The sequence below is a fragment of the Thermobia domestica genome, chromosome 1 (assembly GCF_964235325.1).
Source record: "Thermobia domestica chromosome 1, izTheDome1.hap1.1, whole genome shotgun sequence".
NCBI classification, from domain to species: Eukaryota; Metazoa; Arthropoda; class Insecta; order Zygentoma; family Lepismatidae; genus Thermobia; species Thermobia domestica.
In genome coordinates, this window is record NC_137454.1 from 219,118,723 (window position 1) to 220,244,069 (window position 1,125,347).

The 1,125,347-nt window shown below is 34.6% G+C and overlaps 6 protein-coding genes and 2 non-coding genes across 16 annotated transcripts; 4 read left to right on the plus strand and 4 right to left on the minus strand.

Moving 5' to 3' along the window:
- Window positions 1–3,549: 3,549 nt before the first annotated feature.
- bchs (WD repeat and FYVE domain containing 3 bchs) lies at window positions 3,550–235,836 on the plus strand. The gene is made up of 57 exons (XM_081770205.1): window positions 3,550–3,796; window positions 8,988–9,199; window positions 12,051–12,296; window positions 14,277–14,429; window positions 17,239–17,431; window positions 23,891–24,077; window positions 39,678–39,844; window positions 44,989–45,191; window positions 48,739–48,887; window positions 49,216–49,337; window positions 55,238–55,405; window positions 59,338–59,453; window positions 61,748–61,987; window positions 65,584–65,729; window positions 65,942–66,092; window positions 78,502–78,660; window positions 81,206–81,420; window positions 95,251–95,579; window positions 98,716–98,934; window positions 101,249–101,421; window positions 101,785–102,028; window positions 103,691–103,827; window positions 106,127–106,310; window positions 109,568–109,839; window positions 116,734–116,966; window positions 121,318–121,539; window positions 124,208–124,425; window positions 126,412–126,599; window positions 127,252–127,400; window positions 131,283–131,484; window positions 136,133–136,306; window positions 137,466–137,667; window positions 138,389–138,602; window positions 140,202–140,294; window positions 150,368–150,524; window positions 151,377–151,541; window positions 155,141–155,320; window positions 158,290–158,390; window positions 160,555–160,675; window positions 162,347–162,521; window positions 173,202–173,371; window positions 174,561–174,799; window positions 176,390–176,506; window positions 177,899–178,037; window positions 182,884–183,095; window positions 193,228–193,360; window positions 194,162–194,315; window positions 196,359–196,593; window positions 198,153–198,376; window positions 202,180–202,427; window positions 202,659–202,886; window positions 204,624–204,815; window positions 209,184–209,391; window positions 213,935–214,639; window positions 215,743–215,854; window positions 219,161–219,358; window positions 233,973–235,836. Exons 2-57 carry the CDS (start codon window positions 9,002–9,004, stop codon window positions 234,082–234,084), a joined length of 10,791 nt encoding a protein of 3,596 aa, XP_081626331.1. The 5' UTR covers window positions 3,550–3,796; window positions 8,988–9,001; the 3' UTR covers window positions 234,085–235,836.
- Window positions 235,837–263,152: 27,316 nt separating this feature from the next.
- Window positions 263,153–311,954, minus strand: ash2 (Set1/Ash2 histone methyltransferase complex subunit ash2). Of its 3 annotated transcripts, none has more exons than XM_081770236.1 (11): window positions 311,802–311,954; window positions 292,535–292,840; window positions 291,290–291,468; window positions 286,409–286,581; window positions 284,004–284,166; window positions 282,775–282,955; window positions 281,960–282,141; window positions 279,949–280,093; window positions 273,459–273,594; window positions 270,570–270,821; window positions 263,153–263,344 (listed from the first exon to the last, which is right to left on the minus strand). In XM_081770236.1, the coding sequence occupies exons 1-11, from the start codon at window positions 311,825–311,827 to the stop codon at window positions 263,240–263,242; spliced, it is 1,848 nt and encodes a 615-aa protein (XP_081626362.1). In that variant the 5' UTR covers window positions 311,828–311,954; the 3' UTR covers window positions 263,153–263,239. The 3 variants fall into 3 exon arrangements, with proteins under 3 accessions (XP_081626362.1, XP_081626355.1, XP_081626346.1); XM_081770229.1 differs by having other exon boundaries at window positions 282,775–282,958; XM_081770220.1 differs by having other exon boundaries at window positions 282,775–282,970.
- slo (calcium-activated potassium channel slo) lies at window positions 311,902–815,607 on the plus strand. 4 transcript variants are annotated; one of them, XM_081770216.1, is made up of 30 exons: window positions 311,902–312,356; window positions 591,749–591,810; window positions 651,467–651,563; window positions 660,978–661,089; window positions 667,473–667,624; window positions 670,895–671,062; window positions 675,847–675,938; window positions 690,189–690,299; window positions 699,083–699,188; window positions 711,320–711,472; window positions 713,744–713,899; window positions 715,952–716,064; window positions 725,657–725,812; window positions 729,648–729,724; window positions 737,093–737,167; window positions 738,050–738,100; window positions 739,627–739,647; window positions 740,912–740,974; window positions 750,177–750,206; window positions 761,489–761,615; window positions 763,880–763,939; window positions 778,036–778,207; window positions 783,292–783,516; window positions 788,445–788,628; window positions 797,015–797,110; window positions 799,478–799,614; window positions 803,623–803,735; window positions 806,885–807,040; window positions 808,866–808,959; window positions 812,280–815,607. In XM_081770216.1, the coding sequence occupies exons 1-30, from the start codon at window positions 312,042–312,044 to the stop codon at window positions 812,358–812,360; spliced, it is 3,555 nt and encodes a 1,184-aa protein (XP_081626342.1). In that variant the 5' UTR covers window positions 311,902–312,041; the 3' UTR covers window positions 812,361–815,607. The 4 variants fall into 4 exon arrangements, with proteins under 4 accessions (XP_081626342.1, XP_081626337.1, XP_081626343.1 ...); XM_081770211.1 differs by lacking the exons at window positions 675,847–675,938; window positions 715,952–716,064; window positions 738,050–738,100; window positions 739,627–739,647 and adding exons at window positions 678,435–678,526; window positions 719,585–719,697; XM_081770217.1 differs by lacking the exons at window positions 737,093–737,167; window positions 738,050–738,100; window positions 739,627–739,647; window positions 763,880–763,939.
- A 19,756-nt stretch (window positions 815,608–835,363) lies between these two features.
- Window positions 835,364–858,940, minus strand: LOC145694124 (bolA-like protein DDB_G0274169). Its single transcript, XM_081770246.1, has 3 exons — window positions 858,443–858,940; window positions 848,534–848,602; window positions 835,364–835,541 (listed from the first exon to the last, which is right to left on the minus strand). The coding sequence occupies exons 1-3, from the start codon at window positions 858,722–858,724 to the stop codon at window positions 835,461–835,463; spliced, it is 432 nt and encodes a 143-aa protein (XP_081626372.1). The 5' UTR covers window positions 858,725–858,940; the 3' UTR covers window positions 835,364–835,460.
- Window positions 858,941–859,406: 466 nt separating this feature from the next.
- Window positions 859,407–859,568, plus strand: LOC145668835 (U1 spliceosomal RNA). Its single transcript, XR_014128106.1, has one exon. It is a non-coding gene; the product is annotated as a U1 spliceosomal RNA (small nuclear RNA).
- Window positions 859,569–913,905: 54,337 nt separating this feature from the next.
- Window positions 913,906–914,069, plus strand: LOC145668646 (U1 spliceosomal RNA). Its single transcript, XR_014128057.1, has one exon. It is a non-coding gene; the product is annotated as a U1 spliceosomal RNA (small nuclear RNA).
- Window positions 914,070–920,809: 6,740 nt separating this feature from the next.
- LOC145694134 (palmitoyltransferase ZDHHC6) lies at window positions 920,810–988,207 on the minus strand. The gene is made up of 10 exons (XM_081770255.1): window positions 988,079–988,207; window positions 977,637–977,732; window positions 971,843–972,024; window positions 956,512–956,596; window positions 952,554–952,717; window positions 948,900–949,034; window positions 944,002–944,133; window positions 943,333–943,413; window positions 935,517–935,704; window positions 920,810–924,920 (listed from the first exon to the last, which is right to left on the minus strand). Exons 2-10 carry the CDS (start codon window positions 977,689–977,691, stop codon window positions 924,767–924,769), a joined length of 1,176 nt encoding a protein of 391 aa, XP_081626381.1. The 5' UTR covers window positions 977,692–977,732; window positions 988,079–988,207; the 3' UTR covers window positions 920,810–924,766.
- Window positions 988,208–1,036,064: 47,857 nt separating this feature from the next.
- Window positions 1,036,065–1,072,348, minus strand: Mppe (Metallophosphoesterase). 4 transcript variants are annotated; one of them, XM_081770260.1, is made up of 7 exons: window positions 1,072,202–1,072,348; window positions 1,061,289–1,061,495; window positions 1,058,559–1,058,721; window positions 1,052,844–1,052,978; window positions 1,047,154–1,047,294; window positions 1,041,265–1,041,502; window positions 1,036,065–1,039,727 (listed from the first exon to the last, which is right to left on the minus strand). In XM_081770260.1, exons 1-7 carry the CDS (start codon window positions 1,072,222–1,072,224, stop codon window positions 1,039,561–1,039,563), a joined length of 1,074 nt encoding a protein of 357 aa, XP_081626386.1. In that variant the 5' UTR covers window positions 1,072,225–1,072,348; the 3' UTR covers window positions 1,036,065–1,039,560. The 4 variants fall into 4 exon arrangements, with proteins under 4 accessions (XP_081626386.1, XP_081626392.1, XP_081626400.1 ...); XM_081770266.1 differs by lacking the exon at window positions 1,072,202–1,072,348 and adding an exon at window positions 1,071,894–1,071,922; XM_081770274.1 differs by lacking the exon at window positions 1,072,202–1,072,348 and adding an exon at window positions 1,071,407–1,071,497.
- Window positions 1,072,349–1,125,347: the final 52,999 nt, after the last annotated feature.

Sequence of the window (1,125,347 nt, forward strand, 5' to 3'; positions counted from 1 at the left end):
TTTTCTTTCATACGAAATATTATAGGATGTAACTAGATGTTTCAAGTGTATATCTTATTTTTATCAAAAATTAAATTATTTTATTATTATTTGTTTTTCTCTCATCTTTCTGCTAAGATCAAATTCATGTTTACGTAATCCAAGATTCTATGTAGAATGATACATTTATATGTGTATTCAATTGCATGTTATGAATATTTTCTTTATGTTTAAATTCTTAATAGATGTAATAAATGTTGACCAACTATAGTTAGATTATAGTTTCTTTTTAAACTGAATCACCTATATCAGTACATTGTTCTGTATGTATGTGTGTGTGCGTGAATGAGTGACAAATTTAGCTCTAACTAGTAGCTTTTAAGCTTGATTTACGACGGTAGTGTTTACAATATGTGTGTAATACTATATTATAGGTGTATTATAGTTATTATAGGTGCAAAACCGAGGTCATGAAAGGCGACTAACTCTAAATTATTCTAAATCGGCTCTGAAAGGAAAGCCAAAACAACACGATGAGCCTGGATAACGACAGTCTGTTCAAAAATCTCGAAAACTTCTATTTGTGGAAAATATTTAAATCACTTTGGATTTTTTTCTTTCTTTTGCTAATTCAAATGTGTGTTCGATCTCCACTATGGAAATTCATATACTGGATAAAGATTATTTAACATTTGGAAATAACGGTCAAACGATTAAATTAATACTTCTCATCACCTGGGCTGGGTCAAGGTATCTCCCACTTGTGCAGTTGCCTGGATCCAGGTCAGGGCAGTATGAGGGAACATGTCTCTCTTCGGGATCATTTCAGAATTGATTATAAAGTAATAACATTCGGGTATGTATCAACTTTTCAATAGACATTCAAGTTTCTTTACCATATTCTCGTCCAGGGGCGGATCCAGGGGGGGACATGGCGATTGCCCCCCAGAAGAAGAAACTTTCTTATTTTATATATAAATAAAACCCATCCGAGAGTTCTTAAAAGTAGCTCTAAGTAACATTATTGATAAATTTGCTAGAATGTTGTTCGTTGAGAGTCATATTCTCCAGACCTCATCTTCGACAGCATTTGAACTAGTGTATCTACAAGAATCAAATCTTCCGATATGTCCCCATCTACTTGAGATAAGGCGAAACTCAAAGTTGTAGCATGACAGCAGTCATCTCAAATTTTACCAGAGCAAAAACATTCCCTCTTATGCAGATTACACTAATTTGCCGGATGGAGTGATGGAAGTAAATAAATATCACAAGTTCCAGATTTGGTTTAATACCACGTAATAATATAAATAGTTGTTTGGTATATAAACTGTATTATTAATAATAATAATAACAATAATAATAATAAAAAGAGTGATGGACAAGGACAAATGTTCTTAAGAGACAAACGTCGCACACAAAACAGGAACTGAATTCTAACAGGACATTGATTTGCCGTCCCAGCCCACTTTAAACTTTAAGCCTTGCACTTGAAGCTTAAGTTTCACTTTAAAGTACATTGCCAATAATTCCAATAATTATCATGTATTCTTAATATTTCAGAAAAATGTCCCGATTTCACACTCTGAAAATATGGTAGCCTAATCAGTGACGAAACTAAATATTCGGCGCCCAGGGCTAATTTTGCGATTAGCATCCCCTTCATCTATATACACCGGTAAACACACTGATTAGTTTGCTGGCGCCGGGGGCAACTGCCTCGATTGCAGCCTCTTGTTTTGATCTGGCCGTAGTTCAATTATTTTTGGTTACTTTTACTCTTGAGCTCTAAAACTGAGTAATGAATTTGCCTTTACTTCATTAAAATGATGAACTAAACAATCTTTGAAGCCACAAAAAAAAAAAAAAGTTTTTCTTTTCTTAATATCAAACAGTGTCAGAACAGACATTTCAATGGGAACTCTTTACAGCAAAAGAAGTATACGTGGCGTGGCCTTTTTTCTTCCTTTTGTTTACCTTAACTAGTTTTTTTTCTTTAGAATTTCGAGTGAATTCAAATACACGAACATTTCATATCCACAACGAATAGTCAAAACTCAGCGGTAGAACATCACCTTAAGATTCGGAAGATGGTGTGATCGATCCCTCATGGGTAAATATTTCGACTGAGGAGTTTTCCAAGATTCTTCCTCGGTATCACTATGGAAATATTTCGTCCTATTGACTCATTTCCCTCATTTCTATGCCTTGAGACTTGGATGTTTCAAAGCTTTAAAATAAATTCAAATGTAGTTGAAGTAACTTAACGCTACTATCCTGTAGTCGATGCTAAATTAACCCTTTAACTGCCACAATGTATTAGCAAAAACTTTCTTCGGGTCAAAACGTAATTTTGATTTTCCTCATTTTATTTGGACCGATTCTGCATACTGCATGTGTATAATCTTCGAAATCTAAAAAGTATGAGGCATCCATAAGTGCCACGCGATACAAATTTATTAAAACAGTGAGGCATAGCGTTGATACCTCATGGTGGTTAATGGGTTAACATTGTTAATTTTGAGATTAGATTTGGCGGAGAGTATTAATTAGTATATCCTGTTGAAAATTCATTTCACCACTGATTTACTGTTCTGCATAATTCCTACAATATAATTTTTTTTAAATAGAAATACTTAATGCTTTATTTTCTCAGAAATGTATATTTTGACGAAGAACAAATATAAATCTGTGATAAAAGTGGGTATTCACTGACTGAAATTACTGAATGGAATAGCTGTGGACCAGTCCCACAAACTTTGGATACCTCCAACACTATCAGTCTGTGTGGGGGGCCAAGAATTTTAGCAAGGGGACCTGACCTCCCGGGCCCTCCCTTGGCTCCGTCAGTGATGTTTTTGTTTTTATTTTATTGTGTATTTTGGCTAATAAAATGTACTGGGTATTTTGGACTGAGGAAAATTTCAATAACTTTAACATCATCTCATTACAAATTTTTGTGATTTAGAGTGCGGTAGTGCGTTTCGCAAATATTGCGAAGACCGTTACGGAATCAGGCCAACAGACAGAATTTTAAGAAGTTTTGTTAAACTAGACGCCATAATAATGGATAAAATGGTTTGACACGGATTTTAATTTTGAACATGATAGACTTCTGTTATACTTCTTATGTATTTTTTTTTTAGGATAAGAAAGGAATATGGATTTTTCGCCAGAAATAACAGAAACTCAAAAATTCTATGCCCTAGATCGTCCCATTGGTACACTTGAGAAAAATTAGGAAAAGTAAATAATTAGTATGTTAATAAGTTACAGTAATTTATGATTGAAAATTACTGTAAACTTTCCTTTTATGGCTTGACTGTTTAAGATCAGATTTACGAATGAATTAGGGACGACCTAACATTAATAGCGTCTCAATTACTGTGAACCACTTACTTATGCTGTGAACTTCTTGGTAGGATAAACCATAGTATAGAAATTCTTAAGTATTCAAGTACTGAGGCGAGTTTGCTCTACACTTCACTATTAATCTCTCATTGTGATAGGGTTTATTAATAGACAGAACTTGGAAAGAATATAATTTTTGTTTCACATTGTTCATTGCTACTAATAATTTCCTATACTTTCACAGTATTTTTAAAGGGAAATTTCACAATAATATTTTGAGCAAGTACAGTCACTGCGACAACTGTGACATGGAGAACTATGTTCAAAACAAGATGGCTTCAGACGAAACTGTAAAGGGTGGGATATAACTATAGTGGGCGTAATCATGAGGGGGTTTATTGAGCTAATTTATGGATATTGTAGTGTATAAGAACTATATAAGTGTATTTTTAATCATATGTGAAAGGTAAGTGTTTTAAATTATATCTTTTAGCTTTCATACTAAGTGTCTACGCATTAATCAATACCTGGAAAAGAAATAGGTGAAAGTGGATTGCTCAAGTTAACAATCTTTAAATGTCACTTTAAAAATATTTGAGTAAAATAGAATTATTTGTTTCGGTGGTTTCTTTGTTTTATGATAATGACCGATATGCGAAAATATGTGACAAACACGATTGAGATTGCTAAACTATTGAATTTAAGAGGTGATGTTGCCAAATGGTAATGCTTGGAAAACGATCAACATTCAGTTAGAAGGAGATAATTACTTATATTTTGCGTTTACATAAGTAAAAGTTTTGATCCAATAGTAGATATCTTAATTGCAGAATAAGAAAATTAAATTCAATAAGTGGAAAATCGGAAAATATGAAATGTAAAATGTGTGATGATAACGATTTTCTGTTTGAAAGTATGCGATTGGATCAGGCATCGAGGCCGGTTCCTTAACCACTACGCTACACGCCTGACATCAGACTATCACATAATTGCTCTTCACATATTATTTAAAGTGCCATTAATTCTATTTATTAAACATCGTGTAAGCAATGTTTTATCCAGACAGGGGGTAAAATTTTGAAGATGCAGGTGTAGCATGTAGGTGATGAGTATGAGATTTCACACGAAATCGAGAAGACTGCATAAAGCACTGGGTGTAAGTATAGAGGACAGATATTAACAGTAAGAGTACAGCATAGCTAATATCATTTTTACTTCATGACGTTAGTTATTTTTAGTTCAGAATGATTCGTTCCAGAACAATTAATCGTATGGTTGACTGAATATGTTAAGCCTCCCAGAGGGACTGGATTAAAACATAGGTCCATTCATTGAGTTCGGTTGATGGAAACAAACAACAATAGGAACAGGTGGACTCAGTTGATGTATTGGGGGGCGCGGTGGCTCAGTAGTAGAGCATTCATCTCCGGTGCTCGGAGTCCAGGGTTTCGATCCCAGCTCGGCCGTGTGGACTTTGTGGTGTACAAACACCGTGCTCGTGGGTTTTCTTTTTGTTCTCCCGTTTCCTCCCACTTTCTTCATTCCACCATTTCACTCATCTCTCATCATCACCGTCTCCTTTAGCCTAACCGGCATAAACGTGGGACGTAAAACTTAAATATTTCATTTCCTTTTTTTCAGTTGATGTATTGGGGTTAAGGTAAGTTGGTCGTCCGTTTCTAGCAAAATTTTGAAAATTTATCGGATTAAGATGGATGGAATTGAACGAACGTAATACTTCGAAATGGATCTGGATTTTGCAGGAGTGCAAGGAAAATGCTCATGCTTGCCATCATATAAACCTTCCTTGTTTATTTTCGTATTGTATTCCGCTGAAACTGGTTGATAGTAGGTGAAACGAACGAATTCCTAAATCATGTTCTCCACTTAGTTATTGAAGTAGCAATATTTCGTGTGGAGGTGCAGAATGAGCCGTCAACTTTTTTTTTTTTTTTTCATTCTTCTTACTTCAAATGATTTCCTAGATATTCTGGACTGTTATTACCCTGGCGCATGTCCAAATAATTGCATACAGATTGATAATATGCGTGCTGATGGGTTTCCGTTACTCTTACTGTTAATAATGTGCGTCCTGGTGTACACTCTATAAAACTGAATGTTCAGAAACAAGTCAACTTGAGGTAGGTGGCCACTTCAAGCGACATCACCAGTTAGGGCAGGAGGGCTTGGAAGGGGGAAGGGGGTGTCTTTAGGGAGCCGGGTCGTCACGGATCGATTATAAGCATATAAACGAGAATAGTGCAAAAATACTTAATGTCGCATAAAATTACATAGATTAGAACACTTGTAGCTCTATACTAGTATTTCACTTGTATTTCACACTAGTAGCTCTATACTTGTAAACATAAAATGCTGTGCAGGTTTCCTGCATCGTGCACAAATACTCCGCCAGTGGAAATTAATATGTTACACAGTCGTCTTTGAAATGGACTTACTCAGTAATTTGACACTAGTAACATTATACCGGGAAACATGAAATACTACGGGCAGAAATGCCCCAAGAGTGAAAATTAATATCCTAGACAATCCTCTGTCATATGCACTCACTTATTGTTACCGCAATTACCATTTTTATGACGGATTATTCTACATCAGTACCGTATTCCGTATTTAAAGCCCAAATGCTGTACTAGTTTACGGATCCATCCTTTTTTTCATCAGGAAATGCACTTCCAGTACCATATGAATAATTTTTTGCGGTAGGGGTTGCATTCATGGATGCCCTGGGGTGAGTTTGTAAGGAGCATACGCGTCACGACGGTAGGTATGCGCATGAACTACGGCAGTAGAAATATACTGCATTGCTATGCCTGTCGGATGCTTCTTTAGTTACGGACATGCAGTAGCTAATTGCATACAAATACAAATTCATGGCTTAGTATAACTAAGGTATATGATGTATCCTATTTGTATTCCTTATGGATCCCTATCGATGATACTAGGAAGGGGAAAAGTTGAAACAATATTAGTGGGAGATGCAATTATTATTTTGTATAGACCTGAAAAATAAAAATAGTCTAATATCCTAAGTAGGTGAAGTCAATAGCACCTTCATACAGAGAGAATATTATAGAAGTAACATTTGTTATGTTGTTGTTTGCTTGGTAACCTGCAATAGTGGAACTGAGTGTTTTGAGCACGTAAAGAATGTGTTACGTTAATAGTGTTTAAAAACAGCACATGAAACTGATATGAACGTTGCCTCGGTCCTGAAAAGCGTCGCTAACTTTCAAGGACCAATGCTGAACTATAAAGGAAATAAAAATGAAAGATCATCTGAATCGAATACGGGTCAGAGACCACTTTAGGAACTGACACATGTTTACAGATATTAACGTAAACTTCGATACGTGAATAAATTATATTTAATTAATGCCGGAATTTTTAGTGAAAACTCCCATTCATGAATCTTTAGCAAGTATCCATTCAAGCAATTCTGTTTTTATCTTTTTAAGAATTTACCGGTAAGTTTGTCTATACGGTACCGGCAAAGTTCTCAAAATATATTAGATATTGAGAAGAAAGCAAAGCGATGTTGCTAGTGCTGGGTGGATTCTCATTGAAAATTCTGTCAATTAAATAAATATATTGATGTATATGCAAGTTATTACGTTCCGGAATGTAAGTGGTTTACACTTTCAGTGCTGGCAGGCACATCTTTGAATATTCTACAGAAATGCCATGTCAGGACGTAACATGTATATTTGTTGTAATACTAGTAGTGCGTGAAACAAATATAGAACCTGTGTGAAGTTATAGCGTTATTGAACAGAAGTAGATCTTGAACTTTCCGAAGTACACGTAAATTAACCAGTGAGACCAAACACGTAACATAAACTTGCGGGGAGCATTAGTTCTTGATTAGTTCGGAATTTGAGGTTAGGCTGACAAGCACATAGCTGTTAGTTGCGGCTTAAGATATTCCGGGATGTTACGTAATGACACGGATGCCTCGTTTATCGTGTAGGTACTCGCTACCTATGATTTCCTTCAAAGGAAAAGAAACCAAATAGTACTTTTTTTCCATATTGTCTCAGACAGTATTAGTGAAGTTCTACTTAGAAGACTTTTTTTTTTTGGAAGAATTTAACTCGTAGACTGTAATCTTCTTTCCTCTATTACTCTCAAAGTAGTTTTCTCCTACTTCCAATGTAATATTTCTGCATAATTAAGTTAATATAATTCTGCTGACTGAAAATCTGTTACTGAACAAACGAAGGACGAAACTGAATTTTCTCATTCATTCTTCGTATGGATAATGTATGCATGTATATGTATATATTCGCTCGTCATGTGGAAAATGTTTATTAATTTTTTTAGCAGCAGAAAGTGAGGATTTCGACATCGCTCAATATACTTAGCAAAACGATGATTTTATTGTTGACACTTGCTTCGTTAGGAATAATTTAACATATTATTATTTACTAAATTTGGCAATTTCAAAATTCATAAAATGAACCTGTTTCTTTTAAGCGTTTCATATTAAAACCATTATCTGAACTAATAGAAAAGATAGCCGGTGGCGTGACCATGTTTCCAACTCTCTTGACGTCGAGATAGTGTGGTGGGGAATGGTCTGTACTTTGACATGATCTTGAAGAATAGTCTATGTATTCACCAACTGCGCCGGATTCAAGCCCCGATCGTGATTCGGAGAACCCACGATAATAGTATAGTAGGTTCCGCATAACATCGGTGTTGCATAAGGAAACAAAACACAAACACTTAGTAAAAATTTTGTTTCCCCCTCTGATTTCTATTTATCAACGAATGCAGTATCACAGAAATTCGGCAAACATACTCAATACAAGTACATACGATATGTTGATCAAGCTTTTATATTATTTTCCGTACACGTTTGTACTATAGGGAAGTTTATTAATTAGCCAATTAATTCTATATTTACGTATCACATAGTTAATTGTAGTCAAATAATTATGTTGAGTTCTACAATTACATTGCTGTTTACACATTGAGCGACCGAGAAAGAGAGCAGAAGCGGCTGTTGAAAATTTGTCGCTAGGATAATACAGTAGCACTATAAGGTTATTATTTACTAATCATGATAGTTCGATCGCCTTTTTGTTCAATTCCAATATACTCAAACACGGTTTATTTTGTTAAGTTGTTAAATATGAGTTACTGTGCTGAATTCCACGTTTCTAACTTAAATGACCCATGAAATAGTTATTCTTTGAAGAAGAAGAAACGTCACATGTTCCTTACATTATTCATTTGCAGAAAATCTTTTCTTAACTTTTATCAATATCACAAGCATAGTGTTTAAATTTGAAGTTTCTGAGGAGTTGAGCGGGTTCATATTGGTGTTGAACGTATAAATTTAAGCTTGAAATAGTATATATTTAGACAATACATTTGCTTTCTTTTAACTGAAAAGTGATCATTTAGCAATGCACGCATTTGCAAACAATTTTGATATACATGTGAAAATGCTGTAAAGTTTTAGTTATTTTTAGTTTTTTTTTCTAAGTGGTTTTTAATTTTTCTTTAAAGGAAAAAGCAAATGTAACGTAAATATTCTTCTTTATTTCCCATTATCTATTACATTTGAGTTCCTGAAATTTCTTATGCAGGAACTTTTCTTCTTTTTTTAAATTGTTGTTTATTCGTTTCAGTTGCACCAGATACCATGAATATTATGAGAAAATTTCGCGTTGGAGGCACGGGGCCTCCAGCGCAAGAGGATTCTCAAAACAATTCCCAGCACACTGCATTGGGACTGATGCATCTGAAGAAGTTATTTTCAGAATATACTCATCCTCCTCATCCTTTGAGTGAACGAGAGCGTGATGATAAACTCTACAATATGCTCCCTCTATTTTGTAAGGTAAGAATGAGATTCGGATCTAGTTTTCTAATGTTCCAGAGTGTATTTTCAGAATAACATGTTATTAATGTATGTTTTAATAATTAATGTTTTAATATTGGTTTATAGTATTGAATACAGACGTCAGAGTCAAATATTTTGTCGTATTTAATTAGTGCATGATGCGAAATTTCCGGTCGGCAGATCACCACGGCGACCAAATATTTTAGTGTGGCGATCGGAATTTGGTATATTTTTACGTTTTCTGACGACCAAACTCTCTGATCGGGCTACTGGATTGAAACCTAAAATTTCGTGCGCTGTATTAATGTAAGACAGATAGTAAAAGAAGCAAAAAGGAGTAAAGAAATAATACTTTTTATACTTGTAATTTCTACAATATTTATATTTGGTCAAGTGAGATGATTAGGCTTAAAACTTATCAAGATATTGTACATATATTTGTCTTTAGTTTCCTTATCACGCCATTACATTTAGTCGTCTTCGCGTATCGTTAATTCCATAATACAGTTTTACAAGATAGTATCTTCTTTTATTCCTAGTAACGGTACATTTTTAACTTTGGACACTTACAAACGGTACATTTTTAACTTTGGACACTTACATTCAAGTCTCCATATATACCAATAATATAAACATTTAAATTGATAAATTCATTGATTTGGGAGGTATGTTACAAGTTTATATTTAAATACTGTTAACTTATAACATTCCAACAAATAATATTTTGATTGTGTTTTTGTTGTCATAAATAAAACATGCGTGGTTGTTGGTGAGCAATATATTACAGCACACTGTGATTTGAGGTTCTCTTAATAGTAAGGGATTTGTTTGTATTTTGGTATTATATTCACAGTTACCGTAATAAAAAATCAAAGTGTGTTAATTGTAGATACATTTGTGTAATTTAAAGCTTATGTGCCTAAAAGATGAATAACCCTCCAGCTATATTTTTTTTCGAAGTTGTGCATTTCTTCTTCGTGCCTCTAAAGTTCTGCTAATTTTACAGCTCCTTTTCCTCTTACAAAGTTAAACCTTAGAATTGTAGTCCTTTTATATATGCGATAAACTAGATAGACTTACGAATGCACAATGTGTAGAGCACACAATTTAATTCTAACACAACAACAGTTGCATTGTACCGTTTAATTCACTGTGGTTGTACAGGGTGTTTCAAAACAACAGCAACAACGCTTGGGAGGTGATTCCTGACACCAAGATAAGACAAAAAGTATAGGCCAACCTGGGTGCACAAATGCTTCCTTTCGGAGTTATAGGCTGCCGAAAACATAAAAAAATGAACTTTAAAGCTCCATAGCTCCAAAAATACGGAACCTACCGTAGTCGGGTCGAGACTTCACTTAGGCACTAGTAAGTGCCCTAACCAAATATCCAAGTTTCAGAATCCTGTAGTATTTCCACAACAATTTTTATAGGGGTAGTTGGAGAGTACTTCAGATTATATACCCGTAGCCAAACTGCCTCTATAGAAATTGCTACAGAAGTACCGCAGGATTATGAAACATGTATTTTTGGATAGCGCACATATTAGTTCCGAAGTAAAGTCGATCCAGTTACGGTAGGTTCCATAGTTTTGGAGCTATGAAGCTTTAAAGTTCATTTTTTCATGTTCTTGGCAGTCTGTAACTCCGAAAGGAACCATTTGTGCACCCAGGTTGGTCTATAGTTTTTGTCTTATCTTAGTGTCAGGAATCACCTCCCAAACGTTGTCGGTGTTGTTTTGAAACACCCTGTATATGGGAAAGATAGAGAATACATATATATTGAGCACAAAGAATACATTGAATCCTGACGATTTTTCTGAATGACGTTACACAAATAATCAGTTAGCGCAAACATACAGTGAAACATAAAAAGAAGAAAAAATAATTAAAATTTCTGTGCCTCCCTTTTATATCCTCCAGCTTGTCGGATGGCTTTTTCGTTCGTTTTTAATCGTTTCTGTGTGCATCTTTATTAATTTCGCTTTCAAGTGAAACGGTAGACGTAATTTTGATCTTTGAATTCAATTTTTGTTACTTCATTATGAGTTACTTTTCTCTTTCGTGCAACTCATTCTAAAATTACCGCTGTTTTTGGAAATTTGTGATAAAAGCTTGGAATTCCTTACAATATAGAGAAAACAACTTTTCTGAGTAAGTATTTTTACAACTTCGTTGCAAATTAATTTTAAACGTTGCGCAAACATGTGATGGAAATGTGAGGAGCGAATTCATGTGTCCAACGTAGGAGATCATTTAATTGTCCTGACAGAACATTGACTCTTATCTGAGCAACCAATCGTCGTCGAAAGCTAAATTTATCGAGAACATTGACAAGAAATTACATACAGCTATAGCAAATTTATCTTCTAAATCGTGAAATCCTAAAAAGTGTTGCCGAATTTCATCTTCAAAATCGAAATACCATCAAACATGAGATCCACATCCTCTTTCCTTTGTTTCCTCCACCTTGGGAAAAAAACAATCATTTACTCATACTACCAACTGATGCAACTATACAATCAATCAGTTCATATTGAGTTGCTTTTGACAAACTATTAAAATTACCTAGTTTTTCTTATTAGGTTTTCAGTTCCTGTCAATTTAACATCAAAATAAAATTTGTTTAATATTTCCCCGGTTCAAAGAGTAATTCGATTTAGAATGACCACGAAACGATAGTCTTACGTAATATACATGCATAGGAAGAATGTACATGTTAAATCAACCGATTTCTTGAACATTTTTGTTGTTTGACTGACACCGTTCCAGTTTATGCAGAATCGGTGTTCTGTACAGTTTTGCGACAGATGTTTGTAAATTATTATTATTTTTTCCTTTTGCTGTAGGTGTTTGGAAATAGCCCGTCGTCAGATATGATTGAAAAGTTCAGAGATGTACTAGCATTCTGTCAGCAAGTCTCCAGGCTAATGGTTTCAGAAATAAGAAAACGTGCATCCAACCAATCCACCGAAGCAGCAAGTTGTGCAATTGTAAAATTTTTGGAGATTGAAAATTCTGAAGAATCCAGCAATGGATGGATGTTGCTTTCAACTCTCAATTTATTAGCTGCTGGCGATCCATCTCTTGTTCAGGTATATATTTAGTAGAAATCGATGTATGCATATCTATTATCTCTAGCAGAAATTGTGTATATTGATATCTTAGTAGCTCATGGAATAGACAATATTACGTCACTTTTTATATGTGTGTAGTAGAGCAAAGTGATTCGTAGTACTGAGTACAGTTTTAAACATAATAAGAATAATGAAAACATATTTCAGTTTTAATCTAATGAATTTGACTTTACAAAGAACATTTTAAATGTATAATTTATTTGAATATAAATTCGACTAATATATTTAGGAGATTAACCACCAAGTGCAATGATGTGCGATCCTTTGGCGCTGGAAACTCTGTTTGAATTACCAGTGGGAGCTCATGTGGTTCGCATCCAACGTTAAGCTATAGGTCTACTCTCATAGCGTCGCTGCTTAAAGGGACGCTAAGCTCCAAGCCAACCAACCAAGTGCATTGGTAGCTTATGTTTAACCCTTGCGACGTCAAGGGTATTGGCATGGTACAAACCATCAAGATCGGCTTATTTCAACACTTGTATATTTGCCGTAATAATTAGGTTTAAAAAATAATAAAGGTGTTATATGGCATGGATAGTTACATGGAGAATTCATACAATTTTAAAAGTGTGCGTAATAGTTAACATTTTTGTCTTTTGACGTGATATTGGTGTCCCAAATGGTAAAATAGGTGTGCTAGTTTACAATGGACAAAGTGTCAGTAAGTTGGATTAGTGAATTGCCCGGATTTTGGAACACTAATTTGAACATTCAGTCGAGATTGAATCTGATCTGATCTGTGTTACGCCTTTCCATTTTTATATTTTGCTTTTCCAGTTTTGAGTTCAACTCTTCTTTAAATACCCCCTCCCCCCTTATTCTTAAGTTACTACTTTCTAAGAACCACGTTTTGATTAGAATGCCCTAAAATCAAATTTCAAAGGAAACGAGCAACTTTGAGCAAAATCTTAACTCCTGTTCTTGAGGATTTGTCTTCAATGTACATGCGAGAGTAATTTGAAAACTTTTGAAGTAACGTTAAAAACTTTATTTTCCTCGTAAAAATCAGGTTTATTTTTCAACGTAGTCTCCCTTCACAATAGTATACTTGGTTCAACCATGCTTTAAAGGTTCATTTTTTATTTATTTATTTTAGTTTAACGTTCCACGGTTATGCACCGAGGGTAAAGGAACGGTAGTGATAAGATGGGCAACACTGGTGAAATAACGAGAGCAGGAGGAAACAAGAGACCCCGAAAAAAACCGTCGGACACGGTATTTGTCCGCTACAAAGCTCACTTGTCGCTGACTGGGATCGAACCAAGGTCCCCACGCACTGGATACGAGCGCTCTTCCTCTACAAAATTCTCTGCTAATTATTTAAGCTCTTCGTTTGAAAGAAATCGAAGTCAATCAAGGTAATTTGTGAACTTTGGAAAGAGGGAAAGTCTAAGGAAGCCAAATCTGGTAAATAATGCAGATGTAGCAGTAAGTCCTAACTCATTTGATTTGGTCGTTGCAATGACCTCCGTATGGAGGCGAGCATTGTCGTGATACAAGTTTAATTCCTGTGATAAATTCTGGCCTTTTTCTTCTTTTTAATTGGTTGTAATTGGTTCCAGAACTCTATAGTACTCGCCGGCATTACCAGATGATGATTTTACCAGACAATAAGGAAGATACATTAGGGATAGTTCAGTGCATACATGGTGGGACTATTATTCTTTACCTTAATGTTGCATAAGGACGCGGAAGGAAATTAATTTTCTAACAGTAATAGTAAAAAAACTTAAAAATAATGTAAGGCAACATTTATTTAATACTACATAAGATATATTCTGGAATGTTGTAACTTATGTTCTTGACTTTTTTTTTTCAAGCTCTTGTTACGTACATACATATTTTAATTTCCGTACCATTATTAATGAGCAATATTGTGCGTAATATTTTGTTCCCAATATTTTGTTAAATTAAAAATGTTAATTTCCTTGCTTTTAGGTAATGACATCAGTGTCAGTGCCCTCTACTCTTGTCAAGTGCCTATATTTGTTTTTTGATCTACCGGAGATTGAAAATGCAGATACTCCTGAGTCTGGTAGTGAATTTACTCCAAGAGAAAGAAGAATATTGCTACAGAAAATATTTGTACAGGTAAATACCATAAAATATTAATTCATCAGTAAGCATGAAACAATTTATTTCGATAATACATGGAAATTCAAATTATGATTGAGACAAATTGCCTTTATTTTGTTAATTCTTTCGTTTTTTTTTTTTTTTTTTTTTTTTAAATTTTTTAATACTTCGGTGTGTATTGTTGATATTCGGTTATGATGTATTTGTTTGCTAATTTCCCATCGAGTTATCGTATATATAGAGGGTGTCTACAGGTCAAGGAAGTTAAGGAAAAGTCAAGAAATAGAACACTAGGTAAGAATATCAAGAAAAGTCAAGAAAATGACAAGGTAGGTCAAGAATTTGCAATGGATGGTCCTAATGTAAACGTAAAATGTTTGCTTGATGTGAAGTAACGCCTCAAAATTGAAGCAGATGATCCAGGCCAGCCAGAAATTTTTGATATGGGAACATGTTCTTTGCATATTGTACATGGAACCTGCAAAACTGCTCATAACAAGATTGGGTGGTCACTTCATGAGTTTCTTCGTTCTCTTTTTTATCTGTTCAATGATTATCCTTCCAGACGAGCAGATTACACACACCTTTCTGGTTCCTTAAGACTTCCTTTTAAATTTTTGTTTAGACGGCTAAAAAACTAGAAAGTCATTCAAAGAGCCTTAGAAATGATCACCCCTCTTACGAAGTGTGTGAGTGCTGCCCAAAGCAGCTTCCTCAAACTAAGAGCTTCAAAAAGGTACAAGATTTTCTGCGAAATCAGCTTCTAGTTGCAAAGCTTGAGTTTCTTCAGTCAGTTGCACTTAAGTTGGAGCTTTTTCTTGTCATATTTCAGGCTATTGATTCACTTCTGTCATTCATGTACAGGGGACTGTACAGTGTTGCAACCAGAGTCATTCGCAAAACTGTCATGAACGGAATTAACAACACCAGGAAGCTTACTACCATTGACTTGACAAATTCGTCCAATATCAAAATGGCTCAGGATGTAGATGTTGGTTTTGGTACTTCTGCTGCTTGCAAAGGTTTAAAAGATCTGGAGATACTGTCATTTCGGAACCAGTGCAAAGAATTGTTGATCAGTCTGTTCAAGAAACTAGTTGAAAAGTATCTATTGGCCTGTAGAATTGTTAAAGGGGCCTCTTGTCTTTCACCAGATGTAATGGCGAATAGCTCATTACGGGTGTTTCGTAAGTGAAAGTTTTAACTATGACACAACAATAAATAAAGCCATAGTCCCATCCAGGATGAAAGTTAAAGTGTATTCTAAGAGGTAACACTGAGATGATAAGATTAGGTAAATTAGATGTGCAGTCTTTATTAATTACAAGCTCTTCAGACAAAAGTGTAAAATACCTTCAGCTTTCATGTTAATCGGCCATTGCTAGAGAGAGAGAGAGAGAGAAAAAGTACTACTTGACCAAGAAAATTTGTAAAATCGTCAAGAAAAGGTCAAGGAATTTGGATTCTCAAAACTTGTAGATACCCTGATATAGGATAAATCACATGCAAAAGTATGAAAAAATAATGTTTGAAAACAAGTGTAAAAATAGAAACTAATAAGATTTGTTTTAAATTACTTGCATCATTTGTGTATAGTATTTATTTTTATTGTGTAACATTTCTGGATTACGAAGTAAAACTCAGTGAAAGTATTATGGTAATGTTTTTGAACTTATAAATATAGGGGGAGGGTCCTTTATTACTACCATCTTCTGCTAGTATGAGCAAAAGTACCAGCACTTACCGTTCCAAATCAGATTAATACATGCTGGTAGTTCAAAGTGTTTTGCATTTTCTTGTAAGAGGGTAGAAAGTAATAGAATAATGAAAAATGAGAATAAATACGGTGAACGTCGTAAAAGGGCATGTTTTTAAGGAAGTTGTCTCTGTTTACAAATATCTTCCTGTTTAAGATTTTGTAATCTAAGAGTGGGTCTTATGAACTGAACAGTATTTTCATTATCCAAATTACACTGCACTAGATAAACTTAACAGTTTGGTTCTAGTTTTTTATCGTGGTTTCGCCCAAAGCATTTCTAAATTTAGTTCCTAGTAGTATTCCAACAATTATTCCTTCATCATTCATTTGTTCATCATCTAATTGCTTACTAGATATAATGATGGAACTAAGTGAAAGATTGTCCTTTTATTTATTGTTACTCTTTTATTTATTGCGTCTCATGCTTAATGTACTATAAAATATATTGTGTCAGTACTCCCTTGGTGCCTTCTTTAGCAGAGTTATGTGATTCTCTAAACTTCTCAAATATCATCTTACACTGTTCGGGGTTTACGGTAAGAAATGATAATATCAGAAAACTTGTTAATCTGGTAATGAAAATTCGTCACACTTGGGACACTCTTTAGAAAATATTTCGTAAAACTTACGCTGGAACTTTATTAAAAATACCGATAAAATTGTGTGCTAGCTTCAGAAGTTGTGATAACTTCTAAAAGGTACTTCATGAATTATGGACACGGAATAATGTAAGATAAAATTTTACTTCTCATTTTGTACTCTACACTTGAAATTTTGGGAAGAAAGAAGAATTACATGTGAGTTACATAGATTTGCTGAGGAAGATACTGGAGAGTAATGATACTGTACAGTTAACAGTACATTAATCATTAGACGCAGGTAAATTATTACAAATATGCATCAATCTGCATAGACGCAGATCATTAATTAACGAGAATTCGAAGTTCCGCTATTCACATTGGAAGGAAAACGCAGTTAAATAATAAGTTTGAAAATTTTTATAAAAAAATGTGACATTAATTCACAATTCAGAAGATCGGATTCATAAGAGTATTTTCGTTGTAGGTTCTAGTAAGGCTTTGTAGTCATGTTGCTCCTGCAGAAGAATTGGCACGAAAGGATGATCTGACGCTTTTGTTTTCCGCTATCACAAGTTGGTGCCCACCTCATAATGTTCTTTGGAGGAAAAGTGCTGCTGAAGTTTTAATGACACTATCCAGACATGGACTAAGTCAACCAGTTGTTAGTTACATTCACAGTAAGTATACAAGACATCGTTTTTGCCTTTTGGTTTTTGTGTTCTTATGTGAAGTGTAAATAAAGTACTGGTAGTTCTGTCAGGAGGCGAGCATGATGGGACAAGAGATGGGTTTGGAAATTGGAATAGGGTGCCCATTCAGCTGTAAAAATCTTGAAACCGCGAGTTTTGGTATCAAGAGAGAAATTAATACTAATTATAAAAAAGGAAGACTTTAAAAATAAATTGTATTGTTTTAATATTTACCAGTTTCTTGTATGTACTGTTGACATCGTAAGCTTTAATTATTTCACTGCAACGTGCCGACCAACGCGCCGCGTCTATTGTCCCGCACCGTGCAGTTCTTATTTTCGCCTTTAAAACTGGAAAATTTTGGACTGTGGAAGTTCAAATCATTGTCAAGATATGCAGCGCCCAAAGGAGTCTAAAGCGAGTAATTGTGGTGCTATGCATGGTTTTAGTGGCGAATGTCGTGTGAGGTTCCTTAAAGAATAGAACATATTGTAGATTAGGTTTATGGTGGTAGTCCTAGTTGTGAGTTAATGTGTGTAGTAATCAGTAAAATTTAATAACTTATTACTGATTTTAGTGTTTTATATGGAAAAAAGGTGTTAAATTGAGCAAAATATATAAAGAAGTATTTATAAAGCTGAACCTCTTTATTACTGACTAGCCGTCGAAGGCAACAGGATTGATTACCAAAATTATACTAGTAATATAAAAATCCTTTTAGGATTCCTAGGGCACGTTATAAATGAGTATTAGTTAGCAGTAAAGCATGTTTACGAAACTTCAATAGCGTGCTTGAATTAAAATCTAAGTGGTCGGTTACAAAACAACCATTAGTTTTAGTAAAGATTTGAAGAAGTTTCTGACAATGATACCGAATATTTGCAAGTGGGTCGAGATGTTCTGTTTAGGCTGAGAGGATTCAGCAGATTAGACTAGTTGTCCTTCCGTTATGGTGGAGCAGGTGGAGTTGGCAGGCTCCTTTATTAAAATTCATCGTCAATGGATTGTCAGAGAGAAATCTGTAGAAATTGGGTGTAATTATTAAACTGTGTTGCATATCCTGAAGGAAAAAGTGCATTGCTCATTGTAACGTGGCAAGTACAGTGGTGACCCAATTTTTGAGCTGGTAGCAGTGATGTTTTGTGTAGCATTCTGGTTTGATCCATCGTACTCAACAGACGTAAACCCGTGCGATTTTAACATACTTTAAAAACCTCTCAAGACACCAGGTTTGTACATATTCCATCACTTCTACTCGGCCATAGGGGGTCCATTGCGAGAATCAATTAAAATAATTTCAACAACAATATACGACGTGTACCATGGATTTGCGAAACAGGACAGGGCATCACAAGACTATATCGAAGACCTGTAATGTAGTTGTCATTGTATGTTTAATAACATGTCTATGCCAAATATGTTTTCAGTACTTTATTTTTTACAGTCCACGTAAATACGAGCAAGACTAATTTTATTATAACTAATTGAGATTAAAAAGTTTATTTATTACAGTGTCGTATATATATATATATATATATATATATATATATATATATATATATATATATATATATATATATATATATATATATATATATATATATATATATTCACAGGGTGTTCATTTATTATGTAGCCAAAATCCATTGGTGAAATCATCACACCTAAACAATAAAAAAAAGTCCATATGAACATTAGGCGAAAAACGCGTTGTTTCAAAGTTACGAGATGCCGAAATCGAGAGAATTGAAACTTTGAGGCTGCCTAGTTCGAAAACTATGAGAGATATCAAATACAGTTAAAGAACTATTAAAGGAACTAGTATATTGTCTATCTAAATACCTATGTTTCAGAATTGGATTGTACCGGCGCACATGATTTTAGAGAGAGAGAGGTGGAAGAGCAGAACCTATACCGCAGCTCCCTCTATAAAATCCGTTGCACCGAAACGTACAAGTCTGAAATTTGGTTATTTAGATAGACAGTGTACTAGTTCATCTAATATTTCTTTAACCGCCTTTGGTATCTTTCATAGTTTTGGAGCTAGGCAGCTTCAAAGTTACAATTTTCTCGATGTCGGCATGTGGTAACTTTGAAACAACGCGTTTCTTGCCTAATGTTCACCCGGACTTTTTTTTTTTTTTTTTTTTTTTTGTTTAGGTGTGAGGATTTCACCAGTGGATTTTGGCTACATAATAAATGAACACCCTCTATATATGCTGTTTTAATACATTTTGAAGAAACTATATACGTACTGGATTCTGTTTCTTCTTAACAAACTTAGGAAAGAAATAAAAAAATAAAATAATCTTCTTTTAAAACTCATTCAGACTCAGAGTTCTGTTCTTATACAATATATATAGGATGTCTACAAAGTCTTTTGCCACTCCAATAATTCCGAACAAAGCCGAGACCCACATACCATTGTTTTATGAGGTTGATATTTCTGGTAAGTGGATTCCACTAATATCATCTCCAGATGGGATGGCAGGAGAAACCTAGATATTTTAAATAGTAAGGGAGTCAAGGAATATATCACTTAATGTGCTTAGAGAGAGAAATAATGTACAAGGTTCAGGTCACTTGGTAGACTTTACAACAATAGCAATAGCAATACTCCTATAATAGAGAAATGACTGAAGCTGTGGGAAAACTATGTAACACAACTCGAATTAGTTTTGACGAAGAACGTTTCCAACAAATCTAAATCGGTTCCAGGGCACACTCCTTAAGGAGAACTCAATTATGTCTCTCAATTTCTGCTGTAGGTGAATTTTAAATTAGTACCAGTTATTTGCTTGTAGAAATTGTACAGTCGATATCTGGCCGATCCCTGATTGTACAAACAAACAACTTGTACTGTGCATTGGACTCCCTGCAAATGCTGTCAAAACAATTTCTGATGTTCCATCATCAGTAGCAGTTTGGACTAATGTGATGTGACCACTTCACATCCTATTTCATGGAATTTTGCTAGTAAGGATGCAACCGTGCTATGTGAAACTGGTAACCTACTTGGATGGTAATTGTTCAAGTCAGCAGGTCCCTTTCCTAGACATTAGGATCATTTCTATCTATCCTTTTGTGTCATCATTGTTATCATTATTTCCTGTTAGAAAGCAGTTATGTTCACTGTGCTTACCCATAACCCTCAAATGACAACATCTGTGTAATATTTGAATACATGCTGTAAATAGACGCAGGAGGCCTTTCTACTGTTATTTAATACTATACATGACCTTAAAAAAAAGGCTAATTTTAAAATTGTGGTCATGAATTGGAAGTACGCTCAAACATAGGATCCTTGTATGTTTAATAGAATCCAATCGCAATATGTAATGGTGAACTCTATATAGTCAACATGCCTTTCATTCGGAGAAAGAATGCCATCTTGGGACTTCTGACTCATCCTGTACGTTATCCCTTCTGTAGATTGTTGACAGTAAATATATGATGTTATTTTACTCCCCTAATAGGAAATTGTGTTCCCTTTCAAACGAAAACATATCGGGAAACGAAAATATATCTTGACAGAAAAAAGATAGAGACTTCGATAGATGAATGTGTACGTACATTTTCAAAATCGACTATTAATACTTTGGAAAGAAACTTCATGGGTTGGAAAGAATCCATCCATGTTGTTAATCACGGCCTTTTACTACTTAATTATATAAGACATATTGTTCCGTTCTTTCAACACATTGTCCACAAAACATTCGAGCACAGCAACCTTTCGGAGACTGTATAAAAAAAATCACCAGATGTTAAAGAATTATGGGTTTTTATGTTTCCCTGTAGATGCTTTATGCTTAATTTCAGAGAAATGTGAGATGGCGGGGTGACATTCGTATGTGAGCTGATGATATGATGTGGAATTACCCAGAAACGACTACTGAAAGAAATGTGGTGGCCCCCCGTAGCGTAGTCGCTAACACACTCGCCTTTTCTGTTAGCGGTCCCGGGTTCGATTCCCGGTGGGGATACTCAGTCGAAAAGGTGTAAGCTTTTCAGGCCAGTCATCCTGAGTGAGGTTTTCCCTCATTCACACCAGGCAAATGCCGGGATGGTACCTAACATAATGGTCCCAGGCCGCTTCCTGCTTTTCCTATTCCTTCCCCTCCAATTCCTCAGGCAGTGTGATCACCGAGGAACATCCCTCATGTGTGTGACTGCTTAACATGATCATAGATGCCGAAAGCCCAGAAATTTAATCCCCAATTCCTGAAAGAAATGTGATTTATTTTTTATTTGTTTATTTATTATTGTAGCAAAAATTCCAAATCTGCACATAAATTAAAGCAATTTGCACCAAACATGGCGTGCATTAGTAGACAGTTGAGTAATAATCTTAATCGACAGTTCAAGCATTGACGTTGTAGTAAATAATAATCTGGTAACATGATGAATCGAATATAGAATACACCAACTCTTAGTAGACGCATGTTTACGTGGTACGAAATAGATCTTTCGAGCCATATTTTCAGGGTGTCGACTAGTCTGGAAAACTTGGAAAACCTGGAAAAATCAGGGAATTTTATAATTTCTGGAAAAGTTAAGGAATTTTCTGTATATTGTGGAAATTTTTGGAAAAATTAGGTTTATTTAATTGCTTTTACATTTTACCTGCGCAATGTTTGGAAAACAACTTTTCGCTACAGCAGAAGTCATCATACAATAAAGGATTTCTGAAAGGAGTTGGCAACCCTTGCCTCTGGATCCCCTGGTTTCTGATCTCCATTTCAAAAAGCGATCCTCATGTGCAGGGGTGTAGCTAGGCTATTGCAACCGGTGACCCCGAATAAAGTCCTAAATAACACCTTCTGATCTTGTAGATTTTAATGTAGTGATAAGTGAGAGCTTAGTATTGTTCCTAGTTTTATAACAGCTGTCGCAACTAAGAGAACAGATATTATAAAACTACAAGTGTTTGGAATACCGAGAAAGCTAATTAGATTAATTAAGATATGTTTAAATGAATCCCAAAGTAAAGTCCGGGTAGGAAAATTTTTGTCCACGAGCTTTCACGTCGAAAATGGCCTGAAACAAGGAGATGCGTTGTCGCCATTATTATTTAACTTCGTTCTGGAATACGCTATAAGGAAAATCAAAGATAGCAACCAGGGCCTAAAGTTGAACGGTATTCACCAGGTTATGGCATATGCTGAAGATGTGCAGAGAATGAGATTGCTTTTCTTAGGAAGAATTTAACAAAATTTTAAGATTAGTCTCAAATAAAATTTCGATAATAGATTATCTCAATTTATAATACTTTTAACTTATCAAAATGCTCGTCATCTATATGAATAATTGCGATATTTCAAAAGTAACTGCTTTATTATAAAATTCCTTCATTTGGATTTTTGATAACTCCTTCACTCATAATTTTTACCAATATTCTGGCTTCCTCTAAACAAAACAACACTGTACATACTTCGGCTACACCTTCGTTTTGTTTGAAAGTTATGTGAAAACTTGGATTGAAGAATTTATCAGACACTCGTAATTTTCCCTTGTGTCAGAAAAAAAGCAATTGCTTTTGAGATACTGCAGTTGTTCATACAGCTTACAAGCATTTTGAAGAACAAGTTAATTTTTATCTACAACTATATTCTCATAGTTTTAAATATCTTAATTCATGTTTTTTTTGGAGATCTGATAATCTCGTAAGTTATTGCGGAAATGGAGAAAAAGTGGATGATTTGTATTCACGTATTTTGTCAACAGTGAGGCTGTGTAGGACGAGATTTATAAAGTTGAATCTGAACTAGTAGTGCGTTCGATTCTTTTCCACCAGGAATCGAACTCAGGACCTCGTGTACAAAAATACATACACTGTAGCCGCTAGACCAACGAGCGGTACGAAAAAGTACGTGACAGAGAAGATAATATGTATTTCCATTTGCTTTTATATTTAGAACTATATATAAAAAAAAGTGTCGAAACCAAGAATTAGCTGATATCATTGTTCACTTTTATCTTGGATTTTTAAATTTTTTTTGTCAATTGACGTTTCTTATTTGTCAGTCCAAAGATAGTGTCTTCTTACTGTTGTTTACTTCTGTTCTTAGATTTCTGTTTGCTGTAATTGTGTAAATTTATTTTATTTTTCATTTCAAAGTGTGTGATTAGATATATATATATATATATATATATATATATATATATATATATATATATATATATATATATATATATATATATATATATCTTCATTGTATTAGTTTAGTATCTAACAAAAAAAGAAAAAAAATATTTGTTCTAATGACTCAGGACTTTCCAAATTGAATCAAGTTCACAGGCTCCTGACCCTACCGACCTTGTTTTTCATCCAGCGTCCGCCTTCATTACATCATCTATTGTTCTGTTTTGCGTATGTACTTTTTTTGCATTTAAGATACATATTGCAAACATAGACTAAAATAATTTGTTCTTCTAATTTTCTCGCAGACAAGAGCTGTGTGGCATTGTGCATAGAAAATATGCAGCGAGTTCAGGAACTGTCTCCTCTGGAGATAGTTGAGATGTTTGTGGCCGTATTCTGTTTCCTTAAGGACTCCAGTGAAGTATCCCAGGTGCTGTTGGATGATTTCCGAACGTGTCAGGGGTACTTCTTTCTCTCGGAATTTCTTCTGCGGTAAGAAAAAATAGAATCTAAGAAGTTGTTAATATGTAAATTAAGCGTTATCTTTTAGATTATGTATTTAAGTTTGTTGTCTTATTTTCCTTTTAGAGTATGCAGTTGAGTTTGTAGTTACCCTTGCAAACACTTCAATTTACCTGTAAATTTTGTAATATCCATTAGCTAGAACAAATATAAAAATACCTTAAGTTGACCACCGATTCCTTATTTCCATATCAGAGAGTAGGTATTATAGTTAAGGTGCGGAAAAATTCGTTAAATGATAGTAGCAAGAAATAATAGATTGATTCAAAATTACGTTTAAAATTAATTTATTACCAATTATACATTATTAGACTTCCAAACTATGTTATGAATAAGTGTCGGAAGTTTTATAGAACGGCTTTTTCCGTCCTTCTGTCGACAAGTATCAGAGCAAAAATTGTAAGAGTTTCAACCGATTCAGCGTCCCAAGGAGAGGTTCCGTGTCCTCCGTTAACACACTATCCAAACCGGCAGTGGTTCAAATCAGTCATTTCTGGTTTCAGAATTTATCGCCTTAGAATTGAAAATGGTAACAGATTAACACTACCAAAACCGAAAGTGTGTTAAATTTAATATTACTTCTAGTTTCAATACTGGTTTCCACAGAGGAAGAATAAGAGATACCGAGATGCGTTTTTTTTTTTTTTTAATCGATCTAGCGTCCTTAGAAAAGGTTGCTTCTCTTCTGTTAACTCTGTATTTAATTCGGAAGTGGTTCAGATAAATCATTTCTGGTTTCAACCATAGAACGAAAACGTAACAGATAGCAAGAATCGGTGTTTTGCAAACGATTCAGCGTCTCAAGGCAACATATCGTAACTATTTCGAACATTCTACCAAAACCAGAAGTGGTTCAAACTTAATATTACTTCTAGTTTCAATACTGATTTCTACAGAGAAAGAACACTTAAGAGATATCAAGATGCAGTTTTCTGCAATCAATTCAGAATAGGTTCAATTTTCATTATTAACCCTCTTTTCAAATTGGAAGTGGTTCAAGTTAGCTGTTTCCGGTTTCAATACTGATTTTCATAGAGCAAAAACTGTAAGAGATATGGATGTTTTTTTTCAATTAATTTAGCTTCCTAAGAATAGGTTCCGCATTTTACATATGCCTATGGTTCAGATTAATCATGGACATGGTTCAGATTAATCATTTCCGGTTTTGACATTGCTCGCCATAGAACAAAATGGTAATATATAGTGACAAGCGGTTTTTTGCAGTTGATTCAGAATGTCAAGAGAACAAAGCAACACTCTACCAAAAATGGCAATGGATGAAATTTATGACTACTTCCGTTTTCAATACTGATTTCCGTAGAGCAGAAACTGAAAGAGATGCGGTCTTTTGCAATCGATTCAGCTTTCTAAGAGTAATTCTATATCCTCCCGTAACTATCTATTCAATCCGAAATTGGTTCAAGTTAACGATTTCTGGCTTCAACCGTTATCGCTATAGTACATGAACAGTAAGGCATAGCGAGTAATGGCTTATGATATGGACTCATCGTCCGAGAAATACAAGGTTCTTTGATCATATTAATCTATTACAACCAGTAGTTATAGATGTACTACTGTAAGTTTGAGTATTGAATTCCCATAGTTTGGAAGTTTATCGTAGTTTCACACTGTGAAACGAAACTTACTTGTTATTATTTGATTCGTGGATAACTTAAATTTTATAAATTTAGTTTTCTTTCATGAACGCTGTACAAATAAAGTGCTTCAATTTACAAATTCTGACTTGAGTTATATATAATTCAACAAATTTCAAGAGATGAAACAAGTTCTCAGCGCTTATATGACTTCAGAGCAACTCAGGAAAGGTCGCTTCTTTGAATTGGTTACTATGAGAACGGAAAATGGAAGTTTGTGGATTCTAAAGGTCAGAGTTCTGAAACCAGTAGTGAAAGAACGCGACCGCAAAATTCTGTAATTGTGTAGTGTTAAAACTGGATACTAGAAATCTAACCTTCCTCTGCTAAACTTGTAGTATAGATATAATTCTAGGTTAGACTAAACACTTCAGTATCTCTTATGTTATTCGTATTAAACAATAAGTGCAGAACTTAAAACAGATTCTAACTTGTCGTTTAATTATAAATAAACATTGATCTACACTACTGTTTGCAGCACCAAAAAAAAATTATGAATATGTTAAAACTCAGATTTTTACGACAAAATACGACTAACAATTGATTACAGTTTCGTTGGGATGGTACATGCACGGTCCTAACAGCGTCCTAAGTCGATGCTCGGAGTAGTACCGCGAGAAGGTGGTAATGTGGTAGAAGGTACATAACACTCGGGTAATAATGCGTGTACAAACGCAGTAGGAACGTATGAGAGGCGTCACTAATCCTTGTTGACGTCAAAGGACGCAATATAAATAGACGACTGAGTTCGAACGGACCGCATGTACAAGATATGCCGCTACGACATTCTGTTTGTAAGTAGAAGCAATGGACAAAATCATATAAATCATATGTAATGTCGATTGGGTAGTGGACAGCCAATGTGATTACACCACGGAATGACAATTATCTTTTCCGCATGGCCGTGGCTTCCGTACAGGATCATCAGCAATGTTCGCTCGACATTGCAGTATGGTAAAAGTGTGGTTGACGGTTTGATGGCATCTACTAACCGCTAGACTCGCAGCAAACACGCCTTTCTGTCGACTTGCATTGACCCACAGCTACATACTCCTCAAGCTTCAATGGTGCATAAATATCTTCGCTAGCGTGCTGAGTGATAGACTATCGTATTTTCGGAGTAGTCTCGCTTCAGCCTCTGCATTGATGGTTCCGTATGCATTTGACGTTATGGTGGTGAGCACAGTGTACTGTGGTGTATGGCAAAATTTCGCTCTTAATTTTTTCCTCACTTAATCTCTTTTGTGACAGTCAAACTGAAGGCTTTAATTAACAAGTTCAGTACTGATTATCAGCTATGAAACAGCATAAGGAAAGACGAGTATGTCTGTGTAGCATTGCTAATTTTTGGATGATAATTTTTCTATTCTTCTGTTAATTTTCTTCTATTGCATTTTCACAAACAGCAAGGAAATAGAAACAGGCTGTCCTTCTGGCATTCCTCGACTACACTCTTTCTCTCTCCGGTCCTGTGAATCGCTAGTTTGCCCACATAAATTCTAACTTGACGTTTTAAAAAGAACTCTTAAGAGAATAATTTTTCTTTTCTCTTCAGCGAAAAGAGAGATAATACACACCTAATAGATAATATATATCAGATAATAAAATTATAGAGAGGTTACAGGTCAAGTTTCATACACATATGGCAATCCTTGTGTTAGAGTTTTCCTGTATAAATCAATAACAATTATTTAAATTTTACATCCAGGTGGATACAATTTACTGTTTTGTTTCTCTCTCAAATACAGAGAATGTTCGGGTTCTGTCTGACATTTATTGCATTTATGATTTTGTGTTTCTATCTGGGTATTTGCAAATATCATCATAAATTATATGACTATTTGATTGGAACGTCGTACTATCAAGGGTATCAAAGGTCTCAACCTTTGCACCCAGTTTTAATCTCCAAAATTTGTTAGTGTATAACATTTTATCAATCAAAGCATAACCATAAGATCCACCGAAACCTTGATAAGTCTTGCGCTCAAGCTTATTTTCGGTTCGGATGTCACCAAACTTACTTTAGAATTACTCTTTAGTACTGCCCACTATCCGCATGACTATAGTAGTATCCTGTTGAAAAGATAAGATCCCGTTAAAAAAGCCTATGGATTTCCTTCTCTCGGGTGGAAAACTTCGTATACATGTGACTCTTAATCACGTCGCTTCTGGATTCGAGCTCAACATTTTCTAGTGGTTGGGGGAACTTTGTGCTGCTTTGCTTCTCCAACACTCTCCATTGCCTGGAAAGGTCAATTTATTCTCATGCGACGATAAGTTCAAGTCCGTCTACTTAACGACACCTCGACACGTTCTTTGGATTCTTATATGAAGGGTAAGGGGAAAAAACGAGAAATGTCCATATGTGCCTTTTATCCAGTGCTTTGTCCTCTCTATTGGTGACTCTTGGTACTATCTGACAGTATATACCATGAATGCGTAGATGTCGAAATGTCCATGTAAAAAGGGGCAAAAGATTTGAGTAACTTATTCTTTTTTACGCGGTTTAAAATATAAAAACGTCGTTTTCTTGAAAATGAAGTTTTGTGACATTCCTCCTTTTTCCCCCTTACCCTTCATATTATTTTACACATGACGTTGTGACTTACAACTCAGTCGACTTCTGCATCTACTTTGTGTCGCAGATTTACAATCTCGCCATCTTCCAGTGGACTAGGTAATATTCGTCAAGTTAAGCACTTCTTCAAGATTATATACAGTTATATAATGTCGAGTTGCTTCTCATACTCTGTAGCTCTCTTGGGCTATCAACTTACATGTATCTTGTCACAAAACTATTTTCAAAATTCATTTTAACGCATAAAAATCTATTTCTAAACATCTATCCTTGGCCCCAAAGTCATGTCCAGAATTAATACCACTGTATCTTGGTCTTTTAATTGTTCTTGTTCAGAATAAATGCCAACTAAAAATCAGAACTCACTGTCGTCTGCATGACAGACCACTCTTGACAAAATCCCAGGCATCATTTTTGCTTCTCATTTGTTGACTACGCCTCTGAAAATCATGATTGCTTCTGCAAGTCTATCGGCAAGTGGAACACCTTCTATAAAGATACCTGCCGCCCTTCGTGTGGATGTTTCGCCTCTACGACTGAGTGCTGGATTGCCGGAACCCTTCAGAAGAGAAGTGTCGTCTGGGAGTTCTGCTTGTCCGTTTGCCTTCGCTACCTTTCATCTTAAACAATATATTCAGAAGTCATCATCCCAGAAGTAGTGTTATTCATCAGGACGGCTGTCTGAATATTACTTCTGCTTCTTTCGCTTGACACATGAGTCTTTTTCTCGATCATCTCCCAAGGATACTGACTGGATATACGCGGACAACTCTTACAAGAAGAAGGCAGAGTTTAGTAAGTGAACTTCCGGGCCATTTTTTTCGAGGTGGTAGTGCACATTTAAAGAGTTAATATTACAAACTGGGAGAGCGCAATGGCCAAAAATAACGGAGAAAAAATGTCTTAAAGTGTTCTACTCGACGCATATATCGTACGACGCACAAATTTACCAAGTGACGGTGTGGCAGAGTGAGTGAAATCTGTAACTTGTATAAAGTGTCCCGAGTTCGATTCCTGTTCGAGTCATACTTTTTTTTTTTTTTGCTTCAACCAATAAAGTAGGCATTTGTAACTATAAGTAAAATATTAACTCACCATATGTTTATAATGAATAAAACAATAGAAATTTTCAAATCACTCGTAAATATACTGATATCAAGAGTTACATTATGGTTACGACCAGTGGCGTATTTACCATTTTATTTGGGGAAGGGGGGGTTGCCAACTTTAGTCCTGGAAATGTGAAAATTCTCCAAGATATTTCATCTACTTTTTTTTTTTATAGTAAATAACATTTCGGAACGGGGTTGGTTAAGCCCGGAAACGCCCCCCTTAAATACGCCACTGGCTACGACAATCGTTGTGTAATAAATGTTCTTGATGCTTTGTGTCTGCATGTGTTGAGTTTGCGAATTACAAAGGAGTTTGGGGGGAGATCCCCTTTGCTAATACTGGATGTTGCTATAACCAAAGGAGATTTCCTCCTCATTCCCCTTGTAATTCGCACACTGTCTACAGATGTAGACACGAAGCGTCAAGAACATTTTTTACACAACGACTGCGTTAACAGTAATATTTACAGAATAGATTAAATATTGTTCCTACCGTAGTTGACATGAAACATTGAAAGATTTTACAAGTGATTTGGAAATTTCTATTGTTTTATTCATTATAAACATATAGTGAATTAATATTTTACTTATAGTTACAAATGGCTACCGCTATTTATTGGTTGAAGCAAAAACAAGATGTATGACTCGAACAGGAATTGAACTCGAAACCCTTTACTCATGAGTTTTGCCACGCCGACACTTGGTAAATGTGTGCGTCGTACAATATATGCAGCGAGTAGTAAACTTTAAGACGGTTTTTCTCTGTTATTTTTGGCCATTGCGCTCTCCCAGTTTGCAATATTAACTCTTTTAATGTGCACTACCAACTCGCAAAAAATGGCCCCGAAGTTCACTTATTAAAGACTGCCTTCTCCTTGTTAGTGTCTGTGGTACCACTGGCACAAGTGAAATGTATTCGCAATGATCATGAATTTTTTTCCAAAAATGTAAGACTTAAGAACCGTCGAAAGCTAACGATAGGAAGACATCTCTCAGATAGGTTAAGTCTTTGGTTTTAATGTAGCCGTTGGAGAAAATTTCCCTATTGCTTACATTCTGATCTATCTCTTTCGCCTGGGGGATCACTTTCTAAACTAGTCGTGATGTAAAACAATCTAATTGTGTTGTTGTTAGGTGCTAGTTATAGATCAAACGTGTTGCCTCCATGCTTATTTCTTCACAGTTAATGATATTGTTCGTATTATTGTTTGTCCCCTTTATAGTAAAGTTGCGTGTTGTAGGTAAGGTAAATTTCTTTTAAGAACCGCCTAAATTTTAAGATTACATATTGCTGTGGGATTGCACCTGAAATTCCTATATTCTTTGCTGTTCTCTGCATATCTCATGTGCTGCCTCTAGTTGGCATTGGTTAAGTAACGTACGTAGCTGCTTGGCGTTCGAGATACATTTGTATATAAGGTCATTAGTATTTTATTTCATTAGTGTCGGACAAACTATTACTACGCCATTGTATATAAAACATTATTAGCGGTAATAATTAATCGTAATTTAGACGAGTCTAGTAACTCTTTTATGAGTCATTGTATTTACATCGTCTTTTATGAGTCTGACTTGCTATAAATTTTGATTCTTAAAAGAGATCTCGCGATATGCTCATGCTTTGAGAAAGTGGTAAATGTTTAGAATCCCACCTTAATATAGAATGTAATAATAGAAACAGTGGTTAAACCTTTAAAACACACTAGGGATTCCTACCAGTAGGTCTGGCACGAGCCCTATCCCGATGGTCTCATTCACTGCTACAGTATATTATCAGACGTCAGAGCGGTTGAACAACAAGTGTGATGGTTTGGGGCTTTTTTGACTACTACCTGACAGTGACTGCTACATTAGAGAAGTTTTAAGGCCGAGGTCATACCCTTCCTTGAGACAATTCTGGACGCCATATTTCAACAGGGCAATGCTCGATGTATATCAGAATGTGCAAGTGAGCTTTATCGGGATACGGTTGGCACTGCTAGCTTAGTGGCATATATGGTCTCCCGATATGTTGTTGCCGATGGAACATGTGTGGGATATGGTTTGTCGTCACCTTGTTCTATTGTGGGCTCTCATATAAGTAGTATGACAGTAACACATTCTAACGCCCGTTTCATTCGATCTCTGACTGCTGCATGGGGAGAATTCACTCCAAACTGATTTATCGAGGCAAGAGACGTACAGTTCTGATATTGTAATCACCTCATGTACCTTCATTACAAATCGGTGGTATAAATTTCATTCCAGGCGCATGGTCTTTCGTGGTGTTGTAATTTTCACAAAGAGCAGTGTAACTACATTAATTCAGCAGGTATATCGAAACTGTTTCCTACTAACTAATTCAATGTTAATGCGGTAAAAAATCTTGTGTTAATTGTCGAATCATTGACCATGTGTGGTCGTGTAGAACTTAAACTTAGCCAAACAAGCAGAAATTCCCTATTCCACTAAAGTTACATTTAATAACATTTTCTTACTTCAGTTTCTGACTGGTGTTCTCATGAAAGTAAAGCAATTTCAGCTCAGTGCATAGTAACATGGCACGTACGAATTAGTATTACGAGAAAGTCTGGTTATGATACAAAAGTTAGTATAAGTTATAATGTAAGTAATTTAAATAAATACATTAAATAAGCCAAACCACTTGGCGTAACGGCCCAATTTGTGGGCCTGAGCCGCTTCTCGCCAGCTGTTTGCGATTGGTGGAACAACATCTATCCTAGCGACGAATGCGTGGTGAGCGCGCCGCGTCGCCTTATCACTAACCGGCGTATCGGAACCTTTCTAGACCTAGTGGCCATCACATCTTTCATTCACGTGACTTCCTAGTGTGCTTCACGACGCTGGGTGGACGCCGATTTGTGGGCCTATTAGTGATTGGTGGAACAACATCCATCCTAGCAAGGAACGCGTGGTGAGCGCGCCGCGTCGGCCTATCACTAACCGGCGTATCGGAACCTTTCTAGACCTAGTGGCCATCACATCTTTCATTCACGTGACTTCCTAGTGTGCTTCACGACGCTGGGTGGACGCCGATTTGTGGGCCTATTAGTGATTGGTGGAACAACATCCATCCTAGCAAGGAACGCGTGGTGAGCGCGCCGCGTCGGCCTATCACTAACCGGCGTATCGGAAGTTTTCTAGACCTAGTGGCCATCACATCTTTCATTCACGTGACTTCCTAGTGTGCTTCACGACGCTGGGTGGACGCCGATTTGTGGGCCTATTAGTGATTGGTGGAACAACATCCATCCTAGCAAGGAACGCGTGGTGAGCGCGCCGCGTCGGCCTATCACTAACCGGCGTATCGGAAGTTTTCTAGACCTAGTGGCCATCACATCTTTCATTCACGTGACTTCCTAGTGTGCTTCACGACGCTGGGTGGACGCCGATTTGTGGGCCTATTAGTGATTGGTGGAACAACATCCATCCTAGCAAGGAACGCGTGGTGAGCGCGCCGCGTCGGCCTATCACTAACCGGCGTATCGGAAGTTTTCTAGACCTAGTGGCCATCACATCTTTCATTCACGTGACTTCCTAGTGTGCTTCACGACGCTGGGTGGACGCCGATTTGTGGGCCTATTAGTGATTGGTGGAACAACATCCATCCTAGCAAGGAACGCGTGGTGAGCGCGCCGCGTCGGCCTATCACTAACCGGCGTATCGGAAGTTTTCTAGACCTAGTGGCCATCTCATCTTTCATTCACGTGACTTCCTAGTGTGCTTCACGACGCTGGGTGGACGCCGATTTGTGGGCCTATTACTGATTGGTGGAACAACATCCATCGTAGCAAGGAACGCGTGGTGAGCGCGCCGCGTCGGCCTATCACTAACCGGCGTATCGGAACCTTTCTAGACCTAGTGGCCATCACATCTTTCATTCACGTGACTTCCTAGTGTGCTTCACGACGCTGGGTGGACGCCGATTTGTGGGCCTATTAGTGATTGGTGGAACAACATCCATCCTAGCAAGGAACGCGTGGTGAGCGCGCCGCGTCGGCCTATCACTAACCGGCGTATCGGAAGTTTTCTAGACCTAGTGGCCATCACATCTTTCATTCACGTGACTTCCTAGTGTGCTTCACGACGCTGGGTGGACGCCGATTTGTGGGCCTATTAATGATTGGTGGAACAACATCCATCCTAGCAAGGAACGCGTGGTGAGCGCGCCGCGTCGGCCTATCACTAACCGGCGTATCGGAAGTTTTCTAGACCTAGTGGCCATCTCATCTTTCATTCACGTGACTTCCTAGTGTGCTTCACGACGCTGGGTGGACGCCGATTTGTGGGCCTATTACTGATTGGTGGAACAACATCCATCGTAGCAAGGAACGCGTGGTGAGCGCGCCGCGTCGGCCTATCTCTAACCGGCGTATCGGAACCTTTCTAGACCTAGTGGCCATCACATCTTTCATTCACGTGACTTCCTAGTGTGCTTCACGACGCTGGGTGGACGCCGATTTGTGGGCCTATTAGTGATTGGTGGAACAACATCCATCCTAGCAAGGAACGCGTGGTGAGCGCGCCGCGTCGGCCTATCACTAACCGGCGTATCGGAACCTTTCTAGACCTAGTGGCCATCACATCTTTCATTCACGTGACTTCCTAGTGTGCTTCACGACGCTGGGTGGACGCCGATTTGTGGGCCTATTAGTGATTGGTGGAACAACATCCATCCTAGCAAGGAACGCGTGGTGAGCGCGCCGCGTCGGCCTATCACTAACCGGCGTATCGGAAGTTTTCTAGACCTAGTGGCCATCACATCTTTCATTCACGTGACTTCCTAGTGTGCTTCACGACGCTGGGTGGACGCCGATTTGTGGGCCTATTAGTGATTGGTGGAACAACATCCATCCTAGCAAGGAACGCGTGGTGAGCGCGCCGCGTCGGCCTATCACTAACCGGCGTATCGGAACCTTTCTAGACCTAGTGGCCATCACATCTTTCATTCACGTGACTTCCTAGTGTGCTTCACGACGCTGGGTGGACGCCGATTTGTGGGCCTATTAGTGATTGGTGGAACAACATCCATCCTAGCAAGGAACGCGTGGTGAGCGCGCCGCGTCGGCCTATCACTAACCGGCGTATCGGAACCTTTCTAGACCTAGTGGCCATCACATCTTTCATTCACGTGACTTCCTAGTGTGCTTCACGACGCTGGGTGGACGCCGATTTGTGGGCCTATTAGTGATTGGTGGAACAACATCCATCCTAGCAAGGAACGCGTGGTGAGCGCGCCGCGTCGGCCTATCACTAACCGGCGTATCGGAAGTTTTCTAGACCTAGTGGCCATCACATCTTTCATTCACGTGACTTCCTAGTGTGCTTCACGACGCTGGGTGGACGCCGATTTGTGGGCCTATTAGTGATTGGTGGAACAACATCCATCCTAGCAAGGAACGCGTGGTGAGCGCGCCGCGTCGGCCTATCACTAACCGGCGTATCGGAACCTTTCTAGACCTAGTGGCCATCACATCTTTCATTCACGTGACTTCCTAGTGTGCTTCACGACGCTGGGTGGACGCCGATTTGTGGGCCTATTAGTGATTGGTGGAACAACATCCATCCTAGCAAGGAACGCGTGGTGAGCGCGCCGCGTCGGCCTATCACTAACCGGCGTATCGGAACCTTTCTAGACCTAGTGGCCATCACATCTTTCATTCACGTGACTTCCTAGTGTGCTTCACGACGCTGGGTGGACGCCGATTTGTGGGCCTATTACTGATTGGTGGAACAACATCCATCGTAGCGAGGAACGCGTGGTGAGCGCGCCGCATCGGCCTATCACTAACCGGCGTATCGGAAGCTTTCTAGACCTAGTGGTCATCACATCTTTCATTCACGTGACTTCCTAGAGTGCTTCACGATACAACTAATGTTATAACACTATACCAACTAATGTTATAACCAACTGAAATAAATAAAGCAATTAAAAGTTCAACTAAAATACGAATATTAAATGGAAAATCAAATAAAAACAACTCCTTTTGGAATAATGAACTAAAAGACTTAAAACTAAAAACGAGAAGAGCTAGGAAATTATACCAAGAGACGTGGGAAATAGAATTGAAACAAATACGACTAAGAAAATACAGGGAACAAAAAGAAATATATGAAAACAAAATAAAAGAAATGAAAGTAAATAGTTGGAAAAACTACCTTAAAGAAAATACTAACCTAGACATTTGGGGTGAACCATATAAAATAATTAGTCAGAAAATAAAGAAGCCAACAACTCTCTCAACCTTAAGAAAAGATGACGGAAGTTTTACTGAAGGATGGGAAAGCACCATAAAATTTTTAATGGAAAAACTTTTACCCAAGGACGAAAAAGAAGACGATGACGAGGTGCACAAACAAATGAGGGAAGAAATGAAAATTTTACCAATAAACGACGAAATTATGGAAGAAACAACCAATCAAGAAATAAGTAATTACATAAAAATGTAAAAAAAAAAAAAAAAAAAGAAGAAGAAAGCGGCAGGTCCAGACATGATAAAATCAGAAATTTTCCTGGAAAATGCAGATACATGGTCACCATATCTATCAAGACTACAATTTATGCCTCAAGACGAAAAGAATTCCTAAAATATGGAAACACTCAAACTTAGTAATAATAAAAAAGAGCGAAGATAAAAGAAATGATGATCCTAAGGCGTATAGACCGATCTGTCTCTTAAATATAATAGGAAAAATATTCGAAAGAGTAATCACTAACAGACTTAGTAAATATCGAAACATAGAAAAAGATAAGCTACAGCATGGCTTTAGGAAGAAGAAAAGTACGGAGACAGCTATAAGGAGGCTTTTAGAATTAATAGAAAATGGAAAAATAGACAAGTACCAGGTAGTAATCTATGTTGATATCAGTGGAGCTTTTGACAATTTGTGGTGGCCATCACTTTTCAAACAATTTAAAAGAATGAAAGTACCTAAATCACTATACCAACTAATGTTAGAATACTGCAACGAAAGACAGGTCACTTACAAGGCACCAAATAATAACATTACCACATATACAACAAAGGGATGTCCACAGGGATCCATATGCGGTCCAACGATGTGGGACATCGTTATCGAACCATGCCTAAAAACACTGGAAATTACGGAAGACACGGAAGGAGTAGTCGGCTATGCAGACGATATCGCAATAGTCGTATCAGCACGATCAAGAGACGAAATTGAGAGGAAAGGGAACCAAGTCTTACACACGCTTCAAAAATGGTGCGAAATAAATAAACTGAAACTATCAGGAAATAAAACTAAATATACGATATTCGGGCAATCTATACAAAGAGATCCAATATTAAAGATTAACAACCAAAAAATTGAACGAGTGAAAGAATTCAAGTATTTGGGAGTATGGATTGACGATAAACTGAACTATGCTAAACATGTCGAAAACGTAACTGACAAAGGAAAGAAAGTGGCACATAAAATACTCACAATTGCAAGAAAAGACTATAAGATACCCAAAAAGACCCTACAAACGTACAACAATGCTGTAATAATGCCAACAGTAAAATACTGTGCCAGCATCTGGGCTCACAGAATATTTGCAAATAAAAAATTAAGGGAACAAATAAACAGAGTTCAGAGAGGAGTTATAATTAGAACAATAGGAATAATCAAAACACTACCGATAGAATCCTTACAGGTGCTTGCACTAGAAGAACCAATCCACTACCAAATACTAAGAGAAGCTGTAAAACGATGGAATACAAATAATAAAACTATAAAAATAATAGAGATTCTAGGTACAAATCCGAACAACGAAGATGAACTAAATATGTTGATAGAAAGAAAATGGCAGAAGGAATGGTACACCACAACAAAAGGAGAAAAGCTCAAAGAATACATACTAACTATCAAAGTAAGGAAAGAAATTGGTGAAATAAAGAAGGAAACTATGGAAGCGCTGTCGGGACATGGACCCTTCAAAACACATTTGAAAAGATTAAATATTGAAAATGACGAAATGTGTTCATGTGGAGAAATCCAAACACCTGAACACGTAATATGGAATTGTGAAAATTACGTAACTAGTGAAGAAATAAGGAATCTCAGAGATGAACTTAGTGATGAAGATTGGACTAGCTTACGGCAGGATAAAACAAAATTTGATAACTTTCAAAAAATAACAGAGCATATAGTGAGAAACCTATGGAATGAACGAACCCAACGAAGAAGGTAATTGAACAAATAGCACTTTGAAAAGATACAATTAAATAAAAACAAATCAAATTCTAATAGAAACAATCTTAAAGTTCTGGCAAACACCCAGAACTATAGTACAAACTTACGTTTCTTTTTATTTATTTATTTATTTATGTCGTTTTTATTTCTATAACCCCTATTAACATTGTGTGTGTGTCAGTGTTGTGCGTGTTAGTGTAATAAACACATATGAGAAACAGTGTGATAAAAGCTTAGAGAATCATAGAAGAAAGAAGAAACTACAAGACAGTTAACACCAAATGAGAAGATGTTGTTTTTTACACTGTGTTTTGTTTATCTTTTTCTTTTTAAATTTTTACTTTTCAGGGTGGTTAATGCGCTGCTTCCCAATCATTTATATTATGTATTAATCAATTATTTTCTTTCTTCTTTCAGGTCATTTTCTGCATGTAAAAGGTTAAATAAAGCAAAATAAAACAAACAAACAAACAAACAAACAAACAAACAAACAAACAAACAAAAAAAAAAAGAGAGAGAGAAATATAAGGGCATGGTTTTAAATATTAGGTGCCATGCTGAAAAGAAATGTGCCTCACCTCAATCTGCTGAGGTTTGACAGCCGAAAAGACAGGGAGATAATAAAGAAACATCAAGTATAAGAGAGAGAATAAAGGCAAGAGGCAGTTGCGTCTGCCATAAATAAGTCCGAAAGTAATCGGCCAAGCCAGGAGGAAGTGGAGGAAAAAAAAAAAAAAAGCTTCACGATGCTGGGTGGACACCAATTTGCGGGCCTATTAGTGATTGGTGGAACAACATCCATCCTAGCGACGAACGCGTGGTCGGCGCGCCGCGTCGCCCTATCACTAACCGGCGTATCGGAAGCTTGCTAGACCTAGTGGTCATTACATCTTTCATTCACGTGACTTCCTAGAGTGCTTCACGATGCTGGGTGGACGCCGATTTGCGGGCCTATTAGTGATTGGTGGAACAACATCCATCCTAGCGACGAACGCGTGGTCAGCGCGCCGCGTCGCCCTATCACTAACCGGTGTATCGGAAGCTTTCTAGACCTAGTGGTCATCACATCTTTCATTCACGTGACTTCCTAGAGTGCTTCACGATGCTGGGTGGACGCCGATTTGCGGGCCTATTAGTGATTGGTGGAACAACATCCATCCTAGCGACGAACGCGTGGTCGGCGCGCCGCGTCGCCCTATCACTAACCGGCGTATCGGAAGCTTGCTAGACCTAGTGGTCATTACATCTTTCATTCACGTGACTTCCTAGAGTGCTTCACGATGCTCGGTGGACGCCGATTTGCGGGCCTATTAGTGATTGGTGGAACAACATCCATCCTAGCGACGAACGCGTGGTCGGCGCGCCGCGTCGCCCTATCACTAACCGGCGTATCGGAAGCTTTCTAGACCTAGTGGTCATCACATCTTTCATTCACGTGACTTCCTAGTGTGCTTCACGATGCTGGGTGGACGCCGAAAATAGGGAAAGTACCGGCCGGGAATCGAACCCGGGAACACGTGGACATGAATCCAACGCTCTAACCACTGTACTACGGTGTCCCCAAATACATTAAATAGATATCATAAAAAAGAAAAATGTTGACAAAATAATTTTCAGAACCTGCCTGTAAAGTATTGATAAGAAACTGACCAATGTTAAAGTTTATAAAGCTTGTTTGTGTTTCAAATTGAGCAAGTGCGTTTCTCTTTGTAATGTTAAGGCAAGCATAGATAGAGTGCTTGATCCAAAGATCTTTGTACATTCTCTTTTCTATGACGTAAGATACGTATGGTATACAATTCAAACATATTTTAATGTATGGGAGAACACATATATTCCAGGCTATATCTACAAAAGGAACTAGCAGGAAATAACTAAGAATTTTGATGTTTTTTTTTTTTGAAATAAGGTTTTTAAATATATATATATATATATATATATATATATATATATATATATATATATATATAATTTTCTATGTGTTTCAATGACTGAGTTTGATGATACATATTTCTTGTTCTGATTTCAGTTTGGAACAAGATACATCTGCAGAAGCCCAGGAAGCAATAAGAAATCTTGTGTTAATTGTAGCATCATTAACCATGTGTGGTTATATAGAACTTAAACCTAGCCAAGCAAGCACAGGTTCCTTATTTCAGATGCCTGGATTCATGCTGCCACAACCATCAGGTAGAGGTATGTTTTGTATCTTGGGTGCACAAGGTGAAGCGGGTACTTGCTTTTACTGCATATTGGTTATCACTTTACTAATTGGTGCCTTTAATGTGTTTATTTCTTACCCACTATTCCTGGTGTTGGAACGTTATTAAAAGTATTCGTATACACAAAATAAAAATTGCATATATTTACTGGTAACTTAATTCTTTTTGCATTCGTATTTAGTAGAGGCTAATTACAGTGGAGTAGTGTGGTTTGTGAGCTTGATTGTGGGTGACAAATAACATATCTTGGGTGCTGCATTGTTTTTCATTTCTTGGGAAGCGAGCCTAACTCACTTTAATTACTAGTCTTGCACTAAGGCTGTTATGGTATTCTTAGAACGTTTACTGTGATTGTTGCTTATTTAGGTTTTATACGGGTCTCATCAGAGAAATCGTCGTGCCTGTAGATGCAATTTATTTCTTATAATTCAAAATCTTGGAGACAAGGCGCCATGTGATGCAGTTACCGTGAATTGACGTTTTCAGTAAATGTTTTCCTTTGCAGAAGCATAAACTGGTATACAGTAAGCTAATTTTAAATTTTAAATATCGTGAAATTTAAGTGGTAGGTTAATCTGGACGCGATAGTGTTAACTAAGCACACCTGCCAAAAAATTAGTCACTCTCCATATCATTTACGTAATATCTGGTAACATAATTAGTCTGAAAATTGCCTAGATACTGATAGAAGTGACTCTGTGAGGTGTTGCTGCGGGTATGACACATTGATTGGTTGATTGGATTGGAGTTTTATGTCCCATTTATCACGGACGTTATGTGAGACGTGGATGTACAGCTGAACGTGGGATTCGAACCACATGAGCTCCCGCTGGGAATCAAATTTGGGACTCACGCACCGAAGACGGGTATGCTAACTATATAGGCACGAGGGAGCTATGCCACATTGATATGTATCTACTCGCTCATCAGTAGATCTTGTAGTTGCAGCAAGGTACGGGGCTCTTTGCTTCAAATAGTCCCACAAAATTTCAGATCGATTTAACTTTGGGACTGTGCAGGCCAGACCAATTCAACAGAGTCCTTGAATGGTGTTCAAACCATGCACCTCACACACCAAAGCCCTGTGAACGCAAGATGCTTCTCATTTTGGAAGGTCGAAGTATCCACTTCATATTCATTATGAAGCTGGAGGAATCGGAACGTCCAAATAATCATGCTATTCATGTTCACATTGACATGTGTGAGTGGGCGCAAGGCACGGTACGAGAAAACCCGGACACCATCACAAACTCATTCAGCTTGAACCACATTCTCCACATACTGCGGGTGAAATTTTAATTGGGCTTATGGTGCACTTAATGCTTTTCATAATTGGAATGTAGACAAAAACGCGGCATGTCCTTGAATCTATTGAAGACGTGGGGCCGCGGTGGCTCAGTGGTAGAGCTTTTACCTCTGGTGCATGGGGTCCCTTGTTGGATCCCAGCTCGCGCCAAGTGAAATTTGTGGACAAACACCGTGTGCGTGGGTTTCCTCGGAGTTCTCCCGTTTACTCCCACTTTCTTCATTACACCATTTCATTCATTTCTCATCATTACTGTCTCCTTTAACCTAGCAGGCATAACCGTGGGACGTAAAACTCAAAGATTTCATTTCATTTCATTTCATTTTGAAGACTTGCAACTTTATGCGTCGTAGTGAGAAGTGGTCTCTCGTAGTACGCTGCATAGTTTCCTTTGCAGTGTTCTTTCCGAAATTGGTTAGGATGGACCTACCGAGTACGTTCTCGGGACTGCAGCAATTCCCAGCAGCATTGAAAACTGTCGACGGTCCCTCTCGGTTAGGATATTTTTGCAACCATCGTTCTGACGTAGGGGGCACAATGTCTCGGTGGAAGAGCTCTTACCTTTGGTGCGAGGGTTCCTCGGTTCGATTCCCGGCCACGCGAGTTTGTGGTGGACAGCATCGTGTTCATGGGTTTTCTCAGGGTTCTCCCGTTTCTCCTGCATTATTATTCCACCAGTTCTCCTATTATCATTCACTTTCAGTAATTCATCCGTCCACTTTAGCCTAAAGGCCATAACCGTAGGACGTTAAACTGAAAATATATTTCTGACACATTTGTCATTTATACGCATGTTAGATCATTCTTTATAGACATGAAGGACAGTCCGCTTTGATAGACTAACAAATCGTGCTCTCATTTCCTGTGTACCCATGGGCACACCCAAACGCAGTGACCTCTTTTTGACATTTTGTTATATCTTTACGAGTTGTTCCATACAACCGACTGCACACTCATCCTATTTAAGTGCGGTGTTCATGCGTCAGGGGCGATGAGCCTTGTAGTTGTGTGTTACCAGTGTTAACGTGAAATACTATATATAACGATATAATTGGACCAGTGTTAGTACTAGAGGGGAGTGACAATTTTTGTCTGATGTGCTCACGAATATTATTGTAACTTTTAAAATAGTAATTATTACTATATCTTCTCGTCAAACATTGCAGTAATTTTAGTATATTTATTGTATGTATAGCGATCTGGACATAAAAGATGTTTACATGTTAATGTCTCACGGGTATCACGAGGGAATTACTCAAATAAATGAATAAATAAAGGTAAAGTTGTGTTATTGAGGTAAAGTGTACGTTATTTTGAATGAGTAACAGTAAATCTTCTATCTAAAATAGACAGCCAGTAATTGCTTTTAATATATAATGGTTCTTAACGAATATGACTTTAGTATTTCACCTGTTATACAAAGTATAACGAAAATAAAAAAAATAAAAACTACATTGTTTTACCACCTAATTTCTTATATTTTCAAAATAAATTAAACTCTCAGTATTTCCGAAACAAAATCACTCTTAAGCAATTAATCACCAAATTGCTCAGTTAACTTTCAAATTGTACGTACCAACATCAAATAGTATATCTACAGTAGCACATAATAAATTGGTGAAATCTGGTTCCATTTTGTTAAGATCAACTACTACTTAACATTTCATAGAACAAAATAATAATATAGTTGTAATATTGTGTTCATTTGTATAGTGTCACAATACTATAGGAAAGTGAAAATGTAGGAATGAGATTAGCGAAAAATCTTAAATCATAGAAGGGGGAGCACGGTGCCTCAATACATTTGATTTCATTCTAAATCATAAAGATCTAAACTAACGCTTACATATATAAGGAAATAACTTAATAATCTTCTACGTGGAAGCTTTCCAATATGTTCGCCTAGCTGCTAAGAGAAACATAATGTCAGAATCAAAGAATATGAAAGAAATAAATACGATGATCTCCTGTCTGTATTTGAGGTAGAGCAAATATTACACACACTCTAGGAAAGTAATGATAAAGCAGTTTGTTTTGGAATTTTGGTTTTTTCGTGAACTCTAACAAAGGAAACTTAGATAAAGTGTGTGTAACATCGGTGGATAACTACAATTCACACAGTAAAAATTAGTACAATAGTAGAAGACACTTAATGTATAAACACCAATTTCCAGTGTAACTACCAGAACAGCGCTCAACTGAATTACCACCATGTTTATAGCACAGTTGTTGTAGCACAGGACAGAATATTGTCGATTTGTGTCCCCAAAATTTTCGAAACAACCGCCCAGAAAATGTCCTTAGACATTAGTTTTTAATGTTTGTTAAGTATTTAAAAAACAAATAAATAAAAAAAAAGTAGAGAAATTACGTGAAACGGTAACATTGTAAGTTTCATTTGTTGCCTCTGCTACAGTAGAAGCGTGGATTCCACTTTCCATTGGAATTCAATGGATACTTTGGTGGTCAGTTATTTAGGGGATAATAATTCGATAACCAAAGTAAAATGATAAAAATCATCCGTGGCCTGAAGTGCGATGTTCCAAAAATATAAACATCTCTTCAAGAGTTCGTGTGGTGCTATAACAAGCTTCTGATGTTTCATTCTTATTTATATTGATTGGTCCTCCGCGTATCTTATAACAAAATAACACGCGCGCTTGATGTGTCGTTGTTATTCACGGAAAACTTTTATATGCTTGCTTTCTGGAAGATAATTGTGCAACCAGATTCAGAGGTAGGTCAAATTGTGAGAAAATGCTTGAAAATAACTTAAGTTGGAAGTGTTAAGATCTTGGAGCAATACTCCAGGATTCTCCACAGAAAAACTACCTTTCCGTTTCAAGTATATAGCCAAGTCAGATTAGACTTCAGGGTTCTATCCGTGAATATCAGTGTATCGACAAATTTACTGTTTGCATTAATTATTTCCTTAATATTAACACAGAAATATTGCAGATAGATTTGAAGATACGTCCGCACAGTACATAGCATAAAAGTGCCGTTGTATCAGCAATGGATTTTATTTCCCATTATCTCAAGGCACAAAATACTTTTTGACTGCCAGTTAGTACAAATAACCTCCTTGTTTACGTTGTTGAGAACTACTTGGTATAAACGTTTTGCATTAAAAAAAAAAAAATAAAAAAAAAAGTTTCTTAGCAGATTGCGGCTGAAACGACTGTTCAGTGACTGACAAAGTAGCGAAAAGAATCCCTCAAACCCCGACAGTCATTCTGAAAAAACATGTATTAAGAAAAACTGTAGAATGTTGTTTCCAAATTTTCGCTACATTTATAATATTGTGATTTTAGCCTTACGAATTGTTTTAAACATTTAAAACTTGTATACAATTTGAAACCCATAGTTCGTTGTTAAAGACGTTAATATTACATAAGTAATGTATCTGAAACTCTGGATCGTATAATCTATTTTCTTCAAGTCTTCGCTTCTAAAATACTGTATAAATACTTCTACGTATCTGATACTCGTTTTTAACTACAGATTATACTTTAGGATGTGTGTGTGTTTTCTTTCGTGTGACAGGAAGAAAATCTCGATTTTTTACAATTAAACATAATAAATTTTTAATAGAAGTATGAAAGTTCCTATTGCTTGAGGCAAATGTTCGCTTTCAATGTGCAGATACACGATAAGTTAAAAGTTACTTTGCCAGAACACATGTGGTGGTAGCCAGTTTCATAGCTTTGGTGGTATGGTTGCTTATTATTGTGTTGGTTTTGAAATGAAAAGATATAATTATTTCTTGCATCATTCTCTGTACTCGTTAGTGTGCTCTTTTCTTATTAAAGGTGCAAGCGTAAGAAATATTCAAGCATTTCAAGTGTTGCAGTCAGTTTTTCTAAAGTCAACGTCAACTAGTCTTTGCACTGTTATTCTGGACGCAATATCCAGTGTTTACCATTCAGATAATGCCAATTATTTCATTTTGGAAGGCCAACATACTTTGTCTCAGTTTGCCGAGAAAATTCATCTAAAACCTCCAGAGATTCAGGTAATAGTCATTTTAAGATTTTTTTCAAACGTTAATTTTATAAACAAAAACATGTAATAATATTTCTTATGTTCTGCGATTGAGATGTTCAATGCAATGTAGAGTGGAAAGACAGTCTCTAAAACTTTATTGATTGATCCATGTGCATCTTCGTGTAATACTTCATGACAGTTTACAGGACGGCTAGACGTGTTAATGCTATATGCAGCTTGTCAGCAGATTATTGATGTGGAATTTAAATAGAATACCATGAAAATTGGGGTAAAAATTCAGTTAACAAACTCACCATTCGTCTGTAACATGCAGTATATTTATTGAGCCATTGTGCTTTCGGAGAAGTTTCTCAATAATATCTTACAAACTGACCCACAGTGTGGATGTAGTAGCTGCTGAAGTTTATATAAAAACCTTTTCAATTGGTTTGGTTGGATTGGACTTTAGCGTCTCTTTCAACAACGAGGCTATATGAGATATAGGCTTATGGCTTAGCGTGGGATCTGAACGACATGAACTTCCACTGGGAATGGAACCCGGGTTTTCCACACTGGAAAAAAAAAATCGTAATCAAAGCCAGACTATTACTATAGTCGTTAGTGTGTTACGCTGCATACTATTGACTTACAGACGTGTTCAAATTATTAGACTCAACGTTCAGTTTCTGAATTTCTTACAATACTTACGTGAGAAAATACTTTCGAACTTAGTCCAAATTACTACTTTGTAACTCTGTCCTAATTTCTAGTGGATGTGGCATGTGCTTTTCAATATCAGTAAAACAAATGCGTAAGCGCGTATATCCAAATTGGAAACAAAAAATGAAATGGAATACATACAAGAAAATTATCTCTCACACAAAGATTAATATTTCTTATGAAATCCCTTATTCTTTATTAAGTCTTTTATCCTTTGTGGCATCCTATGTATGAGCTTATCACATTTTGCCTTCAAGTCAGCATCGTGATACCACAAATTGTTGATCTCCTTGATCAATTGAAGTTTTGTTTTAATGCGCTTCTTCTCTAGTTTTTCTTACATGAAACTCCAGAAGTTTTCAATCGGGTTCATATCAGGACTAGTGCCTGGTCACGGAAGAACACTAATTTCGTTGTCCTCGAAGAATTTTGTCACAGCTTTGGCCCGGTGGCATGGGACTCCATCATGCATAAAGATAAAATGTACGTCATCAAACCAGAGTGTAATCTGGGAAAGCAGTTCTTCTTGAAGAACTTGTAGGTATTAGTCGTGCTTCATTGTCTTCTCTACTATATACAGTCTTCCAGGTTTGCAGACAGAGATGACACCCCAGACCATGACTGAAGTAGGATGCTTCACGGTTTATTAAAGACATTCCAACTTGAATTCCTCCCAGATCAACGTCGCACATATTGTGAACATTGATCAGACACAAAGATACATGATTTATCACTGAAACACACTATTCTCCAATCGTCAGCAGCCAATATTCTAGGCGTCGTGCCCGTTCGAGGCGCTTCTTTGCCATGATTGGAGTATACTCTAATTTTTGTTTTCTTTCTTGACTGTGTGCTTTTATTCCTTCGCCACAAAATCCTTCAAACACTTTCAGGCCAAATGTCTGCGCCATACTCGGCCATTTTTATGCTTAGGTCTATTAGAAGTTGCACTTCTGTTTCCCAGAGCCAATCTTTTTAGTTTTCTGATACCTCTTAGTGATAGCTTTGGTTTTCGCCCAGACTTCCCAACCCTATTTTGGCTCTTGTTCATTTCAGCAGAGATTCTACTCACAGATTTTTGTTCTATCTCAACTCTACTAGCAATGTATTGCCGTGTATATCTTATTTTCACCAGAAGTATTTTGTTAACTTCCATTTTACGCGGAGAAAGGTCTTTTGCTTTTCTCATTATGCTGCAATTACAGGACTACATAGAATGAAAGATTGATACACGAAACTCGTCACTATCATTTTAAACTGGTCCGTTCGAACTGTTGAACGCTTTAAGTGTCGTTAACTTCTTACGACAGCAACCACAACACTTCAGACTGTAACTTGTTGATAGGAACCACAATAGCTAGCTACAACTCAAACACCACTTTCAGAATCCCCCCCGGGGCCGCGGTGGCTCAGTGGTAGAGCGTTCACCTCTGGTGCTAGGGGTCTCGGGTTCAAACCCTGCTCCCGCCAAGTGAACTTTGTGGTGGACAAACACCGTGTGCGTGGGTTTTCTCGGGGTTCTCCCGTTTCCTCCCACTTTCTTCATTCCACCATTTTCATTCATTACTCATTATCACCGTCTCCTTTAGCCTAACCGGCATAACCGTGGGACGTAAAACTCAAAATTTCATTTCATTTCAGAATCCCCCCCCCCATCACTAATACCATCTGCTGTTCAACGGTGATATCACCACTTCAATTGTACAGTAAACAAATGAAGGATCCTATATTGGTAGTTTAACCATTGAATTAAATGTTCTAGAACTCTGAAAGTAGGACTCCTGCATCAATTTTGTATTTTTAGAACGTGAGTCAAATAATTTGAACACGTCTGTATACTCTAGCAAGAGTCGTAAGTCAACAACAGGCATAATCATACTACTGTACTAAAATACTTCACTCTGCATGTAGTATAAAAAACTGCATCGGTATGAATTCTTCGAACTGACGACGCACTTCCTTTAGTTGTCTGGCACTGTTTACTACTGTTTCTACCGTTACTATTACTTTTTAGTCTATATGTATAACGGATTGGTTTTTGCTCCGCTGCAATCCTGATTTGATCAAAACAGTGACAAATGTGGATGCAGGGGATGACTAGTAAAGAATGTTTATCTGTGTGTATATATTTCTTTCGAATAATAATAAAAAGTACAATATACTTGATATTTCAATCGCACCATCCTCAATGTATTCTCAGTAATTGCAGTTCGATTTGCAATTTGTATGTATCATTGAGTTCACATTGTTTTGCATGTTTGAAAAGCGATACGGTTTTAAGATTTTTTCCTTGTATTTCTGTATATCAAAATATATATGAAAAGTGAGAATGAATAGGATGGAATGCGTTTTATGCTCGACGTAAGGTATATGAAAGTGAATTTTTGTTGTTGTCTGAGTATATTGTGTGTGTTTGGTCTGGGAAGATTACCAATTAACCAAGAAATAAATACATTTCAGACTAATTTTTAAATAGGGTATACACTTTAAAGATTTTGTTTTTTTGAAGTGATGTACTTGTCAAATCTAAGGTAGTAAATCTAACGAGAACTAAAATCTTACGTACATAATACTGTAGCTTTTGTATAGAAGCTTTGGTTCACCATTAATTTCAAGTTAAATGTACTTTTTAAGTTGTATTAGATGTATCAAATGTACTGACGATTTCAAAGAATTTATCCCAATATCAAACTTTACTATATGCGTTCGTATTTGTTTTTTATATGGTTAGTTGACTTACCTTATGCTTGAAGTTAAGAGATAGGAGAAACATATTAGTCGATTAATGTAGCTTATTTTGGGCCTAAATAATTATGCTATTTTGAGAAACTTAAATTGTTTGTTTCTATTTTCAGGAGAAATTTTTCCAGTTGCTGGAATTCATTGTATTTCAACTTAGTTTTGTTCCTTGCAAGGAATTAATTTCATTATCGATTTTATTGAAAGCACAAAGTTCAGTTAGTTGCAGCATAATATGCATGCAGACTTTACTCAATATTCTCAGGTAAGTTGCTTTGTCAGAAGCACTGTTTTAGTTAACCAGTTTGGACAGATTCGTTGTACAGTGTGTTAACGCTTAGTTTGAGCTAGTGACATTAATACAAAATAAATTTTCATCAGGTATTGCTGTCTGGTTTGGTATAGGATGACAAATTTGTTTTCGAGAAGAAATAGTATGGAATATCTTAAATTTCTTAGAACTTTGCGATACTTTGTAAGACTTCAAATATATTTTAGAACTGCAGGATATTTTATTGTTCGAATTTCGTTTTATTTGTACTAGCACGTATAAACAATGTATAATCTTGTACTTTTTTGGTTATTAATTTCAGACATAATACCATTTTTAAGGATGTTTATCGTGAAGTTGGTATTTTGGAAGTTTTCGTTACATGTTTACATCGGTATGCAGCATTACTAAAAGAAAAGCAGCAAGCACAAGAAGAAGGAAAAGGTACTACCAGATTACTTATTTAATTATTTATTGTTTTCATGTGTTTATTCTGTCGTTATGCGTAGAGATAAGTAGGAGAAAATATTAAAAATTACGAGCGAGAACTGTCCATTCTTCAGAGGGCGGTCTTGTTTCGTACTCGAAGTTTCGTGCCTTTCTCTTTTTCTTTCAGCCGGTTGTTAAATCAAACAGGTGCCAGCTTATCACAGTAGTTGGATCGTGTTATTTTCAGTTCTTCATTACAGATGTTTCCTGGCTTGCTTTCATGTTAACTTCAACATAATTAATATTCGCAACATTAGCCAAATTGCGGTTGTTCGTGTTTTTAAACGGATTTCCGTTCGCTAACGTACAACACAATTCAAATCTGTAATTTATTAAGTTCTGTAAATCAGGTGAGCAAGAAACTCATCCATATATTAGAAATTGTTTCAGTTTGAGAGTGCATGGTGAATTAGAGTAAAGACAATCACTATTAATGTTCGTTTATACTGACTTGATTTTATTAAGGAAACAGTTCAGTTGCATAGAATGATGTGCTCCACATATGTTGGTACTTTTGGAGATCAGAAGTCGTTTTCAAAATTGTGTAAGTAATTATTCGTGATCTACGCGGGCATCCTGAATGACTTGGATCATGGAACAACTATATTGTGAATCCGAAAACAAGTTTATACTTCGGTTAAATTTTTCCGGTAGTTTTGCTTCTTGAATTTCGTTTTCAAATGACAGCATAATATTTTCCAAAACAAAAACTTCTGAAGTAAGAGTAAACTCTTAAAAAATCAACAACAGTATATTACAAAACACCCATTACAAAACTAGAATCAGCCACATGCAACATTATACACAAACAGGAATTACCGGTTTTTGTTACTTATTTCTGGTTTGTCCTGTATGTCAGATATGAATCTAGGAAAAGTCTGAAAGCTTGTAATTACTTTCTTTTATGATACTATTATTGTTTAAGATGGTAGATAAAAATAACAATTGTGTACTGTTAGTTCATTTTATAAAGCAGAAAATTATTTTATATTATTTACTTTTGAAATAGTTTTTTTAAAAAAAATTAATTTCTTGTTAGTTACTTATTTTAAAGTTCCTTGTATTTTTCTTGTACAAGAGGAAGGAAAAGTCTGGATAGATCCTTGTAATTTTACAAGTGCTGACTGAATGGGATCATATCTTGGGTAGGGATAATGGGAATAGGCTCGCGCCTGATAAGTTGTTGGACCATAATCGTGATGGTCATCTGGAAGTGCGCCTGATTTATGGTTTTGGAGTAGATTTTTATCACAAACACGAATCTGAAGGTATTTCCGAGACAAAGGAAGTAACATCTAACAGGATGTTCTCATATGATTGACATGTTGTTGGATACAGAATGCGAAGTTTTTGTCTTTATATATATATATATATATTCGCTACGTTTGAACTTGTCTTATCTCCTGTGTTCACAGAGGCATAGATGTGTACAATACGTCATCTGAAATGTAGCAAGTTGGGGATTATTACCTGATACCAAAAAAATTTCATATGTCCTAGCGGTGAAAATCAAGGAACGCAGGATCTGAAGACCGCAGAAACCAGACGATGCAATGGCTGGAACATTACTCATCCAAAAATCTGTCGAACGCTCACAGCAAAATACGAGGGAGAATCAAATGAAAACCACAATTATTTTTGTCCACTATTTTACTGCAGGGAGAATGTTTGCTTGTACACTCATGTCCAAAATGATTGTCTCATATCTATAACTGTCTTATAAGAATATAATTTGATAATGATTTTGCAGGGTACTTTTAATACTGATACTATGTGTATAATCGGGAAATGTATATGTCTGGTAAATTTCATAGAAAAAGTATTATAAATACAAAAATTAGGATGAGTACAACAAAACGTTGGTAAATGGACAGGAAAGTTTTATTTTCGTTATATTGTTCTTATTTACTGCTCTTTTGACATGAAATTTGCCATATACATGTCTTTGCCGATTATACACATAATAACAGTGCAAGAAATACCGGGCGAATTCGTTATCAAATTTTATTACAACATCATCTTTATAGACATGCGACAATAATTTTGGACATGAGTGTACATATATAGTCTCCTTCCAGTTCAATGCACTTACACTATCGGATAGGAATTGTTTCGTTACTGCGTAAGAAAGAAAAAATAGTTGACACTGTAGCCACTCGTGCACTGCCAATTAGACATCTTCGTCAGACTTGAACTTCTGCTCTCCAAGGTGCTTCTTTAATGGACCAGAGACGTTGAAACTAATGGTGCCAAATGCGATGAATATGGCGGATGTGGAAGGAGCTTGAAGCGCAGGTCGTCGATTGTTTTCACGGTTGCACGAGCAGAATAAGAACGGCTGTTATAATGCTGAATCTAAACAATGTTATTCATCAATCCCTTCGCTTTTTGCGTATTGCTGGCTTCAGATGGTTCTTGAGAAGGTCGATGTAGGTCACTGTGGTTCATAAGAACATTTAATGTTCCAGAAGAGGGCCAATTCTTACCCCAAAGTGAAGTAAACATGAGTATCCCTGCAGAGAGCTGGCTGAGAAACTTATTTGGTTTCGGCGAAGAAGAATGTCACCATTTTTTGCTTGCACGTTTCGTCTCCGTTTGAAAATAGTGCACCCAACTTTCATCTTCGGTGACAATGCAAGTTAGAAAGTCCTCACCCTCCTCTTCATAACGCCTCAGCAGCTCTTGACATGTGTCAACCGACGATCTTTCAGTTCCTGCGTCACCTGTCTAGGAACCCATCGGAGTTCGTCATTCACTATGTGTTGTACTGAACCGAAGCTCATATTCAGCAAGGAAGCCATTTCAGCTAGGGTGACAATGCGGTTTTCCTGAATAAACCGATCGGCAACGGCAGCGGCTCTGTCACAACTAGTTAAGCCTGACTTGGACGGGGGGAGCATTAGCCAACATAGTCGTACCTTCTTTGAATTTCTTCTACCAATCGTAAACTTGCCACTGTGATAGACAGGCGTCTCCATATTTATCTTCATTCTCCGATGATTATCAGCCGGTTTCACACCTTCACTCCATAAAAATCGAATAACTTCATGCTGCTCCTCCTTAGTGCAACTCGTAGTGGTGCCGTCATATTGACAAGTTGTTACACAGCCCGAAACCCATCTATTGGTACTGCTTCGTACTACCAGTTCCGAAGAACGTCAAGGACTCTACAAATTTCCAAACACCTAGAGAGAGAAAAAAAAGGGGGAGGAGGTTAATGGCACTTTACGGTTTTCATTTGATTCTCCGTCGTACGGAGGTGGAAATGTTAGCCATAAGGTTCAACAGAAAGAGGAAACTTAAGCTACTGGTCACTATCACTGAACATGGGGGCCACAACTGTTGTGTTTCGTACACCACAACACATTATCACTTTTGCTGTATCCACACCATTACAGATAACCGTACAAGTTGGTTTGCACCCGATCAGTAGCACTTATTTCCCCACTTCTCGATGAATCTGTAGACTCTTTGTTATACTCCACCAGACTCGTGTTATACTAACTGTATCCGCCTGTCAAGACCATCTCTATGTGTTTCGAAATAATTTTATATGGATGGTATTTGTTGGCTTGCTGCCCCCATAGGATTAGCAATTGACCTACATCCGATTTGCTTGATAACCGACAAAAAATTAAAAAAAAAAAAAAAAAAGTTACTATTTCCTCGTCAGTGACTTTCCTGGAACGTCAGCTGAGTGGCCTGTTCACACAGAATCTATTTACATAAATTTCTCCAATATGTTGGTGTGATCCTTCAAATGCTGCGTCTATCACTTATCATTACAACTTAAATGCTTTTCTGATGTGACAATGCTATGGTAGACCTCTAGGATCCCATTTCTCGAAGCAACAAGTCTATTTTTGTGCAAGTCGTAAAATATCATGAAGTAGAAATTACAGAATAATAGTAAAAGTCGTTCCCAAATACAAGGTAACCAAAAAAAAGTTCTTGCCGTTCTAGAACAGTGATAAACAAAGAACAATACAGTGGGCGGTACGTACCTTTAGATTTCGAAGTAATCTCCATCAGCATCCAACACCTTTTACAACGTTCCTGCAGCTACATAATAACTTGGTGATAAAACTTGGCGGTCGTGGATCCAGAGAAGTCCGTGAATGCGTTAAGCAGGTTTCCCTCATTTGCGAAGCATCTCCCATAAAGGCGGTTGTCGAGGGAGTGAAACTGATGATAATCTGTTGTCGCAAGGTCTGGTGAATATGGTGCGTGGGTGTCTTCCAGCCAAATTGCTGAAGGGTCTCCCGGGTCCTTTTTGCCACACATGAATGGCATTGTCATGCAGAACGAGCACACTCCTTCGCAACCGCTGAGATTAGAGGTCAGCAGTGATGGTCTGACCAGATGGAAGGAGCTCGTGCACCACTTACTGACAATTCCACCATTCAGAGAGCATAACCTTTCGTGGGCGCAGAGGTGGACTTGAGGTGTAAAAAACAGGCTCACATAGCGAGAACCAATGTCAGGTACGCTTAGGAATGTCATAGAGGAGCCACTTTTCGTCACCAGTGAGCAAGCGATCAAGTGTATTCAGATGCCGAGTGAGTAAGGGCAATCATGTTATCACTCGTTGTTCTTTGTTTGCCGGCAGACAATGTGTGAGGTACCCACTTTTTTAACCTGTACGATATCCCTATCCCATGCAGGTGCATTCTGACTGTTTCACCGGAAACGGAATCTTTCTGCAAGTTCATCATACGTTAGACTACTGTTCTCCTCGATGGCTGTTTTGAGGGCCTCGTTATCCAACACATGTGGTCGCCCACTACGAGGTTCATTCGAAAGGCGTACATCTTTCGAACGGAATTTCTGGAACCAATGCCGTGCAGTGCATTCGTTAACGGCATTCTTGCCAAATGCCTGGCATATGTGGCGACTTCATGCGCCCAGCTGACATGCCCACTTTAAGTCGTACAATAAACATACGCGAACAAATTGGTTCGATATCTCCATTTCTCTTCGACACTAGACAAGTTATGACTGCTGAATGTGTGCAACGTGCCTGTATTACTGAAGGTCGAGGTCAGACTAACTCCCGATCGCTTCGCAGGCACATGCGTCATTTCGTTTCCTCTCTGTAAGCTCATGATTAATGGGACGTCATAAACGGCTAAAACTGTTTTGATTACTTGGTACTAATGTTGATACCTCTTTATTTGTCATGATTTCTTGGCATATATAATTGCACAATATTTGATTTTTACCTCATATTTATACCTCACCCTGTATTCAATGTGTTATAAATACTGAATTAAGTTTCGACGAAAATTAAAGCAAATTTATTAAAATATTCGTGAAAGTTGAAGTGAAATGGGATCTCAGTTTAACGTTCCAGGATTATGTCCTTTAGGCTAAGGGAGACGGATGATTAAGGCAGTGTATGATGAGGAGGAATCGGCGTAATGAACGGGCGGAAACTGGAGTACCCCGAGAAAACCCACGGACACGGTGTTGTCCACCACGAATTTACTTGGTCGGAGATTGAACTAGGGGCCCCACGCACCAGTGGTAAGCGCTGTGCCATTGAGCCACCCTCCCCCACTGTAGAATGGTGGAACATATTTGGAAAATAGCTTTACCAATGTACAAATAATCAGAATGATACTCTGATTTTATTGACTTTATGTCGCGAGATCTTCATAATTAACATATCTATAATCTTTCTCTCCTGTACATTAAATTGTCGACGCTTATCTTATAGCATTGTATGAAACATAAATTTTGTGTCTGACTAAATCATACAACAAATTAAAATGACAAGTTTTATGCTTTTTAGTGTATAGTTTTTAATTTTATCACTCAAATAGTCTAAATTATGCGCAAATCTTTTTTTACAGAGTATACAATCCCTGAAGCAAAAGAAAAATTAGGTAATCTGGTCATGGATGCACTAACGTTATTGCTGAGCGGAAATTCAAGTAATGCTGGTGTTTTCAGAGAAAGTGGAGGTGCTCGTTGTGCTCATAATTTGGTGCCATATTCTGAGTGTAGAGCTCAAGCTTTAGGTAAGTGAGATTCATAGAGCCTCAATTTGGTAAACTTACTATGTACATAGTTTTCACTACTGGAAAATCCTGGAAAAGTACTCGATTATTTGTATTTTTGACTCGTGAAAAAATATGGACCTTAAAAGTGTGTGAAATTTACTGGACAAAATGTGGTGAAATAGAAAGCCAGTTCCACATATTCGAAATGTCATCATGCTGAATGAGTACTTTTTTTTCTCCTGTGTATGTTTGAATCTTATAAGAGAACTGAAATAATAGTTCAAATCCATCCATCAGTCATTAAGTAACATTCAGATTCGACTTAACATTTTTAAACATTTTTTTAAATGAAGACTACTTTTATCAGTCAAAATGTTTTACGGACTATCCTAACACCTTATCCTATATATATATATATATATATATATATATATATATATATATATGTTTGTTTTGTGCATATGTTAATTCTAGTATACTTATATTTTTAAAGTATTAATACTTAAAATAGTAAATTTTACTTATATTAGCACTAATATGTATACAAGGTACTAATATGTATATACTTGTCTTGTCAACGTGTACAGGGTGGACCATTTATCCTTATACGCCCTCGTAACTTTTATAAATTAATAGATACAAATCAATGAAATTTCGTATCTTGCAAATATCGACACGGAAATCTTATTTGACACACACTGTGATACCACAAGGTTAATAGTGTTGCCAACCCAACATAAAGTTGTAGTTTTTCAATTGCGACTACGTCAGGTTATTACATATTTCAAATCTACATTTAAAACGAAAACTTAGTTTCATACTTATTATGCAGTGTTGCAATTAAGAACGCTACAGTATCACAAGCATCGAAAAACAACCAAATGTTGGAGGAGTCTGTAGGTAATTATGCAAGTGATACGGACAAGGTAACGCACATCCGTGTACCTAAGTGTCAAAAACTACAGTCATCATGAGACATATTTTCGTCAAGTAAAAACCGAGTAGCAAGGAATTGAAAATTTGGCTTTTTTCAAAGAACTTTATTTTGAAAAAGTGTTTAGATAGGTATCACATCCAATTATGTAGATTATTTTTATTTTAACAAAAGAGACACTGACCAAAGCTTAAAACTTTACTTTATTTTAAATTATAATTTGTAACTGTTTCGGATATCTAGCATATCCTTCTTCAGACACGATCGAAATTAATGAAAATACAGACATATATATAAATGTTGTTATAACAGAGTTTAAATTCTTTAACCGTCATATATATATTCATTGTTATAAAAAATTTTTATATTCTTTTAACAGTCATATATAGTGTCATTGTTGTACTTTTTTATTTTTATTTATTTATTTATTTTTCTTATTTACCGAGGCCTTCAGCACATCCTATAAGTCTTCGTGTTCACTTTCCATTTAATCACTTCCTTTATTTTTGGTTCTTATAAGGGCCTTTTATTTTTATTTATTTATTTATTTATTTATTTATTTATTTATTTTCTCTATGTTATTCAAACTTCCTTGCCATGATTCATTAATTGGTAATCCCCCTGTCCAGTTCATCAGTTTATCTCTTCCTACCTTCTTTATCCAATCCGCTTCTTTCCACTTCCTTATTATCATTCTTTTCTCCATCTCTAATACTTCCGTCTTATCCCAATTAATTGCGTGATTCGTCTCCTTAACATGTTTGTATATGGCATTGGTATCTTTTTTCTTCCTAACATCATCTTCATGTTATTTTATCCTTTCTTTCATTCTCTTTCCTGTCTCTCCTATATATGACATATTGCAGTCCTCACACCATACCCTGTAAATGACCCCTTCTTCCTCTTCATTAATCTTTTTAGTTCCTTTTCTATTCTTCTTCTTTATTGATCTTAATAAAGTTTCTCCACTCTTTCTATAAGTTCTGACCCCTCCTTTCTTCAATAAATTCTTCAGTTTCTCCGTTTCTTCTCCCATACTTTCTATGCCATGCCATTTTCCACTCTCATCTTCTTAGAGATAAACTGATAAACTGGACAGGGGGATTACCAATTAATGAATCATGGCAAGGAAGTTTGAATAACATAGAGAAAAAAAAAATAAATAAATAAATAAATAAAAATAATAAAAATAAAAGGCCCTTATAAGAACCAAAAATAAAGGAAGTGATTAAATGGAAAGTGAACACGAAGACTTATAGGATGTGCTGAAGGCCTCGGTAAATAAGAAAAATAAATAAATAAATAAAAATAAAAAAGTACAACAATGACTCTATATATGACTGTTAAAAGAATTTAAAAATTTTTTATAACAATGAATATATATATGACGGTTAAAGAATTTAAACTCTGTTATAACAACATTTATATATATGTCTGTATTTTCATTAATTTCGATCGTGTCTGAAGAAGGATATGCTAGATATCCGAAACAGTTACACATTATAATTTAAAATAAAGTTTTAAGCTTTGGTCAGTGTCTCTTTTGTTAAAACAATTAATCCAAAGCCATGAATAGTCTTATTATTTTTAGTAGATCACAATGTCGTTTAGAGCAATTTGGTATTTCAAACCATTCCAGAGATATGAAAAAAATGTTAAATTTAATATATTACTTAAAATGGGGTATTTGAGAAATTTTCAAAACACTTTTTATTTCCTTTGCTTCTATGACATTACAACAATACTTTTAGTAGGTTACTTACAGTAGGTCTTGGAAATTATATAATTTTAAGCAGTGTTGCAAACTTTACAAATATTTACCATATATTCAGAACGGTTTGAGATATCAAGTATCTGTAAATGGCATTTTGATGTTCACGTCTATTGAAAGCCATCTATGCAGTTGGATTAGATACTTATCTAAGCAGTTTTCAGAATTAAAAGCCTTTGAAAAAAAATGTCAGTCCCTTATATCTTTGTCCCTATTCATTCAAAATGGGTCATATCATGATCATATAGTAGACAATATAGTATTTTGGATGTGGATTTCCCCATCCGTCTCACTTGCTTGTTACTGCTACAGAGGCTACCAAATTTTGAATGTATGTGATACTGTAGCGTCCTTAGTTTGGAACACTGAATAACAAATTTGATATTGTAATTTTTTTTCAACATGTAGATTTGAAATGTGCAATAAGCAGGCGTAGTGTTATTTGAAAAATATAACTTTATGTTGGATTGGTAACACTGTTACCCTGGTGGTATAACTATGTCCTCCTGCGGATATTTGCGTGGAACAAAATTTCAGTGGTTTTTGTCAATTAGTTTAAAAGTTACAAGGGGTTACAAGTAAAAGTATCGAAAGTTTCGTAAGTTATTTCTTACGAAAAATATAAACACTTTTCTCCTTAGAATACGCAATTCAGTCAAAGTGAAATGATAAGAACTCAAGTGGTAACTGTTCAAAAATTGGTTTCAGATGGTTCACCTTATTCCCCCCATCCCTTTCTTTCTCTGATGATGAGACTCACAACCTCGAAGTCATTTTTATATATTTAGAAAAATACAAATTGCCTCTCTTTCTCTCGTTAAAAGCGAAATTTCGGGAAACGCTGTGACATATGCCCACTTATTTTGAATGAGGAGTTAAGTTTCGTATCCCTAACATTCTCTTAAAGAATTTCGAGATATGACAATCTTATTATAACAATTACAGCTCCCACCCTTTTTTCTTGTTTTTTCTTTCCTTCTAAGAGAAACAAAAAAGCTGTAATTCTCTAATTATTGTAAAAGAAAAGTGTAAATAGTAAATTTCATTTCTTTAACCCTAAGGGATTTCAAGATATGGTTATTTTATTATAACAGTTGTAACTATCATACTTTTTCCCTCACAACATTTTCTCCCGTGTAGGGAATATATATATATTATAAACTTTGTAACATATCTTCAATAATTTAATTTTAAGTGAGAAGTCCAAATATCAAATTTCATGATTTGTATATTGTTTATTTTTAGGGATAGTACGTGAACTAGTTCTAAGCACAGGAGGTGATGATGACATGGGTACTCTTTTGGGAATGATGCATTCAGCCCCAGCATCTGCCCTCGAGCTGAAAACTGATATTCTAAAGGTATTCTTACGTTAAAATTTGGAACACAGAAAATTTTATTTACTGTCAAATTTTGACAGTAATTAATAGATACGAAATTGATATACAGTTTACATCTTTAGAGGAATTGGTGTGATATAAAATAGGTTATTTTCTCCACTTATTTTTTTAAAAAAAAGTAATTTTTAATCTATTCATAGTAATAGTTAAAAATGACAATTGATGAAGTGAAATCTGAATAGGCAGAATAGATGTATTACTGGAAATGAAATAAAGATACCATAAGCGTATGTAAGCAGCTTACCCAAGTGTATTTAAAGATCGTAATTGACAAATTTTTAATACTAATTTTCAAAGAAAATAAGTACATTATTGATTGTGTCTATAAATTGATTGCATTTATATACGCAATCAATAAGATAAGTATCATACTTATTTCCTTTGAAAATTAGCTTACCGCGTGTTCGATTTCCAATAATTGATACTTACAATTTTAATACCTAGTGTCTGTACAAGGTCTTGTGAATAGATGTATCGTAGTTTTTGATTAGGTATTACATTAAAGTAAAGAAATGCTCACGATGCTTTAAATGAAAAAGAAAGTCCGTTGACGTAAGACTTAAAATCTTATGTGATAGTTATTCATTTAACACTGTTGCTAAATCAATCTTTGTAGCTGAAGAACTTAAAAGCAAGGTTTGAGGAAAGTAGAATTTTGTATTTTAATTATAGATGGGACGAAATTGTATTGTGTGATCATTGTTGTGCGTTCATAAACATATTTACAATAACACCCTAATCTTTATTTGAAATCACATTAATTTAGATTGAGAGATGGCTTCTTTATGCTATGTAGGAAGATTCAGATATTCTCGATAAGGATACAGGCAATTAAACAAAGGTTGGATATTTTTATAAATAGTTTCATTCATAAGCGACGATAATAACTGATTTTACAACACAATTTTATTCCTTTCATAACTGAAATACAATTATAGAGTTCCTCAGTTACAGGAAAAAAAATCTAAAATAATAAAAAACGAATGAATATCATATGAAGATAGAAGAGAATTCATTTGAAACTTTGCGTCACTAATTTTTCTTCTGTACCAACGTTTTAACACCACTGGAATATCGCTTGTCGTGAGATCAACGAACTCAGTCCGTCCTGGATCTGGTCTGAGGCTAGGTGGGTGACCTTGGTACTCACTAGACCCGGCACTGCGGCGACCATGTGGGTATTGCGGCGTCCATCCAACGTCGCGAGAACAATTGGGGAGATACTTGAAAGAAAGAAGTAGCAGACTCCGGGCTAGAACGTTAACATTAACGGCGTGATGAGGCGATGTGTTGATTACACACACCCCAAAAATATGAATACCACAAGCTGGTTCTAAGGGCTGTTGCACCAAGTTAAACCTTAGTTAGAATTCTTATTTAAAGTATAGCGTAGTGTAATACCGCACCTCACTACATTAACTGTTTTCCATTTTTTTAATGTCGCCAATTTCTTTTTAATATTATTTACATTATTTCTCCAACACTTTTCGTTCTGGCTTTTCTTTCCTGTGTTTTCATTTATTGTATTTTCACATTTTTATTATTCTGTGATTTCTAAGCTTTTTATTTTTATTTATTTATTTAGTAATGAAGAACTTAATTTCTTCATTAATTTTAATTTGTCTATCTTTTTCCCTATATTAAATATTTTTCATCATTTATGATTACTTGGTACCGATTACTTCTATCCGCTCCATTACCTTTATCTTCTTCCTTGAAGCTCCATGTACTTAACATCCTGGTAGCAAGACGTGACTCCATGACCCATTCCAACACGGACGCTCTCAGTTTTTTCTTTGTGTTTTCGCCTTTCTCCCTACTACTTCTTCGCTCTTTCTGATGAAGCGTTCATTATTTTCTGGTAAGAAATTCATTCATATAATTCAGATTCTCTGATAAGAAAGCAGAATACTATTGGTTGGATCTATAAATGTCAGTTATTTAAAATTGATTACTTGGTACACTGTTTGAAGAGAACTGTAATTCAAAAGAATTCTGTAACTTGGATGAAATAAACGAAACGCATAATCATAAGTCAATTGTAGAATAAGCCGAAATGAGAATAAATGGATAAAATATTCGTAAATGAGCACTGAAATATAATTATAAAACACACTGCTGAATAATCATAGGTTCATCTTCTTTATAATCAATTGAACTCAAATCTGTCATTAGGAAAATATTATTAAATAATATATTGCTTATTTTTTTATCATGAAGTGACACTTAATATAAACTTTTCTTGTGTTTCTCAGTCTTTGTTGATCTGCTTGCGAGAGAGTCACAGAACACGGACAGTTTTTCGAAAAGTTGGTGGCTTTGTCTACGTAATGAGTGTTCTCGTATCCATGGAAGGTTGCCTCTCGGAAGATCCAGCGCCTCCGTGGGATTCTATTGACAATAAAGAAGTTCTGAATCTGCTTCACATGGTTTTCAACACAGTCACAGTTGCAATGAGATTTGAACCCGCCAATGCCAAATTTTTCCATCATGAGGTAAGGTCCATAAATTAGTTAAAGCTGTCAGTTAAATATACAAGGCACGTTTCCAAAATTCTTTAATTTACAGTGTCGTTAGATAATGCAGAAATGTCATAACTAATACTTCCGTGTATAAAATGAACTGATAGAATGCATATATAATAACTAAATACTAACATTGAACTCCACTTAAGGCCCCGTTTTTATTAGACTTCTTGATGTTCTTGAATATACTGTTACATTGCTTGGAAACCAGCCCCCCCCCCAAAAAAAAATGTATGTATATATATATATATATATATATATATATATATATATATATATATATATATATATTCCTTATCTTTGCTGATCTGCTTCTCTTTTTATGACATTATATTTATAATTTATGCTAGCTTTAGAGTAATTGGTTTATGATATATATATATATTTATTCCTGTTTGAAATTCTTAATAGAATTATTTTTGCAGATCAACTTTGTTAGATGTTTACTCTATATTATGCATTTTTCCTCCAACATAGACATTCCATAGTTGGTTTAAATATTTACGATTAGGATAATTGCGCATTTTGAAAGTATTTATTCTAAATCTTTAACATATGCTTGAGATTTTCGTTGTATAAATAGGACTTTGAAAAAAAAAAAAAAAAAAAATAGGAAATAATTTTTTTCGTAATTTTGTGAAAAAATACACCACTCCAATAGTCATTGATTAATGTGTTTGAATGTAACTGCTTTTCGTCGTTTTTAATTCTCTTCCAGAAATGTATATCTAGCTTTGGTCGATGTCCAATTGATATTGGTTTATAGTGTTAGTTTTGAATAGCATTTGTTAGAGTAAGGCCGCGCTAAGAAGAGCTCTGACAACTCTCACGTGCGATCAAGCGCGGTTGCCACATTTGTCTTCTGTAACAATATAAATACAACAAGGGGCACATTTTGTGGAAATGAATCATATATGTATTACAACAAAAATATTATTTAACATTATGCCTGACGAAAGTATTAGACAAAAGAAACAAACAAATTAGTATTGTGTTAAGATAGTTTACAAAATCGTAAAGAAAACAACCGTTACTTCTAAACACATAGGGCCTTATGCAGAGTCGTTTTGACATATGATTAGCGTCATACTAAATGCCTGACTACTACATGGAAACATATGTTAGTTGAACTCTTTAGTATGAGATCGGGCTTCTTCGTGGCTAAGCGGTTAGCGTACGCCTTTGGCATGGGAGACCTCGGTTCTATTCCCGGCGGGAGCTCATGTGGTTCGGATTCCACGTTAATCAGTAGGTCCACGTCTCATATAGCCTCGCTGTTGAAAAAGACGCTAAACTCAAAATCAACTCAACTCTTTAGTATGACACTAAACACGCGTCAGAACGACTCTGCGTAAGACCCATAATGTTATATCTTTTTTTTAAAAAAAATGAAAACTACTTACGTTAGATAATGGCTTTCACTTGTAGACAATTTAATTCCGTTTACTGTAGAAATCCTACGCTTTTTTCTAGGATGGATAAAATTTCTGTCGGTTGAGCGAGGTCTTTCGGGCACTTTTCTTTTGTGATTCCTTTCACAGTTGTAGGGCTAATGTATAAAGCTGAATCTACTCTTTCAATCATTTTATTCAATGGCAATAAAGGACCGTCGTTACGTTCTTTTTCGAAATATTCCCTAAGATTAAACACAAATTCCCGTGCCTGACTTGTCAAGGGCACCCCCTTTCCGCACTTCTTACACACTTCAGGCATTATGTTCATAAACACATGCACACACACATACACATACTAAATTTATATTTTAGGTCTATGTGAATAATACGAATACAAACTATGTTCCACTGATGAATGAAAATAACAATGATTACACCACAATATTTACACCAATGCACTGAGATGATAGCACAAAAAATCAAAACAACCTGACAACACAAAAACTTTCACAGTAATGAGTAGGTATAAATGCGACAACACTGTTCGGTTACCATGGAAACAACCTAGTGTTTCCAAATTTATTTTTGTGGGTCTAATCCTATCCTTCCCTTCACATATTGGTGAAAAAATGTCTTCTACGAAAAGACAAGCAGCTGGATCACGTTCGTTACTTTCCAATCACTCAATTTCTAAATCAGTCCTTATGAAAAGCTCATTATAACGATCTCTCTAATATATAGAGTATGTAGGTACATTTTTTCCTTATGTCAACAAATTTCCTACAAAGATCATTACAAATTATACTAATTTCAGCCTGACATTCCAAATAATGGTTCATTGCCCTTGAAGTTTAGAAGAGCCGTACAGACTCATACCCTCTTCGCTTTCAATTCTACGAAAACGTACTCCCTGCGGCGATAGGGAGGTGGACCGGTTGTTGTTCCATGTAACCCCACTTCTATATACGTAGCAAATTTGTCAAAAGGACAGAATTGTGTCAATAAGTGGAAAAGAAAAAAATGTATTCATTATTGTGGCAATAACTTTAGGCCTAGTGGAACTACGTTGTGCTGGAATGTTGAGGAGTAAAGTGAAGTACGATTATTATTATTATTATTATTATTATTATTATTATTATTATTATTTTAAATATCTAGTTTGTAAATATTTCAACTTATAATCTAATTCAATCAGTGATAAAGTAATTAGATTCCTTTATCGTTTTGTCATGTGGTCGCTTTGATTCTTCTTACTATGACGGTTCGCAACACTGTCGTCAACTTACACGATGTTAGATCTGTCAGAGCTCAGGTTACGATGGCCCTAGTCTAGTATTTAGATTATTTTATTGGTATTATTATATTTTTATTGTTTGTATTGTTTATTTACATTGTGTCATAGAAAACAACCGGGATTATGTGAGCATATCTATGCCTGACTCAGAATATATGACGGTGGATGCAACTGGGCATCCAAGTTTTGATAGAAATTCGAGTTTTGGAACAACAAATATGGATTTTACGCCATCTGTGCGTAATAATATGAACTTTAGTTATTTCCCTTCGCCCATAAATAATTTATCTAGTCAGTCTATGTTAAATTCAGCGAGATCTAATGGATTTAGTAGAGTAATTAATCCTCCATCCTATGCTTGTGATAGAATTGAACATCGTGTTACCTTTTCTGAACCGCCATTACAGGACAGATATTCAGGTTCTCCGCCGATTGTTAACCCTTCAGGTGACAATCAAATTCATAACAGATACCTGGAGCTAGGGAACTATTATAGAAGAGTCTCGGATATCCTTAGTTCGACTCCAAGAGTAGGGAATAACGGGTTTGGTTGAATGAAAATTTTAAATACAATATGGTTTCGAGATTTATTACGCCAACTAGTTTTCATTCATTAATAAGTGAAAGAATCTATAGAAAGCAAAATCTTAGTGGGCTTATTAATGAATATGTAAAGTATATAATAGTATCAATGAATATTTTAAATTCGGGATTAAATGAAGGAGATTTGGTCAGTTCTTGAATACACTTAAATAAACAATGATGTTCTTGAATATAGCCATCAAGTAATGAATTAGTTTTAATAGACTTTGTTATAGATTTAATGACCTTTAGATGAGTATTGAAAGTTAATTATTATTGAATAAATTTCCTTTCAGATCTGTTTCACAAGTTTATGTGATACTATTAGACTACTGGGATGCTTTTCTAACCAGCAACATATAGAAGAATTGGACGATATTCTTGTACCCAAAGAAGAGAATACTTTCCATAATCTCTTCACAGGAAACGTATTAGAACCAAAGTAAGTTTAGTAACACTAATAAATACCAGTTAGTTGCTTCAATAAAGTATCAATGTTATTCTGTATACTCGGAAACAAAAATTTGTATGTTCGAATTTTATCAAACTTTGCATATTACATTGAAGAAAGTGGTATATTGTCATTCTTCCTAAATATGGAAAATGAATGTCTCAGATGTGATGAGCTACATGACATGTGTTTGTGTATTTCAGCATTCCAGACCATATACCACGTGCTTTATCATATGCATGTATCGTTTTGAGACTCCTGTATGACGTAGCATTAGACGCATATGACAAGCCTAACATGGCCTCAATTGTTTCATTGAAATCTCCAACACATAGACGACAGCAAATGATCGAGGTAAGTAACGTAGTTGAACAAGATTCATTGTTTGTATACTGGGAAATTAATTAGATTTCAAAATTATAGTAATATATTTTTGTAGTCATTAATATTTGTTCTATGTACTTTGCTTACAGAAGTTTCAAGGTAGAAAATGATAATGGTATGAATCCTCTCGATATTATATATAATATCTGGATATATTACGTTGTTCTGCACGTAACATAATTGCACATGTCTACACCAAATAGTGTGTTTGATTGTCATAGAATTGTCACGAGGAAAAGTTGTTTGTCTTTACAGTTGGCTAATGCTATTTGAGAAAAATGAAAGTAAACATTGCAAAGAAAGAAATATATTTTTGTATGTAACGGATTATTATCAATACTAAATCTCTTTTAGGCCACATTCAGCATCTCCATATTAATTCCGTCTGGTCAGTATCTCGCTCAGGAATTTTGTTGCACTGTAAATGCGATGAATGCGCAAAAGATTCATGTAAAAACACTTATGAATGCTAACATAAAAATTCCATATCACAATGGTTACTCACTTAAATAATTAGTTAGAAGCACTATACTTACAGTGTCCGGATAAATATTGCTGGTTGATAAACCAGTTATCATTAGAACAACATTCTCAATTTGGAACAAAACAGATGTAGGCTCAGGATAAATACAGTCTTCACTCCAGCAAAACGTTTTTGTAATCAAGCGTGCAAACTCTCTATACCAATGTAAAGTAGGAGGAAACTCTAAACCGTATAATTTTGCGTCATTTATATCCTATCTTCGAAGGATCCATGCTCCGAGTCCTTTACTTCTATTTTCACTGCGAACCTTACAGTTGAAATTTTTTTCGTAGCACAATTTGAATATACTGTAAACTTATACTAACTTATTTGAAACAATATAATATACAGTTACGAAAAAAGTGTGTGTGTTGGAGGGGGGAGGGAAGAATGTTAACATACTTAGTCCTTTTACACATTAATAATAAATTATTAGTTTACTAACATAGATGAAAATGGATAACTTACACCAGAAACCTCCCAGTACGAGAGGAAGTTAACTTGATGCTTACTATGATTTATAAAATGTACAGTAACAGATTCAGGGAAATTTTCAGCTATTTGTTTGCTGTACCTTGGAGTGGTATTCTTGTATGATGTAAAACGCACTATTAACAATTATGTTTGTTAGGGCAATAATAATAATAATTGTAAAATCATCTAGGATTTAATTTCCAACTCTTATTTTGTCTTTGGGAGAAACAGAATATAGTTGATTTACATTTAATGATGATGTTTTTCTTTTTCTTCGCTTACGGAAACTACCGCCATGTAAACTGAAATATTTGGAACCGTTTGAAATTTTGAGTTACTGAACTTGGAAAAAATAATTTGAAATTAATGCGTTATACAGGGTTTTCCGGAAAGTAATAGAACTGAGTCGATTTTAAAAAAAATTATTGATCCAATCATTACAATTCTTTAAAAACTTTTCAAAATAGGCTCCTTCTGCGTCGATGTAGCGCTGCCAGCGCGATTTCCAAGCATTGAAGGCGTCACGGAAGTCATTCTCCGGAATAGCCTTGAGAGCCGCGGTGCAAGCTGCTTGGATCCCCTCTGTCGTCTCAAAATGCTTGCCTTTCATCGGGCGTTTCAGGCGAGGAAACAAAAAGAAGTCCGGAAGGGGGGAAGGGGGGGGGCACATCTGGGCTGTAGGGCGGCTGCGGAAGCGTTGGGATGCCGGCCTTGGTCAGGTAGCTGTTCACAAGAAAGGCGGTGTGAGCCGGGGCGTTGTTGTGGTGCAGCTTCCAGTCGGCTCCGATGTCTGGTCGGACCCGATTGACTCTTCGTTTGAGTCTCTTGAGCACTTCCACGTAAAACTTGGCGTTGACGGTTTGTCCAGGAGGAACAGATTCATGGTGGACGATGCCTTTGATGTCAAAAAAGACAATGAGCATCGTTTTCACTTTGGGTTTGCTCATTCTTCCCTTTTTTGGGCGAGGAGACGCCGGCGTGTGCCACTCGGAAGATTGCCTCTTTGTCTCGGGATCATATTCAAAGATCCATGATTCGTCACCTGTGATTACGTTATTCAAAAATTGGGAGTCACTTTCACACATGTTCAAATTTTCTTGGCACAATTCCACTCGCCGCAATTTCTGGTCGTCAGTGAGCACTTTTGGGACAATCTTCGCGCACACCTTGCGCATGTTCAAATGCTCCGTCACAATTTCATGAACCACAGTTTTTGGTAAATTTTAACATCTGGGCAATTAAACGAATACTTAGTCGACGGTCTGAGTTCAAAACTTCGCGCACACGAGTCACATTGTCGGTGTTTGTCGAAGTCGAAGGTCTTCCAGCACGGTCTTCATTGGCGACCTCTTTCCGACCCTCCGAAAAGGCCTTGTGCCACCGAAACACACCACTTCTTGCGAAAGCATCATCTGGGTAAGCCTGCTTGATCATATCAAACGTCTCTGTCGCAGATTTACCGAGTTTAACACAGAATTTAATCGCGTACCTCTGCTTTAACGAACGCTGCATTTTAGGCTTGCACCACTCACAGAAATACGTCACGCGAAAAAGCCTGTCCTGACTCTCCGTGTGCTCGGAGACAACTGACCAGCCGCTCGTTCGTTAGCTAGAAACGCCCTCTACCGGATCCAGTCGGTGCGCGCACGCTCCGAAGTACAGTCATGGCGGAATAAAATCAGTACTATTACTTCCCGGACAAACCCTGTAGTACAAGAAAGAAAGAAAGAAAGAAAAAAAAAACACTAAGTGAAGACTCGCTGTAGAAAACAATGTCTACAGCGGTACATTTATTGCAAACAGAACTGGGTAAACCAGCAGCGGGGACAACCCTAAATGTCATTCACCTCAACGCACAGTCCCTTCTAAGCTCTTTCGATAAATTTCAAAGTATTGTTCTCCCTCAAAATAGTCTGCACTTGATTTTGGTATCCGAAACGTGAGCAGAGCCAAGCTTGAGTAGCAGCTTGTATGAGTTACCGGGGTATCAGTTCATAAGAAACGACAGAACGCAAAAAGGCGCAGGTGGAGTAGGTATTTATGTGAGGGATGACGTGGATACGAAAATTCTGGCTATGTCACCACACAAATACAGCTTCTGTACAGAGTACATTATCATTGAATGTAGTTTCTGGAATAAGAAAATTCTAATTTGTTCGGTGTACAGGCCGCCAAAAGCAAATTTTAAAAATTTCGAAGATGAAATAGTGCAATACTTGCCCTTGTATGAAAATTGTTTAGTTCTCGGTGATTTTAATTTTAACATGCTAAAGTCGAACAGTGAAACTGAAACATTTTATGATGTTTTATCCGGCCTTAACCTGACAATGTGCACTCTAAATCCCACTTTCCATACTGCTACATCACATTCACTACTCGATCTCAACTAATAATCCGCAAAAAATTGTTCACTATGGACAGTTACCAATTCCGGGTATATCTTACCACGATCTAGTGTTTGCCTGCTACTCTATACACACTCCGAAGAGACAGTCAAAATTTATTTCGTGCAGGAACTTAAATAAAATAAATGAAGCTGTCCTTTTCTTTGATGCAGCAAATATTCCTTGGCAGGTAATCTACAATTCTTTGTTTATAGACGAACAACTTAATTTCTTTAATACCACGATATTAACACTACTTGATAAGCATGCTCCACTCATTAAACGCAAAGTATCGCGACCTTCTTCCCCATGGATAACTAAAGAAATTCTAAATTTAATGGCTAAACGCGATTCCTCTTATAGATAATACACGAAATCTCGTAAAGATAATCCAGTACAAGCTGATGACTGTTTTAAAAAATACAAAATCTTACGAAATAGATGTACACATTTAATTAGGAAAGCCAAAATGGAATTTGCCTCGAGACTAGCGAACAGTACTGGTAACTCGAAAATTTTGTGGAAAAAGTTAAATATATTAGGGATTAAGAGCAGTAGGAAACAAAATATGGCTAACAATAAATTTACTGCAGATGATCTTAATAACAATTTTTGTGACATTAAGTTTTTAAGTAATGCAGATTCTAAAATTACATTTGATGAGAGTCCAGAATGTACAGAAAACGTTTTTTTCCTTTGAATGTGCCAGTCCTCTAACAATCATGAAGGCCATCAATAGAATAAAATCAAATGCTACTGGAGCTGACCAAATTAGTATTGAATTTATATATATATATATATATATATTTTAAAAAATGTGCCTTTTATACTAAAACCCATCACTAATATTTTCAACCGTTCTCTTATGAGCGGCACTTTTCCATCTGCTTGGAAAACAGCTGAAGTCCTAGCGTTCCCCAAAACAAGTAATATCACAAGTATTAATGATTTTCGGCCAATTAGTATTTTACCTGCTCTTTCAAAGGCATTAGAATACATTGAGAATCAAATTCGAACCCATCTAATGAAATACAATTGTTTTGATCCGTTTCAATCAGGCTTCAGAAAGTACCACAGTACTGCTACAGCTGTTACTTATGTCACTGACGACTTTAGACTAGCAATGGATAGAAAGCAAGTAACTGTTCTTGCTCTACTAGATTTCTCGAAAGCTTTTCAATCAATTATACATAAGATTCTCTTCCATAAATTGGCGACGAAATTTAACTTCTCCAATGGTGCTGTAAAATGGGTTAAAAATTATTTACAGGGACGGAAGCAATTTGTAACCGTAGCCGATACTTCTTCTGCACTACGGAATCTCACTCACGGCGTCTCTCAAGGAAGCATCCTTGGCCCTCTCCTATTCTGTCTGTACATTAACGACCTTCCTTCTGTCTTACAATACTGCAAGTATCACCTATACGCAGATAATTTTCAAATCTATATCTCAGGTCTACCAGAAAACTTGAACAATTCAATTCAACAAATGAATGACGACTTGCATCGCATTTACTTGTGGTCAAAAGAAAATGGGTTAACCATAAATCCACTTAAATTGAAGTGCATTTCCGTCTCCTCTAAACGACTCATACAAATGCACCGTTCGAATATACCAACAGTACAGATAAATGGAACAATTATTCCATTTTCTGAAACTGTTACAAATCTCGGGGTAATAATAGATCAATTTCTTGAGTGGAAACCTCACATTAACGCTGTATGTAAGAAAGCATTCTGGTCTTTGCATTCACTCACGACTAAAGAGTATTCTACCCACTGAAACAAAGCTGCTACTAGTAAAATCTCTAATATTTCCTCACCTTGAATATTGTGATGTAGCTCTATCACACTTAAATGAAGAATTAGCGTATCGTTTGCAACGTATCCAAAATGCCTGTATACGGTTTGCTTATAATCTCAAACGATCAAATCATTTAACTCCATACTACAGAAAGCTGGATCTTTTGAAACTTGCCGATAGACATTATTTGCATCGACTCACACTTCTCTTTAAGGCTTTGCGGTTTGAACAACCTTCCTACTTATTTCAACGCTTGCAACCACTAAGTGCTCACCACGATCACAATACAAGATCAGGTGTAAATAAACTCCTTTCTCTTCCCCTACATTCGTCAAAATTCTACTCAAATGCGTTCTTTGCATCCACTATCCGTGCATGGAATGACCTCCCATCCAACACAAGGCAATCTCAGACAATCAATTTATTTAAGAAGTCGGTTGAGCAGATCCCCTATAAGTCATTCAAGGCTTACTAATATCTGAAAAAAATGCTGATTTTTATTTGTTCTTTTTGCTCACTGAATGAATGTGACTATATTATGTAGTTATTTGTTATAATCCATGTGTGTAGGTGATGTGATGCATGTGTGTATGTGTGTGATTGGGAGTGTTTTATATATTTTATACATATTTTATTATTATTATTGTATTACAAATCATGATCATTGCGTGGTCAAGTGAAAGGCAAGGCACGATTAGCCTTAACTTCGCCATGTAAAATAAAGCTAAATCAGGGTGTCTATCGGTCACGAAAGTCACGAAAAAGTCACGAAATCCGAAATCGGTCACGAAAGTCAAGAAAAAGTCACGAAATTTAGCTTTTAGGTTACGAATTTTTTATCTGTACAAATATAAGTCGAGACTGGAAAATTTTGTTCTATAAAATGTCAAAATTCATCACCACAAATGTGTATGGTCGGCTTTAGACGCTACCAAATCGCAAGCAAAGCACACTTCTATCACATGCATGAAAATTCGGCCTAATTCGCACCAAATTCGCTCCTGAGCTAGTCTTTCAACTGGTATCATGAAGCAGTTGGCTGTGTCATTTCAATGTATAGCAGAGGTTGTATGTTGTATGTGGAAATAAAGCAGAGGTTGTATGTTTTATTACTATTTTGACTCAACATACCGTCTATCTAAATGTTGAAATACAATGAGGGTATGTTGCCTAAAAGATTGCATTTCTATTTACATAATGACTCAGAACCATGAAAGAGTTTCTCCGTAGTTACGGGGATGGGGCATGGAGAGACTTTGCCTCGTCCCCAACTTTCTGAGAAGAATAAAACAGATTCCCTTATGTTGTGTTATAAAGAATTATATATGAAAGGATTGAAAGCAGAGCTTTTTATTAACAATTTTAAACAATTTCCTGCGGGAGAACTCACGGACCCCCCACTCGATTGAGAATTATTCCAGACTTCCGGAAGGTCCGCCCCCACAACAGACAGACCCTAAAGCCATCTGTGCTCAAAACACGGCAATTATATGTATTTAAGCAAGACATGTACATAAGAAAGAAACAATTGAATATGGCACAATAAAATATAAAACGCTTAATATAAAACAATATGAAGTAGAACAAATTTAACAATAAAGCACTTAAACAAAACAACATATTTTTCTAATAGCTTACACTATATTTTTCTCGTAAATACCGGACTCATTTATGTATTTCTTTATAATTGCAGACACAAAAGAAGTTCCCTTGAACTCATAACAATACTTTCCGATCTCAGTTTAAACAAATCACATTTTCAATACACTGCCTTTTGATTGGATTGGGCCCATGGCCCGCGACACAGATTACATAGCCTAACGGACTCATCCCTTTCTGTTCGGGGCCGCGGTGGCTCAGTGGTAGAGCGTTCACCTCTGGTGCTTGGGGTCCCGGGTTCGGTCCCAGCCCCCGCCAAGTGAACTTTGTGGTGGACAAACACTGTGTGCGTGGGTTTTCTCGGGGTTCTCCCGTTTCCTCCCACTTTTTTCATTCCACCATTTCATTCATTTCTCATAATCACCGTCTCCTTTAGCCTAACCGGCATAACCGTGGGACGTAAAACTCAAAGATTTCATTTCATTTTCATCCCTTTCTGTTATATGAGCCTGATGTGCAACCAACACAACTAGGGTTGCCAACTTTTGAAAATGGAAATCTTCACGTATGTATACTCTTAAGATTTTGAGATCATCGCTCATCAGAAATGCGAACAACCTGAAAGTGGTTACTTCACATAAAATTGAGCGATTCGGAGATCGAATTTAATAACTTTAGTTATTTTTGAAGCATTTATTAAATTTTCTTAATCCAATTTTGGTTGAGTTGGCACATGTAATTTTTGAAGTCTGCCATCAATAATACACTGTATTTAAAGCAAAAAAGAAAATAAAATTAGCAATATAATTATGACATGCACAAGATGAATCAGTGTTAGCTGCGCTCTTGAAAATGTACTTTTGTTGACCTTCAGCAGTTTTGATAAGTTCAGTAAATATTCCTGCCTTCAATTCTTCAGCAAATTCCGCGCAAGACCGATATCAAAGCGAATTACAAGCTCTGCATTAACCATATTCATCAACAAACAATTCCTTTCATTACTCCAAAATAATCTGAATAGAACAGAGAATAGGACTATTAACATGAAAAATTACCGGACATTTAACATCAGGTTTCGAGCTTGTACCGGACACCGGAGAAGGAAGTTAAAAACCGAACTGTCCGGTAAAATACTGGACGGTTGGCTACCCCAAACACAATCAATACGAGTACTTGCGTAGGAGCAAGGGATGAACTTCTTCGTATATACCTCATTTTAAAAGCAAAATAAAAGTATTAGGAAAAAGAAAAGAAAACTGTTGGTGTTGCCAACTTAAAATCTTTGACGTACAAAGCTATTAGTCAATTACTGTGTATAAAAATTAATTTATTCAAGATATTGTATATTAGCATTCACTTTCCAGTGACGGTATATCTTGATCACCGAAAAACCAGAGGCGGTATGTCTTCATCACTGAAAATCCAAAAGCGGTATGGCATACCATCGCATACCGTCTCGCTTTGACCACTAATTTATATGCTAAGAGGAAGAATTTCTGAAATTGGGTGAAAGCCGTGGGTTACTGAATCGAACAACACGATGAGAGAACATATTTGTCTAAGAGAAGATATTGTATTTTGCAGTAATGCAGTGCCTTCTGAAACGCGACAAATTAAACCTCGTGTAGATTGGTTAGAGGTTGCATAATAATTGTGCTATCTTAGTAGGATAGTACGTACGAAACCTCGTTTATTCTCACTAGTACTAACCACTAGTACTGCTGGCATGTTTTTTAAAATGAAATTATGTAGAGAACGGAAAAAATGCCTATTTTAAATTTTTGTGGAGAAGTACTCAAACGAGTAGTATGATGTACTGTAAACTGGGGTTACTTCGTAAGTTTCTTTCTTTTTCATACTACCTCTTGTTATTTATTGCAATTAATTTTTCTTATGATGTTTCTAGAGCTTACAAGGGATGACAGGGAGATTATATATATCGAAATGGAAGATGGTTTATACACCAATCGAAGGAACTAATAACGCCTATTACGAAACTGTAATAAAAATTTTCCGAAATTGTATACTCTGCGAGCTATATGGATATACAGGGTGTGCAAAAAGGTCCGGTGCAACCCTTAGAAGTCGCAAACGGAGAGACGGACAGATGCCAAAACAGGAAAACATGTGTTTGATCATTTTAAAAGTACAATGTATCAAAGCAAAAAGTGTTGTCCCAGATCCACCCGCAGGCTCCCAGGCGGGGTCCAAGTCAAAATTTTCAAATAGCAAGAAGTATAAAGTTGCATACAGTTGGAAAGCTGTTGGGCATGAAAGAAGACGGAACAAGTCTCGACACTCTAAAATTAGGCTGGACAACATGATGGTCGGTCAAAATGTCAGTAAAAACCTCATTGTAAAGTCTATGGCCACCTCAAAGAACCTTAAACGGTGAGACAAATGTCTAAACAGGAAAAGGTGTGTCATCATACCAAAAGTCCAATGATTGAAAATAAAAGTATTTGTCCCAGGGTCCTCCGCATTGCCCCAGATGGGGTCCTACTCAAAATTTTCACATCAAGGGAGGTCAAGTAGCATATCGTTTGAAAGCTGCTGTTAAATAAAAACAGTTGGAACAAGTTTGAACGCTTTACGATAACACTGTGCAAACGTTATGTTTTAGTTCTTCTTTCTGTAGTCGGGTTTCAGTTTGTTTTAATTCTTGAACTCAACGGAAAGAAAGGAAATGCTCCTACTGTGAGATTCTGCTCTTTGGGCCTAGTAATGTCTAAATAAATAAAGAAATATAATAAAACAAAATTAAATTAAGAAATAAAGAAAAGAAAAGTATCAACATTTGACAGTTTTTAGTATACCTAGGTAGAACTGGCTAGTTAAAATATAATGTATAATAATGGTACATATGCTCGTTGTTTGGATTATCAAGTATAAAATGATTCAAACAAAAAAAATCTTGCACCAGAAACAGCGAATACTTGCAAGTGTCTCACAATGACAGTAAGTGCAGATCGGAAAATTGAAAGCTAATGCGCTTGGAAAATCGAAATGAGGATGTACATTTTGACCGGCCGCCATTTTGCACAGGGTAATTTCAGAGAGTTAATACTTCTTCCGTCTTCTTTCATTTCCTAACGATATGCAACTTGGCCTCCTTTGCTATTTGAAAATTTTGAGTAGGACCTCTGTGGGGAACCCTGGAACATTTTTTTTTTTTACTTTAATTGTACTTTTGGAATGATGACACACGTAGTTTCCTATTTTAACACCTCTCACCGTTTCAGATTTTTTTAGGTGGCCATAGACTTTACAATGACGTTTTTGCTGTCATTTTGACCGGTCACCATGTTCCACAGGGTAATTTTAGTGTGTCGAGACTTGTTCCGTCTTCTTTCATTTTAAACAACTTTACAACGATATGCTACTTGATCCCTCTTGCTATTTAAAAATTTTGAGTTGGACCCCGCTTGGGACCATGCGGGTGGCCCTGGGACAACACTTTTTGCTTTGATAAGTTGGATTTTTAAAATAATCAAACACATGTTTTCCTGTTTTGGCATCTAGCTTACCGTTTGCGATTTCTAGAGGTGGCAACGGACTTTTTGGACATCCTGTATATTCATATAACTCGCAGAGTATATGCATTCGGAAATATTTTATTACAGGTTCGTAATAGGCGTCAATAGTGCTTTCGACTGGTATATAAACCATCTTCCACTTATATTTATTATCTCCCTCTCTTCCTTTGTTAGTCCATGTAAAGTTTTCCTGCATTCATAACAAAATTTTACTAAAACTGAAGTTTCCCAGCAGCCAGAATGTGCTGTTTCCAAATAGCCCCGTTTTCGAGACTACTTGTAAAATATGTCGTTTCGTAGTAGTACAGTAAGAGCTGTGTGAAAAATGCAGCTATTTGAAAAGAAGCACTTACAAGATCACTCTTTCCTGGGAAGATTGATATGTAACATGCCTATGTTTCTTTCATAGTAGTGTGTTTCTAGGCTCTTAGACTTTTTTTTTTTTCACAACTTTTAGTTAAACATAATAAATTGTTGAACCAATCTAAACTAACTACAGTGGTAAGCTTGTCTTCCTGAAGGCATACAAAACCAGTAAAAAAAAATTTTGCAATATGCTTTTATAAACGTAGTAGTTTTTAAAACTATGCAAGGAAAATTTTGCCAAATGCCAATACACACATAAGTTTTTTACTTCTTTAAGAGACTACAGCATATCCTACATAATTCTGTGAACTTTATGTATATATTAGATCCCCAAAAGTAATGGCGAGAAATGAAACCACAGATTCCTGGCAACAAAACAAGAAAAAATGTTTATATGACATGCAATTTAGTGTGTTGTGAAGGGAACTACACCACCTGCCAGCAGGATAATGATTGGAGCTAGAAATGGGGTTCAGAAAGATATAAAAGTCATATCGGCTTGAAATGTTACATGTATGTTACATAACCGCACTAGAGATTTTCCATATGTCATTTAGGGATTCGCTGAATGTCTGTACGGAAGGGGGGTAATGAAACGGTGCAGTAAAAACGGAAACCATTCTGAAAAAAGTTGTTATCCATGGCACGATTGCACGCACATGTACAATGGGGGTCAAAGCAAAGATCACTTAGGATGGCTGCATAATCTCAGTGGGTGTACCAGAGAGAAACTTGCAGAGAGAGGGTAGAAATAAGAACAAGTATAACTAGTGATGTCCTGTAATGAAATAACAGGCAGAATCTACAACGATGTGCTGTTTTTGTAACGTACAATCTTACACAGAGTAGCTCTACAAACTACTAGGTCATAGGTGCTAACAATAAACGTATCTACATAGATGTTCAAAATGCTGTCCTCCCACATCTATGTAACGTGCTAATCGTGAATTTCGAATGCATTCCATCACTCCCGGTTTTTTGAGTAACTGTTCACACGCATCTTCAGTGCGGTTTTGTAAATCGGCATGTTCCTTTCCCTAAGTGTGAAGTTCCTTTCTCCCCACATTCGAAGCTGTTTAGCTCCGCCCTTGTCCATTTCCGGACTGTATGTCATATAAACATTTGTTCTCGTTTTGGTGCCAGGAATCTGTGGTTTCAGTTTTCATCATTACTTTTGGGACACCCTGTGTACAGTGGATATAGTGAAAGCGATGTGAGAAGACACCAAATTTTTATCGCTCCAGGGAATAGCCTTTGAAACTAGAGATAAGGTAAAGTGCTAAAGAATATAAGTACTGTTATTGAATGTTACGATGGTTTGGTAATGAAAAGGTCACGAAAATGTCACGAAATTTCATTTTGGAATTTTAGTAGACACCCTGTAAATAAATAAATAAATAAATAAACGTAAGTGCCAATAGCAAAAGTTACTGTAACAGTAGAAACCAAAATAATAAATTGTGCCCAAGCGTCACAAAATAGAAAATACTATTGCTTAGAAATACAATCTATCATAAAACGAAGTATGAAAATCTAACTAAGGCATAAACATATTTAAAAAATTAAATAAGTGAAACAATTTGAAGGTGGCTTTTACATTGTTTTCTACGGCGAGTCTTCAATTATCCAATCCGTATATGTCATTGATTAAAATATGTACTAAGATACTGTCACATCCTTTATATTTTAACAGAGCCAGAAATCTTCATTGGATTCTCCCGGTGGAAAGAGAGCTGCAATTACCTCATTGAATTTGACACCTCCAGCACCGGATCCAATAATCGTTCATCCTGGGGTGGTAGTAGCAATTTTACATCTACTGCCATCTATACAACACCCGAAGGGAACACAGGTAATAATCACAAAATAGTAAAACAATATGATTTTGACAGGTTTATCCGTATTATTATTATTATTATTATTATTATTATTATTATTATTATTATTATTATTATTATTATTATTATTATTATTATTATGAGAATATTGAATTATAGTGTAAGAAATCGATTCACATTTTTGCACTAAGTTCAAGTCAAAATGTGAAATACTAAGAAAGGTGACAAAATCTTATAATAATTTAAACTAAACATATATTTTACAAAAATAGCATTTATTACGTAGATTATACTGTCTTAACTTTATGACAAGAAATCTTTCTACCATTCTCCAGTCTTTATTTTATTGCCATTATGTATTTTCGGCATATTGTAATTTTTTATTTGTAACTAATATGATAATAAAATGATCTTAAATTTCTGCCTGCTGGATTTTAAGAAAGATTGGTTATTTTTTTAAAATTAAAATTTAATCCAATTTTAATTTACATTCGTCACAAATCATTATGTCAAGAAACTGTTTATTCTAATTGTATCTTATGTTAAAAATTTGTTTGAACCTTGGAAAATTTTAACCTTATGAAATAAGATCTTCCAGTTTTACGCCCCACGAGTATGCCATGTAGGCTAAAGGAGACGGTGATGATGAAAATAAATGAAAGGGTGGAATGAAGAAGTGGGAGAACCCGGAGTAAATCCACGCACATGGTGTTAGTCCACCAGAAATCCCACTTTGCACGTACCACTGAACTACTGTGGCCTCCATTTTAACCTTACGACAAGAGTCTAACCTGCGTTGTTGACAGTTACGAGGAGCTTCCAGAAATTAAGTCTCCGTAAGGCTGTAAATACAACGAAGACACAGTGACCTTGAAAATTTATTGCCACATATATATCACAGGTGATAGTACATGTCAACATATTCACCATCGGAATTCAGGTACTTGCCATATCATGGGATCAACTTTTATATTTCGATGTAACAGTCAGCAGCGTGGCGGTGGAACCAGTGTATGACAGCAGTCTGCAGTTGTTCATCGCTATCGCCTCAATTGCAGACGGCTGTCATACACTGGTTCCACTTCCAGACGGCTGACTGATACGACATTGGAATACAAAATGTGATCCTGTTGTGTGACAAGTGTCTGAATTCCAGTGGTGGTGAGTATGTTGAGAAGTAGTGTCAACCTAGGCTGTATCTATGACAACAAATATTTTAAGATCATTGTCTCTTCATTGTATTTACTGCGCTTAGGAACTCTTGCTTTCTGGACACGCCTCGTATTTTATATTTCAGTATATACTACCTAGGTATAGTACTTTCCTGATCTATTGTAAATGATTGTACCTTTTTGCCTAGAAGCTTTTTGCCTTGGGGACCAGTTTGGCGCACACCTTCCGCATGTTCAATTCTTCAGTCACAATTTTTTGCACTGCATAGTATGTCAAATTAAGTTATTCGCTGATCTCCCGGAGGGTTGTCCGACGGTCCAGGTTCAGGTATTCGCGAACTCGGTCGACGTTTTCATCGGTTTTCGACGTCGACGGCCTCCCAGAGCGTGGTTCGTCATCGGCGTCCTCCCGGCCTTTCCTGAAGGCCTTGTGCCACTCAAAGATCCGAGTACGGGACATCACATCTTCCCCAAAGGCTTCCTTGAGCAGGTCCTGGGTCTCGGTGAACGTCGTTTTAGTTTGACACAAAACTTGATGGCGTAGCGCTGGTCAATCTTTGACTCCATTTTCTGCGCGCAAAAAACGTGACCGACGACCAAAACGACGTTCGCGCGGACAGTGATGCTTTCTCAACCGTTGCTCGCAGCGCACTGGGCCAAGTTCCGCTTGAAAGAGGAAGGTCCCGCGCACATTTTCTCCCCATCCCTCACATTTTTCGAACGCCAGGGAGCCGCGCGGCGGGAAAAGTTCCGGTACTTATCAATCACACCCTGTATTTCGATCTTTTCTGAAATCATTCTCAAGCGCAGACGTGTTGCTAGCCGGAATCTTATTTTGATTACATTATTATATCACTTCAGAACCTGTAAATAGAAAAATCGGCACCAAGTGTTCGCGGTACACTTCTGTAGATTCTGTTCGCCTCTCGTGAGTTGGTGCAAATGAACTGTTGCCGTAATTTCTGTAGCTTCTTAGTGTCCACCTTCTTGCTTAAACCTCTTTGCAAGTTTGTAAAGAATGGAATAAAAGTCACTTACCATTTGTGCACTTAGGGCGCTGAAAATGTCGGTTGAGTAACTTCTATGTTTGAAGCCACCTTTGTGCAATATTCATGATCACTTACTCCTTTGTTTCTGTAATAAGCAATCTCCTTGTTGAACTTTCAACAAAATTTGGGCACATGGTAAGATTTTGAGCATTAGTGAATACATTTTAAATATAATAAGACTTAGTCATTTAATAAATTGCTACAAATAAGGTGTTTGAATATTAAATCTTTATATTAAGTGTATTGCCAAGGGCACAGTTACAAGTTCGCACAATGTATTAGTATTGCTTCGAGTTAATAGGTTATAGTATGTATAAAGGTGACTTTTTTATACATAGATGGCTCTGACGTTACAAGTATACACAGCAGAGGTTCTAAAATCATTAGTACGATCTGAAAGGAACCAGCAAGTAATGTGTGAAGCAGGATTACCAGGTGAATTGTTATCATGTGGACATCTTGCGTTAGAAGAGGAAACTCATCCGCTTCATCCCCCGTTACAATACATGTTGGAAAGATTAGCAGCTCAAACTCTTGAACCTCGTGATCTCAGGTAAGTTCGATTTAAGAATAGGTCTGCATTTTTACAGTTGACATTGAAATTGGTTATTCGTTTATTGTTCAAATGTTTTATTCGTGGGGTATATACCGTGATCGTTGGTATATACGAATAAGGTTTCTACTGTGGGAGAGGTTAGTTCATATTTGCTGTGATAATATGCACAGATCATTCCCAGTTTATATAGCTTTACCGTTAAAACAATTAGCAGTCTTATTAAAGAATCAAAGTAGGATCTTAACAGGTATTTTGTGATAATATTTACGTTGCTTTAAAAGTTGGATGTGGACACATTGCCTCCACTTGGAATTGAATAGTCATTTGAAAATTATTTATATCAGGTGCCAACAAGAAGTATAGAACTAGCTATCAGAATATATCTTAATTGGCAAACTACGCATGCCAAGTAAATGTTCAACCACGTAAGTCCTCGCACTCACAAAATTCGGGAAGTGTTAAATCTGCGAGTCGAATTTGTTTTTACAACAGCCAAAAATGAATTGCGAGCAACCACATAGAGCAATAAATTGAAGACATAATGTGGAATTCCGCATAAGTTATTAATGTGAATAGAATTTTCGTAAAAACAGTGAATTGACTGTAAATACAGAGATAATTATTAAGGGTAATCATAAACTGAAATTAAGTGACGGAATACTCTGCAGTAATTATTCTTTAAAAGAAAAGAAAAAAATATAATAGATGTAAGAGTAAGGATCCAGTAACTGTAACAAAGTGGCGTTCCAAGAGAGGAAATAAGTATTCAATTATAGTAATAAACACGTAGGCATAAGGTAACCTACTTTTCTTATGTGGTATTTGTTTCGAAACATATACTTAAAAGTTCAGAATTCGTAAATAAACATGCTTTTAGTAATTAATGATCGTGATCGATATAGCCCAGTAAATAAAGGATTGTTGTGAGCTCAAATAATTGATAAAAAGCTGAAAATTTCAGGAATGGTTTTTCAAGTTATATGAAATCACATACTAAAAATCGCATGTGTGCATCATACTTAAAATGGCGGACAAATGTGGCGGCCAGTCGATATGAATATAGTTCGGAATTTTGGGCATAGTTCAGAAACAAAACGTCGTAGATCATTTGTGTAAAATTATTTGAACTCTAAAAGCAATCTAACTTCAATTCTAAGTGTAAAAGTTTTGAATCCAAACACCTTTAAGGAATTTACATCCATTTAAACTTCAGAAATGTAGGAATTTTAGCCCTTATTCTGGTAGTTTATGTAAAAATCATTTTATCGATACAGAAAAAGACGTTAAAGATTTTAATATTTTAAATCAAGTATTCATTATCAATAATTTAAAGAAAAGTTCGTTCAAATCGAACAAAAATGAACTGTTATTTTTAATTTTGAAACAGATCAGAAAAGATGAAATTATAAGACTTCATTTTCCATAAGTCTCATACTGTCTGATGAAGCCAAAGAGTTGGTGAAACTGTAACACATATTTAGTTTTTTAATGAAATAAATGGTTTTGCTCAGCAAACAATTAGTGCGTATTTAAGACTTCATTACAAAGGTAACCGGGAAAGTTTCTGTTGCTTTGAACATCGATATGTCACCTAAGACGTACTGGGAGATCAAAAATAGTACCCATCAGCATCGACGACCTGCCAATTTTCTGGAAGGCCAAAGGGACGCTAAACTAAAATCAACTCAACTCCGTCGCGGTAGAACTTGGTGAACCATGAAGCAAATAAGATATCAAATGCATTTTGCACCTCTGCTAGGGATTTAAACTGGTGTCCTCTAAGGTGATTGTCCAAGGAATGAAACAGGTAATAATCAGACTGTGCAATGTCTGTGGAATATGACGGATACAATAGTGTTTCCCATCCAAGGCGTAGAATGGTGTCCCGGGTCATCCTAGCCACGTGGATCTTAGCGTTGTTCTGTAACAGGAGGACTCCTTTGCGACTCAGAAGTGATGACTCCAGGGTTTTGAGTTTTTCTTGAACATGGATCAGCTTCTGACAGTACACAGTTGCATTGATGCTCGGACCAGCTGGTAGCAGTTCCTGACACACGATGCCGCGAGCAGTCCACCAAACACAGAGGAGGATCTTCTGGTGCAATGCTGGTTTCGGCTGTTTTGGAACCGGTTCATGGAATGCTAACCAACGATGGCGGTGCCGTGGAGCTTCGTACATGACTCACTTCTCATAACATGTCAATACCCTGTCCAGAAATAGCTCCTTTCTCAGACGAGACGGCAAGGAAATACAGGTATGTGCTCGCGTTGCCTTCTGGCCCGGGGTCAAATCATGTGGGACCCATCTACCCAACTTGTAGGACTTCCCAAATTGATGAAGGTGCTGCCGAATGGTTTCTCCACTCACACTGAATTGTAGTCCCAGTTCCACACATGTCTGGCCACTGTTCGCGTCAATTGCTACCTGGAGATCTTAATTTCGTACATATGTTGGTCTTGCGGCACGTGGTGCGTCTTCGAGTGTTTTGTCACCGTCCTTGAACTTGTTAAACCACCAACGTACTGTCCGCGTAGTCACGACACTCTCACCAAAGCCTGGTATATCTACCACCCTGCAGCGGCGTTTGACCCCAGTTTGAACTCGTGCAGCATACACGCCCTTATGTCACTTTGTGGAGGTCCCAAATTTACTCTGTCCTTACGCAAGTTCACGATGTAATTGAACTGCCACAACCAGGTAGTATGTTGGCTATACCCACACCAACAACTTACCTTCGCCTGATATCCATCCGCATTCAACTCACGGTGTGAGGACCAATTGAACACAGACTTCCACAAAAAGCGACAGCACTTTCTTGGTTACCTTTGTAATTACCTTACGGATTGTATCATCTAATAAACTATTGTCATTGACAGATGGGTTTTCTAGAGCTGGTGTTCATCATCATCTAAATAAGATTCGTCTTCCGATTGACCATTTCTACAGGAACTTCCTTGACAGAATGCGCAAAACTTTGAACACTGTAGATCAGCTTTCTTACACTCGCATGTTGCTCGTTCACAATCCTTTCTTGCAGTCACTTGGCACATATAGGCAAGTAAGTTTAGTATTTCGGCTGGAGCTGGTGGTAGCTCTGTGGGTAGTGGAATTTGCATATCCTCTTTGACATACCAACCCCATTCGGTTGGGTTCATACTTCGGCCATTCCACTCCTGGACTAGGAGGCACACTCGAAGTGAATGCTGCGCTGCTGCCGCGCTAGTAGGGGGCAAAATGGCCAAGTTGAAATGTGAAGACAGCTTTTTAACGCCTTCCTTGTTATACCTGATGTGTCTTACACTGTCCATAGAGGATGCGTTTCGTCTTCCATACAGGCGAATAAGAAATGTCTCTCCAATCTCGACCACTTCGTCATGCTTGAGATTTGGTTGGTTCAAGGTGCTGACTTATCTTTTTGGAGCATTTTGAACGCTGCCAACTTTCCTCTTCTGAATATAGCCGAAGTCGTGTCAGTCTGTTGCAGCATGAAAAAAGTGGAAGCAATCTTTCAGTGGCCCAAGAGTTTCTTGAATTTTACCGATATCGTAGCATTTCTCCTCAATTTTGCTTTTCTGTAGCCTTAGCAGAGACAGCGACTGCGCAGGAAGTGTTCTAGCAATTGAGGTGGTTAAAAGGTCAGAATCAGATACAACAAACAGCTACAGATTTCCCGTTTGCACTTTCTTCCATTGCTGTTGAACAGATTAATGTATGGGATCTCCTTCTGCTTCATATACGGGTATCTTTGCTTCTTCGAAGACTGTTTTCGTCATTTGAACAGTCTAGTTTTGTTCTCTTGAGTTTCTCAAGAACTATGCTTGATCTATCGGGGCTTCCATGGCAAAATCAAATGCGATCGTTGCAGACATTTTCCCCAAAGCTTTCGCTGACTTTCGGCATATTTCATGTCTAATTGTAATTTGTATCCATCAAATGCAACGGCACTACAAGGGGAAAAATGGTGCTCAACATAATTCACGTACTTAACGCAGATTTTCTGTTGTGTGTCATTTTTACTCCACACCATTGCGTAAAGAAAAAATCCTTCATCCACAACATACGTAATATCTTCTGGTGTTTTAACAAGGCAACAGAGACTAGACAATATTTGCCGTAGTTGATTTGGCATTCTTGCGCTTGGAGATGTTATACAAGGAAGGTAGCATTGGCGCTAATTTATATTTCAGATACTCACGAAGATTTTCTCTTCGCTTAGCTACAGCTGCGATTCTGCCGAAGAGCTTCAACGGGTTTATAACAATCGGTTCTTCTTTGATTTTGACGGTACTGTAGGTGGCTGAGATAAGGATGACTGTTTTCTTTCTTTCTAGCTTTATAGATTCGTAGAATCCTCCAATCATTCTCTGTACTAATGTTTCCCCAACACTCCTAGCTTGATTGCAATTTGTTTTCTTGTCTGCAACTAGACCTGCAGCAATGTTCTTGAGTAATTCCTTTTGAGTTGAGTTTTCGAAAGGGGCGTAAAAAGACAACCATTATGAGAATTTCTTAAAGCACATTCAAAGTTTCAGACGAGAATCTGAGAATAAAGGTAGTAACTGCAGCTAAAAATTTAACAAAAATTTCTTGTTTTTACTTATATTTGTAAAAAACCTCCTTAATGTTGTGGAAAGGATAAATATATAAAACTTGTTGCAGAAACATCTATCGACCATTCTTTCGTTATTGCAAGAGTTTCATTACATTCTTTAACCCTTTCAGGATTTTTGGTAACTTTTGATACCATGGCGTAGTATCGTTTTGGAACGCTTATTTAGGTTCTATAACAAGTATTTAAGCCGTTTTTTTTTTTTTTTTTATTGGTCAAGTCAAGGATGGACCAAAGAACACCCCAGATGTGCTTTGGAACCGGAGGATCAACTTGTCGGTGCCAAGTGGGGGCGGAGGGGTGTGACTTTTTTCAATTTTTTTAAAGTCAAATTTCAAAATGTTTTTATGCCTTTGGTTTTCATGATATCAGATTGGAACTTTGCATACGAAATGTGTGTACCTTTGGGTATTTGTCAAATTTTTCTGAGATCCCTGCGTGAAACCGGGGTCGGTCCTGAGGGGCGCAAGTGTTCCGAGGGGGTGATTGTTTTCAGAAAAATTTCCGGTTTTCTCCGATTTTTCCGGTTCAGGTATATGATACGGATATGTGAGTGGTACCGCTGGAAAGGACTTGTTATACTAAAGAAAATAACATTTGAACTATGACTCTAGGCCAAATAGTAATGACGCAGTAAATTTTATAATTATATATATATATGGTGCCTTCCATTTCAATTCAGGCAGAGCATGTACCATCACCATCTCAGATATTGTTGAAACTTTTTTTATAGCAACTAGACATGTTTTTAAGAGACCCATATTTTTTTGTTTTGTCGAAAAAAAATTTCCCGCCAAGTAATGGGCCATCAAAGACGGGGAGTACAATTTATGAATTGTAGAAGACATGGAAAATGGTCAACTTCGGAGCCTCACCATTCGGCTATGGAGACAGGTAGAATTATAATTCTTGTTGTGGTATGTACATAGGGATATAAATAAACTATATTTTATTATAGTTTGGTTTACGCATGCGTATCTTTTTGTACATAAATTAACAAATGAACGTCAATTTATCAAAAAAAAAGGTCGAAGTTTGCGAATTTTTTTAGAGCACTTCCGGTTCGAATTTTAAAATTCTGTTTTCACGGTTGGTAAGACCTGGTTACCCGCTTTCCGAAAAAAAGATTATATCGCTTCTGTGTGCAACCGTTTTGTCGCAAAAAATTCGAGAAATTGTAAAATTTTCAAAAATCGCCATTTTTTGGCGCCATTTTCTCGAAAACACCATCTTTTAAAATTCTGAAATTTTGTCAGATGGTTCAACTTTACATGAATAATAAACACACCAAATACCATTCTCGACCAATGCTTCATGAATTAACTGCAGCCTTTTAAAGTTAGCGAAGTTTCGTTAACTTTGGTGTCACAGTTAGCAACACTGGGAACAATAAAAGTGCAATGATTTGATGATGTTTGGGGTTCACATTCATTAAAAGAAGAATAAAAGGTTTTCTTGACTGTTCTTTTTTATTATTTCGATCAGGAAGGTTCTCTGAAATAGTAAAATGAGCCTCCCCCTACTCCTCCGTTTTCTTAAACCGAAATAATCTGAGGTGGAAATTACGATTACGAAACACACAAATTTTAAGTTTACTTGAAATGGCCATCCAATAAATTCTGATGATCTACTAAAAGCCTGAACTATTATCTTAGTGATGATTTGGAATGCTCCAGACAAAGTCTCAATTAAGTGCGATGTCATTACAGTGATCGAAAAAGGACAAAAAGTTAAAAAAAAATCGAAACGTTTTCTTACGCGTTCCAAAGAAATTTACTGACTTTTTAAACAGAACAATCCCAACATAAGAATGGGTCACTCGGAATTTTATAGTATTCGACTAAAGTGTGTCAGTCCGCAACCTGAGAGGGAAGTGTGTGTGTGTGTGTGTATTGTGCAAATTTTAAGTTAGCTGCTACTGCGTTGCTACAAATCAAAGGTGCAGTCTGTATTGAAGCTGTCATGAGTGACCTATTTCCTTTAGTACTATGATCCGTAGAAAATGACAACTGTCTTCTTCAAGAATGTGGTGAATGTCCTGGAGTGGAAGGAATAAGCGTGGAGTCTTTAATTATTGATCTTGATGAAAATGAAAGTGTTATACGTATGCCATATGGGAAAACAATGATCTCGTTAAAAAACTGTGCTACTTTCTGTTTTCGTATCGTACGTTGCTGGTTTAACTGTAAGAATTGTAATTCATGACTACATCAAGAAAATCCAAAGAGAATTAATTGGTACCGAAGAGCAACGTATAAAATTTCAAGATACAAATTCTATTTTATTTCATGTGGACTTCGCTGAAAACTGGACTGTTATTTTGCAAAGTGAAATTCAGAGTTATCACCGGAATATGAAACAACTGACAGTTTTGTTGTAATAAACGACGATAAAACACACGATTCGGCTCATGTACTCATAGCCATAGAGAAGATTCTAAAAATACTCGAAGAAAAGCGAAAATATATTTTATAGAAAAAGGTTTGAATACGAGAAAATAAGTGTCTACAATTTCCCAAACCGTGTCAGTGATTTCTGATGGTGCTGCATCCCACTTTAAGAATCGCTTTCAGATGTTCGAGATGCAGGCAGGTCAAAGCAGTGGTTTTGCAGTGAAACCGGCCATGCAAGGGTTTCTGCGACGGTATTGAGGGGGGGGGGGGGGATGTAAAGAATGTGGCAACGCGGCATAACCTTAGGCAAATACAGATACACAGTATTAAAACCGCAGAAGAAAAAAATTAAGTTTTACGTCCCACGATTATGCCGGTTAGGGTAAAGGAGACGGTGATTATGAGAAATAAATGAAATGGTGGAATGCAGAAAGTGAGAGAAAACGGGATAACCCCGAGAAAACCCACGAGCACGGTGTTTGTCTACCACAAAGCCCACACGGCGCGATCTGGGATCGAACCAGGGACCCCAAGCACCGGAGGTGAACGCTCTACCACTGAGCCACCGGGCCCCCACTAAAACCGCACAGGAATTCGTGAGTATCGTGCAAGTAGAAACTCCGGGTATTACTCTCGTTTTCTTGCCTGGCACTGAATTCGACGACTTCCGGAAGAAAAAAAGGGATAGTATGCGACCGGTAACTGGTATTCAACGGTCATCTTTGGCTTTCGGAAAATGACGAAGTTTTTCTGGCAGTAACGGGTCACCATGAACTAACTTCATGCTTCCCCCAAAATCGAACTTCTGCAATTCAAAGTGTAGATTTAAGAAATCTGCAAAAAGGAACTTTTGTTACATACATATATGTATGATAACCAGTGGTACGTAGCAGAAATATGATGAATAAATCATAAATTACGTGAAGTTGAAGTGCTGTTCATGCTTCCACATGGACCTTCAGCATTTGTGATTATCGACAATGTGCTACGCAGGGGCGGATCCAGGACGGACTTCTGGAAAGGAAGGGGGGGGGGTAATACTGCTACTTAGAGCTAGTTTTAAGAGCTCTAAACTCTGAGATCGGTTTTATTTATATATAAAATAAAAAAGTTTCTTCCCCCTAGATCCACTCCTGTACGAGTTGTGAGTGAGCCAACACCTATTGGAGCACCTGCACGGTTACACGCTATTAGCGAAGAAGACACCAACCAAGCAAATGATTGGTCCATGTAAATAATAATAATAAATCAGTGAAATTTTGTTTTCAAAGACCATTTTAAGTAAGTGAAATTGAAATTTGTGCGTTTCGTAATCGTAATTTCCACCTCAGATTATTTCGGTTTAAGAAAACGGAGGAGTAGGGGGAGGCTCATTTTACTATTTCAGAGAACCTTCCTGATCAAAATAATAAAAAAGAACAGTCAAGAAAACCTTTTATTCTTCTTTTAATGAATGTGAACCCCAAACATCATCAAATCATTGCACTTTTATTGTTCCCAGTGTTGCTAACTGTGACATCAAAGTTAACGAAACTTCGCTAACTTTAAAAGGCTGCAGTTAAGTCATGAAGCATTGGTCGAGATTGGTATTTGGTGTGTTTATTATTCATGTAAAGTTGAACCATCTGACAAAATTTCAGAATTTTAAAAGATGGTGTTTTCGAGAAAATGGCGCCAAAAAATGGCGATTTTTGAAAATTTTACAATTTCTCGAATTTTTTGCGACAAAACGGTTGCACACAGAAGCGATATAATCTTTTTTTCGGAAAGCGGGTAACCAGGTCTTACCAACCGTGAAAACAGAATTTTAAAATTCGAACCGGAAGTGCTCGAAAAAAATTCGCAAACTTCGATTTTTTTTTAGATAAATTGACGTTCATTTGTTAATTTATGTACAAAAAGATACGCATGCGTAAACCAAACTATAATAAAATATAGTTTATTTATATCCCTATGTACATACCACAACAAGAATTATAACTCTATCTGTCTCCATAGCCGAATGGTGAGGCTCCGAAGTTGACCATTTTCCATGTCTTCTACAATTCATAAATTGTACTCCCCGTCTTTGATGGCCCATTACTTGGCGGGAAAATTTTTTTCGACAAAACAAAAAAATATGGGTCTCTTAAAAACATGTCTAGTTGCTATAAAAAAAGTTTCAACAATATCTGAGATGGTGATGGTACAATTTTATATTTTTTTGCCTGAGTTGAAATGGAAAGCACCATATATATATATATATATATATATATATATATATATATATATATATATATCGGGTGTTGCAAAATAAGTGTTACAGCTCTTGGGAGATGACTCCAGCCACTGAGACAAGAAAAAAAGTTCTCTTGAACTTTCGGCTATCGGACATAGTTTCGGATCTACAACGTGCCGAAAGCGTGGGAAAATGACTTTCGGACGCCAATAGTTCGGAAACTACCCAACGTAAAGAGGACGGGTAAAAAATTCACTGAAGAAGTCATACCTGCTGTATTGAATTTTGCATGTTTCACAATCCTACGATGCACGCGCAAGGGATTCCCCAAAGGAACGTAGGGAGTCCCGGATAATCTGCCAAATGAAAATTGGTCTAAATAGATATGAATTGGTAGGGCTTCTACCAGGTAACAATAATTCGTTTGTATTAAGTCGATATTTAGAACAAATACAAAATGGCGGATACCTTCATGCCCGTTGTGTGTGGTTACATAATCGCCAGATGCGGATGCTGGCCAACAGTGAGTATTAAGTATAGCGTTCTGAGTATTAAGTGTAGCGAATTTGTACTCAAATGCTCTAGAAAGACATCTGGAGTGTCGGTAGAGCAGAATACATGAAGCAGGGGATTCACATGTGTGGAAACACGTAACGAAAAATGCCCAGAAAAAATGAACTCATACAAAGTAAACGTGATTTCAAAGCATCGGAAATGTAAAGAATAGCATCAAGAACATGAAAGCCATTGCCAATTCACCAATAATATTCCATCAATCAGATGCAATATGATGTGCACGGTTGCATACAAATAAGGATGCAACAACTGAGGCCAAGTTGAAATTGTGCAAGGGGACTCAAAGGAACTGGGTAAACTAAATGAATGTCACTAGTGGGATCGCATGATCGATTTTGAAATGTGGCCAATGTGTGTGTTGATATCAACATGTAGCTAATGGTCAAATGTCAACATGTCCCACTACTGCTGGGACACCGTCTCACGTGCGAAAACTAGGAAAATAATGTTGTACATTCTGCTACTACATTTGGTCCACTTTTTGGTAGAACGTAACTAGAACACGATTGTATCGATGTCCCTCTTTGTTTGGGACATTGTCCCACAGTTGACACATGAAAAGAAATATCTTAATCCATAGTTCAAATTCTGATAGAGCGTGAAAATAACAAATTTGTATCATGTCCCATGTCTTACGTACTCCAAATATAGGAAAATACCTTTAGAAATTCGTATCTTACACACAGTGAACATGCCAACACAAAGACGAAAATGAACCAATTTGGCACATGTAACACTACAGTTGGAACACCATACATATGGAAAATAAAACGACATGAGAAATAGGAAGAAACTTCTTAAAGCTCTGATTGTTTACAACTGTGCAGTAGAAGTAACAAAATGAAACGCACAAGCATGTCGGCAGGCTGTACAAGAGCAATTGCCAAACAAAGTGGGTGCTCCTCAAAGAAATGAATACAGAGAAAGTGAGGCTCCATCGAGCCTCAGGGCTAGAGCGATCGCTTTCGCTTGCGTGGTCGCAGTTTCCAATACTACTGGGAGCCCACGGCCTCAGATGCAAGACCCGAGTAGTTATTTCCCTATTTTTCGCACGTGGGACGGTGTCCCAGTAGTAGTGGGACATGCTGGCATTTGTCCATTAGCTACATGTGGATATCAACACACATTGGCCATATTTCAATATCGATCATGCGATCCCATTCGTAACATTCATTTCATTTCATTTCCAGTTTCTTTGTGAGTCCCCTTGCACAATTTCAGCTTGGCATCAGTTGTTGCATCCTTATTCGTATGCAACCGTGCACATCATATTGCATCTTATTTTTGGAATATTATTGGTGAATTGGCAATGACTTTCATGTTCTTGACGCTAATCCTTACATTTCCGACGCTTTGAAATCACGTTTACTTAGTATGAGTTCATTTTTTCTGGGCATTTTTCGTTACGTGTTTCCACACATGTGGACCACCCTGCTTCATGTGTTGTGCTCTACCAACACTCCAGATGTCTTTCTAGAGCATTTGAGTACAAATTCGCTACACTTAATACTCAGAACGTCAATGTTGGCCAGCATCCGTACCTGGTGATTATGCAACCACACACAACGGGCATGAAGATATCCGCCATTTTGTATTTGTTCTAGATATCGACTTAATACAAACGAATTATTGTCACGTAATAGAAACCCTATCAATTCATATCCATTTAGACCAATTTTCATTTGGCAGATTATCCGGGACTCCCTACGTTCCTTTGGGGAATCCCTTGTGCGTGCATCGTAGGATTGTGAAACATGCAAAATTCAATGCAGCAGGTATGACTTCTTCAGTGAAATTTTTACCCGCCCTCTTTACGTTGGGTAGTTTCCGAACTATTGGCGTCCGAAAGTCATTTTCCCACGCTTTCGGCACGTTGTAGATCCGAAACTATGTCCGGTAGCCGAAAGTTCAAGAGAACTTTTTTTTCTTGTCTCAGTGGCAGGAGTCACCTCCCAAGAGTTGTAACACTTATTTTGCAACACCCGATATATATATATATATATATATATATATATATATATATATATATATATATATATATATATATATATATATATATATATATATATAGAAAGAGAGAGAGAGAGAGAGCCTAAATTCAGACTTTCAACAATGTTTCCCGCCCTTTGTTTTCAAGATTCAAGATTGAAATTTTGCACACGTATTATGTACATAACGTCGTATTTTTAGAAAAATAAAATCGATCTCTACGTCAACCCGGGCCAAGGGGGCAAAGTATTTTGGTGGGATTTTCAAAAAATTCCGGGTTTTTCCCTAATTTTCCGGTTCAGGTGTATGATTCGGACATATGAGTGGTACCGTTGGAAAGGGCTCCGTATACTGAAGAAAATGGCGTTTGTATCACGACTCTAGGTCAAATAAGAATGACGCAGTACATTTTTGAAGTATTTTATATATATATGTGTATACATATATGAAAAAATGGGTTACTTTCAGATTTTCAAAAATTTCTTCCGACCTCAGTTTTGAACATACAAGAATGACATTTTGCACACGTATTATAAACGTAACAACGTATGTTTTTTTAAAAAAAAAAAAAAATCAGATCCCTACGTGAACTCAGGCACGGACCACAGGGGCACAAAATTTCGAAAAAATATTTTTAAAGGAAAAATCTGTTTTTTTTTTTTTTCGGTTTTCCCGTTTCTGGTGTATAATACGGACAAGCGAGTGGTACCATTTGAAAGTGGGATCTATCTTTAAAAAAATTTTAAAAAAATTTTAAAAAAACGAGGTATGAACCATGATTCTACGATAAATAGTAAGGAAGCAGTAGCTGTTTGCGTAAATGTGTAAAATTTACCTCAAAAAATGGAAGTCCTAAAAGGGTTAAAACGCAAACGGGTTCAAAATTAAATATCTCAGTTAATTTTTATCCGATTTGAACGTGCTTTCTTTATATTGTAAGTAGTAAATAGCTCATTAGAATAACTGAAACTTATAGCGTCTATTTTTCAAACGATAAGGAAATTTTTGTATAACTTGACAGGGTAAGGGCAAATATTCCTACATTTTGGAAGATTAGATGGATGTGAATTTCTTAAAAGTGATTGTACTCAAAACTTTTACACTTAGAATTGAGGTTAGATAATTTTAGAGTTTAAATAATTTTACACAAATGATCTACGACTTTTTGTTTCTGAACTACATCCAAGATTCCGAATTATAATCATATCGACTGGCCGCCATCTTTGTCCGTCATTTTGAAGATGACGTACACATGCGATTTTCCGCGATTTTCCAATCCATTCCTGAAATTTTCAGCTTTTTATAAATTATTTGAACTCAGCCTAATTTTTGACCCTTTATTTACTGGACTAATAAGTTACTCCAATAAAACTTAAGATAAATAGGTTTCTCTTACTTCTGTAATTGTTCCTTATAATAGAAAACATGTGAAGAATTTATGTAAGCAGTTCCTCCTTTGTTTAATTTTGCAAAAATTTTAATTTATTTTTGTACTTTTTTCTATTCATTTTAAAAAGTGCTTTTTATTTTCATTTCCTAAAGTGCATAATTTTCTTAATCTTTTATTATTCATTGCAGACATCTTAATTGGACATTTTTATTCTTGTCGTCTTTTCTTCATGCTTCTTTCCCGTAAATGTTTCTGCTCATGGGTCTGAAGGTTGAATGTCAGTCAGCACGGTGTAACTGAAGTATTTGTAATTAATTTTTTTTAATTTTATGTGTAATTTATTATTCTTTCGCTTAATTTCTCTAGTTGTACTGTAATAATTGAAACCTATGCAGTCCCTTACTGAATTATAGCCAAATACGTAGTTGATTTGAAAGGTTATGTTTTGAAGAAGCTCTGCGTATAGAGCTCTTAAAAGTTAGGATTGCAGTATTTTTGAACGTGACTGTACATCGTCTCTTTCTCCTTCGTATTATTATTATTATTATTATTATTATTATTATTATTATTATTATTATTATTATTATTATTGATATTAATATGAAAGAAGAGTGACATGTTTTTTAAGGATAAATATGTTTTCTGTTTTAGGGAATTTTTGAGGCTTGGTGATCCTTTGTGTTGCATATCTATAGACCATCTGGAATCTGTCTATGCGTCGCGTCCACCTCATAGAAAACCTGGTGGTCCAGTTCCGTTAACACGGGTGAAGACTCTTGTTTCCATGACAACTCCACGAGATTTCCGCCTTCATGGTACAGCTATTTTACCACCATTCGTTGAGTTCGATATGAGCGCCGAGGGATTTGGGTGCTTGTATCTTCCTAGTATTGCACCGCAGAGTATATCTGGCCCAAGTGTTGTTGGTGTTGGAAATCTGGCTAGTGGCGATACGAACGTTGTGGGAGGAATTGGTTCAGGTGAGTAATATTAGATAATCGGAGGACAAATATAACTTTCGGGGTGAGTTCTAGTAATTAAATTACTTTTAGATCAAATGTATATTTAACCCTTAATCAGCGAAGCTCCATAAATGTTTTAATGAAACGATGTTCCATGTTTTTATTTGTTTTTATCTTAATCATCAGTTTCCGCTTCTAGTGTTCTCCGAGTCATGGTGTGTACTAAGCCCCTCCAGCTACTTGCTTCGTTTCAGTTTTTCATACTGAATCTTCCTTCATTTTTTCCCCTTCTCATATTCTTTTGTATTTCATTCTTCCATTTTTCGTGATTTTCTTTATGACTGTTGTTCTATTCATTTTCATATGTGGAAATTTATTATCTAATATTTTTTTTACGCTAAAAATACTTGTAGATGATAGACACACGTTTAAAATAATGCAGCTTTTCCATTTCATACAATCTATTACATGCGTCACAGCGGTAGTGTCTCGAAGAAACATCCTAAGAAAGCGCATTTTCTGTGATAAAACGAAGGCTTAAAATACAGTAATTAAATGAAAGGGAAAATAATCTGAATAATGATGGAAAAATGCATACAAATTTGATTCCTGGACTTCCGAAGACTCAAATCTAGATCTCTTGCTCGTAGAGTGAGTGCTACTAATATTAAAGTTTTATTCATGTATTACCCCTCTATAATCCTGCGATCAGCTTTATTCCAGCATTAATCCAAACATATTGCTGTTGTTGGGAAATAGTCATCTTATTGATATATATAAAATGCAATTTGATTGTAGTCTTTCTTTTCTCTCCCCGTTAATTTTTTACTTTAGTGCCTCTTGAGCTATACAAAACCAAATCTATCGTTGATATAGAAGTCACTCCTGTGACAACAACGAAGACAACCAGTGCCGTTTGATCAGAAGAAAGATGGATAACCGTTGGTACTTACTAGATGGTGTTGGCGTTGCCGTGAAAGGAGTAGCAAAACTCCGGTGTAGAAAGCCAGCATTAACAGCGAGGGGAGCCGATATGCTGACCACACATCACCCAAAAAGCATTAAGTGCTAAAGACAAGTGGTAGGCTATGCCTCCTAAGACTGTTGTACCAGGAGTTCGTTTTGTAAACGAAGTTTAAGAACAATGAAATATTGCGATTTTAGGTCAGATATTTAAAGGTGAATGTCGTTCAAATAGGTGAAGCATGTAATATAAAATTAAGAAAACCCTTCAGAGTGGTGGCATTACCAAAGATAAAGAGTTGCAACAGTTAATGTGAATTTCAAACTGAAATTTTTAGATGCTTTTGTTCTAAGTGAATCAGAATTGTTGCGGACTCTCACTCGGACTTCCTTCTAAAACTGGTGGATTTTTTTTCTGTCTTCTCAGTTTGCCTCATTCATGGAAGATTTTCGAGTATCACTCATGGATTTGTCATTCTCATGCCTTGCTGAATTCTCTTTCAGATTCAATAAAGCTGTTTTAACATATTTCAATTTCTATCTTCCAAACTCCCAGCACAAAGCTTGTAGTTTCTCAGTCAAAACATGTCACATGTTTGATTGTATAATCTCATTATTCTTTCATTTTGATCTTTTTCATTATGTTAGCTTCTTTCATTGTTAGTGAGAAAATTAAACTATAAATTATTGGAAGCTGAAAAAAACACAATTTCAAGTGTGGAATCGGGACGCGAGAGGGGCAGTCTTCTGCTTCTTGATAATGAATATTTCATAACAGACTGACTGACTAACCAACTCAGAATGTTTAGATTCGCAAGTAGATTATCTCAGCAAGGATAGGTACTACGAATCATAATAATGTACATTCCTCAATTCTTTTTCATTATATATTCTTATATTTTACACCACACAACAAATATTTGCATAAAACATTCTTAATGTAATACATTTAGTTTCTTTTAGAGGAGCTTAGTAGTTTAGTGGTAGAGCGCTTACCTTTGACACTAAAGGAGCTAATTTTTGGATTGATGAAAATATATCTTTTTTTAAGGAAAAGAATAATTAAGACAATACTGGTTCTGTCGATAACTGAACTGAAGAACATAATCATTTGAATAGCTTAAAGTATTCTAATAACTCGTATGTACAGTAAATTTTCACTTGCTCCATTCTAATACTCAACTCTATCCTTCTTAAATTATTGTGAGTCTTTTATCCTCAATCCGATCTATGTATTAAAACTAAATGCTCAAATAATTTCAAACTATCCAATGGCTATTAACAATATTAACCTTGTGTCTAATACAATATAATAATAAGATATGTATCAACTCTTGTGCACTTTTTTGCCTCCTTATGTTCTCTTCTTCGGTTTTCTCGAAAAAGAAAACTTTTTTTTGTTATTCTGTTTCCTAATACATACAAAGAAACTCTGTTTCGATCCCGGTTTGTGTCCTGTGAACTTGTGGTGAACAGTAGTGTGTACATGGTTTTTTTCTGGATTCTTCAATTTCTTCTCACATTGTCATTGCATCGGTTATTTCACATTTATTTACTTTGATCCGTTTCCTTTAACCTAGAGGGCATAATCATCGGACGTACAGGTAAAACTACGAATTTGATTTCATTTATTTTATAAGGATAGAAGCGAAATATATCGTCCGGAGGAAAAGGAAAAAAGAAATGATATCCTGAGGATATTAATTGCAGTTTATGTAGTCTTAGGCGCTATGTGGTATCCAAGGGTGAAATTTTCATAAATAGACTTACAGGATATTTTATTTTAACAAAAGAGACACTGACCAAAGCTTAAAACTTTACTTTATTTTAAATTATAATTTGTAACTGTTTCGGATATCTAGCATATCCTTCTTCAGACACGATCGAAATTAATGAAAATACAGACTCTGTAAAAACTCTTAATTTTTTTACAGTTTTTACAGTATTTTCATTAATTTCGATCGTGTCTGAAGAAGGATATGCTAGATATCCGAAAGAGTTACAAATTATAATTTAAAATAAAGTAAAGTTTTAAGCTTTGGTCAGTGTCTCTTTTGTTAAAACAATTAATCCAAAGCCATGAATAGTCTTACTATAGGATATTTTAGTTTATAAAAATGTGTTTTATTTTTGAATTCGGATTAAATTACAGGAAATCATATTAACATTTTATTTAAATTCATACTTACAGGTGACCGAATATTTCCACCTCAGGCTGGTTTAAGTTACTCTACATGGATCTGCGTTGATAAATACTCCGATCCCCGAACGGATCCACACTGCGTAAGATTGTTGACTTTGGTAAGGAATCTACATGGACGAGAAGATCATCTAGTTTGTCTTGCCATTGTATTGTCTGCACGGGATAAGGCTGTTATCATAACAACGCAAGAAACTGTTATGCCGCAAAGTAAGTTTCAGGGGAATGTTCCTCATACTATTTAGATACAATTGAAGACGTCAGTGCAAGAAAGGGACAGCTCCAATTTTACATTTTGTTCAGGATTAAAACAAAGTATTATTGAAATCTATTTACTCTACTTTAGCCTCCAAACGTTTTGCAAAGAAATGGGTTTTACCCATATAATACATTTCTTTACAAAGTATTTGGAGCCTAAATGAAAATAAATTGCGTTTTAACTTTTTTTTTTTTTTTTCAATTGTGAATCAGATCCGCAATTGGAGCTATCCCCTTCTTGCACCAAGGTCTTCAATTAAGCCTACACCAAACGTTAAAAGATTAAACGAAAAGAATTTGATCGAATGAAAGAGAAATTGGTTCAGTTGAGTTATAGTTTCGAAAATATGTAGGTAAAACATCATACAGTATGCAATAGAATCAAATTTAACTAAATTAAGGATACTACCGGTTACATAATTAAAGTCCACACGAAGTTTGTAAAATAATATTTAGGAGTATATTCTGCATTTTTGGATTACGTATTTTTGAATCGAATTTGTATGTTTACAAAAAGCATATACTAATAAGGTTTCTCTGTTTTATATTATTCAACTTATGATAATTTTAGCCCTTTAGTGCACTTGTAGTTCTCATATTTTATCGTATTGTTAGAAATAGTTACACTAAATCTATTTATCCTAAAAATACAGGTAGTAGACTGTTTTATAGTGATACTAAAACATACTGTAGCGCGTAAATATATTTTGAACAAAATCTCGAATCAAAAATACTACATGAAACAGCGCCCTAAGTAGAATTTCTGAATCCACTTTATTGGAAGTCCTGTTTTTCAATGACTTAGCCGTTACACAAGGATGTGAAATACAATTCATTGTAATTTCACACATAAGTACTAAGGAAAAGTACTTGTGTATAATTTGATTTATAAACGATGTCATTTTTGGAAAAGATACGTTTTAATAATGTCTTACTTTTTACAATCCGAAAATATCGGTTAACTCAGTTTGGGCGCGATATAAATAGACATGAAAGAAATTAAAGTTATATACCTACAGATCAGTAATTCCTTTGCTGGTATTGCTAAGATTAATAATCTCTAGAATGTTAATTGATTTTTTATTTAATTCTTCTGCAGCACTAAGGTTACGAATAATAAGACCTAGTAATTAGTGTGCACTGAACGATGCTGGAGTCGAATCCAGTGCAATTGAAGTGTGCACAAACTATCATGCAAAATAATATCGCACAAAACAGACTCTTCCCCACCATACTATTTCGTCTCCAATAGAGCTGAATTATAGACACAGCGTCACAGGTGCTGGCTAGAGTGTGTTCAGTTACTGGTGTATTGATAACAGGTAACTTCCAGTAATGTACATATATTGGCAAAAATTAAACGTTTGGCGATCGGTCCCGGGTTCCTTTCCTGGTGGGGATACTAGGTCGAAAAAGTGTAAAAAGCTTTATCAGGCCAGCCATCCTGAATGAGGTTTTCCTTGGTTTTTCTCATTCACACTAGCACATACCAGGATGGTACCTAAACTTATAGGTCCAGGCCGCTTCCTTCCCTAATCTTTTCTAATTTCCCTTTCCCTGGATAGTGTGCTCGCCTAGGGACGTCATCTCTCATACGTGACGGGCTAAATGGCCATAGATGCCGAAAGCGTAGAAATCTAAATCCTAAATTTAAATAAATAAATAAATAAATAAACGTTTGGTATTTAAAGCGTCAGATGACATATTTGACTGTACTAAACAATAGATGCCGTATTTAAAGTAATAGATATCGACTATAAGACGACCTTGAATATAAGATTATCCCCTATTTTGAAGAGTCTTAAGAATTTTCTTATATTTAACGAATTCTGAGTAACCACAATTGAAAATTTTGTTAATATAAAATATCTTAAAGTACTAGTAAAATACGCTGCTGTAATAAAAACAAATACGGTAATTACGGTACGTGCATTTTCATTTCCACAACCTTCTTTACCGTCTTTAAAATCGAAACAACAATGACTACAACAATGAGAGCGGAGGGTTAACGTTTGGTATAAGCTATTACAAAACGTAAAAACATTAACCTTAACTACTGAAGGTTAATCTGCAAATGTAAGATAACTCAGTAGTTTTCTAATGACAAACTTTGAGAGAGAGAGAGAGAGAGAGAGAGAGAAAACTCTTACGGATTTTGTAGTAATACGTAAAACTTCAAAGGCAAACGAATCATAAATTAAAAATAATAGTAATAGCATGACGCAATTTATGAACATTTTTAGTATGTTCATATAATTAATTGTAGGTGTTGGAGAATGGGAACCAGAAGTTTGTGGAGATTCAGGAGCTCGAGTTTGGTGTCCGGACCTCCTTCAGGAAGGGCAGTGGCATCATCTGGTGTTTGTCCTAAATAGAGCAGTGTTGAAAAACTCGTCATTTTCTCTGTACGTTGATGGACAACACGTACACACGCAAAAGGTAGGTAAAACGATGATAGCATGTAAATAAAGAGATATTATTAGTTGACGTAAACAGTATCAAAATAATTTTAAATAATTGATGGTAATGTAACAGAAGCATATCAGCAAATTTTAATGTCTCCAGATGTTAACTTCTTATTTCTGCTGGAGAATACTATTTATGCAATAAATCTTGTCTAGGATAGTGTTCAGTGATTTTGCCTTCGTAGAAGGGAAAACTTGTTTATGAGCATATCGGAATGCATGTAATGGAGCTTTATTTCTAGTCACAGAAAAATCTAATAAAATGATAAATAATGCTAATTCAGAATAGAAATTGTTTGAATTCAAAACTGAGTAATATTTTGTCTCGTACTTTCAGTTGCATTATATTTCCCAAAATCCTGGAGGAGGAGCTGCAAATTTAACTGTTGCATCATCAGTGTACGGTTACGTTGGAACTCCACCTGCTTGGAGAAAACACTCTAAACTGTCGTGGAAGCAAGGTCCTTGTCACTTAGTGGAAGAAGTGTTGAGCCCTCAAATCGTAGGAACGCTTTATACTTTAGGTCCTCATTATATGGGAAGCCTTCAGGCCCCTGAATTGAATGGTAATTTCTTCAGAAGTAAGTTCGTTTTTATAAGCTATAACATGTTTTATGTTGTGCTTAGGTATGTAGATGAATGTGATGTAGTGTAGAAATGAAGAAATCACCATATGGAACGCTACAGCTACAGCTGGAGATTGTAAGTATACTTAGCTATGTAAGAAAGTATTAAGTAGCAAGTGTTGTATATTAATGTTGACACTGAGTACTAGATGGTATTATATATCTATTTTCTAATACATTATGTATAGCGTATTTTCTCAAATACCAAATGATAGTTGAATTCATAATTTAAACTAAAAATGGTTTTAAAATTACAACTACATTGCTTATAATATATGAGAGGTATATCCAAGTTAAGTCATTGTCGGACCCAAATCTATATGCATAAAAGTTATGTAAACAATGGACTTCTGATACAGGCTTAAAAAATATAAATATATTTTTCTTTGCATCATTTATGAAGGTATTAACAAATGTATCCCCTTATCATGAACTAAGTTCATGATATTGCAGGTAGATATATCTTTCGTACATAGCTGTGAAGTTATACAATGTTCCTAGCAATGTAATACTTATGGCAGAACATCTTTAGAAATTTTCTTTTCTGTACGGAAAACCGATTTTTCGTAATAGAAATAACCCTTCTTGTATGAAGGAGAGAACCATACTTGCATCAATTCCTTCATTTTGAATAAGAGGAATAGATCTGAAAATGCCTAGTGAGACTAAAAAAATGAATGTAGGGGATGGATAACTACATTTTATTTTATTTTTTTTTTATTTTTTTTTACAAGTTCAACTATTTTTACTTCTTAGTAAGACCACTATAAGCAAATTTTGCCACACACCCAAGTTCATTTTTGCTTTAGTGTTTTGCGTAATTGCTGCAATAGTTTACGGTGTGGAATTCGCGACTTATTTCAAAATCATAATGTACACCTAATGTACATCCATCGTCACTATTCGTGGATTAAAATAATAATAATCTTATAACGGATGACCAACATGATGTAAAATCTTGATCTCTCTCTGTCTCAAATGAAATGAACAAACGTTAAAGTTTGCCAATCAGACACTTTAGACAGGTGCAGATATTCACAAAGTAACGTCGAAAGTGAATCACACAATCCAGGAATTTATGCAGAAGATGCTGCAATATGTTACTAGATGCCTCAATATTTTATTCCTATCACTTTCAGACGAACACTCTTTGACTCGTTTTCGATGCTTGTACGTCCACACTTGAAAGTAACTCTTCCAGATTTACATTTAACACGGCTACTAAATTTTACCGTAAACAACTTTAATTTCATTCTGAAACTGTGTGACGTAATCACTCTAAGTTCTAAAAAACGTTCCTTCGCGTAACTTGGATGTCCTCTCTGCATCAAACAGACCTGTAAAACAAAGACACATGATTAAGTTTTATACCATATTCGAGATCTCAGTTTCTTCCAAGTTAGGACAAATTTGAAATACGCTTTTTTTTTCGCCAAGTCTACTTTTTATTAATGTGTAATAATTCGAAACTTAGATGATTTAAATACGTGAGCTAGAATTTACCAAAATCGAATTTTCAATACTCTTTAAAATAAAGTGCTAAACTGCCTATTTGTATTTTGTTTAAATTTTCTGAACATATTCCATTGAGTGATTATTTCTTTTCCAATTTTACAGGTATTGATACAACAGCTCCTTTAGTATCAGAAGATAAGATAATTTTTGGTTTAAATGCGAGAGCTGTATCTCAGCTAACTTTGGCAAAAATTAGGAAAGTTTACAGCAGAGCTGATAATAAATCTATTGCTAAGCAAGTAAGTATAGTGTTTGTTCATGTAAAAGAAGGAAAAATGATGGTGATAGAAGAGTCTATTTATTTATGTGAAAATATAGTAGTTTCATTTTACATTAAAGTGCTTATTTGGAGCTTACAAATGAATTACACGTAACATTATATAAGATTTCACGACTATTTTTATTATTATTAATATTTATATTTCTTGGAGTCCTTGTTTCACCGAGCATCCTAAAATCTTTTGAGTAGTAGAGTGGTATAATTTACATATGAGAACCATCTTTTCGTTTTGTACAACCTGAGCTTACATCAAGTTCCGTCGTGGCTAAATATCGAGACTAGTGTTCGGTTCCCAATGAGTGTGTGGGGCTCAGATTTCATCTCAAACTACTTATTCTTGTCACACACAACTTTAACGCTGAAAAGAAATATTAATCTGTGTGACAAACAACTAACTTAAATATGACTTACAAAATGACGTATATTTATTATGTAGATTGGTTGGATTCGGGTTTAGCGTCCCTTTCAGCATCGATGCTATATGAAACGATCTACAATTCAGGGTAGAACCCGAACCGCTGTGACACATTCAAATTTTCAATTTCTCTCAGTGGGAAATAAACCCAAGACCCCGTGCAAGAAGGCGGGAATGCTAGCTATTAGATCAGCGGGAAAAGCTAAGTTATTGTATAATGACATTAAGTTATTATATGGGCATTGAGTTGTCCAAACACAACCAGAGTTATGATACAGTCCATGTGACCTGAGTATTAGAGTTCCGATCTCAAGTGTGAGAAGGTGTATGACTGGTCAGGAAGCGAAATGAAGTTTTGACTCACCGGCTCGGTAAGCTGGAGACCCGAATTCGGTTCTAGGTCCAGTCTTACACTTTTACTCTTAAAATAAAATAATCATCTTAAATCGCACAAGAAATAAAAACTTTTTAATATCTAAGTTACTACAATGATGTGATGCATAAGTTGTCAGAGTAAATGTTATTTTTGATAGATAAGAACAATGACCTAGAAAGCTACAATTTATGTAAGATAGGGAGAAATTTCTGTAATAGTTTGATATTCTTTTTATCAAAACCTACTTTACGTTACTAATTAAGATGGTAATTAATTAAGAAATCTATAATTTTTCATGCCATTCGACCCAGAGAAAACGTATTATAGAGTGACACTGCATCTTAGTTGGTAGGCACTGAAGAAAAAGTGTGTCCTCAACATCTGTATAATTCAAGGTATGTATGATGGATGTGGGACAATATTAAGGAGCGCGTTTAGAATAACAGAAAAGTGCATAGTTAAAGTGGGAATTCATCAGGGATAAAGTCTTAAACTAGTTGTTTTTGCTGTTGTGATGGGCGAGATTGCAAAGGATATCCAAAAGTTAACACTTTGGAATGTGCTATTTGCGGATGACATCGTGCTGGTGAATGAGACAGACAACACTGTAAGAGAAATTAGATACCTGGAGAGAAAAGGGCTTAGGCACAATATTTACATTGCCCATTCAACAAAAATGCAATCAAAAGTACAAGAATAGGATTGGACGGAGAAGTGGTAATGACGAAGAAATTTGAGTACTTGGGATCAATATACAGGAACATGCAGGAATGGAGGAAGATTTAAACAGCAGAATTAGCAGCGGCTGGACGAAATAGAGAGAAGCGGCAGGAATATTCTGCGATTGTAGACTATACCAATGCACTTTAAAGTAAAAGTTTACAAAACAACAGTGAGACCGGCTATATTATACGGAGCGGAATATGAAAGAATAGAGAGGAAAAGAAGTTGCATGTTGGGGAAATGAAGATGCTGCAGTGGAATGACGCGGAAGGACAGGATTAAGAATAAAGTGATGGGAGGAATAGTAAAAATGAGATCAGTAGTAGAAAAACTGCAAGATGTTAGACTTCGATGGTTTGGGCATGTAAGAAGACCTTTGGAATATGTAGCTCACCGAATGGATGCTATAGAACTGAATGGGAAACGAGCATGAGGCCGACCAAAAAAGAAGTGGAGTGATTGTATGATGCAGCGTGGCGTCATAGTGGATATGACACAAGGTAGAAACAGGTGGAGGATAGCGATCCGGAAAGCCAATCCCAGCTAACTGGGAAAATGGTTTAGAAGAAGAAAAATAATTTTTCATCCCATGTGATCTAAAGATCATTTGTATATTCAGGTTGGCGAATTAGAGATGTTTTTCGTAATTTTCTTCATTCTTTCTTTAATCAGAAATGTATTATTTTCTCTTTTTGTTCCTCATTTAACGTGTGTGGAATTAAAGCTGAATATTTACTTTTTCAGTTAGGGATGTCATCTCATGAAAATGCAACACCTATACGAGTATTACATAATTCCGCAGGACATCTCAGTGGTCCAGCACGTTCTTTAGGAGGAGTTGTTCTTGGATACTTAGGAGTGCGTGTGTTTGCTCCAAGACCTGTTGCAAAAACAGTGGAAAATGTTGGCGGTTGTTCTGTTTTGTTAGGTAAGTAAAAATTCAGGTCAACAGGCTTCGCTCGCAGAGTGAAATAATGTTTTTAGTAAATAGACTAAAGTGTTTAATAGTCGTGTCGTCTTGCGAAGTTTGAAAATGATAATGGAAATTCTTATTAGTTACTTTTGAATTATAATACGAGTACAGTATGTGATTTTTCTGTTCCAAATTGTGAAGTGAAATGAAATAACATTTCTAGTTTTATGTCCCACGTTTATGTGCTGTAGGCTAAGGAAGACGCATAATTAATGAAACTAGATGATTATGCAGAAATTGATGGGATAAGAATGTGAGAAGAAACTCGAAGACCTCGAAAAATATTAGCCCTCGCTGCTGGTCTAGCGACTAGCACTAGTTCCTTTGGTGCACATAGTCCCGAGTTCAATTCCCGGTAAGAAAGTACAAAAAATAACTTTCACAATCATTCACTTTCATTAATCATCCGCATCTTTTAGCCTGACGGGGATAACTGTGCGACGTTGAACTAAAATTTCATTTAATTCCCGAGAAAACATGCTGACACGATGTTGTCTACCACGAACCCCCATGGCATGAGATTGAACGAGAGACCCCTTGTACTAAGATGAGCGCTCTACCACTGAGCACTGTGCTTTTCAAATAATGAGAGCAGATGACACTGAAGAGAGAGAAGTTAAAATATCATTATATTTTTTTTGACAATGACATTAATTTAAAAAATCACGTAGAAAGAATAAATATGAATTTTTGTTGGTCTTTGAGTAACGAAAAAAAAAATGAATATTTCGTATAGAGGTTGTACATTGTGGACACAATCGTTGATAATATTTAAAACGATTAAAAACTTACCAGAAGCGTTGAAAATGTGGGAGTGCAAAAAAATAATGTTCAAAATTAACTGGATCGAGCGCAAAAGTCAATGAGGATGTACAAGAAGGGGGGGGGGGGAGTAATATGGAGTATAAAGAGGAAAATAAATCAGATAGGAAGTAATTTGAAAAATTGTATTGTGATTGGAGGCATGGTGGAAGGAAAAGGAGGGAGAGAAATGTACAAAGATTGTGTTAAAACAAATTCTTGCTACACCAAGAGGAATCTCTTAATTGAATGAATAAAATGAAAGTTCTAGCTTAACATCGTACGATTATGCACCAAGACGGAGACAGTAATGATGAGAACGAATGAAATGATGGAATGAAGAAAGTGGGAGGAACCAGGAGAATCTATGCGTACGGTGTGTGTTTAGTACAAAGTTCATTTGGCACGAGATAAAATCGAACCAGGGACGCTACACACCAGAGGTGAGCGCTCTACCGCTGATCTACCGCAACATCTAAAGTGAAATTGTTAATTACCATAGAATCCTTAAAAACACGGAATCTACTCAATCTGTGGTAGATCATTTGCTAATTATGTCAGAGTACATGTTGACGATAATATGCTCAGAACGGTCGTACGCTGTGTATATATTATTTTTACAGATTACTTCATTGGTTAGAACAAATGTTTTCTTTTAAGTACAAGTTATCTATAGGAATAGCGTATAGGAAATAAGATTTAGTTGTACCGATTTATCTACTCAGATTTACAGTATGAACTAAAAGTTTTTAAGAACTTCAGGTCACTTTTAATTAAGTTTAAACATCAGTACAATTAATTAATTAATATTAGTTACTTTAACCCAGTTTCCTTTTCCATTTCTTTTTACTTCTAATATTTTTAAACTGTAGACGAATAATTTTAGATCCTTTTTATTATTATTATTATTATTATTATTATTATTATTATTATTATTATTAACGGAATTATTGATTCAAAAAAAATTGTACTGATATCTACTCAAAAAGATACACTAGACTTAAAAGAAAATAAATAAATAAATAAATAGGAAGTGCTTTGGGATTTCAAATTGTCACCTATTCGTAAAATCTCCATGTATGTTGAGATGGATATCACATAGTTTCTAAAAATCAGACAATTACCATTGGGCATAAACGATACTACCTCTTTGGACGTTGAAAAAGATGGAAAAGAAATACAGTAACTTCGTGTCATCATAAGTAAGTACGACTTATCTGATCGCGTGTAACCGTATCTAGATAAACGAAACAAAAGCATAGTCTTGCAGGGGTTTCTACATACCTGAAAATTCAGGAAAACTACATTTGCTCAGAAAAAGTCAGTAAAGCGTAAAACTATTAGGGAAAGTCAGTAGCATGTAAGTAGTGAGGGAAATTTATCAAGTATACATCTTATGAACAAAGAAACTGAAAATAGACTACAGCAGGCACCGAGTATATAGAAAATGCATATTTAAAAAATTATGATATTTTTAAATTACTAGGTAAATTGAGATGAGCTCACTTGTAGCTAAGTCAGGAAGGTGTCTGACTGCCAATCCAGCAATCCGTATTCAATCCTAGTGGGTGAAGAAGGAGTTTTTCCACCCAGGTCGTAAGTCCCGGAGGTTGGCTCAGGGGACAACTCTCTATCGAAACTAATTCAAAAAAATAAAATTAAAATTAAAAAAATAAAACAAAAAAGTCGGAAAAATCGAATTTTCTTGAAAGGGAAAGTGGAATGTCGGAAGTTTCTTGTAGCAATGCTAACGAAGCTAGTGGAGACGTGTCCTTTGAAGTTACGTGGAATTAAACATTGACATTAAAGTAGTGCAAGAATTTAAAAAAAGTAGCTTTTCAAGTTTTAGTGCTATTAATTTCGTAAGTAGTTTGTATCAGTCAGGTTGTGAATTTGTAACTGAACATTCAATTATAATTTCATGTAATCAGTATATGTAGACTGTGTATACTGTTATAGTCCACGAAGCAGATAGCTATAACAAAAGAAATTGAAATAAGAATATTAAAATACGATATAACCTTTGTAGGAAGGTTCATATATTTCTTACTGTGTAACAAAACATTAAATTCTAATAGCAAGGTGGTATGGTCGGTTATAAGGGGAGAAGACCGACAAAAGAAAGTCAAGTGAAACTTACGTTGAAGTCAGGGAAACTAAAACTAAGATACATGTAGAAATTGTCTTGTGATAACTGCGTAAAATTGTAGCAATCTTACTTCGATCCTCCTCTCCCATGGGTGTCGAGCAAAACTACAAGTTCTTATTTTAAGGTGATATGATATACAATACTAGGTGTGTAATATTATATGTTAATACCGGTAAAAGGAATTAATAATTTAGGCAGAAATAAGAAATAAGATATCATTATTATTGTAGTTTGTAACACATTTATTTTTATTTCCTTAAAGGTTTGATTGCAATGGCTCAAGACGTTGAAAGTTTGTATGCTGCAGTGAAGGCCTTAGTATGTGTTGTTCGAAGTAATAGAGCTGCCCAACAGGAAATGGATCGTCGAAGAGGATATCAAACATTAGCTATGCTTCTTCACAAGAAACGATCCCTACTTAATAGTCATATACTTCATTTAGCTTTCAGTTTAGTGGGAACTGTGGATAGTGGTCGAGAAAGTTCTTCCATTCCTAATACTACTGCCTTTCACGATCTACTTTGCGATCTTGAGGTATGTAGTGCTGAACAGATAGGCTTTAGCTTTATAAACTAAGATTTTATTTAGGAAATTCACTTGTAAAATCTGCTTTTAAGAATTTAAGCATAGCTAACTTGTATAATGTGGGATAAAACAAATAAAACTATAAATGTATGTTATTCAGGCGCTAAATGCAGTTGCAGCTGCATGTTTGGTATAGCTTTGGAAAGGATCAATCAGTTTACTCCTTCGTCACAACTGTTGAATAGTTCGTATGCATTTTATCATTCATAAGCATACTACACGGGTATCTGAAAATTTATTTGCTGATATAGTGCCCATATCGTTGTACTTACGATAAGTATCTTATTCCGACAACCGCCCAAGTAAAGATTCTAACAAAAACTAATATATATAATAAAATGAACTGTTTTTCTAGTGGTAAAGGGGTGTTGGTAAAGGAGTGGCTACGCCATTGTTCACATTCAAGTTAAGGTGATTTTTATTACTATTAATAATACTGTGTTGTTGAATCGTTTGTTTTCGGCGAACCAATATTCCAGTTTCTTTCATTATTTGGAAAACTAGATGCTGAGTTAATGTGTTTCAAATACAGGTGGAAACTTATGTAGGAACATCTAGTAGGAACTTCCGTATCTGACCTAAAATTAATACACAAAAAAGTGGTGGTCTGAACTTAACGCCCGTAGCTCATTCCGAATGTTTTATAGGAGTGTTCGGAAAATTTACTCATCTGAATAGTACATGTAACCACTCCGGGAGGTCACATATTAATATATCATGTTATACACATGCTGGGTGCCTATCTGGACTATACCATCCCACACTCGCTGTAGATCTTGGCGTAACTGAGTGATGGTCGTTGCCGAAGTCTGTACAGTGGTAGGTGCTGTCACATCTGTTCCATAGGTGGTTATGGTATGAGTTATATATGAATGACATTGTTTAGGGACGCATGCGACAGATATCTTAGCCATAGCAATAACTAACTATTTTTAGATATCTAGGCATCAATAATTCTTATACCCGTATTTGTGAACATTCTCTTTAGGGTGAAATGAAAGTAATTGAGTTTCGGAGAATGATTTTTTAATGCATACAATTAACGTTTAATTCGTGTCTGTGAAAATGGTCCAAATTAGTATTTATAAATTATAACTTTAATGTTCAGCTTGGTCCAGGTTGGATACAGTTTGTTCTTTCTATTCCAAGTGGTTTTGTTCTTCAACTAATACTAAGGTGAGATACTCACTGTACTGTGGCGAAATGGTAGGTACATGTACCTACAAAAATATACTTGTATTTGTTAATGTATGAACTTACACGATTACGTTGTCTAAGATAGTTGACTTCGGTATGTGGAAACAAATTTAAAGTCAGGATTGCAGAGTAGTTTTACAGGTAAAGAATTCTTAAGTTAATCATAAATGTGTTCTTACATATCCAGAGTTTCCTTTCACCATCTTTTGCAAGTCATTTAAAAGTGTACTGAATTGAAAGTACAATTGCGAACAAAAGTTTAACGTAGTCCTTGACACATGTGTATTTGATACAGCTTAAGTGTAGACTTACAAGAAAGGCCAGGTTAGCGGGCGTTAACCACTGAATCCTTTGGCAGTGAGAGACTTATACCCCATAGCAGAACATGCTGCGATCTGCGATGTGATCGCAGAAACTTTGCCGCGCCTGTGCAGAAAAATTGCCAGAGGAAAAAACAATATAGTCAACAGAAAAGTGTAAAAACATGCCTGTTATGTGTAGATGCCTTAAATACACGGACGACTCGCATACATATAGTTTAAACTGTTTATTACGTCACGTAAAGTGGATTTTTAACAATCACAAGTGTTTCTTCTGCAGAAAATTTTTGAAGAATTCCTGCAGAAAATTTTGACTTACAAAAGCTCATCGCAGAAAGAGAAAGAGAGTTTTGCCATCGGGGACTTGTATTATTCTGTTGGGATTCCAAAGTGCCTGCTAGAGGTGAAGACAGAATTGATGGCTTCACAGAAGTACCATACACTAGTCATATGCCTCTGAATGAGGACCAGTGATTAACAGGATATGTAGTGTATTATCCTCCTACCAGAATGAAGGATATGAGTCCTGGAAGACGAGTGCGAATATGTATTAAATTTTTCCATACACACATACAGGGTGGGCGGGAATTAAGTCCCTATTAAAAATTGTTTATAACTTTTTTTTTAATACTTAACCAATTTTCATGAAACATTATGCTCATTACAATGGTATAATTTATTACATGAGATCTCGTTTATGTCCACCATGGCGCAACGTTTAACCATGTGCGAACGGGCTCAGCTGGCATCCCAATACGAAGTATGGCAGTCCGTGGTACAAGTACGGAGATGATGCTGATGTGTGAAATGACCTCGTGCCTCGGTAGATGTAACGATCATAAGAAATTGCGATTTGAAACTAATGAACACAAGTTCTGTAGCAGATATTAGGAGATGCGGCCGCCCCGCAAGATTCAGAACGAAGGAAAATGTGCAAGTGATTCAGGGAATGTTCAAGTCCTTAGAAATCACAAAAACAGGCATCTCACCAAAATGGTTTCACTAGACACACAATTTGAACTTTCCTAAAGGAAAAGTTGAATTTTCGTTCATGGAAACCTCATTTCACACGTCCTGCTCGTGCGTGGCTCGACACATATTTTTCAAGACTCTGGTTGGAACGTGGCCCCCTTGAATGGCCACCAAGAAAACCTGATCTACGCTTTGCGACTTCTTCCTCATGAGATGGGCGAAAGAGGAATTTTGTCGCACAAAATCTAAAATTCTTGATGAATTGGAAAAGCGAATTCGCCGAGTTCTTGCAAATATACCACTGGAGTATCTGCAGAAGATTGTCACAAACATCCCCAACCGTTTACAAAAACTGGTGGATAATAGTGGTGCGTATGTGGAATTTTAGCAATGCATAACAGTTCTACCACGGAGCGAGAAGTTTTTTCTTTCATGAAAATTGGTTTAAGCATTAAAAAAGTTATAAACAATTTTAATAGGGATTACTCCATCCATGCTGTATGTCTACGGACACACACACGGTCGTCGCAGTATCTAAGTATCGCAGTATCTGAGACACACTCGTTCCTGAATACTATCACCCTCCATTCGTCTCTCGGCGACGAATAATTGTGCAAGCAAAACACGGGAACGTAGACATACCTCCAGTAGTCAATTGTTTAGTGTTCGTGAACTCAGTTGATGGTCATGGTGGCTGGGTTGCAGTAGTGGTCGCTGTTCTGTCGCCCGAACGATCCATACGGCCAGGCGATACTGGTTACGTTTCATTTCACTGGGAGAAAATCCTGGCGATCTCCCATCGTGGTTGCATTTAAAACTGCGTAATTGCACAGTAAGCTTTCGCTGCCGTTACACAGACAATGATCCACATACAATGAATTCGCGCACAAAGATACACGTCGTTATCTGAAGAACTTTTCAAACAATTGACAACAAGTCCTTAACAGTTTTCTACAGTGGTACATGTGCTTTGGCCTTCAATTAAAGCATGTCCTGTACAGGCACATATTCTATAGTGGAATTTCGTTCGAATCGTATGATGCATACGGGATGTGTTAAATGAGTTTCCACCATTATATTTTATAGGAGGACATATCTAAAAAAGCTGGAGCAGCGTACCCCCTTGCATACGGTCACAAATGAATAAATAAACAGTATTATGAGATTCACGAGATCTTTGTGAAGCTTTAATCATTTTTAAATGGGAATTATTAAAATGAAGATAATAAAGAATAGAGAGAGATTGTGAGTAATACAAGTAATCTTACGCATAAGCTGGAGATCATTCCTAAATTATTTTCAAACATAATTATGGTCTAGGCTTACATTCAATGTGTTTGAGTAAGAAAAATGAGTTACCAGTGTCCTCTGTAATATTTTTCGTGTTTTCTTTTGAGAGATTAAATACCATATTTTAATGGAATGTGAGAGGAAGACAAAAGTTTAATTACCGTTGATAAAACATGTGAGCAAGACAAAAGATTAATTACACTTGACAAAACATAATTATTCGTTAAAATATTGGTCAGAATAGCAGACATAAATTTCCAACTGTGGCATTTGAAACTGCTATTCTAAGTACAGTATATATAATAAAATGATTTTCTATGCGTACACTCGCTTTCAAATCTTATTTTCTTATGTGGTAATGGATATTCGATTCTTTATTTTATATATATTTACATACAAATATCATTTATTGCAGCTCTTAAAACTGTTATAAAAGCGTCAAATAATCTAAAATCTCATATACTTTTGAATTACCATGCCAGACCAAAGGTAAAATGTATATTGATGATTCAGGTTTGAGTTCATTTTAGTGCTCATTATAGGTTACTGAGAAAAAACATAGCCTTTATACTAGTAATATATTAATAAGAATTTCTTTTAAAAATGTATGTTTTTCTGTTATTTGTTATTTAAGATACTTGTACTTTTTAGGTGTGGCATGAAGCTCCAGGAGATTTACAACGTTCTCTTTTTGAGCACTTGTATGAATTAGTAGCAGAGTCTAGTGAGCAACGGAATAATTTAAGAGTATTAAAAATTGTTTATAACTTTTTTTTTAATACTTAACCAATTTTCATGAAACATTATGCTCATTACAATGGTATAATTTATTACATGAGATCTCGTTTATGTCCACCATGGCGCAACGTTTAACCATGTGCGAACGGGCTCAGCTGGCATCCCAATACGAAGTATGGCAGTCCGTGGTACAAGTACGGAGATGATGCTGATGTGTGAAATGACCTCGTGCCTCGGTAGATGTAACGATCATAAGAAATTGCGATTTGAAACTAATGAACACAAGTTCTGTAGCAGATATTAGGAGATGCGGCCGCCCCGCAAGATTCAGAACGAAGGAAAATGTGCAAGTGATTCAGGGAATGTTCAAGTCCTTAGAAATCACAAAAACAGGCATCTCACCAAAATGGTTTCACTAGACACACAATTTGAACTTTCCTAAAGGAAAAGTTGAATTTTCGTTCATGGAAACCTCATTTCACACGTCCTGCTCGTGCGTGGCTCGACACATATTTTTCAAGACTCTGGTTGGAACGTGGCCCCCTTGAATGGCCACCAAGAAAACCTGATCTACGCTTTGCGACTTCTTCCTCATGAGATGGGCGAAAGAGGAATTTTGTCGCACAAAATCTAAAATTCTTGATGAATTGGAAAAGCGAATTCGCCGAGTTCTTGCAAATATACCACTGGAGTATCTGCAGAAGATTGTCACAAACATCCCCAACCGTTTACAAAAACTGGTGGATAATAGTGGTGCGTATGTGGAATTTTAGCAATGCATAACAGTTCTACCACGGAGCGAGAAGTTTTTTCTTTCATGAAAATTGGTTTAAGCATTAAAAAAGTTATAAACAATTTTAATAGGGATTACTCCATCCATGCTGTATGTCTACGGACACACACACGGTCGTCGCAGTATCTAAGTATCGCAGTATCTGAGACACACTCGTTCCTGAATACTATCACCCTCCATTCGTCTCTCGGCGACGAATAATTGTGCAAGCAAAACACGGGAACGTAGACATACCTCCAGTAGTCAATTGTTTAGTGTTCGTGAACTCAGTTGATGGTCATGGTGGCTGGGTTGCAGTAGTGGTCGCTGTTCTGTCGCCCGAACGATCCATACGGCCAGGCGATACTGGTTACGTTTCATTTCACTGGGAGAAAATCCTGGCGATCTCCCATCGTGGTTGCATTTAAAACTGCGTAATTGCACAGTAAGCTTTCGCTGCCGTTACACAGACAATGATCCACATACAATGAATTCGCGCACAAAGATACACGTCGTTATCTGAAGAACTTTTCAAACAATTGACAACAAGTCCTTAACAGTTTTCTACAGTGGTACATGTGCTTTGGCCTTCAATTAAAGCATGTCCTGTACAGGCACATATTCTATAGTGGAATTTCGTTCGAATCGTATGATGCATACGGGATGTGTTAAATGAGTTTCCACCATTATATTTTATAGGAGGACATATCTAAAAAAGCTGGAGCAGCGTACCCCCTTGCATACGGTCACAAATGAATAAATAAACAGTATTATGAGATTCACGAGATCTTTGTGAAGCTTTAATCATTTTTAAATGGGAATTATTAAAATGAAGATAATAAAGAATAGAGAGAGATTGTGAGTAATACAAGTAATCTTACGCATAAGCTGGAGATCATTCCTAAATTATTTTCAAACATAATTATGGTCTAGGCTTACATTCAATGTGTTTGAGTAAGAAAAATGAGTTACCAGTGTCCTCTGTAATATTTTTCGTGTTTTCTTTTGAGAGATTAAATACCATATTTTAATGGAATGTGAGAGGAAGACAAAAGTTTAATTACCGTTGATAAAACATGTGAGCAAGACAAAAGATTAATTACACTTGACAAAACATAATTATTCGTTAAAATATTGGTCAGAATAGCAGACATAAATTTCCAACTGTGGCATTTGAAACTGCTATTCTAAGTACAGTATATATAATAAAATGATTTTCTATGCGTACACTCGCTTTCAAATCTTATTTTCTTATGTGGTAATGGATATTCGATTCTTTATTTTATATATATTTACATACAAATATCATTTATTGCAGCTCTTAAAACTGTTATAAAAGCGTCAAATAATCTAAAATCTCATATACTTTTGAATTACCATGCCAGACCAAAGGTAAAATGTATATTGATGATTCAGGTTTGAGTTCATTTTAGTGCTCATTATAGGTTACTGAGAAAAAACATAGCCTTTATACTAGTAATATATTAATAAGAATTTCTTTTAAAAATGTATGTTTTTCTGTTATTTGTTATTTAAGATACTTGTACTTTTTAGGTGTGGCATGAAGCTCCAGGAGATTTACAACGTTCTCTTTTTGAGCACTTGTATGAATTAGTAGCAGAGTCTAGTGAGCAACGGAATAATTTAAGAGTAGTGCGAGATCTGCAACTTGTTCAGCAGTTACTGCATATTCTAGCTGATATCAGTAACCCAGCCACGCGGCAAGTCCTACTTTCTTTGCTTGGCGCGTTGTTGAACGGACAGCCTCGGCCATCTGATCTGTTAGGGTAAGCGTTTAAGAATACAATAATTTTCTTTACCATTGCGAAATTCAATGTAAAGTTAAATTTTATTATGTTATTGAATTCGTAATATTATTCTTCTTTCTTTTTCTTCTTTTTTATTTCTTCGCTGTTATTAAGATTATTAACCAAAAATAGATATTGACATTAAAAAGGGATAGAAAAACTGTAGAAAACTAGATATTTCATGAAATAGATCGGTAGTAAAGAATGACTGCTAGACCATTTTATTTGTATACGATGATTTTAATTACAAGTGCTTTCCAATTTTCTGTATGTGCGCCAGCAATTTTCAATATATAGTAATTTATTTTGCGACAGGTAACCTTTAATATATAGCAATTTATGTGCTCCCAGTAAGCTGTGTAAATGCCGAAGTTGTATCGCAAACCGAAATATCTATTTAGTTAAGCTATTAAAAACATAATTGTTGAAATTAGACTTGCTGATTTATCAACCAGCTGATTTGCTGATTCTTCTTGAAGATTGGATTGCCACAATTCGGAAAGTCAGTCAAGAAACAATTGAAATATGTACTTTTGAATAAAAGAAATAATGAAAATCCGTAGACAATTTAAGTGAGGATTTATTTCTTCCTCCAAAATTCATTCTTCAATTTTGAAATTTGCATTTATTGAAAATTGACTTTTAAAAGAATTTTCCTCTACAGTATTGTAACCATTATTTTTTTTAAAATGTTTGTATAGGTAATTGGAAATACTCATCGAACCTTAGATAATCCTGGATAATGTCGTGTCAAGTACCAATATACATCAATAAACAGAACCAAAGGTAGAGGCACAGTAACGTAGTGAACAACTGTGTCTCTCGTATGGGGAGTTTCAGGTGTTGAAACCGTGTCGAGTTTGTGAAACTTGCGGTGAACAACACCGAATCCTGAAGTTTTCTTAATGTTTATACGTTTTCTCAAAGCTCCCTTGAGGTGACATGATGAGCATAGGCACTTTTGTCACAGGTGATCCCGCTTCGATTCTCGGTGAGAGCTCATGTGGTTCTGATACTACATTAACGTGTCATATAACCTTTGTACTGAAGAGGCCATTAAACTCCAAATCGGTCAGCTTTCTATTGTTGTCAAAAGTCCGTCAATTGTTTCAATGATTTACTTGTTTATCTTTCCCGTGATGGACATAAATAGGGAACGTTTAACTAAAGTATTCGTTTCTTAATACTATATATGTAATAATTATATGAAAATGATAAATACATAATTTGTTATATTCTATAGCGCCGGCTTAATTTTGTCCATCGTTTTGTAACCGTGAGGCCATTAATCTAATCAACACCAAGACTTCGGTTTAAGTACGGGAAGTTTTATTCCTAGCAAGGTTTGAACCTACGAACACATGCATAGAAAGCGAACACGCTAGGAGAGTTCCATCTTGGATAACTGTCATTCTGTGGAGTGTTCTTGAGTTTGATTCTCACTAGGAATATGTGTTAAACTCAAAGTTTCACATAGCATCAGTGTTGAATAGAGTCGGTAAATGTAAGCAACCAATTAACGAGTAGTCTAGTCAATAAGCTGGAAGTGTAATTGAGTTAAAAATGCTAAAGTACATGCAAAGTGTTTGTTTTCTCTTATATACAATATAATTGAATGTATGTATAAGTGCTATCCAGAAAGTCACGTATGTTTCGGCGAGGTGCCGCTAGAGGCAGAGCAAACGCCGCCAATTTGTGCAGAGACTTCCTCCCGTTCAGTACGCATCCAGCTGTGGACGTGTGAAGTTCGTGTTGCTTCTGCTCTGTTTATAATACGTTGTTAACATGAGTGCTTCGATTAACTATCCTGCAAATTGTGAAGTGAGACGAGTCGTACGGTTTTGTTGGCGAAAAACACTGAACTGAGTGACACACATGGGGGCACGGTGGCTCAGTGGTAGAGCGCTTACCTCTGGTGCGTGGTGTCTCTGGTTCGATCCCCGTCCAACTAAGTTTGTGGTGGACAACATCGTGTGTATGGTTTTCTGGGGGTACTCCCGTTTCCTCCCACATTTCTTCTACCAATTCTTCCATCATCATTTACTTGCCTTAATCATCGTCTCCCTTAGATTACCCGGTATAAACATGAAACGTTAAACTGAATGAACTGAGTGACCCTCATCGACAACTGTGTAAAGTTTACAGTAAACATGTGATGAGTGAAAGTTGAGTGAGACTTCATGTTTAAGGATAGCCGGACATGTTCACGATGAAGACCGAAATGGGCTACTGAGCATTGTGACAGATGAACTGGTTGCAAAACTCAATGACAAGATCCCTGAAAATCCAGGCTTTACAATAACAGAACTCTCGTTTAAGTTTCTGCAAAATTCACGGAGCGTATTGCATGAAGTTCTGACCCAAAAGTTAGGCTACCATAAGTTTTGTGCAAGATAGGATCCGAGAAACAAAACACAGCGGTTGACAGCCGCTCTGAAGTTCCTTGAGGCACATAACAAAGACGGCTATTCTTTTGTTGATCGTATTGTTACTGGGAATGAGATTTGGGTTAAGCATGTTAACAGTAAAAGAGAAGTTAGGATACACCAGCTAATAGAAGTTGGAACACCAGTTAAAAAAAAATAAAATAAAAAAAAATAAAATAAAAACTGCAAATTAAACCTATTGCGTATGTCTTTTGGAATAGGGAAGATGTACTGGTAATCGACTTTTTGAAAGATGGTGCAACAATTGCAAATGCCGAGGAAAACTGAGTGCAAAGGCTTTGCGGTTTCATGACAATGCACTTGGCCAAGTGGACTCATGAAACCTTACTGGCCTTTAATCGGGAGGTTTTCGATTATCCACCATATAGCCCGAATCTAGCACCAAGCAACTACCACTTTTTTTTTTCTCCCACATGAAAACCTGGCTAGCAACGCAGCGCTTTGATGACGACGGAGGCCTTCAGGCTGGCGTACAGGAAAGGTTAAAAGTCACGTGCGGTAACTTTTTATGACAATGGATCTTATGAGTTTATTCATCGCTATGATAAGTGCCTAAACTTGTATGGTGACTTGCACTACTTGTATGCCAAAAAGTAGTGTAAGAGTCGCTTCAAAATGTATACAGTGAAAAATGTCTACCTTTTTATTCCAAAACGTGAGTTACTTTCTGGATAGCCGTCGTAGGTTTGTTCTTTTATACGTTGGCTTGGTGTGTTTGTGGCGTACTTGTAGCTTTTAGGCAATCGCAAGAAAGAGACCGTAGGATGTTAGGATCTTTAAAATCTATATCCTAAGAGAGAGGAGTGTCCAAATTTATATAGGGTGTTTCAAAACAACACACAACGTTTGGAAGGTGATTCCTGATACCATGATAAGACGAAAAGTATAGATCATCTTGGGTGCACAAATGCTTCCTTTTCTGAATTATAGGCTGCCAAAAACATGAAAAAAAAAAAAAAATGAACTTTGAATGTCCATAGATCCTAACCTATACGATCTACCGTAGTCGGGTCAGGACTTCAGTTAGGAACTATGTGCGCCATCCAGAAATATATGTTCCAAAATCCTTAGGTACTCACGCAACAATTTTTATAGAGGGAGTTTGACTACGGGCATATAATTGAAATACTCAAGAACTACCTCTATAAAAATTGTTGCGGAAGTAACGTAAGATTCTGAAACTTGGAAATGTTATATAGAACATATACTAGTTTCTAAGTGAAGTCTTGACATGACTACGATAGATCCCGTAGTTTTGGAGTTATGGATCTTCAAAGTTCAGTTTTTCATGTTTTCGGCAGCCTATAGCTCCGAAAGAAAGCATTTGTGCACCCAAGTTGTCTATACTTTTTGTCTTATCTTGGTGTCAGGAATCACCTCTCAAACGCTGTCGGTGTTGTTTTGAAACATCCTGTAGATATGTGAATACCTTCAAGTTCGACAACCCAAAAGGCTATTCTGCTATACAGGTTGCATATTGTTCAGAATATGCTAAGAAGTGACACTTCTGCTAGTTATCATATAAAGTTGATGCTGCTAATTCGTATTGATTGGAAAGTAAAAAATGATATTTTCTTCAAGAACTTTTTTTCTATTTAATAGGGTATAATAATAATTGTATCATGAGTCAACTTCAAAATGAAAGTTTTGGTAAATTTATACATTTCGTACTATGTACATTTTTAATCACATGTTTCCTTTTCTGTACACAAAAAATAAACTAGATACATAACTATAGGACTTCGACGGAATCTCAGAGAAATTGTAGACTCGTAAAACCATTGAACTTACTTATGAAACAAATTATGGTTAAAAAATCTGTAGTAAGAAGGCTGTGGTGACTTTTTCTGAGATGCAACAAAACTTAATTTATTTTTGAACAGATTCGGTCAGTTCGTAGCCGCCACATTGCCAGTGTTTTCTATTAGTGAAAAGCAGCTGGTGCTTCAGGAACCTCATATAGAACAGCAAGACCGAGACGGCGGAGGAGATGGTGAGAAGGAGAAGGATACAGGAGACCATATTAGCAGCATACTGTTACGAAATCGGTGTCTTCAGCTGCTTCATTCTCTCTTATTTGTTGGGAAGAATAGTGTAAATGTAGGGTAAGTTACATCACTACCTTAATCAGTTAATTGTATCAGTTCCTTCTTCACTCTAATCAGTGAAATAGTAATGCTGTATTCATCTTGTGACTTGTAAACGTCAATATGAATATACAGAAAATTCATTTTAAAGCATTGTTTCTATCAGTAAAAAGAACATGCGACGTTTGATATACTTCTTGCGTATAGAAACCTTGAAATACTTCGAGGCATTAATTAGAGATACTTGGTATTAATAAAATAGAATTCATAAGTATTTTTTTAAATTTTATTTTATTTTATTTTTTTAAATATAACGTATGTAGTTCTTAGGTAAATAACGTATTGGACATACATTTTTAGATACTAAGAAATCGTACATTTCAAGTGTTGGGGTATCATATAAAAATGCCAGAAATAACAGATTGTAGCAAATTAAGAAAAGTTCTCGATAAAACAGGAAAAAAAAAAAACCGAATAGATTTTCCTCTATTTTGAAATATTCTCGGATTAAAAGACAGTCTCAAAATTCAAATTTAAAACCAGTCTTAATACTAACAAGTGTATCGAGAACTCATTAATCGTATAACCAATATATATATATAACAATATATATATATAACAAATAGAATCAAGTACATATACTGGATCCGAAAAATAATACCTCATATACTGGTCTTTCAAAATATTAGTATATGAAGATAAACAAATGTCCTCAACTGATAGCAGTGTAGTCACGTTAAGAACAAATTAAAACAAGAAATTCGGAGCAAAAATATACACCTCATGTCTGCATTTTTAAAATAATTTATACAGTGGTAAAAATAATACCGTACTGTCTATCCTATTCTAACCTACTAATAACTCAAGTTCCAAAACATCCTATCATAAACTACCGAAAATATAGCTGACACGCTCAAACAAGAGTACAGTTGAGTGATGCGATTTCTTAGTACATACAAATGTAATGGCTTGGCCAATAGGCTCGATGAAAGTTACTCTAAGAAAGAAAGTACAAATTAAACTGATAAATGCTCAACTGTATTCAAACGTATCATCTTGCCTGAAGACATTTGTTACATTTAGTTTAAACACTTAGAAAATGTTACATAAGGAAAATCATGAATGCTGCTTGTACAAGTAACCAAGAAAGTTTGTGCCGTTTTCGTCATTCATCAAATACGATCCACAAAAATCTTAAATACTTTTATTCTTCGAAATAATCACATTGGCTTCCAAGACACGTTCCCAATGAGAGACAAGCTTATAAATATCCTTTTTGATTTTTTTTTCTGGAGCCCAAAAATTGATAAAGCCTTTGTGACATCGTCGTGTTTTCTAACTTCGTGTTCTCGCAGGAAGTTATCCATGTCCAAAAACAGGCATAGTCTGAGAGGCGACGTCCGGGAAATAGGGTGGATGAGGCAGAACTTCCCAGCCCAATGTTTTGGTCGCTTTTGCCATATGAGGTTTGGCAAGATCGTGGAGAGGGAGAACTTCACTGTTGACTAGTGTTGGGTGCTTCTGGAGCAGTGCAGCTGAAATTCTTTGCAATTGTGACGAGTAGTCCTCGCCGGTTACGCTTTTCCCGCTTTCTAGATACTCATTGTGGACTATGTTAGCGCTGGTCCACCAGACATACAGCATTACCTTCTTTTGGTGAATGCCCGGTTTAGTTGCCAATGAGACTGAACGAGAAGTCGACCAATGGTGTTTTCCTCTTCCGGTTATCATATATGATCCATTTTTCGTCACATGTCCAAATGTGGTCCAGGAACGAGGCTTTATTATGGAGCGACAGCAACGACAACCGTTGAAGGTTGCTTCCCTCGGACAGGACATAAGGAACCCACTTGCTAGCTTCCATGTCATCTCAAGGTTATGAAGATATGATTGAATGGTTTCGTCAGATACTCCAAACCTGTGTGCAAGCTCGTGGCAGGTTTGATGAGGATTCTGTTTAATTTCCTGCTCTACCTAGAATTTGTCGAGGGCGGATGGACGACCAACACAAGGCTTGTCTTCAAGTCTCTTGTCTCCGAAAAAAAAAAAAAAAAAAAAAAAAAAAAAAGTGGCTGAACCACTTTTGAGCAGTCCATTCCCTTACTGACGTCTCTCGAAACGACGTTCTTTCGAAGATTGCATTTCCTACAAAACCGATAGCGAAACGTGGTGCACTGAACAACTCTCTGCTGAATAAGGTTTGAAAGGAATGTAAACATACGACATCATCAGAATCAATTTCACCACTAACTGTTCTCAAAAACCACATGAACTTTCTTGGTTACCTAATATTTCATGGAAAACAATAAGTAACTCGTTAATCAGTTTGAAGTGTTCTTTAGAATTCTTCATTGTTATGAAGCGAAATTTTGCTATGAACTGTACTAATGTTATTTGTTTCTGTGAAATCTGTGTAGGAACAGTACAATCTGGTCAATTAGTGTCCGACCTTCGCCAATAAAGTAAATATTTTATCTCTGAATTTTGATGTACATGTGTGGAAGCAATTTTGGAGGGTCCTCAGTTTCGGAATCGTCATTACTTCATCTTTGCTTTGAAAAGAAGAAGAAGAAGAAGAAGAAGAAGATGATGATGATGATAATTATTATTATTATTATTATTATTATTATTATTATTATTATTATTATTATTATTATTATTATTATTATTATTATTATTATTGTAGGTTTTGTGAAGAAATTTCACGAGTTCTTGGATTCGATTGGGTATTGCTTTTTCTGCAAGGTCATCTCCACCCTTCAACTGTGGTTTGGGGCTTAAGAATCCTTGTGATTCTTTGTTCATGCAGCCCTTTGTTGCAGAAGTTCAGAGAAGGAACGACAAACGGTGGTTGGCTTCGAGAGACAGAGCCTGTCTTACAGAATAAAATTGGCATTGTATTAGGTGAGTTCAACTTTTCAGTGTATTTCATTTATATTTTTCTAAACGAAATTGATGGAAATAGAGATATCAAATGAATGTGAGCCAAGACTGTCCTACATCCAATTTCGCTTTGTCCTAGCTAATGAATGTTACTAAAATATCCCAGAACAAATAGAGTAAACGTAACATAATCACAGTGCAATCAGATTGCGAATTCGATTCATGAAGCTCGAAGTATGTTCTTGATTCTCCCAGTATAATCACAGGTTAAACTTTTTATTAGTGTTGGAATAGTTCCTAGTGAAACGGGTAATAAGAAGAAAAGCAGCAGTCGTTTTCGCTAGTGGAAGACTTAATAATTGAGTGAAATAAAATACGTTTATTGTAATAATTGAGTGAAATAAAATACGTTTATTGTAGTTATTGTACAATTTTGTTACTAGTAATATGATTGAGTCACCCATCTAACCTTTGAAGATCTCTGTATCCTTATCATAGATGCAATTAAACACATGTAAACCTTATTTCGTTTTTTTTTTTTTTTTTTTTTTTTTTTTTTTTTTTTTTTTTTAAGCCGATTAAAATTTCTTACGTTATGGTTACAAGAATATGACCTTTTAAAGAGAGATCAGTTTTTTATTTTATTTTATTTTATTTCATTTATTTATTTATTTATATTAAACGTAAATAAAGGAAATATTTTTGGGAATTGGGGTGTAGTAATTGGTATATTGCCAGGTAGTTGTCGTATAGTTGTATGATCTAATGGCAACTTAGCCGGAGCGGAAGTTCGAGAGTATGAAGAGAAAATTTGATTGTTCAGTATTATTTTACAATATTATTCTTGTTATTCTGTTTCATCGCTATTGTTCTGTTTAATATTCATACATCCTACTGCATAAAAGTCTGTTTGGCTTTGTAGTATTGCATCATATTAACATTTGTTCATCTTTAGTTATATTTTAGATAATAGAGTTTGGGATTTATATCTTGTCATAGAGATACTAATTGTTTTCGGTAATTAATAATTGACTTCACATTAGTTCTATCTTCTGTATTTGGAAGGTAGTTTCCCAAAGGCATGATTGAGTGTTCCATTGTAAAATTACGCTCACTGCAAAAGCACTTTTGAGAGTAAGTGTAACAGCCCGTAGTCAATAGAAACTGTCAGTTTCTGGACTTCAAAATTGAGACATTTAATCAGGATCTCAGAAATTAGAACATATTTTAGCGAATTTGATCTAAATTTAAAGGTTGTACTCAAAATGAAATGATCCTGCACTACGACAGAGCAAAGAAAACTTTCTGGGTTTGAGCCCTATTGAAGCTTCTAACATTTCCATGCTCTATAAAATACGACATGTTAATTTCAATGAATTTGACTCAATAAGAAGATTGCAGTCCCTTGCTGTCAGAAGAGTATGAAAATATTTATCGATATGTGAATTCAATGAATTCCTTAAATCTTATTTAATATAGTATAGCTACTTAATTCGTTCATATTAAATGCTGAAGCACTCAAATAAAACTTGACACTAAACGTTATTCCAGTATTAATTTCATAATAAATAAGAAACACGTACACATTTAAAACTTTGATGTTCTGGAACTGGATAACACAATTCAAGTGTTAGAGCCAAAGTAGGGTACGCGCAATGTAGATTGACATAATTACAGTATTGTATTATTCCTGTGTCCTGGTGTCTACTATGGATTTTTTCCCGTCTCATATTTTTAGGGACATACCTATATATAGTAAGATATTAGACCTTAAGGAAAGGGAATTTAGCTGTAATTTTTGTTTTCTTTAAAGTGAAGATGACCACTCTGGTACTCAAACTTTCGAAATGAGAGCTTGTTGATATTGACATTTTTGTTAGTATTTCCTTCCTTTTCTCCCTGTTAATAAGCAGAAAATTTGACAGTATATTTTACTGATATTTGTATATAATAATCAAAAATATGATGCAAATGCCGTATTTAGAATGTATTATTTACTTTTTGTAGGTTACCAGATTGGCACTGCAAATCCCAAGACTTTTACACGTGAAGTAAAAACAGAGGCTTTCAACGTACCTGGCTTTCAACGATTAAACTGGCTAATGCCTCAACATATTGATGTACCTGAAGTTTATTTTCTTTTAATGGCCCTTATGATGGGGCAACCAGTTAAGCTTCTTCCAGCAGATTCAAAGGTATGTTGAAGTATCGTAATTACATGTGTGGTACTTCTAGTTTTAAGATAGTAATGCGAAAGAATTTTGAAATATGTGCTGTAAAATAAACTTCCACACACTGTGATAGTCCCGCAGTTGTTGAATGAGGTAAAAAGTAATAGATCCATATAACAAAAAAGGATTAGTATATTGTTTTGTTTCATATTAATGCCGTTAACGTTATGATGTATTCATTTTAATATTACATTTAACGTACTGGGTTGGATATACTGATCTTTTAATGTCAGATCTCGGATTAAATTTTTTATGAGCTAATATCCAGTTACTGCTTCTATTAGGCTTGTTTAATAAGGAGGGAGGGGGGAGATGAATATTTTTGAAGAGGAAAAATGTAATCAAAAGTGGGACAGATTTCAGGAAAAGAATACATTTCTATCGATTAAGAAGTGATTTCCTATCTTGGACAATTTTTTACCATTTAAAAAAAGAAAAGGGAAAGAAGAGAAAACTTAGATGAAATCCGCACCGTTCGCGGCAAATTAACTCATTAGAATTCACTGGAAAGATTTACTATGTTAAAAGGTTAGTAAAAGGTTACTATCTCAACAATGATTTTTGTCCTCAGTGTGTGTATATTGGATGTACTAATGTAATGTTGGTATTATTTCAGTTGGACTTAGATTCTGTATGGAATTTTATGTTTGGCGTTCCTGCTAGTCAGTCCCTCACTCACGTGGCTGGAAAAGTTACACTCTGTCCAGAAGCCATCATCGTTCTTCTAGGAATGGTGCGAACAATGCTTAATCAAGAAGGAAAAAGGTAAATAATTCAGTTATTTTAAATAGCTGGTTTCATATGCCCATTGATTATATTTCAAGTGTTCCTTCACGTTTGTGATCTCAATGGTAACATGTCACTAGTTAAGTGAACGGAATGTATTCTAATACTTTAATACGAGTAGATCAAAATTATGTATGGTATCCTATTGATTAAACATGACATTTTAGTGTAGTTTACGTCTTTTTTTATATATATAGGTTTTGACGTAATTTCAATGATTGATGTAAAAAGTGTTAAAGAAAGGGTCTTTTATCAACCTTGTGGTATTCGTAGAATCTGTCCACAACACTATGACACACAGTATGATACAAATCCGTTTGACTTGAAAGATATAGATTGAAGGAGGATCTATATATTACTTAATGGCTTCTGGCGTGGCCCTGCACAATCCCAAGATATTTAACAAAGCGGATTAACAGCGTTATAATACAAATAAAATTCTGAGGCAAGCTATTTGAGATCAATTTCAATTAAATAGCAACGTTAAGAGTTTCGTATTACTCTTGAGAGAGCATTATTCCTTCTATGAAAATGACTATGTGCATAGAATGTCGTGAATAAACAGTTACAGGCATCGGAGCGAGTCTCTTTTTCATCTAAAAGTATCTTTTTTTGGCCAAAGTCTCTATCAGTCTCTATTTTTGAAACATTAGTCTACTAAGTCTCTTTTTTTTTATCCTTACTTAGTCATATTGTTTGGATTGTGGCCAATGTACTAGAAATTGCCAATAATTAAATAAAAGAAGAAAATTATGATGATGAATAGAAATTGGAGGGATAAATAACATAAAATACACAAATACAAGGTTATAAATATAGTCCGTGTTTGTGTGGGAGGTTGGAGGGATTTCTGTCTGCCTAGAGGGAGGTTGCCAGGGAGACTCTTATGTGTTGGTCTTACTTTTTTTTGTTAACTACAAGGTAATTCGCAACAAGTCACCCAGTGTTTCAGAAATAATATTCCGAAGGGGCACTGCTGATACTATTCTATTTATTATTATATTATAAACGTATTATTTTGGCCTGCTCCGAGGGGGCACTTTCAGAGTGGGGGGGGGGGGGCAGTGCCCCCCAAAAGACAGGCCTTGAAGAGACACTGGTTACCACCTCTCTTTATTTAACAGGGTTCCCATCGACCTAGTAAACCGGGAAAGTGAGGGAATTTATCTAACTCAAAAGTCATAGAATTTGATCATAGTCATAGAAACCTTTAAAAACCTGGAAAAGTAAAAGAATTTTAAGTATGGATTTATACTTCTCAAATTCAGTTTCTAAACCTTTATTTCGCTACAGCAGAACTTTTTTTGTTTAGCATTCCGATTTAAAAATAATGTTACGGCTTAACGACTATATAAATGTTCATACAGAGTCAACCCATAGCAAGAGGAAAATATAGATGCCTTTTTCCATTATATGTAGAATCGGAAATTTATAAATCATGATCTGGAAACGTAAGTGAATTCGTACTTGCAAAATAAGTGGGAATCCTAATTTAATTAGTTGTAAATTGAGATAATATAAGAACTAGATACGCCTTTTGCTATGTCGCAGTGTAAATTCGAGCATGGTCTCATTGCAGCCTTCGATTCGAGAATTTCCTCTCTAAGGTGATGTATTCCGTAAGTTTCAATTAACTGATGTATACGAGCAAATAAAATCCGTATCTCCGGTCTTCATGAGTAAATGAATGAAGTACACCTATTGAGTCTCTGTGACTATACAATGATATATGAGTGCCAAATATAAGTACAGTCAGGGACAAAAACGTCGGACACTCCTCGTATGTATATATTCCTCAATGTTACGAAATAACGACGACATCCACATATTATTGACTATTATAGGGTAACAGAAATGAGGAAATCACTTCACTTTCAGAATATTTTGTTACAAGTGCCGTTGAATGTTTTAAACGTATAATTTTCGCACGTTTTTAAACAATTGAACAGGTGTATCCTAAAAGATTAGTAAGCGGCCTTACGAAACAATTACCTTTTTGCCACCCTTAAAATGGCGGATCTATTCGATGTATGGGAGTTCAATACCATCAAGATTTCCCTGTTAGGGCATTCTAGTTCTTATATTATGGGACTTAAGAAGGCGGATGGTTCACCAAAATTTCTTCTAGTAAGTAAAGTAATAAAAGCTACACGCTGCCTGTCCCATGGTAATACAGATATTGAAAGGAGATTTTCAGTATCAAAAAATGCTCTGACAGGAAAAAGACTCAGAACCTTAAACATTATTTGTAGAACCTTAAACAGTACTTTGATTGTGAAAGATGCCTCAAAGTTTTATGACAACAAGTCTCATCTCGTTCTAATTTGTAAAAAGATGATTTCCTTGGGTCAAAATGCTCATGAACATTACCAACACTTCTGGAGGAACAGCGACTAGCCCAGGAAAGAAGTGCCACACTTAGAGAAGAGGAAGAGAAGTTGAAAAAAACAGAAGAACAAAAACTAAAAATACAAGAAGTGCTAAGAAGAACATAGAAGAAATTGAAAGCCAGCTTAGTGAAAGGAAGAGGAATTATTGTGAGACCATCTGCAACTTCTCTGCTTGGTGAAGTCACAGATAGACTTCGAAAAGCTCTTAAAAAAAGGGACCTGAGGGAGGCACAAATCGCTTAGGGGATGTTGAAAGGTGTCATGTCATTGAAAGAAGATGACATTCAAGCTGTTCAAAAAAGTGTTGAAAAGAAGAGAAATGCTCTAATGCTCTTTCTTAATGCATAGTCAAAGAACTAAAGTTTATCCAAGTGCAAAGGTTTTTTAATATTATATATAATGCTCCTCAGATGTCAAATCATAATGATTTTATTGTATCTTTGAAAAAAGCCAATCCCCATCCAGGACCAGAAATAAAAGCTTTGTTCTGTTGAAGTGTTGAAGACTGTACAGCTGAGTTGTCCATCAGCTTTCTTTATATATGTTCGAAAATTATAAATGTATTTAATCATCTGTGAAGATTGGAATATATATATTATTTATTTATTTATTTATTTATTTATTTATTTATTTCTGGTCTTAACCGGCATCTTGGTAGGGGTAAATTACTATAAAAAAGTTACATTTTCTAACTTATGACTGAAAGGTGATTCGTGAAGTTCCTTATCAGAGGCGGGTTGGTCTACAAAGTCTCCTCTTTTTGCTATATTTAGTCTACGAAGTCTCCTTTTGTACTTTATTTGATCTACAAAGTAGCTATTTTCAATGCCATTAGACGCTCCGATGCCTGCAGTTAGTTGATACCATGAAATACTAACTTGAATCTCAGGAGGTAATAAATAAGCTTCCAGGTCTTGGTTTAATGATTATTTGATATTATGGACTTCGTTCATATTGAGTTTAATGCCCCGTTCAGCATCGAGGCTATATGAGACGTGGAACTACAGCTCAAAATGGGAACTAAATCACATGAGCTCCCACCGAGGATCAAACTCAGCTCGCCTGCGCCAAGGGCGCGGACTCTTTAAGTATATAACCTCGAGGGAGTTCAGGATTATTATTTGTTAGTAACCTGGACTGAATGGGAAAGACAGGGTGAGGTTAGGAGTGGTCAGTCTAGAGTAGTAGCAGTTGTATTAAAAATAAAATGTTTTGATAGCTAAGCTAGTAATAAATAGTGTATATTCATCTGTTTCTTACAAGTTCGCTTTTGTGTGATACAGGATTCTGAGTCTAAGAATGAGAGGAATGAACTTTAAAATAAATGTGAAGAGAAGTATCTTGATAATTTTTTCTTATGTATACGCGGAGGCGGGGAACTACACATGTTTTGTATTACATAAACTTAACATTTTTGTGAGAATCTTGTATCATATTAATAAAATATATTTCTTTTTTTTTGTACTTCCAGCCCAGATAGCTTGCCCGAATGGCTTAGAGACTATCCCGTTACAATAATCCAGTTTCTTTTCTTCTTGTACCACAACGTAGCAGATTTCATGCCTGTGTTTATGAGCGGTGAGGTACTAAATGCTTTAGCGGGGACACTTTTCCCACGTCAGTCATCTAGTGAGGCTAGTAGTGAGGCTTCTACTCCAGGGGATGAAGTAAAGGTAAGGTAGTTCTTGTATTTAATTAAATTTAAAATTTGGCAATTTAGAATTGTGATTAATAGGAAGAATATCTAGAATATCATTATTACCTTAAAAATTCACTAAATTAAGGAACATATAAGAGATTTTAAGGATCATGATCCGTCTGTTTCTTGGTTGTCAAAATATTTAGGAATGTCAAACTACACTATTAAGGATGTTAAGAATATTCACCAAACTACTTCTCCAATTGAAAGGAACATGTATTGAAAAAAGTCGCATTACATTAGGACAAGGAAGTCTCAGCTAAATCTGGATGAAAGGAGACTGGATAAGAATTGGAATAGTACCATTAACAAATTTACTAAAAATATAAGTTACCTTCAAGTTTTTCACAGTTTGATGTTCTGAGAAAGCAAATTCCCAAAGGTGCTACTGGACATAGGAATGTGAAGCACAATACTTAGTGCTTTTATATTATGAATGCTTTCCTGTCAATGAATGTTCGTCGTTCTTTCTTTTTCAGTTATGTTACAAAGGCATTGCATTTTTTTCTTTCTTCCAGCTTTTGAAAATTAGTTATGAATGTTTCGTAGACTGTGATTATACCCCTTTTACGCATAACGAACCCGCTCACGCCAAGTAGGCTTTGTGGTATCCAAACCCATGTGCGTGAATCCTACCTTCCTTATTCCATCATTTCTTTCATTGTCATGGTCACTGTATCCCTTAGCCTAGGAACATAATCATAGGGAAAAAAAATCTGTGTATTTAATTTTAACCAAAGGAACACAAAAATCTCTGAAAGTTTTCACAAGATAAATATACAGGCATAATAAAGTTAGTTACTTTATTAACTATTAATGGTTACTTTTAGTCTCTGTAAAGATTAGATTTTTAAATTTATAACTCATATTAGTGATTAGGAGATTAATAAATTTCAGTGAAATTCAGTGTATTGTAGACGTCTAAAATACCACCGGCAGTTAAAAAGAATGAAAAATTACGTAACGTTTTAGAATCTTGTTAGGAGTGTTAATTAATTTCTTAGTGAGAATATTTGATTTATGTATTAATCAATTAACATAAATCAAGTGCCTGTGCTTCGCCCAGTGAAAGATAAGATCAATAGAAACACAAATATTTTATAGACCTCTACCCTGCCCTCTGGTCTAGTGTTCAGCGCATGTTCCTTTGGTGCATGTGGTCCCGAGTTCGATTCCCGGTGGAAGAGGATAAAAAAAAATCACTATGATTCACTTCCATTAATCATCCGTCTCCTAAGGGTGTAACCATGGGACAATAAAGAAATTTATTTTGTTTCATATACAAACCTGTGAATCGAGAAACTTGCTGAATATATTTTTCGTTTCTTCGGTGCAATGGGCATAGACACTTACACATATATTTAATAATGATAAATTGACACTTACAGTTTAAATCCTGATTTACACAAAAATCTAGATTGAAGAAAAATACGTGCTCTCCACATAGATTTTGATTTGACATTACAATCTCTGTAAGATGAAGGGACTATGATAATAAGACCTGTTACTGCATTTTGTAAATGGAGTTTCATTATACAGTTCTTAATTTATTAATCTCACCGTCAGACTAAGCAAACTTCAAATCAGTCTGTGATTAAATCTGAAGTAATATCTGGGGACACAGTGGTTCAGTGGTAGCACGCTTACCTCTCATGCGGGGATTTCCTGGTTCGATCCTAGGCCATGCCTGTGGTGAAGACATTGTGTCCATGGGTTTTCAGGGGATTTTTCCCTTCTCATTTCACCAGTTTTTTTCCATAATTATTGAAGCTAAAGTTTCAGAAGTCCTTATACTACTAGAAACATTTTCAGATGAACCAAATAACAACTAAATAATAATAGTAATAATTCATGTAAGACTAGTTCATGCAGAGATATAAAATGGTACAATGAATAGAAATTCCTCAATATTGATCTATAGAAATTCTTTCTCGAATTATAGTTTCATTGGCATGAAGAGTTAATATCGATATTTTTATTTATTTGTGTAAAGTAAATAGCCAGTCACAGACGTCTCTAAAATCTTTTATTGTAAGCGAAATTATAAGGCGCAGCTATGCAGCATACCAAGACAGTTTGTCATATTTTTATCAGCTGAATCTGGTGAACCCGGGAAAGTGTTCACATACCCATTCACTAGATTTCCAGATCTTATCCGTTCCAAATCCACGTATCAATTCAGAGGGTCTCTCGCCAATATCCTTTGTATTGAATTTGCCCACCGTTTCCCCATCTTTTTGGAGTGTAATGGAAGCAAATAAGATGTGCATATGACGATTATGAAATTTCCGTATACACTTAGTATTGTGATTTTGACAACCTTTAGAGGAAACATGGAAGAAATAATAGTTAAATATCGGAATAATAGCATTCTCGCCTCCTGCCCCCACATTCAGAGTGCAGTTTCAAAATTCATGCAAAAGAATAAAATATCCATATTAGGTTATAAAAAACTAGTTGAGAATGCTCCAAGAGCATTGCCAGGACGAACTTAAAAAGAATGGAGAGATGGAGCGGGAAGGATAACTGTCATTGTTCCTAGATGTAAAAGTAAATTTTTTTTTTTTTTTTATCCGCACCTTCTTCTCTTTCTCGCAAAATTTAGCAAAATATCATATCTCTATGACTGACAGTTCTCGAGATATGGCTGCTTAAATACCTAGACATTCGAAATTTTTGGCCAATATTTGGGGAATGGTGGCCAGTTGGCCAGTAGACAATCAGTAGCTACCGGTTACTATTTGGTATCAAAATATTTACCATCCTCTTAGGTATCGATCAACCAATATCATCTCTCTACAACTTATGGTTCCCGAATTATGGCTCCTTAAATATCTAAAAATTGGCCATATTTGGCCAATATCACGGGAACGGTAAGTCATAGAGACGATATTGGTGTTAATACCTAAGAGTATTGTAAATATTTTGGTTTAAATAGTAACCGGTGGCCACTGTCCAACTGGCCACTGGTTTGGCCAATGGCCAGTTGAACAGTGCCACCGGTTACTATTTGATATCAAAATATTTACCATCCTCTAAGGTATTGATCAATATCAATATCATCTCTCTACAACTTATGGTTCCTTAAATATCTAGAAATTGGCCATTTTTCGGCCAATATCATGAGAACGGTAAGTCAGATAGAAAATATTGGTTTTAATCAATACCTAAGAGGATGGTAAATATTTTGGTTCCGATATTAATTAGTGGCCACTGGCCAATTGGCCAAACCAGTGGCCAGTTGGACAGTGGCCACCGGTTACTATTTGGTACCAAAATATTTATCGTCCTTTTAGATATTGATAACACCAATATGATCTCTCTATGACTTAGAGTTCCCGAGATATGGCTCCTTAAATCTTTGGAAATCGGCCATTTTTTGGCCAATATCTCGGGAACGGTAAGAGTGGCGCGAATAATTTAATCACTTTCTCTGCTAGTTTTTAATGCTCTATCCAATACAGGGTTCAAAATTAAACGCAAATAACAGACAGACAGACATAGAGAATTCCGGACTTTCTACGTTCGTTGAAAATCGTGCTATTATCTTAAACAAGTTAGAAGGAACATGTAATAATAGTTTAAAATCTCTCATCATCCGTGGTGGAAAGTCAGAAATTTGTTATTTATCTAGAATCTTTCCCCAGTGTTCTCAATGTTCCTTGAAATAAAGTAGGCAACCAAAAATATGTAACAATTTACGGATACATGATTAAGTAGAAGACTTGTCTGTTGAAAAGGGGGCCGCGGTGGCTCAGTGGTAGAGAGCGTTCACCTCTGGTGCTTGGGGTCTCGGGTTCGATCCCAGCCCCCGCAAAGTGAACTTTGTGGTGGACAAACACCGTGTGCGTGGGTTTTCTTGGGGTTCTCCCGTTTCCTCCCACTCTCTTTATTCCACCATTTCATTCATTACTCATCATCCCCGTCTCCTTTAGCCTAACCGGCGTAACCGTGGGACGTAAAACTCAAAGATTTCATTTCATTTCTTTTTGTCTGTTGAAAGAGAAACTGTTTTGTTTTTCGAAATATTCAGAAACTATAATTCATCTACCTGACTTCAAGGAACACGGAGGTAAGTTAGTTTAATTTAAAAAACTATTTCTTACGTTCATTAAGTAATTCTCTCTTTTCCTACGTTCGCTATATTGAATTTGTGAAATTGAGTGTTATACTAGTGTAAATCATCTGCTCGTTAGGGATTTATTATCTTAATGTAGATGACAGTAAATTGTAATACGTTTGTAGCTTTTTGATTATTGTGTGTTGAATTTCGTTACGTACGTTAATACTGAAAGGGGTATTTACCGTATTCTATTATGATTGGAAGCTGAAATATTTATGTACAAAATATTAGAATTGTAAGTGGAATGTTAGAACACATTTAGCTTGTTACAAGTAAGTCATCATTTCCATGTAGAATTACGCGAATTACAGTTTATGAGTCGAATTTTATGTGATAGAAGTCATTGCTTCCAGTAGCATTTACATCATAGTAGTAAAACGTATACAGGAGTCATTATTTCCAGTAGCATTTACGTCATAATACTAAAAGGTATATACGAGTCACTGTTTCTAGTAGCATTTACGTCATAATACTAAAAAGTATTTCTCTTCTTTTGCAGTCGTATCCTGGAACAGATAATGTAGTGCTTATCTGTTCTCCTTCTAAGGATCCTGGATTGACCAATCACCCAGCAAAGAAGTTTATTATGGATTTCGTGAGAGTGATAGTAGTAGATTCGTTATCTTTGCCTGTGTCTGGGAAAGGACCTCCTGTTATAGACCTTGTTTTAGAGGTAGATTACGTGTTTTATATATATATATAGAGAGAGAGAGAGAGATTCTTCAGAGTTCATATAGTTTGTTTGCATTTATTTTGTTTTCCTTTAATTACCGTATTTGACATATAAAACGCACTCTGTTTCCTGCATTCAGTTCTGAGGAAAGAAAAAAAATTTCCACTGCGTGTTATAAAGATTAAAGTACAAAATGATACTTTAGTAAGAAACATATGCGGGTTAATACTGCTTAACTAAATGTTGAATCGCACTCGCATGTCTAAATATCTATAACGCATATACATCCAGAGAAAAGCATACATATTTTGAAACAGTAAATAAAGAGTTCTATCCAAAATACGTATAAGCCACTGAACTGTACATGTTTGTAATGCTGTTGCATACCGTGAGGAATCATGGAAGACACAAAGAAATACAGAGTAAGAAATGCTTATTGAAACTGAAATAATCAAAATCTCTCTATCGACATATAAGACGCGTTCAATTTTTTTGACCTATCCTCAAAGGGGCAGAATGCGTTTTACATACTGGCAAATACGGTATTTATTATCTTGTTCCATCTATCTCATTATCCTACTGACAGAATTTTTATTTGATGTTCCATTGAAGGATTGCTTCACCTTCCGGTATTTTTTTTAATAAACTATGGTATCTTTCGAATAAACTAATAAAAAAATTAGTTTATGCATGGTTTATAATGAAACAGTGTTCTAGATTTCAAACCCTCTTTCTTGTGAATACTTTAGATGTCTCATTTTATGTACTGAATATCAAAGGAATAATGTTCGATTAGTGTTATGCTTATGAACCCCACTCCCTCATTAAAATTCCTGCGTACCTCACTTTCCTCTTATATCTTTTTGGTAATTGTATTCTTTCATCCTACCTTCTTATATCCTCTTGTAGTAGCATTTTTGTTTTGAGGGAGGGGGGAGTCGAAATATTTAATTCAGTTAAATTAATTATACAAAATGGTATTTAATATTGGCTGCTATTGTAAAATAATTAGTCAGATTCGGTTTTATTAGCATAAATAAATATAATGAGGCGTGTATATGAGAAAATGAAATGATTAATCAAAGTTTGAATATTCCTTTCTGAATGAAGATGTAGTATCTGTATCTTTGTAAATGCTTTTGTTTTGTTATTCGTACAGGCTTCTCCAGAGAATTCAAGTGGGGCTCAACAGAGCCGCTATCAGACGGAGGTTCTAGGAACTCTTATGGAACATCTGTTAGCAGCTGATGTTCTGATAGGAGAGCAGGCTGCTCTTCCAGTTGTACCTGGGGGAAGCCCACAGTACATTGCTCCCAATGTCTTCTATCTAGCTGGAAGACTGGTGGACAAATTATGGCAAGGTATAATTAATTAGTTATACGAAGTTGAATTTTTGTAGCCTATGAATAATTACCGATGAGCTTACGTTAAAATTTTGTAATTTGGTTCAAGAATCTTTACTTACATTCAACGTTATTTTTATTTATTTTCTTGAAGTTCTTTTCTTCATTGAATATGGAACAGCATGTTTAAATAGCGATTTGTTTTGATCCTGGATAACAGACAGTTCAGCTTTAATGTTTGTAAAATAATATTTTAACTAAGGATGTATATTCAATATTCATTAAAAAATACTTCTCAGAAAACACCCAAAATTATCTAAAAGTGAACTTTTCGGTAAGAAGTTATTGCATTTTTCCTCACATATTTTATTAGAAAACTAAACGTTGATTGTAGAAAGGAAGATTTACATCCCGTTGGTTATCTTCTTCCTAAAAGCATTACTGCTCTGACTTCCAAAATTCTAAAATTTTCCTTGTACCCAAATATTCATATTTTTATGTTTTGTTTAATGAAGGACACATAAATATGTGAGTTTAGTGTATTCATAGTTTCGTGTAATTGAAGCGACCGAGGATAAAAGCAGCAGCTGCTTCCGAAAATAATTTTGCTGGGATAAATACCTTGGCACTTGTAGCTTAGTCATACTATTTAATTAAGAAAAAAAATGTCGCAGATGGTTTCTCTACTTCGTAATGTATGTATGTACTTATATTACTTTTCTTGTTATTTGTTTTACAGGTACATTTACAAAAGACCCACATGAAGTATTTGATTTTGTGATAAAGTTGATCTCCCAAGCTAAAAGACGACCAGCGAGCATAACATCTCTATCTTTGGAAGGAATCTATCACTGCCTGAATCGCACAATTTTATTCCTTCTCTCTCGACCTACAGAATCCATAGCTGACCAAATGTCAGTGTTAGAAGCATTGCATAAACTAACTACTCACAGGTATGGAAATTATTGTTTTGGAATCTTATTTCCCTATTTGGTAATGTAATAACAAAGAAAATGAATTTTGAAAACAAGAAATTTCGGAACTACGTATGAATAATGCACTGTATATGCCCTCGAGTAGCCGACTAGTTCTGTCTTTGATGTGTGAGGTCCCGACTTCAGTTTTCAGTGAGATTCAGCATTCTGAGGTAATATTTTCCATGTACAAGCTTGCTTTAGTAGACTTAAATCCGATTAAAACTACTCGCTGAGCAAAACAATACTTTTATTGTAAAAATACTTGGCTTCATCAGTCACTATCAGATAGTATTTGATAAAGTGGATAGTTGGCGAAACTGTTACACGTAAATTTTTATAATAAACGTATTGGTTTGCTCATCGAGTAGTTTTAGTCGGATTTAATTCTGAGGTAGTACGCACTGGCGTAACTTTTAGTTTTTATTTAGCTATCCCTCCACCATAGCAACTGAGGCAGTCGACGGGGGTATACGATGCGAACTCCTTCCGATTGGATACACTTCCATGGGTAAAGTTACTCAGCTATTACCTGTAGAAATACACATCGATTCTTGAGGTCTATGCCAGAGAATAAAAAGAATTATATACTTCAAAGAGGGCTGTGAAGTATGGAAAATTACGTTGCATAATGCGTTATGAGGCCCCGGTACTATTTTGAACTCATTTTCAAGCATGCTTCAGTAACCACTGAACGTTTTTGGACCTACTAGCCTCAGGGAGTGTGTAAGTTATGCCACTGGTACTACGTATCTGATGAGTTACGGCATTTGTTTTCGTACTGTTATGATACGTGGAGTTACTTCGGCGAAAGGGATATTGAGAAGGCAGATGTGGGGTGGTTTTCTGCATTTTTTAGAGTTGCTAGAGTAATAAAAGCCAGTACATATAGTTTAATTTTCGGTGTGTTTAGCTATTGTATACGAGTATTGAAGTGATATGATTTGAAGAGAAAATGGAAATTCTTTAGAAAAAAAAAAAAGAGTGAAAATGCATAACAATCTGAACAAAAAAAATGTAGGTCTTAAGAGAAAATATATTCGTATGGCAGTTTTAAAGAGTGTTGTGAGAACAACGTTTGTAGAATTTTATGAAGCAAATAAATAAATTCTAAGATTGAAAACGTTATTAGGTCTTCACACAAATCTGATTAGGTTCAGGCTATTCTTTTTTTCCCTTTGTTGTAAAACTTACGGATATACATGAAATATTACGTAAAAGCAGTACCTGTGGCTACACTACGATATGACTGATGTCACTTGTAAACAAGAATGTTAGTTTGTAACGTTGCCATCTGCACAAATGTATCACATATGATAATTGGGGAGCTATTTAAATTAAAGTAGATAGAGAAATGCTGTGTGGAAAGTCAAGAAAACTGTAATGGGAGCCTATATGGCCGTAGCATTGAAACCAATCTGGCCGACTAAGCCCTTCATGAGCTGTAATGCCAATGTTAAACTAGTATGCTGAGAAATTAAGTTTAGGATTTTGAGGAATTAGTGAAAAATGCGAACTTTGTAACCATTGTGTTTAGGAGAAATAGTTAAGATATTAATTTCTTGTTCTGCATTTCAGGAGCTTGGTGTTTGGAGCTGGAAATCATGAACTTGATTTTGTTGGTTGTCTGACGTATTGCCTCTTGCAACTTACTGCAGATATGAAGATATCGTAAGTAAAATTCATTATTCTGTTACTAATGAAGACCCATATTTTTGAAAATTATGGTAATCATATAAAAATATTATTTCGTTACTGTTTTTTATTGTCTTTGATGTGGAAAAGACTATTATCACAGTTTTAAATTCTTCTATCATGTAGGTAGAAAATTCCAAACCATTGTGACTAGATACAAGTATGAATTCCTTAAGTAAAAATTAAATGTCCTAAACAAACGGAAATCTATAGAAATCACAACACAACTCACCTCACAAAGCATCTTTATCATGATTGATTTGATACTATTTCGAAAATATCTGGTTCATTTTTGACGCTGGAATATATAACGAGGAGTCTTTGATTCCTAAACTATCAGACATATTATAAATATAAAGGTAACCAAGACAGTTCTGTCGCTTTCTCACTACCACCTTCCAACATCGATATGTCACGTAAGACGTACCTGGAAGATCAAAAATAGTCCCCTTCAGCATCGACAATCTTTTGACAACGTTCTGGAAGGCCATGGATTCCATCGCGGTAGAACTTGGTGAGCCATGAGGAGAAGGCATCAAGTGCATTTTCCACCTCTACTAGGAATTTGAACTGGCGTTCCCTAAGATGATTGTCCAAGGAATGAAACAGGCGATAATCGGACGGTACATTGTCCGAGAAGTATGGCGGATACAATAGTGTTTCCCGTCCAAGGCGTAGAATGGTGTGCCGGGTCATCCTAGCCACGTGGGGCTTAGCGTTGTCCTGTAACAGGAGGACTCCTTTGCGATTCAGAAATATTGGCTCCAGAGTTTTGAGTGTTTCTTGAACACGGCTCAACTGCTGACAGTACACAGTTGTATTGATGTTCTGACCAGCAGGTAGCAGTTCCCGATGCTGGATGCCATGAGCAGTACACCAAGCACACAGGAGGACCTTCTTTTGGTGCAGTACTAGTTTCGCCTGTTTTGGAACCGGTTCATGGGACGCTAACCAATGATGACGCCGTGGAGCTTCGTACAGGACCCACTTCTCATCACATGCCAACACCCTGTCCAGAAATGGCTCTTTCCTCAGACGAGACAGCAAAGAAACAAAGGTGTCTACTCGCGTTGCATTCTGGCCCGGAGTCAAATCATGTGGGACCTATCGACCCAACTTGTAGTGCTTCCCAAGTTGATAGAGGTGCTACAGAATGGTTTCTCTACTTACACTGAATTGTATTCTCGGTTCCTCACATGACTTGCCACTGTTCGCCTCAATTGCTACCTGAAGATCATTTTGTACATGTGTTGGTCTTCCGGCATGTTGTGAGTCTTCGAGTGTTTCGTCACCGTCCATAAACTTGTTAAACTACCACCGCACTGACCGCGTAGACACGATACCCTCACCAAAGGCCTGGCATATCTTCCGCCCCGCTGCAGGGGCGTTTGTCCCCAATTTGAACACCCTTATGACGCTCTGTGGAGGTCCTATGTTCACTCTGTTCTTACATAAGTTCATGGTGCAACTGAAGTGCCACAACCAGGTAGTATATTGGATATACCCACACCGACAAGTGACCTTCGCCTTATCTCCATTCGCATTCAACTCACAGTGTGAGGGTCAATTGAACACAGACCTCCACAAAAAGCGACAGAACTTTCTTTGTTACCTTTATAGTTAAGTGATATCACAGTGATTTAAGTTTGAATATTCGTTAGTAAATAATCTTTCTATGCAAAGAAGTGGAAAGCACACAGTCCTGGGTTCGATTCTCGGTAGGAGCACTGAAAAATTTGAACGCATTACAGTGGGTTCGGATTTTACTTTAAACTGTAAGTCCACGTTTCATATAGTCTTGGTGCTAAAAGGGACACTAAATGTTAACAAGAAGTGGAATATTGCAAACTTGGTGGTTTAGGAATCAGTAGGTTTCTATATACTTTTCTACTTAAGAAAGGAAGCAGGTTTTTCCGAAATATTGTTGAACCTTTAATCAAAATACTAAACTGTATAAAGTAGGTTGTAATTTTGGGAGTATGTCTATTGGTTTTTAAAAATCAAATCTACATTAGTTTTTGTGGAGAATGTTTATAAACGTCAAATTATATTAGCATAATAGTGTAAAAAGATCAGTTTATACATTATAAAGCTGAAAGTCAGTCGATGGAGAACGGGATACTAACAATAGTAAAGTAATTACATTTTTAGATAGCTTATTGTATTGCATGATAATAATTGTCTTACAAATTTAAAGCATAATACAGTGTTAAGTCCTTCTTTTTCGCAGGACGTAGTGTTTTTGTGTTGGTAAGTTTATTTGAAAGTATTATTTAAGTATCCTGAGTATCTCTTAAAAAAGTGATGTAAACTTGCACTTTTAAGAATCAGACTTGTAACTAAATAATGTCCATTAAGATCAGTTTTGAATGCTCATCTTCCTATGGAAATAAATTCAGTATGTTGATTGCGTTTACCCTTATCAGCTAACTAGAAAGATAAAGGTAGTGTTTGTTGTAGAAAAGTTAAATATTTTACTTCAATTGTCTAAAGAAAAGAAACCTTGAAAAATTTCAGTTATATATACAATATGGCGCTAAATTCGTCGTACAAAAGCAGAGGGGTGATTCCTAAGAGCAAAACAAACAAAAAAGTTCTAATAAACATAGGGCGAAAATCGCGTCGTTTACGTGTTATAAGCTGCTGAAAGCATGGGAAAACGAACTTTAGAGTTAAATATTGCACAGACTACTGAGCGTAGACGTGATGCGGCATGATGTCATCAAAGGATCCTAACCTGCTTTATCCACATTTGCAGTTTTCAGATTTGTGTAATGGCGGCGCAAGGGATTCCTCAAAGGACGTTAGGGATTCCGAGACATTTTATGACGTAAATTGAGTTGAAAAGAGTATGTAAAAGACGTCTCACTACCTGGAAATAATAATAACACGTGGCATGTCAATACACATACACGCAGATAAAAGATGGCAAATAAGATAAAGATCACTGTGCGGGGTTGCATACCTCCTCAAAAAGTACTAGTAAAGACGTTGTGCAAGATTTCACTGGAAACGTCACATCGCTACAATGTAAAAATACGTACTACACAAGCCGATAGGTAACAGAAAATGAAGAAATTGAGATTACTATTCTGCCCATATTAATGACATCCGAATTCTTTTCATGACGATCTGTTATTCATTGAGAAAAAGAAAGTACTCTAGTCTCATTTGTGTGATGTACTGATCGAAATGAATGTGCTCAAACAGTTAGGATTATTATTATTATTATTATTATTATTATTATTATTATTATTATTATTATTATTATTATTATTATTATTATTATTATTATTATTACGTTCTTTGTTTGCCTCTTAGTAGTAGTTCTTGTTCAATTCCTGTAGTGTTAAAGGTAGACGCGTTCTCAAAAGTGTTGCGATATCATTAATATGAGCAGATTAGCAATCGGAATTTATTTTTTGTTACCTATTGGCTTGTATTGTACATATTTTTACATTGTAGCGACGTGGTATTTCCAGTGAAATCTTGTACAACGTCTTTACTAATCTGATTTTCACGAAGCTTTGCACCCTTTGTAAACAATGCAGACTGCACTGCAGAAATGTTGCCAACTAATTAAACAAAAAATGTTATATGTAATTTTGTGCTAAGAAATGAATAAATAAACTGAAGGGGGGAAAACAATTAGATTAAAAATGAAATGCCATGGGCTTGTGATAGGAGAATCAGAAACCATTTTCTCTCGTTTGCAGTGGCGTACGCACTGCTCTCCTGAATCTTCGAACTACTATGTAAACGCAGACACGCACCAAGAAGAAGAAGGGCAGAACGTTAAATTTCTTCTACCGGTGTAAATTACACTAAAACTTACTATCCCCACTCCTAAAGTTTCCTCTAGCTGAAAATCTATCTAAAATGTTAGGATTCAGAGCCACTATTATATGATGCCTTAGTGGCCCTACTAGCAGATCTATGGTTGGATGGATGGATTAAAGTTTATCGTCCCCTTCAACAACAAGGCCCTATGAGATGTGGACCTACAGCCTAACGAGCGATGCGAACTACATAAACTCCCTCCGGAAATCGAACACGGATCTCTCGTTCAATGATGCGTACGCGAATCAAATAGCCACAAAGGAGTTAATTATCGGATCTAGAAACATGTGCAGTTGTACTCACCACTTATATTTAAAATTGAGTTCTTGGGGAGCCGCGTTGGCTGAGTGGTAGAACGTTCACCTCTGGCGCATGGGGTCCTTTGTTCGATCCCAGCTTGCGCCAAGTGAACTTTGTGGTGGACAAACACTGTGCGCGTGGGTTTCCTCCAGGTTCTTCAGTTTCCTTCCACTTTTTCATTCCACCATTTCATTCATTTTTTCATCATCACCGTCTCCTTTAGCCTAGCCGGCATAATCGTGAGGCGTAAAACTCAAAAGATTTCATTTCATAATTGAGCTCCTTGCATGTTTCCATTACAGGCGAGCGAGCGTTTGAAATAAGCAATTGTTCATTCTTCAAGAACTTGAAAACTGCTGAGTTTACTTATTTATTGAATCGAGAATTTATTATTTTCTTTCCTTTGTTTTATGTAATAAAATACCTACAAAATATATTTTGAATCCTCGTGTCTTATCCTTTCGTTTGATATCTAACAGAAAAGTTACGCCATAAACAAATTTCAGTCATAAGATTATGCAGACTATCGATACCTTATTCATCAATTTCCAAGAATTTTTTTAAGATTCTATATAGGAATAGAGACACATTATTTAACATGCATATAGTACTTTCTGTTAATTTCGCTGCAGCCAGAATAAAAAATAGGACTCAAAAGTTATAAACATTCCTATCCAATGTTATAAAATTCTTAAATGTTGAAGATTTCTTTGTATATTTTGTCAATTCTGGCCCAAATATTCAGTTTTTGCATCTCTTAAATGGTAATTTAATCTGATCACATGTTAAAAAGTCGATATACAAATTATAACTGAAAAATTATCCTCATATTACTTCGTAATTAATCAGTAAAACATTTTTTTACCCTCTTTAACTTCTCTCTATCCTCTCTCTCTCTCTCTCTCTCTCTCTCTCTCTCTCTCTCTCTCTCTTTCTTTCTTTTTTTAATTGACTGTTTCCTCATCTATTATGAAAGTCAAACTATGATCTGAAATACTGTAAGGAACTTAATATCTTCAATAAGAACAGCAAGTACACTTGATTTCTTTTTCTTTTTCTTAACCCATTTTCATGAAATTACACAACTGTTTGACAACGATTCTTTGTAAGAAACTGAAAAATAACTATAAGTTAGCAACATTGAAAATGAGACTAATAACAGTTGATTCTTCCATAAGCAAATAGTACACAACAACTGCAATATATTATGCTAATTAATGTATTGTTAAGGCGTAGTAAGAACATTTAGGATCCGACTCAAAGTGTGTATCTATATGGGATCGAAATCTTGAACCAAAATCGAATTTGTAAAAGAAAACTGTTATAACAAATGACAAAACACGCGAAGTGCGCGCGACAATTTAAATATGTCGCCCAAGGAAGCCAGCGGGTTACCTGCCGCTCCGAGTTATTCTGTTAAACATAAACAAGACAAACCCGAAAGTGCAGAAGAAAAGAAAATAGTTTATCAAACGATATCAACGTTGTTCAGTTCACTTAAAGAAAATTAAGACTTTAAGTACTAATTTTCATGTTCTCATAGAATAGTATATATAGGCCTTCATTATTTATTTACTTACTTTGTAGTACTGAAGTTACTATTTGTATGTTCGCATGCTATACAATGTAAGAAAGCAGATCAACAAATTGAACTTAAGGGGAAAAGTACCATCTGTGTCATGGATATGCGGTGTAATGATTTAGGTAATTGATGAAAAAGAAATAATCTCCCATAATGATAAATATCCTTGCTGTTACATACCAGAGCCATCTCTTTATCGTTCAGTTGATAATTTGACATAATTGATTGTAGTTTTATCTGAAATCACAATTTGGACAAAAATAACAATGTTCAGTTGCTCTTAAAGGAGGGGGGAATTATATAATATTGGGTATTTTGCCCCATATTGCTGCGATGGTGTGAGAGTAAGACGAGTAATGCACATCGTAGTGGCAGAATTACATGCACGTGCTGCAGCAGAAATATTGCGGGAAACAGACGAAACAATTTCCTCTTCACCAATCAGCAAATACTCTTGCGCGCAGTGATATAACATCGAGTTACGCGGTTTGTTTTTGAAAGGTGCAAAGGACTGCGAAAAACGCTTTAGTACTTTTTGAAGAGGTATACAACCCCGCACAGTGATTATTATCTTATTCGACATCTTTTATATGCGTGTATGTGTATTGACCTGCCACGTGGTAGGTAGTGAGACGTCTTTTACATACTCTTGTCAACTCAGTTTACGTCATAAAATGTCCGTGAATTCCTAACATCTTTTGGGGAATTCTTGCGCCGCCATTGCACAAATCTGAAAACTGCAAATTTGGATAGAGCAGGTTAGGATCCTTTGATGATATCATGCCGCATCACGTCTACGCTCAGTAGTCTGTGCAATATTTAACTCTAAAGTTCGTTTTCCCATGCTTTCAGCAGCTTATAACAGGTAAACGACGCGATTTTCGCCCTATGTTTATTAGAACTTTTTTGTTTGTTTTGCTCTCAGGAATCACCCTTCTGCTTTTGTACAACGAATTCATCGCCATACACTATATATATATATATATATAGGGTGAGTCAAAAGTCCTTGGACACGTGCATAAGTTTGAAAATCGACGGGAAAAGTAAAAAGTGATGATGGGGGAACAAGAGGTTTGATGAGGGGCCGCAACTTTTGGAGTGTATGTCATTCATGGCAGCCATCTTGAAATCCGCCATTTTGGATTCTGTCAATTTTTTAAAATGAGAACGGGGTATATGACACATCAAATAACATTAGCTTGAGCTCAGGAATTTGGTGGCGTAATTTGTTTTTGTCTATCTTGTACAGTTTAGAAGTTATTAATGTTCAAAGGTGGGAAATTACCTAGATACTGAATGCTACAACACATGTTCTACGTGTTGTCCATCCAGTGCAATGCACAACTGTAGTCGCCGCAACCACTCTGTTCCATAGTGTGGAGGGGTTCCATCGTGCTGAAAATAAGATGGAAAAATGCCGTCAGCGTTCATTGTGGCAGGGAACACAAGGTCCTGCAGCAGCATCAGATACTGTGGTGCAGTTAAGGTGTTGTAAATGATAAATGGCCCAATGATACGGGTGTCCCATATGCCACACCACTCCATCACCTTCGCGGGACTATGTTCTCGACGCGGGTCAACCCAGTTCGGATTTGCGTCACTCCAGTATCGACAATTATGTCGATTAACCTCCCCGTTCAAAGTGAAATACGCCTCGTCGCTGAACAGTATGCCCTTGGCAAACGCAGGATCCAGTTCATGTTCAGTTTCCCACATGCAGAACTCCAACCGGCGATCAGGGCCATCCTCGTTCAGTTTATGTTGGATGTGCAACTTGTAAGGGTGCCACTAATTGGCGTGCAATAAACGTACAACGGAGGATTGGCTTATTGCACATGCTTGGAACACACGACGGGTGCTTCGTTTAGGACTTTTCGCAAGCGACACAACAACCGCCGTTGCAGTTTCTTCATTGGTGGCAGCCTTTGGTCGCCCACTACGTGCCCTATCTTGAACAGAGCCCGTCTCCCGGAATTTGGTGATCACGTTAGCCACCGTGCTGTGCGATACCGGTTCTCTGGGTGCCATCTGTTGCAGTCAGCTGCTATTGTTCGGTAGCTGCGTTCCCCTGATATAAGGATGATTTCGATCTTCTGTTCACGTGTCAGACCCATTTTAGATCACCTGGAACAAAGAAAGAACTGGGTCAGTATCAAGGTAATTTTCCACCTTTGAACATTAATAACTTATAAACCATACAAGATAGAAAAAAAAAATAAATAAATTACACCACTAAATTCCTGAGCTCAAGCTAGTGTTATTTGATGTGTCATACACCCCCCTTCCTATTTAAAAAAAAATTGACCTGAATCCAAAATGGCGGATTTCAAAATGGCGGCCATGAATGACACACTCCAAAAGTTGTGGCCCCTCATCAAACCTCTGTTACCATCATCACTTTTTACTTTTCCCGTCGATTTTGAAACTTATACAGGTGTCCAAGGACTTTTGACTCACCCTATATATATATATATATATATATATATATATATATATATATATATATATATATATATATATATATATATAGATGGATAGATAGATAGATAGATAAATAGATATAAAAATATTAGTGTCTGACAATTTTACAATGCATTTCAAAATTATAATCAACGTTTCCATTACAGATTTTATTTTGTTACATTCACAACCATCCTTAATACTCATTGAGAATTATTGATGGGTATTGGCCTTAAGTGCAGTGGATACTTGAGATGTATTGATTCTTAATGATATGATTCCTATGTCTCTGGAATATTGAAGGCTTCTTTTCATCTCACCCATAGACCTCACTGTGGCCTGATCTGCATAAGATGGTCGTATCTTTTAGTTTTTCTGAGTAAAGTGATTGAAAACATAGTTTTGTTTCACGCTTGTTTTCATTTGACTTTTCATGTCTTTTAGTCTGCATCTCCTGTGTTCAGTATTCACTGCTGAACTAACTTGTTTCAGGTCTCTTTGCGTCATGTACTTCCTGTACTGACTCGCAAGGCGTTATTTAAAAACCTGCAGAATGGGTTTATTAGGCACGCCCTGATGCAAAACATTGTGGTGAGATGTCATCAACTACAGCAATAGAGCTGTGTCATCGATGTTTGCTGGATGCCGAGACATGTTGAAATTTTGGGGAAACAAATATGCTGCTACAACAGCCAATAATGCTGGATTGTCTGGAGTTGCATTTGAGCACACTCTCCCATGCTCTAATGCCAGTAGCTGTTTCCTCCACTCTACGCGCTAACGGGCAAGCGAATTGAAACCTGATAAACAAAAATAAGCTCCACTCTGTGAAACCTATTTTGGGCAATTGGCAGAAGTACTAATCGCCGACATAAAGCTGATCCTGACACTCATGCGTATCAGATACGCTCATCTTGCACATTCCTGAAGATTGTATTGTATCGTCCCACTAACTGTATTGGGTATCCCGTCTTGTAGGATGTACAAAATACCCAGGTTTCAGAGAGCGTTTAGAACTGCCTAGAAATCTTAGGTTTTTGGAAACAATGCGCTCACTGTCGTTCGTGAGATTGAAACAGTTAACGTTGTTAAGATTTTTATATTTAGGTTTTTCCTGTTAGGTCTTATTATTGTTGCTATTTTTTTTTATCCTGTCATATATTTTGTTTTTATTTTTCAGCCTTTTTGAACTTTTCTTAATTTTTTTTTTACGCGTAATATCTTACTTTGTATGACTTATATGAACACCATTTTTTAGAAGTTTTATTGTGAATTTTTAATGCACAGCATGTGTCGGTGATAACCCTTATCGTGACGGAGACAAATAAGTTTTCTGCTGACGTCCCCCATGAAAAGGAAATCAATCAATCAATTCCCTCTTTTAGACCACAGTTCCGCAGTGTTCTCCCAGTCATATATTTGTCTGGGCCTGATAAAACTGGAATACTAAAAGAAACACACATTTGCAAGGTTAATGTTGTTTTTGGAGTTGAACAGTCCTTTCTAACACCAAGGTTATATAAGATATAGACCTACAGGAGCTCCCCCCTGAAATGAAACTGGACTATCCCGCACCGAAGGTGAACTACGTTTACCAAATAGTCACGAAAGAGCTCTTGCTATATTAGTACTCCACAACCCAATATATATTAACGAGGAAAATGCGTTCTTCTTCTTCTTCTTCTTCTTCTTCTTCTTCTTATTATTATTATTATTATTATTATTATTATTATTATTATTATTATTATTATTATTTGCATTTCCGACGTTCTTTTGAAGAAAAGTAAGTTACGGAAGTAGAAAATGAAATTATATTTTATGTTAATTAAAAAAAATGAAGTCTTATTTTTCTTGTTTTTCTTATTAGAATGGACAGCAATATTAAAACAACGTGGCATGTAAATCCTCATGTTGAGGACAGTGATGAGAAACTTACTACTCATCAGGGTCAGAATTTGATGGCTGTTGCTGCACGTCGTGTTTGGGAAGAGCTGTATGTTTGTAAAAAACCAGCAATTGAAGAGGTACGTATTCTAAAAATTAAAGATAGAAATTGGACTTAAGTTGTTTTGGTCATATGTGTATATTTAGGAGATGAGAAAATATGAAGTCTGCATTGTGATCCTTTAGTTCAACCCTATTTTAAATGAAATAGTGTAGTGGGAAAGAAATTATTCTGTGCGAGGTAATTGAATTCAAGTTTCAGTGTTACGTTGATTGATAATTTTGAAGGCCTTTTTCATCACCGAGGCTGTATGAGACGTAATCTTGAGCTTAACATGTAGTGTTAACGACTGAACTTTCACAGGGAATCGGATAAGTCTCTCATATCAAAGACTACAAGGCTTGTTATTGAATCTCCCAGATCCCAGTATGGTTCGGAACCCGCATTCATAACCTTGGTTTTGCATAAGAATTTAAAGCAAAATTCAGTTACTCTAGAGAGAGTGATACAGGAGACAAAATAAAATGTACTCTACATACTTCGGACTGCACAAACCGCAATATATTGGGTCAGCTAAGAAAGAGTAAAGACCGAACACGAAGAAATTAAAATCAATGTGTACGAAACTTACCACTAAACACAAATGGTAAAATGTGCAAGGTAAATCAATAATAATAAAAATGAAATTTGAATTGCAGTAAATATGAAAATAGAGGAATAGCAAAAGTGCAACAAAAGTTACTGGTGAACAAGATAGTTATACAATAAATAAATACAGAACAGTAAATTTGTAATATCTTTGACATTGAATTTAAGTTTTGTTCCATTAATCAGTATTTCAGAATGATACTCTGTGTTATAAAATCAAGTACAATGCTCGTAATACTTAGGAAGTAATATGTAATTATTTATTCTTTTAATTTTAAATTAGGTCTTCAAAATAACTTTGAATTCAGCAAACAACAAAGCTCCTGATCTGAATATAATAAGGGAACAAGTTTACGAAGCAGCAAATCGTCTATGGTTGAATTACGTGGATATGGAAAAGAAAGCTGCGTACAGAGTGCCATGGGAGTTCCACAATCAAATTCAATCAGTAAGTGCTTCTTGATGTCTATATAAGATTCTAACGTTTGTACCATTCACTCTAGTCTGATTTATTTCAAATCTTGGAAGAACTCGTGAAATATAGACTTTTTAAATTATCTGGGATGTAAGATGTTAAAAAATTGCGCAACGAATTTCGGGTGATTTATTTTAAGATGAAGGAAAAAAGCACTTTAAAAAGTTTTGTGTAAGGGTATAGATGAAGAAAATCTTTAGTAAAAAGTTGAAAAAAAATCACTTTAAGTGAATATATTAAGATTAAACTGAGGAGGGAAGAATTCTTTCTTATATACACCATAATAAAAAAGTGATGGAAGATTCAGTATTTGAAGAAATCACAAGGGAGATCCTACTAATAAAACTTGGACAGAATTGATTTGGAGACAATATTTTCCTCTTTTGACATTGAATAAGTACAGGAATGGTGGGGAACACCTTTTCATTTTTAAGATGAAGTAAAACTACATCACATTGAATTCCTGAAACTTGAATGACATACAAAGGTAGGAAATTTTGTCAGAATTTTTACGGCATGCGGACGCCAATTTGATCATCTCTGCTTGTAAAAAGTATTTTTAGATGATCCTTATTCCACTGATAATCCTGGGGTCCATTTTTGAAGCTTGAAATTGCTCTCTGCAGCTTTTTCTGTGGATCATCGTACTGGAATCAGGCTCTCTCGTTTCGAGGTAACATTGGTTATTGGCACAAGAAGTAATGTTAGATGATTTCACTGCCATTATCGTCTTCTAAGAAATAAGGGCAATTCTGTTGGACACTGACAACCTCACACCGAACAGTTACCATCGGGCTGTGGAAAGCTCAGTGATAATGCTCACGGAGATCTTTAAGTATTGATTAGTGTTAATTTTACTTATTTAACTGTGTCATCGTATCATCATGAGGAAAGGTATGTTTTTATCAGAAAAATAGTTCACCCCTTCATTATCATATTGGAAGAAATGTAGCAGAGCTGCATAGTTTTCAACTTTTAGTTATTTATCTGTCGTTGTACCACTTGGATTTTGTGGGAAACAGAATGTAAGGTCTTCATTGTCCAGTAAATATTTCATCGTGTCACACAGGTTTAAAGCCGCATCATGTCTCCTCAGGGGCCTTTGGAACTTAGGGAGGTTACATTTAACACTGATCTTTCTTTAAACTTCGATACCTATAAAAGAATCGTCTTATGTAATGGTGGTCACGTCAATTTGAACACCTAAGAAATTTTCGCTGAGTACTGTTACGGGCTGTTGGAACGTAAGACGCTCTATGACAGCAATGCGGACAGAAGTCGACGAATGCCTCATGACAAACTATACTCCCAAATAGAGGCTATCATTTACCAGTCGTGTAGGACAGTGATGGTTATCTATGGCGTCAGACCAAACACGAAGAAATTAAAATCAATGTGTACGAAACTTACTACTAAACACAAATGGTAAAATGTGCAAGGGAAATCAATAATACGGAAAGTATTTCTGCCCATTCCTTAAATATCCATCTGTTTTGAATTTAAAGATTTTTGAAGGTCTTGGCAACATCATTTCCCCGCAATTTTCTTTGTTACACGCGCAAACTCTGAACAAGAGCGGCGTAAAGGGGAGGGAAATTAAAAAATAAAGTAAATGATAGTTCAAAAGTTTTTGAGTAGTACACATAATAATAATGTCAATGCTTAAGCCTTATTGGCCGTTTGGTGAAAAATGTTTCACAAAAGTTATGAACTGGGAAAACAAAAAGACGCGATTCCTTCTCAGTGCCAATCGATATGTAATATCCTTTTAAAAAAAAAAAAAAAAAGTTGTAAGAGCCAACGATAATTTTGTGTTAAATTTAATTAACGATAGTGTGTAGTATTATCTTGCTAGTCATAATGAAAGGCTTGATATTATAGTATCGGTTCCACTTTGGGTAGCGTGGATCTCGTAAAGCACCATTTTCATGTTAATAGAAACATTTGGTCTTGTCGATTTTCTCAAACTACACGTGAGGAGCATGTCAGCATGTCATTTTGCTGAACTCTTATATGCTTAATGTTTGGATTTTTTTTTTCATCCCTACACGTTGACAATAGTGAACTCATCCACGGGAGGAGGGAGTAAATCCATACAAACTTCGTAACGGTCTCAAGTCCGGTAAAATGATAATTAACGTTAGGAAGGTCGTGTGGTCGTAAAAGCTACGCCAAAACCATCATGGTGAGTCCTCTAAATAAATAAAGCCTCTAAAATTGCTAACCCACACCGCGTAAGCAATTCATAGAGGTTTCACCCGACTTCTGTGAGAAATGGGCAAGGGCTACCGAGTAGAGGACAGTCTCGGTTAAATAACCTAGTCTACATGAGAGTAAGAGTGGGAACATGTAATGTCGGGACGAGAAAGAGAGATTGTAGATCTGATGGAAAGAAGAAAGTTTGGGATCTTTTGCTTGCGAGAAACAAGATGGAAGAGTAGTGAGGTAAGAGACCTAGGAGGTGGCTACAAGTTGCTGTATAGTGGAGCGAATCGACAAGGAAGGAACGGCATGGGGTTCTTCCTTCTAGTATTGTGAATAGAAGGAGCAACAGAGTGATGAATATCAAAATATTTAGGAACGAAACAATCAATGTAGTGTGCACATATGCTCCCCAGTTAGACTGAGAGAAAGAAGAAAAATCAGAATTCTGGTAGGATTTGAACTACGAACTTCGTGGCATCGCGATAGAGGAAAGAATAATTATAAGTGGTGATCTGAATGGGCATGACAGTAGAAGCAGGGATGGTATTGAGAGAATACATGGTGCCTGGGGTGTGGAAGAAAAAAACGAAGAAAGAGGAAGAGTGATAAACTTTGCGACTTTATTCGATTTGACGATTTGCAATACCTAGGTGTGTATATATATATATATATATATATATATACTATGACTATACAGTTGCAATTAAAAGTACATCTTCACTTCATACATCTTCGTGTATCGATGAATCCGGAACTAATAGATGTCTTAATGCAAACATCGATAACCTAAGCAGAATTACGTTCTCTGGGCGTCAATGTAAACTAGGCTCAGAAATAATCCTTTACTTCTAAAAGAATATACACAAAATGGATGTGCAATTTTATGGATGCCAGCACAAGAAAGGAAAATAGCTGGAACACTTTCAAGACTTTTGTTACTTTATTTTGTAATGGTAAAAACATTCTTGTGCGAAATATTATGTAGTACTTTTATAAAGTAAGTTTTCTGTAGAAAGTCCGTTTTTGAGATGAAGTGAGTTAAAGAACTTAATCTGAACCTCCATAATTGAAGGAAACTTTAAGCAGACTGAATACGAACAGTCTGGTAGTATGCTCACGGGCATATTACTATACCGAAGTCACGAAAATGTTCTTCATATTCTTAATGATTTAGTTTTCATAATTAAAATAAATAGAAAAAAAAAAAAAAAGATTCATACTGGAATAAAAACCTGAGTAAAAATAAATCTTCCTGTTATATCAAATTGCTTTTCAGTTAAAATTATTATTATTTTTTTTTTATCTGTGAATTAATTTTAGTATTAATAAAGTGAGCATAAAAAGAAACTTGTAACTCTGATTTACAGAAAATACAAAAAGTCACTGGGGGTTTAACTCGGCTGGCCAGCAGAACGAAAGTAAAGAAGGAGGATACTGTAAGAATCCGATATTCCAACATTCCTATGTCAGAAATTCAGTCATGGACCATGAACCATATTGGTGTGGTGAAAGATTTGGTTGATTTCCAAACTAAACATTATCAACAGGTAAGTCCTATACGTGTGTAATCATTTCATGTATATCCGAAGTAGAAATCAAAAAGAATTTACTTCATATATATCACAAGTATCATACATTATAAGCTCTTTCTCTAAATACTTCATTAGACAGGGGAGATAGGTGCATTTAAGAATAAAAGTGAAAAGTAAAAGACAAGAAAAATAGCTCCCAGGTCGGTACCATATTGGGAAACAGGCTGAAGTTAGGGGATTGCGGGGAGGATGATAAAACTAATTGGACGGACAAGTGTAAAAGTGCAGAAGATCGAAGGAGTAATAAATGAAAAAATGTATACGAGTAATATAGGAAGAGAAAATTGAAAAAATAAGAATGTACAATAATGAGAAAAATAACGGAGAAAAGAGTAACAAATATATAAGTTATGAAAATAATAAAAATAATGGGAGATAATGCAGAATGTAAAATATGTTAAATAAATAATAGAAAAGAAATGGATATAAAAGGTGTGTAGAAAACGAAGTGAGTGTAGTAATGTAGAGTATTATAGATAGTTAAAACCGGGCGGAGGGAGAGCGAGGATAAAATGATAATAAGTGTTCCTATCTGTCTGAGAAACATTGTGTGTCGAGACTTACCGCGGAAGTAGTGGTCAAATGTACTTTTGAGATGGATTGTGTTTCTGGGACAGGTGGATGGGAAATTTGAGGGCTGTAACAATATAATGATGTTCCGCCAACACACAGCACTCCACAACGGGTGCATTGAAGAACGTAAGTATGGTTGGAAGAATCGCAGTTACTGGAATAGTGGTAAATTTGTATATTATCTACGTGATACGGTATTGGAAAGTTAAATTGGTATCGATTTGTGGAGGTACGAGTTTTTCTTCAAAGAATCAGTTTACATAATGAAAGTGTGGAAGTTGGTAGAACTTCCATAACCATTTTAGGTCGGTTCGGAAAGTTTTTTGGTTGCAGATGAGATGGTGAATATGAAATAAATAAGATTAATTAGTTTCTAGGGAATCTAGGCTGGGGTTATATTGGATAAGGAAGATAGGAGTAAAGGAGTTTACTGTCTTTTGCACAACTGTGTTGTTCGGGGAAGATTGAGGAGATACTCCGATTTGGAACGTGTTTACGAGAGATTTATATTTCTGTTTGAGGAACGATGTGATGGAACAGACATGGGTTCCCCAAATGGGCAAGGCATAGGGTAGGGAACGTTTGATGTTAGATTGGGAGCTCTTGAAGTGGTGGTGTTATGTTTTGTAGAATTGCTTCGTACTTCAGTTTCAAGACTTCCATTTTCCAGTCTAGTATCCTCATCCAGGGAGGTGACTATATGGTTAGGGAAACACGAGGTGAATTTGACAGGGTACTTATTATTTAAGGTTGTAAGAATGATTCAGTAATGGTTGACCGTGGGTCAATATTAGGAGAATGTCTATGAATCAAATCCAGAGGAAAGGTTAAACTGAGCTGAGGATTTTTTCCAGGCGCTCGAATTATTATGTTGATGTATGAGAGGGTCCATGCTAATGCCCACTCCGGTGCCCCTGATGTGGCTCATGGGTTTTCTCGGGGTTCTCCCGTTTCCTCCCACTTTCTTCATTCCACCATTTCACTCATTTCTCATTATCACCGTCTCCTTTAGCCTAACCGGCATAACCGTGGGATGTTAAATTTAAAGATTTCATTTTTCATTTTATTTTTTTTTGCCCCTGATGTGAAGATAGTAGTTATTTTCTAATGTGAAAACATTATCTTTACTGAGAAAAATTGGATTAGAAATTGTTGTCGGTTTTTAGGATTGGAGGTGTGCTTTTAGCAATCCTTCAAGTGTGCTGAGAGCATGAGTAAACGGGGTATTGGTGTATGATGAGGTTTCATCTGTGGAGGCTGGAATGGTCTTAGGAGACAGGGATTCGGTAATGAAGCAAGGTAATGAGGTTGAACGTGGTTGTAAAGGAAAGCAGAGATGTTTGTTAAGGCTACCAATCTGAGTAACCGGATTATGGATAAAATTGTTTTGGGTGTTTTTGGAATAAGGTCCAACATGTTTGCTTCAGATCAGGTCTCCAGTGGGCTATGATTGACTAGGTAAAATGCTGTTTTGACGTGCCGTCCGGCCGTGGATGAATCTTTCATAATGTCTTCAGTTTGGTGGCTTTAAATCAATCAAAGCGTCTAAGATACATCCTTTGATTTGTTTCTTGGCTGTGACATGTAGTTTTATTTTATTTCTGGCTGTTAATGACGGGCAGCTATTATGTATTGTTTGGTTTTCTGGTCATGAAGCATGAGTAACCCGGCGGGAGCCCACGTGGTTCGGATTCCACGTTAATCAGTAGGTCCACGTCTCATATAGCCTCGCTGCTGAAACGGACGTTAAACTCAAAATCAGTTAATCAATCAAAGCATGAGTAACCCCCGTTTTGTTTAGCCAAAGAGGGTTTTTGAATTCTTTGCCGAAGCGGCAAGCAATATAAGTGATTTCTGAAATGTCTGTTCAACTATATAAGTACGAGTATTTAGTATAATAAATATTATGAACAGAATATTGTATATCATTATTAACATAGTTCAATAATATATTTATTCAACTTATATCAGTGTTCATTGTATTTAGCTGAATAAGAATTCAGAATAAGCTAAAATATACATTTTGATGTTATTGTCTTGTGTGTACACATGCTGAATTGAGTGATCTGTAATTACAGTTGGTCTTCCGTGATAGATTGAGACGTGAGTAACTAAACGCTAGTGACAGGGAGGTACAAAAATAAATGGATGGTTTCTCTGTCTACAAAATATACGTATATATTTTGTTGATTGTACAAATTTAATTGTCAAGGTTTGTTCTTAAAGAATTGTAGAATAAAAATTTTGAAGATAAAATGGGTGTGATTTTAAAATAATTTTAATACTTGTCTTTATTATAAAGACAGTTGTTCCAGAAGAGGTTTGTAATACTTAAGTTTTTCGTTTTTCAGAGCCAGCAACATATGCAGAAGTATGTGTTTGAAGAGTGGCTTCAAACAGAAGCTGAACTCACTAGAGAAAGAGGACTGTGGGGCCCAATGACAGGAACCGGGTAAGTAGTAAAATGCTAATATCTACAGATATAATAATAATTTGATGTATTGCAATATACAATATTTCTCAAAAACATTTAACATTTCATGTACTACGACTGTCTGATATTAGAGCTGTATGGTACTGTGAATAATGTGCGAGGCGCTATAGTAATTAGCCATTGTGTGAAGTTCGAGACCTCTGATTTTCAAAGGTGGGAAATTGTGGTTGTGAAGTTAATTAATGCAAATTTGTTAGGTTTATTTAAAGTAAGTATCCAACGTGGTGGTGCGTACAGAACTCGTTGCAAGACATCAACAGAGAAGGATAATAATGGATGGGTCCTAACCATAGGAAGAGATTGCTGAGCGATGATGATTTTAGAACCAATGCGGCATAACAGACTAAAGATCTCAACCAGCGTCTGACCGATCGTTTTTTATAGCTATTGCCCGACGAGAACAACATTAACTTAACATCTTCTGTCGGACTGCGATTTTGAAACGTTTCGTCACCGCTGCCAACGTGGTTGCGCAAAAAATATGGTGTCTAGAACATAACCACCGAAGATTGGGAGAGAAGAATAATGTGATCCGATGGGTAACCTTTCTTGTTTCCAACAGAGGTGGTTTGTGTAACATTGTTCTTCCGGATGCCCAAACATGCGTATGCCCTGGACTACCTACTCCCTATTGTTGAACATGGAGTGATCTGTGCTGGTGTTGACCGCATCATGCGATTTCTTTAGTTCTAGTATTACTCTTAAAGGAAGAATTACTACCGTCGACTTTCGCGACATTTTAGGTGACGAGCTGCATACTGTGGTAGAGATGTTCCCTAACAACGATGCAATCTTCCAAGATGATAATGGTTCAATATACATAGACAGACCTGTTTATGCGTGGTTTGTGAAACATCAGAATTAACTTCAGTATTGCCTCTAATCTGCTTAATCCATCGACTTAATTATTATTGAATATCAATGATCAGTTTTAGAGCAATAAGTCGGGCGCAAATTCCCCCAATCTCTGGAGTAACAGAGTACTGCCCTGCAAGAAGAATGATGCACTATTCTTTTGGAAACGAGTCACGTATGATGATTTACTATGCCTCAATTCCACGATTAATACACACTGAACTCCGCGATTAATACAGGCTCAAAGTATGGTCTGACATCGTATTAATCAGGTTTAAGTTGCGTTTTGTAAGGTGTTGATTATTTTGGTAACTGTTTGGGTGTTTAATTTTTGTAATAAATAGTGCAGCTGTTTTCTGATTTTATTACGAACTCGTCAATATTAGTACTTTTTGACAGTGTGTGTGCTGGAAGGATTTTGCGATTTTTTTTCTGTATGGTTCTTACGGACTGTAAATTACAGAAATATATATATAGTTATATAAATCCTCATGTTTCAAAAAATTCACGAAATTTTAGTAAGAGTTACCGTGCGATTTAACCTACACTTGTGGATGTATATCTGTCTGACTATTCCATAATAATTATCATAAAATTGTTCCGATTTTTAATAAAATTTGAGTGCCGAGACTATGAATATGATCCGCCTATTTGTAACAATGAAAATGTAAACATATACAAGACTATGAGTATAATCTGCCTATTTATAACCTATTTGTAACAATCATCTAATTTTCTGGTGAATAATTTTGACAATATTAATCGCAATTAAAGAAATCGAAGGATTAGGATATGAAAATACTAACTGATATAGATTCACATAATTCAGAAGATTTTTTTTTAAATATATATATTTCAATGGACAACAAACTGAATCATTAGTAGCACTACACTCACATATAAGCTAGTCAAATCAAAACATGACTAAGTGACATAAACGGAAAGTTGGAAAGAGTGAATTAATATTAATATACAAAAAAAAAAAAAAAAAAAAAAAAAAAAAAAAAAAATGCTAATATTATGTAAAAATTAACACTAGGAAAAATCAAAAATAGGATTGCTACATACAGCTTCTCAGAGCATATCTGTGTTTATTTTGTTTTGTCATACAATATTTATTCGCGTATATTTATTGCATGATCTTTTTAAAATCAGTACTGGTGTTACATAGACAAGCAGATCTAAAATCACGTAAGTATGACTGAAAGACCATATATATTTCACATATATTCAGACATTTTTTACTAATTTAAATAATATTTTTCAGGTTAGACAAATGGATGCTTGATATGACAGAAGGCCCTTGCCGTATGAGGAAGAAAATGATGAAAAATGACATGTTCTATATTCATTACCCTTACCGCCCAGAACTTGACTCTGGAGACAATGTAAGTAAAATTTGATATGAATTAATAGGTAATGTTAATTTATGCAATCTACTGCAGCTTATTGTAGATTGATTAAAAGAAAGATGTCGAAAACATGTAATATTTCTACTCTTGGCCATATGCATGTTATCGTTAGATATTTTCAATGAGTTGATTATCTATACATTTTGAAATTTGACTTCATAGTAGAAGCCATTGTATATACCTAAAAGGTAATATTGAAGTACATGCTCGATGCTCGGGAGGATTTTGTTGAACTTAGCGTCCTTTCACAGCACCGATGCTATATGAGAGTAAATCTACAGTCTAAAGTATAATCTATACCATCATAATGCGTTCAAATTTCAATGCTTTCCCACTAGAAATCGAATCCGTGCGACGTGCAGAAAAGATGCGCGCGCTAGCAACTAGACCGACTGGGAGGACTACTAAATGAAAGCTTTAATTTAACGTCCCGTGGTTATACGCTTCAAACTGAAAGAAGCGAGTGATCAACGAAAATGAACGATTACGGAAGAATTGATAGAATGAGGATGTAGAATCCTCGGAAGACCTATGGAAACAATATTTTTCTACCACAAACCCAAGGCCTGGCGTAGAACCTCGAGCACCTACATATATAATCGTATTTGAGGGATGCTTAGTCAGCAAATCGCTAATCTAACTTTCGTTGTTACTGATTTTGTTGACGGAAATTCGCTTTCTCTTTTCATGTAGCTCTTGAATTGTCTCCACGACGCTAGGTAAATGCTGCACTGACATTATTGTCTTATTTCCTTCAATGATCATCCATCTAAGTTCTGACTAGACCGTGCACTGCTTGACTTACGTGATCTCGTGGCTAAAGGAGACCCATTAACCCGATTTTAACACTCCCTCGAATATAATACTCTCCTAAGTTTTTGATATGATTTTAATATACAAATAAGAATACACAGGATCAAATATAATACGTATTTTAAAAATATTATGTAAAGAAAAACTTACAAATGTAAAGCTGTCTGTAAGATTTAAATTCAAGTCTGTGTTGTACATTCTTTTTCTTCTGGTGACTTCATTCGCATTGCAGTCCTGCGTTGTATAAAATAAACATATTTTTTCAAGAGTGAAGGACTAGGCTGAGATTATAGTACGAGCATTTTCTTACGAAACTTTTACACGTATGTTTTTTCTTTAATAATTAAAAACGTATACTATACTCGGGCTAGTACGGTACATTGAAAAACGTGCTATATAATAGTGAATGTTGTACAGTTTATGGATATCTATGCTACAAGTGGAAAAACAGATATTAACATATATTTTTAATTGTTATTGGAAGCAGGTTTGGGTACAGTGACTTAATAGTATGATGTTCTTTTCTAATTTGGTTCAGTAGTCGGCTCTGTGAGTTTTGATGAACATCGTGTTTGTGGATTTTCCTTGTTTCCTTCCACTATCTTGATTCCACTCACCCTTTTATCATCATGCAACTAAATGTTTCACGCGTCTTCTTTATGGCGCATCTCCGGACGCAAAAAGGTTAAATTTTAGTTTGATTTAAATGTTCATGTATAAAGTAATTAATAGCGTATCTTTCATTTAGATACTTCTAATTAAAAACTTTTTCGTTTTAGGAGTATGATGGTATAATTAAAATGATATCTATCGTTATTCTTTCTTTCATTGCAGAAATCTTTGAAATACAAAGTTGCTACGAGTCATGACAGCAAAGAGTACTACCAGAAATATCGACCTCAAACAATGTTTGAAAGAGAGCGAGACATGATTATGGAAGCACTTCCTGCTGAAGAAATCTCAACAGATATTAACATACCTGAAAATGGGGAAGAAATGAGAGAAATAGGTACATGGTTTTGTAATTTCTTGTTGAGCAAATAACTGTCATAGTTTGATTTTCGTTCCTTTAATATTACAATATGTACTACAGTACTGTTTTTGAACTGGTCTGTGAGTTGTGGCTTAGTACTTAACATAATTGTGAGAGTAATGTCAGGAATATATGAGCTTATTGTAAGAAGTAGTGATACGTTTAACTTAACTTGATTGAATCCGTAACACCCACTTGTGTACGATTCTCCGTTTTGCACAGGGTGTTGGTCCAGACTTTTTTTTTTTTTTTTTTTAAATCTTAAATTTCGTGCAATGTTCAAAGGTTTATAGTACTATGACTATTTGTTCTTTCTGGCAAGAGTGACATACACTTTTGTTGTCAGTTTATCTCTTGATGTTGGATAGTACTGGTTGTGTGGTTTTAGTAGTATACGACGATTTTCCATTCTTGAATTTTTCAGTTACTTTATGTACTTACGTATTTCATGTCAGTTTGGTATACATAGATACCAGGTTAATTAATAATGACGGAAAATAGCGTAAAATTAGAGATCCAGGACGAGTTGAATGGATAAAAACTAAGGGTACATTGTTATACATATTTTGTTCTTCGTTGTCAGTATTTATACAGATAGAAATTATGATCTTGTCTTCGATTTAAATGCAGTGTAAAGGACGTAAAATACATCAATCCTTAAAGGAATATGAGAAGTTAAAATTATTGTATTTGTGATGAAATTGAGCGTCTCTTTCCACCACCGAGGCTTTGAGTCATAGACATACAGTTTATGTCTATATATACAGTTTATCTAAATATACGTTCTAATAAGAAAAAGTACAGTTTATATACAGATAATAAAATGTGTAGTTTCTTCATCGTTCAAAAATACAGGGTGTCTTATCTAAACCGCAGGTTGGAATCAGGTATAGGCTAACTTTGAACGGAATGAGGTAACGTATAAATGATACACTAATTTTTACCTTGATCCATGTAGATATTTTCAAACATAAAGCAGCTAATGAAGTCCACGTATGTACATGCAGTGTTGCCAAATGTAAGTGAAAGAGTAAAAAAAAAAAAAAATTACAAAACATGGTAAATCGCATGTCACACATGTGCATGGACATGCAGCCCAAAAATTTCAGCGCAATCGATTTTTTGGGTTGGATCGGTAGTTATCGTAGGCGAAGAAGAACGGTTCATTTTCACCATCAGCTTGTCCAGAATTCTGCCATTAATGGCACACCCGCGAAAACGTGGATTTTGAAGTTTTACGCTACGCACTGACAACACTGCATGTGTTGAAGTGCAACAGCATGTGTGTTTAGGTGCTGTATATTACATGGAATCATTGAAAACACTAAATAAAAAACATTGAAAAAAGTAGAAAAAATAGCGTAACTTACATGCACTCTGCAACCCTGTGTGAAGGAAGGGAAACATAGCCTCACAATAGATGTTGAAAATGCCCTCCATTCTCATTCAAACAAAGATTCACACGTCTTAGCATGTTGAAAGCAGCTTCACGGAGAGTTGACAGGTTCATTTCCTCAATAGCTCTTTGAATGTTGTTTTTCAGGTCTTGTACAATCCTTGGGTTATTTGGTTACACGATTTGTTTTAAGAAAAAGTCTGGGAGCGACTGGGCCACAAATTTTTCTTTATTACTCTGTCACCGAAAAACTCAGTCAACATATCCATAGTTTCATTTGACATGTGACATGTAGCCCCATCTTGTAGTAGCCAACAATTGCGTTCATCAGGTTCTAGGATGGAAATAAATTGGGCGATTATGTCACGATACAAGGTACCGTCAACTGTGTTTTTTTTTTTTTTTTTTTTTTAAATCGACGTCTTGAAATTGCACACCACACCTATCTTCTTTGGATAGTATTTGTTCGTGTAACACATGGGGATTATCACTTGACCAATATCGTGAATTTTTTTTGGCTATTCACATACCCATTTGAATGGAATCATGCTTCATCACTAAAGGAAAACTTTGTCCTAAACATCCATTCCTTGCTCTCTGATGAATGATTTAAACCAACGACAGTATCTGATACGTGCGACCTTGTCGATCTGCTTCAACTCTTGAACAGCCTGTATCTTAAATGCATGTAGGTGCAGCTTTTTTAAGGCTCTGTGTGCTGTTGTTTTTGGTAAACTTGCTTGTGGAAGTTTACGAACTGACTATCTAGGTGATTGCGAAATGCGATGCTTAACGTTCTGAATCATCTCTTCCGTAAGAACGTGCTTGTGTCTGTTGCGTGGCTTATCACGTACAGATCCAGTTTCACGAAATTGTGTTACTAATCGCTGAATTGTTGATATTTCCGGCACACCGCTATTTGGAAATCTTTCTTGAAATAATGCTATCGCATTAGCACACGACTAACTAACTAATTCTGTGGCGTATGGAACCCGGAGGTTCAATGCCGCGTTCACAAAAGCTTTCCACTGACTTCTTTCCTTAGCCAACTGGATCCAGTTTCTACTTTGTATTCCTTTCTCTGCGAGATCCATCGTAATATTGTCCTCCCATCTGCGCCTAGGTCTTCCTAATGGTCGTTTTCCGATTGGTCTTCCAGTCAAGACTTGGAAAACGTTTCTACTTTCTTCCATTCTACCTACATGACCTGCTCACCTAAGCCTCCTAGACTTGATGACCCTAACAGTGTTAGGTAAATCGTATAAATTATGTAGTTCCTCGTTATGAAGTTTCCACCGTTCCCCATTCCCGTTCCTCTGGGTCCGAATATTCGTCTCAGGATCTTGTTCTCAAATACTTTCAGTCTGTTCTTCTCTCAGAGTAAGCGACCGTGTTTTGCAACCATATAGAACAACAGGCATGGTTATCGTTTTATATATTTTAAGCTTCAAATTCCTCGACAGAATTCGCGACAAGAGATTTTGAACCGAATAGTAACACGAATTCCCTGCTTTTAGTCTACATTTAATTTCTTCGTGAATATGATTTTCGTCTGTTAATATTGATCCTAGAGAATTCAAAAAAATGTTCAACAATAAGCATCCTCTCCTCTGTGGAGTACCTCATGGTAACAAACAAACCTCTCACTACAACACAACACGAACCACACCAAGTAAGACGATGAACTGCACACTGCCTGTTTACTTCTTCCTTTGCCTATATTTAGCCTCTTACAGGGTTTCAGGGTGCATATAAGTTACGCTATTTTTCGTACTTTTTGCAATGATTTTATTTAGTGTTTTCAATAATTCCATGTAATATACAGTACCTAAACACACATATTGTTCCACTTAAAAACACAGTATTGCCAGTGCAAAGCGTAAAACTTCAAAAACCACGTTTTGGCGAGTACGCCATTAATGGCAGAATTCTGGACAAGCTGATGGTGAAAATGAACCGTTCTCCTTCGACTACGATAACTACCGATCCAACCCACAAAATCGATTGCGCTGAAATTTTTGGGCTGCATGTCCATGCACGTGTGTGACATGCGATTTACCATGTTTTGTAAATATGTTTTTTTCTCTTTCACTTACATTTGGTAACACTGCATATACACACGTGGACTTCATTAGCTGCTTTTATGTTTAAAAATATCTTCATGGATCAAGCTAAAAATTAGTGTATCATTTATACGTTACCTCATTCCGTTCATAGTTAGACTATACCTGATTCCAACTTGCGGTTTAAATGGGACACCCTGTAGTTATATGTAATTCCTAATACTTCGAACTGCAACATAGTCATTGAATAAATGAAAAGAAAAAAAGAGCTTAAAAGTTAACAATTTGGTCTCATGTTCTGTCAAGTTGATACATTTATAGTTTTGTCCTTTTTAATTTTTGTAATTCATTTTCGAATCTTTCCGCGTAAACAAAGACTACGATAATATGGAAGTACAAAAAATGAAGTATAACCACGGCCAAACATACTTTTTTACGACGTCTTGTATATGCATGTACCTGTATTAAGCATATCTCATCTTAGTGTATTCTTGACGAATGCGCAGAAACGGGTTGGCAACTCTCTCTCAACACATATGTTCTCTACGTCTTCCAACTGAGGTTTAAAAAAGATCTCTGGAAGAACTTCCAGAAGATAGCAGTTTCTATACATTCAGATTTCAATATCTCAGCGTCGTTTCATCCAACTAATTTCCGTATCTCGGATTACTGTAATGGGTATATTCTTACGCCTTCCAGATACAATGCTCATAAATAATACTCATACATAATAATGAAATAAAATATACCAATTCCAAACAAGTATATAAATTACAACAACAATATTTATATTTGATTATGGGTAGAAGCACTCGTATGTAAACATGGCGTTTACATAATAATCAAAAATAATAAATAATAATAATAATAATAATAATAATAATAATAATAATAATAATAATAATAGACAGGAATTTAAACACTGATATGCTAATATCGTGATTAGTCTTTGATTAAAATTACAATCCTTTAATTTACATATTAATATGCATATTTCTTGCATTGAAAGTTCTGCACTTCACATAATACACTGAAAACTTTCATAAAATACAACAATACCTTGATTTCAGTACCCCAACCCAATGTGCCACCTACACTTTTGCAACATTTAGTCGTTTGCAACAAACTAGCTGTATCTAGCGGAAACCAAGAATACTACAGAAAATGACCAGCCCAACACTGTATGACACCAGAGTATAAAAGCTCTATAACTGAGTGCCACTTTACAGAGAATGTCTACAATGAGAACTACCTCTTGATGCCAAATGGCGTCAATGGCACATAGCAATAGGTATGAATGACGCCACATGGTGTCAAGTGGCAGCGAACGTGTTAAAATACTCCTGATACTTGGATATATTCATCTTTGGAGTGAAGTGGCCAAGACATTTGATCACGATTGGATTTAAGTTTAGCGTCCCTATCTAGTGAGGCTATATGAAACAATGTTACATAGACCTACAACTTAACGTGGTATTCGAACCACATGAGCTTCAAGAATCGAACCCGGGTGTCCCGCTCCAGAAACTCATATATTAACCATATAGCTACGAAGAAACTCTACATTTGGTTGACTTTAAGAGTCTTCATCCCGGCGAAATTAAAATACCGCTAATTTTACAGTATTTATGTGATATCTTCAAATAGATAAAAGATAATCGAAATGTGGAACAAGAGCGCCCTAGACAATATTATTTTACATGAGAAACCGTTATCACGACTCACTTATCTGCTTTCGATTTCGAGCCATTTTGAAAATCGGCATTTATTTTCGCGTTTCTAAACGGCTGAAAACGGAAAGCTACTAGGTGACTTGTGGTAACGGTACCTCATGCAAAATAACATTGTCTAGGGCGCTCTTGTTCCATATTTCAATTATCTTTTATCTATTTGAAGATATCACATAATTACTGTAAAATTAGCGGTATTTTAATTTCGCCGGGATGAAGACTCTTAATCCATGGTGGAGTGTTTGTCTCCAATACAAACCCGGGTAGTGGTTTGGATTCCTCTGTAGCAAGTGGTCTTGTCCCATATACCTTCGGAGCTGAAAAGAAAGTTTAAGTCCAAACAATCAATCAACCATATATATATCAGACACTGATATATATTTCTTAGTGCATATTACTTTATGCAGCGTGATTAATACATACACATATTTTACTTATACATAATGACATTTGAATAAAACGGTGTGTTGTTTCTTGGCTACGTACTTCCGGCTACGTCTTGGCTACAAGTATTCTACTTTCGGCTTTTCGTACACTTTCTATGGTCTGTCAGCTTAATGTAGCTACTGTTACTAATCTTCTATAGATAAGTAATCAATTGCTTCGAAGTTTTCTAGAGAATTTAATACCTCCCTTTGCATATGATTAAAATAATACGAAGCTTAGCTGTTGAGGGAATTGAACAAAGCCGCTACAGTTGAGAAACCAATAAGTGGGCAACAACAATAGCCTTGATTTTACACATTACAATACTTTTGCAGATAAATAATTTTCCGATCTGTAAACTATGTCTAATTTAAGCTTGAAATGGTGTATCATTTTCTTTTCTACATCTTCCTATAGGGATAAGCCACACAAGAAATTGATATTTTCTTCCGCCAAATAAACGTCATTCATAACTAGAGATGCAAGGGCTCGGAAAAAAACCGTCTTTTTTGGAAAAAAACTCGGTTTTTTCTGCTTTGCTTTTTTGCTTGGGAAATTTTGGGCTTTTTTCAAAATACTGCTTTAAATTGATAAAACAGACTTTGTATCGCTTCTCTGTAACACAAAAAATCATTTAAATAGTGGTTGATGCTGATAATAATATAAAACATCGAAAATAAACTATGAATTTCGAAAAAATATTTCAAACAATTTTTCTTCAACATATTTACATTATGAATTCCACAGGATTAACCAATGTATATAATAAGAATTTTTTAACCTCCTATATACAAAAGTAAGCAGAGTTGGCAAGAACCGTGGTTGTTTTTGAAAATGCCAAAAACCCGTTTTTTGGGGGATGTTTAAACCAGGCTTTTTTGGTTTAAACCAGGCTTTTTTGGTTTAAACCAGGCTTTTTTGACTTAGATTTTTTGCTTTATGTATTTATATTACATATTCACAGAAATAGCCTAAGTTTGTTTCGCCTTGATGTTATTATGCAACAGCGGGGTTATGCCGGAAGAACTCCCATAAGCTTAAAGAAGTGCGGTCAGTAAATTTCTTAAGTTGAGAATCTCCCGCCCTAGCCATTGGGAAAATCCCGTCATTACTTGAAATGTAAGACAATAACGGGAAAATCCTGTTATTGCTTTACATGTAAAATTTAAAGGTCAACGTACCATAATCAGTACGCTAAAACTGAGGTATTAAATTACAAATTTAGTACCGGTACGTAGATATCATTGAAAGTCCAATCCAAGCTAATGTTGGAAGCTACGTAGGCAATCGATAAATTTTGCCAATTTCTATCAATATATTTAAGCAATATTGGCTTCTTTATAAAACAACACGCATTTAGGCATGTAGAAATATACAATTTGGTTTGTTTCGTATATTTAGGCTTAACATCCTTACGAAATACCGAGGTTATCAAGGAGAAGACTTTCGCTTAAACTGACATCCGAACCGCTACTTGGGTTACGCATGAAAGAAGGATTGTGGTTCGACCGAGAATTGAACATGGGACACCTTGATTAAAAGGTGAAAGGGAAATAAAACTATTGCAGGTAGTTTGATATCTGGAAACGTCACCATGACGTTCACACGATTCGCATTTTTCATTCTTTTTATTTTTGTGGTTTAAACCAGTTATTAAAAAAAAAAAAAAAAAAAAAAAAAAAAAAAAAAAATTGGTGTAAACCAGCCAACCCTAAAAGTAAACACTTCTTTTTAAAGAATACACAAATAATTAGCAAAATAGTATGTAGTATTTTTACTTCAAAATATTCCATACCCTCTTTTTGAAACAAAATAAAATTAAAATAAAACATAAGAGAAATACTTAGATTTATATGATACACTTAAAGGCTGCACATCTAGAGCTTTTGGTTCTGTATATTCTTGAAATTCTACAGTTAAGTTTTATAGAACCACCATCACAGTTTACCCAATCCTCAAGTTTTCTGAATTTTTAACGAGGGATTCAACATATCATTACGGAACTCCCCCCCCCCCCCCAAAAAAAAAAAAAAGACTACGGAATATATTTAAGTTAAGCTAAATACAACTGCACAACAAACATGACTGAGTGATTAGCTTTTGCGCTTCTATCGGGAAGTCCGGGATTCAACCAGCATTCGACCATTCTGACAAAGCTTTTCTTCATTCCATCTGTGAATGTAGAAATAGTGCGTGTACTGTGAGTTGGGCGACTTCCTTTTTTATTGTTTTTAAATCGTTATTATTACTAATTACCAGCAGTGACGGTTTTGCGAAGGTTAGGGGGGCGGTCTTTCGGACTGAAGCCCGTTCCCCAAAGTTACGGAATGTCTGCAACAAACGAAATATCTATTATTTATGCCTTTACTCATAACTTTAAGCTCCCGTCAAATAAAAATTACGAATGTTTAAAAAATCTAAACATTAGTAAGAAATCCTTCCCAAAATACTTTTCTAAATCCGCCACTGATTCTCAGTATAAAATGATTTTTAAAGTTGTATCCGGAAGATTATTGCTAAACATATAAACGAAACAAAATATTAGTTATGCCTGTACTCATAAACTTCAAGCACTTCCCAAATAAAATTAGGACTTTTTAGGAAACGAGACAATCAGAAAAAAACCTCCTAAAGTACTTTTCTAAATCCGCTACTGATTATTTGTATAAATTGGTATTCAAGGTTGTGTCCGGAAAATTATTGCTAAATCACTTCACAGCTACAGTATAACAGAAATGTGGAAGTACGGTTTGACGGATATATTGAAAAACGTACGCTTTGACGGATAAATAGAAAAACGGGCAAGTTTAACTTTTGCGCTAGAAGCTAAAGTACTGAAAGCTCTTAGAAATGAAACACGGATGACAAATTAGAGAAGAAAAAAGATGTAGATAACTCAAAAGTTAAATAGCCTCTAAAATTACCCTCAAATACTACATTCTTCATGTTAGCTTTAATTCGTAAAACATGTGCTCCATCCATCTTGATGGTGAATTTCAGAGCGAAATATCACATTCAGGTCATGGAATTTTTATCTAACTATAGAATATACTATAAGAAAGCTATTTAGATAGAAAAATCATGAAGTTGAAAAAAGCCAAAATTTCCAAAATTCTCGTTTTTTTCCCAAAAAAGCCGGCTTTTTATGTGAAAAAAACCATCGATTCAAAAAAGCCGGCTTTTTTGCATTTCTATTCATAACACATAATGCCATACAAGCGCACGTCTGCCATACAGCAGTGCGGTTGAAAGGGCAACGCGTTTGTAGCGCTAATTGTCCCTCTAGTGATTAATTTAGTAAGTATATGAGAAGAACCAATGTAAACACAATCTATGATGTTATTCTTCACATGCGTTTCATACAGTTTGAAATGCTTTACTTCACTTTACTGGCTTTCTTCTTCTTCTTTAACCTCACAAAAATTACAAGAACTATACAAGTCTACCTATGTACAGATCTGAAAAATTGCTTTTCGTATAAAATTTGAAGTCATAAAGGCTTGTGACTTTACGAGCTGTGTTAAATTGTATAGGGAAATCGCGCGACCAGAATTCGGCACCCGAAACCTCGCGTCCAAAACCTCACCTGAAATAAATAAATAGTTATATAAGATTTTCTGAGATTAATAATAATAAGAAGAAAAAATTACTTAAGTACCATGGGAACAAAAATGTTTACTTTAGACACTAGAAGCTTAAAAAAAATGATAGATTCATAAGGAGTGGATATATAATCGTGAAATAAAACCAAATTAAGGGATATCTTTTCCATTGAATGCATCGGGATTATTTCAAGTTTTGCAAGACTCTCCGATAGATCCAAAACTTTTGGGACATTGCACCGGCCTGAAGCCCCGTCCATGATCAAATCTATTTTCTTTAAATTGTTTCAATGTAAACCACGAATCCTAACGAGGATTCAGAATTTATGCCAAAGATCTAGTATCTCATGAATTTGTTAAGAACATGGAAATCTATACGTGACCTCCCCATTAAAAATAAGCAAACGTATTGTTTTCGAGAAGTCCGCTTCTAAGAGGGAAAAGGGGACAATTTATGTATTTCTTTCTCTACATTCAAATCGACGTTGTTTATCTCATCATGGGGAAATATTTGAACCATTTGAAATGAATTTTCTGTCTGCTGTACTCAGATTTATTTTCAAATCGGAGAAAGTGTTCTCTATGCTAAATACGTTTGAATTTAGAATAGTTCCTGTACGTTACGAAGAGGTTAGTAAAATTGTTGGGGGTGGCTAAGAGGTTAGCGTACGCGCCTTTAGCGTGGGAGACCCGGGTTCGATTCCCGGTGGGAGCTCATGTGGTGCGGAACCCACGTTAATCGGTAGGTCCCGTCTCATAAGCCTCGCTGCTGAAAAGGACATTGAACAAAATCAGCTCAACTCAAAATGTTGGGGGAAGGAAGAAGACTGTCAGTGTCCGTGTGTGAGAGGGTCCATCTCTTAATAATACATATAATTTTACCAGGACAAAAATGTGTCTGTATTACAGAGATGTCCGGTAGTAAAGATTCCATTGTATATGCTATTTTGTAATATAGGGCTTATACAGCACACGCAGTAATATTTTGGACATACTACACTAAAGAAATCGGTATAGCAAGATTTCGTGATGCGAGGTTTGTTACGCTGAGGTTTTGTCCTAGGCGAGATTTTGTTCCTCGAGGTTCTAACCGGGTGAGATTATGGCCGGAAAGATTTTGGCCAGGTGAGATTGGTCTGCGAGGTTTTGTATCCAAACCATGTTAAAGTATGAAGAATTATATGAGGTTCGTCTGTCTGCTACAGGCATATACTGGTAATTCTTTCTCATAACGTTAAGACCTTAGTGCAGTATAATTGTGCCAGTTAAATATGAGTGTATTGTTAGATTGTTAGTAGTTTAGTTAATGTAGGGAACCTTCTATATAGTGAGATGTGTACGCAGTCTTCGAAGAATTCATATACGAAATTTCGTGTTCGTAAATGCAGTTCGTGTTGCATTCGAGTATAAAGTTTAATAATGCATTTTCGGTTTTACAGGTTTTCAAGGGCTTCACAGTGCATTGAGCAGGCCGGGTGTAAATCGATCGATCTCTGAGCCTGATGATGATGGTGGAGATGGAGATATTGATCCATACAATGAACCTGGTCCAGAAGAAGACTCTCCAGACAATCAGACTCTGCTAAGACTATTAGAGGAAAAGGAAAAAGTACGCTGTGCTTTTTTGGCTTTTGATTTTTTTGAAGTTTACTCCGTTAGTACTATATTTTTCTTTCACAAGATTATGGTTGGATACGAATGGAAATGGGGATCCTTTTGTTTTCTTTTTCTCTGTTTTTAAAGTATGATCTCATATTTTATTTTGAAACGCTGTACTAACTCGTCAGCAAGAATGTGTTCTACGTAGTAGCAATAAACTAAATTGGAAAATTTGATTTCTACAAAGTGAATTCCTCTTGTATTGTTAAATCCTATCTATAGTACAGAATGTAGAACTCACAGAAATTGTAAATATTCAGTTATATTGTAAAAAGTATAAAAAATACAATCAGTTTGTTGTATAATGCTAATATATACATTTTTTGCCTGTCATGAATGAACAGTGATAAAAGCCTGTATAAAATCTGAGAAAATACTGCTATTACCAATACCTGAGTATACCGGTATTCAGACTTCGAACATGGCTAATTTTATACATTGAAATCATCATTGAAATTTGTAATTTCGAGGGGAGCGCGGTGGCTCAGTGGTAGAGCGTTCACCTCCGGTGCTTGGGGTCCCTGGTTCGATCCCAGCTCGCGCCGTGTGGACTTTGTGGTGGACAAATACCGTGCTCGTGGGTTTTCTCGGGGTTCTCCCGTTTCCTTCCACTTTCTTCATTCCACCATTTCACTCATTTCTTATCACCGTCTCCTTTAGCCTAACCGGCATAACCGTGGGACGTTAAACTTAAAGATTTCCTTTAATTTTTTGTAATTTCGAACTACGAAACAAGGATGTTATACAGGATCTGCCTATACAACAAAATCGTGAAGCCATACGCCACAGTTTCGCCATCCGCACTCCCACTAAGATCACAATGTTTTGAGCCAACATTCATTTCGGAAACGAGAGTACCCAATCAAACGTCTTAATGTTCGAATATGGACAGATCCTCTATTTTATAACATCCTTCCTACGAAAGCATTCTAGTAATTTTCGACATTCACAGAATATTAGGATATCTAAAAAATTATATCTTTCAGTTGGTAAGTTTCATTCGTGATGCAATAATCAGAATGGCATTAAATGAGGTAGTTTGAGGTCATATATAATTACAAAGATAAATATGTTTCTCCACTTTTATTAAATATAAGTAATATTTATTATTATTATTTTTCTTTTTTTTTTCTTTTCAGATAAGTCACATGTTCCGCTGTGCAAGAATTCAAGGCCTTGATACAACGGAAGGGTTGTTGCTGTTTGGCAAGGAACATTTCTATGTGATAGATGGTTTCACATTGCTCAAGTCCCGTGAAATCAGAGATATCGAAAACTTACCTTCCAACTTGCATGATCCAATTTTACCGAGCCCTGGTAGCCCTCGTCGCTCGCGGGGCATGAGACAATGCTCAAAATTCTCCTACGAGGATATCAGGTTTGTGTGATTTTCTTTGCCGATTAGCGGAGTATCAAAAACTGTGAATGGTAATTGGCATACAGATTTGAAGAAGAGTAAAATTATTTGATCTTGGATTTGATTTTCGAAAAGAAAACCTAAAATTTGGGTTACAGTTATACGATCCTGGGCTCTTTCTATTTGGCATAGTAACGTGTTGAATTAGTAGATAGTATCGCTCTGTCCTATTCATAGTGGCCATCTAGTTTCTCGTATGTTTTCCAAAATCCATTTAAGTTACGATAAGTTGAAAAATTACCAATTTCCATTTACATTGTCCACGATGTTCTCGCAACATTTCAAAGCACATTGAACGTCAGCAAATGACAGGAATAAAAGAGAAAATAGAATTGAAATGAAATAAATAAAAAAAAAAACTATCATAGCCTAATCTCGATTTAAAAAATAAATAAAATAATAATAAAAATTTCAGACCCATATTAAGGTACCATTTCTATCGCTCACTACAGTCTAATGTTTCAAACCAAAGATTTAGTATAGTTTCGTGAATAACACCTTGTAAGTTCGAATCAGAAATGGGATTGTTGTTTTGTGTGGAACCTCAGTGGCTCAGTGGTAGAGCGTTCACTACTGGTACTTAGGGGTTCATGGTTCGATCCTGCTTCTGATGAGTTTGGGGTGGACAGCATCGTATTAGTGGTTTTTCTCAGTTTTTTGTGTCGTCCTATGTTCTCATTCCACCATTTTTTTCGCAATCATTCACTTTCATTAATCATCTGTCTCTAGCCAGAATCGTCGGACCTTAAATTGAAGATTACATTTTTTTATTGCTTTGTGCGTATTATTGAGTGATCAAAATTGTCTGTATTTAAGTTCATGTCGGGCATAAAGCAGTATTACCACAATACAGTATCTATACTTGACCCAGGTAGTTAACACCCGGGCGAAATGAAATGCAGCTTCTCGTGAAATCAGTGAAATCAAGCAGTCTTGGGTTTGGTACCAGGAAAGACGGATGACTATTTATACTCACAAGATGATATTGGCGTTACGGCGTTCACCCAACGTCGTGAAGATAATTGGGGAGCTATTTGAAAGGGAAAAATGTAGCAAATTTCAATTTAGGAAGCCAGCATTAATAGCGAGGGAAGTAAATGTACTAATCACACTGGCTTCCTAAAACTGTTGTGCCAGGAATTCAGCCTGCATTAGTACATAATTAGAAGTGTAATACTGAAATCCTGAAACAAATTTGATACTTTTGTGTGAATGTTGCATTAGTAGAATGTAAGTAAAAACCTGAGGAAATAACATATCTAAAATACAAATATGTTTAAACAAAATAGTATCTGGTAAACTGGTAAGGTAAATAGTTATTATTTCCTGTTTCAGAGTTTAAGCAGAGAAAAAGCATGAAGAACAAATACAGTATGTAGAATAGTCCTGTAGAACATTTTCATTAGTATATGAAGTTTGCTTATTTCTTAAATATATAATCTTAAAAGCGACCTACGTAAGTATGTAGGAAAAATCCTTTTCTACATTGTTGTAGTATTACTTTCTAGATAGATAGCTATCTAAAATATTTTCTTCTTTCTAAAATTACAGGGAGGTTCACAAACGAAGATATTTATTACAGCCGATTGCGTTGGAAGTATTTTCAGCGGATGGAAGAAATTACTTGTTGGCTTTCCCTCGGAAAGTACGGAACAAGGTCTATCAGAGGTAAATTAAGTTGCAGTATTTTGTTGTTTTCACACAGGAAATACATTCATGTTTGTTATCACGAATTGTAGAAATAAACAAGGGGAATACAGTCGGTGAACCGTACTCAGAAACTTCCAGTGTGCTAAAGTTTGGAACACAGAATTTGTTGTCAAACCGAGCCTGTCCCTGTTCTGCCCCTCTCCCTCTCTCTCAAGAAAAATATACCAGACGGTTTGTACATTTCTTTTAAATAAACATTGTGGTTCAAACAGAGGAGTACCGAAGAGGAAGTAGAAAATGAGTTACCGTTATTTCCCAATGAAAGAAAAGGTTTTTTGCCGCAATTTCTTGCCTTCGCGACATATAATGTGGGATTGAGAACGAACTTCTGCGGGAAAAAAAAAAAAAAAAAATCACAATGACAGTTTGTGGTACTGAAGATTCAGTGAACCCTTTCAGTGAGAAAGACTAAGGGAGGGCTGTATCTGTTCCGATTTTTAGTATAGTTTTATTGGAAGTTCTGAAAATACACCTAGTATATGCTGCAAACTTTTTAATTCTTCGCTTAAATTAAATTAAAAAAAAAAAAAAAAAAAATGGAGGTCGTCTTGGATTCAGAAATATATGGTACTTACCTAGAAATAACGAAAACATGATCATACAAAAACATACAGTATAAAGCTTTCGCTAAAGTTTCATCAGATAGGAAGGGAAGCAATGTAGAAAATTAACATAGAAGTAGCAGAGAAGCATCTAAATAAGCGTCGTGTTGGAATAGTTTATAATGCACTTTCTAGTTGTTATCAGTATTTTCTGGTAAATAATTAACTTATATTGCATTCCAAGATGTGCGTCCTGAACGCTTTAGGTTTCTTTTTATGTTATTAATTTTTTTCTTTATTTCCTAAGCTGATGAAGCCTTTAGCGCAAGTTGCTTATTATCTTTCGTTTTTAGTGTGTATGATTTTATTATTAAAAAAGTTAAGGGTGATATTACGGCTGTTTCTGTAGTGACGTACATATATATATATATATATATATATAAAGAGAGTGCGAATTTAATTTTTGAGTTTGAGTTTTTGCGTTTCGCGTCCTTGTTGAGTTTATGGACGATGCGAGCTACTATTAGCGTGATCTGCGAAATACGACCAGAGCATCCAGTAGAACTGGGCAAGATCAAGCCTCACGGCATAAGTCGTTTTCCTCAACTCCCATCTCCCCTCCAAGGGAGCTGGATTACAGAACCACGACACTAGCCTATGTTAGTGCAAAATCAAGGTAACAATAGGCATATGCTATAATAAAGGAAGGGAGCGTTTCATGAAAATCTGTAGATGATGATTACTTCTATTTATAAAATGTCTCGATCTATAATGCTTTAATTTAATGAGACATGATTTCCTTTCACAGGTTCATGACTGTTGCAACTGCTATTGCGGATAGTGCTCAACAGTCTGTTGCTGGCCAGAAAAGAACAGCGAACGTAGAACAGGGTGCAGGAATACTCTCAAGTCTTATTGGTGAAACATCGGTCACTCAGAGATGGGTGGTAAGACTTTAGATTGAACATATATATATGTAGATATTCCTTTTTTTGTTTTGTTATATATATATATATATAATATGCCAGTACTAGTCATTTCTAATGGACTGGGGGGGGGGGGAGATTTATAGTATTTTGTTTCTCTTTTGTAATTTCACTTGTGATTGGCTACAGCAAGCCAATCAGAGTTGAGAATATATATTTAATAACTTTTCAAGGTCGTCATTTCAGTAGAATTAAAACGATCTCTGAGCAAAGCACGACGTTTCTCTAAAATAATTCATGTGTAACAGTTTTGACAGCTATGGTTCCATCAAACAGAGTACAATACGAAAGGGAGTTATATCTTAATTTAATACAAACCCTGATATCGTTCTGAGACTACTGGTACATAATAAGATACAAGCTGTAAATCAAGTTTTCCCAACGACTTGCTGCAATGTTTCCCAAGACATGAACATAAGCATCCAGGGAGGATTAATATTGTTCACATTTCTTGACATTTTCGGTTTTCGGTTGTTTAAAAAAATTTAATATCTGCAAATCGGTTCAGAATAGAAACAGATTTTTGGTTTTTGAAATCAAACATGTTATAAAAATTGAAATTAAATTTCGGTTTTGACGTACGAAAACGGTTTCAAAATCCAACAACCAGTAGCGATTTTGGTTCTCCCTCCTTTACAGAATTACTTTCAGGTAAATAAGGGACTCAAATTAGGAGGAATGGTACCCCATTCTTTTCTTTTTTCTTTTTTCTAAAGATTACTATGCGCGTGAAGAATGTCTTATCAACTTAAAAAGTACTTCACCTTCCTTTTCTACTGTGTTACGGATTTTTAAACCAATCATCAATTGTTGAATTTTCGCTATTTTCACTAGATAAAGTTAAGACACTATTAGAACAAAGGTAAGAGAAAAGGAGATTGGCGAGAGTAGATTGAATGAAGTTAATTGAGAACTAGGTGTATTAGCATAGAAACACAACCTCCTTAGGCTTCCTTATGTGAGTTTCTCCACTGGCAAAAAAATTTAAATTGTCGTACTGTTGCTTTCATGGTTGGTGAGGAGGACATTGAAGGTATCAATGATAATTGTGTTCTAATAAATAAGATCTCATTTGTGCATCTTTCTGTTTTGCGATGTGGCGTTGTGGATATGTTCGTTTAGTTTAATGTGTGTTTCTTACAGACTTATCAAAAATTAACACACACATATATTAAACTAAAAGAACATGCGTATGATTCATGCATATCCATAAATATAATGATTCTCAATTTCAGGGCTTTTAAAGGACATTAATAAAGTACAAACTATCAAAAGTCTTCGTCGTTAATAGAAAGACACGCAGCTAGGACTTCTTTCATTCGAACGGAGGAATGGCCACTCTGGATAAAAGGTGTCCTTCCTGCTGGTCTAGTGGCTAGTCCGCGCACCTTTTATACACAGGGTCTCGGGTTTGACTCCCGGAGTTTTGAAATATGAACGCAATACAGTGGTTCGAATTCCACCTTAAATTGTAGGTCCACGTTTCATATCATGTACCCTTGATACTGGAAAGGGACGATAAACTGCAACAAAGAGCTAACAGAAGTTGAAATAGTATCATTTGATACCTTCACCGTTGTCACCAACCACAAACGAAAAAACACGACTATTTAATATATTTACTTGAAGAAAGACCCATATTGGAAGCCTCAAAGATGATTGTATTCGTAAGATATTAATGCTTAACTCTAAATTAATTTCCATTCATCCTGTTACCACAGGTAAGTATTTCCTTTATAACACTTAGCATGTGTTCTGATGCTGCTGCTAGTGAAGATAGAAAAAGTTCAACGATTGATGATTGTTCGGACAGGTAACCAATATTAAAGAAGCTGAATGTCTGCCTGAGGCAGGGGGTTCTAGGCTTGCTGTAGAACTTGGTGTAATTTATCGATAGTTGCCTGAACCTGGCTCCCAGTCAGGCGACGTCCTACATGTATTTGATAGAACCTAGGTCCAGATTCCTAATAAATGGCAGTTATTGATAGAGCACACTGAATTGCCCTGGCGGTATGGAGACGTGCATTATCCTGCTGAAAGGTGTGATATAGCAGGTTGTCTAGATAAGGACAAAAGACAAAATTGATGTACACTGTGAATAAAGACTAGAGGCAAGATGGATGTATAGCTCATTGCTTTCCATACCAGAATGCCAGGTGAATCTTCTTGAATAGTGCGTATACATGCTTTACGTTTACCTGCACGTCTATAGACACGGGGACCGGCAGTGTATCCTACCCAAAAACTACTCTCATCAATGAGTACCACCACCTTCCATTCGCCTTGTGATTGTAATCTCCGGTCACCTCCGAAGGTATTTTGGGCGATGTAAAGATATGTATAGTCGTACGAAAGAAGAATGGGAATCGGCTACCTCAGACAGTGGACTGTTCGGTGTACGTCCTCCCTCTGAAGGGGGTTCCATTGAACTCTAATTGCACTGACGGTTGCCGTCAGCCAGTTCCGAATGATCCTATTCATACCTTCTCGGTATGTTATGAAGACACTATGATCTACGTTTGTTATGGGAAACCTCTGCCTGCTATCATGTAAGCTGGTGCTAGGGGTCCCGGGTTCGATCCCAGCCCCCGCCAAGTGAACTTTGTGGTGGACAGACACCGTGTGCGTGGGTTTACTCGGGGTTCTCCCGTTTCCTCCCACTTTCTTTTCATTCATCTCTCATCATCACCGTCTCCTTTAGCCTAACCGGCATAATCGATAATTTCAATAATTTCATTTTTTCCTATCATGTAAACCACCGATGGACCACTAACATGTAACGGTGCACACGAGTGTCCATTCTGCAAACCACTTAACCCTTCGCAGCCCGTGTATGGCCACGCTCGAAGTCACTTCATTGCATGATAGGCATTCACTGGCGTCCTCTTGGGATTGCAGATATAAAGTGTAATTCACACAACGGAGTCGCATAATCATAATATTGTCAGACGACCTATAGACTACGAGCAACCAGCATGTCCTGTACAGACTACGAGCATCCTGCCATCTACGGCGGTCTTTATAATGGGACCTTCAAACTATGATTAGCGTACTTTTTACAGACACACTTTCTGGTGTGAATTTCGTTCGAATCGGACAATGTATGCGGGTGTTATCAAATGCGTAAGCATTACCTAATATCTGTTTTTGCAAATCTTGCTGTCTGCGTAACGAATTTTGCAAGAAGTTAAGTAATTGCTGATCTGATATCCAGTCTTATACAATTACTTGCGTAGATATCGCATGATTCGCAAACATGACTGTATGAATAAGCTTTACGATGTTTCGTGTTAATTTCTCAAAGTTACAAAGAATATTACGAAGTTTTCGGGCTTCAGCGACTGATTTTTGTTCGAACGATACGGCGCGATTTCCTCTTCTTGTTTATAACATTAATCTCTCAAAGCTGTTATTATTATTATTATTATTATTATTATTATTATTATTATTATTATTATTATTATTATTATTATTATTATTATAAGTAAAGTAGGAGTTCTAATTATTACGAACAATGCATGGGCAAAGTGGGAACTTTCATTGATTTTAAATGATCTTATACCGTAACAACTTTTTAATAACTGCATGTAACATCAGTCGACTTGAAAAGTAACATTAATCCTAGAAGTACCATGGAGGGGGAGAGGAAGGTCAATTTTGCGTGCGCATTCGATTTTTTTTTTTCAAACCAAAGTTTTTCCTAAGACCTCTTATGGGAGACCCGGGTTCGATTCCCGGCGGGAGCTCATGTGGTTCGGATTCCACGTTAATCAGTAGGTCCACGTCTCATATAGCCTCGCTGCTGAACGGGACGTTAAACTTACAATCAACTCAACTCAACCTAAGACCTCTTAATTTGTTTACATTGTTCTCTTGAATGTACTGTTCACTTTTGTTAGTCCTATATTATATAATCTGTTTTATTTTTATTAAAAAATAATTCATCTGCTGCTAGCAGATTTGACCCCACTGTACTACGTGTATCCTATCTTTGTTTTCGCCAAAATTTCTTTTCAACCAAAGTCTGCAACGCTACTTTTGTTTCTTATTTAAACAGTGAAGCTTACAAGAGTGTAATAAATTTTATTGTAAAAATGGACGTAAAATACATATTGCCAAGACAAAACCGAAGTTCAGGTTGTTATACAACACATGCGACTGTTAATAACGCAAACAATGTCATATATACGTAATCATTACATTAACTATAAAGTAGAACTATTTCGAAGGTTTCTGTTATTATTTAATTTAAATGTTAACTTAAATTCAATAAATATAGAGTAACAACCACTTTAAAAAATTGCGGGAAAATTTAATATCCCTCTTCCCCTCGTACTACACGTTTCAGATACGGGCTTGGTACTTCTAGGGTTAATTCAGTAACTTTGATTTAAAATAAAGTTAAACTGTAACAACGTTTCAATAACTCCGTATAACATTACTACATGACTTCATTAATCGACTTGTTGTTCTACATGCATTGTTGGGAAGTTGTTAATGTTTTTGATTTTAAGGTTTCGTTCGCTTGGCTCCTGTAATTTCGACTTAAATATTTAATATTATTTCTTACTTATCTAAGCATTGTGTACAATACTTGAATTTCTTTACTTGTACACGTTCAATTTCACAGTTTTAAGAATAGTGCCTGCCCGCGTGTTGCACCCAACTACCCATATAGCAAGTGTTGACATATGGAATTAAATGGCAAGTAGTACTTTGTAATCAAAAACTGTATGCGAATTTGTTAAGTCTTCACTTCTTGTTTCACAAGGAAATTACATTGACAAAATTTGTTTTGATCTTTTAGCGTGGTGAAATATCAAATTTCCAGTACTTGATGCACTTGAACACTCTTGCTGGTCGTTCTTATAATGACTTAATGCAATATCCAGTGTTCCCATGGATTCTGGCGGACTACGAAAGTGAGGAGTTGGATCTAACAGATCATGCAACATTCAGGGATTTCTCCAAACCAATGGGTGCTCAGAGTCCTGACCGTCTCGAGCAGTTCAAAAAAAGGTGAGTAATGGCATGCGAGAACTTGAAATAATATGATCATCTTAAAATTCTAAAATTATTTTATATCATGAATTGGCGGAAAGTTATTTTATATCATGAATTCAAACGGTTGAATTAGAACGAATTTCGAAATTTAGTAACTTTATATAGACGTATAAAGAGTAATATATCTTGGACTTTCGTTGTTTACATTGATTTTAGTAGTTTCGGATCACTGTAGAAATAGTTTTTATCATCAGTAATTTAGAAATATTAATCTAGCATGTTAAATTTCTGATCGTTCAACATGAATTTCCGAATGTCCCATCGACGGCGGTACTTTAGATGAACTCCGTAACTGAGTCAAGTCTGTTGTGGTGATATTGTGTCGTTTGACAGCTTTTCCAGCTATGTTGGATCGATACTGAATTAAATCGACAGTAAAATATTTATAGAGCAAAATTATCGCATTGGAGTAGCGTTTGGTGAGTTGGAAATACCTTCGCAGCCATATCTTTAAGGAAAACTAAAAATGAAAGGTACGATTCAACCAAATCTCTGTAGAATCTTTTCGGAGATTTAGAACTCTGAACTTAATGGTGGAGGAGGTGTTCAAATTTATATAATCAAATCCTTAAGAACAGTTAGTGATTCATTTATAGATATTGTTCTTAACCAATAATCACTCTTTACTCCAATGTCTTTTGTTCTCAGCGCCTTTCACCGTTTGTCTGACCATTCGCTGCATTACTCTGTTGTAGATAGAATGAATTCGACTAGATGTTGTCGGGAGTAATGTGTGATTGTATGTAGTAGGATGAAAATCGTTGTGTTTTATTGTACTATTGTGTATTAATAAATATATATTCGTAAATTCAGTCTTCGCATATAACACTATTTGCAGGAACGGTATATCAGTCGTACCTTTGGTTAAGCCCTCAACAAATACCATGTCGTACCATGTGTTCCTCGTACAGCAATCCACGTAAAGTATCCATAAGTTGTTCATAACGTTTCAAGTAGGATACGATCTCATTGCTATACCAGTTTTCTTTCAGTTATGTCATTGTAGAAGATAATGAAATTCTGTGACATGCTTGTTGACCAAGAATGTTCTGTGTTTCGTCAGTAGAGAATTTCAAATCTGTGAAGGTCGATCTGACTTTCTTTAAGTATGTTATATGTAAAGGCTTGAAGAATGTCATACTGACCTTTACTAAAATATGTAGTAGAACACGCATGACTCGGAAACATGTTGAAATTTTTTATATAATAGTGCCCGAAATTCGTGGCAAAATAAACTTGAAATTGATTTTTAGAAAAGCATTTGAATAAGCACAATTAAGAGATGTGGTGATATAAAAATAATTTTAGAACGCCAAAGTAATGAAATTGACAATGGAATAAATATTGGTCACGCAAGAAATGGTATGTAAGTTACCCTAGAATTCGAGTTCCCTGTTAATTTTGGATATAGTCATCGTAAAGGTACATCAATTTGCTTTCATAATGTTGATCTATGAAAGATAGTTTGTTAGACCTTGTTGAATACGAAGCTCTTCCTCTAAGAGTAGTACTCTGTTTATTTCAAAATCAGTCTTAGGGTACATCGCTTAACTCAGTGACTGAGGGCATGCCTGATCCTAGTAGCGTTAAAGTCCGGCGAGGTTGCAAGTCATTTAATTGGTTAATGTTTTCTTCTTTAAATATCGATTGTATGTCAATACTTAGTTAATTTTTCCAGTTAGTCGTTATATTTGCATATCGTATCAGAGATCAACTTTTTTCAGTAGATAGAAACTATACAAGAAGTTACAGCCGTCTTTTGAAAATACCCTTGCACCATGGTCATAGATCTAGCACACTGATTTATGGGTGTGTACTTCTGCTTGGTTTTGGCGACTTCGTATGGTTTCACAGGTAGCATGTCCTGTCCTGGTTCTTTGCTACCTGGGAGGAAATTTCGTTGGTGTCATATGTGATTAGTTGGAGACAGTGTTGGACAAAATCAATTGAAATCAATTGCAATTAATCAATCAATTGAAAGTAATTGCTCTGAAAATCAAATGGAATTGATTTCAATTGCAATTGATTTCAATTTGTAATTGACAATTAATTTCAATTGCAATTGAATTCAATCATAAAATTTGCAATTAAATTTTCGTCAATTGTTAATTGGTCACCAGGCAATTGAAACTTTTAATTGTTAATTGTCAATTGCAAAGGATGCAATTGAAACATTTAATTGTTAATTGCAATTGACAATTGAAACTTGTAATTGTTAATTGTAATTGTTAATTGCAATTGAAATCAGCAATTAAAACTGAAGATAAGAAGATGTGAGTATATTGTGTTGTCCACTTATTACTGTTTTACATATTTCAAATAAGGTACTTATAAGAAATGCTGGATAGCTACCATCCCTTCGCCCCCCCTGGGAAGAAAGCCGTGAAACTAAGTATTTTTTAAATATATAATGTTTATGGTTCTATCCCCCTCGAAAGAACTCTATATGCCCGTCATGCATACAATAGGAATGGGCACGAGTGAGTTCGAGCGAGTTTTCTTTGAAACTCGACTCGACTCGAAGCAGACATCTTTGAGCTCGACTCGAGAACTCGGCTCGAAAAATTTCCCCCAACTCGACTCGAATTCGGATCGAGTTTCCATCGAGTTGAGTAAAAACGAGCCAATCCGAGCTAAATCCTTTGTGTAGTTCCAAGTGCTACTCTCTTCAAGTATCCTACATAGACAATATAATTATACAGGGTGTCCGAGAAGTCCTTCCCTGATTACAGAAATTGATAACTCAGGCTAGAAATAAGATAGAAATATGAAACTGGTGTTGAATTGTTTACAAACTATAAAAGTTTTGGTCACATCAGTACACTTCCACATGAGCACCCTTGGTAGCACGTAGCACATCTAGGCGATATTCAATTTCCATCCACACATTACCCATCATCACTGGAGGGATCGATGCAACAACTGTGGTTATTCGTTGCTGCAGGGTTTCAAGATCTGGTACACGTGTTCGGTAGACCTCATCCTTGACATAACCCCATAACAAGAAGTCTAATGGGGTTATGTCAGGAGAGCGTGGAGGCCAAGCTGTTGGTCCATCACGACCAATCCATCGCCCAGGAAATGTCCTATCGAGATAGGCACGGACGTCCAAACCCCAATGAGGTGGTGCACCGTCTTGCTGAAAAACGACATCGGGGCGATACTGAAGCAGCTGAGGAACAACATACAGCTGCAACATATCCAGGTACACTGCAGATATGATGGTATCCTCAGCGAAGAAGAATGGCCCGATAATTCGATCGTGCAATAACGCGCACCAAACATTCACCTTTGGACTGCCTCTGGTGAACTCCCTGACCTCCCTGGGGGATTCTGAATCCCAAATGCGTACATTATGGCGATTCACTACTCCACTGACCAAGAATGTCGCTTCGTCGGAAAAGGCAATTCGTCTGAGATAACCATTATCGTCCTCAATACGTGATAGCATTTCGACCGCAAAGTCATATCGACGTGTACCGTCGTCGGGCAACAAGGCCTGAACGAGTTGCACTTTGTAAGCACGAAACAATAAACGTTTGTGTAAAACGTCATGGATAGAGCTTTTTGGCATCTGTAATTCACGTGAGGCCCTGCGCACCGATTTCTTAGGACTTCTCAGAAAAGACTGCTGCACAGCCTCCACCGTGTCTGCTGAGGTTCTTGGTCGACCAGACCTCGGAAGGTCAGCAACCGACCCTATGTTCTTGAACTTCTCATACCAGGCTTTAATGCTCTTGACATCAGGTGGAGTCCTCCCAAATGTTGTCTGGAACTGTCTCTGCACCGTGGTTGGTGATCGTGTCTCATGGTACCACAGGACACACTGTGCCTTCTCCTGGTTGGTTGGCATGGCTTCTTGGGCTTCTTACTTACGTACTACAAACCTAAAACAAACAAAATTGAGACTTGGTAAAACAGAACAATCCTAACACAGACAAAAACTTTTATAGTTTGTAAACAATTCAACACCAGTTTCATATTTCTATCTTATTTCTAGCCTGAGTTATCAATTTCTGTAATCAGGGAAGGACTTCTCGGACACCCTGTACTACTACTATTACTACAATGATACTACTACTATTACTATAACTAATTATTATTATAACACCGTGTACCTGTATAAACATGGAATATAGGCGGTTTGTATCTGAATACTAAAAATTAGTTGACTGTCGATCTGGGTCGTCAAGAAATCTTCAGGAGGCAAGGACATCGGTCACGAGGTTCTAGGTTTGAGTTCAGGAGGAGCAAGTATTCGGGCTCGAGCCAAAAATTGTTAAAAGTTATAGGACTCCAGCCAAACATGTTCAATACTGCTCCACCCGGGTTTAGGGTTGTCAATGACTCAAGCGGCTCGCTCACAGCTTATTCACTTATCGAGCCGAACCGAGAAGTGAGCCGAGCCAACAGATCATCCAACCGAGTCAGCTCGAGCCGATGGCTCACACGAGCCGAACCGAACCGAGCTGATTGCTTACTCCAACCGAGCCGGTTCGAGCAATCGGCTCAGTTAAGCTGACTCGGACCCAGCCTATAGACTCGTTTCAACGGAGCTGGTTCGAGCTATTGGCTCTAATCGAGCCGAGTCAATGACTCGTCCCTACCGAGCCGGCTCAAGCCATCGGCTCAATTGAGCCCAGTCGATGGGTCATCCCAACCAAGCCAGCTCAAGCTGTACTCTCAGTTGAACCGAACCGAGCTGGTTGACATCACTATCCCGGTTGGGCTTCTACTTTGGCTAAAAAAATGGACCGTGCAGTTCTCAGCCTTGATGGTAAGAACTACAGTATATACTTATATTGGTGCTCACGGCGTCATTGATTTGTTCCCCCACCAACGAATTTCCAGGTACATTGTTTTGCATATTTATTGCATGTTTTGTGTCGCTTTATGCGCCTATTCCCACATTTTGTGCGTCACCGGAAGTGGGTCAAAATGGGCCTACAAATATGGCGGAACAAGTTATTGCTGTTCCGCCACCAAAATTTCAAGGTCATTTCCTTCACATTGTGTTGTGCTGTTTTGTGCGTCATGGGAAGTATGTTAAAATGAGTCCCCAAGGTGGGACGAAAATGAATCACTGTTCCGTCACCAACGAATTTCGAGGTTGCTTATTTCGCATCGTTTAGTGACAGTATCTTGCCATTTTGAGCGCGTATTTTCACGTTTTGTGCGTCACCGGAAGTGGGTCAAAATGGGCTTCCAAGATGGGACGAAAATGACCAAGAGGGTTCTGCTACTATCGAATTTCGAGGTCGTTAATTTCACATCGCGTACCCTTTTGTGCGTCTATTTTGACGTTTTGTGCGTCACTGGAAGACGGTCAAAATGGGCCTCAAAGGTGGGACGAAAATGACCCATTGCTCCGCCACTACCAAATTTCGAGGTCCTTCCTTTCGTATCGACTAGCGAATTTTCGTGCCGTTTCGTGCCTCTATTTCCACGTTTTGCGCGTCACCAGAAGTGTATCAAAATGGGCCTCCAAAGTGTAACGAAAATGACCCCCTGTTCCGCCACTATCGAATTTCTAGGTCGTTTCTTTCGCATCATTTAGTGCCTATTTTTTTTAAAATGTTTTCTGTTCCTACTTCCTCGTCTTGTGTATCACCGGAAGTGAGTTAAACGGGCCTTTAAAGTGGGACTTAAATGACTCACTGCTCCGCCACTACCGAATTTCGAGGTCCTTCCTTTCGCATTGGCTAGTGCCTGTTTTGTTCCGTTTTGTGCCCCTATTTCCACGTTTTGTTCGTCATCAGAGGTGTGTCAAGATGAGCCTCCACGGTGTGGCGAAAATGACCCCTGTTCAGACACAATCGAATTTCTATATCATTACTTTTGCATCGTTTAATGCCTTTTTCTAAAGTTTTCTGCACCTATTTCTCGTCTCGTACATCACCCGAGGTGAGTTAAACGGGCCTTTAAAGTGGGAGTTGAATGGCTCGCTGTTCCACCACTATCGAATTTCGGGGTCGGTTCTTTCGCATCGTTTATTGTCTGTTTTTTACGTTTTGTGCGTCACCGGAAGTGGGTCAAAATTGACCTACGAATATAACGAAACAAGTTAATGCTGTTCCGCCACCAACGAATTTGGAGGACCTTTCCTTCACATAGTTTAGTATGTATTTTGTACCGTTCTGTTCGCCTACTTCCACGTTTTGAGCATCACCAGAAATGCGTGAAAATGGTCCATCAAGGTGTGAGGAAAAAGAGCTTTTGTTCCGCCACTATCGAATTTGAAAGTCGTTTCTTTCGCATCGTATAGTGCCTGTTTTGTACCGTTTTGTGCTCCTATTTCCACTTTAGTTCGGCAACGAAAATGGGTCAAAATGGCCTACAAGTATAGTGGAATAACTTAATGCTGTTCCGTCACCATCGTATGTCGATGTCGTTTACTTCACATTTTTATGCATGATTTGTGTCGCTTTGTGCATCAGTGGAAGTGGGTCAAAATGGGTCTTGAAAGTGGGATGAATATGTCTTTTTCTGCCATATTTGTAGGTCTTCTTTGACCCACTTTCCTTGGCGCACAAAACGTGAACATATGCGCAGAAACGATACAAAACATGCACTAAACAATGCGAAAAAAGCAACCTCGAGATTCGATACTGGTGGGAGAGTGGGTCATTTTTCTTCCCACATTGAATGCCCGTTTTGACCCACTACCATTGATTCACAAAACACGGAAATAGGCTTACAAAACGGTAGAAAACACGCACAAGATGATGTGAAGGAAACGACCTCGAAATCATTCCTGACGGAACAGCATTAACTTGTTCCGCCATATTTGTAGGATAACATTGACCCATTTCTGGTGACTCTCAAAACGAGGAAATAGGCGCACAAAACGACACAAAAATGGAAATTTAGCTTAATTACATGGAAATTTTAAGTTTGTAAGCTTAATTATATGGAAAATGTTATACATTTTTCCTTTACGTTGGTCTATTTTACGTTGATTTGGGACTCAAATTTTATTCTCTTTTCCATTGAAAAGTATCTATAATTCAACAAGGAAGTAATTATCAATGATAATTATAATAATTATCTATATAATTGAATTCATTGTAATTTTGTCCATGACAAACACTTTACCATTTCGTACTAGCTGTTATGCCCGTTCTTCGCACGGATCAGATAAAATATCAATGTAAACAAACTGAACAACGGGAGAACAATTAAGAAACATTTCTAAAATTGGATATATTTTGTGTGAATATATATCCAACAACGTACATGTGTTTTCATTGATAAGGCCGATGGGGAATGAATTTGAACGTAAACACTATCAGGGGTGTCACTATACATTTGAGCAACCCCGATAAATATGGATTCGACACAAATATTGTTCATTTTCTACTACTTTTACATGTCCCGGTGAACGCTCCCTCAAACCCCCTTGGTTCGAATTGTGAAAAAAATATCCTCTAGCCCCCAGCTGATACCGCGAAAACTATGAATGTGACACTAACATGTGCCATTTTCTACTACCTTTTACATATCCCGGTAAAAGCCCCTATGATCCTCTGGTTCCAATTTTGAAAACACAACGCCTCTGGCCCACAGCCGTTGGGGGCTGTATTTGGAAGTCAACGCCTGTGGAAGTATCACCATTCATCTCAGCGATAGCGAAAACTATGAATTTGATACTAATATCAGTCGTTTTCCATTATTTTTACGTCTCGCAATTCCCCACCCCCAGTGACTCCCGGCCCGCATACAATGGTGGCTAAATTTGAAAATCATCGGTAATGAAAGTATCACCATTGATCTCAGCGACCGCGAAAACTACGGATTTGACACTAATATCGGTCATTGTGGACTATTTTTACATGTCTCGTGATCCCCTTTATAATGCCCCCGTTCCTTAGCTGTTGGGGGATAAATGTGAAAGTAAACGCGGTCTTGAGATTCACCATTGAGCTCAGTGACCCCGAAAACTTTGGATTTGACATTAATATCGGTCATTTTCGATTATTTTTCATGTCTCGGAACTCCCCCCTCTGGTGAACCAAGGCCAGCATACAACGGTGGATGAATTTGAAAGTCATCGCTAATGGTAGTATCACCATTGATTTCAGCAACCGCGAAAACTATGGATTTGACACTAATATCGGTCATTTTGGATTACTTTTACGTTTCGGTATCTCCCCCCCCCCCCCGTTGACCCACGGCCCGCATCCGAATAGGGTGAATTTGGAAGTTAATGCGATCGGAGTTTTACCATTGATCTCAGCGACCGCGAAAACTATGAAATCGACACTGATATCGGTCATTTTTTACTACTTTTACATGTCCCGATAAACGCCGCCCTGAGACCCCGTGGTTCGAATTTTGTCAAAAACGCTTCACCTTGGTGTGGGACCTGGACTAAGGTATCTTTGACCACAATTTGGTCAGTCAACCACCTCAGTCAACTTGTATGGTCCCCAGGCCGGTCCAAGCAAACGTCCCCCTGAAACCCCCTAGTTCGAAATTTAAAAAAAAAAATCTCTTCGTCTTGATCTGAGGCCTAGACCAAGCTACCCGTGACCAAATTTTGAAACGTTTCGGTCCACTCGTCTGATCCACAGGCCGCACAAAGATAGACAGACAGACACGAACAAACTCTTTATTTTATTTATATTAGAAAGTTCAGATCCTTCCTTATTATAATAGAGCGGTGCTTGAGCGATTGATCGTAAAAATCCGAACTCCGATGAGTGATAATTTCATAGGCTTGTTTTATTACAAGTTTAAATTCTTTAGTCAGTAGAGAAGAGGGTGTGAATCATGGGTCAGAGTTGACGACAATGGGTTTTGGTGGGTCTGTGGGTCACAGTGGGTGAGAGTGGTTCATGGTGTGTTGTGGGTCAGAGTGGGTCACGGTGGGTTGCGGGTCACGATGGTGGTGAGTCAATTGGTCGTGGCTAAAGTTTTCATTGCCCCACGCCCTCTCTGAACTACAGTGTTGAAAATTAATCAATGAAAATCAATTGCAATTGATCAATCAATTGAAAGTAATTGCTGTGGAAATCAATTGCAATTAAATTAATTGCCAATTAATTTCAATTGCAATTGAATTACTGAATTCAATTGCAATTACTTTCCACTGCAATTTCTTTCAATCAATTGATTAATTGCAATTGATTTTCCATTATTAATGGCCAACTGCAATTAACAATTAACCATTACTTACTTCAATTGTTAATTGCAATTAACAATTAAATTTACAGATTATTGTTAATTGTTAATTCAATTGAAATTTGCCCAACACTGGTTGGAGACAATAATGTTTTGCTATAGATGTGACTGTGAGGCAACCTTCATAACGTCTGGCAACAGAGGAAGTACCGGCAGCAACATCATAGCTTGTACACTGATATATTTTTGTTCACTTTATTCTTCTAGAAATTTTTCCTAGATCCTACCCAGCTCTAGTCTTGAAATATACCTCTTATAACATTACTGAAATTGGCATTCGATTCTTGTTTGTGTGACTATAATTACGTTTCTGTTACGGTATTTTACTCTGAAGAATGTTGAGCGATGTGTTTTTTATGTAAGAACTCTTTCCTAGAATGGAGTGTTGAGTATCCGTGACTTTGGGGTTGATGCTTCTGTCGTACGTGTACTACTAGGTGTGTTGTATCATTCATTACCAGGAACTTAAGCGCTACTTAATCTTAGTGGCTATGTAGCTAGCATCCCTGCTCCCGCCAAGTGAACTTTGTGGTGGACAAACACCGTGTGCGTGGGTTTTCTCGGGGTTCTCCCGTTTCCTCCCACTTTCTTCATTCCACCATTTCATTCATTACTCATTATCACCGTCTCCTTTAGCCTAACCGGCATAACCGTGGGACGTAAAACTCAAAATTTCATTTCATATGTAGCTAGCATACGCGCCTCACGCAATTGCGATGAGAGCTCATATTCTGGATCTCATGTTAGGTTGTATATCCACTCTCACATAGTCCACATAGTGAAGACGTACTGAACTATTGTTTCTTTAGTTTTGTAAAGCAGTGTTCTTAAGAAATGAAAATGAATACGGACTTTTTTTGGTCACTTGATATCACTATACTATCAAGATTGATTATATTTTCAGGTATAAAGAATGGGATGATCCCCACGGAGAAACTCCACCTTATCATTATGGTACACATTATTCATCAGCCATGATAGTGTGTTCATATTTGGTGAGAATGGAGCCTTTTACTCAGCACTTTCTCCGGCTTCAGGTACGTGAGAATTCAAATGTCATTTGTTAATGGAAACTTAGACGATCTCATTGAAGATATGCAAGTAGATTTAACGTTGTAACAGCTATATCAAACATTGTAAGATATCAGTGAATTACTTTTGCTCTAGGTAAGCTGGTTGTTTTCTTCGGTAAGTGTTCCATTCTATTTTGTAGAAGTTAAAAATAAAACGTTATGTGCTGATTAAATAATTGCACGCTGTATTCAGAAATAAGGCACCAAGGAATAGTACATTTCAGTAATGGCGATGTTCATGAAATAGTCGACGCAGTTTGTCTTGGACATACACTTGAACATACAAGCGAAGATTTATTCCGTTACTGAATATGTAGTACAATTTCTTCACTTATTCGCTGATCATATATTTAGTTTTGATTTCCCCCGCATTCCATGTAGACAAATGAAAAATAGAAATAGTTTCTTTTTTTAATCGAATTCGGAACTAATGATGAAGATGGATCATTTTAAAATTATGCCAAAATAATAAATAGTACTACTTGGTATGAAATTGTTTTAAGAGAAAGAGTTTTTCACCACGACATCATCATCATCATCATCATCATTATTATTATTATTATTATTATTATTATTATTATTATTATTATTATTATTATTATTATTATTATTATTATTATTATTATTATTATTATTATCTTAACGTAAGATTGGTAGTTCTTGAATACAGTGGAAAGTCTGCTGATTAATTGATGTTATTATTTATCAAACAAATATGTGATCTCAAATTGTTGGATTTTTTGATTGTTTTCTTTTAAATTTTAGGGTGGTCATTTTGACCTTGCTGATCGAATGTTTCATAGCATAAGAGAAGCATGGCGTTCAGCTTCAAAGCATAATATGGCTGATGTGAAAGAACTTATTCCCGAGTTTTTCTACTTACCAGAATTTCTGTGCAATTCCAATAATTTTGACTTGGGTATGTATGATGATTATTTTTCTATTTTGTAGCTTTTTAAATATGTCATTTAACTCCTTTTGAAATAGATTTATATCAACTATGGATGTTAACTAGAATCTACAATTATTGTTGTGTATTTATTTATTTATCTCTGTGTACTTTAAATATAAGGATTCTACAGCGTGTTTCCCTTTTTATCATTCTCTTCTCTGTATCCTACGTACATGTTATATTCTAAATTCACAATTGATCTTCGTTTCGTTAGAAAAATACATGTGTCAGGTTGTTGCATTCTTTCCTTTTGTACATCCTCAAAATCATTTATCAATTTTTGAAGTATTAGCCTTTCATTTCTACCGAATTTCAAATTATTTTCAACACACTGTTGCCATATGTATCTGTATCAAATGTACGTCTTCGATATGATATTGTTTATCGTACTTCAGTGTACCATTAAAAGTCATTAAATAAGTTACAAATAGCTTTAAAAAAAATAAGAAGTACTTACATAACATCTAGTTTATTATTTCCATATAACCTCCGTCTTTTGAGATACTTATCCCATCGATTTATAAGCACGCCAATACTGAATGCAACTAGACCTTTCACCTACAGAAAACTCCCTACAGCCTGCTACTTCTATAACGTATATTCTACGAGCACGATAATCATTTTCCATTCACAACCTTAATATTTGCTGATGCTCAAAGCCACACTACGAAATAGGATGTTGAGAAAATTTGTAAATGCCACCTTTGAGAAAATTTGTAAATGCTCACTCGTATTTCGTGTTTTCCGCTTGCTTTTAATTACTTTTCCACATATACTTTAATTGAAGAGTCATTGTGCCACTTTATGCGTTTCCAATTTTAATTTTAACTAAAGATAATATTAAAATTTGAAGAAATCTAAGGTTCTTTGAACAAGATGAGGGTTTTAGCCAGATTATTTCATCAAAGAAATAGAACATTCTATCGGTGATATTCTATATTAATTATATTTCTTTTTCTTTTAAATAAAAGTAAATGGCGCGAATTTTATTTTGAATGAATTTTAACTGTCCGTTCAAAGTACAACAAGCGGTATGCATAATCTCACTGGCCATTGAAATATCAGCTGATGGCCATGTTCATGCAAGTGTCGTTTTCCATATTATTTAGTAGAATTTAAGCTTTTCGTCAGAATTATTTAAGTAGATAGTATTTAGCTTTTCATATATCCACTTCAGAACCTCTTTAGTCTTCCTCATGACAAATGATTGATATTACCGCGTTGGGTGCAGACTCGGAGACGATTCCTGGTGTGAGTATCCTTCGATAAGTTTTTTTTTTTTTCCGCAAAAAGACGTTAAACCCTGGAAAACAGTACCAGTGGTAATTTTCTTTTTCATTTATGATTCGAAAGTCATTCTAATTCATGATCCGAAAGCCATTTTGCTTTCAGCCAGTTTCTAACTTCTCTGAACGATGTAATAATAAAATTGGCTTAATCAAAGATCAACTCAGCTTATCTTCAGAGTATTAATATTATTATTTATGATTTAAGATTTTTTTAAAGCGATCTCTAAAGGATTTGCTATAAGCAAATGTAAAAATGTTGGTTTTCATTCATACTTTTCAATATTAGAATATTAACGCTTTATAGAAATTATGCAGTGCCAAGAAAATTACATATCTATCCATGTTATTTTGCCTTAATTGAAATGAATAAATAGAGCATTTCATTGTCTGTATATCAGAGGAAACTATTAAAATTGATTCATTCTTTTGGATATTGTTCTTAAAGAAAAAGAGGGCTAAGTATGAATCATTTCTGGCAACCGTACATGGAAATGTTAATTGTTTTAAGATCTGTTTTAAGTCTGCACTGTTATAAGGAATTAAACTTCTATTTAAGGTAGTGAAGAAGAAAAGGAGTTATCATGATCGTATGCGCAAGTTATTATTTGTGTTTATTTATTTTTGCTTTCTCCCGCGTTATGTGAAATGAGTGCATTGTTCTTTGTATAATGTACAAATTGTAATTGCATGTACTAACACCTAAATGAATTTGTTTTTGTAGGTTGTAAGCAGAACGGTGTTCATTTGGGTGATGTAGTACTGCCACCATGGGCCAAAGATGATCCTCGTGAGTTCATAAGGGTTCATCGACTAGCTCTTGAATGTGATTTTGTATCTCAGCATTTACATGAGTGGATTGATCTTATTTTTGGGTATAAGCAACAGGGTCCAGCAGCTGTAGAGGCTGTAAATGTCTTCCATCATCTTTTTTACGAGGGAAATGTCGATATATATAAGTAAGTGTGTATAATACAAATAATAGCATGTAGTTAAATTATTCTTTCGTAATAGTATTTAAGTGATTATATATATATATATATATATATATATATATATATATATATATATATATATATATATATATATATATATATATCATGGAAAAATATTAAGTTTGTAACATCAGAGAAATTTGTCGAAGCTTTAGGAAATTGCAGTCTTTGACATGTACGTAAAATATCTTCACTTACTAACACTTCAGCTTTCAAAACTTCTCTCTCTCTCTTTTTTTTTTTTAAATTTATTTATTTTTTTTTTAATTTTATTTTTTTCCTTCCGTGAACTTGATTAAAGGTTCCTGTTTCCACTAGGCTTCCTAACATCTTCAATTTCGAGCTTGTCTTATGTTTCTGAAGTAGGAATATATTGAGAAAAGAAGGGTCTGATTAGAAATATTCAAGTTCCAATGATTATATTGAATGAACATTTAGTAAAACGTATATATATGTAAGTATTCTATGTAATTTTCTTTGTCGAAAGCAAAGCTTCATTATCTTACACAACCTATTTATTATTTAAAACGATAAACCAAATTAAAATAGAATAACACCAAGTGATTAATCGTCAAGATATGTTGAAACCTTCCCTTCGTATGAATAGCAAGTGAACGTAATCAGGAACTCCAAACTGGAACGTCCGCAATTTTGCGGAAAAGAAAACATCTAAGCAATAGTGGTTTCTATTTAAAACGTAATTTTAGATAGTTCTCCATTATCATTGGCTAACGACAAAAGAAGTTTTGAGTCTAAACTTTAGTAGATACACGAGAGAGAGTGAGAGAGACAGAGAAAGAAAGAAAGAAAGAAAACAAGAGAATGAGAACTAACGAATCAACCCTTCAATGTTAAAATAAATAATGAACAAGCAGTTTCGTTAAAACGCATGCTTCATTTCTTTGACATCTCTCGAACAAAATATTTGTTCATTATTTTGTTCATTATTATTCAATATTAGGTAGTTATTTGTATTTTCATGCATTCTTTTAAGTTCATTAGATTTATTATAAAGGATTGAGGAGAAAAACATGATAGTTCATAACTTGTCATTTTCAAGTTATTAATTTCATTGATGTGCTTTTCACTTTGATTTTTAAATAAAAGTATTGTTGAACAAGAAATTATCTTTGTATATGTTTTGCAAACTATTTTAAACTATTTTATTATTCAGAAAGTATTGTTTTTTTTGAAATACATACATTAAAATAATGGTATTTTTAAAGATGGATGTATTTTCTCCCGCTCATTTTTCCTTATGTAAGTGAGTAAATAAATAAGAAAGTAAGTAAATTATCACAGAGTAAACTGTAAGTGGCGTTATGTGTTGGTTACTATTACAATAGTGATGCAAAGCATTATTGATTGGACAACTAGAGGATTGTAACAGAATTTGCGGGTTAGTGTTTGAGATAGAAGTATCAGAAGAAATGTTATAATTGTATAATTGTATATTTATAAAATAATTGTATATAGCATTAATGTTTTATATGTGAATAATTTGTGGTTATATCTTATAACAGTATAGACGATCCACTCAAGAAGAATGCCACAATAGGGTTCATTAACAACTTTGGTCAAATTCCGAAGCAGCTCTTCAAGAAACCTCATCCAGCCAAGAAAATAAGCAATAGAACATCCGTCATTGATCCTGGTCCAATCACTCCTGGCCTTAGCTTTGGAAGTGGTGACAAGTTGTTCTTTCATAATTTGGATAATCTACGGCCTTCACTTCAGCCAATTAAAGGTATGTAAACATTAATAATATCGTAAAGCTAATACATCATACATATAAAAGATAATAATAATAATAATAATAATAATAATAATAATAATAATAATAATAATAATAATAATAATAATAATAATAATAATAATAATAATAGATAAGCAAACCTAATTGCTGAGTTGACAGAAATCGAGCTTCGGTCTCTTTTCTGGACAGATGCTTTACTAGTGACATACCAGTAACACTGTCAGTTCTAGGCCTGAATTAATCAGTCAGCTTCTAACAGTTAACGTAGTTACAACTTATTATTTTCTTGATATTTTGAATAAGTGTTTACCTCTTTAGTAGGTTAAATGTCACGTAAGGAAATGTGTGATAAAATATTTCCTTACGGCCACATGGTGCCAGACTGGTCTCACACAACCTCTTGTTAGCTTACGGCCTGTGGTGACTTTGCAATAGGTTTTAACGTAAAATGTGAGATCACTGTGTATAGTAGTCGGCCTGGTAGTAAGAGAAACAAACTTGGCCTGTGGAATTGTGAGTCCACCGTGACTTGACATGACTCCAGCCAGTGGTAAAAATAGATTGTTTTGCATGAAACCTATGTTAGAAAATTTAATTTTCTAACATACATTTCAGTACTAACTTATGCATTCGTATTTTCCCGGGAAAATCCAGACACAATCGGCTAAAATTTGCGTGACGACGTGTTGATCTCACGCGGCCATTAAGAGCCTGTTCCGGGCTGTGGTTTATTTGGGGTCGTCATGTCACTACAAAAAAGTATTAATACTACATAGTACGGATATTACAGAACTACCTAAAATGAGTAAATTATTACAGAACTACCTAAAATGAGTAAATTATTACTTAGAACACATATAAACCAAAAAGTGAAGAAAACAGTTTTGTTGCGATATAGGTAACACTTAATCTGTTAAAGGGTAAGGCAAGTCAAATTATAGATGATATCATTCTCGCTCATTACGAATATTTATTAAACTGTGTTCGATAAAAGAAAAGAACAACAACTTTTTTCAGTATAAGAGTTAAATTGAACTTACCTCGGTATTCGGTATGTTGATTCACCTTCTATGTAGATTGGTAGTGTTGAGAACGAAATAATTTATGATAGTGTATTTTGTAAAGATTTAATAAAAAATTTCAGAGGTAAATTCTCTTTTCTATTCTGTTATGTAGAAGTAGTATTTGCGTCACTGTTAAGAGTATTGTGTTAGGAGTATAAGCATCACTCTTAAGAGTATTGTGTTACTTAGGAGTATGAGCGTTACTGTTAGGGAAAGACAAACAACAATAGATATACAGGGTGGTTGTAAAGTCAGTTTCTATTTGTAACAATGAATATTACGAAAACTAAATAACCCATCCCCGTTTTATTTTCATTGAATACATTATGAGGGTGTACCATTTGGTTATTAAGTTACATTTCAAAGTATGCACCCGCATTTTCCACACACTTCTGGAATCTTTTAGGAACAGAATCCACGGCTCTTCGTAGCATCTCAACTTAAACATTTGCAAACACTTCACGGATATTTTGTTCAAGACCGGTAATATCTCTTGGTTTTAACTAGTACACTTATTCCTTAACCCAACCCAAAAGGAAAAAGTCGTATGGGCTTACAGAAGGTTGGTCCGCATTTATGGAAACGATTTTGTGTCGCTTACGCTAGGGTGTAAAGCCGTATTTCCACCAGCGGTTGTGCTCGATATGACGACCCTAACTATAAACTATAGCCCGACACCGAAGTTTCCATTGGAGTAGGCTTCTGTTTAGAGAAATCTGATCAAGTTTGCATCACTCCTCCTCGCAAACTTTCCACAAGCCAGTCAATGTGCGTGGGCGACGTATGGAAATCGCTCGCTTCAAACACCCGAAAGCACAAAGGTCCATTAGTGCAGCGCCGGGAGACTTGACAGGAATGTCTGAATATGGAATAGCATGGATTCCAGTTTCACGCGCTTTGCGGGCCATGTATGCCACAGTTGTTCGAGCTGTGTGGCTGGCTGCTTTGTCTTGATGAATGAAGACTTTCGACACCTCAGCACCATACAACGACGGAATATGCTGCCGGTATAATGGCTCCAGAACATGTTGTTGATAGTATGTTAATTTTCACATTTCGTGCAACTCTATGCGGGGGAAGTTTCCCTTTGTGGCAAAAACCTGCAACCACCATGAAGCCACGGGGAAAACTTTCGCGGCACGTGCGGATCCAATTGGCATGGTCCTTGGCATCCTTGGAATGATAGGAAATGGCTCGAACCCGCTTGGAATTTGACAAATAGATCCAGGTCTTGTCTAACGTGACCACATATTTCCATTTGTCACCCGCTAAATACCGTTCATAGAGCCGTTTGCAATAGACCCTGCGTTCCCGGATGTGTTTGGCTGTGAGTGTGTGAACACGTGGCTTATGCTTCACTTACAGGCATAAATCCTGGCTGATTATCCTGCACAGTTGATTTGGATCCTCTAACACTCCTGGCAATGTCTCTTTATGGCGGCGGATTCTCCTGGGTCACGAACTTCTGTACTTGTCGAACCACGTCCATTGTACGTTTAGGACAGGGATGTTGTTTTCGTGCCACTGTGCGCACACCCGCTTCCTCTGGCTGTGCATTTTTGTTACGTTTGAGTACATTGGCAATACCCTTCTTGGAAATTGTGAAACCCTTGGACAAACAGTTTCACAATTGCACTGTAGCTGTATCCGATGTTGGAAAGAGCGGTGATGTACCCCTCCCAGAATGACGTCACTTTTGGAGGCATATTACATTCGGAGCACTTCACTTCCTGCTACCAAATTTTCCACACAACTGGTTTCTGATTGCTCTGCTGTGCTTACTGTCTTGTGCGTTTCTAGCGGACGTTTCACTTCGTTCCCATAAATGTGGACCGACCTTCTGTAGATCGGGGCTGCGTGCAGACCATTCTGTCAGTCCCCGGCGGCCAATCCATCTCCCAGGGAAATTGTCATCAAGCCATACTCTCACTGGAATTGCATAGTGCGGCGGAGCTCCATATTGCATGAACAGCAATTCCCTTCCATTTTCCCATTTTTGAATCTCAGTCCATACATACGTTTGAAGCATCTCCAAGTATTGTTTACCATTCATGGTGTTGCGTAGCACGTTAGGATCAATGAATCTACTAGACGTCATTCCAAACCAGACGGTTACTTTGGTCTTGATTACATTTTTTCCACTGTCTTTTTATTTATTTGTTGTCTTAGGGTTAAGCGTTACATTCCTACCTCACTCTTGCCTCCACCATCTCTGCACTTGTACGACCGACCTCCAAACTTCATACCTGGCGGCAATCTGTCATCTACATTGTGTACTCCAGCCATTTTGCGGTTTTCACTGGATCAACTTCTGAAATCATAAATGGTAAATCTCACATTAGTAAACAGTATTACACGCCAGCTAGTTTCTAGGATAATCTAAATTAAAAATAGGTAATTTACAACCACCCTGTAAATTGCTTCTTAATATATTTTACGTATATAGTACATAAATAAACTCTCTCTTCCAACAGAATAAAGACTCTCTCTTCCATTATTATTGGCAATAGACATCGTGCCTTTTAGCGCCATATAAATTCGTTTTTGTCGAAAACTAGTCATGAGGACTTATGCTCAACCTATATTTTATTCAACTGAATGAGATCTATTGATTGGTCTATCTTATGTTTGATTCTCGTTTGAAGCTAATAATATTGTAGAGTTAAAATATAAAATAATTACACTCGTTTAAGACCAGTGTCAAAGTAAATGTTTTCTTTCCTTATACAGAACTTAAAGCACCAGTTGGTCAAATTCTTCATTGTGACAAGACAGTTCTTGCTGTAGAACAAAACAAAGTTCTTGTGCCTCCGTCATATACAAAATATGTAGCATGGGGTTTTGCAGATCACAGCTTAAGAATTGGTAATTATGAGAGTGAGAAAGCTACGTTTGTATCCGAAGCAATGCAGAATGGTGAAATAGTAGCCTGTGTATGTCCGAATGCCAAGATGATTGTCACTGCTGGTACGAGTTCGGTAAGTACATTTTTAACACTGAACTACTAGGATAGTGTGAGCAGTATGCTCAGGTTTTCCTTGAGCTGATCTCTGTACCTTTTAGAACAAATTTTCACGGTGATATTTCTGTGCCTTATTATATAGCTAAAAAAGAACAAGTTTTTCTATGGTACCGTTAAAGTGTCATTAAAGTTTTAAGTTTTATTAAATGTGATTTGTTTTCCACAGTGTGTTTTTTTTTTTCAACAGGTTGTTACTGTGTGGGAATTCAACAGAAAACAATTAACCATAAAACAGTCTCTGTATGGTCATACAGATGCAGTTACTTGCCTTGCGGCAAGTCCAGCGTACAACGTGATTGTATCTGGATCGAGAGATGCCACTGCCATTATATGGGATCTGTCAAGACTTGTGTTTGTTCGACAGTTGAAAGGCCATACTGCTCCAATCGCGGCAATCGCAATAAACGAACTCACGGTAAGTGAGCTGGTAATGGAAAGTAACGAACTTAAAATGTCAAACTTCAGGTTCAATTGGGTGGAAGTGCGTGTCTCAGTTATAAATACAAATACAGTACTGTACAAATTAATGTGAATATAAGTTCGAAAATACATTTCTTGTTTATTATATTACTACCCGAAATACTCGTTCTTCGTGCGAGAGGATAAGGTTTATGGTAAGGTAAGTAAATAAGTAAAATAAATAAGAAAAATTACGCCTTCGGCGTTGCCCCTTTCAATGTGAAGGAAATAAATAAATACCGAAGAGCAGCGTCTTCCGTGTTGGCCCTGTTAGTTACCAGACCAGCTGCCCATATGCCTTCTTGCCTAAACTTGGGTTCAAATGTCATCAGGACTGTTAACAGTCAGCTTAGCAGTACCGAAAACTGTGGATTCGACACTATTATCGGTTATTTTGGATATGCTATTTTTCATGTTCCCCTGTGAATCCTCCACGACGACGGAGACTAAAGTTAAACTTGAACAGCATCGGGAGTGTCAGTATTCGTCTCAGGACCCCCGAAAACTATGAATTTGACACTACTGTCGGACATTTTGAACATGTTATTTTTCACTCTCCTGAACCCCCATGGCGATGATAGCTAAAGTTCGATTTGAATGGCGTCGAGAGTGTTACTGTTCATCTCAGAGGCCACGAAAACTAAGAATTCGACTAATATCCTGCGTCTCGAATATTTATAATCTAGCTTTATCCATACATTTTGACTCCCATGCCGAAATTCCAAAAAAACGGCTTCGTAGGCGATTAGATCTTGTGAAGATGTATCTGTGTACCAAATTTGATGGTTCTAGGTCACTCTTTTCTATGCGAAAAGCTGATGGCAGACAGACATGCGTTATTTTATTATTATTAAAGATTATATGTACACTCTAACTTACGAAATTATCTCTAGTATGACCATTTTTTGCTTTTGTAAGCTCTTTCACTCTGTTTGACGCTAGTTAATGCATCAAAGTTGTTAAATCAAATTTTTACCAAAGAAGAAAAAATAGCTACTATTGAAGTCAGTCCTGGTTTCTCATCCTCGTCTTTTCAATCAAACGATAAGATTGACGTTAGGTGAATATCCTGCCCACACGAGACACTTTTATTATTATTATTATTATTATTATTATTATTATTATTATTATTATTATTATTATTATTATTATTGTTATTTAAAGATTAAGCCAATTATTTGACGTGTGACAGAGTGTCAGATCTTACTGAAAAATACTGCTTCCATATTTTTGTTAGGTAAAGATCTGGTTTAACTACTCTGAGGTAAAAGAAATTTCTAGAGACTAGTGTATTCTATGCCAAACAGAGTGTTAACAACTTTTTTAAAGGAAAAGGTTGTCATATTTTACTTAATTTTGAAGTTAGTAGGAAATAAAAAAAATAACATGTTTCCAAATCTGTGTTCACATTAGTTTGAATACTACCGCTCACAAAACAAAATTTTTGTACCCAATTGTACCATAATAACTGATATAGTGACAAACTTGTGTTTAATTCGGATGTATTCAAAAGTGAAATCTAATAAGAAAAGTTCATAATCTTATATTTCTCTCCCATTCCAAATAATATAATAATAAAATGATCATTATCCACCTTTGTTAATAATAATAATAGAATTATTTTTTAATATATCTTATATTTTGATGGTATCTGGTTTATTTCTTTTCATCTAATTCTTATTTGTGATTGTAGGGAGACATAGCAACATGTGCGGGTACTTGGTTGCATTTGTGGAGTATCAATGGTGATGAACTGGCAAGTGTTAATACTTGTGTTGGCAGAGCAGACAGAATGCAGCAGATTCTGTGTGTTGCATTCTCACAGACTCACGAATGGGACTCCCAAAATGTTGTGATGACAGGATCTACTGATGGTGTAGCCAGGGTAAGTAAATAATGTAACACCGGTGGCAAAAACTTAAGAACGGCTCTGGATTTTAACGCTAGCTTCTTACATGAGTTACGAAAGGTAATAATAATAATTTTAAAAACTCATAACATATCGAATCGACGAAAGAAGCAACATGGTTTAACAGTGAATTATAACTACCCAAAGAAACTTCGTACAGAAACTGATTACTATGATACAGATGCATCACTGCCAAAAATAGGAGAAAATAAAAGGAGTAGGGGTTAAAGAGATGATTAATACTTCGCATTTCTTGTTGATCTTCGAGTGGGGTGGATGGTAAGTTCTTGAGGGTACATTGACAATTTTTCTGTTAGTATCTTCTTCAGCTTAGGGACAGTTTCTGATGATTATGAACAGAAGACTAGTTCATATGACCAGTGATAGTTATCTATCTAAAATAATGTACCATTATAATCGTTTCAAGAGAGTTCGACTTAAGGTAACAGGGGCAATTACAAACCAGGAATATATAGGAACAGAATAGCGCAGTTAACTATGCTCAGACGACTACTCAAAGATAGACTATTTACCCTGTCGGTAATATCCAATTCAGTAGAAACACCCACCTTACTGAAGTGTTACGAGTGCGTGAATCGGGTAGTAGAGTATTGTAGTAAGATACTCTATACCAGCTATTTTCAGACCTTGTGCCGCGACGGAACGACGTGTGTCTGTGAAAGTTGGACATTGAAACCTATTTAAAGATGCAAATACCCATTATGGAATAATTACTTTTTATTTTCTGAGATCAGAAATTATTTATTATATTACCTGTAGCGATTTTCTAATATTGAATTTCAGTTGTTAGGTACAATCTATATTCATGAGAGTAGATTCAGTCTTTATCAGAGACTGAACATCAGATGATTTAGTGAGAAATTGGCACACAATGTCACCGTATAAATATTACTATGACAGCCTAGGAATATTCATGTTGGGAAGCATTATGCATGATAGACAAATACTTCAGATGTTGGGAAGGTACTGCAACGGTTACGCATTACTGTATTGAGGCAGTTCTTATCAGTCTGTGTCTGTTTCGAGATGCCATTGTACCCGAGGTTCATGTTTATGAAGGATAACACCAGACTCTAAAATTGCTGTTAAACAACATGTTCTCTCATTCTAAATAGTATTCAGGAGCTCCTAAGTAGATGCACTGTGACACGTCAGTACGAGCTGGAAGATGTTTCCTAACCGAAATGGGCGATTTTGACACATTCACGTCTTTGTATCAGTCAAGATACAATACAGAGATTGGAGTTCATTTATATTGAGCCGAATTTTATTTTGCCACTTACCTAGGAAATGCCGTGCTTTCACCGCTGATTGTGTTCGATCTTAGGCCACCTGTACTGGCATCGGTGTTTCCATTGCAGTTGGATCATGGGTATTGCATCCTTTTTCCTCCTTACAGGCTTTCAACATTGGAGACGGTGCGGACTCGATGACGGGACAGGTACCGCTTGAGGAATCCGAAAACATAATAGCCCACTGGGATGGCACCAGGACTCTTGACAGGGATGTGAGAGAATGGAATTGCCGAAATCTCAGTTTCCTGTTCGTACGACGATAGAATTTCAGCGATATTTTCTCCGTGTAGCTGGATGCCTTATTTTGGTGCAGTTCAACCTGGTTCACGTCTTGTTCGTACAATGCTGGGATTTCATGCTGGTACATGTTAGTCAACATGAGTCTGGTAGTACGCTTGATTTTGATTCTGACGGTTTGCTCCGCTTCTCGGAGACAGAGTTTGTTCCTATACCTAAAAACAACCACAATCATGAACTCTTTTGAGAAACTCTCAGCGAACTGGTGATAGAACGTGTTTCGGCCCATGGCGTCAAAAGTTCTGTTTAGAATGGAAAATCCATGTCTCATCAAGAGTAACAACAGTAAGAGCAACAACTTCCACAAATCACCTGCATGATGACGTTCATACCGCAGTTCTTTTTTTCGCTTAGCCCCATGACACGGTTTCAGGGAATGCACACTGCTGTTGCGAACGACGGTGAGGCGATTTCTGTGAATAGTGCGGTTGATTGTCGCCTGCGATGTGTGGCATTTGTCGACCATCGCACGCTATGTAGGAGGATTTACGGAAGTCGCCATATGCCGAATCACAGGCAATAATGGCGGGGTCCTCTTTATGGAAGTCCGGTTTATAGCTGTTCGGTGTGGTGGGCTCAGGACTCTGTGCCGCATATTTCCGTATAATACGATTCATAGTGGTACGATATACACAAAAATCACACATTTGACACATGTCTACGATGCACGACGCCATGAACTTAACGTCGGAAAGGGTCACAATGAAAACCTCTCAGAATCTGTTAACTTTCGGCGTCATCTGACCATATATTTAACCGCACTGCTTTATTCTGTGACTAACCACATACTGTTGGTTGTCTGGTGGCAGTAATACGGCGATGGATGCACATTGACTTCGGCTCAATATGAATGAATGAACGTCTGCAGAAATGATTCATTACGTTTTTTCTTTCTTTCTTTCTTCAGCGATGTATCTGAATCATAACATTCAGTGTAAGCTTGGTATTTTTCAAGTCTAGTTGTTCCAGATTTCTTACGTAAGGTTTGCAGAAAAAAAATCTGCATAACCCTCAAGTTTTCATAGTTACTTCACGTTCATATTCGCTAGAAAGGAAATACTGATAAATTCAAATAAATAGTATTTTGTTTACTTCAGTGGAAATGTCACTGATGATTAGTCTCAGTTCTCTACTGCTTGTATCTCCCTGCTGATCTAATGGTTAACGCGCCTGCTTTTAGTGCACGAGATCTTAGATTCGATTCCTGATGTGAGAGCGTTGAAATTTGAACGTATTTACTGTAATCTGGATTCTACCTTGTACTGTAGTTACACACACAGTCTCGGCGCTGAAAAGAAACGCTACTCCAGCCAATCTACTGCTTGTAAGTGGAATTATTTCCTTCTTTTGGGTTTTAGGGTTAAATGAGGGCTACTGTAATTGGTTTTCTCTTAATATGTGTGCATTGAAATTTATAGTTCCACAGTTCATGATTTTCTTGCCTTTCTCAGCAGGTTAATTGCCGGAGTAATTCAGTGAATGTTTAAAAGCCGACACAATAAGTGTGGAATTTTTTTTATTTAAGTCTACCATATTTATTTTCAAATTTATAAATATAAAAATACAATAGTACTCTGGAAAGAATCTGAATAATTATTATGTGGTATGTATTTTTATTGTTTTTGTTATTGACGCGAAGGAAACAAATCTCCGAAAGAAAATTATAAATAAATTATAGATAAATTGTTTATTATAAATTATAAATTATAAATAAATAATTATAGATTATAAATAAATTATAGATTATAAATAAATTATAGATTAAGCACTTCGAACAAATCTAGTCAGTAGATATTATAAAAATTTAACATCTTGAAATACAAAAACTAATGTGGAGCTCCCTAATGCTTACATAGCGTACGTGCCTTGGTACTGAAGTCCTGGATTCGATTTCTGTGAGGAAACTCATTAGTTCGGATCCCACATTAAGCTGTAGGTCTACATTTCATATTGCTTCACATCCACCCAACTAACTAATCAGTAGAAATGTTGTTTACACTATTCTACTCTCACTTTAACTACATTCCGTCAAATTAATATTGCATTTCCCGTGGGTTTAGTGGCTACACCGCACTTTCGGTCCGCATGTTATCGAGTTCGATTTCCTGTAGGAGATCATTTAAATGCATTACGGTGGTTCGAATTTGATCTTAAACTGCATCTCCACGTCTGATAGTCTCGGTGCTGAAAAGGAATACTAAATCTTCAAATTCCCATGTCCCTTATCTCTGTGTTTAAGCACACAGATACAGGTATCTTCAGCACTGACAAATTCCTTATGTATAGCCTACTTAATTTTCCATCTACTTCCCTATTAAATTTATTTTTCGTCTCCAGGTGATATTGGCTCACGTAGGCTTGAATCTCATTGTTTCCTCCAAGTATTAGTTATTCAATTCTTAAATCATTTCCATTGTGTTCCTTGTTTCATAGGTTTTAAACCAAGACAGAGTGGTAGTGTAACATGGACAAAGCTGTCAAATACTCTTTGATATGTTAAATGCTTTCAATTCAAATTAACGAATCCTTAGTTTTATAATTCGTAATAGTACTTGTTAATATTGCGTTTGAAGAGAGTCTGTGAAAGTTCACGTGGAATATGCTGAGATCAAACTCGCGACCGTCCACTTCCAAAGATATTGTCTGCTTATGAGAAGTAAGTTTCTTCTTGGCTTCGTAGTTTGAGAATAATGTTATACATATGTAATACAATTGAAGTTTTACGTTTCAGATGTGGTCTGTTGATTATGTTCAAGTGCCAAAAGAGGAGAAGCTCCTCAACCCAAAACCGGATTCGGTTGAAAATGAAAACGAGAAAGCAAGTGAAACAGTAGGATCAGAGGAGAAAGAAGCAACCGAGGAAGAAGATCGGGTGAAACGAGTCCAAGAGCTGGTAAAACAAATCAGTTTAACAGGAGAGTACTCTTCTGATGCAGGAGGTAAGTTTTCAAACAGTGTCGAGACAAGTGGAAGTATTAATGTGCAGTGCATGTCATGCATTTGATTGCCCATAGTTTGGGATATTCACTTATATTAATGGAGTGGAGTAGAGAAAATCACTAGTAGGCTTACTTGATACGTGGGAAACCCTGAGTTTTATTCTTGGAATTGATTTCAATAACTAAGTTGTAAATTCTAGACTAGGTGTTTTCGAATGGAGGTGACAAAGACTAATGTCATTAGGATCTATTAGCGAAAAAAAAAAAAAAGTTTCTTGCTTTGATTAGTATATTTTTATGACGTATTTACAAGGTGCACACCAACAGTACATGCTGTTTCGTTCTAATTTCCAAGAACAAGGAAATACAAGGAAACCCATGTCTACTGATACGTAGTTTCCATCACGCCATCCATTTGTATAGCATGTGACATAGTCATCTTTGGGGGTATGTTTTAGATATTGGAAAATAGCACTTCCCAAGGATGATCTTCTGGCAAAATGGCGTCCATGAAGATACTCTTAGAGGTTTGGGAACAACCAGACACTCGGGGCTAAATCTGGTGAGTAGAGTGGTAGTGACAAGTTCACTATTGGGTCAATCCATGCACAGTGATCGAGAAAAAAGAAAAATTTCCGCTCGACCATCTCCAAAAAATCTAATTTTTCATGAATGTTTATCCTATATAAGGGTACTTCAAAACCACAATTAATTATTTTTTACAACATTCCATGGCGACGCAAGGGCTGCCGCCATTTTGCGTTTCTTCGATTTTAGGCGTTTACGTTGTTTTGAATATCTGAGCATGTATTTGTCCTACCAAATTGAAAATTGTTGGACGTCTCCCACTCGTACAGAGCTAAGACTTTGATCTCTTAACATTTTCCCCTAAAACCACTTAAAGGAGGTGAAATCAGGGTCTGCAGTAGCAACATTTTTGGATATTGAAGACATGTTTGGGAAGAGGAAACAACTGACGTAGAGGTGTGAATTTGTGTGTGCATGTAGTCCGGGGTCATAAGTTAATATACAAAAATTTACAGACCTGTAGCTGCTCCCAACTGTCTGAAAAAAAAAAATCATAAAGTTGGGGAATTACGCCAAATTAGCATATTTCACTGTCTAATATCTCCAGTGGGACTGGATAAAAAAAATCTGAAATTTTGGAAATAGTTAGTCCTTTAGCATACCATAACACACAACAAAGCGCGTTTTGTGTTTTTGAGCAGAAGTGGGTCAAAGTATTAAGTAATGACGTCATACTCTAGGAGATGTTTTGTTAATAAAATCTTTTTTGGACATTGAAAACATGTTTCGGAAGAGGAAATAACTGACGTAGAGGTCTGAATTTGTGTGTGCATGTAGTCTGGGATCATAAGTTAATACACAAAAATTTACAAACCTGTAGCTGCTCCCAAAGGCCTGAAAAAAAGTCGTAAAGTTGAGGAATTATGCCAATTTAGCACATTTCGCTATCTAATATCTCCAATGGGACTGGATAAAAGAATCTGAAATTTTTGGAATACTGGGTTGAATAATGGAATCTGACAAAAAAAAAACAAAAAAAAAAAAAAAAAAAACGGAATTTTCATCCATTGTAACAACACTTCCCAAGAAATTGGATCCCTCTCTTCTGAAGAGTGTAAATTATTTGCAATACTTGATCAAATCCTTGTCTTTTATTGATCGTTATTAAGCATTCGTGGAACTCAGCGAGAAGAAACTTTCCTTAGGTCTAGTTCGTTCGTAATTATTTGTTCTACTGTTCTCATTGTTAGCCCACACATCTGTGCATGGTGACACGCCTACCCTCCATGACGAAATTTTCAACACGGGCAATGTTAGCGTCAGTTCATACTGTTTTTTTTGACATCCAGACCTCTGCTGATTCTGACAGGTACCTGTTGCTCTTCAATTGAAAATTCCATGGCCCCGGGCAATATCAGAAACACGTTTTACTCGCTCAGGCACTATGACTTAACTGCTGCCACTTAGTAAAAAAAAAAAAAAAAAAAAAAAAAACTGCTTAGGGACGAAAAAAACTGCTTAGGGACGAAGGGTGGATGTCTCCAACGTCGCACTTGCTTTCCTGAAATGACAAAAATAATGCGGGTCTGGAGAACAAAACGGCACGTACGTTTGGTGTGCACCTCGTACTGACAAACACAGCAAAACACATTAAAGAAAATTGTATAAACTCTTAATACATCGTCTAAAAAACTGAAGTAAAAGAGGAATGAAACTGGTGGAAAACTACATAGTCAAATACAAGAAAAATATTAATACAATAAAAACAGCATATTATAGTACAGTTCAAAATGTACAGTACTAAACATACATACAGTTGTAAGCGATAAGCAGCAGTATTAAAAAAAACTTACTACAAAGCGAAAATTACTTCTGGGAATTGCTGGCAAGAGGATATGATAAAAAAAAGAAATCATGGTATGAAATAGGTTGGGAAAGACTGTTCTAAACCAACAGTTCTTCCATATATCTGGTTCATTTTCTTGTTTGTATCTTTTTATCTGCATTAATGTATTTATACTGGAACTAATTTTACTGCGATAATTGTCATCAGATAAACATAGAATAAAATAATACTTGTTTGCATTAAACAGGGTTTGAAACGTGTGGCTGATATGTTCTTGTGCATCAATTGCCTTTCTAAATTCAGAGATAAAAAGTGTGGGAGTGAGTCTGGAATGGAAACCAAGTTCATGCCCATGAAGTAGGGTCTGTGGTACAATCCATGTGATCTGAATATATTAGCACCGGCCACAAGAATGAAAGGTATTTTTTTAGTTTACGTTCCTCCCTCCCACCAAGGCTAAGGGGGACGGTGAAGAGGAGATGGATGATGGTGGTGGATGAAAGTGGTAGGAAACGGGAAAACCGTAAGAAAATTTAGACATACGGTGCTTGGACACCATAAAGGTCACTTGGCAGGAGATGGGATTGAACCGGAGATCCCACGCGTCAGAGATATGGCTGTTTAGAGAGCTGGCTATGTAGCGTAGTAGTTAGTATACAGCATGATAAGCAACAGATCCAGTTTAAATTCCCGGCTTGCTTCCACACTTTTTCTCTGGATTTTCATTGAAATCATACATTACCTATAAGGATGTGTAAGGATTAAATTAAAACATTCTTGATGCCTTTATATATGAAGTGAACAAAAACTTACTAGCGATATACATTTAGCTTACGTCAGAGCTGAGCGGTTATATTCCTGTACTAACTCTGATACTTCTAACCCTGATGCTAGTCTCGTGCGCGTGTCTTTGCTGTACGATGTTCGGAATTTGATTCTTGATGAGAAAGTATCGAACATACTAAAGTAATTCAGATCCAACTTAAAAACCGTTGGCTTGATCCTACATAGCTTTGCTGCTGACAAAGGATGTAAATTAATCAATTCTTGTCCTGATTTTCATTATATTTACTTTTGCCATAAACGTTCTTTGAGCTAAAATTTAAGTAAAACAACTATACTTTTTTTTTTTTTTTTTGTAAAAAGAAGTTGATGCTATATATTTTTAAGTCTCAAAGTTTCCCATTTACATTGCTGGAAATTCCGTTTCACTTTTTATAAAGGAATCTAAACACGGGACGTATAAAATACAAAATGTTTGATAGGACATATATAAGTTTCCCTATCGCGGAAAAGAATCGTCCTTCATTGTTTTAAGCAAATCTTTTATTACAAATGCACATTGTATTTACAACATAGTTAATCAACCGTGTCAAATACCCTTATTCCATATATTTTCGTTCTAAATAACAACTAGACAATTATTTTTGGGAAAATTTAACGAAGTTCAAAACCTAGCTTTGATGATCCATAACTCGCGAACCAAAAGTTCACACAGAAAAATATTTAGCGAGATCAAGGCTTATAATTATGCTAAGCTTGAAGATTGGATTAGTTAATCTAAGGAATAACAGATGTAAATGTCCTTGATATATTGATTTAAAAAAAAATCAAATAAAGGACGAAAACTGTTAAGTCGTACTATGTTCTAAAATTGTCTCAGTTTCAGACCATAAGAAAGAAAACAGAGAAAAAGGAAGTTTTTTTTTATTATTATTCTTATAATATTTCGTTAATGTTTGTTATATGTGCATAGTACTTAAAGGTACTTACAAGCTCTATCCGCTAGTGTAGGGGCTAGCACATGCGCCTTGAATGCACATAGTAACGGATTGCAAAAAATTTAACGCATTATAGCGGTTCTGATTGACTTAATTAAATACGAGAAAATATTGCATTTATAAAATCTTTGTAACACTGAATGGTGAAAACTTCACTGACAAACAGTAAGTGAATCAGTTACTTCGAGTGGCCAGGCTGATTTTATAATTCCAGAATAAAGTCAACATTGACAAATCGAGAACCCAACAAAGACATTTTGGAATTGGTTTATATATATATATATGGGCGTTTTGTGGTAATGTATGATTTTTTAAGAAGAAATTCAGTTTCCAATTCAAAGGATACGCCCTCTTTTATGTTCCTTTTAATGTGTAATCTTCTTTGTAGGTCTTCTTGCCAAAAGTGGTTCAGAAAGTAGTATGACCGAAGGTGATGAAGAGGAGGAGGAAGAGGAAGATGATGATGCAGAAATGAAATCTGTGGAACATAATGAAGAAGAAAAGACGAAAGATGAAGACACAAATAGTGCTAGTGCGGTTGAAGCAATTCCCAAAGAACTGGAAAATAAACCTCTAGATAAACACGTGCTTCTGCAACACGTAAAAGGTATCCAAAGACAAGAAGCCGTGTTTTCCTCTCTCAGTCAAAGCACGGGAAGCACTGGAAGCTTAGAAGGAGAAGTATCAAGTTCAACTCCACCACCACTGCAAGTATTGGAACCTCCACAGACTCAGCAGGAAGAATCGAGCACAACAGCAGTAACAAGTGGCACAGTGGTTCTCCGTCGCAGGCCAAGCGGAACTCACAACCCAGCTTTTCGTAAGAGCGAAGGGAGTCGTCTTGCTAGTCAGATGCAGCGGAGTCGTGCTGATAGTGAAGGTCGTGACGGGGACAGCTCGGGTACTGGTGGGGATGGTGGTGGGATCAGTGATTCCATGGAGGAAAGTAGGACAGGTATAAGGGCAAGTAAGAGTGATACAAGTTTGACTGACTCATTTGTTCTTGTTAATGAAAGTGATATTACTGAAGCCAGGCGAGAAGGAGACAATATTCCTAGGAAAAGGAAAAACCCACAGAATGTACTCAGGGAAGGTATGTAAAATAACTCAGAATATTAATTTTATAATGTTAATATTACAGTATTCTCTTCGGTAGCACGCGCAAAAATTAGGAAATTCTTTATTGGTAATTTTATAATTATGTTCTGTCGACATAATTATATTTTTGTAATCGTATCAATAATATTTTTCTTTATTGTAGCACAGATGGAATTCACATTTCATACAGTGTTAATTTGCACATGGAGTGACTGTTTGTTTGTACAGTTACGTTAACATTTTTATATTCTGTTGACCTTCTTCCTAGCAATACACATATTCAGTAAAAAATATTGTAAAAGAATCTAAGATGGTCAAAAAAATTATGTAGTTCTATAGTCTGATATTTCGTATATTCTGCACTTAGTACTTTTTCATTATGATTGAATACAACAACAAAAGTAATTTTGTAATACTCACTTTTATGATAAATGTGAAATTTAACACTGAATTAATCTTTCAGAATTAAAAGTTTCTGTGAAAAACAGTGAATGCATAAGCAGGAATTGACAGTGTTCAATATTTTAAATATATGGATTTGTTGTGCTGAGTATAATTCATAAAGTTACGTTCTGAATAGTTGGTGTTAAGGATGCTTTGTGATTATGTATTCTTATTGTTAATTAATGAAGAAGATTAATTCGGTATGTACTTCTTTCTGCAAATGATGAAATGTTTAGTTTTTTAAAGTAATTTCAGGGTTAAATTCTGATTTCTAGTGACTATTTGGGATTTTAAAACTGCCAGGAACCAATTCCAACAAGTAAAATCTTATATTTTGCTATAAGACTTGTCTGACATTTGAGGTTTATGAAATCTGGCTGCTTAATCAAGTTTCGTTCAAAATGGAAATAAAGACCAAAGATATGAGTGGTTTGAAATTTTATTTTCCGAAAGAGGCCATCCAGTTAATGGAAAATAAAATAAATAAATATGGAAATCTATAAATTGAAGTAAATTCTATGCTGTCGAAAATTCTCAATTAACACTAATGTAAAAATAAATGTATAATTTGGTTGACAAAGGATATTTTATATTTGAATACAACTGGAACTAGAATGATTTGCTGCTTTTATCTAATGTATGTTATATTTTTAGGTTTCAAGTGGCAACGTCAATTAGTATTTCGCAGTAAGCTTACTATGCATACAGCATACGATAGGAAAGACAATACTGAACCAGCGTCAATTACTGCTCTCGCAGTTTCAAAGTAAGTGGAATTTTATCAATTCAGATTTGTTTTAAGGAATTGAATAATATCACTATTGTTGTATGTGCGAAATTAATAATAAACGTTATTTAGAACAAAGGCTTAGAGAGGAATATATTTTAAGGATGTTAAGAGAATTATAAGTATTATAAGAATTTCATTTTTCCGAAGAACTTCAGAAAAGCCAACAATTTTACACTTAGTTTTTAAACTCTATGTTTATTGAAATGAAATATACATTTGTTGAGAAGTTGCTTGCTTTCGGTAAGATATAAATGAGCTAAGGTATACTAGAACCAACAAGGAGAATAATGTTGGTCAGTTTTCTTCTTTTTTTCCCCCTTTTTTTTCTCGTTTCCTCCTATTTTCTTCATTTGGCGAACTCTCTCATAATCATTTATTTATAATATCATTCTTCTTTAGTGAAGATGATGTAAACCTGGCACATAAAACTAGATATTTCATTTTTAATTTCTTTTTCCCCTTCAGAAGATTGTATTTGTACTGTACCTACTCATGTCATCATTGTTCTAGCACTTCTGTATATGAAATATTTCTCTTTTAAGATAAGAAAATATCGAATTCTGCTAAATTTTCCTCTCAAATTATTTTGAATGGCGTGTCCACTAATTAGTTTTAACATTTGTTGCCAGTTATATAATTTGCAGAAGAATAGTTCCAGAATCTCTAAAATAATTTTAGAAAAGTTAAAAAGAGACAAATACATTTGTTAACGAGAATAATAAATTTGTAACGCGTCAAAAATAGTAGATGGTTGAATCACGAGTCAAGGATATAACTTTTATTGAGAATTTTATTTATTTATTTGTATTTATTATTTTTGCTAAATGTAGAATGACAAATCACACAAATCGTAAGATTCATGCGCAGTTTTGTGTGAATTCTGTACTTTTTTAGAATCTGCTGTTTCAAGGCAAGGAAAACTCCAAATTACTCGAATAACATGTTGGAAAGACGCATATTGCGAATACCTGCTTGTTATTCTGCCAATATGATTGGTCGACGCGATTCCTTTCGCCCTCCTTCGCAAAATGAACTCGCCCAACCTTGATCAGTTGCATCTGTCACTGTAATGTATGAGCTGTGAAAGAATGTTTGCGTTTTCTCGCTGGGCCGAAAATTCGGCTTAAAGTGACTCGCTTTCGGGAGAAGTATGTTGTGTAACTTTTTCAAGTGTTCGTGTGTTTTTCGCTGGGTCAAAAATGCCGCCAAAATGGAGCAGCTTTTGGGAGAGTTATGTTGTAGCTCCTTACGATGCAGAGTTTAGTATTTTAGTGATGAGGAAGCAGTGTAAGAGCAAGAGTTATGACGTTGACTTAACTTCAAAAACGTGGTCGATAAGTATCAGAATTGTGCGGTCCCAATGTTCAATAATGGGGTCGAGAACACGGCTGTGCAACCAAACTGTCACCAGTATGCAGACGAAGACAAATGGCATATTGTCTGAATATGTCTTTGGGAACTATCAACTGTACCCCGCGCCAAGGACTGAATCTTGCACTGATGTTCAAGCATCACGTTAGCCAACCGACGGAAACGTAGGTGTTACGGTCAAAAATGTACGAGCGGCATCTGTCAAACCAAAGCCTTCACTTCATTAGATGAGGCGTGGGTATACCTTTCCGACTGCGGCAAACCAAGAGCCATAATGTACAGAGACAGAGGCACGAAACCTTCAGAAAGGAGGTCTGAGCATGCAAAGAGGTTTTCAAGAAAGTGTTCATGGTGGTTCCGGCTACTGTCATCGGAACAAACTGAAAACTCGCAGTGTAAAGAACTGCAAAATCAACTTTCAGTACTACCAAAACGAGATCCTAAGGCCGATCGACGAGCAGAAGCTATCGGAAATGTACGGTAACGAGATCAACGTGGTCCGCATCCGTCAGGACAGAACTTCATCATATTTCGAGATTATTCCTCGCATTCTATCAGAATATGAAGGAAGTTATTGGAATACAGACCATCCTTTCAAGGAGACTTTTGAAGTCTCTAGACGCGAGTCCTATGAATGGATTTTTGTGGATTTGGACTGCGTGAAAAGCTTTTGAGCAAGAGACGCGTGGCAACTGTAAGTAGACTGCGGAAAGTTATAAAAGAGGAATGGAAATCCCCTTATAGTTCTCCGATGGAGCTTTCTGCAACGTAAACTACGTTGCTGAGTCATCTTTTGGAACTAGAGAAGACACATCAAGCACTGCCGCACCTGGTCCCATGGATTTTAGCAGTTTAGCCACACACGTGGAACAACCTCTGTATTTGAGTATATAATTTGGAGAAGTTAAATTGTACTTAGATCAATTGTCGATATTAGCCACTTGGGATCTGTTTTATAAATAAACCCAAACTATATTCACCTTGCTGTACTGTATCATGTTACGGATTTGTTCAAAAAGTTTTACTAACGATGAATTTTCGTAACTGCTGTCACATTGTTAAGACATACCAGATTAGTGGAGATTAGATAATTGGGGATTCATTACGTAGGTGCTAACTACATACACTCCGCACTGAAACCTCAAGACATTAATGTTTGCTAGTGTAGATTTCAATGTATGTTGTTATGTCATTCTTTATTAATTCCCATTCATTCGATTTCCATTAACATTCCACTTCACTTTGTACTTACATCATGCCAATGCTGACATAGTTCACGAAATTTTGAGGTTAGAATTATTTGAACAAATCCGCAACAGGATATAGAAGAGCAAGACGAGTGTATTTTAAGCCTATTTGTACTCATATTGTCCCATTTAATTCAAAGTTATTGCGATAAGTTTTGCAAGAAAGTTGCCACTTGCGCTGGTGAGTGTAAGTTGATTTACAGTGTGTCACGTTTCGTATCGGGAAGATCATTAAAAGCTTGTTAACTTGCGAAATTTCTCTTAATTAACATTTGAGTACTGTGAATCTCTCGAAGATGGGAATCTGTCCGTTACCTCTTTCGTTTCAGAGTTAAGATAATAATAATCATGATTTTTAGTTTTGTGACTCAATCTAAATACTATCTTGATGAATGAAGACTCGGCCTCACCAGAATTATTGATTTAAGTAGTTTATAAGCATAGATTATTCTAATATAACAATAAAATAGCTGTTCATATCATGGAATTCATTAGAGATTTCGACATCATCATCATCATCATCATCATCATATTATTATTATTATTATTATTATTATTATTATTATTATTATTATTATTATTATTATTATTATTATTATTATATAAAATCTATGAACATGTAGAATCAAATGTAAATATTTTAATAATGGTGTTCCTTTTGCAGGGATCATCGAACAGTTTACGTTGGTGATACCCGTGGACGTATATTTTCATGGTGTGTGTCAGATCAGCCAGGTCGTGCAGTGGCAGATCATTGGTTGAAGGATGAAGGTGCCGAGAGCTGTGTTGGATGTGGTGTTCGCTTCAGTCTCTACGAGAGAAGGCATCACTGTCGGAATTGTGGTCAAGTCTTCTGTTCAAGGTAAGGAATTACGGTGTTGAACAAAGAGAAAAGCATATAGAATCAAATTACTAAAATTGTATCGCATGTTACTTTAGGTTAACTTTTAAAAATATACCTAATAATTGTCTGCTTATTTGTCTCTGCTGAGTCATTGATCTCATTAGTTTTCTACTGTTTTATTGAATTAATCGAGTTTTAATTGATTTTCCAGCGAAGTGTCCATTGTAAAAATAATGCCAAATAGCGCATGACAACGAAGCATGTTCGAGCGCAGATTGCGTGATCTCGTTTTTATTAATGGTTTCCAAGAGCTTATTTCATTCTGACTTGAAATATATTTAAGGAATTATTCTAAGGAAGAGAATAGAAGAGATGGTATCTTGAGTAAAATGCTTCGCTGTTTCTTTACAATATTTTCCCGAAAGATCTACTAAATAGTTATTTTTAATTAGAGATATATCACATTTTTACGATAGTACTTATTACATTTATTTTTATCGAGTGCTAAGTGTTTGGGATATAGAAATCATTAATCATTGTTAATGCACGTAGTGATTTCATTTACTGTTTAAAATTATAAACATTTTATTAATTATTATTAAATCAAACACTGAATTTATTTGTATTTCGTATTTTTAAACAGTCATAGATACTCGTAAAACACTGATAGGGAATTTTAAATAAAGTACGGTTGAAAAATTTATATAAGTCAAGAATAGATACACGTCAAGATGAGATATGCAGGATGTTCGGAATAGGACTGACTGTTTTTAAAAGTATATGGTTTTTAATATGGTTAAGAGAGAGAAAGGAAAAGAAAGAAAGAAAGAAAGAAGTACACTTTGAAGGAAAATGTAACTCAGTGTAGCTCCACATGAGCTCCATTTGTGAGTAGAACAATATCCAGCGTGAATTCAACCTCTCTCCAGTATTTTTGTAACGTCTAAGGTATGACGGAAGCAATCGGGCACCGAGTACGGTTCATCAGTTCTCAAGGTCACGAACTTCTCACAAGAATACACAATGTCTTTTACGTATCTCACAAGAAAAACTCCAGAGGGTTTCACTCAGGTGATCGTGGTGGCCAGGGAATTGGCTCATACGTCGAGGAAATTCCGTATCAAGACACTCCCTCATTTGTAGGCTTCAATGTTGCGGAGAACCATCAAATTGGAATACCGCTTGAGTTGCAAATGATGTAATTGGGGAACTGCTAAATTTTGAAGCATGTCTGTTAGGGTTTGCTTCATGAAAAAGAAGGGACATATGACTTCATTATGTGTTAAAGCGCACCAAACCTTCACTTTGGGACCATCTTGGGAATATTCCACATACATGTGTGTATTCTGAGATCCCCATATCTTATCATTATGTCTCTTAACACAGCCAGACAAAAAGGAAATGAAGTGAAATTTTGTTAGTTTAACGTCCCGCGGTTATACTCTTTAGCAGGGTGTCTATCGGTCACGAAAGTCACGAATGTCACGAAAAAGTCACGAAATCAGAAAACTGTTATGAAAGTCACGAAATTTAGCTTTTGGGTCACGATTTTTTTTTAACTATACAAATGTAAGTACAGATTGGAAAATTTCGTTTTATGAAACGTCAAGATTCACCACCAAAATGTCTATGGTCGGCTTTAGACGCTACCAAATCGCAAGCAAAGTACGTTTCTATCGCATGGATGAAAATTCGCCCTAATTCGCACCTAAATTTGCTCTTGAAAATGTTAGGAAATTTTGCTGAAGAAAAGGTTACGAAAAAGTCACGAAATTTCATTTTGGAATTTTAGTAGACACCCTGTTTAGGCTAAAGGAGACAGTTGATTAATGACAATGAATGATTGTGAAATTAAATTTTTGAGTGTCCCACTGGCAATCGAACCTGAAACCTTGTGCACCCAAGGCACACGTGGTAGCCAGTAGACTACCGGGGAGGATAACACAGCCAAACAAATGAAAAATTGCTTCATCTGGGAAAATTATGTTCGATTATTATTATCAGTCTTGTGCAGAATTTCATCGGCAAGTGCAAGTCTTTTTGGCTTAATTTCTTACAACAGTTGCGCCTTATACACGCGCAAACGTAATCGTTTAGGTACCACATCGTACAAAGTTGGCCTAGAATTCCCAGCTGTCTCTTCGCAGGGCGAATTGATTTCCTCTGGCTACTTGTGAAACACACTCTTATTGTCTCTACCTGTTCATCTGATCACTGTGCGATTTCACTACATTCAGTGTCGATGATAGTTGTTCCTTCCACGGCTGAATACTGTTGCGTGATGGAAGATCCTTGTGGCAAACACGGCAAAAGTGTTGCACTTGAACAATTCTTTGACCAAACCACCTCACTCATTGCGCCTTTTCGAGTGCCGACGCCATTTTTCGTTTCGGCGACACTAATGCCCTTACCAGTTATCGTACAAGTATGAACATTTTCTGAGAAGAAACTTTTTCTTTAAAATGAGTGGTTTGTTTTTTCTCTTATCTCGGGCCGTATTAAAACCACGGATTTTTAAGAACCGTCAGTCCCATTCTACACACCTAGATTATTATTTTAACATTCATTAAATAGTCGTAATATAACTTTGCCTGATGAATTCATATTATATTAGTATAATGTTTCGTAAGTAGGCTTTTCAACCTAATCCTGTTCTAGAATAGTAAATTCGTCTCCTGGTTGTTAAAAACAGTGTTCCAACCATTGTGATTGCATCTCAATTGTGTATTTAACGTTGCATTTTTTCAACCGCGTTGTCCAAGTAGATTTTTCGTTAACGTAGGGCTTAAGTGAAAGGTGTTAAGTGATTTAAAAGCATTTGACGGAATGTGGCAAATGCTTTTATTTAAGATTTACAAAAGTGTTTGTGACAGTCTGTAGGTGAGTTGAGGAAGACACTGGTGTCAGTGTTGGCTTAAGCATTCATCAGTGAATTAGTATCGTAAACCAAACATTCATCAGGAATTAGTATCGTAAAACAGCTTCAGTTGGGAGGTTACTTGCAATTAATTCACTTATCCTTTTGAATCAGTATCTGGGAATAAACAGTAATATTCAGATTAGTTGATTCCGAGTTTGGCCTGCAAATTCGATCGGGATTGTTATTGTCATCATTGTGTTGAAATATGTCGCAACTGCTTTCGTGGAGATTATTCTGTCTTGGATTAACTTCCACTTTCCATTGTTGCATTCATCGTATAACTGTTCATCGCCAGTTGCCCAAGCAGTTCAGGATGATAAATTCTACACATTGCTACGACAATACAAATGTCAGTCTCTTTCTTTTGTACATAAGCGTAAACGAAATGTTGATATCCCGTTGTGATTTTACAACCAGTGGGGAAAAAGAATCTAGCAATCATTTTAACATCAACTTAGTTTGAAATATAAAGTTATAAGAAAGTGTGAGTATGAACTGACTTTGTATTTAAAACTAAATTAAGAGGACCAAATATCATGCGGAAGCATGGATATAAAAACAGAGCTGGATTTAGAAAAGGATACGAACTTGTTGCTGATAAGAGAGAGTTAAATCATATGTGTATTTCGTGCATGTTGTTAAGGTAATTTTAGATAAAATATTTAGTGTCCAATATTGTTGTCTTTGTATCGTTTGTCGCAGCAGAATGCATGACTTTCAGTTAAGAGCAGATACCTACTAATCAGTGTGTGGAATCAGTATGTGTATTGTTTACAGTAATGAACCATTCTTGTTTTTCTTAGATGCAAGAACTCATTACATCTTCTCGTGGAGTACTGGAAGTAACCAGCGAAGGGAAATGGTTAAGAAGGTAGTAATATTGATCTTTGACAAGCTATGCTTCATTTATCTTCTATAGTCTCCTAGATAAACCGCTCTGTCATCACTTACTCATAATCTTTTGTACAAAAATGTTCGAATCTGTCTCTGATTATTGTGGCTTACTTCCTCTTCAGTTGCTTCATCCAGTCTTATTACTGCATCATTGCATCTCTCATGTCAGTACGTAGATAGACATTGATACTGAAACATGTTGTAGAATTTTTGAGAGATTATTGTATAGAACTAACGTTGAAGTTAACAATGCAGTCCAGTATCCGGTTTCAGAAAATTGCCTTAAAATTCAAGGGGATGTGCAGGTTAACTGTTAAAGAGTAACTAGAGCTTATCTGGTAGTGATCTTTCTAACTTTGATATTCAAGAGAACAGAGGGTAACAGTGGTCAACGGCGTAAAAGTTAATACAAAGAAAGTACTAATTCATTTAATATTAGTTCTACATTACTTACATGCGGAGCGTACAAAAATTACCATTTTAAAAACCCACATTAAACATTTCACGAACGAAATCCGATGGTCCTGCAAATAGAGAATGAGATATACTGGTTGCGAAATTGCGACTCACGAGAAATTCTGCAACAGTAGTTGCTGAAATATTGCCAGAGAATAAATGTTAAGTGAAATTCAGGATCGTTGTCTTTCACTATCGATAATAGTCGCAGTACACTTGTCGGTTGATTTCTTAAATTAATGTAAACTGTCGTCGAAAGATATATTGTGATAATTTTTATACCGAAATTTTGCGAATTTATGATGGAACGCAAACTAAAGGTGTAGAATCTATTGTGTGGCTACTTAATGCAGCAGAGCGTGCAAGTTAAGAATAGCTGAATAAAAAGGGTTAATTAATAAAAACTGAAATGTTGTTACAAGTTAATTTATCTTTATAGAGCTTTCTATTACTTTTCAGTGGACGGATAATTTGTAAAACGCAAAATATTGCTACGTGTGAATGTTGGTCTATCGTAATTTCATACTTACAGTTTCATGGAACGTCCGATGTCTCTCCAAAACATCCAATCAGTGAACAACTGAAGAGCTGAAAATCAAACAATTCACAGATGTTCGTGAGTTGGTTAATATGAATTAAGTAGTTGAAGACCACTGTATGTAGATACGAAATCAGTTATACTTTCATCTATTCTGGAATCATACCTACGATTTCTGATGTGTGCATCTCGAATCATCATAATTCCACAATGAACTCTTAATTGGTTTCAACCTACTGAACAAGATGACATAACAATGTGCGAAAGAACCGTTAAGTAACTGGTCGTACTAATGGCCACTAGTTTACATTCATCTATTCATGGGGATATCATATATGGTACCACTATACTTGGTTAGCGATCTAACACCACTAATTTTTACATGAGATGTTATTCATCTCCTTATTTGCCGTTAATCATTCATTATTGGTGTACAAGTCGAAACATTCATGTCTTCATCAACGCCACACCTTGTTCAAGTTACAGTATTACATGGATTGTCTTTTGCTTAGTCTAAAAATATCTGAATATTCCTCGTTACTTCGGAAATCAAGGTGTTACAGAAATTTTAATACTTCCACTCAAATCCATTGCTCTCGTAATATGTTCTACTTCTTTTCGTAGTTCGATTATTTAATCTTCATTTGGATTTATCGTCTGATTGACTTCTTCTAACGTCCGTTGAGTATTATGTAAAGGTTGTTCTACGTGTTGATGTTGAATTCTTCTTAATCTTGAAATTTTAATAGTGAGAAGCTGCTCCTGAGATCTCTCCATCTGCTGGAGTCGAGTTTCCGTGTAATTAACGAATACTTGCAGTATATTCTGGATTGTTTGTGGTGGGATCAAGTACAGCCGAAATATTAACTGTATGAGATGGAAGCATCTTTGACGATTTCCTTAAATTATCCATACTAATGTAAATTTCTTAATTGTCTAAAACCAATTTGATTGCAGACTAATAATAATCTCCCAATTATTCGGAATTATTTATAAATAATCAGTACTGTGCTTCAGATAATCTAAAATTTCTAGTGTGTTTACACCGTTTTCACAAGGCTAATGAAACTTTATTGAACTTCAAAAATGCGTAAGTCTCCCGAGTAATGATGCATCGTTAATATAACGATGTCCTGGTTCGTTAATCTAAATTTCGTATTGATTTAAATAATTACTAGCGAGTGTCTTGAAGATTTGTTACTTGATCTTGCAGTTATTTACAGTACATTAAGATCCGTAATATTTGCGGAACTTTTCTAAATGCGAGGTTGGTTGTCTTGGTTCAGATAAAACCATATTCGACAAAATCTTTAGAAAATTTAATGAAGCTGTTCCAGGAATATGTCCTCTAATCATTCAGAATGCGTGTCTTCTAAGTGCTGCTCTCACCTCGGAAGCACTTACTAACATTAACTGTTGAATAACATATCTAATTTAGAATTGTTCTTATCTCGACTTCCCTCAATTTCAGCCCATTCAGCCTTTTTTCTTTTACAGGCGTCATCACCCTCGCTTAACATATTTTTTACGGTGCTTTCTATCTTGGCATAAGACTTCATTGCTGAAAAAATATAATCTTATCCTGAAAACTGGTCTTGAATCAGTTCTGAACTGCTCCTTAACCCTTCGAGTACCAAGACTGGGTCAATTTGACCCAGATGATCTTACATAAAGAAATGCTATAATTTCAAGGAGCCGTAGCGGACTAATATTTTAAGTATTCCTCCATTAACATCTATTTTTACTTTTCGAAACCATTTCAGTAGAATTCATATATAAAATTAATACAAAATACCCAAAAATATGGCAGAAAATGTAGTTGGGTCAATTTGACCAAGCCTTGGTACTCCGCAACACGGCACACAAAAATAGCATATTTTATTATTATTATTATTATTGCTGATTGAGACGGTAATTTTTCTTTTACCTGTAACAATCACTTCCCCGTTCTACCGAGCTTTGATTGGGGTGAGAGTAATAGAAAGTTTTATTTTAGCAAACTCTTTTTTTTTTTCCCTTTCCCCTTCCTCACTTACCGCTGTACTTTTCTTTCTCAGCAATTGCTACATTGTTGTTCAGTTCCCTACAATATCTGGTTTTATTTTTAGCAAGCCACGTGATTCTTAACGCCTCAAAAGTATGCAATCTACCACAAGTTTGTATGAAAGGAACACTGCAACAGCGAACCGCTCTGCAAGGACTGTCAAGTATAATCAAAATACCATGTGTGACAGGATTTACTCCTAACAAAGACAGCGTATTTCTATGTATACATTTCTAATCTTACAGTACTATAACTAAGGTATTGTTTGTAAGTACTATAACAGCCGCCACTGACAGTATATACAGCGTATAAAATTTATTGTAATATAAAGAACGATCAGGTACATTGCCCTTTTTATTGTACTTTGGAAATTTTAACTCCCTGAAACAAACTTGATATATTTTTTAACAAAAATACGCGTGGGTCAAAATGACCCAGGCGTACTTTACGTAACATTTTAGGCTTGGTACTCTAAGGGTTAAATGACTACTCTTGGATGCAAGCATGTTTACCTATTGGTTGGCTTGGGTGGCCTTTGTATTGGACAAGCTGTGGATAAGGCAATTCCTACATCCTTAGCGTCTTAACACGGATCTTTTCGTTTAGGGTTTTTGTTTGGATTCATTTGGGGTCATTCGGAAAGGTTCTAATAAGTGGGCAAGTTTAGTTGACACAAACCTCCCAGAGCAAACTCTTTCCCCCCCCTTTCCCCCTCCTCACCGCTGTACTTTTCTTTTTCAGCAATTGCCACATTGTTGTTCAGTTCCCTACAATATCTGGTTTTATTTTTAGCAAAAGGTGTTATCAGTCATCTTGCTATACACCAATTGCATCTCACTTTCGCAGTCATCTGTTGTTCCGGAAGATAAAACCAGAGTCCTTGCTGCTTCATCTCCCAAAGCGGGTGCTTGGTTGATTGCAATATTTTCCTCGCATTTAAGCCTTCATTTGTCAAATGAAAGCTTTCGAATTGCGGTTGCTTTATGTTTGTTTAGCTGTTTGTGAGCTTCATCGCTGTCCAGCTTGTGAGATCAGCTGAAGAAGATCAACGTGACGTGCATGCATAAAGATTGCTGGTAGATACGCCGGACACTCCTCCGTTAATGATAAAATACTATGAGACCTTAACACTGCTGGAATTCCGTCAATACGGGAACCTTCTGGTTGCTGTCGTTTGGATGGAAAGCATCCCGATGGCGTGACATTGGTTACATGGATAAGAGGTAAATTCTTATTACGAGATTTTACATGCGTTGATACTTACGCTCTTTCAAGTCTCCCTCTATCTGTAATGAACGCTGGAACTGTTACTAATCGCAGAGAAGCTGGAAAGCAAAGAAAATACAACCTTCTTGAACTCCCCCCCCCCCCCACTCCAATTGCTGTTGAGACTAGTGGTCCTTGGTGTGCAATAAGTTTTGATTTTATTAAGGAGGTAGGAAGATACATTTCTTGCGTTTCCGGCGAAGTTCGTTCTACATGTTTATAAATACAGCGCATAGCTGTTTCTATCCAACGTGGCAACGTGGCATCGTCCTTGGCACTTTACCGCCTGGAAAGGAACTAGTTGAGGTATTTGTTCTCTTATAAGAATAGAAGTTTAGTTTGATTTTACGCCTTTTGAAAATTTGAGGCAGCAGAGCGCTTTCCATGATGTAATTATAATTTATTTCTAGAACTACATTTTATATGCATTTAATTATTTTGTACCGTACATAAAATATCAGATAACAATATAAATAATCTAGAATTGTAGGATATAAATATTATTGTAAATAGTTTGAATAAAATCTAAAAAATAAATTTATATGCGGGCGCATATTCAGAATCAGTTATCTGTAAACTGTTATCTGTAGTTATCTGATATTTTAAATAAGCTAAAAATATTTCCAGGTCAACCAGTAAAAGGTATTACTTCAACTGTGAATGAATTAATCCGGTAAAATGGATTCCTTAGTCTTACAGTGAAAAATAGTTGTTCGAATTTCGCAAATTATAAGAGCAATCAGATCCCTAGAATGTAATACTCGCATTTTGGTAGCATTATAAAACATCTCTATTTTATAAATTTATCCGTTTGATCTGGCAACGTTTATGATCATCTGTGTTATTTATATCTTTCTCATTCCATCTTATGCAGTCTTTCTTAATGCACAGAAATACAGTATATATTGTGTACAAATAAGAAATGTATTAACGTCTTTGCAGTATGGATAAGTGAAGAATATTTCCTCTTCATGCTTACCTTGAAACCGATGCTAAATAGCTCTAATTGTCATATGACAATATTTTGGTACTGCGCATTGATAACCATCGGATTTCATTCGTGAAACCTATATTTCAGGTGAAAGATTACTGATTTACGTATTTTTATTTATTTATTTTACACATAAAACTACCTCCATCTTTTGTCAGGCACAAATTAGTAATTCAAATCTTTTTCATTAATGCAGTAAGTTTTATGCTTTCGCTTTTTTTTTTTTTTTTTTTTTCCCTAAAGCAGGATAATTTTTATAATTTTCTTTACTACTAGCCGTGAGAACATTCATAATGTTGATGTGGTTCATTCTTCTTAGAACTGGAATATGATCGCATATAACTCTACTTCTTAACAAGAAGTAGCGTCTTTTGTGCTCCTTTTCCACACGTGAAGACCGTTCACTGTTCGTTCGTCTTCGAAATCGGTTTTGTGGGTTTATTTAGGTGGTTAATATTCTCAAAGGGAAGCTTTTGTACATTTCTGTTTGGACGTCTGTTGGAAATGAATTGTTCCTGAAATCATGGAGGGAGTAACGTTGAAATCGTCCTTTATGTGCGTGTGTGTCTGTCTGTGTGGTATTACTGTACACTCAGTGACGTTGGTGAAGGGATTTCGAAGTGTTCTTAGCATCACTTATGCTTGTTTTTAACGTATTGTATTCCTCTTTGTATATGTTTTATTTTAACAAATGTGTTTGTGCATGCTTGGTTTAAGAAAATATATATATGTTTGTAATCTATCCTTTTCTAAATTGTCTTAGAAGGCAAAATTTCAACATGTTATGCTTGACAGGTAAGGTACAAAGGTAATATATATTTTTAAATAATATTTAAGAACATTTCTTAAGTAACTGCATTAAGAGATTGGTTATATGATGTGTCTTATTTTATGCAGTTGTTGCTGTTTCAAAACTATCTCTAGGAAGATTATTTTATTATTTCAGGTTGAATTCATGATAACTTCCTGTTTGCTGAACTTGATTTAATCGAAAGTAGAAATTTTAATTTCGAGTGACGAAAGGAGTTGAATTCGAGATGTCAACGGATTTACACATTTTGTGGACCATATATACCGAAAACGTGATTTTTCGACGTCTGTACGTCGGTTCGTCTTGATGTACATTCATAACGTTCAACGTATGGAGACCAAATTTTAAACCTAGGGTTTTTATATGATAGGGGGGAGGGGTCGAATTTTGTGCCGATCCCTCAAAATAAGGGTAGTTTACTGAATAATGAAAAACAGAATCTGCCGTTTTCTAATAACTGTTTTAACGATTTTTTAAAACTTCATAAATCAATTTTTTAACAACCACCCCATACTGTGGTATAAGTCGTTTCTGAGGAAAAAATCGAGATGGGATAGTTTGCTTTTGGGAGTGTTTTTTCCGGATTACTTTCACTAATACAACTCAGACGATTTTGTTAATATTTCCTAAATAAATATATCATTAATATGTTTATAATGTTGTATAAATAACTTCCGTGAGAATATCCACAAGGGGTAGTTGACACTTGGAATAAGTTACGACTTTTGCAGTTGTGTTATTTTATATATAGATATTTCATTAATAGCTCTAACATATGACATAAGTCATTCCCTTATGGAAAAATCTACAAGGGGTAGTTTACCTTTGGGAATGCTTTCTTTGAGGAAAAACATTCCGAAAACTCCTTACAGTTTTGTTCGTATTTCAGAAAAAGATGTTTCATTAATAACTGCAGCACAACATGATTTAGTTTAAGGAATTGGAGCGAGAAAGTTTAGTGGGGTGGCCCGTACCTTTTATTAGAACCTCACTTAGAAGTTGACTTCTATAAATATTCTTCATGACAGTTTTATGTTACATTTTCATGGTATAAAAAATAGTGACTTGATTTTGATTAAAGTATTGTTCTGGCATCAATTTTGATTGAAGTGTTGTTTTGGCATCAGAAAGGTAATGTGCATGTTCCGTGGCCAAGATCTAAGATTAATACCTTCGGGATGGAATTTTGAAGCAATACATATTTTAAAAATGTAGGCTATAATCTTCAATTGTAGACAGATAACGAAGAGAAGGCTTGGATCTCTCTAGCATGAGGATCATTATTGTCTAATAGATCTATTTATTCAGAAAATATAAACATTTTTCAGGTGGCTGCACTACCATAGTAAATTTACTTAAATATTTTATGATGAAAATAGTCGGGAGTCGTCATGTTGTGCGAAGTCTGATGGCATCGAAAGTAAATCGATTCTGGAAGGGCTCATTGTACCGCTTTCCGATGCGCACTCACATTGTTCCAACATAGTTAAACAGTGCCACGAACACGAATTTGCTGTTAGATGCTCCTGTAACTGCTATAGTGCGACAATATGCAGCACGACCGCCTCCGGCTTTTGTATCACCAACTAAGCCACGTCCGAACCGAAGCTAGTGAAGCTGACACTACCGATGTTTTGCTGAATTAAGACATTGATGGCGTCAAAGAATCCACCGATACCGCTGTGATCATTGTGTGCCAACTAACCATCCACGATGCCATTCTAGAAACATTACATCTCATAGCGGTCCATAAGTCAGATATTTGTGTGCTGCAAATCAGCCATGTCTTGCAATCGAGAACTACAGAAAAATTTTCGAGCACCACCTGGCTAGTGATTGGTGGAAGTTGTAGTCAACGTGCACGAGGCATGAATATATATGACCGATTGTTAAAAGGTTTGAACAGTTACATACAGAAATGCCGATGCAAAAGAACGAGTCAATTTCATTCGTTAATGCACCGAAAATTATCCAGTCAGTTTCATGGTTGTGGCTGGATTTTGTTACAGGGGAAGATAAAGCTATGTCTCATTGCCAACAAGGCCAGTGTGAAAACCAATGCTGCTCTTATCAGGAACATGTTTTAACGGATACTTACAACGAAATTCATGCACTGTATGGAGCATACATCAACCAGGTGGAGCTGTATCTCGTTCTTCCTTTGATTTCTCCGTGAAAATCAAGAACACTACGATGTATATATCGTTCAAGTTCAATCGAACTCATCCGAACTTGACATAGTGATAGATTTTGACGTACTATATAAACGTGTGATATATTATTATGCAAGCTTTCGGTTACCGAGTTACGGACTATCAAATTGAATCTCATTCCTCTCCCCTTCCCCAGCCCTTAAAAAAAATAATTCATCGTTCGGAAAGCAAACTTGACATGGTGTTAGACTTTGACCTCCTATATAACTGTATGAAACATTGTGGTGTGCAGGCTTCTAGTTCCTAAGTTATACACAATGTTTAAATAGCAGTTAAATGTATATCTTGGATAGGAAAAAAAAAAATCAAATGAAGGAAAATTTTCTACGAGTACGTGTATTTTATTTATATTTCCAGCCGTTTGTGATTTAGCACGACGATTTGTCTGCAACCTAGGATATTGATGTAAAATTACTCTTCTAGCGACTTATTATAACATAAAAATAGTTAAGAAGCATTCAGTTGGAATACATCACTTGATAGTGTTGTCAGGTTGGAACTAGAGAGAGTTCAGTGGAGGAAGAAAAAAACTAACGGGATGATCAGTAATAGTACTGAACAGGAAGAGAATAATAAACGAAGGAAAATTTATTTAACTACGTAAATAGGAAAGAAGTAAGAAAAATAATATAGAGTAATTTAAAGAAAGTAATGACAATTTTGAAATAATACGGGAGGAAAAGCATGTACGAGGTGTTAATGTAATTTTTAAGTAATGCTGAACAAATTGGAATGAATACTTCATGGAAAAAAATAATCAAATTCTCTGTCAATATTTTCTTACATACAAAAGTACTCGTACAAGATTTAGATTGATCATAGATATACAGATATAGACCACCCCTATTATAATGTGTAGTAAAGTATGTAGATCCCAAATAATTTCCAATATTTTAACTTCATGGTTACGTCTAGTACGATTTGTGTGTTATTATATCGTGCGTTCATCGCATAAGGAAATCAAAAACACCTTTGATAATTTAGGCACATTTCATCTGTAATTTGTTTGTCTGAAGCTCCTTTCAAAGCTTAAAGGTTCATATCCATATTGTTATGCGCACACATAGTTTCAAAAACGATGTGTACACACCTTTTTGCGAACTACCTATTTCCCTTGTCAATAAATGAAATGATCACATTCATATACCTCAAAAATACCTGTAATTGTTCTGTGTAAATTAATATACGCATGAATTGACTTTCAGAAGACAAATCCGAAACTCATGTGTGTGAGATGTCTCATCTAGAAATTGTCGTCAAAGTTTAGATGTTTCAACCGTTCAAAGTGAATGCTTAAAATACAAGGAACTGCTTTGTCTCGTGAAGATTGCTATTGCCTTAGAAGAGAACATTTTCGAGAAACATTAAGCCTTATGGATGTTTCTACATTGCCTAAGTTACTTAAGTATTCACTTATACTATCAAAATCTGATGTTACTTGAAACTAGCTGGTGGTTTGGTGTCTTCAGAAGAATAGTATGTTGGTCATTTTGTAGATTCAGACTCCTGAGGTCCTGGGATTGGTGGTTAATATACATCTTCTTCCTTATAGTCTGAAATTCTTGGCATTTGGGTATTTCTGCTTGATATGCCTGTCTGGTTGTTGACTCAATACAGTTGACGTTCATGGAGAATTTTTTAATAATTCTTCTTTGATGAACGTGAAATCACAAATACTATATTTAATACCTGTCTGTCGACCTAAGCGATTAGAAAACTAGCACTTATTCTTCTAACGCATCTTCGACGTGTCTCTGACGGTTGGGATGCAAAAGGATACACAATCAAGTCTGTGGTTGTATTTATAACTTCGATTGGGCGGGGTAGCGTCTCTTCCCACGGATGACACTTGTCTTTGTTTCCATATCAGATAATGAGAAAGTACTAACTGCGGAAATGTTATTTGCTTGTAAGCAATTTCTTGATCTAAAGCTTATATGAGAAAAGGACCCGTTAGGAATGAATGTTAAGAACTTTTTCCATGTATGCTGACATGTCCTGGATCTGTGTATGCGTCTTATCTTTTATTATACTTGAAGAGAAGACTAATACATCGAATACAACCCAATTATTCAAAACTATTTTTTCAAGTAAGTTGCTTCATATTTTTAGCGTGAACTGGTGGTACAGATAACATTATATTGTAAAAACTCTGAAATTATGAAAACAGTTTTCTTTCCATGTACTTAAGCATACCATACAAACTTTGTCCCTTTTGGTAATTGGACTTAATTTCCTTGTGCTCTGTACGCCTCAACTGATATTTTTCATATTTTTTTCCTAATGGAATACATTTTTAGGTCATTTATATATAGTTTTATTTTTCTCATGTCTACTCATTGTAGGTGGTCTCTTTTATGATGCTTGAGCATTTTTTGTCCATTCTTTTCGAAACATGAATATTATGTAGTTATTTAAATAAGATCAGCATGGTAATGCCTTTAATTTGTTTGTATTCAATAAATAAATAAATAAATAAATAAAAATCTTTTGTTGCAGATGTAGTCGGTTTGAGTCTGAGATATCTCGTTTGCGTATATTGAAACCAGTTAGAGTATGCCAAGGGTGTTATGCTGCTCTCAAAAGTCAACAATCTGATGGAACTACATAGTAATGGCCTATGGCTTTCATTACTCGTCGAGGATGGAAACGACACAAAATGAAAGAAAACTTTCCGAAAGTTTTTAAAAAATAAACAAAGGACCAAGACAATAGAAGTAAGCATTCCAGTTATGTATAGGACAGTATTTTTGAAAATAATAATAATTAAAAAAAATATGTTTGCAGTACTGTACTTGGCCCATAATATTTGTATTATATTTCCAACATTTGAAAGGGACTAGCTTTCCTGTAAAAGAAAAGGGGGAGATTTTGATATGTTCAGTCTCTATGTCACAGGGATATTGTTGAGAAATTTTGTTTACGGTTGAACGTTTTTTAACTCTGTGATCATGACACCACACGTAAAAGAGATTTCAGTAAGTATTATTAATTATTGCGGAAACATGGAAGAAAAATAACTTGTATATTGATTTAATGAAATAAATACTAAGTACGGCATTTCTTTGCCAGTATGTGATTACTTCAGAGAGAAAAAAAGTACATATACATATAATATAGACTTATTTATTTTATGTGTAATTGTATTAATTGTGGTGATTATAAAGAATGTGTGTATGTATATATAAAAAAATCTATGTATATTGTATTATTAGTATGATTTATTGTAGTAGAACGACTGAAATTTTATCCTTGGGAGATTATTTTGTATGAATGAATTTAACCAAAGTGGTGATGACATATGGTGCTTAATAAATTTAAGCAGCATTTCTTCTGAAAGATGCACGACCTCCGAAATAGAAAATGAAGACAAAGAAAAAAAAAAGTTCACAGTGCAATTTGAGGTCATTTTCCTGCGTAAATATCTTTCTTCAAAAACAATACAAATAGTTTTGTAATTCTATTGTGGTAGAGCAAGAAAGAAAGAGTGCCTCATCTCGCAATCTCATGAACTGTACCTTTTAAGCAGTATTGATTCACTCTTCTTCACATTTGATTTTTAATGGAAGTATTAATTACGAAGTTTTATTCGAATTCCTTAATGAAATATATAAGATTATTCTCTTTTATATACGTATATATAATAGTAATCAGTCATTAATTTCTTTTTATAAATTAAGATAATTGATTTTTTAAAGAAACATATTTTTAAAGATCTGCTAGAGCATAATCATGAAATAAAGATTTTTTTGTTAAAGTATTTTATGTTAAATGTAAATTTTTATTTCAAGATTGTTGGCATAATACTTGTTTAAAGAAAAAGGCAACTATTTGAACATGTTGAAAAATATTGTAAATAGAATATGGGTAGTGAAAGAAAATCATGAGGGGAAGTTCGATTAGCTATTTTATGTATAATGTATTATACTTTGTGGAATATTTAAGAAAAAAACGGAAACATTCTGTAAATTTTAATGTAAGTAGAAGGATATCTCGGTGTGTATAAAATGGGAAACTGTAGCATAAAAATGCTGTGTATAGTTTTAAAAGAAGAAAAAAAAGTATTCTGTTGTGTACATAGGTCTTATTGATGTATGTGCACTGCTTTCTAGTCACAGTGCAGTACTACTACTCTTTAACTACAATAATTGGCACTATTTCGGTTCTGTGTTCTATTGAATGTGGGTTTTAGCACAAAAAAGGAAAACAGCATATACATTAACACACACATACACATGTACACATATTGAAGAATGCCAAAGACATAAAGAAACCACTTCGAGTGGACTATGTAATAAAGAAAAATAAAATATATTTGTTCACTGAAGTTCTGACAATTGAAATAAAGAAGCTTTAGACAAAACGTTTACTCTGTTTATTACTACGGATGCTATTAAGAATGTTAAATTGTTACAGCTACTATTTGGAAAGTTCCTTTTTGAAAGTAATTTTGTAATTAAAATTACTTTCTTGTACAAAGTACATGCCACACTCCTTTGTACTTGTGTAAGATTTTTGTTTTCATTTTTAATTTAATAATGTTCCGAAGTTTTACTAAAGTTACGAATGTTTAATAATGATATTTCTCACTTTTTCAAATAGACATTGTCTAACACAATTTCAAGCCAACAAAATTTTAGATGCAAATGTTTGTTTACTCTTTATAGAAACAAAAGATACGAAAGAGTTTTCGTTCACATTCCTATAGATAGAGAAGTTCTTCGTTCTTTCCATCAGAACAAAACAACTCGTTTTTTTAGTTTAAAGAAATGAAATCATAAAATGCATTCTTTTATTTTCTCGTGGAACGACCTTGGAACATTTTATTGTCTACAGGATGTAAACGAATTTTCTTCGTTCCATTTGTGTTACCTAAAAATCGATAACAAACTATTTGCTGAGCAAACCAAATTTTACATTAGAAAACTACATACGTGTTACAGTTTCGCCAACTAACAGTTTGGCTTCATCAGACACAAGTATATACAAAGCAAAGCTTCTACTTATGGAAAATGTTAAAGGACGTGTATCCAATCTGAAAGAATTTCTTTAAACCCATTTCTTACTGCTGTCTTATTTTGATGACATCACATTTTAATTTTTCCTTAACATAATATTTTTTTTAAAATTTATTTATTTTCTTTAGTTTGTTCCGCTTAAAATTGTTTTAAATCAGTTGTACTGAACAGACAACACTTGCAAATCGTACGGCACAAATAATCCGAATATTGATTTTTAAGAAGAAAAAAACCGATAAATTAATAATTTAAAATGAACGAGTTCCAAAGAACGCATTTTTCGTTAACACTGATTATAGTATACTAAAATAAACCTCCCTTTGAAACTTTTTCTTTACAATAGAAGTAAAACGTTTTATTTCACAAAATAAAGTGTTGTGTGGAATTAAGTAATTTAATTGCATGTGCTATACAAATCTCAAAAATTAGCTATTCTATTTCAAAACACGAATTTGTCATATCGTGTTTCGTCTGACCAACAAGTTAGAGGCACACTTCCTCTGTGTTGTAACACTATTCCTCCAACCCTCGAAGATTAGTCATCTATTAGCAGTTTGCCAGAAGGTAAATAATCCAACACGGTGATTAGTTAGAGCAGGTGAGAAAGCATCGACGTACAATCAGTAATTTTTCAAATCAAGAACCTAAAGGTACAATATAACGATGTAATTACATAGAAAAATCTTTACATTGAACTGGAAGGTTCAGTCTCGAACGTCCAGATTTGTTTCTTAATTACATTAACCCTTTTAGGATTTCCATTTTTTTTTTTTTTTTTTTTTTTTTTTTTTTTTTTTTTTTTTTTTTTGACTTTCGCTCAAACAGCTATTGCTTTCTTACCATTTATCATATAGGATCATGGTTCATACCTCGTTTTTTTGAGGATAGAGCATACTTTCCAACGGTACTACTTGCTTGTCAATATTATAGACCAGAAACGGGAAAATTCGGTAAAACCGGGAGATTTTTCGTTAAAAAAAAAAAAAAACAGGAATTTTTGCGCCCCTCTGGCTCGGATCTTGTATCTTAAAACTAAGGTCGGGAGAAAGTTTTGGGTCTAAAGGTGGCCCATTTTTCATATATATATACGAGGGGGGACCCAAAAAAACGGGAAATTCGTCATAACTTCTTTATTTCTTAATATTTTTTACACCAAATTTTCATCACCTTCAAAGTATTGTCCATGGACCGCAACGCATTTCTGCAAACGATCCTTCCATTGTTCAAAACAGTTTTGAAAATCACTTATCGGGATCATCTTTATGACCTCCAGCGATTTTTGTTTTACCTCCTCCACAGTGGGAAAATGCTTTCCTTTATTGTCAGTTTGTGTGTGGGGAACAAAAAGAAATCATAGGGGGCTAGATCCGGTGAGTAGGGGGTGCACAATCGGTCATGCCGTTTTTGGTCAAAAACTGCTTTACGGAGAGGGCGGTGTGGACCGGAGCGTTGTCATGATGGAAGAACCATTCGCCTCTGCGCCAAAGATCTGCCCTTTTCTTCCGGATATTCTCCCTCAATCTTTTCAAAACCTCCAAGTAGAATCCCTGGTTACAGTTTGACCCGGGGGAACGAACTCCGCGTGCACAACACCTCTGCAATCGAAGAAACAAATGAGCATTGTCTTGATATGTGACTTCACTTGGCGAGCTTTCTTGGGACGAGAAGAGCCACTTGTCTCCCACTGGCTTGATTGCTGCTTTGATTCGGGGTCGTAGCCATAGCACCACCATTCATCACCAGTAATCACCTTGGCAAAAAGTCAGGGTCCTGTTTGAGCTGATTTTGAAGTTCAACACATGCCTCAAGTCGACGCTCCTTTTGCTCGTCTGTGAGAAGGCGAGGGACAAATTTGGCTGCAACCCTTCTCATGTGCAAATCTAAAGATAAAATCCTCTGAATTGAACTCCACGATATTTCAGACATCTCAGAGAGTTGATCAATGGTTCAGCGACGGTCTTCACGAACGAGGGCATTGATTTTTTTGACGTTTTCGTCAGTTCTTGCCGTTGAGGGGCATCCTGAACGGGGTTGGTATACAATTGACATTTCCCCATTTTTAAAACGTGCGAACCACTCGTGTACTCTGGTTTTACTTAGGGCAGCATCCCCATAAGCAGTCTTCAGCATTACAGTAGTTTCTGCGTCCGATTTCCCCAACAGGAAACAAAATTTCACATCCGCCCGTTGCTCTCGATAATCTGCCATCACGTTTTCACCGAACGGGAAAAAGTTGTTTTACTAAACAAACTCTCAAGAGCGAACCGATGCACTCACAGCGACACAACTTCGCACACTGACGCAGGTGGCGTGATCGTAACGGACAATAGGTACAACAATGGGTTCCCCCACTCTCCCTCCCCACTGCAACACAATTCCTGTTTTTTTGGGTCCCCCCTCGTATATAGATATAGATAGATAGATACTTCAAAAATGTACTGCGTCATTACTATTTGACCTAGAGTGATGATTCAAACGCCATTTTCTTCAGTATAACGAACCCATTCCAACGGTACCACTCACATGTTCGTATCATACACCTGAACCGGAAAATTCTGGAAAAAATCGGATTTTTTTTTTTAATCCCGCCAAAACATTTTGCCCCTCTGGCCCGCTCCTGGGTTCACGTAGGATTTTGAATTTTTTAAACGAAATATGTTATGCATCTTGTATCTTGAAAACAAAGGGCTGAAAAATTGTTGAAACTGAATTTAGGCCATATATATACAGGGTGGGCCATTTTAATTAATCCACGGAAATATCTGAAAAATGATAAAACAGAAAAAATGTTTCAAGTACACGTTATATATTGCTAAGGGGGAAACCCAATTCCGCCAAAAGTACCCCTCTCCACCCCCCTAAATGGGGGTAACGGGGGGTAACTTTGAAATGTCAAATGGGAACATGGGTCGAGTAATACCTCGTTCGAAAGGTCTTGGAAAACTAAGTAACGCTGTACCAAAAGATGTTCCATATTGTGCACCGGTTTCAAAATGGCCGCCATAATATGGTTCGGAAACTCCAGTATCCGTAGTGTGAAAACCATGGAAGATAAATGAATGGAACATAATTGAAATACGTAAATATCATAGGGCATATCGAACGATGTGGTCCCTGTGATCACAGTGGCCTCCCTAAAGGGGTCTTGGGGGCTAACTTCAAAATTTCAAATAGTAACATGAGTCGAGTGGTACCTCGTTCGATAAATCTTGCAAAATCTAACATATTGCAGGAGAAAATGATTGTTGTGAAATGGCCGTGTTCTCAAAAGGCCGCCGAAACATAGTATCCGTGTCAGAGGAAAGGTTTAGTACCCGTAGTATGAAAGCGATTGGAGATAAATTAACAAAAGAAAAACTGGAGTAGCTAACTGACGTAAGGCACATCGAGAGGTGTTGTCGGGGTGACTCCAAGGACCAACTGAAAAGTATCCGGGGCCAACTTGAAAATTTCAAATAGCAGCTTGAAGCGAGTAACATCACGTTACATAGACAAATTAATATCAAACAGCTTCTGTAAGAAAATTTTCGACATGAGACACCGTTTTCAAAATGATCGCAAAGACATGGTGACTGTGTCTAAGAAAACATCTGGTGCCCATAGTATGAATACGGTTAAACATAAATGAAAATAATAAAAATTAAATAGGAAAACCACGGAGGCGTTCCAAGGCTCGAGAATAATACAACAGAGATAAAAATATTAGAGTAAAATTGCCATAATGTATAGAGAGAAATCCAAGTCTTGCAAAATAAACTCTCCCAGTGCTCTGTATGTGAGTGGGGTGGAAAGTAAAGTGAAAGTTCAAACGAGAACTCTACTTTAATTCGTAAATTAAGGCTAACCTTACAAATAGGTATGGTGTGGTTGAAACATTTGTTTGTAAGGATGACGCTGTAGTGACTATAAAAAGAGAAACTTTTATGCAATGCGTGCTGGTTATTCAGAAAGCATTTCGGGGATATATTTGGTCTAGGAATTAATTCGTGCGGTTGGTACGCACACATTGAAGCTGTAGTGCAAACACAAAATACATAAATACCTTAAGAAAAATATTGTCCATCGCTAGCCACCACTTTCGCCCATCTGTCAGGCAATGTACGGATTCCGTGGCGAAAGAAGTCCTCATCCTTGGAAGCGATCCAGTCAGAGACCCATGTTTCGATATCTTCTGAAGAAGTAAACCGCTGTCCAATCAAATCGTTGTTCATGCAATCGAACAAGTAGTAGTCCGAAGGAGCAACGTCTGGTGAATACGGCGGGTGGGGTAAAACTTCCCATCCGACATTTTCTAAATAGGTTTTGACCGGTTTTGCGACATGTGGGCGAGCGTTATCATGTTGAACAATAAGTTTATCATGTCTGTTCTCCCATTCTGGTCGTGTTCTGGCCAGAGTTTGCTTCAAACGCATTAATTGTCGTCGATAACGTTCTCCATTCATAGTTTCACCCGGTTGCAGCAGCTCATAGTACACCACACCTTTCATATCCCACCATATGCACAGCATAACCTTTGCACAGTGAATATCTCGTTTTGGTTGTGATGGACCTGGTTCACCTGGTTTCACCCAGGCCTTTTTTCGGTTAGGGTTCTCGTAATGGATCCACTTCTCATCACTCGTAATAATTCGATGCAGAAACCCCTTTCTGCTCTGTCGTTGAAGCAGCAATTCGCAAATGGTTTTTCGTCTTTCAACGTCTCTGTCTTTCAATTCATGTGGAACCCAATGTGACATCTTTTGAATCATTCCCATGGCTTTCAAGCGTTTGGAGACTGTTGTTTGATCAACGCCTAATGCTGCTGCAAGTTGTTCCTGCGTTTGACACGAATCCTGCTCGAGCAATGCTGTCAATTCTTCGTCTTGAAATTTTTTTGGCTGTCCAGCTCGCTCTTGGTCTGCCAAGCCGAGATCACCACTTCTAAACCGTGCAAACCACTTCTGACACGTTCGCTCAGCTAGAGCATGGTCACCATACACTTCCACCAAAATACGATGACTTTCAGTCGCACTTTTCTGCATGTTAAAGTAATGCAGCAGGACACCCCGCAAAAACATTTTATCAGGCACAAATTGCGCCATGTTCACTTAACTACAAACTGGTGTTGTTGACGCTTTAATCCACTGCCCTATACTACGAACGATACGCGATGACAGGGGTTTGCAACACATGTGTGGATACACGGAACTGTGGGACGCTCCGTTCGTTGCGCCATCTCTTGTCCACCCGCACGAATTAATTCCTAGACCAAATATGTACACACCGTTTCGTCCCTCAAGCTCACAATATGACATGAATGCTAATAGTTAATCCAAATGTAACTGTGGCCATCCGCGTTAACTTAGTGCACCAATTCTCTATGCATGAAGTCTGCCTTCCAAACAGCATTGGGTAGGTCAAGCGTACGCCGGAACGGTTGTCCGGTCGGACATTGAAATTTTGAAGTTAGCCCACAAGACCCCTTTAGGGAGGCCACTGGGATCACAGGGATTACATCATTCGATATGCCCTATGATATTTACGTATTTCAATTTTGTTCCATTCATTTACCTTCCATGGTTTTCATACTACGGGTACTGGAGTTTCCGAACCATATCATGGCGGCCATTTTGAAACTGGTGCACAATATGAAACATCTTTTGGTACAGCGTTACTTAGTTTTCCAAGACCTTTCGAACGAGGTATTACTCGACCCATGTTCCCATTTGACATTTCAAAGTTACCCCCATTTATGGGGGGCGGGGAGGGGTACTTTCGGCGGAATTGAATTTCCCCCTTAGCAATATATAACGTGTACTTCAAAAAATTTTTTCTATGTTTTATCATTTTTCAGATATTTCCGTGGATTAATTAAAATGGCCCACCCTGTATATATATATAATAAAAAATTACTGCGTCATTACTATTTGGCCTAGAGTCATGGTTCAAACGTCGTTTTCTTCAGTATTAGAAGCCGTTTCCAATGGCATCACTCGCATGTCCGTATAATACACCGGAACAGAAAAATTCGGAAAAACCGGAATTTTTCTTGAAAAAAAATCACTCCCTCGGAAAACTTGCGCCACTCGGGACCAGCCCCGGGTTCACTTAGGAATCTCTAAAATTTTAGACAAGTACCCAAAAATACAATCGGTATGAAAAATTTCAACCTGATATTTTGTAAACTAAAGGCGTGAAAAATTTGTGAAATTTGCCTTTAAAAAAAGTCTCACCCCCACTTGGCATCGTCAAATTGACCATCCGGTTTCAAAACGCATATGGGGTGTTCTTTGGTCCATCCTTGACTTGACCCCACACAAAAAAGGTTAATACCTGTTATAGAACTTAAATAAGCGGTCAAAGGCAATACTATGCCATAAGAAAAGTTACCAAAAATCCTAAAAGGGTTAAGATACAGAATATTTCAAATATATCCACAATGTGTCAGCAGATGGCAAACCTGCAGAAACTGGAAGATTAAAGCATTAAATTAAGAGCTAACGGTTGGTTTCATCAGTATTAGGCTTAAGTACAATTTATTTTTCTTTTTAATTTAATTTATTTACTTATTTATTTATTGTGCTTTACGAGAAACAACGCTAATAATGCTAAGAAATAAAAGTCTTGTTTTATTTTTCAAAGCAAGCTCAACCAATTAATGTCAGACTCTCTGTAATTGTCTCGTAATGATAGTTTGGTACTTCTCGGATGTTATTCATTTGACACTTACTAGATCAGAATCAGTGAACTTCATATTTCTTGTTTGACGTCCCCAATAAATCTCAATCAATTTCTTGTTACGGTAAAAAATTCTTCATTTCTGCTTCTCAATTTTCATTTTTTCCTAATGATGAACCACCTTTTAGAGGATTCCGGACCAGTGATGTGCCGTAAACTATAATTTTACGTCTACGCGATTGTCTACTGTAATCTATACGTAATCTACATTATACCTTTTCCCGTGTAGACTATGTAGACAACCACTATCAAATGTAAGGAACAATTTCGTTGCTCGTTTGTTCATATTTCCTCATTCAGTTGTTTTGCTTCGGTGCAGCGAAAGATAAGGGAAACGACTAACATATAAAAAGTATAGGGAATTATCTAATCTGTATGTTTACTCTGCTCTGCACATACCACTTCCTTAGATTTTCCACTTCGAGCATTGCTTTTACTATGAAATTTAGAAAACTAATTCTCACCTGTGGGCTTTCAGTCTTGAATCTGCTGTATTTGCCAATTTTTTCTTGCATATTTTACAAATTCATTATATTTTTCATTTTCCTTCATCAAGACGAAACTAAGTATTCGAAAGTTACTATTCACTGGTCTAGGCATTTTATTTTGTACGCAATTTCGCAAGGTAATGACAAAATAAAGCTCCTTTATTGTCCACGATGCCATATTAAATTACGTGTTGTTGACATATTCTACATAGTCTACGTTGTTTACATTGTCTACGCATAGTTGACACGTAAACGTAAACTATCGTTTTTTACGCGTAGACGCACATCTCTGTTCCGGACAAAGAAGGGCGATTGAGGACACATGATATAAATGCGAAGTCATTGCACATTCGTGTTCTTTTCTGTAGCATTTATATGTCGCGTTTAACTTTCTGCAACGGCATTTTTTTTTTAAATACGAAATTCTTGTTTATGATAGGAATGCATTTGTATCAGAGATGGGCAGGATGTTTCAATTCTTTCTCAAATGAATTTGAATTTTTTTAAAATCGAACTTCGTTTTCTTTTGAGCCAACGATTTTTAGGTAGCAGAAGGTTTGCTAGGATCGTTAAATGAAAAGCATAGACTACCTACGTTGAGCTCGAAAGACATTTCGACTCTTGATTACGTTATTTCTTTCTAGGTTAAAAAAAAAAGCAATTCTGAAACTAAGTGTTCTTTTCTTTAAAAGCTGAATACCTTAAGAAACTCCTTTTGCGTTTTTCTCTTAGAACTTTGCAAATAAACATTAAATTTCGAACATCTTAACCTACTGTTTGACGCATCAGTGTTGAGTACATTTGTATTTTCAGAATTTCTAATATTTATAAAACTGTTTATTTAGTGATTCAAAATTTACGAAGTAATATACGTTCCCAAAAATTCAAAGTATGTAAATAAATATATGATTTACCATTTACGCATATTTATATTTGAAGTAATGGTTTGTGGCGACGGTATAAATGCAGTAAAACAACAAAACTCTCTCTCTCTCTCTCTCTCTCTCTCTCTATATATATATATATATATATATATATATATATATATATATATATATATATATATATATATATATAGTGGTTTTAAATGGTTCTGTAGCTAGAATATACACAATGTTTCTCGTAGCTCAATATGTTAGAGCAACTGCCTGTCAAGGTTGATGTCGAGGTCCGAGTCTTCGCAAGTCTAATTCGAGATATTTCTGTGCGATTACAGTCAAGTCAGAATAAATGGGATAGCAAGAGATCGCAAACTTAATCCCACTTGTAGAGGTATCTCAGTTATCCAGGTTTGACTCTATATCGTTGTAGTGTACCTTCGTGAATCTCTAAAGAATTTTTAAAACATGCTAGTGGTGATTGATTTACGTATAATATATCGATGCTACTTCTATCGGGATCCCAGGTTAGATTCCCAGTGGGAGAGCTTTGGAATTCGTACGTATTGTGGCAGTTCGAATTCCACCTAAAACCAGGTCATCCTCTCATATAGTCAGTGCTGAAAAGGGACGCGGAACACGAACCATCAACTGAAGTTCATGTTGGGTTGCTCCTGCAAATTGCCAGTACTATAAAGGTAATCAACAAAGTTCTGTCGCTTTTTCATCCACCACCTTCGAACATCGATATGTCACCTAAGACGTACCTGGAAAATGAAAAATACTCCCCATCAGTATTGATGTCCTTCTGCCAACGTTCTGAAGGCCATGGATTCTATCGCGGTAGAACTTAGTGGGCCGTGAAGCGAAGAAGGTATCAAGTGCATTTTGCACTTCTACTAGGGATTTGAACTGACGTCCTCTAAGGTGATTGTCCAAGGAATGGAACAGGTGATAATCGGGCAGTGTAATGTCCGGGGAGTATGGCGGATGCAAGAGTTTCCCATCCAAGGCGTAGAATGGTATCCCGGGTCATCCTAGCCACGTGGGGCTTAGCATTGTCCTGTAACAGCACTCATCGACCCAACTTGTAGTGCTTCCCAAGTTGATGGTGCTGCCGAATGGTTTCTCCATAGATGTTCATTTTACTTCGACCTCACTCACCCTCGCCCTCGCAGTAGCAGTTGGCCCTCACCCTCGCCCTCGCGAATGGAATTGTCCATCGCCCTCGCGCGCCCTCACCCTCGCTGTCGAAACTTGTCCTCGCCCTCGCCGTCGAAGCTTGTCCATCGCCATCGCGCGCCCTCACCCTCGCTGTCGAAACTTGTCCTCGCCCTCGCGCACCCTCGCCCTCGCTGTCGAAGCTTTTCCTCGCCCTCTCGCACCCTCACCCTCGCCATCAAAGCTTGTCCTCGCCCTCACGCACCCTCACCCTTGCTGTCGAAGCTTCTCCTCGCCGTCGTACACCCTCGCTCTTTTCGTCGAAGCTTTTCCTCGCCGTCGTACACCCTCGCTCTTTTCGTCGAAGCTTTTCCTCGCCCTCGCGCACCCTCACCCTCGCCATCGAAGCTTGTCCTCGCCCTCGCGATAGGAGTTGTCCATTATCCTCGCTCGCCCTCGCCTTCGTGCTCAAAACTTTTCCTCGCCCTCGCGCACCCTCGCCCTCATATCATTGAGGGCGAGGGTAATTGAGGGTGAGGAGACCTCGAGAGGGCCTCCTTCGTGAGGATCAGTGCATCAATTATTCAACCTATTTGTTGAATTATTTCCTTATCGTCAGTGGCGGATCCAGGGGGGGGCGATCGGTGTGATCGTTCCCCCCCAGAAGAGGAAACTTCTTTATTTTATATATACAAATAAAACGCATCCCAGAGTTTGGAGCTCTTAAAAGTAGCTCTAAGTAGCAGTATTACAACCCACCACCCCCACCAGAAATCCGTCCTGGATCCGCCCTTGCTTAACATACGTCCTAAAGAAAGGAAACTAAACATATCATCGTATAACTTACTGTGGAACACCTAAAATGGAACAACTGTTACAATGGAGATCTCGGTCGATAGTGACGTTTACATCATTTATCAACAGTATCCAATGCCTTCACTTCAAAATGTTCCTTGAACTACGATGCAAGCATGAGTATTCAGCCACACAAGGGCGGCTCTCATGAGGGTGAGGGTGAAATCAAGGTTTGATGAGTGGCGGTAGAGTGACTGCTGCGGACTATCTGTCAGAATTTGACAGTCAACACGTTGGCCATCCCTGATGTATGTAGCGTAACTGAGGAATTTGAACAAATTCAAAGGGAAAGATCTAAAGAGCTTAATTTTGAAACTTCGTCAGCAAACAAATAAAATACTTCAGAACACTATTGTTGAATTATCACTCGGAAATATATACCCACTCTAACCTATAACATGAATGACTTCATTGATTTGAATGTGAATCTAAGTTAATTGGTATTTTAAAATATAAACTGAAATGTGTCAACGTGCTTGTAAGGTTAATTTCGATGCTCAAATATTAATATTCACCACTAATAGAGATACATTTGTCCTACCTTAACAATGTTAAAATTTTGATTTTTTTTCAATAATTGCCATAAATATGAAACTTTGTCTTAAGAAACTACCCTAGGGGCCAATTTGTACACTTTATCACTTTGGTCTTGGTTCATTTTTGGCAGCTATCATTGTTGGAAAGTTTATTTTCAGTAATTCCCACAATTATGAGTTGATATCTTTCAAACGTTGTCTCAAGGATTCCTTACCTACAAATACGTAAAGGCAAATGAAAAATGAAATCTTTAGTTTAAGATCCCACGATTATGCAAGCTAAATGCTAAAGGAGACAGAAGTGAATGATGAAAGAAATAGTTGAATGAGAATGTGGTAGGAAACTGGAGAATCCCCAGAAAACCCACGAACACGATGTCCTCCACCACGAACTTACTTGGACGGGAATCGAACATGCGACCCTTCGAACAAAGGTAATTTCTCTATCGCTGAGCCACCGTTCCTCCCTAAATGGCACGCTCAGAGCTTAGCGCCTCCAGGAGCCTTGGAAAGATTATCGAGCCTAAAATGTTTTAGCACTGACTTTTATAAATCCACCAATTCAACAATTAATAATGTTGTGCAAACTTTAATACGTGCAAACTTTAAGATTGTAGTAATGAAAGAAAAGATGAAATCTTTAGTTTAGCGCCCCAGAGTTATGTAACTGCTAAAGGAGGTGGATGAAATTGCAAGTGAATGATGATGAAAGAAATGGTGGAACGGGAAAGTAAGAGAACAAACCTTTATTTTCTTTAGCACAAATAATTAAATGTGTAGATTAATTGATTTCCAGAAATTTTATTATAATTAGCAATTAAAAACTGAAAGGGCGATCACAAACTTTTATTGCCCAGGACCTCGCAACAATTTGTTACACGCTGTCATACGGTACATCATTAAAACAGGAGTAGAGTGACTGAATTATTTTTCTCTGTGGTTGAAAAGTAATAATGCAAAACAGACAATTATTGACTTGAAGAGATAGGATAGTTTAAAAATTCTGACTGGGGAATAAAATCTTCATTTTTACGTCCTACGATTATCGCAGTCTTGTAGCCAACCTGGAACGAAAGAGATTCAGCCCACTGAAGATTCTTTGCGAATATCATTTCAATGTGAATTTCGAACAAAGATCTAAGCTTATCTTCATGTTTACGTTACGTCAAACAACTAACATATAAGGTGGAAATTATTCAACTTTTTTCATAAAATGTAATCCAGCTGACTAATTAAAATTTTATAAGCTTTATGTGTATATGTTGATTGATTAAATGTTGCACGTAGTCGTTACTGCTTGTTACATAGTATTAGCGTGTGTAATGGTTGTATGGGGGAGAGGAGTATTTAAACGCTAATATTCTAAAGTGAAATATTTACATAAAAATTAGGATAATTAAACATTTTCAATAACTCCCTCTTAGACTTCGACTCTGGTTATAGGTCGATTACCAGTGATTACTGAAAGTTAATGATATTGAAATATACAAAGGAAGTTAGTATAGTGTCTAGCAAGCATGTCTGCTTTGCAGCAAAAGTCTCAGGTTCGATTCCCTTGAGTGAAGTTTGAACGCATTATGGTGGTTCGGATCCTACCATAAACTATAGATTCACGTACCATTTAGCATCGGCATCGGTGATGAATTATAAAGGGACATTAACTCTAATACGTCAAAATACAGACAGATCGACTGATTCCCAGATATTAATAAGTAAAACTTATATTTTCCAAAACAGCAAATTACGTTAGTAGAGTGCTATTTTTTTCTAAATATAGATCATGAACGGTTTGAAATTGTTTATTCTGTTGTGTGAGAACGTTTCTCTATAGTTAGAATTGAGGACACCTCGAAAGTTCCCCTTCGGGAGGATGAACACTAAGAATCATGAAATTATAGGTGTAAACCTGAATGCAGTTTTACCCACTTATCTCAATAGTAATCTATGTAAATGTAAGGTCATTTGACAGGTCCAAATGTAAGGTCACTTGACCAAAGGCTTAGATAATGTCCCCACAACCTCCACGATGCGGGGCCACCAACTCCAGGGATGTAAAATATATAGAAAATGTTTAGAAAGTAGAGGCGAATAACTAGGGGCTGCAGTGGGCAGGGGCTGTGTTGCAATAATAGACTATCAAAAACTTCCTGCTCAAGTCCTAAAATTTCACACGGCGTACACCATAGTCTTAAAATTTTCACAGAGTATACGCTAGTCTTAAAAATTTCACAGATTATATATGCTAGTTTTGAATATAGTACTACACGCCTTGAAGCAGAAAGTATGCGCAAATGACTAAGATTGAGCAATACACCTTCGTATACTCTCGACTACACCCCTGAATATATGCTTTTATTTTCTTAGTTTGCTTACATACGTGTGACGAAAATCTGGGAGGAATGCGACCACTCAAGCCCCTCGTTACGACGCCCATGATTAGATGAACCATAGCCGAATACTTCAGGTAGTTTTGCTTCTTTATTTCTAAGTTTTCCTATGCTTTGCTGACTAAATATCAGTTGTCAGGGAGCTTTAAAACTTGCGATATAGAACCAAATCATTCTATTTTAATATCCTATTTAGCAATAATAATAATAATTATTATTATTATAATTATAAAAACGTCCATAATGAAGGGTAACAGATGACAGAAAGAAGCCTACTGGACGCCCAAAATAGTCTCCCTTTTCAAGACTGTGCGCTGCATATTCTTACACTATATTAAAAACGCTTTCAGAGATACCAATCTTAAAAAAAAAAAAAATAATAATAATAAAAATAAAATAAAATAAAATAAAATAAAATAAATCTTTAGTTTAATATCCAACGGTTATGCCTTCGATGGCTAAAGGAGACTGATGGAATTGCAAGTGAATGATGATGAAAGAATAGGTGGAATGAGAAAACGGGAGGAAACGGGAAAATCCCGAGAAAACCCAAGTATACGCTATCGTCCTCCACGAACTCACTTGGCCTGGGATCGAACGAGTGACCCCTGAAACCAGAGATTGGCTGTAGCACTGAGCCAACGTGCTCCCGTCCAATAATACCAATCGTGTTAATCGTTTAATTGCAATAAATATTTTCGTTTTTAGTTTTCAGTATTGACTTAATAGTTTTTGTAACTGGGTACTTGGAAAACGGATAGGATTTCAATTAAAAACAGTTTGTGGACTGGTCTAGATAGTTGCGATCTACACTTAACGTAATTATCTTAGAATGAGATTTTATTTACAAAATTGACAATTCAATTAAACCATTAACAATAGTGATTTATAAGATAATCCTAATTTAAGATCAATTAAAATTATTGATCAACTAATAACTGACTTCGATGAAGTGGATTACACTAAGTGTTATCAATTTACGGTGTCTACATTTAATTCATTTAAAAGTTCGTTATTGAATTCTTCGCCCTCGCGCCTTCGCTTTTCCTCGCCCTCGCGCACCCTCACCCCCGCCATCGAAGCTTGTCCTCGCCCTCGCGGATCCTCACCCTAGCTGCCGAAACTGGTCCTCGCCCTCGCGCACCCTCGCCCTCTTCGTCGAAGCTTTTCCTCGCCCTCGCGCACCCTCACCCTCGCCATCGAAGCTTGTCCTCGCCCTCGCGGATCCTCACCCTCGCTGCCGAAACTTGTCCTCGCCCTCGCGCACCCTCACCCTCGCCATCGAAGCTTGTCCTCGCCCTCGCGCACCCTCGCCCTCGCTGCCGAAACTTGTCCTCGCCCTCGCGCACCCTCACCCTCTTCGTCGAAGCTTTTCCTCGCCCTCGCGCACCCTCACCCTCGCCATCGAAGCTTGTCCTCGCCCTCGCGCACCCTCGCCCTCGCGGCCAAATCTTGTCCTTGCCCTCGCGCTCCCTCGCCCTCGCGTCACTGTGGGCGAGGGAACTTGAGGGTGAGGATGCCCTCGAGAGGGCCACCCTCGCGAGGGTGAACATCTCTGGGTTTCTCCACTCACACTGAATTGTAGTCCCAGTTCCTCACATGTTTGACCACTGTTCGTCTCAACTGCTGCCTGAAGATCGTTATTTTGTACATGTGTTGGTCTTCCGGCAATGTTGTGCGTCTTCGAGTGTTTCGTCACCGTCCTTACACTTGTTAAACCAGCGCTGCACTGTCCGCATAGTCACGCCACCCTCACCAAAGGCTTGGCATATCTTCCGCTCCGCTGCAGCGGCGTTTGACCCCAGTTTGAACTCGTACAGCATACACGCCCTTATGACACTGTGGAGGTCCCATGTTCACTCTGTCCTTACACAAGTTCACGGTGTAACTGAACTGCCATAATCAGGTAATATGTTGAATATACCTACACAAACAACTGACCTTCGTCTTATCTCCATTCTCATTCAACTCACGGTGAGGGCTAATTGAACACAGACCTCCACAAAAATCGACTGAACTTTTTTGGTTAACTTTGTAGCTTAGTTTACAGGGATTAGAAGAATAAAGCACCAAAACACACAAAGTGGTTGTGTCGGTTGTGTGGTAGCTCAATTAGTTAGAATAGTTTCTCGGCAAACTGGAAATTGGGGTTTGAGTATCTGTCTAATAATTTTTCTGATTTCATGTTTCAGGTTTATCTTTGTGTTCACGAAAATTTAATATTCAGTGAAAAGCAATGAAATTAAGATAAGAACTAATATCTGAAACAATTATAAAAAATAACGTTTGAAACATGAGTCAGAAATGCTTCAGATGTGTAATGTTATGAAGCCACATTTTCCTTCACAACACGTTTCATAAGGTTACGTAAATCTCGTCTGATAAATAAAATCAAACTGACCATCTAATCATCAACAGAAGCTGGCGGCGCAGCTTGCCTCTTGATGTGCGAAATAAATAAAGTGCAAATATAGATTCAGATCACCAACAAGAGTCAAGTTTAGAAGTGCAGTACCGTAAGACGTTGCACATCAGGGGTGACTTTGCACAAAATATGAAAAGAGTTTCACAGTCCTCTGTCGGTAAAACAATGAACTATAAAGAGGAAGTTTCAACTGCCACCATAAGATAGAACATCTAATTGTATTTTGGCTATAATGTTGGGCTGTTAGCATCAGTTTTAATTACCTAGAGGGTTTGTTGTTGTAGAGGTATGAAAAGCCGGGCACTGTAAAGGCCGGGCAAAAATTTGAAAGATATCGCGTATAGGGATGGGCACGAGTCGAGCTAAAACCCGACTCGACTCGAAACTCGAAGCGAATTCGAGTCGAGTTCCGAGCCGAGTCACTGTTTTGAGGTCAAGTTTCGAGTCGAGTTTGAAAAAGCTCACTCGTTTTAACTCGTTCAGAAATCATTGCCTGATTAGACTGGAAAGCGAAAGCTATGAGAAATGTAAGGAGTAATGGGGAATATTTTTAGTGTTGCTCACGAGGTGACACTGCTCGCATCTCGCCTCGTCTCGATTAACAAGACGACAATGGATTTTTATAACAAAACATCCTCAAATGTCGTGAGCACTAACATAAGTATATACTGTAGTTCTCACCACCAAGGCTGAGACCTGCATGGTGAAAGTTTTGAGCGGAAGCAGAAGCCCAACCAGTGTAGGGATGTTAACCGGCTTAGCTCGGTTCAACTGAGCGAACAGCTCGAGCCGGCTTGGTTGAGATGAGGCACCGACTCGGCTCAGGTGAGCCATCGTCACGAGCCGGCTCGGTTTGTTTCGGTTCGTGTCGGTTTGGGTGGGTGAGCTGTTGGCTCGGCTCGATAGGGAATGAGCTGTGAGCCTAGCCGCTCGAGTCGTTGAGAACCCTAAACGCGGACCAAGCAGTTTTGAACATGTATGGCCGGCGCCCTCTAACTTTTAACGATTTTTGGTTCGAGCCCGGGTACTTGCTCCTCTGGAACTCAAACTCAGAACCTCGTGAACGATGTCCTTGCCTCCTCGACTATCGAGGTCAGCAGTCAACTAGTTTTTAGTACTCAGATACAAACCACCTATCTTTCATGTTTATACACGGTGTTGTTGTTATAATAATAATAAAAATGTTATAGTAGTAGTAGTATCATTGGTAATAATTATATTGACTATGTAGGATACTTGAAGAAAGTACTTGAAACTACACACAGCATTTGGCTCGTTTTAGCTGGACTCGAGTCAAATTCGAGTCGAGTTGGATGAAATTTTTCGAGCCGAGTTTTCGAGTCGAGCTCAAAGATCTCTCTTTCGAGTCGAGGCGAGTTTCAATGAAAACTAGGTCGAACTCGCTCGTGCCCACCCCTAATCACGTACAAGAATTTCCGTCAAAGTTAGTCAGTTTCGTAGAATACTACTGTGTATAATGGTACTTCGATGCAATAGTTAAAACTGAAATGTGAAACGTTTTAAAGTCATAAAAAAGTAAACTGGGAGAAGGCGGTTTCAGCCTCTACTCGGGGTTACTTTGCACCGGTCTAAAATACCGCTTAAATAGGAAATTATTACTACTGGAACCTCCTGCATTCTAAATTTAGGTAAATTTCCTGTTTAGATAGATGCCAGAATGAATTTCTTGTTGGAAAATATATTATGAACAGTGGCGGATCCAGAAAAATAGTTTGAGAGGTACTTCACTCATAAAGGCTTAGTTTTTTTTAGAAATCACTAGACTGTGGGGGGGGGGAAGAGATTGAAGCTTATACGCATAGAAATGACTAACATTAGATTCTTTTAAAAAGAAATCATGCAATTTGGGTGGGCTTGAGCCTGAAAGTCCCAAACCCCGTGAATCTTCCAGATTACGGTTGGGATGATATTCTTCGACATAAGAAATAAGTAATGCAAATCAGTTTACGGGGATTTTTTTATGTTCGTGAGTTGGCATTTTTGTGGGATATATGCTAAACTATTAGAATGTAGTTCCTGTGCCAGTACCAGAAAAAACATAATTTTCTTTACAAATATTGATAATTAATACTAAGTATCGACACCGGTACCCTCATTCTAATATCAATATTTGTAGACTGCCTGCAGTTTTGTGTAGAAAGTAAAATGTATAAATACTGAAGGGAAAACATTGCACAGAAACGTTACATTCGTATGTTGAATATCTTTTTTTTTTTTTTTTTTTTTGGTGCAAAGTAACCCTGCCTATGGGGTTACTTTGCACCAAAGTTTATATTTCAATAACTATGGTCATACTGAATATTTACTAATGAACTTGCACTAATGTTTTCGTTATATATATATATCTAGCTATTATATGTTTAAAATACAATGTTCTAAATCATTATGTTCATAAGTTACATGCAATTTTCTTTAAAATTCCTTAATCTTGTGCAAAGTTACCCCGTCTTACGGTAATGAAAAAAAATAGGAACTAAAGGTTGTGAATGTAATGAGGGTAATGATAGTAAAGAAAATAATGGAATGAGAATGTGGGAGGAAATGAAGCAGCTCCGAAAAAAAAACATTGATACTGTTATCCACCACACTCATGGCCTGAAATTGAGCCAAGAATCACTCGCACCGGAAGTGACCATTGTACCACTGATCGAGCAAGGTCCTTATTCTGTACAAATCTTCGCAAAAATTGTGGACCGAAACGCAACACAAAACACATACAAATCAATTATAACTGTTACGCCTATTATCGCAAACTAAAACGCAGATTTTGTGTTTCATTGACGCAAACCGTTAGAAACGTGCCTCCAAATCTGTTCAGCGCATGATGAATACGTAACAGCCGATATACAATGCAACCAAAATGTTTATGCCGTTTCTGACATCCCATTTGCTGAAGCGCGTTCACAGGAAAAGAAACGAAGTTTGTTAGGCCCCGGAACATCGATGACGGGTTAGTGTGACTATTGACTTGCGTCAATAGAATCAAAGAAAATTGGTCATTCGATAAAAAAAAAAGTTGCAAATTGGTGAACACTAGTTCCAACGATTTGTCTATGGAGCTATTAAGTTGATATTCAACAACAACAACAACAACAACAACAAAAGTTTTATTCAAAAGTTCGATAACTGTTCTGAAAGTGTAGTCGATTTCGTGGAATAAAATTATCATTATCATAAAATTATCATTTATGAATAAACTAAAACTTCACTATAGCTATACATAACATTTATTGAGGCCCTTAAATTCGAGAGAGAATATTTAAAACGCTATCAACAAACCTCTTACTTCAAAAATTTTGACACGATATAACAAAAAAGAAATAAGGAATTTTGTGAATAATGATGTTAAACTATCATATTCAAAATACAATGTGAGTTTGTAGTTGTTTATAGCTTTAATTTTGTAAATGAACTCTGAATCTTAGGATAAAATGTATCCCGAGATTCTTTCATGGCTATGGGATAGCGTACGAGCCTATGGCGTGGGAGACTCGGGTTCGTTTCCGGCTGGAGCTCACGTGGTTTGAATCTCACGTTAAGCTGTAGATCCACGTAGCATATAGTCTCGCAGCTGAAAGGGACGCTAAACTTAATCCTAAAAACATTTCCCAAGCAGAGAACAAGATGTGAGAAAGACAAGGTTTTATACTTTTTTCTTGCCTACCAGTCTGTATTTAGGCAACCAGCAAAACACATATCAAAATATATAATTTCCAGGAAATTGATTAGGCAACCAAAACGACATTTGGAATATGGTGGTTGCATAACGTACACTTGTTGGAACAACTGCAATGACAGTTTGAAAACCAATCAAGACAGTCAGTCCCGGACTAAACATAGGTGTAACAAGTACTGGATATTCTAAACGGACATTCTTAATTGTAGGATCAATTACAGGGAAATAGGAGTGGTACTTGAACAAGAAAGTCATAAAAAGTTTAAAAAAAGCTATAATTTTAGTTTTTTTTTTCAAAAAGCCGAATTTTTATGGGGAAAAACTTCTGTCGCAAAGATCCGACTTTTTCTGCATGTTACTTCCAAGCTTACCGGACGTTGGTTGTCATGATGTTACCATGTATCTGATACTTCGAAACCACCTTTGCACTCACGCAGTTGTGTCTGATGGATTAATCATTCCAGTGGTGCATTACTGTTCCTGCCACCAGGCCATATTACCGCTGCGGAGCTGTACTCGCGGCAGTTGGAACGAGTGCAACACGCACTGCAGCAGGAACCAGCGTCAGTTAATCGCAAGAGTGTGCTGTATCTCTACGATAATGTGAGACCACACATGGCAAGGACGACCAGAAATACAATTCAGCGACTTGGCTGGGAAACACTGATATCTATCATATCCGTTGGACCTATCACTATCAGATACCTACCATCTAATTCTTCAATAAGATCTTATATTAAATTGTATTACATGCAGCTTCTGATCTCAAAATGACTAAGTCCATTTTTTTTTTTAATTGTATATTTTATATGCAATATTTCACAATAATCTAATGCTCTTTTACTAACTCAAAATGCGAAGGTGAAATGAACACATCATTAAAGATGAGAGAGAGAGAGAGAGGAATTTTCAATTTGTTTCTAGAACCCCATGAACTCCAATCAATCAATTAATTATTTAATTTTCCAAGATCATTGGTTTCCTTAAATACCAGTTCTTTCACTGGAAGATGTAAGCGTATCATTAAAAAAAATCACAAATGAACGGGTGTTAGGCCTGTCCCTCTGAAATTTGTATACTGACCCTTTACTTTATTCTGTACTGAACAAATTAACAAAAAGTTGGAGAAAAAACGAAATTTTTGTAACACATTCATTGTGTAATTAATTCAGTAATGCCTTTATAACACACACATCTATTTTGAGTGTTCAGCCGTTATTAGTATCACTGACAAATTTCAATGTAACATGTGAAACATTTACTTGACAATTGTCAAGAGATGCGTTAGATATTTACAACTTCGCAACAATTGCTTGCACTGGAATATATCCAAATGGCATTCCGCCAATCTCTCCTCCCAGTTAATTTGGCAGTCTGTGCGGAAGGAATGGTATTTGCCAGCACTTTAACTTTTCAAAGCACAAACACCTTACAAATCATGTTATCGCATGGTTTTGTCGTACATACGAAAAACAAACCTACCGCTAAACAGTTCAACAATACATTAGATAGATTTAAAAAGAAAAAAACTTTTTCACAAATTAAATTTTTAATATCAACTATTTCGAATCTACTAGTAGATCAAAGTCTCAAATTCTCCCCCAAAGTAGATTGACATCTAGATTGGTCTTTTTTTTTTTTTTTTTTTTTTTTTTTCAGATACTCCGCAGTGTGTCTTGTATCAGAACGTTTCCTAGACCACTTCTTATCTTTTGGTATGCAGTCAAGGATTGCTTTTAGTTCGTTGATTTCTTTTTGGAATATGCCTAAACACAGCCACTTCAGTGTTATTTCTATTAAATCTGTTACTCTTCCTAACTTTCTGAATTCTTTTCCTAGCTTTAAGCTATTTATAATTCTTTTCCTAGCTGATCCTTAGCATACATCTCTCTAAGCTTACGTACGTAAGAGTGCAGAGAATGGTGTGATTTTGTAAGTGTTTACGTTTCCGATCCTTATGTCAAAACACGTAGAATACATTCATTAAGCACTTTACGCTTCAGGCATATCGACATTTTGGTTTTCAATACGAAGGTGTTCCTTCCAAAGCATTCTGGCCTAACTTAATACATCTGCTCATTTATTCTTTAATGCTTTCTTCATAGAAATATCTCATGTAGAGATAGATTAATGTTAACTTTTTCTATTTCAGTACTTCCAACTTCTATTACTTTACTTTCTTGTTGTGTTGTTGAATACCATTTTTGACTTTTCCATATTTATTTTCAACTCAACTTCTTTCTTAAATTAAATTCTTCTATCATAGTGTTCTGTACTTCTATAATAATTTCTTAACGAGAACAATGTCATCAGAGAAACGAAGATAAATGAGATATTTATATTTATCCATTCGTTTTTCTATTTCAGAGACCGAAATACACATTCAATTTGTGCATTCGTAAAACATGTCAACTTTTCTAATATGGCTTTTACAATCAGAACAGTGATGTAAACAATGTAATACACTTCTAGGCAAACATTTGAAGAAAGAAAGAAAGAAAAAAAAAGACATGACAACTAACTGTTCTTTCATTTACTGCATATAGTAATCTGGTAAAACGTCGAACGATTTTTATTTCATTCCTCTAATCAATATGATAATTACCACTATCCATTTGAAAGTATTTACTAGTAGTCAACTACTACAACTGCTGCGGAATCCTCATTGTTTGTGATATCTGCCATTAGTAAAACCTCTTTCCAAGAAAGCATTTCCATGAGTCAAACTAAAGTGAGGTTCTGAATTTGATTGAAATTCTGAGCTGAGCCACTAAACATGCAGCAGAACAATAATAATTTTAAAAAATACGCAGCAGATGTAAAAATGCCACCTGTAGGAAAACTGGAAGAACTTACAAAGAAAAGAAAAAAATGTGTAGCATCGTTATGAAAGAGAACTTGGTTTGGTAGGTATTTATACCAAATAACCAAAATTGCCAAGTTTTGAGATGGGAAATCTGCTGGTATGTTAATGTGCATTATTACCTGGAGTACAAGTGCGCATTGTAAAAGCGTGCATTTGGAGTGGACTAGATAGATACATACCTTTACTGTAGCCTAATTTTGTATTCTTATTAATAGGATTTTTACCTTAAGATGTACATAAGAATTAACTCCTCCTTTGTTCTCGTGACATACTTCAATTCAGACTTAAAATATGTTAGCATTACTATGTTATGAGCGAAACCACTTGAATTACATGATGTGAAATTTCGGTCTAGATAGCAAGAAACGATGATAGGAACTAATCTCCTAACAATACTTTGTATATCATTCAACTAAAAGCTGCCTGGCAATCCTTTCAACTGTAACCCAGAAAATTCACTTTAAAACTTTTTTTTTAACATTTCTTTTAAATCATGGACATCCCTTTCATAAAAGCCAGGATAATAATTGAGTCTTGTGAATAACAAGATACTGTCGTGAAGAATAATGACTATCCTGTTATACTATCTTTATTCGGTAATGTGAGATAAGTTGTTAAGTCTTCACTAAGATATTTTTTACTTACAAAAAGTGAAATGGAGATTTTTTTTTTTGTAACAAACGTTATAAGTGGCTCAGTTTTACCTCTCCTATGTGGGGTCCCTGGTTTTATCCCAACTCGCACAAAGTGGACTTTGTAGTGGACAAATACCGTATGCGTCGGTTTTCGCGGGGTTCTTTAGTTTTCTCTTCCTATCTTCACTGCATAATTTTGTTCGATTTTAAATTGCGCCATACCTTATCTGGTTGCGACTTAATATTCAGCAGACACTTCCAGCTCCACCATTGGTTATCATTCAAAATATTTAGCATTTCTAAAAGTAATGGAAATGTATCGTCAGAGCAGTGGATTATAGTTGTTTTACTTTCAAACTCAAGAACAAACAGCAGGTAGGTAAATCCGATTAAATGGTAACCTGTGAAACAAGATGAACAAAATTGGATAGATCGCAAAGTATACAAAGGTTACGTGTCTTATTGAGTTAGATCGTTATCATCAGAGCAGTGGTGGGCAAATTACGTATCAATCAGAGTTGTGTGCTTGTGCAACGCTACTGTCTGTCCGTGCTATGTCTAGTGCATGCATTCAATGCAGGAAAAAGATGAAATGGTGCACCTTCATGCAGCTCGAATGAGTCAACGGGAAGTCGCAGCAATATTACGGGCGTCATCCAAATCAGGCAGCACCATCCCACTAATTCATTTAGATACTCATAGCACGATTCAAAGCCAGAGGCATCGTGGCAGACACGACGACGAAGTGCAACTCCCTGCGCCATGAGTATTGATGTGGTTGCAAAAGTGACAGTTAGTTCGGAACGATCAACATGGAAGGTTGCACAAGAGGCTGGCGTGAGCCATATATCTGTCTCAAGGATTTTGTTACGTGAATATTATCATCCTTCCAAGATACATGAAGATGACACACGGAACAGAGTTCTGTGAATGGTTCCAGCAGACACGAATACAATATTCTAATCTAGAGGCTAACATACTATTACATTCCATCTTAAGATACAGTCAACAAATACAATGATGTGTACTGGTCTACTGATAGCCTACACATAATTGTGGAAGCTTTCCATCAAACTGATCCTCGAGTGAATGTGTGGTGTGGGATACAAGGCAATGTTCTATTAGGCCCAGTTTTCTGCCTGACAGCTTAACATCAGACCAATACCTATATCTAGACACCACACTCCAGCCGTATCTGGATGACATCCCCTAAGGGTCAGTCCATTTCAAATCATCCAGCTAAAATGTCAAATGAAACCCATAGTCTCAGAATGGCATGAAAATTTTTCTGTTTACTCTACTTGCCATCCTTATTTATCACACCAAATTTTAATACTTATATACTTTTTTAGTTATTTTTTTTTGTTTGGTAAAATATATGTTTTTGTTGTTGCCGAGGGTTAAAAAGATTACGACATTGATATACTAAAAAGATCATAACTTTGTTAATTCTCATCATATCACAATGATTTTTTCACTAAAATGATCACAATAAGATACAGAATAAGGTAAAAATACATTCAGCTACTTGTACTTGAATTGTTGTAGTAAATATTAGCTCAAACCTGGATATTACGATTTTTTTAAAAGAAAAAAACATAAAATTTTAAAAGACAGTAAAAACTTAAAGGCACTACATAAACCAAAGTATTTTATATGTATTTATAAGCCTAAAGGCATGAGCTAATGTGTTCTGAAAGAAAAACTGTGGGTTTTTAACTGCAAATATTTTTAAATCATTTATCTTTAGAGTACGGCCAGGTATTTCAAGAAAATCGTAGACCTTCAGGTTGGCAGCCCTAGCGTTGTCCCTAATTGTCACGGGGACATGAACCATATCTCGTTACAAAGCTTATGGAACACAGATTCCAACAAGGTAACTTCTGTGCCCCCTTGTTTCCAACCCACAGAAGAAGAAGAAGAAAAATGGCTTTTTTCAAAAAAAATTTTTGTCGGACTCTGGCAACACTGTTCATTGTCATACGCAGGAAAAAAAATTCTCGCATACACACCAGACATTGGGTGGAATCATATAAAAAATAAAGGGCGTAGGTGCAATAGCTTGCGAGATAAAAATTCGAAACCTCGTATATACTATGGTCAACCTGTATATATTTTACGAAGGAACTGTGGTCTACTCTCAGGTTGGCAACCCTGGCGACTTCCCTAATTGTCACAGAGACGCGAATGATACCTCGTTGCAAAGCTTACGGAACACTGGTTCCAATGAGGTAACTTTTGTGCCCCCCCTCCTCCCCCCAGTTCCCAACCCACAGAAGAAGAAGAAAATAGCTCTTAACTATGAGTTTAATGAATTATACATATTCATCACATACAACAGATTGAATATAATCAGCGAACGAAAAAAGAATTTACCAAATCATCTTAAAGTCCTGAAGTGGTTCATTTACTATTTACACCATAGAGGTCCTGAAGTGGAATTACAGAAAATGTTTAAATAAAACACTAACAACATTTTATTTCTGGGCTTGCATTTGTTTCAACATCTTGTTGCACTGAAGATTGATTGAACCTATTTCCTTTTCGGAAAAATAATACATTCTTCCGGATGCTTTTGTGACTGGGGGGGGGGGGGGGGTTACACTTGAAATTATGTTACTCATAGGAATCCAGCAAACATCTTCTTTTGGAGGCCAGTGAAAAGATGGAGCAGGCCCATGGGGATGCATACATTTAACTTTAACGTCTCCTTTATCTTCATGTTTTGACAAAACTAATCCAAAATACCACCGGTCATCATAAAGGCATGCAATGTAATTGTGCACACCCACATCAGGCATTTTCACCGAATGATTTTCTTCAGAAAAGTTGAATATTGTGCAAAAGTTGTCATCTAAACTTACTCGTTTTGTTGCAGAGGAGTCTTCAGATTTGGGCTCAAAGTGATGCTTCTCTGCACCCTACTATGCTACTGATTGCAACCGAGATACGTAGTATTCCTATTTCTTTCCTGCGGTATAATTTTTGCTTGCTTTCCGGTCTATTATTGCGTGAACTAATGCTTCTATTGTAACACTATGAAAGACGTTGCTTTTTTCAATTACTATTGAAGCAACTAGCAGTGTAGAGCCAAAACTGCTTGTCCAATTAAAACTCCAACACTTTAGAACGAAAAACTATCATCTCCAACAACTTTGCTCTCTTTACATGTTTTCGTATATGCACATATAACAAAGTAGGCCTATCGCAAGGGACTTTTGTTACATATATATAGTCAAGCACAAAAAATAGCACCACTGAGAACAATTATAGATGTTTCTTGATATGCATTGCATTGAATTTGTGAATTGTAAGGTCGATTAATGTACAGAGCTTAGGGTTTTCTTTTAATGTTCATATGTGTACTACAGTAGCAACACATATAAGCAATAGTGTACTACTAGAAGAAAAAGAATAGTGTTAATATTAAAAATATAACATTTTTTCAGTGTTTTGTATATAAGAGTAGAGTGAACATTGTAATAAAAGTGGTTCTCATTTGATAAAGTTCGAGAAACGCTACATTAGGTAATGGGCTAGAACCTACCATCAGACAGGACACTCATACAAATGGAAGTTATGTTTTCTTATCAGAGCGTTGTACGAAATGCTTACGTAACAGAATAATTAACCCGAAACAAAGTGATACCGATGAATCTTACGATTTAAAGACACAGATAATTTTCAAGTCTGTTAGCCAGCAAAATATACTGAAAAGCTTACAAGAGAGGATATACGAAAATTCAACGAACTTTTAGTTTTGTTATTTTTGTCTCTTAACTTAATAGCCTGACTGTATACAGTACACTAATTTAACTTAGATCAGTTAAAATATTTCATACTCTTCGGGTTCAAGAATTAAATTGCATCTAAATTGATTCAGTATTCGACTAAATCTTTCAAAAACCTCAACGAATCTCGTAAGTTGAAGTTATGATTATTCTTTTAAATAATATAATTAATATTATGTGTATTGGAAACAATACACTGAATTTATCAATAAAATAATTACGCTATTTTATGAAATGATTTGTTTATTTTAAAATTCTTAAAAGAAAACAATTATTAGTATGTACACATGAACACAATCACAAAATGCTCCTTTACATGTAGTAGGTATCAAGTCTTAGCTTTCCTTCATGTTCAGTCAGGTACAGAAGATCTGCCATTGTCTGCTCTATAATCGCCTCCTCCGCTTTCTCATGCATCTGCAATGAAAGTGTAAGTAACGTTTAGCTTCATATATACATACAGGCAATACAGAATTTAAAAACTACAGTACTTAGATTAATAACGAGTAGCGACACGAACAGCTGTTCGGGGAGGTAGCCAGTCGTACAATGCTGGAAATCTGGGTATGGTATACCACGCTCACTGAAGCTCTTGGCGTGACTAGGCGAAGATTGTTGCCGGAGCCCAGGTGGTGATACAATGCCAGATTGAAAGGTGTATATCGCATACAACCTGCTAAGTTGCTCTGGTGGTACGTGGACCACGTTTTAAACTGCACGTCTACGGATTCCAACACGGCCATCACTGTGTTCAAGACAAAAAATTCTAATCACTCAACACCACTGCCCTCTATTCGTTTCAACAATGCAGTCTCTCAACACCACTGAAGATTTTCTCGACGATAGAGATGTCACGGGTAATCGTACGAGAAGAATGCATATTTCCAACAATTGACTCTTAAGGGTATGTGCACTCAAATGGCGGTTACGGTTGGGTTTAATTGCAGTGGGGTCGAAATCCTGTTACTTGGGGCAGCACTAACGATCCTTCTGCTATGCGATTTTAGATATCCTCTAACCTTCCCTAGTTTCAATATCTTTTCAAATTTAAATTTCGTTATTTTTTAACTACCTTTCGTCAAATAATAAATAATTCTAACTAAATGAAAATATCAACTAACTCGACAAAGAATAAACTTGATATAATGAATAAGAAAAGAAGCCAAACTAAACTCAGTCTTTCCGTTAAATCAGATTAACGTAAGAAACAAATGTCGTCTTATACAATGACACATCAACTGCCTACCTTTGAGATGATTATGGATAAAAGTACAACGCTGTCACAAAAGTCAAGAAGAGACGATTCGAAGAAAATATATATATATCCGATAGAGTTTTTTCAGAATAAAATCTGCCATTATCATCTTCCTGTTAGGGTTATGGTGTCGCAAGAAATCTCTTTGTTAAACCTTTGCACATTCCAACCTTACCACTATCTACGAACTGCGGCCCCAGTATTCAAACATCTAAATAAGGGTTCTAAATTAACTGTATGGTAATCCATGTTTTAAACTTTCAGAAAGATTTATTGCGAGAAGAAAACATATCTTCCCTTCTATCATGTGCATACACTCTATATGTTACGCTAATACTGAACGTTTACTTTCAGTATGATACAGTTAAAACGGAATAATAAAACCACATAAGTTTATGGTGATTTTGATGGAAAATTGGTTTTGACAATTTAATACAAGGGACTCAGGTAAATTTAACGGTGCACAAGCACTCTCTCGCATTATACCCCCTTTGTGATATCTACTGTTGTGGTTGTCACATCATGAATAGATACTTATCTGGGTACTCTCGTCTACATCATGCTCATTATTTCACAGAATACACCATCAATTCCCATCTTTTATTAATTTAGGTCAGCCTAAGGGACATAATCACTGGATATTAAAGTTAAGTTTTAATTTTGATTGTTTCGTTTCATTGTCTTCCACAATTACTTAATCTGAAATTGCTTTAAGTGAAAAAGTTTACATTTGTATTATAAATCAATACAAAAGTAAATACATGTGTGTCTTAATTTAGTATAAGTGCACATAGCAGGGATGCAAAATTACTGAGTTTGCTGACTTTCAATATAAAAATACTGACTTCGAAACGAACAAAAAGTTTAGATTTTAAACGAGCAAACTGTCTCTTGATATTTACTGTAACAGCAGTTTAATAATCTATACAGGTTAATAGTTTCTACTTATCTACAAGTACGTCTTCTTCGTAAGGAATAGGCAAATCATTATCTAATTTCACAATTTTCTTCCAGATTTCCTCTTTCTTTCTTGAGGGGTTCAAACTTCAAATGTTTTAATAGATTTAGAAACTATAGATGACTTGTTGAAAATATGCTTACAACTAACAACATAGTGCTATCTTGCTTGACGCAAGACGGTTAGTTTATTCTTTTCATATATTTTACTGAACTCTTCTTTAAAGGAAGCAAATTATTACCGTTAAGTTTACGTGCATAGCGTACTTGCGTAAACTCATGTCGTTAATTATGCGCGTAATGCGGTCAACCATTATGCATGAACATACGACTGCAAGATTAGGAAAATAGTCATTTTTCTAGACTTTCGGTTGTTTTGGGAATGAGGGCAGGTGCTATAAACGTAGTGTTATTTAGCGAAAGACTAACTGAAAGGTGAAGGAATATGTCGTCAAACAAATGGATTTTATAGCGAGACACTCAAGGTGCCTACCACCAGCTTCAACAAATATTGGGGCTAAGTGACAGGTTAAAGTCTACAATGTAGTGAGTTCAGTCAATATCATATAAAGATGTTACATGCATACTAAGTACATCAAGGTCTACGGTTCGGTACATAAATTTGGTCAATAACGAATGAGTTTCATCGATCGCGTTTTAGTGAAATTTCTTTATTTAATTTAGGAAAAACTTCGAATTTGATGGCCAATAACACAAGAATGAAAGTTCCGTACTCGATGTGCATATTAAGCTTGTTGAAGTCTATCACTTTTTCAAGTTTCGTCAATACTGAATGAGTTTCATCGATAGCATGCGATATACTATATAACAGCCAGTCCACTGAACCCTTTCGTCCGACTTACCTTACCGGTTACTAAAAATGTATTTCTTACATAATCTCTTAAACTGAATTGATTTTTTTTCCTCGAAGTCTATCTTGAAAATATTCTCCACGTTCGAATATCCAGTATACCATCGAATGTAAAGAGACAAGTTCAGAACATAACGGGTCAAGTTTCCCACTAAAATATGAATAAATAAATTTCATATGCTTTCCTTTAATAAGTAAATATTTTGATTATAGTTATAACAGTTGCTGTGTTCCGTGATACTAGTGTATGATGAAAGAGTTTCTCCATTGAATATGGCTGTTCAATTCTTGTGAAAATGTTATACATTGTCTCGTATGGTCGTCAACGCCAGTACATCCTCTGTAATTGGCCGACTGCCTGTTCCAACTTGCACATCCCTGCTATATAATACCCTCTCACTAAGGTCAAGCAACCCAATTTTGATAACCAATAGCTCAGAAACCATAGGTCTGCACGCCATATTTCATATGAATACTAACTAAGCTCGTCAAGCTCTTCACCATTTGTTGCCCACGAGACAAGAAATAAGGTATTCCTATCTCGTTTCGTCAATTTGGTAGAAGTCTCGTCTCGTCTGAATTCTCGGAAAATTTTTCGTCTCTTCTTCAAACTTTCTTGCCTCGTTCTGTAAATTTATGGCCTTAATTTTTCCTAATTTTATCTAGAAATTATCAGAATCTTTCCGCAACACGAGAGGTCCACGAAGGGTGTGATATAACAACATTTAAACCATATTTATTATTGCAGTATATTATGTAATGATTTGTGTATCTTTTAAACATTGATAAATGATCTTCATTGTATTCGTACAATTACTTTATCAATTTATAGTTTTTATACTATGAATCATGTAACACTAAAACAGAGTTTGAGGTCTAAAATTTGCTGAACTAGCACTACTCACGAGACTTGTGAAACTTTTTCTCTCGCCTTGACTCGTTTCTCTACTCGTGGGCAACTAGTCTCATTAATCGCATTATGATATATACTATTCTTGTGATTAACTTTTTAAATCAAAGAATGACGAAAAAGTAATAAAATAATAAAGAGATTAAATTATTTACGATATTTCTAAATGACAAGTATTCAATGTTACGTAACATATTATGCTAATGTGTTTTTTGCTTGGGGCTGTAGCAACCACTAACACAATGTCGAAAAATAACCTAATTGTGATAATATTATATGTTATTATGATGTATGCTTCTGTTGCTGCATGTTGAGTATAATTTTCCATTTCCAAATTCTGGTTCGTTCTTAATTATGATCTACTTTGAACCTTGGAAGGGTTTATTGTGGCCCTTTCCGACAGCGTCGTGCATGGTAGAAATGTGTCAAGTACGTAATTTTCGTGTAGCTCGTGTCACTGTGAATCATATTACGCGGAAATAAGCGGGATTGAGTCCTGAACCCACCACACCGACGCGAGAAGCTAGAACCGTTTCCCACAAGGGTTCATGATTGTGACTGGTTTCTCGTACAGGGGCAAACTTCATCTCCGAAACATGAAGAAAAACGTCAAAATCAATGCTGCGTACTACCAGACTCATATCTTGACTGAAATGTACCAGCATGAAATCCCAGCCCTGTACGGACAAGACAAGAACCAGGTTGTACGGAACCCAGATAAGGTATTCAGCCACAAGGCGAAAACATCGCTGGAATTCTACTGCCGTATGGAACACGAAACAGAAATTTCGGCAATTTCCTTCTCTGACATCCCTTGTCAAGAATCCAGATTCCAATCCAATGGACTATAGTGCTTTCGGACTCCTCAAATGGCACCTGTCCCATCGTCGAGTCCGCACTGTCTCCAGCCCGTAAAGAAAAATGGGATGCAATACCCATGGTCCAGCTGCAATGGAAACTTTGATGCCAAGCAATAGTCAGTAGAGATGGCCTGCAGATCGATCACAACAGGTGGTGGAAACACAGCATTTACTAGGTAAGAGGCACATTCAAATTCGGCTCAATATCAACCTTTGTAGTCTATTTATAATATTTCACCGTTCTGCTAAGGACTGTATCGAAAAGTAACTATCAACATGTATGATTAACAGGAATAAAAATGGAAGAAGATGTACAAAAATGACAATTTGTTACACTACAATACTTGTAGAATACACAGAGAAAAAGGTATACATTTACAGTTCGTGTCTGATGAATAAACGAAGCTTTCGTCGAACACCACCCAATAGTTTCTGCACAGTATTGGCGGTGCATTTTCTCGTTGCGGCAGACCAATATTTTCTGAATTCAGCCATGTTCCTGGCAACTTTACCACCCTGTTTGACATTTTTCTTCACAAGTGCCCAATACCGTTCAATAGGTCGGAGCTGAGGGCAGTTTGGTGGGTTCACATGTTTTGCAACAAAATCCACTTTGTGTTTAATGTACCAATTTAGCGTAGATTTAGCGTAGTGGGCCGTCACCAAATCCAGCCAAAACAATGGGGGAACACTGTGCTTTTTATACAGAGGGAGCAATCTTTTCTGTAGACATTCCTTTTCATATATTTCGGCATTAATATTCCCTGTGTATAGAAAATTCTAGATCGTAAGCCGCACGAACAAACTGCTTGCCACACGAGCACTTTTAGTCCAAATTTGTCCACTGAAACACATTTGACTGAGTCATCCACATTTTCATCTTTGACTTCTGTATAATATTGAGGGCCAGGAAGTGTTGTGAAGTCCTCCTTCACGTAAGTTTCATCGTCCATCAAAACACATTGCCATTCCCTGCTCACAATTCGTTCATACAATTTGCGAACTCGTGATTGTGCTCTCAATTTCTGCTTAGACGATTGTTTGGCTATTTTTTGCTTTCTGTAGGTTTTCAAATTATTCCTAGTTTTAATTCTTTGAACCATTGCGATCGTAGTACCTGCCTTTTTCGCTAAATCGCGAACAGATAATGATGGATTTTGTTTGATTAACCTCACCACTTTCTGGTCCAGTTTTGGGTTACGCGCACCCTTTTTTCGCCCCGATCTCGGCAAATCTGTAAAAGTAAAATGATTACCAAATTTTTCAATAATAGCTTTCACACTTGCATGATGCACTTTCACCTGTTTTGCTATCTGATTGTAGGTGACTCCTTTTTGGGAACACCATATGTGCACAATTTTGCACTTCACTTTCCTCGGAATTCGTCCCATAACCTCTGCAACTCCTCACACGGCATTCAACACGCTACAGCAGCTAAGTACAACTTGCCAACTAACCCGCAGACTGCGTGGACTCACTTTCAGCTGCCTGGCCCGTGCCTACCAGCGCCACCAATGTTGATAGTTACTTTTCGATACAGTCCTTACTTGCATGCAAGCAAGCAAGTTATGATGCATACAGACAAATATGTCTAGGTAGGTATAACTTAGACACAACACAGTAGGAAGGAATGGGACAAGATAATGAAAATAGATAAATATTTCATTTAATATTTTTCTGCTATTGTTTCTTTGAAAATTTCTTAGGTGTTTATTTGGTGTGTGTGATTTAGTAGTGCCATGTGGTTATTCAAAAATATTCATAATGTAAGTAACTATTCACAGGTATTCATAGAACTATTGATTTTTTTCCTCAATCCAAATATATTATGGCAAGTATTACAAAGTGTACGTAAAAAGCTGTGACGTAGCTACAAATAATATCTAAGTGAAATGAAACTCTAGTTTTTGCGATTAACATGCTATTTGTATACTTATTTTGTGATATTATTTGCAGCTACTGAAAACATGATACTGGCATATTTGTGACTAATTTTATCATTATGAATTATTTTTAACTACTACCATTAGAATTACCCAAAAAATATATATATAATATGTTCAGGGATGCATTCTATGATGCAAGTCTTTTGGGTCATCCTATAGATTAAGTGGTACTGCTGCTAGATAGTTGTAAATCGACAACATACAGAACACCTAAACAAGCTCTCAGTTATTGTTACGCTTTATCACCGGACTCAGACCACGCGAAACATTTACATTGTTGTTTAATAATTGCATTTTTTCATTTAATATTCCAAAGAACTTGAAATACTGACTTTGTAAACTTATTTTTAAAATACTGGCTTTGCCAAAAAATACTGACTTTACTGATCAGTTTGATCCCTGACAGGGGCTGAAAAGAATAGAAGGGAAAATACGAAAGACATCTCACGAAGAAGTTAAACAAAACGACTATCTTAATAAATCAGAAGACTTATATAAGCCGAAGTTTTACATTGATGCTTCTTTTTTCTTTTCCCAATGACATCAACATTTCTTACAAAGTGTATGGAACACATTATAATATAATGAATTACTTACTTGTATTCCTATGTCAATTGTTAAATGCAATATTTCGAGCGCTACACACGAACAAAAACACGCTTAAGTTATATTATACAATAAACTCTTCACATGTTTGTGTGTATCAACACAATAGAAATTATACGAACGATTGCCAAATTATATCAATACTTAATGGTAAAATTGCAAACCCCAGAAAAACTGAAGGTGATTACTATTTTCACTTTTAAACGAAAAATAAATACAATATAAATAATTACTTACTCCTCTGAACTTATAATCCTGTGGAGGAAATTTGAAATTTGGTCCAAAATTCACTGAAACTGTTACACTGCGATGCAACGACAAAGTCGGGTAATATGCTCCACCAAAAATGTCTTCAAATGCTACGCCCTGGCATTCTCCATTTTTAAAGTTAATAATTTTGCTACGTTTCAAAACCTTCAAGTTTTTTAATGACTCCTGAACTCGATCCTTTTCCTCATAATACAAATGGCTTTTGAATTTCACCAAAGGCTAGAAGAAAACGTAATCAATTAACTGAATTAATTATACGGCAATGCATGCTGAATTTCAATCATTACACCAATTTATTCTCATGATATCCCTAGTTTGTATAAGAATGAAAGAAAGAAAAGGAAAAAAACCAGAGAGTATGGCTGCATCAAGAAAAGGCATCCACCATACTTCTAATTCGAAGATGCTCTCCCTCCAACAAACGACAGAAGAAACTGGTATTCTCTTCTCTAGCCGTACTAATATCTGTACTTTAGTTGCGACTGAACACAGGCGTGCAAGTCTATTCCAACGAAAATTTCGATGTCGGGTGATAGAATGCAGAACCATCAAACAGAGCACCATCAACGGTGGCGTCATTAAATTTCCCGACGTCGTCACGACAGATCGGAATACATTATTTATAAAATACAAAATACACGTAAATAATTATTACATTAGAAATACCTCACACATTATCATATATAATAGTTTTTCTTTCAAAATGCGTTTATTTTTTATAAGTTAGTCAATATTTAATAGAATCATAGGTAGTTTCACTGTATTAAAAATAAATTAAATGAATAAATTGAACACCGAGTAAGTTTATACTAACACGTAAAACGACAAATTTACTCTATATTTTTGGATCACTTTATTTGAATTTTAACAGTTATTTTCCTACATACAATAATTTAACTTTGTTTCAATTCCATACACTACCCATATTAAAATGAAGATAACCCTATATAAAGTGTCTCGAACCTCTTGGATCAAATTTATGTAGGTGGTAGAGGCGTAAAACAGAACCATTGTGAGATAGGGAACTAAGATCGAAAACGCCTATTTCAAGTGCAACGCCATCTTGAACAAGTAAGAAGCTGCAGTACTTGTGTTTATCGTGTCGATGTAACTTGTTTTATTTTGCATAACGTTATCGAAATTATGCATTACCTGATCAAAATTATTTTATTTATTACACATTCACTACTTCTGATTGCTCAATTTTTTTCAACGCATGTTTGGCTGCGTAAATTTTTATACAAGAAATAATTTCTTCTCAATGTTTGATAAAACTACCAGGCGAAACAACACATGATCGAATTGTGTTTATACAGTGATAGTACTTCAATGTTTTACGTGCGTTTCTAGTGATCGAAAATGCAGCAATCAATTAACACGAGTTTGCAGACATGTATTTAATGCACGATGCAACACGATGTACAGACTAAAGTTTTCGAACAGATGTCATCCGAACGGAAACTTGAAATAGAGTCGATCTTTCAAGCCAGGGTCTAGAAGACGAACTGTTCGCACGTCAGAGTTTGAGGATATGGTGTTGGATCGTATGGAAGAACTTCTATCAACAAACAACCGTCAAATTACCCGTCACGTATACGTTTCGAAGGATAGTGTAGAGTGTATTAAGAGACCATTAATTACACTTGTAACATACATAACGGTTGCAAGAAATGATTTCACACCAAGAGTAAAGTTCTGTTAATGGTTTATCGAGCAATGTGATGATATACAAAACTTTCTACAGTTTGTTTTGTTTACGGACGAGACTCCTTACCTATGATAGTATTTTTAATACTTTATAACTTTGTATGCAGTGATGACAATCCTCATACGCCTCGTTTCTCTCATCAGCAGCGATTCTGTATCAACTTGTGAGCTGAGATTGTTTACGATAAACTACTTGGACCTTATCTCTTGCCGCCCCGGTTGAACAAACAACGTCGACTGTTCCTTCGAGATTTACTACTCGGATTGTTAGAGGCTGTACCTCTGGATGTCCGCGGGAGAATGTCGGTGTAATATGATTGTGCCCCTTCCCAGTTTAATGTTGATGTACACCGATATCAACTTTTCTAATTGTTGGATTGAAAGGGAAAGTCCCATCTGGTAGCCAAAGTGTTCGCCGAATTTTCTCTTCTCTCTCTCTCTTTTTTTTTTTTTTTTTTTTTTTTTTTTTTTTTTTTTTTTTTTTTAAACAAATCGAACTATTAGTGTATGAAAGCCAGTAGCATCCGCGGATCTGCTTTTTTAGAGTCCTAGCTGCCTGCTAGATTATGCAGCAGACATCCTGAATATTTGAGAGAATATGCCAAAATTGTACTACATGTACTAAGGTTGGTAGTAGCCACCTTGATCAGTTACTGTGAATTATTTGTACATATAAAGAAACAGTGGTTGGTTTGTAATAAAAATTAAGCAATCAGATGTAATGATATATAAAATAAAGCCGGTTACAGGACACGATAAACAAAATAAAACAATTACTGTTAATTCTGATTGTTTCAGATGGAGTAGCGCTTTCAAAAGATATTTCCAACCTAAAGTTCCCTATCTCAAAATATTGTTACTTTTAGTAGACTCCTCTACATCTTACAAATTTAACCCAAGGTGTTACAGACACCTATTTAGTCACAAATTATTATTATAAACGTAACAGTAATAACTCACAATGATTTCGCAGTATGCCTTTGCAAATGCAAGGCTTATTAATGAACAAGATTTTAAAGCTTACAACAGGCAAAGTGATGAACAGCAAAAAAGAGTTAATTAAGGAATACTCTATGTAATAGAGCCTTTTTTTCTTTTTTTTAATATGGTTCTTACTTCTGCTACTCTCACCACGAGAAAGATACTTACTCTGTCCTTGTATGTGAGAGGTATATAATCAATATCCGAGGATTCTGGAAGTAATATCAGGAAGCCCAAAGTATCTCCTTCGCCATATCCTGGACTATAATGCTTACCACGGCATTCGTGAAATCGTGTGCCCTTCCTACAGAACAAAAATTTACTATCATTTTAAAAAGCAACAAACATAAGGAGACACTAAAATAGTACGATAAATGTAAGAAAAATTTTATCTGATCTACTAACAGAAAAGGAAATGTTTATCGCACATATAGGGTTAAACTAGTAACTTCTTCTATACAAGGATCGCCGAGCACTGAAGAAAACTGGCACCAAGGACCGTAGAGCGAATGCGACAAAAGCCAATTGTGAAACTCAAGTTAGGACCCGTAACTGCCTATTGAGATAATCACTCGGTCCGACTCGAGTTGTATGACTTGACCACATGCAGTCGGTCTGTAATTTCGAAACCACTAACCAAGAAAAGCTTTAGCACTAAGAAAATAATATCGAGAACATGCGAAGTGGACCGCTGATGATTCGGAAACACTTTTAACGAGTGAATTAATAAATATCTCGAAGTTAAATGGCATTATTTAGAGCAATGGTTCTCAACCTGGAAGGGGAAGGGACGTGAAGAGTGAGCAATGGAGTCGCACGATACTGAGAGAAATAAATTGTGAAATTATGAATAAAAGTACCACTTGAAATTTAACTAGCAAAACTCGCAGACGCTACATGTTTGATGTTCTGTCTTTAATATTTCAATTCAAGATTTCTGCGTTATTGAGAACTAAACAATTATACAAATTAAAATTCTTTACATTATTAACCGTGAGCGTAAAATGCTATTTTAGTGTACAACACGGATTTCAAAAACTTAGCAAGCGATTATTATTATTTCTGAGGATTTCAGAATTCCATGCTGCATCTGAACCGCAGAAGGGGCAGACGAAAAGTACGTATGACCAACGAGCGGAAAGTGGAAGAGTGAAGTATGCAGTGTTTACGAATGTGGGAGGTGTCAAGCAAACAAAGTTGGGAACTTCTGATTTAGAACATTTAATTGAATAATTAACCCCTTACCTGCGTAACCCGTAAATACATGGGCCCCCGTATCTTGTACCAGCTGCATAATTTCTTACCAGAAGTGTTGCCTTGGTGGTGTAAATTTTTTTGACATTTTTAAAACTTTTTTAATTCTGCAAAAACCTATGTAGTCTGAAAATGGCGTCACCCCTGAGTAATTTACGCTATATGTAGAACACAAGAACAAACAGTTTTTCGTTTTATTACGGGTCACCACCCCATGCCTATGAAACGGTATGCGTAATATTAGGGCAAGGCCACTCCTGCAACAAAATTATCCGAAAATTACAAAGTAAGGAATTAAATTGATTGAAGGAAGCACGCTAATGAAAGAGGCAAAAGAATTCACTCTAAACAAGTATGCCTGATGATGAGAGACATAGGTATTCTCGTTCAAGATCTAATTTCAACACACGATAATTTTCGATTCGGCATTCGCGTAAGGACCTGTTCTCACCGACTGCACCACCATCTATGATAATTCAAAAAAACATGATGATTTCTTTCCAAAGAAAAATCATTACACAATGAAACATAGGATTCTCGTTGAAAGGAACGAAATTTACACCGATTTATTTTTACTGATTAAAGTGCCATTAACAAAGATTCGAAATACATATTTCAGACAAAAGTTAACATTTTTTCTGTAAAATGATAACATGCAATAAAATTAGGGCTTCCATTTAAAATTTCAGTTGAGAAGAGACGAGAGTAGCCTAATTTTTGCAGTATTGAACAGCTTCCTTTGATATAATAAGTTTATTTGGATTTTTTTGGTATGATACATAATTTTAGATATATTTTGATGTCTGAAGTTAAATGAATCATCTTGTACATAGAGGGGAAATCAACATATTATAAACAATCCAACGGTAATAAATAAAGCCAAAAATGAAATAGAAATTAAGTTTTTGAAACATTCGTTATTAAATCTAAATTAAATATAGATTCTGGCTTTTTTGAGAACAAGTGGTTCTCCCCCATTAAGAATCGCATTTAAGAAATATATTCCCACCAAATACAAATATGAAATAACACCAGTAGACACCGTCATTCGCTCACTGATATAGAGGAATATCAGTAATTTTAATTGTAGCGTTCCTTTGCGTAGTTTTTATGAAACAATAAACAATGAAATTTCACCTAGCTTTGAATCTCGAACGGCCAAGCACAACTGCGTGGAAAATGAGACAAACTTTGCGGTTAGCTTCTGAGATACAACTTTTAAATAATTTTGGTCAAGAAAAATTTTCCACGATTATATTAATCTTATATCCATAGAATAACAAATCCCCTCAGATTCTGCAAAGTGGCTCAACAATTCTCTTAAGTGCGAAATAATAGTCCGAACATCAAATTGTTATTTTATTTAGTTACAAGTTCTTTCAAGAAAATAGTAAAAATATTATCAAACAACAATAAGAAGTATACTTTAAGCTCTTTGTCATTAAATGCTTAATCAGATACGAGGACCTCACGTGAAATCGAAAAGATTTTTCCACCATACCCCTCCCCATGTTACACATATTGAGCTACACTCCATGTTTATCAATGTATAATGATGATTTTCCCAGGAACAAGGTAAATACAGAAATATAACCTACTTTTTATAAGCTTAGTACCCAATTATATAAAAATTGCCTCATCAAAATTCATCCCTCCGTTAGTGAGTGCAGTACCCGATACCTTAGTTCAGTATATGTATCAGGCATTGCGGGAATCCTGTAGTAATACATTGTAGCAGTGTGTTTGGGAAATCCTCCACAGATTATGTGTAAACACGGACATGTAAGTTATAAGACACAAGTCTTTCTAAAGTGTCAGCAATCTAAGTTCTGTACGGGAATAGAAGTATGATGATGACATTTCCAAGACAGAGTACACACAAAATATAACCTAACTTTTGTAAAGCTAGTACTCTATTATAAAACAACTGCTACTTAAGACTGTATCCTCATCAACACCCACCCAGTTACTCGGTGTTCACATCTTTATGTCGAAAACTGGTCCTCTGAAACACTCTGCAACTCCTAAGAAGAAATATCAGAAACTCAAGATAAAAACCTGTCTTGTATTTGATGTCTCGAGAGAAGCCTTAAGGATAATTTTTAGAGCCAAAAGAGATGGACGAATGAGTAAATGGAGAAAGTTACAAAACCACCAGATATTAAAGAATTATTAGACGAAGTCGCCTTCGGGTTACTCATTCTTTGAGTTAGTTAACCTTTTACCATCCCATCATACACTTTCTCACCATTCTGGTAGTTTTTTTTTTTTTTTTTTTTTTTCATTCTTAAATATACCCAATGTCTTGGCTTCTACATTGGTGAAGATCTTAACATCTCTTTCGAACAGCATTAATATCCACCTATACTCTTGCAATGTTCAAATTCCCATCTATCTGTTCTAGAACATATAACCTACCTCAATACATTTGAATACAACTTCCGCATAAGTATCTTAAAAATTATTCCTTCAGTCTCACACATCCTTCAAAAAGGGATAAGAAAACACTTATATTACTATTCTACTATCCGCAAAGCACCTCTGTTTTAACTACATTATCCCATCTCAATACACTCAGTCCGTTTTATATATACACTTTTTTTCCACCGAATTTTAATTTTTTAATAATTATTTCTCGTACATATTTCTTGCCCTATATTATTTCTCATTATTACTTTGAAGAATATTGAATTAATGTGTTTAAATACATTTTCCCATAAATATGTATGTCTTCATACATTATCAATTTTATATTTTTCAGTTACTGTATTTTTCTATTTAAAAAGCTACATACGCGGGGGTGCTGATAAAGATTGAGCCTTACCAAGAAAGAAAAAAAAAAAAAAAAAAAAAAACTGAGCTAGGAAGCTGAAATTAGCAGGGTATATAGGGCAGGATCTGTATAGACTATGTTTCAAAATTCATGTTATTAACATCCTTTTCTTTTTCATTTTAGAAGTGAACACGGCTGCAAATCCAGCAAGCTCCAGTCCAGAGGAGCATAGAACCGTCATGAAGTTTCTCTTCCTCCAAGGGAAAGGTGCGACGCAGATATACGATGAATTGAAACAAATTTTGGGGGACTCTGGGTCGTCATATGCAACTGTCAAACGCTGGATAGCAAACTTCGAAACTGGCCATTTTGATGTTGAAAGTGCGAAACCCAGTTGCAGACCTGTTTCTGTGTCTGTTTCCAAAATGTGCAAGCCAACCCGACATGATAATGGAAGATCGTCGAATATCAGGCAAAAGGATTGCTACATGTTTGGGATATCACGTGAAAGAGTTGGTACCATTATTCATAATGATCTGGATATGAGGGAAGTTGCAGCAAAGTGGATCCCCAAACTTCTGACGAAGGAACAAAAGCAGGACAGAAAGAGAACTTCGCGGACAGTTTTGGAACATTTCGCAAGAAGTGAGGTTTCTTTTTTTGAAAATCTCGTAACTGGTGGAGACGTGGATCTATTGTTATGATCGCGAGACTAAAAAACAGTCTAAGGAATGGTGGCATAGTTCCTCTCTCCGGCCAAAGAAGTACCGTATGCAGAAGTCTGCACAGAAACAAATGGAAACAATCTTTTGGGATAAGGACGGAGTTCTGCTGGTGGACTATCTTCCAGTGGGTACAACGATTAATGCAGCATATGATTGTGGTCTCTTGAAGTTGCACGAAAATATCAAGGATAAAAGTCGTGGTAAGTTCTCCAAAGGTGTTTTGATTTTGCACGACAACGCTTCCTCACACACAACAATTGAAACACGACACATTGGTCACCCTAGGCTTTCGAGTGTTGCCTAACGCCTGACCTAGCTCCATCCGAATATCATCTGTTCCCGAATCTCAAAAAAACATCTCAAAGGTCACCGTTTTCAGTGTGTTCAAGCGGCAACTGATATTACAGATGAGTGGTTACAGCAGCAGACAAGATTTATATTTACAAGGACTTAAAAAGTTGCAGAACAGATATCGCACATGCATTGACCCACAAGGGAATATGTGGAATAGTGTGGGAGTTTCAGCTCCTAGCTCATTTTTTTCTTGGTAAGGCTCAATCTTTATCAGCACCCCCTCGTATATGAATTTATTTATTTATTTATTAGGATCACGCTAATGGACCTTATAAGATTGTAATGTTATACCCTGGCCGGCGAACGATGATTTCTGACAGCTCAGCTCGCGAGGACGACTGAGGAATGCGGTGTTGCCATGTGCTTCTCGCGAAAGGGAAGAATCGTCTGCTTCCTCGTTGAGGGTGAGACGGGTGAGTGAAAGTTTGGCAATGTGCGGTGGTTACCATGGAGACGCGACAGGTTCTGAGCCTAAGGTTGGTTGACCTGCTGTCTTCTGCTCGCTCGCCATGGCCTTGTGCAAAGCTGTCAGAAATCATCGTTCACCGGCCAGGGTATAATATGTACGTACTCCATACGATAACTTTTGAACGAGAGCTAATTTTTAATTTCTTTTTGAAATAGACAGATAGACTGTTAATGAGTCAATAAATTAATATGTTTACAGGTAACGATGACTTTAATGGTGGCTATCCATACTCCATACATGGAAATATGTATGTTTCTTATGATCATCCCAGTTGATTTTTTTTTTTTTTTTTTTTTTTTAAATAATAGATAGCTAGTGTGGTTATCTTGACCGAGTTCGTTAATAGAGTCAATCCTTTATCATAATCACGGGTAGCAATGCTTATCTATATATGTGCATTTCGGGTGATCCTCCTTACTTCCTTTATCAGTTTATTATTCCTTTCTCTGTAGTATCTTTACTGACCAACTTATCCCGTTAGTTTTGTCTCTTCCACTAAATTCTATCTATTTTTAACCTGGGCGTTCATCTGGATGCTTCACAGCTACTCATTTTAATGTCCTAATTTTGTATGATTATGCTTTTATTATTACATATATACACATATATATCGGGTGTTCTAAAAGTGACGCCCATGGACCACAGAAAAGCGAAAACGTTATATGATGAAATACCTTCCAGGGTCTCCTTCAACAACTATGGGAAATCAAAATTTCACCATGTGGCAACGTTGCAGATTAATTTGGAACCATTGGCAATACTATAATTCACCAAGCAGTTACATCAATTGTTACGCTAAGTAGCGCTAGTGTCGACATCTATCGACTCATCTGACAAGAATCGATGTAATTATTTGATGGATTATTAGATCTATTCTATAGTTCTTTATCTGCGACATTGTTACATAGTGCAATTCGCGTCTCCAGGGAAGTGCTCATACATATATATATATATACACAAACAGTGGCGTATTTAGGTGGGTTTCCGGGCTTTAGCCCCCCCTCCGAAATCTTACTTACTATAGTAAAGTAATAAAATCTATAAATGGAGAAAGAGAGAGTGAGAGAAGGGATTGTTGGTTACCTAGACCTCCACGAATAACCAAATTTATCATAACCAAGTGGAGCTTGTAGATTTGCATACTCTTGGGACCACCCCAACCTTGTGGCTGATCCTTCTGGCATCTCTTCTATTGTAGCTTCCCAATACCACGCACCTCGACTTACAGCTGTGAAATTATAAGATACAATTAAACATATAGTAATACGTAAAAATTTTAACGGAGATCATTATACACAGACATCGAGTTATTACAAATGACCTCCCAATTAGAAATATCATAACTCACGTTTATCGACACTCCAATTAATAAGTGTTTTATCAATGGATTAAAAAAATCGAAATTGTTCGTAGAAATCAGAGGTATTCAATGTGATCCTCATTTTCCATTTCATACACAATGAACCTGTAGCCAAGTTTCTGCCATACACGTTGTAAAATATCACGAACGACTGATACAATGACTTCTGTGATGCGTACTCGTAGACTATGCATGGTAGGTGGTAATAGTGGCTTATAGACTCACCTCTAACATACCCCAGAAGAAAGAAAGGAAAAAAGGCATAATGGCCACATTGAACATGGAGGCCAAGGAAAAAGTCTACTATTGAGCTCATTCCGGACCTCTTTGTGAAATTTGGTGAAGGGAAAAAGTCCTGTTGAAAAATAAAACTTGGGATACTCCGTGCCAGAAGCCAAGTCTGAAATCTGTCCAGGTACTAAATTTTGTTATTTTCTCATCGAAATACAAAGGGCCGTACACTATCTCATAGTTAGTGCGCAAAATACATTCACCTTGGACGAGTAGCGCATATGCTCCTCCAGATTCTAACATTATGTTTGTTCACTTTATTTGGAAGAAGAAAGATGGGTTTATCACTTAACCACAGTGGCGTATTTACGATTGTTTCGGAAGCCGGCTTTGTCTGAAAATGTGAAAATTCTGCAAGATATTTCATATATTTTACTATAGTAAGATTTCGGAGGGGCTTAAGCTCGGAAGACCCCCCCCCCCCTAAATACGCCACTGCTTAACCATATTCCATTTCAACTTGCATACTCTCGCAAAATGAGACATGGTTACAGGGTCAGCAACAATTAAAATCTATAGGGTAAACATTTGAGCAGCCTTCCACAACGGGATGTCCAAATCGCTGCTAGCTCTGGCAGTGGATTTCTATGGACTTCGTTTGAAAATTGCACGGATACTCTCCACTGTTTCAGTGTTCATTGGCAGACGGCCGGGTAACTGCCACTTTTATATGCAATCTCTTTCCTTAGAGTCGGTATACCACTAAGAACGGTATGTCCACTTGATGAATAGTCTCCAAACTACCTTCGAAAATTACATTGCGCACTAATAACAGACTTGTTGATGTGAAAATCGAAATACAAAATCCTCGCCTAAGATTAACAACCACCAACCTTTTTGTGTATCCTATGATTTCTGGGGGTTGATTAGTGGAATTTGAACTAATCATGTGTCAGACTTCACCTGTGTTAAAACTCTTCTGACCTCACTGGCAAAAATTTTCACTTATATCGCTCGTAACAGAGAACTGTGTAACTAAGCGGTAATTTTACCATCCACTGATTTTTATGTTTGTTGAATGTCGTTGAATGTCGTTATGGGTGCTTCTAATCGGAAAGATCATTTGCCTTGTATCTACCAGGAAGTGTAGGAACAGAGTAAAATACATTAGTGATATTGAATGTTAATATAATTTAAATTACTGCAAATAATGCATACTCCAGTATCCTTAATTGAAATATCCACTTCGTTCTTGCATTTTCTCAAAAAATTACTAGCAGATTGCTGGCCAATCGGCTTTAACGAATAAAGAGGCAAAAACAGAGAAAACTACCCCATCTTGCTGGTAGGTCAACTGGTAGAGAATCCAAACAACAAGCAGGAGAGCGTAATCTGAATCCCCAGTCAGCCAAGCTGTCAAATTTCTATCTTATTCATTTACTGTTCCATACTAATTTGACAGCTAATTCGTTTTAAGAACTAAAGAAATACTGTAATTCTTACCATGTGTAGCACGAACCATACAATATCCTTTCTCACCAGTAACAGCTAATCTATCCTCCGCAATTCGAAGTTGTGGTGCTCTATCATGCAGCGCTAATAGTACCGATGCTGGATTCAAAGTTCGATACAACCAGCCAGGTATCGGCTTTCCTGCCCAATCACTGCTCTCATCAAATTCTTGCCTGAAATAAAATACCAGTTTTTTGGAGGCTGAACTACATGATGTTAGTGGTTGTTAATTTTACAAGGAACAATATTCCTTTTGATAAGAGTTACAGGGTCGTTTGGAAAGAAATCCAATTCACGTTATTTGTACAATTGCCCCCGGACTTACGTCAGTTCACAATTAAGTAATAAACATCGAAAATTACACTATAACTACATGTCAAATATTACATTAATGTAATTAGATTATATAACATTCAAACTTTCATAGTTCATATTCGAGTGAATATTGCTGTATACTTCATCTATAAAATAGTGCAGTTTTAATAAGAAATTTTGCAGTTTTTTATAAAGTTATACTTCAGCTATTACAAACTCGACTTACGTAAAATTCAAATTCTGTAAACGTTTATGGAAAACGTTACTTACATCAGTCGGGGGATTACTGTAATCTATATATGTGTATCTGAAATATGTACTGTTAAGTTATACTAGCATTTAAACGCTGGACAGAAATGTTTTAATCGAAAATTCAATATTAAGTCTATACAATGCAGTAAAATTACTATTTCTTCACAATGGTAACTGCGGAATTCGAGGAACAATTATAAAGATAACATAAATATTACTTAATATGTAACTACACGAACCTAAATGGAGCATGGGGATCGGGTTCCGCTAGAATATATCGGTAACCATCTTTATTGTATGGATGTTCCAACGGATATCCATGAGCCGGGAGTTTGGGAGCAGTCATATCACTCCTACCCTTCTTTCCTGATCCAGATCCTGCGTCAGGGAACTTTCTCTTTGCACTCCGGCCTTTTACACCTGCTGACAATGGAACTGCAGAGATCACAAACAAGAATTTAAAAAGAACAAGAAAATACACAATAAAATCCTAATGGCTCTATAGAGTGCAGTTATGCAATGTGCTTCTTAGTAAGTGCACGTGCTTTTCCCGATTCACTCAAAAGTGCGTTTCGTGAAATTGCAGTTGAAAACAAGCTTTCTTACCCACGATCGTGAAAATAAACTATATAAAACATTTAAATATCCGTTAACTATGATTATAAGAAAATACAAATAAATCGGATACTAATAAAGGTTTCATAACACGACTTTATGAGACTAATGCCAAAGAATCATTTCACCAAAATATATGTTTGAACTTACTCAGAATCATAAACAACAATAAGACCTATTCCTTCCTGTGATTATCAAAGCAAAACTTTTTTTTTTTTTTTTTTTTTTTTTTTTTTAAATCCATCCTACGAAATCTATTTCATATATATGCTATTTTACAGTTGTTTATATTAAAGGTTTTCACGAAGAAAAGATAGTGTAAGGCTTTTTTGTTTATATATTGATTTGTATTTTAGTGATCTCAATATTGTAATGGAATCTTTGGATTAATTAAAGTGATTGATAGACACGCTCCTGTCGTTTCGTTATTTAAAGCAAAATAGGTTGTATTTAGAACGAAGAGTAGCATTGTTTTTACATTACGTTATATTCAAGTCTGACTCACTTCTTTTGGAGTTACTAAAAAGTGCTTTTCACAGGAAGAATAAGGACGAGTTCTATGGATAAAATAAAATAAATTGCTGCTCAATTAAAACTAATTTTATTAATGAACTATAAAAAATTGCCTACAATGATTCAAAGGAAACGATTAAAGCAGTATATCTGCATTCCTTTTTAAAAGTACAATTTAAATCCGCATGTACCGCGTACTTTTTTAAAAGAAAACTACATTATTAGTATTATTATTAAATCCCCTACGCCACGTAGCACTTTTCTGCTCAAAGCCGTTTAACGCCGTGCAAAATTCCAATCTAAAACTTTTCTTCTTATTGTTTGGGAAGAAATAACTTACCATGCTGAAGATTCATATCTGCCACTTTATAGTTAGGCTTAATTTGAGTCAATTCTAATGATAAGAGTCCATACAATGGATGACCCTGTGAGGAGCTTCCTTCTGGAGGTGACTCTTCACACATGAACACTGTTCCGGTATCTTTCAATAATGCCCTTTGGATCTGAAAATAAATAATAATAATTTCACAATTAGTAAATCATTAAATTGTGAATCAAAACCTTATACTGTTTCGGAAAATGATAGGCCATTCTTGATTCGGAATAAAAGGTGATTAGATCATCTGCTATACTTCTGTTCAGTTAGTTTCGAGCCAGAGAATAACGTTTAGTTGTTAAAAAAAATATCTTCATCAATTATATATATTATTCAGCTTTGAGAAATTCTACGATACATTGTTAAATTACACATAGGCCATTCCTTAAGTACAAAACTGATTCAATATAAGAAAGGTTCTTTACCCACCCATAAGATAGTGTCTCATTTTATTTAATAGACGATAAGAAATTGAATATGGAAGAGAAGGCTTTGCTACTTCAGATGAAATGTTTTCATGAGAAGCATAGCTGATAAAAGACAAAATCTCTGAACATTTAACATCAATCCATAAATACCACCCCAGATAGACTAATCAGAAAGATAACACACTATTCCTTGTTTCCCAATTACTCAACACTAATCAAATATAAATATTCCACAATTCATATATTTATTCGAGTCAGAACCAGGTCAATTAATAATAAATATACTTCTTCACCAAGATAATACAAATAAGCATAAGAATTCTGCGACATCAACCAAGCAAACAAACACGATCCAATTAAGATGAGGACACATCATATAACATGAATCATTAATTTCCTGATTTTTGTCCAAGTTTGACATTAGAAAACCTTTACTGTCATACACAATAAACAGAACATACACATTTCTTGCCCTACAACTACACTAGAATGGGAAGCATAATTTTTCGGGTTTAAATGCTGCACTACAAGAAGTTTAAAATACGCAAATAATTGGGAGTGTTTAGTAAAGACTTGTCACATGTGATAGACAGAGGACACTGCAAAAACACACAACTTAATTTCTCATTACAATGCCTTATTCCTCGTTTTCCAATTACTCGCTGTCAACGATGAGGAAGATAGACAGATCCCTTCTGCTTCATCATGTTCAAATCGTGGAATCTTGTGCTTGAAGATAGTAGCAATATCTTTTCATGTGCGAAAGTGTTTACCTCACTACGGCTCTTTTATTTTAGGTCAAATCGTAGTCGCAAGGAGATAAATCCGGTAAGTAGAACTTCCCATCCCTAGCTTCAGAAAGGATGTTGATTATTTTGTCGCGAAGTATGACAGCAGATTGTAACAAAGTAGGGCATGTATACCGAATCGCGCCATTTCGCAGACACTCAGCGTAAAATTTGGCATTCGCAGTTCTATTAAGTGGGACATAATGAAACAATACCACTCGTGTGCCATACACAACACAGATCATTAGCGTTATAAGACCAACTTCTTGCGTTTGCGGCGATTCATTCTGTCTACATTTAGCCGACTGCCCTTTCAGGTGAAGTCAATCTGACTGAGCACACGTTTCTTCAATAGTAATGATTTTATCCATGAACTACTAACATTCCTGTCCACATCGTTTCAGGCTCATACGACACGTCTCATACAATGTCAATTTTTGCATGCCCGTCAATTCATGTGGAACCATTTAGTAGTGGTAATGTAAATTTTATGTACATTCCATGGTGGATATATACACGTGTCAGTAATTCCAGCTGCGACGCCTATTCTTCTTTAAGTACGCAGTGGCTAGTTATATATGGTAAAGTACTTCCTCTTAAGCTTCCACATGCTCTGAATGACGTTCCCTGACATACCTACTGTGGAGAACAGCCATTTTGTAAGAATGCTGCCGCTATGACTCTCACCCATTCCCGATGATGGTTCAACTTTCACTGATAAGCGTACGCGTCAGCTTTCGTATTCTAGACTAGTTAGACCATCTTGAAACATCCCTTGAAAGCACAGGATTTGTTGTACCACTGACCTTTTTCCACATTCCAGTTCGGTTTTCAATTTTACCTGCATTGACATATTACCGTGACTTAGTAAGTAACGCCCAAGAAACTATTTAAAGAAACTATTTATAAAGACGGCATGGAATGTCAGAAATGAATCGAAATAAATATATTTCCATTCCCAATTATGCATAATGTGAGAACCATCTCTACGCTGTAGAACTAATACAAAGAAAATAATGGTATATATATATATACACACCATAGAGAGCGAGTGTATGCATATATATATATACATATATATTCAAAAGAAAGAAAAAAGAAAATGAAAACAAATACTTCATTAAAATTTGAAAAGAAATTAAAAATAACTTACTGTTAGATGCCATGACTGCGTTACTCTACGTGGCATTGTTGTCATTCCTTCCCAGTGGGAATCAATGAAAGGAATTATTTCATTGTCTTTGGAGAACAGATTGCGTGGTTTTCCCTCTTTGATAGAAGCCTGCATTAGGTTACCAATCGCAGTAATACACATTTGAGGGAAAGCTACGAAACCAAACAAAAGCTACTTTAGAAAATTTATAATTAATGTCAACGTCACAAGGAAACAAGAAGATCAATACAAATTAACATCAACAGCGCATAGATTCCTTTTTGGAACAATTGTATAAAATTATCTAGTTAGGTATAAGGTGGAGCAATTCACATGGGATTCGATTTCCCCACCTCACCCACACAACCTTTTATTATAAAAGTTTCTGTTATAAAACTAAGATCAATACAAAATCCACTAAGTAATTAGGGTAAATAGGTATCCCAAAGCCCAAGCACCCAAGGAAAGGATCGCCACAAAGTTCCAGGCAAGCTGAGTGGAAGTGGGCTAGGATTCTCAGTGCTCCACGCAAGCAAAGAGATGTTGAAGTTCCACAAAGCTCCAGACAAGCTAGGCGGGAAGGAAAGCCACGAAGCTCTACGTAAGCTGGGTGGTTACGCTTAGGAATCTTTCAGAGCTACACGCAAACTTGGAGGCTTGGGTTGGGTTATGATCTCTCAAAGCTCCAGGCACCTAAAAGAGGAGTGTTGACAAGCCGAAACTGATTTCGTTTGAGGCGATGCATGGAGTTTTATATCTTCTAAGTAGCGTGGTGCTGGTGTTCCTCTTCCATCACATGACCAAGTGCTGACGATGATTCCTTTCGTTTGCTCCATGTGGTAACTTCTAGTGGAAGAGCACGTGATCTTGTTTATAAATAAAAACAATATTGATGTTTACAAATATAACCACGTGAAGGATATTACAATAGTTTCAACCACTTTGTTATGGCCTTCAGCAAGCCCTTCTTAAATGAGAATTAGGACTTGCAGGCAGCCACAGCAAAATAGTTGAAATTACCGTCCCAATAAATAATCTATGCGCTATTACTGAATATATACATGGTTTTAGCGCAATATGCAAACTTTAACCTACTTACAATTTCGAAAGGTTTAAACTTTCAACAAAATTTACACAGTATACATAATGGCCTTTTTTGTCTTGTCATAAAACTGTAAACAAGAGTTTACTGCAGTGTGTTCCTTTATGGCTAATATACTAACGTGTATAGTCCCGGGTTCGAATCCCGATGAGTACTAGTCTCAAACACATATTCAAGTAGTGATCCGTGTTCTACCTTAAGCAGTTTGTCACATCTCAAATAGCTTCCATACTGAAAACGGGATGTTAAACTCTTCTACTATATAGAAAGCAAACCTATGAAAATTAACCCTTATTTACTACAAAAGTTAACTAAAAGAATGCTGGCTAAATATTTTTAAGTCGTTTTAAATGTTAACAGACTGGAAAGTGTAGCGCAATGCAGGGAGTCTTTTCAGCAAGTTTCTTTTAAAAAGAAAAACATCACCTAACTTTCCAATGAGAAAGAAAGGGAGCTAGTACATTGTAATAAATATCCACAGTTTCCACGTAAAATTAGTAACTTTGACTACGAAATTTCTTTTAGGGTGTGAACACTACAAATCTTATATAACCAGATACTCATAGATGCTATAACACTTAAGGATTACCCAATTAGAATTCATTTCAGCAAAGTAATATTTTACAAGAATAATGAAACACACACTTCATCACATGAACATTACAATAAGCCTAAGAAGTATTAGGCTGATTAGAAAATGCTAGAGCTTTCCCAATTAGCCTGACCCATTGCAAAAGAACGATGCTGATTGCAATAAGCAGGATTTTTCTATTAGCCTACGACATATATATTGTAGATAATACTTTTAATGCCGAGAATGAGTGAGAGTCCAAAAGCATTTTCAAACTCTGTCAATATTTTTATTTCAGCCACTTTTCTACTTACCGCTTTTTACACGCATCATGTAATACAAATAAAGTATTAATGTTTCACTTAAATTGGAAACACAAGATGTAAAATATATAAATGTAGAAAAGTGTTTTACAATTTCTATTTTGTATTGTTTTGTACTTAGAATCTTTGATCAAACACTTTTCGAATAAAATGTTTACTATCAACTTCTTTATCCTTTTAGTTCTTTTCACCAGACTTGTTTATGATATTGGAACAGTAACTTTCTCAATAAATCAAGTTTCTACATATTATTATACAATACTATCTTATTAATCTGGACCCTAGTAAGTCGAACTATATTTAATACGACATGCAACAAAATATGCCTACATTCTGTTGGTTATAGACCAAAATCAAGAGATTCAAGTGAAGCTGAGCTAGATCCGTCGGACACACTATGATACGGGGTATCAAGTATGTACTGTATTGTTTTACGCTTTACAGTATAGTACAGTGTACTTAGGTCTATGCCCTTTAAGTGCACGACAATAAACATGATTTGTAGTAGTAATGGTCTGACTTCAGGAAATTTGAAGATGATTGCCTGTGGTGCGTCACGTGACCAGATCATTTGTGGTGCGACACGTGACCAGATGTTGATTGAAGGTCAACGTTCTCTTGCTTTCGGCAAGAGTACCCTGGCCCATCCCCAAATTTTGGAAGAGGTGCATAAGACCAGCCCGCTTAAATTTTGCGAATTACCAAAACCAAAAATTCAGTTTGGTATCATAGGACTAAGGTAAGGTATTTAAGTTTGGTTGACCCATCTCGTCCCGTCTCTTCTTGGATTAAATATATATATATATATATATATATATATATATATATATATATATATATATATTCAAATTTCGGAGCGTTCTGATTTATTTGAGGCAGTTATTGAAGCCTATTGATATACAACAGCAATTTCACACTTTGAACCTTTGGATTAACTATTACGATTCATAGTCTAAGGTCACCAGGGAAAGTTATCTTTGACGAAATCTGATTAGCTGTAGGGAAAAACTTTTAAACAAACTTTTTATTGATTGAAAATATTAATACAAATAGATTTTTTCCATGAGCAATACCATTAATTTATGAGCAATATATGGTGTAGAAACTTGATACCCACGACTATCAGCAATTAATTAAAATTTTAGGCACGAAAATCGATAGGAAATTATTAGTTAATTGAAATACACTAATTTCATAGTTTAAACCTTAGGATTTGTAGTCGCGATTCATAACGTAATATCATTGTTTGATCACACTCATTTGAACTGTACTATTATGATCAATAAATAAGTTTTACAAAGACTACGCTAACAGGGTGTCTACCAACCAAGCATAATTAAATTTCCTGACTTCCCCTGACAAAATTATAATTTTCCCTGACTCTGTCGCTATCTTTTTTCTTAGTATAACACATGAAAAATAACTTATATTTAAAGTGAACTGTAAGTTTTCATCATTGTTTATATGCTTATACAATATTCTACAAACGTACAAACGAACCAATTCATTTATCTGTATTTTATGACTATTTTAGTGGCCTCCCTTCACCCCTCACAGCCACCCTTTCTACTACTATTTATTTTTATTATTTAGTCATCACACTGTAACAGAATTTAAATGTAAAAACTTTTGGAAATGGGTTTTCCTATACAATAACTAGAAAAATATTGACATCTTACCGTTCTGGAAATCTCTGGATTTTATGATTTTAATAGGATCACCGTGAAATGTTATATACACTTTAAAAATGTTATATAATGGAAATCTTCTCAATTTAAAGCTCCTTTTAACATAAATTCCAGCAAGGATCGTATTAAATACGGAAATTATACTCAGATCGAATTGAAATATCCTGCGAATTCCAATGAAAAAATATTAATACACAATGTTAGGTGTCAATCAAATCGAACCATAATATGGCGTTAGCATTAGTTATTTCCTATATACATGTCACACAACGGTACGGCACGGTCGCAGGGAGTGATAAGTCCTGTGTGGTATGAAAAAAAAATTGTGTATATATGTGTGTAAAGGACTAAGCTGTGATAATAATACGAATTTGTTTTACCGAAACTGTTTTTGTTCTAAAAATATCGTACTATATTCGGACCAATACGCTGATAACCTCGGAAACAAACGAAACGTAATCCATTTGTATTTGAATACAGCTTTATTTCATTTGCTCTGATAAGACTTCACATCTAAGGTTTGCCATTTCATTAGTGTGTTTGCGTCATACAAATTTTCTATGCCTAAACGGAAAACATACTTATCTTAATACTTTTTTTTTTTTTTTAAATTTCTCTGAAGCTACTAGCCTATATACTCCAACGAAATTGTTAGCAATATATTGGCTTCATTGAACACGAGAGAATGCTAGATGTTGGTTAATGTGATATACCTGTCGTCTTTTCCATGTATACTTAAATCTAAATAACTTAAAAATGCTTTCATTTTCTAATCCAACAGTAAATTTCATCTTTGGATTTAGATTATTCTTTTTTTGTAGGAGGAACTATAGTTGCTCGTCTGTTTCATATATTTCAAGATTGAATCCTCCACATATTGATAGTGTTTTCTGTATTTTAGTACCTCTAGCTGTAATATCTGTAACCCAAAATGGTTGATTACAATAATGGTTATCAAGCAGGGTAAAGAATTGCCCATCATTAATCCTCTCGGCTGTTTATAAATCGAAACCTCGAAAATAAAGTACCTTGTTTCCAGGCATAAGTATCTAGATGACCTTTGTGTCCGATTGCAGATTTATGAATATTATAAATGCGGACCAGAACTCAAATATCCCATTTATAATTTAACAAAAGTCATAGTAAGAATTCCTGTAAGAATTTAATTTATTACTAATAAGAAAAACAAAAACTTACGAGCTTGATTTTTCTTGAAGCTTTCTAAGCCCGTCGGTGAGCAATTCTTACATACAAAAATGTAATTCATCATAAAAGGGACTAGTTTCCCAAGCTGATACCCTATGCATGACTCATGGAACCAGCGAAAACAATTGGCACATAGAAGTTCAACTATATTCAAGTTCCTCTCCTTACCACTGGAAAACAATAAATATCAGAACTTTAGTATTCGTGAAAAAAAAGTACAGTAACACAATTTTACCTATTTAAACAAAGTATTAATTCTTGAAAATTAAATTCTGATGTTCCTACTTCTAACAGCTCCAAAATATTTCACCAGGCAATACTGCATGTGAAAAAAAATCTAGCACCGATCAATAATGCAATATCGAAATCTTTTAATATTTAACGATGTTTAAACATTACCAAGTAGTTTCTTGAGTTGAGTTGATTTTGGGTTTAACGTCCCCTTCAGCAGCGAGGCTATATGAGACGTGGACCCACTGATTAACGTGAAATCCGAACCACATGAGCTCCCGCCGGGAATCGAACCCGGGCTTCCCACGCCAAAGGCGCGTACGCTAACCGCTTAGCCACGAAGGAGCTCACCAAGTAGTTTCTCAGCGAGACAATATCGTATTTAAGACATACCTCTATAGGTTCATTTACTTAAAAGAGAAGTACGAATGGTTGCTTTCTTGCTCTTCATGCATGTGATTCAGGGTATGATTCTCGCTGGTGCTTACCCTCAAACTACTACTGGGTATAATCATAAAATGCAAAAGTAAAACTTCAAAATATTTAACTTCCTTTTTCAAGTTAAGTGTAAATATATAGGTCTATGTAATAAAAATGCTTGAGTCCGAATTAGAGAATATTAGCAAGAATGTATATTGACGAAAAAATGAAATGGAATGCGTGTCCGTACATATTAATGAAGAAAACATTTTCGTAGCCTAACTACAATTCACAAAATTCAAAAGAACCATATTTTTTAGCGTCTCTTGATTATGCCCTTTAGGTTAAAGGTGATGGATGATTAATGAAAGTGAATTGTTGTGAAATTAAATTTTTGCACTCTTTCACTACCGGGAATCGAACCCCTAAGAACGCGTGCTCCAAAGGCGCATACGCTAGCCACAAGATAAGCGGGGAGAGCTAAAATTGCTGCACATTAATCGAATGAAACGGAAATGTACTTGATACAAATCAGTTACCTAAAGTCTTGATAGACGTTCACCTAATTCCCTTGTACACTCTTACCAATAACAATTCCCTTCTCTTTCCACTTGTTGAGGCTTTGGTAGAGCTGAAGCCACTTCCGGAGCTGCCCGAGCAGTCGTCGCATTTCCCCCTTCTATTTTAACTGACTGCTCTTCTGGTATTTTGTTCTCTTCACTTATCTTTGATTCTTCCCTGCTTTCTTTCTCGAGTGCACCACTCGAGTCTTGGGTTTCTTCGCTCTCCTTCTTAACATCAACGCTTTCCGCTGCATCCTCCGACTGTTTCTCGGATGGTGGAATTAATGGAGGATTACTATCAGCATTTGTGATATCAATATTTTCCTTCCTGTAAAAACAGAAACAAAATGTTTATCGTGGTTCCATATATTGATTAAAAATATAATTAATTGAACTTATTAAAGAAAAGAAAATTAAATATAATAAATAAGAAAATTATAATACATATAATTTGTTAACTGCTTACACCTGCACATTGGATTTCCAAACATGCAAATTAAAAACCACTGAAAAATGAAATGAGTTTTACGTCCCACGATTATGAGAGCTAGGCTGAATGAGACGGTGATGATGAGAAATGGATGGAATGAATAAAGTGTGAGGAAATGGGAGAACCCCGAAACAAACCAGGGTTTGAAAAAACCCGGGTATTTTTGAAAAAGCCCAACCCACCTGGGCCCATGTGGGTTTTTTCGGGTATTTTCGGGTTTTATTGGGTTTTTTCGGGTTTTATTGGTTTTTTTCGAAATATTTCAATCTCTTTGGGGTAAAAATGTTAAAATATGATTTACATTTCATGAGTTTCATTGTCACAACTTGCAACAACTTTCTATTCACTGCTGTTTTGAAAAAAATGCCGCCATTTTGAAATTTTATATTGGATCGCCGAAGAAATCTATACAGCAAATTTAGAATGTCTTGTGCTTCTACCCTCAAAATATCAACTTAAAAAGTCCGAAAATTGCACCTTGTAGCATGGATACCCGCTATTTTGAAAAATGGACGCCATTTTGAAATTTTATGCCTCCAAAATATATACAGCTAATTTAGTCTCTCGTGCTTCTACTTTGAAAATTTCAACTTGAAAGACCTAAAATCGCGCTTTGTAGCGTGGATATCAGCAGCGGCGCAAATTTATCTTCAACATTAGAGGGATGGGTAACGGTATATATATAATGCGATGTACAAAATATTTATGAAGGCGAAAAACAATGCTGAGGAGGATTACCCATGTCGGTCTCGGCGTCCTCCACAGGGGACATAAAATATGACGACATTTTTATTGCTTTATAACTTTAAAATCTGCCCGGCAACATTGAAAACTGTTTACAAGGGATGATCCAAATATGATCATTCCCTGTAAACAGTTTTCAATGTTGCCAGTCTGATTTTAAAGTTGTAAAGCAACAATAATATCGTCATATTTTATGACCCCTGTGTGGGACTCCGAGACAACATGGGTAGGGGAGCAGAGTTGTCTTCAACATTGGGAGGCGGTCAGATTTGAGGCTTATTCTGGGAGGTATCAATTTCATCTTACTTTCCTTTGTGACAGTTAGACACAAATCATCACATTTCTTCCTAAAAGACACATTTCCAATCGGATTATTGAATGGGACAGTTCCAAGATTGTAGGGGATATGTCCCCATCATCCCCCCGGGATTTTCGCCAGTGGATATCAGCTATTTTTTTTTTTTAAAAAAAAAGCGCGCCATTTTGTAATTTTACGTTGGTGTGCTGCCAAAATCTAAACAGAAAATTTAGAGTGTCTCTGGTTTGTATCCTGAAAATTTAAAAGACCGAAAGTTGAACACTGTATGGTAAAGGCAGACAAACTAACAAATGTAGATCGAGTCATCCTAGGAGCCTCAGTGACGTTCGCCAAACATGAATACCAAATAGCTATATTAATTTAAAACAAAGACATAATTCATCAAAATGGCTTAAATATTTTTCAACGTAAAGTAAATGGTCTTATTGTTGAAGTTCACTTTCGATGCTTTGTGCATTCAATTACGGGAATTACCCGAGCACTTGTTGCAAGACCGTTCTTTTCCGAAAATTAATTTAAAACAATTAACAAAGATAGGCCTATAATTCATATTTTATAAAGTAAATGTTTCAAAATGTCTTAAATGAAATGAAATATCCTCCAGCGTAAAATAAATAGATTTATTGTTGAAGTGTTCACTTTCGATGCTTTATGGGTTGAATTGCGGGAATTTCCCAAACACTTCTTTCACGACGGGTTTTCCCAGAAAATGCAGCTTGCTTTACTGTACATCGAAACTTCCATTAATACTGAAGTTTGAATTCAGCACTGCGTTACGTAGTCTTCAGAGCTCCGAGCATTAAGCTTCTTAATTTTGACAATCGTTTTTACGTTATTGCTAGTGTTGATTCTACAGAATGCTTATTTGAAGGCTAGCAACAAATGACTGAACTTAACTGTTGTTGGAAAACCAAATTTCACTGAATACTTTTGTTACCATCAAAGGTAAGAAATAATACTAATAGTTTTACTAATGTATTTACATATTTACTGTTAGTACCGGCACATATGACCTTAAACCCGTCAACGTGTGAGGGATAACGTCCCTCGGCGGCGCCGAGTCAGGAAACACACTATTCACGGAAAGTATTTTCTAAAATATACAATCGCTTACTTTACTTCAAATAGGCTATAAGCATAATCCGCACATTAATTTGTTCTGCAATTATCTCAAGCTAAGGTGAGGTTTTTTATTTATTTATTCATTCATTCAATAGTGCATTTAGAACTTTGTAAGGGTCTTATGTTGAATATTGTTGTCTATCTTAACATCTTGACATGAAAGCATATAATTCGCCCAAAAGAAAGTTTAAAATCTGATAAAAATAACTTTCAATGTGATCACCTTAGTTGTACCAATAATACACTAACAAAAAAGTCAAAAACCCAGGTGGGTTTTAAGATGGGTTTTTTCAGGTGGGTCCAACCCGAAAAAACCCGGTGGGTTTTTTCGGGCTGGGCCCACTTGGGCAAACCCTGAAACAAACCCTCGCACATGGTGTTTGTCCACCACAAAGTTCACTTGGCGCGAACTGGGATCGAACCAGGGACCCCAAGCACCAGAGATGTACGCTCTACCATTGAGCCACCGCGGCCCAATGTATTATTGTATATATATATATATATATATATATATATCGCCCCCGGAAAGCAAAAAGGTGCTAAGCACCATTCTCCTTTATTTTCAACTAAGTGCATATCTTGATTTCCTATTTCAGGTTTAATGTTGGCACAAAGGAGACAATATGAAAAGTCTGCAGTGAAAACATGAATTCTATAGAAGAAGGAAAGAATCGGAATTAATTAGTATTTCATTCGTTTTTATGCTCTCCTGAGAAATTTGCAGTTTGGCGCTTAGCACCTTTCTGCTTTCCGGTGGCGATATATATATATATATATATATATATATATATATATATATATATATATATATATATATAGGGTGTTCTAAAAATGACGCCCACGAACAACAGAGCATTATTTTACAAGTCAAAATAAAGCGAAAAATATATATACTTGCATACCTTTTGAGTCCTCGTCTGAAGACACAAATTGCACTATATCGCAACATCACAAATAAAGAACCATTGATTAGATCTACCAATCTATCAAATAGTTATATCGATTCTTTCCAGATGGAAGCTAAAGTCGATATTGATTGACACTAGCATCATTTACTAGTGTAGCAATCGATTCAACTGCTTGTTGTATTCGTAGATTAATGGTATTGGTTCCAAGATCTGCGACGTTGCTACACTGTGAAATTTTGATTCCCCATAGCGGCTGAAGGAGGTCCCGGAGGGAATAACATCATAACATTTTCGCTTTATTTTGCCCTGAAGAATAGTGCTCCATGATTCGTGGGTGCCATTTTTAGAACACCCGCTATATAATTACAATAATAATTATATTAATAATAATAATAATAATAATAATAATAATAATAATAATAATAATAATAATAATAATTTAAAAATATTTTTATTACCCTAGTACTACTGAATTATTTTAGTATTACAGAGAAACAGGGCACAGAAAAGTAGTAAAAGAAAAACCAATGACAAGAAGAAAAAAATTACGTATTTATTTCTTTTGATTGTCCCAACGAGCACAAGCCCATACTAAGGAACAAAATTAAAAGAATAATTTTTCATACCACCGTACTACAACCAATTATTTAATGTGATCCATCTTTGTAGTCTACGAAATGTTTCCTTCTAAATGCCGTTTCGTTTGTTTGTTTGTTTTTTTCCTTCTTATTTTGTTAAGGTTTCTGATTTATAGAGTGAGGCTGATTTTATATTTTTTATATCTCAAGGTAACCTGTGATACATTTTTTGGATTAAGCTATATACAAACTCAGCAAGTTTTGTTTTGATATGGTCTATATCAATTTTGTCTGCTTTAATACGTGAACCTCTTTTCTTTAATACAATGGACTAGATAAAAGACTATTCAGTACGTACATTTTGATGTTTTCCCTATCGTATGTAAGCTATTACCTCCTTTCTCCTGCAAGAAAATTACCTAGTAGGCTAAAACTACTTTCTAATTCAGAGAAGATACAGAAGGAAAGAAACCAATCTCTTCCGAAAATGACTATACATAAGTATTTTTTATACAACAAAAGAAAGACAGAAAGAAAAAAGTAACGGATAGCCTGAATAACTCATTATGGTTACTGACTTATTTGCGGATGGAACACAAACTACCGAATGCATTCAACAAGGCGTATGCTTTTATCAGTTGGGTGTAAAGGTGGGAAAAGAATGGTTCCTCCTTATGAAGTTTCCGCCACTACCCATTCCTGTCCCTCTTGGGTTCGAATATTCGTCTCAGGATTTTATTCTCAAATACCTTCTGTTTGCTTTCTTCCCTCAGAGTAAGCGATCATATTTTGCAACCATACATCACAACAACAGCCATGATTATGATATTATATATTTTAAGCTTCATATTCCTCGACAGAATTCGCGACGACAAAAGATTTTGAACTGAATAACACGAATTCCCTGATTTCAGCCATCTTGTAATTTCTTTGTGGATATGATTTTGGTCTGTTAATACCAGGGTTGGTTGGTTGAAACCAAGGTGGTTTAAACTAGCTGCTTTTCTTAATAATAATAATAATAATAATAATAATAATAATAATAATAATAATAATAATAAAAACGAAATCGTGTGAACAATCTGCATTAGTTATCTTTTTTTCACCTTTTAATCAAGGCGTCCCATGTTCAATTCTTGATCGAACCACAACCCTTCTTTCAAGTGTAAACCAAGTAGTGGTTCGAATGTCACTTTAAGCGAAAGTCTTCTTAATAATCTATGTATTACATAAGGATGTTAAGCGTAATCATACGAAAAGAAACCAAATTATATATTTCTGCTTGCTTGAATGCTTTTGATGTTTTACAAAGAAACCACGGTTGCTTAAATATATTGATAGAAATTGGCAAAACTTATCGACTGCCTACGTAGCTTCCAACATTAGCTTCAATTGGTCTTTCAGTTTTAGTTTAATTGAATGACATCTATAAACTAAATTTGTAATTTAATACCTCAGTTTAAGCGTACTGATTATGATACGTTGACCATAAAATTTTACATGGAAAGCAATAACGGGAATTTCCCGTTATTTCTTGCATTTAAAGTAATAATAGGATTTTTCAATGGCTAAGGCGGGTTTCCCGACTTATAATTCTGTATAATGGTTTCATTTGTGCAACTGTTTATCTTTTTGTCCTTCTGAAATGACTCTTGACAACTACATTAAAAAGTATGTAAAGATCAGTACAACGTATTTTTATCAGGAGTCCTTCGTGAGTGAGTCGGCAGACTCATCGCATTTGTGGCCAATTAGTCCCGGTTTCTAGTCCAAATGTAGAACAATTTCTCTCGGATGTGAACCAAGAAGCGTTTGGATTCCGCTTTAAGCTTAGGTCATCCCTTCCAGCACAATCCTGTTGTTGCATAATAACATCAAGGCGAAACAAACCTATTTCTGTCCATATATAATAGAAATACATAGAGTAAATTATCAATCTATTAAAATGCTACAATAGGAACGAAAGTGCCTGAGCTTTAACCTATAACCTTTGATTTCAAATCTTTGATTTACAGTTATTTGTGATTTCACGTTTAACAGAAACAAATATTTTAAACTATGTGTACTTTAAATAAATTATTTAAGTAGACCTTTTTCATGTAAAGTTTATTTTTTAAAATTATTTTTCAAAGCCTTTGTATTTTAATAAGGCTTTTCCAAAATCAATGCAAATGAATTGTGCTGCCATCTTTGGAGTTCTTTTAAACTATACGTTTGTGGACGTTTATATGTTTGTGGCCAATCCTTTTGACAGTGAGATCTCGGAAACTACGGGCTCTAGAAAGATGACGTTTTCACTGGTCGATTGCAAATTTTGTGTAGATTGTCCAGTTCTAATTTAATATTTAAAAAGCAGGGCCATTATTTCTTTATTACATTTTTACGGGTACACTGGAAGTGTTGAAATTACAAAAAGAATAAAAAACTAAAACATCATATCCTACACATTGTACATTCCAACACAACATAATTGTATATGGGGGTTGCATACCTCTCAAGCGTTTGTTTCATGGCCAAATGATAATGAAAAACGAAGGATAACCAGTTCTGCACTCTAACAGTTTATTGTTTGGAGTGTTTTGCCTAATGAACCCCATATATCATTGACATTATAATTAATTGTCTGTGAAATGTATTTGCTAATTACATACTGCATGCAAGAAAGAAAACACTGATCATACATGAATTAAAAACTCCAACCGGAAGTAGGCTCAAATCTTGGAAACGGTGCGATATTGAAAAAGTAATCGAAAAAAACTGGTTTAAACCCCCAACAAAACTTTTTTTTTTTTTTTTTTTAAATAAAAACCATGGTTTGTTTCAACCCTGGTTAATACTGATCCTAGATATTAGAAAGTATTCACTTTCTTGAAAGTATTATTTGATATTTTGACGCTCCATAATTTGCAGTTTTACGATCCCGGTGAACTTCCACGCATTTAGTTTTCTTTGTATTCACTTCTAAACTCATGTCCCTGCAAGCCTGTAACAGGACTTGTGCATTTCTTTCTATTGTTCTCCTATCATCCCCTATTATATTTACATAATCAGCATACCCATAATCAGATGAATACCATTTACCTCTAGGCTCTCTAAATTTCTCTGCACTTCCTTCTATTGTTCTCCAATCTTCCCCTATCATATTTACATCATCAGCATACACCATAACCTGGTGAATACCATTCAGCTCTAGGCCCTGGTCGTTATCTTTGGTTTTCCTTATAGCATAGTGCAGAACAAAGTTGAATGATAATGCCAACAACACATCTGCTTGTTTCAGGCCATTCTCGATGTGAAAGCTCTCCTACTCTGACTTTACTTTGAGATTCATTTAAACATTTTTTTTTTTTTTTTAAGTTACGTAAATGTTAAATCATAGCGTTAAATAAATGCTCCATAGAAGGCTACAGCGCGAGTGCCAGAAACTATAAACTAAAACTACAAGGGCAAACACTACAAGTGTTGTTCATATTCATTGTGAGCAACATGCGTACTTTCAATATGACAAACGACTTTGATTTCCTTTTCTTTTTAATAAGGAACCACAATTAACTGTCCATGGCAATGGAGGGAAAGTGTTCTGGGAATAGCGGTTTCACGTGCAAACAAGACCAATGAAATGGAAGACGATTTCCTTCCAATCTAATGATGATGTGCACTGTAGAAGCGAGCGAAATACTTTACTTAAATGGAGGTTTCAACTCCTTACCCTTGATTAATTAATCACCAACCAATAAAGAAGCAACTTCTCAAGCTTCCTATAACATAGGTGGTCATCTCCAAACCTCACTTAACCTTACGTCCCCTTATCTCCCCTCAACCTCTCGGCCCTCCAACATCCCTCACCTCCACAGTTCCTCAGTATCCCTCAATTTACTCCCTTATCCATTTCAACATCACGGTCTCTCAGAAACCCTCAACCTCACCCGCTGACTTTGAGGGCGAGTGAGGTTGAAAGGTAACCTCATGAAGGTGTTCACCGACGTCCAACGAACCTAGTTCTATTTTTTATGAATATTCTTTATTAAAAAGTTGCCCTCAAACACGTTCTTAAAGTTAAAGATGAATTCACTCTCATGCCTAACTGACGTTAAGCCTAAGCAATATGTTACGCTGGGAAGTCTCAAACAAACCGCATAACATGCTTCACGAATTACGGTAATTTCTACGAAAGATATACTAACTAAAACTATACTTACCAGAAACATCAGATTATAAATTTCACCGTGAACGTTTGAGCAAAAGGTTGCTGGCTTCCTCAAGACGGATTGTTTAGAAAACAGACGTTACTACACGAACTACATCACTAATGATTAACCTTTGCTGTATACAATAACTTAATGCACTTCCAGTAGTAAGTTTTTAAAAAATACTTCCTGTACCTCTATAGCTCTTACATCCTATGAACAAACCTGTTTTCATTAATTAGGACACAGAAGCTATAAAATTACAAATGGAATTTTGTTAAAACATTACTATTAAGTGCATTAAGTTAATTTGACTTCGAGTTTAGCGTTCCTTTCAGAAGACAGGCTATATGAAACGTGAGTCAACAATTTAACGTCGAATACGAAGCACATGAGCTCCCGCCGAGTGCATTAAGTTATTGTATACAGTAAAGCTTAATCAACAGTGATGCTGCAATGTTAGTTTTCTAAAGGATCCGTGCTGAAGAGAACAATAGACCTTTATCGAAATGTTCAAGTTAAGATTTATAATCTGAGTATGTTGGTAAGTGCAATTTTAGCTAGTATTCAATATGCACCACATCAAGTAATTAAGAAAGATATAGTTAAACTAAAAATTAAATACATAACAGTAATAAGCTTTCTAAAAGTACTGGAGAGGTCTGTGAAAAGCCTTTGGGTCTCATCCTTGGACGAAGGGAAAATCCCAACTTACACCTCCTCGCGGGAGAAAGCGGGCAACGTCTTTGACGGCTAACGTAGGTGGGACCCGACCGACTCCCGGGATAAGGAGTCAACTTCTACCAAGTGCCAACGGCCTTCTCGGAAGGCAGATGAGCGGGTAGAGGTGAGGGCACCTTCTTGTCCTTAGGAGAGGAAACTGTCCTAAAAGGTGGATGAACCACTAGATGGTCAACGGCATGGAGATGTGGAAAAGAAACGGGAATACTACCACATTATCTTTTTCCCAGAAGGGACGAAGGAGGAGAATAAAAAATATGATGGTTCTTCCTAAGGTATAAAATTCCGGAGGTAAAATAGTCCCCTGTTCGGATCTCCGGGTGGGAACTGCTCCGGGAAGAATCATCAGAGAAGAAAATAATAATAACTTTAATTTCAGCATAGGAAACTGGAACGTACGGACTCTACGACGTGAGGGAAAACTTGAAAATTTAAAAGTGGAAATGGGCAAATGTAAAGTGGACATAGCGGGCTTGAGTGAAGTGAGATGGCCAGGGAAAGATGAGATAATATCGAGAAATTACAGAATATACTATTCGGGTGGCGATAAGGGCGAGAATGGTGTCGCGATAGCAATGAAGAACGAAGTAGCAAGAAGTGTAACCAAAGTGGAATACTGCAGTGACCGCTTGATGTTTGTAAAACTACATGCAAAACCAGTGGATATTGTGATAATACAAGTGTATATGCCAACAACCGGCCATGATGATAATGAAGTAGAAGTAATGTATGATCAGATTAGTGACATATTGCATCAGGAAGGAAGAGGTAAGGTCAACGCCGTAGTAATGGGAGACTTCAACATTGTAGTAGGAGAAGGAGCTGAGAATAAGGTAGCGGGACCGTTTGGACTAAGCAGAAGAAAGGAACGAGGTCAAATGCTTATCGATTTCTGTAGGCAACATGATCTGGTGGTCATGAACACGTGGTTTAAGAAAAGAAAAACCAAGTTGTACATGTGGAAAAGTCCAGAAGATAGGGAACGCTACCAAATCGATTATATTCTTGTGAAGCAACGTGTAAGGAATAGTGTACGAGACGTGAAGACACTGCCAGGAGCGGACATTGAATCGGATCACAATCTCCTGGTGGCGGAAGTACAAACCTGGTTAAAGTCGATCAAGAAAAATGGGAAGAGAATTCGAAAATGGTACTTGGAACGACTAAGAAATATCGACGATGATGTGAAAGAAGAAATTGGAAGAAAAATTCTGTTCAATGGGCGATGTGGTTGACAATATAGAGAATAGTTGGGGAAAAGTTAAACAGATTCTACTTGACACGCTCCACAATGACATTGGCAGGATGGAAGCACACCGAGAAAACCATGGATAATTGAAGCAATGCTTAAGAAGATGGAAGAACGCAGAAGGGCGAAAAACATGGACATCAAGGAGTACAGAAGGCTCAAGAATGAATAGAGAAGAGAGACACACAAAGCCAAAGAAAAGTATATGGAACAGATATGTGAAGAAATAATGAAACTTCAATGGCGCGGCAGATATGATCTGATGTACCAGAAAGCACAATAATTAGGAGGGAAAGCTAACAAAAGTATACGAACGTTCGGCATCGAAGATCAAGAAGGTAATGTAACCACTGACCATCAAAGAATCCTTAGAATTTGGAAAGAATACATAAAAGATTTGTATGATCAGAAGAACCACCCCAAAAATATTGCGATTGAAGAAGAGGAAGAGGTGGATGATGATCAAAAAAGGACCCTGTATATTGAAAAGTGAAACAATCAAAGACATGCGAAGGAGAAAGGCCACTGGAGAAGACGACATACCAGTAGATTTGCTCAAGGGATTAGGAGACAACGCAATGAAAGTACTGACTTCACTTATTAACAAGATCTACCTGAGTGGAGAATGGCCAAAGGATTTTCTTGATGCTACAATGATTGCATTGCCCAAGAAAAACCAAGAAAAGAAGTGCAGCGATCACAGAACCATTAGCCTGATTTCCCATACTGGGAAGATAATTGCACGCGTACTGAATAGGCGGCTGGAAAGTAAGATAGATGAGAGGTCAGAAGAAGATCAATTTGGATTCCGGAAAGGAAAAGGCACTAGAGATGCTATTGGATTGATGAGAATTATATCAGAAAGAATTCTTCATGTAAAGGAAGAGTTGTGTTTGTGCTTCATCAACTGGCGAAAAGCTTTCGACCGAGTCAATTGGACGAAACTTCTGAAAATACTTAAAGAAATCGGAGTCAACTGAAGAGATCGACGACTCATTCAAAACCTGTACACAGGACAACGAGTGAAGCTGCGCTTGAATGAAGGAGAAATCAATAGTGTTGCAAGGTACGTCTTGCGACCTTGCTGGTATAAGATTTAAATAGTAATGATAAAATTAAATATTGTTCTATTTAATAATTGTGTTTATTTATAAGGTAGATATCCAGGCCTGGAGTATATTAATTTATAGGTATATATATCTATTCATATATTTTATTATCAATAGTGTAAGGTAATATTTATTATATTTATGTACATATATATTAGAGCAGTATTCCCCATTACTTAAGAATTAATTATATTATTATTTACAGTTTAGCTAGTGCTAACGTTGCTTTTCCATGATAACTTTTTTCTTTTCAGAAGCCTGTCGAGGAGACTAGCAGTGAAATCTATTGTATTCAGTCTCCCTTACTGGGAATTTTCCATTCGGGTAGTTGGCGCTAAAAAATCTTCAAAAGAATTTTTTGTAGCTATTTTTTTTAGCAGGCCAAAACATATAAAAAGACTGCCTCCCCTATCTTCGCTGCTGTGCGTTTTAAGGATTCCTGAGTGTAGGATCTTGGCCAGCCAGTCCGCTGCACTGGAAGCGAATAGTGCAGTTTGAAGAGAGACCCCTCTAGATAGTTACTGTATGTAGTCAGATTAGAGATTCTACCACAATACAGCTGTCCGCTAAAGCAATTGGGCTTTGGCCGTGAGATAGGTTATACAAATGATAGGGAGCTAGGAATAAGTTGTTAATTTAGATGTTTGATCCTACGCCTATAACAGAGGCTACTTGGATTACAATTGAATTGATTAGAATGGGAGTATTTAAGCTTCCTAAGGGTCTATGGCGGAGGTGAGTGACGCTCGTATAGACTCGAGGTTTTGGTTCCATCCTAGTGGTGGAGGGACATTTAATATAAATCCAAATGCGTTTGGGTTCGATCCCTTGTATTTGTAATTATAGCATATTTAGGTGCTGTAAATGATTAGAGATTTTCTTACTACAACTTTCATTTAAGAAAGCGTAAGAGTAAGTAATTTACCAAATTCCTTTTTTCCTTGAGTGTAAGGAGATTTAGTCAGAGCCATGAGTAAAGGCTGACATCCTATCCCTAATACCAACCTATCCTATATAAATATATATACTTAAGCTAGATAGATTCATTTTTGTGGACTTAACTTGGAGTCCCAGAGACAGGGTTAGGCCAGACAGTGACCTGTGAGTAAAGGTCCCGTCTTTAAAAGCAAGGAGTACGGTCCAGGAGTAACGGAATACTGTAAACCGTATTTTCCACAGGTCCCCTACTATAATAGAGACCAATTTGATTATTAAGGAAATTAGGATATCTATAAAGGTTAGATCGAATTACTTCCTTTCCCCATTAGTTATTGGGGAAGGGTAAGAAGGAAGCTTGAGTGCATATAGTGTGGAGTGGCGTCCTGAGTTAAAGTTCCTACCTAATAATTAGAGTATTTCTTTTGTAAATAAACTATTAATCTCCTATTTAATTTCTCGATCTTTCATTTAATATCCTTTGAAATGAGCCAAATACCCTAGACGTAACGAGCAAGTACTTATGAAAGGAAGTAGATAGGAAGATATAAATATTTATAGAGCTGTTAGTTATCACTAATTATACGAAATTAATATTCACATTTGGAAGAAAAATAAGATTAAGAGCGAAGATAAGATTTTAAGAAATACGACTTTAAGATATAGAATATAATATAAGAAAATTCATTTTCTTTTCTTCCAGTGTGGAGATGGAAGAGGAGTCAGACAAGGATGTAGTTTGTCGCCCCAATTATTCAACATTTACAGTGAATGTTTAATGAAGGAAGCATTAATGGGAATTGGAGATTTCAAGATTGGAGGGCAGATCATTAACAAGATCAGGTATGCAGATAGCTAAAACCGATGGAGGATTACAGGAGATGATTGACAAAATAGTTGACACTGGAAAACTATGGAATGCAAATTAACATCGAAAAGTCGAAAGTCATGAGAATATCCCGTGGAAACACACCCTTACGGATCAGAGTAGAACAAAGAAAACTTTAAGAGATCGATAATTTCAAATATCTGAGAAGTGTTTTGACGAGAGACGCTTACTGCACCAAAGAGATCACGTCAATAATTGCAACAGCTAAAGAAGTATTCAACAAGAAAAGATCACTCTTAACTAGCAAGCTCAATATTGAACTTTAGAAGAAGTTGGTCAAGTGCTATATATGTAGCATTGGACTGTATGGTTCAGAGACTTGGACATTAAAGAAGTTAGAGAGGAAATATTTGTAAAGCTTCGAAATGTGGTGTTGGAGAAAGATGGAGAAGACAAAATGGACAGAGAGAGCAACAAACGAAGATGTTTTAAAACAGATAGAAGAAAAGAGGATACTTCTAGCCACAATCCTTCGAAGAAAGGCCAATTGGATCGGACACATCTTGCGAAGAAATTGTCTTCTTCACAACGCCATAGAAGAAAAGATGGAAGGGAAGCGAGGAATAGGAAGAACACAGCTGATTAATGATTTGAAAGATAGGTGAAAATATTGGGAGTTGAAAGAGGAAGCTGAAGATCGACAAAAGTGGAAGAAACATTTCACCAAAAAAAAAAAATCATTAGTCCCAGGACCTGCCGAAAGGCAGAATACTTAATAATAACAGTAATAATAAAGCAGAGTAAAAAAAATTCGTCTCCTTGCCTCTGACTGATTTTATAAAATTTTTGGTGGAATATATGGCTTAAAATTGATCGGTGGGGAGTGAGAGACTAAAAATAACTTCCTCGTTCTACAGTGATTTTATTTTCAAGCAGTGACAATAATTGAGAAGCCTTCAAGGAAAACCCCATATTGAATCAAAATCAATAATTTTTACGAAAGATTCGTGTAAATCTGATCATTTATAGGCAAATCTGTTTCTTTCTTTCTAGATTGAGTAAATGCACCTTCTAACTTCAACCCTAAACAAGAGGTTTGAGACGTAAGCTTTAACAAAAGATAGGCCACGTTTCATAAAAAACGGAGAATTGTTACGGAACGTATGATGAAACAGGTCTTCTTCTTAAAATTGGGATTAATTAATCCTCTCATTCTTCAGATTCAACTTCAACCAGTAGGACTGATCGGGAAGCCTTAAAGAACATACATAGCAAAGTGGATCTAAATCGAATAATCTTTACAGAAGAAATATGTATTCAGAACTTCAAATATTACAACGTTTACGTTCTGTTATATTAACATCTATTATTTACTACTGAGCTATTAGCTCTATTTTAGTCTATTTCTTGATTTACTGATTATCAACCCGGTACCAGAGTTTAGATAGTTACAACATACACAGTTAAATCTTCACAAATACATTATTACCACATATTGAACTCTTCTATAATACGTTAACCACTCTTTTCTATAATACGGTACGTTAATGGATGCACTTTTACGCAAATTATTTAGCCCGAGGGTGTTTGTAGCGTTTGTGCAAACGAAATATACCTGGGAAACTTACAGAATTAACGTTAAAAAAAAACGAAAACTTAACTTTACAATGCCTGCTCCAGCTGGTAACCTTACACAGACATGAGAAATTACATTCAATTAATTTTAACGAACTTAAACTACCCCGACGTCACCTATTCTATTTACTATACACTATTAAAGCTCTGCGCTTCTTATCTATGCGTAGCTGGTCGCATATTGTAATAAGTTGATAAAAAATCTTTTTTAAATTCATTTTTTTACATTTAATTTCCGTATTTCCAAATTGATGACTAGGCCTTACATCAAAGAGTGTTACCGTGGGAAGTACGGTAATGATGCAGAACAGTCCACCCTAAAAATGGCAATTTTAGTTAAAATGAGTGAGTGCAGATGCAAGATGATTCATAATCGGATATTCAATGTCGGACCATTTCTCACTATATAGGAAAGCAGTATTTTATGTTGTGTCAAACCATTATAAAGGTTAAAATGGGTTTGTTCCAGGGTTGGCAAAAACCATGGTTTTTATTTTAAAAAAAAACAAAAAAAAAAAAACGTTTTTTTTGGTTTAAACCAGGTTTTTATGGTTTAAATAATTTGCTCTATATATTCATATCATATATGGACAGAAATAAGTTTGTTTCGCCTTGATGTTATTATGCAACAACCGGGTTATGCTGGAAGGGGTCACATAAGCTTAAAGCGGAATAAAAATCGCTTCTCGAGTTACATCCAAGAGAAATTGCCCTCCCTTTGAACTCGGAGCCAGGACTAATTGGCCACAAATGCGATACGCCTGCCGACTCACGAAGGAAACCTGATAAAAAATACGTTATACGGATCTGTACATGCTTCTTAATATAACTGTCAAGAGTCATTTCAGAAGGACAAAAAGATAAACAGTTGCACAAGTGAAACCATTATACAGAATTACATATGAACAATTTCAAAGTACTACGGAGTACAGAAGAGCTAATTTAGTTCAAGTTAGTTAACAACGACTTTTATTGGTCCTAATTAAAGAAATACACCGACTTAATCTGCATATCAATAAGAAAAGTGAATAAAGATACGAATTATTTGAGTCCACTTTGGCTCAGACTCATTTATACATAAATAGATACCAAAGATACTTATTTCACTAAATGCCTCTCGTGGTGTCTGTATGACCCCCCCCTCCCCCCCCACACACAAAAAGTACGGCATTTTCGATGTATTTTATCAATAGTAAACATTGAAACGAAACAATATTTAGAATTTTTCTTTGATTGCAATTACATAACAATAATAACAACTACAAAAAATCACAAAATAAACATTTATAAACTTATATAAAAAAGTTGCTTTTGTAGTATGATCTTTTTGAGTAATGAATGGAAATTTAGGTCTGAATATAATACGAATAATATACGGGAGTGAAACGTGATAACCCACAAATGTGTGTTCATCAAGATTTTACAAACACTTACACTTTTACGAACATATTTTGTTTTTTGGTTTAAACCAGTTGGGTTTTTTTTTTTTTTTTTGAAAAAAACAGCTGGTTTAAACCAGCCATCCCTGGTTTGTTCATATCAAAGGTGATCATGTAACATAGTATAGTAAGTTCCACCGGTGGACTATTTCTGCACGATGCAAGAAACCTGCATCTTATGTTTCTTAGCATAGAGTTACTAGTGTGAAGTTCTTACAAGTGCTTTCTCTTCTGCATTATCCTGTTTATGCTCATACTCTCCTTCAGTGACGCTACAGCTCCCTATGAATGCATCTCCGTGCGGGTCCCCCTGCTGTACTCCTACCCTAACCCCATTAGATGATAACATTCTTGTTTTTAGTGGCCACCTAGCACAAGTTTGTATTTCTTTGCAAAATTGGTTTTATGGTGTACCTCAGGACGCGTATTTATACACATACGGGGAAGCACATCACTTTACACGCATATTATCCATCTGTTTCGAAGCATTTGGGCATGCGCCAAGGTAATTCCAGTCCAGAACATCTTAGTGAACCATTTCAAGCAAGAAAATTGAAAGAATATACACAAATATTTTATTTGAGACTATTCTGCACCTACACCGAAAGTAATATATAACAACCGAGAACCTCTTATTTGAAGCGAGAAAATACGTATACAATTTGACGCACTATTCTGCACACACACTGAAAGTAATGTATGCTATTTTCTCAGATTTTTCTACAAGAGTACTATGACTTACAAGTACAAAGGATATTTTGGGTTATGTTGGACAGATGGGATCAAAGTAAGCACGAACATACTTTACATTGAAATAACAAAGCTAACCTGACCTAACTTAACCTAAAACAACCCTATCTAACCAAAATATGGCAATATTTTAAAATTAACATCTTTTACAAAAATTTCTGGTCTCTCTCAGGCCGAAATAATATGCCAACATTTTTAATATAAAGTGCACGGTATAATTATATCCTTGAGGCTGTATCGTACTCTGTGACCTTGTACTGAAGTATAAATATGGTTTTAATTTTTGCAAAATTGTTTTTATAGTGTACCTCAGTACGCGTATGTATACCCATAAGGGAAAGCACATCACCTTGCACGCATATTATCAATTTGTTTCACAATTATTTGGGCATGAACCAGGGTAATTACAGTCCAAAACATCTTAGTGAACCATTTCAAGCAAGAAAATTGAAAGAATATACACAAATATTTAATTTGAGACTATTCTGCACCTACACCGAAAGTAATATGTGCTGTTTCTTATCATTTGGGTAAGTCTTTACTTTGACTCAAACTGTGACTTTAATCGGTTCTTATAGGTTGAGTCACTTCCTAGAACTGTTTCTGCGTGAGTCACTTGCTGGAACTGTTCGTGCCTTTGGTGTGACGTCTTAGTTCATATTTTTCCCACTAGGTGTCTGTGTACAGTCATATGGTAGTTTGTAAGTGTGATGTCACATGTTCTGTGTGCTTGTATGTGTGTGCTATTGCTGGTTACATGCGGGAAGCGCGTAATTGAATTTTCGTTTCATGGCGACGATCGAGTTAGCAAATTTAATTGAGAAACCGTTTAATGAATTTAATATATAGAATTTGAACTTGTCGTTTTTAAATAAGTTTGTATTTGATTCGGATATTAACTCATATCGCTTTGCGGCACTATGTGGTTTAATTGAGTTAGAGAAAACATGTGATGGTTGTGGTCGAAGGCTGAAGTTACTTCCGAAGTATGGAGAAGTTGGGGTTTATTGGTTTTCCTTGTTTGTAATAATAGCAAATGTGCTTGGTTTAATAAATCGACGTCTGTGTGGAAAGGAACATTTTTCACTGTCACTTGGAGAGCGTTATTTTCAATTTTTACGGCATGCTGGATATGTCTATCATTAGCGGTGAGTGTTTTCATTTTTTTAATTTATATTATTTTTATTCTTGATTTGTTTCCCGCTTGTAAATTAGGTTTATAGTAGTGGTTTGATTATTTATTGTTGTTTTGGATGTTTTTATGGTACTTGAGCGGGGGGGTTAGGGGGCGGTAGCCCCCATTTAGATCTTAAAATTGGTAGTCACCGCTTCACCTAAATTGATGTTTAGTAACATTTGGCCCTTGTACTTATAGTATAATTCTTAACATCGTATAGTAACATTTTGGCCCTTGTACTTATAGTATAATTCTTAACATCGTATAGTAACATTTTGGCCCTTGTACTTATAGTATAATTCTTAACATCGTATAGTAACATTTTGGCCCTTGTACTTATAATATAATTCTTAACATCGTACATTACTTTCACTCTGTTAGTAACTGTAAGCGATTCATCTGATCCGGTTGCGGGAGCAGTTTAGGGATGATTCCTAAACTGCTCCGGGAACCGGATCAGATGAATCGGTTGTAGTCACTGTTTGGCTCAAAGTAAAAATTTGCCATAATTTGCTATGAGAGTACTGTATAACTTACAAGTACAAGGAAGTGCAAGGTATAATTAAATTCTTACGTAATGATATCCTATTTCTGTGACCTTCTAGTGAAATATAAACATGGCTGCTTCGAATTCTATTTGCTCTACATAAAATGTTTAATTCGCACATATTCAAAACGACTGTAACATGTTAAAAACAAATAAAAACAATGTAGGCTACATGCGCAAATTTTTTTGTCTTTATATGTTACGCAGTTTTTTTTTCAGAATTCTACAATATAAAAAGAGTATAGTAGAATTGGAAGACTAAAACTAGTGCCTTCTTTTCTTTCGCTTCATTAGCACAATTAGTTATCTTATTTATTTACATTAAATATAAAAACATTTCTCTTCTAACACTTCTTGATTAAATTTACTAAAAACATGCTACCAACAAAAGCAGACAAGTATATCACGATTTCCTTTTAGCTCCATATTGTTCTTTAATTTTATGTATTTTGCAAATTATTATTTGTAAATAATGCCTTTTTTCTGTCAAATATGTGTTTAGTTTATTATTTACATACTGGTCACTCACCCAAGTTCTCCCGCACTAGCCGCCATGTCAGTTCACTGATGTCACATCCTTAACGAGCTGTGATTGGCTGTGGAAGTATTGATTGCAGAAGCTGCCTGGGTACATTTCGTCTGCGGCAGGCGGACAATAAGGCCGTGCTACAGAGCGAGAGAAATGATTGAGTTTAATTCTGGTAGTAATTTTAGGTGAATATCCATTTCACCTATGAAGCATATCCCTGAAACGTGATAATCAGCGGACATGGCAGATACCGAAGCGTTTACCACGGAACAGCCTTTAGAAGATAAATGTTTAGATGTAAGAAAGTGGTGGTGCTTCTTGCTATCCAGCATTTTCACATTTATCGCTGGATTGCTAATAGTACTGCTGTGGAGAGGTTTTGCATTTTTGTGTTGTCGAAAAGAGCAAGAATATTCACCAAATGACCCGAAGCAAAAGGAACAAAAAGCCGCCCAAAGGCAAGGCAGACAAGAGTTCGAGGGGACGTTTATGACAGAAGCGAAAGACTGGGCGGGGGAGCTGATATCAGGTCAAACCACCACCGGCAGGATTCTGGTAAGTGCAATTTCGATTACATTTGTGAAAAGAAAATATCTTTAAATGAAAAAAAAAATGTATATTATTGTGCTTGTTGTCTCAAGATAGTATAGAAAGGTAAATGAAACATTATATTTAAAAATGTCGCTTTTGTTTTCAAAATGAAATTTCGATGTTGATTTTTCTATTTTTCTCATAAATCTTCCTCTCTCTCTCTCTCTTTTTTTTTAAATCGCTAATCTCTTTTTCATCTTCATTTTACAGCTACAATATTTTTATTTAATAGTTAGTAAAAAGTTTGTTCTTTGCGTAAATTTCTTCAAGAAAGTAGAGAAACATCTTCGAGATGAATGATGTTTATGATCGTCTATTTTCTGTATATTATATATGGGCTTACACTTCTATCCAGATTATCGATGTTAAATTCCAAACTAACTTTAAAAGATTCCGTAGTGATATTGGTATCATATATTAATAATGAGAGTTAACGCAGAGTTTGCGTCAGAGCTTCCTCAGACTAATATTGATGTAATGTTTATGTATCATCTGTTAACTGACACTTAACAGAGAAATATATGTCAGTGGCGTAGAACGAAGAACAAGAGGTCTCGACCGAAGATCAAAGTGTCTCAGCAACAAAAACAATAGCAGTTTATAAATATATTTAATATACTTTATCCTTCTCCCTCTTCCCCAATGAAATGTCCTGGTTGCCATTATGGTATAAAACATTGTTTTCTTTTTAACAATATATAATGACACATATATTGAAATAAGATTATTTTAATTCACCCCTTACGCTTGTATCTTTAGGTTTACTCACCGGGAATCGAACCCTGGACCACGTGTAACAAAAACACTTGCTAGCCACTAGACCAGCGGGTAGGACTGTGTGTGTTTGGAGAGCAACAAGTAAACAAGGAATTTGTTTAATTTAATGAATTGATTTTATCCGATACAGTGCAAAGAATGTCAATATTGGTTTAACAAAATATATGTCCGCTATTTGCGTTAGAAAATGCTTGTTAGAAAATTTGGCATCAGAGTTGGTGCAGGTCCGGTAATTGTTCTCTTTCATATTTTATAGAAGTTATAATGTTCTATGTTTCTTGCTTTGAAGGCGTGTTTGTAATAGCAAATTAAATATAAATTAACATCCAAGGTTTGTGAGAAATGAGTTGATCAACTTTATTTATTTATTCTTCAAAGTCTGATTATCACCTTCTAGCTACAACTACCTGTAGAAATAAAATAAGAACAGAAGATTAATAATAATAGATTTTAAAAAGTATTAAATATATTGTTTCAAACCTCCATATACTCTTACGGGCAATATGAACTATATTATATTTTTTATTGTTGTTTAGTAATTTCTCTAATGTCAAGAACTGGGGAGAGCATTGCTGTAACAGGGATAAACCATCGGATTTCCTGTCAGAGCAATGCTTTGACAGAAAATCAAATGGTTTATTGCCGCAGAAACAACGGTCCACCATTGCTTTAAAATTGCTATAATGGATCTCAGTTCTTGTAGCAACTCACTATAAGGATAAAATCTAACATTAGCGATAGGATGTTACTCTTGTAACGGTAACGTATTTGGCTTGGAGGCGAGGATATACAATTTTTGTTGCTTTTCCGTGATTTTTTTCATGCTGTTCTAGAGAAGTGTCGGGATGGTACATGACAGGCCTCTTATCTCTATAAAAGAGGAAGTCTTAACTGAGTGATCAATGCCCAGGCCGAAACTCTTTAAGTTAGAAACTTGAAATTTTGACAGTGCATAGAATTTATGACGTAAGGTACCACTAAGGAAGGATTTTTTTTGGAAATTCAACGGGAAGGGGGCGAAATGAGGGTGGTAATTACTATAGGAAATGTCCATATCACGGAGTCCCTGAAGTGTAGAGACATGAAATTTGGTATATGGACCCCCATTTAAAATAATTATACATGTGTTTTTCACAGTTTTATTTTAATATTTCCTGTAGAAGAAAATAGAAAAAGCAGTAAAAAATAAATAGTATTAGAATTGCTATAATAGGGTGGTCAATATCTCGAATTCCTGTAAGGTTAGAGAGATTAAATTTTATATTTTGACTTTTCATTTAAAATTTTATGTTTTGCTAAATATGCGTTTTAGTGTTTTCTGATATTTTTCTTAGAATGGACGAAAAAAGATGAAGAGAGAAAGGTCGAGACTTACAATTGTTGTAATAAAATGGACATATCTCGAAATCTCTTAAGATAAGAGAGATAAACCTATTAGGGATATGGAACTTGATATATATATAAGCTCCTTATTCAAAACAAGTGGGTACATGTCGTAGCGTTTCCGGATAGTCTGCTTTTTTATGAGAAAAAGGGACCCAATTTCTAAATTTTTCTAAATTTATCATTCTCATCATCAAGGGAAAACGGATGAAACACTTGAAATTAATTTTTGAACACTGTTAGCACTTGGCCCCACATGTTTTTTTTTCTTTTTTTTTATCATTTGATTGAAATGCATATATTCTAAGGACAAAAGAAATTTTTCGCAAAGAATAATACCATACATGTGTTATTGCCGTGTGAAGAACGAAAGCGAAACCTGAAATATAATGTGTGAGGCCATAGGCCAAGCAAACGCGGGTGTCTGGGAGCGAAGTCCTCAGCTATCCGAAGGCTAGTACATTAATAAACAAGAACTAGATATACTCGAATGACGATAAATTTATGTACACTCGTGAAGAAAGTTTTTTTAAAAAATAAAAATATTTGTATTAGTAGTGTAATTCAGAAATTTGTTTTATACTTAACAATATACAAAGCATAAAGCAAATAAATGACAGAACTTCCGAGGAGCTGAGTGGTTATCGTGTTCTTCATTTTGCACGATTCGAAGTTCTCAATTCGATTCCCTTATCTTCCGTATTTTAAGCGTTAGGTGTGCCATTAGCTTATAATGCAAGTTTTGAAGGTCAAGACACTCGGTTGAGGACTCAATTGGACAATTTTCTGGAGTCAGATTCAAGAGAACTGTTTTAGAGACCATAAATAGTGTCCTGCGATTGAATTATCCGTTGAATGCATTATACATGAGCACAAATTATCTCTAGATGTTTACTACTTACTTTGTGACTCATGTGCGTGAGTTTTCTCGGGGTATTCCTGCTTCCTCCCACTTCCTTCATTCTCATAATTACCATGTCCTTCAGCCAACACGGTATAATCATGGGACGTACAGCTGAAAAAAATCATTACTTTATGGCCATTAAAATGCGGGCTGTTTGCAAAGGGGAAAATAGTGATTTTTTTCCCAACCTTAACTTGGAATAAATAGAATAAAACAAATAATCTTTGGAGTACAATGAATCGAACCCGAATACTGTTAGGTTCATTGAACTCTCTCCCTCTAATCCAAAGATTTATACTCCTCGTACTGATCTTTAAAACATTTAGGGCCTTACGCAGAGTCGTTCTGACGCGTGATTAAAGCCATAATAAAGAGTTCGACTAACATATGTTTCTTGCAGTAGTCATGACTTTAGTATGACCTAATCATACGTCAAAACGACTCTGCATAAGACCCTAATGTCCAATTGAGAGTAGAGAATCTCTCCTGTAGCTTTCATAACGTTGCAAAGAAAATAAGTTTTGATTTCAGATTAGATTAGACATGTATCTATTTCGTTGAAAATATTACTACTTAAAAAGTGTAGCAAGATTAAGAAAAAATGAAAGTACAACAGAGAATAAACCACAATCCATAGGAAAGTAATGATTAATTTGATTCTATTTTGTCTGTTCTATGCTCTAAAATGAATTATTTCGTAACAAAATCCCCGCACACTATTCACTACGAAACTCAGAGAGTTCAAACATACGAACCTCAATTCAGATGCAAATTCGGTTATACACTGTAAGTGTAAGAATATAAATTATTTCACTTAGAAAGGAAATCATCATAACAGAAATACAACTGAACCGTTTGATATGATTTTTCGAATAATTAGTCCTACCTTCAACTAGGTTGTGTCATTGTAACTAAAATCCGTATCTCAGAGAGAAGAAGAAGGGATTCAAAATTTGCTAAAAGTAAAACTTTTAAGAATCAGTGGTGACTAGAAGATATCTTCCGGAGGACTCTCAATCCAACGGGCTAAAGAAATATTTCGAAACTGCTGGTAACTCACATTGAGCACTATCGAATATATATTCCTGCTGAGAAATTTCCCTGGGTCATCCCTCTTAAATCTTCACTGCTTAGGCGTCTCTGAAGGAAGATGGAACTCTGTAAATAAAATTTCCACTAAAAATAAGCTCGCATGTGTCCCAGAGTTTTCAAAAGTTAAAGAGAAAAATGGACAATTTCTGTAATTTTTCCCTCAATATATGAAAATAGCATTAAGTTTTTCTGTCTCGTCGTCATAGGAAAACGTCTAAATCGTTTGAAATGAAATTTTCGACCTAGTACATACCTCGAACTGGGGTTTTATCATGCCACTTTCATTACAGTGCGTATCCTAAGGGAGCAGGTGGTTTGAAATGTATGTTCAAAGTTGAGTGTCACATGTTAGAGAGATAAAGCTTGGTATGTAAAATCCTTATTTAAAATATAAAAAAAATTTCCTGTCCCAGAATCTTTGATAATTCTGCTTCTAGGAGGGAAGGAGGAATATTTCGGAAACATCTTAACTTCCCATTTTGTTGTGGGGGCGCGGTGGCTCAGTGGTAGAGCGTTCACCTCCGGTGCTTGGGGTCCGTGGTTCGATTCCAGCTCGCGCCGTGTGGACTTTGTGGTGGACAAACACCGGGCTCGTGGGTTTTCTTGGGGTTCTCCCGTTTCCTCCCACTTTCTTAATTCCACCATTTCACTCATCTCTCATCATCACCGTCTCCTTTAACCTCCCCGGCATAACCGTGGGACGTAAAACTTAAAGATTTCATTTCATTTTTTTCCATTTTGTATTCATAAAATGACGAAAATGAGGAAACGTTTGAACTTTTAAAAAATGAATGCTTGAAGATAGTTAGCACTTGCATCAACCTCAGTTATTATCATTTCACTTTTAAATGTTTATCTTGAGGAGAGAAATGGGCTTAAATATTTTCCCAAAAATGAATGTAGCACCATCTGAAATGCACTTTTGAACATACAGTGAACTTCAGATCATCCGCGGAATCACATAGCATGGTAAGAGCGGATAACCCGGATAGTGACCGCAATAGAACACAAATCAACACGAAAATGCTTTGGACGTTTTTTATCTGCAGTAGTTGGCCTACACATGCAATTGTGACTTTAAATAGTAATTTTCTACCCTTACAAGTTTGTTGGTTTACTTTTTCAGAGACAAGAAACAAAAATCGGTGAACTTTTTTTTTTTTCGTGTTAAAACACCTCTTCTTTATTCTTGAGCTGTGTCATGGCTCACTTGCTCCTCCGTCTTATTCTCTGCTTCCTCAATCTTCACCCCTCATGCTCTATCTTCGCTTTGCTCATCAGGAAGATGTTCAAAACCTGGATTATTGGTGATACAGTTAATCTACTCAATGGTGTTATCTTCATTTACATTACCTTCTCCAGTAGGCCCGAATAGACTTTCTTAAATTAGCCAAATTATAAAGCAGAAACTTTTGCAGCGCAGTACCGATGACTGGTGGTTCCTACTATCTTTCTGAATTTCTATTGATACCGTAATTTGTCGTCGCAGTCAAAGAAGGAAAAAGGAAAGGAATCCGCAAAACTTAATCCGCCCACGAATAATCGGGAGTTTACTGTAGTTAACATTTGACGAGCTGACTTTTCTTTATTTTACTTTGATTCTAACAGGCGTCATAAGGTGGTAAAGGAGATTCAAATGCATCTTTCAAATATATTTCATAAATGTATTCTTCTTGTTGGAAGAACGGTCATTTCAGATAGTAGTTTTTAAAAGAAGTACACTTTAGTAGTCCAATTCCAAAACGTCTCTTGTCCACTTTTCTGAAATGTATTTTTTTTTTCGTGATTTTTGCTTTGCTGATACCTAATTTCAGGTGATTTATCCCATTTAATGGTTGAGGCATTTATTTTAGAGTTGAGTTGAGTTGATTTTAATTTAGCGTCCCTTTCAGCAGCGAGGCTATGAGACGTGGACCTACTGATTAACGTGGAATCCGAACCGCATGAGCTCCCGCCGGGACATTTATTTTAAAGTTTATAAAACTTATTTTACTCGTTCTCAGATGTACTAATTCAGATGATAACAAAGAAAAAAAAGATGTTCCGAAAGGTTTGTAAATGGACAAGAGACGTATTAGAAATTGGCAACACACTTCTGTTCCGTTTGAACTTAACTATCCGTCAAGTTATTTGCTTAACTAGACTGCGTATTTCTAAAGCCAAATGTATATATATTCGTGAAGTCCGCCACTTGTATAGGTATTTTCTATTACCAACTTAAACTGCGTTTCAGTGAATTTCCGCTAGCAAACCTTTAGAGATAAATTAAATCAAAAGCAGAAAAACAGATATTTAGGAAAGAAGCGAAGATCGAAAAACCCCTTCGCGTGATATTTCAAGCTATTATATAATCTTAAATCAGGGATGCAAATAACCACTCGCCCGCTCGGGGGGACGAGTGGTTCATCGCTGCGGGCGAGTATTTAATATCATGCCGAAGGTAAGTAAATGATTTCTATTGTGGGATGTGGGCTAGTAGCTTTTTTCTTTTGGGGGGGAGAGGGGCTAGTAAAATTTTCTTGCTTATTTGCATCCCTGCTCTTAAATATATTAACCAACGTTACGCTTGGAGGTGGAGGTGGAAGTTACATGTCTTTTTTGAGTACCAGATAAAATTGACGGTAAGAATTTTCTTTGTGCAAATGTTAATGATTTTAAAATAAGTCAGGAGTCAAATATAAAATAATAAAGGAAATAAATTTAATTAGTTTTAAAAGAAATTAATCAAATTTTAATCTGCAAACAATTCATTTTTATTTATTTATTTGCAAAATGCCATACTTAGCTTTTGAAGCCTTTTTACAATTAACAATGAAGGCTTAACATTTATTTCGGAAAGAACGTTGTCTAGAAGTGCAATTCGTGCATTAATGTCAAGAAAGAAAACAACTAGAATGGCCGACCGACCGCTTGTTTCAAACCTAAGATCCCTTAAATGAAGTTTAGCCGTTATTCGTTCACCTTAGTCCGACTGCTATTGTTGAAAAGAACGAAATAGGTTTCAAATGATACTACATGGCCTATTCTTCGGTTTGACCTTAGGAATGGAAAACGTTAACATTTCTTCAAAATTAGATAAAAATATGCTCTACTTATCCTTAAATGATTTTAATTTCATTTTTATTATTATTATTATTATTATTATTATTATTATTATTATTATTATTATTATTATTATTATTATGCTTCTCTCAGCCTATTGGAAACTAAAATGAAGAAAACTAGCAGTTTTGCGACATACAAATATAAATTTAGCAAAACTACAATTTGCTAAGTAAATAATTTATTCTGTCTGAAAAAATCATCAACTACATTAAATTGGCAACAAAAGACTAACTTTTTAGCGCCATTAAAGGCAGATACTCATGAGAGTTTACCCTCAAAGTGTATCATTCTGTTCAGCTCAATGAGATTTATTGAGAGTTTATATATATATATATATATATATATATATATATATATATATATATAGTTAATATTATAGTCATTATCAGAGGCGTATTAAGAGGGTGGGCCTTCGGGCTTAAGCCCTTCCCCCCGAAATTCTATTTACTATATTAAATTAAATGATTTATCTTGCAGAATCTTTGCATTTCCAGGCAGTGGCGTACCCAGGAATTTATTTCGGGGGGGGTTCAAACTAAATATGAAGCTATTTTATATTAAAATTGCTAAAATTGCCCCTAAAATTAGACTAAATTTTTAAAAAGTCGAAATTTCGGGGGGGGTCCGGACCCCCGTGTCCCCCCCCTTCCGTACGTCCCTGTTTCCAGGAATAAAGTTAACAAAGCGCCTCCCGAAACAAGATCGTAAATACGCCACTAGTCATTATAGTTCAACAACAGGTATAAGTGTCACGTGTACGGTACGTGAAGGAGTTTCCTTGTTTATGGATGTGATATTTTACTCAATTATTACTCAGACCAGAAGTGGTTGTTATATTTATACCACTTTAGTATTTTAGCAGAGAGATTAGAGTGCAGAAAACTGTATCTTTCTATTCTATTACTATTTTTCCTATAGAGCGATCAACGTTAAAGGCATAAATGTGTTAATTTCTACTACTTCCGGTTTGAGTATTGGGTCCAGAAACAAACTCAATTCCTAACTTTCGACCCTCTACTTTCTGACCAAGATTGGTTATGATTTAACAAGTGAATCTCGAGATTTATTCTTGCCTCCCAGACGGACGTAATAAATCAAACTTATTTTTAAAATGTGGTTTTAGAGTTGATTATAATTTTGACCTATATCTCATTAACTATACTGTGTACTGTCATCTTGCTAGCTGCATAAGAAAAAGCTTGATAAGAATATACCTGGGGATCAGTTTCATCTGAATACGTGGTTTGGTTATCGCACAGCATTTTCTTTAAAACAATAATTTCGTTTCCCCGACTTTTTTCAACAACTACAAAAGGAAGATTTACACTTTTGTTTGTCTCAATGGCATCCATCTATTGGTATAAATATTTTCTTTTGACATAGTTTTTTCCCTTGAACACTAATAATTTTGTATAATTTACGAAATCGTACTTACTTTGGTGTAAAAAAATAAAACTATAAATGCCGTACTGTACTGCAAGGATGATCAACTTTTTGATTCAGTGATCTGTCTAGGATTGCGAAAATCCTTGGCGATCTACAACAGCTTGTTTGCTAATACCGAAGCATATTATTAATTTTATTAACAATATAATATTTTTTAAAAAAAATTGCAAATAATCATCATTAGTAAAAATGTGTATTTTAATGTGAAGAGGTGTAGTGTGTAGAACGCTGGCGCCTCGATTAGTTGAAAGATGAGCCGGTGGGAGAGAGCCGTGGAGGCCGAACTACCATCTATTATTAAATATGAAATATTTATGTACGTATTTTGAATATGTTCGGAATGAAATATGTTTCATTAACTTTGTTAACCTATCGATCTAAAAAATTAAGTCATTGGCTAAGTCGCAGAACACTGGTCATTCATGACCGGGAATCGATCGTGTTTAGATTGCGCCTTCCCCTATTATCTGAAAGAACATAGAAGTCTCTCTTCGGCGAACCTAGAAAGTCTCAGCAATATTAGAGGTAATTGATTTGACTACATTAAAAAAATCAAACAAACTCAGAACACATAGGGTCATTTAGGGAGACCTCGACACTTTTAAGGTCTGGCAAAGCTAGTGATGATACACGCACACGAGAAGAAACATCCAGTACGTGGAAGGTCAGTGTGGATTCTCTGTGACAAGTTGCATATGCAGAGAAATTAATTTTGCCTGTTGCAAAGGAAGCAGAAGCCTCTAAAATAGATACATAAACCTTTATTTAATCAAAAAATATCCATGTTATAAGTTTCAGTGAGTAAAAAAATAAGATATAGTGGTAGTTTGAAAGAATTCAAAGGATTGGTATTATGATAGAGTATACCCTCTGTATACGTGTGTGTCAAGCTGACACACATTACTTGTTACAGTGACAAGATAAATCGACAGTGATTGAAGGGAGATTTCGACATGTAGTTCCATTGTTATAATGAAAGTAATCAGACAAAAGGATTACCGTCTGGTTCATCTCAGTGTATACATCATAAGTTTAGGTTACATAACAAACACGCTTTTTCAGCTTCTGTGTCATTTAGTCCGGTATAAGCCTAATAGTAAAGTACCTTTGGTTTTAGTTTAGCACAGCACATGTGTCAAAGATCCTGATAAATTAAGGGAAGTCTCTAATCCTCCCACTACATAGTACTCAAAATTGTCAATCCATAATATATCTTTCTTCCGTAGTTTGAAAAACAATTTCAACTTGTCTTACCGCAACTTTGTTCGTAGGAACACTCTAAAATGTTGTGAAAGAAGACTATGAGAAAGTCAGTTTCTGTTGGAATAAATAAGCCTTTGTTGGATCTTCGCATATGGATTCCGAAAATGATTGAGTTAAATTGTGATTTTCGATTATTGATTATTATGCGTAGTGAAATATTGAAAGCAATATGTTGCATAACGAGCTTACGTTGTTTCAGTGTTATCTGTATTTCAACTTAGTTGTAATGAATTGCACCAACTTAGTTTGCAAATAAGTCATATGTAAATAGTAGAAACCTTACATCTAGTATTTCATTACGTTTTATGTTTGTTGTAAAGGATACTGTTTTAAAAGATGTGAAGGATTGTTTATATACTGTCGACATCTCCCATAGTAGTGGCGAGTTCTCCCGCAAGACTTCCAAAATCTACTGATTCGCACCATTCCGTTTATGTGTTCTTGCTTTTGCAAGTACTGCATTCACGGGCAAGATTTTGTGTTTTATAACTAAGGCAAGGATTACTGTCAAGCATTATCGCTTTTGCAGAATAAAATTATCGTAACTTTTAGAAAAGTGTCAAGTTGTTTCTTAACGTGTCGAAATGTTCCTAAATGGCCCTACATAGATATCTCAATTTAATAGCTTTAGTGGTCGGCCTCCATGGCTCTTTCCCACCGGCTCACCTTACAACGGGTTGAGGCGCCGGCGTTCTACACACTTACACTCCTCACCTTGCTTACAGTATTTTATCTCTAAGCTTTTATTTTGAATTTGAAAAGTGGCGCTGCATCTCTTCCGAGAATTGAGACAAAGGAAGTTCGTGCTTGGTGAAGCACAAATGAAGGCAGGATTTTAGAAGTTCATCGGACAATATTTCGACTGGATTATTTTCCTTTGAAAGAATACTGCCTCACAAAGATAGGTTGAGACAGAAAATTCTGTTCAAACGAAGATCTGCAATTCTCCAGATAAATTATTTTAAGACAATTTGCCGTTCCGAAAATATCCGTTTCTAGCTGTGGTATTTCGTTCTTTGCGAGAACATCCTTCACTCAAATTTAAAAAATCTGGGAGCATGATGGAAATGTTCTTCAACCTCGATTTCTGCAAATGAGAATAACATGAAAACCAAGATAGGCTCAAACTTTTTCACATCTTGAAATCATGTTTCTATTTCTTGCCAAATATTATCTTTCTAGGTTCAAGATTCGTATTTCCAACTGGAATTGACATTGTATTTAACGAAGACATTTAAATGAGAAAAAGTTTTCAAATTGCTTCTCTGGAGCTGGGAGTAAAGAAAATTTAATTTGGATTGGAAAGCATTTATGCAGCTAGGCATATTGATAATATGTTTATATTTATTCTACAGTTGAAGATTCAAAGCATTATAACAAGAAACTAAATCCATTAAAAGAAAAAAGAAAAAAAAAACTAGCTTCTTCACTGAAATGAAATTTCTGGTTTTGCATCTCACGATTATGCACTGCAACAGAAGGAGACATATGATTAATGGAAGTGAGTGATTGTGAAAGTATTGATGGAATGAGAGTGTGGGAGGGAACGAAACAACCCGAGAAAACCCACGGATATGTTGTCCACTACAAACTCATATGGGCTGAGGTCGAACCAAGGACCTCTCGCACAAGAGATGAGCACGCTCTACCACTCAGCTATCGAGATTGCTTAACCGAATAACGTCATGCAGCTGAGAGCAACTCTTTTCCAAGTGACTAAAATACTGAATGATATCTGGCAAATTATTGGGATCTTTCTGAAAATGGCTCAGGACTAAGTTACTTGATGTCGTTATGCAAGAGTAGTTCGTGGTGTTGAACTTTATTTTCTTCTGACTGACTATGGAAGGATAGTCGCCTTAGGCTCATGGCGCGTACTGAATTTGCTGCTTTGGTATCAATGTTCACAATATAAAATCATTTGTGCAAAATGCAATCTGATGAAAAACTCAATGAACGCAGTTCGGAAAATCTGTGTTTTTGCGCCACAATACAAGAAAACCAATATTTCGACTGACTCTGTTCGTAACAATGTAATTGTGAAAGAAGAAAAATGAAATCTTTATGTCCCGCGGTTATGTCGGCTAGGCTAAAGGAGACTGTGATTATGGGAATGAAGGAAACTGTGGAATGAAGAAAGTGGGAGGAAACGGGAGCACTCTGAGAAAATCCACGCACACGCTGTTTGTCCACCACGAAGTTCACTTGGTGCAAGCTAGGATCGAACCAAGGACCCTATGCACCAGATATTAACGGTCTACCACTGACCCATCACGACCCCTAAGAAGAAAATGAGAAAACAAATCCAGTAATAGAAACAGCATTCATCCATTTCTTTCTGTCTATGTTTTTATTTATTTATTTTTGCTGTTAGATTTCTTTTCAGATAATGTCATTTTTTCTTTTTCTTAAAAGTTTCACGATCTACTCGATGTTCAGCGTAGATCAACTGTTTGGCCAGCCGTGCTATACTGGATAATATATTAATTTATGCTCACAGGCATTAATAAAAATAAATAAATTCTATAGCCTAATATTATTAGTGTTTAATGGAAAATATTTTGTCCAAGGAGAAGACATTTTACCAATCGCTAGATCCCACTGAACTGAATAAATTGAATTGAGTGAGTTTAAATCCTGATGCGAAGTTTTCGAGAAAATCTATTTTTTTTTTTTTTTTTTTTTTGTAAATCTAAAATTTTATACGCAAATTGTAAACCTAAAAATAACATTTTTCTGTATTGAACATGCTGAGATCATCTGATAATTATTAAAATAAACAGTACAAAAAAATTCTTTGACAGCGGAGAGAAAGCGATAGATCAAAAATATTTTATTTTGTTCGACTTCAGATTATTAATTATTTCTTACATAAACAAAATTAGGTAGTAATACATCAAATTGCACTGGAAAATGTCTATATTTTTAAGGACGATGGAAACGGAAGCAACCTTCGCTAAATAAGAAATGTCTCCTCACCGCCATTTTATGGAGAACCCTCTACTTACTATATTAACATTTTGTTTTGGAATTTTTAAAATAAATTTTGGACCGACCTTTTTAAATGAGAGTATTATGTTTCGTGTATTGAATTTACTAGACCTATATCATTTCTTTATTTACATTTGTAAGTTCGTCTTTCTTTACACTTCTTTAGTGAAAAAGAAGAGGGAATTACCAAACACATTAAATAAAAGCAAACGCTCAAATAAAATCCTGCTATATGTGTTTTGTATATTAATTCACCGCTAACAGTTTTGATGTCTCTGGGAGAGTGGACGCAAAGAATTGTTTACAATGGCGTACGAAGATTTTCATGAAGAGAGCTTCATGCACTCAATCTCATATCCTTTCAGTGCAAAAGTCAATTTTGTATACCTAATATATTAAATATTTCCTTTTCATAATATCTTGTTAGAAGGGGAGTGTTAAAGCTGAAACACCCCTTGTGTACGCCACTAGTTGTTTGAACGCTAGAACACCTCACGGGAAAAAATTCAAACTGATCTGTTAACGTTGGTTGCAAGAGCATTGTGCAAGCCGCAAATTGCTGCGTTTTGTAAGCTACAAATACTTTAATCTTTGCATAGGATGAACCTTAGAAAATTTTCAGATCTTGTGTCGTAGGTCTACTTGTAAATTGGTCACCTTTGGAGAGCAGGCTTAAGTACTTGAACTCTGTTTGCATCATAAGAGATTTGCGGTGAGCATATCTCTTTGCATGTGTTTTCTTATTCGCTTTTTTTAGTTTTATGATAATATTAAACTTGATATAACATTCAAAAAAAACTTTCCATAAACTGTTAAGAATGTTTCACCCTGAACAAAATGCCAGAGCTTGAGGGAATCAAGTGAAATCCCTGCAGTGGAAAATTTAACACTTGTGTAGTTTATTCATTCGTCGTAATGCTGAGCACAATGGAAAACACGTCTTAAATTAGTTGTAAATGTTGCTTTCCGGCTTTCAAGAGAGCATGCTGAACGTTGAGGGAACATATAAACAGAAGAGAAGAGGTTTCTAAACATACAATGCTTCTTGCTGACAGATCACCACAACAAAGGCCAGTTTTATGTCTTGACTTTCAAAATGCATGCCACAAGAATTAAATATATCGGTTTTGGCAGTTTACTTGCGTGAAGTAATTTCAAACTTATTTCCTTCTTGAATCAACAAGAAGACAGTGGGACCATTGGCTATATTATAATCGTTATTATTATTCGATTTAAAACGTTTAATTGTCTTTGAAGTCACATTTAATTGGCTTATTTCAACTAAAAAATAAATAAAATAAATCATGTAATAAACACATTGAGGGTATTCCTATTTCTAACATCGCATTTAAACAGATGTGACTGCAATTTGACGATTATAGTTTAGGCGTATTGCACAGATAAATCCAGTGCTTGGATATGCATGTCTTCATGAAATTGGGATCCATTAAAATTTTCATATTTACCGTCACCCAGCTTTAAAGTGTGCGCGGAAACGGGAGAGTTGATTGTTATTTATTTGGGAGGGAGGGATGTTTTTTGAAAGTCCACTTTTACTACTTATAGATTGGTTATTTTGAGTTTGTGGTACATTTTCAACACGGAGGCTATATGACACATGAACCTACAGCTAAACGTGTAATCTGAACCACACGAGCTTTCACTGGGAGTCGTGTCTAGGTCTCCTGCACCAAAGGCGCGTATGCTAATCATGTATCCACGAGGGAACTTCAGCGTGAAATTTCGGCATGCTAATTACTGGACTACGCCGAAAACTCGTAAACTGTTATTATATTGGTGCTTTTCACGTCACTCTCTCCTCTTGGCGTGATTCTTGATTATTATTTTGTTCAATTCACTGAATTTATTTCTTTCTTTCTTTCTTTCTGTGTCTAGTCTAGATTCAACTGTGTCTTCAAATCTTGCAACCATAATTTAACTAATTTCCTGACGCCATGGAATGATTAACTTTTGTACAAGACGTAAGTCGAGTGACAATACAATGCTCCATCTTTACTTCATTACAGAAAAAAAAATTGTAAATTGCATAGTTTTTATTAATATTGCTCTCTACTAACTATATATCCTTTGTATTTTGCAACCAAAATTCTCTGGAGTTTGCATGTGTAGTATAACTTGCAGGGGAATTTCGTAAATCATGTTGTGAAAGAATGATGACTTTAAGAACTGATTGTGAAAAATCTCTGTTTTTCTTTGAAACACAAAGTATAAAAAATAAATAATAAAATATTTTTGAAAAGCGTGTTTTTCTTTAAAAATATAAATAAATTGTACCAAAAAATAAAAAAATAAACAAATCGTATTAGAAAGTAAAAAAAAATAGTTTTTAAGAAAATTACTTTTAGAAAATTTGTTTATGCATAACTAAAAAGAAAAGTATGGGGAGTGCTTTCATATATTTATACTATAAGTTGATAGTATCTGAGAATGCTCCTCATGCTTTTCTTTCTAGTTATGCTTAAATACATTTTAACGTAATTTTCTTTTAAAAAATACTTTTTATCACGATTTATTTTATTTTTTACTCTTTAGTACGTTTTTTTTATTTTAAAGGAAAGTAATTATGTTTTTTTAAAACATTTTTTAAACCTCTACAAAATTTCCCGTGACCAATTTTAAGTACGCAACGAAATAGGCTTCGAGATTAGCAAGTTCAGTTCAACCATAATATTCAGACCCAAGGAGAAAAGGAAACTGAAGTAAAAGTTTCGAATAGACATAATTTTAGGATTTATACCGGAGAGAAATCAGGAAGCTTTAGTCTGTATAGCGTAGTGGATAACTTGACAACATTCAAATTTAATAACAGGGATATAATGACATTGCGATGTCAATTCAGACCGATCATTCTGGTTAATGCTTCTCAATTTCGATGCAGACGATTCATTGAATCAACAACGGTATAGTTGGGAAGTGTGGTGGGTATTATTATTATTATTATTATTATTATTATTATTATTATTATTATTATTATTATTATTATTATTATTATTATTATTATTATTATTATTATTATTATCGTACCATTATTTTGGGAAACAAAATTTTACATTCCCCTCACAATTCTTACTTTGAAGGCAAAATCAAATACGTAATAATACGTAATATTTATAACAAAATATATACTCCTAAGCAGTGGCGTATTTAGGGGGGATTTCCGGGCTTAAGCCACTCCCCGAAATCTTACTTACTATAGGAAAGTAGAAATATCTTGCAGAATTTTCACATTTTCAGGCAAAGCCCCCCCGAAAGTTAGCAAAGCTCCCCCCGGAACAAAATCGTAAATACGCCACTGCTCTTAAGGTAGTTTATCAATATACAATCTCAACCACGTACACACATCCAGAATCGACTCGGATTTCAATAACTAAAGACGGGAACACCAATCACGAGGAAACTTTGTGCCTGCTTTAAATACATACATCTTCATGCATTCCGTTTCAGGAGTTATTTGCGCAGAAAAGATACGAAATATTGCTAGAGTTATACTCAGTTGGGATGAAACTTAACTACTACTACTTCTACTAGCTGCATCTCTGTGTGCCTGGCGTTAATATATATCGCTAACTGTATTATCGCTTGGTTGTGTAACGAGGTTCTTTAATAATTGCAGAAAATGTGGTATGGAGTTTATGGTGGTTGGTGGGCGAACTCAAAAAAAAGTTAAATGCAAACAATTAGAGCTGTATTAAATGCAAACAATTAACAAAAATGTTAAATGTAAATACAGTAATTAAATCTTTATTAAGTGCAAACAAATAACAAAAATGTTAATTGCAATCAATTCGAGCTTTATTAAGTGCAACCAATTAATAAAAATGTTAAATGCAAACAATTAATAAACAATGTTAAGTGTAAACAATTAGAGGTTTATTAAATGCGATTTTAACCTATAGTGTATAAAGTTCGCAGTTTTTCATGAGAACTTTCTAACTAGTGTTGCCCTCGAGACGAGATAAGGGTTTTCTCGTCTCTTCTTATAATTTTTTTAGAAAGTTAGGCGCAATTTTCGATTTTTTTTTTCTTGTCTCATCGCATTTGGAAATATCTGTAGCTCTACAAAATTTATGGCCTGGTCTTTTTTTGCATTTCACCTAGAAGTTACCAGAATTCTTCCACGTAACGAGAAGTTCACGACGGGTGTGATATAACAACATTTAAATTATATTTATTATTAGAGTATATTGTGTAATGACTTGCATATATTGAAACATTGATACGTTCACCTCGTAGTGTTCGTACAATCACTTTATCCATTTAGAGTTTTCATATATGAATCATATACACTGAGAATGAATCGTTATCTAAACAGCGGTATATTGTAAAAATATATAGAATCCATATATTTACTACGGCAATCTGTACGGATATACATTATCCATATGCTACTTACGTACTTCCTTTTTCCCGCTTAGACATTAGATCATGCAGCTGTGGGATGTCTGACATTTAATAGTCTTCCATATATTACATACGTATACCATACGTCAGCTACATGTTTCATACGTCCATCTGTATATGAAATCGTTTTGCCTATATACAGTCATACAGAAAGTACATATAGAAGAAACACTTATACGAACAGTATTAGAAAACGTACATTTTCAGTTATACGTTTGTGCAGGATATTATATATAATCGTGCTTTAAATCCAAAAACTACAGCATTTACGCATATGGCCTACGTTTTTACGACGCCACATACGTTTTTTTCTCTGTGTAATAAGACTTGTGTAATGAACTATTGTTTCCTTCGAGACTTGTGAAATTTCTCATCTCTCCTTGAATTTATAAAAGTATTTCTTGTCTCTTTTACAATTTATAAAAGTGCTTTCTCGTATCGTTTTCGAGGAAAGAATCGAGGAGAGAGGTGAAATTTCTCGCCTCGTTGGCAACACTATTTCTAACTATGCTACGTAAAAGTCTCAAACATTTTTTTAAATCAAACCTCATAGAATATAATTTAGTGAAGTGTAGTTCATGAGTTACTTAATTTTTAACAAGGGAGGCACGGTGGTTCAATGGCAGAGCATTTACCTCTGGTGCGTGGAGTCCCTGGTTCGATCCCCGAACAAGTAAGTTTGTGGTGGACAACATCGTGTCCGTGGGTTGTTTTCTCACGGGTACTCCTGTTTCTTCCCATTTTTTCATTCCACCAATTCATCCATCATCATTCACTTGATTTAGTCATCATCTCCCTTGATCTAAAAGGTGTGCGACGTTAAACTGAAAGACTTCATTTCATTGTTTTTTCTTTCAATTTTAGCAAATTATTGTATTGTAATATAATTATTGTAATGCAAATTATTTTACACCTTTCAACTTATAACCTTTCATTAAGAAAAAAAACAGTATAATTTAATATTCCGCATATTCAATCTAACCGAGCAGACCTTTGAGTAAAAGATGTTTTCATGCATATGATTGTCGATTGTAGCTATCTAGTGTTAGTTCCGGTGCACTGATATTCAGGCCACGCGCTATCGTCATACATCCGCCTTATCTATTCACATTTAAAACTTATTTACTTGGTAAATGGATATTCGATAATGAAACTATTGCCTTTTCTGTATTTGATATGACGACTAAATCTATATCTTATTCATGCATTTCTATTATTAGTGCGGGGAAGAATAAGTCACATCTATTGCAAAGGCTCCTTGATTCGATCCCAGGTTTGGCGAGTTTGTGATTGTAATATCATGTCTGGGATTCTGCCCCTTTCTTCTCACTAACTCTTTCAGTTTTATTCACATCGATTCTTCACAGTCTCGAGTTCGTTTGAATGAAGCGCATATTTTGAAATTCGATTGCCGGTGGGGAATCCTAAGTTTCCGATGGACATGCGAATGGTGGTCGAATCCAACTTTAAGCTGTATCTTTCATCTTGTATTACTTCACCGATAGAATGTGACGTGATTTACAACCAGGAAATCAATCAACTAAAGAAAAAAAATCTTCGATAATTTTATCCAAAGACAATAATTTCTAATTGAAATCTGCTAATTACTTAACACACTTTAGAATTAATAAAAAGTGATCGAAATATCTAGATTTGTAAGACTATGGTATTGTGTATTCGTCAGCCGAATAAAAATTTACTCTAATATTGTTAGTCGGGTAGAATGTTGTATTGGGATTTCTGATGAGGGTTCAAGCTTATTCGTTCCTAATCGCCATATATAAATGGTTTTATTCTCACCTGCTACGCTGCAAAGTTTATGAATAGAATTAAAATGAAAGTGAAATCTTTGTTTTACGTCCTATGGTTATGACAGCTAAGTTAAAGGAGACTGTGATTATGAGAAATTAATGAAATAATGGAATGAAGAAAATGAAAAAACGGGAGAACCCTGAGAAAACCCACGTACACGCTGTTTGTCCACCACAAAGCTCACTTGGCGCGAGCTGGGATCGAACCAATGACCCCATGCACCAGAGGTGAACGCTCTACCACTGAGCTACCGCGGCCCCCATGAATTAAATTATAGCCAAAGATCGGCAAAGTATTGTAATTCGTCGTTGTTAAAATCAATCTAGTTTTGGGAGAAACAGAACGCTTAATATTAACGTAATGATGATTGATGTAAGTAAACAGTAAGTAAACAGTAAGACTGTTGAAGTAAGTAACAGTACTTTCGTTTTTCGATCGAACTTTTACGAAGAAGGAATACAATAAATATACTATATGATGCGTCTGAAAAACCCAATTAACTTACTAGAAAACTCATATTAGACCTTTCAATTCAAGAAAAAGTAGTATATGATTTGTGATGGAGATATTCCCTAACTGCTTATGAGCAGTTTTCAGTTGTTGTTGTTATTATTATCAAAAATAGTATATTAAAATTGTTTAAAATTTCATTTTGAACTTATAAAATGTATTAGATAACCCCACCTTTATGCATAGAAAAACTGATCTTATATAACAATGGCTTATGTTGGTCTTAAAAGTCAATGAATGGGTTTTCCACTTATATGGCTAACTTACTCATACTTGATTATAATTTCACAACGAAGCCTTGACAATATATTTGTCAGTCCTTCGCTGTATTTTTGTAGCAAATCTAATAAAAGTTTACTAGTAGTGAAAAGCGTAGTTACCAATAAGAGCTATCAGAAATTAAATTTGTCTGTTGTTGCTTGGCACCCTTGCATTCACCATCGGGTTTAACTAGCTTTGGATACAGCATGCAATGACAAGTTAACAATTTTGTGAAGGTCTCACGTCAAAGTTTGGTATTCAATAAAATTTTAGAGGTTAAGAGTAAAATAGGAAATAACATCGAACAGAAAGGAATAGCTAATTGACAAATGGATAGTAATAATCTTGGTTTGTTGCATTGTGTTCGAAGAGTGGCCTCTCCACATTTCCGTTATTTTCGCTTGTGCTTCCCAGGACAAGTTATGAGACGAGAGAAATTTAATCTCGTTGTGGAGTAACTCTTGGTTGTAGCACCTCGAACGGCTCATTCGGCTATTGTTTGCTTGTTCAAGGCTTCATTAATGTCATATTACACCTTCGCGTGTGAACCACGGGACGAAAACGTTTTCAGAGAATGCAGGAAATGTTAATGGGTTGCCATATACTTCCTTTTGCATTGTTCACACTTTTCCGTTGTTATTTTTACACTTGAATTATCATCAGTTTCCTTGTAATGAATTCTTTACGACGATAATAAAAACACTTCCAATTAATGCACTTGCGTAATATTAGCGATTATTAATCATAATTAAGCGAGTGAGAAACAAATTTTTAGATTTTACAGTAATTTAAGTTATAAAACAAATTGAATCATATTAATAAATAAGATAGACCAGTGGTTCTCAGAGTGGTCCGGTAGCTCATTCCAGGGATCCGTAACACATTTTCCTTTTCGTAACAGTTTGTAAACTAGAAATGAAATGAAATTAAATCTTTAAGTTTTATATCCCACGGTTACGCCGTGTAGACTAAAGGAGACGGTGATGATGAGAAATTAATGAAATGGTGGAATGAAGAAAGTGGGAGGAAACAGGAGAACTCCGAGGAAAACCACGCACATTGCATTTGTCCACCACAAAATTCACTTGGGTACGAACTGGAATAGAACCAGGGACCCCTCGCACCAGAGGTGAACGCTCTACCACTGAGCCACCGCAGCCCCAGTTTGTAAATTAGAATTAGTAGTTGTCATGCAGAAAGTTTTTTGCCTCCAAGATGATCATACTTTAGCTATTTTTTCTTATCAAATACTCATGACATAAAATCAACATTCTAATGTTAAAATCTTAACTACTGTCACTAGTGTTTCTCCTACTCTGTAATTGTTAATGGACTCGATATCTTGCTTTCTTAGATCACCGATTCATTTTAGATACACGGAGTTGGCCAGTAGAAAGTGATATCTCTGTTACCACGGTCGCCACATTGAAACGCTGCTAAAATGTGTAGCTTTTGGGATTCTGTAGTTAGGATAACGTCATATGTTTTTGCACTTCAGTTGAAAACACAGTGTTCCCAATTCCATTGTAACTATTACCAGTAGACAATCGCTTGTGAAGTTGTCGTTAAGTCATTGGCCTTAAATTTAGCTTTTCTAACCTATTTTGTATTTTCTGAATGAATACAAGTATATTACATCGGATTCTCTTAAATTTAGATCGCTTTCAATTTAATACCGTACTCTTCACATACATATAACGGTCAACATTCGTGAAGGAAAGTTTTAAAACTAGTTTAATTAGTTATACACTTGCCATAGTAAACTAATAGTATACAAGTGGAAAACAAGTGTGTGTAATTTTAAAGTTGTTTTGCGGGTTACTTAACAGACACATATTACTTTGCTTTGCTTACAGTTTTGTAATACTTGCATTTTTTTTAAAAAAAATCATATTAGTATATATATAGCTAATATTCAGTGAATCTCAACCTATGGGTCGCGATACGCTGCTGAGTCATGAGGGTTTTTTTTTTTTTTTTTTTTTTTTGCGAGTCCAGAAATATGTGTATCAAACTAAAGCGTAAATTTAATGTTAACAATTTCTGCATGTGTAAAGAACTATTTTTTTTTTAATTTATGATAAAGCTTGAATAGCTCATGTCACTCTTCACTATACGACTGAGGGAGGAAACAGAAAGAAGTTCTTAGATCCAATTGAAAGTGAAATTTGACTCATTTTTAGCACTTTCACTCTATCCATGAGTCATTTTTTCTTTCAATAAAATAAAATATTTGATTGTTTTGCCTATATTCTAAAGAGTATTTTCCCTATACTTCTGGGTTCCGTGAAGTTCGAGGTGGGCACAAACTCGAGAAGGTTGGGAAATCGTGATATATATTATGAAATTAATGCAGGATTAAGATTCAATCGGAAACTCAAACTGCCAAACTTGCCTTAAGCTAAACGGAATTAATTGAAATAAAGAAACCATTATCAATATATATATATCAGTCTAAATCCCAGTCATATAAAGAAATTGCGATTCTGGAGGGAATAAGTTCTTCGAAAGTATACTGGGGACACGTTCTTCGTTCTTGAAGACTTGTCCGTTGAAAAACATGTTCAGATTCTGGAAAAGATAGAAATGGGTGCATGGGATAGGCCGTGTTTCATATTACAATTCATTTTACTTCTGTAACTTCACTTGTTCACATTGCTGTCGTGTAATATGATTAGTAGACCATTCCTGTTGACAAATGACCGAAATAGACGTTTAAGTTTTTCGGTGCATTTTGTCGATATTCTGAATTCTCGTGCGTGATGAATATGTCTGAATTGAGGAAGCTATAATGGATCAATGCAGCTACGACGCATCTCACTGTCATTAGAAACTTTTGTAAGTGCAGCATTGACTTTGGAAAGGTTTTAGGAGTTGAACCGTGATTTAACTATTGATAGAACGTGTTGGTTACCATCCGTAGATTTTTATATATGTGAATGTGGTCGACAAAGGATTGTTTTCATAATGCAAGAGCAACATCAGCGTACAGTAGAATTTAAAATACTGATATTTTTCGGTTAATTTATGTGGCATCTTTTTATCCATCTTTTTTCATTTATCCAAATGCAGTGCTGCAGTCGAATAAACAACACAGTTCCTTTGCAGCCTCTCGTGTCATTTCCGTGAAATTGCTTCGGTGATAACATACCTTTAATTTGTCGTTAGAAACTAGGAGTGTGCACTGTTTTTTTTTTTTTTTTTTTTTTTTCAAAACCGGTTCGCTTTTCACCTAATCCGATGACCTTCACTTAATTTTCTCCAAAAGAGTTTTGAGATTTCACTGAAACCAGTGTGATTTTCGCCGAAATCAGAACCTGTTATTGTTTGTGTATTTCAAAGAAATTAATGAACATGGAAAAAGTTTTTGATAGAAAATCTAACCGGTTTTGGATTTCTAAAAACTGAATACCAAAAACCTTTTTTGTGCCCACTGCTAATAGAAATGAAAAGAGAATGAACTGTACAGAAGCTAAGAGCATAACAACCAACATTTTTTCTTGTGTTTCCTGAGGGATAAAGAAATGTAGTCAGAATAACAGGCAATTTTTAATGTTTAGGCGATAATTACACGAAAAGATGGACTGAAAAGGGCGTGGTACTTGTTAAAACGGGTAATCTCGTAACCCTAGCTAAAGAGGACGGATGTTAAATGCATTGTTGAAAATGAGAGACCCCAAATGATTCCAGGAATACTATGGGACATGCATGGGTGCACCCTTGCTCCTCATCCAACAAGCTAGTCATCTTTCTTGTAACTAGCAGGTTTTTACCTGCCACACAGGTTTTCTAAGCTAGGTTGCCATGGTGCAAGAATCTTGTAGCTGTCATTTAAAAAATCTTGAAGTCCTACAATATTTCTCCATGTAAACATGATCTTGAAAGGGACATGCAACAATTTTTTCATCTTGCAAGGAATCAAACCATGTGCAACTTTCTGGGTCGTCTTGCTTGGTACCTGCTACCTCCCTCCCACTGACATAAACAAAGAAAAAATCGTTTCGCCGCTTGCTAAACGACGGATTCTTTGAGACAGGGAGGGGAGGCGCGCCAAAATACGTTTTTAAGAGGGTCACTATTTGTCCACTAGAGTGCAGTACTGCAAGGGTGATGATATCTTTCATGCTTTCAGAAAGTTGTAATGTGTAAATAGTAAATAGAAAGATGGGGTTGCAAGATTTTTTAAATGACAGCTACAAGATTCTTGCAGCATGGCAACATAAGCTTTATGTTCAATAGTCGGTACAAGTAGTCGGCTCCAATAATCGGAAACAAATTGCCTGCTTCCTTTGTGTTCGTACCCAGTGTTTCTTCCAGACATGTTTTTGGGGGTCACTGCCCCCAGAGCTCTGAGAACCCCCCGGAGGAGGCCAAAATAATATGTCTGTAATATAATAATAAATAGAATAGTACCGTGTGAAAATAATATGTGCCCCTTCGAATACTAAATATGCCCCCCGGAACATTTTTTTCTGGAAGAAACAGTGTTCGTACCCTTACATTGTACTAGAACGCACTCTGGTTCTAACGATCAACAGAAAGAAGAAGAAAATAAAAGAACACTAGCTTAACTATGGTAAAAGGCGCCTCTAGTCTTTCTGTTTTTATTGGGATCATGCCAGAAGTGGAAAACAAAGTAAGAAACTGGTAGAACAAAAACATCGACTGATTGTAGCTGTTATTTACAAGTTGACCAACTTTCTCCTTCTTTCCTATTTTATTTTTCGCAGTGTATAAGATTGCTTATGAGGCTACTCTTTTACTAGTTTTTATTTGAAAAATAATACTTATGCATAATCTTTTGAAAGTAAGGAAATGGTGAAATATATGATGATGAGCAATACTTTTAGCATTGTCGCTATCGATCTCGGGCCAGCTGACATGCTCGCTCTTCGCACTAAAAGAATATTTTCTGAGGTTAATACAAAAGAATTCAAAGATCTGAAAATTATGCAATCCGGATCTCAAGAAAAATGGTTGGTTGTCTGTCTCACGTCCATTATAGTTCACTATACATATGCGTACTGCATATAATTTTGATTCCCCTGAGATGAGATTAAAAATTCAGAAAAAAATGCTTCATATTCGATTAGATGTGGTGAATAAAATGTGTGTACACAATTTGCTGGCTGAACATGACTCCTGTCTGTGAAAAATTTGGTGAGACACACACACACTTCATTATATATAATATTAGTATAGTGTCGGTTTCCTTCTCGATGTGGCCCCAGAGGAGCACACGTCGTTTATTAATGCAATGTAGGGTGAGTCATAGGGAGCTTCGCATGTATAAGTGCATCCCTACAAGGTGCAAATGAAGCAACATCTCTACGAGAACGATCTTGACCGCCAAGTGCAGTTGTGTGACTGAGTTATCGAGTAATTACGGTTAAACTCTTAACATTTTTATGCAGATACTCTTTTCAGATGAAGCTGACCTCTTCATAAATGGGAAGTTAATAGGCACAACATGCACTATTGGTCATCTGAAAACCCCACGTGGAAAGATCCCTCCTAAACGGCCAGTTCAACGAAAATTATGATAGTAGTATATATTAGTATAGATTAACAAATGAGATATTTATGACTAAGAAAGTTTTATACTATAGTACAATCTGCCCTATAGTTGAAAAATTCGAAGAAAAATGTTCAAACGAGGAAAGGATAGGCGCAGGTAGTAACGCACGGTGGGAACATATTAAAAGTTGCTACAGCAGGCTGCAGAAGAAGCAGTAGGTTACCGCGAACACAAAACTGCTAAGAAACCATGGGTTACAGAGCAGATGTTGCAGAAAATGAGGGAGAGGAAGATGTGGAAACAGGTTGATACAGAAGAGAGCAGAAAGATGTACAGAAAGTTAAATAATGAATTACGAAGAGAAACAGACAGAGCGAGGGAAGAGTTTTACAAAAGAAAATTCGAGGACATAGAAGAATTAGAAAGAGTTGGGAAATATGAGGAAATGTACAAGGAGGTGAAATCTATGGAATTTCGGAGGAAACAAGGGGGTATTATGAAGGCAATAGAAAATAAGAATGGGAAGATAGTCAGCGAGAGAAATGAGGTCATAGGAAGGTGGAAAGAATACGTTGAAGACTTATATGAGAGTAGGGATAGACCATGTAGCCTAAATTTTGACGTAGAAAATGAAGTAGACGAGGATGATAAAGGATTTAGTATTCTTCGGGATGAGTTTGAAAAGGCTATATCCGAGATTAGGAATGGAAAGGCAACCGGAATAGATAGCATACCAATCGAATTCATTAAAAATATAGGAGACAAGGGAAAGAAAGAATTGTTGCGACTATGCAATGAAATATATGAAACAGGAGAATGGCCAAAAGACTTTCTGAAAACGATTATGATACCGATGGCTAAGAAATCAAACCCAAAGAGATGTGAGGACTATAGAACTATTAGTCTCATATCTCATTCAGCTAAAATTCTGCTCCGAATACTGAACAGAAGGTATATGAAAGAACAAATAAAGATGTTGAGGAGGAGCAGTTCGGGTTCAGAAGAGGCAAGGGCACAAGAGATGCAATTGGATTATTAAGGGCAATCGGTGAAAGATTTATAGAAAAAGGGAAAGAGGTGTATGTTGAATTTATTGATCGCGTTTATTATTATTGGCTTTTGACCGCGTGAATTGGGAATTGTTGTTGGGAGTTCTAACGAAGATAGGGTTGGAATGGAAAGATAGACTCATAAGAAACTTATACATGAACCAACAAGTAAGTGTGAGGATAGGGGAAGAAATGACGGAAGAAAGTGCAATTGGTAGAGGAGTTCGACAAGGATGCTGCCTCTCGCCAACATTATTTAATGTCTATCTAGAAGATATAGTGAAAAAGAGCCTACATGATGATGATGGAATTTCGGTAGGAGGTAGAATGATTAGATGTATAAGATTTGCAGATGATATGGCGCTTCTTGGAGAATCTGAAAAGAAAATCGATAAAATGTTAGAAAAAATGAGAAAGGGCTTTGAAGAATATGGGATGAAAATAAATGTTGGAAAGACAAAAGCCATGGTAATTGGAACGGAGGGGTCTGTGTCAAATATAAAAGTAGGAGGGGAGAAAATAGAACAAGTGAATAGTTTTCGATACCTGGGTAGTATTCTTAGTAATGACATGAAGTACGAACGTGAAATAAAAGCAAGGATAGGAATGGTGAAAGAAGCCTTTAGGAGGAAGAAAAGTCTGTTTTGTGGGACCTTGAATAAAGAGTTGAAAAAAAGAATCATAAAATGCTTCGTGTGGAGTGTTGTACTGTATGGGGCGGAAACGTGGACATTACGTAAAGGTGACGAAAATCGACTGGAAGCCTTCGAAATGTGAGTGTGGAGAAGAATGGAAAGAATTAGTTGGGTCGAGCGGAAAACGAATGAGAGAGTGTTAGAAATGGTGGGTGAGAAAAGAACACTTTTAGATATTATTAGGAAGAGGAAGAGAAACTGGTTGGGACATTGCCTAAGAAGAGATTATATCATGAGGGACGTCCTAGAGGGTATGGTGACGGGAAAGAGAGGGAGGGACGAAGGGGACTACAATTAATGGATGATATTAAAACAGAAAGATCATACGCGAAGACGAAGAGGTTAGCGGAGGACAGTGGAGCATGGAAGCTTCTCAGCTGCGGCAAGTGACATGCCAATAAAGGCAGAATACCTATGATGATGATGATGACAATCTGTTCAGTTGGTTTATCTGATATATCTACAGAATCACAGAATCATATCTATATAATCTTAAGTCTATAGCACAATATCACATTCATTACAGGGCTACAAAACTTACAATAACTTATTGATTCGTATAAAAGAGAAAAGTAATATGTAAATCTACTAACGTTTAATTTCACAACGGATAGACAATATGGGAAATGAACAAACTGAAATGTCATATCAGTAATAATGTTCAACCTACATATAAATGTATTGATCAGCTGACTTAAAGAAACTGACTCACACACGAGCATTTACTTATCTTACTAAGCCTTCATCTCAAATTCTGTGTAGAAGATTAAGTGAAATGTAATGCAGTCTAAGTTTTACGTCCCGGAGTATGTCCTGTAAGCTAAAGCAGACGAATGATTAATAAAAGTGAATGATTATTTAAGACAACTGATGGAATGTAAGTGAGGAAACGAGAGAAACTATAGAAAACCAAAGAACGCGATGTTGTCCACTACATACTAACTTGGCCTAGGATCCAATCACGGACCCCTTACACGAGAGGTGAGCGCTCTACCTCTCCTTTTTTTAAATTACCCCTTCTGGCTCTTATTTTTTCTTTCCTATACTGTTAATTAGCATCAGCCTCAGCATGGACACCAACACAGATACTTTGAGGTCAGAGGGCTCGAACGTAGCGCCTCAGATCGCTCAATTATATTATCACGAGTATACCATTATACCAGCATCACTGAATCTCCGGATCCTTTCATTAGAAACCTAAAAATATAATGTGTAATGGCAGTGGTTCTCATCCTTTTCAGGTTTAGCGCCTTCTTGGTTAAATGCAATTTTTCTGGGCGGTCCCCGTCCCATCTTAGCCCAATCCACCAATGCAGAACGCTGAACGTAAGACTTAGTCAAAGCAGTTCTCATTATTGAAAAGTCCTAACGTAACTGGCTTTTTTCTTTCTCAGAATCACTAAATCTTTAGATGCTTATTGGAAAATAATCAATTTCCAATCAGCAGTTGAATAATAATAATAATAATAATAATAATAATAATAATAATAATAATAATAATAATAATAATAATAATAATAATAATAATAATAATAATTATTATTATTATTATTATTATTATTATTATTATTATTATTATTATTATTATTTGTAAGAAAAAGTCTAAACTTTTGATAATTTGTAAAATGTATAATGGATTTCACCCAATAATAAGAGAAAAATATAACAGGTCATGAAATCTTAAACTCCCCCTAAATAATATATTGCCCCCCAGTCGCCTCATATTTAATTGTCCCTTGACGCCTTGTCTTGATGCACCCACACACGATTCTTGTCTCTCCCGTAGAGATGGTGAATGTCATGGCGATAAACGGGAATCAGGACATTAGCCTGATAATATTCCGAATTCATCTTCATGCTTTTGGTTACATGGTCAGCTTGCCCTGGTACGAGTCTCGAGCAATGATAATGAAACCTGTGCCAAAACTTTCTTGCATTGAGTGAACCATTTTTGAACGCTCATCGCGCCTGTCGATCGATAAAAAATTTCACGTGGCTTGTGACAGTCATCGAGATAAACATATGCCTCGTCCGGTGTTACAACAAACTTCAACTTTTCACCGGCCAGGTACCGCTCATACTGTTTTCGACAATTGGTGCGACGTTCCTGAATGTGTTTTGGCAAGAGCTTATGAACACGCCCCTCCGTCGCTTTACCAACCTCAAATCGAGGTGAATGATGATGTGCACTGTCTTCAGTGATGTCTGTAGCCGGTTCGCGATAGTCCCCTGTACGGGTTGGCCTGTTTTTGCCCCACAGGAATCACCCCACGAATCGCCTTACCTGCCCCTTTCAACACCCGTAATATGGCATCTTTGGACACAGTGAATCCACGCTCTTTGCACAGTTTGATGATGACACTATAACTGTAGTTCACCTCGGAAAGGGCAGTTATGTAGCCCTCCCAATAAGCACTTATTTTCGGCGGCATTTGTCTCGATATGCACTTAACATACCTGTCACGCACAGTCAATAGTCCAAGATGTCCACACAACCAGAAACTTCCTTTTCTTCCCGCTTGGTGATGCTGCACAAGGTGTGTAATTTCGTCACCGTAGATCGGAAACAACCTCTGTAGTATGTTGTATTTTTTCTTTTCAATTAGGTAAACATAAATATCTTCGCATTCCGCGTGTATAAGGACAAATTAAATATGTGGAAATTAAATTATAGTGGTAGTAAGCTTGATACATTTGACTGTTTTAATTGTTTTTTGCTAACAAATTTTAGTAGAGGACTATAACGTTTAGGAAAAGACAGAATATTTTGGAATCATTCTTTGGCATGATTAACTGTGGTTGGGAAAAATTAGATTACTGTATTATTTTAACATCTTCTAACTGTGAAGGATAAAAAAGAAGGAATGAAAAATAGTGGATTCGTGGAATGATAATGTGTCGAGAAATTCAGTTGCTCTGTTAACCAAATGAACTAGTTTTCCCCCACAGTCGAATTTGTAATCCCCTGCTTTCAAACAAGAATCAAGCACTTTGAGGTTGTTTAGAATTATATCGAAAAATTGGTGAAAACTTGACCAATTCCTGCTCACTTTTATTAAAATAAGTTTTGCTTAATTGTTGAATTTACAGTAAAATTGTTGAATTTATATGAGACGTTAAAGTTCCACATACGTTTTGTTTCTTCAGCTTCTGTGACTGTTTAGAAACGACCTTAGATGATTTCCACAGGACGTTCCATAGTATATTGGTCTGAACACGTGGAATGCGACGGTTTCGTATAATAGATCTCATTATAGACGATAATCTTTCTTATTGTTTCAGTGAGATATCCTATATATTTTTACTTTCTAGTTCCCATTGCAATAAAGGCATATGTAGTGTATAATCTACAGGGTGGGTCATAAGTCCCTTACCATCCCTTGTAAATTCCGTGTGCGTGGAAAATAGTGAACAACAACCATGTAGTAACATAGTAGGCCGAGGGGGAAGTCGGATTGTGATGGTGACCAAGATGACGGCCATCTTGAAAGCTGCCATCTTGAATTCACATCAAGATTTTTAAATAGGAATATGGCAATGCGGCACATCATTTTAGGCTAGAATTTAAAGACAAACACAATGGTAAAATCGATTTGTTGATATCTTAATTTGTTCAAAAGTTACAGGCATTTCAAATTGCTAACTTTACCTGTCACACATGGCGGAGTGCGTGCTCTACGTGGCCCCCATCCCGAGTTATGCATAAGGTAAGTCGTTCAACCCAATTGTCAATGACCATCAAAAGAGTTTCTGGTGAAATATCGGCACAGGCTGCAAATATGCGTTTTTCCAGGTGTTCAAGATCCCGGATCTTTTCGGCGTATACCTTTGCCTTCAGATGACCCCACAGATAAAAATCCAAGAGCGTCAGATCTGGTGATCGTGCTAGCCATTCAATGGGACCACGGCGCCCAATCCAATATCCAGGAAATTGTTCATCCAGATAGGTACGGACCTGTAATCCGTAATGCGGAGGGGCACCATCCTGATGGAAAAAGAGTGGAAATGTGCTTTCCTCGGACAATATGGAAGGGAGGATGGGATTCCGCAACATATCCAAATACCGTTCAACAGTGAGGATACCAGGAATGATGAATAGACCAATTAATTTGGTGCCCATAGACCACACCACACCATTAATTTGCCTGTACTTACCATTTTGCAAGGGTCAACCCACTGAGGATTTGTCGGGGACCAATAGCGACAGTTTTGCTTATTCACTTCCCCAGGGACATAAAAATTGGCCTCATCGGAAAATAAAATTCATGTGTGGAATGTGGCATCGTTTGCAACTGTGCAAGGGCCCAGTCGCAAAATTCCGCACGACGATCAGGGTCGTCTTCATATAGATAATGTTGAAGTTGCAATTTGTACGGATGCCACTTGCTTTTCTGTAAGATACGTCTGATGGATGTACGACTGACACCACATTCCATGGACAGACGACGGATACTGCGGTGTGGTGATGTAGCAAATGATGCCAGCACTGCTACTGATGTGGCTTCATCTGTTTCCGTCGTGGGTCTTCCACATCTGGGTTTATCTGCTATGGAGCCAGTATCCATGAACTTCTTGAAGAGTTGGGAGACATTAACATGGGACACAGGATGTCGATCTGGGTGCCTGACATTGAATTCAGCTGCTACAGCCCTTGCACTCCTTCCTCCCCATGCCCTGATCAACTCCTTCCTCTCTGCTGTCGTTAGCGGCATAATTATTCACTTGCAACAACAGAAACAGTACGGTAAAATTAGCAATTTGAAATGCCTGTAACTTTTGAACACATTAAGATATCAACGAATCGATTTCACCATTGTGTTTATCTTTAAATTCTAGCCTAAAATGATGTGCCGCATGACCATATTCCTATTTAAAAATATTGATGAAATTTCAAGATGGCGGCTTTCAAGATGGCCGTCATCTTGGTCACCATCACAATCCGACTTCCCTTTGGCCTACTATGTTACTACATGGTTGTTGTTCACTCTTTTCCACGAACATGGATTTTAGAAGGGGTGGTAAGGAACTTGTATATTATTCATATACGTAAGTAAGTTATGTAATCATTGTTAATCCTGCAAATAGCAGAGGCAAATCCAGGACGGACTTCTTGGGGGGAGCGATGGGTTGTAATACTGCTACTTAGAGCTACTTTTAAGAGCTCCAAACTGTGGGATGGGCTTTATTTATATATAAAATAAGAAGGTTGCTGTTGTGGAAGGGGGCGAGTGCTCCCATTGGATTCGCCCCTGACAAGTAGTACGTGTGTCAGTGTTAGGATAAATTAAACAAGAGATGTAATCTTCTAATTAACAGTGTATAATCTTCATATAGAGTAAATAAATAATTAAATAATCAATTCCAGGAGAATCAAAACACTATCAGTACAATCAACTGCATTAGATTGGCAACGTACGACGCACTTCTTTTAGCCCCATAAAAGTTAGATTTTTTCGAAACCTACGCATGAAAATGTGTCCTCAAGTACGCTAGCTCATTCAGCTTGATGTGATCTGCCGATTGGTACGCGGTATATTTCATGCTTGGACAATATTTTAGTTCAACAGATATTAGTAGTTTCAGAGTTAATGGTAGTTTTGAATCATTAACCACTCTAAATATTGTTGTCTTGCTATCATCATAATGAAGATATTAGTTAAGATGTACTTAAGTATCATTTTTCGCCTTAATTGATGACGTAGTTCTTGAACAGCATCAATTTTTAAGTCTACAAAAAATATTTTTTTTCCCGAAAGTTATGCATGAGTTACTGGTATATATATAATTGTGTACCTTTCATATCCTTGTTTGGAAACGCGAACGGCACTATGTTGCAACGTCGCAGATAAAATACCATAGAGTCGATCTACCAATCAATCAAATAGTTAGATCGATTCTTTCCAAACTTTTTAAGTTTTACGCCGGCTAGGCTAAAGGAGGTGGTGATGAATGAAATGGGGAATGAAGAAAGTGGGAGAAATGAGCGAACCCCGAGAAAACCCACACACATGGTGTTTGTTCACCACAAAGCTCACTTGGCGCGAGCTGGGATCGAACCAAGGACTCGAGTACAGAGATGAACGCTCTATCATTAGGCCCCATTCGATTCTTTCCAGATGACAGTTAAGGTCGACATATGACACTAGCACTATCTATTAGCGTAAGAATCGATATAACTGTTTGATGGATTCGCAGAGAAATGCTAATTATTCCAAGGTTAATCTATGATGTTACCACGTAGTGAAATTTTTGATTCTCCATAGTGGCTGAAGGAAGCCTCGGAGGGTATACCGTTATATAGATTTTCGCTTTATTTTGATCTGTAGAATAGCGCTCGCTCTATTGTCCATGGGTGCCATTTTTAGAACACCTTATATATATATTGTAGATTTTTAAAGTGATCGCAAGAAGAAAATATATTGTCTTGCTGTTGTAAGGAAGCTAGCATTCGAGTCGATAACTATGACGACCTAGTTGTAGAAGTAGATTATTTAAATTTTAAATATTGTTTCGAAGTTATTGTAGTTGATCAAATATGATCAATAATATGAAAATAGGACCAAAGTATTGGATTATTTCAGTTAAGAACTCGAACTAGAAATGAAACTTTTATTTAAGATGTAATTCGAGAACATGAAATAAAATAAAATTTTAAATTTAACTGCGACGGTTACGCTCTTTAAGCTAAAGAAGACGGATAAATAATGAAAGTGCATGATTATGAAAGAATTCATGGAATGAGAATGAAGGAGGAAATTAAAGAATCCCGAGATAACCCGCAAACACGATGTTGTCCACCACGAATTAACATAGCCTTGGATCGAACTAAGGGTCGCTACTAGGTCGTAAATAAAGGAATTATGTAAAAATATGGTTAAGATTCGAAGGCTTAAGATTGAAAACTGTACGAGTAAGCCTTTGTGATAAGTATATGTCAGCAGTAGCGTAATATATTTACGACAATTGTGTACAACAGTTAGGTATGTTATATGATTTGCATAATTTTGATCAAAGATTGACTTAAATGTGCCATTATTTGGGAGAACTTTCATATTAAATCTTTCGACAAGGTCATTGAGTGATTTTTTTTTTTTTTTTTTTTTTTTACAGACGAACATTCATAATTGCTCTGTTTAAAAAAACTGCAACAAAGTGGCTGAAAGCTGATTGGACGTTAAACTCCAATCAATAAAGAAACAATATCTGGAAACAGTAATACATTACTGGAAAATGCGATGGAACTTTTAGAAGGAAATTGTCGGGGCTCCTGTATTGAAGGTATTATCACAACATTCACGTTATACTGAGGAAAATCCTCGGGATACTTCAGTCTGGTGTGTCAACCTTGGAATTCGAATTTATTATCCCGGTTGAGACAAAAATATTAGTCGTTCACTCACACTCGCTTATGTTAAAACTATTTATGAATAAATTCTTATATTAATAGTTTGCACAGTTATTACAGAAAATGTTGTTATATCTCTAATTTTCGTTGTTCATTCGATTTTTCCATTAAAAAAAAAATAAGGACACTATATATTGTACGAGTACAATCGAACTCACCTGATCGGGATCAAACTTGACACGTTAGTACAACTTAACCTTCTATGTTAGCTTGTGAAATATTAAGTTGTGAAGGCTTTCGGTTCTTGGGTTACGGGAGGACAAATTTCGAGAAAAATCTCCTGATAGTGATAGATCTTGACCTGCTATGTACGTGAGTTTGAAATATTATGATGTGCAGACTTCTAGTTCCCGAATTATGGGGTGTCAAATTTTGAGTCAAGTTTTCGAAGGAAGAAAAAAAACACCATACTTATCCGATCGGGATCAAACTTACCTTCACAGTAAGCCTTGACCTGCTATATAAGCATGTGAAATTATGCAGGATTTTAGTTCCTGAGTTATGAGCTGTCAACTTTTGAGTCAAGTTTTCGAACAAAGAGAAAAATATCATACATATCCGATCGGGATCAAACTTTCCATTGTGGTAAGTCTTGACCTACTATATAAGCGTGTGAAATAATATGTTGATCATACTTTTCGTTTCTAAGGTATGCAAAATCTAAATTCTAAATCAATTCTTTGTGTATAATAAAAACGTAATGAGTACTGCTTAAGTATCAATTTAAAAGCCCGTATATAAAATGATTTTTTAAATGACTACGTGTGTTTCACTTGTCTTTGGATTTTTCTGCTAGCGTTACATTTCTTTTACTTTTTCGGTGGAAAGAAATTTTTGTATCACTATGGTATATATATATATATATATATATATATATATATATATATATATATATCCGTTAGTGACACATGATTAGTCTGCTTTATTTCTCCAAATTGACACATAAACAGACACAATATGTGTCTAACGAATTCACCAATCACATATAAGTCGTAGTCTGGTATTAATTTCACTTCCATCATTCCTTTATCGTACTAATTATTTACATTTTGTTTCACTTTCACTATCCCTTCATTATCAATTACTTTTGACATCTATGGTCAATCAAATTATGCTCTAAAATAGAAAGAATATTGATGTTGCTCTATGTCGTTTTTTTTTTCAAACCCATTAGCTATCGCTTGCCAAGAGGATTCTATCATATATGGCCTCATAATTCGAACGCTGCTATTATTTTTTTTTGCATAACAGCAGTTTTCTATTTTATTTGCATAGATCTTACTATAATACAATATACACAGTCTGTAATTTCATTTATTTTATTTCCATCATGAAGTATCACCATTTATATTGAAAACACATTTCTAACAGGAACCTCTTTTTTAATTGGCATTTCCAAAATGTGTGGAAATATGCAGACAGTACCAGAAAAAAATTCAATTTTTTCAACTTTTCTAGTCTAGCGCCCCCTTGGGCAAATGCGCCTCCATCATCTTAACCCAATCCACCTATGCACAAGACTGAACGTGAGACTTGGACGGAGCGGTCTAAGAGCCAGAAAAAAAGTTTTAATTCTTACAAATCAGCCTTGAAAAATCTACATTATTCTTAAAATAAATCTAAATTGTTAGTAATTTATAAAATGTAGTATTGCTTTCGTCAAATTATAAAAAAGAAGTCTAACAGGTCATGGAATCTGAAACGCCCCCTAAAGGGTCTATCGCACCCCAGTTGTCCCTTTTTGTTCCAGCACCCTTTGACGAGAACGCCCATGGTGTGAACCACTTATCTAAATAAAACATCAAGATAAAACTAAATTGGCTATGGCATGTCGCTACTTCAAGAAGACGTGTATAGAAACCTACGTATATACAGCGATTTTGTAAGGGTAATATATTGTTAGAATTGCACTATCAATAAAATTATATTTGAAAATTTAATATTATGATTTTTTAAACATTTTTGGAATAGACTTGAAAATATAATGAAAAAAATCTCTGAAATACTGAAAAGTTTTGAGAATTTTAATAAGAAAAGCCTTGAAAATATTTATGCAAAAAGATCCTAAAATACTTATTAAGAAGTCTCCTCAAATAAAAACAATTATTGGAGGCAGACCGCTCAACTCTATTGCGTGGAGTCCTTGGTTCGATTCCAGGATATGAGAGTTTCTAACGTGTCCGTAGGTTTCTTCAAGAGTTTCTCATTTTTTCTCGCATTCTCATTCCATCAATTACTATCATGGTTATTCAGTTTTATTTATCATACATCTCCCGTATTTATAAAGCATAATCGTTGGACGTAAAACAAAAAATGTCATTTCATTTTAGACACCATTATTGTATATCAGCACAATTTGATGTCAGAGTTGATGAACAAAAGCACTTTGTTTATTCAGATCATATTGAAGATGGTAATAGGTTGTCAGAGTTGAGGCAATATGGCAGACGTAGAGGAGGTGAAGGAAAGAAGAGATTTTCAGTAATTTGATATGTCCAGTTTCCACCCAAAAATTACATCATGCATCACGATGTCGTTGGTTTAAATGTAACGTCATCTATTGAGGATAGTTTATGCAAGTCATTTCCAACAGACCAATATATGACATAGGAGCGTGATTTTTGCAATCAGAGAAATACCACTAGAGCAAAGGATGGGAGAGGACGAGCTGGAAAACTGAAGTATGCAGTTGTTGGAAGTGTACAAGTAGTCATGGGTTCATGGTTAGTGTATTACAAAACCATTGACTAAGCTAGCTATGCTCTTGATTGCTTATCATTACTGTGTTTATCGAAGCCAGATGTCCTGCCATCTTATTGTTCTCTCTGTGTGCTTTGCTAAGAAGACAAGCAATAATATGTATCATCACAGAATATTTAGTTGAAATGTTTGCTTTATATCGTGTAGATTTACTACATGGAGGTTAAATTTTTGTAGACTGTATTATAAAAAAAATACTTTGTGAACATCGGTGATTTCTAAAGAGTTCGATTTACGGAAACTTCTTTATGTATGTATTTACTTTATCCATGTGTATGTCTGAGAGAGACAAAATCTCAAATATTACTTAATGGATCGCCATCAATTTTGGCCAGTATGTAGAAGATCAAAAAGTTAGGAATCGAATTTGTGAATGGATGTATTTCTATGGAAGTAGTTACAATTATCATTTTTGTTTTATAGACTATCCGCTGTGCTGTTGAAACTAGCGAGTTAGTATAATGCTTAGGATATACGTTTAGGTATACGTGCTTAGGATATATTGCTACTTGTGAGAATAAAGCCAAGTCATTAGTTGATGTAAGTTTTTACTATATTGTATTTTTGAAATTTCATCTTGAAGGAAAACATTTACTGTTATTACTTTTAAAACAAAAGCTTTGGCCGTAAGATCTATGAAATTTGTATAGGGACGACTTACTACACGAAATAAGAATATCTCTTTGACTCACACGAATTCAATGTTGAATAAGCAAAGAAAAGAAGCTCAAAGCAGTCCATAAGCTAGTTTCTTATAATAACAATTTCACTAAAGTTACGTGTTGAAATGCCAAATTTTCAAGTCTTTTTCACTTATTCAGTTACTCATTTTGTATTCAATGCTTTATTTATGAGTACTAAAATAGAACTAAGTGATGCAGGAGTATGACGTCATGTCAGCCACTTGTGCATTACAATCACGCATAGGACAGTTGCTATATTGAAGGAATTTCCCCAAATCAATTTACCGATAACCAGATAGGGCAAATATATCAGATTCTGTTAACGTCAATTGTTAGAATAGTTGTTTTGTCTCTTATATTGAACTGATAAACAATATTATTAATTATAGTATCATTTAATGTTGTTTATTGCCAATGCTCTTTTGGCAATCGGAACTGAAATAATTTAAATCATGATACTCATCGATATACAAATACAGAATGCAAAGTGATTGATTTGTATAAAGAAATGAGTAATATTACTGATTAATTGCCATATTAACATTCACAATAAAATTAATTTTATGTGTTTACATTTGAGCAAGTTATCTGCGTGTTTCTCTCAGATATCAGTTCTTTCTACACAAATCGACGTGTAATTGATAGCTGAAACAACAGTATGGTTTCCACATGATAGGAAATCGATATGGAAAGGAGAGAAGTACCTTGCTTTGTCCTTGGTTATCGTATCTTTCATTATTGAAATGTCGTATGTATGAGCTATTTGTCTTGTATTTATTAGTTATAGCAATCACTTTGATGTCCAGTCTTGATATACTATATACAGTACATATAAATCTTGCTCTGAAATTCTGATTCTAAGGATGAAATGTCCCTAAACTCCTAGTCAAAGTGTAATATTAGCTCGAGTGTGAGAATAATCATTCTTTCAAATATGCCAGACAAATCAACATGATGAATGTGATGAAAGCGTTGATTTGAAGCCGAAACTGCGTTACAGTTTGTTTAATACACATTCTTCAACTACAATGGTTTGTTAGGAGTTCTCTCTCTCTCTCTCTCTCTCTCTCTCTCTCTCTCTCTCTCTCTCTATATATATATATATATATATATATATATATATATATATATATATATATATATATATATATATATATATATATATGTATAAATCGAAATGGTGGAATAAAGAAAGTGACAGGACACGGGAGAATCCTCTAAATGGATGGATGTTTATCCACCACAAAACCCTTTGACATGTGCTGGGATCCTATGCTTCAGAGGTGAGCGCTCTACCACTTAGACACCGCGGCCCTCAGTAAAACTGTTAAGTTGATAACTTTGGGCATATTATACATCAACTATTTTTTTATGGAATCAAGTATAACTAATATAACACAAGTTTTATTGTAACTAATGGCATGATAAAGAGAATGAAAATAGAAATATACCGAGAAAACTCGCACTCGGAGGTTGGTCCATTACAAATTTCATGTTAAGAGCCCAATTTAGCTAGTAGTGTTCTTTAAAACACATGTGAGAAGCAATAGACTTGTAACCGCTAATAGGGGCACATATTACACTGTACTATATGCACAATAAAAGCTATAATGTTGGTAATCTTTTCGAGCACAAATACTAAGTGGTGGAGCACTCACCCCAGGTGCGAGAGACCTCGTGTTCGATACAGGTCCATGCATGTGAGTATATAGTGGACTAGATCGTGTACGTTTGTTTTCTCTCGAATCTCCCGTTTCATTCTACATACACATTCAACCGATTATTTCTTAATTATTCACTCTCAGGCAGACGTGTTTATATACTTCTTACAATTACATATTTAGATTGTGTTTCTCATATATATTTCTTAAATCTTACAGATAGAGTTTCCATTTCTTTCACTACTCTGAAATAAAATTAGAATTAAGGAGAGATTTTAAAAAAAAAAAGAAAGAAAAACTTTGAGACGCGTCTTTACACCATAGCCTATAAGTGAACAAAGAACACGACAAATCATATAATTTATAGATAATGAAACCCTCCTTTTTATTTATTTGTAAAATCAGCTTTCGACTTCAGAATAGGAATCTTTAGACTCAAAGCTCATTCGTGCATAGAATCTTCAGTGTTTACACGTATAGATAAGTTAAAAATCTTATATTGGATATATTTTGTAAATAATGAAAACTGAAACACCTATCATTGAAGTATTGATTCTATTCAACGTCGTTACTCCCAGCATTTGATTATACGTATATTTATGATCAAATGCGACAGTCTACCTTCGTTCAGTGGATACTTATAGCTTTAATAATTTACGCTAAAATCTGAATAAATTCTATTAAAACACCATACTCAAAATTCCCAGGGGTAATTTTTATTTGCCAAAACTAAGTTAATTTTAGTAGTCTTCACAACATTATAGAGCAGTAGCCAAACAGAATAGTAACAGTAAATAAATTTGATCCTCAACCTGGTGATCCTGCATTCGATTTTCGATGGTAGCTCAGTTTCTGTTACGTTACAGATCAAACGTAACAATGTAGGACATATGGCTAATACAAAACTGTTTGGTACTGTAAAGGGAAGTAATAGGATACCATGTAGAGAAAGCCAACATAAAAAGTACTCTTTCGTTACTAGCAGGTCACTTGCCAAAGAATTCCCTTGCACTATGGTTAGGGTTGCCAGATTTTTCATAGAAAAAACGGAAGATTTTAAGACTTTTAGGTGGGAGATGGGAATTCTAGATATGTGATATTTAGAATTTACATAAAATCAATACATATAGCTTCACATGGTTACGTAGAATAATTCGTAATTAAAAACTAGAACAACTATATTTAAAATAATTGCAACACACACAATACAAAACACAAAAAATGTATACATTACAATCCCCGGTGAGAGCTTATGTGGTTAGGACCCCACGTTAAGTTGTAGGTCCTCGTCTCAAATAATTTCGCTGCTGAAAGGGACGCTAAGCTCAAATCCAACTAATAAAGTATATTTCACAAATCGTTGTTGTCTTTTAAATGCATTTGAACGAATTCTTAAGTCTTACATTTTTTCTTTCGGGCCGAGGTGGCTCAGTGGTAAAGCGTTCACCTCTAGTGCATGGGTCCTTGGTTCGATCCTAGCTCGTGCGCTTTGTGGTGGACAAACACCATATGCGTGGGTTTTCTCGGGATTCTCCCTTTCCTCCCACTTTCTTCATTACACCATTTCATTTATTTCTCATCATCACCATCTCCTTTAGCCTAGCCGTATAACTATGGAACGTAAAACAAAGATGTTTCTGTTTTCTTTCTTTTCTTTTCTTTTCTTTTTTTTTTTACATTCAAAAACTTCTTGCAGGATATGTTGAAATTCACAGCCACTTTGAGTTCTACTTTTATTATAATGAAATGAAATGAATAAAATAGTGGAATGAAGAAAGTGGGAGGAAACGTGAGAACCTCGAGAAAACCCCCACACACAGTGTTTTTCCACCACAAAGTTCATTTGGTGCGAGCTGGGATCGAACCAATGACCCCATACACCAGAGGTTAAATCTCTACCATTGAGCCACCTCGGTCTGCTTTTATTAGTTCACACTAGTTTCTATTCCTCACATCAATGTATCACAATTGATCAAAACTGTTATATGATTGACAAGTGTTCACAGATGAAGGCTAAGATACTGACACCAAATTATTCTTAAACGTATGGTTGAGATGATGCTTACATAAAAGAAGTAAGAAATTAACCTGTCCTATTTTCTTCCCAAAAACTTAGTTGTTAATCGTTATAGTATCGTTGTTAACAGTATGTGAGAAATCAATTTCTTTAATTTTGTTTTAAAAAATCACACCAACTTATAAAAACATTTGAAAGTATCCAGGACTATCATTCCTGTTATTTAGTAAAAATGTAAGAAATCGTTTTATAGCGGAAAATAATACGTATAACGTAAAACAGGCCTACGTATTATGAAAAAAAATGTGACATCTGGCAACTGTAAGTACTGTGGTTGAATTGGTGGAATAAATATACATTAATTAACTTAAGGGTTAATAAGTACACAAAAACAGTAAGTCCTCCCCGCCAGTTTAATGGCTAACGAGTCCCGCGCCTTTGATGCACGTAATCTCGGGTTCGATTCCCAGTGGGAGAGCCTTGAAATTTGAACGAATTACGATGGTTCGAATTCCCCTTAAACTGTAGTTCCGCGTCTCTTATAGTCCCGGTACTCAAAGGGATGCTAAACTGCAATCCAACTAATCAAAAAAGGAAAGTGTTAACATGTATAAAATCAAAACTGTTTTACGTTAAATATTTACAATGGTAATATATGACTTTCAAAGTTCCACTTTCTAGTTCTTGTACTCCTTTTTGGATCAAAAGATCCCATATATTTCAGACAGAAATTTTCTTGTAGGCCTTATATCTGGAGAACTACATATATTGTAGCCAAACCAAAACTGCCACTTAACTCACAAGGAAGGGTCACGCAGTGGCTCCGCTGAGATCCGAACGAGACAATTGTGTTTGCATTTGAAATGTTATAACTAGATGAATCCCAAAGTTATACGTGCCACCGGGAGGAATATCATGAGTTACAACATATTTTGTAATGTAAGAACTACAAAAAAAATTACATGGCAGAATAGTTTGAACCGAGTCATTTGTTCGGAAACGGTTGGGTAAGTGGAAAACTCGACAAACACGTATCCCATCATTTTCAACGACAAACTTTTTGGGTAAAAAACTTTATCCCAGGGTCCCCCGCAGGGTCCCAGACGGGGTCCAACTCAAAATTTTCAAATGGCAAGGGGGTTTAAGTGGCACATCATTTGAAAGCTGTTGTAAAATGAAAGAAAATGCAGCAGGTCTCGACTCTACAACAACCCTGTGCAAAATGGCGAAGGGTCAAAGTGTAAACAAAAACTTAATTGAAAAGTCCATGGTCACCCTTATAAATCGGAAATGGTGAGACTTGAAAATAGGAAGGGAGTCTGGCATTATGTTCAAAGTACAACAATTTAAGTGAAAAGTCTTGTCCCAGGGTACCCACAGGGTCCCAGGGGGGGTCCAACTAAAAAGTTTCAAATGGCGAGACACGTTAAGAAGCTCATCGTTTGCAAGATCTTGTTAAATGAAAGTAGATGGAGCAAGTCTTGACTTTCTACGACAACCCTGTCCAAAATTGTGGCGGGTCAAAATGTAAATAAAAGCTTAATTGAAAAATATGGCCACCTTGAATCCAAGGTGCTTAAAACCTGTCATTCATAACAGTACAAATCTAAATCTCTATTTTTCTCTATTATGTATTTAGAAATACTAGGAAGACTAAAGAACAATTGAATTTCGATTCACTTCAACTATTATTTCATTCGGTAAGAACATATATGTGGTTTCTTCTTAATGCATGTTCGTCACGGTTCTCTCGACATTATTTACTTGAATATAACGAATATGCGATGAACACACAACTATGACTTCCTACTCATAGTAAAAAAAAAAAAAAGTTGAATACCTCGGATGTTTTTCTAATTTTGTCATACGTAGTTCATACAGAAAGAACTTGCTGCACCAGTAAGTTGGGGGCTCTATTGTAACGTATTCGTGATGGTTACATTTGTATATCATTCGTTGGTTTGATCTCAATACTTCAAACAATACCAAATAAAAAAAAGCATTTGCAAGATTCGCAAGAAGTACCAAACATATGTAAGTCATTTCAGTACATCGAACTGCGTCAAACTTTGTTGGCTTGGTCACAGTATTCCAAGAAATAACATGTTTATATACAAACTCATTTTTCACGCTGGCAGCCATATTGGATTACAGGTTATACTCTTTGATATTTTGTGGACTATTAACCATAAACGTTCATTTCTCCAACACCAGTGGTGTGAGCTGGATATGCGTTCGATACATAGTGCGGCATTTTGAACTCAAGATGTCGCGTTTTTTTGAACATGTTGCATATTTTAGTTACTTACTAATCAACATTAATGCCAAATTTGATTTCCTAGCTTCAGCAGTTTGGTATGCTTATCCTTTCGATATAGGTTTTAAGCGGCCATCTTGGATTGTTTTCCAATATGTTTACATTTTGACCCACCGCAATTTTGGACAGGGTTGTCGTAGAAAGTCGAGACTTGCTCCATCTTCTTTCACTTAACAAGAGCTTTCAAACGATGTCCTACCTCTCTTGCCATTTGAAATATTTTAGTTGGACCCCACCTGGGACCATGTGGGGACCCTGGGACAAGACGTTTTCACTTAAATCGTTATACTTTGAAAATAATATCACACATCCTTTTCTGTTTTCACATTTGTCTCACCATTTCCGATTTATAGGGGTGACCATGAACTTTTCAATTAAGTTTTTGTTTACACTTTGACCCGTCGCCATTTTGCACAGGGTTGTTGTAGAGAGTCGAGACCTGCTGCATTTTCTTTCATTTTACAACAGCTTTCAAATGATGTGCCACTTAAACCCCCTTGCCATTTGAAAATTTTGAGTTGGACCCCGTCTGAGACCCTGCGGGGGACCCTGGGACAAAGTTTTTTACCCCAAAAGTTTGTCGTTGAAAATGATGGGATACGTGTTGGTCGAGTTTTCCACTTACCCAACCGTTTCCGAACAAATGACTCGGTTCAAACTATTCTGCCATGTAATTTTTTTGTAGTTCTTACATTACAAAATATGTTGTAACTCACGATATTCCTCCCGGTGGCACGTATAACTTTGGGATTCATCTAGTTATAGCATTTCAAATGCAAACACAATTGTCTCGTTCGGATCTCAGCGGAGCCACTGCGTGACCCTTCCTTGTCAGAATGATGTGCTTATTCCGTAAAAAATACGAAATCTCTATTTAGGGGCCATTCAAAATTTTTGTGGCCCCTGATCCAAAAAATCCAATATATTTCATTCAACCAAACGCTTTCTTGTACGTTTTATAGCTAAAGAACTACATACAGTGTATCCAAACCAAAACTACCACTTAGTATGATGTACTTATTCCGTAAAAAAATACGAAATCAAGATTTAGGGACCATCCAAAATTTTGTCAGCCCTGATCCAAAAAATCCAATATATTTAATTCAATCAAGTAATTTCTTGTACGCCCTATATCTCGAGAACTACATACAGTGCAGCGAAACCAAAACTACCACTTAACTCAGTATGATGTCCTTATTCCGTAAAAAAAAAAATCTCGATTTAGGGGCCATTTAAAATTTTTGTGGCCTTTGATCAAAAAAATCCAATATATTTCATTCAACCAAACGTTTTCTTGTACGTCTTATATCTGGAGAACTGCATATAGTGTATCCAAACAAAAACTACCACTTAACTCAGTATGATGTCCTTATTCCGTAAAAAGTATAAAATCTCCATTTAGGGGCCATTTAAAATTTTTGTGGCCTTTGATAAAAAAAAATCCAATATATTTCATTCAACCAAATGTTTTCTTGTAGTCTTACATCTGGAGAACTACATATAGTGTATCCAAACCAAAACTCGACTTAACTCAGTTTGATGTGCTCATTCCGTAAAATATACGGAAACTCGATTTATTTAGAGGCTGTTCAAAAATTTTGTGGCTCCTGACCCAACATCTAATTATTGGCCAAGATCGCAATCTTTTGATCCATTTTTTGGATAATTCCTAAAATTCTTGTTATATTAGTGTGAAACTGACAGAGATATGTGATTTTGTAGCAAAAATTAGTTTGGATAGAACATTGAAAAAACAGCTTGGACTATTTTATGAACATTTAACTACGAAAATTCTGACTGTTTCCGAAACGTCAGTTTACTTATCAAAAATTATAAATCTCTGCTGTTTCAGTTGTTACCTTTACCTTCCTTCTCCACATTGATATCCTTTGACTTTGTTTTGTTCTGCCGAACAAACTGTTTTATATTTGGCTTACTTCTGGTGTATTAGATCCCTGGCTTGATTTCCGCTCAGTTACTTTTGTGGTGGACAACATCATGTCCGTAGATTTTCTCGGGGTACTCTCGTCTCCTCCCATATTCTTATTCTACCAGTTCTTCCATCATCATTCACTTTCCTGAATCATCCGTCTCCCTTAGACTGAAGCTCATAACCGTGGGACGTTTGAACAAAAATTTCAATTTTTATTTTATTTTATTTCTGCTCTGTCATCTCTCAGCATATTCAAGCAGGATACGATGTATGTATTATGGATGCTTATCTATTTCCAACAAATGTAACTAGAGTAAAATTGCCTTTTGGAAATAAAAGTTAGAGGGGAAATTGAAAAGTAAAGAAAATCTTTACCATACCGTACACTTATTTGTGTCTTGTATTCCGATTCATTATCGCCTATTTCTGAAAATACGTTCTGATGCCACTGATTACATTTTTAAAAATCTAATAGCAAAAGAACAATTTTAAACTGGAATAATTCAAGTATTTTTAGTCGGGGCTGCGGTGGCTCAGTGGTAGAGCGTTCACCTCTGGTGCTTGGGGTCCCGGGTTCGATCCCAGCCCCCGCCATATGAACTTTGTGGTGGACAAACACCGTGTGCGTGGGTTTTCTCGGGGTTCTCCCGTTTCCTCCCACTTTCTTCATTCCACTATTTCATTCATCACTCATCATCACCGTCTCCTTTAGCCTAACCGGCATAACCGTGGGACGCTAAACTCAAAGGTTTCATTTCATTTTCAATTCAAGTATTTTGGTTTTAGTATTATTTTGAGTACAGTACTGCTTAAAGACTCTAACCAAAATCATGTTATATTTTAAAATTTATATACTTACACACCAAGAATAATAATATTTCAGCACTTCGAGCCGTGGTAATGTCTCAGAGGCAATAAGATTATTTCCCTATATGGATAAAATTAGAGAGCTTATTGTAAGTGTGTTTTCAATTTCTTTTCTGACTACAAATTTATGCCTAGTATCATTAACTACATTGGCACTGTAGCTTGTATAAAAATAAAATTATACAATGAAAAAATTTCATGTTTTATACATATTAGTGCTTCAATTATCTTACCGATACTCTGTGCTGTGTGAGTGTGTGTATGTGGTCGTTTACTTAGGTAACGTACAGCCATATTCAGAATAAAAAAGAATTGGATATACATCTGTCATTTGGATCTCTCTCACTTTCACATATAAGAAACTGTCGTTGACACATTTGCTAAAATAGTTAGTATTTAAAAGGACAAAGGATATGCTTTTTGTTTACTAATATCCAGTGGCGTAACTAGGAAAGTCACAGATTCTGTTCCCGAACTGGAGATACGTATGTGCAAATGGTGTTTATTAAACTAAAGTTTGGTAGATATAAAACTTTTCGTGTTAATCACTACAATACGTAACGTTGATCCTGACTACTTATATAGTTGCTCTCTGTTCTTCGGATAAAGGAAGATTCTGAAAGAGAGAGGGTATGAGACCTTTAAAGTCAGATTTAAAGTTGAGTTCTATATTACGATACAGTTTATGTGGTATTACTTAAAAAGAAATAGTTGCTGGCAACACTAAGAATATAGTTCGTCATATGATAGGTAGGTTAATGTACCTAATATTAATCGTTTATTATTTCCCGCCTTTTCCTCATTAAAATTGAGAGAAAAAGCGAGAAAATCACTTTCGTAACTATTTGAGAAAAGGTCAGTGCTGATGAAACGAAATAACTACATTAGTGTCAAGGACAGAGATGGGCCAATGCAGAGATTTTGATGCAGCAGTTGCTGTCTGCCGACCTCAACATCATCACATCAAATGAAATACGCTTGTAATGTTTACAGACGCTAATTGGAGCTCTGTGTCCATCTGCGACCAACACGTCAATACAAAAGAGAGACAATGTGATTCATTTGCTTTAAGAGGGTACTAAAAGTTCCTTTATTAAAATAGCTCTAAATTCCGTGTGCTGAAACATTATTGTATTGTGCAGTACATTGTATGAAGTTTCAGCAACTAATTTATATTACGTAATTATTTAAATTAGATAATAAACATTGAACTAACTTTTATGGCTCTGCAACAGACGAAGAATTATGACCTCTCAGATGGCTTTTGTTTGGTGATGTGTAGTCAGCACATCGAGCTAATCCCCATTATTTTGTTCTTTTTTAATTAGTACTCGCTATCTCTTAATTCACGTTGTTCCTAAATTGCGTCACGATATAGAGTAGATGCTGAAATTCTTTGCCTCCACCAGCAGCCGAACCCACGATCGTCAACACTAAACATTTGGCCACACGGGAGCATTAGATATCGTTCTATCTTACTAATAATAGTTTTGTAGTGAAAATGAGCAGAGTACCCAGTAAATTTCATCAAACTTTACCACTTAATATAACCTTTCGCTTTACAGTAGTTTATTATTAAAGCCAATTGTTGGTGTGCAGCATTCGACCCGCTATACATTATAAGTTAAAATCGCGCTAAATTAAGAATTCGAATTATTTCCATGTAATTTATTATTATTATTATTATTATTATTATTATTATTATTATTATTATTATTATTATTATTATTATTATTATTATTATTATAGTTTGCCCATCAACTGACTTGCGGTTACACATATATTAATGCTCAAATCTAAATATGGTTACGCTCCTTGCACGCTTGCTCAAATCTAAATATGGTTACGAATAAACAACAATGCACGTTCATGTTTTGTACCATGACTATCCATTTCCACAATCAACTTTAAGATATTAGTTGTTGTTGAGTTATTTTAACGTCCCGTTCAGCAGCGAGGCTATATGAGACGTGGACCTACTGATTAACGTGAAATCCGAACCACATGAGCTCCCGCCGAGAATCGAACCCGGGTCTCCCACACCAAAGGTCTCCCACGCTAACCGCTTAGCCACGGAGGGGCTCTTTAAGATATTAGTATGGTAATCTACTCAAAGTTTTGTATATTATATATTATCTATACTATTATTCAAAGGAGTAAATGTGACTCACTTATCAACGCACAAGTCATACTATTCTTGATAGAAACACGAAAATCGGACAGAATACTCCCTTTGTCACGAAAGCAAGAGATAAAAATTTAAAAAAAAATACTTGCCCCTAGCTGACGTAAAGAAAAGTTCAATTTTTTTATGCTAAGAATAGTGTGTCTCACGCACTTCTATAGCTAGCGGTGTGAAACTGCACATATGAACTTCTCATTAAAAATAACTGAATATGTATTTCAGCGTTTCCGATAATTCCGCTCCAAAGGTGGAGAGGAGGAAGAAAATTTCTATAATATTTCGATTGTTCGGACAATGCCTAATGTAAGCATTAATTTGAGTTGGTGGTGTAAATTTTGTTATATAAACTCTTCATTAAAAATAAGGATGTGCGTGTTATTAAGCACTTTAAAAAAAAATCCCACTCAAGGGAAATGGGGTTATTTCTATACACCAAATCTCCGATTATTTATTCAGAAAATGCCCCATGTGAGGATTCGCTTAAATGGGGTATGAGAAATTCGATATACTAATTTTTAATGCAACATGAAAAACACGCGTCTCAGCCAGCTTCTAAAAGGGGTCAATTTCTACAAAATTCAAATTTTTGGTTTCATATTTATTGAACCTTATTCTAGGTACTGTGAAGAATGAGAGGTTTCTTAAAGGAACTTCAATTAATTAAAAATATACTTTTCCTTTTTAATGTTCAAAACCCGCAGATAAATCATGCTTTTTCACATATATATAATCTAACAGGTTAGGTACTTCAAAATTAATATAGTAAGCTTGTGGTGGACATCATTCCATCTATGGTGTTTTCTTGGTGTTCATACATTTCCTCTTTCTTTCTCTTCCACCAATTTTATCTTTATAGTTCTCACACATTTATCACCTGCTTTCTTTTATCTTCGTAGTTATTATTTACTGTTAACGTAAATATTCTTTCATTTCATTCATTTTTTTAAAATAAAATTTCCGATATATATATTTCTGAATTGCCGAATATATGCAACCCAACAAAGCAATGTGTGTGACTGGTTGTATATGCTTCAAGGCATTGTTAATCAACTTCCTTCACTACTTTGATTCCAAGGTTTGAGAACGAGGTGTCACACGAGAAGGAATTTCCTGTATTATTTCGAACAAATTGTAAAAGCTCCATCATAGTGGGTCCAGTAAATCAAAGGTAGTAATTGTTATGACTAACGCACACAAACATAATAGTCATCACTTTAACAACAATTAATTTTGTTATCAAAGAGGATATAAAAGTGTTAAATACCCGATCTTTATCACAAGGGACGGAAAGCCATCTAATTAAACATTGAAATGAAAACATGGGCTCTGTGATGTGTTGTTTGAAAAATGTTCCTATCCCCTAATCCAAAATATTGATTTCTTTGTGTTTGCTGCAATCTTTATTAATTTATCATTTATTTTATACGATTACAGACTCTCCATTTGACTTTTTTTTTTTCAAAATACACGGAATAAAATTTAGGTAAATGTCAATTTTTGTATAGAGAATCAAAAGAACTTTCAATGTACTACATTATTCCTGTTGTTATCTAAAATTTTGAATTCGGATGACGCTCTGCGATTGAAAAGATTGTCGTTTTAATCGAACGACTTTTGAAGCATGTTTAAAGAGTAAAACTAATTACTGTTACTATTTTTATTGTTGTTTTTATAAATATTAATGGTTCTGGAAGAAATCCGATAAAAACTATTAGTAGTAATATAAAATGAACGTATATCTTTAAAAAAAAAGTCAGTCTCAATCTCTCAAAACATATTATATTTATAAAAGACAAACATGACAACGCGTCACATTAATTCGTAATACAAGTAGTAAACAGTCAGGCTAATAGGTGTCGCTAGCTGAGCTGCATGTGTGTGCTAATAGATGTCGCTAGCGTGCAGGCAATTTACATATTTAAAATTATTGTAATGATTTAACAGCTTAAAACTGCCTTTTTTCAATTTAATTATATGAAAATATGTCAAGGACAGTTACCGTGTTGAAATTTGAGTGGCTATTGTGATTATTTAATTTTGCAATATAATCTGTATTATTTGCAAATGGATAGTAATAATATAAATATGAACCTGGCTTGCTATTTATTACATATTAACACAAGGATTGTAAGCATATCTTCATTTAAGCATTAATATTGTAGAACTGAAATTTAGTTGGTGGACAAACTGAAATAAAATAAATATAAACTATTAGAGCTCTTAATTAAGCACAGTTTTAACCATTAGTGTACAGTAAGCCAAAGTATTTGGCGCAGGAGCGCACCCTCGGGAGGTACGCCGGGTCCGGATCCCCCAAAACTTCGTAACTCAATATACATTTGTACACTTTCTCTTATAAAAAAACAATCTAGTTCTATCATTTTCTTCTAAAAATATAGGAGAAAGTGTTTTACAATTATTTATTGTTTTTTTTCGGGGCAGAAATATATTGGTTTAATATTATATAGACGAGATGGCTTGTAACATTGGACCCCCTCTCCAACAAAAATTTCTGGGTGCTTGTTTGTTCTGGCACAATAATTAGTTGCATTAAATTAAAGAAATACATTCATCCCTCTCATAATGGACTAAAAGCGGGTAGTAGTGGTCTGATGTTGCCAATTGTTTCGCAATTTTCAACACTATGTCTGCAATGAGTAATATCTGCAATTACATTCGAAAGAAAGAAGAAAAATGCAGTATTGTATTTTTAATCATGTATGCGATTCAATTTGACACTTTAATATACCTGGTACACTGTAAATATGCATTATAATACAGTAAATTCAGCTTTTGTTCTTACAACCAGAACTTCCAAACTGAACGGGCTGCTCCATATTTTGTCCGTTGCTTCCGAAGTCTTTTAAATCGAGGATGAGAGGTATATATTTTCACAAGATTAAATTGAAAAATGTTTCGAATAATGTACTTGTATAGGGAGATTGGAGAACAGTATTAAAGGAAATTAACAAACAGAAAAAGAAATTAACTAGGATCAATCTGAGAAATTATTCTATTCTTAGAGACTTGATGTAAAACATGATTTAAAAAAGAAAAGGAAGGGGAAGGAAAAGTTACAGGTTATGGACAATTATTAAGTGTATATTTCCTGTATCTAGGTTGTATAACGTCCCTTTCAGCACTGATACTATATGAGACATGGACCTACAGTTTAAAGTGTAACCCGAACAACCGTAATGCTTTCAAATTTCAATGCTTCTCCACCGGCAATTGAACTCGGAACCCAGCGTACGAAAGGGTCACGCGGTGTCCACGAGACCAGTGGGGAGCGCTCCTAGGTTTGCACACAAGACAGGACGAGACAGAACTCTTCCAATAGAAAGAAACAAATACATTTTTCGAAACCTGACATGCTTTCACGATACATTTTCGAGACTAGATAGCTTCAACTCTTGTTTCGTGCATCTCTACGTATGTTGTGAAAATAATGATAAAGCAGGGAATTGTAGTGCAGAAGTTTCTAATAAATCTACTGGACATGATCGTCCTTTTTAGAAAACTATTTCGTTGATGATAATACAATTACAGAACCTTACCGTGTTCCAGTTTCTCGTAATTGGGAAATGATTTCAATTTATCCCTATAAGGCTCATCAATGTGAAATTAAATAAAAAATGAAAATAAGAAAGGAAACCAATGTGTCTGCCAATGGTAATGAATGATCTATCGTTATATATAGTAAGATGGGATTGTTGTGTTCATTGTATGTGTTTTGCGTCTCTCTGCAGCTAAGTGACGTTCCCGGGGAAGTGGAGGCCATGTCGCGGGGAACAAAGCTCGTGTTTAGTCTCCTCTCTTCTATCACACTACGCTGAGGACCGAACCGAAACGAACCGAGTGAACTCGAGTCAGAAAGGAAAGGGATTTTTGCCAACAGGGGAGCCAAATTGTGCGACGGATTCGTTGAGCGGAAAATAAAAATAAAAGAAAAAGAGAATAACCACAAAAAGAAATAAAACAAAGAAGTAAGGCGTCTTTCCCCCACTGTTGCCAGATGAAAACGTTTCAGTGCGCATGTACTTGGAAAACAGTTTTAACCGGTCGATGAGGCGGAACGCTCTAAAATATGGGAAAGGCCAGTCCAAGAGGTAGGTAAAGTGATGCTGGTGGGGAACTCTCATCCTGCAACCCCCCCAATAGTTTTTTCCTTCTTGCTTGTGTAATTTGTCAAGCATGTATACAGCTGTCGAAGGTTTCTCATGCTGTCAAAGACTTCTCAGAAATCAACTTAGATATTACGTTCAATATGATGACTACATAAGAAGAAGAAGAAGAAAGAAAAAAGACCCACGCGACTGACTGTTGAGAGAACGGAGGGAGAAACGTAAACACGTTACATTTCAATTAAGCTTTCATGACAGGTTTGTTTGGATTTTTTTATTTTCCGCTGTCCAAAGAAAAGCCATAGGTCAGGAAAACGTAATTTCCGGAACGCAATTCATAACTTTCCGGCTTAAATGATGTGAACGCTTATAACTACCTTAAATGGAGGAAATCGCTGTCACCTGCTGCTACACGTAACCTCTCATCTTACTGGATAAGGAGAAAACATACAAGATTTTCTTTCAGACGAAAGTATTTTAATGCGTCAAATAGATCAGATCGTAAAGAATGGCATGCTTTTGTCAATAGATAAATAATTACGAGTATACCTGGCTCTTTAGTAAGTGTGGACCCAAGATCGATTCCCGATGAAGCAATAAATTTGGGTAAAGTAACTGGGGATTATACTTGAATCAGATAGAACTGTTCTTAAGTATTTCCAATTACATAACTGATAATTCATCTGGCTGGCGTGAGATTCAGCACCATAAAGTTTCAACTACGTTTAGAAAACAAGTATGTTTTCTTCTGGCCGTCGCGATGGTACGTGATACTAGCACCTTTCTCCTGAAGTTTACATACGACACGATTTCTCTATCTTTTTTTTAGAGTTTGGAATTTGCGAAATGAGTTTTTTTCAAATTAAATCGATTTGAAGACTGAAACAGCAGTACTTGCTAGTTTCACTCACTTGTTTAGATTTTAACACTTGAGTTCGCAGTTGCTAAAATTTTGGTTAATTGAAAGAGAAGTAGTTCATAATTTCTGTGAATATCTGCGGACAATTAAGTTCCAGACGTACTAATTCCTCCAACGAACCACATGACTACAATTGCAAAGGGAATTATTTCATATGAACCTTGTATAGCAACTTCATCTAGATTATCTACGCATGTACGGACAAATTGGTTACTGATGTTCATAAGGATAATAGGTACCATTTCTCAAACCCTAGCAAATACGTGGACGCACAGCTGCTCTGAAGTCATCACTTTGAGGTTGATACCAAAAGCATAAAACGATCTAAAGATGACGAGGATATAACGCACAATATGTTAAAAGTTTAGAAGTTGTTGTAGTAATATCCTTAGGGTGAGTTCGATTATCTTTTCTCCCAGAAAAAAAGCACTGGAACACTATATTGTGGCATACGTCATTTAGAGCAAAAAGTCTCCAATTTGTAAATATGTTGTAAATAATTCTTAAAGTTTTAAGATTTTTTAAATTATTAAAACAGTGTTTCGTGTATTTATCAATATTTCTGATAAGCTTTCGAATGTTTCTAGAACTATTAGCGAGTTTTTAAGGTTGACTTTTAGCGTGTATTCGAAACGTGATACCAAAATGAAAATTTATGTGTGTTATTTTCATATTGCGTTCATAATATCTTACCTTCAACTACACCGGACTACATCAAATGTATTTATACACAAACAAGTCACCCTCTGTCAAGTAGCTAGATTTTTGATGCTAGGAAAAGTCAAGAGTAACTTTATATGAGAGAAATATTGACTTGTGCAATGAATTTCTATGTGTTGAAGCTCCATTTTTTGTAGACTTATACGTAATATTTCTTGCACGATGACTCAGTGGTAAAGCCCTCACCTCTGGTGTGAGGGTTCCCTGGTTCGATCTTAGGCTATATGAGATTGTGGTGGACATCATCATATCCATTGCTTCTCCCGTTTCTATCCATTATATCATTCAACCAATTAGTTCATAAACATTCGTTTTCATTAAGCATTCATCTTCTATAGCCTACATTAAATTATCTTCTAACTGTAGGAATAAAATTGATTTTCTTTCTGTAATATCACCACCCTATTTCTCAATTTATCTCTTCAATCTTGTTTCTTAATTTTTATTGAACCTCAAGGGAAAGAAACTGACCACACTATCTACTCTCTGCTGACTTAGTTGTCCCCATTTAGCTATGTTAAGGTAAGTGGGCTAAATCATTCAGACAATACAAGACTCACAAAGTGCTAGATACATTGGTGAATTAATTTTACCTGTAAATAATAAGCAAAGAAACAGGATAAGGAAATTTGGATGAAAGTTACTCATAGCCTACATAACACGAATACCTCCATTGTCGTGATGCATTTTCTACTGCTCTACCAGGTCTATTCTCTTCTTGGGAATGTGATTTTTCATCAATTGCTTCAAAACAGTGATATAGTAGTATATTTTCACAGTCTGGCCTACCAACAACGTATGGCAGTACACCATACCGCGATAATTGATTAAATGTGTGTGTGTTCATGTTCCGAACAAGGCAGTGAAAGTTTTCTCGAAGAAAACATTAAAACGGTCTCGAATCCTCCATATAGATCAGATCTGGCTCCTAATGATTTTCTTGTATATCCAAAGGGCAAGAAAGGGCCACAAACATCTCACAGGACGTCGTTTTACAAACACTAGAACAACTGTGATGACTTTAGAGACGATTTTGAAGTGTATGTCCAAAAATGGGTTCGAACAATTGTTTGATGCGTGGCAACGGCGCTTCTCGAAGTAATTATATTGAATATGACTCGAGTGCTAACGAATAAAAATGTGTGATTTCAAAACGAAATTGCAAAGATTCTGTCCAGGTGAGGTTTTTGGCGGAAAGTTTTTTTTTTCAAGAGAGACTTTGGTCCACAAGATTTTGGACACATGAGATTATGGGCCGCGAGGTTGGCTGCTAGTTTCTATACTCATATCCACGTGGCTATATTGGTATCATACGCATCATTGATGCGGGGACTCGGTTTCGATTTCAGGTGGGAGCTTGTGTGGTTTGGATCCCACTTTAAGCTGTATGTCCACGTCTTATATAGCCTCGGTGCTGAAAGTGGTGCTAAACTTCGAACCAACCAACCAAACACAATACATTATTGTTCAATAGTCATTGCGTGTCTAGGTTACCTGGTTTATGACGTAACTAGTAACTTAAACGCGAACTTTCCAACAATAAAAACTGCTTAAAAATGTTGTTTTATTTAAGGTTTAGCTCTTTCTATCGTATACTATATAACCAGATTTTATGAAAATGTCAAATTGTTTGTAAATTTCGGCTAACAGGCTTAAATTACGTTTGTGGTTGAACGAACATCTAGACAGAGTACTTTATTGCCCTGTTTTCGTAGTTACATATATACAGTATTCGTGTAACAAACTCTTATTTACTGTATTATTGAATAGAGTGAACCTAGCAAACAGCTGCTTTATATTTCTTACTCAAATATATTTGCTGTCAAGTATATGTGCTTATTAGCTTTGTTCGCTGCATAATGAGTCATGCACACACACAATTCACGTGCAGCATCTAGAACGGGAAGGAGCAAATATAGGTACGATGACTAGATACTACATAATAAGTTGCCTAGCAACTGTTATTGTATTCGACAAACATATCAATATCCTATAATATATGTTCATATCATAATCAAGTGACTGCTAGCATTTGTACTGAACTTGGTTATTTATTTACGTACCTACTTTGATATATTGTCACTTTGTATGATGAAGCGTCTCCTTACGTGTAAACCCATTACGTAAAATTCGGATTTTTTTTTATCCAGAATTAGCAGCGTTCAACAACGAGAATCATTACTTCATCTGTAAATTAGGATAACAAAACTCTTGTGGATGATATAAATAAATGAGTCTACCTATTATTGAGAGAGCAGGTCACCAGATCACTTGGGTCACGACTTTTCTCCGGACCATCTAGATCTAGATCTTAGATCCAGTCTGACTCTGGGACTCGGACAGACCCGATGACCCGGAAACAGCCGAAATACCTGTTCTACAGTTTTACAATATAATTTTATAGTCTATTAATGATATTCACTACTCTAGCTCGAATAGTTACGTCTTTGATTTCCGGAGTGATATTTCTTAATCAAGCCTATGTCCTACATATTTCAAATATAATTTCATATTTATTCGCCTTGTCGTACTGAAAAATAAAACATTGACTCTGAACATAGACTATACCAATAGATTAACAAAACACTGTTTGGGCTCAGTGGCATTTTTTGTATTCTAGACAACAAGATTTACAGGCACGCTGAGTTAGATTTTGCTATTGGCTACCCCTCATAAGAAAATCATGTCACTGTTCTTTTATGTGATTCTCACGCGTCTTAGATCTTGTAGATACCTTTCAGTGCAATTGCTTCACACACACACACACACACTGAGAGAGAGAGATAGAGAGACGCACTCAATAAAAGAGAAAATAATTTAGATTTAGTAAAGAGAGAGAGAGACGGAGATTTGGGTTTGTTAGAATTAGCATTACCAGCCTTATATATATATATATATATATACATTTGTTCCATTCGCATAATTATTGTCCGACCGACTGGTGTGAGGCCGAGGCTTTTTCAGTTTGTTTTCTTGAAGCCTTCTTTGAAATTCGGAATGCACGAGTGCATTTTCTTTTATGTATAACGCTGTCCATACATGTTTCAGTTAGTTAACGATGGATTTCGATGGTTCAAAGAAAGCAGCATAAAAACATACAGAACAAACCTTGACTACCCACCATTTGAAGGGGCAATGACTATACTAGTGAAACAGGTGTTAATAGAAGATTGTCATTTGGCTGTGGAGCAGAAAGCATCCAAAGTTGGTATTCGCGTAGGATCTGTGCATATACCATTTCGCATAAAGACTTGAACAGATCTGAAATTTCCTTCAAGTGGATTCTGTGAATGCTGCTGATGAAACGAGGTTTTACGCATTGCAATGTGCTACATAATGCAATTGTCACACTCAGAAATACACAAATATTACAAAATTTTAAAAACCTTCACGCCGTCACTACATGTTTCAGTCAATTGACGGAGATTGTAGAAAACGGACAACATGCTGTTTTAACAGCAATTTGATGGGAAGTCGCGGTGGTTCAGCAACTTCAGCCTCCTCCTGAATTTAGTGCATGCCTATGGTGTGCCAATAAATAATATTGTAATGATTAGTCCTTCATTGCGACTTTTGGTGGGGGCAAAAATGAGACTTTTATAGCAGTTGGCAACTTCAAATTAAAAACAAAAGTACAGTAAAATAACTTTTTTTTGGGTCAAGGTTGTACCAAGAGTGGAGATCAAAACATGGAGAAAGTTAAAAGTAGATATTGTTTTAATGAGAATTGAGAAAGTTAAAATTAGATATTGTTTTTGTGGGGATTGAGAAAATTAAAAATAGATACTACCTTTGTCGGAATTCATGTCATGAGAATTTAGGGGATAAGTCACGGACCTAGTGAGATAAGCATATCTGGATATACACAATATACATTATGCATTGCTGTTGACTGTAGTTTCCTCCTTTATAGGAAATCGAAATCAAGGTTCAGAGCGCTGCTTCCAACCTTTATGTATATTGGCGATCCCTTGAATATTACGCAACCTACATTAAAAATTTAACATCCATTTTTCTTCTAAACTGCCTGAACATATTAGGAAATACACGGACACAAACGCAGTACATACGTAGAAGCAGTATTTAATTTTACGTTCATGTGCTGCCATCATACAGAAAGAATTCAACATCATCGTCATAATGATATTGCAGTCCTGTTTATTTTCTTTTCTGTAACACATGCGTGACAATTATTATCCTTATGCATGTGTAGCAAACATGAAGCATGAGAACAGAAAACTGTACTGCATGGAGCTCATTACGTGAGGACAACCTTATCGATTAGCAGCAGTGCTGGTAACATTGCAGAACAGCATCGATTCAACGACTACTCAGCTTCCGGAGACTCGAGCGAGACACGTGATGAAGGTTCAACCAGTTTCCAGCAAGAAATTGCCTCTGTCACAAACTTTTCGATAACAGCTGCTAGCTGTTATAAAGAAAGAAAGGGTCTTTTTTTCTTAGTTTTCAAGGGAATTAATTTTCTTTCTTTAATCTTTGTACTTTTCTATTTAATTTTATGAATTGCGCTATGCTTTGAGACTGCTGACAGTTATTTACAACAGATATCTTCTTCACTGAAACGAAGAGGAAGTTAAAACATTTTCTTTGTACTTTTCTTTCTGCGGAATGCAAGTCTTGAAGGAGGGGGTAGCGTGTCTCGAACGGCGAACCAAAATTTCCGATTCTTTTCTTATCTTTGATCAGATGCACACGCACACACACACACACACACACACAGAGAGAGAGAGAGAGAGAGACAGTGAGAGAAAGAAAGAAAGCAAGCAAAAGAAAGAAAAAGGGTGCATGCATTCAAAATAAGGTTTGACGTTTTCCTCTAAAAGTACTCTGTCATTATCTGACTCCGGCTGTTGATATGCTCAATGCTTTTACAAAATAGACGAAGACTTAAAGTACTATTAGATTTGTTATTAATCTTGTAATGACAAATTGACTAGTTTCCGTTGTGCTGACACGAATATTTTTCTTGTTTTTTTTTTTTTTTTGTTTTTTTGTTTTTTGTTTTTTTTTTTTATCAGCTTACCAATAGTCCACAATGAACTCATAATATCGATTTGCGCACATAAGTAGGAAGCATGTTACGAAACTAAAGTTTGAGCTAAAATATAACAATTTTTGAAAATAAACCTATTTATTGCCTAGCAAATACCTCTCTCACTGTACCTCTTTATTCAGCGTTCTCGATTATTTATTTAATTTGAGGAAGCGAATCATAAATTTGTATTATTTATAGCGGAAGCTCCTATGCATAAAATGTAATACCTTTTATAAAGTTGTCCGTGAGATTAGATGAGACAGAACTTATGTATCAAAATACGAGACTATACAGAACTTTCCCAATAGAAACAGATATATTTTCCAAGGTGAAACATCATCTTAACGATACTTTTCCGAGACGAGACAGCCTGAACTTTTGACTCATGGCCAGCTCTAATCTTTTATATTAAACTTTTCAAGGAAAAGCAAGATAATGGTAAACATTTCCCCTATGTTTGTGTGAAGTTTCAAAAAATTGTATGGGTGCACCATACAGATACAAAAAAATATTCTTATTATGTGTACGTACTCCCCTAAAAAAAAAGTATGTTTAAATTTTGCTGCTCAAAAGGCTCTCCGCCGTTTGTCATGTTGAATTGGTAAAGGTGAATGTGATATTCGTGTGTATAAAAATGAATACAACACTTCCCTCCCCTTTGGTTATCGATTTAAAAAAAAGCTAGCAGTTAAATTTGGCACTTTTGAAGACTAAAATTATTAAGTCATTATGCTTGTAGTCTGCTGCAGAGTTATCAGAATGATACCGATCTGCAAAGCAATATGAGCATGACAATGGAATTAAGAAACGCACGTTTCCTTTTCGTCTTTCATCCGATTTTTCTCTGTTGTTTTTTTTTTTTTTTTAATCACAAAGATTGAGTGCATTTATCGTACATAATCAACACAGCTCATCCTATTTTAACTAAACTTAAAATAGTAATTGACATTGCTGAACTTTAATACGCATATGAAATGTTATGTTTGTTCTTGAATAATATACTATCAAAGTTGGGGTTCTTGATTAATAGACAATCAAAGTTACGGTTTTCTGGTTAATAGATAATCAAAGTTAGGGTTCTTGATTAGTAGACGATCAAAGTTGGAATTCTTGATTAATAGACAAAGTTGGGGTTCTTGATTAATAGATAATCAAAGTTGGGGTTCTTGATTAATAGACCATCAAAATTGGGTTTCTTGAATAATATACCATCAAAGTTGGGGTTCTTGATTAATACACAAAGTTGAGGTTTTTAGTTCGGAATTTATCATATTTTCGTTTTTTAAAGTCTAATTGCTATGGGGTTCTTGATTAATCAAACCCCAAATTTAATTAATAGACCATCAAAGCAGAGGTTCTTGATCATCAAAGTAGAGGTTTTTAGTTTGGACTTTGTCATATTTTCGTTTTGTAAAGTCTAATTGCTATTTAGAACAAAAATATATGGAAGAAACCTGGTAAGCGTTAATTTGAGGTAAGCGTAAGAAAGGAAATAATAAGACGATTGATTAGTTATATTATATATGCAGTGTGTAGATTTGTTTCCAGTGAACTTCTATTCGGGCCACATTTAATTTGTTTACTAATTGATAATACTGAGATACTTTTTCAGAAAACTAGTGTAAGTAAAGCAAACCAATGTGTCCCTGATTCTGTATACGATATAGTTATTAATACAGGTCAAGTTACTCTAAATTAAATAATTATAGTAAAATTAATTTTAATTGAATAAATTACAGAAATTTAATAATTACAGAGTGTTCTTTACGGGTTGAAACATTTGCAATAATTTGGTTGCCACATGTACAGTACCTTTGAACCTAGAAATCACTCCTTGAAGCAAAAGAATTCTTAATGTATAGCATACCTTAACCTAAACGAATTCGCATCCAACCATATCTCTCATTGAAGAAAACAATACAAAGTGTATAATTTAATAGATGTTTTCACCTGTGGGCTAAAGTGAAAACTTTTCTAATGTCATTCTTACACTTATCTTAATAATAATAATAATAATAATAATAATAATAATAATAATAATAATAATAATAATAATAATAATAATAATAATAATAATAATAATAATAAATATTGTTACAATGCTTATTATTAGGTAGTCTAAAAGGTATTGAGCTTTTTGAACACGAGATAGCATTATTGTTCCTAATCGTAGGGTATATGAACCAAAGCAGGCCAAGCCTAATGTTGTTTCACAGCTGAGAGTTGAACTTATTAAGCAAAAAGTTTTGGAATTCCTAAAATCAGACGTAAAATATTGCGCCATGAAGATAACTGAACTTTCCACAATACTGGGCTACAAGTTACAACTTTATTTCGATAAAAGTTTAAATGTGACTCAGGTCCGTGACGAAATTTCTGCTGTCTATAGCTAAGATACGTTATCAGAAGCAATGACCGAAAGACAATTCAGTCGCTTTTGTTCAGGAAATGTTGATGTCCAAGATTCTCTTCGCAGTTGGCGACCAATCACAGCAAAAGCGCATGATATTTTGGCAAATGTGGAACACGATCGGCATGTAAGCAGTCATGACATCGCCAATAAACTAAACATTCATAACTAATAAGACTAAGTATCCATCTTTACCACGGTAGCTCAGTGGTAGAGCGTTCAACTTTGATGTGCGGGGTCCCTGGTTCGATCTTAGTGTACAGTATCATGTGCTTGGGTTTTCTTGAAACTCTTCCTTTCCTCTCCCCTTCTCCATTCAATCATTTCATTCACTGTAATCAATTTTCCTTTTGTCTACACAACATAACCGTAGAACGTAAAACTGAAAGATTTCATTTCATTTGAAAATTCTTTACTCAAAAGATTTCTATCTGCTAATATATATTGAAACGTAATGTTCCTGAGCTGTTTGTGAAGTAATTGATCACGAGTGATGAAAAGTGGATGATTTACGAGAAAGATCGTGGTCGAACGAGAAGGAACTTCACAGTCTGGAGCAAAGCCCAGGAAGTTATGCTGTGCATTTGGTGGATTGTAAGGGCATTGTGCATCAAGAGCTGCTATAACCGAGCAGAACAATAGACTCAGATCTGTATTGTCGCCAATTAGCGCGAGTACAGCTAACAATTCAAAATGAATGGCCGTAACTGGTCAACAAAAAAGGTCTCGTATAGCACGCTGACAAACCGCAGACCTCACACATCTTTAACGATTTGCAAGAAATTGAGTGAGTTTGGCGGGGAAGTTTTGACATCTTCCAACTGTAAGTTCGTTTGCTGACTGTAGAACTCCATGAATGATGTTATATAAGTTTTAAAAGAGCATATAAAAACCACGTGTTACAAGTTTTTGACTAGAGACTACAGAAATTCTCTTCCGGCGAGATTATGGTATTACAGGAAAAATGGAGAAGGTCATTGAACAAAATGATGCAGGTGTCGCTTCATAGTTCTGTTTTGAAACAACAATTAATGTCTTCTCAATGTTGATCTCCAAAGACTCAATATTTTTTGACAACCTGATATAATGACCTACTTAAAAAGTGCATGAAGATATATCTGCAACATTCTAATTTGACCAGACTGCTGAGCTGAGTTCTTGTATTTTGCGTTCTTATCCAGCATTGGAATTATAAAGGACAGGACATACTATTAACGTAGAGTCCAAACCACGACCGGGATTTCAATCCGGTGCAGTTGATGGGTGCACAGACCACCATGCAAGTTCAACTTTCACATTGTAGGTCGTTTCCACCATACTATTTCGTCTCGAAGAGAGGAGGATTGCAGGACCATTCGCGATCCTTCTATCTTAGCTCCAAAAGAATTGGATTACAGCACCACGCTAGCCGTTTCAGAAAACAGACATTTGGAAAATTTCTTGGTAAAAGAAAAATAAATGTAAAATAGACCAAGTATAGTGATAACGTGTAGCTACTATACTTGTATTTAGTACTATATTTTATAGCTACTTGAAACCAAACTGCTACAAATAATATTAATTATTATATTAAACTAGGCCTATATATTTTATTAGATCATGACGTCTTAACTCCAAACATGTAATATTTTCCCCCTATTTCATGAGTAGTAAACTTCACTAATACAATTAATTTTATAACAAACCATCTCAAATGTCACTGATACAAGATGTATTTAACAATATCACCAATGTTCTACTGAAAGCAGGAGTAAAAGTGAATCTGAAAAGGTAGGGGACGCATGACGTCACGCCATCCCCCGTGCCTATCTTTGCCCATTGTATTTTTTTAGGAAGCTGAAAGATATCATAGATACTTTTTTGGAAGTGGGGTAACTACGTCCCCTTTCGTTCCCCCTCACTCTTACCTCCCGACTCAAAGGTCCTTTTCAGGTACACTCATGGACACGAGGGTCTTTCAGGTATATGGTGATAATAATAATAATAATAATAATAATAATAATAATAATAATAATAATAATAATAATGACTTTCTTCTGTTTCAATAATTGTAAACAATAATAGTGTAATCTTATAGTAAATATCTTAACGAGCAAGCTCAATATTAGACTTAGGAAGAAGTTGGTCAGGTGCTATATCTGGAGCATTGGATTGTATGGTTCAGAGACTTGGACATTACGAAAGTTAGGGAAGAAATATTTAGAGAGTTTCGAAATGTGGTGTTGGAGGAAGATGGAGAAGATAAAATGGACAGAGAGAGCAACAAACGAAAATGTTTTAAAACTGATAGGAGAGAAGAGGACACTTCTAGCCAGCATCCTTCGTAGGAAGGCCAATTGGATTGGACATATCTTGCGAAGAAATTGTCTTCTTCAAACAGCCATAGACGGAAAGATGAAAGGAAAGCTAAGAATAGGAAGAACACAACTGATCGATGATTTGGGAAATAGAAGAAAATATTAGGAGTTAAAAGAGGAAGCTGAGGTTCAAAAAACGTGGAAGAAACTTTTCCAGGCCTAATTCTAAAATTAGAAAAAAAAACTCTTTAGTCCCAGGATCTGCCGAAAGGCAGAATACTTAATAATAATAATAATAATAATAATAATAATAATAATAATAATAATAATAATAATAATAATACCAAAGTTTGTTTGTGTTGTATATTTTAAACAAAATCGCCAATGTATCCAAACTTCACAAAGTTAAATGAGGCACAGAATCTGGCTGAAAGTTGCTAACCTCTTCTTAAACTTTGGCTAAATTTATAGCTATCAGTGTTCAACAAGAAAACATAACTGCATATTTTTTAATAGTTTTATTTTACATATAGAACTTACTGTAATATTTTTTCCTGGTATCCTTAAATCAATCTGTTTCACCCTTAGTTCACTTTGTTTGCCCACAAGATAAGAGATACTAAAAATTCATTGAAGTTTTTTTTCCTTTTTTAAAAATTCTTCCATTAATAGTGGCTATAAATTAATGCTACTATTGATCTTGTGCAGCACTCAATAGTAAAAGGACACAAACTGATAATAGAATCAAAACTCTCGTTTGTAGATAGAATTCTAATTGAAATTGGATACGAGAGAGTATAATTTTCAGATTTTTGTGATTTGGCGTAAGACTATGAAGAGTAAACGACAATGATATAGAAAAGATACATTGTAGTGTATCAATGTAAGTACTACTGTAAGCAGAAGAGGTTTTTTTTTTATTGATTCTTTTACAGAAACTTTGATTGAAAAGTTATTAATCGATCACTAGGCGAAGTGGCTGTAAATGAGCAGTTATAAACGAAGAATTTGTCAACATTAAAGCTAATGGCTTAACTGTGGCTAACCGACATGTTAAATTCGTTAGATTTGGCTATAAAGTGGCTAAATTGGCAACTGTAAATGCACCACTCAAAGAACGCATGAAAATCGCACTAGAAGCTTTCTTTAAGCACACTATAGTAGTGTTTAAAACAAGCAAACCAGTGTCTTTTACAGGTATAATGTCAATTAATGGGCAAGAATACCTTTTCGCACATCGACATACGCGTTCTCTGTCACTCAGAGAAATTTGTTTGCGTACATCTATCATTTGTACAAGTACAGCGGAACGACTTGGCGCATGTTGCAAGAAGAGCAGTTAAAACAAATTCTTGCTATTCAATAACGCGTAACCCTGTTGGAAAAGGTAACAGTTGGTTACCGTCATTGGAAGGCATCCGACGTTAAGATGGTCACCTGTCCATTCAGCTGTTTGGTATCGACTTCAGTTTAGGAGAAGAAGAAACATGGGTACAACAGGCTTACGATAAATGCTTCATTAAAATAGTCGGAATCGTGTAGAGAAATTTATTAAGCGTTTTCACATTTATTATGCTGTAAATTATTCTTGCCAGTTGGAAATACAGCAGATAGCATAAAGATAATTAACTTAAATGATATTGCATTAAGCAACGTTACGTTGAACAGCAGTCTGTGGTTTGGTTGCCTTTATAGATTGTGCGAAACAATTATACGAAATATTTCCTTTAATTATATGGATTATTATTATCAGTCTTCTCAAGACACGGAGAACTGTCAGAATCTTAAACCACAAGTGCAACTTTGTTACTAACTAAAAAAAAAAAAAAAAAAAATCTCTACGTCAAATCAATTTAATTTGATGTTATTAGATTACTTAGTTAAGTCCTTTCATTCATATGCAAAATTCTGGTCGTTTAGGCTCAATAAACAGTTGCAAATTTCAATTATTTTTATTACCGTTTAACGAAAAAAAAAAGCCCAAAGATGTAGCCTATACCAACCGATAGACTGTGGTGAATCTAACCTGGGACCGGGACCCTACCCTCCCTAGGTTTTTTTCTTTTTTTTTTTTAGTGACAAAAATAATTGAAGCTATTATGTGTATATCTTTGAAAGATTATACTAAGCGTTGCCTTTTATTCTATATTGGACACTTCTAGAATAATATTAATAGTGGTGAGTTGGATATTTATATTCAACACTTATTTTTTCCGACAATTTGTAACTTAAATATTAATTACAATTTTTTTGCCATATAAAGCGTAATGTCTTGTGACTAATCTGTTTAGCTACTGTACGTGTCAATGGCTACAATTTATTAATTGCTAATTCGTACTTCATGTGTAACTGGTGAAAGGAATGATTCATTTTTTCGTTTCCTAGTTCCTGTTAACGAAGTGCGTAAACTGATTTCAAATTAAAATGATCTGGTTAAACTCATGATGTACACTCATGTTCAAAATGATTGTCGCGTATCTATTAGGGATGCGCACGAGACGAGTCGAGTATCTATTAGGGATGCGTACGAGACGAGTCGAGACATGGCTCTTCCAATAGAGAAATATGCATTTTTCGAGTAGAGACATCACTTTTACAGCACATTTTCGAGACGAGACAACCACAAATCTTGTCTGGTGCGCATCCCTAGTATCTATAACTGTCTTCTTGTAAGAATATAATTTGATAATGATTTTGCGGGGTACTTTTAATACCTATGTGTATAGTCGGGAAATGTGTATTTGTGGTAAATTTTATAGGAAAAGAATTATAAATACGAAAATTAGAATGAGTAAAACAAAATGTTTCTAAATGGACAAAAAAAAGTTGTATTTTCGTTTTATTGTTCTTATTTACTGCTGTTTTGACATGAAATTTGTCACATACATGTCTTTGTCGATTATACAGATACTAACATTATAATAAATACCGAGCGAATTCGTTATCAAATTATATTCCTAGAACAACATATTTATGGACATGCCTCAATAATTTTGGACATGAGTATTATAGTTTGGGGTCTTGCTGTCCCCATGGTTTTTATCTTCTAGATCCACCACTGCCGGTAGACCTCATTCAACTCAACAAAATGATATATGTGAGTGTAAATCCTTATGCGTAGTTTTCAAGGATATCCAAAAAAAAAAAAGACTTAAAAATTCAAATGATAACCGTACCATCTATTAAGATGGAACTCATACTGAAGTAACCCTGATCAAGGCTTTCCGTATGACACTAGCAACACGACAGTATACAATATGGTTAATGATACAAAGTCCAAAATTATGTCTGAATATCTCACTTTATTATTTTTTTATTTAACTATAACATTGTTTAAAAGTAATACGTATTAATCGATAGATCACATCGAGCTGAACAAAAGGACATGCTTGAGGGTAAGTTCCCATGCGTAGTTTTCAAGAAAACCGAGAAAAAGAAATATTTAATGCGTTAAAACATATCTTGTTCGTTGCTAATCAGATGCAGTTGATAGCTGTTATTCTACCGAAGTAGCTTATTTATTTATTTTATTTATTTATTTGTGTACTGTATATGAAAAATAAACTCTTATTAAAGTGAAATTTTTAGTTTAACGTTCCACGTTTGTGCTCTTTATACTATATGAGACAGATGATTTTAATGAGAGTAAATGTGAAATTAATTCTATTGTGCTCTTCCACCCTGAATCGAACCTGGGACTACGTGCACCAAAGGCACATACATGTTAACCACTCACTACGCCACCGGAGAGGGCTATACAATTTTAGGTAGCAAGGGGACCGCAATGGCTCAGTGGTAGAGCGTTCACCTTTGGTACATGGGGTCATTGGTTGGATCCCAGCTCACACCAAGTGAAATTTGTGGTCGGACAAACACCATGTGTGTGTTTTTTCTCGAGATTCTTCCCTTTCCTCCCAGTTTCTTCCTTCTACCATTTCATTAATTTCTCATCATCACCGTCTCCTTTAGCCTAGCCGGCATAATCGAGGGACGTAAAACTTAGATTTCATTTTCTTAGGTAGCAGATTGCATCTATTGTTGTTTGATGTCACTTAACAGTGACACAACACTACTAACAGTAGCATACACAGTTCTAACAGTGACGCACATTCTCCTAAAAGGGACACACACATATACCTAACAGTGGCGCGAATAAGCATAAGAGTGGCGTATATAAGCCTTACTGTGATGCACATAATCCTAATAGCGGTGCACATAAACCTAAGAGTAATGCACATAAACCTAACAGCGGGTACATAAGCCTAACAGTGATGCACATAAGGCTAACATTGGTTCACGTGAACTTAACAGTGATGCATATAAGCCTAACATTAGCATACATAAGCCTGACAGTGATGCACATAAACCTAACGTTGGCGCACGTAAGTCTAACAGTGATTCATGTAAGCCTAATAGTAGCTCGCATAAGCCTAATAGTAACGCACATTGTCCTAACAGTGAGACACCTACTACTTAAAGGTAATTGTTCAAGACTACGAACATATGTCATTTTATTTATTTAATATTATAACAGAGAGGCCTCTCAGCCCCGACAGTTTTGCAATGAAGTGGTTTTGATTAAAGCTTTCGTACATACCAAAAACATCAATTTTATGAATCACATTACATTGGCCAGATGAAGTTGCGTTGTTGAAAGCATTTTAGGTGCTTCTGGTGAACAATAGGAATTTCGTAATCACAATATCTTACAATCAAGGGTAAACCACAAACTATTTGAAAGATCAATACAAGTATTTTTGACAAATTATCAAAGAAGAGGAGAAGGACAGTTTCCTTTGACATTATATTATCTGTAAAAATAAGGTGTTTCGTTTCACAGTGTGAAACAACGGTAGATTTCCAAACTATACAAATTCAACATTCAAATTTGAAGTAGTACACCTATACAATAGACAAATAAGATTACAAGAGAGTTGAGTTGATTTGGAGTTTAACGTCTCTTTCAGTAGCGAGGCTATATGAGATGGACCTATTGATTAACGTGAAATCCAAACTACATGAGCTCCCGCCGGGAATCGAACCCGGGTCTCCCACGCCAAAGACGCGTACGCTAACCGCTTAGTCACGAAGAAGCTCAAGATTACAATAGATTAATAGATTAATAAGATCAAAGATAGAACCTGTTTCTCGGACATTGAATCAATATTAAAATGCCATTACTCGCTATGCTTTACTGTTTTTGTTCTATAGCTATAAAGGTTGAAACCGGAAGTCGTTAATTTGAACCACTTCCATGTTGGATAGATGATTATGGAAGACGATAGAACCTCCTCTTGAAAAGATGAATCGATTGCAAAAAATGCATTTCGATATCTCTTATATTTTTGCTCTACGTTAATCAGTATCTGTTATGTAGAGCTGGAATTTTATATAATTATAGGTTGTATTTGTTCTGCTTAGAAAGTTTACATATAAGTTGACGATAAGTATGATCAAAAGACAATGAAAATACATATGTTGTCTTTTTGACAATGAAATTAACTTACAGAAATACAAATAAAACTTACAAGTAACACTTCCGAAGTGTAACACTCCGATTTTGATAAAATTTAGCAGGTAGTTACTACACATAAAATAAACGAATACGTGTTTTTTTTTTATTTTCTGCGGAAAAGTCATTTTAGGGAGCAGAAGCCTCCACTCAAAACTTTGAAAGTTGGCGTCCGAAAGGTAAAAACAAGTGGACCGAAATGATTGAAATTGTGCACAGATATTGCAGACGTAAAATGAGGGAATACGAGTTTCGTATTTTCAAAAATAAATAAATAAATAAATGAAAATATAAAAAAACGATTGGGTGGGGCAAACCTTTTATCACGAAATATCAAAAGTGCTAGTAACAGTATGTCAGATGTCTGTAAAGAACATGAAGAATTGCAACGAAACTTTGTGTATGGACAATACGTAAAAAATAAACGAATACGGGCTTCTTGTTTTCTGCGGATAAACGGTTTTAAGGGGCAAAAGCTCCCACCCAAAATTTTGAAAGTTGACGTCTGAAAGGCAAGAAGTGAACCGAAGTGAATGAAATTGTGCACAGATATTGTAGACATAAAATGAGAGAATACGGATTTCGTATTTTCCTGAAAAAAAAAAAAAAAAAACGGTTGGTCTGGCACGGACCCCTCCAAATCTTTGATCACGAAATATCAAAAGTGCTAATAACAGTATGTCAGGTGCGTGTAAAGGACATGAAGAATTGCAACGAAACTTTGTGTATGGACAATACGCAAAAAAATAAACGAATACTTTTTTTTTATTTTCGAGGGAAAATCGATTTTATGGGGCAAAAGCCCCGTCCTAAATTTTGGAATTTGACGTCCAAAAGGCAAGAAGAAGTAGCCAGAATTGAATGAAATGGGCACAAATATTGAAGAGGTAAGATGAGGGAATACGTGTTTCGTATTTTCCTGAAAAAAAAAAAAAAAAGACTGATGAGTGGTCCGAGGCGTTGAGTGGCGGATGGAGTGGACCGAAGCGAATGAAATTGTATGTAGATATTGAATATGTAAAATAAGGCCTTTTGTGTTTCACAAGTGTCTCTATCCGATTTCTTCAAATTTGGCAGATCAACAACAAGCACAAAGAGTATAGCGTATTTTACAGTATTTTATGAAGCACCTTTAACCCTTACAATATTTTTCCGCATAAACAAACACACATATCGATTTATTTCCTGTTTGCTGTTGATGTGTCAAATTTTAAGCAAAACGGATAGGGACGCTTGAGAAACAAGAAAGGCCTTATTTTACATAGGGTCTATACAATATCTACACACAATTTCATTTGCTTCGGTCCACTCATACCTGCGTTGTTACGGTGAAATTTACTTTTTTTTCGGATACTGTTTTTCCGCAACACTGTTTTTCCGCACAAATTAAAACACGTCTCATCTGATGTATGCTTATTTGCACTTTTGATTTTTCGCAATCAACGGTTTAGAAGGTCCGTGCCTCACTCAACAGCTTTTTTCCAGGAAAATACGAAAACCAATTACTCCATTTTACGTCTACGATATCTGTGCACATTTTCATTCAGTTTGGTACACTTCTTCTTGCCCTTTGGGACTCAAATTTCAAAATTTTGGGTGGGAGCTTTTGCCCCCTAAAACCGTTTTTCCACAGAAAATAAAAATACCGTATTCGTTTATTTTTTGCGTATTGCCCCTACACAATATGTCGTTCCAATTCTTCATGTCCTTGAAGCACTTCTGACAAACTGTTATTAGCACTTTTGATGTTTCGTGATCAAAGGTTTGGAGTGGTTCGTGCCTCACCTAATCGTATTTTCCAATAAAATACGAAACGCGTATTCCCTCATTTTATACCTACAATATGTGTGTAAAATTTCGTTGACTTCGGTTCACTTGTTTTTGCTTTTCGGGCGTCAACTTTCAAAATTTTGGGTGGGTGCTTTTGCTCCCTAAAACCGTTTTTCCGCAGGAAATATAAAACACATATTCGTTTATTTTATATGTAGTATCTATCTACCAAATTTTTATCAAAATCGGAGTGTTTCACTTCGGAAGTGTTACTTGTTAGTAAATTTTGATAAATTATATTCTAGAAATCAAACATAGCCTTGCATGTGCTATGATGTTGTGAAGATTTCTAATAAACTTAGGTGAAATTTCAAATAGAAACTACAAACATAAAAGAAAGACATACATTGGTGATAGAGCGCTTAGTTTATGTTTGAAGAGTCCTTGGTTTTATTCCTTACCGTGTGAGATTGTATGAACGTAATCGTTGTCTTTAGATCTTCTTTTTTCTCTATAGTGTGTATTCCAACAATTCGTCCTTATATCGCCCTTCTTCTTTAATTGTACAACATTAACTAAAATACTAATTTAATTTTCACTTAACTGTAAATAACAACAATTAAATCTTATCAATTGTGTAATAGTCTTAGATTTTGTGTAATGTATTTCAGTTTCAATATATCTATAAGCAGAGTTTAAGACACAGGAAAAGGGTCATTTTCTGGGTACATTAAAAGTACACTCATGATGTCCGAGGAATTCGAACTCGATCTCCCGATTCTGAATCAAGTAAACCAACCATCATTTTTTTAGGTCATTAGTTGGACAACCCAAAACCATAAAAAGCATAATTGCAATTTACACATATGGTTGGTACCTTGAACATGGTTGTGGTTGTCTAAGGGTCCAGACGAAACTAATTTTAAGATCATAATAAAGCACAATTTTAGAAAATAAAGCATAATTTCAAATATATAGTAAAATTTTTGGAAAATTTTATTAGAACAATTCTTGGAAAATTCTGTTTAACTGCAAGTTTAACATACTGTATTAATATTTTTTAAAACCAATATTTATAATGCAAAGTCATTGAGAACATAACAATGCAACGATGAAAATCTTGTTTTTATTTCTGTAAACTTTTCGGTGTAATCCTTTGATGTGGAGAAAAGAAGAAAGGAAAAGAAAAAAACTTTCCGTCAACAATGAATAGTACAAAAGAACTCCACACTATATTGTTATGTGTACCTCTTGAACTTGAGAACTTTCTGTACGTTTTGGGGGCATCTTTTACCTTTCCTTTCTGTATACATGCACCTCTAAGGCGCATACAAGTGATAAAAAAACTGACTCGAGTAAAGCATATCTGTTTATAGTGCATTAAGTAGAAAGTTCATTAAATATGAAAGAAACTGGTTGCATAAAATATTAATAAATAGATCAAGATATTTAGAATATTTAATGTAGAGTAAATATTATACATTATACACGATTAATGTAAAACAATGATTGAAATTAACAATAAAGCATAATAAAGCATAATTGGGAAAAATAAAGCATAATTAAACAAAAAATAAAGCATAATGTGGGTTGCTCTCGTCATTAGTTTATATTACAGTAAAGCCCCGATTATCCACGAGTTTCACGAATTTTTTTAAAACCTGCTGCAGTCGTACTCAATTATTTTTTTTAGTAGTTGCTGCGGACTGACACTTCGCGTGCAAACAAGTACTGTATGTTCTACAACTAAAAATAAATTGTATTGTAAAAGTCAGTATTTCCAACAGTACTACATGTTTTGAAGTGCAACTCCACTCTGATAAGCATAAGCCGCAGTGATTAGTGATTTAGATGTAGAGCAAAGGTTTCTGCTGCACTGTACATATTTTAAAAGTTTTATGATGCTTTTTGTACAATAAAACATAGTTTTTATGCTGAAATATTTTTATCGTATTAGAACCTCATTTTTGGTCTTTTTCGAATTATCCGCGGTGCCCCCGCCACCCAATTTCGCGGGTAATCGTGAGTCTACTGTATAACAAAAACAAATCCATCCTTAGAAAAAAAGAGTAATTAAACAAACGAAAATTCATGTACTGATTATAGCAAAACAAAAATAATATCCAGTTATATACAGAATAATCTTTCTCCCATGTATATGGATATGGCGCATGTTGGGATTGCGTTTGTGAGTACGCCTCTCTTTAAAAGAACCATACATAAAACAGTATTAATTGCTCCTGCATTTGAAATTGGCCAATTGCCATTTTTTTCGCTGTCGCATCAAACTAATTTTTCAGATTCATTATGACCTCTTTGTCCCATATAGCAATCGCCCCCAACCTTAACCTTCATACTATATTTATTTATGTGCTCCACAAAAGGATATGAAACATAAACGGTACTTTTTATCAATAATAAAAATCAAAATTAAGAACGAAAACTAAATAGTATTCAACGTGCGACACAGCCAAGAGAAGTCTAGGGCAGATCCCTTACAGTGTTTTAATGCGCTAATAATAGGTGGCAGCACATAACTCTATCTTTCGAATGTATTTTGTAAGGAGCGACAATATTCAAATCAATTCGATCAGATTCAAAAGACTTGGCCAAAGACTCGTTGAATAAGTAACCAAAAGATAATCCGTGCATTTTTATGTATTTTGTTTGTCATTGTTAAGATATTTTTAATATTGGAAGCTTGTCTCTGAAGAGTCAAATTAAATGTTCTCAGCAATGGAAGAAACAAAATATCAAAATAGTACATCGATTATTCTCTGATTACATATTCAACTTGACTTTAGACGAATTTTCAATATTTATTTCTTGAATATGATTGAATTGTTTTGAATATTATCACTCCCTACAAAATGCATTCGAAAAATATGAGGCACGTGCTGCTATCTATTAGTGATAGTCGAGGTTTTACAGTTACCTTAATGATAAAGATGTCAAAATCATGTTATAGATTTAATACAAAAAGTTTAAAGTTGGTACAGATTACTTCTACCATATGTTTTTGATTTAGGTTAGTTTTGAATTCCTTGTCATTTGACGCATTATTAAATAGAATTATTTCGTCATCCAGAACAGAATTCGGACTGCGTTATTGATGCATTACTTAGGTTAGGCGATTTCTAAAAGTTTATAAGAATGCAGTCAGCTTGTATTATAATTTTAGTTATTTTTAGTCGAAGGTTTGAATTCGAAGTAACATTTTCGTATTTATTGCTCCCTAAAGAGAGTTGAAAATATTGATTCATATGGAAGTAAACGAAATGAAATATTTGTTTTACGTCCCACGCTTATCCTACTAGGCTAAAAGAGACGGTGATGATGAGAAATGAATGAAATGGTGGAATAAAGAAAGTGGGAGGAAACGGGAGAACCCCGAGGAAACTCAAGCACACGGTATTTGTTCACCACAAAGTGAACTTGGCGTTAGCTGGGATCAAACTAGGGGCCCCAGGCACCAGAGAAGGATACTCTACCACTGAGCCACCGCGAACCCATTGATTCAGGTGGAATCGTACTTGATTGACATCAAGTATTTTATGTTTAATGGAAATAGTAAAGCATTAGATTTAGTTAGTATGAGAAGTTTTTGTTTTAGTTTGACGTTCCATGTTTAGGCTCCAAGGCTATGTACGAAATGATGGAATTTAAAAAGTGGATGGAAACGAAGGATACAGAGAAATTCCCTATCCCTCCCACGGTATTTATCAACCACAAATCCCAGTTGGCGCGAATTTAGATTAGGAACCCCGCACACTAGTGGTGAGAGCTTTACCACTTTTTTTTTTAATTCGCCCCAATCGAAACAATTATCTCTTTTTCACGATTCTACTTTATCCCAACACGATAGAGATACAAACACAGAAATCTCGAAAACAGTTAAAAATCCGGTTATGATCCTCAGAGGAACTCGAACTCCAATGGATTGAGCCTCAAGATCCGAAGCTGAACGCCAGAGAACACTTGGCTAGTGTCACCTGCCCGCTCACTATTTACTTAATGATTCAAGGATTCCATTTGTTATTTTTACGTAGTTCATAAATCATTAAATGGTGCCTTATTTAATTGATTCATTCGATATACTCCGTTATAGAATACTGAGGTTATAGAGGAGGAATGAATGCATGCACAATCAAACACGACATGCACGACAAATAAAACAGGTAATATTAAACAAAACGTGTTCTTCTCCATTGCAATACTCGCTTCCAAATATATTACAGAACAATGTACGAGGTACATTCACTTTTTTCTCTCTCTCATTAAAAACACCGTAGTCTCCCTGGGACTACAGATATGGATTACTATGTAGGAATGACCAGGCCCCTATCTAGGGGGTCTAGGGAGGGCGGGCCTCCTCTAAATTTTTGCTGCCCCTCTAAAATTTTCACTGTAGGCTTGCAAACGAACTATAATATGGTTAGATCGCCCCCCCTAACTTCAGTCGGTCCCTCCCTACATTTTTGGGCTGGCTACCGGCCTGGGAACGACTAGAAAGTGTAATTTTAATTCATTATTGTTATTGGAGCCAAGCTCCTCTTTACTTGACTGATTTACCCAAATACCTGAACAGTTTTTAACCAAATTTGCCATGGTGATTCGAGAGCACGTGCTGAGTGTCGTAAGGGGTTGCATGTCCCGATCGGACATACCGTTGAGGAATAATCACCGAAAAATGGATCTTCGAGATGCCTGAACCGTTCTTCACAAAATTATTATACGCACACAAATTAATACTACAAATAGTAATATTTCTAATATGCAACATATAAACACCTGGATCTTACAACTAAGTCAAACTACTTCAATTCGATTGACAGCATAGATTATTATATTCTTAGAAAACAATTTCAATACCAGGATATAACATTACTAACTTGCCTATGTTCAATAGCCTTTTGTTGCACCATGTACTGAAAGTTTTACTGAGAGCAATGAAGGGTAAATTTTTCTCGTTTGCGTTAAATCTATTTGTCAAGAAAAAATAACACGTTTTTATTTTCTTTTTTTTAGGTGAGTAACCCGATGCATTTTTAGAAGTTTCTTCTCAGTGGTAAGAATACGTTATTATTTATTTGCTGTGAAACGAATAAACAAATATTTTTTTTAAAAAAAAAAACGAACATTGTAGTATCTTAGAGAAAGTAATTGCATTCTGGCTGGATACAAATGATTGCATATACTATATTTACTTGAACACTTTTTTTAAAAAAAATATCTGGCTGAAATTCTTGAGAGGCGCTTGTAAGCGCTTATTAAAGAGCATTTGAAGAGATAAAAATTCAAATTCAAATTGAAATACTTTATTTTTTCATGAGTCTCGAATAACCTTATAAATATCGTGGATATTTACGGTGCAAAAATTGTAGATTCAAACTAAGTATTATGCTGTGGAGTGCGGTTCAATACTAGGTCCCATAAGGGCGTAAGACAAATATTAATATTATAACTATACAATTCACAATCAATTCGATAGTAGTGTTTAGAACATAGCGTATAATTCCACCAACTCTCAAGACTTATCCATCAATACTATAATCAATATTGGTATAAGCTGTGACGCTGTTGCAGTTGATTATTTAGGTACTGGATGAATGTCTATTCTGCGTTCTACGCTTTAGGGTTGGTAACAACGTAAAGTAGTTATTTTTCATTATTAACCTTTCACACAATGAGAGAAGTCACTGTTCATTACATTTCACATATTTTTTTGTTCAAGTTTAGCATCCTGTTTCAGCACCAAGGCTGTATGAGACATAGATCTACTGTTTGAGTTGAAATCCGAACCGCTGTTATGTGTTCAAGAAGGCTTTGCCATCAGGAATAGAATCCGGATCCACGTACATCAAAGGCGCTAGCGCTAACCATTTACGGGCAGACAGTGAATTGTAGCTTATGGCCTTTGGTTGACTTTGTTCTTAAGAAGATGGCCAGTTTACAATAGTTTTATTGTTTCAACCTCTGTTCTTCTTATAGTTTGTTAGATTTCAACTTTCTTAGAAGCGTTTAAAACAATTAAGGAACATTTTTTTTCAAAACTTGAGATATGTAGGAAAGTAACTTTCTCATAAAATGCGTACTTTAAATACTGTATCGTGTTAAAAAATTAAAGCTGAAACCTGAAAATTGCACACAATAAAATACTAGAGTGCTCTTGTGATTTAAGAGGAGCTACCAGGTTAATATTATTAAACAAAAAACTCAATTTGCAAATTTGAGCTATTATCGAGTTTTTAAAAAATACTCCTCAATTAAAAAATGGTAATCCTTCGTGTCCGACAGGATAGTGCGCGAGATGCCAGATTTAGATCTTAGTTGAGGGTACTTACCTTGCATACAATCCCGAGTAGTGGCTGAGACTAATAGCACCACTTTAAATAATATGCTCTATCTCATGTACCCCCGCTGTAGAAAGGAATGTTAAACTCAAATCACAAACATGGTGGGCACGATGGCTCAATTATAGAGCGCTTACCTCTAATGCGTGATGTGCCTGCTCCGATCCTTGGCTTAGTAAGTTTGTATGGACAACATCGTGTCCGTGAGTTTTCTCGGACTACTCCCGTTTCCTCCCACTTTGACATTTCACCAATTCTTTTATAATCACTCACTTGCCTTAATAATCCTCTCCATTAGCCTAAATAATAATAATCGTTTTCTTAGCCTAAAGAGCATAATCGTGGGACATTAAACCAAGGACGCCGATCCTGGGGAGCCGGGGAGCCCGGGCCTCCCCAAAGTTTATGTGGGCCCCATGTATTTTTATGAATACGTATTTTTTATACGTATTTGTTATTGCCATACGTGTTGTTATAGGTACTTTTTATGAATGGGCTCCCCCAAAGTTACAGAGAAATCGGCGCCCTTGCGTTGAACTGAAGTATTTCATTTCATTTTCATTGTCAAATCACCATGCAAATGGTTATTGGGGGGCGCGGTGGCTCAGTGGTAGAGCGTTCACCTCCGGTGCTTGGGGTCCCTGGTTCGATCCCAGCTCGCGCCGTGTGGACTTTGTGGTGGACAAACACCGTGCTCGTGGGTTTTCTCGGGGTCCTCCCGTTTCCTCCCACTTTCTTCATTCCACCATTTCACTCATCTCTCATTATCACCGTCTCCTTTAGCCTAACCGGCATAACCGTGGGACGTAAAACTTAAAGATTTCCTTTCATTTTTTTTCCAACTGGTTATTAGAAAAGAAATAAACCTTTATAGGACATTGTTCAAAGTTAAACTGTGTTTTGAGGAAAAAAGAGAGAGTAAGAAGATCGTAATTGTGGAATGTATTAAATATTATTCTTAAGATTCGCAACGGGAGAAGTGGTCAAAAACATGAATTTTCTCAGCAGGAAGTGATCTGTCCTTGATAACAGGACTCAGCATTTACGAGTAAAATTCGTTTGAAGCATTTTTTTAAAAAAAATCTCATCGCTGCTCCAAACAACTGCAAAGACTTATGAAAAATGAACATTTCATAATTTATCCCTATTAGCAAAAGGAGGAGTTGAAGATGATATTTTATTCGATCGTCTGCTTTTAGTGACATATGACAATAAAGGGTCGAAAGAATAATTTGAAATGAAAACTTTTTAGATATCCTTCTGTTTTTGTCTGAAAACCAAAACAAAACTCCATACAATAATGAAATATGTATACAAACATATAAAACTACATGCACAATATGGAAAAATATATAATTATTTGTCCGTCATGTTTCTTTCGCAATCCCAAGTAAAAGAATACAAGAACTGTTTACATACCTCTATATTTTGAATAATTTTCTTCACGTTGCACAATTCCTACGTAAACAAGAGTTACGTTTTATTCCTTACAATTACTTTCAGCCGATCAATGGTTTCATTTTCTAATGCCTCGTGAGAGAACTTCCGAATTACGTTTTGGATTAGTGTGTCACACAAAAGGTTTGTCAGTAAAATAGAATTCAAAATCTACATTTAAATCTAGTAGAATAAGTGATTGAGACGTACAGTAAGTGTTAAACGTTTATGAGCATATATGTACAAATTAACAGATTGTGCACTTAAAATGTTTCATGAAATACATGGAATTGCATGACTATATCATCAAAGTCAAAATTGAATTAAATGCCACTGTTTTATTATTATTATTATTATTATTATTATTATTATTATTATTATTATTATTATTATTATTATATTGTTTTACGGTTTACATATGTTCACTTGATTAATTAATGAATTTACGTATTTCACTTTGACACATTTCTTGGTTTTATACAGATCACTGGGAACAAACAACGTAATTTATTTATATATATAGGGTGTTTCAAAACAACATCGACAATGTTTCAGAGGTGATTCCTGACGCCAAGATAAGACAAAAAGTTACGCAACAATTTTTATAGAGTAGATGGTAAATACTTCAAATTATATGCGCATAGTCAAACTGCCTCTATAAAAATTGTTGCGTAAGTACCTTAGGATTCTGAAACATAGATTTTTGAATAGAGCACATATTAGTTCTTAAGTGAAGTCTTGATCCGACTACGGTACGTCCCATAGTTTTGGAGCTATGGATCTTTAAAATTCATTTTTTCACGTGTTCGGCAGCCTATAACTCCGAAAGGAAGCATTTGTGCACCCAGGTTGGTCTATATTTTTTGTCTTATCTTGGCGTCAGGAATCACCTCCCAAACGTTGTCGGTGTTATTTTGAAACACCCTGTATGCAACATTATGTATCATTAGGCATATGGGGCTTCATTATTCTTATTTAATACACGTAAATTTCTGCATTTGACCGTGATTTTGTGTACGTTTTCTGACCAATACAATCACCAGCATCTTACCGGACAGACACTGTTTTTAATTCAAATTTAGTATCCCTTTCCAGAATGAGGCTATATGAGACGTAAACCTGCAGTTTAATGTGGAACCCGAAACATAATGACTTCAAATTTTAATGCTCTCCTACCGGAAATCGAGCCCGAGACCACATGCATCAAAGAACAGTTGAATGAAATGATTAAAAAAAAGGAGAAAATATTTATAAAGAATAAACCTCGAGAACCGTGGTTTTAAGACAATAATTACAGAAACAGTAGTCTATTTAATTAAGAATAGAATTATTGCCAAGTAATTTTGGAAGTTATTAATAAGTTTCTTCCACCGCTTTCTCTGTCTCAATCAGAAAGTTGAAACAATTTACTTCATTTCAAAATGATTTTCAAAATCACTTTCCCGGTTGGAGAAGCATAAATGAAGATCAGGAAAGCCTAACCGGGCTACAAATTAGTTGACCTTTCCTAATTAGAAGAAAAGTAGGTTCTACATTTTCATTTACATTTCCTTCAATAATTAGATATTTTGCAAAAGAGTCTTTTCCCAAAGATTGGAAAGTTGCCAGTGAGTACGCTTCCCTCTGGTAGGAGATTGATCAAAGATTTACCCCTCAGTTTTTTTTTTTATCTTATTCTCCCTCCCCACTTCATCCTGAAAAATAAAATAAGGAAATTAAAAAAAAATGTAGGTCGACCTCTGTGTTCAGTCATGCGCAGGGTTTCCTAGCAAATGAGAAATTAAATTGCATTGCTTCCATTCCTTCTATTCCTTCTATTACGTAAAAGGCAGCGTGCAGTAAGTAGTGAGAGAACGCAAGCTGTAGGTGCTTAAAATCTCCTTTCCTCCCACCACAATGAACGGCTGCGAAATAGAGAGGGAGACGAAAGCTTAAGAATGATTTAATTAATGCATCATGTGCTGTCGAAGATGCGATCGGGTGTGAAATTACATTTTGAAAGCTTATCCTTCGGATTAGAACATTAAAGATTCTTGTGGGTTGCCGTGACTTAAATCGCTTACCTTTAGGGCAACAACTGAGTTCATTTTAAAATAAGCAGTAGGCCTATGCATAAATAAACCAGAAATTCCTAAGTAGTTGAGTGGGTAACATACTTGTCTTTGGAGTCCTATAGGACCACATGTGCTTTTCTGTGTTCGTGGCCCTGGGTTCAATTCTCGAAGAGGATGTTTGAATGAGTTTATTTGTGTGTTGATGTTTTGTGTCCTCTTTTCAATATCAAGGCTATACGAGACAGGACTTAACAGTTTTTATTGGTGGAATTAGAACCACCATACGACGCTCAATGTTCTTCCACCGGGAACCAAACCCGAAATCATGTGAATGAAAAACGTGCACACTAGATAATAGACTAGCGTCCGTTATCTTGGTTACAAAAGCGAGCACTGGTATGAGGCTATCGTCTTATATAGCCTCGCTGCTAAACAGAGACATTAAAATTCAATCAAACCTTAGGTCCTCTTGGTCTGTATGATCATAAGTTTCACTCCCGATCGATATCAGCTGTTATTAGCTTATAGGTAGGGACACCGTAATCTAGTGGTTAGAGCGTTGGACTCATGTCCACGTGTTACCGGGTTCGATTCCCGGCCTGTGCTTCCCCAAGTTTCGGCGTCCACCCAGCGTCGTGAGGCAAACTGGGGAGTCACGTGAATGAAAGACGTGATGGCCATTAAGTCTAGAAAGCTCTCGACACACCGGTTAGCGATAGGGTGACACAGCGCGTTGACCACGTGCTCGCTGCTAGGATGGACAGTTCAGCCGGTCGCCGACAGATGGCAATGGAGCGGCTCAGGTTCTCAAATGAGCTGTTACGCCAAGTGGTTTGTTTTTCTTTTTTTTTTAGCTTGTAGGTAATAATCATAATTCAAGCAACTGATTAAAATATAATGACCAAAAACGTATTTTCCCTGTTTATATATAAACTAGAGCAGCGAGGAAGTAGTCGGTAAGGCATATTTCTACCAAACGGACGATCCGGGTTTGCCCATAAGACAAGATAAAGCTTCTCCAATAGAAGCAGACGAGACATTACTTTCCGATACAATTTCCGAGACGAGACATTACTTTCGCGATAAATTTTCAAGACGAGACAACCTCAATTCATGTCTCGTAGGCAATCTCAGAAACACGGGTTCAATCCCTTCTAAAGTCATCAATTTATTTCTTGCTTACTCTCGTCCCAATGCAGTCAAAGGATTCTCCCGGATTCAGTAAAATTGTTCTGTATTTTCAAATCTGGGCAACTGTTGTTAAAGACTAAAATAATGTTATGCTAAATACATTGGTCCTGTACGTGTCAAAGTCAAAGAAGTATGGAGTTTTACTTTCATATCGCCCGTAAGACTCATTGTACCGAATGGGAGGCGTACGTTTACCGTTACATGTGAATGCCTAACAATTAAGAAATATATGTTTCTTTAGCATTTTATTAAAAAAGTTTAAAGGACTAATTGACTCTAAAGTTGAAGTAATCAGAGATATGCTAATAATCACCTTTGCTCCTTATCTTTGCTAAACAAATCTATAGAGTGTATTTCATCTGAAAGGCGATTAACACTTTAACCGAAACATGAGTTTCAGGAACGTTATGAGGAACATAAGGTCTCAGAGACTTATAAGTCAATTTTGTATTATAATTACTTTGAGATGTATTTAAGGTTTCTTTTATGTACATGGTATACGAAATTATAAAATAAAAGAGCCGAATAAACTTAAACTTTCACCAGAAGCAAGGGTGTCACCATTGTGTTTTAAAATTTACCACTGGGTCTCAGAGACCTATGTTTCGTTTAAAGTGTTAAAATATATTAGATATGATGTCCCTCGGCGATCATACTATTCAGGGAAGAAAGAAAGTGGTCTGAAACGTAATGTTGAGGACCCTATCAGCATTTGCTTGGTGTAAATGAGGAAAACTTAGGAAAAACTTCACTTAGGATGGCTTGCCTGAAAAAGGTTAGCTTTTCGATCCAGTGTCCACATCGGGAAAGTCTCGCAGTTAAGGGGAGAATGTTAGAAAACATTTTTTTTTAAAAATCTTGGGTGGTTATTTATTTATTTATTTATTCAATATTACCAGGTATTCCCAATTACAGCATTCCAATCTGTTTTGATAAAATACCAATTCAGATTGCTCATAATTCAAATATTTATTTATCGTTTTAAATTTATCTGAAGTCGTGTAGTATGCATCAGTATCATCGTTCTTGTAACTTAACTTGCTTGTTAATTCCCGATGTGGTGACATTTTCAACACGTTAGTTCTGTAGACTTCTCGCAATATGAAAATTTTGCAGGCGCGTTCTAGTTTAGAGTACTTTGTGAAATCAATTTTCTCAGAAACTTTAAGCAGCGATGCTTTCTGTGTAATAATTTATACAATAATAAGAAAGTGCTGTTTCATCTCCCTTCTAAATATGTTAACATAAATTTGGTAATACTGAACTATAATTTTCGTATTTCAGGTAGCAACAATCTTTCTTGCATGTTATTGCAGAATTTTCAACTAATGCATTTATTTATTTAATGTTTTACTTGCATACTCTAATTTATACTTAACCCATGCTGATAAAACTTGATAAGTATTTTTGATGTACTAAATTCATGTACAAATCTATATACTTGTTCCTATGTATCTGTAAAGTGATCAAATCCATGTATAATGCCTGAATATTAATCGCATATTATATGCATTTCCTTCTCAAGTTTATTTCTTCTTCCTCTTCCTGTTTTTTTTAAAGATTTCTTAACTATTCCATTTCGAATAGTGTAATCACAAATACTTTTACATTTTGTGTGATATTGTTGTGGATTTATTGATATTAATCTGTTTTAAATTATTATTACGCCAATCTTTAAAACCCTATTGAAATCATGTTGCAATAGTTTACAATCTTTTGTAACGTCAATTGCTTTGTAGATGATATTTTAGGTTACCAACAAAAGTCTGTTAGTTTTACACAAAGGCAAATCAATAATGAATAGAAAACAGAGTAGTAAGCCAAAATAGGATCTTTGAGGAACACTCATGTCATTATTTACTTATTGTTTTCAGTTCATTGAAAGCTACAATTTAAAGAATGAAACTAGTAATTGTGGAAAATTGAAATTATCGAGTTTTTGCAACATAGTAAAAAACATCCACTTGTCCGAAGTTGTCTAGTGTACAAACTATGAAATCGATTATTAAAGCGAGATGATTAATTGTTTCTACCGATGGCTCAGTTGTAGAGCGTTCACCTCTGGTGCATGGGGTCCCTGGCTCGATCCCAGATCGCGCTAAGTGGATTTTGTGGTAGACAATTTTGTGACAAATACCGTATGCGTGGGTTTTCACGGAGTTGTCCCGTTTCCTCCTAGTTTCTTCATTCCGCAATTGCATTCATTTCTCATCAGCACCGTCTCTTTTAGATTAGCCGCCATAACCTATGGACGTACAACTGAAAGATTTCGTTTCATTTTTTGGTTTTTATTTGTGAAAACCGTGTTGTTATTCGGAATATTATTGACCTAATATGTGTTATTATTCTCTTATGCAAAATACTTTACAATATTTTTACAATATCGCAACTCCCCTGTAATTTTGTATATGAGCTACTCGAGTATGAACATAATGGTATTGTCACATTTTTTAGCTTTCGTGAAAACTAGCAAAGAAGGTTCAACATTCCCATATATTTCAATGCAATGACACATACCTGCAGATACATTTCCGAAATTAAACTACCTACATATTGTTCTATGGTCCAGTCCCAACCTATTCCACCTAATAAGTTAATTTCACCCGAAATAACTCTTATCGTCCGAGTCGCTCATATCATTTTCATGTTTTGTTATATTTTAGTATTGGACATATTTTCTCTGTTATTCATGGTACTGGAAAGTATTAAATATGTGATTTTTGATTTTTGAGAGCATTCAGTGTTTTAATGCCGTATTAAAATTTATTCATTTCTATTTTTTTTTAATAAAGCACGTTTCTAACTATGTGTAACAAAGGAGCTTCACGTGTCGCTGTAGTATTGGCATACCATTTTCATACACTGAATTAAAATATTTTGCAAATAAATCTCAAATTCCATCAGTTGTGTACTTCCTATTAAATTCAAAATTGTACTGTTTTAAATATTAGGCTTACAACAAAACTCCACGGTTCATTTGGACAATCATTTACATAGTTTCTTCACTTTTAATATAGCTATTTCTGTACAGTCTTCATTCTTAAATTTCTTTATTTTATATTATAGTGTGAAAAACTGCTTACAATGGAATTCACTATTTATGACGGTGCCATAAGTTAAAGTTGATTTTAATTATAACTAGCTGAAATACCCGGTTTTCCCTCTGGAAGAATAAGTGTTTGAAAACATATTTGAAAGGTATATTTGAACAGCGTTTCCCCCTTAAGATGCATATTTAAATCGAAATAAAATGATAACCATCCAGATCGACATGACTCTAAGTCAATTCATTTCAAACGTTGCAGTTATTATTCGTGGCGAAAAATTTAAACCTCCTTTCTCCGCTTAAGATTCGCATCTCAGGTATAATATGTATAATTATTAAAACCTAGGTCGATCAAAGTACTATTTCAAACACTTGTTTTTGAACTGTTCAACTGCATCCTTACTTTCTTCATTTTATGAACACAAAATGGGAAATTAAAATATGTAAATCACCCCCTCTCATTTCTCCATTAGAATTTTCGAAAATTCTGTGATACATGTATTCCATTATTTTTGTGAGGAATTTACCGAGTTTCATCTTCGTTAGGTGAGGAGTTCAAGAGATACTTTAATTTTGGAATAAATTTTGAAACCACTCTCTGCTCTTAGAATACGTATTTTAATTAAAGTAGGATAATAAATGCTCACTTGGAAGTAGATACTAACTAGGGCAATTCGAAAAAAAAAAAAAAGCCGCCGTTTGGTTATCAATGGCATACGCTCGCAAATACAGAATTTTTATTACACATAGTAGAAAAGTAGGATATTTTGTTACTTTTCAGCATATTCACTATTTAAATTGAGGCACTTGCGATAACGTTTTACAAGATTTGAAATTCTTTTTGCAAAAAGATCTCACGCCTAGAAATGAAGTCATCCGCTAACAGCATTGTGAAGCGAATTTGTCATTGTCGAAGCGGTGCAGCACAAGCCACTGTTTTGTGTGCCTGAGGGGAGAACAGAAAGTTCAGATATCGTGAACCGACGGACTTCATGCACAGTTTTGTTAATTTCTTGTACGAGTTCATTGCTGACTACAGATGGGCACCCACTTCTTGCCGCATAAAGTTAATCCATCTTTAAACACGCGACGCCATTCACGTACGACACCTTCCTAAATCACCTTCGGTTCGTAAACACCACACAGTTGGTGATGAATTGCAGCTGGCGAACGTTTTTCACACCTTTTGGTGGGTTTTTGTATTCGAGTGTTCATTTTCAATTGTTATAGCGAACGAGTGAACTGCATCACAACCTTTTCCTTCCACTGTTAACTGTCTGCTGAACTATTGCACTCAGCGTCACAGGATTGACGTCGCTCTTTTCGGGAATTTCTCACGCATGTACAAACGGCGGATTCCTTTCCGAATTGTCCTCGTATATGTTCCAAGATTCATTTCAAACGCGTCAGTGGTATGGATCTGTATAGCGAACAAACATTCAATTAAACATACTTACAGCTAAGAACTTCTTCTATTTCAATAGCTATTTCCATTTTTTTTGACTGAAAATCGTATATTCCGTGTATGTTCCTAGAAAAAGATTTCATACAGTCAAACAAGCCCGTACCTATGGGGTGGCTGAGTACCTTCCTGCGACCACCTTCAGTCCCCTAAAACCTTCAATTGTTTTCAAATATGATCAGTTATGAATGAATGTAAAGTGATCTCCAGTCACTCTCTCTAAAAAATGTTCTCGGCTTTGCTATCCTAAAGTTCTGGCTACGGATCTGATTCCATAGTGTTATATTTCGTGAATAGCGAGAACGTCTGTGTATAATTCATTCTGTTGAAAATATTTTCATTCTACTTCCACCAAGAAGCAGGCCCGAAACCAGCCAGAGAGGTTTGGGGAGGGGAGATAAATATGTTAGGGGGGCCAAGTCATTAAAAATTCTCTTTTTTTTGTATTAATAATAGGATTTTGTATTGAGGTCTGGAGGGGCGACGAAAAGATTTGGGGGGTAGGCCTCCCAGCCCCCCTCTAGTTGCGGGCCTGCCAAGAAGATAAACCTTTCTTGCTGAAAAAGTAATTAATAATAATAATAATAATAATAATAATAATAATAATAATAATAAATTTTAATCTTTGCTTTTCTCGAATGTGTATTATAACTCGTGAAAGATTCCAGTAATAAAATAAAACAGCAGCACTAATATACACATTTTAGAGACACCTATTTAGTTTACGTTGTTACATATCTTTTTGTAAAATTATTAATATTTTATTTTTTCACACATCTGTAAGGAAACAGGTGGTCTGTATTCTTGTTGGTTAATAACTGGGAAGTAATATGATTCACTATTATTTAGCGTGTTAAGAAACGCAGTTTTATAACTTAATATCGTATAAAAATCTTGTCACCTGCGACAAGACTATAGTGTTCTCACAGAAACAATAGAGGCAATCAGCTAAAAGGTTTGCAAATCCCTCTTTATAGGTATATTCTATGCTTTACTTTTCTTTCGAAGAAAATGACTGTACCTTCTTTCTGCTTTGGAATTTATTATTTGCTTACGCAAAATAGGATTTCTAAACTGGTTCATAAACCGCTATTATCTTTTACCTTTTCTTTTTTTATAACCCTTCAGTTTATCGAGCTGTTGTGTCGCGTGACCTGGCGATACATATCGACTAAAGGAAATGGTTTTAAATTATGTAGCGGTGAACTACAAAACCGTAATCGATCTGCGATTTTTTAAAAAGATTTCCTGCTTGGTTTTATTCATAATGAGAACTTCAGAGAAGATATTTAGACCAAAATTATCAAAAAATTAGTATAATATTTGACTTTGTTGCGTTTAATAATGAAAATACAATAATAAATATATATATACATTTTAAATAATCATAAAGTAGATACTTAAGTACACTGTAAAAAAATCGTTGTGCTATTTCAACGACATGCCTATGTGTTAACACAATTGTGTTAAAATATAACACAAACAGGTGGTTAGAACAACTCACTCTCCATTTGGAGTTTTGTGGCAAATGCCGGTAGTTGAAATGACATAGAACCTGTGTGTTAAATTAACACAAGTGTAGAATCTTCGGTGTTGTTTTCTGTGTGATTGCCAAATATTTTGGGCATCTAACTATAAAGGCTTATATACTCTACAGACAAACACAGAAGAAAGAAATACTTGAACAAATCCAGGTATTCTCAAAATGTCAACGTGCAAACCGTGCGATGTGTTCTCAGTTGTTTTACATAATATTTCTGAAGAAATATGTCAATAGCGAGAAACAACACCGCATTACTGTGGCACTTCTACAATGTACTAGATCTCACCAGTCAACACCGGGGACTGTTTCAAAAATGGCGGAAAACAAGTAGAAACATGATTAAGAGGCAAACATACTATAAGGATATAGGTAAGAGTTTCCTATCATTCTTGAATATGTTGGTGAAGATTGTGTTTCGCACCATTAAGAAATACTTCACAATAAATGTTGCGAAGGACGACAGGAAAGTCTGTGAAGATTTTCTAAATGAAGTGTTCTGTAGTTTACTATTCCTATTTTAAAAGTAGAATCTTCTGTAAGTGTAAGCATGCACACCACAAGCTTTTCCAATACAGAAAAATGGTTACATCAACATCGCACACGGAGTTATTTCAACACCTAAATAGTTGTAGTAACACAGAAGTGGAATCGAACTAACACCAAAAACGGTTTTAATCTGGTGGTCCGACCTTGAATTTTAACACAGTGGAGTGTTGAATTAACATTAAAATGGCGTTACTTAAACAGCTTTGACCTTGAATTATGACATAGATTGTGTGTTGAAATAAGAAAATGATGTTGAATTAACACAGGGACTGTGTTACATTGATACTTGACATGGTGTAATATTTACACAAAATAATTACACAAAATATTTACACACTACACACTGTGTTACTTTCTTCGTGTTGGTGCAACACCACCACAAGTAACACTCAACACTTTTCCCCACATTACCGACTCTGATATGGTGTCGAATCAACACCGAAAATACTAACACAGATCTGAATTTAACACCGCTCAACACCGGTTTTTTTGTTAAAAACGTAACACACCCCTGTGTTAAACGTCAACACCGCAGGGTTGTGTTGAGCTAACACCACATAGTGGTAGTCACGCTGGAACCACTGGCCTGTGTTAAAATTGAGTTGAATTAACAAAACCATTTTTTACTGTGTACACTTACGCGTAAATGTATTGCAATTGAACTCACTGGTTTATATTCTTAAAATAATATTTTGATATATGCAAAATGTCTTCTTTATATAGATTCTTAATAGAAATTTGTATATTAAATATGGGAGGTGCACTGGCTCATTGTTCAGGATTGCCAAATTTCATGAAGTAAAACAGAGAACATTTGACCAGGGCTACCATATTTCATTGAGTATAAGTAGGACATCTAAAAAAAATACTTATTTACAAAACATTAACAAGTACATATAAATAAATGCTCTTTTTATCTTTTTAAATGACTTCTTCTTTAATCCTTTACTCGACTTGGAACACATTTTAAGCATATTTAAGTCTACACTAAGTTTATATACTTTTAAGTATAATGTTTAAACTTTTACAGACCTCGTTTCTCTGCCTAATCGTGATTCTAAGTTGAACACATCCACTAATGTCATTGCTAGGCAAATTATAGAAGTATAGTTTTCTTTTTCCTGTGCAGTATTAGCAGACAACTGCTTTCAGAGCTATGTGTGACTATTACACACTACGTTTGTGGTCCATTACAAATATTTGCAGGGATTTAACTGGAACTATCTTTTAATTTCAACTTTCGATTCTTCTTGAATTGATAGAAACCCGAACAATTTTCCTATATGCTTATTTCACTCGTAAGAAAGAGGAAATGTCCGAGTAAAATAAGGACATTTAGTAACCCTGTCATTGGTATAGAGTTTACTTCTGGTGTATGGAGTTCCTAGTTGAATCTCAGCTTTCGCCGAGTTGGTTTTCTGGTTGACAAACACCCTGGGCGTGGCTTTTCTTGTGATACTCTCGCTTCCTCCCACTTTCTTGATTCCATTATTTCATTCAGTATCATCTTCACCATATCCCTTACCTCCGGTGCACAATTGTACAATATTAAACTTAAAAAAGAGAAAAACTAAACACCACAGCTTTATGTTACTAATATAATGATTTCATTTCTTAACTCACACTCACGAGGGAACCTATCCAAGTGTAACTCTGACTTCGAGTCGAGACTATGGTCGTTGGATACTTGTTCCAAAAGAACATAACACGAAAAGAAATACATCCTCGATCGCAACCGTTGCGGAGATATAAGCGTGAAAAGTTAGAAATTTAGCTCCATAATATACATTACAAAGTCAGATTTTTCGGAAACGGTTGAGTAAGGAAACTCAGCGAATACATATCAAATTAGTGTGAGTAGAACAGCACCTTTTGAATGAAAAATTTGTGTCCCCGGGGCACTCGCAGGGTCCCAGGCGGGTCCAACTCAAAATTTCCAAATGGAACCGGGGTCAAGTAGCACATTGTATAAAAGCTATTGTTAAATAAAAGAAGACAGAACAAATCTCAAGTCTCTACGGTAACCCTGTGCAAACGGGCAACTGGTCAAAATATCAATACAACCTACATCAGAAGATCTATGGCCACGCTTCTAAATCCGTTAAGTTGCGACAATGAAAAAACAGAAAAACACGTTTGAAAGTGCAAGGTATTGAAGTAAAGCAAATTGCTGCAGAATCTCTCACAGAGTCTCACACAGGAGTGGGGTTGGAGAAAACTGGAATAATGGTCAGAAATAAAATATATCGGAGGGTGCTTTTGAGAGAGAGAGAGACTAAAGCAATTTGCTTTACTTCAATACCTTGCACTTTCAAACGTGTTTTTCTGTTTTGTTATTGTCGCAACTTAACGGATTTAGAAGCGTGGCCATAGATTTTCTGATGTAGGTTGTATTGTCATTTTGACTAGTTGCCTATTTGCACAGGGTTATCGTAAAGAGTTGAGATTTGTTCTGTCTTCTTTTATTTAACAATAGCTTTCATACAATATGCTACTTAACCCCGGTTCCATTTGGAAATTTTGAGTTGGACCCCGCCTGGAACCCTGCGAGTGCCCCGGGGACACAAATTTTTCATTCAAAAGGTGCTTTGCTCCCCATACTAATTTGATATGTATTCGCTGAGTTTCCATACCTGACCGTTTCCGAAAAATCTGACCCGGAATCTGACTTTGTAATGTATAGTATGGAGCTCAATTTCTTAAATTTTCACGCTTATACCTCCGCAACGGTTGCGATCAAGGATGTATCCCTTTTCGTGTTATGTTCTTTTGGAACAAGGTATCCAACGGCCATACGACTCGAAGTCAGAATTACACTTGAATAGGTTCCCTCGTCAGTGCATAACTTACGACTGCCAAATATTGCCATAAATTTTGTGCTCCCTTTTTTCCAAGTTTGAAATTTTATCGTCGGGTAAATTTTAGAATAATAAGGCTGCCTTAAACGCGCAAATATTATTTATTGTTTTGAAGTGAAGAATGGAAGTAGTTAACAGTTTTAAGATATAGCTAGTGAAACTAGATTAAAGAACTGTTGAACCTAATGCTCAATTATTAAGTTTTAAAAAATGCTTATTGCAGGCCGCATTACCATTAGAGGACAATGTTTATCTAGATGTGTTTTCACCGGGAGTCGAACCTCAAGTAACGCTTACAGAAAGATTTTATACTGTCCACACTATTGTTTAACGAACAATGCGCGTGTTATCATTATGAATAGTAATAATCAGTAGGGATATCAATTATGCTGGACGTTCGTTTCAAGTATATGTGACCTAGATCTCTTAAAATTAATATCATAGAACGTCTTATTATGTACAAGGTGTCCAAATAAATATCTACCAAAAAGATCTTAAAATACTTCTGCGCCAGTAGAGACAGGATTGTCCGATTTCGTTTTTCAGAACTACAGACTCATAAAAGTCTTATCACCAAAGGAGCAAGATCGCAACATTTTTAAAGAGTATCTTTTATGCCTTTTATTTTTGACAAGTGAGTAAAATGTCATTGTTTACTGTGTGTCAGCAAACTGGTTAACTGAATTCAAGTTTGCTGTAACTAAAATGACCATAATTTCAACACCCTAGTGTACGAACAAGTTCACGATTGAAATGCTATCGCTCAATGAATTCCTTCAATGTGATTCATTTTATTACGACTCAATCTTCTATACATCGGGAAAACTGAATAGGATTAATTGCAGAATAGGAACAAGGAAAGTCTCTACGTCATGGTGGAACATGGATGGAAGAGCCCCAAATTAAATGCATGGCTTTGATCTATGATTCAGTGTGCTCGGGTGAGTTTACTTTGACGAGGGTATAGTTTCAGGAACAACGGACTTGCAAATGTTTTTGGACATTACGTTGTACCCCGTATATCAAATGGATATACGTTCCAATAAGAAGAGGAACCCTACATGACGCCCGGAATGTCACAAATTTCACCGATAACTACTTCCAACAGAATTGAATTGGAAGAAGAGGCCGCTATTCAATGACTCCCGAGGTTGATTGACTTGACCCCAGTTTTTCTCTTATATGACTACGAATATAAGTGAAAGAGTTGGAATATCTAAATTGGCTGGCAAAGGATTGTGGTACCTTCTGAATCTCTGATGCCTCAAATCTAATAGAAGACCAGAAATGGGTTGGTAATCGCCTTGAGGTTTGTCCAACAACCAGTGAAACTCACGTGGAAATCTGTTAACTGACTACAGTTTGTATGTGGATTTTGTATGTAAGCATAAAGATTGTATAAGTGCGTGATTTTGTCTTTATGAAAAACAAAACCGGACGATCCTATCGCTGTTGATTGTCAAATGGTTATTATCAGCAAATGTTTATCCGAACACCCTGTATTCCTCCTTTTTTAATATAGTTAAAGAATATTGCAATGATTTATTTGCTATTTTATTGCTACCCGTCTCATGTTATTTTCGCTTACAACGAACATATCTAATCTGTGCAGTATATAGCTGTATATATAAATTATCACACTTGTAGGTTTGAGATTTTATGAAAGGGATAACATTTGGTGGTGGAAGTTTTTTTTTCTTTTATCTCTTACATAAATTTTTGAAGATGTCTAAAATGTATTGCCGGTGTGAGAATTATTAAATAGATTCTCTATTTAAGACGTGTCACTTAGTGAAAAACAACCAGCCTGTTATAGGTCGAACGGTTAGAAAGGAAGTTTCTGCATTACTTCCGCATAAAGGTTTTTATATTTTTTTTATTCTAAAAGAAAAAAGAAAACAGAGAGAATAGGAACAAACGTAAGGCGAGAAGAATTTGACAGCCGTAAATTTTCTAGAAATACCACTTAAGCGTCAAGTGTGGGTTGCCTTATTCGATTTCAAGAACGTTCCCTTCATTAAATCACTCAATTTTTTGATTTTTTTTCTATTTTTAGTTCACTCGTAGCAGATGGGATTTAATAAAGTTTATTTATAATTTCTATCCCTTTTTCTACATTCTTTTATCACACCTAAACTTATCCACTCTAACCTTTTCGCATGTCTTTTTTTCCTCTGTTAAATTTGTAACATACGAGTACTTCCTGCCGATCGTTTGCCATTTATAAATGAGGAACGGGAAAACCAAAATAATGGTTGCGCCAATTTAAAAAAAAAAATGTATTTCAGCAGAAAATAGAAAGAATTTTAGCAAAAACCAGAACTTAAGCCCTCATGCTTTGAAGTAGAGTACATGTATATTTGCGACACTGTTAGGAATTTGTTTTTTATTGTTAATGTGCCACCGTTAGAATATGACAAACAACAATAGACGTAATCGGGGTTGTTAATAATGTATGTTTGATATATACAATATATAGATAAACAATCTGTCACAGTAGAATTAAGAACTATCCATTATTATTGGCTACACAACGACATACGTTATAGCGTCATATTTTTTTTCCCTCAATATTCTGGAAAACTACGCATGAAATGTTTTACATTCAAGCATGAGAACTTTGTTAAGCTCGGTGTGATGCGGTGATGCATCTATCGGTTATATATATATATATATATATATATATATATATATATATATATATATATATATATATATATATATATATATGAACAGTGACACCTAGCGTCGATTACCCTATTGCTGGGTTGCTGGGTTAAAATAAGAAAAATTAGTAATATGTTCCGTTAGTCGATCACTTTTTATTATTACTGAAGCGTTGTCTTATAGACGATATTTTTTGTCTTGTATTCTTCGGCTAGAACGTATAAATTTTCGGGATTTCGAACTCGAAATATTGCCACATAAAATTGGCCGTGTGAGAAGAAACGGGTTATCTCCTTCTCCCCTCTCCCAAGTTGTGGAGCTGAATTAAACGACATCGGAAGTGTCACTGTTCATCTCAGCTACCCCGAAAACTATGGATTCGATACAAATATAGGTCATTTTCGATCATTTTTATATGCATCAATCCTCTCTCCCTACGCAAGTTGCTGGGATGAATTTGGATTTAAACAGCATCGGAAGTGTCACTGTTTATTTCAGCGACCCCGAAAACTATATATTTGTTCAACGTAATAAATATTGTAGAATTAAAATGTGAATATATTCATGCACAAAATAATATTTGTATAGCAAAGATTTCTTAAGAGTATTCAGTAATCGAACTACTCTTCATGTTTCCCAAAATATAGCGTAATGTCAAACATCAATATTATTATTATTATTATTATTATTATTTTTTGCTTACCTGCCTAATATGCCTAATATTCGTGGCACTTACTTATTAGTAAAGTAGTCAATGCTTGTAATATGCTGTTATTGTCATGTAGTTAGTTCTTCCTCAAAGATATAATGTCTTTATTTAAAAATTTATTTCTTGACAATGACAAATGTCTGGACAGTATGAACTACGAAATCGGTCGTCTAGAGAGGTGATCTTGTTAGTTTAACTTAGAAACTAGTTTTTTTAAGTTAGTGATTTAAACTCATTGCAATGGAATTATATGTAGAGTCTATCGTAATCTCTGTCGGTCGTTGTTTTGAAGAATTTTATATTCGTTAAGTTTAAGTTGAGAGGAAGTTAGTGTGTTGGAGGATGATATTACTGAGAGATTGTAAAAGAAGAGGTCTATAATTTATACAAGGTGCGGCAGTGAATAGAGATATTTTGTAACACTATTTCTTCAAAGATAGAGTTGAGTGGGAGTGAAACCGCTACTGCCATCTTGTAGCTTACTGAAAAGCATTCAGTCGCAGAGGAACAGTGGACTAGGAAACAATGTGGCTTTGCTGTGAAATCGTTTTACAAAAAACGACGAGCATGAATTTCGAAGACATTACGCAACAACTCGCAATCATGCAAACTTTGAGGCTACTGGTTCTATGCTGAAGAAGAAATGTGGTAGTGTAATCAGTATGTACACCTGAGAAAATTGCGACTCTGAGAGAGGCCTTTAAAAGATGTTTCGCCGGTCAGCGTGTAGCCATTATATCACTTGGACTATCTGACCGCAGCATACGATGAATTTTTTACAAAAATCTAAAATTTCACCCGTACAAAATATAAATCACGTATGTACACACGGTTTCAAGCCCAAGTCCTAATGGCATGAACTGATGGAACTTCACGATTGCAAACTATTGCGTAATATTCTCGAAATTCATACTGAGAATTTATTAAAACGCTTGTAAAACCGTTTCTCGTAAAACACTTTCACATCAAAGGCACGTTATTCTCTAGTCTACTGCTCCTTTGCGACTAAATGTTTTTCAGAAAGCTAAAAGATGGCAGTAGTGGATTCATCCCATTCAACTTTATCCTTGAAAAAAAAACTGTTACAAAATCGCCGATTTCCTAACGCACCCTGTATTATTATACCGATGCTTACACTTCAACTGTTTCACTGTAGTAATTACCACACTGTTCGTCATTAAAACATAAATTAAAAGAACAAATCAGATTGCTAGTAGAATTATTGTATTCCTTTTAACTCTCTACTTTGCAATTACTAACATAAAAAGGAAGAAATAATATCATTCGACGGCACTCAGATTATAGCGGCTCTATTTGTACCTGTAGAGCTGTTTTAGTCAATTTCTGTTATCAAATCAAATGGCACGCCAAATATGTTTATGACTTCCACGTAAACATGGCTCTCTCAAAGATGATTGATATTTTCTGTCAAAAATCGGTGGTCGCTGGTCGGGAGAAGAGATGGTCGAGACGAAGAGAGTTTATGAGGTTCTCGTAATATCTATATTGCTAGTTGTTCTTCCTAAGCCTTAGACTCGACTGCAAAATTGCCTGCACGCTAGCGGATTCTCTTTGCGTCAGGTAGGAGACAACGCACCTAGCGGCAATTAATATCTTGTGAACTAATATTAGAGGCATGAGTGACAGACTGAGATGTCTTGGTTTTATAATAAGGATAATCGATAGTATTTCGATATCTTTTATATATGCATATATAAGAGTATATGTTGCCTAAATAGCGCTCTTTGTTTTCAAGTTGCGAAGGAAAGAGACCAAGTTAATCTGTAAACTGACTGTTCTCTTGCCTTATAATGGTGTGTATAATGTCTTTAACGACCTGTATCTCAAAAACAAAACAAAACAAACAAACAAAAAAACATTAACAAACTCTCTTCAGGTTTGAAATCAGCACCCTCTATTTACCCTGCATCTGTGTAAGTTGTGTAACTCATCTGTCAATGGAGTTTCCAGGGAAAATAATAAAAGAATGTCACGTCATGCCATGATAGCATTAAATATCTGTAGGAATTTAGGCACACGCTATAAAATTATTCGTTACCAAGTTATCTTAATTCAGTGTCATCTCTTGTTGTTGATTTTTGAAGTTCGTCATATTTTACACTTGTAATGAAGAAACATTTGTCCGGCGATTTTATGGAAGGATACAGGAAAAGTCTAGACATATACGTATGTGGCAATGGAAATAATGTTCAGTAAAAAATAAATTTAATTAATGGCTAAATTATTTCAAAATCAATATCCTACATCAGTATTTACAATAAAGATTCAAAAAGAAACTTAAAGATATTCTAAATGTTTTTTCTACTTATTTCACTATGTTTATGTAAGTTTTCCCACTCATTTGCCATCAGTGTTTCTTCCAGGTATTCTTCCCAGCGGGATTTATTCCAGGATTTGGCAGACCAATCCCTCCTCGGAGCTAATATAAATTAAATTGCGATTATTTGTCACTCTTATGCAAAGCACGTTTTCTTAGGAAGTAGAATCCCAGTGCCACTCCTCAAATTTTGATTTCCCCACGGACAAGACTTTCTGAAAGAAAGCCGTTGTCACTAAAACAATATTTGGTCTATACTCGTTTCTATGAATTTCGTTTATAGTTTTCTTTTTTTATTGGTTACATTGGTCAAGACTGTCTTTTTCTTCTTTATAAACTTACTACAAGTCCATACTTCTTCATTTCTTAATTCATAAAAAAACATAAATATAATATTGTAAGATATATTTGTCTTTCTGACAACTCTGTATACCTAGGTAGTTAATTTAGTTGCAAAATAGTTGAATTGGAATCACTGAAAATCATTGAAAAAGGATTTAATCCTCAACAGCATATGTATACGATATGATGTTGAACAAGTTACAAAGAGAGAAAACAGGGCAAAGATGCATGATGACATATGTATGTGGGCTTGTAATAATGCTAGTGGACATAAAAGAAAAGATTTCAAGCTTCATTCTATGAAAGTTGACTAAATCATTAAAAAGGTCAGAGAGAGAGAGGGAAAGAAAACTTTTTGGAATGCAATGCTTTCGTTCATATAAATTTTCTGCACAGATGTTCTTCTCATGTGATCAACGATATCTCATCCAATTAAAGCGACAACTACTGCAGTTTTCTTTTTCTTATTTCTTTGCTGAATTCGTGTCTCCACTGGATGTAAAGAAATGAAATCTCAGTTACAACTTTTTCGATGACAGACAGGAGCAAGTGCTGCATCTGGTTGACTGGAAATTACGTAACAACCCCGCTTTTTCATCAATGAACTCAAGTTAACCTTCCTCACCTGTCGTCATGAAATGTCTTCTCTTACGTTAAAGAATATGGACGCTCTCGAAATACATTACTTATTATTGTTTCCGGTACCCTATCTGCGCTTGTGTTATAATGACCACATATATTATTATGATATGCTACACTGAGCAGTCTAATTTTGTACTGTTATTACCTTCAAATCCATAAGATATCTCATAGCATAGTATTCACAGCTTTGCTCCACGCTAAATCTTAATTTGTTAAAAATAAAGAAATAAGGAATTGCGCAATAGTATTTTTAAAACTCATATTTATTTATCAAAAATGTATGTCAAAATCAATGATGGATCCCCATGGGGGCAAAGGGAGCAACCACCGTCCAAAAGATAATGTATCTTCTAAGTTCATTTTATTTTTCAATAATTTCGTAAGTTAAAAATTATATTTCGTATCCCGAGCCCACGTTCATCGTTCAGAAGGCAATAGACCTCCCTCCTCCGAATCGACCCTTTTGAATGTGCTGTAGTAGGTAAAGGCGTTTACATTAAGATAATGATGCAATTCTGAGTAATTCAAATAGATCAATTACAATGTCACGTATTTAATTCGCATTTACAGCATAATCTTGATTGGGTTCCAGGTATGATTGTTAAGGATAAAATCAATATAAACAAAGCTGAACATAGTGCTATCATACAATTTAGGTACTCAGTTGGAAGTAAACTGAATATGAAATAGAAGGTACCACACTACAAAACATAGTATTCTCAAATATAGTATATATATATATATATATATATATATATATATATATATATATATATATATATCCTGAAAAATAGGAATGCATTGCACAATATGTAGATTATTTATTTATTTATTTATTTCAACACAACAGGCATAATGCCCAATTACAGTGGTTATGAACCATGATTATTATATAGTAATCCAATGCAACCGTAATTTTAGATGCACCTAATTTTGTATAATACATTGTATTTTAAGTTTACTGGTCTCCGTTCATCATATTAGACACCGTCCTTTGAAAAACATTTTCACTAATTCCGAATATATCAATATCTCCAGCTTCTGATTCCATATTATTATAGGAAGCACTCATTCGCCATATAGAGGTGCAGTAAAATGTACCACTATTGTTACTTCTAGTTTTGCATGTCGAAACATGCGATACTATAATCTATTATATGTACTATAATTTAAATCAATATAATCAATATTGTTATTCACAATTTTGTGAAGAAGTACTAGGTCATGGAGATTTCTTCTGTGTTTCAATGTTAAGATATTGAAGTTACTTATAACTTCTGTGTATGCAGTATATGTAGGATACAGACCTGTTTTTCTGTACATTAATAATCTTTAAAATTTACACAGAATAATTTCTATTATATTATAACATTTTTCAACACCCATATTCCAAATAAAATATGCATATTCTAATTGAGACCTAACAATGGAATAATATAACTTCAAAATTGTAGATTGATTTTGAAAATCTGTACTGAAACAATAAATGAAGCCAAGAATTTTGTACATAGTATTCATAATATTTTTATATGACTAGTGAATATTAGCATTGAGTTAAAAATCACTCCTAAATCTTTAACTTTTTCAAGTCTTTGAAGGTTTATCCCATCGATAGAGTAATCATAACTGGTATATTTTTCTTCGCTAGTAAACGAAAGGTCATGGAGTAAATTTATTGATGTCACACCATGACTTTGTAAATCTATTTGTAATTTTATGCAGTCATCAATTGACTTTATTCTATCATATAACTTCATCTGCGAATAATAGCTATGAGAATTTTCAATACGTTCAGCAGGGGTGGATCCAGGACGGACTTCTGGGAAGGGGGTGGTGGGTTGTAATACTGCTACTTAGAGCTACTTTCAAGAGCTCCAAACTCTGAGATGGGTTTTTATTTATATATAAAATAAGAAAGTTTCCTCTTCTGGGGGAAGGGAGCGAACTCCCCTATCGCTCCCTCCTCTGAATCCTCAACTGACATTCAATAATATTATCAATATCATAAGGAATAACAACGGTCTAAGGTTATCTAGTTTCTTCAATGTTTCTGTTTTACTTAATAATCTATGCTAATCTCTTCTGTCTTATATTGTATTATTTTACTCTAATCTGATATAACTAATCTAATTTAACCCAAGTTAAAATTATCGAAATGAATTATTTCGCACTAGTCAAGAATTGCTACTTTGTTGACTTAATATGTTATAACTAGTTTTATACATTCTATATTTATAATTCATATTTTGTTCTTGTGATATGGATCATCCCTTTAGTTACTTAAATGAAGTAAAAGATTAATGTCATGACTATTATTGTAAATAAATGAATAATAAAATATAGACATCATTTTTAAATATACTACCAAACTTTGGTAAATATAATAAATGTCGGAACATGTTAAGAAAAAGAAGAAATATTTATTCAAAGAGAGAATTAAAGTACATGGATTTGAGTTCATTGTGTGCTTCTTATTTCGATTGGAATTAAACAATGTAGAGTATCGTTTGCACTCTAAATTCATAGTATTGATGGGTGTATTATTTATATTTTTGATTAATTGCTTGAAGCTTAACGTCCCTTTTCAGCACCGAGGCTGTACGAAACAAGTCCTACTGCTCAAATTCGGAGCCGAACCCTATTCGGGTTTTATACAAGGCAAACACTCCCAGCGAGAATCGAACCCGGGACCATATTCTCAGAAAGCACACGTGCTGGTCACTTGGGCGTGAAGAGGCACTTCAATTTTCCATTCGGTAAGTTTTTTTTTGTTTCTTAATTTTTTGAATACCTTTCCATTTTTGAGACTACACAAATTTTAGTGTTTATTGGCAGATTGCTCCTTGAACATTTCGATTTAGTATTATTTATTTTTCTACTTTAGTCATTCTCTATGTCCGGGTTATATTACTATACACGTAAAGAACTTAGCTACTTCTGAAGTGTAGAAGATAATTACCGTGAATCAATTTTTCAAGTAATATGTGCGTAAGGATTCTGTGTGTTAGGAAAAAACAGACAACAATAGATACAATCTGCTAGTTAACAATATATTTTGCTACATTTACAGTACATAAACAAACGACGATTTCTTGCAGGAGAATGAAAATTTTCAATTATTATTGGCAACGATTGACATGTTTGTTTTTCGTTTTTCTCGAAAACCACGCATCGGAATTTATCCTTAAGTATGTTATTTTGTTCAGTTCGATGTGATCTACCAGCTGATATGTGTCTTATACTTGGACAATATTGTAGCTAAACATAAATGAAGGGCACGCGGTGGCTCAGTGTTAGAGCGTTCACCTCTGGTGCATGGGATCCTTAGTTCGATCCCAGCTTGCGCCAAGTGAGTTCTGTGATAGAAAAACTCCATGTACGTGGGTTTTCGGGTTTCTCCCGTTTCGTCCCACTTTCTTCATTCCACCATTTCATTCATTTCTAATCATCAGCGTCTCCTTTAGCCTAACCGACATAACCGTGGGACGTATGCCTTAAATATTTCAGTTTTCATATTTTCAAACATAAATTAGAATTTAAGAATTAATTGTAATTTTAGGCTATCTCTCATTAACCATACTTATAAACTATCGTCTTCAGTATCATAATGAAGGGCCTAATAAGAATATATTTCTGTATTAGTTTCACCTCAATAAGTGGCATGGTTATAATATAGTATGAATTTTTAGGTTTAGAAAGTAAGTTGTTTTTTCTCCATTTTTATCGAAATCTACATATAAACTTTTACAATCACGCATATCATTTTGTTTAGCTGACAATTGTTATATGTCTTATCTTTAGATATACTTTTATTAAACGCTATTAGTGTTGTAGAATTTGGAGTATTGAATTATGAACCAAAATTCCGGAATTTCAACTATAGAATTACTTAGAAATAACTCTAGCAATGCACGACCATTAACATATGTAAGGAATAGCGCATGTAATTGAATAAGAAAAATAATTATTTGTATTATTCCTTGATTATAGTCAAATGAAATTTCTAACTTTACATCCCACGACTATGTCCTGTATGCTATAGGCTTTGATTTTGATTTGCTTTTGAGTGTAACATCCTTTTCAGTAGCGAGGCTATATGAAACGGGCTCTACTGATTAGAGTGAAATTCGAACCACACGAGTTCCCGCCGGCAATCGAACCTGGATCTTCCACACCAAAGATGCGTACTGCGTATTCTAACCGCTTATCCACAAATGATGTATGCTATAGAAGATAGATGATTAGTAAAACAGAATAATGACGAAAGAACTGGAAGAATGAAAATGAGAGAGGAATTGGGAGGACTCTGAGGAAACTACGGACTACGAACTCTGTTGATTATAATAAATTCGCATGGGCGGATCGGACCAAGAACACTCGCATTAGAGGTGAGCGCTCCACTACTTACCCGCCGTGCTTCCTTAAGGAAAATGAATAAAAAATATATTAATTAGTTCATCAAAAATTTGTTCTCAATCAAATCCTAAAACATCATTAGTGGTACAACCAAGGTGGTAGTATCTTATAGTATAAAAAAAACTTTTAACTATACAAAAAATCTATTCAGTATTGGTCTTATGTAGTAGAAAATTTAGTTATTTTTGCAAATAAGTAAATTCATAGAACGAGTGCAATTAGTAAGATTTTTAACATTAATATGAAGCGTATAAAGCGTAATATTAATTCTATCATTCTGTATAAGTACAATTTAGGAGTTGTATACTATTTGTCTTTGTGGGACAGCAAATCATATTTTGAAATAAACGTGAAATAGGAATTTAAAAGATGAATATTGCTAGACAGAGATTTAGAATTATATTAATATGTTTGTTAAAAAAATGTATACTCCAAACAGAAGTTCTGGCCTTATTTGAGAATTTTCTTTCGTAATTACTAAATTTATTTATTTATTAAAGTTCCACATAAAAATGAAATGCACCTAATCACACACACTGGTACATGTTCCATTATATAAAATTGGGGGTTAAGTTTAGAGTTACCCCTCCGCTTTTTATAAAAATCAGGAAAATTTACAAGAGAAATGAGGTAAGAAATGATAATTTGAAGTTTTTATTTGATGTTTAGGAATGTAAGTTTGGCAGGATAGTTATGTTTAATGCAAGAAAAGATATGTGGAAGTTAGTACTATTTGCCGGATTCGGAAGCATTCGCGGAAGGTTTCAGCACCATGGTGCTTGTAAAATATGGCGAATATGGCGAACAGGTGTAACGGATGCGCAAGAATAATGAAGAAAACCTTTTAAATTTTTGTGAAGCCCACGGAGTACTGAAGTCAAGTGAAATGTAAAATTTTTTAATACTTTGAGCACTATTGTTTATATGTTGCAAAGTCCAAGGGCACCTTCAGACTGGAGGGGCAACTCTAAACTTAAGCCAAAATTGGAGGTTCGGTGCGCAAATGAAGGAACTCCCACAATGAAGAACGTAAGATCTCTTTCCATTAGCCATGCGTAAAAAATACACATTAAACTCAAGCTGTGCTGGAAACATCGTTTAAATGTCAATTAGACTATGCCGCATTGAAGAACATACGAATATTAGATTATATTTTAATAGAAGTCAATTCTAAACTTTTCAATAGCCGTTTTTCCAAATTACATATTATCATCTTCATTATAAACATATTCAATTCTTATAGTTCATCATATCATTAAACTCATTTTCATCTCCTTTTTCAAGTTCATACTGGCTGTATTCAAAATTAGAATTAATATTCTCACCATATTTATAAAAATAATCAAAATTATTAATTATCGATCATTCTGTTCTCCATAAAGCTGCACATCATCTGTGAACAAATAACAATATATTTGCAACAGCTTGCACTGATTTGATATTTCTAAGCAATTAAATATAAATACATATATAATTTTACAGAGATTTTAGCTTTTGACGTACGATCCGAGGTTTTTACTTATTACAGCTTCATATTTCTAACTAAATTAGTAGTTACAAACACAAACTCATACTGTGAAACCATTTATGAAATTGAACTGCTAATTAACTTTTTAAATTCGATTCGAAAAAGTTATTCTTTAAATTTTAATCTTAATATCGCAAGATGCGGACCAGACACCCCATCACCAAATGAATTTTATGTAATGCGCTTCGGGACATCTAGATAATAGCGGCGCATTACAAAAACTTTATCATTTCTCCTCATCCTAACAAACGAACAAAAAAACACATAGATTTTGGTTGAATAATAATTTTTAAAATATTGGCACATGTCAAAAATGACAAGAATTTTTTCATTCCTTATGCCTACATTTTGTGACTTATTTTCTAGTATATAATAGAAGTATCTATTTATACTATTATGAGATAGAAGAAATAACAAATAACTGTATATTTAATTTTTAGTGTTTATTTAAAAGGCAAAAAGTGTTGAAAATGAGTGGCTTCAGTCATATGTAAAACGATGATAGTAGAACATTAAATTTAATTAAGAATTTTAAAGTCAGCTATATTAGTATACATTGTAAGCCACGTAAGCTTTGTCAAGATCAGTATATATTTACAGCGACAGATCAGTGTATATTAACTTTGAAATGGCTATATTCCCCTAAAGTTCCCTCTATTTAATTCATTCTCTTTAAGATAAGACACAAATAACCACACAGCACTTTTCTTTATGTATAATCTAATTTGTTAGAGTTACGTGAATGCTTTACACAAATTACCACATTTATATTTTGACTTACGCAACTGCAGAAAGCATAGAAGTTTCGAAATGAAAAAAAGCATGCATATGTGTATCAATCAAGAAAATTAACTTTATTGATTCAAGTATCAAATTTCCCCTTAATGAAGTGAAGTGCTTGTGGAGAAATGCTGAGTTCGTTCTGCTAATGCACACTACATTTAGTAATAGTTATCGAGTTGCAAATTACGTCGATTGATCCATATACATTAAGTCAGCGTTTCCCAACCGGTGTGCCGCGGCACACTGGTGTGCCGCGAATGGGCCGCTGGTGTGCCGCGAAAAAATCGAAACAAATTATTAATTCTATACGAACCAAATTGCAAGTCAGGGGAAAATGTATATTTATATTTCACATTACTATGAACCTCTACTATAAATCTGCAATTTTAAATTTCATACTGTGTTACTTTTCTGTACATTTTTAATGTTGAAAAACGTATTTATCATTGTCATGACCATTATTACTTCTTTATTGTTGCAGACTATTTCGTAACTTGAAATTTTAACATATCATTCAATAAATTCAACAAAGCAAGCATGCATACAAATTACCTACATTTGTGTTTTAAAAGTATAGCAGATTTGTTTATTTTTTCGTTATTTAGTGATCTTCCCGTTTAGTTAGAGGTTAGATACAGTTTTCGAAAGAGAAAGTGGATTTTTAAAAACCCGAGTCCTATATTTCATTGCTATTGTTTTCTATTTTAAAATTAGAATGAAAAATAAGTATAATGATTTAGCACGGGGGAAAATCAGTGATCGAGCTTTCTTCTCTGTAAGAAGGAAATTAGTAATCACATTAAAATACCACGGTAATTATATATATATATATATATATATATATATGGGTGTGCCGCGAGAATTCAAGTTACACCTGTAGTGTGCCGCAAGTTGAAAAAGGTTGGGAAACGCTGCATTAAGTGGAACATTTTCGTAACTTATTAGAATCTTTACGGCCGCTGAAATGTACTTATAGAAGTGTATTTCTTCTTTTTCTTTTATTCATTGATGGAATTAGCAATGTTTCACCATATTCCCTCAAAGGCATTTAGTTTCTGACGAACTGGAACGTTCATTGCGCTTTATTATTTATAGATATAGGAATTATTGTTTCAAAGTCTTTTATATGATGTTTTCTCCACATGTATAGCGCAAGCAATGCGTATTTACTATATATATATATATATATATATATATATATATATATATATATATATATATATATATATATATATATATATATATATATATATATATATATATATATATATATATTAACTTGTATTGAAAAAATAGTTCTAATCAATCGTCACTCTTTCGTATGATTCAGTTCTAAACAAACAAGTAATTAATATATTTAAAAAGAAATTATAGATTAATAATAAAGAAACAAATAAAAACATTTGAATTATTGGTGTGGATAAGAACAAAGAATATTAGATGAATGGATCAGAAACGCAATGAAAACTGAAGTACTGAACTTGCTGAAGGTAATTAAAAAAATGAAAACAAACTAAGTAATTAGAGTGCGTGGGAGGAAGTTGATATTCTAAGACAATAGAGTATCACTGAAAAAAGAGAGAGAGAAAGAGAAAAGAAGTGTTATTGTGGACAAAATTATAATTATTTTTGTGTTAAAACAAAAAATGTAGTGAGATACCTCAGTGGTAAAAGCTTGTCCGCTTGTAGGTGATAATATTTATTGTTTCCAGAATACTTACGAAGAGGATCCGAAGTTATGTCCATTCTGTTAAAGTACTTTATTTTAATAATGCAATAATCTGGCCAAGATTTAAAGAAAAGAACTCTAGCTAAAACGATTCATTTATTTTAAGAACATTTGTCGTAACACAAGAGTTAACTGCAAATGTATCAAATTTAATCTTTACTTGTTTTCTATTTTACATATTAGAAATACAAATGTGAGCTCCCACGTGGCTACGTGCTTAGCGTACGCGCTTTTGACGTGGAACGCTCAGGTTCGAATCCTGGTGAGAGCTCATGTAGTTTTGATCCCACTTTAAGCTGCGGGTTCCCGTCTTACATAGTCTCGCTGCTAAAAGGAACGGTAAAATCAAGTCAACTCAAGAAAAACGTGTACCAATGTCAGTCGACAACTTTGTTGAACTTAAAATTTTTCTACTGTAACTGTATTATAATGTTAGAAATAAAAGGTGGCGGGTAAAACCATAAAAATTTCTTATATCCACTGCTCTACCAACCCGGTATCACAGAATATTGCACTGCTCTACCAACCTGGTATCTATATTAGTTTGTCATTGAACATTAAGATGTAACTATTGTAAGTTCAATATGATACGTAATTACCAACAAAACACAAAGCAAATTTTGTATTTTTTCCCACATACAAGTATGACGAAAAATATGGATAAGAAATTCTAGTCAAAGAAATAATCCAGTGCCGTTTCATGCTTATAGGTAGCGAAAGACCAGAAGTAGTCTTTATCTGTGAATTTACAAAGTGACATATACCCTGCTAATGGTTGTTGTATTGTACAGTCTTCAGCAAAAAATCTGCAACATGAGCATGTAAGTTTATTGTGAAACGACGAAGTCTTTTGTTCCAAAATAAATGTGCAGGGGAGAACGCCGATGTTTCTCCTGTCGTGATTCGTGCTACTTAGACGTTATGTTGGTTCCCTGCGCTTTTAGGCGTAAGTTTCACAATAAACTTACATGCTCATGTCACAAGTTTTTTGCTGCGGACTGTACAAGCTTGAGAAGGAAATAAGAACTTGTACTGTTATATTTCATTCTTTCATTTTTACACTTCGCAACATTAATCCGATCGTCATTTGTTATATATATATATATAATATTTGCAAGTTTCCAGAATGAAAAGGCTTCGAACACATGACGAATATAACAGCTATCGGTCCGGACTGTGTTTGTAGAGTATGAATGGGAAAGCCATTAAGATAATGCTCTCTCCATACACTCACCGACAAAAGATCTAAACAACAATAAACAAGGCTATCGCCTGCTGTATTTTTAGGATACTTTTACTTTCACTAACTTTTCTCCTACGAGTTCATTAATGTTCCGAAAAGTAACAAGTAGAAATATACCGAAAGAGTTTTAAAGAAATGAAAATGATCACACATGTTGTGAAATGTTCAGCTAGGTACTTCAGAGCAAACAATATTCTCAATTTAATCTTAATAGCATAGAAATAACAATTCTTTAAAGTGGCCAAATTGCAAGATAGATAGGTAGTCAAATTACATGTTGATTAGTACAGTAATGCATACCGTATGATAAAATGCAAGTTACGATAAAATGAGACTAGGATAGGTAGGTAGGTAAGTTAACAGATTAAACTATACGCGGAGTTCTTCAACCTGGGGGTCGAGACATCCTAGGCAGTCGCGAGAAGAAGTTATAGAGATCGCGGAAGTGGTGAAAAAGATATATGTGACTAGGATGGTAGAAAAATACTTTTAAATATTATTTTTAATGTATTATTTTGATAGACATTATTGTGGAAAGAGATTAGTTCCGTTTGTGAACCTTTATTATTGTTTGCAAAGTTGTATATGTGTGTAAAGTAAGTGATAAATAGCAATAATAAAAATAAGCTTATTACAAATCAGAAATTTCTTACGAAGGTAGCTGGCAACAGAATGTGATCAAAGGTGATCGACATATGAAATAGGTTGTGAAAATCTGCTGTACTGCATATGTTGCAATTCTGATATTTCCTATGAAAAATTAACCCTCGTACTACGAAGTCATTTTTGGTAACACGGACTACCAAGGGGTGATATTTTGTACCCACCTGTTAAGAATAAATATATCTTGCAAAAGAAACAAATTAGAAACTCTCAAAAATTTACAATGACTACAGAGACTAAAGTGAGCAGTACCCTGGATAAGACTAACAGCTATTTATTATGCTGCCATCTAGGAGTGGCATTTCTAAATGTCAGTCACATCTCCTACCGACGGAGGGGTACTTCGTGCCCATCAACTTAAAATAGCAAATTTATGAGAGACACTAACGTAAAACTCTCAAAATTAAGAGTACACGGGATAAGACTAACCTTCAAATTCAGAAAAGGCAGGATATTGCGATTTATTATGCTGCCATCTAGGAGTAACACTATTAAATGTCAGTCACATCTACCACCTTTGTGTCCACCAACTTAAAATAGCAAATTTTATGAGACACACTAACGTTCAATTTGAACCAACTTAAGGTATACACTTTAGCTAAACATGTTGAGCAATAACATATTTTCTTACAATTTTAAAGAAACGATTAGAAGAGTTATTACAAAAAAAAAAAAAATATATATATATACTGAAATGGGCACAAAGCACCCCCCGTTGGTAGTCCGAGGGTTAATCTTTGAGAATAATATGATCTAATGTTGTTGCTATAAACATTTTATTGTTTTACATATATTATCTTCTCTTCTGAATCATAGTTGGCCACACAACAGGGACTGATTAATTCTTTTTGTCTTGTTATTTTATTTGTTGGTACGACGTTCTTTCTTGATGTCATTTACTTATCTCTCAGTCGTCCATGTCCAGTTCTTATTTGAATCTTTTCTTCCAGCATTTGTTAGACCGTTATGAGATAATATCTGCTTCATAAAATTTTCTTAATGATGTTTACCCAAACTTCAAATTACCTCCTGAAAGTAATTGCGTTGTACATAAATCCGTTTTTATTATTATTACTGTTATTATTGTTTGAATTGATTTTGTCGTCTCCTGCGCATTTGTCTAGAACCTATTAGAGCCTGGTATTGCTTACTTGACGTGAGTGTTCGTAAACAATGATCTAATGTCAGTTTCACAACTGGTGGATTACGTCATTAATATCGGTCAAAACTATGAGAAGTAAAAATAAAGGAAGAGGAATTTTTCTTCAAGTGTAAACAGTAAATTACCCGAGATCTTGAATTGACATTTGAGTCATTACAATTGAGCTCCATGGATGGTTCTAACCTAAAAGGTCTGGAGAGCAAGACATATCCTTGAGAGATTGTTAACGCTACCCAACAACCTATTAGAGCGAAAGTATGATATATGGACAGTCCTTTCTTTAGTTTTAACACTCGTATTGTTCCAGTCTTCATTTGTCAAAAATACAATGTGATCTCAGAAATATATACTTTTATTTTCACTTGTTTGAAAGTTATATACATACATGTCAGTATAGGTTACATTACTGACATTATAAGTACTTAAAATACGGTAATTAATGATATGATAATCCTGCAAAAAAAGAACCTCATTATAAATGTAAAACATGCTCATGATAAATGATGTTAACTTATGTGTTTTGAAATTTGTATAAATACAAATTAAATATAATATTATGTTAATTCATAGCCCAAAGTCTTAAAGACTGTAAATATTCTAGGTGTAGCTATATCCAAGTTATTCAGTTGAATTCTTCCTGAGAAGTCTAGGAATTATTTCGTTCGGACACTCTTCTCAGAAAAAGCTATAATAATTTTGGTCATATTCAAAAATACTTCTTAAATACACAATACCGTAAGGTCTATTTTTCTAGATAAAAATATAGGAAGAATAGTTCATTGATTGAAGAGTTTTGTTGAGGTTTTTTTCGTAAAAGCATATTACGATTTTGTTGATGATTTATCATCTACTGTATGTCCTGATTTAATTTAAAAATATGCTTACTTTTAATGTAGACATATGGAATCAAAGGTATAGTCTTTTAGAACAAAATTCTGGCTGTGCCCTCTGCAGAATCTTCTAGCTCAATGGTTCTCAATCTAATTCTTCTCACGACCTTCACTTTATCACATCCTCTTGCTAGCGACCCCCTTATAATTTCTGGTTTGTAATAAGCTTGTGTGTGATTTTTAATATAAACCAATTTCAGATATCATGCAGTTCTCATTAGTTTCATATCGTATCTCTTTCATTTAAATTGATTTTTAAACACCTGTTGAAAATGTTTAGTAGACTTATTTTTTGCTTATTTTTTGCTGTTCTAAACAGTATATCTATCTATCTATCTATCTATCTATCTATCTATCTATATATATATATATATATATATATATATATATATATATATATATATATATATATATATATATATATATATCTATATATATATATGCCTATCAGAACAAAATTCAAAATAATATTTAAAAATATTTTCCGGTATTACATTCTAATTATATTTTATCCCTTTCCCTTATTTTCGCGACCCCCAGGTTGCGAAACCCTGTTCTAGCATATTCCAGTTCAGCATTGAGTGAGACAGCTAGCGCGGTGGACCACATATTTTATTATTTTTGAGGTGGGTGCTCAGAGGTGAAAGCAAGACCTCTCTTCTTTAAATTTCAACTCAACATAAATTTCTATTTCCTTAAACAGAAGCTGATTATAACTATGCTGTTTGATTGTAGTGACATCTGCCATATTTTTAAGAACATATTTTTAAGGATAATTTTAGACGTAATTAGTGTTAAACAAGGATTTTAGGAAAACTAAAAATAAGGATCAAAAGCTTGCGATCTTGGCCAATAATTAGTTTTTGTATCAGGGACCACAACATTTTTGAACGCTCCCTAAATCGAGTTTTCGTATTTTCTATGAAATAAGCACATCATGCTGAATTAACTGATAGTTTGGGTTTGGCTACCCTGTACGTAGTTCTCCAGATATAAGGTCTACAAGGAAATCTTTTATTGAAATACATTGGATCTTTTCATCCAACTACGTCGTATTTAAGTTATTACTCTGATAATAAAAATATGGAATATGATGAGTAGTACAAGATTGTTCTTTCAACGCAATCTTACAATTTGTAGTGATGTTGTTCTGATATATTCTGAAATTGTGTATATTATAATAAACAATGAAATTTCTCGTGGATTGAAATTTTACTTATTGAATTAAGTATGATGAAAGCTTAATAAGAGTGGGATTTTAGGATTTTTATTGATTTCTAGAATCTTTAACGTTAATATCATTTCAGCGTATTACATGAAAGTTTTATACCTAATGTGTCATAATATGAATCTTATCAGAAAAGAGGATTTTGTTTTTGTGTTTGGCGCCGTTTAGTGAGGAAATATATTCAGCTACACGAGAAAAGTGTCTTTGATAAAGAATGTACCGCCTGTAAGCTTACAAACCGTCCCATAATACTAACAGTAAGACTTTTGTAAGCTTATATGAGCACCTACTGTTCAATCTTAATTTCACATCTTGGAAATGGATTCAGATTGTGTTTGGGAAGGCGCAATGAGTAAAGTCAAACAGTCTTTAAGATGCTAAAATTACTAACAAAACCGACCGAGACTGTCTGTCTTTGTTTATAATTCATGTTCAACAGAGTAAACATGGAGGGAAATGGAGATTAGAGAAAATGAAGCTTACAAATTCTGTGATTACCCGGTGCCAAGATGAGTCACAAATTGTCGAATTGGGTACTTGCCATCAAATGAGCTTCGGCAATTTTTGTTTACTCAAATCTTAATAAGAGTAAATTCAAGTACTGAAAGACCATCCAACAGTAATTCAAGGATATATTAGAGAGAAAAAAATCAATTCAAAAAGATTGAAGTGATCGCACATCAATAAACAGTAAAATGATTTTTAAAAAGATAACGTTTAGTATTTGCGTAATGGGATTTTTAAATACAATAAGAAATCTCCATATGGTAGATATACAAACAGACAACACATTTGGACTCTTACTTTTGTTGTTCTAAGTATGCTAAAGTGGCCCCACGTAGCGTAGTTGGTAGCACTTTCGTCTTTGGAGTGAGTGGTAGCTGATTTGATTCCCAGTGGGGACACTAGGTTGAAAAGATGTAAAAAGTTTTTCATGTATAACATGCTGAGTGAAGTTTTTCATGGGTTTCCCTCATTCATACCAGGCAAATCCCGGGATGATAACAAACACAATCTTCCAAGACTACTTCCTTCCTTCCCCAATTCCTCGGATAGTGTGATCGCCAAGAGAGGTCGCCCTTCATACGTGATGGGATTAGATATACCATAGAAGCCAATAATGGTCAAAACTATAATTTCTAATTCCGAAATCTCTAAGTAAGCTAAGAATTTGATCTGAAACGTTTTTAAAATACCCTTAACATGTAATACACTAGCATGACATAATTTTAAATTTGTTAAAGGTCATTTTGGTACTTTTTAATACATATTACGTTATGTTTGTATGTATGTATGTTTATTTATTGAAATTTAGCATCCCTTTTGAGCACCGAGGCTATATGAGACATGAGTCTACTGTTTAAGGTGGAATCTGAACTACTGTAAAGTGTTCAAATTTTCTTATGCTCTCCCACCGGGAATCAAACGCAAGTCCATGTATACCAAAGGCGCACTCACTAACCACTAGACCAACATGAGGGCTTATTACGTCATACTCTTAAGGGTAAAGGAGACGATTGATTAATAAATCTAAATGATTATGAAACAATTGCTGAAATGGGAATGGGGAGGAGACCAGAGAACTCCGTGAAAACTCACAAAAACGATGTTGTACAGTCCGCAGCAAAGAAACTTGCAACATGCGCATGTAAGTTTATTATGAAACTACGCCTAACAGCGCAGGGAATCAACCTAACGTCTAAGTGGCACGAATCACGCCAGGACAAACCTCGGCGTCTTCCCCTGCACACTTATTTTGGAGAAAAAGACTTCGTCGTTTCATAATAAACTTACATGCTCATGTTGCAGGTTTTTTTGTTGCGGACTATACACCACAAATGCACAAAACCTGGTATCTAACCATGGATCTCTCGCGCCAGAGGTGAGTCCTCTATCACTAAACCAACATGCACCTTCCTAGAAAAGTTACGTTTGAACGAATAACGTATTTAGATATTTCAGTTTTAATGTTTCTGTGCATTATTGCTTGAATTTAATATTATTCAACATTTCAAAACATATTTCATTTGTGCATAGTGAACCTTTAAACTTTGTTTTATGTTCCTTGCGTTCTGCATATGCCATAGTTTCTTTAGACTTAGAACCCTCCAAAATTTTCTGACATTCTTGAGTGATCTTATGGTATATTCTTTAAGCATAAGTTTGTAGAGTAAACTCACGGTTATCCGCGGAATGTCATGGCGCGGCAACCATGAGTAAGCGAATTCCGCGGATGACCGAAAAAGGACACAAATCAACAAAAATGCTTTTGAATAATTTTTCCTTATAGTAGGAGTCTACACTTACAATTTTTAATTAATAAACAATTATGAGTTACAACTTCTCGGCGGGCCACGGTTGCTCAGTGGTAAAGCGTTCACCTCTGGTGCATGGAATCCCGGGTTCGATCCCAACTCCCGCCAAGTGAACTTTGTGGTGGACAAACACCGTGTGCGTAGGTTTCCTTGGAGTTCTCCCGTTTCCTCCCACTTTCTTCATTCCACCATTTTCATTCATTTCTCATCATCACCGCCTCCTTTATCCTAGCCGGCATAACCGTGGGTTCTAAAACTCAAAGATTTCATTTTTTTACTACTTCTCTATACTTACAAGGTTGAAGGTTTACTTTTTTCTTTTTTTTACACATACACACACACACACACACACACAAATCGGTCAACATTTTTTTTGTGCAAAACACCTCTTCTTGTCAACTAATCATCACGAACGTATTTTATCGTCATCAGAAAGAAAGGAAGGACCTCGGATAATCGATAGTTTATTTTGTTTGATCTCCACGGTTAGTCTTGTAATAATCCTAATTATAAAAGGGGGAAACATGTTAGTCTGTGCGTTGCGCTATCCTAGAATGTTTTGTAAAATTGCCTATTTTATTGTTAGTTGTAGTTAACAAACAACAAACATCTCAGTGCCTCACACTATTTCCTGGTGGTAAACACTCACGCTAATATTGTCCCTACGTGCGATAATACCCGTCTATCTATGCGATAATACTCGTGTTTTCATAGATGTCACTATGTCCGCTATCATTCTTCTATCTAACGCTAATAGATGTCGCTATCAGAGGGATATTTCTGTATAGCAAAATCCGTGAATTGTTGTAAGAAAAATATAGTATGGAGTACGGGGCGGTTCGTTGGGAAACTTAAAATAAAGTGTTAAATGTAAAATTTAATTAAATATGATTTTACTTAAATATGATGTAACTTTTAATTAAATACAATTTTAACCTATAGAGTACAGCGGGCCGAAGACTTTGGTGGCAATAATTTCCGTAAAGACAAAACAGGTACTAAGAGAATTTTAGTGATAATCACGTATCTTTACTTTTTATTGCATGTTATCGTTTGATTATTATTTTCAATAGCCCATGTGTTCTGTTCATATTTGGCATCAATCTCAAAGCATATTACATCGATTTCTATCGTCAACATCTCCGATCGAGCTCGGAACGATATATTTTTTGTTATATCAAATTGAGATAGATTTTCCTAGGAAATTAAAAAATTAAGTTCCAATTCTACGGTATAAAAAGTATTTTATTGAAGAATTTGGGATTTCATAGTGTGAAACAGCTAAGTATTATTACTAGGTGTTTATTACTTCTAAAAACAAAAAACAGAGAGTTTTTTGTTGTTGTTGTTATTGTTTTCAAGTTGAGACATTATACCTTGAAGAATTTCAATTTTGCATTTAAAAACTTTATCTTCCACTTTCATTACTAGAAAGGTAACTAGAAAGTAAATATGCACAACAAATATAGTCCTTGACTTCTAAGATATTTTTAAAGCTTGAAGGCTCTAACTCTTTCCAGCTGTGAAAAAAGAAAGATTGAGTAAATGCAACGGAGAAGACCTAGTTGACTATTGTTTCAATAAGACAATCATTTAAAAATTAAGCAAAAATATTAATTACCTTTATGTATCTATTCATAAAGTTCATATATGAGAAATAATCTATCAAAAATATTTACTCTACTTTATTTGATCGATCCTAAAATGTTTCAATTTCATAAATTGGCTTTCAAACACAATGCCAAAATACCAAACAAAGTTCGGGGGTTTTACATCATTCATTTAGTGGCATGTAAGTTTACCATTATGCTATTACTACTAATAATAATCCTATTATTTTGCTTTCTGTGGTTACTCTAATGTAAGATTGCCACGGTGGCTCAGTAGTAGAGGGTTCACCTCTTGTGCATGGGATCCCTGGTTGTATCGCAGCTCGCGCCAAGTGAACTTTGTGGTGGACAAACACCTTGTGCTGGATTTCGTCGGAGTTCTACCGTTTCCTAATACTTTCTTTATTCCACCATTTTATTCATTTTTCATTATCACTGTTTCCTTTAACCCAGCCGGCATAACGTGGGACGTAAAACTCAAAAGATTTTTTAATGTAAGTTTGCTTTTCTCATAGCTAAATAATAAGTTTTCCCGTATTTCATCAAGAAGTAGCTAGTTCAATACCTGGTCGGAGCTCATGTGATTCAGGTCCTACATTGCGTTCATTCTCACAATCTCTCTTCACACACACACAAAAAAAATAAACTCTAAGCTAAGATAATGTATGTATGTATGTCTTTAGGGATTTAGAGAAACGAAGTGACCTATTTGGTGTTATTTCCGTATTGCTTGTTGCATTGGCTATCTGATCTAAGTTGAAGAGAAGGAGAAAATAATAGATGTGTTGATTCTAGAAGGATTGCGTGATTGCAGTTACCACTTTGTTGAAAGGGGCTGTAGTCCGGAACTTGACCAATACAATTATCGTTATCAGACGGAGTGACTCATTCCATATCTTACAACCCCAACTGAGAACATAAGGTTTTGTGATAAATTGATTTGTTCCTGAACTAAAGCACCCTAAAAGTGTAACATGTACTTATCTCTTGTACTTGATAATTAAGCAGTTACTTCGTGCTTTGTTACAGCTACCTGTAACCATCAAATAGAAAGTTTTTACACATTCTCTCTTGCTTTAGTTCTGATTTATTTGTGTCCTAAACCTAAAGTTGTTGGATAAGTGTGCCATCTTTGCTTTAGCCTATTCATTTATATGATTTTTTCTTTGAAATGAAATAGAAGTTTGTTTATTTTTAGTGGTTTTTACTTCATTTCTGTTTAAATGTTAATTACTTCATGAAAATTAAAGTTTGTGATATCAAATTTTAATCTTTACTAAAGAATTTATTGTACAAAATTTATATATAATGCAGTTCTGTTTTGAAAAACCAAGAAACATTTAACTAGATTTGAAAAGGAAATCAGTGAAATCAAACTATTAAAATTTCCAGTTTATTTTAAAGAAAAAAATAATTCCCCTATAAACAATGAGTGAAAAAGCAAAGATGGTGTATTCACAGAACAGTATTTACTTCATGGTATTTCACTTTACGAGTTGCTATGGCTGTCAGGTATTTTTAATTCGATGATATGTTGTCTGCATACTGACACTCATATCTGTTATTTATGGCTTTCTAGATAAGAGTCCACTATATCTTAATTCAAGTAGATGTCCAATTATCTCATGATGTTGGATCAACATCGTCGTCCATGGGAATCGAACCTATGACAAAGTGCACGAAAGAAACGAACAATAACGGTTGATCCACAAGATATGTATACACTATATTATGATATTTATAAGAATATTGTAAGAAACTTTACTTAAAAGTTTCGTTGCCTAATATTAGTATCGTACTTTGACGCAAATTGCAACGCTTAGCTGATGAGTATTAAAATTAAACTGGTTTAAAATCAACCATGTTCATAGAATCCACATTAATACAAATTGTACAAAATATTAGATGCAACAAAAAGTATGAATGGTGTGACGCATTTTACAGTTAAAGAAAGGTTTTCACTCATTATAAGATCACTTACATAAACATTTACGTGAAACATTGGAATATCATCGAACATATGACAACAAAAAAGAAAACCGCAGCGCATACTAAATTTATGTCAAAATTTTATACATACCAGCTACATCCTGTTACATTTTTTTTACCTCTTGCTTTGCAAGGATAAAAAAGTCCAACATGAAAACAGACATGTAGTACTCTTTTAATTAATGACATTTTCAGTATGTTTTCTATCATTAATGGTGTACATTTCGACAAACATTGCGGAAATTAATGAAAATGTGATGCAGTAGTGCAGTATTTGCGTCGATCCTATAACATTCGTTTGCTATTTTTGCTTTCGAGTGATTCATTTTCACAAATAAATGTTTGTGTTTAACATACAACAGAAGACGAAATCGAAAGAATTGAGGTCTGAAGAGTGTTATTCTTTTATGATGAAACGACTCTTTCACTTTTTCATTCTGTAAATTTATATTAAGAATCTTATTACTCAACTATTAAATATTCTTCAGGCATTGTCTACTCTGTGTGTAATGTTTCTTATATTAAGTTCTGTTATTCATTTGGAAACTCCTTATCTGTTTAATTATTAAAAATGCATTATATATTACGCATTGCTTTTACCCTTCACTTAAGAACTACTGCAAAAACTGTTATGTACAGGAAATAAATGTTAACGATTTATATACTTAATTAGATTTCAACTTGGATGGAAATCTCAAATGAAACTTCCCTTAGCTTCCTATCTTGTACAGTTAGCGACAAAACTTCTTTCTGTTTGATGAAATTAGTTTCGTAAATAACTTCAAAATGGAAGGACAATGCGAGTACAGTTTTTGGTAAATTAAAAAGAATGTAATTCTCTGTACGTTCGAGTCATACCACTGTTGCATGTTCCAGCCATACCACCGTTATTATCAAAGTAAATTTTACCAAACAGAAGGAACTTTTGTCGCTGACTGTATGAAGGGAAATTTCTACTATAGCTCTTTTCATGGAAAAATGTATCCCAATGATTAAATAGATATTTTACGAATCGTAGTAAACATGTTATAAAAATTATGCAATGTTAGCCATGAATGAGCCAACGCCCTAGCCGTACTTGTATAACGAGTTCTCGTGAGATCAGCCAAGTCAAACAATGCCATATCTTGTAAGAGAAAAGATGGGTGACCGTTCGTACTCACCAGTTGGTGTTGGTATTACGGTATCCGCCTAGCGTCGTGAGAACAATTGAGGAGCCACTTGAAAGAAAGAAATAGCTAACTTTGCTCTAGAAAAGGAGCTCAATCATGGGTAAGCGGTTAGATTAGGCACGTTTGATGTGGAGATTCGTGTTCGATTCCCGGCGAGAGCTCATTTGCTTCGGATTCCATGTTAAGCTGTAGGTCCACTCTCATACAGTCTCGCTGCTGGAAGGGATTCTAAACTCAAATTAGACAAACCGTCTGATATGAAAAGATAGACTGCATTAGCGGCGACTACATATCAGCCCAAAGTTATGAATGCCACAAGCCGGTTGGTAAGCCTGAAGGCTGTTGCACCATGACTTTAGTTTTTAGCCATAAGTTAAGTGAAACTATAAACACAGAACAAGTAGAAGTAAATGTGTATTACAGTAATTATGATTTATGTTCCAATTTTTTTTAACGTTTTACATTTTCTTAGATATAAATTATGAAGTAAAAAATACGAATAAGTATTAGCTTCGATTATTTTAATATCTAAATAAATTAAATTGTTCGACATGCCACAATGATAATTACTTTCTACATCTCTTATATATATATATATATATATATATATATATATATATATATATATATATATATATATATATATATATATATATATGTAACTCACTACAATAAATAAGTAGTTATATGCACTAAAATAAAGTTTGGAGAAAATTATAATGAGATCACACAGATTTGTCTTTCATGTCATAATATTTTCTCTCTTCGAGCATCTGCTGGTCTGTACTATCTCTGTTTTCTCTTAATATGTAAGTAAAAAAACTTTTGAAAAAAGTGCATACACATTGCTGTCATTTGTGACATTATGTTAAATGATATAGAACAGCTCGAGATGTTTGAAACCATGGTGGTGGTAATAGTGTGAAAATTGCTTCCGTTCTTTCCGGAACTAAGAACCGAATCTTTGTTTAGTTAAAAATAAATAATAAACATCTAACATGTGTTTCTTGCTTATGTCATTTCTATCTTTGTAAGATTTGTTTAGTTAGCTTTTTCATTATTATTACTTGGAAGTCAGTTGCTGGCTACAGTTTTTGCAACATTTCCTTTCCTTCAACATTTTAAAAAACTTATTTTGAGAAAAAATTCATCTATTTTGTTTATTTATCCATCCAAGGTCATACTCAGGAGAAATACTGGGATCAGAACACTCTTCTCCGAAAGTCTCATGTTTACACAGCATAAAATTGCATTTAAGTTATTTCGAATTCTTTCTAATAGGTAATACGTGGGACATTAACTGAAAAGTTTAATTTCATTTCATTTCTAATAGATATTGTTTAATTTCCTTTTTTTTTTTTTTTTTTGAACAGTATTCACATTTGAGGGGTATACAGCTTTTACAGTTAAATTTAGATATACTGTGATATTAGAGATGCAAGTCAATTTTAGACTTATATTAGAAACAAGAACAAATTATTCGTAAGTTACTGAAACGCATCGTTGAAATATTCATTATCGTTCAATTAAAAATTACTTAAGCGGCAGGAAATCTATTTACACCCTTTTTAACCGATTTCAAGAAATTCAATTCCACTCCTTTATATATAAGTAGTAGATGTTCACTGACAACTTCAACATCGTTTCTTGATTTTGAAGATTTTTTGGCGATATAGATTTCATTAGAATGTAATGATGGCCTATGGCGTTATATCATGAAATAACTCAACAAGTTGAGTGTAAAAAGCGTAATTAACCGACTTTAATATGCATACGGTCACCCATAACTTCCACATAGGGGCACACATTTTGATGATTATTTTCGTTTGAAAGAGTATTCTTTATTAGTAGTGCCGTGTAAACTTCAAAAGGATATAACTATAGTCTTTGGATATAACTATAGCTGACAGTGTTCATTCATAATTGTCTGTATGATCATCCATGACTTCAACATAAATGCACCGATTTTCATGCTTCTTTCATTGTTTGAAAGAGTATGCTTTGCAGTAATTCCCTATAAATTCCATTGGGATCTAATTATAGTTTCTAGAGCTAGACTATGAAATTCTTCAAGTGCTGGCAGTGTTAACATCGTAATTAATTGACTTCATTCCTTGTATTTTCACGCATAAATTCAACATAGATGTACCGATTTTGATCATTACTTTTTAGTTTAAAACAGTATACTTTATCGCAGGTTCCATACAAATTTTATCATAATCTATAAAAGTAACCAAGAAAGTTCTGTCTCTTTTTGTGGAGGTCTGTGTTCCATTGGCCCTCACACCGTGAGTTGAATGCGAATGGATATAAAGCGAAGATTGGTTGTTGATGTGGGTATATCCGACATACTATCTGGTTGTGGCAGTTCAGTTACACCCTGAACTTGCGTAAGGACAGAGTGAACATGGGACCTCCACACAGCGTCATAAGTGTGTGTTTGTTGTATGAGTTCAAACTGGGGTCAAACGCCGCTGCAACGAGGCAAAGGTTGGCCAGACATTTGGTGAGGGTGTCGTGATTACGCGGAAAGTGCAGCGGTGGGTTAATAAGTTTTAGGACTTTTACGAAACACTCGAAGACGCGCCACGTGCCGGAAGACCAACACATGCACAAAATGAAGGTCTTCAGGCAGCAATTGAGGCGAACAGTGGACAGACATTTGAGGAACTGGGACTACAATTCAGTGTAAGTGGAGAAGCCATTCGACAGCACCTCCATGAACTTGGAAGCACTACAAGTTGGATCGATGGGTCCCACATGACTTGACTCCGGCCCAGAAGGCAACACGAGCAAACTCCCGTTTCTTTGCTGTCTCGTCTGAGGAAGGAGCCATTTCTGGACAGAGTGTTGGCATGTGATGAGAAGTGGGTCCTGTACAAAACTCCACGGCGCCGTCATTATTCATTCATTAGCATCCCATGAACCGGTTCCAAAACAGCCGAAACCAGCACTGCAACAGAAGAAAGTCCTGCTGTGTATTTGGTGGACTGCTCGCGGTATCGTGTATTGGGAACTGCTACCGGCTGGTCAGTGCATCAAAGAAACTGTGTACTATCAGTAGTTGAGCCGTGTTCAAGAAAAACTCAAAACTCTGGAGCCCGCACTTCTGAATCGCAAAGGGGTCCTTCTGTTAAAGGACAATTCTAAGCCGCACGTGGCTAGGATGACCCGGGACACCATTCTACGCCTTGGATGGGAAACATGGTTTCATCCATCATACTTCCCGGACATTGCACCGTCCGATTATCACCTGTTCCATTCCTTGGACAATCACCTTACAGGATGCCAGTTCAAATCCCTAGTAGAGGCGCAACATGCACTTGATACCTTCTTCGCTTCACGGTCCACTAAGTTCTACCGCGATGGAATCCATTGTCCTCCAGAACATTGGCAGAAGGGCGTCGGTGCTGATGTCGACTATTTTTTATCTTCCAGGTACGTCTTAGGTGACATATCGCTGTTCGAATGTCGTGGGTGAAAAAGCGACAGAACTTTCTTAGTTACCTTTGTAATTGAAGTCTTTGAAATTGGACCATGAAACCCCTCAACAGATAATAGTGTTAATTTTTATGTATGTTCACTTACAATTCCATAACGTAGACCAATATATATGGTCACACAGTCTTCATATGCTGCCCCATTATATAGGAAGTTGGTGTCTTATCTTCAATTTAGGTGTCTAACTAAATTAATGAGGATAACTAAGAACTGGGAAAAATCAAAATAAAATTAAAAGGAAAACAAGCTAAACTTCAACACCACATTAAAAATCAGGAAATAAAAATCTTTTTAATAAAGAAAAAAGGCAATATTGAGCTCCATTGTGTCTATATGTATAGCACAGGAAACCCGGGTTCGAATTCGCCAGGAGCTCATAGGGTTTGAATCCGACGTTAAGCTGTAGGTGTACGTCTCTCATAGTCTCGCCACTGAAACGTACTTTAAACTCAAATCCAAAAAACAATATTAACTGACTTTAACAAAAAACGAAATAAAATCTTTGGGTTTTACGTCCCCTGGTTGTGTCGGCGAGGCTAAAGGAGACGGTGATGATGAGAAATGAATGAATTGATGGAATGAATAAAGTGGATGAAAACGAGAGAACCCCGAGAAAAGACACGCACACGATGTTTGTCCCCACAATAACCATTTGACGTGAGCTGGAATCGAACCAGGAACCCCACCCACCAGAGGTAACACACTACCACTGAGCCATCGCGGCCCCTGACTTTAACAAAAGTTATGAAAAGTAGAAAATAAAAAAGCCGCTAAACAGCAGAAAAATAATAATCGCTTAAGAACTGAAATTAAATCATTACCATTATCTATAAAAAGTTTGAAGTTTGTGCCAAGCCAAACAAATTAACGCCTTATATAAAATTAGTTTGAATGGTTATTTTACGTTGCATTAATTTGTTTGGCTCGGTATTGGCTTCAAAAAATTCTTATAGTTAATGGTAATTAATTAATTTCAGCTTTTATTATTATCATTTTCTGCTTTTTAGCGGTTTTATATTTTCTATTTTTTAGCGCCTTTATTGAAGTCCGTTAGTATTTCATTTTAAAGTTTTTGCTCGTGACAAGTTGTTTCTTGTAAATTAGTTTTGAAATTGTATGTGAAAGTTTTTAAAAGTATGTCTTTGTCCTAAAATATCTTTGAAAACACATCGTCCTTGCTTCCACAATTTTGAACTACATTTTATATCTTCTGCGGAGAGAGTAAAGACGCATAAAATATAATGTACATCGGTTATATCGGTTAAAAACTAAAAATTCAAGCTGCATATCATGATTAATTTTTACCAGGAACCTATGGAAAAAAAATCCGGAAAATATTTGCAAGAAGAGAACTGAATAATTTTAATAGTTGTCATTACATAGCCTATATTTTAGTGCATAAATAAAGTTGAGCAACTCTCTTATCTTGAAGAAAGAAAAATCATACAACATAAAAATAAAACATCCAAGAGTAGTATTTCTCATAAAATAAAACGGATCCTGCATAATAATGATGAGCAAGAATTGTTGAAATGATTATTATTCCGCCCTTGTGTGGAATTTTTATGAAGAATTGACATGTCGCTAACCTCTCTATTCCAGTATTTCTGTTTAGACTTCACTGAAAACTCACGTGAAGTCGCTAAAGATCGGAGTGCGTCGATAAGGAATTGGGATGTTGAATTGATGGCTAGATCCGAATTATTCTGATTTTTGGGTCAACGGCAATTTTCTGGCTGACAAAGTTTATGGTTACTTTCTACTTCTGTGTGTATATTTCTGTCATCTTTAAATACATTGGTTTACATTTCGTAGCACAAGTACTTTTTATTCCCCTTGAATATGATGGACAATATTATTATCTCTTTATACTGCTTCCTTTTCTCTGGAAACTAGTCGGTTTAAGCAAAAAGATTTAATTAAAAACAACAAACCTATCTGACAGCAAAAGAAAGATACAAGAGTACAACGCATTCTTCATTCATTTGCGTTTAAATTTCAGCATCCTCTTTATTTATCAATTAGTACTTTTCTAAGTATGTACGAATGAGCTTTTTTCAAATGAACTTCTTTGTCAACATATTTTTATGTTAATATAAATCACATACTACAGTAATACTCGAGAAAGGACTAAGGACATAGCAAATAATGTTTGGTGATGCTGAAAAGTATATCAAAACTTTATTAAAGAATATATTGCAGCGAGAGTTTTAATACACCTATCCACATGACCCGTGTAATTAAAATTATACTTAACACGAGTTCCAAGATTTTTTTACGCTTCTGCATATGAATTTTGATTAGACTATCTTGTGATGCAAGGGATATTTTGTTTTCTCGAAGTTTGATAATTTTTATATGTGCGCTGCATATCTATAATTTTATTATTTAAATACCATTCTCAAGATATAAATAAAGTTTATACAAATATGTTTATTGCGTAGTTGCCAAAGTATCTTTAAGTGATAAGAAGATAAAAAGAATTTGATTAGTTAGTTGGATTTGAGTTTAGTGTCCCTTTCAATAGCGAGGCTATATGAGACATGGATTTACAGTCTAACGTGAGATCCGATCAACATGTGCTTCCGCCGGGAATCCAAAGGAATTTCAATTGTGATCAGTATGCAGTCGTGTATAATTTTACAACAGTTTTTCTCTGGTTTCATCACAGATCATGTGAGTTTCTCCGGGCTCTTCTGTATCCTCCAACATTCTCATTCTCCCATTTCTTCCATAATCATTCACTTTAATTAATTCGTTTCTTTTAAACTAAAGGGCATAGCCGATTGTCATTAAATTAACGATTTCATAACTTTTTTAAAATGAAAAATATCCATAAAAATAAATTAAAGTTTGTCATCAGGCTATAGTTGCTAAGGTTTCTTTATGTGATAAGAAGTTAAGATGAATTGGAATAGTTGTCAGTGTACTCCTGGTGTCTGTTTTTCGAGTAATTAAGTTCTATAGTTCTATTGGCGTTTAATGAAATGAAAGTGTCCAACGATTAAATACATACCAATGTTTTTAAGCTGAACAAAATCATATGCGTAAGTGTAAACGGTCATGCGTAGTTTTCGACAAAATTCCGAAAACTTAGTTTTTTTTTGTCTAAACATAAAAATTGATCGAGAACGTGCTACTTATTGAGGTGAAAATGATACTAATATATATCAAGTTAAAATTAAATTCTCTTAATTAGCAGAAACAAAAATAAATACTGGTTACGAAGTGGAGTAAATAATAATAACATAACTAGCATGCAATCAAAGTTTTCACACATTAAAAACTTACGGAAGTACTTAATAGAAAGTAAATAATACTTGCATTATTGATGAAAGGAAACAAGAATACATCTATATATTTCAAACAAGGATTTACAAACATCTTATACTCAGTTGTTATTATCTTAGAATCTAACACATGTTAGAATCTTTTGCTTTCTTGCTAGATTTTCCACAATAATTACTTCTCCTTTGCGCTAAATATCAAGACATCATAAAGTTCAGCTGAGGATTACGTACCAAAATACTTCCTGAATATGTATTAAAGATAACAGATAATTGTCACTAATAAATGTAAAAAACATCTACTTTAAAATCTACCAAAAAAAGTAATAATGCAGATAGCTAATATTATGTATGATCTTTAATAGTAAAGAAAAAGTTTCCACCAATCTATCATTCTACTTATTGTATTAGATTTTTCCAAGGGTCATGTTTGTTCTGTGACATGTCATTTTTAAAAAAAATGATTTTCACTTCTTTTCCTGTGGAATAATGTGTCTAGTTTTGTATACAAACTATATTTGGTATATTATCAATGTTGTTATGTTTAAATTTTTTTAAGTAATGCAAAAAACATCACTATTTTAAAGTATCTTTAAAGCATATTTATTTCAGTAACTTATGATCTTATATACTTAAGTGATCTAACAATATGAAGAATCGAAAATACTTCTACATCTGATCTCAAACTATGTGAGGATTTGATGACTACTTTGTCCATGGGTTGTCTCGAGGTTCTATCATTTTCTTCCACATTCTTTCATAGTAATTCACTTTCATTATACATTCTTCTCTTTTTATCGTATAGGACATAATTGTAGAACATAAAAATAGAAAGTTCATTACATTTTGTAGTAAATTTCTTCGTTTTTAAAGTTTTTTTTTTTTTGAAGAAATGGACAACAATCGGTTAAGACCAGCAAGAAAACCTTTAAAGGAGAATAGTGTGGGAAATTCACATTTATTTATGTTAAAGTCCATTCGTGCAAATTTTGTGAGCAACATGGAAACTAGATCCGTTCGTCGCCAAATGAGTTATACGTGTATTATCTGTATATATTGTGCAAGGTTGGATCTCCTGTGTTGGCACTTGACTCGGATACCAATCGAATAGTGTTTTGAATTTCTATTTAAAGGGTAGTTCCTATTTCATATAATGTGGACACTGAAAGGAAACATTAAAATCCAACTATCAATGAATTCATTTTCAACTTACAGGTTGTTAGTTACTTATTACTGAAATGGAGAAAATCAGTTTCTTTCAAGATGAGTCAAGAACCACCCTTATTTTCCCAGATATATATTATAGTAATACAAATAAATTTAATAACAAAGTTGTGTTCTTATAGACTCTTCTTTAAAGATGTTTATGTATGCAATCAAGCAATTAAAATATCTTTGAATTTCTTGTGCTGTATATAAACAAGTATTCGAAAGAAGCTTAACAATATTGTAAACTCAAGCATCATCATACAACAGTAAGCTTCGAGAACAATTTCTCCCTTTGTATTATGCAACCGTAATGACACTGCAGTTAGTTGGGTCACGTAATATGTCAGGGGCTTTGCAACAAGTTGAAACTGTAATATTGGATGTGTGTATGTATGTGTCCATTTTCCGCCTCTCTCTCTCTCTTTCATCCTCCTCCTCTTATAATTCATCCATCTGAAGCGTTCTCCTATTCCTATTTCTCCAACTGACTGAGCTGCTGGTTGCTGTTGCAGGTACATCAGAGAGAGGGAAAAAGAGAAACCCGTGTTGTTATCGATCAGCGTTGAGATGGTGGTCCAGTGCAGCATCCAACATGCAGAGGCAGGCGGGCAAGCGCGGAACGGAACTGCGTCGCTACAGAAAAACCAAGCAAACGGGGTCGGTCGGTTTGGTTCGACCCTCGCCACCGACTCATTACACCATAAAAAAACAGAAAGAGAAAGAAAAAAGGAAACAGAAAAAATGAAAGATTTTCAACTCTTTACTAAGGCCACTTCGAACTTTCTCTTTCTTCCTTTCTTTTCATGTTTGAGTTATTTATGGATAGTGAACTGTCTTCTTGTATAATCAGAAATGTCTTTCTTCTAGTCCCCTAATTTGAAACAATTTTCTAATGACTGTCTTTCATGATTAACTGTTTCTCAAGAAAGAAAACATTCCATTTCTTTTTATTTTTGTTGTTCTAGAAAGATTCGGATCCATTGGCCTTTAATCTTCCCATCTTACCATATTCTTGTTTCTTTCTTTTACTATAATGTAGTCCTAATTTAAAGTAACCTTTCATATATCTGCTTTGCTTTCATCACTAGCTCATAGTTGAAAATTACAGAAGCAGTAGCAATGTATGCATAGTCAAGTTAGAATGTATTTTTATTGATGAGTCTCCAAGATTGATGACATAAATATTGTTAATACTTATTAAGTTTAATATTTATTACGTATAGTAATATAGACAAGAGATAGAGAATAGATCAGCAGCCTTCGAACTGAAAATAACTATAGCTAATAATATTATTAGAATACTTTTTCTGAGAATAAATGTTAAATATTTCTACTATCGTCAGTTACTTCACAACTACACTCAACAGTGTAATATTTTATTATAGTTTCTCAGTCTTTAGGTCATCATCACATTTATGAAACACAAAATCAGTAGAAATATCAAAATGGTTAGGAGATCTTAAGGATCTATGTGAGTTTATTTGATCGTCTTTCTCCACTTCTTTTCAAATTTAAATATGAATGCGATTAAGAACAAAATTTATTACCACTTCGAAGTCATATCTCTCCTTCTTAGCAGAGGGCGCGGTAGCTAGGTAGTAGAATGCTCACCTCTGTTTCCAGGGGTCCCTTGTTCGATCTCAGACAATGTGAGTTTCTGATGGACTACATCGTATCCATGGGTTTCCTTGGAGTTCTCCCATTTTCTTCCACATTTTCATTCTACTAATTCTTTCATATTCATGTCATTGTTCATCTGTCTCCTTTAGCCAACAAACCATAATGTGAGACAAAAAACTAGAAATGTCATTCCGTATCGTCTTATTAATAGAGAACAGAATTATTGATTAATCTTTTTTCAAAGTTAGAAAGGTTCAGTACCTCTCTAATAGAGCGTTCACGACTTGTGATGATAGCCCTTTGTTCAACCCTAGACCATGAGCAAGTGTGGTGAACATGATCATACTATTGGTGATCTCTGGTCTCTCATGTTTCTTTGCGTTTTGTTATCTCACTACTGAATATCACTGAAGCTGAATCAACGACAATACTCCTCTCTGTCAAGATGTAGACATATAAATGTAATAATAGTCATTTCGAATAGTACATTAATATTTGAATAATTTACAGAAAAATTGAAATGACAGGGAATTACTTTACCTTGGCCTTTAATAGTAAATATTAAAATAAGCTTGCTCGTCTGAATAGAAAATGTTTATATTTAAATTTCTTTGTATTTTTCTTTTATTGTTCATTTAATCATCAAATAATTTTAACTGTGAAGATATAGTGGTACCAATTTCTTTTGAGAATTGTAACTTGCTTTTGAGTTTTACAATATTGTTCAAATTTTACCGTTTCTTGAAGATTTAAAACAGTGGTTGAAATATACACCTTACGAAAGGAACATGACTATCTTACCCAACTATCATCTTGGAAAATCAAGTCAATTAATCATGATATTATTGGGTGCCGTTCTTTTCATAGTAACATGACTCATTTATAGAAGTGGATAAATTATAGAGCAGTGCTAACTTAAACATCTCTAGAGTTTGTAAAATTGCTGCCAATCTAACATTTGTGCAAGGCCAAATGTTGATAAACTTTAGAAATTACGGTAGTTGGCAACGTATTTCTCTTAATTACGTTTTCTCAAATTTTGTAGTAAATATTAGCATTTCTAAATATACTATTACTACGATTCTAGCTGAACATAACCCTGTTGATTACAAAAATGAAAATTATTATTCAATAAATTTTACAAAATTTTGACGGTAATTATAATAGTAATTTAACGCTCTTCCTCATTTCTCCATATACACTTGTAATTTCTCAAACTAGGTTATGTGTGCAAAAAGCTTTAGGTAACAAACTTATTTAATGTGAGTTTGTTATTCATAAGTGCAATTATGATTGAGTTTGGTTTGAAATCGGACATCTTATGTATAATGGCATTTATCATATAATTATTTTCATATTGATATTAATTCGTATTTTTATTATATGTGAACAAACTCGAATCTACATAAACAAATTCATCTGTCTGTGTTTTGAACCACATATCAAGACAGAAATACCATGTTCTTTAAACTTATTTTATCTGATTGTGTTCAAACTTCTTGATTTTTGTTTATTCTATTAAAAATATGCATTTTAATTATTTTCTAATAAATATACGATGAACTGCAATTAATAAAAATATATTCTGCTTTGCTAGACAACTATTCTGGTTGATTGATACACCAGTCACCGTATTTATTCGATTCCGTCTCCGTTATTGATCTATTCCTGATGGAAGCTACCTGCTTTTCAATTGCATTATCTTGACAATTACAGGTAATGCTATATTAAAGTAGATAAATTGTGTACCCTTCAAACTAGTAAGTTCCTCTTCAAAACCTAGTTTTATTAACCACCTAAGTAAGCAAGAACTACGAAGATAAAAAGTTATTGCTAAGGATTTTTCTCTCTGTTTGAGTTAAAAGATCGAAGCTCTTATATGTATTTGCTTTCCTTTGTAACATGCCCTTCTAGGGTATTTAAGAAAAATAGCCTAACATGAATGACGATAGTAGTTATATTACAGATAGTTTTGAAAAATGAAATTATAGTTTTCGTCACATGCTATGCTCTGTAGTCTAAAGGAGATGCATGAGTAATGAAAGTGATTATATGGAAGAAAATGTATAATGAGAATTTAGGAAGAAACTGGAAAATCCATGGGTATGATGTTGTTCACTACAAATTTACATCTACTGGATCGAACCAAAGACCTGTTGCACCAGATTGAAGTGAGGTGATCATAGTCTTGAGAAATTGTGGGCAAAATTATTCTTCCCATTATTTAATATTTGCAAATTAAAGAAGTAAATTTCTTATTCTTCCTGATGAAACTAGTTTCAGAGACAGTTTGAATTCGTTCATTAAGCAAATTTTGCACGGTGGTGGAAATAAGAAATGTTCTTTCACTTAGCTTAATTTTGTATCCAAAATGAATTTATACTTTGTAACTTATAAGTAAAATAAGCTAAGAAGGGCGCTGAAGAATATACTAAGAAAGGCGTTGTGGGCATTTGGTTGCATTTGGCAATCCTGTTATAAATTGGCCTTCTCATGTCCCTTGAAATATCTCCTAAGCATGGTTAAACTCCGCGCTTGATCTTTGTCTCTTCGTTTGATGTCAGCCCTCCATTATATACAGTTTCATGTGTGCTTTGACTCTAACCCACATTCCTTCTTATCTTTCCCACACATTTCGCCTTTTCCACTTTGTTCTTTTTGCTCGAGGGATTTCTCCTTAAATCCTATCTTCTATGATGAATTTCACTGTCCCCTTTCAGAAGTATAATATCTTATAAATGCGTTTTCCTCCTACACACAGCCATAATCTTCTTTTGTTATTATTACCCTCTTCATAGTCTTTCTTTTGTGTCGTTAATCTTTTTTTTTCCTCAAGGAAATTATTAAACCTTCCTATTCTGGTAGTTAAATATTTCAATAGTACTTTTTCAATCCAACATGTAAAAAGTCTTTACACATACGTACATACACATTTTATATAAGGTTTGAAGTTTTTGGTTTGAGCTAAGTTATTTACTATATATTTATTCGTGTTGTAAATGATAAGACAATTTCTGTTTTGAAACCTTGGAACAGTTTTCCCTAAGTACAGAAAAAAGTTGGAGAATTTCGAGAATTACTTTTTGCATTCTGGAATGAATTTTTCTTTTTCTAAAATTTATAGATTGATTTAATACAGTACTCTTTATAAAAATTGAAACACTACGAAGGAATAACGAGAATATGTTAAAACTCACAAGTTTTATCTAGGAATGTACGACCTATGAGCGATCACAATTGCAGACTGGAATGGCGCATGAGTCGACTGAGCAGTGCCTTCTATTCGATTCGTGAAGTAGTACTATGATGGGACGAGTTATGCAGCACTTAGGCAATGAAATGCTGTTAATATTGGAATATGAATTATGTGTGCAAGTGTATATGTACCTCGTCGACGTTAAGGGACACGTTGTAAACGATTGGGTTAGAGCAGAATCGTATGGTTGGTCTGTGCAAAGGCCTAGTGGGCTAGTTTTTTCTCGTTTCAAACTTGGTGTGCATGCAGGGCATGTCTCCACGACAGTGATTAGTATGTGAAACAATGGACAGAAGAGAGCCGTACATAGCAACTATCACACCACGGAATGACAAACATCTTATTCACATTCGCATGACGGAGCGTACAGCATCGCTCATAGTATTAGCTCGAGACCGGGTCACGAAACCGGGTGTGCAGTTGTCTACATCGACGGATAGAAAGTGTCTACAGTACACTAGAGTAGTGACACACATTCCTTTTTGTTGCCTTCTATTGACTTAGGATTGCAAATACTTCAGATTACAATGAGTGCTTAACATTTTTCATAAACACCGTCGCTAGTGCACAGAGTGGCAATGGCCGTATTTTAGGACAACTTCCTCCTACAGTAATGTTCACATACTTGTTAGACACTCTAATACTGAACGTAATGAGTCAGCCTGCACTATGGAACATCATAGCAACGGAACAGGAATTGTCTAATGGGGTGGGATATCATTGGTTACAATACGTGATCTCCTTGTCGCACGTTAATGACAGCCTCAGCGGTAATTGCTACATCACGGAAGTTGTAGAGGTCGAGGACACACATTATACTCTTTCTTCAGACAACTTAGAATGCCATATTTCAGCAGGACAATACCCAGTCATATGCATTTCGGAATGTGCAAGTTTTCCGCTGCGTTCATGTCCTGCACGGCAATCTTTTATGTTCCCATCAAACGTATGTAAGATATGGTGCCGGTATTTTGTTCGTCACGGCCTACCGGTAACTAGTATCGGTGACTTGTGCACAATCGAATAGAAGTAGCACGGCACAATTAATCGGGTAAACATCCAATCCCTCTTTGATTCGTTGACATGAGGCTCTGATTCCAGTACGTGAAAGATTCACTCCATACTTATTTATTAAAGATAGAGATGCCGTACAATTCTGGAATTGTAATCTTTTTGTGTTTTCATGTGAATATCTATGGTATAAATTTCGTTCAAGACACTGTTGTACTTCTTGGTGTTGCAATTTTCATGAACAACGTTTATATATTGTTGATAAAAATTTGATATTATTTCTAGGTTCTAGCTTGAAATATTTTGCGAGAGGTACAACAAATGAAATCTCATACATCAATCGTAAAAGAGTTTTAATAAAGTTTAATTTAGAGTGTGAATTTTTGTGCCTGTTAGTAAATTGTCTTATGCATTTTACAGCCTAGCACAAACAGATTCATTGTTTGGATTAAATTTTAAGAACTAGATTGAATAATCATATTGTAGTACTTGTTTCCATCATAATTTAGTAATGTATCTATCATAGTTATTATAGACATTTGTCATAGTTTAGGACCCGTAAAGTTGGCATAGTTATTAAAAAGTTACTTAATAGTCTGAATTCTTGGAAATTATTTGTCATACTAGAGTATATAATAGTTATCTTATATCTGAGCGCTCTAAGTCTTTTCAGGAGTAAAATATTACCTACCTAGGTATAATCGTGAAAATATATCTTCGTCAAGATCATGAAAAAATAACTTATCAAGTGCAAAATCAAGTCTTAATCTAATATTAATATTATTAAAACCCAGCTGTGATATGATATCCCGAGTCGGCACTTTGCGCTATACTATAATAAAATCATATCTTATTTTAACTATCCGTCCGGCAAATTGGGAATACCATACAATTCTTTGAATTGTTTTCTTTGACCCCAAACAATTCTTTTTATTTCCTTTTTTTACTGTCATATACCTACGACTCTCTTTGAATAGTCTTAATTCTTGCTTAGGCGTATATATTTATTATTATATGCAATCATCTTAACCAACATTATGCAGTTATTCGTATAATTAAATTCATCATATTAAAATTGCGTAAACACTTATATTCAATATTTAATATTCTCATATATTCGTATATTCATGCACTAGTATATGACAGCATTGATTATAATATACTTATAGAAATAAATATCTTATCTAGTAAGTTATAATCTATTGATTATTCTTGTCTTGAAATCCGTTGATTATTCTTGTCTAATTTTGTAATTATATTTCTCTCTCTTCAGGTAAGTACATTTCTGCGTCTAGGATTCATTGTCGAATTATATACAGTATATAAGTATCTGCAGTACGTAAGTATCTTTTTTTACATTTATATTTACCTAGTCTATTATGAAATATTAAAATTCATGTAATAGTAAAAGAACTTAACATTTATTCCAATGCTTTGAGAAATGATTATTAAATATAAGTAGTTTGTACACTAATAATTAATTTCGTATTTCCATAGATATTTGCTAATTCGATAGAAATCATAGCATTAAATGGACAATTTAAAAAATCACATGCTTACAGACGATCAAAGGAGGCTTTTTAAAAATTTTATCCTTTATGGGCGCTGTACTTCAGTAGCCTTTCACTAAGTTTGTCGTTGAAATCTAACTGTGCTTAAATAAATAAATATGTCATAGCGAAGTCATCGGAAATGGCCTAACGGACTTCTAATTTCCTGTTTGATAAAAAAATATTTGTTTCCTTCCTAACTAGTATTCTATGAAAAAACATGCCTAATTTGTCCAGTTTCAATTTTGCTAAAATTTTGAGTATTTCACTAACGAATATTATCATTGTCAGATCGTAATTCTTTCTGTACTTTTACGTTTTGACTTTCAAAAATGGAGATACTAAAATTTAGTCTAATCTCGATGAAGTTTTGGGAGCGGTTCGTCTAACTGGCTAAATCAAAACGCAAAAACACTTTATTTTCTTTATACCCTTGGTATTGCACTTCAATCATTTTCTAAACTTATTGCTAGTTATCTTGTCCTACTCATAATGCAATTAATTTAATTCTTATTTCCTTCATAACCTAGTTGTTATATTTATTTTCTTAACTTTGGTTTATGTGTTGTTTTAAAATCAAGCAAGCTTTCTTTTTCTGCTTATTGCATGTCATGAAGACATGAAGAAGCATTTCAGCTGAGCTGTTATGTTTGCTTCCTTTTCCTATCACTTCTCTGTTATGTTAGAAACTGTGTTAAAATAGATGAATTAAAAGATGAATTCATAAAGCTGCTTGCTAAAAGGCAATCCTTAAAACTACGTCTAGGCGATAATGAAATGAAATAAAAATAACTAAATATTTCTTAACCTATATACACTATATACATAATGTAACGATACTAGGTTTCTAATTCTAATTTCTCTCTTTGACTTTATTTTAAAGAAAATATCCTAGAATGATTTTTCATAGATATGTGCATAAACTGATAAATCTAAGAGGACCACTTCAGGTGGTATTGAGAAATCCAATCGCTCGTGACATCTCATGAATATTCCTACAACATTTACTACAGGCTCGAAATCGAATCTCGAACTAGGTATCTGAAACCACTTGTCTAACGTACTCTGATCTACTCAAGCTCTGAAAATAGCAACTATGCTGTCTTTTTCTTTAACTGAACATTGTAGTAAATTCAAAAATTCGACAAGCCTTTACAAGATTTGTCACTGTCGCTAGAGATTTTACTTTTTGCTCAAACTTAATTGCAATGTCTCTATCTCTAGGTGCAATTTCAACAGTAAACTACGTAGATTTATTGAATAAGCTTTTCCTGGTTTCATTTTCAACAGAATTCTTGTACTTAGGAGAGTACAGGTACAGCAGCAGCAGGAAATCTGCAAGCATGCAGCTTAAAGTACCTGTTTTTTTTTTTTTTTTATTCAGGTCTTGCTTGTTTACCATCACTTCTTACAATTGGGTAATGTAAATTTATAGTAGTATCCATAGTACTGTTTTGATCTAACTTACTTCTAGTTACTAGTAAATAATTACAATTCATCTAATATCTAATGTCTCCGGGCTTAAAAATCTAAAACACCTTAAAATTACTTGGCCACAAATGAAGGGTGAGCGGGTTTTGGTTTTAAAATATCTCTAACTGCATGTTGAAATTTTCCTAAGATCGAAAAATGCATAAGTCTCATGGTATTCTCTAACTGTGGTAAGTTATTGGCTAGAGTTGTTGAAATAACTATATTTAAGCATTGTAGAACTGTTTTTCTGGGAAAGGGCCGTGGTGGCTCAGTGGTACAGCGTTCACCTCTAGTGCTCGGGGTCCCGGGCTCGATCCCAACCCCCGCAAAGTGAACTTTGTGGTGGAAAACACCGTGTGCGTGGGTTTCCTCGGGTTTCTCCCGTTTCCTCCCACTTTCTTCGTTCCACCGTTTTATTTATTGCTCGTCATCACAGTCTCCTTTAGCCTAACCAACATAACTGTGGGACGTAAAACTCAAAGATTTCATTTTCATTTTACTGTTTTTCTGGGATCGAACAGTAGGCGTAAGCCTGACATTACAAGCCTGCACCATGCTGATGCATACTTAATGCTACTTTTCTCTATAAATTTGGAATCGAGAACGCCTGCATCTCCACCATGTTGATATAAGATTTATGTTATTTATAGATTCTAGCTTGGAGTATTTTGCGAGAAGTACAAAAATGAAATCTCATATATCAATATTAAAAGAGTTTAATTTAGAATGTGAACTTATGTGTGTTAGTGAATTGTCTTATGCACTGAAAACGCTAGCACAGACAGATTTCTCTGACACACACCTGGTATATCTTGATGACGAATATTCAGTTCCGTGCTTTCTATTGTCACTTCAGCTCCAATCCTGATATGGTCTTGATTTGGGGGGCGGAATCTTATCTCAGAGACGAAGTACTGATGACTAGTAATCCTTTACTAATCCTGTAACGATTATGCCGAACAACTTCCGTTTCGGTGGTGTTAAACTTGAAACGAATACGGTTTGAATTGAAGACAGATAAATGAAATGTACATAACTTCATATATATCCATTCGCAGTACAATATCCATTTGAAAGGACATATTACCTATAAACTGTAGATATATCTAACTAATTGACTAATTACTGTACCAAAGGAGAAAAAATTGGTATGGATGTCATTGGGAGCGACTTTTCAGCAGCGCAAAACATTGCTGTTTAATGTCCAAAATCACTTTCTTTGTCTTTTGAACGATTATTTGTAAAATTCGAGATTATTGAATTGAATTGTAATTTGTGGCCTTCTAGTATGAAGGGCTCAGCTTGGAAAAGGGATTTGGGAAAGAAATTGGCCTGATCTATAGTTAGAGTAAATAGAACACTAAAACCAATAGTTGCATAAAAATGTTTCTTCTTGCTGCTCTTCCAGCAAATGCATGTGACAAGAGTAATACTGCTGCATTCTGAAACAATTGTACCTAAACCTATTAGACTAACTCAACAACGTCACTAAAGTATGGAAAAGTAACCTATTTGAAATAAACATTAACAAATGTTCCATCATGATTACCACAAGATGCAAAAAGAAAAATACTTATTCCCCTTCGAAGCCCAGTAGCTAACTTACGTGATTTCTGTTCGCGTGATCCTGAGTTCAAATCCCTGTAGACGTACTTGTCTCGAATACAAGCCCAAATAATGGTCGGATTTCATTTTAAACCGTTGATGTCTTCTCATATAACCTCGGTGGTGAAAGAAAACGTTAAATTCCAAACTATCCAGCTATTCATTTTATGCACACAATTTACTAAAATATTCTGACTTTGTCAGAATCTTTCACACATCTTGGCGTTTTATGTAACAAAGTAATATATATGCACAATTTTCTCTTTTAATATGGCAAAAGAGCGTGCAGAAATCGACCGTCTATTTCAAGGTAATCAATAATCTCAAAATATTATAACACCTACATATATATAATGTACAATTGCAATACTTAAATCTATATCTATATAGATACATTTATTTATATCTCTCTTTAATACAATATCTATAAATTAGAAATTAATTGAGTGTTACTTGATTTAAATATATCATCTGCACACATCTACAGGTTAAATTGTGACAACGCATTTCCTAAGCACACTATCGGTGCAATAAAACTATTAGAAGAAAACAGCCCTTTTTTATAGATTAGTGAGGCAAATGACCTACAGTTTTGTTTGGTGCAGTTTTAGTATTTGTAATAAAAGTTATGACAAATATTATCTGTTACCTTTCTTTGTTTCTCTCTCTCTCTCTCTCTCGTATGTAGGTAATTACATGTTTTTGCAATGAATTATTATATTAGTGTCGATTTCCGAAGATCTTACGTGTTAAGAACAACATAAATTACCCTCTAGCTAGACATTTGAAAATAATAATACAAATGAGAAAAGATGAGGAAATGAATTTATAAGGTTTATTGCCTGACATTTGTGTACAACATATTTTGTGTCTAACTGTCACAGCAGAACATATAATGAACATTAAATGTTCCCTCTTGAAGGGAAGAGTTCTCAGAAAACTTTGAATCATAATAGGATCCTATGTTTGTTGTCGTATTCAACATAGAGGATTCCAGGAAAACACGGATCAATTACATGGAAGTGTTCTCGTGCCTATCATATAAAATGTTAAAATGACTGTTATTGTCGTAAGGTTATTACGTTATAACAGCGCACAACCATTTTCTGTTTTCTACCTAGTAGTGTTAATGATTTTTACCTTAGTATTATACGGTACGAATAAAATTCAACTAGAAGCAACCGCGTTCTTGGTAAATATTCAAGTTTATAATCTTGTGCTACTTTCAGACAAATTCTGTCCGCAGTTGAATGCGGAGAAATATCAGTTATGTACTATTGTGTCCGTACTTTAAAATTCAATATAATAATTTTATGCTACTAAATTTAGTCTCATCCGGAATTATTTATTTATTTATAATAGGTTTCAGATACAGCACTGGGCCATTTTACACTGAAACATTTTAACAATTATGTAACATAACAATAGATTAACAATTTGGAATCAAGATAGTACAGTACAATGGCAACATTACAAAGATAGTTTACTTATAGACGATCTGAATGTATGCTCATTTGAAAAAACGTCTACAGTTTCTGGTAACTTATTATAGTGCTAACAATTCGGTTTAGAAGAGACCTTTGGACAATATTAACTCTCGCAGCTCGAGTGTAAAAGAAATCACTAGATCATATTGTTCTAGCGGATACGCGAAAATTGATCTGACTTAATAACTTTTCACATGATATATGGCCATTTACAATTTTATACAAAAATATTAGGTCAGAAATTTTGTTTCTCACTAGGGGAGGTTTGATATTGAGAAATGTTAAAACATCATTTTTTGGAAGTGTTAGAAGGTGAGATACTCGGTAGGATACAATGGCTAAAAAGAAATTAATTACAGAATTTAATTTTTTCAGATGAGTAGGGCGTTTTGGTGTTGTTGAAAAGCAATGTTTTGAGCAAAGGTGAAATAATTTTTCTATTTCTTATGAATTATGTACTCAAAAATAAAGAAATAAGGACAACTTCTAGCTTATTTGGTTCGTTATTCGAGAAAACAGTCACTTTAGATGAAACTTTGATAACCTGAGTTAAACCCGATACTTGCAATTGACGATAATAAATACCTGCAACATTTTTTTTATTGCATTGATTTATAAAATGGGAGAATTTTTGTCGTTTTTTTTTTTTTTTTTTTTTTGAAATAAACTGGATTTGTAATGACTTGATTTTATTGATTTCTTCTTCAAATCTATTTAAATGTCCCTTAGTGAATTCGTGAAAATTAAGTTTTGTTGTTATACGAGGGAGGAACTACATAGTTTATATGGTTTACCCAACATTGTTAGGGTCGTCAAGTCTAGGAGGCTTCGGTGGGCGGGTCATGTAGCTAGAATGGAAGAAAGTAGAAACACTTTCAAAGTCTTGACTGGAAGACCCATCGGAAAACGACCATTAGGAAGACCTAGGCGCAGATGGGAGGAAAATATTAAGATGGATCTCGCAGAGACTGGAATACAAAGTAGAAACTGGTTGCAGTTAGCTAAGGATAGAAGTCAGTGTTGAGCTTTTGTGAACGCGGCATTGAACCTGCGGGTTCCCTAGCTCATAAAGTTAGTTTTGTTTGTTATACGAGGGGCAGTCAAAAAAGTTATGGAATTTCGTTGTAGCTTTTTATTGCCACAATATGGGTACACATTCACTTAACCGTCTTAAAAATAGGCTCTTTGAGAATACAGTAACTTGCTCCACCGCTTCTTCCATTGCCGGAAACAACCCTGAAAGCCCTGTTTTGGTATGTTCTGATGTTCAGCCTTCGTATTGGTTTGAATGTCTTCTACAGTGACAAAACGGCTCACAGAAACGAACATTCCCCTTCTCTACCAGCCTCCCTACTTACCGAACTTAGTATCAGCGTATTTCTGGCTCTTTCGCAAGATCAAAAAGGGCCTCGAAGTTAACAGTTCTGCCACCATAGAAGACATCCAAACCAACACGACGGCTGAACTTTGAAACAGAAAAAAAAAAAAAAACAGGACTTTCATCATTGTTTTCAGTAATGACAGGAGCGGTGGAACAATTGTGTGTGTTCTCAAGGAGCCTATTTTGAAAGCGACTAAATGAATGTATACCTACATTTTGGTAATAAATACTTACAACGAAATTTCGGGAAAATGTGACTGCTTCTCGTATACTTTTAATATTTAATAATCAATTTTAGCTTAAGTAATATTAAATTTAGATGTAATCCAAACTCAGTTTAAAAAAATACATTCAACCTGTTTTGAAGAACTGAGTAAAATCACATCATAAAAATTACAGTTTACTTTTAAAAAACAGAAAAAATAATTCGTAATATAAATTAATTGGCTAAAAAAACAAACATGGCGTTTGGTGCTCGACATCGTTAAGTATTCAAATCAACTTTAGGTGATGATCATTGTTTTCAGTTTATTTACAACTAATACGAATAATATACGAGAAATGTTAAAGATAGAAACACTACTTAATTCTCGACTTCAATGAAATTTGTATTTTTACTCCTTTTTGCATACGTTGAGCACAAGAAGCTCCTTGGTGACTAAGCGGTTAGCGTGCGCGGCTCTGGTTTGAGAAATCCGGATTCGATTCCCGGCGGGAGCTCATGTGGTTCGGATTCCACGTTAATCAGTAAGTCCCGTCTCATATAGCCTCGCTGCTGAAAGGGACATTAAACTCAAAATCAACTGAATTTAACGTGAGCACAATGAAATTTATTTCGTGTAGTTAGGTTAATCTATATAATTAGATTTCACCGCGTATTATGTAACGTAGGAGCAGATATGAAATGGTTAATACTGTATTATCTTTGTATGTTTAATTTTTTTTACGCATAATTACATTCGATCTATTTGTGTTCTCTAATTTAGATGTTCCTTTACGGAACAATACTAAAGCACAAATTTTCATAAGAATCCTGTATTCCCACAAACCATGTAATCATGTAACACAGAAAACAATGTCAATTAGTACGCAACCAATACAGCCCACGGTGGATGATAAAAGCAATTCAAGGAATCAAGATACCCCTTCAAGTTCGAAACTTCATTTTTAAATGCAAACGAGCTGCATACAAAAAGTGAAAACAATGAATAAAATAAAATAAGTAATCGTGTGTACTAACGAAATGTTAATAAAGAAATATGTTTAATTAATGTTAGAAACTTGAGAAATACGACGAAACTTTCCCTTCATTTCAAACTCCATCATGGGTGCCTAAATCAAGTGCTTTTATGAATATTCATTGAGCTTTTACTCCACTTTTTCATTTCAAAATATAAATTCAGAAATTAAAGAATAATACAATTAGTGCGCTTTTGATGATCCGTACAAATGAATCTGAATGAGCAAACTCAGAGTAATTTGGATAAGTAATAATACTGACGCTCAATTCGTTTTTGTGAGGCTCTACTTACAGATCTCGATCCGGATCCAGAGAAAACTCGGTTCACAAGTAAAACCCACAGAAAACCTAAGGGGTATATTACCTCTAATTTGAACTATCATGAATATGTAAAGAATCATTCCATAAAACTCTAGTTATCTTTTTTTTTTTTTTTTTTTTTTTTTTACAAATCACTCAATTTACATATTGTAGTGGAATCATCTTCATAGTGGTTCAGGAATTGTGATTAATACTGGAAGCACATTCTTCATGAGTTGACAGACGTCATTTGGTTACGAGTGATTGGTGCAAAAACCTGGAGCATCTGATTAAAAACTGTTACTGCTCCTGACATTGATGGGAGATGGGTACTCGAGGTCTCAATATTTTTTGTGTATACATAAAAGGATTTTTTTCTGTGCGCTTAGATCTGCTTATCTACCTGTGATTATTATTAGCTCACAAATTATTCCACAGTAAGCTGTGAAGAAGATTTCATTGGCTTGGTAATGCATTTCATCTATCTAATTCAGTAACACTTAATGACTACAACACCGATCTTGTTACTTTCCCCCTGTACAACTTGAAAATTTGATATTATATTTCATTTATCCGTTACTTTGGTATTTATAAAAGAAATGAATCCGCGGAACTATCACTTTAAGCAGAACTCGATAGCGTTATTACTTGGAAATGTTACGTACTAGCTACATAACGTTTATTCTGCACATACTGAAAATCTCTGAATTTTGGAACTGTTTCCATTATTGTCATCATAATATGTATTCTGTTAACAGTGTCAGTTCAGTTGTCATAATCTGAGAAAGTTCAATACACTAAAATACTCACTACCTTTCCATCTTGACGTAGTAATAATTCGTTTTTAGTATCGTCCGTCAAGCGAAACCTCTTCCATCTCTCCACTTTTTCTTTCACTGAATCTTTTATCGCGTCTCTCATCATAGTACAACTTCTCCTTAAACAATATCCCAATCACTTTCGCTTCCTCTTTTCCAATTACATCCAAAAATGTTCTGTTTTTCACTACTATTTCTAATACTTCCTCAATGATGATTCGCTCCCCCCTAGCTACTTCTTTTTATGTGAGTGTGGATCTTGATGATTCAAGAGACTTTAATTACCCATATGTGGCATACCAGCAACTGGAAATTCATCTTTTTTTCTGTAATGGAACCAAATACAAACATTCTAACGTTTGGTAACCTGAATCACTGCATAATTACGGTATAAAAGGTAATAATATGAACCGACTCCTGTATGAAAGGTTGTGAACTGGTCGAATGAACACACTTAACTAGAAATTATTCTCACTATATCTTACGCTGTTAATAATTGGTAATATTCATATTCAACGTGACTGTCAACTCATGAAGGAATTTTCTTAATATTTGTTACTATTTGAAATAGCGGCTAAGAGAAATATATTAAATGCTATTGCATTTGTATGAAACGATATTATAAAATTGCGTGTAGTTGGAAGATAGCAAACATTTTTTATTGTTATGAACGTAATGTTGCTCACCTATTCAAAGGCCACTTTCAGGCAAAAAGATATAATCAAGCTTGCATAATCTTCCAATTTGATATTTATTTATTTGTGCACGCCATTTGAAAGATTTGGTCTATTTATTTCTATTTAGTTTACATAATACTTAGTCATCGTATCATGATGCAAATTTCGGGTGTAGAGTCTAATGAAAGAAGCTAATTTTGCACAGTATACTCATATGATTGTTATATATAGTTAGTTACTGTGGTGCATCAAATCATGCAGCAACTCTTGTCAACAGCTTTTGCATAACTATTGATTTATTGATTGAATGTTTACTGTTCCCGTGCGTTACCTCTGCTCTCCCAAAGTAAGTCAACTGAACAGGAGTTCGGTTTTAGCCGCGATAGTTCATGGATGTGGGAGTGAGGGAATCAAATTGACAATGTTAACTCCAAGGTTACGTCATCTTGTTTGGTTTATTTTGAAATGGCATCTAAACCGTTGTTTGGTTTATTTTGAATCATTTAATGGTTCACTTTAGTTAAACTTCAACTGAACTTTTATCATTATGCTACATTCTTTTTCTCAGATGAAACTGAGCTGAATGTATAGAATAAATGAACGGTTGGCTTTCGTGCTTAATTAGTATATAGTAATTGGAAGGTAGATTCGGGTCCTGTGACTGTCCATTCTCACTGATTTTTTTAGTGTTTGCTTAGATTAACAAGATTATTCTATTCATGTCTAGCAAACTTCCTTCTCAATTTGTTCCCTATCCCAAACAAACATATAGAAAAATCTTTTGCTTGTATCTGGAATAATGTACATAAACAGACAAATAAAATATTTACATCATTTTAATTTGATTTAAAAAAAGACACGGTAGAGCGCTCAGTGGTAGAGCGCTTACCTCTTCTGCGTGGTGTCCCTGGTTCGATCCCGGTCAAGTAAGTTTGTGGTGGACGATATCGTGTCCGTGGGTTTACTTGGGATATTCCCGTTTCCTCCCACTTTCTCATTCCGCCAATTCTTCCATCATTCAACTTGCTTTAATAATCGTCTCCCTTAGCCTAAAGGGCATAACATGGGAAATTAAACCGAAAAATTTCATTTTATTTTTGGATTTGATTTGATGTTTAGGGTTCCTTTCAGCAGCGAGACTGTATGTGACGTGGACCTAAAGCTTAATGTGGGATCTGAACCACACGAGCTTCTGCCGGGAATCGAACTAGGGTCTCCGACGCCAAAGGCAGGTATGCTAATCGCTTAGCCACAAGGAAACTCAATAAAACTTTTGCATTCCGTGGATTTTTATTTCGAGCTCTAAGACAAAAGAATAATGCTATATTCAATCTGATCAAAGTGGTCTCATGAGCGCTTTTCGGATTTAATGCAAATATCAGCACTGTTATTCGAAAAATAATTATATAAACTACATGCATATCAGATTTTAAGAAACTGATGAAAAAGATTTGCTCTACAGTTGATTTTATTTCTCGAAATCTTTTGAAATTATAGTATGAGCAAGAATTCTAAAATGATTGATTTCTTATAATTCTCAGGAGTGACATTGGAGAGAATAAGTCTTACGTTTTTATATAACAATTCAATATCAAACTCACAAAGTTGTCGAAATTGGCGTGTATAAGAAAGAGTATTTTGCGTTTGTAGCTGTTCCTCCCCCGGATTTCAATCAAAAATATCCACACAAACTCACTTGAAAAGGTTTGGCATCGTTTGCAGCCATTCAATTTGCAACGATGAAGAAAATTTCAGTTCAAGTATATCAGATTCGGCCATTGATAGAGTTATCATTTTATCTACAAAAATATTTAAGAAAGACGCATCATTTGAAACCATGTGGATCTGTTAGGTTCAATTCGATTTTATTTGACTCATTTTGAATCCACTTGAGTTTTATGCACATTCAAATAATATAGGTTGGAAAAACTTTTTCTGGTATGTATTGTAATATCTCTAAAAGGTTGCTTATTTTATAACCATTTATAAACAAATTCTTATCTCGGGGAAAAATTATCAACTCTAAATTTCAACAAATTTGAGAAAAGTTATTCTTGGATATAACATATCTAATATAAAATTTCGGTATGGAAAATATTTTTTTTAAAATAAATTAAAATTGTATTTCAAGATTCTTTTGTGAGGAGGATAAAAGGTACATTTTAAGAAATGTTAAAAAATCAAATTCGAATACTTTTTCTCAGATATTCCTAATATACAATTTATGGTGGTTTACTGCTTCGTTTTAAATCACTCGCTAAATTGTTTTTTTATAATACTAGTTTTGTAGTAAACGCAATACTAATTAGTCTTACAGTAGGGTGCAGCAGTTATAACGTACTGTACTTTGAGTGAACAAACATTCAGATTTTTCTTTCGATTCTTTTATACGCATTGTACGTCAACTCAATTTCAATAAGATGTCTATTACGGCATATTTCCTTCATTTTACTCATTTCGTGACTATTAATTAGAAAAATATAGCAAATATTTTCTTCATGTTGCTTCCAATAGAAAAAAGTAAAATTTATTTTAAATTTATTGTTAGTGGAAGGCCATTTAAAAAATAAATTTAAACTGTTTTTGTAGAACAGTTCTGATTAAATGATATGGAGAAATATTTAGCAAATTACTAGCAAGAATTCATTGATATTATCTAGTTTCAGCCAATCAGAATCTGATACTTGTTGATCTTTTCAGTTGCACTTTTGTGGCAGTTCCTATCCATTATTACACTTTTATGAGACCATTGTATGATTAGTTGTACGAAAGTTAGTTTTAATGTTGTTTCTATATTTTATTCACATTAACAGCAACAATAATACCTTCATTGATTTTTTTCTGAAACTTTATTTTGAAAAGTTTTATTAGATCTAATTAAATTGCAAGAAAGTGGAAGAGTATTCACGGCAATTGTGGGTGAGATTTCACGCTGAAATATTGAATAAAATTACTTGGACTGGACTATTGCCGAGGCATGTATTAGACTTTATCGTATATGTTCAAGATGGTTATGTAGTGTATTGTTCATAAATTCTACTCATTTTCTAATAGGTTATGTGTAGATATATGATAAAGGATTCCATGTGATGTTGTTAAGAATCCACTGTTCTTTATTTTTAAATTAGTGCACTTTCATTTCGCCAGTGAAAGTGGCATAACAGCCAATCCAGGATAAAGTGATCCTCTCGCATTAAAAATTCAGTGAGACCTTATCAAGTACTTCCCTGGAAACTGAAGATCTAAGTCTCTAGTTTGATGACAAACCATAAAATTCCAAACTTGGAATTAGTTTTTTTTAAAATTATTGAATTTGTATCACACAAGCTCAAGGTTCGTGTTATAGGAGAAAAATATGATTGGTTTGATATCACTGGGAGGAACATATAACATTTTTCTTCACATCAAAATAGTGTGGTGTCACGTAGCTATATTAGTAGTTTCTTCGTTCCGAGTTTTAGAAAGTTGAGGTGCACTATTATGAAATTTTAGCTATTTAAAGTGACAATTTTAGCTATTTGAAGTGACAAGCCTGTACGTGTCACACTTGGAACCAAATTTTGCTTTAATAGTTTTGTTTACACGAAAACAATAAATTACTTTCGCAACAAATACTTGAGAGTTACAGTAGTTCTATAACACTCCAATCCTATGCCAAAGACTAATCTTTCGATAAAGACATTGTTAATGTGAAATAAGGGTTCCGCACAAACAAACTATTTGCTGAGCAAAACAATTTATTCACATTAAAAAAATACATATTCACATTTAAAAAATTGCAGACACTATCTGTCTGATGAAGTCAAAGTACTAGTTAGCGAAACTGTCACATGTATGTAGTTTTTTAATGTGAATATATTGTTTTGCTCAGCAAATAGTTTGTTTGTGTAAGCAAAGCTTCTACTTATGGAAAATATTACAAGGGTTCCGCGTGTGACCAATATATTAAGTTCCGGATATGATCTCTTACTTGTATGCGTTTTCTGCCTGTTATATTATATGTTGTGACAATAGTTGAAAGCCTGAACGACATAAACGTATGAAATAAACCTTGTCTTGAATATTTGGGTACCCAGTATACGTTTCTCATATGAATTAGCCAGGGACAAGTGGAGATTTCAAATCTCCTCTGGAATTACATATTTATATGTTTCAGACCAATATAAACACGAAGGAAGGTTAGACACCAGGTTCAGTTCTTTGTACGAAAGACTTACTAAGAAGAGGTTTCCTTAAAGGAAATACATTTTAAAATCTTTTGAAGTATATAATGTAAGTGTGTATCTTTAATATTCACATCTCTAAGCTAATCATGTCTACTCAAAATGAAATGAAATCTTTCAGTTTAACGTCCCACGTTTATGCACGTTAGAATAAGGGAGACGATAATTAAAGCAAGTGAATGATGATGGAATAATTGGTGGAATGAGAATGTGAGAAGAAACGAAAGTACCCCGAGAAAACCCACGGACTCGATGTTGTCCACCACAAACTTACTTGGCTGGGGCTCGAACCACGGACCTCACGCACCAGAGGTAAGTGCTCTACCACTGAGCCATCGTGCCTTTCTTACTCAAAATCAGTATTTAGTTCTGCTTCTTGAAAACCAAGGAGGTTATACTTTTACCACAGAATTTAATGAAAGCGAACTGAATAGCTTTCTTTGCCTCATCATATAAATAAATCAGCCACAAGGGTTAAGTCCAAAACTATAGTATTTCGTGTAATTGTGAAACAGCCCTTTTTATATCTCTTTCTCCTTCTGTGGAGTAGTATATATGGGTCGCCATCTGGAGAGCAGCTCCAGAAACAATAACATAAACAGATAACGCTTTCCAGATTCGGAGTGGAAAAACATTCTACTCAAGGAATCGATATTTATGGAGGACGGTAGTTTAACTAATTACTATAATCATAAAAATAAACAAGGTATTAATTGGAATTTAAAATATTAATACATCCAAAACTGGAAAATGAAACAGTGTAATAAATAATATACTATAACATACATAAATAAATTATCTGTACATAATCAAATAACATTTTATATTATTTTCTCTCATCCTCGAGTTCGACATTCCAGAGGTGATGATGTATCTCGGTCTTCAGATTAGTACTTTCCTTATTATATTTCCAAAGTAAGTAAGTAAGGCTGTTGTTATTACAGATAGTAGTGGATTGATGTCTTCCTGTTTTTGCATTTTTTTTTATCCATATTTGTATTTGTAGCATTTGAATTCAACGGAATGTATTTATATTTAGACTATAAGAATGAATACTAGTACTTGGATATTATAATCAGTTATGATTAATTATGTTGGATGTTCGGTGAGTATACAGTTGCATATATCTTTATTCTTTATAACTTTATTTTATAACTTAATATTTCATTTTATCTATTAATTCATTCTCGTAGCATTACTCACAATTCGACATTAATCTTTCTTATTATTATTACTCGTATATTAAATTACCTTTGTATTTCATTATAATTATCCTTTATTATATTTATCAATGAAACCATACCTCAACCGTAGCATCAACAAATGGGAATATCCAATCTCAACCCTGGTTTCAAATTAACACGTACCAGTGTTCATTTCTATAAACTTCAATGTAATACATACATATTCCACTAATAGCTGATAAGTAAATCTGGACATGAATGTGCATCCAAAACTTTCACTAACTTTCTACTATCTATTTGTGAGCAATAACCAGGATCCACTGCCATGTTGGTGTTCTATGGACAAACATTAAACAGCATACATACAGATAATTCATCATATTCACTTGTAATTTTGACGGGGATGAAATCAAAATCAAAACATAATCTTAAAATCGGAAGGATGGGCAAGCATTTGAGAACCCAGAGTGGGTTTCTTGGATTAACCCTCCATATTATTAACTCTCATATTTAGATCTTACACTTCAATACATTATGTGTTATAAGTCGAATTATGTATTTTTCTTTTTCTTCTTAAGAATTTTGCTTTCAGGCGTAGAAAATAAGGTTATTGTTGCCAATAAATCGAATGTTTCGTTTCGTGCAGATCTAGAATATGTCGGCAAGCAGTAATTTTGTAAAATACGTTCAGACTATGTAATTCAACTTTCAAACATAATAATAACAATAAATAACTATTAACAACCAATGAGCATCTAAGATATGTAATGACATCACCGAAGGTGGGGCATTACAATTGCAACTAATGTTTCTTGATAGGTCAATATTTAGTCTCTTTCTGAGGAAGAAATATGAAATGTAGTATGTTATTTCAATATATACAACCCAATGTATATTCCTTTCTCATATTTTTCCTTCTAATTCCAAACGAAAAAAAAACATTATTCGTTATCAAACTTGTGCTTTGTATAAGGAGACCTAGACATCATAGCAACTTGATCTTCCTTCGCAGCATCCCATAGTAAAAATCAGTTGATGGAGCTTGTAAAAGATCAGTTTGGAATGCTATTCGTTCGAAAAATATAAAGTTAATGACAAATTATTTTACGATATGTGCTAATGTAGTAACAAAAGATGTTCCCTGCTTTCTGTTTACGAAATAAGTCATTCACACCTACAAGCTGGAACTCAACGAACTCTGGAAGAATTTGCATCCAATCGAAAGTTTAAAATTACTCCACGTGTTCTACAGGAATGACAAAATCTCCCTTTCCGTAGGGAGAATTCAAGTTTTCTTCAACGCCCAAGGCTTTCTTGTTTTCTCTAGTTTCCCCACAAGAAACTTTTCAGTCGTGGACCTCGTAGATGTTGTCTTAGATTCTGACAAAGTATCAGACGAAGAATTTGATACTTGTTCTGTTTCTTCCGACATTGAAGTAAGTGAAGGGTGATTTACAGATAGTTATTTTCAAGATGGTGAAGTTGCATAGTGACAAAATTAACAAAAAAGGTGATAAAAGTGATATTTCCGAAGGCTTTTGAAGAGCCTAGTTCGAAATACACAACTGGAAATGAAAAGTGCACAGTAAAAAATGGTTATGTTAATTCAACTCAATTTTTCCACAGGGCAGTGGTTCCAGCGTGAGTATCACTATGCGGTGTTAGATCAATACAGACCCCGCGGTATTGGCGTTTAACACAGGGGATATGTTACGTCTTTAACACACAACCGGTGTTGAGCGGTGTTAAATTCAGATCTGTGTTAGTATTTTCAATGTTGATGCGACATCATGTCAGGGTCGGTAGTGTGGAGAAAAGTGTTGAGTGTTACTTGTGGCGGTGTTGCACCAACACGAAGAAAGTAACACAGTGTGTAGTGTGTTAATTATTTTGTGTTAATATTACACCATGTCAAGTATCAATATAACACTGTCCCTGTGTTACTTCAATATCATTTTCTTATTATTTCAACACAATCTGTGTCGTAATTCAAGATCAAAGCCGTATAAGTAAAATCTTTTTGGTGTTAATTCAACACTCTCTGTGTTACAATTCAAGGTCAGACCACCAGATTAACACCGTTTTTGGTGTTAGTTTGACTCCACTTCTGAGTTACTACGACACCTATTTCGGTGTTGAAATAACTCCGTGTGTAGTGTTGATGTAACCATTTTTCTGTTGGAAACCACGTGGAGTGCATGCTGACGCTTACCGAAGATTCTAATTTTAAAATAAGAATAGTGAACTACAGAACACTTCATATAGAAAATCTTCATAAAAATTTTTGTCATCCTCCCCGACATTTATTTTGAAGTATTTCTTGATGGTGCGAAACACAACTTTCACCAACATCTTGTTCAAGAATGATAGAAAACTCTTACCTATATCCTTATAATATGTTTGCCTCTTAATTGTGATTCTACTTGTTTTCCGCCATTTTTGAGGCCCAATCCCCGGTGTTGACTGGTGAGTTCTAATGCAGTGTAGAAGTGACGCAGTAATACGAAGTTGTTTCTCGCTGTTGACATATTTCTTCAGAAACATTACGTAAAACAATTGAAATCACATCGCGCGGTTTGCATGTTGAAATTTTGCGTATACCTGGATTTGCTTAAGTATTTCTTTCTACTGCGTTTGTTTGTAGCTTCAATTCATAAGCCTTTATAATTAGATGCCTAATATATGTGGCAATCACGTAAAAAACAACACCGAAGATTCTACACTTGTGTTAATTTAACACACAGGCTGTGTGTCGTTTCAACTACCGGCATTTGACACACAACTCCAAATGGAGAGTGAGTTGTTTTAACCACCTGTTTGTGTTATATTTTAACACAATTGTGTTAACACATAAGCATGTCGTTGAAATAACATAACGATTTTTTACAGTGTGGGTGGTCCCTTTGAATGAAGTTAGAAAATTAATTAAGATCTAAAACTTACACAGAGTATTTTTCTGTCAAGAAAATTCTTATGTAAAATCCTGTGTTAAACAACTAACACAGAAACTGCAATGTGTGATTCTACTTTTATATATACTTTACTTTGGTGAGTCATTCACTATTTAACATTAGAATCTGCTACAAATTTAACCTTTTAGAGGCGGGAGTGGCATATAAACACACGACGAACGTTCCATTAAAATGAGTTGTGGTATTTAACCATGTCGGTCCCGGCGTCCCTCAAAGGCGATCACATCTAGACAAAAGGATGTGATCCATAAGCCGCTTTTGCATTTAATTTGCCGAATAAGTCATTCAATACCTAATCATAGGTTTAGATGATTTTTAAGGCAACCATTCTTTTTTTTCGTTTTTAATAAAAGACTGATAATTAAAGGGTTAATATTTAGCTTTTTAATATTCACAATTTTAACTAAACTAATAAACTGGTTAACTTTAAGATTCTCTCTATGGTTTAATAAGAAACAGATTTAGTTTATTTGTATTTGAAGATTTAGGTTTCCATGTGACTTCTTTAGGTAAGTTTTCATGTAATTTTTCAGAAATAGTGATGTACACAAGGGGATTTCCGGGTTTTAACCTCTCTCTTGATAAGGATATTATGCAAAAATAAACATTTACCGTATAAAATCATTGGAAATGATATGAACTGCGAAGCTTGAACTCCTCCCACTGGACTTATGTTCGCCACTGTTCACAAAAGTAAATATATTTCAAATTGTGATTATAAGGACGGTAGTTTTTCTTTTGAAATTGCAAATTCTAAAAAAAATTCAGGTTACTTTGTTTGTATTATATAGATTCATACAGGTCCCACAACTTTGAGTGGTCACACCCGGAACTTCTTTGAAATTTCGTAAAAGTAAATAGTAAACATGTTTTCCTCAAAATATGCAATTCATACTGTTACGTTGTTACTTGTAGTAATGTATTACATCATACAGCAATACGAAGCCATGCGATCTCCCCTTTATTTTAAAATTTTTGATTGATCCAAAATATGTAAATAATCAAAGGGTTTTGCGATTGAAGAATGGTATCTCGAAATGGTTTCATGGCCTGTCTGAGTCACACCCGGAACGCAGATTTTTCCTGATTTGCACGAAATTAAAAATGAGTTGAAAGTCGAGATTTTGAAGATAGTAAAATTCAGTTATTACGATACTGTAACGAGGACAGGAACGAGCTAACAGTTTTTGCTTTTTTCAATATTTTGTTTTCAAGCGTAGGAATGTCACACCCGAAACTCCTGGATTGGTCAGTAAACAACTGTTCAAAACTTTTCTAAGAGAGCAAAAACAAAATTAGTGGGTTTTTCGTTCGCACATTTCAGTGCATGTTTAGATACATATTTTTATTACATGTGATGCTGTTTATATTACATGGAATAAATGCTAATGCTGAGTGTTTCAAAACAAAATATAATTTCTCCATGTTGTAAATTGAGATCAAAAATGCATTATGCGGTTTACGTCACTTTGTGTTCTGAAGAAAATGTATCAGTCATTCCGTACGCTCTAGGAAGTAGAATGTAAAAATAAGCGTTTCAGTGTTTTGTTGTTTATTCACAATTGTATATACAGTCTAAGGTAGTTAAGATGATGTCTGCAAAATGAATCTCATTCTATACCAATACGTTGCAACGTCCTCTGAAACTAGGGGATAGTGAAACATTGTTTACAGATTAATTAGGTTGCAAGACCGACATAGAGGTGAAAAAATCCTGTTCCCAACAATATTATACTTTAATCATTATATATAATAGATTTTAATTTCACTAATAACAAAAAAAACATGGAAACAATCAAATTACAATGTAATATAACATGATTAAGTTCAAAAAATAAACTCAGGACTACTAAAGATAAATTCTAACTTAAGAACTGAGCAAACAAAATATCAGAGTGAGGAAGATACTTTAAGAGCTCTTTATCATTTTTTTAGAGATTGATACACTATCACCTACTGACTAATGGTGGGGTAAGATTTTCTAAAAAATTAAATTCAGAATTTTGAATAAGCCTATATATATATATATATATATATATATATATATATATATATATATATATATATATATATATATATATATATATATATAATATTCTAAGCTTTTTGGACATCCGTACGCTGGTATGAAATCGATGAAGACATTGGTTTCATCTATCATATTTTGAATCATAATATCATTCATCTTATTTAATAATACTTTGGATTAGAAGACAGACGTTCGTATCGAGGTGAAGAGCATTCAGATTTTCTTTCTTGCGTAAGTAGAATCAGTTTGAGAACTGAAAGGATTTACATACAAAATTAACTTTACTATAAAAAAAATTATGTTGACTTATAGATATCATTAGGCTGGAGACGTTGTACCAACATTTTTTAAAATTTCTTTTATCGCAGAAAATGTGTTTCGCATCTATCATATTTCCACTAGAGATTTGAAAGATAAATAAAAATGTTATTGGGAAAAAAAAGGGAACTGCTGAAGATTTCTTCAGCAAGACTATACTTAACGTTTTGTTTGTCACTGTCACCTGTGCAAGTTCTGTCTGAAAATAAGGCGTTAGTTCTTTAACATGCTGATGCAGCAGAAGATCGACATTTTTTTTTATGAATCACGTAGATTGTGCAGAAATACAAAAAGCTCTTTTTCCTTCTTGGATTAATGAGAAAATTTCTTGATAGAGAGAGACCACAATTGATGAAGAAGAATATGATAAAAATTGGGTAGGATGTAACATTGAAATTGGTCTTTATTTATAATCTCTTTGCTCTCTCTGTTTCTTTCACACACACGTACACTCACTTTTATGTGTGTACTATATTTGTGCGTGTGTGAGTACATATTTGTATAAACCTTCACAGTAAGTTATTTTCGGACATGAGAACATCTGTTAGCATGTCGTCTCACTACGTGTAGGTTTACGAGATCAAAGTCTGTAGGTGTAAGTCTCATGGAACGGATTTACTCATAACATATTGCATATGAGTTACACGTCGATTTTTCGCCTCCTTAAATTGTGAATTAATAACATTAATTCAAAGATTTCAACAATTATTGTCCCTGCGATAGAAGAAAATTTATTTTTCCACAAATTTACCCATTACAGAAATGGATTTCGTCCACCAAAAGAAAAAAGAGAAAGAGATGGCGGTTGGTCAGCAAACCGTTGTTCCACAGCGTGTGTACAGTCTTATAATTTTCAAACTTCTTCCCGCGAATATGCTGCTTTAACTTGGGAAACAAATGGAAGTCGTTGGAAGCGATAGAAACATGTGCAAGTAGTTAAAACTCTGCAGCCTCAATTGCTGCCATTGTGTAGTGACTTCTGTTGGCGGGGCATTATCCTGATACAAGAGAACTTTTCTGTGTAATACGCCTCTCCTTTCCGCCCACGATGTATACTGGTAATTTCGGAATTAACTATGCGTAATAGCGTCCCGCGATAGTGTGTTCGTGTTCATTACAGCGTCCCGCGATAGTGTATCCCTTGGCCTTAACTTGACCAACGGATAGTTAGGCTTTGAATGTGCGAGAAGGAGATCCTTGGTGCCATCATTGCATGCTTTGGTCTTTCCCTTCATGTTCAAAATGGTGTACCCATGTCTCATCAATGGTTATGTAGTGCTTATCTGGCAATAAAGTTCTCAGGATTCCGTTTGAACAGGGTTTGGTCTCTCATGTACGCTCTCGTTGGCGCTTTTGATTCACACTTTACATTTTTGAGAGTTTTCATGTTTTTTGAACCGGTGGATATACCCGTAGTCTCACTTATCTTTGCGCATTGTTATTCTTCTATCATTCATTACCAGATCATGCACAACATTAAGTTTTCTTGCGTACATATTATTGTTGAAGGACCAGCACCACTTGCTCGTGCACAGCTTTGCTTATCACAACGAAATTCACGTGACCAGTCTTTTATTACTTGGTAGAAGGGGCCACTATCATTCAACACACTATCAGTCTGCATCTCCGTCGGTGTTAGCCTTTTCGTTTGAAAATATTTGATCATGACACGCACTTCAATTTTGTCCGACTTCATAATCCGGACGCACTTGCTACGTGCAAAACAGACAACACAACCAATATCAATGACGTTTCCCTCTATTTTGGCACTGACTACTAAAGCTTTAGAGTCAACATACTACAAGCATGATATTTTTGTTCAACTCCTCCTATGTCAGGGACAATAATTGTTGAACATTCCTCGTAATAATGGACACACAAAATACGTTCTAAGGACTCTGTGTATAATCATCATCAAAATATGTTCATATGGTCTAAGTTCGAATGCCGGTGCAAGCATTGATCTTTTGGCGTTTGCTTGGAATCATGAGATAACTTGAGTTAAGACGTAGCGAACTCCGATCTGAGATGCGTAATACCATTGGAATCTGATGCACCAACCACTCATGAATTTGCAGCATTTATGTATGTGATATATGTACTAATTTTGCCATTAATGCACTGTCAGTCTTGAGTATCGTTTCCTCCCAAATGAGTTTTATCAAAATCGATTCTAAATTAGTTTTATCAAAAAACGATACTACATAAAGATTTTCTTAGTACCAAAAATTCTACTCATCTTACGAAATCATCACCTTCTAAATGAGTCTTTGCAAATCTGTCATTGGATGAATCTTCTTGATATGCAACTAAGTAACCTTTATTGTATGATACCTTAGTCCGTAAAGGGTAGCCATATTCCATGTTATCAAAATTGTTAGGCGGCTTTGAAATGATTTGATATACATATGTCTCTAAATAAGCTTTCAAAATACCTTAAAACCTTGCAAAATTTATTTTCGCTCATCTGAAATGCGTTTTTGTCAAATTTCATGATAATCGTTTCAATTGTTTTCAATTTAAACTTTGCGCGTTCTGAAAAAAAGCTTTTATACAGATACTTCTACATAAATACGAGGTGTGGCTAGAAAAAAACCCGGACTGATGCTACAAAATCTTTCATTGGAAGTTTGCACAATGGGAACTCTATCACCTTTAAAGTACTCACTTTCATGATCCTTACATCTTTCCATACCATTCTTCCACTGCTGGAAGAAGTGTTGCCTGTCATTTTTTGAAAGCATGTTCATGACATCCGTCGCTTTTCTTTTCACAGCTTCTACTGTCTCAAATCTGGTTCCTTTCAGGGCTGACTTTACAGTGGGAAATAAAAAAAGTTACACGGAGCAAGATACGGCGAATATAGCGGGTGATCTAACCCTGGAATGCCATGTTTAGCCAAAAATGTCTTAACTGATAAGGCCGTATGAACAGGAGAATTGTCTTGGTGCAGAATCCATGACTTCGTTTGCCACAAATCAGGTCGTCGTCTTCTTACTCTCTCACGAAGGGTTGTCAGAACATCAAGATAATAATGTTGGTTTACAATTTGACCCTCAGGTACCCAATGAACATACACGATCCCACGAATGTCGAAAAAAAATCATCATGGCTTTGAATTTCGACTTGCTCATTCGAGCTTTCTTCTCTTTAAAACGTTTAAACCACTCAAGCACTTTTGTGCGTGATAAGCAATAATCTCCGTACACTGATTTTAACATATCGTACGTTTCTGTTGCGGAATTTCCCAGCTTGCGCAGAAACTTCACATTAGCACCTGTTCCATTTTAACACTTAGCATTTTTCCGACGGAGCACAGGCGTACGTTCCGCTTTGTAGAAAGATCACATCAAAACTGGTTGACCTGCATCCAGGGTAGTCTGTCATTCAGTAGGCAGGGTATCATGCTATAGAATCATGCATAGCTTTACCTTCATGTACATGTTTTTTGCCAGTAGCTAAATCAATCCGTTTCTTTTTCTAGTCATATCTCGTACATGTAAGATTTACAAAATCGAGATTTAATTAAATCTTTTCCTACATCCAAAAACGAGGGTTCGGCACATTTAATGAAAATTATAAAATCTGGTTTGAATTTAATTGAAGTACTAGGGTACAAACTCTCTTAAATGAATTTACCTAAAGTTACTATTTGGATAAATATACATTCTTAACCAATGACTTAATGAACATTTAATACGTTTAATACATTTAACACAATACGTTCTTTTTCACATAACTTAATGAACATCGTTAGAGCCATATTAAATGGAATCCCGAAATAAGTTTCATTTGCAGAAATCCCTTATGAATTTACCAAAGTTAACACCTAGCGGGAACAATTTCTTGCTCTAACACGATTTTTAAATATATTTCTTGAATGTCGTCCCGATCATTTTCAATTCGTATTTGAAGATCCGACACATTTTTTGTTTAAGGACTCCAGACAAAGTTTTCCCGCAGACAAACCTAAGTTAGTTTTCACAAAAGTTACAATGTAGCTAAATCGCGTTCAGTCAAATACGGTAAGAACGATCGAAACAGTTGTCGAGATAAATTTAAGACGCCCAAAAATATTTCTACGCGCGCTTTTAAGTAACCTTTATTCAAGTTCAATCAGATAAATTCATTTATCGTACAAAAAATTGAATTCTCCAAATTTCATGAAAATTGTTCAATTTATTAATTCAGGTACACTTTTTCAGTAAACACATGAAATGAGTTTTCTCAAATCCGGACCTAGCTAAATTGGTTTCTTGTATCCTAAATTTCACCAAATTTCATGCTAATATTTAGAATCACTCAACCACACGTTGGTAATTTTAAATTTTGGGATATGTCTTCCCTTCAATTGTTGTAGCCATATCGAATTGAAATGTGATTGAAAATGTGAAAGTATCGTGTCAATAATCGTATACTCTCGTAATAGCAATAATAATAGACCTAATAATAATAATAATAATAATAATAATAATAATAATAATAATAATAATAATAATAATAATAATAATAACGAATAATACCTACAGTCCCAAATTTAATCTTCTACATTTTTGTGTGTCAATTGTTTGACCAAAATACAAAAAATTGCAAAATTCAACTGTTTGCAAGTGGTTTTATTCTTTTTCAAGCCAACGATATGTAATTGGAGTTTAATCAAGAAAAGTCTAGCTCAAATCTAGCACGAATTCTTTTGTAAACAAGTAGTTACCGTGTTAGTCTTTAAGATGACGTGCCAATACCATGCTCTCTGTACATACAGCATTATTTTGAAATTTGATAATTTTTTTGGTGTAGAGTTTAAGGTTGCATTTCCTTTATATCATGTGATCTTTAAATACTGTACTCATTTTCCGTTCAATATGAAAAAGACCGCTCCTTTTTTTTTTGGTTTTGATGCTAAGAAGAAAAGACTGAAGTTTTATTGTAAGTTTAAAGCTAGTTCCTGAAATGAAATATTGTAATTTGGACAAAGAGAAAATATTAGAATGAAGGTTAACACCCTATTTTATTATTTTCAGCACGAAGAAAATAGCATGCTTTGACCTTTCTATATCGTTTTTTTTTTTGGAAAATTGGAAAATGTTAATAAGTAATAAAAAAAACTACAGTAAAAATGATCTCCTTCAAGTGAACGGATCATTGCGCTGATTAAATTAAATTAAAGAAGTACATTAAAATTTCAAATTTTAAAGTCAGCGTAATTAAGTGCAATCTGTTACAAGATGGCACTTTGAATTAATTTTGTAGCTCCTACTACTCAGTTTTTCTTGAGAGGCAAGAAGTAAATTATGAATTAAGAGTAAACGTTTGTCTTTAATCTCTTGCCACCTCTCTCTAAATCCGATTATGAAACAATTTTTGTTTCAACTTTATTCTTAATCGTGAAATTGTATACAACAGTCGTCAATTATAGATTTCTAAGAGATGTTCATAGCATATATTGATACACTTTCTTAAAGGTTTTTTCATCAATACCTTTGAGTTTTAATAACATGTTCAAAAATTCACGTTTGATGAAGGTCGAAGTCATCTTTAACATAGGTCACGACTTCGAGCTGCCACAGCATTTATTGTAACCGACGTGCTTTTATCACGAAGTGAAGATGCATTTTTCTTGCATAATATATTGAGTGAATATTCGTGCACATTTTAAAAATATTTGTGATTTTCTAAGTACTCCAATACCAATTTAATAAAAACAAACATGATTTCAGTCTCTAATGTAGTGATTTCCAAACAGTGGTGCGTGAAGAGTGATTAAGGGGACGCGAGCTACTGACAGAAATAAACCGTGAAATTATGAATAAAACTATCTGTAATGATCATTTACAATATAGGTTTAGCAAAATTTACATATGCTACATGTTTTGACTAATAAGTGCTGCTCCCTTTCTACATTACCCGAAACTCTTAGTTTTTAAGCTTTTGGTTATCAATATCATTGACTCTTTTCTACTGTCGGAAGAGTTGGCATTGTTGTTGGAAGTATTTAAAAAATATATAAAAAGATATTTAATCAATTCATAATTGATTTACAAGAAGCCAAGAATGGATGCTTAATTTTGCTGTTTCTTATGGTTATTTAACAAAATTGTAATATGAATGCTGTAGCAAAGAGGCATTATATTACTGAAAATACGTACAATACGATGTGCTCAAGGCACAATACATCGATCCTTCCTTCGCATTGTCAAACTTGGTCTACTGGAACCTTGACGACGTGTGTGGTTTTCCCCATTTCCCATTCAGTCCAACATCTAGCGAATGTCACGTCCAAATTTCCTGCATACCTGGATATTGCACGATTCGACTAGCCGACCACATGTAGATCCAATGCAGAGTAGCCGACCCTCTTTTAAAATCTATCAAGTGTTGGTACTGTTGTTACACACGAGCACGCAGTGTCCTCCGCGGTCTTTCATAGTTTCCAATAACCGTCTGAGGAAGATATAATAGTAAGTTTATATTTGATTAGTACACTCACTGTCAGACAAAGACTGACTTCAGAGTCAGTTAATCTTTAGAAGTATGAGGCAAACACAACAAAATTAACTCAATTGTTTATCTTCCTTTCCCTCTAAACCTTAACATTTGTAAAAACAGAACTATTAAAATTGAAGATAATTGTGAGTACCAGTGAGTGAAGTTCTATCGTATTGATTTTTAAATTCATGAAGAATCGTTTAATTTAGAGAGAGAATGCAGAGAACACGCGACTGGAGTTAATCTTGTTGTAGTTGGCATTTTCTCGTTAAACTGAAACAGCTTCCTTCTAATTATATCTCTGAAGTTGAAACTTGTGACAATTTAACTGGTATTAAGAGAGATATAAGCACTTTCTGGGAACAACTTAAATGTGTTCATACACGCTCAATACGATAAGGCTTTTAGTACCGCTGGGATGCCTTTAAATGAATATCTATTCATTATGAAGTTGAGCTTCGATCAACAAATCCACTTCGACATGTTGATCTAAATAAATAAACAAAAAAATTAACAATTATACATTAATTTCAACTCTGTGGATTATGCAAACTTCCAGAAATTTTAATTTCTTATATATATATATATATGCTGTATATTTGTATATCTTTCGAGTTCTCGTCTGGAGTCACAAATGAGGCTATGTAGCAGCGTCGCAAATAAAGAACCATAAATTAGACCTACCAATCTATCAAATAGTTATATCGATTCTTTGCAGATGGCATCTGAAGTCGATATTGATTGACACTAGCATCACTTATTAGTGTAGCAATCGATTCAACTGCTTGTTGTATTCGTGGAGTAATGCTAAAGACTCCAAGTTAATCTGCGACGTTGCCGCATTGTGAAATTTTGATTCCCCATAGCGGCTGAAGAAGTCTCCAACCGCTATGGGAAATAATATAAGACATTGTAACAAAAGACTTAAGTTTTCTGTTTATTGGATTCTGATTTCATTTTCTAAATGTGATAAGTATATAATAGTCTCTAGTGAAGCACTGGAAACATTACCTTCTTGCTGCTAATTTCTTGTTTGTCTGAGTTACAATTTGTCAAGTTACCTCACATTTTAACACTGTACTACTTAATTACTTCATGCATGTGATATGCGTAATAGTAATTCTCAGTTCACCCCTTCTATTGCTTTCCAGTTTTTAAGTTTCCTTATATCTCTTGAATCGCAGGGGAAACACGTTAGATACCTTCTTTTACTGCTTTAGTGTCTCTGTCTAGCAAGTGAGGCGAACAATTTCTAAACCTGCCTTCAGGCAATACATTCAGACAAGGTAAGACACCCTAAATCAATGATTAGAATTGTTTATGATCAATTTCGTTTTTATTCCAAACTAAGAGGGGAAAAAAGTATTATTTGTTTTGAAGCAAGTTTTCTCAATAATTTAAAAACTTAAGCCTTAAATGGGTATTCTGATCACGTACAATAAAAATCTAAAACTTCAGATGGTTCTGTACTAGCACATTCTTTTCTTTCGCAATTTTTATAATAGCAGTCTTTGTACTATAAGAATGTAGAATCTCTACATGCATTATCTAAACAAAGGTAAGTAATTTAATGTATTCGTTGATGTAATGTTTCCTTGAAAGATTGGTGGTGTATGGAACGCCAATTGTATATTTCACACGCAATAATTTCCGTGTAAAAATCTGTTTTCGTCCCTACACAATATTATGTGTATTAGGCTCTATGCTATCAGAGATTTTGCACATGAATTCTCAGAACGTACCAATTTCAGAAGATTAGAACTTATATCTATTACTTTAAAAAACCTTGTCGTTTGGAGTGTCATTTGGAAATGGCACGTTGTCGTCCATAAATTAAAAAGAAAACATACTTATACACTCCTTTGACATACGTGTGTGTGATGTAACACGATTATCATATCCATAAGAATACATGTTTGAAAACAATCTCTTCACTTACACATAGTGAGATATTTCGAGCAGATTTTGCACAGAACGTTCCGTTACAAAGATCATCCTTAAAGTACAAAATTTTTCACGTGATATATATATACTGTGAAACCTGTCAACTTGGCCACCTCTCTAAGTTGGCCACCTGCTTATCTTGGCCTAGTTCGTTTTGAACCTGTATTTTCCCATAAGACATTCATTACTTACTACTATATAAGTTGGCCACTTGTCTATCTTGAAAGTTGGCCACACTGAAGCAATGTTTACCCTATGATGATAATGATAAATTTACCTGTGTATCTTGGCCACGCAAAATGCAATTTTGTTATTTTTCTTAACTCTTTCGAATTCCCATATGAGAAGCAGATGTTTTGTATTTGTGACTGGACACAAAGAAGCATAGATTCGCACGATTTGTTCTTGGAGGTCAATGGCCAGAACACTACCCTCATAAAGGGGTGGTGAAGGAAGGTGTGAATAAGGAAAAGCACGTACAGGAATTCAGGAAATGGTTGTACGTATTTGTTTATCCTGTCTGTTTTGGTAAAACCGTTTGCTATATCAACTCCTCTCTTCAGTTGGGAGCTTTAGTAATTCCGGAAAATTCTCAAGGTTAAAACTAACCATCTCAATTGTCAACTGTTGGCACCTGTAGGCTTGTCAAAAGATAGCGGAGTTTTTGAGGTATGAATTCCCTGAAGATTTTCTCAAAACATCTTTTGCTCCGAGGGAAACACTTCTAGCTCATTAACAAGAGGTAGTTAACTACAATATTAGAATGTGCATATCTGCCAAAAAGAATAAAACAAATACGTCTAGAATGAACCACCATTCAGTAACAACTAAAAAGAAATCATATAAATTGCATATGAATTTCTCAATTTATAACAGCTTCTCTTATTTTCAATCTGAATAACTCGGTGTGTTATAATATCAACTTCAATAAACTGTGTACATACGCTTCTATTTCATGGTTGTTTGTGTTATTGTGTTTTCAATCCGAATAATTCAATGTACCAGACTAGTTTTCAGGAAGAGAAAGGTATGCACATATATTAAACATACTATAGTAATATTTTCTAGTACTGTATATTTTTATGATTACTCTATATACATTATTTATAAGTATGTGTCGTGCCACTGATTATTAAAATTTTACAATCAAGTAATACTAGAAATTCTATTCTAAAAATACACAAATCGCACTTATTTTCTGTAAGTTGGCCACCTGTCTAAGTTGGCCACTTTTCGATGGAACCGATGGTGGCCAACATAGACAGGTTTCACTGTATATATATATATATATATATATATATATATATATATATATATATATATATATATATATATATATATAGTGTGTGTAAATGAGCAGCGTGTGTTACTTGCATTTTCTCATATTTTAACATGACGTCTTCCGACTACTGACCACATGATATTCCACAAAATTCAAAAAGACAATTTAATTGCATAAGGAAAAGAAAGCACATGGCAGCTACACAGTAGGTCACCAGGAAATTTGTAATATTTTGAACATTCTGCTTTCGGGAAAATGTATGGCGAGAAACTGTCATTCACCACGTCATGCATACACTCTCGTTCTTTTTGTTGGTAAAGTACTTTAGGCGTTTGGAATAATGCTACTACGTTCAACAGCAACCGGATTAGCTGCAGCAGAGTTGTTTGCAATTTACATATACCAGGTGAAAATATTTAGTAAGAATGTTATAAATATATTTTTAATATTAACATCAATATCCATCATCCTATTATTCAGAGTGAAACAAGAAGGTAACAGAAAGGATGTATATCTTTCTAAAGAGGTCGAGAGTACTCATCATTTCATGTGTCATTAGGAAAAAACTAATTCCTTCGCCTCCTACACCTCGTTTGTTTTGACTTTCTCTAGCTTTCAGCGTAAAGCTGGATTTGCGCCCAGCAGGGATATGTCATTGTGTTGCGTTCTAGGTTTTAGCACAGGACTAAAACAGATCGAGAACTTAGCACAGGTCTACTATAAGAATGTTTATATAATACCTAATTAAACAATATTAGAAACTTTGAAACAATCCAGTGAAATCAGCAAATAAGTTATAGCTTCTGAGTCTAAATTACACGTCCTTTAAATGATAATTTTGATATTTATAATATTTTTAGATAACTTCCATTAAACCCATTACTTTTAACCTGAGAGTCATCCAAATCTATTTGTGTGTATTCCGGGTCCTAGTTTTGGCAAATTTCATTGATCACTAAGTGTAACTAACAAAGAAACAAGAGAAATAAGTTGTCTGTACGATCTTGGCAAACTTCCCAAAATCAAGATTCAAGGAAACATCTTGTAATGGTAAAACATGCCATAATATCATTAAACCTGATCTTGATAGTTGACCTTAACTAAATTCGAAGTAAAATGTTTGCATTCTCATGTGTTGTCAGAAATAGCTTTTATTTACTTTCTAAAGCAATAGGTCCTAAATATGTAATACAGTCCCTGTCCATAAGACCCGTAGGAAAGTCATGTCTGACGGCTGTTCTCTTCAAATCCTGTTAGTACATGTCTAAACAAGTGTAAATCACGAGGGTAGACTTTTTGACTTATGGGCAGTTTTTTTCTACAGGGGCGTAATCCTATGGGGGCGACGCCCCTTTTGAGTTGTTGCTGACTTTTCTTAAAATGGTTGTAGCTGTCATTGTGATTATAGCAGAACAATGAATGAAGATTGTTTTCTTTCTAAATGGTCCGCGAATAAACCTAGATATAGATTTTTGGCGTAGCCGTACAAATAGAGGGGGAAAAGGGGGGGCAAAGTCCAATTTTGGCTAATTTTTTAAAAGTTGTTTTTATTTTCTTTCCATAATGTCCAAACGGTGATAACTTGTGTGACAACGATTTCTTGGCCAAGACTTACAACAATCCTCTATACAATTTTTGACAAAAATCTTCCAAAAGTTATCTCCAAAAAAAAAAAAAAAAAAAAAAAAAGTAATATAGTCAGATGCGCGAATTTTTTAAGAATGTAAATTTCCGTGGTTTCGTGTTTGCTTCACTACACACGTTTCAATTGTAATAGAAGTAGAAAATTATTAACACATCTTTGTATTATTATTCACGATTCTTAGAATAAACAGCACCGTATTCTGTGTGATATTCCTACTCAAAAAAGTACATGATGTACAAGAATATTTCTTGGTATTAAGTGGCTTTATTTGTGAACCTTTTGCTAACTGTGGATAACTTTGTTTTCATTTTGTGAATTAATAATGAGTTTCAATGTAAAATATCTCGAATTTTACCTCTAAAATAGAAATATTGTCGTATGTGAATTTTTCCAGGTTTTCTCTACAGTAGCTGCTAGAAAGGGTGAAGACAAACGTACTGATTTAGTGTGCCTTACTGCCTGCTATCTCCACTTAAAAAAATGTTTATGCTTTTCAGGTGGTGATGTTATCTTCGCTGCAGGAATAATTATGAATGTATTCATGTCTAGTCTAGTAACAATGGCCTATCTTTTTTCTTGCAGATCACTGATGTAATAATTTTCTGAAAGGATTTGAAGTTATTCTGGTGAAGTAGTTATGGCATCAAGTGTGGAAAGTTCTTTACGTGGAGTGAAATTAACACAAGGAACTAGTAGTGATTTTGACCTTACAAAATGTGTGATTTGCCAAAAGATAGACAAAAGTCACAAGACTACAACTTCAGCAATTGGTAGAAATAATATAAAAAATGCTGCTGAAATCAGGCAAGATGAAGTGTTCCAGAGACTTCGTTCAATGGATTCTGAAGTGGAATTTGTGTACCATTGCAATAATACCTGCTACAAGTCTTACACACTGAAAAAATCGTTACTTAAATTACAAAGAGATAGTGACGCTACGATTCAAGACTGTGAGGATGAAGAATCTCCAATTAAACAATCTACAAAAAAGCTACGTTCAGACACACTATCCCGTACAGAACCGTCATGTCAAAAAAATCCAGTATACGAAGTAACATGCGTAGTGTGTGGTCTAAATAAACACGCTGGTGTCAGGGAGAAGCACAGAATTTGTGAAAGTAACAGAGCTCTTGTCTTCCTCGAGGCAGCAATGTTTTTTAAAGACGATGTGTATACGAGAACTTGTGATCTAGAAGATGAGTCATCAGTTTTTGGAGCAGACTTATACTATCATAAAATATGTCTAGAAACTTACCTTACTAAATTCAGAAGAAGTTCACAGGAAAACAAAAGCACTGAAAGAAAGTCGCCTAAAGAAGAAATGATGAAAGAACTTTCACCTGTAATCAAACAGCTTCTGGAAGATGGCTGTGGTGTGACTTTGTCAGAAATACGAGATTATTTAAACGGTAAAGGGACAGGAATCGTGATAAGCAACAAAGAGGTCAAGCATTTTTTACTGAAGATTTTTGGAACTACGATTAAATTTTCTAAGCCTACTAAAACCAATGAGTCTCTTATTGCCTATTCATCAAATTTGACTACTGAGAAACTAACACAGACCGTCCGGAACCACAATGCTATAAGAGATGCCGGAAGATTAATAAGAAACTCCCTTAAAAGCTGCAACTTTGACCTTGACAAAACAATTGGTGATGCTCAGGATCTGAAGAAGTCATGGATCAATACCCCTGTTCCACAAACACTGCTTGATTTTTTATCAGAACTTTTCCAAGTAGGACGATTGTCTCTTATGTCAAGCTCCACGGAAGACGTGGATTTACTTGAAGACGATGGAGTCATTGATAGTGAGACCACTGATAAAGCTGAAGATGACGTACTGACAAAAAATTCTCTTTCTTGTAGAATTAAGTCAATTTTTCAGATTCTCTTCTATAACGTACATAGAGGCAAGAAAAAAACACCTTTACATCTTATGACAGCCCATGTTATACATGAAAAATGTAAAAGTAAAAGTTTGATAACATCTTTCAATAAACTTGGTGTATCTGCAAGCTACAACCAAGTTATGCATGCACGTGCTAAATTAGCCCAATACACTGTCAAGTCTTGTTCTGACGGTATTTCACTTCCAAGTCACTTTGTTAGTAATGAATTTACAGTGGGTGCGATGGATAACTTCGACCACGAAGAAGCTACACTTTCAGGTTTGCAAGGAAGTCATGACACTGTTCTGGTAGTATTTCAAGAGAAACCTAAAGAGGCAACAAAAAAGTCCTATTCGCTGGATTTTGTTGAGAAGAATTTCTCCAAACGTGTGACGTCTCAACTCCCATGTCAAAGCCTAAAGCATTATCGCAAGCAATCGCTGCCTTTGATGGTACCTCAGAATTTAAAAACGTTTGAAGATTTATTTGATGCGGATGTAAGTGAAGTGACATTAAGGGAATCTGTAATCAGCATGATGAAAGCTTTGCATTCACTCAGTGATAGGGACGTTAATGTAACCTGGGGAGCTGTCAACGCAGTGATATCGAAATCTGAAGTTCCTCTTCAGCAAGTTGGGTTCTTACCTATATTGCCATACCCTATTACAGCATACGACAGTGTCTATTCTGCAATGAAAAATTTCCAGTACCTTCTCAATCATCTTCATCAATCCACTTTACCTATAGCTTGCGACGAGGGAGTTTACCACATCGCTGCAGAAATCCAAATTACTTCAAACGAGTTCCCGGACATCGTTCTGATGATGGGATCTTTCCATATGACCAAAGCACTATTGGCGTGCATAGGTAAATATATATATCAGGAAGTGGATTAGAAAACATCCTTATTGAAAACTCAGTATTTGGACCAAGAGTAGTCGAAAGTGTACTGAAAGGGAGTAACTACATTCGTTCTACAAAAGCAATGTTCATGCTTGCTGAAGTAATTGAAAGGCTGAAATGGAAAACATTTTTGAAAGGTAATGTCAGTGCACCTAGTAAAATAGCCACCGACACATTGAAAGCAATTACAGATAAAGATATTGAAAAAGCACAACTCCTGTTTCAAGATCTTACTAACAACTCTATAAGCTTAATCCAAGGGATGAAAGACTTCTCTCAGATGAATGCGGAGCGATCAGAAACGTGTCAGTACTTGGAAGGTTTTTTGTTTCTTGTGTCTCTTCTGAAGAATCTTATTCGAGCAGACAGAGAAGGTAATTGGCTTCTTCATTTGAATACCGTTCAACAACTCCTTCCAGTGTTTCACGTTTTTGATAGAATCAATTACTTGAGGTGGGCATCCCTGTATTTAGAGCAGATGCGAAACTTGGAATTTCAACATCCACAAGTTTTTGAAAAATTCATGAAAGGATTCTTTGTAGTCCGAAGAACCACAGGAAAATTCAATGCGGTTGGTTTGGACATGGCATTGGAGCAGACGATAAATAGATCCCAAAAATCACAAGGAGGAATAATTGGCCAAACAAAAAGAAAAGAGTACGTTGTGGAATGGCAGTTAATCTACCACGAGATTCTTGAAATAAGAAATGCTTTTCGGTCATTAATAGGCGTTGCAGTGGTTGACTACGATCTTCAGATACATCACGAATTAATAGGGAAACAGAGTGATGAGCTTGAAGCAAGCATCCAGATGATGTGCTCTTATATTGAGGATAGACAAAATCCTTATGATACCACTGGAACGATGAAACTCCAAAATCTATCGACAAATGAACTTGTACCGCCGCATAATGCAAAATCAATACTTTCCTTTGCTGCAAATGGGAATGCACTTTATCTTGAATTTAGGAATGAGAGGTTTGTTTCCAAATCAAAAGCACTATCTGCCCCCATACACAAAGTGAAGTTGCCATCTTTCAATTCTGTTGGTTCACAGGATGCAAAAAATGACAGGTCTAATTCAGTTACATATATCATCTATGCGCAAAGACTTGTTAATATTTGTAAGGAGAGAGGCATGTTATTGAGCGAGATTCTAAGTTATGACATTTTACCAGTTACAACATTGATGGATAAAAACAGTGCAACCATTAAACCGCATAAATCGGATTTGATGACTGCTTTGATAAGGAAATTAGACGATTCCGAGTGCAGTTCTACTTTTGAAAAAAATCTACCGACGTGTTTGATAGTGGATGTTATGAACCAAATCCGCAGGATGCCTCTAAAGGAATTTAACACTTTCGGTGACCTTTTTGCTGCCCTCGTTGAAAGAATGAGTTCCATTTACCAAGAAAAGTCACGAACGGATTTTGTCTTTGATAGTTACGTAACAAACTCGATTAAGAGCGGAGAAAGGGAACGAAGAGCTAAGGTTCAACCAATAACTGTATCTAACATTTCAGCTTCTACTCGATTACCGGTTCAAATGAACAAATTTTGGGCGTCCATTGAAAACAAAAGTATGCTTCAGAGCGCTTTGCGATATTATCTACAAGAACATTCACTTTCTTTGCAAGGAACTACTGTTCTAAGTAGTGAAGTACGTGATAGAGGACCAATTCCGACTGTAACAATCAAATCTGGCAAGTGCAATGAAGTTTCGGATGAAGACTTAATGAAGCCTATTGAAGAAGCAGATTTGAGAATAATTCCACATATATATCACGCACTTAAAGAAGGCTACCAGCAAGTAATCGTAGCATCAAATGATACAGATGTACTTGTCATTCTTCTTCACTTCTTGAAGTTCTTTCAAACGAAAGGTCTTCAGGCTCTTTGGCTGCGAAAATCTTCAAAAGAGTGCATACCAATTCACACGTTAGCACGAAAAATTGGCACATTGTGTGACGTTATTCTATCAGTGCATTTTCTCACAGGTTCGGACGTCACTAGTAAAGTGGGGACCAAGTTTTCGGCCTTGAAAGCAAATCCTGAAAAGTACCTTCTATACTTTGGCCAGCAATTACCTGCAAATCCGGATACATTTCGATTAGCAGAAAACTATCTTGTACAGGTGTTAAAGCCTGGGAGTCCATCTGCAACGTTTGATCAGCTACGGCTCGAACTATTTTCACATTCAAAGACTCCAAATCTGCTATCACTACCACCTACAAGCTTTTCATTAAGTGCACATCTTCAGCGTAGCTTTTTCATGGTTTACACTTGCTCTTCCGTATTGAGTTCAAACGCGTCACTGTTACCAGAAGATTATGGTTGGTCAGTGGATGATGACGGTACAATAATTCCAGACTCTCATTTAAACTTCCTCCCAGAAGATCTCTTGATTACTTGTGGCTGCAAAATGAAATGTACAAAACGTTGTCGCTGTATCTCCAACTTTGTGTGTTGCATAGACTTCTGCAAGTGCTGTGAATTATGTGAAAATCGATAGAAAAATGTCTTCTAGCTACTTTAACACATTTAACAGAGGTGGGTGATTACGTTAACAAAAATATAAAATTTTAAATACTGTATTCATATATTTATAAGGAGGTAATTCTTCACCTGATCTACTTACGTAATTATTCTCCAATAATATAACAACATACTGTATCATTCAAAAAGGAAAACATCCCTCTCGAATAATGTCTCCTTGATCCCAAGAACATTATCAGTGCTGTTTATTCTAAGAATCGTGAATAATAATACAAAGATGTGTTAATAATTTTCTACTTCTATTACAATTGAAACGTGTGTAGTGAAGCAAACACGAAACCACGGAAATTTACATTCTTAAAAAATTCGCGCATCTGACTATATTACTTTTTTTTTTTTTTTTTTTTTTGGAGATAACTTTTGGAAGATTTTTGTCAAAAATTGTATAGAGGATTGTTGTAAGTCTTGGCCAAGAAATCGTTGTCACACAAGTTATCACCGTTTGGACATTATGGAAAGAAAATAAAAACAACTTTTAAAAAAATAGCCAAAATTGGACTTTGCCCCCCTTTTCCCCCTCTATTTGTAAGGCTACGCCAAAAATCTATATCTAGGTTTATTCGCGGACCATTTAGAAAGAAAACACTCTTCATTCATTGTTCTGCTACAATCACAATGACAGCTACAATCATTTTAAGAAAAGTCAGCAACAACTCAAAAGGGGCGTCGCCCCCATAGGATTACGCCCCTGTAGAAAAAAACTGCCCATAAGTCAAAAAGTCTACCCTCGTGATTTACACTTGTTTAGACATGTACTAACAGGATTTGAAGAGAACAGCCGTCAGACATGACTTTCCTACGGGTCTTATGGACAGGGACTAGACTAATGAATAACACGCTCTCTCACACACAATAATAACACTTTCTTATAGGTGTATATGTGCTTTCTTGTTAATTTTTTTTACACTGCATGGAGGTACGTTTTTGTAGTGAATTATAGTTACAATAGGTAGTTTATAACAACTCCATCTAATGCAAAAAAACTAGTATGAGTTTTTCATAACTTCCTAGCAATACCATTTAGGAAGCAGTACGATTGCGGCATCTTTATTCTACCTATGTAGGAATTTTTCTATCCTTCTGAAATCTTTTATTCATTACTTTTTATCAAAATGTTCCTTTAGGTCAGGGTAGAATAAAGTGTTGTTAAAAAATGTAATTGGAATATTTGTTTAAATAATTTGCATTCTGTCAATTGATTAATTAACTGAGAAGTAAATTAGTTATCTCAATTCTCAAACTATTGTTCCGTATTCGAATAATTACTTGTTTCTTCGAATAAAATGTTCAAACAATTCCAATATTATTTTGTTCGAAAATTCAACTCATTTTCATGGAGTTTTCTTGGACATATAATACTTTCATTTAGTAGGTAGCATTTCTTCTTAAATGAATGAAAGGAAAATAGTTTTTTTTATGAAATTATTAATTTGCACACAGATTGGTGATAGTTCTTGAAAGGTAACTATTATAGTATGAAAGTTAGGGTAATATTGTGTTTAAATATAACACAGAGAGAAAATATAAACATAATTTGTTGCTTATCACGTGACATGTTACTGTTTGCTAGTCTTAAAATACTGTTATTGATTGATGTATTTAGTTTGTGGTGCATTTTCAGGAGTATTTTTAGAAATAACTTTTCTTTTACAACACGAAAACTTTGTGCTCCTAAAGTAGATTTATTTTAAATATAATTTTGTATTGATAAAAGGTAATATATGTAACTAGGAGATAACAGACAATAGTAGATTTTTACATCTACCATTAAGTTGGACCATAATAGATTATGATTTCCCATCTTAAAATAGACGTAATATTATTTTCACTCATGTTGTATCTGGTACGTGAATTTTAGACCATTAGATCATAGATAGCAACAGTGACCAAGGGACATTTCGTAAAATGCACTCGCAAAATCGATTCGTTTTCGAGAACTAAAAGGAAGAAAACTAATGTTGTTGGAAAGAGCTCATGCATAGTACATTAAAGGCAGCACACAAAACTTGAGCAATGAATATGATGAGTCACTGATGATTATCTACCTTGGTCTATGGTGATATGTTGACTGTCTAGAAACAATGACTGACATCATTTCCCATTTCATGATTACTTTTCATTTGCTTGAGATAACTTAAATTCAGAGCCGTGATATAACATTAGTACAAACATAGGAACATCCTTTTTAAAATAAAATTATGAAGTGATTATATGGCATGATAAATTGGAGAATAAACAAGTTATTAACATAAATATATAAACTTTATCAAAAAAGGACTATGAAGAAGGCTCAAATTATAGAACATTGCGGACAAGAACTTGTGAAATCGTGCTCATAAGTAATTCCGATAGCGATTTTGTCGTTTCCGTAGACGGAAGAACACCTTTTTTTCTTCCTTCTTTTTACGTGTTTTTACGACCGAAGAGTGACGTTAACCTGAAATTAGCCCAGTTCCTTCCTTCTTAAAGCCACTACAGCATTACTCCCGTTGGCCACATGCCCACATACACATGCCTTAAAATACAGAAAAAGCGGAGACTACATAAACAAGCATTACAAAATTCAAACAAACATGACTTAATTGTACTGAACATATTTTTTCTTTCTTGCTTGCAAATGTTCGTTTTATTTGTTTTATTACCTTAGTGCTCACCATGATTCCAAACTAGATTTTATTATTGTTAAATGGAATTGGAAGAAACAGTAAATAACATCTGAAAAGCATATGTGCTGTTTAAAACGTGCAGTATATTCGTACCTATGTTCCGACGACTGTTGATTGCTTCGAACGTAAAAGTTTATTGTATTATTAGTATATTAACACGGCGGTGTTAATATGTTTCAGGTTTTGGTGGAAACTTTTATAGCCATTACCATTAGTAGTTGGCGAAACTATTTGTTAGTGAAACACCCGTTAAAACGCATTCTGCGGTAAATATTTTTTTCGAAACATCGTCATCTTGCATGAATAAGCATGGACTATTTACATCATACGTTGCTTATATACCTAGGTATATATTTACATCTACTCGCATATCTACTAATATTAAATTAATGTTTTGTAATATCTTAAAAGACGTGTTTTCTTTTAAGAAGAAAAAAATAGCTTGGTGTTAGGTTAATATTCAGCTTTTCTCTATGACAATAATACATTTTTTTTCAACATACATCAATGAAGACATAGAAAAAGGTTGAAAAGAAACATTTCACTACCAGGAGGGTGAAGAAAAGAAGCAAAAACAAATAATAAGGTACTTTCTAGACGTAAACAAAATCTAGTATCCCATAATAGCATAGACAATCCCACTGTGATCTTGTCTTCCAACTTTAATTTTTTGTCAACTAACTCAGGATTTATCTTCTGAAGTCAGGCAGTACATCTAACGTTATTTGCTTAAGTCTCAGTAGAAATGTACATTCAATAGTTACGTCTACCAGATTGCATTTCTCGCATTGTATGCACAAAATGGTGTACACATATACAAAATAGAAGAAATGCTTAGTTGAAAACTGTGTTAAAATATTAAAGTGTTACATTTGCAAAAATTCCAAATATGTAGCTCTATTCAAGTTTAGACAATATTACGGAACGCTTTTACAATGAGTCTATATTTCTGTCTATTGGCCATAGTTTATCTATGTTTAATAATATAAGTTATCTATGTTTAATAATATAAGTAATGGGAGCAGCCTTCCTTACTGGTCTAGTGTCTAGCACGCGTTTTTGACGCACATAGTCACGCGTTCGACTTCCGGTGGGAGAGCATTGAACACATTATGGTGGTTCGGATTCTATCTTAAACTGTAGGACCATGTTTGATATAGCCTTAGTGCTGATAAACAAGTAAATAATGAGCGCACTCCTCATTTTTTGGAATCCTGTCAACAAAAAGCATGAAATGACATTTTTCTGAATATCAAGATGGAAAATTGTGCATATATTGAATTTGAATGATCTGAATAAATATTGAAGAAGATAATGTATGTTCCTCAGTTATATTTTCACTTAACATCAAAATTGCCACATGTCTCAAGGATTATCAACCCATCGTATTTATTTTGTGCATTCAACATCACTCTCTTTGACTCTCTTTAACATCATGTCTAGACCTATAAAAAAGCTTGAATTCATATTGAACTTACATTTTTCAAGCCTTTTTTACTTCAAAACATTGCAGTATGATTTTCAGTGATATTTTTACTGGGAATTCACGTGGTGGTGAATTTATGAGGTCATTATCCCCTTGGCAACATTATCAATAAACCAAATAGTTTAAAATATAGAACATAGTGTACTAGTCTGTTGTTTAAAATTAGCATTCACTAATTTTTGCTTTGATAATGAATTGCTACCCACAGAGCTTTATTCCATTCACTGTGTTTTTTTCTTCTTTCCTGGTGGTAGGTTCTGGAAGTGATCCATGAGTAAAACGTTCAGCTTGCAGCCATTGAATCTCTCTTCCTTCCTTTCTTCCTTCCTCTTTGGCGTAAATATGACTTGAATTGAATGTGTGTGCATGGAATTCACGAATGCGATGTAGCTACGTCCAGTTCCGTTGAGTTTATGAAGTATTTCAGGTATTTCGTTCGGAGCTGGTATGCGTGCTGTGTGAATGAAATTAGAATTTTGTGTGGGTTTGCCTGTAAAACTAGTCATTGGAACTGCGTGGAGGATATGGTATGCCACTAAACATTAAAATACCATTTTTGTTATGCACAACAACAACAACACGAAATGCAATTAAACGGTGGTGCATGGTGCATTCATCAAGCATTTGTTATTAATAATTTGTGGCAATCTAAAAGAACTTTCTCAAAGAACGGAATAAGTTATTGGTTATAGAATTATTCTCTCAAGAGTGGAAAATCCATAGAGACGGGTCATGAAGTGTTATTTTGAACTAATTTGGTAGGCTTCCATGGTTGTACCTTCATATTTAGATCAAATATAGACTCAAATAAAATATTATTTTTTCATAATGGAAGGGGGACAGTGGCTTAGTAGTAGAGCGCTTACCTAGATCCCTAGTTCGATCCCCAGCCACGTAAGTTTATGGTGAAGAACATCGTGTCCTTGGGTTTTCTCGGAGTACTCTCATTTTTTCCCACAATCTCATTCCACCAATTCTTCCATTATTATTCACTTGCCTTATTCATCCGTCTCCCTTAGCCTTATGAGCATAGTCGTGGGGAATACTATAGCTTAGTTGTTGAGTGTTGTACTCTGGTTTGAGTGAACTACAGGGTTTATGGAATTTCGAGGGATTTTCCTGTTTTATCTTCACATCCTCATTCCGGGATAATCATGTTTGGAGGCAATTGCTCACTTCTGAGTTATAGGCCTATGAGTATGAAATCAATAGTACCTATAGTAATATGCTAATTGAACGTGAACTCTACTTAAACAAATTAAGTACGTTGTTTCTCGCAAGTAAAACCTGAAGTGATGCTGCCTCATTACACCAGTTCTTTCATAATTACTCATATGTATTAATTAGCAAATATATGTGTCCTTCAACTTAAAGCTCATAGCCGATGGAGATTAAATTCGAGTATTTCGTTTCATTTGATTCATTTGGATAAAGTACATTTGTTGAATAAAAGACAACGCCTCAGTCTCTATGTCATGATAATCGTAATAATAAGTCACGCTAATAGATGTCGCATACATTTATAACGAAACTCTTGAATAATAGCATAAATATGGTATAAAGTTGGGGTGGTTGTTAGGTAAACTCCAAAAACAAAATAAATAAATAAATAAATAAAAGTAAACTTATTAAATGTAAACTATCAGAGCTTTTAATTGAACATGATTTTAACCTCGCAGTATACATCAAGCAGAAAGTTCGGGCAAAACAACTAATTGCTTTAAATTCAAAATCACAGACTAGTTCTAGTCTACTATCCAGTTATTATTTTAACCCACTTGCAACTCGAAATTATTTAAAGAACAGTTTTCAAGTGAAACTACTATTATGCACAGGGGTAAAAGTGGATCTGAAAAGGTAGGAGGACGGTAGGTACCGGCAAGACGTCACGCCGCCACCCTGCCTATCTTTACCCATAGTAATTTTGTAGGAACTGGGAGGACGCCGTAAATATTTTTGGAGGTACAAGGACGCCGTGCCCCCGCGTTCCCCTTCACTTTTACCCCTGATTATACATGAACTTCAGAAAGACAGAACTATTCAAGAACAAGTACTGAACTCTGCAGTATGTGATAAAAGTTTACTTAAAACAATAATAAATCAACTTTTCTCGAAATACAAAGGCTTTCTTCAATGTTTATGATCTTGTGCTTGAGTATTGTTGGATTTTATATGATACAAACAGTGGATTATGATTACTGAAGTCCTTAAATACATCAAGTTTTGAGGTCATTGTCACTAACTCGAAAATATATGATATAATAAATCCCTGACATTGCAGTCTATGATTGGTTTTGTCTTACAAGATTTTTGTATACCTAACAAATGGGTTCTCATTGCCGTCGTTTCTATCTCCGTAGGCTGGAGTTCCCTATCTCTTAATTCAGATTGCTTTCCTCATCCTATTAACATCTCAATCCTGAATGAACACTGACAAATATGTTCCGCAACGTGAATCGAACTTTGGACCTGGCATCCAAAAGACAAACCTCTGGTCATTCTGTTAAGCTGGAACACTACTAAAGTTGTGTTACTTTTGTTTTTAAAACGGTAGATAATTCCCATATTACTTTATAATCTGCAGCAAAATTTAATGAAACTCCTCTCTAACGACAGAAATTTCATACCGCAATGAATCAGATAGAAGATATACACTATGTATCCATATCCAAATTTCTAGTTGGTAAATGGTTAGTATTTGCGCCTCTGGCACAGGAGATCCGGGTTAAATTAATTAATTACGAGTACCGGCAGAAACTCGTGTGATTGGGGTCCCTCGTTAAGCTCAATATTCATGTCTCATATAGCTTTCGTTCTGAAAAGACATTTCAGCACAAAAGCATACCAACCTGCTATTTCCATCTTACATAGCAACTGAATCTTCTGTAGGCTTAAGTATAAACGCACCCAAGAGACTGGAAATATACACCAGCGTTCATAGTGTAGGTGTATTTTCAAAGCAATAACCTCTAACAGGACAGACATTTCGATTACGCTTTAGCAATAACCCTGGCGAGTGTTGAGTGTCCAGGTAAGCAACCAATCAGATAGCGTAAGCGTGTTGCACATTTCTGCGATGAGACTAGGGGATTATTATTACAGTTCTCATTGGAAAATGAGCAAATAGTTGAGACTATTACATGAAATAATTACAAATATGTTTCAACTGATTTTAAAAGAAACACTAAAAGCAGAAATTAATACAAAAGCATTAAAAACAGAAAATAATATTTTTTTTCTCAAATAAGCTCTATAAACTTACTATTATCTGTAAAAATCCCATGCCTAATAAAATCATCGTTCAAACTATAATGTTATATTAGGCGTTAATTTGTTTGGCTTGGTAAAAAGTTCAACAATTTTTCTTAATAATAGTAACTTATCGTTGTTTTAAAAGTATTATTTGGGTAACTTGTTGAGCTATTTTATTATTATTATTATTATTATTATTATTATTATTATTATTATTATTATTATTATTATTATTATTATTATTCTATATGGTGGACCATTTATCTTAAAACGTCCTTGTAACTTTCAAACTAACAGGCAAGAAAAGCTGAAATACATGGAGGGATATTGTTTAGAATACTCTGTAATGTCATCATGTTAAAAATGTTGCAAACCAAATACAAAATTATATATATATATATATATATATATATATATATATATATGACACTACATCAGGTTATTACATATCTCAAATGTACATGTAAAACAAACTTACAATGTCATAATTGAAAATAATCGAAGAATTTACTGTACATCTGCAATTTTTAGGGGGTTGCAGATTACACACATGAATTTTATATTATTGTTATGCATAAGAGAATATAAGGAAACTTATAGTATCCTTTCATCTTAATGCATTTCACTGCAAAATTGCCTTGCGTTTTATTAGAACATTCTTTTGTCCTCTTTCTTTCGTAATTTTACGCTTGAAGAGAGGAAAAGTAAACGAGGAAGACAATGTTAATTTATTAAAGGCTTTTAAGAAACCGACATCTTCGCTGCGCTTTAACGTTTTATCTTCGACGAAGAAAAAAAAGAAAGAGAAGAAGCTTAGTGTAGCTTTTGCGTAAATCTTAAGACTTGAGGAATGTTAGGAAGGCACTGAACCCATCCTGTGTGTATGTGTTCGTGTGGTAGCCTAAAAAAAATTAAAAGAAAGGATATATATACGATATATGAATGAAAAGAATATTCCATCTCTCCTCCTATTTTCCTCCTTGGTGTGTGTCTGTGCTTTCTACAATAAGTTAAGCCTTGTTAGGGACTGAAAGCGGAGTAGTACCAAAAAAAAAAAACATCTAAAAGGCTGATTTATCGCGTGCAATCTGGTCGTTTCACAGAGAAAGGAGAAAACTTCCACGGTTCAAAAGATATTAATATTCTCCTTGATCTCTAATGTTTCTTGCGTGCTGTTACATTTCAACTTCTTCTTTCCCTTTGTCGTATGAAAAGAAATGACCACTTCTCCGTATCACATAATGCGTATTGGGAGCATTAAACTAAGACGACAAAATATTTCGTAATTGAATACAAGTCGTCGGTAATATGAAGCATAAATTATATATGATGAATACTCTTTTTGATGTGTTTTTTTTAATGGTTTGATATTCGAAGAACCCCATTTTTAATACTGCTTGAACGCTGGAGCTTAATGAATTCCAACAGGGTTATCATTCAAACGCTTTTTTGGATTATCGTTTTCACTGCATTAGCTGATTTTAAAACAAATAGAAACATAGAGGATTGCGGTGGCTTAGTAGTAGAAGGCTTATTACAATTGCATGGATCCTTTATTCGATCCAAGGACATGAAGGTTGTGGTGAACATCATGTCTGTAGGTTTCCTCGAGATTTTCTAGTTCTTGTATAATAGTCTATTTTCATTAATTATTATTTGTCTTTTTTAGTATACACTCTCGAAATGTGAGTATGAAGAAGAATGGAAAGAATTAGCTGGGTCGAACGAAAAACGAAAGAAAAGAGGTTAAAAATAGTATGTAACAAAATCATTTTAGATGTAATTAAAAAAGATGAATAAAACATTAATCAATGGCTAAGAAGGAACTGTATCATGAGGGATGTGTTACAAGGTACGGTGCAAGGCAAAATAGGGAGGGGCGAAATAGCCTGCTGTTGATGGACGGTATTAAAGCAGAAAATTCCTACGTCAAGACGAAGAAGTTAGCTCAAGACCATGTTCCACGGAAGCTTTTCAGTTGCGGAATGTGGTCAACCAATAATGATAACTAATAATGATGATTTTTAGCCTATATTGAATAATCGTGAGACCTAGGTTTCTTTTTCAAATAGGAATATGCAAGATCCATCATTCACTTTTTTCTAATTCTAAAAATACATCATACAACTGTTCATAAATGTAATTAATAACTATAAAACTAATAATTCTAAATTTTGCAGAAAGACCTCTGTCAAAAGTGGCTTTGGTGAAACTTATTTCGAACTCAGAGGCTTACGATTTCTATAAACTGAGGTGATTCTAACTCATTAAACTAGGATAATATACCATTTTTCTGGTTCGATTAAACGAATCTTGTTCCGGGGGAAATTCAACCATAGAAAACATCAGAAAAAATGGAGAAAATTGGTCAGATTTTCGTAACGTGCTGTAAAATGAAATGAGATTACACTATAGTGTTTAGATACGATTAAGTGATTCTGCTGGATCTCGTTTTTTTTTAAATTAGAAATTCCACCCGAAAGATGGAAGAAAGATGTATATCACGTATTTCTTTTGAACTTTTGAACATAAGAACATCATGTTTGAGATATACAGGGTGTTTTAAAACAACACCGACAACGTTTGGGAGGTATTCCTGACACCAAGCTAAGACGAAAAGTATAGACCAACTGGGTGCACAAATGCTTCCTTTCGGAGTTATAGGCTGCCGAAAACGTGAAAAAATAAACTTTAAAGGTTCATAGCTCCAAAACTATGGGACCTACTGCAGTCGGGTCAAGACTTTATTTAGGAACTAGTATGTGCCCTTTCCAAATATCAATGTTTTAGGATCCTGCGGTACTTTTGTACCAATTTTTATAGAGGTAGTTTGTGAGTATTTCAGAGTATATGCCCGTAGCCAAACTCCCTCTCCAAAAACTGTTTTGTGAGTACCTTAGGATTGTGAAACATGTATTTTTGGATAGCCCACATATTAGTTCCTAAGTGAAGTCTTGACCCGACTATGGTAGGTTTCATAATTTTGGAGCTATGAATCTTTAAAGTTCATTTTTTCATGTTTTCGACAGTCTATAACTCCGAAAAGAAGCATTTGTGTAATCAGGTTGGTCTTTACTTTTTGTCTTATCTTGAAGTCAAAAATCGTCTCCCAAACGTCGGTGTTGTTTCGAAACACCCTGTATATGTGTCAATTGCTTCAGAGAATGCAAATATACGTGTAATCACTTGCAGGAATTCTTTCGCAGCTACCGTAACCATAATCTAGTAGTTAGCATTGTTGCTTCCTAATCGAGAAATCTCGGGTTCTATCCGATAGCAAGAGTAATACGTTTTGCCAAGTTTTCTTCACTTCTGTGACACAAATATCGAGGCTGACTTTCATTTCATTTTTCATTAATACTAGCTGAACCTGCGCACTCTACACAGTGCATCATTCGCATATGAGCATAAATCTCCTTCTCATTCATCACAACATATGTACATGTTCCTTTACAGACACAAGTGAAAGACGTCTTGATTTAAAAAAAAAATCGGCAAGGGGTATCATAAAGGGGAGATTTTTTCGATTATTTTTTCTCAATATCTTGCACCGTTTGCAAGATTTGAGCCTACTTCCGGTTGGAGTTTCTAATTCATGTATGACCAGTGTTTTCTTTCTTCTGGCATGCAGTATGTAATAAGCAAATACATTACATATACAATTAATTATAATGTCAGTTATATATGGTGTTCATGGGCAAAACACTTAAAAAATAAAGATTTATCTTAAGACTCGAGAAATGGTTATCCTTCCTTTTTCACTATTATTTGGCCATGGAACAAACGCCTGAGACATATACAACCCCAATATAAAACATTGTGGTGTTGGAATGTATAACACATAGGATATGATGCTTTAGTTTTTTTAATTTCAATGATTCCAGCGTACCCTAAAAAATGTAATAAAGAAATAATAGCCATGTTTTTTTTTAAATATTCAATTAGAACTGGACAATCTACACACAATTTCCAATCGATCAGTGAAAACGTCATCTTTCTAGAGCCTGTAGTTTCCGAGATTTCATTGTCGAAAGGATCGACCACAAACATATAAACATAGTTTAAACGATCTCGGGAGATGGAAGCACAACTCACATGCATTGATTTTAGAGAAGGCTTATTAACATACAAAGGCTTTGAACAATAATTTTATATAAACTTTATGAAAAAGATATAGTTAACTAATTTAGGCTATTTAAAGTACAAATACTTAAAATGTTTGTCTCTGTTAAACGTGAAATCACACATAACCGTAAATGAAAGATTTGAAAGCTAAAGTTATAGATTGGAGCTCAGGCGCTTTTAATTGTTATTGTAGCATTTTAATAGATAGATTGTTATGTTTATTGATATTTATTCATTTCAGCGTAAACTGGCCTCTTAGGTGGGTTCTGAAAGTTTATACTACATAAATAAATAAAATTCGCTTTGTGCGATGTATTAAAAGTAAATGTTATAGATAGCAATTGTCTTAACACTGTTTCACATGATATGAGATGGTCTTAACCTCTACTTATAGAAGGCGGTACGATGAAATTTTTAGTGGAAATTTAGATTTCTTCATTTTAACAAAAAAAAAAAAAAAAAACTTTTCAAGTCAAATATAATTTATTAAAATCACATAGTGAAGTTGTGCAAGCTATCCACACCACAAAAATATTAAACCATTCAAACTCGTTTTGCGAGTACTTGTTGAAATGATATGAAATTTCTAAGTTAGTGTCTGACGATTATGCAACGACGACGCTGGGGGAAACCGTAATGACAACGAATGAAATGGTGGAATGAAGAAAATGGGAGGAAACGAGAGAACTCCTCATACACGGTGTTTGTCCATCACAAAACTTGTTTGGCACGGGCTGGCATTGAACCAGAGACTGCATATACCAGAGGTGTGCGCTCTGTCCTCTACGAGTATTATTATTATCGAGTAGAAAACTTCCCTAGAAGATTAAAAACAGAAATATATTTAACTTTACATTGAATCTATGTGGAAGAAAGTACTCTTTCTCTACTACCAAAATGAAGCGTGTTCTTGACTACTAAAATGGAAAGCTTTTATACTTAATCCATCTTGGACTAATTTACAAATCTGTCCCTGACTCTTCCCATGAAACTTTTGTAATTAAATTACTAGATCATGTATAAGCTTCTGCAACATTGCAGATTCATACACAGTCTGATAAAATAACGAAGCCATTTTTATATAGACTACTTTTTGTGTGACTAAAGGTAACTACGAAGAAATTTCATATTTGTCATTTGATTAATTTTGCTTCACTACACAGGACACGTAAACACTTGAGGCCGAGACAGCTGAGTGATAGAGCTCTTACCTATGGCGTGTGGGGGTCCCTAATTCGACTTTGCTCTAGCCAAGTAAGCTTTGTGAGAGGAAAGCACGGTGTAATGGATTCTCTCGTGGTTCTTCAATTTTTTCCCACTTTTTTCATTCCACCATTTCATTCATTGCTATTATCGTTTTGTTGTCTCTCTTAGACTCGAGGCATAATGTGGGACGTTAAACTAAAAGTAAAAAGTAAACATTTCATAGTTTGTTATAAAATTTTGTAGAAAATATAGAAATAACGTATAACCAAAGTTGAAAAAACAACACTTTTGCCATAATTTGATATCAAACTTGTTGATAGTTTTCAGTGCAATGAAAAATTAAGTAAAGTTTTTTTGCGAAACTGGTGCTTATTCGATTTATTAGCCATATTCAAGTGTATTTTATATTTGTTTATTTTGTGTGTTATCGTAGTTTCAAAATTGATTCCAAAATGTAAATCAACATCCTACAACAGGGTCAGTCTCCATCAGGGTTTCTCAATCTATGGTACACGTACCATTGATGGTATGCCAGGTGCTGTTGCTGTTACGTACGACTTATTGTACGATGCTTTGGAGGTACACCAATGGAAATTATTGAGAATTGAGAACCCCTGGTCTACACGATAGGATAAGAAGTTTTTGAACAACATAGAAAATAAAATGAAAATAAATTGGTTACTGTACCCTTGTTTTAGTGGTTTACGATAGAAAGTATTTCAACCACAAGTAAAATAAACTATCTATTGTACCCCTATTTTAACAGTTTATGATAAAAATTCTTAACCACTAGAAACATTAACTAGCTACTATAGCTTTGTTTAACGAATTACGATTAAAAGTTTTTCAACCACAAGGACAATAAACTGGCTACTGTACGCTTGATTTAATAGTTTAGTGGTTCTGTCTTGTTACACAGATAAATGGATTGGAAACTACTTTCGGACAAAATAGTGAGACAAATATCCCCAAATCGGCATAATCTATTTTACATAGACGAGAACTGTTGAAGAAAAACATATTATCGTTTATTAGAAATTACCATTTTCATTTTGATTTCTTTTCACTTACGAGGATTAAGCTGTTGAAAGATTTACATAGTGGTTCACAAAAAGTGAAACTTCTTTAGTGTTTCTACTATATTGCTTGCATAGTATTAATTTTTAACATAAATTAATTATTACAAGTTAAATACTCTCTTGTTATATATTTTACTGGGTGAATTTCCAGGATATTACTGCCTTCGAAGTATAGTTGCTAGAAGTTATTTACCAGTAATCAGCATTTTCCAACATATTTCTGTAATATATTGATCTTATCGCCATATCAAAGAAGTAGACGATTTAACGTAAAACGCACTGAAGTAGATATATTCGATCGAAAAATAGATTAATTATTCAATATTATTATTAACATAGCTATTCTGAGGTCACCTTGAAGGCAAATCGTTATATGTTATTGCGAAATACTCAATTACTTATGTTTCCTAACAACAACCTGTCGTTGAAAACTAACGTCAATCATCTTTAACATATGAAGTGCAATGTTATTTTATTTAAGATAATACTAAGTGACCGTTATACTGCTTTAACTTACGTAGAATATGGGTCAGATTTTTTTAGTTAGTAAAAATGAGGAATGACATTAATTACAATTACAAAATATTTAGAAGGTATACCATTAGAAAGTGCTTACAGGAGAAATAATGTGACACAGCTGGACACTTATGTATAACAAATAAATGAATGTGTCAAATTTTATTCGCTTTTTATTCATTACGAAGTATATCGCCATTCTTTGAAGTAGTTTGTTTGTTTGTATTTGTTTGATTTGATGGTAGAATTTTAATCGACAAATAATAGTCTATTAGAGGCAGCTAAACTAACGCCACCTGCTAAACTAAATTTTTAAAGAATACTTACACATAAGTTTGGATTTAATTGTGTTGACTATCTATGCCTTCTTCTTTCTACCATTCTTTAGCCAGTTGATCTCTATGGGGAATTATTTTTCCTGTTTTCTTTTAAATAAATTAGACTTATAATGATGTGATTTTCCTGGTCTCTTCTTCAAGACTAGTTTAGCATTCTTTTTTTTTTGGTAAAAAAAGATGAATTTGCATTATACAGTTGAAGTCGGTTAAAACAACATCAAAGTGACATAAAAGAAATAATGTCTTTGTTAACGAGTGTCGTCTTAAAAGACATGTGTAATATTACCGTCAGGTATTGGAGGTTGGAAAGGTTGCAAATTAAGTACTTGACTACTCGATCAAGTTTATAGTACAGATACGAGTTTGAGATACTTATATGGAGCTTTCGTAGTATAAGGCAGTGGTTCTCAACCTAATTCTTATCATGACCCCTATTTTATCTCATCCTCTTGCCAGCGACCCCCTTGTATTTTCTTCTTTTGTAATAAGCTATTGTGAGATTTTTAATATATCTATTGCAGAGATCTCACGATCTATTTCTATAATAGTCGATATATATGGTGGATAAGTAACTTCCCTAAAAGCGAATGGATTAAGTTTGATCAGTTCATTCATATTACAAATATCAAGACCGATCCCTCATACTGTTTCGAAATGGAGGCCGTTTGAAAATTTTAAAACTTCATAACTCCCTTAATTTGGATCACAAGATAAAAAATAAAGTTATTTTTAATTTAAAAAAAAACTTAAATAATTGATAAAAAAAGTTATTGAGTATTTTAAATGACTTGACAATGTGCGTCACAAAGATTGAACCGGACATTGCTGCACTAGTGAAATCACACCATGCTCAGGTGTCTCACTAGCTTTCAATTTTAATTGTATTTCAATATGCAGGTTTTGTTGCATTTGTATTTTTCTGCTTTTTTAATATGCAGTTCTCGTTAGTTTCATATCGTATGTTTTTCATTTAAATTGATTTTTAAACAACTCTGCATCTGTTGAAAATGTTCAGTAGATATATTCTTGTTGTTCTTAACAGTATGTATAAAAATTGCCTATCAGAACAAAATTCAAAATAATATTTCCGGTATTAGATTCTAATTATATTTATCTCTTCCGCTTATTTTCGCGACTCCACTAGGGTCAAACCTCCGAGTTGAGAAACCCTGGTATAAGGGAATCGAATCCAATTATCAAAATTTTGAGGAAGGATAAACATAAAGTTTATACGGTACGCTTAAATACATGCAAAACTTAATATAATGATCTACATTATAAGATATATTTATATCTCGACGTAATCTTTTAAGCTCCGAAACTAGCTTTAAATAGAGATCCTAAAGATTAAATAATGTCCAAAACGACCCAAAAAGTGGATTTTATTCCCTTGTACACTGAACACACCATATACGAGTATGATGCATTTGTGAATGTATTATTTAAGCACGATAATAATAATAATAATAATAATAATAATAATAATAATAATAATAATAATAATAATAGTAATAATAATATAATTTGTCTTACGAGGAATTAGTTGGTCTACTGAAAATTTGATGCAATAGACGAGGTGTCGCAGAGACTAATGTTGCTATAATAATATATACAAATTTACTATTAATTATATTTGACAATTAAATATTACAATTGTTTACGTATAGCAAGATTTAATTTTCACGAAATACGGAACATTTAAATAAATTTGAAGAGGAAATTAGTAAAAGCAAACCATTAAAAGCCCAGTTCATTTTGCAGAAAAATAATTTTCCATATAAATCAACACTGTTAACTTATTATATTGTGCTTCTCTCTGTTTCATTTATTAAACTTTAATCTCCAGGAAGTAATTACAACAGTCATTTCCTAAGTATGAAACACTATACTTAATGATAGATAATTGAGTACAAGTATTTAGTAGCCCCGCTTAGTGTAGTCGCTAACGCTCTCGCCTTTGGCGCGAGCGGTCCCGGGTTCGATTCTCGGTAGGAGCAACCTTAGTGAGGTTTTCCTGGGATTTCCTCATTCACACCAGGCAAATGCTGGGATGATAGGTCCCAGATCGCTTCTCTCCTTCCCTGTCCTCGCATAGTGATCGCGGAGGGACGTCGTTTCTCATATATGACAGACTAACATGGCCATAGATTCCGAAATCCGAAAAATCTAATTCCTGATTCCCCCCTGTATACAAGTATTTAAATAAATTACTTGAAGAATTGAAGTATGCTATAAATTAAAGTGTATGCTAGGAAAATAGTCACAAGTTGTATATTCTATCAGTAACAATACATTTGTATGAAGACAAATGGAAGTTTACAATAGTCATATGGATATTGTTCAGGAGTACCAATATTAGTCACTGGGAAGTTGAGTCTACGTACATCTACTGTACTTAAGATTGATGTAATTTATTACAAAAGTAGGCAAAGTATTGTAATTCTCTAGTCATATACACTTACTAGTGATATAGCCTTGCCATCTGACAGTAAAACTAAGAGATACATTCCTGAAACAACTACAAAATTGCTGTTGCTACAAAATCTTAACTGCAAGCAACTGATGGATTGATTTGGCACATAACTATAACAGCTACAGTTGTGTTCGTGTGTACTGCTAAATTGATCAAGTGCACTCTCTCAAGCTTCTGTTAACAAATAGTCTAGACTTGTTTGAAATTTATTAAACAAACGTTCTTAGAATATCACAATGATGTTTCTGGGTTGTTTTATCGAGCTGAGAAAGTAATTTATAGACTAAACGCTATTTATATGAAGTCCTTGAATATGAAGTCAGAGTATATACACATGAGTACATTCAGTGTTGACATTAGATATAACGAAAAACAAAAGATAAATATTTGGAAGGAAATAATGTATTTGGTTTGAATTCAATAGAAGATTGCATAACTCTAAGCTGATTAAATCTGTTTGTAACTCAACTGGAAAGTTTTCGATTAGCATTTGAATAGACTATGAAAAAAAATAATAACATGATTCCTTAAGTTAATGTATACATTCTAGCGTTGTCTTCTAAGATAGAAAGTTGTTCTAGAATTGAAGTGTTTTTTATATACGTATTCCTAATTTAATTACGAATTGAATATATTTTTCAAACTTTCATTTATGTCACAGTTTGTACTATTTGATCCGAAATCTCGTCAGAGCTACTGTGTAAAGTTTCTTGCTAGAGATCATTTTAAAAGGAAACATATCTTCCATGCGATATAACATTAACTTAGTGCTTCGTGTTTGGGGATAATAGTAATTTCTTGAAAAGATTATTGTGAAGTGAAATATTGTTAATCATATTCAGAAGTCATGGGAAAATAATTGTCCTTATAATCCAGAGTTCAGAAGCTCGAGGATTTTGAGTACTTTCCAATCTGAACTATTATCAGTTACAACAAATTCTGTTTCTGCTTTATCAAGAAGTCAGAACACTTCATTTTAGTATATATAGCTTGGAAAATATGTTTACTATAAACCGTGTTCTTTACATTTAGAACAATTTATTGAGATCTTTAGAAACCATTGTATTTATAAATCCAGCTGCATAAATAAGAATGTCTTATTAAATTTTGTTTCAGTAACACATTCATGTTGTATAAGTACATTAAAACAGATATCCATAAATACTTGCACGTAAAAAAAACTAGTTAATTATCAACCCAAGGCATTAGTTGGATGCATTGCAATGGTTTAAGAGGAAGTTTAATGTACTAGGTTATAATGATGTATCAAAATTAATTCTTCGTTCTGACGAATTGAAAATTCTCTTTAAAATATTGTTAAGTATGATCCCTGATAATGATGCTAAACATTAAACAGAATTAAAACAAGTTCATATCTGTATGGTTCAAATGTTAAGTCAAATATTTGATATACATTGAAACAAAAAGGGCAGTTTTTAACAATTTAATGCCAAGAGAAGAATATTATAATACAATAATTTTCTTTCTTTTACAAGTCTTATACTTTAGATACAAGAGATTTAATAAGAAAAACGATGTTTCCAAAACTTCCATCGTGCTTTCTATGGTTGCTAGAGTTTTCAAAATAATCCTGTGTCAGTATGCACTGTATTAATAAGGATCAACAACTTCATTTTTTCAAAAGATAAAATTCGAAAACTAAATACTAATATAGTAATTACCTAACTTGTTTGCTCCTAATCGCAAAAGGAAGTCAAAACACGAAGGAATAAATACATTAAAAATAACATGAAAAACTAAGCAAAGCGTGAAATTCACAGAATTGAACAATATGCGCAATTTCATAAACTTGATGTTAAAAAAACCTCAGGGAATTTTTTCGACCCACTGAATCATATGACAAGGTTTGGCCACGCGAAGTATTTCAGTGTTTAAATCATATGACGATAGGACCTCAGAAATCTCTCTTGGATTCTCTCTTTTGTAGAGAGGAGACGTGTGAGTCAGAGATTTCTTCTTCTATATATGTTGTCATGTGCTTAGAACAGGTTATACAAATCTGATTTTATTGGCTTAAAGTAAAAAAATTTAAGACATGGATACATCTTCGTAACCATGAATCTTAATCTCATATCTTCTAATAGTGACTTGAGTGCCAATGAATTCATTTGTCTGTTATATATAATCCTGTACCATTGATCATTATTCTTCTAATTTCTACAAAACATAATGTTTTATTTAGGTAGATAGTGTCATTTATATCCTTTCGGCGTACAAAATATTTTTAAAAAGTCTTACATATATAGCCGTAAATTTCTTTTTTAAAACATATTAATTAACCTCTCTTTTAACCAGAATGGCCTATGCATTTCATAATTTCAACTTAAACATCAAATTGTCTTTTCACAATTATCCTTTATTCTCTACGACAAAACTTTGTGAAGCTTGTGGGTATATAAAGAACTTAGTACCGTTTCAAGTATTAAAGTCTAAAGTTCAACTATTATTTCCCTAATATAATGATCGCAAATCGCTAACAGTCATTCTCAGTAAATGTCATGTTACTTTATATTCTTAAAACAATTACAGGACAAAATGTAGTATTAAAATTTGTGGAATGTAGCTTTTAAGAACGAATGGAGTCGATTAGAAGGAGTTTTTAACATTGTTAATTTATAAGTCAAAAAGTTTATCACACCTTATGATGTGAGAAAACAGAAAATGGCATGTCTAAAATGCTTACCACTCTATTCATAGTATTTCAGATTTTTAGGTCACCATTTTCTTCAAATTTTATATAAAATATAGAAATACATTATATCAAGCATGGATATAGATAGATCTCAAACGTTAAGTATACCAAGATTTGTAATTAGTCCGAATTAATCAGTAGAAAATTGGCTGTTATTGCTGAATTATTATGTCGCATATTTCTGAGTCAAACTTTTCTACTACGTATCTGATGAGTTAGTGAATTTGTTTTGTTTTGCTGTTATGTTTGTATTGTGGTGTTTGGAAAAAGTTTGTTGTTGAGAGGGGAGACTTGAATGCTTTTCTTCCATTACTGTATAGGGTTGCCAGAATATAGGGATAATAAAAGTCAGTAGACACAGTCCAGTCTTCGTTTTGTTTTGCCGTTATATATGCTTGTTCAAGTGATTGTTGCAATGTGAAAAAAAATGGAAACATAAAAAAAACGTATCACATAAAGTAATTCGGTCCTATACTAGGAGAACTATAAATACAGTATTGAGGTTTTATGGAGGAGAAAAACCTTACACTGTATAACATATTAATGCTAATACTTTTTAATTCTTTTTTATACAGGACAACTAAGTTTGCAGCCATCTGGATGGTATAATGTTTTATCCCATGTTAAATAGTTTTTATATATTGTTGAATGTTTGAAGTTCTTTTCTCACGTAGGACAATTAAGTTAGTAGGCATCTGGATGGTATAATGTTTGGCCCTATGTTAAATATTTAACGCAAAACTACTTAAAATAAGTATATGGCTGCTTTTATATAAATATGATTAAATTCAGTTTATAATTTTTGCTTTCTTGGAAAATTTATGCACATGCAAGAAATTTTCACATAAAAACAGTATATCTGACAAGACTGTCATATGCCTGACGTCACAATCTTGTCATCTGCATAAATATATTAGGTGCGTAATAAGGATTTATTTGCAATATTTATTTGTTTATATATTTTCTTTTATGTTGATTTTCACGTGAAATTCTCGGCTTGGACCATGTAGCCGTGACAAAATTTACTTTCTATTTGTATTAAAAAACAAAGAGTTTTCAGTGTGTGTTGTTGTTTCTTTTCTGTTTGCTCTGCTTCAGTTCAAACTTATGCGAAATTTTTACCGAACACTTATTGTTGGTTGCTGTAGGAAAGAAAACTTGTGTCCGTCCAAGGAACCGATAACGTCCATGCGATCCATTGGGATCAGCATAGCAGTCAGAGCGCTAGAAGGTATTATATTTGTTTGATCATATGCGACCATAAAACGCGCATAACCACAATTTATTCACGTTTTCAGTGTAGAATATCTTGCTTTTTGTTGCATATACTGCAGGATGTAGCATTTTTTCCTCATTTCTCTTGTTTTTCTTACTTTTGGGGAGGTTCTGAATAACGATTTTAACTCCCTTTCGCAATGTAGCTTTGTGACTAATTGATGAGGTGGAGCGTGCTGCATGGTCTCTGTTGTGTTGCAATGCAGGCATGCACACACATTTATATTCACAAACGAAAAGAAAGAAAGTTAAAAACAAGAGCATGACTTGGTTTATGTTAGTGGTTACTTCCTGCTATTACAAGAGGTGTGACTGCTGATTGCAAATGCTGTTGGCAAACATATTTCATTGTAGTCATCATAACCCAAAAATAGGCTCACACAAAATTAGAGTTTTAATGGCAGTTTGGCTCTTATCCCAATAATGTTCCTTTAGATTTAGAAAAAAATCATAATGTAACCTATTAATTCACAAATTCAACATGAACCCAAATACAAAGTAACTGACCTTCTTGTCTAATTTCTGTGTTATTTATTTTTTGATTATTACAATTTTAAATGTTGAACATGACTTGTATTTTTTTAACTTTGGTTTTAATAACGAAACATAACTCTCATCCTCTGATTAGGGCACTTCGTTATTTAATTTATACAAAAATGTATCTTGCTTTACTTTTATCAAAGTTCTAAATCGATTTTTAATGCCTGTTTCGCTATGTATCAGACAGACCGAAAAGGTCAGCTTTGTTTTCAGTACGTCATGAACTTCATTTTGAAATGTCAATGTGTCATTATCTGTACTCTCCTGAAACGAAATCCAATACAGTAAGTTGCGTAGCATATTCTGAGTCGTGAAGCCCTTTAAATTTGTGTAATGTAGTCTGCAGCTTCAGTTTATCTTGTTTTAGTACTATACTTGGAGGATAGAAGTATGCGTCTACCTTAGCCTAAAATGTGCGTTGCATACAAAATACTAACAGGTTTCCTTATTGTAGAAAAAATCGTGCTTCATTGACTCCTTTCTAGCAATTTTTTATTATAAGTACCCCGCATTTACATTGTCTCATCATTCGTCTCATCGCAATCAACTGTCTGATCATTTACTTTCTTATCCCTTAAAATTAACTTTTAGTAACAGGTTTGATCAATGTATTTTTCTTTGTATAGCTGAAATGTTCTTTTTCTTATTTTTGGCAAAAATTTGATTGAGTTCAAAGCCCAAATTTCATGACCAATAGCTCGGGAACAAAGGCCTGTATATCATAACATTCAGATATCTATGGAAATTTGTCAAGGTCCGCTACCACGCCAAGTTTTTGTCAAGATTGAATGAGCTTTATCTATCGCGCACGATATATACTATTCTTGTTTGGATTGGATTGGATATGAGCTTAGTGTTTCGTTCAGCAGCAGGGTATATGCCACATGGACTTACAGCTTAACGTGGGATCTTAATTACATAAGCCCCTGCCGCAAATCGAACCGGGTCTTCCACACCAAGGACGAAAAGTTATCGATATATCTACGAGGGAGCTCTATATTATTCTTGTAATTGATTTCCAAGAAGTATGGACAAAACTGATGTAAGTATCTGCGTCATTGTTAGAAGTATGAGTATTACCATTAGGAGAATCGAAACAATAATAGATACAATCTGTTAGCCAATAGTCTATTTTTTTTACCTACCCAGTGCAGAAATAAATAAGCAATATTTTCTAGCAAATAAACACACTCAATTAACAACATGCTTTCTAACGCCCTAAAAATAATTTTTTCTCAGTTTTCTCGAATATCATAGATAAAGCTTAACCTTTAACGTGTCATTTTGTTCAGGTTAATGTCATCTATGGATTCATATGTGTATCAACTTTGGACGTTCTTTTAGTTAAACAGAAATTAAAGTTTTAATGTTAATCGTAATTTTGGACTATATCTTATTAACTACACTACGCACTGTCATCTTGCTAGTGTGATAGTAAAAACGGTGGAACTGGACAACATCATGTCCGTGGGTTTTCTCAGGGTAACTCCCGTTTTCTCCCACATTATCATTCCACCAATTCTTCCCATCATTCACTTGTCTTAATCATCCGTCTCCTTTAGCCTAAAGGGCATAAACGTGGGACGTTAAACTGAAAGATTTCATTTTACTTTTCATAATAATGTGGAGCGTATGTATATTTCTGTATCATTTTCACCTCAATGACGAGGTCTGCACGGGCCGGAATTTTTAGCCGGAACCCGGCCTGAGTCCATGTGATTATCAAGTGAGCCCGAAATAAGCAAGAGTTACAGAAACGCAAGATTGTATTTTCATTTACAGCAATTAGAGGTTTCATTTTGCAGTTATGCTTTAAATGTTCTTCAGAAAGGACGATCCAATAAATATCGTTGTACAGTATATTTACAAAGTTAGGCCCAAAAAGGCCCGAGAAATATAGTTGTATATTTAAAATTTTACGGCCCGAACCCGAAGTGATATGTTTTGTAGGCCCGAGTCCGGCCCGCCGGTTCGGTCCGAGCCAGTGCAGACCTCTATCTCAATGGGTAACGTGATTCTCATACAGCATCACTTTCTTTTTTGTTTACAAAAGACTTCATTTTTTCCCCCCCGAAAACTAAGCATGACCTTTTGCATTCATCCATATCATTTCGTTATGATCGATGTCTCATGTTTGAACTTCTTTTGTTAAATGTTATTAATATTGTTGATTTTTAATTTAGAAAAATGAATTAAGGACAAAAATAAAAAAAAAATATTTTTTGAATAGGCACTTATTTTCTCTTATAATTAGTATCGAAACAGTATCTTTAATTTTTGACGGAATGTGAAGGAATCTGAAGGCATTATTTATTACAATACTTGGTATATTTGAATCAATTTTTGGGTTTATTATTTTAGAATCTACAAAAATAAGTGTTGATCTCTTAAGATTTATTTGGCTATTAATATAAGATTTGTTAGTGATTTCCGTATATTATTATTATTATTACTATTATAACTTTCAATTCTAATTAAATCTTAATGTAGTAATCTTAAGTGCAAGTTTGTTCGTTAATAATTATTCTTGAACATAAATACGCATTAATTACAAGATAAATATGAATTAATTATGCATTAATTAATATGTAAAATGGAAAGCTAATTAGATCGAAATTTATTTTCGTGATACCATCTCTGACATTGTCAAATCCAGTAGAGATCATACACTGAAAGTTGTATTGTAAGAGCATCATTACATCGGTAACTTGCACTTAGTAAACGTAATAGTTTACTATTGTATACCTCGACAATGATATACTAAATGAACATGTTTTCCTCGTTGGTCTAGTGGCAATCGCGTGTGCCTTTGTTTCACGCGGTCCCGGGTTCGGTTCCTGCTGGGAGCGAACATTAAGTTAATTTCACAATCAAGAACTTTCATTAATCAATCGTCTGCTTTAACCTAAAGGGCATAACCGTAGGACGTAAAACTAAAAATATGAGCATGTTGTCAGACTGAGTTAATCATGGGGCAAATCTTTAGGTTTTACATCCCGCGATTATGCCGGCCTAGGCTAAAAGAGACGGTGATGATGAAAAACGAATGAAATGGTGGAATGAAGAAAGTGGGAAGAAACGGAAGAACTCCGAGAAAATCCACGCACGCGGTGTTTGCAACTTGAATGAGCATAATGGGAAAAAAGTGGCACACGTGCGTAACTTTCGTTTAAGTGTTTGTCAAGAATAATACGAGAAAACATGTTAATATATTTGGTTTATAAAATTAAAAAGAAAGAAAAAAACAGATTTCCTTTTGAAGTTGATACTTACAATATCATTTTATTGTTGTATAGCAAACAATTAAGACTACACTAAAACGTTGAAAGTCAGCAAGTGTTCCTCACTAATATTAGAATTTCATTGGTACTTGCTGTTCTACATACTAGAAGAAAGCACCTGTAACACATAAATTAATTCGTACCGGAACGAGATTTTAAACGAGAAGTCTAATCAAAAACCTCCTTTTCTTGAGGAAACTTGTTCCAACAGCGAACAAAAACAAAACTTCTTTTTCAGAATAAGTCTCCTTTGTTCCGCACTTTTAGTCGTACTTACACCTATTACGTTGTTCTGACGAACATTCTTTTCTTAGAACATTACGTTATAATTTAAGCTTTTGCAAAGAAAACTTTATCAGACTCTAGTACGGTATTTAAATTCATTATTAGTGGCTTTGATGTTTGATATCATTGTTTCGATCTATTCTATTTATTTTTTTTAAAAAAAAACTGAAACTTTAACAATAAAAAATTAATAGAAAAGTTCTAGAAAACCTGCTTAAAACTAAGGTGTATTTCCGCTCAAAAATAATTAATAAGAAAAATATTTTCAAGTTGCGAAATATTTATTGTTAAAAATAATTTCTTAAATTTGAGAAACCGTTTCTTATCTGTGCACCGAGACAATATTTTCGTAGAAATGAGATTTAGCAATTCTAATACATAAAGAAAGCAACAGTATAGTGTCTCGTTCTGCTTTATAAAATCTCCTCTACTTTTTTTCATTTCTCATTAATGAGAATTTCAAACTCCTGTTTCTAAGAAAAGATGTTCTCGGTGCACATATAAGAAACGGTTTCTTAGATTTAAGGAAGTATTTTTAACAGTGTTTGGAGTTTTTAAATTGGGATATCATTAATATTAAAACATAGTCATAATATTGTAATAGAAATTATCAACTTTTATACAATAATATTATAATAGAATTTGCTCCATTCTTGTGCTAATTTCAACAAAATGTGAAAAAGAATCAAGTTACACCTAAAACAGCAAAATTTATTAGCAATTTCAACAAAATATAAAAGGAATCGTCATTTCATATTCGTCAAAACGACATATTATGAACTTAATAATAATAATATGTAAACAACGCTTAACATGTGTTTTTAACGTAATTCGAAAATTCTAAAAGCATTTTTCCGATTTTTGCAATGAGATGAAGTGAATTTGTAGTTTTACGTCCCACGGTTATGCCTTTTGAATAAAGGGTACAGATAATAATTGAAATACGCAATAACACACTGAGCAAGGCTATGTGATAATATGTAAAAAAAAAAAAAAAAAAACAGTATCACGTAACAGTTTCAACACAATTACTGTGTCTTCATCAGACTTCCCCTCCTTCTGGCTGCTTGGGAGTTGTTCATCACTTATATATACTCTCCGCAGATCAACTTTTAATTAGGCTCCGCCGCTTATAAAAGAGTATATATAGGTGATGACCAACTCCCAAAAAGCCAGAAGGAGTGGAAGTCTGATGAAGACACAGTTATTGTGTTGAAACTGTTACGTGATACTCTTTTTACATATTATCACATAGTCATGCTCAGTGTGTTATTGCGTATTAGTATAAAATGGAAACAAGGCCTGATAGAATAGTTATAATAATTGAAGTTGAATGATTATAAAATTACTTGTTGAATAATAATTTAGAAGAAAACTGAGAAGTCCAAACATTATGTCCATCACAAACTCTCATGCCCTGAGATCGAACCAGGGACTCCTCATTCTAGAGGCGCAGTACCGCGCCGTAGGGAGGGCAATAGCTCCGGGCGCCGAAGTAAAGGGAGCACAAAATTAGGGAGATAAAAGGAAAAAATACTTGGAATATATGTATGGAGGCGCCGTCGTATGCTCTCGGCCCGGGCGCTGATTTTTCTGGCACGGCAGTGTAGAGGTGAGCACTGTACCACTGATCCACCGTACTTCTCTCTCACTTTTGCATAAGCGTTAAAACTTCAACTAGTTATAACACTACAATTCTAGTTATAACACTACATCTATGCTTACTAGTATACAGTATTTTATTAAGTAAGATCTAATTTTGTCCCAAAAATCCTATCAGAATCTAGTAATTTTTGACACCTGAGTAATCTTGAAAATAACCCTTAAAATTAATGGAACAAATAATTAAAATAATGACCTAATTTAGTACGTCTTAACAGCACTATAGGTCTATAGACAAACCAGTTTTCTGGGGCACCTACGACTAAATTTTTACATGTAATATGTGTATTACGTGTATTACATGTAATTCTGCTCGCCGGAAGCCAGTCAAGTGATCATAGGGCCTATGCGTTATGATAGTCTTGTCTAAATTGTTTATTCAAAGAAAATCTAGGTATTTTAATGCCTCGATTCAGAAGCGAAGAAATTCGGGGTTTTCAAAGAACAAATTATCATTACTTTTTGCAAATTTCTAGACGTACTCAAATCGTTTTTATTGCGCGTGAAAAGCATAGGTTTACCTCGTTTCATGTATATCACTCGGCAACATCATTAGCTCTCTCTTTAAAATGAATTTTCCCAAATTTAATGTTAAATTACATTGTGTCAAAGTCGAGATTTCAGTTAAATTGCTTTCTTACATCCAAAAATGGTAGTTTCGCCATATATTGATGTAATTGTTAGGAAAAATTACTTTGAGCCATTCCGAAATAAATTTACGCGAACTTGATCCGTAAATAACTTCTCTTAAAGTTGAGACATGTACGTCATGGTTCTATTCTACTTTACTCCTTACTCATATTATTCATGCAACTAAGTTACGGATTCTTATTCACTGCAGCAAGAAATTTCCATACGCCAAATAGCATGTCTTTATACTCATTGCTCAAGAGAATAGTGTAACAGTTGTAAATTTTCTCCCTATCTCTTCGGAGTGGAATTTCGAAAATTTACATATAAATGACATATATATATTCGTCAGAAACAGAAGATATTCATATGTCGTTTAGCATTTAAATAACAGGGCTAAATATTTTAACAACCTTCTCTACTCCATCTTGGTGGATTTTTTTAGAACTCCTTGTAGGCCTAGGTTCAAGGAAAAGATTTGTACAAAATTTCAACTTCCTAAGCTGACCTATTTTGGAGATCTGACGACGCGTGAGAAATATTTAATCTTTCTCCTATAGGATTAACTTTATGCTAATCCTATAATCTTATCTTATCCTATAGTCTTATCCACAACTTACGGTTATAGAAAAGCATTTGTACAAAACTTCAAGTTCCTAGGGGCTAACAGTTTTGGAGATCTCGTAGTAAGTGAATCAGTCAATGAACAGTGAGTTTACTAATTTATAAGTTTTACTAATAATTACTCTTTTAGTGAAATTTGTTTACATGGAAAGAAAAAACATTAAGTTTGATCTTGACAACATCCAATTTGTTTAAGTAGGTATTAATGAAAACAAAAATATTGTTCAAAATGATTTTTGATAAACGCAATAAATGTAATTCCAAAAATATTTTTTTTCTAGATGCTGGCTAAATACATGTTTCTGGAATCTACATACATAACATAAAAAATTGATACCCGTAGCACATTATTCTGGATAAAGTTGCTTACATTCGTCAATATGGCATATTTGAATTTATTAGTATATTCGTCAGAATTTGGAATATAATAGGTGGTCTTTGCAACATTGTAACTAACACTAACTAACAGTTGTTATGCATTAAAAGTGTGTGAATTTTACGACATTAGTCGTGTTGATGATTAATCAGAGTTCAAAGTACTTTTTAAAACATAGATGCTGTATGCGATGTAGAGCTACAACTTAATATGGCATGAACTACTACTTTTAAAGGGTATTGAAATCAGGTCTTTCGCATTGAAAGGTAGGGAAGCTAATCGTTTAATCTTGAGGAAAACTTGGTTCAATATGTTTTACCTTTTATCAGCTGGAAAGTATGAAACACATTGAATTTCATCTATATTCTTGAAAAAAAAAATAAAAATAAAAAATAAAAGTGAAGCAGAAATGGTGACATTAAAAGAAGGAAACTAATCTAAAAGACCAAGCGCTAACTTGGTCCTTCCTCGATTCCTTTTTCATTATGCCTCATAAAAGCCGTGTCTACGTTGGCACTTGAATGCTTTGTTGACAGAAACACTGACCGAGAAAACATTTTAATCTCAGAAGCCTATGCGTTGTTAAGTTAACAGCTTCTTCTTCTTTTTTTTAACTTTCGTCTTCTTTCAGTCTCCTTATTCTATTTTCTTCTGAGAAGCTGCACTATGCGTCGCACAGAAAAGTTATGAATAACTCGTGTTTTCTTGTTATCAGTCATAGGCGTGCGTATGAAGGAAGGAATACCAGCGCTTTTTCTAGCTGTCCCGCAATTATGATGATTTAATATTTACAAACAACGGCGTGGTGCATAAGAAGAAAAAGTTCAGCAAAAGTTCTTGCTGCAACCATAAGAGTTTTTGACCTGAATTGCTTCACTATTCATTCAAGAACAAATTGTTTGTAACATTTCAACATTTGATTTGCTATCGCACCTTTGCTGTGGGAGACCCGGCTTCGATTCTCGGCGGGATCTCATGGAGTTAACCTTTAGGTTCACGTCGTACATTCCGCCGACACTGACAAAGACATTAAACTTAAAACAACCCAAATAATATTGTGTAAAAAAAATTAAATGGCTTGCTCATCAAGGTTTCGTTCCTCCCTTATTCAATTGTCTGCACATACTTATGCACTTACTAAGTACAAGTAGTTTTAAATTGGCAAATTGCATCTACACTGTAACACATAATACCGCAGGTAGCGTAGCGACATCAATTATTGTCAGCAGGCAAGTGATGACGCAGCTAGTGACATACATTAGCATGGCACAGAGACCGGGACATTCGCTTTTTTTTTCTTTTGGTTAATATCGATTGATGAAAATAAATAATGCTTAAAACTTAATTAGTATGAGGAAAGAAGATGCGAAATAGTGATAAAGTTTTAATATTTCAGATTGGATCATATTGTTAGATTATGTCAGCAATAAACCTATACTGATAGTTTTCAGGATAAGAAATTCTAGTGTACAGAACACACAGTTTTCGTGAACACTCAAACACTCAAATTGTCTCGTGTTATTCTAGCGTTGGATGATGGTGAGTACTACGCGAGTAAAATTAGTAGAATTTCTGTGTGCACTTATGTCCAAAATTATTGTCGCATGTCTATAAACATGTTGTTGTAGGAATATAATTTGATAACAAATTCGCCCGGTATTTCTTATAATGTTAGTATGTGTATAATCGGCAAAGACATGCATGTGGCAAATTTCATGTCAAAAGAGCAGCAAATAAGAATGACAAAGCGAAAATAAAACTTCCTTGTCCATTTAGCAACATTCTGTATTATTCATTCTAATTTTCGTATTTATAATTCTTTTCCTATGAAATTTACTGCAAATATACATTCCCGATTATGCACATAGTATCAGTATTAAAAGTACCCTGCAAAATCATTATCAAATTATATTCTTACAAGAAGACAGTTATAGATATGCGACAATCATTTTGGACATGAATGTACATTAAAACAACACAATGCCTCAAGATAATATTGCACTAGCAAACACACTTAGATCTTTTCAGATGGGATTGATATTATCAGGATGAATTTCACCTCCTTCCCTGACCCGACTGTAACACTATTGAAGATCTATTTTAGAACAGTGGGTCTGCTGCAAAATTCTTTCTCTAGCGTTGCTAACATAACTGATTGCTGCACGACGTGATTAATATTAACTCGTTTGGATATGACTCACGAGTTATATGCCTCAATCCCGCGACGTATTTAAGCTATACTACAGGATAAGGTAGTCGAATGTCGGTTTGTATCAATCTATTTAAGTAGATAGATTTGAGCTGGCTCTCTCATTGTTTTCATAACTATATATACTCATACTATATAGACTTATACAATTGTTAATCATAAAATATCTAAGAGTTCTGGAAATATTCTTACAGTATGGGCTCACTATTAAATACAGCATGAAAAGAGAATCATTCACATGAGCAAAAGTAACATGCCTTAACGGTTTGAAAGTAAAACCTTTTCAACCTCTTCCGATTTTAAACGAGGTAAGATTGGCTCCTTTGTACGTTAATACGATTCTGATTCTGATCATTTGCCAGCAATAATGAATGTTTTAATGGTATTGTTTCTGAAATAAACGCTACTGAGAAGAATATAAGTTTCTTGACTATAAATTTGTAAATACTTTCATTCTTTTGTTTTGTAGTACGTTCTAAGTAGCCTACATTATTAGTTCCCCAGAAAATTTAAATTGAATTAGTTTCCATTCTAGCCTATCAAATGGAAAGTCCGAGATTCAAATCTTTCGGCCAAATATCCTGATTGTACATTTGATTAGGATTATCCTTAGTCGTGATAATACCTTTAAAATGTAATCTATGATCAAACTTATTTCCAAATACTTTATTCCATCCTTCACTGAAAAACTTTCCTCCAACAGTATCTGAAAAATCACGAATAAAGAAAACGTAAATAAAGATATGAAAAATAATTAATAGCGCACATATCTTGTAAGTTAATCAGAAATCCAGGAAAACCATGAGAAGCAACTACAGAGAATGAATTATGTTCTATCAACCTGTTGTTTTACAGAAAGCTAACGATTTTTTTTTATCTGTTCTGTTAATCAATATGTTAGGGTAATCCCACAGGCCCTATTCTGAAGCATGAATGGTAACAATAATTGTGTACACTTGAGCGATATCCTTCATTGGTTCAGTGTACACGCGCAAGATAGTGTAATTGAGAGTACTTTACACAGACCATTATCTGTTTTTCTTCCTTCCTTCCTCACTTGAGGTCGAACATTGACCTTTAAGCTGAAGCTTGCGTGTGTCCTCAAATGTCAATCAAACTACACTTCAATATCATAGTACACTTACTTGTATTCATGCTTGTCATTAACATGCTTATTGTATGCATCATATTCAACTGCTTTATAGGTTGACATTACGATATTCGGCTACCTCTGGACCTAAAAAGTGCCGAATTTTCGAAAATGCCGGATTTTGGATGGTTATATACAGTTGCATTTATTTAAAAGAACATGATTAGTCCTGTTTTAAAGCAAGGAAAGTTAGCACTAAATGAAAATGCTTATGAAATGTTAAAGTTCATCAACTAAATAAAACAGCTCTACAGAATTTAAATTCAACTAAATAAAATAGTTCTATAGATCTTTGATTCAACTAACTAAAACAGTAGCGTACCAATGCGATAAATTTGATAATACCCTCCGAAGTATACGCTGGAAGTCTGACAAACGTCTACTTCTACATGCACCATAATGTTGTATTTTAAGCTAAACTTCTAAATTTGATATCAGATTTTTTTAAAATCTCAGTAAAGGACAAAATGTGTGCTAAATAGTGATCCCAGAAAGTCATTTATTTATTTATTCAATACAACAGGCTCTAGGCCTAGTTACAGTGTTGTTCCTTAGAAATACATTTATCCACAGTTACATACATATATATATTTAACAAGATTATACATTTTCGTTATCACACATATTTTGAAGTAATGGCTTTTGTTCCATAATAAAAGTTCCCTTCATAACATGTTGAAGGTCTAGATGAGTTTTTAAACTGAAAGTTGTTGCATATCATTCAGTCTTTAGTATGCGGGCTACATATTTATAGTAGAAGTATTGCAGAACACAATAACGACTTTTAATTTATTTCCTAGGGAAGATTATATATCTCAATGCCAGTACTATTTAAATCGTGCACGAACTCAACCTTGTGGTTGATCCTTTGTTGACAATATGATCTTATGTATCTTCACCATTGATATTTTTCATACTTTTGTTTGTTAACAAAAATGAAATACATAAATAAATCTTTCATTTTCACGCCCCATGCTTCTGTCCTGTAGGCAAAACGTGACAAATTATTAGTAGAAGTAAATGATTATGAAAGAATTGATGAAATAAGGTTGTAAGAGGAAAACGAGAGAACACCGAGAAAACAAATGAACACGTTGTTGTCCACCACATTATCACATAGCATTCGATCGAACCAAGGACCCCTCGGTGAGCACTTTATCACTGAGATGCCATACTCTCTGATTTCTTTGTTTGGTCTGACACTTTTAAGCAAAAGGAAAGAGCTATTTGCTATTTGGCTATAATGGAGTGATGTTCAACCTGAGATTTTAATGAAAGTTGACACAGGATGTACCCTCATTAATGGCATATTTGTCGATTACATAAGAAAGAACTCGATAATTTGTTCAGAGTACTCTCGATCGTGATTAGTTAGTTTGTTGTCAATCTATGGTCATTACTATGACACTGAAGGCCCTTCTTCTTGTGCGTGTGAACTTTCCATCCCACAAGAAATATACAACGTACTACCACCTTCTGCTCTTAACCCTTTATTGCACGAATTAATTTTGGTCGTGTTGAAGTTTTTTTTTCTTTCTTCTTTTATGAATTACGTAGATAAATGTAAATAATATCCAATAATATGATTTTTTTTACTTCTGAGGTATCAAGTTACAGGATAGATGTCATAGTTGTATTACACTAGTGAAAACAGAGCTTAGTTACAATATCAGCGGAAACCATGTGGTATGGAAGATTGTGAAACAATTATATATATATTTTTTTAATGTTAAGAGAACAAGAAAAGATTTTGTGAAAAATTTACAAGTAAAATGTGCACGTTTTGTGCTTTCTATACTTTTTGACGCTCTCTGACACTCTCTGTCCGACTTATGCCACTAGACGAAAACTGTTGAGTTAATTTTAGTTTAGCGTCCCTTCCAGCAGCGAGGCTATATGAGACATGGACCTACTGATTAACGTGGAATCCGAACCATATGAGCTCCCGCCGGGAATCGAACGGGTCTCCCACGCCAAAGGCGCGTACGCTAACCGCTTAGCCACGAGGGACCTCTAGACGAAAACTGTGTGATAGAAAGCTTAACTCCATTGGTGCCACATGGCATCAGCGTGCGCTATTCGTTAATGTACACATTTTAAGAATATCATTATTACTATTATTGATTCATTATGATGCCAATTGGCATCAAAATGCCTTTTAGGGTTAAGAATTCATTCTAGAATAAACAATTAATTTCTTCTAAAATAAAGTTCTATAGACGATAATAAAGTTGAACTTAAGAGATTATTAGATTTTCTGCTGTTCTACATGTCCATGGTTTTACATGGCATTTAAATAAAAAAACAGAAAGTGAGATAACAAAATGTAAAGTAAATTATTTTATAAGATTTGTTAGTATTGAAACAAACTCTAACATATTTTTGTTTGGCATGTCCAGTAGTTACAATATATATTTACCATTGAGTAAACTTTCTATAAAACTATAGCAAGTAGCAATGGCAGTGGCAGAAGCTGAACGCTGACAAACGCTTGGTCTCCCTATCATGTCTCTGTGTTGGCTATTGGATCGGTCCTTGTCTCTATGGCAACGGTTTTCCGCGCGCCTCACTGAACTACCTTCATTGACCCTCTTTCTTCACTTTATTCGCCTCACTCACGATGCACGTTTTCTCTTCTTCTCCCCATTTTTCCGATGCAGCACTTTTTGCATCCCTAAAGTGTTCTCAGGTTATCATGTGGTGTCAAGGCAAGTTCGTTCACAAGGGAATCGCCAGAAGACCTCTCACAAAAAGTAAGGTATCATCGGTATATATCTTGTATCCACCTACCATTATTTCTTCCTCATACGTATTTCAATATAGTCTAATTTACGAAAAATGTGGGTCGTGAAATTGTCACCTTTGTTGTATTTCTGTGCGTAATTGGGAATAGAAACAATCACCCTTTATTTATTTAACAGAATTTCTGAACAGATGGTATAGCAAACTATACATTATAGGCGAGGATCATTCACGAAGTCAGCCTAGCCTCTAAGCTAACACTAGCATACAAAACTTTGAAAAGTTCTATCACTTCATTTACATTTTGCTCACAATAAAAGGCAATTATTCTATAAATTTATGTATATCACAAATGATATAGAAAGCTTGTTCGAAATTTCTTGTGCTTAAGCTGTTATTATACTAATCCTTCAGTGTGGGAGACTCGGATCATGTTCCCTCTCGTAGTACATGTAGATCAGATCCCACTTTGCACTGTAGGACCATGTCTTACATAGCATTAATTCTGTAAAGAGACGTTAAGCTTCATATATAACCATATTTCATATAACATGATAGTTTATGAGGTGCTAATATACCTTTTCGGTTTCATAAAAAAATATTTCTGAAAAATTCTACATTATTATTAGCACTGAACGCAAAGAATTCTGTCCAAAGATGTATACTAATCAATAAATCTAATCAAACTGAACAAAATAATATGGTGAATGTAAATCCTTATGCGTAGGTTTCGAGAAAATCAAGAATAACAATTGTATTCTTCTAAAACTTTTCTCAGTTAGCTGGAGTCGGCTTTACGGATCATTCTCTTTTACCTGTTTCTATCTTGTGTCATATCCACTATTACACCACACTGCACCATGTCGTTCTTCACACAAGCTCCCCACTCCTCCTTGGATGCCCTCGCAATTGTTTCCCATTCAGTTCTATAGCATCCATTCGGTGAACTACGTGCTCCAAAGGTTTCTTCTTATGTGTCCATACCATCGAAGTCTACATTCTTGCAGTTTTTCTACTACTGGTCTCACCTTTACTGTTCCTCGAATCACTTCATTCTTACATTTGTTCCTTGTCACTCCATTCATCCATTGCAACATCTATTCCTCTCTCTTCTTTGTCAGTCAATTTTCAGCTCCGTATAATATGTCAGATCTCACTTCTGTTTGTAAACGTTTCCCTTAAGGTGTATTGGAACCCTATAATCACACAATACTCCTAATATAAGCTTCTGTTTATTTTGTCCAATCACTGTTAATATTGTTGTTTACGTCTTCTTTTCTTCCTGTGTTTTCCTGTAGTATTGATCTAAGTATTTAAATTTCTCCGTCATTACCATCTCTTCTTGTCCAATCGTAATCTCATATTCTCGCTTATGTTTTCGCTGAATGGATAATGTAAATATTAAGTCTTGATTTTACTAATTTTAAGCCCTTTTCCCTGCAGGTATCCAATTTCTCTTGTGTTGCCTGGTTCCATTCATCAGCTCGATGTCGTCCGCAAATAGCATAATCCGAGGTGCTAACACTTGGATATCTTTGGTAAACACGCCCATCACAACTGAAAAAAGTTACGGATTAAGACTTATCCCTGATGAAGGCCCACTTTAACTGTATACTATTCTGTTATTCCCAACGCATTTCCCACTCATGCCCTACATCCATATCTTGAATTATACAAATGTATGTGCTCCGGTTGCATTTTTTCTTCAGTGCCCACCAAGTGGCATCCAATGGCTCTCTATCATACACTTTCTCTAACTGGTAAGTCGATGAAAACCATATGAAGATCTTTCTGGTATTCTCTGTTTTTATATGAGTACATGGTGGCTCAGTGGTAGAGCTTACATCTGGTGCGTAAAGTCCCTGGTTCAAGTCCCGATGAAGTAAGTTTGTGGTGGACAACATCATGTCCGTGGGTTTTCTCGGGGTACTCCCGTTTCCTCCCTTATTCTCACCCCACTAATTCTTCCATCATCATTCACTTGCCTTAATCGTCGTTTCCCTTAGCCTAAAGAGCATAATTGTGGGACGTTAAACTGAAAGATTTCATTTCATTTTTTCTCTGTATTTTTTCATTAACATCCTAAGTGCAAATATTGGACCTGTTTTCGACTATCCTGGCATTTTTTTCGGTCTTTTCACAATCTTACTTCTGTTACCGTCTCCCAGAGTTTCATTGGATGACTCATAAGTTTTATTCCTCTGCAGTTGGCACATTCCTGCATACTTCCTCTGTTTTTAAAAACCGGTACAACGTAGCTGCTTCTTCATTTTTTGACTATTTTTTGTTTCCAATATCCTATTAAAAAGTTGAGTAAACCACTGCACTCCTTCTTTTCTTAAACTTTTCCATGCTTTGATCGGGATATTAACCGGTCTTGTAGCTTTGTCATTTGTCAAAATTTTCATGATATTTTCCTCCTCTACCATAGTCCAGGCCGAACCACCTGATTCATGGGTAGATTTTCGCTAGTTTCACTCGGATTTTCTTCATTGAGAAGTTTCTTGAAATACTCATTTCACCGCTTTTTTAAAATCATCATCACACTTGTCAGAATCTCATTATTTTCATTCTTGATGCAACGTACTACGAAATATCTTTCTTTTGCCTCTTTCTTACATTCGAAAGCTTGTAAATCATGTTTTCTTTCTCGTTTGTTTTCAGGTTGTTACAACTCACCATAAGTCTTGCCATTTTTTCACACTAACTGGCTTCTTGGCGTTCTTTTTTCTTTCTTGTAATCATTCAGTTCTTGTTCATTGCCTGAGTTCTGACAGTTTTTTGTATCGTATCTTTTCCTCCTTCACAGTTGTTTAAACTTCTTTATTCCATCACCACGTTTCTCTATCATTGAACTCTCTTCCTTTTGTTTTTCACACTTTTTTTCTGTTTCTCTGAGTGCGACTGATACTCTGGTCCACTCTTCTTCCACATATGTATCTTATTTTGTAAAATCTAAATATTGATACTGTACGAAACTGTCATATAATAATAATAAAAAAAAACTAGTATGGATGTATAAATTCATCAAGCTCTTTGTTATGACATTAGCAAGACGACAGTACACTGTATAATTAACAAGATACAGTCCAAAATACTGATTAACTTAAATGTATTTTTTAAATACAATATTATTCAAAGACAAGGCGTAGAATATCAATCGATAGATCAAGTCGAGCAGAACAAAATGACGTGCTTAGTGGCAAATTGTTATGGCTAATTTTCAAGATCGATGGGGGCCGCGGTAGCTCAGTGGTAGAGCGTTCTCCTTTGGTGTGTTGGGTTTTGGGTTCGATCCCACCTCCCGCCAAGTGAACTTAGTGGTGACAAACACCGTGTGCGTGGGTTTTCTCGGGGTTATTCCGTTTCCTCCCACTTTCTTCATTCCACCATTTCATTCATTTATCATAATCACCGTCACCTTTAGCCTAGCCGGCATAACCGTGGGACGTAAAACTTAAGATTTCATTTCAAGATGGAGTTTCGGTAAAATGTATGTCGTTCGTAGACATTATAAGTTGATTGATTGTTTTTAATTCTACTGTGACATTGTTTATTTGTGGTTTGTTTGTTACACAATATCTAAAACAATAATCTGCTGAAACAGATTATAGTGCTATTCGTGTCACAACAGTGATACACACAACCCTAATAGTGACACAATATTTCTAATTGTGACATAGGTACTCCTAATAGTGACTCATTACTCCCAATTGTGACATAGATACTCCTAATAGTGACTCAATACTCCAAATTGTGACACACCATAGGTACTCCTAATAGTAACGCATTATTCCTAATTGTGACATAGGTATTCCTAATTGTGACATAGATACTCTTAATCGTGATATATATACCACTGTATTCTTTCAAAAATCAAAACCTTGCGTTAAGTTCACTATTGATCTGATATTTCGTATATTGAATAGTGAATGGAAATACTATTCCAATCAATAGATGAAAACAGACAAAAGTTTGTATTTATGTTCAACTTTTCTATACTTCAAGTTCTCGTATAGAAAACTACAACCTAAATATTCTTGGATTTTGTCTACTTTGTCCGTGTCAAACATTGACTCCACATTGTGAGAGAACGAATCCCAGTGCCCTATATTACAGGATTTCGAGGCCAAGTGAAGCAACCATGATCCAGATCCTAAGGAAACGACAAGAAATGGCCAATAAATTGTTTTGAAAATTCAGAAGTATGGGTTGAGGCGAACGAGATCTAAAAAGGAAGTGGATTTCGCTTTTTTTATGGCCAGTCAAGGCACAAATGCATCTACTAAAGTATAAGAAAAAAGAATATACAAACCTTCCTCATGTGTATTTCATTCACTTAGATAAAATGTCTTCAGGAAAAAGGTAACATTTCAGTTTATTTGTAGTAACTGAGAAAATATCAGTGACTTGTTTAGGATTTGCTTCTGTTGCAAACCTATATCTCTATATAATGTCTGTAGATTCTTTAAAGATAAAACAACAGTGCAACATAGGAAGCATATCAACAGGCTGTGCAAAAACAAAAGAATTACTTAGAAATGCTTCTACAAAAATTTGTCTCACAGACGCTATTATGTCAGAATAAATGTTCGAAACACTTCTTTTAGTTTAAATCACAACAACTGTGTTCTAGAAGTTAGGAAGCCCTATATTTGAAGATATCATACATTTAGACGTAGACGTAGATATAAGAGAGTCTTAGGGGCTGTATCTCCTTTGAGCCTTTTTACATAGATTATAAAAGCTAAAGTGGCACTTATTTGATCGTACTTGATAATGAACAAAATGAAACATAGATATGTCTATAGCTGCCTTGAGCCAATCTTGGGCCCACATATACTGTACATATGGAGAAGGTAATGAGCGTTATCCTTTTGGGGAGTCCGTTCTTTGTCTCACAAATTAGCAACTGACATGTTACATTGAGTCTGGAAATGTACGTGATACCACAGCACGGTGTGTTGAACATACTTCTGAAATAAAATGAAATCTTTATGTTTTACGTCCCACGATTATGGCGGCTAGGCTAAAGGAGACGGTGATGATGAGAAATGAAGGAAATGGTGGAATGAAGGAAGTGGGAGGAAACGGGAGAACTCCGAGAAAACCCACGCACACGATGTTTGTGCACCACAAAGTTCACTTGGCGCGAGCTGGAATCGAACCAAGGACCCCATGCACCAGAGGTGAACGCTCTACCACTGAGCCACCACGGCCTCGACTTACTTTTGAAGTATACTGAAAACTTGCGACCGTTCCTGCCGCGAAAGAGGCCAAATGGACGACTAACATGACATTGGGCCCAGAGTGTACGTGGCGTCATATTACCCAAGTTTGAACGTTTCTTGAGATTGGCTTGCTGGGATCGGTAATCTCCTCGAGAATTCCAGGGGTATCCTAGAAATGGATTAGTTTCTGACTAATTGAGATCATACCGTGGAATTCTGTACCTGGTGGTGCCTTCGGGTCCCGAAAGTGGTGTGTGAGCTTGCTTTAACGATCTGGTACCAACACTAGAGACTCCTTCAGACACTCACTGCATAGGGTTGTTTCCTCCATCAATAGATTCAACTGGAAAATTGGTTTTGACCTTTCGTATATTGGCTGCTATCCCATTACCCTACTTGTGATAGAGTTTATAGCGCCCGTCATGGGTGAAAGATTGTAACTGAGGTGGGTAAAGAGCTCACTGCAGGTCTGCCAAACCAGTGATAGGTAGGGAAAGGATTATTGGAGTCCTTCGCGTATCAGACATATCATGATTACCCATCATCACTGCTCAGTGCTCGAGTTTCATGCACAGGTGATAGCAACGTATAATCATGAATGGCGGTGGGAGTGATAAGGTTTCAGCTACCCAGTATAGTAAGGCCTATGTTCTATCAGAGGAGATGGGTAATTATTCGATTATCCTTGAAAATTACATATGTATATTGTTTAGATCAAAAGTGGTTTCCACATCTCAAGTATTTTTCGAGACACCACTGAATATACTGGTTTAAACGTAAAGGCAATAAGCAAAACTCGCTCGCAAACCTCAAATAAAACTACTCAACCTCAGAACAACTCGAACACAAAAGCTAATATATATACAATATCTACTACATACAAACTATAGAATCATAGGTTGCTCATGCTGTCTTTCTTCTTTTCAGTATTGAATTTCTAAAAAAATAAATAAATAAATAAATAAATAATCATTAGTCTTTTCCTAATACTAATTCTGCTTCAACAGCGATTCAATACATAAGCGGTTCATTCCTTCAATATATGAGCAAGTTGTGCTTATAACATCAATGCATTACAGTAAACATATACATTTTGTGTTAATGTGAAAGTTTTTAACTTTATACCGTGTATTCATAGAAAGTAATCAGCAGATGAAGTTTAATCCAATTTTTTTACTCCTCTTCCTATACAGGAACCTCTGCGCTATTGTATTGTCGGGTCCAATTACTTGACCACAATGTTGTAATCTTTATGTGACCTGACCTTTAATCTTAAGATATATATTGACTTCGTCTTTGGCAACTACCTTTTTTCTGTTGATTCAGCAAACTGTTCCAAGAAAGCTGCTTGTTATACTACGTGTCCTGCTTTTGGAATGTAGCGTCGAATCTTTGTTCCAGGAATCATTAACCTGATTCTTGGTTCCTGGAACAGTTGACCCAATTCCACAATAAACCCAACTTACGATTTATAAGAGTTTCACTACCTATAAAACTTTGTCAGTTTGACTTTTCTATTATTCTATTCTATTATCATTGTACATATTATTAGTTTGAGATATAGTTTCATTTGTAATTGATTTGTAACAATATTTATTTATGTAATTTATATTGATTTATTTTTGTACATTATATTTTCTATCATGAAACTTCATTTTATAATAATTACCAGAATTATTGAGTTAAAGAGCTTTATAGTTTTATTTTATGCTATTATTCTTATCATTTTATACACATGGTATGTGAAATGAATGTATAATATTTCTACAGTGAACAACATCATTACTGACAAAGTACAAAATTGCAATGCAGAAACAAACGGGAGTAAATTGATGTTTCTTAATTAAAATACAATTTAAAATGAGAATCTTTTAAAACATTCTAAATTTTGTAAAAGAGAAATTTTAATATCTGAGTGACACTCTGATTATGACTTTTTTTTTTTTTACATAAAGCAACAATATCGATAATTTATAGTGTCACTTATTACAAATGAAGGCGTGTATTTGGTTGAATTTAATGAGCCTTTTGAATAAACATAGGCATACAGTTTTACATAAGATCCGAAGAATACATTTTATTCTCTTCCGGGAATCAAATTGTGATCCACAAGCGACAATAATAATAATTTAACAATAAAGTAACTCTAAGAAAATAATGTAACATGTAAAAGTTTTGTTAAATTAAAATATGATTGTATAAAATGTTTATTTGAATTAAGATAAAATATTTTAAGTCTTCTCTAATATTTGTCACGATCAAAAGTATATTTTTAAAATTAAATAAATACTCTGTATACAATAACAATGTAGTATTTAATATACGTATGCACGCCTAGTATTATATATATATAAATTGAGTAGCCTATTAACCCCTGAAGTCGAGATTTGAATCACTAATTTTCTAATCTAATGGAGGTATTTAAGTAACTCCCTGCTACTAAGACTTTAAAGTTTCTATAAAAATATAAAGAAAACTCTATAGATGTTATAGGAATATCTAATTGTTTAATAGGTTGCATTGAGGGGGTGCTTGCCCTGGGTCCTGCCCATAGGGTAGGCCAGCGTTTCCCAACCGGTGTGCCGCGAATGGGCCGCTGGTGTGCCGCGACGAAATCGAGGTGGTTGTCTCGTAGTCGTGTGTTGTCAAGATTTTATGCTCTTAAAGAACAACTTCTATTCTTTCTGTCAGAGGAAAGTGAAAATGTCGATTTCCTTAGTGAGGATTCTTGGTGCAATTAAGTTACTTTTCTTACCGACATATTCCAAACATTGAATACGCTGAAGAAATGCATGCAGGGAAAAAATCAGAATATCCTAACCTTAAGTGACAAAATTTGCTCATTTAAGGAGAAACTCCGCAGCATCTCTATCTGCACCCGCATTTGCAGATAATAAGGTGGCAAATATATACAACTTACATGTTCTATAATAGTCATGATTTCGAAAAATTCTTAAAAACACATTTTAAATACCTATTGAAAATAGCAATAAAAGGACAACTCTTTCGTGTCATTTCTTGTCCTTTTGCTGTCACTGAGTTACAAGCTTCAAACACGCTTACTTTGATTTTAGTTATTTTTCAACCGGTTTTAAAACTTTTAATTCAAAACAAATTTCCTAGTGCTCTTTCCCCCATCATCATAAATTTCATAGTTTTTTTTCGGTAGGGAAAAGAAGTAGGGAACCACATCCGCAACTTTATCCTCTATCCGCATGGAAATATATATATATACGCAGATACTCGTTTTGATGTGGATATCCGCGGATATCCGCATACACGCAGTTCTCTACTCATTTCTGACACATTGTTTTTGTTGTGTACCAATGTTGAGAAGTATTTTCCTACGCTTCAGTTTTCCTACGCTTCATTGGACTGGGTGAGGGACTACTTTGCGCCTTCTATCCTACAGTCAGCAGAATTAAATGTTCAGGAAAAAAGTGGATTGGTCGATGTGAGGAATGACCTAGGTTTGAAGCTCCAGCACTCACAAGAAGACAAGGCATCATTCTGGATTTCTCTCCGGAGAGAATATCCAGCTATTTCTACAAAGTTCATATTCCCTTTTCTATATCCTACTTAAGTACAGAAGGATTTTCTGCAATGAACATAATCAAGTGTAAGAACGGGTCACAACAGTTAACTCCGGAACACAACATGAGGATGTGTTTAACAACTATCAGTCCACAATTGAAGAAGATTATGAAAGAACATCATGCTCAAGTTGCAGTATTTTGCTTTTTGCACCAACTTGTTTCACTTATTTTTGAAAAACTGTAACCTTCATACATTATTATTAATCAATTGCAGCCTTCAATAGATATTATTGAAATAATGTTACATTACTAATATTATTGAACATTTCTAACCTTCATAAAATATTTAAAAATTGTAACGTAGATCAACAATGTTAATAAATTATAAGTTTCATACTGTGTTACTTTTCTGTACATTTTTAATGTTGAAAAAAGTATTTGTTATCATTGTTATGACCATTATTGCTTCTTTATTGTTACAGAATATTTTGTAACTTGAAATATTAAAATATCATTCACTCCTCTCGGTAAAGCAAACATGTATACAAATTAACTACATTTGTGTTATTAAAGTACAAGATATTAGTTTGTTCGTTCGTTATTTAGTGATCTCCCTTCTTAGTGAAAGGTTGGATACAGTTTTCGAAAAAGAAAGGGTATTTTTAAAAACCTGAGTTCTATATTTCAGTGCAATTGTTCTCTATTTTTAAATGAGAATGAAAAATAAGCATAATAATTTATCACGGGGGGAAAACCAGCGATCGAGCTTTCTTCCCTGTAAGAAGATCAGCAATAACAGAAAAAAAAATACCAAGGTATTTTATATTTACGAATATAATAATAATAATAATAATAATAATAATAATAATAATAATAATAATAATAATAATAATAATAATAATATATCTATGAGTGTGCCGCGAGAATTCAAGTTACACCCGTAGTGTGCCGCAAGTTGAAAAAGGTTGGGAAACGCTGAGGTAGGCATTTAAATGGCGAGTGTATATTCGAGCTCCCAGTTTGAAGAATTAGTTTTCTAAATTCTTACTTGTTATAAAAAAACTTATTTATGGCAGTATAAAAGCTGATGTTTATTTTCTTTAAGAATATCTTCAGAATCCAAACACTTTCTCTAATTTTTATACATGAAAACGAAATAGATATTGAATGTCGCCTTTTCCCGACAAATTGACTGGATTATTTGAAATGAGTTTTTGAAGATAGTTGAGCAGTTCTATGCAATAGAGTTGCATACCGACATAGACTGTTTTAATGAGATGCAATTTTACATTCTTTGCTATTAGACTGATATAATTGCAGTTTCATTTCTATATCTCAAGCCTTGATGTTGCTACAGTAAAAGAACAGAAGTAGTCATACGACTCGTACTACCTCAGTTACGTTAGTGGGATAGTTGTATACAAGAATATTGGAAAATATCGCTATCTGGAAGCACGAGTTCAGAGTGTGGTGCTGATAGTCCGAAGAAACGGAAGAGACAGTCAAAAAGTGAGTGATACAAAGAAACTAAAAGAGAACTTAATAAGCATATATATATATATATATATATATATATATATATATATATATATATATATATATATATCCAACATTGGTAAAGATATTCCTGGAAAGCAATTCGAATAAGAGGACAGATGCTAAAGACGAATGTATCAAGGATTGGAGAGTTAATGAACAAGAAGAGTTGTTTGTTCAGTTGTAGCGAGGTAGTTCAAAAGAACAAGATGCCCTATTGTGAGGCCTACTGTAGAGCAGATGTGCATTAACATAGAGTCGGTGGCGCTCCAAGGAGGAGAAATATTTGATTTTATTCTGTAAAAGTAAACGGTACTAATCGGGTCCGTTTGTTGTTCATTTGTAACAAAATTGTACCAGATATCAGTAAAACGAATTCAGATCATTTAAAATACAATGTTGGAAGGTGTAACATTTTCTGATATGCGCGGGTAACACTATAGTAGGCTTTTCAGTATAGTAAAAAATACATGTAAGTTGACTATGTAAAATTTAGCAGAGATACTACACCACCAGCACCATTGTAGTATTCACAGATCCCGGGAGAAACAGTATTTTTGAAAACCCTAACCTCACTGTGAAAATGTATTCTATTTTTAAAAAAGTATTATAAAGATAAAAATAAGGAAGTGTTGAAAATAAACTATAAAATATATCATAAATATTTTACATAAAATACAAACTATGGATTTCATATGCACACACTGGTGTATATGATTACTGTTCTGAAAACATTGTCAAACTGAAAAACAATTCAAATTGTCTGTGAAAGGTGCGTTTCCCTGAGCACAAATGAAAAGTTCATGCATATAAGAAACATAAGGACGATGTTATTATGAGCTACAAAGAGAGTAACGACAAAACTATAGTGTTGAAGTTGACTACACACCGAATTTGCCATTCCTGAAACATGTGAAGCTGCACAATTATATAAACGACTTCTGTGAGTACATTTGTTTAATGTTCACTTTCACAATGGCAATATTGATAGTAGTGTTTCCTTGTTTCCTAGAGACTGAATTAAAGTAAGACCCCAGTTGTGTATATTCGTTCTTGTATATACAATTTTATTAGACATAAAATGAGCAATAACGGTGCGAAAGTACAAGAGATAATTTTCATGTCTGACGCTACCGGAGGCCAAGAGAGAAATATGCTCTTGGTAATATTTTGTTTCTTGATTGCAATGAAAATTGATGTTAAAGTCAAATATCCTGTCAGGGGTCATACTTTCAACCAGTATGACAGGAATTTTGATTTATGTCGCCTAAGACTAGACAAAAAAGAAAAGTGCGTATCCTTGACAAGTACGTAGATTTATTGAAACAAGTTGAAAAAAAAAACTTTTAAGGTAAAATATACGGTGAAAGAATGGATTCAAAACTACTGTATAATGGAACTAAACCAACAGGAGCTCAACATCTAACAAACATACCTACGACTTTGCTTTACACCATCAGGTGGTGTTCTAGCTGCTAATACCTATACTGGTGCTTACGTTCTCTTTAGGTAATTTGCACAATCAGATTGTGACGTGAATCTTGAAACTACATTGTTAGGAAGCCAATTGCTGTGTGTTTCCGTTTATTGGATCAAGATACTGTGGTTTGGTTAGATGAAGTATTCCGTCAAGCTCGAAGAACAAATCAAAAGCCAGATAAGGAGAGGGGTACAGAGAATTATCTTCATACGTAGGCATACCCAACATCCAATTTGTACACACTGCATAGGCTACTTTGCATTTCTATTCTTACAAAAATATTGTTCTGTTTGTTTTGTGTTGTGTTTATTTTCATTTGTATTACGTTCTTCCTTCAGTTCCGCAAAATGTATCATTCGACTGCAAAGATACATGTACGCGTGATCATACAAAATCGTTTTCCCTAAGAAGGGCCTAAGAAGGGATGTACGCTTTATTTCACACACATTCATAATTATGTTACAATGGGACAAACTCTTACTTCCTTGTTATTTATAGGAGACAATAAACGTGTTTTTCTTGTTAGATAAACATATGTACAAATATTAAATACAGAAGATATCTAGTTTCAAATATTTACACGTTATTATATCAAAACATATTTTTCCGTTACGAGCTCTTATTAAATAGAACTCCTTAGTTAACGCTTTATTTGAGTTGGATTATAATCATTTCACCTTGATATCGAACCATCTACAAGTTGAGATAATTGGTAATCAAAATATCCATTGAGTAGGATGCTAAAATATGTAAACCCATGGAATATTAGATAACCCATACAATATAGTTGTAATAAACTGTTCCAGACTCCACAGCGTATTCTGTTTATATAAGGTTACCTCTTTATTGGTATTTATTATCTTCATATATAAATAGATGCATTTATTCACATGTAGAATTTTCTCTTTTAGTATATCCCCGCGAACTGGGTTGAACGAAGCCAGTATAATAATAATAATAATAATAATAATAATAATAATAATAATAATAATAATAATAATAATATACGTAAAATATATTAAATAATTCTATTATGAATACATATTTATGTATAGGTTACAATTTTTCTATAAATGTATATGAATATTTGTAAAAAATCCTGTTTAACAAGGTTTTTATGAAGGTATCAGCACTGTTGGTAGGATACCATTTGCCTGGTAGGACTGAGGAAATCCCTGGAAAACTCTTCAGGATGGGTGGCAGCGAGAATCGAACCCGAGACCTCCCGAATGCGAAGCCAACGCTCTACCACTTGAGCAACTTCGCTTATGTATACTTAGCTTTAAAAAATCAAATATTTTAATATTTTATTACAACGCCTAAATATATTTCAAATTTTTTCTTTTACTCTTGACAAGAATCTCCGATAAGGATTTAAAATAACTTTTTATACATTAAATAAATAAATAAATAAATAAATAAATAAATAAATAAATTTTTGTATTAAACTAAGTGACGTTTAAGATTCGAAAATCTTTATCCTTCAATACCTGAAAATAATTGTAACCGATTTATGCAAACAACTCTTGCCATAATTGCCAAGTAAATTGGTGCTGTATGAAGGGAGAAATTTAGCGTTTATATGGGCCATCGAAATTTCAACGTTATCCAAGCAATTTGGCCTTGTTTTAACGCGAGACTAAAACTGTAAAATCAATAGTTAGCTGACTTCTTCACCCCCACTCCTTCACCCACACACACATATATACTTTCTCTCTCTCTATTGGTTACCTGTTAAAACCGAAGTTTCACAGTTTGAGGAGCCCGTAGTTTTTCATTACTTCCGTTAGTTATCGACAAGCATCATAGAAACCGGATCTCCTTCACCACTTCCGAATTGTTTACATCAGATGTTCTCAATGAAGTCATCATTGTTCGTATTATTATCTCTCCCTTTGTTGATCTCTTTGATCTTCATTTGCAACTGCTTACCATAAAATATTTCTTTCTCTTGCTATCTCTATCTTCTATTAAAGTCCTCATTTGTTTTATAATCGAGATATGTAGCATACTATCTGTTACAAACTTCTCCTGTACTACTACCATTTGGTTCAATACAAATTGTCAGAATGTAAGATAATAGTCACTACTACTAAGTGCTTCAGATTACACAGTAGCATGTTCTCATAGCAAGAGATTTAGCATCACGTTGCAATTCACACAATTATCTTCAGTTTCATAATACACAATACGTAGTAATGGTCTAACCCAGCTTTTCTCAAATTATGGTCCACAAGATCTGTTCTTGTACTCCTTCTATATTGTACATTATTCCGAAAAAGACAGAAAAATAAAATTTAAATGAATTGCGTATCAAATACTATAGTTAAGAATCTCAATAGTGCTAAATTATTCAACTTAATGAGGTGAAGATTATTCAAATTGTAATAGCTTATATATAGGTACTATAATGTTGTGTAAATTTATTTGCCAATGAGAAAACTTCAATTTTTCATAAAATAAAACAAAAATATTGCAGATGAAACCTTATGCAAATATAAAATCCTGCTCTGGAGCCCAGTAGATAGTACTGAGAGAGATTTTAAAAGCATTAATTGTTTGTTGACACTTTCTCTCTCTCTCTCTCTCTCTCTCTCTCTCTCTGTATATATATATATATATATATATATATATATATATATATATATATATATAAAGTCGCGGCCACCGTTAAGCGACCCTTACCCATACCCTTCGTAAGAAACAGCTCCTTCCACAAGCATGACCACAAGTGACCACAAAAGTGTTTTCTGCACGTGCTGAGGGACAAGGTTGTCACATTTTTTGTTGAAAATGTCTGGACACCATATGTTCTTTCTTCTAGAGAGAGCCATTGAGAAAACCGTAGTAGAAACGTATTGACTCGTGAATTGTGTAATAAAAAGTGATCTAAGAAAAATGTTATGATCGAGTGCGAACAAAATTCAAATAGGGCGAAAATACCAAAACTGAACACGAATTATTTATGAGTTTTTAAAAAGATATATACACTATTATATTTAAAAAATTAAAAAAGATTATATCTAAAGTGACTTACTCATCAATACCTTACTCAAACTATTATAGATACAAACATGGATTTGTACAGAATATTCCTTTGTCAAAAAGGCAAGGGCTAATGAAACAATTTTAAAGATATATGTCCTATAGGAGACAAAGAGAGTTCTTTTTTTTTTTTTTTTTTTTTTTTTTTTACTAAAAATAGAATATATCATAAATTCTTGAAGTTAAGAAGATGGAACTAAAGGATAAATTCTTCATTAAAATTAACAGAAAACACGTTTCAATGATTGCAAAAACTTCGCTCCTATAGGGGGAAAGAGGGGGTTTCTATTAATATTCAAATTTCCGATTATTTGTTTAGAAAATGCCCAATGTGAGGATTCGCTTAAGAAGGCGTAAAATTCAGCACATACACTTCTCATTAAAAAAAATTACAGGCCGCGCCCTCGGATTTTCTTTCTTTCTTTTTTTAAATTCTGTTCCTGAGAATTGGAAATGGGGTCAATTTCTATAATATTATAATTTTAGTTTTACTAAAGAAATATCCTCAGGTAATTAGAAACAAAGATTAGTGAAAAATGTCAGCAAAATTGCAAATTTGATTAGCGCTTGGTTGATAAATCTGTCAGTACCAAAACTTAAAATAAAATTGAAAACAAGCTGTTGAGAATGATATCTGTAAATACTTTACTTTTGTATTGAAATCAATGTAATTCAATTGAGTGCAAGTATCTTACATGAAAACGTATCTTAAGGTTAGTGACGTGGGCTGGGTCTATGGTTTCATCATTGAAACCAATAAACTGGTGATATTAAATAAATGTTGTTTAGAATTATTTTATATTATTCCGATATGTGATCTTTGATTAAAGTAAGGTCACTGGTTTGGGACGCGCAAAAACTATTTAACTCAGCCTTGACTAGTGTTGTCCACGAGAGGAGACGTCTTGTTAAGGTTGAAGAAGTCTCGTCTTGTCTCGATTCTCAAATAATTCTTTATCCTCTCTTTCGAAAATGTTCTCGTTTTTTAAGTAATTTTATATCCTTGACTTTTGAGAGTAATGTACGCCAATTTTTGCACTTAGTAATAAGAAAATTAAATGCTTTGTGGGGATAAGTGTTGAATAATTAGCATTAATTAAAAAAAGATACATATCGCCCGGATTTCTTAACCAATATTCATATCGAAACCAGACCCTAGCTAGGGGTAGCTAGGGTTTGAGCCCCTTTCGACCGACCACCTTCAGCCCCCTGAAACTTTCATATTTTGCATCCTCTGCTTTGCTTCACTTCCAAGTACATGATTCTTTTATTTGTTACTTAGACTTTTCTGGCCAGAAGGACTAGGTTGCTTATCATCTGGTACCGCCGAAAGAAATTAGACATTTCCAATCAGCAAGAAAATACGTAGACACCACCAGCATACTACAATCTCTTCGAACAAAATCTCAAGGGAAAGTAGAGAACTAAAACTTACCAACTGACAACCATGAAAAACATTGATGGTCATAAACAATAAATTGAAGCGTTCTATAAGGAATGAAGTTTTTTGAGAAAGTATTCCAAGCTAAGATTTTTACTTCCTTCTCTTCGTTTCTTTAATTTGCAAAACAATACAAAAAACGTTTTAACTTTTAACTTCTTTTTGTGTTGTTACTCAATCGTGGATGAAGACGTAAGACATACTGTCTTTCTTTCTTTCTTTCTTCTATATATATAAACTTCAAAAAAATCATGCTTAAATTTACAAATATGATTAATTTTATTATGGCTTGCAAAAATCGGAAAACTATAAAGGGGGGAAAGGAAAATCACCCTACTACCTGCCTTTAGTTGTAAACTATAGCGCCAAAAGTTAGGCTCTTGCAGAAATTGAGAATAAATATTTACCTTTTAAGTGCGCAAATTTTTCCCTTTCCATACTTTTTTTCCTTTAAAAAAATGTCATCCTGAAGAAAATAGAATCCGTTTTTAAAAAATGAGATACTTCGTTAGCTCATTTTCCCTACAGATCTTTTATGGGCAATAAATAAACATATCACTTTATCGAAAACTTTCGAATACTAACATAATGCAAGTTGTGTCTAGGTTGAACTAAAAAATAAGTTTTTTTTTTTTTTTTTTTTTTTTACTTCTGCTGTTCCCATATGACAATCTGGAATGGAAACCTTCAAAACAGAGAGGAACCAGTTCATTCAGTTTAGAAATCTGGCATCATTGAGTCCTTCGTGACCTCCAGTGCAGTTTGCGGTTACTAAGCCACAGGGGGTAGAGGAAAGTCTTCCTTCTTCCAGGAAAAATAGTCGCTTATCCATGGCCCCGACTTTATATATATATATATATATATATATATATATATATATATATATATATATATATATATATATATATATATATATACTATGTATTTACAAATCAAAATTAAAATAATCATGATCCACTAATAAAAGAAAACTAGTATAAACTAAATAATTAAAATTTTTGTAACGGTAGTCATTAAGAGATTTGTATCTCTTCATAATTGGGAGGATTATGATTCTGTTGGTTGTAGTCTTCACGGCAACCGATCATTATAGTATTGTCAGTTATAATTGTTAGTGTTGATAACGAAACTGGTGCAATTTTGCATACTGCTAAATACATAAGTATTAAAATTTACCATATAGAAGCGTTTAAGTGGTTATTCTAGATTATCTCCTCTTAAGAAAAGCCACTACTTATGGGTCTATCCCCCAATGTTTTCTGACGGAAAGCTACCTTACTTCATGCCAATAATGGACAGTTAGTTTAAAAGAGTCAGTAGACTGTAATACAGCTTGTATAACCTTTAACATATCATAAAATCATATATTTTTAAGATAATTTCTTATTTTTTATTCAAATAATCGCTTCTCTCTTGTTTTATATTGGAATTACACTATGATATTACTTTTATTAGCGAATCTCATCATATTTGCGTACTACAAATGTTCGCATATTCGTTCATAACTAATGTATTTGCAGATTTAAAGCATTACGTTATTAGTACATTAATTTTTTTTTTTAAAAAAAAGTTTAACTATGTCAAAAGACCACGACAATAAAATATTCTTGATAGCCTTATATTCGTATTATTTGAAAAAACTAATGTGTATTATCTTGTACGTATTATTACTAATATAACGCTAAAAAAATTTTTAATTCTATTCCGAAAATAGGTTTTCAAAACATTAAGAAAATTATAAATTTGCTTTCGAAGGGGACAAGAGGAGGGAGATTTGTACAATATTCTTACTAATAGCAGTGATCCCGACTTGAAAAATGTTTGAGTAGTGCAAATCTAACTAAAAGTGAGTAGATAACGAGAAAGATAAGAATCGAAGATTTCGTTTCTTTTTCAATACAGATCTTACTTAATTCGAATGAAACACAATGAATTTATGTAGAAGGCGAGATTCAGCCGTAGTCATTACCCCACCTAAACCTGAATAAAATACCATTTAAACGTAATGAGAAGCAACACTTTAATGAATATGAACAAAAATATTTTTTTTAAAAATATCTATTTTAACTTGATACACGTACACTATATGTTTACAAGTATAAATGTATACAGAAAACACATTTATAGAAATATCAAATAAAAATTTTAAATAAATAAAATGCAGTTACAATTATGAATACTTCCACTATATAATTTACGTTTGAAATTATGTTATAGTCGCTGGTTTCGGATATATGAATTTATGTTACTGACTCTGCTTAAGAAACTGAGGTGTGTATGTACCTTTTCGTATAAAAACCTGAAAAGTGCGTCCATTATCGTTGATTTTCGACAGCAGGAGAATCATTTGAAATTCGGGATATATATATATATAATATCCGAATTTCAAATGAGTCTCTGCTGCTTATGGCTACCTTAGTATACAAGGTTTAATATTGTAATTGGGAATTATTTTGCTGCGAGTCAAGAAAATTTCCAGCACAGTTCTTGTTGATTTATGAATTCGAGATCAAAATTATTTTCCTGCTTTTATTAATTTTAACTTCACTACAACTGACACTATATATATATATATATATATATATATATATATATATATATATATATATATATACAGCAAATACATCCTCGTTGAAGTTTTTCTTATTTAGAAGCGACATTTACGATGTAGATAGATATTTCTTTACATACACATCTATGTTACGTAAGTTCGTAAATTTCTGTATTCCGAAGCTAAAGCTTATTAGAACTCGGTGAATGAAGAATGGATAATTTGTATAACTTCAGAAATGATGGTGTCACATAAAATTCAGTATGGAAGACCTAAAACATCGTGTTGTTAAAATGGTAAAGTCAAATGACATTGAGACATTTTATGTGAAATTAAAAAGGCTAGGAAGAAGAGGATTCCAATATTACATACCTCGTAGATACCCTTAAGAGAAAATAATGTAATTTTTACGTAGTTATGCCACTGGATACAGTTAATCAGTTTGATTCCTTAATGACATTTTTACATTTACACCATTATTATTAGAAATAAAGTTTTTAATACGTATTTAAAGAGTAGCTACTTACTCTTGCATTAAAACTTCTTTCAATGCGATCTATGTAGACTGTGTAGCAACCGTACTGCCTAGGAAAGTTGGAGCCTGTATAAGAGGAAGAAGACAACGTCGAAGGATAGGAGTAGAATATAACTGAAAGACATGATCAATCACAAATGACATGATAATAAACGATATCTGTGATTAATGGTTTGACGAGTGGTCAAGTGCTCCAATGAATAATGGTCACTGCAGTTGTGATCCTTGGACATGAAAATATCAGGAATGATCTATTACTTTGATTAATTACACTTATAAACCAATAATAAAAATGAGTTAATTTCCAAACTAAAGGTAATAATATATTATTTAAAAATAAACCTAATAACAGCAAATGATTGACAAATCATTGATGTTACGATATGGGGATTTAACCTCTCATTTTTTAAATATCATTTTAGAGTTCATCAGTAATACCAACAATTAATTGTACAAATACGTTGATAGATTTAAAAATAATAGTAACAATATTTAGTTTGGTAATTCTTAACTATAACTGCTAAAATGATGAATGGTTTTGTACATGTAGGCATGTCAAAGGTATTTCGACTTTTTGCATCAGCAAGTCTAATTGATGATTGTATAATATTTTTATGGCAGTTTATTCTAAATATACACCAATTTTAAATTAAAACTGCAATAACTTTTCCTATGATAAAGAAAGCTCTTACTTATATGAAAATAGTTTTGGAAGATTAGATAATAATACAAAGTAAAGAAGTGGCAAAGAAGACAGGGAAATAAGCTCTGTATTTCATTTCTTCTTTTATTTCATAAAGTTCTCTTCTATAAATGGGTAATTATATGAGACTTTTGAAATTTCAGATGTACAATATAATATAGCGTTCTGTATTTATACTTTTATACCCTTTCTAACGAATGAAACTGAAGTGCATACACATAGGAAGAGAACTTGTCTGTTACAAAGCTCACTCGGTGTCATCAGGACTTGAACTGTATGTTACGAGCTTACTATATAAGAGTTTTTCAAGACAAGCGAATAAACTTAGTTTTCTTTGAAGCTTTTGATTCGCTAGTACTAGAAAACTTACGATACACTAGTACTAGAAAACGACCTGTATAAGTCTAACTTAATGTAAGTTGGATTTCGTCTTCCAATAACCACATCTTTAATATGTAGAAAAAAATCATATTTATTCTTGTACTTTTTCAAAATTCTTAATTGTGAAGTGTCTGTTATGACGTCCAGGATTATCGGTCTCTCTAATGGGCTTCAGATGTTTAATGATCAGTATGCCTGTCTATGCAATAATTCTTCCCAGTTGATCCCAGTTGATATTTGGTCTAGGAATTAATTCGTGCGGTTGGTACGCACACATTGAAGCTGTAGTACAAACACAAAATACATAAATACCTTAAGAAAAATATTGTCCATCGCTAGCCACCACTTTCGCCCATCTGTCAGGCAATGTACGGATTCCGTGGCGAAAGAAGTCCTCATCCTTGGAAGCGATCCAGTCAGAGACCCATGTTTCGATATCTTCTGAAGAAGTAAACCGCTGTCCAATCAAATTGTTGTTCATGCAATCGAACAAGTAGTAGTCCGAAGGAGCAACTCTGGTGAATACGGCGGGTGGGGTAAAACTTCCCATCCGACATTTTCTAAATAGGTTTTGACCGGTTTTGCGACATGTGGGCGAGCGTTATCATGTTGAACAATAAGTTTATCATGTCTGTTCTCCCATTCTGGTCGTGTTCTGGCCAGAGCTTGCTTCAAACGCATTAATTGTCGTCGATAACGTTCTCCATTCATAGTTTCACCCGGTTGCAGCAGCTCATAGTACACCACACCTTTCATATCCCACCATATGCACAGCATAACCTTTGCACAGTGAATATCTCGTTTTGGTTGTGATGGACCTGGTTCACCTGGTTTCACCCAGGCCTTTTGTCGTTTAGGGTTCTCGTAATGGATCCACTTCTCATCACCCGTAATAATTCGACGCAGAAACCCTTTCTGCTCTGTCGTTGAAGCAGCAATTCGCAAATGGTTTTTCGTCTTTCAACGTCTCTGTCTTTCAATTCATGTGGAACCCAATGTGACATCTTTTGAATCATTCTCATGGCTTTCAAGCGTTTGGAGACTGTTGTTTGATCAACGCCTAATGCTGCTGCAAGTTGTTCCTGCGTTTGACACGAATCCTGCTCGAGCAATGCTGTCAATTCTTCGTCTTGAAATTTTTTTGGCTGTCCAGCTCGCTCTTGGTCTGCCAAGCCGAAATCACCACTTCTAAACCGTGCAAACCACTTCTGACACGTTCGCTCAGCTAGAGCATGGTCACCATACACTTCCACCAAAATACGATGACTTTCAGTCGCACTTTTCTGCATGTTAAAGTAATGCAGCAGGACACCCCGCAAAAACACTTTATCAGGCACAAATTGCGCCATGTTCACAACTACAAACTGGTGTTGTTGACGCTTTAATCCACTGCCCTATACTACGAACGATACGCAATGACAGGGGTTTGCAACACATGTGTGGATACACGGAACTGTGGGACGCTCCGTTCGTTGCGCCATCTCTTGTCCACCCGCACGAATTAATTCCTAGACCAAATACATATTTTTCGTTACTTCAGAACATATCCATGAACACAAATATAAGCCAGCTTTTTTTCTTTGTTCAATTAATCTGAAATACTTATCGCAAATACTATTTTTAATGTCTTTATTGACACTGATACCGCAATCTGGTAGAAAAAAATATTTTTAACGTCCCATGATTGTCATTTACCCTGAAGAGAAGAATGAGAAATGCAACAAATGTAGGGAAAAATCATTGTAATGAGAAGAGGGAATATATAGATAACTCTTAGTCACTATGAAATAAGATATAATTCTTTAAACGTAGATCTTTAGTATTTACGTGTTTGCTTCATTATGAGGTATCAGTCAACTCTAGAAATTAAATTCAAGTTACCTTCTCAGGTACATCATCATAAGTGAAGGATTTCCTAAATTTCGATATATTGTGCTTTATTACAAGACAAACGTGATCCGTAAGCCAACGAAACGCACAGTTACTTTTAGATACTAAGGATGTAAATCTTCAGCATCATAAAAACACCAATGACATTAAAATTTGAGTAACTACGAGAGAAAAAATAAAGCTCTTAGCACTCTTTTGTGCTTTTTTTTCTAAATGAGTTTAGAAACAGAGAGTAGAAGAGCTGAATTTGATAGCTCAAATGACGTCAGTGGATAATAAAAGAAACTAAGTGGAAGGTTAGAGGTAATATAAGAAAAAAAAACTACTCCTTGATCCTATTTACGGAACTCATTGAATCAGTCAGAGGACCTTCGCGTATTGTTCCCTCATGAAGAAAAAGTGGATAGATGACCCGAAAGGAAAGCATAAAAAAAGAAAAAAGAACCTCTACAAGAATTCAATAAAGAAATGATTTGAAAGCGTGCAGAAGGAAGGAAAGAAAAAATGTGAGTTCCCAATAAGATCACTCAGATGCAAATATTTGCCCTTGGGATTTTCTGCCTCCCCCCCCCCGCTTTTTTCTATTTTAACGAAAAAAGGCGATGGTTGTCTCCTATTCAAGAAAGAATCTAATCTCCCACTACGACACCTTTTATTATTATTATTACTGTTAGAGAGAGCTCTTCTTCGATTTCCGATACGTCAGATATTTTACTATCCAGGCAGAGGTAAATCCTCGTGTCCAATTGCACTTTTGATCCCTTTTTATAAGGAGGAGGAGGAGGAGGCCGAGGAGACTTCCACTACTGCTGCGTTTACCTAAAAGGATCATCCATCATTCCTCCCCGACAAATATGGCGCCTCTTCTACTCTTCCGAGTGTTCCTTCCTCCTCAGAGAACTAAATATGCAGATTAAGATGATCGGTAAATTACTTCTTCCTTCTTGTAATGCTAACCTTTAGGATTAGTCGATGTATGTTCTTTTGATATGTATTACTTTAAGCTAAATAAATTACTTTACCTTAAAAAAAAAACTCTGAACTCAGTTGAACTTACTTGTAAGTAAAAATCCTCTATTTTGCATATAGAGGAAGTAATTTATTATCTAATCTAATATCTAGTTTTATATATATATATATATATATATATATATATATATATATATATATATATATATATATATATCGGGTGTTGCAAAATAAGTGTTACAACTCTTGGGAGGTGACTCCTGCCACTGAGACAAGAAAAAAAGTTCTCTTCAACTTTCGGCTATCGGACATAGTTTCAGATCTACAAGGTGCCGAAAGTGTGGGAATATGACTTTCGGACGCCAATAGTTCGGAAACTATTCAACGTAAAGAAGGCGGGTAAAAAATTCACTGAAGAAGTCATACCTGCTCTATTGAATGTTGCATGTTTCACAATCCTACAATGCACGCGCAAGGGATTCCCCAAAGGAACGTAGGGAGTCCCGGATAATCTGCCAAATGAAACTTGGTCTAAATGGATATGAATTGATAGACTTTCTACCAGGTAACAATAATTCGTTTGTCTTAAGTCGATATCTGGAACAAATACAAAATGGCGGACACCTTTATACCCGTTGTGTGTGGTTGCATAATCGCCAGGTACGGATGCTGGCCAACAGTGACGTTCAGAGTATTGATTGTAGCGAATTTGTACTCAAATGTTCTAGAAAGACATCTGGAGTGTCGGTAGAGCATAACAGATGAATCAGGGTGATTCACATGTGTGGAAACACTTAACGAAAAATGCCCAGAAACGCACTCATACTCAGTAAACGTGAGTTCAAAGCGTCGGAAATGTAAGGATTAGCGTCAAGAACATGAAAGCCATTGCCAATTCACCAATAATATTCCCTCAAACCGATTCAATATGATGTGCACGGTTGCATACCAATAAGGATGCAACAACTGAGTCCAAGTTGAAATTATTCAATGGACTCACAAAGAAACTGGGCAAACTAAAGGAATGTCACTAATGGGATCGCATGATCGATATTGAAATGTGGCCAATGTCTGTGTTGATATTAACATGTAGCTAATGGACAAATGTCAACATGTCGCACTACTGCTGGGACACCATCTCACGTGCGAAAACTAGGAAAATAACGTACATTCTGCTATTACATCTGGTGCACCTTTTGGTAGAACGTAACTAGAACACGATTGTATCAATGTCCCTATTTGTTTGGGACATTGTCCCACAGTCGAATCATATGAAAAGAAATCTCTTAGTGCATGGTTCAAATTCTGATAGAGCGTGAAAATAACAAACTTGTATCATGTCCCACGTCTTCTGAGACATATGACGTACTCGAAATATAGGAAAATACTTCCAGAAATTCGTATCTTACACACAGTGCACATGCCAAGACAAAGATGAAAATGAACCGATTTGGCATATTTAACACTACAGCTGGAACACCATACATATGGAAAATAAAATGACATGAGAAATATGAAGAAATGTCTTAAAGCTCTGATTGTTTATAACTGTGCAGTAGGAGTAACAAAATGAAACACACAAGTATGTCGGGAGGCTGTACAAGACGGCTTGCCAAACAAAGTGGGTACTCCTCAAAGAAATAAATACAGAGAAAGTGAGGCTCCTTCCAACCTCAGGGTTAGAGCGCTCGCTTTTCCTCGCGTGGTCGCAGTTTCCAATCCTACTTTGAGCCCACGGCCTCAGATTCAAGACCCGAGTAGGTATTTTCCTATTTTTCGCACGTGGGACGATGTCCCGGCAGTAGTGGGACATGTTGACATTTGTTCATTAGCTACATGTTGATATCAACACAGACATTGGCCACATTTCAATATCGATCATGCGATCCTATTAGTGACATTCATTTAGTTTTCCCAGTTTCTTACTCAATTCCAACTTGGACTCAGTTGTTGCATCCTTATTCGTATGCAACCGTGCACATCATATTGCATCGGTTTGAAGGAATATTATTGGTGAATTGCCAATGGCTTTCATGTTCTTGACGCTAATCCTTACATTTCCAACGATATATATATATATATATATATATAAAGCCATGGGATTTACCGTCTGACAGGGTTGTGCTGGAGGTATAATTTATAAGAATTCTTCATTCAAATGTGATGTTACGACTTTCAATATATAGATTAATGCTAACGTTTTTAAAACTAATAGCACACCTATATCTTGACAACTAATACATTTTGTACAGTAACACATAGTTAAGTTTTCAATTTGTACTATATGTAAATTTGTATTTACCGTCACGCTAAAATCTTTATAATTTATACTAGAAGCAGTGTTAATATTCCTTTAATAACTTTATTAATCCAGTTTAGGTGTAAAATAAAGTTCGTCCTTCACATAATGACCACAACAGCCACATAGTTTTTATTATTTTTGTGATGTGTGTTTATAATCACAAATAACCAATAATTTGATAATGCATACAAGTAGATATAAAATTTGTTCATGTTAACTTCTGAAAATGTTATTGACAGTGCCGTTTGTGCTAATAGTGAAGTTCTATTTAAATAATTTAAACGTATTGCGTGTATGAAATCTCACATTGAACCTTTTAGTTACGTTGTATACATCGGAATCTTTCAACTTAGGCAAATTTAAGTGCCTTTTCACGATCAAGAAAAAACGTGATAAAATTTACTTTGCACCTGATCTGGTCTGATAAGGATGTTATAGGAATACTTTTAGTATGAATACTATCTTCAGTATCTTAATAATTTACAGAATACATAATTATTATTTCAGTGCGGTATTAAAAACAAATTTACATTCACTAAGTTAATCAAGAAATGCTTGCTTGTCAAATTTTGCACTGTAGTTGCGTAACATTTTTTTTAATGAAACAGGTTTGAGTAAGATTCGTTTATATAACATCTTATTGAGTATCTGAGGAGATTCCCATTATTATAATACAGCGACAATATTAAGTGAATTACTTATAATTATTTCAAAGTAAGTCATTATATTGCATGCACTCGTAATTAAATTTGTCTCCCGTTATAAAGCAGCGCCTTGTTGACTCCCGGCGTAATTATACAGAAGTTTATAACTTCACTTCTGGTATATATAATGTACTGGCCGTATCTAAACCAAATTTGGTGTGCAAGAGGCCCCTAGTCTAAGGAATAAAGCTCGGTGTACTTGGTGCCCAGGCTTGGCCTGGCTGGGCTCGACTCGGATCGACCTGTATGTAATACTTTATTTCTCGGTAACTACTGGCCAGATATAAACCAAATTTGCTGGGCAAGTAGAACATGGTCTAAAGAATAAAGATCACTATATTTGGTGGCTGAGCTCAACTCGGCTTGTATGTGATACTTTATTTCTCAGTTACTACTGGCAAGATCTGAACCAAACTTGGTTGTCACATAAGCCATCATCTGAGGAATAAATATTGCTATACTTTGATGGCCGAACTCGGCCAGAGACAGGCTTGGCTCGGCAACAATACTGTGTTTCACAGCTTTGCACGCCGGATGCTTCTGATTTTGGTTCATCTCGGATTGTATTATTATCAGTCATGAGGACGCTCTAACTCTTGGAAAAATGCTTTACAGTCCCTTTATTCCTGTGTGTTTTATAACTTTGTGGGGAAATTAAGAAATTGGTGTACTTTTAAAGTAGGCTTGTCTTATGTGTTGGATTTATAATATACTATTATAGAATAATAATATGTAATGATAAGAACTGTAATTCTATAGATGTAAATGGTGTAATGATAAATCACTGTAGATTATGTATGAAATTTTAATATTGTAAATTTAATACAGATATAGGGAAATATACGGAAGATTGAAGAATGTTAATTCCAGTGGTGTAAACTTATAGATAAATAGCTAAACAAATGAATTCCGTTTCATATTGTGAAAACTTTCCAAACTACGCCAATTCAGTACTGAAACTGGTTGTAGTTTAACTATAACTTCCAGTTGTTATACACGAATAAAGTTAGGACGGAATTTACGGTACGCTGAAGCCATATCAAAATGCCATTTCTTGCTATCTCCTACCGTTTATGCTTATGAAGATTAATACGCACACTAGAAGTAGCAGTAAATATCTACAACTTTTGGTTCCTCCAGAGAAATAAAATCCAAGATGAACGTATTTTTCGGACGCTTAATCCAATGCAAGAAATTGCTTCTCGTTTTTGGTCTATGGAAATCTGTAGTGATACCAGAAGTAGTTGTAAATCTCCACTACTTTCGGTTATAGTAGAAAGATACAGATGGAGGTGATACCTTTCCGTCAGATGTTGAGTCATTGCCAAAAAAAAGTTTGTCGCTATCTATTATCGTTTTAGTTTTGTAACGATCAACGCTGAAACCGGAAATCTTTTGCCACTTAAGGTTTAACACAGAGGATTAGGGGATTAGATGGAACCTATTCTTGAGACGCTCAATCGATTCGAGAGAAACGTTTCTCGATATCTCTTACTGGTTCTGCTCTGATATTTGTTGACAAACAGAGAGACAGACGGACATACTCGTCATATAAAATATGGTCTAGAAACAAACTGTAGCAACCTTCGTGAACTGAGTTTTCCTTCTCACTGGACCGTATCCAGGATTTTCTGACGGGTGTGCATTAATAATTACCACTGCATTTAAATTAAATTTGAATTTTTTTAAATGTCTTTAGGCATCTGTGGTGTGAATGAGCAATATGTTTTGCTTGGTGAACCCGTTTTCTTCAGTCTTCAGATAATCGACTTAAACTATTGCTTTTGCAGAACCTCGCTTTCTTTTAAGCCCTAAACGGAAACATGATGGCAGAAAGTTTCCTAAAGTGTTGCTAGTTTCATTGTAGCTTCATTTTAAATAGTGTATATTTACAGCTAGGAGTGTGGTGTACATGCTCCGTTGCACCCTCTAAATCCGCCCCTGCTTATTCATAAATATTCGCAAACCGTACTTCAAGAACTAATGATAAAAAGAATCGAAGTGCAAGTTTTTTCTTGAATATATTGTAAAATATCCATAAATTGGAAATGCAACAATCTATTGCGCAGTCACCTAGAATTGATCTGTATTCCAAGGTTGCAGGTGTTTCATAAACATTAAGTAAGGTCTTCATCAATCTCTAGCTTCAATTTCTGTTTGAAGAGAGTGCTTTTTATTCTAATAATATAGAACTCATCATGTGACGGATGCAGTAAAATATAAGTCTAACGAACGTCAGTAAAACGAAATGTTCTGAATTGTGAAAATATTTTATGTGTTTGAAAACATTTTATTTTTAATGCATTTCGAACTTTCAGTATAACGAATAAAAATCTCGATTTTTTGCCTATGTATTCTCTTCTTTCAAAATATAATTTATTCTTACTACATTATCCTGTTATTCGGATGATATGCCATTTTTTATACACGTACAGGAACAATCAAGCAGAGCAGGATTTCAAAGTAACTAAGGAGTTATTCCAATAAATAAGCTTTGTGCATCTTTCAGTGCGCAAAATAAGAAACTAAGTCATGTCCAAGGTAGATTTACTCTTATTATAAAACGTTCACGAGAAATGTCATGTGTACACTACGTAAAATAGTTTGGTTTGTTTGTCCTGACATTTTCTCAGTTAAAGTTTCTACCACTTTTGGTATCAATAGAGAGATTGAGTGGAGGTGGAATATCCTCTTAAAACGTTTAATTGATTGCAGAAAACAGTATCTCTCTATTATTGCCTTTACTTTATAACGATCACAGTTAAACCGGAAATGGTTTATTTTCTGCCTTTTCAGTTTATAGTACAAAATTAAGGATGAAAATGAAAAGCATTCTTCGGACGCTTAATCGATTGCAGGAAACCGCATCTTTCTATCTACTGTCGTTTTTAATTTATATTAATCAACGTTAAAACCGGAAATGGTTATTTTCTTCCACTTCAGGTTTTAATAGAGAGATTAGAGTGGAAATTGAATATATTCTTGAGACACTTAATTCACTGCAGAAAACCAGTTTCTTTTATCTGTCATCGTTTTGTCCTTTAACAATCAACGTTAAAACTAGGAGTGGTTGATTTCTGCCACTTCCGGTTTCAGTAAAGATATTAGAGTGGAAATGGAATATATTCTTGGGATGATTACTTCCGGTTTTAACGTTCATCGATGTAGAATAAAAACGGTAAGAGATAGCGAGAAGCTGTTTTCTACAATCAATTAATTTTTCACACTTCCGTTTTAGTAGAGAATTAAAGATAGCCATGGAGAGTATTCTTGGAACGCTGGATTCATTGCAGAAAACCGCTTCCCGCTATCTACGTGTGTTACCATTTTCGCTCGCTCTATAGTGAGCTTCGTATAATCCAGAAATTACTTACTTCTACAATAGGGGCGTCATTTCAGACTTTGCTTGAGGGAAGGGAAGGCAAGAGCACCACCGATATAAGACTCACTGTTGTACCAGCATATTAGTAGACAATCGATTAAAGTATATGTATTCCTCATACTCTTAGGGGGCAATTGACCCCTCCTAAATGACGCCCCTGTTCTACAACTTCCGGTTTCGGTATAGTCTCCATCAACGAATTCGATTCCTAACTTTTGACGCTCTATCCAATTTCGTGGTATGATTCATCATTTAGTTCTTGATTTATTTTATTTTGTTTTATTTTATTTTTGTCTCCCGGACAGACAGGGTAAATATATAAAGATGATTTGGAAAAGTAACTTGCATAAAAATTAATTGCAGTCAAGGATTTATTTTAATTATGTGTATGCTGATTTTAACGCAACATTCCTCCTTAAGAATTGTTTAGCATGTACCTTTACATAAAACAAACAGTTGACAATAAATGGATGGAAGAATGAATGCTGAATCGACTACACCTCATGCTGCTACACTTACACGCTTTCGTTGTTTAATTATACATTTCACAATTTGTGTCTGTAAATATACGTTGTATTAATCTAATTAATATAGATTAATGTTGAATTATGGGAGGATAGGGGAGGAACTGACAGAAGAGAGTGCAATTGGAAGCGGAGTTCGACAAGGATGCTGCCTCTCGCCAATATTATTAAATATCTATCTAGAAGAGATAGTGAAAAAGAGCCTAATAATGAAAATGGCATTTCGGTAGGAGGTACAATGGTTAGATGTATAAGGTTTGCAGATGATATGGCACTTGTTGCAGAATCTGAGAAGAAAATCAATAGGATGTTAGAAAACTTGAGGAAGGATTTTGAAGAATATGGTATGACAATAAATGTTAGAAAGACAAAAAGCCATGATTATTGGGACGAAGCGGTGTATATCAAACATAAAATGGGAAGGGAGAAAATAGAACAATTGAATAGTTTTCGATACCTGGGTAGTATTATTGGTAATGACATGAAGTGCGAACATGAAATAAAAGCAAGGATAGGAATGGCGAATAAAGCCTTTAGGAGGAAGAAAAATCTGTTTTGTGGGACCTTGAATGAAGAGTTGAAAAAAAGACTCATAAAATGCTTCGTGTGTAGTGTTGTACTATACAGGGCGGAAACATGGACATTACGCAAAAGTGATAAAAAAAACGAATGGAAGTTTTTGAAATATAGGTGTGGAGAAGAATGGAAAGAATTAGTTGAATCGAGCGGAGAACGAATGAGAGAGTATTAGAAATGATGGAAGAGAAAAGAACACTTTTAAATATTATTATGAACATGAAAAACTGGTTGGGACATTGCCTAAGAAGAAATTGTATCATGAGAGACGTGCTAGAGGATACGGTGGCCGGAAAGAGAGGAGGCGAAGGAGGTTACAATTAATGGACGATATAAAAGCAGAAAGATCGTACGTGAAGACGAAGAGGTTAGCGGAGGATCGTGGAGAATGGAAGCTTCTCAGCTGCGACAAGTGACCTGCCAATAATGGCAGAATACCAATGATGATGATGATGATAATGAATGTTTAATTAATGCAGTACATATAACACGTAAATTCTTATTTCAATATAACAAAATTTCACTATAACAAGTTATTTCGGAGGTCCCCGAAATTTCGTAATACTTGCACTTTACTGTATTACTAATCATGGATACAATCTATTAGGGTTTCACCACTAGCAGTAATTGAATCCAAGATGCTTTAAATAGACACAGATATGTTACAATTTTCACGGTCTGTATAGACAATGAAGTTTTACAGAAACCCTCATAATTTGTTAGGAAGTTAACTGTTCTTTAGAGGCCCTCAAAATTTAATTTCATGTGCCAGTGAATTTAACAATCTTGAGCGGAAGAAATGTCAATTTTCTTTTTCATAGAACCATTTCTATAAAAATATTCTCCACGATTGTTTCTTCTAGTTATTTTTTTTCAGTAGTTTTCTTTTCCTCGTACGAGAAAGACACTTTTTCGCTGAAAGTCTTTAGCGGCAACTAGATACAGCCTATTCATTGTTCGTTTACTTCTCAAATAGCTTTAGAATCTTTTCTCATGGAATATTATGACAGGGGCAAAATAAGATTTTTCAAAGTGGCTGGCATCAATGCCTATTCTCTATAGTTGTCTGTCCTTTTCTTTGAACGAGGGAAGCAAAGGAAGGAATATAAAAAAAAGACAAACAAGAAAGAGAAGTGAAGTTTGCTTTATTCTTTGCCTGAAGTCACTTAAGTAGAACGTTTCGCTTTGTCTGATGGAAGGCTAGAATAAAAGGAGCTGACATCTTGCAATCAATATTTTAGCCTCACTGCCCTCTGGCCGCTATGAGAGAGAAAGACCATGTGTGTCAGAGATGAAATGGCTATACTGCCAGCTACTAAACGAATTAAGCTTCGAGTATTTTATTCCTTTGATGTCATTCCTAGAGAGCTTTCACATTGACTAGAGGCATAAATTGATTCTGTTGCAATATTTAAATACTCTGGCATGGAACATATGCTTTCTACTCAATATACATTTTACTTTATTGTTGCGTTGTTTCAGATTAGTGATATTCATACTGGCATGCTTTTCTGTATGATGAGACACAAAAATAAACTTGCTCTGAAAAGTAAAAGAATGGAAATTATTAATCTTGGCTCACTTCCAGACAAAACACTTGATTCGTCTATGTAAGTTTGTCACAATATATTTATGAATTCAAATGCTCGCATTCTTCTGATGGTTGTGTTGTAGTCATGGTCAGCCTTAAGCCGATTGGACCGGCTGTTTCCAATTAGGGCCGCAGTAGTATGTAATCTACTCTGGACTTGCCAAGTGCATACAACACATTGCAATATATTTGTAACATTACATTTCTTTCTTTGCAGAGAAAAGCAGTGATTATTATAATAAAACAACACAACCCAAGTTGTGCTTTTAGAACATTGGATACAACTAGTTTTAATTTATTATTTCCTAACAGTAATATAACAGGGGGGTATGGCAAAGTTTTAATTATCACCAGGAAGTTATTAAGATATGATGATGAGATTTTTCAGTGTTATGTTTGGTTCTCATCTGCGTAATGTTAAGGAAATTATCTCCTAATGGTCGTTATTTTTTACAGGGTACGCCAAAAGTGACCAGAGTGCAAAATGGATAAGATTGAGGCTCGTAGTGTGATAAAGTTCCTGCATTTGAAGGGTAATATGCCAGACAAATTCATGACGAGATGAAGATTGTGTATGGCGATGATTGTTCATCTTACGACACTATTGTAAAGTGGAAAAGCAAATTCCAAATTGGTCATATGTCCCTCACCGACGATCAAAGACCTGGAAGGCCATCCCTGACGGCCGATGCGGCCACTGTGAAGAAAATGGAGTGTTTTAATCCCGAAGACAGACGTGTAACCATCCAAACGATTATGAATGAGACTAGTCTTAGTTATGATAGTGTGTTAAAAAATATCCATGACGAACTTCACGTGTCTAAAGGTATCTCCGCACTGGGTTTCTCGTTTGCTGACACCTTTTCAGAAGGAAGCACAGCATGACCTTTCCCAACATATGTTGACGCTGTTAGAAGAGAATGAAGACAATTTTTTCGGACGTCTGATAACCATGGATAAGACATGGATATATGATCCGGAGATCAAAACCATGAGCATGCAGTGGAAGCATGCCGATTCCCCCTCCCAAAAAGGTAAACGTCAGGGGAGAAGTTCATGCTGTCCGTTTTTTGAGATTCTTGTGGTAATCCTCACAAATTACCTTGCAAAAGGACAAACTGTCATTGGGAAGTAGTACACCAATCTTCTGGACAATTTGCGCGATGCTCTGAAAACGAAACACTGCTTCATGCTCTCGAAAGGCGTTCTTCTCCTAGCTGACAATACACTATCTCATTTATCTCAAGTTACTGTCGACATAGCAAGGGAGTGTGGCTTTCAGGTATTGCAGCATCCGCCGTATTCTCCCGAACTCGCACCCAGTGACGTTTCTAGTTTCTCCAAATGAAGAATCCATTGCGTGCATTGTTACCCTTCAAATGCAGCAACATTATCACACTGCGAGCCTCAATCTTATCCATCTTGCACTTTTGGCATACCCTGTAAAAAAAATAACACTCATTATGAGCTAATTTCCTTAACATCATGCACATAAGAACCAAACATAACACTGACAAAATGTCATCATATCTTAATAACTTCCTGGTTATAATTAAAACTTCACGATACCTCCTCGTGTTTTCTGGTTAACTAGAATTATAGTGCTACCAAATTTAGTTCTAAAACTGTTTGTAAACCTTCTTCTTCTAAACCTTTTCAACCAATTAGCTGAAGTATGATTTTAGGCTCCCTGTCCTTCACCTGTTTCTAACTTGTATCATAGCGATTGTGACATTACACTAATCATATCGTTCTTCACACAATCTCCCATTTTTCTTAATTGGCCTCGCCTCGTCCTTATTTCCCATTCAATTCTATAGCATCCATTCGGTGAGTTAGATATTCCGAAAGTCTTCTTCTTACATGCCCAAACCATAGAAGTCTGCTTTTCTTGCAGTTTTTTTCTACTACTGGTTTCGCCTTTACTCTATATCGGATCACTCCATTCTTAATTTTGTCCTTCTGCGTCATTTCACACATCATCTCCACAACACGCAATTTCACTTCCTCTCTTTTCTTCGTCCCCTAACATTCTACTTCGTATAATATGGCAGGTCGCACTACTGTATTTTAAACCTTCTCTTTAAGGCGTATTTGTATCCTAAGGCCACACAATATTCCTCTGCTTCTCTCTGTTTTGTCCAGTCGCTACTAATTCTGCTGATTATATCTTCCTCTATTCCTGCATTTCTTTTACAGTATTGATCGCAAGCACTTGAATTTCTTTATCATTACCACTTTTTCTTCGTCCAGTCGTACTCTTGTATTTTCGATTACATTTTTATTGAATGGCAAATATAAATATTGTGTCTTGATTTTACCAATCCTAAGCCCTTTTTCAGGTATTCAGTTTTTTTGAAGTGTTGTCTTGGTCACATTCAACTGAACGGTGTCGACCACAAATAGCATATGTCGTACCAACTACTGAATAACTTTTGTAAACTCGTCCATCATAATGCAGAAAGGTATGGACTAAGACTCGATCCCTGCTGAAGTCCTATTTTAACTGTAAACTCTTCTGTTATTTCACATGCTCTTCACTCCTACTTTAGACCCATTATATACATCTTGAATTATTTTTCTTCAGTGCTGACCAAATAAAATCCGGTGGCACTCTATCATACGCTTTCTCTAGATCGATGGAAATCATATGGAAGTCCTTCTTGTATTCTCCGTACTTTTTCATTAGCATCCTAAGTGCAAATATTGCATCCGTTGTCAACCGTACTGTCATGAACCCGAATTAGTTCTCTCTTATTTCGGTCTCTTCTCCCAATCTTGCTTCCACTACACTCTCTCAGAGCTTTATTGCATGGCTCATAAGTTTTATTCTCCTGTAGTTTCCAGATTCTTACACATCTCCTTTGCTTTTAAAAACCAGTACAACATAACTGCTTCTCTAGTCTTTTGGCATACTTCCTGTTTTCCATATCCTATTAAAAAGCCGAATAAACTATTGCACTTCTTTACCTAAGATGTCTATGCTTTGATGAGGGTACTGTCTGTTCATGAGGCCTTCCCACTTTTCTTATTTTTCATGGTATTTTCCACTTCTACCATAGTCCAATACCAAACCAGTCCCTGATTCATAAGTTAATTTTCGCAATTTTCGTTGCGATTTTCTTCATTGGGGAGTTTCTGGAAATACTTGTTCCATTGCTTCTTTATCTTTCCCTCATTTGCCAAAACCTCGTTTATTCATCCTTGATTCAGAGCACATGCATTTTCCCCCTGTCTCTTACCTTCGAAAACTTGTAAATCATGTCTTCTCCCTCCTTTGTTTTCAGATTGTCGCACAACTCCTCATAATCCTTGCCTTCGGCTACACTAATTGCTTTCTTGGTGCTTATATATTGGCTTATTTCTAATCCTTTAGGTCTTGATGACTGTCAGAGTTCTGCCATTTTTGTATTATTCATTCTTCTTATTCACATCTCTTTGGACTACTTCATTCCATCACCACGTATCTTTAAGTTTTCTTGTGTGCTTGAGTGCTACTGATACTCTGATTCATTCCTCTTCTAGGTGTGCCTCTACTTCCTTGCAGTTCTTGCAAATGTGGTAATTTTCTTTCGAATCTGAAACCTTGAGCTGCCACCCGTACCCAATATTGTAAATCCCACTTGAGTGATCCTGATAAATCGACGTGTGTTTGTCATATTTGGTTGTATTAGGCAGTAATCCTGTGGAACAGAGAACGTTGAAGTATTGAAAGTCTAGGTCGTGTTATATGAATAGTTTTCGTTATGTTGAGAAACTGGTATCCATATACCTTGATATTGAAAACAAGAAAACATCGAAACTATCCAAATACTGAAAACTATCGAAAAATCGACATCGAAAAATCCCTACATTTTAAACTATCGATCGATACATCGAAATATCGCAAGTAATACCCACGACCCTGTACACCAAAGTTGCGCGTGCTAGCCAATAGGCTAGCGGGAGGAGCTGTGCCCGAACTCACGAAATCGGCTTTCACGAGTTCGGAACTCACTCTCACTCGACCTCAACCTCACGAAGTAAGTGTGAGGTTGAGTGAGCGTGAGGTCAGACTAGTGATGTGAACGTGAGGTCAGACTGGTGATGTGAACGTGAGGTCAGACTGGTGGTGTGAGCGTGAGGTTGAGTGATCGTGAGGTCGAAACGAGTTTGTGAGCGTGAGGTCAGACTGGTGGTGTGAACGTGAGGTTGAGTGATCGTGAGGTCGAAACGAGTTTATGAGCGTGAGGTCAAAATGAGTTTTTGAGCGTGTGGTTGAGTGAGATTAGGTCAAAGTTGTCACCTCTGAGTGGTAGAGCGTTCATCTCTACTGCAAGAGGTCTTACTTTGAATACAAGGTCAAGTGAGTGGGAGAATATTGTGTCCGTATTTTATTTTGGAAATACTCCCATTTTCTCGCACATCATCGTTGTTTGAATTCTTTCAAAATCATTAAATATCATAAATATCTGTCTTCTTTACGCTACATCGTATGATCGTGAGACATTAAAGTGAAGTTTTTATTTAAATACATTTTATCAACTATAATTATTCCCTGTGCAACCACGCACAACATATAAAAACTCTTCCTCATCTTGATTCTGATCAAGATATCGATGTTCTGTCAATAAACTTTTGTTACTTGCTGGGACGTCGTCCCATACGTCATGAATGGGATCCACCTATCCTAACGGAATATCCGAGAACCCTTCACTTCCTGTGATGAATCCCTTGCGCCGCCACTTCAAGATTCTGAATCATGCATTTTGGATAGAGCACATCAGAAGTCTAAGACGATAACGTCCCTTCTCATCTCAATGGCTTGTAGTTTTGGAGATATTCACCTCTGAAGATCATTTTCCACGCTTTCGATAGCCTGTAACTCTGAAACTACGTGATTCCAAGTAAACGTTTACTGGCATTTTTTCCTGTTTTTCTGAGTTGATGCATCTCACAATCGTTGTTAATCGTACACATCATTACCCTGTATACCTATTCTATCTAACTAATTATATATATATATATATATATATATATATATATATATATATATATATATATATATATATATATTGTATATATTGTATATGTGTGTGTGACATTATTCCTAAACTAGTACCATCCACTAAGGTTCAAACCATGTTTTACAGAAGAAAAAAATAATCGTTAATTTTCGACATCATGACCTGGACAACTGTGTATGGTCGGATGAGATTGGGAATAGTGATCCCAAGCAGCTACATAATTGCGGAGGTCAGCGCCAAAAGAGAGATGTGGAAAGGAAGAGGATTGTAGTATTTCTCATACATGGGTTTATCTGTTATATTTTTGCGTTGTTAAAGTTGCATTTCGTTGCTTTCATGGAAAGTACAGATAGACGACAACTAATACAACTAGTAGCATATGTCAACAAAAGATAGCATCAGTGTCTTCTCTGTCCCTTGACACAAACTAGACATTATAATGTTAATTATGTTGGGTTGTAAAATAAGCACATGAAACATTGTTTAGCACAAACAGTATTGCGTGCTCATAAATGTCCTTGTTTTAAGTTATTGTAGGTACTTTTTTAATGCTTGAATCCTATATTTTGTTACATAAAGCTTAACTGGTATTTGTTAAGACTAGGCGTGGTCGATCTCCAAGGTGATAATTGAAAGTACAATAGATTATTTCTAAGTATCACTTATGGTTATATTGCTGCAAACTTGTGTAATTAAATAAAGTTCCAAAGCTGGTACCAGTGCCAAAGGGACTATTTAGACTCCCTGTTGTGACTATGTTTTTCGAAGAAAACATGGGTGCAATAATTAGGCTTATTCATTTAATTTTCAACTAGTTTTTGTTTGAAGTTAAAAGAAAAAATGTGTTTACATTAGAATGTGTAGAATGTAATCAAGTGAGAGTGCATGAGCGTAAATTATGTCGTGTCATATGACGTCACGACTGCGTACTTATGCATGGAAAGTCAATAATTACACATGGTCTCATTTTAGAATTAGAAAATAACTACAAAAAATGTAAACAAATGATGGTTGTTGCATGTAATCTATATTTTCTCTATACTGTTTTCATTAAACATACGACAAAATTAAAACATATATAATAGCCACTTCAAAAAATTTTAAGGAATTTGGTTTACCAAAACTCCTTTATATATATTTACCCTATTTATTCCCTATGCGTGCCCGTCTATCAGTCGAACCATCAATTTTGGCTGGAATACAGGGGTCAAAAATTACATAGGAACGGAGGTGATATTCAAATCGAATCGCTATAGTGCAAAAACGGTAATAGATAGCGAGAAGCATTTTCATCCTTAACTCTAAATTAAAATGGAACAAATAGAAATAAACTACAACTTCTGGTTTTAATTTTGATGGATAAGAACAAAAACGATAAGAGATAACGAAAAGCGTTCTTTTAATCGATTTAACATTCTAAAACTAATTACTGTTTTCTCTCTTATCTCTCTATTCAAACCTGAAGTGACGGAAATCAATCACTTGCAGTTTTAATGTTGATCAATGTAGAGTAAAAGCGACAATAGATCACCAGAAGCGGTTTCCTGCAATCAATCATTTCTGCAAACGGTCACTCTACTAAAATCGGAAGTAGTAGAAATCTGCTATCATTTCCGGCTTCGATATTAGTTGATCAAATATCACGCGTACAAATCAAGCTCCTGCAAATTGTGTACACGTGACACTACCACTTCTTTACGAGTGTGACCATTTTTTCCACAATGATTCCTCCTTAGATTCTTTTGCTGACTTGCCTCTTCCAAAAACACAAGACCACTTTTAAATTTACTGAAAAGTTTTGGTCTCCAATTCCTCTTCCCTTAGCTACTTTTTTTTTTGTCTGAATGTTCTACTTCGAAGCAAGTTCTTACCCAGGTGTTCTAACGTAACTAGATAGGGCTACTAAGTCAGTAGTTCAAAGGTGGGGCGGCCAAACCCTTTCTCATGGTTTAAAAAGTTGCTATGGAAACAGGAAATCAAGTGTAGGAGTTGAGGAATAGGCTGTGTTTGGATTACGGTTACCATATATACAATAACTGTTTAATTGTAGTTAGAGGTAATGGTTTATACACTTCAGCTAATATGTCATACTGTCAAGGAATTACAACGTCGACAAAAGAGTGCTCTTCCCGCTGATCTATATCTACGGCACGCTAACATTTGATGGACGGGTTCACGGGTTTGATTCCGCATTTCAACACATTAGTGATTGACTTCCACGCTAAACTGTAGGTTTTCGTCTTATATAGACTCAGTGCTAAAAATAGACGCTTAACTCCTACCAATTCAACAGATGACGGCATTTGTAAAAATGCCGTTTTTACAAATTATTATTTGTTAACTACTTTAAAATTCTTCGCGAGTTATCTCCCTAAAATTACGGTGACGTACTTTCCGTCATGATCACTCCTTTCTTTGTGGGTACTTCTGGGTTTTGCTATATTTAGGTGGGAAATGTAGATTGAATCCAATCATCGCAACCACGTGCACTTCTTCCGAGAATCGAATACAGATCTTTCGTGCTGAAGGCGTGTACTCTAACCATTTAGATACAAGGAAACTCCCGGTGGTTGTCTACATATGTTTTAAATATTTTAAACTAAACTTGGCTGTTGTTACCGGACAAGGAAAAAAAGTTCAGTTAGTTCGAAACTATGAAGAAGTTAGTAACATGGATCAAGAAAAGCGTCCTTACTATGATTACTAAATTTCTTGAAGAATAATAAACAAGTATATATATTTCCTCTATCTTTTAAGTAACATTTTCTATATTGCTTTACAGGCCTGCAACCAGCTACAGAAGTTTGGTTGGGCCATAAGTATAATTGGGGGGAACACAAATTACTAAAAGTTTTAAACCGCTCTATATAGGGTCTAAACTGTGATTTTATACGTGTGGTAAGTGCAATTTTAATTATATACTTTCACCCAAGCCACCTACTATAATAATAACAATAATATAATGAATATTTCAAAAGCGTTATTAGCGTGTACTAAGACTACTAGCATTCCTGTTGTATGGGGATTCTTGAGAGGTTTCCTATAATGAAATTCTATTTATTGAAATATGTTGTAACTAATTTTAGTAACGTAATGCAACTATTGATTTTCTTTACCAACCTTTTAATTTTTATTTTTTTTTTTTAAATAATTTCTCTCACCTCAAATAGGCCTATCATTAAATTGTTGTATCTTTCATCTGGGCAAGGTAAATGTCGGAACTCTTAGTACTATTGTTACTAATTTAGTGATTGCAAAATTGAGATAGATTAGACTAAAATAAGTAAGCATAAATTAATAGTCTTTACTATTTAAAACTGTTTGAATAAAAAGATCCGAGAAAACCATTTAAGATGCATATTTAAAGAAGAATGAAATAAATGGTACGGAGTACCGCATAAAACTTCCTAGTTTTCAAGTATTAAATTAAATCAAATCATGTTGCATTTATTACGAAAACATTTATTACGGAAATTTCAGTATATTATAATAGGAGTTTTCAATAAACTTGGAAGAAATCTTATCCCTAAGATGAACTATTCCTTGTTCTTTTTCCACTTGAAATAACTTGATATTGTGTTGATAAAATATTAGCAAAATCGCCTTTTTGTTGATTTTTTTTTTTAAGAAATTGTCTGCCAAAATCTCAGCCCCTGAACAAACTATCCCTTGTGAATATTTTCAGAAGGAAGGACTTACCCACATTATAGTGTTATTTATGAAATGTAAATAAACCCATCTGAGAAGTTTCTAAGGAACCTTTCCAAAAACAAAGCTTGTCCTCCAAAACAAACTATGCGGATATCCTCAGAAAAAAAAAAAACTGTTTTTGTCCCATTATTGGGTTATAAATGAAATTATTTATAGAATGCGAAAAAATTTGACTTGAACAGTTTTTGATAAAACCGTCTGAAAAAACTCATCCCAAGAACGCAGTACCCTTGTTTTTCGTAAGAGATAGCTTCAGAAGAATATTATAGAATTTTTAACTTTTCTCTCTGAAATATGAACAAAAGCGACTACTATTCCTTTTCAGAAAAAACGGCTCATGCCATATTATAGCTTTGTTAACGAAATATATATTTATGAAATATGAACAAAATCGTTAGAACAGTTTTTGAGAAAATCATTTTAAAAAATAAAAATCTCAACCCCAAATAAAAAAACTAACACTTTTGTAATTTTTCAGAGAAAATGGCTGAGGATAATTAATGAAATATTTATTTATGAAGTACGAACAAAATTGTCTCAGTTGTTTGTGAAAAAACTCATCCGAAAAAGAAAACAGGAGTAAACTAACAGTTGTAGATATTTTTAGGAGAAATGACTTTCACCAATATAATATGTCGGGTAATGAAATAATTGTTTATAAAATGTAATAGCTTGAATATTTTTTAGAAAATATATCGTCCAAAAAAAAAACTTACTTCGTTTGGATATTTTCTAGAAAAATGACTTGTAACGTGTCTTATTTTATGAAATATAAACAAAATTGTTAGAGCTGTTCAAGAGAAAATAGCAAATTTTGATTTTCACCTTCCAGTAAACTTCTCCTAGTTTTATTGGTAGGAAATAAATTTGAAAACTACCTCTACAGAATCTTATAGAAGCTTTAAGTTTAGAATTCAGTCTGGATACGTTGAACGGTATGACCCCCAGACGAATGTATATACACCAGCAAGAAGGAACGAACGTTAAAAAAATGAAATCTTTGAGTTTTACGTCACACGGTTATGCCGGTTAGGGTAAAGGAGACGGTAATGATGAGTAATGAATGAAATGGAGGAAACGTAAGAACCCCGAGAAAACCCACAAGCACGGTGTTTGTCCACCACAAAGTTCACTTGGCGGGGACGGGGATCGAACCCGGGACCCCAAACACCAGAGGTGAACGCTCTACCACTGAGCCACCGTGGCTCCCCGATCGTTAAAGAGATGTACAAATATCCAAGAATCCCTTTCTTCGGCATATAGAAAACATGAAATGTGTAAATCCGTTGATATATCGAACTCGATTTTTTTTTCGGGATCTACACAGAAATAAAATAGCATATAAAAAATAGGATCAGACGTACAAAGGATGTGGAAAATCCACTTCTATTGATTTTACAAAAAGTAAAAGAAACGCGGTGTTGTGTAGCCTTCCCGAAACTGTGCATTCATAGTCATATCAATCTGTACAACTCCAGTGCTGTAACGCTATTTCTTGGTAAAGTAACATTTTTTTTTCAAACGTTTTGGGCTGGCGTCCGACTGTAGCATCGACACAGTAATGCCCATTTTCCTACTCACTAGCAATTAAAACAGAAACACGAACAATGTTGCTTCTCTAAGTTGTCAATTACTTCACCCACGCTGAATCCTAAATGTCTATTCAGACACATAAATAACATCCCAATTTCAATCAGAATTCGTGGGCTTGGAAACTTGTTTTGTATCCTCTCTGACTTCGACCTAATCTAAATCCATGTGTTTTGAGTCATTCTGCTTACTACAATTACAGTCATTTCATTTGCTAGATTTTATCTACGATATCATTGAAGAATTACCAAGAAATTTCTATAAGAATTCTATCATTGATTCCTAGTCATTTTCTACATTTCATCATCGTATATTTTGTTAAAGAGATTAAAATGAATTAAAAAAAAAACATCTCTTACAAACATCTAAATCGTATTTTTGTATTAATATAGCAAATAATGACATCATCTAGTCTGAGGGGCCCAGAAAAAATTAGGAAACCTAGCCCCCTCTCCTTTCGTTGGTTATGAACCTGCTGCTTTGTATAACTTTAAATATATTTTAAATAACACATCGATATTCGTTATACACATCCATTAGCGTTATTGCTGAACAAATTATAACTCTTTCCTTTGCAGTTTTAGTAGACTATCCCTATCAAACTCTATTATACTTCCTTTGTGGTCAACAGATAGAAATATTTCCAAGAATCGAGATATTTATTTCAACTTACCATTTTTCTCGAGTTGTTAGAAAATCTTCTCAATTTCATTGTGAAATGTAATCTGCCCGGACACTCATTTTACTTTTAGAAAGAAGGACATGCTTGTGTAAAAGAGAACATTTAGTTGCCCGGGTCCTTACAAACTTGTAAATTTAAGAAAGTTTATCTGAAAATTATTTTATAAATAATCGTGCTATAAACTTACACAAATTACTGTAAATGCTATCTTGATGTGTATCAAAATTGTGTGGAGTCTAATAACGAATCCTCGATAAAACTTGTGTCTTGTAGGTTGCATAAAACTGAGAACGTATAATAGCGTTAAAGTGAAAAAGGAAAATACGTAATACTAAAAGTCTGATATTGATATGAGGAAATGGTAGAAGTTTTTAAAGTGGCCTCGCGTAGCGTAGTCGCTAACGCTCTCGTCTTTGGTGCGAGCGGTCCGGTTTCGATTCCCGGTGGGTGCACTTGGTCGAAAAAGTGTAAATATCTTTTTCAGGCTAGCCATCATGAGTGAGGTTTACCTGTGACTTCCTCATTCACAACACGTAAATGTCAGAATGATACCTAACATATAAGTCCCAAGCCGCTTCCTTCCTTCCTCAATCCTTTCTTCCTTCTCTTTCCTAGGATAATGTGATCGCCGAGGTATTTCATCCTTAATACGTGACGGGTTAATATAGTCATAGATACCGAAAGCTCCGAAATCTAATTCGTAAATCCTAAATCCTAGAAGTTTTTAAGCGTAATTTGCAAGATGTTTCATTTTGATTCGAAAATTGTTTCTGATGCGCAGTTTTCTTATTAACCTTATTCAGATACTGAAATATTATTTAATTAGAACTTCTACTAGTTTGCGTATAATTTGAAATGGAATTTAATATAAGTTTTCGTCCCAGGATTGTTTTTAGGCTAAAGTAAATGAAAGCATCTACAACATTTAGAAACTATCACAATGTTTTCTCTTTCCAGCGAAAGATGCGAAGAAAAACTTCCGAATTTAATACATTATACTTGTTGATTCAAAAATTAATTAAATTTATTTTACCAATTGTATCACATTGATAAATTGCATAAGATCAATTGTAGTTGTTAGAAAATCATTTAGATGCATTTTAGTACATGCAATTAAAAAAGAAATATAAACATCTCTTTGCATGTTTAGGATAAGTTACTTACGGTCACTTACCTACGCGTGACGTGCATGCTGCAACCAAATTCATGAATTATGTACACATTATTGAGTTTTAAAAGTTCATTCCACCACGGTAGTGCTGATATGTTAAATAAGTAAGGGTAATTATTATTTTTCTTTTTACCAAATCTGTTTCTTCAAGCACACTTGCTTATCCAACAAATAGTGTAATATTTTATCTCTGTTTTGTTTTGAAGACTAGCAAGGCCTGCCTGTTTCTCTGGGTAAAAATATACTTAAGGTAGAAAAAAGCATGACACAATCATTCGTATAATGGTGTTAAACAAATATTAGAAATAGAATATAAACTCTAAAACAAGGTGCGTGAAACACAACATTTTAAATCGAAACAACAGTAGTTATTGTGCTGCCAAAATGTCTTGAGCCGTGGCAAAAATGCGAACTAAAGCTCACACCCTCACACACCCACGCGTTGAGCCAATAAGGGTTCATCTGTTGCTAAGCGAGAGAAAGCGAGTTGAATTCCTTCAGCCGATAGCAGCGCTTGCAACGGAAGACTAGGGATCAAGTCAATCTGGTATATCTCTAATTATCTCAGATGATAATATTTCGATCATAAGGGCCAACTATAGAATGAATGTGCCCCAGAAAAAAATTCTGCCAATTTCCCCTTTCCTCAAAGCGAAGCCTAGCCAACGGTTGTCAGCACTGTTACTAAGTAATAATTTAAAAATCGCTAAATTCATATATTACCAATGGAGACTAAACTTTGTTGCCAAATATTTGTTTAGAAAGTCACTGAATGCATGGTTAAATAGAGAAAATCTAATATAATTTAATTTAATCTTCAGGAAATCTATGAGTATTCTGTCGCTGTCAGGAATTTCGAACTTGAAGTAATTACAATTAAATGGAGAAAAAATAAAAAGAAATTATTTTTACGTGCAGCTCTGCCATCGCCAGAATAAAAATACTAATAATAATCGTTAGAAAGACGTTTAATAAACAGTGCTTGTATAAAATGCACTAAACGGTAGATGTTTTCGTGGGGTATGATGAACAAATTGTACCAAGTTTTTATGAATATAAAGGAAGTGATTCTCTATAATCTACATATTGTGGTCGATAATATAAAATCACTTGAAGTGGCTTCCTACGAGTGAAGTAGTAGTAGTTATGTGAACATTAAATCCCGTTTATCTCATAAATTAAAATAAATTCTTCTAGAAACAGTAAAGAGGATCAAGCGAAACTTACGTTTAATATATATTGATAGCTTCCATTAAAGTCATCATTACCCGTTACGATGTTAACGAATTGACTCCATTAACGAAGTCGGAATGGATAATTCTTCTATCTATCTGTTTGCAAAAATAAAAATAAAATAGAATTCAGAAATTGACTTATATATATCCCTATCAAACTCTATTATACTTCCTTTGTGGTCAACAGATAGAAATATTTCCAAGAATCGATATATATATATAAATCAATTTCTGAATTCTATTTTATTTTTATTTTTGCAAACAGATAGATAGAACAATTATCCATTCCGACTTCGTTAATGGAGTCAATTCGTTAACATCGTAACGGGTAATGATGACTTTAATGGAAGCTATCAATATCCCATACATGTAAGTTTCGCTTGATATATATAGGAAGAGAGAGAGAGAGAGAAAGAAAGATAGTAGATGGATAGGTAAATAAATAGATATAACTCTCTTAGGAAACAAACCGTATAAGGTAGACAAAAGAAAAGTTTTTGATGGATACTTCAAGTGACAAGCAGAGATCTACACAGCATCCTCTCAGTGGTAGAGCGTTCACCTCTGGTGCTTGGGTTCCCGGGTTCGATCCCAGCCCCCGCCAAGTGAGCTTTGTGGTGGACAAACACCGTGTGCGTGGGTTTTCTCGGGGTTCTCCCGTTTCCTCCCGCTTTCTTCATTCCACCATTTCATTCATTACTCATTATCATCGTCTCCTTTAGCCTAACCGGCATAACCGTGGGACGTAAAACTCAAAGATTTCATTTCATTTTTACACAGCATCCTAATACAAGATGGTGTAACGAAATTAGGTGGCATTGCGAATATGTCGGAAACGAGTTATCCAAGATAGATGGTTGTCAAAGAAGTATTGGAAAGACCTTAATCCAACAATGGATCGACAATTGTTGATATTGGCATGTATGCATTTCAAATATAAATAACCCTCACTACGACACTCATGTGGTCCCAGTTCTCATTCTTGATATCTCACAAGTAAACCTTACGTTTGGGTGAATCGAGTTACTGAATGAGACACACATGAGAAAGTAGTACTAAATGTGGTCAGTATTTCAGTGAAGTTGTAGGTGCGAAGCTCCAGGGGTTTAGGAGATACAGCTACCAGAACATCACATGGAAGTACAGAGTAGTCTTCATACAGTTGGAGGTAAAAGCTCTGTAAGACCTCTTGTAACGACAAAAGGTGAATAACAAATATATGGGTACATATTAGGACTAGGGGGAAGTCATATAGTAAGGGTATACCTGACGGCGGCCATCTTGAAATCCGCCATTTTGAATTAAGGTTAAGTTTTTATAATAGGAATAGGGTCATGTGATACATGATTTAAGGCGCAAATTTAATCAGAAGAACAATGGTGATGTTAATCTTGATTTACACGCAATTGGTAAAAAGTTACAGGGAAATTAAATATTGTTGCAGCATATGTATTAGTCCTTTACCCCACCTTGTAAATTTTATGTTAATGATAATAATTAAATAAAAAGCAGATGGATAAATATTAGGTCTATGGTAAGAGTTACCTTGATGACGGCCATGTTCAAATCCGCCATTTTGAATCAGACACAAGTTTTAAACAAAACGCATAACAGTGACACCTTATTAATAGCAAATTTTACTATAATAGCAACGGTATAACCATTTTTGCTTTATCATTAACCAGCACAAAATTAAATGGATCGCTCCTTACGACTACTGCTTTGACGGAATTGTTAACGACAAATGTGTCAAGTATAACTCGATTGCCTTTGTCAGGTGTGCTCACTGTGAGCAGAGCATTTGTGCAAGTCATGCACTCTTTTCTGAACTACATATTGATTGTACTAATTGAGGACTTTTCTGGAAGAAAGACCCAAGTTCAATTATGAGTCAATTCCATTTTGGTCATTTTTCCTTAAATTAGCAACTTGTTTATGCGATAACAAATGATGGTTAATGATAAAGCAAAAATGGTTATACCGTTGGATTTATGGTAAAATTTGCTATTAATAAGTGTCAATGTTATGCGTTTTGTTTAAAACTTTTGTCTGATTCAAAATAGCGGATTTGAACATGGCCGCCATCAAGGCAACACTTACCATAGACCTAATATTTATCCATCTGCTTTTTATTTAATTATTATCATTAACATAAAATTTACAAGGTGGGGTAAAGGACTAATACATATGCTGCAACAATATTTAATTTCCCTGTAACTTTTTACCAATTGCGTGTAAATCAAGATTAACATCACCCTTGTTCTTCTGATTAAATTTGCGCCTTAAATCATGTATTACATGACCCTATTCCTATTTTAAAAACTTAACCTTAATTCAAAATGGTGGATTTCAAGATGGCCGCCGTCAGGTATACCCTTACTATATGACTTCCCCCTAGTCCTAATATGTACCCATATATTTGTTATTCATCTTTTGTCGTTATAAGAGGTCTTACAGGGCTTTTACCTCCAACTGTATGAAGACTATTCTGTACTTCCATGTGATGTTCTGGTAGCTGTATCTCTTAAACCCCTGGAGCTTCGCACCTACAACTTCACTGAAATACTGACCACATTTAGTACTACTTTGTCATATGTGTCTCAGTCAGCAACTCGATTCACCCAAACGTAAGGTTTACTTGTCAGCATTTGAGGTTAAGAAATAAACGCTTATACATTATTCTGAGAAATTATGTTTAACCCTGTAGTTGCTAGAATTTCTAAAACCAAAGATAGCTAAAGTAAAATTTACTGTCCTTGCGTGTAACTCGGTAAACTTTACTGTTGTGTTTGGGTATAATAAACGATTCTGGAAAATCAAAATATTTTAACAATCTATTGTATCAAACAGGCTGAATAGCACCACTGCATATATGGAATATAGATATCCACCGTTATAATCACCGTTACCCATTAGAGTGTCAACGGACTTACTCCATTAACGAATTCGACCAAGATACTTACTCTAGCTACCTATAGCAAAATAAATAAACAAACAAATAAAATTCAAAAATTCACTTAGATCTATGGCTTCTATGCTATAGGTAGTCACCGTTAAAGTCATCGTTATCCGTTAAGATGTCAACGGATTTCTCCATTACCAAACTCGGTCGAAATTGTTGCTCTACCTGTCTATTGCAGAAAAACAAGATTCAAAAATTCGCTTTCATTCAAGAGTTATCGTAAGGAATAATGGACAAACATACTAACAGCACAATCTTAGAAGTCCAACTTCGTGACCCTATTAAATTTTTAAAAAATAACATCTTTTTAGTGGATTTTACTAAATTATTACTTTTATTTTACTTTATTTATTTATTCTTAGGGTTATTATCTATGTTTTAGTCTTTATTCAATATCTTGGAACCAACCCGTAATCATTTTTTTCTTGCAAAATATACTATTAAAATATTAACCAGTCATAATACGCACGAACATTAGCTTCGAATAAGTGAATGAACACATGTGGAAAGCAATAGCTATTTTTGTCGTTATAGACATCACATAGAAGTTTCAAACCAGCAGTGAACAACTCTGACATGTATTGAAGCAATGGTTAATTAACTAACGTTGCTTACACATATGCGCAATCATCCGAATACAATGTAATAATTTATTAATTTTCCAGTGAAACTTATTTGAAAATATTGTATTGTATAACGCGCCCGTAAAGAATCCGGTCAGCGGGAAGAAAAAAAAAACCTTCATCAATCGGGCGCTTTGGGTGCGGGACATCTAAATCTTCCTTTTTACAAGATCTCAGCTCAATCCTCCCCAACAACCCTTACCTTTTATTGGTTCAATCAGTGTTTCTTTCTCCTTAAACCTTCAGTAGAAAATAGCGTACAAACATTCGGCTGCAAAAACATAACACAAACATACATACACACAAATTCAGGAAATAATCACACCAAATCCTTGATTTTATTGTTTTTATTATATTCCAAAAGTAGATAACAAATATATTATTAAAATAAAAAAAACAAATAAGCAAAATGAGTATTTGAATGTGATGTGAATCAACAAAAACTTCAACGATTAATAAATATATATATTATATGACGTATTTGAACGTTACGTTAATCAACAGCAATTTAAGGAGAAATTTAAGTCTTTTATTTAATTCTTTGAATAAATACGAATTCTTAACAGTGCTTAAAGCTATCTAGTGAGAATCTGAAACAAGCAAATGTCAATCGATACTGATTCACAAAATAAGGGGGGGGAAACCTCCACCTAACCTTATATATTATATAATTGAACTTTAATTTCTTTCTTTTATTGAAAAATTTGAAAAGCAAATCAAGACTGTAAAGACAAGAGACAATATATGAGCGGTCACGCCGCACACTAATATCGAATGGTGCTGAGATTGATCCAGTCAATTTATTAATATTAAATTTTTCAATTACTCTCTTTCTAATACAAACGTAGTATTTCCAGACAACAATGTAATGTTTCTCCTTCTTCCAATGCTGAAAACGTTATTGCTAAGGATCGAGCTGAGATTTATAGTAAAAAAAAAAAGTAATTGAATACGATAACGGATCAGATAACTTCGCATTTATCGAACAACGGAAGAATCCTGCTTAAAGAACGAATACTACGAGACAACCAACAAGAACTAATGAAACATATCCCTAACAGTTAACGAGGGTCACAAGGAAGTAAAATTGAAATAGTTCTTACCTTCTCAAAAATGGTCTTATACCTATCGTTACCAACTCTGTTTCGCTGTCCTCCTCTGAATGGAAATCGACCTTCGGCCTGGCATACTAAACCAACTCCAAATACCACAAATAAGTAAGGAAAGACGTAAGACTATCCTCTCAAAAGGAATCAAATAACGTATTTAAGTAAACGGAATAAAGTGGAGTATTCGAATTTATATCGAATCTTGCTGCAATCAACGATCTGGTAATATGTAGTTATACATAAAATCATTCACTTTAAATTCTTTCTTTTCAATACCAGAATTGAATTGCACAAGGAATTAAAACAATCCCTTGATTTTCACGATCCAACTTTCTTGCTCCACTTATTTTTTTTTACGAGAGTGTTTCGGTTCACTCTTTCTTTTTTTTACTTCCAGATATAACCGTTATTAATAATTATTAAACTTTGTCTCCTTTGAACCAAACATGCAAAATTCTCACGAAGTTACTACCGATTGCACAAACTCGTGTTCGTATTACGATATCACGTTTCCTCTTGTTCACACTAGCCTCCATTAGACATCTTCACACCTTACAATTCCGAGCGCAACTCACCGGCCGGGAGTCCGCTACGCCCGGAGGAAAGAAGAAATCAGTGTTGCCTGGAAATACTATGACAATATCACCTTTTATTTTTCTCTTCTTTTTAATCGCCAGGATCTTTACTTTTTCAAAAATTTAAAAAAATGTTACAACAATTTTTCTCTCTTTCCTTCGATGTTTTACAATATAAATTAAATTATTTTTAATTCTTCTGATTTGTAATAAAAGTCGTCCTGACGATTTTTCTCCAACTCAGATTCAGTGGCGGCTTTTGTTACAATTTCCCCCACCTCGAGGGAAAAAAGACACATCTGGCAGCATCATGAACTCAGGATACAAAACAATGCTAGGAACATAAAAATTCTCATTATTATATTGCATATATTAGAAATTTCTGTTAAAAATTAGAGAAACACATTAAAATTTATTTTATTCTTTAAAACTTTCAAGCACCTTATTTCGACTAATAAATTTGCATTTATTTATAATTAACATGTCAAACTTATCTTTTTATATGTAAATTATTACTAAAGGTAATATTCTTGGAAAGACTTATTTGAAATATACAACAACTTACGTATACCTTAATAAAAGTTTATCTTTGGAAATATTTATTTACACAATACAACATACTGATGCCTTTAAAAAAGTTTATCTTTGGCCAAAGATAAAAAACATTTAATACACACAAAGATACTAAAACACTATTTTGTCAGTTGATATCGAGCATTGCTGTCTATTTAAGCGTTACTATCATTCTGGTTTCTCCTCTGAAAATACTTCTTCACTTCGGAAACATGAGCCGTTCTATATGACTCTTGGTCATCATTTTCATTCGAAAGTAAAAGTGTATTGGGTGTAAGGAATTTCCTAATCACAAAAGGTCCGATCCATTTGTCGCTAAGCGACTTAGATATATTTTCTCTTATGGACGATTTTACATGACTTCTAACTAAAACTCTGTCATTAACTTGAACAACAACTGGTCTTCTCCGTTGATTCATTAGTTTTTTCCTCTTATTCCAAGCCTTCTCCATATTGGATAAGGCTTTCTGCCATAACTCCTTACCTGATTTAACTTCAAGATCAAGATCTGAAATGTGCCAACGGTTTTCTAATGGTGTAAAATTCGGACGTCCATAATAAAGTTCCATTGGAACACCTTTCAGTCCTGAATGATCGCAGATGTTTAAAGAATACTGGAGTTCTGGAATAAGATTTGACCATTGTGTTTGTTTGTCTGAGCAATAAGCTCTCATCGCCGATTTCAGAGTTTTAATGAATCTTTCCGCTGGATTCGCCTCTGGGTGGTATGGGCTAATTCTTATATGTTTAATACCCAGTCCAAAGAGAAACTTAGAGAAATACTCCGATACAAAAACCGAAGCATTATCAGTTGCTAGAGTCTCCGGATACCCTAGACGACTGAAAATGTCCATAAACATCTTAGCTAACAAGGTGGAAGTAATCTTCTTCATTTTCTCTAAGACTACGAACCTGCTTGCATAATCGACCCCTATTAAAATGAACTTGTAGCCCTGTGAGGATGGGAGTGGACCAATAATATCATAAGCCCAACAAGAATTTATTCTTTTTGATATTTTAGATTCTAAAGGACCCATCTTCTTTTGATTCGATTCCTTAACACGCTGACAAATATCACACGATCTCACATATTGCTTTACATCCATCACGACATTATTCCACGTAAATCTTTTCATGATTTTCCTTAAAGTTCGAAAAGCCCCAGAATGAGAGCCCGTAAGTCGATCATCATGAAAATATTCAATAATAATACGTTGTAGTCCTTTTGGAATCACTATTTTGAAAGGATTTATGACAGAATTCGTTCTTTTCATCAAAATCTTATTATTTAAAGAATAACCTGTAACTTGTTCACCTGTTTCTAGTCTTTCTATTCTCGATAGTTCAGGATCTTCCTTTTGCAAAACATCTATTGGCTCCCTAACTAATGGCAAACGCCAAGTATTTGCTATTTTCATATTATTCCTAAATGAAGGCAAACCAATAGGACTGTCACAAATATTAAACTCAAAAGGATCATGCATCCGTGTTAAAAAATCGGCTATAATGTTATCTCCTGAGCGGATGTGGTGAATAACAAAATTAAATTGACACAAGGTCTCTACCAAAGGGCCATATTTCAACAATCTCTTTGAGTTGTTTAGGATCCAACTCAAGGCTTTATTATCGGTATATATATCAAATTCTGAAATTAAATAATGTTTATATCTTGAAATTGTTTTTACGAGACTGATAAACTCAATCTCGTAAATACTCCTATGTTTGTCTGCTTCCGAGAGTCGTTTACTATAAAATGCGACAGGGACAGCTATACCTTCATCGTTTTTCTGAGCGAGGACCCCTCCAATCGCACGTCCTCCCCCGTCAACATGAACTATGAACCTTTTATTTAAATCTGGTGTTTTAAGAACTATATTGTTAATCAACAGATCTTTCAACTTATCCAGAATCTTTTGTTCCTCACTTGTCCAAGTAGATTTTCTATTAATAGACTTAAGTTCACTTAAGGGAACCATAATTTCCTGCAATTGAGGAACAAATTTAGAGTAATATGAAAAAAGTCCTAAAATCTTCATTAAACCCCTTCTATTCCTGGGTGGAGGTATATTTCTTATCGCAGAAACTCTAGATGGATCTATTTCCATAGTGCTACCGTCTATAATATAGCCAAGGTACTTAATTTTCCTATAAAAGAACAAACTCTTCTCTGGAGAAATTGTTATATTATATTTTCGAAAACGATCAAGCACTTTAATCATCAATTTCTTATGTTCTTCTATAGTTTTTGTACTTAAAAGGACATCATCAAAATATATGCGTACACCCTCACTAACCAAATCTCCGAGAATCTTTTCCATTGCCCGGGCGAGTATATTACCTCCAGTCTTAATTCCGACCGGAATTCGAGTAAATTGATAACTACCCTTAGGTGTTACTATGGTAGTTATTTCTCTAGAGTCTTCATGGAGGTAGATTTGTAGATATGCTTTCTTAAGATCCAGTCTGGAAAACACTGTATTACCCGCCAAGGCAGTCAAACATTCCTCGAGATTAGGCGAAGGATATACGTCATTAACAATCAATGAATTCGCTTTACAGAAATTCCCGACTAGACGATGCGTACCGTCTTTGTTTTTCACGAGGAAACACGCACTGGCATAATTAGAATGATCGACTTCGACTAAAATCCCTTGATCAATCAATTCCTTAATTTGAGAATCAAAAATCTGTTCCTTTTGTCGAGGAATCGGAAATGGTGTTTCTTTAAAAGGTTTTTGTTCTTTCAAGTATAATCGACCAACGAAGTCTTTAATACATCCAACTCTTTTATTTATAACATCATTATAAGATGTTTTAACCTCAGATACAAAATCCTCAATATCCGAACCCGAATATTTCCAAGTCTTAAGTTTATCTTCCTCTTGAGTATGTTTATTCACCTGTGTATTAATACAATCACTTTTAGTAGGTTTATTCACCTGTGTGTTTAGTTCAGGTTGGTTCCTCCCCTTGTGAGTTAACTCCGGGTCTAAATACTTTTTATTTCGATGTAATAATTTGTAAAAGTTATTAGCCTGTTCTAGATCAATGTCCGAAGCTTGCGAATCACTCTCAAAATTATCCACCGGAGAAACGTCCCTCTGTGTTAATGGATTCTCCTTTAATACAATCTGGTTACAGGTGACATCATCACTCTTCTTTTCAACCTTCCTTTTCTTCTTTTTATTCTTTTTCCTCTTCTTTTTCTGTTCAACACAAGAAACTATATCTTCTTCCAGAATATTCATATTCTCAACAGGTGACAACACCTGTTGGAGTGCCTGGTCCCTTTCACGTTGATTGACGTTCACAACACCACTGGGTTCAACTAGATCTTCCATCCGGCCTGGGACTACTGAAGCAAAACCATAATGCGATGTGTTAGTTGAAATGTTACAAACGTCTGCTTCAATCCCATTATCGCATATACTTCGATCCCCTATAGGGTTCTCCTCCATATTACGAACCAGATCTCTAAGTTCTTTAAAGTTGGAATCACTTGGAGCAGTAATATGCAATAATTTCCATTCAACGTCATCTAAACTTATTTCACATTGCACCCCAATGTTTTGAAATCGATTCAATTTCTTCTCCAAACGAAGATACAACGAAACCATATGTTCTTCATCGCCATAGGATACACCAGGATGTGAGTACAAGAGATCATCACTCTCTTTCATAGCTACATGTCCATCATCCTTACGACGTTCTCTATTATCCATCATTACTGAAACTCGACCATCCGAACGTTGGCCATCACGATCACCCGATGGTAATCTGGAAAAATTTCTCTGTTTCGATTTAAATTTCGTAGAACTTCCAAAAGATGTTTTAGAACTATCCTTTCGAAATTGGCCTACCACATCTCCTGATTTAAATCCAGATTGCGGATCCCGATAGTCAATCCGATCGCCAGATCTAACTTCCGATGAAGATTGTCTTAAGGTTCCCGGAACCTTAAAGTTCCCGGAATTACTATTCTGTCTTGACTGGTCACCCCTATCTCCGGATCTAAATCCTGCATAATCACCATCCACATGATTAATTCTTTTAAATTTCAATCGAAGACGTTTACTGCCATTCCTAAGCACTAAACAATTCGATGCATAGTCTATGTTCGATTGAGTTCCACGTAAGAATGGTGTTCCTAATATACAGTCACATGGCAATTCATTCACCACTTTAAATTTAATTTTTTCAAAGTGTCCGGAAAAATTAAGAAATAAAATAATTTCCGCATTCGTCGAAAATTGTAAACCAGATGCTGCATCTACAGTTCGTTCGGGAACTTTTCTAATATATTGAAGTGCACCACACTTTTTCACCAGCCTATATGTTGTTAAATTAAAAGATGACCCACTATCCAAACAACAATCAACTCTCTGTCCATTTATAATTCCATCGATAAAAGAAGCTACTGTATCACTTCGTTCGGAAGGAATAATCTCTCGACCTGGAAAACACGGTACTTCAGACTCGATCATTTGTCTCTGAGGTTTTACAAAATTTTTATCTGACCCCGAAAAATCATGAACGGAGAATACATTATGTCCTGAAAACTTTCTATTATCAAATTTCCGAGAAGAACTAGGAATAATATTGTTTTGACCTTTACTAGATGTCATTCTTCTATTAAAGTCTAATTGACTACGTTGTCTTAATACATATCTCTCAGAAATTTCAATCAGTTCTGATCGGCTTTTAGGAACATAATCATCTAACATTCGAAAACGTATCGAAGGGTTCATACCATTCAATATTAACTCAACTAATTCTCCTTCAGACCCTACAAATCCTAAGACCTTAATTGAATATATAATTGACCGAACATAATGGTCTACTAATTCCGAAAGACCTTGCCTACGAAATATTTTCTCCGATATTAAAGTATGTTTAGAAACAGAAGTCATAAATAATGAGGTAAATCTCTTACAAATTTGATCCCAATTTAAATGATTTTGTAGGGCACACTGTATTTCTCTCAAACAGGCTCCATCACATTTCGATATAAGGACAGTCAGAATCATTTGTATTGAATAACTAGTGGAATTCAACAACTCTTCAATTCTATACAAAACCTCAAAGGTCTGTAAACTATCATCACCATTAAAATTTTTAATATCCCGGAACCTTTCCTCAAGATATTGACTAGTTTTATTAAAAGTATACTTTAACATCAAGTTCCCTTCAATACCTTGATATAAATCTTGCCTAGAAACTCCAGCTTCATTTGATTGTAAATTATTAGGTTGTGAAAACTGAACATCATTACGCTCGGGAAATCTGGATGTCAAAGGGTTAAAGAATGTAGTGTGAGCAGAAAAACCTTTCGGCGTTGAATTCCTAATCTGAGTTACTCTTTGATAATAATTACGCATATTTAAATATCTATGATCTTGTGTCTGACTACTCGTATTATTCTGATTTGGCATTTCAAATTCAACTCGCCTAGAATAGGGATTAACGTTATTTACAGATGAAGCATTGACATCTCGACTTGCCCTTGATAAATTAGAACACCCTGTATTATGCTCACTAAGATTAAGGCTAACGTTTCCCAACCTTGAATAATTATTAATCCCCCTTATATTCGATGGAGGTGTAAGAGACATTGATATTTCACCAATATTACTATTACTATTATCGGGAAAGCCAGTACGATCAACCGTAACGTATTCCGAAAATTCCTCAGGAATATCAATAACACAATCATTCAACTGCGAAGAACACATGATTAATAATATAACTAATAATTTATACATAAATATTAATATAAACAAATAATATATTATCAACAAAATACCTAAAGTACGGTAACACTATAGAGATAGTACCACTACACCAGCAACACCACTCAATATCAACTGAACAAGAGTAACTATGACTGCGATCAAAAATTTCGTTCATAAATATGAAATTCTCATAAATATTTATGCAAATTAAGTCCAAATACTTATTTATTCAAGTTTCTGTTTATCAATTCCGTAAACAAACTGTTTATTAACAATTAATACCTATTCACTTAACATCACAGTCCAAAGCAACCGAACTCTACTAAGGAGTAAACACTTATGCGGTTGAGTGTACAAATTAATCTTATATTGAAAAAATATTGAACGCTATTTCTATATAAACTCGTATTTTTTTTTACTACTAAATGAATCAAAAAAAAAACTCACTGAATGAACCGGAGTTGCGCTCGGAACTAACTTATAACGCGCCCGTAAAGAATCCGGTCAGCGGGAAGAAAAAAAAACCTTCATCAATCGGGCGCTTTGGGTGCGGGACATCTAAATCTTCCTTTTTACAAGATCTCAGCTCAATCCTCCCCAACAACCCTTACCTTTTATTGGTTCAATCAGTGTTTCTTTCTCCTTAAACCTTCAGTAGAAAATACCGTACAAACATTCGGCTGCAAAAACATAACACAAACATACATACACACAAATTCAGGAAATAATCACACCAAATCCTTGATTTTATTGTTTTTATTATATTCCAAAAGTAGATAACAAATATATTATTAAAATAAAAAAAACAAATAAGCAAAATGAGTATTTGAATGTGATGTGAATCAACAAAAACTTCAACGATTAATAAATATATATATTATATGACGTATTTGAACGTTACGTTAATCAACAGCAATTTAAGGAGAAATTTAAGTCTTTTATTTAATTCTTTGAATAAATACGAATTCTTAACAGTGCTTAAAGCTATCTAGTGAGAATCTGAAACAAGCAAATGTCAATCGATACTGATTCACAAAATAAGGGGGGGGGGAAACCTCCACCTAACCTTATATATTATATAATTGAACTTTAATTTCTTTCTTTTATTGAAAAATTTGAAAAGCAAATCAAGACTGTAAAGACAAGAGACAATATATGAGCGGTCACGCCGCACACTAATATCGAATGGTGCTGAGATTGATCCAGTCAATTTATTAATATTAAATTTTTCAATTACTCTCTTTCTAATACAAACGTAGTATTTCCAGACAACAATGTAATGTTTCTCCTTCTTCCAATGCTGAAAACGTTATTGCTAAGGATCGAGCTGAGATTTATAGTAAAAAAAAAAAAGTAATTGAATACGATAACGGATCAGATAACTTCGCATTTATCGAACAACGGAAGAATCCTGCTTAAAGAACGAATACTACGAGACAACCAACAAGAACTAATGAAACATATCCCTAACAGTTAACGAGGGTCACAAGGAAGTAAAATTGAAATAGTTCTTACCTTCTCAAAAATGGTCTTATACCTATCGTTACCAACTCTGTTTCGCTGTCCTCCTCTGAATGGAAATCGACCTTCGGCCTGGCATACTAAACCAACTCCAAATACCACAAATAAGTAAGGAAAGACGTAAGACTATCCTCTCAAAAGGAATCAAATAACGTATTTAAGTAAACGGAATAAAGTGGAGTATTCGAATTTATATCGAATCTTGCTGCAATCAACGATCTGGTAATATGTAGTTATACATAAAATCATTCACTTTAAATTCTTTCTTTTCAATACCAGAATTGAATTGCACAAGGAATTAAAACAATCCCTTGATTTTCACGATCCAACTTTCTTGCTCCACTTATTTTTTTTTTTACGAGAGTGTTTCGGTTCACTCTTTCTTTTTTTTTTTACTTCCAGATATAACCGTTATTAATAATTATTAAACTTTGTCTCCTTTGAACCAAACATGCAAAATTCTCACGAAGTTACTACCGATTGCACAAACTCGTGTTCGTATTACGATATCACGTTTCCTCTTGTTCACACTAGCCTCCATTAGACATCTTCACACCTTACAATTCCGAGCGCAACTCACCGGCCGGGAGTCCGCTACGCCCGGAGGAAAGAAGAAATCAGTGTTGCCTGGAAATACTATGACAATATCACCTTTTATTTTTCTCTTCTTTTTAATCGCCAGGATCTTTACTTTTTCAAAAATTTAAAAAAATGTTACAACAATTTTTCTCTCTTTCCTTCGATGTTTTACAATATAAATTAAATTATTTTTAATTCTTCTGATTTGTAATAAAAGTCGTCCTGACGATTTTTCTCCAACTCAGATTCAGTGGCGGTTTTTGTTACAATTGTCATTGAGTCTGTAAAGAATTTCAGAATGCTAGCTCGTATGGAATTTCGTGGAACATACGTAAGTTGCAAGATCCGACCGCATCTTCGAAGAAAGGGGCGTTCTACAGGGTAGTGTCTTAAGTGTTATTTCCTTTGCTATGACGGTAAGTGATTCTACGACACTGGTACTAGCTGCAGTTTATGGAATGTTGTATGTGGTACTGGCTGCTCTTATGATCTCCATGTTGCTACTTAAACGATTACAACTCACTCTGAACAGGCTTTCAGATTGGTCAACGATCACTGGATTTACTTTCTCGATTGACAAGACTGTGTTTACTTTTGTTGCTTATGTAACTGTGATATCATCCAGATCTGTACCTGGACCATACCTGCTTATTTTTGTTGACAACATCCGATTTCTGGACCCTCAATTTGATCACCAGCTGTCTTGGGCTTTTCATCTACGAGAACTAAATTATCGCTGTCTAAGAACATTCAATCTTTGCAAAGAGTTGTTCCACATTTCTTGGGATCTAAAATCAATTCATTGCAATCCTGCATCTTTTGCACTGGAAGCCGAAAGCGGTATCAATGATATCAGACACGACCCAATGCTACCAAGCTTTCTGGAATTCATGCTCTGGAACTTTCGGATGACATTGCCGTCAAACGTTAATTTTTCCTTTACGTTAGTTGGACTTTCTACTTACATGCCCATGGAAGATATTTCGTTTGGTTATTTCCTTCCATCTGGTCCAATACAAGAGACAAGGAGAACCCCTCACGAATTTCAAGAAGAATTTTGCTTCCTGTTACAGCAATTTCAAGACTCTGCTAATGTTCCAATTTTTTACTAATGTTCCAAAGATGCTGCTTCTGTTGGATGTCTTTTTTTTTTCAACGACATGTGCTTTTAAACGACGATATGATTTTAAATTACACGCCCTTTTTTTTCAATATTCACTGCTGAACTGGTTGCAATTTTACAAACTTTACGGTGTGTCTCTGATATCGTACACGCAGTATCTTAATCTATTGTGATCTCAGTGCTGAGACATGAGTAACCTCTTTGATAGGTATTCGTCCAGCAACTCCTCCTATCATGTCATAAGTTATTAGCACAGGATGTGAAATAAAACTCTGCTGAATACCGAGCCATGTTGGCATAGCTGGTAATGAAGAGGCAGATGGCGCAGCGAAATTTGCTGCCTATGTAGAAAGAGAGCTTCATCTCCAAATACTCAGCACGGATCTGTATTCTCTATTCGCTGATCATATGTAGCAGGGCTGGCAGCTCGAATGGGACCAGACCGTCAACAATAGATTGCGTATACTCAAACTTTCACTTGGTATCTAAACTACCAGCTCAAGATCTTCTCGACAGATGGAACGAATTCCAACTCGACTTCACATTACATATTCACACTTAACAGATGCTTATCTACTTCGTAGCAAGGACCCACCATTATGTGCGGCCTGTGGAGCTAGACAAATTATTCAATATTTGCTTGTGCATTGTGCACCTCATGTTCAGTTCGAAGTGACTTTGTCTTATCAGCAGACTTACCAGTGCTGCTCGAAGATGACCAACAAACGATCTCTTAAGCTTTTGTGTTTCTTCCTTATCTCCACTCTATCGTATTGTGATTGCCCAAGTGTTTATATTTAACTCATTTCTTGTTTTCTCCTATGCTTTTGTTCCCTGTCTATTGTTACCAAACGCATTTTTTGTTTCCAGTTCAATTGATAATCTCGACAAATATTTGACTTTTTTTTTCGTCTTTCATATTAACTTGAGTCTTTCTTTACTTTTGCCACGCAACCTCGGCAAAAGAAGATTAATATCCCACTGTAATTTTACACGATTGCTTTTATCACTGTGTATGCATATTTTCTATCTTATATTTTCTTTCATGGCTGAACTGTTAGTTATTAAATATTGACGGGTGCAAAAAGACCTTTATAGTATAACGCACCCACTCTCAATCTCTTATTCTTATGCTCCAGGGTTTAACTCTAACAAACTAACAGGAAAGTAAGCTAATAAAAGCAATGTAAAAGATATTTATTGGACTGAAGTGAGTAATCATACCAAAAAAATTTTAAATATCTGTTAAAATGTAGTCTTTGAGTGATGCTGCCACAAATTCCTGATTACTTTAATTTTATATAGGATATTGATTGCAATACTAATTTTAGCTTGACGTAATAGAACATAAGGAAATAGTGAACCTAGTGTTTCAGTCTCGCGACATACATCGTGTATTAGTTAAGATTCCCCACCTTTCTTGTTTCTCCCTGGGTTATCGTAAAATGAGGAACAGAAGGAAAAAATTGTCCATTTTTTTTGACAAAATATTACAAACTTACTATTTTCAAGGGTAAGTAAAATAAGAAAATGCCACTCAAGATGACTTTACTAAATCGTACTCCTACAATATTTCTTTCTTACCTCAGGAGCTAAAATAGGTAACTAACTGTATGGTCTATAGAATCCGGAGGTTCAATGCCGCTTTTACAAAAGCTATCTATTGACTTCTATCCTTCGCCAGCTGGATCAAATTTCTACTTCTGCCTATTCCTATTTCTGAGAGATCCCTCTTAATAGTGTCCTTCTATTTGCTCGTAGCTCTTCCTAATGATCTTTTTCCGATTGAGTTTCCCGTTAAAATTTTGAAAGTATTATTATTTTTTTTCACTCTAGCTACATGATCTGCCCGCCTGAGCCTTCTACACTTAATGGCCTTAACAATGTTAGGTAAACGGTATAAATTATGCAGTTCCTCGCTATGAAGTCTCCCCTATTCTCTATTCCCGTCCCTCTTGAGTCCAAATACAAACATCAGGACTATATTTTCAAATACTTTCAGTCTGCAGTCTTCTCTCAAAATAAGCTTCCATATTTCACAACCATGCATAATTATAGTTTTATATGTTTTAACTTCCGAGTTCTTTTTTTTTCTATAGAAGTCGCGAAAAGGGCTTGAACTGAATAATAACACGAATTTCCTGCTTTCAGTGGGCATTTAAATTCTTGTAGGATCTGGTTTTGGTCTGTTAATATTCATCCTTGATAGTTTCAAGTATCCACTTTATCTAAAGTATTATTTGATATATTAATATATACATAATTTGCAGTATTCGGTAAGGAAGGCTTTTAGCAAGATTAGATAAGGAAGATTTATACTTCAGCTATTCCGTAAATTGAAAATCTGAAGAAAAAAAGTCATGTTAATTGAAAAAACTCTATCTATTAAAATGCTACAATAGCAATTAAAAGCGCCTGAGCTCCAACTATAACTTTAGCTTTCAAATCTTTCATTTACGGTTATGTGTGATTTCACGTTTAACAGAGACAAACATTTTAAGTATTTGTACTTTAAATAGTCTAAATTAGTTAACTATATCTTTTTCATAAACTTTATCATATAAAATTATTGTTGAAAACCTTTGTATTTTAATATACCTTCTCTAAAATCAATGCATGAGAGTTGTGCTTCCATCTTCCGAGTTCTTTTAAACTATGTTTATATGTTTGTGGCCCTCCTTTCGACAATGAGATCTCGGAAACTATAGGCTCTAGAAAGATGACGTTTTCACTGATCGATTGGAAACTTTGCGTAGATTATCCAGTTCTAATTGAATATTTAAAAAAACATGGCCATTTTTTTATTACATTTTTAAGGGTACGCTGGAAGCGTTGAAATAAAAAAAAAAAGCATCATATCCTGTGTTATACATTCCAACACCACAATGTTGTATATTGGGGTTGTATATGTCTCAGGCGTTTGTTCCATGGCCAAATAATAGTGAAAAAGGAAGGATAACCATTTCTCGAGTCTTAAGATAAATCTTTATTTTTTGAGTGTTTTGCCCAATGAACACCATATGTAACTGACATTATAATTAATTGTATATGTAATGTATTTGCTTATTACATACTGCATGCAAGAAGAAAGAAATCACTGGTCATACATGAATTAGAAACTCCAACTGGAAGTAGGCTCAAATCTTGCAAACGGTGCGAGATATTGAGAAAAAATAATCGAAAAAAATCTCCCCTTTATGATACCCCTTGCCAATTTTTTTTTTTTTTTTAATCAAGACGTCTTTCACTTGTGTCTGTAAAGGGACATGTACATATGTTGTGAGAAATGAGAAGGAGATTTATGCTCATATGCGAGTGATGCACTGTGTAGAGAGCGCAGGTTCAGCTAGTTTGAATTAAGATCTTGCAGAGATTATTTTAAAAGCTGTAGATATATTTCCAGTTTACAATTAACTCGATTTCTTGCCTTTTGCTACATCCGTTGTTTATAAAGATAACCAAGAAAGTTGCTTTTTCACCCAACACCTTCAAACATCCATATGTCACCTAAGACGTACCTGGAAGATCAAAAATAGTATCCATCAGCATCGACGACCTTCTGTCAACATTCTGGAAGGCCATGGTTTCTATCGCGGTAGAACTTTGTGTGCCGTGCAGCTAAGAAAGTATCAAGTGCATTTTGCACCTGTACTAGGGACTTGAACTGGCTTCCTCTAAGTTGATTGTCCAAGGAATGGAACAGGTGATAATCGGAGAGTACAATGTCCGGGGAGTATGGTAGATGCAATAGTTTCCCATCCAAAGCGTAGAATGGTGTCGCGTGGGGTTTAGCGTTTTCCTGTAACAGTAGGACCCATTTGTGATTCAGAAGTGCTGGCTCCAGATTTTTTATTTTTCTTGAACACGGCTGAAATGCTGACAGCACTCAGTTGCATTGATGCTCTGACCAGCTGGTAGCAGTTCCTGATAACAATGCCGCAAGCAGTCCACCAAACACACAGGAGGATCTTCTTCTGGCGCAGTGCTGGTTTCGGCTGTTTTGGAACCGGTTCATTGGATGCTAACCAATGGTGACGGCGCCGTGGAGCTTCGTAGAGGACCCATTTCTCATCACATGTCAACCCGCTGTCTAGAAATGATTCCTTCCTCAGACGAGACAGCAAAGAAACATAAGTGTCTGCTCGCGTTGCACTCTGGCCGGAGTCAAATCATGTGGAAACCATCGACACAACTTGTAGTACTTCCCAAGTTGATGGAGGTACTGCCGAATGGTTTCTCCACTTACATTGAATTGTAGTATCAGTTCCTTACATGTCTGGCCACTGTTCGCCTGAATTGCTGCCTGAAGACCTTTATTTTCTGCATGTGATGGTCTTCGGCACGTGGTGCGTCTTCGAGTGTTTTGTCATCGTCCTTAAACTTATTAAACCACCGCTGCACTGTCCGCATAGTCTCGACACCCTCACCAAAAGCGTGGCATATCTTCCGTTCCACTGCAGCGGCGTTTGACCCCATTGAACTTGTACAGAATACACACCCTTATGACGCTTTGTGGAGGTCTCATGTTCACTCTGTCGTTACGCAAGTTCACGGAGGAACAGAACTGCCACAACCAAATAGTATATTGGATATACCCACATCAACAACTGACCTTCGCCTTATCTCCATTTGCGTTCAACTCATGGTTTGAGGTCCAATTGAACACAGACCTCCACAAAAAGCGACAGAACTCTCTTGGCTACCTTTATAGCAAGATCTGAATTATCGGCGACTTCAGTAGATTTGAACTCGTCATTGAAATATACGATGTACACTTCTTTAACATACTGAACTACACCATCCAATTTTATTTATCACTTGTATGTATTTCTTGTATTTTATGAATCTCACTATAATTATTATTTTATATGTTTGTAATAATGACATCTTGAAAGTTACAGATAATGAACATGCTCAATATTACACGTGCCTTTTTCAGAATAAATAAAAATACAGAAGTATTTATTTGAGATTTCCTTCAGAAAACTACTTTCAATATACAAGGCGGAGGGGGAGGGATAAAAAGCAGTACTGCAAAAATATTGATAATGTATATTGGCCAGAATTGGAGCTTGGGCTCCCAGAGAGTTATCCCTAAAATCATCACTGGAATACAGCTATTTTCTTATATTTCCATTATAGTGTTTTCTTTATCCTCATCTAATAGATGAATGACTTTCGATGTATGGCATGCTACATCCAGAAACAGATGTGCTATATCTCTAACAAATACAGCACAGATATATATGGCTTATATACGATTGGCTTACATGTGTGTTTGAATTGTTGCAATGTCTAGAGAAAAATGTATTGTTTTAATTATTACGTAATATATATATATATATATATATATATATATATATATATATATATATATATATATATATATATATATATATATATATATTACACATTTACCGTTCCAGGTTTCTTTACTTTTATCCAAACAAAATCAATTGTAAACTAAAATTTGGAATGAGGGCACGGTGCTCAGCAGTAGAGCGCTCACTTCTGGTGTAGTGGTCCCTAGTTTGATTCCAAGTCATTTGAGTTTGTAGTGGACAACATCAGATTCGTTGATTTTATCAAGGTTTCCCCGTTTCCTCCCACATTCTCATTCCACCAGTTCCTTTCAGGTTTATCTATTTTCATTAATCATCTGTCTCCTGTAGCTTACAATGCATAACTGTGGGACGTAAAACTTGAAGATTCCATTTTTTAAAATAGAAAATAAGATTCCATTTTTTTGATCTTTCAAAATTTAGAAAATATTGACTTTAGTACTACTTTTTGCTGTTCTATTTCAAAAATTAAATACCTTTTAATACTGTTTCTTCTAAGTTGTTGACATTACTGTTATTAGATATTTCACACATGTTTTCATTATATGAAATGCGCACAGAATACAAAGGGCATTAAATAAAAATTAAAAGCATTGCCAGTACTTCTCTGTGTGAATATGTTCCATTCTTTATTTGACTTTCCGTAAATAACCGATCTAAATAAACAATAATGATGATAGATTGAAATGAATTGAAATCAGTAATTCAATCAACAAAATAAAACAGATCTACCATATAAAATACAATACTGTACTTTTTTTATAAACGCAACAGAATATTCAACCATCATAGAAAATTGTATTTTTAAGTTTCTTCTAAAAAGCTTTCAGATCACATTATATTGATTTAACGAAATTAGCAAATATCTGAATTTGAAATATATATATATATATATATATATATATATATATATATATATATATATATATATATATATATATATATATATATATAATATTGACTAGAAGAACTTTGAAGTGACATTGTACATTTTCTCTTATTTGTGCAGTCGGTCAATGCTTCCTGTATCGATTTTTATATATTGACCTAATCAATAACGGTGTGGTAATTGGAACATATTGCTAGATCAAAGTCTTTGAGTGGCTTATTGTAAGGCTTCCTCTCCGCTGTAGTTCTTTAAAGCAGCTTTAAATTAGGAAACTCTGAGAAGAATATGGAACAAATTACAGAAAGAACAGAACATATCAACACTTCTCTCTCTTTCTGTCCCTTTCCTACATAAAATACGTAGAAAATTTTCCACTTCCTTAGCATTTAAATCCCTTCCCATGAATCACAAAAACATGGGGTGGAATGCTACAAAAGGGAATAATTAAATGGAAGGGAGGGGGCACAGGAGAGAAAAAGGTGAAGGAGTCTGGGGAAGTAGGACGAGGTCAAATTCAGTTCAATGACCTCAGCAGCAGCAGCAGGATTTGATGATCACGTGATTCCAGTTTGCGTTACCATTGGTAATAGCTGCTGCAGCAATCCTCGTGGAGTGAAGCGCGCGGAAAATAACAGGCATATCTGTTTTTATTGGGCTTATGCTGCAATGTAGGAGAAACAAGGGTTACAGAGCACTTTGATATATTTATATTGCTTCCATACTGCAGATACTACACCAAACTTAATTTTAGATCTTTGAAATATTTACGAAAAAAATTACACGAAAATCAAGTGTAAAAGTAATTTATTATTTATCTTCCTGAGCTGTTTCTGTTGCTTCATGCATACTAATAGATTAATACTCTCATTTATAATGACATAATTCATTGTTCAGCATATGATTGATACAAAATCATATCTTATTTCAATATATATATATATATATATATATATATATATATATATATATATATATATATAATATAATATAAGGGTTCTAAAAGCTTAGTTTTAGAACGAGCTTAGCTCAGCTCAAGTGTGCTTTTAAAAAGGAGCGCTCTCACCTCACTCTCAATTGTTTTGAGCTACGTTCAACATAAAGAAACCACGCTCTGATGATCCAACAACTAAATATATTTACAATGGTCCAGGTTGAGAATAGTCTGAATTACAATTGGAAATATTAGGGTAAAATATATCTATATATATAAAAGAGAACGTACAAATCCTTTGTTAGCTCATCACGCTAATACGGCTGAACCAATTTCTTTCATTTTTGGGGGGTTATTAATATTTGGACCCTAGATGGTTTTTATCATATCACTTTAATTTTCAATTACCAGTGTCTTGAGATAATTGACCATTCAAGTGTCCATAACGTACAAATCCTTTGTTAGCTCATCATAGCTAAATCTAACCGTATTTATATGCAACCCACATGACCGTGTCACTCGGCGGGTTAACATAAATGACAGGCGATATAATGTTAACATTTACTCCATTCTTCTATGGTTTTTATCATATCACTTGAAAGCGAAAAAGTAAAAATTATCTAAGTAACAAAGTTTATTGCGTTCCGGGGTGACCCCAGCGAAGCGGGGTGAACGCTGCTAGTTATTTTCTAAAGAAAGAATAATGTCCAAGAAACTCGTTTATACAACCAGAAAATCGGTAATTACAGTAATAAGGTAGAACATAACCTCCTAAGTATTAAATAAAGTATTACAAGGAGTAAAAAATTAATAGAGCATTAGAAAACACGATACTGATTATTACAATTGAATTAAGAATAAGTACAGTTAGTAGGACAATGTGTCGCTCATTTACTTTTCAGATGTAAATGACATCGAATATAAGAATTTTAAAAAATTGCAACCACAAAACAGATTTTAGACTAGATTTTTGTCTCTTGCCATGGGAAGAATGTCTGCGATGGAGTACGAGACACAAGAAAGCGTGAAGTAAGTAAACCCAGTCGCAGAAAAACAACAAGAGATCACATCCTCAGTATAGAAAATATGTTCGATTTCTGCAAATGAAACATTAAATATATTACCTATTTTATCGTCACACAAGAACAAATTATTACTCATATCATATCGACCTTAAAACGTGCGAAAATACAACAACAAAAAAAAAAAACGTAATGATATGGTTACACGATGAATGTTAATTTACGCAAATGATGGTTACAACTTCAGGAACCTTATCAGTTATATATATATATATATATATATATATATATATATATATATATATATATATATATAATATGACCATTTTAATAACCTACAAGTATCGAGTTGTAAAACGACCAGTAAGCAAATGCATTGGAAAACAATATAACTTTAAAAGGTAGGGGCTACCGCACAAAACTATCTCGTTTCAATTTCTTAAACTAAATCAATTTATGCTGCAGTTATTACTGAGACATTTTTGAAACAAGAATAAAATTATAAGACGTTTCCGGAAAGCTTCTTCAAAGAAAATTCACCCCCAAATGTAAACTACCCATTCTCTATTTTGTCAATATTTTATTTATGTCATTTATTAGACTTACTAACGAAATATTGTTTTATGAACTATCAACAATGTTGCACGAATTTGAGGAAATTATCTTTAAAAAAAGAAAGAAAAAACTATTTTCATGACAAGCGATTTATGCATTCTTATAGGGTTATTAATAAAATATTTATTTGTGAAATATATATATGTTCAAAATCACCTGATTCGTTTTGAGAAAATCATTCAGCAAAAACTCCCTCCCAAGAATAAATTATTCCTTATAGCTTTTTCAGGGGAAAAAAGTTATGTCATATTGTCAGGTTATTAGTGAAACATTTACAAGCAGTATGTGCGTAAAGAGCATGTATGTCATCGTTAGAAAAAGACAACATATAGTACAGAACAATAAACCTATAAAAATAACAATTTCTTTTTTAAAAAATAAAGACTTTCAATTATTATTGGAAAGGAATGACACTTTTTAGCGTCATAAAAGTTAATTTTTCTTTTTTCTCGAAAACTACACATTAGAATTTACCCTCAAGCATGTTATCTTGTTCACTCGATGTGATATATCGACCTACATCCTTTTGTTGTATTTGCACAATACATGGTGAGTCAAAAGTCCTTGGACACCTGCATAAGTTTGAAACTCGAAGGAAAAAGGAAAAAGTGATGATGGGAACAGAGGTTTAATGAGGGTCCGCAAGTTTTGGAGGGTATGTCATTCATGGCCGCCATCTTGAAATCCGCCATTTTGGATTCAAGTCATTTTTTTAAATGGGAAGGGGGTGTATGACATATCAAATAACACAGCTTGAGCTCAGGAATTTAGTGGTGTAAATTGTTTTTTCTTTCTATTCCACAGAAAATTAAGCTAAATCTCACTAACCATGCTGTGCTGTTGTCTTCCTAGCATCATCATGAAAAGCTTAATGAGAATATAATAGCTCAAGTGGTAAAGAGTTGGCTTCGCGTTCGGGAGGTCGTAGGTTCGATTCCCGCTGCCGACCATCCTGACTGGGGTTTTCCTCAGTCCTACCAGGCAAATGCCGGGATGGTACTTACTAAACAGGCCCTGGACGATACCTTCCCAAATCCTTTCCATTGTTATTGTTGTTGTTAGATATCCAGTATGAAATGGCCTCTGAGCTTCAAGTTTGTAGTTACACAGCTGCATTTATATGTATAACACCATTAGTGAAAACATAATTCTCCAGAGACTTGACTTTTGTTTCTTTTATGTTCATTACCTATAAGTGTTTTGGGTTATGCAAAATCTGTAATCTGAGGCAAAAGAAACATCAAAGCCAATTTTGCATTGACATTATTCCTCTGTGTGAAGTAAAATATTGAGATAAATGTGAAATTTAGAACATCTTGCTTTCTAGAGATTTGCTTTTACACTACAGTAACAGAATATATCTATTTCACTTGCATCTTACATCTCCTTAAAAAATGGTATATTTTCAGACAATTGTTCTGATCCACAATAAAGAACGCCTATTTACATAAAATTTTCAATTGTTTTATAATTTTGGTTTCATTATATAGCGGTGCTTAATGGATTAAGTTAATTTTCATGTTTTATAAAATTGAATTTTCCTGTAAATAGGAATCCTGATTCATTTCTTTGGAGATATAATTTTGAAACTAGTGTACATACTAAATTATTTACTTCTGACACATTATTATTTTATATTGTTCAAACCAATCTGCCTGATACCCCAAATTCAATAAAGTAGGAGAAAAGTCACAATAATATTCACAAATACTTATTATATTCTTTATTTATAAACTTGATATGAACACCTCCAAAACAAAATAATTTTGTCTTGCCAGATAACGAAAAGTTGTAACGGTAGAAATATTTGTAATGTACAAAGGTTTATATCGGTGCAATTGATACATATTCGGTTATAACTTGAGTCTAGCATGAAATTTGAACATACAAAGACTACAGGGGAATTTTATACCAGAACATATCACACTCATTATATAGTCTGGTATAAAATTCCGATAGATTTAAGAAACGAATCGAACAATATGGGATAGCAAGTCCTGGAACGTTTCTAGATTTTGAGGTACATGAAAAGTTCCTGCAGATGACCATAATTACTGGAAAGAATTAGTTCTGTCAAGGACTAACTCTAACTGATGTGTTAGTATATATACAGATAATGCGTATAGTTGGCCACCTCTGTAACTTGGACATGCTCTAACCTGGTCTTACTTTTCTAAGGCCTGTAATTTCACATAAGGTATACATAAGTGTGTTATATGTAAAATGATTACCTCTCTATTTTGAAACGTGATTATAATGAATATCTTAGTTCTTCTGCCTTTAATGTTAAATTTACTTCTGTATCATGGCCACCTGAACTGACGTATTGAGAAGTACATGATACTGTCTATTAAAGTCTGAAAGACTTACGTCTTTTTTGAAGTGTGTACATGATTAGCGTTTTTTCTGTGGGCCATTATCAGATAATAAATCCAAGTTAAAAATGTGTATACTATCAATTAGTCTTACATAAAAAGAGAGAAAGAAAGAAAGATTCTACTTCAGTGTTTTGTGTGTTAGCGTGTTGGATTTGCCGTTACAATTTTCGTCTAGTGAAATGCGGTAAATATTTGATAATGTATATTCATTTTATTATGTCGACTGTTTTTATATTTTATTTTTTCAACACGCTATCATACAGAAAAGTCCGAATTATAATCGTTATTTCTCTATTTTGTTGAGTCTAACTTATATTATTACCAGTGGCGTATTTACGACTTTCTTTCGGGGGGGGGCTTTGGTAACTTTATTCCTGGAAATGTGAAAAATCTGCAAGATATTTCATTTACTTCAATATAGTAAATACAATTTCGGGGGGCTTAAGCCTGGAATTCCCCTCTTAAATACACCACTGATTATTACTATACTTTAAAAAAAAAAAAAAAAAACTTGGGCTTGCTATCTGATAGTGGTCCACAATATGCTTCGTCCTCAAACATAAGATTGGTAATATGTGAAAAGAATAAGAACTTTTTCTGGTTGAATAAGGCTATTCAACTGTCATTTAGTAAAATAGACTGCTAGGAATTGTCACGTTTAAATGGGAACAATTAATCATTTATCTTTGTGGTTAACAAGTACTCTATGCGTGTATTTACTCAGGGTTTTCTTGATTTCTTTACACTTTCTTCTTTCCATCATCTCGCTCACAATCATCACCGTCTCCCCTATCCTTGGAGAATAATGTGTGGGACGTTTAACTTTAAAAAAATCATAGCACATTTCAATGCTTTCGTATTTTTACCTACAACAAACATGAAATGCAATAAAGTACCCTACCTTTTGTATTTTTTTAAAAAATTTGTATGCAGTGTTTATGAGAGTGTATATATAAGTATTCAAGAAAATCATTAAAAACTGACTCTTAATTTTTAATACTTGCTTTCAAAATACTCTTGTATCTTCCCCGTATATTGACTAGTGTAAAGTATGTAGAATCTACCATAGCTTACATGAAATTTATTTAATCGTAGTTTAGTACCGATATGGATGAGCAAAACTTCACATAGAATATTTGTGTCTAATTAATGTGCATAATTAAAAATACACAGCAAACTCCATGTAATTTAATGCCTATATGTGTGTTGACAAGCCACAAACAGAAAAGCGAGGTAATAAAACATTCTAAATAATAGAACTAGTAGTAGTTTTCTATTTTATCTTGTTTTCAGGGAGTTGGGTGTGGTATACTCCTATTTTAATCATGTTTTTCCTCTTGTTATTATTTACAGGTGGTGTTGGTGTTTATTCTTAGTATTGCTTCACTCGTCATTTACTTCATAGATGCCTCCAGGTGAGTGTCATATTACCTATTGATTTACTTGTCATCATTTCTGCGCATGTATTTTGTAGCCAAACATAAACTAGCGTTTATCTGATGTCAGCTCAGTTAAATAGTGCATGATGGTGGTTTGACGTGTGTTGCGAGAGAGAGAGAGAGAGAGAGAGAGAGAGAGAGAGACCACACCATCAGCAGCAAGGCTTTGATAATAATCATTGTTTCAAATACTAACAGATGTTAAATGTCATTTGTTATTCTTGGCTTCTTTTTGTTAGTTTGTGCGACTGTCAACGAAGATTTGTTTTCTGCCTTCATTTTCTATACAGTTTTGTTTCCACCATAACTCTTACTCTTCCCAACCACCATTGAACTTGGAAGGATGTGACTCAATTTAATGCCTTTACATAGCTGATAACGGTCGTTAAATAGAGCTGTATTGGAAGGAGACAGCATACTGTGCACAATCCTGAAACAAAGTATTATGGAAAATCGATCTATTGCTGCATAACGTTTATATGATATTCAGAATAGATCACTGTATTGGTTAATGGTACTTTCATATAGACGCTTTTCTTTTCAGAATGTAATACGTGATGAAAATAATGGATGAAAGCTTGCTATAGACGATGGGGCAAAGTGTTTTAAAAACAATTCTTTCCAGAGGAAATAAACAAAGAAAAAAAGTCTTCATTAATATTCGCGACAGGTATCTGTCCTCATCGATTAGCACGTCTCTTAATGCTACGATATTGGATTTAAGGATTACTTTTATTCGTACATTGACCTTCCCCTTTTTCTGCCCTCTGTCTTTGTAAACAGCAATGTTAGATGCAGGGCCGCCCTCAGCAATTTACCTCTGTCACCCTTCCTTCCCTAGAGAGAACCATGGTTTTAAGTACGTTATATCCCATGTAATGAAACATTAGAATTCACGTAACAATAATAATTTAATCCATTATTAAATTTCTATCGGTTAGAAATTTGCCCTCACTGGAAATAATTAATAATGATATGAAATGGAACGTGAAATAAAAGCAAGGATAGGAATGGCGAAAGAAGCTTTTAAGAGGAAGAAAATACTATTTTGTGGGACCTTGAATAAAGAGCTAAGAAAATGACTCATGAAATGCTTCGTGTAGAGTATTGTAGTGTATGGTCAGAAACATGGACATAATGTAAAAATGATGAGAAAGACTGGAAACTTTCGAAGTGTAGGTGTGGAGAAGAATGGAGCGTATTAGCTGGGTCGAGCGGAAAAGGAGTGAGAGGATGTTAGAAATGGTAGGTGAGAAAAGAACAATTTTAGATATTATTAAGAAGAGGAAGAGAAACTGATTGGGACATCGAATAAGAAGGAACCGTATCATGAGGGACGTTTTAGATGGTATGGTGGCAGGAAAGAGGGAGGGAATGAAGGAGACTACAACTAATGGACGATATCAAAACAGAGAAATCGTACGTAAAGACGAAGAGGTTAGCTGAAGACCGTGGAGCATGGAAGCTTGTCAGTTGCATCAAGTGACCTGGCAATAATGACAGAATTCCTATGATGATGATGATGATGATGGTGATGATGATATTATTATTATTATTATTATTATTATTATTATTATTATTATTATTATTATTATTATTATTATTATTATTATTATTATTATTATTATTATTATTTTGATATTGCTGAGTCAAATATTACTAATACTTGCCACCACTTCATTTTTGTAGTTTTACATAACATATTATCATATGTTACTTGTTCTTCTGTTTTTAAAGATTTACAAAATGACTAACATTATTGGAGAATCTTGTATTGTATTCTTTGGACGTCCCTTTCCGATATTTGACATGCGATATTTTTCTTTAAAGTGTTACAAGGTTAAAATATTTGAACCCGATATTGTTAGTTTATAACAAAAACACTCGTTTAAGTATTTTCAATGCAAAATCCAAATTCCAAATGTTATATGTCTAATTTTAATAAGATCCAAGATCAAGACCTTCCTTTTTCACTCTACCTCATTTCTGTTAAGTCCAACTTATGAAAAATCATAAATTATTAATTAAATGTATACAACACACATGACAATTACACAACTAAACAAATACACTTAATATAATTATACAACAGAAATGAAATGAAATAAAATCTTCTAGTTTTACGTCCCACGATTATGCCGGTTAGGCTAAAGGAGACGGTGATGATTAGAAATGAATGAAATGGTGGAATGAACAAAGTGGGAGGAAATGGAGACCCTCGAGAAAACCCACGCACACAGTGTTTGTCCACTACAAAGTTCACTTGGCGCAAGCTGGGATCAAACTAGGGACCCCATGCACCAGAGGTGATCACTCTACCATTGAGCCACCGCGGCCCCTACAATTACACAACAGAATACGTATCTGTGTCAAACGAACATTATTTCTTGATATTATGCTACTGATTGTGCTGGGAAATAACCCAATTTTTTTTTTTAAAAAAAAAAACGTACCTAAATCATAATACTCAGTTGAATATACAAAACCAAAAACATTTTTATTATCCACAACTCCTTTTCATCAACAGCTACATATTATAAGGACATTAAATTATAATATTTAAATTGTTAAAATTTTCAAGTTTATACAACGAAAAACTACACAAAATTTTAAAACATTAATACACATTAAGTAAAAAAAAAATCATATCTAAATGTTGTACATGTGATCCATATACAAGGATAAGTCATACATTCTGCGATATCATGGTATCACAACATACTGTATTTATTAAAATACAATGAAAACAGGTTAACATTCGAAGTATAGCTCCTCGTGTTGGACTGTTTGCAGCCTCTTTCCTGCCAGTTTCTCTATATCACGTTTTGTCCTTTGAAGCAAGTCTCTGTAGTCTATGTTGTTTCCATCTCCTGCTGATTGGTAAAGCAACAGGATCTCAGGAAGTGCGCCATAGACCGAAACAGGTAGCAATCCGAAAGAGCGAGGTCAGGACTATATGCTGGGTGTGACATAAGTCCAATGAAATAGAGTCCTTGCATTTGGTGTCTTCCTGTTCTGCCTAATTCCTGTTGTGCCTACTGACCCTCCAGCACTTTCTAATACATTTTTGATCTAATCTTATCTTTAGGCAGGACAGGAATTCCTGTTTTGCCTAATTCATGTGCTGCCCAATTCACGCAAAAAGGAATATTTAGATTTAAAGGAAATTTAATACTAACTATTTTCCCGACAATTCCAGTTGCTTTCAGGACCTCTTGATTTTCTTATATCGTTTCAGCTTCTCTGAAATTAAATTAGCAATCATAGACAACTATTATTTTACTACGAGTATATCTACACGATATCTGTTGGCCGTCTACAACTTCAGCGAGGAGATCTGGACCTAGCCAGGGTTGTTAGACAGAGTTGCCTCATGAGCATTCCAAACTTCACACTTTTATTGTCCTCAAATCTATTTCACTTTTTTCCACTAACTTTTTAATGATTACAAACATAATTTTTAATACAGAGCACAGTGAGAAATAAAGATAAAAGCTGCTTACTTCTCGTAATACCCGAAAAAATCTTAAATAATATATATAAAAAGAAGACGACTAAAACTAACTTCTTTCATTAAGACACTGCTGGTATGAATAGAAAGCTTGCAATAGTAAGGTGTTTGTAAATGAGTGTCAATTAGAATTGAAATATTATTAGCAGTTCGAATTTTGGAACATAATGAATAAATCGAAAATTTATGTTGAAGTCTTCATTTACCAAGTAAGAAACAAAATACTTTAAAACCCGAAAATTCAAATTATACTTTCTGCCTTCATGTTCCCCTGCCATTTCGTCCGCCTGCCATTTTGTTCCCTGCCATTTCGTCCTCCTGCCATTATTTTCTGCCATTATGTCCCCTGCCATTCTGTCCGTTCCCCTTGACAGCACCTCATTTAACACTGCAATGTTTAGGTCTACTAGTGTGACACATTCTCTTCGTTCTGTCACTGCTGCTGCTGAATCTTCATTCGGCCGGTGATATCTTCTTCGCCACTGAAATCTTCTATCTGCCGCAGGTAACAAAAGTTTTGGAGCTCTCGTCTGTATGTCTTGTCTATATGAAGTTTCTTTCCTCAATCACGAACTCGCGGTTCAATAATGACATATCTATCTATTTGTATTTCTGTCTAATGTACTTTTAAAAAAAAACTCTGATTGGAGAGGCAGCGTTTCCAGCTAATCACAGATCACCATACTTTTTCGGAAAGTGATTTTACCAATGGAAAATAGTGGAATTCCTATGACTCTCAGTTTAAAATGAAATTGTTTTAAGTGTGAAGTCAGGGTAAAAGTTTAAAACGCAGTCAAAGTTCTGAGGGTGTACTATTTGAATATTAGTGTCGACAGTGTAAAGTCAGAATGGCAGTCTTTGTGAATTCAAAGTATGATGGAAAAATGTTATGTTATGAAGGGCATTTATACCGTATTAATAGATTTTCTATGTAGACGCTGTAGCTTACTGTTTAGATTTATAACAATAACGCTTTAGTGTGGGTTTAGTATGTGCTTATAATAAGTAGGATTTTTAAAGTTTCGAAGTTTTGTTCTTTCGAATTGACAAGATGTATATGTGACTTTAAGAAGTTAAAACTGTATTTCCTCTCCGATATTTTAATTTGTTATTGTAGACCAAACTTTGTCCTTCTAAAGTTTCCTTTGTAGATATTTGGAAGTATTTATCTCTAATAAATTTTATAATCATTTTACTCAACGAAATTGTAGTGGTTTGCTTTTTACATTATACCGGGCACTTTCACTACATTTGTTATACTAAAAATTATTTTTAGGGGGTATTTGGTCACATGAAACAATTCATTCCACTCGCGTTTTCAATCCAACTAACCAACCCTCACTCGTACATTAAAATTTTATTTAAAGAATTCTTGAATGCTATTTGAAAATCAAGGGGAAATAGGTACTAATAAATTTCCCTCAAATTTAAATATCCCTTTTGCGTGAATTAGGCAGAACATGAATTAGGCATAACAGGAATTCTTGTTCTGCCTAAAGATAAGATTAGATAAAAATTGTGTTAAAAAGTGCTGGAGAGTCATTAGGCAGAACAGGAAGGAACCTTCCATTTTTATTGCGTATTTCGACCGAATGATTTTTTACGTTATCTTGTTGCAACAGGGCACACTTTCGGTTCACCAATGCCGCGCCAACTGTTCGGGATAAAGGTCAGCATTGATGGTACGACCGTTAGGATGGACGTCGAAGTGAATTGTCCCCTCGTAGTTCCACCATACAGATATCATGACTGTGTATTGAAACGGCCCATACTTTCATCTCCTGCGTTTAAGCTTTGATATCCCTCATATGAAAACCATGTTGATTTTCTTTTTCTGTGATTCTCATGCTTTTACACTTGAATAAACCTGCAGTTGTCTTTTCGTGTAGTGCCCTGACATACATACGTAAACATATGCACACAAGAGAGGTGGAAAATAATATATTTGGTTAGAAAAGAGAGACAGGATAGAATCATACTTGTTAGAATCACATTGGCCATGAGACGAGACAGTGTTCTCTGACAAGAAACGAGATGAGACAAAGCTCTTCCAAAGAAACTAATATACTTTTCGAGAAGAGAAAGCATTTTCATTACACTTTTCCAGAGAAGATATCCCTAGGCAACGCTAATTAATAACCTCAAACTTACTCTTCATATAGATGATGATGATTTGTTCTCACTGGATCTGGTGGGTCACGAGTTCGCGACCTGTTCCATTACTGCTAAGTTAAATTGTAGGTCCTTATCTCGTACATAATCTTCGGACTGAAAGTTGATAAAACTCTAAACAAGTAAATAAACTTCTCTATGATGCAGATCCCTCCTAATCTCTCTAATTACCATTCAGGCTGTATGGTAAGTATAAAGAAGATGAAAACCACGTTGATTTCAAAGCTACAATTTCAGTTTTTTTTTAATTTTTTAAATTTAACATTATTATAATAGTCATATATACTCTGCCATTATTACCAGATCGCTTACCGGAAACTGATAAGCTTCTATACGCAGTGGTCTGCAGATAAACCTTTCGTGTTTACAAGATACGAGTTTTTGTCCCTTTGTAATCCACCCATTACAGTCTGTTTGGGCCCATCTGTCCTTCCCTTCTATAGCTTCTTTTTCGATAATTTCTTCAATCACATCCTACACAATAGTTGCTTCTTAGATAATAATTCAATTTCTTTTTCATCTTTTTAATTATCTAATATTGTGTTTGTTTCCCTTATTATTCTTAGAATTCTTCTTTGAGTTTTCATTCGACTCAGCTAATTTCATCAACTAATATTTTCTCTTAATAGCTTCCCCATTCGGCGCGGAAGATCTGATGGGAGCTCATGGGTTCGGTCTCATATTAAGCTGTGGGCCCACGCCTCGTATAGCCTTTTTGCTGAACCAACCAATCCATTCTTCTCCATATACCCATTTCGAAAGCCTGTATACATGAAACAAAATTCGGAACGAATTGATAGTTCAAAATCATACGAAAGATTGTGTTGAGAGGGGAAGCTATAACACAGGGTTATTAAGGTCACAACGAAGGGGTAAATCATATCTTTGGTGTGATGATTAGTTACAAGTGGAAGGTTTCTGTAAATAGGAATAACATTACAATGTTGCCGCATTGTAATATGTTAAGAAATGTTTGTCATCAGAGGTAGAAAGGAGAAACAGAGAACGCCTGAGTATAATATTCAAAACATGGCAAAAGGACAACAAATGCTCCTCCAAATGTCAATTCATTTCTTTCCTTGCTCGGACTATAATTGTTTTTCGTCACTTTTGCGTAGTGTCTGTATTTCTGTTCTGTAGAGTTCAATACCCAGAGTTAATCAGGGTTAAGACAAGATATGATTTTAGAGTTGGCAGGACATATTAAGCATAACTTATTTCTATCGTATAAAATTGAAGCAAATATCTATCAACCAGTCTTTTGTCAGTCAACGAATAAGAGGAGCAACTTGGAACACCTCTGAATTTAATCTTGTGGTTTAATCAACTTTCAAACAGTGTATTTACCTGACTTCAGATAAGTAGCATAATAAAATTCCGTGTGCCCCAAGTCGAGACAGACAGAGAGAGAGAGAGAAGAACCACACGTTGTTGTAAAAGTTTTGACTGGCTTACTAGGTCAGTGATGCGCGAGTTCGAGTCTGAGCACTTTCTATAAATATTGAAGAATCTTTTTCGTTCTTTACTTTGTTTCGGGCGAACTTAAAGTTTGTAATCGAATGTTGAAGCTTTGAGTGAAGGTTGGAAGATTTTATTTATTAGTTTTCGCTTTGCATGACTGTAATTTGTTACCTTTTGAAGTTCATTGAATAATGTATGTACTTCGAACTAGGAAAATATCGCGTGTATGTAGAGTCTTTCAATTTCAAACCGTTTATATTACTATGTTACATTGAATTAATTTCTTATGGAGCATAAAGATTTATTATAGAGCAACTTGACAATAATGGACACTTCCGATGACGGGGATGAAGTAAGTGGAAACAAACTCATTTGTTATATTCAAAAGGTTTTAGGGTTCATTCCCTACAACAGCCAACAAAACTGAGATTTTATTAGTGATACAGGGGCACTACATTAATTTATCTTAATCGAGGCTATAGGTATATGATAATTCTTACATAGAAATGGATGTTTTGCTAATACGCAATATAAACTTCTTAGTTTAAATTGAAGACTGGTTTATTTCAAATTGATAAAAGTATTCATTTGAACCGTTTTCGGTTGGTAACACTCTTTCAAGAAATATTATAATTTTAAGGCACTTTGCTATAATTCTCGCACTGTTTTATCTCTTTGTCCATAAAATTTCATGGTAATCCTAACCGAGTACTCGACATACCAGTTCAAAATACAAGCCGAATTGCTAAATAATGAATTGAAAGTATTGGCAGATCTGCTTCCAATTAACATGTTCTGTTGATAATAGTATGTTTATGGTGTAGTTCATACGTGTTTCCGTCACGCAAAGGTGGAGAAGATCTTCCTTTCAAAATAAAGTCTACACCTATCCTCCTGTATTACGCGATTAGTTAGTTTCCAGAAATTATCACGTACCACGAAGATCGTAAAGTGAACCGTACAGGGTGATTGCAAAATAACTTTTCATTTTCCTCACTTTTTCCCGAAATCTTATTTTATCGAAAACACGTAAAATGATATCGTGCATAACGAGAGATACCTATATTTATTTACAAAAAGAGATCCGATAAGTTTTTATCCTGACCAATGATATCTGACGAGGAAAATTACTTGTGTAAAAAAGGGAAAGGAAAAGAAAAATAAAAAATTAAAAAAACTTGTATCGCTTCACACTAACTTACGTAACTTACTACGTAAAGAAAACTTACGTAAAGTTTTAATTCTTGTACCTAAAAGTATAGCAATTGGGACATAAGGTAAGTTTTCTTCCCTTACTTTGAAGCGATGAAAGCTTTTTTCTTTGTAAATCGCTGTAACTTTCTTCAAGAGTGATCTATGATGCAACTGTGCTGGATTAGGATTAAGAATTTGATTTCTGTCCTTTCGGCATCTATGACCATGTTAGTACGTCACGTATAATGAATGACATCCTTCGGCGATCACACTACACAGGGAATTGGGGAGAAAGACAAGAACGCTGAAGGAAGGAAGTAGCCTTGTACCATTATGTTAGGTAGCTGATGTGAATGAGCAAAATTTCACTCAGAATGACTGGCCTCAAAAAGCTTTCTATACTTTTTCGACCGAGTGGCCCCATGGGAATCGACCGTTCGACAGCTATGCTGGCAATACAGTATTTGACCTGCTGATTCTTCCATATCACCAAATCATTTTGCTTAGCTTCATAAGACCTATAGATTGGTATGTGTGTCATGTTTGAACTTTTTCTTTTTACTCGAATAATAAAGAATTTTCAAGTAATTGAGTTTATTAGCACAATCTTCTAGACTGTTGTAATTCTTTGAAGTAGACCTACGTGCTGAAACGGAAATTAGGTTCATATTCTTGTTTTTCACTTCAGTGCAGGTGTGACAGACCAGGTATTGATCTATGACGTAGTTTTAATTCATTTTCTGTACAACTTAATAGAGAGAACTAAACATGACATAATGCTTGTGCCTCAAATGAAATGAATGTTAATTGAGGCCAATTTTCCGTCCCAAGCAAATAGCTCTAATGGGGAGGAACAAGGGAGAATCTCTCGTGGTTTCAAATACTTCAACACGAGATCTCTGCTTCAGTGAAAGTTCTAAATGAGTTTTATTTCTTTTATTACTTCTTTTATTAATTCTAGTCTACAAATTGTGTGTATGCAATTAATTAAAGCTTTTCTTGCATGTCTTTTCGTTTTTATAAAAATGAAATTATTTATTGACAAAATTCAATATTCTTTATGGTATGCTATGTCAGAATTCGTATAATAGGAATTGTTGATTCCATCTAAGTTTCCTGTATTTCGTATTTACCATTACAACCTTGACTTAATTTTAAATATTATACATTTCTGCACCTTCTCTAACACATTACTGCACATTTCCTACACATTCATAATTTCGAGTCACCTTTTTTTTTAAAAAAAAAAAAAAAAAGTAATAATCAGTGAAATGAATTGAAAAGGTTTCATTAAGACTAGACTTGCCCACAATACGAGACAAGATGGAATTTTCGTGACGAGAGCTCTTCCAGTAGAAACATATTGTGACACGAAATATAATTTTCACAACACTTTTTACAGATGAGACAGCATGGACTCTTTGTCTCGTAGGTAATCCTAATTAGGACGGGAGAAATGGAAATTTCATTTGATCCTTTGGTTTTAAAATTCTGTGTACTCTACGGAATTACTTTGTTGTTTACACGGATTATTTAAGTTCTAATACTTAGTCTTAATGAAAATTAATGGGAGATATGTACTTGTGAAGACGACTAGATGGAGGAAGATGTAGCTTTACAGATGTAGCTGTGTCTTATACACACGTGATGACGATTAGAATGAGAAAAATATAGCTTACAGATAATATTATGTGTATAATACACTAGTGATGATTAGAAATAGGAAGAGGTAGAGCGTTGGCTCAGTGGTAGAGCCTTCATCTCTAGTGCTTGGGGTCCCGGGTTCAATCCCAGCCCCCACCAAGTGAACCTTGTGGTAGGCAAACACTGTATGCGTGGGTTTCCTCGGGGTTCTTCCGTTTCCTCCCACTTTCTTCATTCCACCATTTCATTCATTTCTCATCATCACCGTCTCCTTTAGCCTTTCCGGCATAACCGTAGAACGTAAAACTCAAAGACTAGAAATAGGAAGATATAGGTTACAGATAATGCTACATAATACATAAATACAGAATTTCTGTAAAGAGTACTCATTTCAACTTTACCTATTTCAAAAAGATCAAAACATTGAGAATTTAATTTTAATTATAGTTTAGAAACCGAAACTCTTTTTCACAAAGAGCGAAAAATTCTGTGAACTTCTCTTTGCTGTCGTTAATACAAGTAAATTATAATATGAGCTTCCAATGATGAAAGCATTTTTTTAATCATTGTTTTTCTGCTTTAGACAATTTGTTGACGAGTTGAAGAAACTCAGGGGCACAAAAACATTTTGCAATAACCTCAAACTCAAACATTTACATTTCGAAGAATTCATTTTATTTGTCCGAATTGGAAAGGAACCATCCGAATCAAACGATTTGTTCTAGAATGATTGCGTGCGTAGCCAGTCAGTCTGAAATGACCATATTATATGAGAAACACAAAAAAGTTTTCTTTTTTTAAAAAAAAATAGGTATAAGAAATTATTTTTGATGTTTCACGCAAGGTCAGTGACATACAGTGCCTAGAATGAGAGCGAAAATAGTGCTCCCTACCTTCCTTCCAATATTGCCATCTTTTATTCATATTATTTTAATTCTATTTTTTTCCTTCCTATTTATTTGTTAAATATGATTGTGACTTGACTGTGGAGAAAATATAATTATTTAAAATACTTTATTCAGTCTAATCCAATCTTTTGACAAAATCCAAAAATGTTAAATGATTGAAAAAATGTTAACATTATCTAGTTTTAAATACTTACCATATTTAATTATTTAAATACTTAAATACTTACCATATATACTTACCATTTACCATATTTTTCTATATACAAATTACAGTTATTTTTCTTTACCTTAACTGTGTAAACTTGTCTGTAATATCCTCGAAGTTAATTTTTTTCAGTTATCTTTCAACACTCATTGTTAGTCAGGCAAACGAATGTACTCTGTCTTGAATCATGGATGCCCATAAGTATGAAAGAATTAGTTTTGAAGTGCTGAATGAATTGTCGCAGCTAGCAACGGAAACGGTTAGCATTATTTTGAAAGTCAATTTGCAGATTGAAGGTCACTTTCATCTCCGTACTTCACTATGAGCTCGAGAAGTTCTTCGTTCTTCGAAATTTTTGCAGTGTGAGTTGAGAGTACTAGTACATCCAGAAGTTTTATTTGAGGGGAGAGGGGTGATCACTAGAACGATGAACGTCAATAAGCCCGAGGCTAGGTCGCCATGACAACTAGAAATACGAGCTTGACGCCTAAATATTTTAAAGGCAAAATATTTAGGATTTTTTATTATATTAGATTTGTACTATTATGGTGCTTAGTATTGAGAATTGGCACCTAGATCAGAAGAATATTTTCGAGCACTATACATGCGTGATTCATATATTTGCAGGCAATCATTATCAATCCACTGATGGATGAAAATATCCCAACTCTTTTGTCTCATAACTATAGGGTTATTCAAAAAGTGTGCCGATTTTGTTACATCAAATTATGAACTTTATTATTTTCAAAATACACTAACAAAATTCATAAACATGTTCATCACACATTCCGATTTCAGGTATGACTAATGGCGTCGGGCATGACTTCCTCTACTTCGCTGGTATGCAATAATTCTGCTCTTGAAATTCACTATGATCGCCTGACAAGTTTCCACTTTGATTTCGTCGACCACTACGACGACGCCCAGGACTTTTAATGTTCACTGTTGAACCCGTTTCAATGAACATTTTCATAAGTCTGCGAACTGTTGATTCATTCGGTGCCTCATTTCGCCCTATAACCGCGCGAAGTCGCCTGTGAATTGCTGCATAACTTTCTTCGTTCTGATAAAAAGTTTTCACAATTAGCACGTTGCGCTATAGTAAACTGCTCCATTGCATGGCACAGACTGAAGAAATGCGTACTAAGGCGACTATCGGGATGTTTGTGGGTAGAGCAACAATCCAAAACGATGTCGGCAACCGAGAAACAAAAATTTCCCAGACGATCTAAAACCAGCGCGCTTTTTGAATAACACTATATCTATCTTTTTCAATTTAAAACTTTTTCTTGATTTTGTCAAACCATCTTATACGATTATGTTTCCTAGTTTCTCCTTATCTCTTAGTGTCCAGTTGAACTGCTTTTCTCCATTGACCATAATTTCTTATTGGGCTATGTCAGGCCCATTGCCTCAATGCGTTTATTTTTATAAAAATATCCGTCACTCTTATACTATTACTGATTCATATGGTCTTCTATATTTGTGGATGATTTCTAGCATACATTTTTCTATTCTTCGTTCTGTAGTCTGGAGATAGTGAATGCCTAATTTTGTAAGTTTCCACATTTCTAACCCATGTCCCAAACAAAATTCATTAAGAATTTTACGCTTTAGATCCACTGATGTTTTATCTTCAATGTGAAGTTCTTCCTTCCGAATGGGCTCCAGCCTACGTCTGTTACCTAGGTAATTTCTTCTTTAATGTTACCTCACATGAATATCCCCTGTCTCAGATAGATTTAGATATTAACTTCTAATTCCGCATTTTCAGCTTCAATCCTTAATTTACGTGTGAAGTTGTTTTGTTGAACATCAATTTCGTCTTTCCCATATCCATTTTCAACCCTAATTTCTCTTGAAACTATCATACCTAGCAGATCTCCATTCTTGTTTGCAAAGAGAACGATGCCATCAACGAAATGAATGAGGGTCAGATGTTTTACTTTATATTTATCCCTTTGTACTCCTACTTCAGAAATTTAAAAACATATTGAAGTTCGTTTATGAAGAAGCCTGCAAAAACTAGTATCACCCTGGCCGTACCTCCCTCTCTTTCAACAGTCAAACAGTTGGATATTTGCAGTAGCCGTTTATAGACATTATCTGTAATGTTTATAGACATTATCTGTAACTTTTATGTAAGCTTCTTCGACATCACTTGTTTTAACTGTGTGAATTACTACCAAGGTCTTCACGGAATTGAAAGCTTTTTCATAGTCAATGAACGGTGTATATTAGGGTAATTTATACTCGTTTAACCATTCTATCAGTTTCCCCATCACTTGAATATGATCTACTGTGTTATACCACTTCTAAATGCATAGTTTCTTGGTTGGGTGCGGTTTTAATTTATCTAATAGGAGCGTCAACAAGTTTGAAAAAAAATGTAAGTCTCAGGAAAAGAATTTATAGGTCTATAAGTCTGTAGGTATAATTCATTTCCTTTTTTGATCATGTCAGTTCTCCATTTCTAGAAAACTTTCATTTGATAGTCATTTTGCATAAAGTTTTGCTACAATTTTTTTCGGTTCTTACGTTGGTCATTTTCCTTTACTATGTCTAATAACTTACCGCCTTATACAGAGACGTTTTGACGTATGATTAGCATCATACAAAATTTCTGACTACTGCAGGAAACAAATGTTAGTCGAACTCTTTAGTATGGTACTAATCACGCGTCAGAAAGACTCTGCATAAGGTCCTTAGTCTCCTGATACTTTCCCTCCTACCATGCTCCTTATGTCAAATTCAATTTCCTCTTGCACCACTGGAGTATTTCTGCTTCTTTATTTTCGATTTCTTTTGCTTCCGGTTTTTCGCTTTAATGTAATTTGTTGTTGAATAGTTAAATCTTCGTCAGTACTTATTTCTTCATGACTTTTAGTGGTTGTGCTGTCTTCTATTTTTCAGCGCTTCTATCTACTTCAGTCCATTGCTTAGGCTCTGCCTTGTATTCAATTTTTCCTACGCGATAGTTGTTAAACTTTTTTGTATCTTCAGTAAGGTATTTTCATTAATGTATTCTGTAATGTATTGTTTTACAAGTTCCTCATATATTCTATAAGTCGCATCGTCACTATTATTATTCTTTTTATTATTAGATGTCGAGCTTACATTATCATTTTTCTTTCTTGTAATACTTCCTATTTTCGAAGTTGTATCGATCAGAATGTTTGTGATCTCCCTGATAGCTTCTGAAATGTTCACGTTCTCTTCGAGTGTGGCAAAACTATTTCAGTCCCAATTTAAAACACGTTACACAACTTTTGAAGAGTCTTTCTTTCTATATATGTTTCTGTTGATTTAGAGGCTTTCTGATTCTTACAGTTAGATGTGAAGCTTACACCAAACTATTCGATTGTTAATTCCTGTGTTGAACCTATTCAGAATATTTCAGTCTTCAACTATATATCTTCTGTTTGACACGATATAGTCCGTTTTGCTTGTCCTTCGACTTGGATGTCGTTATGTCCATTGCTTGTAGAACTTTTCCTTCAGGGAATTTATAACGTAAATCTTCTCAACTTCTGTGAATTCTAGTAAGAGCTTTGTACGTTTGTCTCGTTCGCCATATCCAATTTATTATATTGCTAGCATCGATTACCCACTTTGCTGGGTTAAAATGAAAATTTAAATGCAGAACTCCGTATCTCATGTGTTTGGTACCCGTAAAATACTGTATGTTGCTTTAGTTTTAAGTGGCATAGATTTAAACGGCATCGGAAAGATAACTGTTCATTTCAGCGATCCCGAAACTATGTACCGGTATTCGATACTAATGTTGGTCATTTCCGATCATTTTTATGTATCTCCCCCATTTCCAAGTTGTGGGGCTGTATTTGGTTTTAAACGGGATCGGAAGTGTCACTGTTTACCTCAGGGACTCAAAAAACTATGGATCAGATACTAATATCGACCATTTTCGATCATTTTTATATGTATCTCCCCCGCCTCCTCCATTTTTCAGGCACGACATTGGAAGTGTCACCGGTAATTTCAGCGACCCAAGAAACTATGGATTCGATACTGATATGGGTTAGTTTTGATCAATTTTATGTATTTTCCTTTCCCCTCCTCCAAGATGCTGGAATGAATTTGGATGTACATGCGATCGGAAGTGTCACTGTTCATCTCAGAGACCCCGAAAACCACCAATTCAACATTGATATTGGTCATTTTAGATCATTTTTATATATATCTCCTTCCTCCTTCTTCCCCAAGTTCCGGAGCTGAATTTGGATTTAATCAGCATCAGAAGTGTCACTGGGCATCTCAGCAATCCCGAAAACTATAGATTCGACACTGATGTCGATGGTTTTCGATCATTTGTAAATGTTTCTCCCCCTCCTTCCTCCCCTAATTTGCACCGTCAAAGTGATATGACGGTTCAAGAGTTATTACGCTTTATTTATTTTTATGTATCTCACCCTCCCCTCCCCTACCTCTAAGTTCTATCGTGAAAGTGATATGATAAAAACCATCCCAGCACTGAACCTTATCTAGTTGAAAATTTGATTGCGATCGGTCGCGTGGTTCAAGAGTAATGAAGTCACAAAGGCATTCACTTTCATTTTTATTTTTTATTTTTTTTTTCATGCATATCTTCCCCACCTCTTCTCCTAAGTTGCATCGTCAAAAGTAAAATGATGAAAATTATCCCAGGCCTGAACATTATCTATGTTGAAACTTTAATCAAGACCGGTTGGAATGTTTCAAGAGTTATTAAGTTTTACTTATTTTTACATCTCTCTCTCACCCTCTCCTCCCCCGCCCCCAGGTTCTACCGTCAAAGAGAAAATATAAAAGGATTTTCAGTTCTGTATCTCATCTATGTTGAAAATTTGATCGAGATCGGTTCGGTGCTTCAAGAGTTATTAGCTTTTCTTTATTTTTATATCTCCCCTCTCCTCCCCGTCTCATAAGTTCTACCGTCAAATTGATACGATAAAAACCCTAGGTGCAAACCTCTTCTATGTTGAAATTTTGATTGAGTTCGGTCTAGTGGTTCAAGACGGATAAAGTCACAAAGACATTTTTATTTTCATTTTTTGTACATATATCTCCCTCCTCCCCCTTCCCTACGTTAAGCCGTCAAAGTAAGTGACAAAATCGTCTCAGCTCCGAACCTCATCTATGTTCAAAATTTGATCGGGATCGGTCTAGTGCTTCAAGAGTTATTAAGTTTTATTTATTTTTTCTATTTCCCCCTCCTTCCCCTCCTCTAAGTTCTACTGTCAAAGTGAATAGCTAAAAACACTCCCAGGCCAGAACCGCATCTACTTCAGAGATCGGTCTGGCGGTTCGTGAGATTAAAACATAGTCACTTTCAATTTTGTAATATAGATTATTATTATTATTATTATTATTATTATTATTATTATTATTATTTATTTATTTATTTATTTATTTATTTATTTATTTCACACCATGATGCAATCAGGAAAACTCACATGTAATGACGAAAATTCTGTCTGGCATTTCCCCATGAGACACCATTTTATTGTCGAAGTTGAAACTAATTGTTGACTGCATACAGGCTAGTAAGATTACAAAGAACTAATGCCCAAAATAGGGGAATATATAGCCTCGTCTGTAACAATATAGATAAGAGCCACCTTACTTTGCCCACATTGTTGAATCAACGTTATAAATGAATCGACAAAAACAATAGAACTCTATAACGTATTCTTCCTGGCAATCCATTCAACTGGCTCTCACCAAATTTATGCTACACTTTTCCAAGTCTTCCCGCTAGCGTGCAACAAAATGTTTTGTTTTCTAACAAGCTTCCCTCGACGTAAACTTGGGTGTTCGGCATTACCTCAGTATTCGCGAATACCCCGGTTTCCCCTAATATTTAGATAATTATTTTCTGTTATTGAACTCTCTAATTTTTTAGTCTTTAATTTCTTGCACTTCACCTGAATGGCGTGTTGTGAGAGCCTGCAAAGGGTGTCTAATGTCTCACAAGAAAGAGATGCTAAAAACCAGTTGCATATATGTGGAACTGGTCGGATCTACCATCAAATATCTTACTTGCACATCCCAGTCGTGCAGAATGGAATTTTCCATTACACGGTGAAACGTACAGGTTTAGCCAAGGAAGGCGGACAGGGGTTCCATCACCAATAAACTTGGCCAACACGGTGATTTTTAAAAAATAGCTAGAAATCTGTTTCACTAATCATGACAGGATAAGCCAAGATTTCATTTTCCGAAAATTGAATTGTGACTGGCACTGGCAGTGCCGTATTTAGGGGGGGGGGGCTCCCGGGCTTAAGCTCCGCCGAAATCTTATTTACTATAGTGAAGTATATGAAATATCTAGCAGAATTTTCACATTTTCAGGCAAAGCCCCCCCGCAAAAGTTAGCAAAGCCCCCCGAAACAAAATCGTAAATACGCCACTGGTGACTGGCCAAGACGAAGTTTACAATCACATATTGGAAGAGGGTCCTAAGAAAAGATCTTTAATCTCTCCTAGCTTGTAGATAGCAATGTCTTTCACGTGTAACATGTACAGTATGGCACTGGCACAAATGCAACATCCCTGGCGGGGCGTGCAATTCACTACCGTAAGGGATGAAACGATCTTCTGTAATTAAAAAAAAAAAACTGATTTTGAATGCTTGTCATTAGCACCGTCAATACAAGATTGGACAACATACTGCAGCCTTGTAGCTCGTTACGTTTCTCTGCATTTTCGGGACACTATCATTGGCAACAGGCAGCGAGCTTTCTGTTATAGCAACAAGGAATGCCTAAGTACAAATCTGGCACAGAAGAAGATAAAAGTCAATCGAGTTGATCACTTTGATTTTAGAAAGGAATCAGGCAGTTGTGGATGTGACAACACCGAGTCAATGATATATATAAACCTAATGATGTGTAATCTAGCTGTCATTTTTTCCGGCATGGAATTTTGTACCCTCTGGCGTCCAGGGTATTTGTCCCACCAACTCCAATCCATTGAAATTAAGTTCTAAACAAGTTCCGTAGCAATAATGCTTATTACATATGCTATGCATAAGTATGGGAAATCTTATAGCAAAATTCTGTTGTTTGTCCGTATCCCAGTTGGTCCGGTTTCAGAGTTAAAATCGGTAGGAATTAGTAAGTAACGGTTTCTAATTTGGTTTCAAAGTCGCACCTCCACCATTATCCCTGTATTAACCATAAGTCGTAGATTCAACCATTTCTAATTTTAGGGCTGGATCCGCGTAGAGCAAAAACTATAAAAGATATCGAGAAACTTTTTTTCTTTCGTTTTCATTATGGATTCTGGATCAAAAAAAAAAAAAAAGATTCCATCTCCATCCTTATCATTTTACTGAAGCCGAAAGTAGTATAATTTCCAGTTTCAATAATGGATCCCCATACTTCGAAAGTCTTTTGTAATTCAACACTGTGAAACGAAACTCATTTTTTTTTTTTTAATTTCAAGATTGTGAAACTTTTTTTTACAGGCTTCATATAGTAGCCTACCTTCAATATTCAGCTCTCGGATTATAGGGTGGGTATTAACATGACTGCCAGTGGTTTATAATCAGCTTTTCTAGTCATGGAAATATATTGAAATGATATTGCATGATAATGCAGTATAGTTAATATAATATCTGTCTTGAGTTAAGTTTATTTTCAGTTTAGCGTCTCATTCAGCAGCGATGTTATATGACACGTGAACCTACAGCTTAACGTGGGATCCAAAATACATGAGGTCCCGCCGGGAATCGATCTCGGTTCTCCCACGCCAAAGGCGCGTGTGACAACAGCTTAACCACGAGGGAGCTTTCTATAAGAGCTAACGAAAGAAAAAGAATTGATACATTCATGAACTGGTTACTATTGTGATTTCATAAAGAATGTTTTCGTTTCACAATTCAGCATATGTTTCATTCAATAATTAAGGCCGTGCGTGAGTGTTAGGATATGTTCGTGATGCTGTCATCAATGATTAAACGGTTTAAATCTATTTTCTCAAGCCTCATGCGGAACTTTTGTATAACACATGATAGTGACTGACAGGAAGTAGTACTCTTTTTCTATATTTCAGAAAGAAAGACGAGTTCATTACAAATTAAATCTAACCTCGCTTTTTTGTTATCGTGCAAGAACAGTAAATTCCATTATATGATACTTTATTGTCCCTTCAATGGAAATTCTATTATTACCATAAAGTATATTGCAATTCATTAAACAATTTCTTTGTCATTTCTTTCTTACATAATATTAACTGATCTACAGAAATATATGTATTATTAAACTGTGTCAAGTTTTGCATAAAATGTCCCTTTTATTAAACGAATTTAGAAAAGGAACAGAACTCTCTTGATAACTAAGTAAACAGGTCAAAGAAATGCATCCTCTTTTATACAACTTATTTGCTCAACGTAACTCCTTAGTAGATGCGTATTCACTAAGGATACGTATTTTCACGTATTCACGCTATTTGTGAAAATTACAATATCAAAGAAGACACGTACGAGGAGAATAAAATTTATACTATAGGTTCGTTACACGACTATTCAGAAATGATTACAATTTCAAAACTGTAACTTCTCTAACTTTGATAAATTAATATGGTGTGAACCATCTAAGTACTGCAGAGCCTCTATAAGTAGTGGCATCGAATGAAATGCCACTGAGAATTCACCTACAACCCTGCTTGTATGCAAGCCCACAAAGCATCGCTATTGTCTGCTGGAGAATCGCGACGAAGCATAACCAACATATGTTTTGCAACTATGATAATTGTTTGTGTTGGCTGCTGCATTGTACACTTTAGCCGTATCGTTCACTTACAACGTTAGGCTTACCAGTTAGGCCTAACGACATATACATTTTCCCACATATATACCATCCCACTAAAACCAATCATTACCAAATTGTAAATACGAATGTATACTTTTATACAATCCATAATTCCATTCGAAACTGATACAAACAAAAACATATTTATAAAATATAGAACTATCAACAAATACTTCCAGCAAAAGTATGTAATCTGAATTTAAGAACAACCCACATGATACACTATTCTTTTTGTATTCTTTTAAATATCTTTATACTTTGTCATGTGCAGATACTGATTGCAGCACTTATACGAGTATCGCAACAATATGCTTGGTAGACAACACGTCAGGAAAAGGTCATTGTGGCTCAGTGGTAAAGCGCTTACCTCTATTGCTTGGGGTTCCTGGTTGGTTCTCCGACCAAGTAAGTCGTTGGTGGGCAACATCGTGCCTTGGCCAAGTTTGTTTTTCCACTTTTTAAATTTGTAAACCGAATACTTCTCTTCTCTCTCCATTTCAATGAAGAAACAAGAGGAGATAGCAAACGGATATTTTTGGGTAAATGCTTTAGAATAACTACGCAGATGTGTCATTTATAAACTCCCTATCTCAGATCTTGAAACAAAGTGAAGTAAAGTGAGTATTGCTAAAGTTCATTTTTTTTCACTAGTTACCTAATTTCCGGAAAGTAAACTGAGGCCTTGAATTTCGAAAGCCCATTCAAGGGCATTATTTCCATATGCTATAAAATGTCGAAGTCCACAGGGTCTCTTTTTCGTCAATTCTAAGGCTAGTTTCCAGTTATATTGTGTGTAGTCATAATGGATTGATATGTGTTCTTGAGAAGCAAAGGGTACGCAAAGGAAAACGTCATGTATTCAAGGAATGAGGTCAAAAGAGAATTCTTTTATATTGAGAGGAAAACTGTCTTTTTGAAAAGATAGCTCACTTTGGATAATAAATTATGGTCATAAATGCGTTTTGCGATGTAATTTTTTGTTTGAATCGCAATTCTATGATGTGTAACAAGCTGCGATGTGATACCGTAATGCTGCTGAAATGTTAGACTTTTGAAATTGTAATCATTTATGAATAGTCATGTAGCGAACCTATAGTATAAATTTTATTCCCCTCGTACCTGTTTTCTTTGATAGTGCAATTTTCACAAATAGCAGTGAATATATATCTACTAAGGAGTTACATTGAGAAAATAAATTGTATGAAAGAGAACACATTTCTTGGATCTATTTGCTTAGTTACCAAGAAAGTTCTGCTCCTTTTCTAAATTCGTTCAATAAAAGGGACATTTTATGCAAAATTTGACACAGTTTAATAATTATATGGATGTACATGCTATATATATAATGTACAGGATATCCCAGGAGGAAGGGACAATATTTTGGAAAATGTTAGTATGGATGATTCTAAGCAAGAAGGTTCATATGAACGTAGGTCCTAATGTCAACGGTTTGAGAACTACAGGTTGTGAACCATTTTTTACTTTATATTGCGTATTGCTCACCTTGTAGGTACTCTACAGAGGTGGTACATGGCAGATTTGAAAGGTAATGAAATGACCTTTCCAACGGTATGCAGCATGTGGCAGTGCTGTTTTTGGAAGTGAAACTATTGGGGAAATTTGAGAAAGTTAAGGTTATTTAAAGAAATTGGACGGCAACATTGATTCCAAAATATTCCATAATAACTTATCTTCCAAAGATATCAGTCACATATTCCATCACATTTCAAATCCGCTCTGTAGAGTACCACCTCTGTAGAGTAACTACAGGATGAGTAATACGCAATATAAAGTAAAAAATGGTTCACAACCTGTAGTTCTCAAACCGTTGAGAGTAGGACCTACGTTCATATGAACTTTTTTGCTTAGAATCATCCATACTACCATTTTCCGAAGTATCGCTCCTTCCTCCTGGGACACCCTGTGTATATATAATGTGTGTGTCATTTGAAGACTTTAGGGTAAAGGAAGTACAATTTAATCAATTTTATGTTACTAGCGTTTATATTCTAAAGATGAGACGTACCAATCGGTAGATTCCATTAAATTGGAGAAAATTATAGGTACGAGTGTGAAAGTTCAGTCATACTTTTTGAGAAAATGAAGAAAAAACAATTAATTTTTAAACATAAAAAATTGATTCTGATTAATCACTTATAGGTGAAAGTGATACCGAAATATACCGTTATTTAACGTTTTCATTATGATGCTTGAAAGACAACTTTACATAGTATGGTTAGTAATATACAGTCTAAAATTGGTATTAACTATTAAATACAGTAGAGCGTCGATTATCCGAACGTCGGTCAACCGAACGACCGCTTAACCGAACTGTGTACTTGCTCGCACCTGTTACTCTCCCACCCTACCGTCCATCATCCCCCTCACTCCCAAACCAAGTTTCCCACAGTAGTCGCCGCACTGAGCCACCGCTGGTGGAACATTGCTTCTAATGGGGCCTTCATAAGGCGCTGCTGACCGGCCAAGCCGCCAGTCGCTGTGTTTCAACAATCAGCACACTTCTTTTTGGCAAATAAACATGTACAGTTCGATTATCCGAACAAACCCGTTTTCCGAACACCCATGTCTCCCAATTACTTCGGATAATCGACGCTCTACTGTACTAATTTTTGTTTCATTAAAATATTGTCCTATAGATCACATGGACGTAAAGGAGATAACACACTTGAGGATAAAATTCACATATGTAGTTTTCAAGAAAACCGAAAAAAAAAAATGTAACGCTGAAAAGTATGTCGTTCGTTGGCATGAAAGGAATTATTTATTTATGCACTGTATATGTAACAAAATACATTGATAACTAGCATATATATGTTTTTCTTTTCCTAACAGTGACCAGATGCTCTTACTACTTGTGACCTTATATACACACTACCTATAACCTTGTTTAATAGCAGTTAGAGTATATACCAACAAAATACCACATTATTATTATTAGCATTCAACAAAAAAAATGTCCAAAAAGACATTTACGAATCAATAGGTTTCATTGAGCTAAACAAACTTTTATGGATAATAGTAATTCCTCGTGTATAGTTTTCGAGGAATATCGAGGAAAACGAATCGTTTGATAAACTTACAAATTGATGCTGTACTACGATTATCATACGACCGATAGCGATGATACTCTAATACTTAATCAAGTTTTTTCAATTATGACAGTAACCAGACGAAAGTATAGCATATGGTTAAATGAAAAGTAGACCAAAATTGTGATTAAGTCTGAAACTTTAATTTTTGTTTAACTATAAAATATTTGTCAAACAAAATTTTTAGGAATGATCTAAAAAAATGGATCAAAAGATTGCGATCTTGACCAAAAACTTTAGGGATGATCCAAAAAACTGCATCAAAAGATTGCGATATTGGCCAGTAATTAGTTTTTGGATCAGGGGCCACAAAATTTGTGAACGGCTCCTAAATCGGGCTTTCGTATTTTCTACGGAATAAGCACATCATTGATAGCTTGGGTTTAGCTACACTATATGTAGTGCTCTAGATATAAGGCCTATATATTTTTTTTGCCTGAAATATATAGGATCTTTTCATCCAAAAAGATAAGAAATATATCAATCGATAAATCACATCAAGCTGAAAAAAATGACATGCTTTTGAAGGTAAATCGTTATGTAAGTCTTCTTCAAGATAATCGAGAAAAACTCATTTTGAGGCATTAACGTTCCTAATCTGATACATTTGATTTCTTTTTTATTTTCCTGAAAAATGAATTATTTTCTTATTTATGTTCTATATATGAAAAATATATACTAGTATGTAAAACTTTGAATCTATTGTTAATTTATCTTAACAGTGACGTAACACTAACTCGTAATTAATAGTGAGGATTATTTCTTTTTTAATTTTATAATTAAAATCTATATATTAATAGCGGTGTCTGTGAACAAAATACTTCAGATCCAAATTGAAAGTGATTATGTTTGTGACTCTTAATCTCTTGAACCACCCGACCGATCTCGATCAAATTTTTGACGTAGATGGAGTTCTGGTCCGGGAGTGTTTTTAGCTATTCACTTTGACGGTAGAACTTAGGGAAGGGGAGCAAGGGGAATTATAAAAAATAAATAAAACTTAATAATTCTTAAACTACCCGATCAATCTCAATTAAATTTTCAACCTAGATTAAGTTCAAACCTGGGAAGCTTTTTATTATTTTATTATGATGGTAGAACTTAGGGGAGGGGAGGGGAGGAGGGTAAATATATGAAAATGAATAAAACTTAACTCTTGAACCACCGGACCGATCTCGATCAAACTTTCAACATAGATAAGGTTCGGACCTGGAATGTTTTCATCATTTTACTTTGACGGTACAATGAAGGGTAGAGGGAGGGGGACGTATATGTAAAAACAATAAAAGTGACTGTCTTTGTGATTTTATCACGCTTAAACCACCGAACCGATCTTAATCAAATTATCAACATAGATGAGGTTCGGACCTGGGATGGTTTTTATCACATCCCTTTGACGGTAGAACTTAGGGTAGGAGGAGGGGAGGGGAAGGGAGAGATATATAAAAATAAACAAAACTTAATAACTCTTAAACCACCTGACCGATCTTGATCAAATTTTCAACATAGATGACGTTCGAGCCTGGAAAGATTTTTTTTAATATTTTCACTTTGACTATAGAACCTAGGGGAGGGGAGAAGGGGAGATTAATATATAAAAATAAGTAGAACTTAACTCTTGAACCACCCGACCGATCTCGATCAAATTTTCAACATACATGACACTCGGGCCTGGAATAATTTTTATCATGCCGTGCCCCGCATCATAGGGAGGGGAGAGTGATATATAAAAATCACCGAAAATGACCAATATCAAAGAGAGCTTTAGTAAATATTTTTAATTTTGTATCATATTCGATCATTCAGGCAACAATAGTGTCCTGCGCTTGCGCAGGACGTGCGTGTTTGCTAGTTTATATTAATTTTGTATTTAATGGTGTAGACGTGTTGGTTAGAATAAAACCAACCTTATATATGTATGTATGTGCGATAAAGTAATTTAACGAGTCTAAAGAAATATAATAATCTTGACCAAAGCATTTTACTTCATATTTGAAGTATTATTGAGAAACAAACATCGGAACATTTCATTTTTAAAAGGAAAATTAAACAGAGAGAAAGGAAACGCAATCATAGTGATAAGTTCTGAACTGACTTGAACTCATTGGTTTCTTCAATTATTAAACCTAATATTAGTCATGTTATGGTTTGACACTGAAGAAAGGACCCCGTGATACAAGGAGCTCAAAATTGAAAAGTCGAATTTTGGGGAAAATTCTGGTGCTATCTGGAAGGTATAGGGCTGACACATCATGAAAAAAAAAGTTTCCGTTATAAAGTAATTATCATGGCAGACAGGGGCAAAATATCAAAATATTTTATAATGGAGTATATGGAAGATTACATTTGACAAATGGATTATTTAGGTATCTTGGGTTCAGCCTAGGGAGCTGGATTTTGGACAGCGTTTAAAGCACAAACACCGGCAAATGATAGTTAAATACTACGGTGGAGACTTTTATAGTTTCTGACTACTGTGCCAAAAAAAGTGAGAAATCGAGAATGTTTACGTGGGTCGTACAGAAGAATATGTCGCATATAATAATATTCCTGTGAGTTCGTCTTTCGCAAAGAACCTTCGAATCAAATACCTATCTTCAGACAGAATACCACCAGATGAGCAACATCATCGCAGCACTAGTGTATAGCCAGTGTAGGGAGAGAGGATAGTGCAAGCGTAATTAACTGCAGCAACGAAAACCACCAATAGACAGCGTATTGGTCGATTACGTTACTTTAGGCAAATCGTATTTGTGCTATCGCTTATTTGTAGAGTAATGCTACAAAATGTTCATGGTGTCTGTTACAGGACTTGCATCTGATTTATTTCAATCTGAGAGTTACCATTTCGAGTGACATTTCTGTGATATGACCGTCAGGCACCAAGGATATTCTATCGCTGATTCGCTTCGTACAATTGTTTGTAACATTTGATGAAGCGAGAATGGCGAGTGTTCAGCCATCAGGGTGTGGAGTATGTGGAAAATGGTTTCGAGGCAAACGGAAACAAGCCATTGCAGGTCAAATTTAGTTACAGGCCGTAAGTTACTTGCGTGGTTCGCTTGAGAAATCTCTGTTTTGTAGCGGGAGCTAATTATCTCTATACAAATTGTTGGTGCAAAGTCAGAAATTTGCTTAAGGAAGTTCCAGTGACTACTGGTGCTTGTGAAGAAACTGTTGTGACTGAAGCGGATATGATCAATTGTGGTGTACAAACTTAACTATGTTCATACACTATTGATGTCACATGTTTGACAATGACCTATTTGCTTTCACTGGTGCAAAAAATGAACAGTTTATGCATCTTTGTCAGTTCTGCTCCCATTTGTGACCAAGTGCCAACACGAGTATCGATAACAGATTGGAAATGCTCCTCATGAAACTGCGACATGATTTGTCAAACAGTTTTCTAGTTACATTATTTAAATTCAAAGACAAAAGTGGAGTATGTAGAGCACTGCAATCTGTTCGCGAGGTCTTGGTAGAAAGATTTGTTCTCACTGTTCTAGATATTAAAACATAGATCGCAATCTCGTTCTCACCAAAGTTTCGGGGTGGAGTAGACAATTATATGGAATTCCAGCAAATAAACTTGTGTTCGTTATGGATGGTACTTATACATCTGTACTGAAAAGTCAAATAATTATAGTGTTCAGAGGCACTTATATAGTAAACAGAAATGTCGTCCTCTTGTAAAGCCAATGATGATTGTCACACCGTCTGGGTTTATTGTCGATATTATAGGCCCATTCGTAGGTGCAAATAACGAAGCCAACATTACCAACTCTTGTTCAGAGATGCTTATAATAATTTACACGACTTCATAGAGCCTGGTGACAGCGTTCTGATCAATCGAGGATTTTGGGATTCCATACCTGTATTGCAGTAAGCAGGAATACTTGCAAACATGCCTGCTCTTATTCGAAAGGTTTGAAAACAACATGAAGCAGCTGATGTAAACTTTTCACGACGTGTAGTCATCAAAGGCAGATGGCCAGTAGAGGTCAAAAAGGAAAACATCAAGATGAAGCTCAAAATGTTCAGAAATAGAGTCCGCATAGCAGCGTTGACACACATTCTTGTATATCTTCTGATTGCTTGCTCCATGGAAAACCAGTTCGCGCGTCCCTAATTGAAGATTCCGATGAACTGCAAGAATTTGCTATTATGCTATCACGTGCTAATCTGCCAAATCATTTACAACAAAAGCATACTGATTCGGAAGACATTGCTAGTTGGAAACCGCAGGTTTGGACACATGTGATGCTACTTCACTCACTGAATTTCCTCGTCTAACTGCAGATGATTTATATGAAATAATATTAGGTATCTACCAAATCGAGAATGCTCAGACCTACGCGGCTGAACACATGAAAAGTGATGGCAGCTTCACCTCATTTTATAATACAGTTGTTCCAAACATTTTGAGGTTTAAAATACAGTCATTTGCAATCCTTACGTTACGTTCTTTTTGTAGAATTTGATAACATCCAAGTTGGGTCAAGAGCCATTACTGGTTCGTATTGTAAGTGCCCAAGTGGAACAAGGGTTCTTGGTGATTGTTCCCATATCGCCTCTGTTTTATGGTACTTCGCAATAGCCAGGCACACCTTTCACTTTTTCTGCTGCCCATTTAATCTTTTCGTCGACACCAAAGACTTGTGAGTTTGACAGCACCGAGTTGGTTTATATACAATGTTCCACATCTTTCCAGTCAGTGTCATTTTGTTTCATCCATGTGTCATAAAGGTTATACAATGCTTTCCTTTTTTTAACATTTGGTTTGAGTTCGATTAGTCGGATGTGTATGACAAGTAGAGATGCAAGGGCCCGAAAAAAAACGGCTTTTTTTGAAAAAAAAATCGTTTTTTTCTGCTTCGCTTTTTTGCTTGGGAAATTTTGAGCATTTTTGAAAATTTTGCTTTAAACTGATAATGCAGACTTTGTTTCGCTTCTCTACAACAAAAAACTCATTTAATTAGTGGTTGATGCAGATAATAATATGAAACCTCGAAAATAAACCATGAATTTCAAAAAGTTTTTTTTTTAATTCTTAACATTTTTACATTATGAATTCCAAAGGATTAACCAATATATGTAATAATATTTTAGCCTCTTATATACAATAAGTACTTAAAAATTATACATAAATAACTAGCAAAATTGTATGTAGTATTTTTACTTCAAAATATCACACACCCTCTTTTTGAAGCAAAATAAAAATAAAAAATAAAACATGAGAGAAATATGCACATCAAGAGCTTCGTTTCGGGTAGCTCTGTACATTCTTGAAATTTTTCAGTTAAGTTTTAACTTTTATATACATTGTATGAATATTTCGAACAAATTTTTCACTGATTGATCACAAACGTAATAATCTGTTACCACCTATCAGGTGCTTCGGATTTGCAAAATCGGTAAAGCTCCAAATTCTGTAATGCACTGACTGTTCCTTAAGCTTGTTCAGAATCGGGAAAGTACCGAATTTTCTGTTCATGGATCATATACGTAATAGACGGTTCATCTGCGAATATGGTTTCCTAGGCTGTAGGATATATAACAACCATCACGTTTACCCAGTCCTGAAGGTTTCTGAATTTTTAACAAGAAAATTCAACATATCGTTACGAAACTTTTTTTTACGAAAAAAAAAAACTATGGAATACATTTTAAAAGAGTGGAAGAATTAATCACTGTTCCAATTCACAAGAAAGGAGACAAAATTGATTGTAATAATTATCGAGGCATTTCTCAACATTTTATTAATAAGATTGACCCCATACGCAGATGAAATTATTGGAGATTATCAGTGTGTATTTAGTCGAAATCGATCAGATATTTACCATTCAACAAATACTCGAAAAGAAATGGGAATATATTACCCAGTACATCGACTGTTTATTGATTTTAGAAAGGCTTACAACTCGGTTAGGGGGAAACATTGTACAACATTCTTACCGAATTTGGAATACCGAAAAAGCTAGATTTACTAAGTGTTTAAATGAATCCCAGAGTAAAGTCCAAGTAGAAAAATGCGAGCTTCCACGTCGAGATTGGCCTGAAACAAGGATATGCGTTATTGCCGTTATCATTCAGCTTTGTTCCGGAGTACCCTATAAGAAAAATCAAAGATAGGAACCAGGACCTAGACTTGAATGGTGTTCACCAGGTTATGGTGTATGCTGATGATGTAAATCTAATAGGAGAACAATCGAAAGAAATGCAGAGGATTTATTAAACGCTTGCAGGAATATGAGTAAATGCAGAGAAATCTAAATACAAGGAAGTTCACAAGGATCGTAATATGGCAAATTGTGAGTGCGTTAAAATATCAATTAATACTTTCGACACAGTGGATACTCTCAAATATCTTGAATCAGTATTACCAGACCAAAATCATACCCACAAAGAAATTAAATGTCGACTGAAATCAGGAAATTCTTGTTATTATTCAGTTCAAAACATTTTGTTGTCGCGAATTCTGTCAAGGAATTTAAAGCTTAAAATATATAAAATGATAATCATGCCTTATGGTTGTGAAACATAATCGTTTACGCTGAGGGAAGAACGCAGACTGAAATTATTTGAGAATAAAATTCTGAGACGAATATTTGGACCCAAGAGGAACGGGAATGGGGAATGGCGGAAACTTCATAAGGAGGAACTACATAATTTATACGGTTTACCAAATATCGTTAGAGTCATCAAGTCTAGGAGGCTCAGGTGGGCAGGTCATGTAGTCAGAATGGAAGAAAGTAGGAACGCTTTCAAAGTTTTAACTGGAAATCGAATCGGGAAACGTCCATTAGGAGAACCTAGACCCAAATGGGAGGACAATATTAAGATGGATTTAGCAGAAATAGGAATACAGAGTAGAAACTGGATTGAATTGGATAAGGACAGAAATCAATGGAGAGCTTTTGTGGTCATAGAGAAAGAGAGAGAGAGAATACATTTAAGTTAAGCGCAACAAACATGAGTGAGTGGTTAGCTTTCGCGCTTCTATCGTGAAGTCCGGGATTCAACCCCGCATTCGACCATTTTGACAAACGTTTTCTTAATCCCATCTGTGAATGTAGAGATAGTGCGTGTACTGTGTGCCCTGGCCGATTTCCTTTCTAATCGTTTTTAAATCTTTGTTATTACTAATTACCAGCACTGATGGATTTGCAAAGAGGGTTAGGGGTGGGGATGTCTTTCGGATTGAAGCCTCTATCCTGAAATTACGGAATTTCTAAAACAAACTAAATATTAGTTTTGCCTTTACTCATAAACTTCAAGCTGTCCTCAAACAAAAAAAAAGGAATTTTTAGAAAAACTAAGTATTAATAAAAAATAGCCCCTCCCAAAATACTTTTCTAAATCCGCCACTGATTATCAGTATAAAATGGTCTTCAAGGTTGTATCTGAAATATTATAGCTGAATATACAAACGAAACGAAATATTTGTTATGCCTGTACTCATAAACTTAAGTTCCTCTTAAATAAAAGTTAGGAATTTTTAGAAAAAAAACAAACATTATTCAGAAAAAAACCCTCCCAAATATTTTTCTAAATCCGATACTGATTATTTCTATCAAATGGTATTCAAGGTTGTGTCCGGAAGATTATTGTTAAATCATTGCACAGCTACAGTATAACGGAAATGTGGAAGTACGCTCATATGGATATATTGAAAGACATAAGTTTAATTATGTGCTAGAAGCTAGGCTTCTAAGCTCCAAGATATGAAACACGGATGACTAAAAGGAAATGATCTAGAGAAGAAAAAAATGTGGATAATTCAGAAGTTAAAATAAGGTTAAACAGCTTCTAAAATTGCCCTCAAATACTACATACTTTATGTTTACTTTAATTCATAAACCATGCACTCCATCCATCATGATGGTGAATTCCTGAGCGAAATATGGCATTCAGGTCGTGAAATCTTATTTAACTTTAGAGTATACTATAAGAAAGCTATTTAAACAGAAAAATCATGAAAATGAAAAAAGCCAAAATTTCCAAAATTCTCGTTTTTTTCCCAAAAAGCCGGCTTTTTATGTGCAAAAAACCATCGATTCAAAAAAGCCGGCTTTTTTGCATCTCTAATGACAAGACCTCAAAGAAAATACTAATTTTAGTTGGTGTAAACTGTATGCATTTTTGGAGTCAGTGTAATTTTATTTCACCCATGTGTCACACGGATTATGAAATGTTCTTGTTTATCGTTTGGTTTGCTGTCAATTAGTCATTTTTTGTGTATGACCAGAATCCTAAGAAAATATTAATTTTAATTGGTCATCTGCTACGCACTCCATGAGTGAAAACGCTCCATTTCCCACTTTTTGTCCGGCATAGTAGTCAAAAACTATAAAAGTTTCCACCGTGGTATTTAACTATTTGTCGGTGTTTATACTTTACACGCTCAAGTTACCTAAAAAAAAAAAAAAAAAAAAAAAAATCCATTTGTCACATGTAGTCTCCCATATACTCCATTATAAAATATTTTGATATTTTGCCCCTGTCTGCCATGATAATTACTTTATTTCGGAAACTATATTTTTTCATGATGTATCAGCCCTATACCTTCCTGATAGCACCAGAGTTTTGCAAAAATTCGACACTTCAATTTTGATCTCCTTGTGTCAAGGGGTCCTTTAGAATTAAGTATCTTTAAAATGTATATATTTTTATAAGAAGCATTCAAACAATAATGCAGATTATATCTACCAAACTATTGCTTATATCTACAAAAAGTTGCAAATACTTCTGTGTCAATATTTATGATTAAATATATCCATTTGACTATTATTTGTGTAAGTTTGATACCTCTCAAAATAATTGAAATCTTTATCTTCACTATTTATCTCCCGCGATTTAGTAGTTAACAACTACCAGTCAATTTGGTAGCGGAAATATCAAATGATCCTTTGTATGTAGTTCTGATGAACATACTACATAATATTTTTATCTAAATGCAACTAGACAAATGCAAATATATCGAGTTTATACAACTTCCATGTGCACTTGCAGTATGTGCTAGTCCTGGAAGATATAAAACGTTGAAAATTCTTTGGTAAGTTAAAATCCATGCATGCAAAGAAGGCAACAAGTGTTTGTTCAAATGCTTTATGTTCGTAAAAATACGTGTATGCCATTTTGTACTGTATGTCATAGCCAGATAGCGCAGCAAAATTAGAGATACACCAGAGAATGTTATGATGTATGTGCCAAAGAAAACATGTGTGTCTCGTGTGACATTTCTACCAAATGGCTATACAATATAACATGTATGGATTGATACAGACGTTATATTCAAACTCACAAAGAATTGACGGACTTTTCAAAAGTAACTGGCAAAAGAAAAAGGGCATTCTGATCATCCAGATTTACTGAAACATCGCCAACAGCCTATCTTGATAGAAAAAAAAGGGGTAACCTCTTACAAATGGAAAAACCCAAGTTTTATTGCTAATACATTTTAATTTAGCTCAAGATAAGCACTACGTAAATTTAGTACGTTGGTTTGTATGTGAATAGGCCAATACTACACTCACTATGAGAAGTAACTGGAATATTAACTCTTTGCATACGGACTTTAAAATACCATTTTCTCCCAGCAGACGGAAGATATATATTTCAAATATTCGAAGAAAACAATTCGTTTAAGTAGTTCTTTCTTTAAAGACTTTTATGAAAACCACAAAGGTAAATCATTCAAATGACAAATAACTTGCTGTTCTTACAATAATTATTTTAACATTTGGAAATATTTTTCGTTATCTCTTTCTGGGAAGAAAGAAAATATGACATTAAAACTTATTGTACAGGTAATGACAATTAATAATATAGAAATAATTGATGCAAAATATCTTTAAAAATTGAATATATATGAAGCGCGTTCTGAAAGTAAGTTCTTTTGTGTTTACCGTCCTAAGGAAATTTCTGGACGCGCCTCGTATATCCTTGATTGTATTAGAAAATTATCATATCTGGAATCCTCGTAAAGAAGATCCAAAATCAAATCAGCATCTAAATTGCTCAATTCCATTCTTAACAGCATAAACGTGAGCACGACACGTGTTCAAGTAAGTTTCTCTTGTACAAAACACTATTCTGTATCCATGCTGTCTAGCGGCCCAAATGAAGAAAGTGGTGCCAATAAATGTGGACGGGAGACAGGCTGTGAACGTAGCTGATAGATTATTCGCAATAAAAATGTAAAACAAAGGGCGGGCTATGCCCGTTGTTAGTCCTACTGGATATTAGTTCCATGACGGACCTAGCTCGTCGATTATCCTAAAATTTGAAAACTGGGCAGACTTCGATAATCGGAGAGCATTTCACTTCGCAACTGAGAAGTCCTTGAATCATGCGGCCAATTGTCCTTCTTTGCCTTTTTATAGCCCCGCTAAGCGAATACTGGAATAGTATCTCCAAATACGTTATACAATTGATGTATTTTCTTCAAAAAATATATTTCTATTTTTTTGTTATTCCCAATGTCAAATGAACTTAGCAACTGTATGTAGAATATTCATAAGTGAGCTTGAAATTTGTTGATTTAATTAAATCTTCACTTTAACATTCCACGTTTATGCCCAGTATGTTAAAGAAAACGGATGAAAAGTTTTGGTAATTAATTATGGAAAAATTCAACATTAAATTTCTATTTTGACGTCCCACGATTGTCATTGCAATTTTTGTTCCGAGTCATGTTAATGTTGATTTTAATCACTGTTGTCGGTGTCGATATTAATGAACAAAATGGTGGAATGAAGAAGATGGAAGGAAACAGGAGAAACCACGATATTAGTTCACCACAAAATTCCACTTGGTGCGAGCTAGGACCGTCCCAGGGACCCCAAACACCAGTACTACTGACTATGGTCCCACTCAACTCTTTTCTCGTTGTCAACCCTATTCGGTGGTACTAATATAATTGCTTTTAAAAATCATAAATTAAAAAATGTACGATTTAAAAAACGTTCGTGCTTTAATCTTGGCACACACTGTTAGCTTCAATTGTATGTAGATCTGAAAAGAAAATCGTATTCCTTTTTATTATTGTTATTGATATTCAAGAAAATTCCATTCAAAACATTACATTTTCCAATATTCCAGTAACCTTGATCACGTTAGAGAGATCTTTGTTTTAGAATTAGGTATATTTATTCAATATGTTTAAAACTTAATACAAAAATAAAACGTGACGATTTCGCTATTGATGCTTAAATGGCATTACGACCCACATTTTGAAACACTTAACATGAATTTAGGAATTGGTTTCGTGAGATCACGAAAGGTGGCGTGTCCTTTCACCTTCTTCCGTCCCAGGAGACAGAACCAATTTTCAGAAGTCCATCACACAGCGATACACCACAAGTTCTTTTGTATTGTTAGGTGATGTTAACACAACAATCATTAGAAACAGTTAATTTATTTATTTTTCAAATAGTGCTTTTTTTTTCTTATTTCTAAAAGAACACTACAGGAGAGAGTACCATTGGGGAAAATGCCAATTGTTAAGATAAAATTTAATTATTTTTCATTAATAGCAGTGAATGAAAGGAAATTTTTAACGAGCAAGAATTGATATAGTTATTCCATCGGATGATCAATTTACATCTCAAACTAACGCTGTAGCTAACGTCTTAAATCCAGTCTTTTCTCTCCTCTTTAAATAATTCGACTTGCTATACGTATAAAGATATAAATCTGAAATACGTAATAACTGTTAATAATTTGTATAGTCAAATAAAGAATCGTGTTATTTCGGTATATGGACAAAATATCGCGGCCAAAATATGGCCGTCGAAAATGGAAAATTATGTCATTTCTTGCTCCTCTACTAAGAATGTAATAATGGGAACACTTCGATCATTTCAACACAGCTAGAATCCTCTAAAACTGACCAGTTTAGGTGAAACTTGGTACTTAGGTTCCATCCTGTTGCTTAAGGGTTTTTTTTTTTTTTTTTTTTACACATTCGACCCAAACATTTTAAAGGGTTTAATTAACCGAGTCAATTGGTTAAAAAATATTAACGGTAACTAGTAGCGAAGAAATAGGTTAAAAGAGCAAAGCATAGCTTAACTGAATACTACTCGGTTACTAGTAACCCAGGGGATTTTTTCAAAACAGGTACGGTAGTAGTAACCGGGTTTTTCATTTAACCCACGCTTAGCTAGCAAACAATTCGTTGAAGCTCTGATTGCAGCAAATGGAGGCTTCACGCTTTACATATTAATCAAGATTAAATGTGTTTCTCTGAAATTGTAATAATTTCTTTATCATAATAAATCTGTGACATATATTTCACTCCACTCACACATATGTGTGAATGTGGAATTTTCACATACTTTGCAGTGTATCTAGGTGAATAAAATTTTATGGAACCAAAGATAGTTCTGTTTGAAATGGAATACTAAAAGTATGAAAGTACTACAAACTGGACTGCACTGCAAAATATCTTCTTTAAGGACCTTGCATTTAGAAACTTTGGTGTGAGTTCTAGAAAACAATAGAGAGGATTTTACCCAAATGATAAATTTAAGACAGAACGATTCTCTTGAGTGATCTCACGAACGTTTAAGTTCTCCGCTGATTATCTCGTGAGTTTTGCACGTTAATGGAAGCAAGTGAAGACTTTCAGAGACCCAAAAGGGAATTCTGGTTTTACACGCGAATTTTAAGAAAGCGTCCTCAGTGAAGTTTCTCTTTTCTTGATCTGGTGTTTCACCGAAGACAAGTGTTTGAGCTCTTTGCTATAGCAAGGAAATAATAATGTTATGCATTTTTCCTTATTACCAGCTTGTAAACATGCTGTAAGCAAAATCGATTTCCTTACTTTGCTTCTATGATTATTTAGATTAATATATTTAAATCATCATACGATATTTTAAAAAGTTACTAGAAATATTTTTTTAAAAAATTAGAAGAAATATATCTTAGTTAGTAAATTTTATTACAATCAATATCTTTGATAAATTTTAGATAATCTTACAAGTTAATTAATAGTTTGTTAAAAATCATAACAAGAATTTAAGTGAAGTATCACATTTATAAATTGATACAAGAATCGATTATTTATTCTACCTGTAGGTATAATTTTCGAGTGCACTGTTATTAATAAAATTCAAGGTAATCATGTTCTATCTTCTCAAGATCATAACTGAGAATAAAGTCGAGTAAAGCAATTTTCCTCGGAACTGTAAGTGTTAAAAAATATCAAAGCATTTTCTACACTTCAAAACAAAATAAAATGGCTTATTCCCATCTGACACAATTTTTTATATTAATATTTTCTGAAGAGACTAATAAATAAAAGAATGGGTGTGTACCAGATCTAATCCCGTATGAAGCATTTTTTCTATTTTCGACTCGAAGAGGAATTGGAGGGTCAAACTTTATAGTACGTATATGTACTACCATGAGCAAAATAAATGACGCGTCTCTTTATTTTGAAGTTTTTTGAAAATATCTCCGTTTTCTTTATATGTTCGAAATTTCGGAAGGTTTTCCCTGCAGGACAGGTTAATAACAAACCCGTTTTTAATATTTGTGTTAGATATTAGCTTAAAATAAAGAAATTAGAAGCAAAAAACATTAAATCGACAGAAATCTCGAGAATTACCAACTCTGCTAAAGTGGGAAATTTTCAAGAACACGAGGGAATTCTGCATTTCAACACGAAGCAGCGACATCTATGTCATTGAGAGAAATGTGGATTAAATCTACAAACTAAACTTTTAACGAATATTTCTAGTATGTCTTATTATATGCATTATCTGCAAACTCCAAATATATGAATATATGCTAAGTATTAACATAAAGATAGAGCAAATAGTGGAAATTATCTATGGAAAAGGACGAATTGGTAGGACGATCGTAATGAAATATCGTCTTTACCGGAACAGGCTCAGTTCACGTAAAGAAACAAATAGCTCAGTTAGTTAAAGCAACGGGTCTGTATGCTGAAGGTAGTGGGTTCGATCCCATGGAAGTGCCGTTATCATTTTTATCACTACACTACGGTTATTTTATTTATTTTTTTATGTGGGAAAGAATCAAATTGTAACGTATGTGTAAAACTCATGACGATACCAAAAAAAGAAAAAATGCCGTTGTCGCACTTGCATTAGCGTCCCTAATTTTGTTTGCAAACAGTTTCGTAATTATTTCCCCTGTGCTCGCTGCTCACCATATGCTCGCTGGCGCATAACGAATGTTTCCCAGTAAATATTAATTCTAATTTGGAGAATTTTATAAAGTTTCACAATATTTCTCACTAGATAGTCTTCTATCTACGTGTTTGGATATTTTGATAACAGATTTCCCTATTAAATGTTTAATTTTCCCTAGATGTTTAATTACGGAAAAGTTTTACAATGTATTTGTATTGAATTGACTACATAAGGTAAGTAGACCGAAGGAGGAGAACTCAAGTAATTGATATTCTACGTAAAGGCAACCTATTGTAGAATGATGATGCTTCTTACCTTCAGCACATAATCTTTACGTTAGAGAGTCAGACAGAGAAAAATTCTGGTTTTTCCTCCTCTATGACCACCCATCTTAAACCTCTATATATCATTGTTCGTCTCACAAAATTTCGGTGCTCTAAAAACATTCAAATAATAATAATAATAATAATAATAATAATAATAATAATAATAATAATAATAATAATCCTGAATATGCCATCCTTACTTAATGTAAGGATATCTTAGTTTCCTAGTTTAAATCTTAAATAACTTACTTTAAAATGCTTTCTTTAGTACTTATTTGAGCAACCATGTAGGAGGGGGTACGACTTTTTATTTTGCCCCTCTCATTTCAGTACCCTTCCAACAGAAAGTAATTTTTGATAAGCAGGACAGACAAAATGAATAAGAAATATATTTACAGCATCCTCTCCCCTTTCATGATTGGAATATCACGTAATATTTTTTATTCTACGAAAGATGGCCCTGTGCGGTTAGGGGTAGGTAACTAAAAAAATACCTAATATATAGCGCCCCTTGATTGTAATATTACCGCTTCTTTATTTGTACGAGGGAGCCCCTACACAATCAAGGGTGACAAAAAGAATAGGAAGAGTGTCTATTGATTCCAGTGGTGGATCCAGCACGAACTTCTGGGGGAGGGGAGGGGAAGTGAAACATTCCTTTGATGATGTGAAGCTGTCACAAATTACCACTTAACTAAACTAAACAATAGTGGGGGGAACCGGAACCCAGTCAGTTTAAATTGATGTAAAAGTTTAATTTTTGGCTTCATATTAAAGTTTTGGTTTCAAATGAGAATTTCAGTCCAAGTGGTCAATGATCAAATCTCGTGGGGCTCTTCAGTGTAGGCTAATACGGCTCCCTTATGAGAAAAGGCAAAATTATTAACATGTTATAACTTTAGAATTTTTCGTCTATTTTAAAGAAATATTTTGCTTCGTATTAAAGTGTTGGTTCCAAATGACAAATTCAGTCCGAGTGGACAATGATCAAATCTCCGGGGAGGGGTCTTCAGTATAGGGGGCTACGGCTCCCTTATGGGAAAAGGCAAAAATATGAAAATGCTTATAACTTCCGAATTTTCCGTCTATTTTAAAGTAATTATTGGCTTCATATTAAAGTCTTGGCTTCAAATGACAATTTCAGTCCGTGTGGACAATGATCAAATCTCGGAGGGCTCTTCGGTGTAGGGGTTTCGGCTTCTTTATGGGACAAGATTCACGTAGTTGATATTGCAAAATTGTTTTGTATATATAAGTGGAAACTTGCACCATTTGGTTAATTTTACCTCTTATGTTTTGCAGATTCATATTCCAAGCAATAGTTACTTCGCAGAGCTAAAAGAAGGCACTTACTAGTTTCATTAAAATGAAAGTCTTTTATGAGAGGAGCAGACGAACGAACAGGCACCCAAACGTTGGTTGAGTCGTACGGTTGAAACTCGTTAAGCTCGCTTCAATTATTATTATTATTATTATTATTATTATTATTATTATTATTATTAATAAAGCATTGCAGGGACCTTTGGTGCAGGGGGTCCGTGGCTCGATTCCACTTCGTGCCAAGTGAAATTTGAGGTGGACAAATACCGTGTGCATGGGTATGTGTTTTCTTGAGATTTTCCATTTTCCTCCCACTTTCTTCATTTCACCATTTCATTCATCATCATTCTCCCTTAGCGTTGGTGCATAATCGTCCAACGTGAAACTAGATATTGCAATTTCAATAATAATAATAATAAAAATTAATTCAACTGAAAGGACTGTAATTTATGTGGACAGCAATTATCATAAATATGCAACCAATATAAAAACAATGCTTTGAGTAGAAAGATAATCCTTCCCAAGTGTTAACGAATGCGCACGAGATAAGACATGTCTCGAGAAAGAGACAAGACTCGCTTTGTGACATCCAAGATAATACGAGGCAAATGTTTTGGACACGAGATAGCTTGTAAAATGTCTCGTCTTGTCTGGAATGTCTCGAAAACAAAAGTCTAAGTTTTAAAATTATTTTTCAAGATCTATTCTCTCAGAAGTAGTTCTCTGCCTTAAAATTAATAACGACATTTGTGATTTAAAAAAAGATAAACAATGCCTAAAGTTAATAGTTAACTTTTCGAAAAGAAGCTTCATTAAGGGTGAACCTGAAAGATGTCCACAAACTTCGGGAGGTGATTCGTGACATCAAAAGGAGACAAATGGTCCTCTTGCAGTTTTCGAATTCAGCTTCGTTGTCGAGATACAGGGTTGCCAACTGGTCGTGTTTGAGAAACTCACTGGGAATAAATTCAAGTCCAAGAATAAACTACTACTCATATATTTTTCAGGTCAATTGACTTATACCATGTTGTAAGGTCAAATATTTATTTATGAAGTGTGTACAAAATTCGCCAGGGTCTTTTCTGAGAAAATCGTCGAGAAAAAGTCACCTCCAAGAATAAACTACCCCTCGTAAATTTTTCTAAGAGAAATATCTGATACTGCAATATAGGGTTGTTAATTAAATATTGATTAATGAAAAATAAACAAAATTGTTAAAATCATTTTTGAGAAAATAGCGTTTTTCGATTTTCGGCTGTTTGTAAACCACACTTATTTTAGGTGGTAGGAAAAAAATGGAAAAGCTCCTGTAAGAATACTAAGTAAACCCTAAGTTTAAAATTTGGTGTAGATAAGTTGAACGGTATGGCCTCTAGGCGAGTGCATATAAAAGTGTGCCGAACGGACGGACCGGAAGGACGGGTGTCGAAAAGTCACATTTTCGGTATGTAGACGCCATGAAACATGTAAATCCGTTGAAATCTGAATTTGATATTATTTTCACAATCACTATATTTTCTTCTCTCTTTTGTCGCTCGAAAAAGAAAAGCCTGAGTTTACCACAAAAAGCTAGGGAGTTTCTCAAAAAATATTCAATTACAGGCCCACCGCACTAAAATTTTTCAATTCAATTTCTTAACTGTGTTAGGCCGCAGTTGTTACTGAAGTGTGTATTTGGATAATACGAATAAAATTATCGTATTATTCAAATACATCGAATGTCAGATTATCGAATAAAAAACTTCGATTGAAGAAAATCCATACTACAAAACTAACTCACACTTTGAGCACATTTTCATTAGACATATAATAGACCAATTAATGCAATCATTGTTTATGAAATATGAAAAAGATCAAATGAGTCACTTTGGGAAAGTCGTTCAAAAAGAACACGTCAGGAGTAACCTACCTCTTGTGAATTGTTTCGAACAATGAGTTAAGATATACTTTTGGTTATTAATGAAATATTTATTTGCGAAATTTGAACAAAATCGCCTGTCGTTCGAGAAAATTGTCGGGAAAATAACCTTGACCCCAAAAATAAACTATCCGTTGTAATTGTTTTTCATAGAAATGACTTATACTAAAATATAGGGTTATTAATGAAATACTTATTTATGAATTATCAATAAAATTGTCCGAGTAATTTTTGAGAAAATCGTGAGGGAAAAATAACTCCCCGAATAAACTATCTCTTGAGGATTCTTTCAGGGTAAGCGAGTTATTCCATATTACTAGGTTTTTAATGAAATATTTATTTCTGAGTACGAACAAAATTGCTTGACTCATTTTTAAGAAACCCGTGGAGGAAAAACACCCCCAAGAGTAAACTACCCCTCGCATATTTTTTCAGGACAAACGAGTTTTGCCATATTGTTCGGTTATTGACGAAATATTTATTTTTGAAATATGAATAAACTCTTTTGAGTCGTTTTTGAGAAAATCGCATAGACAACACTCCACCAAGAATAAACTACCCCTCGCATTTTTTTTTAGGACAAACGAGTTATGCCATATTGATAAGTTATTAATGAAATCTTTATTTATGAAATATGAACGAAAAAATTTGAGTCCATTTTGAGAAAATCAGAGAAAAAACTCACCCCCTTAGTATAAACTACAACTTGTAGATTTTTCTCAGATAAATGCCTTATACCACAAAATAAGGTTGCTAATTAAATATTGATTTATAAAAAAAGAAAGAAAACAAGATCGTTAGAGCCAGTTATGAGAAAATATATTTTTTCTATTTTCATCGTACAGGAAACTACCCTTGTTTCGGGAGTAGGAGAGAAATAAAAAACTATAGGAAATACTATGAAAATCTTAAACTAAAATTTGGTGCAGATAAGTTGAACGGTATGTCTTCTAGGCGAGTGCACAGAAAAGTGTAGCGAACGGACGGACGAACAGATAGACATGTATCGACAAATAACTTTTTCGGTGTTAGGGGCTATAATACGTGTAAATTCGTTGAAATCTCAAATTTGATTATTTTTTTCGAACACCATACTTTCTTCTCTCATTTGTCACTTCAAAGTAAAAGGAACTCAGAACTACAGATAAAAGACACCTACTTTTACACATAGACATTTATTGATTTAAAACTGTTTTAGTTTGTGTCATTTCACTTCCAATTGAAAGGTTTTACAATGATTAACGGCATACCAATGACGAGACGGAAGTTTTCAGGAAGTAAATGCATTCAGAAGTCTAGACTGCATTACAGCTATCAGTCTGTTTTTATTTCTGCAATTGTTAACAGCTGTAATTTCGTCCAAACGCTACATGAAATAATTTTTGGTTGACGTCATTGTGTTACTATTTTAGTATTGTTCTCTTCAGACTTGGTTGAAGTTTTGTCTTAACGGTTATACATTTTTTCCTTCTTATTTCATCGTTACACATAAGAACAAAATGTTATAGTGAGTGAATAGATTTGAACCTACTAACATTGAGTTTATATTCTTCCAACACTTTACCAATGGACCAAGCTTTGTCTTCACGTTAACGCCCGGTTACAGGGTTTACTACGATTTAAATAAAATGGCTGGCTGTTAGAATTCCCTGCTCACATATTTCGATAAATAATTTTCATTGCTTCGTAGATACGTAGAGCAATGTTTAGATACACATTTTAGGAGAGTGAATTTTGGTGTATATAATAATTTCATGCCAGGTAAAAGTTAGATAAGTTTTGATAAAATGTTTCATATGTAGTTCTCAATAATAGGCTTGCTGTTTGGAGTGAAGTTCCAAGGTTCAGCATTGCCTAGCAGTTTTTGCTATTAATATCCCTTCTAACAATATTGGCAGTGGACAAAAGTTAGCCCGTGTTGAACCTTTTTGCTCCTAATTTGGTTATTTTACTTTATTATTTAACGAATATATTGAAAATTGTCAGCAGGCACGTATGCAGTAATTTATTTCGGGAGAATTCCGACTTCAATATTAGGATAAATTATAATAAAATCTAAAAGATAATCCTTAAATTTAGGCTAAATTTACAGAAAAGTTGGGATTTCAGAGGGGAGTCTGGACCACCTGGACCCACCCCTAAATGCGTCCTTGTTTGTCAGTAACGTTTCCTCATTTTGAAACCCTCAAAAACTTCGGATATATAAAGGAAAACGAGTTATTTTCGATAAAATATCACTTCAAGGAGACGCGACAGTTTTATTGCACATGGTGATATCCCAAGTTCACAAGGGCAAGAATTCATTAATGTTGGTTCTCTGTCATTGTGCTCTATCGAAAGGTTAGGTTTGTAACATATTACTCCTACGAACAAGCATGACTGGCAGATAGGAATACTGAACACAGCTCCAGAGAAATGCATGCTGAACTTACGTTTATAGCTACGCTTTGGTGATTTGCCCTCAAGGTCAATCGAGTGGTAATTCAGTTCCGTCTCTGTTCTCAAGCCATGTTCGTATTACTTCGAACAGTTTTGATAATGAAAAGCATGCCTCTTAATATAACAGACTTCTTTCGCGTAAGAAATCGAAACTCAGTTGGTCAGAGCAACTAGTCTGTAAGAATTAGGTTGTTAGTTAGTTAGGAGCCCAGTACGAGTAAGGGTTTTTATTACTATTGTTTTTATCTTTTTTATGTGAGGAAAAATCAAATTGTGACATCGCGATATCAAATGTATTTGATTAGGTAGCTTTGTCTTAGCTAAACTTTAAACATCAGTAACCGTCGAAATTATTTCACTAACCGATCACTTACTGAACATTTCAAACACGTCAAACCAGTGGCATAACATGAAGGTTAACCTCTCCTCCGCAGTCCTTAGTTATGCGTCCGTACTTTCAAGGGCGGACTAAGGGCCGGGCGACTGCCCGGGGCGCCAGAGAAAGAGGGGCACCAAAACGAGCAAACATTGTGAAACATTGAGAAACATTGTGAAACTATAAAATTCTCCAAATTAGAATTAACATTTACTGGAAAACATTCGTTATGCATCAGTGAGCACAGGGGAAATAATTACGAATCTGTTTGCAAACAAAAATTAGAGACACTAATGCAAATGCGACGATATTTTCTCTCTCTCTCTCTCTTTTTTTTTTTTTTTTTTTTTTTTTGGTATCGTCATGAGTTTTATACATATGTTACAATTTGATTCTTTCCCAAATAAAAAAATAACCTTAGTGATAAAAATGATAACAGTACTTCCACGGGATTCAAACCGTCTACCTTCGGTATACAAACTCGTTGCTTTATCTAACTGAGCTATTTGCTCTCTTACGTAAGCTGCACCTGTTCTACAGTAAAGACGATTTTTCATTACGATTGGGCTAACAATTCGTCTTTTTCCATAGGTAATTTCCACTATTTGCACTATCTATACGTTAATACTTAGCATAGATTCATATATTTGGAGTTCGCTGATAATGCATATAATAAGACATACTAGAAATATTTCGTTAAAATTTTCGTTTGTAGATCTAATCCACGCTTCTCTCAATGACATAGATGTCGCTGCTTCGTGTTGAAATGCAGAATTCCCTCGCGTTCTTGAAAATTTCCCACTTTAGCAGAGTTGGTAATTCTCGAGATTTCTGTCGATTTAATGTTTTTTGCTTCTAATTTCTTTATTTTAAGCTAATATCTAACACAAATATTAAAAACGGGTTTGTTATTAACCTGTCCTGCTGGGGAAACCTTCCGAAATTTCGAACATATAAAGAAAACGGAGATATTTTCAAAAAACTTCAAAATAAAGAGACGCGTCATTTATTTTGCTCATGGTAGTACAGTGAACTATAGTGCGTCTGAGGTAGGCAATCCGCGCCATTCTGCTGTGTTAAACGTTTCGTGGCCCACTTTTTATATCATATATTTCACGCATTTTTTTTTTAGTTTCAAAGATTTTGCATAAATATTATTCTACTCGTGCGAATAACGGATATTTCTGCTGGTATATAATATAATACTTGGCTTTTAAAAAATGATTATTTGTCTTTAATTTGTAGAAAATCATATTAAAGTCGATTCATTCTTTCTTGAATTACTGATACTATTAGGATATATATTTTGTGCCCAGTGCAATTACACACATATCGTATCCACCAAGGTTGTAATGAATAGAAATGTAGGGCTCAGAAATCCCTTACCCAATGATCTGACGTTGTACTGGACGTTTGTAATAGTTTTAAAATGATTTACTTATATATATATATATATCTTTTAGTCATATGTGTCCAAGATAGATAAAGACTTGGTCTCTAGTATCGTGTACCTTTTCTCTTTGACTTCTTTACAATGGAACTTAATAAGATTCACGAAATTCCGGCCAGATTTAAAATCTTATGGAGAAGAAAAGGGAGCGAGCACTCTTGTGTGATCTTCTTCTGATCACTCTGTATTGAAATACAAGAACCGCGGTGGCTCAGTGGTAGAGCGTTCATCTCTGGTGCTTGGGGTCCCAGGTTCGATCCCAGCCCCCGCCAAGTGAACTTTGTGGTGGACAAACACCGTGTGCGTGGGTTTTCTCGGGGTCCTCCCGTTTCCTTCCACTTTCTTCATTCCACCATTTCATTCATTTCTCATAATCACCGTCTCCTTTAGCCTAACCGGCATAATCGTGGACGTAAAACTCAGAGATTTCATTTTTTTTCCTTTTGCGTCATAATAATCTGAATATATTTAAAATCAACAATGTTTAAAAAGACATGCAGAGATCAAGAATCAAAATAATTAGATTTTAGTATAACTATTCGTAACAGTATGTTGTAACAAAATGTTGACATGTTATCTTGAAATACACTAAAGCCTAACTGTTTACCTGTTAAATTTACCGAACTTAACAAAATGGGCTAGGAAACTAACATTTTGGCATACATTAAAAAATCCACGATCTAGACTAATGGTTTCTTCGTTATTTGGTCTTGCATTCTGTTAAGACATACCATAAATTCTTTACTTGACTTACGTTAGTTTCAATATTTTTCTGTTAACTATTATAATTTTAGTCTTATACTATTATATGTAATATAAAAATAATATATGCGAAGCTTGTCTTTTTGTAAAACACAGACGTCTAAGTTCTTCAACTATACATTTTGTGAAAAATAATTGTACTTATTTTAAATTCGTACTAAAGTTACCAATAAATATGTGACTACACCGATTGTTAATCTTTAAAAATCAGTTAATGTTTAATAATTGAAATAAATACACAAGTAGCAATTGCGAATATATTTTATATTGTTCAAAATTATCTCACTACGTAGCGTAGGTTTGTAAACCTTTAGCAATAGTATAAATAATGTAATAATCTTCTATGAGTTGATAATATCAAGAATTATTTATCGTTACACTTTACCATTTTTAAAAGAAAATGTCACTAAATAATTTCAAAACTGTGAAAATTATCATACTTTTGAAAAGTGTTATTTCATACTTACAAAATGGTATAAAATAAAATATTTATTCTGTATACTTTTCTCATGTAGTCCATTAATACCAAAGCGCAGATGATAAGTTTATAGATGACGGGCTCCAATATTACAAAAGTCTTTTTCTCTATATTTCATGGCATTTTGCAAGTATTAAGGGCTTTATTTTCAAAAGTGTGGTGTTTTTTTTTTATTGACTTAACGAAAAATTCCAGGAGGAGGAGCATGACGGTTGTTGAAACAATGTGTTATGTTTATCGCTAAATGTTAATATCGGACATATTAACATTGAAATTCGGTTAAAAATAGAGTAAGGGAGTCTCTTTTATAGTTTTACGAAAGTTTAATTTTCATGACTGATGTTTTAACCAATCTCGATGCTATTATTATTATTATTATTATTATTATTATTATTATTATTATTATTATTATTATTATTATTATTACAATACCTCATTAAGAACAGGGTCATTTCCATCTAAATGGAAACATGTACATGTGGTACCGGTTTACAAGAATAATGACAAGTTAAATCCGAACAACTACAGGCCGATAACCTTATTGAACATATTTTCTAAAATTCTTGAAACCATCATTCACAAACACTTGTTTTTTAATGTAAAAAATATATTGCAAAAATCACAGCATGGCTTTTATAAAGGGAAATCAGTTGTAACCAATCTTTGTGAAATAACGGATTTTATCTACTATGCAATGAAAAGTAGATCACAAACTGATGTCATATACATTGACATGAGTAAAGCTTTTGATTCTGTTGACCATAGATTACTATTAAAAAAACTGTCAAATACAGGTGTAACACCCTTGTACCTAAAATTTTTTGAAAGCTATTTGACTGGTAGAACATACCAAATTAAAATAGGAAATGTCATGTCAGATTCAGCCAGCATTAGTAACGGTGTTCCTCAAGGTTCTCCTCTGGGCCCATTACTTTTCTCTATTTTTATTAATGACTTACCAACAGTCTTAAATCATTCAAATGTTTTACTTTATGCTGATGACATTAAGCTTTTTAGTGTAGTAAATAATATTGAGGACAACGATAGGCTACAAGATGACTTAAACAGAATCATTATGTGGTGCAAGGATAACGGTATGAATATCAATTGTCTGAAAACTAAGTGCATGACCTACAGTAACAAATCGCAATACTATGTAAGTCAATACGAAATACAAGGTACTGTAATACAGAAAGTAGACACAATAAAGGATTTAGGTGTAACATTTGACAGGTCACTACGCTTTGGTGATCATATACAAAATGTATGTAATGAAGCAAGAAAAATAATCGGTTACCTGTTTAATCAATGGCCTGCTTTCTGTCAATCAAATACATATGTACTCTTATATAAATTACTGGTAAGGTCGAAACTAGAATATGCATCAGTGACTTGGAACAGCATAACAAAAACTCTCGTAAACAAACTCGAGATGGTGCAAAAATGTTTTCTTAGAATACTTTGTTTTAAGTTAGGACTTGACTATTATTCTAGCACGTATGAATATTGGATAACATATTTTAATTTGGAACGACTGGCTGACAGGAGAAAATTGATTGAATCTGTATTTGTAGAAAAGTTACTTGACAACCAATATACCTCAGACTATATTTTTAAAAATGTTGATTTTAAAGTTCCAACATATGGTACAAGGGCAAAAATTTTATTGCAACCGCATAATAGAAAACATATTTTAATCTGTAGGATTTTAGAAAGCTATAATGAATGCATATCTTAAAATATGACTTTATTTTAGAATTTTAAATATAACTTAGTAGTTTTTATTTTTACTTTTATTTTTTTTTTACTTTTAATTTTTGACACTTCTTTGTTTTAATGATTGACGTACACTACACTGTCAATGTTTTTATTATTAATAATTTATGATATAGATGTAAACATAATTTTATTACTAGTACAATATATTCATTGCTAAAATAATGTAGAATAAGACAAAGTGCTGTATTTTTGCTGTATTTTAGCTGTTCTCAGCACGTAAAATAAAGTTTATTATTATTATTATTATTATTATTATTATTATTATTATTAATAATAATAATAATAATAATAATAATAATAATAATAATATATTCCTCTCCCCCTGTAATGTAATCTAATATTACACTAATGTATTACATGGTTACTTACACGTAACTAAAGCAATCCAAATATCAGCTTTTCCAAAATCAAATAAAGGTTTTGGCTACTTTTTCTGAATGGCATCGTTACTCCGAAATGAATTTATTCATACCCCTTATCACCAAAGTCCATTATCATGAGCAACATCTAGATATTGTTCATTTTCCAGTGCGAAGATTGTAAGCGATGAATGAAACAAACTGAACTCCTTGCTCAGCTCAAAAAATATGTCATTTCTGACTGTAATTACCTGATTTATATGTTACCTATTTATTTTAGTTCTATAAGAGAAATGTGTAGCTCTTTACATGTTGTAGCCTGTGAATTTCATATTTTATACATATGCACCTATTTGTACATTGATTCGTTACTTTTTCAACAAAAAATTCTTACCAAATGAAATACAGTTTTAGGATTAATACTCATTTTTACATAGATATTTATTTAAATGTTAGAGTCAAATAGACAACCTATATCACTTGTCTTCCTTAATTAATTCACTAAAGGTATTAAAAGTCTTTGAAGTAATTTCAGTCATTGAGGAGAACTAAATCTGGCCAATATCCGTTACTCTATATAAATATATGTTCTATATCCAAATTGAAGTCGATGCAAAATGAAGACAATTACTCCATTCACTTAACGTATGATTTAGCAGAAAACAAGAATATTAAAAGGTATATTGTTATTTATCCTGCTCTTGTAATTACCAATTATCATGCCCTTAAACTGTCTCTTTGACTTCTTTCATCTGATTGGTGAGTTGCATTGGGGCTTAGCGTTCCGTTCAGCAATGAGGCTATGTAAGCCGTGGGTCTACAGCTTAGCGTAGGATCCGAGCCACATGAGCTCCGGCCGGGAATCAAATTCTTTCGTCCAAAACTAGGGGTGACATCGAAACTACTTTGATATATATTCACAATTTAAAAATTCAACACCGAGAATACAACTTATCACAATCTCTTCAGCCTTTCTTCTTGGTGCAGCCCTTTCACCTGAGACAGCACGTAATTTGTTAGTCGGAAAAACTTAAAAAAAAAAAAGATTTTTCTTGTCATGTCTGGCCCTAGTCTCAGCACATTCAGCTTTTTTTCGTGCGTCGATCTCTATACCAACACTAATCTACTTGTTACGCTGTTCTCCTTCTTGGCGTGAAGTCGATTTGCTAGAGAAGTTTGACACTGTTCTGAAAAGTGGACTAGAATCGTTACTAAAATGTAACCTAAATAGGCGTCCCTTCCAGTTGATTCTGGAGGTCTTGGTATTCGTCGGCCTGTCGATTTGGCCTATCATGCATATTTAGCGTCGTTCTATGGATCCCGGCATACCATTGAGATACTCCTCAATCAAGAAAATGAGCCTCACATAGAATTTGATGTCCACGACTGCATATCTGGCTGGTCTAACATGTGGTTTAAGTTCTCCTGAAATAACTGGCAGAATTTCACAATCAGTTTGGAACAACCCGATCATCAAATTACATCAGTCAGTGTTACTACAAGAAGCAGACAGCCAAGAGGACAAGGCTGGAATTCCCGCCTCCTCATCTCCAACTTCAGGTGCTTGATTAGAGGCATTACCTTCACAAAATCTAGGACTACACTTTAGAAATGAAAGTTTTTGTATTGAAGTTGCACTTCACCTAGGGGTGAATCACACATGTGAATCACACAACTGTTCTAAATGTGGTACATCAGTCAACCAGAAAGGTCTACTCGGTCTCTCTTGTATAAGTAGTTCCGGAAAACATGTGAGACATTCGAACGTGAATGACATTATCTGGAAAGCACTCACAACGGCGGAATTTCCATCTGTTCGTGAATCTCCGGGGTGTAACAGATCTGACGGCAAAAGACCAAATGCCATGACACTGGTAGCATGGAAGAGGGGGAAGATTCTTCTCTGGGATTTCACCTGCTCTGACACTTTCGCGTGATCCAACCTTACTCTTTCTTCATCACGAGAAAGAGCTATTTCAACCCACAGAGAAAGCAAAAAAGAAGAAAACATAAGGAAATACTCGATAGATACATATTCGAGCCATTGAATCGAGCGGCATTTGGGGCCTTGGAGGTCTAAATTTCATCAAAGAAGTAGGCCAATACGTTGTACACGCTATTGGCGGCAAACGGACTACTAATTTTCTGATACAACGTATCAGCATAGCAGTTCAGAGAGGCAATGTGGCTTCCATTTTAGGTACATTACCTCCTGGCGAATTTTTTTATAACTAATTATGCAGAATATGCTGCTTTCTCATTTTTCTTTTATCTTTTTCTTTTTCCTTTTTTTACCTTCTCGGTTCTCCTTTTATGTCTTTCGCAAGTACCACATGATTTTGTATATCGGTAGATTTTATATATATATATATATATATATATATATATATATATATATATATATATATATATATATATATATATATATATATAGATAGATAGATAGATAGATAGATAGATAGATAGATAGATACAGGATGGTAGGTGACTCCACCGACAAACTTTGGGAGGCGATTCCTTATACGAAATGAAAGAAAAAAGTTTTAATAAACATGGGCCGAATAATGCCTCCTTTCAGAGTTATGATCCATTGAAAATTCGAAAAATCATTTTTCAAAACTCCCTTAGAAACTATAGGGCCTATCCCAGGCGTTTTAAGGAATTACACAGGAACTGGTATACACTCTATCTACCCTGTATATATCTAATGTATTTAAAGTATGAAACAACGATGTACTGTTAATGGACAATAGAATGTATAGAACGCTTTACCGAGAACAGTCTTTTCTACCGTATGAAAGCAGCGAGCTCAGAGAGAGTTTAATCCATATACCAAAATGTAAAGAAATGTAAATTAAATAATATATTGCTACCATTTTCTCCTAAAAAAAATTATAATCAAACTTCAAGATTCAATAAAAAATATTTCTTCAGGTAAAATTACATATATATAAAATCAATGTAGGTCGATGTTAGTTTCGGACAAAAGAATATAGTTCAATTTGTATAGCAAGAAAAGATTCTCAAAAAACTGATAATCTTTTCTAGCAATACAAATTCAACTATATAATGAATTCACAGTTCAATTCATGTTTTTCTAAATTCTGTTATTCAAATGTTTTCCAAACTAAAACTTAAGTTTTCTAAAAGATCAACTCTATAAAAGAATGGCAACTCTTAATCATACCTGTATCCTCTTTATATCATAAATTTATATTTGCAGTAAATTAATAAATTGATGTTACTAACTTACTCCTTTACTACTAATGAAAAACATTCATTTTACATTGCCATCGGTTTACTTTTGCAATAACTTATTTTCTGCTTTGTCCATATTTTTTTTTAATTTAGTGAATGACTTAAGGACAATGAAGAATGTCAGAAACATAGAAAGTAGGTCAGGTAAAATCTGCAAAATAAACCAATAACCGTTTTGAAATCTTTGCTTATCGGCCAGACATTTGGGTTTGCAGTTTATATTTGATAATTGTTGGACACTCAAATTTATTCACTATACGAAAGAGCATGAAAACAATTGTTAGTTCATGCTAAAACGTTCGTTACTGAATTCTCGATTTCTGTATGTGTGTGTGTGTCTGTTGCCTGCGATTTTTTTCAATTTTGAGCCCTCCATTCGATAGAACATCAAAATCCATCTGAAAGAAGTAACGGAATTTTTCGCGTACTCTTAGCGTTCCCGAAATATTGGCTAAAAAGTTCCGATTTTGGGAGATTTAAGGAGCCATATCTCGGGAACCGTAAGTCATAGAGAGATTATATTGATGTTGATCAATAGCTAAGAGGATGTTGAACATTTTGGTACCAAATAGTAACCAATGGCCACTGGTTATATCTGCATTTTCTATATATACGGTGATAAAACGTGACAGCTCAATATAGCTAATTCAACAGATCCCCTAATGCCAGGTTCCAAATATGTAAGTGTATTATCTATTAAATTTAATCAAATAAATTTAATATATAATTTTATATAAATTTCGAAAAATTAATTCTTTTTAAGTTCGTTCTGTCAATAATCTTCGAGCATTCTTAACTGGTTTATATTCTTCATTGTCTTTAATTTATTCTATAAAATTAAAAAAAAAACTAGGATAGCTTAAGGAATAATCCTATCATTGTTTCATATAAAATATTCATTGTGAACATTTTTATAAATTAAATAATGTACTAATATTCTTGAAAAATTGAGTTCTTGACAACTTTGATAGTATACCACAAACCATAAAAACACAGGAAAGTAGTGTTTCAGTAACGAATATATCAGTACTGTCATCATGCGTACAGAAAGAAAAGAAAGAGAGAAATGATTTGGTATTGTTTGGTTAATGAAAGTCATATCCTTTAGAAGTATGTATGATAAGGTTTAGACAAGTATAAAATTACTATAAGAAAAAGTGAAGTCCTCCGACAGAAGATAAAAATGAACATGTATCCACTAGAGCTTAATAAACAACTCGTACTCAGAAAAGAAGTACAGGATGATAAATACAATTATTAAAAACTTGAAATTGATTCCTTGGTATTATGCGTAATGATTCTTCATTTATATTATAATGATATAAGAAACTTGACAAGTGATATAGATTATTTCTAACTGTTATTTGTTATTTTTTTCAGTTATAGATAGGTTCAAAGCTAATATCAACAGTACACAAGATTATTTCTATTGAAAATATAATTGAGAATCAACATAAACTCAAAAATATGAACTTACTAATGGTCAAAACTTGAAGAATACCAGATTTTGTACTACCGTTTTCAATATATTTAAATACATTTTTCATGTAGTATTATAATATAAGTATCTCTCTATTTTGGAAAAGAAGCTTCCTAGATTCTAGCATGAAAATTACTATGCTGTACATAAATTGTAGTAAGAAATGAAAGTTCGAATATTTAAGTTAAAAATTAAACTCAATGTTGTGGGTTATTTTTTTAAAAAAATTACCCTGGTATTAATGTTTATTTTCACCTGCCTATTTTTTATCTTCATTTTAAAACCTATATTGTGCATTTATTTGATTTCTAACATCGTGTATAATTTGAAATTAGCAAACCCAATGTTTGTTTTTTATATGTATTTTTAAGTATTCTTTCCCCTTTTTCTTTTCTCAGAAGCAAGTGAGTACCAGGAGAATGGGATGCTCCAGAGTATCAACAGCCTGTCCGAGGCTGTCGGTGTTCGGCCGGTGTCACGGACATCGGCCTACGGAATACAGTTTGTTTTTTTTAATTGTTGTGAAAGCAGAAGTTTTTTCGTGTTAGATTTATTTCTGTCATAGACACGAATAAATTTCTGACTTTAGTTGTTTTGCACATAATTGTTTGCTCGGACAAGCTAATATCATGTGACAAAAACATTGATCATTAATTTAAACTAACCCTCAAAAGAGACAATATTTTTTCATGTTTTCCAAATATTGTTGGCAAGTTAACAGTCAGTGAACGTGAAAGATCAAATATATTGTTATTCAACTTGGAAGAAAGAAGTTTTAAATGAATAAATTTCATTTTCAAAAATAACTCTCATATGTAGTAATTGCTTTCTGTCTTTAGATTTATTAAACTGAAAATTATATAGTTTCTCTTACTTGTAATTATCCACTTTTCTAAATGTAACAATTCTTTTCAGTATAAGTAGAAATACATTCTATGACACTATATTCGTGGTTGACCTATGAAACTTTAAACTATTATAAATCAGAATTATATTCCTACTATACTTATACTAAATCAGAATTATAAAATGCTTCACCAAATTTTCGTCTTTATTTTTCTAAACATTTTCTGCATAACTAATTAGTACTCGGCGTCTATGTATGTTCTTATCCAAATATAATTTGGATCCATATTCTTATCCATATTCTTTTTTCCTCTTTGCTAACATTACAAAAGATTATGACAGCAACTTCAAAATGTAGGAAACATCACTTAATATGCTAATTCCGTAAATAGATGTTTTAATCTATCTTTTTATAAACAAACATGTTGAATTAGAAATTTTTAGAGAAAATTCGTTTATAAAATTCAATGCAATTGAAATGTATAATTCATTGTTTTCGAAATTTCGTACGAAATTTAAACTTCTTTGTGTTATAATGTTAAAATTTCAATTTTTATTAAATTTAACGTTGGTAATTAGTCATTCTACTACTTTTCATGCCTCTAGAATATAATCGCATAAAATTATATCCCATACATGAAATACTTAATCCATTTCAGAAGACTGCTATCTGAAAGACGCGTGATTGGAATTGAATTTGAATTTTAAATTTTACTTCAAAGCTTTTTCCTATTGGAATACGAATAATGGATATCTATTTTTAATTACTCCGTTCTTAATATAACTAATCATTGAAGAAATTACCAAGTTGTTATATTTCTGTAAAAATCTATATCTTAATACATGTATACATGTTTTCTTTCTACCTTATTTCTATAGTTTAGAAATTACATAAATATCGGCAGGAAAAGGTGTTCATATTCTGTTTTTGAAATACAAACTTAATGATCAATGATGTCACTTATGCGAGCTTTATTTGTGTAGAACAAAAATGCCTGCTGCTGTTGCATTTGCTTCTAGATGTTTTTATTTATTCTTCATTTAAATAAGGTATTTTTGTCGTAGAGCAAACACTAAAATAAATACAACTTTTTAAAAATATTACATAAAAGGATTTTAAAAAATACATTAGCCAATAGTTAGTTGAAATTTGCAAAACATTTATTATTTTAAATTCCAGTTTCTAAAAAGAAGAATTCTAAATACTATATGGAAAGAAAAGTAAACTAGCTTTCAGAAAACACAAGCTATTTCAAAATAAATTTCACATTGCGATGCACTTAATGTAAACATAGTCATATTGCAAACACAAACGTAGAACATTAGCGGTTTCATTGCTATTCATTAAATGTATTGATTACTAGATAAGATGTTATATTAACATCAGTTTCTAATAATGTCTTAATATATATATATATATATATATATATATATATATATATATATATATATAAATATATAATCATAAGCATAATTATAAATTATAATAATAATCGTAATATATATACTTAGGTATATAATCATAATAAATGGAAATTGCAACTAACACTATATTATTTTACCCAATATAGATTTTTGCTACATTTACTATTCTTATTAGCGTTTGAAACATACCCACGTTAATTCAAGGCGTCAGAATTTGCATAGTTAAACAAGGCCAGAGAATTCAATATACAACAAAGAAGGCTAGCAGAAGAAAAGTGATAATGAATAAAAATTGATACAGTATTACACCTATTTAACTAATTTGGTATTTTTCCTTAAATGAGGGTTTCCCACTAAATAGGGGTTTGATATGAAAGAAGTTCACATCATAGAAGGGAGTTGAACTGAGATGTATGATATAAGTTTTTAATATTTTAATATATTTGTGTTTTTGAAACAGTAAATTTGAATGATTTTGATTTACACTTTTAAGAATCATTTGTTTAAAAAGATTACAATTTAATATTAAAGGAAATAAATAAATATAAAATATCTTGTTTTAAACAAGTTATTAAATAAGAAACACAAAATTTAAGCTACTAGTGTTTAAAATATGTACACTATCAGTGTTTTCAGCTTTTCAAGTATGAAATATACTGTACAAACATCCAGAGTAAAAATGATCAAACATACTGAAGCAAAAATTAATATTAACCTGAAGAATTGCCAACATTAAAATTTTAATAATAAAAACAGCTTCCATAGGAAAGAAATCCGAAAAAATCATAACTTTGCTTTACGAAATACGCGCGAACTGTTATGAAATCGAGTTTTTCGTTTCTCTCGCATTTATTCGTTAAATGCGGAAAATTTGCTAATATTGTTTTCATTGTTGTTCATTTAAATTCTTTATAAATACAGGGTTATTTTGGGTGGCCAAATTAATCTGTCATTAAATTCGGGAACGTAAAATCGGGGTTATACTGTATTAATTAATTATCGTTTATTATTTACTGACTTTCTACATAAGCCATGCATTGCTGTGTAATGTTCACATTTTCAATGAATTTGTAAGCAATATCAATAACTCTGCAGTTTCGAGTAAAAATAACATTACTTTTTACAAAGATAATTTCCTTGCAAATTTGTTTTCATCATTCGGTCATATTTTTTCTGCAATATATACGCATTTTTATTACACTTGTAAAATTATTTAACCTTTTATTCTGCCTCAAGACAATTGCAAATATTTATGCAAAGTCATACATGATAACGTTACATTGAATCAGCAAGCATTCAAGTATAAAATGAATGCTCACGAATTTGAAAATTATATACTTTCAATATGGGTTTACTGAAATACAAATAAAATGTTTTAAAAACAAAAACGAACTTGTTTCTTTCATACTTATTAAATGACAAATTTAAAATTTGAACTACATTTAATGGAATAATATTCCAAATGTCCGTATTTATTGCATTCCGTTCATGTGCTAGACTATATATTGCTTTTCACAAACACTATATTATTTTACAAATATTTATATTTACATCATTCGTTACAAATACTTTTCTGTAACGCAATAACATTCTCGTTTAGTTTCTAAAAAGTAATTTCCACATCTGTCTTGTTTGAAAATATTCTGTAAATATTATGCCAAACTCTACATGCTTATGTTGTATTGAATTAGCGACTATTCACGAACTTCAAGATGATGTTTTATTAACATCATTTACAAGATTAAAATCACTGGAAGAAAAATACAATGTTTTAACAGCAAAAATGAGTTTTTCGTCAGTATTTAATAACAAATTATAAAATTTGAATCAATTTGACTGGGAGTAATATCCCTAATGTCTATATTTGTTGTATATTATAATCAATGCTTCGCTGTAGATTGCTATAAATTTATAATGACAAGCACATTAAAGTAGTTCAGTGATTGTGTGTATGTATGTATAAATTTTAAAATTTCAACGATAATTTATAATAAAAATAATATATTTTATTATAGAAATCTGTACTGTTTTATACTTTGCCAATATTTAAGTTATATACATCAAGCATTATCAAGTACTTTTATCTGTTCCATATTGTCCAAAATAATTCAAGGAAACATCTTGGAATTTTGATGCTAAAATCATTTTATAACACTACAAAATAATATAACAATCAACGCAGGATTCAAATTGAACAAGTAGTCCTATATTATTTCTGTTTCTGATAACCTCATAAACTTTATCTCTCATTTGTTGTAAATACTACTAGGAAAATACTCAAAATGGTGAAAACCATATGGTGTAAGTATATTTTACATATTTTTATACTGCCACTGTTCTTCAAAATTAAATAGATTAATCAATTAATACATTGATTTAGTCAAACACAAATAAAGGTATGATATTTATATAAATTGAAATGAAAGAAATTTTTGTTGCATCATTGCATGAATAAAGAATCATGTTAGAATTGAAAAATAATGCAAGTACAATTTGAATTTATTATAAATTGAACTATACCTTGATTAATATTTAACAAATATTTCTTGTTGAATAATGTTAACAGTACATTATGAATGTAATGTTTTCTCACATAATGTTGAAAGAAGGTTGTAGAATGCGTAGAAGTGTTTATGTATGTGTGTATGTGTGTGTGTGTGTGTGCGTATTGCTGCTGATTGACAACAATCCATGTTTTTGAGCGTTACTGTTGATAATTGTAGTGTACTGAATGCTATACAAGTACCGATTCGTGATTCGTCTCTGTTCATTGTATGTGCATTTAATAGAGTAATACTGACAAAAGAAGTAAAATATAAAGTTCAAATGAAATATATATTTTTTTAAAATAATCAGTACTGAAGTAATGAAATGAAGTTTGACAATACACTTCAATTAGTATTTAATCAAAAAATGGAATTTTATATTACAGTGGCCCGATACCAAATTATATATATATAATATGATAATGAAAAAAGATAATATTAACTTGCAGTTTTCTATAGTATAAATTATGATATATTAACGTTAATCCATTATTACTTTATTCATTGTAATAGTAGAAGTTGACAAAACACATTTTCCCTTTGATGATTATTTGCAAAAAAAAGAAAAGGATTGAAACAATCAACAATTGTGCATTGAAAATTACAATAGAGTAAAATCTACTAGAGAAAAAAACATCTGCTTTTACAGTTTATATTACAAATGCTTCGAATACTCTATAGCTTCCTTGGTATGTAATAGATTTTGTTAAAGTATATTCTACTAGATTATTACAAAAGTTGGATGCGTAATCAATTTTGTAATTGTCTTTATTTGGGTATTATTTCTCCTGAACAGTACTTTTTGCAACTAAATAATAAGGCAAAATTTGCGAAAACTTTTAATATATTTGTCAATTGTCGAAACATAAAAGTAATTTAGAAAAATATGTTAATTTTATCTTCCGTTAAAATTTGAATATCATAGTAGAAAGATAGCTATTTCTAAAGATGAGAACATAAAATTTCTGCAAATTATATTATCGTCTTTTTCCGGAATTTGCATCAAGTTCCGAAAGCCAGATGTGTATGTAAGTGTATTTTTACTTAAGAAATTTATATAAACAATGCATCTTATCATTGTCATCGCAAACTTCATTATTATTATTATTATATGACGTTTACAAAATACGTTTTGTTTTGTTATTATAAATATCTATTATAAGAGAATCACATGTTTCTTTCCATTCCTTGTCAAAAAAGTTATCTAAACTTACAGTATACAAAAAATATGAATTTATCATTTTATCATTTTAAAATTTTATTATTTTATAATTTTCAGCTACATATTTTATTATTTTAAACTAAGAATCCAAAAATCAGAATACATCTAATAATCAATAATGTTTTGAGAAAATGATTGAAAAGAGCGTACTATTTTTTTTATTAGATAAAATTAATTGACACTTAATCTGGTATTATTGTACGTGGATGAAAAATATGTGTCAGGATCTTTATGATTATTACACACTTTCTTACTTGAAAAAAAATAATCGTCATGTTGAAAAAATTTCAAAATTATTTAGATAAACTTCTACATTTAGAGACCAACAAACAATTGAAGCTTTGCCGTATCAATGATGTTATATAACATCATGATAATATGTACTGAATTACCAATTTCTAAACAATTTTGATATAGGAATACATTAATAATGTTCTAATTATTCTCTTTTTTCGTTTTCAGTGATGAGGTAGAGAAGTGCCAGACATGGAGCAGTAACATTACCCAGCAAATAGATTTAGCCTTCAATATATTTTTTATGGTGTACTTTTTTATACGTGTAAGTATTTTTTTAATTTAATGGAAATTATTTAATCTAAGCTATTTCTTGAGACATTTTGCAAAATAGAATTAATTATACTACTATAGATTAATCATGTAATAAGTTACAATATTTGTTAGCTTTTTCCTAAACAGTTCCATTTTTAGTAGTATGAAAAATAACAAATAATAAGCTTAAAATATTAGAACATTACAAAACTACTACTTTCTTACTATTAAATAAGCTATTTGAAGCAATTGATAATTGTAGTATTAGAATCGTTAATACTAAAAATAGGCAATTCCGAAAGTTTCGCTTTCCAGAATCCGAAAAGTAACACCGGAAAAATTTCGGAATTTAGAAAATTCCGATATCGGAAAGATTCCGAAATTTTTCTGAATTCCACAATTTTCTAAATTCCGAAATTTTTCCGCAACCCGAATCTTAACCGAAATTTTTCCGAAATCCAGAAAGTGAAATTTTCGATTCCGGAAAATTTTGCCATCCCTAGTTAATACTTTTATTTTTTCTAATAATATCCATTGTGCATAATATTTATAGTCTGGTTAAAATAATACTTCATACTTTTCCATCTTTTATTTTATTTAATTTTACTTTATTTATTTATATGTTTGATTATTTTCAATATTAGTATAATAATATATCGCTCTTTCTACTTTTGGATTTCATAACTTATGTTACAGTTTCAGCGATGATGAATGGTTGCCTTCATTAGACACATCAAGTAATGTGTCTGATGAAGTCAATGATATATTTCGAAATGATTACACAATTTATTATAGAGTGAGCTCCTTCGTGGCTAAGCGATTAGCGTACGCGCCTTTGGCGTGGGAGACCCGGGTTCGATTCCCGGCGGGAGCTTATGTGGTTCGGATTTCACGTTAATCAGTAGGTCCATGTCTCATATAGCTTCGCTGTTGAACAGGATGTTAAACTCAAAATCAACTCAACAATTTATTGTAGAAGATTTCTGCTTTTGTTCGATTTTGGATTCTACTTATTGTAATATCTTTATCGTGCGCCGTACGAGTATAGGAGAAAGGTCGTAATGTACATTGTTTTCTTATAATATTAAAACTCTGATTTAATAGCAAAAGAAAGTTCAAATAATGGTCGATATTGAAATGTATATTTTACCATGTTTTTTATACTTAAAAGACATAAAAACATACTTTAAAAAACATAAAACGTACGTATAAGCATACTTTTAAAAATCAAAAGTGCAGTCAAATAAATTAATTTATTGTTACAAGTAGTGTTTGTGTTATGAAAAAGAAATCAGTTTTACGGTATACTAGAAATTAAACAGAATCAACAAATAATCGTTCTAAAACTTTCTTGTACATATTTACAAACTCTTCCATCTTCTATACAAAGAAAGGCGTGTTTCGACATGTTTGAAGACTTTACTAAACTGTTAAGTACAGACAAAACGTTGGGAAAACTAATAACACTATTGTGGTTAGCTAAAGGTTATCGCTATTATCCTTTGTTGGTTTTCAGGAAACACCCTTGTTTCTTGCCAGGAACAATGATTTAATACCCTTTCTGGGGGACCTCTTAAATCTAAAAATATCAACCTCTGATCCACATGTTTTAAGTATTAGACTCATTTTCGGAGACAGCCATTAATAGTATTTGCTTCCCCACAGTTCTCAGTAATGAGTAATCTCCGGACGCTAGACCACTCTCCTCAGCTACATCCGGACACACATTCTTGAACAGGTCCTATTTAAGAGTGTACCGATCCACGGAGCAAATAACTGACCACAGCTGGTAAAGTCTTCCAAGTGTTTATTAAAAAACAGAAAGAAAAACTATGAACAAAGAACACTACTCGGTCAGAGTACGGACCAGAACAATAAGCTAAGCCAAACCTAGAATGTAGGTTCCTAGCTCAAACAGTGTAAGATTGCATCAGCTTGCATCCATCACGAGGTACTAGTGATCATTTGCATTACCTGTTTTAATTAAATATGAAGTGAAAATAATACATTTATTGTAAAATATCACTGACATACTTTATTGTATTTTCACATAAAAAGTATCCATCTATATTATCTAGTATCAGAAAACTCATGTTATCATAAATTTATACCCAAGCTCCTTTATAAATCGTAAGTCGTTATGAAAGAAGAAACGAAATAAATTCTTCAATAGCTAGATATTTTTACTTCAGCTTTATGCATTATGTCTTAGTATCATTTTGCGTGATATTTTACACCTTCGTATGCAGATGATAACTATTAACTTACAAAACTTTAATACTTTTAGCTGAGCATAACTACCTTGTGTTTATCTTCTTTCACGTCTTGTCCCCCATTGCCTTTGTTAATGTTTTTCTTTTAACACACTCTAACTACTTCCGTAGATGGAATGTTCCAGATGGATTTATATATTGTCTACTTACGAAATACAATGTAAACTAATAACTATTATAATCACCATTAATCCATTTGCCTCATTTGCATATTAAAGTTATTGTTTATTGTACCACAGACATTGAAATAACATTACAATTACACCAGCACATTGGAAGAAATTTTTTGAGATTATAGCAACAATATTCGTTGTTGAAGGGAGCTAAACTACATCAACGAACCTTCGAGTCTTTCATATTTCTTTCTTGATAAATTTTTTCTTAGTCATGTAGGTTTCACTCTCTTGTTTTCAGTTCATTGCCACATGTAGTTTGTCAATTGTATAACACTTCTTATTTTTCTCACGAGAGGGAATCACAGTTAATAGCAGACAACCTGTTGAGTGGAAGAGAAAGAATTTTATAGTGTAGCAAAAGTATATTTGCTCCAACAAACAAAAAATATACCAAAATGAATGTAAAACCATTTTAAGAATAAAATCGAGCAACTACAAGGTGCTTCGTTTTATTTTTTATTTTGTCATTCAGTATTCCAATGCATTTATTAAAAATAAACACACTTATTATACGCTATAACGAAGCGATTATTTTAATACCTCTTAACAACACGATGATATAACCTAGAAGTTAAAGCCTTGTTCTTTCCTTAGTCTCTCCAGATTATAATTGAAATTTGGTACATTTATAGACAATAAAAAGAGAGAGAGAAAAGGGCAATAACTAATGAATTAAAAATTTCAGGGGCCGCGGTGGCTCAGTGGTAGAACGTTCACCCCTGGTGCTAGGGGTTCCGGGTTCTATCCCAGCCTCCGCCAAGTGTACTTTGTGGTGGACAAACACCGTGTGCGTGGGTTTTCTCGGGGTTCTCCCGTTTCCTCCCACTTTCTTAATTCCACCATTTCATTCATTACTCATCATCACCGTCTCCTTTAGCCTAACCGGCATAAACGTGGGACGTAAAACTCAAAGATTTCATTTCATTTTTTTCATTAAAAATTTCAAATTAGCATTTTCTTCTATAGGCAAAATATTAAATTTATGGAATTTTACTATAAATTCCAGGCTTTACTTATTAATTACTTAAGAACAATTATAATAATTGAAAGTTTGTGATTGACTATAAGATGAAACTTTCCATAAGACATAAGAACGTTTCAATGGACTTTTTGCTTCATATTACACCTTGAATTCATTCTGTGAGACAATAAAATAAAGTGAATCGCCTTGTATATCGAGTTTTAAACCAAAACACCGAACTTTCAAGCCACAAGGGTTCTTAGTAGAAACATAGCAAAAACAATCAGGATAAGGAAAATAGAAACTATAAAAATGCATGATGCATCCGGTTATAGCTAGACTAGGCAGATAATCCCGTAAACAGGGTATTAATTATTTTTATTTTCGTTTGTAACGCTGGTGCTTCTTTTTCAATATTGTGTATTCTTCCATCGTTAATATATGTTTGAACGAATTAGTCATTTTATATCAATATTAATTTATGGATTACTCAATTGTTGCTTCGATACATAAAAGAAAATCCTTCTTCACTATAATTTCAACATCTCAACTTTGCCTCAGAGATGAAAACTTAAGAGAAATATAACCCCATGATGCAAAATTCTGTATTCTTTTCATATGTTTATGTAGCCTTCTCCGTGACCCTTTTCATGGTTTCTCTTGTACTGTTATTTTCTTTTTCATATACTATCTAATTTTGTTATATGTTGTTGTTTCATTTACTAAATATTTTCATGTGGTATAATTGTAGATCCTTCATGTCCTAGGTCTTAATTCGTTCGATTAGAGTTTCCACAAGTTCATACTTTAATACATTCTTATGTTTATTAGCACCATTATTACTCTCACTCACAGGGAATATTATTTCATTTATCCTGTTTCCCGTCTGATGAAAATGACTTCCTACAATCAAAGTTCCCTTCTAGAATAGTCCATAAAAATATGCTTTCTATTTCGACAAGTATAACATAACTGCTGCTCTTAATGTATCTGCATAGACAGTCATTCAAAAATTTAGTTATGAAAATCAAGATTCACTGGTCGTAATAAATAATAAGTGAAGAATTTATGTCACAACTTGCTTTCAGCACACACATTACATATGCTAAAGTTGTAAGCACTAGTGTATTTATACTGAAAAATATATTTAATGAAAAATGCTATTGTCTCTGATCGATTCTACTGCAATATTAATAATATTTATACTCTACCATAAACAATACATTAATATTATTCTTGTTCTTCTAAGTATCAAATGAAAACTATTTGAGAAAATAAAAAGGTAAAAAGCCATCAAAAGTTCTTATGTTAATCCAATAAGCAAAACTTTTTATATTTTATTTATTGGCTATGAGAAAGAAAGAACTATACTTTAGATATTAACAAAATATAAATATCCTATTCCACTTTCTCGGTAAAAGTTATTACATAATACACAATTAACATAAAAATAGAGATTGTAACAACTTTTATGCCATTGTGGTCAATATATTTAAACATTTATTAAGTTATTTATTGAAACGTGTTTATAATGAAACTTCATCAAAGTACACACAAAACATTTTAGTTGAAAATTGCTTGCCTTCCAAAATTAATAATTATTAACATAGAAGTCTTCTAATGTCGTTGATAATGTTAATTACCCGCTTCGCTGGGTTAAATTAAGAAAAAATAGTAATATGTTTCGTTAGTCAGTCACTTTTTACTATTACTAAAGCGCTCCTTGATATTGGTCATTTTCGATGGTTTTCATATATCATCTCTCCTCCCCATGTTGCGGGCTACGGCATCGGAAGTGTCATTTTTCATCTCAGCGACCCCTAAAGTATGAATTCGACATTGATATTGGTCATTTTGATTATATATATACCCCTCCCCTCTCACAATTTTTACGGGGCTGAATTTAGATTTAAATGGCATCAGAAGTGTCACTGTTTATCTTAGCGACCTCAAAAGCTGTAGATTCGACACTAATATCGGTCATTTTTTATCATTTGTAAATGTCTTTCCCCTTCTTTAAGTTACATCGTCAAAGTAATATGACAAAAATCATCTCATGTTCGAACTTCATCTAGGTTGAAAATTTGATCGAGATCGTTCAAGAGTTAAGTTTTATTTATTTCTCTATATCTCCCCCTCCTACCTCCTCCCCTACGTTGCACCGTCGAAGTTAAATGTTAAAAATTATCCCAAGCTCGAACGTCATCTATGTTGAAAATTTGATCGAGATCGGTTGGGTGGTTCAAGAGTTATTAAGTTTTATTTATTTTCATATATTTGTCCCTCCCCCTCCCTTAAGGTCTACCGTCAAAGTGATATGATAGAAACCTCCCCAGGTCCGAACTTCATCCATATTGAAAATGTGATTAAGATCGGTCCTGCGGTTAAAGCGTGATGAAGTCACAAAGACGGTCACTTTTATTTTTATTCTTTTTACATATATCTCCCCTCTTCATCCCCCTCCCCTAGGTTCCACTGTAAAAGTGAAATAACGAAAACATCCCAGGCCCGAACCTTATCTATGTTGAAAGTTTGACCGAGATCGGTCGGGTAGTTCAAGAGTTAAGTTTTATTCATTTTCATATGTTTCCCCTCCTCCCCTCCACTTTCCCCTCCCCTAAGACCTTTCAAAATGATTTGATAAAAAACTTCCCAGGTTTGAACTTCATATATGTTGAAAATTTGATTGAGATCGATCGGGTGGTTCAAAAGTAATTAATTCACGAACATAGTCACTTTTATTTTTATATTTATTGATTTTTGTATACCTTCCCCTTCCCCTCCCCTACGTTGCTCCATCAAAGTAAAATGATAAAAATCATCCCAGTCCTGAACCTCATCTACATTGAAAATTTGATAAAGATCGGTCAGATGGTTCAAGAGTTAAGTTTTATTTATTTTTTTCTATGTCCCCCTTCTCCCCCTCCCCTAAGTTATATCGTGAAATAAATAGCTAAAAACACTCCCAGGCCAGAGCCGCATCTACGTCGAAAATTTGATCGAGATCGGTCGAGCGGTTCAAGAGATTAAGTCACAAACATAGTCACTTTCAATTTTATAATATAGATTTGGTCACAATAGAGAACTTAAAAATTATGCTCTGAATGTTGCTGATGAATACTCCTCAAGTTAAAAGGCAGAAAGCAAAACAACATTTCATTTCTGTAATAATGGTACTTATTTAATTTTACAGTTACGTTAAAGATTTTGCAATTACATATTTAACCCTACATTCTAAATATAAAAGCGTAATGCAGAAGGTTATAATAAGAAGTTTCGAAAACCAACAAAGAACACAATTGAACTTTGTACTTATGAACTGTGCTTTGGTTTATGCAACAGCAAGTTTGTGAAAAATATAGGATAAAATCTACCTATATTAGCAACCATTAGCTCCATTGAAAAGTGATCAACCTACAGAAAATGATGTATTTTCAAGCAAAAATTAATTATTATAAGTCGTATTGAAGCACTTCTAATGTATTAACAAGTTATTATCTATGTATTAATTTGTATTTTATAAATAATACATTATTTAAAAATTTGCAATATACAGTAAAAACATCGTATATGCTGAATATCTACTCTAGTTTGTCTTTGGACTCTATGCCTTAAATTGAATTTCAACACGCTAAGTATTTCCAAAACGCTACGGCACATTCTTTTTTCTTTTCCCTTTCTCAAAATGATGACAAACACAGGTAAGATCGTCGGATTCAGAAAATTCTCAAACCTCCATACTGTCTCAACACTCTAAGCAGCAAAATACCATAATCTGTTCTATTGTGCATTTAGAAATAACTACATTCTCCGTCTTGACTAGTAATCAGCAAAAATGGGAGAAAAGACTGTTCTTGATATCTATATGTTTAACACTTCGCAATATAAATCCGATCATTATTTTTTTATAAATTTCCTGCAAGCCCTACAGAACATAAATATGTCTTTCTCTTGCAATGTAGAATACGAATAAAAAGACTAAATGACATCGCTCTGTTGGTACACTCGACGACAATAGATATAACAGCACTAAACAGTACCACAACCTTCGGTACCACAGCTTTCTGGAGAAATTGCTTTCAATGGATATATTTCCCCTTTTCTCTCTTGTGTTAATTGATCTTCAGAAACATACCATAGTAAAAGAAAGGGTTTCTAACTTAACTTATGATCACGCAGGTGTCACGTAAATCCAGAGATGAATTTAACACTAACAACATAGGAATAACTTTGCTTCAATGTGGCCAAGTTCCGAAATATGCAAATGACCAACTTACAGAGTAATAAGTAATGCATTTCTAATGGGAAAATGCTGGTCCTACGAACATAAGGCAAAATTAGGCATTAGTCCAACTTGTAGAGGTGAACAAGTTAACAAGTTTCACTGTAATTGAATTTTGTAAATTTATATAAGATCTAAGATTTTAATAACTGTATATCTTAACGAGATTATATATTGGTAAAGCTATATCATATGTAAACTCATGGTGAATCAAATGTAACAAATTGTGAGTAATAATTTAATTGGTACTCAATAACTGAGGAAGACCTTTAGTAGCACCTGAACTTATTTAATATATATTCTAACATCTAATGTATATTGTAGCTTATCTAATATATATTGCATTTGGACATCCTAAAATTAACCCGCTCTAAATTTTATTGAGGTCTTTTTTAAGCTTATGGAAAAAATTCCTTTTGCCTACTAATTTCACTTTATAATTAATTTTAACTTTTATATTAGGCCACTCTAAAACAAAATTCCGATTGAGAAATTGTAAAGGACGTAAGACTGTTCAATTCAGTAAAATATTGTCCACTCTTTTTGTAATATAACTGACTTCGCGAGAATTGAAAAAAAAATAATTTTAAATGGCGAAATCTTGCCTATTCAAAGGCATAGAAGAGCGTCTAGTTCTAGAGAAGTGATTTGTGCGTTTTAATTGACTGTGTGGTTTTTGTTATAAAGAAACTCTGTGAGTTTGCCAGCTTGTTTATTTCAACTTTATCTTCCAAGTTTAAATTATATAACTGCGGAATATTAAATATAAATGTTTATTTAATTTCTATTTAGGAAAACACACGCACCACACATGTGATCATAAATAGCCATTGAAACTGCCCTATGAAACTTTTGAGATAGTTTAAATTTAAAAAATGAAGTTTAAATTTAACATGGAAAAATCAATTTACTACATCAAAATGAATTATTGTACTCAGTTCTTATAAATTATGTAAAAATAAAATCTAAAACACGTTTCAAAAGAAAAAGATTGGAATCGTTACAATATTTGAAATTTCATTAAATAAGCTTGAATATAAGATATTATATCTTATATAGGTAATAAACTACTGATCATAAAGTTAAGTCCAGCTTTGTTCACTGACGACAGCCAGAAAGGAATATATAATTCGAGTATCTTTCTTTGAAGATAATGTAGGATACATTCAATAGGTAAATATTAAATATAAATAAGATATAAGATTACAAGTTATACAACTAATGTTACCTTATCAATGTATTTATTTCAACAAAAATATTTTCGAAAAGAGTTCAAATCACTCAAAATACAAAAGACTTCCAATATACTAAACTCACATATTTATGGTTCCTTAATTAACATTACATAAAACCTAAATTATGATACGTTGTCCAACATATAATCCTACCACTCTATTGTACTATAAAAATTGTTTCAAAATCTAAATAACCGAAACACAACTTCTAGCTAATCCACTACTCACTCCAACAAAAGATTTTAGCACCGTATAACCTTGTGAACATTATGAACAACTGCTTCACTATCACGCCTCTGGTTTATACATTTTGTGAATTAATAAGCAAGATCGAAACTGTGTCACTGTAAGGTTAGTCATATTTACTTAAGAAATTGTGTCAAATTATTTCTATATTTAATAACCAGATATAATTTAACTCAAGAAACATAATATATGTATGTAACATATATATGCAAAGTGTAAATAGATTTAAAATACTTGTTTTCTCTTTTCAGTTTATAGCAGCCAGTGATAAGCTGTGGTTCATGCTGGAGATGTACTCGTTTGTAGATTACTTCACTATTCCTCCTTCCTTTGTTTCAATTTACTTAAATAGAACGTGGATAGGTAAGTTATGAAAATACACGGTAATTACAATCATGTTTAGTTTTGAAATATATAGATCCATACACTAATCTAATATTTTTTTGTTATAATATTTTCTGATCTAGCCAAATCATAAAAGTAATTTAAGATTCATAAAAAAATACAAGAAATAAAATCATATTTAGTTATACTCACGAATAAAAAATATTTGTATATACATAAATAATAATCACACACTGAAATATCGATTTTGATATTAATCAAAAGTTACAGTATTTAAAAGCATTAATGGGCTGTAAAATTCAGAATTTATTTATTCATGAATAAATTAATTTTCTTTTCTTTTTTTATTTAGTTTTAACTAAAATCATATGTTCTTCCATGGTTTAAAAAGATAAACATTGGCTCGTTCATTCTAGAGTAACTTGTAAATGTATATTGTAAGAATATGTTTTAAAGTTAACTAAAAACGGGGAAAGTTTAGCAAAATAGTTGTAAAACGAGAAATGTCACAATTTCCACAACTCATGCGTACGTAACCATATTGACTGTAAGTTCGTTTTCTTTCTCTCATTACCGTATTTCATTGTCAGATTCTGCTTCTGATATAGTATTTAATTCAGTTCACATTAAAATTCTATTAAGTTAACACAGCTTGTTTAATTGAAAACCTGTCGTTAAGAAGGGTGGTCGCTGAATCGATTTCTAAAAAATATAATGTCGTTGCTACAGATACAAAACACATACTGTACAGCAATCTGAATGTGAATAAGGTATTTCTTTTGAAAAGAAAGACTTGATTTCAATTTTTACGTCATTTATTTCCTTACAACTACACTAATATCTGTTTTCCATTTTAGAAATTAGGTTAAATGTTTACAAAGATGGAATCAATTGCAAACTATCTGCATTTGGTATATTTTACTGGAAAAATTTCCTTCCCAAGTAAATTTATAAGGAGTTAAATAGATCGTTAACACGAACCCTCTCATCGCAGTTAGTAAAGTTGGGATCTTACACAATCGCTCTACAGTTTTTCAATGCCTACGGCAGTAACAGTGAATAAGTCTGGATCGATCTCTCTTCACTTCTATGGGGTACAGTGGCTTAGTGGTAGACCGCTTACCTCTGGTGCGTGACCAAGTAAGGTTGTGGTTAGCAATATCGTGTTCGTGGGTTTTCTCGGAGTATCCTCGTTTCCTTCCACATTCTCACTCCACCAATTCCTCCATCATCATTCACTTGCCTTAATTATCTGTCTTTCTTCTCTAAAGGGCATAATCATGGGATTTCATTTCATTTTCTTCACTTTATTATTCATTTCCTTCGTTAGCTTCACTTTATTTGACTTTCTGGAAGTCAGGAAGAAATTACACAATATTCTTATGACATAATTTTTGGAAACTACAGCTATAATATAGAATAAAGATATCTTAGCTCTGTTTATTTCAGTTCAATTTATGAAAAGCATTAAGATTCGAATTCAGAACTTCAGACTCTGTTTTCGACACTCAGCAGTTTTATCTTTATCTTGCTGCAAGATATTTAAAATCAACAGAGTGAACGAAACACCTCCAGACATACATACAACCACTTGTCGTACAATTAAAGCATATTCAGTTATTGTACTTGAACGAGTTTACTTGTTCAGGTAAACAAAGTACTCTTAGGTGACAAGCGAAATTGACAAAGTCTGATCTCATGATGTTTTGTTTATGGAATAAGTTGTTAATGTTTGTTGTTTGACAGCCGAAAGCAAGAATTAGCTGCTTAAGAGTAGAATGTTTTGACCTGCGTTTTGATTGCTATCCAGGATCGAATCTGCAACAAACACATACTCCATTCAGATTAGAGATTTTATTTTCAAAATCACCTGAAGGAATTCTTGCCTGCTTATCGCATTATGGACTCATGCTAAATTTTGATGGGAATTGTAATGATTTCAGTACTGATATCCATTACCACAAAATGGGATTAAAACAATAGAATTGATTCTTCATCGTCAAATCATAAGTAAACAATTCATCTGTTGTGAAGATTTTTTTGTCAGTTAGAAGAATATTATTATTGCCAATATCAAAATATCACAAGAAGCGTTTTTACCTTGATTTGTCTTTCTTCAGGTGAAATATGGAAAGTAACATGTAGCTCACTGGCAACCTTACAATATCAGGTCATTTCAATTCTACATAAAAGATCATAAAAGATTCTAGTTGAATCTCCAACAGAAGAAAAAAGGACCACGATAAATCAGAATCTTTCAGGTTTCGTGTAGGACATACAGTAGATGAACCAGGGCATCTTTCTGGAATCGTTTCTGAAAATCTAACAGCTGAATCAGAAAACGTTCTTAATGACCTTCCAATAGACGAATGACGACCGCAATTTCAATAAAGTTACTGAAAATCTGGTAGATGAACCAGCATCAACTTTATAAGAATGATGAAACTCCATCACACAAATGAAGGCGCCTTTTAGGAATTACTTTGTATCATACGCCAAATTTTATTATTATTATTATTATTATTATTATTATTATTATTATTATTATTATTATTATTATTATTATTATTATTATTATTATTATTATAAAAAATAAGAATACAGGGGTCGTTCATGTTGAATAAATGAACCAGGAGCACAATTTCAGGATTATCTTTCTAAACGTATGACATGCCTATATCTGTTGATTTTGAGTAGTATTGTAAGACTTTGTTTTGCATCGAGTTTGTTTTAGGCTGATTATCAAATGGCTTACTGTATCGGAAGTGATGTTTCAATCTAACAGCCTAATTGCTCAATGGCGTATCTTTATTTTGTAACTTAAAACCAACCACTACCATGAAGCTTTTTAAACGTTACTCTACATTCACTGATGAAGTTCAAACACCCTTTCTTATCCAATTGAGGACAATGTATGAATCTGGCACGATTAAAATCATAAAGGTCCACCCGAGTTTGAAACATTGTAACAATTCATTGATTCTATCATGCCTAAGCATTGTTCATATTATTTAGCGCATTGTTTTTTTTTTCTGGAGTGTGTTTTTATATTACCTTGTTATTTTGCCTTATAAATGTATTATAAAACAAACTATGCTTTGTGACTTCTCGTGATCTTTGGGATACAGGATTGTGTAGTTCATATACTGCACGCAACAACAGAGGTACTCCGGAACTAAACTAAGAAAACACATCCATCACTTTGTTTTTCGGGGCTGTCTCAATAAGTGTCAGATGGTCCTTTCCACCATGCTTCAAACTCCTTACTGAGCTTCCTAGTGCCTTACATGCAATATGTGATTATTTCTGTTGTAGCTAATTTTCGTGAAGCATTGTACAAACTGTCATATTTTTGTATGAGCTCGCTACTGAAAAGATACTATAAGCATATTAAGAATGTCACATACATTTTTTACTATACCTAGATATTTTAAATATATTTCTAACCCTCAAATATACTTTACTAAATCTTCAAATGGTAATTCAGTATTTTCAGTGGTAATTCAGAACCAAATTATTTTTGTTTATTTTAATCAGTAAATTTAAATGATTGATTACACTCAATTAACAAGTTCCTTGTGTTTCTTTCAGTAAGTGTTATGTTATTTATATCGCTTATTTGTATACCACACAATACAAATTATCACATTGTTATTATCTATATTTACGCGATTTTCAATAATCTTTAACCAAATTATTGTCCCAATTTTAAACATCTTTCAATTTCAAATGTTACACTAAATAGTAGTCTTATTTTTTAATATTAAATTGTGCATTGCATTTAGAAAACATAATAACTTCCTACTTTAATATTTTCTCAATGTATTTCGTAAGTGTTATGAAGAACTGCGTAAAAAATAACTGAAGTTTAAAATAAGAGAGATGATTGGAAAAAAGGATTACAAAGCCTATTATGGCTTATATGTGAGACATAACTAGAAGATGAATGCACCTGATGATTGAGGGCACTCAACACTAGTCCTCGATATAATCGTATTTTTTGTTTAACCACTTGTCACAATGGTAGATGAGGTTTTTCATACCGATTGCACAGAAATCAGCATCAAATTCTGGTAGCCGTCGTGAGGCAGCGGTTTTGACACCATCACATGTCAGATAATGGTGGTCATCTATGTTCTGCTTTAGAGCAAAAGTTTAGTCACTTGGGGCTAAATCAGAGCTGTACGGAGGTGTTATAGTCGTTCCCAGCGCAAACGCTGACTATACTCAACAGTTTTTTTTTTTTTTTTGTGCCGAATGGAGTCTTGCATTATCATCCAGTAAAATCAAATCACAGTGGAGGAGACCAGGGTGTTTACGTCTGATGACAAATTCAGAAATTTCCTGCAATACCTTTTTAGAATTCATGGTTTCTCTCTACTTCAAATAATCGATCAGTAGCACCGGGTACATCCCAGAATACAGTACACAAAACTTTCCTAGACGAAGTAACTAGGAATGCAATGGATATACTCGATTGCAATGAAATGAGCTGAGCGAGCTTAAGCAACGTAATCAATTTATTGTGACTTTTTAAAACAATCAGTATTTTTCATAACAATCGCACAATTCTTCGTCTTGACCTTTTGTTCCGGCTAAAAAAAGTTTAAAAAATCGTTAATTTGTTTTTAAATTGTGATTAAAATTGTAAATTTTTACGCTAAAAAAAATAAAAGGGCTTCGCCGGAATTTTTCAAAATCACGCGCAGATTTTAATTGTTGACAAAAAAATCACGTGAAAACTTTTTCCCCATGTTAAGTCTATGGAAGCGTTTTTCGGTGATTATTCCTCGATGGTACATCGGATTTTTGATTTCGACCTATGTTCTCACTCAGCACGACATACTCTATCAGCGTGCTAAGTTTGGTTGAGATCGGCCAAACGGTCTAGGAGGAAGTGTTTTTCAATCATTATTCCTCGATGGTACATCGGATTTTTGATTTCGACCTATGTTGTCACTCAGCACGACATACTCTATCAGCGTGCTAAGTTTGGTTGAGATCGGCCAAACGGTCTAGGAGGAAGCGTTTTTCGATCATTATTCCTCGATGGTACATCGGATTTTTGATTTCGACCTATGTTGTCACTCAGCACGATATACTCTATCAGCGTGCTAAGTTTGGTTGAGATCGGCCAAACGGTCTAGGAGGAGTTCGCGGACAACCAAACGGCTAATCCGAGTATTAGAGCTTCGCTCGCTTCGCTCGCTCAGCTCAACCATTTTGAATTTCTTCTTCCGTTGAGAAAATGCATATTTCCATTCCATGAATGCTACTTCCTTGATGGATTGAAAATATGTAATATTGTTTCACCACCAGTCACTATCCGGTGTAGAAAATTCTTCCCTTCTGCTGTGTAACGCTGCAGGACATTCAGCGACTTCGCCATTCTGGTTGTCCTATGGCTCTCGGATAGTGCTCGTAGGATCCGTTTCGCGCACACTTTTCTATACGTTATACTTTTCTGTACGTTACCACCATGTTCTACACAACACCATATTGTAGTCCCATCTCAGCTGACATTGAGCGTAATGTTTTATTCTGTCCATATGAATACTCATCCGTACGAGCATAGTTCACGTCAGTGGTTAAGCACTGGGTCCTACCGCTGTACCGAGGTTTATCATTAACAATACTGGCCCTTCCTTCTTTGAATACACGACATCACTTCGCTACATATTGCTTTGAAATTGAACTCTCCCCCAAACATCTCCACAATCTGCGCATGAATGTATGTGTACTGTTTCTGGCTCACAGGAACCGTACCGCTAACCTCACTTCTACTCCTAACGAATTCTACAGACGAGTCACCAATTTAATTGTCCCTTTCTGTGGTATATATGGTCAGAATCGAAGTCTTCATACCTGAAACAAGAAAACATGTTATTAATATACAAATATATGTCCTTTAAGCTACACTGAATAACACAAAAGTTACATGCTTTGTAACTTTTTTTAGATCATTCCCCGTATAATAAGATTTCTGTACATTCTTAAAAGAATCCATAATACCTTTTCAACATACTGAGCTCACACAAAAATTTAAGAATTTGCTCAATTTTCCATAGAAAATAGTTACAGTAGAAATAATAATCTGCCATATTTAAGGCAAGTAACTAGTGTTTTAGATACGAAGAAGCTCTGTAAGGAGTTCTAAGCATGATGACAAAGATCATCTAGCATGTAAAATAATGCTGATAGATTGAGACCATTCCGAGAAACAAGACATTGGGCATGTTTTCCTTGTCTCTTGTCGGAATATTCCTGCTGTTGTAAAAAGTATGTGGTAAGAATATTGTATCCATAGTTTATCATCTTTCCTATAAAGAACGTAAGACATTGTTATTGAAGAAGTCATTTGGTAAAGTAACAATTATATCTATATTTCTTTTGTTATTTAGGCTTGAGGTTTCTGAGAGCTTTACGTCTGATGACAGTGCCAGACATTCTGCAGTACCTAAATATTCTTAAGACTTCCAGCTCTATACGATTAGCTCAGCTGGTTTCCATCTTTATTTCCGTATGGCTTACTGCGGCTGGGATTATTCATTTGGTGAGTCCTTACACTTAGTAGTAGTAGATATACAACTATCCTTTGAAGGAATTCATATATTTATATAATTTTGCTGACAAATATATTTTTAAAGAATTATATTATATGGTAGCAGAACAAGAGTAATAATAAAATAAATGCATTATTTTTACTAAATTAAACTACTTCACAGTTTTTGTGTATTTATCTTATTAATAACAAATCAGAATCAATTCTGTTCATTGATTCTTAAAAAAAATACATTCAATTCACTCAGTTAACTAGTTTATAAAATCCTTTATAACATTCATAGATATTCATATTCATTTATAACATTGATAGATAATAGTCTTTTATTAACCTAGCACTTCTGATTTAAAATACTTTATATAGTGGTGATTTGTTTCGCTGATATATCCTCTACCCTATTCAAAATGCAGAGTATTTACGGTATATTCCTTGCATAAATGAAGTGCACAGATAACTTCCGTGAATTGGTATACACTTATTTAAAGTTGTAATCAAAAATCTTGTTGTGCACAGTATGAAGTTACTATGTATGCGTTACATAACTATTAACTATGACATTGTATATACTGAGAGGGTTTTTTCTCACTTCCTTCTTTTCTAGCAAAAAATAAAAGGATAACTTTGGAAATATTTGTCTAATTCGTTCTCTGTAAGACTTATTTTAAGGCAAAAAAATAGTTCAGTTACGAATTAAGGGAACTTCATACTTTTAATTTGCAAACATAGTATATAATTAAATTTTCAATATAAGCATGTGTGTAGATATGAACCGATCATAAGAAAATTATATCGTTCAAAATATACAGTGATTAACTTACAGAGAAAGCTATAGTTTACCAATATGATATGCCTGGGTGTCTACCGTGAGACTCCAACATAGCAAACAAATGTAGGAAAAAAGAAAATACCTATTCCATCATTAATATACATGAAAATGATAACGTAACTGAAAACGTTTTAGTGTAACACAACTTAGTACATTTCAGTTCAGTACAGTTGCACATGAGAGCCTGTGGTGGCACGGAGAATGTCTAACCTGTAATTAATTTCAAGTATATGTTGTGCAGCGTTTCTAATGTGACAGAGTTTATGACATCTCCTATGTGATAAAGTCCAGTATAATGTCAACTTTTGTAGCGTACACTTTGTTTTTGACACACTCTCATAAAACGCTACAGGGTAGTGTCGGGAAATGTAGAGACCAAGAAAATTGTCCGCTATGGCCAATCGAACGATTGGAGAATGTGAGATTTAAAAATATCGGAACTGAAGGGTTCAATGTGGTACAGCACCGTCCTTCTGAAAGATTATTGTCGGCTGCATGTGTGTTATCTATAGTACAACAAAGATCTTGGACACAATCATCTCAAAAGTTTGGTTAAAAAGTGACTAAGTCTGTATGAACTTAATTATAATATATATTGAGTCACCTATTCCTCTCATACACTTTCATATATACAGTATAATCTTCTAATCTTATTTCATAAGTAAAATTATCGGTGACAAATATTTACTGGATGGACAAACATTTAGTGATTTTATACTTAATAATAGTTCCAAATTGTTTATCTATTTGGAATTGTTATAAAATTACCTGATTAATATCCTTTTTCTTTCTAATTTGTGAGTTAAATTGTGCTTTACCTAATACCCAATAGCTGCCAGACTTTATAATTATTATAATTGATTAGTGGGTTGATTAATTTGATTTTACCGGGGTGAATCATAAGTTCCTTCGTCTTATCGTGTAAAATACTTGCACCATATAAAAAGTATAAAGGCTTACTTTATCCTGCAAAGTAAGTTCATTGCATTGAACAGCTTTCTGCCAACATTTCACCAGAAATACAATTCCATGTTGATATCATTCGGAGGATTTGGGAGCCAAAAACTCACACATCCCGTGTTTCACATCATCAAATGTTTTAAACCGTTCTCCTAGTAGGAAATGGTAAAGGGAGCGTAACAAATGATAGGAAAAAAGGGTGAAAACTGAGCTGTATGTAAGATGTACGAATTCAAATACGTGCAATTTCTAGAGTTTCTAGATAATTACACATTACAAGTGGCATGGGACGCTGAACCGGAACCCTAACCCTATTAATCAAAGTCGTGTATTTCTGTCGTATAACATCAACTCCCTGCAATTGTTTAGTGTAGGGATTTAAATTCAAAACACGGACGTCTAGAACGAATTCCTTTGATCTTTGTTTCAAATCTTCCCCTTTGGACAGTTAAATTTCATAGCATTACATAGTTAAATTGTTAGCAGTGCCTCTTAGCTTGGTGGTAATCACTGATTATACTGGCATAATAACAATATTTCAACACCTGGACGATCAAATACTAAAACCTGTCGGCATGAGGATTCTGTAGAAATTATTGACACACATGTTGGGTCATCTTTCGACCTGTTGTGTTGTCAGTTCATGGCACAAAAATAGAGATTGTATACAGAACAAACTCCAGTTGACGTAGGTGAAGACCACAGTATTTAGGAAAACTCCACCTGTGTTTTCAATTCACATACATTGTAAGTGAATCGATAGTCGTAATCTGTTCCACGAAGCCCGTCTTCATGGCAACTGGTTACCGGCCCGAGTTTTGTCCTAATTACTCTTACAGACTGACCTGAATCGAATAAACCATTTTAAGACATTCCACATATTCACAAGCAACATCATTTCTTTGAGAGCACACAGTTTCTTTTGCAGCTTCCGTACCTTTCACTTCTTTCTTCTAATAATGTCTTAGAACTATACGAATAGTCACTTGATCGAGCTCCATATTTGACTCTTTCAGTTTAAATGTAATGCACAGTGGCGCTGTATACATGAAAACTGATGTGCGCTCCATACCCCATATTAACTCATGGTTTTGCTCGGTACTTCCAAGTAACAGGAACAATATGATACATTTGGATGAGTTCTCAAACGATCGAACTTGTGGTTCACCCTGATATCAATTCTTTTTCAGCACAGTGGCTATATGGGACGGAATCTTCTGTTTAACGTGGAATCCAGACCATACTTGAGTTTATATTGTTCGTACCCTTCCAGAGATCGAACTCGGTGCTGTGAGGACAGAAAGCACATGCATCAACTACTTGGCCGCAAAAAAGATTCGATTACAATTTATGTAGAAATATTTTTAAAAAAAAGTACAGTTATATAATTTAAACGAATTAAAGCTATGTTATTTTTTAAGTAAGTGTTTGTCTTAAAATATGTGATAGAAATTTTATCATTCTTCTATTTATAGCTTGAAAACTCCGGTGATCCTATGGAATTTGATAACCCTGCTCGTCTCTCGTATTGGACGTGTGTATATTTCCTTATTGTTACTATGTCCACAGTAGGTTATGGTGATATCTACTGTCAGACCGTCCTTGGAAGAACTTTCCTCGTATTTTTTCTGCTTGTTGGTTTGGTAAGTATTTTTTACAATATTAATTTTCTTGATTACAATATTAATTTGATTTGCAAATAATCATGCATTGCTTAAATTCTTTCGTCATATAAAAGATATTAAGAACTACATGGATTGGCTTTCCCCTTTCATTTGTTTTCATATTTCAACTATTGAACTTTCTGAATTTCGTTTTGTTAACAGCGTTGAGTACCTACGCCATCTTTCCTTTTTTAGCTCATTGATTTATATAGGAAGTCATTTTTGTAAGTAAACTGAAATTTTAATTATATCATTTTACTTATTTCGAGTCTTTAAATGTCCCTTGATTTATTAAAATGAATTTGCATTATACATAAATTTAACATTGCTTAAATTAAATTAGATTATGTTAAATGTTTTTTAACAAAATTTACTTTTCACGAAGTAAGGAAAATTCAAATAGATTTGAAGAAAGTAAAGATCAGTAAAATAAAAAAAAATAAAATTCCAGTTCGTTTAAAGAAACAAATATAGTTAATATATAAATCAATTGGCTAAAGAGCAAAGATCGTACAGTATTCAGAACCATTAATATTATTAACAGAATGTCAATATAAGTTTTAATGAAAAAGAAGTACCTGAAAACCTGGCAAGTAAAAGAAAAGAAAATGTAGAGAAAGGTGAAAGTTATGTAGTTTCTATAAGAAAAAAAGCTGATAGAAAAGTCTACCGACCAGTTAGAATTCATGATCTTTCTAAATCATAAAACCAGATTGTTGAAAATTAGTAAACGTAGTAAACTCAGCTCAATTTATATACGACTACAAATTGAACAAAATGTCCTATGTAGCAATAGCATAAAGATTGAGGTTAGTTTCAAACATAGGAATACTTTAATTCTTATTTCATTTTTAAAATTATAACTGTGTTTTGTAAATTGATAATTGTTAAATGATTTGACTGTTGATCAACAAACTATTAATGTCGAATCTAGTTCTATCTCATTTCAATAAGCATAAGATCACGTAATTTCATGCCTTACTTCAAAGTTCATGCCCTTTGAATAAACATATCTTCAGTTTGATCTTGATCTTATATCATATACTATATATATAATATGAATTTCCTTGCTCAATGTTTGAGTTGAATACTAGCCTCAATCTCCGTTAGTTGTAGTATTTGACTAAAATTTAAATATTAATTTTTCCAAATAATTTTTGCATTTCTTCTTGTTGAAAAGAAAGAAAAAAAGAAAAATTAGCTTTGTTATTATTATATTTCTCAGATGAATCTTGAAATTAATTCGTTTTTTAGTTTAGTAGGTTCTTGCAGCAAATGGTTGTGAACAGAAGTGACGAAATTAAACTTAAATGTATCATTTTTTTTTACTTTTGTGTGACTATATTACATATATGTATATATATCAATATGTGCTTTCTGTTTTGATAGAAATATATTGTCATTAACTATCTTTTCCTGTTTACTGTTTCTTCTTTGATACATATGTATGTATGTATGTATGTGCGTGTGTAAAGATATCTCGTGCATGGAATTGGCAGTGTTGATAGTCTTTCCTACCTGTCTTGTGACTTAACAACACAGCTTGCAAACTCGTGAACGTCTCTGTGTGACTCTGCCCTTCTAAATGTAGTGTGGAACAATGAGATTATATCACCACAATTCAATGACTTGAAAAATATGAATAACGAAGGACATTCACAATTAAAATGTAAACATTTTTATTTAAATAATATTTCATAAAACGAAATTAATATATATATATTAATATATATATATTAATATATATATATATATATATATATATATATATATATATATATATATATATATATATATATATATATATATATAAATTTTTGTTTGAAGTGTGAGTTAGAGGAAGTTTTTTTTACAAGCAATGTAGTTGTTCTTACGATAGGGACCAGCTTAATAAAATTTATTCAGAATTTTTTTCAAATATAAGAAAAATTCCATGTTTACATCTTTGTCATAGATGTAATTTTTAATACATTAAATTGAGTTTTAAGACATTATATGTATAGTGTAGTTGAGACTTCGTAAGCGGTTGAAATTTGAAGTAATACCAATATTTTTGCGTACGAGCATCCTGATAGGTTTTAATATTCGACTGCAGTATATAGAGATCAAATGTATTAATTTGGTTTAATGATATTGAATGCACTATTATTATGTAGGTACATAATAATACAAGCTATTTACTTCGTTAGTATTTAAGGTTCAACTTCAAATGAGATTAATCACATTGACTAAGATTTTGGTCTGTGATTCTAAGTAAATTTTCACGATTATGTCTTAAAGTACCAGTTCGATTTATATTCCTTTCTATGAAATATTTAACATAGATGAACAGGCCTACTTATGACAACGACATATAAGAATCCAACTCAAAGATGAACGTAGTTTTTCTTTTTTCTTTTTTTAAAAGGAAATATATATTCTAAATTTTGAAATTAGAATATATTACTTCATACCATTTTTTTTCTCTGAGAATATGGATTTTTATACTTTTTTAATTCATGGAATTAATGTACGCTAAACTAGTCAATTATAATTGACTAAATAAATTTATTATTGCTACTAAATCATATATATTTCCTTTACGTGTATTTTTATTTACAACTTAAACATACATATTTTCTTTCCCCGGTATTTTTATTTATACATAGGGCACATAAAAACTTTTTTGTGAGGTTTCTGTATTCGTATTTGCTTTTTCAAATACGCTCCTTTTGAATATTATTTATTTAATTTCTATGAAAACACAATTTGATAATTCAACCGTGAAATTAATTTTAAATAATATTCTAGTGACGTCACATTTCGTAAAGTTTCACTAATGCTGTAATTTCAATTTTTGTGTATGTCCTTGGATGAACTCATCAGCACGATATGAATTCACTCTTGAGAAAAAATGCATTTTCGTGCAATAAATAGATTTTCAAAATGTAAAAGGTTGTTTTGTCATAATTAAAATCATATTATTTTTTAATATTCACATATAAATATAGTCTTTATTTTAAGTAAAATTGCACTGATATTTACTTTATATTATTAGAAGTAACGAAACTGATCAAACTGTTCAAACTGCTCTTATTTTATGCTTATGTCATATCTTTGAAGAAATACGTGAAATAAATTTGAGCAGGAAACAGTTGACCCAATAACTTCAGAATAATCATATTTTCTTGGTCACAAATTAAATTTAGAAATGAGGTGGAATTAAAACATACCTTAACCTAAAAATTGAAAAAGTTTAGTTGTATGATCGCTTCATGCTTTTTAACGGCATATTTCTTTTTAAACCAAAGGCACTTCAACGCTGCCACTTCTTTTCCCGTAAATTTTAATGTTATTGCTTGTCATTTTTCTGTAGTTTCTTGTTCCTATTTTTTGTTTGATTGTTTGTTTCTATAAAAAATGTCCTGTCAACCATTCATTAATATTCTTATAAATTGTTTATTTATTAGGAAAATATACATATATTTAGATGTAATATCTATAGATGTTTATTAATATCAAATCATTTTATGCTAAATATTCGGTATAGCAGTCTTGAGCTGGGAAGGTCAAGTATCACATTGTATGTTTCTTGGCTGAATTTTTTGTTTTTATGCAATTTTACTTTTTTTATAATTGAATATTTTTGTTTTTTGTTCAAAAAGAATATTGTACATTATCTTGACGAGTTATTTGTCGATAACTATAACGAAAAGTTCTAAATTATACGAAGTTTTTGTGTGTTACATTGAATAACAAATATTGTACTCGTGCAGCTTAATGTATGTTATTGCATTCAGCCAAGATCTTTTTTACGTTCGTATCTTTATCTGCCTTTATTCTCTGTCTCTCTTTCTGTGTTTCCGCTTGTGAAGTCAGCCAATAAGTGATTTGTCTCGCATTTTTTAAGAAAAATTTTATTTTTTAAAAAAAATAAATAAAATGAAACCCTTATTCTTTCTTGGCCATGCAAATTTTCTTTTTATAAGCTCATGGCTGTTATGGCTTAAATTCACATATTAGTAAAGCACATAAAAATTACTTTATTACATTTATTTACTTATTTATTCTGTATTTTTCATTTGTTTCTATTGCTACTGAATTCGCAAGTAAAATTGTAGCTCTACTCTTTTGAAAAAGCAAATAAAAAAAGGAGATACTCCTTTTGTCTTGTAAATACTGTCCTGTTTATTTCTTTTCTCACAATGTACCTGTCAGTGAATGTTTCATTTCAAGTGATGCTAAATTTCATCGATCATAAGAACAAACTATAGATTTATATCGCTTGTATTGCTTAATGCACTAAAGCACAAGCCAGTAACTTGTCATTGTAGCTAGAAAACAGTCTTATTACAACAGACTCTAGTCTTATGCCCTTGAGTTACTTAATAAATTTATTAACTTCACTGGTACCTTTACTTTATTATTATTATTATTAAAGTTTTTTAATTGCCATCATTTATTTTTAGTTACTATTGTCAGTATTATTATTGTTATTATTATTAGCATCAAAATATACAAGCAGGCTTTCATTCAAATAGCATGTGTTTTAATGTTAAAAAATGCTTGATAAATATATCGACGTCGGCACTGGTTTCGCTAAAATTTTATTCAAAAAATAAAGTTATTCGTTTACCTAAAAATGAAAAGAAACGCTATTTCAGAAGTAAAAGGAATAAACTTTTGTCTGATTCTTCGGCGTGGAGCATAAATAAACACTTAGGGAAAAAATCAGGGTGATGGAATATGGACAGCTTACTAGTGGATAACATTTTTCCTTGTAGGCAATGTTTGCCAGTAGCATTCCTGAGATTATAGAGCTGGTAAAACCTACATCCAAATATGGTGGCGAATTCAAGCGGGAGCACGGAAAGAGGTATACCCTTTGTTGTTGATTGTCTGTCATGCTGAAATATAAAAATACCTCTAACTAACAGAAACCAATATAATTCTTGGAAGCTCTGCAAGATTATTTCACTAATGATCTTTAACCTTGAATTTTTACTTCACTTTCTTTTTCCTACAAAGTATGTATGCAGTGATGATTTGTTTTTTCCTTTAGTTTTGTTTGAGTTTTTTTGTTTAGTCTCTTTCATTGTCTTACTCTGATTGTATAACATAATCATTTAATCTAAACTGCTAATACACATTTTCTCTTTTTTTCTTTACATCTTTCTATCTTTTGTTTATTTATATTATTTAGATTTTATTTGTTTATTCACATGCTTTTCTCTATATATAATTTGAAAAAGTACTTTTTTAAAAATATAATTTTGTTTTCAGCCTTGCGTTCCATACCTAGCTCACTTTCCACCACAATACGGCTTTTTAAAAGTCATTTTAAGACCAAAATAATAATAATACTATGATTTGACTAGGGAGCAAATAATTTCTCCTCCTCTTCATTCTTCTAACATTAATTTGAATCATTTTTAGAAAACAATTTTTATTCTAATTTTTAAAAAAAAAATATTTCTTTTTTAAACAATCTTATATTGTTTCCTATATTTGAAAATATTGTGAAAAGAAAAGGTCAAGAGAAACATTAATATTCCCCCCCTCCCCCATAGGTTTTGGTACTTTTAAAATTTTATGATGCCAAATACTCATCATTTGCTAGAAATATCTTATTGTTGAGCAATATATTGTCATATCCTAGAAGTCTCAGCTTACGTAATACCGAAAATTGAAAATATCTAGGAAAGACGTACGTTTCAGGTGGTAGCGCTTTAATATGAAATAGTAGAAAGTTCTATTATAATTAAGCTTACTTCATGCAATAACTGCAGAAGTCGATACCCCTTAGGTCTTCGTTCAATAACTTCAAAAAGGACAAAATAATTTAAACAAATACTTTTTTCACATAAAAAGCATGTGCTCAATATCAAGCTCTCTTAAATCTATCAATTATTCGGAAGTTTTTGAGAGAAAAAATTGTAAGCTGACATCCATTTTTGAAAATTATAAATATATATGTATGTGGGAAAACTAAAGATTTGAAATAAATATGTAGTGTAGTATGTATATTCATGAGCAAAAGTAGATGTCTAGGTATAATACATAATTTATTTCCTCAGAAACTTCACAAATGGTGAGCTTATTTAAGTACAATTTGCTGTAACAGAAAATCACATCCTTTTTAAATCATAGTAATATATACTCAAAGAGTTGTTGTCATTCCAAAATTTTTGAAAAGAAAAATGTAGGCGGTTACTTACTTTTGCTATCATATGCTTAAAAGCTTTTTTTTTTTTTTTTTTTAATATTATTCGTGATTTTACGTGAATGTGAAAGTTGCCAGGTTATGGAACGCAATTTTAAAGAATGAAATTAGTTGTGAAGGGTCTTTCAATTGGACAGTGGGGGTGAATAAAAACAATGGCAGTTAACCCTTTACTCCTTTTCAACGGACCTGATTCCTTAGGCTGTGTTTGCCAGCTGGATTCCTGAAATCACCGAGCTGGTTGGCAACCGCTCTAAATATGGCGGCCGGTACAAAAAGGAACGCGGCAGGAGGTACAGCAGCAGCGGTTAAAATGAAAAGAAAAACGATTGCTTCCCTTCCCAGTTTGTCTTTTTTACTTTTATAGATCTTTTTTTTTCACTAGTTAACACTTTTGCCTTAGGGTGTGAGGAGTGTTAAAAACTTTTTTTCATTGACTGAACATTATTTCTTACTTAATGTCCATCTACCATTGTAGCCAGGCAATAAATGCCAAGTACATAGCATTGTAATGTTTCTTGGTGGCATGCCTAAGAATGTAATACTATTTAGGCTTTATTTTTTTTTACAAAAATTCTTTATCGCTATATAGGACGGTAGAGTAGATATGAGCTAGTCCACTGTGAAGTTAACCTTTCTGTAGATGACACTGCCTGTTTTAAAAATATTTTTATCATTTACTTACATCTCCCCTCATTTATTTCTTAATGATTATTTTTTATCCATGAATGGTGCACTTTTTCCGAGACTGTGGTGTCTGTGGCTGCACCAAGAAACATTGGCTCGTTGGTGGATGTGATGTTTTATTGCTTGAATATTATTTTCTCTACCAAAAAGTGTGGTTTGGATCTAACAAGCCAGGGTTTCTCTGTGTGTGCCTGTTCTCTTGTTGTGGGAGTGGGTCTTCTAATGCTTTTTTCCTTTTATTTAATAATAATAATAATAATAATAATAATACAAATTAATAATTTTAAAAAAAATAAATGTTCACACCTTTTCTCTCACTTTATGTGGATCAGGCACATTACAAATTTTATCCAAAACCCTCTCCTCTCACCCACCACACAAACCCTCTTATGCTTGCCTCTTATTCGTTGTTTGTTTCCCTTCTCATGCTGGCGACAAATTTTTGCCACTTCACCTGTGTAGGCCATTTTCGCAAGTTGTATCCCTGAAATTATTGATCTCATCGGGACTAGACCCAAGTATGGAGGAACATTGAAGAACGAGAGGGGCAGAAGGTAGAGTACCTTTGAAAATACCTTGTGTTTCTCTCTTTTTAAACAATACCCACATTTGGTGTTTAAAAAAAAAATCGATTTCACACACAGAATATAAATAAAGGAATCAGAAATAGTAGTTATTGTCATTTGTTTTCTTTTTATTACTTTCGTGTGAATTTTAAATGTAGGCAGAATCGCTAGTTGTGCTTTCCTGTTTTCCATTATTATCTCACTAAGTATTTTTTACAAGAAAATACAGTGTTAGTTCATAGTGCATTTAGATAAATTAAAAATTAGCTACATTGTAATACCAAATTTTTTGTAGACACACAGAACAAACTTGAAATAGCAGGATGGAACAATAACACCTAATTAAATAATTTCGTCATAAGAACTTCACAGTGTGACTGATGTAAATAATAGTCACAATAGCTGATTCGAAGCATGGCAATAGATTCGTTGTTGTATGCATCTTTTTCATTAAACAAATCAGTTATGTATCAACTAAAGGTGGCTTCTTTTTTCTACAAAAAATATTGCATATGGATTCTCAAATTCCAAATTTCATTCTATTTATAATAATAAAATGATTTTGAATGTATTTATATTACAATATTTTTCTCTATATTATTAATTTTTATCGCTTCTATGCAAATATCATACTTTTATAACTGCAAGTGAAATTGTCCGAAAATTCTTTTATATTGCAAAAAACTACAGCTGTATTTCAAATATACATTTACTGTATCATTTTTTTTTCTCAAATTAAATTTAAGAAGCATGCTGCCTAATTCTGAGCATGTTTTGCTTTAAAATTTGTTTCTTTAAGGAAGGTTTGTAATTCGCTTATACAAATTTCTTATCAGATAAACTGGATTGTTAATTAAGATTGTTTTGTCTGAATATTGAATATTAAGACAATTGCAATCATAAGATAAGCATGTTAAAAGGTTATATGGAAATAAAATTTTTAACTTTTATAATTTTTTCCACTTTATAATTGTGCAATAACCAATAAAATCATTTTTCGATGCATTCAAAAACACAGTGTTTCAGTATTTACGCTTTCTTCAGTTCTTTTCCAACATTTTTTTTTTTAAATGTAAACTAGTTTCTACTCTTTTGAAGATAACATTTTATAACAGAGGAGGAAGTTGTATTGTGAGGATTAGTTGCCGTTCCATTTCAAACAGTGGAAACCTCCATATTTCAATTTTTGAAAAAGGAGAAGTTCTTAATCAGTTATTAATGTTGATGCCAACCACAGACACCCGATCGCGATTAGCAGTGTCACGATCACTGCCCCTACCTCAAAGATGTCACCTCAAAATATTAGAAATATCTCTCTCCTCCCCTCTTTTTTATTCTGTAACCATTTGTGCTATTTTGAGCTCTGTAGAGAAATATTACAAAAAAAAAAGTGTTGTGTTCGTTCGAGTAGAGGAAAAGTAGATGAGAAGATATAGTCACAGAGAAAGAAAGCAAATAAAAAAACTGTTAAAAGTCTGTAAAAGCACGATTGTGTACGAAGATTCCTACAACAAGTTCTCGGAAAGTGTGATCAAATACACATATACCTAAAGTGGACGTAGCATTTTTTTCCATAGGCCTCTCAAGGTAAATTAGTTTAGAAATAACCCTGTAAAAGTTCAGGTTGGTTCCTCATCCTGCCTAGTTCAAGTAGTATTTTTGCATGCCGTTTGGAATGAAAGAAAAAAATATATGAATATGAAAGCTTGCCTGAATAGTTTAGTAACACAGTTGTGTTAATTATTAACCCTTTGCTTTAGATTAGCCACATATTTTTAAGCTTTTATTTGAAAAGATGTTACTACTACATTTTACAATACAGTAAATGCTCAAATTTATAGTTACAAATCAAATTTATAATGTTTCACATTCTTATTTATGCTGTATATTAATTTAATTGTAAATAAATTTTAATGTAATATTGAGCATTTACACTTAGTTTATTACAAATTTGTTTAGAGAAATGAGAGCATGCAAAGATGACACAGTGCATTTATTATTAATGGAAATAATTTTGCTTGATTTCAGCAGACAAAAAAAAATAATAAATAAATAAATAAAAATAAAAATCAAACGACATATGTGCACCAATCAATAATTAGAATGACTATAGGATCGTATCATGAAATTGAATTGAAAATTGATGTTTCATACATAACGAAAAAATTGTACTTATCAACAAATCTTTTTTTCTTCTTCTTCTTCTTTTGTGCTTATCAACAAAAAAATCAAACGACATATGTGCACCAATCAATAATCAAAATGACTATAGGATCGTATCATGAAATTGAATTGAAAATTAATGTTTCATACATAACGAAAAAATTGTGCTTATCAACAAATCTTTTTCTTCTTCTTCTTCTTCTTTTGTATCGTCTTGATATTTCGAGCTCTGAGTTTCTCACAAAGAAAGGAACTGGCAATAAGAACAGCTGTTCGATAAAACAACAAAGAAACAAAAGATCATCCGTTGGAAATTTTCATAAAATTTGTAGTTCACAGTTTACCTTGGTTTGGATAACCCCGTTACATAATGTAGCTAAACAACACGATGTGTATGAGTGCTTCTAGCGTTGCATGATAGTGAGATTGCCATCTTTCTTTTCTACCATCCAACTTACACAGTAATAAACGATTGTTTTAAATTCATGCAAGTAACCAGAGACTACCAATTGTAGATTTTCAATTCTAATTCTTCGGGCTTATGAAGTTGCCTTCTAAAATTAATATTATTCGTTCCATGTGAAATATTTACCTGTTAGGTATTGACAGATCAGATACTGGCTTTTCGTTTTTGAAATCTTAATAATGCCTTTACATTATGTTAATGTTTCTTTTTGTGTTTCCTATATAAACTCTTTTACGAGGGTAAGTAGCCTAGCCCAATATACTCAGCTCTTATGCATATTAACCATGATGTAGCTTTTATACTTTGATTGATGTTTTCTTCAGATATCTACCAATTAATATATTAGATTATGTTTTAAGTATCTTCTTTATTTGTTTGATAATTTTATGATGATTTGGTACCCGTACAGAAGTTTTTTCTTTTCACAGATGACAACTTCAATCATTTCACTAGCTAATTTTTTTTTTCTAATATTATCTTCCTTTTTTCATTCCACAAATACCAACTTCCCGCTTAGCATACTTTTTAAAACGGAGGTTGAAAGTTTTTTCTTAATTTTTTTTTAAAAAAACTTCCAAACAATAGCCTTCACCTGAAAAAAGTGAGCAGAGAACACACATATCAGCAACTCACTGCACATTCCCTATGCCTCTTTGTTGAGAATCTGTTGTTTTTCCTATAAATAATACAAGTAAATGCAAAATATTGAATTATTGTTATTTTCTTTTTCCACTATTACTTTTATTTTTAGATAAATTATTTACGAAAATGTTACCTACTGCATTCTTTTCGTCACTGTATAAAATTTGAACGTTATTCATTAATGATAATACCATACTTATCTTAGATCATAGTTTAAAATATCCTGATCAAAATTTTTCTCTCTCTTTGAAAGAAGTGATAACGGATTACGCAAATTCTACACATGTTGATATATCTTCAAATTGAAAATAATAAACTAAACAGAATCTGACGAGTTCAACACATGATTAATTCTAATAAGAGAGATTTTTTAGTAATGATACCTTACATTTTACTGATGGATCTAGTGATAAAATGTACGGAATTATGGAATCCAGTTAGTATCTCTTTTTAGAATTAATTCGGTTGTTGAATTCCTTAGAGACTCTGTTTAGAGTATGTGTATATATACAGGATGAACCTGAAAGATGCGCACAAACTCAAGAATGTGATTCGTGACATCAAAAGAAGACAGAAAGTTCTCTTGCATGTTATCGAATTCCGCGTCGTGTACGAGTGACAGGTGAGCCAACTTGGAATCGAAAATCGAATCCTGACAATTGGAACAGAACAGAAAGATATACATAAAGTGCGGGAAGCCATTCGTAAGATCAAAACTGGTTAAATATGGCTGTGAACATCAGCAAAATTGTACCTTAGTGTATATTAGGATTCGATTTTCAATTCTAAGTTGGCACCCCTGTCACTCGTACACAACATGGAATTCGACAACAGGCAAGAGGACTTTTTGTCTTCTTTTGATGTCACGAATCACCCCCCGAGTATGTGCATACTTTTCTGTTCCGTTCCAATTGTCAGGATTCGATTTTCGATTCCAAGTTGGCACTCATGTCACTCTTGCACGACTCGGAAATCGACAACATTCAAGAGGACTTTTGTCTTCTTTCGATGTCACCTCATGGAGTTTGTGCACATCTTTCAGGTTCACCCTGTATGGATAGATAGATAGATACTGTATAATGCGTAATCTATTATTACTCAATTTTTTCAAATATAAAGTTCAACAATTTAAAACAAGATATTTTAAAAGATGATCTCTAAAATGTATACGATATTAATGTAATGTGGATGACATTCTAATTTTGTATAGAGACAAATAATAATGTAGTTATTGACAGTTTTTGTAAATATACATCCAAAGATAAAAGTAATAGTAGAAGGAAAGCAAGCAATCCGCCTCTCTGAATTTATTTATTTGTTTATCTAAATAACAACAAACTGTGTTCAAAAGCGAATAGGAAACCACAGAGGGTTTCTGATGCATAAGTACGTATATGTCCAACTCTTCTACAACTTTTTAGAAGAATGTTCAAATTCTGCTCTAAAGAGAAGAGTGGAGTGATTATTTTTTTAAAAATGAATAAGTTCAATAAATTTAAAGTAGCCATCTATATATATATATATATATATATATATATATATATATATATATATAAAGTAAAACATGATCATCTTCAGAAAAGAGCTTTGAAAGTGTATCAAAGCATTATAAGTCTTTAAAGGTATTAATAATATTAACACACATGAGATAAGCCTGTAAAAATTTAGAAAAATATCAAACAAGACATTTAAATTGCATCACAGATAATACATATAACAGTACGACTACCTGGTCACTTATTAACATTAAAAAGCTTTGTGATATTTTCCATAAGTAGAAGCTTTGCTTTGTATATAATTAAATACACACTAATTATTTGCTGAGAAAAACCATATATTTTCATTTAAAAATATATGATTTTGCTCAGCAAATAATTAGTGTGTGTATAATTAAAAAGCTTATATAAAAACACATACACAGAAGTACTGTATATATCATGAACATAACGTTAATGAAGTCTATCAAAGATTCGAAAATTGAAAATCCAGTATCTAGTCTAATCAAAGGAAAACTGTGTTCTTCATTATTCCATCCAAACGTTGGCATAGCACAAGTAAAATTAACTCATGTGAAACGATATAAACAATGAAATACCTTACTCTCTCTATTCGACATCCTCTTCCGTGGTATATTTTTTCCAAATTAGGTGTATAGTTGAACTCTTTATCGGCTTAATAATTCAGCTGATTATTAACGATAGAGTCAACTAAATTACAACATTGTCTGTTTTGTAGTGTTTATTCTATATGGAACGTATGATTGAAAGATGTATTTTAACTATTAATTTAGTAAGGGTGTAATTGCAATTAATACCGGGTAAGAATAAATTATAATGGAATAACAATTAAATTTTAATATTGAATCGAATTTGTATAGCTATTCTATCATTTGGTATAGTTATTCTACTAATTGTTCTTATTACTATTTTTATAGCCTACTTTATTCTTCCCATTAGCAGAGGATTCTGTTAGAATTTGAAATATCAAGACGATGCTAAAAAGATTTATCGAAGTAGTTAGTACGATTGATGATTAGTTCATATATAGTTTATCAATAACAAAAAACTATAGTACTCGCGCCGAGTCGTGAAGCTTGAGCTCTAAACCAATCATTGCTTGAGCTCTGATACATCGGGAAACTTCGGTACAGTTCGTGGAGCCGCTTCCCGAGTGCACACTTGGGGAAAATAAAAAATTCGCCAACAATGTTGCCAAATTTTAAAGACAGTGTAAAGGAGTATTTAAAAAAAAAATCATTTAAAAATTACCAATAATAACACTGCACAGCAATAACCACAATAACAATTATTCTAAAACGGTAACAAAAACACGAATAGTAATAATGAGAATATAATGCAACAAAAAAACAATTAACAAAACGGAACTTGGCCCCAATCCGTCAACACTGTACTCTCGGGAGATGTTTTCCGTGTAGCGCAAGAGAAGATACTGGTGGAGGATGACGACCGGTACACACCCTCGCGTTCTATTGGGTGGTGAAATCGGTAAATCTAGGTCAAGCATCACTACTCGGCGCGAATACTGTAATTTGTCCTTGTTCGGTTTTCTTTTCTAAATATTTAGAGATAAACAAAGGATTAAACTGAAAGAATTCAGATTAAATGCCAATACACGCAAAAACTAAAGTCATATAAAATGATGATTAGCGGTTGTAATATTTAACAATAATCAACCTGCTGTTAGATTTATAACGAGCACGTTTTCATTATGCTGTGCAAGCTGCCAAATTCAAGTCCCCACGAAAGCTTAAACAAGTTTTCAATCAAATCGCAGGTCAAGGGGTATATCGTAGTGTTTGTTAATAGTGGTATGGGTGTCTTTCATTTCAAAACCAAAAGCTATTTTGGATATTGCAGGTACATGTATTTGTTTGTTGATTAAAGGTTAGCGTCCCTTTTCAGCACTAAGGCTACACGAGACGTGGACCTACAGTTTAAAATGGAATCCAAACCACCATAATGCGTTCAAATTTTCAATGCTTTCACCGGAAATCGAACCCGAAATCCCGTGCTTCAGAAACGCACACACTAGCCACTAGATTAGCGGAAAGAGAGAGGGTTCATCTATTATTTTTACTGACGTCATTGGTTGTTATTAATTATTATTCAAGTTGACAAATGATTAACTTAATATGGCTCTATGTAGCTCATTAATATTTGTTTGTTTTTAATTAATTAATTAATTTTTTAACAGAGATGAAGATTTCAAAATTGCTGAATTAAGTGAAGGAGACTAACAGTATGGTTTGGAAAAAGCTTTCAACGATACAAGAGCATGATCTGTTCATGTCAATGCTAAAAGATAAGATCTAGGTTTCATAATTATACAAAGTGTTAATATTCATATAGAAGGACTCCTTTGAACAGTGGATAAGTTATTATTGGAAATGCTAGAACAATTTTCCACGATTATCTACATTTTCGTAATGTTTCCATAAAGTATATTTCGAGATAATTAACTAATCATTAGAACCAAGGCAAAGTTCAAATCTCTACAGAATTCTTAATACATTTCCAAACTAGCTGTTTCTGGAAAAATAGTTTCCTATTGTTGATCCCTTAAAATACGTGTGAGGAAATGCTTTCAGTCAAAAAAGGAGCATAAACTTGTATGTTATAGTGGTTCTTCAGACCTCAGAAGAAATGTAATTCTATGAATACTAATTCCTTGATGAAAATAAAAAGCACTGTCATGTAAACGCAAGTTATATTGAAAGAAATAATAAATCTTATTGGTCATAATTTCGTGTCGTTGTTCTCCAATAAACCACAATTTTGATGTGAACAAATCTGCTAGTATTTATTCGACAAGCGAATTAGTCAGTCATTATTGAAATGTTAAGTACTTAATTGGCTTGATATTTAAAGGAAATATTGTAATTTTATACATTTACTCCTGTTCAGAACAGAACATTTATAATATTATTGTTTCAATGGATTTAAATATGTACTTTTACAGGATAGGATTAAATAGAATTTTACATACCTAGGTATATGTAGAGAACCAATTAACATATTTAAAGAAACAAAACTAATTAAGGTAGCTATCTAGTCAGTAGTATCATTATTCAGTGTTTGTAAAATGAACTGGATTTTTTTAAAAAAAAGAAAGAACTATGTAAAATTATTTTTTTGATTATATATGAAAGACCAAGATTCGATACTTGGTGATATGCGAGATTTTTCTATTAGGTTTCTAGAAAGAGCCATGTGAAGGATTAAATGCTAGTTTTTTTAAGCGTAAAACGTAAAACATGGGTCATTAATTGGCTTATTTGTGCGATATACAATGAACAACTTACCAGAAAATAGTGCCAACATATTCACATTGAAAAAAAAAAATGTAATTATTTTCAGTAAACGCTTCAGCGAATAGGGAGGATAAGCAGTAGGAAGAAAAGAAACTTACTAAACAGGGAAGTACTGTAAATCATCCAGGTGGGCACTATTGAAAACTGCATCCAATTGGACTACTGTTTGTGTTTCCAATTGGGTTCTTAATAGCTTCCTTGCTTCAGTTATTGTTACTCTATGACAATTCTTTATTTAATAATTTTTGTCTTGTTTTTTAAATTGACTTTATTACATAAGCCAACCACTTGATATATATATATATATATATATATATATATATATATATATATCCTAGTATCTCCATTTATATAAACTCTGACATTCACTTGCAACAAGTGTACATTGTTCACAGAACCACCATAAATACTAATAATTCTTCTCAGAATTGTATCTTCCGTAAACTCATATGTCTTTATTAAATCACGATTACTACAATATATAGTGTTCATCTTTACTATTGACCACGACAAAACTCATCGTAGTTTCTCCAATACTTCTTCTATCTTACGTCATTATTTACTAACATGATCATATCTCTCAACTACCTCATATTCTAGTACAATATGTGTTAAATTCCTGACACATTATCACAATTACATAATTCTACTTCCCAAGAGGCGCCATATTGCAATGAAGGGTTACATGAGAGTACGAGGCTGAACGTAGATAGCCTTATGGAGGAAGATAAAACTAATGAGACGTGGGTCAATAAGAGTAATGGAAAGTAAGGAATAATAAATGTTGAAAGAAAATTTATATGCGCATAATACAAGAAAAAAAATTGAAATTGAAAAATTAAAACTTTCTTTGAGGGAGTCTATTCTTTATTTTTTCTTTCCTTTCTACTTTTTCCTATACTTATCAGATAAAGTATATAACGAAAGGTCTTAAATATACTATATATATATACTGATTATATTTTCCAATTTTATCTAGTAAGTAATTTATTGTTCATTCCAATTTTAGGATCTCTTTGTCCCAACTAATGTTATTTTTACAACGATCAATGTTGATTTCAATAGAATCTCATACTGAATACTTTAGTATAAAGAGAGCATCTACAAGGAAAATAATACTCGAATTTAAAAGTTCTATATGTTCTTGTATATGAAGTTGCTCAGCATTAGATCTCCAAAATTTTCTGTTCAAATTATCTTTTGTCATTACAGGGAGAACATTAAATGCTACAGATTCACTGTTGTTAATCAATTCTTTGATATTTGAATTAGGAATTTTCGCAATCATGAAAATTCTTCTCATCAAAATGTTACAAGTAATCAAATGATCAACGAAACCGACTAATTAAAATGAAAGCTCACAGATCTTATTTTTATTTATGGATAGTAACACTATAGTTTTTAAAGAAAGAAAGAAAAACTAGAATAAAAAATTAGTCTAGATACTAGAGTAATTTCAGTTGAATGTCGATTCTCTCTCCAATTATTCACTAAGTGTGCACATATTAAATTTCATCAAAAATACTTGATGTTTTTAAAAAAGAACCCAGACATACTTGAACTCTAAATTACTTCCATTTGTGAAAGAAAAAACATAAAATATTACTTTTGATTTTATAGTTACGGGAGAATTTTTTAATACAGGTATGTATTTCTGTTCAAAACGGAATACCTGCGCTATGAATCAAATGAAAACAAAAATAAAATCATACCTTAATTCTTTCCTTAAATACGTATATACTATTAACCTAATATGTTATCTGGGAACGACAAACATAGTAATAGATTGATTAAGTTAGTAACAGAGTTGCATTAGGAGAACTTCTTGGGTGAAGAGATGGTAGGAAGTCAGCTATCGTTACATATTGCCTTTTTTTTCCTTGTGAATATGTCTGGCGTCACAAGATGAAATAGTGGTTTCATGATATTGACATTTCAAATTTTGAGATCAAAACTTGAGAAATCGTCAGATAATCGAAACCTTACAGAAACATTAAGGGTTTACAGCTATATGTAAAAAAAATGTATACAGTCAGAAGAAGAGATATGAGAATATAACTGATTACTTGTAAAAAATATGAGTCCAAGCATATTGTTATTATAGATTAATTCATACTTCCATGTCTCGGTAATAATTATAACCTACCTATAGTATAATGGATAATAATTAACAAAGCACATAAATGTGAAACATTTAATAATAATGTTGTTGAGCTCGTGTGTGTTTCCACGAGGAAATTGACCATCGATGAACGCAACCCTCGAATGATAAATCAGCGTGAAATGTACAATGGAGTAGAAATTTAGTCTATCATGACTAAATCCCGAAGACAGTCAGTGCCATTACCAAAACCCTTTCGATTGCTTCTTTCTGTACACAGTGAATTAATACCCGTTTCGGTGATGATTTCCAACAATTATAGATATTCTGTTTAGAAAAATCTCAGGATTATTCTAACAGTTTACGCATTCATAAACTTTTCCCTTGTTTGTTTCTTCTAAGTTCCGTTAGTGCAAATATTCTGTTATGTATCTGTTTCTTTTTGTTACAGAGTATATTTCAGAGTCCATTTCCTCTCTTTAGAGGCTGAATTTTGTAAACGTCCTATTCACAGTCGAGGATCTAAGAAAAATATTTGTACAAAGCCTCATGAGTGTGATGAGAGAATGAGTTGGCAGATTTATAGATTATTTTTTAATTTTATTTATTTATTTATTTATTGACAATTTTTAGAGTATTATAAATCAGTGTTTATAAATCACGAAATAAGTAATCTCTTTGTTCTGAAAATATGTAGTTTCCACTCAATTTTAAGCAGAATGAACTTATAGAGTTTTCAATATTAATTTTTAGTTTTCTTAGTTTTATCATTTCTGGATCATCATCATCATCATCATCATTATTATTATTATTATTATTATTATTATTATTATTATTATTATTATTATTATTATTATTATTATTATTATTATTATTATTATTATTATTAATCTGGAAACTTCAACATTTTTCATCTTCATGTTCTTTTGCTACACCGAGTGTACAGTTTGACTCTTTCTTTTCTTTCTTTATAGGAAAGGTAAGTAGTAGCATAAATTAAACGATTTAGATTTTTCATATTATTTGAGATGTTCAACTCATTTACAGTGTTGATTTTCTAAAATATTTTATGCTAAAGTTGAACACTTAGAAAACTTAAATATTGATGTTTTTCGAATACTATATCTTTAGCCTTTGAAAATTATAGTGTAGAATGACTGTTTAGACAATAATTCTGGACGGTAGAGAAAGTGTGAACTAAATCACAAACGTGATAATACCAAAGCTTCATTTAAAAAAAAGTGAAAATTGTAGATTTTCCATGTTCAGAGTTGCTACAAAATAAATGCACTGTGCGCATCTCGTAACTTTGTAAAATTAAATTTCATATATATTTTATAATGAATTATCTTAAATATTGATTTCAAAGAAAATGATAATATATTATTGCGTCATTTAGTATCTTCTGATTAGTAGTGAATATTAATAATTGGAAAACATTTTTCAGGCATATAGTTGTTTGTGGTCACATCACATACGAATCCGTGTCACACTTCCTAAAAGATTTCCTGCATGAAGATAGGGAAGATGTAGATGTAGAAGTTGTATTTTTACACAGGTAGGAAAAACTTGAAACAGGTGTGAACATATAAGTGTCGATTTCAATAGTAAGTAACAATTTTCATGTTATAATGCTTAAATGTGTAAAATCTTTTTACTATTATCATTAGTTTGACAATATTTAGTTTTATAAATGCTGTGCATAATACGCAAACATACGCAAACTTCTGCGTTCTGTTTTTGATATTAAACAATGAATTAATATAACAAATATTGATATCAATGTATTGTTGCATTTTTTATTCTAATCCTCTTAACGATTTATGTTACTAAGTACAGTCAATGTTATGAATTCTTCTTTTAAATTGATAGCATTTCGAATATTCCTAATTATACATAAATCATCATTAGCAATTAATAAAATATATAGAAAAATGTCAAATCTAAACTAGGTCTATCCATATTTACATAGTCATATCAAACTTGATAATGGAGATTATATCTATTACTAGCACCAATAATGTGAATCATAAATGATTATACACGCATTGGGAATAAATTCTTTAATAAACATTATCTTCGTGTTGAACTTCTGAATTTTATCATTGTTGCTAATTTCAGAAAGATGTAGAAAGGGTATTGCATAAATCTGTCCTATTCTCTATTGGGTTAGAGAGAATGAACCATATTTCATTCAGACAATTAAGAAGTTCTCCTTAATGTGCGTATTGCGAAAGATGTGTTCAATTTGTTTTCAATAAATATCTAAATTCCTTAGTATTCTCCCCACAAAAATAAAAATTAAAAAAAAGAGTACTTAAAGAAAAAATTTATCCCTGAAATTTATTATTCTGCTATTTATCTTTTAAGTGTGTATTTACCAAGTTCGACAACGAATCAAAAAATATAAATGAAATCAAAGATATATATATTTCGTCGATGATTTATTCATTTATTGTTTCAAACATGTTCATATTTCTTGAAAATTAATAAGCACTGGGGAAAAGATGGTATTCAAAGTAATTTTCCTTATTAATGGAGAATTTTCAAAACAGTTTCGTCCATTTATTTCGGAAATTAATATGTCAAATACAATCAAATATCAAATAAATTTCGAAAACCTTCTTAGTCATTTTCTACAGTGCTTTAGTAAATTCATATGTATAATTGATCGAGCTTGTCATGATTAGTGTATTTAGAATATTTTGTAACTTTCTCATAAAATTCGATTTGTGTTTGAAATTCAGAGTAACCTTGAAAGCACATCTTTTAATGTACCATATTCTTGAAACTTAGGTAGATATAGGATAAATATGTTAAATTTTGTTAATAAATCATTTTGACATGTTCCATATTAATATTTTATGAGCAAAAACAATTTGTTAAACAACTCCACTTATATGAATAAGAATAAAACAAAAACTTAGTTCAATATTAGCAACATTTGAAGCATGAAAGTACCATATATGAAAAAATAAAAATATATGAAGAAATAAACAATATTGCTGAAACTTGTTCGTTAACTCTGACGTTTAAAGATCAGCATATAGATATATTGCCTACACTATGTTCAATCAATATTTAAATACGTACTCTTTCTACTGCGTAAGTAATTAGCTGTAATTATGTCTGTTGTAATTATAACATACTCCCACGTATTTTCTTTTTATCTTTTACTTCTGTTGATCTGTTCTCACATCTAGCAGCTTTATTGCACGTATTCGTCCAGCTAAATAACTAACTCTCAGTAGAAACATATTTCTATCCATTATTAATGTTATATTTTGTAATACACTGTGACTGCCATGAAGAGACTGCAGTTGATAACGGATACTTTGTTTGTTATTAATTTTTTGTGGTTCTAATTACGACTTACTTAGGGTGAAATAAATAAGAATTTTCATAGGATAACTTCGTTTGGTAAGAATTGAAATGGTTAGTAACTTCGTTTAGCTTGATAAATTGTCTCCCCCTGTGCTGCACAAACTACATCGTCTTGATTGCTCATATGCATGAGTGTAATTTCAATACCTGTAAATAAAAGAAAATATAACTAATTTAAATACTTAATGAGGTAAATTTCACTCTTTGTTCTTCAATATAGTGGTGATTATTGAATTGTACTTGAGTAGTTGAGGAAACTCATTTAATTGGTATATATATTCGAAAGGATGTGTTGTTTCTCAACTTCTAACTTCCAACAAATGTCACATTAAGGAGGAATCTCTTTTATTTTATTTTATTGATATATCTGGAAGTTTTTTCTTTACTCCTGAAAAAAAAAATAAAGTGAAATTTACTTCTTTGAAGTATCATAGGTACTGGCCTGAAATGAAAGTCACCTCCTTGCATCTTTTAATTTTACCATGCACTGGTCTCTTGCAACATTTTACTTATATTTTGAGGTTGATCAGGTTTCTGGTATTGCATAATTACTTAAACAATACGTCTTCTGGTATGATTATTGCCGCATGCACTAAACTTAGTAAATGTATGAATTATGTTATAACTTGATCCATAAAACTAAAAGAAGATATACACAAGAGAAAGAAAGTAAGAAAGAAAGAAAAAAGAAAACTTACCTTTAAAAATGTGTGTGTGTGTGTGTGTGTGTGTGTGTTTCAAACAATTTCATTTCTACACATTAATACTTTTATATTAAATTGAAATACGTGGTTACTTTTACTACGCTAAATAAGTGCTTGCATCAGAATAGTAGGTAAATTGTCATATAATGATTGAATGAGGAGACGAAAGTATTCCATCTTTAGAGGTGAAAATCAAAACATTCTTCAATTTTGGATTTTAATAATGAGAAATCCTTTTCTATTTTTCATTGTCATAAGAAATAAAATGAATATGGTAATATTTATGCAGGTGACAAATGTTTTAGAGTATTAATTTATAAGTAACATTACATTGCAAATTAAAGCTACTAAATACGGTTTTTCTCTCTCTTTTTATATCAAGATTTTTGTGTGTTCATTTAACACCAGAAATATATAAATACTAATTTGTTAGTATGAAATTAAATAAAAACTTGTTACCTTATGTTGCGTTAAATCTTGATTGTTCTAACATTTCGTCCGTCTAATACTCTGCGGACTTTGTCAGGGTTTCAGCTTCTTTTTACAAGCAAATACGATTTTCCTAATCTTCTTTGAATTTGTTCTCAAGATTCTTCTTTAATAAACTTGTGAGAAAACACTTAAACCATTGATAAGCACTACTACTGTACTTGTCATTTTATATCTGTTATGTTAACTGTTGCAAGGCACCATATTTTCAATGATGTAAAAATGTATTGAAATAATCACTAAATTTGTTGCATATTATGGGACACTGGTTGATTTAAGAAAAACTCCGCGACTACATTGTAATAACTAATTGTTTCGGATACCAAAGTATGTATTAATAAATTGTCCGGCAATTATACTTATTTACCTAATCAAAGAAATTTAAGTTGTTAGATGTGAAATGACAGGTACATTCTAGTAGTGGAGGTATCCAACATTTTAACTGTTTTCTCACAAATTTATGGTAGAGAATTTTTTTATATATAAATTTAAAAGATGATGGAAATTAATAAGATGAGTAGGGGAATCGTACTTACCTTACCTGCAAAAGAAACGATACTTCGATTATGTCCGCAGGGTATTAGATGGACGAAATACCGGAAGAATAAAGATTTAACGCAGCATAAAGTAACAAGTTTTTATTTAATTTCATGCTAGTATAACTGCATAAAAATGGAATCAGTAACACTTCACAACGCCGTTCATGTGATAATGTAAATATGGTGTTTAAGATAATCATTGTGAATCGCAATACAACTTCCGAATATAGTGTAAATATTATTTTTCTTTTTTCTTTCTTTCTTTCTTCCTCCTCTTCTTTATTCCCTCATCTTGTTTCTGAACTTAAAATATCTATATGAAAAAATGTGTTAATTAAGCATGCCTTCTATCTTTCTTTATAGATATATTCTGCAATTTTTATTTATTATGATCTTCAACAATACCTTACTAGAAATACGTTTGAATTTGATATGAAATTTCTTGCCCTAGATCTAAATCAAATGAAAACATTGATACATTCACTTTTTTTTCATTTATTTAATATCATGTAAAAATACATTTATAAATAGACTACAAAATTAAAGAAGGCACAAAATTACAGAAGCAACATCGTAATTGCATTGAGAGTACATATTATAATAGCGCTGAGAATATACTACCGCATGGTTGTAATGTGTTATTCTGTGTTTACTTACAGTTACTATCTTCCTTTTCCACTAAAATTATCTTTTATTGTTACTTAATACAAAATGTTGTGACTAGGATTTTATTTACTACTGTTGTAAAAATTAACATACGTTTGTTATAATTCTTGATAGGATGTTAGTATGTGTAGGGCTAGGTACTCTTCCAGATACCGTTAGTAAATTTGGAATTTTAAAGTTCAGAATTGATTTTAAACCTAACTCTTATAAACAAGATATTTAATATGTTTAATGTTAGTGTAATACATATAATAAATCCAATGAATAATAGCATTACCATTAGGATATTGGTCTCTGGTTATAACACATTTATAACAAGTAGAAATGAAGTTAAGTATGAAAGTAAATTTGTAACTTACCCCTCTAGCACATTAAGATTACTGCATTTATTAGAAACTTTTGTACACTGTAGGTAGTACGAATTAAGTTACGTTATTACTTCTTTCAATATTTAAACATTAAGAGTAGAATTTTGAACCCTCATAGATAGAAGTTATATTGATACTAACATAGTGTGTTATTAATTTCAGCATGCTTTTCTTCACATATATGCTGTATATGTAGCGAGTTTGATCGCATGTATCCTTAGCACATAAATTTCCAAACAAATGATTCCCTAGCTTAGAAAACACCCTTATTATGACTTTGTTGCAATAAATTACCCTTTAGACTTTTTTCATAGCATGGTGTTCTCCGACAATTTATTGCGGAGAGGAAATAATATGATTTTTAATTATTTATGATAATTTATTTTAATTTTTAACCATGGTTTAAAAGAGACAGGAACATTTCACATTAAGAAAAAAGATGCAAAACTTGTGTTATTATTCAGTTTCAGCTCGACAAAAGAAGAACTATTTTTATTTTTACTAAAGAAAAACTTAAATGTGGAATTAGCGTTATTATTTATTTAGTTCGGTATGAAGAAAAATACTTCCATTTTCAAAAGTTGAATATCGTATAAGTCCAATATATATTATATTTAGTAGATCTGAAATGTAATATAATTTACCGTATTAATTCATGTGGGAAATTACTAAACATAAAGTATATTTTGTTGTATGGTACGGTATATTACTTTTTAAAATAATTGTCCTTCATACCACCTTTTTATTAAACACACACAAATCGAATTTTGTATTAAGTAATTTATTCAGCCAAGGAAAAAATCATAAGTTTTTTTCTTCTACTGTTGCATAATGTTTATTTAAAAATGAATTTTAGTCCCGTATGAGCTCCTTAAAAGTACAGTTCATGAAGGTGCACGAACGAAACAATATCATTAGTTGCTTATGCAGTATTTGAGGTTGAGATGAAAGTATCTCTTTAAGTCAGATGAGATTTTCCTGTCTCCATTGGTTTTAATCTATGGCTGTTACGCTTAAATAGCCTCACGCCATATACTTATATGTTATTACTTTTTGTTTTTTCGTAGCTTTCATTTTGTCATCGTGGACCATTACCAGCATGCTGTGGTAGCTGCATAGAAAGCAGTGAATGAGACACACATGGCGACATTATTTGAATATGAAGGACTTTCCCCCTTTTATTTATTTTCTTGCATCTGTTACTGTGGCATTGAGGTTGAAAGCACAGCAGATATTTTGAGAAAGACAGCATACTAACCCCTTACTTACAGTTCACCACCCCTTTTGAATTAATTCTAACTTATATTTCAGGAAAGAGCCAGATCTTGAATTGGAAGGGTTGCTGAAGCGACACTACACCACAGTGGAATTTTTTCAGGGAACAATGATGAATGCTGTAGATCTAGAAAGAGTAAAGGTAATCTCTTGAAGGTGCCCCATAATCAGCTACAATCTTTTCGGACAGCATCTCCATCATAATAGAAGTTTCTGTATCTAAATTGGAAACTGTAACATTATTGTTCAGCGATATTGCTTTAAACATATTCTTTATTAAGACTTCAATTAATGCTTGTGACAGTGTTAAGATCTAAACTTTAATTAATCTTCTTATTTTATTAGTTCATTAAAACGTTACAAATAATACAGTTTCTTTACAGTACACCAAAACATTTATTTGGTACAGACATACTTGAAATAGCTTTATGCCATTCATAATGTTAGTACAAAATAATCTTTAATTGTAGCAGAATAATGTTAGCTGAACCGACTGCAAGGAACAGGACAGCAAAGTGTTACACAAAATTTTAAAACATTTGAAGACCGAACACTTCTGAGTGGATAAAATTTTATATCTGTACACCTGTAGATAATTTTAAACAAACAAAAATTGTCGTTAATTAATATCTAAAATGAAATTAATGTAAATAGTATTTTATTTATATTAATAATATATCACTCAGATATCTTGTAAGTTCATGAAAATAGTAAGAATATTATTACTCTTATTATTTTTAATATATAAGAATAGTAAATAATAATACAAGAATATTTAATAAGAATAATAAATACTAGTATATTTAGCACTCTTTTGTCCAAAAAGCTGAAATCTCAACCAAAGAAGTATCTCTAATAGTGAATATAATTAAAAATAAACATATAGTGTATATCAATTTATCTACATTTTTAGCAATCCCAAATACAGGAATAATAATTCTAAACTTTCTAAAACCGGTTAAATACGACTCTTTGTCCAAAATAAAGCTTGTAAAGTCCAAAACATCCAAAATAAGGAAAGTGAAAGAATCTAAGATGAAACAAGGTAATGGATTTTTTTTTTTTAAATAGTTAAATTAAAAAGTAAGTTCGAGATAATATTTAGTTAAAATTTTATTCCAAGTCAGCAAGTAAGCCAGAAATAAAAGGTTTTATTTTAAAAAATAATTGTCATATGCATTTGTTAGACATATGATGAAACACTATTAGTAACTAAGGATCTTTTTTCAAAAGAATTAAACGTCTCACAGCATCTTGATGTCATAAAGATTTTAAGAAAGGTTTAAGAGAATTAAGAGGATAATCTGATGGAATGGATAGATTCAAAACTTCTAAATTTTCAAATTTGAAGGCAAATATTTGAAATTTATATGAATCAAAAACACATTTAATTAATGTATATAATGAATCACTAAAATAAAAATCAAACTTAGTGGAAATTGCATCAATGCTTAATATGATAAAAACTGAATCATGTAACTAATAATCATCTTAAATAGAAGTCCTGATAAATTCAGTGCGCTATAATTTTTATATATTGTGCTTCAAAACTCAATGCGTGATTTATTTTGATGATGTTTTAAGTATAGTAAATAAAGACTATTTAACGCTGTACTACCTTTGTGTTCTAGTAGTGATGATCCAATACTCATTGACTTCTCATCAATATTCCAGGCATAATAAATGAATGCCTTTCGTCGTGATGTATTCTAAGCTAAATTGTGAAAAATTAGGTCATTCACATCCTAGAATATAATACTTTAGTAGCAAACCAATTACTAGTAGCAACAAACTGAACTACTTTGACTCCCTAGTGATTGGTTAACTACTGAAGTGTTATATTCCAGGATGTGAATAATCTAACTTTTCACAATTTAGCTTAGAATATATCCCGACGAAAAGTATTTGTGCATTATGCCTGACATATCGATAAAAAGTCAATGAGTATTGAACCATCACTGTTGGAACACAAAGGTTAGTAGAATGTTAAGTTTTGAAAAAGTGTTCTGTATGTTCAATTTAATTGTTAAAGGTCATAAAGCTCACTAAGGCTTCTTTTTGAGGACTATCAGTTGAATGATTCAATTTTATCTAGAAATGTTTTCTAACAAACAGGGATTCAAAATTATGACATTAGTAGTCCAGTGAGTGAAATTTTCATTGCCAAGCCAAATTCTCTTTTCTAGTGTGGGATTTTTTAAAAAAAATCAGTCCATACAATACGTTACTTTAACGAACATATATTGCTAAAGATCAACACAACGCATTGAGTGAAACTTACTACGGAAATTGGCTATATTTTTCTGATAAACTTAAAGTTGGTAGGATGTAAAGTAGAATAGTTGAGAAATTTCTGGGATAGTCCAGAGTATTTTGTGATCGATCCCAAGTGAAATAAAAACAAACAATAGGACAGATATTTATAGGGTGCTAGGTTTCAGTAAATGAAGTCTTTCGAACATTGAACACAAAGTCTGGAGTAAAACTGATACTATTATCATTGAATTTGGTTAATGAACTGTAGACTTTTATTAATTTATTTATTAATATAGCATACACATTTTTGCCTCGCATAACTAATGCAGCATTCACAATTGAAACAATTTGTAATTAAATATTTTTAAAGAAACTAAGGTGTAAGTTCTTTATAATTTAAGTATTTACTATACATTCTATTAAACTCTTATTTTATATATAAATTAGGAAACAGTGTCACGTTGTCCTAATGTTACAGTTTCAATTTAGAGTACACAGAAATTGCATGAGATAGTATAAAATATCACCTTGGATGTTTTTGCCTGATTTTTGGGCTGTTCATCTTGTTTATTTTTTCTAACTGTAGCGTATATTAATTTTATTTTTTCTCATTTTTCCATCATTCACCTTCTCTGCTACCATTTTGTCGTGGCCAAGCAGAAAGCCTCCCGACCTTGAACTGGAAGGTCTGTTCAAGAGGCATTTTACAACAGTTGAATTCTTCCAAGGCTCAATAATGAACCCCATTGATCTACAAAGGGTTAAGGTGAGAAAAATCCAAGTCTGGCGGAGCTATGTGTCCTGTTAATATGTTGTATTTTCAACTGTGAAACGTAGCTGTGGCTACTTCTTTCCTCCTTCTTGACTGTGCTTAGCTTTTAACACTAAAAAAACACCAGTTCCAAACAGTTGATTCACTGTGTTTTAGTGTGTGTTTGAAAGTATGTGTGCAAATGTGTTAATTTGATATCTTTAATGTTACTTATCATAAACGTTAACCTTTACACACAAGCAAACTGGTTTCAGGCGGATAATTCAAGCTTGGATTATTTCGGCCTCTGATGAACTTTTCACATTTAAGCAGATAAGTAAAACTTTAAAGAAAACAGCAAACAATATAACCATCTAAACTGAATAATTTAATTTAATCATTTTTGAAAATAGTAAATATGTAACAATAAAATAAAAGTGCTTAAGGAGAGGTTCTTCATCTCATATATAAAAATCAAGTCACAATCAAAATTTATTGCAAGACATAAATCATATATTTATAGTAATTTTAACAATGAAAACTACACCTCAGTCCATAAATACCAAAGTTGTGATATTTGTAACACAACTACTCATTGACACTAACCATAAGAGCGGGTGAAAGAAGAAACGGTAACTTTCGTTACAACATCATTAATAACTAAAGAGGAATAATTCTACATCAAAACTAAATAACAAACTTTTTTCGAGTTGAATACTTCTTTCTAAGACCTCTTTCTTCTTCCTCTTGATAATATTAGCAGTAAAATTGGGATGATTTGAGACAGTATAATAGAACCCCAAATAAGGATGTCAGAACTCATACCAGTGACGTAATGCCCAAGTGCACACTCGTTTATTTGTCATTTGTCTCTCTCTTACTCTCTCATTTTTTCCTTTCTTTCTTGTTTGAATTGATATGACGAGTCTAGTTTTCAGCGAACTTACTGAAATGCATTTATTGGGATAATACAAGCCGATATAGCACTCATTTTGCTATTTTTGAAACGTAATTTGCAACGTATCACTAATGCTATGTACCTATTGTAGACAGTTCTGCAGCAATACGCGATTATACATATGATATTACAGTTTGCACATATGAAAATTAAAAATTTTGATGAAACTAGGTCAATGAAAAAAATAACTAGTTTAAACAGCTTGCCAAAAAGTATATCTAAAATGAGCATACTGATAGTAATTTATTTCCAATTTGATTACTGGGTAATAGTGCAGTCCTGACAAAGTTGTCAAGAGAAATATATACGCACACTTAATAACAAAACAACATTTTCATTAGTAGCTGTGCCTACAGGCTGATATTAACTTCATTTAAAAAATCGAAAAGACAAGAACATACGTTTAGACCCTATCACTAATTTCACTCGGGTTAACTTTGTCTAAACGATAATTTGTTTTAGCAAACATCCTGACGAGAGAAAAAGAAGTAAAAATTAAGGAGACTTGTATCCTGGAATGGCTAAGATAACGACAATTAAAATGACTGGAAACTTTTTCACCTGACAGGTTCTCAGACATAACCTACTACACAATGATGACCGAATTGGTTTTGTCTTTGCTATCTTCTGTTATATGAGAACTGCACAACTGTTTACGATTTCTTCGTAAATAGAATAACATTTAAGATGAGGTCGAAGTAAGTTCAATGTTTGTTATTTTTAAAGTAATGAAAAGACGAAGTATGATTTCTAAAACATAAGGGTCTACTAGTTAGAAGACATTATAGAAGAATTTCTCAATCCTTTCAAGACATTTATTATCACATAAAATTCTGGGATTGCAGATGTCATAATTGATTAGGTAAACATTACTCAGCAATTAACATCATATCGTCGCATAAGAACCAGGGAAACGTAACTCCTACAATGTGGTTTTCGTTTTCTTCATGTTTGGACATAATTTTCAAAGCTCCACCTGATATAAATGGAACGTAACGCCATCTGTCCTCCTTGTCGATCATCTATGGCAATGCAGCTCAATTACCATCTTATTAAAAACACATATTTCTAAGTAAATAATATTTTTGTCTTCTCGCCTGTAAACCTACGAAAATGGAGTTACGTTCCTCTGGTTCTCATGCGACGATATCACATGAGGCATTTTATTACATCCCATTAAAGAACTCACATAATGTCGAAACATCACAACATATTTAATTCTCTAAATGCCTTCTATAGAGTGGGCCATGAAAAACTGGCCCCGTCGAATTATAAATAACATTTGCACAGTACTATCTATCTATCTTTACTAACTTACTAACTATCTTTAGTAACTTACTTATATTAATCTCGACATTATGTGTTAAAAATGATCTCTATCAACATACATCTGTGCACGGTGTAACAAGTTAAATTTACCAGTGTCCATTCTGCTGGGGTAATGCTTCCTTTTGTTCCTCATGTTCTCCTTGACTTCGCAGATTATATGTGGATTTTGTTCATGTACTCTCCTTGTAATTTTCCCCATAAAAAATCATATATCAACAAGACCATGATCGCCGCGGCCATAAACCTGTAATCACTTTAAGATCAGCGCTAAACATTTCATATGCAAAAGCAAGTGTTCTCTGAGACATGTGGCAGATTGCCTCGTCCTACTAGAAAAAGTACTGACGTTCTTCATCTTTCGATTGGTGAAAATTCATTCAAAAAGCTACTTTAAGTTATGTAATTGCAAACTTTTTGCAATTACAATACCGAACACTATCGCTATAATGTTATACGTACAGGCAAGGGAAAGGAACATTTTAAGCATTTCCCACAAATATGTCATTTTAAGAAGTGTTGCAAACTTTACCAATGTTTATTCTATCTCCGGAACTGTTTGAGATATCAAATTGCTGTAAATGGCATCATGATTATTTGGTCAATTGAATACTATATAACTCCTTAGATGTGATACTCGAAGCAGTTTCTCGAAATAAAACCCTTTTAAAAATGCCAAATTTTGAATTCCTTGTAACTTTGTTCCTATTTATTCGAAAGGCGTCATATCATGGTATAATATCCGAGATTAAATTACTTTGGATGTGAATCTGAGTTGCGTTATTACCGTTGTAGAATCCATAAAAAGTTTGCTTGTTAGCAATACTTTAGTATCCTTAGTTGGTAACACTGAATGTTTTCGTTTTGCGTATAGGTCTAAAAAGTGTAATAATATGACGCATTGTCATTTGAAATAATACAACATTATGTTAATTTGGTAAAACTGATGACCTGGTGGTGTCGCGAAGTATATCAAACTACTTCCCGCTTTTGATATTTGCTTGTTACAAGATTTCAGCCTTTACTGTCAATTAGTTTAGAAATTACAAGGACGGAGAGGTCACTTTAAGTGGTTCACCTTGTACATTAAGCCCACTTGGTCGCTTCTCAACTAGTTTCATTTTCTTTCTTCCTACTTTATTCCCTCTCGATCTGACAAATCGTTTTAGTGAAAGGGATAATAGTGTACATTTTCAGTGTTGCTATTATGCTTTTACTCTTTTCTGGTAATTTACTTTCTGTTCTGGCTTTGGGTTTCCTTTGTTCTAATTAATGTGTATATCAGGGTGGACCATTTCTCTCGATACGCTCTTGTAATTTTTAAACTAATTGTTTAAAAAAAAACACTAAAATTTTGTACAATGCAAATATCGCCAGTGGGGTATTGTTTGATATACTTTGCGATATCATCATATCAATAGTATTGCCAACCGAATAGAAAATTGCACTTTTCTCAAATGACACTACATTAGATTATTGCGTATTTCAAATTTACATATGAAACGAAAACTCACAATACTACACTTATTATTCACTCTTACAAACTAATGACTGTCTTCCACAAGCGTCTAAATTTTTTAAGCTTCTACAACAGTAATAACACAAGTGAGGTGAACGTGATAGTGCACATCCAAAGTACGTTAGTGTCCAATACTATGACCATGTTACAGTGTATTTTTGATAAATAAGAGCAATGTAACAACGGATTGAAAACCTGACATTTTTCTGAAGGTTTTTATTTCGAAAAACTGCTTAGATAAGAACCACATTCAATAACGTAGATGATTGAACATTGAACATTAAAGTTAGTAACGCTGCTTAAAATTATGCAATTCTGACAATTTGTAATAATTACAACTGTTGTTTTTATGTTCTAGAAGCAAATGAAAGCAACCATCGTTTTAATAATTTCCCACAAATACGTCATTTTAAACAATATGGCACTCTCCACCCACGATTTTTGATATCTCTATAACGGTTTGAGATATCAAATTACATCTTTATATCTATTGAAAAATCACTAACATGATTGGATGTGTAGGTGCCGCGATGGCTCAGTAGTAGATCCTCCACCTCTGGTGCATAGGGTCCCTGGTTCGATCCCAGCTCGAGCCAAGTAAACTTTGTGATGAACAAACCCCGTGTGCGTGGGTTTTCTCGGTGTTCTCCCGTTTCCTTCCACTTTATTCATTTCACCATTTCATTCATTTCTCATTACCACAGTCTCCTTTAGCCTAGTCGGCATAAGCGTGGGATGTAAAACTCAAAGATTTCATTTAATTTAATAATTGGTTGTGATATTTATCTAAAGAGGCTTTCGAAATAAAGCATTTTTTTATAAAAAAGGAAGGTTCTCAATCCTTTGTAACTTTGTTCCTGTTTATTAGAATTCACTGTATCATGATCATAGTATTCGACATTAAGATATTTTGGGTGAGTATTGACATATCCATCTCAGTTGTGTTATTACTGGGTAGAGGCATCCAAAATTTGAATATTTGTTATTCCATAGCGTCCTTACTTTACAACACTGAATAATAAATGTGGTATTGTACGTTTTCATTTAAGATATAGATTTCAAATATGTAATAATTCAAATATGTAGTGTCCCTATTCGAGAAACTAGAAATGTATGTCAGATCGTACAAAGCTTCAATGTATATATATATATTGAGAGAGAGACGGGGAGCGGAATGCGATATGCAAACCAAAAATTGAATATCAAAATGCTGTGCATTTATAATAATAATTTATTACTAAAATGAGTGAATTTTTTTTACGACAAAAGCAGTACAGTATCCTTTATTTTTTCGTGATAAAAAGGTTCTCTTTTGAGCTCACATATGATTGTGATAAATCTCCCCTCGAAAACTCGACGTTTTCCTTTAGTTGTCTTTTAGGCTCTCAATATCACATACCAATCCCCTATGAACCACACACCATACTACTGCGAACTGGCAGTAGAATTGATGACTAAAAAGCCATGTGCACTTTGAAATTTTAAAGCATATATTCAAATTAGGTATCTAGCGAAAACACAGGACGTTAGGCGAACTCTCTTTTCTGCTTTTTTTTTTTTTTTTTTTTTTATCTTTCCATAATTGTTGCAAGTTCTGGTAAGGGGTTCATAAATGACACATCTACACAATTATTGCATAGCATTGGCTCAGAAATCTTACTAAATCTTACTTTTGCTAAATCTTACTTGTTTTTTATTGAAGTGGCGAAAGAAAAATAATGTTCGATTTACAACTCTTAAAAAGTGGAAAAACAAACTGGATCAGGACAACATTTGGTTAGAATAAAAGTAAGAAATCAACACTTGCGTAAAATTAAATTATTTTGCTTTTGTCATAAAAATAAAGATTCATTTCATGGGCTGCGTAATATCAATTCCCTGTTTCTTGACAGCATTACGGATTGCGTACTTACTAAAATACTCCTTATGGAGTCAGTTACATATTAAGGTAAGCTGTAGAGTGATCATTAGTACCTTCTTTTGAAAAAAATGCCATTACATTTAGTCTATTTTCCTGTTAATTATCATACGCTTCGTTATGTATAAAAATATTTATTTATCATGTCCACGTAAAACAGTAAAATAAATAATATTTTCTATTTTCATTGCTGCCGAAAATTCTATATACAGAAATCGTTAATTACGACACAAATTGAAATTTGTTTCACAAATTGATACAGATAAGGCAAGATACTTTTCTTTCTAGACATATATACATTTTAGTTTAATATTATGATACGTTGTGATAGTAGTGAAAGTGCAATTTCGGTTGACAATAACCAGATACAATAGATAACATATCTTCTGGAATTAGGAGAGAAATATTGCGTAAAATAGATAGCGAAGAATGTTTACCCCTTGTTAAAATTCCCATGGTAACAAGCACGGCACAGAAAGTACGCTAATTTGTGAGGGGGTAATTGATAATTGCTGAAAAGAAAAAAATTAAAGAATTATGGCAAAAAATGAAATGGTTCTGACCAGCGGTGCACTGGCTTTGACGTCTGTTACATACCGCCGCACTGTATTTTAGATGTGATTCTTGTGTGGGATTGGAAAATAAACTTTTTGAACACCAATTAGTATCATAAATAACGATTGGTGATATTAATTGTTAGTTCACTTCGCTATTAAAGGTTCCAGAAGTAAGTTGAAGAAAGCATCATTATCGTAAATCCAAGGAAAGAAGTTAAGCAATGCAAAATAAAGACAAAGATAGGATAGATTGTGCATTTTATTTGACTAGTTTTTTTTTTCTTCTTTTTGAATCAACTTTAAAATAATAAGATGGGTTGAATTAAGTGGGTTGAATCCGAGGATAAACCATACAATGACATCGTCAGTAGTAACTGTGCGGATCTAGTACAGATCTGGTAGCTTGGAAATAGTTAACAAATTATTCCAGTTTTCTATGTACTAAGTCAAATTATAAGTACTGCACTTCAAATGCAGTACGGTTCTCTCTCAAAATACACACATATGTGAGATGAACAATAAAATATGTTAATCACACTGATTATCGCGATATGATATTTAATTAGTTCATATTTAACAGTTGATAATGCTGAGAACAGAAAGTACAGCATCTGAGATCTGATTCTTTCAACAGTAAATGCGAAAAGAACTCTGAATCAGAATCAATACTGAATTATCTTATTAAACAACGATAATGAGTTTATATGTTGATATTCTGAAGAGCCATAACAACGAAGACGAGAATACGTAATATTTACACAATATATTTCTAGTGACAAATATTCAATGATAGTTCCAATTCTTTATAATTTTGCTATTGCATAAGGACTTAAAATACAATTACAAGGAAATATGTACTACAAAAATTATCAATACATCGATATATTTGAACTTCTGCGTATGATTAGTAGCTCTTTATGCAGAACTTGGATAAAGTGAGGATCTAGCTATGTTTCTGTGCTGGTATCTTTCGTTGTTTGCCCTGATTTAGTATCCAAAGTTCAGATTTAAAATTGGGAAAGAATGAGCTTTTAAACTGTTACATCAACTTTTAGACTTTAAGTATACTGTTAACTGTTACTCATCAGCACCAATAAATGATTATTATGAAACTTATCTCTCAGAATTCATTAAATAGCTTCGCTTGACTTTCGGTTTCAATACTTCTGCAGCGAGAGGAGCTTAATAAGTAGTTTAGCAGAATAGAATATTTAGATTTTCTTTATTTATTACAATAGCCAAATAAAGTCAGAAAAAAATATTTTACTGTATTTGTAGCACGTGAAAAAAGCAACGAAAAGACTTTGTAGTGTATTCATCATTCGACATTGTTACGTTTGTCTTTTTGTAGTTTCTTTCACTAATTTTACAAAAGTACAATGCACTCCTCCCTATGTCCTAGACCCTTTCAGTAGACAATTAGTAGAACATAAGTCATATATCCTGGAAGATTCTGGTAACACCCTAATTTTTGAATAATATTTCTTCAAAACTAGTTTTAAGTGTGGAGCTAAACAAAGCCATTGCTTTAAATTTTGTCACATTCTAATGAAACATCATGTGGCCATTAAAGTAAATCTAAGAACAATTTATTTATGTTCATGTAATACTATTGTGTTTGTATTTGAAAGAATTAAACATTTAATTTTCTTTTTCAAAAATAATTTACTAAGAATATTAGTATGTACAATTTATAAAAGTTTTTTTTATTCATCTATGTGTCAATTTAAAAAATAAATTACATACAGTCTACATCTGCATTACAATTCTATTTCAAATTACATTTTAGTTTAATAGTTCTTTATATAAAATCAAATTTCGCGTACGGTAACATTAAACTGCAAAATATGAACGTTTTTCACAACATTTTAAGTCTTATTTTATTCAGACTCTTGTATTAATTAACCTGAATATCTGACATATTAATATTTTTTTAAATAAATAAACAAATAAATAAATGAAGTAACTATTAAAACAACAAGAATAAAATTATAACTCGCATCTTTCAAGACTAGTATTAATTAATTAAAGCTTAGCTCACGAATCTCTGCCGCGTTTGACGGCAAAAGAAAATTAGAATCGCGGCAGAGATTCATGAGCTAAGCTCTAATATTATATTGTTCTAATGTTTCAACTACATTTCAAGTAGGACTCTATACGCTCAGGTATTCAATGTTTCTGCACTGGAAAATTAAACAGACTTATAACTTAAAGCCAAGTTTATGAATATATTAGCTACAAAGCAGAAACACAACTATATTTCTTAGTTTGTCAGATTATTTCAAACATAATCTAGATTGTTCAATTGTTAAAAATGTTTGTTTACTTGGCTTTCATTGGTTAATTACTACATAAATTAGAATAATAAATGGACTGGAATAATAAAATCATTATGAAAAACGAAAGAAGATTCTGAATTTTGAAATTAATTTCTAACTACCTAGAAATACTCTCTCTTTTAAAAAAAGGAAAAAAGAATAGAAGTACCATTAAAGTGCTGAGCTCACTCATATTTGTCTTAAATTTTACAAAGAAGGGAAAATAGCATACAGCATAATAGTTATAGAAGGTGATCCTTTAATAGTTGTAGATGTTACTACCTAACTACGTCAAAAAAATCTTCCATAAGTAGTTAAGAAATTCGAAATTCATGTATTATATATACTAATGAATTCTAACCAGAAATAGTGATTTTAAAAACTTCTAAGATTCCACTGTATTGTATGATGCTTATTCGTTACGCATAAAAATTCAGAAAGATAGTAGTGTACGGCAGAAAATTTACTAAAAATTCAAATGTAACATTAATTTGATCATACAAGTTTTCTACTTGGTTTAGAACGTGGTACTTCAACTGGTTATTAGTTTTCAGTACTTGATCTGCATATGCAGGCATGCACACCAAAAAGATATCGATTTTCCAGCTTTACGTTTAATATACTCGTAGAATTAAATTTGAAAAGAAGGGATAAAATTGTTATCAAATGTGCATAAAAGCACAGCAACTACAGACTAGTTTGGCACAGTCAGTCTCATTTGGGGATGGAGAGAGGGTTTGAAATTATGTATTTAAATCTATAATGTAGGACTTCATTTACTTGTCTGTAAATATGCGTTACATGATTATATTCCAAGTATATTTCTAATAACTACGAGGCAATGCTCCACCATTCTTGTCCTGCTTAGAGTTCACTTTACTATGAATATTGGTAACAAGGCAAGGCACCGTTCTTCCTTCGTAGGTTCCTATCTCTATTGTGTGGTAAGTGTTTCCTTATTTTCATCTTTTGCCTGGCTATGTCTGCTACTCGTGCTACTTTGTGTCAATGTTTCTGCATGTTAAATATATTACATTGCTTCCGAAGCATTTACAAATTTAATAGTTTAATGCTTCTCAAGTTTAATGATTCATTCCTGCAAAAACAAATGTCTAAGCGAATACATTTTTTGTAGAAAGAAAATGCGATACTTTTCATAATAATTAATGTTTATTCATCCTACATTTGATAAGGTGTATGTTTTTCTCCAAATATCTATTTTTAATGTCATTTCAATTTCTCACATAAATTATAATTTTTTGTTGCATTCTAAGTCTTAGCTATTGATTTTTCTTTTCTGGGTGTATATGAAATACGCAAGCCGTAACGAAGGTATAATGTATTTTCACTATATAAAGGATTTGTAAAATTATAATTTCTTATGAAATATATGGTGTTATAACTCATAGCTTTTTCGAGTTATATACTAACACATACTCATTATTATTAGAATAACAAATAAGTAGTGCCACAAAATATTAGCATTTAATATCTATTAATATCAGTAATGTGTTTACTAAACGTTAAATGTTTAGTTTATGACTCTGCCTTAAATAAGAAGATATCATTTACAATTGAAATCTTCCAATTAATATGCTCTGCAATCAGTCAGAAATAGTTTACATGCGAATAGGATATAAAAATAATATAACATGGATATTTAAAAATAAAACTATTAATGCAACTTAGATATAATTTCAGCTCGTTCATTTTTCTGTTATGGTCTTTTTTAAAAAAATAAAGTGTTAGAATGTTTATGAATATTACATAAGGGAATGTAATACAAAATAAATATAAAACCAAAATATGACTCAACAATTCAAGAACAGAAAGAGCATTGCATAATCAATACCAAAAACTTAACAGTAATACAAAACGAGAGAGTGGAAATGTAAAGAGAGAGGGAGAAAACAGAAATAAAACATGCCTATTGGCTTCATTTTATATATAAAAAAAATCAGTTCTCTTATCATTCAATATACAAAGATTCATTAGCATGCCTTAAATTTTCATTTTGAGATACTGAGAAAGATAATTCATATAATGAAAGGAAAATGTTTTTTTAAAAGAAAAAAAACTTATATTTTAACTTACTAATAAAATTTGGAACATGACTTGGAAGTATCTCATTAAATAAATATTTTCTTTTTAGAAAAAAATACCCCGAAAACAATGTTTACTGAAGCATGTCCTGTCAGTGTATTCTGAAAAATAAACACACTGCTGAACAAGACTGCAATTATTTAATATAAAAACACATTTACACGTGACGTTTCGATCTTCTAGCCAAGATCCTCATCAGACGTACACTCTCAGAGTGTACGTCTGATGAGGATCTTGGCTAGAAGATCGAAACGTCACGTGTAAATGTGTTTTTATATTAAATAATTGCAGTCTTGTTCAGCAGTGTGTTTATTTTTCTGATTTCATTCGCAAGACGTTGACTATGTTTGTGTGTCAGTGTATTCTGTTATAGTAGTAATAATATTTCAACAATCGTATTTTATAATTTTAATAATTTACTCAAGAGACCAGAGGTTTCTTATTCGTTCTCTATTTCTACATTCTTACTCGATGTCATTTTCCTTAATAACTATAATCGTCACTACGCATGGATCATTCAAGGCTCTTATCACTTTAAAACCTATATTTTTTAATTCTTTATAAATAATACAAAAGTGAACTACGTATGCAATTGTTGAGAAAGAAATTTTCCAGATTATTTGACCTTATAACTTACAAATAAATGTTCCTAAATTAAAGGAAAACAATGAAATCATCCAAAAGTTTATTTCATAATACTTCACAAATACTAAGTTACTTAGTAAATAAAATTGTTAGTATAAATTGTGTTTGTATTATTTATATAAAAAAATATATGTTTAAAGTGTGTCTATGTTTACTGAAATTACATCAAGAGCTTTAAAAAATTTCAAAAGTTTCAGTATGACTTGGTTTATTGGATGTGCTCTTTCTGTCTTGCTCCGCCTTGCTTTCAAGAATATATTCTTCGAAAACTGTCATACTCCTTGTTATTCCTTTACTTTCTTTGTGTGTTCATACTTAACGATAAGATTTAACAATAATAGTTATTAAATCTTATTACTTCCCCCACTCCCCATCCCAGCATTACAGCATTTTGCTTAGGGTGTAATTGTATAGCTATGGAGTGGTTACATTTGCAAATGAAGCTTCTTCAGCAAATAAAGTTTATTATATCACCCTTTGTGATAGCAATATATATTGCTAGTACTTTTCCATCTTAAAATATTACATATTTTTTCCTTCTGACTTTTTGATGCATGCAAAGGAATATATATATATATATATAGCATTTTGAATCATTCTTTATATTACCTAATGCTTTCAGTCTCACAATTCTTCTGTTTCTTTTTCTTTTTTAAAATATTTTTGTGAGCTTATTCTCTTGTTTCTTTTCAAATAACATAATTTTAACTCGCACCGGAAAACGCAGGTTAATTTCTGAAAGTATCATCTCTGTCAAAATATTATAACGGCTAATCATATTAAAATCATTATTATTATTTAGGTTCATGAAGCAGATGCATGTTTGGTGTTGGCTAATAAGTACTGCCAAGACCCTGATGCAGAAGATGCAGCCAACATCATGCGTGTGATCTCCATCAAGAACTATTCAGATGATATTAGAGTAATTATTCAGCTCATGCAGTATCATAACAAGGTATGTGCTGACTCGTTTCTTTCCTTGATTACGTAGTTAGTTGATTATGCATCTTCTACATAAATTTTACAGGGGAAATAACGAGAAAAGAATGAGTATGTTGGAAACTATAACCACAAAAACGCTTACAAGCTATTTCTGTAAGATTCAATATCTTAATGAGGTTTGATACAATACCTTAATGATGGGTAGTATTGTGATAATGCTAGTATTAAACATTACAAAAACAAAACCAAAGCACAACAGAACTCGTCTGCATTCATTCTTTGCAATCTGGAGAAATGCACTTCAGATTTATTCATCCAATATTGTATCAATGTGAAAATATTTGTATGAGTGATTTATTAAGCTACATATGTGATATGCTTAATATGATATGTCGAATATCGATTACACAAAACATAATTTTGTACACAAGCAAACCTCCTGAACTGACGCTTTTCTCAAAGGATACACTCCCATAATATCAACGATGAAGCTTACATTTCTGTACAATACAGAAAATTAACATAACCTCGTAAATGTAAATTTCGTTTTTTTTCTCTCTCTCTCTCCGAGAGGAAAATTTTTCAAAATTCTGTAAAGTCGTCGAAAAGGCCATGTAAAGCAGTTGTAAAATATACAAATATTATTATCTTAGATTTTTACCAGAATAATGAAATTGATCGGAAACAAATGCACTTTAACATAAATTATTTTCCACTTTCAGCTATTTTTCTAATATATATTAGAAAACTAGACGGAAAGCGGAAAATAATTTATGTTAAAGTGCATTTGTTTTCGATCAGTATCATTATTTCGATCAATTCAATTGCATTCTTTGATTCAAATAGAAGAAGAATATTTAACATATTTGGTCCCAAGGTATTTAAATACACGATAACTCAAAAGCCCAAACATTTTTAGTGTTTGATAAAGAAAATTAAAATTTTGTTACAATACAAGTTTTGACAGCAAAATAGACAAATTTCTTCACATTTATGAAATATATGTGTTAGTTTAAAAAGTATAATAAGATGCTTTGAGAATACTACTTGCTCGCACATAGCACGTGCATGGAACTAAACTTGTTAAGTTGGACATTTCTTTCTAACAGATTCCCAACAATAGTAAGAGAGTCAATTTGAGACTATATGTGGAAACTTTATAGTAGTTGTAGCCCTTTTTTATGACATAAATATGTACAGTGCTCAAGGATAAAAAGGGTCGGTTCTATCAAAACAACGATAGTCAAACTTTGATGATGATTGTTAACAGCTAATTTGAATGGAACCAATATATTTTCTTATCCCTTAACTTAATAATATGAAAATTAAATATTAATTTGATTATGGTGCATATACATTACCAAATGACGTAGATTCCTAATAATATTTTTGCTTTGTAATCGAGAAATCTCGAGTTCGAATTCGCTAGCTGTCAACCTGAATGAGGAGATTTTTCAAGGACGTTTTCTCAGTTCTACCAGGCTAATATCGGGATGTACGTTTAAATATGGATTCTGGTCGGCTGCCTTCCAATTAATTTCCCATTATTGTTGTTGTTTCTGATTTTAGTGGTAGTAGGCCCGCGTAGCTTAGTCGCTAACGCTCTCGCCTTTGGTGCGAACTGTCCCGGGTTCGATTCCCGATGGGTGCATTCTGTCGAAAAATTGTAACAAGGTTTTTCAGACCAACCATCCTGAATGAGTTTTTCCTTGGTTTTCCTCATTCACACTAGGCTAACTTATAGGTCCCAGGTCACTTTCTTCCTTCCCCAATCGTTTTTTTCTTCCCTTTCCCCGGATAGTGTGCTCGTCAAGGGATGTCATCCCTCATACGTGACGCTCTAATTAGCCATAGATGCCGAAAGCCCAGAACTCTAAATCTTAAAAGATTGTTAATTGTTCCAACATACATGGAATTTGCAGGCTATATCTACTGGGAAAGTAATGAAAGTATTTCTGAAATAAATTATTAAAACCAAAATTATATTAATTTATATTGATCGCCAAACTTCATCGAAACTTTCGATAAAAGTTGAGTTCATTTATTTTAAACGAAGAATTTATATATTGTTTCATCTTCCTAAGTTGACACGATCGTGAGATACTCACTGTTTTTCGCATTAATTTTGACCCTTTGCTCCTCCTTTAGATAGATTCATTCATTTATATAGATAGATAGATAGATAGATAGATAGAAATATTCAATCTTATTATGAAAATAAATAAATAATAAAAAAGAGTAATTTTAATTTTCAATCATGTTAATATGTATATTCTTCATATAGGCCTACCTCTTAAACATCCCATCTTGGGACTGGAAGCAGGGTGACGACGTGATTTGCCTTGCTGAGCTCAAACTGGGATTTATCGCTCAAAGTTGCCTGGCTCCTGGCTTTTCTACTATGATGGCAAATTTGTTCGCCATGCGTTCCTTTAAAACGGTAGGTATTGGAATAGTAAACTCTGTAATGTACAATTTGGTTATGACAATAATCTTTTGACAGCAAATTAACAGAACTTGCTCAAAGAAACAGCAAATATCCAGGAAGATTATCTTTCTTGCTTATTTTGAAACAGTTGGAAATGTTGTGTATTAATTTATTGTCATGATAAACTATAATTGTTATAAACATAACGATATAAATACATAAAGACTTTCTGTATTATTAAAAGCAGCTATGAAAAAAAATCTTGCTTTTCATAATTTCTGACCAACAAAGATCTTATAGATCTACATTTCAATTTTGCTGCTTTGTGCTTCAAAATATATTGTTAAAACAGAAAAAAATAAAGGAATAGATTATTAAATGAATTTAAATAGATGTAATTAGGTATATCATATTCTAATAATGCAATGTCTAAACGTTATAGAAGATATTTTTTATATAAATAATGATAAGTAAAATCGTCCCAAATTATAACGTTCATAATATGACAAATATTTCTAAATTTAATTTCAGTCACGTTGACTTTATGATTGAATTACACAATATATTGTTTGTTTTATGTATTAATGAGCTTCTCAATATTTGTGTTTTAAGGAAGCAGCTTCTTATGTACTTGTTCGGAGATGATTGTCTTTATATATAAATTACTGTAATAGATTTTTACATATTATATGATAAATAGCGGAAAAAATTGATTTTTCCCATACCATATTACCTATATGTACAAATTCAACGAAATTCAAGGAATGGAAAATGTATGATGGGACTGAAAAAAACAACTAAGGTCTCCTAGTTATCTTTTCCACGTGAGAACCAATATACTACGTAGTTTACTTCCTGATCAGCAACACATTTTTACCCTTGAGATCAATGCTCAAGCTATTCATATTTAATGTAAAATTGCTTATAATAGTACCATAAGCTTGCGTAATTTTTTTGCTCATTTAATTAGCTGATACACACAGTAACTTAATAATAAAGCGCAACCTTGTACAATCCCAGATCATGGGATTTTATGATAGATAATAAAATATTTGTAGATTTTTCGGAGTTTTTCCTTTTATTCACACTTTGTAAAATATGATTCCATCATTCACTTATATTTATCTTCTATTTGTTTCAGTTTACATCTTATAACCATATATTAATCTAAACATGTTTTTTTGTTCACTTAGCTTCAGACATGGATCCTTCTTTAATTGTTCTTGAGGAAATAACTTTATTCTGGAAACTTGATACCAGTCATTTATTAAGATACTTATCATTTATTAATTTAAAGTTTTAAGCTTTTATTTAAGGGTAAGCTAGAAAGAAATTTTAAAATAGCTATTCTGACTTCTATTGTAGATTATATTTTTTTCTATGCAGAGCGCAAGTTTAAGTAAAATAGCTTAAAACAACATAAAAACAACAAAAAACTTATTAATTAAAAAAAAGGTCGAAATGAATTCATATTGGTGATATAGTGTTTGAAGGATAATGGATCTCTTCTGTAGTATTTTACATATGTAACAAACAATCTATAATTTTGATTATATTTTAAATAATGATTTTGCTTTGTAAATTATCTCAATATCTCAGTTTAAGGCTTAAATTCGATGAAAATTATTTTTTTCATAAATAAAATGTTTACAGAAATATGTCATACAACAAAAGATAAATGAATTTTTTGTACTAATTACAGAAATATAAACATATTTTAAAAATCAGGTGTTTATAGTTAGTTAATACTTCTCCGTAGATAGAGTAGTAAATATCTTTTACACTAGTGTCATATCAGAATTTTACCTAATTTGGTCAGTTATTTTCTGATAAGCAAAGATGTTTAAGTTTTTAGGAATTTGTCATCTTCAGTTAAATAACAACAATCAGATGCAGAAATATAAAAGAAGTGTTATCCAATATTTCTATTTGCTATAATTTAATTACTGTTGTCTGGTATGCAAGAAGAAAAGACATATGGCAAGATCAAAATGAATTCTGCGGTTTACCCTAATTTTAATGCTGAGTATTTTGTTGTATATACTGATTTGTCTTTCTGTACAGTCCCCCTATATGCAGGCGTGGCAGAATGACTATTTACGTGGCACAGGCATGGAGATGTACACAGAGACATTGAGCCCAAGTTTCGTGGGTATGCCTTTTGCCCAGGCCACTGAGTAAGTATGGTCATACTCAACAAAACAAGGGCATTGAAAGCATCCCTTCTCTTATTTTTCCTTCTGATGATGCTTATTTGAAATACACATGAAGTAGAATACATCAGCGATAAAACTTTTGTCTGATCATTTAGATATATGAAATTGAATTCGTTCTTTATCACACTTACAAGCATTAGTTTGTATTTCAAACATTTCAAAGATAATAAAGAACATTTTTACAAAGATGTGGGTAAGTATTTTGGTCACCCATTTTGCCTTGAAAGCCACACAATAATATTACATGAGCATTTCTCTTCTTCGTTCAGTTTTGTTGAAGTCATATGTTAACAAAGCGAATAAAGTAGGTTTTAAAGAAAGAGGGCAGGGTTGAATATTTTTATTCGTGATTATTTATCTTGCAGTTAATTTAAGTTCATATTATACTATTTTTGAATTATATTACGGCTTTATAATTATATTGCTTCATCTCGTTATTTACATTACTTGCTAAAGACTATATGACTACTCCTGTTTCTAAATATACACTTTTATAATTCATTATGTATATATATTTTGTATTTTAAAATATTATTCATAATTTTCCAAATACTTCTTTCTTTCAATATCAGAATTTCATTTAGTTTTGGTAAATAAATTGTCAGAAAAAGAAAACACATTTTACTCTGTAAATACTCTTCTAATAAGCATCATCAATTATATTAAAAAACTTTATATACATTTACGTTTAAATTCTTTATACATTCCAGTGGCCATGCTTGCTTATTTCTCTCACTTCTGAACTTAATGTCTGCTTCTCAATGTCTCTACTTCAGTATCCATGTCAAGAAAGAAGATTCATAGCTTCATTGTGGTATTATGCAGTGATTGTTTCTGTAAACCTTCAATACTCTAATAACACATTCATATTTAACTTTTCGTTAACAGCGTTCACACTATATTATAATGTTTTAACACAGCTATAATTGGATTTTTGCGGTGTATATAAATGATTTAATTGTAATGTATTGAAGGTTTACTTGAATTATTTACTGTTGTTGTTGTTTTAATATTCTTGATTAGACTTTCCTATGTACTCCTTTCTTGCCGTAGAAAATCGCTTCTATTTTTCTATAACTTCCTTCATATATCCTTTGATTCCTAATTCCTAAAGAAAACAGAACACAATCTTGCATCACACCCTTCCTGTAACATGTAAATATATACTTATATACTACCAATCGGTACACACACATTTTTCAGTCAGCTGTGCTATCCCAACCTGTTTTAAAAAGTAAAACACATTTAATAGAACATAAGTCAATGTTATTGCACTCGGTTCTTTCGGTTATATTATCACTAAAACTCCGTTATGTTATATTCTTCTACAATTTATACAATATTATTTCCTTAAAGTTTTAAAATATTATGTATATATGAGAGTCTTTCAGAAGAATTATTTTCTGTGTTTACAAGTGCATAGCTAACAAGAAATCTGTTATATACTCGTAGATTTCCGATCGCTGCCAAAATGAGGTGGTTTGCATGATTATTCAACAATAAAATTGAAATTGAATTAAACTTCAAAATTGCTATAACTTATTATTTACAGAACTAGAAGCTAGCTTTCAATGGCAATTCTTTTTTTAAAATACCAGGAAGTCTAAAAAGACTACATTCGGAAGAGAGAAAGAAATACTTATAACTTCTTAAGTTATTCACCTTTTAATTCATAATCACATTAAAGCATCAATTTTACACACATTATTAATATAAGATTAAATCTTTGAAACGCAAGATTTGACAAAGAAAAGATCTAACGTTATAGAGGTCATTAACATGAAAGTTTAGTTTCTCGTTGTAATTTCGTTTGCACTTTTTTTTAATTAAATAAGTAGAGTTTACTAAGACACAGACGAAAAACAAAATTGCACAGAACTTCAGTTCAGTTTTCAGAGTTTTGTTAAAAATCTGACATTTACTTTGAAATTCTTCTTGAATATAATTCCACAATATTTATTCATTCATTTTATCTGTGTCACTTACTTGTATAATATATTATATCCGTTAAGTTGATCTACAAATGTGAAGGCTTTCATGTTCATTATCGATTTGAGTTAGCACAAAAATAGTTAGTTGTTTCCAAAATACTAAAAAGGTTTATTCCATTAACTGTAAACTATATTTTTAAAATCATTTTACCTACATCAGATATACTCACTGCTTTTTAGCTGAAACATTACAATTCATTCTTTTTTGAAGCACCTACAAAATAAAAAGATTTGAACTTCAAATTTACGGAATACTCACAGTATATAATAGTTTTAGATGAAGAAAAAGTTTGTAATTAAGTTTCATGTATCATGCAAGAAACGTATGCAAATTATAGGTCTAAAAGTTATTTGAGAGGAATATACTCTGTAATGAAAATTCAAGATAATTGCTACAGCTCAGGACAAAAAAAAAAAAAAAAAAAAAAAAAAAAAAAAAAAAAAAAAAAAACTGAAATAACTGTTTTTAATACATCATATTAGTTTGATGACTTAAACAGGATACAAAAAAAGAGAATATACATTATAATCTCATTAATATACATATTAAATTATTCTAAAATATACATTTTAAGTTTATAATATTTAAAACTTTCGTTTTTGGAATATTTTATTGTTTACATATTCTTTTAAAAAATTTAATTCAACTCTTCGATAATTGATAACCTATAAAATTGTTGTCTCGTGATTTTATTTAACTATTGAATTTTGATTTTTCTTTTGCTTGTTCGTCGCAAATCTATATTCAGTGATGTTTAAATAAGCTGAAAAGAATCTAACTCACATTTCCTATTACAGTAGCTTTCCTTAGCTTTCTTTTTTCATATTAGTTACATAAATCCGTACTTAGGATACAAATCTACAAATTAGTTCTTATTTAGTATACGCGAGCACGAATGACATTAGAAACCTCCGGATTCCGATGCGTGAATAAAAGGAAAATCCTTTACATTTAACACACCAATTGCAGGCTTCTTCGGAGAAAGTTTAAATAAGGAATTTACTGTGGTTATGACAAGAACCAAGAACAAGAAAGAGCAGACCAAGATGGTTTTTAATTTTTTAAAAAAGTCACTTTTATTTTACTTCAATGAATAAAATCTTTTCCCACCTGTTATACTTACACCTTATTCAAATATTCTCTGAGAAAGCCTGTAATTGACAGAAGAAAAATAAGGAAGTGCTTTCACTGAACTACACACTGAAACGTTGTTTCCTTTCTAGAAATACAGGACTTTCGACAAGCACACTTGTTACCTACAAACACGAAATACTTGTAAATGTTAGTTCGTTATATGAACAATTTTCGAATTACCATGGTCACTACAGAACAAATTGCCCTTAGAAACCTGGCTCCTCAGTCTTTTTATCCCTTCCAAAACAAAGAGAAAATTCCCTTTGTAAATCCTTCCAGAAAAGGAGAAGGTGGTGTTTTGGACTCATTAAAAGAAGAAGCAAAGAGACATAAAAAACAATTCTACCTATTTCAGTCCCCCGATACACAAGCTTGGCAGAATGATTACCTTCAAGGCACTGGCTGTGAGATGTACACAGAAACTCTGTCTCCCTCGTTCACAGGGATGACATTTCCTCAGGCTAGCGAGTAAGTGCGAATGGCCTCTCACGTGTGTTATTAACTTGTTGCTAAACCTTTTAGTAGTGAAATTACATATATATTTGTTTAGTTATATATATATTCATATTGTAACAATTGTTATGAATAACGTAGCTATTAATGCACCCTTGCATGAGTTCACCTGTTCAAGCTGTAGAATAATTTGTATGAAGTTGATATGCTTATCTTCCATATGCGTTTCAAAAAATTGTATTTGAAGAGAAAAAAAAATGTTTATGCTTAATATTATAGATAGGCATTTTGTTTTGAATTTATGAAGGAAATTGAATTAAGGTAGATAGATACATTATCTGCCAAGACATGAAGACCTTTTGTGTTTGCTGCTTCCAAAATGCTGTGGAAAGCGTTTGAATAATAATACTATGAGGTCTTCATGTTTCTACATGTCAAACCAGGTGGATTATTTATCTAAAGAGGGCAAAAATATTTAATTGAATTCATCTGAATAACAAGTATATAAATTTTAAATTTATTAAAAAAAACTAATATTTCTCGGTTTGATAAGTAGAATAATTTTAAAATATAATAAGAATACAAAACGAAAGTCCCAACCCTCCTCAAGAGCACGCTGACACAATAACCCTCCACCTAATGTGTCCTTATTATTTTCAAACAACTACTACACTTCTCTGCATCTATTATAATCTTTCTAGTTTTCTTTATCTATCTTATAAATTTTGGTGTTCAGTGTTCTAAATTTACACGAGATAAGTACTTGTATTTACAGTTAGTACTAAAATACATTTTCTATCATAGTAATTTTTGTAACAGCAGTTTTGTTTTCAACAAATGCTAAAATCCATTGAAATAAGATTGATACTAATGTGTTTTGAACTTTTTTTTTGCATGATTGTAACATGTAGATTTCATTTAAGTACTGATGTATAAATAACTATATGGTATCTTCAAACCTTTAAATTAAATAGATGCACATTTTTAAGAGTAGAAATAGCATTTTAGAAATAATTTTTAATTATCTCTATCTTAATAAATACAGAATTATAAATATTATATTTATGAATTTAAGATATCTTAAAATATAAAGTCTTTCCTTAAATATAAGTTCTACTTCTATGTTCACTTCAAAACGCTAGAATAGTTTCGTTTGTTCATTACAGCCTTACTCTGTTGAAAACTCTTTTGAGTTATAGTTCAAGTATTTACATAATGAAAAGTATATTTTATTTAGTTAACTAGCTGAATTACCCGTTCTTCACACGGGGAGGATAGATGTATGGGAAATATTTGAATCCCCTTCCCCGTTAGGATATTCATTTCAATGGAAATGTAATGATAAAAATCCATAAAGCTATGAATTTGACATACTTTCGGTCATTTCGGATATTTTCTTTTTCAACTTGTCTCACTTATCGTGCCGATAGAGGCAGAACGTGGACTTAAACGGCCTCGGGAATGTCAGTATTCCTCTTAGCAAATCCAAGAACTATGGATTCGACACTAATATGTATCATTTTCGATTATTTTGACATGTTCCCCTCTCTAGACCCACCCAGGAGGCTAGGCACATATTAACACACTGCAGGCTGATCTTATACTTAGCGCCGTCGGGAATGTAAGTATTCATATCAGTGACCCCGAAAACTACTTATTCGACATTAGTATCTATCAATTTGGATTATTTTTGCCTCACTCCTCTCTAACCCCTCTCCTAATAGAACTAGAAATGTCTTTCTCTACAGAAATTTCTCTCAGGTTGCAAATCATATAGTTTGGTTGAAATAACCATTCGTTTCAGTTATGATGGAACATATAAATATGCACATAGATCTTTACAGATGTATGATCAACGCCTTCGATGTTACCCTGCCAAAAATAAAGAACTGAGTAGAATAAATAACGGTCACATAATAAGGAACTGTGTATAATAACAACAAACAACGCCTTAAGCGTTGTCCCTATCACAAGTAAAGTACCGAGTAGAACAATGAAAGGAAATGCCTTCAGGATTGCACCTGTAAATTACCGAGCCAGTTGATATACCCGCTTGGGCTTAAATGTCATCAGGATTGTCCCCAACAGCTAAGCGACCTCGAAAGCACAGTAATCGACGATGGACCCCGATGAATTTGACAGTAATCGCGGTCCAATTAAACAATGTATTTCTCACCCTCCCCGATGGGGACTGAATGTGAACTTTAACGGTATCTAGAGTGTGACTATTCATTTCAGCGACCCGAAAACTCAAGGTTAAACACTAATAACGACCAATTTGTAATTACTTTTACATCTTTCCTATACCCCTAGAGGTCTAAAAGGTCTCATCCACACTGGGAGCTGAGCTTAAGCGGCATCAGAACCACACTAATTAACTTAGCAATCCCGAAAACAATTGATTTGACACTAATAACAATCCTTTTCGATTATTGTACATTACGCTCTCCTCCATTAACTGGCGTGCTGATGGAGGCTGAATGTGGACTTAAACGGCATTAGGTGTGTCATGATTCATCTCAGCGACCCCGAAAACAAAGAATTAAACACTAATATCAATTATTTTCTATTCTTTTTACACCTTTCTCCTTCCTACACACTAGGGGCGCAGAGGTCTTATTTCCCCGAGGAGTTGAACTTGGATTTAAAAGCACTGAAACTGTCACCAATCAACCTAGAGACCTCGAAAACTACGAATTCAACACTAATACCAATTATTTTCGATTAATTTTAAGTCGTTATTTCAACCCCCCGGTTACTAATGGGGACTAAACATGGACTTGGATTCGACACTATTATCGGTCGATTTCGATCATTCTTATATATATATATATATACTACTTCTCCTAGGAATGCTAGAGGTTATCTCCACTGGAAGCTGAATTTGAACTTCAACGTCTTCGGAACTGACACTAATTAACTTCTATTATGAACATTTTTGAGGAAACATGCAATGTTTTGAACATGGAATTGCCTGTAAAATCCTGTCAGATTTTGACAGGTATTATACAGGCGCCTGTTTCGGCGAAAAGACATGTAAAGAAAATACTACAGGCACATTGTCTTCAGGTGATATGCATGTCGAAAAAATATTAAACTTCTGTTGGAATTTTTTTCACGGAAACAGCGTTGTACAGAGCCTGTACATTAAAATGAGAACATGCAATTTACACGTAGTCACTCACATGCAAGTAAATGGAGGGAATACGTGCATGTAAAGTACCTCGAATGGATTGTTGATAACATTCACAATACAGTAAGAATGAAAAGTACAAGGAAGGTGCCTATTTATTAACATGTAATATACATGTGTGATATTCGCATTACATGCAAATACCATGTATCGGCGTGTAGCATGGAAACTGCATGATATAGAATATATTATTTTACAATTATCATTTTCGTGTACATGCGAAGTGTGTAACTCCCCTACGCGCAGTGTATAGGCAATGTACAGGTGAACGAGAATATGCAATGATCATGATTGCCAATAAATGGATTAAACAGATACGTGTGGTGAACAAAGTGGATTGGAGCTAAACATTCACGTTATAGGCACAGGAGACATGCAATATTCAGGCACAAGTCTCCAATTCGACATTCGCTATGCAAGGTCCTGACACATGTATAATACATGGGATTACAATTGAATACATTGCCTGTATTATCTAATTGTACATGCGAAGTGTGAACCCACCTATATGCAATGTACAGGCAATGTGCAGGTAAACGGAAAATATAATGATCATGATTGCCAATAAATGGGTTAAACAGGTACATGCAATGAACAAGGTTGATTGGAGTGAATCATTAATGTTACAGGTGTAGAAAACATGTAATATTCAGGCACCAAGTCTTCAGTTTGTCATGCACATATGCAAGGTCCTGAGACATGTATAGTACATAATGCGATTTACTTTACATGTATATTCCGCTAGCACGCCAACTAATTCGCTAACACCTGTATTTCACATGTCAATTACATTTTTATCAAATGAAAAGCAGTTGCTGTCAGATCCTCATGAGGTAACGTATATGTCAACTACATGGAATATGCCGGTTACGTACATGTCTTTCCACTCTCTACATGTTGTTTACACGCATTTTTTACGTTGCAAGGTTGCAACCCTATCAACATGAAAACTACCTGTTTCCGTGAAATGAACATGCAATGATCGTGAAAAAAATCGATACCTGTCTCATTCGTTTAAAAGCGATCCATTTTCAGGCGCATGTACTGGCGCCTGTAAAAATACGCCTGTTTATGCATATTTTACAGGCACCTGTAAACCACCTGCATTTTCTGTCTGGGTTAGTAACGCTGAAAATATCGGGCGTTTGCTATTATTTTCACATGTTACCATTTCATCACCCCGGGTGCTAATGGGGGGCTTAAATTGGACTTAAACGTCATTTGGAGTATTGCAATTCATCTCAGAGACCCCAAAAACTATGAATTCAACACTAATGTTCGTCGTTTTTGATCATTTTTATGTCACCCTCTCCCACTGTTCCACCTAGGTGTGTCAGGGGGTCGTACCCTCACAATGCTGTTTTCCAGACTATAGCTAATACATATACGGTAGACAATTTCCTTTAAATCTTATAGTTTAGTGAAAAATCAAAAGAACAATTCTTTTGTGCTTTAAGTTTAAAGGCCATCGAGAAAATTAATTACATTTGAATGAATTTCGTTAAAACTAAATGTTAAAAATTCAGAAAATAACTTATTTAACCAATTTAAAAAGACGCAAGTTTGTTTCTCCACTTTTATTAGATCTCTGCGTCGTGTTTATCAGTTAATCATTGAGCGAAGCAGAGTCCCACTATCCTCAATAAGAATTCAGTGGAGAAAAGCAGTATAAACAAATTCGCCAAATTTTGCATATACATTTGTCAATGTTATAAAACTTCTGGAAGTAGGATATTTAACGGGGAGTTTCTTCGTGGTTCACTAGGAAACCCATTAACCTGAGAAGGCGACAGCAAGCAAACGAGTAGCACACGGGCGATGCTATTTGCAATCATTATCAATACCTTAGGGAAATGAATCGCTTTTTCGAACATGGACATTTAAAATACCTTGAAAATATACATATATGTATTGGAGTATGTTTCATTATTTGCAGTACTTCCTTTACTTTTCTTATATTATTGCAGCGAAGCAAGCGTTAGAATGTGGAGTTTAATTTTTATTTTTCTCCGGAAGCCGCATTTCGGTTTTGTTTTCTTTTTCTAAAAGCTCAACTGTTCTCAACCAAAATTTGCATGATTTCATAACGAATAGGGGAGAACTCATTAAGGAAATTTTAACTGCTCACTCAAACTATTTAATAATTAATTTTTTGGTGTATATAATGCCGTTACGCATTACATTCCTATTTTCATTTTTTGTACAAAAATTATGTCATAAAACCGTAAAATTCATCAAAATATTTCTATTACGTGATCTATATTTTTTTCTCTAAGAAAAGATATCTATACTTTTACTGAGCAAAACTAAAATACCATAACACGGTAGCATAAAGTTCTCAAAGAAATCTCATTTTTGCTAATTTAAATATAAGACTTCAAATAATATTAAAATTGTTGTTATAGTTATCTAAAATAATATGCTGGCAATCAAATCTATTTTTATTTATTTATTTGTTTTTGTACAACTACATTAATATTCAGATCTTGTTTTCATGTATTATAACTTGTAATTTTTAATCATTTTCATGTATAATCTCTTCTAAAATTTGAAAGTAAGGCTGTACGAACTTTGATATGATGTGTTGAAAATTTAAAATAAACTAATATTTTTGTTAAAATATATATAACATGAAAGGAACAATGATTCTTCTGGGTTTTACTGTACGTGTTGATATACTGTATATGATATTAACACTTAAATGGTTTGTGCAATATAATTAATACTTACATTATGCTTAACCATTATTGTTCTATTAATTATTTTAATCTGTTCTATCAGATTATGTTTTACCAAGCTGAAACTTCTTTTATTGGCCATCGAAATCAAATCAGAAGACGGTAATGACAGCAAAATTTCTATAAATCCTAGAGGTGCAAAAATACAGGCTAATACTCAAGGCTTTTTTATCGCTCAGTCTGCTGATGAAGTAAAAAGGTAAGTATTCACCTTAATTTACAGGTTTGTATCATATCTTGATATGTAAAAATATTCACAAAATAACTGTTACAAAATTTCAACACTGTATAAATCATCTTCAGAAAGAAATTAAAGAGGAAAATACGAAAGAAACAAAGATACTAATTCAGAAATACTAAAGTTAATGCAATCTCATGCCATGTTGGGTCACATAACAGATAAGGAAAACAAATGAATTTGTTTCATATTTTGAGGCTTTCAAACTACGTAAATTCAATACTGAAACCAGAAATAATACATTTACAACTTCCAGTTTCGGCAGAGGAAAAGGTCAGAGAGGGAACTTGTTCTTTGGATGCTGAATTCATTTTCAAGATGGTGTCTTGATATCTCTAACAATTATTATTATTATTATTATTATTATTATTATTATTATTATTATTATTATTATTATTATTATATAGAAATCAATATTTATTTATTTATTTCATTCTAACCACAACAGAGAAAGATCACTTAAAAGAGGGTTCACGTGAAGGATTTAATATGTAAAAATAAGTTCAAACCGATTGTTTCCTCTTTTCATTAATATAGAAGAGAAATTTGTTTAAACAGTAATTTAATAAATTTAAAATATTTTAATATACCATTAATTACAAGTTCCAATTGTAGGTTTGATGTATATAATCTTTGTGATAAGAAACTGTCTGATTTTGTGAAACATCTATACTTTACCGTCTGTAAGTAGTGTGAGGAATTGGAATGGTAAAACACTGGATTGGATATTGACTAATATAAAAGAATGTATTAATTAATGTTACTCAGGACAACTTACCATTGTTACACCAGATATTCATCCTTCTTCTTTAAATGTAGATTTCCGACCAAAATGTTTATGCAGTAGTGTTAACAGTTCATATATAGTAACTCGAAATTTTAAACAAGCAGACTTTTAAAATATATGAAATGTTCCGTCGTGCAGATTTTAGTAGGTTATTAAATAGTACTAATGTAGACAATGCTCTTACTATATTTTATCAGATTGCTAACACTATATTTTACGAAACAGTTTCATATAGAAGATTAATAAGAAATACCTTTGCTGGTTTACAAACGAAATAATTGAAATTAAAAAGAAAAGAAAATGGTTACTTCGTAAGAGAATGAAATACTCGAATTATGATAAATATTTGTATGTTTAACTTTCAAAGGTGTCTGAGAAAATGATAAGTGATGCATATGGTAAATATATTGCTGAAATACATCTCAAAATTAAAAATAATCAGCGCCCTTTGGAATCTAGCTTCTAAAAAAAGTGGTAAACAGAGATATGTTAACTGAATTATGAGACTTGGAAATGATATTTTAAGAACTAATACTGACATTGAAAACTGTTTGATAAATATTTTGAGTGTGTTTATGGTGACAATGTAGGAGCAGATGTGGTCTTTAATAACTACGACTGGTAACATCCTAATAATCTTTCTTTGGGTGAAATTAATGATTCAGAGTAAAACAGTGCTAAACAGAAACTAAGATCTAAACGAACACTCGATCTGATGGAATATAACCTTATGTACTTAAAGGACCTTCAGAACTATTTATGAAACCTCTATGCTTAATACTCAACCACCTAATTATCATCCCATCGTCCAAAGATCGTTCTCAACATGTGGAATTAACTCAGGTTTGTTCTGTAATTGAAATCTAGTGATATAATAATATTCAAAATTATAGACCAATAGCAATATTTTGTGCACTTGTAAACGTTTAGATATACAAAGGATATTCAAAAAGTTTTGCACAGTGGTCTGTATTTTTTTATTTGTTGCAGGAGGAGAATGACTTTTTTTGTGAACATACTTGGAACATTTAGCTATACACTGAGCCTACTCAATGTAGCCTCCGCCAGCTGTGACGCATCTGGTTCAACGTTCTTTCCATGATGTAAATGCACTTTGGTAAAATTCTGGGCATTGACTTTTACACCATCGCTTGACACAGGAAATAGGGTCTTTCTCATTATCAAATGTTTTACCGCGCAGGTGGGTCTTCAGACGACCAAAGAGGAAAAAATCAGACGCAGCCAAGTCCGAACTGTAGAGAGGATGAGGAACAATTTTCCAACCCATTTTCGTGATTTTCTCCTGCGTCACAAGGGCTGTATGGGGTTTGGCATTGTCATGGTGTAGTCTGATGAGCTTACCTGAAGCTGTGGTCTGTGGGTCTTGATGGCACGTCGCAGCTTGTCCAATGACAAACAGTAACGGTCCTTGTTAATTGTGGAGCCATGTTCCAAAAAGTCAATGGAAATGACACCGAACTGATCCCATTCACATCACTCACTACCATCGATGGTCTACCGCATCGTGGATTGTCCAGTAGAGAGAAATCACCTTCCTTAAATATCTGCAACAACCGCTGGATACTGCTGCGATACAATGTGTCCTCCCCATAAACAGGGAGCAACTTCCTGTGAATCGATGTGGCAAAGTCATCGCCGGTCTTGAAGAGGAACTCCATCAGCGACCGTTGTCGCAACCTGACATCTACTTCACGGTCCATTATGGCTCACCTGTAAATAAAAGAAAATATTTTTATATACCAACTTATAGCTAAATGTTCCAAGTATGTTCAAAAAAAATTTCATTCTCCTCCTGCAACAAATAAAAAAAAATAGAGACCACTGTGCAAAACTTTTTGAACACACTTTGTATATATATATATATATATATATAATCGTATCTTTAAACGCTATATACATAAAAATCAATATGGATTCTTTCCATGAAGATCTGCTATGACAAATCTTGAAAATTCAAAATGTACATTCTGCATTACATACTTGTATATGTGTGCATCCTGTTTGGATACATGCTTCAAATATTAGCTCATAAATAAAACTCAAAAACAGTTACCTTAAAACCCAAAAGGCAATTAATATTTAATGCCCACGTATATCAATTATAATGTGATATTTAATTTGAATATATTTCGACATCATATACTAGCACAAAAATTTTTGACATAAATACGAATCTCTGAACAAACATAAACTTATTCAGAAATGAAACGCTGTATAAAGTGTTAATAATCATTTCACTGAGAACTTCTTTTTCATGTATTCACAAAATTATTACCAGATCTGTTATCGGTGTGTAGACTTATATTCAATAAGAATGAAAATACTAAATAAATAAATAAATAAAATAAAAATAAAAGTTTGAGTAATACGAGTACGATCTAATTTTCTCTACCAAAGGACGAAATTAACCTTTTTCACTAAAGTTCTACAAATATACGTGTATTTAATTTACATTTTAAAAATAATTGAAGTGTTCTCACAATAAATTGAATCATATCGTTAATTTACTATTCGGCACTAGTATCCTGAAAGAAAACAAACTGATGAAACTTGCAAGTGAGCGGTGATGAAAGAACTAATGGAGTATGGTAAGATTAAACGGGAATACCTTGAAAGAGAAAGAAACTCCCAAATTCGAAGTTTTCTACCGGAAGGTCACATTTCCTTGGATCGAATCTAAGGCTTTTCACATACGAGTTAACGGATTTATGCTGATCTACCACAGCTTTATAATGATTGTTTGTATATCTTAGATTACCATTGTATTCAACAGATGGAATGTGATTATCCAGAGAAACCCACGAATACGATGCTCACCGAAAATTCAGATGATTTGAGATTGAATCTTGAGATCTTAAGACTTTTCGCTTCAGAGTTGAGTTTTACCGCTGCACCTCTACGAATTTAGAATGGCTGTTTATATAATTAATCTTAAATTACCTTTATATCCAAGTGTCATTTAGTAAAACATTTTTTCTTTCTTTTTAGAGCATGGTTTTATTGTAAAGCATGTCATGAAGACATCAAAGACGAAACTCTGATCAAGAAGTGTAAATGTAAAAACTGTGAGTATAAAAAGATCAACTGCTTGTTGTTATTTCTTTCAAAATTTCCTTGTTCATTTTTAATATGAAATTTATTCAGATTTCTCCTGGCTTATGCACAATATCTTTTCCCCTTTCTTAAATGTTAAAGAAATTAAAATTATGTGCCTTCTCTTTTTTTTATTCCCATCTTTCTTCGTTCGTTCTGAAGGATTGATGATGATAATGATGGTGATGATGATGAACCCCCTTCACCCTCTGCAGTTGTAGCCCATGGGACCTGAATTTGGCTGAATCGTGACGCTATCGCTGGATGTGTTTTCATTGCATGCATATTTATATATCTATTTCTTTGTTTAAAAAAAAATACGAAAACTGGAGCCCGCATCACATGGATGACCCATATGTGATTTGGCTCGAGCTTTAAAATATAGTTACGAAAAATGTCATCCTTTAGCTTGCAGGGTGGAAAGAAGAAAATACGCATGAAATATTAAGTATAGGGTGTAGACAAACAGAATAGAGTAAACTAATAGTATAGTTCAATACATATATAGTGCTTACGTTGTATTTTTATTATTTGTTCAATCTGTATTTTCTATAATACTATACTATTCTCAAATTCTTAGGCTTTTCTCAATATAACTTTTTAATAACGTTTTATGAGTTCAATCCTTTTTCTGTTTTCTAAGGATATTTAAATTAATTTCTACTGGTAAAAACGAGTATGATATATTTGTATAATAACGGCGTATGTTTAAAAAAATATGGAAGTTTCGTACTTAGAGATCATTACTAACTGATTTTGGTTCAAGGGATATATCTAAGAATTACAACGACATAATTTTCAAGCGTATTTGTTTTCGGCGTTGGCAAATATGATAAATTTGTTTCCAACATAAATTCAATATACATACTTCAAAGCAACACAATTTTATAGTGCATAATTCTTGTGGTAAACATAACTCTTTACATTTTCTATTTCAGGAAATGAAATTTAATTTAACAACTTTAATGTAACTCTATTTGTTTCCAATTTATTTTGTGTTGTTTGAGATAATACCACATGAAATGAATTATTTAACATATATTTTATTTATTTATTTATTTATTTATTTTTTTATAGTTATTTAAAACTTACTTTGCCATCAGGATTATAGGTGGTCACTTTGCTATAAGGGATTTATTTCTCTCTCACTTTTTCTCTCAGGCTTGAATTCAGTTTGCAATTACGAATATTAAAAACAACTTGAATCAAATTGTTCATAGGTATATTAAGTAGTGAATTATTGAATTTTGTTGCAATTAAAATAACTTAAAAAAAGGTATTTTTTTATAAATCAAATCCAAACATTCTTTAAAATTTAAAGAAAATTAATGATTTTATTGATTATTTGATAATTATCTCTGCAGTGTTAATAGGAATTTATAGAAAGAGAAATTTTGAGAAGGTTATTAAAACTAAAATTAAAGAAAAAAATCCATATTGTACAAAATTCATATATGCATTAGATTCTTTGAACTTACAAAAAATATTTATCGATCATCCTAGCTATAAAGCATTCTTTTGAATGAAAAACAATAAAGAACAAACGTTAAAAAGTCATATGTTTAAGTGTTGAAACTTTTGTGAACTACTTTGTGAAAAATATTCCAAACGAGATATATTGTAATGCGCAAGTCAATATATACTAGATGCGTCAATATATATATATATATATATATATATATATATATATATATATATATATATATATATAAACACAGAGTAACATAATCATTTTATTTACTCTAAAGTAAAACAACATGGATATATTAAGTTAGATATTGACGCGACAGTCTCTTGTTGGAATATTACTAAAATAAAGTTTTTAAATGCATGTGTCATACTACTTACATACATCAAGAATACCCAAGAATAGCTTTGTACACCAGTTTTGACCTAGCTCTTTCAATATTATATTATGAAGTCTTCAAGTATTGACATCTGATAGATGGTATAATATAGTATCATAAGTTATAGAACCTTGTATTTTGTGATAAATAAAAAACTTAACTTAGTTCGTTATGTATCATTCAGTTACTTAAAGGATACCATGAGTAAATACATATACAGTTCATAAGAAAATTTAAAATAGCTGTTATTTTTATACATGAACGACTTTCAGTCAACTACGTAAAACGATTGGGTGACGATTTGTATGCCTGCTTTTATTAGAAATGTGTTGTTATAGATAGCCAGAAACACAAATCGAAGTGAGTTACGCGATTAAATCATGGGATGATCTCTTGAACTTAACATAGATATGAGTGAAATTCTTTTAACAGAAAAATGGTTACCGGTTAACAATTTCAACAGATTCATGTGTGAATCAATGAAAACAATAACAACAATTTAGATTTATTAATACATTTAACAACTATTCAACTTCACTTTAAACACAAGGCTTGAAGCTGCGGCACACGTAGCTACAAAATCTTATTTTACGTTGCTCATTTTAAATTAAAATGTTATGGATATTTTAACTTAAATATATGAAAGTATTGACAAAAGAACATATCTTGGTTGAATATGTCTAAAATAAAATTATTGATTTATATACTTAACTAAAGTATAACAGTTTCGTTTACATATCTATCATACGAAATTAATATTTAAACTTAAATTTAAGCTTTTTATCTTTATACTCTAATCTTGATATTAGATTAGATAACATTAAAAATGTTAAAAAATAAAAATAATTAACATAAACACAAAATATTAAAGATGATGAAAATACGAAGTCATCTGTTCTCGAAAAAAGAAAGTTATCATTATCACGAAGCCTAGAGCAAGTTTATATTTTTGTAAATACGTATTTCAGACCATTTAATATCTCGGTAATATCAGGGAAGTCAAAAAGTTCCCACAACAATGTTGCACTCTTTATTGCCACAATATAAGTACACACTTACTTAATTGCTTTCAAAATAGGCATCTTCGGAACACACACACTTGCTTCCCTGCTCCTGCTATTGCTGGAAACACAGATGAAAGTCCTCTTTATTTATCTTCCGAAGTTCAGCCGTTACATTTAGTTTTGATGTATTCTACGGTGGCAAAACGGGTACGTTTGAGGCAAATTTTTTCCTTAAAACATTGTTACCTTAAGCTGTTTTAAAGCTATCAAAGTCTTTGAAGCAATTTCTCTAATTTTCACATGTATTTGATGTTTAAGCGTTGCTTGAAGTGCGATATTGCATAACTAATCACCACGCAGTCTTCCGTCCAACTTCACTCGTACATTGCCTGTTATGACCTGTTCACACTTGTTAAATTCATAAATATACCCAAGTTGACAACTAAGGACTATACCATACACGATTCATTGTGATTACATCATAAATGCCAAAACTACAGCAATATTCCGAGAATTTTTTGACTGCCCTGATATTTATCATTGTTTAAATTATTTGAAGTCACTTTCTATGAAGATGAAAACAACAATAGTGAATCTAGAGAATAGAACATATTCAATACTGAAGAACTTTGCATTTTAAAGTACTCGGTAGAATTTACGAAAGTAGAATAAATAGGAGACATGTAATCAAAGAAAATATCTTCTCTGTATAATGTGTACAAATAAGAAATAGTTTATTGTAAACTAATTAAAATTGACAAGATGTTAATGTTATAAAATAAAATAACTTAGTAGCATCATTCTCCAAAATTGTACTGCCGTTGTAAAATTCAGTGTATACCAAATTCCATTATTCATTAGTTACGCTTGAGTTTATTGCGTATGTAGCTTGTTGAGAACAAACTATTGAGGATAACAATATATTACTCATTTGTCTGTTCACAAGGTAAAAAAAAAATGTCAATTAAGTTACTTACGATTTGTAAATAAAGTATATTGCAAATAAATAAAATTGATAGTTGTAGATAATAGTTAGGTTTCTAAAAGCGTAATGTTAAGTAATTGAGACTATTAATAACACTTAAGGATAGTTAAAAATGACTAAAGAAAACTCAATGTTAACATTAAATATAAATTAATAGCAAGACATTAATTGATTAACATGCACAAATTAAGTTTCCCTGTGATAGTACAGTACCTCTTTGTGAAACTTATTCAAAGAAGACATGTTCACTCACCATTTTTCTATTTAGCTCATTGATTTATGTGAGGAATTACTTTCCTGCCTTCTTTGAAATGAACTGGAGAACTGGAATTTAATGAAGTGATTTTACTGATTTTTTCTTCAAAGCTAGTTAAATGTTCTATGTTTTTTCAAGTTAAATTTGCATTATATGTAAATTTAATGTTACTTGAATTTAAATTTGATTACTAAATATTAAAATTACTGTCAATAAAATTTAATATTCATGAAGTAAGGGTCTTTTAAATAAATTTGAAGAAGTCAGTAAAATTAAACTATTACAATTCCAAATCATTTCAAAGAAAACACAAAAATAAATCCCCATATAAATGATTGGGCAAAGATGGCGTAGCTATCCAAGATTGTTAATATTGTTGCACTTGGTTTCACGAGATTCTGAAGAATTTCTCGTTAGCCACTTTTCTGTGTGTGTCTGTATATGTACTCTTTTTTTTTTTTTCATAAAAGTGTGCGCGTAATTTTTGGTGTGGAATGTTGTGTTATACTTAGAATACGTCACTACACAAGTTTCATTTCGTGTTATGCACAATATTCTGCCGAAACAATAACACATTGAAATGTATTTAACATTTCAATCACATTCTGCAAGTAGTAAACGTCTATAAATGCGAGATCTTAGAAGCAATAATTCCTTCCCAAGATGTTTCCTGCCTAAAACTTTGATATGTTTGGGTTGAGTTAGAAGTCTAAAAGTTCATTCGTAAGATAAAATTTGGTTAATTCTAAAGTTTTAGAAAGCTAAACTATTAACTTTTGCTGAAGTATTTAGTTGTGCCTTTCCTGCAACACTTGAATTATCCAGATAAACAAGCTGTGTTTAGTGACAATATAGCTATAGAGCCTTACCTCGTTACTTGTCATTTGTAAATAAAATCTAGTAGAAGTTACTCAGTGTAGGTGGTCACCCTATATCAATTCATATGAATATTTAAATAATAGTATTTCTATACAATAATAAATATTGAATGAAACAATATATATATATATATATATATATATATATATATATATATATATATATATATATATATACAAACATTAATTTAAAATTCAAATATTCAAATTTGAGCTATTTCGTTTAAAATACCGTAACATACTTCTTAAGAAAAACACAATAAGATTATTGTACTTTGTTATGAGTTTCATCCTTAAATATGGGAACTAATCGCTTCTTGAATAAATATGTCAACTAAAAGTGACATAAATACACAGTACAACCCAACCCAAAATAATCAATTATCTCATAGTATCATGCTTATTATTTTATAAAAACATTTCGCAACATTGAGCGTAATTTCTAACATGGAATCAAGGTGACTTTTTCTTTGATCGCTTATCTTGAAATGATTCTGTAAAATGAAGTTAACATTGAAACTTATGCAATGAAGGACATTGGAAGTTTTAGGAAGCAAAATCAGGTTCCGGCTGTTTAATGTAGTCGATTTCATATATAGTTTATATAAATTGTTGGAATAGTACTTTAAAAAATTTAGAAAAATGTTCCTATTTAAATTCACACATAAGCCTTATCATTAATACGTTTTAGACATTTTTGAATGTAAACCAGATGTATTTACACTTCTATTGGGTGTTGAAGACTTTAACGATGATATTTTGTACTGGATTCTTATTCGTGGATGTGCAAACAAAAGAAGTTGAGAGATCTCGGAAACAACTGTCAAAAATAAAAGCTCATCTATGTAAAACTCTTCTTTTGATTCATTCTTTGCTAACTGTTACATTTTTTTAACCTGTGCATGAAAGAGAAATCATGTTTTAGTGTGGTGTCTTAAAATAAAGCATATATGTGATATTGCTTTACTTTTCACCTTATTTTAATTAAGCGGATTATATGAAGAAATACTTTTTTTAAAAAAAAAGTGTTCCAATGACAGTTGAACAGTGTTTGAAATAGCATGATTTCCTTTTGGTATGTGCTTAAGTATAATTAAAGAAGAAATAATACAACACTTTATGGTTTCCCTCCATTAAAGCACTTGTTTTTCCAACCCTGATATTTAATTATGGTATTGATGAGTTCAAGTAAGCTATCCAATTTATAAGTATTGTTTTCTTAATCCAATAACAAACGCCTTCCTTCTTGTTTTTTTATTATTTAGAAATTTTAAGTCTCTTTTACAGACATTAAAATCTGATGATTATATATTTTTATCTAGTTAAAAAAAACAACCCTATTGTAATACCTACCACATTATTCAACATGATACCAGTTCTTTATTTTGTTCTAGATCTTATATACAATGTACGCCACTATACTTATAATAACAGAAACATATGAATTTAATTCGATTGATAGTGTCGAATATTCCTCCTGAAAATGAAGTAGTAAAACCTATGTGAGTCATCCGTTTTCTTCTTTAACTTCGTTAGCAAGTATTGTAAAATTACGGTTTCCTTAAATCTCCTTAATGTTTCCGGTCGGGCATAATACAAAACATTTCTGCTTATAGAGTTGAGGGTAATATTAACACCTTAAAAATACGTTATAGAAAAAAAGTATTTTCTTTAATTTCTTTGTCTTTTTTCTACGATACGCGGTTAATCTAAAGTTACTTCTGATATGCGCTTTCAAATATTGTTGCTGATGTTAAATTTACTTCATAAAAAGATAACGTGTATATCTATATATATGTCTCAATTGTTATTTTGTTGCATAAATTTAAATTAATTCGAATAATAATATATTTTGAACTATAAAAAACATTGTGAAATAAAATCAATAATAAAACCATATAAAGTAAAATATAATTCATGTATTTGTTCGTATAAATTATGATGTAAAACAATTTACGTATTAAATTCGATCCGCAAATGTTTCGCTGTAAAATTTCGCATTTTCTAAAACAGGTCAAGAGGTTCAAACATACATTAACTTAAATAAAAGAAATATTAAAGAACATTTCTAACACAATTGTCTTTTTCCAGAGTTGCTACAGTACCATCTTCAGCTTCCAGCTGTTTCTTCTGGTAATGTTATATACTGCATACAAAGTGTTTTGATTCCTATTATGTGTTTTTTTAAATAAAATACACCAAATAATTAAAAAAAAGAAAGTAGTTCCTCTTCCTCACAGCATCATCGTGGTGGTTACGGTTGGGAACAAAGAATTCAACCAGCACATTTTTTTCATCTCAGTGATCAAACGAAAGCAAATACTACACAAAAAGAGTCGTCAACTGAATTTGCTTGATTTCCCATTCCAGATGTTGGGATGATCATGATGCAGGCAGGCATGGTGAAAGGTGGCTTGGCTCCATCATATCAGACCTATATGGAGGGTAGGGGCTTGCTCTGCTCCTCTCACTGTCTGCCGCACCTTCGTTTGTTGCGCTCCTTTGCTAGCTCCCAGAATGTGCTGCCTTGTTAGGGGATGTGTCCTTTGGTGCATGATTGAAATATTTAGCAGAACATTTCTTTTTTATAATTATATTTTTATTTATTTATTTTTTAAACAATTGTAACAAGGTACTAAATTTTAAGCCTGAATTGGAAAGTACTCGCAGTAGCATATGTTAGCTATGGATGAAGGCATGGGGTGTAATGAATCGGTGGGATTTGTTTTTTAATAACAAAAAGATAACTGCAGATTATAAGAGCTTGATGTAATATCTGATTGTGCTCGACACATATATTTACATTTATTTCTTTATTTGTCCTTACTAACATGACAATTACATTCAGACAATGTGACAAGGAATGGATTGTTGCTGTTTTATTTGTCTGCCCAAAGGGACACATTCTCTTCCAGTTTTGTAGGTGCTTGCAAGACTTAAAAACAAATTCATAGACGCTGTCATTTCTCGTTTAAGGTAGCAAGTGCTAGTTTTTTTGAAGGACAGAATGAAGCTTAGTCTTTTTTGAAGCCTTTATTTATTCATATGTTGTTAACTAGGCATTGCCTGCGACCAGTGGAACACACATATATGTTCAGGCTTGGTATGAAACTGCTGCAGCCTTCACGTACAAGTACCATATATCATTATTATTATTATTATTACTATTATACATAAATATATATTTAAAAAGTATTATTATTTTTTGTTTCATCTGCACCCACCTATAACAAGCAGGTAAACACAGAAACTTGTTTTTGAAGTTAATTTTATACCCACCTCCTCCCCGACTAACATTCGTCTCCCTTTTTCTCTTCTGCTGGACAGTGGCGACGTTCAGGAAAGGAGTTCGTGCCGTGCAGATGGTGGGTAGGGCAAGTACGTATCGATCTCTCCCTGCCTGTGTGTCTTCCAATAGATTGGAAACCCTCATAACTGTCACCAAAACACCAATACTCATTGACAGACAAAATACAAACAAAACAGTCCAAAATATATATATTTCTCTCTCTCTCTCTCTCTCTCTCTCTGTCTTTCTATCTGTCTCCAATCTGTGTATCTCCAGTGTTATCAGCCCTGTTGTCTCCCAATATAGTGTTATAACTCCTCACTTGTGTGTGCATGTCCAAAACAAAACAAAAAAATTAAAAAGAAAGAGAATAGTTGTTTCTATCAACATTTCCATTGTTACACTATCAATTTGAATGTTATCTTTCAAGTTGTCTATCCAAAAATGAAATGAAATGAAGAAAAAATGAAATTTTTAACTTTTATTCTTTGTGATATGAACCACACTGCCAGTTTTTTTATATATATCTATGCCGAGCAGTTACAAGATAAGAGAATATTAAAGAATGATAATGTTTTGCAAGATAGGTTTAGTTTCGAAGGCGAAGAATGTATGATTGTATACAGATCGGAAAGGTAACTGCTCAGCTGTTCACTGTTTTGTCGACTTTTTGCACTTTTCGTGAAAGTTCACACTTTATAAAACAGAACTCAGCACAAATCACCTGCATCCTCTTGCAAAGAGAATAGGGAATTGCTGACAGAAAGTGAGCATAAATGCATAAAACTTGACTAACAAGTAAATAATAAAATGATAAGTTGGTTTAAAAAATCTTTATTGTGAGACTTCTGCCAGTAATTCCTCCATTTTATATCCAATATAATAAGATTTGTCGTCGCTTTATTATTATTTATTTTTAAAAAAATCTCCAAATACAGTGATCTCAACAATTATTAATATATAAATGTCAACGTTTTCGAATTATTGGGTCTAACGGACGATTTTGAAAATCAAAGTACGATAGTGTTAATAGGGGAATAAAGACGAAAAGTATTTTAAAATTTATAAAGAGAACTGGTAGTCCTCGAATTTCGATAAACTTTGTATTCAAATAGTAAAAGATTAACTGCATTTCTTCGTTTCTTATGTCTTTTTGTTCACTTTCTACTCTACTCTCTTTGCTTCTTTCTTCACACTAAAAGAATGTGCAATGCAATAATAAATGAAAAGCATTTATTATATGAAATCTTGTTAATTTCTTCATAACTATTTTTCTGCAATACGTAATTTAGTTCTGTCTTACTACTAACATATGATCTAGTAAGCTAAAAAAAAAACAATAGATTCCCAGATATAAACTACAGTAAAAATTTTTCTTTGCAATTTTTTCAAATTTATGCAGAGTTTCTCTTGTTTTATCAATTTAAAAAAAATCAGGACTTAAATAAAAAAGAAAAATAAAATAAAGAGAATTTGTTTTTGTCTGAATATCATCTTTTCAGCAAAAATCAATCTGTCATAAGCAGGATACTTTCCGTTTCAATGTCTGTTTTACTCATAGTTTTGTTTAAAACTAAAAAATGCTTCTTCTACCTCTCTTAACGTGCTACGTTAGGTGAGGATTACACATATGCAAGTAAGTTAGGGTGAAAATGAAAACCTTTTCACTTTCATCAGTTGCAGCTAGGCACCTTTGTTTCCTCTCTCTATTTCACTACGTTTATCTTTCCTCCACATCGTTAAATATTGATTTACCTTCTTTTTTATTTCTGTTTATTTTGAATTTTTATTTTCTTATTATTTCTCACCTGTAGTCTATTTTTCTACCTCTACAATTCTCATTCATTTTTCAATCCTTTTTTTTAAATACTTGGCACTGTTAGCAGAGGGATGGGTGCTTTCTGTATAATGCACTTCAGAATGACCTTATATAGTATAGTAAATCAGTAATAACCTTTTTTTTAAAAAAAAAAAGAGAATTCTCTTACAGTGCATGGTACATGAAAGTAATGAGGTGGTTGCAGTAGAAAAAGGGAGTTGATTTTTTTCTATATAAAAAGCATGTATGCACTTGCCTGAGCAATAGAATCTATATATATATATATGCAGTACTGCACTTTTTTTAGCAGCGGAATGATGGTGAATGGCATGCCCAGGTTCTCTAAGCATGTAAATTCCAGTACTGCTTGATATCTTGACATTAAGAGAAAAATCGTGCTTAATACACTATATCTTTATTTTTAAAGTAGAAAATTTATTATTAATTATAATTATCGTGCGATAAAATCTATAACATAGAGTTTTTTCAGCTTCATAATAATAGCTTGAATGATCCAAGCTTTTACCATGTACTATGTAATATATTACCGTCTGTTTCTTTCTATCTCTCTATCTTTCCTTCTCTCTGTGTATCTTTATCTTTTTTAAAAAAGTCTCTCTCATAGTAATACCAATATTTGTAGTAAGTAGAATTTCCTTAACATTAATATGTTGTATCGTATTTCACAGTTGTAAATAGTGAAGCATCACTGTTGTTGTGGTAATAGTGCATTAGTATTTTAATTTATTTTTTTTTAAAGAGATATCAAAATATTACTTTTAAAAAGTGCTAGTTTTTAATTTTATGAACTTTCTTTAAGAAACCTGAAAATTAGATGTTTCTCTCATGCAGGCAGACCATATACTACAAATCCATACTTGCATTACTCTTTGGAAAATAATATATTTTTTAAAACAAGTAACTTTTATATATAAATATATATTTATGGTTGTATCAGTAATCTACAGTAATGCAAGATATTTTCAGAGCTAAACAATGTTGGATTCATTCATATACAGTCATTTGAATGCTGCTTAGTGAACAATTGGTTGAGTAACGTCAGCAGTGTCATTTCTTGCAGATGATCACCATCCTCCCCCTACGTTCACGCCACCCGAGTTACCCAAGAAGGTTCACGTCAGAGGTATAGGATTTGCTTCCTAACAAGAAACGAAAATAAACAAAAGCATGCAGCATGGCGCAGACTTGGAGGTCGGAGGATAAATAAGGCTAACAAGCGGTGTTGTTATTTATCATTTCTGTTTTCGAAATATAGTTTGTTCTAATTTGTGTGTACAAATTCAGCGTAAGATTGGGAAAGCTTTGGATAAAGTGAGATCCTCAGCTGACCAATTACGTATTTATTATTATTATTACTCCTTTAAAAAATATTTTAATATTAGATTACCAGTGTAAGAAATGCTGACCTCCGAGTCCGGCCCACTGCATTGAAGTATCTAATTCATTGCTTGGTTCAAAACTTAGTAGTTGCTTCCAATTCTGTTACTCAAGCACTTGTATACACTGTAACAATTTCTGTCTGCTTCACTTTTAATCACAAACCAAGTAAGATTGTTTTGGCCTTCACAATACCCTCCCCCTCCCCCTTTATAAGCTTGTGCACTTCAAACCCCAACACATGTATATGTATATCTATACCAGCTTTTGATTAGAAAAAAGAATAATATAATGCCTAACTTTCTGTATGATTTAGGTATTTATATCGTGTGTATACCTATATATATATATATATCACGTGAAACACGCAATAAATTTATTTTTATAATTTAAAAAAATAAATATTTGTTGTGTGTACAAAGTCTTAATTCAATGTGAAACAAGGCATTATCTAAATATTTTATTTCAAATGAAGTGAAGGCCATAGAACGATTCTTTCTAAGGCAATTTCTAGCCCATCTTATGTTGGCCTTTTTTTCATGACGCTTTCCTAGTAATGACAGTAGCAAAACTACGTAGTGTCAGTAGATGTAGAGGTATTTAGTTGTAGTTGTAGTTAGCCTGCGTCCTTTTTGATGTTTGCGTCCTTTTCCTGCCCATCAACGTATAATTCAAATACTTGGTTATGTTTATTTTTCTGTATAATAGTATCAAATAAAACTCATTTTGTTCCCTCCTGGATGATTGTATGTAAGCAAACATTATTTATCCTTCCTCCTTAAACATTAATTTAATGTATTTAATGTGTGAAGTTTATTTCTTTATGTATGTGTATGTGTGTATATGAATGTATACGTGCAGATGTAGCCACATTAAGATAAATATCAACATGTATTAAAATAGATTATGGAAAATATTATTTCGTTTAGTCATCTTGCAATAATTTTTCTTTATATCTTATATACATCTTCAAAAGTGATTCTCAAATTAGAATTTAAGTGAAGTTTGAAAAAATAAATGTTTTATTCTAGGAACAAAATAATTTAATAAGCACTGCTTTATAAACTATTTGAAACAAGATTATTTCTTCTAATGTAGCAATTTGGTTAAATTAAAATAACTTATTAAAGAATAAACGAATAAACGGGAAAACTTATTCAAGTCGGGTAAGCAATTGAATTGTGATCTACTGTTTCCAAAAGACACACAATCTTTCATTATCTTTATAACCTCACTGGACCAGTTAATATATATATATATATATATATATATATATATATATATATATATATATATATATATAAATCGGTTTTCATACTTCTCGTAGAAGAAGTATGATTTATCAAGTTGCATACAGAATGTACGATTAATTTCCAATTCATAATAACAATAATAAATATTTCTACTCTTGTTAGATATCGTGAGAAGCATATTATCATACATAAACATTGTAATATAACTATGTATATTTCACTTAATTTAAAATAGAAACAGCTTGTTTTTTGCCTATTCTCGGACATAAATGCAATAGCCTGAGTTGCTACAATATATGCTATCATTACTAACACCTCAACCACTGACATCATAACATCCCAATGTTTACATCCACTTCAAAGTAATCTGTTTGTTTTGATTAGGTTTGTTCTCTACTTGGGTAGAAGCTGGAGAATTTTTAATATTCCAAAAAGCTGTTAATCATTTCTCTATAACTTGAAAACCTTATGGTCGATTCTCTGCTCACACCTTTTCACATACCACTAGTTCCATTGTATATTTCAATATTAATCTTATGCAATGTCCTTAATATGTTGGATAATACAGAGATATGTTAGTTGGTTTATGGTTTAAGCAAAAATTTCTCTCTTATCCTATATCTGAAATAGTTTTTTCTTCTTTTTCTGGATTTTCTTCTTTCTAATCATTTTTTCTTATATCTACAGCAATCATCGTAGAGTTTATTTATGTTACACACAGTAATTTTATTCATTTTAACCGTGTGAGCAGTTAAGGTTCTCGCATCAAAATTGAAATTCCTGAGTTTGAATACCGTGGCTTGTCATCCTGTATGTAGTACCACTAGGTGAACATTAGAATGATACTTTTAAATATATATAAGCCGTGCTCTAGTTTCTTGCAAAAATTTCCTTTCATCTCCCATTTTGATGTATCTAGCGTAAAATGACCTTCTGCCTGAATATAACATTTTGTTAATATCATATTGAAAAGTATTAAATAATTGTTCTCTCTCTTTACAATACGAACTACATAGAAACAAGCATCTCTGCAGCTGTTTTAAATACATTTTCAATTGTAAGGATTTAAAAAATCAAATTACTAACTCGTTTATCTTTTAAGTATACGATTTCAGTACTAATCTGACGGAAGATCAGAAACTTCCATTTTAATCAATGGTAAGGCATTTGAGCCAAAAAGCATGCGTAAATTCAATTTAGGTTATGAAAAACAAGTATTCTAGATTTGATCAGCTCTTGAAGATGTCTGTATGAAGTATACTTAAAACAAAATCCGCGATTTATTGAAATTAATGCTTTTGTAATACAATTCATAACCGTGCAATTCTTTCATTTTATCTTTATGAAATTCTTTTCGTGGTTCCCGTTTATCCATGATTTGCTCTTCTGTGTTAACTTTAAAAATTTAAATGTAGTCTTGCTAGAACAAACAATTGTAACTTTTAAAACCTTTTCACTTACACGCGTAGGTAAAGACGTGGACAAGTTCAAGAATTTGCGCTTTCGTTTGATACAATTTACAAATTATAATACAAGTATTTTGAAAAATAGATTACCGATCGTTTTATCTGAGAAGGGTAAACACTCGCCAGGATTAGAAATTATGAAGTTCCATTTAAAAAAAAAAAAAATCTTATTTCCAGTCTGTGCTGCAGAAGTTGAAAATTTCACATACCAGTATAAATTGTAATAGTTATTTTCAAGATATATATATTCTAGATAAGATATAGATAAGATTCTATGTATCAAATGTAAATGTAGTAGTGCTATTTTGGACTTCCAGAACAATCTAGTCATTATTTTTTAAAATGTAAAGTGGTAATTTTGATCCAAATCTGATACGTACTTATGACAATAACAAAGTTTCGTTTTATTATTTTTTTTATTAATATCATAATATAATCTCTTTTTCTCTTAAGATAACATTCAAAATACTTGTATAATTGGAAAATAAGCTTCAACAAAAATTTTAGGAATGATCATAAAATGAATCAAAATATTGCGATCTTGGCCAATAATTGTTTTTTGGATCAAGAGGCCACAAAATTTTTGAACGGCCCCTAAATCGAGTTTTTGTATTTTCTACGGAATAAGCACATCATACTGAACTAAGTGATCGTTTGGGTTTGGCTACACTATATGTAGTTCTCCAGATATAAGGTCTACAAGAAAAATTTTGATTGAAATATATTGGATCTTTTGATCCAAAAATACAGGCAGTATTCTACCTCTTTTAAGGTTTAGAGTATTGTATTTTATCAAAATATTAGTTACTATGATAACTATAGTCTGAATACCTTATAAAATGGTGAAAACTTTTAATTTTATTAACTGGCCAAAAAAGACTATTTAGACCGGCAGCTTTTTTAAAGTTAAAATGTATGAGTATGTCTTTGTTAAGATTCAGAAGGTTTGGAAGAAGAAAATAAGAAAGTTTTAGCTTAAATACATTTCCCTAAAGAAGCCCCTTTTTTCCGTGGGTATCGAAAGTATGATGAGAGCCTTACACAAGAAGGATTCTTCAATTCATTTAGAACATAGAACTTTCTCTATGTATTAAGCGTATTTTTCTGCTACATTTCAATGTAATTTAAGGGAAAGGCAGACATTTACGAAAAAAATTAGAATTTCCTTATTTTTCATACGTATATATGAAATCTGGAGAAATTACTTCCTTTCGTTTAAAATTCAAGTTTCAGTTTGTTCTGTAAGTTCAAAATTTCAACATTAAATTTGATATATGCAATTTCACACGTCATGATTTTAAGACGCTATGTGCGTACAACACTAAAATCCAAGTTAGGGATAACGTATGGCATTTAGCCGAACAACATAAAAATAAATCAGTATCAAGTATAGCTTATCAACGGGTTAATTAATTTAACCCGAATTAATCAGTCAGGTATTATATTTTACAAAATCTTTTACTGGAGTTCACATCATTGCTAATATGAATAAACAGTTTATTTTGCATCTCTTTCTGTTCATTCATGAGCCATATATAAATTACATTGTAAGAGTTATAAAATAATACCTCAACTAGCAAAAGAAATACACAACAGCGTTTCGTTGTTAAGAAAAATATCGTTTGAACAGATTTCTTCCTGATATTATCTTTCACACCATATTATAGTAAACTAAGGATTCTTTATATTGGGCTTTGATATTCTCTCTTTATTTCACTTATTATCGTCTACTTATTCAATATTATGTTATACATATATAAAAATATCTAGCTTTTTAGTTGCATTCTCTCTTCGTGTAACTTTATATTCTTCACCTATTCTTTCTTAATATTTTATTATACAGAGCTTAAAAGTTTTTATTTTGCAATTGTTTGGGTTCTTTAGAAAATTGGTGTACTTCAAAAACAATAGAAGCTCTTGTATGTATGTGGTTATGTGCTAACGTACAGTCATAATTTTTCCACATTAAGAAGTCATCAATAAATTAAATAAAATCATACTTATTCTCGAAACTACGAAGACTCACCGCTTCACGAAGCTTTATTCAGTAAACTGTCTTATTTTGATGAAAATTAATTTTAAAAGTGCTAGAAAGAAAACTTCGAGTATCACTGGTCTTTCTGTTTGTGATTTTAACGATTTTTGTAAATGACAAATTTGTAGCAAAGAAAAAGATTCGTATATTTTCCATTTTCATCACTAAGCTTTAATAAGAACCAGAAAGAATTCGTAAATTACAGACAACAGTTTTGTAATGGTTCCTCAAAATTGGTAACATTGCATCAATCAAGTGATATTTACTATAATTTAACTACATGGATTGAAAGGTAAAGTACCGCTAGTTTGTTTGTTTTTCCTAACACAAACAAGTATTTGAAATGTTATAAGTATTCGGGTGCATTCATTATTTAAAAAGATTGTTTCGAAAATTATTTCATTTTCCCCAGTATACATTTATACTCAATGTAGAAATTGCAGCAATAATGAATGGTCAGATTAATCAAAAGCTTTAGAATATGTACTGCAGTACTTTCATTTTGTAAACGTGTGTGTAAAGCGCATTTGCAAGAGTCTTACTATTTTCTTACTCGTACAGTGTGCTCACTTCATGGTCCTTCTTTAAAACTATAACAATAATTATGAATAATTTTATCTACTTTCCACAATACAATTTTTAGTATCCCTCGAATAATCCTTCCTGTCTGTCTAAAATCCTGAAGTTTTCAATAAAAATGAAAGTATTGGAAGTGGAAATAATGCATGTAGGAGGATGTTGTGCTGCTCAATATAGCAAACAGGAAACACTCGTAACCGTAATATTCCTGATTTTTTATTGCGTTAACATAACCAAAAGATTTTTATTTACTTTTTAAAATAAGTAAAATATTTAACTTACTTCCAACTCGTATTCGTAGCTCATTTTCATCCTTGATCACTATAAGGATATTTAACTGTACTAGAATGTGTTGTTAAGTTGAATTTGTTTTTAAAATACTTTCAGTTCTCTGCAATTTACATATACACTGTATTATCTATTAATGCCATCAGGTCTAAAAAATAATCGTATTAAATAACGAAATAAAAACATAAGTACTACCGGTTACGAAAGTTATATATGAAAGATCTTTCAGTAAGTTAAAAACTTTTTTAGAAAAAGGAAAGAAAATTTATTTGAGGTTTTGGTTAATAAGACTTAGAAAATATTCAGTGACATATATTACAGGATTTGTCATTGGGAGAAAACTCTCGTTAAGCTTAGCTTACATTGTGTTCCTTCTTTTTAAAAATTCTTAATGCTTCCCACATGCTTTGTTGTATGTTTCATGATTAATTGCAATTTCTTCTCAAAAAAGAAATTGTAATGAACAACAGAAAGGAAAGTCAAATGAAAAATCAATATTTTCTCGCTTTTTTGGAACTATGATACTAGTTAACTTCAAATTTTATGTGTAATTTAGGTAATTTACATCAAGAGAGTTGGCTGTAACAATCTTTAAACAAAAGTTAGATGTCGCTTTATTTTCAGCACACAATAATATACATTAAAAGATCTAAATGCTATGAATTTACGGCATCTATAACTTTTATGATTTGTACCTCGTGTATATTGTAAAGTTCTTCCCTTTGTAGGGGTAGGTAGAGCTTGGTTGAATAAATCAGAGTCCGAAATCGACTCTCACTACTGGCTTTTATTATAAAAATCTTTTAATATAATACAATAATATTTACAGAAATACTACAATAATTTCATTTTCTCTAATGTAAGGTAGAGAAAAAGTAGCCCAAGGCCGTGCAGTCTTAGGGAAGGATCTCTACAGAACTCCGGGCAAGCTAAGCAGAGTGAAGTAGGAAACCTCAATGGTCCGAAGTAAGCAGTGAGGGGGGTTAAGAGTCACAGAGCCCTGGAGCAGGCTAAGCAACTGAGGTTAGGATCCCGACAGAGCTCCGGGCAAGTTAAAACGGGTGGAAGAGAAGCCTAAAGTTCCGCAGCAAACTAGAGGCTTTGAGATTGGGTAACTCCTAGAGCTCCAGGCAAGCTAGAGGAGGGGTGACAAATCGCAGACTGGTGGCTGTCCATTGAATCCTCTTCGTTATATAGGCGCTGCTGTTCCCTTGTCGTCATGTGACTTGTATATGGTGCCGATGGTCCATCGTCTGCTTCTGTAGCAATCCAATGTGAGGTGTAGTACTCCATTGTAAAATACATGTGGTTGTTGTTTACAAACAGAAGCACGTATAATGTTTATAAACGCAAGCACATGGTACATTACAATATGCAGATAATATACATTACTAAGCTATACTGTATAAGAATCTTTCTAAATACTGTTAGCTAACTAAATATACTTGATTGATGCATAGTTTAACACTTTACATGATTTCACTAACGAAGAGAAAAAATATAAATTTTAATATTAATTCCTTGCACCGTTTTAGTTTTCTGCAGCAGCAAATTATTGTAATATGTTTTATATAATAATATGTTGCATTGTTAATATGAATTCCTGTTTATATCAGTTAATTACTAAACCTTATAACGATATTATTATTAACATCAAACAAGTACGAATAGTAACAAGCAAGTATCGTAAAAGTACTAGTAAGATACACTTGTTATGACAAAGTATTATTTTAAGTATACAAGATGTTTCAAAACAACACCGACAACGTTTGGGAGATGATTCCTAACACCACGATAAGACAAAAAGTATAGACCAACCTGGGTGCACAAATGCTTCCTTTCGGAATTATAGGCTGCCGAAAACATGAAAAAATGAACTTTAAAGGTCCATAGCTCCAATACTATGGAACCTACCGTAGTAGGGTCAAGACTTCACTTAGGAACTAGTACGTGTCCTATCCAAACATCGTGTTTCAGAATCCTGCGATACTTCCGCAACAATTTGTATAGAGGTAGTTGGTAAGTACTTCAAATTATATGCCTGTAGCCAAACTTCCACTATACTACGGTAGGTCCCACAGTATTGTAGCTATGGACCATTAAATTTATTATTTTTATGTTTTCGGCACTCTATAACTCCGAAAGGAGGCATTTGTGCACCCAGATTGGTCTATAATTCTTATCTTGGTGTCAGAAATCACCTCCCAAATGTTGTCGGTGTTGTTTTGAAACACCCTGTATATTACATTTCATTGAGGTTCTTCAAAATATTTACAATTAAATTTATCTGTGCTTCCAATGATGAGATTTGCTTGCTAGTATTAAGGTATATGAGATCTGAAAAGGATCAATATCATTCGAGAAAGAAATTACCATTATTTTCTTGCTTCATTCATTATGTGATATTTTATCCAATAAAGAACATTAAATAAACTCCCTCTAACTAAATCGTACAACAAGGAAATAACGGATAGAATTTTGATGCGTCACGGCTGCTATACATATGTGTTGATTTAGAGATAATATTCTAAAATTTACTATCAAAACAGAAGAAAATATAATTTCAAATAAAATACTCTGGTAATAGTACGGAATTTTAGTTAATATGGAAGAGCAAATCATATTGCTGACTTAAGGGATTACATAAAAAGTTTATATGGAACGAGTTTGTCTTATTTCTTTTCATGTTATCTTAATGTGGTTTCCAACTTCTACGCAATAGCAAATAGATGAGTATAAACCTTTATTTGGCTGCAAATGCTTTATTTTATTTATTTATTATATATATATATATATATATATATATATATATATATATATATATATATATATATATATTAGTGAATTGTATTAGAATATATATTTAAGTATCAGTTACAAAATTGTCATTTTAAAGTTGTAGTTAGATCATTAGTAGCTTCAAATATATATCACATATCTCATTAAATTGCGGTCAACGTAATTTTTTCAATAAACTACAAAATAGATCATTTGCTTTTAGAAACATTTTAATATTATTTGCTTCATTGTAACTACTGTTTTGTAATGAAATATACATGTATTGTGCTAACAAATATACAACTTCAAGTGCTTTGTTTGTTACTAATGTTTGTTATTAAAATATAAATAGAAAGAATAGTTTTTTGATAATAGGCCTAGTAAGATTTTTAAAATTGTAAACAAGTTAACTTGAAGAGATTTCACGTATTTTGCACTGCTGATAGACACTTGTGTAAGTTCGTTTCGTAGTTATCAGGTGAAAAACTGGTTGATTAAACACTTGTGTTGTTACAAAAATAGGTGAATAAATGATTCTTTTTTTACCAGGTGAGCCTGGCCGGGATCGAGAAGATGCACGTAAGTGAAAGTTCCAGAACACAAATATAGAAACGCCTTTTTTTTAAAAAATATATACATTTTTGATAATGAATTCGTTTTTATTTATTTATTTATTTATTTTTCGCTACGTGCAACGAAACGCAATCGTAGCGTTTTCTGTATGAATTGTTTTACAAGATGTAATTTTCGCCATTATCTATTATTTCTGTTTTACTCGCCCTCAGTTGCTGCATGTGATGAACATTTTAGTAAAAACTCTTTCTTTTTATGTCAGTCGATTCGACGAAAAGATTAAGCAATCCTTTTTGTTATCACATATTTTGAACGCTTTGAAATGACTCATTGAACTTATTTTTACATCAATAAGTTATAAGCATGCATAGATTTTTTTTTCTAAATATATTTCTTAAACAACTTATAGACACAATGAACACTTAACTGAACACATAGTAACACTACATATAATAACGGAACTTCAATAGTGCATTTCAATATAAATTACTTCCTTAGTTACATATCTTTATGTATAAATTATGTGGATTCATCTGAAGAACTTCTCAAAAGAAAGAACGGCAGGATTCGTACGCAAATCTTGCATATGTATTCGAAACGTTTGGACACTGTGATAAATCCCTCCACTTTCCGAGCACAAGATTTTATTTTTTTTAAGTTTAACGTCCCACGATTATCCTTCGAAGCTAATGGAGACTGTGATGATGATAATGAACGAAATGATACAATGAAGAATGTGGGAGGAGGCAAGAAAACCCCGAGAAAACCCATACGCACGAATTTTGAGTTCTATATATCAGGCTATAACGTAATTTCACCAATAATATACTTCATTTTTAAATTGATTATCACCTTGTTTAGACAACCTGGCATAATTGTAAGATGTTAAGCTAAGAACGTCACTTAATTCAATACCTTGTACGTTGTCTTATGACAGAAATCAATTGAGAAAGCAATATAGGTTTTACAAATTGGATTAATTATGTTAAGTAAAAATAAAATTAATAAACTACTTTGATAAAATTAATGCTACCGTAATAGCATCGAATTTATTCTATCACTTTTCTATAACATGAATTTCACAACACAAATCCTGAAATCGTCTTCGGGCATTTTCAAACTGCTTTTCCGTCCATCTCCCATCCATTCAATTCAATTGCTCAAGCACAGATGATGGTTGGTCGTTTTAACTGTTACCCATAGAATTAAACGACGTTTAAACTGTTACTCATAGAATTAAACGAATGGAAGCTTATCAAATTTGACACCATGCTTATTCTTCAAGGAAACCCGGATTCCCAATAACAAGACCAGATTGACCTTTTGATAGTACGCATTGAGACATATTCTTAAATTTAACGAAAAGAAAGTGTTCTTTTCGATTAAAAAAAAAGAAAAGAAAAAGAATAACCATTGGCCTGTCAGTTCTAAATAGCTTTAGAAGGAGCTATTGTTGCTGAGGAATGTAAACTGAGCTGCACAACCTTATTTGTAAACAATCTGTGAAGCTAAGGGCTTGAGTCCAATCGGAAAGCTTACAAAAGGAGCCGTTGGCAGGTATTTTAAACATTTTAAATTTTTTTGTTTCTTCTTCGTGAGTTCTTCCCGCGAAGTTCCGAACTATTAGCTTCCTACGTATTTTACAAGTATAAGGAGTTATTCTTCTTTCCCTCACAAATTTGATCAAGAGGCATGGGTAAGGGGATAAACAACAGAAGTTGCTAGTTTCGACTACTATCGCTAATTGTTGTTCCTATACATTTCCAGACTTTTCTGATGCTATCATATACAGCTTCCCGATGCTGAAAATTGCAAAATTTTGTAGTGCGTTTTGGGAACAAATTTTACTTCAATTTGTGGTAATTTTTCATCTAAACATGTCACTTTCAAAGCCATATAGGATGAGAAAATAATAATAGAAGAGAAACGTGGGCTTTTTCAAGTGAAATGGGAGCTTACATATTTTTGTTGTTAAGTGCATTGGAAGATAACCAGTTTAATATATGGGCAACATATTGGTGTACGGAAGGAGTACAACATAAAGCGCTGTTGCAAAATTCATCGTGCCAAGTTTGACTAATTAAAAGGAAAAAATAAGAATATCACTCATTCTAGCTTTGGAACTTCTTGTATAAAATAAGAGAAGATAAATTAAGAGACTTTAAATTGAACCTTACAAAACAACAAAATATATTCACTTAAGTACATAAGAAAAATGAAGCAGCAGTAAAGTTGCAAAACTGGCCAAAACTTCAAAATGCTTTGCTGAAGGTGAATTTATACAGAATTGCATACTGAAAACAGCTGAAATTTTGTGCTCTGATAATGTTAGTTCATTCAGAAATGTTTTGTTATCGAGAAACCCAGTGGCATAAGGGATTATCGATTTAGTAGGCGATATCGATAAACAATTACAAGACAATTCTATTTCATTTTCGCTAGTGATTTATAAAAGTGTGGATGTTTGTGGTGTCAGTGTTTATTCAGGAATGTAATTTTGATTTCATTGTCTTAAAAAAATGACATTATTCACTTCACGACACAACTACTGTAGAAAATATTTTCAGGGAAATGGAGGTCATTTTTCAAAAGTATAATCTTTCTCTAGAGAAGTTATTTAGTTTTGCTACAGATGGAGTTTCAGTAATGAAAGAAAATCGCTCCAGGTTCGTAGCTAAACTACTAAATAAACAGACCAGCAATTATCCTGACACTAATTTGCATAATTTCCATTATACATCAAGGAATTCTTTCTTTGAAAGCTTTAAATCGTTTGTTAAAATTCATCAAGAATACTGTAAATCTGATTCGTTTGCATGGTCCTTTTTAACGTTAATTTTCTTCATTTCTGGACATTGAAAGTTTCAAAGTTTATCTTACTACGCAGAAGTTTCCTGGCTTTCTTGCCATAATGTTTTGAAATGATCTTGACAGCTTTGTGAAAAAGAGACCATCTAAATGCTTTGAATTTAAAACTTCAGGAGAGAGATCAAATTGTAACTTCGATGTATGACTGTATTAAACCTTTCAAAATTAAATTTCATCACTAGGGGAATCAGCTATGCAATGACGATTTAACTCATTTTCCAAGATGCAAGGATTACTAACTATCAATATCTTCTTGTAGTTTCAATCAATATTTCTGCAAATTGAAATTAATTTTTACGGATTTTGGAAATAGATTTGCAAACTTCAAAGTGTGTGAAGAACAGTTTTCATTGTTTGAAAAAGCAAGTTCAGATCTTCGAATGAAAATTGTTGGAATACAATGTGATTCACAGTTGAAAGAAGAATATAGCGAAGTGTTACAAAATTTTACTCATATCTGCCAAAAGAGTATCTAAAATGTTCGAGTTTGCTGCTAGAAATTTAGCGATGTTTGGAAATACGCATGTTCGTGAACAAATATTTTCTATTAGAAAGGCAAATAAAAATCCCCCATAAATCGATACTTGTTGAACGTTTGTCCTTTGTGTTAAAAGTGCATCTTCAAAAACTCTCATTCCTAACATTGATAGACTTGGATCTAGAAAAGGTGTTAGCTTTCTGGTAAACACACATAGTTGATTGATGAAACTAGAAAATTTCTACTTCCTGGTAAGCAAAATTCAATCTTACATAAACATTTTTTATGTTGCTTGTAACATTTTTGTGAGTAACAAAATATCTAATTAAAATTGTAAAGCACTAGGCCCTTTGTCTTCTTAAATTTTAGTCATATATACGTGTTCCCAGTACCTGAGTAGATGGATACGTTTGTAGCCTTTTAATCAAGGGATCTCGGATTCGATTCCCGAAAGAACACAAGTGATTTGGATCCAATGTTAATCTATAGTCATCAACGTCGCAAATTGACACGCGTTCACCTTGTTCTTACCTTTATATTACATAGTATTATATTTTAAAGTACCGGTATCTATACGTTCAGGTCTAACATTAATACCGAATATATCAATATTACGCTGGAAATTGTATACTTCACAATGATATGAAGAACTTATCTATCTTTTTCCGTAGTAGAACTGTTCCTAATGTCACTAAAACTGTTCAGTAGAACTGTTATGTTATCAATAAAATCCGTCAATATTACCAGAACACCATATGCGATTCAATTTCCAGACTACGAACAAAGAATAGTAGCAAGTAATAATCAATTGCATATCGCAGTACGCTGAACACAATGTTGAGCAACGAACTGTGAAAACTGAAATGATATCGTGCATGGATTTATATTAGAATAATTTGAGAAAAACTATCTAAATTGGAAAACTAGCTTCACTGGCTTAACATGTTGGATATAATACATGTATTCCTGAGACGTATCAATAATTCACGAATTTGCTTGAACTTTAGAATTATAATTTGTTGTTGATAATTCAACTTCTGAATTATTAATCTTTTTTGTCGATTGATATTTCGAGCTAAGAGGTGCATCATGTAATATATAGATTCTCGCTGCTAACGTTGTATATCAGAAAAAGAGTAAATACTTCCCAAGGTCTTTGCAAGGGATATATTCCAATTTTAAATTACATATTATTCACAGTCTTGTTTTAATAAGATTCTTATGGAGTTTATTCTTCCTTTAACCTCATTTCTTCTGTTAAAACATTAGGGTAATCAATAACATTAGAAGTAATTTAGTAGCAACTATGAAAATCTCGACAGAAAATGGTATTGGGAATTGAAAGTTCTTAAAACTAAGGAAATATTTGTCTCAAGCTTGCACTTATACTCTTCCTTGCTATAACTTCCTTGATATAACACGTTGTATCTGAAGTTAAAAATTATTTATTATCAATCTTAGCTTATACTAATAATTCAGAAGCAACTTAACATTCTATAACATAATATTGAATTTAGTAACTTGGCTACAGTTCTTATAAAAATAATTCCGCAGTTACCTTTTTAGATTCATCTATTGAAAACAAAGAAAATAAATTAACTTTTCACAAGCTATTAACTAGCTGATCAAAAGTTAGACTTTCTTGGCTTATTATATATAATAGCGCATAATAATCCGTCTTGCTTGCATTAATCTGTCTGATAGGGATCTCAAGAGTTTGTGGACATACATTTAATCAATTTCCAGCTGTTCATACAGCAGTAGCTTCTGAAGTTATTGTAGTATATATTTACATTGGTTATTACTCGCTGTTCTATATTGTCATAGATTTTCAATAAAATTAAAATCTAGAAACTTTGCGGAGCAGTTGAGATGAGATCCTGAACTATCATTATTCTATTAAATACTTACTGGTAGATATTTAACTCTATGCACGCAACAATTATCTTAGAATAACAATATGGTATACTTCCTGAGGAGGATGCCAAACGGCTTACAATTCTAATTTAGAAATTGAATTTGTCCATGTAAGTCGATGCTTCTTAGGAATAGACTATTTGATGATCCGAAAATATTACAGAACTTCCTTAGGTTGAATAATCCCTTTAACATAGACCGAATGACAGGCTTCATTAAATACAAAGGGCACTTTTCAAAGTCCACTATTAGTTAAGCCAATAACTTGCTTTCAATTCTTCATAGACAAATGTATGTGTTGTCAATCCGCTTTAAATACGCAACTTTGTGGTAAACAGGAACGCAGGAACTTCTTCTGAGATACTCTAATATACAGTATATAAGTGCATCACGTGTAGATTTCTTTTCATTTTTCGCGGATGTTGATTATTTTGGATATTCATCGCAACTTGAAGCGATTTTTTGGTGGTATTAAACAAGTTCGGGGTAAAAAAGGCATGAAAACAGGCTAGAAAATGACTAAAGAAATTCTGATACTGAAAATCATTCTTTTGTCCATAGTCATTCTCCTATTCAAGATTTACTAACTATTACAGAGGTCGCTACTAATACCAATGTGTATATTGTGTATCAATACTGAGAAGACGGCGAGGAAAAACAAAATGTGTCCAAAACTTAAGAGGTAAAAGTATGCCTCCTATTCGGGAGAAGTCGATGAAATTCATAGGTGATATGGAAGTTATGGAAGTAAGACTCCACATTTATCGATTTTGACACCTACGGGAAGGGGGGATGTAGTCAACATCAATCTTCAATTGTCTTTTCTTCCCAGATTTCCTCGGGTACCCATTTTACAGAAGCTGGGTGAATCAGTAAGTTACGTAGGAAAAAAAGTAGAAAGATAAATAAATCCTGTCACTGCTGGATTGTTGGTGAGTAGAGACCTTACGGACTACGCCGCTATCGCAAAACAGGCCCGCAACCAACCACAGAGGTTTGGGAGGCCATGAATAAGATAGGGGGCCAAATCATTAAAAATGTTCTTACAAATATCTAAATTGTGATTTTTGTATTGAGGTCTGGAGGGGCCATGAAAAGTTTAGGGAGGCCAGGCCCCCTAGCCCTTCTAGTTGCGGGCCTGTCGCAAAACAATTGTTTTCATTAGCTAAAGTTTAAATAGACACATATACAACTTATTAAAGTTATTACCTGATTTTATACAAATCCAAATATTATTTTCTTTCCTATTATTTCGTCCTTAGGAAAGATAATTTCTAAGATCTTTCGGCGATTCTAAGTTTTCAAGTATTTCAATTTAACCGGAAAATACGATGACTTAGTGGTAGAGCGCTTACCTCTGGTGTGTAGGGTCAATGATTCGATCTCCGGAGTTTGTGATGGACAATGTGTTCGTGGCTTTTCTCGGTATGCTCTCGTTTCCTCTCACATTCTCATTCCAATAATTCTTCCATTATCATTCACTTGCCTTAATCATCCGTCTACCTTAGCCTAAAAGGCGTAACGTGGAACGTTAAATTGAAAGATTTAAACTTAACTCTTTTAGATGAATAGTGGAAAACGCTAATTTCTGTAGTGCATATTTTTTTAAAAAATGAAATGAAATCTTTGAGTTTTACGTCCCACGATTATGCCGGTTAGGCTAAAGGAGATGGTGATGATGAGTAATGAATGAATTGATGGAATGAAGAAAGTGGGAGGAAACGGGAGAACCCCGAGGAAACCCACGCACACGGTGTTTGTCCACCACAAAGTTCACTTGGCGGGGCTGGGATCGAACCCGGGACCTCAAGCACCAGGGGTGAACGCTCTACCATTTAGCCACCGCGGCCCTGCATATTTTAATTTCAGTTCCCTCGGACATGTAAATTTCAGTTATATATATACAAAAAACCGTAGGGTAGAAAACAGTATGCACTTTGTATCATTTCTTTGTAAACAAAAATTCTGAAAAATTACGGAAAATATTTTAAGACTAAAAGACCATCACGTTAAGACTTCGATACATGATCAGTTTCCATATATTAATAAATAACACAATTTTATCATCTATTGTTAATACATAACCCAACAATCTCACCTTAAATATGTAACTCGGTATCTTGAAAACCAAATGGTGTTGCATATTTAAAATTACTTTATTTTGAACATATAACAAAATCGCTAGAGATTGGACGAGCTATTGATTTTATAAATCCTGAGAATCTTTCATTACCTTCTCCTCACGCCTTATTTATAGAAATTTCATAAAATATAAACCATTCCTAATCTATATTTTGTACATTGTTTTTTACTGACAAGGCAAATTCCATCTAAATATTGTCAAATCTCAGAAAAGTAAGGAATTTGATCTACAAAATTTTATTGCTATCTTTACCTTTCCACACATTTATTAACGTATGCAGAAAATAATGTTACTGAAATTTATATGTTTTTTTTTTTTACCTTTACAATCTTTGAATTAACATATCTATTACGAAAATCATATTTTTTATTAAATTCACAAGGTAATTGAATATGATGAAATATAGTTTCAGACCAAAGTTTGCAAGCAAACTAAACAAGAAATTAAATCCCTTCAAAATAAAATATAATTGTTATATTTTCGCTGTTTGAAGTCACTATACGTGACGAGGTAGATGATTCTGAGTATTTTTATCACGCGTATTTCATGACTGGCATATATTTCATGTATACAGGATGAGTCGGAAGAAAGAGAGACGTAAGTGTAATTGCATTTGGTCTTTCAAAAGGATACTGCATCTACGAAGTGGCTGACTACTAACTTGTAACACAAAGTGCAAAAAGAGCACCTGAAGGACTACATAAAATCTACCGTGAGAAATGCGTATAAAGCATGATGGTGTATAAAGAAGGGAGGAACTATGATGGTTGAAGATGTTTCATGTGCAAAAATTGGCCTTTTTTAATTAGTCATTTATTTGAACTTAAACTAGATTTCGTTGGTCATTTATTTGATTATCCACTCGAACCAGCTGGGATATATGCGGCTTCTGGGCGAATAGTGCTTTATTTTGTCTAACATCTCACCAGGCCCATAGCCAGCCCAAAAATGTAAGGGGGGCCGACCCAACCATATTATAGTTCATTTGCAAGCCTACCATGAAAATTTTAGGGGACCACTGAAAATTTAGGGGGGCCCGCCCCCCGTGGATACGGGCCTGCATTTCACTGATAACCTAATTGCGGACATAACAGTTTTTAAGAACGATACGCGCATTCGGTTAATTACCACATGTATCGAACACAACTGACACTAATTGAAACAACAGGCATACGAACAATCTTTCACTTTTTCTAGCCACCAAATCCCACAGACTTGAGTTTTACTCTGTGGAACCACATAAAATAACGGGTTAAGCATAGCCATAGACACATTAGGAACCTTCCCAAACAGTAGAAATAATTAATGACAGAATGGCTTCAAATTGATCTGATCATCATCCACATTTATAGCCTCCATGCCAGACGTATTTCTGATATCATTCGCTCTTAAAAAAATGTTCTACTAGGTATGATTAATATCGGAATTTAATTGTTTGTCCAGGTGCTTATAATAGTGTTCCACATCTAGTTAAAATTATGTATTTCCTTAAGTAAAAGATTTACAAGTTGCACTTCTGCAACTATTCAAAACAGCTATTTAAAACATTAATACCTATGCTTTAATTTTAGCTCTACATTTACTCCGGAGCTTCTATCTTGATGATATTATTATATTTAACATGTTAGAAGTCCACTCGTTATGATGAACATTTTAAGAATACTTACTTGCTAATTCTAAGTTTGTATACTTATTTCATATTGATTGTGTAATTGTGATGTTATACTAATATTTCATTCTTTTATATGACCAATCTTTATCTTAATGTGATGTAATATATAATAATATTACAGACAGACATAGTATACCCGCTACAGTCGTTGCTGAAGCTAACAATTGTCAATCATAAAGCAAAACTAAAATAAAACTTGTCAATAATTCTAATTTTTTTTTAAATAGTATAATAAACAACTTTTATAAAATAGCTATATATAAATGAACCTCATATATTGTTACCTTTAGATACATAAATTGAGTTTTATATAAGTTATTTATAATTCATATGCTTTTACATGACTAACCACAAACTAAAGTAGTGATGAAAGCTTTCTTATTTTAACATTAAAAAGATACACAATTATAAAAAATATATAGTTATGTTCATAGAAATATAGAACTAATTTTTACAAAATCGAGATCGTGCGAACTTCTTTCTTCTCTTTTCTATTACAAAAAAAATTGCAAGTAACAGGCTGAAAGCTAATCATAAACTTTCAGCGTCTCTTAGATAATTGTCTTTTATATATTATAAATAGAGTAGTTCATTGCTACAAACTTATCTATGTATTTTTATCATTCGTAAGTAATCTGAGAACGCAATGTTATATATACTCTCAGTTCGTGCAGCTTCACAACTGAAAATTTAGGTTGCATGTAATAGAATAACTTGTGTAAAAAATCATGAAAATAAATATATTCATCATATGCATAGCCACGATTCTTATTACTATCGTAAATACAGCAGATATATATAAGAAATAACATTACTTCGTGTTGAATTTTCTACACTTGTTTCTTTTAAGTTGTGTATATAATCTCGAATTTAAACAAGATGTTGCTTTATAAACTTATAACCTTATTAGAAACTTTATCTAGAATTTTTATAATTGCTTTTATATAATATAGTCGAAAATGATTTTGAAGTAATGAACCATTTATACTTGTCTATACTATCTATCATTTGTCATGAAGCCTTTGACTCACAAGAAAGAGCACAGTTTAATACATGGAAATCTGAAATATTTCTATAAGTTCCACCCAGATAAAATCCTGTTGATATAATCATTATTTGTGTATCAACTTTACTCAAATAACTTTAGCTGAATACATATATTTCAAACAATATATATATATATATATATATATATATATATATATATATATATATATATATATATATATCAAAATGACGGTGATCTATATCGCTAAAACCACGTGTATGTTCGAACTGATTTTCAGCATAAATAACAGTGAAAGAAATGCGTTATAGATTGAAGAATTGTATTAAAGTGAAACGCAAAATTAGTCTAATATTCTACGTCCATATGATGAACATTAATTAGCAAACTTCCTAATAATGGTCGGAATTTGAAGAGTTAATATTGAAAGTATACGTCATTAATACATATTGATACTGATTAGATTATAAAGAACTTACTATTAGTACATTTTATTTTAAACATTATGAGTTGTATATAAAGATCACAATGCTATTAAATGCAGACAACCACTGAAAATCTTTCATGATAACCGATGTATTTAGTCATTTATCGTATTAGTCAAATTGGCTTATTCTCTATTTACACTACGTCATTGCGTTATAACTCAATGTACATATACTATTGAAGTATATGTTTTATAATCAGTATTGTTAAATCCGTTTAATTGATGTAGTCTATGACACTATGTTATTTTACTTCATCTTTATGATTTCATAATGGAATATTCAGACATAAATTTTTATCAACGTTTCTTGTAATGAATATGCATGCGTCGTATAAAGATAAAATACATTTTCACAAACATGAACTAGAATGTAATAGCAGATCTTTTAAATATGATGCTAGAACATTCTCTTTGAAAACCATTTGCTTCTTGACAGTTTCAATTCAAAAGAATGCTGACGATATTTTAAATATTTGGTTGTGATTGCATTAAATAAGTGTGGCTTTTTGAAAGTTTGGATTTTTATGTTGTTAAGTAAAAAATATTTTGAGTTTAAGGTGTATTATTTATGTTCATTCTTTCTTCTTGTTTTGCATTGGTGTGCAATTTGACTCTATGTTACAACTATTTGCTGTGCTTCATGCTTTCTCTTCTCTTATAATCCAATACAATATCCCGTTCCTTTCACTAATATATTTTGTTTTATATTATTTGCAGTGATTGGAACTAGAAACCAAAGAAATGTACAATCAATGATGAATTCAGTGAAACAAGTACCAAAAGCAAAACCAACACCTAACAAAACTACTTCCGATAATATTAATTCACCAAATCAATACAACAGGTAAGATTACTATTAAAATTAAGTAGATGCTATAGTATTAATGGTTCCCTTTGAAATCGATATTAGGCTCAACTATAGAAGAAGTACAGTAATATAATTTCACAATGGCAAGTACATTTACAGTTTTACAATAATACCTTAAAAAACATTAATCTGTGCAGTAAATGGTAACAGGATGAAATACTTGTAAGTACAATTTAGTTATAAACCATGTATATTTTTTACTATCTGATCAAACTAATCCTGATGTTATTATTAACATGGATTTTTATAATTTTAATAATTATGACTTTTTGTATGGTGAATGAATAAACTGAAAAAAAACTAAAAATAATTTATAATAATAAGAATCAACTTGGTTTCTGAGTGAGTAAGTTGTCACATTAATTGATTTGTTAGCTTTTCTCACAGCACCACATTTTAACTTGGAAAGCACATACACGTTTCTTTCTGATTTTCCGCTCAGAAGTCACTGGCTTCTGTGTTGTATTAACACTTATCACTTATTTAGTGTTGCATGATATAATATAAATTGATAACTTTTTTATCACTCTTCTGAATACTGTTTAACTGTTTTTCCTTGTAATTTAATAATGTTGATCTGATTCACTGGAAAACTCATGAAATTATTCTCTTCCTGATATGTTAAATGAAAATAATGATCAGGAAAATTTTCATGTATTTTATAATCCAAAAATCGTATAGGTCAATTCATGGTGTCTGACATTCAATGCCTTTTTATTTAGAGAATCATAGGGTATTTTTCTATGACTAAAGAATTTTAGTTACATTCCAATTCAATGATATAGGTACATTTAAACGAGCAATTTTATATAACAAATTTTAATACAGAATTAGTCGATACGCATTTCTAAATATAGAATTGATAGGTGTATTTCAAACTCGGATATCAGAATGAATGCATTTAAAAAGAAAATCTCGCTTATAGTCTTTTACTTTTCGAGGTAATAACTGAATTTTGAGATTACACCACCATGAAAATATTAAAATTTTTGCTTTAGAACAGAATCTCAAGCAACTTTATGTGTCTCAAGCAGATTCAAATTCTACTGATGATACTGACATTTCAACAACCGTCATGAAAATCTCTTCATCTGCTTCTTTGTTGTTGCTGAATTACAATCTATTTAAGATTAGAAAGTTGAACTGATAGTTGCGGAATATTTTAAGTTTCAAAAACAAAATTCAAGAATTTTCGCGGACGTCTCTTAAACTTTCAACTAAAGGATATGTTGATCGAAAACATATAAGCAAAAAGCAAGAAAATATAAGCAAAATATCAAAATAATCTATTCATTATTGTACATTCAATCTATGAAGCATAGAAGTCCGTTAGTCTACTTTTTGTTAACCAGAGATCTTTGAAATTGTAACTTTAAACATTTTATTAGTGAAATTTTTAAAATTATTAAAGCTCACAAATTATTCTATCAATCCATTTTTCTTACCGTTCGAATAAATTACAAATATGGAATAGTACTTATTTTGTTTATGCGATATATGAACAATGTCATATATTTCTATTGTAATTAATGTTTCACAAAATATCTTAAAATATTATTTATACGTTATTTAATTGGATTAATATGTTTGAAGAATGCACTTCAATGTTAGGAACTCCTTTCAGCAAGATTTTGCCAACTTAGAAATAAGTTGCATTTAATCGCAAAAACACTGAAAAATAGTTTGTAATGCTATGAAATAGTGCTTGACATGCACATTTGGGAATCTTTTCACTGTTATATTTTCTGGAATCCAAATTTACCTCAGAATTTTGTTATTTTTATTTAGGTTTATTATTATTATATGAAAATTATTAGGTAAATGACGGGAAAAATAGAAATTTCAGGTAGTAAAATGACAATGAGTATGGAGAATTGCCATAAACTCAATTAATACAACAAACAATTTCTGGCGCATGTTATGTAACTTTGTTGTGTATATATATTTGATAATCCACGTATTCTTTTCCAAGGGTCTATAAGAAAGCTGGGTGGGATAAATTTTATTTCATTATATTTGAAATTTTTAATAGTGCATCTTTTTGTCGTTATTGACATTCAGAAAAGGAAATTCATTCACTCCACTTGAAATTGTATAATTAATATTTTACATATTTGAATGTATCCCTAGTTCTCTGTGGGAGACAATGAACTAACTGTCCTATTTGTCACATATCGTACAATGCGGTTCCCAATTCATTGTTCAAATGTGTGGCATTCGTGATTTTCGTGTCGTTGCAGGACTCAAGAGGACTCCACATACGCTGGCTATCACCTTGCCTATGAAGTGAAAAAGCTCATGTATGCTTGTTGCTCTCTTTAACACTTCTGTGTCTATTAGTTCTTCCGCTTCCATGTCACTTAATGAATTGTACTACAATGCATGGTGTAGCACCTTAAATTTACTGTACTTTTTATTGCAGATTATTTTTGTCATATGGATGTATTTAGATATTTCTATGTGTGTATATTTAAGTAGAAACACGTGGATAATGGCTAATAGGAGTCCTATGTAAGCAAATGCTCCTCGTTTCCTCACTGCACGCTGATTTCACCTCACCTCCAAACCTATGTTAGCTACTTACTTTGTTTTACCTTACAGCTTTCATACAGCCTTCTGTGGTCAGTGTTAGTTCGCAGCAACGTTAGAAGCTCTATGATGTACTTGCTGTCCTGGTACTGTGGTGTACAAGTAGTATGAAAGAAAAGTATATCAATTAGCGTTTATTAAAGCTTATAACTGAAAGTGGACGAACCTTGTTCTCAGGATGTTGATAATATAATTTAATATTACACTTGTGTATTAATGAATACGTATAAATAGTTTATCAAAGTAATATGAATACAATTTAGTAGCTATGATTTTTTTGACAATTCTCAGTTAATATTTCCTCAAAGTATTATTAACTATATATTAAGTTTTTCCTGTTATTAGGAAATAGTGGTGTAAGGAATTTATGATACTTATTATTTAAATTTGATATATGACTGTTGTAATATTCCCATATATATATATATACAGGGAGTTAATGAACTATACCGATAAACTGTAAGAGGTGATTCCTTACATCAAAATAAGAGAAAAAGTTCATGTGGACCTGTGGGCAAAAGTGCATAGTTTCAGAGCTAGGGCTTTCCAAAATTGCAAAAAAGCCAAATTTCAAGTGGCACTATTTAGAATTCGAGAAACTATGGATGGTGGTCCTTTTTCAGAGTAAAGGAAGTCACGCATACGCAATCCAAAAATGCATATTTCAGTAATGTTCAATGGGTGTACAGAGTATTACATGCAGGGTGAAATTCCCAGATAAGCCATCAACCGAATTTTGAGATATGCTCTGACTTTATGATAGATCTAAAGCAGGCAAACGATAAGCCTTGATAGCAGTGAACACGGAATTCTTTGGTGTGATGTGGGAAGTGTTAAGGATCGTAAGCAACACGGTCTCGCGTACTCGGAAAACGCATGCTGCAACGTTTTCTTTCACGCTTATAAATGAAGAAAACATGAAATATAGCGTGAAGAAATACATCGCATTACACGTTATTCCTAACCACAAAAAAAAAAAAAAAAAAAAAAAAAAAAAAAAAAAAAAATGGAGCTGCCGGTTCTTAAAACTTCCAGCTTCCCTCCGAAACACTGGATGTCTATTGTTGTTAAGGCTTATTTTCTGCCTATTTTAGACCCTCCTTCAAATCAGGGTATATCTGAAAACTCTATTGAGAGCATATCTGAGAATTACACCCTGTAAGGAATACGTTGTACACCTATTGAAAATTGATGAAATATGCACTTTTGAATGGTGTATGCGTGGCCCCCTTTACGCTGATAAGGACAACCCCCCACAGTGTCTGGAATTCGAAATATGGCCTCTTGAAATTTGGCTTTTTCGCGATTTTGGACAGGCCTAGCTCTGAAACTATGCACTTTTCGCCATAGGTCCATATGAACTTTTTCTCTTATTTTGATGTGAGGAATCAGCTCTTATAGTTTGTCGGTATTGTTCATTAACACCCTGTTTGTATATATATATATATATATATATATATATATCGTGTTAGTTAGTTCCGAATGGAAGTGCCGTTTCTCATGAAGTTTCATATGACTTGAAGAGAATGTATAACCTAATAATAAACATAGCCAATGTATTTCAAAGATATTAACAAAAGAAAATCTATAAAAATAGTCTTTTCTTAGTAGCGCTGCTGAACCAATACATATGAATATGAAGGAAATATATGATAATTTCAGATGACGGTATTCCAACCACAATTTAACTTCTATGTTTTCTCTGCTGCTGTACTTTGCCATTCAAGATTTTTTTCAATTTACATAACGCTAGAAAGCAGCTGATAAAGAGTTTCTATTCTGCACCCTGTCTTTCTGTACATCACACTTACATTATAGAATACTTACGCTAATCACCAAACTCTGCACTGTTTTATTGTTGCTATTATTATTTTCTTTTGTAAACTATTTTAAATGCTGCCGCGAGTTCTTACAAAGGTTAACAAGATGCTGTAATTATTTGTGTAAACTCAAATCATGGATGTACAGATAATTCATCATGTGTCGATCTCCTTCACAATGCATTCCAAATATCAGTTTCCCACGACACTTATTGGAAACATGGGTAAAAATTTTATTAATAGGAATTTTTTACAATTTATCCCATCTATTTTATTGAGAAGATCAGAAGGTATTAATTCTGTTTAGGAAACACCAACAACGACCACTTGCTTATAGTATATTATTACCTTAAACAGATGCATCTAACCGAATAATCACGTCCACCTCTGTATAGAATAACATTTTAGTTATCTCAAAAGCCCTTTCTACATTTAGTATAAAGGAAAACAAAAGAATTAAACTAACTACTGATGTTCGAAAAATAACACTACAATAGCCTTTACAGAAGCTAAAACTTCTGAGTCTCCGAAAGGAAACTTCACTCACTTTCCTCATAAATTAACATTATTTCTCTCCTAGAGAAAATGTTTTAGGGTTAGATGTTATTCCTAATTTTCCTCCTTTTCTTATATTCGCTTTCATTTTCATAGTTAATACAACTAGTGTAACTAAAAAAAGAGCCGTATCTCTGTAAATTTGATGATTCAATTTCTTCTCTCTTACTTCTTCTTCATGTGCTTTCTTATCTTTCCTTAACCTCTTGTCTATTGGCTGCCTTATTAGACTTTGTCATCTATTTTTCTACTGAGCCTTCAGTCAAGTAACCAATGTTTTATACACTTCGTATGAAGAATATTTCCTCCGAAAAATAACTGGAAGTACAGTTTACAAATGCATAACAATTCAACCAGATTATCATGGTACATAATATTGATCATATCAATATTATGTAACTGAAAATATTACGATGTTCACAAAGTTTGAGAAGTCTGATCAAAGAATGTTCTTCGAAGCAACGAATCTGAAAATTCGTTTAATTCTTATTTTGTTAATTCTCCATCTGTATTTACTACATTATGTACAATAGCTCAATACTAGCAAACGTTTCCGCGGTTAACATATTGCGACCCTTCTTTATATGTTCTTCATGTCGAATTGATGCAAGTTAATTGCAAACTCGTATTCTCTGAAGCCTCGTATATCAAATGTCGTACTATCATGTCCAATGATTTGAAAAAAAAAGTAAGAACGGTAATCATCATAATCATAGGTATTCTGCCATTATTGGCAGGTTACTTGCTGCAACTGAGAAGCTTCCATGCTCCACGGTCTTCCGCTAATCTCTTCATCTTCATGTACGATTTTTCTCTTTTGATGCCGTCCATTAATTGTAAACGGTAAAATCTTCCCAATATATATATATATATATATATATATATATATATATATATATATATTAATTTAAATGATTTTATAATTGATAGTCTTTACATGTATGCTCATATCCAATAGATATTCCGTTGCAACCATAATGTTTTGCCTATAAAAGTAATTATTTTGGACGAGGTGATCATATTAACTAAAACGTATTCGATTGTTTTAGGAAATTGGTTTTTAACGCTACTTACCTGTGATTGAAAAAAAAGTATCCATAACGCTACTTACCTGTGATTGAAAAAAAAAAAGTATCCAAATGCTTTTATATACATGGTTACAAATATTGTTATACTTAGAGTTCGTTGTGCAAAATATATAGTGTCCTCTATATATTTGTAATTTTAATGAAAAAAATATTGGTCAATGTCCTGAGAACACATTAACTTGATTTGTCCGAACACAATAAGATGTGGGTGTCCAAGTATTAATGTGTACGTCATTTGTATAAAATATTGACAATTATTACGCTTTAGATGTGGTATGGAACTCAGATATAGTGTGCCTATAGTATCTTTAATTTTTTTTTCCAATTGCAATAACTAGCTCATAAACTAATAAGTTTCCTTACTGCGGAAAAAATCGTTCTACATCATTTTTTTTAAAGCCAATCTTTATTATAAGAACACATTGAATCTACGACATGGCAGCAATAAATTGTCTCATTACTTACTTTCCTATACAATATTTTTTGTTCTAAATAAGGGTTAGATTTTATTCCTTAATTTGAGTTAGGTCCAAACTTCAGTTTCGATGATCCATATCGAAAACCAAACGCCTAAGCACTATAATAATTCACACGCGTACTTAACTCGTCAATAAATTTGGCCAAGATTAGATGAGTTTCGTATATCGCAAATAGTATATATATTATCCTTTATAATTAGTTTTAAAAAATAAATGAAGGGTTATAATAAGCCAAAACTGATCACAGTTGAGCAAATCGTTTGTATTTGACACTTGCGTAACAGTTTCGACATTGTAACATTGCCTTCATCAGACACTTTATGGTAGGTTAATCCAAGAATAACAACTTATACACAAACAGAAAGTAAAAGGACACGCACGTTCTTCCCAGAGCCATCGAGGTTTTCCCTGTACTGTTTTTCCATCCTTCTGTACAAAACGTAAATATTTAATTAGGCGTTTTTACATACTTTTCTCAATTAACTTAAGATTGTGCTAAGAAAAGGAGGAATAAAAACATACAGGAAAGGAGGGAAGAGGATTTTAGACTTAGAAGGGAAAGGTGATAAAAAAAGAGATAAAAGCAGAAGAGGAAGGAGTAGTGTATAGAATCAGTTGCAAAAATTGTAATATGAAATATATAGGAGAAACAAGAAAGAGATTAGAAGAAATAATAAGACAAGATAAAGACGTCAGATTAAGAATTGACAACAATCCAGTATAATCACATTAAAGAGACAGGACATGAAAAAGATTGGGAAAGAATAGAAGGATTGGAGATGGAAAAGAGAAGTGTGATACGAAAGTGGAAAGAAGCTCAATGGATTAAGAAACATGACAAGGATTTTTTTGATGCATTGGACGAGTAAGCTGGAGTGAAGTGTTGGGCAGAATAGAACAGGATAGGTTAAAAGGAAAGAACTAAAAATGCAATCAACATTGTAGCATGGACAGGTATGTCAATTTTAGAACAAGTGTACAATGAAAAAAATATATAACAAATACCTAATTAAAAATTTACGTTTCGTACGTGGATCGAAAGAGTGAAGGGAAAAGCTTGATTTGCTCTGGGAAGAGAGAGTGCTCTGAGAAGAGTATACACAGAAGTTGATTCTGTTATATTGAACCGAACTTGAACGTGCCTCTTACCTAGTACCTGGTAATGTGCCGTGTTCCCATTAGCTGTTCGATCTACAGACCCGTATCCTTTAGCCTAACCGGCATAACCGTGGAACGCAAAACTCAAAGATCTCATTTCATTTTTCGATCTACAGACCACCTCTACTGACTATTGGACGGCATCGAAATTTCCATGGAGACTGCTGGATTGCATTGCACGAGTATTGGATTCCATTCCTCTTTACAGGCTTTTTACAGGCCGGAGACGGTGCGGACCCTACGATGAGACGACACGGCTTGAGAAGTCCGAAAGCACAATAGTTCGTTGGGGTACACTTCAAAAGAATATTAGAGAAGAGAATTACCGCAATTCCAGTTTCCTGTTCCATATGGCGATAGAATTCAAGCGATGTTTTCGCCGTGTGGTTTGATACCTTGACTTGGTGCAGTTCAATCTGGCTCATGTCTTGTCCGTACAATGCTGGAATTCCGTCCTGGTACATTTCAGTCAGGACATTAGTTTGGTAGTGCGCAGGATTAATTTTGACGCTTCGCTCCATATTTCGAAGACCTAGTTTGCCCTGTACGAGAAAATGGCCAATCATGAACCCTTTTGGGAAACTCTATGTGTAATGACACTAACTTTACTTCAATCTATGAGGTAAATCGAAGCCTCATCAAGGGTAATAATAAACTTTCACCGATCATCCGCGAGATGACATTCATACAGCCTCCTGAAGTTCCTTTTTCGCATAGCCACGTACCACGGTTTTAGGGTGTACATACTGCTCTTGCGAACGACTATGAGGCGTAAATCCCTGTCAATGGCGCGTTTGATTGTCGCGTGCGATGGTGTGGCATTTGCAAACCATCGCATATTGTGTATGCGGATTTTCGGAGGTCACCATACGTCGAACCACACACGAAATAACGGTGGGGTCCCCTTCCCTGCAGGCTGGTTTTTAGCTGCTCGCGTCAGTGTGGTGGGTCCAGGACTCTGTGTTGCATATTTCTTTATAATATGGAACACAGTGGCACGTCTTACACGAAATTTATGCACTTGACACAATTTTACTTTGGGTGACGTCGTGAACATATCATTCGAAAGGGCCACAATCAACCCCTCCAAGAATCTGTTCTGTTTCGGCGGCATCAGACTTCGCTTGAACACACTGCTCTACTGCGTGACTAATGAGATACTGTTGCTTGCCTTGTGGTAATACCACGGCATTGGGTTGCGCATGCGCGGTAAAGTTGCAAATTGACTTCGGCTCAATATAACTGAACCAATCTCTGTGCAAGTTTTTATTCTTGAATTGTTCTTCGTGTCTGATAAAAGCAATGTTACCTTGCGTAACTGTTACACAAGTGTTATAAATATATTTAGTGTTTTGGTCAGGTTTTGTTTATTAATACATGTTGAATGTTTCCAAGACTATAATGAATAATATACAAAAGGAAGGCAAAAAAAAAAAAAGAATCATAAGAATGTAGATTGGAAGTAATACTCTCAAAGCATATAAGATAAAAAACGCCCTACACATATATATTAATGTTACAAAAGTTTATCATGCAAATTGTACTCGTATCAAACTGATTACTTGCTTTCCACCCATGATTTCTTTAAAAATCTAAATTTGGAACGAACTGACTAGGGCCTATATGTTAAAGGATCATCCCTGCATTCAATATGTAAAAACCAAGAAAACACGTGGAGAAACTTCATTCAAGATGACAGGTCGTGAAAAAGCAAACCGGGATCTCTCATTTGCTAGACAAGAACGTCAGCCATTCATCTAAAAAAAAAAAAAAAAAAAGGAAAAAAGGAAAATATTCAAATATTTAACTTTCCTTGCCTGAGTTGCATCTCTTTTACTTCTATTAAATAAACATCTAGATTTCATTATTTCGTAATAATAACAATTTCCAGCTATATTCATAGAAGAAGTCAATCGTGCATTTTTTTAAAAGCAAAAAGTATTTAGTTTTTATATTACTAAAACTAATTCATAAAGAACTAGGCCATCGAGTCATAGTGTCCAAACTCTGTCTGCCCTCTGAAGTGCTTATGCACTTCCCATAAGAACTTTCACCACAAATATTACATGGCTTATAGAAATAAACTATAATTATCCACATATTGAATGAGCTATTAATCGCAATAATCACTTGAATAAAAAAAAGAGATAATAATCGATAAACTAATAAAAATGTAACGAAATTGAAGCAACAGGAAGTTTTGCAAACCAAATTGATTGAGTTTCTAAACGCCTGAGTGCAGTGGTGAAGCCATGGAGTTTAGGAGAAAGACAGTTATCATCCTGAATAAAATACATTTTGTATAAATTAGTACACTATAAGGGTATAGAATTCGCCACTTATTCGTCCCTGTGAAAGGCATGCCAATTTATAAGGTTATAGGAATACAATTGATATATGTTCCTGAGAGGAGATGCCAATTTATAAAGGTATAGATTTAATCGCTGTACGTTCCGAGATACGAACTCAAATATAGAAACGTAAGCTATACTGTTATCTGGTTTTTGGTACGCTATGCAGGAGCACAAAAGTTATCCATTGGTAATTAGCGGTAAACCCTAATTACAAGCTTCTGACAATTATAGAAAAAGAAGGAAAGGGGGAACCATATATAGACTAATACCAGTAATTATCCGGTTCGATTCCCGATAATATCTTCAGGTAGCCTCGGAAAACCGTAAAATTAGAGTATAGAACTGACTCAAAAATTTTTACGTACTAATGTTATGCGAAAATAATGATTATTGCATCATAATTTAATGATAAATAAAAAAGAACTTCATGCTAACTCTTCGGTGTTTACCTATACCGACAGAGATTATTTTAAATTTCACAGACCAAATAAAGTTTCACTAACATTAATAATACTTATGCATTTTACCACTTGAGGTCTTTTGGTTAAAAAAAAAACATAATTTTCACGTATTTATCTTATATTTTTTTTCTTTTTCTCTCTCCTCCTTTTTATCATTCACAAAAGAATACGGTTTTGATTTTACACTTGACTTCACATTTTAAAACAGAAAATAGGTGGCACCGAACAAAAGGTCGACTCGCACAACTTACAACATGGGGAAGTTTCTGAAGCATGACTCAGGAAGCAATGATAATATAATTCTAGCAGCACATAATTATCTATACCAATGTTTATAGAGGTTAACAGTTTTCGTTTTTCTCATAGCTTGGCAAAATTTTGTTCTTTTTTTTTCGTGTCTTTTTTTCTTGATACAATTGGCCTTCTTTCGTCATCCCTTGCTGAAAGCGATTGTTTCTCCACCCGCTTATGCTAATGCGCAAAGGTGGAGTAATACTACTATATAATTGAACATTAAGTTCCATAAAAATATTGTTTAAAAAGTTGTTAATTTTATTTCTTTTTTCACTGCGATACTTTTGTTTTAATTTTACAAGTGCATCTTTCAAAAAATAACACGTTACTACAAACACTATATTTTGTAATTATACGTAAATTATGCACTGAATTATCTTATGTCACAACGAAAGAAGAGAGTACATTCACGTGATCCGTAAGTGGCTAGCGATCCGATGACAGGACTGGAAGACAATTTCACATCCAAATATGTGTTGGTATTTGGAACAAACAAAATTCTACGAAAGCAGGGTCTCCTTTTGGGTTGAGGTCCTCCATAAGAGTTCAGCAGCAAAGAGTAAAAATATTCTAGTTCACTCGTTATGTTATAACATTTGTGTTTATATGTTGATGTACTTTCTTTTAACTAACTCCATGATTCTGATTTTTTCGCAAATGAAATACACTATGTAAAAAATTCTCGTACATTCAAATTCACAAGAGAAAGGAATAATAAATTAATTAGAAAAATATCTTTCAGATCTGAGGACTCAAGGTAACTTAAAAATAAAATGTCTTTTATATTTCGTATGTTTACACCACAATTTGCAATTAGTTTTTACAACTACAAACACAAATCTTGTTTTTATTAGTGCGAAAACAAAACGTAATTTATACTTGTGAATAAATGTTTGTTCCGCTGCTAAATATCAATAATAAATGAAATACGGTCCGATTAGATGATACACACAGATGTATAGTCAGCTCAATCAGTTCCCACATCAAGCTCCTTACTTGCTCTTACAACGTTGAGTAATACCAAATACTGTTTTTACCTTTCATGAATACGGCCTAAGATCACGCATACAGATAGCTAGTATGCTATCCACTAAGCTACACGGGAATTTTCTCATCTAAATACCGATTGAAAATAATTAATGAAAGTTTTAGATTTCAAATTTGAACTTGAAATCTATTTATTGTTAGCATTTCTTCCAATACTGTGCAGTCATACGTTGTTAGTTACAGTTTGACCCAAACTCACACACACGATTTTTATTGATATAATTTTTGTTCAATATTGTGTTCACATATTTAAGTACAGTAATTATGAACATGTATTTAAATACATGAACAAAAAAAAAAAAAAAAAAAAAAAAAAAAAAAAAGTTGAAAGATTGGATGTTGCAATCTGGCATTCTCTTAAATCTTTTTTTCGTGAACGACTGTATCACAACAATCAATTGAAAACTGGGAACATTACCTAGTCTCGAGAAAAGTTCGGAGATTTTTCTGATTTGTTTTAGAAATAAAAATGTATGTTAGTTTTCAATTATCATACTCCCCATACACACACACTTGTGAAACCATACCAAAAACATTAAATAAAAAGTTATATTTGAAAAAAATGAGAACGTAAATTAAATATATGCTTATGTTTGTGTTGAAAGGTAATCTTTTCATGTGCTGTTGGCTTATTTTGTGGTAGTTTCACAATTAAAATGCTTTAAGTCTGCTTCCTGCTTTTGTACCGCGCTTACAATTGTCAGCTTTTTCTGGGTGCATATGCAGATGATTTTTATAAAAGGTATAAGCATCTCGGTTTTTATTGGTCTAGATTTTCCTTCAGTTAAAGACTTTCAAATTATCCAAATATTTAGTCCACAATTTAATCAATAGACAGATCTACGGGATGGAGAAAATATTTCCTGTGATTTCAAAATAGATACAATGATATTTGAAATGTACAGTTTCAAGACATATAGATAATAGGTACTGCTTCTCAACTCATCATTTGTGGCTGATGGGCGAATTTCGCAGATAACACATCATTGGTTAATCATGAGTTTCCGAAGCAGGTTGTAGAAGGTGATTCCTAGTGCTTTACTACGTGTACACAACATTAGTGTAATTCGGTACCTATAGAATGGTGAAAATAGGCTACCCATAAATTGACTTCAATTAACATGGCACGTCGATTCGAACTAAATGTAATTCTGTTAAGTTGAGAAACAATTAAGAGGAATTTTGCTTTAGACTTTTACCAGTGATGAAAAATAAGTTATTAATTGTCATGATAAAGATCATATGCTGTTAAGGAACCAGGGCGATACCCAAACCTTTGATCGCCACAAACTGTTGCTGATTATATAGTGTTTGTATTTGGCATCGTGTCTCTCAGAGAAGCTAAATCACTAATTTGAACTATTATTTTGAGTTCCCTTGTGGCTAAGCGGTTAGCGTACGTGTCTTTGGCGTGGGAGACCCGGGTTTGATTCATGGAGAGAACACACATAATTCGGACCCCACATTAAGCCGTAGGTCCACATCTCATATAGGCTTGCTGCTGAAAGGGATGCTAAACTGAAAATCTACATCTAAATCTGAACTATTATTTTCCGATCTACGAAAAATGAACTAACAGCATAGCGTGCGTTAACGAGTAAACACAGCATCCTTAACGCTTGCTTGATCCCTTACATCACCAGTAATGATCTAGTTAAAATACTGTGAATTGGGATATGAAAACCTTTTTCACTCTCTATGTCTAACAGACTTGTCCCCAACTTTTTATCATCTTTCCCGCCACTGAAATCATTTCTGTCAGGTAGGCGTTTTAGAATTACAGAAACATCTCATGTAAATATTTTTTTATTTTATTTTAAAAGAGGAGAGGTCATATCAAATCTTTATCATGGGATCGTAATCTTTTTTCCCCACATTTTGAACTTTGACATTTTAAGCCGTACGGTTGATTAAGCAGTCATGCTCGAACTCAACGTACTTAATAATATCCTTGAACTCAACATGCTTAATAATCTTGTACGGAAAAATTACGTTGCTCGTTGCACCAAATTATTTATTAGGAAGCAAACGTTTCCTCTAATACACACGTGAAAGAGAAGACAGAAAATAGTGAACTATACAAAAAAACTAATTTTCTTAGCAAACATTTATTTAAAAAATAAATAGTGTACAATAATGGACAAACACTATGCAAATTGTTTACATAAAAATATGTATAGTATGAGCTCAAACGTTTATACTGTTATTCTGTAAAGCTTGCTAAATATTAGTGTGTCAACTGAGAATCGATCTACAGATGAACGGTTCTCGATCTACCTAGATATTAGAATAGTTTCTCACAGAATATTAGGAAAGATAGAAGCAAAGTTTGCATTAATTTCGATTTCGATTCGATATATATATCATACAATCTTTCGTTACAAACAACACGGGTAAAGATCTTATTTGGATGATATCTGAACAGTTTATATTGATTTCGTAGAAGTAAATGAGATATTCATATTAGCGGTATCAAAAAACACTCGTATACCAAATTTGGATCTATCTTTGCAAGTTAGTTGTTCAAGAGAAACAAATAATAATAAAGTTTTTCTTTTTTCTTCCCCCATGGAGAGTGAATTCTCGAAAATTCAAAAGATAGGCCATCAGCTAAGGGAATTGTTTATCATGCCGATCCACAAAGTCACTTTTGTATCATGATGCAATCTATGAATTGATATACAAATAATTTTCATTTTCATACATTTAGCCTTCAATTTTCATTTCTGTATATTTTAGCCTACTTCCTAATTTTAGATCGCTATTACCATGCATCTTATTTACTTCAATTACTCACTCCCTTTCAAGAAACATACCAGAAACAATTACGTACCAAAAATAATTAGCAGTAATTATAAGATTAAACACTGCATCATTAATTATAAATTCAAGAATTTAATTTGGATCCAAATATAAAACTGGATTAAAGATTGGTTAAACAAGAAACAGTAATTAAACAATACATTAAATACTTACATAATAAAAACACCAACGCGAGTTGACAAGCTTCGCTTGTAATCGTAACCTAATGTCGACATTTTACATCGAGCTACGCCGTCATTTGACGAGTGAACTTCAGTAACAAATACAACTCTTTTCTCCGGTGAGTCCGTTTCTTTTTCATATCACAGATATTTTTTTATCTCTATTTTAATCTCTCATGGACAAGCTAAAAGAGAACGTCCATAGACCGGAAATTCAAGAAGTATTCGGGAATTAAAATTTGAAACAATTGAGATGATTCTTAATTTCAGTTTTGAGGGCGTTGAGTTTTCAAGGAAGTTAAAATCCGGAAATAGATCAAGTGGAGTTTCCATTTTTCTTTCTCTCTTTTTGATTTTTTAATAATAGCCTTGAACGAAATTCTCATACGACATATTAAAAATGAAGCTAAAGAAGCTATTTTAGGTTCAAGCTCAAGAATAAGATTCTTTCATAGAAGTAAGATTGTATTAGTTTGTTAATGTAAGTTACTTTCATTTTGTACCCAGGGAAGGTTCAAAGACCTCCAGCAAAAGCAACTCAGTATTGTTCTACTGAATTATTCTTTAAGGTTAACTATTAGATATTGTCCCAACTCTTTTAAGGTTCAATGATTTATCTTAAATTTTTTCTATCTTAAAATATAAATAATCAATTGAATAGTTTTGTTTTGAGTTTGTCCACAATGTAAGAAGACTAACAAACAGATTCAATATAAAGCTATATATTTGTAACAAACGGATCAATTTTGAGCTAGGGCCGCTGTGACTCAGTGGTAGAGCGTTCACCTCTGGTGCATTGGGTACCGGGTTCAAACCCTGCTCCCGCCAAATGAACTTTGTGGTGGATAAACACCGTGTACGTGGGTTTCCTTGGGGTTCTCCTGTTTTCTCCCACTTTCTTCATTCTACCATTTCATTCATTTCTCTTCATCACCGTTTTATTTAGCCTAGCCGGCATAAGCGTGGGATGTAAAACTCAAAAATTTCATTTCAATTCAATTTTGAGCTAAATCCTGACTAAAAACAATGGGAACAGAGCTATATCTGAGTTCTAACTTTTTACTCAGTTATCCTGAATTATTTCTTAATTTCGCAGCATGTATATATGTGTGTTAGATAAAGCATAGAAATTAAGTACAATATAGGTGTAGATTTTAAACCAAAAATCTTTTATGTATATATGTATATAAAAGAATAATTAGTTAAATTACTCTAAAATATTTCGTAATACAAAATTACAGTAATGAAGTAAATAATTTATAGATAAAGAAAACCATATTTTACGTGAAACTAACAATACAATTTGAAAGTAGTCAATGATTATGAAACTAAGAAGGAAGGAACACATCAGATATATCCTAAAACGGCTTCACGATATGTTTTTCCTAAAATGAAATCGTCCTTTCTTTTTCGCCTAAAATGTGAACGATCGGCACACTATTTAACGGATGGAAGCACTGTAGGTGTAGATTCTAGTATAACTTGACATTATAAACATTGTAAATGCTAACACGAAATTGGAAGTGCATTTCGTATACAACTTATTATCGAATTGTGTTGTTTCCAGGCCTACTAGTCGAAACTCAGGTGGTAATAGTATGAACAACAACGGAAGTATTCAAGTGGGCATTGCAGATGACCAAGCGAAAGATTTCGATTTTGAAAAGACGGAAATGAAGTACGATTCCACAGGAATGTTTCACTGGAGTCCGGCGAAATCGTTAGAGGAATGTATACTGGTATGTAATTAATTTTTGCCTGATTTATCCACTATTCGAGTGAGTTCAAAACTTAGTTGATGAAATGGATTGGATTTTTTTTTTTTTTTTTTTTTTTTTTTGCAAAATTTATTATGTGCATATAATATTTTAAAAATTTAAAATGATGTGAAGGAGAAGTGTATGAAATTGAGGATGAAGTTCTTAGAGCTATGCTCTGTTGTATGTTCTCGAAACATATGTTTGTCCCTCATAAACTGATCAAATTGTTAAGGAATACTTATATAAAATGAATTAATTGAATCAGTGTATTAAAGATCAGTTTTTTTTAAATATTCACTTCTTAAACATTACAAGTGTCTTATGAAATGCACCAAAACCTAGTAATGCCTAAGAAGTAAAGCTCTTGTAATTAAGCTACCTTACTGATATGAAATTACAATAATCATACAGTTAAGTAAGACTATTTTTTGTTCTCATATTCCTTATATTTGTACTTAAGAAAAAATATCTATCTTATTATTATATGCTGTCGTCTTGTTTCCTATTTGCACAAACCAATTGTTATTTCCTTAAGCATTTCTTTAATTCTTCTTGCATTTTAAACTAAATATACCAACTTTGTTCTTTCTCTTTTGCTCACAACGTTGTCTGCCTGTTATTATATTTAGAAGTCGTCTTTTGTTGTGAAACTAAACTTGAAAATGTGTTTGAGAATTGCTGAAGTTATTGATAAACACTCGATAATTCAAGAAAAGACATTGTTGAATTCTATATTTAAGTATAGTCACGTTAAGAAATACTGGAATCGTCATGTGTCTTTTCATGAAGTTTTGCCTTGACTTCTAAGTGTAAAAAAAATGTAATTTACAAGAGTACTGAACCGATCATCTATTTGTGAGTGCATCTGTCGTCCGTTTGTTAACGAAAACTTAGGTAAATTAACACGATTTTAAATTATCCTTCTGCAGTGTACTTTTCTTGAAGCATGGCAAATAGGGGTTGAAATAGTTCAAGTATGAAACGTAAAAAAAAAAAAAAAAACAGGGATAAATTTACTCCCAACTTAGAAATTTGCACATAATTTGATGATACAGCGATTTCCCATGATAACTTTAATAAAAAATATTCAATTTTAATTAAATATGGCATAAATTATCTCTAACTCTCGTGACTGCATGTGGTTTTAATCGATCAAGAATAAGAGGGTAGGGGGTGGATTCATCCATGAATAAGGAAAATGTTTCAGAATAATTTAGAAAAAAATAATCTTTTCATTAAACGGGACTGTTTCCTTTGAAACGTAAGAATTACACCATTGCTTGGGGCTGAAATCGATTACAGGTAAAGTAATACATTTTCACTCTTTCCTTTCACTTAAAAATAAGCACAACTCATCTCTGCTGTGCATACAACCACTAGTTATAAATATTTGTGAACGAATAAAATAACCAAAATAATTTTGTAAGTCTCTATAAGAGTATATATGTGTGTATATACAGAATTATCCAAACACAAGTGAATTTCGTTTCACAGTTGCGAAACTACGGTAGACTTCCAAACTATGCGATTTGAATATTGAGGAGACAGCGGTTTCCATGATTGGCAAAATAAACGAAATAAAGTCAAAACTGAGAGAAATATACCCCAGGGCTTTCTTTTTAAAACATTGTACAAATCATCAGTTAAATCTAGCACTTTCCTCTGTCATGAGTGTCTCTCACATCAGGTATCATGAAAGACGTTTGCGATTTGTTTCGAAATAACAATTTTTCTGGTATTGCGCTGAAACAATGCATACAAGAACTATTAACAGAAAAAAAACCTAGATTGTGTGACACAAAATTTGTTGAGCGTCATGGTTGCCATTCGTCCCGGAAAATCCGAGACCGTCACGGAATTGAGATCTGCGTCTCGGCGTTCCGAAAATATTTTTAAAAAATGTACCGGATTTCAGCCAAGAAGAAAGGAAGGGAATATTATAGTTTATTTTATTTTATTTTATTTTTACAGGATTATAATTATCCTCTGCTTATGGGTAAATCATCTGCTTACGCTTGTCTAACTAGGGAGAAGGTCTAGTGAAATGACTAAAAATGTGATTACGTAATACTTGAACAACTTTATCTAATGAAAGAAAGTAAATTACTATATAACACTTCTTTTCATTTTAAGTATTTCAAAGATTCTCGTAATTTAGTAGCGCCCTGGATTTTCACTTTTGAAATATGGCAACCCTATGATGCCGTCATAGTTTTTCTTGAACTATTTCAGCCAGTTATTGTAAGTTTGCAATTTCTTGCCGTAAGTACTGGCGCAAATCCCGAGGGGATAAGAAGGACACGTCCCCTCCAATCTTGGAACTGGGGAACTTTCCCCCCAATAATCTGATTTGATTTTTTTTTTTTTTAATGTGATGATTTGTGTCTGATTGGCACAGAGAAAAGTGAGATGAAATTGATGTCCCCCCAGAATAAGCCTCAAATCTGCCCGCCTTCCAATGTTGAAGACAACTCTGCTCAGCAATTATTGTCAGCTTAGGAGAAAAGTTCCCTTTTTGATCTCTCTGTTAACAAACGAAAAGTTGCTTGATTTAACAGTTTGGCTTTCAACTTACTTACAAATCCCAAACATGTTATAAATACAGCAATGGAATATACAGAAGAAATCTTAAAACAAATGCAAATTTTAAGAACAGGAAATATGGAAGCCACATTAACGATATCTTCCAACAAGCATCCCGGAGCACGAAAAATATTTTCGATAACGAAATAAAAATTCAATGTCTTGCAAAAAAACAAGAAAAAGAAAAGAAAAAGAAAAAAGAAAGAAAAAAGAAAAAGAAGAAAAACACAAGTAAATAAAGAGAGAACTGTCCAAAAACACTGGAGCAGTACTTCAAAAGAGCTATTTCTATACCTTGTATCGATGACCTAATTTCGAATCTAACATCGCGTTTTGAACAGAATAAGGATACGCTGAGATTGCTTTTCAGATTTTACTGCCCCAAAATATAAAATCAACTGCAAGAGATTGTAAAGAAATTGACCATATACTTACGTCAAAATATAAGTGAAACGCAAATAATAACAGACTACATGCTATGGTGTCAAAAGTGGAAAAGTGTTGGAAGAGACTTCATTCCTCGGATTCTGTTTCAGCCTTAGTTTCATTTCCTGTTGATTTGTATCCAACAATCCACAGCTTTTGAAAGTTTTGGCCATCCTATTCCTCTCCACAGCTAAGGCAGAGAGATTATTTTCTAACCTAGAGCATTTTAAAAACTTTTTTGAAAGATCAAAAAGGGAACGAGCGATTAACAAATCTTGCTATGTTATCAATTCATTGGGACCAGGATACTGATCTGAAAAAAGTTATTAACATAATGACCAAACGTAGCAGGTGATTGAATTTAACACTGTTCAGTGTCAGTGTGTCCGTAATTGTAAATAGTGCACACAAACTTAATTATAAGTGGAAGGAAAAAAGTAACAGTTTTTCATCTGTATCCAAAAATCTGAAGAGTTGTATATCTGAAAGTATCATGGAAGACTTCATGGTAAGTTAGATAATTTCCATATATATTTTTTTTTATTTGATTATTTGCTTTACTTTTTCAATAAATTTACGGCGAGCTCTTTCTTTTTGAAAGTAGCTGCTTAATGTATTGGTGTATAAATATATTCATGTTCAATACTTTTCATACTCATTGCGATGGTTCCATACTTCCACTCTCTACACATGAATAATTATATATAATAAATGTACGTATATACGTCGACTCCCAAAGAAGATCCTGGATCGTGCTTGCAATGAGCAAATACATTAGAAAAAAATACTTCTTTTCTTCCTACTTCTTTCCCTCCTACCTGATGAAAAATAAACACACTGCTGAACATGACTGCACTTATTTAATAAAAACACATTTACACGTGACGTTTCGATCTTCTAGCCAAGATCCTCATCAGACGTACACTTAATGTGTTTTTATTAAATAAGTGCAGTTTTATTCAGCAGTGTTTTTATTTTTCTGATTTTATTTGCAAGACGTATGACTATAATTGTGTGTCAGTTACCTGATGAAATGTTTAGATAAAAGAGCTTACAGTGTACCTCTTTTTAGTGTGTGTAATTATGTTTATTTCTATTTCCTGGTAATTCAATAACTAGATAAATGTAACTATACACATAGATCTCTTTTTATTTAAAAAAACAAAAACCTATGTCTTCAATAGAATTCTGCTCTCCAACTGGATGGAGATAAAAATTTTACTTTTTTTTTTTCAAAATGAAATAATACAACTTGTTACAAACGGCATATTCCTTAAGCAACAGGCGTTATCGTTTACAACTAAAATGCATCTGAATTTAGATACATTCTGAATTTGCAAATTTGTTCAAAGCGATTGGAAGTAATCATTATCAAATCCACAACTGAATAATCTGTAAATAGTTATAACATCCAAAGTAAAGTATCTGCAACAGGCCCGTATCCACGGGAGGTATAAGGGAGCTGGGCAAATCTGAGAAAATCTGAGAAAATTTCGGAAATGTATAATTAATAAATGACAATATTCGTGGAAACTTGCAACAATACAGGTTGGATCATAAGCACTTGAGAAAAATGCATTTGAATTTAATTATTTATAAACATACTAAACTATAAAATTATTACAAGATTTGAATTATTTTTCGAGATGGAGGCACAGTGTTCGGAAAACGCTGCACAAATGACTCAAGCATATCTTGGTAGTTTCTGACCGTGCAATCACCACTTCTGAAGTACAAACACGCGTTCATTTCATTGTAAACTTACTTAATTACAGGTGTTACAAGATTTAAATCCTTTATAAAATCACTTCTTATGTATTATTAACGAATCACACACTAACTTGTTGTTTAAGTCAATCAGCTACTGTTACTCTAGTCAGTTGAGAACTGAATAACTGCTAATTTCAAGTGACTTATGGCCCACTGTATTTTAAAATTTTAGCTATTTCAAGCATCAGAAATACAAGTAAATATTGCATTATTCTTTATATATATGTGTGTTTGTGTGCATTTTTCATTATAAATATTAATGTATTTTTCTTTGTATTCTAAAGGACCGAAATCAGGCAGCGATGACTGTGCTTAATGGACATGTAGTTGTGTGCCTATTTGCTGATCCAGATTCTCCTCTAATTGGGCTTCGGAACTTAGTAATGCCACTGCGTGCCTCCAATTTCCATTACCACGAGCTAAAACATGTTGTCATTGTTGGTTCAGTAGACTACATTCGCAGGGAATGGAAAATGTTACAGAATCTGCCTAAAATATCAGTCCTTAACGTAAGTAATAGTTTTTTCTCTTTCACGAACTGTGTAAAAAAATATGCTTACAGTGTTATAATGTTCCCGGCAATAAGAAGAATCACATTCAAAGGAAAGGAATAGAGGATATATATATATGCAGTGTTCGAAGTGGGGAAAACAGGCAGAGGCAGTATGTTTTATTACGATTTTGACTCGACATACCGGCTATCTAAATGTTGAAATACAGTGACGGTATATTGCCTAAAAGATTGCATTTCTATTTACATAATGACTGAAAACGATTGGAGAGTTTCTCTGTAGTTACACTAGGGAGGACGAACATGGAAATACTTTAATTCTCTGACAACAACTTTCTGAAAAAAATTATATAGGCTATATATATATATATATATATATATATATATATATATATATATATATATATATATATATATATATATATATATATATATATATATATATATATATATATATATCCTTATGATATATTATAGAGAATTATACACGAAAATGCCCAAGAACTGAGTTTTTATATTAACGATTTCCTGTGGGAAGATCCGCCCTCACAGGCGACAACCCCTAAATCCGTCTATGCTCAAAACACAACATTTATATGCATTATTCAGGACGGACAGGGATTTCAAGGAAATCTTGGACCTTTACGTTGAAGGCCTTAGTACCGCTTTTAATTGTCACAGGGACAAGAATATATCTCGTTGTAAAGCTTATGGAACACAGATTCTAACGAGCTAAATTTTGTGCCTCCCCTGCAAACCCACAGAAGAAAAAGATTTTTTAAAAAGAAAATGAGAATTGTTTTGTTTTTTGGAGAGTTGGGAGGGGCTGGCAATATTGTTACTTGTCGTACACGTGAAAAAATATTTTCACGTGTACGCCATACGTTGGGAACATCATGTAAAAAAAAATGAAGGGCGAAAGTTCAACACTAAGTTCCGAACGTGTTTCCTACGAGAATCACCTTGTACAAATTCTTCGAAATATATTTTGGTATATCCTGACATTGGCAGCCCTAGCGGCGCTCCTAATTGTCACAGGGATATAAGCGATATCTCGTTGAAAATCTTATGGGGCACAGATTTCAACGAGGTAACTTTCGTGGCCCCCGTGCCAAACCGAGAAAGGCGAAATAATAATAATAATAATAAACAAAATAAAAATACATTTTTTTAAAGTTTGTGGACTGTGGCAGCACTGTTATTTGTCGTACGTAAGAAAAAAGTGCTTGCACATACAGAGATATGAGCCATACCTCATTGGGAAGCTCAATGGATACAAGTTTCAAAAGGTAACTTTTGTGTCCTCTTCCGTATGACATATATATACGAAACAAACATTTAATATGGCACATCCCTCATTTTAAAAACAAAATGTAGAAAAAAGATAACAAAAATGTTGGTGTTGTCAACTTAGAAATTATTTCTAGGTAAGAACTAAAATCTTCTTACGTGCAAAGCTATTCGTCAATTATTGTGTATAAAAATAGATTTATTATAGATATTTTAGCATCTACTCTCCAGTGACGGCATGTTTTGGTAACTGAGAAACCAGAGATGGTATGCCTTCGTCACTGAAAAAACAGAGGCGGTATAGCATACCACTGCATACCGTCTCTCTTCTACCATGAGGAGAGACCAAATACCATATGAATTATTAAAAGAAACGAACGAAATACGTATCATATAAACTATAGAAACAAAAATTATTTGTTGGTATTCAGGGGCGGATCCAGGGGGGGGGGGGCGATCGGGGCAATCGCCCCCCCCCAGAAGAGGAAACTTTCTTATTTTATATATATAAATAAAACCCATCCCAAAGTTTGGAGCCCTTAAAAGTAGCAGTATGACAACCAACCGCCCCCCCCCAGAAGTCGGTCCTGGATCCGCCCCTGTTGGTATTATACATACAAAAGTGTCTACGAAACTTAAATTTCTATTTCGTACTTATTTCGATAGCTACGATTTTTTAAAAATATATTATTGTTGTAATAATTATTTTGAAAGCCAACTTTTTATTTTGAAGAAAAATATAACTAACATTAAATCATAAGAAATTTTTAATTTTCTTTTGTCTGTTACTCTTCTAAAATTTTACACGGTGCTTCCGTATGAAACAATGAAAGCCTTTGCTGCATGTGGTCAGGGCTACAGGATTTCCTGACTTAATCAAGCATCGTAAAGGCTTGGAAAACTACTCGGTAGTGAACTGTCGGTTCAGAAAGGCGTAAATAATGACTATGTGAACAATGCAGTGACTACACATTACCTAATTGTAAATATGCCACCTCGTCGGTAAAGTCCTTTACGGGCTGAAACATTATTATTATTATTATTATTATTATTATTATTATTATTATTATTATTATTATTAGTAGTAGTAGTAGTAGTAGTAGTAGTAGTAGTAGTAGTAGTAGTAGTAGTATTATTATTATTATAGTCTTTTTCAATATATCAGGGCAAGCCCCTGGCACCTAGTGGTGATCTATCACCAGCTTCGGTGTCTTGTATCATTAAGTACCAATTCTCTTCAACAAACGCAAAGCTACAAATTGCGCTCAATTATAGCTTAATTATGATATGAAATGAAGTGTCTATAAAATTGATTTAGTGCTGGATGTTCTTAATGTTAACGTTTAATGTTGTTATTCTTTTTCTTTTAACTCATTGGGATTAAATTACAACAATGGTAGCAATTTCAAAATCTGATCAATAATCTTGGTATCAATCGAGAGTAGCAACACTGCTCTGAACAACCTTGCTATTATATCGCAAATAATTAGTATATAAATGTGTAGATGGTAAGAATGTGGTACCACTTGAGCGGCAAGAACTATCTATCCTTCGCAATTACACGGTGACATGGTTAGTGCTTATTTGGCTCTATATAAAATACTCATCTAGATAAAATAATTATTCTTATAACTTTTATGGTTAGATTCGAACTGTATACTTCTCGTAGTAAATAATATTGATGTCGCAAAATGGTATAGAAAGAAAAATGTAAAGAATTACCTGACGAAATCAGATTTATTTCTCCATGTAATAATCATGTACATTTAAGCATTGTCCCGGCGTTTCAAGAGCTATAAACCCAGCAGCAAAGAATATTCGTCGTTGATGTAGCAGCCAGCTTTTAACCTCCTTATGGACTTCCGCCGTATCCTGTAACAGGTGATTACTCTGATGATTCTTCAGTAGTTCCAAGAAATGAAGGACCTATGATGCCAAATCCGGATTGTATGATGAATATTGCAGTCGTTTCCAACCTAAAGACTTACGTAAGCCACTATGGTATTGACACTGTGTATACGAGCATTGTCATCCAACAGAACTCCAGCTCTTAAAGCACCTGGACGTTTTCTGTGAATGGCTGACCGTAACTTCGTCAAGATTCGGCAATACGTGCCTAAAGTGAGTGTAAGCAGGGGCCAGAAATTCCACCAGTAGAATGCTTTGACTGTCCCAGAAGATGGTAACCATCATCTTTCCTACTGATTATGTGAACTTAGACTTCTTCGTTGTTAGGTGATGAGGGATGTTTCCATTCCATACTAATGCCCTTTGTTTCCAGAGTGAATGATGAATTCGTTACTAGTGACGATGCGGTTCAGAAAACCTTACGTACCTCATGAGATGATGTAATGATAGGACCATTCTAGTTTCTTTATGTTGGTCGGTGAACTCACGGGGAACCCATCAGTTCTTCTTTCAGACAAAATGTTCCGGGGGGACACACTTAGTATTTTGCGGGGGGCACTGCTGGTACTATTTTATTTACTATTATATTATAGACGTATTATTTGGTCTCCTCCAGGGGGGCACTCTCAGAATTCCGGGGGGAAATGACCCCCAAAAAACACGTCTGGAAGAAACTGGAATCCATCGTGCAAAATTACAATTAAATTTGTCGTTAACAATCCTGTACTCTGTTCCTTGTGAGCAATTCAACTGTAAAGCCACTTCGGAGATAGATATTTATTGGCCCAGATCCTGTTTTAAACTTTCCTAGTAGCTCCACTGTGAAATTCTGTTATACTACCAGGATGATCGCTATCACTGTCGGCGGTTCGATCATGTTTGAAATGTTCCATCCAGTTGAAAACTGATTTCCTGGAGAAACATTTGTTACCATAAACAACCACCATTTCCTTGTGCACTTGCTCAGGATATTTGCTCTGGGGCCACGAAAATCAAATTACGGTCGTTGCCTGACACGCTTACAATCAGCTAACTCCTTGCCATCTTACCCACTTGACACTCAAATGACTCTCCACCACAGAAGACATTTACCACTAAATTTAGCGCTGTCTACGATAAATGGAGGTGTTACTGCCCACACTTACACTTGCGGAAAGGATCAAAGCGACGAGTGATGTTCATACATTGATTTCACATTACACTGATTCAAAGATATTTCATTTTGCGATTTACATATTGAATTATCCTCGTTTTATATGCTGTATTTTATAGTACTTAACTATGTAAAAACCCCATTTTCCTGCTGATATATTTCCTTGATAATGTGAGAGAGTTTAGTCTTTATTAGCCTAATAAATAAAACAAAATCTTCTACATTTTTCTTTTATCATCAGGAAGCATACAGTTCTTTAAATTTCTTTAGAATGAATGCTGTAATATATAATTGGCAGCTCAATATTGTAGAATTTTGTCGTCTTAAAAAAAAAAAATAATTGTTTTCTTACTACTCTGTCCTCTAGTCCTCTTTAATATTTAACTGTTTAATGTAACGAAATCTGTAATGATATTTGAAGAATATTTTATATACGTATTCTTTTTGTTGTATTTGATCCCTATTGGCTGTAATTTAAGAATTTGTTATTGTTCATTTATTTTCTCACCGCGAATATTTTAACTTACGATCTAGTACGTAATGTGTTTTAAATAAGTTGATTTTCTATGTTTCAGGGTTCACCTTTAAGTAGAGCAGATCTTCGTGCAGTGAATGTAAATCTGTGCGATATGTGTGTTATTCTTTCTGCTAAAGTGCCCAGTAATGATGATCCTACTCTAGCAGATAAGGAGGCAATTTTGGCCTCACTTAACATCAAAGCCATGACTTTTGATGATACTATTGGTGTCTTAAATCAAAGTAAGTATTTTAATATAGGCCCTAATTAGGAAAATTTAAATTTCTCACATTACAATAACTACCGGTATTCTCTTGTGATTCATAATCCAATGGAATGTCACAAACGATTTTTGATAGTGACACTTCTCCTATTTATCAGACCTTTAAGTGTGGGTTGAATTAAAAATTTTAGCCATGTAAAAACGACTGTTTTCTAAACTTGCTTCCAGTCCCTATATTGAGTGTCATTAATTTTAACCGATTGGTTCCGCATTCGTCCTGGGTTTGAGCCTCTGAGGGACGACCTTAATCAGTGCTGTAACTTAGATTTTTCTTGAGGGGCGGGCAAACATTAATATTTGGGCCACTTGAAAAAGTTGTTTTTCGAAAATAGTTCCTTTCTTTCCATCTTTCTCTTACTCTTTTGGGCCTCCCAGAGCCTGTGGGCCTTCCCGCATGGAAGGTCTGCGGAGCTGATAGTTACGCGCCTAGGCCCGTTCCATACATGACAAATTAATTAAGAGGACAATATTGACAAATCTCAAAGCCACATGAATAAATATTATTTCTGGGGCCCCTAGTAGACTTTTTTACTGAAATGGGCCCGCCACTTATTTTTGTTTTATTTACCTTTTGTGTGTTGTTTTGTTTATGTAATGTAGTGAACCTATTTGATGCTTCATGTATTTCATATTCGTATCGTATATGGAGTAAGAAAACCTTATCTTAAAGTGGGCCCCCTTTGAACGGCAGTTGCCCCCTGCCCCCACAAGTTACGGCCCTGATCTAAATTGTGGCTAAATAGAGATAACAAAAGTTATGGTAGATACAACTATGAAGATAGAAAATACTATGGTAAGGAAGACTGGCGAGGGAATCTGCGAAGAAGCACGCCATCTGATGAAATAAAGAGAAATGAAGTTTAATAATGCCAATGCGATATCCAAAACAGAGTATGTGGAAATTTGCAAGACAATACGCAAATGTTTTGTAGAAAATATACGTAAGTTCAACAGTAACTTCAAGGAAAATCATTGAAAAAAAAAAATTCGCAAGGCCTACGAAATGAACGGAAGCAAATCATAGTACTGAAAAAAAAAGAAGAGAATGGCAAAACCACTAAAAATCGCAAAGAAATACTGGAGGACATTCAACAATTCTATAGCAAACAATGAACTGGAAGTGAAAAAAGGGAATATATAGAGGAAAAGAGATACCCTTGCAAGAAGAAAAGTGCAGTTATAGCTATAAACATATTAAAGAAAGCTGGCGAAGAAGCGGGAAAAAATCCTAGTGCAGCTTCTTTCTAAATGTCTACGAAGCGGTTTAATTCAAAGAAAGATAAGTTCCATGCTTATGCTGTTGCATAAGAGAGGTCGCAAAGAAGTACTATGCAATTCCTGTTCTCCCTGTCCCTGTACTACCTCTAAGTCTTATCCCTGCAATTTACAAAATGTTTACTGTAATATTGTCACTCCGTTCCCGTGTTTAGTGACTATAAAAAAGCTTTCGATTCGGTGGAGACCTTGGTTGCTATTAACCCTTTGGGGATCCTATGGTACAATTTGTACCATACGCGTTTTTCGTGGTACATTGCGTTATTTCTCTTCTATTTGAGCTTTTTCGTCCGGTTTTTTTTTTTGTTTGTTTTCCAAGTCCAGAGGCCTTGTAGAAGACATTACGTATGGTCTCAGACCGTCCTGCGTCCAGACATAGGAGGTGATGACGTCATAACTCAAAAATTTCTTTTCTCATTTTCTAAGCCTATGTTCAATATTTTTTGGCGGGCTTATTTTTCTACGTAGAAGATTGAAATTTTGCACAAACATTCAGTCCACCAAGTAGTATTTACCAGATTTTTTGTTCCGATGTCAGTGCTAAAACAGGGGGGAACCAGAGGGGCAAAGGGGTAAAAGAAGGTTTTTTTTACCCCCAAAATCCAGTTTTTCGTCATTTTCCCGCCTTACATACATGATAGGACCACGCGAGTCATACCGTCTGAAAGGCAGTTCTATTCTGAAGAGAACGACGGTCGAATTATTATTCTAGGGTAATTAGGGCCGTCTCAGTGAATTTTTATCCAAATATACTTCTGTATAGGGTAAAAGTGGGGCACGGTAGGGAAATTTTTTCTGGTGGGCCTATTTTTTCACGTAGAAGATTGAAATTTTGCACAAACATTCAGTCCACCGAGTAATATTTACCAGAAGTTTTTTTCCGATTTCTGCGTAAAAACAGGGGGAGTCCAGAGGGGCAAAAGTTGAAAAAAGGGAAATTTTGCCCCAAAAATCCCTTTTTAAAGGAATTTCCCGCCTTAGATACATGATGGAGACATGTGAATGGTACCGCCTGAAAGACAGTTCTATTCTGAAGAGAATAATTGGCGGATTATAGTCCTAGGGTAATTAGGGATGTCTCAGGAATTTTTTCCCTGAGATCATAGTGTTTTATGGTAATTTGGGGCATTGTGGGAATTTTTGATAAAAATTCTCCCGCCCTTACTATTCAAGATAGAAACTTGAAATTTGGCACACACATTCAGTATACCAAGTACTATTTATCAGATTTTTTTAGGTGACTACGATCACACAGGGGGGTCCAGGGGGGGGCCAAAGTTCGAGAAAAAAATTTCCCTCCAAAATTTTCACTTTGACATTTTTTCCCGCTTCTGATATATGGTATGAGCATGCAAGTGGTACCATTTGAAAGCCAGCTCTATTCTGAAGAGAATGAAGTATGAACCATGATCCTAGGATAAATAGTGACGATACAGTAGCGGCTTGACTGAAAGTCTAAAAAATAGCCCAAAAAGCCAGGATCCTTTAAGGGTTAACGCTCTTAAATCAAGTGTGTTGAAGAAGCTTATATAAAAGTTATAAGCAACCCGGAATAAATATCTTATTGTTTGGGTGTGCAGAGACTGTAAGATTAGAGAAGAGGAAGGGAGGGACTGACAAGATTATAAAGAAGATACTATTTCTCTTACTTTTAACAAATGTATTTAACTACAGTAAACCCACTTAACACGAATTCCAAGGGACTGAAAAATCAGGAGTTCGTGTTAACCGGGGACCCAAATTTTATTATTCGAATACATTTTCTCCATACATACGCACTACAGTATACAAACTATATATATATATATATATATATATATATATATATATATATATATATATATATATATATATATATATATATATATATATATATATATATATATATATATATATACATCTAAAGTATATTATGTATGTCATAGAAAACACTAGAGATGGTATCGAGACGAGACTGAGTAGTCTCGGTTCCAAATTCGAGACGAGACCAAGACTCTTCTCCGTCTTGATACCATCCACAGAATTCTATCGAGACGAGGCTGAGAGTTTCGGTCTCGTCTCGATTTCGAAAAGCACGGCTCGGTCTCAAATTCGAGTTAAGATCGAGACTAGTTTCGGTCTCGGTACCGTCCTCTGAAAGATTAAAAAAAAAAAAAAAAAAGATTCCACGCAGAAAATCCAGGTCAAGTTATAAAATGGATAACTCCGCTAGCAGGTTGGGTAACGCTAGTAACGGAAAGTTATTTATGACTGCTGTCACCAGTTTGAGTTACAGGGAAGAAAAGATGTTTTGTCTCGAGCTGTCGCCAGCAGCTCGTCTGCCAAGCTCCTGCATGTTCAACGCTTGACGGAGGACAGAATCAACACCAGGGTGCGAAATCATTTGAAAATGGTGGGGGGAAAGAAGTTCAGCGATCCACATTAATGCTTCGTGGAGCCTCCAAAAAATTGAAATATTAATGGATTATTATTATTATTATTATTATTATTATTATTATTATTATTAATAATAATAATAATAACAATAATAATAATAATAAATGTTCAAACTAGTCGTAATTGTTATTTAAAAATACTTTAATGTTATTTATTCATTTAACCAAAATTGGTAACTTATCTACTGCATTTAATATACACTTCGGTGCGTATGGTCCAGGGTTAGACTCTAGTGGTAGCACAGTACCCTTGTGTTTACCATTATATTGAAGATTACATTCGCGAAAATAGCAGTAGAGATATATAAGTCAGAAATAATAGTCCCTGAGAACCGATGTCCTAACCAAGCATTAGAACTACTAACTTGAAGCGCTCCACCTGGCAAGCCATAGATCCTCATGAGCTGTAGAGTCAGAGTATAGTTTTTATTATTATTTATGAAATTCTCGTTTCTTCGCTACGTACATAGTGTTTCAGTTTGGTCGTTCAGATATACGGTCACCTTTGTAAGTCTAAATAATACTATGTATCTAGATTGTATTATTAGCAAGAATATATTATTATAAATAATGATTTCAATACAAATACTTGATAGACAAGAGCGCTCACCTCAGGTGCGTGGAATCATTGGCTGGATCCTAGCTCGCGCCAAATTCTGCTTGTGGTATACAAACAATTATGTGGGGGTTTTCTCGGGGTCCTCTCGCTTCCTTCCACTATCCTAATCAACCATTATAATTCATCTCATCATGACCGTCTTCCTTAGCCGTGGTGAATATTCATAGGACGTTAAACTTTAGAAAATAAAAGCACAAACACTATAATACGATTGATTTGCTGATTTAAGTTTAATGGCCCTTTTCAGCAGCGAGGCTATGAAATGTGGACTTACAGTTTAAGGTGAAATCCGAACCACTGTAATCGTTCAAATTTTTGTCCTGCGGCATCTGTGACTGTCGCGATACTTTTAAGTGTTGCAGCTGCAGATGACTTACTGAACACCTGGTAAAGTTCGCCTAACAAACATGCAAAGTTGTGAACAGCATTCACAACACCAAAAACTCTTTCAGAAACAAGATCAATTCGATGTGCCATGCAGTGTACGCTAATTAGGCACGGGTTGACATTTCTTCTAATTTGAGCAGCAACACCTTCGTTTCTCCCAGTAGACACTGCATCCCCGTCCGAACTAAATCCAACCAGTTTTTCTTTAAGATTAAAAATATCTATGCCATCTTCGGAAAATGCTTGGATAATTTTCTCTTTAAGGGATTTTGCATCGGCATTTTCTACAGGCACTAATTTATAAAAACTACAACAAGGTTTATTTTCTTCGTCCACATATGTTCATATAACAGCAAGTGCTTATCCGCAAACCTGTTTGTAGGTTCGTCCACTGAAATTGAAAAACAATCTGTTTGTTTGAGAAATTTTACCAATTTTGCATCCAACTGGTACGCTAGAGAATAAAGGTCTTCATCTTGTCCACAACCGAACAACCGAAAAAGTTAAACACCTGATCCTTTTACAAATAAACTACGTTTTTTAAAACAACATGCGTTTAAAATTATTGTTTGTCTGAAAATTTTCTTTATAGACCTACTTATATTTTCCTATTAAGGTGTCCCCCCTTACAGATTTTGGTGAAGGGGAAAAGCAAGTGTAAAATTTTTGGTGGGGGAAATCCCTCCCGTCCCCCCCGGGATTTCGCACCCTGATCAACACCTCATAAGAGAGGAAAGATATCTGTTTCTAGTTTTTCTCTTATTTACTAGGCAATTTTCGTCTGTATAAATACTGTATGATAAAAACTGATTTGAAGTGAAATCTGAAATAAGAAAAATGATCTAAAAAGAAAAACCAAAGGATTGAAAGTTCGTGTTAAATGAAAACCTTTACTGACTCAAGGGACTAAAAATTAGTTCGTAATTCGTGCTAACCGAAATTTGTGTTACCGATAAAACTTCCTATAAGATAACGTACATCGATGCCGGGACCGAAATTTTGTTCGTCCTAACCGAGTGTTCGGCTTAAGCGAGTTCGTGTTAACGAGGTTATACTGTATTAGTTTCAATATCTCAACTGGAAGAATAGAAGAATAAATGCCAATGGAGAGGATCTGACTCCTTTTCGTTTCGCTGGTGGCATCCTTCTCTTCGGAAACAACAACGCAGATCTGCAAGATATCATAAAAGATCTAAATTTGAAGAGTAAAGAAATCGGGTTATGAGTGATTATAAAAAAAAGAACGAAATTGATGTTCAAAAACTTCATAAGAAAGTCAAAGATTCAAGCTGAAGATACGGAATTAGAAGAAGTGAATATCTATGTCTATGTTGGGCAAAATATATTCATGGATGGGAATATTAAGGAAGAAATTAACGAATGTATTAAGTCAGCCTCGAGGGCATTCAGAAGGAATAGCTTCATATTGAAAAATCAAGTGCCGAAATGTTAAAAAAAAAAAAAAAAATGAATATATTAGCTGAGCCTGCGCTCTGTACAGAACGCATCATTCTAATATGAGTATGAATGTTCTTGCCACTTTTTTACTATATCAGTCCCTTTACAGACATAAGCCTACTTCCGGTTTTGGAGTTAGAATTGTCGAGGGAGATGAAATTTGGTATATGTAAGTATCTTGATTAAAAAGAAAAAATCTGCAAGGGGTTGCGAGATATGAGCGTACTTACGGTTGGAGTTAGAATTATCGTAGTATGTTAAATTTGGTATCGTATATATATGTATCGTAATGAAAATCGACAAAATGTATTGTAAAGAGGATTTGTTTTAATATCTCGGTCCGTTTGCGAGATGTTATCCTGCTTCTAGTTTCGAGAATCCAAAGCTTCTGTTTAACGGTTAAGATATTGGACGTCATACCCTAGCGGTTTTCGTTCACGCAACGCAAAATTTGCATTTTAGTTTGCGCTAATTAGCATAGTAACTATAATTTATCTTTGCATTGCCATCGAATAGTATATAAAGCGTCTTTGATGACTATAAGATTTTGTAAAGCATCAGTTGTTTGATTGTGATAGATTGGTGGTTACTGCAATGGACTTCTGTTGGGAAAGCTCGTATTCGAATCCACCGCAACGACAGTTTTAAAATGCTTGAATTTCAGTTTCAATCCATAGGTCAGTGAGACAATAAAGATTTGTGGGGAAGAAAAAGATATACTCGAATGAAGAGGAGAAACAAGATTGGAGAAGGTCAATGAATGAAGAAAAAGATTTTCCAGTTTTTTCCTTCAATTGTTGTAGATTTGGTACCATTTTCTAGTTCATATATGATCAGTTTTTTCTTTCTTGTTACATGCAGTATGTAATACGCAAATACTTACCTACACAATTAATTATAATGTCAGTGATATATATGGTGTTCACTGAGCTAAACACTCCAAACAATAAAGATTCATCTTAGACTGGAGAAATGGTTATTCTTCGTTTTACGTTAACATTTGACCATGAAGCAAACGCCGGAGAGATATACTAACCCCTAAACAAATGTGTAGTATTGAAATGTATAACTCGTAGGATATGGCACTTATTTAAAATTTCAATACTTCCAGTTAGGGTCATGCTGTGGGAAGGGGGCGAGCGGGGCGACGGTCCCGGGCGCCGAAGTAAGGGGGGCGAAAAATTCGGGAGAAAAAAAGATAGGAAAAATTGCTTGGAATATATGTATGGGGGCGCCGTCGTATACTCTCGCCCCGGGCGCTGATTTTCCACGGCACGGCTCTGCTTCCAGTGTGCCCTAAAAATGTAATAAAGAAATGACGGCGCTTTTCTAAAATATTCAATTAGAACTGAACAATCTACAAAAAATTTGCAACCGATTAGTGAAAACGGGACCTCTCTAGAGCCTATGGTTTCCTCGATAGGACTGGCCACAAACATATAAACTTTTCTTGCCCACAAACATATAAATCTAGCATTTTAATATATAGATTCTGCCTGTTCTAACATACGAATCAGAGACATGAATATTAATGAAAATCAATCATTTAATGTCTGCAGATTACAACAAAGAATGGAAAGAAGATAGGAAAAGACTTGCACGATCAGACATGCTATGGGAGTGACAGATATCACAATGAAAATAACGATATTGAAGTAACAGTAAGTTGAAAATATTGCAAGAAGAAATTATGATCGATAAAGAAAATGAAATCTTGACTCGATACCAAGAAATAAAGAGAGACCGACGAAACTTTTTCATGCAAGGTGGTGTAACAAAAGCGCTGTGGAGTAACCTGGAAGAGAATTTGAAAGAATTGCTCAAGAAACATGGTTGTGGAGTAGAGTTAGTGACTTTCATCGAGTTGACAATGGATGATTATATTGATGATGACTTCTGCAAATTACTGCTATGCTACCACTCATGATGTTTTTGAAATAAGTTGCGGAAAAAGAAAGAAAAAATTCTGTAGTCGAATATCCATTATAAATGTTTTTCAAAAGAAAGTAATCAATTTATTTTATAGCAACTAAACTATTATTTCGCAGTAAATCTTTCCAATATTCTCAAATAATAACTTTTTGTTTGTTGATTGTATTTTTTTAAAAAAAGAATGTAAACCTGTTTATGTGAATAAAAACTAAGAGAAGTTTTTCTATGTACATTTTCAGCTGCAAATGAACGAGATACCTTAACTCCAGTCAATGGTCCAATTGTTCTGCAAAGGAGAGGGTCTGTGTACGGAGCCAATGTGCCTATGATTACAGGTAAAATATATACATCATCAGTCAACTTTAAGATAGTTTTGGAAGTTTAGAACACAACGCATTTTCTAATAAGAGGGACGGAGGATGTCTGAATTATTAAAAATATTATACAAAATATAACTTCAGTAGATAACAAACAACTTCTTTCGTGACTGCAGATGAAATACCTAGAAGCTATCTGAAATGTTTTTTCTGAAAGTAAATATTGCTTTTAAAAATAGGGTGACCATACGTCCCGTTTTGACCGAGACCGAGACTCATTTTGGAAGTGTCCCGGCCGTCCCGTCAGTAGATGGGAAAAAGTAGTATTTGTACCGTTTTATGCAAGTGAAAGAAGTAAATAGCAAACCCAGTACCTTTAATCCTTATAAAGGTATTAATAATTAATAATAACAAAGAGACAAGAATTGAACTGAAATTCACCACGTTAAACTTAATCTATAGTTCGCAGTACTGCTCGAAAGATAGTAGAGGTTTTAGCAGTTGCTTGTTTGTTGAACAAACTTTAACGTGTCTTTCCTTTTTCATAAGTATCGAATTACTTGACCCGCCTGTAACAAAGAGAGAGAAAGGAGGGAGAGCTCTGATATCAGGAAGAACAAAGATTGGCCGAAAAGTCCAGGGTTGCTAATTCAGCACCAGTAGCAGTCCTAGTCACATTCTTTTCACTTCTAGCAATTTTATAACCAATTTTCATATTCATTCTTACGTCTCTAAAAATATAGTCATTATAAGTAAATTGCATGTAGATAGAGGAAATTTAAACGCGAATTTTTTTAACCTCAAATTTCTTGCGGGCATGGAGAGATGCTTGCAGCTTGGCATCTGGCGGGCGGAGGTTGGTCGGGTGTTAGTAACATTGTAAACGTCAGTGAAATGATTTTCTCATGATCTTTAAAAAGTCGGAACCTGTCCCGTTTTCAGCGGAAAATTTTATGGTCTCCCTATTTAAAAAAGACTCCTTGAATCTGCTTTAAATTACATAAATTCATTTAGAAACATAATTTCATTACGTTGCAATTTGATAATAATTCCAGCGAAACGATAATTCGCTGTGCACAGATTTCAATAAATTTAAACCAAAAGTATCCATGACACTCTGCAACATTATGGGATTAAAAGGAAGCTAAGGTTTTAGTCACCTAATGCTTTCAAAGATAAACATTGAAAGCATTAGGTGGCTAAAACCTTAGCTTCCTTTTAATCCCATAATGTTGTAGAGTGTCATGGATACTTTTGGTTTAAATTTATTGAAATCTGTGCACAGTGAATTATCATTTCGCTGGAATTAACATCACCATTACTTAATTCGTAGCAAGAGAAGGCTACTTTTTAACTTAAAGGAAGATTTTTCGATCAGATGAAGGCAGCAACAGTTGTCGAAACCATTATTAGATTAAAATGTTTATCTTAATCTAATAACGGTTTCGACAACTGTTGCTGCCTTCATCTGATCGTAAAATCTTCCTTTAAGTTAAGTATGACCTCCTGCTACTTATTAAGTGTGTTTCTATCCGTTGTAAATTTGTTGCTATCTTTCAAAAATTGCTGTAGAATACAAAGTACTAATTCTGCACTATCACTTTGAATTAAAAAACAACTAGAAAATAGAATTACGTTAAAGTTTTTGTGTACGAGCCACAGTTGTTGTTAAAACTAACTACGGCGCCATGTAGTGTATACTACTTTACCTTTAATCATGTTGTTTTCTTCATTCACTTCAATATCAATTTTACATAACTACTCACAAAACACAATTCTGCCGCAATTTAAATACCGTTGCTATTTTAAATATTACATTCTTAGGTGATGATAAATATTATAACTAATTCAATTTACATCTCTAAGCATTATTAATGTAAACTTTTGATTTCTGTAAGCTTAAAAATAACAACTTTAATAATAAACAATATATACCATCCCATTACCTTAAATTGCTCAAATTATCTTAATTTTTTCGATCAGATGAAGAGAACATCAGTTGTCGAAATAGTTATCAGACTAACATAGTTACTAGAAGCATTAAGTAAGTAAAGTCTTCCCTTGCTTGTAATGATATAACATGCATCAATTGCACACTTTGACATACCATTACGAGGTGTTATTTATATTTTAAAACAGATAATAGTTTTCTTTCATTTACAAAATTTAAACGTACAAGACTCTAAACTTAATTTTGTGTCCAATTTAATGAGTGTACAAGCTTCTCTTAGATAACGTAAATTACCTTAATTTACTCCAGTAATCATATAAATTAGACAATTCCATGTTATATATATATATATATATATATATATATATATATATATATATATATAATACGAAATCATGCATATATACAAATTAAATATTTGGTTTTCCTTTCAGAACTTGTCAATGACAGCAATGTTCAGTTTCTGGATCAGGATGACGACGATGATCCTGATACAGAATTATACCTCACTCAACCTTTTGCATGTGGTACTGCATTTGCCGTCAGCGTTTTGGATTCTCTAATGTCCACGGTAGGTTCACTTTTTATTGCATTATAAAATTCTCAGTTTGAGAATTGATGTTCATTTCATAACCGTAGCAAGATTTAATACCACATAAGTTGACTAATCATAGGCGATAGAGAGTTGAATTTGGTATTCGATTCTTCAAGTCATGTAAGTCTTTTTAAAGTATAAATTTTCGTACAATGATATACAGAAGATTGTTTGGTTTATAGCGCACCAATTTTGAATGGTATTCATCTTATGAAAAATTTCATTGCCACTATTGATGACGTTTCATTGGACCACTAGCACTGTGAACTATCTCCGAATCGAACTTTCCTTTGGAACAGACATCGGTGAAGAACCCAAGCAATTCGGTCTTATTCCCTACACCTTTCCAGAGACCAGCGAGACTGCGCGAACGCCAATGTTTAAGACGTCTTTTCAACTAGCCACAACCACAGAATTCCATTCCCGTTTGACATCAGGGCTCTTCACAGGAGTGTTTTGAAAGGAAATGACACGAATTTCTAATTCCCGATTTCATTTCCTGATAAAAACGCAGGAATTTTCTGGTGGACTTGAAGCTTTGTCCATATGGATCCTCATCTGACTAGCGTCCGCGTCACACGGTTGTGAGACGTCGATCTGAAAGGTAGAGTAATAATGGAATCCTGGAAGTATCTTGCATCCACTTTCACGTTTTTATCAACCTTACCTATCAGCAACTTACCCCGCATAACTGAATCCTGAAACAACCATAACTCACGTGGAAAACTTTCCCGGTAGTAGGGAACAAAATTGCAACGGCCCTTGGCATCGCTATCACGGTACGTCAGCGCCCGAATATGACCACCAGCAGTGGGATGGATGTATATTTCATTCATTTATGATGACTATCTGTCACTTAGACTTCTTCTGGAGTGTGGCACGGGAGAAGGTGATATCTATGGACCTTACAGATACATCTCAGCCAGAGCCACTTACGAATTTACAGTTCACAACTGAAGGTGTCAAATTAAGTCCCTGGTCCATCACACGTTGTGTTGCTGGATTTCCTTGTACATATATTTGCGGAATCCCTGCAGAACTTCAGGTGTCCCTTTCCTTGGAGCCGCCGCCTTGGTGCTTTTCATAGGCGACTGTTTCGCGACGGGCCCTTAGTTGTGTAACGAGCCACAAGGGTCTTTGCTATAGTCACCCCGAATGTGAACCCTTTCTACTGACGCTGAATTCCTATGCGTATGTAGGAAAAACGAGCCATGACATATGCTTCTCAGTAACAATTTAATTTAGGTGTCCTTTGTCGATACTCACGCAGCTACAACTTTAGACACATTACTGTTCACAATAGCAGACGCGAGGTTCTACCACCATTTCCTATATGACAGAAGTGTTTCTAATTGAGTCCGATTTAAGCCAGAGAAATTTCTGTGAAAGTAGAAAATTGCTTTTCTCAATATATTCCTCCCATAAGATATCATGTTGTACAGAATCCAGGGGAAGAGGACACACCATTTATGTCCAGTTTTGAGGTCTCGATGCTACATTTTGTAAACATGAATATCCACTTGAAACTTCACGACGGTCTACTTTCTCATACTTGATACTACAAATGACAAATTCCACTTGACATGCAAAAAACTTTGAAGTATTAAACTCAAGATGTACGCCTGAACATTTTGTAAAACTTGAATTGCTCTTTCTCTGAGTTTTTCAAATTTTGAAATTTTAACAGTATAAAATCAGTCCTAAATACGAGGGTCATTCGGAAAGTAAAGAACGTTTTTGTATAAACACTTTAATAACTGATATACAAAGGCAAAATTTGTGTTACATACTATGTGATACTTAAGTTACTTTTCGACATAGTCGCCGTGTAAATTTAAACACTTGTCATACCGTGGTACAAGTTTTTCTATGCCTTTGGCATACACAGTTGCCGCCAAACTGTTGAACCAATCACTAACAGCTTCCTTAAGTTCTTGAAATTTCAGGAAAGAATTCGTGCAGCCCATCAATAGTGAATCGCCTATCCTCTTGAATTTTCCGCTCAATTCTTCCTTTGAGTTCGTCAGTCACAACAGAAGGCCGGCTCGAGCGTTCCTCATCGTGCACATTCGTCCGTCCGTCATTAAACATAATGCACCACTTACGAACTGATGCTTCATTCATTACATTTCCATACACCTCAGTGATTTGTCTATAAATTTCTATCGGACGCACTTTTCTTGCATTCAAAAATCTTATCACATTACGAACCTCACACTTGGCGAGATCAGTAATTGTATCGCACATTTTACAGTCGCACAGCGAAGCAATAACGGACCGTAGCGGATCGCAGCTGGTGCCAGACTGAGGCTAAAGCATGCCCAGGTCAATAACCCAGCGGCAGCGGGGGTGGGGGAACACGCGCACGCGCTAGCGCAAAACGTTCTTTACTTTCCGAATGACCCTCGTATATGTAAATAAAGTTGGTATTTGAATTTTTAAATATCCTTCACAAATATTGTACTAAAGAATTAGATTCAAGTGACTGAAAAAAAGATGGTACGAATGATGACAATGAATGTTTCTGTAAGATGGAGTAGACAGTGCCGTGTTCCCATTCCGAAACGAAAACGAGAATCGTGTCCTCGGAAACCCCAAAAAATCAGTCTATAGCCATTTGTACGTGCCAGCGAGAAAGAACTATTCTGATGCTAGAACTAGTACTTGGTGGAATCCTTTTTCCAGCACTTAAAGCTTCAACTATACGTGGCATGGTACTTTGTAAATCATCAGTTGCTTGATTGCTTACCTCTTCCAGCAGGTAATCAGCTTTACCCTATGGAATGGTGCTCTATCATCCATTAATTTCATGGAGACTGATGACAGTTGGCATATTTCAAAAGGTAGCGACCAATCTTGCAGTACCTTGCTGTATTTCGAAGCATTGATCTGACCATTACACAAAAAAGAGGTTATTATTCCACCATTCCAAATTGTGCCCCACACTATGACATACACACGCCATATTTCACCGCAGAATGGTGGAATTGTAGTGAATCGTGGCCTGTCAATCGCATCCGCATTCACTGTCGAACTCTGTCCGAAAATTCGAAAAGCAGCTTTATTAGAAAATGCGACATGGTTCCAAAAATGTTGCACATGACGGTGGCCCAACATTGTCTCGGTGTCAGTTGTTTTTTTAAAAGTAGAAGCCTCTTTCCGACAACGCGTTGATTCATTCCCACACTATGAAAGTATCCAAAAAGACGATTCGTGTTGATCTGTCAACTTCGGCTACGATGCTATTGGCATATCGTGAAGGATGGGTCCTTGCACTCCGGACCACACATGTCAGGCATGACGTTGGCCCAGTCAACCCTATTTTGGGTCTATGCATGTCTTTTTTTGTTTAATTTGAACTGCAATATAATCCTATTAACAGTTACTAACGGTATATGTTACAAAAAGATTATGGTGCTCTGGCTTCTATCATGCTCCCAATGTCAAATTATACAACTCAATGTCGCGGGTAAACGCTGTCAGCTTCTCAAAGACACGTTGACGTGTCATAATGCCACTTATTGTACTGCATGTTGACACTAACTTGTGTAAGATATTCATTTGGGTGTTAACAAAATTGTATTACTCTGCTGGTGTCTATTATATATACACTTCGCATGTCAGAATTCTTTTTTTAAAAAAAATCGTTTCGTCCTTTTATCTTCCTGATCTTTTTATTTCTTTTTCTCCTGTTTTTGTCCTCCGTGATCAAGAGTCGAAAGTTCGGCAGTACAAATGGCATTCAGGAATTATATAACTCTGTTAAGTAGAGTGAAAATTAGAATTCTTGAGCGTGTCCTTAGAATATCTAATAAAAATAGTTTTGTTTTTGTTTCTTGGTGAGTTTTCTACAGTAGTTCTTGATATATCATATTTTCAGTAATAGTAGCATTTTATATTGTATATTATATGTTACCCATATGATATTCGTATTTATGTATTGTATATTACTGTGTTACTTATTTATATACATTTTGTTTCTAGACTTACTTCAACCAAAATGCTCTGACCTTGATTCGCTCATTAATCACGGGAGGGGCAACACCTGAACTGGAGCTCATCTTGGCAGAAGGAGCTGGTCTCCGCGGTGGTTATAGGTAATTTTGAATCCTTATCATTATGTCACATCCTCAAAACTACTGAATACCTGCGTCATCTTTATTTCTAGCCGATTGATTTATATGGAGAACTATTAGGATTATGCAAGTAGAATTTATAGTATTGTAAGTTAGTACGTACATATTCCCCTTACTCCACACGATAACTCCTGAATGGAATATAATTTATGAACTCTTTTTTTCGCAAAAGATAGCTAAAGCGATTATCTCAGCCGAGTTCATTAATGGAGTCAACCCGTTAACATGATAACGGGTAACGGCGATTTACGTCTGTCCGTTAGTCCATGCGATAACTCTTGAACGAAAGCTAACTTTTGAACTCTGCTTATTGTAATAGACAGCAAGAAAAATTATCTCAACCGAATTCGTTATTGTAGTCATTTCGTTATCATCTTAACAAATAACGATGACTTACGTCCATTCGTAAGAGCTCCTTCATGCTAAGCGGTTAGCGCACGCGCCTTTGGCGTGGGAGACCCGGGTTCGATTCCCGGTGGGAGCTCATGTGGTTCGGATTCCACGTTAACCAGTAGGTTCCGTCTTATATAGCCTCGCTGCTGAAAGGACGTTAAACTCAAAATCAACTCAACTCAACTCAACTCAACTCAACTTATATCCATTCGTTCTGTCTTTTGCAATAGATAGCCAGAGTTTATCTCAACCAAATTCATTTATGAAGCTAATTCGTTAACATCTTAGCGGCTGACAGTAGATTAAGTTCGTCCGTTATTCCACACGATAACTCTTGAACGAAAGCGAATTTTTGATTTTTATTTTATTTTTTATTTATTTTTTTTTTTTTTTTTTTTTGCAATAGATAGCTACGGCGATTATCATGACCGAGTGAATTGAGTTCGTTAACATCTTCAAGGGCAACGATGGCTTTAAGTGTAACTATCCATATCTCATTTTCTACTATTGAAACAAAAGTAGTAGAAGTTACACATTACGCCGTTAGATGGTAGCAAATATATTTCACCGTTTGACATCTACCGGACGAAACTGAAACTTCTAGTGCGTGATCCTTTTTAGCGTCTACCAGAGTTTATTTTTCTGTTTTCTTTGTAATGAACTGAATTTTAATGATGTGATTTTATTAGTTTCTTCTTCAAATCAAATTAAATGTCACTTGCTTTTTCAAAATAAATTTGTATTTCATATATAAACTTAATATTACTTAAATTAAATTTGATTAATAAATATTAACATTACAGACAATAAATTTTAATTTTCACAAATTAAGGAACATTTAAATTGATTTGAAGAAGAAATCAGTAAAAGAAAGCCATTAAAAGTTCAGTTCTTTTCAAAAAAAAAAAAAAAAAAAAAAAAGAGAGAGAAAGATAGTTCTCCGTATAAATCAGTGGGCTGAAAAGCAAACATTGTAGAGGTATTCAAAATTGTTGAAAATTAGTAGGGTCTATTATTGTAATATTATACGTAAAAAGCAATACAATATAATGCAGTACTTAGTATGATACAATAAAAATATAGCATTAAAGAGCGAAACAAAACTAGTAGAGATAATGTCATATATTTGCGGGTATTTGCTTTGTATGCATTAAGCTATTTTCTACAGAGTTACCATGTTTGTGTAAACATTTTTCATAGTGTATTCCCACGTCGTAGAAATCACCCGCCTGTGACCGAAGCCAATCTTCAACCGATATTTTCACTGTGACTATTGACTGTTTGTTGTTACTGTCAAAATGCGCACGCGCGTTGTCTCCCAGCTTGCCTTAGGCATGAGAGGAGACGACAGCAGTATCCTATCTAGTTGAAGACTTTTATTGAAGCGGGATTAGCAAGCTTCTACAATTCGACTCAATCGATTTTATATGCCAATCCGTCTGTTTATTCCACAATTACAATAACAATATACAATACACACCCTTGTAGCTTTCAGTTTGGTGAACATTTCAGTTTTTGTTCCACACCGATCGAATAATTTGGGTCTTTTAACCTTGAGATTTGATAAACCCCTTCAGAGACCACAAATTTGCACATCTTCGACAACAAATATAGTTGCCACTCGAAACCTACAGTCACTACAATTAAACTAATGATTGTTTTGAAGTAATAACGTGGTAAGGTATCTACACAGAAAATATTACATTTTTGTAAAAGTAAATAAATAAATAAATAAATAATAATAATAATAATAATAATAAAACTGTGGAATCGCATCATTGAACCACTTGACTTGGATTTATCCACAAGGTATCGCATTAACAAAACGGATTTTATTTCTATTTTGAATAACATTCTGACAAGAGATCAAAGAGAGAGAGGGAGCACATAATAAAGAATATATTTTTCCAATTACTTTACAAGTTGTATTGAGATGAACGAATGTAATTATATTATGCTGGTGCAAACATTTTCATAATTGATCATAAAATACAACGAATATTTACTAGGTATATATTAATTGCAAATTTGGAGCGAAGTAATCGACCTTTATTGATTATTTATAGAATTTTTCAGTGCATCAATTGTTTTCGTGAATGAATACGACATGTTAATAGTTGAATTTGGCATATCAGCGAAAACCATAATGGCTTTGAAAAATTGTGTTCGCAGAACAAAACGAAAGGGGCTTTGTCCTATTTCTAATGCTGAAAATTCTATTTTTCATTGTTTACAATGAGAATTCGCGCGCTAAATGCTTTCCAAACCTTAAGTCTATGGGCATCCCGTATTTCGGTGATTATTCCGCTATGTTATGTCCGATTTAGACATTACAACCTCTTACAACACTCAGTGCGTACTCTCGAAACATCATGTCAATTTTAGTGGAGAATGGTTTAAGCACCTCGAGGATCCAGTTTTTCGGTTATTAATCCTTCCGATTGGAACATGCGACCTCTTACCACATTCAGCGCGTGCTCTCGAATTACAATGTCAAATTTGGTTAAGAGCGGTTCAAGGATCTCGGAGGAGAATCCGAATAAACGAACGCCTAATTCGAGTAAAGAAAAGCTTCGGTCCCATGATTAAACATTGCAATATATGACTATATTCATAGTGTACAGTACTCTACCTAAAACCACAATTAGACTTGCTTATAATGCGACATTTATTTTCTGTGAAGGCACGAAGTTTATAATTTCTTCTCTTTCTTTCAGTACGCCAGAGAGCTTAGCCAATAGAGATAGATGTAGAGTTGGACAGATTTCCTTGTACGACGGTCCACTAGCACAGTACGGTGAAGCTGGAAAATATGGTGATCTTTTTGTAGCAGCGCTCAAATCCTACGGAATGCTATGCATAGGACTGTATAGGTACTGTAACACCTTCTTGTTTAGTAATAATGTTGAAATCAAACATGTACAACTTTTAGTAGGACATGTCCCAGAAGTAGAGATTCACATCTAGATATTGCTGGTTCGATCTCAACCCATGAGAGTTTGTGGTAGACGACGTTGTTTTCTCGGAGAGCTGTTTCCTTGCATTATCTTTATTTCATTAACATTTTCATCATAATTCATCTACATTTAACATCCGTCTATGTTTAACTTAAGATTTCATTTAATTCCCTTTACTTAACATTTGATGTTTTTCATCTTTAAACCAAGAAAAAGAAAGACACACACAATGAAATTTTATACTGAAAGTACAAATGTTTCTGAAGTTGGATAGTTGAGAAGTTATGAATAGCCTTCTACAAAGTAAGGCAGAAATAATCAATAACTTTGTTTGAAAATCTATCCAAGTGTAGTGCTTCCCTATCATTTAAAACTTTTAGTTATCGTTTTTAAGTATCTACATTGATCTTGTATCTTTTAAATTTACATTTGTCCGTATTACGTGAACTGAGAACGTAAAATAATAGAAAGCAATTTTAATTACACCCTCTGTTTATAGGAATTACATACTATTTCAGCTGAATTCGGCAGTCTTATCCACGAAGTAGAAAATAAGATTTTTTAAAAGAGTGCACAATGAATTGTGAAGTGGAAATTTGCAATTTAGCACTGTCTAAAGATATTAGATCCGGATTATTTAATAGACCATGACAGATAAAACTTATATTAGGTATTTTTACGTTATCAACCATTGGGTTTGCTTCTATTATGTAAATTATAGTTGTCTAATTAAGATATTCATATTTTATCAAACCATGCTTATCAGATATTCTGAGACTACAAAATAGTATATTAAATTAGTAATTTTCTAACAACACACTACTAGATATATTTCAGTCAAAAAAAAAAAAATCTATGGTCATTTTTGTTAACATATTTTGTTTCCGTACTGAGGATTGGCGTAGAGCTTTGTCCGAACTGTATCGACTAGTGTGTTGTTGAATGCTGTTGTCAGAAAGTAATTAAAGAAGATACTATCTTGATAAAATATATCTATATCTATATCTATATCTATATCTATATCTATATCTATATCTATCTATCTATATATGAAAGACTACGAAGGATTTCAATTACATGAAATATATACTCAGCATTCTACATCTTTTGGCATCAGTACAAGGTTTCGGATTTCCACGGCACCTTTCCTCTGGCCTAACAACCAAAGATAGGTAAATAAAATATAGGGAATAGATGCCACAGCCTAGGTCCCACTGTCCGATTAAAGTAAAGACTTCTATCAGTTATTGTGGACCGTGTGTTAAATCTCCATCTGTCTTCTGGTTGCCAAAACTTATTGTTTGAGAGCCACTCTCTCATGCACTGCTCTCTTGGCATGTATATGCAAATAAACGTCGGAACTGGAAATTCCACTTTCAAGAGCTCTCTTGAAACTTAAAAGCTTACACTTTTTAAATTAATGTGATATGAAGTACTTCCTGAGAATCGCAGCCATATAGACAAAGAAATGCTTTATTTAATGAATATAATTCATTTACGCGATACATTTACGTATTACTGATTCCAAAGTTAATAGCTTTTCGCTTGCTAGACAACTAGTAAAAGCTACTAGTCATTAAAGTATCTTTGTTGTTGCAAATTTCGATCTCTCAATAGTATTTAAGCGTAAGCTATACCGGATATCATATTAAGTTGTCCATTGTTAACTAGTATATTTAAATATAGGGAAAAAAATAAATTCATAAATACCAGTTAAACAAATGAATGTGTTCTGTTTCAGGTTTAGAGATACAAGTTCATCTTGTGATGCCTCGTCAAAACGTTACGTTATCACAAATCCGCCAGACGATTTCTCGCTTTTGCCGACAGATCAGGTAAGTCTTTTGATTTCCATCAGTGTAAAATTAAAAACCAAGAAACTAAATTCTTAATATGATGAAATATATATTGTGGATAAATACTTCCAACTTGTGCAAATTTCTTCACTATTAGAACTACTTTAATGCTTAGTGCAATGTTATGGCTCAATTTATTATTAGAGACACATCTGGATAACAAGAAATATACATTTTGTGGTGCTACAAACCTCGAAGGGTGCCATTCAGTTGGGTCATGTGTAGCTATCGCATCAGGTTTCAACGTCATTATTTCTTGTTTTCAAGACAGGGTTTGCTACCTCGTAACTCAATACCTTGCCAATGTTGAGTCAACACCAACAGTTCTGTGCTGCCATTAAAAATTGAACCTCGAAACCACATGAATAAAAGAACATGAGCTAATCATTCGGAATCATAACAGTCGCAATTACCATAATTTTCAAAAATATATATTTAACTGGAATTGTACCGAATCTAGATTAGCACATGGATACCATTTATTTCAAAGTATCCTGTCGATCCACTGTACGTTAACATAGAATCAACATAGTAAGTGTCGTTATCGGTTGGTTCTATATTTGGTTTCATATACAAATATCAGAACAGTATATTCATACTTCTTGCTCCTTCAAATAGCCTTGATCTGATCAACTAGAAGTCCTACAGGAAAATAAATAAATAAATAAATAAATAAAATAAAAACTAACAATAGTAATATACTATATTTACATATAAAGAACAGGTAAGAATTACTGTAATGTGCTATCCAGAGACTCATTAAATAGTCCGAACGTTACCTAACGTTAATTCCATTTTGTATTAGCTTTTACAGTGAGTGTAGTTCCTACTACATTCGGATCAAACTTAGAAACGAATCCACAGTTCAAACGCCGTGAGAATGAAAGCTACGTCACGAGGTAATTAAGGTCACCGAGAGAAGAGCTAGTCATAAACGTAGAGGTGGTAGCTATAGTGGAAGGTTTCTGCAGAAACGAACAACAACTGTACAATGTTGCCGCCCTGTAATAGATGTTCAGAAGTGTTTGTCAACCGAAATGGAGGAAGTACAGCGGACGCCTCAGTGGAATACTCACGGCGTGGCTACAGGGAAACACGCTCCTCCAAATGTCAATTCGTTCCTCATTTTGATCCGAGTATAGAAATATGCATATGACACCATTTTAAATTCTTGTTACTTTCTATGAAGACCATGAAATAAAGTTTCTGAGTTCTTCACTTTACAGTAAGGAGATAATTAGTGTACTTAACTTAAACTCACATTTATTTAATTTGCACTTTCAGGGTTGCTACAATATTTTGTAAATAAATTTATCCATGTTTCAAATCATTGGAAATAACTAAAGATCGATATTTATCGTTACCTAATTGATAAAACGACAAGCCCGACAACAATCGTTCACTTGAATTAATCTGAAGTCTACCATTAATTTGTTATAAAATATGAACTCGTATACAACACATGCATTAACGCATTTTGAAGCTTCGCCTCTCTTGTATCGTACATCATACACAGGGTGTCTACTAAAATTCCAAAATTTAATTTCGTGACTTTTTCGTGACCTTTTCTTCACCAAATCATAGAATTTTCTAACATTTTCAAGAGCAAATTTGGGTGCGAATTAGGCCGAATTTTCATCCATGCGATAGGAACGTACTTTGCTTGCGATTTGGTAGCGTTTAAAGCCGACCATAAACATTTTTGGTGGTGAATTTTGACGTTTATAGAACGAAATTTTCCAATCTGTACTTACATTTGTACAGTTAAAAAAAAAAATCGTGACCCAAAAGCTAAATTTCGTGACTTTTTCGTGACTTTCTTGACCGTTTTCTGATTTCGTGACTTTTTCCTGACATTCGTGACTTTCGTGACCGATAGACACCCTGATACAACAACACAGGCATTAACGAATTTCGGAGTTTAGCCTCTCTTGTGTCGTATACGATAGAAACACCTCAGATTTTCTATTTTCACCAATAGATGCCCCTAAAAATTTGAAAATCGTGCTTTATTGTACAGATTTTGCAATAATAATAATAATAATAATAATAATAATAATAATCTTTATTAATGTGCTGAGAACAGCTGGAAAAATAAGTACAGCAAATACAGCACTTCCTATCATAGTTCAATGATATTATTTAACGCTACAATGTAAATGATGATAATAATAGTAAAAATAATAAATGAATGAATATAAAAGTTCACTTTAACATATAGTCTACGCTAATTCCTAAAACATCAAAACCTCAAAAATTAAAACTACTAGGATAACTATTTCTAAAATTAGAACTACTCAAAAATTAATAAAATAACTACTAGAATACATAATAAATTATGAAAAAAATTTGGTACTAATATGTGAAATCTTTGTAGTTTGTTAAAAGTCGTGATATTAAAATGTTTCCTGTCACTAGGTTGAAATAAAAGTTTAGCCCTTGTACAATACATTGGAACTTTCAGACTCACATTTAAAATATATATATATATATATATTCTGAACTACAGCGATAATCAAGTATCTTTTCTACAAATATATAGTTAATCAATTTCCTCGTGTCCACCAGTGGTTCTAGTTTCATATATGTTCTGCAGCTGTCTGATGTATTACTATAGTAATAGAATCCCAACTTAAAACATACTATTCTAATAAAACATTTTTGCATCATTTCAATACTATTTGTAAGTGTCTGTGTTGGGCTGTTCCAAATTACCGGCCCGTATTCTAATTTTGATTTTACCAGCAGGTTATATAAATGTATGTACGTGTCTGATTGACAGATGACAGGCTATTGTTTAAGGACGCACCTAGTTATTTTCTTATATATGTTCTGTATGGGACCACTAAACCGCAAAGACAAATATTACACCTAAATCCCTTATCGTGTAAACTTTTTGCTATATATTACCTTGTATTTCGTATTGATTGACATAATACTGTGGTTTGTTACTATAAGTAAAACACTTTGTTTTATACAATTGATACCATTACATTTACACTAAATAATATTTCTGCTTAACGTAATATTGTGCTCAATATTATTAATAATTCTAAAACTTTGATGTCATTGGCATACAGCAAAGTTTTGGAATGGTTAAAATTGTTCTAAAAGTACCAATACCCAGAAAATATAAATAATCCGCTGGAGCTTCGCTTTTCTAAGTGTGGACGAAATAGAGTTTATAATTAAATTATACATGAGACGAGGGCTTTTCCCGAATTTCTAGATTTGTGGCAACCCTGAATTTAATAAATTACCTTAGAGCAACTAATTACAACTTTTACTTTTTTCCACAGGTGTTCGTGTTGATGCAATTTGATCCTGGACTTGAATATAAACCGAACAGAGGTGCAAGGGGCAAGGACGACAATTCCTGACTCCTGCTCTGTAGCGCCCTCACTGATGGCCCCTACTCCTATATTTAAATTGGCTGGGAGAGATGGCAACTCTGTGTAAGAACAGCGCTAAATCTTCGTAAGAACGCAAATACAAATTACCAAATTTTAATGGGAAGTTGACTGCTCGTAATGTTTTTTAAAGCGCTATTCTTACTATAGAGTTGTAGAATGCAGATTTGGCTTAACACTCGAAGCTGCATCTGCTAGTTGCAAAAGAAAAAACAAGAGGTCATTTTCTTTTTTCCACAGTTATGCACATTATTATTTTATAATTTTTGTTCGTCTTCTTTTGATAATTCCTTCTCCTCCTCCTTTCCAGCATTTACATTACACCACAAACCTTCATCATATACCTTCTCTACCGCATGCATTCATGCGCAATCTATTCATACATACAATATTTATGTACAAAACATTCGTATGATACAAACTCAACCTCGTAATTTTCATTGTACATATAACAAATAATTACTATTGCCAAAGTATAAAACTAAGAAACTATACGAATTCAAAACTAGTAAATTGATATTGCTTATTGTCATATACTAATGTGAATTTTTACATGCTACTGCTTTAAATGATATTCAAAACAACCTGAGCTATAATGAATTTTCTATATACATATATATTATATATATATACATATTCTATCAAAGTTATTTTATTTTTACTAATGATGTAGATACGACGCACACATTATTTTAACAAAGATCTTGTATATACATATATATATATATATAAATGAAATGTTATACATATAATTCTTTTAATCGTTATAAAGAAGTGCATATTTTTCTTGCACTGTAACAGTAAACTGTTTCTAGAGAGGGTGTCCTTTTGTCTTTCTCATTGGTAGGGAAGGATTAAAAATACTGTTTTACAAAGCCACGCCTAAACCAACCACCTTCCCACTATTACCAATACAAATATATTTATTCTTTTTTAATTTCCTTTGTATTCTAGTTTCATTTTTATTTTATTTTCAATTATTAACAATTCACTTCAGATTTGTTGAGCTCAGGACGTAGATGTGACTCATCTATCGTCCAGCGTAAATGAATCTGAAAAAAACATTTACACACATACAACCTTACACCAACAAGAAAGACCTTTAGATCGCTTTCCTTTGCTTGGTTCCACGATAAGTTTTGGTCAGAGCTTCAAATATTCTAAAATTATTTTTTTTGCTTTACATATATACCAGTAGCTTCCAGGTTCTTAAATAAAGGAGACAGGAGTAGGGGCCTGTGGGCTGGATTTGTATATTTTTTTTCCTTTTTTTAGTAAATGACAACATTGTAATCCAGTCCCAGTGAGGGTTGCTACAGATAGGTGACGTTCTTTATCATCTATGCATGGTGTGGTTACGAGGGCACTCATCCAAACCATGCTTTACGTACATAACGCAGAAACAAATACATATATATATATACAGTATATACAATATATGTAGATATAACTTTATTGGGTGCCCTTGCAGGCATCGCTAAGGTGCCAATGTTACATAGTCAAGGGGTGTGGCACAAACTGTGTTTTTAGTGTAACACTCTTTGCACAAGTTTCTTTACATACCCTGCCCAGTAGCTCATATTGTGACTTGTGCAAGCAACAGTTGTTCAAGAGAATATTGGGCAGAAGTCGACAAGTGATCAGCTAGTGAAGAGGAAGCACTGCTGAAGACTAAACGACGGACTCTTATTATTACTACTACAAAGGTTATGCAATTTAAACCCACAAAAGAGCATCGAAAGTTCAGAAGACAGAAATATAAATCAAAGTGTATAGATTCTTCAGATGCGTCCTCTACACTTGTGCTTGTACCTCAAACTCTTTGTATGTTTGTGTGATACGTAAAAAAAAAAAGAAAAAGAAAAAAGAAAAGAAAAAGAAAATTAAAAACTATATTATATATATATATACATTCATATATATATATATATATGAAAAGAAAAGACTTGGTGCTTTTAATTGTGGATGAAGTCACTGTATATTACTGTTAAACCGTTTTTTGCAATCCGGATGAATTCCACATCTTGTTAAAAAAATTATTGATGTTGTAACTTTACTGTGATATCGCTTTGATTGATGCAGGGAGTTTGTTGCAGCCTGTACTGTTTTAGCAAATTTTGCTTTATACCATAAACTGAAAAAAAATACAAATCTCCTTTTTAAAGGCTAATATGAGTCCTGCGATGTGTTTTAAGCTAAAAGTATAATAATAATAATAAAAAGGTGGTTATTCACGTTCATGTGTATACCCCTAATTGCTGTGCACATTGGGCGTGTTATGGCCCACCTGAATTTAAAAAAAAAAAAAAGAAAAAATTAGTAGTCTTGGCGCTGAGTCTCTTGCCTTGACTTCGAGAGACTAGATAAAAAAATTAGACAAAGCCTTAACGCGGATAAGAACTGTATTTTTTTTATTGTCGAAGACAAGTGTACATATATATATATATATAAATATAGAGCCTATAAGGCATGTGATAGTGGTGTGACTGATAACACAACATACGGAAGGACAGTTTCCTATTCAACACAAGAGCACCACTCTGAAATCTGTAGGATTTTTTTGGTGCTGTGCACCGTAACTTGTGTGTCTTGTTTTTTTCCGAACAGAAAAAGAAATATCACTCATTTTCACATTAATTATTTGTATATTTTTGTCAAGCTCATTTGTAAATGACCATATTTATGTATGGTCTAGATTAACAAGTTTTACAGTTCATCATTGATGTCCTTTTAAAAAAGAAGAAAAAACACTAAACTTTTTGTCCCTTTCTTGCATGAAAATGGTTCATTATCACTTTTACAGATTATATTTAAAAAAAAAAAGAAGAAAGACAGTTGAAGTGTGATCATTTCTCAAGAATTCAGAAGTTATTTCATTCATTGATGATGGTGTTTTTTTAATTTTTTTAAAAATATATTGTAATGTGACCTGCTTCAGCCTTTTAAAACAAAATAAATAAGAAAAAATCCTTATAAATAGAGCCAAGAATAAATTCATATTTTTCACTTAAAAAAATCACTAAAGCCTTGGGCTGTTGCTGTGGTGGGCCACACAGAACTTGTGACGTACCTGCTCGCTCGTGCCCTCTTTTTTTTCCCATGCAATACAGCCGTTAAGGTTGTAGCTTGCAAAGTTGGGGAGTCTAAATACTGTTAGATATGCTAGAGGGAATATTGTTACCTTGGAACTGACAGCAATAGATCACAAGCACATTTATGTTTGAAGTTTTATTTCCTGTTACCCAACCTTTCCTGAACAAGGGCTGCCCAAACTAAAAACACAATCGCATAGTTAACTAGAGATATATCAAGTCCTTGCAGTATAATCATGCTGAAGGATACATATAGCTAGGATGTATGACGAGTAACTCAAATGTACAGTCTTACTTTGTAAAATACTCATAGAAGACATTGACACAGGTGCCAGCGCATACTGAAACTTTTTTGATTAAAACACAACTATTTCGTGTTACTCAGATAAAACTTTATACTTGCGTTATCCTTTCTGTAGCTTTCGAGAACTGATTTTTAGCCTTTACTATGCTTTCGTCGGGCTCCTGAAAACCTGAAAATTAAGTCATTAATACAGTGTTTTAAAATTAACTCATACAAACTTTACTGAAAGGATTTGATATGACAACGTCTGCAACGCATTACACAAAAACAAAATTGTTCCAATTCACTTGATTTATATAGAGAGATTGTTTCTTCAAAGTTATAAATATGTACCACGCACTATTTCAGAATTTTCATCCATTTTCTTTAACAAGATTACTAAAATTTCAAGTAGCACAACTATTAGACATATCTGTGTTTTTTCTTATTTGAGCAGCTCTTGTATTACGTATTTGTTAAATTATTTTGGAAGGCAAAATATTTCTAGCGCATTGAATTAACAAAGCTCGAGAGGACTTCTAATTGTTTATTTAGTGGCAGTAATTATTTTCTACGCTTTCCATGATTATTTTTCAACTTCTATTCGTCCAGCAATTGTCAGTGGTGTTCATTTCTTTATTGTATCATCTAAATGGTTTAATAGTTAACTTCTGTAAAGCTACATTCTATTTATAAACAATAGAAAACTTATAATAAAACTAGTGATAATATAAATATTATTAACAAACGTAAGTACCAATTTTTATATTACGTTATGATTATCCTGCCAACATATACGCGTACTTAATTATTCGATGACATCAAATACGCTGCTATTTCTTTCATAATAAACATTAAAGTTATTGTCGAATTCACAAGCATTGGGAAGTATTGGAAACGCATGGACTATCATTGACCCTTACTCTAGTTGCATATAACGTAGAAAATTCAGTAAATAAGTCACAAATTACTGTGAAAAATATAAAATAGTATTTTCTTATTTTTTCACTACGTGCATCATCATCCTAGTTCGGACTGAGGCTTTAAGCAACATCTCCGAGCATTGAAGACAAGACAAAGCAGTGTAGAAATGATTATCGTGTTGGAAGAATGTGCGTAGAGAAGCAGCGGACTATAGAACGTTGTTTCCGGTCGAAAGGTTTTCCTGCCAAGGAAATCCAACGAAATTTTACCCATGTTTGGAAAGAACTGTTTGTTGTGGCAAGGAGTACAGAACTGGGTCGCAAAATTCTCCACAGGATATGTAAAGTGTAGTGAACAACGATTTGGATGGCCAGAGAAGATTGCACTAGAAGAAACACCGTGGCGGGTAGAGGATATAGTTCGTGAGGACAGGTGTGTATCGATTGACCACACTGCATCTGAAATTCAGTGTTGACAGTGGCCCGCGGTGGCTCAGTGGTAGAGCGCTGACCTCTGGTACATGGGGTCCTTGATTCGATCCTAACTCGCGCCAAGTGAACTTTGTGGACAAACACCGTGTGCGTGGGTTTTCTCCCGTTTCCTTCCACTTTCTTCACTCCACCATTTCCTTCATTTCTTATCATCACCGTCTCCTGTAGCCTAGCTGGCATAGACGCGGAGTGGGTACTCAGACTGAACAACACAAAAGCATTTCATTCCTGAAACATCTCTGTCAGTACGCCGAGAAGATATCTTAACAGGATCGATACAGCGATTAAACATGGACGCATCATTGTCATCTTGAAAAGAAATTCAAGGTTATTCCCTCCGTTGGGAAACTTATGCTTGCCGTGTTCTCAAATTGACAGGGTTGCTGCTTGTCCATTTCCAGAGACAAGTAAAGACTTGACTGCTGCATCTTACTGTAATGTTATGTTGCAAGTTTAGACTGCTATTCACCGAAAGTGTCCGACACTACTAAATCGAGAAGCGTTGTTCCATTACGACAATGCCAAGCCTCATGTGGCTCGAGCAACCTAGGACCGTCTTGAGGAATTCCAGTAGCAACTCCTTCAACAGCATCGCACAGTTCACGTGTTTGGTCCCCTGAAGCGTTTTGTGGATAGTGCAGAACTGGAACAGGAGGTCTGCAGGTCATATATAAGTGAGGTAAGCGTCTCAATCTAGATAGAGGTTATGTGAAAGATAAAACTAGTTACCATGTAAGTAATTCTTATTTATTTTCTGTTAAACTAACTTACTGACTTTTCTTCGTGTACATCTATGGGTCAGTAAATCTCACTCATCAACAGATCTCCGAAACTTTTAAGAGTAGCAACTTTCAATTTCATACAAATGTGCTCCTTACTCTAGGATTAAATAAGATGTGATTTTGTAAAATTCGATATCTAAGAGGAAGAAAGGGATCGAATACTTTCTCACTGTTTATAAATTTTTAAACTTTTTACATTTTCCCTTAACCTAGGCTGTAGATAAGACAAGGTTTTTCGAAATTCGATCCCTAAGGGAAAAAGAGGAACTTGAATATTTTCTCGCAGTTCACCACACCTTCGAAATTTTTGGATGTATTGAAGTCATGTGCGAAGGTCATATTGAAAGTAATGATTTTTTTTATGAAAAAAATTTTGGTTTTATTGAAGAAAAACATATTAACCTACAGACTTCGTTTTAAAAGTTTCAACGAAGTCTCCAATTTTCTGAACGCACTACTACTCTTTCTGGAGGCTTGAAAATACCATTGCGGTAGAACTCCTTTCCAAGTCCTTACAGACACTGACGCACTCCATGGTCTTGCATCTGTCATCCTTCGCCTCCAACTGGTACTTGACTAAACCGAACAAATGGTGGTCGAAGAGTTCACTGTTGCGACTGTGGAGTGGGAAGGCAGTCTTCCAACCCCATATTTTCTCTACTGGATTTAACAGAATGTGGATCTGCATTATCTTGTTGAGATTTCAAAGTAATAACACATGCAATACATAATGAATTTTTGCTAACGTTTCTCTTGTTCAGGCTCGAAAAATCCCGGGCACCAAATAGCCGTAGCAATTGGAAATACGAGTCTTCCTCTCCATCTTCAACCATTTGTCGGATTTTATATTATTATTAGGAGACAGCCTCTATTGCACTTTATATATATATATATATATAGGATGGAATTGTTATAAGACACTTCATATGATATTACATGATATAATCCTGTAGTTCCTTGTGTCAAAAAAAAGTCCTTGAAAGAAGTTCCGTTTATCTCCTCTTTTATTTTGGCATCTCTGAGTTATATCTAATTATTGTGCTTATGAAGGTTTTCATGGTTGTGTATATATAATAAATTGAATTCTCATAAACTGTATTCATGTGTACTTTCGCTAGATACCTCATCTGATTTATATATATATTTATATATATAATATGGATGTAATTCATCTGTATGAATTCAATGATTATAAGTATTAAATTCCAGTGAGTCATAGGTAGAAATTTTAGCTGAAAAAGGTTCATATCCTAGATGTCGAAACATTTTTCCCCAACATATATGATATGCCTTTTAAAACTTTCTCACATGCAAAAAAGATATCTATTGAACCTATGTTTTTTTACACCAACATATATTTGTATCTGATTTTTTGATTTGATATTGCAAGGATCCTCACATCACAACAGACGCACGTGTCAACTCAACACGTGCTATTATTTATAAACAACATAGCAGACAGCAAGCCAACGCGGAAGGACACCGAGGAACGCCGAAAGCAGACGGACCTCATGGAAGGACCCGAAGAGGACAAATAAAAGGAGGAACACAGAGGGAACACAGAGGGACCCAGCATCAGTCGTCCAACTGATCAAATCACCTGCACCACCCTGAGGTCGCACTGGACTAGGGGTACACCCATCCTTCCCGAGGTCGCACTGGACTAGGGATCCTCTCAACAACAAAGTCTTGCGAAGCTGCCTTGAGCTGAGGGGGCTATCCTTCCAAACTCACCGAACCGGCAGGTGCCTTGGAGACTACTTTGAGAGAAGGGGCACCGTGCAAAACACCTATACTCCTATACTTGGACATTAACGAGGAAACAGCATTATTCTCTTTGTAATCAAAGACGTTTTTTATTTATCAAATTTTATAATAAAATTGGTGAAGGGACAAATCTAGGACCATTATTGACTCTACCAAAATCATTACAATATAATTTACTGGGAGTTAAGGAAGTATTGAATAATAATCGCTATAAGATGATCACTTTGTGTCTAGTTCATGTATGTATTAGATATAAGAGTCTGGCACCTAGATAATTTAAATCCAAACTGTGTAGGCCCATGTATTAAATTGTATTTCTATTACTAGTTTTGAGAACCGGCGCCAAAGTCAGAAGAAAAAATTTCGAACATTGCTTTTTTTTTTTTTTTTTTTTTTTTTTTTTTTTGTTCATGATGCTCTTTCGGCAGCCTAACCACCTGTCTGCTTCTGTTCATATAGCCTTCTTCAGCTCCAAACTACCGCAGTGACCACGAAAGTGTTTTTCCTTGAGAAATGAACCAATAAAGACGCTATACAATACGATTATTATACTATTAAGATAAGAACAGTTGTAGCAATGGTGTGTGGTGACTAATTGCTATTATGTACAGTACATGGTAGAAACAATATGAAGGATGTAGTGGGATACGAATTTTTTTAAAGGTATTAGGACAATTTTATTGCAAACAGTGCTATATTTGTAGCCGTTGTATAATAGTATGGAGATTCACTTCATTTATAATATATATACCGACAAATTTTCAATGTGTACATTAAGAGTGGAAGAAATGTATAGTCGCCAGTAGAACATCCACTTTCAAAGTGCTGGAAGCCAAATTTTCAAAGTAAAGAAAACCTATATTTGTAGCTATAATATAGTGGCTATAATATCTTCGAGTGATTTATTTTTATATTGAACTAGCATCAATTACCCGCTTCACTGGGTTAAATTAAGAAAAAAAAAAAAACAGTAATATGCTCCGTTAGTAAATAACTTTTTACTATTACTAAAGCGTTCTTCGATATCGGTCATTTTCGATGATTTTATATAACGCCCTTCTCTCCCCATATTGCGGGGCACGACATCAGAAGTGTCATTGTTCATCTCAGCGATCCTGAAATTATGAATTCCACTGATATTCGTAATTTCGATCATTTTTATATATCTCCCACTCCTCCTCCCCAAAGAATTTGGATTTAAACGGCATCAGAAGTGTCACTGCTTACCTCAGCGATACAGAAAACTATGAATTCGACACTAATATCGGTCATTTTCGATCATTTTTAAATGCCTCCCCCCACCTTTAAGTTGCACCATCGAAGTAATATGACACAAACCATCTTAGATTTAAACTTCATTTAGGTTGTAAATTTGATCGAGATCGGTCCGGTGGTTCATAAGTTTCTCTCTCTCTCTCTCTCTCTCTCACACACACACACACACACACACACACACACACACACACACACATATATATATATATATATATATATATATATATATATATATATATATATATATATATATATATACCCTCCCCTAAGTTCCCCTCCCCTATTTTTCCCCTCCCCTAAGTTCTATCATCAAAGTGAATATATAAATAACATTCCAGCCGCGAACCTCATCTATGTTGAAAATTTGATCAAATTCTGTTGAGTGGTTCAAGAGTTAAGTTTTATTTATTTTTATATATATAAATCTTCCCCTCCCTTCACCCTCTACTAGGTTCTACCGTCAAATTGAGAATATTAAAAAACTTTCCACGCCCGAACCTCATCTATGTAGAAAATTTGATTGAGAACGATCAGGTGGTTCAAGAGTTACTAACTCATGAACATAGTCACTTTTATTTTCATTTATATTGATTTTAGTATATCTCCCACACATCCCCTCCCCTACGTTGCTTCGTTAAAGTGAAATGACAAAAAACACCCCAGGCACGAAACTCATCTACGTTGAAAATTTGATCGAGATTGATTGTTTGGGTCAAAAGTTATTAAGTTTTATTTATTTTTATAATTTCCCTCCTCTCCCTCCCCTAAGTTCTATTGTCAAAGTGAATAGCTAAAAACACTCCCAGGCCAGAACTGTATCTACGCCAAAAATTTGATCGAGATCGGTCGGGCGGTTCAAATGATTAGGAGTTACAAACATAGTCACTTTCAATTTTATAATATAGATTGCTGTAATAGTTACATTTCTAATGTTTCTGGTCTAATAATATAATAAAATAATCTTGCTGATATATAGGCCTTATCTAAATTATGTGCAATGATAGAACTTGCAGATTATTTTAGTATACTTTAAACTAGGAGATTAGCTCTTAACACATTATTTTTTAAATATACAGTAAGTAGTTTGCCTATTTTGTCACTTTCCTTTCACTATTCCACTAAATTGATTTGTACAGGGTGGTCCGGAAGTGGGCGTAACCCTAATTGGTGTTTTCTGACGGTTTTACCCACAGTTGTTTGGTAACATTGCTTGACATTGTCTGGCAACATGGCTATCCATATTCATTTGTTTTCTCCTTGGTAACAGTTATTAACTGAATCAGACGTTTCCTGGCCGTTGGATTGGAAGAGGTTGTGCATCTTCACCAGCTCTCTTTGCATGGCCTCCAAGAAGTCCCGATCTGGCTTCAGCCAACAATACTCTCTGGGGTTTCACAAAGCAACAAGTAAGAAATACTCGATATTACACAATGTAGGAATTACGAGCAGCTGTGGAACACGCCTTCACCCTCGTGACTCCGGAGTATCTCCGCAAAACTCTGCGAGAACTTGGCACAGAATTCAGCTGTGTTACGACATTGATGATGATCATACCGATGTTTATGACGCTTAAGACTTGGGGGGGGTATGCCCCCCAAAGAAACTGCAATATGAAAGCATTCTCTAAAGCTTTCAACAGGGGTCAAAGGGTGAAACCGATATATGACGTCACACCGAACAGCTTGTCTCTGTTATCGTGACGTAAGAAGTGCATTTTTACGTTGTTTGAAGCTTTGTATTTCCGTAACCATAACATATTTTTCTAAAATTTTTGGTATGTGTTATATTGAAGACTAGTTCTACACGATGGCATCATTAAATTACAACGTTTAGTCAGAAAGAAAATGTCCACTCATCTTGTGCTATAACGAAACAGAATCGTTATATTCCTTTAATCACACTACGCCACTGTTAATCTATCACGATTTAAGTTCCGCGAAGCAGCTAAAAATTTTCCAGATTGTTCCCCCATGCAAAAAAGCATTCCTTATTGCAGCCGAGCATGTGGTACATGATTATGTCAACACTAAAATCAAGCATCAGAACAGATTTCTTCTAAGTCCTTTCCAGACGTCAGAACTCGCATTTAAAGATTCTCAAAAACAAAAACCTATTAGTGTAATATAGTACAGTTTGAACAATGATTAGTATATTGGGAAGCACTAATAATAGTGATGATTTTCACTTATCTTGCCTTTGTGTTAAAACTGTGGTAAATGAATTGGACAGAATGATATTTCTCTCTTCTTTTGTGGACTTCACTCGCACTTAATCCCACGTGCAAACGAAGCGTAGATGGATATTCTGTATGATTATTCTGCAAGCAGCAGAAGAAGGAACATGATTTGTATTTGATGGAAAATCATTTTTTTCTTTTACTAAAAATCCAACATAACATATATAAACATCGTAGTAAAGATCACCATTTGATGTTTGAATATATTCTATGTATACTTGAAACAAGATTAGTGTTGAGGATTAATGAAGTATTCTGCACCAGAAGTACCTCAGTTTGCTATGCTAGTGCAGTTGGAAACAAGATAATTCCGTATTCCGTTCAAGCCGTATTAGCGCTTGTTCGTTGTAGCTTATGAAAGGAGCTCATGTTGAACAAATAGAAGTGCATTCGTCGTATCCATTATTTGTGTCTATATACAAGGTATGATCAAAAAGTACGGTGAATATACTTTTTGATCCATTTGTTGTGTTGTATCCATTTCAACTAGTAAGCCTATAGCCTAAACCTTTGGTACAGTGTCGAGTTTCAACGAATTGGGGCATGTTAGTTGGCTTCCAGAGGCAGAAGAGTGTGGACCTGTTAAAAGTGTCTGTTGTGCGCCAACATTAAATTTTGTTCTAAGCTGAAAAAAAAAAAAGTCACAAAAAGCTCACGAAACGTCAAAATCAGTGTATTGCGATGAAGCGGTGGCATTGAAGACTGTTTACAAGTGGTATGAGCAATTCAACAGCGCCAAGGAGTCGGTTGGAAACGAGCAACGCTCGAGACGTCCTTCGATGTCAAAAGCAGATCAAAATCTGCAAAAAGCGGCACAAATGACTATTAGAGAGGTTTTCGAAGAATTAAACATCTCGTATGAGTTCGTGCAAAAGCATTTTCACCGCCGATTAAATCAGCAAATGGCTTCCTTTTTCACCACAAAACGCGCCGTGCCACACTTTGGTTTTGATCCGCGAGATTTTGGCCGAAAAAATATTTGTCGTCTGTCCACATTCGCTGTGCTCTCCAGATATTGCACCAGCCGACTTCTGGCTCTTTTCAAAACTTGAAACCGTGCTTAAAGGCAAACGTTTTTACACCATTCCTGACATTAGGAGGGCACGATAGAGCAGCTGAAAGCCCTTCCAAAAGAAGGCTTCCAGAAATGCTTCCAGTCATGGATTCACCGTTGGGATAAATACATTGCCGGCCAAGAATAGTTCTTTGAAGAAGATTAAATAAAAATTCCATGTAAGCATATTACTTTGTTTCTAGTGGAATTATTCACCACATTTTAAAATCAGATCTCGTAATTCTAATATTCTATCTTTTTGTTTTGTTGATAAAAAGTTTTGTTGTTTTGTCTAGAAAAGATTTTTTTTTTAATGTGAAGAAATGATACCATTTATTCAATAAAGTGTTGTGTTCGTGAAAACCTCCTCCATCTGGCAAATCGTATATCTTGCATTCTGAAGCAGTTTTACATGAATTGTATTGCATATTAGTTACAATGTCACATATTATTTCACCCATATGATGCACAACGTTTATACGCTCATATGCTGTATGTGAAGTCATTATCAATTAGCTTCATAGGTATCACTGGCCCACCGGACTTCTAGAAATAGGCGTTCTTTTCTCGATACCTTTGGAAATCCCTATTATTTTCTGAACCTGCTCCGAGAGAGAGAGAGAGAATCACGGAATCCGAAATCAAAATCCTATGCCATTGTGGAATTAGTTGTCCGTGTCACTGGAACGAAATTTTTCACACAAATGGTTCCCTTCTCGGACGTCGTTCATCGAACCCAGAACCTCACACTGCATCTCAGAAGACCGTGTTCTTAACTTTACTCAGCAGTCAGCATTTTATTTACTTTCTTTTTTTGCTGACCACGTGGAATTTTGTCATTCCATGCTCTGTCGTTTTGTTTCTGGTTTAAGATAATGGAAACAGCTTTTATTACCAATTACAATATTTAATACAAAAGAAGAAGAAGAAGAAGAAATCTTCCTTTCGATGTGTCCGAAGGAGTTCTTGAACGGCGTTTTTGCTTCACTTCGTGTTCAGCTGTAAATTAACCTGGGACTCCGCAGCAATAAATTCTTCGATGGCCTAACTTTGCAATCATTTCTTGCACTGTCCTGTGTCTTAAGGCAAGTTTGACTGCAATTGTAAAATATATTGTTTTAATATATTTTACCCATCTTCTAATATTGTTGGAATCCCACGACACATCTCCATACGGATGCTAAAATCTGATGTGAATTTTAGCTTTATGAATTCCCTCTTTAACAAGCAATTCGATCGGAACCGAACGTGAACAAGATTGGATTAATCGATGCAAAAATAGACAATTTACAGTCGAAGTTTGATGACCTTCCAAAGGAAGTCAAAGATCTAGAAGCAAAAGTAGCTCACTTGCAGGGCGAGAACAGGGATTTGCGACAGAAAATTGATGAATTTCAAATGAAGTGCGACTATAACGAAAATCAAAGCATGAAAAACAATCTTATCTTCTGAAATGTGCAGGTCAAAAGTGAAGGCATACGAGCATCATGGAAAGACTGTGAGGCGGCTGTGAAAGATACTATAGAAAAAAGTTGGGGATTAACATATAACATGATGACATAGAACGTGCACATTTCTTAGGTAGAGGGCGCAACCAGTCGGATATAGTCGTGAAATTTCTGCGGTACAAAAAGAAGGCAGAAATTTTGGGAGGGGGGGGAATCCAAGTTGCAGGGATCCCGTGTGTACATCCATGAAGTTTTCAGAAAAAGTGCTTGCTGAAAGACGATTATTGTCTGACAAACTACAAGAGGCAACAAAGGAAGGACGGTACGCAATGTTAGTGTTTAATTAAAAGAAGATTGAAGGGGATATCTATCGTGCTGACACAACAAGTAACACAGTGTTTAAAATTTTCCGCGAAAATCGTAGCAGTGATGAAAATAACAAGAGAAGTGCATTTAGTGCTAGGGCTAGTGCTTGTAATAGTTTTACAGTGTGTACCAGAAACGAAGATAAAGGCAAGAGTGTGGATAGAGAAAAAGTGCGTGCGGTTAGCAACACTGAAGACAGCTTTCAATAGAAAGCCAAGAGTGGCAAACACGGAAGGTCGATGACCCCTCGGGCACAAAAGGAAAGCATCATAAGGCGGGGCAGGGAAACAACAGGACCCTTGCACTAGGGTGCAGCTCAAACGCTAAAATAAATGGCCAGGAAAACCGCATCCTCAAGTGTTCACCGACCAGAGATGAATCACATAGATCTGGATATAATGTCCATCAGAGACAACACAAGCCAACATTTCCAGTAAGTAACTGTTCTTCTGGTAGAATCAGACCCCCATCAAAATCAAAACATCAAAACCAAACATTTTCTTTGTACTTTCAAAATGTCAATGGCCTGCGAAGTAAAACCAGTTGTTTTCATAATGCTGTCTTATCTAACTCTTTTGGCAGAAACTTCTTTTACGATAAGTTATTCTGACTCAGAATTCTTTGACGATAGGTATGTAATCTGGAAGCAAGATAGAAATACTGAATTTCAAAAAAGGCAAAGGGCGGGGGCGTATTGTTTGCTGCGCTTAAAAAATATAATATTCAAAAAGTAAGTAGCTAGGAAACTAACTTTGAAAGTGTAATTGTCAAACTGATTTTGAACTCAATTACCGTATATATTTATACTGTTTACATAGAGCCTGATTCACCACTTCATATATATTAATTCGTAGAATCAAATTGTCCTGTGGGTTGCACAATTCTTTGTCTAGGGGATCTGAATCTACGACAAATAACTCGTTAAAATTTCGATTTAATGACGTCATCAGCTAAATGCAAAAGATAATTTTATGTCCCTCTTTAATTTGATTTCAAATAATAATATTCCTAATAGCAATGGCCGAAAATTAGATGTTGTTCTCACAAATCTCTCAAAAGTAACAGTTCAAAGAGAATGCGATCAACTAGTAATAGAAGATAGACATCATTCTCCCCTTCTTATTCAGTTTACAGCATTGTATTCAATCAAACTTAAAACAGTGCCTGACACAGCAGATTATAATTTTAGGAAAGCAGATTTTGAAAAACTTTACCGAAACCTATTAGCTATGGATTGGGGGATTTTGCAGAATTTTAAGTGTCAATCAAACTGTGGATCTATTTTATGAAGTACTGTATCAAATATTCGATTATTGCATTCCCCGTAAAAGAGCAACAAATAAGATTTACCCTACATGGTTTACCCCGAATATTATTAATAAAATTAAACGTAAAACGTATCATCGTAAAAAAAAAAAAAAAAAAAAAAAGAAAAGAAAAAAAAAGAAAAAAGTAAGTCTCAATGTAGGCAACACTAAGTACCATGAAGAGCAATTCCGTCAACTGCATAGAACAAATTAAAGCAGAAATAACTGTTGCTTATAAAGAGTTTTTAAGCAGCACAGAAGATAAATTAAAAATGATCCGAAATTATTATGGTCCTTTCGCGTCACTTGTCTTCTAATCGCATACAGTACAATGGTCACAACCTTACTGATGATAGGGACATAGCTAAACATTCGGGTAACATTTTATCTACGTCTATGGCTCCTTAAAAGCGGACTATGACGTATCGTGCATGTCTCTAAATGATCGTTCCAGTGCTCTTCTCGATATATTTTCACTGCCTCCCATATCCGAAAAAGAAATAAAAGCAGCAATAAAGAAGTTGAAATCGAAAACAAGTAGCCCAGATAGGATCCCAACGTACACTCATGTCCAAAATGATTGTCGCATATCTATAGCTGTCTTCTTTTTAAAATATAATTTGATAATGATTTTGCAGGGTACTTTTAATACTGACACTATCTGTATAATCGGGAAATGTATATTTGTGGTAAATTTCTTAGGAAAAGAATAATAAATACGAAAATTAGAATGAGTAAAACAAAATGTTGCTAAATAGGCAAAGCAGTTTTATTTTCGTTTTATTGGACTTATTTACTGCTCTTTTGACATGAAATTTGCCACATACACGTCTTTGCCGATTATACACATACTAACATTATAAGAAATACCGGGCGAATTCGGTATCAAATTATATTCTTACTACAACATATTTATCTAGTGTACATTGTGAAAAGCTGTTCAGATATATATTTTTACAACCTCTGAATATTATATTTAATGTATCTATAAAAACATGCACCTTTCCTGAAAAATGGAAGGAGTCAGTTGTGTGTCCTATACCCAAAACGAATATAGCTAGTAATATTGAAGAGTTCCGACCAATTTCTATTTTATCTGCGTTTGCCAAGGTGTATGAATATATATTGCATAAGCGAATATTGTATCATGTTAAACCTGCATTGTCTGTTGGTCAACATGGATTTCTGAAGGGTGGACTAATAACAGACTACATTTAGAAGGTACTTGAGAAGCAAGCATAAGTAGATGTCATATATACTGATTTTTCTAAAGCGTTTGACGTCATTGACCATGACATTCTTTTAAACAAACTGGCACCCTTTAACTTCTCGAAATCAACTCTGCAATACTTTGCATCCTACCTTCAAAATCGTAAACAAACTGTACTGTATCGAAATCACAAATCTCAAATCTTTCACGCAACATCTGGAGTCCCTCAAGGCTCGAATCTGGGACCTCTACTTTTCATTTTGGCGATAAATGATCTTCCTGAGTGCTTTCAATTTTCTAGAAATCTACTCTTTGCTGATGACCTTAAAATATTCAACAGAATTAAAACAATTCAGGACTGTTTAGAACTTCAGAGTGACTTACAAAATCTTGCAATTTGGTGTAAAAACAATAAATTTAAGTTAAATGTTGGTAAATGCAGTTATTTAACATTCACTAAGAAATAACAATATATTCAATATGATTATTCAATATTAGGGGAAAAACTGAAAAAGGTTGATTTTATAAGGGATTTGGGAGTTATTTTTTATTCAAAATGATCCTTTATTCAACATATTGAAACTATTTGCAAAGAAGCCTACAAGAATCTTGGATATATTTACCGAGTCAGTAAAGATTTCCAAAATGACCAAACTTTAATTGTGCTGTATTATGCATACGTCAGGTCGAAATTAGAATATTGTAGTACTATATGGAACCCTAATATACAGAGATACTCATCTTTGATTGAGCGTACTCAAAATAAGTTTTTAAGTTTCTTACACTTAAGAAAATAAAATTCTACCCGAAATATGAAAGCTACATTAACCTTGTTGAAAATTTTAAATTTGAAACTTTAGAGCTCAGGAGAAGAAATATTGATTGATTATTTTTACACAAACTCTTTCATGGAAAAATAGACTGTCCTGATCTTAACGAACAAATATGTATCTAAGTACCATCCACTAAATTGCGCACTGATTCGAAAAATACAGTTTTTTGTATGACAGCGAAAACAAATGTCTTGAGCAGATCTCCTATATGGAGAGTTAGTGCAACCTACAACAAGTTAGTTAAAGAAAATTTCAATCTTAAAGTACTGGCAGTGGACGTAAATAGTTTTAAGAAGACTATTACTGTAAGCCGAATGTAATTATTACCAATATTCTATAATCTATGTATTCTGTATAATGTATATGCTATGTAACACTGTAATTAGCACCGTGCCTGTTGTGTTATATGCCAATAAATTAAATTAAATCAAATCAAAAGAAACATCACTTACAATGTTAGAAACAACGTCTGCCCATGGAATCGAAGCTAATGGCGGCACACTACCATGACGCGTTCAGTGAAGTTTGTAAATTTCAACGATTTACTTCGTTTGAATATATTGAAGAAATCTGATTTTTTTAAATGTTACTTATTATTTTCGGTATTCCACTTGTATAATGTTCTTACTTCGCTTGGATGAGATGGAATTTTCCGAAATACAATTCTTAAGATGAAAAGAGGGGCAGATCCCAGAAACTATTGGCATTTGAAGTTTAAATTTTGTACAAATGATCTTAAACCCTTGCCTGTAAAATATAAAGGATTTGGAAAAATAAGGGTTTGTATTAGGATTTGGAAAAGGAGCGTAAAGGATTTGAACTTTTTCTCTCATTTATTAAATCTCCGAAACGTGTGAGCGAAGGAACTTAAAATTTTGTACAAAAGTTTTCCTTGAGCCCTACATAATGTGTAGGTGTTTTGCTAAGTTAAACCAGCATTTTAAAATAAACTTATAATAATAGTTCAATTTCTCCCTTCCCCCTTTTTCGGAATTAAATTTAAAACTCGTGCACATGAATGAGAAATAATGTATTTTGCACCAAATAAGCTTTTATGTCTAACGGTCCAAAAGAAACATCCAGCATTCAGCCTTTAGAACACTTAATCTACTCAGCAGCTCCATAGAATTAAAGCGAGGTAAGAGGCAGCCTATAACCAGAATAAATGTATTTTCCAGTGGTTGAATTATTATCTAAATCCGCTGAATAGTTTCGGAGATTACCCTCAACAAATATACGAACTTGAAAATTTTCTTACCCGTGTTTCTGCAGATAAAATTGAGTTGATGCTGTTGAAATGTCTGATTTTATGTCTGGTGAAAAACCACCCTCTGTAACGCAACGAATGGATGAACCAAGGTCACGCAAACGATGTCACACAATTCGAGACGAATATATACAGAAAACAGACTGGGGTGCCCAGTCAGTCACAGGAGGCAGAGTGTTGTTGGAATATGATTGTATGAATGTTCATCAAAGAGAACACATAACTGTACCGCAAAAACATTTAACAATGCATTTATGAAAGATGAATAAACACAGCATTCACCGTTGGTTTGTGAAATTTAGTGCCGGTAATACATTTAAAAAATAAGCCCCGCAGACACGGAGCAACATCATATTCTGACAGGCTCTTGAGAAACACAGTGAGAGTGAAGCCTGGAAAAGTGTTCTTTTAACTGCAGTCGAGTTGGGCATACACTATACCAGCTGTTCCCTTTTTTGAGCGACGACACGCTTCACTGAACGCCCATGGCAACGCGACATACAGTTGTATTTGATTAATAATAATATTATGATATGGGTAATAACAGTGTTAATATGTACTAAGAATCAGATGTCCAGTCTGCATAGGCCGATGTTAACATGCAAAATGACACATTCTTCTAAATACGGAGCATGTCGAGTGACGTCAGGGAAGGACAAAGTTAAGTGCCTGGAACACCGACCTATCTATAGCAGAAGTCCGATTTTAAATTTATATATAATTTTGTTTAGAAAACACACTACTAAAATTAATGTAAACCTGCGCTTGGTAGTTCCACAGAATTTATAAATACGTGGCCTTATGGTTGACTCGTAAATCATCTTTAAGATGTACCAACCAGTCTGTTTCCCTGTTTAGATTTCACCATTTTCATTGTAGAAAATACTGATTCACACAAGCATGACATTGGAAACGGCAGCAAAACTTTTACAGCACTCTTTGTGATTGTGGGATACTGACGTCGTAAAAAAATATACTGTATAAATCGAAAAGGACTGTACTGAAGTAGATAGTAACTTTGTTTTCATGGTAGGATAGCATGGCAAGTCTTAAAAGTTCATTTTTTCTTTCTTTCTTCTTCTTATTTAGTTATTGTTTCGTTGACAGGTTAGTGACATTTTGTATATATCTCACCACATGTACCAAAAAGAGAAACAACTAATTCCTTCCGTTTCTTACAACGGCGATTTTAAGAAATATAGCAGTATTAACGTTATGCTGGATACCCGGTGCATTGAGTTACTAATCACAATTCTTATCTATAAACTTGCTTCACTTTAATAAATTGGTTCCCAATATAAAACTAAAAAAAGAAAAAGAAAAAAGTTCCTCCTGTCTTGTCGATAACACAAAAGAATGAGAAACAGTAGTTCTATATCTATGATTATTTAACTATATTTAATGTCCATTTTTTTTTAACACAAACATGAAATATTGTATTCCTTTACAATGCACTTGCATGTTTTCTTATCACTTGTGATAGAACCAAGATTGTGAAAAGCGAAGTAATCAATCTACCTTGATACGATGTCTTATGCCTTCCTTTATAGGCCGCACACGATGATCCCCCACAGTGAACTACCGCAGACAAAGCTCTAAATTTGACTACGGCACGCAATCCTCCCTGCCCGACACATGCCTTCGTAAAGGTGATGTCTATCGGGAAAATGGAAATTGAATAGACAGAAATAGTTGAAAGTACTCTTTTCCAACATTCGAAAGCAGAGTACGTTCAAGAGCACAATTTAAGTTAAAAACTAAAATGGGGATTACCATGTAATATGGTCAACAAGCCTGATACTTTAAGAAATAAGTTGTCCTTTTTTTTTTTTTTTACATAACCTTCTAATTTTCGCCTATTACAGTTTTTTTTTTTTTTAAAAGAAAAGAACATAAATAAATTAAAATGAAGAAACATTACCTATAAACAAAGAATTTCAAAATTTCCTTGCATCATATGGGACGAAAAACATTGCAATTTTTTCAGTTGGTCAAAAGAAAGTCTCTCTACAATCAAAATTCATTTGAAAATCTCTACTAAGGTGTGTGTTGAGAAAATCACATAGTATCGTGTAACAAATGCATTTACTACTGTCTACATCGTGCTTACAAGCAGATGCATAATTGCCAGCTAGAAGTAAAGATTCTTTATTTGAAGAAATATCTGAATGAAAATGTAATTTATCTAACATGGTTTAGCTTGATGGATATACCAGAGTCATTTCGACTGAAGTGGCAATACTGCTGCGATTCGATTGTAGTTAGTCCAGGAAAAAATAACGAACGCAGTGTGTTCAGGGATAGCATAGTGATTGTAATAGGGCATGTTCGTGTTCCCTATTATGGTATGTGAGGTTAGTAGACGCTGTTGAAGTAAAATGCATGTGACATACCACCCTAAATAATGTTTATGCGTGCAAAACAATATGTTTTCATCAAGTTTCAGGCAGACGAGGTCGAAATGCACGTCAGATCCACCAAAGCATTACGTGAGGCGTGTGGTGACAGTGCTCTGCCTTATCGGACTGTTGCGAGATGAGCTGCGGCATTCGAGGCGGGGCGCCAGTAAGCATACAAAGGAACATGGTGGGGACCTTATTCAAACGTCTACGGATCAAACATCATGTGAAAGCACTGCGAATATTGGTCGAAAATGATCGACGATAGACATGTAGTTAACTGGATAATGAACTGAATATTTTATCTGGGACTTGCAATGAAATATATGAAACAGGAGAATGACCAAAAGATTTCCTGAAGACTATCATGATACCAATGGCTAAGAAATTGAATCCAAAGAGGTGAGGATTATATAACTATTAGTCTCATATTGCATCCAGTAAAAATTTTACTTTGAACACTAAACAGAAGATTGTATGGAAGAATAAATGAAAAAGCTGAGAGGAACAGATCATGTTCAGGACAGGTAAGGGCACAAGAGATGCAATTGGAATATTAAGGGTAATCAGTGAAAGGTATATGGAAAAAGGCAAAAAAAAGTGTATGTTGTATTTGTTGATCTAGAAAAGGTCTTTGACCGCATGAATTGGAAATTGTTGTTTGGAATTCTAAAGAAAGGTGGGTTGGAATGGAAATATCGAAGATAAGAAATTTACATATGAACCAACAAGTATTAGAATAGGAAAGGAAATGACAGAGAAGTGCAATTGGAATGGGAGTTTGACAGAGATGCTGTCTCTCGCCAACATTATTTAGAATATATCTAGAAGAGATAGTAAAAAGAGCCTACACAGTGAAGATGGCTTTTCGCTAGGATGTAAAATGATTAGGTGTATATGGTCGGCAGATGATATGGTGATTGTTGCAAAACCTGAAGAAAAAATCTATAAGATGTTAGAAACCTTGGAAGGGTTGTGAAGAATATGGGATGAAAATTAATGTCAGAAAGACAAAAGCCATGGCGATTGGAACGAAATAGTCGGTATCAAATATAGAAGTAGGAGGGGAGAAAATAGAACAAGTGACTAGTTTTCGATACCTGGGTAGTATTATTAATGATGGTATGAAGTTAGAACGTGAAATCGTTAGAGATCGTGGGGGAGAAAATAACAATTTTAAATATTCTTGAACAGAGGAATAGTAACTGGTTGGGACACTAGCTAAGAAGGAACCTAATCGTGAAGGACGTGCTAAGGGTGGAGTGAAAGGAAAGAGAGGACGAAGGAGGCTACAACTGATGGATAGTATCAAAACAGAAAAATAATACGTAAAGATGAAGAGGTTAGCTGAAAACTGTGGAACATGGAAGCTTCTCAGTTGCAACACGTGACCTGCCAATATTGATAGAATACCCATGATGATGATGATGATGATGATGATGTTAGTGTTCCACATACTAACACATGATCTCAGCATGCGTTAAGACTTCACTCAGATACATGGAGGTGTAAAAGTGGCACCTTGAACGTACTATGCAGGAAGGTGTTGATTTTCTGCACCACGTTATTTCGATTAACAAAACATGGGAGAGAGATTTTACGAACCAAAACTGAAACACCAGTCCAGTGAATGGCGCTGCCTGGTCTTCTCACGACCGAAGAAGGTTAAACAAACGACAGCAAACGTTAAAATCATGATTATAATGTCTTACGAATACGAAGGCATTATTCTCTTACATCAAGTGCCACAAGAGGTTACCTGCAGTCTGCACCAATTCTGCCTCACAACACCAGATGCCATACTGCTACTCATGCGATACAGACACACTATTTGTTGGGGAGTACTGGAGCATCGCCACATTCCCCGCATATGAACCCTGCGATTTTTATTTGTTCCAGAAATGAGCATTGTTCCTGCCTTAGGGCGCTCTCTTGAAACCTTTCACAAACAGGAGCCTTGAACGGGGTCCAACAACTGCCACATATCTGGAAACACGTGTTCACCTGGCAGGCAGGACTACATCGTAGGACCGTAACTATGTTCACGTTAGTAACACATTTCACTTTCATTTCCTAGGTATGTTGCCACTTCAATCTAAATTACCCTCGTACATACATACACACAAATCCATGTGTAACTGAGTATCCTAAGCTTGCTTGCTTACTTATACAGTAAACTTCGACTAAAATCATCAGTTATTGATAGCAATGAACCCTAATAAATTCAAATGTACAATGATAGAATATATGTTCATTTATTAATCATTACTAAGAAGTATCATTTACATCTATATACACACACGCATGAATTAATAAATAATATTTGAATTACAAAATTATTTTCCAAAACCTCCTCTGCATGCTGGACTTGAAGTCAATGTTTGATCACATTTCTCCCACTCAGAAAGAGTTTTGGCCTACAATAGAAAAACAAATATATGTAAGTATATTAGTGCTATTGTATTACCTAATGTTATATAGATTCATTTATAAATATTTTTGAATTAAACTTCCATTTAAACGTCACAAGCTCAAGTGTACTGTCAGCATTTCTACTATACTGGAGCTGTTCAGAGTTAATTGGTTAAATGTTTGTGAAACAAGTAATGATCATATGATTGTCTAGAGGTTTTTCTGGAGTCTGAATGATTTACATATACTGTATATATATATATATATATATATATAAATTTTCAGTACACGTGATACGTTCAAACCTCATTGGCAATATATATATATATAAATTTTCAGTACGCGTGATACATTCAAACCTCGTTGGCAAGACAAGAACTCCGACAGAAACCCTAGCAATGATTTGGGCTCCACTTTAATAGTAGGATCCGTCCTCCATATTCAATGTTGAGTAAGGGCGGTAAGCAAACTTACAAAAACATACATATGAATGAACTGATAATTCTCGCGCTTTTTTTTTTTTTTTCGTTTATTTATACATGGAGTAGCTGCAACGAATAGGTGATTACTGTGTCTGTAGCCATGGAGACGCAATTTTTTCTTCGCATAGTAACTTGGGAAACAAAATAATAAAAAAAAAAAAAAAAAAAAAAAAAACTGGTTGAGATTTTGAAAAAAATACTACATACAGCTGCGACATTTTGAAAGTAGGAATTACTACATACAGGGTGTGACATTTTGAAAATAAGATGTCATTTATTGCAAAAAATAATAAACATAACTGAACATGATTATGTCGGTGTTTTGGGTTCACAAAACAAACTTCACATCTTTGGTAAAACGTCGTCGAAACATTTTCCATAATAGTCAAGGCATTGCTGTCATCTTCTAGGTATATTTGACTCATCGCCACGTAGTGACCTGTGTAACATTTGCAATCCCCTGTCTGACAAAGCGCCATTGAATAATTATAACAAAATTTAGACAATGAGCCAATTCGGCTTGGATTCAATTTATCTGGCTGGACCTCTCCTTAATTTCACTTTACAGGATTGCAAATCGATCCCTGAAGAAGTGGTTTATGGAGTATTTTGTAGTTTCTTGTAGGTTTTGTGCTATTTTCAAGAGAATTTATATGCAGGGAATCTTCGCAAAGAAACTCTTAAAATTTAATTTTGTAATTTCTTCAAAATTTTATTCTGAAATTCGGCCATTATGTCTTCTTGGCACATCCCTTTGTTTAGGCAGAAATTATTTCTCATTGGAGCATAAAGAAATCTCAGTTTAGTTTGAGACTCATTCCAGATCTTACCATTGGTTCGGCTCCTTTCGATATGTCGAGATTTAGGTGCTATCCTTTTGTTGCGTCACTAAAGAACCAATTAGCTCCCTTCTCCTTGGTATTCTTTGTCTTTTGGCATTCTTTGTCTTTTACCTAAAACCGTGTTGGGGATCGGACATACGATTCAATTTCTCTTCAAAATTGTGCAGAATGTGGAAAGTTTTGTGTTAAAGTTTATGATAATTATTGCGACTGGTGTTAAATGATCTCTAATTTGACAAATAAGAAATTTTGTTGTGATGCAGTGTTCAATGGATGGTGAGGTTAAGAGTTAAACAAATGAGCATCGCTGTATAGTTGCTGCCCATCAGAAATGAGCCGAAGATAGGTTTGATGAAAATGGACACGTCTCCTTAGATTTTTTTAAAGCACGATATTTGGAATTCTGAACCTGTGCAAGAATTTAAAGTAAAATATTTTCCTGTTCTTTACCTAGTCAAATGTGATGTGAAGATATACGGAGAAGTTGGCAGTAAAGTTCATCAGGTTGTTGGATGGAAAATTAGGTTGTTGTACTTTACCTCTCCGCATGGAAACTAAATTTGAAGGGTAAGGGAAAAAAAGAAGGAATGTCACAAAACTGCATTTTCGAGAAAATTGCGATTTAATATTGAAAACTCGGAAGAAGAATAGGGTTAGTTACAATCTTTTACCCTTTTTTACATGGACATTTTTACATCTACGTATGCATGGCATATACAGTCACAAAGTACCAAGAGTCACCAACAGATAGGACAAAGCACCCGAAAAAGCACATACATGGACATTCCTTGTTTTTTTTCCCCTTACCCTTCATTTGTGGTTTAGTGTGTTTTAACCTCGGAACTTTGTTTTGGACTAAAGTGATGGCTAGTATGGATTTAGTGATCGTGTCTGAAATTATCATGCAATTCTAAAAACAAGAATTTTGTTTCCCATAGAAACTGCGATCACATTAATATCATGTGATCAACGGGTCCTACGCGGATGAGTCAGGGGAAAGTGTTTTAAACAATTTGATTTGATTGTCCGCAATATAAAGGCTTGCGCGCCTTGTGAGTGCAAGCCTGCTCCCAATATTATTTAGTAACATTTCGACAATATAATTCAATAGAAAAATACTTAATAGAAACGACAGTTTATTCTGATGTAACAGATACTGCTTCTAACGTATACAAAATTTAAAACCTATTTTGGCTTGTCAACAGTAAATCCAAATAAAAATATTTGCGATTCACAATTACGATCTATATTTACTTTGAAAATTGGGTGCAAGTAAACATTGTGGGTGACCATGGTATTTTCTGGCAACAGAATTTCTTTTCGATAGCTCGTGGACATTATTCAATAAAGTTAAAAAAAAGAGAATATAAACAAAATACTTAATACCTTAATTACTAATTTCGTCTGGGAGTAATTATATATATATATATATATATATACAGGGTTTTCATAAAGTCTGGACGGATTTAATTTGCTTATAATTTTCATAAAAATGCTCATAATGAAATCAAATAAAGTGCAAACGGTAGCGGAAGGATTAAATTTTTAGTTGGCAACACTGTTAGATAAGCGGCAACTCTGAACACGTTGAGAGAGGGAGGGCAAGGGTCAGTTTCTTACCAAATTCCATCCATTGTTGTTTCCATTGTTGTTTCAATGTTGACTGTTAAAAGTAAGTTGTAAGCTGTATTGGTGTCTGTGTCTTTTAAAGAAATAAATAAATAAATGAAAAACTCCTCTGAGAAGACTATTGTTTTTACCGTATCAAAGATGGCGTCGGTGAAAGAGAAAGCGCAATGTGTTCTGTGGTACGCAGAGCTAAAATCACCAATTCTGGTGTGTCGAAAGTTCACCAAAGAGTTCAAAAAGCCGGCACCGACTGAGAGTGCAATCCGAAAGTGGCATGCGAAGTTCTTGGAGACAGGAAGCGTCCTGGACCGTCCTCGAAGTGGGAGGCCGCCAACATCGCCTGCAACAGTGAGCAGGGTAAGGGAAAGCATCATCAACAGCCCACAAACTACGCGAATGTGTGGACGTAAATGGCGCCCAGTTGGAGGTGTGGCGGTGAATGAACTGAGCTGGTGCAGATTACAGGTAAAAATTTAATCCTTCCGCTACCGTTTGCACTTTATCTGATTTCAATATGAGCATTTTTATGTAAATTATAAGCGAATTAAATCTGTCCATACTTTATGAAAACCCTGTATATATATTCAACAAAAGAAACACTGACCAAAGCTTAAAACCCACTTTATTTTAAATTATAATTTGTAACGGTTTCGGATATCTAACATATCCTTCTTCAGACACTATAGACAATGAATGAAAATACAGACATATATATAGTCATTGTTATGACAAAGTTTAAATTCTTTACCAGTCATATATATAGTCATTGTTATGAAAAAGTTTAAATTCTTTTAACAGACATATATATAGTCATTGTTATACTTTTTTCCCCCTTTTTTCTTCTATTTGCCGAGGCCTTCAGCCAATCCCTTAAGTCTTCTTGATCACTTTCCAACTAATCACGTTCCGCCATTTTTGGTTCTTATAAGGGCATTTTTTTCCCCTTCTTGTCTATGCTATCCAAACTTCCTTGCCATAATTCATTAATAAGTAAGCCTCCTGTCCAGTTCATCAGTTTATCTCTTCCTACCTTCTTTATCCAATCTGCTTCTTTCCACTTTCTTATTATCATTCTTTTCTCTATCTCCAATACTTCCGTCTTATCCCAATTAATTCCGTGATTCGTCTCCTTAACGTTTGTATATGGCATTGGTATCTTTCTTCCTTCTAACATCATCTTCATGTTGTTTTATCCTTTCTTTCATTCTCTTTCCTGTCTCTCCTATATATGACATATCGCAGTCCTCACACCATACCCTGTAGATGACTCCTTCTTCCTCAACATTAATCTTTTTAGTTCCTTTTCAATTTTTCTTCTTTATTGATCTTAATAAATTTTCTCAACTCTTTCTATAACATATATGTATCTGTATTTTCATTCATTGTCGATAGTGTCTGAAGAAGGATACGTTAGATATCCGAAACCGTTACAAATTATAATTTAAAATAAAGTGGGTTTTAAGCTTTGGTCAGTGTTTCTTTTGTTAAAATAATCAATCCAAAGCCATGGATAGTCTTATTATTTTTTTCTTCCTTAATTTTAGTTCTGTCTGACCCGTAATGTTGACATTATTTACGTTTTTGTAACTTAGGTGTGATGTTATATGGTGGTAATACAAATTTTCGTATGCATGCAATGTATGCATATACAGTATGCGAAAAAAAAAAAAAAAATGCCATCACCGAACTCCGGGGTGATTCACTAAATAAATGGAAGAAAAAGAAGTTCTAATAAAAAAGGGTCGAAAATCGACTCTTTTCAGAATTACTAACCGCCGAAAATATAAAAAAAGAAAAAAAATATCATGTATTAAAACGCCCTAGCTTGAAAACTATAGAACCTATTGCATGCGGTTCATGGAATAACAGAGAAACTAGTATGCGCTCTACTTAAATATCCACATTTAACAATACTCTGGTATTCACGCAACGAGTACTCACTTAGTACTTATAAGTGTATTCCCACACCCCAATTACTTTATATAACTCATTACGCCTGTATCGAGATATTCTGAAATATGGATATTTAAGTAAAGTGCATACTACTTCCTATGTATTTCCACTTGAAATTGATCCTGGTTTTCAACCCAGGGCGTTTCAACACTCTGCGTAACATTGTATTCGCACCTATAGAGGAACTAATGTTAAAAATCGGTTGTTTCGTGAACTCGTTAATGATTTTTCACGTTTTCGGCGGCTAATTACTCTGATAGGCGCTTTTCGACCCATGTTTATTAGAACTTCCTTTCATTTGATATAAGGAACCACCTTCCGGAGTTCGGTGGTGTTATTTTCTCTCATCTCCATTTAGAACATTTATCCAAGTATCAATATTTTAATTTGTATTTTGCCTTAATGAAAGTGGCATTTAGAGTTGTGAACACATATCCCACATGAGTATTCGGTGAAACATTTATTATTATTATTATTATTATTATTATTATTATTATTATTATTATTATTATTATTATTATTATTATTATTATTATCTATAAAATGATTTACTTTGTACCTACTCTTCGTGCATATTTAAATATCTAAAATGTCTTAGCTATATTGTAAATATATAATAAGGTATTAGTAGGGGCACGAGTTTTTTGCACTAAGAATTTGAAAATTTCGCGTTTCGTTTTTCATACTTCGCGTTTTGCCGCATTTTCCAAATAAAGTTTCGCATTTTTTAACTCTTCTGGAAAAGATATTCCCTGTATGTACTTTCCCCACACCACTACTTACAGGAGTGGCAAGGATCACCCACGTATCAAAAGACGAAGAAGGGTCCTTTTCATACAAATGAAAAGTACTGTGGTATTGAGAGCTCGAGTGGATCATTTTCTAGGTGTGAACCTATCTCCCTGCAAAACTCAATGGCAATTACAAATATACTTTTCAGATCAATAAACTCAGCAAGTACTCATTTTTGCTCCTCCAAATTATTATCGACTGTTTAAAAAGTTATATTCGTTGAATTTTCGCTGACAGCATTATCAAGACTTAGACAAGGAAGGTATTTAGTAGGGATAGGGTGTACAGAAATCACATGTTTACTCTCATAATAAAATCATTCTGCCCAACAGAATACACAACTTAAAACTTCTTTCTTCTTCAGTGGTTCGTGACGACAATGAAATTGTCAATGACGTTATTCCAACTTTTGTCCAATGTGCCCATGTCCAAATTTAATTTTGATCTCGTTCGAATGAAATAAATATCATATGCCTGTCTTTCTATGAAAGATGACTAGTGGACAGGAATAAAGCCTTTCTGTGAATGACGAAAATTTTAGAGGAAGATAGGCATATGAGACTTGTTTCCATTTAATTTCCATATAAGGCATATGAGACTTGTTTTCATTTATTTGCCATATAATCTTCATACACTCAATCTCTAACTAAATATCGTGTTTTACTTAAGCCCTGACAATGCTGATAGCTATAAATGAAAATTCAACGTTTAATATATAACAATCTGTGATAACCTGGTGGAGCAAGAGTGAGTTCCTCTTGAGTTTATTGGTATGCTTGTTCTTTCGGTTTCACTACAAAACTTTTTGAATTCTCAACGATTGCAAATCGTTCTTGGGACGAGAGCTGCACTCTTGAGTTAATTCATTTATTTCCTGGAGTATCATAAAAGTTTACTGCTACTAATGCGTTTATCAACAATAATCAATTAATAGCTACTTGGCAATAGACTTAGCTTACCGTGTGTTCTACACATCAATATACGCTGTTACTTTTGAAAATTGCACAAGGAATGACGAGAATGCGTCTAAATTCAGGATTTGTACGGCACTGTACGATGTATGAACGATTACAATTTCAGGGGACTGCGTATGTAAGGCTCCTTGGTTCATTACTTGGGGTAGTACTGAGAAAGGCACATTATGCAGCTCAGGTAGTGACGCGTGGACAAGTGAACAAGAAGTGAGCAAGCACCACTGTGCCTCACCAAGGGTGCAACATAAACAGACGACTAAGTCCAAACAGAACTGTATAGTCTGCTTACAGGAAGACAGCTTTTCACGCTGCAAAATTGGTGGGCATATATGGTATGCCACCATGATAGTGATGAGTATATGGAAGCAATAAACAGACAAGAAACGTACCCAGCAATGATCAGACAATAGACTTTGCACTTTGACCTCACTAAAGAATGATAGACATGTCTGCATGCCATGATGGACCATACAGTGTTGTCCACGGTATATGTTCATTACTGGAGCACGGTAACGAGTTTAACAGAGTTTTAACAAAATAATTTTTATTTTCAGACATTGTGTCTCTCAAAAATTCTAACTATCACTCTATTTACAGATTTCTATAATTCCTGAATATTATTTGTATTTCCGAACTTTCGACTTTCCCCTGGAGTCTTAGTTACGGAGGATAAAAGCAGGAAAAAGAAAATAAAAACATCAAGAAATAAAATGGAACGACCTTATCAAGGGAAGAGTGGTGCTGGAAAACACTTTGTCAAGTACAACGATTAAACATCAAATGATGGTGATGTACTCCAGTACGGCAGAGTCGATTTGTACACTCTTTTGTTCTTTAGTAAAAGACTGCTAACTTGCTAGCTCGTATTATTATTATTATTATTTTTAATGAATAAATAAATTTTCGGATTACGAATTAAAATGGGAAGCGGTAATTACAAAATTCGCACAGTACTGGCATAACAACGAAAATAATAGCACGAGCTGGCATCCTACACTAAATAAATAAATAAATAAATAAATAAATAAATAAATAAATAAATAAATAAATAATAATAATAATAATAATAATAATAATAAAAGAGTACAAAAATTGACTGCGCCATATTGCAACTTGCATCATCACCATTTGATGTATAATCGTTTATTTTATTCTTTGATGTTTCTGTTATTCCTTTTCCTGTTTTTATCATCCGTGACCAAGACTCCAGAGAAAAGTCGAAAGTACGGAAGTACAAATAATATTCAGAAATTACAGAAACCTGTATGTAGAATAATTTTAATTTTTTTTCTCTGAATTTTCTCTTATTTCCAGGTGTCAGACCAACCATTTTCCGTGACCCCAGCATTTAATAACATAAATGCCCATTAATGAAGAATACTTGTAAGGAGCTAAATAAAGACTTAGTTAATAACAATGGATAACATGTAAACTTACCAAAAACTTGGCCATCTTTATCCTCAACAAACAGTTATAACATAAGGATTTTCATGAAAATTTCAAGATACTGCCCCAGTCAATTTGAAAGAAAATGCAGGAAATAAAGACAAATGCAATACGAAATTTCAATTTTTCCCAAAATCCCATAAACATAGAATATTGAAATAATGTTTTATTTTTTAATATATGACATAAAGATTTAGAGGAGGGAATATTACAGCTGCCCAGGCCAATTCTCTAATCTCCATTTTGTTATTTTTTTAAATAATTATTTATGTTAAACACACAAAAATTGTATTACGCAAGATGTTAAACGTAAAAACCAAAGATAAATGATATTAAATATCGATAATAACTAAACAGCACTATATGAAAGCTACTAATAATATTAATTATATTTATCTACTTATTATTTAAAATCACTACAATAATAATTTTCTTATAAATTTGTTAAATGTGCAAAGAAAAAAAAAAGTTTTATCGTATGAAATATTAAAATGTAAAAAAAAAAGTTAAATTATATTACTAAGTAACACAATTACTTAGATTGACTGCTTCACATTTTCTTCATTGGGTTCCCGTGTTTGAATTATCGGCTTATCTCAACAAATAAGCAAAAGCGGAAAAAAATCGTATCTTATGTCAGGGCACAATATTTCCGGTCGTCAGGTCGCCATTGGCTACTAGAAATTTAGAAATGGCGACCAGTGTTTGGTATGAATGGTTTCTGCCTAAACTCATACGGCTGCACAGTTTCTATTTCGCACGAAAATAATTGTCACTGAGTGAGAGAAAACATGGAATGTGAAGTCTTTCTTTGTCAAACCAAAGACCTTTCGGGCAGGAGGGTGGAAGGGGCCTCTCATAATTTGTACTTGAGAGATACTGGTGACCATCATTTTTGGATTGATGAGTGTGTCTAACTTTGAAATTTTGCGCCTTGTCCTATGCACAATTCCCAATTTTCCGTGATCTTCAGGTTAAGAACCATTTTCCTTAACTTCTTCATATAATTTCATTTTTCCTGACTTTTCCGGGATTTTCCTGATTTTTAGATCTCTAAGACCCTGGTTTAAACTTGGCTTGGCGGCGTCTATTGAACTAGCGGGACGCATGCCTTTCCATCGGCTTCCATTGACCCATGAACATCAGAATTTAGGCCCTTGAAAAACCATCGCTGACATCCTGTGTAGCACACGTCATGATTTCAGATGGGTTCCGCTTCAACTTGTCCTACAATAATAGCCACATACGTGTTAGATGCTAGTATGGTGAACGAAATCTGAACTATGGAGTGACAGTGGCCAAAAAGCAGATGTGATGGTGAGGGGTCCCATTGGAATCACAACAAGATTTCCGTTACTATGCACTGCGGTCATTCCATATCAATTCAACACAGTGACTTAACCTCACCATCTCAGATTTTAAAGAAATTTGGTACATAGATGCCCTATAGATAGACTAAGAAAAATACCAAATTTCAACTTTATATATCAACCGGTATTGAAGATAAGGCTATGTAAAGTTTGAAAAAATCCCCTAAATAGCATGTTCAATGTATTCTGGAATTGCAGCTCTCGTAATTAAACTAGAGAGCTGGTTGAGGTGTCATTTTACAGCATTTTTCATGTCCTTTCTTGTGGTATACATCATATACGCTAATATAGTATTTGTTTTTTCAAAACTAAAATCAAAATTTTACTTCCAAAATTTTTTAAAAAGTACATATTTTTAAAAATTTTGAAATTAATTCCATGAATAGATAATATTGTTGTAAAGCACCTGGCAAAATATGAATTTGGGATGATAATGGGTTCACTGTTTAAAAAATTCAAAAGACTTGATTTTTCAAGAATACTCTGTACGTAGGGTAATAGCACACGAATGTTAAATTTTAATTTATACTTCCGTGAAAATAAAAATGAACACTAACCTGAAGAGAGAGTATAGATGAGTCCATAGTAAAAATTTTCAATAAGTAGTAGGATATGTTTATCATTTGAAGTTTGAAAAAGCCACATTTGTTCGGTATACATCACTTTCAAGTAGAACATAACTTCTTCCAGTGGAAGTTACAGGATTCACTTTTGTCAAAACGTCCACTACTAACATCCACAGAACACCAGCATTTCTTGAATATGAGAATGGCGGAGATGGTCCAGGTGAATGAAAAAGTTATTCTTACTTCATCAAGTTCTCCATTTTTCTGTGAAACATATCTGAGCCACCAATTTTCTTCATAGACAGCGGTGACATAGCCTGATATGTCTTCTAATTGAAGTTTATTTGGGGATTTTGACACTTCCTTTCCCAACCCTGCAAACCATCTGAAAATTTTAATACAATTTGCCCCCATATTGAATTTGACCCCCCCCCCTGAAAAGCTGTGTATCCCCCTAAATAAATTCCTGTGCAGGTCCCTGATAACCAGTGCGCTAAAATGGCGTTTAGACAAACAATGAAAGCTGAAATTTTAAAATTAAAAATTTAGTATGAAATATCATTCAAGAAAATTAAAAGTTTAACTGATAAGCTACAGATGTAGTCGAAAAAATTTGCCTACTTTTTACCAATATATTTAAGCAAAGTTAAAAATATTGATAACTATGAAACACGCATTCAGGCAAGCAGATAGATAAGATAGAATTTGTTTCGTTAGCAGGGGCAGCTTCAGGATTTTAATTTTGAGTAGGCCAATGTTTTTTTTAATTTTATTTTTTTTAAACATAAATGTCTATTATTAGTTCCTTTGCAGTAAATATATATTTATTATCTTTTAGTCATTTATATTTTTCAAAATTTTTGGGTAGGCCCTGGCCTACCCGCTAAAGCTGTTTCAGTTCGTTTGGTTTGTTTAGGCTTAACGTCCTTATGTAACAGCGAGGTTATGAAGGATTGGACATATTACTTAAAGTGGCATCTGAACCACTACTCGGTTTTCAGCTGAGAGAAATTTTCTGGGCTCATCGGGACCCCTTAATTACAAGGCGAAAATTAGATTCAACTAACACAGATGAGTCGAGATATGTGAAAATGTCATTATGAAATTCACACGATTTATGACATTTTTTTTTTTTTTGTTTACACCATTAAAAAAAAAAACACCTGGTTTAAACCAGCCAACCCTGCTGTTGTACCAGTGCTAAATGTATATTTTTTACAACCCACGTTTATATACAGTAACATTTTTTAATCGTGAAACTTGTATTATTATTTTATTAACTTTTATAAAAGTAAACTTCAAAAATGTCAGCACTTTGACTTAGCTTTAAGTTAAAGTTTTTAGAATATGAGATAATAAGTATTGCCAGAAGATTACAAGTCTCTATGATATATTTTAATTCCATTACTCTACTTTTCATATTTATTCCCACAAGTAAAACAAAAAACCTTGCATACTTGTATTTTTCAGCTAGGTACAGGGTATTAATGAAAACTTTAGTGTTAGTTTTGAAATTTTTAAACAATGAAGTCATCATCATCCCAAATTCATACTTTGCCAGGCGCTTTACAATACTATTTATTCATGGAATTAATTTCAAAATTTTAAAATATGTACTTTTTGAAATATTTTGAAGTAAAATTTTGATTTTGAAAAAAAAAGAATTCTGTATTAGCCTATATGATGATGTACACCACAGGAAAGGTAATGAAAAATGCTGTAAAATGACACTTCAACCAGCTCTCTAGCTTAATTAGGAGAGCCGCAATTCCAATTTCAAAATATATTTAACATACTATTTTGGGCAATTTTTTGAAATTTTATGTAGTCTTATTTACAGTACAATACCGCCCGATGGCAGAACTTTCTTTGTCTTTCTGCGATGAGCTTTTGCAAGTCAAAAATTTTCTGTAGAAATTCTGCAAAATTTTTCGGCGGAAGAAACACTTATGATTGTTAAAAATACGCTTTACGCGACGTAAAAAACAGCTCAAACTATATTTATGCGAGTAGTCCGTGCATTTAAGACATCTACACATAGGCATGTTTTTATACTTTTCTCTTGGCTATTTTTTTCCTCTGGCAATTTTTCTGCACAGGCGCAACAAATTTTTTGTGATCACATCGCAGATCGCAGCATGTTCTGCTATGGGGCAATACCGGTTGATATATCAAGATGAAATTTGGTATTTTTCTCAGTCTATATGAATAGTACCCTTGTGCAAAATTTCACGACAATCTGAGATGGTAAGGTAAATTTTGTTTTCAAATTGTGTTGATTTGACCTGGAACGGCTCATTGAAGGCAACTACATCAATGGTTGCTACATGAGGAAAGTTCTAAAAGCCGACGATTTAAGCAAGACAATACCTTCGCCTCAAATATCTTGGAATGTGAAACCTTTCTCTGAGTTACAACCAGGGATTTATTTGTAGCCAGGGAAGCCTGGGAATTTCCCTCCTTCCAAGTTTTGACTCCCTTGTCTCTTAGTTCAGTCTTCCCAGGGAAAATACCCCTTTCATAGGCTATATAATCTGTTATAAAGTACAATAATTCAACTTCACGTTTTAGTACCAATCCTTTATAAAAATTCTCCCCCTTCTACAAAATCCACAAATAAATCACTGGTTACAACCGGACCGTCGCTTCCCTGGGCTGTACGGTCGCCTATGAAACAAATGTGAGATATGGTTGGTCGAGATCTTGTTCGGTTCTCCAAGAGACAGTACCGATAACTTATAGACTTATATTCTAGCATCGTGGAAGGTGTTTAGTCAGGAAAACATCAAACGTCTGTTTGATTCAATGTCATGACGTATAGAAAAATGAAATGAAATCTTTAAATTTCACGTTCCATTATTTAAAGTGCCATTCAGACTATTGCAGTCATATTTTTTGTTACAGTAACTGAACTTAAGAATAGTCTGAATAATGAAAACTTACCACTATAGACAATGCATGAACACCAGAAGCTAATTCATCTCGCAGAAGTTCGTTTACCATACGATGCCTCTGAAAAGAAATATATTCACATACATATTTGAAACTTAATAATTTACTTGAATTGTTATTTCAACATAAATTGAAAGCACGTTATTAACCTGAAACAAATTTATATATTCAAAGTAAATGTATATCAAAATATTACTTTATAAATGAAGTCTTCCAAACTATATATATAGTTACAAATTCTATATAAATCTTCCTGTAGCAAGCATAATTTCAATGACCATCAATACCTCGAGCACATTTCTCGAGTGCTTATCGTAAGGATTGTTTAACAAGTTTGTACTAAATTAAGAAGTTCAATTTTTGGTATTCTATCCATGTTTCATTTATTTTATTTCAAACGCACTCATTGCGTTCATCATCAGAGTTCAACTAATTTGAGAATTGTTGTACAATTATTGTGATATAATTTCAATTGTTGCATTTTATAATTTTATAGTATTTCAATATGAAACAATTAAATATTTCTTTATTATTATTCTCGTTCTCCTCTTTCTATTATTACAGTGGACTTTCTCTTGACCAACTTCCCTTCAACACTCATCTTACAAAAAATATTCTCGTTCGTTATGTGTTACGTTATGTTTAAATCTGTTTTCGTTATGAGTTACGTCGGTGCTCCACACAATACACAACAGCACAAATCACACACTTTTTAAAATAGATTTTACATTTTTTAAGTCTAAATGTGTTCTCCTTTGTTAAGTAAATGTGTCCACAAAATACAGTACTGTATTTCATTCAGTATGTAGGCTCAATCTTTTTTTTATTTTATTTTATATATATATATATATATATATTTTATTTTCATCCATCTATACACCGTAAATAAGTGTGTGGTTTGTGTGATACTGTAGTGTGCTTTATTCAATATACAGTATTTCGCTCAACTGAGTGTCACTGGAGCAGCCCTGCCGTGTCGCGACAAAACGCTGTAACTTGAGTTACATTGTTTTGTCGCTATAAGTATTTTTGAATTTCCCCTACCGATACTTATGTTCACCAGGCCCAGCATTGAGTTGAGTCAAATACTTTTGAAAATATACCAAAGAGAATTTCGATGTAAGTAGGAAATTAGCCGGTCTGTAGCAACTTTACGGCTCTTTTTTTCTCAAAACTGCTCCGCCAAAGTTAAAGCGTTTTGTCGCGACAGGGCACAGCCTGTGGTTGAAAACTCTCAATGTATGTTAGGTCTCAATCACATGAGATTGAATAAATACCTGGAGTGTCTAATCTTTCTTGATCTTTCACGAATATACTATTTGTTTGATCTTATATCTTCTTGAAAATTATGTGGAACATAAAAGCTTACACCATGTTACGCAGCGAGTTGTTCACATGCTATGATGCCATACTTCAGTGAAATTAAAACATTTGTAAGAACTTCTGGATACCAGTACGTATGGCAAATAACGGAAGAACCTTCTAGTGAGAAAGTAACACACATTTACTCTACACCACGATTATTCTGCTAATGACCGAATAAGGCACTATTACCGAAATACCTAGCCAGTAATTTGTTTGTAATATCTATTTACAAGTAATCACTTATTTCCATTAACAGCATGCATCACTTACTATTTCTAAATATTATGTTAAATACATCCAAAACAGACAAGAAATAAAATTTAAAAAAAATGGAGTGTTATATTTCTTTTTACTCCAATGTATATGGAAGGAAAATATGGAATACTGTTTCAAGAATTTCGACATAATATTTCATTGGCCCTTAGAAATGAAATGAAATCTTTGAGTTTTACGTCTCACGGTTATGCCGGTTAGGCTAAAGGAGACGGTGATGATGACTAATGAATGAAATGGTGGAATGAAGAAAGTGGGAGGAAACGGGAGAACCCCGAGAAAACCCACGCACACGGTGTTTGTCCACCACAAAGTTCACTTGGCAGGAGCTGGGATCGAACCCGGGACCCCAAGCACCAGAGGTGAACGCTCTACCACTGAGCCACCGCGGCCCCCATTGGCCCTTAGAGTGATGTGGACTCGTCAATAACTGATAAAAGTTTGATGGGAACGTCACTAGCGAGGTTATTTGTTCTCGTCACGATAAGACCAATAGCCAACACATGCTCCATATTAAAGATGAAAAATACGTAAAATATACAAAAACTGTACTTCTCATATAAGTTCTAAAAATTAAAGAAAAAATATAACAGATATCACGAAAAGGCTAAAAGAATAAATAATAAAATCTAAATATATATGTAACTTGAAAATAGCTCAAAAGTAGAAATAATATAAACACATAACAGGAAAAATCTAAGAAGAAAAAGCTCATAGTACGTTAACTACTCCAATCTTACAAACCAAAGTAAAAGTACTTTCATTAAAGACCTCATTATCCCCTCAAATCTCATTCAGATTTTTACGCAGTCCTCAGAGATCTCTGGGGTCTAAGTATTCTAGACATTCTGTAAGAATCTGCCGAATATTCAGTGAGACGATACAATCTTCACAATACGGTCAGCGCCACGCACATTATTGGAATGTGTGAGACGCGAGTGCCCCATACGCACTAGATAGGAAAATATGAGATGAGAGTCTCTTATATTCATTAGATAGGAATATATGAGATGAGAGTGTCTTATTTGCATTAGATAGGAATATATGAGACAAGAGTGTCTCATACACAGTCGAGCCAGGATCATTTTATCTCGACGACTAGTAAAGTCGACGCGGCCAAATCACACTCACGAGGCTTCAAAGGAAACGGAACACCACTGAAGTAACCCACATGTTTTTCTGTTAACATGAGAGGGATATTTCAACAAGTTCTTCTAGTTGAAAGAAAAAGCGATGTTGCAATTATTTTACCCTCTTGTACATAAAGCGGTGTACAAACTTAGTCAACACGTTTTTTTCATCTTTATACCTTCATATTTAATATGTTGATTACATTCAAAGCACTACTTTAGTGTTTTTTATGTTGGTGATATTATTATTATTATTAATAATAATAATAGTAATACACACCCAAATGTATCAACGCGCTTGTCGATACCATATTCGCACTGTTTATGCTTGTTTGGAGTATTATTGATGAATGCGCTTAGGGCAAATTTTCTGCTTTAGTACAAAGAAAGCCTGTTGGGGACTATCTGGTAAGTAGCAGAAACATGATAAGTATACGCGACGACGTCTGTCAATTGCCCAAAATAGGTTTCACAGACTAGAGCTTACGTTCACTGGCCCGGTTCCTATGCTTGCCAGTGTAAGCGCATCCGTTGAACAAAACAGCTACGGACATCCGAGCACGGGAGAGAGTGCTCCAGTCCAATATCTGCCAACGTGGCGTTCTTGGGTACTGTGTAGACACGTTCGTTCCCCTGAATGCCCACGTGTCTCAGCACCTAGCAGAAAACGACGACACAATTCTTTTGCTGTCGCTGATGGATCTTTCAAGAATATATTGCACTAGTGGTAGTTTACTAAAGGCGTTCTCATCAACATAATAACGCTGTGTGAATCAGTGCATATAAACATACGACGCAACTAAAGCTGAAACGCGTGATCAAGAACAAGCTTATCTGCTGCTGTTTCAGGAGTGGATACTGAACACAAGCCATGCAAACTATATTCCGAATTGTCTTCGTCTGTGGCGAAAGCACAACCAACAGAATTCTCACCTTTCGAAACGACAACATAAAACACATTAAAATCGGGGTCTGTTCTAACAAGGCTCGAACATCTTGCTGGAATTTTTTGTGTGCTGTTTGATGTAATGACAAAGATCGAGCATTGATGAAGTCAACAGTCAAGATGAAACGGCACAAACATGTAGCAGACAAATACATACAAATTAGTCTTTCATGAAACTTCCGTAAGCACGAACGTACAATAGGCGCGCATTCCGAGGACGTGTTGTATATGCTATAAATCTGGCTACCACGGAACGGAAACTACAGGGATTGTTTCAGTGACTGAAGAAGTCATTGAGATTCCATTGAAAACATGCCATGTTTGGAAAGATTAACGTTTGAGACGAATTTTACCTCGTGAGCCAATTATGGTCCACTCACTATCCATGAGATCGTCTTCGATCAAATCTCACTGAAATTGAAGATGGCTTTCGTTTTCAGATGAAGATTTCGGTTTCCTCTGAGAGGACAGGGTCAATTAGATGACGACCTGATGGCTTGGTTAGTTGATTACTGTTTAAGCAACGAGACTATATGAGACGTGAACCTGCAGCTTAACTTGGGAACCTCCCACCAGGAATGACCGCGGATTTCCAGCGCGGTATACTAACTATATAGCCACGAGGGAGCCTTCTGTACGGGTTGAAACTGACTTCCTAAAAGTTTCGATTGCGAGTGGAAACGGAACTGGGAGTGAGGTTAGAATGTTCTCTACGTTGCGACGTTTCGCATCAGTAGTGGAAATATCTTGAATACCATGACAACGCTTCTCTTTCTGAAAAGCTGGAAAAGTCCCTAAACCAAGCAGCGTTCACCCTTGAAATTAACGCACTAGGATTTGATCCAGGGATTCCGCCAGACCCCCAAATGGGAGGTGTCACCCCCCTAAACTTCCTGTAACCCCCTATAAACTTCTCCTTTCATCCGAGCCTGAGCAAGGAATTTTTCACGTATTTCATGTTTTGTGCGAAGAAATCCAATTAGAATATAGAACTCTCAAACGATTGAAAGAAGAACTTTCTTCAACGCATTTCTTATTGAAACTTTCCTGTGAAGAAAATCAATACATTGGGCCTTATGCAGAGTAGTTCTGACGCGTGATTAGTGCCATACTAAAGAGTTCGACTAACATAATTATGTTTCCTGCAGTAGTCAGGTATTTAGTATGATGCTACTCATACGTCAAAACGACTATGCATAAGAACTATTATATTTAATAATTTGTCAGCTCTCGCAACAAAACTGCTTCTTCCAATCTGTATCACATCAGTGGAGAGATTATTTTCAACAATGAGTAGAATTTTAACTTTGGAATAATGCCGGCTCACTGCAGAATGAGTTAATAATTTGATGGTGACCTGGGAGAGACCTTGTTTACCTGATGTTTCAAGTAAAAATAAAAGTAATGAGGCTGATTTTGAAAATTTTACAAGTTGTGCATACGGGGAACGGTTGAGAAGTCCTATACGAGTGGCATCGATTCAGTTGCGCCACGGATGAATCAAAATATATGAATTTGAATTTCAAAGAACATTAAGGAACTTGGAATAGTATTTTGCAATCTTTGTGAGACTTCGCTGCGGTTCACAAGTATGCTTGTAAATATACTTCAAATATTTATTTTTTCATCAGGAATACAAGAAGCATTTAACTTGACTATTAAACGAACCCGCGTAAGGCAGTAAAAGTTATAAAGTGTTGTTACAATGTGTGAAAATGTGAAGAAGTCTAATGACGGTTTAGAGGAGAGTTTATCAAACTATGCATAATATCAAGACTATTAACACATTCGTGGATATGAGCTCCTTCGTGGCTAAGCGGTTAGCGTAGTCGCCTTTGGCGTGGGAGATCCGGGTTCTATTCCCAGCGGGAGTTCATGTGGTTTGGATTCCTTGTTAATCAGTGGGTCACGTCTCATATAGCCTCGCTGCTGAAAGGGACGTTAAACTCAAAATCAACTCAACTCACTCGTGTATATATGCGTCACATTAGTAAGTACAAAATGACGGGTTCACTCGAGCAGACGGCTTTTCCAAAATCAAAATTTATAGGTAAAATACGATGTCAAACACATTTCATAAAAGAAGTATAGTGTGAATATAAGTAATTTCTGTCATTAGATATCACATTGAAATACATTTTGAATGGGAGTGATCGTATTTTAAGTGTAACTATTTACTGAAGCGGAAGGCGGAAGTATACAAGAATGCGAAAAAGGTGAAAATAAACGGCGGGAATGTTCTGTTCGTGTTAGCAATAGACATTTCCAATGGATATAATGCAAACATACGATTTTATTACAAAGAATTGTGTGATAAAAAGCGTCATATTATAAAGTTTTTGCAGCGTCATGGTATGTTGAAACGTAAAATCAACTATGCGAAGTGTGGAAAAGAAGTAAAAATTCAAAACAGACGATTCTCCTCGCAGCGGACCATTTGTACCCGGGAAACCAGTGAAGTCATTTTGAAAGTAAGAGTTGTTACGATTATTTAAGTGTTTTTGAAGGTGAAAATTATTGCGGGTATTTTATGTATTTTTCCACTATCCTTGTTTATGCGTATGCCCCCGTCGCTGACGCGTCTCTTCCTACGGACGCACCCCCTAGCTCCACACGGGCCCCCCTGCTGCGCTCCTGCCCTGACTCGGTTAGATAGCATTCGTGCTTTTAGTGGCCACCTAGCAAGATGATTCGTGGTTTATGCATTACCTCCTCATTTAGTGTATGCTCTGCAAGAAGAAACCAAAAAATGCAATAAATGTGTGAAAATTTGGTAGAGCAGTTTGCTCGAGTAATGCCAAAATTAAATTTGAATTGGCTATAAATTTTAACAAGTTACCCGTACAATATTGCGATAAATGTGCAATATCTGCAATTAGCAATAAATGTTCTAGTATATCATGTTGATTTAGCACTTCAGATATCAGATCGAGTTCATCTAACCAAACCTAACCACTGACTGATCTCAGTCGTGAAAAATGAAGATTTTTCATTTTAGGCAGGGCAAATAGAAGTCTAAGAATGACAAGAGAAATGATAAATATAGGAAACATCCGACGTCTATTTTTCCTTATGCATAAATTAATCACAAGAACTACGACGGATTTTAGTTCAGCAGCAGACAAGTGAATTAAATCGTAAACATTATAACTTACCTTGATTGTAATGGGTATTCACGCAAAATAAATTTAAAAAAAAAAAGAAAGGAAAAGGCCAATTGAATGTTTGTTAAAATTAGGGTTGCAGTGAAAAGTTTTTTTTTTCTTTTTGTTATTGCAGAATTTTAGGATAATACGAGAAAGGTAAAAACAATAGTAGCTATGGGCCTTATGCAGAGTCGTTTTGATGTGTGATTAGTAGCATAATAATAATAATAATAATAATAATAATAATAATAATAATAATAATAATAATAATAATAATAATAATAATAAATTTTATTGCAGAAACATCTGAGAACATCAGATGTATTACAATCGTCAGAAATAGAAGTTGAAATTTTTAGGGTTACATATATAACATAACATAATATACCATAATATAAACAAAGATTACTGGATAACAGACGCAAATATTTTAACTATCAATTTTGAGTTCAAAAAATTCTTCAACACTATATATACAATTATTAATAAATAATTTCTGTACTTCTTTTTTAAAAGCCAGAAATGGAAGTTTTCTTAGAAATATAGGAAGAAAATTATAAAATTTAACTGACATGTAGTAAAAGGTCTTCTGCGTCTTACTATATTCACATCTAAATAATCCTAAACGGTTTCTGTTTCTAGTTTGATACGTATGAGAGTACCCTAACTCATTGTAAATATGATTGTTTTCCTTGATGTAAAGCAAACATTGGTATATGAAAATTGCAGGTACTGTCATAATTCCTAATTTAACGAAGCTTGACCTACAATGTGCACGACTAGGGAGACCGAGCATTAATCTTACACATATCTTTTGTATTTTCAATAGGCTTTTAATGGAGGACTGATGACCCCAAAGTATCGTTCCGTAACTTAAATGACTGTGAATTTGTGCATAATAAACAGTTTTAAGTACCTTTAAACTTACGCACAGTCTTAATCTACGAATTAGATAAACCCCTTTACTAGCTCTAGATTCCACTTTAAGGATATGGTCGTCCCAGTTCAAATGATTATCAATTAAAAAACCCAAAAAAGAAGCGGAATATTTTTTAAGTTCTGCATTCGAATTTTTGTTATTGTAGGTAAGCACCAAGTCTTTGATCTTATCAGAGTTAATACAAAGCAAGTTGGAAGTACACCAGTCTTTAATAATATCTGAGGTGATGCTTAATATAGACTGAACTGAGTCTTTTTGTCGTGAGTTAACACAAATATTCAGATCATCAGCAAATAAATAACTATTAACGAAGGGTGAAGCGACGTTGTATGGGAGGTCATTGATATAAATAATAAAAAGAATCGGACCAAGAATAGATCCCTGAGGTACTCCGTGTCTAACAGGCAACAGGTTAGACTCTTCCCCTTCATAAACAACCCTCTGATATCGTCCATTTAAATATGAATGAAGAAGTGACAGAGCTGCATTATCAAAACCATAGAATTCTAGTTTTTGCAACAAAATATCATGAGACACCGTATCAAATGCTTTCGATAGATCATATAGTTTTACATGAACAAAGTTTTTACTGTCCAACCCAGAAATACAATTTACCAAAAATGAGACAGCAGCCTTAACAGTTCCTAGCCCGGATCTATATCCAAATTGAGAATTGCTAAATAAATTATTATGTTCAAAATAGTTAACAATCTGTTCATTCAAAACAATCTCAAAGACTTTAGATATAACTGGAACCAGTGAAATTGGTCTATAGTTATCAAGAGAAGACTGATTTCCTTTTTTCATTATAGGTACTACTTTCACTAGTTTAAAGCATTCAGGAAAATAACAGTCTAATATACAAGAGTTTATAATATGAGTTAAAGGTTCCTTTATGAAATTTACACCATATTTTAACATAATAGGACTCAGATTATAAATATCCTCACATCTACTGCTACTCATTTTAATAATCGCTTTCTCAATATCTTTTACTTCAACAGGATGAAAATTAAACGTAGTGGTAGGTTTAGACAATTTATTTAAATAAAAACCTGAATCATTATTATGAGGGTATGATGAAACTTCCCTCAGTATCTCTTCAATTTTGTTAACAAAAAAGTTATTAAATTCAGAGGCATTCAGCTGATTAGTAGCATACTAAAGAGTTCGACTACCATATGTTCTCTGCAGTAGTTAGGTTTTTAGTATGACGCTAATCATGACGTCAAAACGACTCTGCATAAGGCGGTATAAGTTTTCCGAAAGTCAAGCACCCACACCCCTTAAATTTTTTAACAACTCTCCGATTTTGAAATCCCGGTGAAAACCCTGATTTGATCGGTACAGAATGCTCTGCATCACGATTTTCCTAGAGGTGTACCCGAAGTGACATTTAGCGCAGCGAAGAGGACTGTGCGAGTAGAAACGAACATTTAATAGATAATATCCAGCTTTCAGAAATTCTGGAAGAGTAGGCAAACTTACGTTTCTGAGGCTGGGTCGCAAAAAAACACATCTTTTTGTGACTGGGTCCACGACTTTCTTTATTAGTACAATGCAACACTGAAATCACTAGATTTTAAGGTAATTGTTTAGTAATGGGGGGGGGGCACTAAGGAAAACAAAACGGTACATGTGCCCTACGGGGCTCTAACTGGCCTTTACTCGCTAACGCTCGCCCGGCAATATTATATGAATTCTGTTATTAACCAAACCTAACCGAATCTGAATAGAATATCGCTAAAGAAATCGGTTAAAAACCTGCCCCCACCTTCCCAAAGCTAAACAATAGCCGGTTTTAATTTATGCCCGTAAAATACAGGATTACCGAAAAACACTATCTCATGAAGTAAGTGTACATTTCCTGCTAAGAGAAGTTTATATTGCAAAATGTAAGTATGCCCCTTTCAAACAGGATAGCGCTGCCCCTTTTGAACAGGACAGAATTTTTGCAAGAGTTCAGAAATAATTATTGCAAGAATTTAAACATCTTTTGTAATAGATGCTGTCAATTTCCTAAGTTATCACTCAGTTTCACATTTATGGACTCCTTCGTAATTTAACAAACAGTTACTAATAAACTATTTTGCACTTTACCTTTATAAGAGGCTGCTGGTCGAATTTGTTGGAGACAACCAACACTTTAAAATGGGTTTCTGCTCCTTTTGGAACATTGTGCATATAAGATTCGTTAATTACTTGTAGATGTACAGTTCCTAATCCTTCTGTAAGTTTCTGTCTAATATTTTTTTCAACATTTTGGTTTCCTTCTAGCATAGCAGAATATCTTGAATGTAAAATCTTTTTACTGTTTGACGTGCAAATGAGAAAAGCTTTGCAGTCATACACTTTGCAAACAGCTGAAAGCCTGTGTAGCATAACAAGCTTTCTTTGTATCTTGTAATCGTCTAATTCCTGCTAGACAGCTTACTGTAATCTGCTAAATAACTATCACGTGAACATGTAATCTACTAAACTGCTATATCAATTCAAACGATTTTTTCCCCACTCTTGTTATTAACAATTTCCTTTGACAGTCAGTCACGCCTATTGCCAGTAGCATTTTGTTATTCTTAGGTTACCGAAGTAGCAAACTAAATTAATTATTTCGACACATAGAATACTGACCAGACTGAACTGAGTTGGTCAAGAAACACAATAGTGAATAAAATAATTTCCCCATTGACACATGAATACTAGATACTCCTATGTATTCAATTTAATTAACTGCATTGTTTTCTTTTAAAACATAGTAATTGTATATTTAAGGTAGTTTGCTGTAATTTTACTTCTCCTGTCTATTCGTAACCTAAGCTGCTTTAATGTTCAAGAGATGGCAGCACTCTTTTGTTAGTAAAAGCAGGAATATTGTGTAGAGTCTATAATTTTTTAAAAAAATATATGCTTGTTTAGTATTGTATTACTAAATACATAGAGCAGGTATAGATAAGTATTGTAATATCCTTACACCAACAAGGACAGAAATTTTATCTGAATTAAACATCTCACAAAATCTTTTATATGCAAAGTTGGTTGGACTTGCGAGTGGGAAACGCAACTCATACTTACCTGGCGTAGGGGTTACCGTGATCAGTAAGGCGGTTCCCCCGGGGCGAGGCTCTTCCATTGCACTTCGGTTGGGCTGACCCTCGCGAATACCCCAAACGTGGGTATCTCGGGCGCGTAATTTTTGATAGTCGGGACTGCGTTCGCGCTGTCCCGGAAAATCTAATTAAACAAAGTTCATTTAACTTTTATGACGTAAGTCGGTAATTAACGTCATTGATATAGATTACAGAAGAATCAGTGGAATGACATTGTGCGAGTACACCGATAAAACCCACAATGTTACCCACTACACTTACTTGTTCAGCATCGAACTAGGGTCTTCACGTACCGAAGGTAAGCACTTTATCACTGCCGTGGCTTCGTCTTCGATTGTCATACTACTGATGGGTGCATTGTGCAGCGATTTCAACATTTTAAACTAAATTGGGATCGGTTTAATCCACTTGCACACAGTTTTCTGGGTTGAACCCTAAGCGGTAAGGATTGAAATTTGGAAATTTAAACATGTGATATAATTCATTAAAAGGAAAATTCCATCATAAAGCAAAACCCATGAAGTGAAGTGGTCAAATTGCTCTCTCTATTTTCCGCGAAGTGTTGTAGAAGATTCATGGTTGAATTTATGTTAAATTAAAATGGTAACAATGATGTGCGCCCAGAAGCTGCATATATTGATTTTTTCCTGCCACTTAACTAATACCCACCCAACCAGGTACATTCTAGAAACGTGCCATTTAAGTTCCATATGTACCGTTTACGTACCTGGTACTTGAAACATGTACATTTCATATGCATAGCACGTGTCGCTAGGTACGTGCCTTTCGAGGAATTTCTGACACTTGAAAGGTACTTTTACATGCTTCACTGGAATGTGAGGAATGTGAATGGCACATACCCCATGTATCATGGCATGGTTGTGCGTAAGTTGCTTCGTATTGCGACTACGGTTGCCAAGTTAGCCACGTTGTGACGAGATCTGGCCATTTTGAGAACGTCGTTAGTCACATAATTTCCAAAGAGCCAATAGTGGCTTTTTAGCCATATGCTTTTCACTTCTATAGCCACTTTCTGAGTTTAGCCACATTGTAATATATTGTGTGTGTCATTTTGCAATTTTCTGACGTTTGATGCGTTCTCTAGGTTGTAACATTCTAAACCCCACTGGCAGAATAGTCCTCATAACATGAGCATTGATGGTTATATTGTGACGTTACACAGCAGAGAATTAGTGCAAAACCTGTACGTTAAAACTAGACGTTAAATAAAATTTTCGGGAAGACGTAAGTTTAAGTATAAACTAACTCCTTAAAGAAATTCAGCCTGATAATATAGACATCCTTCAGGAAATGGTTATCCTTCCTTTTCCATTATTAGTTGGCTATGAAACAAATGCCGGAGACATATACAACCGCTATATACAACAGTGTGGTGTTGGAATGTGTAATGATTAGGATGTGATGTTTTATTTTATTTTGTTGAAAGTTCAACACTTCCAATGTACCCGTAAAAATGTACTAAAGAAATAGTGCCCATGTTTTTTAAATATTCAATTAGAACTGGACAATCTACATGAAATTTGCAATCGATCAGTGAAAACGTCATCTTTCTAGAGCCTTTAGTTTCTGAGATCTCATTGTCGAGAAACATATATGTGTATTTTAAAAGAGCTCCAAAGATGGCAGCACAATTCATTTGCATGTATTTCGGAGAAGGCTTACTAAAGGCAAAGGCCTTTGAACAATAATTTAGAAGGATAAACTTTGTGAAAAATATTTATTTCAGTAATTTATTTAAACTACACTCTTTTAAAACTATTTGTCTTTGTTATAAACGTGAAATCACAAATAACCGTAAATTAAAGGTTTGAATGCTAAGATTATAGGTTAGAGCTCGGTCGCTCGTAAAGGAACTGGCCACCTGGAATCTCTAACCAGGTAAAAAAATAGGGTATCCGTAGCTGGCGGAGAAAAATAACCAATTCCCTTAGTTATTCCATCCCACTGGTTTATTTTAGACGCGATCTTCGTATATACGGTTGGATTACTTGCCTCTTTGGAGTCGAGAAAACAACCGTCGAATTGATTATAATCCTCCACGGAGGTAAAGAGACGTACTTGATTCTAAGTTGACGACCTTGCTATTTTTTTGGTTTTTCGATTTACTGGAGCACGCATACGATCTCATTGGTATTTTCAGTGCTGGAGGGAGAAGCTATCATCATTCTATCTGTTGTCATCAAATCGTTCATCACACATTTATAGACACACATCTTCGTATTTACATTTGGGCATCAGCCCAGGGGCGGATTTTCGATGGCGGACCCACGGCTAGGATCAGGCAAAACGATGAAAGGCAAACATACAGGGTTACCTCAAGTTCTACCTGGACCATCCGAGAGCACACCGAAGGGCAGAACCCGCAAGGATCCGAGTCACACTTCTTCTATTATTAGTAAATCTCAGCAGCGGCGAGGTTCTCAAGCCTCAGTTGCCTCTGCAACTTCCGTCATCTCTTCTGGGTCTGTCCGCAGCAGATCGCCACATCCATCAGAACATTCAGACAGTTATGCCGAACGTCTGCAACAATCGCCACCTCCGAAGAAGCAACATCTCGCTTCTAATTCATCTCTAAACCAAGATCCAATGGACATAAGTCCATCTTCAAATCATTCTGACGGATCCACTCCACCTTCAGTTCATTCCATGTTATTGACTAATTTCGACGTAAAATTCAGCAATGCGAAGTTTGTTTCCATACAACTGCGCAAATACCTCCCTCGAGCAGCAATTTCAGAAATTGTTCATACGAGAAATGGCATCATTTTAAAAACACCGGACCCAACTCTCCTTACCACAATAAAAAACAAAGTGCCTATTGACACATTTGGTCCAAATGCAAAGATTCAATCTCTGAACTCCTCCACACGTAAGCAGCCTCCTCCACCAAAGCGACCACCATTATTATCTGTCGTTATTCGGGGGGTTGACCCCTCCTATACAGACGAAGAGGTCCAAGAGGAACTCAAGCTAGAGGGACACACTATTACGAAAGTAATACGCATTCGAAACGATAAAGGTCCTACCTATATGGTTCGTGTGCTTACAAACCATCAAGACACCATTGACGAGTTACTAGCGTCAGGTGCATACATTTATAATCACAAGCACAGAGTCGAACCATCACGAACACCAGTTCCAATGCCGGTCCGCTGTGAACGTTGCCAGGTCTACAATTCCCATCACACATCCGATTGTAAAAGTTCCAGTAAATGTGGCTATTGTGCTGGTCCTCATAACACCCGGACTTGTGATAACTTGGAATTGCCACCAAAATGTGCCACTTGTAATGAACAGCATCCGGCCTACAGTTACAAGTGTAAGGCAAAGCCAGACCCTATTCAGGATCATCCTGAACTCGTTGTGCCCTTGCGACCGCCGGCACCAGTTCAAACCCATCCACATCCAATTGACGCTCCTGTTTCATTAGATCAGCTATTGACGTTTCTAACGCTAGCTTTGCAAAACATCCACCCCTTTATTAGGCCGCATATTCTACAGCAAATCATTCTGGCAGCAAAAACCACTTTTCATGTTAATTTTACTGCTACTTATTCCGGAAATACTGTTCATTTTCATAAATCACATGCTAGTTCACTCGTTTAAGATCATGGCTTTAACTTTTCTCTTTTTGAATATCCGATCACTACCAAAACACAAAGTTTTATTTGAACAACTTCTTCTGGAGGAACATGTTACAGTATTCTTACTCAATGAAACATTTCTAACAAACTCTCGTACTTGCCGTTTACCACGATATACCATGTTACATTCTGCAAATCCTGTACCTGCACTTCGAGCAAATGGGGGAGTAGCCATAGGGATTTCACCTCACATCCCTTATCGCCAGCATCAGTATACAGCAACAGCTCTTCCTGAATATCTCCTTGCCACAGTTTATTTCAAAAATGTCATCATCACCCTGGCAACTATATACATCAGACCAAATCATCCATTACCTCAGCAGTTCGTACAGTATATCTCCAATAGTTTCAACAGATACATCATTATGGCCGATTTCAATATGCATAGCCGCAGCGATGGGGACCGGACAAATTTCATTAACTTCATAACAACCCACACTACTGGGGTTATTGTTGATCTTCCACAAGCTACACGCCCAATCTCAAACACTAAGCCTGACATAGTCATTGTCTCCACAAATCTTATCTCACATTGCACTGTAGAAATCCTTGATCTTCTTGGTAGTGATCATGCACCAATCAAGCTTGTTTACAAACCATACTCAGCTACAACCCATTCCTCTTTACCAGTACGAGTGAGCTTGCGTTACGATAAAGCTAAATGGGATCAATATCGTTCACATATTTCAGACCTCACCAGCGATATAACAGAACCGGCCACATGTGACGATTTATACCAGACTGTAGATCGCATTACATCCGCAATCCAGGAAGCCAGCAACTTGTATATTCCAACAACGAAATCTGTTCCATATCAGCCTAAACTTCCGCCACACTATCTCTCCATGATCAAACGTTCACGTCAGCTCTATCGAGAATATCTCCACACTCGCAACCCAGAAGCACTCCGACATCACAAACAACTTCAACGTACAGTACACAATTACATCAAAGCATATAAACTCCGGTGCTGGGTAAAGACATGCAACACCCTGTCTGAAACATCGCATCCTACTAAATTCTGGTCCCGCTTCAATGCGCTTTGTGGAAAATTCTCTAGTACACCCTACCCCATTTTATTGGATGATACACCTGTTAGTACCGATAGCGATAAAGCAAATGCCTTTGCAGATCACCTACAAGTTATCTTCACACCGCCATTTGAGAAAACGCCTCACCCTGCAGACAGACTCAATACTTCATCACCAGAACTACAACCCAATCCTACTCATGTCTTACCTCCTAATACTGCTGTTTCCGCCCCAATCACCACTCACGAAATCTCTCAAGTTCTCAATAATAAACGAAATACTGCACCTGGCTTAGATAACGTGACGTATCGCCATATCAAGAAATGCCCTATTTCACTATTACTACTTCTTGCGAATATCTATACATTCATATTGCGAACTGGCTTCTTTCCTTTAGCTTGGAAAACATCTAAGACCCTAATGTTTCCCAAACCACATAAGCCTCCTCAGGATGTTGCGTCTTATAGGCCTATACAACTTACATCCACATTCAGTAAGATCTTGGAACGTATCCTAGTTAAACGATTACATATTTTCATTTCAGATCACGGCCTACTTCCAGTCACACAAGCAGGTTTCCGTCCAGCTTTCTCTATAAATGATCAACTACTTCGACTCACAACGCTCATTACTCAACACTATAATTCAGCAAATCCTTCCTGTTTAGTTTTATTTGACTTGGAGAAAGCATTCGATAAAGTCTGGCACCATGGGCTCATATACAAACTTCTGCAATTTCAGCTCCCTATCTCCTACATTCGCCTCATTTATCATTTCATTACGAATCGTATCACCTATATCTCAGTACGAGGCAGTTTGTCACATCCGATCTTTCTGTTCTCTGGAGTACCACAAGGGTCAGCCTTGTCTCCTTTACTATACCTTCTATATGTAGCAGATATGCCCCGACTGCCAGATCAGGTCCATCTCTTCCAATATGCGGATGATACGGCCCTTCTCGCACTTGGAACAAGTATCCAGCAGCTCAACATTAAGTTACAGACTGCTATTAATCGCTTTCACACTTGGTGCACTCTTTGGCGGCTTACTATCAACGCAGCTAAAACCCAAGCCATCATATTCCTACCACCCAAAAGAACTTCCAAAGTCCGCAGAAATCCACGCAATCTCTCTCTGCACGTTGATGGGGTGCCTATTCAAATCAGTAATACTGTCACATATCTGGGAATTACCTATGATCACCACCTTACTTGGTCCCAACACCTGAAAGTCATTACTACAAAAGCCTATAATAGACTCAATCTATTGAAACGATTGACTGGTACCACCTGGGGCCTTAAAGCACACACCATCCTAAATACCTACAAGGTATTTTTACGACCTGTCCTTACTTATGGATTTACTGCTTGGATAGCTGCACCCACTAAGTTCTACAGTAAACTTTTAATTCTAGAACGCCATGCTTTCCGTATAGCGTTCCGCATTAAGTTGCCTAGTCCTACACAGGATTTATACCGCAAAATCACTTTTCCGACTTTACAATATTACCTAGAAAAGCTGCGGCTAACATTTATCACCAAACGCTTCGAAACACGACATCCTTTATTACAGGACACAATGCGTTATTTAGCACTTCATCCAACATTTCACCGTTATTATCATCCTCCACTTTCGCTCCTCTTCACATTATATCATTATACTCTACCACCGTTAGACCCTGCTTTACTTATAATCACAGATTACATCATTCATGAACATCTTCCTCTCATTCACCCATCATTTCCAGCACAGTGATTACCATTATTTACTAACAAGGGCCTCATTCGTCTTCATCATTGCCTAGAGTAGCCCCTAGGCTGAAGATAACCTCATCTGTCTAATTAATATTATCCACGTGTTTTCCTGTGTAAGCACCTCACCACATCTTTCACTCCCATTGCTATACTTGTACATATCATGAATTCTATACCTAATCATCATTCCCATTATGTTATCGATTATTTGTTTAAAATATACTGTATGTTTATTTTCCTTGTGTATATACCTGCACCTAATGTTAAGGATTAATGTTCGTTAAGTCTCCACCTCCAAAATTACTTATTTATGTAAACGTTGTTGCTAATAAAGTATAAAACCACTTAGCCCATCTAACATATTCTTTCCGTAGGTAACTATCATGTCTCGTTCCTAAAAGAGGGCGTAACCCTCTGAAAGGCAGCTAGCCCGTCAGGCTAGCCTCTTAAAAAAAAAATAAAAAAAAAATAAAATAAAAAATCGCTCGTAAAATTCGATAGACATCTAACATGGAAACCACATCTTCAAACAGTCACCGCCAAGGCTTACAATAGACTAAATCTCCTAAAGAGGTTAACCGGAACAACATGGGGCTTGAAACCTACTACAGTATTAAATACCTACAAAGCTTTCCTACGACCGACTCTAACATATGGTCACACTGCTTGGATAGCTGCTGCACGCTCTTTCTACGAAAAGCTCTTAATCTTAGAAAGACATGCACTACGTATTGCATTTCGCATTAAGTTACCTAGCCCAACAGCAGAATTATACAACCGCATTGAGTTTCCATCTCTACAGTTTCATCTTGAAAAGTTACGTCTCACCTACATACACAATCGTTATGAAGCACACCATCCTCTACTTCTGACTACTATGCATCATATGGCACTCCACCCAGCAGCATTTCGATATTTCCATCCACCGCTATCACTCCTGTATACTCTGTACTGCTACACACTACCTCCTGATGCACTAGACCTGGAGTTACTTGCTGACTACCAAATTCATGACCATCTTCCGCTCATCTTTCCATCCTATGTTGCACAATAAATCCATCCACAACTCCATATAACCTATATATTGACAACTAAGTTGCATCTTATACATCATGTAATTGCTCGGCCACCCTTTCCCTGCCTGATGTTAAGGCCCGCAAAGGTCCTTAAGTCTTTGATCGCTATAACAAGCTTTAATAAAGAACTCTGAGACCCTCTCAAAGTCAGGCACATCTACTGTTCTCATACTTCAGTTCCCTAAGAGAGGGCATAACCCTCTAACAGGGTTCTAGCCGGAACGGCTAGTCACTTACCAAAAAAAAAAAAAAATCGCTCGTAAACATACTCTCTCATCAGCTAGACGTACCAAACGTCATAAGCTGTCTTTTGTATATAACCTAGCCTAGCTGGGAAGTGTTAACGTGCCTTCGAGGACATTGTGTAGCACACGCACAATCGAGACCAGCACGCATACGCTCTCACTGGGATTGACAGCGCTTTTCAGTGCTGGAGGGTGCACCTATCACTACCATCATTACATCTTATATCATCACATTATTCACTACACATCTACAAGAGTAACATATCCTTTCATTTGGGCATCAGCCCAGGGCGGATTTTTCGATGGCGGACCCACGGCTAGGATCAGGCAAACCGATGAAAGGCAAACATACAGGATTACCGCAAGTTTTAGCTGGACCAACCGCGAGCAACACGAAGGTCAAGACCCGCAGGGATTCAAGTCACGTCAGCCCCACTCTTAGTAAATCTCAGCAGCGGCGAGGTTCTCAAGCCTCAGTTGCCTCTGCCACTTCAGTTCTTTCTTCTGGCTCTGTTCGCAGCAGATCACCACATGCATCAGAACAGACACACAGTTATGCCGAACGGCTTCAACAATCTCCGCCTACAAAGAAACAACATCTCTCTTCAAATCCAGATGTAAGCCAAGTTCCAATGGACATAGCTACATCTTCGCATCATTCTGACGGGTCTACCTCACCTTCCGTTCACTCAATGTTACTAACTAATTTCGATGTAAAATTCAGTAATGCGAAGTTTGTCGCCATACAACTCCGCAAGTACCTCCCTCGGGCAGCTATATCAGAAATCGTCCATACGAGGAATGGTATCATCTTAAAAACTCCGGACCCAACTCTGCTCGCTACAATAAAAAACAAAGTGCCTATTGACACGTTTGGTCCCAATGCGAAGATTCAATCACTGAACTCTTCCACACGTAAGCAGCCTCCACCACCGAAACGATCCCCTTTGTTATCTGTGGTGATTCGGGGGGTTGACCCTTCTTATACAGATGAAGAGGTCCAAGAGGAGCTCAAGCTCGAAGGCCATACTATTACAAAAGTACTACGAATTCGAAACGACCAAGGCCCTACCTATATGGTTCGTGTTCTTACAAACCACCAAGACACCATTGATGAGCTATTGGCATCAGGAGCCTACATTTATAATCATAAACACCGAGTAGAGCCATCACGAACACCAATTCCTATGCCTATCCGCTGTGAGAGATGCCAGGTTTACAATGCTCATCAGACATCAGATTGTAAAAACACAAGTAAATGTGGCTACTGTGCTGGTCCGCATAACACCCGGACTTGTAACAACTTGCAATTGCCACCAAAATGCGCCACTTGTAATGAGCAGCATCCGGCCTATAGTTATAAGTGTAAGGCAAAGCCGGACCCTATTCAGGACCATCCTGAACTCGTCGTTCCTTTGCGACCACCGACGCCAGCTCAAACCACTCCACATCCAATTGACGCTCCTGTTTCATTGGACCAGCTACTAACGTTTCTAACTCTAGCTCTGCAAAATATTCATCCTTTCATTAGACCTCATATTCTACAACAAATCATTATAGCAGCAAAGACAACTTTCCATGTCAATTTTACTGCAACATATTCTGGCAATACTGTCCATTTCCATAAATCACATGCTACTACTATCGATTAATATCATGGCTTTAACTTTTCTCTTTCTCAACATCCGGTCACTACCAAAGAACAAAATTTTATTTGAACAGCTACTTCTCGAGGAGCATGTAACAGTCTTCCTGCTTAATGAAACATTTCTTACCAGCTCTCGTTCTTGTCGTTTACCACGATATACCATGCTTCATTCTGAAAATCCTCTACCTACACTTCGAGCCAATGGGGGAGTGGCCATAGGGATTTCTCCCCACATCCCTTTTCGCCAGCATCACTATACTACAACAGCTGTTCCCGAATACCTCATAGCCACTGTTTATTTCAAAAATATCATAATCACACTGGCAACTATATATATCAGACCAAACCATCCATTACCTGAGCAGTTCGTACAATATATCTCCAACACTTTCAATAGATATATTATTATGGCTGACTTCAATATGCATAGCCGCAGCGATGGCGACAGGGCCAATTTTGTTAACTTTATAACGACTCACACTACTGGAATCATTCTTGATCTTCCGCAAGCTACACGCCCCATCTCAAACACCAAGCCTGACATAGTCATCGCCTCAGCAAACCTTGTCTCACACTGCAATGTCGAAATCCTTGATCTTCTGGGCAGCGATCATGCACCCATCAAGCTAGTCTATAAACCATATTTAGCTGCAACTAGTTCTTCGTTACCATTGCGAGTGAGCTTGCGTTATGATAGAGCTAAATGGGATCAATATCGCACACACATTTCAGACCTCACCAGAGATCTAACCGACCCCACCACAGGCGACGATTTATATCAGACTGTAGACACCATTACCTCTGCAATCCAGGAAGCCAGCAACTTATACATTCCAACCACACAATCCGTTCCCTATCAACCCAAGCTTCCGCCTCAATACATCACTATGATCACACGTTCACGACAGTTCTATCGAGAATATCTTCGCACTCGCAATCCAGAAGCACTCCGACATCACAAACAACTTCAACGTACAGTACACAACTACGTCAAAGCATATAAACTTCGCTCCTGGGTGAAGACATGTAACAATCTTTCCGAAACATCTCATCCTACAAAATTCTGGACTCGCTTTAACGCATTGTGTGGGAAATTCACTACTACGCCCTACCCTATTTTATTAGGCGACACACCTATTTCTACCGATCGTGATAAAGCGAATGCATTTGCAGATCACTTACAAGAAATTTTCACACCGTCATCTGACAACGCACCTCACGCTGCAGACAGGCTAAATACCTCATCGCCGCAACTTCAACCAAATATTACTCATATCTTACCTACTAATGCTGCTGTTTCTGCTCCCATCACTGTTAACGAAATCACTCAAGTTCTTAATAATAAACGAAATACTGCACCTGGTCTCGATAACGTAACATATCGCCATATCAAAGAATGCCCTATCTCGCTACTCCTTCTTCTTGCGAATGTTTACACATTCATACTGCGCACTGGTTTTTTTCATTTAGCTTGGAAAACATCTAAGACGCTTATGTTTCCTAAACCGCACAAACCTCCGCAGAATATTACATCCTATAGACCTATCCAACTTACTTCCACCTTCAGTAAGATCTTAGAGCGTATTCTGGTTAAAAGATTACATCTATTCATCGCCGATCATAACTTACTTCCCGTCACACAAGCCGGCTTTCGACCAGGCTTCTCTATCAATGATCAGCTACTCCGACTCACAACGCTCATTACACAACATTATAATTCAGCTCAACCTTCCTGCTTAGTGTTATTTGACTTGGAGAAAGCATTCGATAAGGTCTGGCATCTTGGGCTCATATACAAACTTCTCAAATTCCGGCTCCCTATCACATATATTCGCCTCATATACAACTTCATTACCAATCGTATCACCTATATCTCAGTACGAGGCAGTTTATCACATCCTATTTTTCTCTTCTCTGGAGTACCCCAAGGATCGGCTTTATCCCCTTTATTATATCTTCTATACGTAGCTGATATGCCCCGATTACCAGATAAAGTCCATCTCTTCCAATACGCAGACGACACGGCCCTGCTAGCACTTGGAACAACTATTCAGCAGATCAGCACTTTCTTACAGACTGCTATCGATCACTTCTACACCTGGTGTACTTCATGGAGGCTTACTATAAACGCAGCTAAAACTCAAGCGATAGTTTTCTTACCACCTAGACGAACTTCCAAATTCCGTAGAAATCCACGTAAACTCTCTCTACACGTTGATGGGGTGCCTATTCAACTCAGTAATACTGTTACATATCTTGGTATTACATACGACCGTCATCTTACATGGTTGCAACATCTAAAAACCATTACTACTAAAGCCTATAATAGACTTAATCTATTGAAACGCTTGACTGGTACCACTTGGGGTCTTAAACCACATACAATACTAAATACGTACAAAGTATTCTTAAGACCAGTCCTCACATACGGATTTACTGCTTGGTTAGCTGCCCCGACAAAATTCTACAATAAGCTTTTCATCCTAGAACGCCATGCTTTCCGTACAGCATTCCGTGTTAAGCTACCTAGTCCCACACAAGATCTGTATAATCTAATTACCTTTCCGACCTTACAGTACTACATTGAAACACTGCGGCTCACATATATCACCAAGCGCTTCGAAACTCGTCATCCTTTACTTCAGGATACAATGCGTTACTTAGCACTTCATCCAACGCCTCATCGTTACTATCATCCTCCACTTTCGCTTCTCTTCACATTATATCATTATACTCTACCACCACTAGATCCCGCTTTATTTATCATCACCGATTACGTCATTCATGAACATCTTCCTCTCATTCACCCATCATTTCCAGCACAGTGATTATCATTATTTACTAACATGGGCCTCATTCGTTTACATCATTGCCTAGAGCCGCCCCTAGGCTGAAGATAAGCTCATTTGTCTAACTAATATCACCCACGTGTTGTCCTGTGTATGCACCTCGCCACATCATTCACGCCCATTACTATATCATAGTGTCGTGCATGCTATACCTATTCCTACGTTATGATCATCAATGTTCTTTGCTTATAATGTTTGATTATTTCCTTATTTATTTTCCTACTAATAACATTCATATGTATGTAATGTTTCTTTTCATCTATTTATGTAATCTATCTCATTATAACTTTTGCACTTCTATTGTTCTCATGTTTTGCTTTGTTTTCTCACCTATATATATTCTATAATTACCATATTTATATTTATGTTGTGTTCAATTATACTTGTTATTATGTTACAGCTCTTATGTTATTCAAACTACACCTACCATTCAAGTATGATTATGATCGAAAAGATCATAATGTCCTAGTTATAGTAATAAACAAATAAATAAATTAATAAACTACTCTTAGCCCATCCATACCTTACTCGTTACTATAATCCCTTCACTTCTCCCACCTAAGAGAGGGTGTAGCCCTCTAAAAGGGAGCTAGCCTATGGCTAGCACTTCAAAAAAAAAAAAAAAAATCGCTCGTAAATGTTACTGTAGTATTTTAATAGATAGTTAAATTGCCACACAGATGCCGGAGGAGGGCATATATTTTCAGAGTTAGGTGCTTGGCTTTTTTTTTTAAAATACAAGCTTCTAAATTCGAACGTAAAAATGAAGCGTTAAGGGTTTAGTATTTAAGTACTCGCACCCCCAGTTGCATAGCACTGCCCTAAGGAACATTACTGACATGCCTAGTACATTCCTGGCACATGCCAATGCCAAGTAAATGTGTCAAGTACATACACGGTACGTGATATACACATAATAGATACATTCCTCGGTATGTGTCATGCACGTACTTTTGGGCGGAAGTAACCTTATTCCTTACATGTGTATTTCACATGATTGCTCTATTCACGTACCTATCATGTACATTCCAATGTACCTCGAGGAACATTCTTTACACATGATCAGTATGTACTTGTGTTGGGTGGGTAATAACAAACATTGCGTTTATCTGTCCTATAAAATTTTGAGGACAGTGACAATGTTTACAAACAGTGGCTTTTAAAGCCACAACGACAATATGCACAATTTCATCAAACTTAAATAGATATGCAGTACTATCACTGACGTCGTAAGCTTTTTAAATCGGGGTTCGGATGAATCAAAATCAAAATCCTCTTTCCGACAAAAGTTATAGTATAGTTTCTTAAATATGTTTGACTAAAATCTGGGGACCCCCCCCCCCCGCTATGGCGCCCGTCTGCCGGTTTAATTCCCGGTGAGAGCATTGGAATTCAATGTGTGTATGGTTCATATTTCAATTTAAACTGTAGGTCAACGTCTTATATAATCAGGGGTGTAGCCAGCAGGTTAATATAGGAGGGGCATGTCTTTTTTGAAGGGGGGCCAAGCCAAAAAAAAAATGTGTTGAAGCTAGTGTTTTTGAGGGCTGAAAAAAATGAAAATTCCTTCCGGAAAAGTAAAACCACTTCTTTTTAAGCTGCTTATTATTATTATTATTATTATTATTATTATACTTTTTCTCCATAAATTATATTCCAGATAGTTTTTATTATGTTTAACCCAGAACTACTGCCCCGGACCAAATGTTATACCTTTGTGGGTAACTATTTAAGACCTTGTACTCAGAACCTATCTACATAAGATTGATTTTCTTTGAAATTGCATTTAATTTCTTTAAGATTTCCTGACAAAAATATTTATTTATTATTCGTGACTAAACAAACATAATTTTATTTTATTAACAGCTTTATCTTACCAAGTAGGCCTAGCCTTGTTTTACACCAAGTAGGCCTAGCATTTTAAAAAAGCGAATGAAATGCAAACTGAAAAATTGAATAAAAACGTTGTTTGTCACCAAATTTTCCATCTGATAAAAAAATATATTTGTTATAAAACACTATATACAGCATATAAAAATATAATGTACTTACAAATTAATTTAGTATCAATGTTTTATAGTAGTATTTATAGTACTTTGTTAAAACGTTGTCATCAAACCGTCTAATATAAATCGCAATAAATTGTGTAAACTGTCACAAAAAAAAGTATACAATGCTACTTTCCGATCGGTATAAGGAAGAGATACCATCAGCGACGTAGCGAGCATTACAAGATTGGGGCGGGATGAAACTTGAAATTGCCAAGTCTTGATTTTAAAAATTGTTGTCTTAAAAAAAAAAGTTAAAAAGTAGTTCGAAAATCCTAGTTTCACTTTTACCAACCCTGTGGAAACCTATTACAGCAACCTTATTTTCATATTCGTCCCATCCCATGCCTCGTCTGAGATACGAATACGAACAGCCCTTGTTCCGCTTTCGAGTCCAATTTTACACCTCAACTCGGGGTCATTATCACCATGCACGATGCACAACTTCTAATTTTGACAACTTATGGCTAGGTTAGGTAATCCGGGTCAGCCAATCCTCACGAGAACCTCTAAAGCTATAATCTGTTGTAGAAATTCATTAAAAAATGTAGAATACGGTAGGCTATATTTACTGCTTGTGATATAGGGATATATAATTTCCATAAACATTCAATTGTGGGGTTTAGTGAGAGACCAGGTTAACCTGCACACAAATACCTTCTTAGCTCATCTACTTCATATTTTAAGGACGTTTGGTAAAACGCCGGATCTTCTTGGGTAGGGTGCAGAAAAAGGCTCTGGCAGAGAAGGGGGAGAAAGCATGAGAGAATGTTTTTGTAGAATGATTTTCTACCAAAATGAATAATGTATGTAGTTAGAGAAGAGAAAAATGCACTATAATACATATTATAATATGTGATTTGATTAACATTAAATTCATTATTTATTATCGAATTGAAATAGTGAAATTTATTGTGAAAAACAGGGTGCGAAATCCTTGGAGAACTGTGGAATTCTCCCTACTGAATATTTTTGGACAAAATTCCCTCACTAAATCCTTGCTGGGGGGGGGGAGGAATAATACAGTGAAAGTCTTTCTTTACAAGTCAAATCACATCTATGGAGCAAAGTGAAATCACATATAATAGGTCTATGTCAACTCAGAGTAAATCTTGAGCTAGTTAGTGATCATTTGGTTGGAACGCAGCTGCAAAGTGAGCACACCTACAAGCGAGAGGGTACAGTCTTTATTACGCATTGGTGATAACCCAAGTGCCATCAACTTCGTCCCTTTAGATTCCGTCAGTTGGTGAAAATATCGCCCTTCAAGAAGACGTTGTTCTGATCTGAAAGATGACCTACAGTACGAAAGCGGAAGTAAACTGAACAAGTACCGTCTTTTGTGACATCAGGCATTTGGAAGAGTTATTATCAAAAGAAATAGAACCAAAAACTTGCAAATCAGAGATATAGAAGAAAGAAAATTGATCCGGGAGCAGAAGAGGAAACAGAAACTTCAAAAGAACAAAAGCACAAATCACAAAAAAATTCAAAAGAGAAAGAAAGCAGTCAGTAAATAATAAAAGTGAACAACAGTACGTTGTCTGAAGAATCAAACATTCAGTCCCAAGAATCTTCTGACGAGAGTCTGTTAATGGACAGTAACATTCCAACCACATCACATGAACTATCAACGTGTAAGATTGAAAAAGGGAAATACTATGTTGTTTATTATGATGAACAGTTTTATATCGGTTGCATTATTGCCATTCATAAGGACAGGGTTCATGTCTAATTTCTTAGAGAGATAACGGAAAACATTTGTGTGCCAAAAGTGACAGATATTGATAAGGTGGAGAAAAAATTCATATTTTACGGACCGATTACTCAATTGGCAAGTCCCTTTATTGTGGATAATGTCGTCATGTATAAGATTGAAACCTCATACTCAGGCACGTAGCCAAGGGGTGGGTCCGGGGGGTCCGGACCCCCCCTTCAAGACCAGAAGTTAAAGAAAAATTAATGAAGGATGAAACAAAAAGAAACGAGAAATAGGAAGAATCAGCATTAAAAATAAAAAGCGAAAAATAAAAATAATTTTTCATCATCGCTTCTTTATAGATCAAACAAGTTATTTCAGAAACGGTTTTCAGCTGCTCCTTTAACTTGTCATTTGGAACAGACAGTAGTTGACGGAATAATAGAAACAAAAAGTTATGTGGAAAGCAAGTTCTGTTAACATTTGACTCAACAGAGAAAGGAACGCAGATATTATATAATATTTTACATTATTGGATACGTACTTTTTAAAAAAATAGTTGAGGTCATAATAAAAGGAAAATTGTTATATATGAATGAACAGAAGAAGAAATGTAGATATTGTAAAATCTTTTAAAATCTTTTTAATATTCTTTTATTCGAGATTTCTTCATAGTTTGCTACTAAAATACGTACTAACATGTCCTCATTTTCTTGTCCTAACAAACCAATATGTGTTGCTAGTAAAATAGTTTAGATTGATCAAGCCCCTTGTGTGATAACCACAATATTTCATGTCACACGCCCCCTCCCATTGCGAAATCCAGACTAAACGAACCAATGTATGTTACTAATAAAATAGTTTAGAATAATCGAACTCTGGTGTGACAACCATAGTATTTCATGTCTCGGACCCCCCCTATTACGAAATCCTGGCTACGTGCCTGTCATACTGACAGATGAAAGTATCATAAATGACTTCCGGCATCATTAGGCCATTTTAGTTATTGTGTTATGCGATGCTGTTACGTTAGGACCGAGGACATTTCAAATAAGATAACATTTCACTGATAGTATTAGAAAATATTTCACTTTTCAATTATATAATTATTAGTACTTAATTTTCTTGTCATATGTCAACTGGAAACAACATTAGGGCTATGCTATGAATATTTGTATAATTTTAGTATTAACTTCCGTTGTACGTATGCAAAAATAATACTGTAATAGCTATATTAGCGAAAGAAATAAACATGTTTATCCAGGTGGAAACTGTTATAATCAGCTTGATAAGTTGGTAGAAAATTATATGGTTCATTCGAATAAGATATTAGGAGATGTCAATTACTGGTGAATCTCTCAAATCATAGTGTCAATTTCTGGTACAATGATAAACATTTCGTAATATATATATTTAAAAATAATAATTATTAGTCTATTATTTGTATGGTGGTCTGTGTAGATGAAGGAAGGATGCCTTCGTACCTATACGAGAGATCAGTGAATCAGGCTCATTTAAAGGGTGAAAAAACGTGCAATTTGTCAAATACTGCTCTTATACTGTCAATTATTGGGACAGTTACTCTACCAAGTTTTAGAACAGTTGAATCATACCGGACTGAAGTCTAGGTCAACTTATATGCTAGGCTAGTAAAATATCTGGCCTAAGTCCCTTACATTGCAATATATTTTGTAATTAATTTAAAATATATGTACAAAAAAAGGCTTATAAAATTTCGTATATTTTTAATTTTTCATATTCATGTTACAAAGCACAGACAAATTTCTGTTTCGGCTTTGGGCGGCATTTAGCCACTTAATTCAGTGCTACTGTTATCTTGTTATATTAGCTCTTTTATAGGCCTATTGCCTAATATTAAGAACATTAGTAACGAGACAATCCTGCTTTCTTCTCTTCGTGACATAAGAGTTTATAAATCGTTAACTATTCCACCGAGGAAATCACCATTCGAGATTTAAGACGAAAATTCTTTTCTGTGGGCGTTTTTTTTTTTTTTTTTTTTTTTTTTTTTTTTTTTGTTCTCGGATAATATGCCGTATTTAGGGGAGTCCGATCCCCTCCCTGAAACTTGAACATTTTGTATATTTTACATAGCTTTAGGCTAAAGGATCCCCGCTCAATCCTTATGGAAATTGGATTTCAGATGAATTGCTTAAAACCGTGATATGTTGTAGATGTTGTGAACCTGAGAAAAAGTTTCAATAGGCACAACCACCAATCACTGATCATTTCGCCATTACGGGTCTATATTTATTTATTTATTTAATACTCGAAAATAGCGATATTCTGGATTTCACTGAAAATGACTGAAATCGTGATATGATGTAGATAATGTGATCTGAGAAAAATTCTTAATGGGCATAACCACCAATCACTGGTCGTTCGTCCACACGAGGTCACTTTCGAAAGCAGCTGAAGGTACCGATATTGTGGATTTCGTTGAAAATCACTGTAACCGTGATATGTTGTAGACACTCTTATCCTCAGAAAAAATCTCAATGGACACAACCACCAAACTCTGACCGTTTTGCCACTAAAAAAAAAAAAAAAATATATCCGAGTATAACAACGTTCTGGATTTCGGTGAAAATAAATGAAATTGTGATATGTTGTAGATCTTCTCATCGTAAGGAAAAGTCTTATTATTAACCGTTTTGCCACTACAGGCCCAGACTTTTCAAAAGAGCCGGGTATAACGATATTTTGGATTTCGGTGCAAGTGAATGAAACTTTGATGTGTTGTAGATATAATGACCCTGAGGAAAAAATGTTAATTTGTGGCTACCGAGCAACAGCAGTTCAGTTGGGTTTGCTTCTCACTTATTTCATGCTCAGCTGTCTTAGTTTTATAGTGCGGTCCGTAAGTGCAATAATTTGTATGGATCGTGCATTTCCGGTTACCAGCACAAAATTTGGTCAGAGTGTTTAACGCAACATGTAAATGAGAAAAAAACCGGGAGACAGCTTCTCAATATGTTTCGTGTGACTCTGGGAGCCATCTTGAAAAATGGCCTACTTTTCACAAGTTCCCCAAATTTTGTCCGATTTGCACCGTCTTTGGGCTCAAATTCACAGGCAAAACGACTATAGAAGACTGTGAACTGCTAGACAATAACGGCAATAGCTTTTATTTCTTGAACGGGGCTAGTGAAAGGGAACAGGTGTTCTGGGGGGGGGGGGGCAGTTATTTTGTGTACACCAAAAATAGGACTGTTGTGTTATTTGATCTATATATCAAGTCAACATCTCTGGGAAGGGGCTCACGACAGGCCCGTAACCACGGGGGTCATGGGGGCCACCCCTAAATTTCTACTGCCCCTCTACTGCCACCCCTGATTCTCAAAGTGGGGTCCGCGGACCCCTGGCGGTTCGTGGGATCTAGCCATGGGTCCGCGAACTCTAAAAATTGAAATGTGTTGCAATAAAATGGAACTCACAGTTGTTATCAAGAAGTATTTTTAAGATTAAGAAACTGCAGCTGTGAGCAGTACGAGTAAGAAACAATAACTATTCATCATTTCCAGTGCTGAAGGATATCATCGATCTTCATGTGAAAAATCTCTGCTGAAATGCACAAAACATTTGAAGGACACTTGAAAGCGTAAGATGCAAATTTTCGAGAATATTTCCCTGTCTCACAACCTGGTAATGGTTGAATTGAAAATCCTTTCACTAATGTAGAAATCCATGACATACAAGGTATGAATCTCTCTAACACAGAACAAAAACAGCTATTGGAACTATCCTACGATACTTCATGGAAAAACGTTTTCAGAGAAAACGAACTTCGTAGCTTTTGGTTGCGTGGTTGCTGTGAGTATGAAGAGTTGTATTAAAGGCATTGCAGCATTTGATGTCTTTTCCTAATTCTTACTTATGTGAACAAACTTTTTTCCTGCTCCTTGCAGTATTCGAACCTTAAAGCGAAATCATCTTCATGTGGAATCGGACCTACGATTGATGGTAACAAAATTTATTCCAGATTTGAATGCAATTATGGAAAAACACAAAGAATTTCATTCCTCACATTAAAGACCCCACATTTAAGAATTTATCAAGTGGATTTCCTTTAAAAAAAAAAAAAAAAAAAAAAAAAAAAAAAGATTTTCAGTCTTGAAAGTTACTGTATTTTTAATAGAAATTTCGTTTACGAAGCAATTATATATCTTTAAAATATATTACTTATTGCAATTTTTTTCTTTATCTTTTTCTTGTCAAAGGTAATTCAAATTAGTACATATTTTTAATACCTTGTTAAATTGCAGATAGCGTTGCAAGGGGTACACAGATCACTTTCCGAATGAACAGGGGGTCCTCGTTAACTTTAAAAATCACCGCCCTAAAGTGTTCATGGTAGGCTTGCAAGAGCAGATATTACAGTTAATATGGTTGGATCGGGCCTCCTAACTTCTATCTCCCCCCTACATTTTTGCGATGGCTACGATCCTGGCTCACGATGCCACCAGAGGGCACTTGCCCCCTTCTTCCCATCTAGCGTTGTCACAGTGCTGCCATTATTTGCAACATGTATCGACTATTAATACACATACATACTCTGAAGCAACTTCAGTTCATCATCCTGATGTATTTAAGGAGTCCTCTAAGGGATATTTCACCAGTAGGAAATCTTACCGGCACTTTTCACGTATGTCAGACGACCAGCTGCACGAACAGAATATCAAACTGATTAAAGAAAGTGGTTCTCTATGGGAAACTTCCAATAACCCATTTACTCTTTTGAAGAAAATAGTCAGTTGTCCCGAAATCGCTCGTTTGCCGGCTGAGTATGAAGACAGCTACTCTGCTGAGTTGCACGTATCGAGATCACACCACGAGGACACGGATGCATTCCAAAGCAAGTACAGGACACATGTGAAGAACCTAATTGATGTACTTCGTGATACTGGTAATCCTTTTGAAGAAGAGCATCTGTCTACAGTTGGGTTCACCAGACGTATAGCGCCAGAAGATTTGTGCCAGTCTGTCCGCATCGCAGCTACCACAGGAACCAAAATGTATGAGGACTTCGTTTATAACCGTCTAATGACATGGAAGCAGTCCATACACGATGCTATAAAGGAAGTTAATATGAAGCTTTTTAACTGTAGCTCGTTGAAAGTTCGTTGCAAAGATAAGATGAAACTTGCTAGTGCACACAAAGATTCTAACCTGTTCTGCAAGATGTTTATAGCATGTCAGGAAAGGAAGGGCGATACCAGAGAATTCTTTTCTCATGAGAACACAACTTATCCTCCATCAATATCTGAATTTGGAGATCTCAGACTTCCTACCTCCAAATCAGTATTTTGAAATGTTTTAAAAAAAAATTATGGGTGTACAAGTACTATCATTCCCCATTCCTCTTGTTTTGTTGTCGATGAAGCGATGCTGGTACACCAACTGCAAACAGGAGCAGCGAAAACATTTGCAGAATATGCCGCAGTTGTGAATAACTGGGTTTCTTTCACACTTCGAGACATTAAACGCTTAGGCGTGTCTTTGACCGCTACATTGAAAAGAGCTTGAAAACACAGACGCGTCAGAAGCGTGGGCAAGGCGACCGCTTTGTTGTCAAGCCAACGGGACCGCTTCCAAAAAATTTCCAGAAGTTCCTTGCAAACGATGACAACAAGGAAAGGCAATTTCATTACCTCGCCGAAACAATAACTGCAGCTGATATTTCAGAAAGAGAAATATTCTGCACAAGAGGAAATAAAGTTTTATCTTCTTCCTCAGACTTAGATATTACTGGTATTTCTCCCTCATCCCACATAGAAGCTGATGGAAGAATCCTTCTGCACGTCCGTCATGCCGCCGAGAAGTGACACAAAAATATTACAGTTCGTACAGTTGACTCCGATGTTGTTGTTATCGCTCTCTGTGCGTTTCTGCATCTGTCACCCACTCTGGAGAAATTATGGATTGATTTTGGTTCTGCAAAAATGCGACGTTTCATTCCTATACACACCATGTGCACGAAATTACCTTCTGGAACGATAGATTTGCTGCCGTTTTTTCACAGTTTTACGGGTTGTGACACAGTGTCAGCCTTCCTTAGCGTTGACAAGACAAGTGCATGGAATACGTGGATCGCGTTTAGAGAAGTGGATACAGCTTTCCGGGAACTGTCGGTCGTTCGTTCTCACGATGTTGTAATCTACCAATCTCGCATGCTAATCCAGCGATTTGTGACGCTCATGTACGACAGATCAAATACTTGCGAGGAAGTCAACGAAACCAGACGTATTCTATTCAGCAAGAAAAATCGCACAATAGGCAGAATACCTTCAACCGAAGACGCATTGAATCTCCATACAAGAAGAGCAACTCTTCAGTGCAAGATCTGGCGACAGTGCCTCGAAAAGGATGTGCATGATGTTGAACCCCTGAACTGGGGTTGGAAGGAAACAGATGACGGACTCGGTTGCCAACCTGTGTGGACTACGTTGAGGAGTATGTCTGATAACAGTCGACAACTAGTGACATGCCGTTGCAAACTGCGCTGTACTGGGAAGTATTAAGAACGACAATGCTCACAGTGATATCACTATGAACACAGCAGCTGAACTTTTCTTAAATGTGAAAATGTATATGAGTTATGTAAATATGTAACATTATAGTAACCCCATTAAAGTTGTAGAATGATAAACTGTATTAGTTTGTACTTGATATACAACACCTCTACAATAAAAACTCACAGTAAGGTCGGGTGACCGGGGAGACCATTCTTGCAGTTAACAGTTAAACCTTATGGGACCTTGCTCTTGTAGGTAAATTTTATAGTTTCAGTCAAGCAGCTATTGCAACGAGACTATTTATCGTAGGATCATGGTTCATACCTCGTTGTTTTGTAATGAAGCTGCAATTCCAACTGTACTAGCCAAATTTCCTTATTTTGTACCTAAGGCGGGAAATTCCCGCCCAAAGTGGGGAAAACGGAAATTACAAAGATGGCACCAATATCTCCCCTCGAACATGCAAGTGGTACATGACACGAACATACATGTGGTACCAAAAAAACTTTGCTTTATAGTGAATAGATGAGGTATGAAAAATGGTCACCCAAAAATTAGTGTAGATGCTTTAGCCGATTTACCAATTTCCCCCAATAATACATTGTCAGTCAATTGTTTTTCAATGAGCTTCAGCATAAAGACTATTCTTCGTAGGAATATGAATCGTACCTTGTTGTCTTTAGAATGAGTCAACTTTTCAAGTGGTACCACTTACATGTGGATAACATGTGCCTGTGAACGGAAAATTACCTCCAAAGGGAAATTTTGTCAGAAAAAATCACTCTTTTTCAAGTTCGGGTCCCTCTCCCCCCTGTTTTAACGTTTGGATCTCAAAATCGTCTAAAACATACTACATGGTGCATGTAACATCTGTGGAAAGTATTAATCTCATATCTTGAAAACTAAGGGTGGTAAAGAAAATTCCCCCACGTGGAAAGCATAACCCGTACTACTTTAAGGGAAAAACAAAAAATCCCTGACACGTCCTATTTATCTGAGGATCATAATTTTCAAACGATTTCGTGTCAAATTAGAGTAGCTTTCAAATCGTACCACTCCCATGTCCCTATTGTGTCCCTGACGGGGGAAAACTCGAAAAAGGGAAATTTTTCCTGAAAAATATCTATTTTTTTCAATATGGATGCGATTTTCTCGCTTCTTATACACAATAGGGAAGTTGTAATAGTACAGTTAGAAACAGTGCTTCATTATGAACACAGCGAGGTACGAACCATGATCCTAGAATAAATAGAAACGTGTCAAAGAAAATTCCCAAAAAAGCTCTAAAATTTTCCCAATTTTTTTCCTCTTCAATGTTCGTGACGTCACCACCTGTAGGCATCACACGCGTGACTAGAAAATGCCCATGAAACACGTTCTTTGATGCTTGCATGCTTGAATAAATGCAAAAAACCCGGTGTGAAAAGCTTAACTAGAGACTTATAAGGCAAATTTCAAAGGTCGAAGCTATGGTACAGATCTGTTCCATCGGTCCCCAAAGGGTTAAATGACTAAAATCGGAAAATTTTTGCGATTAACTGTTTTTTATTGTGTTTCGCAGCAGACTGGGGAAGAAGAAAAGTGTTTTCTAAAGCTTTCATGTAAATATTTAGATTAAGTTGTTAGAAGTTAGCCATTTTCCAATATGGCGTCCAGTGTCGACCATAATGATTCTACGAACTGTCTCCCGGTAATTTTCCAACCTTGACTGGACATGTAACAAAATGGTGAACTTTCATGCTGGTAACCGGAAATGCAGGATACTTACGCTAACATACCACACTATTAGGGTTCTAGAACAATTAAGTTTCTCTCATTTCGACATAATTATGATTGGTGTAGTTCCCAAAGCCCTTGGGCAAGGTGAAGCTTGGTGGTTTGTCTTTGTCACTGCTTTCCATCGGGTGAAGATGTCCTAATGTAGGTATTAGAGATCATAGTTGTTAAATTAAACAATATCTTAGAGGGACAAAGCATCCCCCCGCAGGGTTTGGTTCCACCAATTGCATAGAAAGTTACGTAAGTTAAGGTGTGTGTATGAAGTAACGGTGTTCCAGGCCCCCTTAAACCCAAAAGTTTTAATATAACTTTTGCAAAACAAACCTCATTATTCATTACTATAATTAATATTACCCTTTCTTTTTATTTATTTATTTTTGCAAATTTGTTATTAAATAATCTGATCACATCATTTTCCAGACAGAAAGTTAAGATGTTCATGAGCAAGGAATCAAATCTCTTCTTACACCTTCATTGTTTAAGAGTACAAAGGGTTAATACCTACTTCCGTTGCTCTTGTCAATTTAATTAATAAAACATGAAATACGATATACGGTATTTTAACCAAAAAAGACAGTATCCTATTAGTTATACAACCTTTCGTCGAACAAAGTGTTAGAACCAACCAGGGAAACTAAGATTAAGACACAAATATTCAGATCATGTTTCCCCACCCACACTTTTAACGTCCAATCGCCACCACTAGGCCAATCCTCCCAATTTTTTCTTGTCTCCCCAGATAGTGTCTTCATTATTCGATTTAAAAAGAACCAATACACGTTTTTACTTCGGTTTTTTTTTTTTTTTTTCAAGTCTAGAGGCATTGTAGAACACGTTACGTGTGGTTTCATGACTTTCTGCGATACATAGGAGGTAATGACGTCATAACTTAAAAAGTGTTTTGTTTATTAGGCATGTTTTTTATTATTTTTTGGTGTTCTTACGTTTGCACCTAGAAGATTGAAATTTTGCGCAAACATTCAGTCCACCGAGTAGTATATATATCAGATTTTTTTAGATCTCTGCGTTAACATAGGGGGGTCCAGAGGGGTAAAAAGGGGGAGTTTTTAACCAAAAACTCCCTTTTTGGGGGGGCTATTTTCACGCCTTAGATACATGATAGAGACATGTGAATGGTACCGTTTGAAAAGCAGTTCTATTCTGAAGAGAATAATGTACAAATCATGATCCTAGGCTAAATAGGCATCTCTCAGAAAATTTCTACCCAAGATCCTGTTTTATACGGGAATCTGGGGTATTGTGGGTATTTTTGGTGGACTTACTTTTGCACCTAGAAGATTGAAATTTTGCACAAACATTCAGTTTACCTAGTATGGATCAAATTTTTTCAGACCTCTGCGTTAACACAGGGGGATCCAAAGGGATATTTTAACCAAAAAATCCCTTCCCGATTTTCCCGCCTGAGATACATGATGGAGACATTTCAATAGTACCGTTTGAAAGGCACAGAATGATGGGGGAAAAATGATCTAGGATGAATATGGATGTCTCAGGATTTTGTTTTACCTGAGATCAGGGTCTTTTGCGGTAATCTGGGGCATTGTGGGGATTATTGATATTTTCCCGCCCTTACTTGATACAAGCTTGAAATTTGGTTCACACATTTAGTATATCCCTTAATATTTTTCAGTTGATTTTCGTATTTCTGTGTTAACACAGAGGGGTCCAGGGGGCTCAAAATTAAAAAATATATATTTTTTCAGAGAAAAATCCCTATTTCTCTGAAAATTACGTGCCTCAGGGACGTGATAGCAAAATATGAATGGTATCATTTAAATGGTTGCTCTATTGTGAAAAAGACGAGGTATGAACCATGATCCTACGATAAATAGGGATGATGCTGTAGCCGCTTGACTGAAAGTCTATAATTTACTTTTAAAAAGCGGGAATTTAAAAGGGTTAATGAAACGAAAGTACTTTCGCTCGGCTTGGATGAAAGTTCAAACAACAGCGTAATAGTCAAGAATAGGAAGAAATGTTTGGAAGCGCAGAATAGGACGAGAAAGAGAGAGAGAGAAACGTCTCAATTGGTACCGGGAAAATGCCATTTTTTCAAGTGCAGAAGCATCAGTTAAGAGGAACGAGAGTGCAGGGGCGTCATTTAGGGGGGCAGGAGGGGGCAATTGCCCCCCCCCAGAGTTTGAGGAATACATATACTTTAATAGATTGCCTTCTATTTGGTCTAGGAATTAATTCGTGCGGTTGGTACGCACACATTGAAGCTGTAGTACAAACACAAAATACATAAATACCTTAAGAAAAATATTGTCCATCGCTAGCCACCACTTTCGCCCATCTGTCAAGCAATGTACGGATTCCGTGGCGAAAGAAGTCCTCATCCTTGGAAGCGATCCAGTCAGAGACCCATGTTTCGATATCTTCTGAAGAAGTAAACCGCTGTCCAATCAAATCGTTGTTCATGCAATCGAACAAGTAGTAGTCCGAAGGAGCAACGTCTGGTGAATACGGCGGGTGGGGTAAAACTTCCCATCCGACATTTTCTAAATAGGTTTTGACCGGTTTTGCGACATGTGGGCGAGCGTTATCATGTTGAACAATAAGTTTATCATGTCTGTTCTCCCATTCTGGTCGTGTTCTGGCCAGAGCTTGCTTCAAACGCATTAATAGTCGTCGATAACGTTCTCCATTCATAGTTTCACCCGGTTGCAGCAGCTCATAGTACACCACACCTTTCATATCCCACCATATGCACAGCATAACCTTTGCACAGTGAATATCTCGTTTTGGTTGTGATGGACCTGGTTCACCTGGTTTCACCCAGGCCTTTTTTCGTTTAGGGTTCTCGTAATGGATCCACATCTCATCACCCGTAATAATTCGATGCAGAAACCCCTTTCTGCTCTGTCGTTGAAGCAGCAATTCGCAAATGGTTTTTCGTCTTTCAACGTCTCTGTCTTTCAATTCATGTGGAACCCAATGTGACATCTTTTGAATCATTCCCATGGCTTTCAAGCGTTTGGAGACTGTTGTTTGATCAACGCCTAATGCTGCTGCAAGTTGTTCCTGCGTTTGACACGAATCCTGCTCGAGCAATGCTGTCAATTCTTCGTCTTGAAATTTTTTTGGCTGTCCAGCTCGCTCTTGGTCTGCCAAGCCGAAATCACCACTTCTAAACCGTGCAAACCACTTCTGACACGTTCGCTCAGCTAGAGCATGGTCACCATACACTTCCACCAAAATACGATGACTTTCAGTCGCACTTTTCTGCATGTTAAAGTAATGCAGCAGGACACCCCGCAAAAACACTTTATCAGGCATAAATTGCGCCATGTTCACTTAACTACAAACTGGTGTTGTTGACGCTTTAATCCACTGCCCTATACTACGAACGATACGCGATGACAGGGGTTTGCAACACATGTGTGAATACACGGAACTGTGGGACGCTCTGTTCGTTGCGCCATCTCTTGTCCACCCGCACGAATTAATTCCTAGACCAAATAATATGCTAGTACAAAACGTGAAAGTCCTATGGCGGTAGTGCTCTTGCCCCCCCAAGCGAAGTCTGAAATAACGGCCCTGGGAGAGTGTTTCTCAAGATGAAGCGCAGGAAGTAATTTTAGCAGACACAGTAACATTTGATTCAGGTGTAGTTCATCAATCGGAGACTCCAATTTCTATTCTTGATTCAGCTACTAATCCTACCGTTTTACCAAAGGAATCGAACCCCTCTTCAAATGACAAAGATGTCTCGGTACCCGAAAATTTGAGCGACATGCAGATTTGTTCTGCTTCCGCAACAGAAGGTTCTGGAATCGGAGCAGAGGATAAACTTGGTTGACCCTCCGTGAGTTCAACAGATGGTGAGATTGAGAATGCTATGTGCCACCTAAAGTTCATTCAACGAACCTTCTGCGAATCACGGTTTACAGAATGATATTAGTCCGCCAGTCAGCGGATGATTGGCTATTGGTCAGCGCTTCTTTCGAGAAGCACGTGCTTGTACCCTGTCGGTGTTTTATATATTCCTCGCACGCAGCCATACTGTAAACCGTGATTCGCGCGTAAGGTGGGCCAAAGCCACTTTCTGCGCATGCGCATTCTCTTTTATTCCATTAATTCAATTTAGTTCTTAGACACCATGTTGTTTCTGTTATATAACTGTAAGGAAATTGCATTTCTGGTAATGAGCCTTACAAGCAACAAAAACATTGAAAAACAGCCTATTTGACAATGGACTATTATCTTCTGCCGCATGGATGGTCCAAGGCTCTAGTGAAACAATTACCACGTGTATCTGTTTACATGAGGTACTGAATGTTCCTTGAATAAACTTTAGGACTATTTACTGCACCTGACAGAAACGAAAGTATTACCTGTATGCAAACTTGCGTTCCTTGAAGATCATCCTATACAACCTGTCAGTGACACGGGTACAAAATTTCCATTTTATCATAAACGTGTACTATCCTTTTCTTCCAAATGGAGATTTAGTTCAACGTAGTTTGTTGTCTTATAGTACTGAAATCAAAAATGCATATTGTAGTGTTTGTATGGTACTCTCCAATGACATTAACAGCCCTTTTGTTACTGGGTTTAAGTTGGGTCAAAAACATAACATTCAACCGCCATACGGAAACACGAAGTATGCTCAAGTCACTAGAATTCCGTTTTTACTCTTACATCCGATAACGCAGTGGCGACATCGGTTCGCTTCTGAATTCCAACTTAGCAACTGTCCATAAGAATTAAACACAAGAAAGGCGTCGGGTTGTTCAGCGAATAATTGATATTGTTTGGTTCATCGGCCGTCAGGGTATTGCCTATCATGGTAAAATGGAAAGTGAGTACTGTCTCTCTACCATGAAAATTTCTTATCTACTGGAATTAATAGTTTTTCAAGTATATTCTACTCAAGATTTATCAATTCTAAATCAACTGTGCAGTTTTACGATACACATATAAAACTTTTGTTTGTGAAAGCTTAGTTAAACTAATTAGTCTTCACAAGACCCGAGGAAAAGACATACTAGAAATTATAAAACGAGAGCTCAGCAATAGTGGACTAAGACACGCTAGAAGTTGTAGAATAAGAGCTCAGCAATATTGGACTATCTATTGACAAGCCTGTTGGATGTTCATTTCACAGGGCAGCTAATATGAAGGACAAATATAATGGTTCGCAAGCCTTACACAATCAGAAAAATCATAGAGTGATGTATACTCAGTGTATGGTACGTCCTTAACCTTGTTGTCAGTGATGCAACGTGCTGCGAAGAGGCAGAAAATTTATTTGGATTACTTCAATATATAGGAAATTTCATTTGAGATTCGCATTTGCGAAAGTCGGTTTGGATGAAAGTAAAAAAGAATATACGGGTCACGAAATAGTTAAAAGGGTTCAGAAGCTTGGAATAATATGATGGCGGGCGAAACGTAAATCTCTTTCAGCAGTGTTCTGTAAGAACGAAGATTTTGTTTATATCAAGAAGTACGGTTTAATAATCAGTGTACTGTAAGAAAAGTAAGTACATCCAGTGACTTTGATGGAAATACAGCCAGAGCATCAAGTTTACAAGACAAATGGTTGAAATCCGAAATTCTAATGACAGAAGCTCTATTGAGCTTAAGAGTCTTCATCCCGGCGAAATTAAAATACCGCTTATTTTACAGTAATTATGTGATATCTTCAAATAGATAAAAGATAATTGAAATGTGGAACAAGAGCGCCCTAGACAATATTATTTTAAATGAGAAACCGTTATCACTACTCACTTATCTGCTTTCGATTTCGAGCCATTTTGAAAATCGGCATTTATTTTCGCGTTTCTAAACAGCTGAAAACGGAAAGCCACTATTGTGCTGCCAAAATGTCTTGAGCCGTGGCAAAAATGCGAACTAACGCTCACACCCTCACACACCCACGCGTTGAGCCAATAAGAGTTCAGCTGTTGCTAAGCGAGAGAAAGCGAGTGGAATTCCTTTAGCCGATAGCAGCGCTTGCAACGAAAGACTAGGGATCAAGTCAATGTAGCATATCTATAGGTGACTTGTGATAACGGTACCTCACGGAAAATAATATTGTCTAGGGCGCTCTTGTTCCATATTTCAATTATCTTTTATCTATTTGAAGATATCACATAATTACTGTAAAATTAGCGGTATTTTAATTTCGCCGGGATGAAGACTCTTAAGAGCTATTTGAGCTTACAACACTAACTTCGAATTACCAACTGTCCTTAAAGATGGACTACTTACTGTGTATTTCAGATGTAAAGCATCACGGGCAATAGCCAATGGTGCGCGATATTCCGCGCGGTGTTGCCGGATCATGGACTCCCCTTTCCCTTCTCGCTCTTCCTCCAGTTGAGGTTATGACACATACATTTGCAACATTATTCGTAATGTAAATATACTATTCCAGCAAACTCAAGAATTTTGACTGTGCATCCTAGAAGTATATATAGCAATTAAATTACTTACCTATTAACTTTTCCTGTGGATACGCTAAACACTCGTCTTCAACGCTACTTTCACTATGTCAGTTAATATTTCGTCATTGTCTGAATCTGAGTCTTGTAAATTTATTATCATGGGCTAAAAAAAGTGTAAACACAAAAAATAATTCTTCGAGACTGATTTCGTAGCACTTTATTTTTTTTTTATTTTTATTTATTTATTTTTTTTAAGAAGGCTCAGCACTTGTACTCGGTTTGCTTAAAGACATTGTCAACTATAATTTTTGAGAAGAAACGAACTACAACGAAAGAAAGTAACCCAGACACTGATGAATTCTGTTTATGCTAGAAGAGAACTTACGTTCCAACACAACTAATACCTTTGTTTCCTTCTCAGTTTTCATAACAAATAACTTTCTTGGGCTTGGTCTAAGTCACACAAAAACAATCCGTCTGATTCCTTAATGATCGAGTTTGTTTTGGGTTACGATAATTTACGAGACCATTCAGACGCCTGGTGCTTTTGAATCCCTGCTGGAGGAGGAAAGAGGGAATAAGTGGTCGCATATATGTAAGGTAGTGAAACGTGAAGAAAGAAAAAAAAAACATACTGCGTTTTTTCTGTCGAGTAAGGAAAAATTTATCCCGAAGTAAATTTCAAAACAATATTACGAACTTCCCATACTTTGTTCTTACGATGTTAGGCATATTATATATATATAAATGAATCAGATTCCAAAGGCGTGTAGCCACGGGGGAAAAGGGGGCCCTGTCTTTCCAAACTATTTCCAACTCCAAAATGAGGTTCGTGGTATGTGTTTAATAAACTTATTTAATAGTTAATGCAAATGAGGGACGTTTATAATAAAATATGAAATTTTTTTTAAAAAAAAATCAAACATCATCAATGCAGTTTCTGTACCTAATTAAAACAACTAAAATTAACCATATGCTTTATTTTCTCATTTCCCTAACTGAGAGCACACCGTATGAACTCTCTATTAGATTATTGCATAATAATAACTGAGTTGATATTTTTTTCGAGTTTTTTTTTTGCCTTTACTGTTTTAACCCATATAAATACGAAGTCAGATAAACAGACTGCTATAAACAGCATTTGTTTTCTTATGAATAGGTTATTGATTCATCTACAATCCGGTTTTCAACTCAGTACTGTCAACATCCGTCTTTTGATAAGGTAGCATCGTGAAAATATAACATGTGTATAGTATGTATGGTGAGTTAAAATGCTTTCATATTCTGAAAGAGATCATTTGTTCTCTTTTAAATGTGTAAAAAGCTTTCCTCCCCCTGAAAGTAATGTTCCCCTAGAACAACCTGCTGGTTACACCCATGATTATTCTGTAATAAAAGTTGAGTTCTATTTCCAAATTGAAGAAAATTCCACTGGAAATTAGACGCGGGACTCATCGCTCGTTTTACTAATTGTTTTATATGGAAACCTTTAAAAGCGTGTATCATAACAACCAGTTGACATAAAAAGATGTAGTTTTCACGTATGTGTTCGTAATTCTTTTCTCTACTTCGTAAAGTGAGCAGTTGATGTGCTAATACAATATTTCTAATAAGCGCCTCTGGTATTGTCAAGATTCGCAGTAGCGCGAGAAGTCAGCGTGCGGACTGCTTGTCGCGAATTGTCAACACCGCTCAAAGCCAATTGGACGCCGCGTGAAGCCAACTCAAGGCCATGCCGCTTATCATCTGAAATCTGTTATAGTGGCATATGAAATGGCCCAAACACTACCAAGAAGTTGAGTCACTCAGAGAGAAATTTTCTCACCTGTATGAAAACGTTAAAATTTTTTCGAGAAATTTTTAACAGCGAATCGGATGAAAACGAACATCATATCAGGTTGGATGCTGATTTTGCAACGAAAAGGATTCGGCGTAAAAAGAGCTTTTTGATGAAGACCCGTCTTTGGAAGGAGAAGGCCAGTGGAACAAGTTCTGTAGAAACTTCTACAGAATTTGAGCAACAGCTTTTACAAGTGATGAGGAGAGGTTTATTCCAAGAGAATGGGCGATATCAATAAAACGGAGAAGTTACTCATTACGCCCAATTTTGAAGTAGTTACTCGCATTGGTATCAATAAAAAGAGAACAGACTGGAATAGTGATGTCGTCATTTCCTTCCCGTTACCATGGTGATCGCCATGTTTTTTTTCTATACAAATGCGTGAAGCTAATGGAGCTAAAGAGCTTATTTCTAAAAGCTCCCCACCCCTAAGTAATAAGGTGGAAATCTAATAGTCAATGTAAGCTCAATTATAATGTAATCCACCATAGGAAGCAATTATACGCAATATAAACTCCCTAACGTGTAGATTGACAAACTGTCGGCACAGAGAAAGCTGTAAAAATATTTTTTTTTTTTTAAAGTGTTTTAGAATAATGTTAATTCTATTGGGGCATTTACACCTCTAATGTCTACTGTTTATAATGGGAGTGCACAATATTATTTCTAAGTATACATTACAAAAGAAAGAAAAAGCTAGCCTTTAGAAATATTCATTCCAGACCATCAGTGGATACAGGTAACATCTTTTCTTATATTCTCTATCAACTTTTTTTTTAAAGCATTTAGAAAACGTATAATAATTACACATCCAATTATGAATGGTTCAGTATATATTTTAAACAACTGTTAAACAATAATCCTCTTCAAATTTGCAATAGTATATCACACTCATATTACTGAATCAAAAATTTTCCGGAATTATTTAAAGTTAATATCTGATTATGAACAGGGTAAGTACACTTTAAGGTTAATTTAACCTGAAAATATAGAAATTTTCAAAATATACATCAGAGAGAAAATTTCACAAGGCATGTAAACTCGTTAATTTCAGTGTCAATGCTTGTCATGCACGTAACATTATTTATCATATTTCTTTTCTAATTATCTTTTCTACCCTTTTTTTCGGTTTCAATCATTAGAAATATTTAAAAAGATACATAAGTATTTGTTCCACTCTAATGTTTGCAGTTCCGAAATATTTCATCACTGTTTTCGTTTTGCACATAGGTTCTTTAGGTATTTACGCTACTTGTTGTTTAGAAAATAAAATGGCGATCACCATGGCAACGAGAAGGATGTGACGTCACACTATTTTAGTCTACTGAGCACTAGTCGTCTCGGCTGACCTCGGAGAAGCCCCGCCCTTTTGAAGTAACCACACCTCTATTCTCGAGCCGAGTAACTACTACGCGTTTGATATCAATAAAAATCAAAGACTCCTCTGTGATGCTAGTAACTTCTCCGAATTTGTGGAGCAAGCTAAATAGGTGACTCCGTGCGAAATATGGCAGAGTATATGATTGTTTTACTACGTAGAAAAACTTATAAACTGCATAGAAATGTTGAAAATAGAGATTACAAAAAGCATTATAAGTTTATGAAAGAAAATGTAGTAATTAGCACAAGATTTTTTTTAAGGAGAATCAACCGAAATTCGGGGTGGTGGACTACGTAATGATGAAAAGATGTGGGTTTTCTTCAAGGGCGCCGATCCTGTGGGCCCCCTATTGTATTTATGAATATACAATATTTGGCATAGAGTGCAATTTGCCTTAAAATCCTGATATATATACCTTCTGCATCTGAATGCCCCCCCCTCCCAAATTTACAGAGAAATCGGTGCCCTTGCTTTTCTTGCGTTACGTGAGTGATCCGGGATTCAAGGTCGAAGGTCAGGGGATTCTGGTGTGGCTCAAAGTACTGTCTATGACTACCTGAAAATGGATTGTTTCCGGAAGTGTGCGTAATATACAAACAGCAAAGGCAGAGTGGCAAGAACAATATACATTTCCGGGTGCTATCGGAGCACTTGACTATACACAAGTGGCATTAAAGAAACCTAGTATTTTGGAGAGTAATACGTTAATAGGAAGAGCTATTTCGTGGCTAAGCGGTTAGCGTACATGCCTTTGGCATAGGAGACCCGCGTTCGATTCCCGGCAGGAGCTCATGTGGTTTGGATTCCACGTTAATCAGTGGGTTCTGTCTCATATAGGCACGCTACTGAAAAGGACGTTAAACTAATAATCAACTCAACTCAACGTTGATAGAAAGGGCGTATACATGAGAATGTATTTTGTTTATGTCAAGGCGAAAGGGGACACGTATGGTGTGGAAAACGCAATCAGATGGACGTGATTTATGACGTGGGTGGCTGGACTTTATTAAAAAGAAAACATAGGAGCCAAGTGTCTGATTTCGTTCTTAAAGCCAAACAATCTACAAAGACCTTGGACAACACGTGATATGCGCTTGTCGTGTTAATCTTGATATTGCTGGATTCCAATCAACATCCGTCAGCTCAAATAGGTTCATTCCCATGGTTTCAATATTACTTTCTTCTTTCCCGTTTTTTTTTTTTTATTTTTTCTTTTTTATTTTTGTTTTATTCTCGCTCGAATATTAAAGATTCTCTCTTGGATTTGTGTCTCAGTCGTAGATGTATTTGATATTTCGTTGCATTTCACTGTAATTACCTTCAAAGTTTCGGCTTTTCTTCGTTTACTTTCTGGTAGCTGTGAGTTTGAAAGTACCACTGGAAACTCTTTTAGAATATCCACAAATGCACTTTGATTGAAGCTATCGTTGCTACTTGCCCGTTTTATGGCTTTTAAGATACTACGCCATAGGTTAAAAACAACGAAATGACTGCGCGATGAATGGGAGAAATTAGTAATCACTTCTTTTATTGATACGACTCAGTGCTACGTGCAGAGGAAGCGCGAGTAAACGTTCATAAATCTGGAGCAGACTAGACCTGAGTAGTGGCTTGTTTTATTGATACGAAATTGAGGGAGGAGATTACTCCAGGTGTAGTTACTCCGATTCTCGAGCAGGACTTCTCAGGAGTAGTTACTTATTTTTATTGATATCACCCAATATTTAATGAAAGATTGTGCCTTTTTGGACCCAAAGAGATTTGAAGAAATAAAGAAAAGTGGATTACCAGATGGATCCTTGAAGACATTAGCATAAATACAGGCATGTGCAAAGAACCCTGTCATGCGAATTCAAACAATTTGCGACTCATTACAAAGATGAATTCAAGAATTTGAAGGATGCTTCTACTAGTGACTTCTATGTTGTTCAGTGGCCAGCTGATTCTGAAAATGAAGACGAATGGGGTGAAAACAAAATGAAAGATCAGGATCGGCTGAATTGAGAGTTGTATACACTGTGCGTTTGCACTCTTGTATGAGCTGACTTTAAATGAAAGCACTTATAGCAATTTATATTGTGTGTACAAATATGATATGGCTCTTCCAAGTAACCCAGTAACGTGTGAATGCTTATTTTCTAAGTTGAAGATCATTAAATCAAAACTGATGTCACTTTTGGGATAAAGTCTACTGGGAAGTTTAATGCTCCTTAATACTGAGTATATCCGGGATTTTCCTGTAGATTACGATGTTATTGGAACCGAACTAGCTCAATAATCAAGAGATCTTAAACGATTACTTATGCTATAAAATTTAACGTAGTCATACCTACAACTGAACGTAATGGTATTTTTTTTTCTTCTGTTTGTACTGGAATAGTTAGGCTACTGCTAATTAATATATCTTACATTCACATTTCTGTTGGCTGTAATTATAACATAATTCTGTGCAATGCAACATTTAAGGTATTTCGTCCTAGTCGTTTTGCGTCTAATTGTGTATAATTAATGATGTGAGCAAATTAAAAAGTCACTTTAAAACCCAAAATATTTAAATATAAATTTGTCCGTGAGGCACCCCTCTAAGTTTCCATCTCCGCTTAGCTCTGACAACTCCAGTCCGACACTGCCTATGACGAGTTATGTGATAATATTAATTTAGCTATATTAAAGCAAGAACCAATCACATTTGTTTCATTCATTTGTTTTTTGTTTCATTTTATGTTTTTTCCTTTACTTATTTTTAACAAAGAGACACGGTGATTCAGTAGTGGAGCGTTCCACCCTGGTGCGTGGAGTCCCTGGTTCGATCTCAGCACGCGCCCAGTGGACATTCTGGTGGACAAACACAGTGATTGTGGGTTTTCATGGGGTTCTCCCATTTCCTCCTACTTTATTCATTTCTCATGATCACAGTTTATTTTAGCCTAACCGGCACAAGCGTGGGACGTAAAGATCAAGCATTTTAATTTTTAACAAAATAATGCACAAAAATACACCCAACTGGGTGCAAATTATGCTATTTTGAACCACACACACATATAAACTATTATTACGGTACAGCATAACGCTGCCTGGTACACACCATCCTTAACCGGCCACCGTGGAGAACTCTCTACTCTTCGCCCTCAAATAATATAGCTTTGCACTATTTTATTTGTGGGTTCAGCAGTGTTGGGCAAATTTCAATTGAATTAACAATTAACAATTAATCTGTAAATTTAATTGTTAATTGCAATTAACAATTGAAATAAGTAATGGTTAATTGTTAATTGCAGTTGGCCATTAAAAAAGGAGAATCAATTGCAATTGATCAATTGATTGAAAGTAATTGCAGTGGAAAGTAATTGCAATTGAATTCTGTAATTCAATTGCAATTGAAATTAATTGCCAATTGATTCAATTGCAATTGATTTCCACAGCAATTACTTTCAATTGATTGATCAATTGCAATTGATTTTCACTGATTAATTTTCAACACTGTAGTTCAGAGAGGGCGTGGGGCAATGAAAACTTTAGCCACGACCAATTGACTCACCACCCGTCGTGACCCACGACCCACCGTGACCCACTCTGACCCACCACCTACCATAAATCACTCTTACCCACTGTGACCCACAGACCCGCCAAAACCCATTGTCATCAACTCTGACCCATGATTCACGTCCTCTTCTCTACTGACTAAAGAGTTTAAACTTGTAATAAAACAAGCCTATAAAATTATCACTCATCGGAGTTTGAATTTCTACGATCAATCGCTCAAGCATCGCACTAATACAATAACAGCGGATCTGACCTTTCTAATATAAATAAAATAGTTTGTTCGTGTGTCTGTGTGTCTATCTTTGTGCGGCCTGTGGACGAGACGAGTGGACCGGAACTTTTCAAAATTTGGTCACGGGTAGCTTGGTCTAGGCCCCAGACCAAGACGAAGAGTTTTTTTTTTAATTCCTTACTATGGGGTCTCCAGGAGACGTTTACCGGGACCGGCCTGGGGACCAGACAAGTCGACCGAGAATTACCAAATTTTGGTCAAAGATACCTTGGTCCAGGTCCCACACCAAGGCAAAGCTTTTTCGAAAAAATTCGAACCAGGGGGTCTCAGGGGGGCGTTTACCGGGACATGTAAAAGTAGTAGAAAATGACCGATATCAGTGTCGATTTCATAGTTTTCGCGGTCGCTGAGATCAATGGTGAAACTCCGATCGCATTAACTTCCAAATTCACCGTATTCTGCTACGGGCCGTGGGTCAATGGGGGGGGGGATACCGAAACGTACAAGTAATCCAAAATGACCGATATTAGTGTCAAATCCATAGTTTTCGGTGACAATCAATGGTGACACTACCATTAGTGATGACTTTCAAATTCATCCACTGTTGTATGCGATCCTTGGGTCACCAGATGGGGGAATTCCGAGACATGTAAAAAAATAATCGAAAATGACAGATATTAATGTCAAATTCATAGTTTTCGGGGTAGCTGAGCTCATTGGTGAAACTCAAGACCGCGTTTACTTTCACATTTAGCCCCCATCAGATAAGAAACGGGGGCATTATGAAGGGGATCACGAGACATGTAAAAATAATCCACAATGACCGATGTCAAATCCGTAGTTTTCGCGGTGGCTGAGATCAATGGTGATACTTTCATTAGCGATGATTTTCAAATTTAGCCACCATTGTATGCGGGCCGGGAGTCGACGGGGGTGCGGAATTGCGAGACATGTAAAACTAATGGAAAGTGACCGATATTAGTGTCAAATCCATAGTTTTCGCTGTCGCTGAGATGAATGGTGATACTTGCACAGGCATTGACTTCCAAATACAGCCCCCATCGGCTGCAGACCAGAGGCATTGTTTTTTTCAAAATTGGAACCAGAGGATTATACCTATAGGGATTTTTACCGGCATATGTAAAAAGTAGTAGAAAATGGCAGATGTTAGTGTCACATTCATAGTTTTCGTGGTATTAGTTGGAGGTTGGTGGGGGCAAGAGGAGATTGTTTCACAATACGAACCAAGGGGGTCTGAGGGGGCGTTCACCGGGACATGTAAAAGTAGTAGAATTTGTGTCGAATCTATATTTATCGGGGTTGCTCAGACGTATAGTGACACCCCCGATAGTTTTTTACGTTCAAATTCAGCCCCATCGGCCTTCCCAATGAAAACACATGTACGTTGTTGGATATATATTCACACAAAATATATCCAATGTTAGAAATGTTTCTTAATTGTTCTCCCGTTGTTCAGTTTGTTTACATTGATATTTTATCTGATCCGTGCGAAGAACGGGCATAACAACTAGTACGAAATGGTAAAATGTTTATTATGGACCAAATTACAATGAATTCAATTATATAGATAATTATTATAATTATAACTAATAAATATTTCCTTGTTGAATCATAGAGCTCCTCCGTGGCTAAGCGGTTAGCGTACGCGCCTTTGGCGTGGGAAACCCGGGTTCGATTCCCGGCGGGAGCTCATGTGTTTCGGATTCCACGTTAATCAGTAGGTCCATGTCTCATATAGCCTCGCTGCTGACCGGACGTTAAACCCCAAAAGCAATTCAAAATCAAATCAACTTGTTGAATTATACATATTTTTCAGTGGAAAAATGAATACAATTTAAAAGTCCCAAATCAACGTAAAGTAGACCAACGTGAAGGAAAAATGTATAAAATTTTCCATATAATTAAGCTTACAAACTTAAAATTTCCATGTAATTAAGCTAAATTTCCATTTTTGTGTCGTTTTGTGCGCCTATTTCCTCGTTTTCTGCGTCACCGGAAATGGAAATGAAATGAAATCTTTAAGTTTTACGTCCCACGGTTATGCCGGTTAGGCTAAAGGAGACGGTGATTATGAGAAATGAATGAAATGGTGGAATGAAGAAAGTGGGAGGAAACGGGAGAACCCCGAGAAAACCCACGCACACGGTGTTTGTCCACCACAAAGTTCACTTGGCGGGGGCTGGGATCGAACCCGGGACCCCAAATCACCGGAAATGGGTCAATGCTTTCCTACAAATATGGCGGAACAAGTTAATGCTGTTCCGTCAGGAACGATTTCGAGGTCGTTTCCTTCACATCGTCTTGTGCGTGTTTTCTACCGTTTTGTAAGCCTATTTCCACGTTTTGTGAATCAATGGTAGTGGGTCAAAATGGGCATTCAAAGTGGGAAGAAAAATTATCCACTCTCCCACCAGTATCGAATTTCAAGGTCGCTTTTTTCGCATTGTTTAGTGCATATTTATACCATTTCTGCGCATACTTTCACGTTTTGTAGGTCAACGAAAGTGGGTCAAAGGTGACCTACAAATATGGCAGAGAAAGACATATTCATTCCACTTTCAAGGCCCATTTTGACCCTCTTCCACTGATGCACAAAGCGACACAAATCATGTATAAAAAGTGTGAAGGAAACGACCTCATTTGATGGTGACGGAACAGCATTAAGTTATTCCGCTATACTTGTAGGCCATTTTGACCCATTTTTGTTGTCGCACTAAAGTGGAAATAGAAGCACTAAAGTGGAAATAGGAGCACAAAACGGTACAAAGCAGGTACTATACGATGCGAAAGAAACGACCCCCCAAATTCGATAGTGGCTGAACAATGGCTCTATTTTCTCACACATTGATGGACCATTTTGACGCATTTCTGGTGATGCTCAAAACGTGGAAGTAGGCGAACAGAACGGTACAAAATACACACTAAACGATGCGAAAGAACCAACCCCGAAATTCGATAGTGGCGGAATAGTGAGCCATTTAACTCCCACTTTAAAGGCCCGTTTAACTCACTTCCGGTGACGCACAAGACGAGGAAGTAGGCACAGAAAACTTTTTAAAAAATAATCACTAAACGATGCGAAAGAAACGACCTAGAAATTCGATAGTGTCGGAACAATGGGTCATTTTGGTCACACTTTGGACGTCCATTTTCACACACTTCTGGTGACGCGCAAAACGTGAAAATAAGAGCACGAAACGGCACGAAACATTCACTACTCGACGCGAAAGGAAGGACCACGAAATTCGTTAGGTATAGTGGCGGAGCAGTGGGTCATTTTCGTCCCACCTTCGAGGCCCATTTTGACCGTCTTCCAGTGACGCACAAAACGTCGAAATACGCGCACAAAAGGGTATACAATGTGAAATTAACGACCTCGAAATTCGATAGTAGCGGAACTCTTGGTCATTTTCGTCCCATCTTGGAAGCCCATTTTGACCCACTTCCGGTGACGCACTAAACGTGGAAATAAGGGCACGAAACGGCACGAAAAATTCACTAGTTGATGTGAAAGGAAGAACCTCGAAATTCGGTAGTGGCGGAGCAGTGGGTCATTTTCGTCCCACCTTCGAGGCCCATTTTGACCATCTTCCAATGACGTACAAAACGTCGAAATAGGCGTACAAAAGGGTACGCGATGTGAAATTAACGACCTCGAAATTCGATAGTGGCGGAACAGTGTGTCAATTTCGTCCTACCTTGGAAGCCCATTTTGACCCATTTCTGGTGACGCACGAAACGTGGAAATGGGGGCACGAAACAGCACGAAAATTCAGTAGTCGATGCGAAAGGAAGGATATCGAAATTCGGTAGTGGCGGAGCAGTGGGTCATTTTCGTCCCACCTTCGAGGCCCATTTTGACCGTCTTCCAGTGACGCACAAAACGTCGAAATAGGCGCACAAAAGGGTACGCGAAGTGAAATTAACGACCTCGAAATTCGATAGTAGCAGAACTTTCGGTCATTTCCGTCCCATCTTGGAAGCCCATTTTGATCCACTTCCGGTGACGCACTAAACGTGGAAATAAGGGCACGAAACGGCACGAAACATTCACTAGTTGATGTGAAAGGAAGAACCTCGAAATTCGGTAGCGGCGGAGCAGTGGGTCATTTTCGTCCCACCTTTGAGGCCCATTTTGACTGTCTTCCAGTGACGCACAAAACGTCGAAATAGACGTACAAAAGGGTACGCGATGTGAAATTAACGACCTCGAGATTTAATAGTGGCGGAACTCTTGATCGTTTTCGTCCCACCTTGGGGACTCATTTTAACCCACTTCCCACGACGTACAAAACGGAAGTAGACGCACAAAACGGCACAAAACGATGTGAAGGAAACAATCTCGAAATTCATTGGTGGCAGAAGAGCAATAACTTGTTCCGCCATATTTGTAGGCCCATTTTGACCCACTTCCGGTGATGCACAAAATGTGGGAATAGGCGCATAAAGCGACACAAAACACGCACAAAAGATGCAAAACAAAATACCTTGAAATTCGTTGGTGGCGGAACAAGTTAATGACGCCGTGAGCACCAATATACTGTAGTTCTTGCCAGTTGGCGCGGTGGGTCAGTGGTGGAGCGTTCACCTCCGATGCTTGAGGTCCCTGGTTCGATCCCAGCTCGCGCAGTTTGTACTTTGTGGTGGACAAACACCGTGCTCGTGGATTTTCTCGGGGTTCTCCCGTTCCTACCACTTTCTTCATTTCATTCATTTCCTATCATCACCGTCTCCTTTAGCCTATCCGGCATAAGCGTGAGACGTAAAACTAAAGATTTCTTATCATTTTTTGTAGTTCTTACCATCAAGGCTGAGAACTGCACGGTCCAATTTTTTAGCCAAAGTAGAAGCCCAACCGGAATAGTGATGTCAACCGACTCGGCTTGGTTCAACTGAGCGTACAGTTTGAGCTGGCTTGGTTGGGATTACCCATCGACTGGGCTCAATTGAGCCAATGGCTTGAACCGGCTCGGTAAAGACGAGTCATCGGCTCGGGTCGATTGGAGCCAATGGCTCGAACCAGCTCCGTTGAAACGAGTCCATAGGCTGGGTTCGAGTCAGCTCAACTGAGCCGATGGCTCGAACTGGCTCGGTTGGGGTAAGCAATCAGCTCAATTCGGCTCGGCTCGTGAGAGCCATCGGCTGGAGCTGGCTCGGTTGGATGAGCTGTTGGCTCGGCTCACTTCTCGGTTCGGCTCGATAAGTGAATAAGCTGTGAGCGAGCCGCTTGAGCTGTTGACAACCCTAAACCCGGGTCGAGCAGTTTTGAATATGTTTGGCTGGAGTCCCATAACTTCTAACAATTTTTGGCTCGAGCCCGAATACTTGCTCCTCCTGAACTCAAACCAAGAACCTCGTGACCGATGTCCTTGCCTCCTGAAGATTTCTTGACGACCGAGATCGACAGTCAACTAATTTTTAGTATTCCGATACAAACCGCCTATATTCCATGTTTATACAGGTACACGGTGTTATAATGATAATTAATTATAGTAGTAGTAGTAGTATCATTGATTATTATATTGTCTATGTAGGATACTTGAAGATAGTAGTACTTGGAACTACACAAAGGATTTAGCTCGAATTGGCTCGACTCGACTGGAAACTCGATCCGAATTCGAGTCGAGTTGGGGGAAATTTTTCGAGCCGAGATCTCAAGTCGAGCTCAAAGATGTCTGCTTCGAGTCGAGTCGAGTTTTAAAGAAAACTCGCTCGAACTCGCTGGTGCCCATTCCTATTGTATGCATGACGGGCATATAGAGTTCTTTCGAGGGGGATAGAACCATAAACATAATATATTTTAAAAAATACTTAGTTTCCTGGCTTTCTTCCTAGGGGGGAAGGGATGGTAGGTATCCAGCATTTCTTATAAGTACCTTATTTGAAATATGTAAAACAGTAACAAGTGGACAACACAATACACACACATCTTCTTATCTTCAGTTTTAATTGCTGATTTCAATTGCAATTAACAATTACAATTAACAATTACAAGTTTCAATTGTCAATTGCAATTAACAATTAAATGTTTCAATTGCACCCTTTGCAATTGACAATTAACAATTAAAAGTTTCAATTGCCTGGTGACCAATTAACAATTAACAATTGACGAAAATTTAATTGCAAATTTTATGATTGAATTCAATTGCAATTGAAATTAATTGTCAATTACAAATTGAAATCAATTGCAATTGATTTTCAGAGCAATTACTTTCAATTGATTGATCAATTGCAATTGATTTCAATTGATTTTGCCCAACACTGGGGTTCAGAAAGTTCGTCCCCACGACGATCGTTCAAGGAAGGCGTGATACACCTCACCGTAACGGTCCAGATTCGGACGGAATCACCTGGGCGAAGACCTAAGGCGTGTTATGAAAAATAGATGACAACATCACCCACTTTCATGGATTACTTACAAGCGACATAACAACCATAATCTTACTCCGTCATGCGATCTAGAAAGAGAGAAAACAAACAAATCTAAACGTTAGAGTGCCATTTATTCAATAGTTAAACATACCTGTAACACATTGATTATTTTGGATATATTGCCCCAATTACGTAGTAAGTTCGTAAAAACGTTTTGAAATCGTTCACAAAAGCAATTCTAATTCGTCGTGGCGCCTGTTACTGTAATCACGTTTGGTAGACACACTACAAATCCAGAATAATCTTCTTGTAGAAATTGTCCTTTCTTCCTATTTCAAGTGTTTATGCAACAGTCTTTCCTGGCTGACGTATTAACAGTATTACGTTGCAACTACTGTTGAAGAAAACATGTTATTCAGACATTTTTGCTTTAGTCAATAATCTTGAGTCCATCACCTTCAAGTGCCGCTTGCCAAGTCCTTTGTTTCACTCTTAATCTCGATCACGCCCCCCCGTCGTTATAAAATATTACTTGGGGCTGATTTACTTTGACGACTTACGTAAAAATCACCAAGACATCTACATCAACACTATTTTTACTGATTGTTTACGTGGTTTTACGAATATCGAAGTTTCTTTAAAAAGTATATTAATATTTATATATTTTAAAGTATATTGGGTTCGAGACTCGACTCTGTTCTAGAATTTTTGTCGAGTCATTCCTTGCACACACACACTTACATCGAAAAACTAACTATTGCCTCTCATTTCTTTCCTTTTCCTCTTCTTCTACCCTGTCTTCTAGCACCACCAGGCGACAGCACGATCAATGAGAAACATATACCACACAAAGTGTACAAATTCAGATGAACGTCACATAATGCACTAACGCAGAATTTGCGTTTATACGAAAAATATTTTAAGCAAAATTTTGGTACAGTTACATTGGCGGTCGAAAGGAATGTACGTGCACCATTGAATAATGGTAAACGTTCAAGAACCCTGACTGTAGTTTTACTTCAATAATCATCACTGTTTCAAAGTTAAGATGAACACTAGTTCACTAGGAATTTTACAAGAACTTTCGTCGAGTTACACTTTATTAGATGAAAAAGTTTCACTTAACGTAGAAAAACGACAAACGTGTGGGGCATTTATACACATACATAAAAGTTTATGGGGCTTTTATATGTAAAGTTTGTAAGGTCTGTAAAGTGTGTTTTTTTTTTTTACATTCGGCACTGTCACTAAGTTAGACATTTATATGTGCATGACTCACAATTGATATACAAATAATTCTCATGATATACCTTTAATATTTGAATTACAATATTGCTATATGCGCTCTTATTATTAAAAATAATACAAACATTATACGAAATCATGGCATTATTCAGAGGTAAAATATTCACATTACTTACTTTACGATATTATGCGAAAACTATAGAACATAAACGAATAATCATTACGAATTACTCAACTTTTCAACAAATAGATAAAACAAATATTATTTAACTAATATATTCCAATATTCCACAAGAGGAAATGAACAACTTATTCTACACACATTATACTTAAATTGCATAAATGACGAAGCATACTTGCACTTCTCACACTATTCTGAGAAAGAAGTTACGAAAACAAAATAGTTATTCATAAATACAAGGATTACACATCATTTAAATATAATAACTACATGAAATAAATTTATTACCACTCTTTAATATTGTTACAATAAGAGTGAGGCCGGATAGAAGTAAGTCTGCCACACTTTTACGCTAATAAGCGCCTATCCACTTAAATTTTTAAGTCTCCCTTCCCCATTACATTTTTATATTTTCATCCCACCCCTTTGGAATGGCAACAAGACCTTCTAGTGAGGTAGGAAAATAAAACAACATAAAAAAATGAAGCCAAAGGTTAAAAATAAATGAGGGGGGGGGGAGTTGCCATTCATAATTCAATACTCGTGTTACAGTGTTCCACTGACACACAAAAACTTACTCTCACTCTGATAAAATCAGAGCTTATCATCGTTTACATTTATAATAATGCATGATTGCTAAACAACTCACCTCGTACAATTGGTGATTTAAGATCTTACAGTTGGATTCGATAACTTGTCGCAAAGTATCAACAAGACAGTACAATAATTCATGTAAACGAGAGTTTTTAACTCATATTTCCTTTACATATGAATACTCATGAACAACGTTTTCTTACATATTAGCATTTAGAAAACAATCATGTCCGTGACTTTTTTTTTTTACACGTCACGTCTGTTTAGCTTAGGATTCAGCAAATGATTTAAGGCTAATATAAGAGTGCGATACCGACAATCTAGCTTATCGTTTAAATATTGCAAATATGTGTCACATTTTAATAGCTCTTTCAACATCCACTGAACATTGAACTTATTACTTTCGCTTTTGTTGAAAACAGATAAACTAACTTTCGTTATATTTAACGAATTCACATTTACCAAAGTTTCCGGTTCACGAGAATCATTTTTTTCACTATTTTCTTTTACAGAATCAAATTCTTTTTCAGGTATATGTTTCTTAGCTAATTCTAACCAGATGTTCCTAGTTTTCTGAGTGGGTCTCCACACTCTCATACGATCAATAGAATGTACGCCACAAGATTCTCCAGTTAAAGGGTCTACAAGTTCAAAGACTTTATCTGAAATTTTATTTTTACAAAAGAGGGGACCTTTGTAAAGCAAGAAAAACTTGCGAATCTTTTTGTCTACTGCTGAACTCAAATGTGATTGCAACAAAAATACCAAATCATTTTCTTTTATTTTATATTTTCTTTCTTGAGATGCATTATATTTCTCGTTTCTTTTTCTAACTTTTTCACTTCTGCGGTAGTCAGCCATTATGAGTTTATTTTCCCAATTTACAGGTTCATTTTCATCATAGCTCTTGCTTGTTACAATGCCAAAATGCTTCAACACAGAATAGTTTGCTTTTACATTTAAATGAAGACTAGCGGGGCTGACACCTAAACTACTACACACAGAATAATTTAACAAAATGACAATTTGAGGTATGTATCTCTCCCAAGAAGTATGTTCTTCGTTACACAATAATTTGAACAACCTACTCGTCTCCCTATGGATTCTCTCTACAATCGAGCTCTTCGGGTGGTAAGGAGTTACATAGTGAATTTTAATACCATACTCTTCCATTTTAGATTTAAATTTTGCCGATACAAAACATCCACCATTGTCCACCAATATGGATTTTGGAATTCCCATGGTTACAAAATAGTAATATTCTAAACATCTTAAAACACATTTGGTCGTTGCATTTCTGATTGGGAACATTGTGTAATATCTACTAAATACATCCAAAATTGACAATGCAAATTTATTTCCAGTATGAGAAGGTGGATAAGGTCCTAACAAATCAATTAAGACCATGTCTCTTACATTCTTTACAGCTACAGTTTGTAAAGGTCTAGCAGGTGGCGAAGTTTCAACTTTCATACGTTTACACACGACACAATCACGCAAATAATTGCTAATATCTCTACGCATGGATTTCCAATAACAACAATCACTTATAAAACCTAAAACCTTTTCGAAACCAAAATGCTCTTGTTCATGATAATTTTGAATTACATCGTTCACAAGTGAAGGAGGAATACAAATTTTCCATTGATTAGGAAAATGATAACTGCGATTCAAAAAATTCCATTTTCAATTTTGTAAAATTCACCAATATTTCGATTCTTAACCTTAATATAAGGATCATTGGGATTCTCTAAATACTTCATGATATTTTCATACTCTGGATGTTCTGTTTGTTTACTGATTAAATCTTGTACAGACCAATGTTTAAAACAAGAAAGCAACACTTCGTACTTATTAACTTCATGCTTTTCAATCTCAGGAAACAGAATAATACCTGACAATGCATCGCTAGCTTGATTATCTCGGCCTTTAATATACACAATTTGTACATCAAATCCCTGAATTTGTAAGCTCCAACGAGCAAGTCTAGAGTTCCACTGTCTCATTTTGTGTAAATATACCAATGAATTATGATCCGTGTAAATTTTTACATGTCCTCCATACAACAATTGAGACCAACGTTTAAGCGCGACTAGAATTGAAAGACATTCACGTTCTGTTACCGTGTAATTTTTCTCTGCAGGTTTTAACGTTCTACTATAAAATCCTAAAATATGTTTCTTACCGTCTACTTCTTGAAAAAGAATATTTCCCAAAGCAACTGAACTACAATCTGTAATTAAACAAAAATCATGATCTAACAAAGGATGTGCAAGCATCACTTCTTGAACTAAATCATTTTTCAATTGATTGAAACTATCTTCACAAGATTGATCCCAGATCCATTTTTTATTTTTCCTTAGCAAACCAAACAAAGGTTCAGATTTTTGAGCGAAATTTTCAACAAATTTGGAACACCACTGGAACAAACCTAAAACTCTTTGTAATTCTTTCAAATTTCTAGGTCTCGGAAGGTCTTTGATACACTGAACATAAGAAGGATTTTTGTAATGCCTTGCGGACTGATGTCAAACCCCAAAAAACTAAATTTCGTATTACAAAAAGTACACTTTTGTAGATTTAAAGTCATGCCAGCCTCGTAGACTTTCTGAAATATTTGATCCAAAAATTGTAAATGTTCTTCAAAAGACATAGAAATTATAGAGACATCATCAATGTACGAGACTACCTTTTCATACAAACCTGCCCCAAGGACAGTTTGCAAACACAACATAAAAGCAGCTCCTCCGTTTATATAACCAAACGGAACTCGAGTATACTGATACATTTTACCGTTCCAACAAAAGGCTGTGTATTGTTTACTTTCTTCACTTAAACATACTTGTAAATAACTTCCAACAAAATCTAAAGAAACGAATTGAATTCCTTGAAATTTGATGAGATCATCGATCTTATTGACTTTTAACTGCTTTAATTTCACAAATTTGTTCAATTGAGTTAAATCTACAACAGTACGAAGTTTACTAGTGTTTTTCTTAGCTACACACAACAAAGGGTGACAATGCACAGAAACACATTCTTCCACCACGCCACATTCTAGCCATTCAGCTATTTGCTGTTCAATATTTTCCTTATATTAAAAGGGTAAAGGGTACTGGCGTTTTACAATCGGTTGGTCTGTTTCAACTTCAATAACGTATTCGAATTTATTACATTTACCTGGCAAATCGCTAAAAACCAATCTATGTTTCAATAACAAATCATATAGTTGCTGTTTTTGAACATTAGATAAATTTTCAATTTCAAGAACTTTTGTTCTAATTTCAGTAACAGAAGGAAAGTGACTTTGGGTATAACGAGTAATTTTACTTGAATTACAAACATCCTGTTTTACTGTTACATTATTATGAGACTTTTGAATTTCCTCATCCAATTTATGAATTTGTTCCCCAAAAAAATTATACAAAAAATTTACTTCAGCAGCTTCGTTCAAACGTGCTTGTTTTATTTGCTCTACATTTAAATCATTACTGATAGTATACCTTTCTACATGTTCAAATGCTTTACTGTTTTCTAACAAACTATCCATCCATTCCTACGTCAGCTGTTTCTTATGAATTTCTAAATTCTGAATTATCGGACACTCTTAGCACAGGTTCGACTACATCTTCGTTCTCGCTTTCATTAGCAGAATCAGTGTCAACACAATTCGCATTTTTTAAATGACAACCAATCTTATTAACACTCTCTCTAGTAAGTATTTTTACTTTACATTTATTTTCATTATTCTGAAGGGGGTCACTACCAAATCCGTGCTCATACTCTTTCATTGGTACCTTACAAGTGTTAGGGTCGTAACCTACAGTAACAAATTTCTCGCCAAAGTCTAATTTCGCATTAGCTAGCGATAAGAAATCTCTGCCTAGCAGACAATTACAATTAAGTTCACTGACAACAATAAATCTAACATCACAAGTTACAGGTCCAATTTCTACACAGAGGGTAACCTCGCCCTTAACAGATTTTGTTCTTTTTCCACTATAATCTACTAGAACAATTTGAGGAGCGGGTTGTAATACAGCGTTTGACACTATGTTAGATATTTTCTTCCACGCATTGTAACTTAACAAGCTAGCCGAAGCACCTGAATCGCACAGAGCATACAGATTTTCGTTCATGATTTTGACAAGAATTTCAGCAGTGGCACATGAATTTACATTAGTTTTACAAAAATCTTTAGTTTCCTCTTCGTCAGATGAGAAAACACCATCCCACTGTACTAAATTTATTAAATTTTTATCAAGCTTTACAAAAACAGTCTGACCATTTGGAAGGAGTGCATTATTTAACTCATTACTACACGTTTGAATTAATTCCCTGCTATGAGCACTCTTCAGGCAGGGTGTTTCTAGTTTGGGGGAGGAAATCTATTTTGGAACCCAAAATTGCCTGCAGTGACATTCGTGAAATTCGGTCTCGGTGGCCTAAACCCAGTAGGATTACCAAAATTCGAAGGATTTACAAAGTTTCCATTACTGTAACCGGTCTGAGGTGAATTTCTCGTTTGGGAATTACCATTCGCTGGCCTATTAGTCACACCACTAGTGGCTTCACTTTGGTTTACATTAGCATTGTTATTATCTACATTTGAACCATGATTACAAAAACACACACTTTCTTCATGCCTATCAGAACTACTATCATTATTCCACTTTTTCTTTTTGTTTCTACGAAAGGAATTTTTTCTTTTCCGATTACTACTGTTGTTAGAATTTTCGTTTGAATGTACCTGATCTGACTCATCACAGTCATTAACGTTATTCTGATTACTTTTACGCTTACCGTTCTTATGAACAGACACCTGGTTGACTTTCAGAAACCTATGATTATTGCTGTTGTTACGGTTATCAGACCTGGGAATTGCTTCTAACCTTTGTATAACGGACAATACAGAAGACAAATTCATAGTAGACAAAGTTGTTAACTGACGTCGGTAGTAAGGTGGTATCAAATTGAGAATCATACTGATAGCTAACGATTCTTTAATGTCGGGATTGATTTCTTGAATCTTATTACACCTATATGACACGAAATTGTACACACTTCCGTCGACTTTTGCATCATATGGTTTGTATTGCAATACCATTAATTTGTTAGCACGAACCTGTTCATTCTCAAACTCTAATTTGAACAACTCGGCAAAACGATCGTAAGAAGTGAAAAACCCACAATTGTTTATGTACCAATTTTGCGCAGAACCAGTCAACAAAAATTTGATAATGTCTAAATATTGACTACGAGAAATTGACATAAGCGAAGCTTGATCTTGAAACTTACGTAAGAATGCAGTGGCAGTCAATTCATTTTCGTGACCAGAGAATTTCTCGAAATATTCTAAATCTCGTAACTTTATAGCTACTTTTCTTTCTCGCTTTTTCCTCCGTTTGATAGTTTTTACCCCAACAAAGCTATTATCACTGTGAGAATCCGAAGAATCATTTTCGCTCAACACCAGACTGACGTCATAATCAAGAAAAGGGTTGGTGTTTTTACGCACACTGGTTTCAACTTTTTCTTCTTTAATTTCTACCTCGGGTTTTACATTTCCCACAAACGTTGATGACCTAATTTGGCTTTCAATCATGCTTACGCGCAAGTTTCTGACCTCTTGATTTACTATATCAAACTTGCTTTCTACATCACCCTTTACATCATCTATCATTGTTTGGGTATGATGAGCTATTTCACGGGTAGCAATACTAACTTCATAAATCTCACGAACATTTCGATCTAATTTCATGATTCTACTTTCGTGCTCTCCCACTTTTCCTGCGCTCGTTCAACTTTATCATTAACTAAATCGACATCGAAACTTAAATCCCTAACTTTATTTCCAATCACTATAGTACGTTCGTTGGTGTCCCTAACTTGAACTTCTAACTGATTAGTTTTAGCATTAATTAAACGTATTTTGTCTTCGTTGTTTTTCACGGCAAGCTCAACCTCATCAACTTTTGTTTCTTGTACATTTAATTTCTCTTGAAGCTGTGCTGACAGTTTTTCAAAGTTATCCGCACAAGTACGACTAACCCTGTCTATTTCACTTCTCATTTGTACTAACTCAGTCGACAACGTCTGAATTTGCCCATCCATTCTATGTTCTAACGTTTCTAATTTACCTGTAAGGTCGTTAGAAAATTTTTCTATCTGAGCTTGGGTTTCAGTTTTCGACTCGTTAATGACATCATTGAGTTGTCGCTTAGTATCATTAATAGCTTCAAGCAAAGTTTGCAAGCTTAAATTTTCACTTTCTGCCATGACTACAAGTTACAAATATACAAACACAATAAACACCAATAATATCTTCCAGTTAGCGCATATAGCATATCATGAGAAATAAAACCTGTCGAATATTACACCTAGATCTTCTCCCAGATGTTAAATCCGTTACGAATCAATTAATAAAAACGTGAATTATTATTAATTGATCCGTCCCTGGAGGGAAACGCCATTCTATTACGGTACAGCATAGCGCTGCCCGGTACACACCATCCTTAACCGGCCACCGTGGAGAACTCTCTACTCTTCGCCCTCAAATAATATAGCTTTGCACTATTTTATTTGTGGGTTCAGAAAGTTCGTCCCCACGATGGTCGTTCAAGGAAGGCGTGATACACCTCACCGTAACGGTCCAGATTCGGACGGAATCAACTGGGCGAAGACCTAAGGCGTGTTATGAAAAATAGATGACAACATCACCCACTTTCATGGATTACTTACAAGCGACATAACAACCATAATCTTACTCCGTCATGCGATCTAGAAAGAGAGAAAACAAACAAATCTAAACGTTAGAGTGCCATTTATTCAATAGTTAAACATACCTGTAACACATTGATTATTTTGGATATATTGCCCCAATTACGTAGTAAGTTCGTAAAACGTTTTGAAATCGTTCACAAAAGCAATTCTAATTCGTCGTGGCGCCTGTTACTGTAATCACGTTTGGTAGACACACTACAAATCCAGAATAATCTTCTTGTAGAAATTGTCCTTTCTTCCTATTTCAAGTGTTTATGCAACAGTCTTTCCTGGCTGACGTATTAACAGTATTACGTTGCAACTACTGTTGAAGAAAACATGTTATTCAGACATTTTTGCTTTAGTCAATAATCTTGAGTCCATCACCTTCAAGTGCCGCTTGCCAAGTCCTTTGTTTCACTCTTAATCTCGATCACGCCCCCCCCGTCGTTATAAAATATTACTTGGGGCTGATTTACTTTGACAACGACTTACGTAAAAATCACCAAGACATCTACATCAACACTATTTTTACTGATTGTTTACGTGGTTTTACGAATATCGAAGTTTCTTTAAAAAGTATATTAATATTTATATATTTTTAAAGTATATTGGGTTCGAGACTCGACTCTGTTCTAGAATTTTTGTCGAGTCATTCCTTGCACACACACACTTACATCGGAAAACTAACTATTGCCTCTCATTTCTTTCCTTTTCCTCTTCTTCTACCCTGTCTTCTAGCACCACCAGGCGACAGCACGATCAATGAGAAACATATACCACACAAAGTGTACAAATTCAGATGAACGTCACATAATGCACTAACGCAGAATTTGCGTTTATACGAAAAATATTTTAAGCAAAATTTTGGTACAGTTACACTATTGCTGTTGTATTGGTTTATTCCTGAAAAACAAAGCAAAATTTAAGCATTTATATTGGTCAGTCAGCACAATTTCCCTGGATTTTCCAAGTTTTATCGAAAAATTCTCCTTTGCTAAATTTATCTACGAAATTTCCCTCAAACTATGAACATTGCTCGCATTTTGTTATTCTTATGTTACCGAAGTAAGAAACTAAATTAATTATCCTCACACATAGAATACTAACCAGACTGAACAGATTTGGTCAAGAAACACAATAATGAATAAAATAATTTCTCCATGTATTCAATTTAATTAACTACTTTCTTTTAAAACATAGTAATTATATATTTAAGGTAGTTTGCTGTAATTTAACTGCTCCTGTCTATTCATAACCTAAGCTGCTTTAAATGTTCAAGAGATGGCAGCACTCTTTTGTTAGTAAAAGCAATATATCCTAAAACCTATACATTCTTTTTAAAATATGCTTTCTATGTATTGTTTTGCTAAATATATAAAGCAGGTGTAGATAAGTATTGTGACACTCTTACACTAGCAAGGACAGAAATTTCATCTGAGTTAAATATGTCACAAGATTTATATACAAAGTTGTTAGGCAAGGGCTCAAGCCCGTCACTTCACCACTCAACAACAGCAACAATGACTGATTTTAGTCATACTTAATCAGGCGTAGGGGTTACCGTGATCAGTAAGGCGGTTCCCCCGGGGCGAGTCTCTTCCATTGCACTTTGGTTGGGCTGATCCTCGCTAATACCCCAAACGTAGATATCTCGGGCGCATAATTTTTGATAGTGGGGACTGCGTTCGCGCTGTCCCGGAAAATTAAATTGAACAAAATTCTTGTATTTTTATAAAGGAAGAATCAGTGAATGACATTGTGCGAGTACACCGATAAAACCCACAATGTTACCCACCAGCCACCGCACTTACTTGCTCACGATCGAACAAGGACCTCACGTATCAGAGGCAAGCGCTTCATCACTGCCGTGGCTTCGTCCTGTTGTCATACTACTGATGGTGTGCATTGCACAGCAGTTCCAACATTTAAAATTAAATCGGGTTAATCCACTTCCACACAGTTTGCTGGTTTGAACCCTAAACAAAAAAGTATTCTATGAGCACCGTCAATAGCATACACATCATATTATATTAAAACGCAACAGGCCTTATACAGAATCGTTCTGACGTGTGATTAGTGCCACACTAAAGAGTATGACTAGCATATGTTTCCTGTAGTAGTCAGGCTTTAAGTGTAATGCTAATCAAACTCATAACTTAATGAGTTATTGCGGAATGCTTTGCAGAGCGATGAAGTCTATTATTATTGCTTGATTTTCTACGCAAGCAGTAGAAAAGTGTAAGTAAATGAATCAAGATTGTATTGGTAGGATTTACAAAATATCACTTCTTACTTGGATCTCGAAAAATATGAAGTATTCCTACTTAGCTTTTCACTTAATCACTTGATTGTCATTTTGTGTCAACTTCTCATTTTTCTTTTTAAAATTTTGGTTGAGAAAGAATTGATTTCTTGACCTTATTTTCAACGAGAAGTAAAAATTCTTTAGTGGTGTGATTGGAAATTTTTAAGCCAGGAGCCACCATTGTTCGATAGGAGGGACTAGGTTTCCAACGGGTATGAAAGGATAGCCTATTCTGTCCTTGAAACATTTGCAGAAATCACCGCGAACACTAGATCAGAAGAGTGGCAGTCTGGTGAGTGAAGACCTGTATTTGGTGCTCGCAGGGTTTTAGAAGATTTCGTAAAATGGATTAAAAACGAGACGAGTGTGTGTGTATGAAATCTTATGTTGAAACCGGAAAATCAGCTTAGGAAACTTTGTCAACTCTTGAGAACAACCAACATCTGAACCGGTCAAATGTTTTTATCTGATAAAGCAGATTCAAAGATGGCCGTGGATCAGCTGAAGATGACTCCAGTCCGGACGGTTTCCCCCTTCAAAAACAAATTAAAAACATTGTACAAGTTTTTTTTAAGTGGGATCTGATCATAGACACATTTAGAGAAATGGCTGATAAACTGAATTTTTTAAGTTCCTGCGTGGTTCAGTGTTTTAATTGAAGATTTGAACATGCGTTGAATGTAATTGTGTGGTTTGTAATTGACAAACAAATCATTTTCCAGTTTACAGCACTTTGGTATCTCAAACAGTTTCGAAGATACGATAAACATTGCTGTAGTGTGTAACACTTCTTGGATTGTGTAAGTGCGAGAACTTCTTGTAGTTGCAGCTACCTAAAACTATTGCTGTAATATTATAAAAGGAAAGGAATATAACAATCGTTTAAAGTATTTTCCATAAATATGTCATTTTAAGAAGTGTTGCAAACTTGATCAATGTTTATCATATCTCCGGAACGGTTTGAGATATCTAAGTGCTGTAAACGACAAAATAATTTCTTCGTCCATTGCAAACCATACAAGTATGTTGACATGATCCTCATCTAATTATGTTTTCGAAATAAAACCTTTAAAAAAAATCACTCCTTGTAACTTCTTTCCTATTTATCCGCAACACCTCACATCACGACCATGGTATTTCAACGGTAAGGTACTTCGGATGTGCATTACCATGTCCATTTCCGTTGTGCTGTGTGGTACAGGCTTCCAAACTTTGGATGTTTGTGGTACTATAGTGTCCTTAGTTTGCATTAGTGAATAATAAATATGGTATTTTAAGTTTTCGTTTAACATGTAGATTTGAAAAGGTGAACTTTGTGGTGGACAAACACCGTGTGCGTGGATTTCCTCGGGGTTCTCCCGTTTCCTTCCACTTTCTTCATTCCACCATTTAAATCATTTCTCATCATCACCGTCTCCTTTAGCCTAGCCGGCATAACCGTGGGACCTAAAACTTACAGATTTCATTTTTTGTACTAATCTGACGTAGTGTCATTTGGAAAGAAAATTTTATATTGGGTTGGCAATACTGTTCATTGGATGTTGCTGCTTCATATGTACAAAGAGTTTTCCTTCCCTATGGTTGCTTCGTGCAAAGTTTCGCTTCTTCGTTATCACGGTTGACATTATAAATGTTTCACCCTGCAACACTGTTTGTTGAGTAGAAAGAACGAACCTGGAGGTAGAAGGTGCGATCATGCATTGAGAGTGCTGCTGTAGAAAGGGATGGATACACGTAACCCGTATAGGCAGAATGGAATGGAGTGAGTACGAAAATACGGTAGCAGTGATAGTGCTACACAAAGTTAGAAAACCAACAAGTGAAATTTTTCACACACTAAAAAAGTTTAACATCAGTCGCATGTTTGTGTACCGCGCCATCCAGCGATTCCTTAACACTGGGTCTGGTTCAGGATCGTCCGAGAGCTGGCCGACCACGAAGTGCAAGGATTCCATAAGCTGTGAATGCAATGGCGATGCGTGTGAGGAGAAATCCCGTACGTAAGCACACAGTAATAGCCGCAGAGATGAACATCTCCAAGCGAACGATGACCAGGCTATCAGGGACGACCTTGGTATTCGAGCCTACAGACGGTCAACGGGACACTTTCTGTCGCCGAATCTGATGGAGCAAAGGAAAGGGTAAAAGTAAACGCCTGCTTCAGCGGTACGCGTAAAATCGGCACAGACAGATTCTGTTCACCGATGAGAAGTTGTTCACTATCGAGTTGTTTCAATTTCCAAAATGATAAGGAGTATGCGTCATCAGCTCACAAAGCCAGGGACGAAGTTCCGTAAATCCAGAGAGTCCTTCATCCCGCGTCTGTCATGGTATGGTGGGGAGGGGAGGGAGCTATGCTGGCACCACAAACTCGGGTGTACCAAAACATTGTGCTGGAGTCTATAGTGAAGGACTTGACCAACACCCTCTTCAGAACACCCACATGGACTTTCCAGCGAGACTATTGTGCTGCCAAAATGTCTTGAGCCGTGGCAAAAATGCGAACTAAAGCTCACACCCCGACACACCCACGAGTTGAGCCAATAAGGATTCAGCAGCTGCTAAGCGTGAGAGCCTTAGCGAAAGAGAGTGGAATTCCTTCAGCCGATAGTAGCGCCTGAAACAGAAGACTAGGTGTCAAGTCAATGTGGTATATTTATAGGTTCTCGCGCACAAGACAAAATCAACCAAGGAGTGGCTCGCGCACAATGTGCCTGACTTCATATCTACTGAGGACTGGCCCTCCAGCAGCCCTGATCTTAATCCCTGCTAAAGGGAGGAAACTCCGTGGGACATGGGCCGGCACCAAACTCAAATGGTGACTTAACACGTACCATTGGGTCCGGGATGAGATACGGGAGTATCTCGACGTGTGCGTGGTACCTCTACACGACAAGGCGGTTGCCAGTTGAACGATAGAGGTAGGCAGGGCCGGGATTGAACAAGCCCCCTCGGGCGTTGCCTGGGGCCCCGGATTGGGTTGGACTCTGCCGGGCTGTGGTCAAACCGTGGGATTCGGTAGATTGTGGGAGCCAATCCCAGGAATCTGGGTAACGGTGAACACGGGCGGGAGGTGAGCTTACCTTATAACGCTCGGGCGCCATGCCTGCAGAGCATGGTAGGACTGGCTCGCTAGCAGTCTGCCTCAACCAGTAGGTCTACTGGTAGGCACTCAAGATTTCGGTCTGGTCGCGCAGTGGGCGTATCCCACTCCCTCAGAGAATGGGGGTTACATCGCTTCGGCGAGTCAGAATTAGGGGACAAATTCTGACGGTGCACTTGTGCACGAGTAATCAATAGCGTATTGAGGAACTACGGGCGGGGTGCCTTGTTTGGCGGAACCCGTCCATTAAATAGACCGAACGGTCGTGGGCATGCTCCCCATGCATGAACTAAGCGTGGAACAGTAGACCACTAGCATCAACGTGTGCTTAAGAATATTGCCTGCAAGAAGCAGCATCTCAGTTGCCAGTTTGAAGCCCTCTTTACTGGCTGCAGTGGCGTCAATTCCCCTGGAGACAGTGCGTGCTGCCATAGACGGGTGGCCCGCCAGACTCCGAGCGTGTGTGCGTGCTAACGGCGGACATTTTGAAATATGGCTGGTGCAAACTGTTGTCAGACCATGTATGCTTCACATACTGTATGCATATTAAATTCCCTTTTGTTTATCGCTGAGGTTGAGTGTTTTCTTCGTAACAGTATTTATGGCTAGACTCAGGGTGCGAAATCCCGGGGGGAACGGGGGAAATTTCTCCCCCACCAATAGTGTTATGCTTGCATTTCCCCCTCACCAAAATCTGTAGGGGGACACCAATATTAGACTAGAGGAAGAGATGCCTACGAATATCCACCAAGGCTAAAGAAGACGGTCGTGATGAGATGGATGATAATAGTGGGTTAAGAAAGTGAAACGGAACGGGAGGACCCCGAAAAAACCTCAACACACAGTGTTTGTATACCGCAAGTAGAATCTGGCGTGAGCTAGATAAAGCCAGAGATCTCACCCACCTGAAGTGAGCGCTCTAGCACTGACGCAACGCGGCTTTTCGTTGTGCTTTCAAGTACTTGCATTGGAATCATATCTGTTATTTATAATAACATATTCTTGCTAATAATACAATACAGATACATAGGTGACCGGATATCTGAGAGACCAAACTGAAACACTAAAAACTTAGCGAAGAAACGAGAATTTCATAAATAATAATAAAAACTATATACAGACTCTACAGTTCGTGGGGATCTATGACTGGCCAGGTGGAGCGCTTCAGCTTCGTAGGTTTAATGCTTGGTTAGCACATCGGTTCTCAGACGCTATTATTCTGACTTCTAGATCTCATTCCACTATTTTCGTGAATGCAGTCTTCAATATGATGATAAACACAACGGGACAATGATCGCACGGGAGTCTAACCCTGGACCATACGCACCGAAGTGTATATTAAATATAGCAGATAAGTGTACCAATACAGGTTAAATGAATAAATAACATTATTAATGTATTTTAAATTACAATGACCACTAGTTTGGACATTTATTATTAGTAGTATTACTATTACTACTACTACTACTACTACGGTGCTAATAATAATAATAATAATAATAATAATAATAATAATAATAATAATAATAATAATAAGTATTTCAACTTTTTGGAGCAGCTAATTCACAGCAGCTAATTTGGAGCACAGTCAGGCATTAATATGCACCGCTGAACCTCTTCCCTCCAACATTTTCAAAAGATTTCGCACCCTGGTTAGACTAGATATAAGGTGACGCTTATTTTAAATGTTCTACAATTTTAAATGATATGTAGAATTTCATTGACACTGGAAAATATGAAGTAAGAGTGACTTCATTTGTTCGAAACGTGTGAGAATCATTACAATAAAGAGTCTGAGTAGCAGAATCTCTATGAAAGATATAAATTTAGTTTTTAGAGTGAAAATACTTCTGTCAAAGATTTGGCTTCTGACACTTCATTTCAAAATCTGTCGGAGGAATATTGATATGTACAAATAAATATCTGTGTATTCATGACATAATTACTCAGTTCTAGCATACATGGACTTACTAATCCCAATTCTCAACTCACTTTTCACATTAATTTCCTAATTTAGCCTTCCATCATCGTTGTTCTCGCAGAAGTAACGTCTCCAATAATAATATATTAGAGTTAGTAACTTCTGCCAGAACGACGACGGTTTATTCCTTATGAACCATAAGGGGAAGAAACCGCATATCCTATTATTGCTCTATTGGTGTAGTGATCCTTAGCTAGCTCAAACAAATAGGCTGAATCTACATTTGGATAGAATAATCAGGTAAGACAAAACAGAAATGTGAGACGATATACTAATCATATCATTCTCCAAACATCTGGCCGACCACAGCCTTTCATGGACTCTGCCGTCAGGAAGTTAAGCTCTGCAGTGAAACGCGTGCACTGCAGGAAATAATAATAATAATAATAATAATAATAATAATAATAATAATAATAATAATAATAATAATAATAATAATAATAATAATAATAATGTAATATAATCATAACTATTTTTATGATTTAAAAGAAATCTAGGAAATAATTTCGAATACTTTCACTTCGTAAAAACATGACAAGACAATGTTTGTATAAAGCATTTATAATTTTATAACGTATTCATCAATTACATATTACGTTCTTCCTGCAAAACAAAACTACATTATATACAAAATGTACTATTCACCATTCAATATATACAAAGAATAACTAATAATATAATTTACAAAACAGTCTCGTTACCTAAACTCCAGTAAATCATCACTCTTCTTTGAACACAAAGAACACATAATAGAATTATAATAATATTTTTCCTTTTTAAATGCTCTGTACCAGTAAGCTGTAACACTTTAAGTACAATAAATCCATATTTTAATATAAATAAATGTGTATATATGACATGGCACAGAGAATGAAAAGCTGAATCATTTATTTTCTAGAATATGGACTTTCACTTACGTCGATAAACGTAAGAAATTAATAATGGCAACACCTGTATCTAATATTGCTAGTAAATAATAAGATCCATATACTTTTACAACATTTTGAAAATTAATGACTGGTGTACAGTTGAAATGTACTGAATACATGACTTTAAAAAAAAAAAAAAAAAGTTATAATTCGTATAATTCAGTCTTTCACATCTGTGAAGAACACCTTTTCGTTTCCTCCTTCCTATGAAAAATCTACTCAATTTTCAAGTTTCCTGAAAACTAAATCCAACCTGAAGACTTGATAGACAACAATTACAATACAGACTGTTTAATACACCAAATTATTGTAAACTTCATTAGATTCTGACCATTTCAGATCTAGACACTGATACGAGGCACGTTCAGAAAATAAGTGTACTAGATTTTTGTAGGTTTCAATAAATAAATAAATAAATACATAAATAAATAAATAAATAAATAAAACAAAATTACTACATGGTTACCTCAGTACATATGTGAACTATTTTTTCCACGTAGTTGCACTAGTGACGAGGGAACAACTTTTTTATGTCTTGGTTAAAGAAGTCCTCGCCACCTCTTTTGTCTAATTCTTCACCTCCACCTTCACTTCCTCATCAGTTAATTTTTTTCCCACCCATGTGCATCTTCATGGAGGTGAACAGATGATAGTCTGAAGGCGCCAGGTCAGGAGAATATGTGAATCAGTCAAAATCGACGGTCTTCCACTTCTTTGCTCATCGTGCACATCATTACGACTGTCTAAATTCACGATACCATTTAAACACACTAAGACTCCTAACTTGTCCGCCATAAGTTGATTTGATCTCGTTAAACACTTCAGACGAAGATTTTCCCCCTCACAATGAGATAACGGATAACGCTGCGAATCTCGTATTTGGTGGCAGATTTTATCGACATCCTTCACAGGAGATGTTACTGTCGTCACAGTTTTGGTCTTACTAAAGCGCTTGCTGGAAAGGGTAGGAGCTAAGCTACACGGCAGTGTGACCAACACAGCAAAAACAAATTCTCTTTGCCCACCAAGACCCTAGTACACTTATTTTGTAAATGTGTCTCGTACTTTCTTTAATACCATTTCTATTCAGTAAACAAAATTAACATACTTATTCCGATGTTCTTTGTCATATATTTTTGAAAACGTGGATATTGGAAACACAGATATAAACAGCTTGGTCAAAATTAGATTATGAATTTGTCGAAATGTATTATCAAAAAATGCTGAAATTCCAGTCATACACAATCATAAACTCAAGTTAGATGTAAGTTCAGCTACTTATTAAATTAAATATCACGGAAGCATAATCATTAAAAACATTGCACCAAAGATACATATATCCTTTACAATAAAACAACCAAGTTGAGTTGAGTTGATTATCAGTTTAACGCCCCGTTCAGCAGCGAGGCTATATGAGACGTGGACCTACTGATTAAGTGGACTCCGAACCACTTGAGCTCCCGCCAGTAATCGAACCCGGGTCTCCCTAACCTACGCTAACCGCTTTGCCACAAAGGAGCTCAAAACAACCAACTCTGTCCTTGTTTTCCATTTAAAGCTATATTGCAATACGAATTGTTTCTTGTTTCGCATTGTTTCTTTTAGGTCCTGCGGCTAAACGTAATGTCAAACTCTATTCAAAGCCACTGCTTTTAAGTCTACACTTAAAATTTGTACACCTATAACGTGCTGCTCTAAGTAATGCGCTACTCTTATCGTAACGAGAGAGAAAAAAATATTGTTGAATATTCTTTTTAATACAAACTTTTAAGTTGATATTTTGGGACAGCTATTTCCATTATAAAAATTTTGGTACAAATATAAAGAGAGATATCTGTAAAACGCTAAAGAGAAGTGTACAATTGAGCCGCTAGGGGGAACATAATGGTATGCCACATTTTCTAACTTTCGAGAAAACTGGGAAAAAAAAAAGATCAACGTTCCCATGCACTTCAACGCAACGGCACATAGCAAACGAACTTCTTCTACCATCTGCAGGTACATATGCGAAATTAAATTACCTACATACTATTCTGTGGTTCAATTCCAACCCATTCTACCTAATAACTCAATTTCGTTAAAAGTGGCGCTTACCATTATGTTTCCCCGAGGGACTAAATTCTTTTATATATATTGTAATGCCCCACGTGGTATATATTAGTTAATCTTCGAAACAATAAAAATACTGACTCTGCTTCTAGACTTGTAAAACATGATGATCAAATTATTCACAGTTTGTAGAATATGTCGATTGTTAGTAATTGCTATTGTATAATATTATAGAAGTAGTTGTGTGAGATGAATGCTAAGATTTGAAAAGGAAAATGGAAATAATAATAATATACAAGAAATTCGCCATACAACGTATTTTGTTCCAAGAGAAAAATATAAATTATTATAAACACGTCAATTCACATGCTTAAATAATGAAATTTGTTAAAATTCTGAAAGAGAAACTAGAGGTCATACTGCTACTAAATAATGTAGAAAAATCAGAAGCATGTGTTATAGGTAAAACAGTTATCAAATTAGTAGAATATATGAAAATACAAAATTATCTGAGCAAAAGCTAGTCGAGTAAATGGCGGTCACAACGAAAACATTAAATTTTGTGTTTTGACAGATTGTATCCCTTATGTTAGATATATTCCAATAAATCATAATGTTTAAGGGTCTTTTTTCATACTAGAATACTAAGTTAGCAGTCACCTAAATGCGTTGAATGGTTGATCCCATGTTAAATAGTTTTACATGTGCAGCGCAAAACCAACTTTAACGATATGCATACAAAATATTCTAAGTTACATGGCATTTATACAAATATTGTTGTGTTGTAGGGGTCACATTTGAGTAGGTTCAGTTTATCCGTCGTATTTTCTTGAAAAAAACTTACGCACACGCAAGAAATCTTATGTCAAGTAGTATCTCTGGCAACACTGGTATGTCTAAGTTCCAATCGTATGACTGACATCACTAAACAGCAGGAAAATTAATTCGTAACTTTGCCGCGTGCGCAAATATCTCTGATATGTAATAGATTTTTCCTTATCCATAAAGTAAACAACTGTTAACAATTTAATCGCTTTAAGGAAAAATGTTATTGCAAGTTGATAGAGCAGCAAATTCTTGATTTTTAAGTGTGTAAATTACATCCCTTTGTCATCAGGATAACTACCAGAACTGTACTTCATCGTGTTCAAAGAAACAGACCATTATATTTAAAACCACTAGACCCACATCTGAAAGTAGTATTGTGTGATACATAGGTGTATAACAAAAACTTCAAGGAAGGAAGACGAAACACCTTTGTACTTTACAATCCTCTTCACGGTAAAGATCACGGTAATTTTAAAAAGAAACAGAACTGTAGATTTGTCATTCAATAGAAAAAGTTTTGACGATGGCAATAAATTTTCACTAGACCAGACACAACGCATTACTAATACTTCCAGCACTATTCCAGGATTGTCTATATTTTAATCTTAGTTACAAATGATACGAAAAAATTTATTCAGAAAAAAAAAAATATTCATAAATGCAGAAATACATGTCTGGCAAATAAAAAGCGTAATGAATTTTATCCTACAGAAAAGCTACTGCGAATATTTTCACTTTCTCTAGGATGAATCTAAAATCCTGACTTTGTAAAACATTAATTTGTATTTCGTGTGGCTCAAACTATGTCCAAAACAAACTTTAGAATTCATAGATTGAATTCATATATAACAACAGTTTTATTTCTATTCACTGTGCTCTTTATTGGTGCAACGACCTACCAGTTGGTTAGTTCATCAGTCAGTTTAATTCATCATTTAAAAATGTGTCTGCAAATATTCTACCCTGTGCATTTGTTCTTTATCGTGTGTGAATATTTTACTTCATCTATACAAACACAATTTAAGTACGCGGCATGCTGATATCATTATAATTTTAAAAAAGTGCTCCACTTTCGAATCCGAAAATACTCACAACAGCACCTCATCCTATACACCGAACTGCAGAACTTGCACAATAACTTCTATATTGATGTGTGTAAGTGTACAGTTTAACATGGATTTTACCATGTTTTATAGAAATTATCATTTACTCTTTCTTTCCAATTCCACTTCAGTATCAACTAAATTAGGTTCTCGCGATCCTTCAATTAATTCTACAGCACATCGTCGCGGGAACCAACCGCGAACACGTTGTGTTTTCATCTTCGCTTGCACTTTTTCTCCGAACAGCCAATACCTGCGAAAATAAATAAATAAAATTCATTGTAAGAAATAAATTCTGAAGATAGCATAAGTAATTTACTGTAAATTATCCGATTTTATAAGATACGAAAAGGATCAGTGTAATGTAATATAATGAAATACTCTAATACTCCTACACACGAAAGTATTTTATTGTCATTGTAACATTTGGGGGAGGGGGAAGCGAAATGGCTCAGTAGTTGAGCGTTCACCTCTGGACGGTACGGTTCCTGGTTCGATCCCAACTCCTGGCAAATAGGTTTTGTAGTGGACAAACACCGTATGTGTTAGTTTTTTCGGGGTTAGCCCGTTTTCTCTTACTTTCATTCCACAATTATCATCCATCTCCAGACAGGCAATAAAAATAAAAATGGTGAAATCATCTCAGATTTTCCTGGCATTTGAATACGTGAAACCGTGAGAGAATCTGAGAAATATATATATATATATATATATATATATATATATTGTTTTAGTTTTTAAAAAATGTATCGAAGATATAGCAAGTCAGAGCTGACCATGCGGAAGCCATTGTTGAACGTCATATTTTAAAAAGAAATGGTAAATACCACAAAAGCTTTCAGCCTACGTGGTGATGGTTTTTATATTTTTTTAAATATATTCATTGCTACATAGTATAAATAAGTAGACCTACACTTGTGTTCAAAACTAGCCTTTGTGTAACAATTACAAAGCATTTTTTAAGTTTTCCCCCTCAATAACACTAATCTCGAAAATTCTGAAAAATATTACAGTAGTAGTATATCACAAAGCACTATATACATCCTGAAAAGAAGAGCAAGCTACTTTGCTTTTGAATTGTGTAAATTGTATAATAATAATAATAATAATAATAATAATAATAATAATAATAATAATAATAATAATAATAATAATAATAATAATAACCGGACCAATGCGCTTAATAGTTATGAAAACTAATTGGAATTATTAAAACGTTTCATTATTATACCTAGTCTAGCTAAGTACTGTTACAAAGTGTTAGAGGTCACAATACTGTTCGTTGTGAGGGTAGTGAACGAACCTGGTGCTGGAATGTGCGATGACTCGCTGCGGTAGAAAGGAGTATATTTCTACACATAATCCTACAGTTAGAATGACATTCGGTGATTACGAAAATTTCATCGGACGGCAGTGACAGCGCTCAAAGATGGAAAACTAGTGAGGGAAATTTTCAACTCGCTTAAAAAAACTGGAAATAATCTACTTCTTTTGTGCATACGAATATACACCTAATTGTAGTAGTGTATTGTGTACCTGTTTTAGCAAAGTTAGTAGCCTCTGAATGGCACGTATTACAGGCTTCGATTGGTTGTGTTCAGTGGCATAATCTTTCACTAGACTCCGACCACATCACATGGTCCTTATCCATGTACATTTGTACGAAAAATCTATTCTGAAGGAGCTGCTAATTTTGAAAGTTCACAAAGATTAAAGCTATTTTTAAAATGACTAGCAGCCCAGCCCCATCTGAGATTATGCTAGTTCTGGTTTGTTTCACACTAAAGTCTTCTGAAGTGCTGAAGCAAAGAATGAGAAGAATCCTGTCCTGCGTCATCACTTACAATTGCAAGAATTTTGTCTAATTTGTTGCAATAAGTCATTATTGTACAAATTGATATTTTGTCATTTTGACAATGGTAGCCCTGTACTTTTCCTGGTTCAGAACAATTCAATCTGCAGAGTCACAATGATTGACTGAATGTTGGGCAGATGATTCTGTTTCATTTTCAGTATGGGAGATCTGACTGCAGATTGGTTGCATTTTCTATGCACATTTTCAAAACTGGATTATGAAATCTAATTCAAAGTGGCGTGTTCTTGCTTTCAGGATACGTAGTACTCCTAGATCTACAACTCTTGTAATATTTTCAGAATTTTTGAGAATGATGTTTTAGAGAAAAAAAAACTTAAAAAATGCTTTGTAATTTTTGTACAAAGGTTGGTTTTGAACGCAAGTCTCTCCACCTTGCCGCGGTGGGGGGCTTGCGTGCTCTAATGATCCCAAGAGCTTATGCTGGAGATAGCTTCGCTATCAGAGAGCTTTCCATACCGGACAGGTCTTTTGGGGTAGGAGCCAGACGAAGAGAGAGATTATGGTAGTGGACAGCAGCTCTACCATTACCACACTGAGGCTGGAGATGATTGACATCGGCAAGGCTCAGATGTGGACAAAAACAGGCAGGGACAGGATGGCTGTTTCTACGGCTGTTTCACTACGAGGTGAAAGGACCTAAGACACCACCACTTTACTCAGTCCCTAGTAAAAACATGGACAGAGAAATCAGAAAATGTAATACTAGGGAATACGACACTACTGTTTCACAGAGGGTCGTCCTCGGCAGTGGAAAGAAAAAAAGCAGGGCCTCCTCGGTCGTCATCAAACGAAACCACTGCAGGATAGGAACTTGAAATGTGCGATCGCTGTTACAATGTGGAAAACTGGAAAACCTGAAGAAAGAAATAGAACGCATGAAGATAGATATCCTGGGAATCAGCGAAATTAGGTGGCCTGATGGAGGAGACATGTGGAGTGGGGACTTAAGAATGATTTATCCAGGAGCTGTAAACGGCAGAGCAGAAGTCGGTTTTGTCTTGAATAAGAAGATAGAACAGAAAGTTATAGGCAGCTGGAGATACAATGAAAGGATAGTAATGTTGAAGACAGCAACCGAACCGAGGAATATGACGATAATCTAAGTATATATGCCTACATCAAACTACAAAGATGAGGAAGTAGAAGAAACCTATGAACAAATAGAAGAAGTATTGATGAAAGTTCAAGACCAGGACAATGGGAGACTGGAACGCAGTAGTCGGCGAAGGCAAAGAAGAGAATGTAACTGGGAATTTCGGCCTAGGAGAGAGGAATGCGAGAGGCGCACGACTAGTTGAGCTCTGCAAAAGCCATAATCTAATTATAACAAATATTCTCTTCGAACAACCACTAAGAAGAAGATACACATGGGCAAGACCAGTAGACAAAGAAATATATCAAATAGACTATATACTGGTCCGACAAGCATTTAGAAATCAAGTGAAAAACAGTAAGAGTTACCCATGTGCAGACGTTGACTCAGACCATAATTTAGTTTTGATGAAGAGCGAACTCCGACTAAAGAAGAAAAGAGTGGCAGCATCAAAGAAAAGATGGAATACAATCAAGCCAGGAAGAGATCAAAACACGAAAAGGGAGTTTGCAACTGCGACAGACAAAGAGACGTTTAAGGTACCTTTAGCGGGTGATGACATCAATCCAAATGGGAAGCAATGAAAGCAGGAATTACAAATGCAGCCGACGAGCACATAGGAAGAGAAACGAGAACCCAATATAAACCCTGAATAACAGCAGAAATATTGGAAATGATGGAGAAAAGAAGACAGTTCAAGATAACAAATAAAGAAGCAGAATATAGAAGGTGCAGAAATCACACCAACAAAAAAGTAAAGAAGGCAAAAATGGATAAACGACTTGTGCAAGGAAATTGAGGAAAATATAGTCAAAGGCAATACAAAAACGGTATATACAAAGGTTAGAAAATAGTTCGGTGAGAAAAAGAAACGCACAGACATTATCATAGACAAGGACGGGACAGCGCTAATAGAAGAGGAGCAGATAACAAGATGGAAGGAATACATTGAAGAACTCTACAAAGGAGATAGCGTGAACGAGGAAGAGATAGAGAAGAAAACGTCGATGAAAATGAATTAGGACCATCAATTTTACAGTACGAATTTGACAATGCTTTGGAGAACATGCAACAGAAACAGACCAAATACCAACGGAAGTGATTAAGAATCTCGGAATAGCAACAAAGAAGAAACTATTTAATCTTATTAATGAAATGTTTCCTTCGGGGAAAATACCAAGAGACTTCGAGAAAAGCATATTGGTCCCTATCCCGAAGAGAAAAGGCACGTGGAAATGCGAAGAATACAGAACGTTAAGTTTTCGTTCCCATGCATCAAAAATACTGTGCAAAATTACTGCACAACGAATAGAAGGGAAAATCGAAGAACGGCTATCGGAAGACCAGTTTGGATTCAGGAGAAAAAGGGGAACAAGGGAAGTAATACTGAGCCTATGATTGATCATGGAACAGCACAACAGAATAAACAAACCAATTGTGGTAACATTTGTAGATATAGAAAAAGCTTTTGACAACGTATTTGGAATATCATGTTCAGAGCGTTGAAGAATCTGAAAGTGGATTACAGAGACAGAAGAATAATATACCAGCTTTATAGGAACCAGACAGCCGTTATAGGAAGAGATCAGAAGGAAGCAAGAATAAGTAAAGGAGTAAGGTAAGGATGAGGACTTTCACCTCTCCTGTTCAACGTCTACATAGAAGAGGCTATGAAAGAATTCTTTGAGAAAAACGAGAAAGGCATAAAAGTAAATGACCAGGTTTCGAGCACAATAAGGTTTGCTGATGACATAGCACTGATAGCGGAGAATGAAAAGGTCTTGCAGGAAGCACTTTCAAACTTGAAGGACCAACTGGAAAAAACATGCAAAATGAAGATAAATAAGAAGAAAACCAAAGTGATAAATTGCACAAAAGCAGGACAGGAAGGGGCAAACGTATGTAGATGGAGAGAAAATCGAAGACGTTCTGATGTTCCCCTATTTAGAAAGTCTAATATTCTCGGACGGAAGAAGCGAAAAAGACGTAAGTTCAAGAACAGCGGAGGCTAAACAAGCATTCAATAGGAAAAGAGGACTACTAACATCAAGAAATGTGTCGTGTGACGTTCGTAAACGATTTATTAAGACTCTGGTATGGAGCGTGGCGCTTTACGGATCAGAGACGTGGACATTGAGAAAAACTGAAATATCCAAGCTAGAAGCATTTGAAATGCGGTGTTGGCGCAGAATGCTGGGCATATCATGGACCGAAAGGAAAAGGAATGAAGACGTACTAAAGGAAACTAATGAAAAATGACAGATCATGAAGATAATAGAAAAGAAGAAACAGCATGCTTGGCCATCTTATTCGGCACTCTGATTGGATCACCGTGTTGATAGAGGGAAACACAGAAGGAAAACCAAGAATAGAATATTTAGATGCAATTACGAAGAAGAGACCCTATCAAAGTATAAAACAGCTCTTCCAACGGAGAGAAAAGTTTTAGAACTTCCATGTTGTCCACCAACCTATGGTTGAGCAGAACAAGACGACGACTATGAAGCAATAACCATACTTTAAAACAAAAATAAGTTTCATCATCTATTTGTTTAAAGGTTTTAAGTTTTTTATTATAGTAATAAAAATGCTTCCACGTTGAAGATTATTAAATCATTTCATTATGAAATAAAAATTAGTTAGAACATTACCACGAAACATACAGGAAAAAACTGTGTTAAGCCTCCCGCTGTTTCTTCTAGGGAAATCGTAGGAACATGAGAGAAAGATATACCAAGCAAAGAAATACTGAAAAACGGTAACTGAGAAACGTCAGGTACGACGCCTTAATGGTTTCTTGAGTCGAGAAGTGGTAATGTTACCAAGTTTAAATTAAATGCCTAAATTGCCAAGGGTAAAATAAAAGAAGATATAAAGTTACATACAAAAGATGTAAATTATACAAAATAACAAAAATTTAAAAAATATAGAAAATAATACTTGCAATAAGATTAGAGTAAATTAAATAATACTAAAAATAGTCTATATAAATGGGATGAAGCAGGAACATTATTGATGATTAAGGATGAGTTTCGTGGATAAGATGGTCATATACGAGGGGCTCACAAGTCTTCCAGTTACCTGTTTTTGAGAACTGTTGAAGAGTCTGGAGAAAGAATTTTGAGATTACGGTACGCTATCAATTTAACGGACCTCGAATTAACAAACTTCAATATTTAGCGGATAGAGGCAGCGGTGAACCAGTGGTAAAGCGCTCACCTCTAGCGCGTGGGGTCCTTAGTTTGATCCCAGCTCGCGCCAAGTGGGCTTTGTGGTGGACAAACACCTTGTGCGTGGGTCCTCTCGGGGTCCGCCCACTTTGTTCATTCCACCATTTTATTTATTTCTAATAATCACCGTTTCCTTTAGCTATAACCATGGGACGCGTACAAGTGAAAAATCTAATTTCACTTTATCATTTAATGGATAGCAGAATCTGACTAATGTAGCAAATATAGTAGGGAGAAAGAAACAACTGAGGCAAAACTTCGACCAGATATTTAAACACGCAGCGGCAGTTAAGATCATTGATTATTTAAAAAAAAAAAAAAAAAAAAAAAAAAAAAAGTTAATCAGGAAAACAACTGAGATTTCAGACTCTTTTGCATTCTTCTAATATGCAGTTGCATTTTTGTGTATTTTGAGTTACTAATATGGTCTATTAAATTAAATATTTTACATTTTCATTATACAATGTTATTTCAAGTTAATATGTATAATATTTCACACATTGTTGGTAACATGATTTGTGAGTATCGGACAACCTTTCGCCTGCTAAATTGTGTGTTGACTGTATTTGATGTTGAAAGGGAGGTCGAATAGCTGTTATAATCGGCTGTGCTGGGTTTGAAGCATCCGAAGGTCGCATGAAAGTCTGCAATCGTTGATGCAAATTGGAAAAAAAAAAAGTTTCGTGAACATTTAAGACTGGGCAACGAGTGCATTTAAAGATGTAAATGAGGTTGAAGGAACAGAAATTACCGGAATAGTGAAATACTTGCATTAACTTCGTGGTGGCATGTTAGAAACCAAAGTACGGTTATCGAATGTACAGCAAGTTTTATTTTGAGTTTGTGGCATTTATTCGGCGGGGTGCTTGAAGTTTCAAGGGACGAGATCTCGTAACGTGGGTGTGAAGGTTGCTGAGCTTAAGTAAAGGGTTCTGGGTGGATCTGGGAAGTCTTTTCAGTTTCGAGTAAGAATGATATAAGCAAGATTCGTGAGTTTTCATTAGGGAATTGCAATAACACACCGAAAACAAAAATGGATACTGTTCTCGGGCCAACCATCGCCTGTTTTAATTACAAGAAATTTAAAAACTCAAATTTTCCATCTTTTCCTACTTCTATGATTGTATAAAGAAACATATGTTGTCAGCACTTTTGCTGAAACTTTAAAGTTAGCTACAAGATTTTAAAAAAAAAATGTAGGAAGATTATATATACTCTATCAGAGAAAAGAGAGTAACTGGAAATGTCAAGTAAAGAGTAATATTGTCTAGCTACGTGCTCCCTAAAATCAAACCTTATCCAGCTAACCATAATTCATACTCAAAACTCTCTATTTTCTACTTAAAATACCTAGGTACATAAACACGTAATCAAAGTAGACTCAGAATTTTCAGTTATTAGTGGTCTCACCGAAAACATTCCGCTTTCTTCAACTACTTCTAACCCTTCTTCAAACTCTTCCGCTATACCTCAAATACACAGTCACTTCTTTTTCATTATTTGTTTCATCAAAAATCTATATCAACTTAGCCTTCATAGACGTTACTTCATTATACATCAACATTTCTGTCGTTCACATGGCTTCAGTGCCCTTGAAAAATTCTTAAATACACGCCCGAATGTCAAAAGCTCACTACACAATTCCTAATCAACTAGCTTAGTTTACCTAACCATAAACAATTTCACATTTCAAATAACAGTTAGTTATCTTCTTCAAATCAAGGGCATTGCTATGACACGATATTATAATAATTTTTAAAGATTTCGAGTATTCATTTATTTACTTATTTCTTCTTTCGCTATAAAGCTGATTTAGCAGTTCCTATATTTGGTTTGTATAGTATTGAAAATTTCCGCTCGAGTTGTGTCTGTTAATTGACGTCCAATACGCTTACGAAAACGCATGATTATACCAAGTACTATCCATCACGACTCTGGAACTCACTAGATGGAATAATAAGCACTTCTGACCAAAGTATATACACTTTTTTTTATTAAAAACTAAATACAGTGTTTAATTTTTATTAATAAGTGTATTTAGTTTTTAATAAATAAGTGTATATACTCTGGTCAGAAGTGTTTATTATTCCAAGTAATATATATATACTCCATGGTTCTGGATAATCACAATAACATTTTAAAACACATTTTTCTGACCAGAACAAAATGAATTATTTAATAATTATACGATTTTTGTTACAGTTTCAAGGACCTAACGTCCTCTTCATTAACATTGAGAAAAGACAGATGACAGCAAATCTTATATCTTCCTCAGCCGTTAGTTAGCATTTTCATTTATATAATTTTATAAATTCATTTATATAAATTTAAATTTTATATATATAAAAACAACAATTAAAATTATATAAATGAAAATGCTAACTAACGGCTGAGGAAGATATAAGATTTGCTGTCATCTGTCTTTTCTTAATGTCTGATGAAGAGGACGTTAGGTCCTTGAAACTGTAATAAAAATCGTATAATTGTTAAATAATTCATTTTGTTCTGGTCAGAAAAATGTGTTTTAATATATATATATATATATATATATATGCATACATGATTAAATTTGTTGAATGTAGTTCTATTTGCAATATATAGACATTTTATCATTAGTTCTGAAAAATGCTCCACGTAGTTAACTGGATGAAACACTCACTAATTCTCTCTCTCATACACACATATTCTATATATATTCTACTATTTAGTAAATAAATTATAAAGTTGATGGAAACTAATGAAATAACTGTAATTATAACTGTAAATAAAGAATGGTAATATTGAATTAATTATTTTGTTTGAATTCGTTCTATGAAGCCAGGAAAAATCATGGATTTTAGTTATTTATAATGAAACTTTTATCAGGTTACTTTTGTTAACACCAACATGGTATGATGTCTTTAAATTAAAGATGGAATACCGAACTCTACATATATACGAAAGTATATACAACCTCTTTCCAGAAAGTTCGGTGAATGTGCCTATATTTCGAATGAATTGTTATCTTACCTGAAACAGCAGTTACTTTTCTTCGAAGTAAACTCTGTTGGTGGTAATGCACTTCTGGGAACAGCTGTACAAGTCCTGCAAACTACTGGTGTACTCGTCTTTAGGTGGTTCGTAACATTACGTTGGATATCCGAAAACCTGTGGCCCTTCAGGGCTGATTTCAATTTGATGAATAAGAAAAAGTCCAGGGGAGACAAGTCTAGGAAGTAGGGTGGGTGATTGAGTAACATAATTACCTTGTTGGTCAGGAACTGCAGCACCAGAAAAGCAGTGTGTGGAGCAGGGTTCAGTCGTCTCTTTTGGCATACTGGGACGTATCAGCTTTATCCGTTGCAGCAGATATTTCAGCATTTCAACGTACATAGCGGCATTTAACGTGGTGCCTTCCAGGAGGAATTCTTTATAGATAAGACCCTCAGAGTGGAAGACCACCACGAGCATTGTCTTGATGCGGGAACTCTCACTTCGCAGCTTCTTCGTTTTCGGCGACCCTGGACCCTACCACTCCATACTTTAACGCTTGTTTTCGGGTTGGTACCTTAAGCACTGGCACAAGGTCTCGTCACCCGTGACGATGGTTTTCAGAAAATTTGGGTCTCGATCCATCATGTCGATGAGGTCTCCACAGCCATCAAGCCGAAGTTGCATTTGTTCCAGCGTCGAAGTGTGGGCATGAGTTGGGACCAAAGCTTGAGTTTACCTAAATCCTGGGTCATTATGAGGTGGGTCGTTTTACGACCAATTCTTACTTCCTTCGTTATCATTTGCACTGTCACACGATGATCCCGGACCAAAAGTTCCTTCACTTTCTGTACGTTGTCGGGGAAAGGGGGGGGAGCAGTTGCAGGTCGGCCAGTTCGGGAGGCATTTTCCATAGTATCCCGCCCTTTTCGACAACATCTGAACTATTCATAAACATATTTCAAGGATACAGCATTTCTTCGTACCTGCTGTTAGCATTTCATGAGTCTCATTCGTTGATTTTTCAAGTTTGAACCACAAGACTATATTGTTCGCTGCTCCATTTAGTATCCATTTTTGGTTTCGACCACGCACACTATATTTTCACTTTAAAATAAGCTCTTCACACATAAGCACATTCGCAGTGCCGTTGCTCGGGAACTTGTTCAGATATGTCTTGATCTGTCCGCCACGGTATGCGGCATTGGAGCATCTTACCACCGTGAGCAGTATAACGTCATTCACCAAATTTTCTGGGCAGATGTTATATATACCGGTATATATATATATGGAGATATTACGAACTTTTCTTATCAGTAAAAAAAAAAAAAAAAAAAAAAAAAAAAAAAAAAAAACTGCAGAAAGAGTGTCGGTAGTCGCATTGCTACCCTTACAAAATTATGGTTCGACACGTTACACTTTCTCTCAAATTATGTTACTATTCGATTTCGAACTTAGAGGGAGATTGTTGGATTAAATTTTATATACACTTTCACAAGAACTGAAATACGCACCGAACACAATAATACTAACTACTTAACCATACAGTGAATGGCATGATGATGATTCTAAACTATTAGATTAGTTTATTGCAATGATCTTCTGTCCACGCAGGTAGATCAACACACATTTTGAATGAAAAAAATACCAATTTAAATTAATTTGGTCACCAAGGCTTACCTTTTCCACCTTGTAACAAGAACAGTGTCGCCTTTTTGTAATGGAATCCTAGCTTCATCTGTACATGGTGGATGACAACAAACACCAAATCCTTTGGATATAGGAACCCAAGATCCTGAATAGTTTTCTAAAACGGTGTAGGTTCTTGTGCGCTGTCTTTTATCTTGCTTCTGTTGAATTTGTTCTCTCTATGAGGAAATAAAACCTTGATACAGAATCGCACACAATTGCTTATTTATTTTTCTTATTCTTTTTTAATAAATACATCAAAATCTTAACTTCTAAGAATTCAAAATTTCAAATATACATCACAATATATACGTCATATACTTTTAAAAAAGTAAAATATTGTTCTATTATTAATTTTATTTACTTTTAATTTAAGACACAGCGCCTTAATAATAAAGTGCTAATCTCATACGTCCCTCGATTCCAAACCACGAGCATGAAGTAGATTTCATCTTGTCCAAGGGTTTCTTAAGTTCTCCCTTTCCACTAAATACTTTTACTTCGCAAATTCTTTCATTAGTCAATTATATTTATCATCCTTCATGTTTAACCTAAGAGCAATCGTGGGACGTTAACTAAAGGTTTCATTTACTTTAATTTTCAATTTATTTTTTCGCTTAGTCGAATTAATGACAAACTTCCAGCTCTAATGTCTTTAAATCAGTGGACGCCGATTCTTCTCTGTGAGCTACCTACCAAAAGAAATTTCAACTTTTTTATATTATATTATATTATATAAATCTTTATTGCCTATAAACTTGCATTCCTAGTAAATATGAAATCAAACTATCCAAGTTTGCAAATGTCTAATATACACGCGAAAAACACAACGTGCCAAACCCCACTCGTATACAATTAGCTGTGAGATGTGGGCTGAGAAACAAGCAGTTGTCGTCAGCGCCCCTCCCTCGTTAGCGTCAACTCAGTGGAGGAATCAAGATTAGCAAACCGGAGCGAATAACTAAGCTATCCCTTTAGAACAGTTCACTTCATTACATTTTGAAATAAAATGAAATCTTTGAAATGAGCGTTAACGAAGCATCTACTATTCGACTCGATATCCATTTGTGTGTGTACGTTTGTTCAACTATAGCTCTCGTGAAACTTATACGATTTTGTTGTGAAACTTTGTGTGTGCTTTCCTTTCACTTGCACAAATAACTCTATTAACGGGATTGCAATCTATCAAAGTATAAGGGGGTAAAATCCACCCAATGTGGCAAGTTTACACATGTACATGCAAGATAATTTTAAAATACAACCACGTAAAGATTTCTCGATTATCATAAACTTAATCTATATTTTCTTTACAGCATTGGGAATATCCCCGCGCCTTAGGGTTGAAATCTGTCAAGAATGAAAGTGTGAATTCATCCTCCGGCCATCAATTTCAAAAATCTGTTCCACAATCATTTTCATTGAAAAATGTTCGATTTTGGTGTAGTAGGTTGTACATTTTCTTTGAGGCTTTCCAATCATCCCTTCTGCAGAGATTTAAAATCATTAAAGAATAAGGTGGTCGATTTACCTTCTTAGATCCCCCCTCCCGAATTCTAATAAAGCTCCATGATAAATTTTCTAACATTCATTCGGTTTTGATATAATATAGATAATGTATATTTTCTTTGACTTCTTTCCGAATCCCCAGTGCTTGGAATGACAGTCAGACAAGAATGATTGGCTAATTCAATCTCCTTATGTGGGACGGATTACTCTCCCTCCAATTAATATTATATATATATATATATATATATATATATATATAGATAGATAGATAGATAGAGAGAGAGAGAGAGAGAGAGAGAGAGAGAGAGTTTCACGGTAACTTCTATAAAACTCATTCGGTTTCACAATATTATGTATATTTTTTATATCTTCTGAACTTAGGACTAATTAGTCAAGATCAGTCAAGAATTTAGCCTCCTATTGTGATATAGATTATTCCTCCGTATCGATTAAATCTTTAATCCAAGATTTTTCGTACTAATGTTCGATTTTCATGGAATATGACGTACACTTTTTGTGCTTTACAATCATTTCCACTACTTGGATTTAACATCAATTAAGAACGAGAGAGCGAACCTCGACCCCTCTCCTCTCCATATTTAAAAAGAAATGTTCTATGATAACTTCCGTAAATATTATTCGATTTTAACAATATGATGTATAATTTTTTGAGGTTTTCACATAATCCACTTTTGCAGTTGAAATCAATCAAATATGAGGAATCGCATTACCTCTCCCACCCAAAGATTTAAATAAAAACTAACTACGATAACTTTCGCGGAACATACAATTATGTCGAATATAGCTATTTTTTTCTAAGTATTTCCAATCGTATCAATTGTTTGCAGCTGAAATGGGCTAATAAATGTGGAGGTGCGTTCTCTCCCAATTTTATATAACATATTTTCCTGAATATTTATTTTTAAAAAAACACTAAGAATTTTATAGAATATTGTGTGTGTGCGTTGTCGGAAATACATACTTGCTCCTATAGCTTAGGGTGGGAGGGAATATCGCTCGCTTCAACAATACACAGCATCACTAGTTAGTTTAACGTTTCACGATTATACATCGAGTCTAAGGGAGAAAGTGATGATGATAATGAATGAAATGGTGGAATGAACTACGTGGGAGGAAACAGGAGGACCCCAAGAAAACCCACGCACACGGTGTTTATCCACCAGTTCGTTTGGTGCAACCTGGAATCAAACCAGGAACCCACGCACGAGCGAGTGTTCTACCACTGTCACAGCGGCCCGTTTCATGACATTCTAACACAGCACGATGTTGCTTCTAAAGCAGTGTTCAAGCACTTCCACGCAGAAGTACTAGTTTTTCGTACGACAAGAGTGAGATTGGAAAATATCTAAGAGGCATTTTTTTTTTCAGGATATTTCTTAGTGCAAGTTTGATTTTACTTGAATTACGTAAACCCCTCACACAATTCGCTTCTAATACGAATTCATGTCAACTCACGCACACCGTTAACACTAAATGATTAGCTGATTTCCATGCACTCGAAATCAAGATTTTCAGAGACGCAGTGGCGGATCTAGCCCGGGGCCGGGGGCATAGCCTCCTCAGTTTTTGTTAATTACAAAAAAAATTGAATCTATTAGTTATACATTTTTGAACGTTTATAGTAAACTCATTATATACCTATCATAGTCTGGGTTCTGGTTGCTCCTCCTCCAGTTTTAACCTTCTAGATCTACCATGCAAAGACGTCTCTAAACTGAGTTTTAACAAAGCTGAGACCACGTTAAACCGTTCCTCTTGTAATCGAAATCGGAAGATTCTCTCCGTCTCGTGAAAACTACCACTCTCAATTCTTTAAGATACCAAATTGATTTTTTCATGTAATTTCTTAATGACTACCCAATCTTCGATAAATCTTCTCGCATGAGATATTCGTATGTGGTGTATCAAACAGCACTAAAATACGAATTTCATGCTTATATGGCAAATGTTTCAAAATAAACATGTAATAATAACTGAAAATCTTTTGAGCGTTCTATTCATTCTTCGGACTGGAATTTTCTCAAATCTCCAAATTACTTATAGACCTGACTATGACAACATGTGTTCAAAATTTCAAATTCAATCGTCCAATACTTTCGGAAATCTGATGAAAGGTAAGAAAATGTTCAAGCATATTTCCGCTCTCACGAGTTTATTTTCGCAGATCTCAATTTTGTCCCAACTTAAGATTCAAAAACAACATTTGTATTTGAGCTCCCTCGTGGCTAAGCGGTTAGCGTACGAGCCTTTGGCGTGGGAGACCCGGGTTCGATTCCCGGCGGGAGCTCATGTGGTTCGGATTCCACGTTAATCAGTAGGTCCACGTCTCATATAGCCTCGCTACTGAAAAGGACGCTAAACTACAAATCAGCTCAACTCATCAACATTTGTATTTGTTCTGTCCAACAACTCATGTGCCCAAAATCTAGGAGTTTTGGTGAATGGTATATATATATAAACTGAGTTTCGCAAAACACCGTCCTATCCATCCTCTGGGATCTCCGGACAAAATTTCTATTTCCCATGACCAATAGTTTCAGAAGGTCTGCTGACTAGCGGAAGTAAGCTGATTCCATCCTCTCTTACGAGTCGCATTCCGCAAAACCTCGTCTTACCCACACCCAAGGGTTTAAGGAAAACATTTGTACAAAATTTTAAGGTTCTCCTATCAATAGTTTCTGACATGTGGTTAAGGATGATACAACGATCATACACTTAATCTTCGCCCATTTTACGATTTGAATTTCGTAAAACCCGATCTAATGACCTCGATCAATCCTGTAAAAAAACGTTTGGTTACATATCTACTGACATACATGCTTATTAACGAAGTAACTTAAAACGGATTTTTAAAAAACTAAGTACCTTTATTTCTTGTACCTTCATATTTAATAACATGTAAAATACGGACACGTTTTAATATTTTGATGGTGCATTGAAATTCAAGTATTCATTCGATTTCTAGTGTTCCTACAGCAGATGAGTAATTGATTCGACCATTCATTTTCATTTTCAAGACTAGACCTACTGCTTAACATAGAATATGAATTACACGTGATCCTATCGAGAATCGAACCCTTGTATCCTATACCGAACACGCGTTTGCTAACCACCACATACTCACAAAGAAGCTCCAAACTGAACTATGCATTAAGTTCCGCAAGTTTAGCGGAGACCGAATTTACTGAAATCTCCACGAGTATTCCACGCCTTATTCTTCCCGAACGTAACTTCGCAATTGATATTCTCTACTTATTGGTATTTTATAAGTTATTTGAATCACAGGTTGCACATATTTGTGGCTTCGCATGTATGCCGTGGCGTCGTTTCGCTTTCACAATAATATTTCAGAACTGAATAAATTTAAAATCTACTTCAAGAACGTTCAATCGTTTCCTAAATGCTTGCAAATAATAATAATAATAATAATAATAATAATAATAATAATAATAATAATAATAATAATAATAATAATAAATGATGTTGTTACTACTGGCCTATTTCATTTCAAATCGTACACGTGATAGCCGAATATGTACCATGACTGTCTTGAAGTTGTATGAAAAAATACATATTAAAGATGGACATGGCCAAAATACAGAAACAAAATAAGTTTGGTCTCTGGTGATTTACAAGTGTTGCAACCTCTTAAAAAATCACCAGATATAGTTATTTTTGCAGCAAAGTGAGGAATTGGCGTTTTGAACGTATTATTAAGAAAGAACAAAATGTGCTAGAAACCTTTTTTGTTGTTTATTTTATACTATGTTTTCAACCCTTCCAAATCATACCAAACAGAGACATTAGAGGTGCAACATAAACTGTAACAAAATTGTTGAACTTGGACAAAACTTGGTTATGCACATATTTCGGATATTTCCAGTGACTAAATAAAAACGCATACGATTTATTTTATGCTAGGAATAAATACTATGGAAATATGACATTACAGTAAAAATATTATTTCCTTATCTGTACACCACAAGCGAGAATTCAGCATGAAAAAAGTGAAACTTTCAGAATTTGAGTATTTTGAAAAATTAATATATCAAAAATTCCATCTTGAAAAATGAAATGAAAATAACACAAAGCATGCACACAACATTGTTCTCCAATTCTGTAAAGACATACTTGGTATTTTTACCTGCGAAGAGAGATATGAATTATTATATTACACCTTACACAAGTTGTGAAATAATAGTAAAGTAGTGAACAAATTGTGGGATTGGAAACACTGCTTTTGATTTAAATTCCGCATCCAAGGTGTTATATCACCATAGTAACAATATAAGTAAGTATATTGACCAAGAACAGATTCAATAAAATATTGTGTCAAAAATACGTGACTGGCAAACAACTGAATCGTGAAAGGGGTCTGTCATGATCACATTCGCCACATTCAAAGAGAGGTTATTGTCGCTGAGAAAATATGCATTAAGAAAGGGTTTTATTTTTTCCTTCATAATAATTTGCATGAAGCAAACATAATGCTTAAAGCTACTGCGGAGTTCTTTCGCCCTTGAAACAATACAAGTAACTGCGGAATTATTTCGCCCTTAAAGCAATGTAAGTTTTTTCTGCGAGAAGCAAAACAAATTCCTCCCATCTAGCTCATATGCAACATGCGTAGTATTTCTCCTCTCTAGCACATTCCAAGAAAGTAGAGAACAAAAGGTTTCTTCAGTCACGTTGAAAGTGTGATTATATTGTACACAAGTCTAGGAGTGACCAAGACGAGCGTTAGAATGAGCGAAGCTTAGAACATGTAAACAGAGGATAATATCAAATATTGTGACTTACATTGTGTTGCCAAATCTCTCATGGATATCAATCAGGGTTGCAGAGTTCATATTAAAATACGTAAAATGTTTGTTTGGTCGTTCCTTATTCATATATTGAAATAAATGTTCATAATCTTTTTTTTTTCATGTTAATTTGGAAGTGATGTTATTCTTTAAGATTACATTACAGAGCCACCTGACAAAAAAAAAAAAAAAAAAAAAAGTATGTGTGAGGGAGATGAGAGTACAATTTTCATCTCAGATGAAAAGAAAATCCGTATAATAGGCCGAATTACCATTTTTTCTCGCCCTAGAAGTACCAACCTTCTGCACCTCTGTCTAATCGAAACTTTCCCACAAATGATAATCAAATTAACCACTGGGTACCATTTCCATCCCATGTTCAGAAGATATAATAAAAGGTTACGATGTGGAAAGGTCCTTTTTAAGCGCTCAGGGGAGAATGGAACACAAGTTGGATATGAGTTTAGCCTCTCTTTTAGCAGCAAGATTATATGAAGCGTGAACCTACAGCTAAACGTGGGATCCGAATAACATGAGCTCCCACCGGAATCGAACCCAGGTCTCCCGCGCCAGAGGCGCGTACACTATCCACATAGCCACGAAAGAACTCTGGAACACGTATTGCCCAGGCTTGGAATCTACATATTATAAATTCATTACACTATGTACAGTATATGAAAATAATTGAAAATGGGTGGGAGAAAATTATAAAATACACCATACATAAAGAAAATTATACATACATCAATTTCCAGAACTTATCTAGAAGAGTAGGAACTATAGGTACTACATATACTTCATAATCACAACTTCTCTCGTGGCTAAATGGTTAGCATCTCATCTTTGGCACGAGACATCTGGATTCAATTTCCACTGGATCGTGATTCGGATCTCATTGCATATTGTATATTCACGTCTTAGATAATCTCTATAAACAAACAACCAATGTAACTACATGACAAAATCAAATAATTTTCGGAATACATCTGTTCATTTTTTCCCCCCATATTGCTAGTACTAATTATGTTTTTAATTTACCATTTTCTGGCTCTTATCTTTCCATTAGATATTCTTAATTAGTATTATCTCCTATATTTGCTATGAAAAGAAATTACCTACTTGATACTTAATTTTTTGTTAATAACTTTACTGCGGGCAGACAAGTTAAAACTAACGATGAAACAACCATTTCTTACACTAGATGCAAATGAGATTAAATTTATAACGAATGAAATAATACAGCTAATTCAGGATTCGAACTCGGGTCTCCGGCTTACCGTACAGCACGTTTTCAGACCAGCACACATTCCATTCAATTTACGCAGAAAAGCATTCACAAAATTGTTCTCACAACGTCTCAACTGGAAAACTGTAATTTAGTTGGACTTTTTGCAGCCAAGTTATTAACAAAAGAATATGTAGAAGTAAATATATTCTTCCGTTGGTTACTGTACATAGATATCTTAAGTACTTACAGTGAGTGTATATTGATCACAGCCATCTACAACTGGCCAAGTTATTCCATCACCCTTTGGTTCACAGCTCCAACTTAGTACCTGAAATAATAAAGCACAGTAAGACGTACCACTGTTGAAAGAGTTATTTAAAATAGTGGATACTGAACGGAGATCTTAATTTCCATATACCTTAAATTTCGATGAATATTAATGATTTTGAAAAAAAAAGAAAAAAGTTTATAGTGTAAATGCATCTGTTATTATTTTACGTAAACACTCTTAAATATAACTGCGCATGTACAATAATTTTTAAGTCAATTAAACCTGCAATTTGAAAAGAGCTTAAAAAGATTAAGTAAATAAGCTCTGAGCTCTACCTTTTACTACAGACTAGTACTAGTATAGACACAATACAGATCGCGATGGACCAATAAAGTTTACAGTTCATTTCGGGCGAAATTCAGTTAGAGCCTTGTTATTCAGTTCATGCGTAGAACAAGTCGTCTACAGAAACAGGTTGCCTGTACATGGGAAAAAGAATTGTTTTATAGATATATGAAAATTCTGTCTGACAAAAGGCTTGATGAAATCCAGAAAACCAGAATGATTCTACTGAGATAATATGCCGATACTACAAACATCCAACTATACCTAATTTAACTCTATAGACAATTCTGTTTCAATTACCTGTTTAAAGTTGTTTTTCCATCCAAGATTGTATGGAAAAACAAATTGATCTCTAGCTTCCCCTCTACGATGTCGAGCTTTCTCTACAATCCAGTCTTCAATCCCCGTTCGATTTCTTAGAATTGCTCTCAACTTCGAAAGATCAAAGAAACATATTCAAATGAGATTTCGAACTTTTGTAAATAAATAAAATTATAAGAAACACACTACAACGTTTTCTTAAACTATTACAGAACGACAAACCACACATTTCCTCACTGTATTAACATACACATAAATTTTGGTTATTATAGAAAACATTCGAAAGTAAGCATTTGTTTATGTAATTGAACAATAATTCAAGGTCACTATTAATAGATTGTGCTTGTGTTTGTAGAATATATTTCATATTGTTAAAGTATTAATTCTCACCTTGCCTTCAAACTGTCTGAAACAGATGAAACTGAAATTGAGTTTCTTTAAATTTTAATAAAATACTGCTCTGTATTCGTAAACATATAATACATACAAGGATATGAGATCACTTCATATACATATATGTATTATATGTTTACGAATATAAACAGAACTTGATTAATGTAAACAACTTCATACGTAGTCATGGATGTTTACTAAATAACAATCATGATGGTATTTTTCCATTTGACTGGACTGTTCTTTCGCATATCTTAATAGTTGTATTTAATTCGTTATGCGGTAACACTATATTTTTAATTTGTAACTGACAGTAACACTATTAAAACACAATATATATATATGTGTGTGTGTACTTCTACTCATAAGAAAATTGACACCAACTCCGTGTAGATTTAAATATGTTTAAAAGATTTCTACTTATCTATCAATTTAAAGTAGGTTTTTGGATTACTACTAGACTATATAACTTCAGTAAAGCATTTTAGCATAGAGACCATTAAGTTTTCCAAAATATCACATGGAATGAAGTATCGCTCGACAACATTTATTCTTTCAATAAGATATTTTTGTTATTGTTTTCTTTCATGAACCGGTGAATTACCATGTCACGAAAGTAATGTATCATGACAAAAATGCACGCATAACTTAAAATAGTACGAAGGAGTACAGTCATCTTGAAAAACATACATTTTTCTGTTAAATATCTTTCGAACTATATAATCTTTCGCTCAGAATCTGTTTATATGTACGAGAATTAACAGCCTCCTCCTAAATGTAGATTCCGTCATTAAAAGCTAAATATCAAGTTCGTTGAAAGGAAAATATTCCCCCTATTCCATTTGATGAGTAGTTCCGAGATTCTAACAGAATATGTATGTCTAAATACTTCACTGGATATGCGATCAACTTCAGCATATGAATGATTTCTATAAATGTTTATTCATGGAGAGAAATTGATACACCTCGTAAGCAACAAAGTAAATACGAACATGTTCACTGTCACAATATAGTGGAATCTGATAACATTACATTTGTTTCTGCACCTGAATAACCTATTTAAGATGGCAAATAATACGGTGTATCATTCAATCACCCATGTGACATCACTTCTGCACAACAGTTCCATGAAAGCCCACCTTTCTTTCTCGAAGATCTTGTACTTTTTGCCACTGATTAACAATACAATCCTTGTTGATTTTGGTTCATTTAACCAACTTTCTAACTTTTTTCTTTTCTTTGTAAGCTATGGTCTCTTGACAACTAGTGTATCACGGAGTTAGATTCAGATTCCAATCTGCTTCTCTCTCTACGTGAGCAAATACTAACTACGCCACATTTATGCTAGAATTTATGACGAAGATCTGTCTGCAAGATATATAACCACTGCAAAGTACTTTTCTTCTATTAGATGATTTTATTTTTCGACCGCCTCTGCCTTCTTCGATTTTTTATGGGTGCTTTCTGAGACTTACCAAATTTCCTATCAACTAATTATTGTACTTTTATTTGATCAACTAGCTGACTCATTCTCTACGCATTTTTACGTAATCTTGTAAACATACTAAACCCACCATTTATCAACATCGACATACACATTATATTACTTATTCTATAAATTTAATTGTTCTATATTATTACAAAGAAATACACACCGTTTTACAAATGTTGATTTAACGTTTATAAATCAGTAATAAATACTTGTTGGAATACGTGTTCAACAATATGTTCAGTCACAGTATCGGAATAAGCAACAACCTAACACACTGAAAATGTTTGATAACGCAGTTCACTGAAAGAATAAAGTACATGGACTGAAATGGAGGACATGTATTCTACATCTTGACAATTAAAAGGATGAAAACACTAGGCGTATTAGCATGTTTGGTGGACCTCATACGAATATAGTGCTTTGTGTGTATGAAGGACAGCAAGGTAACTCAGTGACAGAAATGTTCACCTCTGGTGGGGCTAGGAGTCCCTGGTTCAATTCCAGACCAAGTGATTTTGTGATGGATAACACTGTAACTGTGGGTCTTCTCGGAGATTTCACGTTTCCTCCTACGTCCCCATTCCACCATTTTTTTGATAAATAGTCAATAATTTTAATTAATAATCCGTCTCCTTTAGCCTAAAACATGGAAGGTTAAAGAAAGATTACTTTGTATGCGTATGCATTTACAAAAAATGTACATTTTTTAAGTTGGGACGTGAAAACAGAAGTGCTGTTATTTTCATGTTTTGAGTGTACAGTGAACTACAAATGAGCAAACTAAAATATTCGTGAAAGTTTGCTTACTTGTTACACGAGTTATTCACATTAAGTACGTTATACACACATTACAAAGGAAAAACATAGTTGTAAAAAAAAAAAAAAAAAAAAAAAAAAAAAAAGTCCTTTACTCGATTTTCTCTTCTGTCTAAGATTGAGTGTTGATTTCTATTTAAACAACATTTACTAGTTTCTTCTCTGTCCAAGACTGACCTTTACTTGTTATCATGTTCAACTTAGAAACCAAAAGCCTGCGCACAATATTTAACATGCTTATGTAGCAGGTCAAGATCTACCACCCTGCCCAGCTTTATCCAGATCGGATTAGTTCGGTTGCTTTTCTTTTTCTCGAAAATGTGGCTCACAATTTGACCGCTTGTAACTCGGAAACCAAAGTCTGCACAACACATAATTTCACACGCTTATATAGCAGGTCAAGGTCTATCATACCAAACTCGATCCCAACCACAAGAGTTTGCTGTGTGACTTCATGTTTTCAAAAAATATGGCTCAAAATCTGACCACTTATCAGCTGGGAACCGAAACCCTGCACAACACAAAATTCCACTCTCGTATATGAACGAACAATCTCGAAGCTTCTCTCATCAGTTTGGTATGTTATGCGTCTATGTTAGTAAGCCTAGCTTCGATTCTACGGCCGTATATGGTTATACGACAGAGGAACTGAACACGTGATCGCAGCATTTCTGGTGACTGTTTCTTTGTGTCTGGTCTTCGGGACTCTTACCCGTCACCCACGCACTGTTGTAGTTGAGAGAGTTGATTGGACAATGAGCCTCTCTATATCTGATTTTGGGAACTCTTACCATCCACCCACGCAAAACTGTACCTAAAAACCCATAGTTAGCTAAGGGAATCTCCAGTGCTTCTTTTGCTCGTAACGACGCACGATCCACGTCGATCAGCGCTCGGTAGGCCGCCCTTGATTACAAGTCGAGCGTGCCATTCTAAGTTGATATGCGCCGTTGCTTTATATGCGCTCCCCTCAACGGGTTGAGCATCGAAAACTAGACTATTGATTAAATTTAAAAAAAAAAATAAATAAATAAAAAATGAATGATCAAATCCCAAGTATAAAAGGGAACTCACGTGTTCATGAGAGTGAACTTTTCATTTGTTAGTAATGTTGTGATTACTGAAGTATTACACTCCGTGTTGTGTATACTATTTCTCGTATACCAGGATACTAGCTTACACTCGTATGTGCGCCAGTTGGACCCCTCACGATTGGAATTCTGGGATAATTATTATGCAGCTGTGGGTGTATTAACGCGGACCAGTTCAAATCCCTATTTATGAAGCCTATTGTGGACCTGTGCATACAACTGAGACTCGACACCAGAACCCCAACGTTCCTGAAGGAGTTGACCGGTCGAAGATTATTGTGAGTAAATAAAAATTTATTGATCGCTTTGACACCTCGATGACGTAAAAGCCACCGTAAATATATGAAGTAAACGCTTATTTGTCTGTTTGTAACCTTTTGGTGTTATTTTTAATGTAATATAAATTATAATAAATTTTATTATATTCCTTACACATTTTAGTTAGGCTTTGTTATTTGATCCTCAAGTTAATTTTAATTTATCGTTATTTGTGCCTAGTTTAGTCATTTGCACACACTTTCATTATACGGTACTTGTATTTTTGTCTGCCGACCTCCCAGCTTCGGATACGACAAGAATGTAGGTATTGGAAGAAATCGTTCTTCGCCATGGCAGAGCTGGGACAGATACGAAAGAGAGAGAGAGAGAGAGAGAGAGGGGGGGGAGGCGTAAACTCTGTAGCGAGGAAGAAAACAAACGTAAATGTTATGGTCATATTAACAAAATTCTAACCACGACAGAGACCACCGTTTTAAGGTATAGGAGAGAACCAATTCGATATCAGCTATTAACCTGAAAATTCGTCTTTTCAGAATACTTTTACATTGGAAGGCCATATATAAGAACACGAGATAGAGAATGAGAGAGAAGTTTTGCCGGCTTGATTTTTCTACTCCGGTATTCAATTCTCACATGCAATGAAAATTACTTCGAAACGTAATAACTACATAATAAAATTAATTTATGGTTCTAGTCCAGCTATAATTCTTTATACATGATATATTAAACCTCTTACTTGAGTTTTAAAACTTTACTATCTATTATGCGAAACGAAAACATGCACTGCAAATAATAACATCTAATACCTGGAAGTATAGAAGCATGCCAACTGCAAGCACAACTCCTATAGCTAGACCCAAACAAAACACACAATAAATAAGGCTATACAATCCTAGATGTACAATTGGCTCGGTTCCATCTCCATAATACAAGTACCACATCTAAAATGGAAGACAAATAAATTAATAAAAAATTAATGAGAAACTTCAAGAAATAATTATAGTTTCCATAATTACGAAAATATTTATAGAAATATTTCCAAACTATCAGGTAGTGTAAAAAGTTGTGAGCCTTTGCGCAGAAGATGGCGTTAGTGGCTCAAATCTCAGAGTATATGAGTCGCATCATGTCAGACCTAACGTCATTTGACAGCTGACTGTTGAATCTAGAAGATGTGCAAAAAATTTAAAAAAAAAAATTTAAAAAAAAAGGTAGGATTCTGAGAACCCATGTAAGGTACTGCGCCGTGACAATGAGTGAACTTCCCCAAAACTGCACTAGATTCTACAATCTCATTTAGATAAAAGACGCAAATGTTGCGCAAAGACACGTTATCAAAAAGCAACAGTCAAAATATGGTTTAGTCGCTTTGGTTCTGGAAATTGCGATGTCTAAAAGGTTACTCGCAGTAGGGGAAAATCACAGAAAAAGTGGATAATGATATTCTGGCAAAGGTAAAACAAGACCGGTATGTAAGCAGTCATGATATAACTAATGACATATCCAGCACGAAACAGTGTTAACCCATTTGAAGAAAGCAGGTTATAAAAAGAAGCTCGACGTGTGAGTGCCAATGATATGACTCAAAACATTTATTCGGTCGAATTTCTAGTGAAACTAAACTATCTCGAGTCATTTCTGAAGCGTTGATCACGAACGATGAAAAGTGGACAACTTACGATAACAATATGCGAAAAAAGATCGTGATCGAAATGAAAGAAAGGTCCATAGTCTGAGGCAAAGCCCACACTGACGCCCAAAAAGGTTATGCTGTTCGTTTTGTGGGATTGAAAGAGCATCATGTGTCTCGAGATGCTGCTGCCGGGCAGAACGATAGACTCGGATCTATACTGCCGGCAATTAGCGCGAGTGTACCTAGCAATCATTAAAAAAGCCAAAAATTGGTCACGGAAAAGATTAGACCGCATACAGTTTTAAAGACCCGTCAGAAATTGAGAAAACTTGGCTGGGAGGTTTTAATATATCCACCGTATAGCCTGGACCTGAAACCGTCAGGATATCATTTGTTTAGTTCGCTGAAGAGTTCCCTGAATGGAATTAAGTTAGTTTCAAAGAGGTATGTGAAAACCACGTCTCAAAATTTTTTCACTAAAAACCACAGAAATTCTATAGCAACGGGATTATGGTGTTTTGGAATAACAGCAGAAAATCATCGTACAAAATGGTGCGTATGTGGTTTCACAATGTTACTTCCAAATCACCATAAACGTGTTCTCAATTTTGACTTCCGGAAGCTTAATACTTTTTAGACCACCTGATACTAATTATTTAGCTCAATGTATGGATGAAGCACAGTTCGCGTGTGGTTTCAGAGGTGATAGAGACCATAAGTTAAAAAAATAAATAAATAAAAATCAATGGAGAATGGTTGCTAAGTGGTAGAACGCTCACCTCGGGTCCAAGGGTTTCCTGGTTCGATCTCAGGTCATGCGAGATGGTGGTGAACAACATCGTGTCTGTAGGCTTTCTCAGAGTTCTCCAGCTTCCTCCCGCATTCTTGTTTCACCATTTATCTCCAAAATTATTCACTCTTATTAATCCTCCGTCTTCTGTAGCCTCCAGAACGTAATTGTGGAACATAAGACTTGAAGTTATATTTCATTTTAAAAATGCCAATGGTCAAGTAACAATGTAAGTAATTCACAGCAATAGATCAATTTCATAAAAGGCAACAATTTATACCATTTTGGTTATGCTTCCAAAAATTGTATATTCTAAATTCATGCATTACCCATTGAAACAAATCAAATAATCCCAAAGTTTTCATAAAATAAAATATTTAATTTGGTTAATTACACTACTGTTACAAATAAATAGAACACTCATCAAACATATTTCTACCTTCCTTCTTGCTGTTTTAGTTATATCTTTAACACGTCACAAAAGAATTAATTAATACTTATTTGAGAATGTTATAATTTTGAATATAATTGACGATTTTTCAAATCCATCGGATTTAACAGTCTCAGGCCCAACACAATTTCTTCAGATTCATTAACGATATTGGTTTTTGCTCTCAGAAGAGCAATTGGTGCCGTAAACATGTCTGAAGGAAAAAATGTGAAAACATTCAGATGAATCTTTCCATTACAACTACATGGAACTTGAAATAATTTTTTCCTGACCAAACATTTTTTTTTTCTCCTACAGTATCACGCAGATTTTCGCCTGAACAAGACCCTAAGTAATTTCCTGATGGAGCCACAAGTCGGCTAGGGCTTGGCCAACTGGTATATAATCTGATTATCAGCTGCCTTAGCTTCAATCTGGAAAATATATGCCTTCGATATAAATTAAGCCCCAAAGAACAAATTGAGGGTAAGTTCTCTACTCTCACTTAATTTGCTTCCCGCGGTTACGCCCTGTGGGTCAAAGATGAACATAAGAAACTGTTATGATAATGAAATAAATGGGGAAATCATGACACTTCCTACACAAGGCCGTACGAGTTCCAGTTCCTTATATAGCCTGATCCTAATTTTATCTTCAAAAAATGCGTTGAGTTTTACCAGCCATTGAAAACATTTTGATTTTCCCTTTCCATCGATACCACTTTTTTAAGTATCTGAATGTCATTAGATGTAAGTTACGAGGATTTCTAATCCGAAGAAAACTATTCATAATAACCTTACATAAACGGTTGTTATACATTATGGATTTCTACATACAATTTACATACAATACATATTCTTTGAATTTAATCTTGAACACAATAACAGCTGCTTATTTGAAAACATATTTCTGAATATTCTAAACCAGCATTTCTTAAACTTTTTTCAAATGGGTACATTTTTATTAGTGTCCCCTTCAAAAGCAAATTCATAATAATTTTTATATTTAGAACACATACCGCTATACCAGTATAGTTATATTTTAAATAGTATTAATTAAAATTCCTTTAACTTTATACTGGTGTTAACAGAAGAAAATACATATTAGCAACTATTTTAAGAATGAAGGGCTATCAAGAATATTTTATAACAATACATTTACATAAATATCAGAATTTGCATAGACTGTTAAATTGTATAATCTATAACTTTTTGACATTCTCAATTACAATGAGTGATACCCAACTCACTTAAATGTATTGTTTTGGTCATTTATGGACTAATGTTCAATCTTCAGGGAACAACAAGGGTAGACCTCGAGGGATAGTTTGAGAAACGCTGTTCTAAAACTGTTTATCAAATAGTTTCTGATGAATATAAAGCAGGGTTCGATTCCCGGTAGCAGCTTATCTCCATTACCTCACACCAGAACATGAATTTTGGCAATCACGTTTCTTACTCTCTAGAGCTCACAGATGGTTTATTGATTGGAAAGGTTAATGATGACATCAGCATCACTCACGGTTGCTATTATGCACAAACTAAAATAGAGAATGAACAAGTTTTGAAATTATGTTAAGTACCTAACAGAAAATAAGAACAGCTCACCCTATTTAAAGCTCTGTACAGGGAACAAATAAAGACAACAGTAGCCTGCAAGCAACCACAAACAGCAAAAAACAGGAAGGCTGTGAAATGTGCATGGTTGAAATGCCCAACGCAATTGTTGATCCAAGGACAATGGTGATCCATTTTCATAACACAACGATTGCCTAATAGAACAAGAAATTTGTAATATAAGAACATCACAAGATTAATATTGCACTTTTACATATACAGCGAACTCTCGTTAATTCGAAATACTGAATAATTCGAACAAAAATTTATTCCTCTTGAAAACTCCATTGAAAACAATGGTAAAAATCGTGGATAAATCGAGCGTTTGAACCTTCTGTTTAGATAATTCGAAGTAATGAAGTACAAGAATGTTTAAGTGTTGGACAGAGTGCAAACAGAAGAATGCATTTTCAATTGGTTTTCAGTTAATCAGAAGTAGGCGTAAAAAAGAGTAACATAAAAATACCAACATAATGATAAAGAAGAGGAAGACGAGATCGGCGATAAAATAAAGAAAGAGCTTATGCCAACCTCATCTGAAGCTTTCGAAATGGTTGAAAACTTAAGAACTACTGAATGTCAACCAAATGTTACTAATAACCTATTTCACTCAATAAATAAAACTGAAAATTTTGTTGATCGTGTAAAAACTATCAAATCAAACCAAATGAATATCACGAACTTCTTTAAGCGAGAACAGATAGTTAAGGTTGTTACTCGTACTTGTGGTTGTGTGTGTTAATTCAGTGTATTTGGTACAGTACCCAAGCATATTTTTCATGATACGTGTAGCTTAATTTAACGTGAATAAACATTATGGTATTGTAGCACGCATATAATATGTTCCCTTAATAGTAAAGACTACTGCATATTAACTTTTCTCATGTAGATATAGTAGTTTTGTTCACTTGATTTTAGATATCTAACAATGCATATTTTTGGATAATTCGAACTTTTTTAATGTTCCATTGGACTTCGAATTAAAAAGACTCCGCTGTAATAGGTAAAATTAAAATTCTACATTCTAATAACATAATAGGAGTAATCATTGTAAATAAACTTCATTTTTCACTAGAATCTTGAACTTTGTAGTTTCAACGTCAGAGGGCTCAGGCAAATACTGTTATGAGTAAAAATACGAAAAAATAAAAATAAAAAAAAAAAAAAAAAAAAACAGAAAAGTTGTTGGAAATAGGTGGTTCTCAATCTAAAATGATGGAATGTTTCCAATTGCACCAGCCGTTTAGGTAATTAATTTAACTGGTAAGGCGTCCTGTGTTAAATGATACAGCAAAATTTTCAGTTCAGCCATCTGTTCGAACAAATCGTAAGGGCACTCAAAAATAACATGGGGAGCGTGCACCTGTTATGTGAAGGAACCTACAACAACTCTAATCCATTTCCCAACAATGCCGTATTGTTGATGTGGTGTGGGGCCCAAGGGAACAGTCTGCTTATCAATATGGGGCTTAAACGGTCGGTGCGATTAGAAAATGAAATGAAATCTTTAACTTTTACGTCTCATGGTTATGCCGGCTAGGCAAAGGAGACGGCGTTGATGAGAAATGAATGAAATGATGGAATGAAGAAATGGAGGAACCCCGAGAAAACATATGCACAGGATGCCTGTCTACCACAAAGCTTACTTGGAGCAAGCTGGCATCGAACAAAGGACCCCATGCACCAGAGGTGATCGCTCTACCACTGAGCCACTGCAGCCCCTTGTTGCGATTAGAATAATTCCAACATTTCGACCGTAAACCACGCATTTCCAACAACTTTCCTCTTTTTTTAAATTTCATCGTGTCTTCACTCATAACGGAAATGGTCTATGGTTTCAGTTTTTGATACACCCAGTATGTGTACATATATATATATATATATATATATATATATATATATATATATATATATATATATATATATATATATATATATATGGTGGGCCATTTTAATCAATCCACGGAAATATCTGAAAAACTCACACGTTTGTAAGTTCCAGCAACTGCATTATTTGACAACTTCTTTCGTATAACGTTCCTTCTGTTTTCGCATCAAATTATACTCAGCCCTACAGATATGCGTTACCATTCACATAAAATTTCACCTTTTTTAGTCAGTACAGCGTCATCCTTACAAACAAATGTTTCAACCACAACATACCTATTTGTAGCGTAGCCTTAATTTGCGAATTAAAGTAGTGTTCTCATTTGAACTTTCACAGTTACTTTTCACCCCACTCACATACAGAGCGCAGGGAGAGATTATTTTACAGGACTTGGGTTTCTCTCTATACATTATGGCAATTTTACTCTAACATTTTTATCTCTGTTGTATCATTCTCGAGCCATGGAATGCTGTCCGTGGTTTTCCTATTTAAGTTTTTTGAGCTCCTCCGTGGCTAAACGGTTAGCGTACGCGCCTTTGGCGTGGGAGACCCGGGTTCGATTCCCGGCGGGAGCTCATGTGGTTCGGATTCCACGTTAATCAGTAGGTCCACGTCTCATATAGCCTCGCTGCTGAAAGGGACGCTAAACTAAAATCAACTCAACTCCTATTTAAGTTTGGTTGTTTTCATTTATCTCTAACCATATTCATACTATGGGCACTAGACGTTTTCTTAGACACAGTCACCATGTCTTGGCGATCATTTTGAAAACGGTGTCTCATTTCGAAAATATTCTTACAGAAGCTGTTTAATGTTCCTTTGTCTATCTAACGTGATGTTACTTGCTTCAAGTTGATATTTGAAATTTTCAAGTTGGCCCCGGATACCCTTCAGTTGGCCCTTGGAGTCACCCCGACAACACCTCTCCATGTGCCTTACGTCAGTTACCTACTCCAGTTTTTCTTCTGTTGATTTATCTCCATTCACTTTCATACTACGGGCACTACACCTTTTCACTGACACGGATACTATGTTTCGGCGGCCTTTTGAGAACAGTGCCATTTCACCTCAATCGTTTTCTCCTGCAAGATTTATCGAACGAGGCACCACTCGACTCATGCTACTGTTTGAAATTTTGAAGTTAGCCCCCAAGACCCCTTCAGGGAGACCACTGGAATCACAGGGACCATACCATTCGATATGCCCTATGATATTTACGTATTTCAATTTTGTTCCATTCATTTACCTTCCATGGTTTTCATACTACGGGTACTGGAATTTCCGAACCATATATTGGCGGCCATTTTGAAACTGGTGCTCTATATGGAACATATTTTGGTACAGCGTTACTTAGTTTTCCAAGACCTTTCGAACGAGGTATTACTCGACCCATGTTCCCATTTTGACATTTCAAAGTTACCCCCCTTTAACCCTAGTTACGGGGGGGCGGAGAGAGGTACTTTTGGCGGAATTGGGTTTCCCCCTTAGCAATATATAACGTGTACTTGAAACATTTCTTCTATGTTTTATCATTATTCAAATATTTCCGTGGATTGATTAAAATGGCCCACCCTATAAATATATATATATATATATATATATAACAAATTATTCTACTAAACCACAGAATAAAACTATAGCAATATACAGAGGATAAACCAGAAAACTAGAAGCACGTCATTGAATTGCTTCTTAGCTCTACTAGCAAACGTACAGCTTACAACGAATTCGCTTTCTATATATATACTTAACTTCTTAAACTTTTAAGCTCTATATATTGTAACGGACTCTAGATTTTCATTAGTTTGCTTTGTTTTTTGTGATTTCTAATAACTTGCTGAAAATTTCAAAGTTTTTAGTGTAGTTTATAATATTACAAACTTTGAGTTTACGTCATTCGTATGGCTCTTACGTCACTAAGATAGTTCACATGTGAGCAAATGACTACTACTAAAAATAAGAAAAATTAATTTTTCACATAAAAACATATATTTTTTGAATTTATTCTAAACGTGGAAAATTTACTTCATTTCTAAATTATTTAGTTTCGAACATACTTACATTTCCGACAGTGATGAGATCTAGGAGCCTTGTAACCTTTGCACACTTCACAAAATTGCAAAAACTTTGTATCTTCTATTTGATCCTAAATTATATAAAAAAAAAAGAAAAAAGAAAAAAAAGTAAATATTAAAAAGAACACATACACACACGATCAAATACATACACATAAAGAGCAACATATAAATGACCTCCCTGACTCCATGTTGGTAAAAAGTATAAGGGGTAGAGTACTGAAACATACGGCACGAAATTAAAAACTCACCAAACTTGGTATTGTAAGACCACCACCACTACCAAACTGAAATTTGTGAGAAATAGTAGTGACACGAGATTAACGTGATTATTGGATTATTGCTTCCTTGAGTTCCATACAGAAATTTCCGTACATGATTTCACAGGAAAGCGATGGGGGGTAATTGCAGTTCCAGATTCGTGTATACGTATTAGGTATTGTTAAGGTAAACAGAGACTAATTTATGCACTGACCTGTTTCTCATTTCTTATGACTTTTAAAAAGCCGAAACCTGTCTCGTTTTCAACTGAAAATCGTATGGTCACCCTACTAATCGGGAGTATATCGAGCTCTTGTAACTGAAAATGTGAGATTTTCTTTTCACGTTGCACGTTTCAATACTCTACGCCTTATAATTTTAATATTACAACGAAAGATACTTCAAGTAGTTATGAACAAAAATAATAGTGACGGTAATAAACCCCGATAAGCTGTTTGACTCGAAAGTATACCTATATTGAGTAGTTTCAGTGTGTTCTCTCAAACAAAGGGTACTGATGGTATGAAGAATTTGGATTTGGGTTTAGCGTCCCTTTCAGCAGTGCGGCTACATGAGACGTGGACCTACAAGTTGACGTGGGATCCGAACCGCATGAGTTCCCACCGGGAATCGAATCCGGGACTCCCGCGCCAAAGGCGCGTACGCTATTCACATAGCCACGAAGGAGCTCAATGTAATATGCAGAAGTAGTGTTGCAATAACAAAACAAAGCCATGTACACACACGCAATAGCGCTACAAGCTTTTGAATGTTACTGAAATATCTAGAAAACACGAGCCTTAGTTTTGTTAAATATTAGTTAAATAAAAGTAGTCTGGCACCAATATTACCAATAAAAAAAACTTTTGTAACTAAGCAAGTAATAAGTGCATTTCAACGCGTTAAAAAATGAAGAAAAAAAGAAAGTCAACAAGTTTTTATGCGTATTAGTAAACCTCTATGTATTGTCTTACAAACATCCAAACGAAATTTTATCTCACCCCATGTGTTTCAGGCATCTATGGTGTTATTAAATATCTTTCTGGTGGTTCCAGTTGGTATTTTTGTCGAAACTTGCTCTGTACAGTTACTGGAAATTTAAATTTTGCGATTCAGTAACGGTAGTACCATTCCAGTTTCTGCTACAAGGTGAATGGCATTTTCCATTCGAAAATGAGCACTTAGCGTAGATTGATCGACAACGTAACCGTTCACTATCAACTAGAAATCAACTGTACACTATTACAAACAATGGAGATAAGACTTACAGAATTGCCAGCATAAAACTTGAGTTGCATTATTATTTTTTATTATTTTTTATTTTTTTAATGAAATAAACATATTACTTGTTGAACTATAAAAAATAATTGATAGTGTTGGTTCGGGACACTGTATTTTAATGACTACATATGTTCTATTTCAGTGGTTCTCAAAGTGGGGTCTGCGAGACCTGGCCAGGGGGTCCGCGACGCCTAAAATTTGAAATATGATATAATAAAATGGAACTCACAGTTGGTATGCAAGAAGTATTTTTAAGAAACTGCAGCTGTGAGCAGTACAAAACAATAACTATTCATCATTTCCGGTGCCCAAGATTTCATTGATTCTTCAGGTGAAAAACTCTGCTGAAGTGCACTAAACACTTGTAGGACACTTGAAAGCATTAGCTGCAAGTTTTCGAGAATATTTCGCTGTCTCACAATCTGGTAATTGTTGGACTGAAAATCCTTACACTAATGTAGAAATCTATGACATACAAGGTATGAATCTCTCTAATACAGAACAAGAACAGCTGTTGGAACTATTCTGCGATATTTCATGGAAAAACTGTTTCAAAGAAAATTAACTTTGTAGCTTTTGGTTGCGTGCGTTGTGAGTATGAAGAGTTGTCTAAAAAGGCATTACCTTTCCCTACTTATGTGAGCAGACATTTTCTGCTCTTTGCAGTATTAAAACCTTAAAGTGAAATAGTCTTAATGTTGAATCGAACGTAAGACTGATGGTGACAAAACTTAGTCCCGATTTGAATGCAATTATGGAAAAACACAAAGAATTTCATTCCTCCCATTAGTGACCCCATATTTGAGAGCATTGTTTATCAAGTGAATTTCCTTGAGAAAAAAAAAAAAAAAACATTGATTTTCAGTCTTGAAAGTTACTGTATGTTCAACTGCAATTTCCTTCCCTAGGAAACAATTATGTATTTTTAGAATAAATTACTTATTGCATTATTTTTCCTGATCATTTTCTTGTCAATAGTAATTCTAATTAGTATATATTTTTTAATGCCATGTGAAATTTCAGATAGCATTGCAAGGGGGTCCGTAGATCACTTTCCGAATGAACAGGAGGGCCTGCGTTATCGGAAAGTTTGAGAACCACTGTTCTATTTCATTTTCAGAATTAAAAACAAACGTAGTTGTATATTCTCCATTAGCAAAAAAACTTGGGCGCGTTCACAGAACACTCCTTTTATCCTCATAAACATAACTCGAATTCAATTTCATACACAATAAATTCTATTCTATATTTTTCCCTTTGTGAGGTGTTTGTGCTTTGTCAACTATTCCTCTCTTTCTTCGAAGTTGTTAGTAGATTGCTCTTTCGTCACTTGCCTTATACCTGAAATAGTGATTCAGTCGGACGCTGATAAGTGGGAAATTCTTAACTATTATGGGAATACACTGTCGGTTGTCGAGTCTTAACCGTCTTGTCAACAATACGAGAAGATAAAAGCGACATAGACATAAATGCGCTTTTCTGAGATTTAGGGATTTCTTCGCTGAAAGTGTGAGGTATGTCAAAGGATTCCAGTACCAGTAAAAGTTATGAACAATGAGTATGGAATAAGCATGATTCAATATTTTTTGGAAGACACGAAAGATTGTATGGTATTCATTGAGGAAATCCGGATTAGAGGGTTCTATGATCGTTTCTGACGGTATCTACCTATTAGAGAGTGCTGATGAATGAATTTTGGAGTAGTTGTTAGTGAATAATGTAGTGGAATAGTTTAAAAAAAAGTAAATAAATAAATAAATAAAGCATGTATTATATAGAGTCCTTTAATCAAAATTTCCCTGTCTAAATCACCCCATCCTCTGTTCCTTCAGAATCAGGAACTCATAAATCTCATACTATTTCACTCGAAACAGTACATCGACCAGCCCCAAAATCGTTTATTCAATGGCTCAGAGATCTTCAATCTTACTAGGAAACATCCATTATTATTATTATTATTATTATTATTATTATTATTATTATTATTATTATTATTATTATTATTATTATTATTAATCACTAACAATCTGAAGGTTCATATTCCCGTTCTAAGACCACACAACTTATCACAAAAATAAACTAGACCATGCTTACGAGTAATTATTCTAAAATTCTTCCTCCGGACGCACTAGCCACTCAGTAAATTCGGAAATCACGTTGCAAACCTGTCTGTGAAATGTATTCACACGTCTTAACCGTCTTTGATCAACTCACCTCACTACACACTGTTTCCCATTCACCTATTTTCACCATTATTTTACAATATTTTATTTCCATAATTTTTATATTTGCTGCGATCTTTTTTATTATTATTATTATTTCTTCATATCTTTTAAAAAAAAAATAATTTATATATGTTTTCAAATATTGCATTTCCATTTCTATTATTGTACGTAACTATTAAATTTCTCTCTATATTATGCTTTCCATCTCCTGCACTTTTACTGATCAACCTGTTTCATTAATTTGATCTTTCTCCATTGTTTTCACTTCCAGTCTAGCAAACATGACTATGGATTCAAACATAGAGCCCAGTTAGAAGCTTCACAGCTACCTTAGTGCTCTTTAATTTGAAGGGTAAGGGGAAAAAAGGAGGAATGTCACAAAACTGGATTTTCGAGAAAACGGCGTTTTTATATTTTAAACCGCGTAATAAAGAATAGGGTAGTCAAATCTTTTGCCCCGTTTTACATGGACGTTTCGACATTTAGGCATGCATGGCATATACTGTCAAATAGTACTAAGAGTCACCAACAGATAGGACAAAGCTCCCAAAAAAGCACACACATGGACATTCCTTGTTTTTTCCCCTTACCCTTCATTTGTCCTTTCTTCCTATCTGATGAACCGTTCAAAATCGACAATACCTTATACTCCATTTCTCTTGAGTTACATGATAATAGTTCTATCATTGCTTTATATAATAGCTATTTTCATTACTAAATAAATAATATTTATTACTATAATGTGAGTTGTTGAATTGATTTGCTACGGCGGCCTTCTTTGGCTGAGATTCAGTGCTTCACAATTCTTGTTTTTCTCAGATTTTAAGCTATCTTACAGCTTAATAAATCATACATTCGAGCCTATGGAGAAGCTCTTTTGGACGTAAATTGTAGAAGTTCATTGTTTTTTTAAGGAAAAGATCTGCCCGATGAAGTTATCATAAAATTGTAGAGAAATTTATGAGTTAACAACGTGAGCAGAAAATGCTTTAAAAATGTGAAGTAACTTAGTAGTTATTACGCTGTCGGAGACACCTAAAAATTGTTGTTAAATAGACAACTATTTATTAACATAATGTGTACCTTTTTATACTATTAAATGTGGTTGTTAGTGTTACTATTCCAATGGAGATAGTTAATTGTTTTGGGGATGTTTCCTGTATATAATGGTACTACAATATAGAGGTTAAAAGAAGTTTTTATGCTTGTTTTTCATTCATAGTGTATCGCTACCTTCGAATAAATACAAGATATAATACATTTTGTCTTTTAATACTGGCGCGCAGAGTAGTAAAGGATCTACGCTATAAACATGGCACACTTGTCAGCTTTTGAGATCATGGGTACTAATTCAGTTAATACCCAGAACTACATTGAGCAGTTTGAATAGTAATGCATAACAGTGGTATAGAAGAGAGAAAAAAAGTATCTACATTATTAGGTACATACGTACTCCAGCTTACGAAGCATTAAAGAATCTTACATGGTATGAGCTTTCTCTAGAAAAAACAAAGTCCTTGTTGATTGTGCAGTACGAAATGCAAACTAATCCGATCTCAGAGTGTTATAAACTTCGTAAGGTAGTTTAGGATGAGGTCAGCCTGTGATGGATTACGTGATGCACCTTAAAATACAGGTTTCCTTTTGTGCATACAATAACAGCACGGATAAAATGTTCCGTGATCAATTTGTTTTTGAAATTCCTAATGAAAGTGTTCGGTGTAGGTTATAAACACCTAAAGGTCTCTGCCAGAGATATTGCTGTGGCAATTGAGCAGATAGATCAGCAACCTGAGATGTTCAATGCTAAGCCAAATTCAGTCACAGCACTTAACCAACTGCAACAGCCAAAGAGGAATACTATTTATAACACGAGAAACTTCAAACAACCGAGTAAAAATCAAGCTTTGTGTTGCCAAAAATGTGCAAGATTCCATATACGACTGGTTTTTGTTGTGGGTCTTTCAGAAATTTCGCAGCCAGATGTTTTCAACTTAGAAAACTTTTCAACAATAATCCGGGACGAGATAAGTTTACGAAAGATACAAGACTGATACTGACCAAAACAGAAATGCTTCCTTGCCTACCACAAGGAATATGTTGAACGAAATGATGTTTAACTAGCAGCAAAGTTAAATGTGGATCCTTGGCCAAATGCTGACTTCAATCAGTAGAATCCTTCAAGATAGGAGATTAACAATAATAAAATTCTGGACACAGATTGTGTCATTACAGACATGATGTTTAATGAAGAGTATCAAACACGTGTGGAAGAGGATAATTGAAATATACAGTTTGATCCAGAATTTTTAAGTATATCAGATGAATTTCAAGAAGTTTATTATATAAGGAATATGGTCAGAAAATAATATTGAATGAAGATGATTTCACTGTAAAGAGAAGAGGAAATGAACAAGTTTGGAATTTCAAAGATAGATGTGATAGACGTAGTTGTGAAGAAACAGAATATTATGATGGAGAGAAAGAGAAGATTAGCAGAAATCATCGAGCAAGACTTCAGAATCAATAGGGAAAATGAGTGCCATAAGGAATATGGATGAACGAGATAATGTACAACTCGCAGCAGAGTTAAATGTGGATTGGCCGAATGATGACTTCAGTCAGCAGCCTGACTGGAGATCGACGATTATGAAATTATGAACACCGATTGTGATATTACAGACATGACGTTTAATGAAGAATATCAATCATGTATGGAAGAGGACGGTTGTGAGATACAGCTTGAGCCAGAATTTTTAAGTATATCAGATAAGTTTGAAGAAGTTTATTATAAGGAATATGATAACTGAATCAGATGCTTACAGAGTATAACGATATTGTGTATTTTTCATGTAATCTTAAACATTATCTCTTATATTTATGGGCAATATGTGCTATTGAAATATGCACAAGCTAGTTAAAAGAAGAAAAAATATAAAAGAAATAGAAATAATTTCTTTCTGATGTTATGTTAACATGGTAATCTGACGATGTGTGTTATTGGTCGTCATAGAAACGAAAAACAAAAAATGTAACACAGGATCCATCTTGTAGAATCAACATGTATGTTATTTAAAAGGTGTAAATGTTTACTTCATTACGTATTATAATAAAAGGTAATATCAAGATGGAGTGTTTAAGTGGATTTTGGTAAAGTAGTGGACTAGATTATAAACATTCGGACTGTGGGCTAAAGTGTAACCCTAAAAATATACGAGATAAATATCTTATGGACCTTACCTTTGTAATAAAATTATTTATGCATTATTTTTGTTGTACCCGGCTTAGACAATTTAATTTCTTTTTATTTAAAAAGGCTGCTACCTTTAAGCGAATAGTGTATCTATTATCCATTTACTGAAAGGTAGCTTCTGACAGATAGCTGCACATGTTGTAAACAAAACAAGAGGGAGGATTGTTCGCCAATTGCAGCAGTATTCTTTCACGCCGTTGCCAGGCAACGAAGGTCACTGACCGCGCTGTTGCCGGTAGTTGAGAGTTAAATCTTCTGTGGAATAGTTGTCTTAGTGTGCGTTTAAATAGTTTCTTTTGGTTAGTTTCTCTGTTTGTGGGTGTGTTCTTTTCAAATTAATAATGATTTTTGTTTGTGAATAGTGTGTGTTGTGATTACAAAATAAATATGACGACTGAAAATGCTGAAACAATAATGAAAAACAAAAGTGGTTCAACATATAGAAGTCAGTCACGGAAAATGATATATAACGCTCGATGCTACTTCGAAGACGAAAAAAATAATAAAGGACCCCTTTTCCCCGTACAACAGGTACTTAAACGCACTTCCAATTGTTTGAAAATCAGTGAACGAACTGTTATACGCGTAACTGAAGAGAAATTCGGGGGCACTAACGATAATCCTTTGGTATCCCTTACAACACCTGGGAAAAAGAGATCAAGAGCAAGTCCAAAGTCAACCGTAGATGATTTCACGGAAGATGCAATTCGACGTCACGTATATAGATTCTACAAACAGAAGAAGTATCCCACTTTAAATTCTCTCTTTGAATCATCGCGGAAAGATAGTTTATTTACGGGTGGGAGGTCAACTCTGTGGAAATTACTTAAAAAGATACGGTTTCGATACAAGACATTTTCAGGAAGGAAGATTTTATTAGAGAGGGAGGATATAGTAGTTATGCGTTGTCGTTTTTCGTGTTTTGAGGGAAATGGCAAATGTCGAACGCGAGAAAATAGTATGGCTTGGACGAAACATGGGTCAATGCTAACCATTCAAATAGCAAATGCTGGACTGATTCAACACCAAAGAGTACAATGCTTGTCCCAATTGGTAAAGGCGGGAGATTGATTTTGTTACATGCAGGTACGTGTGAGAGCTTCATACCGAACAGTCTTCTTCTGTTTACATCACGTAAGACGACAGATTACCACGAGGAAATGACAGGTGATAAATTCAAAGACTGGTTCCAGTATGCATTGCTACCAAATATAAGAGCAAATTCGATTATAGTGATGGACAATGCTCCTCCTCATTCTGTCGTTTGGCAAAGGGCCCCTACATCTAAAAGCACAAAATCTGAACTTCTGGCTTGGCTTAAAAATAAAAATGTGCAGGGGTTATCTGATAGTATGTACAGAACCGAACTACTGGAATTAGTAAATTCTATGAAACCCCGTTTCCACAAATACTAGGTAGACGAAATAGCACGAAGGCATGGGCGCAAAGTAGTTCGGCTGCCGCCGTATCATTGTCAATTTAATGCGACTGAATTAATATGGGCTCAAATTAAGAAATACATTGCGAGCAAAAATTCAACATTTAAACTGACAGATGTTAAAGTTTTAATTAGGGAAGCAATTCAGAAAGTTACTCCACAGAAATGGGCTGATGTTGTCACCCACACATTATCGTTAATTAATGATGCACGTCAACTTGAGGGAATAATGGAGGAACGCGTCCAAGAGTTGGTCATAAACTTAGGCAAAGATAGCAGCAGTGAGTCCACTGATTCAGACAGTAACGATGATTTTGTATCACCTCTATCCAAACGGCAAGAATTTTACAGTACTTTTTTATTTTATTTTATTATTATTATTATTATTATTATTATTATTATTATTATTATTATTATTATTTTGCAATAATTCATTTGGTTTTTGTTTGTCATGGTTTAATAGAAACAGCTATTTGTGTGCGAACAGACCTGTAGCCATGAGAAGTGTAGGAGCTTATCTTCCACAATTTTTCTTATTCCTCTTAGTACGGAAAACATCTTAATAATATTGTTCAATCAGGCTACTTCGAACTTTTTTCCCTATCCCTTCCTATTTAATGTTACTAACGAAACGAGAAATTTATCGTCTTGTTTTCGAGACAAGACAGGAAATTCCATGAGTCTGGTGAGCAACACTAGTTCACTTAATTATTGTATCTGAAGCACTGTTTCTAGTATTACATGATTCACAATATAAAAACTATAAATTGATAAAGTGATTATACGAATACAATGAAGAGCATTTACCAACGTTTAAAGACATTCAAGTCATTACATAATATACTCCAATAATAAATATGGTTTGAATGTTGATATACAAGACCCTTCGTAACCCCTCTGAAGAATTTTGATGACTTCTAAGTGAAATGGAGAAACATATCAGGACATAAATAAAAATTTACCAAAACGAGACGAGAAAAGCTTCTTCGTGAATCGAGGCGAGAAAAAATTATGCGAGATCGATACGAGACGAGATTTTTATAATGTTTACGAGACGACACGAGAAATATATTTCTCGTCTCATCTCGTGGGCAAGACTATTCCCCTTCAAACTTCAAGATTTTGGTTGGCTATGGGTCTGTGCGCGAAAGACAATAACGAGAGTGATGAAATAAAATAATTGATTAATTTTTTAAAAGTGTAATATGAAACCAAGACCAGTAAATCATTTGCTCTTGATAATTTTCTGTCCTGATGCCTACATTCCAGTTATTCTAAAGAAAAAAAGAAAAGAAAATCTTTTAGTTTCCTGTTAGCACGAGAATTTGTATTCGAAGTACACGGAAGCAGTAACCTATTATATTTTAGGAAAGCTTTTGAGTAATTAGCCTACCTTTGTGAAAGTTTAAAGACAGAAGCTTAGTGAAAATACGTTTTGGTAGGATTTTATTTTATTTATTTTACTTTTTTTAAAGGATGTCGAATGAAAACTTCGATTCAATATTAGAAGATTGCGGAGTCTCTGCATTAGACGAATAAAAATTATTGAGGCTGCTTAAGTTTCGAAGTCGGTGTAAACTCAAGGTAAAAACAGTTCATTAATATATTCCTTATTTTTTTATATAGAATATCAATATTCCAAGTACTATTATTGTTGTTGTTTGGTATCATACATTCCTGTTACGACTTGTTAAAGGCCTTAAGCTCGTCACCAGAGCTGCTGTCTGTTGCGGATCCTCTGGCAACAGCGCCTCCAATACTCCACATGCTTTACCCAACTGTCAGAAGTCACCTTTCAGTAAATCGAGAGTAAACGTTGTGCATTCTCGCACGGAATAGCAACATCCAGCAGACGAAGCACCCAGCGGCAGCCGATCACAGTCCTACCTGTGCTTACGTCACTTTGGTAGGCGGGACTCGCGTGAACAGCGAGAACAAGAGAGAAACTGCATGAGGCAGCAGTGAGTTGGCGCCAAAGGGATTATAAGATAAAGACTCATCTTTACATCGCTGCTGAAATAATTTATCAGAAATGTAGTATTAACACATCCATTTGTATTTAGTCATCTGAATATATCGACATTTATATTGTTATTAATATTACCTTGTATTTTAAAAGGAATGTAAGTATAGTGCTTTCATTGACGTTATTGAGACCTATACTTAGTTGTCACATGTGCTTTCATTTTATTGTGCATGGTGCAATATAGTATTGGTATAAATGAGTTTTTGGAGTGCTTAGTTGATTTTTAGGTTAAATGATGCTGAAGTTTTATCCTAATCGTAAGTTTAATGTTGTTATTTGAATTTTCGCCTATGTCTAGTTAGCGGTGAACGAAGCTAGTGCTTTGTGATAACGCTCGGGTGGAAGGTTCAATTAATGACTATCTATTGTAATGTTTGCTTCACCTGGATTGCCATCCTATAGAGTAAACATCACACATTTTATGTGGTGTTTTCCGCCGCAGGATTATTTTTAGTGGAGTTGTGCCGAAGTATAGTAGGTATACTTCAAGAATAAGATAACGTTAATTAATAGATGCTAGTCTACTGAATAGGGAAACCTTTAGATTGATTTTAAGATTACGTAGCAGGTTTAGTATATCCAGCAACACGGAGTATACTTTGTTAAGGAGTAAGAGGAAAATTTTCAGAAACATTAAAATGAGCGTTACCGGAAATGAAAGTATACATGAGGAAAGTGGAAATATAGAAACGAACGCATCCACGAATATAGCTGACCTTATAAGACAACTTGGTCAGCAAATGCAACAGATGGATATTAAATGGGATACCCGGATAGAGCAAATGAAACAACAATTGAGCAGACAATCAACAGTTATCACAACGGATTGAGCAGACAACTCAACAGTTATCACAAGATCTGTCACAACAGATTGAGCAGAGTGATCGCAAAATGGGGCAGATTTTGCATAGGTTCACCGAAGTACAGGAGGAAGTAAATACCATTAAAGAAAGACTTGTTACTGCAAATGGTGATCATGAAGATGCTCGTGCAAATGGTGACCGAGTTCTTACTACCAATATGGAACCGATACAGTATCAACCCAGAGTGAATGTGGAAGAGTGACTCATCAAGATACTTGATAAAAGGTGAAGAATTTACGAAGCAGGCGATCAGAGAACGTCCACTTATTAAGCCTACAAGTCATGTAGCCTGTCGAGAACGTCCTGTAGAAAACCCAGTAGTATCTCCTGTTTCCAGTCATCAACTTCGAGAAGTAACGGATGAAGAGGTGCAAGGCCTGATGAACACTGAGTCCGCTGTGGTTACTCTTCAAATAGGATTGAATCCATCAAGAATTAAAATGGCTCTTCATCAGAAAATGGAACAAACAGGATTGCCGTTTAGTTCGACTGAATCATTAATTGAAGCAGAGTTAGACATTCAGTTGGTGGAAGACTGGGATAACGATGAGGAAAATAATGAAGAAGCTCCTTTTAGACAACGTGGCCCAGGATCTTCACAAAATTCATGTCGCTGGATTGATGAGGCTGCTTATGAGAAACAGGACAGACACACATCGGATGCCCAGAGGGAGTCTTCGTGGGACAGAAACCATGGTAGGACAGACTACCGTCAATATCGTGTAAGGAACAGGTACAGCCTTGTTAGGAGTCACGACATTTCGCCACCAGTAAAACGAATCAGAACTGAACCTAATTTTACCGGTAATGTAACCGAACCTAATCTTAGGAGCAACAAAAATAGTAATCGTCCTACACTTAGGTAGCAGATAGTTATTAGATCTAATTTTCCTCGAATTGGATTTCGTAGAAATTTCATAGATGGCAAAAATTTTCAAAATAGGAAACAAAGAACTGTAGAAGTAAATAATGCAAACGAATTCGTTGGTCATGTAACTTAAGCTAAAGTTACGGCGTCCGAGAAAACCATATTCAATTGATTTTTGCTTTATTTCGCTTTAAATATCGTTATGATTTCGTTTGTTATTTGTACTTTATTTGAATTCTATGAAGATAATATAAATAATATATAACGAAAGATCCAAAATATGAATAATGCTTATCAAACTTCTGATAACTATGCGGATTCTTAATATGATAATTTCTGTAATTATATTGTTCTTGATAATGACTTTGTGTTCTTACAAATGTTTAGTAAAATTCTGTATACAAGACCATATTTATGTATTAAAAAAATAATCCTAAAGTCCTCGAACTAATGGATGTGAAAACTGGTAAACTTTTGGGTTTACGTAATATTGATGAACTAAAGTTATGGCGTCCTTCAAAATATACTAAAAGTAAATGGATTCAGCTAGTTAAGACATTAGTTCCTTCTGAAGTTGTATCCAAGATTAACATAAATGACATTTAATCTTTAAATTAATACTTAATATGGCAATTTCTTTATTTGTGGTAGTTTTTGTTATGATGTTGATTATCTTGTTTTATTTAAATATATATATATATATATATATATATATATATATATATATATATATATATATATATATATATATATATACTAGCTGAACTAGGTTTTTCTAAAAATCAAATTTTTATTTGGGAGGAGCTTGAAGTTTATGAGTACAAGCATAACCAATATTTCGTTTTATTTGCATATTCAGCAATAGCTTTCCGGATACAACCCTGAAGACCATTTTATACCGCTAATCAGTGGCAGGTTTAGAAAAGTATTTTGGGAGGTTTTTCTTAATGTTTAGTTTTTCTAAAAGTTCCTAATTTTTATTTAAGGAGAGCTTGAAGTTTATGAGTAAAGGCATATCTAATATTTCATTTGTTCTAGAAATTCCATAACTTCAGGGAACAGGTTCAGTCCGGAAGACTTACCCCCTTCGTAAATCCGTCATTGCTAAGAAAGGAAGTCGGCATGGACTCACATTACACGCACTATCTCTACATTTACAGATGGAATTAAGAAAAACTTTTGTCAGAATGGTCGAATGCGGGACTGAATCCCGAACTTCGCAATAGAAACGCAAAAGCTAATCACTCACTCATGTTTGTTTTGCAGTTGTGCTTGACTTAACTTAAAATGTATTCCGTAGGTTTATATTTATTTATTTATTTATTTATTTAAGGGAGAGTTCCGTAATGGTATGTTGAATTCCTCTTGTTAAAAATTCAGAAACTGTATTTTAAAAAAAGTACTTACTTTGTATATAAGAGGTTAAAAAGTTCTTATTATATGTATAAATTGATTACTCCTTTGGAATTCATAATGTAAGTATGTTAAGAATTAAAATTGTTTGAAAAATTGTCGAAATTCATTATTTATTTTCGAAGCTTAATATTATTATCTGCATCAACTACTAATTAAATTAGTTTTTGTGTTGTAGAGAGGTGAAATAAAGTTTGCTTTATCAACTTAAAGAAGACTTCTGGAAAAAGCCCAAAATTTCTCAAGCAAAAAAGCGAAGCAGAAAAAAAAACTTTTTTTTTTTTAACAATAAAGCCGGTTTTTTCCCGAGCCCTTGCATCTCTACTCATAGTCAATTCTAAATAATAATATACGGTTATTTACATATCTTATATTTATCTCAAATATCAATATTATTACCTCCCGAAGTATTTTGTTTTACCAGTCACGAAGTTACAGTTGAAGATTGTTTAAGATCAAAGTACATTCAACGTATATTAAAAGTACATAAAAAGTCTCATACGTTAAACATCCAAGACAAATCTTGCGAACGGTTTCAAGGCATCCTCAGCACATCTAAAGAATGCGTGACATGGTGTGTGAAATTCTCTGTCCTTTAAATAAAAAGTTCCTAATCTTTTCTGACTGAGCGTCTACGATATAACGACACACTAGTTTGATTTGTTCTTATTATTTAGAGTTGAACGTACCTCAATTACACATCCAGGCTAAGGGAGACGGTGACATGAGGTAGATGCTAATGGTAGAACGACGAAAGTGGGAGGAAACTGAACTCCAAGAAAACCACATTCACGGAGTTTATCCACCACAAGGCTCACTTAGCTGGAGCTGGGGATCGAACCAGCAACCCCTCACGTAGTCCCGATTATTTATTATCATCATTATTAATAATATAATAACTGTAAAAAAAATGAAATGAAATATTTGAGTTTTACGTCCCACGGTTATGCCGGTTAGGCTAAAGGAGACGGTGATGTTGAGTAATGAATGAAATGGTGGAATGAAGAAAGTGAGAGAACCCCGAGAAAACACATGCACACGGTGTTTGTCCACTACAAAGTTCACTTAGCGGGGGCTGGGATTGAACCCGGGACCCCAAGCACAAGAGGTGAACGCTCTACCACTGAGCCACCGAGGCCCAACAATATAATAACTGTGTAAGCCTGCAAGTTTACATAAATTAGTATCTCTATGTGTACTAACTACTGTTGCTGCCGCTGGTGGCGTTGACTGGTACAGTCGGTTTCAAAACTGATTTTAATTAATTACTAAATGCTTAATGAATTTTAAATTCTAAAATGTCGCAACACACTGACTGGGAACTACTGCTTTACGCAGGAGAATGTTTTCTTTAGATACGCTGAGGAAGAGGTAAAAAGTGCCCCGAAACTGCGCGCAGATTTTGAGTCTTAAGATCTTTTAACACATGAAAATTTTTATTTAAAATATACAATCCATTGTATCTATTAGTAATTATACTATGTATGTTCTTACAACAATATCTTTAAGTACAGGTTCAAAATTACAATGTACAGGTCATATAGTATTTAATGGCAGATTTATTTATTGAACTAAATGGACTAGGTAAGTACCGCGCTTTGATGTCCATTGTACATTTTAATTTTGCATTAATGAACACAACATATAACTTACTATGGAATCTTTGTTGTACACATGGATATTACTTACTGGTTTCCATTCGAATGGCAAGTAGCCTGGACCCTCAAAAATTGCACATAGAAAATTATAAATGGTAAGAGCACTAAACGTCAGGAAGGAGATCATATTAAGGAATCCACCTAAAGAGAGTGCCGGTGGCCACCACATTGAATTACAAAATACCGTCATAAAAGTAATGCTCTTGATGATTCCTGAAAGAAAGAAAAAACAAAAATCACAAAATGAAATTAACAAAAACAAATGCGAAAATGAATCCATTCCCTAAAATGTTATTATTATTAATTCATACACGACAATAAATTTACAACGAGATACTTTGTATTTTGGGCAGAAAGTGCTTCTACGCAAGCACTATGCTTGATATAATGTTAATTTAAAAATAACAAAAGAAGAATGTTTTTAATATATGTAAAAAATATACATTATGGTATAATTGGTTGCTAAGTATTTGTTTATGGATACCTAATTAACATGTATAATTGCAAGACAGTTTATGTGAATATACGTTAAAAGAGAATCAACAAATAAATTATTTACTACTCATCATCGACTTGTAATTTCAGTATAAAAGGTGAGAATAATAGCGGATATAGTTACGGAAGTTATTTTAAGGTGTGAACAATTACTGCCATTAAAGATTTATTTATGTTATTAGCCGAACCAGGGTTGACGACCACCTTTGGTGAGTCGTTGTAAAATTTTGGTTTACCTCACCCGGGAACTTTGTAAATTCAAATCCTGAAGTACAAAGTAAGGGGTGAATTTACTTCAGTAATAAGGTTCATGTCTACGAACTTAACTATACTTAGAAGTGGTAAAATAATCACAAGAAAAATTATGATCAGTGAGGCAATGGAGAAAGAAACTGGTGACAGTGGTAACGACGAACAAAATACAGCTTCTGTTGTACCTGAAGTGTTGACATTCGAAGACAAAATCTTAATGGCTTTACAGCGACAAGAACAAAAGTTAGCCCAGATGTCGGAAGAATTAAAGCATACGGTTCAGCAGAAATCCGAGGAATCCAGTAAACAGTACGAGGAATTAAGTAGACGGTTGGAGCAAATTGACCAAAATTCAGAAGATACGAAACAATCTGTGATCCAGGCGGTGAAAGACCTTACATTACAATTTGATGAAAAGTTAAAAAGAGTATCAGAAGATTGCCAGGATAATTACAACCATGTAATCCAAGAAGTCAATTGTGTAAAAAAGGATTTGGAAGTAATAGAATCTTCTGTACGGCAACAAAAGATTCAGGTTACGGATAATTCTAACCAAATACGTGCGAATACTCAGTTGATATCTACATTACAAGAGGAAATTAGGACGTTGCAGATTAAGGACAACGCATACCACAACAACATGACTAATGATCGTTCGGAGTTCCCTTGTTCTCAAGAGATGACATCGCATTCACCCGTAACAGATCAACGTGGACATCACATTATCTCATCTTCAAGTAATCCATCCGATGAGGACATTATTTTGGAAAGGATACATCCAAGAAATAAAGATGGGCGGAAAAGAGATGGTGGAACCACAGATAATGTAGTAGGTAAAAATTGTCAATCAACACGAACACGAAATGGCGAAAGGAAGGTAAAGTTAAGTGTAAAGATGAGTGAAATACGTGCTATGAGTAAGTTTAGTGGTAAATGTAATGAAAACGCTACCTCTTTCTTAGAAAAATTTCAAGATGAGTGCAATATAATGTGTATAGATAAATCGCAATATATGAAACTAATTCCTCATTTATTACTCCCACCATGTTCTTTATGGTTTAAAGCAGTACGAGATCACATTAATACATATGAAGAATTCAAAGCAGCGCTGATTGCAAATTACGAAAACGACTTTTTGCTTGCAAACAGAGATGCCACGATTAGAAACCAACCTTTTAATCCTCGTTTGCACAAATCTGTTGTCGATTTTGTCGTGAATACATATAACGAATTAAAAGTCGTAAATCCGTTGCAATCGGAATCCAGAGTAATTACATCAATTCGAAATTTGCTACCGTTCAAACTACAACAGATTCTGTTTTCTACCCAGTGTATGAGTTTCAATCACCTATTAATGCTTGTCCAATGTTATGAAACTCAATACCACGCTCAGAACCATCAAGCAGGATTAGCCAAAATTAAAAACAATTCAGATCACCTTGTACCTGTTCGGAATCTAAATATCCGTAATGCAGACAATACGGAATATAACCTAAGTCGAGCAAATTTCAACAATCAGAACGGACAAAATAGGCGAAGTTATGTTGGGAATCCACCTAACCTAATTAATCGTGACAATCCGTATGTTAGACCATATAACCAAAATAGGTTTAAAAATAGACGAAATGCATGGCGAAATCCCAGGAATATAGTAAACTATATGGATACACATAATCGTAATTCAAGAGATGGCACTTCGCATCCAAATCAAGATAATGACACAATTCCTGTACAGAACAATAATACGGGACATAATCACGATTGTGCAGTACAATGTACTTTATTAGAATCATATGCAGGTACGAATTTAAATTGACTGCAGTTGATGAAGTAAGGGTTAAACCCATATCAGCTATAGATTCTTATGAACATTTATCTTCAAATTTATGTGTTAATGTCAATCAAGGATATAATAACAAACTACTTCGTTGTTCGTTAGAGCTTCAACCCTTATGACTTTTAGATACTTTATCACGTTTGTTTCAACAAACGATAATTTTCAAATGATTTTAATTCTTTCTTGTTAATGTGAAGAATTATAGTTCGATTTATAATTGATTAAAAGCAAAGGTTATTTATATTATATTGATTTGTGTTGAAACTTTGTTGTCAAAGATTATGTTAAATATAAGATTCATTCTATTAAACTAATTATTCGACGACTGTCTTTATGAACTATCTTATATGTTATTCGAATAAGATCCTTTTGTATCATGACATCTTATTGATATAATGTATATTTTAAAATATCATCTAACTTAATTACTATATAATGCGCCCTGGAAAGATCAAACATCTTTTTCTTAATATGATCGTTTTTAATAATGATTGAAACTATTGATTATTGTGATTTATGTTTTAAAATGTAATTGTCTTTTACAATTTCTGACTTCGCACCCTTCAGTGATTAGTTTAATAAGCGACGACGTTTCTATAATAAAAAATAAATATTAATGAAATAAAAGATTTATTATAAATGTATTTCTATAAAGGAAGCTTAATAAAGTTATATACGAGGGTCGATCAAAATGTAAAGGACGTAATTAATAGAATATCATTATTATAAAACGGACCAGTGGTTCTTAAATATAAAAGCTAAGCTCACTTGTAACTTTTATATTCAGTCCCGTCGTCGGGCGACATTTTATACAACGAGATACTTTGTATTTTGGGCAGAAAGTGCTTCTACGCAAGCACTATGCTTGATATAATGTTAATTTAAAAATAACAAAAGAAGAATGTTTTTAATATATGTAAAAAATATACATTATGGTATAATTGGTTGCTAAGTATTTGTTTATGGATACCTAATTAACATGTATAATTGCAAGACAGTTTATGTGAATATACGTTAAAAGAGAATCAACAAATAAATTATTTACTACTCATCATCGACTTGTAATTTCAGTATAAAAGGTGAGAATAATAGCGGATATAGTTACGGAAGTTATTTTAAGGTGTGAACAATTACTGCCATTAAAGATTTATTTATGTTATTAGCCGAACCAGGGTTGACGACCACCTTTGGTGAGTCGTTGTAAATTTGCAATTTACATCTGTTAAAGTAAACAAACGACTTTGAAATCAAATTAATTTATTATTATTCATTTATTTATCAGCTTAAGCCTTTCGGGAATTCGGGTCGGTTATATATTTATAGGTCTAATAAACTTTGTAGTACACCTCTGTTAAACTACCTTCCAGATACTAAGTCCAAAAAATGACCGTAGATCATTACGAATTCCCAGTAGGTCTGGTCCATTTTCTCGCACTTTTGCTGCAGTCAGGGGTGGGAATTTAAATATAATATTGCAGTATACATATGACAGTTTCGTTGTGGATAAACGAAGTAGCTACAATGAATGAAATTTTGGTAATTATAAGTCGCAAATTTTGCCACGTTACTTATACTGTATTTTTAATTTTCAACGACTAAAAAGGCAATGGAAGTAGGGGTAATATTATATAGACAATTAAACAATTATTAACCATCTTCTTTACGTAATTTATTAATTGTTTACTGTCAAATCGAATGTCCCCCAAATATGCCCTTGTCCGGTTACCTTCCTTGCAGCCAAAACTAAAGAGTAATTTATGAAAAACCCATCGAAATCAGTAGGGCAAAATCAAGAATATTTGAAAACATCCTGCTGTCTTCTGGTAACACATAAGTCATCCGACCCATCTTTTGCATAGGAAGTTGAGAAGAAACTTATCTTTAGTTTATTTCCACAAGGATTGGCTATTAAAAAAAAAAATCATATTTACTTGCAATATCAGTATTACAACCTTCATATCACAGTGCAGTTATCTTATGACAGAATATATCAGAGCAGAAAATAAAACAAAACTTAAATATAAATTTTGATGTGTGTAAGGCGAGCTACTTTTCTTTCTTTTATTTTCAAGCGAGGCTGTTAAAACAATATTTTATATCTATCTATCTATCTATCTATCTATATATATATATATATATATATATATATATATATATACGTGGTGTTTCGAAACAACACTGACAACGTTTGGGAGGTGGTTCCGGACATAAAGATAAGGCAAAAAGTATAGACCAACCTGAGTACACCAATTCTTCTCTTCGGAGTTAAACGCTGCTGAAAGCATGAAAAATGAACTTTAAAGGTCCATAGCTCCAAAGTTATGGGACCTACCGTAGCTGGGTCAAGACTTCACTTAAGAACTAATATCTGCGCTATCCAAATTCCTCGTTTCAGGATTCTAAAGTACTCACGCAACATTTTTTTATAGAGGTAGTTTGGCTACGGGCATATAATTGAAGTACTCACCAATTATCTCTATAAAAATTGTTGTGTGAGTACCTTTTGGATTCTGAAACATGAATTTTTGGATAGCGCATATATTAGTTCTTAAGTGAAATCTTGACCCAACTATGGTAGTTCCCATAATTTGGGAGCTATGGTCCCTTGAAGTTCATATTTTCATGTTTTCTGCAGGCTATAACTCCGAAAGAAAGCATTTATACACCCAACTTGGTCCATACTTTTTGCCTTATCTTGGTGTCAGGAATCACCTCCCAAACGTTGTTGGTGTTGTTTTGAAACACCTTGTATATATCTTATTTTCTGTAAAGTCCTTTAGCAAGTAGTTCTGAAACAAGTATTCAAAATAAACATATACAAGCACGATAAGAATAATGTTTAAAATTATGAACCTTTATAAAATGTATGTTTTGATTGTTACTTATACCTCTGGTGTGTGCCGCAAGGGCTAACGCTATTTTCTAACATGTCAAGTGGAAGCGAAAAAAATATATATATATATATTCCGTAGACCGGCCTGCCTATATTTGAATCACATTATTCAAATACCAAATTTGAAGGATATATCTTAATCCATTATTAAGAAATACCGAGTAATAAGATTGTATCTACATTGCTTCCTCACACATTATTTTTAAAGCATCAAATTTTACAATTCTACAATCTATTAATTTACAATTTAAATATTCATCAGAAACAAATATATTGAATTGTAAAACATATGGAAGTTCTAAATACACTTATTCATAGTAAATATTGCTATGTATATTTATATCTTACCTAAAGCAGTTAAAGGACCCCAATGACAAATCCTTTTAAAAGGTCCGAAACACATTATGGAATTAGAAATAGTGTTTTTTCTTTAAATAAAATGACCTGAAAAAAAAAAGATAAGAACACATATCAAATTGTCTAGAAAAAAAAGTATAATACTGACAAAATTTACAGTCATAATACGGTCTTATAAGGGAACATCTTATATTGATAGTAGCATTGCCCAATCAAACCATGCGGAATCGATAGAGCAGTTGAGAAAAGTGAGAAATCCAAAGTTTTACGGGCCGACACCCAGAAATACAGGAGATACAGAGGAAAGGATTTAAAATCATGTGAAGATAGCAATGCAAAAGATACACTGACACAGAAAGAACTTCAAAATTATTAAAGTAATCAAAATGACATTCACACAACAATACAGTAAGCAAACATTGTACCCACAGACATGCTGAATAACATCACATGTAATACAGTGTTGCCAACTGAACATAAAGTGAAGTTTTGTTAAATGGCATGGAACACAAAATATAACACGTAGAAAAACTAATTATAACTAGAACCACATTTGTGAAGTCGTGATGTACAGTGTTGCCAACGTTTGCAAATAGGCCTATATGAATCTCGGATGTAGAAGAGTACATACAGTAATGATTCGAACTAGTTAAAACCAAAACACTGTGCTTCGGTCGTTATTTTTGTACTTCAGTGACTATATTCTTGTTAGTGGTCTCATATTTTCGTTTCAACTAATTCGAATCGTGTACTGTATGTACTCTTCTACATCCAAGATTCATATAGGCCTATACTTAAACGTTGGCAACACTATACATCACGACTTCACATGTATGGTTCTACTCATAATTAAATTTTCTAGATGTTCTCCTTTGTGTTCTATGCCATTTCACTAAACTTCACTCTGTGCTCAGTTACCAACACTGAATTATATATGATGTTATTGAGCATGTCTGTGGGTACAAAGTTTGCTTAATATACTGCTGTGTAAATGTCGTTTTGATTACTTTAATAATTTTGAATTTCTTTCTGTGTCAGTGTATCTTTTGCATTGCTATCTTCACATGATTTTAGATCCTTCTTTCCTCTGTATCTCCTGTATTTCTGGGTGTCGGCCCGTAAAACTTTGGATTTCCCACTTTTCTTTACTCCTCTATCGACTGCACATAGTTGGATTGGGTAATGCTACTATCAATATAAGATGTTCCCTTGTTAGTTAATCAATCATAATATAAATACTCTTCCTTTTAAGGATCTGCATTAAAAATAAAAATCCAAGACTACTCAGATTTAAAAGTTGATTCGAAAGCTAAAGCGAAAATGTCCATAGATCAGCTATTTCCTTCTATTATATAATTCAACCGTCAGATGTGTTATGAAATGTAGATACTGAGTTTACCAAGCAAAACAGGGGCTTTTTGTTTTTAAACGTTCAACGTTCCACAATTATGCACTGAGGTTAAGGAAAACTATGATAATGAGGTGGATGATAATAGTGGAATGAAGAAAAGTGGAAGAATCCCGAAAAAGGCCACACACGACTTGTTTGTTTACCACAAACACCCCTTGGTGGCAGCTGGCATCATACCAGGAAACCCACACACCAGAAGTGAGCCCTCTACCACTGAGCTACAGCGACCCCACAACAGTCCACATATGGTCTGAGTGGCTGAACAACTCCCTCAAGAGCGATAGAATGACTGTTCGAGGAGCGGACTGAGTATCGTGCTGGTCAATGCACTGACACAGAAGCCAGAAAGCCAGGCGATTCACGGACCAGTCATACATTTCATTTTCTCTTTGAATATCATTGAATTCGCACCTATAACGGAATTTTATTGATTGGATTAGAATTTAGTGTCCCTTTCACCAGCGAGGCTATATTAGACATGGTTCTAAAGTTAATGTGTCATCTCAATCACATGAGCTCCCAACGGGAATCAAACTCGAGTTTTCGGTGTCAAAGGCTGTATGCAATCCATGTAACCTCGAGGGAGCTCATGCACAATTGATGCAATACCTGTTATTTCCTCCATCTCATAATTAGCGTTACCCATAATAATTTAATTACTTACTCTACTTTGTTTATTATTATATTTAGTAGAGTATAGCAGGGCCGTCTTAACGCATAGGACCGAAGACCCTATGAGCAGAATTCCGTGTATTGTATAAAATTTATCCGTAGGGCTCCAACACGTGGTTTGCCCAGGGAACCACACTAGTGTCAAGACGGCACTCATCTAAAGTGATATTAACTTAAAAAAGAAAAAAAAAAGAAAAGAAAAAAAAAAGAAAAAAAGGTGAGGATGTAATCTTCCGCCTGATAAACAGAGGCACTTCATTTCTGAAACATAAAGATTCATTCATTTGTGCGTCGATGGAAAATGTGTTCCACACGCTCTACGGTAAGTCATAAACAGAAAAATTCATCAATTATTCCTCATCGTCTCCTTTAGTCTAAAAAATAAAAGTGTGGGTCATGAAACTCCAAAATACAATATGATAAAATTACTAAACAAGTTTTGTATAGCAGACGGAATTCTTTTATGATTACAAACAACGGATTTATTATCTAAACGAGCCGGGTGATTCACGCCACATCCATATTAAAATCTGCGTTTAAGAACTACGAAACAGAACAACGTAGAATAAACTTACGAAAAAAGTGTTGACGATATAAAATGTTCCAATACTGAAAAGCATATAAAATCTGTAAAGAAATCAGAGAAGCTTTGAGATTTAAATAAAGTAACGTACGTACGTACATATAAATTATTTATTATTAAAGGGCACTGATTTCGGTTCCTGTAGGAGAGTTCTTCTGGTACAAAGTACGTTGCGAACGAAGTAAGAGGCTGTTAGCTATATGTACAGGTAACAACTCAGCCATGTAAGTACATTATGTATATAAAAGCGTACAATACAATACGAAAATCTAAACATTTTAGCATTTAAGTTAATCACACGGTTAAGGCTGTTGCTACCTCTTCGCTGAGTCGAGTTTTTCCCTATCTAATAACATTGCAACTTTCTTCGTGTTTTTCTCAGCAAGCAATGAACAAATCCTTATAAAAATTTGCATAGAGTCAGGTCGATAATAAAGAATTCGTTATATGAGCTTATAATTTTACTAAAAGCCTCCAATTAAGTTATTCATTCCCCCCTTTTTTTCATGTGAAGATTTGCAACAGTGCGATCTCTGCTTCTCCCTGTTTGTATTAGCAGCGTGAGGGAAATTCGGGCTAGCCATTTAAAACAGGTTTTTAAACTCTGTCCATATCACATCTGTGGAATGAAATTTTCTAGCCCTCTCGTCCTTTTCGAGGACAGATTTATGGCACTGAGAAGGAGGGGGCGCTCTTTATTTTCTTTGCTAAACCTATTGCTTTTAGTATATTCGTCTAGTCTCATTCGGAGTTCTTGTGGTTACTTTCAAACATAGCAAGATGCCTCTTGCGTCTCATGTATTTCAGTCTTATACCTGGTGATTGGTTATACAAATATAAATTAGCAGATGATTGTGATAGCAGATAAATTTCCTGTGTGGGGGCCGCGGTGGCTCAGTGGTAGAGCGTTCATCTCAGTTGCATGGGGTCCTTGGTTTGATCCCAGCTCGCGCTAAGTGAACTTTGTGGTGGACAAACATCGTGTGCATGGGTTTTCTCGGGGTTCTCCTCGTTCACCTCTGGTGCTTGGGGTCCCGGGTTCGATCCCAGCCCCCGCCAAGTGAACTTTGTGGTGGACAAACACCGTGTGCGTGGGTTTTCTCGGGGTTCTCCCGTTTCCTCCCACTTTCTTCATTCCACCATTTCATTCATTTCTCATAATCACCGTCTCCTTTAGTCTAACTGGCATAATCGTGGGACGTAAAACTTACAGATTTCATTTTATTTTCAAATTTCCTGTGTGAAATAATAATAATAATGATAATAATAATAATAATATTAATAATAATAATAATAATAATAATAATAATAATTATTATTATTATTATTATTATTATTATTATTATTATTATTATTATTATTATTATTATTATTATTATAGGAAATTCTTGGCACAAGAGGTTGTAACGAGCAAGGAATATCAGTGCGGCTTGGCACTAGTAATTTAGTTAAAATTTGTGGTCACCACATCGGTTCCTCCTTGCCGGTGTTTCCTTGACCAGAGACTGGCCGCGCTGCCGACACCAGTGGGGTTTTCACATTGAAAACACCAGCGCTCTTTGACTTTTGTAACCTCACGGAAACAGTGGAGATAGCATTTTGGAATAATTATATATATATGTGTATGCAGACCCGTATTCAGGAGGATCTAGGGGTTTGCCTCCCTAAATTTTCGCTTAGCGTGAATGCTGTCGAATTCTATTCCTAATGATGACAGATTTTTCGGTGTTGTTTCAGTATCGTGAGGCAACTGGGAAACTGAAGAACTGACCACACATTACCCTTCTAACAGAGCACATTTGTAGGAAAAGTTAAGTGTAATATCAGAGATTCTTTTACTAAACAGAAAAACATCTATACATAATGAAATATGTAGTGTTAATGTAGATACAAACGTCATTTTCTTGGTAACGTCTTTTCTTTGTTATTACTTTACGAAATATGAATAGGGACTTATTTCTTGGTAACAGGGAATAGGAACTTATTAGTGTTACCTGCTAATAATAACCTTGTAACTTACGCATTCTAAATAAGAAATATTTATTTTCCAGATGGTGAACGCGAAATTTCATCTATAGCTACAACATATATATATATATACATATATATATATAAATAGTACAACACATATTAACAGAATAATTTTAATTTTATGCATTATTTTTTCATGCTTCATTTTAAAATATAGGGCTTTTTTTTTTGTTGTTGAGGTACACCAATTTGTCATTGTCATACATATTAAACTAAAGCATTACCATATGAGTATAAAAATATGTGATGGAATACTTCGTTACATCAAGCCACAACATTATGTAAATGAAGTTATTAAAAAATAATAAACAAGCAGTATAATCAAAATGCTAAATATCACGGAAGCACTATTCACAATTTAAATATCTATGAGCATACCTCAAAATCCCTAGGTAAGTTTCTACATTGAAAAAAAAGTAAACAATATTCACAAGGCCACGCTAAACATAAATACAGGAAAAGTTAAATAAAAAAAATGTTATCAGTAAAATTTCTACTCTTTCCCTCCAAAATTATGTCTCAAATCAAGTAAGTAACTTGCTTAAATTATACTGGTCTATGACTTTTTAATTTTGTTGATAAGTGGTCAAAGTTACACTCGAAGTATTGACTTCAATCAATACAAATACATCAAACAAACACTAATATTTCACATTTATTTATACAATGAGTATGTCATAGTTTTTTTAAAAAAACAATTTTCATTTCATGTATAAATTTTAAAGAAATAATTCGGTTTCAAATGTTACTTTCACGCAAAAAAAAGAAAAAGAAAAAAGAAAAGAAAAAGAAAATATACTATGGTAAATTAAAGTGAGATTACAGTGTTACGTTAGTTCAAATAAGATGTTAACGAAATTTTGCGGACAACTCTCGAAACTTATCTCAGAAGCAACTTTAAAAATTGACAAAAGTTATAGATATACTTCATGAGTGAGTAAAGAAAGAATACAAATGTAGATTAAAAAGAGATCTTTTTAAAAAATGTGCAGGTAACAGGAATATAGTTAACAAATCTAAAATATTCTATAAAATAGATTTAAACAAATTTTCAATCAGATCAGTTAATTCCCTAAATTTTCTTTGTATCACCTTATATATAAATATAAAAAATATATAAAAACAAGAATTTTAGGAATAATCCAAAAAATGGATCAAAAGATAGCGATCTTGGCTAAGAATTTTAAAAATGATCCAAAAATGCATAAAAAGATTTCGATCTTGCCAAATAATTAGTTTTTGGATCAGGGGCCACAAAAGTTAGCAACGGTTCCTAAATCGAGTTTTCGTATTTTCTACGGAATTAGCACATCATACTGAGTAAATTGTTAGTTTGGGTTTGGTTACACTACCTGTAGTTCTCCAACAAGAAAATGTTTGATTGTATGAAATATATTGAATTTTTTGGATCAGGGTTCACAAAATTTTTGAATGGGCCCTAAATCGAGTTTTCGTATTTTTTACGGAATGAGCACATAATGCGGGCTAATTTGTTACTTTTTGGTTTGGCTATACTATATGTAGTTCTCAAAATATGGGACGTACAAGAAAATATTTGAATGGGTGAAATATATATTGATTTTTTTGGATCAGGGCCCACAAATTTTTTGGATGGCAGCTGATTTTTTTTTTTTTTCGGAATAAGCACATTATGCTGAGTAAATTGTTAGTTTTGGTTTGGTCACACACTTTGTAATTGTCAAAATATGGGGCGTACAAGAAAATTTTTGATTGAATGTAATATATTGAATTTTGTGGATCAGGGCCCACAAAATTTCTAAACGGTCCTTAAATCGAGTTTTTGTATTTTTTACGCAATAAGCACATCATACTAAGTTAAGTCATAGTTTGGGTACGCTATATGTAGTTCTCGAGATATAAGGCCTACAAGAAAATTTTTGTGTGAAATAGATTGCATCTTTTGATCCAATAGGGTCTAAATGTATACAATATATATTGGTGTTGTTGTCCATTATTATGTTTGATCTAAATCTATAGTTGACTGGTAATAGGTGCTGTTTTGAGCACTATTCGTTGTTACAAACGATACACTTTATTTTAAATTGAAATATAATAAATAAAATACAAATAATACGTCACTATAAAAGTAGCTTTTCTTTTAGCAGTATAGAAGTTTATTATAAATACCTCATATATAGATAAAATGGGCACTGGAGTCAAGAAAGGTATGTCTCTTCATGTTTTGAAAAATGTAATAATAATAATAATAATAATAATAATAATAATAATAATAATAATAATAATAATAATAATAATAGTGATAAAGTGACATTCGCTTTCGTATACATTAAAAGTATCTTTATTCAATAGAGACAGTTCGCTTCTAATTACTTATAACTGTCTATACTTGACGGGGGGAAAAGCTAATGTAATGAAGAATGGATCTGTTCTCGCTGTGTTTATTTTTTTCTGCTTTCAGCAAAGAAAACGTACTCCAACGCCTTCTCACTGAAATGCCATAAATATGTCATTGTTGAAAAGGGTCCCCTCACAGCTGTGGACAATGTTGAAACTTCAAAGTAACCCTCAGTTACTCGCCGCAACCTGCTAGAAGAGAGAACGCAGAGTCGTCAATGCGTTGTTGCAAATCTTCACATGAAAAAAAGGGGGGAATGAATAACTTAATTGGAGGCTTTTAGTAAAATTATAAGCTCATATAACGAATTCTTTATTATCGACCTGACTCCATGCAAATTTTTGTAAGGATTTGTTCATTGCTTGCTGAGAAAAACACGAAAAAAGTTCCAATGTTATTAGAAAGGGGAAAACTCGACTCAGCGAAGAGGTAGCAACAGCCTTAATCAGTTGCTAACTTATAACTAAGAACTATATTCTTATAACGATAAAATAAGCGTAACACTTACCTATTTACTGCGTCCAGTACTCAATATTCTATTCTAAGGAGTTTTGGTAGAGTTCCTACTACTTTTATTTTATCAATGTTATAATTACCTCATTTGAAGTCGCTTAGATATATACTTATATTTCCGCATTTATCAGGCATGTCATAAACCTAATATCATTGGGACCTACAGAAGCAGGTGCATCATAAAGAAGCATATGCGTTTTATTACATTGTTTTTAATTTGTGGGAGCTCATGTGGTTCGGATTTCAGGTTAAACTGTACGTCCACGTCTCATACAGCCTCACTGCTGAGAGGAACGCTAAAATTAAAATCAAATTAAATGCTTTTAAAATAAATTGGGCTTAATTAAGTTATTTATTAAATCAAAAGAACTTGTACACAAATGGTGGCGATGTTAAAATCTTCATGTGTAAACCCCAACAATGCAAGGATATTTTTTGGAAACTTAAACGTAAAAACTGGTTATCTAAATAAAAAAAAAAGGGAAAAGTTATATTAGAGGAACTTACTTATAAGTGAAGGTAATCTAAATCACCTGTAAACATTAACAAATAACGTTCAAATCTGTGCCTCATCACTATGCAATTACAATGAGAGCAAAGGTAACTTGTAGTAACCATCTAGCACTGGTGGTGCGTGTTTTTGTACTTCTTGCAAATTTTAGAATATGGGGTCTATTTTCGAATATTTTTACTTTAATCTTCTTGTTTTAGATGGGGAATGCTTGCACCAATGCATTGTACAGTGTTCTCTTCTAGTTGCGTGCCACAACAGTTGTGTACAAATTATAATATGGCTGCAAATACCCTATAAAACGATTTTTCATGGAAAAACAGCCACCAAACCCGGGCTAGGTGGTCAATACAAGTAAGAATTCTATTACGGTTCAGGGCAGGACGAGACTGGCGGGACTGCGCGTAAGCTTTAAATTTTTAGATTACCTTAGAAACTGTAATCCTCATACAAACTGACAATATATCGTATGTTGGAGTATGCTGGTTGCATGAATGATTGTTTTGACGGTATATTTTCATTTTATTCACAATTTATGATTAGGATCTATGTCAAGAAAAGAGCACCACTGGAAAATGAATTTGGTTACAAAGCACGAAGAGTGGTGTAAAAAAATTTTAGATTTTGATATCCTTATTTCTAAGCACCACGACTTTCAAGAGTCACGATCAATTAATAAAAAAATAGAGAAGTTTTGAAAATTTATAGAAAGTGATTTTGCAATGAGTGAATAGTACGATGAATGAATAGTCATTATATGCAAATAACTGTACTATTAACCTATGCGCTCGAGACTTATACGATTATATGTAAATCTCTGTATGTCCAAGTTTCTTTTAAGTGTTAGTGGTATAGCAGCGTACAGCTAAACCTTACTTATCTGAACACACTAAGAGTACTAATTTTGCATATGTAACCTTCTGCAAGTAAATTACAAGAAATATGAAAATTTATACACTAATTTTAATTCCTATTATACATCACTTAATAAATCTTCGCGAACATTACACATAACGTTCCATGGTTAAGTACCGCAGAGGATGGCACGAAATACAAAATTTCGATTAAAATGAAGAGAATCAGAAAAAAAAAATGTAGCATAAGAATAACATATCATCAATGTTGGGTGAGTAATTAGGAAGAAAACCGAATTTAAATCATATAAATATGAATTCGCAAATTGGTGTGATATTAGGTAAACTGGAAATAGAGCACAATGTGTCAAGTATTTCAAATTCAGCCTTATTCACTAACCTAGGACGTGTATGCTGCGATAATGGAGGAAAATACACCAATGTAGAGCGGAAGCAAATGAAACCGATGTTGCATTCTGAATTTATGAATGCAGTATGTGCCCGAAAGGGGACAATATTTTAATCTCGGAAAATCACCCCTTGATTATTCCAGAAAGAGAGAAGAAAGTCCCCGTGCTTCTTAGACTACGTAGCTTCGTGCGTTCAGTGTACGGTCGCGGAAACTCTAAACGTGGGATCGGTATGCATATCTCCTTGTATGGCAACCTAGTACAGGTTGTAGACTTTTCATAATTTTTGACGTTTAAGGGACATGCATTAGACGTTCCATGAATATGAAATGTTCTCGTTGTATTTGGACGTATCAATGTGGCGTGATTTTATAAATGTCTCACCCCTAATTCCTACCTCTTCGATAGATACTCGGTAGAATCTCGCTTCAAATATCCTCCCCCCCACAAAAAAAGGCATTGTTCACAAATTCTTAGTAGCAATTTCGAAGCTATATCTTTCATCACAGTGAGATGGCAAGGAAACATTATTTTCGTTTTCTGAATAGTGTGTACTTCGCAATATTTTAACAGTTTAAAGATACAACTTTTGCGCAGTAATAAACACAGATGCATTTGCATTTAGCGAAGAGCAAAGAAAACATCGAAATAAGTATTTGAGGTTAACAGTTTCGAGCGAAAGAAGAAAATGAAACAGGAGTATTTGTGTATACGAATACTAAAATGACAATTAATTAGTAATATAACAATGGAAACAGGATTATCTGGGTCCTATCCGGGGCCGCAATAAGTGGAAGATTAGCCTGTTCTATTAATAACATTTTTATAATTTATCACGCCCGAATAGTCTACATACATTGAATTCATTTAAATGTTAAACACTTTTATCCTCCCTTTAGATAAAAATTTCGCCTTGTACTTGAATGAAACCAGCTAGTCTATATAGCTGTACTTCAAATTTAGATACAAGAGAAGAACTAAGAAAATATTTACACTTGCGCAACAAACATTTCAACAACAATTTCATCACAAAATAGACAACACATATAATTATAAAAAGTTTTTTCTAACCTTTCATATTCAGCCATGAAAAGTATACAAATTTTAGATGTGCTGTCAAAAGCAACCTAATATCACATTATAATTGCTCACTGCTACAGGTGACATCAGCAGTGTTACCAGACACGGCACGCAAAATTACACAATTACACCTACCGTTCTAATTACACAATTTTACACACAAACTGGAAGACCGGGCACACAAAATTGAATAATACATAACTACCTATCTATATGTATATTATGTCTGATGATGTACAGTACATACCTATACGTACATCGACCAACCATTGTTCAGATTCAGCGCTTGATTTATTATTATAGTAAAATCGTCACTTTCTTTTTACTTTCAACGGTCTTAATGCTTTTAATTGGACATCGGCCGGTCATCCTGACAAGTTTTTACCTTAGCCAACCCCAAACCATTCCAGTTGATTCAGTCAGATAACTTGGTCGCAGTGGTAACCTGGTAACTTATACTTTACTCAAAATAACACATTAGTACTGCGACCAGTTGTATCATCCCGTTCCCGTTATCTTATCTGACTGTTAAAAGTATCAGGACATAGTAAGATTCTAACTTCTTGACAAATGGTGAGAAGACAAAAAAAGACTTCTTACCCCCTCCGCCTCATGTTTTGGCCAAAATCGAGGGTCAATATTCATTCATGGAAATAATTTAGTTTCCGGGGGTGGGGTATAATCAGCAACGAAACATATACAATCTATATATCAATAGATTCAGCTTGACAAAACAAATCGATCGATACCAATTTTAACAACTTCCGGTTTACTGAGCATAACTTAGTTTCCGGGGTGGGGTATAATCAGCAACGAAACATATACAATCTATATATTAATCGATTGAGCTTAACAAAACAAATCGATCAATACCAAATTTAACTACTTCCGGTTTACTGAGCCTAATTTAGTTTCCGGGCGTGGGGTATAATCAGCAACGAAACATATAATATATATGTATCAATCGATTCAGCTTGACAAAACAAATCGATCGATACCAAATTTAACTACTTCCTGTTTAATTAGCTTAATATGGTGGGGTATAATCAGCAACGAAACATATACAATCTATATATCAAACGATTCAGCTTGACAAAACAAATCGATAGATACCAAAATTTAACTATTTCCGGTTAACTACTTTCGGTTTACTGAGCCTAATTTAGTTTCTGCGGGTGGGGTATAATCAGCGACGAAACATATACAATCTATATATAAATCGATTCAGCTTGACAAAATAAATCGCTCGATACAAATTTTAACTACTTCCGGTTTAATTAGCCTAACTTAGTTTCCGGGGTGTGGTATAATCAGCAAAGAAACATATACAATCTATATATCAATCGATTCAGCTTGACAAAACAAATGGATCATACCAATTTTAACTACTTCCGGTTTACTGAGCCTAATTTAGTTTCCGGGCGTGGGGTATAATCAGCAACGAAACATATACAATCTTTATATCAATCGATTGAGCTTGACAAAGCAAATCGATCGACACCAAATTTAACTACTTCCGGTTAACAACTTCCGGTTTACTGAGCCTAAATTAGTTTTCTAAGGTGGGGTATAATCAGCAACCAAACATATACAAATTATATATCAATCGATTGAGCTTGACAAAGCAAATCGATCGATACCAATGTTAACTACTTACGGACAACCACCTCCGGTTTACTGAGTCTAATTTAGTTTCCGGGGGTGGGGTATTATCAGCAATGAACAATCTGTATATCAATTGACTCAGCTTGACCAAGTAAATCGATCGATGCAGATTTTAACTTCTTCCGGTTAGCTTTATTTCTTTCGCCCCCTTTTTGTGTTTTATCTCATTTTACTTTTTGTCAGAAATGCTTTTAAATAAATGTAAATCTCGTAAACTTAACTAAGAAGGTCGTGTGCAGTCAAAGAAACAAATGTTTTGGGAACAACTGTTAATCAATAATATGAGCACGTTCTTGGCAACGTCAACATTTAGAAATTATTTTATCTATTGTGAAGTATCTGTCTATTGGAAATGAAGTGACTGTGTATTTGATATAAAGAGACATGAACTTTTGAAAACTTGAAAGAAAACTTTGTTTAGAAGTGTACATTCTCAGACACATGTTGTAAATGCACATTTGCTAAATAAACTCGACTAGCTTCCTTCTTTCCTTTCCGCATACCTTCGAGCACAGCCTGATACTTCCCGATTAGGTCATCATTCTTGAATTGATCAAAACCACGAAGAACAGAACAACAAGGGGGTATTCAACACACGATTGGGACAGATGCAGGATCATCGGAGAGAAGCGGATCCCACCATTGGAGGACCACCGACTCCACAAGACAAAGAGTACCATTCTGACGGTTCATCGCCGCAGACACCTTTAAGTTTGTCACCAGAGTAGTAGAATGAAGATGTAGAAGGACATTATCGTAAGACGCTTATCGACGCCCCTTGCAGACCAAAAGGATTAAGATTCAGATGTTGACTGTCTTCAGCTAATCCAGACTTCTCCAGATATTCATCATTCCAGATGACCAGGACGACGCCAGTCTCGATGGATCTATCAGGCTAGTGCTCATTCCTATTCTTTAATTACAACCTTTCTCTTTCTCTCACCCTTTCCCCTTACTAGTCATTTTTTTAAATTAGAAACATTTGAATTTTATTTAAATTCAACCACAATTTCACAGTTATGTACCGTGTTATGCATCAGTTCCATTTCCATTTGGTTGCATTTATTTGTTTCATATTCTGAGCTATAACTGATGAAACACCACCGACACATGATGGAGATGCTGTGAGGCTTACGCCTTTGTTACGATCCTAAAATTTCGATAAATTACGATTCTAAATATTCGGTAGATGCTTTAAGATCCCAAATTTTGAGTAATTTGTACTGTGTAATTTTAGTTTGTCGAGAGAAATTAAGTAGAGTTATTTTTAACCCACCCGCCCACCCTCGCTACTTTATTTATTTGCTCTGTTAGAGTAATTTTTTGTTTTGTTGTATTTTAATCGAATGATAAGTGGGTGAGAAGAGAAAATTTTGCTAAGTTATTATATTTTGTTTTTCTTTGTGTTAGTATATAGGAAGTGTTACTTACATTTTGGTGTTGGATATATATATATATAGTAGTATAAGATATTTCTCTCAAGTGTGATTTTGAAAATATATGTAATGGAGAATACTAGTGTTATGTCTTCTGCTACAGATCGTTTAGTAGAACCCCCCAAATTTTCCGGCAAATTGAACGAGTCAGTTCAATCATTTTTTAGTCATTTTGAGGATTTTCTGTCCTTCATAACCTACGTGATGTACAGACAGAGCCGTAGCTAGAGATTTCTGCGCCCGGGGCGAAGTAGAATTCAGCGCCCCTACACTCACTTTAGCAATCATTATATATATATATATATATATATATATATATATATATATATATATATATATATATATATATATATATATATATATATATATATAAGAAAAGCAGCTTTTGTTGTTACGCTGAATTTTTATTAATCTTCTTGGAAAGACCATTACAACAACCAAAAACGATCAGTATGTATCCTCTTCCAAATAAGAGCTGTTTTCGAGAGTCTTATTTTAGACTTTTTGTTAAATTTGACAAAACTACCTTTGGTTGTATACAAATTCGCTAGGAGAACAGTTATGGAAAGTTACTACTATTTACAACATTTCATACTAATGATAAGAAATGAAATTTTAATACATTAAAAACTATATGCTTTTAAATTGTTCCAAATGGGTGACAGTATTAATTTCCAGTAATAATTGTAAACCTTTTTAATTTTATTCTGTATGTGACCACATCAATAGTATGTTAATTTCGATCTCTTAACGGTAAAAAATATTTTGTGAAATGTAATGGAAATTCAGAAGGATTCTTCTTTGTGAATTTCTAAATATTGATCGATGGAGGTGAAGAATATGTTCAATGTTTGTACTTAAAATCCAAAATATACTTTGGCTACTACACTGCCGTGTCGTGACAAAACGCTGTAACTTTGGCGAAGAAGTTTTGCGAAAATGAGCCTTAAAGTTTTCATCCGAAAATGTGATCCGTATCGTGCAGAACCAGTGTAACTAAGCAATGATGGTCAACCAATCAATTTTCACCAAATTTAATCACACAACATGCATTTACGTAACATTACATGTAACCACGTGTTTCCAAAATCAAGATACACTATTTCTACATGATACAGATCACAGTTTCGGATGAAAACTTTAAGGCTCATTTTCGCAAAACTTCTTCGCCAAAGTTACAGCGTTTTGTCACGACACGGCAGTACATATGTCTGAAATTATAGTAATTACTTAATTTCTTAATGAATGAAAGTTCCGAATTTAAGGTACTTATTATTAATTAACATATTAAAATACATATTAACATTAACATATTAACTAACACGTACATATATGAAGAATGTGTGTACTTACGTTTTGTATGTATGTAGATAGATAAAAACATCACACAACTAGACACGCATACACAAAATAATATGGTACCGATATAAAAAGTTGATGAAAAATGACCTCAATAAATTCCTCCAAATTGGAAGCATTTGATATGTCAATGGAATTTTAAAATAAATCATTGGTAGTGATTAGTGTGTGTAAAAAAGTCGAACTTCGTCGGGCTAAGTTCTGATCCCTTAAGCCCTTATTCTACAACTGCTTAATTATCGAAAATGTTATTGTTTCCCTCGTTTACTTTTATTTTTAATATTCCCGCGCAAACAGCAGCTTGAATGTGTCTCTTCACTCTTCTCACTTTCATACCTTCATTCTCAACGTCGCACAGTGGGGCCAAACCAGGCAATTCTTAGCAAAAACTCGAAGAATGAAGTAAAAGATTGACTTGATATAATTTGCTATAATGAAACCTTAATAGTGTACACATAAGATAGTGTGCAGGAAAAGAAGTGATAGCTATTTACAATGAATTCATGGGACGTGTAAATTTGGTTATCCACCGAAGCAGGAAAGGTGCTGCTTAGTGACAGAAGATAGGAAATTGACTTTGAATGTGACTATTCCTACATTGCGTGTAGATACTCCGTGACTGGTAAACATGGTGACACGACCGACATGTATGTATCGTTTTGTATATTTAGAATGTTGAGGTAATGTGTAATCAATAATCATATTTGGAATGATGTTAATATCAGTATCATATCCCTATGGTAATTCGCTACTTAATATCATATTTGGAAAATGCTGTGGTACTGAAAGCATATAAACTGTAGTCAAACGATAGAATGGCATTTTAGTAGAAAATATGGCATAATAATGTTATGTCTGTGATTTTTTAATATATCGTAGCGGAAACATTGTTCTTACTGTATGCAAAGTGAAAACCTGCATATATTTGAACTTTTGGGAAATATAGCGCATGAAAATGTTTGAGGAAAACCGCATTTTGGATGCAATGCTGCTTTTGAATTGAGGTGGGATGAATGTGAGAGCAAGTGTTAGATTATTAGACGTGTGATCCCCATGCACGCAGTGACAAAGTTGAATATAGATCGATTCTGGGAATTTTGCCGCCAAACCTACTTGGTGCTTCGCCCCCTAGGACCCATCTTGTTACCAACATCCAATCATACTTCTCTGGCATTCGCCAACAGAACTAAACTCTAGTCAAACATGTGTGATTAATGGTGGCGATATTTTGAAACGTCAATGTTTGAAAACAATCTATGGACCATAAGGTAGAACCATATTTAAAATAGTGTTGATCAATTCAGAATTGCGTTTTTTTGTGATGCGATGCGTGCACAGAAGTGACATTGGAATCAACTGTAATGAGCCTCCGCTCGCTCCAGATCAGAGTGTTCCAATCAAGCCCTGAAATCAGCCCACGTAATGCACGATGCAATATATGAAACAAGCTGAACAGGTTACTGATGCTTGTAAATCATAATATGTTTAATACATCTGATAATATATCGAGAACTTGTGATAAGATAATTTTTATGTATTGAAGCGTCCTTGCATCTTCATTGTCATAACGAATCCTCCACAACTTGGAAATAATTTTGAGAAGGAAGAACTTTTCTTCAATTTTATTACTCTTCAGTTGTAAAAAGAATAAGTACACTTTTTCCTTTCATGCGTAAGAATGTAAGTCAATCGTAAGTTGCCAAATCAAAGCATATTGCCCACGCGTTTGTTTATGCCAATCATATAATCTGTTATATGATTTAGGCGCGAATATAAGGAATATTTCCTTTTATGATGTAACACTCTATGTTTTTGATAAACTAATGTCGAAATAACATTATTGTAGCCAGTGCACACACCAAACTAATTGGTTTTCTTTCAATTTTCTGCTTCAGTTTGCGATTTTTTTTTTTTTTTTTGCCAAGAACTCAGTGCCTTGGCTCCACTGTGCGTCGTGATTAATCGGATTGGATAGAAAAAAAAATGAAACGAAATCTTTGATTTTTACGTCCCACGGTTATGACGGTTAGGCTAAAGGAGACGGTGATGATGAGTAACGAATGAAATGGTGGAATGAAGAAAGTGGGAGGAAACGGGAGAACCCCGAGAAAACACACGCACGCGGTGTTTGTCCACCACAAAGTTCACTTGGCGGGGCTGGGATCGAATCCGGGACCCCAAGTACCAGAGGTGAACGCTCTACCATTGAGCCCCCAGGGGTAGAAAAACGTTTTGAACTAAGGAAACTCATCACTGTCAAAACGCCGAACACGACTTTGCTCGTTTCTGAGTTTGAAAATGCTCCTGCGTACACTATAAGTCATTACTCGGCACCTTGTATACCACATGTCATTAAGAAATCATCTATAATTCTTTAAGTAATAAGTAAAAACTTGTTGTGACTTATTTAAACTTTTGGATTGCGAGCGAATCGAGCAAGAAAATTTTTTAGAAATCTATGTATTTCATTGATAACCGACAGCAATATTGATCTAATAGGGCGCCAATACTTTCTGGGGGCGACTCGTCTTTTATTCATGTCCAACACAACTTTTTCTTTCTCCTTGCTCGTTCGGCGCCCCCTTGTTGTCAGCGCCCGGGGCGGGCGCCCCGCTGGCCCCCCTTAGCTACGGCTCTGTGTACAGAAACGTCATTTGTTGCTGTATTGTTTAGAAAATGGGGCTCGTGCTTATCTGCTAGCTTTACAATCAACCGCAGAATATGATAATCTCATGTATGTACAGATTAAGAAGAAATTAATAGAGGCTTATGAAGATAACATAGTTTCGCAAGTTTTAGAGCAAGAAATGAGAAATAGAGAACAGTTAGATTCTGAATCTGTTTTAGATTACATTTTTCATAAGTGGAAATTAATACTTGAGTACGATCCGAAGATGCCAGTGACCGAACAAATTAACTTGATAATCAATGGGTTATTGCCTTCATTTTATTCTGTAGTTGTAAGAAAATCGTATAAGTCTGTTATTGAGTTAGCAAAGTCTTTAGGTTTAGAGGAAAGAGTTAATGTTCTTGTTAGAATGCGTAGTCAGCAATTGAAGTCCTTGGCAATAACAAACGAATACAATATACATCCTGTTAGTAAGAATGCTATACAGCAAAAAGAAAATACTTTAGATGTTAATATTCAGAACGAAAATGAAATTGTAAGTCAGCCTGAAGAAAAAATACATTGATAGCTCAGTTGGACGGTATCAAAGTCCAGTTACAAGATCTTGTGCAACGAACTGCGCTCGCAAAAGTTTCTCACGCACACAAAGGAAAATCTGTGTGTATACAATCTTATGAGCATTCGCGTTTGGAGCGAAGAAATCCCATTCATGCATCCTATCCATCCTTTGCTCATTCGTTGCCTCCTGCTTCTGTCGATGTAGTCAATGGAAATGAGAATGTTAAATCGAATAACAGGAATAAAGTAGACAATAATATGTGTAATAATGTTAGAAATAGTAAGCGATATTATGTGCCTATTCAATACGAAGCTGATTTGCCTCATGTTAAAGCATATATTGATAATAAGCCGCATTTATTTCTATTGGATTCAGGCAGCACTGTTAGCTTAATTTCTGGTAATAGTTTAAGTCAGGGGCGGATCCAGGACCGACTTCTGGGGGGTGCGGTGGGTTGTCATACTGCTACTTTTAAGGGCTCCAAACTTTGGGATGAGTTTTATTTATATATATAAAATAAGAAAGTTTCCTCTTCTGGGGAGGGCGATCGCCCCGATCGCCCCCCCTGGATCCGCCCCTGGTTTAAGTAATAAGCATAAGATACTGAAAGGAACTACTTTTATTCGTGGTATCACTGGAAATTCTCAAGGAAGTGATCAAATCGCTTTAGTTAAATTTAAATTAGGAGGACAGTATTTTACGCATCCTTTTAGAGTGTATAAAGATTTTCCGTATAATAGCATAATTGGCCAAGATTTTTTAAAAAGTCATCTTGCAATGGTTGATCACAATAAAAATTCTCTTAGTTTTGTTAAATTTGGTATTCCTCCAAGAATTGAATTGCCGCCATACGTATCTTTTGAAGAAATTTCAAACCATATAGCAAAATTATATAAACCTCAATTTTTAGTGGCTCGCGCTGTTGTTTTGCCTCCTAATTCAAGTGTTCAAGTTACATTGAAAAAAGTAAATGATCTTGCAGGAACTCGCAATTTATTAGTTCCTAATGAGTTAATAGATACGCAGGCAGAAATTTTTGTGCGTAAATCAGTTGTAGACGAAATTCATCCGGTAATATCTGTGATTAATCCTACCAAAAGTAAACTTTACTTGAAAAAAGATGTTGTTTTGGGTTCTGCCGAACATATTATCAGTGATACCAACTTTAAGAAACAAAATAGCACTAACAATAAGGTTCATCAAGTTAATGCAGTAGATACGAAATCTTTTCCTGAAGGTTATGATAAATATCGTGTAAATGTTAACCCTGAATTGTTGCCACATCAACAACAGCAATTATATGATTTAGTAGAGGAATTTTATTCTAGTTTTTCTTGGAATGAATTTGATTATGGTTGTGCTAAGGGATATAAACATAAAATTGAATTAGTAGACAATATTCCAGTAAATCGACCCCAATTTTCGATACCATTTCATCTACGGGATGAGATCAAAAAACAAGTAGATATTTTATTGAAAAGTAAGATCATTGAACCTAGTATTAGTCCGTGTAATTCTCCGGTAATGCTTGTTAAAAAGAAGAATGGACAGTATCGATTTATACAAGACGCGAGATTTTTGAACAAAAAAATGGTTCCTGACAGTTTTCCGGTCCCTCCTATCCAGGATATTTTGACTAATTTGGCAGGACGCAAATATTTATGTTCTAGCGACGTTTTTGGAGCTTTCTTTAATATTCCCCTCACTGAAGAATCAAAACCTATTACAGCTTTTTCGATTCCAGGCGTGGGATCATATCATTTTAATTTTTTGCCTCAGGGTGTCAAGACATCTACTAGTGGTATGAACAGATTAGTGAAACTCACCTTAGAAGGTCTTCCACAAGATAAAATATTCGCCTATGTTGACGATTATTTTTGGTCTAGTGATAGTTTTGATGAAATTGTGCAGTTAACTCGTATGTTGCTTCAAAGAATAAAAGAAATTGGTTTAAAGCTTTCCCCAGAAAAAACAAAATTGGGATATTTTTCATTAGATGTTTTAGGTCACACTGTTAGTAAAGATGGTTTGTCTATTTCGAAACGAATAATTAATTCAATCTCCAACTATCAACGTCCCAAAACAAAGAAACAGGTCAAAAGTTTTTTAGGATTGGCTTCTTTTGTTCGTTCGTATTTAACTAATTTCAGTCAATTAGCAGAAGCGTTACTTTCCTTGTTGAAAAAAGAAGCTCCTTTTCGTTGGAAGGACGCACAGGAAACAACATTCAATAATATCAAACAAGCCATCATTTCAGCACCTTGTCTCATGAGATACAAGCCTGATTATCCTCTGTATCTCTACTTTGATGCTAGCAAACTCGCTCTTTCTGGACTAATCAAACAACCTCAAAATTCACCTGACGACACAAATCTAGTTCCCATTAGTTATTGTAGTCGTGCAACGTCTCCTAGCGAGAGAAAATTACACCCATATCAGCTTGAATTACTAGCATTATTGTACTCATTACGTTCATTTAGGTATTTTCTTTTGGGACGTCATTTTTATTTGAAGACAGATTGTCATAGTTTAATTTATTTGAGGCAAACAAACAATGTAAGTAAAATTTCTAGATGGTTGAGTGAAATCGAATCGTACAATTTCACTATTTCACATATCAGTGGCTCCAGTAACGTAGAGGCAGACGCCATTTCACGTTTTTCTACCCCCCCTAGAGATTTGGAAGACGAGAAAAAGAATCAAGAAGATCCGAAAATTTTGTTTACTCAGACCACAAATTCATTTTCAATTTTAAATGAGTCAAATCTGGCAACAGAACAGCGTAAAGATCCGTTTTTTAAAGATATTTTTCTTGGTTGGAACAGAAAGAAAATAGAAATCCTAAAATAGAACGCCAAGCATTATATTTTACTATTAAAGATGGAATTCTGTATAGAAAGCAGAAAACTTCTCAAGGTATAAAATTTTTAGTTGCAGTTCCTACTTCTTTGCGTTATAAAGTTTTTAATGCTTGTCACACGTCTGCATTGGGATCATCTCATTCTGGCTATTCTAAAACCTATGATATGTTAATAAAAACAGTGTATTTTCCCAACATGAAGAAATATATATATCAGAAATGTAAAGAATGTACGATATGTCAAGTATCGAAATCGAAAACTGGTTCTCCGTATGGTACATTGCTTACTTATCCCTCCGTTCCCCCCTTCTATCGCATCCACATAGATGTAGCTGGGAATTATTCCCCCAATAATATGTTAAATCACAAATATATGATAGTTGTAGTAGACAGTTGTACTAGATACATAATTGCAGATTCCCTTCCTGATGTTACAGCAAGTACTTTGGCTTCATTTCTTTATCACAAAGTAATTTTAAACTTTGGAATTTTCTATGAAATTGTCTTAGACAAAGGCAGTGCATTCACTAGTGGACTAACATGCGTTTTGTAAATGTACATGGGCATTACAGTAATGGTGTTTGCGAAATTACTATTAGAAACATAGAACAACGATTGAAACCAGCTTTATGTGACAAAGATTTAGGAGAATGGATTGACTTATTACAACCGATAGTTTTTTCGCTTAACGTCACCAAGAATTTATCGTCTCAAATTTCACCATTTGAATGTCTTTTTGGCTTCAAACCTAGGTTACTTCATCAGGCAATATTAAATACCTCGTGTCAATACGAAGACAATGCCATTCGTTTACAGCAATTACAAGAGATTAGAGACAAAGCGCAAGAAAATCTTTACAAACGTCATAAAACGGCGACAAAATTTTTTGACAAGAGACATACGAAACCTACTTTTAAAGAAGGAGAAAAAGTTTGGATTTTAGACACCACAAGAAAAAAAGGTCACGCCAAAGCATTCAGCGGAAAGTTTATTGGTCCAGGCATAATTGAACGTGTGGAAAATCCAAATTCGTATTTTGTTAAGTATTAAGACCGCCCGAGGATCTTACAAGATAGACAGCATAGCAGTCCAGAGATTGAAGAAGTTTTATGAGAAGGAAAACCCGGAAGAGGAAGACCACCTTGAAGACTCTGACGAAGAGATGCCTATCAACGTCTGCACGGAAGACCATACGATGAAAAAGAAGAAGACGAGACGCGAAGACCATCAAGAACCACCAACTGGAAAGATCTTCAACCCCAGGAAACAATGTTTGGAAGAAGACATTTTCATCCCTTCTCTTCATATTAAGGATGTTGTGATTGCCGAAGATCTACCAACGTGGGCAACTATAGGGAAGAATTCTACAGAAGAAAAACCAAAATTTGCTTGTAATACTGCCATCAATCAGAAGATTAGTATTTATAAAGGTAACATAGTGGACATAAAAGCAGATGCTTTAGTAAATCCGACGAATGAAACCTTAACTCCTTTAGGTGGTGCAGACAAAGCCATTCAAGACGCAGCTGGATCTGAATTTTTAGAAGAATGTTTGACCATATCATCATTGAAGCCAGGAGAAGCGAAGATTGCCAATGGTTATCGTTTACCTGCTAATTATGTAATTATGACATGTGGACCACGGAATTCAGACAAGAAGATTTTACGAGAGACGTACAAAAATTGTTTTAAAGTAATGTTGGAGAATGACCTATCTACAATTGTATTACCTAACATTTCAACTGGAGCATTTAAATTTCCGAAGTTAGAAGCTGCCAAAATTGCCTTGGCTACAACAAGAACATTTTTAGAAGAACATCTTGATGACGTAAACCGTGTCGTATTTTGTGTCTATGATAGAGAAAATTGGGACATTTATCAGCGATTACTCCCCATATATTTTCCCATTGATGAAGAATCTGTTAGTTCGTCTGTCCGCACGTAACTTGTATGTGGACTACTTTTCTTGAAGATTAGATTGAGCATAGGAACACCTTGTAGATGGAAGATGAACTTTCTTTTAGCACTGGCCACGCTTAGAAGTTAGTTTATCTTGGTTTTGAATTGTGCATTCAAATCCACCGGTGGAAAACTTCGAAAACTTAGAACACTTTGAAACTTGAAGTACTTCAAACAGTTAAACAAGAAATCTTCGAATTACCAGGATATTTACGATCAGCTAACCTTATTAACAAACTTGGAACACGTTGGTATCTTCAAGAATTGTATCATTTCGTTTGATTGGACAGCGTATCACTACAGAAGTTTCCTACTTTTTTTGAAATGTGAGTATGTGAAGAATGAAGAAAATCTACGACACGCGTATGGATAGTTACTTCGATGGATATATTAAGATGATGTAAGAAGATTAAAGTCAAGATTGCAAGAACCATGCTCCATCCTTTAGATGTCTAGGATTCGATGCCATGATTGATGTCTAGCATTCGATGCCCGAAGAGGACAAGATTTAAGAAGAAAGAAGATGAAGATAAGACGAACTTATATATTAGTTACTGTTGTAGGTTATATGTGGTGAATAGTTCTGTCGTGCTGATTTCATATAGTTTGATTACAGCCAGTATATGGGGCTATAACCATATCTTGGAATTCTTTTCCAGTCTACGGATGCTTTAAGCCTAAATAACTTAAAGCTCATTTTTCTCAAACTGAAATCAGTACCCTTCTTGTGCAGTCTAACTTTACTATCTTTGGTTAGCTAGATAGTATTACACCGTTTTTTTTCTTTTCGCGTATTAGTCACGTGTGATATTGAAGTTATTTTTTGCATTAGAGGAACATACATATATATATATAGAGGTCTACATTGGATTATGAAATATTTATTTATTTGATTATGATTTTTTTATTATACGTATCTAAGTTTTGATAATCTGTGTTAGTGATAATTAAATTTAGTATTATTCCTACCTTTCATTTCCCTTCCCTGAGCACTAACGGAGCTCCAAACTAACACATGTCACTCACAATGATATTATGCAAGCACTAATGTTTATTTTTCTTTTTCTTATTTTCCATCTTCCCAGAGACGCTGTCGCCATATCTTCAGGTTACCTAGTAAACTATATGAACTGTCTCAGGAACGCACACTCAGCATTTTGCAGTTTGTGGTCAAAGATTAATTCAAAACATACATATGTTAGACAAAGAACTCTCTAACCTTTAACAAACTTTTTTTTTTACTTTCTTCGATATTTTTTCTTTCTTTTTCTACTACGGAAAATTAAAATTTTCGTGTATTTTGATTTCGAGGAGGGGGTGTGAAGTATCTGTCTATTGGAAATGAAGTGACTGTGTATTTGATATAAAGAGACATGAACTTTTGAAAACTTGAAAGAAAACTTTGTTTAGAAGTGTACATTCTCAGACACATGTTGTAAATGCACATTTGTTAAATAAACTCGACTAGCTTCCTTCTTTCCTTTCCGCATACCTTCGAGCACAGCCTGATACTTCCCGATTAGGTCATCATTCTTGAATTGATCAAAACCACGAAGAACAGAACAACAAGGGGGTATTCAACACATGATTGGGACAGATGCAGGATCATCGGAGAGAAGCAGATCCCACCATTGGAGGACCACCGACTCCACAAGACAAAGAGTACCATTCTGACGGTTCATCGCCGCAGACACCTTTAAGTTTGTCACCAGAGTAGTAGAATGAAGATGTAGAAGGACATTATCGTAAGACGCTTATCGACGCCCCTTGCAGACCAAAAGGATTAAGATTCAGATGTTGACTGTCTTCAGCTAATCCAGACTTCTCCAGATATTCATCATTCCAGATGACCAGGACGACGCCAGTCTCGATGGATCTATCAGGCTAGTGCTCATTCCTATTCTTTAATTACAACCTTTCTCTTTCTCTCACCCTTTCCCCTTACTAGTCATTTTTTAAATTAGAAACATTTGAATTTTATTTAAATTCAACCACAATTTCACAGTTATGTACCGTGTTGTGCATCAGTTCCATCCCCATTTGGTTGCATTTATTTGTTTCATATTCTGAGCTATAACTGATGACACAGCACCGGCACACTATTGATTTTATTGAAATTTAAAAAAAATGAAAGATCGCTGTGAATTGGCTCACCCAACTTTTATTTTTATATAACCTTTAAGATTTTTTCGAAATAAAATATTTTCTCTTGAAGCCACTCAATAAGAAAGGCAATGGCGGCTCGTGGAATTTAAAAGTGGTGGGGCACATCCAAAATACCTACATACTAGGGAGTCATATATATATATATATATATATATATATATATATATATATATATATATATATATATATATAATTAATAATCTACTATAGTAAAATACAAATTAAAAATTTTAATTATTTCGGAACTAGGATAACATTCGGAATGACCATTCTTTTGAATCCTGCCATCGTTGAAGATCAGTAGCGTGATATTCAGGGACGTATTTAACATTTTTGCCACCTTCGAGCCATTGTAAAAATGCCGCTCTGTCAATAACAATAAATTAAATACCAGTATAGCAAGGGCACCCATGTTGTGATTTCCAAGGTGGGGGCAAGTATAAGCGACGTTTCAAAAATAGTTTCACATTTTGCTGTAACTAATGTAAAAATTCTATTGGATTTTCGATATTCTGAAGTACAATTTGCTCTAGGGGGCGGCGCCCCACCTTTTCCCCCGATGGGCGCCCTTGCAGTATAGAAATTCTGAGACAGTTGCTGATTATGAAACCAAGTTGATGAGATCAGCCAAGTTCAAGAATAATAATACAACATTGAAACATTCAAATTTCTTGCGTTGGCGGCTCGGTTGATATATTTGATAACTGTAGGTAATTCTGGAAGTTTATCAGCAATGGAAATGTTTTAAAATTACGATAAAAGAATAAGGTGTCAGCAATACGAGAGGGGAAATAATTGATATAAATTAATAACTAGAATGTTAATTACTTACTTCTTGCCAAGCAGATTTTTTTTTCTTTTTGATATTTACAAACACAATAATCCCGTGTCATATCACCATAACTATGCATAATACCTGAAATTTCCAAAGCTGGTATTAAAAAAATGATCTCAGAAAACTCGCCGTCCCAGGCCATGACCCATGTTGGCCCATGTGTAAAAACGCCCCTGGTTGATATTTTGGGTAACGAATAATTTATTTGTTTTCAACAACAATTTGTTTCAACTACTATATGTCCATTTCCTTCAATTATGTCTGGTTTCTTAATTACTTCTCTGGGAAACATTATATACGTAAAGTGTAGCTCACTATTTGAAAATACGATTGTAGGTGCCGATTGGTAACTTATGCGTGTAAATTTTAGGTCAATGTATTGTAATTTAACTGCACCATGGTGGCAACCCTTAATACTGTATGTCGTTCGCTACACCCGGAAAGGCCAAGCACAAACCTTTTCCATCCCCAAATTCTGAAAATGGCTTGACCCTTCTTCCCCCTTCACCCTCCTTACGTTCCGCTCTGTACAGAGTTGAGTTTCCTTGTCGCGACCTTCTTACCACTGTATGTTCCATAAGACAGAGCATAGCGCCTCATGCGACAGGTCTCAACATTACTGTGCCTATTTTCAATGGACATAGCCATAAGATCCCCTGCCACCTCTGATGATAGGGCTACTATCAAAGCATAGAGATTGTAAGTCCGAAGCCAAAAAACAACCGTCGCTGTGTTGCCAAGTTTCGTCTATCCTACGGGACCGCATAACCACAGCCTCCTTCACTCGCAAACACGGCTGTGGCGGAACAAATCCAAACATTACAAAAGAAAAAAAGAAAAAGAAAGAAAGAAAAAGTTTCTGTTAATGTATTAGTACTGATTTAATAATTGCAGTTCTATTTAGATCATGAATGGCAGGGCACGTGACCGGGTGCCCCTTAAACAGATCCGCCGCTGAAGAAAGGAAAAATAAACAATTTGGTTGAGTTTTGAATCGAAATCCAAAAGCAGAAAAAGTAGTGTGAAGACCAGTGTGAAGTTGACCACCAAATATATCTTCAAACGTATTTGTGTGTGTTTTAAAAAAGGGATTTTTATCTTCAAAACAATCAACAGATAAGTCTCTCTTTCAATTTTTCCAAAAAAAAAAAAAAACTCTTCAAGATAACCAACAACAAATAATTAGCTTTTGCTTTGATTCGAAATATGATGGTGTTACCAGTGTGCACAGTAAAAAAATGGTTGTGTTAATTCAACTCAATTTTAACACAGGGCAGTGGTTCCAGCGTGACTATCACTATACGGTTTAGTTCAACACATACGTCGCAGTGTTGCGTTTAACACAAGGGGTGTGTTACGTCTTTAACACACAACCGGTGTTGAGCCATGCCGTAAGCGTTAATGAACCACAAATTACTCCACCAAAATATGGTAAATTGCCTATATGCGTAATATGTTTACATTGTGCTGAGTCTAAAAAAAAAAACAACACTTTAAACAAGTAAAAAAAAGTGTACTCGAGTGGCGGAGAGGGGGCACGAACCACCTACCTTTCAATTACTAGCCGCATGCTCTTCCGACTTAGCCACGAAAGCGATGAAGAAAACGTCGCTTGTAGAGGGATAAATTATTGAGGTCTTTTGAATTTGGCTAATCAGATTGCTCCCTTATGCCGCGTATATTCGACGATAATCGTTCAGGATAAGATAAAATCTGCTCACTATGTAGACCTAATTCTATAACAAAATGATGACGGTCTATTTACTTAATTTTATAGTTCTTCTGTATTCACTTTCAAATGATCGGCGCCAGTTGCCATCTATAAAGTTGATGCGTTTGTTGCTTCTAGTACACAATCGCTTAGAAAAAGAAACAATAAATGCATCAAATGTGGGAGATGAATTTAGAACACCTAAATGGCACATGTCTAGCACATCTTGTGCTGTAGGATTTTTTCAGAAACATTACGTAAAACAATTGAAAACACATCACATGGTTTTGTATACCTGGATTTGTTTAAGTATTTCTTTCTACTGTGTTTGTCTGTAGCTTCAATTCATAAGCCTTTATAATTACATGCCCAACATATTTGGCAATTACGCAGAAAACAACACCGAAGATTCTACAATGGTGTTAATTTAACACACAGGCTGTGTGTCATTTCAATTACCGGCATTTGACCCACAACTCAAAATGGAGAGTGAGTTGTTCTAACCACTTGTTTGTGTTATATTTTAACACAATCGTGTTAACACATAGGCATCTCGTTGAAATAACACAATGATTTTTTACAGTGTGAAGTTTCATCACCCATTTCTTTTGTAAACACTTTTTATGTTTTTCGAAAACTGTTTTTTCTTCAAAATAATCAACAATCGAACATCAAACAACTGATTTTGGTTTTCAATCGAAATTTGTAAGTATAGGGAACCTGGCTAAATTTGGCCACATCTCAACTTTATTTTGTAAATATCTTCTTACTATTTTCGAAACAAGCTATTTTTTTTTCTTCAAATCAATTAATACGAAACAGAAAACAAATGATTGGCTTTACTTTTAAAGCAAAATTTGAAAGTATTGGAGAGGCCAGTGTGAAGTTGCCTCGGAACTCTCTCGATTATTGGATAAATATTTCATTATGTTTTTCGAAACAAACGATTTTTACTTGAAAACAATCAATAACAAACGAAAAATAAACTCTTGACTTCGTTTTCGAATCAAAATTTGAAAGTAAGAGGGGCCAGTGTGAAGTTGCTTCCCCAACTGTCTTTTGTAATCCATGCGTTTTTTTTTTTTTTGAAACATTTTTTTCCCTTCAAAACAATTAATATCAAACGAAACACAAATTATTGGTTTCGATTTCGAATCGATATTTGAAAGTACAGGGCCAGTGTAAAGTTATCCTTCCCCCTCAACTTTATTTTGTAAATATCTTTTTATTTTTTCGAAAGAAACTAGTTTTTCTTTAAAACAAACAATAACAAAAGATTTTGGTATCGAATCGAAATTTGAAAGCAAGGGCTAATTCACGTAGATGTAACTACATAACCGAAATAAAAACATCGAAATTCTTAACGTTCTCTATTCATGTAATGCATTTTCATGTTTCTGTTTTGTTCTTACGCAAAAAGGCCTGCTAACTAATTAACTCTATGGACTATAGAGGTTGAAGGTTGAATGCTGCATTCACAAAAACTCTCCATTCACTTCTCTCCTTAGGCAACAGGATCCAGTTTCTACTTTATACTCCAACTTTGCGAGATCCGTCTTAATATTGTCCTCCTATATTCACCTAGGATCTTCCTATTGGTCTCTCTCCAATTGGATTTCCAGTTAAAACTTTCAAACCACTCCTACTTTTTTCCATTCTGGCTACATGACCTGCCCACTTGAGCTACCTAGATTTCATAACCTTAACAATGTTTGGTAAACAATGTAAGTTATGCAGTTCCTCGTTATGAAATTTCCGCCATTTCCCATTCCTGTCGTTCTTGCAACGAATATTCACCTAGGGATTTTATTCTCCAATACTCTCAGTCTGTGTTCTTCTCTCAGAGTAAGCGACCAGTTTCAAAACCATACAGTAAAACAGGGATGATTATCATTTTGTAGATGTTAAGCTTCAAAATCTACGACAGAATTCTTGAAGATAAAAGATTCTGATCTGAATAATTAATATCACAAATTGCCTGCTTTCAGTCGAGATCTTATTTCTTCGTAGATATCGTTTTGGTCTGTTAATATTGATCCTACCCTAACAGGACAATTATATAGCAGGCATATGCCTATCATGTTCCCTCAGGTACATGTAAATATGCCCAGTATGTGCCTTATGTACCTGTGAGAGAGAAACCACATGGATGGCAAGTGATAGTCACAATCTATGTCCGCCCCTAAGCACATGCCTCATATGTACCTGGGAAACATACCTAGTATGTTCCAACTTACCTAGTATGAACAACCAACCATTTGATTACAAGGTGCGTTCTCTTCCGACATGGCCACGAAGTCGATGGGGAAAATGTTGCTTGTAGAGGGATAAATCCTTGAGGTCTTTTTAATTTGGCTAATCAGAGTGCTGTTGTAACCCTGTATATTCGACGACAACCATTTGGGATCAGATAAAATCCGCCCGTCATGTAATTTTATAACAAAATGACACGCTTCTCTTTACTTTATTTCATGGTTCTTCCATTTTCATTTTCAAATGATCGGCGACTGTTGGCATCTAAAAAATACAATTCTTTATCCCTAACTATGTAAATAATTAACTGTTCACATATGTATAAAAGATTCATCTCAATTTTTATTTATCAGTTATGTCATTTTTTTATTCTACATTTATCTCCCAAATTTCATGCATTTGTTGCTACTTTTTTTCCCTAAGCGATTGTGTACTAGGACAGAAAGTGGAGCAAAAAGCGCGAGAAGCCGTTGCATGTTACTGCACATGAGCAAAAGCAAAGAGCTGACTGTCATTCGTGTGTCGCTGCAGATATCAATTATGTCATAAGTATCTGAAAAAGTATGCACCTAAAGTAAGTACCTCGAACATGAGAGATGTATGTCCCAAGTGGCGATATAAAAACAAATAATTATCACAGTGCTAAACTGTGCCAGATATATAAATGCTACATTTGTGGTACATATCGCAAATATCAATTAGGTGTAACAAGCACCTAAAACTTTAGCTAGCTGAAGTACATATTCAACACATGAATACCATATGTACCAAGTCTCGGGTACCTAAAAAGTAGCTGAGACACCTAAATAGCACATGCCCAGCACATCTTGTGCTGTTATGGTAGATATTTGAAAGTATCCACTTTTTGAAATATTTCTTTGAATTTTGACATTTCTATAACCCGACCCTGGAAACTAAATTATGCTTAGTAAACGGGAACTGGTTAACCGGAAGTAATTAAAATTGGTATCGATCGATGTGTTTTGTCAAGCTGAATCGATTGCTATATAGATTGTATATGTTTCGTTGCTGATTATACCCCACCCCCGAAAACTAAATTAGGCTCAGTAGACCGGAAGTGGTTAACCGGAAGTAGTTAAATTTGGTATCGATCGATTTGTTTTGTTACGCTGAATCGATTGATATATAAATTGTATATGTTTCGTTGCTGATTATACCCCACCTCCGGAAACTATAGTTATAAACTATATAAACTATATTTATAAATTATTCCCGGACACGGAAAGCTGTTGACAATTTTTTGATGCGTACTAGCAGTAATTTGTTTTGTATAACTATAAAATTAAAGAATATTAGGGCTAAGTACCGCAGGTGACTTCCCAAACTTGATGTAGATTAAGAATATTCCGTGAAATATATATAAAAAGAAAAAAAACAAAGATTTCCCTTCACTTTTCTTGATTTCTTAAGACGTTCTAGTACGTTATTACTTTGGCGCATGCTCAGTTAATTGAGTATAGATTGACAATTTGCATGCATATGATGTATCAGGAATGATTATATGTTATTATATGTAATTATTTTTTCACTAAATTCATTCACGTAATGTCTTAAAAATGGTTTCTTAGAGTAGGAGTTGCATTCATGAGTGCAGATTCACTTTACGAGGACTTTGTTTAAGGTATAAAATATACGTCGGACGAATATTATTTAAAAAAAAAACTGCAGCAAAAGCAACTTACGTTAGGTGGCCATTAAAAGCGAAGATGATATTTAACAGATTCAAAGTAGGAGCACAGCATAGGACCCACGTATTAGCACAGGGGCATCTGTGACTAAGGCTGGGCGCGTAAATGAGGATAGTGCGAAAAATACTTGGTTGCATAAAATCACATAGGTTAGGGCAAGTGTAATATTTTAGCATTTCTAAATGTAAATTAGTGGTTTCCTACACTGTGAAAATCCCTCCGGAATTTAATATCCTACCGGAATTTAATATCCGGAATTTAATATCCTAGAACCATGAGAACCTACAGAATCCTCTTTAATATGTACTCTCTCATTTTAACTGTAAAACCTAATATTTTTACAACGGACTATTTATTCTTAATCAGTGTCAAGAAGTTACAAAAGTTACTCGAAAATTAACTGAATTGGTCCGATGCTTAAATTTCGTCTAATACAATATAGATTCATACGTATTTGCTGAACAAGAACGTAGCATGAAAATAAGTATTTGGGAATAGCAATAAAGGAGGGAAATGAGACAGAAGTAACTGTGAATAGTCATTCCATTCATTTCTACAACCTTATTCATTATAGTTACTCCAGCAGATGTCACCATAAAACTATACACACACGTTTAAGTAACCTAACAATTGAATCAAGAAATATAAACAAATGAGCAAGGATATTCACTTTTATATTTGATCGTTTATAATGGGTGCGAAAGTTTTAGCTAACTTATTTGACCAAATTACCATCAAAGAAAAGTTTAATACAATATTTGATGGAAAACTATGACGATGTATAATTGGATTTGCATGTAAAAGAAGAAAAAAAGCTTGGTAAGGTGAGTGTAGAAGGTCGCCGAATTCCACTTCGCCCCGGGCGCCGAAATCTCTAGCTACGGCTGTGGTTGCAATATGATGAAATTTTAGATAAACATACTTCGATCCTTTGGCTTAAAAATGGCTATAATTGTTGTTTCCTATTGTTCACACGTAAATCACAATGGACACTGAAGTAGATATCAGAATCTGAGAACGGTCAGTAATGGAATTCTTGTCCACGACCGGTGATGAGTAAGCCACATCAATTCATAGAAAGTTGCTTTCGGTTTATGGAGTTCGCACATTGGACCGCGCCAGTATCCAACGTTGGTTGCAGTGGTTTAAAAAACCTAGACTTTCCAGATCAGGCCAGAAAATTATGGAGTTTCTCTGGGATCAGTGCCGTGTCATTTTCATAGGCTTCTTGGAAGATGGCTCTACAATTAACAAGGGTCGTTATTGTTTGTCACTGGATAGGGTACGATATACTCTCCACAGCAAGAGACCGAAGCTGCAAGGTAAGGTCATCAAACTTCATCGTGACAACGTTAATCTTTACATAGCTATGATGACAAAGCAAAAAATCATGAAAATGAAATTGGAAGTCGTCCCTCATCCTATCTATAGTCCAGACATGAGACCTTCGGATTTCTTACTGTTTGGCCGTCTGAAAGCCCACCAGCGAGGAAAAAACATTCAACAGTAATAAGACCCTCATTTCTTGTGTGAAACGATGGTGTGAAAGTCAACCACTTGAATTTTATCAAAGTGCATTCAAGGCATGGAAGGAACGCTAGATGAGGTGCGTTGCAACAGATGGAGGCTACATTGAGTGACATGTTTTTTTAAGTAAAGGCTCAAAGTATATTGATCTAAAATGTCAACATCATATTACAACTAACAACAATATTATAATAATCTGTGCAAAAATTATTGAATGCCCTGTGTACTATCGGAGAATCGAAAACAATGACATTCTTTTTCCTCTAATATCCCACGCATTACTCTCAAATTACACAACCCAATTTACTTTTCGCTAATAAAAATGCACATAAATAGCAGCTAAAACAATACCCACTTCCTTTGTTTGCCTTAAAACTAATTCATATAAAGTTTCCTGGATGTAAGGAGGGGAATGGGAAGAGAAGAAGTTAAATGCTATAATGTCCATATCTTTATGCATGCTCACGAAATATGGACCTAAAATACCGAAAAACAATACTGATAAGCATTTTTCCTTCTACTTTTGCTAAGCAAAAACAGAAATATTTTTACAATAAACCAAACACGTAGCATCATTTCAAGCCTAAACTGCCGCTTTCTTTCATCTCTAGCTCCGGACTTGATGTACTTTTAGTTGCCTGGTATGTTTTGAGGGAAGTGAAAGAAATCTTCAGTCTGGATGGCTGCTCTTGAATCCTGAGTGTAATAGAGGATATTATATAGAATTACCCACCTCTGTGTTACTCTACTTCATTGTCTACTTCCTCCTTTCTAGAAATCGAAATATAAGCGAATGCCAAGAGCAAAATGTCCCACAAAATGTGGATGACTCTTCACTACAGGTAATTCTCTTTATATTAAGAAACAAAAAAATTCCAGTTTCATTTTAAATATGTACAAGAGAACATAAGAGCTTAAGTGGTATTTTAAGTAGAAATACAGCTCCAAATGTAGGTACAAAATTTAATAAAACCCACTGGGCTGGGCTTTTTCTTTTTAAAAAAACTTGGGTTTTTCGCATCCTTCCTATAACAGATTAGTTCTTTCGTGATTGCCCACCATCCCTATCTGTTTCCCAAGGTCACAGTTTCTATTCAATCAGTAGTTCATGCTTTCCCAGACTGATGTGTTCTCATTTGATTGAGGTATTGAAAATCTCTCTACCCGAAATAACTTTATTGCGGACAGTTGGCGATTTCTTGTCTTTTTTTTCTTTCTTACGAGGAAAACTATCCTAGTGTAACTCTGACTTCGAGTCGAGACTATGGACGTTGGATACCTTGTCCCAAAAGAACATAACACGAAAAAGGATACATCCTCGATCTCAATCATTGCGGAGATAGAAGCGTGAAAAGTTATAAATTGAGCTCCATACTATACATTACAAAGTCAGATTTCGGGTCAGATTTTTCGGAAACGGTCGGGTAAGGAAACTCAGCGAATACATATCAAATTAGTGTGGGGAGCCTAACACCTTTTGAATGGAAAGTTTGTGTCCCCGGAGCACTCGCAGGGTGCCAGGCGGGGTCCAACTCCAAATATACAAATAGAACCGGGGGTCAAGTAGGATATGGTCTGAAAGTTATTGTTAAATAAAAGAAGATATAACAAATCTCAACTCCCTACGATACCCCTGTGCAAACGGCCAAATGGTCAAAATGTCAATACATCCTAACGTTACACATAAAATCTATGGCCACTCTTCTAAAACCGTTAAGTTGCGACAATAACAAAACAGAAAAATACGTTTAAAAGTGCAAGGTATTGAAGTAAAGCATATTGCTGCAGAGTTTCTTACAGAGTCACACAATGGACCTTATCAAAGTATATGTGTGACGTCAAATGACCAATGGATCATAGAATGACCATGACCATAAACGAAAGAACAAATTTGGGTGTTCTACATTTTATACCAAACAAAGAATGACCATTTTAACTAGCTGAGTATTTTATACTATTTTGTGCTACTCAAATAAACGAAAGAATAAAATTGTGCTAACCAGAAAAAGCAAAAAGGGCCATTTTAACTAGCTCAGAACTTCTATACCTTATTGTGCCATTCAAACAAACGAAAAACTAAATTTGGATGGAGTATTTAGGTTTGTACCAACCAGAAAAAGTGAAGAATGAATAAAATTTTAGTGGTCTATTTCCTTTTGTGTCAACTGGAAAAATTGGAGGGTCATTATAGCTTTTGTACTATTCAAATAAACGAAGGAATAAATTTGAGTGGCCTATTAAATTTTGTACCAAGCAGAAAAAGTGAAGAAGGTTCATTTTAACTAATTCAGCATTCAAATAAATGAAGGAATTTGAGTGGACTATTCAATTTTGAACCAACCAAAAAAGGTCCATTTTTAAATAACTCAGAATTTTATATCATTTTGTACTACTCAAATAAACGAAGGAATAAATTTGAGTGGCCTATCTAGTTGTGTGTGTGTGTGTGTGGTTGTGATTTTGAACTATTTCGTATATTTTTGTCACCCAGAGAAAGGGCCATTATAAAGTTTTCCAGTCCATTTTTTTACGAGGAGGAGAGCTATATTATTATGTCTTGGCACTTTTTGTATATTATTGAAAATAAACGAAGAAGGGCCAATTTTTAAATTCGAATGTCTTGTACCAACAGAAAAAATATTCCATTTTAAATAAGTCGCATTGCTAAATAAATTTTAATTGTCTCTACCGTCATTGCCTGGCTCACAGTTATATGGTTAATGGACGTGCATTTAGCGAATTAAGACCAAAATTACCCGGCCACTAACTAAATATTTGAACGTAAGATTTAACCACTATGAGCTGCCATTGGTTACAAAGGAAAAATATTCAAGTAGAAGAGAGTAACGTCATATATTCAATTTTAACTTAATTTTGTAGAACATACCTCATAACAGCGTTACCAAGGGATGAAGACGTACTAAAGAAAATTAATGAAGGTCAACGAATCATGTCGATAATAGAAAATAGAAGAAACAGCATACTTAGTCATTTTTGATCGCCCTGATGATAGAGGAAAAGGCAGAAGGAAACCAGACGAAGAAGAGATCATATCAAAGTAAAATTCAGCTCACCAAGGGAGAGAAAAGTTTTCAGTTCCTTGTTGCCCACATCTTTAAAAAGTGCTGAATTATTCAACATTTAAAACTATTATTCTCTATGTTGCTAAGCTTCTCAATATTAATACACTTTAAATAAAATAAACAAGGAACGTTACTAATGCGTTACCTAACATTTGTATTGTTAGTATAGCGAGAGTCGTAAGATACAGTCTATTGAACGCAAATGTTTTTATATAACATAAGGCACCTCACTAGTGTGGAAGGCAAACAGGCGTTAACATTATATTTTTAACATTTTAACATTAACATTATATTTCATTAGGCATTTCTTTTACATGAAGGTAGATACAATTAAAATTTATTTAGCAATGCGACTTATTTAAAATGGAATATTTTTTCTGTTGGTACAAGACATTCGAATTTAAAAATTGACCCTTCTTCGTTTATTTTCAATAGTATACAAAAAGTGCCAAGACATAATAATATAGCTCTCCTCCTCGTAAAAAAAATGGACTGGAAAACTTTATAATGGCCTTTTCTCTGGGTGACACAAAAATATACGAAATAGTTCAAAATCTAGAACCAAAACTAAATAGGCCACTCAAATTTATTCCTTTGTTTATTTGAGTAGTACAAAATGATATAAAATTCTGAGTTATTTAAAAATGGACCTTTTTTGGTTGGTACAAAATTGAATAGTCCACTCAAATTCCTTCGTATATTTGAATGCTGAATTAGTTAAAATGAACCTTCTTCACTTTTTTCTGCTTGGTACAAAATTGAACAGGCCACTCAAATTTATTCCTTCATTTATTTGAATAGTACAAAAGCTATAATGACCCTCCAATTTTTCCAGTTGGTACAAAAGAAAATAGTCCACTAAAATTTTATTCATTTTTCTTTTTCTAGTTGGTACAAACCTAAATACTCCATCCAAATTTAGTTTTTCGTTTGTTTGAATGGCACAATAAGGTATAGAAGTTCTGAGCTAGTTAAAATGGCATTCTCATTGGTACAAAAGCGTATATAAATTCTGAGCTAGTTAAAATGGCCCTTTTTCGCTTTTTCTGGTTAGTACAATTTTATTCTTTCGTTTGAGTAGTACAAAATAGAATAAAATACTCAGCTAGTTAAAATGGTCATTCTTTGTTTGGTATAATATGTAGAACATCCAAATTTGTTCATTCGTTTATTGGACTAGTACAAAGTTACATAAATTCTGAGTTAGTTAAAATGGACTTTCTTCGCTTTTCCAGGTTAGTACAATTTTATTCTTTCGTTTATTTGAGTAGTACAAAATGGTATAAAATATTCAGCTAGTAAAATAGTCCTTCTTCGTTTTTTCGTTTATTTGAATACTACAAAGTGGTATAGAAATTCTGAGCTAGTAAAAATGCACGTTCATTTTTTCTCGTTAATACAAAAGTAAATATGCCACCCAAATTTGCTCTTTCATTAATTGGAAAAATTTTCGCTTTTTCTGGTAGTACATAAAACAGGACACTCAAATTTACCCCTTCGTTTGTTTAAATAGCAAGAAAAGGCACAGTAAATCTTAGTTAAAATGGGCTTTCTTCGCTTTTTCTTTTTAGAACAATTTTATTCTTTAATTTATTTGAGTAGTACAAAACTGTATAAAACTCAGCTAGTTAAAATGATCCTTCCTTGTTTTTTTCTCTGGTTGCTACAAAATTAAATAGCTCACTCAAATCTATTCCTTCGTTTATTTGACTAGTTCAAAATGATATAAAATTCGGAGCTAGTTAAAATGGTCCTTCTTTGCTTTTTCCGCTAGTACAAAATGGTATAAAATACTCAGCTAGTTAAGATGATCCTTCTTCGATTTTTTCTCTGATTGTTAAAGAGCTCACTCAAATGCACACCTTCGTTTATTTGAGTAGCTCAAAATGATATAGAATTCTGTTAGTTAAATGGTCCTTTTTCGCTATTTTTAGGTCACTCAAATTTATTCCTTCGTTTATTTGAATACTCCAAAATGGTACATTCTTAGTTTCTTAAAATGGTATTTCTTTGCTTTTTCTCGGTGGTACAAAACTAAATACTCCATCGTTTATTTGAGTAGTACAAAATGATATAAAATACTCAGCTAGTTAAAATAGCTCTTCTTCGCCCTTTTAAAGGTTAGTACAAAACTAAATAGGCCACTTAAATTTATCCCTTCGTTTGTTGAAATATTACAAAAGGTATAAAATTCTGAGCCAGTTAAAAATGGCATTTCTCGTTGGTACAAAATTGAATAGGTCACTCAAATTTATTCCTTCGTATATTTAAATAGTACAAGATGATATAAAATACTCAGCTACTTAAATTAGACGTTCATTTTTCTCGTTGATATAAAAATTAGAACACCCAAATTATTTCTTTCGTTCATTTGAATAGCACGAAAAGGTACAGAAATTATAAACTTGTTAAAATGGTCCTTCTTCGGTTCTTTTCTGGTTGATACAAATAACAGAACATTCAAATTTGTTCTTTTGTTTATTTGAGTAGTACAAAAGGTACATAAGTTCTGAGCTAGTTAAACTGGTTATTTTTACGTTTGTTTAACCACTACATAGTGATATAAAATTCTAAGCTAGTTAAAGTGGCTCTTCGCTTTTCCAGTTGGTACAAAAGAAAACAGTCCAGCCAAATTTTATTTATTCTTCACTTCTTTTTCTGGTTAGTACATAACTAAATACTCTATCCAAATTTATTCCTTTGTTTATTTGAATGACATAAAAGGGTACAAAATTCTTTGCTTTTTCTCGGTGATACAAATGTATACCTTTGTTTATTTAAATAGTACAAACGGTATAAAATACACAGGTAGTTAAAATGGCCATTCTTCGGTCTTTTTTCTAGTTGGTGCAAAACTAAATACTCCATTCAAATCTATTCCTTCGTTAATTGTAGTAGTACAAAATGGTATAAAAAGTCTGTGCTAGTTAAAATGGTCCTTCTTCGTTTTTTCTAGTTAGTACAAATTTATTCCTACGTTTATTTGAGTAGTACAAAATGATATAAAATTCTGAGTTAGTTAAAAAGGGCCGTTTTCGCTTTTTTTAGGTTAGTACAAATTTATTCCTTCATTTATTTGAGTCGTACAAGATTATATAAAATTCTGTGCTAGGTTAAAATGGCATTTCTTGTTGGTCAAATTTATCCATTCATTTTTTTAAATAGTACAAAATGGTATAAACACTCAACTGGTTAAAATGGCATTTGTTTGCTTTTCCTGTTTGGTACAGAAGTAAATAGGACACCCAAATTTATTCATTATTCACTTTTTTGTGCTTGGTACAAAACTGAATGTCATACAAATTTATCCCACGCTCTGTTTACATGTTATTAAGGCTTAAATATTTGATCTTTGACCTTGTTGGTCAATACTTTTTGGACATGTAGCAATTGATGACCTATTGTTAAATGTGGAAACAGCGCCTCAATATGTGGCTACGTTTAAGAGTTTTTCGGGTTTAAATATTTGACCTTGATGGTCAGTACTTTTGGAACATGTAGTAGTTGATGACCTGTTACTAACTGTGGAAACAGTCCAGGGACGTGTAGTGCATATTACCGCTGTTACCGGCGGTAACGGTAAAAGTATTAGTTTTTCGTTGTTTTCATATATCTTCAAATTTCATTATCGACATGGGAAGATGTTTACATTTTCCTTTTTCTTTCTTTCTTTCTTTCTTTTTTTCTTTTTTTTTAAAGTTTGGATGGCCTATGCTTCATTTACATTGTGAACGAATGCAACATGCCAACACCAAATAGGAGCATACTGTTGTTGATACCGCAGATTTCAGAGGTAACGCAAACCCCGATAGCGTTCGTTCACTCCAGAAGCACCTTTTAGCGTGTCAGCCAGAAGCATCCTGCGAGCTCGTATTTGGAATTTCGGAATAGCCCTTATGTTACCGTTCGGCTGAGTGGAACAGGAAAAAATAGGAACGTTCCCTGTCAAAACAAGGAGAATCTAGAATATCATCAACATGTATATTCTACTCACCGCCCGCTTAGGGGTCTATTCGCTCTCCTCTCGCTGTAGAGGATCGAGCGGGCGGTAACTTTACTATACTGTTTCGTTTGCTTCCCCATTCTAAGGATAGAAACTTGGCTGAATTTCAGTATTCATAAGGTTATTTCACTGTCTTAACAGCATACAATTTCGGACAAATATAAGTAGCAGGTTTTTCACACTAATAGCATTTAACACGTGTTACTGTGAGACTGATGTTTCAGTGCATTATTTATATGTTAATCTATCATTTTTACACGACTTTTGTATGTTAATACGTTATCTTTAAACTTGAATATTACAGCAACAGTGAACAAGAAGAATATATTTCATAGGATATTCTAACAAAAATTTAATATAGGTGTACTTTGGTTCAAAATAAAGTTTCTCATTGAATGTTAATTTGAACTTACGGGCATTATTTTTTTTTAAAAAAAAATTGATTTTATTTCTGTTTAAACGGTATATATAAATTTAGATGGTTATCTCATGCCTGAAGGAGCAAAGATATTGTCAGTGCCTGAAGTGTCATTAAATATATAGAAATGCCTATCGATGAAACACATTGTGCTATATGAGAACTGTTTCAAGAGCAAGGGGGAATAGTAATAATTAGAGCGAAGCAGAGATGTTGCCCGCGCTGCTTCCAATTCGAGTAATTATTATTATTTAGGATTTATGGCAATTGTTGAAAACATTTTGTTTTTAATTTAGTATAGAAAACTTTCGATGCAACAAATTTCCAACTCTAGCCGCTAGCCTACTAGTTGAATTTGCACTTTGATGCAGTTTGATGTGCTGAAAAAGAACTGTGCAATCGTCTTCATCGTACCGCAGTTTGACTGTCTGACTAATTTTCAATACGGAAAACTTGTTGCTCAAACATATGATGAAACTCCAGTTATGGTTGGTGAGGTAGGGAACTGCAGTCTCTTGTTAATTATATTTTCATTCTTATGCCCATAGACTTAATTTAGTTTTAGAAAAGTCCGTTGATTATACAAAAGGGCACAGGCATAAATAGCACCCCCGCAACCCTTGTGGCGGACGGGGGTTGCAAAATATATCGAAACTAAGGGCGCATAACTAGGTTGCGGGGGCACTGAAGCTTCAAGTTACGCTACTGGAAAAGGGTATAAGTTGTTTTTTAAAATTGTGTTGGGACTTGCTTCTTCCTCGAAGTCTTCAAAAAGAACAAATGCTCTCGATTATTTAGTCAACAAAAGTATCCCAACAGTCTCAAACACAGGGTATGGAACTATAGAAGTAGGGTAAATGATGTGCTGTATGTCCTTAAAAATAAACGGTTAGGAGTCTTTAAATCCATGATGGATAAAACGGACGAATAGGATTCTCAAACCAGAATTTGTGTAGCAAAATTCTATCAAACATTTCAAAGTTTTGACTTCAATTTTTTATTTAACTGTTTTCTGTTATAGCATCAAGATAAGAAATCTTGTTCAATATCTTACAAAAGAAATTTCATGATGTAGATTACTGCAGAAAGAAAACAGTTGAGTTTGAAGAATGTCTAAGATCATTGAGAGACAGTTTTAATAATATTTAGTAAAAAACTGAAAGAACCTGAAGAGTCACATTGTTCTAAAAGGTCAAGAGTAAATGAAGTGGGATTTGACCCCTTTACCAATGCCTATAGTTTGAAATGGTTGATACTCTGAAAGAAAAAGTGAGTACTATATTTTCTATTGGGAAACAAGAGTTACTTGTAGTATCAGCAACCGGTAACAATCGTCAAAGTGTCACGCCACGTCACTGAAACAGTCCCTCAACATGTAGCTCCGTTTACGGTTTATACGGTTTTAAATATTTGACCTTTGACCTGAATGGTAACTACTTTTGGAACATGTAGTAGTTGATGACCTGTTACCAAATGTGGAAACAGCACCTCAACATGTGGCTCTGTTTACGAGGTATTCGGGTTTAAATAATCGACGTTTGATCTCGATGGTCAATACTTTTGGGACACGTAGTAGTTGATGACCTATTACTAAATGTGGAAACAGCATCTCAACATGTGGCTCCGTTTCCGAATTATTCGGGTTTAAATATTTGTCCTTTGATCTCGATGGTCAGTACTTTTGGAGCATGTAGTAGTTGATGACCTGTTACTAAATATGGAAATAGCACCTCAACATGTGGCTCCGTTTACGATTTATTCAGGTTTAAATATTTGACCTTTGACCTCGATGGTCAGTACTTTTGGAACATGTAGTAGTTGATGACTTATTACTAAATGTGGAAACAACACCTCAATATGTAGCTCCGTTTGTGAGTTATTCGGGTTTAAATATTTGACGTTTGACCTCGATGGTCAATACTTTTGCGTCATGTAGTACTAGATGTCCTATTGCTAAATGTGGAAACACCACCTCAATATGTTGCTTCGTTTACGAGTTATCGATGGTCAATACTTTTGCGTCATGTAGTACTAGATGTCCTATTGCTAAATGTGGAAGCACCACCTCAATATGTTGCTTCGTTTACGAGTTATTAGGGTTTAAGTACTTAACCTTTGACCTCGATGTTCAGTACTTTTGGGACATGCAGTACTAGATGAATGCTTGTGTAATTTCTGTTATGTTACATAGGTGTTGGTGTTGATAGAAGGGAACGAGTACATTCCTGCTATTGGTTCATATTCTCTGCTGTATTAAATAGGGCTTGTAATCTGTGCTATCTTAAATAGTGGTTAAAAATTAGTCCATACTCTTTTATTCGTAGAGGGTTGCAAAAATAGGTGTTCGTAGTCTGTGTAATTTTTCCTATGTTAAAATAGGGGTTGAAAAGTGGGCATAAAAGAGAACGAGTACATCCCTAAAAATGTATCATAAAAACAGTTTACTATACCTGGTCAAATCTCTGCTATGTTAAATAGGGTTGGAAAATGTAATCATAGTCTAATGCTATTTAGCTTTTCTTGTGTAATGTCTATTATGTTATATAAGGGTTGCGGTATGCCATAGATGTGTTTATAGTCTTTGTTATGTTACATAGGAGTGCTGCTAAAATATGCGTTCGTAGTCTCTGTGTTCATTGTCTTACGTAATTTTTGCTATGTTAACATAGGGATGGAAAAATAAGTCAAACTCTTGTATTAGGTCTGCTACGTGTTCGTAGTCTGCTAATTACATAGGGGTTGGAAATGTGTTCATAGCTCTGTTATGTTCGTAGTCTCTGTGTAATATCTAATTGGATTGTGTTCATTGTATTAAGTAATTTCTGCTATGTTAAAATAGGGGTTGAAAAAGGTGGTCATAGAAGAGAACGAATACCCCCCCCCCCATTATGTTAGTAGCCTTTACTATGTTACATAGGTGTTGGAAAATGTGTTCATAGTCTTTTATTAACTATGCTATGTTCATAGTCTCTGTGTAATTTCTGCTATGTTAAAATAGGGGTTGAAAAAGTTCTCATAAAAGGGGACGAATACATCCCTAAAAAGTGGTCATAAAAGGGAACGAGTACACCCTCATAAAAGAGAACGAGTTTTTGGGGTGGTCGATTTTCCATGTTTGGACGTTAAGTGGATCATGGCGTATCGTGCGTCACTGGAAAATTGAGTCCTTGCTACCAGAAGGCCCTGAAAAAAGGCGATTTTTCAGCTATCGGGAGTCAAGTGACGCCATCCTACTTATGTCCTCCCGTAAACTGTGTGTGTTCCTTACAGCCATGTCTGCGCATCGTAGTGACTCTTGTTGCACTACATTCTCATGCCCTCACCTAACCATACACAACGGACTTCTCACATTTATTTGGTCCTGCTATCCTGTGGGTGTTTATTTACCTACCAGGATAGTATAATACGAACGCGTTTTAGAACTTCTAGTGCATATTTTCCCGTTGTATGGGTTGGTGCGATTGAAATAATCGAATTTATGTATGTGACATTCAAAGGTTTATTTAGTCGAAACACATACATACAACATACTGTTTCTTCATCGTTCAGTCAGCGATAAGGTTCCATGGCAAAACAAGTCCTCAACTCCAACAGATATCAGTAAATCGTAATGCCATAATTTATCGAGATTTAAAATAAACAAAATTATTTTACATATGAATTTCTATTTCAATACATTCATTATTATTGCTGAATAATTTAGAAAATAAAGCATAACAATTCATTTCCTTCTCTATTAAACAAATATTATATAAAATGGTTTCAGATGTTACCTGCACAAGAAATCAATAACTATCACCTACGAAATTCTATGCTAAAAGGCTGTGCTGGTAAACTTTGCAGTGATCACATGGAATAGAATTATTCCACATTTATTTCGAAGAATAAATCATTATATACTCAATTAAACCGTTAATTCAGTTACTGGACAGATTGTCAATGTACTTACTCTCACATTGAAATCATCAATACTATATTTCGACGAACAAATTGATTAATCGTTCTTTTTAATCACTTAAATTCCCATTTACATGTAACAATACAAAATATAGGCCAATTTAATTGTAAACGCTTATCAGTATTGACCAGAAATTGAGATTGTTCTTTATATTACAAAATATTAATAATAAAATGTTTGATTTTAATTTGCGAAAGGAACTATTGAATAAGGAAATGCATTAAAAATCTAGTAAGATGGAACTGTTCCGTTCTATTTTGCTTTCGTTTTAAATTATTCAGGACATGGTATTGTACTGTAACTATAATTGTATTTAGAAATCAATAGGGAATGTATTATTTTCTGTAACATATGGTAACGGTTAATTTTGGATGTTTCCAAGACCTTTTTGCTGTGAATCTTCATATCGAAATAAATTTAATCGAAGACATGATTTTACAGCAGAATTACCATTCTTGCATTTTAGTTTATTACGAATTGAATCAAATGGTTGGCATTAACTATAGTGAATAGAAAGGCTGCGAAACAGCTTTGCTTTCCATGGCTAAAATCATGCAACTGTCCACGACACAAACTGAAAACCCACATTTCATGTCTAAATTTGGAAATCCGTTCGAAACTGCACAATAACTTCCGATTTTAAGCTTTACTGGATTCAAATTTCTTAAATTTAGTATACGGTCTACTGGTTCTAGAATAAGTCCGTACTTGCTTCTTTAAGCCAATTGCAGCCTCGAATTTGAATTAACGATTTTAGATAAATAATTAACTTTTGAAGCTTAATATAGATTGAAAATCACTATAGAATTCCTTAAATCACGCAGACTGTCAATAATTGTGGCTGACTTAATTGCGAATTCATATAAATTTTAACACATTCTCCTCCTCCTTAAATCAGTAATCTTACCCTGAACTATTGCTTTTACCACTCATTGGAGAGGGCTTCATGTAGGCAATATGGGCTACGCCCACTTAAACATAAAGGAATTTATAAATAGTCCGACTTTAAAATAAATTCTACTCAAAAATTTAGTTACACTAAATAAAACATATTGAAAATACTTGTTCTAAAATACAGATGACTATCTACCTTCTTAAAATTCGATGATTTGTACCGTTTCTCTCAAATGTCCACGTAACTACGTGACGTAATCATGACGTACTCGCAACTTAGAAAAATACAATTATTTGAACTAAAATGCACTGAAAAAAAACTGTTAGTGAACGGAGGTCAGTAACATGGGCAAAGAAAGGTTTCACACTGTAATTAATGGACAGCCTGCACCGTCTTTTAAATGACATATGGGAAAGCATTGTTGTGCAACATAACGATACTGTGTTTCTGACTATTACTGAGTAGTTACGGACAAGTTCGTGGTACATTTCACATCAACAGAAAAAGACGTGATGAACTATCCCCATATCACCAACATCTACGGCTGGAGGGATAGTTTTGGAGACCGTTCTGGATCTTGATCACAATCCTGACATTTATGATTGTGTAGACCTTTTTATCAGAAATGACAATCCACTGCAGAAAATCTTTCCGGATATTCTATACGCTAGAGAACCAGACATCTCCAGATGACGATCCTTGCTAACAGTTGTCAACTTATCTGGAACCCATGATTTCAAATTTATCACTTTACCGATTGTGCGGAGCCAGCGAACGACAGTATGATGATTCGTCGCCGAATGATCGCAGGGGCCATTCTTCAATGTTGAATCACTGGCACGAATTTGACAAACCAACGGTGTATGCTGCATTCATTCACCACTCCTGACCCACACGCATAATTAATATTTCGTACGCTTAGTTCTATAGAACGTCCAAGTTCGAATTTGTCAACGAAAATTACTCGCAGTTCTTCCATGATGCACCTTTATACGACTCTGTTCAACAGTACACTGCCTCCTGACTGACTGCAAACCAAACTTGTACCAAGTTTGCAACATCGTACGCGTAACCTAATCCATCCATCAGACGTTTGCATCGCACCAACCCAATATTTTATCGCTATTTTTTGGTTAATTTTCTTGCAATTAAGACGACGAATACAAAAATATATTACTTACAAAGAGAAGATACTCTCTATAGGTCTTTTGTCTAACGGCATTTTATTAATTTACTTTAGTGAGTAGGTTTATTTAAATAAATAAATAAGAAATATATTATTAACACATATTTAATTTAGTGCCAAAATCACGACACACGTCTTACACTATTCTTTTATATAACAAAAATATTATTCATGGAAAATAACACACATCTTTTAATAACTCCACAAAATAACATCCGCAGATAAAAATATGAATTATCAAAACAAAAATTGCTTAAAATACATTATATACTCTTTACGTTATTTACAAAAGAAGCGAGTACACATTAAAATACTTTATTTTATGCTATTTTAATTTTTTTACATCTTTTTTGATATTACGTCTTAACGTACTGTCACACCTAAACCTGAGTTTTATTACATGCAATTGTACTACGTTAACGTTTTAATATCTGATAAGGCTTCAACTAAGCCTTTTCACGTACAATCGAATCTCTGTTAGTAATATATTTCAAGTAAGTACGCTTTTATTTATCGTATATGTAAAGCACGGTGTATTTTCAAATTAAGTTCATATTTCAATAAAGGTGTAAGTTCGATTTTAGTTCAAAGCACAATCTACAGTAGCAACTGAACTATAAAAGGTTTCATAAAGTAGTAGTTCTTAACACATTATACAAAAATTACCACAGAATTCTAAAATTAAAATTGGAAAAGACACTAACCTGCAGTGGAAACTATTAATACCAGATGACCAGTTTTCCATAATGAAAAAAGCAGGTCGCCTTTCAACTGTGCTAAGGTTGAGTAGCTTTTCTGGAAAACTCTTCGGAAAGAGGAAGAAACGTCGAAAGTGCAGTAAAACTTGGGAAATTATGTGTTTTATTTAGTATTGCTTATTAATTTGTGCAGAAGTGTAGTAAGCGTGGATGGGCGTCTTTCTGAGCCCCCACCATTTCTCCAAGAAGGATCTTAGATAAAGAAACATTACCAAAGCGGGATCATTTCTTACATATTTTGCAGGATTTTTTATGACTGTCTTTTAGTTGTCGATTTCATTGGCTAAAAAATAATTTTATTATCACATTTCACTCTATTGAGACGTTAACCTGCATAGACTATTGGATACTTTATTTGGGGTTAGGGTGAAAAAGGAAAAAAGAATGGAACATTAAAATCTGGACATCTGGTCACCCTGTTTAATATTCAATTCTAACTTCAGCAAAGTAATTAACAAAATAACGTATATATTTTTACATTATATTTCAAAATATTCTATGAGTTGAATTGATTTTGAGTTTAACGCCCCGTTCAGCAGCGAGGCTATGAGACGTGGACCTATTAATTAACGTGGAAACCGAACTACATGAGCTCCTGTCGGGAATCGAAGCCGGGTCTCACACGCCAAAGACGCGTAACGCTAACCACTTAGCCACGAAGGATCTCTAAAATATTCTATATAAGGAGTTTTCTACTACTACTTTCTGTATCCAATAATACTCTTGATCTGTTTAATGTCACTACCTCAAGCAAATTCTCATTTTTTTTAAAAATATTTAAAATAAAAACAAACAAAAATAAACTATCCTGCCTACGCATATATAATGAAATTAAAAAAAAAATTACCTTTCTTGTTGTGGACATCCTCAGATGCAACAAATATCTTGTGACAGCAGAAACTAAGTTTTTTCCCATGGAACTTCATTGCTCCAAAGATGTTAACCAGTAATGATTTCAGAAGATTCATCTCTCCTCCTCCTCCTGGCGGAGGTATTTCAATGCACTGGGAGCGTAAAGTAATACTGCAAAATATTGGGAATCCGATTTGAACACGATAGGAGATATGGCCCCGGGTAGGAAAATGTTTCTCCTCCATCTTTGAGCCATCCCCTGAAATCATCACTGATGCCCATAGCAAGAAAGGTGGGCAAAATATATTTAAAGAAGGAAATAAATCTACGCAAAAAAAGAAAAATCATTATACGTGGGTTGGAAATATAGTAGTGAAAACTATTTAGTTACTGCCAATGCAAAAAGAATATTTGCCTGAACTTCTACAGTCCTTCAGTCGACTCGCCAGTCTTTTCAACAACTCATTCGTCAGTTGATAATAGAAGTATTTAGGAGTTAAATCATAATCACAAGGATTTAAGCCTCTGTGATTATAATTTAATCCAAAAAAATTAAGGAACCATTTTATGGCACTTGCTTCCGAATTACTCATGAGTTTCTGCATACAATAGACCGCTCCGTCAGAACCATCAACAGAACGGATGCCATGACAGGAATACTAGGACTTCTATATTGCTTGAAATGGGTTGCTAAGAACACTGGCAACTTCACTGAAGGACTGTATTTTAAGTTTCTGGGAAATCTCTCTTTTGTAATGGTAGTAATTAAATAGTAGCCACTATTAAATTTTCAACCCAGTCCTGACTTAATTAAAATAGGTTATTAACGTTCCCTTGGAATCCATAATTTTAAATACATCAAAAAAATACAATTCAGAATCTAGTAGATCAATAAATTAACTACACAAACGTGAACATAATATATACTTTTTTGTGAAAAACTTAAATATATTTGTATTATATATATATATATATCTAGGTATATAGAACTGTAAAAAAAAAAAAAAAAAAAAAAAAAAAAAAAAAAGTTAACTCCCAAATTTTCAAGTTATCCAGTTTGTGATCATCCATACAGACCGCAAAGTAATAATAATTATATTGTAAATGTGTTTCAAAACATCATAATTACTGTGTATCAAGAAATCAATTTAGTTATATTTAATGTTGATGCATCTTGTGCTAATTTATGTAAGGTCTTATTTATGTAAGCTGTTTTCAACTATTAAGTAAATATATATAATTTCTGAGTTATTTACCTTGTTTTACTAATTGTTCTATTATGTCCTATTAATTTTTTTTCTTCTTTTAAATGGAAAATGGGTCGGAACCATTTTCCCTTGGACTAACAAGGTACTCATATCGACGAAGAAATGGTCACATGTGAGATTGCATGTTGTAATGCGCGTGTGTATGAGTTTAAAGTATTTAACTTTGAAAGCCGGTAATTATTTCAGAAGAGAATTAACAATAGTAGAAGAGAGCTAGCTATCCATGGTCACAACAGATTAGCATACTATTCATGCAGCTCCTGAAAATCTGTTTATGACCGCAACTGAGCTTTTTTAAGACACTTTCTCGCAGGTTGAATCTCGGTACTACGAAACAACTTCGGCCTACTATACTATTCGTCCATTAAAAGAAAACCTGTATTTCACTAAAGAATCGTCAAATTAATAGAGTTTCACAAGCAACATTTATATTGGTCAAGAGTCATATCAACAGACAAATCGAAGCTTCTTATTCCTGAATTGATGGACTCGACTTCATATATAACTGAGTAACAACAGAACTAACCCTGAATACACAATAACTACTATCAAGTATGGCGCTGGTTCTGTCACGCTATAGGGTGCTTTCAGCTCGTTTAAACTTGGGTCTTTTTTATACCACAGATAAACTTATGAATTGAGATCTTGGAAGGTGCGATGTTGTTAAATGCAAGTCGCACTATTGAGCCATGGGTTTATGCTAATGCATTATAATGACCCAAAAGTTGTTACTTGCAAAGAGAGTGTTTTCTTCGATGAACCTCGTGAGACTGAATTTCAACCCTTCTCACCCCACAGAGCATACAAAGAATGAGTTGGAGAAGCCTGAACACAGCAAAACATTGTACAGGCGAAAAGATCTTTTATAGAAAAAGTGGAAGACTATCGGAATTGCTTACATCAACGAACTAATACACAGCCAAAATACAATGCTGTAATCGTTTTCAACCTGTCACTAGGTTTTAGCTATGGCATATAACAGGTTGCATATTGAATTTTTGCTTTATTTGTTGAACATATTTGAATTTAAACATGAAACCTATTTGGGAACATTTAGTGATTTTTCATCAAATCCAATTTCATATTCGAACTGAATATTTGAAAATATAAACTTCTAATTGAAAAATTATATATCATACCATCTAGAAATCTGAATATTATCAGAATTAGAGATATAATTCTCGAAAAAACGAAATCTAGATTATTTTAACTTTTTTTCACATCACTGTAATTCCTTAATAGAATACTAACTGAATACTTGTGGCCAATTTCCACACAATAAATACATAAAAAGTTCGACGCAAAAAATATAATAATATGTTCCTTTACAAAGAAATGAAACTAATACTTGTATCACTTAATATTTTTCTCATTCATGTTACACAATTTTGCTTACAAACAGTATTATTCATTGTAACACAACTGAACATCTGGTTTTCATTCATATATTGAGATCAGTTAATGATTAGCAGGGTAACATCCAGCTGTGAAATATGGGAAAAATATGGAACACAATGCTACAAAAGTAATAATATTGTTTATCCACTTAAGGACATTAGCCCTAAGTACATACAAGAATTGGACGTATAGTATATAAATCTTAATATACTTGATAATTTTTGATTTTTATTTGCAGTTGTGAAATGGATTAGAATTATTATTAAAAAAAAAAAAAAAAAAAAAACTCAGTATTATCACAATTCTTATGAACACACAATATACAAGCATTATTGATTTTTTTTTTTTTTTTTGGACGATATTCATACTCACGGAGATTCGATTGTAGTTGATAGTTTGTTTACTATTAATAATTATTCTTAATATTTTCCCTGTAATCACTCTAAAGCGCAATTTCTTACTTGTAAGAACTTTATGATTAGTAAGCTGCCCATACAATATATTGGTTAGGTGTACGTCTTCATACCCTGTGATAAATAACAACTATTTTTAGGTCTATGATAGACACTCAAAACTTGGAACACACACATTATATCTAAATAACTAGTGTTGGTACTGCATAAAAATCACAAGGAGAAACCTAGAAATAACAATCAACCACCACGAAAATCTAAATTACACCAGTTAGTTTTCACATTAACCCGTAAATATAACAAATGTCTGTCTACATATAAAGACATTATTTATTTATTTATTTTGCTCTTCGTTCAATTATGGAAAAAAGGAATTTTATTCCTATCCAATCAATGCTAACGCTAATAGTATACTTATTATACTCTGCAATTTTCTCTTGAACAAATTTAACTAATTCCTACGCAGGAAGATAAAGTGAAAAGTTCTACTGGGTGGCCTCCTATAAATTTGTTTTAATAACAGTATACCCTCACAACAGATTAGCATACTATTCATGCAGCTCCTGAAAATCTGTTTATGACCGCATCTGTATTTCTGATTTCTATCTTGAGTAATATTGTCAACTAGAAATAATTAAAATGTCATTTCCAATCTTTCACATAAATTTTCTGACAGACAGCCATCACATTATAGCAGAAAAAAAAGTTAATGGTGCGATCCAGATGTTTGCCTGCATTGGCAACTGTAGGGGCTGTTAAAAGTCTCTGAAAATTATCGATATTTATCACGCTAGAAGTAACTTTAAATCCAAACTGCGTGGCACTTGGTGTACCAAATGTTTCGAGTTCTCAGTGTGCATATCCTTTCAGTTCTTTCAGTCCTTGTTTACATATGCATTAATGATTTAAATCGTCAATGAAAGGAATGTAGTGTGGTTGAACAAACTTTTTACAAATGTTTTACGATATGCACCTACTAACATAGTGGTCTTGAGAAGTTATATGGTTGAGTTGGCTGCCATATTGAGCATACAAAACGTTTTATAGAGACTGAAATGAAAGCTGATTATCTTCACTAAAGATTTTTGTCGGAAAACTCTTACAAAACCACTCGTCAAGTACTTGTACATTGCTGACAGGAGTCTTATAATGATTAGCGCTTTTTGACAGCTGTTTTTCATTACTAAAGTAATGCCTAATAGCACTAATAATGGTACAATAATAAACAGTAATTTATCCGTAAGTACAATTACAATTTGAGCACAAATAAACATATATTTAAGTACAATAATATAAGTACAAGAACGTAACTATGAATGCGTAAGTACAGGAAATAATTAAAAAATAACTGTAGTATCACTAATTCAACGAAGTTTTATTATTATTATTATTTGTTGTGAAATGAAATCTTTAAGTTTTACGTCCCACAGTTATGCTGGTTAGGCTAAAGGAGACGGGAGAATCCCGAGAAAACACACGAACACGGTGTTTGTCCACCACAAAGTCCACACGGCGCGAGCTAGGATCGAACTAGGGACCCCAAGCACCGGAGGTGAACGCTCTCTCACTGAGCCGCCGCGCCTTCTTGTCGTTGTTGTTGTTGTTGTTGTTGTTGTTGTTGTTGTAGTAGTAGTAGTAGTAGTAGTAGTAGTAGTAGTAGTAGTAGTAGTAGTAGTAGTAGTAGTAGTAGTAGTAGTAGTAGTAGTAGTAGTAGTAGTAGTAGTAGTAGTAGTAGTAGTAGTAGTAGTAGTAGTAGTAGTAGTAGTAGTAGTAGTAGTAGTAGTAGTAGTAGTAGTAGTAGTAGTAGTAGTAGTAGTAGTAGTAGTAGTAGTAGTAGTAGTAGTAGTAGTAGTAGTAGTAGTAGTAGTAGTAGTAGTAGTAGTAGTAGTAGTAGTAGTAGTAGTAGTAGTAGTAGTAGTAGTAGTAGTAGTAGTAGTAGTAGTAGTAGTAGTAGTAGTAGTAGTAGTAGTAGTAGTAGTAGTAGTAGTATAATAATAATAATAATAATAATAATAATAATAATAATTTACATTCATTTCTATTGGCATTAATATTACGGTTATCCTCATTGTTAACAATGTTTATTTAAGGAGGCATTATTATCTTCACAGGCATCCTCTTCCGTAACAACAGATACAGAGTTACATGCATTTTAATTCAGCTTTCATTTCACATTATGACATTAAAAATGGGTGTACCCTGCTTAATATGACGGAAACTGCTGTATATTTGTATCTTGCATTGTTTCTCACTAACGGTCATATCATAGTTACTAGCTCGTATCAATTATGAAAGCTACCAAGGGAACTGTATTTCGAAAAACAGAATGCAGTTCATTTAGTTCACTACTTTCTCTACATGACTTTATCGCCGCATACTTTACGTGTATCCTGTAATTATGTATACTGCCAACTGAACAGTAACTTAATATATAGGTTTCAAGGGTATAAGAAACGGAAATTATCGCCATCATCATAAAAACCTGCTTTGAAATAATGTCATTTTGATGACTCGACTTATAAGTGAGACCCAAAACAACGCATCAACAGTTTTCTTACTGTGAGGTCAGTACACAGTATGTGCTACTTCTTCGGATTTAAAAGCAGTAAGATTGTCGATAGTGAACAATTAAAGTTCTTTCTCAACATACGACGTTTAAAATGTATCATTTGCTAGTAACACAGGAGGCTTACCTTAGCGTAATAAGATGGGCTGATGAATGGAAATGAGAAAGCATTTCTTTCTCAGCTTGAAGTTAAGAGGCCCAGTTACAACTCTTTTCGCTCAAAGGTAAGTGCTTATTAACAGCACCTGGTGGTTATACTGACACCACAATTTGATGTTCAAGTTTTTTGTAAGCCTGTATTCATGCACTTTACGAGATTTTTGCTCGAAGTTTCAAAAGAAACATTCCAACTAATTATGTTTAATGAACTTTTTTTTTTTTTTTTTTTTTTTTTTTTTTTTTTGCTTTTCTCCAACTTTCCTCATTATGAGTCACGTTACCTCAATATACCTCGTCATCCAAGTGGATACTGCTACATAAAATACAAATCCTACAACGTGACAAGATAGCCACACAACGCACAAGCATGAACATAGTCTTTACTGAAGTCGGTGCACGCAAAAGACACCATATTTCTTTTAGTCTGTTACCACCCATTATGCACTCGACAGAACTCATGTGCGATATTAATAAGTAGAATCCACAGAGGAGTACTATCACACAGGATAGACATTCTGAAGCTACTACAAGACACACACAGTAGCTGATCGGAAGTTAATAAGCACGTTGTCTTGAAAATATCGGTACTACAAATGACAATGTGGTATACAGCCAATTCATATTAGACAGGTTTAATTTTAACACTGCTTTTTCATAGATACAGTTTCTAGTCAGAACCCCATATAATTATTCCTATTTAGTGTGTGGTCGATGAAAATTCTAATAATAAAGAATACTTTTGTGTGAAATTCTATGAACTTTCGGTTTAGTCTCTCAAACTTTTTGTACGTTTGATATTCTACAGGGTTCTATAAGGTTACATAGAACCATTTTCCAATATGACTGAGGATCTATCACGAATTTTAAATATGTTGTCAAATTGACGAAATGAAACTATGCGTATTCTTAGTTTATAATGTTGCTCCATGTTACAGCAATTATTTACTTAACCTGATTTTATTAAAATGACTTCCCACTACAGTTGGACCAATACAGGAGTTTAAACGCTTGGCGACATAGATATATACGCGTATTTATTTTATTTTGTTTATTTATTTAATTTTTTTTGCACCAATTAAGAGAGGAAAGAGAAAAAAGAAAGAAAAATTACGTGCGTTATATACAAGTTTATACCTCATTCTAATAAATGTGCAGTTTTGTTTATTTACTAATTTATTATTTTACTAATTTACTAATTTATTTACTAATTTTGCATGATTAACCAGCTATTATGAACTAAATTTCTTAATTTCCTTTAAAAGACTTTATATATTCGTCGGACGGTTGCACAGTAGCATCACTTACGCTAACATCTGAATTTTTGAATGAATATTTCGCTTGTACATGTGTAACAAAAATAAATAGTTTGAATCTAAAACTTATTCAAATCTACACGTTTCGTTAATCCAGTCTAAAGTTATTTCTGTCTGCATTTAATGCTGCCTCTTATTTAGCTTTACTTTTGTAGTTTAATATTAATACTAACAACACAATGTTAGTTTATCAATTCTAAAGATAAAACTAAGCAATACTCGAAGTTCTTATATATATATATACATATTACATACTTTTACTTTATTAGTATATATAAATACTAATAAAGAGGAGTCTAGAGAAAAGGTTATTCAGAAAAAACTTTTCCAGGGTTGGGATATTTCATAACTCAGGAATAGAGGGAAGAATTCACAAGGAAGGCAATACCATGATTCCCCCTCCTCTTTCAGATTAATCACTGATTAAGAACACAATCCGTTCATTATTATCTTCTCTTGGTCTGAATAATCATAACTACCGTCAATTTAAAATTTCACAAATTACATATAAGTTTATCAACAATATCACATTTGCCTCAACAACTCTAAAATAAACAATATAATCAGTATGTAATAATAATTAATATTAATTCTTACATAATACACAGTGCACAATATACAAAACCAATATAGAAACAATTAGTTGTTAAATTAATTATAATATATGACAAAACTCAAGGTACAAGGACGATACATTTGTTTCACTTTGTACTTTACAGAAAATTATCGAAACAGAGAATATACCTTAGCAGTGATTCAGTTAAATGACCCATTCAGTAATGTACATTAATTTGGTTATATTTTTTTCTTAAAAAAAAAAAAAAAAAGTTTTTAAAATAGGTCTATTTTACAAAAGTAGTATACAATACAATAATGACTTCTTTGTCAAAGAAGCTTCCTTCAACAGTATATTTGTCACTATTCATAAGAAAACGTTGGAAAGATTCCTGTAACTCATTCTTTAGATGCCATGTTAGGTTGGCAAGACAATATGGCTTTACGGAAGTGATGAAGTCATTCGTAATACTTTTCGTTTCCTTATCATATGTGCCCTATTTTTTTCAAGCGAAACATACGGTGCTTAACAGAAGTTTTTACAGTAATGAAATCATACATCTCTTATATTATTTAGAAAACTTTACTTTCTATATTGATCCACAAAACTGTTTTATTTAAATGGAAGAATAAATAATAATGAGTTATTTGCTGGTAAGATGCCACACGATACATATTTTAAAATAATGTATTTATCTTGTATCTTAAGGTAAATACATTATAATAAAGAGTTAGTCTACCTCAAAGAAAAATAGTTGTTTATCAAAAGGCAGGGAAAATTTACATGTAATAAATATGTTTATACATTAATACATATACTATCTGACAGCTTTTGTTAAGATTAGCTAACACTCCCCTGCCCTGGGAATCCTATAACTTTTACATTCTTAGTTTAATTTCGGCAACCAGTCCTGTTGCCTTTGGGCTAATCAGTAAAGAAGAGCTTCGGATTCACAAATGTTTTTCACACACAAAACACCACAAACAGGATTGGCTGCCAAAATTATACTAGGAATACACAAATACTTTTAGGATTCCTATAGTACATTGTAAGTGAGTTTTAGCTAATCTCTATACAATATCTTAATTATTTGTATTTGTTCTCAATAAACTTAACTGCCCCTTAACACATACTGTTCCGATGAAAAAATAATGGGACACTTTCACCTGAATACAAAATATTAAATTGTAAAACGATATAACAAACGTCTGAGAAAAAGAGAAATGAAATTCCCATCAATTGTGAACATTCTATAGGAGTAAGTGCAAAATCACTACAAATTTGAACGTGAATTTGCCACCAACTTATGGAAGCAAACGAATTATAAATTTGGGAACAAAATATGGTTATCTCTTTGCCTGGTCATGTTCTCTTTTAAATTTATTTTAATTTTCTTTTAAATTAATTATACATTAGAAATTAATCTAGATCAGATCGATCTAATGTTATCGACAAACATATGTTTCGGGAAAAAAATGAGATGGAAATGCGCCCACTGAATTTTCTCACATTACCCTCTTATAACTTAGGTAAATTTGAGAATACTGTAATCATAACGCACCGCTACGATAATGGGCCCTGGATCTTTGGAATACAAGTGAGCACGTTTATATTATTTTATGATTTAGAGTCGACTCGCCAATAAAAATAAATAAATAGCACTCATTTAACAAAGCTCAGAGTTATGAAAAATGTTTTACAAAATAGCAAATTTTAGTATTTGAACTCTGATTTAAAAAAATCTGAAATATAACACCTTCCCCATCTCTATACTACCACAATATTATTAAAATTTGTTTTCATATATATACGATAAATATACATTTTACTTCAGGTGTTAAGAATATATGGAAGATATAAGTACAGTAGGAAGACTTTTTACAATAGTATTTAATTTAATAGTATCCGGCTACCAGTATCATCTTTACAATTTTGCACGTAAGCCTGATCAAAGTTATATACGTACATTTGTCGTACGAACAACAGGAAAGAAAATATTTGTCTATAAGAAAATATCCAGTTAACAATACTGGCCTTAGCAAGTGAAACCACTTATAGTCATATTGCACACTGCACATATTGAAATACATACATACAACTTGTAACGGCGCAGTCCAGAATTCACTTAGGCCATACTGAGATTTCAGTTTGTCTTTCATCACTGACGCCTTCGTTAGCATCCAGAACACTACTAATATAACTTCTCTATGATGAAATTGTATTCAATTAAACGAAATGAAGGGGAGCGCGGTGGCTCAATGGTAGAGCGTTTACCTCCGGTGCTTGGGGTTCCTGGTTCGATCCCAGCTCATGCCGTGTGGACTTTGTGGTGAACAAACACGGTGCTCGTGGGTCTTTTCGGGGTTCTCCCGCTTCCTCTCACTTTCTTCATTCCACCATTTCTCATCATCACCATCTCCTTTAGCCTAACCGGCATAACGTAGGACGTAAAACTGAAAGATTTCATTTAATTTTTTTTTAAAAAAACGAAATGAATCAAGATACACGTTTATTTGTTTCTAACCTTATTTTAAAAGTGAGTTGAGTTAAAATAAAACCACGTTTCAGTCATGCCCTGTTGGATAAATAAAATGAATGATGAATGCAACTCTGACAGAAGAGAAAACAGAAGGGAATAGAGCACACCCGAGAAAACCGACGGACACGATGTTATTCACCACAAACTCACATGGCATACGATCGTAGGTGAGCGCTCTACTACTGAGGCACCGCGCCCTTTTAGAAAAAGGTGAAAAACTTAGAATGATACTGATAAGTCTTTAAGGAAACTTTTAAGGAAAACTGGACCTCAAGAAAAGGCTAATCATTGGCTATTGTTGCTGGTCCACGTTCTTCTGTTGGTACGTGAATTGCCACTGTTTTGTTTTAACGAAATTTAGTACGTAACTAAAAGAACAAGTGTATTATTATTATTATTATTATTATTATTATTATTATTATTATTATTATTATTATTATTATTATTATTATTATTATTATTATTGAACTGAACATGGTGAATGGGATTGCTAGAACTGTATACTGATATCCACACAGATAACCTCGTAACAGAGAGAGCTAAAGTATTTGATTAAAATAAAAATCTGTAACCGGACATTACCGCTGTTATTGTCAAAGTTCTTTGAATCAGGATTTAGCATCACGTGACTATGGCATTGATTCAAATCCATCTATTCTTTTATGGTTGCACTCTAAACTATTTTGTGACTGCTACAAAATGTGGAATTAATGTAATGTAACCAACGTACATAGATAGTAAATTCTTCATGTTTACTCATCTTTCTACATAATTTCTAAGTTGCCGAACGCATTCAACACGTATTGGTGTGGTCAGTTAGCCGGGTGTAAATATGAGGCAGAAGCGGAAGATTTCTTTTGAGGAGCGTAAATATATATATACAAAAGTTTAATGTACTACAGTATTCTTCAAATTAATATTTACAGCAATCGTCCTTACTTCAGACCCATACTGATCATTATAAATTAGGAATACAAAATTCGGAATTTTATTCTTTCCTATCTTCTGAATATAAATTGAACAACTTTCACTCGATAGATGCGTTAATACTACTTCTTGGTTTAATTTCTCCTTTGCAATCTGAACAAAACGTAAGACGACACAAACAACAATAGATATAATCCTGTTACTTAACAATGTATTTTTACTTCTGATCGACAATTGGGGAGATGATGATGGCGAAAAAAAAAAAATCGAATTAGAGATTTCAACAGATTTACATATTTCGTGGCTCTTACATGCTCTCCCCCTCCCTCAAAAAGTTATTTTTGATTGTTCGTTCGTCCCTGCCAATGTATCTACATTCGCCTATGATCATACTGTTCAATGTATTCGCACCAAATTTTGAACTTAAGGTTATTATAAAATTCTCCAGTGCGGTTTTTCGAATTTTCTTCCTATTACCAAAAATAAGGGTAGTTTACTGAAAGAAGAAAATTAATAAATGAAATTTCCTAGAAAGCGGTTCTTACGATTTTATGTTCATACATCAATATTTTATTAATAACCCTATACTGTAGTATAAGTCATTTCTCTGGGAAATCCACAATCTATTCAGACGATCTCTCAAAAACGACTCAGGAGATTTTGTCCATATTCCATATATATAAATGTTTCATTACTAGCGTGACAATATGGCATAACTTATTTGTCCTGACAAAATCCACAAAGGATATTTTACTCTTTTTTCAGACTTTCAACTATGCTACGCATACATGTCGGAAGTCTTATAGAACGGCTTTGTCCGTCCGTCTGTCGACAAGTATCAGAGCAAAAATGGTAAGAGATATCGAGATTATTATTATTTTGTAATCGACTCAGTATCACAAGAATAGGTTCTATCTCCTTCGTTAATTCTCTATTCAAACCGGAAGTGGTCCAAATTAATCATTTCTGGTTTCAACGTTCATCGCCATAGAACGAAAACGGTCACAGATTGCGAGACGCGGTTTTTCGCAGATCAGCGTCTCAAGGCAACGTATCATGACTATGCCCAACACGCTACCAAAACTTTATATTCATACGTATTGCACGTATTCGTCGACTTGACATGTATCTGCAGTCAGATGAGTAAACATAAAGTGTGTTGAATCACTTTGGCTGGTTAGTACCATCTTACTCAAATTCTTGAAACAACATGTAAAGAATCATGTTCACGAATCGTGTTGTATGCATGTCTGAAAGCACAACGATACCGATCGACTAAATGAAAGTATGCATTTAAATTGCTTCGTGTTTATTCAGTATATGGGAGATTTGAAGACAAAAATAGATCTATCTAATTTTCATTTAAATATATATATCAGTTTGATTCTCATTACACTGTTAAACACACAGATAAAATATATGTTGAAAGAACACTTCTGGGTTTACAATCAATAAAGCAAAAGTCTCTTCTCTTGTTGGATGGTTTGATTGGTCGGGGTTTTAATCCCGTATCTACATTATAGTACATGAGACCGTACTTACTGTTCAAAGTAGGTTCCAAACCCCTCTCGAGTTTTTATCCAAAACATAGCATCCTTTCCGGTGATCAAACCTGGGGACACACGCATAGCACAAAAAAAAGCATGGTCACTTGGAAATGAAAGGACTCTTTGTTTTGAAACTGAAATGAAACAGGCTAAAAGAGGTGAATGATTAATGAAAGGAAATGATTATGAAAGAATCAGTGGAATGCGAATGTGTGGGAACCTTGAGAAATGAACACAAACTTACATGGCGAGGAATTGAACCAGGAACCCTCCGCACCACTCTACCACTGAATCACTTTTTTTTAAGTATAGCACGAAACTAAAATAATGATTTTCTGTTTAAAGTGGGAATCGTATTACATATAGTATAGCGCTAAGAATCCAATCCAACTCAGTCTCCCAAACCGAAGTTGATAGCGTTAATTATTTAACCACGACAGCCTATGTTCTTATATCAATAAAACGCTTGTCCGTCAAGGGGAACTGTTTGCCTTGCTACTAACAAGAATATAATCACTACTTCATCGTATGATTGCAATCGACGGAAGGTTAAGTCCGAATTCAAATGTAATCAAACGAATAATGTCGTTGCGACGTATGATGTGAAATAATGAAGTAACAAAAATGGTTAATGATCAAAGGTTAATTTTTTTCTTCTACAGACTGTAGAATACTTTGTTTGATCAGGAGCTACACACTTCTAAGACATACATATTTGTTTCAATATAACACAAATTATGTTCTTAATAAAATAACATGCTCCTCTATGTTTACACGAAGTTAAAATAAGTACTAAAAAGACACCATACCTATATTTAAGTATCAGCTACCTCGGTGTATGGATCAACCACACAATAAAACATTATATAAATTATTTACACATACAAGTTATCAAATAAAACTTTGATTTCTCGAAGCTTCCTTCTTTGGTATATTAAAGGTGTTCTGTATCAACTCCGTAGTAAATCATACAACTCGAGTCGTTCGTGTGCTTCTATTCCAGTGTCGACATATTTGACAACAAATAACACACGGCAGGACAATCAGCAAACTAAAAACAAGACCAGCGTATAGATACAAGTGATAAAATCGGGAAGGTAGCCAAAAAATTGAATATTTCAGTACATCATCATCTGAAAAGAAAGTAGAATTTACATTAATATTTAAGATTATAAAAATAACAATACAAAATCATGGTGGGAATAGTCATATAATAATAAAAATCATTCAAATAGAGACTTTTACTCCTTGGCAATGTAATTTATGTCCAGTGTTTAATAAATTACGATGAGTACTACACGAATTTCGTATTGAATTACATAAAATTCAATTTTCTGAGCTTTTAATAGCTGAATATTTGCGTGCACAATCAGAGTTCGATCCCAGGATAGAACTCACATTCCAATCAATTATTATAATATACGAATGGTACGTTAAAAACAAAGAACGAAGAAAAAAAAACATTTTTCGATACCAAAAGAATAGGGAAAAAAAGCTCCGAAATAGAAACGAGGCATATACAGTGTCTGCATCATAATTTTAAATATACCTAATATTGAAGTGAAGAGGTGCATATACATTTGAATATCGAATTCGTGGCATACTTGATGAAGCATGATAATAGTAAAAATAGGTATTTTTACTATTACAAACATACTTTTATCTCAAGAACATCTTTGTAATCCTTTTTATATTTAAAGAAACTAGCTGACGCATTTTCAATACTAGTAAAGTTGTCGTATGGGTCTACCTTGTTTACTACGTCTCAAAGAATTTTCCTTAACAGTTTCGGTCACTTATACTGTGACCTTTCTCAACATATGAAGTCGTTCACATGAAGTTCGAATCATGTTATGAAAACATCTTACTCTTCAGGTGCAAGTATTCTGAAATTAAAACCTGAAAACTGACCTGTTGATAAACTTGCGAGTTTTGAGAAAAGAATTGTTGCAGGGATTCTTCGGTTAAAGACACACACTGTTCGTGATTTTAGACGATTTGTAAAATCTCCACACTTTCATACTATTCAATGACATGAAAAGCAACCTCTAGAGATGTTTTCTGTTTTTTTTTTCTTTTTTTTTTTTAATCCATAATGATTTATCTAGTGATTAGAAATCTCATAAATAACAATATAGACAAATAAAAATATACACATGTGTAAGACTGAGTATAGATTAATTGTCTATACACGGGTTATGTAGCTTTCTTTTTTTAAAAGCTTACATACACATACATATATCATATTTTGCTATATGGCTTTCCTGATGGGAGTTGATGAGGTTCGGATCCCATGTTAAGTTATAGGTCCATATCTTATACAGTCTCGGTGGTGAGAAGGGATGCCACGATCCAAACCAGCAACCAACAGATAATAAAATCACGTGTTTTAACAGTCATTTAATACACAAAACGATATCCTCGACATCCTACCCGCATTTTTTATAAAGCACCACAAATAAATACACAAAACAAACAATGTAAATAGATAATCAAGATTATTTGTACGAATGTTCTTTATCGATAAATTGATCCATAAGGTTTCTATAACAGGATTATGCTCAAGCCGATTAACAAGAAACAACAAAAAATATAGTAAAACTTGAAGAAAAAAGTAATTTACGGCTTACAAACTTATAAAGTGATATACAAATTCCAGCTACGGCTTACCAAACACGGCGGCGCCATATCCCATGTTTGGCATCCCCATGCGATAGGAACACGTAGGAACCATTACTTCATGAAGAGAGTGGTTATTCAAATGCCAGGTCCACATTCCAGGTACACCATTCTTCGGCGACATTGTTTCCACAAACTTTTCAGATCCAGTTAAAGAATCCACGTGCAAGTGAAGCGATTTATGTTCGTGTGCTGAGAATATAACGTGTGGATGGACTTTCGATATTACCTGTAATAATTATATATCTTGAATAGTATAACAATATTTTGGTGTGCGAAACTAGATTTGTTCCAATGTATAAAAGAAGTAAAAGCAACACCATATTCACAAACTTAAACAAATTATAAGTGTATACAAACGACGCGAATATTGAATGCAGTCAAAATAGTAATGAAAGTGAAAATGAAACGAAATCTAAGTTTTACGTCCCACGGATATGCCAGATAGGCTAAAGGAGACAGTGATGACGAGAAATGAATGAAAGGGTGGAATGAAGAAAGTGGGAGAGCCCTGAGAAAACCCACGCATACGGTGTTTGTCTACCACAAAGTTCACTTGGAACGAGCTGGGATCGAACCAAGGGTCACATGTACCAGAGGTGAACGCTCTACCACTGAGCCACCTCGGCTCTCTGTAATGAAAGTGGAGATGGCGGGTTAAAGTATAGAGAAATTCACACTCCTAATGCAATTTGGTTGTTTAGGATTGTCCCAGCTGTCACATTGCTTTACTACTACGGTTTGAAGAAGGTTTACGAAACTCTCATAGTAATTGTTACTTTTACACAATTTTAGTTAAAAATGGGAAGATTATTTTTATATTTTATTCTTTCATTCTTCTGATTTTTAAGAAAAGAAAAAAAATGTTTCTGTTGTATTGCTGAGAAGTGAAAGACGGGAAAAATTAATAACAATTGAATAACGAAAGAAATCAGATAATTGATGGCAATATAATTTTCTCTCGCCTTTCTACTTCCTTTTGTTCTATTGTCTAAATACAAACAACAGATAATCGAAATTTTCATAGTGTATTTCGCTGACGTTGTTTTATGTACGTATCTTATACATAAATAAGAAAATAAATATTTGTGTACTTTTCTTTTAATTAGATCCCCACACCTCTTACAGCTCTTAACTTTCGATATCTCTTACAGGTTGTTGGTATCTTCTACGGAGGACGTCACCTTTGAGTGTGAGGGACTTCAAGATTAAAATATTGTAGTATCGGGATTATTTAAACATTTATCTTCACGCGAACAATCATTAATAAGATTCAGTTATCCCACAAGACTTCCTCTCAAATCGAAAACAATACTTATGAATACTTCTGTATACTATATTAGGACTAGAAACTGGAACTAAGTTTTACTGAACTCCTGGATAAAAACTGGAATTATATCATTAATTCTAGAAATGACAACATAATTTTATAACGAATCATAACAAGGTGAACCTCTGAGATGTGATGTACTCTACTACCTACAGGGAGATGTTTCTATTTTATTATATATATATCTGTGTATATGCTTGCTACGAACTATATTGTTGTTTACTAGTGTTAAAAATAGTGTTTAAACCTCTTTTTGATAAGCTATACTTTTAATTGTAGAAAGAGTCTTTATCAATATATATACCATATAAAATAATGTTAATAAAAAATTTTAATTTGTTTTAACAATTCCCATCATAGTATTTTATTACAAATTCGCATAGCATAATATGAGTTCATAAACCGCCTACAAAAGGAAGATCTCTTGTAACTCTCTGCCGGTTGGCAAAGTTCCTAGAATAGCTGACACATTCCCCCATTGAATGGCTATACTAATCCGTTGTATTAGGAATATTACATTAATATTTCTGATTAACTACAAGTTCTTAATATATAACGTTTAGAGAAACGTAATATGAACAATTCACTGAAAATTCTTTTTTTAGGGGGGGGGGGGGGCACTGCAGAGAAATTCGAAATGTATTGAATGATAACAGTGTTCCTCTATTGCTAGACGCATTCTTCATATATCTTATTTTTTATCACTTCTACTGTTTCTAAAAAAAAAACTTAGTTCGATACAAATTACAGAAAATACTCTATTGTGTTTTTGCGATTTACATTCGTTTGGCATATTTGGTTTAGATAAGGCTTACGAGAATCACTTACAAAAGAACTTTTCAGTTCTGTTAACAGTGAATACAAATTCTATTCATCTTGCTATGTTCTTTGCAGACATCTTTTCTGCAAGTATCACACTTTTGTTGCTGCATTCTCGAATCACATGTGACACCATCTAAGTTTCTCTACATCCTGTTTGTTGGAGATACGTCTTGGACTACTGTGAATCACAGCGGAATTCCATAGCCAATTTTGTATTTTTATGTTGGCCAATAATGTTACACCGATTTATCCGAGGATTGATCGATTCGAGAAAGCCCATTCTTCAATAGGTTTTACAAAGTTCGAAGTCCGTAAAATAGTTGTCGCACGTAACCTAATCTTCACTCAGAATGTAAGACTGGATTGAAAGATACTGTACAATTTTCGTCAAAAAGAGTACAGTATACTAAGTAATAATTTATTAACAAATAACTGGAATTTCTTGTAACAGAATAGTTATAAAATAAAAATGAAATCATTTGCCCGTTACTGCCATTTATTGGCTACCTAAAATTATAACGACAAGGAATTTGAAGAAAAAGCATTGACTTTTCATTTGAACCTCCCAGGCTTACTTAGTTACGATTACGGACTAAAAGATAAAAAAGTTAAAAGAAATATTTTTTTAAAAATCACGCAAGTTGAAAGAAGTATACGGGAAGGAACGAATAAAAGAATTGTGAGAATTCAAGAAACTTAGCAGTCTTTCACTTTAGTCACGGTAGCTACGTATGAAACATGGTGGTTATTAGCCTCAAAGGTTTACCTTGTAATTTCTAGAGTTAAGCTATGTAACTCCAAAATAATTATCATGATTTCGTGTTTACGCTTACATTTCCTATATCGTATGGAGGAAAATATTTGTCTATCTACACAAAAAAGTTCTCTCTCACTGACTGACTCATTAATTACCCCTCAATAGATCTCCGAAACTACTTTTCATAGAGCCTTGAAATTTTGTGGAAATATTCCCCTTACACCCTAGGCTGTAAATAAGACGGAGTTTTGCAAATTATTAGACGTATAACTTTGAAATTTTGTATAAATATTCTCCTTGCACCCAGACTGCAAATAAAATAAGGTTTTGGTAATTGTTTATCCTGAAGAAGGATGGGGAGTTATTATTATTATTATTATTATTATTATTATTATTATTATTATTATTAGTAGTAGTAGTAGTAGTAGCAGCAGCAGCATTATATTATTATTATTATTATTATTATTATTATTATTATTATTATTATTATTATTATTATTATTATTATTCCATTCGCCAGATCTCCAAAACTATTACATGTAGAACCTTGAAATTTTGTATAAATGTTGTTCTTACACCCTACACTGCAAATAAGGCGAGGTTTATGGAATTGCTTATCCTACGAGAGGATAGAGGGCTTATAGTTGTTTATTGGAGTTCGCAAGATTTCCGAAAAACTCCAATAAGGTTATATAGAACTTTGAATATATATATATATTCCTTGCATTCTAGGCTGTAAATAAGACGAGATTTCAGGAACTAAGGGGGAACAGGGGGCCCTGAATGATTATTTTCCATTCGCCAAATCTGCGAAACTGTAAGACGTAGAATCCTAAACATTTTGTATAAATATTCTCCTAACACCGTAGTATGTAAATACGATAAAGTTTCAGGAATCGCATATCCTAAAGGGGATGGGGAGCTTAGATTAACTTTCCGTTCTCTGATTTCCGAAACCATCGAAGAACCTTGAAATTTTGTTTAAATATTCTCCTTGCACCCTAAACTAGAGATATGATGGAATTTTGCGAAATATGACTCCTGAAGGAAGAGGTGCGGAAGACTTGAATTATTTTTGACGTTCGCTCACTATCAGATGTAGAACTTGGAAAATTTGTATATAAAAGTTCTTCTTGCATCCTAGGACAGAATTTCGCAAATGTGAACTCTAAGAATGGAAGTTTTTCTTTTATTATTATTAAATTATAATTATTAAAATATGTTTGTCATTTACTTCCATTCAATACCGAAGACGAAAAGGAATGAAAGGAAAGGTAGAGGAAGAAATTAAAGATATTGTCCGCGGTAACATATAGGGGTATACGCTAGTTACTCAATATTATTCTTAACGGCTTTCGAATATATTTTCATGAGACAATATGAGTTTTAATAAAGTATGCAATAGCTTTGAAACGTTGTGCCCGTTAAATAATAGTAAAAGTACCATGTGACATCTATTTGATTTAAACACTCAAAGTGGATGTTCTCCGTAGAAGACACCAGGAAGCTGCAAGAGATATCGAAATTGTAGTGATCTCATTAAAAGAAGCATACGGTAGGTATATAAATTTTATATATATATACGTCGTGGCGTATAAAATGAATACTCTAACATACTACGTATCGTATATTTTATTTTTCGTATAACCACAGTGGAATTACTTCATTGTACTATGAAATTGGGACACCAGTATTGCTTATATTACGTTATTAAAGTACTTTATTAATGAATACTTATACTTTAAATTCTTTGAACCTTAATAACCAAAGTCAGTTATACGATCTTGATACTTTTAATAAACTTATACACAGAATTATTACAATTCAGAAATTTCAAGCTAAGTGCGTTACTGTAGATAACATACGCTCCCAGCTTATTGACTATCATCACAATACAAACAAACTTCTAATAGTTTTAATTTTGTCTCACTATCTATTCAGCGTTTCACGAACTTTTTCAAGTGAAGACTTCTTATATTAGACAGAATGTTCTACGGATTACCTTATTCTTGTCCTTTTCGAAAGCAAATTTATTGCTTTTTATGTTTTGAGCATACAACACTATACCAGTATACTTATATTTTTAAAATAGTATTAGGTAATTCTATGTTGATATTAATAGAAGAAACTGCATTCTTTTTAAATAATTGAAGCCTGTCACGATTTTTTATATTAATACATCTATATAAACTATTAGAACATGTATAATTTTTACCCTATTAAACTATACATGGTGTATCAAAACCCCGGGGCCATAAGCCACTATACGAAAATATGGAGAGGAAAGATGTCGGAAATGGATGGTTTTCAACCCAAAATGGTGGAATTTTTCCAATCGTACCAGCCATTTGGACTCAACACTGATAAAGCACTCTATAAGTGATAAAGCAAGTTGTCAGTTCAGCAGGCTGTTCTGGGCCTTCATCACACCAACAATAGAATCGTTGAGTATTCCACATTCTCTTACACAACAATGTGCACGCTCCCCGTATCAGTTTCGCGTGTCCTTACGTTCCGTTTGAACGTAGCTTTTTTATTTAATACAGGACACCTGACCAGTGTGGAGCCCGAACGGCTGATTAGACTGGGAAAATTCCACCATTTTAGATTGAAAACTATTTTTCAATAACTTTTTTTTCTTTCTTCAGTTTTTCGTCTTTCCCATAACGGAGTTGTCCCAAGGCCCCAGACTTTTGATTCAGCGTTTATTATCTATAACTGTTTGAGTTTCTCAACTATAGTGTATGCTAAAGGTATGCAATTCACTTATTTTTATTTATTTATTTATTTATTTTTTTTTTTTTAATAATGTTGAATCTAAGAGGAACACAAAGGCAGACCCTAAAATCTACAGTTTGAGAAAAGCTAATCTAATCGATTTACTTCTTGCGTTTGACAAACCCTATAAAAGCAATTATCGCTGTGTCTGAATTTTGTTATACATAAGTAAATAAATTGTTGCAAGACTTACTTTTTCAACAAATGTATTTGGCAGAAATAAAAGAGGTATATGTGAAACCGCTATACGAGTTCTATTATTCTCCCACGAAGAAGGTATTCTCAACGATGAATTTGAAGGAGGGTTTGGTATCGTCTGAATTAATTTGTTCACCTAAAATATACACAAATCAAATTATTTACACTGAAACTTTAGAAATATCCTTAGAATTTTGCACTACTAATAATTTGGAATTAATTTTACCAGTTAAACGAATTTAACAACAATCTGAAATATATTAATAATGTAACTATTTATTTTCCGAATAATCACGAAGTACAAAAAAAAAAAAAAAAAAAAAAGATTATCGGACTATTGACATTTTAGAAAACTGTATAGATCCTATTCTCCAACAGGATAACGCACGTCCTCATACCTCCAGGGCAATTCAACGTGCTGTTGCTCAGTATAGTCTTCTATGCTGGCCTACTAGGTCTCTAGGCCTGACGTTTGAGAAATTGCACACGACAAGTATTTCCATTGGCTCAAATCACTAAATTTTACAGAAAGATTTTCGGATTCGGTTGAGACCGGCAAAACTCGCACATTGACTTCTCATTCAGAAAAAGGAAAACCATTCCAGGGCAACTTTAGTGATTCTTTTCCTGCTGTTCCCACTGAGCTTACTAACATTATTACAATGAACCAACATGGCTATGTAATATAACCCACAGACAACAGATCCGGTCACAGCAAAAGACAGCATCTTTTCTCAGGCCGAAAAAGTCCCGTTTGGTTTAATCAGCAGTTATGTTGATTATGTTTCTATATGTAAGCTTTATGCACTACGAATTTATTCTAACTGGAGAAACTATCTATCAGAATACTAAAGTATTACTCCACTACAGAAATATGTCTCTGGGAATTATTGTACCTATTACGACAATGCCCCAGTTCATTTATCGATTCTGATAACTGATTTTTGCCAAAGTTTAGTATTCTTGTGTGGCCCACTCTCTTGACATTGCCTTTTGTCATTTGTTCCTGGTCCCTCAATGAAAAAGACTCTAAAGATCCAGAGATTCCAAGACATTTATGACACGAAACGAACACGAAACACGACACAAATATAAGTATTGAAATACATTCCGAAAATGACGTCTCACTTGTTAGGAGTAACAGTATGTATGACACACAACTGGCTCTAATGCTAACTTATCAGAGTTGTTAATTATAACAGAAATAACTTAGTGTAAGTACTCCGTTGCTTTTTATTTTATAATCTAAGGTGCTTAGTTTCCACGTGACTAAAACTTTCTACACTTCTCATAGAACCATAATTTATTTAGACACTACTATTTCAGAACAAATACTATAATAGATTATTTGTTCTAAAACCCAACAATAACTAAAATGCATAAAATACTCCACTATACTGTCTACGAAACCAACTTAAAACACCCACACAGACAGAAATCAACAACAGATTATATCTTTACCCCAACATCAAACTCCAAAACCGACAATTTCTACACTCTCAAGATTCTCACTTGTGTTAGTCACAATGAATTTCTTTACACCTACTTTTCTTTTTCCCTTTGCTGCAAGTTTGTTCCAGTGTCTCAATGATTCACCTCATCTAATTCCATCTATAAAACTTGTTCCAGTGTTTCAGTGATTCACCTCATATAATTTCATCTATAAAAAAATCAATCGCAGCATCTATCTATCTCGTAATTTATCTCTCAAAATTATTAACATTCTTTCTTCAACTTCTATTAACTGTTTGCTAACTCTTTCTTCCTAGCAACACTCAACTTCTTGTCTTCTATTATGCCCATTTCTTTGTCCAGTCCTCGTCGTGAGTGATTGTAACCATTATGCCCTTTATGAGTGATAATAGTGATGTTGGATTAGATGTACTGAAGCAGATGATTTCTTTTTGAATGACACTATCGAACAACGCACAAGTCCTTTCTATGATTTTTAGATTTTATCAAGGAATGGAATTAACAGGTCTAGAATGTATTGTTTTTGTTTACACCGTTACGTTTACGGTCTTCATAGGAAAGGACTCGGCGTGCCCGTAGTACACAAAAATAACTAGTTTCGCTTAAAATGTAGTTTAGAAAGCGTGTACTACATTCTTCTTAACATAACACAACAACTAACAAGTATTATGCCATAATATTTAATAAAGTAAAATGATAAAAGCAGGTGTCGAAGAACTCATTTCCTTAACAGTACTTTCCTAACACTGCACTGTGACATGAATTACCGGTATTCCTGTTTGAGCTTTAAAAAATGTGTGTATATGTGGGTAGTAAGAACAGGTTTGCTTGGCAAAATACTTCTTGAATACAATAACTCATGTTATGTGTGGTGAGAAGAGTACTAATACAAAGGTGACTTCATTGATGTCTGTTTTCACAGTTCAAGTGGCAGACGAAGAGAAAATATCAATTTCACCTGGTAAATTTTATTACGGGATAATACAAGTTAGTTATTGTGTTATATTAAGTCGTGTAAAATAACTTCTTTATTCACTACGCCTTTTGTTAAGATTTCTAGTTCTCTGAACAATTAAATTTGATAAGTTGAGGAAACGCACCACTGGACCTATATTCTAGCCCGGGTCTGTGTTCAATCTTGCACGTAAGTTAACGTCTACGCTACCCAGTCAAGTACAATATAAATTCAACCGGCAGTAGTGTTCTGTAAGGTAGGCAGTAAGCTGTCCAACAACAACCGGAGTTGTAGTACAGTCCATGTGGGTTGAGTGGCTCCGACATCAAGAGTGGAAGAATGTATAATTGTTTACGCAGCAGACTGAGTAGTGGCTAAGACATCGACACGTGAAGACGGAGACCCAGTTCGAATCCGGATCCAGTCGTGTATTTCTTTCACTTTTATCTATCTTTGAACAATTACTAAATTTATGTATCACAAAAATGAACGCTGTTTGTGAGATTGAACTACATCGGGAATAACCTTTATTAACATATTATTATTATTAATCTTTGTTTTTATGATCAAAGTAATACAGCATTTCTAACTTTAATCAACAAGAATAAATGCTTGCTAATGGGCACTATAGGACACATATTAATAAACTAAATACACACAAACTTTTTATCCCGAAAGAATATTATTTCTTTACATCATTTTGACCCTCTGGGATCTTCCTAAGAAACTTCTCTTTTGCCGCTATTTCTTGTCTTGAGTTTTCATCCATTTATTTTATTTTAGTTTCAAGAATGTTCCCCTTGGGCATGAAAATTCAAGAAAAGGAACAGCAGGAAAAGATTAAGACCCTAGATATGGTCTTCTTAAAATAATATAATTAATAATAATATAAGTATTTGGTCAAGTAGTGGTTACTTAGGTCGAAATGATACGAAGTAGAAACATTCTTTCGGGATACAAGGTTAGTGTTTATTTAATTTAAAATAAATGTTTATAGAACTGAACTACATCAGATACAACCCTTATTAACACATTATCATTATTATTATTAATTTTGTTTTTATTTACAAATATAACAGTTCTAACTTTAATCAAAAGTGTTCTGCTGTAAACTCCATAGCCATTTATTTTACCACGAGGCAACGGACAGAAATAAATTCTTCCCATTGACATCCCCAGTAACTGAATAGTTAGAATGTCCGTTTCTGGTACGCATGGTTTGGGGGTTTGTTACAGATTAGCTGCTAATCGACTGAACATTAACGCTAGAAGCACCGGAAACTTTTACCCCTGATGAAGTCCTTTGAACTACTCATGGAAATTTTTATATATTAATAACAAATTGTATTAAATTTCACGGTATCCTTTTTGCTTTCATCTCCATATCGACCTTCAAATAAAACTCGATGATCAGCTGAAATTTTATTAATTCTCTTATTACTCAGCATTATAGGTCAAACAATAAACAAATAAATAAATAATAAAAAAACGGTCGGTGCTTATAGGTATCATATTATTATACTGAAAACTCTCCACTTCCGCCCCCCTTTCCATTTTCTTATACTTCATACTTCTACAATTTCTTTTGTCCTTTCACTCTCATATTGTTTTTCACACCAATTTACGTACTAGCTGTAATTTAATTTTATTCAGTTTTGCTTTGTTACACATTATCCAGCAAAAAAAGCTTGATACTTCTATATCAGAATGTAACTCCCAACCGACTTTTCATCTTATAAATTAGCCGTAACCGGTTTGTGTAAATAACTGAATGAATTATAGTTGCTTTCCTCTTTTTGTCACGGACATAGTATTTATGTTTCTCTTCCTTTAATTAAAAACTTAATTTGTTCTCAATACCGTTGTATTGTTAAATTAGAAACATATGACTGTTTATTATACCCAGAAAAAGAAAATATTTCTAGAACAAAAATAAAATGAAGCATACATTTTTAGACTTTCGTTGTATTACATACGAAAATAATCTGTTGTAAAGAAATTTCAGAAATTAATTACATGAAAAACTTTAAGGTTGTGCATCTTATTTTGAAAATACTGATGCTTAGAACAGTGGTTCCACTCTTTTTTGACTGACGATACCCACAACATCGCGACACACTTGATTGATTTTTCATTATTATTAATATAATAGCGTCTTCTATAAAGTAGTGACTGTATGTAGTACTGAGCATTGTTGGTGCCACTGGAGGCGTTGACTGGTACACTGTCTCACAACTGATTTTAACTAATTCTTAAAAATGCCTCGTGATTTTTTTTAAACTTCAAAATTTCGCGACACAACGGTTGAAAACTATTAAGTTAGGCAACTATTGTACCAAGTTCACTATTTTCAAAACTAACAACAATACAAATCTACGACAGTCGTTTTTGTACCAACCTAACTACTCAAAGGCAAAATAATTAAAGAGACCCGCCAACTAATCTGCTTAATATGGTTGAAAAAGGATTCCTAAGGATTGGAAGTATCAATATCTATATTTTAAAAAAGAGGTTATGAAACAAATTGTAATAATTATAAAGGAATATCATTATTATAATCTGCTACAATACCTTTGTTCAATTTCTTGTTCACATATCGGTTAACCGTGTATGTGAATTGGCTCTGCACACGATAGAATCGAATGAAAAAGTTTTGATTTTGCGGCGATAAACCTGAAGGTTCCTTAAGTCAAAGAGTTAGTTATCTTTACATTGTGACTTCTTTTGTTTTAAATGAAGAAGTTTTGTTAGTGTGTTTTTTCCAGCTTCATCGCATTTACCAACGTAGACTGCACTGAATTTCTGTTATCTCCGGAGTTTGATTCAAAAATCCATTGGATTTGACTTATCTTTTAATGTCTATCTTTAGATAGGAATACCTTACATTACGCGGTTTAGAACAACGTGGGTTTTGTTCTAACGCAGTTTTTATTGTTCTACATTGACATATTGGCAATAAGGTTGCCAATTCAAATTTTAAAAACTAACAATTTTTTTATTGTTTATTTACTAAATTACTGTGGTGAACAAGTTCAATTTAAACCCATTTTGAACAGACCTCCAACAAAATAGTTATGCATAACGCAGAACCAATTAGTCGCATTATGCAAGGTATTGTGTACTCAGAATATGCCAGCTAAATGAATAGAATTTAGAGATTCAAATTTTACGAAGTTAATTTACGTCGTCAAAACAAATAACATTTTATTTCTTTCACACGAAATTACATTTAAATAAGTCAAAGAACGTTTACGAACCTTAATGAGATCTAAATGTTTAACACGGAACACATCACCCTGAGAAAACGTACGGAAAAACCTTTGCACTTTTTGCTTTGTAAGATGATCAGCTCCTTCCCCACCGATGTCATTGTCTCCTGGTAAGTACAATGCCTATAATAAATAAATAACCAACATATAAGAAAATCTTAATGAATGTGACGTGCTGTTTACACGTTTGTACTAAGGTTAATATACAAAAGGATCATCTGCCAGTAGATGACAGCATGTTTCGCTTAGCTTTCCAATTTATTGTTTCAGGAAGTGACAATATTCAGAATAATTAAGTCAAATTCAACAGATGGATGGGTATTAAAACTTTGCCCAAAGACAAACTGATTCAATAATTGAAGATCAGCACTGCACTTAATTTTATTTATTTATTTATTGCTGAGAGCATTTCTTTTAGTCCCTGCAAATAATAAGAACATCAATAAACTATATGAACAATGGAAAAATAACAACAGTAATTGTCAGAAAAAAAATAAATACTACTGGCAAATATCCCTGATAATACTTGTGTTAAATATTGGAATAGCATCAAAATTTGGTGAAGATTTAGGAGGTAATCTAAAAAGTTCTTACCGTTTTTGATGCCCCATTAATCGTGCGTTCACAGAGACGAAACGAAATGACGAACGTACTGCCCAACAATCGTGAGTTAGTTTGACCATCGACCTTCAGTAATACAGACACGTTGCGCACATACAACAGTCATAGCTCGCCCAGTATCGAAGAAGCTTCTTCCCGTATGTTTATTGTTTGACTTTAAAGTGGGTCTGTCAGCTCCCGCATCAAGTCGCCGCATATGACAGGCATTTGAGGAAAAGGCCGTGAACGAACGCACCGCGAGACATTGGTTCCAGAAATTCCATCGGGAGATGGGAGCCTTTCGGATGAAAATAGCAGTTGACGACTACATGTGTTTGATGATGAGGCCCTGAAAGCAGCTATTGACGAGGACAGTGGTGTAACGTGTGATAAACTTGTAGAAAGGTTTCATGTTTCTGCTGAAACAGTAAGATTGCACCTGTATGGGACAAGGGAGTCATACAAGTTAAGCAAATGGGTACCTACATTGTCGGCAGCCAGCAAGGAACAAAGAGTAACAGTCTGTTTGTCCTTGCTCACTCGGCACCTGAACACACTTATCTTTGATCGCTTGCTCACTGGTGACAAAAAGTGGGTTCTCTATGACACTCCCAAGCGTACCAAACATTGGTTGTTGCCACGAGATCTTGTTCCTCACTCAAGACCACCTCTGCACCCACAAAAGGTTATGCTCTCTGTATGGTGGAATTGTCGGCAAGTGGTCCATTACGAGCTCCTTCCACCTGATCAGACCATCATTCCTGACCTATACTCTTAGCAGTTGCAAAGGGTGCACGTGCATTGCGGCAGAAGGAGCCGGCATTGGTGAATCGTAAGGGTAAGCTGTTCCTGCACAACAATGTCAAGCCACATGTGGCAAAGAGGACCAGGGAGACGCTTCAGCAACTTGTCTGCGAGATACTGTGTCATGCACTATATTCACCAGACCTTGAGGCAACAAATTACCAAGTGTTTCATTTTCTCGACAATCACCTCCGTGGGAGATCCTTCGCAAATGAGGCAGACGGAACACACTCACGGACTGCTTTGCATCCACGACCGCCGAGTTTTATTACCAGGGTATTGTTGTAACCAACCTCCATTGACCATCAATCCTATATAGAAATTTCTAAACTTTAACAATGCTTAATATGGCGAAAGTTTCTGGCTTGGATGCTTAATTTTATAATAAAACTTATATCGGCCCGGTATTCATAAGAGTCGCCACCTCCTTATGTTGACGGAAAATATCATTAGAAGATTGCCAGGTTCTAAATTTAAACTAAAGATCAACATTTAAACTGTACTTCATAAGCTGAAATTTGGACTTCAGGATATGCGTTAAACATAATCCATACACACAGACATAGCCTTAAATGTTAGTTCAAGATTTTTATAGTACATTAGTTTCAAAACAAAGAAATGAATAAACAGGAAACTTGGTTAAAACTTTTATCATAAATTGCGCTAGACAAGTATTCTACAAGAAAACGTTTATCACATAGCATCTGCTGGAACATTTTATTATTAACAAGTTAGGTTGCATTTCCGTAGATTCCGAATTAACGTTTCGGATTATTATTATACTTCATCTCACCTTGAATATCTTATGCTCTCGTTCGCCAGAACATTACGTTTTACAATGTTGAGGATAATGATATTGTTAAATGTTTCTTCAATTCCATTCCTCGTGTCACCAATACCTACGCATTCCATACTTCGAAAATATTGCCATTACTGTATCGTATGTAGAACCAATTTCCATCTCTGCCAACAGAATAACTAATACATTAATCATTTATCATAAAATATTCTTCATATTACTTACTTTATTTCAATTATTCGTATTATCATCATTATCTTGTATTTTCTATTTCACTCACATTTTTCATTACATTAATTAAAATAACATTCTTCATTCCTGGCAGGTTGATTAGTTCCATCGTAGACAATAAACTCCGATTAAAGGAAAACACAACGTATACCACTTACATAGATATTAACTTTCATTCTACAGTCATACTTTCATACATAGAAGTATTACCATCATTAATACAGCATCAAGATTTGATCTAAATTGTAATTAATATCGTCTTAGAGAGCATAAATATTAATAATCATCCTTAGAATTTGAATTTACGGTATATGTAAATACGTGATTAATAGGATCTAAACAATTTTGGTTATGAACATGGAATTTTGAAATTATTTAACTCTAAAATTTTATGCAGTAATACGATCATTTTAAGTCAGTGGTATGACATAGGGAAGAGAGAGAAAAGTCTCTCCCGATCTAAACCTGAGGTTAGTACGTCATTTTAATATTTCTTCCTTCTCCACAAAAATAGAATTTCTTTATTTCTAGATTTACCTGCTGGAATATATTTTCCTTCCAAGTACTTGAGCAATTATATTAAATGTATCTGCGTTGTATAACAATATTTTAAGACTGTACTTCGTGAAGCACTAATAAAATTCTATTTTAATGGCTTGCTTATTCATATATATATATATATATATATATATATCGATTCGAAAAAAGTTTTCATTCTTTAAATTTAGATCATATGTTACAGACCGGAAAGCTTATCACCACACCTCCATATATGTAATGCGACGGCGTAGATTAAGAATAGCGGCGCATTACATTGTACAGCTGTAGGAACGCTGGAAAAAGGTGTTGGACGCTGACGGAGATTACTTCGAAACCTAATGGTACGTACTACTCACGATATTGTTCTTTGATTATCACTGCTCTAGAACGGCAAGAACTTTTTGGTTACCTTCTAAAATACTTTTGTTAAACAGGCTAAGATTAAGTATAGTGTAACAACCTGCACAATTATACAGAACAAAATGTACACATACACGCTTATGTTGGTGCAATAAAGAAACAGGTACTATAAAGAATACACATTTCAATGTTCTTTATTTGATAAAAAACGTAAATATCTTATCAACTTATTATTATTATTATTATTAGATTATAATCCAGGCTTTACGGTACTTAATGAATATTGGCATCAAGCAATTTCGCAAATACTGTGTTTCCACCACCGGTTGTGTTCGATCTGCAGGCTATTTCTACTGACTGTTGCCCGGCATCGGAGTTTCCAGTGCACGGGACTGCGTTGCAGCAGACCATGGGTACTGCATTCCACTTCTCTTTATAAGCTTTTAAAGGCTGAAGACGATGGGACAGGTACAGCTTGAGAATTCCGAAAGCACAATAGTCCATTGGGTGGCATCTGAACTTTTGACAGGGTTGTCAGAGAAGGAAATTACCGAAATTTCAGTTTCCTGTTCCACACGGCGATAGAATTCCAGCTGTGTTTTTGCGCTCTGTGGCTGGATACCTTCTCTTGGTGCAGTTCAAACTGGTTCACGTCTTGTACGTATAATGCTGGGATTTCATGCTGGTACATTTCAATCAGGACAAGAGTCTAGTATGCGCCATTGATTTTGGCGTTTTGTAACACCTATCGGAGACGAAGTTTGACCTTTACGAGAAACCGACCACAATCATGACCCCTTTTGGGAAACTATGCAAACTGACGGAAGGCTTCGGCCCTTGACGTCAATAGGTCTGTAGTGTATGAAATGTCACGAACTTTACCACAGGTAAATCCACGCTTCATCAAAGATAATAATAAACTTCCACCGATTACCCGCGATATGACCTACATACAGCCTCCTGCAGTTCTTTTTAGAATCAGCCATATAACATGTTTTCAGCGAGTGAACACTGCTTTTGTGAACGACCGTAAGGCGTAGATCTCTCTGAATGGTGTGGTTGATTATCGCCTACGATGTGCGGCATTTGATGTCCATTGCACGCTGCGTGGGGATTTTCGGAGGTTGCCATACGCCGAACCGCACGCAATAGCGGCACGGTCATCTTCACGGGAAACCGGTTTTTAGCTGTGTGCGTCGATGTGGTGAATCCAGAACTCTGTGCCGCATATTTCCATATAATATGATTCGGATCCGTATAATACGGATTTATAGGGGCACGATCTACACGAAAATTACACACTTTACACATTTCTACGAAGCATCATGTCGTGAACTTAGCGTCCAATAGGGGGAAAAAAAAAACTTCCTAAAATCTGCTCAATTTTGGCGGCATCAGACTACGCTCGACCATAGTGCTCTACTAATGACACACTGTTGATTACTTCCTGGCAATCTCACTGCGATGAGTTGGATATGCGCGGTACAGTTGCACATTGACTTCGGCTCAATATAAATGAATATCATACAAATGTGAAGAACATGTTTCTAATAATTAAACTATTTCAGTAAAGAACGAAACAAATATAAAGAAATTACACGGATAATCCTGACTATTGATTCAATTTGAGTTTGGGAAAAATTCCAATACTAACTTTTTAAATTTTAATTGAATTATTTAAATATTGTGTTCTTCTAAAAATACTACGGGTAAACATAAAAAGAGTGTGTTCATTTACACTACTTTAAAATTGTGCTTAAATCTTAAATTACCAGAACACTCTACTGATATTCCAGAAATTACAATGGATGAGTCAAGTGATCTTACTTTTGCTGATAACAAAAGTTCAAGGTTTTACAAGTTGCGTTTTCCGGTCTAAGCAGTATGGTTGTTACACGAACGAAGTATATCCCTTTCAATAGCGACGTTATATGAGACGTGGACCTACAGTTTCATTTGGGATCCGAACTACATGAGCTTCTATCGGGAAACGAACTCGGGACTCCCGGCAAAGGAAGTATAGACAAGCATACAATTCACATTTATTTTCATGCTCTAAGTTTCATTAACAGCTTTACCGTCGTTTTATTTTATTCTCTGAAGTTTCGTGTTGCTGCGAGTTGCTGATTGCATTATCCCAATATTCATGCAAAAGTAAAGAAGGATATCGAATACTAGAAAGATCTCACTATTGCACCTAATTTAATATATTTAATATTATTATACTAATTTTTCTGTTGTAAATGCATAATTGAAATTATTAAATGATAATATTGCCTGTTAGTACACTCAGAAATATTTTCAAAAAGTGTTTCCAAGAAGTATTTTCTTCTTGCAAATTTTTGATAAATAGAGAAAATAAATGTTACCTTTATATCAGAATATTGAGGAAAAATAGAGAAGAATCTTGAGGTATATCGTGCATATTCATCACCATATCCAGAGCTGCCTTCGTCCATGAGATCTCCCAGATATATTATAACCTCTGGATGAAAATGATTAACTACTTGACGAAATGTTTTTGATAAGTACCTACAAAAACATACATCAGATTTAATTAAGTAATAACGTTCAACAAACTAATTGAAACTGAAAGAAAGAAAAGATAATTATATGAAGCGCATGTCAAAAAACGGGCCGATATTTTTTAAAAAAGCAAGAAAATGATTGGTGAAGGAATTTATTGTGATTGATATACAAGTACGAGGGGGTAACAAAAAGTTCGTGCGATCATCTGGCCACTAACTATCCTACAGATAGGCTGTCACAAACAAATATGAAACTTGCAAATTACGGAGGAAAACTTATAATCTGCCTACCCCTGGCAATAATTTCCTCCATGACTCGCAAGAGGAGAATAAAATAAACTTCCGGATATGACGACGAAGTACGTAGTAGAAGGTTCTGGACAAGAAAAAATGCTCTGCGAAGATATACTACCATAAGAGGAGTGACGTAGATGTAGGAACCAAGAGGAATTTCGTAAGGAGCACGCAAAGAAAGATAAAAACGATAGACAGAGACGATGAAAGGAGGAAAGAGTACAGGGAAATATTTTAGCAATTACTAATAGGAAATGGATACTAAAGAAAAAAATTTGAGTAAAGGGAGAGGAAACAGGAAAGATGAAAGTGCAGAACAAAGCAGGTGGTTCGAAATTGAGAGCTTTGTTGGTAAAACAGGGTGTCTAAAGACATTGTTAAGAAAATAAAGAATCAAAACACAGAAAAGGAACGAAGAGAATTTTTAGATTTAGTAAGAGGAAACGGAAAGAGGACAGAAAAGATAAAGGAAGTAGAGGAAGAAATAGTATATAATCAGATGTAAAGAATGAAATACATAGGAGAAACAGAAAAGAAAATGGAGCAAAGAGTAAGACAACATATAGACGATGTCGATTAAGATGAGAGACCAATACAGTATATAAGCACATTAAAGAAACATGACATGAAATAGACTGGGAAAGAATATAGAGGCTGAAGAGGGAAAAGAGAAGTGTGATATGAAAGTGGAAACAAGCTCAATGCATTAAGAAAAATCGGAAAGAAGTGTTGATGACGGACAAGCGAGCTTATAATTCATGAGTTGCAGAAGGCAGTGCTAGACAAAAAAGAAAGGAAAGAATTAAAAGAGTAAATATCATTGTCAGATGGGCAGGTGTCCAAATTCAGAACAGGTGTGCAGATAATTATGAAAAGTATGTAACACGCACCTAATGAAAAAATTACGTTTTGTTCAGATGTAAAAAGTGAAAGGAGAACTTGATTGGTTGTTGTTATTCTTGGATTGATCTCTCATAGTGTGAGCTGAGTTGAGTTGATTTTGAGTTTAACGTCCCTTTCAGCAGCGAGGCTACATGAAATGGGACATACTGATTAACATGGAATCCGAACTATATGAGCTCCAGCCGGGAAACGAATCTCTTATAATGTGTCTGATGAAGGCGATGTTACAATGTCGTAACTGTTACACATATGTTATTAATATACATTTAATACATTGGTCAGTTTTGTTCTATTAATACTGTCAGATATTTCTAAGATTATAAGGAACAATATAAAAGGTATCTGAAATATTTACAGACATAAACGCACGTGACGTTCCCTTCTACCTATTCAAAGCCGGGAAACTACTCATCCAAAAACTGTCGAACCCCTACAACAAACTCTAGTGAGCAATCATGCTGCAAAAACGTTAAGAAATTCAACAAAGAGGAAAATATACGCTTCTGTAGGATCTCAAGATAATGACCACCACTCAATGTTCTATCAATGAATATGAGAACTTCGATAGTTTGTCTCGATATCGCACATCATTGGACGTTGAAAGGTTATGGTAATTCTGTTAGATATCCTTCCCTTGAGATGTAAGATGCGAAGGGTGTTATCTAAGTGGTTCAGTTACGATGCTGATATTTTGAATACAGTACAATTTTAATAATACTATATTTTCATGAATATTGCTCTTATAGTTCTGAAAACCAAGAAATTAAGAACCATTCATTGTAATTGAAGAACTTAATGCGTCTACGTTTTAATTTTTCAAAAATGGAATTATCTACTTTCTTTGACTCTCAAGAATTTTTACTTTTCTTTACCTCAAGAATACAGTAATTAAATGTTTCTTCGTGTTAAATAAAGAAAAAAAAAAAAAAAAAAAACAAATTCTACATTTTAATATTTTTCATATACATCAGAAATTTCAGACACAAATGTTGTGAAAATAATTGGGTTATTTTCGAAAACACTTCTTGTTTGGCCACTTACTCTACATTATTTTGTCCATTTAATATTTAAATGAGAAATTATGACTTGAAATTACTCTTAACAAAACGATAATACACAAATAATGAGTGTGAAGAGTGGGAAGGAGAAGCGCCCCGTTCTTTACTCTGAAGCCTCTAATATTCGTTATCAGAAAGCACTATGCTCCCCGGTAGATATAGATCCATAAGTAAGAGACTCCTACTAAAATTATACACTCTTTCTTTTTAGTACTATGAATAATACCGCTCATATTATTATCATCATCATCATCAATCTCTATGGAAATTGTCTAATGCATCACGGACTTCCCATACAGTAAATAATATATCTTACCTATCACTGTCCCACCTAGCCAAGGATCCCAAAGTCTCGAACTTCTCGCCAATTATCTGCGGATCTGCAACCAGCAATATTCTTACACAGTTTGCCTTCGATACACAAGAGAGTTTTGGCCATTTCAGTGCTTGCAGGTAGTAGCTGATCAGCTCATTGTACACAACAATACAAAATATCACAACCACAACCAATTTTCCTTGATTACTGAAAGAAAAGAAGATACATATTAATTTTATATCAAATCAATAAGCACAATTTCCGTATACATTATTCAATAACAAAATATAAAATTGAGAGTTAAGTAATATTAAATAGATACATCATACACTGAACTCATTATTAATGTTAAATCGTAATATGTTACGGTTCGTATGTCTTTTACATGTGTTTATAATGTCTCACAAGAAATACAATGTGTTGATTTACTAAACTCGCGCATAATATACATTATTAGGACTGTGATTGTTTTCAATTTTTCTGGTAAGTAATCCATTTTCTAGTAAAGTATTTTTCAACTCCCGCTATGGGATTTCTTTCTAACGACTCACTCTAACTCCTTTTCACTGTGGAATTCGCCAACTGTATCCAATTTGAAATCCATGTTAATAGTAAGTCCTCCTTCATAATCTCGTCGTTCCATAACGACATGAAACACAACGACGAGAAACACAAAAACTCAACATATACAACTTTGTGAACTGTAAGAATAGTGATGTAATTTTCTACATAAACTTTGATAAAAACAAAGAAGAAATATTTCACAAAATCTATACTGCCAGTTCATAATCAGTATAGTCTTGTTTCCTTCCGACTTCGATCTTTTCTTTATACACTTTCCTCCGTTGTATGACACTAGAAAGACAGATGAACTAGTACTAGAAGACCTGAAGAAATGTTAATACTTAAAATATTTAAATAGATACTTCCTTTACTGGTTTAAACATATTAGTGTATATATTGGCAAGTTTCAATGAATGAATGAATGAATGAATGAATGAATGAATGAAAAAAAAAAAAAAAAAAAGAACTCGTACTTGTAATATTGTGGAAAGGACAATAATTATTATTGAATCTCACCTGGAAATCCTTTTTGCACTGAAATATTTATTCCAAATATTTTCAGGTTTCAACTTGGTTCTTAGATGGAATGTATGTTTTAGGTTAGAGTGAGGTTACTTATTAATAAGTGACATATTGAGAAATACAAGGAACCTTCCTCTTCCCCCTCCCCCACAAAAAAATAATATAAACACAGTTCCTCAATGAATATGGTAATATTCCATTCACATGATCTGAAGGACTAAACCAGCACCACCCACAAACAAGGACGAGGACACACGTTTGGACACGAATTTTGAATATAAATGAAGCCGCAGCATACTGGACGGTATCAGTCTGCTAGATTGTTCAGCCCTTTCCCTTCTGGCTCCATTGGGCCCTGAGAACTATCTATTCCTATCTCTTGACTGTTCTGGGCCCTGAAAACCTCCTTTCTCTCTCTCTTGGTTGCCCTGAGAGACACCCAAACCAATCTCTTGATTGTTCTGAGATTTATTCAACCATTTTCTTGGCTACGCTGGATCCTGAGAACTTCTTAACCCATCTCTCGGCTTCACTGGGCCCTAGGATTCACCCCCATCCATTCTCTTGGTGCTTTGGGTCCAAAGAATCTATAAACTCAACATTGTAGTAAGGAACATGATTAGGTCTTCGGACCAATCTTATACAGTGAACTTGAAGTACTCTGTATGATGATAAGTTGTTGTAACAAACTCTCGCAAGACGTTACAATATAAGTATTAAATGAGAAATTCAACACGAATCGTGATGTTTCGGTTCTAGTTTTTGCATTCTCAATATTCACCACAGCAATTATTCAGATTTCTATCCTATCATCTCTTAACACGTCCAAGAGAGAAAAGAGTAAACATACTACGCGAGTCAGCTACAAGTGACTGCTGATACAATATACGATGGAAGAATCGGTGTTGTGAGAAAAAATCGGCTATGGAGAAAATGATAAACTTTGACCAAATTTTGTACAATGATTGTGGCCACTAATAACATGTAAACAGGGCAGTTTGGTTCGGCATTGCATATGGATGGAGGAGTAATATATATACATAATCTGAAATACCCCTTCTTCGTACGGGTAGAGTAGATGTATGAGAAATATTTTAATCCTGTTCTTCATTAGGATACAGATTTCAATGAAAGTATAACAATAATAATCCATAAGACACTCTACTATAATATTAATTTTGAAACATCCTACTCTCATAGAATACAAACTTTATTAGAAGTGATATGATGAAAACCCACTTTCACGTAGACCATGTCCCAAAAGTTATTTCAAATGGGTCAACCGTTTTTCCGAAGGCTGTTACGGGACTTTTAACCCACTTCCTAAACCACAAGTCGTTTCCTTAAACATTGTGATCTGGGCTCTGGTGACGATTCTACACTAAAATCTCGTGGAATATTGTTGTCCATGGAAAGTAGCAACATGAAACACTAACTCAATACAGTTGAGAAAAATTATTATTTACAATAATAATAATAATAATAATAATTCCGACATCACTATTATCACTAAAAGGACCAAGAAGTAATTCTCATAGATGTATCAATGCCACTAACTCATAACATACTTACAACATTTAGCACGAAAATAAGCAAATATAAAGACCCGACAGACGAACTCAAAAAGTCATGGAAATGTCCGAAAGTTTCAGTAGAGCCAATCATTATCTCAGCTACAGATATTGTTCCTAAAAGTACTGTGACGCAACTGGAACAGATAAACGTTAAACATCTCTAATATACCTATAAAAATAAGTAATACTAGACACCTGTCATATAGCAGGAAGTTTTTGGAGAACTCTTCAAATAATCTGGTCTTGCCAGAGACGGCCGTCAGATTATTAAGCAGAAACCGGTTTAAACCGAGATACAGCAGTAATAATAATAATCAGCAATAGCAGCAGCATCATTAAGGTCTTGTATTTTAATAATCACTCACATCCTTTACATTTAATGTAAGTGCATGACATTGTGAAACTTTATTGATTTCTTAAGTCAAGACGGGAGTTTGCAGGTGACTAGAAAGTATACGATCTGTTTAATCTGAAGAAACAAAAATGTTCTGTACCTTGGAGGCTAATTTTGTCACATCTAGTTAATGAATCTTAAGTAATACTCACAAAATACGATGCAGTTATGATTTTTTTTAATTACTTCCAAAATATCCCTGCCTTGCACCCATACGATGAAATCTAATTTTATAACATTCAAAATACCACTTTCACCAAAGTCTAATAAATAGGTCGAGTTCTTCGAGCATGCGTATTATGTTCTGTAATTTTAAAAAGAGAGTACAGTCTATGAATAAATATGTGCTTACACACAGTTACAATTAGGATAACAATGAAAATAACACTACACAAATAATGATTAGACTTATTCTGGTCTTACATGCCGCCAAACAAACTATAACGGATTTCGCAATGAGCTAGGCTCTGACTATATCAAGTTGGTAACTTAAATTAGAAACAGTATATATCATGATTGTTTTAGTCCTATGTTCAATTATCCATATGTTCTGCTTTAGATATTGATAAACAATGTAAAAACTTGAGTATAATTGAAGATTTATTTAAAAATACATTTTCTAAAAGGAGTTTACGAGAAGGTTGAAAATATAAAGAATACGAACGAATGACTGCAAACAACTTATGAGAGGAATTGAGTGGAATTCTGAACACTTCATCAATTCAATCAAGGGATCGTCTTAAGTTTATTCCAATTTTCTTTTCTTTTCTTTTAAAATGCATTTGTTTGTTGAAGTTTAGCGTTCATTTTCACAAGCGAGCTATAGGAAACATGGATCTATAGATAGAATCTGAATTATGGTAATGCGCTTAATCCTCTCTCATGAGAATCAAATTCAGGATCACCGCACCGAAAAGCCGAGCACTGACCATTAAACTAGCGGGGAAGGCTGGAATCACACTTATTTGAAAGAAATCTTGATAGTGAAATTTTTTAAAGAAGTATGGTTCTTTCATTCGTTTAACAAAATAACATGTATACCTGAAAAATATTAAAGATATTAATAAATAGAAGATGTAAAGAATTTGTGGTAATTGAAAATGCTGACCAGTCATTTGCCCAGTGGAACTACGAAAAAGTCCATGAAAAATTTAAATTAGTGTGTCCGGTCACAGAATTCTTACATAAAACCTTCACTTTAGGAGACAAAGATATCACTTCATCTTGTCCAGCTGTAGACTAATCTAAATACTCTGTGTTCATGTCTTGAATTGGAAATGGAAGATTACTGTCTTAATGGAGTTCGTGCTTGGATAAATCTAGTAGCAAGTACTGTAGCTGCACCCTTAACCAAGCATTCTCTTGCTCCGTCCAGGTGTACTATTACATGTCAATGTAACGGAGATGCAGAAAATATCATCTAATGAGCTAATGAAAGCCTATGAGAACGAAAAACATGTGAACTTGTGAAAAAATTGTGTGTACTCGAAATTGGATACAAAGAGCTGGCTCCTTCGCTATTCAAGCAATATTATTCCGAACGTAGACTCTGAAAGTACAATAGTGTGGAGGTAATAAGAATGCAAAATCTCTTACAACAAAATGTGGGAGCACCAACAATTATGTCCTTAGACAACTGAAGACATGGAGAAAACCACACGCTCAGTAGAAAGTAAAGCATATAAAATGTTGGTGATGTTGTTACAAACATAAGCACATGCCGAATTAGGCAGTGGTTGCCAGATAAATAGTCTGTGGGACCAAGATTAGAACAAGGTATATTAAGAACAGATGTCGTATGGACATATAGTTTGAAGACTTAAAATTAGTAAGTAGAATATTACATAAAATATTATCACGTACGACGACCAAGATTACAATGTAACGAATTATTATAAATTCCTACATATTAAAAAAGATTTACGATGTGAAGATGCGTTTGCAATTGATATTCCTTATTTTAATTACTGGTACAGCATGATAGCAGGAGTGTAGTAGTAAGTGATACACACGTTTCTTATGAGTATTATGTTCAGCACTTTTGAACAGAAAGTAAATTCCACTAGTAACAATGGCGTAGCGAGTTAAAGCCGAAAACTGGTTTCAATCTGTAAATACTCACCTACCCCGCTTGCACTTCTTGAATGCCATTCCAGTTTGAACTATAACTAACAGTCTCGCTGCTGAACGGGATGTTAAACTCAAAGTCAACTCAACTCAACTCAAACTTCCTCTGAAGCAAATTGACATTAATATCTTTGGACTGACACTTTAATTTCAGCTGATTTTCGCCGAGCTGCTTCTCTTGATCTTTCATCCTGACTGATTCCACAACACCGGAAGACACACGACTTAAAATCCTTGTTTTGTGTATGGAGTATGATTTATCTAGAGTATGTGAAACTTGTTTGCTAGCATGACCTAAATCAGTACAGTCTACAGTACAATGAGTTATATTAGGTTTAGTTTTTGGAGTAATTAGCTTTCCTGTTCCCCAACGGGAACTTCATGGTTTTAGATTCTAGTCTTCCATTTAAACTTTGGATTAAACTATTTGACAAAACACGCTCTGGCATAGTGCTCCCATAATAGACATCTATTACATATCTTCTCACTCAGCAAAGCTTGTTATCGTGATTATGTTCACATTAGAGATAAAAAAAAAGCCGGCCTTTTTGAATCGATGTTTTTTTTTTTTCACACAAAAAGCCGGCTATTTTGGAAAAAAAAAAAACCTGAAATTTTGGCTTCTTTATTTTCGTAATTTTTCTACCTAAATAGCTTTCTTACAGTATACTGTATAGTTAAATACGATTTCATGACTTAAATGACACATTTCGCTCTGGAATTCACCATCATGATGGATGGACCACATGTTCCATGAATTAAAGTAAACATAAAGTACGTAGTATTTGAGGGCAATTTTACAGGTTATTTAATTTTAACTTCTCAATTATCGACATTTTCTTCTTCTCTAGATCATTTCATTTTTAGTCATCCGTGTTTAATTCCTTAGAGCTTAGTACTCTAGCTTCTAGCACATAGTTAAACTTATGTTTTTCAATATGTCGTCAGAGCGTACGTTTCTCAATATATCCGTCAGAGCGTACTTCCACATTTATGTTATACAATAGCTGTGCAATGATTTAAAAATAATCTTCCGGATATAACCTTGAATACCATTTTATAGAAATAATCAGTACTACTTAGCGGATTTAGAAATGTATTTTGGGAGGGGTTTCTCTGGTTAATGTTTAATTTTTCTAAAGCTCCCAACGTTTTATATTGGGGAGGAGCTTGAAATTTATGAATACAGATATAACTAATATTTCGTTTCGTTTGTATATTCAGCAATGATCTTCCGGTTACAATTTTGAAGCCCATTTTATGCTGCTAATCAGTGGTGAATTTATCCTGCAGTACTAGGCTAATATGTATCTTATTTACAAGTTTGCATTCGCACAAACATTAAAACGGTAAGTATCCAGATGAAGTGGTTTGGGGCAGTAAATTAGTAAGAATAATTTTATTTTGAGAAAATCGCGCGCTGCGGTGGACAATCACCGTGCTCGTGGGTTTTCTCGGGGTTTCCCGTTTCCTCTCACTTTCTTCATTCCACCATTTCATTCATTTCTCATCTTCACCGTCTCCTTTAGCCTAACCGGCACAACCATGGGACGTAAATCTTAAAGATTTCATATTTTTTGAATTCATGAGTTGTGATTTATTACTAGTCTTTCTTATGAGCGAAGTTACATTACTAGGTTCAGATTCACTTCCGGCGGGATTAATCATTTTATGACATACGTTGTGTGGACATATGCCGTAAAAACAACAATACGAAATACGATCCAATGTGCCACTAACGAGAGGAATCAGGCGCGTCAGCGAGAATAGTGAAAACACTGCTCCTGGGATGGATACCAGAAGTGGCGTGTCGCTGCCGTATTGAATTCAATATGGCGGATGCAACACACACAATTACCTTTAAGTAGATGATGACAATTGCTAAGCCTGAAATAGGCCTTTGGTGTGCAGTTCATGTACGAACAGTTTCTCCACTTTAAGATTAATACCTACAGTTTGGAGTGTGCGGTCCCTCAGTGGCATACATCAATGACAACTAATTGTATGTATAATGTATTGAGTGACCGGTGGCTCACTGGTAGAAAAGTTACCTCTGGTGCATGGGGTTCCTGGTTCGATCCCCAGACAAGTAAGTTTGTGGTGGACAACACGGTGTCCGTGGGTTTTCTCGGGGGCACTTCACGGACACCAAAGACTATCATTAGATCCTCCAAAAATTTATATGCGAGAAAGTATACTCTTTCAAATTTAAAAATACAGTAATAATCAAAATCAGTAGATCTATGTTGAGATTTGGCGTGTGCATGAATACAATGAAGTCAGTTAATTACGATATTAACACGATCAACTGTTAAGGAGTTTTATGGTCTAGTTACAATATCTATCTTAAGATTCTAATCCTCTTTGAGATCTGATAGTATATCCTGACCAGGATAGCAGTGCGGTTTTGGAAGGATGGCGCTGCTGTTGTGTTTACATCAGTTTCTTGGCAATCGCGGTGGGACAGGGGAGCGGAGAGTTTCACTCTGCAGTGTATCCAACGGCTTTTAAAAGTTTCAGTTTGGATGTTATGCATAGCTTAATCTCTTTCCGCTTTATAAAGAACGCCGTAAGTTATGTGGTTGTAGTAAATCATTCTTGCAGTAATGCAGATGTATTGTGAATAGTGATATATGAATGGAATATATCTGCGATTTCGAAGGTGGATTTTTTTTTTTTTTTTTTTTAGCAAAAACGCCAATGTAAGTAAATTCTTGCAATTTAATGCTTTATTTGACTTCTGCAACGTAAAACAAAAAAAAAAGTAAGGCCTAGCTATTTTAGGTTTTATTTTACATTTATAATACAAAGGTGAAAATTCTTAGGTTTTATTTTTAAAATAAAAAAATACCCTATCCTGGGGGGGGGGGCAATCGTCCCAATCACCCCGCCCCCTGGATCTGCCCCTGACTTGAGCATATGCGTGAAGTTGTTTATTACGAACAGGACAAAAAGAACTGTGATAGATTGATTACAAGTAATCCGGTTAGAAACACTGCTGCTTGCATTTTAGTTCCAAAATCGGCCGCCCGCACTCCTTCGCTGGTCAGGTAATAGATATATCGACCACTAGAATTTCTCGTTTGAGGTATATAATAGCGATATATTGAGTGACGTAATGCAAATACCACTCGAAAGACATATCAATGTAGATGCCGTACTAGGTACTACGGCACACATATCACTATTATATACCACAGTTCTTTCACACGGGAAATTCTGGTGGTCGATATATCAACCATCTTTTCTCGGGAGGATATATATATATATACTGGTCTTTTTTCTTACTGTATATATATATATATATATATATATATATATATATATATATATATATATATATATATATATATACTGGTCTTTTTTCTTTTTAAATTTATTAAAAAGACGTATATATCTCAGTTCACGTCAGAGCCGCCACATTCTGTCTACATTAAGGGACTCGAGATTTCATATACCGTACCTCAACTGATTTCAGAGTTAAAAACATATCCACAAACCATTGCACAACACAACTTTATGTAGCTTACCGCATATGGAACCTATTATCCTATATTGTTATATTGCATGACCTGTAACTTCTAAACCCTATTACTTCAAAGTTGCCTTCATTATCGAGAATGACGACTTGATTTCCCTGACATTAAAGAACTTTTCAATAGTGCTGCGAACAAAAATCAAATTCCCTGATTTTCCACGTGTGTGCAAACACTGTTCACGTTTTCGGGCATAAAAAAACTAAACAATCTGCGGCAGAAAGAAAAAAAAACTGTAAACACACATTTTTTGTAGTTTACTTGTAAGCGACGTAACAAGTAAGACTTCGCACAACACCTGCCCCAATGCCTTCAGCGATTTAACCTGTAAAACACGCCTGCCTCAGCTGAGTGTAGCCCTTTTACTTCCAAGTGGGCCTTGAAACAAACCCCTATATACAAAACATATATTGTAGAAATATGTAGTTACTAACAGAACTAGAACTAAAGAGTAGATGACGATCTCTGCAGAGAAATAATTGCAGCCATGTATGTGATGGCTCTCCGCAGTTTTTGTTATAGCCTAGCTACAAATCGAAAAGTGCTAATAGGTTACGACTGTATAATTTATGAAGTACATTCTCGAAAAAAGAAAGCTATATTCATGGTCAAAATCTTGATAGACCCCACGAGCTTACCTGGACTTACTGCATGTTTTGTAGAAGATTTGAAATTTTTTTTTGTAATTATTGGTTTTGAGCAACTGCATATACCATGTCATTGAATTAAAGGGATGTCCCAGTTGAGGTATACATAATTTGTAAAATTTACTAAAGAAATACATTATTTTTCAAAATCAATGTGTAAATATTGGAGGATGCATGTAGTACCTCCTCAAAATCGATCGACAGCTTGGGAGCCGGTATTGACTTACAGCGAACCGTTGGAAACCTCTTTTATGCGTATACCCACCATCCCTGAAGCGCCTGCTCCCTACGGACGCACCCCCTCGGGCACTCCTGCGCTCGTCCTCTGGCTCGGTTATATGGCATTCGTGCTTTTTAGTGTCTATCTAGCACAAATTGGTTCATGTTTTATGCACTGTACTTTTTATGTTAGACGTCCACATATTATAGTCATCTCAGTTATATATAACGAAGAATTGTCACTACCAAGAGAGCTAGAATCACTACCCAGTGATTTGGAGGAGAGATTAAATAATACCCATATTCCCATATTGGAAATATATCTGATATTACTATTCACATGCAATAAGAAATGCGAAAAGCAAGTTACGCTCTTTACTACGTCATGAGCAAGCAGAATGCTATGTGAAGGTAGTTTACAAAGTGATCATAAAAATGCTGCACAACTGTGCGACACGCAAGCCTCTTTTTCTGCAATATGAAGTGTTCTCTCCCCTATCCTCCTCTATGCCATCCCGCTGAAGCAACTACTTACTACAGACTCATCTTCGCACGAGCCTCCTTCCTGCCCTCCTGTTCTGACTCAGATGTAATTCTTGCTTTTTAGTGTATTTATGGGAGTAGGTATAAATAGTCTGTTTGGACACGTGACAAAAACGACAGTGTGAAAAACACGAACGAACAATTCTATTTAACCGAGTCTGGGCAGGAAGGCCACACGGTAACATAGGGGTGCGTATGTGGGAAGTAGACGCATCAGTGATGGTGGGTATGCTCCTACATGAAGATAGCGGAAAACCATATTTTACGTGTGGCACAGGTTTGTGACACTCATATGATCAATTTGTACACTGCCTACACGCAGCATTTCATCCTTGCTTGCTCATGATCTTTCATATGTTAAAGAGCACACCTTGCCCTCGTATTTCTACCTTATTATTCAGGTGAAGGTAAGATTCCGATATAGTTGTGGTGCTTATACCTTAGTCTTCTTCAATAAAATTTTAGAAACGTATGTGTACCTAAACTGGGACATCATCGAATAAAATCTGCGTAACAAATATAATCAAATCATACTTCACTATATATTACTTTATAGTCCTTACTCATTTTCGTTTACTTTTTCTCATATTTTAAATCCAATTATTATGTCTTCGATTTGTCGCAAGATGACTTTCATCTGTTTTAAACTTGCAATTGTAGATTTCATAACAAAAACGCATGCTTTCTCATACTGTAATTTCTGTTGTTCCTGTATTAATCTAGGCGTTCGCTTTAATAAAGAATTATATCAGGTATTAATAACAACAGTTTACTGGTAAAAACATACCTAAATTTCTTCCTAAAGGCCATCGAGACATGTTTCGTCGTAATGCAGTGATGTCAACCTGAAACATTATGAAATCCCATTTCGGGACACGGAAATTCCCATTTTCATTTCGAATTTCCCACGTTATAACAACTACAAAATTTTAAAAACAAAAAATGATTATATAATATGGAAAAACTGAACTATTGTACGTCATTCACTTTTTCAATATATGTGAGATATCCTTAAATTTTGATCCTCTACGTTTATGAAATAGTGCATGATTAAAGTATATTCCTTAATTGAAAAAGATAATAGGAAATGATTTTGTTGTCAGCATTTATTATCTACGTCAGGCCTGTGAGCTATCATCATTTTTGAACATAACGATACTAAAATTATTCTCCAGTCATTGTATGCAGGGGCGTCATTATTAGGACTCTAGGAGGGTCAATTCCCCCACCTCGAGTTTGATATGTACAGGGGCTTCTACAGGGGCTTGTACAGGCAGTTGCCCCACCTTTTTTAAGGGATGCCTTAATGTAGATAATTTCATTGGGAAACGTAAGTTTTTGTATGTATTATTGGTTCTTATAAAAAAAAATGATGCCATATAATATTTACCGTTGCGCCAGTACGTAGGCCTATTGGTTATTTGTCTTCTCGTGGAGTTAAGAAAGCTACACTAATAGGGATGCGCACACAAGTCGAAACATGTCTCGAGACTCGACTCGAGTCGCTTCGAATTCGAGACGAGACACACTTTGTAAAATTCGAGACGAGCCGATACAAACGTATTTCTCGACTCGAATTTTCGAACCGATACTGCTGTTAAAAATCACGACTCGACATGAATGTCTCGAAAATCTTTCTATAATTTGGTCGCCGCTATGTGACATTTTTTCGAAAATGAGTTATGTCGTGTCAGGATTATGTGTACCTGAAAGCTGTCAGGCAGCATCCCTTATAATGTGATAAGTGAATATTCCATTGTTTCGCCACAACAATGAAAAATAATAGGAAGTTAAATGCTTCATGTTCTCATCATGTACGTATTGATTCCCGATGTACTTATAAAGGTGCAAAATGTAAATCGATATGTGCTACCACAGAAATAGTAATATAATATTGTTGAAGCAAGTTAATGCAGAAACAATTTTATTATATTTTTCAAGTATTTCCGTGTATATTTGACAAAATTTTAAGAGTTAGGAATGTTTTTTGCTTCTCCTGAAAAGTTGTGGTTTTAACACATATCGGATCTTCGAGGCGCAGAGACGATTTTTAATATTATTTTGAAGAAAGCATTCACTCAGAAATAGCTGAACCATGACCTGTACTGCGGGACGGAGACAAGCTGGCGGTGATTTAATTATGCTGTGGAGAACATTCACGTCAGCATCCATAGTGAAGCTCGAGCAAGGCACCATGACGGCCGAGTCGTATTCTCCACTGCTAACAGACTACGTACACCCCTTCATGATGGCCATGTTTTCCAACGGTAGTAGCATTTTTCGACAAGATAATGCACCATGTCATAAGGCCAGGAGTGTGATAGAGTGGTTCGAGGAACACAAGGGTGAGTTCCAAGTGGTGTGCTTCCGTCATCCCAACTCGCCGGATGTGCACTCAATAGACCACATCTGGGATGTGATTAGGGATGCGCACGAGTCGAGTCGAGGCGAGATTTAAGCCTGTCTCAACTCGTCTCGAGAAAATGTTGTCTCGACTCCAAAAAATGTTTCTGTCTCGACTCGACTCGAATTCGAGTCGAGACAAAATATACGAGTTAAAATATATGTACACATCAGTTAGACCATTATGACTACCTACCTAATTGTCAGTATGTCGACCTTTGGCACGGATAAAACGGCGACACGTCTTGACATGCACGCAATGATCCTTGGTAGATCGCTAGAGAGAGTTGACACTACATATGCACACACAGGCCAGCTAATTCCCGTAAATTCCGGGCAGGGGGCGATGCGCCCTGACGTCACGTTCAATCACATCCCAGATGTGTTCGATTGGGTTCATATCCGGTGAGTTGGGGGGCCAGAACATCACTTGAAACTAGCTTTTGCGCTCCTCGAACCACCCCATCACACTCCTGACCTTGTGACATGGTGCATTATCTTGTCGAAAAATGCTATCACCGTTGGGAAACATGGTCGTCATGAATGGATGTGCGTAGTCTGCTAGCAGTGTGCGATAAGCCTCGACCATCATGGTGCCTTGCTCGAGCTCCACGAGATGCATGGATGCTCACGCGAATGTTCCCCAGATAATAATTAAGCCGCAGCCAGCTTGTCTCCGTCCCGCAGTACAGGTGTCAAGGAGCTGTTCCCTTGGAATACGACGGATTCACACTCTGCCATCGTCATGATTAAGAAGTTATCGGGATTCATCAGACAATGCAACGCTCTGGCACTGTACCAAGGTCCAGTGGCGATGGTCACGTATTCATTTCAGTCTTAGTTGCCGATATCGTGGGTTTAACATTCGCACATGAATGGGTCGTCGGCTGCGGAGGCCCATTGTTAGGAGTCTTCGGTGCACTGTGTGTTCAGACTAGTGTTGTGAAGGCCTGGGAAAAAAAGGAAATTTTGGGTAAAAAACAGTTTTTTACGGTTTCCCCGAATTTGAAAAAAAAACGGAAAATTTGGGTAAGATTGAAATTTTCAAATATTTTATTATATTATGCTTTCAAAATTAAATCTATTTTGTATTTACTAGTTGAGAGTTAAGAGAATTGAGTACTTATGTTTCTTGTATTAGAATAGGAAAAAATTTGTGCACAACTCATCCAAACACTCAAAGTTAGCACCGTGATAGAACGGAGCTATTGCTACAAAAGAAAATAAAATATAATCCTAGTTAGCTTAATTAGTATAGATGCATTAAAATTATCTTGAGCAATCTTATGAAGTTCCCCATTGATGGCAGGGAAGTGTTAAAATAACAGGGCTAGAATGATTTTAGTTAATATGTTAAATCAAACATGTATTTTATAGAGATGTCTTCCTTGTTCTATGTAAAATTTCCGGAAATTTTGAATCCATTAGAAAAAATAATTTGTCCCGAAATATTGGCAAAAACAGGAAAATATAATTTAAAAACTATTTCTTGGCCTGATGCTAGTCATCTTACTTGCTGTAACATGTCTGCAGCATATACAGCAGGAAGTAGAAAATCCGAACTAATTGGGACCACATGTAGTTCGGATTTTCGAAAATGACCAAGAAAATGCCATTTATTCTTATATATACTGTACGGTATGTTCTTCTATCGATACAGTGGTTATTCAGTACATACAGTAATTACAATACCGTACGAAGGCTACTTACATTTAGTGTTTCTGAAGAACTTGCTCGTACATTAAATTACACTGATCTTGTAAGTCACACTTAAAACTTAGAGGCCTAAGAGAAAATAAAAAAATAAAAATATGTATGACAAACAATTACGTATGAATGAACTTTTCTAAAAAGACTGACTTCACACAACGTCGACGGACACACTATTGTTTGTTTATCGCTAGTGTTATATTAAGACAAAATGTAAAAAGCTTCTAGGGACGGCGTTCAAATTATCGACATCCTACTGTATATACAATGTATTTCGCTACCGGGAAAATACTTAAAGCAACAAGATTTAATTCTACTTTTTAGTTTTCTGATTTCTGGTTTTAAAAAAAACCTCTTTATTCTTTGTATATTTTCGAATAACACAAAAAGAGAGAGGATCTTATTTACGTATACACACATATACCACACAAATGAGTAAATTTGAGCAGCGAGAAATATATTAAAGGGTTGAGTATGTGAAACTTCCGTTCGTTATTATTACAGACTAGCAGAATACCCATTTTTCGCACGGGGAGAAAACGTTTCATTTTGGACACAAAAGGCAATAAAATTGTCACCAATGAACTTATGGAGCCCCAAAACTATGAACTCGACATTAATATCCCTAATTTTCAATTATTTTACATGTCATCATTCCCCCTTAGAATACTAATGAAACTGAATTTGGTTTTAAACGGGCGGAAGTGTCACTGTTCATCTCAGCGCCCTCGAAAACTATCGATTCGACACTAATATCCCCTCTCCCCTTTTCTCAAGTTGCACCTTCAAAGTAAAATAATAAAAACCATCCAGAATCTCATCTATGTTGAAAATTTTATCGAGATCGGTAAAATTTCCAAAAATTTTGAAACCATTAATAAAAAATAATTTGTTCGGAAATATTAGCAAAAACCGGAAAATATAATTTAAAAACTATTTCTTCGTCTGATGCTAATAATCTTACTTGCTGTAACATGTTTGCACCATTATACAATGTATTTTGTTAACAAAAAAATCCTTAAAGCAACAAATTCCGGACCCTCAAATTCCACCCCCTGCGTGCGACCCTGTTGAAATATCTACGTTTTATAGCCTATTACAGACAGCAACGTAAATTACGAAAAGACAGTATAATAGTTTAAAACATGGTTCATAGGATAAGACATGTACTCACATGGTCTTTCGCAATTTAAAAAAAAAGCGACTATATTTTTTGTCATATCTGAAGATAACAACTCGACGTACCTCTACGCACTACACACTTATACGTACATTTAAGATTCAATTAAAATTTTTATAATTCGAAAATATTTACAGCTTTCTTGTCTGCCACACCACGCAACAAATCGTACGACCAACTAAATGGATGATACTTCATTGCTGAAAATTCATCCCACGACGTTTTAGTGTCCCCGAAACCGAAGCCGCTTGCAAAATTTTCAGATTCACAAGATCTCTTGAGCCGCTGTGGTCGGAACTTCAACCTTTTTCACCTGTAATTGAGCACAAACAAGAGAGCTCGACGAGTTGAATTTGCTTCTCTATGCGAAAAAAAAACTAAGATTTTAGACAGAAATATTGGTTTACTAAATTGCTTTTCTCAACGTGTCGTCAAGTAACAAAAGTGAGCGATATCCAAAGAAGTTTATGCCAAAGCATACAAAGAAACAATAGCACAATAGTTTCGATAACATCTGTGTGGTCCGTCGGTAGGCTACACATGCCGCAAGAAGCTAAATCCTAAATTGTAAAATTGTAGGAGGAAAGGGTAGTTTGGACTGCACCCGTGGCCAAAACAAGAGTCTCGTAGCCGGCTTGTATAGATAATTGAATGCTGCATCTTGAATGCACATTTCCATTTACTGAATTCCCATTTGTCAAAGAGAGAGAGAGTCTGACATTTGCTCGCCGTCCACTTTTGCCTTATTGCTTTGTTTATCTCAGGAATTCAACCCTCATCTTTCCATCTCTAATGCCCATTGAATTAGCGACAAGCAAATTTGTTGTGAGACATCAGTCTTTTCAAAAAAATCTGATCGGTTCAGAGCCTTTATGGTTTATATTACCGTGCGAAAAAGGAATGAACAAAGGGAAGCGCTAGGACGTACCAGCGAGGGAAAGATCCCTGAATATTATTAACTGGCTTCAAGAAGGAACAAAAATTTGCAGGTCTTTCTCCTGAAGGAAAAAAGGAAAACGGAAACAAACAAACAAACAAAAACTCTGATTTTCAATAAACCTATACATTTACTATTTGCTATTTTCTTTAAGTTTCTTGTCAACCCATTTTTAAGACAGAAAAAGAAATATTCCGCTACCATTAAAAGGTGCCAGAATGCCGTACCGTTGCGTGCCGACAGAAATATATATATATATATTCTCCCTTCCGCCAAATTACGGGGCTGAATTTGGGTTTAAACGGCCGGAAGTGTCACTGTTCATCTTAGCGACACCGAAAACTATCGACTCGACACTAATATCGGTCATTTTCAATAATTTTTATATCTTCTCCCTCCTCCAAGTTGTGGGGCTGACTTTTGATTTAAATGGCATCCGAAGTGCCATTCATTTCAGCGACCTCGAAAATTGTGGATTCGACACTAATATGTCATTTTCCCCTCTCTCCTTCCCTCAAGTTTCACCTTCGAAGTAAAATGATAAAAACAATCCCGAACCTCATCTATGTTGAAAATTTTATCGAGGTCGGTCTGATGATTCAAGAGTTATTAAGTTAAAAACATAGTCACTTTCATTTTGATTGTAATATATAATGTCGCACTAGAAAACCTGTATTTGTTTACATACAGAATTTTGAAAATAAAGTTTATATAAGTGTCTATACATGGTTTCAGATCAAGAGAACCCTGGTTCCAGGAATTCACAGATCACCCACATGGCTGTGACCCTTGTCAACTGGCCATAAATCTAAGAAAACAAGAGGCGAGAAACAGAAAAAGAGATTGCCAAATGTCCTCTTTTCTCAAGATTTCTTTCAGTCTTGAATCACTCTTTGTATTAGTGTGTTCGGTTATAATTCGCTACAATGTCAATGTTTTTCCGACCTTGGTTAACAATAACACTCGTAACGAGCAATATTTGGACGAAAATCCGGAGCCCGGGCCTTCTTCGCCAAGAACTACGACGAAAGAAGATAATGTTGTAGTTGGGAAGAGAGCTAAGTTGCGTAAGCAAATGATGATGTTAGTGAAAAATGTGATTTTCTTTTTTCTTTCTTTCTTTCTTTTTTTTTTTTAAGAAGTGACATTGATAATCGTGGTGTCTTAACTTCCAAAAGTTATTATAGCAGACGACTGGTATTAGCATTAGTACTATAAAAAGAATTTGTGGGAAAATTGATGTGAAAAACTATTCGACATCAACAAAAAAGAAAGTTGTAAAACAAAAGCTTCAGTTCGAAAAAAATTGACGATTTCACTCGTGATTTATTGCGCCGCACAGTTTTTGAATTTTATAAGGAAGGCTAATCTCCCACACCGGAAGCGCTGATTGAAGCAATGAGGTTTAAGACAGCTAACACCGAATATAAGTTTCCATACCAACACACTACACTTTATCGCCTGCTACGAAGTATGGGTTTTAAATATAAAACCTCGCTGAAAAAATGTATTCGTAGTGCGCAATTTTGCTCTTTCAATTAAAAGAGAATGCATTCTTGTCTATGACAATTAAATATTTTAAAATGCTAAGTTCTCCTTTATAGGTGTCGTTCTTAAAGGCATCATTAAGGTATAATTAGCTAAGCGTTTAGCGTACGCGCCTTTGGCACGGGAGACCCGGGTTCGATTCCCGGCGGGAGCTCATGTGGTTCGGATTCCACGTTAATCAGTAGGTCCACGTCTCATATAGCCTCGCTGCTGAACGGGACGTAAAACTCAAAATCAATCAATCAATAAATTAAGGTACAGGTATAATTAAACCGACTGTGCTACTTTCAATGAAATGTTTTGTGTTTCGAATAATAATAATAATAATAATAATAATAATAATAATAATAATAATAATAATAATAATAATAATAATAATAATAATAATAATAATAATAATAATAATCTTATGGATACAACCAGAACCTAAACCCCGCCTGTGGACACTCCTGAATAATAATAATAATAATTGCAATAATAATGTTATGTTAAATCTATCACAAAAAGTAATAACATTATGTCTTTATTTTTCATTTTCTTTCCTTCCTTTTTTTCTTTCTTGTTTCTTCTTCTCCTAATGACATCGGACATCTGGCAACAACCACCAACCATCGTCCTAACAAGGGGTGGGTTGCCCTTTTGGTAGTGGTGTGAGAGAAGGCTCACATGTTTTGGAATTTCCTATATATTAAAATATTAAATAATAGTAATTATATGTTTTACTGCATGAGTATTAGTGAAATTTGCCTACTGCCTTTCCTCTTAAGAAGTAATTTGTTTAAATTTAACAAAACTTCACCAGACCAAAGAGCATATTGAGAACTCAGTTTTATTCAAGAGACCTATTTGTTGCAACAGAACACTTTATGTTGGTAGGCTTAGGCTTGTATGTAACTGTAATTAATGCATGTAACTGTATGTAATTGTAACTGTAACTTCTGTAATTAATGTACATTCAAGAATAAAGGATATAACAGAAATAAGTGCAGACTATTAATTTTCAACTAGCTGAACCTGCGCTCTCTGCACAGCACATCATTCATATATGAGCATGAATCTCCTTGTCATTCCTCATATCTGTACAGGTCCCTTTACAGATACAAGTGAATGTGTATCATACAGGGGAAATTTTTTCGATTTTTTTTTCAATATCTCGTACCGTTTGCAAGATTTGAGCCGACTTGTGGTTGAAATTTCTAATTCATATATGAGCAGTGTTTTCTTTGTTTTTCCATGCATTATGTAATAAGTAAATAAATTACACACACAATTAATTATGTCAATTATATACGGAGTTCATTAAAAAAACTCTCCAGTGAAGATTTATCTTAAACTGGAGAAATGGCTATCCTTCGTTTTCTTATCATTTGGCCATGAAACAAACACCTGAGAGATATACAACCCCTATATACAACTATGTGATGTTGGAATATATAACTCCTAGGGTATGAAGCTTTACTTTTAAAATATTTCAGTACTTCCAGTACCCCTAAAAATTTAATTAAGAACTTTTTAAATGTTTTTTAATATTCATTAGAACTGGAAAATTTACACAAAATTTGGAATCGACCAATGAAAATGGCATGTTTCTAGCACTTGTGAGTTCAATATCTCATTGTCGAAAGGACTGGAGACAAACATATAAACTTTTCTGTAGGGACAAACACATACGCGTAAGTCTAGTATTTTAATACAGATACTAATTGGAATAGTTTTATTTTCGAGTGCTATATTTTAATATTCAAAATATTGAAATTTTTGAACTTATATTTTTATATTTTTATGAACTTATATCATTTAACAAGAAAGGATATCATTACTAGTAAAATTAACCTAATACAAATTTTTTCAATGTTTCCAATTTTTCCGGAAAGAAATCGAAAAAAATACGGTTTTTTACCATCAGGTGCAAAATTTCCGGAAATTTTACAATACTAGTTTAGACACACTTGTACTTGGCCCAGCATTAAACTCTGATAGTTGCGACGCAGTTCGCTGCCTGTCCTGTTTTACCAGGCTGCTCAGCCTACAACGTCTGACATATATAATGAGGTGGGGGCGTCCAACTCCTCGACGTTTAGACGTCGTTTCCCGTTGGTTTCGCCACTTGTTGAAGACACTCACCACAGCATTCCTCGAACACCTGACAAGTCCTGCAGTTTCCGAAATTCTCGTGCGGAGTGTTTGTGAATGAGTATTTTCTTTAAAACATATATTTAAAAATATAGAATAATTTTCGAAACATTCGAGTCGAGTCGATTTTTACGATCCGTCTCGACTCGTAAATTCGAGTCGAGAAATACGTTTGTCTCGACTCGTCTCGAATTTTACAGTGTGTCTTGACTCGAATCTCGACTCGAATTCGAGTGGAGTTTCGAGGCATGTCTCGACTCGTGCGCATCCCTAGATGTGATTGAACGAGATGTCAAAGCGCATCGCCCTCCTCCCCGGAATTGAAGGGGACTAGGTGACCTGTGTGTGCACATATGGTGCCAACTTTCTCCAGCGACCTACCAAGGATCATTGCGTCCATGCCAAGATGCATCGAGGTTGTTATCCGTGCCAAAGGTGGACATACTGACAATTAAGTAGGTAGTCATAATGTTCTGGCTGATGTATGCGAGACATTTTCTCGAGACGAGTCAAGACAGGCTTAAATCTCGACTCGACTCGACTCGTGCGCATCCCTATACAACAATTACGTTTTAGCTGTCACGGAAAATGGCCCCATGAAATGCGAAATACGGTATGTTATAACTGAAAAATATAGTACCCTACAACCATACGTCAAAGTGTTAGAAACAACCAGGAAAACTAACATTGACATACATTCAGATCATGTCTTTCCCCCTACTTTTAACGTCCAATCGCCGCCATGGACATGTATGTATATTTTAATTCACCAGAAAATAATATAAGGGGAAAGGGGTACATTTGCCCTTCTAAAATTAAATTTTGATTTTTTATTTCTTGCATTTTGATGTACTCTTGTTGATGCCTTATTGGGTATGGAACTTTTCTGGAAGTTTTCACAGAAGACAGGGTACACCAATATGAATTTCAACCAATAGCAGTAAGAAAAATAAGACTGTTTAAAATGAACCCTCCTCGGCGTAGAGTTAAACAAGGCTGGGGTAGATTTGAATTTTCTTGGGTAGTTTTGAACTCTTAATTTTGATCCAGTAAAAACTTTTATTTTATAAACTAAAGACAGGTACAAAATTTAAAGCAGCCAGAGGAATTAAGGAAAAATATTTCTTTGGCCCTGAACAAAGTTTTAACTGAGTATTTCAATCGGTCCTTGCAGAAAGGGCACATGTTACAAAATCATGTTTTCAAGAAAAGAGCAAAAAACCGTTTAGTTCGCACGTGTGTGCTGTTACCGAAGTTGCATGTCAGATGTCACGTGGTTTAGCAGTGAAGGTACGCAATTATTTTGTGCAAAACAATAGTTCTCGATCGTTGTTCATTTTTGTAATAGACAAGCTGGAAATTTTGCACATGTGCCCTTTCTGCACTGACTGAACTGAGAATGAAGCTACAAACTATTATTAGTAACCTACGAATATTATATGATCTACGAAGAGTACAAACAATATACTGTTGCGCTAATTGCTTTGGGAAATAAGTAAATACTAACATAATATGATGCAATTTAGTAGAGGTTTCATAGAAGGTATCCTAATAAATCTTTAACGTAGAAACGCTTTTAAAGACCAGTCTCTAATACAATGATCAATCTAAGTTATTGTAAGACCAACAATACTGTAGGTTATTATTAATAATAAATGCGGAGGTTTTTGTTTTACATAGGTTCATTACTCATGTAATTTGCAGTAGAAAACATTGCAAATCGACTGAGTAAACATATTAATAAAACCACGTGAAGAAACTCTAAAGAGCATACTCGAAATACACAACGAATAAAATAAACAAAACTCGTTTGATTCCAAGGATGTTATAAATAGAGAATCTGCCCATATGTATCTTCATTCTATTAAATCGGCGAAGCCAAAAAGCAACCGAGCATCGGCACGTCTGATTGGCTACTCTCACTTCTACCATCATCTGATTGTCTACTTTCGTTTCCGCCATGAGTATTAGCTCAAAATATTGCGATCCTATTGGGCAGCGTGGGCAGAGTAGGGGTGGCGAAACTGTGACGTATGGCTTCAAGATTTTGTTGTAAGGGCAGATCCTTTATTTTATAAGATCCTTGTTTAATTCATATGAAAATAATAGCATTATTTTTAATATCTGTCTTTTTCTTCATTCCGCTTCATCCCCACTGTCGTCATCCATGCGTTGCTCTACATCTTCATGGGTTCTCGGCCACTGTTTCAATCGATAATGAAACTTGGAATATCTGAGACTTTGGACATAGATATCCTGTGAATACTGGGAATATGCCAGTATACTGCATCGTTCACTTTCGGGAATTTTTGAAATATATTTTAATCTACACCGGCAATCATCATCTGTGCTTACAGCTGGAATATACTTGCCAGAATATAATGTATGTGGCAGTCCTTTAGCTTGTTTCATGGCATTTCTCTGGTACTTCTTAGTATGCCGAATTCCTTTTCGTTTCTTGGTCTGCGGAGATCCATCGTCGTTACTTCCAGCATGGCAAATCAGCACTACTAATCACAACACAAGATGAACACGTTCAACAGAATGAGAACATTTACGACCAACGAACGATATAACTATTACAACGTACTGTGTCGTACTAGGCATCTAATCACAAAGCCGCATTTAGCGGGAAAAGTGTAACAAATGACTGTCTACAGAGCGTTCAATATAACAGTTTCTTTCAGTAGTAATATGTATTACAAACTGCGTTCAGCGCAGTGTTACACATGTGCCCTTGTTGCACTGAGCGCAGTTTTTGATATTCAAAATAACTGTCTTCAGAAGGCGATACCTGAGATCTCTTTGTGGTAAATAGTGAGCCTACCTATGTAGATAATGAATGTAGTGTTATCACAATTTCGACCAAAATGTCACTCGTGCCCTTTCTGCAATTACCAATTCATTTACATTTTAAAGAAAACATGAAAAACGAAAGTAATAGGAGTTCCAGGGGCGCCATTTAGGGGGAAAGGAGGGGGCAACTGACCCCCAAGAGTTTGAGGGATACGTATACTTTAGTCTATTGTCTATTAATATACTAGTACAAAACGTGAAAGTCATATGTCGGTGATACTCTTACCCCCCAAAGCAAAGTCTGAAATGACGCTTCTGTTCACTTGTCTGATAGAATCGCGCATTAAATAAAAGAACACAGTGAAGTCATTTAATTTTCAACATCGAACAATTACCTATACATAATAGTAGTGTAACAAGATTATGTCCTGTTGAAGAAAGTCATAAAATTCTATTGTTATATACAAAGGAAGGTTATAAAACCTTTTGTTATTTTAGATACAGAAGAATAGGGTATCAAAAAAGTTATTGTTAAGAATATGTTGAAGAATACGGCGCCATAAAAGTTATTGTTAAAGTATATGTTGAAGAATAGGGTATAATAAACCCGTTGTTATAATAAAAATCCTTTGGCGGTGTATGAACAAAAAGAATAATGGAAAGGTGTGAGAGAAGTTTAAATGTTAGGCTTTGATGGTATTCAAATAAAGAAACAGTGTAAGGAGGTGAAGAAAAGATATTTTGTTAGAAAGCAGGTGTTTACCTCTAGATGTTTTTAAAAGAAAGGATGCAAATTTTCTTTGTATGAAATTTTGAAAAGAAAAAATATTTAATGTATGCAAATACATTCCGAAATTTTTGCACCGAGGTAATAAAGATGTAATTAAAATAAATGATTACTATTATATTATATTCCTTTGATGTGCATGAAAAACCGCACATGTACTTACCGTACGTATATCTTGAATTCACAGAAAACGCTTTATAGGATGTTAACATTATTGGAAGGCGGGATAAACTTTTTAACACGCTCTCTGGCGGCCGGTTCCTGAAACACAGTGCGGGGTGAGCGGTGCGGACGCGAGTGGGGAAACGGAAAAATACGCGCGGGCATGCGCGAACGGATGACCTTTGTGGAAAGGAATATTATTGTGAACGCATCACGTGATTGATTTCGTCAGCATAGATTTTTCTTTAAATACTTTGCTTTCAAAAATATCGTTGTAACTATTGCACCAGAAGAAGCGATTATTCAACGTGAAATTGCGGCAGCAAACGAATTTGAATGGAACTCCGATGTTTCATGGAGTGACACTGAGGAAATAATTTATATCCGATGATGATGATGATGAAGTTGGATCTCATCATACACATCAAGCAGAAGTAGGAGATGAAGATAGCGAATCTTTTCCAGAATTAAAATTGGAAGAAGAAGAAGAAGAAGATGATGATGATGATGAAACATATACTATCAGTGGTTCTTCAGAATCTCGTGAGAATTCCCCATCATTATTAAATAATTTACATAACAATACACGTGCGTGTACATATAACAACGTTGATGTGAACTGTATGAAGAATAGTATTATAAAGTGTCAGCCAGATTATGCGCTAACGTGTAGCGGATGTGCACGTGGAATTTATAATCAACACGGACATAATTATTTAATGGTGGGCCTATTTCATATGAAAGTTGGGCATGCTGTTGTTACCGGAAAGGGTACAAGAAGACCTGTTTTGTGTGTACAGTGATTCTCATATCAGGCACGTAGCCAGGATTTCGTAATAGGGGGGGTCCGTGACAAAATACTGTGGTTAGCAGACCACGGGCTCGATCATACTAAACTATTTTACTGGCAACATATGTTGGTCCGTTTAGTCTGTATTTGGTAATAGGGGCGGCGTGACATGAAGTACTGTGGTTACACACCAGGGGCACAATCCATCTAAACTATTTTACTGGCAACATACCCATATTGGTTTGTTAGGACACTAAAATGAGGATATGTCGGTAAGTATTTTAATAACAAACTATAAAGAAATCTCAAGTAAAAAAATATGTAAAACGTTTTGTAAAAGATATCATCTTCCGAGGTCATTCGAACTTAGTTCTTGTCTTCTTTCTTTTTCTTTTCCTCATCTTCATTTAATGTCGTCAAGGATGACAATGAGATCTCTTTCGACAGCAAACACATCCTATAAAATGGATTAGTGTTGCCGAGAAACTGAAAATTTCTTCAACAAGTGTAACTGGAATCTATGTTGCCATGCTCATATTATTGGCGATTGGGAGCATTTTTTAAGTTCTACCTGAGAGTGTCTGTTCGAACCAGTTTATCGATCGTCATTTGTAGTCCATAGGATTAGCGTGGAACTAGATGGAATTCGAAATGCTCCATTACAATAATATACATTTTTAACTTGAATCCCCCCGTTTCCTCCACACATAGCTCCTCATAAGAAAGAGTAGCCAAACGCTTGCTGTGGCTTTTTATTTTAAATGCTGGTTCTTCTTTTTCTTTTTGTTTCATCCTTCCTTAATATTTTTTCGTTTCTGGTCTGAAGGGGGGGTCCGGACCCCCCGGACCCACCCCTTGGCTACGTGCCTGCTCATATGATTGGACATTATACGCAGAATCAGTTTAACAAGAGTTATGCAAGTATAATAAGTAATGCATCATATATTTCGGAACTGGTGACGATTTTCCGTGAAAAAGCTGTTGATATCAATTACATAACCTGTAACAATATGAACTGTGAAACCACTGAAGTGTAAAAATACGTTTTCATTTTGCAGTGAATGGATATTTTACCAAGTGTGAAAATACATTTACATTATGCAGTGAATGTATATATTACAAGTGTAAATTATATTTTAAATTATGTTATACAAATACTATTTGTAAGAACATTTGTAGAAAACAATATTATGTTTTTGTGAAATTCATGTGTGCCTTTTCAAGTCCAAGTTTGGAATTTACGGTGTTGCACTTTTTCTCTTAGTATTATTTGCTTACCACTTTTGTTCTATCACATTTTCAGCCATTCTTTCGTAATTATTCTTTCACTTTGTATGAACGTACTAAAAGCTTTGGTGTTACATGTGTGATGTGAAAATATTCAATTTATATCCCGGAAAATAATTAGTGTGCACAACTTAGAGACCTGCACGGGCCGGGCTTGGGCGGGCCGACTCTGCTATTTCTTTGGGCCGGGCCGGGCTTGGGCGGGCCAACACTGTTATTTCTTTGGGCCGGGCCGGGCTGGGGCCGATCAATTGCAATTCTTTAATAATTATTGACTTTCGTTAAACGATAATTGGAATAAAGCCAAACGTTGAAGAAGTGTGTCCGTGAAAATTGTTACAAAGGATGGAATAGCTATTTACAGTTTGTGTTGCTTAGCGGCTCCACTTTCACTATAGAGGATTGCAGGCATTATGCGGTAAATTGAGCTCTGACCTTGACCTTCACTGAACTCAAACTATAATAAGAAGGGGTGGGAATGTTTTGCCTGTCGCTAAACAATATTGCCATCTTCACTTTATGCTAAAAATCAATTAAGTTAGATTTTTGTTACAGGGAATGGAGTTTTTGTTCTCTCGATGACAGGCAAAGTTCTAGGAGGCAATGGTACCATTCGGGAGGCAAGCGTCAGGTTGTGAACCAGAGTTTAGAAAATGTTTCTGAGGGTTAGGTCAAATTTAGTACTAAATTTTGAGAAAGATTGGGGTTTGAGCTAATTTTTTTTAAAAATTTATCGGGCCGGGGTCGGGCCAAAAACTTTTAAAATTTATCGGGCCCGGGCCGGGCTTGGGCCAATAATTTTAAAAAATTTATCGGGCCGGGCCGGGCTCGGGCCGAAAATCTCCAAAACTTTTCGGGCCTGGGCTGGGCCGGGCCTAGGTACGTTCGGGCCGGATTGGGCTCGGGCCGAAACATTCGGACCGTGCAGGTCTCTAGCACAACTTTAGATTTGAAAACTATTAATGTAAATTGGATGAGACAAGTGTTACGAATTGCAGTGGTAGTGAATTTAAATATTTGCAAAACTTAGTAAAAAGTAAAATCAAAACTATTATTACCGAAAACGAAGTCTTTAACTTAACGGGAAAACGTAGTGATGTTTACGCAGATGAAAAGTTTGTGTTGTTGAAATCAAAAAAAATACCTTCAGCATTAAATTGGCCGACATGTACTTATTCGAATAAATTCGTAGCCATTAAATGTACTAAACAACCTTTTAAGAAAATTAGACATATGAAATTTTAAGTCTTGCGTTAACGAGGGTCACTATGAAAGTTTTGAAATACGCATTGTTGTGGCACAGTATTTGAATTGCAACAATTGCGTACGGTAGTGGTATCCAGAGCGAAAAAGTGAAGCAAGTTTCAACTCGCCTAGCTTATCGGCGTGGCAGTATCGCCTTCACTTGTTTGTTGTGAGGAGTATTCGGCTGTCTAGAATGGAGCTCGTAAGGGAACATTTCCGGGCAATGATCCTTTACGATTTCAAAAGTGGTTTGAACGAGACACAAAGCCTTGGTCGTTTGCAGGGGGCATTTGGGGACCATTGCTCCTTCCCGTGTTACAATTTTTCGGTGGTTTGGTGAATTCAGAAGAGGCCGGACATCGCTTAAAGATGAAGAGAGAGCTGAACGTCCGGTAACAATTGTGTCAGATGAAAACATTGCTGCTATGGAACAAATGATTCGAGAAAATCCTCGAACAATTTTCAAGGACATTGAATCTACAGTGAACATTGAATCGCCAGCAGTAACAAAAATTCTTCATGATCATCTTCGGCTCAGGAAAGTTTCATATCGTTCTGCGCCTCGCACTTTGACTGAACAGCAGATGCGCATGCGTGTGGAATGGTGTCAAAAAATGCTTGCAAGATTTGATGGACCCAATTCTCGACGCGTCTCTCACATTGTTACTGGTGATGAGACTTGAATCTATCAATTTGACACTGAAAATAAACGCCAGTCTACAGTTTGGATCTTTCCACACGAAAATCCACCCACGAAAGTGAAGCGACCGTGAAGTGTGGGGAAGAAGATGATCGCAACTTTCTTCTCCAAATCTGGCCATGTTGCAACTGTTCCTCTTGAAGAAAAAAGGACTGTTACTGCTCAGTGGTACACCACTGTTTGCCTAACAGAAGTGTTCCAGAAGCTTCGGGAACGGCGTCAAAGAACCGGATTGCGTGGGATCCTGCTCCACCATGACAACGCGGCCAATATCACAATTCAGTTTTTAGAATCTACGGATGTCAAACTTATGACTCATCCAAAGTACAGCCCTGACCTGACCCCGTGTGATTTTATTTGTTCCCTACGATCAAAGATCGCATGCGTGGGAAGAGATTTTGCATCCCTGAAGAAGCTGTAGTGGCTTACGAGAATGAACTTTCAACACTTGAAGAAAAAGACTGACAACACTGCTTCCAAAAGTGGTTTTCGAGGATGCAAAAGTGTGTACAGTGTAATGGTGAATACTTTGAGAAGATGTAAGTGTTAAATTGATTTTAAGTATGTAAGTTATTTCACATCTCAAAACTTTTGTAGTGAACCTCGTATGATTTAATTTTGAATGATGTAATAAACATTTTATTATAATATTTTATTCGTTTTTTTTATTATTGTTTTATATGATTAAACCTAGTACTATTGATTAAATTTTTACAAAGAATTAGTTTCATCTAAGAAAACTCTAAGTGTACACACAGTTCATATTTTTGTTTATTTATAATAATCTTGTATGGAAAAAATTTACGTAAGTATGTGAAGAATTAAAAAATAATACGAAACGATTTTAAGATAGACAAATAAAAATATTTAGAATTGTGATAAACTTATTTAGTTTTAACATGAATGAACTTCACTTTATTTTTTAAGAGTTAAAATTTTAAACATTCAAATTAAAGTACGAAGAAGTATATTTTCATTCGTAAACATATATTTTTATTTACTTTACATTTTTGTTTGTTTTTCAAATTAATATATTTTTATTTTTTTAGTTTCTTTCATTAATATTTGAAATAGAGTTTCATGTGATGAAACGAACATGTTAATAATTGTATTTTTATTTTTCTCGAAGTTTATTTTTCATTTTACAACTTACATTCTTTTTTAATTTTTCATTCTGTTTTATCATTTTTATTTTTTATTTTAATTCATATTTGAAATAGTTTCATGTAATGAAACAAACATATTAAGAATGGATTTTTTGTTTTGCAAATTATATCTTAGTTTTGCAAACATAAATTTTATTTTGAAAATTACTTTATCTTTTACTTTTAAGTAACATTTGAAATAGTTTCATATAATGAAAAACAGATATTAAGAATTCCATTTTTGATTTGAAACTTTTTTATTTTTCTTTACACCTTGAATTAACATTTGAAATAGAGTTTCACGTAATGAAACAAACGTGTTGAGAATTGCATTTATAAAACAATTTCATTTTCATTAACATTTGAAATAATTTCAGGTAATGAAACGAACATGTTAAGAATTGTATTGTTTTCGAAGTTAATTATATCATTTTGCAACTTATATTTTAAAAATTTTTCATTTTCAGTTTTATCATTTTTATCTTTTATTTTAACACACATTTGAAATAGAGTTTCATGTAATGAAACAAACATTAAGAATTGTATTTTTTGTTTTGCAAATTACATTTTAGTTTTGTAAACACAATTCAATTTTGAAAACTTTTCATTTTTTTATTTTTAACTAAAATTTGAAATAGAGTTTCATATAACGAAACGCGCATATTCAGAATTGCAACACGCATTTTTATTGTTATTTACAGTTTGCATTACCACTTGAAATAGTTTCATGTAATGAAACGAATATGTTTCGAACTGCACTTTTAATTTCGTAAGTTACATTTTAAATTTTGCAACTTGCATTTTTATTTTTAACACACATTTGAAATAAAGTTTCATATAATGAAACGGTCATATTAGGAATTGCATTTTGTTCTACAAATCACATTTTAGTTTTGTATATTGTAAATACAACCCTTATACGTATAATAATTTTCAAACTACCGTCATAAGCAAATTACAATTTGAGAAGTTTAACTAATGCAATACAATGTTTATTTTCACAAAATATAAATAATTAATAAACCAAAAACTAATTTATTGTTGACAGTTACTTAATGACGAAAAACTAACATTACAAGTGACTACCATAAATTGTTTATTAAAATTATTTTGCAGTTACACTGTGTTAAATATACAATTATAATAAAACGGTATTTAAAAATTTGCATATCAACTTTATTATTTCACGATTGGTATATTATGTGTCATTCTTTTATTTCTTTCGTTTGTTGTGTAATTTGTTTATTATTTCAAAGTTATAGTTTTATTTTTATGAAAACGAAGTTTTTATAGCATTACACCGTATTATTTTAATGGATCCCAACATTTTTTAAAAAGTTATTATTAAGAGATAATAAATTAGGTATGATCCAATAAACAGCAAAGATTAGCAAGAATTTTAATATGATCGCAGCAAAGCTGCTCTTAAAAGCTTCTACAAGAAGCAAACGAATAATCACAGCGTATACATTTAGCATTTAATAATCACAGCGGATCCCAACAAAGTTGGTTATTTTCTGCAAGAAATGAATTATTTGTAAGTTCACAATCAAAGATTGATCAGAGCTTCCTATGATGGCGAACCAAAAAATAAAAAGAAGAGATTCCACTAAGAATCGTGTGAACTATAGTTAACAACGAGTTTGTTTTCGCATAGGATCCATTATATACTTAGCTTCCTATGAAAGCTATCCATAATAATTATTAGGAGAATATAAATAAGAAAAAAGTTTGTGTAAAATGGTCAATTAAATAAACAATGTTTTATTATTATTGAGTTGAATTGTTGTGTTTATACATAATTGATATTTACGCGCATAACACTGTAAAACTCAAATATATTGAATATGACAAGTCCAAATACACTAATAAAAAGTGAAAATCTTATGTCTTCAGAGAATCTCCCCCTCTCGAATAAAATCTAAAAGATCTACTTTTATCAACAAACCTATAGGGATACGATAGCAGATTCCTAGAGAGCTCACATTTGGTTTCAAGAATAGGTTTGTTCTAAAGCCATATGAGTTCCTGGGCGACATTGCGTGTGTGTGAGAGAGAGATTAAAGTATGGAGATAGAGAGGAATGATTTATATACACAGATTTAGAATTGGGGAAAATGATCCTGACAGTATTCGTATTATGACGAAAATTGTGATTTTGTGAAACAGATGAAGGGAAGGTTTCGAACTGCAAGGATCATATTAGGCAGTTGTCGAAATAAGGTGGAGAATTCTTTTTAGAGCATCAGATGATTACGAAGGAGAGAAAGATTATGAGAACCGAGAAATTAAGAATTTAAAAAATCTGAAGCTTCCGAGATGGGTTTCGAACCACGAACTTGTAGTTATCGAACCATGACTTTCTCCATTCTGCTACGGAGAATTCTATGTATACGTTCACCTACGTTTCCTTTAGCTACGTTGAAAGCTAACTTAATGGGATATTCCAAAAGTTGACTCGGTGGATGCGCCGTTCAGATAGACTCTTTTAAGTTAGTTACAATGTGCATAATGAATTTCCCCTGGTTCAGGACACTTTCAAAGCAGTAAAATTTCTTACTATTGTGTTATTTAAGTTACATTTGATAGAATCATCTGATAAAGTAGTGCAAGCCCTGTGCGTCATTGTCTGTTAGGTGAATGGTTAATGTAAGTTACTCCTACGTGGATGGTCCGAACTTCGAATCAAGACCATTCTTATTGATTATTTTCCTTGAGCTACGCTCATACTGTGCACTCCACAAGTTCAATTTTGAAGTAATGTAGTCACAGATAGTATAATTGGAAATTATTTTCAAATATGATATTTGTGATTACATGGCACTACTCACTTGTTTGTAGCCCTGCATAAATGCAAAATTGTTTTTAAAGTATACTTTACTTTCAAGTATGATTGTTTAATAAAAACTTGTCCTTCACCTTTAATTTATGATTATTTTCTATTTCTTAGTTATAATAACATATTTTCTATTTATATTGCATTCTGTTATACGTTTATTATTTACATTTTATGTATTACATTTGAAGAGGAGATTACGACAATTCAGAGTAGCGGGGACATTTCAGGACGCAGGCATTGGCAATCCGGAGCTCCTGCCCCCACGAAGTCACTACTTTTCTGTGAATTATATCTAATTTTAGAGATGATGATAGACATTTTAGTAAAACATGCACTCAATCGCTGAAATAAATTACTGTCAAGCCTCCGATCGCTGGAATAAATTCTTGTCTTCGCCCCTGCAAAGCAGCAACGATTTTAGGGAGTGATCAGTTATTAATGCCTCCCTGGAATAACGACATTTCCCCAGAAGTCATATCTCCGATAATTCCGAATGTGATATCAGTATTTGTGTATTATCACTTTCCACTCCTAGTGTATTGAAACGTACCAAAAGGAACTGTTCTGAAGTCTTCACTGGTTCTCCCTATGAACCCATGCCACTAGGCCTATCTTGGACATATCCACATCTGAAATATCACCTTTTATGTCAGTTATCCCGAAAACTATCCATATATGATATTTCCGATTCTTTTTTCCTGTCACCCTCCCGTTGTTAACTCCATGCCAACCAAGGCTTAATTTGGACTTACACAGCATCCACAGTGTCATTATTCATCTTTCCACATGAATTCAACTCTAATATCGTTCGTATGTGACTACTTTTACATGTCACCTCCACCTCTTGGTAGGGATGGTTTCAGTGTCTCACACCCACAAGTATGGAGGAATTTCAACCAACGTAAGTATAATTATAAATTAACATCTGAAAAACAAATGTACGGTTGATCATTTTTGGAGAGGAATTCGTTAACCACTTTTTCAATATCAATACATTGCTTTTTTCCTTTCCCTGCTGGAGATTGCCAAAGAGCTAACCTTCGTCTGCACTATTGTGCTATGAATATAGGTTTTAGTGGTTTAATTTACTGAATACTCGCTTAGATGTTGCTCTGATCACAGGAGAAGTGAGATACAGTTATAAAAGAAAAATGAAATGAAATTAGTACGTTTTAAGCCCCACGTTTATGCCGACTACGCTAATGGAGAATATGATGGTGAGAAATGTATGAAATCATGGAATTAAGAAAGTGGGAGGAAGCGGGAGAAACCCCAAACTCATTCACACGGTGTTTGTAATCCCATGTATCATAGGTGAAGTTATAAAAGTATAGGCATCTAAACAAATACGGAACACTACTATCAATGAGAGTTATATAAAATTAGATTTTTAGTTATTTCATTCTAAGTTAAAATTTCAATCAATATTGTTTTTCATTACTGTTCGAAAACTTTTGCTGCAAGGACGTGATAAATATTTTTAGTATTCACAGTCTATAACTCCTTCACAACTTCTTTTTCATCTAAGGCTAAAGTAGTTGCATTTTAGGCATTGAGGACGTGTGAAAGTATATAAAAAACCTCCAAAGTGGAATTACGAAACTTCAATGGACATCTTTTTGCTGTGGGCCTCCCTCACCGCTCTCCTGTTAGTGACGCCACCGTTCAAGGCGCATGATGCAGCTTCCCCCTTTTAGGAATATTTTCTAAGGCAGTACGAGTTTTTTTTTACTTCTGTGTGAATTGAGTTCTATTTGCTAGAATTGGCGGTTTAAGGGACAAGAGATCCTATACTCAAACACAAATCATCTCTTTCGAAGTTCTAATGGAAAACAAAACGAATTGTCGTAATTGTGTTACTTTTTTTCAAGAGAACAAGAGCAAAACATTGATTGCACAAGTGATAATGTATCATTTGCATCCAATTTATTACTTTTAAAATGTGATGGCTTGTTAGATGACGGGTTAGTGAACGGCATTCTGCTGCTGGTCCTAGGTTCGAATCTCGTCTATTCTTGTTGCTCTTTATCTTTTAGCTACACTGAGTTTGTGCATTCCAGATCTTCAAGCTTGAAAGAAATCTAATACTAGTTAGTGAATTAAAAGTAGCTGACATTATTTTTTAATACGAAACGTTACTACATGATTGTCATTAGCTCACAATACTCAAGTTTGATATCAACTGTTGCAGCCTTCATTTAATTCATTTCTTGACATGTTTTGGTACAAAATTCATGAATCATGGCGGATAAAATTGCTTTACCAGTTAATTGTGACTGCTTTGAAACTAAATGCAAAGTATGAGAATTAAATTTATCGTATCTGTAGTTTGGTGTGGAGAAGAAACAAAATTGCAAACGAAAGTTTAAGAACAACCCACGTTATTAATATAAATTATGCCAAAGATTATTGACTTACATCATCATAAAAGAAATACGAAAGAAGTTTTGAAACAAAGAAAAATACTAACTTAGAAATGTGTAAGTGGAGGCAAAGAAAACTAACTTAAACATACTAAAGATGAACCACAGCGCATAGAGATCGTGGATCAATGGTCAATGTGCTCGCTAGCAATCTGGATTTTCTTAGGTCGGAACCATGGGTGAACATCATTTTAATTTAGAATTTTTGGTGCCGATTGCTCGGCGATGAGACGTTTGATTGTCTTAAGGTATTTCAATGTTTGGATATTTCAGTATTTGAATGATCAAATCTTCAATAATAATAATAATAATAATAATAATAATAATAATAATAATAATAATAATAATAATAATAATAATAATAATAATAATAATAATAATAATAAAAATTAATATATTAATAGCGGCGTCTGTTAAAAAAACTTCAAATCCAAATTGAAAGTGACTATGTTTGTGACTCTTAAACTCTTGAACTACCCGACCGATCTCGATCAAATTTTTGACGTAAATGTAGTTCTGGCCTGGGAGTGTTTTTAACTATTCACTTTCACGGTAGAACTTATTGCAGGGGAAGGAATTATAAAAAATAAATAAAAGATGATAACTCTTCAACGAAACGAGCAGTCTCGATCAAATTTTCAACATAGATGACGCTCGTCCCTAGGAAGGATTTTCGGAGTATGAGTATGGGGATTAATGGGGACATCAGCAACGAGGCTATATGTCCCCGTCTTGATTAACTAGAGGGATGGATTTTACCATTTCAGTTTGACGGAATAACATAGGGGATGGGGAGGAGAAGGGAATATACAAAAAGCCATAAATATAAAAAAAAAAAACTGATCATGTTCGTGAGTGAATAACTCTTGAACCACGCGATCGATCTCAAATTTTCAACATAGGCGAAGTTCAAACCTGAGAAGCTTTGTGTTATTTCATTTTGATATTAGAGCTTGTGGAAGAGGGGAGGATGGTAAATATATAAAAATGAATAAAACTTAATAACTCTTGAACCACCCGACCGATCTCGATCAAACATTGAACATAGATAAGGTTCGAACTTAGGATGATTTCATTTTTCACTTTGACGCCTCAATGTAGGGGAGGGTTCGGAGGGACATGTATGCAAAAAGATAAAAATAAAGGTGCTGTCTTTGTGAATTAATCACTGTTAAACCACCGAACCGATCTTAATTAAATTATCAACATAAATGAGGTTCGGTCCTGGAGTGATTTTTATCACATCCCTGTGATGGCAGAACTTAGAGAATGAGAAGGGGAGGGGAGATATCTATAAAAATGAAAGAACTTAATGACTCTTGAACCACCTGACCGATCTTGATCAAAATCTCAACATAAATCACATTCGAGCCTAGAAACTTCTTTTTAATATTTTCACTTTGACGGTAAAACTTAGGAGAGGGGATGGGAAGGGGAGATTAATATATATAAATAAATAGAACAACTCTTGAACCATCCAGCAGATGTCGATAAAAAATTCAACGTACATGGAATTCGGGCTTGGGATAAGTTTTATCATACCGTGCTCCCCAACATGGAGAGGGGAAAGGGATACATAAAAATCAACGAAAATGACCGATATCAAAGAGCGCTTTCGCAATAATAAAAACGGAACATATTATTACTTTTGTTTAATTTAACCCAGCGAAATCGGGATGCGTCTTAGATTCGAGGACGTCTTAAATTCGAGTAATTATCGAGAAATTCATAATTAAAGATATTAACGTGTTATCAAAACTACTTTGCTAGTAGTAATAATAATAATAATAATAATAATAATTATTATTATTATTATTATTATTATTATTATTATTATTATTATTATTATTATTATTATTGAAGATTTGATCATTCAAATATTGAAAGATCTAAATATTCAAATATCTTAAGACAATCAAACGTGTGTCATCGCCGAGCAATCGGCACCAAAAATTCTAAATTAAAATGATGTTCACCCATGGTTCCGACCTGAGAACCTTCACACTACTAGCGAGCGCCTTGACCATAGATGCACGATCTTTAGTAGGTTTAAATTAGTTTTCTTTGCCTCCACTTACACATTTCTAAGATCGTATTTTTCTTTGTTTCAAAATTTCTTTCGTATTTTCTTATGATGTACGTCAATAATCTTTGGTATAATTTATATTTATAACGTTGGTTGTTCTTAAACCTTTCGTTTGCAATTTTGTTTCTTCTCCACACCAAACTACAGATACGATAAATTTAATTCTCATACTTTGCACTTAGTAGTTTCAAAGCAGTCACAATTAACTGGTAAAGCAATTTTGTCCTCCATGATTCATGAATTTTGTAATAAAACACGTCAAGAAATTAATTAAATGAAGTCTGCAACAGTTGATATCAAACTTGAGTATTGTGAGCTAATGACAATCATGTAATAACGTTTCGTATTAAAAAATAATATCAGCTACTTTTAATTCACTAACTGGTATTAGATTTGATTCAAGCCTGAAGATCTGGAATGCACAAACTTAGTGCAGCTAAAAGATAAAATGCAACAAGAATAGACGAGATTCGAACCTAGGACCAGCAGCAGAAGAATGCCGTTCACTAACCCGTCATCTAACAAGCCATCACATTTTAAAAGTAATAAATTGGATGCAAATGATACATTATAACTTGTGCAATCAATGTTTGGTTCTTTATCTGTCAAAAAAGTAACATGGTTACGACGATTCGTTTTGTTTTTCGTTAGAGCTTCGAAAGAGATGATTTGTGTTTGAGTATAGGATCTTTTATCCCCTTCAACCGCCAATTCTAGCAAATAGAACTCAATTCACACCGCAGTAAAAAAAAACTCGTACTGCCTTAGAAAATATTGCAAAAATTAGGAAAGTGCTTCATGAACCCTGAACGGTGGCGTAACTAACGGGAGTGTGTTGAGAAAAGCCCACAGCAAAAAGAAGTAAATTGAAGTTTCGTAATTCCACTTTGGAGTTTTTTTTTAATATACTTTCACACGTCCTCAATGTCTAAAATGCAACTAATTTAGCCTTAGATGAAAAAGTGGCATGGCATGAAAAAGTGGCATGGGGTCATAGGTAGAACCAGTGAAGACTTCAAAACAGTTCCTTTTGGTGCGTTTCAATACACTAAGAGTGGAAAGTGATAATACACAAATACTGATATCACATTCGGAATTATCGGAGATATGACTTCTGGGAAAATGTCGTTGTTCCAGGGAGGCATTAATAACTGATCACTCCCTAAAATCGTTGCTGCTTTGCAGGGGGTGAAGGCAGGAAATTATTTCAGCGATCGAAAGCTTGACAGTAATTTATTTCAGCGATTGAGTGCATGTTTTACTAAAATGTCTATCATCATCTCTAAAATTAGATATAATTTACAGAAAAGTAGTGATTTCGTGGGGGCAGGAGCTCCGGATTGCCAATGCCTGCGTCCTGAAATGTCCCCGCTACTCTGAATTGTCGTAATCTCCTCTTCAAATGTAATACATAAAATGTAAATAATAAACGTATAACAGAATGCAATATAAATAGAAAATATGTTATTATAACTAAGAAATAGAAAATAATCATAAATTAAAGGTGAAGGACAAGTTTTTATTAAACAATCATACTTGAAAGTAAAGTATACTTTAAAAACAATTTTGCATTTATGCAGGGCTACAAACAAGTGAGTAGTGCCATGTAATCACAAATATCATATTTGAAAATAATTTCCAATTATACTATCTGTGACTACATTACTTCAAAATTGAACTTGTGGAGTGCACAGTATGAGCGTAGCTCAAGGAAAATAATCAATAAGAATGGTCTTGATTCGAAGTTCGGCCATTCACGTAGGAGTAATTTACATTAACCATTCACCTAACAGACAATGACGCACAGGGCTTGCACTACTTTATCAGATGATTCTATCAAATGTAACTTAAATAACACAATAGTAAGAAATTTTACTGCTTTGAAAGTGTCCTGAACCAGGGAAAATTCATTATGCACATTGTAACTAAGTCAACTTTTGGAATATTCCATTAAGTTAGCTTTCAACGTAGCTGAAGGAAACGTATGTGAACGAATACATAGAGTTCTCCGTAGCAGAATGGAGAAAGTCATGGTTCGATAACTACAAGTTCGTGGTTCGAAACCCGTCTCGGAAGCTTCAGATTTTTTAAATTCTTAATTTCTGAATTCTCATAATCTTTCTCTCCTTCGTAATCATCTGATGCTCTAAAAAGAATTCTCCACCTTAATTCGATAACTGCCTAATATGATCCTAGCAGTTCGAAATCTTCCCTTCTTCTGTTTCACAAAATCACAATTTTCGTCATTATACGAATACTGTCAGGATCATTTCCCCCCAATTCTAAATCTCTGTATATAAATCATTCCTCTCTATCTTCGTACTTGAATCTCTCTCTCTCTCTCACAATGTCGCCCAGGAACTCATATGGCTTTAGAATAAACCTATTCTTGAAACCAAATGTAAGCTCTCTAGGAATGTGCTGTCTTAACTCTATAGGTTTGTTGCTGAAAGAAGTATATTTTAGATTTTATTCGGGGGTGGAGATTCTCTGCCGACATAAGATTTTCACTTTTTATTAGTGTATTACTATAATTTGATAAAAAACACGTATTTATGAAGCTCAAGGGAGAGGGAATTACACCCTCCTGTCCTGCCCAAAAGACGCCCCTGGAAAATTTGCTTGCAATTATTGAAAATAAATGAAATGAATCATTTATTAACACTCATTTCTGTCAGTAGATATTTTAGCTCTGTGCGTGCATTACAGACTTTAGGAAGCACAAAAGTTACTGCCGTTATTGGCAATTTCCATAGATTTCTTAGGGAGCATCTTACTAGCTTACAGTCTTTAAAGAAGGGAAAGAATGAAACTAACTGTATTTATGAAGCTCTGGGAACATTGTGACTTTTTTTAAATTTAGGCTCTTAAAAATATTTCAGAACAATCGAATTGAAAGACTGTTTTAAAGCTAAACGTTGTAAACTGGATTCCTGTTTCTTTCTCAGCAGTCACACACACTGCTTTAGACAAGGAGAGGTGGTGGAGGGGGAGGAGTTGGATTGAATATTAGAAGTAACTAATCGATTGACCCATGCATTTCTGGATGCATAAGAAAACGGTGCTAGAGTTTGTTATTAATTTGGACTTAGAATTTGTGTAACGTTTTCTATGCCGCGAACTGTATCAAAGTATTGGTTGGTTCAAACGCAACACGAAAATGTCTTTTTTACTCTCTAAGTATCTTAGTTTAGCATTTACATTAACATATATAACATACCTAAGCTGTAAAAATATCATGAGTACTAAATTTTCAAAATTAGCAATCAAACTTTGCAGGTATATAGTTTTCGATGCCACGAGTTGAATGGTAGTTTATTTCATTATAGAACGTATAGTATAGGTGAAAAACGCATATAGAATCTTATTTCTTTCATCAGAATAGAACACACCTATTGTATGACGGCACCACTTTCACAAAATTTGAAAACATAACTACTTATGAGGAAAATTCATTTTTTTTTTATTTTTTATTTGAGACTTTTTATGAACCGAACCTCAGGTATTTGATTATGTTGTTTATTTTTTACTCAATGTCTTCCTTTTTTCATATACGTCATGTTTTATATAAAAATATTTTTTCGATAATTTTCATTATTAACCCATAAACGAGTGTTGATATCAACCTATCAATGCATGCTATAATGAAGTATACATGAAAAAGTCAATTACTCGCTATCCATCGACATAAAATATACCCCCCCTCCACACCACCACAACACACCAATATGTAAGATTTGATTCAACCCATGTTTTTAGTTTCTACCTTTCTATTATGTCCTATATATGTATATTTTATCGTTCTTTCATTATTTCAAACCATACAGACATGCATACATGCGTGCCTGTTGATATACGACCATTATATTAATCCACAAAAAAGGAGGGGGAAATATTAAAATCAACGATTGCCCAATGCAGTATCTAAAATTTTTGAAAAATACCCTATTATCATCGTCTTTCCTCATATATTTATACGTATAGCATTAAAAGTAATATTTTATTTTATTTTTCTTTCACACAAAATCGCCCATATTGCCCTACTCTTGAAGCAACAAGCACGTGGAACGGTGACTTTATCACCATGTGCTCCATGACGCCATATTTATTCATCCAGCTTGGCGCTGCACCATACCAGCCAATCAGGTGTGAGCTTCTATACAAACATAAGCTTCTCTATTGCGCGCGAAAGAAGTGAAAGCAAGCAAGTACAGTGAAAGCTCTCTAAAGCGGACAGCCGTGGTGAATCAAAAATTGTCCGCTGTAGAGAGGTGTCCGTCTTAGAGAGGTTTCGATATTTTCTTACATAAATTAGTAAATAAGGTGATATGTATTTTAATTACAAACTATTGAAGGTAATTTATCAAACCGTTCTATGACTGTGGGCATGTCGATATCTGCGGATTCTCCACAAATCGCTTTAAAAGAAATTTTGTCTAATCCGAAACTTCTCTAACCACTCGTTCGAGACCTTGAAATCTGAAACATTCATTTATGTTGCTACCTCTAAATTCTTAGCTTTTAGCATCGACTCTAACACATTATTTTTTTCATTCCGCACTCTATAAAAACATTCACTTGCACACCAACTTTGTTCAAAGCAATGAGACACAATTTTCATTGTCATTTTCACACCACAACTTTATTAACTTGTCTAGGTTTTATATGATCTCAGGTGCTTGAGTTTTACCGATACAAAAATTTTCAGCTATCCTTCGCACACCTCAGTATTCTTCGAAAATTCAATCAATTCGATTTTAACATTAGCGCTTCTCGTGGCATTTCGAAAGCTCACAACAACTTACACCTTATTGCTTCCGTCTACAAATAGAGGCACTAAGACAATATGCGAATACGTGAACAAAAATTACCAAACATGTCTTCTGCTTGATTCCAGCAAAACAGTAAAATGACGTGTCATCCCAAATGGCAGGCAACTGTCAATCACTTGTTTCTAAAACAGGTTGGGTGGGAGTGGAATGCAAGCAAAGGATATGAAGGTGTTGTTAAACAAAGACGCTTCATCTGAGTTTCTGAACAGCCAGTTGACAAGGAAAATTGTTATTACAATGTTTCCTTGGTGATATATGTATGCATTTCTGAAAATGTATTTTTTCCGTATTTTTCAACTTGTTTCTAGAGAAAGTGTCCGTAATATGGAGGTAAATAATACCTATAAGAGACAGAAAAGACTGTCCGTGTCCGTACTAGAGAGTGTCCGCTTTAGAGAAGTTTGTCAAAAATGGTTTTTCCTATTACAGTGTTTGGGGATTACAAAATATGTCCGTTATGAGAGGTGTCCGCTTTATAGAGGTGTACGTTAGTAGAGGTTTCACTGTACCTGCATCCCCCGGTTCCCTGATGCCAAACATTACTCACTGAATATGGCGCACAAGGTAAAAGACCAATCATCTTCCAGGTTCTATACAGACATGTGGCATTTCGCATCCTATACCTCTCGCATATGATCAAGCCATATAGTCACTGCATTCCAAGGTGAAGTGGCGTGCATAAAATGATTTAATTTTTAAAAATAAAATACATATTTGTGACTGTGTGTGTGTGTGAGTTTGTGTGACTGGATTAAAATAGTAAAAATAAGCATGGTGTATCATATAAACGTAAGTACATACACCAGCCCTGCCCACGGCGAGCAGATAGTGGAAACTCTCCTCGTGAACGCTCACGAGCATTCTACGGGCAAATACCATTGTTCGTGCTTCGTGGATCTTCGGGTTTCTTCCTTAGAGGAGTGGAAGTGTTGTCAACCTTGGCGGTAATCACTAGCTTACCAAAAAAAAAAAGTATGTATGGTAACTGATTGCCATTTAGTGTCAAGTGTTTTTTTACAATGTGGTAACCGTTAACTATAGACAATACAAACTTGTAACAGCAATCAAAATGATAAACTATGTACGTTCCTTTTCTTCTTTTTTCTTTCCTTTTGTTAAAGAAGGATGTGGGTTTGTTATATCCGAGTGTGGGTTTGTTATATTATGTTGTTTCGCTTTTTAGGAAAAGAGATAATCTGTTGATACGAAAAAAAACTGTAGCACTTGTTTGTAATTATCTAAGTATTATCTCCAGAAAATTAGCTTATGCATGTATGTGTGTACGAATAGGCTTAGCAAGGGGTTGGTTGTGGAGATTAGAAGCCACTATTACACTATCAATAGGAAGAATAGTATTTCTTACTTCACTTTTAAAGTTACTTTGATCGCAAAGAATCAAACAAAATATTAAGAGAGCCAAAGAGATTTTCCATTTTTAAGAGTGACCGTTAGTGACTGCAATTAGTTTTTTTTTTTTTTTTAACAAGGAGTGTCTTTTTAATAAGGAAAAATGTATTGTCCCTGGCTGGTTGCTTACCGGTGGCTTGTTAAAAGTGAAAAAGAATGTTAAATCATTTCAACGACTGAAGCTACACGCTTGTCTTTCTCCGATAGTTACTGACTGATTTTGAAAGTCACAATGTTGTAGGCCTACTGTAATAGCGTAGGCCTACTGTAATAGCGTAGGTCTACTGTAATAGCGTAAATTCGGAAGGAAACGTTCCAACTGAATGATACGAACAATTATTCCCAATGTCTTGAACATGAAACGTGGGTTGCACGGATAACGCTTAAAGTAGGCTGGACTGCACTGGAATTTCCTTCCGGCAAATTAGTGTTTGGTCGGAACTCAGTTCTTCTGTGTAATTGTCTCTTAACAACATTTGAACATTTCTTTTAGATAATAATAACTAACTAACTCTATGGCCTATGGAACCCGAAGGTTCAATGCCGCGTTTACAAAATATTTCCACTAACTTCTGTCCTTAGCCAACTGGATCCAGTTTCTACTCTGTACTCTTATTTCTGCAAGATCCATCTTAATATTGTCTTCCCATCTACGCCTAGGTCTTCCTAGTGGTCTTCTTTCAATTGGGTTTTCAGTTAAAATTATGAAAGCGTTTCTAATTTCTTCCATTCTGGCTACATGGCCTGCCCACCTGAGCCTTCTACACTTAATAACCCTAATAATGTTAGGTGAGCGGTATAAACTATGCAATTCTTAGTTATGAATTTCCTCCAATCCCCATTTTCATCCCTCTTTGGTCCGAATAATAATAATAATAATAATAATAATAATAATACGCATTATTATTATTATTATTATTATTATTATTATTATTATTATTATTATATTATTGTTATTATTATTATTTTTAACCTCCCGTCGTTCTGCTGTCAATCTAGCAACGAAAGGCGTTTACAACTTAGCAAACGTGAAGCGAGTGACAAGTTACAGACCGAGTGCTAATGTAATACAACGTCACGAATTGTGTAAGCAAGCTAAAAAGGTCTGAAACAATTCGTTTCCGATTTTTGCAGTCGTTTTTACGTCTGTAAGATGACATGTTTAATATTAGTTTCTTTCTTTCTTTCTTTCTTTCTTTCTTGTTCATTTGTTAGTTACTTCAACGCTAACTGTAACCTCTATCATGCGTCTTCCTCGACCAAAAAACGTACCAATTTTATTTCCTGCAGTGTTTTCGCGTCACTGCTTTCGAAATGGGGAGGAGGAGAGCACACCTGCACATTTCACGCTTGCGTCTGCTCAATGCTTATCATCGTGCGAATTTCTGGCCAGGCTTGGCCATAGGTTTTTTGCCATCATGTGTGGTTGGCAACACTTATCGGATGCAGTGGAAGAAGCGAAGCTAGCAGCACCTGTGCTCACCTGTTCTTATCTTCGCTCGTGCTCGCTCACGCTTTGGCTCCGGGAGCCAATTCATGGACAGGCCTGACATACACTATTAAAATTGTTCACTTCATTCAATTTTAAACTAGTTATCGTTTTTCATCATCTATAAGTGTTATGCTCAAAACTAATATTATTACTCTTTCGCACACAACTCGTAACAGCCGTGTGGATTTTATGGTGGACAAAACATGTCCACGGATTTTCGTAGCTTATTTTTTTTAAAAAAAATAGAAAATTATAGTTGTTAATTCATTGTTTATATCTTTTATGTTAGGGGTTAATTATTTCAATATACAATCATTTATAGGTCGTCTCCAAACGGAAAATAAGTTTCGATAGTGCTTTCCAGGGGGCCGCAGTGGCCTACTGCTATTTTGTTCACCCTGTTTCCATGCTGCTTTTGGTTTAACCGGCTTGCAACCATTATTAGTTTAATATTTTAAATTTTTATAAATTGTAATGCTATGTGCGTTGGTTTACTCGACCGCACAGTGGGTCAGTGGGAGCGGTCCCGGGCTCGATCCCAGCTCACAGTATATAAGGATTATTGTACGTTCGTAAATTTCATCTCAATTTATTTATTTTTCATCCTTAACTTTTCATAACTAACAGCCTATTCTCAACATGCTATCGACAATAATAATAATAATAATAATAATAATAATAATAATAATAATAAGGGTTAAATTCCAAAGTTGGGCGTCCGTTTCCAGCAAAATTTTTAAAATTTACAGGAAAGATATGGATAATTTGATCGTTTGTGTGCTTGATAATGTATAAGAGTCTCGAAAAATCTGTTTATTTGTTATATATAAGTGGTTGTAAACATGGAACTATAGCGGAGCGGAGGGAACTACTTGGCGCAAGGTAACCGAACAGCTGCATTGTGGGAAAGAAACGAGGATTTATGTTATAAACATGGTGAATGTACAAGGGCAATGAACTAACATTTTTAACATTTGTGAAGCAATACGTTGATAACGAGCAAAATCTTTTAAAAGTTTGTGAAGAGCACGGATTAATGAACCTAGTAACAAATTGGAGAAAGTGTGGAAAGGAGATAACAGCGAAAAAACGTGGCGAAAGCGGACGCCCAACTTCGGAATAAATGCCAATAATGATAATAATAAGTCTTCCTGACTAGATAATGTATATATATTATGTGTAAGAGATCCAATCCAATTTACGCTTACATAATTTCATGTTTGGGTTTCAAAGTGTGAATTAAATCATGTCTCATATGTAACGTACCCTTTTACCGGTACTTTACATTGTTACTGTTTTACCGGTACTTTACATTGTTATTGTTTTACCGTTGTTTTGCTAAGTGGCCCCCATTTGGTATAGTCATGCCATTAGTTCAAATACATGTTTTATTTGTTTTTACGTGTTAGTTATTAACGTTGGTTGTTGAAATGTTTCTTTACTATTAATACAATTCACTGGATGGTGGGGTTATTCTATAACTATCCACTATATTCACATATAAATAACATCAATTACAAATGATTTAATATTATATCGGATTCTTCTAAATTTGCTAGGTAGATTCTATTAACACTGTAATAGTAAAATTCTTATTTACATAACACTCACCCATGACATCGTATAATCAGTCGTGTAGAGCATCGGTTCATGGCATTCAATTGTCTTGTGCTTGCGGCATGCTGGGTAGCGAGGCCAAGATGGCGATAGGCGGGTGAGAAGATATGAAAATGTCGTGAACATCGATTGGTGCTCTTCAAGTAAATGGACAGACACGACTAGGTGAGAATTATCAATATTCTGTTTTTAGTTTGAGGAATTATGTGTCTCATTAAATATGTCATAAATATTAATACTTCATTAAGTTCTCAAATTTTAGGGGAGTAACTACAATAGAATATTAAGTTTTACAATATGAAAAATATGGTGTAGTTGAGCTATGTAGTCGCCAGGTATTGCATGATGCTCAGCCATCTTTACCGTGCTAAGAAATAGGCGATCCCTTCGGTCATCCATAATTTGAAATTTAAATACGTAAATCGTACTTTAGGACTCAACTTCAGCAAAATTTGTGTTTTGATCCAACCTAGAAATAATTGGGATAAAAGAATTGGATGCCGAAGGCTAAATTAATCCTTAACAATTTTGGTAAATCGTCGCCTGATGCAACCACCTATGAATGCTGAAAATAGTAGGTGTCAGGTGGTTTAAAGTTGGATGTATTATCGTCAATGCTTCGGAGTGCACCATTCCATGGATTCGTGAAAAGGTGGGATCCGGAGGAGTGAGGAGGATACAACCAACGTGTCATAAGGTAAAAACTTTCCTTACTTATTTATCCTGAACCGGGAACCATTCAGGTTGATGACAGCAAGGGTACCAGTGGTGCTATAAAACCCAAACTATTTGCAACTTAATGACTGTTTGTGAAATTTTTATTCAGTACATCAATAGCATGACACACACGTGTAAATAAAATCTCGTGTTGTGCCACGCATCTAACAGGATTATCGTAATACTTCCATTAATATAATTATTAAGACTGATACTATTATGAATTGTTAGTATGCATTCGGTAAAAATCAAAAACTTAGCTTCCGGTACAAAGTTCTAATATGATGTCCTCGTGCAGTCTTAAAGGTCAGGTTAGCTATGCTTAACTTGTCGTTCTCGTATTTCCATATACTGAAATGTCATGTTCACAATATAGTCAGGGAAGTGATAAATATTGTAGATGTTTTTTTTTTCTTTCATACTCATTTGTATATAAATATATATCATGTTCATTCATATTGATAATCGATGCAGTGTGGTTATGTTACAGAAAAATGTGACCCAGTGTCATAGAAATAAACTTGGAATATGCTAGATATAATTTATGAAACGATTCCTAAGAAGGAATAATAAAAATAATACTAATGTAGTATATGGATGTTAAAATGACACAAGTGGGCACGTATGCAACACGTGACGGAAGTGCACGGAGCATATTTTTCTTCTTCATAATTTTTTTTATTCTTCACACTTTCCTGAGTCTTGAACGAAAATGAATGGATCAATGAATAGTGAGAATTAATAGAATTGTTCCATTGGAACGTAATATTCTATGTAAACCTGCCTAAGAAGCTAATTATAATGTATCATCTATATGTTTAAAAGTTTTTTTTCTTCTTTCTTATTTGTACCGGTAAGCTACGAATATGTAAACTACATACAATTGCAATAATGTTTATCCGAATGTAACACTAAAACAATGTAAAGAATCAAAACTTATTCTGAAACAAGATTTCAAAATTTATAACCGTTTTTCTTAAGCTGTAATTCGATTTTTTTTTCTTTTGACAATAAATTATAACTTGAACTTCAATGTATGATTCCGTACCAGTAATTCTATTAAGTACCTAGATTATAGGATAATAGTAACATAAAGTGCAAGTTGATGTCGAACATGTGCTAGATAGCACAGTTGCTAAGATCTCATTGACGGTCTACCACTTGACAAGAATCTGAGATTGCTTTCAAAATTCCGTTGCGTATGTAAATAAGAAATCAGTTCTCATTCTTTACTTTAACAGAATTAAGTGATTACAAATTGACAATTCGGTTTAAAATATTGTTTGGTATGTTTTCATTTACTTTTATGTCCCTAAAGCAGGGCGTTTCAAAATTTGGCTTCATTCAGCCAGGATTCTGTTTATTTTCATGTTAAGATATAACGAATGAAAATGAACATTGAGTTTAAGTAACTGTACAAAATTAGTGCGTTTCACATATAACTTAAGTGTTAAACACGACAAAAATTAGTTGTCATATATCTCTGTTCTAAGATCTCAGCTTTAGAAGTTTATTAAATGCATCTTGTAAGTGTATGTTATAACTATCAGCTCAAACTTAATTCTTGGATATGCCTCATATTAAACGATTATATATTTTTATCTATTATTTCAAACTTCAAACTCTCATCACTTTAGTGCTAAAATGCAAAATATTCTAAATACTGAACAATGCTAAAACTGAAAATCATTCAATCATACATTTAACGTGGTAACTAATATTGGAAATAATTTTTTACTGTTAGTTAAAATAAACAAGATTGTTTTATTAGTAAAATACTTACAAATATTGTATATATCAGTATGTTATTAAGTTATAATCTATGTTTGACGATTTATTAAAAATTATAACCCTTTGTGTCTTGTCAAAACTGTTAAAAGTTCTTCCAAGTTATCCAATTTAAATTCTATTCTATTCTATTCTCTTCATCTCCCTCGCAGGAGATTTTATAGTTAAAAAGTCACAGCACTAAGGCCAAATTGACTGCTTCACTAGAATTTTTTAAATCTTTTTGTTGTTAATGGAATTGTAGAAGATGGCCCGTTCCAAAATGGACGAATTGGCCTGTTTCAAATAGTTCTGTTTCCACACTAGTTTGTGAATTAAAAAGGAAGGCAGAAGCGTAGAACATACAAAAAATATGTATAACACTATAAAAATTGTATTGCACTAAATTATGTCCAAAATTGAAATTGTTGTTAAAAATTAAATTGAAATAATTGAAGAGCATGACGCTCTATTGTGTAGAACATTCTACGCCATCTTGCCAACTAGTTGAAGTTGAAGTTGAAGTTCACCTCCAAAGAGGTGTTTTATACTGGCGCAGATGTTAAATCCGTCTCGCCAACAACACTAGATAGGTGTTTCCACTTAGTTGATCAAAATTTCCACACTTGTTAAGTATCCGGTGAAATAATTACATTATATTGTTATAACAAATTATAGGATTGTCACCATAGATTCGTGGTTGAAATATTATATTTTATATATATATGTATAAATTTCAAAGTGATTACTTTTTTTTCACCGGATTAAAATTTACACCAAGTATAAATACATCAAGATTAAATTTACATGTTTTTATTGCAGTTTCCAATCTTTTCAATCAATTTTTTATATATTGACATTATTAATTTGTAAGAAAGATATTATAGCTTTATTGATTTTTACATTATTTAATGACAAAAGATTTTGAATCTTATGAGGGCCAATTCCTTGATATTTCGTGATTACATCAATTAGAATATTTCTATGTTTATTGGTGGAAGAGCAGTTAAAGATAATATGATCTATATCGCCCTTTTCATTCCCACACCAACATCCTGGGGTGTCTTTTTTATTGATTTTATATAATTGAGCTGGGGTTAGTTCCGTATGTAGCCGAAGCTTAAAAAGATTTATTATTTCTGAGCGTTTCCAGTGTTTAATTTGATCCCACGGTTTAGTAATTTGTGTATCTGTGATGTTCCAATAATATATACCGGGCCCCATCCTGATTTTTTGTCTATATTGATCTAAGAAGATTTTAAATTTTTCTTTGATAATAGGCATAAAATTGTGGTATGGGAGTTTTATGTTTGCAGATAAGCCATCTCGAGCTGCCATTTTGGATGCTGTGTCAGTTAGTTCATTAAAAATTATGTTATTATGAGCTTTCGTGTATATAAATTGAATTTCTACTCCATCAGAGATGAGGGAAAGTATGATACTTTTAATTTGTAATTGAAGCCAAGTTGATTGTTTATTCCAATGTATGGACGATAAGCTGTGCAAAACACTAAGAGCATCTGAGCAAATACAAGCTTTATTAAATCGGTTCGATTTTACATAAAGTAAGGCTTGCCTGATAGCAAATGTTTCTGCTTCATAAATAGATGTGTATGCCGGAAGTTTATATTTTATAGTTTTTTGTTCTTGTGGTATGTAAATAGCTGCACCCACCATATTCTGAGTTTTTGAACCGTCAGTACAAATTATCATAGTATTTTCTGGAAGTCTGTCAATGTATGCTTGCCAAATTGCTGGTACTATCTTGGAGGAAAGATCATGCGATAATTTGGTAGGATACCACGGGATAATAGGTACTATTCTTGATGAGACAGTGTTATACGAAACACAGAAACAGGGTAATAACGGTACTTTTGATATTTGGTCTTGTAGATGTCTTAAATCCATATAGGCCTCATAAATCCACGGGAGCCTTTTATAATATGGTAAGTTTTTTGATTCATTATCATTTAACATCTGTTGTAGCTTTTCTATGAGCGGTAATCCTGTTACTGCAAGTCGTGAAAGAATAAACTTATAGGCTTGTTGCCTTATTTGTAAATCTATAGGGATGGTGTTGGCTTCTTCTAGTAATGCATTTTTTGGGCAGAAACTTAGTTGTGAGAAAATTAATTTAAGACGTTTATACTGAATGTCAGTTAATGAGTTAATATTATCTTGTGGAATGGGGGATAGAAAAATCGAACCATACATTAATTTCGTTTCTAAACACTGCTTATATATTGTGTACAAAATTGATGGGTGGACACCCCATTTTTTGGAATTTAGGCCAATAAATAGTTTTAAAAATTTTGAAGCCTCATTGTTAAGATGTTCTATATGAAGTTGCCATTTTAGTTTTTCATGTAAATGTAGACCTAAATATTTGATATGATGTGTTTGTTTAATAATAGTATCATTTATTTGAAGATGAATGGGAGGATTATGTTTTTTTCGTGTAAAATTAATGAGACTGGATTTCTGCCAATTTATCGAAAGACCGTTTTGATCACTCCAGTTAGTTAAAATTTTAAGTCCCTTTTGCAGGTGTTGGAGACCTGATTGGATGTCATGTGTTTTGACGAAAATAATCAGGTCATCTGCAAATATATTGAATTGGAGGTGTGTTTCTTGACTTAGAGTATTAATTAAATCTAGAATGTATATATTAAATAGTGTGGGGCTCAATTTACTGCCCTGAGGGATCCCCCGTGAAGTTTCTCTGGGTGTACTAATATAATTTCCAATTTTTATGTAAATCCTTCTGTTTATGAGGAGATTATGGACTATACGAATAAATTTTTGGGGGATGTTGAATTTATTCATGTAAAAAATTAAATTTTCAAGTATAATAGTATCATATGCAGCCGAAAAATCTATTGATAATAATATTAGATATTGACGCGTTTGGAAGGCAGACCAAATATCTATTATTAAATTTCCAAGTGCATCTAATGTTGATAAATTTTTTCTAAATCCACATATGTTTTTAGGAAATAGTTGATTATGTTCAATGAACCAAGTTAATCTGTTTAAAAGTAGCTGTTCAAATACTTTTTGAACGCATGACGCTAATGCGATGGGACGATAACTATCTGCAGAGCCTATAGGTTTTTGAGGTTTTTTTATAGGGACAATGGCATAATTTTTCCATATATTAGGTATATTAGACGTGTTCCAAATATAATTAAAAATTTCACACAGACGACTTTTTCCTTTATGAGATAAGTGTATTAAGTGTGTGTACCGTATTTTGTCTAAACCTGGAGTAGATTTTTTCTTCAAAGTTCCTAATACATGATTTAATTCATCTAATGTAAAAGGATCCTCGAGTTTAGTTGGTTCCTTTCCAGTCATATATTGGATTATGACATTCCGGGAATTGTTAGTATATGGAGGAGTTAATTTTGTATGAAATAGAGGTCCCCATTTATCTACATTCTTCGAGGTACCATATGAGGATATGGAATCAAGAGTTTTCCTATTTCGGAAAAAACGCCAAACATATGGAGATGAAGTACGAAAATTTAGGCTGTTACAAAATTCTTTCCAATATTGACGTTTTTCTGAATTTAAGATTTTTTTGTCTCAGCATTCATCTTTCTATAATACAGAAAATCTGTTTTTGAATTAGATCTTCTAAATGCACGTAAAGCATTTGTACGTTTGTTAACCCATTTTTGGCAGGTTAGATTCCACCAAACCGGGAGTGGTGATTTATATATGTGCTTTTTCTTGGATTTTGTTTGTGGTTTTTGTTTGTTTATTTGTGAAACATCCGAAGCATGTAAAATTTGTGACATGAAAGGTTCTATGTCTGTATTTTTTCCCTCTGGAATGACTTTATCAGATTCATTTGTATATTGTTGCCAATTTATTTTAGTTGAAAGGGGAGGTGAGTAAATTGTACAAAATGTTCTTTTATTATTGATGTGTGGTAATGATAATTTTTTGTTATTTGTGATTGTGGTAATAATGGGATAGTGATCACTTCCGAAGGTGTCATAAAATACTATCCAATCAGAATGTAAATATTTGTCTTTTTTAATGATAGTTACATCCGGTGCTGAAGGGTTTTCCTTTGTGAGTCTAGTCGGGGTTCCATCATTTACAATTAAATAATTTGAGTTCTTTAGTGCCGAAATTAGTTCTGATCCCGCAGTATTAGTTCTAATATTACCCCACAATTTAGATTTAGAATTTGCATCTGCTCCAATTAAGTCAAAATTAGTAGTAGAAGTAAATAAAGTTTGCCAGTTTTGTGCGTTTAATATTTTATCGGGAGGACTGTATATATTTACTATTTTATAATTTGGGAGTTCAATAGCTAAAATTTGGGTTGCATAGTGTATATGTGGGAGAGAAATATGAATATTTTTGTATGAGAGACTTTTGTGTACCCCCACAGCTATCCCCCCATATCCATCAGCTCTTACTTGTTCAATAATATTATAATCAGGTATGTTTATAGGATATTGTGGTTTGGACCAAGTTTCTTGAAGTAGTATAATGTGAGGTTGGAAGAGATATAGAAGAAATTTTAAAGCATACCATTTTCCCCGAAAACTTTGCATATTCCATTGAAGAACCGTGAATACATTAGAATCTGTTATATCCATAGCGGTTAATCAAAAATTTGTGAAATTTGTTTCATGATCGAATTAACTATGTCATTTGGGGAATCAATACCAAGTGAAAGTTGGAGTATTTGTTGTATAGCTGCTATTTGTTTTTTTTTTAATAGAAATTTGTTGAGATTTATATAAAGTATTAGATTTTATTGTTTGATTATAATCATCAGGCTGAGAATCAAATAATCGAGTGTTTTCCAATTGTACTGGTGCATGCATTTTATCTTGTTGTGTGTTTGAGAAGGAGTTTGTTGGCTTGTTTATCCTGTTACTATTGATGTTAGTGGAATAGGCGGGATCTCTAACTAATTCCATGTTGCTTTTGAATAAGTTACTGTATGGTTTTTTCGTCATTTGTATTTGGGGTCGTTTTGAGTTTATGTTAGAGTAGGCTTCTTTTCTTTTTTTCCTGGGGGACCATCTAGGTTATTTGTTTCTAATGCTGCAGTAAGTGAGGTTGTTTCCGTGTTGTACTGGAATGAGGATGAAGGTATAGGTTGTGTATTGCTGATTTGAAGAGGTGTACCAACAAAAGATGAACTCATTTTGGATGACACAGCAGTACTATATGGTATTGGTCGAGACGTTGATTTTGGAAGCTGTTGAGAAGCTTCGTTATATGATATATTTTTTGATGCTATAAGGTTCATAATTTGTTTTTGTCTCAACCGTTCCGCACAGTTTTGTGCATTAGCCTCATGTGGTTGTAGACAATGTAGACATCTAGGTAAGTTTGAGCAATGTTCCCTATTATGTGCTTCACCACATTTTCTACATTTAATTTGTTTGTCCTTACACTGGGAGGTTAAATGTCCATACCGCCAGCATTGCGTGCATTGTCTGATTGCCGGGATGTAAGACTCAACCGGTAATTTTTGATAATATAAAGCAATATCTAGAGGTAAGGTTTGTGAACCAAAGGTAATTACTAACGTCTGGGTAGGTTTTTTGGTACCATCTGGTAATGTACGATGGATTCGTCTTACTGATATGATTTCTTTTTCCGACTCTATGTCTCTAGTCAAGTCCTGTAATGGGATGTCTTCTTGGACCCCCTTTACTACACCTACGCTAGAGACGGCATGATTTGGGATATATGCTTGCCATTTGTTATAAGTTATTACTTCATTATCAAGAAAAGCATTTGCATCGTGTGCAGTTTTGAACTGGACTTTCATGAGATATCGACCTATTTTTTGGAATTTACTAATTCCCGGGATATCAGCAAGGTATAATATGCGACTAATCGCCATCGGGTGAGTGGGCCCTGTTTCCTTGACTTTTAGAAAAACAATGTATGGGGGTTTGTGAGTGTCATTATATTTGTTTGCTACTGATGGTTCATTTTTAATGTGTGCCGTTGACGAATGGCCTTCTGACCCCTTGTCTCTTACTTTGTTATACATAGTTTTATTTTTCTCTTGTGTATCAAAATTAGACTTACTTGGATTTTCTTTTGAAAGTTCTGTTACTTCCATTGAATCACTATTTGATTCATTTACATTTTGATCACTAGATACAATCATGTCATCAGTCGTGATCTTGAGGTTATTTTCATTATTCACCGACATTTTATCCCTGCACTTTGTTAGAAAATAATTAAAAGAGAATGCTAATCTTACCTTATAAAATGTGGCTACTTAAGCTGAGTATATATGAAATTATAACTTATCACTAATTGGATTATTATATTACACGAGATTTATATAAAAACAAAACTGATATTGTTTTGTTTTTATTAACAAGGTGTCCTGTCACCTATTTTTTAAACTTTTTGTTGATTATTTGAACCTTAAACTCTACACATTTAGTTCACAAAACACTAGCACTTCATTTTTTTATCTTTTTAAATAATTTAAATCACGAATATAATTATATTTGTTAATTAGTTCACTTTAGCAAAACTCGGATTCAACATCGTCGCCATGCCTACGAAGGTTCTTCAATAAGATTCATCTTGCCAACTATCCAACTTAAATAAAAAGAAATAAACAATTAGACATCAACCAGTAATACCCAATCCATCTTTCATCATTACCATTATTTTCTTCTTCTTCTTTTTATAATAACTGTTGCAGGTTTCTATTAATCAATTTTCAAATGTAAAAATACTAATATTTTTCTACTTACAATCTGTAAAATGAAAATATTTTCTAACAAGTTATTAAGATATAGCTCATATGGTTCGGATTATACGATAAGTTAAAGGAACATGTCTGAAATAGCCTTACTTTTGTTAAGAATCTTTTTTCTTTCAAGAACTGGTTGAATTAATAATCAATAAATTTTCAACTATGTAATTCATTTGCCATTTATACAATATTTAACACTCACGAGGGAACGTATACAAGTGTAACTCTGACTTTGAGTCGAGACTATGGCCATTGGATACCTTGTCCCAAAAGAACATAACACGAAAAGGGATACATCCTCGATCGCAACCGTTGCGAAGATATAAGCGTGAAAAGTTAGAAATTGAGCTCCATACTATACATTCAGAAGTTTGATTTCGGGTAAGATTTTTCGGAAACGGTCAGGTAAGGAAACTCAGCGAATACATATCAAATTAGAGTGGGGAGCACAGCACCTTTTGAATGAAAAATTTATGTCCTCGGGGCACTCGTAGGGTCCCAGGCGGGGCCCAACTCAAAATTTGCAAATGGAACCGGGGGTCAAGTAGCATATTGTATGGAAGTTATTGTTAAATAAAAGAAGATAGAATAAATCTCAACTCTCTACGATAACCCTGTGCAAACGGGCAAATGGTCAAAATGTCAATACATCCTACATCAGAAAATCTATGACCACGTTACTAAATCCGTTAAGTTGCGACAATAACAAAACAGAAAAACACGTTTAAAAGTGCAAGGTATTGAAGTAAGGCAAATTGCTACAGAGTCTCTCTTTCAGAAGCACCCTCCGATATATTTCATTTCTGCACCATTATTTCAGTTTTATCCAAGCCCACTCCTCTCCAAGTTACCTCACAGTTTCAAGGTTACTCCTTTTCGTCTTTACCATCATGTTTCTCGTTCAGCAAATCCCACGATAGAAATTTCACAGTACAATCTGAGAATTTGGGGTTCCGATGCGCGAAGCATATACCGTTGCCTTTTGACCTTCTCACCCTTCACGACGATTGCGTGTGACGATGTATCCTTTCTCTTCTAGGACACGAAATCAAATGGTCATGGTTATTCTATAGTCCTTTGGTCATTTGAAGTCACATTTATACTTGGATAAGGTCCGTTGTGCGACTGTGAGAGACTTTCCAGCAATTTGCTTTACTTTGATATTTTGTGGCAGAACAGAAAAAATAGCATTTGAGATCTAATGATGCACGTAAGTAAAGTGAGAATTTTGTTTAAAAAATAAGGAAGAAATTTTACTTCACAGTAAAGTTAAAACTATATTATAGTAAAATAGTATGAGTTATTGCTTTCCCCGATGCATGAATGTATGTAGTTTGTTAAAATTTTCGTGGTTGTTGATACAAATCAGGGCTGACTACATGTTGCATTTTTGATAACGTTTTCCAGTACTCAGCCATTAGGGGCTGACTACTGGAAATTTGCATGATTTAAGTTATCGCATTAGAATTTTCTAATTTTGCAGATAAAAGCATGCTTGAGACAAAGAAGTAGCGATAAAAAAAACTCTTGACTTCATATTCCAGTGATCAGCTCCTCATCACTTTCAACAGACGACTACCGGATACATATATTCCAGTAGTCAGCCACCTATCATTCATTTAATTTAAATACACATTTCTAAAACAGACGTTTTAACTAATACGTGTAAGACTTTAATGAAAAATTAGCTGTTATGAGGTCACTAACTGGATCATACAAGAATAATCCAACTATAATATCAGCTATTTCAATTATTGTATTTTCCTGGAACTGAGGAAAAGAAGATTAAGGATTATGGCTGGTCTGAATTATCTCTCTAAAATTTAAAGGGCATTCAATGAGTATTTTTTTTACCCTGATCATAGGTTAGTCTTTTAATCTAAGGCAGGGCCGTGTGGGGGGGGGGGGGCGAGCAGGGCGACGAAGTAAGGTGGCAAAAAATTTGGGAGAAAAGGGAAAAAGATAGGAAAAATTGCTTGGAATATATGTATGGGGGCGCCGCCGTATACTCTCGCCCCGGGCGCTGATTTCCCACGGCACGGCCCTGATCTAAGGTAACTATTAAGCCCGTCTCACATGGATCTGAACTAAGGACTCAATCCAGGCTACAACTTAACAGTGTTACTTAACTTAAACTCCCATACAATTTCTTTTATTCTGAGGTGATGTAGGGGTCTCAGACGATCCTTAAAACTAGGTAGGTTTTACCAGCAGATCCTCTCGTGGTCTGTGTGTTAAACAGACAAAAACACTTGAAGAATGTGTTACGCACAGGGCAATCAACTGTCGTAATTGTAAATATTATTGTTTATCTATTTCAGAACATGAGTTCATCCGAAGATGAAATAGCCATAGCAGTGTATCTGCTCCGTTGTTGAGACAAAATCCTCCCTCCCCTCCCCCCAAAAATCCGAGAGAGAAAGAGTAAAGAGGAGCTGCTGGTCAGGGAGTAAATTCTTCGCCCCAATAATGCACAGTAAAGCACCGTATTTTCAATGGTGAATAATGAACTACATACAGAAGACCCCCGTTCCTACAAAAAAAAAAAAAAAAAAAAACCTACAGAGTGCACTATTCAGAATTCCACACGCTATTGAAATTAGTAACTCCGAAAATTCGGGAAAGAGATACGAACAAGAGGGAGTCTGTGTCAGCTGAAAAAAGTCTGTAGATCCTTGTATCCACCAGATTGTAGAACTGAAAATCAAATGACTTGTCCACATATGTAATTGAAGACAGTTATCAGGCGCGGAAAGCTAAAATAAAGAAAGAGCAATTTTCTAGTATAGGTACTGTGTGTATCCGCTCAGCTCACTACCCACAAAAAATGCCCACATAACCCATAAAGTAAACTTATATGGCGCCGGGAGCTCCTCTCATGCACTACACCCGGATTTTCTGTATTGTCCCAGCATAGTAGAACTGTTCCCTAAAATTGCATGAAAGCAACACAACATTGATGATAATTAACTCTCATTGTTTCTCTTACTGGTGCTGGTTTACTTTTCGCGTACCACACCTGAATTTTATGTTTGTATGTGTAGAATTCCCCTTAAAGAATTCGTAAGCGGGCCCAGGTTGGACCACCAGACGTATTCGTTGGCCCGATAGCGACGGCCGCCTACGGCCCACCATGCGTTTTTGTAAAAAAAAAAAAAAAACACTTATTGAGCCGCCATGGCGGCTACAAGTAGGCAAGCCACCATGCAATAGCGGCTACAAGCTGGGATGTCATCATGCAACTGCGGGTCTACTTCCTGCCACCACGTTGCAATAGCGGGCCTGCTTCAGCCATCCATCGGCTCCGCAATGTTGCCACTTTCAAGCCCCCATGGTGAGATGGCGTGCCGCCTTCGAGCCGCTCTTCAGCATATTTATGGAATCCTTTAATAAACTCATTAATCCTACCTGTCGCATTGTGCATACTATTTCTTCATACTTTTATAACCTACAAACCTGTATCAGGGGAAATACTTCTACACTAGTGCTCTCAACGGGTCGGGTCGGATCGGGTTGAAGACCGACCCGACCCGTGACCCGAACTGACTGACCCGACCCGACCCGACTGACCCAAACCGTGATCCGATCTGATTGACCTGACCCGATAACCCGACCCGATTGACCCGACTACCCGACCCGAACTGACCCGATCCGAGTCGGGCCGGGTCGGGTCGGGTCAACCTGACCCGTTTAAGAGCACTATGGTCACGACACTGGGTGAACGCCAAAATACACTCACATTGGGAAACTAGTTTTAAAAGCATAATTTTAGAAAATAAAGCATAAAGCATAATTTAAAATATATAGCACAATTCTTGGAAAATTCTCTTTAACTGAAAGTTTAACATACTGTGTTAATATTTTTAAAGCCAATATTTACAATGCAAAATCATTGAGAACATAACAATGCAACAATGAATAGCTTATTTTCATTTCTGTAAACTTTTCGGTGTAATCCTTTGATGTAGAGAAAAGAAAGAAAAAGAAGAAATTTTTCCGCCAACAATGAATAGTATGCAAGAACTCCATACTATATTGTTACAGTGACGACGCCAGCTTTAAGTTCTTAGGGGGGCAAAGGAGGGGCAGATACATTTTCGGGGGGCGGCTATTTGCCATACCAAAAATGACATATTTATTACGTTTGACTTATTTTACATTACATTGTGTATTTCGTTGCTGTTTTTATGTTAGATCTATATGATTATAAATTAAACTTATTTCAAATAAAATTTGTAACTAACAAATAAGTAACGTCTGCACATGAAATATTTTTCAATGAAACTTTTGAAGCCTAAACATAAATTGAATTACTTTCGCGTATGCTACAAGTAACACATTCGTCTATATGCTACGTATCTCTCGCTCTCTCCCTCTCTCTCTCTCTACACACACACACACACACACACACATATATATATATATATATATATATATATATATATATATATATATATATATATATATATATATATATATATATAGAGAGAGAGAGAGAGAGAGAGAGAACTTACGAGGAGCTGCTGAAAATGTCGTAGTCCAATCCAGAAGGAGTGTAGGTACTAGGTAGAAAAATGAAACCGTACTTTAGAAAAACATATCTCTGTATGTACAAATATAAATTTTCATATTAATAATGAAATTCTTATTGTTTCTCAGGCCTCTGAAGTGATTATGTGTGCCCAAACAGATAATTTCACGAACATCCAGATCCTTACTGTTATAACATTTTTGTTCCACCGTCACCGAAGTAAATTAATTAGGAAATCAGTGAAACACCACGGGACTCTCCTCCGTTATATATAGTGGTGAAGAAGTAAGTGGCTTAGTATAAACGTAGCAATTTCTCAACAAATTATGCTTTACATCCAGGATGATTAAAAGCAATGACTCTTCCTGGAATCATGGATGCAATTTGTGACATTATTCTTGAAAATTGCAGCATTTCAGCCAGTGGTGGATATAGCCCGGGGCCGGAGGGCCTAGGCCAGTTTTTGTGTGACAAAAATAATTTAAGCTATTTATATTTATTATAGTCTGAGGTCTGCACCCCGCTTTCTCAGTTTTTATCTTCTCAGCAAAACTTGTGTCAGGGATTCTGGGCATTTCTTTGGAACTCGTCGGTAGCATAATTCAGAATGGCTTGGGTATGCGCCAGTTCTCGGCATAATGGGTTCCCAAAATATATGTCAGAAGAATAAAAGGATAACGGCATTAAGAGAAGTATTCTTCCAATTTGACCGTAATGCTGATCAATTTCGCTGACGAATAGTAACCATAGATGAAATATGGTTGTACCACTATGATCCTGAATCGGAACAACAGTCAATGGAGTAGTAGCACTCATTTCTCCATCGCCCCAAGAAGTTCAAGACACAGAAGTAGGTTGAGAAACTGTTTGGAACATTCTTCTGGTATAAGTATGGAGTGGTAAACTACCTCCTCAATGGTCAGATATTTAATCCAGAATCTCTACATTACTTACAAAACTGAAAGAAAAATTCAAAGTTCAACGCTGCGGAAAATGAAAAGAAAGGAATTCTGTTCCTTCAGGAGAATACACCTGTCCATCAAGTCCCTGCGAACATAACTGACATTGCATAATCTAGGATTTCAATGTCTAGATCATCATTCTTATTCCGCAGATTTAGCTCCGTCTAACTATTACGTGTACTTATTTCCCAAACTTAAATAACACTTGAAAGACGCCATTTTAGATCTGATAGGGGTAGTGCTACGAACAGTGGTGCGAGGAAATCTAGATTTTTTTAACCTTTCTGCAAAAGCTGGAGCACTGTACTCGGGGGAAGAGAAGAAGAAGTAAAACTTCACCAATCCACGTGCACTCCTTCTGGGTTGGGCTACGAATTTTTCAGCAGTTCCTAGTGAATATGGTAGACGTCACGTTAGTACTTTGAAACAAAATAAGTAAAGGAGCACTAGTATAAACCAATTACTAACTAAAGATCAGCACTCTGACAATACATTTTATTGGGAATCAATTTCATTTCATAATTTTATTATTATCATTTGCAGGAAGGGAAAACACAACTCTTTTTATTTCCTTCAAAAAATTAAGCCCTGGTAGTTGCAAACTAAGCTGTTATAAACACATCCTCTGAATATTGGAAGCCGAGAATAATGTTTCAGAAAAAAGAAGTTTTAAATAAAGCAAAATATGAAACTGAAAACTTCAAACCTGGACAAACACAAACAAGTTACGTAACTGGTTTTACCTTTCTTTTGTTTCCAATCGAAGTTGATCCAATGAGAAGAAAACAAGTCTACCAAATCTACTATTGTTCGCTAGGCACAATTATTAAAAATCATAAGAAAGAAGTATAACTAAAATTTACCTCAAAAGGGGCTAAATTAGAAAACAGAAATATGCGTGCATACCCAGACGCTCAAAGAAGAAATCTTGAGGATTAATCTGCCACATAGTAAATTCATGGAAAGTAGACTACAATTTGTCAATGAGATTGGTTATGATACTGATATATATAATACTACATGAAGAATGTTTAAAGATTGTACGAGTCTGAGGGGGAGCAGTCTAGGTGGCAGTCAGGGGGGCAGAAGTAGCTACTAGGGGGGCTCTTGCCCCCCTCTGGCGTCATCACTGTATTGTTATGTTTACTTTTTGAACTTAAGCACTTTCTGTACTTTTTGGTGGCATCTTTTACTTTCCCTTTCTGTATATATGTACCTGTAAGGCGCACACAAATGATAGAAAAAATTTATTCGAGCAAAGCACATCTCTTTACAATGAATTAAGTAAAAAGTTCATTAAATATGAGAGAAACTAGTTGCAAAAAATTATCAATAAATAGATCAATATATTTAGAATATTTATGTATAATAAATATACATTATACACAATTAATGTAAAATAATCATTGAAATTAACAATAAAGCATAATTTAAAAAAGCATAATTAAACAGGAAATAAAGCATAATGTGGGTTGCTCTAACAATTAAGTTGTATGAAGACGAGAAGAAAACGAAAGCTGATTCCTTAACGAATTTCGTTGATCTTCTTTGTGTCTACAAAAACGCATTCCTAGAAACCTACAAGCTAGGTATCATCTCTGTGATCATATCAGTTTCTAGTGCTACATGTGAAAGGTCATTCTCTTCTTTGAAAAGATTAAAAATTTGTATACGCAAGTCAATGACTCATGATAGGTTGAAAAACTTAGTGTTACTTTATATTGAGAAGAAAATTGCTAAATCGTTAGATCTTTAACAAGTTGTGGATATGTTTGCTGCTGCCCACACGAATAGAAAGATCCTCTTCAAGTAGAGGCATGAACCTATAAGTTATTTTCTTTACCTGTAAAAGTGTATTTGCTTCCACTTAAGTCAACCAGCTACACATATTTTAAACGCCATGATTAAATAACTATTTACTTATATTAGAAATCAATTGCATTAATGAATCCTAGTTGTTTGAGGTACTAAATTCTTAAATTTTCACTGTTTTCCAAAGAGTAAAATCATGAACAATAAAGATGGAAACATTCACCTTGAATACACACACACACACACACACACACACATATATATATATATATATATATATATATATATATATATATATATATATATATATATATATATATATATATATATATATATATATATATATATATTGGAGATGTCCCCCTCAAAATCCTCTTGGGCCCTTCATTCCCCCCCCTGAAAAAACTTTAGCTACGCTACTGGACACCATGCACCAGAGATGAATTCTCTACCACTGAGCCACCGCGGCCCTGCTTGGGCTTGGTCGTCCATATCCAATCTCTCTTTTGCCGTTGCTTAAACAACTTCTAGTTTTGTTCTAAATCCAGACTCCATATTGGTGTAGATATTAATATTACAGTCGATTGGTAAAATCAATCTTCCACATTTAAAAATTAAAGTACACACAAGTAGAAAAATAAACATTTATCATAAAAACACTAGCTGCAAGTGTTCAAAATAGATTTATAGTTTCTATAAAATCAATTGAAAATTGCTATTTTTAATTAGGCAGCTAGTGAAAAACAGCAGCTTTCGACTCCAGCCGAGTTTAAACTCAACCTAAACTCAGTTGACCAAAGTGAACTGACCCGACCCGATAACTCGACTGACCCGATCCGGCAACCCGACCCGAATAACCCGACCCGAACTGACCCGATTAACCCGACCCGACAACAACCCGACCCGACAACCCGACCCGAGCTGACCTGACCCGACCCGACCCGTAACCCGACTCGGGTCGGGTCAACCCGACCCGATTGAGAGCACTATTCTACACACTACTCCATAAAGGGTTAAAGTTTGAATCGAAGGAGCCTCTTTAAATGAAACTTCGATTCAAACTTTTAACTTTTATGGAGTAGTGTGTGTAGAAGTATTTCCCCTGGTACAGGTTTTTAGGTTATAAAAGTATGAAGAAATAGTATGCACAATGCGAGAGGGAGAACTAATGAGTTTATTAGGGGAGATTTACAGCACAAGAAAAATATCTCATGTATGAATTACATACCTGAATATGTGACAGAATTTGGTGCTAGACTAACTGCATTTACCGTAATCTTAATGTAGCACACAGTAATTATTTGTAAATCTATAAATTTTAGCAACAATAACATCTTTTTGCCAAGTAGCTAGTCCGCGTATATGTAATGCACGATATTCGTCTCGGTACGAAAATTGCGGTAATTACTAGTGTAAAATTATTACAAATGCTTTACGACGGATAAAATAAGTGAGTTCATATGAAAGATGCCTGTGTAAAAATTATTTTCCACTTGCGGTAAATTTCTGCACAAGTGCACAGAAGTTGTATTTTGTTTACAAGTGAAACGCTACTAGTATGAAACCATGACAAATGCTATTGAAACTCGTATCACTGCCAAAACCCATTCGTTTCCACTACCCTCGGTATTGCGGATACCCACCTTCACTGACGCACCCCCTCGCAAACATTCGGCCCCCCAGTTTCAGTTAGATAGCATTCGTGCTTTTTAGTGGCGACCTAGCGCAGGTTGTTTTGTGTTTTTTGGGCTGTAGTTTTTATGCATGCATCCGGACGCTGTATTTATAGGCAAATAGTAAAAGAATTGTATTTTTTCAACAATTGCTTATGATACCTTCTTGAATTTTAACTATGCATTGTA

What these genes read in the sequence shown, in the direction of transcription:
- bchs (XM_081770205.1), top strand. Translation starts at nt 9,002, where the DNA reads ATGAATATTATGAGAAAATTTCGCGTTGGAGGCACGGGGCCTCCAGCG. An exon ending in GACGACAGCAAATGATCGAG is followed by an intron (nt 66,093 to 78,501) that starts GTAAGTAACGTA and finishes ATATTTTAACAG; the next exon opens with AGCCAGAAATCTTCATTGGA. An exon ending in TGTGGGAGGAATTGGTTCAG is followed by an intron (nt 95,580 to 98,715) that starts GTGAGTAATATT and finishes TCATACTTACAG; the next exon opens with GTGACCGAATATTTCCACCT.
- ash2 (XM_081770220.1), bottom strand. Translation starts at nt 311,827, where the DNA reads ATGGCGGCTAGTGCGGGAGAACTTGG. An exon ending in GCTAGTGCGGGAGAACTTGG is followed by an intron (nt 292,841 to 311,801) that starts GTGAGTGACCAG and finishes CTGTTTTTACAG; the next exon opens with GAAGGAAAATATTGATATCA. An exon ending in CGCAGTCATGGCATCTAACA is followed by an intron (nt 284,167 to 286,408) that starts GTAAGTTATTTT and finishes ATTTATTTTCAG; the next exon opens with ATCCAAAGGGCATTATTGAA.
- slo (XM_081770216.1), top strand. Translation starts at nt 312,042, where the DNA reads ATGGCAGATACCGAAGCGTTTACCACGGAACAGCCTTTAGAAGATAAA. An exon ending in TATTGGTGTCTTAAATCAAA is followed by an intron (nt 788,629 to 797,014) that starts GTAAGTATTTTA and finishes GTACATTTTCAG; the next exon opens with CTGCAAATGAACGAGATACC. An exon ending in CTATGCATAGGACTGTATAG is followed by an intron (nt 807,041 to 808,865) that starts GTACTGTAACAC and finishes GTTCTGTTTCAG; the next exon opens with GTTTAGAGATACAAGTTCAT.
- LOC145694124 (XM_081770246.1), bottom strand. Translation starts at nt 858,724, where the DNA reads ATGCTACACAGGCTTTCAGCTGTTTGCAAAGTGTATGACTGCAAAGCT. An exon ending in ACCAGCAGCCTCTTATAAAG is followed by an intron (nt 848,603 to 858,442) that starts GTAAAGTGCAAA and finishes ATTTCTTTTCAG; the next exon opens with AGGCATCGTATGGTAAACGA. An exon ending in TTCATGCATTGTCTATAGTG is followed by an intron (nt 835,542 to 848,533) that starts GTAAGTTTTCAT and finishes TTTCTATTGTAG; the next exon opens with GCCAAAACTCTTTCTGAGTG.
- LOC145694134 (XM_081770255.1), bottom strand. Translation starts at nt 977,691, where the DNA reads ATGTGTTTCGGACCTTTTAAAAGGATTTGTCATTGGGGTCCTTTAACT. An exon ending in GCATGCTTCTATACTTCCAG is followed by an intron (nt 944,134 to 948,899) that starts GTATTAGATGTT and finishes GATCTTTCGAAG; the next exon opens with TTGAGAGCAATTCTAAGAAA. An exon ending in GGAAAAACAACTTTAAACAG is followed by an intron (nt 943,414 to 944,001) that starts GTAATTGAAACA and finishes TTATTATTTCAG; the next exon opens with GTACTAAGTTGGAGCTGTGA.
- Mppe (XM_081770260.1), bottom strand. Translation starts at nt 1,072,224, where the DNA reads ATGGCCTTTAGGAAGAAATTTAG. An exon ending in CTCAATATTCTGATATAAAG is followed by an intron (nt 1,052,979 to 1,058,558) that starts GTAACATTTATT and finishes TATTTATTATAG; the next exon opens with GCATTGTACTTACCAGGAGA. An exon ending in AACATTTAGATCTCATTAAG is followed by an intron (nt 1,047,295 to 1,052,843) that starts GTTCGTAAACGT and finishes TGTATATTTTAG; the next exon opens with GTGAACAAATTAATTCAGAC.